We start from the raw sequence: 1,153,433 nt of genomic DNA, 5'->3' as shown, positions 1-1,153,433 counted from the left end.
AAGTGGAATCACTCAGTATTTGTCCTTTTGTGTCTGGCTTGTTTCACTTTGCATAATGTCCTCAGGGTCGTTCATGTTGTAGCCTGTGCCCTGATCTTTTCTAAACCTCTATAGCAACCCTTCCAGTTGGGGTTCCATGCTTCACAGGTGAGAAAATGGAGCCTCACAGCAATTAAACGATTGCTTGGGGCCACATAGCTAGTGTAGTGGGCTGAATAATGTCTCCCAAAAAGCTGTGTCCAAGCCCTAACCTGCAAATGTGACCTTACTTGGACATAAAGACCCTTGTAGGGTCTTTGCAGATGTCATCAAGTTATGGATCTCGGGTTGAGATCATCTTGCATTTTGGGTTGGGCCCTGAGTCTAATGACTGATGTCCCTATAAGAGCAGGGAGAGGAGGACTGAGATACACAAAAACAGAAACACAGGGAAGAAGGCCAGGTAAGTGAGGGGCTGGTCACAGCTCTCCTGCAGCCCCGGCCTTCCCTACCCTACTCTCTGCTGCAGGGGGCTGACCTGTATGAACTGATCCACAGGCTCTCCTGTCCCCTGGCTTCCAGGTGGGGGTGAGGCAGGTGAGGTCAGCAGGCTTATCCCCCTGCTTGGCTCTCCTCCCGCGAGGTCACTGCCCCTCCGAGCCTCTCTTCCTGGAGTCCGGCATGAAGTCCCTCCCTCCTCTGTCTGGTCGCCACTGTAACTCTTCTCCCTGGCCCCCGATCACACCTTTGAGCTAATCCTTTAGTGATCAAACCCTAATTGCCCTTCTGGGCCGCGTGACAGCTGTCTCCTCTTGGAACCCTAAGCAACACAAACCACTAGAATGTGAACTTCATGGGGGCGCCTGTTTTTTACCTAGTTTTGTGCTGTATCCCAGGAGCCTCGACTCGTTCCTGGTAAACTTGCAGCAGGAAATCTTTGCTGAATGAACTGGGTGTGGAATACTCAGGTAGGCGCCAGGCCTATCTGCATTGTCAGTTCCCAGCGTTTATTTTCTCCTTTATAGAGAGAACACTTTTAGGCAACTTCAGATTTTAAATATGACTTAAGCAGTATTGTTAATAAAGCTTACGGTCATTTTTGGGCCCCCTTGCCCACCGTCCTGCATTTGGCTGGAAGAGCAGGGCCTACGGAGATCTGATGGGTCCATGATCGTGTGGCTGGAGAACACTGATGTTCCTTCTGCTATTACAATAGTCTGAACTCGACCTGCCGCCCCACTGGCTTCCACACGTGTCTTATTTCCCTGCAGACTCTTAGATGGAGCGGCTGACACCAGCCGTGTTGTTCTCCTCTCCATCCTCCCCTGCTAGGGCCTCCAATGTCCCTCCCTCGCTGGCACTAGACTTCTCTTCCTGATGGTCCCGGACGCCACCTTTATTTAAGGAGGCAAAGGTCTCTCTCCATGTCTCTCCCTCTGAGCTTTGTATTACCCTTGACCTACTCTAGCTTGTCCTCTCTCTTCTGATGAGCTTTCTCCTCTCTTAGCTGTGGTCCTTTCAGTTTCCTTCTGCTCTTTCTGCATGAGAAGTCGTTGCCTTGAGGGCCAGGGTGCAGCCGCTGTTGCCCTGCACGCCCACAGCCCTCCAGCCAGGAGATGTTCATTTGTTCTGATTCTTCTCCCTCCGCCTGGTGTCTGCCCTGCTTTTTTTTTTTTAAAGAGCATATCCTTTTTTAAAAAAAATATATGTATTTATTCATTTATTTATTTGGCTGTGTCGGGTCTCAGTTGTGGCACGTGGTATCTTAGTAGCAGCATGCAGGATCTTTCGTTGTGGCGTGTGGGCTTCTCTCTAGTTGTGGCGCATGGGCTCACTAGTTGCAATGCATGGGCTCCAGAGCACACGGGGCTCAGTATTTGCGGCACACGGGCTCTCAAGTATGCGGCTTAGTTGCCCCACGGCATGTGGGATCTTAGTTCCCCGACCAGGGATCAAACCCGCGTCCCCTGCATTGGAAGGCAGATTCTTAAGCACTGGACCACCAGGGAAGTCCCATGGTGTCTGCCCTTCTTGCTCCTGGTTTCATGTGGATGTGGGCTGGCCCCACCACTGAGTCCTGTTCCCTCTGCTGTGTTCTAGATCTTGTGCAAAACTGAATCTTCCCAGGCAAGAGGGTCTGTTACGCTTGATGTTGTCCCTTAATGGGTACTTGGATTCCTCAAGCAATAGTTACCACTTGGTGTATTAGTCAGGGTTCTCCAGAGAAACAGAACCAATAGGATCTATCTATCTATCTATCTATCTATCTATCTATCTATCTATCAAAAGATTTATTATGTGGGATTGGCTTATGCAATTACAGAGGACGAGAAGTCCCACAATTTGCTCTCTTCAAGCTGGAGACCCAGGAAAGCCGATGGTTGTTCCTGTCCAAGTCTGAAGGCTCAGAGATAGAATCAGGAGTGTTGATGTCCAAGGGCAGGAGAAGACTGTTATCCCAATTCAGTTGGGCAGAGTGTGAATTTTCCCTTGCCTTTTTGTTCTATTCAGGACATCAATGGATTGGATAAAGCCCACTGCATTGGGGAGGGGGGATCTTCTTTACTCAGGCCACCAATTCAAATGCTAATCTCTTCTGGAAACGCCCTCACAGACACACCCAGAAATAACCAGATATCTGAGCGTCCCTTGGCCCAGTCAAGTTGATACATAAAAGTAAGCTTCGGACTGGAATATCTGCCTTTCTCCTCCACCTTGACTGAGAGTCAGGCCCTGCCCTGGACTAGAATTCACAGTGGATGCTGATTTCACTTTCTTCGGAAAAATATTCTGCTTCCTTGGAAGAGGCACCTTCACTACTGTAGAAGCCAAATGATGGTGCTTCTGATTTCCAAGAGTCCTAGATTCTGAAGATCTATCTGACCTGAGAATGAAGGCTTGGGGATGATGGCAATATATTTATTTCTCTGATGGCAGAAGGGACCGTGAGTCAAATTTCTTTTTATCTCTCATAAAGAAACCATGTTCTGTTCTCTCTGGGACAGGGCTGCAGGAGGCATCAGAACCTTTTAAACTTGGGGCAGTCTGTGTGCCGCAGCATGGCACAGTTGTCTCCCCAGGTGTGCCCTTGTTATCTGGACAGTCTAGCTCCTCAGAGGGCCATCTCTCAAGAAGAGGGTTCCAGGCTCCACTAGGTCTGGGAAATGCTAAGTGAAAGCAAAGTTATATAGGCTGCTTTATTGCAGAACTTCTCAGAGTCCTTAATTTGCTAAATCAGCCATTGAGTCAGTACATACCTCTCTACCACCCACTGTGTGTATGATGTCGTAGGTGGTGCTGGAAACCTGGGGATGAGAAGGTTGGTATGAAGCTTACATGCCAGTAGCAGCTAGACAGGAAATGACTACCTCTCCACTGAGAATGCGGTTGTGATGACCAATAAGCGCCATAAAGGAGAAAAGCCCGCTGCTGTGAGAGCGCTTATCTCTAGGTCCTAATCGGTCTGGGGAATCCTGGAGCGCCTTTTCTGGGGAAATGACGTTCAAGATAAGACCTGAAGAAGGAAAGGCTGTGGACCAGGAGGAAGCCGTCTGGGTGCAAAGACTTTTAGACAGGAGGGCGGTTTATGCAAATGCCTTGAGTAGGAAAGGGCTGGGCGTCTAGGCCTTGTTTTGAAAACAAATCAGATCTCAAATCAGGGAACTCCTCCCTCTACACGCTTTCCACCCTCCCGTGTGTGGTGGGATCAGCACTTGGCTTTGGTTTTATAGAAGGATCCCTAGCAGGGGCTCGGGAGGCTCGGGCTGCGGTTGCCGCCAGTCAGTAATTGGCAGAGAGACGGTGCCCTAACTTCGCTGAGCCTTGTCTTTCTTGCCAATAAATTCAGGGGTGGACAACATGATTCTGAAGATCCCTTCCAGCTGCAGTGTGCTGTGATTTCTTGGGAATGTGCCTCATTTTCTTAGGGTAGAGAGAGAAGGGCAGTCGAGCTCATATTAAACAGGGGAACTTTGAGGCTAGGAGGGAAATCGTTCAGTACTGTGGAGGGTGAGATAGAAAAATGCAGCATGGTGACCGTCCTAAGGCCTGAGGTGACCCAGTCAGGACGTTCTCTAGTCACTGGGGCCTCACTGTGCTTTTATCGTTCATTAAAGAGCTGCTATTTACCAAGTGCTCTGGGGCATGCGGGGCCTTGCTGTGAGTCCAGAGGGCAACCTGGAAGAGGTGTCCTCACCCCACGTGCTTTCCTCCTTCAAAGGCAGGATTGCCAGGGACATGAAGCCTCAAGGGCTCTACTGGGGACAAAGGACTCTGATGGACACTGAACAGGCCAGAGGGCTGCCCAGGAGAGACTGGCATCTTTTCCTGCCAGCCCAGCCCCCATTCTGGGAGACCCTGGGGTGGGAACAGTGACCCAGAATCCGGGAGAACCCAGCAGGAGACTTTCAGAGGAGCATTTATTTTACAAAGTAAGAGACGCGCTCCGAATGCCAACCCAGTCCTATTTTCGAGCTCCTGCAGGTCAGAAAAGAAGACGCCCTCTGTAGCACCAGCCTAGAAGTTAAGAACAAATAAGGAATGAAAACCATGATCTCCCAGGATCCCCGTTTCTCTCTTTTTCCACTTTCAATCTCTCTCTCCCCCCTCCCCCACCCCGCCCCTCCACATTTTTCTGCTTCTCGGAGTCAGATGCTTCGTTCCATCCTTCCTCCCTGTCCCAGAAAACAGACACTGGCTTTGCTGCTGCTCTCAGATTTCTTCACTGCAAGAACTTGGTGTGAAAAGCTTTCTCCCTGCTTGGAGGGAAGTAGAGCACTAGTCTTCTCTTTGAGCTGTGGCTGGGAACATTCTGGGTGCCCACACCCACCCTGCCCCAGGCCCACGGCAGATACACGTCCTGCAAAGGTCCCTTTCGCCGTGGGGCCGGTGTGTTCATTTACTAGGGCCTCTGTCACAAAGTACCACACACTCTGTGGCTTACACACCAGACAGCTATGGTTTCACGGTTCTGGAGCCTGCAAGTCTGAGCTCAAGGTACCAGAAGGGTTGGTTCCTTCTGGGGGCGGTGAAGGAAGTGTCTTTTCCAGGCTCTCTTCTTAGCTTGTCCACGGCCGTCTTCTCTGTGTCTCTTCATATCATTTTCCATGTGCGTGTCTGTGTCCACATTTCCCTTTCTTATAAGGCCACCAGTCACATAGGACTAGGGCCCACCCTAATGACCTCGTTTTGACTTGATTACCTCTTTGAAGACCTTATCTCCAAGAAAGGTCCCATTCTGAGGTACTGGGAGTTGGGACTCCAACATATGAATTTGCAGGAGATACAATTCAACCCATAACAGCCAGTACGTTTTTTTTTTTAATTAATTAACTTACTTATTTATTTTTGGCTGCGTTGGGTCTTTGTTGCTGTGCGTGGGCTTTCTCTAGTTGTGGCGAATGGGGGCTACTCTTCGTTGCGGTGTGCGGGCTTCTCGCTGTGGTGGCTTCTCTTGTTGCAGAGCACGGGCTGTAGGTGTGCGGGCTCAGTAGTTGTGGCTTGCTCTAGAGCACAGGCTCAGTAGTTGTGGCGCATGGGCTTAGATGCTCCGCGGCATGTGGGATCTTCCCGGACCTGGGGCTCGAACCTGTGTCCCCTGCATTGCCAGGCGGATTCTTAACCACTGCGCCACCAGGGAAGCCCAACAGCCAGGAAGTCTTAAACTTCAGTGTACCTATGGCTTCCCTGGGGGCTTATTAAAAATTGGATTGCCAGGACTTCCCTGGTGGTCCAGCGTTTAAGATTCTGTGCTTCCAATGCAGCTTCCAATGCGGGGGATGTGGGTTCGGTCCTCGGTCGGGGAACTAAGATCCTGCATGCTGCATGGTGTGGCCAAAAAGAAAAGAAAAGAAAAGAAAAAAAAAACCCCAAAATGGAAGTGCTAGTGACAGCCCCACAGATTCTGATTTGATAGAACTGGGGTGGAGTTCTGGACTCTGTGTTTTCACAGCCCCCTGGGATAAGTGTGTTGTGCCCCCTCTTCCCATAAACCCCTCCCAGATTTCATACCATGAACTCAGCACTTAGCTTACTGAGGGCTTATGACGGTGTTGTACCCACCACCTCAAGCTGCAAAGAAATGACTTTCTTTTCTCTCTAGCTTTTCCTAAGTCTCTACTGCAGGGCCAGGCCCCACTCACATGTCACCACACACCCTCTTTCATTTTCCACCCTTGTCACATCTGGAGGCTGCCGAGCCCACTTTGATGGCCGTCATCCTTTCTTACTGGTGGGTGGATGGTGTGACTTGGGCTTGGGACTTTAGGGCCCAGCTCTCCTGCTTATTGACTGGTTGATCCCTGGGCCTCTCCGAGGCTGAGTTTATGCACATCTGCATTGAGAAACTTCCTTGTCCATCCCAGAGGGCCCCTGACTGGATCGAAGGAAACAATGTTTGCAAAAGGCGGGGTACCTGGTATGTAGAGAGGGCAAAGTGGATACTGGTTACTATTATAATCCTCTTTCCGCTTCAGATGGCAAAATCCGATTTAACTCATTTCTGCAAGCCACATGTGCTATAAGGCAACAAGAAGAAAGTCTATCCCAGAGACCTCAGAGGCTGTCAGCTCTGGAAATGAAGATGGAGCCTCTCCTTCGAATGTAGCATCCAGTGTTGGCACGTAAGATCTGCAAGGTGTGCTCTGAAAACCTGGTTTAGAAATCCACTGCCTGATGACTTCTCGCCTGAAAAAAACCTGCCCCTCATCTCCAAACTGGAGGTATAATGGTTATACCAGGATGGCATTATGGTTACAAGCACAGGGTCTGGAGCCTGCCTGGTTTCCAGGGGCCAGTGCCATCATCTCCTAGTTGTGCCACCTTTTGCAAGTCACTTAACTTCTCTGTGCCTTGGTTTCTTCATTTGTAAAACAGAGAAATAATAATTCTGTGATGGTTAATTTTCTGTGTCAATTTGACTGGGCCAACGGTTGACCAGAGAGCTGGTAACACTTTGTTTCTGGTGTGTTTGTAAAGGTGTTTGGGGAAAAGATTAGCACTTGAATAGGTAGACTGAGTAGAGAAGATCGCCTTCACCCACGCAGGGGGGCCTCGCTCAAGCTGCTGAGGTCTGAACGGAGTAAGCAGGCAGAGGATGGGCGCGTTCACTCTCCCTCCTTGAGCTAGGCTGTCCATCTGCTCCTGCCCTGGGACATTGGGGCTCCTGGTTCTTGGGCCTTTGGACTTGGACTAGGACTTACACCGTCTGTCCCCTGATTCTCGGGTCTTCAGGGTTGAACTGGAACCACACCACGGGCGTTCCTGGGTCTCCAGCGTACAGAGAACAGGTTGTAGGACTTCTCAGCCTCCATCATCAAGTGAGCCAATCCCTCATAATATCTGTCTATCTATCTATCTATCACCTATTGGTTGTGTTTCTCTGGAGAACTCTGACTAATACGATTACCTTCCTCACTGTATTCATTGTGTTTTCTTGCTGTATGACAAATGACCACAAAGGTGGTGACACCCAGTCATAATTCTGCAGGTCAGAAGTCAGGCAGGCTCAGTGGGACCCTCTGCTTAGGGGCTCATAGGCTGGAATCAAGACTGTTATCTGGAGGCTCTGGGGGTGAATCCACTCCCAGGCTTACTCAGATTGTTGGCAGAGTTTGGTTCCCTGCAACTGGAGGACGGAAGTCCCTGTTCTGGGTTTACTGTCAGTCTAGGGCCTCCCTGGAGTGGGTTGAGTCAATGAGTGCATTGACTCATTCCTGTGCTTTGCAATTCTGAGACTTCCTCTTCTGCCCCTCGTCTTAAGGGCTTATGTGGTTATATCGGGCCCACCCAGATCATCCAGGATAATCTATTTTAAGGTCAACGGATCGCATCTGCAAAGTCCCTTTGTCATGTACGGTACCACATTCATGGACAAGATAGCATACTCATAATCTCAGGAATTAGTGCGTGGAATCTCTTGGGGCGCCATAATTCTGCCTACGACAAGGGTATTCCTTAAAGACTTTCCCCCTGGATCAGAGGTCAAGGTGTATTTTACATACCATTTCACCTGCAGCACATGCTGTAATATGTTTTGTTTTCTCTGCTCTTCAGCACAGTCCACATCCGACTTGTGGATGCAGTGGATGGTGAAGCTGACCCCGAATCATCTATGTCAGCCTGCCTCTGTGGCTCAATTCTTGCAAAGCTGTGCGTGGTTTGAGTGGAGTGGCTGTTGCACCACCCCCCTCCAGCTCCAGAAGTGGGTCCTTGTTTTCTAAGGTAGTCCCACCCTACCCCCAGGCACACTGATTAGTTCAGAGATGGGCATGTGGTCCATATCAGAAGGATGTTTAGGATGTCTGATCCAGTTGGGGGAAGGTATTCTCTTCTTGCTCTGTGGGATGGAGGCAGCTTATCCCAGGAGCTGCTCGTGACCATCTTGTAACCAAAGAGGACAGAGCCCTTGGTTGAAACCAATACCAGGAAGACAAACAGGGACAAGAAATGGAAAGAAATATGGGTTTTTGGTGGCATTGTTGAACTGCCGGATCAACCCCTGCCTGAAGCCCACTCCACATTTGGGTTTTTCATTTATGCGAACCAATAAGTTCTTATGTTAAAACCACTTTGAGTTAGATTGGCTCTTACTTGCCACCAAAAGTACCCCAACAGACAGAACTTTTTTAACAATATGGTGATTTTACAGATTGGAGTAACGGATGGGGCCACCAAGAGAGGTGGGGTCTCCTGGGTTTTTCCTCCCCCACCGCACCGCAGGGACTGCAGCCACGGGTCCCTCTGAGTTGTGGTCGACAGTGGGGTGAGGAGTGGCCCTGGCACAGCAGGAGGAATGCCCAGCTGGAGAGGCAGTGGTCAGACAGGGGGCTCTGGACCCTGCACGGGCAACCCACCTCCTTCTGCTGTCACGCCTGCCCAAATGCACCAGAGGGGGTGACACTGAAGAGGGAAGGAAAGGCCGGTACCTGATTAATGTGAGTGATGTGCTGGGCAGGGCCTGGCATGTGTAGCCCTGGGACAGAGCCACACGCCCTGTGTCCTCTGAGGTGGATGGGGCACCAGAGCAGGGGGTGAGTCACCAGAGAATAGATGTTTGCTTTTTCTCTTCCTCAGCAATGTCTGTGTCTAAAAACCACCTCCTTGTTATGGGCTGAATTGTGCCCCCTCAGAATTCCTATGTTGAAGCCCTAACCCCCCGAACCTCAGAAGGTGACTGCATTTGGAGATAAGGCCTTTACAGAAGGGATTAAGGTTAAATGAGGTCAGCGGAGTGGGCCTCTCATCCAACATGACAGGTGACCGTATAAGAAGAGGTGATGTGGACACACAGAGACACACCAGGGATATGCCCACAGAGGAAGGACCACGCAAAGACACTGTAAGAAGGCGGCTGTCTGCAAGCCAAGGAGAGAGGCCTCTGGAGAAACCAACCTTGCTGACACCTTGATCTTGGACTTCCAGCCTCCAGAACTGTGAGAACATAAATGTCTGTTGTTTCAGCCCCCAAGTCCTTGGTATTTGTTATGGCAACCTGAGCTGACTAATACACCTGGATTGAATGGTGCTCCCCTAAAAGATATGTCCAGCAGAACCTGTGAATATCACCTTATTCAGAAAACGTACCTTTGCAGATGTAATTAGGTTAAGGATTTCGAGATGAAAACATTCCAGATTAACCAAGTGGGCCATAAATCCAATGACAGAAGAGCAGAGGCGAAACACAGAGATGGCCGCGTGAAGGAGGTGGAGATCGGAATCACGCAGCTGTCAACTAAGGATTGCTGGCGGCCCCCAGAAGCTAGGAGAGAGGCATGGAAAGGGTTCACCCTCAGAACCCCAGAAAGACCAACCTGCCAACACCTTGATTTCACGCTTCCATCCTCCAAAACTGTGAGAGAGTAATTTCCATTGTTTTAAGCCACCCAGTTTGTGGTCATTTGTTATGGCAGCGCTAGGAAACCAATACACAGGGGGACTCACGTTTGGGGCCCTCCGGGCTAGACTTAGTCCCGAGGAAGTGGCTGACCCCACCTCTAAGAGCCAAGCCTCTTGTGCACAGCTCTTGCCAGGTGGTGGACGGAGATGGCTGGCGGAATCAAGCAGGAACGGTTTCCAGCAGCGGTGCTCGGTGGCCTTCAGATGCAAAGACATTTTAGACTTGATGTTTTTCTCTGCTCAGATGGTGTGGACCTCTTGGGGTGAGGAGGGAGAGGGAGAGCCCCATGAAGGAGATAAATGGATTTTCTGACAGTTAGACAAGGTCTGAGTATTCATGGCAAAAGTAGAAGGGATGTGACCATATGTGCACACTGATTGGAGCGCTTTGTACTGGTCACCCAGGGCTGGACCTGCCCCCGTAGGTCTGCTCTGGGCTGTGCTTTTGAACATGGAGATTCCTTACATCTCTATTTCTGCGATCCCTTCTCAAAAAAATGTAACTACAATTCAGGAATTCTGATGTTTGAAAGAAAACAACTATTATTGGTTAAGCCAGAGACGGGGTGCTGGAAAACAGTGGGCACCCTTCCCCTCCCCTTGCTCCCTCTGTGCCAAACCCTGGACCCCACAAAACACACAGGCAGAGCCAGATAGCTCCATGGCACTGCCAGGTAGGGGAATCACCGCTTGTTACAGGAGCATCTGTGGCCAGGAATCAGGTGAGGAATTCCTAACATCTCTGGCAGACATGTGGGTGGGTTTACCAAATAGTGGCTCTCCTTCTTGCCAGATGCCTCCTCCGGCTGCAGGATGCTGGCAGCGCTCAGCTCTGGGTGCCCACATCTTCTCCCTGTTTGGCAAATTCTTCCTTGGTTTTCTCTGTGCCCTGGTCCGCTTCACACACTGTGTGGGTGTAAGTTAAGGAAATACGTGATCACGGCCCATGGGGGTGGGGGAACCTGGTGCCGGGAGAGGCTGGAACTGACCTAAGGGCTTGGAGTCAACCAGGAGCCTTCCTGGGATAAGGTGAAGCCCAAATCAGGGCAGGGCGTTTGGGCTTTGCCACTGGAGGCCAAATGTTAGAGGGTGCAGATTTTTGAAATAATGGTTTTAAAAGACTGTAAAGTTGAAAGCTGGTGACTTTTAAAAAACATTTTTTAATTTTTTTGGCTCCGCGGCAAGTGGGATCTTAGTTCCCCTACCAGGGATTGAACCGGTGTCCCCTGCGTGGGAAGCATGGAGTCTTAACCACTGGACCACCAGGGAAGTCCCTTAAGTTGGTAACTCTTGAGGAAGTGCCCTACCATACTCCTTGCCTCTCCCATCCCCACCCGAGGGCAGCTCTCTGGCTGGGGTGGCCAGGTGACCCCTGTCCCTGTGTCAGCTACGGTGGACACGGGGGTGCAGAGAGGAGGCTTTGTCTATGTAGGGAGCACTCTCCCCTCGCCATCGGGCATATGGTTGTTCCATTGACCTGAGGGCACCTTTCACACTTTGATCTTCTACTGCCAAAATGGCTACTAGAGCTAGCTATAAACTTGGGGAGAGATTCTCTTTGGAGGAAGACGGACTCCTGTGCACCTGGAGAAGGACCAGGCAGAGGGATCGGAGAATGTGGATCCTAGACAAGGTCCTGCTGAGGTACCGGCCACAGAGGCCATCGCTTAGCTTTGAGGGTGGAGGCTCCTAACAGAAACGAAAGGCTTTCTTTTTCTCAGATGTCAGCTCAGTTGAAAGCAGGTCCCTGTTTTCTTGGCTCTGGTTGTGGCCAAGAAGACATCCGTCTCCAGGTGGGGACTAAGGGCTGTCAGAGGTATTGTGGGGAGGACGCCGGGGCCACCGTCCCAGAGCCACCACAGCCTGGGGGCGTGTTCTGTTCTCTGCTGCCCACACCCTGCTCTGTGGAACGCTGGTCTGTAATTTCATGGACCTGCATTTCCCAAGAATAAAGTCAGACCACAACTCTCTCACTCCCGAGAGCTTAATGAGATCAACAGAACATGGTTGTGTCTAGCTCCAAACCCCACTGTCGGTCCACAGAAAAGAATACAATCCCATACTGTAAACTTTGAAAAGTGGTCCCTGAGGAAAGAAACATGATATACTAAGCAGCTCCTAACTCCAGCTTCACCCCCTGTAAACATCCCCCGAAAGCAAAATATAAAAAGGAAGATTAATCAATAAAATCAGGAACATTCTCTAGTGAATGAAACAGTTTGACAATATTGATAGGGAAACTGCATGAGAACAAAAACTCTTACCCCGCCCCTCCACCCCCAGGCTCTCAGGATCTTAGCCCCTTTCCAGAACTCCACAGAATTTGGAGGAATGACCCTAAGACCTGAGGGATCCACACAGCAGTTAGAAATACTCATAATGAGGTAGTGTGAAATCTAGGACATTTCACACCATCTCAGAAGAGAAAGCGAGGTGCAGCTTTGCCAGCAAAGGCTGCTCGGAACCCCACAGAAACTCTCCTCTGTCTCTTCCCTGCCAAGTGACCAGATACAGAAAGTGGCTATGACTGCAAACCCCCCCGTCAAAACTATAGCTCAGAAGGGGAGACATAAGCGATCCGATAAGGAATGAAGTATGTCACAGGGAATTCAACCACACTCTAAGAGAGAGAAATGGAAGCCTGGAACAGCAGACATGCAAAAATAATCAAGAAAGCAAAGGCAGGAATAAATAAACAGCCGTAAAGATGATGGACGAAGAAACCAGTCTGGAAAAAAAACCTCATCAAAGGAACACAAGTAGATTGGAATCCGTGTTTCCGGATAGACACAGGTGGATCCCCAGACCGCCTCTGATAGGCCGTGTTGGCTGCTGACAGCCAGCCCTTGGCTGCCCTTCTGCCCAGGACGCTATGCAGCCTCCCCAGCCCCAGGGCAGCTGGAAGCCAAGGCTGCCTGATGAGGAAAGGCTGGCCTCCTCGCCTTAAGGTGGACCAACCCCGTGTTCAGGCTCCAGGGTGCTGACTCGTGGGGCCCACAGCTCTACCCACGACTGTGTGGGTGGTGCTCGAGAAGCATGTGAAGGAGACAGTTCACACCAATTGGGACTCATGGCTCATCTATTTCTCAATGAGCACAGAAAGCCTTATTCTTTCCCCACCCAAGAAGAAACAGTTCTAAGCCCTTGATGTGGCTGTAAAGGGAGGATCTTCTGCCCAGAAACTGGGTTTCACTGAGGCTTTTCCTGGGCCTGGCATCCGAGCCCAGCGTCAGCAGGCTGTGGGCCGTGAGCAGGTGTAACTGGTTCTCTGGGCAATGACGGTAATGAGGTCACCAACAAGCCATCCCTCCTGTGTGTTTAAATGGCACAAGCCCAGAATACCTGAGTTTCTCCTGGGGTGAAAAGGAAGGGACACACCTGGGGCCAGTCAGACTGCTGATGCCATTTTCTGTATCCAGATACTTTCCTCAACCCTGTGTATGAAGCCCCTTTGTAGAGAAGATCTTCTCCTCTGGGAGACAGAGCCCCTGTCCCCCAGCATGGAGCACTACTGAGGCCACACCAGATAGAGCTGGCGGCACCTGGGTCACCCTTGTCCCCTGGTTAATTAGCCTATCAAAGGTGGTTTCTCCTGAACAACTGGTCTACCCCGTAGTACCTGGCCTCGTCCTGTGTGTGGCTCACATCAGTGACACCTCCTCAGTGTGACTTCAGAGCTTCTCTGTGATGTTCCTCCCTACCCCTCATCTTCCCCCACACCTCCTGTTCCTTCTGACACCTGAAATTCCAGTTAGACCATATTCCTGTTTGTATTAAGTCAGGCCTCTCCAGAGAAACAGGACAAATAGGATATATATAGATAGACAGATATACAAAGGAGATTTATTGTGAGGGATTGGCTCATGCAATTTTGGAGCCGGAGAAGTCCCCCAATCTGCCCTCTGTAAGCTGGAGGCCCAGGAGAGCCAGTAGTATAGTTCCAGTCCAAACCTGAAGGCCTGAGAACCAGGGGGCTAGTGGGTAAGTCCTGGTCCAGGTCTGAGGGGGTGCTAATGTCTAAAGTCAGGAGAAGGTGGACATCCCAGCTCAAGCAGACAGAGCGAGTTCCTCTTTCCTCTGCCTTTTTGTTCTATTCAGGCTCTCCATGGATTGGATGATGGCCACACACATCAGAGAGGGAACTCTTTACTCACTCTACCAATTCAAATGCTTCCGAAAACGTCCTCACAGGCATGCCCAGAAATAATATTTTACCAGCTACTTGGGCATCCCTTGGCCGAGTCATATTAACAATTAAATGACCCAGCAAGAACACAGATGCTGCTCAGAGAGGCGATAGCTCAGCTGCCAGAGGTCAGCCATTGGCATCTTGATGAAAGACCATCACATTTTCCCTTAAAACCTAAGGTTTAGGAGAACATAGGGCTGGGCTGGGACCTGCAAGAAGAAGGAAAGGAGTGAGGTAGACACTAGGGTGGGCAGGTGGAGGAAGCTGAAGATTCCTTTGTCTACTTTTACAGTTTGCCTGTGGGCTGGTCCAGCTTTGGGTCAGGTGTGGGAGAGAGGGCCATGGGGTACGGAAGTCCACCAGGACCCTACGTACTTCTTCCCAGACCTGTGCCAAAGCTAACCTTGCTTGAAAAATAAGATGAATGCACTGGTGAACCGTGGTGAGCTCTGGGGACTGTGGAGGAACCCAGCCTTGCCTCCCCAACCTGTCCAGTTACAAACGAGGAGGAACCTGGGAGCACAGCCACCATTGGCTTCATGCTCTACGGAGCTGCCTAACGACTGAGGACTTCTCTGAGTCGGGTTTGTTACCACGTTTCGCTCCTGGAATGCATTGTTTTCTTTCCTTTTTAAGACACTTGAAGTCGTTTGATGAGCTGACGTTTATATTTCATGTTCTCTCATGCCAAATGGGCACTTATTATTATCTAGAATTACAAAAGCATTTGGTGTTTTCCAAGCTTAGCTACCTTCAGATTCCAAGAATATCTTGCTTTTAATACAATATAGGGGGTCTGAAACAATTGTATGTAAATCAGATTTCTGACAATGTAGTAATGTTGAAAATTCACTAGTGACCAAAAGGAAACTTCTGATGGATCTGGGGGCGGGGTGCAAAATAAAATAATTATCATTCTGTAATGATTACAGTTGCCTCTGTGCTAGACAATTGAAGTATCGTAAGTTGAGATTCTGGGTTGGCGTTTTTTACAGGAAGGCATCCTGTAATATAAACGCTTACTTGTCTTATATCCTCTCTGTAGTTATCCCGTCTTTTCCTTCATTTTTTTTTCCTCCTCCACTTTTACTTTAATTGGGCTGTGACTCACATAACAAGTCTAGCCAGACCAAGACATTCAGGGATAGTCCCAAGAACCCTGGGGCTGGCAGGCACCCCAGCTCCAGGGGAAGCCATCCGTTTCCTCAACTGGTCCACCTGGCAAAAGATAATTACCGTTTGTGGTGCTTGTTAAAGCAGCTGGTAGAGTGAGAGCAGGTTGGTCTGCCCCTTTGCGCCCCAAACAAATGAAACACCTGCTGTTCACAGCCCCATCCTAGGTGTTGGTGCAATCGCCTTCCCTGGATTCCCAAGACGTCAGCCTTGAACATGAGTCCTTGCTGCCTTGAAGGCACATAGGCGGGTCCTGCCTGGAAGTAGGGGAGCGCAGAGGGGGGTCTCCTCCAGACCTGGCCCCAGGGTCCCCCTCAGCCTGGAGTTCTCTGATGGCAGCGGGAGCCCCAGAGTTCTGGTGACTTGGCAGGGAGGAAGCGTGACTCGTCAGGCTAGTTGCGATTCTAAGGTGTGAAGCCGCGGCTCACTTAAAGGAAATGCAGCCTTCTCCTCTCCCTTCCGAGAGGGAGCCGCCAGAGCCCTGGTTTAACACGAGTTAAACAGGTGCCAGAAAGAACAAAGAACTCTCGGCCTGCTGATCTGGTTTGAAAGCTGCTGTGCAAGCGGCCAGGGCAGGGCTGTCCCAGTGTCTCTCAGCCCAGCCCTCCCGGCTGCCCTGAGGTGGCCGTGCGTTCTGGGGTGAGGCCAGTGGCCAGCAAGGGTACGCTTATCTCTGTGATCGAGCAGGCCTGGGATCTAAGAGGCAGACTCTTTCCCTTCTTGTTCCAAACCTCTGTGTGTGTGTGTGTGTGTGTGTGTGTGTGCACGCGCGTGTGTGTGAAATTGCAGGGGAAGGGGGGAGCCTGCAGGGCATAGAACAGCATCTCTCATGCCAGGTGCCCCGTCTGTTCCCCTCACGTTGGAGCTGGGCAGACCAAGAGGCTGAAGTCGATGTTACTCCACTAACAAAGACAGAAGCTTTGAAACAGACCAGTTCAGGCCTCCATGATGGGAGGCAGAGGTTCTGAAAGGAGCCTGATGGGAAAGTTGCTGTTTCACTTGGCTCAGTGGTGTGGGACAGAGAGGAGGGGAGACGCACGCTCGGGAGCTGGCTCTGTAAAGTGGAGATAGGACGAGGGCAGGTGGGCTTTTGCAGCTTTGTGCCTTTTTAGGAGGTCGTGCTATAACTGCTCAGTGCGTTCTCCAAGAAGCAGGCTGGGGAGAGCATCTCAGTTGCCTGGGTTGGGCATGGGACAGGGCATGGAGTGCCGGCAGCCGTTTGGGGGGAAGTCAAAGCACAAGGCAAGGCCAGGCCAGGCCAGGACGGCGGGCTGGTTTCACCTTGTGAGCCAACTCTGACCCCAGGGTGCTGTGTTGAGAAGGATCCTAAGTCTCTATCGCAACGGTCTTTCATGTTCCACCAAGGCTGTCAGGGGCGCAGGAGGTCCTTAACCAGCAGACTGCCCAGCTCGTGGAGCTGTGCACCTTTCCTCATCTCTGACGTGCATGTGACCCAGGTCACACAGAACTCTGATTCCTGGGATGTGGGACCCCTTTCTTTATGAGGCCAGACATATCTGGGCTGGGAGGCAGGGGCAGGCCAGGGCCTGGGAGGCTGAGCCCAGATCGCTTCCTGGTCAGTGGACTGAAGAGCTGGTAGCTGAATGAGGGACCCCTTCTCCTGAAACTCTGGCAGGTTGGGGCAGTTTTTTGACCATTGCCCTGGGGACAGGGGCTTACACATGGTGGGTGCACTCCTCCCAGAAAGGCCCGAAGTCCAGAATAGAGGGCGGTCTCTGGACACCTGACCTGCTGGCTGCCTTGCACAGAGCCTGGAGGGGTTTTGTGTGGGATTAAATAAATTGAAGCACATCAATTAGGCCGGTGCTGATATACACTAGGTGCTCCATGAATATAAATTCACTTTTCCTTTCTCTCTTTTACAAAAAATGTGGTAAAAATGTGCATAATGTGAAATTTACCATTTTAACCTTTTTAAAAAAATAATTAATTAATTAATTAATTTTTGGCTGCATTGGGTCTTTGTTGCTGTGCGTGGGCTTTCTCTAGTTGTGGCGAGCGGGGGCTACTCTTCGTTGCGGTGCGCGGTCTTCTCACTGTGGTGACTTCTCTTGTTGCGGAGCACAGGCTCTAGTCTTGCGGGCTTCAATAGTTGTGGCTCGCAGGCTCTAGAGCGCAGGCTCAGTAGTTGTGGAGCATGGGCTTAGTTGCTCCGCGGCATGTGGGATCTTCCCAGACCAGGACATGAACCTGTGTCCCTTGCATTGGCAGGCAGATTCTTAACCACTGCACCACCAGGGAAGTCCTGATATGTCCTTTTGTGACTGGTTTATTTCACTTAGCATAGTGTCCTCAAGGTTCATCCATGTTGTAGCAAGTGTCCGAATTTCCTTCCTTTTTGAGGCTGAATAATATTCCATTGAATGTATATGTACCACATTGCTTTTATCCTTTCACCCATCAGTGGACACTTGGGTTGTTCCCACCCTAGGCTATTGTGACTAATGCTGCTATGAACATGGTATACGTGTGTCCATTTGAGTCCCGTTCATTGAGTCCATTTCAGTGCTGTTCTGGGCACACACAGAGGTGGATCCTTTCTCCTTTGAAACACCTTTAGCAAATTTGATTTTCAAAAACTTGAATAGATATCATGGAGGTTGGAGTCGGCCAGCTGTTGTCTGTAGCACTGTCAGATGGCTTCTCACCCTGTGTTCGTCTTGGGGCCCAGAGATGAGGCCATCAGCCCAACTGGCTCCTGGCTCTGTATGGGTCCTCTCTCACCCCCAAAGAGCCTTTTAATCTCTCTAGGCCACTGTCCCTTCCAGTCTATAGCATTGATGGGTCAGCCTAAAACCTGCACTTTACAAGTCCTCCCTGAAGCATGAGCCGTAGCAACAGCATCCCACCTGTCCTGATCCTGCAAGTCCATCTTTTCCATTGGCCCTAGTGTCATCCACTTGCTGTGCACATCTCACCCTAACACCTTCCACTGCCTGCAGGATACAGGTGAGGTCTTCCCTAACCATGCCTCCCCACTTTTTGCAATTTATACCATAGTTGCTCATAGTTTTGCACCTTCTATGCCTTTGCTCGTGTGGTCCCCTCTGAATGCCATCCACCTATTACGCCCAACCCATCCTTCGAATATCTACCTGATCCAATTTATCTTTGAAGACTCAGCTCAAGGATTTGCTCTTCCAGAAGGCCTTCCTTGCGTGGCCTGGCAGAGTAGGAATTCAGAAATGTCTGATGAATTGACGAGGGAATGGCATCCCCAGCGATCTCCCTCCAGGTGAAATGCGAGCGTCCTTTTAATTTTTGCTTTAGAGGTGGGGTCACGCCTATAAAGGGTGTGGGCTCCAGTAAGTCCCACTGAGCTTCCATCCCTTCCCTGGTTGGACAGTTCTATAAAGTTGAAGGTTAACAGAAACACCAAGGGCTCTTTGAAAGGAAGAAGCCACTAAAGGACACGGTATAATTGGAAGTTGTACGTGGAGCGTAGTTGGGTGATGGCGGCTCTTTAAGGATTCATTGTACAAACTTACATGCATAGATCTATGTGCGAGTCTAGATGTGTAGACCTAGCTCTACAGGAGTCTTAGCGCTTTGTCAGTAGCCATGAAGACCACTGCCTCTCTGATTTGTCCCCTGGCCCCCGGGGTCCCCTAGAGTGGGGGAGCCAGAGCAGGGCTAAGCTTTGCTCTGTCCTGGGAACATTGCTTGTTCCATCTAGGTTGTGACTTAGATATTAATAACTCCGTTTCTTGCTGTCCTCAATCTGGTAGGCTAGCCCTCCCCCATGGGATGCTTGCCCTACATGTAAGCACATTCTTCCTTGTTCTCTGCAATAGTTCAGGCTTAAATATCACCCTTTGCAGAAAATGTAAATGCTAGGGCGAGAAAGTACAGAGTTCAACTGGTTGTAGGTTATAAGTAGCGATTATACCACTTTCTCAGTAATGCCTGCACGGTGATTAGCACTGTGTATGTATTATACCCTATATATGGGGGCTGCTGAAATCTCCTTGGGAGAGACAGACTTCAAATGCAGACGCACTGGTTTTAAAACAACATCAGTTTAATGTGTGAGAGCCCATTCTGTCACCAGGAAGCCAAAGTCATTGCGACATGGATTGAACCACTTAACCTTGGAGTCATTGCAACAGGCGTTGAACCACTGAACGTTGTGGTGGTAGCAGCCTGTGTCTGATGGATATATTCCTGTTTTTGGGATGTTAAAAAAAAAAAGTCACACAAAGCCCTGTGTGAGGAGGATAGAACTTCCCTTCAATTTTTACCCTCTCTCTGAGGCTGGGAAGAGACCAGAGAGAGCTCTCCAAAAATGGCTTCCATGCGTGCGCCAGCCCTGCTGTGGTCCTTGCCCTGTTCTCATTTTGTTGAAAGTCCCATCCTAGCTGGGATTCCATTCCCAACATGGGTCACCCCTCAACCTGTGGGATGTGCCTAGAGAATCCCCTCCAAGTTATACACAACAACTGTTCCCACAATATTTCTTCCCTCCACTCTTTATTCTACCTGGTCTCTGCCCTCAGGAAGTTTGCAGACACATAATAGATCGTTATGGCATTGGGAGAGATGAATGCTGGGATGCTGGGGTTCCAGGAGAGCCAGATGAAGGCCCTCAGCCCAGCCCAGGGGAGGGGAGCAGAGCGGGCATTTAAAGGAGGTGACTTTGGGGGTGGGGGGCACAGTCGGGAATGCTTCTTTTCAACTCCTGGTGTTTCCTTCCATGAAGAGGAAGCTTCGTTAATGTAATGCTTCTGGTCTCCTTCTGCCATGTTGCTTCCTAGAGGAAGAGGAATTCCTTACATTTGGAAAGAGAAACTGGGTTTGCAGAGTCCAGATATGTCCTCTCCTTTTCTTGGCGAGCCAGCCTACCTGCAGAGAGTGCAGGTCTGCTCTGCCCTCTACCCCGCCCCCGGCCCCACGGTAAATATTCCAGGGGCAAGGCATGGAGGTGTGCTCTGACACAGCACAGCCTGTTGCTGGGTGGGCAGCTTTATTTGAAGCTGGGGTTAGTGTCCAGAAGCTCCTTGTTTGCAGATAACATAAGCCACGTTCTCCAATGTCTATTTTGTCAGTCATGAAGATGATGTTTTGGTTTCCAACTGCCTGGCTCCTTTCACTTATCTCTCAAGGACTCAGAACTTGGATAGAGAAGAAGGCTGCCATTTGGGGGACCATGCTGCATTCCAGCAGTGACAGTCAGCTCAGCCCCAAACCCTGATCATTTAAAGAAAAAGGAGGTTGGGAACATGCTCTATCTCCAAAGTGGCTGCCTGTGAAGTATGTGGAGGTAAACTGTACAGACACAGGGAAGAGAAAACACAGAGCTCAGAGTGGGAAGGATTAGCGTCCAAAGACTGAAACACACCAGTGTGGATGGAACATTGTGACTGAGGAAGGAGTGATTGAGAAAAGCCTCGAGAAATCACCAGACCAGACCATGCAGGCTTTGCAGGCTAAGGAAGAAGAGTTTGAATTTTATTTTAAGAGTGATGGTAAGTCAGTGAAGGTCTTAACAGGGCAGTGATATGGTCTCATTTACGCTTCAAGAAGTCATTCTTTTGACCCTGGTAGAGAATGGTCTGTGGACTGGGTGATGACAATAGGAGAATTGGGGATGAATCCTAAATCTGGCTTGATGCGTGGATGGAAGGCTATTTACAGAGTTGGTGAAGACCAGGAGGAGGATGGGGAAGGTAATTGAATTTCAGATGCTCCAAGACTTCCCAGTGGCAATGTTAGGTAAGCAGTTGGGTATGGGTTCTGGGACTCAGAGGGTCTGGAGGAATCCCAACCTTTAGAGGGGTGTGTATGTGCGTGTGTATGTGTGCGTGTGTGTGTGAGTGACCACGCAAAGGAGACAAATGAACACATCCCTGGCCAGTCCATATCACCCTGCCTGGACAGTCACTGACTAGAGAACACTAGCAAAACACTTTTTTTTTTTTAATTTAAATTTTTATTTAGCAAAGTTTGGGGCTGAATGATACCAACAATTTCCTTTGGAAAAACCCGTACAGAATACCTAGCCTTATAAAGAACTATCATATGATCTTATTTGGGGGAAATTTTCATAACTTCCAGGATATTTTTCTCTACACAATAACTAGTTGTCAATCATTTTCCTGTTGAGGGCAAAGAATGCAAGAGACTTTTCATTCATTACAATTGATGTCTTTTGCAAAAGGACCCCTTAATTAATGTTTATGCGGGGCACATAGCTTTTTCAAAGACATCCGGCCCTCCCTAACACACACAGCTGTGTTTGAGAGCCTGCTTTTTCACCCAGCCAAAGGACCCTGCAGGGATCCACTCTTCATCTCAACCTCTGCCTTTCCACATTTTTCATAGTGGAGGCACTTTCCTGCAATGCTCCTGCTGGCTGAATTGCATTCATCGCCATGAAAGGGGCTGCCGATATTTAAAGTTCATTTCAGGAAGGTTTCATAATAAGAACTGGGGAAAATAACATAATCTCATTTTAAAACATTTCCTTCCTCTGTTCTGCTGATAGAATCAAACAATTCAGAGTTCCATCTGTCCTGTAACAGGTCCAGGTTGCATGATGTGGTTTTTGAAGTTATTTGTTTGCTTTGTTTCAGGACACCTCTGGTGGGATTCCCTCCCCTCCTGGCTGCATTCAGCCAGTGCCATTTGATCCTTGGATTTGCAATTCCGGGAGCAAAAATAATGAGCTAGCATTGTAGGAAAATGTCACTCAGCCCCAACACAATCAGAACCTAGGTCTGGGGAGGGATGTCAAGCTCTAAAAGGCAGAGTGGAGTTTTGCTTAAAGGAACATTTTTAAAGTCAGTATAAAAACACACAAGCATGGAAACAGACAACAGCGATAATAATCCAAATGTGAGTCTATATGTAATGTGCTGACAGGCTCCGTGGTATGTTAATCTTTTTTCCCCTCCCTGGGCCTCTGAACAACCAAGGCATTTTATGGTGCTAAGTGCTACACTGAGAGACCCTTTCCTGATGTGATCTCAGTCCCAGATGAAGGTGGAAGGGGACCACCTTCTGCAGCTTTGCCTGACTTTTCCTTTCCTGGGTTTCCAACCTGCCCATCCCATTCCCTGTGGCTTCTAGTTTGAGGGCCGGCAAACCTTTTCTGTAAAGGGCCATGTCTTACTGGTTTAGGCAACTATAACAAAATACCACAGACTGGTGTCTTGGAAACAGAAATTTGCTTCTTACAGTTCTGGATACTGGGATATTCAAGATCAGGTGTCTGGTGAAGGTCCACTTCTCAGACTGTGCCTTCTAGCTGTAACTTAGTGTAACAGAGGGGTGAGAGCTCTCTGGGGTCTCTTTCATAAGGGCACTGATCCCATTCATGAAGGCTCCACATCCTAATACCATCACAGTGGGTGTTAGGTTTCAACATATGAATTTTGGAGAGATGTAAACATTTAGACCAATGCAGGCCAGATGGTAAATATTTTAGGCCTTGTGGATCACACATCTCTTCCACAACGACTCAGTTCTGTCACATAGCATGGGAGCAGCCACAGACAACATGTAAACAACAAGAGTGGCTGTGATCCAACAAAACTATTTACGAACATTGAAATTCGAATTTCAAATAAATTTCACATGTCATAAAATAGTATTCTTTTGATTTTTTTTTAAACCATTTAAAAATGTAGAAGGCATTTTTGGCCCATGTGTTGTTCAAAAAAAGGCCGTGGGCAGGACAGATTTGGCCCATGGGCTGTAGTTTGCAGCTCTTGTTCTAGGTTATTGCTTTTGTGCTAATGTTCCTCCTGGCCACTAGGGGCACATGACTTCCTCTTGACCACACATCAAAATTCTTTCTCTACAAAAGCAAGGATGAGAGTAAAAGTTTCTATCAGATTGCAGTTGAAAAGTGAAAGGATCCTTCTTATTTTCACTTTTTTAATTCTTTTTTACTCACTTTCCCTTCACTGCTCTCTCTGCTCACCTCTTCACCTAAGTGTTGATCTCCTAAGCTTTCATTCTCTTCCATTCCCCCTTCTCCATTATGTGCTCAATTCTCTTCCAGGACTTTCTCATTAAATTTCACAGTTTGTGTTACCCTTGTGTCTTAAGCCCATGCTGGGCAAATGCAAAACAGACGGCCTGTGACACAAATTTCACAGGTGTGCAGCCAAATGAGACAAATGGGGATGATGGAGGGAGGTTTTCATATAAATTGATTTGATTTAAAGGAGTCTCCTTTATTCTGATGGCTTTCATACTTTTTTTTGGAATTACAGTGTCTGGTCTTTTTTGAAGTGGTGGTACAGTAGATGATAATATATAACAAACAAAAAAATTAGCTATGTGAACTGCCCCCCTTTTTTTTTTTCTGAGAAATTTTACCAAAATTTGAAATTCAAAGATTGACAACAAATATAAATATGATTCCTACCCCAGCCTCTCTCCTGGGTTCCAGACCCATAAATCCGAACTGCTCACTGGACATCTTACCTTGAAATACTGTAGGCACCTCCAATTCAACATGTCTAACTTGAAATGTTTTACCTTCCTTCTCCTCCTTCTTCCATCCCTCTTTACCACCCTTCCCTGAAATGAACTCAGATTTTCCTTCTTCCTGAATCCTCTATCATGGTCAGGGCATCACTCTCCCCTTAATAACTCAGGTTAGAAATGTGCAGTTATATCTTACTCCTCCCCCTTCCTCCCCCTCCACGGCTGATCAGTTGCTAAATTCTGTTGATGTCACCTGAGATAAGTCTCCTGAATTGGTTCCCTCCAGCATCTCCAATGCCTCTTCCCCTTTCAGCCCTTAATGGTTTCTTGGCTTCCTACCAATTGCCCCCTGCTCCATGAGTCTTCTCTCCAGCTACCAAAATACTGTCATTAACAATCATCTTTCTAAAACAGATCTGATTGTGTGATTCACCTGCTCAAAGAAACCACCAAGTTCTTCTTATTAGGTACAAAATAAAGTCTTGGATTTCCTACAGCTGTTACTCAAGACTGATTTGTCCGCAGCCACCTTGCTAGCTTCATTATATATTTACCTTATAAATGTATTTATTTATTTAAATTTTCTATTCTCTGGTCAAAATGACTTAGTCACTTGACTTCCCATCTTTATTCCTTTGCTGATAGCATTCCTTCCATTTGGAATGCCCTTTACTCTTCTCCAAATAACTAAATCCTGCTCAATCTTCAAGACCTAACTAAAATGTCACTTTTTCTATGGAGCTTTTCCTTGTCTTTTTTTTTTTTTTTTTCTAATTAATTAATTTATTTTTGGCTGTGTTGGGTCTTGGTTGCTGTGCGTGGGCTTTCTCTAGTTGTAGCGAGTGGGGGCTACTCTTCGTTGCGGTGTGTGGACTTCTCATGGCGGTGGCTTCTCTTGTTGCGGAGCACGGGCTCTAGGCACGCAGGCTTCAGTGGTTGTGGCGCGCAGGCTTCAGTAGTTGTGGCTCGTGGACTCTAGAGCACAGGCTTAGTAGATGTGGTGCGTGGGCCTAGTTGCTCCACGGCATGTGGGATCTTCCCGGACTGGGGCTCGAACCTGTGTCCCCTGCATTGGCAGGCGGATTCTTAACCACTGTGCCACCAGGGAAGTCCCAGCTTTTCCTTGTCTTTGTTCCTGCCTATCTCTTCCCTACATAGCAATCAAAGCAACCTCTTCCCAATATTAATCAGAGTATTTCTTTCCCTTTTTTGAAGCCCTTCAATAGCTACCCATTGCTCTTAGGATAAAGATCAAACTCTTAGCATTGCTGACAAGGCCCCTGAACATCTGCCCCACATCTGGCATTCCAGCTTCATTCCTCACCATCCCTGTGGTGGTTAATTTTATGTGTCAACTTGACTGGGCCATGGGGTGCCCAGATATTTGGTCAAACATTATTCTGGGTGTTTCTGTGAGGGTGTTTTGGATGAGATTAACATTTAAATGGGTAGGTTGAGTAAAGCAGATTGTCCTTCATAATGTGGTGAGCCTTGTCTGATCAGTTCAAGGCCTGAAGAGAACAAAAAGCTGATCTCCCCTGGGCATGGAGATTTCCTCCTGCCTGACAACCTTTGGACTGGGACATTGGGTTTTTTCCTCCCTTTGGACTCAAACTAAATCTTTTTTTTTTTTTTGCGGTACGCGGGCCTCTCACTGTTGTGGCCTCTCCCGCTGCGAGCACAGGCTCCGGACGCGCAGGCTCAGCGGCCATGGCTCACGGGCCCAGCTGCTCCACGGCACGTGGGATCTTCCCGGACCAGGGCACGAACCCGTGTCCCCTGCACCGGCAGGCAGACTCCCAACCACTGCACCACCAGGGTAGCCCCTCAAACTAAATCTTTGACTCTTCCTGGGTCTTGAGTCTAATGGACTTGAGACTGGATGACACCATCCACTCCCTTGGGTCTCAGGCCTTCAGTCTTGGACTGGAATTACCCTCTTGGCTCTCCTGGGTCTTCAGCTTGCTGACTCACCCTGCAGATACTAGGACAGGCCCACTTCCATAAAGACAGGGACCTATCCCTTATAATAAATCGCTCTCTGTATATATCAATGCTTCCTATTGGTTCTGTTTCTCTGGAGAACCATGACTAATACAATCCCTTCCCACCCTAATTATCTGCAGCAACCTGATCTTTCAGTTCCTTGAAAGCACTAAGTCCCTTCTCTCTGTGGGGACCCTCCATCCCTCCTTCATGTCCTGGCTAAAGCCAAATCCACCTCAAGCCTCAGCTTAAGCATCACTTCCTTAAGAAAGCCTGACCCCTCTGCATCCCCACCCCCACGGCTAGGCCAACTCCCTCTAAACTTCTTTCCTAATACTTACCATAACTGTAATTTAAATGTTTATTTGTGAATTTACTTGTTTAATGTCTGTGTTCCTCCCAGGACAGGGCGCTTCCTGAGGGCAGGGACCACACCTGTCTTGTTCAACACTGTGGTCCCAGCACGTGGCACAGGGCCATGCATGAATGGATGAATGATTGCGTGGACCCTTGTGCCTGTGGCTGGTATTATACCAGAAGTGATTACGTTCTGCAGAAGACAACAAAAGTGTTAGGGCAAGATAAAGTAATAAACAACCTGCCTGCCTTCATCTGTGTCAAGAAGTGTAAATCCCAAAGAGAAAGACTGTTTTTCTTGTAGTTAGTAATATCACTATTGCTCTGTCATAGCTAAGATAAAAATCAATCTAATTAAAGCAACAAGGTGTTTTCTGGTTGGATAATTTTGCTTGTTGTGGTTTTTAAAGTGTGTGTAGAGCTGGATGGTAATAAATGACTAAGAGTCAGGACAGATGAAATTTTAATTTTTGTTTCTTCACTTTTATCCTTCTCCCACTTTCCATAATGACTTCCGTATGGGGATAAACATGACTCATAACTTGTGTTTTTAAGTTAAAAATGTATAAATTGTAGCTCCCCGGTCTGCCTCATTATTTTCACTTTGCAGAGACTTCCTATTAAGCCAGGTTGTCCTTGGTCACTGAGCCCTCCCTGGACGCTGGGCAAAATGAAGCTGAACTCCCTGACGCTGGGTTTCCCACGCGCAGGCCCACCTTTGCTTCTGAAAGACCTTGCAATTCCCTTCTTCCATCTCTTCTGCCTCTTGTTTCCCTTCTTCCTCCCCCACACAGACTTGGCCAGTTTCCATCAGAGGTTTGGAGTAGGGTATTTCTTTTATTCCCCTATCGTGTGCTAAATTCTATTTACAATTCTCCAAAGGACACAACATGCAATCAACGGAAGAAAAAGTTTCCAAAATAATGGTGAAGATTTTGAGACGTGTGAGGCCATCAATGAACAAATCAGTTGACGGAGATATTTTTAAAAAAATTTTATTGAAGTAGAGTTGATTTACAAGGTTGTATTAATTTCTGCTGTACAGCAAAGTGATTCAGTTATATACATATATTCTTTTTCATATTCTTTTCCATTATGGTTTATCCCAGGATATTGAATATAATTCCCTGTGCTATGCAATAGGACCTTGTTTTTCATCCATCCTATATATAATAGTTTGCATCCGCTAATCCCAAACTCCCAATCCTTCCCTCCTCTACCCTCCTCCCCCTTGGCAACCACAAGTCTGTTCTCTATGAACAGACATGTTTTGAGAGTCTTCTTTGAGATCCGTGCTGTAGTAAATGATTGAGAACTACAAAAGTATACCATTATCTATTTGTTCCCTACCTAATTAGTATTTATTGAATATTTGTCTTATGCAACTTGGAAGATAGTGTTGGAGCTGGAAAGCCCCATGTGCTACAGTGGGGCATGTCCAGAGGAAAGGAAAGGAGGAAGTCAGTTAGGAAATGTGTCCTCTGGTGTGAGGTGTTGAGTGCCCACACCTGAGAGGTGATAAAGCCTCATGAGGCTCATACCTGATTGGTTCCCTCTGCATGGCTGCCCTGAATGCTGTTTCTCTAAATATCTTCATGGCCAACTCCCTCACCTTCTTCAACTGTTTCTGCAAATGTCACTGTCTCAATGAAACTTCCTTATCTGTTATGTTCTGATTTTTGTATTTGGTGTCTCCCCCAGAATTTATATGTTGAATCCCTAACCAGTAATGTGATGGTATTAGGAGGTGGGGCCTTTGGGAGGTGATGAGGTCATGAGGGTGGGGCCCTCATGAGTGGGATTAGTGCCCTTATGAAAGAGACCCTGCAGTGCTCCCTCATCCCTTCCTCCAGGTGAGGACACAGCAAGGAGACAGCCATCTGTCTATGAACTTGGAAGTATGTGCTCACCAGACACTGAATCTGATGGTTCATTGAACTTGGCCTTCCAGCCTCCAGAACCATGAGAAATACGTTTCTGTTTATAAGCTCCCACAGTCTGTGGTATTCTGTTCTAGCAGCCTGAGGAGACTAAGACACTCACCGTGCTATTTAAAATTGCACACCCTGTTCCCTCTGCAACATTCCCTGCCTTGTACTCTCAAATTCCCTTTAACCTTTCCAACTTTTTCTTCTTTTCGTAGCATTTGCCATCTTCCGATATACTATATAACACCCATATTTATTTTGTACATTAGTTATGTTTGCACACCGCCCCCCCCCCCCCCCGCCGACTATCCATTCCATGAGGGCTTATCTGTTTTATTCATTGGTGTATCTTAAGTACCTAGAAAAGTGCCTGCATATGGTAGATGCTCAATCAGTATGTTTTGAACAAATGACAGGGTCACATATTCTTAGCGAGTTTGCTTTTGTGTTCCTCTAGAACATCACTGCATTGAAATTGATAAATAATTTACCTTCCAATACCTGTTAGTTGATGTTTATTGTTTTTGTTTCCTGGTTTTTAAGTAGCTGAGAGGGAATCACGGAGGTGGTAATTTTATTGAGAATGGAGATGCTAAATTTGCATCCAAGGTGCAGGTGGGTACTCTTTCTGGATGTTTACGGTTCAGACTCCAGGCACTAAAGACAAGGAATGAGTGAGGGCAGCAAGACTTAGGCTGGGACTAGAATAGCTGGAACTGAGATCAGTGAAGGTCGTAGGAAGCACCTTCCTGGCATGATGCCCCAGGGGCACAGATGCAGGAGAAAACAGAGCGTTGGTGAGAAGACCAGCCTGTGGGATGATGGGGACTCAGGTAAAACAGGAAGGGAGGGGCCGGATGCTGAGAACCAGAAAAGCTGGGCAGAGGAGTTTTGACGTTTTGTGATGAGCCACGAGGAGATAGGAAGTGGCCCGATGAGAGCTTGTTTTAGCAGAGTCTTGTAGCTGCTCTACACAGGCTGGCCTGCAAAGTGGAGCCGGAGAAGGTCAGAGCAACCTGCCTTGATGTTGTTACCCACAAGCCAGCCAAGGTCTGGACAAGTGGTAAGGGGTCATCTCAGAGATTTTGAAAGAAGCAACTGAAGTTCTTCTGATTTTTATTATGAAAAATTTCAAACATACAGAAACATTTGTAATATATTACTCTACATATATATGTACACACACACACACACACACACACACACACACACACACACACACATTGCCTGGATCCAACAACCAAAACAACAGAATTTTAAGTGGGTTTTATTTCATTTACCAAGAGTCTACAGATGGGTTACAGTATGGACATTATATACACGGAAGAATATTTTTCCAGTTATTGCAGTAAGACCTCAGATTCACCACATGATCATGTTTTCTCATTATAGTTTCAATGGAGTCAAGACGGTAACGCCAGTTTTAGGATACTTAGTTCTCGAATGCAAACCTCCATGTGAAGTCACAGTTCATTAGATGAATGAGGAAGGCAAAGGGATGCTGTTTGGCTGACCGCATCTGTGATTGTAATCTCTGCCAGCAAAGTATTTTTTAAATGTTCCTGTTAGTTGGGTTGAGATGGAAAATATTGTTTTGTTCCCCTCTAAAGAACATAAAAGCTTGTGCGCGGTTACTTTTTGTTGTTGCTGTTTTGCCAAGCATTCTCTGAGGAGAAAGAACTCATTCATCCTTCACCATCTTCACCTCTCATGCGGGAGGAAAAAAAGTAAAAAAGTGAAGTTTGAAGGTGAAAATACTGACGAAAATAAGACTTAGCATCTTGACATATACTGTTTTTTTTCTTTTTCCAGGTTTCTTCCTTTCCCCAGTCTTCTGTTTTAGGTTGTTTTCGTTGCTGTGTGTTTTCTTCAGCCTTTTTGGTCTGACCCAGCGTTACTTTCTGTGTCCATCAATTCATAGGTCACCGTTGTCACTCGCCAGTTCTTTCGTGGGTGACTTGTTAAAATGCCAGTTCAGTACCTTCAAACTGGTCCTCTGTATCTGTTTTAAAACCACAGATACTGCAGACTCACTGAGGTTGAGTAGTGCGATAGTGAGGGACTTTGAATTCTCTGTGTAATAAAGAAAACCCCCCTGGATGGGGGTCAAGGGAAATGGTCTGACGGTGAGTTTTGGAACTGTAGGTTATCCCGTTCCAGCGAGGTTCCTAACTGTTAAGTTCCCACAACGATGGTTCTCAGGCCTGTGTCTTCCTCATTCTGTGGGGGATGAGGTAGTGGTTTGGGTACCACACTGCTTCAGAATAGAGTGCTGGGGCCACCCAGCCCGTAGAGATGGATGGGACCGTGTGCCAAACGTCCAGTCAACTCTGGAGGGAATGGGGGAGGGAGAAAAGGAGGCGGGTACTTTCGCTTCGTTCCCTGGGAAGAAGTTCCACCCTTCTCAGTGGTCGACTCTATTTATTTGCCTGGCTTATGAAGACAGATGCTTTTGTTCCTTCCCCTCATTCTTTTTTTGCTTTTGTGTAAAAATTTTTTTTCTATTGAAATATAGTTTGATTTTACAATGTGTTCGTTTCAGGTGTACAGCAAAGTGATTCAGATATATATATACACACATATATATATACATATGTATATGTATTCTTTTTTTAAGATTCTTTTCTCTTCTTGGTTATTACAAGATATAGAGTATAGTTCTCTGTGCTATACAGTAGGTGCTTATTGGTTATCTATTTTATATATAGTAGTATGAATATTTTAATCCCAAACTCCTAATTTATCCCTCCCTGCCCTCTTTCCCCTTTGGTAACCATAAGTTTGTTTTCTATATCTGAGTCTATTTCTGTGTTGTAAATAAGTTCGTTTGTGTCCCTCATTCTTTTAAAATCCATTTTGACTTTCACAAGTAACACATGAATACATTCTCTTTGTAAAATACAGATAAAGACAAAAAGCTCCCTGAATTCCTCAATACCCAACCTACTTCCTCCCCCAGACGTAATTGCTAGTATCATTTTGGTATAAATGTGTCCAGATTTTCTTGTTTGCATTTGAGTGGCCATATGTACATAGAGAAATATATAGTTTTGTGTGTGTATTTACATGAACGGTGTTACGCTTTCTGTAGCCTTCTGCAACTTCAGCTTTCAGTGAACAATATGCCTTTGAAATCTTCCCATCGATCATTGATGTGGTCTTTTCCATCTGAATTTACTTCATTCCTTCTTCTACTGCTACATTGTATTCCATGGATGTGCCAAAATGTAACCAGGCTCTCTAATGATGGTTTTTAAGTTGTTTCTTTTTTTTTTTTTTTAAACACTGCTGTAATAAACATTCTTTGCTTCTTTGTACATACACTTGAGTAATTCTCCAAGACAGATGGAAACCGGGACAGACATCCAGAAGTGATTGCTAGCTGAAAGGCACAGGCATTTCATAAAGATAGATCCTGACAAAATCCCACCCCGCAAAAGTGTTATCAGAGTACCGCCGGTGAATAGAAGACAATCTATTTCTCCACCTTGTCTATGGACAATCTTGAATCTTTATCGCTCTGCTTTGCAAAAACATAGTATCTCACTGTCATAATTATAAATGGTATTTTATGAGAATTAGTGGCCATTGAGCACGTTTATTAGCTACATGCCCTCCATCTTCTTTTTTCCTCATTAAGATGCCTTAGATGTTTCTTTTAACAAATGTGCGTAATGACAGAAAGATGTGCGTTATTTGAGGGGGTTGAAATGGAAAGGCTTCGATCTAGGACCTGGCCCCCCTCACCGGGTACAATATCTGTGTTTGGGGTCTGGACTGTGGTGGGACCAGGGGTCCTGCCTCTTGTCTAAAATGCCTTGGAAAGCTTACAGTTATTAGCTTACAGTTAACTATCTCTAGTTACAGCGAGCGGGGGCTACTCTTCGTTGCAGTGTGCGGACTTCTCATTGCAGCGGCTTCTCTTGTTGTGGAGCACAGGCTCTAGGCGTGCGGGCTTCAGTAGTTGTAGCACATGGGCTCAGTAGTTGTGGCTCGTGGGCCCTAGAGGGCAGACTCAGTAGTTGTGGCACACGGGCTTAGTTGCTCCGCGGCATGTGGGATCTTCCTGGACCAGGGCTTGAACCCGTGCCCCCTGCATTGGCAGGCAGATTCTTAACCACTGTGCCAGCAGTGAAGCCCAATCTGGCGGCTTTTAAAGAAAGGATTCTCTTTTACTTTGGAGGCTTAGTGACGCCGAGTCAGGTTTTACCGCTCACCCATATCCTTTGACGAGGCTTGATTCTAAACTACAGTCAGCTGGTCAACTGAAACGCTCTGGCCCCTGTTCATCCCCTTCTGAGTGGTTTTCATTCATCCACAGAAATACCAAGGGTTTTCTGGGGTCTTCTCATCCCCAAGAGCAGATCTGAAGACATCATTCTCCTAGTACGTTCGATCTTGTCACTTATCAGGAGAGGGTCCCTCTGAGCAGGACATTTTCATGCCCTTCACTCCTTGACTCAATCTACCTTTTTTTTTTTTTTTTTTTGGCGGTACGCGGGCCTCTCACTGTTGTGGCCTCTCCCGTTGCGGAGCACAGGCTCTGGACGCGCAGGCTCAGCGGCCATGGCTCACGGGCCCAGCCGCTCCGCGGCATGTGGGATCTTCCCGGACCGGGGCACGAACCCGCATCCCCTGCATCGGCAGGCAGACTCTCAACCACTGCGCCACCAGGGAAGCCCCAATCTACCTTTTTAACCTCATCTAGACCCTCCTCTTTCCCACTCCCACCAATCACAAGCATTCTAGAATCCACCTGAGGTTTCTGAGCCCAGTGAAAGTCTTGAGAAACGCCTTGGACCCGAAGGCAGGGGTGGGGCTGCCAGCGGCTGCTGTTCTGTTGTGCTCCCTTCGCCTGTCCCCTCAGAAGAGCTGTCTCTGCTTCGCTGTTCTCGGCTGGCCACACCCTCGCTGCTTGCCCTCTGCCCCTCCTCCTCCAGCCCAGCTGTTTACCCCCAACTTCTTCCCTCCTGCAGCCTTCTCTGACTACCAGGAGGACTTGGCCTCTTCCAAGCGGTGTGAGCGGTGTCTGCAATTGAACCTAAGGTCCCTGGGAAACTCAACAGCCACTCACTGCCATGTCCTGGCTCACCACCCAAGCAATGCACTGACAGGGACCGGATGAATGCTTCGGCTGGCAGCCACCGGTATGGTTTCAAGTTCCCACCTGCTGTCATTTTGTCCTACCTGTTTGTCCAGGTGAATGCTGTCTACCTTAGAAGGTAAGATCTTGGAAACAAGAGAGCAGTTCTATGCAATTCCTTCTGTACAGTGCTGAGCTCAGAAACACAAGCAATTAGGTACTTAATAAGTGCTTCCTGGTGGTAGAACACTACAGGAAATCATTTCTTTAATTATGTATTTCTTAGACTTTCTTGGACTTATCTCTTGAACTAGGTGGAAAGTGGGTGGAGTGGGGTTAGAATGGTGGTGATTATTTTTTAAAACTTTCCAGGGCTTGAACTTCTAATTTGCATATGTGTGATTCCCTAGAGGGTCTGATGTGATGCATAATTCTGGAAATATAAAGCATATCTACAAAGCCAGGTCCCCAAATGAGCTGCCATACGCAGATCTGAACAAACGTGAGTGAGATCATCCCATTCTTGGCCTCGAGTTATTGCAGTTCTGCTTTGGAGGCTTGTCCCAAACCAAATAAAACACGAAGGGCAAAGGGTGTTTCCCCATTGCCGTGACCCGCCCCAGATGCCCTAGAGTCTATGCAGCCGGGGCACGTTGCTTTATGCCCGCTTTTTCATTTTTAAATAGAACATTTCTACAATTTAAAGAATTGTTTAAACTTACCCAATTTAAATTTTAAGTGTAACTTGCTTGGTGGGGAGGGATGTGGGTGTATCATTTTATTTGAAGACTAGATAAATTAAAAGAGGTATATAGGATTGGAATCAGAAAAAGCTACAAATTTTTATTTTTTGTTGTCTGTTTTAGTTTAGCCAACCTGAGCTTTCTAAGCTTCAGATCTCTTACAATAAGACAGGTGTAATAACATTTTAAAAAACATGTGAGTAGACTATTATACTATCTCTTATAGCTTTAAGTTCTTCCTCACGAGGCATTATCGGAATACCACCCCAACGATTGTCCTGGGCCTCTTTGGTAAGACTTAGGTCTGGGGACTGAGGCCTTCTAATCCTGGCTGGACCCAGTGACTCACTTTGTGATAGGGAGATGGTCGGTTTCCCTGTACAAGTTTCAGAGTAGTGAGATGGGAGACCTAACAGCAGCTAGGATGCTGTCTGCCACTGTCTGCCACCCAGAGCTACTAAGAAGCAAAAGTTGCTATGTGGATGCAGAATAGAAAGTGACCCCCGTGTTGAAAGGACGTGCCCCCAGACTGCATGTCACGGCTAAAAACAAGAGCTCTGGACTTCCTGCCTCATGGTCTAGTGCCCGGGCCAGATGTTTGGTGAGAGAGGAAGTAGAAGGGACCAGCTCCAAAACTCTGTCTGCTTTCGCCAGCTCCCAGTTGGCCTGGCATCAAGGGACTTTCCCGGCTACTGTGTGAAGATGGTTTCTACCTGGCTCCATCCATGAATAACCTTCTGGTGAGGACCAGGGACACTGCTGCCCAGAAGTTGGATGTTGGTGGAAGCTCGTGCCATCCCCCTGCTCACACCCCTGTGTGTGTCCCCGAGGCCTGCAACTTCCTGGGCTTGTCCATCAGAGCCAGGCACAGGGTTTGCTGGGAAGGACCCCTTTGAGGGATGGGAAGGGACAGGGCCCCGCTTGAGCCTGTTGTGAACAGAGCTGGGATAGGAAATCCAACTGGCAGAGAAGGAGAGCAAGAGGGAGAGGTGTGTGCGTAGTAGAGGGGATGAAAAAGAGAAACAAGAGGCCAGCAGACAGAAAGTGGGCTCTCGTCTCATTCAACTTAATTTTCATTTCAAAATTCTTTTCCTGTCTCTCTGCTCTGGGCTGTCTTGTCCACTCTGCTTCCTGATGTTCTGACTCTCAGCTTTGCTGTGTCTCATCTGCGGTCAGCCTGGCCCTCTGTTTGTTTCCCACTTGATCCAGGCATTTTTTCACTTTTTCACTTTTTTTGCCTTCTACAGTTTCCAGAACACACTTTAGAGACAGCACACTTCTCAGGAATTGGGTGAAAAGCTCTATTTTTATAAGAACATACTTTTTTCTTCCTCCTAAAAACCCTCTCTCTTTTTTTTTTTTTTTTATAGTTTTTTGGTTTTTTTGGCTGCGTTGGCTTTTTGTTGCTACACGCAGGTTTTCTCTAGTTGCGGCGAGCAGGGGGCTACTCTTCGTTGCGGTGCGTGGCCTTCTCATTGTAGTGGCTTCTCTTGTTGCGGAGCATGGGCTCTGCGTGCTCGGGCTTCAGTAGCTGTGGCTCGCGGGCTCTAGAGCACAGGCTCACTAGTTGTGGCGCATGGGCTTAGTGGCTCCGTGGCATGTGGGATCTTCCCGGACCAGGGCTTGAACCCGTGTCCCCTGTATTGGCAGGCAGATTCTTAACCACTGCACCACCAGGGATGCCTCTAAAAACCCTCTTGATCCCCCTCTGATTTCTCTCAGCCTCACAGTTCATTTCCTCCTACACTGACTTCTTCTTCTTCCTCCTTTCTCCTCACTGTGGGTTGTGTTTTGATAACAGCTTTATTGAGATACAATTCACACATCTTACAATTCGCCCACTTAAAACGTACAACTCAGTGGTTTTTAGCATAGTCACAGAATTGCGCACACATCACTGCAAGCCACTGCAGATCATTTCCATCACTCTCCCAAAGAAACCCTGCACCCACCAGCAGTCACTCCCCACCCCCCTCCCCACCCAGCCCCTGGCAACCAGTATTCTATTTTCTGTCTCTATGAATTTGCCTACTCTGGACATGCCGTACAAATAGAATCACCATAGAGTATTGTCCTTTGTGACTGGCTTCTTGCACTTAGCCCAGTGTTTCCAAGGTTCATCCCTGTAATAGCATGTGTCAACTCCTTGTTCTTCTTTATTGCTGATACCCAGAGATTTCGTGTGTCCACGTGGCATGGACAAGGCTGGGGCAAGAGTCAGATGTGATGATACGAACATGCGTTGCGAGAAAAAGAATGCAAAGTGATAGATTATTGAAATACAGTGTGGAGCTTTTGCCAGAAATAGTGCTGAAATTATATTAAGGACCATCAAATAACCCTGGCAGAAGATACGACAAACCCTGCAGAATTCAGGAGGGGTCCAGCCTAGAAAATCCTTTCCATGTACATCTCAATGCTCCCAAACTCCCTCCTCTTGTCCCTTTCTCCCTTTTTCCCTCTAGTCTTTTTGTTCAGAGGAGCAGCATCCCCCCGCGTGGAATTGTGTGCCCATGAGGTTGTACCCATACCTGGGAATTTCAGTTCCAGTCTTGGTCAAGAAGGAGGGAAATGATTTCTTTCTTGGGAATTTGGATGGGCTCAAATGAGAAAGATCAATAGATAGGTTGAGTTGGCTTTTTAAAGGAGGAGATAAAAACGGCCCAAGATACTGATAGACAAGAGCTTGGAGACTAATTATCATTGAAGTCTGATGTCATAACAAGACCACGTGAGAGCCAGCAGCACAGGAGCAGGGAGTAAATTTTGGTAGGTGTGGGTGGAGGGAATCAAGGAAATGGGGTCTTGAATTTCCTTCATTCTCCTGGCAGAGGTTGGAAAGCTTCCTGCAGCCTCCAGCAGGAAGGCTGTTCTCATACACAGAAACAGCTGGCCACGTTTAAAGTCAAGGAGTTAATAGGAACCGTAAGCTAAGAAAGGAATATAGGAGCAGGACGGGAAAGCTCTCCCCTTGCAAAAATATCTCAAAAATTATATTAATAGTTATAAAATCCATTAAAGGTAAATATCACGTACTTGATTCGTGTGGCTCCAAAACATTAATGCACAAAAAGAGACCATTTTAAAGCTCTGGGATGGCTGGCATTAGGATATTTTGAGGCTGGGTTGGAAAGAAAGCAGAGAAGTCAGGGTATGATTTACCATGTTCCACTGTCGGGTGATACGCTGCTGTGCACTCTGAAATTCTGAGACTCAAGACCATCCCAGACAGCCTTCATCCATCTGCCATGTTCTCTAAAGGGCCCAAGTGGTGCTGCTTATGCCCCTGGAGTTTTACAGAGTTCACAGAGACAGGTATTCTATTTATAATCTCCTGTGACCCCAGGACCCAGACGTGCCTCCCCAGAGCTGGGCAGAAACAGATGTGCTAACCACCACCACACAGTATTCCGAATTCATTCCCTCACTCAAGTAGGGAACAAACAGGTATTAGTACTACTGCCAGCGTAGTAAGCTGGGTGCTGGGGACAGAGCCATGAATAAAATAATCATGGTCCTGGTTATGAACTGAATGTGCTCACCCTCAGTGTGGTGGTGGGGTCTCTGGGAGGTGATGAGGTCATGAGGGTGGAGCCCTCATGATAGGATTAGTGCCCTTATCAAAGGGACCCCAGAGAGCTCCCTCACCCCTTCCACCATGGGAGGACAACTGTCTATGAAGCGAGAAGACAACTGTCTTTGAAGAAGAAAGTGGGTCCTTACTTGCCACTGAATCTGCATGTGCCTTTAAATTAAAAAAAAATTTTTATACAGTTTTAAAGGTTACTTTCCATTTATAGTTATTACAAAATATTGGTTACATTCCCCGTGTTGTACAACACATCCTTTTGCCTTCCTTATACCCAATAGTTTGTACCTTCCAATCCCTCACCCCCTCCCCACTGGTAACCACTAATTTGCTCTCTATCTGTGAGTCTGCTTCTTTTATGTTATATTCACTAGTTTGTTGTATTTTTTAGATTCCACATGTAAGTGATATCATACAGCATTTGTCTTTCTCTGTCTGACTCATTTCACTTAGCATAATATCCTTCAAGTCCATTCATGTCACTGCAAATGGCAAAACTTCATTCTTCTTTTATGGGTGAGTAGTGTTCTATTGTATATATACCACATCTTCTTTATCCATTCATTTGTTTATGGACACTTAGGTTGCCTGGCAATTGTAAATAATGCTGCTATGAACATTGGGGTGCATGTATCTTTTTGAATTAGAGTTTTTGTGTTTTTTGGATAGATACCCAGGATTGGCATTTCTGGGTCATATGGTAGTTCTATTTTTAGTTTTTTGAGAAACTTCCATACTGTTTTCCACAGTGGCTGCTCCAATTTACATTCCCACCAACAGAGTACAAGTGTTCCCTTTTCTCCACATCCTCGCCAACATTTGTTATTTGTGTTCTTTTTGGTGATAGCCATCCTGACAGGTGTGAGGTAATATCTTGTGGTTTTGATTTGCATTTCCCTGATGATTAGAGATGTTGAGCATCTTTTCATGTGCCTGTTGGCCATCTGTATTTCCTGTTTGGAAAAATGTCTGTTCAGTTCTTCTGCCCATTTTTTAATCAAGTTTTTTGTTTTTTGATGTTGAGTTGCATGAGCTGTTTATAGATGTTGGATATTAATTCCTTATTGATCATATCATTTGCAAATATTTTCTCCCACTCAGTAGGTTGTCTTTTCATTTTGTTGATGGTTCCTTTGCTGTGCAGAAACGTTAAAGTCTAATTAGGTCCCATTTGTTTATTTTTGCTTTTATTTCCTTTAGGAGATAGATCCAAAAAAACATTGCCTTGATTTATGTCAAAGAGTGTTCTGCCTATGTTTTCCTCTAGGAGTTTGATAGTATCTGGCCTTACACTTATGTCTTTTATCCACTCTGAGTTTATTTTTGTATATGGTGTTATAAAATGATCTAATTTATTCTTTTAGATGTAGCTGTCCAGTTTTCCCAGCACCACTTATTGAAGAGACTATCTTTTCTCCATTGTATATTCTTGCTTCCTTTGTTGTAGATTAATTGACCATAACTGTGTGAGTTTATTTCTGGCCTCTCTACTCTGTCGCCCTGATCTATGTGTCTGTGTTTGTGCCAGCACCATATTGTTTTTATTACTGTAGCTTTATAGTATAGTCTGATGTCAGGGAGTGTGTGAATCTGAAAATGCCTTGATCTTGGATTTCCCAGCCTCCAGAACTGTGAGAAATAAATGTCTGTTGTTTATAAGACCCCCAGTTTATGGTGGTCTGTTACAGCAGCCCGCATGAACTAAGACAAGTGTACTCATGCAGCTTTGAGTGAGTGGAAGCAACAGGCATTAAACATGTCTTTAGCTATAACTGCAGGAAGGGCTATGAAGACGCTAAAAGTGAGGATGTATTGCAGGGGACACTCCCTGAATTGGAAAATTGCTTTTCCCCTGTGCTGAGCCAGACTGTGTTTCTGGGTCAGCTTCCTGCTGCCTGGGTCTTTCTTCCTTTACAATGAGTTCCCAGCCCTCTTGCAAATGAACTTCTCTCAGGCCACCCCAACATTTTCCGAAACTTGCCTAGGTATATCCCACCACAGAACATGGTTACAGTCTAAACTCAAGCTGAGGTCCCTATTGTGTATGTGAACTTTAAAAGTCTTCTGTTTCTTTTTTTAAAATGGTGGTTAAAAAAAATGCATGACATGAAAGTTACCATCTTAACCATTTTTACATGTAGGTTCAGTAGCATTAAGTACCTTCATATCGTTGTTCAACTATCACCACCATCCATCTCCAGAACTTTTCCATCTTTCTGAGTGGAAACTCTGTGCCCATTAAACAAAACTCCATACTTCCCTTTCCCCCAGCCTCTGGCAACACCATTCTACTGTCTGTCTCTATGCATTTGACTATGCTAAGAACCTCATATAGTGAAATCATATAGTATTTGTCTTTTCATGTCTGGCTTATTTCACTTAGCATAATGTTTTCAAGGTTCATCCATGTTGTAGCATGTGTCAGAAGTGTGTGTGTGTGTGTTTAATTCTAAGTATTATTGATGCCCCATTCCCACTATGTTGTCAGGGTCCCCTGACATGGTTTTGGATAGGGACACGGATACTGAGCAAAATTTAATAAAGGAGCTATTTATAAGGGTGTGGGTTTAAGGAAACCAACAAGGCGTGGTGAAGCACCCCCCCCCCCCCAACAGAGCTAACAACCACTGGGGGCTGTTACCACTCCAAGGCCTGAAGGGCAATGGGGGTAATGATTACCAGAACCTGGAGAAACTATTGTAGCTGGAGACAGGGCCACCAGTCAGGAGCTGAAGACTTGGGGAGAAGGGAGAAGAGACCCCCACTTCCCTCATCCCCCACCCCCGAATCTTCTTCCTGTGCTTTACACTACCCAACCCAACCAGGAGCCAGAGGGTAAGACTGGCTTTCCCAGGCACAGAGCATGGGGGGCAAGGATGGAGACTGGACCTAGAGGAGCAAACAGTATATCCAGCCTACCACCTTCTACAAGGAGTTAAGTGTGGGGTGAAAGGGGAGGCAAGATGAGAAGCCAGCAACACGAGTGGGCTGAGTTCCTCTAAAAGAGAAAGGGTGTGGGAGATACTCAGAGGGGAAAACAGTCTGAAAGGAGAGAGAAACAGCCAGAGAGAGAAAATGAAGAGAAAGTAGAGAGATTTGACAGTTCCAATGAGAGACACTGGGAAGAAACCTTAGGAAGAAGAGATGTCCAAAGGGGATTTACTGTGTGAAGACCTAAAACTCCCCTTTCAGTGTTTCAAGGGACCTTTAGTAAAGATCACTTTATTTTCAAGGCTTTTGTCGAATTTTGAATGTGACACTAAGTTGGACCAGAGTTAGGAACAGGGAAGACCAGTTATACTTGGCATGGAAGGCAGAATAACGGGCCCCAAAAATGTCTGCATCTCAATCCCCAGAGCCCATGAATATGTTAGGTCATGGAAATGGGAATTGTTTGCAGATAGAATTAAGGTTGCTAATCAGCTGACTTTGAAATAAGAAGATTATCCTGGGTGGGGCCAGTGTAATCATGAGATCTTAACTGGGGAAGAGGGAGGCAGAGGAGTCAGTGTCAGAGTGACATGATGTGAGAAAGAATTGATTGGCCATCACTGGCTTTGAAGATGGAAGGAAGCCACAAGCCAGGGAAGTGGCAGCCTCTGGCAGCTGGAAAAGCCCTTCCAACAACCTGACCTCCAGAACTTAAGATAGTATATTTGTGCTAGTTAAGCCACTGTGTTTGTGGTAATTTGTTACAGCAGCAATAGGAAACGAATACACTTGGGTTTTATGGGTGGGGAGTATAGGTAGCTAAATTTTGGATTGAAAATGTGAAGCTGCTTATAATTACCGTAAATACTGTATGTAAATCTATAGCTATGAATTTTACTGATAAGAGCTTTGATTAAACTCCTTAACTTCCTCACACTAGGTGAAAACACGCTAGCTAAAGTAGGACTTGTCCTTTATACTTGCTTTCAGTGCTGTAGTAGCTGCATGGTTCTTTTAATCTTGGTTCTTGTGTAGCTGCTCTCATCCTGATTCCTTGATCAGTGGAGTGTCTGGATTCTCAGTTTGTGGCTTCCTTGGTCTCCTTTGAGAGATCAGTGCTGTGCCCACTTTTGAGCCCCCACAGTCTGTTTTTAGGGTTCTCCATACAGGTGGTTTAATGTCCAATCCGTCATGAAAAGGTTTTGCTCTTCTTTGTAGCCTCCTTGTTGCTGGCATGAGCTTTCACTTCAATCTTGTTGGACACACAAACACAGCAGACTTGTGGTGGGAAGGTTTAAAAGACCAGCTTTCTGGTGATGACAATACCCACAGAATAAACCCTCCACTCTCAGGCACCTGCAACAGATAAGCTTCTCTATGTCAGCATTTCCACAGCTGAAAGAGGTACTTTCAGGCATTGCTGGCAAGAGTTCAAAGCAGCTTAATGACTGCGGAGGAGGACTTAGCAATATTTAATAAACCAACATCAATGGATCTCACCGAATTGAAATCAGGGTGTCAGCAGGGCTGCATTCTCTTTGATCCAGCAATTCAGCTTAGATTAATTTATTCTAAAGAAACAACCCCCAAAATGAAAAACAACGTATGAAAAAGGTTATTGATTGTGGAATTTCTTATAATAGCAAAACATTGAAAGCACAACCAAAGTTCTTGTCCATAAGAGACTGGTTGAATCCATCAAGGAACAGTCAAGTCGTGGAATATTATACAGTCATAAAAAGAACGACTGAATCACTATGAACTGATGTGTGAGGATTTCCAAGCTATATTATTAAGTGAAAAAAGCAATGTGGAAAAGAATATATAAAGCACATTACCATTTGTGTATAAAAAGGTTGCAGGGGGATGAGAATGTGTGTGTGTGCATGCATGCTTGTTTTCACAAGAATCACAGGAAAGGTAAACCAGAAATAAATGAAAATGATTACCTATAGGGTGTAGGTGTGAATGGAGTGGAAGGAATACAGATGAGAGCGATAGTTTTCACTTCTCTGAGTGTTCCTTTTAGGCAGTTTTGAATTCTGAATCATGTAAAGGTTTTAAGTATTAAAAAATTACATTAAATCTAAGAGGAGTTAAAAAAAAGAAACCTTCAAGTTGAATGCAAACAGAAAAAAAGGAATGTATGTGGTTAGCAAATTGATGGCATAACAACACAGAGATAAGAATTACATGTAGTTTTTTTGTTTGTTTGTTTGTTTGTTTTTGTGGTACGCAGGCCTCTCACTGCTGTGGCCTCTCCCGTTGCGGAGCACGGGCTCCGGACGCGCAGGCTCAGCGGCCATGGCTCACGGGCCCAGCCGCTCCGCGGCACGTGGGATCCTCCCGGACCGTGGCACGAACGCACGTCCCCTACACAGGCAGGCGGACTCTCAACCACTGCGCCACCAGGGAAGCCGTACATGTAGCTTTTAAACCCTGTGCTTTTGACTAGTGGGATATATTCTAAGGGGAAAAAATCGGCAGGAGGCTTATGAATTAGGCTAGTAATTGAGACTAATATTAGGGTCATCGTGCAAACCTCTCTTGTGTATGTTGTAGGATACAGCAAATGAGTCAATATATTAATTGTGTGTGGGTGACCTAAGGCCCTCACTGTAGCAGGAGGGAGGTAATATAGAATGGAGGTAAATATGGAATGGTAATATGATCCTGCAATGAGAAGTGGGGTATCAGAATGAATTCATGATGTTCCAGTTCTATCCACTGTTAAAGACAAAGTGGGACATTAGTTAAAGCTGTGAAAACATATTTTATTCAGTAACTAGTGACAGTAGGGAAAAGAACTGAGCTCTGTTCTGATTTGCACAGAGTGACTGGGTGTTTTAACGGGAGAAGGAAGGAGTCAGCAGAGGGACAGAGCAGGGCTCAAGTAAGTGATTACCCTGGGTCGGTCAGTGTAGATGTGATTAGGTCAGCTGTGTCTGTTAGCTGGCAATCACGGAAGTGAGAATTCTTCACCCCACAGAGATTAGGAAACAGAGGTACCTATACTTCTTGATGATTACATTTCAAAGGAATGGCTTTTAGGACCTTGAAAATGACACTCTTGGGTTGTAGGAGATACAGATCTCAAAGGGACAGAGTAAAGATTCACAACTGTAGGCAAGTTTTAGTGAATGCACTGAGAAAGGCTGGTGAGGGGCCTGTCCTCAGGTGTTGGCTGGAACAAACAGTAAATTCTCCTGGCACTGTTGAGTTTTCCAGGCAGGTGTTGAAGGGAGGGGCTGGGGTCATCCTACGGACATGGCCTTATGCTGTTTGAAGCCATGCTAGAGTTTAGTTGTCTCTTGGTGCAGAGGTTTGGATGGAGTTGTTACATGCAGTTCTCACCATTGAACGTGCCTTGAAGCAGTGACACCCCAGGACCAATAGACACAGTAGTACTCAGATCTTGGTTTCTAAATACCATTTCCCTCTAAAAGGAACAAGCCTCCTTGAATAAATTGTCTGACTATGAATCAGGGACAGGGAAGCTATAATGTGTTTGGAATGTCTTCTTGTGCCAGAAATCAATGGGTGGGACCAGCTACATACTTTGCAGGGCCCAGTGCAAAATGAAAATGCAGGGCCTCTTGTTGAAAAACTACTAAGAATGTCAAGAGAGAACCACATAGAAGGCTTTGTAAGAGCAGGGTCACAGGCCCACGAAGCCGGCCCTATTAATGGAAGATGTGTTAAAAGTTCAGAAGAGCCAGCTTGAAGGGGCTCTTGTTGGTGAATTTTGGGACAATTTGAGCACACACAAAAAAAGAATAGTAATAACAATGGATTATAAAACACAGAATTAAAAAAGAACCGATTGAGACTTCCCTGGTGGCGCAGTGGTTAAGAATCCACCTGCCAACGCAGGGGACACCGGTTCAAGACGCGGTTCGGGAAGATCCCACATGCCACGGAGTGACTAAGCCCATGTGCCACAACTACTGAAGCCTGCACTCTAGAGCCCGTGCTCCACAACAAGAGAAGCCACCACAATGAGAAGCCCGCGCACTGCAAGGAAGAGTAGCTCCCGCTCGCCGCAATGAGAGAAAGCCCACGTGCAGCAACGAAGACCCAACAAAGCCAAATAAATAAATGAAAGAAAGAAATTTATTTAAAAAAAGCATCATGAATTTATAGTGATACTGAAAATAAGTATCACTATACTCCCTTGCACAGAAGGGAAAACTTTATGAGGAATGCCAGCCAATAAATGTAGACAGAATAATATAATTAGAAAATTTACCATTTTACCACCACCAATGTAATAATGATACTAAAACATTGGGTTAAAGATTGTTGGGAAACAGGATATTCACACAATTTATAAAGTCTCCCCTTATCACCCAATAGATTACTTATTAATTACAAATGGGAAAAGATGCCTCTGTGATAGAGAGCTCTGACAGAAACCATCTTACCCAAGTGATCAGCTTAGCATGAGTGATAATGAGACAATGTTATCATGCATCTCTCAATGTGATGCAATGAAAAGTACACGTGTAGTATTTTGCTCAAAATGTTTAACCTGAATGTAAGCATGAAGAAACAAACAATATGGACTGTGGGACATTCTACAAGGCAACTGGCCTAAGCCCTTAAAAAAAAATGTCATGAAAGAAAAAAAGTCAGGGGGAGCTGTTGTAGATAAAAGGAGGGTAAAGAGACGTGAGAACCAAGTGAATTGTATGACCATTGATTGTCCTAGATTGAAAAAGAGCTATGGGAGACATTTAGGGGACAACTCTGGAAATTGGGATTTTGGACTGTAGATAATACTATTGTATCAATGTGAAATTTCTTGAGTGTGATGATGGTGTTGGTTATGGAGGAGAATGTTTTTATTTTTAGAAGATACATGCAAAAGACTTAATGCCCCAGTGTCTGCAACTTATTTGCAAACAAAAGGGAGAGAGAAAGGGAAAGGGAAAGAGGAAGGGGGAGTGGGAGGGGGAAGAGGGAGAGAGAGGGCAAAGGTGACAAAATGCTAACGACTGTTTGAATCTGAGTGATGAGTATACAGCTATTCTTATACTATTCTTTCCCTTGGCTATAGGAGAGATATTTTTAAAATAAAAACTTGGGGGAAAAAGTTTTCCTAGCTAAGGTCATCTCTCAAGGAGGAACACGGTAGCACATCAAGGGCAGGAAGACTCTCTAGGTTGGTTGGCAGGACCCTGAGGCAGCAGACGTGCCACCTGGTACTTCAGCATCATTCACGTGCCTCCCAGTCTGTGTGCCCAGTATAGTCATGGTGAGCAGAGCAGAGCTGACAGCAGACAGTGTGAGATGGGCACCTGTTCCCAGTGCGGGCTAACAAGAGCCAGGACCAGACCGGTAGACCAGCTAGTCAAGGGCTGAGGTTCCTTCTGTGCCGTGAGAAAGCAGGAAGTCTAGTGCCAGTTCAGGCTCGGACAACTTCTTTGGGTCTTATTTGAAAACTGGGGAGAATATACCCTCTTACTTATGCAACAGAGATCAAATAAGATCTTGTACGAGGCAAAACAGTCTTCATAGATTTTATTATCTTATTTTGTAGATTATCTCATTTTATTTTACAGATTTTAATTCTGGAAATATAGATAGCTTTTTGTCACATATGAGCCGTTACAGATGTACTTGCTGTTGGTAGTTCTATTCCAGTTTGTGTCCTATATGTACAGAATTTATGATCTTTCTATTTTATACAATTCCCACCAAAAAAAGAAAAAAAGAAGCAGTGCATCTAGAAGGGTCTCTGCTGCGTTATTGAGTCCTCCTAACTAGTCAGGAGTCAGAAGCCGAGGACTTCTTTTCTGACTGGGGTTCATTGGGAACAGACTGCAAATTTCAAACTTGTTTTTCTTTCACTACCAGTATCCTTTCAGGACTGAGTGCAGTAGGACACATGTCACATCATGACATGCTTTCTAGGTGAATCAGCCTAATGGACAGTAAGGAATATTCCTGAAAGCCATTCCTGCACCAGGGTGGCTAGCAACAAGCGTACACCCAAGTGACTGTGAACCACATGGATATATCCCGCCAAACCCAATAAAATGCATCCCTAACTCAACTTCCCTTTGGCTAGAATCCAAAATGCCATAGCCATTCCGGTGGTATCTGTGCAAGGGGAAGGAGGATGGAGAGAAAATCCAAGAGGAAAGAGACAATGGTTTTAATTGATTATAGTTGAAATATCTTACTTTAGGGCTTCCCTGGTGGCGCAGTAGTTGAGGGTCCGCCTGCCGATGCAGGGGACATGGGTTCGTGCCCCGGTTCGGGAAGATCCCACATGCTGCGGAGCGGCTGGGCCTGTGAGCCATGGCTGCTGAGCCTGCGCGTCTGGAGCCTGTGCTCCGCAACGGGAGAGGCCACAACAGTAAGGGGCCCGCGTACAGGAAAAAAAAAAAAAAATCTTACTTTAAAAAAAAAGGAGAGAAAAGGAGAGGCAGAGACAGGGAGAGGGACAGACAGGGAGAATCTCTTAGTGTTACGTTAAACAGGAAATGGAGAGGTCCACTGGGCAATCAGAAATGTGGGTTTGAAGAGATGATGGATGGTAATGTAGAGATTAGGGATGTCATTTCACAATCATAGCTGCATGGGTGGATGAATCCCCCCAAATGAAAGAAAAGAGGACAGAGGACAGAATCTTGGGTAATGCCTATATTTCATTGTGAGGTAGGGGAGATGACTATAAAATGAGATGGCTATAAAATTTTAGACCAAGACACTGATTACAGCCTGGATATGAAGAATGAACACAATCAGGTCGATCTGGGTTTTTGTCATTCATAACAGAAAGATTTTTGATAATACATACATTTAAATATTTAAAACCAGCTATAAACCTATGTTTATAGCTCTTATACAATTATAAAATCAAAACATATTAAGTACTAACAAAACTACAAAACTCGTAAAAATAGAAATTGGCATTTGGTTTGACAGACGGTACTGTTTTGCTGAAATAAAATCACTGCTATTGACGTTAATAGTAGAAAATCTATTTATGTGGTTGAGATTTCACTTGCTGGTTTGGTTATTTTGATTTTGAGTGTATTTCCCATCATTTGAGTAATTGTCATGATCTCTGGTGTTATTTTTCCTTGTGGACAGAATTTATTTTATATCCCCTATCCATTATTTAGAAGAGACCGTCTAATGGTGCATCTCAAATATGATGGCAAAAATACCAGTTAACAAAGTTTATTCACAGATTGTTCACTGTACCCACTAATGATCTGTTGTAAGCTGGTGTGTGTTTTCATCATGGACTTCTTACTCTAAATCACTTGCGATGTGAGCATGGAGCTGAGCTCTGGGACACACTCTTTTGAGTTCTGTATGCTTACACCACCATGTGTATTTTGATGACTTAATTCTCCCACCATTTTTCCCCAATCAAACTACTACAATACTTTCATCTCTATAGCATGGCTTCCGATGGCCTACAAATACTTCACCATATAAAGAAAAGAACTAAAAAATATATAATCAACTAAAATTGCGTGGTGGAGGGAAGCAAGGGAGGAGGGAGAAAGGAGAGAGATACTAATTCACCATTGCTCAAAATAAGGTGTTAATACTGTCAAAAGAATGTTCACACCAACCTTTCCACGTCAAAGCCTTTATGGGAGTCAGTGTACCAGAAGCATCGGAGTAGGAGTTAGACAACTCTGAATCTGGTGATGGTCTTACCAGCTTTGACATTGGTAAGTTACTCAATCACTTGGTTTTCTCATCTGTAGAGAAGTGTTATGATGATTAAATGAGGTCATGTAACTAAAATGCCTAAAACTGCCTGATCCACAGTTGGTGTTCAATGATAGTAGTTATTATCAGTTTTTGACACTTAGCAGGGCTAGGATAAATGTGGAACTTAAAATGCTGGTAGATTAGGTAAGTAAGGCTCAGAGGTCTGATAGGTCTGGACCTACCAAGCTAAGGGCGGGCGTTGGCTCTTAGGACTATTTAGAGTCTGTGCCCAGGTTATTGCTGGTTCTAAATGTTTACGATGTGATGTCCTGCTGTGTTTGTGTCAAGTTAGTGCACCTGTCCCCCAACTGTCCAAAAACCCAGTGTCACTTACTCATCACATCTTTTTGTAAATTTCATCATCAATTTGGGGAAAGGCTTTGGTACACAGTCCATTCCTGGGGGTTAAAATGATTATTTCTTTCATCTTTGAGGATGATAATTCTTTTGGTTTTCTTTGGAGCTTCTCCTTTTAGTCTTTCTTAAAGAACTAATTTCTGTTCTTTTTCATTGCTGTTGTTAGTATGAAGAATTCAGTCCTAATCACTGCAGGAGCAGAGGTTAAGTTCAAGCAGACCTGGTTCCATCCTGGCTGTCACTTAGCTATTGCCTGATCTTTTTGAGCATGAGTTTCCTCTGCTGGCAGATGAGGAACAATAATGCTCACCTCCTGGATTGTTAGGAGGATTAAATGAGAAATGGCTCTGAAACCCTGGACATATCATCACTGTTCACGTCTTCCCAGCTTCTCCCACCCCAGTTAAAGAGCTCTTTGCAAGATTAACAGTTCTTTGGCACACACAAAAAAGTATTTAGTTCCTGTTTGGAAAATATTAAAAACTATAGCACCAGGCTGAGTCTTAACCACACTTGAGAAAAATTGGAGAGGAGTTTTAAATTGGAAGCTTACTTTATTCAGGATGAAGAAATACTGAAATCAAGGGGGAAAAAATCTGCTGTTAACTTAAATACATAATTATTATCATAATTTCTTTTTTTTTTTAACTGAGAAGTACAGCTAAAACACAAATGATTTCCAAAGATTATCTGCAAATGCATTTAGTGCGAGGCAGTGTGGTGCAGAGGTGGTGCTAGTGAGCTCTGCTAATGAGCTCTACAGTATCTGCAAGTCACCCCCTCTCTCTCGCCTCAGTTTCCTCACCATAAAATGGGGTGATTGTGCTTAACCGGGGGAGGGGAGGGAGGTTGAGGGGATGTGTGAGATGCTTCTGCTCTCACAGTGGTGATAGATATATGGTAGCCATCTTCCCAGAGGGCCCCCAATGACCCCTAATTCTGCGGTTCCCACCACTGTAGACCCCTCCTCCCCAGTATTGCATCAAGGTTGGTCTGTGTGACCCATAGAAGGCTTCAAAAGTGAGGGCCAGCCATTCGAGATAAGGTTAGAAAAGGCACCGCAGCTTCCGTCTTGGGCTCCTTCTCCCACACCTCCCCCTCCTTTTCTCTCTGTTTCTCTCTCTCTCCCTCTCCTGCTCCTTTTCTCTGTCTCTCTCTCTCTCACCGTTTGCTCTGTGGAAAGCCCTGGTGTGAGCAGCCCTGTGGAGAGGCCACATGATGAGGAACTGAAGCCTTCTGCAAACCAGCCAGATGCGTGAAGTTGGAAGCCAGCCCTCCAGACCCAGTCAGGTCTCAGAGGACTGCAGCCCCAGCTCATACCTTGACGGCAGGCTCGTGAGAGACCCTGAGCCTGGACCATCCAGCTAAGCTGCTCCCAGATTCTTGACCTACAGAAACTGTGAGATAATAAATGCTTATTGTTTTAGGATGCTAAGTTGGGAATAATTTGTTTTGCAGCAATTGATAACTAATACAGGATGCTACTGGCTTTTAATTAGCAGAGTCAGGATGCTAAACATCCTGCAGTCTGTGGGACAGTCCTGCTCCCAAAATTCATGTATTGGAACCTAATCCCCAACGTGATGGTATTTGGAGGTGGGGCCTTTGGAAGGTGATTAGCTCATGAGGGTGGAGCCCTCCATAAGTGGAATTAGTGCCCTTAAAAAGAGACCCCAGAGAGCTCCCTCACTCCTCCTGCCATGTGAGGACACAGGGAGAAGACAGCTGTCTATGAACCAGGAAGTTGGCTCTCACCAGACACTGAATCTGCCAGTGCCTTGATCTTGGACTTCCCAGCCTCCATAGCTGTGAGAAATAATTGTTTAGTGTTTAAGTCACACAGTCTATGGTATTTTTGTTAAAGCAACATTAATGGGCTTAGACATACCCCCACTGTGCAGATCAGACCTCTCCCAACATTGGCATGATCTCTCCCAACTTGAAATATGTATGATTGTCTTTTGCAAGTTAAAAGCGTAAGGTCAAAAAGAAAAGGTGTCCATAAATTGCTGTCTAATTCTACGCACATTGAAATGCAGGTATCCAATAGCCCAGTGATTCTTCTTTGAATCTATCCTGCAGAAATCCTGGCAGATGTGCACAAAATTATGTACAAGGATGTCTCTTGCCCCTTTGTTTGCAATACCCAGACACTGCCAATAACCTAAATGTCCACCAATAGAAGATTAGTCAAATAAGTTGTAGTACATCTGAAATATTACACAACTCCTAACAAAAATGAAGTCAGTCTATATATAATGGCATAAAATGAACTCTAAAGTGTATTGTTAAATGAAAATCTAAATCACAGAATAATATAAATGGTATACTGTTCAGGTTTTAAAAACAGTATGCTGTGTGTGTGTGCTCACGTATGTAAATGCATGTAAATAGGTAAGATATGGACTGATTCACCTCAAAGTCTTATCAGTAAATTTCTATGCGGGAAGGAGCTGTGTGAAGTGGAACTTTGACTTTTGTTCTCCAAAACACTGTTCTGTTTGAATTTTTTACAAAAAACATTAGTTTTGTGATTATAGAATGTTCTAAATTATCAGTGATATTGGTAATGTCCTGTGTACTCTGGGTGCCACTGAGGTTGGCAGTGTAACAGAAATGGGGACATTGCCGTGGAGCGTATTTCACATCTCAGCCCCCTCAGCCCTGTGAACTCCGCAGTCCCCAAAGGACCCATCACCAGCTGGTCTGGAAACATTGGAAGCCGCTCCAAGTCCAGAGATGGAATTGGGGACACTTAAACTCAGAACATCCTGGAAACCCTCAGTTTCCCTTTGGCTCCTATAAAATGGAAGCTGTGCTTCCTCCATCATTTCCGATTTCAAAGTGGAGTCAAAGATCTCAAGTAAGGAGTATGACTATGTAGGTTAGACTGGAATGCATCTACTCCTTTGCTCCCAGTACACCTCCCTTATTCATTGACTGGCTGCATTCTTACCTCTGTAGGTCTTTGCCAGATAAAACATATGCTAATAGAGTAGACTTCACTCATTATCAACAAACGAAAGCTTGGTGTTATGTATCCAAAGTCCAAAAAGGTACAAACAATGAGATGAAAATGAGAGTAATAAATATGACTAAGGAAACTGAAAGTTTGATTTATCTGTGAAGATAAAACAGTAAAGATAAACAGTACAGGGACTTCCCTGGCAGTCCAGCAGTTAAGACTCTGTGCTCCCAATGCAGCGGGTGCAGGTTCAATCCCTGGTCAGGGAACTAAGAGCCCGCATGCCGTGTGGTGTGGCCAAAAAGTAAAGAAAAAAAAAATAAACAGTACAGACATCTTAGCCAATGACAAATAAGATCCAAAGACAAGAGACAGGGAAACAACAAAAGAAAAAAAAAAGAGAGAGAGAAAAGAAGTACAGTTTTAAAGGCTTGGTTGATCATTGCTTGACCACCACCACCACCACCACCACCAATTTATTTATTTATGGCTGCATTGGGTCTTCGTTGCCGCACGCGGGCTTTCTCTAGCTGCGGCAAGTGGGGGCTACTATTCGTTGCGGTGCGCGGGTTCTCATTGTGGTGGCTTCTTGTTTTGGAGCACGGGCTCTAGGTGCACGGGCTTCAGTAGTTACGGCACCCGGGCTCAGTAGTTGTGGCTCGTGGGCTCTAGAGCTCAGGCTCAGTAGTTGTGGCACATGGGCTTAGTTGCTCCGCGGCATGTGGGATCTTTCCCGACCAGAGATTGAACCCGTGTTCTCTGTGTTGGCAGGCGAATTCTTAACCACTGTGCCACCAGGGAAGTCCCTTGACCACCATCATAGGAAAATAGAAAATCGCATAGTCTGGTTGAACAAAAACTCAAAGGACTCCCCAGATGCCCTTTTCCCCGGGGTTTGTTACAAACAATACTTGTTCAAGACCTGTAGAGTCAGAGATGTTGTTTTTCCCCACAATCCACAAACCCCTTACTCAGGACAGGAAATGTACATTCAGTGAATGACTATGTCAAAAACACAATAAAAGCATGGGAAAACCTTACTTTTTTCCTTTGTATGGAATTAAATTGTTGGAAGGAAGCCAAGGAAATGACACATCTCACCTCTGTTTCTGGCTAAACAACCATTTAATCATTGATAGTTCTTAATCAAATTGGGGTCTTAGATACTGTAGGTTAATGAATTTATTTTCCAGCAACCAATTTTGATTTTTTCCTATTTCCATGAGGAAATGAGATATGGTACCTTAATGTAGATTATAAATCTATACTACTTTTTAAATTAAAATTAGTGGAAAATTATCCTTTGTACCATCTGCCTGAGTAATAGTTTGCATGTACAGGCTTGTGTTGATTTTTAATATCTTTATTTAAGTAACTTCTCTCCAACCAAGTCAAGGCAGAGAATAAATCTTTTATTTCCTTCATGTTTTTCTGAATATACTTGACCTTTCACTTCACCTCACAGAGTCTTAGTTTCCTCATCTGTACAAGTAAGAAAGTGGTCAATAAAAGGCTGTAAAGTGTAAACTGTATTAAGGAAAAATTCGGTGGGAAAGGAAATGTGATATTAAAGGGGGAAAGAAATCATATAAAATGCCATCTGCTAAAAAAGAGGTTGTTCAAATATTTTAAAATATGACGCTAGTGGGTTATAACAAATCACCATGCTTTGTAGATTCCATTAGATTTATTTAGAAGAATCATATAACAGTTTCATTTGAAAATATTCATATTTACACTGTATTAGAAAACTCATTCTTGGAGCTATTTAGACTTCAGATAGCATTTTTTAATATGCCAACTTAAAAAGGTACAGGGAGAGTGTATAATCTTTCAAAATACTTTTGGGAAGAAAAAAGGAAAAAAACACATTGATTTAGGGATGGGCAGAACAAAGAGGACTAAGAAAGAATAGTCAGAGAGAAAGAAAAAAAACTCAGTGAGCACGGTCACAAAATTCAAAGGAGGAGAGACTTTGGAGGAGAGAGTTTGTTCTAGGCCTTAGAGAGCTGAAGCAAGGCAAGTGCCACGAGATAATCTACTGAGGCTTCAGTTCATGAGAACACAGATCCCTGGGAGACAGTTCACCCTTCCCCTGCCCAAGGGGGCTTTTGAGTTTGGAGATCAAGGATTTCCTTGTCCCCTGAGGGGCTCACAAGGAGTTGAATTCTTTGAGAGCAGAGGAAGCGCTCCAAGGATACTGCAAAATTGAGAATGGACTGTTTAGTGAGGACGGTGTCCTAAGGGATTGGGAATGAGTTGAAGCCCGTGGACTCTCAGAGCAGTGGGGCCCAAGGCCTTCCCCCTTAGGAACCCGGGGCATGGGGCAGGGGCAGTGTCCACCTAGGGGGGAACGAGGTTATCTAGTCTAGACAGCACCCCCTGTGCCCGGCTTAGAACAGAAGCAGGGGAGCTATTCATCCTCGATGGAAGCATAGGGGATGGACAAGAAGCAGGTCACTCCAGACTCTTGGGAACCAAAGATCCCACCCCCAGTGTTGTGTGCTGTCTAAAACCCTTTGGAATCTTGCATGACCCAGGTCCCAGGAAGGGAACCCCAATAATGGCAGAGATTGGATTTCTTCCCTACCTAGTGGGAAAGGGAGCTTAGAAACAGATTAATTTTTAGAGGGGGAAACATATAAATAGAACATTTCTTTAAGTCTGTGTGTTGTTGCATATTCAAAGCCACTCCATAAGGACTGAAAAGTATTTGGTTGCATCTGACAGCTAGGAGGTAGGTCATAGGTGCAGTTTCAGCAGAGTGTGGGGCAAGATCTAGATTTTATGGAAGGAGGAATGAGTGGGAGGTGAGGAAGTGGAGGAAACACATGCAGACTGCTGTTCCTAGAAACTTGGCTATGAATAGAAAGTGAGATGAAGCGTGCAAGCTTGAGAGGATGCAGAGGAGAGGATTCTGCTGTGAGGCCCCGACAGCAGCTTGGGAACATCATTCTAGCTGACTGTGGTCCTCCTGTCCAGCTTCCTCAGGCATCTTTTTGTTATCTCCTTGGTCTTTATAAAGGAATGTGTTATCATAATAAAGGTATTTAACAACGAGGTCCTACTGCATAGCCCAGGGAACTATATTCACTATCCTCTGATAAACCATAATGGAAAAGAAAATGAAAAAGAATGTATATATATGTATAACTGAATCACTTTGCTGTACAGTAGAAATTAATGCAACAGTTTAAATCAACTATACTTCAACAAAATAAATTTTAAAAAATTCTAAGGAAAATAGTGGCAGACCAAATTCAATAATAATAATAATAAAAGGTATTTATTGTAAGGTCAAGTGAGCTGCTTCAATAAATGAACTCCCAAGTCTCAGTGGCTTAACACAATAAGGTTTTGTTTCTCATGAAGTCAAAACCCAAATGGGTATTCCTACTGGGACCCAAGCTCATTCGATCCTGTCATCTTCCATGTGTGGCTTCCAGAGTTGCTCTGGAAAGGGAAACTAGAATAGAGAATTGCCTGTGGGAGGTTTCTGTGGGCCACGACTGCAGGAGATGAGCATCACCTCTGCACACTTATAGGAGAGTGCATTTATGTGACCACATGTAACTGCAGAGTGGCTGGAAATGGAATGTGAGTCCATGTAGAGGCAAGGCTGATGAACGTGCACTAGTCTCCACCACGTTATTCACCCACTCACTACTATGACCCACTTAGGCTGTATCTTAGCCTCTCAGGACCCCACCCTCAGGTGAGCCTGGTATCCCGACTAGGGTACTGCTCAGATTCCTGTCTTAACCTATTTCCAGGCGGATACATTTAAGTCTCAGAGTTTCTTGTAGAGACAGTAAGGGAATCATCCCTGCTTAGAAGTGAAGTCACAAAACCCGTATTCTTGGCTTGGGAAGTATCAGAGGGGAAGGCTTAGGTGTCTGGGGGCGGAAGAGGCAGCAGGACCAAACACCCTCCCTCGAAACATGGGCATTTCACTTTCTCTTGAGAATCTCTACTGTGATGACCACTGTCACCACCATGGCCACAGATACTTTCTCTATGAACGTCCTACCCCCAATGTAAAAAAACCCGTCTTCACGGAGTTGAGACAAGATGGCATTTTCAAAGAGACTTTACTGCATTCTAAGAGAGGACAAATGGAAATAAACGAGGCTTCACCAGCTCTTCCTCGTGAGCATCCTCGTTAGCCTATCTTTTGCCTCCAGCTGTTATCCTCAGTCTCAGGGAGCTGCAACGTTAAACAGTTGCCTCTAAGTGTTCTTGACAAATGGCCCAGGGAAAAGACTATTCTCACTGGGTGAGCTCCGAGTCATGTCAAAGACAGCCTTGCAAGTGGAGTCTTCTAGGTCAGCCAGACCGGTCAAATAATGACAATTCTCTGGTAATGAGGTGTTGAAGGAGTTCCGACCCTATTCTCCCCTTTTCAGTGACTCTCTGGCTGCTGGGTTTTTTGGGGATTTTTTTTTTTTTTTTAAGGCTACCATGGAGCTGTAGAGAGGGGATTGAAACAGGAAAAGTTAAAACACCTCAAGAATGTTAAAACATTCTGAGCAGAATTCTGCAATTTTTCTTGATTAAACACTCCCCAGATTGCTGTAAGCCTTGGATTAATTTCCAGAGTTTTGAAAATGCTGATTCTGTCAGTTTTTGCCAATTATCTCATTGCTTTTTTGGAAGGAAGCATTTTCATAGGTCTTTACCCCACACCATTTCTGCTGACATCACCCTGTATTTATTCTTATTAGCCTCACTATCCTTAGAATGGAAAAGTTCAATCCTATTTGGAGCTGTTACACCCTGCGTCTAGCATATCAACTCCCTCATTCAATCATCCATTCATTCTTTTAAGAAAAAGTTGTCGGGTTCCTGATATTTGTTCAAGCTTTGTGTGCGGTATTGACGATGCAACAGTGAACAAGGCAGACCTACTTCCTGCCTCAATGGAGCTTATATTCCAGCGGAGGCAAAAATTCGGTGCTAGGGTGAGGGGTGTTGAGGATAGGGTGAGAAACGTGTAATAGAAAATAAGACTACAGTGTGATAAGTGCTATGATAAGAACGTACTGGGTTCTGTTGGGGGGCTTGTGGGAGAGGCATCCAACTTGAACTTGTCAGGGAAATCTGAGAAAGTTAAAGAATTCGTCATGGGCTTCCCTGGCGGCGCAGTGGTTGAGAGTCCGCCTGCTGATGCAGGGGACACGGGTTCGTGCCCCGATCCGGGAGGATCCCACATGCCGCGGAGCGGCTGGGCCCGTGAGCCATGGCCGCTGAGCCTGCGCGTCCGGAGCCTGTGCTCCGCAACAGGAAAGGCCACAAAAGTGAGAGGCCCGCGTACTGCAAAAAAACAAACAAACAAACAAACAAAGAATTCATCATGGAAGAAATGACATCTAACATGAGATGGCAAGAATGACCTCAGTTTGGCCATGTGATGATGGGGAGGAGGACGTTCCAGGCAGAGGTACCGTGAGAATGTGAGAAGTTTTAGCACTGAACTCCTAGCTGAGTAGGGTTAAAATGCTGAGTGGGTGGGAAAAGATAATATGCTGGAAATACAACCAGGGCCAGTCATAATTCACCTTTATAATAATATTCTGAGGGCAGTGAAAGGATCTGCTGGGACTATCAGTGTGCTTTTTGTGTCTACGGTCCCTCCCTTGTTCAAGAAATAGCACTCCCTCTTTTTTGGGGAATTGTTCTACCCTCCACTCTACCCTTATGGCTCTAGTGAAGCTTCGTGTCACAAAACCCAAATTCTGACCGGGGATGTAAGGATGTTAATTAAGTTGAGCCAATCAGAGGCCTTTCTGAGAATTTTTGTTTTTATTTGGAACTATAGAAAAAGGAGGTATTCTTGGATTGTGAGGTTGGGCAGAGAAGAATCTGGGCTTAAGGTTATGGTTTAATGGAGAACACTAGTCTGAAAGCATAAACTCAACATATGAGGAAAAGCAAAGAGAGGAAGAAGATGGAGGAGGAAGAGGAGGGGAAGGGGAAAGGGAGGGAGAGGAGGAGGAGGAAGGGAGAAGAAAGAGGAATAAGCAGAGGAAGCAGGAAAGAGTCCCGGCACATTTGGGTCCCTGGATCCGTCGTCCTTGATACCTAGGACGAAACCCTGAGAAACACAGCGTTTCAAATATGGGCAGAGGAGGGCTTCCCTGGTGGCGCAGTGGTTGAGAGTCCGCCTGCCGATGCAGGACACACGGGTTCGTGCCCCGGTTCGGGAAGATCCCACGTGCCGCGGAGCGGCTGGGCCCGTGAGCCATGGCCGCTGAGCCTGCGCGTCCGGAGCCTGTGCTTGGCAGCGGGAGAGGCCACAACAGTGAGAGGGCCGCGTACCGCAAAAAAAAAAAAAAAAAAAATATGGGCAGAGGACAAATAGTCTACAAAGCAGATGGAGGGGAGATAAAGAGCGGGGAGAAAAATCAGGAGAGGGAGGCATATTGGTTTTTAAATTTAAAAAATTTAATTGTGGTCAAAAACATAAGATTTGTCATCTTAACTATTTCTGAGTGTACATACATTTCAGTAGCGTTAAGTATATTTATATTGTTGTGCAACCAATCTCCAGAACATTTTCATCTTGCAAAACTGAAACTTCATACCAGTTAAACAACAGCACCTCCAGCCCCCAGCCCCTGCCAGCCACCATTCTACTTTCCACTTCTGTGGATTTGACTTCTCTAGGTACTTCATATAGGTGGAATCATGCTGTATTTGTGAGTGGCTTATTTCACTTAGCATTGTGTCCTCAAGTTTCATCCACTGTAGCATGTTTGGTACATTGTTTTATAACCAAGAAAAGCCACAGGTATTTTCAGGGGGAAACAGTTTTAGAAAAAAGGTGAATATCTGTAGAAAAATTAGAATCACTGAGAAAAACTTTCGCACAAAGGCATTCTGGTAGTTATACCATAAAATTTACAACCAAACTATGTGAAGCGTGAGCGTTACTCTTAAAATGTAGTTTTCATCGCCTTAATTTCTCCCATACATTTGTTTAGTTCCAAAAATATGTTCTTCCCTATGGTAGCAAATATGACATAAACATTCAAATTCATGAGAAATGTGCATTAAAGGTCTATACTCAGCTGTTCTATAAATTAAGTATAGGTTTAAAAATTCAAGTAACAGTGGCTTAGACAAGATAAAATGTTATTTTCTCTCACATATTATAAAAAACAAAGTAGGCAGGTCCAGGGAAGTATGGTGCCAGTGTCATAAACGTCCTCCTTGGAGACACAATATGGCTGCTCTAGAACTTATCAATGTATTGCTATCTGGATTTCTGGTAGGAAGGAAGGAGATGGGAAAAGAACAGAGTAAGCTGAAGCCTGAATCAATGATTTCTGCATGCTTTACATAGGCTACTCCAATTGTAAGGAGGGTTGGAAAATGTGTTGTTTCAACTGGGTATAGTGTTACCCCAACAGTGTACGGAAGGAGGAAGTGGGGAATGAACAGCATGTGATGACCAGCTGTCTTTGACTCAGACCATTTTCAGTGAGCTCTCAGCTAACATCCAACTAAAATTTAGAACACTTTCCCTGTTAATGAACAGCTAATTGATGTCTCAGTGTTATATAAAACAAATGGACCTATTTAATCAATGACATTTTGCCAGATAAGCAGTGTTTATGGCATGTGGGTACACATATGCTTTTTCATACACTTTTTAACTTCCTATGTTGGAGCATTCTAGCCTCTGGGAAAAAAAAGTTTATGTTTTCTTTTGAAAAACAGAAAACTCTCATTGGATACATCATTGAGGGTTTCTTTTCTCTTGAAATCAGAAGTTGTCCTGGGGACTTTTGTCTCTGTTTCTGCATTGGTTATATGACTATAGGCATGTGACCCACATGCTTATACTGAAGGGAATCTCAGGGCAATAGCTCATCTCTGTGTGACAATTTTCTGGTCTTCACCCAAGATAGGGACTATTTCCCAGGCCTCCTGTCAGTATTATAACTTAACACCCAGTGGGCTGCAGAGGGGGAATTTCTTTCTCGATTTCACCATAAAAGTGTGAAGTTCTATAGGCAGGAGCTGCTGGCCAATGGGATTGGGAGCTCTGGCCTTGTACATGGAACTAGATCAGGAGCTGGAAAGTAAGGAACTTAGGGGCCACCAGGGAATGTGTCAGCTCCTCAGGGTTAGAGTTTAGATATTGTAAGAGAAGGGGTGCAGTAGGGTCTGTGAATCCCAGGAGGAGCTACTTGTGTGGGGTCAGACCCCTCTACTTTGAGAATAACCTTTTTTGATAATAACAATTTATATATGTATTCTTATCATCTGAATTTAGTCATGGCAAAACACCAAGCTCATCTAAATTGAGAGATCTGTCTACAAAATAACAAGCCTGTGGTCTTAAAAAAATGTTAACGTTACAAAAGGTAAAGAAAGACTAAGGAACTACGTCAGATTAAAGAGACAGATCTGCTAAGTGCAAGGTGTGGTTATGGACTGAATCCTGAGTTAGGGAAAATTTTGCTATGAGACATTATTGAGATCATTGATAAAATTTCAATATGAACTGTATATTCAATAGCACATTGTTTCTTGATTTTGATAATTGTCCTGTGATTATGTTAAAGCATGTTCTTATTCTTAGAAAATTCACATTTAAGTATTTGAAAGTAAAGGAACATGATATTTATACGTTATTCTCAAATGGTTCAAAATGGGTGTGTGTGTGTGTGTGTGTGTGTGTGTGTGTGTGTGTGTATGCGTGTGACTGATAATGAGAAAATAAATGTAAAATGTTAAAAACAGTGAATTTGAGTGAAGCATATACAAGAGTTCTTTGTACTTTTTTTTTCAAATTTGCTATACATTTGAGATTTTTATCAAAACAAAAAGTTAAAAAACAATCTTTACAGAGGATCTACTCTATGCCAGACATTGTTCTAAGCATTGAGATATAGCAGTTATCAAAAGAAAAATTCTTGTCTTCATGGAGTTTCCATCCAAAATGGGGAGACAGAATAAACTAAATAAGTATACTATATTGCATTTGGATGGTGGTAAGTGAAATGGAGGAAAATAAGCAGGGGAGAAGGATAATAAATTCCAGGGTGAGGTATTTGCGATTTTAAGTAGGTGGTGGGTTAGGTATCTCCTTTTGTGCCACTTCAGATCTCTTGTGTGGGATCTCTGACCATCCTAACCCAGGTGCAACCTGGTAGCACCACCTTCACCTTGTCTCCCATTGTGGGGCTGCTCTATTGATGACAAGGTGTGGGACACGTCTCTCAGTGCCCATGGCCACGCATGCATGACCATGGACACTAAATCTCCCCATGGGGACTTCCTTGGTGGTCCAGTGGTTGGGACTCTGTGCTTCCATTGCAGGGGGCACAGGTTCGATCCCTGGTAGGGGAACTGAGTTCCTGCATGCTGAAAGGTATGGCCAAAAAAAAAAAAAAAAGTAGGATCTGTATAAAACATCGCCAAAACAATAATGCTATAAAAAAAGAAAGAAAGAAAGAAAGAAAATCTCCTCCTGGAGTTAACCTTTGACCAGTGTGGGACAGGAGCTGATAGCTACATGCTTCCTCCTTTCTCCTCCACCCCAGATGGCTGTAGAAGTCCCATAGGACCAAGTAACAAGTCACCAACTTCATAATGCAACCTTGCATCTTTGTGTTGGCTCTCCCCTCTGCCCTGCTTTCCTCCTTCCTCCCTTCATATTTTGATCCCTGGGGTCACAATCCCCAACGAAGTACGCATACAAAAGCATCTTTCTCAGATTCTGTTTTCTGTGGGAACCTAAGCTATGACAATGGGTGAGGAAGCCCCCCCACCCCAGCCCCGCTGAGAAGGTATCTTTTTTTAAATAGGAATTTATTGAGCATTTAAACAATCCAATGAGATAGGTTCTGTTATTATCATCTCTCATTTCATTGTTGAGGAACCTGAGGCTTGGGGAGGTGATGTAACTTGTCCAAGATCCTACAGCATAGCAGTGGCAGAACCCAGTTAGCTTGTCTCATGGCTCATGCTCTGAGCCTTTGTGTTGTGCCCCTTCTTTTCCCCCATTGTATTTATTAATGCCATTTCAAAAGTACCAGTGTTTTATCAGCTAAGTCAACAGAAACCTAAGAAAGAGTTTTTGTCAATGTGGGGTTCTCGGGTTAAGGGAAAATTAATAATGAGGGTAAGGGCGTTAGTGATAGTAATAAGCTCACTGTGATTAGTCAGGATAGGCTAGACTTGGCTGCACTAACAAATAACTCCAAAATTCCCAGGGCTAAAACTAAGATTTAGTTCTTGCTCATGCTACACTCCTACTGCTGGACAACTGGGGGTTCCACTCTGCATTTGTTGTAAGTCAGGCTGATGGAACAGCCAGCATCTGGAACATTGCTTTGCTGGTTGTTGTGGCAGAGGGAACACGTGCTGTGGAGGGTCTCACACCAGCAATCACATGTTTCACACAGAAGTTACATATGTCACATTCTGTTCACAACTCATTAGCCAGAATGACCCCACTCAACCCAAGGGGGCTAGGAAGCAATCCTACCATATGTCTGGGAGGCAGAGGGCCAGAAATATTTGTTAAGCATCACTAACGACTGTCACACCCACTGAGCAAACCCCAAGTGGAAGTGAAACTCAGGTGCAGAGGCAGGTTCTCCATTGTCAGCATCTTGTCCTCATAAGGAGCATCTTCTCTCAGAGATTAGGGAGACAGAAATCCCTTACATTTGTGTTTTTAAAAATATATATATTTAAAAAATTATATTCCAAGTGTTTGGCTTAAAATGCCTTTTTAGATAATTTTTACTATTATTATTTTTTTGAGGAAGGATAGCAAAGACTCCATTATTAAATACACAAGCTTCCCTGCTGCTGAAACAAGGGACGACATTCTCTTTAACCTCAACATAGTTATGTCTTATTAATAGTTTTATTTGTATATCCTCTATTTAGTCAAAGACACTCACAGTTTATACCCAAATACGTATACAGTGTAGAAGGATTATCACTGGTCATTATCTATAGCATCAGCTACCATTCTGAGTCTGTCTACCAGAGCAAATTTTGTTATATTTTGGCCACTGATGTAATGAAAATGAAAAGAGGGTTTCTGTATCTATTTGCTTCTTGGTCCTAGATCTTGCAACGTTGGAAAAGGTGGATCTTAACATTTTCTTTGTCAAAGAGAGTATATTTGGTATTCTTTGAGAAGTGGCTTTATGCTGGTATCACAATATATATACATCTGTCATTAGCCATTCTTTGACTGAGCTGCATCTTCCCAGCTTCTTGAGGATGATGCCACGTTGGAATCTTTATTGAAGAAAGGTGCTGTGGATCAGCGGCCCCCAACCTTTTTGGCATCAGGGACTGGTTACATGGAAGACAATTTTTCCATGGACAGGGGATGGGGGGGATGGTTCAAGCAGTAATGTGAGTGAAAGGGAGCGATGGGGAGCGGCAGATGAAGCTTCGCTTGCTCGATGCTCACCTCCTGCTGTGCTGCCCGGTTCCACAGGCCTCGGACCACTACCAGAGGTTGGGGACCCCTGCTGTAGATTATAGACATGGTTCCTCCTTATCAGTGAACCCTCCACTTCATCCTAGAAGGAAATGAAATTGCCCTTGCATGGTTTGCTCTGTTCAAAGCTCTCTTCTTTTGTACTTTTCTCTGCTCCTCAGTACTTTTTCTGGTTCATGTTCCTCCTTTTACTTGGAAATGCATTTTATTTCATAGTTGATCTTAGTATCTCCCAGGTAGCAAACATATAAATGCATGATATGTAATTCCCAAAGCTGTCTTTTATTTTTCCACTTTTTTTTAAAAATAAAATTTATTTATTTTTGGCTGTGCTGGGTCTTTGTTGGTAAGCACGAGCTTTCTCTAGTTGCGGCAAGCAGGGGCTACTCTTCGTTGTGGTGCACAGGTTTCTCATTGCAGTGGCTTCTCTTGTTGCGGAGCACGGGCTCTAGGCGCGTGGGCTTCAGTAGTTGTGGCACTCGGGCTCAGTAGTTGTGGCCTGCGGGCTCCAGAGCGCAGACTCAGTAGTTGTGGTGCGTATGCTTAGTTGCTCCGTGGCATGTGGGATCTTCCAGGACCAGGGCTCGAACCTGTGTCCCCTGCACTGGCAGGCGGATTCTTAACCACTGCGCCACCAGGGAAGCCCTCCACTTTTCAAACGGACTTTTTTTCAGTTGTAGGTACTATGGGCCTTCCATTATATCCACCCAATAATTGTCATGACCACATAATATACTGCAGGGCTCCCCTTGTACTTCTTGCTGAAGAGTAAAAAATGAACAACTAACATGTAACAAAACTTGGGAAGAACATTAACAGGCAAGGGATACCTGTTTTGAGTCTTTGCCTGGATACCAACAGGGATTAGTTATTATAATAAAGGATTAGTAGTGCAAATTTATCCCAGAGGAGGAAAAGGTTGACCATCTTGCTCTAAGCTGAGTCATTCCTTTATTCAGTCAGTCTGTCAATCATTTACTGAGTGTTCACCGTGCGCTTTGTTTTGGAGCTCTGAACGAGCAGGTAAGTGACATGGTCAGATTTAAATTATAGGCAAATCATGCTGTTAGCAGTGTGAGGCATAGCTATGTGGGACGGAGTGAAGAATGGATGGAAGGTAAAGAAGAGATTTGTATTAATCCAAACACAAATTGATGAGAGATTGAATCAAAATGGTGGTGGTGGGAATAGATGAGGAGGAAATAGATTCAGCAGTTATCTGAAGATGGAATCTACACTTGTTGACTTGTTGGAAATGGGGACAGATGAGAAGGAGCAGTAAGGAGGATGCCCAGGTGGTTGGCTTTGACAATTAGGTGGATGGTGGAGCCATTTATTGAATATGAATACAAAGGAAGAATGGTGTATGTGTCTGTGTGTTTGTGTATGTGCATGTATGTGTGTGATTAAGTTAGTAGTAGACGGGTTGCTGCGAGGGATATGATGGGCTAGTTATGTGGGTCTGGCGGTCAGCAGAAAGTTTCATTTATTTAATAAATTACTGTGTGCCTGGGCTCCAGCTACAAGTGTGGCAATTGGATCATTCCCATACAGGTAGTAGTTAAAACCACGGTGTGGATGAGATCGCGTTAGACTGTGAGTGGAATAAGAAGAGCCCCTTCTCTCCTGTATCATCAACCCCTCTCCTGTTCCTGGATGCTTTTATCAACAGTGAAACATGCTCTTAGGTTTCCCACCTTGGAAAATCCTCTCTGGACTCCTCCTCCCTTCGGACCTGGCTTCGCCCCTTTCCTGAGCTGACTCTTGCTAAGGCATACGGGTTTTCCATGTTGCCACATCTAAGGAACACTCCAGTTTTCTGGCCTCGCAATATTAGGATATTCCCATAGGTCCTCACTGCTCCTCTGGCTGCTCTGAATGGAGGAGAATGACTCTTTGCCTTACTAAGGGTCACCTGCCATGTACCCTATCTGGGCATTGAAGTAACACTGTTTATGCCTCTTTGTCTCACAGTGTTCCCTGGGAAAACATCCCTTTCAGTCCTTGCTTACAGCCTCTCTTGCCATTAAGCTCAGCCCTAATCTGGGGGTCTGAGCTGTAGGTTAGACCTTGACTGTCCTCTTCCTCCAGCTTCTCCATGCCCCCCATCTTCTCCCCATAGAGCCATTCCAAAACTGCCTTAGACACTGTTCCTTCAGTGAAAATTCCCATGCAAATAGGTGTAACATGTCCAGATGTTTATTTCACAAAATGCAGAGTTTTAGAGGGGAAAGGATTTTGAAAGTAATACAAGCTCGCTGTAGATATTATTCAGGAAATGTAAAAATGTATAAACACAAGAAAATTTCCAGTAATTATTACCCAGAAATTACCACTCAACGTTTTCAACAGTTTCCTTCCCACTTTGGTCTATGTGTCTCACACATTTTATTCAAAAATAAATTAGTCCAGTGGTTAAGACTCCACACCTCCAATGCAGGGGGTGCAGGTTTGATCCCTGGTTGGGGAACTAAGATCCCACATGACGTGCGGTGCGGCCAAAAATAAAAGTATACTGTATATGTAGTTTAAAAAAGTCAGTGAAAGGTATATTTCCATTGTTAATAAATATAGATGGACATAATTTTTTAAAAATTTATTTTATTGAAGTATGGTTGATTTACAATATTGTATTAATTTCTGGTATATAGCAAAGTGACTCAGTTATACATACATATTCTTTTTCATAATCTTTTCCATTATGGTTTATTACTGGGTATTGAATATAGTTCTCTGTACTATACAGTAGGAACTTATTGTTTATCCATTCTGTATATAATAGTTTGCATCTGCTAATCCCAAATTCCCAATCCATCCCTCCCCCACTCCCCCTCCCCCCTGGCAACCACAAGTTTGTAGATGGACATAGTTTTTAATGGAATTGCCTTCCGTTAGATGGGTTGCTCTATTTTAACCACTTCTTTATTGGCATGGAGGTGGCTTCCAATTTTTTTATATTGTAAACAAGGCTGTGATAAACCACCTCCTTATACATGGATCTTTGTGGGTCCTTTTTGTATGTGAGTTATTTCCTTAAAAAATATGCCTAGAAAGTAAATTACTGGACCACTGTATTTACATTACAAAATCTAATACATATTGCCACAGTACCCTTTAGTTAAATCCTACCAGTTTACATTCCTACCAACCCATATCACCAGATTCTCAACATATTCTGGGTGTTTTAAAATCTTTGCCAATATGATAGATGAATAATTACATTCTACTGGCCTCAATTTAGGTTTGATTACTTGTGAAGCAGAACAGGTGGTTATTCATTATCTGTGTTTATTTCTCATAAACTTCCTTGCCATGTACCTTGGTGGTTGCCCAGTTTTCTATTGGCACCTTCGTATCGACTCTTACTACAGGACAGGATAACAGCAATGATTACCATCATTATTTAGAGTAAAATTGACCACTGAATCTGATTAACACATTAATATAAGTTCTGTGAGGGGAGGAACCATGTGTGTCTTGTTGATTTTTGATACTATAATGTGTTGTACAGTACTTGGCACATCTAGGTGCTTAATAAGTATGGGTTGAATTAGTAAACCCCCCTTTTTTTCATTGCTTTTTAAAAAATAGACTTTATCTTTTAGAGCAGTTTTAAGTTCACAGCAAAATTGAATGGAGGGTGCAGAGATTTCCCATATGCCCCCTGCTCCTACCCAGACACACTGCCTCTCCCAAGATCAACATCCCTCACCGGATGGTACATTTGTTACAATTGGTGAACCTACATGGACACGGCATCCTCACTAAGAGTCCATAGTTTACATTAAGGTTCACTCCTGGTGTTGTACATTCTGTGGGTTTGAACAAATGTATAATGTCACGTATCCATTATTAAAGAATCATACAGCATTTTCACTGCCCTAAAAATCCTCTGTGTTCCACCTATTCATGCCTCCCTACTCCTAGCTGCTGGCAACCACTGATCATTTAACTGTTGCCATAGTTTTGCCTTTTCCAGAACGTCTTAGAGTTGCAATCATACAGTACGTGGTCTTTCAATGTTTTATATACATTCTCCTTTAAATGTAAACTTGACTTCTAATAGCAAACTTAAGTTGGGCAGTTTCACTTCTGGACCAAGGCAAGCTACATTTTCTGGGTTGGAAAGAGAATTGTTTTAATTTCACATGCATCCTTCCCAGCTCAGGTAACATAGGGAAGAAAGGAGTGACACATACTAGAGGATGGGGAGTGGGCAGGTAAGGGACTTTGGTAACTGTTGTTCTCAAGTCCTGCCTCTTTGTAAGTGCTCAATAAGTGCTGTTGAAAACAGGGAGGAAGGATGGGAGAGAGAAAAGAAGGAAACTTCCAAGTACATTATGGGTAATTTAACTTAATTATCCAGTCTCTGCTTTGATTTTAACATGACAATATTTAGGTTTACAAGGCGGTAAAGCAAAAGTCACCTATTTTTTGAGTGAGTCTGTTGGGCTTGAGGTATAGAAGACCTTTAGGCGTAGCTCCTGTCCTTTCACCCAATTAGGGCTAAAGAGTGACCTCTCTGTAGTGAAGTATTAACCAGACTCAGAAGACTCACAATAGGAGTGGATTAACTTGGCAAGGGACACGGAGATTTTGAGAACATTGTTGGTCTCTGAGCTACCCCTGGTCAGGTGTGTTAACTATGATTTGAATGCTTTCTTACCTTGCTTTCCACTGGCTGTGAGTGATTCAGTGACTGTAACTCTCTTCTGGCCCAGAAGAGAGTTTAACCAATGTTTTTCAAAGGCAGATGAGACATTAGAATCTGATGACAGAATTTAACCAATGCTTTTCAAAGGCAGATGAGACATTAGAATCTGATGACATGATGATATCATGTATAAATTCTCCATTGGCTTATGACCGCCACAAGGGTGATGCTCTGTTTTTCTATCATTGAATCACCAGCTCTTGGCATCACAGTGCCCAGCACACATTAGGGACTCAACAAATATTTGTTGATTGAATGAATGATTTTCCATAAATGAATAGCTTATCAAATACCAAGTCCTAGCATTAAAATGAATTTTTCTAAATTCTTTCTTTTTTTTCTATTTTTTGGCCATGCTGGGCAGCATGCGGAATCTTAGTTCCCTGACCAGGGATCCAACCTGTGCCCCTGCAGTGGAAGTAAGGAGTCCTAAACACTGGACTGCCAGGGAATTCCCTTTAACATTTTTTTTTAATTTTTAATTTTTTAAAGATAAATTCTTTCATCTCTATACAGGTTTAATTAGAGAAATTTTTGGGGGGGAAAATAGGTGTCCTTCCCCCCCGCCCCCACCCTTTTTGCTGCCTAATGAATTAAGTCTAGACTTCTTAGGCAGGTATTTGGAGTCCTCCATAATGATATGCTTTCAAGTTATGCTCCTAGGATTACTAATTTTCACCTAACACCAGTGGTCCAGCTAAAATGGATGATTATTCTTTATTTTTAAAAATGGACCTCCAAAAAAAAAAAAATGGACCTCCAAACTCTTCTGCTATTAGATTCCCTCTGACCAGGTCAAATCCCATCTCCTCTGTTATGATGCCTGTAAGATTACCTGAACGTTTACATGATTACATGAACGTTGTGATGACCCCCCAAAGCCATTCCTCTTTTCTTTCTCACTGGCCCAGTTTTCCATGTGAAAACCATACCTTCCCCATGTGGGAAGAAGCCTAACTCCATATATAGATATATATATTTCTCCTATAGATATCTGTACAATCTGTACAATATCTGTACAATGACTTGTCTATAGTCATGGCTAAACAAACCCATTTATTAAAGAAACAAATGAGTCTTTTAAGGCTGAGTAAATTTCAGTGGTTATAGAGTTAATTTTGGTCAAAGGATTTACCTTATTTCTATGAAAAATTTATAGTGTGGTTTAAAATTCTTTTATAAATATAAAAACTCAAACATAAAACTCTTAGAAGAAAACATAAGGGTAAATATCCATGACCTTGAATTAGGCACTAGGACACTAAAAGCAGAACAGTAAGACAAAAAAATAGATAAATTGGACTTCATCAAAACAGAATACTTTTGTCCATCAGAGGATATTATCAATTAAGTGAAAAGGCAATCTACAGAATGGGAGAAAGTATTTGCAAATCATATATCTGAGAAGGATCAGAGTACATAAAGAACTCTTACAGTTCCAAGATAAAAAGAGAAACAACCCAATTTTTTAAATGGGCAAAGCGATTGAGTAAGCTTTTCTCCAAAGAAGATTTACAAATGGCCAACGAGCACATGAAGAGATGCTCAGAATCATTAGTCGTTAGGGAAATGCAAGTCAAAACCACGAGACACCACTTCATACTCACCAGGATGGCTATAATCACAAAAGTAGAAAACAGGTGTTGGCAGGGATACGGAGAAATTGGAATACCTGTGCATTGCTGTGGGAGTATAAAAGTATATATCTAAAATAACGGAAAAGTAGGTACTGAAACAAATACATGTACACACATGTTTATAGCAGCACTACAAGTCAAAAAGTAGAGACCACCCAAATGTCTATCAATGGATGAATGGGGGTCTATCCCTACAGTGGAATGTTATTCAGCCATAAAAAGGAATGAAGTAGTGACACATGCTATAACATTTATGAACCTCATACTAAGGGAAAGAAGACAGAGACAAAGCTCATGTATTGTATGATTCCATTCCATTTATAGGAAATATCTGGTGTAAATCCATAGAGAAAGCAGATTAGTGGTTGCTGGGGGCTGGGAAGACAACAAATGGAGAGTAACTGCTTAATGGGTACTGAGTTTCTTTTTGGGGTGATGGAAACGTTTTGGAACTACATAGAGGTGGTGATTGTACAACATGGTTAATGCACTAAATGTTACTAAATTGTTCACTTTAAAATGGTTAATTTTATGTTACGTGAATTTCATCTCAACCACATCCAAAAATCTTATATGAGTGAGTCAGTAGGAGCAAAACATACTGACATGCATTTAATACTCAGCTATGAAGTAGTTTTCAAAATTGAATAAATAAATACCTGGATTCTCAGCTAAACTTTCAGTATTGATATGGCAGAAGGCAGTGTTGCCCAAAGTGTGGGTTGTGTTCTATTGATGGCAGGTAAGACGGACAAGGCTTTAAATAACATTGCCTTGCATAGTGAGAAATTTAATTTCTTTACTGAGATTTCAGTCACCTTTTAGTCCATGTGAATATATCAATGACAGTCTCAATTTGGTGCTAGGATGTTTGCTGTTAGTACATTTAATGTCTCTAATACAAGCTAATCTCCCTTTACAACAAAGAGAGAGCAGGCTTCAGGCTCAGAGCCCTCTGGGCAATGTTATTCTGGCGGTTTTAATATCATTGTTTTCAGTGTGTTCTTTTTTACTTTTATCTTCTGTTTATGTCATGTGACATCTGTTTTCTACTTTAGTGACTTTCATTCTACTTTACATAGTGATGCAAAATTTCCTCTTTAGATTGATTTAAGTAGAAATGTGAGTCAATAATAATATAAATGGTATGAAGATTTAAGGGATAAAGTAGAACCCAGATGATTAAATAGGACGCACCAGCATAAAGACACATTCTCTAGATTTCGAATTTAAGGACCTGAGTCTCTCCCTACCCAGGCAACTCCAGACACATCACTTAGCCCCTGTGCTACTGTTCCTGCCTACCTCGGAGAGCTTTTATGGCAAGTGCTTTACAAATGTAAATTATTGTTATTAAATTACTGTTTATGTTGGGTATTGCCTGATCTCAGGGCTGCATTTCCCAGAGTCCTTTGCCAGCAAGTTCTGATAAGGTTTAGGTTCTGCCAGTGAGATGCACTCGGGATTTGAACAGCATAAGGATGGTGCCATTCTTCCTCCAGGAGTGGCTGACACGAGGGTTTGACAGACATAAATTTTTGCAGTGAAGCCAGGCACCAAAGAGTGTCCCTGACAGTCACCAGCTTCTAAGCTGCAGGGCAGCTGTGACATTGGCCATGGTTTCCTGTCATTTCCTGCAAGTTCTGATCTCTGGGTGCAGCAGCTTCCTGACATTGGGTCCACAGCTGATGTGGAATAACCTGAAAGTTAGTGGAGGGTCACTCTCAAACTTCACCCATGCACCCCTTCCAAAGCCTTTGTACACATCTGATTTCATGGGTTAAATATTCAATATCTTTCTGCTGGTAATACCTTGAGTAGTTTCTTTTTCCCTCACTGAATCCTAACTGAGATATTATTTATTTCATTGAATTTATGAAAAGCTTACGTTTAATAATAATACAATAAGAGTGAACATTTTTGAGTGTTTACTACTAGTCGTTGGGCTAAGCATTCTGTATGCATAATCTCACTTAGTCCTCTAAGTCAACCCTATGAGGTAGTTTCTATTGCTGTCCTCATTCTGCAGGGGAGAAAACTGAGGCAGAGGGTTGCACACTAACCCAGGTCTCAGAGGTGGCCAGCGGTGGAGTTGGGGTTTGAACTCAGGCTGTCTGAATCCAGAGATTCCTCAATGACTCTGCGGTAGACTGCCTTTCCCCCTGCAAAAAAAGTTTATGTCGTCAATAAAGTCAACTTCAGGTCTGAAACAAGAAGTTTCAATTTCAAGGGTGACACAGCACATATACTGCATGTTACTTGAGGGGGGCAGCATAAGCGGGGTCTGGGACGGGACCTTGTAATCAAACACACTAATTGTTCTGTGATGGAGTGAGTGTTCATATGAAATAAGGTAAAGGCCATCATAAATAGCCAAAGGAAAGTTCAATTGCTGCCCAATGAGTTTAGATGGCAAATTATTTAGGAAAACTACTTTTGGTTTTCAGAGCTTTGTGGATTTCAAAATTACAGATTAGGAATTACGGACCTGAATTTTTTTTTTTTTGGCTGCCCCATGCGGCTTGTGGGATCTCAGTTCCCTGACCAGGGATTGAACCCGGGCCCTCAGCAGGGAAAGCGTGGAATCCTAACCACTGGACTGCTAGAGAATTCCCCTGGACCTGCATTTTTAATAAAGTATTAGCCAATAGAAAAGATAAACTGAGCAGATAAAAAAAATTTTTTTTCCATCTATTGTCTTATTTTAAATGAGTCTTTGGTCTGGCTCCTTGTGACCACTCCTTCTTTCCTTTTTTAGCCAAAGCATGTGGACAAAGACTATTGCATATCTATTTAAGTCAAATGTAATTGTGAGTATATTTACTCTGCAGACACCAAAAGGTTAAGGTCACTGTGTTCTTTCACAGCACCCAGCAACATGACCCCACTTCAAAGGAAAGAACCAGACAAAATCAGCAACTTAGTAGTGAAAGGCGCGCTCGGAATACGTTAGGATCTCTTCCAGCTCCCCTCATTCTTCTACAACTGGACCTTCTAATACAGCATTTCTACTAATCTTGATAAAGTTATTTACTTATTAAGGTTTTAGCTAAAGTATATCTAAGTATAGCTTTCACATTTTATTTTTAATCAATTTATTCCAGTTATCTGTAAGTGGGTAAAAAACCACCCTAAACTCAATGGCTTAAAATAATTTATTATTGTTATCCTGGTTCTATGGGTTCTGTGTGTTGACTGAGATGTCCTCATTTGGGGTTTCTCATGGGGTTGCACAGTTGGGGCTCAAGACATCTTGAAGGCTTGCCTGTGCTGAATGTCCAAGTTGGGGCACCCACGTGACTAGCAGTCGATGCTGGGGGCTCAGCCAGAGTTGTCATTAAGACCACCGATGTGTGGCCTCTCTGTGTGGCTTGGGCTTCTTTCAGCATGATGGCTGAGCTAGGAGGGAGCCCATCAAAGATAAATATTCCAGAGACCCAGGTGGAAGCAGTAAGACATCTTATGATCTAGCCTTAGAAATCACTTAACATCACTTCCACCTGATTATTTTTGTCAACAGTGAGTCACAGGTCCAGCCCAGATTCAAGAGGAGGATAGTATAAAAGGATGTGGATAGCAGAGGCATTTTTCATTGGGGGGTCATCTTTGAAATCCAGCTCTCAGACAGTGTATATAGATTTATGTGTACAGAGTTTAAAAGTAAATTCAAAAATCACAGACACAGAGGCAAAAGTTTTATCGCCCTGCAACGGAGACAAAAATGCCTTGAAATTGTACTTCAATTTTTTTCAATATCTTAGAATACTTTTTAACACAACTCTGCTTGATGAGACAAATAAAAAACAAATAAATGTCATGAATGATATCTAAAAGGTGGTCAAACAGAGAGTTGAAGTATGGAAACTCTAAGTTGAGCAGACAGAAGAAATTCTCTAAAGCTATAAAAACATAAGGAGATGCTTTTCAAATGCTATGACATCATTATCGGTCTCTGGCAAACCATGACAGCCATTCTGGTGTGTAATCAGGAGCAGGTTGGCTTGTGAACCAAAGAGCAGAGGAGATAATGAGAGGCAGCCTTTGTAGTTGAAAACAAATCATTCCTACATTTTTTCCCCTTTGAGTCACAGACCCTTTGGAGCACATGGAAAAGTTAGGAAATATTTTGCCCAGAAAATAAATATATTTTTTAAAATTGAAGTATAGGTGATGTACAATATTATATAGGAAAAATGTATATTTGTATATACCTTTGTTCCTTCCTTCATTCTTTCCTCCTTCCCTTCCTTCATTCCTTCTACAATTATTTAGAGAAAGCTCATTCTGTATCAGACACTGATTTGGACTAAGGGATAAAGTAGGGAAGAAGACAGATCCATTCCCCAGTCTCACGGCATGTCCATTTTTAAGATAGACAGAAAAAACCCAAGTATACCAGTAAAAAAACAAGATGACCCCAGATAGTTATAAGGAACAAACTGTGTACACAGCAACTTGCATACAATTTTATGGGGTTCACAGTCGTGCCATGGACTTTCCTTCCTTGCTGTGCAATCAATAACTTCTCTTTTAAACCAAAGGATAACTTTTCAGTATGAGCATTGTGGGTGTGGTTGTTGATTAGTCGTTGCTTTTTCACTTATACTGGGTACACAGGTGTTGACTGGCCTGAGTTGTTTTCAACAATGAAGCACAATTATACACAGTGTCACTGGAGCTGACTTTCCTAACCAATGGGAGAGCATTGGCTCCTTATGAGATTTCAGAAAGTACTACTGCTGGTGAGCATGACAGTGTGCACTGCAAGGCTTTCCACAGGTTTACTAAAAAAAAAAAAACTCCCCCCACTAAGGAGCTATCTGCTCTCCCTTATTTTAAAAAAATTGAATGGACCCAATAGCCATGGATTCACACTTCAAATTCTCAATTTACGAGACTCTAGGAATGCACCCTTTCATCCATATTCTGATGATAGTGAAGGACATATGATTTGTTTTGGAGATTTTTTTCCCTCTATGTCCTATGTTCTTCTGTTCTCACCACAAATTGTACTTCTGGCCTTAGTTACTATGGCATCCTGAGGATTTAAACATATACTTTTACCTTTGGCAACATTTTAAGTTTTTTTCATTAGCATAATGCATAACTTTTGCAAAAATGAAATGCAAATATCCATCTATCTTATTCCATCATAATGTGTGAGACATAGTTCTAAACCTTTGTTTTTTGTTTTTGCAGTATGCGGGCCTCTCACTGTTGTGGCCTCTCCCGTTGCAGAGCACAGGCTCCGGACGCACAGGCTCAGCGGCCATAGCTCACGGGCCCAGCCGCTTCGCGGCATGTGGGATCTTCCCGGACCGGGTCACGAACCCGTGTCCCCTGTATCGGCAGGCAGACTCTCAACTACTGCGCCACCAGGGAAGCCCCTAAACCTTTGTTATTTTTGAAATATTTTAATTGGTAACATAAACTGTTACTCCATACTTTTTTTTTTAAACTTTTTGGTGCTTTATGGATATCAAGCTTTTACACTTTCTTCAGTTAATATCTGAAATTTTATTGGAATGAATATAAAAGTGGAGTGAGCATAATCTAAATATAATTTTTAGGGGGTTGGTAAAGTATGCCCTGTGGGTCAAAGCCACCTATTTCCATGATAAATTTCTAGTGGAATACAGGCACACTTATTCTTTTACATATTGTCTATGGCTGCTCTCATGTTCATTATCTTTCCCCTTTAAGAAAAAGTTTGCCCATCCCTCATTTAGAGGAAAAATGATTCTATCTTTATTTCCTTGCTAATCATTGACATAAATTCTATATATTTATCATATGCCATAGATAAGTGAATTTGCGTGCCTACTGCGTGTCAAGCACTATGCTGGGGATATAAAGACAAAACTTTGTGTTTACTGTTTAACAATAGCTCCAAGACGGTTAATAAAAAAAAATTCTGGGAAGCCCCTAAAGGTATACCTAAGAACAAATACAGGTTTTATACTGAGGTGACACAATTCATTGGTGACACTTTGACTTGGGGAAAATGTGGGTTTTTCTGAACCTTAATCATGCTATTATTGTAGTATAAAATTGAGTCAGTGGTGCTCATAATTAGGTCTAAAGTAAAGTTTTCAAAAAATTACCCATAAAATTTATGGAAAAACATATCTGAAATTTCCACTTCATTTTGCCAAATAAGCCTGGGGCTGAGGTTGTTCATCCAAAATCCCATTAACTCATTAACTAGTAACTCCGGGTTCTTGTTTATGATGTTTGCGAGGATGTCCCTTGAAGAACATCTCTTGCGTGTCTCTGTGGTCCCCAAGGCCTCCTGAAATGATGAGAGCACAGCCACAAATATGGTGATTTAATTCAATAAATGTTTATTGAGGGCCTACCATATGCAAAGCAATCTGCTGGTCCAGTGGGGGCTAAAAGGCTGTATGAGAGGGGGTTCCTGCCTTTCAGAAATTCAAAACTTCCCAAGCTGGGGGATGGCTAATCAGAGCATTCCATAACCTTTGGAGAAGTGTCTTGAGTGTTGAAAAAGTTACCGATGTCCTGCTGTCCCGCCAGCTCCTGATCTGTTTTTACCCCAGTTCATTTCATATATCAAGCTATTTATGGCTTTGTTTTGTTTGCTTTTTGTTTTTGCCTGCACCGTGCGGGATGCGGGATCTTATCAATAGTTTCCTGACCAGGGATCGAACTCGTGCTCCCTGCAGTGAAAGCGTGGAGTCTTAACCACTGGACCGCCATGGAAGTCCCACTATTTTTGGATCAGGATCATTAAACACTGGTCTTCACAAATCTGGCTTAAATGTATGTAGGAAGACCCAAAGGGAAGTATATACATTGTATTTTCTTAAAGAGTGTACAAAGGAGATCACAACATTTGTGAGCTAGAAGGAGAAGCCTTAGAGACCATTTGAGACCTAAGCTTATGCAAGGTTCTCAAGGTTGCATCCTTTGGAAGAGGCCGTGACCCCGCCTCCTTCCTCCCCTCCTCTCCCATAGTGCACACAGCTCCCAGTTTCTTGGTGTCAGTTTTCAGCAGCTGGAAAAGAGAGATAATAGCCACCATGCAGAGTTGCCAGCTTTAGTAATTCTAGTTCCTGGAATCAAGGACAGGAAGCCTTTTAGTTATTTGCACACCCTAACTTTGCTAGCTTCTAGTGAATAAATCATTTAACGGCCAGCTAATTACAGTATTGGAAAGTTTACATCATTCATCTTTTTATGGAACCTCTTGATGGACGATTCTGGAGATTAAAACTCTTGACAATTTCCATGATCTAAAAAAGGAAAGCTGACCTAGAGAAATATGGGACAAAAGATCAGCATTTCAGAAGTCTCAAGCAGCAATGGGATCTTACACAGTAGCCTATTTAAAGTGGTGCTGATTTGAACACTTAGATTAAGTTCCTGGAAAAAGACAGAAATGTGACTTTTGTCAGAAGCAGTGCCATTTTATTGAATGAATGATAATTTTGCACTTTCTAAGTACCATGCACTTGCTTCCAGGTAACAACCCTATGAGGCAGGTACTATTGTTATGCCACTTTACAGATGAAGAAACTGAAGAAAGTGAGGCATAGGGAAAAAGTGTCCAAGGTCCTGACAGCTGGTCAGTAGTTGAGCCAGGAACGAAACACGTCCATCCCTCGACCTGCCAGTTGACACCAGCTGAAGCCGGTCGTTTTCGTGCAATGCCTCGAAGCCCCGCTCCAGGTCCTGGCTCTCCAGTGCCGCCGGGGCCCTCCCTCCCACCCTCTGGGTTCCAGGCGCCGCTTCTGGCCACGCATCCGGGAGAACGGCGCCCGCACCCGGCAGCCCTGGCAGCGCGCCCCCGCGGCCGGCGGGAACGCGGGAGCTGCGCGCACGTGCCGCCGGGAAGAGGCCGACCGGGCCGCCCCAAGATGGCGGCGGCCGCGGCCGCAGCGGCGTCGGTTGGCAGCGGCCCGTGAGGCGGGCGGGGCCGGTGGCGCGGAGGCGGGGTCCCGGGCGAGCCGCCCTGGGAGGCGGGGGCCGTTTCCATAGCGGCGGCAGGAGGTGTCGCGCCGGGCAACTTCCTGGTTCCAGGGCTCGGCTTCGCCGGGATCCTCTTGGAAGGGAAACAATGGGGCGGACGGCACTGCGGTAGCCGCCGCCGCGCCGGGACCTCCTGGGCCCCCGGGACTCCCCCCGCTGCCTCCGCCGACGGGACCGTCCGGAGGTAAGTTCATTTTCTCCTCTCCCCCCGCCAGAGGCCGGCGGCGGTGGGGCTCGGCGCGTTTCCTCCAGGCAGGGACTCGGAGTTGGCCCCGGGGAGCCGGACGCCGCCATTCCCGGCCCCGGGGGAGGTGGACGGAGCAGCGCTCTCCGTCCCCGCCCTCCAGGGGGACTGGCTCCGGAAACGAGCGCGGCCTGGAACCCCCTGGAACCTGGACGGCAGGGTGCTGCGGATGTGATTGGCAGGTTGGCGGGCGCGATTGGCAGGTTGGCGGGCGCGGGGTAGGGGGCGCAGGGGGGCGTGCGGGGAGGGTTTGGCGGGGCCGGCGCGGGAGGGGACCTGCCGACCGGCGAAGGGGGTCTCTGGAAGGGTCGGAGGTCGGCCAGGTCCGCGGGGAGGGGAGACCCACAGCCTCTCCCTCCCCGCGAGCAAGTTTCGGTCCCCGGGAGACGTGTCTCCCTTGCAAGTTTCAGTTGCGTCCTCCAGAGTCCAAGTGGGCAGGACTGAGGCAAACTTCGTTCTTTTAAATTATTGCCTTCCTGCCGCGGGACTTCGTTTCGACTAGGCAAGGGGAGGATGGGGTGAATGAGGGCTTTGGAGAAGCTGGAAATCTCTGCGCCTTTGCAGAGTTTGCAGAATAGTTTGGAGCTCACAGCCGGGTGTTGGTGCGGCAGTTGTGATGCGGCAGAATGGTTACTCGCAGGTATTTTAATGCCAAGAAATGTGAAGAGTCTATGAATCCACGGGTGGACATTTCTAGAAATTGAAGATTAAAGTCTGCCCGCCCCCCCCCCCCCTTCATTTTAATCCACGGATGCTTTTTAGTCAGTAGATTTCAACCTGAGTTAAATGAGTCCCTTACGGGACTGGGAAAGACTTTTGAATTGGGGCAATACCCAGTCATTGGAAATAAGGTGACACATAGAAAAAAAGTGGGGACATGGTCTTAAATATTTTGTTTGTTGGAAGAAAGTGATTTCAAGCCTGTATTAATTCATTTATAAATAGAAGTAAGTCTTTGGGATAGATATTTGATGTTTCGTAGCACAGAGAAGTTGGACAAAACTTTAGATATCACCCTGGCCAACTCCCTCACATGTTGAATCTATGAGAAGTTCTGTTACAGGGAAGTCAGGGTACTTTTTTCTTTTGTGCAGTCATCTTAACAAGAATCAAATTAGCCAGCATCAATGGACAGTGGTTTATTTGCTTTTATTTCTCACTCTGTCAGACCCGAAAATTATTTCTGAGCTTGCTGTTTTTTTTATAGTAAAGTCTGTAAACATAGTCTAATTTATTACTTAAAGTGGATGTTGTTGACCTATGTTATATTCCACATAGGTAACTGAAATATGTCGAAATATGAGAAAAAAGTTACACTAATAAAGGTATAAATTAATTTAAAAAGGAAAACCAGAGCCTTAATTCCAAGTACAGGTATTCTGAGTTAACAGAAATTCCTTTGCTGATTACCTATTTAAAGAATCACTGAGGTGTCACAAGGGCATTCAAAGAAGCATCATTTCCCAAACATTAAGAACTTGGGCCCTGAGTCTTGCTGTTGGTGCCTACTTACTGTTTTTAGCTAGTCTGTCTGACTCTCTGGCATCCTTGTTTCTGGTGAGAATAGCTCATTACCAGTTGTAACATTGTTTTGACATGAAATAGCTCCTCTGGAGGACAGCTGCCATTGGTTAAACAAGCCAGTAAGTAGAAGTGTCGGCTTTGGCACCATCTGTTTTTTTTAAACATCTTTATTGGAGTATAATTGCTTTACAGTGGTGTGTTAGTTTCTACTGTATAAAAAAGTGAATCAACTATACATATATCCCCATATCTTGGCACCATCTGTTAATTGGCTGGTCATCCTTGGGAACCAAGACAACTTCCTGGCATGGCAGATCCAAGTTGGACTTCCAGTGCCAGGCAGAGGTTGTGTGTCAGGCTTTGCCTTCATGTTGCATCTCTCTCAGGTTACTGTTACCTTTTGTAGCTAGTGAAGATGGGTGAAAAAGAGGCCAGTAAATTTAAGCTAGTGGCAAGTTGTAATGAAACAAAATTACTTTGATTTGTAAATGCTAGGAATGTTAAGGCAGTTTGAAGCTGGCAAAAAAACTTAGCCACAATACCAAAACTTTAGGAATTGCTGCTTCAGTTAGAAAGTGGCAAGTGATTACATTTTCTGGTTTATGTTTGCAATTTCACTTCAACCATCCTTGTTTCGCTTTAGCACAATGGTATTGTTACACCAACAATACTCAGACCATTTATTACCAGAAAGGTATAGTTTGTCCCTTCAGTGTGATTTTTGAAAGGCATATTGCATTGTTAGATATGACTTCCTTATATTTAGTGTCTCGTTTTTTTTCCTTTAGAAAGTGTCTCAATTTTTACAGTGGAAGTCAATACAAAAATAATATACATTTGAAAGAAATCTGACTTCTAGCACACTTCCTTATAGTACATGGGCATTAGAGCACGGGAATTAGAGTCACAAACTTGGAGTCTCAGCTGGTCTCTGCCATTTCCAGGTTATGGTATTTCATGCAGATAACTTAATTTTTTAAAGCTTGTTTCTTTGTAAAATCCAGGGGGGGATCATAAATTCACACTTGTTTGTTTATTCAACAAATATTTCTTGAGTGCCTTATTGTACCCATGACCTTGTGTTAGGCACCTTGTTTTCAACAACAGGAGGGATCAGTCCTTTGAAGTAAAGTACAGGGAGCTATAAAACCTGTCACCAGGGAACCTAACTTGATTGGGAGTGGCAGGGCAAGCTGTCCTGAGGAAGTGGCTGGTAAGACCTGAAGGATGAGGAGAAGATGGCAGGTGGAAAGGGCAAGTGGGAGGGTGGGACACTGAGTATGAGAGAGAGCGCGTACACGGTCCCTGAAGAGAATGCTTGTGTGTTAGTTCCCTCTGTGGCACATATGCCACCACTGTTAGTTGTGGAGGGAAGGTAGGCTCTTGGCCCCGTGCTCGCATCATCTAAACCAGGTGAGAACAGAGGCGGCTCAGCCTTTGTAGAAAGGGAGTTAGTCTAGATGACTCTCACCTCGCTAGACTGGAGATGAGTCTGCACACTTTGTGTCTACTTTTATAACTCTGACACCGGTTACTTGATACTTCTTATATCTGTTAAGTGGTAAATAAAAGGTTCTTTGATTTCTTTAGCGAGACGCTGTATAATATGAGTGTAGTGTTTTGATTTAATTTTGATAGTATTTTCCCTTGGAAGAGCTTAGACCCCCCTTATTTAAAATATCTCCTCCTCACAAAATGCAAGTAGCAATCCACTGTAAAATTAAAAAAAAAATTAGTAAGTGGCAGGTAATTTCATTTGCTTATAGGACGCTAAAGAGTGACTCTGGAGTTTTATAGCTTGTTTGGTTAAGTATCTTTGGCTCTAAAGAGATTATTTAGCTATTCTCTGATAGAGGTATATGTTGCACCTGTGTCTTGCTGACATTGATACTAGTGTAGAAAAAGTTTTAATTTTATCCTGGGATTTCCTTTCACTGAATTAACAAGTGAATTAAAAAATATTAGAGTAATGTTTTTCATGAAATAAGTGAAAGAATATCATTTTAAGCTTCTTAATACATTAATTTTGTTTAGTACTATTATATAGATCAGTAATGGCAAATTAGTATTTTACTGCGGAATTAATGCAGCATTTATAAGCCAGTTGGTTCTCTGGATTTTTTGTTCCTGCTTCTTTTTGTTTGGCTTTTGGATATTTTAATGCTTGTTAGCGTATCTGCAGTTACATAAGAAAAGATAAGGTGAAATAAGACTTTGAAAAGTCAGTGACAATGGAAAAAAATGGAATAGATGTGGAGGTTAAAATTTACAAAGTTTAGGTATGTGAGTGGGGGCTAGATATTTCTGTGTATTTTGCTGATGGCTCTTATAAAAATGAATTGGCAGATAACTTGATATTAATGGTTAAAAATTAAGCATCTCGGGCTTCCCTGGTGGCGCAGTGGTTGAGAGTCCACCTGCCGATGCAGGGGACACGGGTTCATGCCCCGGTCCGGGAAGATCCCACATGCCACGGAGCAGCTGTGCCCGTGAGCCATGGCCGCTGAGTCTGCGCATCTAGAGCCTGTGCTCCGCAACGGGAGAGGCCACAGCAGTGAGAGGCCCGCGTACCGCAAAAAAAAAAAAAAAAAAAAAAAAATTAAGCATCTCACCTGTTCCATGTTCCGTTTCTCTTTCTAGGTTTGTTTTGGATTGATTTTAAAAAATAATTATTCCATTTCCTCCTTTTTTATTAGCTTGGGATTATATATTCTTTTACTCTTTAGTATTTGCCTAAGAAACTCTAATCTTTTCTCTACTTATCAAAGTGTAGCATTAATTGAGACTTTCACCCTTTTTCCACATAATGTTAAGGCCTTTAAAAACATGTAAGTCAATTTCTTTCCTATTTTTTAAACCTATTTCATTGTTATCATGTTTTTAAATGCATATATGTATTATACCCCAAAGACCTATTTCTGTTGTTTTGTACCATTATTATTCAGTTAGACTTAACTGTCTTTCTTTTTCCTTTATTCTTTCTTGTGATACTGACCTTCCTTCTGAAACAATTTTCCATCTGCCTACAGAATACCCTTTAGTATTTTCTTTAGAGTGGATTTAGTGTTGAAAAATTTTCAGTCTCTTAGTTTGTCTAAGAATGTTTTTATTTCACCTACATTCTTGAAAGATACATTTTGCTAGGTATAGAATTATAGATTGGAGATACATACGTACATATATTTGTATATTAGTTCTTTGAAGAAGAGATTATTCTATAATCCTTATTTCTATTGAGAAGCAGCTGCAGTTTATCACTTTGTTGGTAATTTGTTTCTTTCTCAGGCTATTTTTAAGATTTTCTTTTTGTCTTTCAGATTTTATTTAAGATGATGTCCTCTCCCTCCCCTGCCCCTCACCACCCCCCCCTTCCTTTTCTTGCTTGGGCGTATATGTGTTAATGCTGTTACCTGATGTCTTTCATCAGTCTTGGGTAGTTTTCAGCTGTCATCTCTTAAAATATTGCTTCTCCCCATTTCTCATGCTTAATCTTTCTGGGACTTCGGTTCCAGTGTTAGGTCTCACTGACTCCACTGTGTATTTCACCTGTCTTCTAGGTTTTCTGTTTTTTCTTTTTTTCTGGACATTTTCTTCTGGCCTATCTTCCGGTTTACTAAGATAGTCTTCATCTCTGTCTAATTTGGTCTTAAATGTGTTCATTCTCTGGGTTCTTAATTTTGGTTATTGTGTTTTTCATTCTAGAATATCAGTTTGGTTCTTTTTAAAATCTGCTATGCCGCTTTTATAGTTACTAATTCCCTATCAAAATGTTCAAGCTTTGCATATATTTCTGTGGACAGAGTAAGCATGTAACTCTGTCCCAGAGTCCTGCAGGTTTTTTCTGTCGTCTGGTATTTCTCAAGGAGTCTCATCTCCTTGTATGGCTGCTCATCTTTGATTGTGTACTGTTCATTGTATTTGAAAAATTATTTCTAGAAGTAATTATAGATTTAGATAAGGATTTTTCTGTTGCTTTTGCCAGGCACTTAGGATCACCTTGATCCAAATTGAGATTTTTTTTTAGCGTCTGTGCAAAGGCTGGTTTAGTTTACCTTTGTGTTACTCTTTCTTCTGGAATTCAGCTTTTTGAAGTCTTATTCCAAAGCACGGGATGGCTCCCTTGGTGGCTCTTGTACTCTGACATGTTGTCTTCCTAGATTGCAAGGCTGCCTAAGTGCATTTTAGCCTCTCAGGCACCTCCCTTGATTGGGCAAACACTTCCGGAAGGAAAGAAGCCCCAGGGTACCATGGTCCCCATTTTGGATTCCTCTTCTTAGACTGTGGCTGGTAATTCCTCATTATCTTGTTAGCTCTTTGATCGCCCCACCTCTCCCCACCTTTTAAAAATTAAGGTGTAATATACATATAATAATATGCACTAATCTTAAATGTATACCCTGAAGAATTTTTATAAATGTAATTAAGTATATAATCACACCCAGTTTAACGTATAGAATATTTTTGCCACCGCAGTAGGCTCTGTCACACTCCTTCCCAATCCATGCCACCTTCCTCCCTTACCTCAAGTAACAATTACTCAGTTTTCTCTCACCATAGAAGTTTTCTAGTTTTTCGTCAAAATGGTATCATACAATATGTACTCTCTTGTCTGGCTTGTTTCATTCAACATTGTATTTTATCAGTGAGATTCAGGTATGTTGTTGCAAGTGGCAGTAGTGTTTCTTTTTTATTGCTCTGCACTTTTTCTAGTTTACTGTGGCCTCAAAAAAAATTGCTTCAAAACTCAGTGACTTAAACAATGACAACATTTATGTTTGTCACAAAACTGCAGTTTGGGCAACGCTTGTCTCTGCTTCATTTAGTTTCAAGTAGGGCAGCTCGAAGGCTGGGCCTAACGTTATTTGAACGTTTGCTCCCACAGCTGGTGGTTGATGATAGAGCATCTTAGGTGGCCTGAGTTTGTCACTGGGTGGTGGCCGGTTGCCAGGGCGGTCATCCTGCACAGGCAGCCCAGGGAGGGGGGGATGTGGAGAGCCAGATGGACGCTAGATCACCTGTTAGGAACCGACCCAGGTTTAGAGAGAGCAGAAACCTGTTGATGAGAGATGCAAGGTTCTGGAACAACATGTGAGTTGAGAAATATTACAGTGACTGTTATTGGAAAATACTGTCTGTCATAGTAGTAACCTAACATGCGAATGTATCACAATTTATTTCTCCATTCTACTTTTAATAGGCATTTGCATTATTTCCAGTTTTGGGCTGTTATAATAAAGCTGCTATGAACATTCTTATATATATATTTTGTTGGACATATGGACTCCTTTCTTTTGGAAGTATCCCTAGAAATGGAATTGTTGAGTAATAGGTAGATAAATATTTAGCTCTTGGAGTTACTACCAGTTTTTCAAAGTTGTTGTACCAATTTTTACCCTCTAATATTTTTAATAATTAAAAAATATACTTTATATATACATTTATATATATATATATTTTGGTCTAGGTTTTTGTCTTTAAGGTTGGTGTGTAATATGTGGTTTAGTTTTGTCGGAAATGCAGGTCCCTTATTTTGTCTTTTATGTAACTTTCATGTGTTTGTGTTTTACTTTCCCAGCTGATGATTAGTTATTGGAAAATAGAGGCTAAGTAGGATAATGTGGTTGTGAAGTAATAGACTCATTTTGAAAGCAGCATTTTAGAATATGTATTCAAATTAGTTACCATTAGTAGACTACATTAGTTGCTGAAGAGAAATTTCTTTTTAGAAATTGCTTTTTAGAGATATGAAACCCTATTCATCATCAATTTATATCACATTTTATTATCAGTTTGAATTCTAAGCTCCTTCACCAGACTTGCTTGGGAAATATTTTTCTTTTCTTTTCTTTTTTTTTTTTTTTTAAGAAATATGCCCTTCCAGACATTTCACTATTTAAAAAAAATTAATTTATTTGTTTTAATTTTTGGCTGTGTTGGGTCTTCGTTGCTGCGCGCGGGGGCTACTTTTCATTGCGGTGTGCGGGATACTCATTGCAGTGGCATCTCTTGTTGCAGGGCACAGGCTCTAGGCGCGCTGGCTTCAGCAGTTGTGGATTGCGGGCTCCAGAGCACAGGTTCGGTAGTTGTGGTGCACAGGCTTAGTTGCTCCACGGCATGTGGGATCTTCCCAGACCAGGGCTTGAACCCATGTCCCCTGCATTGGCAGGCAGACTCTTAACCACTGCGCCACCAGGGAAGCCCAATATTTTTCTTTTACAAAAACGTTTTCCTACAAAGTTGATGATCTGCCATCACTGAGGATTGCCAAAAGAATATCATCTGGATTCTCCCTTTGAATTTAGGATTACCTTTGATTACTTCACTGTTAGTAGTCATCTTGACTTTCTTCCAAGTGCCCTTTGAATCTGCCATCCCCCCCGCTTTTTAAAACATAACCAACATTTTAGACCAGTTTTTTCCAGCTCATACTTGGTTTATTGCAATAATTTATTAATTGAGTCTACTTATAATGCTGAGGAAGTTAGAACCTTTCTTAGTTATCCATTGATCTAAAATTAGTTTTTAGGTCACAAACCTTACAGTGCTAGAAAGAGAACTTAAAAATTATGTTTCAATTCCTTTATTTTATAATAAGACCAAATATGGATCCATGCTCATGCATGTGTCAAATATATGAGATATTTAGTTTATGAAAGCATTTTTTTTTGTCATGCATAATCCCTTGACAGTCTTGAGTGGTAGCCAGGTTGAAAAAGCTAACTTCTCATTTTGTGGATAAAGGAACCAAGGCTCAGAGAAGTGAAGTGACTTGATCTGCATTCCTAGAGCTGGTTAATGGCAGAGCTGGACCACTTTCATCTTGGACTTGCTGTATGTTGAGTGATTTTCTTACATTCTGCCATCAGCTTGCTGAATTCCAATTTTATTGACATCTTACATGAATTTTCCTCTTTTTACCTGTATACATTTACATTTTTTTGCCCATACATTTACTCATTTTAACTCAGTATAGGGCCTTTGCATGAGCTGAAGCCCTTGACTCCCATCTTCTTTAGGACTTTTGTCCTATGTTCTGTTAACGGCAGGGTGGCTGGGATCAGGTTTGTCTCGATTGCTGTATCTCAAGCCCTTTGAGAAGTTTTTACATGTTGTAGAGCTGAATTAGTATTTATTGAATGGATGGATGGATACATTCTTGTGTTTAGAATCCAACTAGATGTAAATTCCTTAAAGTTGGGCCTGGAATCCTGTCTACTTTTTAGTCCTCATAGTGTCTGCAGCAGTACTTATATTATACTTAGCTGTATGTAATTTTTAATTGACTTTTTAAATGAAGCCAGGCCCCTGAAAATCAGAGATACTGTACCCTTCATTCTAGCTTTTATCTGTAGACCTCAGGCATTATGCTTAGTTCTGGTAGGATGTATCAAGTACGTTAGGCAAATGTGACATGTAAGCAAATTATAAGCTGCTTTTGAAAGGCCCTGCGTCTCTGTAGCTGAGATAGGAAAGGAAGCCTTGGGAAGGACATTTGTTTTCCTGAATACCTAGAAGTTGATGCGTTGACCAGTGTAAAGCTACTAGAATTCGATAAGTCCTTCTGGAAACCTAACTTAAATTCTACCTGTAGAGGGGGAAATCAGACCTGGTTCTTATCTGATGCTTCATTAACATACACGTGTAAACAAGCCTAGGAAACCGAAGGATTTCTCATTTTGCCCATCTCCTTCTCTGATCTTATTAGCAGGAAGTACTTTGTTGATTGAGTGAGTGGGGTAAATAAACCTTCTACTCTAGCTGTGATAGAAGATTTGCTTTACTTCTCTTGAGCAGGGAAAATACTGAAAGCCATGGGAATTCAGCATTGTGTTTCAGGGGGTGTAAACTGCAGAAAGAGCATTCTTTATAGAAAGCTCAGGAATTGTGAAAGTACAGTGGTGAGACCATCCATGTCAATGAATAATGACTTTAAATATTAACTAAAGTTTTCTTTATCTGGCATGAGAAGACAGTACCCTGGAATCTGCCCTGACATATTTATTTGAACTAATGAACTGTACATCTGAATTAAGAAGGGAAGGTACTAGAATTGCTAGGGTGTGAGTTCCACGAGGTTGGGGTATTTGTTTTGTTCGTGGCTGTGTATGCAGAGCCTAGAACGCTGTCTGGCTCATAATAGCTGCTCAGTAAATATTTATTGAATGAATAGTAAATTTTTATATTATCTGTTCATTTTAAATTTAAAAATTGAACATTAATCACTTTAAGTATTGGTTTATAAGCCTTTGGGGAAATACATTTAAGTTGGTTGAGGCATCATTTCTGATACTTCTTGCTGATTGTGAGAAAGTGGCACAAAGCACATTGGAGAGCATTCATTCACTCACTGTCATTAAATTTCTTTGCGATGTTTTTTAAATGGATGCATGAGACTCCATTACATATAAATTAACAATTCATTTAGTCAGTCCCTTATTATTGCACATTTAAGTTGTTTATACTTTTTTTTTCTGTTACAAATAATGCTTCAATTAAGACAATTTTCTTAAGCTTTTTCTTGGGATGGTAGTTCAATGCATGGCAATTCAGCAAAACAGGACCTAGGAATTTCTACTAGAAAATGAACTTGTATTATACAGCTGTGAAGGTGAGATCAGAATCTTCAGTGATCAGATAGCTAAGAGCAGATGCACAAATGACACAGCTCTTTGGGAAGGCTAGCTGCTTCTACGTTTGATTAATGTATAATCATCAGTTTTTTCATGTAAATTCCTTCTTGCATTTTATAGTGGACCTGGCTATCACTTGTATTTGTCTCTTTCTCTTAAAGAATAAGTGAGTCAGGGCTTCCCTGGTGGCACAGTGTTAAGAATCCGCCTGCCAAGGCAGGGGACACGGGTTTGAGCCCTGGTCCGGGAAGTTCCCACATGCCGCGGAGCAACTAAGCCCGTGTGCCGTAACTACTGAGCCTGCGCTCTAGAGCCTGCGAGCCACAACTACTGAAGCCCACGTGCCACAACTACTGAAGCCCACGCACCTAGAGCCCGTGCTCCGCAACAAGAGAAGCCACTGCAATGAGAAGCCCACACACCGCAACGAAGAGTAGCGCCCACTCACCACAACTAGAGAAAGGCCATGCGCAGCAATGAAGACCCAACGCAGCCAAAAATAAATAAAATAAAAAATAAATTAATTAATTAAAAAAAAGAATGTGAGTCACTACAACTCTTTCCGTCTCTTAATTATGACTTAAAGATTATAAATGCATTTAACTCTTTTATACATGTGATTACTTAACATATGTTGTCAGTTTTATTTATAATCATTTCATTTCTGAATTTTGTTGGAAAAGTTTTGCTTTTTCATAATAAAATATATATTCATACAAAGGACTATATGTAATGTTATGTAAGGTCTAATAGAATGATATTTGTACTGTCCCCTCCCTCAGGTTAAGTGGTAGAATGCTAGCACTACCGTCTTGGCTTACACCTCCCTACAACTCCTCCTCTATCTTACTCCTGTCCCCAGAAACTCTGGGATCCAGCATTCTCTTGATTTTCTTCTTCTTTTTTTTTTTTGGCGGTACATGGGCCTCACTACTGTGGCCTCTCCCGTTGCGGAGCACAGGCTCCGGATGCGTAGGCTCAGCGGCCATGGCTCACGAGACCAGCCGCTCTGCGGCATGTGGGATCTTCCCGGACCGGGGCACGAACCCGTGTGCCCTGCATTGGCAGGCAGACTCTCAACCACTGCGCCACCAGGGAAGCCCCACCCTCTTTTTAAAAAAAAATCGTGAATTATATACTTATTTCTGTTGTATCTTGCTTATTATCCTTAGTTTTACAATTTGAACTTGTTTTTATGGTAACTTTATCTGTGGAAATTCTTACGAGACCTGGGTTAAGAGTGCTTTCTCCCAGAGAAGAATTGCAATTGAGGACACTGTCAACCCAGGGCCACTTAATTTCTAGGCTTGAGATTTTCACAATGTACAAGTAGTATGGATTTGAACTTGATACCCGTGTGAAGGTTGGTTTTGGTTGCAAACTTCCAGGGAATAGTCCCCTTCTCCTCCCAAAACACCAATAAGCCTAGATGCAGGGGAGAATTTTTCTCTAGTCTCTGTTTGCGGTAGATTGTTTTTTCATAGTTTATTCTTTTTTATTGAAGATTTAGTTCTTCAGGGCCCAGGCTTTAAGTGCTTATCTTTAGTCTGACTTCCCATATTGTGTAGTATGAAGCTTTTGCTTTGTCCCATGCATGACTGTTAACACTGAAAGCTCTTCAGCATTATCCAATAGAATTTTCCATGATAATGGAAATATTATATATCTGTGCTAATATGATAGCCAGTAGTCACCTTTGAAATGTGGCTAGTGTGACAAAGGAACTGAATTTTAAATTTTAGATGCTTTAAATTAATTTAAAATTAAAAAGCTACATGTGGCTAGTGGCTCAGTATTAGACAGTATAGCTTGGTTATAGGGGATTGTCAGTGCCTCTAGAGCAGTTGCTGGCATCATTGCCCACCTTCCACTCTCTATTTGTGCTCCTGTTTACTTTTTTGGTCTCTGAGGACATCCCTTAGTTGCTTGTGAGCTTTGCTATGCATTCAAAAGGATAATTCTTATATTTTTATCAAGCATTTTTAGGTGTCATGTAGCAAAAGGGTTCTCAAGCCGTTTGGTCACAAGAATTGCAGAAAGGGAAGTCTCTTACAGCTTTATTTTATTAGTTAGTGAAGTACTTATCTTTTTTTTTTTTTTTAAAGAAGATGTTGGGGGTAGGAGTTAATTTATTTATTTATTTTTGCTGTGTTGGGTCTTCATTGCTGTGCGAGGGCTTTCTCTAGTTGGGGCAAGCAGGGACCACTCTTCATCGCGGTGTGTGGGCCTCTCACTATTGCGGCCTCTCCCGCTGCGGAGCAGAGGCTTCAGACGCACAGGCTCAGTAGTTGTGGCTCACGAGCCTAGCCGCTCTTCGGCACGCGGAATCCTCCCAGACCAGGACTCGAACCCGTGTCCCCTGCATTAGTAGGCAGACTCTCAACCACTGCGCCACCAGGGAAGCCCTGAAGTACTTATCTTGAATGATAAACATTGGAAAGTTCATAGCAGAGTGGTGGGAATTCTTTAAATAGAAACTGACCATGAAATTAAAAATTATGAGAAAGAATTAATTAAATAATTACTTTGTCCTTATTCTACAAAATTTTTAAAGATGATAAAAATAGAACTGTGGGTAAAGTTTTTAAAGTCTTACACATAATCTTCAGCTTCTTGGTGTCAGTGTTTTATGTATACAAGAGTGCATGAATGAAAAAGTATACACGTATTTAGAAGGAAAAATATTTTGAAAATGGATGGAAATAAACCAAATGAGTTTAAGAGATCATAGTGAATGTTGGTATTGGGGGAACAGCTAAATCCTCCTGGATTTAGCAGGAGCGTGTGTTAGTAATTTAGTTTTAGGGATTTTTTAAAAAATCTAAGTAATGAGTCCTAGCTATTTCTCACGTAGACACTTCTTTTTCTCTTATAGCCAAATATTAGAAACATGCAGTTGGTTTTTAGTATTTATGAATTAAAAAGTCTAAATTCTTTGTAATTTCTGTTACTTCAGGATTTGCTTACCCTTTCGAAACCATAGGTAACTGATTCTTTTTTTACGTTTCTATTTCTTATTGTAGTAAAATACACGTAAGATTTACCATTTTAACTATTTTAAAGTGTACAGTTCAGGTACATTAAGTACATTCACATTAATGTACAGCCATCACCATTCATCTCCAGAACTTTTTTCATCTTCCCAAAATGAAACTCTTCACCCATTAAACACTAACTCCCCATTTTCCGTTCCTCCAGCCCCTGGCAGCCACCATTCTACTTTCTGTCTGTGTGAATTTGACTTCTCTAGGTCCCTCATACATGTGAAATCATAGAGTACTTGTCCTATTATGACTTGCTTATTTCACTTAGCATAATATCTTCAAGATTAAATTTGATTTTTTAAAATTATAATTTGTGATGAGATTAAAAATGGAGATTACATTAGCTTTTAGTAGAGATTGGGAATCTTTGTGTATTTTCTTTGTAGAAGTTATTGTACAATGAAATAAATTAATGTTAATTTGATCTCCAGACAGAATATTATTAGAAACAATAGAATGTGCTACTGTATGTTGTGGTTTATAATTCTATTAAATTTAAGTTTTAAAATAATTTAAAAGTGGGACTTTTGAGCTAGTTTTAGAATAGATGGTCTGGTGTTATAAAACCAGAAATCCTTTTAAATACTTCCGTAGGTTTTAACTGACTAAAAGTGACAGGAGGGACTTCTCTGGTGGCACAGTGGATAAGACTCTGCACTCCCAATTCCGGGGGCCTGGGTTTGATTCCTGGTTGGGGAACTAGATCCCACATGCGTGCCACAACTAAGAGTTCGCATGCCACAACTAAGGAGGCCATGTGCTGCAACTAAGGAGCCGGCAAGCTGCAACTAAGGAGCCTGTGAGTCGCAACTAAGGATTACGCCTACTGCAGTCAAGACCCAGCGCAACCAAATAAATAAACTAAATAAAAATAAATATTAAAAAAGTGGGCTTCCCTGGTGGCGCAGTGGTTGAGAGTCCGCCTGCCGATGCAGGGAACGAGGGTTCGTGCCCTGGTCCGGGAGGATCCCACATGCCGCGGAGTGGCTGGGCCCATGGGCCATGGCCGCTGAGCCTGCGTGTCCAGGGCCTGTGTGCTCCGCAATGGGAGAGACCACAGCAGTGAGAGGCCCGCGTACCGCAAAAAAAAAAAAACCCAAAAAACAAAACAAAACAATAAAAAAAGTGACAGGAATTATTTTTAGGTCATGTTTAGTGCCTGCAGTAAAGAAAAGGATATGGTGGAGTTTCTTTCCTTTAACTGGTCCTTGAGTTCCCTGTCAGGATGGGTGTCAGCGGGCCTAAGGAGGCCTGCTGTAGCATTACCACTTGTGCATATCAAGTGTTATCACAAAAGTTGGAGGAACCACTTGAAAGAACCCATAGTAGATTAGCATGAGGATAAATTCTTTGCTGAAAATAAACAGCAGTGGCTCAAGTTCCTGGAAAGTGCGTTGAAAGGCCAGATTTTGCAGAAATATCCCAATAATGCCTTTTACGTGAAACTCTGGATTTAAGACAGACTCTTTCCCTCTTAGACGGTGTGAAAAACAACAAGTAAGATCTTTCTTCTTTCTTCTTCGTATGTCCAGGTTGGTAGCATTTTGAGGAGGAGGAAGGGAATCTGAAAGTTTTATCATTTGTGCTTCTGAACTGCCTCATTGCTGAAAAGAATTGGTGACCACCTACTTGGGGATGGAGGGTCTGCATTTCAAAGCTGTGATTAGCATAAAGAATCTTGAACATAGGACTTCAGTTATAAGTAATTTAAAAATATGTTTTCTAAGAACTACTCCATGACATTAATTCCAACTCATGCATTGTTGCATATTTGTCAAGTACATTTACCACCTCAGATAGTAAGGTTATAAATCCAGTGTTTATAAGTTTTATTATCCTGGTTTTTTGAGGTTACTATTTTTAGTGCTGAGAAAACTAATATATGAGGAACTTCAATCCTTGAATAAGTTTTTATCTGGCAGTTTATAACTGTGGGTAGGAGGGGTGCATGACTTAGTACAAAGTGCTTTGATGTTGCCATGTAGGAATTTTAAATTAAGATAAAAAACTTGATATAAGCGTGAACAAAGAGAGAAGTCCCTGGGCAGAGAGAAGACCCCACAGGTGTGAGCGAGCTGTGCGTGAGCTCCCGGGGCCCCTGTGAGCGGGTAGTCTCCTCTGTGTCTCTGTGACATGGGGCCCTCGTCCTCGGCCACCTGTCAGTTCGCTCCTCTGGGCAGCGTGTGCCACCTCCTAGTCTCCTGGCCGGGAAACATGTCTAATAGACTCGGCGAAGCACCAGGAAGAAAGTGTATTCATTGTGAGAACCTTTCGTCACGTGGATTATGTGTTGCTTTAGAATTTTCCCTACAGCTTCTCATTTTCTTTGGGATAATTGGGATATCTGGAAATGGAAATCATTTAATAGTAGCCACTGCAAGACGAAGAGGAGGGCGTGTGGGGTGGGGGCCAGGTGATTATGCGGTAGCCCGTCGGAGATAGGCCACTACTAATTACAGCGTGTGGACCCTGCTGGGCATCCAGAATTTCTGTTCGGTGAAATTTATCCTTCTTTTGTATATTACACAGTATGAGTAGAGATGTCTTATAGGTGGGGCAAGCATTATTTCTTCAAAAAATGGTTCCTGAACTGAAATCTGTTTCAGAAGCAGAGGTCCTTAGTATTATGCTATTTTCTTAATTGATCTAGAAAGTAATCACCGCTTCTGGTGATTACGAGAAGTAGCTTATCAGTTTATGAAGGCAGCTACACATGACTTAGCACAAATGTAAATTTTGTATCGAATCTGATGTTACCTTGTTTGTGGAATTTCATGTATTAGGTTTGGGGAGGCATTTGTGCATCCGTGGTTATGTTTAAATGTAGCATTAGTATTACTTTATGCCTCATTTTGTTTAATATATTATCAAGAGAAGAAGATTTATAATGGAAATCTTGGCAGAGGGTTAAGTTTGTATTTATAATAATGCAGGGTGGTGCTTTACGTTATACTCAAAAGAACCAAATACAAAATTTTGTATGTAGTATTTATAAAGTGTATTTTTAAAATATGTACAGAAAGTTCCTGGAGAGGAGATATGCCCCACATGGTTGGGTAGATGTAGTGGTATTGTACTGTGAGAGAATTTTTTTTCTTTCTACTTTGCTGCTGTTTCCAGCTTTTTAAAACAATGAAACCATATTACTTTTATAGTGAGGAAACTGCCCATTGTAAGGGAAAGTCCATAGCAATCACTTTGGTAACCTTTATTTGATGGTGTATATAAATCACCTGTGTGCAGTCAGCATACATTTAGCTCGTGCGATATGCTTAATTTACCCCAAATGGAGTGCTTGCTTCCTATGACTTATTTATGTGGGGGTGGGATGGGGAGGGACTGAAGACAAAGGGCACATGTTAATAAGTTTCTGTGTGGTAACTCCTTTAGACATACTATTTGCTTTTGAGGTGATGGCTTACTGAAAAAGGAAAATAGGAGCAGAATCATGATATTCCGAAGATTGGTAATTTTTTATATTTAGATGACGTCATGGGGTTCTTTTAGAAATAGAAAATTTTTATAAGTAAATTATTTTTATTTCCTTTTAGAAAACTTTAAACACGGACCTTTAGAAAATATGATTTCTTTCTGTTTGTTTTCTGACCAGGACATGTATTCCTCTGAGAAACGTTGGACAGCAGATTTGGGTGTAGTGCCTGATCGGGACCACGTACAAAGACATCTCCAGTCATGGGTAAGTGCCCTTCCTCCTGTGTATCATTTCAGTCCTCTCAGGAGCATCTGCGGTGTTGTACTTAAAGAAAAAAATTATTACTGAGCAGATTGGAATTATGTCACTTCATCAGAGATTGGATAATCTGGTTCAGCCCAATACTGTGCACTTGCCTGTATTTAAACGAGGAGATTGATGTTTGATTTATTCTAAGAAGTTAGGTGTGGTGAGGATATCTGTGTCATTAGCTTCTTGGCTGGTTTAGTTCTACTATCTAAACTTCTCTGTTGACTAGCCATTGGAAAATGACTTTCTGGAAATATGAAGAGGGAAAAAATTGCAGTTGACCATAATTAGCAGAGGTTTTATTGTGCGAAATTTAATCATTGGGTAACATAGGTTAATATTATATTTAAGCAAAAAAAAGAAAGAAACCTGTTTATCAATGTCTTTGATGGATCAAGGAACCAAGTCTATCCTATAGACCTGTCTTCTCAGTTGTGAGGGGATGGTATGTGTAATATTTTCTGTCATTCCTTTCCACTTCTGTTTGTGAACAGAACTGGATTTTACTATTTTGTGTTGTTTACTTTTAGAGAGTGAGGAAAGAATTAAGATTTAATCCTGACTGGAATCCTATGACAGTTCTGATGTACTTTTAGAGTACAGCTTTTTGATTATGGAAACCTTGGGATGAAGTGAGCATTTTCTTATTGGAATATAATATTAGAGAGTTTAAAATTTTTCACGTTATTTATATTAATTATATTTACCTTAATAGGAATAGAGTCACTTTTCTCATCAGTTTGAATAATCAGGCAGTTGATAAGTGAAAATGAAGCTGTTATTGTGAAATCTTTGAGTGCTTTCTGCTAAAAGTAATATTGCAAGTAGTGGTCTTTGGTTTTGGAGACTTTTCAGTGGGTTACTTTTTCGGTGGTGTGCTTTGAATAAACAAGGATAGTTACCAGATGAGTTCAAATACAGATTCGGAAAGAAGCACCTTTGGTTATGTCAGCTCCATTCATATGAAGTTTTGTGAGAATGTTTACCTATCATAGAATGCCAACTCTAGTAAAGATGGTAATATGACTTCATGAACACTAAGAGCATTTTAGTTTAAAAAATGCTTACCTTTTTTGGAAATGTAACTAAATTTTGTTCTGCGTTGTAACCTTAGTGGTCTGGTAGATCACTGTTACAGCTGGCAAGTTCTTTGAGGACAAATACAGGGTGTCTTTGATTTTTGAATCTTGGTGTCTAACACGACTGCCCCCTAAAACTCAGAGCCCTGTGAGCGTGAAAGCAGAGGGAGGGATGGCTTACTAGGCAGCCAAGATACGTATCGGAACCACCAACAATTTATCTATAAATTACAATGGTTATACTTCATTTGCAAGATTAAAATTTTTTTTTTATATCTACTAGTTCATTTCTCATTTCTGCTCGTTTGTATTTAATATTTTTTTGGTTGTTATTTATCTCTTCGAAGATCTCTTACATGCTTATTTTAAAGTCTTTTTCAGATCATTTGATGATTTTTGTCTTGTCTGCAGTGAGTTTATGTGTAGTTGTTGATATTGTTGGTGTTTTCATCATGTTCTGTAATTCTGCAGGCAAGTTCTGATGGGAGTTTCTTTTTTCTTTTTCCTGTGTGTGTGTGTGTGTGTGCGCATGTGTGTGTCTCTCTGTCTCTTTGTGATTTCCTCTGCTGGTCTAGCAGATTTGCCGTTGTCTCTGCCTGGCTTTGGAGTTCCCAGATCAGAATCAGGTCTGTGTTAGTGGACCAGAGCCCCGGTCCCATGGTGACGTTGGGGATATCACAGATTCAGTCACTGAGGCAGCTGGCATTAGGTCAGCCGCTTCCTAAGCTGTAGCCTGAGTGCAGTTAGCAGAAGTCTTTTTCAGTCTAGTTTCCTATCAAGGAAGAGTGCCAGCCCAGTCCCTGGTTTTGAGCAAAAAGCCTGGCTACTGACCCTCGTAGCCCTTGTGGAGCCCTTGTTACACCACACGATCAACCCATAGTTAATCCCCGAGGATCAGCTGCCTGCTGCCTTTTCCTGCTTTGGGGCCCAGAGCTCAGCAGACCTCCTGGCTTCAGCAAGGCTCACACGTTGTGTTTCTGTTAGATTTCTGATCTGTGGAGACGTTTAACATGTTTGGGGGCATAGGTATGTCCTTTTGGTCATTTGTCTTCATATTTTATCTGTAATTTCTCTGTGTTTGTCGGGAAGAAAGGGAGCTGCAAAGCATGAACAATGCCATTGGGCATTTAACCACTGGGAATACAGTGAAGTCCCCAATCCTTACTTCACATTTAAGATTTAAAAATAAATCAGTTTCTGCTTAGTTCCCTGCTTCCTAGAGTTCCTCCCCGTCGTCCATTACCACTTCACTGGCTAGGTGAGCCCCGTGGGGCTGTGCCTCCAGAGCATGCTGCTTGCCTCACTCTAGTAGCCCTCCAGTAAAATCAGCGGCCTGTTTACTCTGATCTTCATCTGTTCTGTAAACTCCTTAAGGGCAAAGACTTATTCCTAGTGGTAAGTTTCTGGCACTCAGTAAATGCTCAGTAAATAGTGCATGGATTTGACGGTTCCTAAGTGACATCCTTACTATGTGGTAACTGTAGCTGTTCCATGTGTTATTATTCTTAGGTTGAAATTCGAGCTGCTCCCATGAAAAGAGTGTGTGTGTAGGATAAAGCGTTCCAAGTAGGGGAGCACTGTGAGAAAGGCATGAAGGTTTGACCATACAAGGATGTTACTGAGTAGTTGAACATTCTGGAATATAGAGCTGGGGAGGAGATGAAATCAGGGTCCGGGGGCATGTACATTTCTGAAGGTTTGGACTTCATATCTCAGGGCTTAGGAACTATTGAGGGACTTCAGTTAGGGGAACAACTTAAGATTTTATTCTGGAAAAATTCCTCTGACAAAGAGACATTTTTGTTAGATGTAAATTAAAAAGATGGGTTACAGGCAGTATTTGCTTTGCCTAGTTTTGTTCTTAGTTTTCAGCCCTTTCGTTGCTCGCTTTGAAATAAACTTTGAGTTTCTTTCTTGCCAACTTGATTTTCTGTAGTGATGGAAAGAAATCATTCTCGAGCAGAGAACTGGAACCATGGATTAGGGAGTGTTGTCATGGTCTGTGCCGTGTTGCAGTTTCTATGGGGTTGTAAGTTTTCATAAAGGTGAGAGGGAACTGAGTATATCAGAGTTCCTGTTTTTGTAAAAATTACTGGAGAAGCATGGTACAGGTTAAAAAATAGGAATACATGTCATTAAAGATAGAATTTCCAAACCTAGATTTGGATGAGATTGACAACGAAAATTTTTTTCAGTATTTCTCTAGAGATTACAAGAAAGGTTGGATACTTGTATGTCTGGATGCGTTTAGCTCTGCAGGATTTCCTAACCCTTCCCATGTCATGAACCATGTAGGACATGGTAGTAGTTATACAGCATGTGAGATAAACTAATGGAGATGTTTGGGGCTTGGAGGCTACCAGCTCTGACACCTCAGGCCGGGCCGAGGGATCTGTTTCTCTGCACATCCTGACACACAAATTGGGATGCTCCAACTGTAAGACCTAGAGAATTTGTTAGGTGCTTTAAGATGTTTTTCAGCTTTTAGTCTCAATTTTTATGTATTCTGTTAAGTTCTGAGGCCGAATATTGGTCTTGTGGAATATGTGTTATATGATGCTGCTATGCTGTGCATTTCATTGTGAATTGTTAACTTTATTACAATTTGCAAAAAGCCTTTTTCAGTACTTAAATTGACCTTAATTTTCTATAATGCATATTCAGCAATGTTTAGCATTTATCAGATTTGTTAAAGATTTTGTTTTATCAGATGGTGCCAAAGATGCAATAAAGTTGTTATATTTAAAGTCTGGCTGTCATTTAAAATGGATTTTTTAGATCTTTGATGAAGATTATAAAAGCAAGAGTAGTTTGTGTAAAGAGCAGTGCTTGGGACTTCCCTGGTGGCGCAGTGGTTGAGAATCTGCCTGCTAATGCATAGGGGACACAGGTTCGAGCCCTGGTCTGGGAGGATCCCACATGCCGCGGAGCAACTAGGCCCGTGAGCCACAACTACTGAGCCTGCGCCTCTGGAGCCTGTGCTCCGCAACAAGAGAGGCCGCAATAGTGAGAGGCCTGTGCACCGCGATGAAGAGTGGCCCCTGCTTGCCACAACTAGAGAAAGCCCTCACACAGAAACGAAGACCCAACACAGCAAAAATAAATAAATAAATTACTGAACCCCTACCCCCAACATCTTCTTAAAAAAAAAAGACTCCACCTGCCAATGCAGGGGACACGGGTTCCAGCCCTCGTCCGGGAAGATCCCACATGCCGTGGACCAACTAAGGCCGTGCACCACAACTACTGAAGCCCACATGCCTAGAGCCCGTGCTCTGCAACGTGAGAAGCCCACGCACCACAAGGAAGAGTAGCCCCCTCTCGCCGCAACTAGAGAAAGACCGCGTGCAGCAACAAAGACCCAACACAGCCAAAAATAAATAAATAAACAAATTTATTAAAAAAAGAAGAGCAGTGCTTAACAATTTCTAGATGATTATTTTGATGGAATATGTTAAAAAAAAAAAAAGCCAGAAAAGCACCAAAAACCAAAAGTGATAATTTAGGGTACTAATTATTTTTCTTTTCCTAAGTTTTAAGTTAAAAAAAATAAAGCTTATCTAATCTATTAAAATTTTTAATCTTTACTTCTGTATTTATTTCATTTTCTTTGGAAAAGTTTTGCTCTGTAAGTAATTATATGAAATGTTTCCTAGGAGAGTCTTTTTGGATGTTGACTGGGCAATCCAGGAGTGAATCTGTTGTGTGGGAGAGTTTGATCCTGCCCTTTGGCCTAAATAGTGGAGTGAGTTTTTTGAGGTTACTTCAGGATATGAAATATTTCTCTTTTATCTGACGAAAAAGTAATGGCAGCGAATAATTTGGGATGTGGTGTATTTGTTGCTTTCTAATAAGAGTAGAAGTAAATATCATCATTCGTTGGAACGGTAGACTAAGAGATGATGCTGAAGTGAAGAACACTTTAACATTTGTTAGAGCAGATAATGTTACAAATAATTGAGGAGATTACTAAATCCCTGAGTGGTGGGATAAGGATTCTTCTGAGTCTTTTTATTAAATAGAAAAAATCATGCAACAAGTAAGATAGGACTTTCCCTAAGTACTGGCTACATCTTCTCTTTATAACAATAGCCTATCTAGATGTATATCCTGTTTTATGGAATAGCTGTGTACCTCAGAAGTTGGGCAGAAGTTAAAGAAAAGAAAATTTAAGTTGAATTGCATTTTAAATACTGGCGTGTCTGCATTTAATGAAATCTGGAGAGAAATCCCCTTGAAAAGGACATTAATTTCAGAAAATAGAGTTTGAGTTTTACAATTTTTTCTTGAATTCATTTTATTATAACTGATGTACTGGTTTGAAAAATTTCCTATCTCTTTAACAAAAACTTCTCTAAAAACAAAAACTTCTCTAGTATATTCTATATGAAAATATTATAGGTATGACTTTTAGTATTTCTCATTCATCAAAAGACATATAATGGAAAACAACTTGTAAGTGATATTTGTTATATGGTCTACAACTAGTTTATCTACATATAATTAACATCAGTTTGTTTTTTTTAAAATAGTGTCTGGACAGCTGTATATTATCACTTTTTGCATTTAGTCAAATAGACATTTTCTATTAAGAGAATTTGAGCCTGTCAGTGTATATGATGGATATCATTGTATAGTTGTCTTCTCATTTCCCAGATATGTGAAATTGATGTTAAAAATTTCCTAGCCTCGATCTTTCTCCCTTAAAACTGATCTAAAATGATATTTTGGTGTTACTTTTTTTTTCTTTTTTGGAGAGAGACAAGTGATTATGTAATAATTCTTTCTAGCCTCTCTTTAAAGCCTTGGGCTGAAAGGATGAAGAATATAGCGAGAACGTCTTCCCAGTTTCCCTTACCCCAGTCTCCCACTCCCACTTCCAGCACTGAGCCATAGTTAGTTATTTTTTTTAAAAAAAAGAAATGTTGTATAGGTTTCTATCATGATTGTGGTCCAGAAGTTAGGAGGGCAAATGGAACTGAAAACTTTTTATATGAGTTATCTCTTATTTAGCTTCAAAGATGGTGGTCATCGTATAGGCAGATGGTAGTGGAGTGCTATTTTCCCCCCTAAATTCAGAAGCTGACTTCTGCTGGCATTACCTAGGTACCCCTGGAATTGCAACAGTTTTCTTTCTGCTTACACATTTGGAGCATTCAGGTGTTAAACTTTAAACAGTGGGATGTAAAAAGATTATGGTCAGATACTAACATACACTCATATACATCTTATATTAAATTGTGGGGCATTTGGAATTGCAATGTCTTTTTAAAAGTACAGTTGCCTGTTTCAGATTCTAGAAGAATGGAACAGAACTGGAATTTATTGGATGCACTGATAAAAGCTTTCGACACTATATAGTAAAGTACTGTGATCTCCTCACTGGTTAACCTTGTTATATTCTAATAAATGCAAAGTAAGGCAAAATATGTTTGCTTGACTATAACTTAAAAGAAATTTGAAAAGCAAACATGTATTAAGTTTTTATGTAAACCTACAGTAGTTGGTCTTTTGTATTTTCCTTAGGTAATAACTTTCTGTTCTTTCCTTCTGTGATACGTAGATATAGATCAAGTAAGTGTATGTACCTGGAAAGGAGGAACTAGGTATTACCAGTGTTGGAAGAATATTACAAACTTGTTTCCTTGTGACAATTATGGCACAACAAAATTTGAATTTGATTTTTCAACCTGCTTGAATTTATTGTTTTAACTGCAGTAATACAAGGTTATATGCCAAATGATTGATTCAGACTGTTAGAATATGATTGCCAAGATATATTAATATTTCATTGGCATGCTTTATTATAAAAAATGTTGTTTCTGGTGGTAGAAGTAACCTAGAAGCTATATGAAAGGGGGTTTCCTTACTGCTAACTAAAGAGAAAGCTTCTTTTTTGTACCCTCTTTTGGGTTAGGAAAGATCCTTCTCTGTTGCCATGAAGAATGCACATGGTCTTGATCCATATTACCACACATGGAGGCCATAGGGCCATTGTGATTAAAAAAAAAAAAATCAGCCTTAGACCTTTCATGGAACTTTGTACCTATATGTACCTATGGGTATATGTACCTATATGTACAGGGAACTTTGCCCAGGACCGGAGAAAAACCCCGCCCCAACTTTTTAGGTACCCAAACTGACTTTGTTAAAAGGAACTTGGATCTCAAATGATTACTTGGTAGAAGTAACTCTCCACTTAAGAAAGGTATACTTAAAAATGTTGACTTGTGTTTTAAAAGTGGAGTCATTATTCTCTTTTCCCCTAAAGTGTGCTGTAAAAAATTTTTAGCTATCAGGTTTTAGTCTAACCTTAAAGCTATGCTTTCTTAGCTCAGCGCTGAGCTGCATTCTGATGGACAATAATAACTTCTAGGTCTGCAGAATTTTCCTTCTTAAGTTATTTTTTTCTGTTTAGTGCCTATCTGTTCTCAGCAGGTGAAATTCTACCTCTGATATAGTGAAATTCTATCCTTCCTTCCCACCCAGTCCAACTTTATTTTTTCCATGGGATCAATACTTTATTTTATTTTTAAATATCTGAATGTGTATTTTAAAAATACACGTTATTTATTTTTGGAACCATTTGAGAATAGGTTGCATATATCGTGTATTTTGATGTGTAGTTCTGAAGAATAAGGATACTCTCTTACATGACTGCAGTAAAACTATCAAAAAGATAAATTATGTTTATCTGGTCCTTATTTCATTAATAAATTTATTAATTTATTTATTTATTTATTCATTAATAAATTCATTTATTAATTTCATTAATAAATCCTTATTTCATTGCTGACAGTTTCCCCAATAATGTCCTTTATGACAATTCTGTCCTTCCAGTGACGGGTCCAGCTGAGTATCGTTCACGCCTTGCGTTTAGTGTGAAGTCTCTTTAGTCTCCTCTAATCTGGAAGGTTCCTCAGATGTTCTTTTTTTTTTTTTTTTTTTTCTTTTGCGGTTTGTGGGCCTCTCACTGTTGTGGCCTCTCCCCTTGCGGAGCACAGGCTCCGGACGCGCAGGCTCAGCGGCCATGGCTCACGGGCCCAGCCGCTCCGCGGCATGTGGGATCCTCCCAGACCGGGGCACAAACCCGTGTCCCCTGCATCAGCAGGCGGACTCTCAACCACTGCGCCACCAGGGAAGCCCTCTCCTAAGATGTTCTTTATCTCACATGATGTGGTATTTTAGAAGAATACAGACCAGTTCTTTCACGAGTGTCCCTGAGGTTAGGACTGTCTGAGGCTCCTCTCCCGGGATCCATCCTGACATGTGTGACTGGTCTGGGGGCATTCCTTCAGGAAGCTGTCTGGAAGGGACAGGAGGACTGCGTGGTGATCTCTCCATTTCCTTCCGATTTGGTTCTTTCACAGAAAAATTTCCCATTTCTTCTTTAATTGAAATAGGATTCAAATCTCTTATATAAGAACAAGATTTATTATTCTACTGGTTTCTGTTTTGCTTTTATTGCAAAGACTTGAGAAAAATGGTAATGAAATATTTTCTAGAATGTGAGATGACCTTGAAAGGAGACATTTGGCTTTTATCAAGAGAAATTCCTTTCCGTATGATTCCTGTTTTGAATTACATTGACGAAAATCTCAAGATGCTCTTGAATAAGTACTATGAAGGTGTAAGGTATAGCGCTGTTGAATTTAGTTTTTTTTTAATAACAATAAAGCAGCTGCAGCTCTTCATATATAAATTGAATTTGCTTCACTAAAGGTTAGCCCTTCCCATAACTTGGTGCTTCTTTGTCTTTGTCCTAATAAATTTTCTTTAGGTAAAAATAGAATAGGTGAACGTATCAAGACTTTGATTCTCATTGGGTTTTTATGGGTTATATTAAATTTAATGTGAAATGGTCAGGATACTTACTATCTGTAGTTATAATTCTTAAAAGTTTAATAATTGAAAGGTATATTGGAAGCTAGAAAATTGACAGAATATTGCAAAGTATGAGAGATTCAAAACTTGTTTTTAGACAACATTGAGACAGGCGATGCTATAAATTAATTTCTTAAAATGTTTTAAGAGTTGTGGTGTATGAGTCTGATTTTAAAACAAATTTTAAGGAAGAGAATGTATGATTTAGAATAAATATTAATAATGTTTTCTTTTTAGTACTAACATATATAGTGAGCACCTCCCCGTGCACTGCTGCTATGTTGGTCTTTGGGGATATAGACAACGACAAGACTAACATGGCCCTGGGCCTCATGGAGCACAGAACTAGTGGGGAGGACAGATACCACAGCGTTGTTAATGCAAAAAGGGAAGCTGGTGTCTGCAGGAGCCAGGGAACCTCCTTCTGGGAGGGCAGGAAGACTACCCTTAGGAAATCATATTCTAGATGAGGCCTGGCTAAGTGAAGAGGAAGGGGGAGAGGGTTCTAAACAGAAGGAACATGTGTGAAGATCTGGAGTTAAGAGGTTGAGATTAAGATTAAGAAATTAAGGAAAATTTAGCATTGGTAGAAGTAGGTGTTTGGAGGGGATTAAGTTGGTAACTTCAGTTTAGATAAACACCCTACTGTTGCCTCCATTTTATACTTAATTTTACCTAATCTCATCTAAACTAATCTGTTCTCTTCATTTTCTCTAATCCCCTTTTGTTGTTTTAAAGTATAACTGTAACATTAAAATAAATACATTTGGGAATGGGGGGGGAAGTCATTGGTAACCCCACTTGTTTGCTTTTTTGCATATGGTCCTCTGGTATTGTCCAGATAGTATATATTTTGATGTAATTGGGTTCTTGGTGTATATGCAATTTTATATTTGGATTTCTAACATTGAATTGTGTTTAGATAGTTATCATATTTCCATAATTGTTTTTATACTTAGAATTCATAATTATATTCCTTAAAGGTAATGATGCATAGTAACTTATTTAACTACGTCCCTATTTTTTTTTATTTATGATGGTTCATTTTTTAAAAAATGTTTGTAAAATGAATATCATTGATGACTTTGCCCTATTTCTTAAAAAAACCAACTATAATTCTTTAGGCTAGATTTATAGTATTGAAATGTTTTTGTAGATTTGTAGTATTGAAATGTTCTTCCTGTCTTTCTTAAAAGACTACATCAATTTACAGTGACTCTGGTAATTGGTGTACAAGGATACCAGTTTCACCATGACTAGCTCAGTAGGCTCAAAATGACATTATACTGTTGCTTTCAGTTGCATATTTGATTTTTAGACAGGATAACTTTCCAAAAAATTTGTGGTAAATATCCATAATGTAAAATTTGCCATCTTAACCACTTTTAAGTGTACAGTTCAGTAGCATTAAGTATATTCAGTATAAGTATAAGTATATTGTTGTGCAGCCAATCTCCGGAACTCTTTTTACCTTGCAAAACTGAAACTCCGTATTCATTAAACAACTTCATATTCCCCTCCCCACATCCTTTGGCAACCACCATTCTACTTTCTGTCTCTGTGAATATGACTACTCTGGATACCTCATGTAAGGGGGAGCATACAGTATTTGTCTTTTTGTGACTGGCTTATTTCATTTAGCATAATGTCCTCAAAGTTCAGACATGTTGTAGCATATATCAGAATTTCCTTACCTTTTAAGGCTGAATGGTATTCTACTATATGGATTACATTTTGTGTATTCATCTGTTGATGGACACTTGGTTTGCGTCCACCTTTTGGCTATTGTGAATAATGCTGCTATGAACCTAGGTGTACAAATATCTCTTTGAGATTCTGCTTTCTGTTCTTTTGAGTATATACTCAGAAATGGAACTGCTGGATCATATGGCAATTCTATGTTTAATTTTTTGAGGAACTGCCATACTGCTTTTCACAGTGGCCACACCATTTTGCATTGTACTAGAGTTCCAGTTTCTCCACATCCTTGTCAACACTTGTTATTTTCTATTTTTGGATAGCAGCCATCCTAATGGGTGTTCAGGAGGTATAGCATTGTTAGGATATCTTTTTCATGTGCTCACTATTTACATTTTCTGTTGCATCATATCCTTCTAAAATAGTCTTTTCTTCCAAAATGCTTATTGAAAAATCACAGATTTTTAACCTTGGATGATGCTTTTTTGTCTCTCCAAAAATTTATTATGAAACAATATAGTTTTTTGTTTTTTTGTTTTTTTTTTTGCAGTACGTGGGCCTCTCACTGTTGTGGCCTCTCCCCTTGCGGAGCACAGGCTCCGGACGCGCAGGCTCAGCGGCCATGGCTCACAGGCCCAGCGGCTCTGCGGCATGTGGGATCTTCCCGGACCGGGGCACGAACCCGTGTCCCCTGCATTGGCAGGCGGACTCTCAACCACTGCGCCACTAGGGAAGCCCAACAATATAGTTTTTATATGTTTATTGGAACATAGGTAATTTTGTGATGGTCGGAGGAGAGAGAATGCGCAGTATACAGAAAAGGCAGAGATGGAAAAAGGTTTCAGAAAGGGAGGAAGAGCAGAGAATGATAGGTACCATGGATCAGTTTTGCTCAATGTATTGTTCTGTCAAGGACTCTCTTAATGGTCATCCTTCCCTGTTGTGGTTAATGTGTTATGGTGATTACAGATTTTATATTGAGGAAACGCTGGAAAGACCTTTCTGAATGTTGAAGAGACTGCTGTGTTTATGTACACAAGCACTTTTATGAATTCTATAGAAATCCCTATGTCTTTATGTTTGTATGTTATGTGTGTGTGTATATATATCTCCCCACATAGGACTGTTTGATCTTAAATGTGATGTTATAATGAATTATGATTTATTCCAAATTGAGTTATGATTTATTTTGAGATAAACATATACTTAAATGATTTTTAATGTGTTTTTTTTAATAGAGCATTAAATTTATTTCAGTTGTATCCTGATGTTCTTTTTTTTTTTTAAACATCTTTATTGGAGTATAATTACTTTATAATGGTGTGTTGGTTTCTCCTTTATAACAAAGTGCATCAGTTATACATATGCATATGTTCCCATATCTCTTCCCTCTTGCGTCTCCCTCCCTCCCACCCTCCCTATCCCACCCCTCCAGGCAGTCACAAAGCAACAGCTGATCTCCCTGTGCTATGCAGCTGCTTCCCACTAGCTATCTACCTTACGTTTGGTAGTGTATATATGCCCATGCCTCTCTCTCGCTTTGTCACAGCTTACCCTTCCCCCTCCCCATATCCTCAAGTCCATTCTCTAATAGGTCTGTGTCTTTATTCCTGTCTTGCCCCTAGGTTCTCATGACCACATATTTTTAATATGTGTTTTTTAATGGTAATGAATTTTTTAAAACTAATTATGTTATTTCATAGCTTTGTTAAAATCTGGAGTAGGTCAGATTGCCTGGATACTGTGTTTTCTTTGAATTCTTGATTTTGAAAATAAAGTCATATTTAAATTTCCTTATTATGACTAGAAAGTCTCTTTTCCTTCCATATCTGTGCATTCATCTGCATGTAGCTTGGGAAAGTCAAAAGAGAGGTCATTTCTGCACAAAGGAAAGCTTACTTTAAAAATTAAAAATGTGGTAATTCAGAAATTGGAATATGTTCAGTTATAATGTACTATGTATGGCCTTTAATTCACACCGTTTTTCCACTTAACGGCACATGCTCCAGTCATCCAGTGCTTACTCGCGGTAGTCATCTCAGTTGTAATTCAGTAATGAATTGTGTAATTATGTGTTTAATGCCAGTTTCTCTTGGAAGAATGAAAGGAGGTTGATCACACACCTGTAATAACCAGCAACTGGCATTGTATCTACTAGGTACCTGCTAGGTATTGTACATACATATTAGATGCGTAATATATTTTGTATGGATGAACAAGATTTTATTGCCTTTAACATGCACTTCGGTGTACAATCAGTACATTAAGAATTTGTGAAGATGTATTGGGATAACATGTTTGTATTTCCCTTGCTTGTAAAGCATATTTTGTACACATTTATGACAGTTTCCACTGAGCTACACAGTTGAGCAGTTTCTTGGTTGCTTTTTATAAGTAAAATGAATTGCCCTTTGGTAAAATATTTTTAAAAACTGGTTTTAGGGCTTCCCTGGTGACGCAGTGGTTGAGAGTCTGCCTGCCGATGCAGGGGACACAGGTTCGTGCCCCGGTCCGGGAAGATCCCACATGCTGCGGAGAGGCTAGGCCCGTGAGCCATGGCCGCTGAGCCTGCGCGTCCGGAGCCTGTGCTCCGCAACGGGAGAGGCCGCAGCAGTGAGAGGCCCGCGTACCGCAAAAAAAAAAACAAACAAAAAACAAAACTGGTTTTGAAAGAATTGCTAACTTAATTACATTAATACAGATACTTTGTTCATAAACAGTTACTGTATCTAATATACTTGGAGATTATGTAAAAGAAGGATAATATCAACATCCATAAACAAATTCTGTGGCTCTTTCCACATCCTACAATTTCAGGACATTTACCTTCATATCTTCTTTATTTTGTTTTACTTTTTTTCTATGAAAATCTGTGAAGATAGTTGATGAGCTTTTGATAATGTTAATTTTTAAATACCCAGTGTGAATTATTAGGAACACTATTTGGACAGAAAACAGTATAGATTTTTAGGTATAGAAAAAATGTAAAACTTTTATTTTTTATAAACAGTATATGTTGTATTTTCTATTGATGAGTTTGTAGAGATTGATTTTCAGAATTCTAGAACAAAGTGACTATATTTCAGCCTTACAGTTAAAGTAGAATGACAAAGAAGTGAAGTGTATTAACTGGTTTATTAAACCAAGAGGAAACCAGTTGGAAGTGGTTTATAGCTTAATATTCAATAGTGTTTTTCTGTCTGCAGGCCGACTGACATCTGGAATATTTACAGATTATTTTTGTCACAAGAAGTGTGGCCTCTCACATTTTTTCTTCTCACTTATCTACATGTTCTGAAAAAAGAATGACAGTAGTTTAATTCTGAAATATATTTCCAGGAAAACCAAAGAAGTTTTCTGAAAATTGGGTAGAAAAAATCTAAATCATTGGCAAGAATGAAAAGATGCTGGGTTGTTATTCATTTGATCCAAAAATTTTGTGGACAGAGCACAGTGCAAATATCCTGGTCTGTGTTTATTTTATGAAAGAGATGATGAAATATTCAGAAGTGTGAAAACACATATCAATTCTAAAAGAGTATGCGTACTGTTATCTCATTTTTGTAAAATCAGCAAGCAAAAAGTACATGAAAAGTCTGAAAGGTTGTTGGGAGTGCTTATCTCTGTATAATGGGCCTAAGAGAGATTTTTATTTTCTTTTGGCTTATTTTTGGATATTTTTTTCTACAGTGAACATGCATTCTTTTTGTAAAGAGAAAAACTATTAAAGATGTAAATTGAAAAAAAGAAGCAAGCAGAAACCTTGTTAAATTAATTTGCAGTTCTTTAAGATTCTAAGGAGTTGGTTTGAAGTATCTATAACACTATTTTTATGGATAGTAATATAATTCTGCTTTAGAATATATGGATTCTCTTGTACTTGTTTTCACTTAGGGCCAAGAAAGATGCTCCAGTGAACTTGTTCATGGTTTTATTAAATGAATGAGGGAAAGAATACAAATGAGATCAAATTCAATCTTGTTCTTTCTCTCTTCCTGTTTCTTTTCTTTCTTTCTTTTTTTTTTATTTTTCGGTGAGTGAGGAATGGTGGGAAAAGATTTCTTTCCTCTGCTGAGCTGTTTTATCTTTATGTCATTTGTCATACAGTTCCTGTTCTTGATCCCTTTTCATCTGAAACAAGTTGATTTTTGCCTTGTATTCTCCTCTGGAGAAAGGAAAATGGCACAAATTGAAATATCCAAACAGGAGTAGAGAGTGCTGTATTTCTCTCTTTGTCATGTCTTTCTTGTTCTCTCACGGGTTTTCTCCCTTGTGTCTGCTCTGGGAATGCTGGATTTGGAAGTGATGGGAAGGAAAAGTAAATCAGCGGTTTTGGGGCTTAGCCAAAAGTTAGTGGTTTTGGGAGTGGCTATGTATAACAAAAATACAAATGTAGGAAACAAGATTGAGGTAAGAATTTTTCTGTTAAAAAAAGAAGTAACTCACAACTGTTTGCAGGCAGCCCATTGCAAGGGCAACTATAATAATATTCCTTGTCCTCCAGGCCACATGAATCTCTCATGTATGTAGGCAATTAGGATTTTTGTTTTAAGCACGCTCTCTCTTGTTAAACTCTGTACTCTTTGGATTTATCTTTGTATTAAAGTCTGAAGAGTGGGATGTAGATTAAATATGTATTAAATATAGATTTCCTTCGTAATTTTTTATAAAGACTATTATTTTCAGAACAGTTTTAGGTTTACAGAAAAATTGAGCAGAAAGTACCAAGAGTTCCCTCATAGCCCTGTTATTAACATCTTACACCAGTGTGGTACATTTACTGCAATTGATGAGCCAATATTGAAGCATTATTGTTAACTAAAGTCCATAGTTTACATTAGGGTTCACTCATTGAGTCATATGTTATATGAGTTTTGCCAAATGTATAATGACATGTATCTGTCATTACGATACCATACAGAGTAGTTTTCACTGCCCTAAAAAATCCACATATTCATTCTTCTCTCCTTCTTCCCAAATTCCTGACAACTACTGATCATTTTATTGTCTCCATAGTTTTGCCTTTTCCAGAATGTCATGTGGTTGGAATCATATACTATGCAGCTTATTTCAGATTGACTTCTTTCACTTAGCAATATGCATTTAAGATTCCTCCATGTATTTTTGTGTTTGATAGCTCATTTCCTTTTATTGCTGAATAGTATTCCATTGCCTGGATGTAGCACAGTTTATCCAGAATTCACCTACTGAAGAATGTCTTGGTTGCTTCCAAGTTTTGGCAATTATAAAGGTTTTTGTGTGGACATAAGTTTTCAGCTCATTTGGGTAAATACCAGGGAGCACAATTGGTAGATCATATTAGTATATTATATTAGTATATTTAGTTTTGTAAGAAACGAGCAAATTGTGTTCCAAAGTGGCTGCACCATTTTGCATTCCCGTTAGCAGTAGATGAGAGTTCCTGTTGCTGCACATCCTTGCCAGCATTTGATGTTGTCAGTGTATTGGATTTTAGCCATTCAGAGAGATGTGCAGTGGTATCTGCTTGTCTTAGTTTGAAATTCCCTAATGACATAGGATATTGAGCCTCTGTTCGTATACTTGTTTTCTATATATATCTTTTTTGGTGATGTGATATAGACTTTTAAAAGAACCAAAATGTAATTCCCTTTAAAAAAAAAGTACTGATAGTACAATGTGTTCTCTTAGAAAAGTATAGCAAAAGGAGACAGTAAATATTTATAATGCCACCATTCAGAGGAAAAATCATTGGTAACATTTTGATAGTTTCCTTCATACACCCATCTCTCTCTTCCCCTCATGTATGTATAAATAAATGGCAATAGGGCATTCATTAACATTTTGTACTTTTCATGTTTACTTATCCACATATAGTTAGCTTTTCCTGTGTCATTCTTCTGGAATAGTGGTTCTTAACCTTGGCTGAATGTTAGGATCATTTGGGGGAGCTTTTAAAATTTATGGTGTTCAGGCTGCACCGTAGGACAGGGAAGTCAAAATCTCTGTGGATGGACCCAGGCATCATACTTTAAAATATTTCCCAGGTAATTTCAGTGTGTATTGAAGATTGAGAACCACTGGTCTAGAATGTAATAGAATTACTTTTAAGAAAAAATATAATTCCCCAAACATCACATAAAATATGATGCCCTTTTTATAAAGTTCAGAACAACCAAACAGCAACACAAGGATTGTGTGTGTGTGTGTTTAATAAAATATAGATAGACATAAAGGAAATCAATGGAATGATAACTACTGGATTCAGGATGATTCTTACTTTGGGGTGAAAGCAGGGAGCTGAGTTGGTGTTTGGGGGCACCATAGGTTAAATGTAGATTATTGTTAACGTCCTAGTTTTTGTCTGGGTGGTTGCTTTGTGGCATTTATTAAATTATTGAAAATGATTAAATAATTAAGTGGATAATTAAAACTGGGCCATGCATGGACCAATGATAAGAGCTAAGGACTATGATTAAACCAATTCTTTGTGCCAGAGGCCCAATGAGGAAAAATATTAAGTAGATGAAAACTGTTACATCCCTCTTGTAAGTGTATACAGTAGGGTTTAAATATCTCAGTGGTTTGATACCCAGTGTCATCCATCTATAAAAACGAACAGGCTATTCCTTAGTAGCTAGAGATTTTACATACTTTCCTTTTTTTCTGAAAGTATACATTAATTCCACTTTCCTCCCAGAGTTTCATCCTAATGCAGTTGGTCAAAAACAACAAACGTGATAAAATTTGATATTCACTATAAACAAATACCTTATTAGAAACTCATGTATCTTAATCAGTTGCATGAGCTGATGTTACTTCTTGTGCCTTGATCAAAGGAGCTGCTGAATTTTCTGTGTCCCCCACCTGCCATGTTTTTACCCTTTGGAGCTCTGCACCATAGTAAGATGGGTGAGGGTTGGCCTTTTTCTCGTAAAATGGGAGAAGGGAGATTGTGTAAAGGGGTAGGAGTGGAGGACCGCTGCTTCAGGCATCTCCTCCAGCAGATCAGTTTTAGTGGCAAAGTTAATTCTTTTAAGCCTAACCATGCCAGAGTAAGCCCAAACTTGCCTTACAGGAGGGTTCAGAATGATCTCTGGGGTGAAGGAAGCAAGTATGAAAATGCACGTGCAAGCTAGGTAAATGTGTACATACATACATAGAGTTAACTGAAACACAGCCTATATACAAATGTGTAATTCTTATATTACTTATCTCCTCATCATTTTAAATTACTGTTTTGTATGATTTAAACATATATAAATATGAACACATACATATCTTTTTTAAACAATAAAATAATGCATATATTGGGATATGTAGTCAGAATTTAACTTATTTTGAAATAGTTTCAGACTTAGGAAAATGTTGCAAGAGTAACATAAACAGTTCTCATCTTCTCTTACCTGGATTTCCCAAATGTTAACATTTTACCACATTTGCTTTCTCATTCTAATAAATATTATTTTTGCCCCATCAGAGAGTAAATTAATGTATTGATATTTACCCTTGAGTACTTCAGGGTGTATTTCCTAACATCCAGGATATTCTGTTACATAACTGCCATGGAATGGTCATAGTCAGGAAATTAATATTGATGATCTATAGATTGTATTCAAATTTTGCCAGTTGTCTCAAAATGTCATATTTTTTCCTTTATCCCTTTCTGGTCCAGTATCTAATCTGGAATTGTGTGTTCCATTTAGTTATCCCGACTCTTTACTCTCCTCTAGTCTGTAACTGTTCCTCAGTCTGTCTTTGTATTTCGTGATCTTGACATTTTAGAGTACAGCTCAGTTCCATATATTAGAATATATGCTCATATTTTTACTGATGTAATGTGTGATAAAAACATGAGAAGCGAATGAGAGAAACAAGAAAAAACTATTGGTAGGTTAGCAGAAGTTAAGGGCTAAAAGTGGTGAACCAGTGTGTTCAAACTGATCATTATATGATTTTCATTTTCAAAACCAATACTGATATCAGTGAGAATAGGGAGTTATGATACTTGAAATTTATGGAAACACGAATACAGATATTCCTCTCTTCACTGATCAGATATGGAAGATAGAGTTGACTGAGAGGATGGTGTCCTGTATATCCCCTTCCTTGCATGGAAAGAGAAAAATTATGAGAGAAAGCAAAGCTACCAGAAAGTACTTTTCACAAACATCATTTCTTTCCCAGAAAAGTGGAAGTAATTTCTCAGGAGCTGGACATGCAAAGGACTGGAAAATAAAGCCAGTAGATACTTAATACCTGTTTCATGTTCAGAACTGCCCTAGGAAATGGGGCAAGGGCTAGAAAGAATTAGGGGAACTTGATTTGAAGGGTTTGACTTAAATGTTGATTTGTCTATTTCAGGTCTTCAAAGGGATTCATTGAAAAACAGTTTTGATTTGAGGTTTAAAACTTGGTCTTTGACCCATCTGAACTCTTGATTTGGTTTGCAAGTACAAACTCTTTAAAGATAATAGGTAGTTAGGATAATTGCTGTGTTTTGTCTTCATTTGCAAATATTTTCTCACCATCATGGATTTGTAGCACTTATGTCTTCAATTAACACCCGTATGGAGAATACATTATGGGCAGATATATATGCGCATCTTACAGCACCTCTTCTTTGAAGAGCTGACAACTTTACCCTGAATTTCAAAACTGTACATTTTTACAGAAGAGACTTGGTGTCATAGAAGGCAGAAGCCTTTGGGTTTTGGATCCTGTGTTTTACTTCCAACCATAGTTGATTCACCATGTACCTCAGTTGTCCAACTGAAAAATGGGAAAATAACAAGCAAGCCTTTAACTGTGTGGAGGCAAAGGAACTGCCTTTGATTTGCTCTGGGATCTATTATTTTATGATACATTAAGAATATCAGTAAATGGGAAGGAAAGAAAACTAGGAAAGTCAGCAGTACAGTAAGAGGAACAGTTTGCTGGTGAAGAATCACTTTAGTAAATGTAACATTTGACAATGTGAACCTGAAGCTCATTTTTCTCTTTTAATTAACTCTGTAGGTTTACTTTGAAAAGGGCTGCTATGTGCTAACTAGAACACATGACAAAAGTATTAAATATTAATTGAGCATGGTTGCAGCTTGGCTGTTAAAAATCATATGGTTATACTTGATTTGAAAGTCTCTGGCCCACACCTCTGATGGTGAGACCAATGCATTTACAGCCCTTCTGGGGATTTCCAGTGTGCGGCAGGACCGAGACCTCTCTTCAGGGGCTAGAACCTCAGGGGCATGTGTGAAGAGGAGGGCAGGGAATCCTTAGGATATTTTTTGAGGGACCATTTCTTCTGTGCAGATCTGGGAGCTTGGAGTTAGCAAGATAAAGTTGTATTTTTATCCACATTTTATTTTCTGTATTTCAAATATGAGATTTTTGAGAAATTGGAAAAAAGTATCAGGGCTTTGACAGTGCAGGGTATTTTGGTTGACTGCTTCCGAGTGTGTTTTTAAAAACTTGCACACAGCATCTGCAACCCACTATATGAGAATTTATAGCGTAGCACTTTATTTTTCCTGTCGTGACTTCTGTCAGAAAATGTTTTCGCTGTGCTTAGTGCTTTAACAGACGATTACTCATGTTTTGTTTTGCTTTGTTTATAACTTGTTAATGCTCTGCAAAGTCATACATTTTGGACTTTGAGGACGGTGGTTTTCACATGTGCAAAAATCACTTTGAATCCATCATTTCAAGAAGATGCAGCCCATCCTTTTGTTGTTTCTTATTAACTGCTTCAGAGCCTTCAGGGAGAGCTAAGCAGAGCATGTACTTCTCTGGAGTTGAACCGTGCTTGTGCCTGAGCTTCCTGAAAGCAGAGATGCAGTGAGCTCGCGGTGATGAAACCTGTTGGATTCCTGGAGGAAGCAGCTGGAGCCTTTGGCTTGTTAACTAGCAATGATTCACGTCTTGCAGATTGTAAAGGAGCTGGTGACACCATCCAGGCAAAAAGCAGCCAGAGTGAAGGAAGGTAGGAACAGCATCAGGATGAACAATCAGAGCACTTTAAGGCACTTAGAGATTTTTACGAATATCGACCTAAAGAGCAGCTATAGCTGGTTTGAGTTATAGAGTTTAGAGTTATCCTGTGTGCTTTTGCTCTTCTGATATATTACGGTATCAGAGGAGGATCAGGTAATGACATAATTGTGAACATGCCTCATTATTACTGTTTTTAAACCACAAATTAGAAGCATTTCATTTTATTACAAGGTATGAAGAGTGAGGAGAGGTTATGAAATATCTGCTGCGGCAGTACTTTTCATGCTGTAAGGATCCTCTCGCATTATTTATTTTGGAGGTAGAAGAATAATCCGTATGATCCTCTTCTCTTTTAACTTTAAAATATAAATTTTCATGGCAGAGATCAGAAGAGAACAAGCTAGGATTCTGCCTATAGCAGAGCAAAAGAATTAGATGGTTCTTATTTATGTGAATAAGTGACAAATAATAGTAATAAATATGAATTTAGTCAAAGAAGGGTAGATTTTATTGCCTTTTTCAGTGAATAATTGCTTTTTTCTGTCCATGATATATGCTTAATCAGCACTGTTTATATTTAAAATAGTCCTATATTTATAGCCTGTGACAGTTTGGGATATGCTGGAATACATTTTCAAAATCTTTTTAATTGCATGCCTGACTTACAGATCTTAAAACGAACTAATGCAGATACATCTTTGAAGAAATACTTGTATATTTTCTTTTTAAGCATTTGAAATAGTAAATCTCCAAAATAACAGGAATTAATTTAAGAAATGTAGGCCATCAGCTAAGTTTATAATCCTGGCAATTTCACTAATTTAATCTAGGGTTTAAAATCAGTCAGTTGATAAATTTATATACCAGCTTTTTCATATGAAAGATATAGCATTCTGTCTTTATATGATTAGCGTAAGCATACCTCAGATGATATAAAATATAGAGTACTTTGGATTTTTTTAAAAACTTGATATGATCTGTGTTTAAGGTGAAGCTTATGAGATTCCTCAAGTCCTATGTAAAATGATTTAGGGTAATGGTATTAAATAATATTGTAACATGTATACGGAACATTACAGCTGAAAGAAACCTTAGAAATCTTCTTGTCTGTTCTGATTTTATGGAAGAACATGGTATTTAAATGGACAAAAATGCATCTCACAAAGCAAAGAAACTATTGTCATTTACCTTTGAAAATGTGTTAGTCTTATTTAGGATATTTTACAATTATTTACCTCCTGTTTTCTCCTTCACTTTCTTCTGAAGCAAAAGATTGTTTCTATCTCTGAATAGCAGGATTCTAACAATTAGGCATTTTTTAAAAAGCTTTTCGCTTTTACTATTTCAAGAGAATATAAATCAGTTAATTTAATCCCAATCTGTTTGAAAATGTCAGATTCATACAGTTTGACCTTTAAAGACAGTCAGAATTTTTTTTTTATTGGAATGTTTCTTCTAGTTTGTATGTTTTCAGTCATAATCATAGTTACTTGGAATATACCTGGGGAAAGAATAATAATATTCTTCTCGCCTTTCATAATGCTTACACACACACACACAAGTAAATAATGTAATCATATTGACAGGAAATGCCTTATGAATATAGGAAAAATAGTACTAAAAGATACTAACTAACGTAGTAGAATGGTTTTTGCTCTTAGGTTTTTTCCCCTATATTTCAGACAGAATTTTCCATGACCAGGGAAAACAGAGGCAGCTTATACATAGACATTTTTCTTAGAAGCTTGTTTTTTTCAAACCCATTCTCATGGTGTTTTTAATCATTTAGCAAAAACATATTAACTGTTAGTTTTGTCTTCTTGCAAAATAATGTTATATTTTACCAATTTTTAACATCGATAAACTGCTTGAGAAAGGTAAAGTCCTACAGACAAGTATAAAACAATGGCCCATAGGAAGAGAGTTTTTAACTCAATTATTTAAAATATAGTATGAATTTGGATGGCTGCAGAGAGGGCAACATTTCAAAGTATTGTATTCACATTAGTATTAATAAATAGTATGGAAAAATTGATTTGTGAGGGGAAGTATCAAAATTGAGGATGAAATAATTATGATAAATGGTTTGAGAAGTTTTCATCAGTTTTCTTGGTATGAGATAGTAAACAAACTTAATATATTTTAAGTAAGATGCAAGGGTATGACTAAGAATTATTTTGGGGAAAGAGAGAAATTATGGAATACTCATGAATATTTTCTCCAAAATTTTCAAAATATTTGCCAAATCATTGCTTTGTCACTTAGTAGAAACATTAATCAAGTATCCCAGCCTTCCAGAACTTAGTGAAATACAGTGCTAAGAGTTCATGCTAATGCTCTTTAAAGAACTTAGAATTTTGCAACAGTTAGCACTATAAGAAAGGGAGAGAACTAGTAACATTATTTGAAGGATAATTTTTGCGGATCCACACTCTATTCTGCTGATGTTGTGGTAACTGCTGGAAGTGATTGATGTTTGTGAGTAGTTGAAGTGGATAGGAAGAGATATTTTGTAGTACAGCCTTGGAAGACTAGGCAAAGGATAACTGGTCTTTGGAAAAGTTATGGGATGGAGGGTCAAATATGCATGTATATGTATTCATTCATTTGTTCATTCATCATTCTCATTTGTTCACCTTTATCAGGTGTCCACTATTTGGAAGACACTTTGCTAATCACTGGGGATACAAAATAAAATATGATCTCTGCCCATACCTGGGATATAGTAGATCCCAGCTATTTACTGAGTAAAGGAATGAATGGAAGAATATACATTTGTTAATACAGTCTAGTCTAAGAGGTGTTTGTATAGTCAGGGCAGTATAGTGAGTTGTTTGTTTTGCCATGAGGTCATCATGTGCAGAGTTAAAGCAACTTAGTCTTGTGGACTAGGGAAAGGAATGGGATAAGTGATTCTGTGCTAAATGGAAAAATAAACTGTAACAGTTTTCGTCTTGAATGACCTGGTTAGCCTGCATCTCCAGGGCCAAGTTTGACTAGATTGGGAAGGAACCACCTCACTGAGTAGACCAGAGGTAAAACCCTACCGTCTATTCAGATGTACATAAGGCACAAATGTAATCATCGTAACTTTGTATTAGTAAGAAGCCTGGTTTTCTCCTTTAAAGGCCTCGTGTTTATTTGGACAAAAATGTTTTGAAAATATGACATGTTTTTCTATCTGGCTAAATAGAAGTATGATAAATATAAATTAATCGTTTCTTAATGATTCAGGTTCTTTATTGAAACAATTTTTTTGTAGGTTACAAAACCTGATGACCATGTTTATCAAAATTATTTTAAAAACAAGAGTAGATTTAGAATGAAGCCCTGAAAGTCTGTCCTGTTAGTAAAACATATGAGCTTTGGCATCTGTCCTAACCTTTTCATTCCCACTTTCATGCCTTAGCACCTCTCCTCTAGATTATTAAAATAGCCTCCTCATTTATTTTATTTGATAAACATGCATTGAACACTTACTGCATCTTAGATGAAAGGGTACAGAGATGTATCCTCAAGGAACTCATATGGGGGTGGTAAGAGACAAAAGTCAATGATTACAATAGTATGAGAGGTGTTGTAGTAGACAAGGTGTCGTGGGAACCCAAAGGGGGAACTGGCCCTGATTTGGTAATTAGGAGAGTGAAGGGATTAAACTCTTTGGTGAAGTGACAGATGCCCTCATTTGAGCTAAGTATCAAAGGATGCATAAAAGCTAGGGGGAAAAGAAGAGAGTGTATAAGCATCTCAAGCAAAATAAATAGTGGAGGAGAGCTCAGGTGCCAAACATGTGAAGAAGTTTGGAAATATTCTTAAGGTGATAGTGGGAGAAGATGAGAAGACTGGTCAGTGGTATGTGGTCCTTTAACTCTCTATTCCATCCTTCCATTGCTGTCTGAGATCATTTTGTGAAATAATTTGCCATAAAACCTGGAATTGGGACTTCACCTATATTTCTAGCTGTGATGATCACTAACTAGATCTCCCCATGCACCCTCTATGCCAGCGACACCAGAATGCTTGCTGTTTCCCAGATGTGCTGCTCCATCAGGACGGCAAGTCCTTCCCTTCCTTCTCCAGTGACTATAGTCCTTACAGATCAGCCTCCAAGGCTCAAATGCCACCCCCACCAAAAAGCATTCCCTGATCCTTTTCTCCTCTTGCCCTTTTAGGTCAGAATTAACCATTCCTTTCTTTTTATTCTCTTAGTATTTTGCTTTTGCCTCTATTACTACACGTTTAAAATTCTACTGTACCTTATGATTATATTTATTAAATTAGCCAGTAAATGTTAATTGAAATAATGTTTTGGCTTACTGAACATTTTTGTTTCCATTCTGTTTTTTAGCTGTGTTTTAGATAGTTGAGATTGTCATAAACTGATCGTTAGATAAGTGAAATATTATAGCTAATAACCTAACAATGGACAGAGAAATGTGTGATTCCCCTTTAAGATATTTTGTAATGGTTTGATAGAAAATGGCGTTCAGCTTATGTTTAAACTATACCCATATTTTGCTTCATGTTGACTGTTTAAGCTTGAGAAACTGAAGTCGTAGCATCTAGTGTACTTTATTTAGTTGTTTGACTTACTGCTAGACTTCTTGGTTTATTACTCACGGTCAAAGCAATCCTCAGTAGTATGGTATCCAATGTGGTTAAAAAAAAAAGTGTCTTTTAAAGGCACCTCAAACACCATTACAGTGTACTTTGTTCGGTGCTGGGGTTGGGCAGTCTTAATGAGGAGTAGCCTATATCCCAAGTTAAAACAGACATGTGGCCATTACAATAATATAGTGGGTAGGACATTGATGATTTGGGAGCCAGAAAACCTGTGATCTGGTCATACCACCATGCAACTTTGGGCAGGTCAGTGAGTGTCTTTGTGTCACAGGGTTTTCCATCTATTATATGATGACTTGTTCCCTAAGACCTCATATAGCCCTGACATTCATACTCTACTGGTTTTCTTAAAGCCATTTTTGTTTTTCCGTGGTAGCCTCTTAGATTAAAACATCAAATTCATAATGCCTGCCTGCCTATATCTACTCTTTCTGAACAAACACATACACAGAGTAAATTGGGTTGTGTAATTGGCTTAATTATGAAGAGCTTTTAGAGATTTCCCACAATTTACTGCTCTGTGAGTAGCTGCAGCACGGGGAGCCTGATTGAGAACATGGATACCCAGTCAGGCTGATTGGGTCTCAGCCCTGGATTTGCTACTCACTTACTTATTAGCTGTGTGACCTTTGGCAAGTTACTTAACCTCCCTGTGCAACAGATTCTTTATCTGAAAAGTAGGGATAATAATAGTATGTACTTCACAGGAATGTTGTGAGGATTGAGATAAGGCATAGGAAGGACCCTGCACAGGCTGGCACCTAGTAAGGGCTAAATGTAAGCTGCTGTTAATATTTTTGTTGGTTTTGTTATCTTTATTATTGTTATTATTGTTGATGCTGCAGTCCTGATCACTTAGATGGCTGATAGCTTGTTTGTAGGTGTTTATGTCTGAGACAGTGTACAGGGTTCTGTGGACAATGGTCAGATTCAATATACTGATGTTTATTAATATTTATTGTAGTGTTGGTTCATTTGTACTTGGAAAACTTTAAGCAGTGAATTTATTCTTTACATTTAGCTCTGTAATATTGGACGTCAAAGTTGTACGTGTCTTGTGGGCAAAGTTAATTGAGAAAAGTTTTATCAAAACTTTGTTTTAGGGAAATATACTTGTATGTACAGATCTTAATAACCTTGTTTTAAATATTATTTTAAAGAAAAATGGGTCCATTTTATTTAGCTCATAGACCCAGTGTATCTTTGTCTTAACTTTGGCGAAGAATTTAAAAAGTAAAGAGTGAATTTTGCAATCACTTGTTGCTTGAAACTAAATTATTGGAAAGGTTTTCTTTGAATTGTTTAAACTTTAAAAATTGAATGCAGTGGACTCCCTGACTAGCATTCCTCTCTTGCTTGTCAGTAATGCAGTGCTCTGCTGTAATGAAGCGCAGAGTCTGAACTCCGTCCAATGTGCTACACTAGCCACTAATATGTGGTTCTTTAAACTTAAATAATTAAAATTAAGTAAAATAAGACATTCGGTACCTCAGTCACGCTAGCCGCATCCTGAGTGCTCGACAGCCACATCACAGAAAGTCCTGTTAGACAGCGCTGGAGAGATTGTAGAGCCAGGCTGCTGGGTTCATTTCCTCAATAGCCATGTGACCTTGGGCAAGTTAGTTCATTTTCCTGTGCCTCAGTCTCCTCATATGTAGACTTGGACAGAAGTTCTCCTGTGGTTGTTAATGTGGATTAAGTGAGTCAACATTTGTAAAGTGCTTAGAACAGCAGCAGGCACGTAGTATGTGTTTGTCAAATAAACAAATGTTCATCGTGTTCAGATTTGTTATGCTTCATAACTTATTAATGTGTAGTGATTATCTTTTTGTCTTTTATGTATGTTTTATTGCCCTTTTGAGAAAAAATTTATATATACCAACCTGCTTGGATAAGTTTTTGTATTTGAGTTTTTATATTTAGCCGCAATTTACAGTAATGTCTCTGTCATGCACTCTGGCTTAAAAATTCATTGGGAGTGCTGCTCACTGCTTTCAGGGTGAAGCACAGTTTCCTTTGTCAGGCATTTTGGGAATTCCAGCCTGCCCTTCTCAACTCATTTTCACTGCCATCCAATTCTAGCCCTTTGTTCCATTTTTCAGTTAATCACTGCCTTTGTTGTTAAAAATATTTAATGGTGGTGGTTTCATCTCTTCAAATGGTATATAAGCTCTCCCAGAACGTGTAGCAGTATTATCCGTGCATTTAGTAAATGCTCAGGATATGTTCAGGTTGAGTAAAAGAATCTTCTGTTTTTGAAATGCAATCAGTATTTCTTTTAATATCAAAACACAGTTATTCAAGTCATCTCTGAAGTGAAGGGACTTCAAAATCCATTCCACCATCTGTGATGTCAGCATCAGAAATGTGCTCCATCTCTTAAGACTCTGCTACTGGGCTGTACTTGTCTCAGTGGGGAGGGGTCTGGACAGTGGTTCTCACCATGGTAGTCACTACCCTGCAGCATGGTGGTGCCGTGTAAAGCACCATTTGGTGACGAATTTGGTGATTTTCTGGATGACGTTTTCTAAAAGGATGCTGATTTTATCTTGGTTTACTCATTTCTTTGGGTTATCTCCCATATTCTTTGGTCTGCTGTTTGTTGCTTCTTTCTGTGTTTTTCCTGATTATATGCAAATGCTTATCACATGAATGTAACAATGGGAAAAAAAGTCACTCAAAAGGAAAAAAAGTACCATGTATTATAAAAAGCAAAACTTAGTTTTTATGTTTCTATAATAATGACATTTAGGTACAATTAGGTAGTTTTTCACTTTAAACAGGTTATTTTCTCCATATGAGGAAAAAAGTGTAAAAACTCTAAACCTCTTACCATAGAATGGTGTGTGCTTGTGGTCCAAGGTCATACAGAATTCCCATTTGTTACTACAAGTTGCTTAATATATAACATCAGTGGCAAATCCATAATTATCTATGGATAGCTGCATTTTGGATTGCATATATTGCATTTATGTTGTGCAAGTTGCCTTGTATTATGTTGATGGAGAAAAGAGTGGATATTGTAAAGCCAGTAATGTGAATAAAATTCATACATAAATGGTCTTGCATTATAACTGGAGGTAACTCAGACATCTTTGAGACTTTGATTTATTATCCTGTGTTGTGGTCTTGGGTTTTTTGGAGGGGGCCTGGGGGATAGTTGGGAACTGTAGGACAGAGGCCCCAGGTTCTACTTGGGAATGATTTAGAGTCTCCCTCTGCATATATCACTACTTGTTACCCTATAACATGGTACTTCTGGTTACTTTTCAAAGTGCTGTGGCTTCATTACACTGTGAGCTTCTTGAGGACAAGGACCACAGTTCATTTATCATTTTGGAGAAAAGTGAGTTCTGAAGAATGCAGTGGTTTGTGAGCTTGTCTGGTATTTGTTTCTCTGTAGCTTACCATCAAAGTGATGAATACACCTATGGGTAATAGGTAATTGGTATACTTAATCAGTTACCTAATTATTGAGAGGACTCAATTCTCACTTTATATTATTTTATTAATGAAACAGACTGCCCAGTAGATTTTTTAAAAAATAAATTTATGTATTTATTTATTTTTGGCTGCGTTGGGTCCTCATTGCTGCGCGCAGGCTTTCTTTAGTTGCAGCGAGCGGGGACCACTCTTCGTTGCAGTGCGCAGGCTTCTCACTGCGGTGGCTTCTCGTTGCAGAGCGCGGGCTTCAGCAGTTGTGGCACATGGGCTTAGTTGCTCCGTGGCTTGTGAGATCTTCCCGTACCAGGGCTTGAACCCATGTCCCCTGTGTTGGCAGGCGGATTCCCAACCACTGCGCCACCAGGGAAGCCCCCAGTAAATATTATAAACATTCTCTAGAGAACAATTAGGTTTACAGTGACTTATTATGCTTAGAATGCTACTTGGAATTAACTGTTTGTACCACTGTCTTGATATAATTTAAATGTAATTTAGAAGTGCTGCAATATCTTCATTCAGATAACTTGTTACCCTTTAAAAATTGGCTGCTTAAGTATTGTTTCTCTCCCATTTGGCAGACACCAGATGCAGTGATTAATAAAGGTCATCTTTTAATGACTATTACCTGAACATCTGCTGTTTTCATCACTGCAGTTACCCAGAAAACATCTGATACAATATAGAAGCTGTACTTTGAAAATGTGACTTAGGCTAATCTAATAAATTACTACTTTAGAACATTTAAATATTCCTTTACATTTTAAATAATTGTGAGAAAGCCCTTATCTTTCTGTAAAGTGAGCAATAAAAAGTATCAAGGACAGACTTTCGGAATGGTTGTACTGGATAGTCCTGGAGTCCCATGGGCTGAATTCTCAGCATCTAGGAGTTGTCTGTGTACAGAATTGGGTGGGAGAAGCAGTGACTTTCTCGTGCATTCTGACTGTCATGTGAAACCTTGACTGAAAATGAGGGGCTTGGGGCTTCCCTGGTGGCGCAGTGGTTGAGAGTCCGCCTGCCGATGCAGGGGACACGGGTTCGTGCCCCGGTCCGGGAAGATCCCACATGCCGCGGAGCGGCTGGGCCCGTGAGCCATGGCCGCTGAGCCATCGCGTCCGGAGCCTGTGCTCCACAACGGGAGAGGCCACAACAGTGAGAGGCCCGCGTAACGCAAAAAAAAAAAAAAAAAAAAAAAAATGAGGGGCTTGGAGTGGAATTGAAAGGAAGGAAAAAGGTTACCCAGACTCTGCTGGGAGAACATTGAAAAGTGAGAAAGGGTTTATTGATTATGGGGTTTTCAAAAATAGGACCAAATACTTTTAAAGTTTTGAAACAATTACAGTGCTTGCTTCAGCAGCACGTATACTAAAATTGAAATAACTACAGATTCCCAGGAAGTTGCAAAACACAGTACTGAGAGGTCCCGTGTACCTTTCACCCAGTTTCCTCCAATGGTAAAACGTTACAGAATGATAGTCGAATATCAAAACCAAAATACTGACATTGATGCAACCCACAGACTTTATTCCGATTTCACCAGTTTTATATGCACTTGTGTGTGTGTGTGTGTGTGGTGTATAGTTTATGCAGCTTTACCACATATATAGGATCCTTGTAACCACCATCACCATTAAGATACAGAATTGTTCTGTCACTTACAAAGCTACCCCTTTATAGTCAGTCCTACTCCCTTCACCTTCCCTGCCCTTCTCTAACCCCTTGCAACCACTAATTTGTTTCTTGTCTCTATAATTTGGTCATTTTGAGAATATTATATAAATGTAATAATATATTATGTTACTTTTGGGGATTGGCTCCCCACCCCCTCCCAGTATCCATGCAAACTGTTTCATATCAATCATTTGTTTCTTTTTATTGCTGAGTAGTATCCCATAGTATGGATGTACCAGAGTTTGTTTAACCATTTACCCATTGAAGGATATTTGGATTTTTTCAAGATTTTGACCAACACAAGTAAAGCTGCTATGGGCATTCATATACAGTTTTTTTTGTGTGGACATAAGTTTTCATTTCTCTGAGGTAAATATCCAGAATATGATTGGTGGATTGAATGATAACTAGATGTCTAGTTTTTCAGGAAACTACCAAAAGACCAATACTTTTATTTCTCCAAAACTTACTTACTAATGCCTAATAAAACTGAGACACTGAGAAATTAGTTCCCATATGGTTGTGTTCTATAAAATTCTGTGTCTACAGATCAAGAGACAACCAAATGGACATTTAGTAGATATAACAGACAAGTTATGGAAGAAGAAGTACAAATGGCTATTAACATATGAAAGGATTTTGAATGTCACTGATAATCAGACAACTATTGTTAGAATTATGTTTAGATGCAAGTAATTTAAAAGCAGGCAGAATGGCTGGAACAGTCCAGGGTGGCTAGTATGGCAGGTACAGTGGGCAAGAAATGCCTTGAGCAACCCAGATCTTTTCATTTTTCTCCTCAGTCACACACAATCTTTGTCCTCATATTGGCAAGATAACTGCTGCTTCTCCATATTTGGGTGCAAGAGCCAGGCCAGAAGAAAAAGGAAAGGGGGAAATCCAGAATGAGTGTCACCTGCAGAAGGGAAGCAAAAACTTTTCCTTAAACCGTCAGCTAGAATTATGTCACGTGCTACCAGCAGCTGCAAAGGGGCCTGGGAAGCAAGCAGTTTTTTATTTGAAACATTCTTGCTGAAAAGATATGGGGTTCTCTTAGTAAGGAAGATGTGGAAATATTGCATAGGCAACTAGCAAAGTTTGTTGGAGAGTGCAGATATGAAGTGTCATGTGTGCCTAAGACCCTGAAATTAAAAAATATGAATAATGCCCTGTGTTATGTAAAAGGTACTAACACATTGTTTGTAAGAGAACAAATGGGTATACTTTTTTTGATGGGCAATGTGATATTCTTTATCAAAATTAAAGGTTGTGTTTTATCTGGCCCATCAGTACAAATCTATGACTCTATTCTGTAGAAATGCTGTCCCTGCATATGTGCAGAAAGATCTTCGCTGTAGCATTGTTTACATAATATCAAACCACTAGAAATTATCTGTCTGTCAGTGGGAGAAAGGCTCATACATCATGGTATATCCATACAGTGGAGTACAGTACAGGCAGCCAGTAAAAATAATAAGCTTGATTTATGTAAATAGACCTGGAAAACAGCCATGAAATATAAAACTGCAGAACATTATGCATAATATGGCTCTACTGCCCGCCCTCCAATACATATGTATGTGTTTTTGTATGTGTTCTTGTGCATGTGTGTATGTGTGTGGTATGATTATATCTGTTTTGGCCTATGCAGAAGAGAAAGACTTTATTGAAAAACACTGAAAACAGTTAGCAGTGGGAAGTGGGTTTGGGAAGGGAGAATGTAGGAGGAGATTTCACTTTTCTTTATATGCATCTGTATTGCTTGAATAGTTTACAAGCCTGTAATAACTGTTCAATTAGGAAATGAAGTATTGTATAATGTGATTTTTTTTGGATGCTTGAAGCACATACTTTTATATTTCAACCATTCTGGATGAAACTGCATAACATCTTGTTTTGCCATTTTATGCATATAGTATACTAAATATTTTTTCTTAGTCACTCAAGGCCTAATGAGATAGTCAGGGCTGCTTAAATATACTCAAAATAGATTTAGATTAAATGAGTTTTAACGCTTCCTTATAAATGTTTAAACTTTGACTTCTGAGGCAGGCCGTACTTTTTGTGTATTATCAATGTATCTGCCTCTAACAGTTCTTCCTATTTCTAATTTCTGCTGTAATCTTCTTTGACTTGGGAATGAAGCAACCAGCAACCTGGTTTAATTGTGTCTAAAAATAGTTCTGAATAAAAACAAGATAAATTAGTTCCGAATGAAGGTTTTGAGAGACTTTGTGGGTAAAGTACATGAACTTTAGCTTACTGCTATTTGAACATCTTTTTTTTTACTGTTTAGAGCTCTTTTTTTCTTCTTTGTTTACCTTTGTTTTCAGCTGTGTTTTAGTTGTTTGAGATGGCTTGATACATGAAGTTTGCCAAACCTAGGGATGTTTAAAAAGCCGATAACCCGTCAGTGTCGCTCTTTTAGAGAAACTTATTACAGCAGTAAGGAAAGGAGATAGGGTGTTTTAGGACAGGGTTATATAGGAAAAAAGCCCCTGAGCATCTGCATTTTCTTCCTGTTCCTTAATGGTAAGATGATTCTTGTCTTTGTTGACAAGTTAATAATTAACCCCATGTAACATAGTGTGCAGTGCATACACATCAGGCTGGGGTTTGAATCGTGGCTCTGTCATGTACTTAGCTAAGTGACCTTCCTGATCCTCAGTTTTCTTACATTTAAAGGCTTATTTTGCTTAATATTAGTACATATTTTATATAAATGCCTAGTTGACACATTCATAGATTAAGTGGAGAAAATTTGTGTAATGTATCTGGCCCACAGTATTCAAATAGTGACTTATTATGGAGGATAATGTGAAATTTGAGATTTGTATAATGTATTATACTTTTTTATAACAAAACATTTTATTTTTTCCTTTTATTTTTATAGAATTATTATCCTTAATGCGGAAAACTTGAAGAACACACAAGGGGAAAATTTTTTTTAAAAATCCTCTATAATTTCCTTACTCAGGAAAGGTCTCTATTAATATTTTATAGGTCTGTCATTCAGTCTTTTTGCCATGTTCAAATACTACTTGCTTTATATCAATAGACTCAATATTAAATCCTTCAAACAACCTTACAGGCATGGTGGTGTCTCAGTCTTCCCTTACTGGAAATGAGGCTGAGAGAGGTTAAGATCGAATTGCTGGTCAGTGGTGGAGCTGGTGTTCATGATCGGGAGTGAGAAGGGGCTCCCCTCCCCACCCAGTTGGAAGCAGTCATCTCTCTTCATAATCAGTTTGCAATAATCTGTGATTATAAGATGTTTGATTAAGATTGCAAAGTAGATTTGGGCTTAATGCATGGTATTTCCGTGTATTATTGTAGTATAACGTTACTTAGGTGATATGCATGTTTGTAGCTCCGTAAACATTAAACTCTAATACTTGAGGTCAAAATGAGACTTTGTATTTCTCCAGCGTGAGCCTAACTCTCTAAGCTGTAGACAATCTGACTGTGGTGCTTGGAATACACTATGTGTTCACTTTGGATGTTGGATTCCTGAGTGGTGTGGAAAATGATCTTAAAGTTGCTGTTTTATTGTACTCAGAAAAGGACTAAATCAGCCATATCCTTATTTTTATGATATTTTTGAAATTGTAATTTCCGATCATGTGTTTTTAAGATAAGAAGTTATTATTTGGGTCAATTTAAACATCCTGGAGCTTCCCTGATGGTGCAATGGTTAAGAATCCGCCTGCTAATGCAGGGGACACGGGTTCGAGCCCTGGTCCGGGAAGATCCCACATGCTGCGGAGCAACTAAGCCCATGCGCCACAACTACTGAGCCTACACTCTGGAGCCCGCGAGCTACAACTACTGAGCCCACGCGCTGCAACTACTGAAGCCCATGTGCCTAGAACCTGCGCTTCGCAACAAGAGAAGCCACCGCAATGAGAAGCCCGCGCACTGCAACCAAGAGTAGCCCCTGCTCGCCGCAAGTAGAGAAAGCCCATGTGCAGCAATGAAGACCCAACATGGCCCCCAAAAATTAATTAATTAAAAAAAAATCCTAAAGCATTTACAGATTTATTTATAATCTTTAGAAACTCCCTGAAAAACTAGTTTGTATATTGTACTATATATACTGCCTATACAGTACCTGTAGGTACACACACACATAAATCTGTTTCTTCGGGGGACTTTATCCTTTGTTACACTGTCATACTTGGACCTTTAGCTTAGGGGATTTGGCAGCCTGTTATTTCAGATATTTTGAAAATTGTACTGTCATGATTATAAGTATGTAATGAAGCTTGACTTCATGTTTTTTTGTATTGCTTTTTCATGATTTTTTTCCGAAGTAGGTTAAAAAAAATAATGTTAGTAGTTGACCTGAATATATCATCTAGACAGTTACAAAACATGTACCAATATTAAGCAAAATATTGTTTGAATTTAGACATTGTTAAAAAAGAATTTGAATTTAGACATTGTTTGAATTTAGACATTGTTAAAAAAGAATTCCAGAAGAAATTCACTGTATTTGCTCTGTATTTGTAGCTGAGGGGCGTAGATCTTTTTGAGTTCTTTAGGTATTTATATATAACTTCAGTATGCTGTAACTTTCAACTTGTTTAGGATTAAGTGGCTATAGTTTATATAAAGTTAATGAGGTGAATTAGACGTGATAATCTTAGAGGTGTGGAGTTGTTAAAGAGCTGGATGTGTTTGGGGAAGAAATACAGTGTGCCTTGATTATGGAGTCCGTGGATGGGCAGTGGTTTAAGGAGATGTGTTTGGAATTCCACAATCACAGATGAGGACCAGACTGTCAAGGGTTGTTTTAGATACATTGGGATTTATCCTGTAGGTATCCAGTGTAGACATCCGGAAAGCATCAGGATAGGAGTTTAGCATCTAGGTGGTACCGGGGAGAGCGACATAGACAGAGGATTCATCATTTTGGGAAAGGATATGATCACTCATGGGAGAACTTGATGACAGAGGGAGCGAAGACAAGGAGAGAGACCCAAGGGAACCCTGTTGGTAAAGGAGACCCTGAGATGGTGGTGTTCCTCTGTACAGGGGCTCTAGTGCTTATCCCTGTAGAAGAGGAATTTAGGCAGGGGCGGGGGGGTGGGTGAGGGGGTGGCAGGGGAAGAGGGGAAGAAGAGTCCAGGGCTTCAGAGTGTTTTTGGTGGCTGATCTGACCTCTTCCCAATAGGCTCTAGCCAGCTTTACACCCACTTTACTTATACCCGTGCAGCTGGATGTGGCTGGAGAATACACCAGCTCTGAATAGTTGTACTTTAAATTCCTGATCATGAACTTTAGGTGGGCTTTTAATGCTGCCTGGCAGTCATACCATATTATTCCTACTTCATTCATATCGGTGACTCTCTCAGTTCCCCTGCCTTTCTCAAACCTTCAGCATCTGTTTACCATATCAGTTCTCAGCTGATTACCATCTCCTTTTTTAACTGAGAAACTTGAAGCATATTGCTTCCACGGACTAACAGACTCACTATCAGTTCCTCCATCACATCAGCTGAACGCATGACCTCTGCCTGTTCCTGCCACACGTGAGCTATCTGCTCCCATGTAAAGCTAGCCCCCTCCTTGTGCACTAAGCTCTCTCTCCTCATACGCTCATAAACATTGCTCACTCAGCTCTCTGTTCTTTCCCTTGTCCTCAGTTTTCTTCCTCTAATGCATCATTCCCATCATTATACCATGTGCTGTTATTTCTCTCATCAGATGAAACAATACTTCATTTGACTCTGCTCCTCTTGTCGGCAGCTGTTCCATTTCTCTCTTCCCTTTTGCAGTAAATCTCCTCCAAGGAGTTGTCTGTACTCACTGTCTTCAATTTCTCCTCTTCCACTTTTCTTTTAAATTCACTGTAGTCAGACTTTCAGCCCCATGACTTCAATTTAACATTGGCAGAAAGTCAATTTAAAATTTGCTTTTAAAATCATAAGTTTTATTTGAAGCGGAGTGTTATTCACAGCACTTTAATTTCCTTTGCTAAGTATAATATATTTAGAGAAATCTGTAGATTTACCATCCATCCATAGTTGCTATGGTTATATCATAAAGAGGTATTAAAATGGTAACAAATTTTAATTGCTGTTGAATCATATTGGGTATCATACTTGCTGGCTTTGTACTGTTGGGCTCCATATGTCTTTTTTGGTGACTGTTCCTTAATCTTTCCTACTACTAAGAAGTTGTCTAGTTTTGACCAAGCAGATGGTTTCAAGTTTCTCTCTAATATGTTGAATGAAGTTGTGAATGAATAACTGAGCTGAGTGAGCATGAAGACAGTTAGCATGCAGGAAGTTTAATGTAGAAGGACAATAAACTATTCAGCAAAGTTAATGCGATGTATAATTAATGATATCCATAATTGATAATGAGTTATATGCTTTAGCTTTAGTTGTCTGTTAAAAGTTCTTCTGAGGATATGGAGTTGCACTAGAATTCTTTTAAAATTCTCTAATTATGATCCCTCAAGGCCACCTTCTTTCATGCAAGGATTATAAAAAATCTAGGTCTTCAGTTGGTTATACCTGTGAAACTGAGAGCCAGATTAGTTTGCTCAAAAATATTGAATATGATCAATTTGTTGTTGTTTTTCAGTCTTTTATATAATTGTAACATATATAATAAGAGACATTCACCTGAGTGAGTAGTCTTGTGGACAGGTTATTGGTTATATCTGGCATAGTTGCCCAAATGCCATCACTTTATTTCCTGCACAAGGAAACATGGAAATCCAAGTTAGCCAGAGGAATGTTACTACAGGGAGAGATTTGAATTCAGGTGTTGTTATGCTTGGCAAGTTACTTATGACATACCTACCAAATGATCCCAATAGACCATACTCGGGAATTACTGGACATTGTCTTGTAACAGCATATTCTTTCCATTCAACAAATATAATTCCACGAACAAAATATGGTTGTAGACTAATGTGGTAGCGGGGGAAATGAAAAAAGCAAGGAATGATTGAAAAACAATATTCAGAAATTAGTGAGAAATTACATGTAGAGGGGTGAAAGAAAAAGAAATGTGAAAAATGACTCTAAGCTTTTGAACTTAGGGTCTGGCATGGTGATGCTATTGGTGGAAATAGGTAAATTAGGAAGCGTTTCTTGAAAGAAAAAAAATGTTTCATTACTTTAAAGTTAAGAATATGTTTAATCGGCATGCTTCCTCTTGGTGTGAATGAATTCTCTGCATAATGTGAATTGTATTACACCAACATAAAAGAATTTCTTTATCGTATTCCCACCCTAAAGGCTATTACCGAACGTTACCAAACCTACGGTTGCTATTGTATCCTCATATATTCCATTTTATACTCCCTGCCTGCCCCTCTCCATAGATGGTATTTCAGGAACTAGTCTTAAAACCATGTACAATTCTAATGTAGGTGGCAAAACTCTAACCCCATTGAAAACAGGAATTCAACATAAAGTAGCATTATTTCCTTATTTTGACAGAGATTATAATTAGCATTTTAGGACTTATGGTAGTATCTGTTGACAGTTCTGAGGTATACACTTAAGAATGACTCACTATCCTGACTCACTTTTTCAAGTTCACTGTCATTCAGAAGCCCTTTTATTCTGCTGTTCTTTTTATGGCTTTTATTTTTTTCCTGATGAATAGAATTATTGTAGTAAGTCTCACATTGCTGAATATAACCTTTGTTTTCTCTTAATTGGTGTGTATATGCCACGCCTCTAGGCATAGTCAAGTCTTTTGCTTACGATGGCTGGCATTTTGTTGTTTAGTCTCGGCGGGAAGTATGGTAGGGTGAGAGTTGGTAGTGTGTAAGAGCCGTGAGACAACAAGCTCTGTGGTTAATAGGGTGAATGTGTAAATACTGTATCATTTACTTCAGCGAAAATATGCACCTATTGTTTGGGAATGTACTATAACTTTAGCTGTACCCAATTAAAGCCTGTTCCAGGAAGTACCATCAGGTCTCGTAAATATTTCTGCTCAACAATTTAGCTGGCCCATTTATTTCAAAGCATATTTGATCAAACAAAATTCCAGGGAAGTAAATAGTCCTTGAGTTTGTGATAGGAGCTGACCAGTAGCTTAAGACTAGATGAATAGACCTAAACAATCCATTATAGAACTACTTACAGATGTTAACATACAGTTAGATGCCCAAGATTTGGAGACTGAGAGGCCTGGGTGTGATTTGTGGCACCACCACCTTATGGCTGTGTAATGGCCAGTGTCACCCTCGCTAAGTCTGCAGTGGTTCCTATGTCACTAGGGTTTTGATTAGGATTAAATTAGGAAGTTCTCGTTCGTTCATTTAGTCATTCAGTAAGTTTAGTGAGCATCAGTTTGGTGTCAGGCACTGTATCACCACTGGTTTACAGTGGAAAATAAAATGACATGGACTGACCTCTGGGTCCAGTGGAGAAGACAGAAAGCAAGCAAGCAAACAGATAATTTACAGTTGCGGTATTTCTGTCAGGAAGGTATCAAGGCACCGTAAGAGGACCACTGAAGGGGCAGCTCCTAGGTTGACAAGGGAAAAGTGGCAGGAGTCAGCCAGTCAGCATAGAGGGGAGAGCTCCGGCTGGAGCGAACAGAATATTCCATGGTCCTGACGCAAAAAACAGAGGTGGGGTGGTGGCGGTGTTACTAGGAACTGAAAGAAGGCCTGCGTGGGTTGGAGTATTGCTTGCAGATGGTGAAGAGTGGGATAGATAGCAGTGGCTGATCTGTGTGGTGCCTGGCCCAGGGGGCATGGTTAGTGTCAGCTGCTATCATTGTTCTTACTATAATGATCCTTTACTTTATGTAGAGGTTACTTTATGGGCTGTCAGTTAAAGCCTTGAAGGAAGCTAATAACTTCCCAAGTAGATGCCGTGAAGTCAGTGCATTAAACTCGTGTATGCTGTTTAGAGAGGGCTCAGGCCCTCACTCAGAGCTTGTTGGTGATTATTTTTCATACTGTTCACATAAATTTAGTTACTTGAGTTTTATAACAGCCTAGAAGTAACAAATTGGGGCATGAATTTAGAGGTTCTCCAAAAGACAGAAAGCAGTTACAGTGTAATAAAAATAAAATTTAAAGTGATTAGTGATGGTTAAAAATGTGAGATGATGAAATCTTTTTTCAGATTTATTGAGGTATTGTTTCCATACAGTGTAATGAATCCACTTGCAGCATAGCTTGATGAATTTTCATAATTATATATAGTCACATAGCCAACCATATCCTGCTATAGAAAAGTTCCATCAAGAATCCTAAAAATTCTTATTTTCTTGTGTTTCTCTGCCTTGGCCACCAGCCTCAAGCAGCCACTAATCTGCTTTCTGTCACTATAGTTTTGTGTTTTCTAGAATTTCGTGTAAATGGAGTTGTACACTATGAAGTCTTTTGGTTTGACTTCCTTTTGTTCATGTTATTGCATGTATTAGTAATGTGTTCCTTTGTATCATTTTGTCGACTGAAGAAAAATTGCACAACCTAAAAGTGGAGAACTATGTTTTATTCAGTGGACATACTGAGGACTTCAGCCTGGAAGACAGGCTCTCAGGTCGCTCTGAGGGACTCTTCCGAAGAGGTAAGTGAGGAGCCAGGATATGTAGGAGTTTTGAAGCAAACCAGGTAGTTGGACATCAAAAGCTTTCAGCTAATTAAAGAAAAAACAAGCACCTCAAGTTAATGAATTTAGCCAGTCTGGGCTTCTTGAAGTCATTCCTTTGATATGCACCTTAACTAGCTAGGGCCAGTGTCCTGTTTTTCTCCATCCTGAATTCTCTCAGGGTGCACAGTTGGGGGCTGCTGCGGTGGCTGATGGCTTGATGGCCGCAACATCCTTCATTTACTGATAAATCAGGACATTCTTTGCTGACAGTTTAGTAGTATTCCAAAGTAGAGGTTAACCACAATTTGTTTATCCATTCACCAACTTATGGACATTTGGGTTGTTTCTCATTATTGGCTATTATGAATAACACTTGTATGAACATTCACATAAAAGTTTTTATGACTGTATGCTTTCGTTTTGGGTAAATACCTTTTGGGTAAATAACCAGGAATTGGATTACTGGGTCATATGGTAAAGTTAATGTTTAACTTTTAGAAGCTGCTTCTACTCTTTCCTAATGGGGCTGTACCATTCTGTATTCTCACAGCCCTGTGTGAGGGTTCTAGGTGCTCCACACCCTCTGCGAGCTTGATATTGTTCATCTTTTTAGCTTTAGCTGCGGTGGATCTCAGTGTGATTTTAATTTGCATTTCTCTGATAACTAGTGATGTTGAGCATCTTTTTATATGCTTATTGGCCCTTCCGAATATCTTCTTTGTTAAGATATCTGCTTGGTATTTTAAGAGTCTGTTAAATCTTTTGCCCATTTAAAAAACGTGCTGTTTATCTTCTTATTTAGTTGTAGGAATTCTTTTTATATTCTGGGCACAAGCTCTTTGGCAGATACTTTACAAGTATTTTCGCTATCTGTGGCTTGCATTTCGTTTTCTTAACTATATTTTTTGAAGTTGAGATTTTAGCTTTGATGCTCTATTTTAATTTTAATAAGATCTATTTTATAAATATTTCTTTTATAGTTTGTGCTTATTTTAGTTAAAAGAAATCTTCGTCTAACCCAGTGTCACAAAGATTTTCTCCTGTGTTTTCTTCTAGAAGTCCCATAGTTTTTGCTGTACGTATTGATCTGTGATTTATTTCAAGTTAATTTTTGTGTACTGTTCGAGGTAAGGGCCAAAGTTTATTAATTTCTCCCCATATAGATACCTAGTTATTCCAGCACCATTTATTGAAAAGACTGTCTTTTCCCCATTGAATCATTTAGACTATGAGACTTTGCTATCATTTGTAACCATCTTCTTTCACCAAGAATTTAAGCTTGACAACAGTGCTTATTCAAATATAAATAAATCCATCTTGTATTCTTACTGGTAAGTATATATTTTAGGATGTTATAAGAACAATGAAGGGAACTGCTTTTCAGGGCTAATTCAAACTAATGAGGGGGTGTTTGTTGGTAATGTAGAAGTGATGGTAACTTCTTAGAATCTGTCAAGTTCTAAGGAAGAAAGTTCAGTAACCAGTTATGATATATAGGAAAGTGATTTAGAAAAATATTAGTGTGAAGGTGGGCTTGCTTATATTCACAGACTCTAAAAGGTGACCTGAATCAATAAAAGAAAAATCTACAATGGCTACTGATTTTAATGAGAAAGAAAAGATAAAGGAATTTACACAAAATGAAGTAGCTGCTTAAAGGTGCTCTTTGAGTTCAAGGGCTTGAATGAAAGGTAGAAGAAAAGATTTGTAACCAGTAATGAATGAAAAGAGTAGTAGGTACTTAACAAAACCAGTGTCAGGAAGGATCAAGCGCAGATGAATTGACATCTGTGAATAGTGTGGAGCATGTCAAAAACATCTTAAGAAGCATAATTTGGTACCTGAAGGTCACTAATGACCAGATAGGCCTGCTGTTCAGGGCAGGTCATGTTGTGTAAACGTGAGAGAGAGAGAGAGAGAGAGAGAGAGAGAGAGAGCACGAGCATCTGAGTGCCAGACTCTTTTGCATCCAACTGCTTTTCTGTTTTGTCAAAGCAAAGTTATCTTCAAACAGATAAGGGAATGGACAGAAATGAGACGTAGTTGAAGTCCAAGGTAGGTTAGAAGGTGGTAACACCCTTTAAGTCAGGACTTTAGGTTAAGTCGAGTAATATAGTCTTGGACGGTTTTGTAGTAATTGTGAATAGTCTTGTAAGGGTAATAAAACATGGAGAAAGTACCTGAAGAATGGACTCAGAGAGGAGAAAGGGGAGACTCTGGTAATTAGAAATGATTGAGTTTCATGATAATTTGAATCAGAATTCTAGCTTGATTTTATTAAATAATGGCTTTTGAATGCATTTAAAAGGAAGCGACCTTTAGGAGCTTTTCTGGGTATAATAAGAATAAACTAATGCAACCTCCTTCTTTGTTGTTGTCACTGAATAGACCACCTAAGGAAATGTTAGAGATAGGTTTTATTTGGGTGTTAGAAAGGTATGTGATAAAGTCTTCTATGATGCCACCATAGACTAGAAGTAATTGGTCATGTAAGGATTTTATAATGATTGATGGATCATGTTTAAAGTAATTTATTTACATCAGAGTGAAGGTCTTTGCCAGTGTGTCCTAGGGTCTTAGTTTATTCAACAGCTTTTCGGTGGCTAGAATAAAAACTCAGTTATAATCATTGGATTTATGATGGAAGGAGGAGGGTACAGAGTTGACGAAGCTTATAAGATTATGAAATGGAGATTTACAAAGATCTTACAGGCTAGAATAGTGGACCAAAATGAAAAAAAGCTTGACTAAAAAAGATAAAATGTCAACCTCTACATAGCAATTGAGACAGCTCCTAAGAGGAGGTTGAGAGATGTTACATATATGCTAAATTGGAGCGCATTACGTTGACTTGCCAGCCTGGTTTGGTTGCCGATCAAGGGCGGTAATAGAGCTGTTGTTCTCCTCACCTCAGACTTTTTCTGGGCTGTCATGTTGGATTTAGGTGTCACATTTCAAAGGGGACTTTAATAAAATGTCATGTGTGCAGTGTGAATATATCAGTGATTTGTATTTATGGGTTGTCATGTGCAAAAGCCCAATTTTGTTTAGAACTAAAAGGAAAACATTTCTAATAATAATTTAATTAGAACGTTTTAAGATGGAAGGGGATGACTTGTGAGCTTGTGAGAGTTCATCTCTGGAAGCATTGAAGGTCACTGCATTTAGAGTGACCACTTATTAAGAATGTTATAGAGGGAAGGTCATCATTTGGGGGAGGTTGAGCTGGATACATTTTGAGGTTCCCTTTAATCCCTTTAACTTTTCTTTTTAATTTTGATTTTTACTTAGGTACCTACACAATCAATTTTATCAATCTTAAAGACTTTATTCATAATTAGTGTCTTATGTTTATATGGCACTTAAAAGTTCTGGAATGCTTTTATGAGCCTGATTAAATGGGATGTTTGCAAGAATTCTACAGGTTGGACAGGAGATTTTTACAATTTTTAGGCAGCTGTATCTTAATTTAGAATATGGCTTCTGGGTTCTCGACAGTCTGGGCTCTGGCACCTGGCACCTGGCACCTGGCTGCGAGACCTTTGGAAATTTCTGAATGCCTTTGTTTTCCTCATCTGTAATTTAGTGATAATAATAGTGACTACACCATAGGGTTGTTTGAGTTTACATATGATCATTGCTTGAGAATATACGCCTAGAACATTATGCTTAGCTTAGAGCAGTACCTGACACATTGTAGACGTTTAGTAAATGTTAGCTAAGCGCTTGTTCTTATCACCGTGTATCTCTTGTACAGGTAAGGAGACTGAAGCTCACACAGGTTGTGGCCCAAGTTTACATCAATAATAAGTGGTAGAGAAGTTATTAAGAATTCTGTTGAATTGGATTTAAAAAATGGGGTAAAATTACTGGTATATGGACAAATTTGTGAAACAATATTGATTTCACTTTAATTTATTAAGACTTTTGTGAAATTATTGACCGTAGATTTTAGGAAAGCTAGGGTTTTTGTGGGTGTTTACGTATATACACACATTCCAGACATAATTCAGTAGGAAGGCCTTTTCTAAAGCATATTATAAATAAAGATAACCACATTTCCCACAAGATTTATGGTGCTTGATAGGGTTTGAAGGGAAGTAGGCAATTAACTTTGGTTTCTGTTGGCTTTCCTAGTGCCAAGCAGCTTGAGCTTCTGATTTCTAGATGTGCTTAGATTTCTCGAGGAACATAAGTCAAACTGAAGGCATCTCCTAGAAGAAAAATCCACATTGGCTCTCATTTATAATATTGAAGTAAACAGAAGAATGATCTCACCAAAACTCTGTTCTATCTTTAGATAATCACCTCTTAGAATTAGTTCATTAAATGCTATGTAGTTTTCTGGTCTAGTTAGAAACAGTTTAAGTTGTGTAGTAACACATCTCTTAGGGTAAGGACACTTTTATTCATTTACAGGGTTGTAAACATCTTGAGGGCAGATACTGTGTTTCAGTATTCTATGCTCCTCAGTACTTGCAAAGAGCTTTGCACATAGTGAGTCTGTGAAGTTGTCAAAGCATTGATGGCTTTATTGGAAACCAAAGAACCCATTAAATTGGTTGTATTAAAAATGGTCAGTTAAAGTAACTTGCCATTCACAGTGATCTGTTGCCATTCACAACAGATTATAAATGTAATCTGTTTGTCAGCAAGTTTATTAAAGTTATGTTCTTGAAAAGGACTGCAGTTGGCAAAAAAAGCAGTTGGCAAGATCAGTGTCATAAGGAAGATATGAGTTTAAATGAAAAAAATACCCTCTAAAGGGCTTTAAGGACATTTCAAAAACATAAACGCAAGTTTATAATGTTTTGTGGAAGAGAATTTTTCCCCGGCCGGGTTGGGGGGGAGGGGGATGGTTCAGGCAGTAATGCAAGCCACGGGGGCAGCAGGTGAAGCTTCCCTTGCTTGCCGGCCGCTCACCTCCTGCTGTGCGGCCCAGTTCCTAACTGGCCGCAGACAGTCCACGGGGGCGGGGCGGGTTGGGGACCCCCTAGTGTAAGACATCCATTACAAAACCACCCAGATTTGTCAGCAATAAAAATCCGCTCTGGTAAGTAACTGATAGGAAAGTTGTAGTGTGAGTTGCTGAGGCAGATTCTCCTGTCAGTTTTGTTGTTTGGCTTGTGCTTATTTTTAAAGTATGTGAACCAGCCCTAAATAGCATAAAATATAATGTATTATCCTTTGTTTAATTTTTGCAGTTCTCAGTAAAGCGCTGATCCTTTTACAGATTATTGTGGTAGAGGGCCTAGTTTTCTGGCCATATACCGAGAAAATAGAATATAGACCCTTAATCTCCTCTTCCTGCGCTGACACAGACCCCCTGCCTGCATGGGCTGCTGGAGGTGAAAGTATTCATTGGTTTTCATTTGGTCACAGGAAAGAAGAAGTTTTGCATTTGACAATAGTTTCTATCTCTTTGAATTTCTTTTCTTCCTCTCCTTCCTTTAGAGCAGTAAAGACAACTGGAAGGTGAATCCATTCCATCAGGAAAAGCTGAGGTGGCCTTGCACTTGAGAGGTCTCTGGAGACTAAAATAAGGGACCATCTGCTTGTGCAGAAGCAGCTATGTTGGAGCAGTAGTAAATCTTCAACCTTTTCCTGAGAAAGGATTTTTCTCCTATTAATTATCTTTACAGTTCTTAAAACCTTTATGTGTTATGTTTTGATAAGGTGGCACATGTACATGGTAAACAATTCAAGGTGTACTGAAGGTTATCCAGTGAGAGATAAGTGTCCTTTCCACTCATCTCCCCCAGGACAACCGCTGTTAACTTTGTGTATTTATGTACATCCCTGACCCCAGTAGTGTGTTATACACACTGTTCTGAACCTTGCCTTTTTTCTCCCCTCTAGTATACCTTGGAGATGAATCCAAATCAAATCAGTACAGAATATTGCTTCATGATTTTTAACAGCTGAATTGATGAACATTTATGTCGTTTCCAATCTTTTTTGCTGCATTGTGAAGTTGGTCATGCTTATTTACTCATAAAAGAGGAATTTGGTTTACTGTTCTAAATGCATTCTGTAATTTCAGATAGTTTACTCAATGAGTAGGTAATAGTGCTTTCTAAGAAATACTTTCCACAATGAGAAGGATGGCAGGTCTTTTATGTAAAATGTATTTTTATAGTCAGTCTCCTGGAGTATGTGGAAATTGGCATAACTCATCAAGTACAGTATTCTGGAAGAGGCTTTGTCCCATTTAATGACTCTTAAAAGAGTTTTATTCTTCGGCTGCTGTGTAAAAAAAATGACTTTGAACCTGTGCATAAGTTTTTGAGGTAAATTGAGGGTGAGGCATTGGAGTGGGAATGGGATTTATAGGTTACTGTCAAGAAACCTTAAATGTAAATTTTCAGAATCTCCAGACAAGGTGTTAACTGGAGCCTAATGGCAGCCCTTTCCCCTTTTCTCTCATCAGTCAGTTGCATTTAAGACTTGTTTTGTTTTTGTCTTTAAATCTTGAATGTAATGGTGCAAGTTTCTTTTGGAAATCTATACGCTACTACTGCTATTTTTCTCAAATATGTTATATTCATTATTAGGAAATTAATGAATACATCATATAGGCACTTCATAATATTAAAGGAAAATATATTTGGATGTGATTAGACTTGTTTTTAAAATTTGTGTTTTGAGCAGAATTTTACATCATTAATAAAAGACTTACAATTACCGTTCTCTTAGTCATTCAATTCTGAATGACCCAGGTAGTAATGAATGAATACCTCGGTAATAATGATATGTTAATGTATCAAAAGATGAGTTGTTGGTAAGTTTATTTCATTTTATTTATGGCCTCAAACTAATTTTTAATCTCCAAATCTTTTCCTTTGCTTATTTTCCTGTGTACGCTTAACTTTTGCACCAAGAGATTACCTTCTGTTCCAGTGGATGGGTGGGATATTATGAAAAGAGAAGGGGAAGGAAAAATGATAAAAGTTAAAAGACCTGTCTTCCCTGCCCAACGTGACTGTTGCCATAGGTGCTATTGAAATAGCTGTACTGTCACCATGGACTCCAGCTTTTTATTAGAACGTCACGGCTTTCTCCACTTGTCCAAATGGTGAGTTTCCACCATTCTTGTAAGACCTGGGTCACATGTTGCCTTGTAGGTAAAGTCTTTTTCTGACTTTGCTTTTTTCCTATTGGCTTCTCTGTACCATTTAAAAATATCTATTGAGGGGCATTTATCACATTATTTACAGTTGATTATTTTTCTGACTCAGAAAACTGATTTTTAAAGATAAATTTATTTATTTATGGCTGCGTTGGGTCTTTGTTGCTGCATGTGGGCTTTCTCTAGTTGCGGTGAGCGGGGGCTACTCTTTGTTGTGGTGCGCAGGCTTCTCATTGCAGTGGCCTCTTTTGTTGCAGAGCACGGGCTCTAGGTGCACAGGCTTCAGTAGTTGTGGCACATGGGCTCAGTAGTTGTGGCTCGCGGGCTCTAGAACGCAGGCTCAGTAGCTGTGGCACACGGGCTTAGTTGTTCCGCGGCATGTGGGATCTTCCCAGACCAGGGCTCGAACCTGTGTCCCCTGCATTGGCAGGCGGATTCTTAATCACTGCGCCACCAGGGAAGTCCTGAAAACTGTGATCTTTTTGAAGAATTATGTTTTATCCATATGTATTCACAGTGCATTGGAAATAAATTATGCTCAGTAATTTTTGAATTAATACATATTGGAAGACTTAATCCACCGCATTTTTCCAAGGGAAAGCTGGTATTTATATTCTTAATCTGACCTTCGTTCACTTACATGACTGATTATTAGATATTTCAAATGGAATTGTTAGGTATCCATAAAGATACAGCAGAGTCATTTTGATGACTGTAGATGACTCTCTTCAAAAACTGTTTCATAGCTTTTCATCTAAAACCTCATAAAAAAGACTGAGGAGCAAGTCTTTTCTAGTCAGCATACTCTTTTATTAAAAAACTTAAAATGTGTTTGGAAAATTAAAAAAATTTTTTTCTAACATATATCAATATTATATTTTTTATAAAAGCATATTTTATAATAAAAGTATATGCCTATTATTGACCATTCAAAAAATACAAAAGAAAAAAATAAAATTATTCATATTTCTTCCTTTCAGAGGTTAAAATGTTACCATTTTGGTGCATTTCATTTCAGTCTTTTTTTCTGTTCATGGTGTTTTTGTTTGTTTGTTTGTTGATGATTTGGTGCTTGGTGTTGGGATAACTGTAGGCTTCCGCTGGCACACTTCTGGTGAGATCCATCAGTTAAGACCTCTGTGGGTCACCTCTAGAGGGGCTCATGCTGTGTTACTGTAGCAGGCCCCTCAATTCAGAAGTACTTCCAAAATATTGCCAGGTTGTTTTCTTTTTGAAGCCATTCAAATTTTGTTTTGCTCAGTTTTTCTTCACCCCCCTCCCCCCGCCCCATTTGATTTGGTGCGTTGGTGACAGTGCATAGGGCCAGGCGCCGGCCAGGCAGTGGGGCTCCCTCTGCGGCAGGTGACCAGCTGTCTCACTCACACACGGGCTGGTTCACACTCACACCTCAGGGACCTGCTGGTGGTTATATAACATGGCCTTTAGGATAACTTGCTCCAGTATTGAAACTGAAATGTTAAAAACTGAGGAATGCCAAGGATGAGCTGGGGCAAATCCTAGACAGCAAATCCTGAGGAACCTTGTCTTCGAAGAGTAGACAGAAGGGAAGGAATTAACACAAAATACTGAGAAAAAGTAGCAAAGGAGGAAGAAGAAGAACCGAGGGCAAGGTGTACAATGTAGGCAGAGTTTCAAGACCAGGGAAATATTTTGCATTGTTCAGTCCAGCTGAGCTGTCACAGGAACGATCCCCTCCTCTTTCAGGCCTTCCTCGAATCACTCAGCCAGCCTCGATTGCTTTCTCTGTTTTGCTCTCACAGCGCATGGCGTGTCCTTCTCCTGCAGCCTTTGTCGCCATGTGGCATGAGTCCCCCGCTGCTTGCCAGGCTTCCCGAGCGGCTCGCTCTGCGCCATGGTCCTGGGCACCTGGCTGGCCCTCCATCAACGCTGCTGAATAAACACATGGCTACATACACTGTGCCTACTTTCCCAATTTTTCAAATTTTGTCCAAGGGTAAGGCTAAGGAAACTTTATTACCTACTCTGCTGGTAGCCAACAAAATGCCAAAAATGAAGAAGATTTGTTTCTTGGTCCTAGATGGTTATTTATTGAAGATAGGGTAATATTAGTGTACTACTGTGCTGATTTTTCTCTAACTCAGCTTGAAAATGCTTTTACTTATATTTTGGTACTTGTATAAGTCAAGAGTTAAGAATTTGTGAAGGTGTTTGATCTTTCTTTAAATTATGCACATTTATGTTCCAAGATGATATTCAGATTGGATTGATAGAATGCTTTTAGTAAGTGAATGTTTTGTGAAGCATCTGTGCCACCATTGAAACAATGATGTGAGAACTTCACTGCCCATTCCTTTAGCTTTGGTGAACAATGTCTATTTTGTTTTATTAAGGTGTCTTTGTCAGGGAAATACTGAAATCTTTGTACAATGTTTATATACTACCAAATGCCAGTAGGAGATGTGTTGGGAATATTATTTTTTAAAGTTTGGTATACTTTAGAGCTAATGAATCTTTACTCTGAAGAACATCATGTGTTGTATATAGAAAAAAATAAAGACGTGGTTGAAAGGGTTTGTAAAAAAGAAAAAAAGTGTAGGACTGGATTATAGTGAATAGATGGTATGAATGAAAAACCATGTAAGATGCGACTGGTGTGGAGCACCTGCTTCCTTGTTTCCTGCCCAGGGTCTGGCAGTTGGTAACTAGTAAAGCATTAAAAAAAAAAAAAAAAAAAAAAAAAAAAGCTTAATTGTATAATTGTATCTAGTTGTATATGAAAACAATAGTTAGCTGCCTCAATTTAAACTTTAGAAAAACTTGCTTCCTTGTTTATAATAATCACATACTGTGAAAATGCATTTTATATCCTTAAAACACTATGGCAGCTTTATGGAATCAGTGAAGTGAAACCTTGGAAGCTTGGGTATCTGAAAGTGTACAGGAATAAGTAACTTTGGAAAGTAATCATTTTCAGATCTAGGAAGACTTTTCTTTTTATTGGAGTAGGATATTCACTGTGGAAACACAAGAACAGTAGTTTCGAGCACACTGGAATCAACTAACCCACTTCCTGGTAACTGTGCACCAGTTTCTAGGTAGTGTAGACCTTATTAGTTTAGACACACCACACACACACATTCTCTCTCTCTCTCTCTCTCTCTCTCTCTCTGGCATAATGGGCAGGTGGACACAGACTTTGGAGCCTTTCAAATGTGGGTTTGAGTTGAGCTCTGATGATAATTTAGCCTTGGACAAGTTGCTTGACCTCTACGTTTCATTTTTGTCATCTGCAAAATGTAAATGATAATAGGGTTGTTTGAATATTAAATGAGGTTTTCTGTACACCTAGCACAGTGGCTAATAGGTATTAAAAGCTCAGCAAACAAGTGTGCATTGTTAACAGGCAGGATAAACTGTTCTTCCTTCCTGAGTGATCTTCATTTTCTCCACAGCTTTTCTGGCCTCTTTTCTCTTCAGAAACACATTGGCTTCCTATTGACTGTAGGGTATTTCCTTGGCCTCTTGCCCTTGTTTAATGCTATTTTGATGATACCTGTTGACAGATCCTCTTGATAAACCTTTGTTCATTTGCTTGCTATTTTATTTATTCAAAGACCATGTGGAGTGATTAAGAGCGCTCTGAAGCCTTATTGTCTTGGTCTGAATGCCAGTTCTCCAACTTCAAAGCTGTGTGATCCTTGCAAGTTCATTAACCTAACAATTTTCTTGTCTCTTAAATGAATGATAATGATACCTACCTCATAGTTTAGATGTGAAGACATTAAATGAAATAATATACATAAGACTTTTAGATTGTGCAGAATAAGTGCTAGCTATTACTTATGAGCCTGGCTCTTTGTTGGTACTTAATGCATCTAGACTCCTGATCAATGACTACCCCTCTATGTATAGCAGTTTTGATGTTTGTTGTGTAATATGTATAGATCATGTTGCTAGGATTTGTTAGGTGAGGTGTGTTGTATGTTGTGAGAGTTATGTGGTGTTGTGTCAGAGTTTAGAGCTCTGTCTCTTTTTTTTAAAAAAATAGATTTATTGATTTATTGGCTGTGTTGGGTCTTCGTTGCTGTGTGCGGCTTTCTCTGGTTGCGGCGAGCGGGGGCTGCTCTTTGTTTCAGTGCGAGGGCTTCTCATTGCGGAGGCTTCTCTTGTGGAGCACAGGCTCTAGGCGTGTGGGCTTCAGTAGATGTGGTATGCGGGCTTCAGTAGACGTGGTATGCGGGCTTCAGTAGCTGTGGCTCGCGGGCTCTAGAGCACAGGCTCAATAGTTGTGGCACACGGGCTTAGTTGTTCCGAGGCATGTGGGATCTTCCTGGATCAAGGCTCGAACCCGTGTCCCCTGTGTTGGCAGGTGGATTCTTAACCACTGCGCCACCAGGGAAGCCCTGTCTCTCTTTTTAATGATTGTATGAATGACAGCTTCAGTGTGATATGAGCACTTACATTTATTGTATCCCACATTGCTGGCTTTTGATGGCCTTATGTTCCAATTTGAACCTAAGGGCCATTTGGGGACCAAATACTTGCATAGCTTATACTTTTGTTTATGTATTAATGCAGTTCTTCCTGTTTACTACTCAGTTGTTGTAGGTAATACTTAGTTCTTGTTTTCATGTGTCATTTTGGGCACAATTTGGTTTTTGCATATTTGCATTTTTGATTTAAAGAGTAGAAAAGTTACCTTTGGGTTTAGAATAAGGCTTGCCAAACTATCTGTGGAATTAGTTATTTGCTATTAGGGTGAGCAGTCTGTGAATTCTCTTTGTCTTATATCTGGTCTACAAGAATTTGCTGTAATTGCATCATTTGTTATTAAAACCCATTGGGCTGAATTCAACACAAAGTTTTTTTGTAATTAATAAAACTATACATGCTTACAATTCCGAATGAGCTGAAAGAGTTGTGAAAGTTAAGGAAATGAAGTGGATTCAACAGAATTCTTTCTGTAATCATAGAAATTAATCGTGAAGACATTTGATTTAGTATCTACTAAAAGCATAAAGTATTTTAGTAAAGTTAACTTCAGTAATTTGGTGATTATCCTGTCAATTTTTTTTGCCTATTTCTTGATCATTTCCTGTTACTATCCTAAAGTATTGATATACCACTTAAAATGTAATAGAGGAGGTTATGATCACGAAGAATATTTTATATAAATGGTTTTTGGATTCTACACAACACCATTGGTCTCCATTTTGCACAAATAATTGACAATTTAGTGTGATAAGATTGGAAGGCTACTGGAACCCAGAAAACAACTGTTAAAATGCATAGGAATCACAAATAGATTTGTTTCTAAGAAAAGAAATGTAAGGACTAGCAGAGGTGAGAAGAAATAGAAAAAGATCACTCACTTATACTTTAACAAATAGTGTGGCGGTTAGAAACAGGGCTTTGAAGTCAGACAGCCAGACTCTGCTCTGCCACTTACTTCCTGTAGGACCTGAATCACTTCGCCTCTTCGAACATCACGCTCCCTGTGTGTAAACTAGGGAGGGTCATAAAACTGACGGAGTAGGTTGCTGTGAGGATTATGTGAGTTTATGCATAGTAAATGCATGGTAAATGTCTGGTACGTATTAAACCTGCACTAAGCAGGTTATAAAGTATCCACAAGCAAGGAGTTGTTACACACCAGTCTTGTGTCATCTGTTACTACAATCGTGCTCTCATGCTGCTAGAAAAACTGCTAAGGTGTAGTCTTGAGTTTGCCAGCAATTGTAGGCAGGTTGAAGTGAGTAAAATGACTCATATGCTTGTCTTGGTTCTAGGTATCTGTCGTTGGCAATTTTGTCATTCAACCCTGCTGCCAAATGTGGAAATTAAACTCACATTCAACAAGTAGTAATTATGTTTCTCATTAGTAGTAATGGTATTTAAACATTGTTACATCACTTCATATCCTTTTTCTCTGTGAATCATCTTACACATAAACGTTGGAGTTACTAGTCTGATTTTGGGAGTTCTAGGGAACCAGTAGTAATGCTCTTTCTTTTTGAGAAGTAACACAGGAGACATTGACAGATGGAGAGCAAAATCTTTTGGCTGATTGGAGGGCACGTTAGATCTGAAGTGGAAAGGGCTTATTAGCCTCTCTTGACTTAGATTTACCCACCGGGTGACTAGCACAGCCAAGCAACCCCAGGCCTCCCATCAGGGCAGGTGCTTTCCTGCATAGAGAGGATATCAGAAGGGATGTGCCCTTCTGATGGGGTGGCTGGGTGAGAAAACGAGGAGCTCGGCCAAGCCCATCCCGAACTCCTCTGCTCCCGAGAGAGGAGTGAAGGAAGAGTGGGAGGGAGTTGGGAGTGTTTCTCTGGCTGAAGGCCCTCCATGTGAGCTTGAAGCATGATGGGGGCACACGGGGCTGAGTGAGCTGGAGCTTCCAGTAAAGGAAGTGAGACAGTGATGGTCTGTGAGTAGGTTGGGGAGCTGGAAAAAGGGGAGGTGTGAGGTTGGAACACAGACATAACAAACAAGTCTCTGGTTTCTTTCATCTTCCAGTAGCCACATAGTACCTACATACACTTATTCATGAATGTATTCATTCATTCCTTAATGAATATGAAGGTCTTGCAAATAATCAGAAGTGCTCATCAGAAATAGATTGTGACTTCTCATGTCTGAGTCCTAATAATATTTCAAATGCTACCTTGAAATAGACTTTAAAAAAAAAACAGAATAAAATGTATGAAAAAGGTAAGAGTCTTTAGCAGAAGAATATATATATATTTTTTTGCAGTAAAGCTATATCTGGAAAACAGCTTATAAATCTAATTTTTAAAATAAGTTGATATATTGTGTTTACCTGGTTGAATAATTCACATTAGTAACTAATTTTGAGTAATTTTTCAAAAGAAATACTTAGTGAGCAACTACTGTGTGCCGGGCACTGTGATGGATATAAGAGATACCAAGATGAATGAGATACTGTCTTTTGTTCATGGAGATTACAGTTTAATAGAAGTGACATGGAAGTAAGTATATTCAGTAAATTGTTGTGGGTAACAGATGGTAAATACAGTAGATCTAAAGGCCAGTTCTACCAGTAACCAATTCTACCTTTATGGCAATGGGCATTGGTAAGGTGGATCCTCTAGTAGGTCTGTAGTCATGATTAAATTTTAGGGAAAAAAATTATCCTGTTATAATGAGTCCTTGTCAGTAATTGTAGGACTTTAAAATTATTTTGTTTCTCATCTTTCTAGAATTCAGGAAGCAAGTAATAGAAGCCTTCTCTGGAATTGTTGTTAAAATTATGATTTAAAATATTTTATTAGTTTTAGAAATATTAAATATTTACCTCATGCTGGGTGCTCCGTGTTTAAAATATTGGAGATGTGTCCTGTTCTTACAGGTCTTAAAATATATATGCTTACAAACAAAACAACATACTGACAACCTACCAATTATAAAATGTTAATCTTTTTATTTGTAGAAGCAAGAGAAGGGCCTGGAGAATTGAGAGGACTCTATGAAAGGGAGGTGGCGATGGCAGTTGGGAAACTGTTGAAAGAGAACTCGTTTGAGCAGTAGATGACAAACGTGCTAACACGAGGACTTTGCTTTATCTCTCCTCAACCCCATCACTCTCCTTGCTTGAAAGTTGGGCTTCTGTATAAGAATTTGTTTGAAGAAATGTGTTCTGCACACTGAATGAAAAATTTAAAAATGAAAACATGATATAATAGAAAATGCTGATATCATGCTACTAGTGAGATAATAGAAATATTTTGAATGGAAAGGTATAAATCATATTTACACTGACAGTTAAAAGCTAAAATTGAAGAGCACTTAGGCTTATTGTTTGAACACTTTTATTGTATCAGACAGTGCTTATTACCAGAGGAGTATGAAGATGTATGTGGAAGCTTGTGTGGCTCTTTTGAAGTGGAAAGTGGGGCATTTCTGAGGACTTTTGGGTTTACGGCATTGGTTCTTTCCTGTATTTAACTTTCAGCCTTTGGCTGTCCCTTCCTTGATCATGATTAGTTACACTATTTTTATAATTGCAGCTGTGATCAGAATCTTGTTGTTGTGTTGTTTCCAAGTTAACATGGACAGAGGGAAGGAAGCCAAATGATTTTTCTGAGATTACTACTCGAGTGGGGGAAGGAAGAAGGAGAGAAATGGGTTTTGAGGTTGTACATTTTTGATACGACACTTGTTTAAGGTGGAGTTAGCTGAGCTGTGAGAGGTGGAGGTGGGACTGTGCTGGAGGGCGCAGGAGCATGGATTAGGGTAAAAGGGACAGGAGATTTGGGATCAGTGCTCACAGGACCACCAGGTGGAGCTTTTGGCTAAGGATGTGAAGCTCTCCCAGGATGCTACCCAGTAATAAACTTTGTTGCGGGGAGAGTAGGTATACGTCACTTTTAAGTGTCCGTATTGAATTTCATCTCTCACAGAATAACTAGTTAAAATAAGTGGTATTTCAGGTTCTCTTGTGACTGGTGTGCCTTCCTTTATTTTGTTTTTAGTTGTGTTTTGATGTTGATCTGTTTAACTCGGCTTATTTCTCCTCTGAGCGTTCCCTTCAGCCTTGGATCTAGAGCACGGCAAAATGAATGCTGACGTTTTTAGCAATGGTGCCTTTTAAGATTTTATCATTAGAAGAATCTTTATGATTGGTGTATCTTAGTCCATAGTATTCTACGAAAGCGATCACAAATAACTGAAACATTGTTTAGACACCATCGATACTTAGGGCCTCTTTTGGTTGAAAGCTGAGATGGAATTAAAGAACTCAGATTATAGACGTGGGTAATTCACTCAGATCATTTCAGGAGAAGGCATTTGCTTTGTGTACATGCATTGAGCAGGAGAGGAGAGCCAGCAACCGCAGCAGCAGCTCAGAGGCGGGCTAGACGCTCTCTTTTTTTTTTAGGCTAAAAGGTCTCTCTGATGGTGACTCTGCTTTGCTCTGCGTATTGGGTACCGTTTTCCTCTCTGAAACATCTTTTTCTCAGCTTACTGGTAGTTTCTGCTTCCTCTTTTTTTTCAGCTTGCCTTTGGTTACAGTAACCTGTTAAGCTCTTTACCTCATAACGTTTCACCTTTAACTCTCATTACAAATTGACTCTCTAGTTTATCCTAGTTCGAATTCCTAAGAAAGGACTAGTTGAATAAATTATGTTCGTGCATTGGGAAACTTTACAGCTGTGAAAAAGGTTGAGGTAGAGCCACTGATATATTGGACCCAGCCTGAACTATGCATCTGGTGACATCACACTGGTACCTTGGTAAATGGCTGCCACAGTGGGAATATTCGCAGCATAGAAATTGGCAGATGCCACAAACCAGGGCTCACAGCCTAAACTTCTTCCCTGCAGGAACTGGTTGCTAAGGCTTTATTGGTGTTGATATGCATAAGCTCGAAGATGTACTGTTAAGCAAAAAAGAGTAAGATCTAGAATTATTTATAGAATGGTTCTAGTTTTTAAATAGAAAAGGGACATTTAAGTATATGTGTATGTGCATACATACATGCAGATTCTTGTATAGTGTGGAGAATAGTTTTGGGAGATAACGGTGGCTGCTTCTAGGAAGGGGGGACTTAGGTTTGGAGTGGGGTGTGTGGAAGTGTGCAGATCAGAGTTCAATTTTAGATGCTTTGTATATAGTTGATTATGAACATTAAAAGCCAGTAAAATCCTTATATAATCACAATGTCAGTAGTCAATATAATTTACTTCAATCTCAAACATTATGATGAAGTATGTAGGAAGGAAATATAATCCTAATGTTGAAAGTGTCAAGGTCAGATGAATTCACTTTTCCCATATGTATCAAATTCATAGCCATGCCCCTTAGTACATTGCTTCATATTTGACCATGACTTTTATCACTCTCTACTTTGTTCTGAATTTTCTAATAGTCTTCTTATCCTCTTTTTGGTGTCTTTCATATGTAAGCTTTCACTGTATCGCTAATAATATCTGTGATGTACATGTTGTCTAGAATCCACTTTCTTCTTGAAGACACCTTGTATTCCCTATTCTAATGCAGGGTGGTCACTCTCTAGGCAACTACACGGTTAGCTTCCTGAGATTGCATGGATCCTGTGTCTACCCCGTTTTTTGATTCTGTTAAAAAATTATTCTGACACTTACTAAAACAATAAAGAAATCCCTATAAATAAGAGATTTATAGTCAGTCAGTCAAGTGAGGGCCTTGGTGGATAGAAAATTACTAAGAGGAGACTTCAAGGATGGGATTCTTGCTAAACCAACTTAACAGGATTTTTGGTAGAGGCAGGCCAGTGTTACCAGATATCAAGGGTGGGGGATGAGGAATCTGACCAGATATCAAGAGCAAAGAGATGTCAAGGGTGGGGGGACTCTCACTGAACTGACTTAGCAGGATTTTTGCTACAGCTGGGCTAGGCAGGCTAAAACAGGACTCAAGGCCTAGTAAAGAAGATGGTTAAAAGTTTGGACAAGGAGAGAGTCTTTGTCAAAGAAACATTGTTTAGGCAGTAAACTCTGAATCATTGTATTAGTTTCCTCTTGCCGCTGTAACAAACTATGACAAACTTGGTGGCTTAAAACAACAAGATTGATTCTCTTACTGTGCTGGAGGCCAGAAGTCTGAAATCAGTTCCACTGGGCTGAAGTCAGCAGGGCTGATTCCTTCTGGAGCCACTAGGGGAGAATGGGCATCCTTGCCTTTCTGAGCTTCTGGAGGCTGCCTCCTTTCCTTGGCTCATGGCCTCTTCTTTCCTCACATCACTCCAGCCTCTTGCCTTCATCCTCACACCTACTTCCTCCTCTGACCTTCTTGGCTGCCTTTCATAAGATTCCTGTGATTGCGTTGTGCCCACCTTCACGATACAGGGTCACCTTCCCACCTCAAGATCCTTACTTAATTACATCCGCAAATTCCTTTTGCCATATTAGGTACATCCGCAAGTTCCAGAGATTAGGATGTGGACATATTTTGGGGAGTCATTCTTCAGCTCACCCCACCTTGTAATATCTGTAAACGTTTTTACTTTTTCCTCATACCGAATCAGTTGTTTAGCTTGGTATAGAATTCCAAGCTCATGATAATTTTTTTTTTCTCAGAACTTTGAAAATAAGTGCTTCATTACCTTCTAGTTGATAAGAAATTTGATGCCAGTCTGATTCTCATTCCTTGGTTTATGATTTGAACTTTTTCCCTCTCTCTAAGCTTCTGACATCTTTTACCTGTATTGAATGTTACACCTGGCTTAAGCTGAGTGTAAACATAATTCACTAGTGTCCAGTTAAGTGTAATTAATGTTCATAATCATGCCTCTAAGGTGGCTGTCACTTTTGCAAAGTACTTTCCATATTGTAGGTCCCAACCCTTTAAAAAAAAAAAAAAAAAGAAAGAAGGAAACAGTGAAGGGAAGAAGGAAAGAATAAATAGAGCATTTCACAGTGCCACCCTGCAGTAAGCTATGCATTTTGTTTCATGAAACATTTATTTCACTTGTATATGTGTGGTGTGTTAAATATTTCCAAAACCCTCCAGAATTTAGTATGCATTTGCTTAGTGTCTGAAACAGGGGCTGAAGCTTTCACATTAAAAAGTATCATTAAAATTAAGTTATAAAATGTACTTGAGAAGAGTATTCCTACTTAGCTTTAGTTTAATGTTTTAAATACAACTTTTCTTTATTGCTCCAAGACAAGTTTTATTAAAAGTAATAAGAATGTGGCTAATTTTGAAGTGCAAGATTAAGGCATATTCAAAGCCCCTGTTTGTTACTAGATGGAATGCTGCGTGTAGGCTGGTGTGGTTCATACTTGGGATCTAGCCTGAAAGGCATGTTTTTACCCTCAACAAACATCATCTTTGTTTGAATATCTGTAGTGCGTGTAACCACAGCAAGGTCTTTTTTTCCCCCTTAGAATATATCTCAGACCTTTTCTTTCTTGTGCCTGTTTCACAAATAGTTTAAAGTAGAGCTGCCTTCCGCTTTTCTGTTTCAGTTTGTTGCAGAATGTGTGAGGGACCACCTAACACTCTTGGTGTGCTTGCAAACTATAAAGCAGTAATGGAATCTTGGAAGAGATAAGTTTACTCTATGAGGACTGAAGCTGTTGTTAATTCCCAAAGCCAGACTGGTTATCTAACAAAGGGTAAAGTACTTTTTAAATTGAAATATATATTTATTTACATTCATCTGTCAAAATGTATACTAGGAAAAATGGTCTGTCAATTTTGTTTCATTGAATTTAAAATTTAGTAACTTTGAATGAATTGTTCATTACAATTTGGGGCTAACTTAGTGATACTAAGTTACAATCCAGGTGGATACTTGATTCTTTAAAGTTTTTATGTTTAAATGGAATTAGAGGTCTTCTTAAAATGCTCTAGTTGTCATTTTCTTCCGTTCGTTTGTGCCCAGAGATGTTTTCTGTATACTTGAGTATTTAATCCAAATGCCTTTCTATCCTTACTACTTAAAATGTGCCTCTTGTACTTTGAAACATTGTTACATTAGATGTAAAGTCAATTAAGATAATTTGATTTAATTTGGCTTGAATACTGTGATATTTGAATACTGTGTTTGATAATGACAAGTGCCCAGGAACACAGCCTGGAAGTCAGTGCACACTTGCATAGACACAGACAGCTGCCGATACCTTCTGTGGTCAGTGTTTATAGGGCAAATTCTTTGTTCTGCAGTGGAATTTCTAAATAAGCAATCAGAACAAAACCAAAGGGAGTATTCTACTATAATTCTTAATAAACTTCTCAACTGTAGATCAGACAGTATGAAATATAATTTAACTATAGTGAATTCTGCATAAGGACACTGCTTCTTACTGGAAAGATGCTTGCTTCACAACGCGGATTAGTAAATAATGTCTCTAAACTTGGTGTTGGGAAAGATTGGCATTTCTATTTAGTCTCTTCAAAGAAGCAGGTTTGGCTATATTTTATAAAATTAGTTTGACCTTAACTCTGTTCTCTTTTACATTCATTAACATTACAAAATTTTCTCCGCATCAGGAAATACAAGGATAAGAACTTTCTAAAGGAATTTAAAGATTAGTACTGACTTGATTTGGAGTCAACTATTCTAATCATGTTAATCATTTTATTCCCATAAAATTAGGTACAGTTTCATCCAATTCCAGTACAACCCCTATTACTTGGCTAGGTCTCCTTTCTGGAAATCTCTAGATTGGAGACGACCCATGTAAAGCGTTGTAGCTTACAGTTTGCCACAATGATGTTTTCTTGGGATACTTTGCATCTTCACTTCCGAGCTCTATACTGTTTCCAGTTCTTGCCTTTACACTTTTAAACTTTTCATTGTTAAGTTGGAAATATAGTTGAGACTCCTAGGACTAGTAGCAGGAATAAAGGACTAGTATAAAATACTTCAAAGAAAGCACTCATTTATTGGATTTGGCCTAATCACCATAGAAATTCATGCTTAGCTGTTCTGGTAATGGAAATAGAATTTACTAAGTAGCCAAGTTTCCTAGTTTGAGTTTAATTTCTGTTAATTTGCTTTCCCTACCCTTTTGTAGAAGTGTAATGTGTTAAAGCTGGGTAACAGGAGAGGGAAAAAGGAATTGATGAAGGCTCATACGTCTAAAATAGGATAATAAATATGTGTATAATTGAGTTGAGTACAGACTTCTGATTGTATAAGTTAACTGTGAAAATCTGAACAACTAACCTGTATTTTTGTTATTTTATTGAACCATTTGTTATTTATTCACATTTTCCTCAAAGGATAGTATATTGACACTTTGTAGTCTGAGAAAAGCAGTGGCAGAAACATTTTTTTCCCAAATAAGCTTTAAGAAATTCACAAATTCCATTCTGCTATTTTTACTATTATAAACAACCTTGTGCTTGTTTGATTATCTCATTATCATAAATTCCTAGAGGTGGAATTATTGGGTAAAGGAGATGCCTGTTTTTAAGATTTTTAAAAATTTTTATTTTTTTCTTTACTTTAGAAAACTTTTCTTGTCTTTTGTCCTTAATACTATTTAACATATAGACAGCACTTTGCTATTATGTGGGTATTTATTGGACTATAGTCTCTACCTATTAAGGTTTTTTTCTTTTTAATATTTATTTATTTATTTGGTTGTGCCGGGTCTTAAGTTGCGGCAGGCAGGCTCCTTAGTTGCAGCTCGTGGGCTCTTTAGTCGCAGCTCGCTGGCTCCTTAGTTGCGGCAGGCAGCCTCCTTAGTTGTGGCGTGCAAACTCCTAGTTGCGGCATGCATGTGGGATCTAGTTCCCTGACCAGAGATTGAACCTGGGCCCCCTACATTGGGAGTGCAGAGACTTAACCACTGTGCCAACCAGGGAAGGCCCTGTTTTTAAGATTTTTGATACATATTATCAAGTTGCTTTCCAGAAAGATTTTATACATTTGTAAGTCTACCCACAGCATAAGTAATGGCAGATTTCCCCACACTATATCAAGACTGAGTAATATCAATGCATTTCTTGGTCAGTGTGAGATAGGTGCAAAGTGGTATTTTATTTATTTATTTTTATTTTTAGCTGTGTTGGGTCTTTGTTGCTGCGTGCGGGCTTTCTCTGGTTGTGGCGAGGGGGCTACTCTTCGTTGTGGTGCGTGGGCTTCTCATTGCGGTGGCTACTCTTGTTGTGGAGCATGGACTTTAGGTACACGGGCTTCATTAGTTGTGGCACACGGGCTCAGTAGTTGTGGTGCATGGGCTTAGTTGCTCCACAGCATGTGGGATCTTCCTGGACCAGGGATCAAACCCATGTCCCCTGCATTGACAGGTGGATTCTTAACCACTGTGCCACCAGGGAAGTCCCTTTATTTTATTTTATTTATTTTTTACATCTTTATTGGAGTATAATTGCTTTACAATGTTCTGTTAGTTTCTGCTGTATAACAAAGTGAATCAGCTATATGCATACATATATCCCCATATCCCCTCCCTCTTGCGTCTCCCTCCCACCCTCCCTATCCCACCTGTCTAGGTGGTCACAAAGCACCGAGCTGATCTCCCTGTGCTATGCAGCTGCTTCCCACTAGCTATCTATTTTACATTTGGTAGTGTATCTATGTCCATGCCACTCTCTCACTTCGTCCCAGCTTACCCTTCCTCCTCCCCATGTCCTCAAGTCCATTCTCTACGTCTGCATCTTTATTCCTGTCCTGCCTCTAGGTTCATGAGAAACTTTTTTTTTTTTTTTTAGATTCCATAGTTAACGTATGGTATTTGTTTTTCTCTTTCTGACTTACTTCACTCTGTATGACAGACTCTAGGTCCATCCCCCTCCAAAGTGGTATTTTAAAATTTGTATTTCCTTAGTTTCTGATGACTTGAGTTTTTTTCCCCCATGTCTTGGCTTTTAAAATTAGCTTTTATTTTTATCAGAGCTGTACTTCGTGTAAAGATTCAGCAGCCTGTAAAACTTATTTTGAAAAATAAGCTGACTTCCACACCCCTCCCTCCGGGCTGCCCACCCCAAAGAAGTAATCACTCTCCACTCCCAGCTGGTTCATTATCCGTTTACTTGCAAAGCGCTAGATACCGTGCCTATATTGCCGCTTCCTGTTCTGCAGATTTAGTCATTATCTCATGGTTTCCTGCTTTGGAGGGTGAGGATTTGGTTTTCTTCCCTGCACTCACTCAACCTCTTACATACCACACGCATCCCTTCAACTCTCGGGACTTGACTTCTTTAATCAACTCCCTGTTTTTAACCCCACCCTCACCTCTTCTCTGGAACCTCCATTTGCTGGGCCACCGAGGGCAAGGATTTAAAGAATCCCTATATTGTCGTTTTAGTGGGGTTTTAGGAGGAATGGATAGAAAAGTGTGTGTTCCATCTGCCATCTTTAACTGGACATCCTTTTTCGTGTCTTTAGTGATCTTTTTTATAAAGTAGTGGTTAAAATTATGGACTGTGGAGTCAATACTGTCTGGATTTGAATCTATCTTTGCTGTTTACTAGCTTTGTGACCTTAGACAAGTTAGTTAAAATCTCTAAACCTCATTTTTTTTCCATCTGTGTAATAGAATTAATACAGTAAAGTGCCGTTGTGAGAATTAAGTGTGATAAGGCATGTAAAGTGCTTTCCCGCAGTATCTGGATGCTGACAGTATCTTATTATCTGCAGGTCACTCTGTGCAGAACACAGAGTTGTCACTGCTGTTGTTACTCCTGTGAATTTCTTGCATATGACCTTTGCCCAGTTTCCACTGGAATGCTTGTGTTTCTTCTTGATCAGAGGTGCCTTTTATACAGTCTGTCATTGATCTTTTATTTTTATTTATGGTAGTTGGGGTGTGTAATCATATCCACACTATTTCATGTTTTGACCTTTACTTGTTATCAGACTTAATGATTTTGAAAGATAACCTGGTGGTAATAAGAAAGAAAACTTTATTTGTGGTTGTATTGTGGTAAAAAACTGGAGATTATAATAGTTGTTGGGGCAGTTGATAAGGGAGACCTGAGAGGCTAAATGAAGAAATGATTATATGCATCATGTCAGAGAAATATTTTTTTTAACTCCTGAAGTCTATCTTGCACTGATTTATTTTGCGAGCAAATTACCTAAAGTTTTAAAAGCCTTCTTGAATGCTCTTCTCATCATCTACCCAAGTGAATTTCATCTGAAAACTTAGAGCTCTCAGTTCCAGTTTCTACTTTAATACTTATTTCTATGAAACTAGATCCAAAATTAACTCTTGAGGGATAAGATTTACCATATCCCCTAAGTTAATGCTGTGTTAACAAATTTGCTTTCTTTTGAGTATGGTATTGTAATATTGAAATGGTAGATATGTTGATATTTCAAATTTATAATTACGGATACTTAATTCGACTTTGCTGGTTTGTCATTTTAGGCAGCATTGATTTACTGTTTTATTTTCATTTGTTTTATCTTAGTTTTATAATTAATTAACTTTATAAATCTTTAAATAACAGTTCATTGAAATTTGATCTCTCCACAGATTCAAACCAGGATGTAGCAATCAAACTTGCCCAGGAGCGAGCTGAAATAGTTGCTAAATATGACAGAGTAAGTATTCATATTTACTCTTTGAGTAATTTTTATTTACAGAAGTATAAATAGAAATGGAGTTCCTTTTTGGAGAGCTTAAATTACAGCAGCATTTTGTTTACTTCCCGTGACTGTTGAAGTCATCTTATTTCTCTGACTTCATCTCTGTATTTTTTCTTCCTCCTTCCCTGTGCTTTAGCCACTCTGGTCACTTGTTATTCTTCCAACACTTCTTCCAGGCTTGCTTCTGCCTCAGGGCCTTTGCACTGGCTACTTCTTCTTCCTGGAACACTTGTATCCTGGATACCTTCATGCCCTATTGCCTCCTGTTTTTCTTTGCCCAGATGCTACCTCTTAGTGAAATCTTCTCTGACCACACTGTTTAAAAAATACACCCCTCCACCCCCTGGCTCTCTATATTCCCTTTCTCTTCTTTACTTTTCACCATAGCATTTAAAGTATCAGCATACTTTATATTATACTTTGTTGTTTGCTCTCCCTTCTAGAATGTAAACTCTCCGAGGGTAAGAATTTCTTTTGTTTGATTTGCTCTTGTATCCTAAATACCTACAATAGTTCTGGCTCATACTAGGTATTCAATAAATATTTTAATATATTAGTATATGGAATTGGATACCCATTTTATTTATAATGGATACGTGATGTTAAAAATTGAACATGGATCTGAAAATTTGAATTTATACATGATGTATAATCTCCATTAGCATTTTATCCTTAAGTTAATTATGGAATCTCTTTTTTTTTTTTTTTTTGCGGTATGCGGGCCTCTCACTGTTGTGGCCTCTCCCGTTGCGGAGCACAGGCTCTGGACGTCCAGACTCAGCGGCCATGGCTCACGGGCCCAGCCGCTCCGTGGCATGTGGGATCTTCCCGGACCAGGGCACGAACCCGTGTACCCTGCCTCAGCAGGCGGACTCTGAACCACTGTGCCACCAGGGAAGCCCTGGAATCTCATTTTTGATGTCCTAGAAAATCACAGTTGTTGATGATTTACATATATCCTTATTATTACCTTAGCTCTTGAGATCTACAATGAGTTGTAGCCATGATTTATAAATGTCATGTTTTATATTTATATCACTTGGATGTAATTTCGTATCTGTTATTTTTGATTACTTATGAGAATAACAGGAACATGAAATTATAGAAGGCCATCTGGACTGTGCCCTGCTTCCAGGGAGGCATACAGGCAGAGCTCAACTGAACAATCATGTTCCCAAGGTTTCTTTTTAAGTTGGTTGTTTGGAACATCAGACACTGTTTCCCATTATTATGATTAGGTTTTAACGTAGTCCGTGAAAAACCCAATTAATTTATTTAACTGCTTAACTAATTTAAAACCAATAGAACCATCGTTTGTTCATGCTCACGTGCATTTTTTTTTTCATGCAGTTAACACTTAGTGACCAGGCCAAGTGTCATGGTAGGCCTTGGGGTTTCACTGTATAAACGTGAGTTACAAGGGGTCCCTGCCCGCAAGATGCTCACGGCCTACTCAGAAAACACATGAACAGGCAGTTAGAAAACATCCACGAGACAGTCGGTACTAAGTGTGAAACGTGAGGGATTAGTGTAGACTCTTGCCCTGGGGCTCCTGCTCTAATCAGTGCTGCTTCACAGCTCAGGAGGGGAGTGTGACGGGCAGTGGGCTGAGGATGGAGCTCTGGGCACACGGACACTTGGTGGGGGCTGCCCATGAGGAAGCTGTCACAGAAGAGTAGGGGAGGGGCAGGAGAACCAAGAGACGATGGTGTCATGAGGCTGGGCAGCACTGACAAGCACAGTGGAAAAGTCCATTCGGTGAGGAAGCCAGAGTAGTGTCCACGGGATCTGATGGTGGGAGGCCGGTTTTGACCTTGGCAAGGATAGTATCAGGGCCAGTAGAGCTGGGAGTGAAGAGGAAGAGAGGCAAAGTAGGTAGCCTACTCTTCTGAGAAGTTAGGATGAAAAAGCAAGACATACTTTCTTCTAAGATGTTTTCACTCTAAAACCTTCAAGTTTGGCGGTTCATTCTGTTTTTAAAAAATAAATTTATTTATTTATTTTTGGCTATGTTGGGTCTTCATTGCTGCATGCGGGCTTTCTCTAGTTGCGGCGAGCGGGGGCTACTCTTCGTTGCGGTACGTGGGCTTCTCATTGTGGTGGGTTTTCTTGCTGTGGAGCACGGGCTCTAGGAGAGTGGGCTTAAGTAGTTGTGGCACGTGGGCTTAGCAGTTGTGTCTCGCGGGCTCTAGAGCGCAGGCTCAGTAGTTGCGGCACACGCAGCATGTGGGATCTTCCCGGACAAGGGCCCGAACCCACGTCTCCTGCATTGGCAGGCGGATTCTTAACCACTGCACCACCAGGGAAGCCCTGGCGGTTCATTCTTGAGTGGCTTCTTGTCCTCCATTGCTCCCTCTTTCCCAGTCTGTTTCTCACAGGAACCCAGGTCTGATCACGGCTTAATGTCTTCCAAAGTTTGTATCAAAGAAATAGTGATTATTGCCAGAAAAATTTTTTTAAGTTAATTAGGGTCGATAATGCCTCAGTTCCAGCTCTTATTTTTAGCAAAAAATAAGTCTTGTTTTTTGCTCTTTTTAAGAAATTATTCAGTTTTATGTATTCCCAATAACACCCTTCTTTGTCCCCTATTATAGGGACGAGAAGGTGCAGAGATTGAACCTTGGGAAGATGCTGATTACCTTGTTTACAAAGTCACGGATAGATTTGGCTTCTTACAGTAAGTTGCATAGTTTGAAAGCTAACTTTTAAAATTATGTTTCTATGGTCTCCTATTTCGTTGATTTTCTTTATTTTTAATAGCATTGCTCTGAATAAGATTCCAGGATTGATCCTGCAACATGCTTTTTTTATTAAATTCCTGGAATTTTTAACCTCTGTGATTGAAATTGAACTATAGTTAAGAATACAGTCTTTAATATTCATTGTGTTTTAGTAAGAACATTAAGTGCAATGAATGTGTTATATTAATAATTTAGCAGAATTAAGTGGAAATCAATAACAACTTGTATTTCAAAAATAATTATAAAACATTTTATTTTATGTAAATGCATTTTAAAAATAATTAGCAGTTAGAACTTTAGTATCGTGCAGCCTGAAAATGAGCAATGAAAAGAAATGCCACTGATCTTCCTTATGGTGGGAAATGTATTCGTGTTATTGCTTCTGAAAATTAATTCCATTTATCCTGAGTATGTTATGTAAGGAGTCGAGAGAGGTCTAGAGCACTGTAAAGTAAAGTAGTTAAAGTGGTTTTGACTCTTAAAAACATCCTGAAATGATGTGAATTTGCCTGTTTGGTTCTGGCTTTGTTTAGTAAGATTCCCATGGGCTGGAGACTTTTCTGCATCTTTGTAGTTTGTATGGTTCCATACAATTTAGTGATTATAAAACCTACTACTACCTACTACTACATACAATTTAGTGATTAACCTACTACTTATTCACATTTATCCTTTCCCAGTCTCATTTATTATAAAGAGGAAGAAGCCAGGGATTTTTATGTTATGATACATGATTAAATTTTGAAGGAGGAATACAATTTCTTAGGGAGTTCATAGCAGTAACTTTATAGTACTCAGACCTTCTTTTTCCTTTCTGTTCAGTTTTCTTGCATTTAGAAAGTATTTTGTTGTATCTTGTTTTTCTCAGGGTGATGCAAGCAAACAGAAACAGTTCTGGGAGTTAGAATGTATGCTCTTCTTCTGGCTTTGCTGGTTTCAGTTAACTATTTCACACCTTATCTGTGAAACAGAAATCATTAATTGCTCTACATACTTAGGGGTACTTGAAACTTTGAAGAAATAAAATGATAGAATACTACATACAGGTCTAGACAAACGTAAGGTGTCATTATGCTACCTAATGATATCAGCATATCCGAAATGTTCTCCTGCCTAGTTCTAATTAGAAGACTGAATTTCAGCAGACCAACAGAGCAGTGTGTAACTGTGATGAAAATACTGTCCCTAAGGGAAACCCCCACTTCGGCTTTTTTTTTTTTAAGTAAATCAAACTTGGCCACAAATGTGACAGGAAATGATTTTACATTTGTGTGGGTTAATGTGCAGATCTGAGGTATGTGAATGCTGTTTGGAAGGACACTTCGAGCATTTAGCACTGTCAAGATCAGTGGGTCCCAAAATCTCCTGCACATTAGAATTAGTTGGAAAATGTTTGTTTGTTTGTTTGTTTAAATAGATAGCTGGGTTGTATCCCAGATTCTGATTCAGAAGGTAGGATACAACTCAGCTGATTTTGACCTCCCCAAGTGTTTGTGATGGACGTGAACCACTACAAAGGATGTTATCATAAAATGGTCTAATATAGGACAAAATACGTATGAAAAATCCGTGCATTCCAGAAGGGTCTAGGAATTAGCTAAATACTCTTTTCTCATTGCTTGAAACAACTAGGTTCTGGCCCAAGAGCCTAGCCTGTGTCTACAGTCTAAAAATCACACTCAGTTATTCCATGTTTCTTTTTACCTCTGTGCTGAGGTCCATTTGGCTCTGAGGTCCATGTGGCTCTAGTGGGAAAAAAAGCCAGTCAGTGATTTACCTTAATAATATTAGCTAATATTTATTGAGCGCTTACTGTGTGCCAGGCACTGTTCTAAGCTCTTAACATGGATTATTTCTCTCAAAACTTCTTTGGGATAGGTACTGTTTTTGTCTTTTTTTAGATGAAACTGAAGCACAAAGAGATCAAGCAACTTGCCCAGGTTGCGCTCGCAGTAAGATTGGGGAACTGACCGTGGCAGCCTCAGGGCAGAGCCTGAGTTCTGACCTTCTGCATTCTATTGCCTCTGTAGTTTTAATAAGAGAAACATCGAAGAAGCTCTTCGAAATGCCTAGAAAGAAAATTAAAGGGGGAAAGAAGAGTGCCTAAGGAGAGGGATCTGTTTGAAATGATCCCACTGGTGAGCTCACCGGTCTTTGAAAACGAAGCCCAACCAGTCCTCATACTGCCCCCCTAAATTTTGTATTAACTCCATGGTGCAATCCTAAAGCAGGCAGCACAAACAAAAATAATGAAGCATAGAAATGGATTTTAGTGTGATGTTAGGCTTTACTGAATTTCACCAAAGGCATTGATTTTTGTTACAGTGCTTCATTTCAGTGAGACGCTTTCTCCCAAGGTTGCTGCTGGGTTTTTTTGTGCTATTGAATAAAGTCACCTGGCGTAGGCATTTAGACGTTGCTCCCTGTCACACCTTGATCAAGCGCGTTTCTTTCTGCTGTCTTAGTTCTTTGTAATTTCTGATTGGTTCTGTGATAAACATGCGTTTTAAGTGTCAAGGTCAATAAAATGGTACAAAGTAACTTTGCAGCCTTCTCTGAAGGCTGCTGACTTCATATCTAATTACAGTTTTTGTAACTTAAATTACTTGTTATGATATGTGGAGAAGGATGACAGTAATTTACAAATACAGTATAGGACTAACTTGGTTTTATAACAGATTTCACAATAAATATAAAAACTGTTGCCAAACCAGCCTGGCGTGATGCTGGAACAGGGTCGTCTTTGTTTAGTACGCAGAAATGGGGAGCTGTCCCTAGCTGCATGCCTGTGATGGACTTGTATCTGGAGAATGGAGAAATCGAGCTTATTTAAAAACTTAGAGAACTTTCAGTATTTGAACTTTCAACACTTTTTTCAAAAATAGTCACTGTCAGTCTGCTCGACAAAGAATGCTTGGTATTTGGATAATCATAGATAATGCTTTTAGGCCACAAGTTATTAATAGAAGAATTAGAAGGAAATTGTTTCAAAAATAAAGATAAAATTAATACCAAGCTTCAGATTTTCAACTACTTATCAAAATGTGTATATTTATAAAATTTAGCACATTGTCTGTAGTTTAATGTGACTATATAAATATTTGTAAGCCAGAATAATGGTGTTTTTGTTTTTAAAGAATATCTGCTTTAATGACGAGGCCTTGAGAACTCTTTCTACCCATCCAATAATTTTGACTAGAGTAAATCTAAACTTAGGCAAAATTTGCTACAAAATCAGAAATAAAATTTAGTCAGTACATTGAATAACTGATTTTCACAAGTTAACTTTTATGTTTCCAAATGAAAGTTTATCTCATAGTTACAGAACTACTCCATTTGAGCTATTGAGAAATTATAAGCACATACACTCTAATTAGTAATTCTTTTAAGCTTAATAGCAGATAAAAGAAAATAGATCCGGGTAAGGTCCCTGTGTTTCCAGTGATGACTATGTTGTTGTTTTTACTTTGTGTATTTCTACAAGGCGTAGCTTCTTGCTATCAGCTTGGTGTTTTCTTTAAGCAGTCTCTAGGTGCCTCTTTCCATTAGACGACAAACCTTCGTTTTCTAAAGCAGGGGTAGGAAAACATTTTCTGTAAAGAGGCAGATATTAAATACTTTTTGGCTTTGTGGACCATATGGTTTTTCTTACAGCTATTCAACTCTACCATGGTAGCCTGAAAACAACCATAGACAATATATAAATGAGCATGGTGGTGTTCCAGTAAAACTTCATTTACAGAAACAGGCCGATGGCCAGATTTCATTCAGGGGCTGTAGTTTGCTGATCTAAAAGAACACTGCAGTCACCCAGATTTTGGTCTTCCCTTTCTTCTACTTGGAGGATATTTAGGTGTCACGGTAAGGATGCATACATGAATACAGGCATGCATTCATCCTTCCCTTCATACATTCATTCAGCAACATTAGTACACTCCTGCAGCATGCCAGCCATGGTGCCTGAGGCTGCCACAGTGTTTCACGTGTGTATGTATACATTGTGTATAGCTCTTGATAAGGCATAGTTCCCTGTTTTCTCTTTGGAAGGCCGTGAAAGAGTGTATGCCAACACAGAGACTAGAAGAGGAAAAGTTCTTGGGAGATCAGTGTTGAGCACATAGCAGATTTTGTATGAAAGATTTTAGAAGCGGAGCAATAGTGCAAGAAAATTCATGAATGGATCACATTCTATCTATGAGGTCTTAAGACTTTATAAAATTCAACATCCATTCAGGATAAAAACTCATAACAAAATGAGTATGGAGTGAATGTACCTCAACATAATACAGGCTACATGACAAGCTTGCAGCTAACATCATATTCAGTGATGAAAAACTGAAAGCTTTTCCTCTAAGATGAGGAACAAGACAAGGGTCCCCACTCTCACCACTTTTATTGAACATAATATTGCAAGTCCTAGCCAGAGCAATTAGGCAAGAAAAAGAAATAAAACACATCTAAATTGGAAGGAAAGAAGTAAAACCAGCTCCATTTGCAGATGATATGTCTGTCTATATAGTCTCTGAAGACTCCACTAAATGTTGGAACTAATAAACGGATTCAGTAAAGTTGTAGGATATGCAATCAGCATACAAAAACCAGTTGTATGTCTGTACCCTGGTAACAAACTATCAGAAAGAAATTAAGAAAACAGTCTCATTTACAATTGCATCCAAAAGAGTAAAATACCTAGGAATCTCAAGTTAACCAAGGAGATGAAAGACCTGTACACTGAAAACTGTAAGACATTGATGAAATATAAGTAGACACAAATAAATGGAAGGGTATTCCATGCTTATGGATTGGAAGAATTAATATTGTTAAAATGTCCATACTGCCCAAAGCAATCTACAGATTTAATGCAGTTTTCATCAAAATTCCAGTGGCATGTTTCCCAGAAATAGAACAGTCAATTATAAAATTTGTGTGGAACCACAGAAGCCCCAGAATAGCCACAGCAATCTGGAGAAAGAAGAACAAAGTTGGAGACATCATGCTTCCTGATTTCAAACTCTGTTACAAGTTACAGTAATCAAAACAGTATGGTACTGACATGAAAGCAGACACGTAGATCTGTTAAGAGTCTGTGCGTATGTGGTCAATTAATTTATAACAAAGGAACCAAGAATATACAAAGGGGAAAGGACAGTTTCTTCAGTAAATGGTGTTGGGAAAACTGGACAGCTACATGCAAAAGAATGAAATTGGACCACTATGTTATACAATACCCAAAAATCAACTCAAAATGGATTAAAGACTTGAACATAAGACCTGAAACCATGAAACTCCTAGAAGAGAAAGTAGGTGGTAACCTCCTTGTCATTGGTCTTGGTGATGATTTTTTGGATTTGACACCAAAAGCAAAGCCAACAAAAGTAAAAACAAACACAAACAAACAACAAGTGGGACTACATCAAGCTAAAAAGTTTCTGCATAGCAAAGGAAACCATGAAGAAAATGAAAAGGCAGCCTACTGAATGGGAGAAAAGATTTGCAAATCATATATCTGATAAGGCAGGGGTCCCCAACCCCCAGTCTGTGGACCGGTACCGGTCTGTGGCCTGTTAGTAACCAGGCCACACAGCAGGAGGTGAGTGGCAGGCGAGTGAGCAAAGCTTCATCTGCTGCTCCCCATCGCTCGCATTACCACCTGAACCAATCCCCCCACCACCGTCCGTGAAAAATTGTCTTCGACGAAACCAGTACCTGGTACCAAAAAGGTTGGGGACCACTGTGATAATGGACTAATATCCAAAATATACAAAGAACTTATACAATTCTAGCCAAACAATCCAATAAAAAAATGGGCAGAGGATCTGAATAGGTATTTTTCTAAAGAAGATGGCCAACAGGTACATGAAAATGTGTTCAACATCACTAATCATCAGGCAAATGCAAATCAAAACCACAGTGAGATATCACCTTGTTCCCGTTAGAATGAATATCATCAAAAAGACAAGAAATAACAAGTTTTGCAAGGATGTGGAGAAAAGGGGACCCTTGTACACTGTTGGTGGGAACGTAAATTGGTATAGCCACTATGGAAAATAGTATGGAGGTTCCTCAAAAAATCAAAACTAGAACTACTGTCTGATCTAGCAATTTCACTTCTGGGTATGTATCTGAAAACACTAACTCAAAAAGGTATCTGTACCCACCATGTTCATTGCAGCTTTATTCTCAGTAGCCAAGACATGAAACAGCCTGAACATCCATCAACGGATGAATGGATGTGTGGTGAATATATTCAGGGGAATATTATTCAGCCATAAAAAAGAAGGAAATTCTGCCATTAGAAACAATATGGGTGGACCTTAAAGGCATTATACTAAGTGAAATAAGTCAGGGAAAGACAAATGCTGTGTGATGTCACTTATGTGTGAAATGTAAAAAAAGGAAAACCCAAACTCATACATATAGGGAACATACTGGTGGTTGCCAGAGGCGGGGGTAGGACCTGCCTGGCACAGACCATGTAGCCTGAGCAGATGATTCGCACCATTCCACAGATGTGTGCAGAACTTGGTTCTGATTCAGTGTTGAGAACAGGCACAGTTAGGTCTGTTAGTCTTGTTTAGTGAATAGGAGGACACTGAAGAGCTTGTCCTCTGGTGGCAGCCAGAGTTGGCACTTCCTGTGCAGTTAGGAATGTTCAGTGTTCAGCGTTAGGTCAGGATCTGCTCAAATCAGCTGCACAGAAGGTTGCTCTTGCCCAGGGCAGCCCAGCCCACTCACCCCAGAAATACCATTGTTGGTGCACACAGAGGTTGCCAGATGTTCTTATTCTTTCAAGATGTCCTTGCTGACCTCATCACCTAGCAAGTACATTCCAGTAGTGTTGACAGGCCTTCTTCTGCCAGTAAATGAAGAATGGATGGGTGCCATTCATGCATCACTGGTAATTCATGCATTACTAGTAATCAGGATTACAAATCAGCAGGGAAAGTTAGACTAAGAGCCTAACAAAAGCTATTTAAAAAAAAAAAAAGGTGAGTAGGCACTTCAAAAAAAAAACAACTTATATTTAATCCTCATATTCTTTTTCTTGAGAATTGGTTTCTTAGCCTGTTTTTCATATACTCTTGCACAATCTGAAGATAGATACTTATCTAAGTTTGAACCCACTGGGTTAGATAGTGCTGAACATCTCTGTACTAGGATGAGTGATGGTGTCTGAGTGAAAATGTTAGTTTTCTTATCTGTGAAATGAGGGGGTTGGACTATCTCTCTGAGATCTCTTTTGGCTCTTACACCTTTTGGTCAGTTTCATTGCTGTAGCTTCACGCTTCACCTAAGGACTCTCCAGAGTAGCAAAAGAGTGCTTTTGAAAACGTTGGACTCTTGAATACTAACATATTGTACTCTTAAAAGTGTTATTATCTGGTGTCAATAGAAACTAAGGGAAGAATATGGATAGTTCTTGTCAAAACATCAGTACTACTTATAGAGCAACTCAAAGTACATAGCACTGTCTACAGATAGTACATGGTTTTCATATTACTGACAATTAATTCAAGAGTCTCAGAATGTTTTATATTGCAGGTGGTATCACAAAATTACCGTATCAGAGAAATGGATTTGATCTTTTATTATATTTACATTTTTTAAAATTATTCCCATTGAAGTTTTGACAAATGAAGCTTTCCTTATTTACAGAATAAAAATTGAAGTTTTCTTTTTAATTCATAAATCCATGGGAGACAGTTTTATTTCCTTATACTAATTTTTTTGAACAATCATTTGTTACAGGCTGTAGTTGAAGACAGAAAGTGGAGGTGATGGTCTAGGGTAGAGGTTGGCAAACTATGGCCTATAAGCCAAATCCAGCTCACCACCTATTTTTGTAAACGTTTCATGGGAACAAAACCACACTCTATTTACATGCTGTCAGTATCTACTTTCACAGTGCGACATCAAAGTTGAGTATTATGAAAAACACTGTGGGGCCCACAAAGCCTAAAATATTTACAATTCAATATTTACCTTTGCAGGAAAAGGTTGTTGACTCCTGGACTAGAGCAGTGTTGTCCAGTAGAACTTTCTGCAGTGGTGCAAGTGTTCTCACTGTATCTGCATTGTTCAGTATGGTAGCTGAACCATGGCTAATGAGGCTCATAACTGAAAGTTTAATTTTATTTCATTTTAATTTACATTTAAAATTAAACAGCCACCTGTGACAGGAGATGACTGGATTGGACAGAGTGTGTCTAGAGATTTGAAGACAGGGGACGTGGTTACAGAATAGCTCATTGTTTTATGTTAAATTCAGTGGAGTGGAAGCTTACGTAGCTCTTGAGATGATAAATAAATGGTTGTACATCATGTTTACCTACAGGTTTATAATGTTTTAAAAGTTTGCTCTGGTTTCAACTATTTCACATCCACTGTTTTTCCTCTGCAGCGAAGAGGAGCTCCCATATCATAATGCAGCTATGGAACGGGTAAGTCCAGCTCTGCGTTTGTTTACAGTTACTGGGGAATTACGTTCATCAGAGGAATAAAACCTGCCACCTTTGTGATTGTGAGTGCCGTGTTATATGTCAGTGCTGTAGTCATCGTTAGAATTTGACCCTCATGTTTCTTACTGTAAGAAAGTAATTAAATTAATGGTGAAATAATTTTAGATTTTATGGAACTTCTGATAGGTACTTGGAAAAAAGGAGAGGTAGGCGTTAGCAGAGAGTGCATTGGGCGCGGGTAGTTCTCCATCGAGGATGCCTCAGGACTCGGGCCTGGTGAGAGCACAGAGCTTGGGAGCAGCGAGAGCCTGGGCCCCTAAAGTGTACAAGTTTCATGGGTGCCTCTAAAGCACGATGCGGCTCCTAAAGCCGTGGTCCAGACCAGCAGCTCTTTGGAACATAACTGTGCCATGAGCTTTTAATCACATTTTCCACAGACAACAACAAAAAGAGTTTGCTGTAGTCAAATAAGTACATGTGCATTTTGAAGACTTACATATAGTAAACTCATCAGTTTTTTTGTAACTCAGTGGTTCCCCTTTCTTCATTGCACTTGGCTGGGGAGCTGACTCCATAGCTGGGTGTGCATGAGAACCAGCGACTGAATGTCTAAGGTTGCTCAGAGCCTCCCTCCCCCTCTCCATTGTTTTATGTACCTAAAAATGAATTGTAGAATTTATGATTTGAGAGGGAGGCTATTGATCGGGGGGATTATTCTCAGTTTGTTTATGTTTGATGGGGGAAGGAGGCTGGGTTTCAGACAATGGAGGTAAAATTGGAATTGGAATTTGAAAAATATTTTAGAAAAGCTTTCTAAAATAAAAAATTTCCTGAAAATTAGAACCGTAGCATAACTCTGGATAAAAAGTGCCATTTTACATATACCGTGTAGAGAGCCCTACGGGTACTTCCTGCGGTTAAATTCTCTTGTGACTGCCTGATTCTGTGTCATAACCTTGATGTTTGGGCAAAGAAATTTCTTTCTCTTAATAAAGCTCTATTACTGCTTAGCAACTATATATCAAGCACGGGTCTAGAATCGAGGCCATAGCCTGGAACATCAGGATCAAATACGGCATAGTTTCTGCTCTGAGCGGCTGGCTGTTCATCCAGTGACTAGAGGCAGGTCAGGTGAGACAGTAGTGGGAAGTGATAGTGGCTTTCAGGGGCATGGTGTGTGCAGCGTGCCCTGGCAGTGGTGCTGGTGGAGAAGGCGGGCCCCTGCGGCCCAGGGATGCAGGAGAAGGAAGTGACGGCGCTTTCTACCAATTCTGCCCCTGGTGAACTTCTACCAGACCACTTGGAAGTGGGCACACAGGGATTTGCTTGTGTCCACGTTCCGGCCATTCTCTCTCTGTTAGTGCCCTGACTTGGCTAATCCGTGGACCCTCTGGATCCCACAACTGTTATGTCTTCATTCCCCTCTCTTCCCAGCTCAGCTCTGCCACAGGCTGGGACCGCCCCCTCCCCCCTCCTGCCCACTTCTCCTGGGCTGAACTTTGTGCCTCTGCAGCGCCTGCACCTGAGCGGCTCAGTGCTACTGGGAAAAGACTCTCAACTGGGATGACTGGTTTTACTTTACATCCATGATCACAAACCTCAGCTGGATGTTTATGCTGCCTGGACATCATACCGCTTCCTCCTAGCGAATTTCTGCTCCCATTTTAACTAGTGCAGCTTCCCATTCCCTCTCAAACCTCCAGTACCTCCTTCTCTGGCCTTGCCCAGCCGATGTGCTTGCTTCGTGTTTCCTATTTCTTATCTCTGCACTGTCACACCAAGTAGTCAGTTCCCAGTGACCCACCCATGCATGTGATTGGTTGCTTAGCCTCACTCTCACACGTTCCCACTTCTTGGCCTTCAGAACCCCCTACTCTCCACATATTCTTCTTTCCTCACTGGCTGCTCTTTCTCCATTTCCTCCACTTGTTCCTTCTCGTCTCATGACTTTATCCTGAGCCCATGGCTCAGGCCTGGAACTTCTCTTTCCTGTCTGGATCTCCTCCTCGGTCATCTCATCTAGTCTTTTGGCTTTAAACGCCAGCCCCCAGACTGTGTGTGCATTTCAGTGTCTAGACTTAGTGTCTGGCTTACTCCATACACTCAGATGTCTTAAAAATGTCCAAACTGGGGTTTCTGTTATTCTCTTCAAATCCATCTGTGAACAAGCTTCCCATCTCAACCAGTGGGAGCGCCACCCTTCCAGGTTTCAGTCTAAAAACTTCTGAGTTGTGTTTGACCATCCCCACACCTCATGTGTCAGCTCGGCCTTCAGTGTGTGTCCACAGTCTGATGACTTCTCAGCATCCGCGCTTCTGCTGCCTGGTCTGCTGGAACCTCTCTTCTGGGGCTTCCAGCTCCTTTCTTCTGCTAGTGTCCGCTGTCTGTTCACCACAAGAGCCGGAATGATCCTGTTAAAATAAGAGAGAGCATGTCACTCTTGATGGGAACATCCTGCCTGCTCTCCAGCTTATCCACAGTAAAAGGGAAGGTCCTTAGAATGATCTCAGAACCCCTTGTGACTGGTTTCCGTGAGTCTCTCCTCTCCTGCTCCCATCTCTTGCTCACCCACCGACCTCCTCAGTGTTCCCCGACCAGCCCGCCATGTTCCCTCTTTCAGGCTTTTGCCTGGCTGCCTCCTCTCCTGGGGAGCCCCTCCTCCTACCCCCAAGAGCTACAGGGCATGGTCCCTCATCTCCTCCAGGTATTTACTGTATGACGCCACCTTCGGAATAAGGCCCTCCCTGGCATCTCAGCTCTTACGTTGGGAACTCCCTCCCCCCTGCATTTCAACTATCCCCCTCGGTCCTTTGTTTCTCTCTTTAGTACTCACACTGTTTCACTTACTCAGTATTTTACTTATATCTTTATTTTGTCTGTTTCCTCACTAGGATGTAATCTCTAGGAGGGGGGTTTCATCTGCTTTGTTCACTTGTATCCCCAGAACCTAGAGCAGGGCACATAGTACGTGCTTAATAAATGGTGGCTGAGTGAACGACCAGGTGAACATAAAGACTGTGTTATGTCATTAAACAGGTGAATTTAAAGGTTGGCGGAGCTTGTCCTTTCAAATGTTGACAGTGTGCTTTATTTGAGAAATGAGGGAGAAAAGAGTTGGAAGGTACCTTATCCATATTTGGCAGAATAAAAATCTGGCAACCCACTGTTGACTTTTCTCTCCAATGCCACCTCTCTTCCCCTCTCAAAACGAATTCCTGGTCCAGAAAATTCAGACATGTGGGAACCAGTAGCGTAGATGATTCAAGAAATGTGACAGTAAAGGAAAGAAGAAATATGAGACAAAACCTGGTTGGAGAATGCGTGCTTGAGGGAGGTTGTTTTTAATTTTGTTTTTAAAGAGATTTGCCTGTACAGTAAAAGACCTCTTATCCAATGCAGTTAAAGTTATAATTAATGGATTGTTTGCTCTAAACAGTTTAATATAACAGGGAATCACTATGAAATGATATGCACAGCTTAAAAATTTAACGTAAGACATAGTTTTATATTCCCTTGTCAGGCTTTTACTGGGAGTGGGGGTTCTGAGGCTGCCGACTGAGACTCCGTCCTCCCCTTGTCTATAAACTGCACTCATATCGTGTGGCCCAGTTGGTTTCTTTAAAGTGGAATGAGAACTTTAGACACATGCAGAGCAGTCTGAGGCTGGAAGCTTTTTAGTTTATCAGGATTTCCCCCAATTTTTCTAGTTTCAGTTTAGTTCCTATGTTCTTCAGTGATTGCCTAGTCCTAATGGCCAAGGTCTGCCATTTCTAGGGAACTAATAAGAAATTCTGCATATTCATATGCGGCAATAAAATCAGTGGAAAGGATAGCCTTGTGGAAGCGTACAGGTGTTCATCAGTCTTCACAAAGCATCCACTTGCAACGTGTACTTCCTGCCTGCCGTTCGGGAAGACTTGTACACTGGTGCATAGTCAGGTCATCGGGGCTTTTGTTCCAACTTTGCCAGTGTACTCCTTTTACATAAGGTAATTCTCTGTTTAAAATAGGGTGTGGAAGGCAGTCAGTCCCTCGTAAGAGGAGGGGTGTTGGTGTTTGCAGACTGCTTTGGATTCCCCCTGACAGTCACTGAAGCAAATAAACACACACACTTATTATATTTACTCTGCAGAGAACACTGTTAATAATGGATTATATTGTTTCTTTGAGCTTATTGATGTTTTTAATAAGGAGGAAAGGATATGTAAAGCTATGAATTTTCATGGATTCAGCTACTCCTTTTTGCAGTGCAGTATTTTGCATGGCTTAACAGAATATTGGAGCCTTTTCAGATCTTTAAAAATTATATTTTAATTTTATGAGGTATGAAATCTTGCTCAAAATACATGACTTTTCAGTATCATTATTCTATCAAAACACGACTCTTTGCTTCTTACACTCCTTATCCTCTCCTGACCTCTGCTGGTGAGGTCTAGTTGTGCGTGCCTTGGGTCAGCTTTATCCTCAGCCACACATCCTAATATTCAAAAAAACATCTGAAGACTCGAACTTCAGTAGAGTTCTGAGCCTTCTTATTCTAGAAGAGAAGGCTATTTAATATCCATCCATGCACTGTGTATATGGGTAGCCTTTACTACCTATCTTATAAATCATTGTTGCTAGTGGGAGGAACATTGGACCCAATGCAAGGCAACTTCATACTATGTGGGTGATGCAGCAGTTGTTAAATACTTCCTATTCAATTGGTCCTGTATAGGATTAAGGTATAGTCTCAGATCACTAGAGGTTGAATGATCTCAACCAAGAAGATATTGGTCCCATTTTTAATCGTTATACCCTCCTTACCCCAATAGGAGGGGCCAGTCCTGATTCAGAGGGGATGTGAATTTAAGATGATCAGGTATCAGGTTGCAAACTTCAAATGGAAGTTTAGTCCTTTCCTGAAAACAGCTCCTGGGGAAGAGTATACAACACCGTACCATTTCCTAATCAGTGGAGGTAATGGAGAGATAACAAAGGGAATATAGGATGGAGATTAAGACCTCTGCATCATTTTCCTTTTGATATATGTTGTTCTGACATTCTCAGGGGAGTAGAATTTTCTTATACTAGGGTCTCCTATATGATTTAAAAAATTTCAGTGATGAGCATATCTAGTACCCAGATCTGTCTAGTACCCAGATCTTAGTTTTGGAATACCATTCCCCATTAAAAAGAACCACTGTTTCTTTAAAGAAATGGATGATCTAGGTCTAGGATAGAAAAAAGTATAAAGTGAGCCTGAATTACATTGTGCCAGATCAGTCATGTCTAAAGGATCTGCCTGAAGAGGGGAAATCTCCAAGCAGGTAAGAGGCAGTCCAGCCAAATTGGGGGCAATTTGAGCTTCAAAAAGAATAATGATGATGATAATAATGGATTTTAACACATTGAATAAAATAGTCCTTTATACCTTAGTGATATTAAAAATGGGGAGGGACTTGAAAGGAAAAACTTTTTAATAGAAAAATATCAGTTAATAATATAGACAGAATCATAAGGAAAAAGAAATCCACCATACCATTTTACCACCATCAGAATCAGAATTGACTCAGACAGAGATTATAGTGGATGAGAAGACCACTGAGTAGAGCTGTTAAGGAACAGGATGTCCATACTATCTCAAAGTGCACCACCCACATTACTTATCAGTTACACAAAGGAATTTCTCTATTAGTTAGTGGGAAAATTGGGTAAATACCACTTAACCAAGGGATCAGAAGTTGTATCATTGATAATGGTACAAATCAGCATGATCTGTCACTGGATGTGATGCCATAAGAAGAACACAAAATCACCTGTGTAATAGTCCCACCAAAATCTAGGGGAAACAGTTAGCAAAGCCAGATAGTGTGGACTAGACTCTTCAAAAGTCAACATCATGAAAGACAAACAAAGGCCAGGGGACTGTTCTAGAGCAAAGGGAACTTAAGAGATGTGCCAGTAAAGGCAATGTATGTTCCAGGGTTGGATTCTGAATTCCCCTCCCCAACCCACCTAAAGGAAAACAGCTTTAAAGAACGATTTTGGGACAAGTGGGGAGTTTGGTATATGGACCGTTTATTACCAAGTAACGGACCAATTTTAAATTTCTTGAAAGGGTGTAATAGTTTTACTGTGATTATGTAGGATAATGTGTCTTGTTCTTTGGTGTTACATACTTGAAATATTTGGAGTGTTCACGACGTCTGAGATTTTCTAATAGATCAGCGCCCCCCACCCCCCTGCAAAAAAAAGCCCTAATATAAATAGATTAAATCTGGCAAAATGTTAATAATTGATGGATTTTGGTGAAGCATATATAAGTATATGGTGCATTGGTCTTCCACTTTTCTGTAGGCTTGAAATATTTCAATAAAAATTGGGAGAAGTAAGATGTCAGTGTATAAAGGCAACAGAGTTATTTAATATCAGCTTTGTATAGATTCCTAACATCAGTAGTTTCACATTTTAGCAGCACTTTGAAAAGCGTTGCCAACGTGATGGAATGATCCATATCTTTATTATGCTACATTAGAGATACTGTTGTACTTATGTTTACTTCTGTATTATAGTGATCGAACTGCTATCAAAAGTACTTAGGATTTTGGTCGGTCTAGTCATATTCATTCTCCTTCCCACCCCTCTGCTTCCAAGACCACAAAATGCTATTACATAATTGCTTCATAGTATTGTTTGCTTGTCTCTACTGATGTAAATTATGTTTAAAAATGTTTATTTAACTTTTCTTATACACCAGTCACAGTTTTAGGTGATGAAATTAAGAGTATATGAAATGGTTCCTGTACTCAAAGGAGTTCATCCTTTAATAATAATAATAATAAATTTGGGCATTTAGACCAACTAGAACACAAGTGGTGTTAGGTGCTATAACAATAATCATAATAATCCTCATTTTATAGATAAGGAAACTAAGATACAGAAAGATTACGTAACTCGTCCCAAATGAAACAGATAAGAAGGGGCAGAACTCAGGCCACCTGAGTCCTTAGTCCATGCCATGAAATGCTGAAGAAATAGTTTATTTTGCCTGGAGGATGGAGGAATTTGGAAAAGGTTTTGGACATTTGACTGGGTCTTGAGAGGATGCATAGGGTTTTGCCAGATGATGGTGAGGAAGAGCATCACAGGCAGATGAAAAGCAAACACTGGTCAGAGAGGCATGAAAATACATTGTGTGTTGGGAATGACAAATAGTTTAAGGTGGCCAGATCATAAAAGTAGCAGGGGGGAAAAAAAAAAAGTAGCAGGAAGTGAAACTAGAAGGTGAGTTTGGGCCATATTGTGAAGGGCCAACCGTGTAGAGATTTGAACTTTATTTGTAGCTACTGAAAGATTTTAAGCTGGGACTCACTTTTTAAAGGTCATAGCAGCGTGGAGGCTGGCTTGAAGCTATCCAGGGCTACCTGTGAGGAGTTACTGCCCTCATCTAGGGATGAGGATTGACAGAAAAAGGGCAGAGGGTGTGATGGAAGCGGAAGTGGATGGGACCAGCAGAGTGTAGGTTGGGTGTGGAAAGAAGATACAAGGAAGACTGAAGACAACCTCAGCTTCTAGGTTGATTGACTTAGTGGGTGGTGATGCTCTTAATTCGTAGTAGGAAAGGGAGGGGTAATTAGCAGCATGTTCAGGGAAATCGTTTTGGGTGTGCTGAGTTTGAAGTATCTGCTGAACTTCTGGGTGAGATTCTAACTTGCTGTTATATTCTAGTCTGTTTTGGTGTTACTGAGTCCATGGCAAGATGATGTTCCTTAGCCTATTTTTCTAGAGCATTTAAGTTTACATTTGTCACATGTGTTTTCAGTTACTCCTTACCTCAAAATAAATTCTGGAGTTGTTAAGCTATAGCATGTTTGCTGATAAAGTATATTGTATCCATTTATTATAGATTCATGAGTGCATGCAAGTCTGGTGTAGTTGATCGGGCAGAGTTATGGAGTTAGCACTTAAACCTGATTGAACTACTGATGTATAATTTAAAAATCCTACAGCCTGGGAGCTTTACCGAAGTGTATTTTTTTCCTTTTTTTTTTTTTTTTTTTTGCTGTAGGGGAAAGAAATGTATACTTAACGGTTCTGAAAATTGTGTACGTCTTTTTTATCCTTGCATATGAGAATGTGTAGCATTTAAAATAATCTCTCTATATATATGATGAGCATTAGAATACAAAAATGTGCCTTTAAAGAAAAGAATAGCTATTTCTTAAAGTGATTTATTGACAATTTAATAGTCATAAGAATGAAAGATAGCAAAAGACCTGCTAGATCTCAGCAGGGTTTTTCCTGGCAAAGTGTATGTTATTGTACTCTTGGATGGGCTTGAATTATTTGGTGTTTTCCTGTTGGTGGAGAAAGGGATTGTGCTTTGAAGAAGTCGGGGGGGGGGGGGAAGTGCAGAAGAACAAGAAAGTACCAAATGGCATCTTAGATCAATCTTAATTTTTCACAGCTTGGCTTTCTGTAAAGTAACATTTAGCAGAAACATTAATTAGATTTCAGAGCCCCACTGAGTTTTAAAATTAAACATATTTCTGGAACCATCTGTAAGATTTTATTACTAATAATATAATGAAGAATATGCTTAATCTTTTGAAAAATGAGAATCATAACAGGGTATCTTTTGCTCACAAGTGATCATCTTTGGTTATGAAAAAACCATCAAAATTTTTAAGAGTAAAGAAGTAATTAAAGAGTTTTAAGGATATGCCTAAAAATAAAATTTCATAAAATTATTCTGATTGGTGAGAATCTTTTCCTAAATTCAGGACTTTCTTTGGGATTTTATGCTTCTTTTGAATCTAAAAATATCAATGGTGGGCCCATGCCATCTGCCTGTTTGAGGCTGGATTGAAGACCGTCGATGAGGAACTATTGCTTCCATCCAGGAACTGTGATCCCCGACGAGAGCAGGGACATGATGGAGGCAAGAGCGTAGGATATGGCGGCCTAGAGCGCAGGTCCTGGGGCCACGCTGCCTGGCCTTGAACTCACCAGTTGCGGGAACTTGGAGAAGTTGATTAGACCCTTTGTGCCTCTGTTTCCTTATTTGTAAAATGGGGGTGATTGGGCTTCCCTGGTGGCGCAGTGGTTGAGAGTCTGCCTGCTGTTGCAGGGGACACGGGTTCGTGCCCCGGTCCGGGAAGATCCCACATGCCGTGGAGCAGCTGGGCCTGTGAGCCATGGCCGCTGAGCCTGCGCGCCCGGAGCCTGTGCTCCGCAACAGGAGAGGCCACAACAGTGAGAGGCCCACGTTCCAGAAAAAAAAAAAAAAAAAATGGGGGTGATTATACCTACCTCATAAGGGTGTAACGAGCATACTTTTTTTTTTTTTTTTTTTTTGCAGTATGCGGGCCTCTCACTGCTGTGGCCTCTCCCATTGTGGAGCACAGGCTCCGGACGCGCAGGCCCAGCGGCCACGGCCCACGGGCCCAGCCGTTCCACGGCATGTGGGATCCCCCCGGACCAGGGCACGAACCCGTGTCCCCTGCATCGGCAGACGGACTCTCAACCACTGTGCCACCAGGGAAGCCCACGAGCATACATTTTTGAGCATAAAATGTATCCTCAGAACCATTTTCTTTCCTGTGTACTCTTCCATTTCATATACTTTTTAGATGCACTTAATACACTTAGGCCTTCTGAAAAGACAATGCTGGGATCAAGGAGAATTAACAAAATAGCAGAATCTCAGCTCACTCATAAGAAAGAATTCTGTTGAGTTTTGTTCTCATGAAAAGGTCATCATTAGTAGTGGACCCTGCCGGGCTCTGTTCCAGGCAGTGGGGAAGCAGCGAATATCTCGGCCTTCGTGGATGGAGTAGTCAGGGGGGAGGAGGTTAGGTGTGCGGCAGCGAGGGGCCTCCTAGGCTGAGCCCCCAGAGGAGAGGACTTGCTCACCTGGTCATGGGCACAGGGGTCACCCAGACTTCTTGGCTGAAGAGGGTGTTTTTTCCTGCCTGAAAGGGCAGAGTACACATGGATTTTCTGAGGGTAGCTGGGCTCCCAAAGTAAAGGGACAGAGGGCTGTGCACACCCAGTTTTTTCTAAATGTACGAATCAAGTAAGTTACTCTACCACCATAGGAGTGAATAAGAGATTGGAGAGCCCACCCGAGTACTTAGGAAAAATGCCCTTCTCCTTGAAACCAAAGAAGTGCGGAAGAAGCCTTTTCTCTGCCACCTTCCCCGTTTCCAGCTTTGCCCCAAATCTTAATTTAGCGTGACAGCCAAGACCCCCACCAGTGTGTTCAGCCTCAGCTCCGGATGGTTCCTTTTTTACCCCCTACACTGCCGCATTGTCGAAGAAGTACATCTGTCCATGCTTCTCGGAATGTTCTTTCCCATGTTGCACTTGATAAAAACCCTAACCCTCTTCCAGTCCTTCATTTATACTCGCCTCCTCTGACGCCCCTGGGTGGGTTCGACTGCTCCCTCCACAGAACTTGAGTCACCGTCTCTGCCTCTAGGTCACAACACTGCATATTCCATGTCGGGTACCCTTAGCTGGCGGTGAACTTGCCTTGGGACAGCAACTATTACTTATTTTTGTACAGTTTTTCACTAACGTAGTGCTAGTTATATGATGATCTCCCCCCAGTAATACCCAATTCTCCTTTACAAAACCACCTTTGTCACCGAAAACATTAAGATGCCAGAAATCGGTAAAATGTGAAAGAAGAGAATGGAATTTTGAAGTTGTGTTTTTGATGCTTCATAAAAATATTTCAGACTGTTTTAAAATTTCCTTTTGGCTTAAATTTGTAGAGCAGCCAGTGTTTTCAGTGATTAAAATGTTAGAAAATTTAAGTGATCCCTTTCTCTTTACCTGTCCCAATGGAGCATCTCCTACGTGTCTTAACGTCGGCGGGGGGATACTGTTGACACAAATGTCATCAATTATACAACTTTAAAAAAAAAGTTAGGATATTTGCTGTCCAATATAGCATAACTTTTTTAGTAGTCCTTTTTCAGCAGCATTTTCCTTGACAGTTTTTTGTAATTTGTAAGTAAAAGAAGCCTGCAACAAACAGTAACAATGAATTTCAATTTTATTTTTAGCAAAAGCACCTGGAAATTGAAAGAACTACTAAATGGTTGAAAATGCTAAAAGGATGGGAAAAATACAAGAACACTGAAAAGGTAATTAAAAATGTTACTTCCTTATGAAACTATACAAATTCAATGTGGATTTTCCCAGTAAAAGTTCCTCTTTAATTGTAAGAGTATTATGTTCATATTCTTAAAAAATTTTTAAGTGTAATTTAATTGAGTGGAATGCCTCAAATTAGGAGTCTTTGTGCTGTCACAGAATAGCCAGTTCAGATGGGTTGCAGGAATTGAGAGGATGTGGCGGACAGTCCAGAGGCCAGCTGGCTTTCGGGGATGATTGAATTCCGCTACTTGGTTATGTTGCCTGTGATTTCGTTTCTTTCCGTCTCTCTTCTCTGCCTACTTCAGTGTCGGCTTCCTGCTGAGCTTGGCTTCCCTTTGGGATCAGGATTATTGCCGTCATTCCAGGCTTTGTACCCCCGTCTCTGCTCAGAAGGAGAGAGGCCTGGCCTCTGAAAGCTTTCTGTGAAGCAGGAGCGTCTCCTTGTCCTAAAGCTTCTAGCAGACCACCCTCGCACCCCGCCCCAGATCTTTTTACCCCGCATTGACTCTGTGCTGTTTTGAATCAATTTGTAAAAATGCATACATCTATTAATATTCCTACTAATCTAATCAGTAGGAATTCCTACTAATTCCTACTATTCTTCCTTAAATATTGGGAAGCTGTGAAGTTCCTAGTGGTGTAAGTTTTCCAAAATTCTAACTTTTGCTTGAAAGGGCAGATGTTATCAGGGGCAAAAATACTGTCAGGTATTTTCCTTAAAGTGGCTTACTTCATTTATTTTTGAGAAGAATGTCTGCTAAGTACCCAGTGTCAACAACCACGATTGGCTGGTCAGTCGTTCTTTCAAGTAATGACGGTGTCCGTGACCAAAGCAGTTGGTTCAGATCGCGATTCATACAATTTCATAAATGCTCTTTCTTGAGGCCGACGCTCTGCTCTGTGTGCGTTCCACCTCATCTCTCAGAATATTAATAAGACGTGTGTGTATTCAGGATTGAGATTGAATGAAATTAATAGTTTCTACTGCTTCGTCAAGGGCATTCCTAAGCGAACTGACCTCTTTTTTAAACTGTGAGGAAAGAATGCAATGACTGCCAGCACAGTGCTTCCTCTGCCTCAGTTTGTGTTGCGGTGCCAGGGGCTTCACCACCATGGCTTTTGTGCTCCCAGTGCCAAAGTCAACATAGGGAAAGAGGCAAATAATGGTTTAGTATCAGTACAAAAATAGTCTTGACCTCATGGCCCATGCCTTGAGAACAGCTGACATCTAAGCCTCGGATTCCTCATCTATAAAGTGGAGATAACAATACCCATTTCAAAGAGATGAAGATTTAATGATTTCATGCATATAAAGCACTTGGCATTGCACCTCGCATATAATAAGCATTCAATAGGATTGACTACTGCTATCAGTTTTTTGAAAGGTTGGGCAGTAAAAAATACTTAAAGGGAAAAAAGAAATCGTCCATAATCCTACAGCAAAACACTGAGCTGTTAGGATTTTTGTCTGTTTCCTCACACTTTTTTTCCATGCATTATATATTTTTTTCCTTTTTACATAGATACAAATTGTTGTGTGTCAGCCTTTACCAACAAGAATTCCAGGGAGCAGCAGTTCCTTGGGGTCTAACGGGTATTACACAAAAGCATTGTTGCCTAATGGTTAAGCAATAGACCATCCTAGGTTCAATCCCTAGCTCTGCCACATTACTAGTAGTATGACCTGGAGGAAGGTATTTAACCTTTTTCTGCCTTAGTTTACTTGTCTGTAAAATGGGGGTAATCACAATACCTCCTTCACAGAGTCGTTCTGAGGATTAAATAAGTTAATTCATGTAAAGCACAAAGAATAGTGTCTGATACTTAATATGCAGTCAGTAAGTGTTGTTTATTATTACATGAGAAAGGGGCTCTCTGGTTAAATAAAGTTGGGATAAAGCTGAACCGAGGTAAGCAGGTTTCTTTACTACAGGACGCCTCATCATCTTTAATATTATAACGTGGTAGAAATTTTCAAGAGGGACCTTAAATTGCATGACACTTATTCAGCCATGGAAATCTTTTTGTCATGGGGTATCTCACAGGAATAAGGTCACTCTTCTTTTTGAGCATCCTAAATATCCCTATTTAAATTCCATTAGACTCTTACTATTTTATTTCATCAGGAGTAAGTTCATTTCTGGGTTGCTGATTTCATTAAGGTGCTTCAAGAAGAATCCGTTCAGAGTAGGATGTTGGTCATGACCCCTGTGCTCTTGTTTAACACTCTGCTTCTCAGACTGGCCTAAAACTGACAACTACTTCACCTGACATCTTTGTGGAAAGGTCTCTCAAGCGCTAATTACAGGATCAGTTTTGATGTGTTGCACCTACACTTTCGTCTCAGCTTCAGTTCAATAAAATATTTGTAGAATTGTGTGGCTTTATACATATGTCTGAAAGTATATAAGCCTCTGTAAAAATGAGCATTCTACTGGGCTGTTAGGCTCACAGCAACTCTGGCTAACATACTTCCCAGTAAGAGGGATTTTAGTAGAGCTCTTCCTTTCATGAATAATTTTAAAGTATTTTCCCACAGCTATAATGCTAGAGTTATTTGATGATATATATGGTCCAATCTGGTATGAGGTAGAATGTACCTTCTAAAAGAATGCTGCTCTCAGTTCATACCCAGTTTTAAGTTGCATTGAAGTTAAAAAGTAGTATATATTTTTCTTCTCTTCCAAAGGGAGGTATAAGTTTTCTCTCAACAGACTCCTTACTTATGTAGTAGTGGTACAAAGAAGTATCTAAAAATATCTTTAAATAAAAATATATAGCTCTGATAAGAATATTTGAATTTTTAGAATATAAGATTTAATGAAAAATAGTTGCCATTACGGTTGCCTGTGTTTTCACAGTGACTGCCCCCTATGTACAGTCATAGTGTATTTTTAAAATACAATCTATTAAATGAAGAGATGAAGTTATCTCTGCTAAGTAGAGGCCATTCTGATTTAACTAGCCATTATTAATTGTGTCTAAGCTCTGTCACAGCAGAGTTCCTACTACAGATACACATTTTTTTTTCTGGTTAAATAACTGAATGGACCTTTGTTCGTCAGGTAACTAACAGACTCATATTAGCCAACATTTGATTGTACTGATGTGAAAATGGAGGCACGATGTTTAGAAATAAATTTCTCAAGGCCATTATTAGTGACAAGCAAGAGATGCTACGTCCAGATACCATCTGTTTGCTAGCTCTCCCTTTCGGTGTTTGTCAGTAAAAGGCCGGAAGGAAATAGAAGGTGGTTGTAAGAGGCATTAGGGCCTTGTGGATTCTAAAGCTTTCAGATCCAGACTCAGGAGACGTGGGCCTATTTGGAGACAGAGACGAAGGGACCAACGGAGCAGGGACGACTGAAGGAAATGAAGGCAATGAAGAGCACAGGCAGCTCAGAGAGTAAACTTTTGCCTCCTGGAGTTCACTTGCAGTTTTGATAGTCCCACCAAACTGAGCCAAACTTGCTGGGCTGAAAAGTTTACTCACTCACAGCCATGCTGGCACGCACTGCACATTTATCACTATTTTGAAACCAGTAAGGTTAGAAAGACGTGTTGAAAACATTAGGTCAGTTGATGGAAAAAAAAAATTGTTTTTTTTTAGTTGATGGATTTTTAAATGTATCTGTGTGACTGAAATAGACCGCTTGATTTTATTGGCAAGTGAACAGAGATCATACCCATAAAATAAAATTGTAACAGAATTTTAAAGGTAGTACTTTTCAAATTGGAATATTAAAATCCAACATATAAAAGTTCTATATATATCATGATTGTTCAGACTATGATCTATGAAATCTGACTACTTGAATTTCAGTTCTTCTTCCACAGTGTATTAGTTGTGTGACTGAGCTTATTACTAAACCTTTCTACACCTGATTTTCTCATCTGTAAAATGGACATGGTAAGCACTGTACCTACCTCTTTAGGAATGTAAAAATACTACGAGGAATACTTTGATCTAGAAACATATCTCAGCTCCTAATAAATAATCATAAAATGTTAGTTAGTGTAACTGGTGTTACTAACATTGCTATTACTGTTTGATTTATCACTATCTTTACCCTCGTCCCCATCCTCATTTCTCCTTCCTGGAAAATTCCTGCATATCCTTTATGTTGAGTTTGTTGTCATCCTCTCTAAAGGAAATCTTTCCTTACTCTCTCCCGCAGAACTCACCCCCCTTCCTCCATTATAGTATCTCTGGTATAGTCTCGGGATGAGAGCCCCAGTGTTGGACCAATAAAGAAGTGACCATCACAGCAGATTCACTGCCCCTGCCCCCAACACCTTTATCCCTAAACTGTTTCTGGTTCCCCTTAGAATCTCGTGTCTATTCCATATTCTTCCAGTTACATCTACCGCATAAGTTAAAACTTCAGTGTTTCTAGTCACTGTCTGCTGGAATTTCAAATTTGAGACTTACTGTGTTTATACCAAGAGAACAAACCTGAGATTATGTATGTAATTATCTGATTGAATCAGCTTCACAGTATTCAGTGTTTCACAGGAAGAGTTATTCTATAGTGTCACTGATTTAAAATCACAGTTTCTTAAAGCTACATCATAATTTAGTTACTAAAGGTTTCATTTTTAAAAATCTAGTATAATTGTAGAAGTTGAAGCTCTGCTTATTAGTTCATAGCTCGTCAACATCTCAATTATTAGAACTTGCATCTTATTTTCTTGGCCGTACTACTTCAATATATTGTTTTGATCATAAAGGTAACTATGTACTTATTCTTACCTCGCTCCTGAAGCTTCTGCCGTAATTTGTTTAATCATCTCCTTTTAAATTTCATCTACTTTTAAGTTTCAAAGTTTCCTTATGCACAACTTTGTAACGAGCATAATAGGTTTATATGTTATTTTGAGTACGTAATTAGCCTTGAGAAAAAAGATATAATTACAAGAATATGGAGAGGTATGGTGAGTCTTAAGATTCTTAGAGTGATGGCAGTGTACTTTCAAGGACCCAGAGTGTTAATGATGCTGATGATTTATACCTAATTTCATTCAAAGATGATGATGCTCCTTCTTGATGGAAATTTATCACTATTTTTGTCTGGTCAGATAGGATCAATGTCATTAAGAAGAGGACAGAGGTTTTCCTGAAGAAACGCTCCAGAATTGGGAAGAGGAGAGGGAAGAGGGAGAGAGTGTGTGTTTGGGGGGTGGAGGTGGACTTGAATGAAGACTGTAGGTCACATTGAGTTATGAGAAGGTTCTAGAGAGACTCTACCCTCCTTGAAGGCACTTTGACACAAGAGAACCCTTTTGCTATTTGGAACCTTTTAGATGTAGGAGGGAAAAAGAAGAAAATGTGTATCTAGTTAGTTATATCAATGGGGAGTGTGTAAGTCAGATGTTCACAACTTAAAGAACAGCACTGATTGTGCTCTCGTGCCACTGAAGGAACACCTTTGCAGTGTATGAAAATAACTAATGTACTGGGCATACTTAACATTTTCTTGTTTATTCTGTGCTTTCTCTGTATATGCCTCCCTGTTTGGATCTGAAAAGTAGAGATGAGAGGATCCAAATGTGCCATGTTAAATTGTATCAATTATGAGGAATCCTTTGAAAAGACAAGACTAACAAATATTCATTAGTTTGATTTAAGGGACTAGTCTAAGCTTTGTCAGTTTGTAACTTTCAATTTATGTTTCTTTTAATAAGTTTCATAGGAGAATTTACAAAGGAATCCCACTCCAGCTCAGAGGGGAAGTCTGGGCCCTCCTCCTGGAGATCCCGAAAATGAAGGAAGAAACCAGAGACCTATATAGTGTGAGTACCGAGAGCCAGCCTGTTATTTTGCAACGATCATTCAATGTTGGGGCATATTTGTAAGGAAAATTGACTAACACCTGGTTGTAGCTACTCATTTGCAATGTAGTATTAATAATAAAGAGATTTACAATGTCACTTTTAGAGTTTTTGGGAAAATAACAGCAGGATTCAGTTTATCCAATGGCTGCCTGTGTATGATTGACTGTTTTCTTCTTCTTTCCCCTAAGATTGTTACAGTATTCTAGGTTTTATTTTTTATTTATAAAAAGTTAAACGTTTCACTCAGTGATCAGTAATGCTTTCTGTATATTAGTCAGGGCATTAAATTTACCTCCTTGTCATCTCAGCTATACCCTTTCTAAACCTAAATTTTATATTAACCTTTGAAAGGAATAAGAAACATATATCTAAAAATAACTTTGTGCCTTAGAAAAAGTGTTCAATGTCACTAATAAAAAAGGAAATGTAAATTTAAAAAAATTAAAAATAAAAATAACTTTGAAATCTCAGAAAATGTATATAAATAGAATAAATTAAGATAGAATAACTTATAGAATAACTTATATAATTATAATTTGAAATAAAGACAAATTATAATAAAAATAACTTTGAAATCTGTTCCTCAGAAAATGTATATAAATAGAATAAGACCGAATAACTGAAATAAAGACAAATTATTTGTCATTTAAACCCAACACCAATTATAAAAGGGGCTTTGGAATGCTCTTTTGATATTTTCATATTTATGTATAAATAAGCAAAATTTCATCAAGATGTAAGGTAATAGGGCTTCCCTGGTGGCACAGTGGTTGAGAATCTGCCTGCACATACAGCGGACACAGGTTCGAGGCCTGGTCTGGGAAGATCCCACGTGCCACGGAGCAACTAAGCCCGTGCACCACAACTACTGAGCCTGTGCTCTAGAGCCCGTGAGCCGCAACTACTGAGCCCGCGTGCTGCAACTACTGAAGCCTGTGCACCTAGAGCCCGTGCTCCGCAACAAGAGAAGCCACTGCAGTGAGAAGCCCACGCACCGCAACAAAGAGTAGCCCCCGCTCACCGCAACTGGAGAAAGCCCACGCGCAGCAACAAAGACCCAATGCAGCCAAAAATATATAAATTAAATAAATAAATTTGAAAAAAGATGTAATAAATATTGGTTAAACAGTTACTTGTTTTTTATGATGTAAAGAGTTTTTAAATTAGTTGTTTGGACCCTGCACAGAATATAAGTTTTGTCTCAGGATTTTAGAGTTTCAAATTATTTTAGATGGTTGATTAGATATTTGCCTTTAATGTCATAGTTTTAGAACCAGTATTGAAAAATGATATCTGAGAGAAATATTTAAAATCTAACCCCAGCCCCTAGTATAGTGTGCCTCTCATAGGGTGGGTGCTCAGTAAATTATTTATTTAATTAATAAAGAAGAAAATTTTACTTAGCATGCTGTTTTGGTTTCCTGGGGCTGCCATGACAAAGTCCCACAAACGGAGTGGCTGAAAACAACAAACATTTATTCCCCTGCAGTTCCGGAGGATAGAAGTCTGAGATCAGGGTGTCAGCAGGGCCATGCTCCATCCCAAGGCTTTAGGGAAGAACCTTTCCTTGACTCTTCCTAGATCCTGGAGTTGCCGGCATCCCGGGTGTTCTTTGGCTTGAGGCTACGTCACTCCAGTCTCTCCCTCTGTCCTCAAGTGGCCTTTCCTTGTGTGTGTCTCTGTCTCACCTTCTAAGGACTCTAGTCATTGGATTTAGGGTCGACCCTAATCTAGTATGACCTCCTCTTAACTTGACTACATCTGTAAAGACCCTATTTCCAAATAAGGTCATAGGCCCAGGTTCTAGGTAGACAGGAATTTGGGGTGGATGCTATTCAACCCAGTACATATGCTAATATTAGAACTGTGGTTCAGGCTTTTTCTACATAGAATAAAATTATCCAGTTACTGTATATCCAGTATACAGTAACAAGAAAAGAAATGACTTGCCCACCAGTCATTTCAAGCTTGTAATTTTCAGCGCTGTCATAAGCATTATTTTTACTACTTGAGATTCCTCTAGCATTTAACCAAGTCTTCCTTTCCCAGTTACTTTCTTTTACTCTTTCTTTGCAAAAGTAGTATAAATTGCTGTCCTGAAATGGGAAATTCAATGGGAATAAAACTACTTTTTCTTAATCTATTGATACTAAGATTTTTCTCAAATGGTGGAATTGTCCTGATTCCTGAACCAGTGCTCTTATCTGCTATTTCTCCTGTTCTTTTAATTGTATCTCATTGTTATCTGTCTCTCTGGAGTATAGTGCTCTGTCTCACAGGTGGCAGAGGTCCAGTGACAGTGGATAGCAACCTCACCTGCAGCCTTAGCAAGACTTAGTAATCTTGTTGGCCAAACCCACAGTGAAATTGCTAGTTTTTCATCCAGATACTTTCCACTGTACTTCTGCTCTCAGGTTTATAGGTTCATTACATTCCTATTTCTTTTAAGTAAAATGTTTATTCTTTATTATTGTGACACTCATGGATCTTAACCCACCCAATCTCAGAGTAACCTTAGAAGTTGCTTACACCTCCTTTCATTAAGATAAGAAATATGCTTGATTTCCTATATTCTGCACATTGGCTTGTAACCATTCTAGAACATAAATAATCTTTCTGCTCTATTATTTTTTACCTGCTTAACTGGGCTTTGTTTCTGTTATGAGGTCTTATGTTGAATTTTCTTGTCCTCTAGAGTAATTTTTTTTAATAGATCTTTATTGGAGTATAATTGCTTCACAGTACTGTGTTAGTTTCTGTTGCACAACCAAGCAAATCAGCCATATGCATACACATGTCCCCATATCCCCTCCCTCTAGGTAGCCTCCCTCCCATCCTCCCTATCCCATCCCTCTAGGTCATCATCACAAAGCACTGAGCCGATATTCCTGTGCTGTGCTGCTGCTTCCCACCAGCCAACTGTTTTACATTCAGTAGTGTATATATGTCGATGCTACTCTCACTTCGTCCCAGCTTCGCCCTCCCACCCGTGTCCTCAAGTCCATTCTCTATGTCTACCTCTTTATTCCTGCCCTGCAACTAGGTTCATCAGTACCATTTTTTTTTTTTAGATTCTATATATATGCGTTAGCATATGGTATTAATTTTCTCTTTCTGACTTACTTCACTCTGTATGACAGACTCTAGGTCCATCCACCTCACTACAAGTAACTCAGTTTTGTTTCTTTTTATGGCTGAGTAATATTCCATTGTATATATGTGCCACATCTTCTTTATCCATTCATCTGTCAGTGGACATTTAGGTTGGTTCCGTGTCTTGGCTGTTGTAAATAGTGCTGCAGTGAACATTGTGGTACATGTCTCTTTGAATTATCGTTTTCTCAGGGTATATGCCCAGTAGTGGGATTGCTGGGTCATATGGTAGTTCTGTTTTTAGTTTAAGGAACCTCCATACTGTTTTCCATAGTGGTATTATCAATTTACATTCCCATGAACAGTGCAGGAGGGTTTCCTTTTCACCACACCCTTTCCAGCATTTATAGTTTCTAGATTTTTTGATAATGGCCATTCTGACCAGTGTGAAGTGATACCTCATTGTAGGTTTGATTTGCATTTCTCTAATAATTAGTGATGTTGAGCATCTTTTCATGTGCCTCTTGGCTATCTGTATGTCTTCCTTGGTGAAATGTCTATTTAGGTCTTCCACCCATTTTTTAACTGGATTGTTCATTTTTTGATATTGAGCTTCATGAGCAGTTTATATATTTTGGAGATTAATCCTTTGTTGTTGCATTTGCAAATATTTTCTCCTGTTCTGAGGTTGTCTTTTTGTCTTGTTTATGGTTTCCTTTTCTGTGTAAAAGTTTTTAAGTTTAATTAAGTCCCATTTGTTTATTTTTGTTTTTATTTCCGTTACTCTAGGAGGTGGGTCAAAAAAGATCCTGCTGTGGTTTATGTCAAAGAGCATTTTTCCTGTGTTTTCCTCTAAGAGTTTTATAGTGTCTGGTCTTACATGTAAGTCTTTAATCCATTTGGAGTTTATTTTTGTGTATGGTGTTAGGTAGTGTTCTAATTTCATTCTTTTGTATGTAGCTATCCAGTTTTCCCAGCACCACTTATTGAAGAGGCTGTCTTTTCTCCACTATATGTTCTTGCCTCCTTTGTCGTAAATTAGGTGCCCATATGTGCGTAGGTTTATCTCTGGGCATTCTGTCCTGTACCATTGATCCATATTTCTGTTTTTGTGCCAGTACCATACTGTCTTGATTACGGTAGCTTTGTGGTATAGTTTGAAGTCAGGGAGCCTGATTCCTCCAACTCTGTTTTTCTTTCTCAAGATTGCTTTGTCTATTTGGGGTCTTCTGTGTTTCCATACGAATTGTAAACTTTTTTGTTCTAATTCTGTGAAGACTGCCATTGATAGTTTGATAGAGATTGCATTGAATCTGTAGATTGCTTTGGGTAGTATAGTCATTTTCACAGTATTGATTCTTCCAATCCAAGACCATGGTATATTTCTCCATCTGTTTGTCATCTTTGGTTTCTCTCATCAGTGTTTTATAGTTTTCTGAGTACAAGTCTTTCGCCTCCTTAGGCAGGTTTATTCCTAGGTGTTTTATTCTTTTTGTTGCAGTGGTAAATGGGAGTGTTTCCTTAATTTCTCTTTCTGGTTTTTCGTTGTTGGTGTGTAGGGATGCCAGAGATTTCTGTGCATTAATTTTGTATCCTGCAACCTTACCAGATTCATTGATTAGTTCTAGTAGTTTTCTGGTGGCATCTTTAGGATTTTCTATGTATAGTATTATGTCATCAGCAAACAGTAACAGTTTTACTTCTTCTTTTCCAATTTTTATGCCTTTTATTTCTTTTTCTTCTCTGATTACTGTGTCCAGGACTTCCAAAACTATGTTGAATAAGAGTGGTGAGAGTGGACATCCTTGTCTTTTTCCTGATCTTAGTGGAAATGCTTTCAGTTTTTCACCATTGAGTATGATGCTTGCTGTGGGTTTGTCATTTATGGCCTTTATTATGTTGAGGTAGGTTCCCTCTGTGCCCTTTTTCTGGAGAGTTTTTATCATAAATGGGTGTTGAATTTTGTCAAAAGCTTTTTCTGCATCTATTGAGATGATTATATGGTTTTTATTACTTAATTTGTTAATATGGTGTATCACCCTGATTGATTTGTATATATTGAAGAATCCTTGCAAAAAAAAGAACAATAACAAAGTAAAAAAATAAAATTAGTCTACGAAACTAACAGATATGTTAGAAGGAATATAAAAATAAAAGTATAGATAAATCAACAACCAGAAGGTACGTCAGTACCACAATAGTAAAAAAAAAAAAAAAAAAAAGAGGAGGGAAAAGAAAAAACAATAAAAGAGGGGGTTGGGAAGGCCTTGGCTGTGGAGGGCGGGGCCTAAGCAAGGGTGAGGTTTGGGCAGTGGGCGGGGCCAATGCTCAGGACCCACAGGGCTGGAAAAGGCTGTGAGGGGTGAGGCTTAGGCTCAAGGAACAGAAGGGGCCCAGGCGTGCCCCCCGCCCCTGGTCTCAGCTGTCAGGGGACCTCACCTGGGAGCCCAGCAGGCTCCCCGTGCCTGAGTGGGTGGGGCAATCGCCCTCTGCTCCTCTCCCGCTCCTCCCGGAGGGCCCCTCCCACCTGCCTCTCCTGATCTCCCCGGCCTCCCTCCTATACCCCCAGCACCCACGCGGCCTGGAGGGGGCTTTGGAGCGGGGGATACCGGCTTGGGAGCTCAGCAGGCTCCCCGGCCCGTTTGAGCCAGGCGATCGCCCTCCGCTTCTCTCCCCTCCCGCTCTTCCTGGAGAGTCCCTCCCGGCTGCCTCTCCTGATCTCCCCGGCCTCGGGGGCGCCGATCCTGTCTGGCCTCCACTTCTCCTCCCGCCTCAGTCCCCCTATGTCCTACTGGTTCACTTTGGGGTTCCTCCCGTCTCCTCGGGTGTCAGAGCCCCCCACCAGCGGCCGGCAGGTGCTTTAGTGGGGAGGTGATAACTCCGCGTCTTCCCACACCGCCATCTTCAGGAGAAGTTTTCTAGAGTAATTGACATTATAGATGTCTTTGGGTGTTTTTCTCCCTTTCAGCTAAATTTTATTTTAAAGCATATTTTATCGTGTCTTGTCAAACATTTTCTTTCTGTGTTTTGATACCTCATCTTTTACCAGGGGGCCTGCGGAACAATAATTGAAACCTCTTTGCTTGCCGACTACCTTATTTTTTTTTTAAAAGATATTTAAAGAACAAATATGTAAAGATTATTATTTTTAAAGCTAAATTTTTGTAATGTCTCTTGGACCAACTTTTATCAGAAATAGCATACAATACTATTTTAGTGGTTGTACGGTTCTCTAGTACAATAGTATAAATATCTTCCTTGGTCTTCAGAACTCTGAAGTGTTTTAAAACACTGTGGAAGTGCTCATGTTTTTAAAAGCTGCAGAAGCTGCCCTTCTCTGAGTTCCTACCTCAAGACACAAAACCCACATACTCACAAAACATTTAACATACAAACATATATTCCGGGAAGCCTTGTTTTTTCCACTTTTAGCGTAAGTCAGGAATTAACAGTTATATATATTTACTAGAATTGGTTTTAACAGAAATATATATTTCCAGTACATGGTAAATAGGTCAATATAACACATGTATATAGATGTTTAATTACAATTAAATCTGGTTAAGTATAAATTAATATAAATTTTAATCTCCCACCTGGTTAAACATACTCATTTTGTTCTTTTCCCCCTGAAATGCTGCTTAATTGACAGCAGAGAGGGTTTTTTAAAAAGACAAAAACTGCAAGGAATAAGAAAATGGGAGAAGAGGTAACCCTTGCGAATGTTTGGAGACCAGAATTCAGACAAACATTTAGTAATTTTAGCAACCCTGAGAAAACCGGAGGAGGACCTGATTTATGTCTCAGAATCCCCAGCAGGCTTCATAATTGCCAGCTCCAGGTACCTCTGGAAGTGGAAGTGAAACTAAAAACAGTAGAAGTGCTTGAAAGTCTGTTGCAGAAGTAGTTAGAGTCCCTGAGTTCCCCCACCTGCTCCCCACCCCTGCACGAGACGGGGGCAGGGTGTGGGTTACTGTTTGGAGAGGATGAAACAGAAGGCCGGTGGGCTGGAGTGGACACAGACCTGCGGAGGAAAGCACAGAGGGAGTGAATGTCCTGAATTTGGGGCAGCCCCGCCTTTCCCTCCGCTCGGCTCCCAGAACAAAGCACCGGCATCCGGAAGCTTGTCCTCCTGACAGGAGCTCAGAAGAGTCTTCTCTAGGAATCTGACCAGCCCAAGAAAATACCCCCAAACTCCTGACTTCAAGGGAAGCCCAGTGAAACCAGCCAGATCACTCTACAGTGAAGACAGAGCTTGAAGCCCCACGTCTGCACATAGCGCTTTCCATCAGCTTTCTCATGTCTTCTTTCAAATATGAGTGAGGAGAGGAGCTAGGAGATAACATGGAAAATAAGAACAAGTAGAGAAAGCAATTTGTGAGAAACAAGACTATACAGCAAGGAGAAAACGGAAGAGCTATTGCTGGTGTCTTCAGAGGGATAAAAAGAGATATTGTGTCCATAAAACAAGTATAGGATGCTATAAAAGGAAGATTAGAGAACAATAGAGCTTATGAATATAAAAAATGATAATAGAAATGAAAAATACTAGAGGAGGGTTTGAAAATAACAAGTGAAGAAATTTCCCAGAAAATAGATGGTGAAGTCAAAACTCAAATCAATGAGTTTTTACGATTGAAAATATCCATCAAGTGCCCAAACCTGTGGCTAAAAATAGATCCAAGCCAAGCACAGAAATTGCAAGTTTCAAAACTTGAAGATAGAAGCTCCTATAAGCTTCTAGAGAAGAAAAAATAGATTTCATATAAAGAAGAAAGAATTAGAATGGCAACACTGGAAGCTAGAAGACAGTGAAGGCGGTGCCTTTTGAGCAAAAATATTTTCTGACTTAGAATTCTAAAATAGCCAAATAGCTAAGAAAGAAGATAGATTTATCAGACATTCAAAGTGTCACAAAATTTATCTCCCACACGCCCTTTCACAGGAGCTACTGGAGGACAAGCTCCTCCAGAACAAGGGAATAAGCCAAGAAAGATGTGAGATGCAGGAGAGAGGGGACCCAAGCAAAGGAAGGCCTAGCCGATGGTGAAGGGAGACCCCCGAGACCCCCGCTGAGTAGCGGGTCCAAAAGCTCTGGAAGCCAGGTCTGCAGGGAGGGTGCCGGTTCTGTTAGAATAGCACCAGGAGAGGTTGATGCAACTTAAAGTGAGTTTGGATTGAATTAGTGACACATATGTAGAAAATGAAGCAAATCAAGAAACAAGGCAATGATAAGCCCCAAGGAAAACAAAAACATTGTGCTAGAAAGAAGAAAGGGAGCATAGTGAACTGCATGGCTCAGCTGTGAAGAGTCTTAGGAACACAAACTCCAAAACGCTCTCCATCCAAAATGAAAGTCTAACTGTACTGGCAGGATGGGAAGGAGAGGAGGGGGTGGGAGGAGGGAGAGGAGGGGGTGTGGATGGAGAGAAACCTTTCATTGCGCACCTTTTCATATTGTTTTCATTTTTGAACCATGGAAATGGCTTTCCTAAGTCAAAAGTTTTTTAAAGAGAATTATTTTACCATTTGTCGTAGGCTTTTTGACAACCGATTTCCATAAAAATGTGCTTTCTTCCCCTCTTTTTCCTCTTCAGAAATTAAAACACAGAGCACGGGGTTGTTCACCTGATATCAGACAAATAGACCTTGATGTCAACCGCACCTTTAGGGACCATATCATGTTTAGAGACAGATATGGTGTGAAGTAAGTAAAGTTTAGTATTATGAGCTATGAATAGCATGTACAAATAGTCTTTATCAATTTGAAATGTCAATGTTTGGAATGTCTTGTATAGACGATAATTTTGATTCCAATTCTAAGGGTTTAAGTTTTGGTGGATCATTTGTTCCATATTGTGTACAATTCAGGAGCTAATTTAACTTAAATTTTTAACCTTTGACATAGTAGGTGCTATAAAATTGCTATAAATCATTTTATGATCTGGGAATTCTTAAATATATGGTAGATACTTTTATTAAAAGTGTTATCAAAGAAATGAGAGATTGTGTTACTTTTTGAGAGCCATGTCAGCAATAAATATATTCTTAGACCCTTGACTCCATGCAAAGGTGAAACTAAAAAAATGGAAAATACGCAAATGAAATGACTGTGACAGTTTAGGAATGAAAGGTACAGTTTTGCTGACCTCCTATCAGTTAAGGTTCAACCAGAGAAAAAGAAACCAGTAAGAGATGTAAACTAAGGGATTTATCGTGGGGAATTGGCTTACACAGTTGCAGGGACTGACTAGGCAAGTTCAAGATCTGTAGGGCGGGCCGTCAGGAAGGGCAGCTGGAGCTCTCGGGTGGGCACGAGTGAAGCCGCGGTCCACAGGAGGAGTCCCTCCTTCAGGGAACCCTCGGATCTGCTCTTCCAGCCTTTTGACTGCTTGACCCAGGGCTTCCCAGATTATCTAGGGTACTCTCCCCTACTTCAAGTCAATTGACTGTGTACTTTAATGACATTTACAAAGCACCTACATTAGGGTTTGAATAACTGGGGGTTGTAGCCCGGCCAAGTGGACACGTAAAGCTAACCATCACAGCCCACCCTCGTCAACTTAATTTCCACATAAAGACGATAAAGGCATGCTTTGCCTGACATGGTACAGCTATTCTACTTACGACTGAAAATATGCTAACCCCCTCCGCACGAAAAGATGCAGCGCCCTTGGGCAGTGTTTACTCTTTTTGCGTTGATATGTGTAACCTAAATTCTGTGATATAAAGTCAACTATTATTAAACATCTTATGTTAGATGATAAGGAAAAGAGAAGGAAGAAGACACATTAAAATATATACACAAACATATTGATATCAAAATAAGGAAATGCTCGAAACAGATATAGTCAGCAGTTCTGCGACTGGGCATGTGGTCACTGCTGGTTGGTTACTTACCTTCCCACCACCCACCCCATATTCCCTTTGCCCTCAGCAAGTGCCTCGGCTGGCTGTGGTTCTTTGCCTGGTGGGGGGACCTAAACCTTTATTCCTGAAGAGTCTGGACCATTAGCAGTCCTGCCTGAATTTGCTTGTGGAGGTTATCCGTTGACTTTAATCACAGGGTTTGGTTATACTCAGAGGCACCTTAAGTGTCTCCTGTGTTCTAGACGTGCTCCTGCTTACATCCACTGTGTCCTAGCACCCCCTCCCCTTAGTGGTCGGGAGCAGTCCCTCCAGCCGGTACAGGCACCTCCTTCTTTGCCTGTTGATTTGGAGGCATGAGGAGGCCAGAGTGGCCGGGTGGCCGTCTCGGCTTCCAGTTCAGTGGAATCATTGTGTCTCCTGGTGGGGACATTCCTCTCTTTGGAGCCAGGACCTCTAGAGCAGCAGAGCCAAGCATGTTGTTAGTGGACCCGAGAGGTAACGGTGTGTGGAGCCACTCCCGTTCCCACCCCTGGATCCTGGGAGAGGCAGCGCTGGTGCTGGAGGCTGATTTCGGGTGTATACCGCCTCCTGGGGGACATGCCCCCCGCCCCCCGCAAGGTACTTCTCGGAGCTGGCAGTGAGTGAGTCTTCAGAAGGCCGGTCTGCAGCTCCGTCCAGCCGGCTCCTTCTATGGGGATGATTCTATAGTGAGAGTAGTTCAGTGAAAGAGGGGAACAAATTGAAGAAACTGTGAAGCCCTTCGTGCTTTTTGCTATAAATCCTTTCTGTCAAATTTAGCCTCAAGTTTAGACTGTATTGTTTAAATTTGAGTTCGGGGATCATTTCCTTATTATAGTAGTAGTTTTATCTGCATTATCTGTTTATCTTCAAACTGTTGTTTATTTTTTTAAGTTTATAATTTTAAAAATATGTGAAAAAAACTAAATTGTGTTCAATGTAAATTTCTTTTTCTAGGCAGCAATCCCTGTTCCACGTTCTTGCTGCATATTCTATCTACAATACAGTAAGTTGGAGCACGCCTGCCCACAGCTTTTTGAGTTGTGCTCTGACACCTGGAGGAGATCTTTGGGCCTCCCTCCTGACAAGGCCCTTTTGGCCTGCATTGCTTCCTCTCAGGACTGGATGGTCTCCAGGTCTCTGTGGATCTTCCCGAGGCTCCCGTGGCCCCCCTGGCGTCTTAGAGCAGAGCTGGTTGGGAAGTGGAAAAACCACAGTATGACAGCGAAGCTCACTTTCCCCCTCTTTCTCCAGACTGTTTTGTTACGTTTTGTGTTGTTGTTTGTCTTGTTTTTATTTTAAGCAGGTAGGACTGGAATGAGCAGGCTAGGAGGACAGGAAGTGGTAGCTAGGTTAATTTCCACCTGACTCTTGGTGACTCCTCATTGCCCCGGGAGGTTGCCTTTCAGGATCACATTTCGTTTATTCAGTGAGGTCCAGGTGGGAGACCATATGTACCTACTTTCTGTCTCCTGGAGTGGGCCAAAACGAAGCTTTTAGGTATTAGAACATGTTATTCTTAAGGCATTGATTACTCTGGGGGGAGAAAGATTTGGGGGGAAAGATCAACTAGTGTCGAAACCAGTGTAGATGCCAAATAAATGCTTGTCGACTAGATTCCAGGAAGGACACCTTGAACCTTGGGGTATATCATTTCTGTTATAGTCAAAACCTTTAAGTTACAAGGGACAGAAATTCACTCAAACAAGGGCAAGTTAAAAAGGGATTGATTAAAGGGACTTCTCACAGAAATGAAGCTCAGGGGGTTGGAGCTGGAGAGTGAGAAGCCTCCAGTGAGAAGAGCTTCCCTTTCTCTCTCTTCCACTCTGTGGCCATGTGGTAACTCTGATTGTCTCTGGGAACTGTTCGTTCCACTGGTTCTCTCTTCAGATTGCTTTCTTTGTCTGCTTATCTGTTTTTCCAAGGCTAGTATTGCACCCATGGACTCACCATGACCATTCTGTTCAAGTACATACCACCATCGGATTGCAGTCTCTGTGGCTTTATTCAGTTTTCTTAGAGAAATAAGTAAATTAGTCTTGCAGCCAGTTAATGGTTCCCTGGGGCCAGGTGTCCTCTGCTCCAGCAGCTTTGGTTCACATGGCACAGACATGAATCTCTAAGGCCATGTTATAAGCAGGGATTATGGGGAGAGTGGGCAGTTCTCAGGGAAGGAGCATAGGCTGGATAGGTGCCCCACAATGTGTCTGTATAAGGGTCCGGAAGTGTAGAGGAGAAAAGACAGCAAATTTGGGAACTGTATGAGGAGAGAAATTTGCCAGCATCTGAGCAAAGAAGAGGACTATTGAGCTGAGAATCACACACAAAACAGAAAAATAAACAGCCTTTACAGAAGGTGTAATGGTACTTACTGAACAGGGCTCAGTAAAATCCATGTAGGTTAGACTTGCCTGTACTTCTTCGTTTATTCTCCAATACCAGGTGCATTCTCTGATAGTATGTGGCTCAGTGCTGTTGAGATTGTAATATTTCTCTATAGAATTGCCATTAAATAATGTGTTTAGGCATTTTCTGATTATTTTCTACATCAGTTTTTTATATGTGCATGTACATGTAATTCGATCTGAAAACCCCCAGTTTCTCTGTTCTCGTTTTCTCTTTAGGAAGTTGGATACTGTCAGGGGATGAGCCAGATCACAGCCTTACTCCTCATGTATATGAATGAAGAAGACGCCTTCTGGGCCCTGGTCAAACTGTTCTCGGGCCCCAAACATGCTATGCATGGTAAGAAAACCCCATAGTTGATCATCAGCAACAAACAAGGGAGGGAGAAAAAGGCAAATTCAAACAAAGTCAGACTTTGGAAGATGATCGGTAGGGTTAAGTACAAAAAAATGTTTAGGGGCTTCTTTAATTCATTAGTGTTTGTTACTAGTTTCTCATTTAATTCTTCTCTATTTCTAAACTTTTCTGTTCACGTGTATATTCCTTCGTGTTTACTACAAAGTATACTGTTGACATTTTAAAACTCTTTCCTTACTTAGCCCAGTCAGGAGAAACTAATTTAGGTTTAGAAGAATTTAGGAAAAACTGAATTATTGAGAGCTTTTGTTCAGAACTTTTGGACAGTCGTGCATTCAGTGAGATGTCTCCTATTGACTGGATGTTGTGATGTCTGCTTCTTTGTCAAAGAGTATTAATTGAGAAATGACACTTAGGTGTTTAAAGGAAAGGTACACCATAATTAAGTAGTTTTGTATTTCATGTGTGTGTTTCAGCCGTAAAGTTGAGTCCATTTTACAGTAAAAAGGCTGATAACATGTTCTGGCCACTTTATTATTTAATATTTCAAAACTTGCATAATTTTTTGGTTTTCAAGTTAGAAGGAGGTTTTTAATAACGTTTTCGTTATATTTGCCAAGCATATGCAGTAAACTTTACTTGCGAGAGTTTGGATTGCAGCTTCTCTTGGAAATGAAAGTGGCATTTGTCCGTATAATGCAAAATTATTTTCCCAGTGCCACTGCGTGTGACAATACTAAATTAAAAACAATTTTAACACTAATCACTCTGAGAATGGACCATCTTAGTTCTGTTTGTGAATGTTAAAGCTTTACGTGGTAGGGAACCTGCCACATATTAAAGTAATATTTTAAATTTTCAAAAGTATGACCTTCCATAGACCATAGTTTATTAAATCTCACATTCTTACCATGTGGTTATTGTGGGGGCATTGTGTGTGTGTGTGTGTGTGTGTGTGTGTCTGTCTGTCTGTCTGTCTGTCTGTTTCTCCCTCAGTGTTCCCTGTGAACCTTTTAAAAAATAAATACTATCTGCATGATAACTGTTTCTGGTCACTTTGCATCCCATAAAGAGACTCCAGTAGTAAGACACATTATATTGAGCTGCCATCCAATAGACAGTATCATTTCAAAAGACATCTTGAAGAAGAATAACTCTTCTTTATCAGTCTTCATTTTGCTTTACCCTGAGATGGTGTTGCTGATATATCTTGAAGTACAGTGGAATGTTACGGTTTAAGTAGTATGTAATTATGTGGAATACTGCCCAATTTTAGAAAATTCATTCTTTTAAACAAACCTGATAGCTTGCTTTCAGTAATTATTGTCACCAGTCTAATCTATAAAGCAGTATTAATTTTACTGTCCTAACATTTTCATTACCAAAGCAGTTTAGGTCATTATTATGGGTAAGTTTGTACTTAGAGGTATTTGTTTCAGGGTCTGCCTGTGAAATTATGTAACTGAAGGTTGCCTCAGTTCTTTGCATTTCCTGTATGGCAGTGGTGTCACTTACAAATGTGCAGAATAAAGTGAGGGCTGAAGAAAGGGAGATTTGAAACATCAAGTCTGGGACGCACTGAGCAGTGAGGCAGAGTCGGGTATCCTAGCACCCTTGGGCACTTGTGTATTACTGAAGGGATTGCCTTTTTCAAAATCAGACTTTTTATTGAAATTCTTCCAACTCCCTTTCCTATCAAATTGACCATGAAAGTGGCACAGAAAGAGAGACATGGATTCTTTATGGACTCACTTCACTGGACAGTGTTACGAAGGGAGGAAGTTGCTGTCTGGGAAGTTCTACACGCGCCTTAGAAAGCGGAGAATTAGCTAAGAAGTAGCCCTTCCCTGAAGATTATAAAGCTGTTTCCCAGCAGTGTGTTCTTTGGGTTCTTGGAGGGACGTAGTTTCACTTTTTGGAAACAGGTGTGCTGTGCGGAAAAATGGACTCCAAGAGCCAGTAAGGCTGGGAGATGAGCTAAACGAAGAAAACCAGGTTTCTTTAGTCCATAAAGCAACTTAGAAACATTCAGAAGTTCATATGCCTCATGAACATAGGCAAGAAGGGTACATATAACACACAGTATTTCTCCTGGATTCTTTCAAAAACAGAACATTTAGTAACATCTTTCGAAGTTAAGTAGAACCCAGGTTGGAAAACACTAATGTGGATAAATGATAAATTCATTGTGTATGCATCCTTTTTAACAGATTATATAGAATATCTGAAAGGAAATTTTTGAATGAAAATAGATGTAAAGTTTCATGACTTAAATACACAAAATGAGTACTAACTTCCCATTTACAGTTACTTCCTAGAAATCTTATAGATTATATTGTATAATCAGTTGGGATAGAATATATTAACATCAATCATATAGTGCCTGTATGTTTTAGCTGATGTCAAGTATCACTTATAGAAAGGATTAAAAAGTGACAATAACCTTGGCTTGGTATTGGAGTAAGCCTGAAAAGGGTAATAAAATGTTTGTTATGTAATGTATTAATGGTAAAACAAAATAAGTAATCAAGATTAGAATAACTTATAAAAATGTGTACATATAAGACATGACCCAGTACTTCAAGAGAACAGATAATTTTGATAAATGGCCTCAGTTTCCATTTTTTCTTAGTTTCCCTTTTAATTCAGAAATATTCTGTCCTCTTTTATACTTTTACAAGGATATAGAAGATCCTTAGCAAACACATACTAGACTGTAAGTTTCATTAACCAATGCTTATACACAATTGTTTCCTTGGAGGGGAGGAAAAATATTTGGGTGATTACTGGATTCGTTGTTCTTGTTGTTGTTGACAGTTAAAAGATGAAAGAAGTATGTTGCACTTTAAAATAGAGATTTCTGTTGGTATTGTTTATGAAGTATTGTTTTTATGTTTATATTCTAGGATTTTTTGTCCATGGTTTTCCCAAACTCTTGAGGTTTCAAGAACATCATGAAAAAATACTGAATAAATTTTTGTCCAAGCTTAAGCAGCACTTGGTAGGTAGATGTGACATTGACTTACACCCACCTACACCAAGAATAAAGCTAGAGGACTTGAGTGCAGCCATTGGTCCCAATTACCCTATTGATTTATAGTCTTGTCCATGTCATTTACTGAGCAGTTGTTAATTCCCAGTTGTTCAAAGGACATTAGATTTGTGAAATTTAGTATGGATGAACTATCACAGCCCTAACTCATAGAATCAAACTTTGAAGCTGATCTATACGAACAATATAGTTGTTAAGGATGTGTGATTTCTCAGTGATTTGGGAGGTTTTTTAATCACACTAAAATATTTTAAGAGTCATACAAACTCATCCTCAGTGAACCATATACATGCTGTCCTGTAAAACACAGTAATTTAGTAAAGCAAGGATACATCCCTTTAGAATATATTAAAGAGAAGCAAAGTGTTGTATTACAGTCCTATCTTATGAAGGGTTTATTCTCAGGGTGATTTTCAAAAGTAAAATTGAGGGAGAAGAGGGAGTCAGGAGAGAAGAAGTGGAACTACTCCAGCACGAAAGAGATTTGTAATGAATGGTTTTGTTTAGCTGTGACTGCTACCTCCAAAAACCTGCCTAACTTTTAGTATTATATTGTTATATTTTGTGTGCTGCAATCCAGAAGTTGTGAAGTCTTTGTTTTTTCCAGGATTCTCAAGAAATCTACACAAGTTTTTACACAATGAAATGGTTTTTTCAATGTTTCCTTGATCGGGTGAGTATTTATTTACAAAGCCCAATCATAAAATTACAAATTCCAGCCAAGGGCAAACTGTTAATCTTATTTCTGTTTTGTTTTAATTGTAGACTCCCTTTACACTAAACCTCAGAATATGGGACATCTATATCTTTGAAGGAGAACGAATTCTTACTGCTATGTCTTACACAATCTTAAAATTACACAGAAGTAAGAAAATGTTTTAATTATGAAGATTTCACAAAAACCTAGCCTTGTTTTAACTTTGATTTCTCATTGCCCACCCAAATTCAAATTCATTTTCTTTCAGTAATGAGTTTAAAAAATTCTTGGGAATCAGTGAAATTATCTTCAGTTGGCACTTTACTTTCATTGGTTCTTCCTCATGACCAGAAGCTTACTACATTGGAAAACGTCTTTGATTTTTTTCTCTATGTCATTTTCATCTTCACACTTCAGTAGAATGCAGTGTATATGTTTCACTAATAATAATATTCCTGTTAGTTATTTGTTTCCAGAGGGGATCCCTTATTTCTTTTCATTGGTCTGAATCTCAGGTTTGTAGTAGGAAAAGGGAGAGACTAAAGAAGCCAGGCCCCTTAGCTAAAAGGGCTAGTGAGGACGTTTTCCTTTACCGTGTCCTTCACCCAGGAAAAAAGCATCCAGCCCCACGCCGTAGACCAGAGTTGGGGAACCTCCAGCTCATCTCCCTGTTTGGCTGCTTTGCGGCCTCTGAAGCAAGTACAGTCCATGTCCACAGTTGCCCAAATGTAACGCAAGGCTTTTAAAAGCCTTCAGTTGCAATATTTCAAGGGCTCTGTATATTTGATATGCTGTGCCTTAAGTCAAGGAATTCCTTAAGTCAAGGAATGAGAGTTTCTCTTTATGAATATGAAGAACGTTTTTCGTCTTAAAGTCTCAACCCAACCTTAAAACTTTGGTGACTCGTCTTGTAACAATGCAGAGAAGAGAGTCACTGGAAGCTTTGGAACCTCACACAACACTTCCAGCCTAGGGCACAGCCTAGGTTCACGTTCATTGTATACTCTGCATCCTTTCTGGTTCTTGAATGATCATCTCTTCAGTTACCCCCATAACTTATAAGCTAATTGAGTGCTTGGGGTCATGTTTTATAGTCTTTCTCCCTGCTGTGCTTGGCTTTGTTCTAAGAATGTGTTAGGTGCTTTGATATGAGATTGCTTACTTGAAAAGCGTGGCCTTCAGGAGCACCAGATTATCCAAATTCTAGGTTGGAATGAAACTTTGAAATCACGACTGTATAGTTTACTCTGAAAGAAGAGGATTCAGAAGTGTTGTGGTCCATTTCCCTCCCTCCCCCAACACGCAAACCACAACACCAAGATGAAACAATTTGGCAATGAATTATCTCCCAAGACTCGGGGTCTATCATAACCACAGGAAATCAATCAGTCTCTCCTCTCACCCCCTTTACTTCTTTTCTCTCTTCCTGGATTATGAACTGACAAAAATGTAGAGCAAAAGTATACTCTTAGTATACTAAACATCATTAGTTTACATTAGTTAGTTTAAACATTAGTTTAATGTTCCCTAAGCAGTGAGAAGGTAAAAACATGATGTTATATTTCCCTGTAGCTCTCTTCCGCCTCTTAAATTATGTTTTACTTCAGACTCTTACTTAACTTTGACAAGTAAAAATTTTCTCTACCTTTTGTAAATAAACTTTAAGCATAACAGTTAGTTTATATCCTACCATGTCATTAGATTAAATAAGCTGTGGAAAACCTTTGTCTGCTGCTGTGTATTTTTTCTTGTTAGGAAGACACAGCTCAAGGACTTACATGAAGTTCCTTCACCATATAAACCTTCAAAAACTGGACCAATAGTTAGCTGAAGCTCGTAAGATTTTTTTCTTGTTTTTTTTCCCTGATGGCCTTACCAATATTTAGAGACATTGTTACTAAAAAAAAAAAAAAAAAAAAAAAATCACACAGTGATTTTAAACAGTAAAAAAAAATTTGAAGCCACCTAAATGCCCAATATTAGAAGACCAATTAAGTAAAGTATAGAGTGTACAATACAATGGACTCTTATATAGTTAATGATGGTGGTATAAAATGTTTGTTGAAGTGAGAGGTATCAGTGATGTACGCCATCGAGTGGGGGAAAAACAAGGAGGTGAATAACATGGAGAGTATCATTTATTTTTGTAAATTGATACACATGTACATACATCTGCTTGTAGGTCATTGGCTAGTGGATTTTAGCTGATTTTTACTTTCTGCTTTGTATCTGTAATTTGAATTTTTTCATAAGTAGAAATACAAATAAAATTAATAATCCAGATTTTTGAGAAATTCTGAGACAGTTAAAATACAGACCTAGAAGTGGATGTGCCTATAACAGTTGGAGCTCCATATCAGTGAAACAGAAAGCGCACATGTCATCCTGGGTGGCTCTGGGGGAATATTAATACCCAGGTCCGGTTATTCTTACACCAACGAGAACATATTTAGCAGCATTCGCCTCTCCCCAAGCCCCCAGGGGTACCTGCTTTTCTCTGTGACTGCTTTAATATCAGAAAAGATGTTTGTCTTACTCAGTTTCGGTGAAATTCACAAGGCCATGTATAAATTGTATGCTGTGCCCTTTTAAAAACATACATCACAATAGAATACATTATATTCTCAACCTAAAGTAGCTGTTGTTTACCTTTTCCTCCTTTCTCAGAACATCTTATGAAATTGTCTATGGAAGAACTTGTGGAATTTCTTCAGGAGACCTTGGCAAAGGATTTTTTCTTCGAAGACGACTTTGTAATAGAGCAGCTCCAGATTTCTATGGTAGAACTAAAGCGGGCAAAGTTAGACCTTCCAGAACCTGGTAAGGAAATAGCCAGACTCTTCATGTGTAACTTACAATTAAGATTGGAAGACACAGTGCAGTTAACATGGGCCATTTCTGTTTGAAAACAGCAGCATACTTGTGATGACATCATGTAAATCAGATTTCTTAAAATCTTCGATTTTAAGAAAAATTGAATAAACATATTAATTAAATCTGCCTCTCCTAATAGAGTCCCTACTTAAATTTAGGAAGTTTGATATACAAATGATGTTATTTCAACAGAAGTGACCATGGTGCTTTAAGCTACCATAACAGTAAGCGCTTTTTACTTTCGTCATCTCGTTTTGTGGAACCATACGCAGTAACAGAGCAAGTAAAAGTCCCATTTTCTAGAAGAGGAAACTGATACTAAAATGCTAACACTGAAGCTGCAGAACCTGCAGACACAGCATTACTGCTGCCACTAGAGTCAGAGTTTCCTGACTGCTGATCCAGGGCTCTTGGCAGTATGTTGCAGTATATATATATATATATATATATATATATATATATATATATTTTTTTTTTTTTTTTTTTTTTTGGTACGCGGGCCTCTCACTGATGTGGCCTCTCCCGTCGCGGAGCACAGGCTCCGGATGCGCAGGCCCAGCGGCCATGGCTCACGGGCCCAGCTGCTCCGCTGCACGCGGGATCCCCCCGGACCGGGGCACGAGCCCGTGTCCCCTGCATTGGCAGGCGGAGTCCCAACCACTGTGCCACCAGGGAAGCCCTAAATAATACATTTTATTCATTTATTTCAAAACATCTTCCAGGACCACCTGTTAGGTTTTCTGCTAGGTGCTCTGTTGGGAATTTAACTGAAAAGAATGACGTGCTTCTTGCTCTCAGGGTGCAGAGAGGAGAGACAGAATTTACACAATAATAGAGTGTGAATAGGGTCATAATAGAGCTAGAAACAGGATAAATGGGGGAAGATGGTTGGAGGGTGATACCGGGTGAGTGGAACAGAAAAAAAGAAAATGTGGAGAGAGCACAGTAGAAAGAAGTTTTAAGAGCACACCTTTGCTAAAAACCGAGATGCTCTGCTTTTAGTTATTTAATTGCAAGGGGTCTAATCCGTGTTCTTCGAGGTTTGTTCTGGGTCTTCAGGATTCACTAGAAAACAAGCCGTCACAGCAATAATGGAGTATGGGCCTGGGCCCTGTGAGACCATCACCTGTGCTCTGGAAGGTCACCCTTCCCTGGTGCAGTGTGATGATGTCCCTTTTCTACTAATTCTTTCCTGTAGCAGGGAATGCATTTGGAACAGCAGTTATTAACTATATTCTTGCTATTTCAACATTTATTTTTAAATGTCTTGCCTACTTTTAAAAAGAGTTTAAGACAAGTTTTAGTAAAAGACACATAAAGAAAAAAATATATGCATGTAATAGAACTATTTGAACACGAGAATAAAATCTCAAAACCTGTGTAATGGAATGGGATGATTTAGCATCTAACTAGCAGCTAGTATGTATTGAATGCTTGCTGTCTGCCACATACCACACGCACTGTCTCATTTAATCCTTAAAATAACTCTAAGAAAAAGTACTCGTCCTCATTTTACACATGAGGAAACCTGGTAGCAGTCGTTCGTAAGATCTTTTACTAGGAAATGGTAGAAAGGGGATGGAGAGTAGTGTGGGGATAAAAGGAGAGGGGTGGATAAATAACAACGGGAACACTGGTTGATGTTGCTCTGCTCATGCTGGCGGTTAAGGGGGAACGTGGTGAGGGGGCTCCGCACCACCCGGGCCTCTGACCTGGTCCACCCTGCTGAGTGCACAGGGCTTGGCTTAAGCCTTGTCTCCTTCCTGAAGACTCGGCCAGTCCCCCACCTCCCCAAAGCCGCAGAGTTTGGTCACCGGTATCTTGTGCTGGAAACGTGCGTGCCCCGTGTGTGCATCTGTCCCCACACTCGCTGGGCGTCACTCCCGTGCCAGTTAGTTTGATGTCTGCACTAGACAGTAAGTTCCTGGAGGACCGTGACCGTGTCTTCGTGTCTCCAGCACCTAGGGCAGTGCCTGGCATAGAGTAGGCATTCAATCGATATTTTTTAATGAACAAATGAAGCTATAATGTATTTTTTAGGATATAAAAACCTATCGTCTACAAAAGGTTAGTGGGAGGCAGTTTTTGGAGGTGATGGAATCTTTCTGTATCTCGATTGCACACACAGACAAGTCAGTTTAGTTATGTGTTCTGTCTCAAGTTTTGAGGGTTTGAGTGCGTTTTCACTTCTATTTGTTTGTATAGTGGAAACTGATGTTACACATGCACAGCAGTTTGTACTGTGTTTGTGACTTGAAACCCTAGGAAACACACAGTACAGGTTTTAAAAATTATTTCACAAAGATCTATTTAATTTATGTGGCATTAAAATAGGTTTATAAAAATAAATGTGTTAAATAATTATGTCCTTTCAGCTTCCCTTATCTTTCAAGTTTAATCTGCTAGAAAGGAAGTCCAGCCTATGAGCCTAACTACAATAAGTTTTTTGGATTTTTTGAAACTATCATAGCTATAATTTTGAAAGCATACTGTATTTCTTTTGATCACCTTGTTGAAAGCTGTAATAGTGTTTGAATTGTATATTCTTCTGGCTTATAGTACATTAAACAGAAATGAAACTGCTCTGTTTTTCAGATATAAATTTGAAATCAGTAATTTTGTGACAATATTTGAAACCTCAAATGGACTTAATATTTAATCTGGAAAAAGGAATAAGATGATTCTGTCCCAGAAGAATTTTCCTGACAGTGGTCCCCACCATTTATCACTGAAAACTGTTAGAACAATCAGAGTACATGTATTCTGTTGCTGAAGTTTAAAAGTAGAAAGTTACTCACAGGGAAGAGCATTGAGAGCACTTTCCTGTAATTACGTATCATTGGGCGAAGAAAGCTGCTCAGGTCTTCGGAGGCAGTCTGTGAGACTTGTAGTTGCGTGTGGTGTCCACTGGGTGGTGACAGAGACCTGAGTAAGATCAGAGATGGACCAGCCCAGAGGGGCTTGAGACTCTCCCGTATTTCTTTAGGGATGCTTAGGAGTATTCTTTTCGGTGGCTTTTCTTTCTTTTTTTTTTTTTTTCAAGGAAAAAAGTTATTTAAGAAAAAATAATAAGCATTTTTGCGTTTATCCTGAAATATATCAAGCTGTAGTTCCTTTTTTTTTTTGAGCAGAGTAGTCTAATTGTTGGCACTGGCATAAAAATACTCACCATTCACATAATGGAATGCTAGTGAAAAATATCATTTAAACTCCTGGTTTTCAGGGGAAAATGTGCATAATAAATATTAGTACTTATTGCCTGTTTATAGCTATCTCTTTTGACATCAGTTATGCTTGAATCTTTTAGTTACACTCAGTTGCTTAGGGGTGAAGGGAGATACTTAAACCAAACAAAGGCCAAGTATAGCGGTGTGTGTTTTGGGGGACAGGTAGTTCGAGGAAGGTAAGGTGAATCTATGAAGAGATTGTACAAGAATGTTTAATGCTTATTTGGACCTACTTTTGTGGGAAAGGGCAAGGGATATTCATTAGCATATGAAAATATGACGATGGCATATGTACTTCTTGGAGGGTCTGCCTAGTATGGCTTCAGCTCAGGGAAAGTTGAATAACTAATCTTCACGGAAGAATCGCCTTGCAACGAGGTTGGGTAGACTTTTTCTTGATTTTGTACTTACACACAGAGGTCAGCTCCCCCAGGCGCAGGGCCCTTGGGTTTTGGTGCTGTGGTTGCCGAGACTCAGCCTTGCTCAGTTTTTGAGAAACAGGAGCAGGTCCCTGCTCAGACACATGGGCCCCAGCGGCCTCGGGGGGTGGGGGTGGGGCGATGCTCCACCGTGGGCCCCCCGCCCCCCCCCCCGCCCCCGGCCCTGCTGCCCTCCACACTCCTCCCTTCTGTCTCCCGTCCTCTCCCTCCCCTCCTCCTCCCCCCTCTTTCTCTCTTTTCCCCTCTTTTCCCCTCTGGTCCCTCCTTCCCACCCTCTTCTCACTCCTCTTGAGAGACAGCCCTTCCCATGGTCACGGTGGCCCTGAGGACCCTTAGAGATGCCAACAGCAAGTGCACATTTGCTCGCTCTTGAATCACTGAGGAGCTGCGCTGTTCAGAGGGGTTGGGTCACTTACAGGAATAAACTGGACGTGGCAGAGTCCGTGTGTCATCAGTCAGCAACTGCTGGTGGCCCTACCCTGCTCCCCGGTCCCAGGTCACTATGGACAGTAGGTGTAGCCTGGCACTGTTCCCAGCACTGCAGCCCGGCCCTGGCACCAGGGAATAAGCTTACCCTTACCAAGCAAGGCCTCCTTGCCTAACTTGCATTACTGTCCTTAAAATTGGGAGGAATTAGGTTTCTTAAGCACTTCCATTTTAGAAAGCTCCTTCTTATATCCTTGTCTACTGCCTTTTTCAAATTACTTTCCTTTCTTCCATGCTTATTGATAATCTTTATGGGGGCAAAGAGGCCATATCCTCTAAATGTCTTTGTACAGTCGAGGTATTCACCATGCACCTCTTACAGAATCCTAGTTCCTAGTGAGAGATTGACATTCAGAAATTAATTAGACGCAATGTCCTTTTGTCTGCACTGGATTTTTTTTTTTTTCTCCAAACCCTGCTATATCTAGTTTCATAGCTACGTAGATCTTGGGTATTTATAACCGTTATGTTTTGGTACTATTTGAATGGTATATCGTTACTCTAATTCAGATTAATTACATTTGAATGAGTGGACATTTTGTCAAAACCTTACCTGTAATTCTGTTAATATTTTAGTTGCTATAGGAAGGTCTGCAAAATAAGTAGGACTGCACTTTAAGTAGGTTATCTTCTGCTAAGGTGAAAGGGAAATGTATTATGGGCTACCATGAAAGAACTTTAAGAAGCTGCTTTTTTGATATTTTAGAACAGTCACAGATTTTTTTTTTCCTGGTGTGGATTTTGGCCTCTTGACCATTAAGTAAATGGAACATGCTAAAATTTTCTTTTAATTCTAATATAATGTGTAGATGCATAGAATATTAATGTCTCTTCCTTAGAGAAATTCGTGTATTGACTTGAATATAAAGTAGTGTTAAGTGTAAGGTGAGTACTTTTCTTACCCATTATATTGAAAAATTAAAACTCCCTTGTATGGATGACACGTACCTTTCCATTTTGTTTCAGGCATGAAATTACCACCTCAGTCCATTACTTCCTTCTCACTTTTTTATTCCTTCTCCTGAGAAATATGTGCCTTATTTTTGTAATCCTGCCTTTTACCCTGTGTCCTATTAGTCTTTACTGATACGGGCCTTTTATGTATCCAGAGGATTTCAGGATGGAAGTCTATGGACAATAGAATACAGGAACAGGACGTGATGTTCAGTTTTCTCCCCTAGTACCTCTTCCCCGTCACGTTCTCTCTCCCACCACCACTGTAAAGTGTTCTTAAAAAGTTTCTTCCATTGCATCAGTCCCTTATTAAACCCCACTGTACTGCATTTCAGTTACTCCAAACCTAGAATATTGCTTAAATTCTGGGTACCACACTTACAAAGATGCCCTTTATCTTTATCAGCATCAGTAAGTAGCTACAACTGAATGTCTGCGTTTCCATAGGAAATCACAAGAATCTGTGAAGTAACGGAACTCGAGTTACCCCTGTGGGTCTGTTACTGCCTGTGTCCACCCTCCACACTTATTGTGTTCAGTTGTCTTTTTGACCTGGTTTTGTAAAATTTTTTTTTTTTTTTTTTCGGTACGCAGGCCTCTCACTGTTGTGGCCTCTCCCGTTGTGGAGCACAGGCTCCGGACGCACAGGCTCAGCGGCCATGGCTCACGGGCCCAGCCGCTCCGCGGCACGTGGGATCTTCCCGGACCGGGACACGAACCCATGTCCCCTGCATCAGCAGGCGAACTCCCAACCACTGCGCCACCAGGGAAGCCCCTAAAATAAGTTTTAATTACTGTAGTTGGTTTCATTACATTGTTGACATTGAAAATGTCCTAGAACCATAAAAGCAGATGATCATAAATAATGAAATATGTGACTTTTCACTAACAGGAAAAGCAATCCATAAAATTTGTGTTTAGTAAAAGCAAATCAGTTTTGAGGTTTAGGATGTAGACCGAAGGGTAGTGTCTTAGTCCGTGCGCGCTGCTACAACAAAAGCGCCACAGACAGTGGCTCAAACAACGGAATTGATTTTCTCATGATTCTGGAGGCTGGAAGTCCAAGATCAAGGTGAGGGCAGGGTTGGTTTCTTCTCCGCTTGGCTTTAGGTTCTACCTTCTCACTGTGTCTTCACGTGGTCCTCCCTCTGTGTGTGTCTCTGTCCACATCGCCTCTTCTTATACGGTCACCTGTCATGTTGGATGAGAGGCCCACTCCGCTGACCTCATTTAACCTTAGTCCCCTCTGTAAAGGCCTTATCTCCAAATGCAGTCACCTTCTGAGGTTCAGGGTGTTAGGGCTTCAACATAGGTATTCTGAGGGGGCACAATTCAGCTCATAACAAGGAGGTGGTTTTTAGACACAGACATTGCTGAGGAAGAGAAAAAGCAAACGTCTATTCTCTGGTGACTCACCCCCTGCTCTGGTGCCCCATCCACCTCAGAGGACACAGGGCGTGTGGCTCTGTCCCAGGGCTACACATGCCAGGCCCTGCCCAGCACGTCACTCACATTAATCAGGTACCGGCCTTTCCTTCCCTCTTCAATGTCACCCCCTCTGGTGTATTTGGGCAGGCGTGACAGCAGAAGGAGGTGGGTTGCCCACGCGGGGTCCAGAACCCCCTGTCTGACTACTGCCTCTCCAGCTGGGCATTCCTCCTGCTGTGCCAGGGCCACTCCTCACCCCACTGTCGACCACAACTCAGAGGGACCCGTGGCTGCAGTCCCCGAGGTGGGGGGGAGGAAAAACCCAGGAGACCCCACCTCTCTTGGTGGCCCTGTCCGTTACTCCACTGTGGAAAGGGTGTGAGCACTAATCCCATCACGAGACTGCACCCTGTGACCTGATTACCTCCCAAACCCCATCTCCAAACACCATTACATGGAGGTGACGCTGGGGAGTTTCAACATGGATTTTAGGGGGACACGGACATTCAAACCATAGCAGATAGCTAACCCTCGAAAAACCTAATTTCAAGCAACTGTTTTCGTGACTTGTGAATTGATAAAGACTGAAACCCCAACGCAGGGTCTGGGCCGAGAGAAGCAGGTGAGGCTTCCACTGATCGACGGTGTTCTAGGGAGAAGGCGTGCAACCTGCAGCAGCCGGGCAGCTTGAAATCTGTTCTTCTTTTTTTGTTTTTTTAATACCGCTGTGGAGAATTTTTAGAAACATTTAGAATGATTTCATGGGAAGTAGAGTGTTGGCGGCTCTCTGCAGGCTGCCGGGAGCCATCGAGTGGTGGGAACGTGGGACGGCTTGGAGGGCTCAGCGTGAGGATCTCCACAGCTGATCTGTCTGTCCCTGTAACGCGCGTCTTGCAGGCATGAATTAGCACTCTCTCCAGGAGCCACTGTTTTCCTTTTCTTTTTAATGGTTATGTTTTCCATCAGGTTTTCTACACACCAACCTGAAAAGGCTGATGTTATTATCTGATGGAATATCAATCGGCCAGTCCAGTTACTCTGTTGTGCACTTAGAGAGTTGTCAGAGTGGAGGCGAAGAGAAAATTCCTGCATTCGGTTTTTCTGTCATATCTTCCAGATAATTTGTGTTTGTTGCGGTTATTTTCTTACAGGAAAGAAGCAATTCATATGTTTCCTTGGGACTAAATGGATAGCTACTTGTAGAGCTGATAAAAACTTGGGGGACACCAGATAGATTTTAATTTTATTTTTATTGTTCGTTTTTTTGTTTTTTTATTTTTTTGCGGTACGCAGGCCTCTCACTGCCGTGGCCTCCCCCACCGTGGAGCACAGGCTCCGGACGCGCAGGCCCAGTGGCCACGGCCCACGGGCCCAGCCGCTCCGTGGCATGCGGGATCCTCCCGGACCGGGGCACGAACCCGCGTCCCCCGCACCGGCAGGCGGACTCTCAACCACTGCGCCACCAGGGAAGCCCCTTATTGTTCGTTTTTAACCTGATAGGCTGAATGACTACTTGTGAATATTCTGGACTAGGGCTGCATTTGAGTCAGCTTTCTCACCTCAATTCCAGATATTTCATATGAGGCTAGTCAGGCTGAACTGGAATGCTCCAGACTATTTTACATGCAGCATTCATAAACAAAGCTTTTCTCAATGACAAGCATTTTCAAGTTTGGGTTATCGCTTAAAATAGTCTGTCCATATATCATAAAACGTCTTTATTATAGAAAGATGCAAGAACCATGTTGATTATGCCAAGACCGCTGAATCAGAAAAGCATAAAGTATCTTTAGCTCAATAATTCTTATTCTGGTAGCTTAACTATTTAAAGGATATCGCATTGCCATCATTCTCTACTCCCTCCCCTCCCAAAGAAAAGCTCATTGAATTATTTTAACATCTTAAAGAAAATTATGGTATGTGGATAAATAATACAATTATCATCACCTAGACCGTAAGCTACATAAAAATGAGGCGGCGTCCGCCTGCTCACAGCTGGTGGACTCATGGCTTTCCTCAGGAAACATTTGTTAGGTGGGTGGGTGGCGGAGCATTTGAAGAGTGCAATGACTTATTTTTAAGTGAGAATATACAGTTTTGTAGTAATAGAAGACATAAAAAACATACGTCTTAAGCCTTGGAATTTTTACAAGTGGAGTCTGTTGTTTTTTTCAGGATGGTATTTAGTGGAGTCCATATTGTGGATCATTTTAAACACTGTTTACAAAATGCCCAAGTTATTGCATGTTCCTTTAAGTCCTCATTAATTTTCCCATGTTATTTAAAATGTAAAACCAAAAGTATCTAATATGATTTTCTCTTTCTTTTTTATTCTTTTTCCCTTTTTTTTTGCATTTAAAGTAGGACCCTCTTAGAGTAGTAATTTGGAAATAGAGAATGCTGTCTCTTTTTATATGGTGGAAGGTACTTGAGAGAATAATAATAAGCTGTTTGGGGATAACTGGAGACCACAGTTGGTCATCAGTTAACTTTTAGACTTGGCAAACCTGCTTGAGGTTGTTAGGAACCATTTTACTGAGATTCCAAAACTGTTTTAGTTGAGGTATGCTTAAGTGGAAGGAATGTAACGGTGAGACACTGAACTACTGACCTGCAGGATTGTTTTAGGAATAGAAATGAGAATATCAGCTTCTCATTCATGGTAAAGCAGGTAACTATCTTAACAAAATATAAGAATCATATGTTACACGATTGTATGATCCTTACTCATAAGGTTATAAAATTTTCCCATCTGCACATTGCATAATAAGACTTTGAGTTTTGGTATGCCTTAATATGAATCTCTCTAAAACATGCTTCTCCTAAGCCACTAAAATTCTGTGTGTCTGTATGTATATGCATGTGCTTGAGTGCACACATGAAAAGTAAGCAGTTATTCATGATATAGTTCTTATATTTGATACCCTTTATTCATGCACTTATGTCACTTATGAATTGATCTTTCCCTTTAGGTAAAGAGGACGAATTTCCAAAGAAACCTTTGGGACAACTTCCCCCTGAATCTCAATCAGCTGGCGTCAGTCACCTGAGCAACGGACAGAGAAGTGTGGGCAGGTCAAGTCCGCATCTGGACGGCAGGAGAGAGAGCGGCTCGTCACCTTACAAAGCCCACGAGCATTCCCCTCCCCATCAAAGTAGAACAGGTACCCCCGAGAGGGCGCGGCAGCTGCGGCGGAAGTCGGTGGACGAGGAGAGTAAAAAGCTTAAAGATGAGGTGGATTTTCAAAGGAGACTTCCATCGGGTCCACAGGACAATTCCAGGCAGTATAACCACGCAACCGCTAACCAGAATAGCAACGCCACTTCACACATCAGGAAGGAGTTTGTGCCCAAATGGAATAAGCCGTCAGATATCTCAGCTATTGAGAAAACCGCCAAGTATGCCATTGAAGGCCGAAGTCGGGCTGCACACCCCACGGCGAGAGTCACCGTCCCCGGTTCCGCTGATCCGTGGGCCCCCAGCGTTAGGCAGAAGGTGAAGGTGCTGGATGCGGACGAAGGGAAGCGTGGCTCCACAGCCTCGCAGTATGACAACGTACCCGGGGATGGAGCCAGCGCGGCCCTGGAGCAGGCACTGGAGAGGGCGCACTCCCAGAGCCCCAGGGGCGCGGCCTACCCTCACAGCCCAAGGAGGCACGCTGAGCCCAGCTCCAGTCCATCCAGAGCCCCGAACACGTTTACATTTAAATTACAGCCTCCGAGTTATGCAAAATATCCATCCCAGTTAGACGGGGAGGATCGAGGGGCAGCACACCCCCCATCTTACAGTGACCCCCCCACTTACCAGGGCAGTTCTCCAAAGCGCATCCCTGCTGCTAACAGCAGCTTTGTGTCTCCACCGTTTCCCCACGGGACACCAGTGAATCCTTCCCGGAGACCTTACGGTTCTACTCTTTCGACTGATGTTTCTCCAGAGAAATCTTACAGCCGCGCAACTCCTCTGGTCCAGCCGTCCAGTCGAATAGAAGTTCTCCCTGTTGATATTGGTGCTGCGGGATATTCGGGCAATTCAGGGTCACCAAAGAATGGGAAATTCCTCCTTCCTCCAGTGGAATGTTTGCCAGATAATAACGGAAAATGGTCGGAAGTTGGTTACACATTGAGACCGGAGATGCACGGACAGTCGTGGACTCGTGATGCCAACCGTAGCCACTTAAGCAATTTACCCAAATACCCCACCTTTCAACACGTCCCCTATCAGGACCACACCCTCCCTGCAGTTTCAGTAGATAGTCCGGTGCGGTATCGAACTTCCCCAGCTCTGGAAGATGCCAGTTCATCTGGGTATCAGTATTCAGGGCCCTCACCTCCAGTATATCACTACAGGAATCGGGATGGACTCTCTATCCAGGAATCAGTATTGCTGTGAGAATTGATCTGTACTTGCTACAGACGAGAGAATAGAAACCATATGAAACCTACATTGCTATGTTGATAATTGCCAAAGCAGTATTTTATACAGTTGTGAACAACTCGCACAGTTCTCGTGTATGTCGGTAATAAGAATATATGGAAGTGATTTCATCCCCACCTAGATGCTGCTTAAGATGAGCTTTTAACTTGCATCATCACTGAACCTGTTAAAAAGAATTTAACCTGGAAACATAGCAATAGTATTTAGGGATGCACGCACAGTTTCATTTATATCTTTCTCCAAAATCTGAATATTTGTACTCTGTTAGTCCATTCTATTTTGAGTAATGATACAAAGCACTGAAAAACTGTAGAATAGATATTTTTAAGGCTATGTGTAGTGTACGTGTCTTTTAATAGATACTATATGCATCTACACATACACGTTTGAACACAGAACTAAAGAAATGTTAAAAAAAAAAAAAAACTACTTTTCATCTAGATCCATGGAATAATTTATTCTACTTCTTTGCCCTACCTTGTCTTTTGGTCATGTTTTTTTTCCCCCTTATATTTTTAACGCAGGTCCTAAACTGACTTGAGGGTTTGCCCTGGCTTAATTCAGCATCTCACGGAATGCTCAGCTTTCTCGTTCAATTGCTCATTCAGTTTTCAATCTGAAGATGAAAGACATTGGAGAGAAAGGCTAACCACTTAATGGTGCTTAAAATCGGGGCAGTTTAATTTTATGACCAAAGGTGCAGCGCGCAATGTATCCGTGTTCACCAAGAGATCAGCTTTCGTGCGTCTGTGCCCTTTTTTCTGGTCTGACCCTCGCAAAGCTCAGAGCAGAGTGTTCCTTGCCAGATGCCCAGGAAGTACACACAGCCCTCCGGCGGATGCCAGCAGGAGAAGCTGCAAGTTACCGATCATCAAGCACTCACACGGGGCAGCAGAACAAATTCCTTTACATTCATTTGAAAGCAAGATTAACAATATGGTTACTTCTTACTTCTGCCCCTTAAATTACTGTGGAGTCTCCCCACAAAGGGCCCCGGGGTGGCATTTACATGATCTTTTCCTGGCCCTCTTCTTTAAAGAATGTAGTCAGTGAATATTGCTGCTCGTAGGCCGTTAAATTATCGCTGTGTAAAATTGTAAAAAATGATCCTAATTATTACTAGGAACCTCAGATTTTGGTGGGTTTTTTGTTGTTTCTTTTTTAAATAGCGTGACTTTCATACTTTCAAAAATCTTTTTTTGTTGTTGTTTGTTTCAGTGAAAAATTCAGGTTCATGGTAACAAATCAGCAATGTCTTTCAAAATCTTCTGTTACACTACAATGACCAAAACACTGACCAAGTTTTGGGCACTCTAAGAAAGTATGCCTTTGGGTTTCACTGGAGAGCTTGTTTTCAACATTACTTTGATCCTATTTGAACAATAGGGAATAGAAAACCTAACATTGATGGTTCTTCTTGTTGCAAGTTGGGGCTTTAAGCTTTCAAGGTACAGAAGTATGTCTTTTAAAATGAGAGTAACATTTGTTTAGCTAGGGAATGTGACAATATTTTTATGTATATAATGAGCCTAATATAATTTTAATCAACTTGGTAATGATGTTATTAAATGGCAAAACAAATGCAGTGTATTAGCAGCCAAACACTGCGCGGAAACTCCGATCCACCAGGCTCCTGGTTCAGATCATGTGGAAGCTTAGAAATAAATGTATATAAAATTGTAGCTGGGGATGTGAATTCCAATTTTAAACCATGATTCTGTGACTTGTAATAAACCAAGCTGTACAATTTAGTTTATGATAGCAGCATCAGAGCTGTTCCAAAATATATATATATATCAACAGTGGTAAATACTGTAGATTTATATATATATATATATATATATATATATATATGCAAAAAATATATGCACACACACTATTTTCTTATGTCACCTATGACTTTTTTTATCTGTATACTTCTTTTGATGTGATTGTTTTTAACATGCTAAATAAGTATATTTTGTTTTGTGTCTTTTATGTGCTTTTTTCAGATGGCATCTCTGATTTTTCTAAAGCTAGTTCCTTTCTAACTGAGCAGATACTGTGTAGCGTTTGCCTACATGACTTTATATGTATCACAGTTGTATATGTTTTACTAATTTCCAGTAGTTCTGTATTTAGAACCGCATCACCTGCCCTTTATTTGATTTAATCAGCCATTGTTAATAGTGATAAGGTATTATTTTCAGTCTTCCCCCGTTAGAAAATGTAGATCTGTTAGTTTTTCAAGTAGGAAAATATAACTCAGAGTCATTTTGCCACCGTACAATTTTACTCTTTCAAATTTATCTTTTAATAAAAGATAAATAGTGAAATAAGGATAAAATATGAAATAACATTCATAGAGTAGGCGAAGTATATTTATAAAGAACATTTGGGGAGGATCTTCATGGTGTAGAGACCGATTTTGCTTTAACTACATGTACATGAGTAACTATTTTGCCACTATTAAGTCTTTTCTTCATAGCAGTTTTGCCTAGCACAGTAAGCACTTTGATATAGTTGTTATATTTTAATATTTAGTTTGAAAAGTTAAAGAAACTTAGACCCAGTGTCTCAAAGGGTTTTAAAACTTCGACTCTTTCAGGTGCTTATGTTGCTTACAGGATTTTTAAAATAGCTTTGAGAGCAGGGAGATAGCCATAGCTGTCAAATCAGACACCCTGGTATTGCAGGGGAGGAAAAAAAAATTCTTCTTCCTTCTGCCCTCTAGGTTCTCCACCCAGGCCCTGTAGATTGGACTGACAAAGGACAGACCAACGGGAGAAAAGCAACTGGGAGGTCATTAACACGTGCGTCCTGCATTCACGTGGTATCCGGTTATCAGTCACTCAAAGGGAGGGTTAGCTTGGGGTCTCTCCACCCAACCTAGTCAAGGCAGGGGTGAGGGTGGTAAGGGGGAGAAAGGGCACTTACGGAAAAGCAGGTGACTTTCTGGAAAATAAATGGGCCTTAAGAGAGCAGGTGGGAGACATGATCGTCTGTGATGGGGTCTGGTGGGGCGCCAGAAGAGGAGGTTATAGAGTTGCCCCAGGAGGGGATTTAGGAGAGTTGTGTTCTTTGGGGGTGCGGGCGGGTGGCGCTCTGCTTTTAGGCAGATAAGGGATTTCAGAAACTCAGATGCCTTCAGCTCAAAAATCGTTTTTATTGCCCAGTGGCATATTTTGGGGTAACAGATCCCGATACCCTTCACTGTCAATGACAGAATGTTTCTCAAAAGAAGGAAGAGAGATTCAGGTAATGGGGCATTTCCGGAGAAGAAAAATGGTTGTTTACAGGATGTGATGTGATTGTTTGAACTTTTTTTCATTTTAAGAAGATTCTTATACTAAATTTTTGTCATACTCAGTGTCACTTTAACATGGAGTTTTATATTTGTTGTCATTTCAGATCTCTCCCTCAGGGCTCGTTATACTATAAGCACAAAAATGATGCCTAGTCAATACTTTGCTAAGATCCGTTTTCTTTTCATTTTCATGATTAGAGAAAAGCATTCCATCTCCACAAATAGGGATTTATTCACAGAGGATCTACAGCTTAATCTTCTGGAAATACTATTCTCAGTTATCTTTATTTATTTATTTATTAGCATCTTTATTGGAGTATAATTGCTTTACAATGGTGTGTTAGTTTCTGCTGTATAACAAAGTGAATCAACTATACGTATACATCCCCATATCCTCTCCCTCTTGCATCTCCCTCCCACCCTCCCTATCCCACCCCTCTAGGTGGTCACAAAGCGCCAGCTGATCTCCCTGTGCTATGCGGCTGTTTCCCACCAGCTATCCATTTTACATTTGGTAGTGTATATAAGTCCATGCCACTTTCTCTCACTTCATCCCCGCTCAGTTATCTTTTAGATTCACACCTTTGTTTTAGTATGCATTTGATTGTGGGTTAATTGAGACTATGGTTTTGGCAGTCTGTTTCTTTGTTTTAATTGTCCTTTAATGGATTTTAAATTTCATTTCTTTTTTTTCTTTTTTTTTTTGCGGTATGCGGGCCTCTCACTGTTGTGGCCTCTCCCATTGCAGGGCACAGGCTCCGTGGCCATGGCTCACGGGCCTAGCCGCTCTGCGGCATGTGGAATCTTCCCGGACCGGGGCACGAACCCGTGTCCCCTGCATCGGCAGGCAGACTCTCAACCACTGCACCACCAGGGAAGCCCTAAATTTCATTTCTAATATTGATATTAACACTTACTGACCAGATGGTTTTAATAAGTCAGACTTTACTTTTATAATGACCTAAGGTATTGAGAATAGGAAGAAAGGATTCCATTTAACATTTATGTATGAATTGTACTTTCAGAAGGATTTTCAGTTTCCATAAATCTAAGCATAATTGCCACCATTTTATCAATAAGAACCCTGAAAAATAGAGGAACAAATGTTAGATTTCATAGGACTGGATCTTGACCCCTGCTGCTAGTTAGAACTGGGGAAATTTTTTTAAAAAATTGATTGTGTATTACCACTGTGAGCTGTCTCAAAAATTCTTAACAGGTCAGTTTCAGAGATTAGAAACTGATTTCAGGTAAGTTAAGAAAATTTCCACTGGAAAGACTAACATTACCAGCCATCTCTGTAAATGCTTATGAACTACTAGCAGTTGTGGAAAGTAGCAGTGGCTTCAGCTGAAGGTGGCCTGACCCGGTACTTTCTCTCATTACGTCTTACAGTAGTTCTTCCAAATAGGTAGAGCCTTATGAGGATTTCCATTTTCCTGGACAACCTCTGTCACTTTCCGTAAGTGACAGGCTAAAAAGAGGCTTAAGCTGTCAGGAAGCCCAAGTGCGTTTTCCCCATGTGAGAAGCTGAGAAGATGCTGCATATCCTGGTCGTCCACTTGACCGCTCAGCATTTTATTGAGCACCTACAGTGTACTAGTTGCCTTGGGATTGTGCTAGGTTCACACGTCAAGATAAGAGGCACATTTTGTAATCTGTGTCTCAATTCAGTGTTGGGGGCGGGACGTGCACAGGTGACTATTATGGGCACAGAAGGGCCCAACTCAAGAGGGTGAGGGAGGGCCTGTGTGGAGGATTCTCAGAGTAGATGGACTAAAGGGAGGGGAAGGGGGCGTTTGTACAGAGGGGATGGAACGAGCAACTGCGTGGTGCGTGTGGGGAAGTTTCTCGCTTTGGTGTGCGTGTGGGATGGGGTGGGAGGGTCTGCAAAGACCGGGTCCTGGAGGGCCTTTTGTGGCCTGTGGAGGCGGATGCAGGGGTGCAGGCCTGGGGGAAGTTAGGACAATTGCAGAAAGTGTTCTGTCTACAAGGTAGGTGGTCCAGAGCTCAATGCCAGGGAAGAAGTTACGAAGAAAAGGTGATGAACTTGAGAACTATTTACTAAGTAAAATTGGCAAAACTTGATAATTGGTTGAGTGTAACCACAATAATTAAGAAAAGTAGCTAACATTACTGAATGCCTGCTGTGCATCTGGCACTGTGCTAAGCATTTTACCTGTATTAACTCACTTAATTCTCAGAATAACTCTCTGAAGTGTGTACGACCCTAATTCCCAGTTTACAGACGAGAAAACTAAGGCACGAAGAGTTGAAGTAACTTACCCCAGGTGACACGGTAGGTAAGAGACCCTGGACTTGAATCTGAATCTAGGGCCTGTGTGTCCCTCCCCCCCACCGACCGTTTTAAGGAGGTATAACTTACCTACCATAAATTCACCCATTTTAGTGTACACGTCAGTGATTTTTTGGTAAATTTACAGACTTGTGCAACCATCACAACAGACCAATTTTAGAACCTTTCCGTCACCTCAAAAAGATCTCTTGTCCCCATTTGCAATATCCATTCCCACCCCCAGCCTCAGGCAACCACTAATCCACCTTATATCTCTTTGATTTCCCATTTCTGGACATTTCGTATAAATGGAATCAGATAATATGTGGGATTTTTGCATCTGGCTTCTTTTGTACTTAGCCTAATGTTTTTGAGGTTCGTCCATGTATTAGTAACTACTTTTTTATTGCTGAACAGTATTTTGTTGTATGGCTATATCACATTTTGTTTATCCAGTCACCAGTTGATAGACATTTGGATTGTTTTCACATGGTGCTGTGACCATTTGTGTACAGGTATTTGTGTGGCCTTGTTTTCACTTCCCTTGCATATGTATTTAGCAGTGCTATTGCTGGTTTTTATGATAAGCTTGTGTTTAACTTTTTAAGAAACTCCCACACTCTTCCAAAGTGTCTGTACCATTTACGTTCCCACCAGCAATGTTTGAGGGTTCTGATTTCTCCACATCCTCACCAATACTTGTTGTTTTATATTTTTTGGTTATAGCCGTTCTAGTGCGTGTGAAGTGATATCTCATTGTGGCTTTGATTTGCATTTCTCGAATAGCTAAATGATGTTGAGCGTCTTTTCATCTTTTTATGAATCATTCATGTATATTCTTTGGTGAAATGTCTATTCAGATCTTTTGCTCACTTGTTTAATTGGGTTTTATTTTTGAAAAGTAAGTGTTCTTAAAATACTCTGGATACAAGTCCTTTATAAGACATATTTGCAAATATTTTCTCCCAGTCTGTGACATGTCTTTTCAGTTTCTTAATGGTGTCTTTTGAAGTGTGAGTGTTTCTAATTTTAATGAAGTTCAGTTTATTGGTTTCTTCTTTATGGATCATGCTTTTAGTATTGTATCTCTCTGCCTAACTCAGGGTCACAAATGATTTTCTCCTATGTTTGATTTCAGAAGTGTTATAGTTTTAGCTCTTACACTTAGGTCTGTGAGCTGTGTTGAATTATTACCGTGTAAGGTGTGAGGTAAGGATCTAAGTTTACGTGGGTATTCAGTGGTCTCAGCACCATGTGTTTAAAAGCCTGCTTTCCCCAGCTGAATTGCCTTGGCACCTCTAACAGAAATCAGTTGACCATATATATAAGTATTTATTTTAAGTTTTGAAATCAGGAAGTGTACATCCTCCAACTTTGTTCTTTTTCAAGTTGTTTTGGCTATTTGGGGTCCTTTGCATTTCTATATAAATTTTAGGATCAACTCGTTAGTTTCTTCAAAAACCAAAGCAGACCAAAACAACAACCTGTTGAATCTATAGATCAACTTGGGAATCTTAAAATGTTGGGTCTTTTGATCCATAAACATAGACTATTTATTTTGATCTTTAATTTTTATTTTTATTTTTTATTTTATTTTTTTTTGCGGTACGCGGGCCTCTCACTGTTGTGGCCTCTCCCGTTGTGGAGCACAGGCTCCGGACGTGCAGGCTCAGCGGCCATGGCTCACGGGCCCAGCCGCTCCATGGCATGTGGGATCTTCCCAGATCGGGGCACGAACCCGTGTCCCCTGCATCGGCAGGCGGACTCTCAACCACTGCGCCACCAGGGAAACCCTTTAATTTTGACTTTTAATTTATTTTTCATTTGGTTTTTATTTTTCATTCATTTTGATCTTTAATTTCAGCAAGGTTTTGTAGCTTTAGCCTTAACACTTATTTTGTTAAAGTATTCCTAAGTGTTTTATTTTCCTTGCTCTTGTGAATAGAATTGTGTTCTTGAGAGCCTGTGTGCTTACACATCATTCTGTACTGTTGAGGGGAGAGGAGGCTCAAGGTTGATTTCTTCAGTTCCCAGGTTGGGCGGTGGTGTGGATAGTGGGGTCACAATCTGATGAAAAGAATTCAGGAGACGGAGCAGGTGGAGGCTTGGTGAGGAAATGGCTTCTGTTTTGACGTGTAGAATCTGAGGAATAGGGGACGGACAGATTGTGCTGTCTGATGGGCAGCCGGGAATTCCAGGGAGATTTGGACTTGCTGGCATGTAAGGATCAAGTCATAGGAGAGCACCTGCCTCGGGAAAAGATGAGCTGAGGATGGGAGAGCCTGGGGGGTCACTGACAGTTAAGAGATGCCCCAGGGAAGAAGGTGTGAAGCACTCAGACAGGCAGTCCTGGACTGGTTCCGCAGCACCCACGTGCCCGGGGATTGAAGACGGAGCTTCGGAGTCAGACTGACTCGAGTTTGAAGTCGACATCCACGGAGGCCACTGTTGTCGATTCTGGGAAATCGTGAAGTAGCAGGACGACAGCATCCGTGTCCTCGGGGACCTGATGTGATCCATTTCCTCCTCTGTAGCATGGAGATTGTAGCGCTTATTTCATGGAGTTGTGAGGATTAAATGAGTTGACTTGTGCAAAGTATCCAGTGTAGCGTCATCACGCGGTAGTAACGTGGAACGTTACCTGTTGTCACACGACCCCACGGAGCTGGGCGTTAGAGACTAGGAGGGTGTGGACCCTGACTTCATGGAGCTGAGAGTCTCGTGAGCAGCGCAGAGGCACACACGACACGACACGACACGACACGTTGGGGGAGGGACGGCACAGGGCGATGGGAGAGGAGGGGCCCTGGCTAGGGGGGCAGGGGTCCCAGGAAGGAGGAAATGGTCGGCGGCCTCAGTGCAGCACAAAGGCCCATTGCCTTGACTGAAGAAACAATTGGGGTTTGACAGTTTGGGGGTCGGTGCCGTCATCTGCTGTCTCTCCTAGAGCCACGGCCAGGTTGGCACCCATGGGCGGCGATGCCGGTCTCTCCAGAGAAGGGTGGGTGGAGGGAGGGGCTGGGAGGGGTGGATTTACATGGGGAAATAATGCCAGTTAGAGGGTAGTTCTGACCATTCAACCACTCAGGGACCTCTACCAGCCAGCCTGTGGTTTTATTCCAGTTTGTTACGTTCTGTATTCATGGGGATTAAAGCACCAATGATTGACCTTTCTGTAGTTCAGACTCTCCACTTTAATTTGGAGGAAAATCAGCATAATCTGAAGATAAAGCAGGCTGCGTCAGGAAAGCTCTCATATCCCGCCAGGGACATCCTTGACTCTGGAGAGCAGTTCTCTGAGTTTTGCTGCCATGTGCAGCGCACTAAGGAGGTGTGATCTAGAAGTCGCCGTGCACGGATGGTGGAGAGGCTCACTGCTCTGAAAGCTAAGCACAAATCAGCGATGAACCGTGGCTCCCAGAAAGCCCAGGCTTGAATGCGGCTGTCAGCTCTGCCAAGATCCCTGGGGTGGCTCCAGGCAGGTCACTGGGCCTCCCCAGGCCTTGGTTCTCTGATCTGCAAACTCTGGGGGTCGGAAGGACAGTTTGAAAAGGGCTCTGCCTCAGACGCTAAGGGGAGGGTGCCCCGACCCCAGGTCTCTTTGTCTGCTTTGTGCAGGTACCATGTCGGGTGCTAGGAAAACAGTGGTGAGCAAAGACCAGATGGTCCCTGGCATTACGGAGTGGACGGTCGTGTGGGGAAGACTGGCATTCTTCGTTACCAGCATAAATGAAGACCCACATCTGTGGCAGGGACCAGGAGGGAGGAGGACCCAGTGCGCTCGGGCCCCTGTGATAACGACAAGCACGAAGGTGATGCTCGTGAGAAATGATGCGGCTTGAATTGTACGGGCAGCGAAGTCGGTGCGGTAATGGGCCGAGGAAACCGGCTCATGGCCGTGGGAGATGAGGGGCCCTCGCAGGACAGCCTGGGAGCAGAGGACGCAGAGTAGCAAATATGGCACAGACAGTTCAAGTTGCTAACGTGAAGGCAGTCGTACATTATCAACCGTGTCTGTACCCACGAATAATACATTCGCAGGAGCACCTTTGGAAAGGCGGATGCCGACGGCCCTGGCCGTCGGCAGTTTGCTGGAGTAGACTGGAGGCCTCACAGCTGCGCTGCAGCCTGAACTTGCCTCTTGTCAGCAGGTGAGCTTGGGCAAGTCACGCTCCCTTTCTGGGCTGCACTTTCTCAGCTCTAAAACGTGAGTGTTCGAGCTAGACAGGGTGGTGGAGATGACCTCGGACAGCGGGTCTCAACCAGCGCTGTGAACGAGAGTCACTCGAGAAGCTGCCAGAAATACTGATGCTCAGTCCCCCCCAGACCAATAAGTTAGAATCTCCCTGGCTGGGGCCTAGGAATTAGGATTTTTTAAAAAAATTAAACACACAGTCCAATATTTCATGATTCTATAACCTGTGCCTCAGAACTGAACCATGTGATGCAATTGTATAGGAATAAACTGCAAGAAGCCAGAGCCTTGGGCTTGAACTCTTGGTTGAGAAGCCATGAGTGACCTGCCTCTCTTAACAAGCAAAGTGTTTGGACCATGAAGAAAGGAGACGTCCTTCCCTTTCCACCTCTACGTCTTTATTGTTCTAGCTCCCATGTCACTCTTCTGTTACTATCTGGAGACACCTTAAAATCATGTGAGGGCATTTCTATCTAGAGGGTTTGAATGGTGTGTGGAAGGAACTCAGGCTTGCAGCAAACTTGGAGATGAGTCTTAGCTTTTCCACTAACCCTGCTGGACCTCAGCCTCTTGAGTAAAATAGAGAAAATGAGACCTTCCCTGCAGGGTCGCTCTGAAGATGTACTGAGGTAATGTACATGTAATACAGTGCCTGGGACAGAGCTGCTCCATAAATGTTAAATGATGAATAGAAATGTTTGTATAGGGAAAGGGCTAATATCATTTATATTTAAAGGGCTTGTTTTTCGCCTTGAGACTTGTGAAGTACCCCCAAGTGGAATATGGGCAAAGCATAGTAAAAGAAAATGTACAGATAAGTACAAAGCGATTAAACATATCCTCCATCTCCACTAACTAGAGGAACTGAAATTGAAGCAATGATTGACAAACAGTTGGCCAAAAGGATGTCTGTGCCCTGCTGGTGGGAGGAAAATGCATCCCAAATGTGCCACTTCCCATGCTGTGTTATCCATACAGCAACACCACTTCCAAGAGCAGAAATGCATGTGGATGTAAAGGGATGTTTGTTTCACTATTGTTTGTAATAAAGAAGAACTGGAGATAGCCTGAATGTCCGTCAACAGAGGATAGGTTAAATTAGAGTGTAACCATATAAAAGGACGCTAACACTGTTCACCCTTTAAAAATACGGAGATGGCCTGATATGTACTGACATGGGAAGATGTCTGATTTATTGCTCAGTGAACAAAGCTACAAACAGTATTCACATAGCCCTTGGTTGACTTTCCAGCTTCTGCCTCCCCATCAGGCCAGCCTTGAAGCAGACAGTATTGTGGTGTTGAAGGTCATGCATCGGGTGGGGTCGGGGGTCACTCACCGTAGGTTTGGGAGGGCCAGGGAAGTTCTATGTACACGAGCTTTGAAGCCTTAAGGACAGACAGACTCTGAAGAAGGTTTTAGAACTGATGGGCAGGCACCTGGGACGTAAGAATGAGCCACGTTGAAGTAAGACAGGGTGATGAAGAGGGGTAAAGACCCCTAAAGATGGGGGTATGTCCCAGGTCGGTAGGGATAAGAGGTGAGAGGGAGGCCGGGCAGATACCTCCTGCTTGGGTCACCGTTTAAAGGCTTTAGCCGAGAATGAGACTGACAGGGCTTGCAATGGAACTCAGCAAGTGCCCATCCTCCATGGAGAGGCCCTCAAACTGCCAAGCCCTCCCCTTAAACAGTCCTGCTCCTTCCCTTCCTGTTCTTTCAGCTGGGGAGTTGGCGGAAGAAGAAGGGGCAGGAAATCAGAGAGGTCCCTGGGGCAGCCCTGAAAAGCAGCAGGTGGTCACAGGCCAGGAGCCCCGAGCCCAGAGCACTACTGGAAGCCACACGCTGATTGTCTGAGGCTGGTGTGACCTGGGGTGAAAGGGCACTTGTTTATTTTCACATCGAAGCTAAAGGTCAAGTGATGCCCAGTGAGTGACAGTTTGAAAAGCAATAATAGTTTTTTTGAAAGGCAGGTAACTCAGAAATATGAAGGCCTTGAAACAAGGGGGAGTCCAATCCCTGCTAGTCTCTTCCGGCTGAGTAAGTCGATGTTGGATTTGCTTCTGTTTCAAAGCCTGTGTGGGAAGCTGTCTTCTCTTCCCCGCTGGCCCCATCAGAAACAATGGTGGGTGTTTATTGATTCCAGAAAGAGGTGAGGAGGTTTTAAACCTGGACTTGGCCCATCTTTTTAAAATCACTGGATGTTCCATTTGCCTGGGATAGCCTATCTTTTGGAGTTCATGGATCAGGAAAATATTCTACAAAGTTTGAGGTACATAGAATTGTCCATTTTTATTTTATCAAATGTGTATTAAAAGGAAAATATCTTAAACATTTTAAAAAATATTTGTTTTGGTTGTGCTGGGTCTTAGTTGTGGCAGGTGGGTTCCTTAGTTGTGGCATGCGAGCTCTTAGTTGCGGCATGCATGTGGGATCTAATTCCTGTGTTGGGAGCAAGAAATCTCATCACTGCACCACCAGGGAAGTCCCAAAAGGAAAATATTTTAAACAATATTGTTACACAGGTGAAAAAGAAGAAAGTAAGAGCATAAATCAGAAAAATGGACAGTCCATTAAACTGAATGTAGTTAGCCTTTTTAAAAATCCACTATATTGACCTTTATTTTCTTTCTTTTTTTTAAACACCCACATTGTCATGGCAGACTGGTGGAAACTCAATAAGTGGCTCGGCCATGGTGCACACACCAGCATTTAAAGGCCACTGAATTCGTGTTTGAGTACCAGATGATAAAATTAGATTGCGTGGTTTGTAGAAAATTAAATTCTTTAGCTAAACCAGATGCTAAGCTTCTGCCCAGAATCAGTATACTGTTAGAAGTCTGGAAACAATAAACATACCGTAACTATTAATTTATGGGTGGGTTGTTGGCAGGTAACTTCAGAGAAGGAATCCAGGCTTGAAACAGCTCTTGTAACACCAGATGGAGTGTGTGAGTTTAATCGAGTCCCGAGAAGGGATATCTGTACAGTGCCTAAAAAAACAAAAACAAACAAACAAAAAAAAACACTGGGATCTGAGTTAGGCCTGAGATAAGCTGAGAGAAGCAGGGAAAACTAGAACCTAATTGAAACTGATACAAGAAATTAAGAGCCATGCAAAGAAAACCAGATGTTCTTTTATGATGAAGTGCGTTGGAGGGAAGCAGGGACAACTTAACCCACCCAGAATCCAGTCACCTGGCAGCTTCACCCGAGGACAGGAGGCCCGAAGGAACCAGGCTGACTAACCAACTAAAGTCCTACATGTAGAGTGGTAGAGCTGGAGCGCTGTGCTCTTGGGGAAACTCTCTGGATGACAGACCACACCCATTGGACTCAGGCCAGGCAATTCCTGAAGCTCCCCGCATCGTGTGATGAACAGTTTCCAGATGGAGAGACAAGCCCAGAGTTGTCCGGGGACAACTTGCCCAAGGTCTCACGACTGGGCAGGAACCAGACCTCACCTGTCCCTGCTGCTGATCCACCCCAAAGCAGATTGAAGACACAAATCCAGAGGAGGAAGGTGGGCACTGCGGTGACCCCTGCCGTCAGCCGGACAGCCCTCACTCAGCCGGAGAGCGAGAGGAGGATAAAGCCTAGTTACCTGAACAACCAACCAACCAACCCTGGTGCAGATAGTCAAGAAATGGCAATATGGGTGAAAGCCCAACAAATCTGAAGGCTTCCCTGCCTCACCGTGTAGACTGGCCTGCGTAATGAGGCCCCTGAATCCCACAGCGTTACCGAATGTCTGCTGTGTGCCCGTAAGTGTTTATCAGAATGAAGTCATATTTTGTTCACTACACATCCAATTAAAAAACAAAACTTCCTAGTTGAAGTCTTCAGTAACACTTGCTGGATTCCTGCAGTAACATTCTACTCAAAGACACAATCTCAAATCATACCATTAAAGCCCAGCTTGGATTATGTCCCTTTCCTGCTTTAAAAACCTTCGGTGGCTCCCAAAGGCCATCAGATGAAACATCCATCATTCAGCCCCGCTTTCAAGGCTGCCTGTGACATACACTGTGAACTTCCTTTCAGCAGGGTTTTCCCGTGTGTGCTTTCTGGGGCCCCAGGGCCTCTAGAATTGACTCAGGCTGTGGTGGGTTTGGAAGTCATGAAGTTGGATGTCGGCGTAAAAGTCAGGAAGGGGCTTTGCTGGCTGAGGCTCGCTAAAGAGGTACAGCAGGACTCAGCTTCGCTGGTGGCAGGTTTCAGTAGCTTAGTCAGTGTTCCAGGCTCCATGGTGCCCGGCCCTGCAGTGGGGACACCATCTTCCACGGAGTCCACGAAGGAAGTCGCCCACCGGGCTGTCGGCAGAATTACAAAGCCTGGTTTGCCTTTATGTCCCTCACACCCTTCCTGTTGCTTTGTCCCCCTCCCGTACCTAGGACTCTTCCCACCTGGTATCACTTCTCTTGAGATCCTCAACGTCACATTTATATTTAAATAAAGGTGTCAGATCCCAGTTATGAGTCTACCCAGTGGCCTAGAGTTTTCCGAGGCCTCACTCTTCTTACAGTCCTAAGTTACGCAGAACGTTTGAGGAAAGGGTGAGTTTCAACTGGAGGTTGGGCTGTACCATCCATTACCAGGGTCACCGTTTCCTAAACTTCCATGTGTGTGGAAATCGCCTGGGGAGCTTGTTAAAATGCAGATTTGGTTCCGTGGGTTCCAGGATCTCTATTCCTTTTAAGCTCCTGGGCGATGCCAATGCTGCTAGACTGGGGAGCACGCTGTGAGTGACGAGGATAAAGACCAGATGTCCCTGGAGAGCCGTCCGGGAGAAGCTCAGGTTCCCAGGCTCCGTCACTCCCACGCCAGGGGCTCAGAGGCTGCCGCCTGGCGTAAACACAAGCCGTTTGCCTCGGGAGCTCAGGGGCATACATGAGGTAGTGGGGTGTCTGCTTTTCCACGTCTTCGCAGACCTCAGTTATCTCACAGGCCTAGACCGTCAGAAGGCTCTCATCTGGCTGTTGGAGATGGTCCTTCTCATCTCCAGAAGGCAGTTCAGCAAGTTCTCGAGGGAAAAGGGTAAATGCTGCCTTCGGGGATCTCCTGGAGCAGCTTCCAGCAAGCGGAGGAGGTGCCTGTGGACTTGTTCTCCTTAGCACATCGTTTTTCTCCCTACTGTGTTTACAAACAGGCCGCTTAGCCGCAGGTCTTGGGTGGATGACACCCACTCTCGTTCACTTCTGTGTATGTTACTCTGGAGAGGGAAGATAATGCAGTTTAGCTAAGCCAAGCTGTAGGTTGGAAGTTATAACCCACCTAATTCCTTACAGAAGCTATTGATTAAGGCTGTGTCTCTGCCACCTGCTGTGCCTGGGCCTCCTGCCATGTGGTTGATGGCAACTCTGACAGCCCCGTCCCTGCAGAACCCAGAGCTCCTGCCACGTTTGTTTCCAGCAAGTCTTTAGTGTCTGCTCTCCTGCCTCCTCACCCCCCGCTTCCTTCTAAAGCATGTTTTGAAGTCCACACTGAGACAGGTCACCCAACCCATTTGTCATGTGGTGGGGTTACAGACTGTGGAGTCTGCAGCAGACGTCAGCTGGGCCTTTGGAGGCCTGTCACCTCCCCAAAGAGAACACTCTTGTTGACCATCTGGCACGGGGGCGAACACCTTTCTTGCCCAAGAGGTCCTAGGCTTCACTCCAGGGAGTGGCATGAGGGTTAGAGCTCAGAGAGAAAGAAAAAAGTGGAGTCAGAGACCCAGGAAATGAGGTCCCCGCGGAAGGTAAGAGCCTTTGTAAACGTGCCTTTGTTACCTGGATGGATGTTCAGTAAGCATTTGTTGAATGAATGAGTGAAAACAAGTCAAGAAGGAAAAAGCTATTGCATATGAAGCACGGGTGTCACCACCAAATGTCCTGTTCTGCTTCCCTCCCACCAATTACTTGTAAGGCTCTTGTCCCAAACATGCTGGGGGCCTCATGGAGACATCTGGACGTGTCCTCCTGAGAAGGTGAGCAGTGACTTATTTCATGGGGTTGTGGCAGCTGTGACTGGTCTCCTTCAGGTCATGGAGCTTCTGGACCTGGTTGATAGCAGAGCCTGGACTAAAGCCCATATCCCGTGACCCCCAGCTCAACACGCTTTCTATTCTGTCAAGCTGTTGACCCAGCCAGGAAATGTGCACTATCCGTGTTTACCCCTCTGTGAGCGAGCATGGGAGTGAATTAACTTGGGGACCTGTCACTGACCTCCATAAGGCCAAGGGGCCTCCCAGAAGACTTGACCTCGAGCCCTGCTCTGTTCTTCACCTTGGGCAAACACTTTTACCCAAAGAAGTTACCTCTTCCCCCATACACAGTGGGGAGGATGCCTAAGGTCAGCAGCAGTGGGGGCCACGAACTAACGGTGACTCGTCTGTGCCGGCACTAAATGAAAGATGAAGGGACAGGTATCCAAGGGGCTGCCGCACTTCCCTTCCCTGCCGAGGAAGTGCAAAGGACTCTCCCTTCCAGTTTAGAACCCAAGCAAGGCTCCACACTTGATCAGCCTGGATTTTTTTTTCTAGGTCGTTGGAGGCAAAGAAGTAGTGCACTGTATCCCCTTCCCTTTTTCCTTCCCTCCCTCCCTTCGGTGAACAATTACTGCCTGTTTGCTGTGTAGTGGGCACTGTTTCTGGGCACTGGGAATAGAGCAGTGAACAACAACCCACAGCCTCGTGGGGCTCACATTCCAGTGGGGGAAACAGCAAGGCAAAGCCAACACGTAAGCGAGGTAGCTGGTGGGGAAACAAAGCATGGAGAGGAGTAGAGTGCTGGGAGGGGTTGTGATATTAATCAGGATGGTCAACGAAGACCCCCCTGGGAAAGTTGACCTTTGAGAATAGACTGAAAGGAGCTGAGGGAGCCAGGCATTTAGGTCTTTGGAGGAGAGTCTTTCAGACAGAAGGAATAGCGAGTGCAAATGTCCTGAGGCTGGAGTGGCCGGTGTATTTGAGGAAGAACAGGAGGGCTGGCGAAGCTGAAGCCAAGAGTGTGTGAGGGGCCGAGAAGTCGACGAGAGAGAAGATCTGGGGCCAGATCATGAGATCACAAGGTCGTTAGAAAGATGGGAAATTACTGCAGGATTTCTCCTGGCTGCTGGTTAAGGAGTGGGTCAGGGCGTGCGGAGGGCGGGTGGCAGCAGGCGGAGGAGTTAGCACCTCTCAGCTGTGAACAAAGGCGGGTGGCGATGAGAACTTGGACAGGGGCAGAGCAGTGAGGGGTGAGAAGTGGTCGATTCTGAATGCATTTTAAAGACAAAACCAAAAAGCCTTGCCATTGGGTTGCATGTGGGACGTGAGTGAAGGAAAGGAGACGGAATGACGGCAGGTGTTTGGGGTTTCTTTTCGGCTGAGTAGCTCAAAGGATAATGTACCATGAACTGGGATGGGGAACATGTGAGAAGAACAGGGAGAATGTGAGGGCCTCTGCATTGGGCATATTAAACTTGAGATAATATGGAATGAGACTAAGAAGAGCCTACGTTTGCTGAGCTCTTCCTATGTGTCAGGCACTGGGCAAAGCATCTTACAGATATGGTCCCCTTACAACAGCACTCTTACCGTAGAGATAAGACAGCGGGTAGCTGTACCCATTCACAGCCTGACAAGACCTCCTGCAGCAGCAGCAGCAACATAGATCTTTCCTGTCTGATTGTTCTGTCTTAAGTGCACAGCCATGGTTGGTATTGGCTCGCCACACTGTTAATGAAGACGTGAGTCTTCTCCTTGGTCCCGCTGCACGGCGAGATTATCAGCTTTGTTCTGTTCCTGGAGCCTCATGGATACCGTGTAAACACAGAGTGAGTGAGTGAGTGAGTGAGCTTGTGGAACCTGTAGGCGCCGGCCACAGGCTGGACTGACCATGTTCCTCGCCTGTGAGGGGAGAAGCCAAGGAACGGGACCCAGGGATGGGGTACATACATCTACCGGGTGCATGGTGGGTACGTGGGAGAGTGAGCTTGAAAACCAGGGGCACGGAGTGTTCAAGGTGAGCAACTTCATAACTAGAAGCATCAAAAATAGAAACGTGAAAACATGAGTCAGCATCTGAGGTGAGCAGCGTAAAGCAAGGTGTGAGTGATGGCGGGGGCAGTGGGGCGGGGGACAGTTCAAGCCTAATCTGTGAGACCAGGTGTGCTTTGTTGTTCCTTACCAGCTGGGAGAGTCTTACCAGCTGGGAGAGTCCTACTAGCTGGGAGAGTCGTACTACCTGGTTCAGTCTTACTAGCTGGGAGAGCCTTACCAGCTGGGAGAGTCTTGCCAGCTGGGAAAGTCTTACCTGCTGAGAGAGCCTTACTAGCTGGGACAGTCTTTCTAGCTGGGAGAGTCTTACCAGCTGGGAGAGTCTTACCAGCTGGGAGAGTCTTACTAGCTGGGAGCCTTACCAGCTGGGAGAGTCTTGCCAGCTGGGAGAGTCAGTCCTAAGGAGGTCAGTAGTGTGTGCTGAAAAAAAGAGAAGTGGGAAGAGCTCTAACTGTAAGCCATTTAAGATGTTAGCTACCTCCTTGCTGAGTAACAGATCACCCCAAACTGAGTGACTTATAACAGCCGTGGTGATTTGTGATCTCTCACGATTCAGGAGCAGCCAGCGACGTCTCAGAGGCTCTTCCCTCCCACGTGTGGCGCCTGAGCTGGAGTAGGTGGAGTTCCCTGTCCTCCGGCATTTCTCTCTCTGGGGTCTCCACTCAGGGTCTTTCCAGCATGGTGTCTTCACGACAGTGATACTTCCTATGTGACACCTCAGGGTTCCAAAGCCACGTGTCCCCAGAGAGAGAAACAACCAGGAGGGAGCTCGGGGGACAGACAGCCTCCTCTTTGCTGCAGTCTGATTGTCAGAAGCTAGTGCCCACAGTTGGCCGTTGTTCACGGGACATGAAGTAGACTCCACCTTTTTCTGGGAGGTAAATCCAAGGATTTGCTGGCGTGATTTATAACCACACAGAAGCCTGTGACATGGTCTGGGGACTTCATAATTATACCCTCCTATTATACAAGAGGCATTCAGTGGAAAGTTTCTCGGTGCCTGCGGTGGTTGGCGATTAATGTCGGACGTGTGAGGGATGATGTGACGTGCAGGCAGGTGGCTACGTTTTCTGAGACTAAATACTGTGTCGATGTCATTACCAGGAAAACCCCCAGGCCTGGAAATACTTTTTTTCTGTGACTCAGGATGGTATATATCAGAGTACATTGTAAAGTAGTTCATGTCACAGGGATACAAAATAGAGCTAGGAGCCATAAGGCAGGAAACAGTAAGGAGACGGAGTGGTAGGTAAGAAAGTGACCTTGACTTTGCTGTGCTTTTGATTTGACGCGACAGCAGAAACTTCCAAGTCTTTGAGAGAGAGCAATATTCTGGACCAACTAGATCAGCCAGCTGCCTCATGACTATTAAAGCCAGTAGTGACACCAGTTCTGGCAAAACCAGACCTCTCGTGCTACTGACCCCAGTGTGAAGGCACTTGGGGTTCTATGTGCGGAAATCGAACTCTAGGTAATTGTTTTGTTAGAGGGGAATTGGGAGTCTTAGTGAATTCAAATCTACTTCCAAGAGGTGTTTGAAAGCCTCCTGCAAGGACATTGATTGCACTATGGGATGGTTGGCTGATGCCAGCTAATTAGGAAAACCCATTCTGGGCCTAGCTTGAGTGAGCCCGGGGAAGGATAAACAGTGTTACTATAGCTGGTACCCTGGAGTTCCCAGGATAACCTGTAGTCTCCTTACACTTGATTGAGTTTATTCCACGCACAGACTTCCGCTAAAGGCCACCGTGTCTCAATGTGTGAGGCAGTTGCCAAAATGGAGTAGTGCCAATAGCTGGAGCTCTTGTCTGTTGCTGCAGCTAAACAATTAAAGAGGAACCTGAGTTTCACCGGAAGCAATTCCTTGGACCATTTGGCGCCGTCTACAACTGGGTCCAGGCATTACCACCGCGGGGCCGACTGGCTGGCAAAGGTTCGCCGAGGCTGGGGTACTTTCCACTTTGGGGTCCAGCATTATGACTAACTTCTCAGTGTCTCAGGCTGGGCAGATTCCCATGGGGGCAAACCCCAGACCCGCATCTCGTAGCGTGTGATGGTGGAATGTAATTTGGCAAATGTTGTACGTATGATGCAAAAATAAATCCATAAGTAAACAAACTTAAAAAGGAGACAAAGAGAAAGTGAGCAAATAAACTTGGAAAACTAGGCTCAATAAAAGTAGTTTTTTCCCTTTTTTGAAACAGGACTTCTCGGAGCCTTTAATACGCCACCACGCCTTGTGAATGTCCAGAATGACAGGTAGCATTTTCACCTCTTATGTGACCATCGGAACCATGTTCCCATGATCACGTTGGGTGACTTCGTTTTCCAGCAACAACTTTGGGATACACTGTCCTAGATCAGAGCTACTTGGAGGGCAGCCTTTGGCCTGATGGTCCCCAGTGGGGTAAGTACGGAAATTGAGAGTAAGCTTTTAGAAAGTTTTCTGGCAGTTGGACAGATTAATTTTTATGTCTGTTGAACCTAACACCGAAGTAGTGGGGCTTATATTTTGTATCTCTGTGCTTTGGTATTTCATGTTCGAGTCATTAATGTTTAGGGCACTTTACAAAGAATACCCATCTGCAGCACACTGCAAATAAATAAAAAAAATCACAGTCCTTCCCCTCATCATTTGAGAGCGTCCCCACCAACATCAAACCCCCGATCAGATTAGCATCAGGCCACGAGCACAAAGGTTACCCAGATGGACTCCAGACTACCTTCCAGCATCCCCTACCCCTGTAGGGCAGCCAGCCCTGCCTGTTATCATTTCTTGGTGCACCTGTAATTTTGTATTCTGAGTGCGGAATCTCAGACCCCCGCAGCGGTCCATCCACTCCTTGCTCCAGAACGAGAAGCCCCAGGATGCTACCTTGTCAGGAGGAGAAAAGGCAACAGCCATCACTCTGCCTGACCCGCCCGCCACACTCAGCAGCGCTTACCTCCCACCCTTGGAATATTGCTGACAGCTCTTTGAAAACTTAAAAAGTATGACAGGCTTTCAGGAATGGTGACTTCCCACCAAGGAATGGAGGCATGGGAGGATTTAAGTACCTGGGTTTAAATAATGCTTGCCTTTTGTTCTCCCTAATAGTGCTGGTCATGTGGGTTTTTCTTCCCCACAGCTTTCTGACGTGATCGTTCTCCAATAGAGGACTTCAGTCTTTTAAAAACAGTAATTTTGGTAACAGTGGTAATTGCTTTAATTAGAGTTCTTTAAAGGTAGATCCTTCTCGCCCACCTCCTCTTAAGACGTGACTCATGCTCTGATCTATCGCGGTACCCTGAATCCACGCGGTATTATTTCCTCCTCATACCCGTTAACGGGCATTGTAGGAGAGGAGGTGGAAAACTTCCAGAAGTCGCTATTTTTTCAGTCTAGAATAATTACAAGTAATTTTTCTTTGTTTCCAGGAAATGGTAGATAATCAGCTTTCTGTAGAGAAAAATATGCACGTTGCATATGACTGCACTTTCCACGGGGGCCTTTCATGGGGACTAGAGCTCTTAACTGCCCACTGGGTTCCATTTGGATCACAAAAGCCTTCTCTGGCTCCCCAGCAGAACTGATTTGCCTCTCGTGTTTCCAGGGACCCAGTCCTGTTATGAAGCGACAGTAGTTGGCCCTGCATAGAGTTTTTTATCCCCAAATAGCCGCATTCTTTCAAATGGCTGTTTGAGCTGCTTGACACACACTAGGGAAGCTGGCAGAATATCATGCCCTTCCCTTTGGGAATGAGAAGCGTGGTGACAAAGAAGCCACCCAGAAGGCCCCACACGGCTGGGTGCGGGGCTCAGGAGAAGCTTGCAGGGACCAGCCTCCCCCTCGGCCCATCCGGATAACCTCCTCCGCTCCGCTCTTCTGTATGTCGGAGGGGACAGAAACGGGCAGCTCTGGCTCTTTGAGTTCTGTTTTCTGTTGAGTTTCAATCTCCTGGTTGGTGTTGGGTGAAATTGCTGAGAAAAGTATCCATCACAGATAATCTAGAAAAGGGGAAATTGGAAACCATTGAATTTTGCTTCTAAAACTCCTCTTGGAGTGTGACAAGCAAAAGTAAGTAATTTGTATTCTGGAGTTCCTGTTCACTTATACTTTCATGTCCTTTCTTTGTGCTTGTCCACATTTTAGGAAGATAATAAAAGTAAATGTTTCCTCTGCAGTTTTCTTTCTATCTGTCGTCTATCCATCCATCCATCCATCCACCCTGTACTTATATCTGTTTATCTATTTATCTATACGTCATTATCTGTCTGTAAGGGAGGACAAATTCTCCTCTACTCTTTAGGTCTCCAGTTGGGTCTAAGAATTAAATGGACAAAGACAGATGAACAGGAGAAAGGCATACACGTTTTAGTAAACTGTTACATGTACATAGGAGCCTTCATAAGAGAATGAAGACCTGAAGAAGCAACCAGAGCAGAAAGCTTTTATACCTTTTAGACAAAGAAACAATACATTTGTGAAGAATGGACAAGACACAGGGTTTTGGGCCAGAGGTGGTAAATGGTGAAGTAAGATAAGGGTTGGCTGAACTCTCGGCCTCAGATTCCCCATCTCTGGTGATAAGAGTATCTTCCTTTCTCCCGGTACAGGGAGGACACCTTTCACAGGGGAGTTTATCTCCTGCTTTCAGGAAGAAAAAGGAAAGTTAGAGAGCCCTTGTTATACCTGCTATTTCTCAAGTGCCTTTAATTCAAAAGAATCAGTATGCCTGAGTGGCATATTTTGGGGGGACATCCTCTGAACTCCTTCACCATCCATTCTATACCTATATCTCCATCTGTCTATACATCAGCTGCCTACCTATCCATCCATCCATCTGTCCATCCATCTGTCCATCAGTCTGTCCATCCATCCATCCGTCTGTCCATCCATCCATCCGTCCGTCCATCCGTCCATCCATCCACCCACCCATCCATCCATCCATCCATCCATCCATCCATCCATCCATCCATCCATCCTATACCTGTCCCTCTACCTGCCTGCCTATCTACCATCATCCATCCTCTGTCTCATTCACCAATAGCCCGCATGGCCAGGTGATCACCAATTAAGCCACACTTCATCTTGCTGTGAATTTCGCAGCTACTTGTCAATTTGTGGATTGTTAATCTGGGTCCCTTCCCTGTCCAGCCCCTCAATCCTGAGATCTCTCCAGCGTCCAAATTTGGCATTGTGGTGTCTTATTCATGCTCTGTCACTGAGCTGGGCCACCGTCCCTCCCTGTCAGGCTGCTGCCCTCACCAACACGCTAGCTTTGGCACTCAGCCCTGCGTTTCAGGTACAGAACAGGCTTTTCCCTTAAATTCTGACACCACAACAGGAACCAGACTGTGTTGATGAGTGTGAGTGAGAGAAGGGGAAGGAGGTACAGCACAGGTAACAGATAACCCTACTGGATGGGACTTCCCTTAGAGCCTCTAGGTGGGTCTGTCCTGGGGGTCCTTTACAGAGCTCCCCCCACACCTGCTGCCAGGTGACCCTCATGGGGAGGAGGGGCCACTTCCTCCCTGGGAGGGCTTTGTGCTTGTCCCGTCTCTGCATTCAGAGGCCAGCCTCCCTAATCCTCACTTCCTGTCTCAAGAGCAGCCTCTCCCCAGGATGACTGACAACAGAAATGGCCCTTGTGTTTGAGAGATAAACCCGCCCCCACCCTTAGCCTCAGGAATGCTCCCATGCCTTCTGGTACCTGACAAGAAGGTCCATTAGAACATGATTTTCCAACGTGAGCCTTAAAAAGCAAGTGTGTCCAACAGCGTTCCCAAAGGCTGACAGAGACAGCAAGCTACCCAGGTCCCTGCTCTGGACTTTCTTCTCTCCTTTATGATAGAATTCTCCAACCCAGCCTGGCCTCCTGCAGGTGTGCCACCTGCAGGCTGCAGGTACAGCTACTGCAAACCCATTCCTTAGCCCCTAGCCCACCAATTACTACTTTTTCAGGAACAATTCTGTTTCTGCCGTTTACTCCGCATAGAATATGGAGCTTCTCAGCCTCAAACACGCGCATTCAGGCCAACAGACTCAACAAGAAGCATGATGTCTGCTTTATATTTCATAATCAAATGTCCACTTAATAGTTCTTCCCAAAACAAAGACAATCAGTCTGTCCCAAAGGTGAATTCAAATTTCTTCTTTTTACTAGGTAAATACTGCTTACATGTTTAAGATGATTTTTAAAAGGTAACGAAACAAACAAAACCCCCCAAACCTTAGTTAGGGACTGGGATTCTATTTGGGCATCCTGTTTCTCCCCTTCCCTCTCTACCTGTCCTTCCTACCTACCCTGCCAAAGCTGCTCGGAGACAAGTCTGTATATAGTCCCATGCTGTTTACCCTTGGGAGCTCTCAGCCCATGCTCCACCCCGGCCATATCCGCCCTCTTTACCCATTCATTTCTGTCCCCTCTGAGCAGAGGTGAGGGAGGCCACGTCACACATGCAGTCTCAGCTGGGGTGGCAGCAGCTACCGGGACCCCCTTTCCTTAGAAGCAGTCAGTCAAGTGGGAGTTCCCTTTCTCAGTTCCTGGATCACATCTGCTTATTAAGAAAAAGTATTTAAGACTTGAAAATGAGGCAAAAGGTGATGGCATGTCATTTCAGTGTTAACTCAAAAAGATAACCCCAAAGGTTTCAGTTTATTATTCCCTAGGGCATTAACCAGTTTTGTACTATTTTGTATTAACCTAGCACTCAAATTCTAACAGTCCTTTATGAAATTGCTATAAATATCAAGTTCCCCAAGTGTTCCTGGAATTATATTACTATTTCCATCATTCATTAATGAATTGAATGAAGTATTTGATGTGCTCATTTCAATCCTGTAATAGTTATCTATTGCTGGGTTACAAATTATCCCAAATCTTAGTGGCTTAAACAAATAATAAACATTTGTTATGTTACACAGCTTCTGTGGGTTGGGAATTCAAGAGCATTTTAGTAGAATGATCTAGCTTGGGTTCTTTCATGAGATTGCAATCGGCCAGGACTGCAGCCAACTGTAGGAGCCTGGGCGGATCTGCTCTCCAAGATGACTCCCTTATGTGGGTGACAAGCCAATGGTCACTATTGGCAGGAGGCCTCAGTCCTCACCATGGGGACCTCGCCACATACCTGCGTGAGTTTCCTCATGACATGGCAGCTGGCTTCCCCCAGAGCAAGTGATCCAGGAGAGAATAGGGGAAAGTCACAGCGTCTGCTAAGACCTAGAAGTTACATCCTGTTGGTCACATTAGTCAGTCCTATTCATTGTGGGAAGAGGTGACACAAGGGCAAGAGTACTGGAGGACGGGGATCATTGGGGGAAGTCTTAGAGGCTGGCTACCAACATCCTCCCTCTGTGCCCCAGTGATTCACGTCCTACCCACACACAAAATGTGCTTAGCCTCCCCCAGGGCCCCCAATGCAGTAGAGTATCAGTTTGAAGTCCAGAATTTCATTATCCAAATTAGATCCAGATGTTCTTGAGGCTCCTTAGGTGTAGTTCCTTGAATCCTCAAAGCCAGGTCTGAAATTTGTGAACTAGAGAGACAAGTTATCTGCAATAATAGGACAAGCATAGCATAATTACTGAAGACCCTCCTGTTCAACAGAGTTGGAAATTGGGGATGCACGTAAGTCACTGGTTCATAGCAATTCTGAAATCCAGTAGGGTACAAATTGACATTTCCTGGGAATAATTTTCCACAGCTCTTGGATTTACTCTGCAGGCTTTTGGTTTTACCCTCTGAGTCATCCTTCCTTTTCCTGTATTTGTGTAGTTTTCTCAGCCTGCTTCTGCCTTGTACAAGTTTCAGGGTCCAAAGACATCTTTTCAGTTTGTGCTGTCTGTCCCTTTCAGCTCAAGCTGTCAGTGCTTCTTCCAATATAATTCTCTTAAAAACCTTGTGGATGACCTGTGAATCTCACTGCGGGGTGGGGGGCTCACTCCATTAGAGAAAAAAAAAAGCTTCACCTACAAATAGCTCCAATATATGCCCTGAAAGGACAGGGTTGTTGAAGTGCTCAGTCTGTGGCATTTGTTATTTGTATGGCAGCCCGAGCCGACTAAGGCACAGTCACACTCTTGGGTTCATCTTTAGACCAGATTTTCCTGATGGTGCCTGTACTTGATTTTTACCTAAGAGCCCTTTAGATTTAACATCATTTGCCATCTGGAGAAGGTGAGAATTTTCAAAAGCAGGAAGTGCTGCCTCTCTTTTTTTTTAACAGTCCTGCCTTTAGCTCATTTCTCTTGTCTCACTTTTTACCAGAAGCAGCAAGAAGAAATCACTCTTCAGTACTCTGCTTGGACCATCTCCTTTGCTAGACCACCCCATGCCTAAGGTACGTTTTCTATCTTCCTTATAAGGCAACAGTGCTGGTAAAGTTTCTGTCTCTACTACATAACAATTTCCAGTAAGATTTTTCCCTTTTCTTTAATCCCTTACCTGAGGCCACCTCAAAGACAGTCATGCTTCTATAAACAGTTTTTCAAGGCTCTTCAAGTTTTCATGGACACTTTCCTCAAAGTCCTTCCAGCTTTTACTATGAGGTTCCAAAGCCACAAGGAAACTTTCCTCTAATATCCCTAAACTTATCTGGGAATTCCCACACCAAGAGACAGGGGCCCATCCTCAGAAAACCCCCTCTCACTCTTTCCCAGGAATTCCCCCACGCCTCCAACTCTATTCTTTTAATCCTCTCTCTCTCTCAGTAAGGATGGTGTGTGATTAGTTTGTTGGATATACTTTAGTCATGTCTTACAGAGAGATCACAGCTCTTAAACTTTTGGCCAAGAATTGAAGCCCCCAGAGGTCTGTGTCTGATGGGGACCCTGACTAGTGGGAGTGCAGTTGTATTCACACTAATGAACACGTCACACTGTCATTTAGAGCCTTGTGTCATTCTAGGTGCTGCTCCATTTCATTCCTTCAGAACCTTATGAAGTAAGCTCACTGATTGACCAGATGGACCCTGGTGGAGGCATGCAGGGATCAACTCAGGTGTCTCATTTCTATTCCCATCTGAACCTGAATCCAGGCATTTGCAAGGAGCCTGTGACATGCCAGGGGCAGCGGCTGCTGCTGCCACAGCCATCATCCCTCCATCTCAGGGGCCCTTAGAGCCCCATGGCCTGAGCCACCTTTGTGCATGGCAGCCAGAGGGGCCTGGCGCCACCCCATCACAACCCCTGCTGGAAACAGCTGCCCGCCCTCCTGTTGTTGGGAGGGAGCAGCATTTGCTCCCCGGCACTGTCTCTGAGAGCAGCCTTGGCCAGAGAAAGGTTGGCGGAGTAGAGTTTGTTCGTCTGTTCCATCTGCTCCCACCGCCGTGGAAGAGGTCACGACGGCCCACTTATGTGCAGCCAGTAAATCTGTAAGAGTTTTGCTAATACTGGAAGGGGCATACATGGGCGTGGGAGTTGACTGGATCGTGGCCAGCTGTGTGGCTTTTGGCAGGTGATTTAATCTCTCTGAGCCTCCGTGTCCTCATCCACAAGATGGGATGCCAACCTCTTAGAGGTGTTGTGAGAGTTAAGTATAAAACATTTGGTACAGTGTTGGACAAAGGGGAGACGTTTAAGAATGTAAGTTTTATTATTTAGTAGTAAGGAAAGAGGTTTTCATTTGGGGAAAAATATAAGTGTGAAAAAAATTAGATAGCAGGTCTCTATTAGCTTGATGTAGAAAAAGATACTGTAGGACCCCAGACTTCTATGCTACACCCACGAAGAATGAGGAGAGCCCCTTCTGTCTACCATCAGGGGTGCTCAGGCCATGTTGCTTGGTCCATGTTATAGATTGAATGTTTGTGTCCTCCCAAAATCCATCTGTTGAGATCCTAACCCCACAGTGTGATGGTATCAGGAGGTGGGGCCTTTGGGAGGTGATGAGGTCATGAGGGTGGAGCCCTCATGATGGAATTAGTGTCCTTATAAAGAGACCCCAGAGCACTTTCTAGCCCCTTCTGTAATGTGAGGACACAGCAGGAAGGCACCATCTGCAAACCAGGAAGCAGCCCTCACCAGTCACAGAATCAACAGCCTCCACAGCTGTGAGAAATGAGTGTTTGTTGTTTAGGACACCCAGCCTCTGATATATTTGTTACAGCAACCCGAGCTGACCAAGACAGTCCCATGGCTGATTTGAAGCCAGATGAAATCAGGGGTTTCCAGACACAATACTCCTGTGGTGTAGAAACAGGCACAGACTTACTATTTTTTGGAAAGGCTACATTTAATTCATTGTCTCTGTACCTCGTTTTCTTTATTTGGAAGGTGAAGGATTTGACCGGCCCTCAGACAGGCTCGGAGAATAACGGTCCATCATTCCAAGGGCCTGACTGCCTTCAAACAGCCTCTCAGTCTTTTCTTTGCCCTGAATTGTTTTTCATTGCCCAACATGGCGTCGGCACATAATAAATGCTCAGGCAACCTACGATGACTTTCTGATAAGACCATTCCTCACTCTGCCTGATCTTTGTTACATGCCTCCACCACCCGAGGCTGCTGGAACTGAAGTAGAAATTCCTGTTTGCCAAGCTCTGTCTCCTTCAGTGGCTTTAATGGAGCCTCTGTGTGTCCAGTCTCCCCCGAGTCCCGGTTTGTATGTACTTTTTTAGCCCTGGAAAAAATGCGTGTTTGAGCAGTTGATTGGACTCTACTTACAGGTGAAAAGAAAGTAGAAAAAGAACTGCCCCCCCCCCCCAAAAAAAAACCCGTCAACTCGAATTCTATTGCCAATCCTCCTCGGAGCTTAACCAAGCTCGCAGCCTTGACACCCAGTCCCGGGAAAGGAGTTGAGTGGTTGTGGTCTGGGTGTCAAGTGTCCTGCCGAGACCCAGCAGGAGGGGTGAGTCGTATTAATTCTGTCTGACACCAAGGGCCTCGTTGCAATTCTTTTCAGTCCCCGCTCAGAGGTCTGCAGGGAAAAGAATGTTTTTAAATCCAGGACGAAACCTTGGTGCAGGCGGCCTGCCTGGTCTTGGTGGCCGGTTCTCAATAGAGAAATCCAGCGTCCAGAGTCAGGCTCTCCACGTGAAGGGCCCTCCCCACGTCCGTCACTGAATGAGGAGCCTGCACTAGTGGTTCTCTCCGCCCCGGAGCACTCTGTTTGGTGGCTGACTGTAAACTTGGTAATTCGGGGAGTGTGGGTCTGCATCCCCAGACTGATCTGTCCTCTCCCCTCTCAGAGGAGCGCATCTGTGGCCTGAGAGTCGTTCGGTGAGATCACTATTTGGTTGACCAACCAGTGGCATCGATTTTGTGTTGCTGTGTAAGCCCCCTGTTCAGCTGGACGGGAGCTGCCGACTTGGCGCAGGGCTGGGGGCCCCGGGGTGCCTGGCGGGCAGCTGCCCCTGGCTCACGTTATATGCTGTGGCCCATGTTTCTTTCCACTAAGTCTGTTCATCAGCTTTTATGGCCACTGTTTGTTGAAGGGAAGTGCTGTTTGGGGAAGTGATCGGTTTACCATCCGACTGGATGATGGATGAAGGATTAGATTTTCCTCTTTTATTTAGCACTTGAACACAACCTGAGCATATGCTGTCCAGCGCCGCGAGTTTTCCCGAACGTCCATTAATTCGTGCGTACGTCCGTGGAATCTACTCTGTGCCAGATTCAGTGCTAGGCGTGTGCTAAGTTTGTGTGATCTATCATACTGAATCCGGTGGATCAGGTTCCTCTGAGATCTGCTGCAGCACTGCTGGGATTTGGATGCAAAGCGTGCGTCGTCTAAGTGCAGTGCAAGCACTCTCTAGCCTGGCCTTCGCAAGGCGTGTTAGATTCAAGACTGGGTCTGTCGACAGCGGGTCTACTGAATAGCTGTGGTGACCATCATCAGTATTATCAGGTGAAGAGAGCTCAGGACTGCGCAGACCTGTCTTAGCCTGTTCTGCCTGCCCTGTATCGAGGGGGCGGCCCTCGTACGGAGCACACGGGGAAGCAGGTGCCACTGTAACAGCGGCTGGGCGAGCACAAGTCTCACTGTGCAGGCCTGTCCCACCAAGCTGGCGTGGACTCAGCAGGAGCCTCTCTCCCCTGCAGCCACAACCTTGAGAGGGGATTTTATCCCCTTCTACCCTGGTGCCTCATGCAGGAGAGCAAAGCAAAGTGCACCAGGTACAGCAGCAGGGAAGAGAGACGAGCACGGTGGCCAGGCTCGGCCATCGACTCTGTCCCACCGCAGCCTGAAGAGAAGGGCCCCGGGGTGTCCAGATGAGCAGTGACCTCTCCTCCAGCAGCCACAGCCCAGCCTGAGCTGCACAAAGCCAGGCGAGAACCCCTCTCCCCCACCCTCTAGAGGGAGGTGGAGAGCGACAACTCCCTCCTCTGTGTTACTCTGCGAACCGCTCATATTCCTGCAGGATCAGTGCAGTGGGAAGTTCAGCTCGTGTCCCCAATATAGGTCAGAATGGACATCAGTTAAAGCCAAGAGCACACTGCACATCAGACCCCAAGTCCCCACGCCCAGTTCCATGCCCACCTTCCTAACCAGGGAGAGACCCTGTGATCAGTTGTCCAGACACGAGGCCCAGAACAGGGACCCGCTCCCATTTGTGTTTCACCAGAGAAACGAAAGCCCCAACCAATGAAATCCCCGTTTCAGTTATTAGTTTATCATCTCTCAGCCCCAAATCCATCCTTCTTTGCTCTGCCTGTGACACTGGAGCTGGACCCCAGCTGGCTGGGGGAATATTCTTTTTTGCAGGCTGGAGGAATATTAGGGTTCCTCAACAGAGGGCAACAGATGGACCACGGGGCCAGGAAGACCCTTCCCTTCCGGGTGCCGGCCCTGCATTGCTGTTGTTCCTCAGTGAAGGGCCTAGACAGCTGCCCCACCCCCCGCCCCAGCGAGCTGCTTCTCCAGCTGGCTGCATGCTCCCTGTCGGGCAGGGTCTCCTGAATAGGTGGGAGTCCTAGCCCTGGTTGGGGGTGACCCCCTCCCAGCCCTTGTCCCCTATGTCCACTCTCCCTCCACCAGACAGTGTCAGGCCCTTTTGCACCTGCTACTGCTGGACCCTCTCCAGTCCTCTTATACCCCTTTTAATAGTTTTGGTTAACAGTTCTTAATATTAAATTTCCCCATTCAGATAATCATGGTGGTCGATTTCTTCCAACTAGATCTTGACCAATATTACCCCTCCCTTTTTTGCTGAGAAATGAAAGTCCAAAATAAACTCCCCTCCTTTAAAGAAATTGAACCCTCAAAGAAATCACAGCCCCCAAACTTCTCCCTTATTGCATATGGGGTGTATGTGGAGTTAGCTGATTATTTAGACCACAGGGATATGAAGACAGAACTGGGCTGTGTCCTTCTGCTGGGGTTCTGGGCTGGGAGCACTGGTGTCTGAGGCTGAAGGTTTGTCACCCTGCCTGTCTAGTGGAGGCTGAGGCACATCAGAGACAAGGTGACACGATGATGGAAACCCCCCATTGTACCATTTCAGTCCATCATTTAGCTGAGGCTCTTTCTTCAACTTCACATTCACGTGAGCCAATAAATTCCTCCCTCCCTCCCTCCCTCCCTTCCTTCCTTCCTTCCATGGTTTTTTTAACTGATATTCACATAAAATAAAATTAACCACTTTAAAGTGAGCCATCCAGGGGCATTTAGTGCCTTCACCATGTTGTACAACCACCACCTCTATCTAGTTCCAAAACATTTTCATCGCCCCAGAAGGAAACCTCATACCCGTGAAGCAGTTATTCCCTTCCCCTCCCCGCCCAGCCGCTGACAATCGATCAGCTTTCTGTGTCTTTGGATTTGCCTGTTCTGGGTACTTCATGTGAATAGAATCATACAGTATGTGACCTTTTGTGTCTGTATTCTCATCACTTGAAAACTCAGTGTTTTCAAGGTTCATCCATGTCGTAGCATGTATCAGTACCTGATCCTTTTTGTGGCTGAATAACGTCCACTGTATGTATATGTCACATTTTGCTCATTCATTCATCCGTTGATGGACACCTGGGTTGTGTCCACCTTTTGGCTAGTGTGACTAATGCTGCTCTGAACATGTGTGTACATGTATTTGTTTGAACATGTTTATAATTCTCTTGGGTATATGCCTGGGAATGGAATCCTTGGGTCATATGGAAACTCTGTGTTTAACTTTTTGAGGAATTACCAAACTGTTTTCTGACGTGGCATTGGGTTTTCATAGCTTTAAATCAAGAGTCCCAGCAAAAAAAACATATTGTAGCTTTTGGTCTTTATCGTGTCTTAGTCTATTCAAGCTGTCATAGCAAACAAGTCTGTACCACAGGCAGGGTGGCTTATAAACAGAAGAAATTGATTTCTCATAGTCTGGAGGCTGGAAGTCCAAGTGGCAGCATGGTCGGGTGAGGGTCCTCTCCTGGGTCAGCATTTTCTCCCTGCATCCTCACATGGCGTAAGGAGCGAGGGAGCTCTGTGGGGTCCCTTTTATAAGGGCACTAATCCCATCCCTGCAGGCTCCACCCTCATGGCCTCATCACCCCAGAGGCTCCACCTCCTAATACCATCAGCTTGGGGGTTAGGATTTTGACATGTGGATCTCGGGGGGACACAGTCTATAGCAGTCTGGGAGCACTGGGGGGCTGTGGAAGGCTTTTAAGCAGAGAGGTGACAAAATCAGATCTGTGACTTAAACCATGGCTCTGGCTACGCTGTGGTGGGTGGATTCTAGGGAAGAAGCACAGACTCAGGGAGACCGGCGTTGAGGGGAGGGGTTCAGACCATGCAGCCTCAGGGAGGCTAGTGGGCGAGAGAGGAGGGGCGTGTCCCTTTACCCCATTTCTATGCCGGGGGAGAGTAGCCCTCAGATTCCAGAACTGCAGCCACCCTTATGGCTGAAGACTCCTTACTGGGCGGCAGTTAGAACGGGCAGGCCTTATAGTCAGGCTGTGGCTGGACCACATTCTCACCATTTATCAACTGTGGAGTGATAAATGGGACTTGGGGTCCTTCCTAGCTTCTCTGTGTCTCAGTTTTTGCAGCTAGGAATCGGGGAGAGTAGGAAAATCTGGCCATATACAAGTGAGGTAATGTATGTAAAGTACTCGGCACGATGGAGAAGGCAGAAGGGCCTCCCCGCAAAGATGTCCACGTCCTAATCCCTGGAACCTGTAACTGGGTTGTGTTCTATGGCAGAAGAGGCTTTGCAGGTATCATTAAGGTTATAGACCTTAAGATCGGAAGATTATCCTGGATTATCTGGGTGGGGCCAGTGTAATCACATGAGTCGTGTTATGGGCTGAACTGTGTCCCCCCACCCCCCGCCAAATTCATATGTTGAAGTCCCCAGAATGTGATTGTTTTTGGAAAGAGGGTCTTTAAAGAGGCAACTGAGGTTAACTTAGGTCAGCATGGTGGGCCCTATTACATATGACTGGGGTCCTTATGAGAAGAAGACAGACACAGGGACGACCATGTGAGCCCACAGGAGAAGGCGGCCATCCACAAGCCAAGGAGAGAAGCCTCAGGAGAAACACCTTGCCCACACCTTGATCTGGGACTTCCAGCCTCCAGGACAGGGAGGCAATAAGTGTCTGTTGTTTAAGCCCCCCAGGCTTATACTGGGTCTTTGGTATAGCAGCCCTAGCAGTCTAATACACCTGTGGTTCCCTTTTTAATTTTGTTTTCAATTTTAAAGGTGAAAAGAAACAAAGGACTCGAATCGACATTGCCAAGGCCCACAGATGGAACTTCATGAGTCAGGTCTTCTCCTCATGTGCGTCACCCACCAGAATCAAAAACACCTTTGCTGGTCCCAGGAGAGATCTCTCTTCCCACCAAGGACAGAGGCCCCCAGCTCAGTTGGACCTCACTAAGGTGGGTCTGCTCTTCTGCTACGCCCCTTGGTGGTCGTGCTGGCAGCTGGAGGTCTGAACACAGGGCCCGGCCACAGCCCACACCATCCATACAACATTCATCCCAAATGCTCGTGCCGGGGCACCCCCTCCTCTGCCTGCTGAAGCGTCTCCAACAGAGACCCAGTGCCCCACGTCTAGACGTGGCCGCCAGAGGAAGTAGCAGTGATGGGGGTGCCCATGGCCGCAGGCAAAAGGAAGACAGAGGGAACCAGCAGGCTGGGGCATCCTGGCCCAGCTCGCCCACTGGGCAGCGTGAAGGGAGAGGATGCCACCCCGCTTAGAACGGCCATCCTGCTGCTGGTAAACCTGCCCCGTCGGCGCCCTGGAGCCTGGCTGCCTGGTGAGCACCCTGCTGTGGTGGCGGAAGGGAGTCCGGGTGAATGTCCTGTGATATAGGGGAGCGGCATGGAAGCGGGGACTCCAAGGCAAGATACCCCGTCAGCTTCAGCGTCAAAAGTCAGTTAAATGGGATTAATGATAACGCTGCCCTGACCCCTTCGGAGGTTATTATTATGAAAACCATCATTCGTGTCTATGATTATGCCACATCCATTCCAGGCCCTTTTCCCACCGTTTTTCTTAAAGCTCAGGAATCGGTGCTGAATAGGCTGCCGGAACCAGGCAGTATTGAGGATTTCTTCAAAATAATCCACTCAGGCCCCGTTCAGATGTGTTCTGCGTACACAGAGCTCCTCTGGCCTGTGGCACTGCCTAGTGGATGCTTCAGGGGTGGCTGGACGGACCCTCCTGTCCCTCTGACGAGGACACCTGGTCGGGGTTGAGTTTTTGGCTCCGGGGAGGGTTCCTCCCACCCAGGGGGCAGATGTTCTGGCTTTGGAATGGGCAGGTCCTTTAACGTCTTTGACATAAAGTCCCATGATTTTCTTTGGATATCAGTCGTCACCCATTTAACCTGGCAGTGACAAAAATCCCTGGGTCAAATTGGAGAATTTCACAGTTTCATCTACCCAGCTTGGGTTTGTATGAGTTTGCCCTACAAAGGCGAGAAGGTGGAGAGAGGAGGTGAGCAGAAATGCTGCTCCTTCAGCTCTAGATTCCTTCAGAGACGGCAGAGTTAGTGGAAAGTATGCCAGGCATGGTGTGTCTCACTCAGAATCGTGTGAAGTTGCAAGGAACAGAAAGCCAGCGTAAGCGGCTTGAACACGTATGCGTATACTTTTCTCATGTAAGCAGGTGTTCAGAGGTAGGGCTTGCTGCCCCTGGTTCCCTTAATCTGTGATGCTCACCCAAGCCTTTCCTTTGCCTCCTGGTTGCAAGACAGACGCTATAGCTCCAGACATCATGTCTGAAGTCAAGGCAGAAAGAAGGGAGGCGAGGAGTCAAACAAGCCATGTCTATCCCTTTAATAGGAAAAGTAAAGTTTTCCCGGAAATATTCTCAACCTACTTCCATTTGGATCCACTGGCCAGAGTGGATCATAGGGCCACCCCTAGTTGCAAGAGAAGTTGGGAAGTTGGGGAACAGGATTGTCACGGTTATCTGGTGCTGCACATGTGGCCACCACAGAAAAGAGGAAGAAGGGAGGATGGAGGGTGTGGAGGCTACGACAGTTGCTTTGTCTGACTTATTGTGCAGTCACATCTCCATGCAGAGGACCTCCAATTGAGATTCATTTACGATGCCATCTTGAGCAAACAGGGTCTTTTTACCAGCTGTCTTATGTAGAAAAGCTGTTTCTACAAGTGATATTATTAACATCCCGGCCGAGCAGCCCTGTGGGTTGACCTTCACTTGCCGGTTGAGAGGAGACTGCTGAGTCCTGCATATTTACCAGCTGTTCCGTTGAAAACGGTTGCATATTTGGAAAGGAAATGAAGCAGATTGGTCCGAGGTTTCAGGATGAAGTTAAAAGTATGAAGGAGGGGGCTTCCCTGGCGGCACAGTGGTTTAGAGTCCGCCTGCCAATGCAGGGGACGCGGGTTCGTGTCCCGGTCTGGGAAGATCCCACATGCCGCGGAGTGGCTGGGCCCGTGAGCCATGGCCGCTGAGCCTGCGCGTCCAGAGACTGTGCTCCACCAACGGGAGAGGCCACAGCAGTGAGAGGCCCGCGTACTGCAAAAAAAAAAAAAAAAAGGTATGAAGGAGGGACGTCCTTCTTGAACAAAGAAAATCTCTTCAATCCTAGTGAAGCAATGGTTTGTGAGAAGACCTTACAGAGCCAAGGCCGAGTGGCGGTTGCCCTTGGAAACCAAGCGAACTTTCTTCCTGATTGGGTAGCTGGTCATGAAGAGGGTTATGGCAGCCTGGCCTGGCTGCCATGCTTTTTTTTTTTTTTAATTCTTTTTTATTGAAATATAGTTGATTTACAGTGTTGTGTTAGTTTCTGGCATACAGCAAAGTGATTCAGCTATACATGTATATATTTTTTCATATTCTTTTCCATTATGGCTTATTACAAGACATTGAATATAGTTCCCTGTGCTGTACAGTAGGGCCTTGTTCTGGCTGCCATACTTTCACGGAGATTTTTTTTTTTAATTACGTAAATGGAGAGAAAACAAAGGATAGAGGATAAAAGCCCATAACAGAGGGACTGTTGGTTTTCTCTCAGGAAAGAGACTTCAAAAACCTCCAGCAAAGCTTTGCTAATTATTACTTAGGCAGCCAAAGGGAGGGCTCTCTCCCGTAAGGCTAATGAGAGATCTGATACAAAGTGAGTGTTGCTCCTGAGATTCCTAATTCTGCACAAAATCAGAGAGTTTTTCAACCCAAGACAAGGTTAGGTGGTAGTTTACGAGAGGTTGAGTTCTTAGTGAGTTGACACCACGTTGTTCTTATAAGTGAAACTTACCCTGTTTTTTTTTTTTTAATAAATTTATTTATTTTGTTTATTTATTTTTGGCTGCATTGGGTCTTTGTTGCTGCACGTGGGCTTTCTCTACTAGTGGCAAGCGGGGGCTTCTCTTCGTTGTGGTGTGCGGGCTTCTCATTGTGGTGGCTTCTCTTGTGTGGAGCATGGGCTCTAGGTGTGTGGGCTTCAGTAGTTGTGGCACGTGAGCTCAGTAGTTGTGGCTCGCGGGCTCTAGAGCACAGGCTCAGTAGTTGTGGTGCACGGGCTTAGTTGCTCCACGGCATGTGGGATCTTCCTGGGCCAGGGCTTGGACCCGTGTCCCCTGCCTTGGCAGGCGGATTCTTAACTGCTGCGCCACCAGGGAAGCCCAAAATTTACACTGTTTTAAATAATATATATTTTTATTTATTTATATTTACAAAAACACCTCTGGTCTGGCTCATAGGTTTCCTAATTCTCTCAGCTTTCCTGGCTGGAGAGGAGCGTTCCCTCCGACCCCCCAGGCCACCTGGCGGCCACGACGGGTACCGCAGTGTCCAGAGGGGACTCGTTTGTCCCCTAGGGGTGTCCATGCCAAATCCAGTTCCTTTTTAGTGATAGAAAAGACACATGGACTGATTCGCGTCTCAGATGCTGATTTTTTTTCGGATTGCATCCTCCTGTCTTTGGGTGTGTGTGTGCGTACGTGCGTGTGTGTGTGTCTTATGCTATTATGATTTTTATTATGGTAAAAAACACATAACATAAAATTTACCATCTTTACCATTTTCAACAGTACCATTTATAGTAATACTGAGTATATTCCCATTACTGTGAAACAGATCTCCAAAACTTTTCACCTTGTAGCACTGACACTGTATACCCATTAAGCTTCCACTCTCTGTGATTTCCTCCCTCATCGTCTTTCAGCAGGGGGAGTTTAAGCCTCTGTCGCCCGACGGCTGAGGACCCGGGGCTTCAGTGGAAAGCTGGCAGCTTGTCGCCTGTGAAGCACCCTCTTCACCTCGGATGAGAGCGGGGGTGGGGAATGGAGCTGAAGAAGGTAAAGTGGTTTCCCAACATGGGGCTTGTGGACCAACACGGAAAGGGTGGTGCTGAGCTGGCAGCTTGCGAGACGGCCGTGGGGCAAACGACCTGGGTTCCTTCTCGTGGTCCTGCTCCCTGGAGAGGCGGGGGTGGGGTGGGGGGGTGCGTAATCACGTGAGGCGTTCGCAAAGGAAAGAGAGGCTGGTCAGGCCAGCGATCAGTTCAAGGCAGTGGAGCTGAACTAAATCTGTGTCTCTTATGTCGAATTTGCCTTATGTTGGTACATGGAGAAGACTGTATTTTCCTACTGGTTAATGTGAATTAAAGTCGTATTTGCTTCCTTTGACGGAATCATCCCAAAGTGATGGGAAGCGGTCTCCCCGTGCTCGCTGCCCGCTGGTGGCCTCACTGCTGCTTGGGCTCAGCAGGGCCCTTATCTGCGGGGAGGAGATCTGTGATCACAGGTTCCTGTCCACTCCTTGCCATCCCCAGCCACAGGGTAGGACGTCTGTGTGTATATGTGTGTGTGTGAAGATATAGTCTGTTTACATATAAAATGTGCTTCTATTTATAAACTGGAACGATAAACCGAAGACTGCAGGGCTGCAGGACAGGGAGAGATGCTTGGCTTGTCCGTCAGGACTGCCTGTGGGCCTGGGTGCGAGGAGTCCCTGCCCGGGCCTGGGGGGTGAGGACCCCGTGGGCTGAGTTACGGGGAGCCAACACCCTCCTTTCTAGATCACAGGACTCTGGAACTCCCTACCCACGTGGCCCCAAGCCCACTTCGAGGGCCCCGTCTCAGGGTTCATCCTCTTGAAGGCTGACTAGGGCTGGCGTGTCCACATGTGTGTGTGCAAGGCCCCCTGAGCTATGGGGAAGCGGGGGTGGGGGGAATGGGACCAGGAGGGGCAGTGAGCGGCAGGCTGTCCTGTGCCGCCACGTTCCAGTGTGGAGCTCTAAGTAGCCAGGAATTCTACCTGGAAATTGGCCTCCATGTCTGTGAGGAAGTGCTTCTCTGAGAAGAGGATGGGACATATTCTATTTAAGAATTTGTTGGCTTGATTTATTACTTTAAAATACATGTCCACATAGAATGCGGGCCTCTGTCTGTAACCTTGTCCCAGGACCCACACATGTTAAGGTCAGTCTACTAATAAATTCACCTTGTTTTGTATATTTACCTTGGGAATCATGAAAATATTTTACATACCGATGGCAAAAAATTAAATTTCAAGGTGTGCTTCCTAAGTGTTGAGAGCAAAATGAAACAACTGAGCAGAACTGGGTCTTGAACCACTGGCGTAACTATCTAGAAAGGAACTCTTTCAGGTGACTATAAAATGCAATCATTTGACTCTACGTCCCTGGTCAGGCCGTATTCTGAGGAAAAAAGAACTGTAAAACATTTTTAAAAACTAAGGCTACCCTGGTGGCGTAGTGGTTGAGAATCCACCTGCCAATTCAGGGGACACGGGTTCGAGCCCTGGTCCAGGAAGATCCCACATGCTATAGAGCAACTAAGCCCGTGTGCCACAACTACTGAGCCTGCACTCTAGAGCCCGCAAGCCACAACTACTGAGCCCGCGTGCCACAACTACTGAAGCCCGCGTGCCTAGAGCCCACGCTCTGCAACGAGAGAAGCCACCGCAATGAGAAGCCCGCGTTTCACAAGAAAGAGTAGTCCCCGCTCACCGCAACTAGAGAAAGCCCACGCGCAGCAACAGACCCAACGCGGCCAAAAATAAAAAATAAAATAAATTTATTAAAAAAAAAACACTGTATTCAGTGACTCCTGTTTGTGGTGGTGTTAGGCATTTTTATTCTGGAGCGGTTGTGTGCACGTTGTGGAATAAAGCACAGCAGTTCTTTGGTTGGCATTTTTGAGGACCGGAATATGCGGCATAAAGGAAGAAGTACAGATGTACCATTAATGAGTTAAGTAAAAATCCCATAGTCCTGAATCTGAATTGAAAATTTTAGTATGAACTCATATATCATGAACACGAAATTCAAAGTATTTCATGGTTTTGTCCAATAAAGATGTTTGAAAGCAGTGAACACCCCCAGAACACAAATCAGAGTATCTGAATATCTAAAACCAGTTCCTGCCAAAAGGAACCAGAGCTGATTCCAAGTTTGGGAGGCTTATTCCAAGATGAGCTCAGACTATCTAATTTACCGGAAAGTAAGGAGGTTATATCAAAGATGCTGACATCATGCCAAAGGAGCTGAAGGCCCCCACTGCTGCAGGTTGGGGATCTGAGGGCTATTTTAGGGAACGAACCATAATAAATTGCCCCAGACTTAGTAAGCTTTCAGTCTATTTGCTTCTGGTTCATTCCATGGACAAAATAATCTACTCAAAAAATCTCTTTGGGATGCAGACCTTAAGCCTGCCCCTAGGTCTTTTTCTGTTTAAGGGTTTACACTGCCAGCCTCCTCTTCCTCATTTTAACAGGGGCTTTCTTGAAGCCACCTGAAATGTTTGAGTGGAAAGCAACATCCCTAATCTGACTGTTGCTTCTAGCCTGGATCCTGTTGTCCGGTTGAAAAGTCTCCACAGGAGGCCTTTGAGAAAGGCTCTCAGCTTGTGCCAGGAGACTCTACTGTTGGTGACAGAAGCAGCTGGCTTTTCCAGCCACTTGGTCAATTTCGATTGCAGGCCACAGGCAGAGTGGCCTTTCTGTCGCAGAGCTGCATCCCTCCATCTTTGCTTGCAAACACACCTGACTTTATGTCTCTCTTGTGGTCCCTTGTTAAAGGTATCAAGGAACAGCCAGACGATCCATGTTGTGAATGTTCTAAAATTATTTTTGCTAGAGACACAGGCTCTTTATGTACCTGATCTGCTTCCAAGTTACTGAAGGCAACTGATTTGCCAAATATCTTGCCACATAACACGGATCACCTGCTTTCCAGCCTGCTGTGTGACTTTCTTACTGTCTGCCACCCCACTGCTAAGACAATGCTGTATAATTTAGTTTTCATTATGGCAGCACCTCCCTTCCAACACCAATTTCAGGACTAATTAGGATACAGGACAGCCACTGTAGCAGAAGATCCCAGAAGACAGGTGCTCAAAGAAGCTGAAATCATATCTCCTTCTCCGTAGAAGCTGGGAAGTGGTCCAGGGATACTGCAGCTCTGCTCTTCAAGGTCACCAGGGATAGCGGGTCCTCACCTGTTTTTGCGCATCTCATCCCTGAGGTTGTTTCCTCTGACTGTGGCGTTGAATTTGAATCATTCCATCGTATCTGCATTTTAGTCCATTCAAGGCAGAATAAGAGGAAATGGAGTGCAAAGAATTTCCTTATAAAAGCAACCTGTAACTTGCACAAATCACTCCTGCCCACAGTTCATTGGCCAAAATTTAGCCATATAGTCACCCCTGAATGCAAAAGAGTCTGGGAAATGTAATTTCTAACTAGGATGCCATGTGCCCGGCTGGAATTCAAGGGGTTCTATGACTACAAGGAAGAAGGGGGAAATAGATACTGGGGTACAATTAACCGTCTCTGCCACACCCAGCCTGTCCTTGGGAGTAGAGCTCACCCCAGGATACTTTTTCTTAAATCTCTGCTGTCTAGGAAATAGCCATTTTCTGTCCCTCAGAATCCCAACACGCAGCTCGTGATTTAGGTCAGACCATTCGTGAGGTGTTGGTTGGAGTGATGACCCTTCTTCTGGGGGGCTGATCTGATGCAGACCCTCAACTGCCCTGACATGAGATAGTAGCAGACAACTACTACTTACTGAACAGCCACTTTGCAATGGTTATTCTTTTAAGTGATTCACATGCATTACCTCATTTCATCTTCACCAAACCCTAAAAGACAGGTATTAAAACGCCTGTGTCCTGTGTTAGGAGACTGCGCCCAGGACTGTGATTGCAAGAACTTCTCACCAACCTTCTCACCCCTGCTAGGTGTGCAGCCTGGTCTCCTTCAAGGAGAGGAAGAGCTGGCTGGTCCTGATGCAACAAGGACACCCAGGAGCAGGCTAAGTAACTCTTTATTTTTATTTATATTCATACAAGAATGTTTATTATGGCATTGTTCATAGTGACAAAAAATGAGAAGCAAAGTGAACATTCATGAATGGTTGTATAAATTACCCCCCCACACACACTACTAAATGTGATATAGCCATTAAATATATAGAACTCATAGAGCAGTATGAATTTGGAGGACTCTTCAAAAGTAGCAAAGGGACTTCCCTAGTAGTCCAGTGGGTAAGATTCCATGCTCCCAACGCAGGGGACCGGGTTCGATCCCTGGTCAGGGAAATAGATCCCGCATGCATGCCGCAACTAAGAGTTTGCATGCCACAACTAAAGATCCCACATGCTGCAACTAAGACCTGGCACAGCCAAAGTAAATAAATAAATAAACAAACAAATATTTTTGTAAAAAGAGTAGCAAAAGCAACATGTAAGAAATATGTAAGAGATGATGTAATCTCATTTTTAAATATGGGAAAATTGGGCTGTTAATGTGGACTGTTGGGATGGGAGGGTCTCATGGGGGAGGAGAAGAAGCAGAAAGCAGAGATCACAGGGGCTTAAGTAACTTTAATTAACTTGGACTTTGCTGTAGGGTCAGCATGTCTTGGAAACTAGAGATCTCCAAAGTGGGGACCATGCATCTCGGGTGGGGTATGGCGTCAGGATGACTCACTGGAATGCAGGAGGACAATTTTAGAACTTTGCTCTGTACTTATTTTTGTCTAATCCCCTAACATTTCTACTGGGTGTATGCTTTATGACGTGCACACTGTGATTGGAACAGTAGTAAATATATTTAATTGATAAATAAATACGCAACATGAAGTGCTTATGAGACATTGGAATATGATGAGGTGCAAAGCTTGGGGACCACTGCTGCTCCCACAGCCCTCACAGCCCGCTACACCCACAGCAGAGGGAGGACTCAAGGGATGTGGACATTCAGTGGAAACAGCACTTTTTTCACAGGAGCAGGGGGAGAGTCTGCCTGACATGCAGCAGTAGCGGGGAGGGCATGCTGCTTGACTCTTCCAGGTGGCCAGGCTGTCTCACAACCAATGATGAACCCACGCAGAGCTCACAGAAGACGGAAACCATTTCTCCGGACTCTCCTGGGGCCTCCTCTCCTGTGTGCAAAACGTGCCTCCCCAGGATCCTTCTCGATCCTTCCGTCCATCTCCTGGAAGTTCCAGCCCTGGCCTCTTGCTACTTTTGTAGACTAGCCAGTGAGTCCCATGTGCCTGGACCTCGGATTCTCCTGATGAAAACACCAGCAAACTCCTTCGCTGGGCTCATTGTAGTGCCACCCATGGGGCTGTCGTGAAGATTAATGACTTGGTTCTCATGACGGGCTTTTAGTAATGTCACCGTCACTATTCTCTGACTGCCTGTTCTGGGACCTGGTAGCCCTCTTAGGGCTCCTGGGTAAACGTTTGCCATTTGAGTAAATACATCCTTCACTCCATCCTTTCCTGCTGCCCAACTTCTAATGAAAACACTTCAAAAACAAGGCCTAAAGCACTATCCTCGCCGGATGTTTCCATCTGGGTCTGGTTAGGAGGCAGAAACCACACAATAATTTGAACAAGGGAAGTTAACTCTAAGGGATTATTCCACAGTGATAGGAAAGTGGCTATAAAGATGGAAAGAGAACTCTAAGGGGTGCCCTAGGGCAGGGAGACAGCCAAGAAAGGGCAGACTTGGAAGGGGGTTCACCATGGTCGAAGCAGGTGTGGTTGGGGGTCACTGGCTGGGACAGAAGTCCACTGGTGGCCTTGACCAGAGCTGGCCCATGTCCCTGGGCAGCAGGAACCTGTGTCTAGAGCACAGGCGAGGGGGGCTTGTAGGTGGGTGCACAGAGGGTTCAAGGCACTGCTGCCCACGTGAGGCTGGGGGAGAACAGCAGTGTCCCCACTGCAGCTGGGTGGTCACCAGCCTGGGCCAAGGCTGCCTGTGTGCTAGGGCAGAGCACCACTGGGCACTCATGCACGTGTGCGTGCATACACACAACTGACAGTGCAATAGAAATGAAAAAGAGCAAACCCCTCACCCTGAAATGTGGGAAGAGAACCTGGCCTTTTCCTGCAATGTCCCTCTCACGCTGTCTTCTGACAAAGTTTTTTTCCTGCAGTGTCCCTCTCACGCTGTCTTCTGACAAAGTTTAGCATTGCTCTTACAGTAAAGTAGAAATGCTGAGAGTACACACAGCCCCTTATCACAGAGCAGGTACTGAAGGGTGAATTTGGATCCAATAGGCAAACAATTGCTATCTGGCACACTGGGTAAAAATCATGGTATTTATCTGCAAGATAGAATTACATGAAGTAATTAAAAATTATGTTTTAGAAGACTATTTAATGCCCTGAGAAAATTCTCATGATATACTAAGTGAAAAAGCAGATTACAAAAGCAATCAATACAGTGTAATGCTAATTTTTAAAAAAAGAGCAAGAAAAAGAGTGAAGATCTTCATTTAAAAAAAGATTCCTGAATGTCTTCTCCTTTTCCCACTGCCTGTCAACCCCCTCCCATCCTTCCCCATGTTTTGGTGAGAGTGAGAAAGTGAGTCAGAGGTCAGGCAGTGTATTAGAGAACCAATGATTTTAATTCCCTTCCGGTCATCTGCCTCACCCCTTGCCCAGGAGGAGCTGGGGAAATGTGCAGGGAAAGTATTATGTTACATAGACTCTCAGCCACTTTCCCTCTTCTTTTTGCTTTCAGAATTCCCCCAGTGATATTGGACTGGCCCCTCCTCAGGTCCAGGAGAACTGGAAAGGATTGGACCCCGGCTTCAGGAAAGGGTGTGAGAAAAGATGGTTCCCTTTATCCCACAGACCAGCAAGGATCAGTGGTCTCATGAAGAAAGGTGGTCCATGGCTGATGGTGCTGGGTAAACCATGCTTAACGTATTTTGCTACAGGGTTTCTCAGGGTCTGTGTGTGCCCTAGAATCTCTAGCTGGTCAGCAGCAGGTCCCAGCTTTTATTTTAATTCGTGTGTGTGTTTTGTGGAACACAGTTTGGAAAATGCTGCTATAGAAATATATTTAAGATGTCTACAAATATTTTTAAAGCTTTAAATACCAAAATGCCCCTGATCTCACAGCATCTTTTCTTATCCTGGTGATTGATTTTGTTACAAATGAAAGTGTGTCCTCATAAAAATATAACTGCCTACATATACATGCACATATGTACACACATAAATGCACATAATATGTATACATATAATGCACATACGTATATGTACATATACATGCATACAGTATACACTCATATACACACCTACACATACATGTGCACTTACACATAGTATGCACATACACATAATATACACACATAACACATATACATGCACATAATATACATACACATACATATGCATGTACATGTAGACATACACATATAGATACATATATACGCATAATGTGTACACATATATACACACATACTATGCATACACATACCCATACATATATGTAGACACATGCATACACATACACAAATAATATACACATATATGTGCATAATATACACACAGTTAACATATATACATGCACACAACACACATTTATAGACACACATACACACATGTACATGCATATGCCTACACATATACACTACACACTATATATACATGCATATAATATACACATACATAATGTACGTGCATACATACATATATACACATACATACACATAATGTATGCGCATATACATACACATATACATGCGTACACATGCATACACACACACATATACACATTGACAGAGGTCCAAGGACTCTATGACATAGAGGCAGCAGCTCTCATCTCTTAAGGATGAAATTATGGGCAATTTATTTCATCAGTGTGCTTTTCTGTCATCTCCAAAATTCCTGTGGTTAGTTGTTCCTCTTGTATTAAGGCAGAAACACCCGTGAACAGCCTTCTATTGTGTTTTTACTCTGGTGTTACAACCACTCGGAAGGAGAGCTTGGCACACACCCCATCAAGGTGACTGCACAGAGGGTGTCTCTCCCATCACATTTCCCGATGCAGCAGCGACGTTGCAGATGTCAGTGGGGGCAGGTCCTCTGACCCGCTAATGGGCTGTGTCCGATTCTGCAGGGCTTGCTTGCCTTGCAAGGGTCACTCTGTTGTTTTCTCAGCTGCTGGAGCCTGACCCTCACTGACAATTATTACTTCATGTCAAAAGACTTCCGGGCAAGCTGTCTGGATCTGCCAGGAGAGACGGAGCTGCCCCCATCAAACTCTGGGCTGCGAGGCTCAGGCGGAGGGTGAAAGGTTCTGGAGTTTTCTGTGGAAAGACACCTTGGCCCTGCTCCTGTGCCCCCCCCACCCCTGCCCTCCCTAGTAACCCCTCACCAGCCTTCAGCTTCCCTCCAAGCTGGAGCAGAGACCTTAGGCAGTGGCACCATCATGAGGCCAGGTCTGTGCTGTGAGAAAGTGACAAGAAAGATGGCCCTGGGCTGCTGGCTGACCATCTTCAGGATGGATGATCTGAGTCTCCTGGAATTTGTTCCAAGAGAAAGTGGAGAGGGCTTCTCTCTCCCTGTAATAACGACCCACTTCAATCCCCAGGTTTCCTGCAGGCGTAACGCAGGAGGGAGCGAGGCCCGTGTTCACAGCCTCCATCATCTCTCACCGGCTCTTGTTTACAAAGTGCCAACCCAGGCTGCATGCTGCTCTGGGCCTTCCTGGAAGGGGTCATTCATCTGGGAGGAAATTAGGGGTCCCTGAGAATGATGAAGGGCGATGGAGGGCGGCCACCAGGGCCTCCTACCTCTGTGTTTCCCAGAAGAAGGTCACAAGATGGCAGGGACCAGCCTGGGTCCAGGGAGCACCTCCTCAGGCAGAAGCTGGTGGAACTTCGGGTTCTGACTCCCAAGTTCAATGGCACCAGCGACATGTAGCTCTAACTTGTGACTTCTCCTGCCTCTCTCTGTGTGTGCCCATGGGGGTGGCCTGAGGAAATGCCACTGCTTCCTGGCAGTGCTGAGAGCTGCCCTCTGTTTACATGGATGAATCTAGAATGAAGATGGCTAATCACAACAACGGCTAATACTTTTGGAAGGCTTACCGTGTGCCGGAAAGAAGTGCTTGTAATGGATTATTTCACTTAAAGCAGTCTTTCAACATGTATCCTGTGTGCCGGCAAGGTTCTAGGCACTGCAATGCAGCAGTGGATGAAAGAGACAAAATCCCACGGATGAACAACATGTGGTCTGTACACACGACGGGACAGTATTCAGCCTTAGAGGAAGGGAATTCAGCCACGTGCTACAACATAGATGAACCCTGAGGACGTTGTGAAGGAAATAAGCCAGATACAAAAGGACAGATACTGCAGGATTCCACTTACATGAGGTACCTGGAGTAGTCAAGTGCATGGGGATAGGAAGCAGAATGGTGGCTGCCAGGGGCTGGTGCGAGTGGGGAGAATGGGGAGTTGTTGTTTAATGGTGTTGACCTGAAACAAATAGACAGCCAGATATTTCTCCAGCAAAGAGGGTTTATTCAGAATCAGCAGAGAACTGCAATTCGGAGTCTGTGACAATGGTGAACACATACAAGTCCCCGCCCGGCAAGGGAAGGAGAACCCTTTTACAGGGGGGATTGCCTGGGGTTTTAAGAATGTGGATGCACAACCCCTCTTCCCTGGGCTTTTAAAAAAAGTTCCTCAGGTAATTGTCTCGGGCAGCTGGGGCTGAGAATCACTAATTCACAGCCTTGAGTGCACATTTAATCAACTGGGAGCTTTAAAAAAATACTGGTGTCTGGGTCCCATCCTGAGGTTCTGATGTCGTCGTTTGAGTGCCTTTGGGCTACAGCGCTTCTGAAAGCTCCCAGGGTGGTCTACTTTACATCCTTGACTGTGAGCCAGACTGGCAGCTCTGAGTCTGGCAACCGTCTGCCATGGCCAAAGCCCCCATGAAGCACTGTGCCTGGGACCCGTGACACTCTCAGGGGCCCGCGACTTTTAGTTTTCATTTCTTTTAAAATCAGAAGCAAAAAGATGAACTTTTAGGTTGAAGAAAATGTTGTCATATATATTATTAATATATTCACCTTTGTACCAACAGAGCCATAAAATGGAATTTTTAAGATTTTTTTGTTGTTGAGGAAGAGCCCACGAGTGTCATGGTGCTGCCCCAATGTCCGCTTTGCTCTTGGCAGCCCCAGGGCCCTGTCCAGAGCTTTGAACCCAGTGGGCGCTGAGTGAATGAGGGAGGATACTCAAAGGATTAAACAGCTACAAGGAAAATGAAATGCATTACGAGGGGGATGGATGCTCGTGGGACATTCCATGGAACTCATCCCACTAGCAGAGCTTGAAAGATGTGGAGAGATCAGGCTGGAAAAAAAATAAGGAAAGTGAGGTTGAGGAGAAAACTGCCTGAGGATAATGCAAAGGACATCTGGCAGGACCAGGGGCATCTCTCTGTCTCCCTGTCTCTGTAAGTCTCTGTCTATCTCTGTCCCTCCAGTCTCTGTCCCTTTCTTTCTCCACAAGAGCTGCAAGCCTTATTCAATTTGAAGCAGAAGAATCTGAGATGGATGTCTGGGGAGACTTCTAGAACCTACAAATTATCCTACACAAGACAGGATTATTTGCAAGCAGAGCAGCGACCAGGGTGCGGCAGGCTAGGTAGTCACCCAAGCTGCCCACCTGGCGGTTTTGCCCCGTGAGTTGGGCCCCCGGGATGCCTCACTGCCTCATCCCAGTCACTGCGCTTCTTCCAGGGGTCAGTGTGGCCTGTCCTCGTCGGGGGATGTTTGAGGAGGCAGGTGGCTCTTTCTGGGGCTCTCTGAGCCCTCCCCGGGCTGGAAGCAGGGAATGGGTGTGATCATTTGTGAGGTCCATTCCCCAGGATAAGGGCAGCTTTCTCGAGCAGACAGATAAGGGACCTGGCCTTTGGCTCATCTAAAAACAATTGAGGGACTTCCCTGGCGGTCCAGTGGTTAAGACTTTTCTTTCCAGTGCAGGGGGTGCCGGTTCGATCCCTGGTCGGGGAGCTAAGATCCCACATGCCTCGTGGCCAAAAACATAAAACAGAAGCAATGTTGTAACAGATTCAGTAAAAACTTTGAAAATGGTCTTTGGACCAAAAATGGTCCACATCAAAAAAAAAAATCTTAAAAAAACCAATTGAAACAAAAAAGCAAGCTGGCAATAAAGAGTTTCCTGGGACCCCAGCGGGAGTGCCCTGTGCTGACCATTCTGAGCTTGGATTTCCAGCTTCCAGTGGAGAGAGGCGCTCTAAGAATTCTGTGGTCAGAGCCTCCAGGAGGCCTGGCCCGGGGCACCTGCCTCTTGTAGGTAGGTCGGGTGCCTGGGTTGAGAAACCCACTTAAGGCAAGCCATGGAAGGAGAGCCTGCACACATGACCTGTTCCAGAAAGATGCACGAGAACACAGTCTATTCATATGTTAGGAATAGAGAGTGGCTCATAGGGTGTTTTGTAAAGGCTCGTGCACCAGTGTCCGTCTCAATCAGGCTGACCCGTGGAGGGTGGGCAGAGGGTGGGCCAGGGCAGACCTCCCTTAATGAATGTCCTGCAGGCCTGGGGCAGAGCCCACGTTGTCACACCCCCAGATGCCGCTCCTGTGGCAGGCCTGCGAAGGAAGTGGGCCTGGAATTTTCAAGCCTCTGCTGGAACACAGCCTGGAGCTTTGTGCAGCGCTATGAAATGTTACTGTGTGATGGCCCTTGGTGGTTACCAAGCTGCTTCACTCTCTGGAAGCCCGCCTTCCTGCTCTCCACGCCCATGAGCACTGGAAGTGGGTTGAGGGCAGGGCAGGGCCACACATCCTCTGGTCCTGAAGAGCCTTTCCCCCAGCGCGGCTGCCTTTAACCAGTGAGCATCTGCAGACCCAGAAGCCTGCCTCTGCTGGGATGTCCCCAAGCGCCCCACCCCTTTCGGGGGAAGTGACACCATACCTTTAACACGCCATTAAACAACCTGAGATTCCATTTTCACTCCCCTGTGGAAAGAGCCCAGCCTCTCCCCGCTCAGTCCAAAGGCCACTTTCCTCTGGAATAATTGGGGATTGTCTCACTTCTGCCCCAGAGATGGCCACATGCCAGCCTGTTTTCTGACAGCCCTGGACACAGAGCTGCCAGCCTGGGGATTCTGCCCACTTCCTTCATCCCCTGGGGAACATCAGCCCAGGCGTCTTCTGACAGTTCGGGATAGCAGGGGTGGGTTCATGACAGCTGACAGGCGACCACTGAACATGTGGCCCTTTCTGTCCCAAGGGACCCCCCCTCCACAGCCAGGCCTTCCAGGAACCTCCTCACTGGCCACTTTCTTCTTGGGGTGCTGGCCAGCCCCTCCCTTCATCACAGGGCTCCCCCTGCCCCTCCAGCCCTCCAGGGAAATTCTGGTTTTATTGCTTAAATTACTGTTGCTTTTTTATGCTGAGGTTTGAACCCTGCTTTGGCTAAACCCCTTTTATCTGGGCAACACCTTTTGAGGGAAGGGGCAGGCGTTTCTCTTAAACCCAGAAGACCCAGGAAAGCCCATGTAGGGCTTCTGCACCCACCCTGGAGCTCCATTTTGTCTCTCACCTGGAACACGCTTTCTTCTTTCATTCTTCACAGCAGCGACTCCGTCCTGGGACAGACTCTGGGGTCCAGGAAGGGCCTGTAGGTGGATACCGCGTGTCACAGCTACCTCTCCGGGTTTTGTGATGCCTTGGCACGATTGGCCAAGTCGATGGGTGGGGTCATCCTGTCTTGGGGTGAGAGGCCATCTTGCTAAGTGTTCTTACTTGCTGCTTCTCCAGAGGCTGGTTCTTCCACTGAAAAATTCTATGCTGAGTTCATCTTTGGTTTCAGATCTGGCTGCCAGATTTGGACAGGGCAGCTTTCTCTGGTCATTTATGGCTCTTCTCCTTGCTCCGGATGGAGTCATAGCTGGTTTGGAAAAGTGAGACCCCCAAGGAGGCCATTACTGGGTCTCTGTTAAAATCAGGGCCCTCCCATGTTCCAGCTGAAATCTGAGGGCAGGCCAGAGCCTCAGGGACTCCCAGTGATTCTGAGTCAGAGAGGACAACAGGGAGCCTGGCTTCCTGCAGGGTGTTGATCACACGCACACGTATACACATGCACACATGTGTGTGCACACATGCACTTACATATGTGCACACACATGAATGTGCTAACAAATGCATGCAAGCACGCACACGTGCACACCCATGTATTCACGCACAAGCACACCCTTAAATGGTCCTGCACGCTTACGGTCCCACATCTAGTTGGGGTGCCCAGGGACCTGTGTACACACCAGTCCAGCTTCAGAAACAGCTGTTCTTGAAGTGTATTCTGTCCTAACTTGTAGGTGGCAGGTGCAAATGGCTACGGAAGACTGTAGCCTCCCAACTTGCTTTTGTGGGCAGGCAGACAAGCTTTTGTGGGATGAGAAGAGTATGAGGTCTGAAGGGTTTGGGGAAACAGAAGGACCTGAGTTGGGTCTTCACAGACAGGTAGGGTTTGAATAAGCAGAAGCACGTGGGGCATTTAAGACTGGGGAGTCTGTGTAAATAAAGATTGGTGTGGGAGCTAGTAGCTTGGGTGAGAGCACACTGGCGGGACTGGAGTGGAGGTGGGTGGAGAGAACAGGCATCGAGGGTCAGAGGAAAGGGAGCTTGGAAGTCTGCGTGATGGAAGGGGCACTAGGAACCACTAACGTTTCTCAAGAAGAACAGGAAGAAAAGGAAGGAATGTTGACCCGTACTTACTCTTCGCAGAATTCTAAACCAGGTGCTTTACACTTATTTAGTCCTTACCATAATCCTGTAAGGTAAGGTATTATTATTCCTATTTTTACAATTGAGGCAGCTGAGGCTCAGAAGATGATGTAACCAACCAGGGCTGCCTATCTTGTAATTGATGTGGCCAACTTTCAAACCCAGTTCTCCCGAATTCCAAAGGTCCTGTTTGTTGCCTGTATCACACTGTCTCCCAAGAAGAGAAACAGGACTAAAATTAATTTGAGGAAAGATTAATCTAGCTGCAGTGAAGACACAGACAGATTGGAGGTGGGGGTCAGGGGACCTGCTATTGAAATAAACAAGAGTGAGATGAATGTACAAGATGAGCCTGGACCATCCTGTCAGCCCGGAAAGCATGGAAACTATCAGAGTGCACGCAGGAGCGAAAGTCCTAGTAGCCAAAGATGAGGCAATTCAGACATCAGTTACAGTGATAACTGCAAGGGATTGATTGCAATGGATTAAAATACATCAGATATGTTGAAATCGAAGCCTTTATAGCAATGCTAAAAATCAAGCGCTCCTTGGTCACTTTTGGAGAAGGTTAGGGAAGCAATTCAATCTTTGGGAAACTGGTATAAGAAGGGAAAAATCAAGCATTCATTTTGTTTTTCCATGAAGTTTCTCCTTTTTCGAAGCATTCTAGCCAATAAATGCAGGAGTTACAGAATTAGAGCATCACCACGTGACCACCTCTAAGTAATGAACGGATCTGGCGTCAGTGTCTGTTAACATCAAGAACGAACTGACCAGATTCTGTGCACCAGCTGATGGAAGGAACACCACTGCCTTTGAAGTTTTTGCCAAAAATAATCACTGAGTCTTTAGGTCTAAATATCCATTTACAGAAAAATCAAGGGACAGAGGAACATAGCAAATGAAATCTTGGGGATGCAGTCTGAAAAATCCTGACTGTGGGATTGCTGACTGGATATTGGATAATATTCGGAAATTGATATTTTTTAAAGGAACGAGAATGGTCTTGCGGATGTGCTGAGAAAACTCTGATTTTGGGGGGATAATTTCTGTAATAATTACAGATGAAATGGTATGTTGTCTGGGGTGCAGGTTGGGGAAATGGAGCAGGATTATGGATGAAACATGACTGGCCATAAGGTGAAAACTGTTGAATTTAGGTGACAGAGGTGCATTAATTTATCTTCTCTACTTTTATATATGTTTAAAAATGTGCTTCAAGTAGGATGGTAATTTTGGTGCAGTGAGGGTGTAACAGTGGTGCAGGAACAAAGCATTTTTGGAAGGGACAGATGGGTGAATTGGAGCTGGATTGGGGCAGGAAGGAGTGGGAGGCACGTGTGGAAGCTAAGCCTCTGACACCCCATCAGCGCGCAGCCGGGAACATGGCCTGGCGTGACCCAGGCTCCCGGGAGCCAGGCCCTGACCGCAGACAAGCTCCTCTGCCTTGGGGAGCTGAGAAGTGTTCCCAGCCCAGCTAGGAGGACTATCTGTCAGTTCTTTTTTTTTTTTGCGGTACGCGGGCCTCTCACTGCTGTGGCCTCTCCCGTTGCAGAGCACAGGCTCCGGACACGCAGGCTCAGCAGCCATGGCTCACGGGCCCAGCCACTCGGCGGCATGTGGGATCTTCCTGGAGCGGGGCACGAACCTGTGTCCCCTGCATCGGCAGGCGGACTCTCAACCACTGCACCACCAGGGAAGTCCTTTTTTTAAACTTTTAATTTTATATTGGAGTACAGTTGATTAACACCATTGTGTTAGTTTCAGGTGTACAGCAAAGTGATTCAGTTATACATAAACATGTATCTATTCTGTTTCAAGTTCTTTTCCCATTTAGGTTGTTACATAATACTGAGCAGAGTTCCCTGTGCTATACAGTAGGTCCTTGTTGGTTATCTGTTTTAAATAGAGCAGTGTGTACATGCCAATCCCAAACTCCCTATCCCTCCTCGCTACCCCCCCCCCCCCGTAACCATTAGTTCATTCTCTAAGTCTGTGAGTCTGTTTCTGTTTTGTAAATGAGTTCGTTTGTATCATCTGCCAGTTCTTTTTTTTTTTTTTTTTTTTTTTGCGGTACGCGGGCCCCCCACTGCCGCGGCCTCTCCCGTCGCGGAGCACAGGCTCCGGACGCGCAGGCCCAGCGGCCATGGCCCATGGGCCCAGCCGCTCCGCGGCATGTGGGATCCTCCCGGACTGGGGCACGAACCCACGCCCGCCGCACCGGCAGACGGACTCTCAACCACTGCGCCACCAGGGAAGCCCCATCTGCCTGTTCTTAATGAGCTGCTCAGTGTTCCCAGCTCTGAGGTCACCTCCTCTGTGAAGTCTCTGGCATCTTCTGGGGCAGAATCAGTCATGCCCTCCTCGGGTTCCCCTGCTCCTCTACCCTGATGGGCTTCTGCCTTGCATTCCATAGGTTGTGTTCAGTCTGTTGTTCCCAGTGCCCCATGTCCCAGTGGGGCAGAGCCCAGAGCCCTCCCCACAGGAGGCATTCAAAACCTGTGTATTGGTTATGAAACAGACTGCCCCTCGCTCCCTGGCAGGCAAGGACACAGAAAGTGTGGGAGTGGGTGAGACCAGGGACCAGGAGGAGGAAGGCCTTAGTCGAGTTTTTTCTCAGTGACCATGCCCCCTTTTTCCCTGCCTGGCAAACCTGTAAGAATCTGCTGGGGTTGGCCCAGGAGGAGAGATGGCCGAGTCACAGGGCCCTCCTGGACCCCAGCTGTGGTCCTTCTGGTTGCCATGGTGATGGCTCGCTCTTGCTCCCCCATCGTGTGACGTGCCTGGGCTGGCCAAAGCCATTGGGTTGTGAAACTTTGGTGTCCCCCATCCCTTTCCTCTTCTGCAGTTGTCTGGGACACTCAAAATGGCAGGTTCTTGGGATTCTTGGCAGTCCCTTTGCAGGTTTCATGACGGATGGGAAGCTGAGAGGGGACTCAGGTGGGCCACTGCATTGCTTGGGGTCTTTAACTGGCCCCAAAGCTTCCTCCCAGTTAAGATTGACAGCAAGAAGCACAGATCTGGGACTACAGTGGAATCTGGCTGAGGAATCCCAATTTTCTTTCCTGATGCCATTCGCCTGTGGGAAATGATTCCCAGCCTGGTGGGCTAGGAAGGCCCTGGAGCCATGATCCCTTTGTTTCCGTTCAATTTAGTGGGAGTGATTTTAACAGGACCAGGTAGAAACCGTTCACTTTCCGTGCACCAGGCACTTGACAACACATTTCATTTGTGGTGATAACCGATCTGCTGTCTTCCTTTAAGGAGCTCTGGTTGGTCCCCACAGAATTAGGGGGCTACTCTTAGCTTTCTTGTGCCTGGAACCCCCAGCTTCAAGTCCTTTTCCTTATTAGGTATCACTTTCTGAAGGTCAGCTGATTTCTAAGCAAGTGAACGTGATTGGAGGCCGGCTGGGGCTCAGGGTCAGACCGCAGGGCGGTAAGGGGCGCTCCCTTTTCTCGTGGCCCCCGGCAGAGGTACCAGTGGAGTCCTGGCCCAGGAAATGCCACACGCTGAATGCTAGGAACATCTTGGTCGATTTCCACTGTATTTCCAGTTGTCCAGTCGCTGTCAAATTCTTCAGTGTCCCTGGAGAGCACGTCCTTGTCCAGACCCTGAGGTTCAAGCGGGACAAGTTAGCGCAAACCAGGCACCTCCTAGAGGTGTCACTTTTCCTGGCATGCGGCCCCTGCAGCTTCTGAAGACCTCTTCTGGCTCCAGGGATCTCTCATGCCTCCTTCCTACCAGTGAGACTAGCCATGGAAACTTCTAGAATGACAAATTCCAGAACGCTGGCCATCGGTCACTAGGATGCACGGATGAATGTCTGTTCTGCTTATAACCACCACAACCTCCCGGTGAATCCATTCTTCATGCTGCAGCTCACTCATGGTAGGAAGTTCTTCCAAAACACTAAGAACTTCGGGGCTACAGTCAATGACCGTTTCCTCCCCATTTCTCTTCAGCGAAGTAGCAGAGGGGCTGGTTTGTCTCCTCCACCTGCTCATGCGCCATTAGCAGGAGGAGCTGTTACATTACCTGAGCTCTGATGAGCCCCGTAACTGGAGAAGATGGGCCTTTGGGGGTGATTCAGTTTGAGATTCAATGGCCCGGTTATTCCAAGGGGCTTTATTCCTGACCTCGGGGCCCGCAGAGCGGGGTGTCCGGTCACAGGCACATCTAGGACCTGCAGGGTTGTGGAGGGGGCCCCAGGCAAGGACGGAGGAGGAAAGACCCAGCTCGCTGGAGGTCTGCCCGTTGTTTTTGCTCAGAACAATGGCCCTTAGAATGATCCGGGCCCAGACGACCGTTCTTGCACACTCTGTGGTTTGCAGCTTTAGGGGATTAATCACACTCTTCCAGCTTTTATAGTTAATTCAAAATATTCTGGAGAAAAAATTTGGCTTGTCTGTGGGTAGCTCGATGGCCTACTTCCAGGGGGTAATGGGATGGTTCCTGTCTGCTAGTCTAGATACCGAACCGCCAAGGGGCACAGGTGGCAATTTGAGGACAAATCTTATTTAAAAAAAGAAAAGAGCAGGCCTGATTCATACAGCTGTCGCCAAATGCGTTGGGTATTCACTCTTCACTCCATTCTTCATTAATGCATCCATTCTGTCTACATGCAGAATCCGCGCAGAGTCCCTCTACTGCGCGTTTCCCCTGCACACACCTCTTGGCTGGGATGCCATCGCTGTGACTGCAGGCTCTGATTGCTCTTTGTTTCTTGCTCCATTTGCACTGAGGTGGAAGAATCGCCCCTTTTCTTTCCCAGGGCCGGCGTTCCCACCTGCCTCCTCAGGATCTGATGTTCTTCCTCTACTGGCTCTTTTCCAACATCGTTCAAGTGTGTTTCAACCTTTTCCCTCTAAAAATGTTCCTTTGGGATCCCTAACCTCCCGGCTGTGATTTCTTCCCTCTCCTCGCATCCCCAGCCCAAATATTCCAGGGTTGTCCCGCAACCTCCCCTTCCCATGGACCTTTATCAGCCCTCCACACCCCCGAAACTGCCCTCACTCGGGGCACCGCTGGCCTCCAGATAAATACATCCAGTGGCCACTCCCCGTCCTCCCTTGTTGGGAGGTTCAGTGTCCCTGGAGAGCACGTCCTTGTCCGACCCCTCCCTGCTAGGGGCACTCCGGTCCCCGGCTCTGGTGACCACACGTTCTTGTGGTTTCCTGGCACCTTTCTGGTTGCTCTTCACTGCCTTCTCTTCATCCTCAAACATCGGTGCTTCCCGGGGCTCTGTTCAGCATTTGCCTGCATCCCGGCTTATAGTCACATCCCAGCTACTCCCCAGATCTAGGGCTCTCCTCCAGGCCGAGTCCCCTCCACCTGCCACCTGGACTGTCGGCAGCGCCTGTTCTCCGCGTACGCATCTCGTTCCTCCAATTCATGTTCCACAGTGAAACCAGAATGATCTTTCTAACCACATTGTCACGTCCCTCTTCCTTCAAGGATCTCAAGGTCACCTTTAAGATCTAAAGTCGAAAGTATTTAACCTGATTTACTAGACGTTTCATGATCATCCTTGCTCTTCTCCAGCTGTGTTTTCTTTCTAGAAGGCTCTTTCCAAGACTGGGTACCTGACTAGCAATGATCAGGCAGTTACGGACTGAATTGTGTCCCCCCCGCCCGCCAAACCCCAGGACCTCAGAATGAGACTGCATTTGGCCATAGGATCTTTTTTTAAAATATTTTAGTTATTTATTTATTTAATTTTGGGCTGCATCGGGTCTTAGCTGCGGCTCACAGGATCTTCATTGTGGCATGTGGGATCTTTCCTGGCCGTGCATGGCCAGGCTCTTCGTTGCAATGCACGGGCTTCTCTCTAGTTGTGGCGTGTGGGTTTTTTTTTTCTCTCTAGTTGTGGCGCGTGGGCTCCAGAGCACGTGGGCTCTGTACTTTGTGGCACACAGGCTCTCTAGTTGAGGCACGCATGCTTAGTTGCCCCCGCCCTCCCCAGCATGTGGGATCTTAGCTCCCTGACCAGGGATCGAACCTGTGTCGCCTGCATTGTAAGGCAGATTTTTTTACCACTGGACCACCAGGGAAGTCCTGGCCATAGGATCTTTAAAGAGATAGTTAAGTTAAAATGAGGTGGTTAGGATGGGCCCTAATCCAGTATGACCGTGGCCTTTAAAGAGGAGGTTAGGACACAGGCACAGAAGGAAGACCATGTGGAAGACACAGGGAGAAGATGGGTGCCTGTAAGCCAAAGAGAGAGGCCAACCCCACCAGCACGATAATCTTGAACTTCTGTTCTCCAGAACTGTGAGAAAATAAGTTTTATCGTTTAAGCCACCCATCCTGTGGCACTTTGTTATGGCAGCCCTGGTAAACTAACACATAAGCTGCAAGCCTATATAATTTCACCTAGTCAAGGCGGCGTTCCTTGACTCACCCTCATAAATTCTTCCCATACGCTCGATTTCCCTTTGCAACGCTTCTAATGTGTGGAATTACTCTTCAGTGACTGTGTTCCTGGCAAGTCATTAAGCTTCTATGAGAGTAGAAACTTGTGTTTGTCCTGTATGGCTGTATCCAGTGTTTAGCACATTATCTGGTATCTAGAAGACATACCAGTAAGTATTGGTTGCATGACCAACTGAATAGTGACAAGTGAACAGATTTTAAAGTATTAATAGGATGATCCTCTGAGCTGGAAGACTGCCCACTTCATGGAAGCTACATTGGCCACAGATTTGGAGTGTACCTGTTGGGTGTGAGGAAGGTGATGGGGAATCTTGATTCCTTGGTCTTGTTTACATCCTTTGCATGGCTTCTTGTTTAGGTGTTAAGTGAAATGAAAGCAAATTTTTAAAATATTATTAAATTTTAATTTAAAAATATTATTACAAGAAATGGTGTAGCATTTGGGGAAATAATGAGAGGGCACTAGGGTAAGATGGGAACAGGGAAGATAATTCCGGGAAGGGAGGCAAGGAAGACGGTCTTCACCTTTGACTCATTTTCCACAGGGTCTTCCTGGAATAAGAAGGGATCCAACAGGCTGCTCCTGTTTGGTAGCTATTGAGTGAGGCAAAGACGTAGGGGGAAGGATTCCAGAAGGTTCCATGACACATAACTCAGTGTGCCTGTGTCTAGACCCGGTTTCTTCTTGCCCTGACAACTGAGGAGGGAGGCGTCACGCTTCCTGAGAACAGGAGGATAAACAGGTTTCTCTGTCCCTCCTTTCCCACTTTCTGGAGCCTTCCCTCACCTAACCTTTAGGGTGATCCCTCTATCCTAGGAACCCCCATGCTTCTGCCCCAGGGCTGGGCTCTTGCCCACATTTGCATCATGTGACCCCTCTCTGCAGTATTGAACTGAGGTGGGCGTGTGTGAGCCAATCAAATTCTCACCCCAGGGAGGTTGGACTTGGGATTCAGAGATGGCCAGCTGGCTTCTGCACGCGGCTGGGTGTGGGGGACATACATGTACGATCCTAAGAACTGGCGGGTCTTCGTGTGCAGCTTTGAGGGCTGAGAAGTGGAGGGTGCTGGGCTGGAGAGACGGAATGAGGCAGAGGGAGGAGCAGGGTGGGGAGCTGGAAGAGCCTGGGGGTGACATGGGTGCTTGAAGATTTTCTAGGTCCTTGTTCTAGAACTTTCCCAAGGCCCACTTGAGTGGATTCCCATGAATCACCTCTCTGTCTTTATAGTACATCCCTCTTTTTCTCTTAAGTGGCTTGAGATGGTTTACCTTACTGTGACCAAAGGCACCTTGAAATCGTTCCCTCTGTCTCTTCATCCTTCTTTTCTCTCTCCTGCCCACTTCTCTCTTCCTCTCCTCTTGCTTCTCTCTTTTTTTTCCCTTCCTTTCTAGTCATTGGGGCTAAATGGAGGGGCAGTGTTGGGAGCAGAAGGCTCCAGGCTGCAGCAATCAGGGTCCTTCTCTCGTCTGAGGCTCTGGGGTTCAGTTCCTCCCAGGTTCAGCCATCAGGTGAGAGGCCTCCAGTCTCCTTTTAGTCACATTCCCAAGTCTAGATCTGTTTCTCTGACCTAATAAACGTATTTTTCTCATGTGTTCTCAAGTTAAAACCATACCCTAGTGATGGAAATAAGCACTTTTTTGTATCTTTATATATATAAATATATATGGGGACATTTTCATTTATATTTTTATATGTATGGCTTTTCCCCAACAGATCCTCAAAGAGATATTAGCTCCTACGGAGGGTCCTATTGTCCTCATTTGGTAGAAGTGACACAGCAGGCGTGTGTGTATCTAGTTTATATACAGAATAGAATCACAGTAGTGCAATTTTAATGAACAGGGAGGAAATAAAACCCTTTAAAACACTTTGCTTGATCAAAATTTCAAGGCCCCATACTTCTTATTTGCTAACCCTCCTGGAAGAAAAGTGCTACAGTAATGACCAAAGCGTGCTGAGTTTGGCACCTCTTTATTAAAAATGTTGTTGTCATTTAAAGGAGTTTAATTTGAGCATCTAGCAGCAGCTCGTCTCCCTTTAATTACAGCCTTCCATTTCTGTGGCTAGCTGCACCGCGCTCAGGAGAGCCACAGGGCGATGTGACGGCGGGGCACGAGCAGGGGAAGCCTTTCTGGGAGGGTTTCAATCGCCTTTATCTGGCTTATTTTTGCTTTCTTAGTAAATGTACACTTCGAATACAGGGCGAACAGTTGGATCCCCAGAGCAGTGCTTGGTGTGAAAGCCTATAATTATTTATTTTTCTCCCCTGACAGAACTTCCTTTGAGTCTTTGTCATCTCGGTCTCCTGCCCTCCCCGTGCTCTTGCTTTTTGCCTGCTGAGTTGTGAGAATCAAAGATCATCACACAGATGGAAAAAACAGGGGTGCGAGCAGGTGCTGGTGCTGGTGGTTGACCGGTCACAGGGCCAGTGGATTCTATCCCCCGTCCCCTACGGACTCATCCTATCCTCACATCCACCGCCTGCCTCTCCGCAGCCCTGTCTCCTCCTAAAGACTGTCTTCAGGGCACGTCCAGCACAGGTGACTCATGGTCCCTCCACTGGTGCCAGATGTCAGCTGTCCCTCGTCCTCTGGCGCCAGCATTTGTGGGAACAGCCTCTATGTCTATCCTGCATGAACTTGGGAGCAGAACTCAGAAAGCATCCCCTCACGCAAGAGCAGAAGTCTGCGTAGTAGGATTTCCAGAAGCTCTCCCAAGGGAGGCGGTGTGGGCGTTTACATCACAGCAAACTGCTTAAAGATCCATTTCAGGTGTTTCGCTTCTCGAAAAGCTTTTTCTATCTCCCTGTCCCCAGGAAGTGCCCGACCTGGGTGGCGGTCCTCTCCTCTTTCATTACAAGCGGAGCAGCCCTGCCCAGCCTCCACTCCCAAACTTGCAGAAAACTCTGTACAGACCATAGTGAAACAAAGACTGACGGGGTTAACTAGACCTACTTTCATTTTAAAAGGCCGCTTTATGATCATTTCTGATAATCATGTCATTCACCATAAGTGACTTATCAAAATATTTTTTTCAAAGAGATGTCTCTGCCTAAGAAAAATAATAATTTTTATTTCACTACTGAGTTTTTAATTGGAGGTTGTAAACGTCGTGTCATATTTAACGCTCATTAGACTCCCTCCCTTTGGATTCCAGTAAACATCACACTGTCTGTTAATGTGCTCAGGAGATCCTGTTTGGACGCCAAGCACTGACCTGGAAAGCTGGCTGGGGCAGGAACCGGTATGTAGAGGAAGCGTGGAAGAGGGGCCCTTTGGAGGGAGGAAGAGGTGCTACCAGCACACATCTGGATGCTGATTCCACTTCCCTCCTGCCTCCCTTCAGGGCCTTCCCGTTGCTTCCAAGGAAAAGCCCACACCTCTTAGCTAGGTGTGCAAGGCCCCCGCCCACAGTTGAGCATCAACTGGAATTTCAGACCTCACCTCCTACCATTTCTCTGCACCTTAACCAAGCTGAGTATTCCCGTGTAATGCCATTCATTGGGTGTTCTTAATGTGGTCCCTTACACTACTGAGCGCTCTAGGGTCTTGTAACAACTGAGGGCACGCCCTGCTCCTGCAGCCCCATCCCATCCATGGAGGGCAAACCTTTAAGCTGCGGCAGGCTAGTCTCCTGGGCCTGGATCCCTGAGGCTTCCCCACCAGCACGGTTACCTTGGAAACCGTGCAACCCTGCCCCCCACACCCTCGGAGGTGGGCGTGAGTAGCAGGGTCAGAAGCCATAGTGTCATTGCGTATTGATTCAACCAGGTTGTGGAAATAATGGGTTAACACTGGACTGGATGAGAATTTGTCCCAGTAACCTGGGCCATGTTGCCAGGCCTTTGAGGTGCAGCATGAGTTCTCTTACCCTCAGGCCATCCCCCGAATTCCTGGCCTGTCACCACGTACCTTGCAGTGGTGTCTGTCCTGGACCTGCGTCAGAGGCCGAACTCTGTTGCGTCCTGCAGTGAAGCCTGGGTTAGATGCTGCTGGGGAAGGACCAGAGGAGAATCATCTTGGGACCTAACCTCTGGCACTGCCAGGTATGTCCCCCTCTCTCTGATATGCACCTGTCTCACCTCCAGCCCTGCCAGCCAGGGAACTGGGAATGGGAGCTGTGGGGAGCTCTAGCCTCCCCGAGGCCTGGTCCAGCTTGTTCTGACCTGTCACTAACATCTCCTCCAACACCAGAGATATTTCAGAGGCTCTAAACAGCTCACCTTTAATACCACCCTATTCATATGGGAACCAGAAGTGGGAGGGTGGAGCCATGAGCGGGGCCTGGCCCCAGGTCCTGGGGGTGGGTTTGGAGCAGCTGCTAACCTCTCTCCCTGTGATGTTTTCTCTTTTAGTCTCTAAGACTTGAGCTGGCAGTGTTATTCTCTTTCTTCAAAATTCCTGTGGCCTCTCCTTCCTCTTCCCCCACCCAGACTAATCATGAAGGTTCTGGAAGGCCCGTGGGCACTTCACGAAGCCTGAGGGTTTTGCTGACACCATGAATCTCTCTAGCAAACGCTTGGCTGAGTCACACAGAGGCTCTGGATGAACGTTCCCAGCTTCTCTGCCCCTTCCACTGCTGTCCATGGAGCTCTGCAAACTCACCTCCCACTTAGGGGTCTTTTCACCCCCTTTCTGCCAGGAGGTAAGAAATTTAGCTTGGATTTTCCCAGAACTCTTTCCTCCAACAGACCTGCCTCCCCTTTCTGGGAAGACATCTTTGCTTGAAAATTTGGGGCCAAGAGAAGAGTGCTCACACCCACCTCCCAAGCTGATTCCAGAACCAAGGTTCCAGCTACCCATTCCAAGTCCCTCTCACTCCGAGAGGCTGTTCCCATTGCCATGACCCCATTGCCACACCCGTGGACACCAGAACAGCTCTGCAGCTTGGCAGCTTCCACCTCTGGCTCTGTGGGACCCTAAATGGGATTGAGGCACAGAGGGACCTTGCAGCAAAGTTTGGAGATCCAAGATGGTAGCCTCTCCCACTTTTCTCCGTATCTTTTCAGCCAGGATATGAAGCAGAGTGGGTAGGAGAGAGCCCAAAGGACCCACCTTGTTATTTTTTCAGCCATTGAAAGTGACTCATGGCCCGTAGTAAAAATGACTCTCTTGCCTGGGTTGACTGCAGCTGGGGGTTGGGACTTACTCTACACCCTTAGCTGTGGCCAACTTGGCCACCATCCCCTTAAAGCGAACACACGTGAGCACAGGAGATACCAAGGATGTTCAGATTCATCTTAAGGTGTTTGTGAGAAATCTAAACTTCAGAGGTGGGACTAGAAGGAAACTCAGGCATCAGATGCTCCCTCCGACCCGCAGTCCTGGGCTAGCAACTGTGCATCCTCGCCTCTTCCGGGAGTTGGCGATCTTGGCTCAGACCGTTGGGATGGCGCCAAGTGGACACCCCCTAGGCCAGCGTGCGGCACCCTCTCTGCCTTAATAGCTACTTCTTGCCTTCCCACACAATTTTTCTGCCCTTTTAACTCCTTCTTTCCTCAAGACCCCTCCCCTTCTTCTCCACCCCCACCCCCAGCCTCCACCAGGATTTGAGAAGTTTCCTCCGGCATCTTGTGAGCTTTCGCTGCCTCTGGATATAGTCGTGAGCCAGCCACACCCGTCCACTCCGCTGCTTGGTGGAATGAAGGGGGGCGGTGGTGATGCTCTGCTCTCGGGGAGACTTGTCTTTTCCTCTTATTTTCTTTAAGTTCCTAAAACCAATCGGAACCATTGCAAATTGCAAGGGGGTGATTTCTCCCCAAAGTCCTCATCAGTATCACATTTGAGATTCAGAGCCCCTGTGCTAGCATAACACTGACCTTATTATGATATAAACAGTTCTCCGTGCCCTCCCCTCCAGCCCCAGAATGCACACACACTTCCTGACTTGCAAAAACCCCTCTCTGGCCACAGGACAGGGGGGAGGGTGGGGGCAGGGCGGCACTGCCGCACTGAAGATTGGAAATGACTTGGAGAGGGTCTTCTCCGAGACCTGTCATTTTACAGACGTGAAGCCTGTGACTCGGAGAGGTTAAGTGATTTGCCAGATCCCACTGTCGACAAATTCGCTGCAGAATTGGGAGTGGAATCCGTCCCTTCTGATGCCTTCCCTGCCCTCCACGGAGTAGACAGGTGCACTCCCTCGGCTGGGGCAGCCCCCGAGACCTCTGGGGCGGGTGGAGTCCAGCCTTGCGACACCCCTGTCTTCGTACCTGGCCTCCTCCCCTCCCCTTCCTCTGGGAACCTGCCTTGTCCAGAGGCAGCCACACACCCTTGTCCCAGGAGATTTGTCTTTCTGTTGCTTCCACCCGGAGGGCCTGGTTCCACCTCTGGGGTCAGTACCGTCATTCTGGTCCTCCTACAGTGACGACAGTCCTCACGGGAACCCAGAGGTCTGTCCTTCTGTTGTCTCTTCTCCAGGTGAAGTAACCCTGCTTCCTGCCTATGATTCTGACACCAATTCCCGTGGGTGTGTTTTTTTTCTCCCACCAAGCAATTTTTTTTTACACTACCAAGCAATTAACTCAGTTCTGACACTACTTGGAGACAGCGTCAGATCCCACAGATGAAGGACTCAGCCCCACAAGACTGCCCCCCCCAACCTTCAGATGCCAATTGCAAGTCCATGTTGTCACCGGTGACCCACCAGCTGTCTAGTGGGCATTCTCACAACCACCTCCTTGGGTTCGATTAATTTGCTAGAGCAGCTCAGAAGTCAGACAAGCATTTTACTTACTAGATCACTGGTTTATTATAAAAGGATTAACTCAGGAGTCAGATGGAAGGGATGCATAGGGCAAGCATGGGGAAAGGGGCACAGAGCTTCCATGCTCTCTCTGGGGGCCGCTTCCCCCATATCTGTATGTGTTCACCAACCCAGAAGCTCCCCAAACCATGTCCTTTGGGGTTTTTCTGGAGGTTTCATTGCGACTGATTAAATCGTTGGCCATTGGTGATTGACTCAAACTCCAGCTCCGCCCCGCTCCCCAGAGGCTGGGGGAGGGACTGGAATTTCCAACCCTCCAGGCACCCTATTCACATAACAGACACCTTTATGGCTCTCCTCCAGTAGGTAATCCCAAGGGTTTTGGGAGCTCTGTGCCAGGAGCAGGGACTCAGACCAAATTTATATTTCCTGTTATAAATCACAGCATCACAGTCCTTCATCGTGGGAAGCCTGGCGTCCAGGGGTCCCCTTCCCCGTCCGTGCGGCTGCCCTGTACTTTCCGACCACCCCAGCGCAGCTGAGCAGGAGAGGAGGCCACCGTGCTTGTGGGTCCAGCTCCGGGAGCCGCCACCACCTGCCAGCGCCACTTCCCCAGCTGTTCCTGTGCTCGGCAGTGCGGCCGGAGCCGAGCCAGCCAGGGTGTGAGCCCTGAGCCAGACGGGGATCCAGATCCTGGAAGCAGGAGAGGAGCGGCGGCCAGCGCCTGGCACGGGGACGGCAACTCCGCCAGCCTGGCTCTGGGAGAAGCGCGAGGACAGCTCTGCTCCTGGAGGTGACAGATAAAGAGGGCGAGCGGGGCCCCTCTCCACGGCAATTAACAGGCTGGGGTGGCGAGAGTGGACGCTTCAGTCGTGTGGCCAGGGCACTGGGCCATCCAGGGGGCCAGTGGCACGGTTCCCACAAAAGGTTGAGCAGTTGGCATTTCTGGTTGAAACGCCAGCTTTGAAGGGTGATTTCTCAGCTTTGCTAATTAACGAGAAGCAGAGATTTCAGGTTGCCAAACGGGCTCCCTCTGGCTAGATGCACATTTTTGTGCTCTCTCGCTCCCTTGCTTTTCGTGCCTTTAAGTCTTTGAAAAAGACTGAAAAGAATAATAATAATAAGCCTTTCGGTAGGCCCCAATTTTCAAATTTGATAGGAATGCACAGGGCTGACAAAGAGCTCCGAGAAGCTCCCAGCCCCATCCCTTGCCTTTGGAAAGCGCTGAGCCCACACCCTCTGTCCCCTGGCCTCCCTGATACAGTCAGCTTTCAACAGAGGCTGCATGGTCTCACTGCTCTTAAAAATCCCGAAGAGCCCTGAGTTCCCCTTAGGGTAGACTCCAAATGCCCCAGCCCTGGCATCCAAAGTCCTCCATGGTGGTTCTTCACTCTTCCAGGACAAAGTAAGTCCAGCTTCCAAAGGGACAGACATTTCCCAAGGGGATGTGATGTTCTTGTCCTCAAATCCTTTAGGGGCTGGTGGGGGCACTGGGTGGCAGTTGGATTCCTCATCTATAAAATCAGGAGCCTTTAGAGTAGACGGATGCCCAGGCCCAACCCAGGCCAATCCACTTGCCCCGTTTTCACATTCCTGTGTCTGATTCAAATGTGCACAATGGATGAGAACCACCGGCCCCATGACCCCCAGGGCCCCATCCAGCTCCAAACGTCTATGTTTTTATAATTTATTGAGTGTCTACTATCATTCCAGGGTCAAGTTAATTTGATATATGATTTGTCCTTGAATTGAATTAAAACCAACACCGAGAGCGGGATCACGGGCGTGGAGGAACCGGCTTGTGGAGGCTGGGGCTTGGGACCAGGGGTTCCTAGTTTTCGTCTTGTCCCGGGGCCTGTCACTCTCTGTGAAAGCAAAGACATCAGTTTCCCTTTCTCAATCCGTTTCCTCATGTGTCAGATAGTGTGTTGGCACCTCAGCAAAATTTTCACGAATGCAAAACCCGGGTAGAACATCCAGCCGTGTATCAGCCTCTGATGAATTCAGCCAGCAGGTTGGGAGCTGTCTCCCTCCACAGAAGTTTCCTGCACTCTCAGTTTCTTTAGCCCCTCATGGTACTGTTATTTGGGGTTGAAATGAATTTAAATGCTGCATGAGATTTTTTAAAAAATCAATTCATGACGCCTCATGAAGAAACTAAAGTCCCTCTGGACTGTCACTAAGCTGGTCCCTTTGTTTCCATCCAAGAAGGCTGGGCCCTTGGTCACATGCCCCCAGTGAGGCCAATATTTCACACGTTGGCAGAAGTGGGACCAGGGCTTTGGGGTCTCACAGACTGCCGCTTCTCAGCCATGTGACGTTGAGGACATTACTTAAACTTTCAAAATCTCCATTTACTCTCTCTAAAATAGGAATAAAATGAAATGGTGGAATTTCCCCGGGTTCTGTGAGAGGATAAAATCATGGAACTCTAGGAACCCCTTTTCCTCCCTCGGAAAATGCAGGAAGTGGTGTCTGGCCACCTCGAGATGCTCAGCCCTTTAGAACCATTACTCAAAGAAAGATGCTTCTTAGCAACCGGACCTGGCTTCTGGCGGGGGCTTCCTGCTAGCTGTTCTCTATGCTGCTCAGGCTGCCCTCACACCCTTGCAGGCATCCCAGCCACACCCATCCTCACCCATCCTCACCCATCCTGGAGCTCAGCCATTCACAGAGGTGTTCTCCAGGCTGCAGCACTTTTAGTTCTTCCCCCGCAGGAACATCAGACGCAGCCTGCCTGAGTTCCCAAGGGGAACCCCAGGAATGCAGATGAAGAGTAGAATGCTAACGTGGGCTGATGCCTCCCGCCAGGTACCAGGTTTGTTTTTTTATTCACCAACTCTGCCCATCCCTTTTATCCTTGAGAGCTCATTCATGGGGGAAGGTTTGGGCCCAATTTTATTTTTCTTCTGCATGGTCTCTGTGGGTTGTTCTCCATCCATTTCCTCATTAGCATCCCTGTTCCCCCTTCCCCCGTGCCTCTGCGTCGCTGCTTGGAGGGCGGGTCCGTGGCTTCTATAATTCGGTGCTCTCTGCATGGCAACCAGGTGACTGACCCCTCTTTAAAGCTCAAGGGGCCGTTGCTTAAAGCTTTCTCTGAAAAACAGCACCCTGCCCATAGTCGAGCTCAATGGTTGTTGGAACCAAGGAGAACCTTTGAAGATGCCCTCTCCTCGCCACCAGCCTCTACAAAGAAACAGACCTTTCTGACCACAGCCTCTCCACGGAGTTTGCCCTACTTAGCTAGCCCGAGGACGGCCGACTCTGAGTCAGCTTCTCCACGGTCTCTGCCTCTCGGCTGTCCTGGTTTATATAATATTCAGAGTTTGGGCTGTTAGCTAGCTGTCCCCCTTCAGTCTCAGACCTGGGATTGTGGCCGAGAGAGGTGGGCAGGGCCCAGCCGTTTCCCCAGCTGTGGACACCATCCCAGAGAAGGCCCCCGTTTTAGCTACAACACAGCAGAGGGGGACAAGCAAGGACACTGGTGGCCACCATTCAATCCATTTCTTCAAGCCTCAATTTCTTTATTGAATGTGAGGTTGAGAAGCATGGCCCATGAAGTCGACCGGGTAACGAGGTAAAAATCCAGCATGATGTGCATACGTGGTAGGTGGAATGGGTTGAATAGTGAGACCCCCAAATTCATGTCCGTCTGGAACCTCAGAATGTGACCTCATTTGGAAATACAGATGCAGATGCAGATGCAGTTAAGGTAAGGATGGAGATGAGATCGGCCTGGATTAGGGTGGGTCCTGAGTCCAATGAGAGTGTCCGTATAAGAGACAGAAAAGGACACAGGGACACAGAGAAGGCGGCCGTGTGAGGACTAGAGGCAGAAATGGGAGTGTTGCAGCCACAAGCCAAGGAATGCCAGGAGCTGCCAGAAGGTGAAAGAGGCCACAGAGGGTTCTTCCCTAGAGAGGGTGGCCCTGCTGACACCTTGCCTTTGGGCCTCTGGCCTCCAGACTGTGAGAGAGACACTTCTGTTGTTTTTAAGCCACCGAGTTCGTGGTGACGTGTTACAGCAGCAACAGGAGACTAATACAGGATGTTCTTAAGGGACAGCTATTACCTTCTTTCTTTTTAGGAGAAGACTGGACTGTTTAGAGACTTGCTGGGAAAGGAGGAGGGGAGGGCAGTTGGAGGGAGGATCCAGCTGGGGACAGAGGGGCCCGAGGGGGAAGGCTTGGCAGGGCAGGGTGGAGGTGCTGGGAATTAACGCTTTGAGGAGTTGACCTGCCCCTTCCTATGTTTCCTGCTCCCACCCACACTGACACACTCCCCGGGGAGTAGGGGTGGGGACACAGTGCATTCCATAGGTTCAGAAAATCAGTGGACACCCCAGAGCCCCTGGCCTCCTGAGCCAAGACTGGACGATGTTCAGAGGTGGCTTAACTGAGTCTGGACCTGCCGTCTCCGCAGGTGAAGGCTGAGCAGCTGGGTGGGGGTGCCCACCTGGCCGTGACCCGCTCGGCTGCCCTGGGGCACAGGTGCCAACATAGCAGAAGTTGACAGAGGCCCCAGTGCAGTTTGCTAAGTTACAAGGGACCAAACTGCGGGGACCCCTGGTATTTGGGGTGTGTTTAACGTTTGCAAGTTTCTGGCAAGGGACACGCAGCAGCGCTTACCCAGCACGTCACTGCGGTGCCTGGGAAGCAAAGCCTGCTGTCTCCAGGTTGTTTCACACGGTGTAGCCTGGGCTCCCGAGCTTGACTTGGTTCCATCAGGAGGGGAGGTGTGACCCCCGCTTCCCACACCACGGGGTCAGTTACATGCAGCTCACTTGTGTCGCTTTTACGGGTCTCAGAAGCCAAGGGCAGTCCGTTCTCTCCCTCATCCTTGTTACTGTCTCCATCTTCAAGAGTTTGGTTCTCAAACACTGGACCAGCTTTGAAGAGACGAGGCTGGAAGAACTAAATCTCCAGTCCCGCCAGAGGGCTACGTGCCGCAGCTCCCGCGCCCGCCGGGGAGAGAGACTAGGGTGCCGCCATGAGAGGTTGGACCCGGGCCTTCCCTGTCGGGGGCGGCCTGCTCTGACCTCAGCCTTGCTCCCCGGGAGAGCACCCCCAGCACAGCCTCACACGGGGCTGGAGCCCCGGGGCAGCCAGACCTCCCGGTGGTTCATGCGGGAGCTCTCTCAAAGGCAACGGTGAGGCAGGGAATGCCAGGCAGGAAGGAATGCTATCAGATTCACCTTTTTAAAAAGATCGTCTTGGGACTTCCCTGGTGGTGCAGTGGTTAGGACTCTGCGCTTCCACTGGAGGGGCCCGGGTTCCATCCCTGGTCGGGGAACTAAGATCCTGTAAGCCGAGTGGCATGGCCAAAAAAAAAAAAAAAAAGAACGTCTGTGGGTTTGAGAGAACAGATGAACATGGGGGACAGTGGAGGCAGGGGTGCAGGTGAGGGCGAAGCAGAGAGCAGCCTCGATGAAGACGAAGGTGAGAGCCGGTTCAGAGGTGAACTCGGACCTGAGTCAGCGGACTGCACGTGCGGCAAGGGGGTGAGTTTTCACGCACAGACCCTGCGCGCTCCTGGATAAATCAGACCAAGCACACAGCAGGCATGAGAGAAAAACTTGCTCGGTCCTTCCCCCTAGCGCCCACCCAGAGCCTCACCTGCACCACGTCCTACATTTCCCACCCCTCCCCCTCCACGCCTGGGTCTGCAGCTCCAGCAGCCAGGCTCCCTCCCCGACTTTTTTTTTTTCCAGTTGAAAATACTGCAGATGTCACCGATGGGCCAACCCAGACTTGTGACTCTCTAACTCTACGGAATGTGTAATTATAGCAACACAAGCGTCAAATTACCAAGGACAAGTAGCTGCAAAGTAATTATATGATTCTTTGTTGCTGGGAGGGTTTGGGGTTTTTTCCCCCTTTTTAAGCTGATTCCTTTTAAAAGCACCCTTTTGGTGGGTGGGCGGGGAAAGCAGGTGGCAGATGGGCCAGAGGGTGAGAGAGAATGGTGAGGGAGTTCTATCCGCTGCTCCCCCAAGGGCCCCTCTCCAATGGCATCACCCCACCCTCCTGGAGAAGGAGAGGGGAGAGCTGAGAGGGGCTGGTGGTGCCAGGGGTAGACAGGTCAGTGAGATGGGGTAGGAGTTGGGGAGGAAGAGGGGGTGGGTGGTTATTCCTGGGGAGCTCTGGAACCATCACGAAGAGGTGCAATGGTCCCCTATGCTTATGTCCTCAACTAGTGCCCCCAGCGCCTCTGTCCCACCCCATAACATGCTCCCCGTGGACCCTTCGGCCTCTGCAAAAGCCAAAGGTTGCCATCAGAGGGCGGACCTTGGTCTTGGTACCAAGCCCCAGCGACAGATGGGAGGATTGCAGTCCCGGCTCTGAGCACCACCCCGGTGGACTGGAAGATGGGGAGGGATGCGTCTGTGTGCAGCCTTCCCCACCCAGCTCACTGTCCGCAGGTGCCCCGTTGTTCGTGCTGTAGTCGTCTCTCCCCTGCTCCCCGGCCCCGGCAGCTGCTTAACCAGTGACAGTCCCACTGTGGCCCCCGCCGGGCTCAGCCCCAAGCTGCCATCTGCATGTGCCCGGCGGATTGGACTGAAGTGGGACTTGGCTCTAGAGGCGGGAACCCTGGTAGGGGAGGACTGTGTGGTCCCCCTTGTTCTCCAGTGAGTGCCAGGCTGCCAGTGGTTACCTGGAGGCAGGCCAGCCTCCGAGGTGCTGTGCAGGGACCCATCCTACGAGTCCTGTGCTTCTCCAGCAGATCCTTGTGCCATCTTTGAGATGACATCGTCTGCCCCCCACCTCTCATCCCCTGTGTGCGCTGTTATTAATTTGCACTCACCTGACCTAATGCCTTGGAACGGTTTGGTCAGCTCCCTGCACGTGTGTGTGCGTGGATCCTTTCTCCCCCACTGGACCCCGCGGTGCTCGCGCCAGCATGGGGCGCCACGTGCCCAGCTGGTGCTCTGTCCACAAGGCGCTGCGTCTTGTGAGCGTCCTCAGACATGCAGCGCAGCCACTGTTGAAAACGCTCTCTCCTTCACACCCATTATGGTTTAGATTACAGAGCAGTTCTCCCGACCAGCAGCTGTGTAATTCACAGGTGGCATCCGTTCACCTTGCTGGTGGCGTTCGGCAGACCCACACTTAGCAGAGCCCAGAAGGCCGAAGTAGGCCAGTGCCCTTGAACCAGGACCCCTGGTGCCATGGGGAAGTGATGGGGTGCTCTTGCTTCAGACCCCTAGGTCTATGGAGGGGGGTAGGGCTGGGGTCCCCGGGGAGCATAGGCAGCTGGCTATGTGGGCCAGACCCGCTCAGGCTGTGGAGAGTCCCCCACCTGAAGTGGGCCAAGGGCATTTTGGCAGATTCGGGGTGTCACACAATCTGCTCTTTGGGTGGCCCAGTTGCTTATTTGATTGGGGTACAAGAATTCCATTTCTAGGTCTCCAGGGGGCAGAAGCCCAGCAGTAATGCCACCAACATGGCAGTCCCGGTGGGCCCCCTTCCACACAACCATCTGTCTCTCTCTGTGATGGGAGGTCACACAGGACATTTGGAATTCTAGAGTCAAAGACATCCAGAGGATGGTCTTCCAAGGTGTTTCACTCACCTGTTCATGTTTAGCGAGTCTAGAACTTAATTACCCCAAGGGAAAGGCACAAACTAACACTGTACTTTTCAACTACCTTCCCCACAGTAGCACAGAGTGAAGAGCAAAAGCCCTTTTTCACCCCCGGCCCAACCCTGCTTTCCCACAAGCCCAGGAATAGTCATTGTTAACAGGTGGTGTATGTTCTTCTTTTATCTATACACTTATAGATACATAGGTACATGCACACATATAATTTATAAAATCACATACATGGGTCAAAACTGCATTTTGTTCTGTTGATTTGTTTGTTTTACTTGGCAATATATTGTAGAGATCTTTCCATGTCTCTCTATATGTGTGTGTTCACGTCATCCTTGTTAACCACTGTGTAGTTTTCCATAGTGAGATGGCTCATAGTTTATGTTACCGCTCCCATAGCAACGGTTCCCATTTTATGATATTACAAATGATCCTCCAGTGTCTGGGAATGCATTTTCCTGTAAGTTATAGATTATAACTATGAATTAAATATAAATATAATTATAATAGCTTAAACAAGATTCTTCCCTCCTATCTCACTTCTTCCTTCCTTCCTCTTCTTTTTTTTAAATTAATATTTATTTATTTGGTTGCACTGGGTCTTAGTTGCGGCCGGAGGGCTCCTTAGTTGCAACACATGGGCTCCTTAGTTGTGGCATGCATGTGGGATTTAGTTCCCTGACCAGGAGTTGAACCTGGGCCCCCTGCATGGGGCGAGTGGAGTCTTATCCACTGCAGCACCAGGGAAGTCCCCTTCCTTCCTCCTCTTAAATGTAACAGGAAGTCTGGAGGTAGGCATTCCAGGGCTGCTCAAGGATGTTCTTGTCTCTTCCTGTTCTGCCATCCTAGTGTATGGCTTTGGTTCTCCTTGTGAAAAGATGGCTGCTGCAACTCCAGGATCTTCTATATTTCAGCAAGGAAGGAGGAAGAGTGAAGGTGAAGGGCGAAAGCCAAGGGCTTTCTGCTCTTGTGAATTCGTGTGTGTGTGTGTGTTGGAGGGGTTATGGAAGGCAACCCTTCTACAGGAACCCATCTCCATGTAAATGGTCAGACTGTGTCACGCAACAGATCCGAGCCTTCAAGGAGGCTGGAAATGGATTTGTTTTATAGGCTCAATTGCAGAGGAAGGCAAAGGAGAAGGTGGTTGGAAAGCATGTGAGCATCCTTGGAGTCCCTCTGCCACACGGTATGTGTGAACAGAGCTGTAGGAGAGGTTCCTAGGATTGGTGTTTTGTTTAGCTTCAAGCTGTTTGACCTGCCATTCAAGGTCTAAGATCTGGAGCCTTGTCTCATTCTTTCCCACACGTCCCTCTGGCTCAGTTTCCCCACTTCTGAGCACTGGGGTACCACATGCTCTGTCACACCCCCGCCTTGGACCCCACCTTCCTGGAAGGCCCTGGGCTGCTGCCTTCCAGATCCTATCCTCTTCTGGGGTTGTTATGTCTGACGTTTCCCCTGAAGTGTTCTCTGGCAGGTGCAGCTGGGCAAAAGCCCCTTTTCCCCCAAATGGAGAGTCTGTTTTTGCTTTCAGTTCCCCTTTCCTCCCGATCTTTCCTAGAATTATTCCCAGGGGTCTTTTGCCCCAGGAACTAAGGAGGAAAAAAATCAGCAAAGAGAGGGCCGTGATCCCAGGCTAGATTCAGAGACGAGGCCTGCCACGGGGACACACATGGGATCTATATTCAAATAAGGCCGCATGGATTTGGGCCGAAATCCCGAGAATGGGGGCTGCCAGTAGAAAGTGAGGAAGTGATTTCGCCGAGTCTGGGTGGCCGCTGGGGACAAGGTGGGCGCTGCGGCTGGTGAGAGATGGGTTCCAGGAGGAGTCTGTGCTGGAGGACCTGGGAGCTGCGGGCGGGAGAGAAGCAGCACCGAATATCGCCTGCCACAGTCCCTCAGCGCCCGGCACCCGTGGAGTGACAAGTGGGAGTTTGTGAGCAGCAGTGACCTTGACACAAGCGTCGCAACCTTTGGCGGCAGCTGGCGCTGGAGCAGGAGAGGTGGAAAATGGCCGCGGTAGCTGGAAGATGGCGTGTATGAACGCCCAAGAAGGGTCCTGGGGGGCGGTGAGGTGGGGGGTGATTGGGCTTGTGAAGGCCTTAGGGTAGCAGGTGGGGCGGGGCAGAGACGTGGCGCTTTATAACTGGTGGGTTGATGCCTTCCTTCAAGTGGGAAGCCTTGGACGGCACATGCAGAGGTTGTCTTCAGGTCTGGATGGCAAGTCCCACAAGGTCAGGCTCTCTGTCCTGCGCCTGCTCATACCAGCTGCCTGCTCATGCAGTGAGTCGCCTTTCCTGCAGCTACATTTTGCTGCGAGGTGATTTTGGAGAGAACACCAGAAAGCAGCATCGCACAAAGCCAGCCAGTCTGTGGGTGCTGGGTTTTCATAGTCTAGAAGCAACTTTTTTTTTCTTTTTTTTTTTTTTTGCGGTACGCGGGCCTCTCACTGTTGTGGCCTCTCCCATTGCGGAGCACAGGCTCCGGACGCGCAGGCTCCACGGCATGTGGGATCTTCCCGGACCGGGGCACGAACCCGCGTCCCCTGCATCGGCAGGCGGACCCTCAACCACTGCGCCACCAGGGAAGCCCCTAGAAGCAACTTTTGAGTAGAGGTGCCTCCAAGTTTCTCCAGGCTAACATTGCTGTATTCCTGCTCTCTCCAGTGGAAGTTTAATGTTTCCGTGTTGTATCAGATTCCATATTATCTTCTCAGGAGAGGGGACCTTTCGTCTTAATTTTTCTTCCTGTTAATTTTTCTTCCTTCCTGCCTTCGGCTGAGCTGTCTTCCCTCCACAGGTATTTATTGAGCTCACAGTCATTGAGGGGGAGGGTCTCAGACTGGAATGAAATCCTGGCTTCACCATTTACTAGGCGGCAACGTTGGATGAATTACTTGCCTTTGCCGTCCCTGGTTGGCTCACCTGTTAAGTGGGAGATAACAGTCGTGTCTATCTTGTTCGGCGTTGGCAGGATTAAGTGGCTTCCTACAGGTGAAGGGCTTAGAATTGGTGACTGGCACGTGGTAGGAGGTAGACAACAGCAAAGTAGCTATTATTACTGAGCCTGGCAGGTGTGGCGGCCAGCGCTAAGTGGACATAATGGGCACGGTTCCTGTCGTCATGGAGCTCATAGCCTGGTGCCACAAGGCAGGTGCTCAGCCCACGACCACGGCTGATTGCGATAACACAAAACTCCTGCTTCACCGGGCGCATCAAATAGGTGACTCCTCAGAAATGTAATGTGATCTGACCATCGCTTAACACATTTCACCTGCGGCTGAGAGCGATTAGATTTTAAAATCAACTTTTATTTTCTCTGATGCACATAGTCAAACAAGCTAATGGTGCTAAAGAGTTAAATCCAGCATCCTCTGGTCCCTGCTTCCATCCTGTCCTCTTCCTGCAAGCATACTTTTCATTCTTTTTACTGTTATTTCTTAGCATTTAATGCCCCGTTCCTAAGTCACATAAGCATCCTGTATCGTGATTCGTCAGCTCTGTGGAAGGTGAGGAATTTACTTTAACACCTGTCTTCTCCTTTCCTCTCTATGGTTAAATTACATTTTTTGTTGTCCTTGTTCTTCCATATTTTGTATTGTGACCCCGAGAGTGTTGTTCAGTGCCGTGTCAACTAACGTACCAGGAGAGTATTTCATTTCTTGTTCAACTTTTATTTTTCCTGGAGTTAAAGACTGCATTATTTTGTCATCTGTTTAGATTTTTCCTTATCCAGCTGAGAATATTATTTATAGGCAGCTTTTTTTCCTTTCTATTGCTTGAAATTGTTTTCTCCAACTTTCGTTTTTCTGTTTGTTTTGGTGTCCCCCCTTCACGTGGAAGACATTCCTCCCAGGCCTGGTGGTCCTTGAAAATTCATTCACGTTAAGAGGTGGATACAAGAAATGGATTGGAGCCCTTTGTGCACAGGTGGGGCCTGTTAATTGTTTTGGGAACTGTACTGGAAGAGGAAGGGGTGGTCCTCAGGCTTTTTCCTATCTTTGGGTCTTACTGTTCTTGGGGGTGTTTCCATTTCTTTAGCGAAGACTCCTCCAGTTTCCTGACCGGAAGTGTAACCCTGTTTGCTGGCGTTCTGGGACTGGGAAGGAGCAGGGAGCTAATTGTCTCAGCGGTCTGTGAGCAAACCTTAAATGAATTCCCCTAAGTCTGGTCGCGGGACCACCCATGGCCACCCTCCTCATGCCTGGCACCTGTGAATTGGTTCAAGCTCTTTGCACTGCTGGGGGATGGGTGAATTGGTTGTGGGACTAGGTGGGGTCAGGAGCCGGGAATCTAAGCTCTCCTCCTCCTGACTTTCAAACGACCTTCCTGCTTCCACTTCTTCCCTTTCCCTGAAACCACGCCCCCTCCACCACCTGTGCCTCCAGATCCAGAGGCTTCCTGGGCTTCACGGCCAATCTGCTTTCTCTGGACCCAACTCACCTCTGTAGGCTCTTAGGTATGACATTCCTGCTCCCAGCTTGGTCATTTCCATCTGCTTTTTGCCTTCACTTTGTTCTAAGTTACAAAGATTCTTTAGTTTTATCAAAAATGCATCCATATTTCTGACTTTTTTCCTTTTACTATTTGGGATGAATTTAAGAAGGAAAAATTGACAGGAATGTCTTTATCTGATATCTAGAAACTCGTTGGAAACAGTATTAAGTGAAGATCACTGAAAGACATGTAGTCCTTCCATACATCTAGATCATCTAAAAAAATTCTTTGAATTTAGCCTGAGCCACAGAGAGCTGTATACCTGAAGGCTGTTGCATTGGCTTCCTGAGTTACTGAGTTGCACATTAATGTGATGCCACCAGCTTGTAAGTCCCAAGGAGCTCATTGCTGTGTGTCCAGTAAGGAAGCTTTGAAGGACATTGATCATTGAAATAAACATTGTTCTCTCAAAAGGATCCTCAAGAGAATTTACTTGTCTTATCTTTGTATACTGTCCAGTTTTTTATTATTATTATTATTTTTAGTTGAGTGATTGGTTTGCTTTTACTCTTTGGTGTGTATGTTTCCCTTTTCCCATTGGCTTCTAGGCAGCTCAGAGCACAATTTTGGGCTTGCTTTTAGCAAGGATATAGAACTTAGTTTTGTGTTCTAGTCTCATTTTTGTTAGCATTTTATCTCCTCCTCTTGTTTACCATTGCCTTTGTTTTTTCTTCCCCCTCACCCACTCCTAATTCTTGTCGTGTTGCTCTGTTTTATATGTGGGTTGCCAGTAGCTTTAAATCTTTTTTGTACCATAGAGTTATTGAAATAAGTAAGTAGAAAATTGATAATAGAAATGAATGAATGCAGAAATATTCACAATTTTGTATTGTTTGATGTATGCCCTCTTTAGTTACAGATTTGGTCATTTCTTACTATAGGTCTAATTTAATCTTTTCCTTTTATAGATGAGGCAAGTGTGGTCTAGATAAATTGATGTAGTCAACATCAGGTACCTTCAAATTGTTGTGATACCGTCACAACCCTCCATCCATAGAATTCTTGGCATTTTGCAAAAGCGAAACTCTGTACCTATTAAACAATAACTCTTCATTCCCCACTCTCATGGTAACCACCATTGTACTTTCTGTCTCTATGAACTTGAGTGCTCTAGATACCCCCACATAAGTGGAGTCTACAGTATTTGTCTTTTTTTGTGTCTGGCTTATTTTACTTAGTGTAACGTCTTCATGCTACTTGTAGTAGCGTGTTTCAGAATTTCCTCCTTTCTCAAAGCTAAATAATATTCCATTGTATGCATATACACATTTTATTTCTCCATTCCTCTATCGATGGACTCGGGTGGCTTCCGTTTTTTGCCTGTTGTGAGTAATGCTGCTGTGAACATGTGTGTACAGATACTCTTCCTGTGTTGCCCCTTTACAGCCACACCCACCTCCCTCCCCCACCCCCTCATTAACCACTGGCAACCCCTAATCTGTTATCATTTCAACAGTGTTGTAGAAATGCAGTCATACAATGTATAACGTTTTGGGATTGGCTTTTTCACTTTGAAGAATTCCCTGGAGATTCATCCAATGCTTGTGAGTATTGACTGTTTATTTTTATTGCTGAGTGAGAGTCATATTTTTCAAGTATACGCACTGGATCACATTGTTCCATGGTTTACATCTCTGCAGTAGCATATGCAGCAACATCTAAGCTTCCTGCCATATCCTCTAAGGCCTGTTGGGATTTGATCTCCAACCTCAGAGCCGTCCACCATCCACCTTCCCTTGCTCACTTTGCTCTGTTCACATGAGTTTCTTGCTCTTATATGAATACTCAACGCTTTTCTGCCCATCCTTTCTCCCCCTCCCCCTGCCTTTGAATTTACTGTTTCTTCTACCTGGAAAAGAAGTAGTTGCACCCCGTCATATAGCTGTTAGCATGTGCCAGGCATTGTTCTGACTTTACACATCAACATATTTAATTCTCACCTCAGCCCTATGGGGTAAGTACTATTATTATTACAGTTTTACATATGAGGAAACTGAGGCACAGAGAGATTATATGACTTGCCCAGGGTCACACAGTGATTAACTGGCAGGCAAAGCAGGATTTGATTCCAGGAAGCCTCTTACACCCCAGGCTATGTAGAACCCTGGGCTCCCACCCCTATCTCAGCACTGGACCCTTTCCTGTCACTCAAGCATATTTCCTCAGAAAACCTTCTCCAACTGTCAAATCTAAATCAGCATGATCTCTCATGTTGCCGTATTTCTTTTTTTACATCACATATTTGTAGATCCATATACTTTCTATGGTATTTTTTTTACAAGTTTTTAAGCTTTGTGTAAATGATATCATACATACACATTGAAGATATGGTTGTAGGTCATTTGTTTGAAATAACTGAAGAGTTATCCATTTTATGACTACATATCCATAATTTACCTACTCTCTTGTTGGTGGACATTTCAGTTGTTTCTAATTTTTTTCTGCTATAGACAATACTGGAATGACTAGTCTTGGGCATGTGTCCTTGGAGACATGGGCAAAAGCATCTAATATCGAAAGTTCTATAGTCAAGAAGGGGCATAGGTCATGAGAATATTCAACTTTACTAGATATTGCCAAGGTTCTATCCAAGGAAGATGCTACCAGTTTATACTCCCACCAGCAATTTATGAGACTTCCTTTTTCTCCACATCAAAGAATCCGATTTTTGTTCTGAGAAGATCACTCTGGCTGCAAAGTTAAAAGTGAGCTGGGTGGGGGTAGGGAGGTGTGCAAGGGGGGTCCCGGCACTTGGAGAGCTAAGAGGCAGGCCAGCCAAGCTTCCTCAGCTCCAGACTGGTGGTGGAGGACTTCCTGAATGACCCTCTGCTGCCTGTTCCCATTTTCCCTTTTATCATCAGGCTGGCAAGAACAGAACTATCTGCTTCTCAATCAAATAGCAAATTATGTGGGCAACCGAACTGCTGTTCTTTGTAGAAAATTATTATTTATTTTTTATTTAACAAAAGTCACGGCTGAGAGGGTGCTCCACGGTGCCCTTCTGTGGTTTTAGTGTTTCCTCTGCTTTGGCTCAGCCCCGGCTTGTTTATCATGCATGTGTTGTATTGCAAATGTGGAACAAATGAAGCTGAGATATCAAATTAATACTGTGATCTGTTTTTCTGTCTTGTTGCCATAACAATCTGTGGCTCTTGAAGCAAAGAGAAAATTAGAATTGTATTAAAGGTGTTTACACCATGTACGCTCCATACTGCATTATTATTTATTGCTATAATAAGTGTATTTAACATTTGCTTAAGGAAGGTTGACTGCTACTGCTTTTTGTCTTGTGGTTTTTCTGCTCATCCTTCCAACCTGGCTTTGCTTTTTTTTTTTTAAAAAAATAAATTTATTTATTTATTTTTGGCTGTGTTGGGTCTTCGTTTCTGTGCGAGGGCTTTCTCCAGTTGCGGAGAGCAGGGGCCACTCTTCATCGCGGTGTGTGGACTTCTCACTATCACGGCCTCTCCCGTTGCGGAACACAGGCTCCAGACGCGCAGGCTCAGTAGTTGTGGCGCACGGGCTTAGTTGCTCCGCGGCATGTGGGATCTTCCCGGATCAGGGCTCGAACCCGTGTCCCCTGCATTGGCAGGCGGATTCTCAACCACTGCGCCACCAGGGATGGCTTTGCTTTTGACCTTGACGTTTCCTATAGTTCTGAGCAAGAAGGATGCTCCACCACCTTGGGACTCCTTCTATTCATTCCTCCCCTTCACTGCCCCCCACCCCAATACTTGGGGCTCTTTCAAGTCAAGAGTCCTGTTAGAAACAAAACAAGACTTGAAATAAGTTTTCCTCCTTTGTTTGCCCCATTCCTGCCTTCTAAACCTGAACTGGAAGTTCAGCATCCTCTGGGAGAAATGAAGAGAAGCTCAGGAGTGGAAGAAAGGAGAATTAGAGCAATTTATGCCTCAGAAGAAGTGCAGTGGAAATCAATATGGCACGTGGAGGCTCATGGTGCGGGTCCCCTAAGATCTCCCTCCATTCCACTCTATTCCCAAGGTCAAGTGCTCCACTGCCCAGAGCCCTCTTTGACTGATGACCTTACTGCCCCAGCCATCACAAGCTGCAATCTGCTGGGACACAAGGTGGCTGAAAAGGTGGGGCTGGGGTGGTGGAAGCCCCTCCCCTCACTAACTAGATCAATTTCCGCACGTGGATGCCTGCGTGGGACCGTCCAGTGTTGTAAGCTCCTTGAAGGCAGGCGCTATTCCTGCTACATGTATCAGCCTACAGTTCCTAGAATAAGGCTGGGCACACACGAGAAACTCAAGAAGAGCTTCATTCACGGATTGTTTGGGTCATCGTGGTAACACCACTAAAGAATATTCTGGTAATGAGGGAAGATGTGTAAAGATGTTCATTAGTTATGCCCATTTTAGAGCATCTTTTGCTCCAGAGACAATGGAATGAAAAGGGATATTTCTGACCCTGAAGAGTCCTCCAGGTGACCTGTGTCTATTTTCTTCTTCTGTGGGGAAGAACGTGGGCAGAGGGGGGACATGGGGCACCTTCACCCGGTGACTCTCTATGCCCAAAGAGCCAAAGAGGCCCTAGGTGATGACAGAGTTTTAAAATATACTGTTGTTGTCCTTTACTGCCCAGGGGACCTTAAGTCAGGTCTAAAGCCCAGGGTGGGATGTGAAGGCCATTTCTTGTGCCAGTCTCTTCTGGAGCACGATAGACTCAAACCTAGGATGGTCCCTGGTTACGTCAGCAATACAGGCAAAGAAAGCCCAAGAAAAATCAACCTTTGTCTCAAGGTCAAAGTTTTTTTCTTCCTCAAATTCTTGCACAGGGACTTCCCTGATGGCACAGTGGTTAAGAATCCACCTGCGAATGCAGGGGACACAGGTTTGATCCCTGGTCCAGGAAGATCCCACATGCCATGGAGCAACTAAGCCCGTGAGCCATAACTACTGAGCCCACGTGCCACAACTACTGAAGCCCACGTGCCTAGAGCCCACGCTCCACAACAAGAGAAGCCACTGCAATGAGAAGCTCACACACCGCAACAAAGAGTAGCCCCCGCTCGACGCAACTAGAGAAAGCCTGTGTGCAGCAACGAAGACCCAACACAGCCAAAAATAAATATATTTTTAAAAAAATTCTTGCACATGGGCGTACACGCGAGTATACACACACACATACACACACACACTTAAAAAGAAAGGAGAAAGAGGGTGAAGATGGCTTTGGAGTCCAGGTTAGCCTGTGAGCCGTCACAGTGTTATCACACAGGAGACAGCTGCTTGTGACTATGGCAACTTGGACCCCGAGGGAGGAGTGTGAAATGGAAGGAATATTAATCACGCTGGTGGGGGGAAGATGCAGGAGTGACAGGAGGGTCTGAGATGGTTGGGTAAGGTTGGCTCTGGGTGCGTCTTTGGAAAAAGCACATCATGTCTTTTAGGTTTCCTGTCTCTTCCTTCAGAGCCCCTCTTTTCTTCCTGGATGCCCATCCTAAGTCCTAGGGCAGAAGCTCCTCTAGAACTAGGGGTGTGGTGGGCAAAAGACAGGAGGCTGAGCCCAGTCATCCTCAAACACCAACTCTTTGTGTTTATGAATGACCTGTTAGAAATGTCCCAACTTAGTCACCTTCTCTCACTCAGACATTTCTGAGAAGGGTGAGTAAGCACAGTAAATTCTTCTCTCAGTGGATTTAAATTGCTTATAAAGTGTCACATCCACTACTTCAGTTCAGTCAGCAATTCTGACCATAAGGGTTAATATTGTAGTGTGTTTATTTTCATGCCACGCCCTTGACTCAGGTGTAGGGAGAAGTAGCTTGTCCAGGTTCACACAAAGAGGAAACACCTGACTTCAGAGCACTGCGATTCTGCTTGCTTCAACAAGCACAGTGTGTATGTGTGTGACCAGGGAGCATTGGAGCTTTGCTGACTTTTATTTGGTTGAATTCCCTTGTGTCTGCATGGTCTGAATGTCAGTGACTGAAACGCATTTACAAGAGAGCAGGTTGCAGTAACTGTACTTGCACTTCCTTACTTATATAGGACATGACGGTTTTGTTTGTTCCAAATAAACTCTTCACAGTATCCTGCAGATAAAACGCGTCCCTATTGTGTGCATTTCTATTTGTGTGGGAAGATGATATTGTGAAATATTAACATAATCTTGCTCCTCACAAAGACACACGTGCACCTGGTACCCCATGGCACTACCCTGATGGAGGGTAACAGAAAACAGGCCTTTCCCAAAATAGGGTTGCCAGACTTAGCAAGTAAATATACAGGATACCCAGTTCAATCTGAATCAGATAAATGACAAATACTTTTTAGTAAAAGTATATTCTATGCAATATTTGGGATATACTTGCACTAAAAATTTATTTGACATTTATCTGAAATTCAGATGTAATAGGTGTTTTGTATTTTCTCTGGCAACCCTATCCCAAATGAGAGTGAAATCAAAGAATGAAAGTAACATGCTTGGCTTTTAAGTTTAAAAACTGTGGTTTAGTATAAAACAGAAACACCAGGAAGATGAAAACTCTGTCCTGGGGAAAGGACAGAGGGCTGGAGCCAGGGAGGAAGGAGACAATAGTGCCTGTAGCTGTTTCCTGCGCCTCCCTGCGTTCCACACAGAGGTACAGCGCCTTCAGATACCCTGGGGTACCCAGGAGCAGCCAGGGCTTGGAAACCGGCACAAAGGCACGGCCTGTGGCGGCCCCGCCCACTCACCCACCCCGCCCCCGTCCCCTCCCAGAGTGCCATGCGCCAGAGACGCGATATCCCAGGGTTCCTCGCGGCCCTGCGGGTCAGCCGGCCTGGTAGGAGGTGAGTGCTGTCTCCAGGGCTGGCCCCAGCCGCGGTGGGACCTACACTACCCGAGCCGGGGTGAAGGTTGAAGGGCGAGGTCAAGGACCGGCTCCTGCGGACACGGGAAGAGGCAGCCTGCGCGGAGTTCACTCCTGGCCTACCACAAGGTAAGCCGACCCGGCCTGTAGAGCCTGAGCAAAGCGGGGCAAACACAACCTAATATACGCGTTTACCTAGAAAACCTGAAACTGATGAGATTCAAGGTGAAAACAAGGGCCAAATGAGAGGTTGGGAGGGGGAAGACCAATAACGGGTATTGCGCAACCGAATTCATGGTCCGGGACGTTTGCCCTGCCTGTTTGGGGTTGCTGTGGGAACCATGCTGGCCTGCGGAGGCCGGGACGCCGGGAGGGTGTCTCCGTCTCCACGTTGTCGCGTGTGGTGTTCGAGGCTGCGGTCTAGTGACCCTTAGGCCTGGGCTGGCAGATACACGAGCGGGCGGGAGCATCTCCTCCCGCCCCCTGCATATAGCAGAGCACTCGACAGTGGCCTGTGCCCCTGTAGCCACCAGGGGATGAAGCGTACTCGCCCTCCTGATCTGTGCTTCTATCACCTGTGCGCCAAGATGGTCATCAGGGAAACCACGGAACCGAACTATTGCGCCGTTTGCTGGCTGTTTGGCCTTAAACGAACACATAACACCTGAAACTGTTTGCTTCCCTCTAAAATGGAAACAGTAATGCCCCCGTCGTTGGGTCCCTCTGAGGATGAGATGAGGTAATGTGTATAGAACCAATATAGTGCAATGCCTGGCACATAGCTGAGGCGCCCAAGGTCCCATTTTGGGCAGAAGCGATTTGTCTTCGGCGCCCCCCGGCCACATCCTCGCTCCTCCTGCGCTCGGGCTCTCCATCCTATTCGATGACATCACCTCACAGAAGGGCCATTCACACTTCCAGGTGGAACCGTGCGTTGTTGTGTAACCGCTTCCAGGATCGTTGCCTTTTCACCTTGTATCGAATTGTGGAATGCAAGGCTTCAGGTTCTAAGTGGAGCTTGTTAGGGAGCAGGTTTTTGGAGCAGGGAGCCCTTCCCCGCCGGGGGGGATCAGAGCAGATGGTAGGTGCAGCCCGAGAGGAGTGTGGTGGCGCTGCGCTGGGCGCTGGTCTGGGCCCTGCTCCTGGTACAGGGTGATGCTCTAGTGTCTCCAGCAGTTGGCAGGGAGATGTCTGGGTTCTAGGAGCCTGCGGGCAAAACGACAAGCCGTGATCCTGTGGACTTTCAGGGTCACGCTGCCGCAGATGTCTGTTCTTGGCTGGGGTGATTAGCCTCAAAGTGGAAAGTCAGCAGGAAGAGAATGGGTCCTTCACACAGTGAGGGAAGTGATTGATGTGCATTTGGTATAGTTTTCAGCTGCCAGAGAGGGAAGGCAGCTAGTCAGATGAGCTCATCCTACTAGAGATCTCGGCTGGACCAGGTGTGGGTAGAATCATAGCTCCAGGTAGGACATTTTCTTGTGCTGGTTTTGAGGCAGCCATTTTGACATAGGCATGGCAAAAAGGAAAAGATGAAGTTTTTTTCTTTTTTTTTTTTATTACCAGGTAATGTGCATATCAGACACTGCTGACCCTTAACCCATCCTGAACTTCTTCCTTACCCCCAAGTGAAGCTCGGGTGTACACTTAAGCCAAGCATGGGATAAGGGTGTTGAAGGGTGTCAGGGGTAAGGTGAGGGTTTTGAGCATGATAGCTGGTAATGAAATAAATGTTGAAAATGTCTAGGCCTATACATTTAGCTATGTCACTATTTTCCTGTGTCAGGTAGCCATTTCAAGCGTAGAGTTCAATGGTTGAGTGTGGAGCTCGACGGTCCCCTGGCCCGCGTGGAACAGGGAGGAGGGAACTGGCTCCACTTGTTAGAAATCCCAGGCTTCTGTCGTCAATTGGGGATTGTTAGAAATCCCAGGCTTCTGTCGTCAATTGGGGAGAGGAGGAAGGCGGCCGAGGCAAATGGGCTTTGAATGGAATATAGCCTCAAGACGTTACATCCCAGCTTTCCTGGAGTCCCCACGGTGATCTCCTCTTGGGGACAGGAGAAATAAAACCCCTGCATCTTATTCAGGTGTCAATGAAAAAATGTTGCCTGCTATATTAGTAAACAAAGGATGCTACAGCCATCAAGCCATCACACTGCAGCCACCCGCAGCTGTGCACCCTGAGGAGACTCAGGATGAGAAAGCACAGGACACTGGCCCCGGATAGCTGAGGTGCCTATCAAAGGAATGATTTCAGTGAGCCCAGACTCTTGCGTCTTCCCATACACAGAAAAGCGCTAACTTCCTTAACTTGAGATATCTGGTTTTCTTTAATTAACAGTAATCTTTTGATGTTCCTACACCTGGTCTTTGTTGTGAAAATTCCTGTATACCCTGGGTCCTCCTTTACCTCTTTGGAGCAGTCCCTCAGCTATCTGAGAGGTTGTGTCCCGGGCTTAAGTCCTCAGTTTTGTCTGCCGAATAAAACATAACTCTCAACTTTTAGGTTGTGTATTATTTTTCAGTTGACACAGGACAGGCCCCTTTCCCTCCTTTTGATGCTCTTGTAGGGTGAGCCCAACCATCCCCTTAACTAATGACCACCCAGATTCATGTCTCCCACATCTGTCTCTGGCCCTGCCTCCTGAGATCAAGACCAGGAGCGATTTGAGCATGACATGAACCTACTTGATAACCCACAACCCCTCCCAGGGTATGCTTCTACTCCTCCTGTATCCATCTCAGGGATATTGCCACCACCTTTGGCCTTTTCATCCCTCACACCTAATTATTTTCTTTCTTTCTTCTTCTTTTTTTTTTTTTTTTTGCCATGTCTAAACTTTCTCTAAATGTCACACCCAGTATTTTGCTATGTTTGAAGTACCTTTAAACCTGTTTTCCTGTCCTCTAGTCTGACTGCTCTTTTCTTCTCTGCATACCTGAACTATTATCTATCCTTGCGCCTAGTCTTTTCCTCTTCAGCTCACTTCCCACACTGATCCTCTGATCCTTCCCTGGTTGATTGGTTGTTTTTAACATTTGTGCTCCTTAATTCCTGTGGAAGAAACCTCAAGGTCCTTAGTTTGGGATACAGGACCATTAACAATCTAATGGCAACCTCATTTCCAGTGCATTCCCCGTCTTCCAACTTAGATTGCACTCTAGTCAAATCAGGCTACTAACTGTTTCCCAACCAGGCCGGGTCTTGGCTGCCATCATTCCCCACGTCTCTGCTTGGTGAAATCCTACACGCATTTTAGGATTTCTGTCCATTTGGCTGTGGATTCTCTCCTGAAACATCCCTCACCATTAGAAATGTTATTCCGTCCCTACTCTCGGTTCCAGAGTCCTCACTTGCTCCTTGTTCAGTACTTAACATACTGTGTCATAATTATATACCCCTGTCTCCAACAACTTGGTAATCTTCCCATGGAGAGACCCGAGCCCCAGAATTCTAAAGGGCTCGATTCTCAATTAGCAATAATTGCGCCTCAGATAAACCTCATTGGCTACGATACTGCCACTGCTCAAAGCTAGGGCTCGATTCTCTACCAGTGTTTCTCAAAGTGTGTCTTAGAACACTCATTCTGCTGGATGTTAATCAACATTATATAGTGCTTATAGTGTTGTCAGTGCTGCTATAAATACTTTGCATGTAGGTAGGTATTATTATTATCCATTTTATAGATGAAGAAACTAATAGCTAATAAGTGGGAGCGCTAGCTAGGATTCAAATGCAGGCAGTATTGTTCCAAAGGCCATGCGCTTAACCTGACATGATTTGAACCTATGACATCACACTATATTGTCCCTCAGTTTAATAGGTATTATATGATACAGGGGTTTGTTTGGTTTTTTTTCCGTACACGGATTTCTCACTGTAGTGGCCTCTCCCGTTGCGGAGCACAGGCTCCGGACGCGCAGGCTCAGCGGCCATGGCTCACGGGACCAGCCGCTCCACGTCATGTGGAATCTACCCGGACCGGGGCACGAACCTGAGTCCCCTGCATTGGCAGGTGGACTCTCAACCACTGCGCCACCAGGGAAGCCCCAAGAGTTTTAAGAATGAATGCCCTATTTAATAAACACTGGGTTAAGCAAGTTTAAATAGGTGGATCTTTGCTTCTTGGAGCTTTTCATATGTTAATACACATTGTGAATTTCCAAGAGGAGGCTGTAGTTAACAGCATTTCTCACACCATCTCAGCTACCAAACCCTATTGTTTCCCATAGATTACTTATCTTGCAGGTTAATGTCTGTGCAGTATAATTTGGAAAATATTGCTTTAGATCAGTTTTTCCAAATTCATACCACATTGTAACTTAATAAATTATCCAAATTTTAAACTGAACTATTGTAATAATATATGTGAATATTATATATTTATCACATTCTTTTTTTACCCTCAGTTTTACTGAGATATAATTGATATACATCACTATATAAGTTTAAGGTGTATAGCATAATTGTTCAACTTCTATACATTGTGAATTGATTACTATAGTAAGATTAGTTAGCATCCATCATGTCATATAGGTACAATAAAAAGAGGCAGCAAAAAAACCCTTTTTTTCTCGTTATTATGGGAACTGTTAGGATTTATTCTCAAGAATTTTCATTTATTCCGTACAGCTGTGTTAACTATGATGGTCATCATGTGTATGTTACATCCCTCATACTTATTTTTCTTATAACTGGAAGTTTATACCTTTGACTATCATCTCCCCCTCCCTGCTCCCGCCTCTGGTAACCACAAATCTGATCTCTTTTATGAATGTTGTTTTCTTTTTTAATTCCAAAAGTGAGATCATACAGTATTTGTCTTTCTCTGTCTGACTTATTTCACTTAGCATAATGCCCTCAGGGTCCATCCATGTTATTGCAAATGGGAGGATTTTTTCATTTTTTTATAGCTGAATAATATTCCATGGTGTGTGTGTGTGTGTGTGTGTGTGTGTGTGTGTGTGTGTGTGTGTGTGTGTGTGTGTGTGTGTGTATGTATGTATGTATGTGTATGTATATCACAACTTCTTTACCCATTCAGCCATTGATGTTTCCATGTCTTGTTATTGTAAATAATGCTGCTATGAGCATAGGGGTGCAGATATCATTTTTTAAATAAATTTATTTATTTATTTATTTATTTTTGGCTGCATTGGGTCTTCGTTGCTGTGCGCAGGCTTTCTCTAGTTGCGGCAAGCAGGGGCTACTCTTCGTTGCGGTGTGCAGGCCTCTCACTGCGTTGGCTTCTCTTGTTGCAGAGCACAGGCCCCAGGTGCACAGGCTTCAGTAGTTGTGGCATGTGGGCTCAGCAGTTGTGGCTTGTGGGCTCTAGAGCGCAGGCTCAGCAGCTGTGGGGCACGGGCTTAGTTGCTCCACGGCATGTGGGATCTTCCCAGACCAGGGCTCGAACCTGTGTCCCCTGCATTGGCAGGCGGATTGTTAACCACTGTGCCACCAGGGAAGTCCCCAGATATCATTTTGAGTTAGTGTTTTCATTTCTTTTGGATATATTCCTTGAAGTGAAATTGCTGCATCATATGGTAGTTCTGTTTTTGAGGATCCTTCATACTGTTTTCCACATGTACCAGTTTATAGTGCACAGGGTTTCCCTTTTCTCCACATCCTCATCAAGCATTTATTATTTCTTATCTTTTTATAATTGCCATTCGAACAGGCAGGAGTTGATATTGTGGTTTTGATTTGTGTTTCCCTAATGACTAATGATGTTTTTTCATGTACCTGTTAGCCATTCATATACTGTATTTGGAAAAATGTCTGTTCAGGCCTCTTGCTCATTTTAAAAATTGGATTATTGGTTTTTGTGCATTGAGTTGTATAAGTTGGTTATATATTTTGGATATTAACCCCTTATCAGATGTATGGTTCACAAATGTTTTTCCTCATTCTGTAGATTGTCTTTTAATTTTGTGGATGATTTCTTTCACTGTGCAGAAGCTTTTCAGTTTGATGTAATCCCACTTACTTAGTTTTGATTTTGTTCCTTTTGCTTTATGTGTCATATCTAAAAAATCATGATCCTTGGATCCATGATCCATGTCAAGGAGCTTTTTCTCTCTGTTTTCTTCTAGGCGTTTCGTCGTTTCACGTCTTACATTTAAGTCTTTAATCCATTTTGAGTTAATTTTGGTGTATGGTATAAGATAGGAGTCTTGTTTCACACTTTTACATGTGACTGTCCAATTTTCCCAGCACCATTTATTGACAAGACTGTGTTTTCTCCACTGAGTATTCTTGGCTCCCTTGTCAAATATTAGTTGACTGTATATGCTTGGGTTTATTTCTGGGCTCTTGATACTGTTCCATTTATCTATTTGTTTATATGCCAGTACCATACTGCTTTGATTACTGTAGCTTTATAGGATAGCTTGGAATCAGAAAGTGTGATGCCTCCTGTATTGTTTTTCTTTCTTAGGATGGCTTTGGCCATTCAGGGTCTTTTTAGTTCCATATAAATTTTAGGATTGTTTTTTCTACTTCTCTAAAAAATGCCATTGGAACATTGATAGGGATTGCATTGACTCTGTTGATGGCTCTTGGTGGTATTGACACTTTAACAATATTAATTTTTCCAATCCGTGAACATGGGATCTATATCCATTTATTTGTGTTATCTTTGATGTCTTTCATCAGTGTCTTGTAGTTTTTGGATTTTAGATCTTTCACCTCCTTGGTTAAATTTATTCCTAAGTATTTTGTTGTCTCCAATGCTATTGTAAATGGAATTGTTTTATTTCTTTTTCAGATAATTTGATGTTATAGAAATGCTACATGACTTTTGCATGCTGATTTTGTATCCTGCAACTTTACCACATTTGTTGATTAGATATAACAGGTTTTCTTGGTGGAGTCTTTAGGATTTTCTAGATATAAAATCGTTGTCTGAAAATAGACACAGTTTTACTTCTTCCTTTCCAATTTTGATGCCTCATATTTCTTTTTCTTGCCTGATTACTCTGGCAAGAACTTCTAGTACTATGTTGAGTAGGAGTGGTGAGAGTGGGAATCCTTGTCTTGTTTCTGTTCTTAGAGGTAAAACTTTCAATCTTTCACCATTGAATATGATTTAGCTGTGGGATTATCATATATGGCCTTTATTATGTTGAGGTACATTCCTTCTATTCCTAATTTGTTAAGAATTTTTATCATTAATGGATGTTGAATTTTGTCAAATGCTTTTTCTACATTTATTGAGATGATCATATGATTTTTTTCTTTCATTCTAGTAATGTGGTATCACATTGATTTATGTGTGTTGAACCATCCTTTCATCTCAGGTATAAAACCCTCTTGATCATGATGAATGATCCTTTTTATGTGCTTTTTGATTTGATATTATTTTATTGAGAAATTTTGCATCTATATTTATGAAGGATATTGGTGTGTTGTTTTCTGGTAGTGTCCTTTCTAGCTTTGGTATGAGGGTAATGCTGCCCTTGTAAAATGAGTTTGGGAGTGTTCCCTCCTCTTTGGTTTTTTGGAAGAGTTTGAGAAGGATTGGCTGAAGCCTTCTTTAAATGTCTGGTAAAATTCACCAGTGAAGCCATCTGGTTCTGGACTTTCTTCACTGGGGTATTTTTGATTACTGATTCAATCTCCTTATTAGTAGTTGGTCTATTCAGACTTTCTATTTCTTCCTGAATCAAACTCATAGTTTGTATGTTTCTAAGAATTTTTCTATTTCTTCTAGGTTGGCCAGTTTGCTAGCATATAGTTGTTCATAGTAACCTCTTATGATCCTTTGTATTTTTGTGGCATCAGTTGTAATGTCTCCTTTTTCATTTCCTTTTTTTTTTTTTAAAAATTTATTTTTGTCTGTGTCAGGTCTTAGTTGCGGCATGTGGGATCTTTCGTTGTGGCGCACGGGCTGTTTGTTGCAGCACGCGGGCTTCTCTCTAGTTGCAGCGTGTGGGCTCTCTAGTTGTGGCAGGTGGGCTCCAGAGTGCATGGGTTCTGTAGTTGTGGCACATGGGCTTAGTTGCCCCCACAGCATGTGGGATCTTAGTTACCCAACCAGGGATCGAACCCCCATCCCTTGCATTGGAAGGTGGATTTTTAACTGCTGGACCACCAGGGAAGTCTTGTCCTTTCTCATTTCTAATTTTCTTGCGTGAGTCCTCTCTTTTTTCCTTGATTAGTCTAGTTAAAAGTTTGTCAACTTTGTTTATCTTTTCAAAGAACCAATTCTTAGTTTGGTTAATCTTTTTGATTGTTTTCCTGTTATTTCATTTATTTCTGCTCTAGTCTTGAGTATTTCCTTCCTTTTGCTAACTTTTGGCTCAGTTTGTTCTTCTAGTTCCTTAAGGCGTAGAGTTAGGTTGTGTATTTGGGATCCTTCTTGCTTCTTAATATAGACATTTATTGCTATGAAATTCCGTTTTAGAACTGCTTTTGCTGTATCCCATAAGTTTTGATACGTTGTGTCTCCGTTTTTGTTTACCTCGATACTTTTTAATTTCACCTTTAATTTCTTCTTTGATCTATTGGTTGTTTAGAAGAGTGTTATTTAATTTCCACGTTTTTATGAAATTTTCAGTTTTCCTCTTGTTATTGATTTCTAGTTTCATACCATTGTGGTCAGAGAAGATACTTGGTATGATTTCAGTGTTCTTCGATTTGCTAAGGCTTGTTTTGTGGCCTAACATGTAGTTTATCCTAGAATATGTTCCATGTGCACTTGAGAAGAATGTGTATTCTGCTTTGTAGGATGGAATGTTCTATATATGTCTGTTAGGTCCGTTTGGTCTATAGTGTTCAAATTCACTGGTTCCTTATTGATTCTCTGTCTGGATAATCTATTCATTTTTAAGAGTAGGGTATTTAAAGTCCCCAACTATTATTGTATTGCCATACATTTTCTTTTAGCTCTTCTACAATTTTTGCTTTATATATTTAAGTGCTCTGGTGTTGGGTGCATAAATATTTAGTTGTTATATCTTCTTGATGTATTGACCCCTTTATCATTATATAATGGCCTTCTTTGTCTCTTTTTACCATTTTCAGTTTAAAGTCTAGTTTGTCTGATATAACTGTAGTTACCCTTTTTTGGTTTGGTTTGGTTATGCTTTGCTTGAAATATCTTTTTCTATCCAATCACTCTCAGTCTCTGTGTGTCTTTAAGGCTAAAGTGAGTCTCTTGTGGCAGCATATCATTGGATCTTGTTTTTTTTAAATCCATTCAGCCATCCTTTGTCTTTTGAGTGGAGAATTTAATCCATTTACATTTAAAATAATTATTGACAAGTAAGGACTCACTATTGCCATTTTATTAATTGTTTTCTGGTTGTTTTGTAAGTCCATTGTTCCTTGTTTCTTATCCTGCTGTCTTTTTTTGCGTTTTGATGTCTTGTGGTATCACTATGCTTTGACTTCTTTGTCACGTTCTTTTGTGTAATTACTACAGGTTTTTTCGCTTATGGTTACCATGATGCTTACATAAAATATCCTAAAATTATAACACCCAAATTTAAACGAGTAACGTAGCTTCAATAGAATTCCTATGCTTTACACTTTTATTTCTCCCCCTCACATATTAGGTTATTGATGTTACAGTTTACATATATTTTATATTGTGTAACTAAGAACAGATCATTGTAGTTTTGGTTATTTTTACTATTTTTTTTTAACTTTTAGAGTTTTAAGTGAATTATGTACCACTATTGCCTTATTACAAAATCTAACTTTGACTATATATTTACTATTACCAGTGAGTTTTACACTGCCTTATGTCTTTATGATGTTAACTAGTGTTCTTTTATTTCCACTCAAATAATTCCATTAGCATTTCTTGTAAGGCAGTTCTAGTGGTGATGAATTCCCTCAGCTTTTGTTTGTTTGGGAAAGTCTTTATCTATCCTTCATTTATGAAGGACAGTATTCTTGGTTGACAGTTTTTTTCTTTCAAAATTTTGAATATGTCATCCCATTCTCTTCTGGCCTGAAAAGTTTCTGCTAAGATAATCTGTTGGTAGTCCTATGGGGTTCTCTTGTATGTAACTTCTTTCTTTTTTCTTACTGCTTTAAAAAATCTTTTTTGTCTTTGACTTTTGACAATTTAATCATAATGTGTATTGGTGTAGCTTTCTTTGGGTTCACCCTGTTTGGGATCATTTGGGCCTGTTGTATCTGGATGTTTAGTTTGGAAGTTTTTAGCCATTATTGCTTTAAATATACTTTCTGTCTCTTTCTCTTCTGGAATTCCCATGATGTGAATATTTTCTTTTCATTGTGTCCCATAAGTCTGTAGGCTTTCTTCACTAGTTTTCATTCTTTTTTCTTTTTGCTCTGACTGGATAATTTAAATGTCTTATCTTCCAGGTCATTGATTCTTTCTTCTGCATGGTTGAGTCTGCTTTTGAAGCTCTCTATTGAATTCCTCAGACACTTTTTGTATTTTTCAGCTCAAGAATTTCTATTTGTTTGTTCTTTTTTGATGGTTTCTCTTTCTTTGTTGAACTTCTCATTTTGTTAACTTCTTGTTTTGTTAATACATTGTTTTCCTAATTTCATTCAGTTGTTTTTATTTTCTTGTATTTCACTAAACTTCTTTAGGGGGATTATTCTGAATTCTTTGTCTGACAGTTCATAGGTCTTTATTTCTTTAAGGTCAGTTATTTGAGCTTTATTAATTTCTTTTGGTGGTGTCATATTTTCCTGATTTTTTAATAATCCTTGATTCCTTACGTTGGTGTCTCCTTTTCCAGACTTTGCAGGTTTGCTTTGGTAGAGATAGTTTTTATCATTAGCTCAGTTTGGGTTTTTACACATGTCTGCTGGTAATGTCCTTGGACAGGTGGGGCCTGCTGTAAGGTCTGATTTTGGTGAGGCAACTGTTTGAACTGTGAGGTTGGGGTGAGGGGTGTGTGCCACTGGCTGAGAACAGCTGGATAGAACTGCTAGCTTGTTCCCTGTCCAAGTGAGGCTGTAGGATGGGCTTTGTGGTTGCCTGGATTCTCTGGTCAGGCTTACTAGATGGCCAGGACTGGGTACTATGCTCAGCAGTAGGTGGGGCTAAGAGTTAGCTTCCCTGCAGTTTGAGGACCTGAATCAGGCAAGAGTGTACACTGAATATTTCTGGTCAGGTGATGCCAAGGCTTTGCTCTGCATAGAGGGAAAGCCATGGGCTGTGCTCTTTGTTCAGGTGTCGCTGTAAGAAGGGCTGTTGGGTGGGCTATGCAGCTTGCTGCGTACTCTGGTAAGACTCTCTGGTCTGGCAGGCTGAAGGCTGTATCCAGTAATGAGTGGGGTTATGAATTCGTTTCTCTGTCTGGGCACAACAGAAGCAGCTCCAAGGCTGCTAAGGTTCTCTGTGGTCTTGGTGCAAGCTAACCCATGCCCCAGGTGGTCCCCTGGCTGAACAGGGCCACTGGTTTTGTTTTTTTGTTTTGTTTTTTAAATTTATTTATTTTTGGCTGCGTTGGGTCTTCGTTGCTGTGCGTGGGCTTTCTCTAGTGGTGAGCAGGGTCTACTCTTTGTTGCGGTGCGTGTGCTTCTCATTACGGTGGCTTCTCTTGTTGCGGAGCAAGGGCTCTAGGTATGCGGGCTTCAGTAGTTGCAGCATGTGGGCTCAGTAGTTGTGGTGCACAGGCTTAGTTGTGCCTTGGCATGTGGGATCTTCCCGCACCAGGGCTTGAACTCATGTTCCCTGTAATGGCAGGCAGATTCTTAACCACTGTGACACTAGGGAAGTCCCGGGCCACTGGCTTTGCTTTGGGGGTGATCAGCTCTGCCTACCTGCCTCTTGGCTCAAGCATTGCTGGGTTATGCAGCAGGTTCCAGGTGTTCTTGCAGCTCTTTCTTTCACATGGAGCTGGGGGCCGTACTCTGCAGCATGTGAGTTATGACTCAGCTCTTCTGCCTGGGTGGGACTGGGTGGGCCCACTTCAGGCAATTCCCAAATTTTCCCAAACAAGCTTTCCGGTGAGGGGATGCAGGGGGCAGGAGCCATCCTCCACAGCAGGTGGGGCTGACTCAGCTCTTCTGCCTGGGTGTGAGCAGACCAGCCTCCAGGGCCAGCAAAGCTCACATGAGGACCTGAATCAGGCAGACCTGCACCTTGCTGAGTTCTCTGGTCACGCTGCACCACCACCTTGGTTTTGCAGGTGAGCAAAGCCACAGGTAGGGACTACTACTTAGGTTCTGCAGGTAGGAACTTGGTCTGCCAAGGTCCAAGGGCTGGTTGCTGGAACCCCCTCCCCACTTCTTCATCATGATCAGACTCCCCATGATTGAGCCTCATGGATTCCCGTGATTCCTATGGGGTGAAGCTAGAGTTGGGGCTCCCACAAAGTGACCTATTGTGCTAGGGAGGCTGGATGTCACCCCTGGGCTCTTTTTTCTCACTGGACGAACCGGAGGCTCTGGGAAGAGCTCGTGGCATGGTGCTGTGCTGCTCTGGTCTGGGGGAGGGGCATGTGGTCCACATGTGGCTGCTTCTCCTACCCTTCTGTTGCAGTTTGTCTTATCTCTGTGGTGGTGGAGAGTGGGGTGCTGCAGCCTCACTTTGTTCCCAGGATTCTCTCAGTGGTGTCTTGCCCATGATAGTTGTTAGCTGTTCTTCTTGTAAAGGGGAGTGAAGTCAGGAATGACCTATGTCACCTTCTTGGTCACGTCACTCCTATCATATTTTTTAGTGACAGAGTCCTCAGTGTTTCCTTTTTGGTTTGTTCTAGCCAATACATGACTGGGCTGAAGGGGGTACTAGGAGTAGGGGTATGTCTAGCCCTGTAGGGGAAGATGAACCTGGAATGTGGAATACACACTCACAGTGGGATGGGAAGGTGGGAGCTGGGTGAAGAGCAAGCTTCTGGGCTTGGGACCCTGGAGCTCCAGGTGGATGGTGACTGCACCATCAGCTCTGCAGGACATTTTCTCATGCCATAGCCCCATCCTTCATTCCCGCCGAGACACTGTCTCCCCTTACCAGTCCCCTCCCTGCCGCATTGCACTCCTTGATGGGAAGGCTCCCATTTGTTTCAGGTCATAGTTTTTTAAGTGGTGAAGTTATTGGATGGAACACATTCTGTAGACTGCTAAGAATGTGCCATAGACGGTCAGTTGGGAAACACGACTCTTGAGCACATAGGGCACTTTGCTCAGCTCTGCCCTGGGTAGAGACGTTGGTGTTGAGAAGACTTTCCCAGCTCTTCCACCCCCATCACCCAGTGTATTTCATTCTTCTCTAGGACAGACCTTTAAGCTTTAGCCAGGGAGACATTGTGTCTGAGTAGCACTGAGCTCCGTGAAGGACTAGAAAGTCTGAAACAGCTGCCATCTGTTTGTGGCTCTTCAGTACATAATCCTGTGTGGGTGCTGTGGTGATATAGTGTCCACTGTGGGGAGAGAGTGTTTTGTTTGGACCATCTGCTCTTGCTGGTTTGAAGGGTTTCTCCTTACTTGGCAGATATGCTAATCAAGGCAAAGTTCTGGAGGCAGGGCCATGTATTACTTTTCTTTGCACTGCCAGCCCCTACCCGCGTCCCTCGCGTGGAGTGGCTGCTTAGTACATGACTTTTGAACAAATGAATGATTAGTGGATTATGCATTATCCTTGTGGTAGCTGTTGACAAGTTGGGACACATTACTTGTATTCAAGTGCATTTCCTGGACGCCTGGAGCTACATGGCATCCTGGCAGCAGCATGGACTGTTTTGCCTTCAAGGCTGTTCTGATGACTTAGTTGTACTGTATTGCTTGTGGGCTGGCCCGGCTCCCATCCTGCTCCAGGCACTAACTTGGCAGGCTCAACAGTAGCTGCAGCTGAGAGGACGTGAATTGACCTGCTTCTCAGGAGTGCCTTAGCATCCAGTGCCTCTAGTCATAGTTTTCTATTGATTTGTACTCAGGTCAGTGGTCTGGTCTCTTAGATATGAAGAATATATCTAGGGACAGTCCCTAGGTATAAAATACTCCTGAGAGGGTACAAAATTTAGCTTAAGACAAGATGACAGTAGACCTCAAGGTAGTTTGACCTAATTGCAGGAATGTTTTTCCACTCAGGACCCAGTAGCTGATTAGCTCTGTGGCAACAAAGCAGAGCCTGCATATTTGGGGTGCATGAGCAGTTGAGTGTTCTTCCTCACCCCCATCTGTGCCCCAGGCCTCCCATAGTGGCTCCTGACTTCTGCCACCAGTTTCCACCATCCTCATCCCATCCCATAGTCAGACTTCTCTCCACAAATATTTCCTGAGTTGTCCATTTCATAAGGAATGCTTTTCCCTCCCTAGCAAGGTCACCTGCTACATCCATCCACCCACCCATCCGTCCATCCAACAGTTCTGAACACTGACTATATGGCAGGCACTGTGTTGAGGCACTGGGGATACAGCAATGAATGAGACACAGTCACTTCCTTCAAAGAGCTCACAGTCTAGCTTGGGAGACAGACGTAAGCAACGTGTAAACACACAGCAAATAGTGAATGTCATGATGCGTCGCAGACGGTGAACTACGGGAACACAGAAGTGGTAGAAAGATGAGGAAAGGAGAAGGAAGGAGAGAATGATTCCAAAGACAATAAATGTATGTCACGGGGCTTAGGTAATGGTGGCCCTGTCTGATTTCCCTTCTTCTAAAGCAGTGGTTTTTAACCTTTTGTGCTTTTAGTAACAAAATTGTATTTCTAAATAAAATTCTGCATGGACCACCAATAAATAAAACAAGCAAAAGCAGAGCACCTTCGGTTAAACTGGGCGTGTGGTGACGTGGTCTAGCGAGCTCTCTGCTTGGCTCTGCCTAGGCTTCTGAGCTCTGACCCCTGCTCTTCCCAAGGTGGTCAAAGACCTATAGGTTCTGATTGCTACTGAGGACACAGCTTTGCCTTGGAAGGGCATAGAACCTACAGACTTGTTACAGGCGAACCTCCAGGTGATTTTGTCATTCCCACATAGGACCTAAACTGGATGGCTGGGCTTTTCTTTTGGGTAAGAGATACCTAAATATAATACTTAAAGGTAGGGAGGGGTGGATTCGAGTGAGGAATCAGTTTCCTTTTCTGAGGATGGAGTTAGTTGTTCCCCAAGGCTTAGGGCAGCCTAAGGGTGGGTATGCCTCTAGTGTACAGTTTCTCACGAGGGGAAAAGCCTGTCCTGGAGCTTGTTGGTGCAGAGATGTCTGCTGGAGGACCTGCGGTTTCTGGTCAGACCTTGTCCATAGTTGTCCAAGGAACCCAGGGAGAACTGTGGGGCTCTCTGGGGATGGCTGAGTGCATACCTAGCAGGAAAAAGTAATAGACCAGGCCAGTGGAGGGGAGCTTAGCCCACCATGTCGGTAGATACGAACACTGCTACTAACTGGTTGACCTTACTTACAATGTGATGGATCCTCATCTCGGCGTTTTTTAAGTATTGGCTTAGTTAATCCTCATAACAACCCCTTGCAGTAGGTATTATTCTTATGCCCGTTTTGCCAACGAGGAAATTAAGGCACTGAGAGGTTACACGGGTGATGAGTGCTAGAGCTGGCATTCCAACTGAGGCGGCGTGGCTCCAGAGAGTATGCCTAAGTATTGAATACTTTCCCTACTTTTAACACCAGCTTCGCGCTTGAGGGGTCATCTAGCGTCTCAAAGCTGGGGACTTGTATTTGGGGCTTTGATCAGTTGCAGAACACATACTATGTCTTTTATATTTTTGTATGCAATATACATATTTATATATTTTTTATTTTTAAAAATATCCTTCAGATGTGGGCAGGCAGAAGTTGGTGCCAGGCAGCTTCACTGCCAGTAGCGAAAGGTTCAAAGAAACGGTGCATTCCCCCTAAAGCAGCTCCCGCCTGACAGACCCTCAGACCCTCAAGCTGTGGCTCTGAGCTGGTCTCCCAGCACGCAGCCCCCGGCTGGTGAGTTCCAGAGTGGGGGACGATGGAATCGGGGCTGCAGACCTGAGAGCGGAGTATGTCAGTGTTCATCCTTTCTTCCCTGAGGCTCAGAGCTCTTCTTCCCATTATTGCCTCAAATGTGTCCTTTTTCATAGAGGATTCTTTCTAGCAATGTGACTGATGCTCAAGGTAAGCCCACCAGCTCTTCAACACCCGAGCCCAGTTCATGTAGACCAGTGGTTTTAACCTTTTTTAAAACAGAACCTCTACTCCAACCTCAAACTGCATGGGCTCCAGTAAGCACGTCTATCTCGACCCTTTCATTTTGCTACCCTTGGCTATTTCTCTGATCTCTCACTAGAAGTTTTTGGTTTGATGACAAATATATGAGTAGGAGGTTTGGGGTGGGAGGAGGCAGAGACTGGACCAAGAATTTTGGATTATCTGGGGATTTTCATTAACTGTATCTCCCTGTCCCTCGCTATCAGGGATGACTAAGATTTGTTTTATAAAGGATTAGGATGCCTGTGCCGTTTTGCAAGTAGAAGTTTACGACTTTTTCTTCAAATCAAACATCAAGCAAGAAAAACTAATCTAACATAAAACCTCAAAACAAAAAAAATCTAACAGGAAATGCCATTCTGTTCAGACTTATGGCCTGTAGGAAAAATTTCAAAAATATTCCTTCAAAGGACCAAGCAGCAGGCCTCCCATATAAGCTTTGCAGCTGTTATAGGATGTCTCTCACATATAGCTTTGAAATTTTACCCTTCTCATCCTGAGTGATCAAACCCCTTCTCTTGCTTTCGCTCGTTTTGCAGTCCTGAATAGACCCGCCATCGCTCTCCAGCAGGGTATGGTTCTAGTGTCATCTCATTTTGGAAAAACTTTGGTGCAGACCAGCATTATTCTTCGATCTGCCTTTCTTTTTCGTCCCCTTTCTTCTGAGCCTAAAGAGATCGATCGCATTTAGAAAGGCAGTTGGGTTTTCTAGGTTAGGGCAGATTCTGGACGCTTTCCAGGTGTCTTTTGGTGGCGAAGGGACTGCTCTCTTCTGCTGCCCTCAGCGCCTGGGTAGAGATTTGCCAGGGCCACCAGTAAGGGCATGATTTTCCAGATGACTCTCGCTAAAATGCACCAGGAAGAACTTCCCCCCACTCCATTTTGTTTCCAAAGTCAATTTATTGAATATTAAGTCATAAAGCCAGTGATTATAATTTTAATGAAAAATAACCTGTATCACTCAAGACAGAAAAGAACAAAAATGCCCCTTAGAAACACTGCTTTGAAAAATAATCACATTAACTTTACACACAAGAATCCTTTCTTAAGCTTTATTTAAGAAATCGAGTACTATATAGTTCAATATATATAAGACACATCCAGTATTGTGTTCCTGATAGCAAGTGCATAGATTTTGTTAAGATATCATTTTCACTTGATATAAACGTTTCATGGTCACATGAAGATAATATTCCCAGTGATTTTGCCCAAGCATGAGAGGAGAAAACAGAACACAGCAGAAATAGTGAACTACAACAGAGATGAAAAACAAAAACAGCGAATTAGCAGAACAGTCGATTCCTGATAAGTGAATAAGCTGATTGTTTGGTCACAATGTTTTTATTCACTTATCAGGAACGATTCACAGTACATTAATGTTCACTGTGTTTCCTAGCCTGCCAGCTAAGAGTGCCAGCCCGAAATTGCTCGTAACTGCTGTGGGCTGTGCAGATATGTGGCTCCCATCAGCAAGGTAAACGTTGACAGGTCTGTCATTTCCCAAGGTGGTCCATGTATGGCAAGCACCTTGCTGACACTGCAGTGGTGTTTTAAAGAATCAAAAGGGTAAGTGTGAATTTAGGCAGGGACAAACTTTACAGTCTTAAGTGCTTAAGGGAACTAGCATTTTTGTCCCCTTCTTTGGAGAATTGTTGTTTTTGCAAAACAACAAAAAAATCTGGCTTTGTCTTTCCCTTCTTTTACTCATGCTGAGTATTTTGCCTTGTGCCAAATGGTAGACCTATATACTTATATGACTTAAATATTTAAAAAGTAAACACTTGCATCTTGGAAAGAATCGATCACCCTCTTTACCCCCCTTCTCCCCTCCCTCACACCCTCCACACCCCCCCCCCCAAATAATAACATACAAGAAAGAAAAATCACGCCCATAGCCGTCTTTTCCCACTAATGTAAGCAGTGGGTTTTCAGAGGCAAACTGATGAAGGCTCTGATGAGATTTAAAGCAGAAGTATTGGCAGGAAGTCAGCTCTCATCTGTGCAGGTTTAGAGCTGGTGGAAGTTACTTCACTGAGGTGTTCGGCCTATGGGGGAAAGAGCCTCCTTCCCTCCGCCTCACCCGGCCCCTCTGTTGTTGAGCCGACTGGAAAAGAGAGTCTAGGGGTCAGAGGGGCTGCCGAAACCGGAGGGTGGGGAGCCTGAGCACCTGCAGGGAAAATCTCCTTGGCGGCCAGAGGAAGGCTGCCGGTGCTGGGTGGCCTGAGTTGGACAGAGCTTGTGCGTCTGAAGAGTTGGAGGGAGAGATCAGAGCAGACGTCAATGGAATCTTGTAAGAGCACTTGGAGAGCAGTCAGATTCCTGAGCAGAAGAGATGGGCAGAAGAGGGAGGAGGGCCTGTGGCTTCAGCTTTCGAGGGCATACAAGGAATGGTTTTCTTCTCTAGTTCTCTTTTTGCTAGCTGGGGTTGGGGCGATCGTGGGGGACAAGACTTTTTACAAAATATACACTCATTCCAGAAGGAGTGTGTGGATGCATATGGCCTTCTTGGCTTTCATTTGGAAACGGATGATATAGTATGAAGACTTGGGCATGAGAAACTTTACCTCTTCCCCCTCCCATCCCACCAGACTGAGTAGAGCTTCCATTTGAGCCCTTGCAAGTATTTCTTTTCTCTTCCACTAGTTTTAATAATTAAAGCTGCTCCTGGATTCAGTTAGCTCTAAAAATAAATAATTTAAATTACTTTTCTATACATATCTATTGATTGATGGCAACGCATAGATTTAAATTTAACACCTTTCACATCTATTCACCAGGTAAGTTAAGTTTATTTTTTCTTCCCTTGAGAGCTCACCTCTTTCTTTTAAAAAATGTGACTGGTTTCTGAGAAGAGTTTGATGGTAATGATATGCCTTTGGACTCAGGGGTAGGCAGAAGAAACCCCAGCTCTGCTGCTTCCCTTCTGAAGGTTATGCAGCAAAGCAGAGCCATTTTTAATGAGTGTTAAGAACTGCATACATATACCCAAGGGAAGGGGAGAGAGAAAGTGAAATATACCAGTGTGGTGAGAAGACCAGATAAGGTCTTGGCAAATCCAACTCTGTAGGTGGACCATAGAAATAAGTATAAATCTTGGAAGCAGTGGTTAAAACAGGCTGTTGTACATAAATGAGAGGTGGCTGGTGTGTAGTTCCCCCTTCCCCAAATCAGATATTCACTTAGGTGGAATCGACTGTATCTTATTACACAACATATAGAAAAAAACATACGTGGAACAGTGAGGTGTGTAGATGTATCACCAACATATAATGACTACCAACAATGCAACACTCAGAGAGAGAAACAAGTATTAGGAAAATGGTTTAATATTGGAGACAGAAGCAAAAAACTGCATCACACAATAACATACGTTACAAAAATAAGTTTGACTGTTTCAACTACACGGTTATGTTCACAATGAGGACAGAAGAATCAGAAAAAACTTTGATCTAAACAGCAAAAAAGCAAACCCCTAAAGTTTTAACTAATACATTTATCCACTTAAAGTGACTGAGTACTTCTAAATCTAATTACCTTATTGTGTAACTGCACAATACAGAATAAAAAGTGAAACTTACCGCTGTATTTTAAGACAAAATTCTAATGCTAGATATAAGCAAAGGGAAAAAAGAAATCAAGCCAAAGTTTTTAATTCTCAAAAGAAAAGCAACTTTCTTTCTATCAACCAGAAATCAAACTTGAAATCAGTCATTGTCAGGGGGCCCACTAGAGTAAGCCACAAAAATTTCCATTTTTTTTTTAATCTCCAGTATAAAAAGTTCCACTGGTACAAAATGCATAAGTACAATCAGTTGTAGAAATAGGAAAGCCTGCGTATTTTTTTTTGGCTCAAATTCCATCAAACAACAAAATCCAAATGCATCAATAAAACAGAAACAATACTCAAATGGTCTTACAGTTTTCCACTAGGTTGCATTAACTTTGGCTTTTCTCAGACAATATTTAAAAACTATTTTGTAATTCTAAACAAAATGATATTATTAATCTACAAACAACAATTCTCACAGCACAAAAAAACACAAATACATTTTTTTGTATGACATTATTCAAAAAGGTAATGAAACTACAGGTTTTTTTAAAATTTTATTTCTTCTTGTTAATTAGCACTTAAGATAATAAAAACAGAAACAGTAAAATGAGTCCAGAGTAGCACAAGCCAAAGAACTATAACCCCTATGGTGAAAGAAAGATGAACTTGTTACGCCTTTGAGGACTGCCATTTGATCGCAATTCTCTAATTTAGTTTAGTTTAAAAATGACTATTGTCTACACTTGATTTTTAAAAAAGCAGTTTCCCTGTGTGTTTGTTTTATCTTCTGGCACAGGCCCTTCGCACCCTTGCAGCTTTTTCCTTTTGATATTAAGAGAGAAAGTGAAGAAAAGGACAACTTGTCTTTGAGGAGGGTTATCTTTTTAGCAATGAAACATGCCCCCCCCCCTCCAAAAAAAAGACTTTCCCTGTAACAGACAGTCTGTCTTGGTTGCCTGCAGAATAAACACTCAGCTCTAAGTGCCCACCCTGAGCTTCTTGTCAGTGCACTCAGCTCCCCTGGGGGAGATGCAGGCAGTGGGAGGAGGGCACTGGAGCGCTTCTGGCTTCAGTGAAGAAATGGGAAAAAATGGTTTAAGATTTCTGTATACTTGCTAAGAGGTTCTAAATGAGACAGTCTAGGAAATTCAAATGGTGTTGTCTTGTGTTCTTATGGATGTATCTGTGTACCACCATATTATCATCTACACGAGAGAGACAAGTGCGATAACCTCTGTTATTCAGCTGTTTGCTGCAGGAAGTACAAAATAGCCCTCGAAGGATGAAGGAAGGCCCCAGCAGTAGTAAACACGTGTGAGGATAATACAGATCATTTCATTGTAAGTGCATGTGCTATAAGAAGGAAACTTTTTTTTTTTTTTTTTGCATCATTATTAGAGGCTAGTCCTTTCCATCCCAGGGCTATCACATCCACACACATATTAAACCAAACAGGGTGGTGAGCGGGAAAAGGAGGAAGGGAATGGAGCCAGCAGTTTCTGAACTCCATTAGAGAGACAAAGAAGCTTCCAGAAAGGCAGGAGTGTGTTTTGGGACTGTGGGGATGACTTTGGGGTTTGTCAGGACAGCAGGAGACCTGCTCACATGAAGTGAAAGTCAAAGAAATATGGCGCTTTAGAAAGTGGCAGCAGGAACGGGTGCTAGGTATTTGGTCAGTAACTGTGATGAACTGAGTTTGCCTTTGATGGTCAGTCCCCTTTAGATGCATTCAATTCAAAAGAAACAAAAAGGCAGGGAAAAGGATTGTCAACTTCTAACTCCAGACACCTGGCTTATTCAGAGGTATCCACTGCACAATGGCTGATAAGAAACATTAATTTGGGAATATGTAAGAAAACCAAAAATCCCTCAAAAGACTACCCCATCATCACAAAGCCATTTAACTGGAAGGTATATGAAATTATTCTAAACTGGAACATACCACTAACCTGATCTCAAAAGCATATTGAATTTAAGGTTTATTTAGGTGCTTGACTAGCTACTGTTCCCCTCAGAAGGTTTATCCAGTAACTCTTTTTAAAGTGTTATTTTTTTCCTTTCTTTTGGCTCTCAACCAAAGGATAAAGTAGTAGTAAAGACAGAAACAACTCAAAGATATATGCAGGAAAAAAATCCAAATTAGAAACACCCCAAAACAAATGAAAATGATGACAGCATAAAAAGTTAACATTCCAGATAGCGCTGGGTAGAAAGGGTTAAAAGTTCAAAACTTTCTCACCTTAGAGGTTTCCATATATCATGAAGAAAATACATTGTGAGGTTGCCGTCACAGCATTGATGTTCAGAGTGGTTAAAAAAGTGAGACATGGGCACTTATACAATGTCTTACAAAAAACATCATAGAGAAATAACAAACAATAACAATTTCAGGCAACAAGACCACAGGATAGCAAGTTAACAAACTTTTTAACCTCTTTTTTTTGTTGTTTTTTGTTTTTTAAATATTAGGGATTTATACAAAACACATAATAAAATACCCATGTTATCAAATTACTTCTCACAAGAAACACACTGAAGCTCTAGGAAGGAAGTACCTTTGGAATTTGGCACTATATATTTTCACTTTTTTTCTTTAAAAGAAAAAAAAAATCACATTTTGCTGAACACAAACACATCTAAATAGTCCACAAAAAAAAAAAATGACATCAATGCTTTACAAGCCAACACAAAACTTACTCTGGAATAGGTTTTCTTTTTTCCCTCACATGAAATTTTTTGTAAGCAAACAACTTTTTTTTGAAATTCTTTTTTGTTTTAAGTAAACCAATTCTAAACTTGCCTTATCAACAAAGAACATTAAGACCATAAGACTTATGATGAAACCACAACTTAATTCACAGAAGCACCAACGTTAACACAGTTTACAGTAACCTTTCTCCTGTACATTGAAACAGTATAAAATATAGGTAATTTCATGTGCATTAAACCATGGATTGTCTAACTGTGAGTCAGTTCAGCAAAAGGTGACACAAATAGGTAGCATTTGCCCCAAAACAGGGTAAATATTTTTCTTATACTAATCTACAAAAAGTGGTTCTATATATATATCTTAATGAGAAAGTGAGCCACCTAAAATGGCCTTATCAAAAAACTTTACACTGCCTGAAAAATGTAAAAACTATTACAGACCTCTAGAGACTTAAAATCAGACAGTTTTTTTCTCAAACTGTTTTTGGAAGTAGTCTGTTAGAAACCAACATTCTGTGTCCCTGGACACATATTGCTATTGTTACCAGTGACCGGGAAGAATGCCAATCCCTGTATAATACTTTCAAGTCTGTTTTATGAAAAGAAAAGAAAAAAAAAGAAACATTTTTGCCACAGGTTTTTTCCTATTATTAATTTGTGTAATAATAAATTTCAGTCTTGCATGAATGCAGCAATGTTTTTCACATTGACTTCCCAGAATTCATAGCTAGATGAGGTCACATGCAAATTTCAAAGGTCAAACTAGATCAAAGGTCAGTAGGAGAACCAAATATGATGTGAGGTCAGAAAGACATCAGAAACAATGACGGGACGATGAAACTTTTTTTTTGAGACGCCACAGGGACATGCTAGGCAAACGGTGAACTAACGGGCATGAAGATGTCTAGGGAGAAAACAGGGAGAGTAAAAAGTTACACAGAATCTACGCAGCAGCAACAAAATCACTCTTCAGGGTGCAGGAGAAAAACTAATGCAAATTTTAGGTCATTAGGGAGTCTACGAGCCATCCACGTAATTTGCATTTCTTTCTTACACTCTTTATCCACAGCACAAAGGAACCCAAGAGAATCCATCCGGAGAGGGAGAGGGGATGGATTCTGGGCGTTTTGGGGTGAGGGGCTGGCAAAGGATGGGGAGAGGGTCCAGTTTCAACGAATGTAACAGATGGGGAAAGTCAGACGACTGAACTGTAAACTAGATAATGGCAGTTACGAACAAAATCATCAGACAGATACAGACACCGAGAGGATAAAGCATGGACTTGAGGCCTAGGGTTCAACGGTGAAAAAAAGCCCATTCCTAGAACGATTCCTCTAGAGACTACTTCAGAAGGATCTGGCTAGCACAGAGAGCTGCTCTTTAGGTACCCAATAAGTTAACAATAGGCAATAAATAACTTCCATTATTTCTGAGGCAGTAAAAATTTTGTACAAAAATAGAAATGCTTTTTTTACAAATAAAATTTACAGGCCTGTGGCTTTCTTTTTATGTAGTATTTATGTATTACTTATTTATTATTAAATTTATCTTTCAAGAAACATCAAGTATTTTCACTCATTTTTAATTTTTAAACCCTGTAGCTTTAAGAAACAGATCTCTAAATCTTTTTTTACATTAATCCTTTCTAAAAACTAAAATAAAACAATAACAAAATAGACAACCAGTGTAATAATCTGACCAATAAATGTCATGTTTCTTTGAACACTAAAATAAAATCCTACTTATTAAAACAAACCAAATGTAGTGGAAAGACATTTTGTATTGTTTTTAAGTGCTTCTCCTGGCTTTTCTCTCGCGCTAGGCCACCGCCTTACCCTCTATGAACAGCTGGCGCCCCTCTGCGGGGTGGGCGCGGGCAGGAGGGGCGAATTCTCCAGGCAGTGCTCTGGGGCACAGGGTGGGGGAGGGGGAGGGGGTGGGTCTCAGAGTTAGAATTGCACGTTAGCCTTTGTTTGCCTTTTAAGTTGTTAAGATGTCATTTATTGTGTATGTGTTTTTCTTTAAAAAAAGCAAAAAACAAAAAAGGTAAAAGGAGATTCAAATCGCAAAACAAAGGAGAATACAGTGGTACAAGTGGAGGAGGAGTTTACTCGATAGAAACAAGGTAGCCAGAGTTTATGGCGAACTGGGTAGGGGGCCCGGGAGGGGGTAATGGAGGCCTTATTGTAAAAATAACCGTCTCTCTTGGTAAAAGTTGGCAATGTGGTCCTCCTCTGCCTTTCCTGTTGAGCCCAGGCTGGCTCGTGGGACTTACCCTAAGAAAGCTAAAATAAGAGCAGGGAGCCTCTGGGGTTAGGATCAGTAAGGTTTGCTGTCGTTTTTGGAGCGCTTCAGCTGGACCTTCAAGCGTTTCATGCCAATCTGAAAGCCATTCATAGCCTGGATAGCAGCTTGCGCAGACACGGGATTGTCGTAGCTAACAAAACCTGGAAGACACAAGCGGAGGGAGGGCGGGAATCAAGATGGAGAGGCAGGGGAGCAAAGGAGGGTGGCTGCAGATGCTAAGTGACACGTGCCCAGCCTGCGGTCTCGGGTCAGCTCTACTCAATTCACGGACTACAGGTCATGTTTTAGGGGCAACACTGGAAACATCCACTAAGAAGCAGTGGAGAAGCTGGCTGGACCGCTAACTTGCTATCAGGAGAACAAAACCCCTCTGCAGAAGGCTAAAATCTCAAACATTGAGTCAATTTAGTCTGTTTACTGATTTCAGTCAAACCTGTTTGGGTTTAAAGTCCCTTAGAATCCCGAACCAGCCTCCAATACATCAGTAAGTGCTGCTCCTAGAAGCAGTGGTACAAATATTCTAGGTCTCCAAGGGCCCCCAGAGGCTCACATGCCCCAACCAGGTGAGGTTTAAAAGCAGGATAATTGAGGGAAGGGCTGCATAACTGGTATGCCGCCCAAGACCCTGACTGTTTCCATTCCAATTCTCCATGTATACAGGACGGGGTCAGTTGGTGAATTAACTTTAGCATAATTTGTACTTCATTTTTACCACTTGGAGCTGTTCCTGAGAGGAACCTAGGGGCCCAGGGGAAATGCTGTGCCCGTTCTCCTTATCTCAACCTCCATTTTCAAAGCTCCGGTGAATTCAGCAGAATGGAAATTGCTACCTTGTATCCCCAGCTGTCCTGGAGAATAAACAGTCTAAACAGCTCAGGGCTTCACAGCCATCCTGACATACTTCCCACCACCTTTCTCTGTACCAACACTCAGACGCTTCTGACGACCACCCAGGCTCTGCCAAAACCCAGAAACAGAATTCTGACCACATAGTTTTGTTTCGGCACTGGGGGGCGGGGTTACATGCAAAAGTTTCTTAAGTGTTGTCCCTACTTACTTTTGTTGTTGAAAGGAAGTTATACTGATTGGATTTCAGCTCTGACCATCCACTGTTCAGAAGGTTTTATACCAAGTTCTCCATCTATCTATCTACTATTAAAGTATAAAGCTAAGGAGAACATTCCTTTACAAATTAGAGGAGGAAGAAAGGGACATAAATATACCTTTAGCAGAGTTCTCAGCTGATAAAAATAGGCATACAGTATAAGCAGAATAGCTTCTCATAGGCTGCCTGTATGCAAAATGGTGGTTTAAATTTTTATTAAATTTAAATTCCCAATAAATGTGATCTTGAATCTAAGATTTTTGCTGATTTTCTCCTTTCCTCCTACGTCTTATCCAGAGGTAGCAAGATGATTGAAGAATGGAAATGGGTCAAGGGCAAAGTGGATAACAAAACCTGGCCAAGAACTTAGGATGAAGAATGGGGTACCACGTTATAACCAGCAAACCTGGGACCCCAAGAAGTTAGGCTGTCTCACCGAGACACCTACATATGGGATGTTACAGCTTTTTAATAAAAACTGAAAACATAGTGCATAACACTAAATACAGCTGTCTGATGCATTATTATGAACACAGTGGTTAAGTAGTTTGGGGGCTGATATAATCTCTTTTCAAGACGGTAAATATTTTCTCAAAATCAAACCATGAACTACAATCCTTTTTCTAATCTCCAAATAAGCTCAGGACATTGTTTAGCGATGAAGACTATAAACGTCTGGCTCGCAAGCCTTGTTCAGGGAAGCTCCCAATGGGGAGCCCTTACTGAGACATGCACACAGCCTGTGTAACAACTTACTTTCCATTTCACTCTCTCGTGAACCATTACAAGGGCGTTTATATACCTGTAATGGGTTCAGGCTAACAGCCTTTCCACTTGGATAGAAACAGTGACTTGAAATGGCTGACACGCTAATTCCCCCAACAACAGAGGCTTCAGGCTTTCCTGGGTGACAGCACAGAAATCAGAAGGACGTTACGCGAGTGGAGTTTCAGAAGCCAGAGCACTCTCTTCAGACTGGCCGCCCGTCGCCAGTGAGCCGGGCGCCAAGTCTGAGTTTGTGCCTCTGCAGGAGCCGTCCCCACCTTTCCTTTTCACCGTGCCCACTTCTATTCTCCTCTGCCCACATCTGTTCTACTTTATTTTGTTTTGTGCTACTGTTAGCACCTATGACCAATGTGAGTCGTTAAATCGGAGGAGTGATTAAAGCAAATGTTACATCTCAAACTGGGCCAGAACTTGCCAAGTTAGAAGTATATGCTCTGAACATTCTAGCCTCTAAACTACTTTGGGGAACACAAGGGTTCAAAAAATAAAACAAGAACTAGATTTAATGAATGTTCTCCTCCTCTGTAAAACATTAGGGCATGCAGTGAGCCTGCCATACTCTCTCAGGGAGCGAAAACGCCCCAGGGAGCCAGAGTCCAGGCTGCTTGAGGAAGGAGACCGTGACAGCTCGGGCCACCGAGGAGCTGGGATGTCCAGTGTTCTGAGAACACCTGCATCTCCTGCGCTCTCCACCCACTCAGGCAGCCACTGCAGATCCCAGCATCCCAGCACACCGCAGCACTTCATGTCACCATGAGCTAAACCAGCCACCGTCCCTGGGCTCCCGGAACTGCTATGTTGGGCGTGGCCTGAGCACACCCCTACTGTGAAGGTGTGTGCATCAATGAGTGTGTTTTTATGTACATCCAGATGCTGAACAATAAGCCCCCAGTACAATGTGCTGCCTACACCCACAGGGTCTGAGTCCTGGTGGACCTGGAAGGGTTTGTGGCAAAGTGTCTGCAGTGCCATTCTGTATCAGGAGTCTCAACTACACTACAGTCAGTAAACTCCTTCCATCCGGTGAAGCCTGTGGTTCAAACTGGGGGCCCAAAGAGACTGTTGCTGGTCAACTATGGAAGGTGATTAGTTATAGGCAGTAAGGCCCTTGAGTACAGCATAGAGCACTACCTACTATACGGGCATTTAATTTCCCAGATCTTTCCTTTCTCCCAGGTCTTTTCTGCCTTTTTGATGAGATGACTTGACCCAGTCTGCTTACATGGATCCAGACAACCTGGAACCACCACACACACGGAAGGCCCTGTCCCGGCATCTAAATGCTGGCCATTACATTTGCCTTCCCATGACCCCTTGCTGGCCGCGCACTGTGCATTCTAGCTGGCTTCTCTCGCATACCAAAGCACTTGCTCAGATTGGTCTGTTTGTCAATGAAGACTTTAGCAGAGATAACATTTCCAAAAGGCATGAACATCTGCAGGATGTCCTGGTCTCCAAACTCCTGTGGAAGGTGGTAAATAAAGAGGTTTGCACCCTCTGGACCTAAAGAGGGGGAAAAAAAAAAAAAACATCAGTGTAAGGTATTCTGCACTTCTCAGTTCCCAAAGCCCCTTCTCAGGAATGCTTTAACAACAGATGGGCTAAGCACGTGGCTTTCCCTCATACAGAGATGGATACAAGTCCAGTGCTGGTATGTCTTTTAGGACAGGAGTCGTCCTGCACATTTTCCTGACTTCCAAAGAGACACCGGTTAAGAATGGCTTCCTTTTCATCTATAAGCTGTGGGTCACATTTGCTTACTGCGCGTGAGCACGTATTTTCAGTCTTCCTGGGCGTGAAGGTGGCAGACGAGGGGTAGAGTCGGGGAGGAGAATAAAGGCGTGGGTTTTTCCCACGTGGCCATGTTTTATAGTACGTAGTATATATTCTCTCTTGGATACAGTGTCCTGTGTACTCTAAGCAAATTGCAGCAATTTAGAAGTAATGAATATAGCAGTAATGCTGCTTGGATTTCTCAATCATTTACCTAATTATCCATCCAGTTCTGATTTGGCAGATCTCTTAACAGTCTAATAATCATCTTTCTTAGAAATGACTGGCAATGAGTCAAGGCAGGAAAAAGTAGGTGCTAGAGTTTCACAACTGTGATCGGAATGACACCACTGGGAATTAGCCTTGCAAACTGAGCACATGAGGTGCACAAGCTGGTCAGAGACTAAGCGAAGCCTGGTTCTTGGCTCTCCACCATAACTTCCAGAAATACAAGGAACGAGGACAGAGTAGGGGCGATCTTAGCTACACCAGACAGGACAGCACTCTTAAGTTCCCTTCCATTTCATTCTCCCATCTCTCTAGCCACCTGCAGAAGAACTAGCTGCAGCTTAAAGGAAGCAGAAAGGAGGGAATCCCAATGATTACAGCAGGTCATCACCTTCTAATATGTCACAGGCGAGAATGCTTTCCAGGTCAGAGGGTGCTTGGGGGAGTTGTAGGTCCTTCCCCAGATGGTTCTGGGGAGGCCCCAGGGCTGGATTCCTCTAGGATGTTCTGGGCATGGTGTCTGGGAGGGAAGGGAGCTCATAAAACTGGTGAAGTAGCCAAGCACCTGGTTCACGGGGCCTTGACTGACTCTCGCAGGAGAGGAACCAGGACTGCCTGCTCCACTGGGAAGCCCCAGGGGCTGGGGGGTGAGTGTCTGTTTGTATGGGCCGAAGAGAAGGAGAACTGGGGTAGAGAGAACTGGGGTATTTGTAAAAATAAAAGGGATAAACATCTTTGCAAAGAAAAGTCAAACCAAGTTTCTTTCCACACACACAAACACACAATCATAAAAGAAAAAAGTATTCTAATGAATGGGACTTTTCACAAGGAAATCTTCTTGAGGCAAATTTCTGAAGCCACAGAGATGAAGCATTTCTTTCTTATTTAAGTGTTAACGTGGCCACTTTAATTTTCCGTATTGCTCACAATTTCCAGGGGCATAGCCATGTTCCAGTGCAAGAGACACAGTTTGTATTTAAAGGGGCACAATTACAGGGTTAGGTCCCCAGATGTTTCTTTGTTTAAAAAAAAAAAAGACAACTCTTAAACAGTCAAAGCTTAATATGAATAGATGCAAAACCAAAACGCTGGAGGTGGGTGTTCTGAGGGCCACTATGCGTGTGCGTCCCCTGCAGTTTGTCTATCAGGCAGAGCTGGTACTGCCCATACTGGATATGCCTTCTGAATAGAAGGTCCAAATGCACAAATGAGGATTAATGGGGCCCAATGGGAATTGTGAAGTCAGCTCACCTCCTGAAGCCTGGGGAGAAAATGCAATTTTAATGCACTGTGACAGATGACTGGCCATGCCTGGGTAGTCCTGGCCTTCTCGAATGCAGTGCATTCTGAACGTACCCAGGCCAGACAGGGGACTAAGAAAACAGGAAGAAGGTAAACCCAAGGAGGCTGTCTTTTTCCTCATCACCAAGAAATACTTGGATTTTGCAAACTGCCGAAGTCATTAACACTAAAATGAGAAAAAGGTGACTTGGTATGGAAAACCTCGATATTCAGTGAAGGAGGCTACTGCCATAGACAACACCAAGGGTAAAGAAACAGTTTTTTGGGGGTTCAACCTAGGTATCTTCCTTTTGTCTCCCTTCAGTAAAAACCTGCTGACTAACCACACATTCCTCAGGCCTCCAGTATACGCGACTAACTTGCTAGAGCTCGTTCAGTTGTATCATTGGTCCCAGCTGGCTGGGTGTTCACGTTCATATTTCTCATGGGGCACCTGATGTAGCAGAAAGCACTGGGGGTGTCTGTATCAGACCGCCAGTTGGGATCTGGAGGCTCTACCTAATGCTGTGTGTGTGACATGCCTCTTGCAAACACAGGGAGATGGGAAGGGTGTGAAAGAGCTCAGAGGATATTTAGGAATGGCAGGAAACGTGGTGAGCTTGCCTGAATTTAGATCTGTAGGGATGCCATAACCCTTCAGATTAGCTGAGGAGAATATTAAAACCATTTCTTTACAAGGCCAGACTGGTTCACTTTCCAGTCGGAAAATATATACCAGGGTACACGACTAAATACATCAAATTAACTCAACTTTCTTGATTAAAGAACAGAACTAAGGAGTAGAAAATCTAAAACTCTATTTAGTAGTGGAATACATCATGGGGTCGTTCCTTTGCTTCTCAGTATGACCTGCCTTTTAAATTATGTTTTAGTTAAGCTAATGTTAAGATGGTTTAAATTTCTTAGCACAGGTTAACAGGGTGAGAAGAAGGTGATCAGAAGAGACATACGAGAAGATGGAAGATGATTTAAAAAGACCTGAACAACCTAAAACACCATCAAGCACTAACCCATGCTGCTGGTAGCTCACACACCTAAATGTAGATGATCTGGAACGGGCAGTATTTATCTTGAACTATTTTACATTAATCCCAGAGGATTAATTATTGCACAAGCAGCGCCTAAAACTTAAGGGATAGAAATTTAGGGCAGTGAGCTGGTGTGAAGCAACTTCCGGGCCCGGACTTTCTCCTTAAGCTACTGACTTTCGAGTCTGCTGGTGACAGATGTTTTCTCAGTGACCCGGGTTATATGGTTTGCTGTGAGGCCCTGCTGGGTGAGGGAGAAGTGACCAACACTCTCTAAGACGCACGTGGGGGAACTGGCTTTTACGGTCTCTCCTGAGGATACGGTTATCTGACAGGATCCCTCCTACCACCCTCATTTGTCACCATGGTAGTCAGACCTCAGACACAGGGACCTCAATACAGGCTTTCCTTTGGGAAGCCGAGGTGTTTATGACATGGGATCTCCACACGCCTGGGGAAAACGCAGTTGTCTGAACAGTTGTGCAAGTTTTAAAAAAATCAACAGTAAGTCACAGCTGAGAGGAAAGAGAAAGTTGAAAGAATGAAACTCAGATTTTCAACTATCTTCCTTTTTTTGTTTTGTGGTACGCGGGCCTCTCACTGTTGTGGCCTCTCCCGTTGCAGAGCACAGGCTCTGGACGCGCAGGCTCAGCGGCCATGGCTCACGGGCCCAGCCGCTCTGTGGCATGTGGGATCCTCCCAGACCGGGGCACGAACCCACGTCCCCTGCATCGGCAGGCGGACTCTCAACCACTACGCCACCAGGGAAGCCCATGTTTTTGTTTTTTTAAAGAAAGATATTTTTCTGTTTATATGTAACAGCATTAAAAATGGAAGATAGGGCTTCCCTGGTGGCACAGTGGTTGGGAGTCCGCCTGCCGATGCAGGGGACACGGGCTCCGGGAAGATCCCACATGCTGCAGAGCGGCTGGGCCCGTAAGCCATGGCCGCTGAGCCTGCGCGTCCGGAGCCTGTGCTCCACAGCGGGAGAGGCCACAACAGTGAGAGGCCCGAGTACCGCAAAACAAAAAACCCCAAAAAAACCCCAAAACGCATGAGTATCTTTAAAGCTGTGTCCCTTTTACTATTTTCCCAACTTAAAAAGAAAAACCCTTCTATTTCTTATAGGACACCATGTTTAAAGTCAAAATATTCAGACAAAAACCAGTCTGGAACTATGGGGTGAGGATATAGGAGAAGGGAAAGAAATTTTAAAAACATCTTCAGCAAGTACTTCCCTTTTCTAACTTCTTTTCTTGTGTTCAAAACAAGTCAGAAAGAGAATAAATATCACAGTGCAGATTCTGCTTTAAAAGCAATTTCAATCAAGGAGGAAGGAGCCAAAAGGAGGAAAGAAAGAGACAAGCCCTCCCTACTCGGGCCAGCTCATTAACTGCTTTATAATTAGCCTTCATTTATTCTTAGCATTCACTTCCTGATGTTTATTTTGCCTTACCGGCAGAGAAGCAAGGCAATCAATCACTTATTTGCTTCCCCAGAAGACCCCTGATTAAACCGAGACTGAGTCAAACCTAAGAGTGGATTTTTTCATTAACCTGGAAACCATCGCGGACTAAGAGGTGAGCTCCACCATCACGGGGGACATGGACTGCGGGAAAGCTGGGCCGAGCCCACAGGGGGCTGCATCGACCCACCCCTTCCTCTAACGAGGAGTTTGTATGGAAGGGGAGAAATGAGAGGTGGCCCTGCTGATTCGGGAGAGGGTGCTCCCCGCAATTTTTTAATGGCAGCAATCACTAGGTAATTGCGTATGGCGCACAGAGGGTGAGGACTCCACTTGAACAGGGAGAGGAACAGTAAAGCTAAGTATGACAGGAAAGAAGACTGAAAGGGCCTGTCAGATTTCTTTACGAAAAACTAAACGAACATGAGTAGGAGAAATAAAACAACTGCTTTCTCTCAGGACAGTGGCTCGGTGGAAGTTCCTTGGAGCTCTGCTCTGGGGGCGAACGCTGCCCTCCGGCCCGGGCCCCAGGCACGTACCTTCCTTCTGGCTGCCGGCCGCGCTCTGCTGCTGCAGCAGGCTCTGGCTGTACAGCGTGGGCAGCGCCGCGGCCGCGTACTGCTGGATCCCTGAGTAGGCCTGGGTGAGGGCGTCCATGGTGCCCGCCGTGCCATTCGTCAAGCCCGTGGCGCCAAGTCCTCCATTCAGAGCCGCCATACCTGAGAGCATTTGAGCAACTTTACAAAAAACCCAACAATAGAGAAGAGAAACAGCACTTTTCATTAGTGCTTTCCAAAGGAAGTTAGAGAATCATTTGACACAAGTACGACAGCAAGTGCATGCAGCGAGCACACCAATTACACCAACAAGAACTTACAGACAAAACTATGAAGTGACAAATTGTAATAACGGCAGACACACAGACGACCACCGCAAGCCCCTGAGCAACGGTTAGCCTCACTCCCTAGGCCAGTGACGGAATTCACCAAGGCACTACAGAGAGCCAGTGCATCTGAGCTCCAGCAGTGCGCTGCTGGCAAGGGCTGGGGTTCTCTTTCTGAAGTAGAAGGCTTCTGCCGCTTAGAGCTTGAGAGCATGTAAAAAACCACTAGTGGCAGAGGCCTGCGACATCTGTACACTTAAGCCACTTACTGGGCTCTCTGAGGAGCCGTGGGATGGCCCCAGGGTTCGAGGGGGAAGGACAGGATTGAAACTGCTCTCCCTTAAGCTATCTGATGAGGAAATGGCAGAGAGCACGAGCTCTGTACTCAATAAACCAGTGAATCACCAGTTCCGCTGACCGGCTTCCTCAACAGCTGAAGGATGCTGTCAGGGACGAGGACCTTAGGGAGAGCCTCTCTGACGATGAAGAATTAAAGGCGCAGGAAAAATGTGGCTCCCTCCCCTCGGTGTAGCTAACTGAAGCTGCTTGTTCAGTATGAAAGGCTAGAAACGGGATGGGGCTGTTCTCAGCAGCAAACAGACGCACACACAGACACACACGCCTGAATATTAATCAGTGCCAGTGGAACTGGGGTTTCTGCCAATGAGAGCACCCCATGCCATGTTTTTCAGTCAACTGAAGTGACCCCATGTCTGAAAAGCTGGATCTTGGCTATTAACCCATGTGAACTGGATGACGGCCAGCACACTTTTTTGACTTTTTTCCTTGTCTCCTGGCTGCCCTTTTGCTCTATTATGGTTGTTGACTGTGTCACTTTTTCCCTGAATATGAGTCAAAACAAGTAATACTTTATAGAGTGTGAACTTTTCTATAAACTCAGGAAATGGAAGAGGTGACATCATAATTGCCTTGAGTTCCCTTTATGATGAAGACTTTTTTTTTTAAAGATATGTTTATGGGAAGAACTTAGTGAAAACATTAATGAAAATCTTGAAAGAATTAGGGCTATTGATTAAGGATGTTAAAATAGCAAAGGTGGTTAATTGAAAAAAATTGTAAGTCTAATGAGAATAGAGGACAACTAAGAGAAGGGTGCTTAGAAATTATACAGAGGAATCAAATACCAGAATCACCTCAACACTCCCATCCATGTTTTTGCTTGCCTTCCGCAGGACAGAGGGGAGGGGGCAGTGAGCTACCTACTCCATCATGCTTCTGTTCTTCTGACACCTTCATCTCTTAGATTAAAAGGACTACACGTAACAAGATAGGATAGAGGGATCTCATGGAGCCTCAGGTCTGGTGTTCTCCCTGGGGGGCTTGAGGGGACAGAAATGGGCCTTGGGTGACGTTTGGGGTGGGGCTGGAGTGTCAAGGAAAACCTGGGGGCCATGGACGTGGAAAAGCCAGCTTCCTGAAAAGGAAAGTGATTTCAAGCAGTTCTAGCCGATACCAACTAAGCTCAAAAGGTGGTGGCCAGCAGAGGTCCTGCTGACGTTGCTTGAAGTTTCTTATTATGAAGGAGTCTATTCTAATTTTTTCTGAGGTGTGTGTTTACCACGGCCAAGGTAGAACAGGTGATTGATTACCAGGTAGAATCTTAAAAACCATCAAAGGAAGTTTTCAACTTTTGAGAGTTATTCTTATCAATGATCTAATGTCATTCTGTATTAAATAGTCATTATACTGAAGATAACATTTGTCAGTTCAGCTGCTGGTACTTGATTCCATCTAAACACTTTGGACAGTCGAAACAGAGGTTTGAAGAAGGTTAGTTGAATAAAATGCTTCCCCTTAAAAGAACAGGGCTTTCTTTGAAAAGGCCAAATGGATTGGCAGACCTCAACGAGGGAGGAAAGGTCTTTGCAAATAGTCTAGCAGTGAAGTTAGTGCGCAGCCAGACTACCGTGTGCTTTAACTGAACCGCTCTCCCAGGTCCTCCCTGATGGAGTCCCGGGGAGCTGTGAGACTATCGAGTAAACCTGTGAAAATGACCTAGAAGGACCCACCCGTAAAGATGAGCATGTACATCCGGCGTGGCCAGCATGAAGATGATGCTGAAAAAAAGAGTGGGAGGCGGAGTGCCACGAGCCAACTACAGTTATCTGCACACCCCTCGGCCAGGCTTTATACCCAATAAAGAAAGGGCAAAAGTGAGGAATGTATTAATATATTCTCATAGATTTGTATGTATTTGCTGGGATAAATTTTCTTTGGTATAAATGGGATATATTCTTCTAAGCTGCAAGCTGATAATGAGGACTTAGGTCTAAGAAAAGTATAAAATCAGGGTAGATGAATATGAATATATACCATTAGTGGCACTTGTGCTCATGCCTGTGTTAATAACATGGTCACAAGTGTATGTGATGTTGTATGTGCTTGTGTATGTACCTAACTACGTGTATCTTTATATATTCCAATACTACAGATTAAAACTAATTTCACAAGGCATACCAAGGGTGACAAGCCACCGCAACACTATGCCCAAAGCATCGCATCTTTTCTCTCCTTTACATAAAGTATTTCCGTAAACATTACTCACCAGGCATTTGTGGCTGGTGATATGCAGATAATCATAACTTTAAACACTATATGGTAAACCATTTGGAAGAATTAGCTCATTTAAAAAAGGAAAAATAAGGATGTCACTTGACATACATTTAAGCACAAAATCAGATACAGATTCCTGGGTGGATATAACTGCAAAAAATATTTTCTTCGTCTTCGTTCAGCTATTAGTGTATGAAACCTGCCTGGAGAACCCTCAACTAATCCAGAAGGGAAAGCTCTGTTAGTGAATTGCCCACATTCCTTCCTTCTGATCTTGCTGTTTTCCGCTTTTAAGCTTTAGAGCGCTGTCCTTTTTTTAGTCCCTCCTTCTATGAGCGTATAAGGAAGAACAAGGGTATGAAGCTCAAACAGTCTGGTTCAGCTACTTGTCTACCATCCGAAGCTTTACCTTGTGGGGAGCTGAGAGGCCCTCTGGCAGGGAAGGCAGTCAGATTCTCCCAGGATGAGTTTGGGAATTAACTAGATTCCATCTACCTGCTTTTCTCCATGGCTCCTTCGTCCATGGAAAAGAGGTGGCTTTACTCAGAAAACCAGAAAACTCTCCTTACGGTAGCAAGTAATGGCTCCTGGGTGGAGTGGGGGAGGAAACAGTGATGATATGGAAGCTGTGGCCAACTATTTGTCAAGCTGCCTCTGTCCAGGTAACCGTTTGTTGACTACCTTCTTATCCAGTAGGACAGGTAGCATCATCACGTCTGTTAAGGAAGAACGGTTTGAAAGAGGACACTATATTAGAAGGTTTTCTCTTGGTATTTGAGAAAGCAAATCTTAGCTCCAAGCCGGTGCCGATTGTTAAATAGCTCTGATAGTAATTTACCCAATCAGAAGGAATGTACTTTACTTTGTGCATGACTTTTGGTTTGATTAAACATTTTTCTGGTTCATACTGTCTAGTAGGGGTTATTTGAAACTAGAAACAGTCTTAATTTCCCATGACCTATATGTACTTACATTAACCCAATGGCAAAGAATTTAAAAAACAAAACAATTTAAGGCTGTTTTTCTTGCCAGGAGCAAAACTGGAATAACACAGGTCCCACACAGGAACTACTCATGGTCTCTCTGCCATTCAACACAGTCCCTCTCCAGTCGCTCATGATAACGATGGGAAAATCCCCGCAAAGGACAACAGAACAGGATGGAGAGAGGCGGGACCACACAGACAACACACAGCAGTCATGAGCACGTGCTGAGGAGGACAGCCATTCCCACTGGCCTGTTACTGTGCAGACCAAGGACAGGCAGGCGATCAAATCAAATTCCTTGTTTTAGGGGAACTAGGTCCTGGGGCAAGAGAAGCAGCATGAAGGGATGTGTGCAAACACACGTCTGCAACCGAGGGGAAGGACAAGTGAGTTGGAGCGTCTGCAGAACAAGGTCAGAAACAGGAGGCAGGGCCATGAGGGCTGCTGGCAGGAGGGCAGCTGGAGGCAGCTTCACTGGAGTAAAACATTCTGCTGTCACGCGGCCACCACTTCATTCAACACGTGCTTGCTAATCAACAGCTATCTGGTCGGGAAGGAAAGAAATCTTTTTCTTGTCTGCTCTTTTTGGCCTTTGGTCAGATAAAACTCAGTCCAAGGTTATGACTGCTTTCCCCAAAACGCAGGAATAAAAGGATTTAATAAAACCTCAACACATTTCCGACCTCTAAATGTACGACTTATCCTCTTATCTGGCTTATAAAAGTTAGTCTTCATTTGGATGAGTTCTAGGTGCTTCTTTACCAAACAAATTGCAAGGTATTCTTTTGGGATTTGAAGATATAGAATTATTGGGGTGTTGTTTTTTTGCTTTTAAAAACACTACTGCTTGATCACCCTTTAAAAACTGTACACTTAGTCAATCATGGTTTAAAATAAGGCAACTTGTCAAGGACCCTTTTCTTAATGCTTAAAATGGGCAGAGGCTGGGTTGCCCAGTAGGTAATTAGGTCCCCGAGTCAGGCTGTCATGGTCCTTCTGGACGTGGCTATTCTCAGGCACGGGGTAGGGGTGCGGGCCCAAGCTGAGGGAAAGGCAACTGAGGTGTCCCTTCTGTGGACCGAGGACCTTCCCCAATTGGAGGGGCCAAGGCTAAGCTCGAGCCTCAGATATGACTCGGCCTCTGGCTGGGCACTCTTCTCCCCATAGATCTAGAATGCCGGAAACGGGCAGGCTGTGTAAACGACTTAGAGTGCTTTGGTGGGTCTGTATGTTTCAGAGCTAAGTAATTCTGTAAGCAATTTGCCTCATTCTGCTTCAACCTGCGTTAGCTGGAACGGGGCCCTTAGGAGATGCACTGCTGTAGGGTGACCCCTGACTCCGGGGGCGGCTCCTCGCCACTCAGCCTTGTTCTGCTTCCCAAGGCCTCATTTCTCCTCCTGTATAATCGCCATGAACCTTTGGGTTTTAGAGCTGGAGGGGACCCTTAAGATCATCTGATCCAGAACTTTCAATTTTCAGATGGGACCCTGAAGTCCAGTTGTGGGCAGTGATTGGCCTCAGATTCCTGCAGGTGACTGGGAGCTGGCCCCATGCATCCTGATTTCTAGCCCATTGATTTTTCTTTTATAACACACTTCCTCCCCTCAGATGAAGGGAACCAAACTAGAATCAAACCAAAGCCCTCGAAACCTGCAGATACCTGTCAACCACAGAGACCTATGGCTAAATACACAGTCTACACATTACAAAAGACTTCGGGTGGGGTATTTCTGGAGACAAAACAGGGGTAGGCAGCGTTCGCCTGTCAAAACACGTGCTTCTGCTCCTCCATCCCAAGCTTTAGCTCTCCCCGTGACGTAACCTTTTAGGTCGTCTCTGGCTGAGCACTGTCTGTGGGGAATCTGGGGGGAGGCTGTCCACCAGAGCAGCAGATGCTCACTGCGATGGTACCTGCTAGTGCATTAATGTTGTTCAGTCCGACAGTGGCCCCTGCCAGTCCTTGCAGAGTCCCGAGAGAGGTCAGAGAATTCATGGCCGCACCAGCAGTGGAGTTGGGGGTTGAAGCAGCCACTGCAAAACAAAAGACAGACAGGGAACCCGGGAGAGAAAGCACAGGATGAGTGAAAGCCAGATGGCCCAGGAAGTAGTCTGTCCCCATCACAGCAGACACAGCCGGGGAGCCTTCAACCACGGGCAGTCTGGGAGTTGCGCTTAGGTTTTGGTGTGAAAGACATGGGGTTGTCCTTGTGGCAACTGTGACAATGAGATCTGGTGAAAAAAAAGCATCACAGATCTGTTGTGCCAGCCAGCGAACATGTGCATTGCTGGTTAGTAGGGGACAGTCCACGATAGGAAGCCCGTCCTCCTGGGTGGTGGGTCTTTCACCAGCTGCACCTTGGAAGCCTCTGAACAAATGACCCGCACAAAAAAAGGGGGAGGGAAGGAGGAGTAAAATGGCGGTTCTTGGCTTTCATATTGCTTATGCTTCAGACTTGGCATTTTCTCAATGAAGCTCAAAAAAAAAAAAAATTCCTGGGTTTGACAGACGACTTCAGGACCCAGGTAGTGGTGCTTATAGTAGCGGAGAGTGATAGGAGATAAAACCATTTTGGTCCGAACTCTCCTTCCCCTCCCCCCCTCCCCCTTTAAATAACCGCTTTATTGGGATATAATTCATGTTATAAAATTGACTCCTTGGAAGTATACAATCTACTGATTTCAGTATAGTCACAGAGTTGTACAACCAGCACCACTAAGGTTATAACATTTTTATGACCCTCTAAAGAAACCCATACTCGTTAGCACTCATTCTACCTTCTCTCCTCTCCCTCGACACTGCCAACCACTGACCTACTTTCCGTCTCTGTGGATTTGCTTAGTCTGGATATGTCATATAAATGGAATCATAAAATATGTCATCTTTTGCACCTGGCTTCTTTCACTCAGCAAAATGTGTTCAAGGTTCATCCACGCTGTAGCACGTGTCAGTACTTTATCCCTTTTTATTGCTGAATAATATTCCATTCTGTGGAAACACTCCACTTTGTTTATTCATTCATCAGTTGTGGACATTTTGATTGTTTCCACTTTGGGGCTATTATGGATAATGCTGCTGTGAACATCTGTACACAAGTTTCTGGGCAGACATATGTCTTCAGTTCTCTTGAGGACATACTTAGGAGTGGGACTGCTGGGTCATATGACAAATCTATGTTTACCATTTTGAGGAAATACTAAAATGTTCTCCAAAGTTGCCGTCCTCCCTAATCCCTTTTACACTTACAATGTAAATAACATTTCAGGTTATCTTACATTTGTATAGCTTGATAGTCTGCTGACTTTTTTCACATGTATTATCTCACTTTATCCCAGTGATAGACGTAAAAGCTAAGCAAAACTCTGACCACTGATAAAAGTGGCGCTTGAGCCACTTCTAGCTCTGGAATCATTGTGAGCATGTGAACTTCCTTCCTTCTAGGATGGCCGGGAACTTCAGTCCATCCTGCTGGAATGTTCCTGCCCAGATGGAGCTCATTCCTGCTGTGCCTTCAGAAACCACACAGTATTGCTTGCAATGCACCTTGCTTGGGATTCCTTCTGGGTGAGCCTATAGATCAAATGCCTGAAAAATGAATTCCCCATCTTGCCACATTTCTGCCCATGTATATGGCATTAGTTTCTGACTCCTCATGATGTGTACGTATTTTCTTTCTCTTTTAAAAGTAAAATTATACATAATCAAGTCAATGTTTCTATAGTCCTTTTGTGTTATGAAACTTTTCAAGTACACACAAAAGGAGACGATAGTGACAAATTCCTTCAAACTCATATCCAGATTCTAGAATATTTGAGAACCACTCTACTTCCTACTTCCATCTTATCCCTACATACTTCAGTATGTAACTCTGAAAATTGAGGACATTTTCTTTTAAAACCCCAAACCACTTTTCTCTTTCCTCTTGAATCAGTTTTATTAAGGTTATAGCTTTCTAGGAATTTGTATGTTTCACTGAAGTTTTTGAATTTATATTGGTATAAAATTACTCATAATTTCTTCTTAATAAATTTTAAAAATCAGGAGCATTTACATTTAAGTCCCATTTCTCTGTCTGCTTGATCTGTCCGTTACTGAGGGAAGCACGTGAAAATCCTCCACTATGGTGATGCCAGTTACTCCACGCAAATATGTCAATTTGGGGGAATACCTCTTGAAGCTACTTTACAACTTCCACAGATGTTTGTAGATCATTGTATCTTCTGTTGAAATAAACTTTTTGTGGTGACCTCTTCATTTCTAGTTTTACCTTGACGTCTGTTTTATATGATGTTAAAAAAAAGCACCAGCCCTTCTTTTGTTATTTGCATGGTATATCTTCTGCCATCTTTTTATTTTTGTCTGTTTATATTTTAGCTCTATTTCTTATAATCAGTATATAAACAGGTTTTCAAAAACAGAATACAGCCTAATAATTTGATAGTCTTTCAGCGGAACTATTTAAACTTTGTGGTATACGTCCTGCCTATATTACATTTTTTCTCTTCTTTCTTGCCTACCTTTTAGGATTACTTGTTGGTTTTTTCCACATTCCATTTTCCCCCTCTACTACTGGAGGTAATATTTAATATTTGGAGGTAATATCTTTTTTTGGAGGTAATATTTAATATTTCTATTCTTTTATGTATTACCATAAAAATTTTAAGTCACACATAACTTAAAAGAATCAAAGTTAACATTATCTTTATTCTTTGCCAGAACATTTTCTAGAATGTTTCTCCATTTGTGTATATGCTTAGGACAATTTCTAGAGACTTTAAGTGGTTGATTTTTTAAATAATTTTCACCAGTTATGGGTCTTTCACTGGCAAAAAGTCCACAGATATTCTCATACTACCATTCTAGAAGTTCTTCCCTGGTGTCACCTAAAATTGTGTGAAAACTCTTCAGGCCTTTATTACTGGCTTAGAATCAGAACATGCCTTAGGGATAGTTTTTACCCCTTATCACATGTAGACTGACGTCAAACAGAAGTGTATTTTTCTGTGGGAAAGCGGGGTGGGGGGACTTCAATTTCTGGCAGTTAGGTGGTCTAGGTTACTAGAGAGACTCTCCCACTGAAAAAAAACTAAAATGCTTAATAAGATGTTTTTAAAAATATTTTTAAATTGCATCAATAACTGACCATTTAGTAAGAAATACTCAGCAATCAATGATGTGAGTGAAAGATGGCACCCAGAGAAGTAAGTGGAGCATTGAAGGTAGCTTTCCCCTTAAGGTGGACCAGATAAATTTGAGCTTCAGTTCTCAAAGCTTCTCAGTACGTAAGAAATACAAGAAAGCCTAGGGCCCGCCTGAGGTAAAGCATCTAAGAAGAGACTTCCCCACCAATAAGTCTGGAACACTATAAAAGGCTAAACAGTCAGTGAACAAGATATACTCTCACTTCAGAAACGGTAAGGAAAACTGCCTGTCTCAAAACTTAGTGTGGAGTATGGCAAGGGGAATTTCCCTCTGATAGTATATAACCAATCAGCCCTCACATCAGTTTTCAAACCAACTTTATCTGACTGGTCAAAACTGCTCAAGCCAGCAATTTAAAGTGGTCCCTAGCTTGTACTGTCTTCCAGCACCCTGCAGAATCAACTATAAGTCAACCTTGAAAAGGCCCATTTTCAGCAAAGAATTCTCAGAAATAAGGTTCCAAGATAGTTAAGCTCCCAAGACAAAAAAATCACAAGTACCAAGAGTAAGAAGCAGCAGAGACAGAGTTAGACACCATATTTAGATCCACCAAAACTTCAGATATTGGAATTATTAGCACACAATAGAATGGAGGTACATTTAACATGTCTGCACAATTTAAAAAGGGTGGGGGGCTTCCCTGGTGGCTCAGTGGTTGAAAGTCCACCTGCCGATGCAGGCGACACGGGTTTGTGCCCTGGTCCGGGAAGATCCCACATGCTGTGGAGCGGGTAGGCCCGTGAGCCATGGCCACTGAGCCTGCGCGTCCGGAGCCTGTGCTCCGCAATGGGAGAGGCCACAACAGTGAGAGGCCCGCGTACCGCAAAAAAAAAAAAAAAGGGTGGAAAATGAAAAAAAAAAAGATTATAAGAAATGACCAAGTATACTGATAAAATTATTAAATAATAAAGTCTTAGAAGTGAAAAAACATAATCAAAATATAAAATTCAATGGATATACAGGTTTAACAGGATATTAGATACGGTCACAGAAAGAATTTGGTGAGCTGGAAGACAGACCTGAGGAGATTATACATAACTGAGAAAGAAATGATAACAGATTAAGGGACATGGACTAGTCTAACATACGTCTAGCTGAAGTTCCTGAAGGAAAAGGGAGAACAGGGAAAAGGCAATATGTAAAGAGTTAATGACTGAGAATTTTCCAGAACTGATACAAGATCCTCTCCCACATCCACATGTTCAAAGGTCCCAGTGAATTTCAATCAGGAAAAATGAAAATAAATATAAATTAGATGCACCACAGCAAAAAATGCAGAACACCAAAGAAGATTTAAAAAACAACCAGAGAAGAAAAAAAAAACCTCAAAAGACCACAATTAGACATCTCAGTACCTGATATCTAAACAGTAATAATGTAAGCAAGTTAGTAAAAGGTGCTGAGATAAACTAACCGTCAAGCTAGAATATCCAGCAAAAATGTATTTCATAAACTAGGACAAAATAAAGAAGTACTTTTCACACAAAAGCTAAGAGACTTTTTCACCATTAGACCCTCACTAACTGAACTGCTACTGGATACTTCAAACTAAAGGAGAAATGATCCCAGATGAAAAGAGGAGGAATAATAAGGATGTGATAAATATATGGGCATACCTAAATAAATGCTATAGAAAATAGCAATGGACAGAAATTCAAACCAAACCAAACCAACTTAGAGCTAAAACACATGACAACATGAATACACCACCCATGGGCTGCAGGGGGGAGCTTTTTTGAGTTAAAGTATCATAAGATCCTTGAAAGAAAAAGAAATTTCTTGCTTTTTATTTGGCTGCGTCAGGTCTTAGTTGCGGCACATGGGATCTTTCACTGCGGCGTGGGCTTCTCTCTCGTTGTGGTGCACGGGCTCCGTAGTTGCCGTGTACGGGCTTAGCTGCCCCGCGCCTGTGGGACCTTAATTCCCCGACCAGGGCTCGAACCCGCATCCCCTGCATTGGAAGGTGGGTTCTTAACCACCGGACCACCAGGGAAGTCCCAAGAAATTTCTTTCTCAAGAAAACTGACTAAATCTCAGTAGGAAGAGCAGGAGTTTGTGACATTTGAGCCACAACCAGCAGGTTGTGCTATCCCCTGTCCTCCTCTCCCCCAAGCTCAGCGTAATGGAAGCTCTACCCCAGGAGGTTGTGGTCAGGAAGATGGGGGCTCTTTTCAGCTCCCAAACTATAGCGATGGTTTCTCCTAGGGAGGGGTAGACCACTGGCCTTTCTAACCATCCTTCTTCCCTGGCCCTGTTTTGCAGAAACTCTACTGCAGGTCAAGAAGTGTTGAGTCCTTTCCTCGAACCAGCCTGTACTCAGAGGGTGGAAGCTCAACCCCAGGCACAGCACTCGGAGAACACTGGGCCCAATTACCCTCATCCCATCTTGCTTCTGGGCGGAGGTTCTATGCCCAGAGAAGCCAGCTGAGACGAGCAGGTGCTACTGCCCTGCTGCATCATCCCTCTTGTAGGCCAGGGGTTGCTTGAAGCAAAGCAGGTTGCTGTCCCTGCCCTCAGCTCCAGGGCAGTGGCAAAGAGGGTCTGCCCACAGAGAGAGAGAGAGAGAGAGAGAGAGAGAGAGAGAGAGAGAGAGAGAGAGAGAGAGAGGGAGGGAGGGAGGGAGGTCACAAGAACAGAGAGCTCCATAACTTTCCCTAAGAGGAATGCATTTATTTGGAACACAGTGCGGGGAAGTTCAAGCCTAAGGCACCATGGAAAACAATAGATATTTTGGTGGTGGGCCATTAAGAGGAACAGAATGGTAGGCCATCCAGAAGTTTAACAGAGAAAACCAGAGAAACAGAGAGATAGGAAGAGTGTTCCCGGGGTCACAGCAAGCTTCAAGGAATGGCCTTGAAGACTTTCCCTATGGAGGGGCCTGACTTTAACAGAATCAGACTGTGGTGGCCGTTCATGCCCAGGGTCAAAAACAACAGATTAAACAACTAGAAATTAATGGAGGCTGGGTGGGATAGCAATAGAAACAGACCAGCCAGAAACTGAACAGGCAATCCCGCAGAAAGGCATTCAAAGAGAGCTATTTGGAAGAATTATGCCATTTAAAAAAGGAAATATAAGAATGTCACTCACAGCCCGAGGCTGTGTTCTCTAAGGAGTGCCATCAGAAGCATCCTGTAGGGAATAAACTCCACTTGCTAAGTCACTAAGCAGATGAGCAAACAAGAAGCAGCTGGGTTTGGTGGGGGAGAGTAGGGAGGATCAGTGTCCAGAATAAAATGTCTAGTTGTTCACAAATTATGAGATGTGCAAAGAAATGAGAAAGTGTGATCCACACAGGGAAGAAAGCAGGCAACAGAAACAGTTTGAGATGGCCCAGACACTGTTCTCAGCAGACAAAGACATCAAAGCAGCCATTATAAATATGTTCAAAGAATGAAAGGAAACCAGATCTGTCTACACTGTCTACAGGAGACACGTTTTAGATTCAAAGCCACAAACAGGTTGAAAGTAAAAGAGTGGAAAAGTATATACCAGGCAAACAGCAACCGTAGAGCTGGACTGGCTAGACTAGAATGAGACAGCAGAGACTTGACAATCATTTTAGAGAGAAAGAAAACTGGGTCAACTGCTTGCACTGCAAAGGACCTTAATACACTTTCATAAAAATCTGTGTCTTTGGTAGCTCATGAAAGAATTCCAGGGCCAGCGTGCGGTGACCGGCAGAAAACCCTTATTTTATTCAGGGCCCTCAGACTCTTCATTCAGATCAAAGAAAAGGGAAAGGAACGGAAAGGACCAGGATGAGGAGATGACATATTCCTCCAACAGCAAGGAAATGAACGTGAAGCAACCTGGGAGGAGGCATGGAGGGGAGTAAACTGAGTACCTGGGTCAGGATGCTCTCTGGCACTCATCTGAGAAACACATACAAGCTACTGTTATCAGAAAGGCCCCCAGACCCGGGTGCCATTCGCAGCAACGATGGAGAAGGGTGGGTACCCGCGCCCTCAGGTCGCTAATCTGGAGAAGGTCGCTTATCAGTAGGGACGCCACCACGTCCCTAGAAGCCTCACGTGACCTGTCACCATGCTGATGCGGGGTATTCCTCATAGCTGCTGGAGACCCGACACCTACGACGGGGCCTTATCGCCTCAGTCTCTGTAACGTGAAATTTTCAGGCTCGTTTACCGCACAGACCTCATGAGTCTCTAATCCTCTGCACCACCCCTTGGCGGGGGTCGCCCTGTATCTAAATGGAGGTGGCAGGAGAGGGATCACGAAGGTTAGCATGGGCATCCTGAGGAAGAACAGATAAAGTGTATTAGCTTGGCCCGGCAGGTGCTGAAAAATGAGGCTACGGCTGGAAACAACACACTGTCACAATTTCATTGTTCTCTTTTCAAAACAGAAAACTGGAGGCAAAGTGGGGCTACAGTTAAGACTGAGTGCTTTGCAGCACTGTTTACAACAGCCAAGACATGAAAGCAACCTAAATGTCCATCGACAGATGAACAGGTAAAGAAGAGGCGGTATATAGATATAACGGAATATTACCCAGCCATAAAAAAGAACAAAATGATGCCATTTGCAGCAACATGGGTGGACCTAGAGATTATCCTACTAAGTGAAGTAAGTTACACAGAGAAAGACAAATATATGATATCACTTATATGTGGAATCTAAAAAAATGATACAAATGAACTTATTTACAAAACAGAAACAGACTCACAGACATAGAAAACAAACTTATGGTTACCAAAGGGGATAGTGAGGCAGGGGAGATAAATTAGGAGTTTGGGATTAACATATACACACTACTATACATAAAATAGATAATCGATAAGGACCTACTACGTAGCACAGGCAACTTTACTCGATATTCTATAGTAACCTATATGAGAAAAGAATCTGAAAAAGAATGGATATATATGTATAACTGAATCACTTTGCTGTACACCTGAAACTAACAACACTGTAAATCAACTATACTCCAAAAAAAAAAAAAGAAAAAAGAAACAATATGCAAGTGAGAGATCTCTTTATATCTTGCTTTTCTACTTATTTAAAACCCAGGAAGAGTGGCTAGAGTGCACTGTAGTTTTCTGACCTCTTGTTGTGCTGTTCTTGGATGGTCCCAGTAGACTGATGGGGAGAGGGTGAAAAATAGGAGGGAGAGGAATCGAACATGAGATTAACTGAACTAAGTAACTTGCCTTAAAATGAGAAGACTCCACGTGCTCCAGTGCTTTGGACAATACAAGGAAAATTCAGCCCGGTTTGAGTCTAAATTGGAAAAGATATCTCGACTGTGTATCTAGCTGCCTTTAAGAACCTTCTGAGTTCTAGCAAACAATCTGTTTAAAGCAAAAGGAAAACTCAAATTTGCCATGCAGCCAATCTCAATCAAATGCCTCAAAACCAAATATTCAAGAGACACACGATAGAGAAAAGCCCCTAGACACAAAAGACAGAGACACATTAAATACCAGCAACACGCATATCTTCCTATTTCTGTGCTGGCAGACCGGCAGGACGCTGCCTTGGGTAACTGCATTCTGCCCACCCAAAATTCCCTTCCGTCTCCACTGAGAACTGTATCCTTCGCTTTCTCAGTTAAACTGTTTACAAGACGCCAAAGGAATACTGGTAAATAAATGTTGGCTCAGCTTTGCCCACAGCACCTCCTTCAGTCGGAGGCTGCCCCACGCAAAGGAGAAGCCGCACAACAAAGCCGAGAGGAAGGCGGGTGGGGAGCAGAGCCACCTCAGCTCCCGGGCAGCGAGGACAGACGCTGTCACACGCCACGTTTCACGCCTGCTGTACCACCAGCTCAAGACCACCGAGCAGCCCAAAGAGGTTCTGAGCAGCTAGCCAGCCAGGAAGTGAAATGGCCAAGCAACACACCAGAGCCATGTGTCTATGACCTCACATGGAAATGCAGTTCTGTGCCTTTGGATGAAAAAACTGCAGGAGGAGGGGCTTCCCTGGTGGCGCAGTGGTTAAGAATCCGCCTGCCAGTGCAGGGGACACGGGTTCGAGCCCTGGTCCAGGAAGATCCCACATGCCGCGGAGCAACTAAGCCTGCGAGCTACAACTACTGAAGCCCGTGCGCCTAGAGCCCGTGCTCTGCAGCAGGAGAAGCCACTGCACTGAGAAGCCCCCGCTCGCCGCAACTAGAGAAAGCCCGTGCACAGCAACAAAGACCCAATGCAGTCATAAACAAACAAACAAACAAACTGCAGGATGGGGAGACTGGGGTGCTGGAGAGGGAGGGGGGCCGGGGCAGGGGGAGACTGGCAGTGAGGAAGTACATCTCTGCCTGTTACGGAATCACTCTGTTCATGTGACCAGGTCAGTTCATTGACGGAAAGACTCCAAGCTCAGGGATCCCCAAATACCCATCCTAATCTAAGTGATAAGATGGGTGCTTTCTTCTCAGAGCCAGGGGGTGCCTTGCTGAATGATGTGTCTAGAAGAGCTTCTTGACTCAGGTCAAAACTGCAGGTCACAGATGGAGGGCCCAGGTCATCTGGTCCCTTGCTATGCTGGGAGATAGAGGGGGCAGAGGGGGAGAGGGGGAGAGAGGGGGAGGGGGGAGGGAGAGGGAGGGGAGAGGGAGGGGGGAGAGGGAGAGGGGGGGAGAGGGAGAGGGGGGGAGAGGGAGGGGGGGAGAGGGAGAGGGGGGGAGAGGGAGAGGGGGGGAGAGAGAAGGCAGGAAGGAAGGAAGGAGAAGGAAGGACGGGAAGGAGGAAACAGTGCTAGAAGAGCCCCCAGAAGAACTTCTGTTCAGCACAGAGCTGAGAACTAGACTCACTCATACCCTCAGCCCAAGGATTTGTTTCTCTTACATCAGTAAGTCCTTCACACATACTCTCTCATTTCCGGTTGGTCCGCCCAGGAAACGCACGCACTGGCTGGGGAAGAGGAGGAGGCAGCAGAGGGGTGTGCGTGGTGCACACGGTACGGAGGTACAGGACGGGACCCTCTCCAGCTGTGTGGCCAATCGGGGGGCCAAACAGCAAGACACACACAGCTGTGCGAGAAGGGCTGTTTGGAAAACTTTCTTAAACCAGTATAACAAGCAAGCCTAATCGTACCTGAATTAAAAAAAGACGTTCCATTTGTTTTCTTTTTACGTTTATTTGTGCCAGAGATAAAAGCTTATTCTCAGCTTTGCAGAGAGAAAGGACCTTTGCTTCACTTCCCAGGAAACAGTCCCCTGGTCTCTGCTTCTCGCAGCCCCCAGCGGCCTTGATTTCCCTTCTGGGGACAAGGGTGACTCATCTGCCCGCACAGACTCAGGAGGCCCTGATGTCCTCCGGGCCAGAGTCGGGGCCCCTGAATTGAAATACGAGACACCAACGGGTGCCTGAGAAAGGCCTTCCCGCTCTCTCTTCTCTTTTTGTGCTAACTTCTGCATGACTGGGTAGGTAAACTAAGTTTGTTTAGGTCTCCAGGGCAGTGTTTAGAGCGGGAGGTAAGAATCACTACTCTTGTTCTCTAAGGTAGGCAGAATTTACTGTCGCCCTAAAGAGGTCCATGTCCTAATTTCAGGAACCTGTGAACATGTCAGGTTACATGACCCAGAGGAATTAAAAGTTGTGATTCGGCTGACCTTGAGATGGGGAGATGTTCCTGGATTATCTGCATGGGCCCCATGTAAACACAAGGGTTCTTATCGGGGGCTGGAAGGAGAATCAGAGAGACAGCAGCACAAAGACATAGCAGCTCTGAAGATGGAAGGGGCCGGGAGCCAAGGGGAGTCAGTGGCCTCTAGGAGGATTTTGTTCTCACAAGGAGGGATTACATTCTTTTCACATCAATTTGCAACACCTGAAGATTCAACATCTTCTCCCCTGGGGAGGCGACTGCACAGCTAATGACCGGTTCTCCAGCCTTTATCATCAGGCTGGTCCTCAGGAGACTCCATCTGGGGGTACAGCTTTGAGAGGGTCCAGAAGAGGGTGAGCTGGCCTGAAAGCCAAGCTGAGAGACAAACAGGTGACAGAAAGGTAAAACTTAGCCTAGAGAGGAGAAGGCTAAGGGAAGAAACAGTGTGAGGTCTTGATACAGAGAGGCGTTGTAGCTCCAGAGACCCAAGTGGGGGCCAGTCGGTGGCGGCCAAGAGGGGCAGAGTCAGGGTGGGGAAGAACTGGCCTGCACAGCGGGCCCAGCTTCCCCGTTTGTGGGAACAGGAAAGCAGAGTCTCCGCGTGGTCGCGTATCGGGGGTTTCGGCAGAGCCCGTGGCTAGGCTTGGGGGCCTCCGAGTCCAATAAACCAACGTCTGAAAAGCTCTTACTTTCCCCCTAGGACTGAACACACACCGCAGCATCTCCCGGCGGGGCAAACGAGGACTCCGAGAAGGCAGGACTCGACCCTCAGTGAAGGGGACCAGCCCCTTTTCCCACAGCATCACTGAAGGGCCTGAGACCCCAGGTCTGTTTGGAGGCTGCAGACCAAAGGCACCCACACAAACAGCCCCATCGAGCTGCAGACATCACAGGCTTCTACCTTCTCTTCTGAGCAGAGAGGCAGCAACTCAAATCCCAAATGGCCGGATCGTGGCGGAAACGATCACCAGGGGAAAGGCCAGCCTTGCGTGGTCGATACTCCCTCTGACCTGCGGCCCAGGGCTGCTGGGCTGCTCCGCGGGCCACTGCGTCAGAACCATCCTGTCTCTGGAGGCAGGGACCACGATGCCCTTAGACGGCGCAGGAAGCACACACACCGGATGGGAAGAAGGTATAGCCAAGGGTCTCCTGCATAGCGGTCACCTGGACGTTCCCTGAGACCTGCCGGTTGTGCGGCTCAGGACTGTGAATTAACACACCCTCTTGGTGCGTCTTCTGCTCGGTAAAGACTGGGACCCACTGATCTCAGGGGTGTCTGTGCGTAGCATCACCAGATTCCCTCCAGGCTGGGTGCAGAATTTAGTTTGGGGTGTGAGAAGGTGAGAGGCTAAGAGAAGGTGAGGTTGGGTTTGTGATAAGACAGGGGAACAGATGCTGGGAGGTAGGAACAGGGGTAAAAAACTATGGAAGAGTAAAAAGTTCTGGTTCTATCTTGCATACAAAGAAGGCCCCCTGGTTACAGGGCAGGAGTTCACTGGTCTTATTTCCTAGAACCTACGAGAGGGACTGACACATCGTAGGCGCCACACAGGGACTTGCTGAGTGAAGGAAGGGGTGGAAAGTCCACCGCGGCCGCGGCAGGTGCACCGGACTCCGTGTCTGGCCGCTCCCAGGACGAGGCCCCGCACAGGCCTCCATGAGCTGGAGGGAGGGCATCCACCCGCCGATGCTGTGGCCGCCCAGAGGGCCCCCCACGGCCAGGTGAGCCCGGAGTGGGGTGAAGGGCTCTCATTAACTGTTTCTTTAACACTGGAGGAAGGGTGGGGATGCCATTACAAACAGAAGTGGCCAAGCCAGCTGCTGCCTCGTCACCGGCACAGGAACAGAGATGCCCTTCGTTCCCCTTGCGTGGCTGTCACAGAAGGAACCAGAGGCCCCTCTGAGGTCCGCGAGGCTCCACGCTGGCCTGGCCCCTGGAGAGGCAGAGACCTCATCCTCCCTCTCCTCGAACTGTGATCAGGGACATGGAGGAAATACCGGCTTCCTTCTCATTCTTTGCACGAGGTGGGATGGCCAGCAGTTTGCGGGGAGGCTGACTGCTGAATGTAGGGAACATGGCTCTTCCCCCTTTGTTGTGTAGCCGTGTGCCTTGCGGGATCTTAGCTCTCCGACCAGGGATTGAACCCGCGCCCCCTGCAGGGAGGCGCGGAGTCCTAACTGCTGGACCGCCAGGGAAGTCCTGGCTCTTCCTCTTTTTCCAGATTCCAGATCCACCGAGCAAAGTAGAAAGGTGGTCGTTGGGGACGATCAACCTCTGACACGGACCACACCTCTGTCATCCTCCCTACGCGAAGGTGATCTTTCCCTCCGTTCTTTTATCGGTGCACTGGCAGGTCCTGTCTCGGATATGTCTGCCCCTGAAAGGACCACGCTTTCTAGGAACCCAGTGCCTCAATTTCCTCCTATTAACCCACTCCCCACTTTTCCTGGACTGCAAGATTTTTAAAAAGCTACAACGAGACAACATTAATAGAGGACGCCAAGAATCTACCTTTAGTGCATCCACAGAACACTCTCCACAGACCAATGAGACGGTGTAAGCACAGTGGCTTTGTAGTTTAGGAAATAAATACAATACCTGCAAACAGAGAAAACTGCCTGCCTCGACCAGACACATTCAGGACGGCGGAGCCTGCGTCACCGCCCTGCGTCACACAAGCTTGGATGCTTAGAAGGGGGCAGAGTCATGAAGCGGTGACACAGGCACCCGTGGGGATTCGCCAAACAGTGTCTCCTCTTCTAAGGGCTCTAATTATCCCACAATAACCACACCTCTTATTTTAAATTTATTCCCTAAAAGGTTTTTTTTGGGGGGCGAAGAGGGGTGAGGAGAGGAGGGATGACAGGGCGGGAGGTGGCTGTTTGGGTTAGAAAATGGCGTTGAAAGCTTCCAAGGTGTTCTGATCTCACTACCCGACGATCTGTAACGGGCACGTCCCTGACCCCATAAACACCTGCCTCACTTTCTTCCTTCACTAACCTACTTCCAACTCACCAGGAGACCAGTCAGCAATTTGGTGTGCGTGACGCTGGGCCAGACAAATCATTACTGGTTTTCTAGATGGGCCAGAGGAACACTCTGAGTCTGAAGGACCAGAGGAAGAAAGTCCCTTGTTGGGCTCTGAGTCCTTTTTGAGCATTATTCTATGACAGTAAATGTTTTTGGAGGTGAGAGAGTGGTATGGAAATGGATGTGGGCAGCATCAACCTCTTAACATCTACTGCAGTCTCACTGTTTTCTTCACTTCAATTGTCACTTAACAAGTGCTCGTTGGAGCCGTCACTGGGTGATGTTTCTGAGAAAGAATCTACTTCATTAGTTGTCAACAACCTAGGTACCTCCTCACCTGGCCTATTTTCAGTTCCTCCCCAGTCCCATGAAGAGGGACACAAGAATGAAGGTGTAATTTGGGGGCATGAGCTTGAAACAGTCGGTTTATATTGATATCAACTCGGCCTGTATGGATCAAACAGGAATGGAGCAAAGGAAAGGGAAACTTGGTTCTAATGATATTTTGCTTACGAATTACCAAAATAAAAGTACACGCCTCCCCATAGCTGGGCCCTGATATTTGCTTTTTTTAAAAATAGATGGTCATGGACACAAATTGAAAAATCGTGGTGATTTCCTTATAAGGATGAAGAAACTAAGAAATACAATTCCAGGTCCTCAGGAGCTCCTGCTTTTGAATATTTCCTGGGGTGGCAGAAGTGGTGGCCCGCTCAGCTGCGGCTAACAACCTGTGGCCCCTTGGGCGCATCATTTAACCCTGCAGGCTTCTGTTTCCTCATCTGGATCATGAGTGAGGCACCTGGATAGATGATCTTGAAGATTCCTTGTGATTACGAAATGGGATGATTTGACCAAGCTCTGGACTCTGGAGAGAAAAAGTGAGGACCACGGATTTCTGTGGAAAGCAAGCACCATGTCACTGGGAGGTTAATGAAGACCTGCTGGATCCTGGTCTGTCCCAGAGAGGGGGCAGATCTTCCTTTCGATAACAGGACCCCAAGGTTGGCAAGAGGTCACCTGGCAGAGTTCAAGGTCTGAGATGCTAATGAGCTGCCCTTCAGCTACTTGGGTGGTTTCCTTTGCAAATGACTGACTGCAGAGGAGCACACACTAAGTATACTGCCTGAAATAAAAACAAACCAGTGGTGACAGCTACAAGGAAACGGGTCGACCATGGTTATCGTGCTTTATTTAACCCAATAGAGCATTTTGTCTTTGATAAGCAGGTGTGTTGGTTCTATAACATCAAGTCAAATTTGAAGTTCACTGCCATCTTCTGTAGCTAAGCCCCAAAGCAGAAAGAAGTAAGGAAAGGGTCTACTCCCTGCATTTATATTCTAATATTTTTAGGAAGGGTGGGGAGATATTTATTTTCTGAAGGCAAAGGTTCAGAGAAAAAATATCACTGGATCTTATTCTAGTTTAAACCTAGTTTCTTATTGTCCAGAGGAGCAGAATTTAGTGTCACTCCCAAATAATCATCTTTCCCAGATGATACTTTAATGTCTTAAAAAAAAAAAAAAAAAAAAAAAAGCAATAGGGCTTCCCTGGTGGCGCAGTGGTTAAGAATCCGCCTGCCAATGCAGGGGACACGGGTTCAAGCCCTGGTCCTGGGAAGATCCCACATGCCACGGAGCAACTAAGCCCGTGAGGCACAACTACTGAGCCTGTGCTCTAGGGCCCGCGAGCCACAACTACTGAGCCCGTGTGCCACAACTACTGAAGCCCTCACGCCTAGAGCCTGTGCTGTGCAACAAGAGAAGCCACCGCAATGAGAAGCCTGTGCACTGCAACAAAGAGTAGCCCCTGCGTGCTGCAACTAGAGAAAAGCCCGCATACAGCAACGAAGACCCAACACAGCCAAAAATAAAATAAATAAATTTATATATATAAAAGCAATAGCATGCATTATATATACATAGTCCCTCAATAGTTCAATAAAGGTAAAAGTGGATAATTCCATTTCACAATGGAGAAAACTAAACAAAGAAAGATGAAATGACTTGCTCTAGATCACAGTCCTTCAGCTCTTGGTCAAGATGTCCACACACTTTAGAAAGAAAATGAAACTGTAATTCCTCTATCACATTCTTTAGATTAACTGGTTTTTAAACCTCTGCCCAGGGCATGAACCTTTTTCGGTTTCTAGCCCTAGACACTTAAATTCTTGACTTATGCATGATGTGAATACCTTTCTGTCTCAAATCCTGTACAGCCTCCCCAGTCCTGACCTCCTCCTGTTCATGTCTCAGCAGCAAAGGCATTCCCTCTTTTAAGGCTACACCATCCACTTACTGAACATTTTTACGGCTTTGTGCCCTGTCCCGTACATTAGTGCATAACCTAATCCTGGGACAGCTGGGAAGGCAGGCATGGGGGCTTCTGCCCTGGGGCTGGGGACACGCAGGACAGATCCTCACACATGCTACTCCAGGCGCCAGATAAGAGGCTTAGAAGAGGGTTTGATTCCATCCGCAACCTCCATCCCCTTCAGTCCATCAGTTTTCACCTCTCGCTGGCCTCTTCCTTTCCTGCCCTGTTCCGCCGCCTCCTGAATCTAGAAGTATGTTTATGTTTCTCCATCTTAAAAGTTTTCCTCCTATTGACCCTGCTAGACTTTGTAAAAGAAACCACTACATTTTATGGAAGTGTCATATGTCGATACATAATTCCCACCTCCAGGCTCACATCCGCCCTCCTCTCACGGCCTCCGGAACCATGACATCCCCGCCACCGCTGCAGTGATTGGCCACTTGGGGGTGAACCGCCTGCCCAGTGGTGAAACTCAAATGCCTCTTCTCTGCACTCACCTTCATCTCCTTACTGCTTGGTTCCCCGGATACCAGGCTTCCCCGGAGCTCCCTTCCCACCACCTGGCTCCTCCCGACTGTCCCCAAACACGGTCCTCAGCCAAGGCTTCACCCACCAGGCCCCTGCTCTGCGGTGTTTGCTGATTCTAGCTCAGTGATCCCACCCAGGCCCCACCTGGCTGACATCTGCCCACCTCCCCACCTCTGCAGCTGACCCAGGGCAAGGTCGAGGGTCAGGGAACCCATCTGCTTTGGGGATGTATTTAAATGAAAGGCCAGTTCGCATGTGCCTCAGCTCAACGTGTATAAAACCAAACCACCTTCCACTATAAACTTTTCCTGCTCCCGGCTGCCCTCTCTCTACTAATGAAAGCGCTGTCCTACTGGTCCCCAGGCTCAATACACTTCCGTCTTCAACTCCTTCTCTTTGTCTCGCTCACATCCAATTGGTACCCAAGTGCCACCACTGACACTCTTGCGCTCAAAGTCCTTACATGGCTCTTCACTGCCTGCAAGAGGAAGTTCTAGCTCCTCAGCCACGGCTTTCAGGGCCCTCCCTCCCTGGTTCCTATTTCCCATCCATCTTCTGCTGGTGAAAAGTGAAATGCATTTCCATTTGCTGACTGAATGCTTTTTCTGTGTTTTCTCACGCTTGACACATCTGATAAATCTCCCATTTCTACCTCCCAAAATCCTATCCGTCTTATAATTTTGGCTCCAACGCCAACTCTCCTGTTAAAAGTTACCCTCACTTCCTCAAGACAGAATCTCTGCTGTCACTGACACCTTGTGCCTTATCTGATTCCTGCTCTTCAACCAGAAGAGTCCAGGGTTGGGGCATTTTGCTTATTTTTTCTTTTTGCATGTGACCACTGCATGCAGTTTAAGGGATTAAGCCACATACAAATGAAGCATTTATATTTTGCTGCTTTTAAGTCTTAAAGCGTGGACCTTAGATTATAAGCCTCTGGGAAGTTATGACTAGAGTCAAGTTTTGTTGCTTTTTCCATCTAATATAAAACACAATTAAGCACTCCATACATGCTTTTACTAGTGCCAGCAATGACAACATGGTTATATCAGACAGCAACATAGATAATTTGGCAGGTGGGGGAGTCTCACTGAGTGGCTGTGTTGTAGAGAAGACACGCCTCTGAGCTCACACACACTTCACAAGGGGCCATGACGTGGACCTGCACACGATGCAGGAGACTGTGCAGGGCAATGTTTACACTGAATCACGGACACAGCACAGCCTCCAGGGCCACTGAAGCAAACACGTGGAGAACGAGAGCCCCTATCTAAAAATATTGAAAAAGTGCACCCCGAACAACGCAGGACCAAAGTCCTGAGTGACTGACAGTCCTACGAATGAAGGATGGGATGTGTCCACCCCCGGGGCCAAGCTTGCAGAAATCCAAGCTCTGAGGCAAAGGGGAGGACCATACGTTATCGTCACCCACTTGGCGGGGCAGCTTTAGTTAAGCTTTAAATTAGCTCAGGACTATTAAGAGACTGCGCCAGGGCAGGGGCATCTCATCGACTGCACAGGGCAGCCCGGCCACCATGCGAAGCTGTTCTGATGGCAGGCGCTGAGATGACTCTGGCAGCTCAGGAAACGAATGAATGAGACAATGAGCTGCGGTTCTGCTATCTGGACCAAGAGACTTCTCATTTCCTTGACGGTAAGGGAAATTTAAAGGTAATTCCACATCAAAATGCCCAGCACATGCAGGGGCCGTCAAAACTCCAGCTGGGAGGTTTTGCATGCTTTTTCTTTTTTAAACCCTAGAAGCAGAATGATCAATGCCAAATAAAGAGGCATTTACTGGAAAGATGGACCACTCCCAGTGATTGTTTGCTTTTTTTTGTTTTTTGTTTTTTTTTTTCAGTGATTATGTTTTAAATGCCTAAGGACTTTTTAAATATTTGCTTTTCATGAAATGCCTCTGTTGAGAAGCCAGGGAGCAGAAGTGCCAAGGACACATTCCTCTTTTTTCTGGTTTTGCCACTGACCAAATCTAATCTAATGGTGAATACTATTCTCAGAGCTCTTTGTTGCATTAAGTGTATAGAAAAATGGTACAGGTTACAGAAGAGGGAGAAAGTAGAGAAAGATCTCTCCTTTCCCCACCTTGGTCCAATTCACAAAATTTTAGCATAAGGTATACAAAAAAGTTGGTCATGAAAAGTTTTTTTTTAAAAGGGTGTAGAAGCTATAGTTTGTGGGAATTTAGTCAATATGTCTTTTAAAAAGCTAATGCTAAAATATAAACGACATGAGGGCAGGGGTTTGGTCAGCTTTGTCCACTGGTGTTTCAAATGCCTGCAATCGTCCCAGGTACATAGTAGATGCTCAATACATATTTTTGACTGAATGAAAAGAATATATCAGGAAATTATAGTCACTCTAGTGACATTTTATTTATGGAACATTTTACATGATGTTCAATCCCATTAGCAATGCTGAAAATAAAGCGAGCCCCATAATGTCGAGAACAAGTTAACATGTGGAAACCTTCTAGAAAAAAAAAAGTACAAAAGGGTGAAACCTACAAAAAACAAGCAAAACCTGGAATGTTCATTCTCTTTCTGTAGCAATGAGGATGTAAGGCTGTTTGACGGATTCAACCCCACAAGTAAAGAGCTGATTTTAAAAACCAACTTGCTTCTGCTTGATGACGACACTTTAACGTGTAGCGAACGAAGGGGGAAACTCGACTGCCTGAGATTCACTTGCTTGATAATAAGCAATGAGGAAAGACAGGCCTAAGGGGAAATGTGGGCAGGTAAGAGACCCAGGTAATTTCCGAATGAAGAATGGATCCCTGAATTAATAACACGCTGAAGAGCAGCATAGGAAAAAAATACCCCCAAAGTTAAATGGGACCCTGCTTCATGGACCCTGTGGAGGCCAACCTGAGGGTGGTTGGCGAAGCACACGGAATTAAGAGCGCGTTTGAGGTTGGTCTTTCAAAAGCCCACATCAGAGGAGATGGTTCTTTTCAAGTGAAATCCCTTTATCTGACCTGAGACTCTTACTTATTCTATATCACGACATCAGAATGTTTTGAAAGCCAATCTTCGTAAAATTATTGGAATAAAACCCCTGCTTTCTATGACCTTGTTCTAATGTGCACTGGTATTGATTCATTCTTCAGAAACCTGTCAGACCTGAACATCCACCTGGAAGGGGCGCGGACCCTGCCACACGTCACCACAACAGACTCAGGGTCCTTAGGGACGCGTGCGCTGAGCTAGACGGAACACGCGGCTTTCAAACCTTTCTCTTTGAGCATTTCTACTTGCTGTTCAGCTGAAGTAACACTTGAAGTATGCGTGACACTGTGCATGACACACTGTTCCAAATGCAAGAGGGGTTACGAGTAAAGAAACTGTTCCTACTTTACAGGACTTACTATCTAGAAGGTAGAGAGACAAGCGCCCCAACAACCAGCCTGCGAAGGAAATAAGTGTTTTAGAAGAAGGAACGTACTTTGACGGTACAGGAGGGCAGACTTGAGGCATTGATGGACCATTGCCTCCCGGCTCAACGGTTCCTCTTGCCCTCCAATCCGCCCTCAGGGAGCTTCTAATACAGCTCCTTACCAAGGAGCCTGCGTGTGACCCAGGTTTAGAATGAGGTACGTATTTATATTAGAAATACATTGTGGAAGCAATTAATTCTTTGCGGAAGGCTTCATGGTGGAGATGACATTTGCACTGATTCTTAAGAGATAAGTATGAGACTACTAAAACCAATTTTTATTAATTACTAGAAACCTTTTTTTTTTTTTTTTTTACTGCTGCTTAATCTGTGGAAAGCAGTATAAACTATACTTTTTATAATGTGCATTAAAAACACCGATTTTAGACCTACTCATGAATCTTCCCAACCATTGACACTGTAATAAAGGAGTGATGTAGGAGGTTTTCACAGGAGGAAATTGGAGAGAAGATATTCAAGGCAGAGCAGCCAGTAGGTTTAACAAAGGCAAGAAGGCCGACAGTGTGTTTCGGGGAGGAAGAATCCCGATGTTGCTGGAGGGTAGGCTGCTGGGGGCTGGGGGGCCGCGGCAGTTCTGGGGAGAAAGGATGGAGGCAGGTCAGGGAGCTCCCTGAAGGCCATGCTAAGGAGTTTGTCCTGCTCTAGCTGAGACCACAGTGAACCGTGTGAAAGTGTCTGAACCGAGCTGTTGGCTTTGTTAACAGTGTGCAAGATGGAGCTGGTGGCGGCACTAATGGGACAAAAGGAGCTTCACCCGGGGGGGTGTCAATGGGAGAGGATAAAAGATGTTTCAGAGAGAGAACCGACTGGACACGGTGACTGATGGGATGACAGTGAACCAGAGGCTGGCTGCAAAGGTCACTTCACCGGCTTGCGCCTGGGTCAGTGAGAGGCGGAGGGTGTCTCAACGGGGATGAGAGGCGGTGGGAACAACAGGCTTCTGGAAGAAGGTTGGCTTCAGACTCCCCGAGGTCGTGGCATCACTCGGCAGCCTGGGGAGATGGCCTCCCCCAGCGCCCTCTGTCTGTGCCTCTCTCCTGGCCCCATCAGACTCCACCGTGATACTACTGCCCCCGCATGTGACGGCTTGGACAGGGCAGTGCAGGCCCAACTCATTTTCATGGACTTGCCCTGCCTAGCAGAAGGCTCCAGAATGTGGGCTAGGTCTGCCTGTGAATCCATCTCTTCCCACGATGCGAGTTCTAGGGTGACACACGTGCAGAGACACTTAGTGGGGGGACAAAAGCCTCTCGTAACACTGAAGGGCTCTGGGATGACTCGGAGGATAACTTCCGGGTCCCCAAAGCTCAGCCAGCCTGGTGATAGCGGTGGGTGACACTGGAGGGGCCCACTTGCTGGCCCTCCTTCTGTGAGGAGCCCGGGAAAGGTCTGAATCCCACGGAAACACCCCCGGTCTCTGTTCCCCTCAAAGAGTCCACAGGAAGCTTCACAGCCTGCAAGGAGGCGGGCCGTGTCTTGAAGATGGGAAAAAATACTGCCTAGACTTCAGAGTGAAAACTATGTGAAAAGCCAACGGTAGGAAGGGAAAAATGCTCCCTAGCATTTTAAAATGCCTTCCACTGTCGACAGAAATTATCTATTATCCTGAAGTGTTCACTTGACTGAGTGCACTTACAGAAGCATTTGGAGAATTTTAAAACATCCTTTTATAAAAAAAAAAAAGAAAAAAGAAAATAGAAGAAGGTCAGTGGAATAATGTGGTACATGAATGCAACATTATGTTTCAGACAGGAAATGCCAGAGAAATGTTCGCGTGTGGTAATGATAACCCTCTTGCGCAAGTTCTCAAAATTACCAGGCAAAGGCAACAAATCTACAAGCTGGGTAGAAGACAGATATTATCTTTCTTTAAGACCTAGCCACATGCCTTACAGACAATTTGCCTCTTTATACCAATATCGAGACTCATGCCTCAAAAACAGGTTGAAAATCGGGTAAGAAGAAATGACCCAAGAATTAATTAACTAAATAGGAGACTGAAGTAAACAAAGGAAAAATTATCATATCAAAATGAAAGACAAGAAACACGATTAAATTAGGCTTCAAAAGACCTCAGAGAAACTCATTAAAGGCATAATATGCCTTTACCTGGTTTTTTTTTTCATGATTTAATTTCTAACTTTATTCCCTACCATCTGATAATTGGAAGAAACACTTATTCTAATCATGGCCAACTGAGATGATTTTTCTTTTTTTATGTTTTAATTTTAACTCTGCTTTCTTTGAGAAATGTTCTCAAAGGTTGAATCATTTCATCACCAAAATAACCGAGATGATTTTAATGTTTATTTCAAGGCCAGGAGACAAAGAAACCTATTTATTGCTGAAGGGGATTTTTTTTTTTAATTAATGCTTAATTTTTTATGTCTTAAAGCACAGACCGTTTAAAATCATTTATAATGATGCTGTAGGGAGCTTGTTCCTGGGTATGCAAAACAGAAATGATAAATTTACAATTATTAAAAAAATTAATAGTTTTGAGGACTGAGTTGTCCCTTTACTTTCTAGATGGATTTGTCTGAAGCATAAGAGACATCTATCTTTAAAAACAGGGTAAAAACAAGGCCTGTGCAGGAGGGTGGGCTGAAGCTTTGATTCACATTACAGTTTGAATGGACTGGTTCACGGTTCAACTGGAAGCCCTGTTTTTCATTATTTAGAAAATAAAAAATCATATTGGCCTTGGGACCAGCTTTCTTTCCCTTTTATTTCCTGGGAAATTGCTCTGATGAAGTGGAGAGTCATGAATTCTTACTAACCACCTTTCCTGTGACTTTGAAAGAGTCCCTGGTGGAAATTAGACAAATAATTTACTTGCACTTAAACGCCAGATTTTTTTTAGTTACACTTAAGAAAAATAATTGAAACGTAGATTTAAATCGTTTCTGCTGCTACACTTCAGCATTCTAATCAAATACTCTCAGCTCTTATGCAAAGCATTCCTCAACAGAGAAGAGAAAAACCACTCTCCCTGACACCTCCGTTGGCAGAATTTCCAGAAGGGCTGGACACCATGTTAAGGGCAGAGGGAAGGACGCTTGGCCGAAAGAAAATGCATCTCAGGACACATTTTCCCTTTCATTCAGGTCTCGGGAAGAAGCTGAAAATGGTCAGACATGTTTCAAGTTCCTTAAATATTCTGGCTCTCTTCTTAGGCTCCTGAGCGCCCTGCACTTTAAGAAGGTCACTATGTATTTGTGCTCCTGACCATACTGGATGGAAGGGATCCATGTACATGGACCTTCTCTCTCACCCCTCACCCTTCACCTCTCACCTCTCCCTCCGCCCCCGCTCAGCACCACGCCTTCCACGTGAGGCTGTGATCGTGCCAGGCCTCCTCCTGCCTCACAGCCTGTGCTTGCTCTGTCCTCTGCCTGGACACCCTTTCTCTGGATTATCTACGTGCTTCCTTCACTTTCCTCAGGTTTCTGCTCAAATGCCACCTTTCCAGAGGGGGCAAGGCTTCTTCAACCCTTTGCACTCCCTCCATCTTATTCTGCCCGGTCTCTCTGCTCACAGCGCTTGCCTGGCACACACGACTGTGCATTGTCCGAGTCCCCCTAACAGACGGGGAGACTCCCGGGGGTGGGGAGTGTACATATCCTTTCACTGCTGGGTCCCCAGCACCCAGGCCAGCACCTAAGGCTATCCAGACGCTCAAAGCACTAACTGTCAATTGTAATATCGACACTGATCAGCTGGCAGACACTTTTGCACCTGGCTTCTTAAACCCACGTGCCTTCTTAAAGGAGAACAAGACGTTCGAGTTATCAATTCTGATTCTCCGGAATGTCCTGGGCACATATATATGCCCAGATATCACAAAGGAAGAATGTATTTTCGTAAAGTCGAATGAACCTTGCCAAGCAAACAACAGGCCACATACCCTTAACCCAAATGTCCATCACGAGAATGGTCACTTCTGGAACAGCAGAATAATTTCAGTGTTAACTACAATAGTAATCTCTTTAAGGGCTGATGGGCCAAACGGTGGACTCTGGCTCCTCGCCATATAAGGAAAAGTCTTCACAGAAAAAAGAGTTTTCTTTTTTTTCCACCTTGTTACCAACCATGTGGTGAGTTTCTGCTGATTACTCTAAATGCAAGGGAGTCAAGGCTGAAAGCCAAGGTTGGAAACATTACAGTCATTGACTTTTGCCAAAATAAAGTCAATATTGCTTTCTCTTTAAAAAAAAGAAAAAAGCCAATCTTCTTCCTTTTCATATGAACAATTAAGAAAGCATTCAGATTTTGAGGGATGTTTAGTTGTTTCACTCCAAACAAAATATAGTTAAAAATACCAGCTGCTGACTGAAGATCCATGTATAAATGTATAAAATGCATGTACAATGCTCTGTGCTGTTTTTAAATTTTTATTGGAGTAGAGTTGATTTACAATGTTGTGTTAGTTTCAGGTGTACGGAGTCTGTGCTGGTTTAATGTCATCTTTTCACAGTCCTCACAGCGAGAGGATAATTCTCATTTAAAAAACTTTTCAAGCTGATTTCTAAAACAGATACATTAGCGAGATCAAATATTTAATTTGTTTTTAAGAAAAAAAATCACTATTATTTTCATAAGCGGGAATATACCATGTCAAAAATGTGTATGTCTTAAAAAGGATTTAAATAACCAGTTTATGTTTTGCATTAGAGTTATAACTTAATCTCTTGAAAAAAACAACGAAGCTGATGTCTCAGGAATATTATCTGTTGCATGAAATGAGGCCCACATGTAGTCACGGTACGTTTTTGAAGACATTTCAAGAATGAAGGCAACGTCCCATGTGCTGTTGCTTTGAGATGAGGTGGAGGATACAACTTCCAGCCTCTCCTAAACATCTCTTAGGTTCCTCCCTCAAAACTGTACTCAGAAGGAAATGTGTTAGAAACACACTGTTTTGTAAACACATCAAGGGCTACGGCAGCTTCACTGCTCCCTGAACTTGGAAGCCAGGTGCTGTAGCCTTCCTTCTCCATTTTTCGGAAAGAAATCTCCACACTATGACATAAGAGCGTGCTGGACAGTTAGCTCATCTCTTGGGAGCAGCCGATAGAGGGCCCTGGGGATTCCAGTTAGGAGGGGGCTTGTACGTTGTTCAGGCCAGCTCCTCCACGTACCAGAGGAGAAGGTGAGATCTCCACCAAGGCCCAGAAAACACAGAGAGGAAGGCAAGCCAGCAAAACGCTTCTCAAAAAACAAATCCCGGTGTCTAAGCAACCACATTAGGTCTGGCTCCTATGAAAAAGAAAACGGCATCTGCCTTTGAATAAGGCAACAGAATTTCTAAGGTGGGGGGGGGGAGAAAAAAAACACTTTAAATGACACGGCCCAGAATGGGACCACAAAGGAACAACAAAGATGGTCCCCTCTAGGCCACGGTGTTGAAAATCAAATGTAAAGGATGGAGCTGGTGTGAAATATCATGACGAAGATGATTCGGGATTTTGAGATTTAACAGAGAATTCTTAAATTGCTAAACCAAAACCAAAAACACAACAACAAAAAAAAACAGGAGAAAAGAGCATTCCTGAGAGACTTCCTCATCTTGGGGAAACCTCATGAGGACTGAAGCGACAGCACATTTTTCAAACAACATGAACGTGCGAGAATCAATACCAGGGTAGACTCCCTCGCAAAACCTTTTTTCTCATTTTATCCTTGGAGGATAAAAACACACAAGCTCAAACTTTGTTTCTTTAAAAGATACATGCACCCCTATGTTCACAGCAGCACTATTTACAATAGCCAAGACATGGAAACAACCTAAATGTCCATCAACAGAGGAATGGATAAAGAAGAGGTGGTGAACACTACTCAGCCATAAAAAAGAACGAAATAATGCCATTTGCAGCAACATGGATGGACCTAGACATTATCTATCATACTAAGTGAAGTAAGTCAGAAAGAGACAAATATGCATGATATCACCTATATGTAGAATCTAAAATATGACACAAATGAACCTATCTATGAAACAGACTCACAGATATAGAGAACAGACTTGTGGTTGCCAATGGAGGAGCTGGGGAGGAATGGACTGGGAGTTTGGGATTAGCAAATGCAAACTATTATATACAGAATGGATAAGCAACAAGGTCCTCCTACTGGACAGCACAGGCAACTACATTCAATAGCCTGGGATAAACCATAATGGCAAAGAATATAAAAAAGAATGTATATATGTGTATAACTGAGTCACTTTGCTGTACAGCAGACATTAACACTGTAAATTAACTATACTTCAACAACAAAAAAATAAATTAAGAACAGGCAAACAAAAAAGGAAATTAAAGAGGTAATTAAGTCTGGTGTCCGGCTCGGTCTGAACGCGTCCACCCTGCACTTGGCACTGACCCCTGTGTCCTGTCTCCCAGAGGCAGGATGACCCCTTACCGGGACTGGTGAGGGCTCCTAGGGCGCTGCTCGTGGTGGAGAGAGGATTTGCATTGGTGGTAGTGGCTGAGGTCTGGGCTGCGGCTGCAGCCGCCGCCAGCGTTGCCAGGTTCTGTAACTGTAAAGCATTCATGCCTGCGGGGTGGGGGAAGAGAGAGGCAACGTCAGCAATAGGCCCACTTCACCCGTTTCCAAAAAGAGAAGGCAGGGGACATGGGCAGAGAGCTCCGGGATGGCACACTCGCCCCAGCTGCCCTGGGGACTCGTGTGTCACAACGCAGCCTGTGCCAACCCAGCACCCTCTTCCTAACGCCTCCTTCCAGGCTGCACAGGTCATCCTACAAGATAAGCAACAGGTTTCTGCGTGGACCATGGACAGCAGGGCCTTCCACCTCGTGGCTGTCAAGAAACTGTGAGATCCGGGCTTGGACAGCTGGAGTTTCAGGGGAAACTCTCCATCCCTAAACTCGACAGGTACACGTATGAGGTATTACAGAAGAAATGATGTTTTATTGCTCTGAAGCTGCACTGATTCAGTTTCCTGGCTCTATTAGCTGTGTGACTCTGCACAAAGTTCTTAACCTCTCTGTTTCCTGAGTCAGTGGTGACAGTTACTGTACCTTCCCTCACGTGGTGGTTGTGCAGATTAAATAACTCGATGAATGAAAATTACCCAGCATAATAACTGGCATGATGTAAGCCCCCAATAAATGTTAGCAACTATTGTTGCTGTTACTATTATTATCGACCCTGAACTTCTCTCTCCAGGTTTATTTTGAATGTGAACTTGAAATCGCGTCCATGGCAGGAACTCAAATAATATTTGCTGAATCAAAGAATGAAAAAAGGTGGCGGTGCCGTGATATCTTTATTTGTAAAATGTTTGTGTCTGCATCTTAAACGTGTTTGTATCTGAAAGAGAGCTACTTTTTAGCTAGAATGAATCGAGGGCTAACGAAAATTAAGAAGTGAATGGCAGAGAGAAGGAAACTCAGCTGAGAGGTCTGGGGCTGATCCGTCACGGGGGTGCTGGCAGGCCCTGGGGGGCTCGGGCCTGAAGCCTGTGCCGTGTACACTTTTAGTATCTTTTCTCCCCCTCCTTCTGTTTCTCAATACACAGGTTCTCTGCACAAAGTCTTCTTCCGTGATTCCCTTTACCCCCACGTACATTCGAGAAGCAGGAAACCATGGTCCTCTCCTCATCCAGAGGAATTTTACACAGAAAGATACGGGAGTGAAGTCATCGGCTTAATTTTACCTTCTTCTTATGTCTCAAATCCGGGTACTCCACGCACGGCTGCTGAGCAAATATAACCTCTATAACCGGAGACAGTGGTCTGACAACAGTGCTGGGTGGGGACGGCGGGGGGGATGGAGGGGCAAGAGAATGTTCTAGCAACACAGCTGCGAAGCCCCCGGCCACCATGTGGAGCCCTGTCTCAGCTTGGCTCAGAGCTCGGCTGCCAGGCTCACTTACCGTGCTCCTCCGTCCTGGCTGCTTCAGTCAGGACTTATTTCTACTCAGAAAAGAGTTCCCCAAGTCCATGCTGCAAAACGGGTCCTCATTTTGCTCAAAATGATACTCTGCCTTCTTGCAGGAGGTACCCAGTCCTGTGGCTTACGGTAAAAGCCAGCATTTGTTTCTCAAACCCACGTAGTTCCTGGGGATGCTTGAGAAGCAGGACAAAGCACTGGGGGCATCCTGTGAACGTGACCCCGCTCCATCGAGCAGGGGACGCTGGGAACAAAGCTCTCTCCTCCCCTCAGATCAGGGGTCAGACACGGTGGTTCTGATGAGACCTTGGGAGTGGAAAAAGCCCAGGGCCTATTTTTCAGGTTTGCTTGAGGAAAACGGAGCTGGGGGAACAGGGCTTGAGTGCAGACCCCATCAGACACTCCCTCTCCCGCCCCTACCCTGGGGGTGGCCCCTGAAAGCAGCTGAACACACTCATGCTGGCAAGACCAGGGGCCGTGCTTGGGGTGATGCTGCTGGGTGGGGGTGTGGGGGGGGAGTGTGTGTGTGTGTGTGTGTGTGTGTGTGTGTGTGTGTGTGTGCGCGCGGTGCACCAGCACGGACCGGCCTGGCTGCCACGGCCCCTCTAATGTGCTAAGGACGTAACGCAGTCGACCAGACACCGTCACCAACAGACGGCTGTGCAGACGAGAGGAGGGTTTAGCACCGACATTGAAGTCTGCACATCTGGCAATGGGTAGATCAGCCGAGCACCCTCCTCGGCCTGGGCTGGAGGGTCCCCCAGGGCACCTGCTCTGGCCTGCCTGGCAGAGCCACGGCCCGATTCTGGGGCTGGAAGGAGCTCAGCCCGCTCATCTGGGTCAGAGCCTCACGGACCCTCCAGAGGCTGAGGCACGTTCCCGCGGAGGGGGACTGAGTGTCTAACGCGCACTTTCTGCATGTTACCTGTAAACTCCCCCATCGCTGTTCCGAACTCCTGCTGCGTTCACCACCTCCTCCTTTCACATCGTTTGTACGTATTGCTGACCTTCACCACTAGATACTAAGTTCCCTGAGGACAAAGATGCCTTATTCGCTTTCAAGTCCACACACACACACACACACACACACACACACACACACACACACACACACACACACACACACACACACACACACACACACACACACACACACACACGGCTACCTTCACTCATAGTAGGTGATGGGTGGATCCATGGAAGATGAATGAACAGGGCAACACACAGCATGAAATGTTCCCACGCTGCTGTAAAGAGCACTGTTGGGGCTTCCCTGGTGGCGCAGTGGTTAAGAATCCGCCTGCCAATGCAGGGGACGTGGGTTTGAGCCCTGGTCTGGGAAGATTCCACATGCTGTGGAGCGACAAAGCCCGTGTGCCACAACTACTGAAGCCTGCATGCCTAGAGCCCGTGCTCCACAACAAGAGAAGCCACCGCACTAAGAAGCCCATGCACCGCAATGAAGAGTAGCCCCTACTACCAGCAACTAGAGAAAGCCTGCACGCAGCAACGAAGACCCAACACAGCCAAAAATAAAATAAATAAATTTATTAAAAAAAAAGAAAAAAAAAAGAGCGCTGTCTACAGACCCAAACAAGGTTTTTCTCTGTTCTTAGTTCTTTAGTATCTACAACAGCTTCAAATATTGACTGTTTCCCTCAACCGTTAATTAATCCCTTCTACAAATACTTATTAGGACCGTGTGTTTTCCTCATCTCACCCACGACACTCAGTGCTGTCCCGGAGTCCTGCCGACCACACTCGGGCTCTCTGTCCCGCCGTCCTCTCCCTGTGTGCCCGCTTCCACCCCTCACCCCCGAGGGGCTGCCCCGCTCAGCCCCTCCCCGCCTCCACTGCCAAGGCCGGGCTCTGGGGTGCCACACCGGGCAGGGCCAACTCTGTCCAACCACCGCACTGCACTGAGGGGGAGAAAACAGACCAAAGGAAGCAGAGATGAAGCTGGGAAGGAGAGGCCGTGGTGACCCCAGCATCTGAAGGAATGGGGGGCACGGGAGGGAGGGGGAGCGTTAGATGGAGAGAAGCAGCAGGAGGACCCACAGGTGCCGCCCGGCCAGCCAACCGTTACCACATGGCCGCGACAGGCCAGAGCCGGGGCCCGCACCCAGAATTAAGTGGGGAAAACAAGACATTCCCCGCCCCAGGAGGCTGCTGGAGATCAGAACGGAGGGGAATCAGGGACTGGGGACAATCCAGTCCGTTTCTGGAAACAGGCCTGGATCCAGAAGCTCATTCTCATGCGTCTTTGGTGTTTGTTTTTTATTTTTAACATCTTATTGGGGTATAATCGCTTTACAATGGTGTGTTAGTTTCTGCCTTATAAGCAAGTGAGTCAGCTGTACATATACATATATCCCCATATCCCCTCCCTCTTGTGTCTCTGGTCTGACAGGGATGAGAAGAGGACAGGGGAGCGCCGGGCGGCTGCAGAGCTGAAGAGGCCGGGCCATCCGCCTAGTCTGTCCCTTCGTGGCCCTCCATGCGGGCTCCGGGAGGCCCCCCTCCTCTCCTCCTCACTTTTCTGGGTGCAGTCCTGTTCCCAGCCCCGACCCTGACATTCCTCCCTTTGACCTGTCCTGTGTTCCTCGGGCCTGGAAGGCACAGCTCCCCCTGCTGGTGACAACAGTGACAAGGACCCCGTTTACTGGAGGCAGCACGGGCTCCGCCTCCAGGACATCTGAGCTCCAGTCGGGCTCGGCCTCCCCTCTGCCAGCCTCCCTGGCCTCGAGCCCATTAACTGTCTGCCTCTTGGATTTCTTGGCTGTGAAGTAGGTGTAAAACTGAACGGACCTCGAGGGTAAAGAGAGTAAATGCTTCGTACACTTGAAGCTAAAGAACAACTCCCAGGGCAGAGCAGACTCTTATCAGCTGGATAATAATCACGACAGTATCACCCCCCAGTAATGAGGATAATGGCACCAAAGACAAAGCACGTGCCAGACACACTAACCACGCTTAGTTAGCATTTGTAACAACTCTCGCAGTCCCACGTGCCACAGAGAACATGGGAGGTCAGAGCCCTGGGGACAGGAGGCTGGTTCTCGGTCCCGCCCTGCCCCCCGAGCCTCCCCACGCCTGTGCCTTTGTCCCTCTTGGTTCCCACCTGGGAAGTGGGGGGGGGCATGGGGAGGCAGCGAGAGGAGGGAAGGGGTGACACACACAGGGCTTCACAGGAAAGGGGCCGGGACATGAGATGTAAACGTCCACCAGCTCCTGACACCTGCCCATCATGGCCTTGCTCCTTCTGACGAAATCTCAGCAGAGAACGGCTGTGGGTGAGGGATGCTGCCTGGCATGAGCACGCGTGGGTCCTGGTTAGCAGGAGCCCAGGGTGCAAGGATGTGTGTACAATGGTGCCCCTGCTTGGCTTCCGGGCACCTGAGCCCCAGAGGGCCCGGAACTGAACCTGTGATCTGCGTCAGCAGCTAAGAACCCAGCTAACCAGGCACTAGATCTTGTCTTGAACTCAATCAACCCTTCAGTTTCTTACCCTCATTTCCTCTCCCCTCCATGCTCAGAATCGAGACATTACAGACCCCGGCCCACACATCCTCGGGGAACGGTGGGCCGCACCCTCTTCTGAACACTGAGCGGGTCACGTGGCAGCTTCCCTCCTGCTTGTCACTTAGCTCAGGGGCTCTTCCCTGGAGCTCTCCCCTGATGAGGTGTGTGTGTGTGTGTGTGTGTGTGTGTGTGTGTGTGTGTGTGTGTGTGTGTGTGTGTGTGTGTGTGTGTGTGTGTGTGTGTGTGTGTGTGTGTGTGTGTGTGTGTGTGTGTGTGTGTGTGTGTGTGTGTGTGTCTGTGTGTGTCTGTGTGTGTCTGTGTGTGTGTGTGTGTGTCTCTGAGCTCCCTGAAGTTTTACGAAAAAGCATGTGTATGATGCATGCACTTTTCTGGCAGCAGATCCTAAGAAGCTGGAGGACTTCCAACGCCTCTAGATAGCCTAAAAGTGATGCATGTGAGTCCTGGTAGAAAACCATCGAACAAAGAGGCCTGGGGTTGGTGGTGGCGACAAGAGGAATGGAGAAGAGATCAGAGCTCGGGAGTGATGGCGCAGAGAATGCAGAAAAAGGATGAAAGAAGATGGCTCTTTCTCCCCCTCAGAACCAAGATGTATACACAGTCAAGCCAACGAAAGAAAACAAAACCAACTAGAGATTCTCCAAGAACATGTCAGCTGGTGGCTGACACCAGGGCAGGTCCCATGCCAAGGCTGGAGCTAGGAAACTGGGGGGCAGCACGCACGCGGGGACTCGACAGGTGCGCCTGCCCACCTCCTGTGGGTCTTGCTGCGCCTGGACGTGGGCCATGGGGCCACAGAGGCACCTGTTCCCTGCACGGTGTCCTTCTGTCCGGCCAGGTGGAGGCCCGAAGCCCATTCTCTAGTCCATCCCCCCAGAAAGAAACCGTCCCAGGGAGGACACCCCTGCACCACTCCCGGGCCTTCTAAGCACTGCTAACATCGGCACATCACAGGGGTGCATCTGGGGTTCCGTGAGAGCCTGGGCAATTTTCGTGGAGCTGGACTCTTCACCGACAGCAGCGCACGTCCTCCGTGACGGATGCTTTGTCTCTTCCCACCCCGGATGTTCCCAGAGCCAGAGGCTCCTCACCTGTAGCGTGGACATCTCCCCTCCCCTCCCCTCCCCTCTCATTTAGGGAAGGGGCTTGGGGGCCACGCTGCTGCTGGGAAAGGCGTCTGTCCCACGCTGGGAAAGCAGCTCGGAAGCTTCGTGGGGACACACCCCAAGCTTCATCCGCTACCTCCTCAACTGTACCAGGCTCTCCGGGTACCCACAACACCCTCTCTCCAGACCTCCAGCTGCTGCAGACTCAGCCCCTGGACGGCCAGAGTTACCCACCAGGGCCCGGCCAGTCCTGGGCCCCCCAGGCTGTCTGAAAGGGGGTGTCTGCCTCTGCTGACTTTGAATTCACATTTCTGGTTGTTTCTTCGTCTGTTTCTGTTGTGAGCACACCCTGTCCTGTCATCCTCCTCTGTTCCTTCCACAGCGCCTCTGCTTTTCCAGTGGCCACCAGCCCATCTCATCACGGCTCCTCCCACGCGAGGATCCTGAAAGGGCACCGGACGGGAGGCGTGGGGTGTGTGTGGGTGTGTGATGCTGATTCTGGTTTGGCAAATAGCTCTTCTCTGAGAAGAAAACCACCCCCATTTAACCTCACAAAGCACGCTGCTCGGATGGGCACCCGTCAAACCAGGGGCAACAATCTGGGTGACGAGAAATGCAAAACACTTAAACGAGTTTTAGGAAATCCAACAGTGTGCCGAGATCGAGAGGGCTAAAAAAAAAAAAAAAAAAAATTGGGGGAATACAGGGCTTCAACTTTTCACTCATTACTCGGGAAAAGAAAACCCTTCTCCAAACGAAGAAATTATGTACCAAACAGATGCACATTATGCCTACTTGAAACTTACGATTAAAAAAAAATTATTTATAAGGAGAAGAGCATGAAAATTTAATTTAATGTTCACCTTAGGTAATTCTGTCTTATTGTTCGGAGCAATTACCATAAATCTGCATTTCAATGAGCGAGAACAGATGTCAGTTGTTACAAGCGCTTGCCAATCAGGTCTGTTAAAAAGTGACAGATGGGGGTGGTAATGGCACATTCTCAGAAGGCCTGTTAGCACTTTTCGCAGGAAGTGTGGGTTGAGGAGGCTGCTTGGCTGTGGGAAGAACTCGGGGTCTTCGTGGGTCCAGTTTGCACACCTCCCAAGTGTGTCCCTGACGTGAGGTTCTCAGCCTCCGATGCAGTTTTTGCTGAAGTCTTCTTCCCTCTTCGCTCGTCACAGACATTCCAAGCCCGCCTTTGCTGGGAGGGGATCTCCAACAGGTAAAGTAGTTGCGATGTTGTTGTTCTGGGAAAATATTTGCCCTCTATGATTTCACTGTGACTTTGGAAACTTAGGCCAGATATTCTGGAAGCGAATTACTACCAGCTTTCCTGAATATCAGAAGTCTAAGGGAAGCAGTTTTCCCTTGTTTATCACAAGATGCTCTTCTTTGGCCATCGCTTCTTAATCTCTGTAATCTCTTACTAACAACCCCTCACCCTTGAAAAATACTTCCCCTGACAAAAAACAACCCCCTTAATAAATTTGGAATGTTGTCCAGAGCGAAGGGAGGAGGTGTTCCCGGGGCTGACCCACAACTGCTGCTTTTTGAGCAGTTTGGGGCTTCTCCTGCATTGTTTATCGATGGCTCAGAGTCGTTTGTTATTTGGCCTCTTCAACCCTTTGTGCAGACCAGTCACCCAGGCTCATGCTGACAGAACATACCTGGATCTGTGGAGACGCGGAGCGCTGTGTGACCATCTCGGGGGCCAAAGGGAGCTCGGGGTTTGGATCGGTTTGTAACGTGGATCTGCCATTGATTAGCTTAGTGACTCTGGGCAAGTTTGTTAATTAACTTCTCTCTGCCTCAGTTGTCCCACCTGTAAAACGGGATGCTAACGGTCCCTATCTCATAAAGCGTGATGATATTTGGGAATTCTGTATCCTAACGCACAGAATACCATTTCCTGGTCCTTGGGCTCACAGAACTTATTCGAACTTTTTGTACTTCAGTTTTCCCAACTGTTACGTAGTAACAAGTAGTGGTTTTATCCTTGGCTGTGCTGTGAGGATAAACCCCATGATTATTTCAAGAAGCTCTGTGAAAAGCAAACTTGTGCAATACTGCCCTTGTTTTGCTAACACGATGCTTTTTTGAGATGACAGTTGTCATAAATAAGTGGAAAACCGGAAAGCCACTTTCCCCTTAATTCCTTCTTCTTCAGGAAAAATCCAGACCCTTGGCCTGAACACAGACCCCACGTTTTTGAGATTTCAGAAATTCATGGAATACCACAGTTGAGTGAGAAATGGACACATTTTTATCAGAAGTTATGAGAGGGAAAGTGAAATCAATCGACTTGAAGAATGCACATAAATGCGGTCAGCTTATAAAAATTTTATCCTTACTAATCTATTTTCTGCTTTTTAAATTTCAGATATAGTAAAGGTTCCCTTTTATAAAATTATAAAACATGCCTGAAGTTATTTTCAGTTTGAAAGGAAAATGGTGTTGTTTTTTTTTGAAAAAAGAAGTATAGTTGATGTCTCATTCAATTTTATTGATGTAAGTACTTAGGAACTTGTCTCCTCCTAATTTTTTTTTCTGTTTTTTTCCAGCTTTCTTTTATTTTCTCCTCAAACGGAAAATGTTTACTCATTCAAATGAGACATTTTAGACTCTAGTGAGACACCTCAATTTCCTGAAGGACAGACCATTCTGTTCTGAGAGCTGTTCACAGCACAGTGCTCGTTTTCCGAAATGATATTTCACTCTTTGGTGATGGTGCTCTCAGCTGCAGTACTCGAATTTTCCACATGGAGTTTATTCTCTGGCCCTGGAGGACATGAACGTGGCATCTGCATCGTGGAGGTGCCCGCTCTCTCTGCCACAATCTCACTCAATTTACCAGCATCGTAAACCCAGGGGTGCTTTGGGATGAGCCACCTCGCGGGCTCCTTCATGTTGCTTCCACCGTGTATGTCAATACCACGGGCTGTGTGACACGTATGACGCTGTACCAACTCGCTGATCCCAAGTCTCTGACAACTCGTTCATGAAGATACAGTCGTTAGGTTGTGTAATGGTCTGTGGCTTAGACATCAGGCTAAAGTCAAATTTCTTAATTAAAAAACCAGGTATTTCACTTAAGCTTCATTGGGACTGTATCCAACACTTATAAATTTACTTACTCATCCACGCAAAACAGTCACAAGTGCCACTTAGAGGAGTGAGGGCTGAGGCCACGCCCTCTCGGAGCATCGGTGATTCAGAGGTGGGGGGGAGGAAGAGAGGCTTTTTAGGGGAATGCGGAAGAGGGGCCCTCTGTCCCACAAGTCGGTGCTCTGGGGAAACGTCCTCCAAGAAGGGGCCTCTATGATCCACCCACTTTCTGAGACTGGCTTAGGTGACTAGCGCTGACAAAAGTTAAGCCCTACTCTTGGGAGAAGAGAAAGAGCAGGGGGCCAAGAGCACTTGGTTGAAAAAAATAGCCCAAACCACGATGCTTCCAACACTTGGGAAGATGAGACCTGATTCTCCACAGGAATGAAGGATACTTGTTATAGAAATGGCCAGGCAGACAGAACCCTGACATCCATGTCCTTGGTCCTCACTACTCGAGGTGACAGTGGAAAATGGGCCACTCGGCCTTCGAATGCACAGCTTGGGCAGCCTCGGTGCTGAATTTAATGCCAAAGGTTCGAGAAAGGGGTATTTTGGAGAGCCAAGCGCATTCACAGACCACCTTTAAATTAGCCATCTGCCCCATGCACCTTCTCAGGTGATTCCCAGATACCCTCCATTTTTAAATGAGCACACGGCGTGCAGATGCTACCATCCTGACCTGACCTGGCGAGCCATGGGCGCCTGTGGCCTAATGAAGAGTGACAAGGCGCACCGTCCACCCGAGAAAACATGCCTGGCAATAGCCTCAGGACCCAGTGACCTTCTTTGCATAATTCAACTGTGGGAACGGGAGAGCCTGAGGCTTCCTCTAAGGAAAGACTCTAATTCTGGGTCTGGGTGGGTCCCTTCGATTAGAAGAAAACCAAATCTTGCACTGGCGGAAAATGCAACACATCTCAGCATTTCTTTCAGAGCTTGCAATCTGGAAGGTTTTCTCTTTTTAAAACGTAGAAAACTCTCTGAATATTTTAGTGCTGTCTCTCCGATCCCCTTCACAGAACTAAAAATAAATCAACTGTTCAAGGCAATGCTCAGCTCCAAGGCCAGCTTCCCCAAAGGTATTTGTCAACATTCTGCTGAACGGTTTCACTACTTATTATTTTAACATGTATTTTTTTCCCACAATAATCTAAAAGTGTTATTACAATAGAACAAGCTGGGGGTACCAGATTTAAAGCCCCACGGGTAACTGAGCATTGTTTTTGCTGTAGGCGAGTATGTCCCATCAGACAAGTTATATTAACCCTGGAGGCCGCCACAAAAGGCTGGGCTGACAACAACTGGACATACAGGAACAGAAATCTGCGTGTGCTCGTTCCAGTGTCTCCAGATCCATTCAAAATGAAACAAGGAAAAAAAAAACCCCACAAGGATATGCATGTGGGAGGGGAAAAAAAAAAAAAAGAAAAAAGGAGTTTTCATAGTGACAAATAAGGAAATCAGCCTTTTATTCTGTACATCCTGGGTTCATTTCATTGACTCAGGGTGTCCTTGGTGAAAACAAACTGTGCTCGATTCTAATGCGCCCAAAATCTGTTCTCCTTGCCTGCGCTCCCCTATCTTTTCGGAATCAAGCAAGGAAGAAGCTTCCTCACTGCTCCTCGCGGCAGGTTCCTGGCACCTGTGCTCTGATTCATCGTGCGGGCTGCCTTCCCTGGCCCCGTGGTGTGGGTTAGGATGTGAGCCTGGAAGGTGACACAGCAGGACTGACCTTTCACTAATCACTGCCCCTCAGTTACTACTGACACAGCTCATAATAAAAAGAAATCCTTCATCAGCCGGCTTTCAAATCCAGTCCCACTTTGATTTTGCTCAAGAACGAAGATTCTACTTTCCCATAAAAGATTCTGATGCGCAATTCTGTCAACTGGGGTTCTGAAGTTAAAAAAAAAAAAAGGCACCCTGTTAATTGTCTGTGGTTATCAAGGGACTGCAAACGGTATCAGAGATAGGCCTGCAAGCCTGACTTTCATTACGAAGGTCAAAACATTCTTATTGACTGCCTATTATTAAAATTCTAGAGGGATGTCAATCATGGCAGCTGCCCTGGATATAGGAATCTTGTTGGAAATCCCCCAGCCGGCAAACCCATTAAAAAAAAATAATAAACACAACTGTGGAGGGTACTGTGCAGGAATTCTCAGCCCCCCAAATTTTCTCATAACTGTTGGAGATGCCAGAGTTAGAAGATCAACTTCTGAGCAGCTGACTCTAATTTTAACACCTAAGCCAGAAAGCAACTAGGACCGGTAGTTACCCTTTGTTCGTCTTTTCCCCAGCTTCTGAACCCATCCCCAATTCAGACAACAGCACGGTCAAAAGGCAAGGCTCGCTTCATGACTTACCAGCCATTTGCTGAATGCCACTGAATGCACCCAGGTTGCTGGAGGAGGTGGCCTGCTGCAGAAGCTGCAAAAGAAAAGAGAAAGGTACTGTCAAAATGAAGTGGAGCTTGGAAATGTACTGTCAAGGGAACTTCCCAAGTCCACTGAGGGCACGTCCCGTTCCCTTTACATTTACATAGTTGGTTGCTGCTGCCTGTTAATGGGCTGAAGGTTCCGAGAGTTGGGGCTATAAATCCATGTCAATGTCTAATCTTTATTAAAAAACACAGACACTGGGGAAACTCAATAACGTAGCTGCCTTAAAACAATTCATCAATTTACTTTTTAACAACCAGGTGTTAAATCTGTGGGACCCAACATGGCGTGACTAATGCTCTCTCTCTGGAGCCTAGTAGTTCCTGTAACTCATCTCTGTCAATCGCGGTCCATCCCTAGGTCTCCTCCGCTTTCCTTCACAGCTCAGTGTCCTACAACCTTCATTAGAGAGGTATAGATTCACTGACTCTTGGGCTAACAGAGAAGTCACTGTAATACCTACAGACGTAAGTGTACGTATCTGCAGCCAGAGTCACTGTCATGACTTCATGACCAAGACAACGGTCGCCCATCTTAAGATGGTCTTCGTTGGCAGAGAGCAACATACTACTTGTCAGAACTCACAAGTATCTGGTGCTATGTATGCTGATGCTATGCATGATAAATACATCAGCATCTTTTAAAAAAGAAATGAAGACAGCTGTGAAAAGGTCTCTGTATTTTGTTCCTAGAGCTTCCAAAAATACATTTAATCCCCCATATAGAAACGGTGGGTACCACAAGGTAAAGGCATGTGGTTACTGTTCGAAAGCACTCCTTTATTCGTCCACATCAATTGAATTATAGGTTAACTTAGGTGCTATACTGTTTGACTGGGCTTATTGATATTCTCCTTTTGGTTGATCAATACAGCCGCAGTTTGTACCTGGGGGCAAGTGTGGAGTTATCTCCTATACTCAAAAGTCCATGGATGCTAAAAGCATAGATTCACCAAATTTATTATTAAAAAACTGCTATGGTACTATGAGCTTAGGAGGAACCAGATGAATTCACTATTTAAAAAATAAGCTCTCAGAATTTGTTTGGAGTGCTGCGAAACCTAACGGAGAGCACTGCCACTCCTCCAGGTAATGGTAGGTCTCCTCAGCTTAAGAGGAAGGAAACTCTACAACTGGATGTGACTCAGAAATGGGCATCTAGCAATTGACTTAAAAGCACCAAGGAGAGTGGAATAGCGGTGGCTGATTCAACGTGTCTTAGTTACGATGATTAACGTAATCCCTATGGGGATTAACATGAACAGCTGTGGGCCTTCCCTGGTGGCACAATAGTTAAGAACCCACCTGCCAATGCAGTGGGCACAGGTTTGATCCCTGGTCCAGGAAGATCCCACATGCTGCAGAGCAACTAAGCCCGTGGCCACAACTACTGAGCCCATGTGCCACAACTGCTGAAGCCCATGTGCTGCAACTACTGAAACCCACACGCCTCGAGCCTGTGCTCCACAACAAGCCACCGCAAATGAGAAGCCCGCTCACTGCGACTAGAGAAAACCCGCACGCAGCAACGAGGACCCAATGCAACCAAAAAATAAATAAAATAAAAAAAAAAGACAAAAACAAACATGAACAGTTCCCAGACATACGTCTGCAACTTTCATTCATCCTTCTCGACTCAGGGTAGTATACTACCTAGACATTACACACAGACACACACAGACACACAGAATGAGAAAGAGGAAGAAGCTAGGAATTATCTGTTTTGACAGAGAGAAATCCCTTATCTTGGTTTGATTTCTTGGGTTTCCCATTCTCTTGTGGTTGCAAGCCCTTACTCTCTCCTATATTAGATATTAAAAAAAAATTAAAGTTTAGTCAAGGTCAATGAGCTTTGAAGATACTCTGAGGAATTAATAATCTTTACTGATTAGTAAGTGGCAATACCTGGAGTGTCATTAAACTACTTCCGTGGATTCTTCCCACTGACAACCACTCTTTGGTGAGCCACAGTCAGAATCTACCCTCAACACAGAGGCAGGAGATGCCTTAAAGGCCAAGGGTCTTTTCAGAGAAATGGGCTTCCGATCGAAAGGGGTAGAGCAAACTTGGCAGAGAAAGAATGGAAGCCCTCGGTAGGGGAAAACGTAGTTCAGAGCGTGTAAGAACACGTTCTTATCAATGAGGTGGGGATGAATTCTCTTTCAGGATTCAGAAAGAATTTTCAGATGTGATCAAAGAAACATGTGCCAGAGATTTCTGTGAGCCCTGGGGCATGGGAGATGGTTGAGAAGACCAGGGCTAGGCACGTGTGTCTTGGTTTTCAGACATGGTGGAGCAGGAAGCTGGATTCTTAGAAACTACGAAAAGGTGAGCCTGACGTCAATCTCTGATAGAAATTCTTGTACTTAAGGCGATGATCTGTGAACAACTGAGAAACACACGTTTGTGAAAAACAAATGATTGTTCAGCTAGACTCATTTTTTTTTCTCATGAAGTTTCTAGACCGATAGACCAAGAAAAAGATATGGCAAGCACATATAGATTTCAGCAAGACATGTGATGAAATCTCTCATCTCTTATCTCTTTGTGGATAAGATGGAGAAATGGCTAGAAGGTGGCAGCAAACTTGGTCACTGCTTGTATTAATAACTCAGGGGAAGACAGGAGAGGCACGCTTCTCCAGCAAGACATCCAGACATGTCTTGAGTAGCAATTACATGGCAGACACCAACAGGCAGTGGGGTGGGGTGGATAAAAGAGGAATGTGAGTCACATCTGTCCTTGGAGAAGCAGCCCCGCCGGATGGAGAGAACCCATGGAGGGCTGAAATCCTGATTGACCACCAGTGTCATGACCTTGGGTAAAGTTACATAACCTTTTTAAAATTTTTATTGGAGTACAGTTGATTGACAACGTTGTGTTGGTTTCAGGTGTAAAGTGATTAAGTTATACATATACTTATATCCACTCTTTTTTAGATATTTTCCCCATATAGGCCAATACAGTGAGTGTATCGAGTAGAGTTCCCTGTGCTATACAGTAGGTCCTTATTAATTATCTGTTTTATATATAGTAGTGTGTGTAGGTCAATCCCAGTCTCCCAGTTTATCCCCTGCCCCTTTCTCCCTTAAGCCTCTCCCTTTCCTCACTTGCAGAAGCACGGTGATCTTACCTTTCAAGGTCACAGGAAGGACTCTTTTACAGAACAGTATTGGTTCTGCTACAAAGTACGGAATGGGTCATACAATCCTGAGAGGGACAGTTCAAATGTCAGGAGAGAATTAGGACGGACGGACGGACAGACAGACAGACAGACAGACAGACAGACACACACACACACACACACACACACACACACACACACACACACAGGCTAGAACAAAAGGTCCAAAGGCACACTATGAAATTATATTAATAATGTGTAGTCCAGCATTTAGGTTCCAAAGCAGAAAAGGGGGGTAGAGTAGCACGCTTTAGCAGTAGTTCAAGTAAAAATAAATAAAACCTTAGAGGAGTACGAGCTGCCTTCCATTGCTCTCAGCTACATTAAGATATTTTAAAGTCCACAACAGGGGTCACTGCTCATGCTGTGTGGATCTTCCTGGGAGGAACTGTCTCGCATTCTGATTATGGCATTTTAATAAAGACACGGGCAAAGTAAAACAGGCAGCACAACAGAAAAAAACAAGGAGGTGGAAAGTTTAGAAACAATGAAATGTAAGGGCTAAAGAATTGGGTCTATTTGGCCTGAAACAGGATCTGAGTTTTGGGTTTCAAATAGATGAAGAAACATCTGAATTTAGTTGACATCGCTCCACGGGGAGGACTCAGTGAAGGAAAGTTCCATCTGAGGTCCTGATGTGGAATGGACCGAGGAGGGAGGTGGTGAGAGAGCCAACCACGGCTGCCTCAGCGCCGTTAAGTCATCACCTATCACGCATGCCGCACCCCTGCCAAGGCTGGAGTTTGTGCGGAAACGCTGGTTAGACACTCAGCCCTGTGGGACCCCGCTCAGCCTCCATGCGGCTAGAAAGAAGAGTCCTGTTCCTATGCTCATCAGCTTCACCTGGAAAAATATTCTTCATCGATGCTGATTTCAGGAATTTCCCGGCATTCATAATGTCGCAGACGAGCTTTTGGTGCACTTAGGGGACAAGGAGCCTGTAAGAGCCCCACTGGGTGTGCTCCTCTCTCCTGGGGACCACATGCTCCCCCCACGCCCCCCCCAAGAACTTACCGCCAGGTACTGCGGGGTGAGGCCGCCCAGACCCGTCAGGTTCCCCCAGGTGGCAGTGTTGAGCTGCTGCATCTGCTGCGCCAGCTGCTGCTGGAGACGCCTTTGCTCCTTGTCCTTCTGAGTGTCAGCGAACTTCACCACAATCGGTGAAGAGCAGCCCTGTGGTCAGACACAGCGGAAAGTGGAGAGGGGGTTACAGCCTGGCCCACTCCGCTCAGGACACTCAGTCAGCTCGGGGCCTAGCTTTCTGAACTATTCTGCAGCACAGGGGATGGTCTGGCCTCGTTTTTAAATGGTTTGATGGTCCTTCTTCTTCTCTGAATAGTACCATCAACAGAAAATTCCAGATCCTGTCACTGGCGTCTTTGGGGCTCTGGTGGTCGATGAAGCCATCTGTGCTCGTGCTCTGATTATTACACTGCCTCTCCTTCTCTCTTCACGGGTCTTCCTTCCACCATCCCAGGGCCTCCTCAGAGACAAGAGACCTTATCATTGTCCTTTAATTAAGCTTCACGGTTCGCTTGTCTGAAAGATGGACTTGTCCTGGTGTGTCTGCCTGTTTCCGCGTGTGAGCAGGGGACAAAGGAGGGGAACGAAATGTTGTAATGGGAATGAACATGCCTGTCGCTCATGTCTTTTTTTCCCACTCTTTCCAATGTTAAGTATTTTTGAACTTTGGAACTGTAGGAATCATATCGACCCAGTAATATAATCGGGAGAAGTGGGTTTCATTTTAGGAACATGGATGAAGGAAGGAGATTTTCAGAGGACACGGGCATGGACCAGTGTCACTGTCCCCATGTTTTCAGAAGGGGTTCTCCTCCTTCTGTACCACATCTACTCTAGCTGAATCCCAGGAGCTACAACAAATCAAAAAGAAAATATCAGAAGCAGTCTAGTCCAAGGAGACGCATCTCAAATGGCAGGAGGCGATGTCTACTTAGCTTCTTTTCCTAATCAGTCTCGCTGTTTTAGGAGCTTCTGTGTTCGTTTCCTTTAAAAGGCAGGAGCAGAGGTAGTGAGTGAGAAATGGCCAAGGGTCATATAACAGGACCAGTTCATGTCTGATACGGAGAAAATCGTTAGGGAAAGTAAGGGCCTGACACCTCAGGCAGGAGGACTTCCTTTCGAAAGCAGCTTTTCGACATTCGCCACTTGGCAAAGACTCAGCAGAAACCAACTCTCTTCCCTCTCTGTTTAGCTTGCTAAACATCCCATCACAATTAAAGCTGTGAAATTTTGCTGAGATAAAAAGAAGTTAATTCTACCCAAGCGATTAAAAAAAACCCCACTTTTTATTGAAACTCAGCATGATAACAGACCTCTCTCTTCTCCTCCCAGAAATTTAATATTCCTATTTAAATGAGCTTTTCCCTTCCCTTTGGGTTATTTTTCTTTCTCCTAGAAAACAGAGTTGCATTTTTTTCTTATCACGTTGGGTAGCTACTGGGGATGGAACTATGCATACGTGAAGCTATCATGCCTGCTGTTACCCCCCAACATGTGAGAAAAGTGAGGTGACTGGGTGTTGAACCTCCAGCAGACTGGTCTTCAGCTCTGGGAGTCACAGTCATGGCACAGATGTTAAGAGTCAGTAAACTGCATAAAAGTAATGTTTCCACCGTTTAAAAAATCTATACTTCATTGTTCTTCATCTGCTCCGTGTTTCAGCGTTTCATCACTTTAAAGACAGCAAAACCACTCTGAAGATGGAAATTACAGACAGCAAGGGTTTTGCCTGGAAAGGGTTGTTATTGTATCAAATTTGTCCTATAACAAATTATAGCATCTCTTCCTAACAGTTCATTTACGGTTGGCTTTTTTCTTCCTTAAATATCAAAAAATGATATAAAAGCAGAAAATCAGGCCAATATTATAGTTCAAAAATGACTTGTATAAACCATGAAAGGGGAAAACAGGGTGGGGAGAGATTGGAGGAAAGTGGGAAAATCAAGGTACCATATAAAGATTAATGATTTTTAAAATAACATGTTCTTTTAAACTTTAACAGTGACATCGTTTTGAATTCACATCTCTTAGATCATACATCTTGGTGGAAGATGTAAGCCAGAGTCCTGAAAATAATGTAATTAATTCAAAAAAAGAAAACAAACTGCAGTGGTACAAGTGTAATGAGACTGCATAATATGTAATCTTCTGTTTAAATGTCAATATTTTTGAATTAAACAAGAAATTTAAGTGTCTGAGGGCTCCTCTGATTAAGCATGGATGTCCAGATTTAAAAACAAGTGCATCAGATCTGATTTCTGATAATAGCAGTATTAACAAAGGATCAAGGATTTCTGAAGAATAAATATGCCCCATTCTCTACAGCAAATTCTTTTCACTCTGAGAGCCTGTTATTTTCTTGGTTCGGGTTCATACCCAGTTCTGCTGTATTTTCTCGTGCTCTCCTTCCGTAGGGACCCAGGAGAACACAGACCTCCCACTCGGGCGGGGGGCCCTGGGTGAAGGAACTGGGGTGGCAATGTTTCCAACAGAGCTGAAAGAATTGAGGTTACAAAATCATCTAAGGTGAGACCAATTTAGGTACAAATCACTCAATTACAGGAAATAAAAATCTTTAAGAATGAAACACATATATATGGAAGATAATAAATACAGGTCAAGACTTCCTTTTTCTTAACAGTACTTTCATTTCATCTCCAGACTGATATGAAGCTGGAAACCAGGCTGATCCCCGATAATGGAGCTCCCCAAGGTAAGGGAAAGGGTAGGGGGAGGGGACAAAAACATGATCACGTGTGTGACTGCATGTTGTTCAAGATTGGATTCCTAGACATTTCAACTCCTGCTAATTCTCTCTTATTGTGGCCGATTTTCACCTGAGCTTGCCTTCACGTAGGGGGGTGTGAGTGTCTTAAAAATGCATTGCACTGAAAGGAAAACACAGTGATTATATAAGATATGTTAGGAATATTGAAGTCAAAAGGAAGTTCGAAAAAGACAATAGGCTTTGCAATGCTGATATCAAAACTCAGAAAAGTACAGTAAACACTTAATGACAATGCCATGCACACTCTTTACCCCCCGCTTCCACCCACCCTTTGGCTCCCTAGAGAAAGGTTGCCCACAAAACAAGACCCGTAAAGATCACTAAGCTCCCGGCATGCTTCGGGAGATGCAGCATTGCAAAAAACAAACAAATGAACAAAAAAAAAAAATTAAAACCCCCCAAGAGTGGAGGCAAAAAAGAAGCTCAAACGATCAATAAAGAACTTTTTGGCACATTAAATAAAACTGAAAACAATTTTTTTTTCAAAAGATGAAAAACGTTAACTTCAGGTAACACTACAAAGCCACCTCCAGAAAAGATCACCCATACACAAAGATACAGTTTACATAATACAGCAGAACATGCACTCCCAAAGGATTCTATCAGACAATACAGAATAAGTAACAGCATATCACTCTTGGAGTGTTTTTGTGCAAAATTCTGAAAGGCCATGACCCGAATCACAGACTCAAAGTACAGAGCCATTGTCTACATTTGTGGACCCACGCCAGCCTATTTCTCTTCCCCGAAAGCCACTAACTCTCATTAGGAGATCACATTTGAGCCTTTGAGTTTCTTGGTTATTGTTCATTTTTTAGTAAGGGTGAAAATCTAATTTCTCGGGGGACTCTCATACATGAACATTTGCACTGGTTCAATGAGGTGGGAGAAGTCTTAACTTTCTCCAACATTCTTGATGCAAAAACAATTTGTTTGTCTCGATTAAAGATAACTTGACCCCGCATTAAAAAGAAAATAAAAAAGAAATGAAAGAACCCTGTGATTTTGCACAGGGCCAGCTGCAATTTGGAATGGGGTCTGTTAATGTTCTACCCATCCCACCCCTGGGGCTGGGGAACGTACTTGATTCTTGAGGTATAGAAGGATGCTCGGTTTAAATTGCATCATGAACTTTACACAGCAGGACCTGGGCCACTGCAATAAAAGGCTCAAAAAGGAACGTAGAGCAAGTGGAAGGTTTTACACTAAGTGCATTTCCAGTCATCAGGGGAAAAATTCAGAGAGAGAGGGAGAGAGAGAGAGGGAGGAGGAGAGAGATTAAGGAAGAAGGAATATGAATGAATGGAGAGAGAGAGATGGTGAAAGTTTACATCTGTGATTGTCATGTGAACAATCCACACAGGAGAGAATTGCTTTCCATTCCCCACCATTTGCACAAAGAAAACAAAGAAAGGGCAGATGATACAGTACCTCCATGGTCTGAGACTGATGCATGGCTTTGATTGCATTCTGTGCCATTGCCCTTGTAGAAAATGTGACAAACGCACAGCCTGTGGGAAACAAGGGGACAGGGAGCAGGAAAGACAAAAAACAACAAGACAAAAGGTTTGGACGCTTGTTAAACCAACACAGTCTACGAGAACTGCCACAGGACGACACTGTTCTCAGTAGTACATGAAATCAACAACTTCTCTCTTTGGTTTTTATCTCGTGTTGCTTTTTACTTACAGTGCTGACCTGCTAATCTGACCACAGCAGAAAGATTTACTGATGGATTAGTTTATTTATTTTTAAAATGGAGTCCAGGGGAAGGAGGCTGGGTACTTTCTTTTTTTAAGCCACGGGTGGGGGGGGGGAGGGGGTTTGAAATGCGCAAGACCTAGTTTGCATTTTCTAAAATAAAAAGTTGCGATTTTACATTTTCTCCTTGTCTGTCTTGACTTAGGGCATCTACCCATTCCAGCTCTGTATTTCAAACATGAGCCTTGCTTTCTAAGCAGCAAACAGTAAAATCCTCACACCCAGGGCAAATTAGCAACTAGATTCCAACAGCTCGAAATGTCAGCAAATAAATATACCTCATCTCTTCTGGGTTAAAAAATAGATGTATGTATAAATATACACTCATGCTATTCAAATGCAAACACATATACCCAAATCCTGTACAAACTACTTAGTAACTGTTAATGATGAACGAAAACAAATGCTCTGTTACTCTGGGAATATTCAACTGTGTGTATGAAGTAAAATTTAAACACTTGCATTGGATTTCTTATTTGTATCAAACCTTGGAGACTTTAAGTTGTGACTTGTGGATTCTTATCAGAGATTCCACCTCAAGTGTAACATACAGAAGACAATGTATATTTCTGTGAATGTCTCCCCTGAGACCCACAGAACTCTCCATGGCTATTTTTCTCCCCAGCTGTAAAATAACTAGAAGCTACAGTGCTTGTTCCTGCTTCTTGTAGCAGTGCTGGCTACCATGCAGGTCACTGCTCCAGCTACATGGCTCACTGCCCTTTCCACTAATAAAAGCACTGCCTTCTGAAATTTACATTTTATTCATCATGCACCCTTGGGCTTCTCAGAGAAAAAGACTGTGAAATTAATGCAGATTCAGGCTGATTTTATAATAATACCACCGCACACTAAAAGCTTAGCTAAAGCAACGCTGACTATTTCACTTATGATCTCTAATGACTTTAAAAGTGCATTGATTTTCAGCTTCTTTAGCCTTGCACAGTTTGAACTTAGGTATCAGAGAATAATTTAGTGTTCTACTCAATTGCCTGAAAACATTATTATTATTACTACTTAAAAGATTTCCCAATGAAGCAGATCTAAACACCGAGGGGCCGAAGCTTGTCATCCCAGAGCGAGTGCACAGAAGTGGAATTCTGGCACCAATCACGTGAGATGGTTGCCTCTGTGGCCGGGAAGCCAAACAGAACATTCTACATCCAAGCAACCAGCGGGTGGCTTGGTGTATGGGAGTCACTGTGGGAGCCATTAAACACATTTTCTTTGTTTGCTCTGCATGGGTACCTGGTGAGATTATCAAGTCAATACTGTATTAGCACCTTTCAATCAAACAGCAGTAAGAGAAAGCAATGCCTGCCCACTACCCCCAAAGCACAACAACCACCAGTCATGAAAATAAGTCAATGCATTTTTTTTTTGGCATCACGCTGTAATTTTTAATACACAAAAACTCTCTGTACATGGGAGGTTCCTCTCATTCATCTCCGTTAAGCTGTCCTCACTGAAGCCCGACGTCTAGCTCACGAAGAATGCCAAGCTATCTCCTATGGTTTTTCTGACGTTACAGCAGCTGGTGAAGCTGACTGTTTCAACATGCTGCCTGTACCTACAGTGGCTGTGGCTTCTGTCATCAACAGAAGCAGCTGGGCAGCCTTCTCTAAGGCATCTAGATGATGTGTGTGAGATCTACAACAGGACCTCTGCTGGCTCCATACTGAAATAGACTCAGCTCTAAAATGACAGAGTCCCCAGTTTACCATCTGTTTCAAAGTAGTATCTCTTGAAGATTGTGATGATCAGTGGTACTATTAACAGACGAAATAACGCTAAGAGATTTTTCTTTTTCTTATTTTAAAAATTAAAAAAAAAAATTGGTGCTGCGTGGCTTGCGGGATCTTGGTTCCCAGACCAGGGATCAATCCTCTGCCCCTGGCAGTGAAAGTGCAGACTCCTAACCACTGGACCGCCGGGGAAGTCCCTTCATTTCCTGTCTGGAGGCTACAGTAGAGGCACAAGCAAATCATCTAATGGAGGCATATTTGAGGCCATAGGAAGCCCAGACTAACTCTGCCTTTTTTTTTTTTTTTTTTTTTGCGGTACACAGGCCCCTCACCACCGCGGCCCCTCCTGCCGCGGAGCACAGGCTCCGGACGCGCAGGCCCAGCGGCCACAGCCTCAGCCGCTCCGCGGCATGTGGGATCCTCCTGGACCAGGGCACAAACCCGCGTCCCCTGCATCGGCAGGCGGACCCTCAACCACTGCGCCACCAGGGAAGCCCCACTAACTCTGCTTTTAGGAGTCAAGAAGCCTGTTTCATTCACTTTGCTTGCTCTTATTATCTGGGAGCATGTGCCAAACCAACACAGCTTCTAAACGGAGGTTAAGAATGCATAAAAAAATGTAAAATGTCAACAAAAATCAATAAGGCAGAGTTTATGCATCTACCACGATTTCAGAGCAGGCAGAGCTTTTGTAAGTAACTTCGGGAGAAAGATCAAGCAATTAACAGGTCTCCAAAGCAAAGTCTTAGCAAGAGAACAATGAAATGATCTCTCTATAAACTCGAACCATTGCCCCTTCCCCTCTGTGAAACCTGCAATTAAAAGGTTGACTGATGCTTCTAATTATACAATCCTCATCCCATCCAAAAAATGATCTGGCAAATCTGATGACTCCTTTAACTTTCTTATTCTACCGGCAGTGGTGCAGTAAGAGAGAACTGGCCTCCTAGGGGCTCTGTCAAGTTCCCTACTGGGTGCTGTGTTCAATTACTTAAGGGAGAAAATGACTGTCATTTATTAAATGGGAGCACGTGCTGAAAGATTCACTCTCTCTGCCGCTCTGGATGAAGCTAAGCAACTTCAGAACCGAATGTTCCATGGGTTGGTAGCCAGTTAACCTTCGTAACATCTCTCAAACAGGAGGTCCTCGCTAGACTTTCATTTTCTTTTCAGCACCACTGAAAACACTGGCTTTGGGGTGGGCCCTCAAATCTGCACTTTTCACTAACGTAGGGTCACACAAGCTCCTACAGTCAAAATGGGCTGCTGGCTTCTTTTACAAACCAGCCAGATGACTTCCCGCTGGACAGAAATGACTTAGGTCAGTTGTCCTCTTCTGTAAGATGAGCTTCTGGGTACAGCAGAGTCTACTGGGTCTTGACGGACAACTGCTCCGACCTTATAGGGTCAGCCCTCAACTGTTCTAGACTGTTGCACGTGCTGGTGACTGACCAAAATGCTGGAGAACTTAGATTGGGAGGAAAAAAATACAGGTACCAAGACAATAAAGCTATTTTTTGGGGGTGGGGTAAGATAGCCCATATATTACTGTCTCAAAGCTTCCAAATACATAATAGCAAAAAAAAAAAAAAAAAAAAAAAGGCAAAAATTCCCTCCATAAATGTGTCCAACCTGTAATTTAGCCTGCCACTATTTATTGTCTCCACTTTCAGAGTGTCAGAGATTGCTCAGAGAAATGAAAGGAGCTGAACTCCTTCTATTTCAGTGAGGTTGTCTTCTTGCTGCTAAAATAGATAAATGATTGACTGGGGAAAGGTTTCTCAAAGTCATTTCCTCCTACAGACGGGATCTAAGGAAAGCACAGAGCAGATTTTGGAACCCAGCTATTACACTTGTCATTTCAGTTGAAAGGATATCTTAAACTCAGGTGTTCTACCTTTTCTCTAGGCTACATGAGAATTTTGAGAGAACTAGATGAATTCTTGCTCTGCATCAAAAAGAAGGGGAGAGAGAAAGAGAGAGAGAGAGAAAGTAATGAAAAAAGTAGAGGCACTTTTAAAAGCACATACACTGATGCCAGGGTCTCTTGCTTTTCTGCTGCTTCTTTGAAAGAGGAGCAACAGCTGCTATATTTTAACTGAAGGAAGCATAATTTAAAATAACTTGTGTGGCTGAGAAGATTTCAGCCTATGGAAACTTGTTTATAAATTCCTCTTCAGCTGTAGAAAGATCTTAATGCAGCCAATTTTTCCTCTCAGTATCTTCTGAGCAATGGCAGGGTTTAAACATATGCTATGAGTATAACATTGGAGCATCAAAAATAATACTCTAATGTGCGATCCCCAACGCTGGGTTAGTTTATTTAAAATTGGCATGGAGAGATCTTTCATTCATGGCACCTGAGGCTGAGTGCGGACTAGGACTTAATAGTTGGCAAAAATCTCATCCCTGAGATGAGGCTGGAAGATTGTACCCAGAGCAGCGTGACAAGATGCATTTAATAACCCAGGGGGCATCTGATAAAGGTTTCCACATATCTGAACATTTGGGTACCACGTGGGCAAGACTAAAATGTCACGATCAGAACTGAGTCCTCTCCATGTACGTTTTAAAAGTCAAAAGCCCTCTCCCAATATCCTGATCAGATATAACGAAAATAAATGAGGATTTAATGGCTAAATCCAGTCTGTGGTCGCTAACATCCCTGAAGATACCGCCAATTCATTTGTCAAAGGTTTTGGCAGGAGAATGCTGGAACACCATAAACACAGCTGGAATATTCTTAAACCAGCAGAAGGTTACCTTAAATGGCAGTGAAGATCTGACTGCAGTTTATGGGAAAGAAAAATGAAATCAACCCCTTCACTGTCTCTGAGTTACAGATATTTTGTTGCTATGGTGCAGCAAACCTGGCAGACTGTAACCAAATAGTCCAATCGGACTGTGGGACTGTGGATAAGTGAGAACATGTGTATTTTAGGAAATCAACATGCTAAGGTGACACTGTCCAGTAAATATGTTGGCTCAGAAGCCTCAAGCTTAGATTCTGAGAGCAAACATCTCATGTCACTGGCCATGTGTGGGCTTGTGCTACCCTGGCTTGCTTTCTCAATGAAGGCTCACACAGCGGGCCTGAGAGGTAGATCTGCCACTGCAGAAGGATCTGAGTATCATAAGGGGCGTGAAGGCATCTCAAACCAGGTTTTCCAAATCAGAAAAAGACGGCAGAATGGGTTACTGCCCCCAAAGGGGAAAAAATGCACGTTCAGATGTGGGCATACAGCGTAAAGCGAGGCAGAGTCCTAACGTTCGTTGAGTGGTTTCAACAGGCTTGGCAGGTGCTGTCCACGTACAGGCATGACAATTTCCCAGCGGGATGGGGCAGAGAGGTCCCATCTTAAAACATGATACAGATCTGGGTGATGGTGAATAACTACGGGACTTTTAAAAGTCTTTCCTGCCAATGTGTAGATCATGATTTTTTTTTTTTTTTTTAAAGACAGTGATTCTAACTGAAAGTATAGCAAGGCTAAATAGGTACAAAGATGTGGGTCCTGGCAGCCCACTACTCTGATCTGGGGCAGGGGTACTGAATCAACAGCCTGGAGGAACCTCAGGTTAACACCTGCCAGGTAGGAATGTCAACTACTGATGTGGCGGAGAATGAACGACACGTGACGCCTGTTGGGGACCCAGGGCTACTAACTGCCTCCTCTGTCTTCCTTCTTGTAGCTGAACTGGGCAAAAGCAAAAACAAGAAACGTGAACCACTCAAGAGCACTTCTCCCTCATTATAATCAAATGGTTCGATTTAAATCCTTTCCTACTGACTAATTTACACCCTGGTTTAGTATTACAAAGTACTTTTCAGAGCAGCCAAGCTTTCATTTCACTTCATTTTTACTTATTTTGTAAACAGCTGAGCCAGCAACAGGCATGGAGACCAGAAATGCTGAGCGCCCCTGATCTGCAGCGCCGCACTTATTAATATTTGATTGAAAACGCCAATTCTTTAATGAAAGCAAAAGAGTAGCATGAAAGAGAACTGTTCTTTCAACAAGTCACTGATTTAGGAGCAGTCCCCAGTACCCAGGAGTCCCTGGGTCCTGCTAATTGAAAAATGCAACACTGTCTGTCCTTATATCTCAGAACAAATGAGAATAAATGAGTATTTTCTTTTTTTGCCACAGGGAATTCTCATCCGTCTGCCAGAAAATCAGAAATTATTTTTCTGTTAAAAAAAAAAAAGCCGGGGGGCAGGGAGGAGGATTCTACTCTTTACGTTGAACCAGCAGTTCAGAAATAGGCTGCTTCTGGTGTCAAGGGCTGGTTCATCAACCAAATGGCAGATGGAATTGGTCAGGTTCTCCCGTCAAGTACAGTGTCTTGACACCCTTTCCTGTGAAAGTTTTGACCATTTAAAAAAAATCTCACCTGCAAAAATAGCTAACATATGCTCAAGGATCTCTAGGCACCAATGCTCTTCATCACTGTCCCCACTGGACAGATGGAGAAATTGAGGCAGAGAGTCAGTTTGTAAATCAGCAGAGGGAAAACAGGAGTCCAGCATTCCTACTTCACAGTCAAGGTCTCTATGAAACACCATGGATGGCCTGGCTCTACAAAAAACCTACCATGGCAGTAGCTAATCACGCCCTACCAGACAAGCAGGGCAGATATCTAGACTGCTGCCATTTTCGAGTGTGGAAACTGAGGACAGAGACAGGAAAATGAATGGACCACGCCCACGATTCATGTCAGGAGAAGTTCTGGGATGGGCCCCAGGGTCACTGACCTCTAAGGCACTATACATTTCCCTATGCCTATCGCTTCTTTCTCCATGCCATACACCTTGGCAAATGCAAAAGTGCAATGATAACACGCAAGTTGTGACTGAGAATAGTCACAGGGAGACAACAGTGGTTCTTATTACTAAACTGGCAGCAGAAGAGGGATCGCAAACATATTCTTTTGTCTTTCTTGCCTACTTAATTCTTCCTCAGCCCCACTGCCTTTTCCCGTGGTATTCACTCTCCTGGTCTGTCTGCCTATCTACCTCTCCTGGATCAGATGTGATGATAAGCTCTCCTGGTGCGTATCTCCAGGATGGCACAGAGGGACCCAGGATCGAAATCCTGGTATCCTTCTGCCTGCGAGGCTGGATGGGAACCAGAGGCGATGCGGGTGCCCAGGACAAGGAACTATTTTGGGTGACACTGGTAAAGGCACACGTGGTAAGTGACAGATTAGCTTGAGGCACTGGGCCTGCTGTTTAGGGGCCCCACTCAACATCATGTCTTGCTCAGCTTTTAGACTCCCATCTTTCAGCGAGTGTTAAGTGTCATTTCCAGGCCTCCTCCTCCTTTTTTTTTTTTTTTAAAACCACCTTCAGAAGAAAATACAGGGATCACAGGCTTGGAGTCATTCCTCCCCCTCCTAGTTTTCCCCGAGATCACCTCTGTTTCAGGGCTTTGGAGGTGGAGGTAGGTGGAAAACTTTTGTTCCCTGTGCCTTCGATTCTAGCAGTTGGCATCACGAAGCTTTATGTCTAAAAGTCAAAAGAACAAATGTTCTTCCTCCCAGGGCGCTGAGTTTACGTAAGACCAGGGAGATGAATGAAAACTAGTCCCTGGATATTTGAGGCTTAACCTTTTCTTTCAACATGGGGCGCGGGCAGTGCAGTCCCAGAACCAGAGATGGGGAATGTAGAGACATTTCTAATTAGCCCTGTGGAAGTTGCCCTGGAAACCCCATTAATTGAATGAAATCCTCTCTGCGTTGCAAAAAGACGGATTTCTTACGAGAACGGAGAAATGTGTTTTCCGTGTGCGTCTTCCCCTGGGCCTCCTGGGCTGACTCAGGAAACTAGTCAGATGGCTGGGAACACGGTGACAAGCCTTAGAAGCGGTTTAAGGAGGGAGGCGTGCGGGTCCGTCAAAGGGGGAGGTAAACGTGGACAGAAGAGAGTCATCTCCAGCTACCTGTGTGGCTGCTCGCGGAAACACTGGTTTTCGTCCGCACTCGGAGCCCCAGCCTTTGCCTCTATCACAGTGACAGAGAAGAACCTACAATCTTCTCCTGGACGCAGTCACTTCTCTGTCACTTAATGGGTCCCTGTGTTTAGGACTCCAGGAGCTCTGCTCTTTGCCATAAAACCCTAACGCCCTGAGACAGGCCTGGTTACCCTGAGTCTGTATCTGCACTATGCGGGGACAGGGGCCTTTTTTTCTTGGTTTATTTCTCAGTCAAGAGGCCCACACGCTCAGCATTCTCCCAGGCACAGGCAGAAAGCCAGAAGGCTAAGATGCGAGCAGCAAACATTCTCTCTCGCTCTCCGCATCTCTCCCTCATACCTCCCAAAGTTCCTTCAATCTGAGATTGAAGAGGGATGTGTAACGGCAGGGCAGCCTGTGGGCCTCCCGTCTGACAGTGATAACCTGGGCTAATATGCTGCCACTAGGGCCTTCTCGACTTGAGAAATAAAAGTGATCATTCCAGCTATGGTGAAAAGTTTGGGGTGGAAAACTTCGTCCCGCAGGACGTATCTCAGGGTGACCTCTTGCTGCGTGTGGGAGCTATGTCTACCTTGACTGGGACACAGAGCTCCAATTAGCACTCAAGGGCAGAGACTCTGCAGAGAGCACACTCACCTCGACTCAGCCCGTCAGGTCCCCGGAGGATCCGGCATTCTTCTATCTGGCCAAATGGAGAGAACATCACCCGGATATCGTTCTCATTACATTTCTTCGAAACCATTCCTATGAACAATTTTCTGTCTTCCACGGCTAGGAGAGAGAAATAATGAATGAGCCAAGGCCACTTCACCTTCTTCCTCGTCATCAACGCGTCATCACCACCTCCGACTGGGTCCCGAGGCTAACTCTTCAGACACCCAGGCCACCTTCCTCCCCCACACGTGCCGTCTCTGCTCTCCCCACCCTTGCTCGGCATCTCGGCTCCTATTCCAACACTGGGAGCTCGTTTATTAATAAAACATCTTCAAAGGACACGAAACACTGTTTTTAAGTCCTTTCCCCCCATTTGGAAGCAGTAGTATGTTTACTAAAATGTTAAAGTTCTAAGTAACTGCTAAATGCTGCTGTCCCATAGAGATATTCTGGGATACAGACTTTAATGTTTTTTTTTTTTTTTGGGGGTAGATGTTCTTTTAACTTGAGTGACAGCGAAAGAGAAAGATCGGGAGAGGAAAAATAACAGAAGCAGATATAGTGGAAAATTGATAAACAAAACTTTTAACAAAGGATTCAGTGGAAGAAAACATTCTCCTTCCCTGATTTCAAATAGCTTTGTCCCCACTGGTCCAGATGAGAACAGGAGACAGGAGAGATGTGAATTTCTCCAGAGAGCTGGTTAAGGGGCCTTCTGTCCATAGCACTGGCTACGCAGCCCTACCCAGGTCAGCACATGTGGTCTGCACCTTACAACTGAAGCTGAAGGCAACTGTGGCCAAGTGAGTGGGGCTGCGGTTATTTGAGAATCACGTCAGGGTGGCCCCAATCTCGGGGTGAAACCTGTCACCAAAAAAAGAACAAGGAAGGAATAATGCTATTCTGCCCACTTGGAGGTAGGATTCTTGATGAACAGAAATGCCTTTTGGGCGTCAGGGCAACAACGTGCAAATTCTAACCTTGGAAGCTGTCAGTGGGTAGAGACTAGGGAAGGTTTACCTCTGATGACCGGGGAGATTTGTTTCCCTAAACTGACGTGCTTGTGCTCAGGATAACTGGCCTACACTCAGCCTCAAAGGCACGATTATTATGGATTTCAAGACAGTGTTTGGAGCTGTTTGTAGGAGACAGAGCAAAAGATCGTCCTAGAAGCCCTCAGGGAGAAGTCTTGCTTATTTCCCATGTTTCCTTTCAATCCATTTCTTAGAATTAAAATTAAAAAAAAAGAAAGAAAGAAAGATAGCTGGCTACACCAGCACTTCAGAAAGTCCTAGCTTACGGGATCATTTTATATCTGTATTATAATCTTGTCATTGCTATTTAATTGGCTTTTATTTCTGTTTTTCTTACTCTTTTTTCTGGACAGTAAGTGTCTCATTATCATTTAACTGGCAAGAGTGTATTCTACACTTGCCAGGGCCAGTTGCTTCGGGTACGTAAGTCAGAATCCCTGGTCTGTGTCTTCCAGGAGCCGGGACGGAAGATCTATAATGGAACAGAGACTCACTTACTCTGAAGCAGCTCCGTCCAGTAGAACTCGGGGAGAAGGGGAAAGTTTGGTCTGTGACGTCCACCCCAGTAGTGAAAACCATGTGTGGCCACTGGGCACTTGAAAGGTGGCTAGTGTGATCGAGAAAGTGAATTTTTCATGGGATGTAATTTTAACTCATTTAAAATTTAAAAGCTGCACGTGACTACTATATTGGACAAGGGTGGCGCTGAGGGGCTAAGAGCGCCTAGTTGTAGGCTCCCAGGCCGGAAGTAACAGACGTGGAAGACGTTTTGTCTGACTCTAAAGATACGCCAAGGCCCAGCGGGGGAAGGATCTGGCCAAGGATCATTCTACAAGGAGGTGGCCCAACCTGCACCAGGATCTGGTACCTTCTTCAGCCCAGGGTTCTGCTCACTCTTCTGTGTTTCTCACAAGTCCAGAGGAGGCAGATGAGGCTGGGAGGGTAGGGCAGTGCTGTGACTGGGAGACCCTGGTCCTCGTTCCAGTGCTGCCATGAAGGTGATGGGTGACCTTGGAGGACGAGCTGACCTCTGTGGACCTGAGTCTTGTCATCCATAGAATGAAGGTTTCAACTTGATTCTTTTCCCTCTTCTCTTTCCTTTCTCTCTCTCTCAAGTGGTGGAGAGAAGGCAGCCTGGTTACACGCTTTGGCTGAATGAAGCCCTTGAACATGGAATTCAGCATCGCTTTCTACCCAGCCTCTCTCTCCACACTGGTGGCGGCTCCCAAGACAACGCAGAGAAACGAGGGCTCCAAAGAACACAGCTTGAAAACCACAATTACACAATCCTTGTGAACTACGAATCGGGTACCAGAGTTTGAGAAAGGCTTGATGTTAGATGTGGAATTGAAACCAGGCTTTAAGAAGCACGGGCAGGGTCTGGATGGACTGGCAGTGTGCTGGGCGCATCACGTACTAACCGAACAAGGCGCAGAGTCAGGAATGAATAAGGACTGTCTTTGTGGTGGACGGAGGAAGGCAGCCTGACTGAAGCACAATATGGACCATTTTCTATTTCATCTGCAGAGAGGGGCTGGATGCAGAAGGAAGGTCACAGGTGGTCCAGGGCCACCGCCTGTGTTGAGCTTCCTCAGAGAGAAAGGGGGTGTCACTGGCTCTGATTCCCCAGCAGAGGCTGCTGAGTACTCCACTTGCTTTATGTAGATGATGAGTTTTAAATTTCAGAAGTCCTTCTTTCTCCTGTCAGAGTAAGTGGACTACCAATGATCTACTAGGAACTGGTGAAAGCAGAGTAAGTTGAGGGCTGTGTTGGCACTGGGGTCTAAGAATTAGAAGCATCAGATGCCCCAGAAGAGGTGCTTTCTTTCCAACGGGAGCCTTTGACCTCCAGTGCGATGCCAGACTCCTCAGCATGCGAGGACTCCAGTGGCCCTGAGGGCACGTGGCATTCCCCTGAAGCAGAAGGGGAACGGATGGGACTGGCGGAAATGGGGCTGGGGAGGGAGGGAAAACTTGCAGCTGTAGTTCTTGCCCCCCCGCCCTGATCCCTTCCTGCCCTCATCTCTGGGACTCCTACCCCGAGGAAGCTATGGCTGATACCTCGACGAGTAGAAAAAAATTCCTGTTGTATTTCTTCTTATCCTGAAGAATCAGGTTTTCAAACAAAAGCAAAGGATAAAGTCCCAGTTGGTCCTTGGTTTCTCTGATAAACCTATAATGACGGTATTTAGCGAAGACCATTTTCAGGGTCTGAGCTTCAGGGTGCGGGATGCTATAGTCAGCTAAACGCGCAGCTCCCGAGAAGCTCAAGTATGACTTTTTTCCTAAGATGGATTTACAAAAAATGGAAACCATTTACGAAGAAATCCTGACTTCCTAGGCACGATGAAGCGGTAAACTCAGGCAGGGAAATGAAAGATAACTGTCACTTTTTTCAGTAACAAGTATTAGCTAAAAAGAAAAGGAAATCTGCACCCTCCATACGCTATTGAAAGCGCTAACTTCCTTTCCTGTGTGTGTGTGTCGGCACGTGTGTGCATGTATAAAGGAACCTGGATGTTGGCAACCTTCTGCAAGCCGAAGTAGCTCTGTGGTTTTCACAGTTGGGCCTTGTTTGCTTTAATGGCAAAATGGGAATAGCTACAAAGATCTAGCTTTCCTCTCAGTGAGTTTTCCCGCTCTTCCAGTGAAAATTTTTATTCCTAGGATCCCCATTTTAAGATCGCTAAACAGCTTTGTCAACATTTTAAACAAACTTAATTATCTTGAAATCACTGAACTTTTTCATAAATGTTTGATGAATTTCCTGGTGGGCTTTTCCTAAGTATTCATGGGCAGTTAAGTATCTCGCCAGTTTTTTCAATCCACAAGAATGCCAACTGCTTAGAGAAACCTACCATGTTCACAGTATTCTGCTAAATGCTTTAGGGGAACTAAAAAAAAAAAAAAAAAAAAGAAAAGAAAAGGTGTTTGCCCCCTAAAGAAAAAGTATGTTTTCCTTTAGGATAACCAATGAATGAATGAGGGGAAATACTTCACCTACCACGTGCTGCACAGGTGGGGTTGCTGCCGTCAATAACAGTAGCAGAACTGAAAGTGGATTCATACCAGTGACCACTGCCAGCTCCCCTTCCGTGGTATAAATGAGAAGGGGTTAATATTAAATACAAGTGGGGACTTTTTTAGGTTCAGGGACTAGAAACTTCATTTTTTAAAACCCCCCCCAATTGTAAGTCTGTGCTAACACACCGGTGTACAATCTGTCAAAGTCACACCTGGATTCGGGGCGGCCTGAATTAATTAACAACTTTTCAATGTGTTAGTGCTAACATATGGCATTTAATTACGGCCTCCGAATCCACGGGTCTCTCTACTTTGAATTTCAAAATGGTTTCTTCATCTTCTAGTACATCAGCAAGTGACTGCACAGGAACACCCTGGATTCCTATCTCCAAAGGCCTCGCCCTCCCCAGGGTGACAATATCGGGTCATCCTGACTCTTGTGAGCTCGGAACTTGAAGCACAGCCACGGGGGGTTTCAGAGGCCTCGAGGAAAGAGATTGGCGGTGTGTGTGGGGGCGTTTAAATGGCATTTCTGGATTCGAGGCTCTAAGGACCCTGACAAGCTGTGAGGTTGGAGGTTAAAGCTCTGATACTCTGCCTACAGAGTCAAAAATAATCCTTCATGTCAGAAGTGCGACCTCACAGTGAACACTGGCTCCAGCTCTCGAGACTCCAAAAACAGAACCAAAGGCAACCGCCACGACTTCCTTGTCACCCACTGCTGGACCGACTTCAGATCCAGCAACTGCGTTTCACTTTCGATCTCGCACGGCTGGTTGCCTTTTCTGCATAGTGATGGAAGGTTAAAAGCAGGAAAACAGGCCCTCCAATGGGAGAGAGAATGATAAAGAGTGACTACGTGTGTGTGAGTGTGGCTGGTCCCTGAAGTAATCCAGGCCTCCTCCAATGCCCTTCCTGTACCATCCACTCAACTAGGTGTAAGGGAAAAATCACCAAAAAAGGTGGGTGCTGTTGAAATCTGGGTATATACTCAGTGTGTTCTTCTCAAAGTCCCTGACGTCGTATTGCCAATCCAGAGGAGGATCCGTTGTTTGGATACCTGGCGCAGTAGAAGCATAAGAAATGGAAGATGCTAGGAGTTTACATAAATGTGCTGGAGACTGCAGCTGAAATCAGAGCCATTGGAAGGGCAGGTTCTAGGAAGCTGTGGAGATTCCAGAAGCCCGTTCGGTTAAGAGAGTAAAGTGCAGGGCAGAGACAGCAGACTAACATTTCTGGGCTTTGTCAGAATCCCTGCATGGACAAAAGCTTAAAAGAGTGATTGCTTTTCCGGAATTCGTTTGTCCATCACTAATGAATCTGTGATGAGCCTTGCTCAGCAAATACAAAGTTCGGGAAATCTGAACACAATGATAATGAAGAGAGTAACTGTTTCACTGTGATGAGCCCTTTGTGTCATCCATAAATGTCAGCAAACTCAAAAAAAAGTGCAATTAGAGCTCGTTATACTTCTTTCACAACCACAGGAGCTATTTCGAGCATCTGAGCCAAAGAAATCTTGGTGCTCTCTGAGCTGCAGAAACTATGCTTACCTGTTAAAAATGTCATGTGAAATCAGAAAAGGCTTGCAGCTTTTATCCCTGGCTTTGGGAAATGATACCTTTCTCCTGATTCTTCCAAGGACAACCCTGAAGTCTGCTCATGGCTATGCAAGGTGGGGGTCCCTCTGAGCCTCTGTGAAGAAGAGCTCTTTCAAAGCAGCTTTTGGTCCATTTACACTATTTGACTTTTTCTTTTTACTGGAAATTCAGAAAATGAAGGTAGATCTGCAAGCAAAGGGACAACTGGCCCAGCAAGAAGGTTTGGGGGTTTTCCTTCAGGTGCACAGATCTAAGCTTTGGCAGGAAGAGCCCAAGGCTGGAAGGGCTGGCCTCTGCTCTCAGGATACACCAAAACAACTACCTCAACTGGCTGGAGCTAGGCCACCGATGTAGCAGACTGCACGCACGCTACGTGCCGGGTGTTACGCCAAGCTCTGTGGGTGTTAACTGCATGATGACTCTGTAAGGCGGGCCTTACAGGAAGAGCACAGACTAGGCTTCCGGAGCCCCTCTTACAGCGGGAGAGATGGAGGCTGGGTGAGGTTAGTAGAGAACTTGCTCAAGGTCACAGCCAATAAGTGCAGGGTCCGGGTCAAGTCCGGGCTCCTCAAAATAGATTTCACCTGCTACCCTGGGGCGCTTCCTGAAAAATGGCATTTTTAGGATTTGCTCATCTTAGTAAAACAGAGCCCAATCCTGCTTGGCTTTTGAGATCGTGCAACATGGGGTGTGCCCACGGCAGTTTGATTCTGTTGCTGTGGTTTTAGATCCAAAGCAAACACTACCCTCAGTGCCCACAGGAGACAGAGGACAGCAAGGGCAGCCGACCATTCTGAGCCCTCCCGGCAGCCACCCTGTGGACAGTCAGGGTTCGCACCTGCACAGGAGAAAATGCAGAAGAAGAAGCCCTTTCTCGGTTCAACTCTTTGGGTATTTTAAGTCAGACATTTCCAACTCGGTTCTCTCTTCTGTCACGTTTTTATCACTATGGCCTAAGGTTGAGACGAACCCCCTCCTGCAGACTTTGATCCCATGGCCCGTGTCCTGACACGGTTTGGAGAATTATGGGGCCAAAGGACAGAGAGCATCTCCTGGTGGCTGGATGTGCCAGGATGACCTTCACTGATGGAATTCATCCCACAAATACTAGATCCATCCCGCCTCTCTCCCAGGAGGAAGAGAACAGATCGTAACACACACTCCTGGAACAAATCGGCACGAGGAGATGGCCTTCTGCCTGGGCAGACACACTCGGCGAAGGCCCCTAAAGGCCAGGGAACACTGACCAACATCTTACAGATGTCACAAACACCTTCTATGAGTCTTAAAAAAAAAGCTCATCTATGAGAGGCAATTAGCATTAATCCCATTTTATGAATGAGGAGATTAAAGTCTGGTCTTCAAGTGATTATTAGATACTGAAACCAGTGACAACGAATGTGAGTTCCAGCAGGTAAGGGACAGTGTCTTTTGTGTCCTTTTCTTCTTTTAAAAATTCACCGCTGCAGTCCCAGCCTCTGGCAACATGCCTGGTACATAGTAAGTAATCGATGAATAACTGTCAAGTCAAGGAGTGAGGTGACTGGACCAAGATCCCACAACAAAGCAGGGGTGGATTTTAGACCCTCTGACATTCAACGCCACGCCTGCGATAAAGTACTGGAGGAAAAAGGGAGTTAGACTTGCAGAGAAGTGTGTGGCTGGTGAGGAGACGGTGGGGAAAGCACCAACATCTATTCTCCGACAGACACCACCGTACGATGTGGAATTTCTTTCGAAACTGTCTAGTGTATGGGGCCGGAAAATGGGATGCACTACAATTAGCAAAAGAAAATACCTCGTGGAGAGATGCAGAGCCCCGTCATAATTTACATTGGCAGACAATGCAGATCTCTAAGTGTACGGCTTCTGCTCCATGACTAATTAATGAGGTGCAGAGCTGCCCGGAGGAAGGCGGCCATGCTGACCATGTCAGTCTTGTGGGGCAGGAGAGGGCTGAGGTCTAGGAAGGTAGACGATTCCTTTAACATACAATGCAGCCAGTCCAAAGAACAAAACAGGGGCAGAAGGTTTGCAGAGGTGGGAGCAAAAACTTCAGAGAGAAATGGGGTTAGCAACCCTTTGGTGTCTTGGAGAGGCAAGTCCCAATTATTTCACCGACCTCATCAAATGCATATTTTTGTTTCGTTTTGTTTTTGCACTGACTGTATGTTTATTTAATCAGCCGACGGAATTCTCAATGAATGTGGATGCAAATGCATGGATACAACCTAGAGAAAAGTGCAGTGAGACAGTCGTAAAGCCAGAGGACCAAAGGGAGGGGGGAAAAAAGACAGCCTCATTCTTGGTGGGCGATGCCCTTCTCACTCACCTTCTCTGCATAGTATAAGGTCACCCCTCCCCATCGGGTGCCCAAGCTGCTGTCAGAGGAGGTAAACAACAGCCACAGGGTGGCCACACAGAGCAAGCCCCAAACAGGGACACAGAAAGCCGTTCCTTGTAGCATCTTCACAGGTCTTTACCCCAGAGACACAGGAGGCAGGAGGGCGAGGTACCCACCGCGATGGAGGTTTCCGGGAGCACATCTCTCTGCCTTCCCCAGAGAAACAGCAACGGGGCCAGCTCTTCCCGCCCCCCACCTCACGTCTTCACTTAAAGGAACAGACATTAAAGGAAGACAGTCAGTCACCACCTACCGTTTGATTTTTCACTATCTGCAGGTTTCATCTGAATGGGATGATGCATCTAAAAATAGAAAAGTGAGAAAGTAAGGCAGATTGAACAAACAGTCTCAGAAATCCCACGCTATTCAACACGACTACTGACATTGTTATAAGGGCACGTAAATAATGAGACCTCTCACAGTTAAAACGAGCTACCTTAAAATGCAAGCATGTGTTTGATGTTCAGCAACAGGGTACTTTTAAGTCCCGGGGCGCTGTGACATGGTATCTTAACACGTGGGCTTTGCAGTCAGACTCAAGTTCAAAACCTGGTCCTGCCAGTCAATATGGTTTCTGCCTGGATCTTACAGGTAATTCTGGTTCTGCCATTCATTACAACTACGTGACCTCCGGCAAGCGTCTTAACGCCTCTGAGTTTCCGTCTCCTCATCTGCGAGCTGGAGGTGACCCCTGCATAGCAGGGCCGTGAGAATTACCTGAGAAAATGCATGTGACGTGCTTAATGAATGGGGCATAGAAAAAAAAAAGTTACTGTTATCTTGTATTATTACAAATGTAAACACAGATGATCTGTTTTTCTTCTGGCCGTTCTATGTCTGCTGCATGGCTGTTTGTTGAGTTCTGAGTAATCTGAAGGTCGACCAGTTGATTGATTTGAGGTGCCATTATCCCATTTTTATTAAACACGAAGTGTGAAACAGGAAACGCAGAGGCACCGAAAGGATGGAAGGAAGGAGAAAGGGGGGGAGGAGGAAAAGCGGGAGTGAGGGGCTTATGGTCACATTCAGTACATACGTAGGAGGAGGAAGCGCCTGAGACAAAGGGGAACCAAGATCCTGCATCGTGGCAGAACAAGATGCTCTACGGTTCTTTAAGCGCCGCCAATCACATCACTGTGCGTGATCTGAAGATCTGCAGAGCACAGAAAGCTGCCACCATTTCCAATTAAAATAAATCCCTCAAATGACTTCCATGGGTTCTCTTGCTTCACATTTCATCCTGCCCCAAGGAACGCCGCAGCCACAGGGTAGACGGAATCAGTGGCTGTGCAAATGCTTTTATTATAATGGGCCCTATTCTCTCTGAACCTTTAATTTCCCCAGTGGACTTCCCTTACTTGCCAGCCACAGCTCTGGGCTTTATCTAATTGAAATGAAAGGGGATTGGTACTGGGCTCTGGCACTGAAATGATGGGAAATGATTATCAGGCGGTCGAGACCACGTGCACCTAATGGCTGCCAGGGTCTTCAAAACACAAGAGGAAGAGGTAAGAGGGAGCGGTATCAGGGGACAAGAGGCTAAATAATTCAGAGCTGCTTCGTTTATTCTCAACGGCAAGATGCTCTTATGCACAGAACACAGGCCTGGAGTTGTGGGGTCTACTTGTATTCTCACTCCACTCATTAACATGCTCAATTTGTAGAGAAGAGACTAGCATGAGAATGGAATGCTTAGGAGTCAGTAAGTCGACCTGCCTTTTAAGAAAAGGTGCTGTGGGAGCCCAGGGGAGCAGATACCTCATTCTGCCTGGTGAGGGAGGTGGGGGGATTTTGGCAAAGGGCCTATCTGCTTCGAGTCCTAAAGGCTGGTTGGACTTGCCAGCAGAGGAAGGGGGTGGCCCTTGAAACGAATGGACAACCCCACACAAGGACACCGTGGTGAGAAAGCCCTCAGTCCTCCTGGAGGGAGTCCACAGTGTGAGGGCGGAAGGCACGAGAAGGGGCTGCCAGGGCGGCCAGCATCCAGGCCTTAGAGGATCCCACGTGCTAAGGAGCTGAAATTTCCTCTAAAAGTCAACGATCAGGCATAGAATATTTAAGGAGCAAGGCAACGAGATCCCATCTGCGTCCTTGAAGAGTTATTTTTGGCTGCAGTGTGGAGGATGGATGGTAGAAGAGAGACACAGGAGGCAGGGAGAACAGTTAAGAGGCTACTGCAACAGCCCACGTACAGCAGGGAAGGTCTAAACCTCAGAGGTTACTGGCTGGTTGTAGGGATGAGGGGGCAGCGGGACCCCAGGCCTGGACAACTGAATGTGTAGTGGGATCACTGCCTATTCATTTCACTTTTGTGTCCTATATATAACGTTGTGTCCTGTATATAACTGCCTAAATCGGGAAAACACGAGAGAGCAGTTCGGGGAGGGGGTGTAGAGACTGATGGGCACAGGTCAGGACACGCTGCATTTGGGGTGAAGTTGGAAATGTGGGTTTTGAGCTGTTGCGACAGCTCTGGGAGGTGGCGGAAGCCCCAGGCGTGGCTGAAACTGTCCAGAGAGGGAAATGCAGAGTGAAGAGAGACAAGAGCCAGGGGCAGAACCGTGGAGAACAGCCAGGAAGGGGAGTCTAAGGGGGACAGAGCAAAGGGCCATCCAGAGAGGCAGGAGCAGAAGAGCTGGCCCCACTGGAGCCATGCAGGGAGTTCCAAGAACAAGGCGATGGTCAGAGCAAGTGCTCTTAGACGCTACGATGAAAACGCCCCAGTATCCTTCCGGGTTTGGCAATACAAATTTTTTTTTTTTTTTAAGGGAATTTATCAACACAGTTTCTGTTGGGTGGTAGGGGCCAAAATGCCAGCTTGTAGGCAGCGGGAGAGTAACAGGAAAGGGAACAGCTGATATGAGAAATGCAGACAACTAGTTCAAGAAGATTAGCTCTAAGTGGGGAAGACAGGAGGCTCGGTGGAGGATGGGGGAGGAGGATGGGGCCGGGGTCTCTCCTTTCCAGATAGGAAAGACCTGTAACAGGTCAATGAGCTGAAAAGACTCCAATGAGAGTCACAGGTTCAAGGGATAGGAGACAAGAGATAAGTGTACCAACGTTACGTATAGGACACAAAAATGAAGTGAAGGACTCTTGCCCTTGGGAAGATGCCGACCCAACATGGTCGTTGATAGGCACGTATGTAAAGGGGAAAAGATGGTGACCAGCATCAGAAAAGCAGCACAGAGAGAGTGCCGTGAGCATTCAGATCCATCTGTGACGCGCACGGAGGACTGGAGGAGGAAATCTGGGAGCAGTAAGGACAGAATCATTCGACTCTAAAGCTGCAAAGGGCCCTGGGAATCATTCCATCCAATGCTCTCAATGTACAGGTCTGAAGGGAATAAGTGACTTCACTAAGGACACACAGATGGTTAATGACAGAGTTGGGATCAGAAATCTAAGCTCCCTACTCTTAATCCAGTGCCGATTCCCCCAAACCACACTGCTTCCCCACAAAATGCCCAACACGGGATTTGGACTTATGAGCCTATGATGAAGAACTGCAGGCTTCACTCACTGCAGGCACCAGACAGACACTCAGTTGAAGGCGCCAGCAGTATCCCCTTGGGTGAAAGTAATCTTCCTCTGCCCTCGCATCACGCTTTATATCTGGAGCTTTAAGACGGGTATTAAACGGAGGCTTGACTCTGGGTTTTCCTGCTGCTGCTGAGAGAAATAGCTTTGATTCTGACCTAAGACTATCCAGGCTCAGGAATGTAGCAGTGGTAGCTACAGCCACTGCAGACTTGAACTTGGTTTCGGTCTTTCTGGGGCTCTGAAGGGAAAAAAAGTCAACCTCACAGAGATCTGGATTGTCAGACCAAGGTGAATTCTGAATGGTGGTCACCCTACTCCAGCGATGTTCTGAAGACAATTTAGATAACATATGTAAAGCGCTGTGACCTTCTTGGAGAGAGGTATTCAATCAGGACTGTATTAAGAATGGCTCATTACCACGAACAGTTCATCTGAGTTACAAATTCCTGATCAGACACAGGACGTAAATGTCAAGGAAGACAAAAAAAAACCACATGGTTTGGAGGAGTCGTTCTCATAACGTGTGTCACTTCTTCAAAGTCTCATGATTCCAAGAACTTTGGGAGATTTGTTGAGCGGAGTAGGGAAGTTATTGTAAAGGAAGGGGTATTCTAGTTTAAATGTTCAAATTATAATACAGGGATTCTTTCCCTGTAACAGGAAATGATGTCAAAGATTTGACCCAGTAGGATGCTAAGACCACTCACGCATTCGCTTATTTCTGCTTTGACCAGATGATCTGTTACGTGGTGGGAATGATGGGTGAAAAAGAGTTCTGGTCATGGTGGAGTATGTAACGCAAGGATGAGACAGACAGACCAGCCGTTTCTCACATGCAGTGTGGGAACTCAGAAGAGACACACCCCACACAGTCAAAGGAACGGCAAGAAGGCATCTCAGCTGAAACCATGGTCAAGTTAGATCTTGAAGGGCGCTAACCAGGACTTGAGTGAAGGGCACTTCAGGGAAGGAACAACAAATTTGAAGGAACAGAGTAAGAGAAACTAAGTCATGTTGTTCCTGAAGAATGATGATGGGACATTCTAACCAACAGAGGAAGCAATCGATGTCGCCAGAGATCACTCACCAAACACAACGTAAATGAAGCGTGACAAGACCAACAGTGAGGGATACATTCCTGGATCGGAGAAGTTCAAGTACAGGAAAATCAATGCACATCTCAGCCCTGAATCAGAACTGCCCTGGATTGGCAGCCAGAGGCTCATGGCCTTCCTCAAGGACTGAAGGTGACCCCCATGGTGTCAAGCATTGAAGCCTGACAACAGTGCTTCTGTCATGACAGGGAACTGGCGCCTCCAATCCCAGAGCTGGAGGGGCCGGAGGTCAGAGGTCTGCACCGTGCTCTGCACTGGAATGGGGGGGGGGGCGATGGCAGCAACAGGAGGAAGGGCCCGAGAACTTGGCCGTCACCCTTCCAATCTCCTAACGTCCCACCAGATGCAAGGGACCCTCAGAGTTGAGGGTTGGGGCTGGATCCCTCCTCCTTCTGTCTATGGGGAGTGAGCACATCCTCTTCAAGAATTCTCCCAAGGAGTCTCCTAAGAGGCATGTTGTTTTTTAAATTAATTTTTATTGGAGTATAGCTGATTTACAATGTTGTGTTAGTTTCAGGTGTACAGCAAAGTGAATCAGTTATACATATACGTATATCCACTCTTTTTCAGATTATTTTCCCATATAGGTCATTACAGAGTACTGAGTAGAGTTCCCTATACAGTAGGTCCTTATTAGTGATCTATTTTATATATAGTAAGTGTATATATGTCAATCCAAATCTCCCAATTTATCCCTCCCCCCGCTTTCCCCCTTGGTAACCATAAGTTTGTTTTCTACATCTATAACTGTTTTGTAGGTAAGTTAATTTGTACTTTTTTTTTTTAGATTCCACATATAAGTGATATCACATGATATTTGTCTTTCTCTGACTTACTTCACTCAGTATGACAATCTCTAGGCCCATCCATGTCACTGCAAATGGCAGTATTTCATTCTTTTTTATGGCTGAGTAATATTCCGTTGTTTATATGTTAAGAGGCATGTTAATTATACTGAGGCTGCACTATTAATGCAGTTAATTATACTGATGCTGTTTAACTCCAGCCATCACCAATGGATGAGTTAACCACCTTTCACGTGAGACTCCATCATCACACTGGATCAGCTGCGTCTGAAAAAACCTTCACTGGTCTGTATTGTCATGATTTGTCTACTTGGTCAGAGGAGTCTAGGCATTTTATAACCTCTGGCCTGTGACACTGACAGGGTAGCTTCCCTGAGGGCTGGAGAAACAGCAGCAGTGAGTCTAAGACTTGAGTTCAACTCAGCTGCCCTTGGAGCGAACTTTGACCACAACAGGGCTCTGGTTGTCTCACACCAGGCTCCCGTGTGGCAGGGCCTGTCCCAGGGAGGCAAAATCCAGTGTTTTGGAAACAGATCCTGGTTCCTGGCAGTACCTTTGACTTAACAGAGTTCATCAAGTTTACGTTTCAATGAAGAAAGCCTTCCAAACCCATTTCCTTGAAGATTTCTTTGTACGTGAATTTCTTTTGCATTTTATTACAGAACAATGACATCTTGCCTCATGTTCAACAGTAGGGTACTGGGTAATTTGTTGGTTTCTATTTAGCCCTACTTATTTAAAGGCAAGTGAAATCTATAAAATAGATAAACAACAAGGATCTGCTGTATAGCACAGGGAACTATATTCAATATTTTGCAATAAATTATAATGGAAAAGAATAAAAAAGGAATATAAATACATACATATATATGGATAACCAAATCACTTTGCTATACACCTGAAACTAACTTAATATTGTAAATCAACTACACTTCAGTTAAACAAACAAAAAGCAAAGGAAATCTAATGAAAGGGGGGATTGTAAGAGCTCCCTCCCTCCCTCTGGGGCGGGTACTGGAGTCAAGTAGCTTCCGGAGAAATCGCTGGTTTACTTCCCCTTACATCTGTATTCAGTTTCGATCACATGCTTAGGGCACTGTGACTACAGTCCCCTGAGCTGCTGTTTCTCGGGGGTCTGATTAGGGTCTCACCACATGCAGGCCACTCCTCTCTGGCTCGGGCTGGTTTTCATCCCACACCTCCTCTCTCGTGGGAAGCTGTGAGTGTCGGAGGGCGCCAGCCTCCAGCACCAAGCCTCACCCTTTATCCTGCCTCCTAATGATGAGTGAGTGGCCTCTGGTCCTCTTTCTGCTTCTCCGCCACATACACATGGGGTCCCAGAATTGAGTTCCCTTATTGTTGATAGGACCTGCTGCTTCTCACTCCTGAACGCGTTTACCTTGGATGCGTGACCCGGGGGCCCAGCTGTGGCTCAAGGAAATGAAGGTGAGGACACAGCTGTGGGGCAGATGGCATCCCCCAAAGCCTGTGGGGGTGACAGCACGTGGAGGGAGCTGCAGAGGCCCCGTTACGAGTCCCATCACATCCCAGAGACAGAGACGCTGCTGGGCCACAAGCACCAGCATCCACGAATCAAGTTCTCTGGAGTCGCACAGTCTACCAGGTCAGCAAGATTTCTCCAGATCTCTCTGCCTTAATCCTGTGATGGCTGCGGGGGCGATTCTGAGTTGAAATAGCCAGTGTTAAGTTAAGCCAGGTGGAGGCCGGAAGATAGAAGACCCGGGTGAAGGTGAGTTGGCCGGTTCCTCACACACAGGAGATCGCATGTTGAAACTTGTTTAACTCCAGCCATCACTGATGGATGAGTTAACCACCTTTAAACATGAGACTCAATAAAACAAGCCATTTTTAACCTGAAATGGGTTTTACAGCGTCACTGTTACGCACATCATTACTAAACCCATCCTGACGCCTAGGACGAGCAGCCGTGATGGCACATGCTCTAGGCTTACTGCCCATAAAATATTTCAAGGGAGAAACAGAGGGAGAGGGAAGAAGTGGATGCACGGAAGAGCCACCCGCCAACCAAATGAGAAAATGAATGGACTCCAGCCAGGAGAGACGAACTGGGATTTTCCTTTTGCTCCCTGACAATGCAGATGTGACCCATGCAGAAGATACTTGGTATCTTGTTGGAGAGTGGACTGTGAGATACCAAAGGCACCCATGCTTCCTGAATTTTTCTCAAAAAAGTTTTGTAAATGGGCAAAAATAAGTTTCAAAAGAACTGTCACCAACTGGATGCATGCCATCCCCCAAAAGGAAAGTGTGTGTCTTGTCAAGGGGTCTTCTATGACCATAAGGTACTCCCAGAGCTACAGAGGCTCCCCTACCTCTCTAGGTAGGAAATTCTGCCGTTTCCGTCACTGTCTCTTATGCTCTGCGTAAAGGAGACTGGGAAGAAACAAAGGGAGTTTTAGGAATGTTGACTTATCATATTGAATAAGGACTTTTGAATTTCTCTGATTGTTGAAAATGGTGACATCGCTAAACTTGCAAAAGCATCTTTAACAGAGTGACGCCTCTGAACGAATAGAGATGACAAAAGTCATGTGTTGGATGGGTCTAAACCAGCTTTTATCATCAGGACGAAGCTGGTTTTGGAGCTCACTGCCACACTTGTTAAGTGAAGTGGACAATTTAGGCAATTTTGGTGAAAACTGAGGAAATCTTCCCTGTGCTCTCAATTTTTCTGTGCTAATAACTAAGCACTGCTGTAGGCTCTTTATGTATGCTAACTAATTTAATTCTCACAACAGCCCTGAGATAGATGTGAATGAGGAACTTAAGGGGTGGGGGAAGGTGGGGGGAGAGGGAAAGGAGGAGGGAGACAGAGAGAGATTAAAGAACTTGGCTAAGGCATACAGGAAGTCAGCAGTGGAGCTGGGATTCGTGGGACTGTCTCGGGCTGGAGCATAAACCCCCAGCCACTCCTCCACACCGGCCCTACCCCTAGCATATCCTAGCTGTGCTGTGAAATGGTGGTTTCTAAGAACCGACAGCATTACCAAAATTCCTTTTCCATAATAGGCCATCTCAATCTATAGGGTACTTTCCAATAAAAACTTATATATGAATGTGTGTAGCATACATGTGTACGTGTATATATATGTTTTTATGTATTTCACTTGCACATATGAAATACATACTTTAAAAGCTTATTTAAATGAAAAAAACAATAAAAAAACCCAGTTCACCTATTTTTCCCGCCCCTCACCCTCTGCCTCTGGAAACCACCTATCTATTCTCTGTATCTATGACTTTTTTTTTTTTTAATCTTTAGATTTCACATGTAAGGGAGATCATACAGTATTTGTCTGATTTATTTCACTTAGCATAATATCTTCAGGGTCCATCATGTTGCCCAAAGGCAAGATTTCATTTTTTTAATGGCTGAATAATATTTCATTATATGGTATATATGTGTGTGTGTATATATATATATGTGTGTGTGTGTGTGTGTGTGTATATATATACACACACACATATATATATACACATATATATACATACATATTTATATATGAAACAACTTCTTTATCCATTCATTCACCCAACCCTTAGGTTGCTTCCATATCTTGGCTACTGTAACTAATGCTGCAGTGAACATGGGGGTGCAGGTATCTTTTTCGAGTTAATGTTTTTGTTTCTTTCAGATAAATACCTAGAAGTAGAATTGATGTATCATATGGTAGTTCTATTTTTAATTTTTTGAGGAACCTCCACATTATTTTTCACAGTGGCTGCATCAATTCACATTCCCACCAACGGTGGACAAAGGTTCCCTTTTATCCACATCCTCACCAACACTTGTTATTTCTTGTTTTTTTGGTAAGAGCCATTCTAACAGGTGAGGTGATAGCTCACTGTGGTTTTGATTTGCAGTTCCCTGAAGAATAGTGATGCTGGGTATCTTTGCATGTGCCTGTTGGCCATCTGTATGTCTTCTTAGGAAAAATGTCTATTCAGATATTCTGCCCATTTTTTAATCAGACTTTTTTTTTTGCTACTGAGTTTATGAGTTCTCTGTATATTCTGGATATTAATTCCTGGGATATATGATTTGCAAATATTTTCTCCCATTCAGCAGGTTGCCTTTTTGTTTTGTTGATAGTTTCTTTTGCTGTGCAGGAGCTGATTTTCAGCGTGACGTAGGCTCACTCATTTATTTCTGCTTTTCTTGCCTTTGCTTTTGGTGTCAGTATCCAAAAAATCATCATCAAGAGCTATGTCAAGGAGCTTGCTACCTATGTTTTCTTCTAGGAGTTTTATAGTTTCAGGCCTTATGTTAAAATCTTTCATCCATTTTGTTAATCTCTGTGTATGGTGTAAGACGGTGGTCTAGTTTCAGTTTTGGCATGTGGCTGTCCAGTTTTCCCAATACCATTTATTGAAGAGATTGTCCTTTCCCCATTGTACATTCTTGGCTCCTCTGCTGTAAATTAACTGACCATATATGTGTGGGTTTATTTCTGGAGTCTCTATTCTGTTCCACTGATCTATGTGTCTGTCTTTATGCCAATCCCATACTCTTTTGATCACCTCAGCTTTGTAATATACTTTGAAATAAGGGGCATGTTGCCTCCAGCTTTGTTCTTTCTCAAGATTGCTTTGCCTATTTGGGGTCTTTTGTGGTTCCATACAGATTTTAAGACTGTTTGTTCTGTTTCTGTGAAAATTATCATTGGAATTTTGATAGGGATTGTACTGAATCTGTACATTGCCTTGGGCAGTATGGACATTTTAACAATATTAATTCTTCCAATCCATGAGCACAGAATACCTTTCTAATTATTTGTGTCTTCTTCCATTTCTTTAATTGATGTCCTGTAGTTTTCTATATACAGGTCTTTCACCTCCTTGGTTAAATTTATTACTAGGTATTTTATTATTTTTGATGGGACTGTTTTCTTAATTTCTCTTTCTGATATTTCATTACTAGTGAAGAGAAACACCACAGATTATTGTGTATTCATTTTAAATCTTGCAACTTTACTGATTTTGCTCATTAGACCTAACAGTTTTTTGATGGAATCCAGGGTTTTCTCTATATAATATCATATCATCTGCAAATAGTAAGAGTTTTTATGAAAAAAATGAAGATAACTTAAGGGACTTACAGGATAACAAAAGGACTAACATTCACATTCTAGGTGATCCCAGAAGGAGAACAGAGAGACAAAGGGGCAGAATTATTATTTAAAGAAATAATGGCTAAAAGCTTCCCTAACCTGGGGATGGAAATAGACATCCAGATCCAGGAAGCCCGGAGAGTTGCAAATGAGCTTAACTCAAAGACAGCCACACAAAGGCACACTGTAATTAAAATGTCAAAAGTTAAAGACAAGGAGAGGCTATTAAAAGCAGCAAGAGAAGAACAACTTGCTATGTACAAGGGAGCCCCCGTAAGACTATCAGCAGATTGTTCAGCAGAAACATTGCAGGCCATAAGTGAGTGGCACAATATATTCAAAGTGATGACAGGAAAAACAAAAACAAAAACAAAAAAACTTCCAGCCAAGACTACTCAACCCAGCAAAGTTATCATTCAGAATTGAAACAGAGATAAAGAATTTTCCAGACAAGCAGAAACCAACTGAATTCAACAATACATTAAAAAGGTCATACACCATGATCAAATGGGATTTATTCCAGGGATGCAAGGATGGTTCGACATCTGCAAATCAGTCAATGTGATACACCGTATTAACAAAATGAAGGGTAGAAATCGTATGATCACCTCAGTAGATGCAGAAAAAGTATCTGACAAAATTCAACATCCATTTATGATTAAAAAACTCTCAATAAAGTGGGTACAGAGGGAATGCACCTCAATATAATAAAGGACATACATGACAAGCCCACAGGTAACATCATACTAAACAGCGAAAAACAGAAAACCTTTCCTCTAAGGTCAGGAACAAGACAAGGATGCTCACTCTAGCCACTTCCATTCAACACAGTACTGGAAGTCCTGGCAAGAAAAATGAGGCAGGAAAAAGAAATAAATGACATCCAGATTGGAAAAGAGGAAGTAAAATATTTTAAATTAGCCTCAGAACAAAAAAGATTGTCTAGATTTTCTCTATGAAAAAGGAAGGAAAGAAAACTTACAAGCCTGCCACGATTCAAAGAAAAAAACAGCCATATAGCTGTATTAGGAAAGTATAGCTCCAATCTATGTGCCATTTGACCACAAGGGAACTATATGAGCTAATCCAGAGAGATTAAATGCTAGTTTTTCTACAATCCCTTTAGGCCACTTAAAATAGACGTGCAAAATGGAATTAGACTCTGAGGTTCATTTCATGGGCCAAGTTATCCAAAATGTTCTATACCTATGTTGATGAGAAACAAATTGATAACAAGCAAAATTAGCTGTCAGTTATTCTACGAGAGGAGAATAAGAGTTTTGAATCACTGACATTAACTGATCCTACATTTTGTGGTTTCTTCACAAAAAAAGTGTTAGTGCAAAAAAGTACACTGGAATCTATAAAATCAAAGTGTAGACCACTTATTGGATAAGTCAGCATTTACAACAATAGGCATCGGTATTTGGCTTTATGCTAACTGGATTGTACAATGCCTGTTTATCTGAATACTGCTTTGGAAATTCTGGATGACACTGAGTACAGTCGCCTTCTGAAGATGCAGATTCCTTGGTGGAAGCAGTGTATGGGATTCCTCTATGCCTTGAGTCACGGTACTATTCCAAATTGCTCCTCTGTGCATCTCTATTAATTAAGTTAACAGAGTACATGCACAGAAAACTTTCAACCAATATTTGCTGACGTATATTTTTATAAAAGTGACCAAAGCAAAGAATAAAAGGGGATTTGAATGTGACAATAACAAAGAAACGTAAGTGATCCTTTATCTTCCCATGGCAAATCACAACCAGGGGGAAAAAGCCTAGAGTGGAAATAAATGACTATTTCTTCCTAATAGCCATTGATACATGTGACGTGCTCAAAGCACTGCCTGCATAGTATGTGCCCAGTGAAGTTATCATTATCATTGTCATTATTATTTTACAAAGCAAAAGGATTTCCCCGAGGGAAAAAGGAAAAGGTCCCATTCAAAAGCTGAGAGAACATACTAGAAGGAACAGCCTTTCTTGGTCACATGGGAAGTATACAGATAATACTGCTGCCGGCTTTCTCCATATATACTAACAACCCAGCGAGGGAAAACAACCTACAGAACCCAGAATTATATGTCTGCTTTGGCTTCTCAGGCTCGAAGGCAGCCTTTTTTTTTTTTTTTTTTTTTTTTGCTGTAATGACACTAGCTATTTACATTTCTGTTACAATCGGGTGGTACACTAGAGGGGAGAAGTCAAGCAGTGAAACCATTTAGTCCTGGCAAAAAATAAAAAATAAAATAAATAAAATAAAATACTGCAGGAAAATTAGATTACTCTGGGTGGAATTCTATGAGGGGAGTTGGAGTCTGTTATGGTGATTAAGTCATCATTTCTGACAGATTACTCTAATCGGCTGTCAAATAGCATTCCCCAACCCCATCTGTAACTTGGCGTCCTCGCTACTCAGCCTATGTTACCTTCTGTATATAGAACACATACAAACAAGAGGAGGTAGGGCCCGGCATTTACCACGCTCATTAGCTATAATTCGGTTCTGTGTTTTCATACTAAATAATAACACGAGCTTCCATTTTGCTTTATTTATTCTTAAAATGAGAAGAAAAATGAATAGGCTCAAAATAGGAGTCATGGAACGTGCATGAAAAATCGCTGTCATAACAAAAAGCAAGCGGAAGGCTTTTCGAAGCATTGCTGTTTAAGAAGAATGTTAATGCTTTATTAGTTTACTTTTTCTTGGAACTATTCTATTACTCAGAGAGGTAAATCTACGACACTTTTTAAACCTCTTGTCAGAGTTGGTGCCTCATTAGCTGTGATTTCAGTAGAAGGTATTATTACTGTGTTTAGCAGTATTATTGTAAACAGAAAGCAATTTCTTTGATAAGATTTTGGTTCTTCCCTCTGTCACTGCATCTTTGGGATAGAATAAACAAATGATCCAATTAGTTGAGCTCCCAAATAGATATGGTGAAAAGCAAAGCGAAACTAGTTAAAACTGAACGACAGTATTTAGCTTTTCTGGAATCCTCTGTTTAGATCTACCTGTTTTAACGACAGAAGACGGGAGGACCTAGAACTACTTTGAAAATGGAGATAAGTGGAAAGACTTAATGTAAGAAGAGGTGTGTAGGATTACAGCGCTGCTCAGGCAATGCTATGACAATCACGAGCGCAGCAAAGACCACACAAGGATTTTGGGTGACGCTTAGAGTATAACCACTCCCGATTAATAAGCCAAAATTTACAACATACAGATATCCTTTCTAACCACGATTTCATTCTGATTGTGGAACTGTCTTCCAAAATCAACGATGGATGCTCCAAGTTATTCTTCCAGATGTTACCCAGATGTTACATTAGACACGCTCTCTAATTGAGTCAGGAAAATACACGCTGAAGTAACAGTGCCTGACCTGGCCACGGAGGAGTGATTTAATGATCTGGTATTTCCCTTACATTTCCCATACAACGGTTCTTCAGGCCACAAACTTAGTATAACCTCACATTTTAAGACAAATGAGTCTGGTTTAAACATAAACGGTCCTTTTGACAATAGCCTCGACCCATCATGACCACCTTTGGTCTCAGCTCGCACACGGCCTTGGCCTAAACCAGAGCCCAGCCCGCTGGGCTCGTGGTGCCTCCCCCTCCCCAACCCCTGGCTGTTTCCAGATGGTCACCATTACCCAGTTCTCAACACCCTGTGAACTGGGGGAAGCAAGGCCTGCAGACTGGAGAGCGGATGGCATCGCCCCTCCCTCGCTGACCTGCACTCTGGGTGCAGATGCCCGTTTTGTTTAACTGGCCCTTCTGCCTGGGCCCACAGGGCCTGCAGACTCCTAGTACCCGGTTCGGAGTCTTAGCCAAACTGTTTTAGCCAATCTTAGCCAAGCTGTTTCCTCCCCCGATCTCTCCACCCCCTTCCCAGGACTCAACTCAGTTCCTGACAATTCCTGGTACTGCTTCCTAGGATTATCTCTGCTCAATTCCAGCCACACCCCTGCCTCATCCCCATAGGAAATATCCTTTGGACAGTGAAAACTGCCCACATTGCACTTGGGTTTCGGTCATTCACTGGAAACATCGGTGCTGGGCTGAACTTGGTGCTGAAGAAGCATCATCTCAGGGATGGGAGCAGCCTCCGGGTCTGCGTTTCCAGACCCCTCATGGAACCAATACCCTGGCTAAACTGGCTTACTTTTCTGCCTCTTGGAATTCTCACTTTAGATCTGTCTCCACCAAATTTCTTTTTCACTCCGGCTCACTCAGATTCCTGCATTGGTCTCCATGCACTATGGTCCTTGTTTCCCAGACCATCATACACACTGCTGCTGACGAAAAAGCAGGTGTAATCATGTCTCTGTCCTGTACAAAAACTTTCAATTATCTGCCAAATTAAATTCCAGCTCCTTGGCCTGTCTTTCAAGGAACTCCATGCTTTGCCCCCGAGTTACCTTTTCAGGCTTACTTCTCATCATTGCTCTACATATTTCCCTTCTCTTCCAGTCAAACTGGAGAACTCCCTCTTCCTGGTACTTCTGCCATAGGCTCACCCACAAAAAGGCATCATGACCCTTCCCCTGCATCTACACAGAGTATTTTCCTTGACAATATAACCGCTTTATATCTGTTACACAGAAACACCGATATGTCAAGTTATTAGGTTGATCATGTGAAACTGCCGTTTTTGTAGACTGACAATGGTTGAATGGTGACAGTTTCATACAGCGCAACCTCCTATATTGCATAGCAAGGAACTGTATTATCTTCATTTCAGATGTCTCATAAGAAGCCCTACACATTCAGTTTATGTGGGCTACCTCCTTTGTCAGGCCTGGAGAGCTTTCCAGTAATTCATCTGCAATATTTACCAACTGTATGAGTTCAACTAAACATCAACTTGATGATGTAAAATAACACTACCCTCTAAACCAACCGTGGAGTTGATGGGCAGTTCGTGTGCAACCCAAGACACCGTTTATCTACTCTTAGTAGCTTGTTAAGATCAGCGATGCTTTATCCAGTAATCTCCAGTTCCCTTTCAACTCTAAGGCAAACCAAAACCACCACCACAACGCCCCTCTAACAAGCAAATCTTTAAAACCTCTGGTTCAAAATTAACTCAGAATATTTAAGCCAACTGTATTTTATCTTGAACCTTCTGACAGGGTAGAGGCGTTTCATCCAATCAACAGAAAAGCACCACTGAACTCTGTATTCTAACGCTGCCGCTGCAGCTTAGTTTCCGAGTTCTGAGTTGTCTGAGTTGCTTTACCAGCCACGTTTATTAATTAGTGTCTAACATTTCCATCTCCTGCAAGTTGCAACCTCTCATAAAAAATGCATGATTTGGTTGGCTTAGGAATGACAACTTCATTTACAACAGACAAATGCCATACCTCACTCAGCAGCCTCTTCCCATTTATTTATTTAACTACCTCCATGGCCTTTGGGATTTGTACTAAGTGAAGGAAAGGAGATAACTAGTGTAATTTTCCTTTCTTAATGATGTTTAAGCAAAAATGATTAAATCTCTCTCTCTTTTTTTAAACAAACGAGAACTGGCTAAAAAAAAAATTCCCTACTAAAAATAGATGGCAAGTTTGAAAAAAAACGCCTTAAGGGCTATTTCGTATTACCCATGTTTAAAATGCAAATCCATTAAACCTCCGAGCAAGACATTTGCTATTGTTTTCAGCAGCTATATTTATTCATCTCATCTTCTGCCGTGGTAACTAAACTTTGGTTGATATTTTGCCAAATGAAGATCTATCCTCCAGCGCTGCTAATTCTTTATGAGTTTGAGCTTAATATCACTGTCTCGTTTTGATTTCCATCTTCTATTCTAATGTGCGAGGTCATTTACCAACTTTGGAAGTTACTTGTTGGCAGAGCTTAGGGAAATTATGACAGTTCGATTGTTCTATAAATACCTTATCCTGAAGCTCAGTCTCTAGAGATCAAATTCAAGGCTTGGGCCTTTCAATATACGGCATGTGACCAAAGTTTAAATGGCAAAGGTAAACTTAGAAAGGGGATCCATGAGACAAGAATATGGGAGAAATTTATCCTAAGAGAATAAAATAAGAACCCTTCACTGAAACTCGATCTGAAATGGCAAATCTACTTTGATGGTTTCTTACTTCTCCGGACGTGCTGTACTGAATGAGGGTCTGGGAAACCCAGGCTGCTTTCTGTTTGTTTTCTAGTGGAAAGAACACCTCAGAATCATAAGGTCTGGGTTTGAACCTTGGCTTTGCCAATGCTAAGTACCTACAGTCAAACCGCTTGGCCTCTTCAAGCCCCAGGGAACTCATATTCGAAGCAAGGATTGTATCAGAAAACTCTGCGTGGTTGAGTCCATGTCTCACCCTGTGCTTCTAGTTTGCAGGGCAGGGGTCTACGTGACCCAAAGGATTGCGACAGACAACCAAAGAGCTGAGACTACGTACCCCTGTCCTACTTGCACGCCACTAGTCTTTAAAGAACTCTTGAGATTGTTTGATATTGTGAGTGTCTACGAATAAAAGCTACCTCCTTGGGAATTCATTTATCCAACAAACATTTGTGGAGCTGGCGCCCATGGCACGAGGCATCACAGCGGCCTCTGAGAACATTCCTTCTCCAGGAATCTGGAGCTGTGTGTAGGAGAGACTGACACGGAAGCCGTCAGGGGAACAGAATACAGCAGGTGGGAGGGTGAATTTCAGCACAGACCACAGTGGATCACAAGGCAGGAGTATTTACTGCTACCTTCCGGGAAGCCTGAGACTGTGTTCTTACAGTGGGAACACAGTGTGTAAACAGAAGCCCAAGACAGAGGAAGGGACACGGTTCGGAGTTCCCATCTCACCCTCAAGACTCAGCAGTTATGTGTGTCCATTTTTTTTCTGCCAGAAGACACAACACAACGATGTTCACACACTCCCAGAGCGGCTGAGGGAAACCTGTAGCCCCCAGCGTCCTGAAGGTAATTCCACCCATCCGCTCGCCCTCAGGAAAGCACTTGGAAGACTAACGAGTGTAGTTCTTAGAGGGATAACTTCAAAAATTCCCCTAAGCTCTTCTGTGCTTTTATTAGCTGTGATGACAACGGATAAGGCCCAGTTGATGAAGAGAGCAAAATTCCAGAGCTGCTTCTCAGGTAGAACACGGATTTCCTCACTAATTAGAAATGGGGTCCAGGGAAGGGGAGGGACAGGAAGGAGAGAACTTGAGAATGACTTCAGCGACTTGTCTTGGTTGGACCGCCCATCCATGCAGGTGACACACGAAGAGGGCCTGGCTTGTGGAGGGGAGAGGATTTCGGTTTCGGAATTTCCTGTGGGTCAGTTGGATGGGACTTTCCAATTACAGACATCGAATGTCCAGGTTTGGGGCCAGGCAGAAAAGTCTTATGTCAAGGTCAAGATTTGGGATCCAGTAGCCTACAGGAGGTAGAGGAAAGCCATGAGAACGTGTGACAGTGGGAGGAAACGACCCTAGGGTGTGGTGATGTCTAAGGCGTAGTCCCTTGCTTTCATAAGTGTGTTGTTAATAATTTCTCTTCATTGTGTGAAGAGGAACTGGGAAGGCACGTGGCTTGAGATGCCTTTCCATTCTCGCTTACACTCAGCTCTGCTCCAATCCAGCTTCTTCAATGTTCCAAGCTTTAGGCCAGATGCAGCCTCTCCTTTCAGAAATCAGTATTGGGCCTAGCCAGCTGGTGTATTTTTTTTCTTTCATTACTTAGAATTTTGTTAAAGTTGCAGCTCAATCTCCTCGTTCCCAGTAAAGCTTTTAAAAGTTACCTAACTGGAAATACTGAATATCTGCATTTCCATAAAACTCAAAGAGCCTATCATGTTTAGAGGAGAGAGTCAAGATAAAATGCTGGCGAGTGCGCCCCAAGAATCCAAACTGTAACATCTGTCCCACCAAACGCTGCCAAAGAGACTGAAGGTCACCGTTCATACGAGACCTTGGGATGCTATTCTGGGAGCCGGGCACCTGGCACAGTCGCCTTTGAAAGACCTGCGTCCTACTGGAGCCCTGACTTGCATGCAGTGTGTTCTCTGTTTTCCTTTTCCCATCCGTGACTGTGAGTGGCTTTCACCTGTGATGCAAACGATGAAGAATACAAGGGTGTGTCTTTAAAACCAACACAGAGAACTTCTCCTTGACCTACCTCATGGGGGCACCTCTCAGGAGGTGTGACCAGATTGTCTCAAAGATTGAAACCTCCTCAGCATTGTTTTCCTCTCCTTCCCAAAGGGTAAGAGAAGTTCACGGTTAGTCAACTGGGTTACTGGCTTCTTTCCAAGACCAAGGGTGAGGGGGCTCAACTCATGGGATTCAGGGAGCAGTGAGCACCGGTGAGAAAACAGTAAGGGTTATGAACCTCCAAACTGCCTAACGAAGAAGCAGAAGCTGGGTTTTTTTTGTTTTTTTTGTTTTTTTTAGCTCAAATCTATTAATCCAGCTCTAATCAGACTGAAATATAAAGTTGGATAGAGGAAGGTGAGCACGAAAGAGCATGTATCAACTGTATACAAACCCAGCTGATGGGAGTTCTTCTTCAAGAGCTAGTCAGTTGCCTGTGCTAAACACAAACAGCACAAGGTGTGTGTGGCAGGCCCAGAGGAAGCCTGGTAGTTTTCCTTTCGCATCGCATGTTCTCCTTCTGGGTCGCCTTTTCTGTTCGGGTCTAATACACCGTTAGCTGGTGTTGCACCAAACTCTTCTTCCTCTGGGCACCTCCCGTCCTGTCCCACCTGCTTCCCTTCCTGCCTGGCTCCTCTCTCCACTCTCGACTGCTTCTTTGGCCAACTTCGGGAAAGGCTGGCCGTGGGTTTCATTTTATGTAGCCACAAGCGACCCTGTGCGTACAGACTGCTACCTAGGATGTTTGAAGATTAGGAATAAGCCCAAATGTGAAAGATGTCTCCAGATTTGTAAGAAGTATGGATGGAAAACAAGAACTCACTCAAGAGGAAATCTCACGATGACTCTGTAGGGCAGATGACCTTCCTTTTAAGCCTCCCAAACTGTAGAAACGTACAGGTACACCAAGGTACACACAGCACCTCTTATTAGGAGACAGTCTACTCTACCCTAGCGTTTGGGCGGTGGTTACACTTTGTCTCTCAGGCTTATCAAGAGAAACAGCAGAGCAAGCACTCTGCTTTCCTGGGAAGGCATTTCAAGTCCACGAATGATGAAGCAGCAGGGATTCTACGAGACTATGGTTCCTGTGAGGTGGGGCCGGGCTGCCGCGTATTACAGATTAACTCTTTGTGGCAGAAATCGCTCTTCTTGCTTCAGAATAGAACTAGGCTTAAGACAGCACCCACTCCGCTCGTCCCCTTCCAGTCTGGGATGCATGAATTCTGTGTAAGTCTCATTCATGGGAGATTTTCCGGCAGGTCTTCGAGTGTTGATGGGATAGAAAAATACAGGTGCCTGGAAACATGGATGCTGGAGAACAAAGGATCCCCTCCTCTGGCCAGTGACCTCTCTATCTCCTTCTTCACCTGTCCTGGACAGTCACGTCATCCTGATGTACCCAGGACTCAGATGAGCAAACAGATCAATTCAGCACAGACCAGAGGCGTGTGTGCACACACATCCAGAGCATCTTAAAGGGAACTGCGATAGATTCCCAGAGCAGCACGGGTGAGGCTTGCTCCTACCAGTGAGTAAGCATCAAACTTTACATACTATGCAAATGCATCATCTGGGGATCTAGTTTAGATGCAGTTCTGGGGCGGGGCTGGAGCGCACTTCTGACATGTTCCCAGATGATGGCCATGCCACTGGTTGATGGACCACACTTTGAGTAGCAAGGCTACGCTGTACTTGTGGGAGGATAACCAGCCCGTAAGGGTGATCCCAGGCATCCGGATGGACAGTGGAAGGAGGAAACAGTTAATCGCCACCACCCGTCTCTGGGGGCTGAAGATGATTCATTCTCCCAGCTTCGGTTCTCAAATCTGCCCGTCGCTGGGAGAACTTTAAAAACACTGATGCTGGGCTCCCCGCTTTGAGAGATTCTTACTCAATTTGCCTGAGGTGTGGCCTGGGCATGTGTAGTTTCAAAAGCTCCCCGGGAGGATGTGCTGTGCAGCCAGGGTTACAAATCACTGCCCCAGCTGTAGATGCAAATGGACTTAAAGGTTAAGGACTTTCCTTTTTCTTCTTCCATTCTTTATAAATTCATCTCATTCATCTATCATTTTAGGTAAATGGCCAGGAAGAATATTATCTAATCTGTCTGGGTCTTTCTCAGAGAATGGAAAGGAGAAAAGGAATTGCCTGTTCAGTCACCTCACATCACAGACTGTAATCCACGGACAGACTGGTAATCTGGGTTCTGAATTTCTGACTCTTTAAAATGTTTTTAGCATCATCTTGGAGAGGAGTTCTGGGGACACGAGGTGCTGAAAAGAACAACGGGGGCAGAGCTGGGAGACATGAGTTGTCCCACGTCCACCGCCAAGCGTCTGTGTGACCTTCCTAACCGCTCTGGGCTTCAGTTTCCTCGACCATAAAGTGAGGGGGTTGGACGGTGTTGTTTCTAAAAACACTTATGATCAGATCTGGTCTATTTTCCTCCACATGCCCTGTGTTCCTCTGCTGACCCAGAGAACAACAGTCAAATAAACAGAAACCGACTGAAATTCGCCATGGATTTCCTAGGTTTGTGGCTCTTACTTTTATTTTCCTTACTAATGATGGTTTTTGTCAATGACCTCCAGGGGTTTTATGTGGCAACTCTGACTCAGGAGAGATTTAAGTAACTTGGTGATCGAGATTCTCTGCTAAATGACTCAACAGTATCTGTGAGATATTTTTAGGGGCTGTGATTATAGTTAATGCCTCCATGAGCAGAAGAAATGTAAGCTAGAACTCACCGAAATCTGGGCTAACATTCCTCTTCCTCTTTAAATGATAGCTTATAAATATTAGTAAACCATAAACCAGGTATTAGCAATGGATGAAGATGACAAGGAGAAGCTCACCTGAGATTAGCTGCGAGCTGTCTTTCCCACCTAACCTGCTCTAGCTCAGGTGGAAGAGGGAAACTATTAGCCATAAGAGATATTCACTGATTTGTCACAGAGATTTTCTCGAATAGCCACAGCTACTTAAACTTCCTTGGGTTGAGAGTGACGGACTTCGAGTTGAAAAGGCAACCAGAGTGAGAAAACAAAACTCACTGTCTAATTATTTACCTAGTATTGTATCATTAACACGATATCATTAACATGATATCATTAACATATCATTAACATTAGCTCAGCCATATATAAAAGCCCTTGGCACTGTACCCAAGACGGAGTGGTCAATAAATGTTCACTATTACTATGCTTTTTATTAATTGAACATTGATTATTTGGTTAAAATTATCTAAATTCTGAAAGCCAATGAAAAATATCAGGCACATAGACAAAAGGTTTACTCAACCAAAATTTGCTAGAAACCTACTCCTCCTGGGGTTCTAACAACTACGGGTCTGACTTTACACCTAAGATGTAGGATATAGGCAAGGACACCAATGAATTTTCTCTTTCCTAATCCACACAACTTGTTGACCGTTCATCAAATGTACCCTGGACCCCATACGCCGCTTAATGTGAAACATCTGGCAGTTTCCTGGCATGTATTTAAATATCAACATATGCTCTTCTGAAGAAATGACGATACCGTCTATGTATGGGCAAGTGCATAACACGTGGAATTGGACAGCCTGAAACATACCCCATGGACCTTCCAGGGATGGAGGTGAGTTTCCAGGGAACCTGTTCTCTTTGCTCTTACATGGTCCTTCCTGTCCCTGATGGAGGACAGTAACGTAGAAATATCGGTGGCCTAGAGAGCATAGAACTCCTGGTCTCAGAACACCACGTGTCCAGGGTCACAGGCTCCCATGACCAAGACAGCAGCAGAGGTGACAAAAGTCTAAGCCTGTACAGTCATCCACTTAGCCACACTCTTACCAACACAGAAATCACAGCGTGATGACTGGACAGAATTAACCACATCAACTGCCCTAATATCTTCAACGATCCTTCAGCCTTTGATCCTAACTTGCCTCTTGACAAAGGATGAGCACAGAGCAGATGACTGGATGGGGACGGAGAGAGAAGGACATCTGAGCCCCCCGGACCCATGGCAAAGCACCCGCTGACCTAGTCTCCCTGCCCTCAACTTGCCGTGGCCAAGAAGACAGCAGTGATTGTTCGGTGAGGCTGCTCAGGGAGGATGTACAACCCCATCCGCGGCGTTTGCTGCATATTTAAGTGCCCTTGTGTGTGTGGGGGGGAGTCTGGTCCCTCGTTTTCAGAAGCAGAGGATTCAGATGCCTGGACGGTTTTGCAGACTTCACCCTCCACCCCAGACCCTGGCTCCTCATGCATAAAGTAAGAGGGTAAGTCTGATTACTCCATAAAGGCCCCCAGGTCTCCTCGGGGCCGCAGGGTGGGGGGAGGGAGGCTGGGCTGGAACCCCTCCGAGTTGCTTCCCACGGCTACAGCCTGCTGCCTCATGCTTTGGGCGGCACGTAATAGGGTTTATGCTTAATCTTCGGAGATGAGCCCAGGCCCCCACCTTCTCTCCCCGCTTGGACGTGGAGCCCGGAGATGGGGGAGGGCGGAGAGGCCAGCTGGATGGAGACAGGACATTAGAATGCAGATTACGGATTGGGACCAAGAGCCTGGGGATGCAGATAAAGAAGAGAACCCTAATAACCTGAATGTTAATGAGCTGATGTTGGTAAAGCTACACTCCTCTGAAGAAAAGTGTTGCATTTATAATCATTTTGCAAAGTGGTTGCTCTTACCATAACGACTGCCTCTGATCTGCGGCTCCCTCTTAGAGGGCCTGGTGCCAGTCACCTGGTACCCGGGTTACCAGCAAACCCTGCCTCGCCTGCCCACTGTTTCAGGGGACCTTGGAGCCCCAACTCGCGGCAACAGGACCGACTTGCAGATGGGGCGCCCGGCCGGCTGCTGGGGAGGGAAAGCCCGGGCCCAGGCACTCTGGCCCTTATGTGAGATCGCCGTGCGGCACGGCTAGCAGGACAGCTGAGGCTTCAGATCTGTTTCCAGGACGGTGGCACGGGGAGCCACGGTGGTCATCCGGAGCTTATCAGTGAAGCCATGGACGGGAACACACTTCCTGCTGGAGGTCCCCTGAAACGGGGCTTAGGACCTGTACGCCTCTGCCCCGACCAGTGGGGGGCAAAGTCTACAGGTGCCAGAGATGTTGGTCTGAATCTGACTGTCAGCTCCCGGTTACCAGCTGTACAACCCTGGACAAGTCACTCCCTTTCTCTGAGTTTCAGCTTCCTCACCAGCAAAGGGGCTGGATGACACACGCCTCGTGGAGCGGCGGTGACAATGCAAAGTATACATCCCGAGAGTCTCCCTCGGGGGCCTGAGACCTGGGCCGCTGACAAAGAGTCGTCACCTTGTGCTGATTTTCCCTGTTACGCTGTGTTGGCCCCTTGAGTCGCGCACCTTGCTCCCTCCGAGGCGCGGAGCATCAGGCCAAAATCCCCTGTCAGGAGGCCGAGCTTTTGGGGAGGCTGACCGACTGTGACCTCTAATTCTAGTTTTGTCACTGCTGTGTCAGGGGAGGGCAGAGAAGTTAATTTAATCTTCTGGAGCCTCTGTGTCCTCCGTATAACAAGGTGAATGCTATCGATACATCACCCAAAATGCTTTTAGGAGGGAAAACAAATAAACAACAGAAAGCCATCTACAAACACAGGCTCACTTATCCATGTGGACGGGCGACAGTGGCCAAACAGATAAAGGAAATCCACCGGCAATCCTGGAGCCTCGTTAGGCTGAACAACCTTGTGAAACCGAGGCCGGAAGCAAGGAATCAGACCGACTTGATGGCATTCACTGCCTCCCCTTTCCTTTCTCTGTTCCCTGGCGGAAGAATCATGACTGCTGAGCTCCCTGCTGGTTCTCAACCAGAGGGCAGAGGGAAGCAGACGTGCCGAGAATCTCAAAGGGCAGCGTCACACCTTGGACGGTCCAGATGTGTCTGTACCAAGTCCTCTACAGTCACTAAGCCGCACCTGAAGCGAGTCAAGTCAGAGACCTCTATCTACCTCCCGCCTATCTATTTACTTACCTAACCATCTAGATAGGTTTTCTTCAATTCAATAGGCCACCAATGTAGCCAATGCACAGAAGGCCAAGAACGCTTTCTCCAAACTGGAAAGGACTCTAAGAATCATTCCAGTCCAACCACTTCCTTTCTTTGAAGGAAGAAAGGACGGACTCTTGAGTGTTCTCAAGTGCTGGTGGAGGAAGGGGTGGCAGCGCGAATATGCGTTCTGAGTACTGATGGGAGGTATCGCCGGCCAGGAACAATAAAGAGGACAAAAGAGAACAGCGGTCACGGTGCCCCTTTCTGCAGCCTCCCACAGGTGCTGACTCTTCACCCTTTCATCTCGGTGACTTGTGGGTAGTGAGAGCAGGAATGATATGGTCCTGAAAGACTGCTTTACTATCAGAACAACTTTAATAGCTTATGTCTGAATCCTAATGATGCTTCCCGAGCACCTGTGTACTGTGACGGTCCACGGCTACAACAAGCAGAGGACACATGAAGCTTCTGGCCCTGCCCCCCTCCCTCCCAGTGGCTGGTCTGCTTCCCTTGCGCCCAACCAGACCGGATCCGGCCCAGCAGTGGAGCTCCAAGGCTCCCTCTTATGCCGGCCTCCCTGGCTCCAGCTCAGCCACTCTCTATTTCTTGGTGGCTGGGGAAGGACCTTGGGGCTCCCGGCCGAACTCTCTGCACACCTCCCCGCGTCATACACTTTTTGGTGGCCCAGAGTTGGAGGCTCTGAACTGGCCAGCCCACTTCCACTGGACAGTCTCCTGAGCTGGGCTCAGCTCACACGTGACAGAGTCAACCTCTGTCTGCACGCTAGTCATAGTTTGGGTGATGCATTCTCACGGAGACTGCATACTCTAAAGACAGAATTTGGACCCTTTTCCAACTTTATTTTTAAAAAATTCCCCCTTTCATCTGACTGACATAATCCTTTCCTCTGCGATTCCATCCAGACCTTTAGTCAAATTCATGGCTTTTCCCCACATTCTTCTCTTGAATGAAATCTTATCAACCTGGTGGGAAATGAGATCTGTGTAAGTGAACCAAATACTCCCAACTGAATCTTGACATATCACAGAGGGATGGTAAACTCTGAACTCTAACTATGACTTAATTTTGCCGTTGTGCCATCCATCCCCTCGTGCCTTCACTTGTGACTGTGAGAGACCAACATTCCTTAAGCCATGACACAGGTGACAAGGCACATCTGGCCAGGCGCCCGTGCTAGGTCACACGCGGGCTGGCTCTGATAAGCCCTCAGAACCGTCCTATTAATTAGGTTGGTATTTGAGACTATGTTGCTTGCAAAACAAAACTGGAAGCCCTTCCACTGAGTTCTGTTACCAGAAAGGGGTGCAGCTGCTCCTAGTTTAACCCTGGGCTGCCCGCCTCAGCCATTTTCAACTCACCACCACTAGGGACCCCGCATGAGTCTTCTCCCTTAGGCTTCCTTGTCTTGAGAGGGCCATATTTTAAAAGTAACTGGGTTTTCATTTTATACCTCAAACTGGTTTTTCATTGTATACCTTTTATATCAAAGCCATACATCAGTAAGTGCCAATCAAAGTTACTGAACTGTCTGCCAGTCCAAAGCAGAGGTGCCCACTATTCGGGTGGCATTGTAAAACTTTACGGTGGGTGAAATAGACAGTTTCCAACTGCCTTTTTAAAAAAAAAATTTTATTGGAGTAAAGTTGATTTACAGTGTTGTGTTAGTTTCTGCGGTACAGCAAAGTGAATCAGTTATACATATACATATATCCACTCTTTGTAAAATTCTTTTCCCATACAGGTCATCCCAGAGTACTGGTTAGAGTTTCCTGTGCTCTACAGTAGGTCCTTATTAGTGATCTATTTTATATATGCCAACGGCCTCTTATGAAGTACTAAAATACACTTTTTCAGATGCCCTGGGATTGGCCAGCAGACTGGGAAGCACCAGGCCACGGATTTCTTCCTCCCTCCAACTTTCTCGGGTCTAAACCAACGAGCTGACCAGCAATCCTGCCACACCTGGCTGAGACCTATTTGGGGCCGGTTCTACACCCTAAGCCCTTCTTCACACTGGCCTGGCTCCGCAGGTGGGTAGGGGCTTCTGCGCCCACCCCTCCCAGGAGCTCCTCCACGGCCGCACGGTGGCGCTCTCCACCACAGGCCTTTAAAAAGTCATCTTAACAGCAAAGTAAGTTTATGTTTGTTTAGCTTGTATTTCTGCAGGACTGAGTATTAGGGTAAAAGAACACAGGCACAGCAGGGAAATAGCTGCTTCGGGGCAGTCCTATGAGGCCAAATATTTCAGCCGTGGCCAAGTTCTGCAAAGGTAAATCTGAAGAATGTACACCCAAATCAAGGTGTCCTGATTTCTCCCCCAGCAAATACACTTTATCTGTTGGGCTGCTACCCAAGAAGACTTCATGCCTACAGAAACTGTCAAGTGGAAACAACGTCTTACAAGCCCATTTTTTTCAGGGGCTCAGAAAGCTTTACATACATTATCTCATTCAGCACCTACTCGTCTCTTAAGGTGGAAAGGCAGGGATTACCACCATTAAATGACAGTTGTCAGGTGTCCTCACACATGCGCCATGAATCAGCCATGATCCTGAATCGAAGCAAAAACCAACCAACCTGCCAACGTGAAGAATATATAGTTCATGAAGTCAAAGGTCAGAAAGGTGACTACACTGAAATGAAGAGTATGTGTGCAGGCCAAACACAAAATGAGATTTTCTGCTATGTCTTCCTGTATTTATTTGACTGAATTGATATCCACATGTGGACGTGTGTGAATGTTTACCTATCCTGTAGGTATACAGAGATATACGTAATATATAGATCTCTATACGTGAAACAAATGATCATTATATACACATGGAATCACAAATCTACATGTATCTTACATTTTGGAGCGTTCGGGCAAAATGATCATTTTTGGAATAAAACTTGACTCCTCTACAAGTATTTTATTCAACTAACTCCCTCAGGCATTAAATAACCAAGAGTTATTTATTAAACATCAAACATCCATAAGCACACTGGCTGGCTTTGTTTTTTGAAGATTTAGTTATAAATATCACGGTAGCTACTGTAGTCCCCAGTACGTAGGATGGTGCCTGGCAAAGCACAAAAATGCAGTAAATATTTGCCTAATGAAAGTATGAATATCTGTATGTCCTACACGGCACGTGAGTTTGAGGACTCAAATCTGTTCGGAATGATGTTTTGACTTTTATTTTTCCTAACAATCTTTAAAAATTTTTTAATGATTTAAAAAAAAATTTCGTTTGATTAAAAAAAATTGAAGTATAGTTGATTTACAATGTTAAGGGAGGGAAGGACTGGGAGTTTGGGATTAGCAGAGGTAAACTATTATATACAGGATGGATAAACAACAAGGTCCTACTGTATAGCACAGGGAACTACATTCAATATCCTATGATAAACCATAATGGAAAAGAATATAAAAAGAAGAATGCCGGGCTTCCCTGGTGGCGCAGTGGTTGAGAGTCCGCCTGCCGATGCAGGGGACGTGGGTTCGTGCCCTGGTCTGGGAGGATCCCACATGCCGCAGAGCGGCTGGGCTCGTGAGCCATGGCCGCTGAGCCTGCGCGTCCAGAGCCTGTGCTCTGCGACGGGAAAGGCCACAACAGTGAGAGGCCCGCGTACCGCAAAAAAAAAAAGATGAAGAATGTCTATATGGGTATAACTGAGTCACTCTGCTGTACAGTAGAGATGGGCACAACACTGTAAATCAACTAACAATTTTAAATAAAAGGAGCCTGAGGAAAAACACTTCTTTTTGATTCAAATGGGATGGTTCGGGGGAAATTTCCATGACATGAAGAGATGGGGTTTGAGAGATTTTTATGACAGAAATAATAATGATGATGATAATGATAAAATAATCATCATGGCTCTGAGAACAAAGGCATTAAATACATATTAATAATCAGAAGAGGTGGTTCAGAGTAAGTGAGTACCTCAAAAAGCATTACAATGGGCAAACTGAATTTGGTCCCAGTGAGAGCCTTTGCTGTTCTGCTGAAAGAAATTAAGCCCTAGCATTCCTCTCTTAGAGGACACAGGGGAACCATTCCATGGAGAGTTGTGTTAAAGGCTGCCGGGGAGGACTGCCGACCCACACAGGGCCAGCCAGGAAGGGGGTCATTCACGTCATGTGGGTGAACACACGTGGCCCAAGAGGCCATTTTATTTACAGCTTCTTCCTGCTGGATCAGGCCCATTTGTCTTTATCTCTCAAGTCTATGTGTCGTTCCCATCTGCCACTGCTAACACGGAGCGCTCTAAACAAATGTGCTCTTAGGGCTGTAACTCCTTAATATAAAGTGCATTTAATAAAACTGGTAGTGACTCTAAAAAGAAAGGAGGAAGGCAGACTCGGAGAAAATGGCTGGAAGAAATTTGCAGTTAATATTTTACAAGACATTTGGATTCTGATTCCTCCTTGCTGTTAAAATTTAAGAGCTTTTTCAAACCTGTATTCCTCTCTGTTACTACATCCTTAATTAAATTAATTTATACGGTGAATGCTCTAACGATACTGCTGGAGATTTTCAATCAAAAAGCCTTATTGCTAGAGACAATGTGTGTGAAGACCTTGAAAAAAAGAATGGCATAAGGCCTAGTGCTGTCACTGGCACAGGGCTATTTGGCCCTGACATCTGATTACTGAAGAGATCGTGGTAGTTTTCCCGTGCCTCTGCTGAGGTCGTTATTTTATTTTTTAATTAAGCTAAATTAGGTCAGTGAGAACAAAATGAATCTTGCAAGTTGCCTTCACAAGGGTTTTCTCTCTCGGAAACACAGTGGCAGACGATGATGTTTCTACTGAATAATTCTACCGGTGAGGTTGTGCCTGCCTGAAACCCTAAACAAAGGAAGCTATCTCTTAGCCTGATTGGCTACGTCGTCAAAGGACGGGCAATCAAGATTTGTCCAAGAACGCAAATGGCTCAGCTGTGGAGCAAGTCTACCCAGTTGGTAGCAAGGCCAATGGTTCATCAGGCTCTGCTTTCTGTGCAGACACGGTCACAGACTCACTAGGGATCTCAAGGGCGCGTGTGTGACCGTATAGCTTTGCCGCCTGGCACACAGCAGGCACCGATTATCATGAGTGATTTGTTAACCTAATGAAATGTCAGTAATAAATTAGGCACCGTGCCTAAGATTTGATCTGTTGCATATGTGTCAAACCACTATCTGTAGAGCAGAGCATGATCAAACCAGGGGAAGGACCTCGCTACCCTCCAAAGCTCATTTCTTGCTCCCTGCGTTGAGCTCCTGAATTTTCTCCCTTAATTTCTAATAGTGTATTTCTAGGATCTATGTTGAGCACTTCAGAGGATGTAAGACCCAGCGTCTTTCTCAGTCACGTGGTAAGAGACAGGCTTGAGAAATGTGTCCTTAATGCCTTTGCACTGCTAAGTAAGGCCCAGATGCTTTGCCCTATACCTCACCACAGAAAGGGTCTCTATAATCCATACATGACATGGGAGGAAGGGTGCCTTTATACAAAAATCTGAGAGCAGAAACATCCAACTGCATAAATGAACATCCCATCAGGTGTTCTTCCTCTCCCATACTAACCAAGTTCTTTGTTTCTCTCAAGAACGATAGTCTCTCAACCTTCACCAAGTTTGGTTGCGGGATGAAAAGTTCCATTATGACAAAACATATCAACTGCAAAAGAAAATTAAATAGGGAAAAAAACCTCCAACCAAACACCCAGCACTATTTGATCTTGTTTTAAACAGAAAGCTGTGGACACTTTAGAAAGAAAGGCAGCAAGTGCATTTTTAATGGATTTTATCCACAGGAGAAATGATTACAACCAGAAAAGCTTTAAAGTGTCAGCTGGTGATGCATTTTTCTTTATCCCTTTTATTTTTATTCAGAAAGAAATTGAAGGCATATGGCAAAGTGCATCATTAATTTCTTATTAATTTCATAATATGAAGGCAACCAGTTAAAATAGTAGTGTTACAACTTTAAATTACTGAACTCACTTGGTATTTAATGAGAGATTTAGCACAGCAGGGATTCTGTTAAATTAAGTTGTTCCTTCACATCACAGTGGGAAAACAGGTGTATATTGGTTTAGAATTATGGAAATGTTGACTAATTCCAAGACTTGTAATCAAACAGAAAGGCACCCTGTAATATTTTTTTCCCCAAGAATATGCATTAATCTTTTATCTGGTCCCTTTTCTTCCTGCCCATCAAAGCTCCCAGCTGATAGGAAACCACTTTCATGTTCTTCCTGGAGCTGTTAAGGGTGATGCTGATCAGATAAAGCAATACATAAATGCAAGATGTGGAACTCTGTTCCCATGCGCCTAATTTGAAATGGCAGATGTAGCAATACTGTGCGCACTGCGAAGGCTAGGAGCTTACAAATCAGACCTGACTTCTCAAAATTTTCATTTAACCCACCTCAAGTAATTGGGCATAGGAAATTGAACTGGATAAAAAGAAAGCCGAAAACAATCCACAAACCATCTTTTCCAACCCCAGATTTCTTGTCCTTAATAATGGGTTTCCAAAATCACCAGCCCTGACTTCTGCATGCAGAATTTTTAAGGCGAAAAAGAGACATGGGCAACATTTTTTTTTTTTTAATACAGAAGATGCTATTTGTTTGCCGAGAAAAGGGTCAGAGTAAGATGTCCCAAACGGGAGCAAACTCATCAGTCATTTGTAGGTTTTTCAACACGGCCCATTCATCAGATTACTTCTGGGTTTCTAGCGAGCATCTTCACGTATGAAAATTGCATGTTAAGAGCTATGTCCCTCTCCTAGTGGAGGTGATGAACTCAAATTAACCAAGCTCTGCATTAATTTAAAAATAGGATGTGATGTGCCTCTATACACCCTAAATACTAAGTAACAATTTATCATCAAGTAATATTTGTAAACATACCTAGAAGGGATTTTGTGCACTAATTACTGTAAAGTATTTCTTTCTAAAAGAAGGAATACCAAGTGGGTTTTGGGGTGGATTTGGAGCCTGGGAAATAAAAAAAAATTTTTTCTACCATTGCCAGTAAATATTTAACTTGGTTGCTTTGTTCAATAATGTAACCTAACGCTGCAACCTCCTACAATTTACGTTGGAAAAGTTCCATTTATACAGAGAATGAAGCTGAAATGATACTTAAAAAATCATTAGGCAAAGCACTTAGACCAGTAAAATCTCCGTTACTAAAAATCACCTTAGAAGTTTCAGGGAGAAGTAGTTAAATTGAATTGGGAGGGAGAATTCTGGTATCACACTTGCTTTTCTGAACCACTGTCTCTCTGATTTGCTCGCACAAAAAGGGGAAAACCAAAGTGGTGTGATTTGAGACCAAGGTTCATAACTTATTACTTTTTGGTTATTACGAAGCTAATGTTTTGAAAACCTTCTACTGACTGCCTTGTCACTAAAACATTATACAATTTTCAATTGCGCTAAGGTGGTGAATTAAACAAATGCTATCTTTTCTGGGGGTGACAGGGTATCAAATGACTTGTGTACATAGGTTAGCACGACAGATGAATGATAAAAAGTTAGAATTATACGCTGAAAACATTAGGGACATCAAGTTATCTTTCTTTTACTATTATCAAACCAGGTTTCAATAAAATCATTAACATAGCACTGATTACCAGAGGTTCTTCACTATCACCTACACAAATCATTACGCTATTAAACTAACTCATCCCTGACATTTGAGTCAACAGGGAAGATATCCCGACAGCACAGAGAAATTTATACCAGCATACACTAGATAAAACTGTCCCAGCCCCCCAGAAATCATGTATTCTGATGAAGTAGCTATAGCCCACATCAGTTCATTTCTAGTGAATGGTACCAAGCATCCAAAAGTACTGGGAAGGAAATGGAAAAAAATTGTAAGCTTTGTATTTTCTGTTCTCTATCGACATGAAGCCGCAAATCGGGCATTAAAACATTGACTTTGTTAACCACCATTGACTGTTTAGAAACCATTAGGAGGTTGAATATTACGGCTGTGCAGGGTACATTTTTGTCCTTTCAAAAGAAAAATCTAAGGACTAAATTTGAAAAGAGGCTCCTGGTGAGTAAAAGCTTTTCCTTTTCCATTTGCTCCTCTCGTGCGTGTGTGTGTGTGGAGTTTCCCCCCGTTTTGAAATTGCAGCCCACCCAGTCCTCTTTTCAGCCACTGCGAGCCAGTGGGGTCACTCTGATTTTCTAACCAGGGGACATACGCTCTGAGAGGTCTTTCTGTCAGCGGTAATGCCAGCGTTTCTTGAGGGGCTGGCCAGCTGCTCTGGCTGCTGCAGGGGGGACGTGAGGTGGGGTCAGCACACCCTCCTCAAAAGCCCAAAGTCATTTTTGGCACTAAGAGCCCATCACTAGAACCTTCAGTTGAAAGGACCATTTTCAAGCAATAAAGTGATTTTGGTACAAAAGTAAACCGACTCACCCCAGGTAAAGTTTTAATATTGTGCAGTGCATTCTGGGCCTCAAGTGCAGCTTTTCTTGTATAAAATGTTACGAAACAACAACCTACAGAGAGAAATGAAAAGGTTTTAGAAATTTCTGTGAATGCTTTGCTTCGATATAATGGAGACTGGGGCGAACGAGTCATCTACTTAAAAGGATGCACAATTTAAAAATAAAGTGCACGGGAACAGTAATAACAGCTCAAGCGTTTACACAGCGCCTTTCATCCTAAATCATATTTATTAGCTTCTCCCCACTTTGGGGAGTCAATTCCGAACTGTGCACCAGCTACGGGGAATCCAGCTGCTCAGGAACGAGGGCGGGAGGTGGCGGGTGGGTTGATAGTGGGACTGGCAGTGCATCCACGGCACCCAGCGAAGTGCTTAATCACAAGCACAAGGGCAAAAACTTACATCGACTATCATTTTCTTAAAGAATATCTCTAGAACGTCACCCTTTGAAAACACTTTCTCAACTCCGAGGTTTAGACAGCTGGATGATAAGCTCCCCAGGAGCTGGGATTGTGCTTTATTCTTTTTAACTTCCACCACAGTCCATAATGCAAAATTCCATACATGAAACATGCAGTGTTTGTTCGCTGAAATGAAAGACTCTATTTTAACCAGTTGAGAAAGTACGCTATGATGCAGTGGGCATATGCTGAAACACGTTTGCAGACTCTGTCCCGTATACTAAATACGGCTGTGGTATGTCAACTGGTAACCTCTTGACTCCTCGTTTCTCAGAGCTGATGGGAGTTCCAGGCTGAAGGCCCCTCCAAGAGAGACCGGCATGTACCCTCTTCCCACCCAACTCCCTCCACCAAAGAAAATGGTCTTGAAAACTGTTTACATTCCTTCTGCATTCTAAAGGATGGCTGACCCCTTCTTCAACCTGTATCTAAATACACTGGTTAACATACGTGGTTAGACCAGAGGAAGATACCGGTTAATTATCTATTAATTAGCGTATAGTTTCTTAGCACAATCAGGCTTAGAAAAAAGGGGAAAAAACTTTGGAAATTAAAAAAAAATAAAAAAAGATGCTGCCTCTGACCTGGGCTGCCTTGGATGAGTTGGGTTGAAAAAAAAAAAGCAGAGAGATGCAGTCACCCAGATTGTACATATTTCACCCTGGTCCTTATCCTAATGCTTGGAGAGGTGGAGAGAGCCTTGAGAGGTCCTCAAACGCCAAGTACAGCAAGTGGCATGAGAGAAATTCACAGCACTAAGGCGTCAACATTGGCTCTATTCAGGGGAATGACGTAAGTGAGGCCAAGAACAGAAGAAACGTGGCACAGCTGGAGAGCAGGAAGTTGGCACCACAAACCGTCAAAGGTTCAAAATCATACACGGGCTTCTACTTTTGAAAACGAAACTCATTCAAAGGAAGAAAATAAAGTACAATACCATCCATACAACATTCCAAAACGCATACGCTTCCTCCTTATCTGGAAAAAGGAAACTTGGACCCTTGTTGTCAAATACTCGGTTTCACTGGAGTCTACTGAGATTAAACATGTAAGACCTCCACGTCCTGGACAAAGGAGAGTATGATCATAGCTCCTCGGCATTTAAAAAACTCCATGCCTCCAAGGATCAGAAACTCTTAAAGTCTATCATTTGCATGATGGAGGGATACGAAAATTATGAAGTGTCTTTAAGGAATCACAGATAGACAGAGTGTTCCTTTTTATGTGAGCTTCCCACTTCAGCTATTTGAGTTCTTTGACCAGAGTTCATTTGGCCATACTGCCAGGTGGTAGATTTTTTTCCTGAACTGATCAAACTAATGTGTGATTTCCAGCTTCAATGGCATAACCTAGGCCCAGAAAAGCTATAGGAATTGCTTCAAATCAAGGAATGATTTTAAACAGCAGAGTCAAGTCCCAGCTTCCAGTATCCATCGTAATCACTTTAAGGGGAAGAAAAATTATATTCCCCTAGGCTTGATACAGAAAGAACAGGGAAAGAAAACCATGACGCAAAAGAATATTTAAAAAGAGAATGTCTAACTGAATCACTGCTGTACAGCAGAAATTAATACAACATTGTAAATCAACTCTACTTCAGTAAACTTAAAAAGAAAAGAAAAGAGAAACAGGGAAAGACATCATCTCTGTCTTCCAAAAGCTTCTAACAACCAGACTTTGAGTAAGTTCTCCTTTCTCTCTCCTGGGCTTATGGGGTTGGCTTCTGGGTAAGAAAGCAATGAGGACGCTCCGAACTTCCACTTCAATATCGAAGCTACAAAATCTGATGCTTTCAAGCAGGTAGATTTTGAGGGTGTGATACTTAAAAAATAGAAGATTTCGGATGCAGTAGAAGTCACAAGGCAGTTTGCATGCCTGGAAAGAAGGCAATTAAGGAAGAATGATCTCAGCAGAAGGAAAACAAATGCCAGTCTGGCCACGCTCAGAGCTAAGAAGGAAAAGTTGAGGTCGGCCTAAAAGAACAGTGTAATGACAAGGGGAACGGAAACTGTGAATGACACATGATAAGATAAAAGCAACAAAGAATAAAGATGATGTAAACTGAAGGAATCTTGTTGTTGGGCCACTGTGGACCCAACACATAGCGGTCTCAGGAATAAAGAATCCCTTCCTGCCTTAAACACCCAAACAAAATCCCTACCACTTCCCACGGCCTGAAATTCCACTGGGAAGGTGCAGTTCATTTGCTATTTAAGTATTAAAATGCTACCCTTGAGGAAGGTAATAGGTAACTGTTCCTAGCTATTTACACCTTGAATTTGGCAACTTCAAGTGTTTCCCTCTTGAACAAGGTTCCTAGTGAACAGAAGGTGGTTTCTGTGCTTGTTTTGTTTTGCTTTGAGAAAGGGCAAGTTTGAAGCTGATGTCTGAGCAGCGTGGGATGGGGGTGAAGAGGAGCAAGAATGCAGCGAGGAGTCTTAATGGACAGAAGGGAGATGGAAAGATATTCCAAATCTCCAACTCTTTCCAATTTCATCCAGGGTCCACTCTGCCTATGTAACCGACGAGGTGAAATCAGGGATTTGTCACTACAGATCCTCTTTGAACTGTGCATAGCTTTGAACTCTTTTACTCTAGTCCCATCTAAACAAAGACCTTGGAAGAACATGTCCCTCGAAGCTCCAGTTCTAGTTGTAATACACAGAAGAGCATCCTGGACACCACTGGTGATACGCCTAAGCCCTCACTGCTCACCGACCCCCAACCCAAAAGCTCAGCTCCATGCTTGGCGAGCGAACTTGGGACCTTTGAAGGAGGTATCCCACCTCCAGGTGGGCAGAGACCCAAGGCTCAGTGAGTAGAGCTCGGGCTGAATTTCGGCCCCGACTTGTAGCCTCAGCTGGGCACCCTCATGCAATGAACCACTCGCACCAACATGGGGGATCTGGGGGAATCTCACCCCAAGACTTCTTTTGGTTTCACACATTCGGTTCCTGAATGACTCAGTGGAAACTACCTTACTTCCTCTAGACCTGAGTTACTTTAGCTGCATCACCCCTAAAGCAGTGAATAAAAACCAGGTCTGGGGACTTCCCTGGTGGCGCACTGGTTAAGAATCCGCCTGCCAATGCAGGGGACACGGGTTGGAGCCCTGGTCCAGGAAGATCCCACATGCCGTGGAGCAACTAAGCCCATGTGCCACAACTACTGAGCCTGCTCTCTAGAGCCCACGAGCCACAACTACTGAGCCCTCGTGCCACAACTACTGAAGCCCGCGTGCCTAGAGCCCGTGCTCTGCAACAAGAGAAGCCACCACAATGAGAAGCACACGCACTGCAATGAAGAGTAGCCCCCGCTCCTACTTGCCTCAACTAGAGAAAGCCTGTGTGCAGCAACAAAGACGCAATGCAGCCAAAAATAAATAAATAAAATAAATTTATTTAAAAAAACACACACAAAAAATCCCCCAGGTCTGCCTACCACTCCCTCCCCCTGAAAAAAAAAAAACCTACATGGATATATAACCAAAGGGTTTCATTCAGAATAAATTTTTTTTTTAAACAGTCAAAATTATTCCTGGGCTTCCCTGGTGGCACAGTGGTTGAGAGTCCACCTGCCGATGCAGGGGACACGGGTTCATGCCCCGGTCTGGGAAGATCCCACATGCCGCGGAGCATCTGGGCCCATGAGCCATGGCCGCTGGGCCTGTGCATCTGGAGCCTGTGCTCCGCAACGGGAGAGGCCACAACAGTGAGAGGCCCGCGTACCACAAAAAAAAAAAAAAAAAAATTCCTTCCCTTTCTTGGCTAAAAATGTCTTGCACTTCATTCAGCATGCATACTAATTAACTTAATAAAATAATGTTTCATTAAGTTATCAGAAAATCTGCGGTAGAAATACTCCCAATTTCAACATTCATCTTAGAGTCAGCCATTTGTGTTTTTCCCCCGATGGGACATGAGTCTGGACACTTCCAGAGTAAGAATGTGTTTCACAGACCCTTGCTTCTATGAGTACTCTCCCAGCTAAACAACCACAGGCTTTTTTAGCAGTCAATCACTTGATATACTCACTTAAAATCTTAGACCTCACACCAGAGGGCCCACATCACAAAGGGGATGGGAACCAGGCAGGAGTGAAAAAAAATAAAAATAAAAAATAAATAAAATAAAATCTTAGACTCATTGACTTGCGGAGATCATTTCAACACAGGAAGGGAGAAATATCACTAACGTTTGCCCTGAGATGGTGCTCATCATGGCAAAAGGCCAGGGAGCGACTCTGGATCCTAGAAAACCCGTGGAGGTGCAACAGGAATTTTCTTTCCTGCCTACCCTAACTGGATGGACAGCTGTTAAGGGAACCACCTGGCTTTTAGATTTCCCTGCACCAGCTGTAACTCAGGTCTGAAATTTACCAGATTCGTTTTGCAGGTCAGCTGCAACACCAGATGGCCCAGCAGTCTGATTCGGGGGACAGACCTCCCTCCTCCAACCAGGCTCTGCTTCCAACATCATGGTAAGGTGGGTGGTTAAACGCCGACAACAGCCCCGGGCACTCTTCAATGGTCAGCGGCTGCGCCGTGCACCCGAGGTGACCACCCCTCTGGTGTCAGCATCGCTCCCAGAATCCGCTTTCCCTGCTGCCTGTGGAGTGCAGAGCAAGGCCTGACGCACGTCACAGACGGGAAGCCACCTGCCGGGGGACTCCAGGGATGCGCAGAGCCGAATGCTTCAGCCAGGCTCAGCCCTCCTGCTTTCTGCTCTGTGCGGCTCCACATTTTTCTGCGCTACCCATCTGACGGAGTCTCATAAGCACTCGCACCTTATAATTCTTGCCACCTTTATCCCCTGGCTCTGGAGTTTCTGCCAACGGCAGCAGCCAGCTTAGGAAAGATAAACATGATGGCCCACGCCCAGGTGACTTCGTGGCATCTCACTTTCCAAGAGTTTCAACAATTCACTGTGTTAATAAGAGCTCTGGATTTCAGAGCCAAAAATAAAAAAATCCATGTGTTGCATGTCTATTTATCAGGCCCATCCCCTTACTCCCCACCACGGCTCTCTAAATTCACAGGCAGAACAGGTTAGGGGGTAGAACTAGAGAGGTGATTCCAGAACCAAGTATCAGTGTTTCGGGCCCATACGGAGCCTAACATGCCCACTAGTGATGACTCCTGTACTGAACCCCAAGAGATGCTGCAGGGGGTATCACGTGAAAGCCACGGGCCATTACCATCTCCCTGTGAATTCATTTTGCGGCTGACCCCTGGGAAGGCCACTTAAGACAGATATGTTTGGATGGGAAAGAAGGTCTAGGGAGAAAGGTCCTGGGGTGCGGAGTGCCCACTGTGAAGGCCACCGGTGTGAGGCCTCACTATGGGCATCTCTGGATGGTCAGGAGGCACCCAGGGGACGCTGGGCCCCAAGGGAACGAGTCAGGGGGCCTGGCAGCTTTTGACGGCCCCGATTCCCACAAGCTGGCAAGTTCAGCAATCTGGTTGCCCATGTTCAGCTTGTAAAGCAATGTGTCATCAGGATCATAATCATGTGATATGATTAGACCATCTTGTACCGTAAGTTGAGAATGGTAATTCTCAGAGACGCCAAGAGCTACCTACTCCAAACAGGGTAGTTGGTGTCTGACTGTATTTCCTCACAAATATGTTCTGCGGCCATAAAAAGTTCCCTCAGGTATTCTGCTGGCTTCACTGCTGAATCATCTGAAACACTGGGATGAGGCTTCTGCTGTTTCCAAAGATAAAGCCTCAAAGAAGACAGGCCAATGGTCTCTACACACACACACACACACACACACACACACACACACACACACACACACACACACACACACACACACACACACACACACACACACACACACACACACACACACGTAGGGTATTTAAAGCCATCAAGAAGACACTCAACTTTACTGAAAGACTTTAATTTTAAATGATCAAGTAGACTTATCCTAAAAGAAACCATCTGGATTATCACCAATCTTTTCAAACCACAGCTGTTTCTCTTGGAAAAGTCTAACTTGGAAACTCTTGGTAATAATACTCACAGGGGAAAAAAATGCACTACTTATGCAGAGACAACCAGTTTATATCATGGCCTGTCCTGAGTCAAACAGCACTTAATTTGCATTCTTCCGTGTGGAGGGTGGTGTAGACACAGCCCGAGAGAATGGTACCGAGATCAGATTTTAAAATTAGTTCTTCCCTGAAGAAAACTGACACCATACTTGTTCAAGAAACTTCTCTGAGGTTACCAAATTGGGGAGGAAGGAAACTAAGGTTTGATGCTCTGAAGACACCATTTTATAAAAAGACACTTTTAAGTCTTTGGCTCTAAAATATGGACAGCATGGTAGTTTTTTACTCTATCGGCGTGTTTGTTTTAAAGAATCCAGGTATGAAGATGGTAGGTCAGTGACTTGAAAGGTTTGCAATTATTGAAATAGTCACTTGTCCGCTGTGGGGTAGAAATTTCAGATCACATGCCAACAATTACACTTTCAATGGCACAGGAAGCCAGGCCTATGTATGGCTGGTCTAGTGGAACATTCCTCACTATTCTCCTGGAGCCACCAGCTCCCTCTCCTTGAAAGGTTGCTCTCATAAATGGGAGAAAGGGCCTTTTGGGGAATGTTCTCGTCCTGACTGTTAATACTTTTTCTGATGAAACTCTTCAGTAATATCTTAATATGGGAAATTGTGGAACGTTTTCTGAAATACAAACAACTAGACAACTTGAGGATAGAGAAGGTGAAAAAATGATTTCCCACAATGCTGTGGCCAAGCTGGTAAAATAAACAGTACTTCAGGTTCGGCGCTTCTGGTGTTGTGTACGTGGACACCTGTCTCCCCAGGTCAACTCTGTCCCTGGGGTATAAAGAGGGGTCCATCCACGTCCTCAAGGTCACTCAACATCTTGTACAAGAAATCTGCATCACTGTCAAAACCGACACAAATAAACATTTGACAACCATCACAGAAAAATCATGTGCTGGTCGAACCCTGTACGTACTTCTTTAAAAAAAAAATAGCCCCGGCAGAGAGATTCAGTTCAAGCTGTATTTGAATTCAAGACAGCAACAGGGTCACCATGATGTAAACTGAAAATTCCTTTAAAGGCTGCCTTTGAATTCCAAGGGGCCGTCAGATCAAGAGACCGAGGCCCTGCGAGGCTAAATGACTGAACCTGCTACGGTTTTTTCTTCCTGTGAATGAAGCTCTCTTTTGTCTACACATTTGCAAGCAAAGCAAGTGCCCCTTTACACAAGTCCACCTGCAGCTGGGATCTTGGCTTCGTGTCGAGTCGGTGGCACAGTTTAAGTCAAAAGAGGACGGACTTCTCACCGTTGCTTCCCCTTATCATCTGTTTTCTCCCCCAAACTCAGCCACTATGTAGAGAATTTCATGCTTCTTTGAAGGTTGTTGATCTCAGTGGTGCACTCTGTGCTCAAGTGAATCTCCCACATGCTAAGTAAGGTTCTGACTATCAACCACGGGCTCACCCACTGCCAAGACCCTTGACTTTCAGTTTCTACGAGGCAGTTCAAGGTTCAAAAACCCCATGCCAAAATCCCCTGAATTAAATTGTTAAAGTAAACTTAGCACTGACCTTAAAAAAAAAAAAGAAGTAGCCTTCCAGGGGTCTAGAAGATGACCCTCTAGAGTCTTGAGGAAAAGGACAATGGCAAAATGCCATCCAGGAGGCAAACTGGTCCCCTGGAGAAGCACGGATGGATCCCCTTCCTCAGCCTAAAGTCCACCCCCCCAAAAGAACTGGTACTGTCGGTTAAAAACCACATCCAATGCACGGTTATTAACTTGGGGCCCCCATAGTCCTAGGTCATTCTTTATTCTTTCTACTTTGTCCTCAAAACATGGCTTGCTTTAGAGGAATGTAAGATGGGACTTAACACGTGATGCTACTGATGTCACAAGCTGCATTTAAAATTCAGTCCCCTGGAACCCTCCTACACTGTTGGTGGGAATGTAGATCGGTGCAGCCACTATGGAAAACAGTGTGGAGGTTCCTTAGAAAACTGAGGTTAGAGCTACCATGTGATCCTGGGCATACATCTGGAAAAGATGGAATCTCTAATTTGAAAAGATACACGCACCCCAATGTTCACAGCAGCACTGGTTACAATAGCCAAGACATGGAAGCAACCTAAGTGCCCATCAAAGATGAAAGGATAAAGAAGATGTGGTACATATATACGCAATGGAATACTATTCAGCCATAAGAAAGAATGAAATTTTGCCATTTGAAGCAACATGGATGGACCTAGAGATTACCATACTGGGTGAAGTCAGACAGAGAAAGACAAATACTACATGATACCATTTATATGTGAAATCTACAAAATAACAGAAGTGAATTTATTTACAAAACAGACACAGATTCACAGACATAGAAAACAAACTGATGGTTACCAGAGGAGAAAGGTGTGGGGAGATATAAATTAGGAGTATGGGACTAACATATACACACTACTATATATAACACAGATAAACAACAAGGACCTACTGTATAGCACAGGGGACTCTATTCAGTATCTTGTAATAACCCGTAAGGGAAAAGAATCTGAAAAAGAATCAATCTATCTATCTGCCTATGAACTCTGTCTATCTATCCATCCCATCCGTCCATCACTATCTACCTACCTATCTATCTGAATCACTTTGCTGTATACCTGAAACTAATACAATACTGTAAATCAACTATACTTCAATAAAGAAAATAATAACATTCAGTCCCCTGGCTGCTAAACACATGTATGTGTTCCCTAGTGTGATTTCCTTATCGTGGCCCCTCTGAACCTGGATGCTGCCCCAAGGGGGTTGTAATGATATCAACTGAGATATCAAGGAAAAGAATTTTAAAAGGCAGCGAAGCAGAAATTCCTTAAATGGTAAGAACCTGCAAGAAGATGAAAGGGTTTTGTTTTGCATCCTTTTTTTTTTTTTGCTTTAAACTCAAAAGTAAGAAAAATAAAATTAGAGGAAGTTAACGTGTCATCTTTCTCTTGGCTTCTATGCCTATTCCATAGAATCAAAGAATTTTACAATTAATTAACTCGAGTCATCCAACTCTCCATCCCTCTCTCATAGCACGTTAGCCAAAAGCCCACAATCACACAAGTAGCTCAGAGCAAAGGCAAAACCATCCACGTCACTAATGGCTCACAGCCACCTTCAAAGTTATGCCTATCATAAGAGAGTTTGCCATGAACCACCCCGATAGCTTCTGCTTTCCTCTGAAGGATCCTCAAGAATGCTTCAACCTCCTCTCATGTCACTGAAAATGTCTTTCTACACCCCAAACCTCTCCTGTTTTAAACTTCTAACAGTCTTCTCTAAGACAAAGCACTTTTTTCCCTCTCTATGTAAAAGTGGGACTTCCAGAGCAAGAATAACAGCTACCCAATACAAATGCCACATCCTGTAGAAATCAACTTTTAATGAAACCGTATCCAATTAGCTTATTTTTATAGAGTTTCATATAATGGGCACCCTGATGTAAAAAGTAATACCATCTGGCCATTACCTAGGAAGCAGACGGAGCCGTCGTTCTGCTTTCAGTACCTGAATTATGTGGACACCACTGCTTGGCCCACCAACTGCAATCCCAAGGGAATCCCCAGGGACTTTCACTGACAAAGCAGGAGCTGTGCTTATGACTTCTGGTTGCCTGGGGCGCAGATCCTACGCTCCTCCAAGAACCCCGACTCATGTCCCCAGCAGGAGGACCCCTAGGCAGTAAATCAGTGCCAACTTTTCAACCAGGGAGACAGCACTGATCTCACGGGGCTCCGTGCAACCCCGCACCGTTTCCTGAGACTCCGCACCTGACATGCTGGGACCACAGTCGGTTAATTGGCCACAAGATCAGTCTGCCCTGGTGACTTTTCTTGAAGGAACCATCTCCTGATACTCCCATGGCCCCGTGAAGTGAGGCACGCTCTCCAAATTCTCTGCCAGGCAAACGGAGTTTCTTTCTTTTTTTGACCTAGATTAAATCTACCGCATTTTTAAGCCTTTCGGGAAAGCAACCAGGAGGGATGTGCACGGATCTGTGTGTACTGCAATACTTCCTCACCAATTATTATGTAAATCCCAGCAACTGCAGGACACAGATCGAAAAGATATCAAGGGCAAAATTGCTGGGATCTGCTTTTTCCCTTTTCCCTGGGCCTCTGAAATAAGCCACTTAGGTTAAACCATTTCAGTGTAATAGCTGTAAAAGTATCTGAAGAATTTTAAAGTCACCCCTTTCCCCTGATGAGACAATCACTGCACTTGGCTGTTTCTTAAAGGCTCCCACTCTGCTCTAAGCATTGGAAGGTGAGTTTACGGTGCCGTGCGTGTTTGCCAAGGAGTCATGGGGACAGAATGTAGAGGGCAAGCAGTCTCCTTTGTTAAGAAATGCAAGGGAATAAGCAAACTGTGGATCTGATTAATTTGTATTTTTAAAATATTAATTCTAGAGTAGGAGGGAGGGCTATATTTTTTCTTTCAAGGTAAGAAGAAAATAGGTTGAACATGACAAGCCAACAAGAAGGCCATACTGGGTGGTCTCCCTCAAGTCAGTGTGTCTGGCCCCAATTCCTGGGCTGGTCAGTCCCCCCCGAGTCTTGGTGGCAGAGAGGGTTCTAGGGGGCATGGCAGCAAAGGCTTCTTCTCCAAGGGTCCAGAGGATTGAGCAAGGCCTCAGGCTGAGTTAATCAAGATACCTTGACAAAGATTAAGGAAGGTGTCCCAGGGTTAAATGTGGTAGAAGACAGTTCCAATTAAAAAGGATTTAGTTTCAAAAGCACCGAGGGACCTTATTAAAAAGAAGTTTCTAATATAAGGTTATTGTGTAGTATGCGTTCTCTTGGGGACAGGATGGCGTTATAATTAGGAGCCTGGTGGCAATGAGAGTCATTTTCCTGTGATTCTCAATTCAGCACACTGGGCCATGAGATGCTTCCTGGCCAGACCACTCTCTGAAGTCTCAACTTCCCTGTCCTGCTTTGATGGTCGGGCAACTTGTATTTGCCAAGTCCACACGTTCAGACCCCTTATGTTGGCTTGAATAAAATACAGCTCAGCACTTTAGCACCTACCAGTGGTCTCACTGGTATTCCAACTTCTTATGGGCCCGTTCTAGGTGGGGCTGGACTCTTTTATAAGAGACTTTCAATCCAGACTAGAGCCAAGGTATTTTTCCTGTTATGGGGCTGAGCAAAGTCATATCTACTTCCTCATTCTGATCTTTACGGGTCAAAATGAAATGGAGGCAAACTCACTGGCTATAGAAACTGTATGTTGGCTCAAGTAAAGATCTGCCCTTATTTTAGACTTTTCCTGTAGCAGATGGCTCCAGAGAGCTGATATTTATGGGCGTTATAACTGCCTCGTCCACTCCCATGAAAACTAAGGCGTCTTTCATGTGCATGTAGATCGGGGACGGAGATATTTTTACAAATTGCCTGGAACAGCAGAAATCTATCAGAAATGCACTTTTGTAGCCAAGTATAAATTGATGTTCTAGTGATAAAAGGCAAGCATCCTTGGTCCCAGAGTTCTCAGGGCAGAGACTATGACAGGTTTCAAAGTGGCCCTGGATACTTCCTCCCTGCTCTGTTCATAGAGCTCTGCTGAGTAAAGCAGTCGTCCTTTACTAGCACTTCAGACGGACTGGGTGTTGGACACATTTCTGAAACTCTCTGAGCTGCTTTTCCTTACTTTTAAAATGGGGTAACAGCAGCTCTATCCCAGGGTTATTAAACAAGGTAATTTATGAAAATGTATATAGACCACAGATCCTGGTGTATACACTGACGCGCTTAATAAATGTTAGAGGTTACTGCCCACCGTAAATCGGTTACGTTCCTCCATAAAGCCCCTGGCCCACACAGACCCTGTGCAGGTTCCCTACAAGGCAGGCGAGAGACAGTCAGCACTATTCTGATGATTTCACACAAAAAAAGCCCCCGAGGTACAGAAAGGCAGCATTCACATGCCAGCCACAACTTCACGCTGCTCCCTGCTGGCCTCTGGATGGAAGGGAGGCAAGCGAGCCTCTTTTGTAAGTGATGACCATACACCCGGTAACAGGGTTTGGAATTGATTTTGTTGTCTTGCTTTCTGAAGTAATTACTTGGAACTGGCCAAGTCCGCCCATTTGCATGGCCATTGAGGACCCTGGACATCCATTTACGTGGCCTCTGAACAGTCAATCCATTTTAATGGAATCGTTTTGAGGACTTTCCTTTTCAGAGTACAACAGAATTACCCCCAACTGTACACTTTATGGTACTCCCCCAAGAGGCCAAAATTCCCTAAAACAGTGAGTTATTTGAAATAAACCCTGTGGCTGTCTAATGAGCATACCTGGGTTTCATTACTATAAAACTTTAACCACGGACCTGTCGTTTTCCTGTATTTTACAGCAACCGGGGAGGGGGAAAAGAAAAAAGAGCAGTGATCCTGGGCTCTGCATGAAGAGGTGGGGTTCTAAACGTCAGGATCAGGAGAGGAGAGGAAGGGACATGTGGGGAGGAAGGCTGTGGACAGATTCAGGCATCCCCTGAAAAAAGGGGTTCCCAGCAGCTGGATTTCATTTTGAGAGTTGCCATCACACAATGACAAGACACAAGAAAAAAAAAAAAAATCACTGCCTGATGATGAACTGCTGTCCCCTACAGTGAACCTGCTATAGCGGTTCAGTTGTTACTTCGTTGTCATGCCACCTAAGGACCAGCTGTGAAGGCGGGGAGCCGCTTCTGAAGGTTCCTCGGTCCCCTTCACAAGGCACAACATGAAGCTGGGCTTGTAGGTGCTTTTGAAATACTTATGGATTGACTGTCCTCAGGGCCTTTTCCCATCTGCTCGCCTCACAGCAATACGGTTTTCTTCTAGACTTCATGTGTCATGAGTCTTTCTGATTTGGGCTACTAGTGATGAAGACGGTCCGTGCAATACTCTTGAATCCATTTTCTGAGAAATGATCCTGGTAGAGCCAGTCAACTTCTGACCTGAGGTAGCTGTGGTTTGATGGTTAGGTGAAATAGATTTTGATCCATCCATTTAGTAAGTTAATGTATACACAGTACCAAGCTCAGAATTGGGCACACGGAAAACACGAAGGAACGGTCAGCTTGTTTTCTTCCTTCTCTTGTCTGATATCGTTTTGGGGGTACTGTAAAGGTTTCTTCTATATCTAGAGTGATCCAGAATTTGGAGAGTGGGAGGGGGAATATTAGTCATTATTCTGGGACAACAGATGAAAACCGGGCTGTCGCAGGTAAACCCTACGTGCCTCTTCTCCACCGAGATCTCTCCAAGTCCTGACTCTCCTCCTTTGGGCTTCATCCTTATGGCTTGAAGGTCAGATTTATATTAAAACAAAAATTCCTTGGAAAAAACAACACTGTGATCTATTTTCCAGTGATTTATACTAGAGTATAAATCAATCTCTGACTACAGGCTTTGATAAGAGTATACACAGTGTGAATGTCAGGGTTGGGGCATGAGGTAGTGCCATGGAAAATCTCTGGTGGCTGGGGAAAAAGAAACTTCACTCATGGGCTTCCCTGGTGGCGCAGTGGTTAGGAATCCACCTGCCGATACAGAGGACACGAGTTCAAGCACTGGTCCGGGAAGATCCCACATGCCGCGGAGCAACTAAGTCCGTGCGCCACAGCTACTGAGCCTGTGCTCTAGAGCCCCCGAGCCACAACTACTGAGCCCATGTGTCACAACTACTGAAGCCTGCATGCCTAGAGCCCGTGCTCCACAACAAGAGAAGCCACCACAATGAGAAGCCCTCGCACTGCAAAGACCCAACACAGACAAAAATAAATAAATAAATAAAAAACCAAAAACAAACCAAAAAAAACTTCACTTGCACTGTAATTTCGACAAGGGCTGGTCCAGATCTGACTGTGATCCAATTTAAATCTTGGACTGGAGAGCGGAACGGAAAGGGGCCTTAGTAATCATCTAGTTTAAGTCCCTATTTCCAGCAAAAGAAACTAAGGCACAGAGAGGAAGTATTTGGATTTGCAAAGCCTGAACCCCAATCTCACTCTTGACAAAGACCTAGAGATGATCATACCAAGTGAAGTAAGACAGACAGAGAAAGACAAATGTCATATATCACTTACACGTGGAATCTAACATATGATACAAATGAACTTATTTACAAAATGGAAACAGGCTCCCAGGCATAGACTCACAAACTTATAGTTACCAAAGGGGAAAGGGGGGGGGGGAGGAGGGATAAATTAGGAGTTTGGGATTAACAGATACACACTACTGCATATATAATAAACAGCAAGTAGCTACTGTATGGCACAGGGAACTATATTCAATATCTTGTAGTAACCTATAATGGAAAAGAATCTGAAAGAGTGTGTGTGTGTGTGTGTGTGTGTGTGTGTGTGTGTGTGTATAACTGCATCACCTTGCTGTACACCTGAAAATAACACAACAGTGTAAATCAACTATACTTTAAAAAAAAAGGTGTTTTTTTTTTTTAAAAAAAAGAACACCGTGCTTCCTCATTGCTCTAAATGTCAACCCAGATAAACAGCAAGGGTGGCTTTCCATTTCTCAGGAAATTAAGTAAGTATTAACTGATGACGGATACAAGAAAAATATAACACACGGTCCCTGCACTTGATGTATTTGATATTTAGCAGCAGAGTTAACTGCTCATTCGTTAGCAGGTAGAGAGGAGACTCATCTTCTTCGCCAGACACTCTCTCCCTCGAAAACTTCACAGGGAAAAGGTGAAGTATCTCCTTGCTTTCAAGATTATGGAAAACTCTACACACTGGCTGACCAGCAGCCACTGGGCTTCGCTCAAGAATAACACGCCGTCTACCAGCCTTCCTCACCCTGCACAGACGCTGAAGTAGTATTTGATCTACGAGCTTTCGTTTTCCTCAGTCTCTGCCAGTGACGCTTACTCTTCTGTTAAACCTTTTAGAAGAAAGGAGAAAGGAAATAATACCCCGCAGGTTCCCATTCCATCTTCTGATGACTGGATGAAGATGGATTTCCAAGTCTTTAGCCCCTTTTGAAGGGCTACTGCTCGTCTGGATTTCAGACAAACACACACGATGATTAAGGTAGGGGCAGGAAGAGAGGCATGTTGTAAAACACTCCGCAAAGAGCTAAAAGGCTCTAGGCAACAAAGATCATTGGTATGGGTGAAGCCTCTGCTGTACTCTATCGCTCCCTAATTGTGCAGATAACAAATGATAATAATACTGCTTTGTAGTTACAAGAGATGTTCTCCCACCACTAAGGGTCTCGTAGTTAGTTCTCAATTTTATTCTATCATGAGCAGATCAGTAATTCAAGCAATTAAAATAGTGGCCACTGCAAATATCTTTTCATTGACTGTACTGTCCTGGAATACTTTTTACGTTAGTGAGAGGAAGAGCTCCCTTCCTGGATATAACTGTGTTAGACTAATCCTAAAGTCAGTTTCAATTCCCCGAGCACGTCCACTTTGTTGAAAGGGATGTGGTCCACATCACTGCTGGGTAGCGTGGAGAAGGCAGTGTAGGATTCAAATGCACCCTGGAAAGCACCGATGGAAATCCCCACATCTCGTGTCACCCTTCTGGAACATTTGGAAGGCTGGGTGCAGCAGCCTTCCGGCCTTCATTTTTGGACCTAGGTCACTGATAAATAATTCAACCACTATTCGCCAAATATATTTATGCTTTTAATTTCCATGATGGTAGGTTTCTACAGGATTCAACATTGTGACAGGAGGGGGAAAAAACTCCGATGAGTTCTTTCCTTGTCAGTCTTAGACAGTGAACTATATGCTAAAGAGCTGTCGTAAATGGATATATTCCAATAGCTGATATAAACCATAAAAATAACCATGTGTCAAAATGACTGGTGAACTTGATCAACTAAGTGACGCAATCGGCTAATTCGAAGAAAAATTCAGGTTTGGACAGGTGTATAAGTATTACACGCGAGCGTCACTGTATAACCTTGTCTATACAGCGAGGCCTGTAGCTAACTCCAAAGACTAGAGGGTGTCAGGAGTTGGGTCTCCTTACAACAGGGCATTCTCAGCCTAAGACTGTAACACATGCACAAAATACCTTTCCACATCCAATTACATCTTAAAACAGTGTTTCTCAGACTTGCCTGAAGATCATCGTTGCTTGTTTATAAATTCCTTGGAACCCACCCAGGGGCCTCCCATGGGATCAGGATTTTCAGGGCCAAGGCCTGGTCATTTGTACAAGTGTCCCCCACGATTCTCATCCTCTGGAGAGCCTGGGAAATACCACATGTGGCAAAGCCCACCAGCTGCCCACCCAAATCCATTCCTCCCACGGGGCCAGGAACGCAGCAGAGGGCAGGGTGAGGCCACGTGGGCTGGCTTCTTGCCACGTGACCACATACAGTCTAAGGGGACGTGAGTGGAGTGACACTTGCTGCTTCAGGGTCAGGCCTTTTAACAGAGCAGATCTAAGTCTCCCACATTTTCCTTCCTTTCCTTCCGGATGGATGCACATGGCAAACGACCACAGCAGCGGCAGCAACCAACCCAGGGGAAGGCCGAGCCACAAGGTGAAGAAGGCTGGTTCCCTGTGTTGCCACGTGGAGGAAAGCGGCCACCAACCCAGAACACCCAGGAGGGATTCTTGACATGAGCAAGGAGGAAACTTCTGTGTTGGAGTCCTAACACATTTTTAGGCCTATCTGTTATAGGAGTTGGGCCTCTCCTGATTACTACAACGTCAAACGGTAAAAAAAAAAAAATATATATATATATATATATATATAAAAATATAGTTGAAACAAGGACAATGTTATGAGTGCTCTTCGACCCACACCTTCAGCACATTGTTGGCGTCCTGCCCAAAGTAGCTGTGCTAAAAACACACCAGAAGGATCGAAGTGAGTGTGCTTTAGAATTTGGTTCCAGAAAATCAGAAGTTGGTGGACAGCTATAGAAAAATCAGGTGGATAAAGTGAGTGGTGCGTTTAAACTGTATTTAATGGTTTTGTGGTGAGAATACTTTTTTTTTTTTTAAACAAACCACTTGGCAAAATTGACTAGATTCACAGGAGGACGTAATCTTGATAGGAGAGTCTAACGCATTTCAATCCACATCGCTAAATGATTCCTAATTTCATCTGCTTGTTGGTGAGATTTAGTCCACGAACACAAGTTAATTTTTTGTCTCCTCTTTCAATCTTTTCTCTCTTCTTTTTGTTACCACTTCTCAAAGCGCTGATTCAGCAATTCCCCCCCACCCCTTCCCTCTACCGCTTCTCCAACCTATTAGCATCTCAAGTGGGTCTGGGGACCAGGCAGGGCCTGCTGTGCAGGTGGGTACAGAAATCTGACCTGGAGAGGTCTCAAGGGGTTTGGACCAAGTTGGCAGAGGAAGGAGGCCATCTCCTGTACCATTTTCCTGGGTTGAGTTATGGGTGTCTCCAAGTCCTTTTGGTGCCTAGGTAGATCTGCAATTGTTTTAAATCCCTCCAAAAAAATTCACAAAAATAAGCACATGCCCACATGAAACCGAATATATGCGATATCAACGTGTAGCCTACGAAAATCTAGGGAACAGGTATTTTAAAAATTTAATAAATTCACCTCTTTTCTTTTTCCCTGTTGGTTGAGAGTTCATGTGAATCTAAAGAAGTATACAGAATACTAAGCATCTTTGCGCTAAGAAGATGCTTTGAGTTTTTTAGCATTGTGATAGAGGGACAAAGAAAAATTAGTACTTCGAACGGAGGTGAAGGTGAGGTTGGACATGAGAGATACCTACACGGAAACACGGTTCCTGAACAGTTTGTAGGCAGCATGGAAATCATATAGGCTAACGGGTTCTTGCAAACTACTTCTAAAGCTTCTAGCGTGGCCCCAAAGAATTCATTTACTCCACCCACCCCCCAAACCTCTCACAGGACCGCCAAGGCAATAGCTGGAAAGTCTGGGTGCGTTTGAACATCATTCACTGTCTCCAACCACAACTAGAAATCTGGAAGGTCCCTCAAAAGCTGTCCCTGGAAGATCTGCCCTAAAATATATTCTCTGGAATGCACCTTCCGTGACCCAGTTTCGCGACATGGATGTCAGGGTGTCTCTGGGCGCTGACTGTGCTGGAAAGCTCCCAGGTGGGAAATGCAGGCCATCCAATCAGGGCACATCTAGGTTATGTGGAGCCTGAAGACTCTGACTGGTTTCATTTCATCAGACTTCATCATACCCCTTGCTCTATGTTAAGCCTTCCTCAGTACTGCTTTAGGGAAGCTATGCAGAGATGGTAGGGAGAGTTAAAAAAAAAAAATTCTAAATTTCCAGCCGTCAAGCCTAACTTCTTGCCTGTCAGCAGCTTTTGAAATATTGATGGCGTTTTTCCCCTCCTAACAGACAAGCTGAGTGGAGTCTGGAGAGCCTGCACTTAACTGTGACTAGAAATAGACTCTGCGTAATTAAATATATTTTTCAAAAGAAGGCGTACTCACACCGGAGGGGAGCCACACCCATCGATCCACCTCTCCAGGCCCGATCTGTCTAGTGCAGACTCTGGACAGTGCAGTAATACACGGGCTTGTGCTACGTGCAAGCCTGACGTCTACTTCTGACGCATCTAGCCGGGTAGCAATACAATGTGGGACCCATGTTCAAGTAACAACAGAAGAGTGTTTGTCTGGAGGGACAGGAGTCTGTTTGGGAGTGATTTAACTATATATTCAAGAGGGAAAGAAGAAGCCAAGAGGTGATGAGCAACTGAATCAGGAAGAGTAAATCGTCACAGAAGCAAACAGGAAGCATCTTGCACTGTCTTCTTAACCAAATGGCTTCTCACTGTCCCCAGTTCAAGAGGTTGGAGCCAGAGAGACAATATTCTCGGGTTCTAAGAAAACTAACATTTCTTCCTTGATAATCTCTCACCTTTAAAAAAAAACAACAACCATACGACCATACATGATACCTCACCCACCTCTACAAACCCCTATCCATGAGGCACCCCTCCTTACCCAACAGAGAAACTGTTCTTGGGCCACGAGATGAGAAGCGCCCCAAATACAATTAATTCATTGTATTCTTTTTTCTCATGAACTGAAAAACTTACATTCTACTTTCAGTTCAAAGACAGGTTGTGTAATCTCATCGGCAGACAGTTACATAAAAGATTTTATTCCGAGTTTTGAGTCTTCCTCGAAACATCAATAAGTTGTCCATGGATTTTTGCAAACGTCTTTGTAAACAGAGTTATTATCCCTACAGACTACATAGCTTATGAAAAAAAAAATCTATGATGCTTTTCCTTCAGGTGAGCTTTGCAGAAAATGCTAGGTCTGAAGCTGACCAAATAACCTTTCCCTTTCAGGTCTTCTTCAATACATGGTGATGAAAGGAGAATGCTAAAAAGGGGACACCGGTCTGGAATTTTTTTTTTTTTTTTTCAAATCCTCCTGACTTTAGATATCTTTTGACTGCTTTTAGGACAAAAGAAAACTCTAAGAATCAGTATCCTTATTTCCAAGGAGCCTACCTACATCCAGATGAGTGAATGAAAGTCTAGTCTAATCAAGTTTATCTGAAAACAAAAGGTCAAAGGTAGAAAAAGCCACTGACAATAGATTAAGTGTTCTGTCTCCCAGGCCTTGCCCTAAGCTTTCAAGCTCCCAGGAGGTCTGACCATCACAACCCATGTTTTCCCTCTAAGAAGATAACAAAATAGAACCATCCTATTTGGAAAAGGACTTGGTGAATGCAGTTTTTATCAGTGGCTGCATTCGGCTCCCATGTTTTAACTACAGCAGAATAATTATTTTGGAGATTGTACACTGCTGAGCAGAATAAGCTGTAACACTGAGAGATAACTGACTGATTACACAACCATCTTTTAAACGTCTCATCAGTCTTAGAACAGCAGATAAAACTATTTCATGTGTACCAGCGGGCTCCAGATTAACCCTGCAGAGTTCAAAACTGTGGAATCAAATAACAGCTGACTCCAATTTAAAGCGCTAAATCACTGGCGAGTGGTGACATAGTTCTATGGGGTCTGGTTACCAGGTGACAGTTACTGTACATTTTAATCCAGCTTGTGAATAAAAAAAAAAAAAAAAAAAGGAGTGTTTTGCAACCGCCTCAAAGCTGCCACAACAATACATTTTTAATGGAGTAATAACAACAAAACCTAAAGAAATAGCCTTAATAAAACTGTCAGCATCAAAAAGATACAGAAGATTCCTCGTAAAGGCATGAATTAAAATCCGCAGTAAAATATCTACCCGTAAAGCAGGCAGGAACAGATTTTGTGCACATGCACCTAAGTATCAGACTCCCACTTGGGAATAAAGCTTTAAGAGTTGCCCCCCGCCACCGTGCCACTGACCATGTCAGTCAAACAGAAGCAAGATTCTATTCAGCACATTGAGCATGACAGTCCAAAGGCCAGTCTGTGTTCCTTCCACCTTGCATTGTTTAAAAGAAAAGTGGCTCTTTGAGAGACGGCCGATCAATGCTACTACTGCCTTCCTTGGAGGTATCATGCAACCTGGACGCCAAGCTGGATTCTGGAGAATACAGAGAGTGATTTTTGTTTTCTCTTTTCCCTGTTGACACCTGATAAGGGCCGCTTTGCTACCCCAGTATCTGTTCATTTCATGGGAACCAGGACTTGAGATGACAATGGATGCCTCCGAAACCACAAAGCCTTTTTGACGCAGGAGAAAAGAGGTGTCCCACGTGGCGATGGGAGGCCCCTGGATGAAGCCGTCTGCCTGGTCGAACAGCAGGACCACTGGCCTGAGTCCAAGGCGGTGGCCTTCGTCCCCCGTCTCCCAGCTGGGCAAGTCCCTGACCACCTCCAACCACAGATTCCCGTTTGGTGTACCATCAAGATGCCAGCCCCACCGTGTGTACTCTCAGGGCCGTGACGGGGGGACAAATGCGACGATGATGTGGAAACGGGGCCTCTGCAGATGGAAGTTATTATCAAACAGGGTGCCTAAACTTGCTTGTTTATAAACCTGGATTGGCGGCTGCAGAAGCTGAGCAGCTCTTGGGAAATCGCTCTCCATCCCTTCTTGTCCTCGACAAGGAGGCCAACCACACTCGCGGGCTCTGTAGGGTCGCCATGGGATGACGGGTCCAAATGACACCTTTATGGGTGTATATGATCACACACTGCTAACCAAGAGAAACAGCCCACTTATGGATTCGAACCATATGGAAACGGAAAGGATAAAGCCATTTTCGAGGGGCTAATGCTTTTCCCCAAGGTGCGGGTGCCCCACAGACGTGGACAGAGCAGGTTTACACGAAAACTCTAAACTGTCGCATTGAAGGAAGGGCATTAATAGCCGTGGACAACGTCTGCGAATGAAGACATTCGAGAAGCCATCATGTTTTCAACGCAGGTTAACAATAAGGCTATTTTTCCACCCACTCTTTGGCACAGCTGTACTGTTCTTGGCCTCAAGTCGGAGGCGATGTGAAACACGGATTCAGAAGATAAGTGATATACGGTTACCAGTGCCAGTTCATGTAAAATACCACTGGATTGGAAACATGCTGTTTATCGCCTTAGCACCCCAACTCTGCATTTGCTAAAAAGCGGAGAAAAAAGGAGCCGCGATTGCTAAGGCCTGCCAGCTGAGCTTGGTTTGGAGTACCTAGGTAATGGTGAGTTAACTTGTGTCCTAATTCCAAGCTGACGCCAGCCAAAACTTTAAACAGGCTTCAGCTCCCATCCTGTTTTCCCCGATGACACTGCTTTCCCTGTGCTTTGCTATTGGCCTGGATGGGTGTGGCAGAAGCAGAACCAAGTCTGATGATCAGGAAAAAGGAAGGGATAAAAAGAAATGACACTTAAGCATGGCTATCAAGCCTTGTGACCCGATGCAGAAAAAGCACAGAAGCGGGGGTCAGGCAATGCCGGAATTTCACTGGTCGCTGTGCAGAATTGCCTATTTACTGCACACGAAATCTCTCGGTGCCCAGTGTGTTTCTGCTCTCCCCGGTGCAGAAAAAAGGAGGCAAATAGCAGTTAACACTCTTAGCGAGCACTATGGGGATATTCTAGGAAAAGGACAGTCAAAGTGCCAAGTGTGACATTACTCGGTTGTAATAGAGAGAGAGATATTATTACACCTAGAGGTGTGATAGGAGGTGACTTTAAGTTCAGACTGGAACACTGACAATAAATATCATAGATTTCTATGGCTTCCAAAAGGGCACTTCAAAAGCTCCTTCTGAACTGTGCAGGGAAAGGCACTATTGTCCCCCTTATATCCAGATGAGACACATGGCACAGCACGCCTAAAGGTGACCCACTGAAAATGATAACTCAGGGCAGAGGCCACTGAGATCAAAGCTCCCCTCCATTCCTTCTTGAGATTATGACTCATCCAGCAAAGAGCCATCAGTATTTTTGTGACCCGTACGGCACCATAAGAAATGATGGTGTATTGTTTGCTGTGAAACAGACAGCAAATAAAAACTGAGTTGAACTCCTCCATGGTAAATAATACGTATGGGTGTCTGCAACCCATGTCACTTTCTTCGGGGTTCAGAAACTGCTGTCTGACTCAGTGAGTTATCTATTAAGATTCAACAATATATCCCTAGTAAAACAGCATAATATATTACGGTGTCGTTGATCTTTGCTAATAATTACAAAAGGCGGGGGGGGGGGGCGGTTAGGAAGAGTTTAATTTCAAGGATCCAGGCAGTTTCTCTGAATACAGCTTGCTTTACTTTCCTTCCTACCTGTCCACGATCAGTTTTTTAGATCCTGAATGTCTCAGGATGCCCTTTGCAGGAAAAGACCTTGACGATTCTCAAGAGCTAGATGAATGCAAAGGTGGAGACGTATTTGGGTTACTGGGCAAAGGCAGGCTGATTTTCTTATTTCAAAATTTTCAATTTTGAGATGCAAGAGGAAAGAGATATGGGAACATATGTATAACTGATTCACTCTGTTATAAAGCAGAAACTAACACACCATTGTAAAGCAATTATACTCCAATAAAGATGCTAAAAAATTTTTTTCAATTTTCTCATGCTTTCACTTCAAAATGAAAACTCCATTTAAAAATCCTTACTTTTTAAAGCTCAGAGTAAAACCACGTGAAAATTTCTAAGACAGGAAAAGCACCAAAATGAGAGTCTTAAGATGAGTCCAGTCCCCGAAGGTCCACATTTCTAGCTATGTGACCGTTATTTCAACAGTAAATCTCAGTTTTCTCATCTGCAAAATGAGGATGACTAGATACCTCACAGCCTCCTTCCCAGGATCATACTGGGAATTAATACTTTATAAATCTGTAACGGTAAAGCCCCAAAGAAGCACATGCGTTACAGCATTTTTTTGGAAAAGTGATTCCCTCAACGAAGTAATACAAACACACGTGAAATCAAACAGTGCCTCAAAAGATCATATTCTTTCTGTTAAACCTGCATTTTTTTTCCTCACGGCACAAACCGTATTAGACCCTCAGAAGGTGTTATCTTTTCTGCTAAAAATTCACCATTAGGGGGGTTTGATCCACACGCCCACCCCGGTCCTGGAGTGGAACAAACAGGAATGCTTTGCTGAAGGGGGCACCAGGCCCAAGCAGAACCAGTGAGGCACTAGCCCGAACACAGACCCTAACGTTAATTCAATTATACCCCAGTGTCGAAAACCTTCTTTAGTTAATGCAGTTTGTGGTGAAATTTTCTTCTGCACTCATTTAAATATAATTACGGCACTTATCTTGCCACTGTGAAACCTTCCAGTTGTTCTTTTCACATTCACAGAAACCTGTGACTTCCTGCAGACCCTTCCTTGAAAGATTTCGAGGCTGAAGTTAACTGCCATGTCCATCAAAACCATTTTTTCCCTTATCCTTATGTTTGACACCAGTCTCCCTGAAGGAGCCTCAGGGGGTTCCAACTGGGAAGCACGAGTGCTTCCTGGAATCCCAAGCGTGGAGACGCCTTTCCCAGTCCACTGTAAGACCACGGTCTCCCAGGGAAGGGCTATTATGATATTCCACAGAAAAGTCACTGCAAGCGCGGTGAGAGGCTCAAAATTTGGGGGTGTTTGTGTTTAGGACAGTGAAACACCTAATTCTCACTCAAAAATGGTCTGCACTGGGTGCTGGAAGCAACGTTAAGAAACACAAAACCAAAGCAGGTCACGAATGATCACAGTATCTTTACATCGGTTGGGTCAAAATTCTTAGTCACCTTTCCAAAATAACAGGGCTCACCTGTCAGGGTATAGAAGACTGTCATGGGGGTGTTTTGACGGGGGTAGAGACGTTCAAGAGCAGAGTGGTTGGTTTCCATGGAATCCCGGCTCCCCCAACATCTAGTCTGTGGGCATCAGCAGGTGACACAGCCGCCCCTCCAACGGTCAGCCCGCCGCAGAAGGTGGCAGGGCCGGGCAGGACCGCGGGGATGGGGACGACACCTTCCGCCCCTGGGCTCCTCAGCATGGGAGAAGTGGTTCACTGGGCAGCGACACCAGCTGGGGCCCTACATCACTGCTAGAATAACCCAGCCGTGTGGCTGGTCTTCCTAACTATCTGCATCTCACCTCCAAGCCTGCCGGGACTAAGGGGTCCTCATTCAGGGGGTGGCTCTTCCTCAGTGCCTGGAGCTGGGCATTTGGGGGTTGTGCTGGAGCCCCACGTAAACCATGATCAACGCCCTACTCAGTGTGAGCGAGTTTCTGACAAGATCACAGCCCAAGGGGGCACAGCTGTACACTCGGGACAGCCGGTCCTTACAGGCGACGGACGAGCTTACACGAAGGCACGTGGGGCCGGAGAGGAGCCGACGACAATCCCTCACTACTAAGTGGCTCTTCTGGGCAAACAGTACAACTCGTCAAGTGACGATGACTCTGCTCCCCCCCAGGAAAATTCCCCGGATTGTCGCTTTTGCGAGAGATTGAAGAGACACAGAGCCAGGACATCTGCATGTGAGGGGAGGGCGGGAGAATAACATAAACCAGAGAAATAGAAAGAGAGCCCCCTTCCTCTTTTACTGGAGATTTATTTCTCTATATTCAGACTTTGGATAATTGCTTTGATCAGACGTCTAAACACTAACGAAACATCAGATAACTATTTTTTATTTACAAAAGAAGCCAAGTCTGATGATTTGGGAACGATCTAAGCTTTGAAAATGAGGGTGCTTGGGGGTATATACCCAGGGGAGTCCACACTGAAATGAAAAACAAGGGGAGGCAGAGTGCTACCCCGAGCTCTTACTTCCTCCAGACGTTTGGTGACTTGAGATTGTGAGGTGCTGTCCCTGTTCTGTGCCCCCTGACGGGTCAGACACCGCCAGCTGGGAGCTGTTCCCATGGAGAGTCCTGGTCCAGAGGACTTTGCCTTTTCCAAAGCCACTACCCTTGCCCCCTTCACTCTCCAAGCCTGTACCAGGGCAGGAATTTCAAAGTAAGAAGACATTCATTAGAATGCTGAAAAGGGAAGAACAAGACAAACATTTGTGAGTGCCCATTATGTTACAGGCTGGGCCAGGCACTTTCTAAATACTTTAGGCCCCATTTATAGATAAGAAAACAGGTTCAGAGAGGGCAAGCCGCTTACCTAACCTCACACAGCTAGTAAGTATTCGAACTGGAATTTAAACCCAGATTTACCTATGATCCTTCCATAAACATGACCAGGACCTCCAATGGATATTTTTTTTCTTTTAGATTGTGGCAAAATATATGTAACTGAAACTTTACCATTTTAACCATTTTTAAGTATATGGTTGTGGCATTAAGTACATTCACAATGCTGTGTAAACATCACCACCATCCACCTCCAGAACTTTTCCATCCTTCCAAAATGAGACTCTGCACCCACAAAACAACTCCCCATTCTCCCTTCCCCCAGCTTTTGGCAACTTCCACCCCACTTTCTGTCTCTATGAATCTGACTACTCTTAAGTGCCTCGTAAAAGTAAAATCATTTCAGTGGATTTTTATAAAAAGAGAAAACCCAGGGCGTCAGAATTTAATTTTGTGCTTTCTCTTTCCTTGAATGCTTACAGTATTTCAGACAGATTCTGGAAGACAAAAGCTCTCTGTACCACAGCCAGGGTCCAGTCTACTTTGTGGAATTTTTTTTTAAAAGACTAATTCTCTGGGGAGGACCTCCCATTGGGAGTTACTGCTGTGATTAAACAGCTATTTCTTGAACCAGGTACAGTACTGGCTTGTGGGAAGACAAAGATAGTGATATAAAAATCCCTGGCTTCAGAGTCCTTCTTTCAAAGGGACAAGGGCACCTCTTGTTTGTAGGCTGACACACAGAGAAGGAAGAGGTTATATCAGCTAAGCTAAGAGTGGATTGAAGCATTCGGCAGACATTCAATCTCCCCAGTTATTTTTACCTAAGATATTCTTTATCATTGGGTTAAAATTTCATCAACCTCTGCTCAGTGTTCATTCCCAAGATTCCCCATAAACGTGTGTTTAACGGACATTTACAGATCGCTTTAAAATGCACACATTGTATTATTTCTAAGAGCATCTGTAGGAGACAGGAATCTTTTCCTCAAGGGATTTATAGACAGAGGAGATAAGACATGTATGTAAATAAGCTACTACATATTGGAAGGTGATAGGTTGAATAAAAGAGGCACAAATAAGTCTTTATAGGAGTTTGGAGAAAGAAGAGATTATTTTCAACCTGGAAATCTGATAAAAACTTTGTAGGAAATGGCAGGTCTGGAAGGCAGGTGGGCTGTTGTGAGAAAGACAGGGAGTACAGGGATTCCACCCTATAAAGAACAGATCTGTAGGAATGGAAATTATGAAAGGAAATAGAAAAAACACAGAATGGTTTACATAAGACATGAAAAATATGGCCAAGGAATCTGGGCTTTATTTACTAGGCTACATGGTGCTATTAAATGTTCATGTACCATAATCAGTATCGGGACTTCTCTGGATACAAAGGAAGGCATTTTGAGAAAAGAATCAGGGATAAAAAATATAATCCAGAGGAGGAGACCTCTGCTTCTGGTCTAGATGGTGACTTTCCAGGCTGAAAAGAGCTAACGTCCCTAAAGGGTTTCCAGGCTATGTTACAGGGAGAGGAAAGCCAGGTAGAACGTGGTAGACATCCTGAACTGATTTAAGCTGAGAGTCCGGGGGAGGCAAGTCAGTTAGAACTCACAGGAAGTGTAATGGAGAGGAAGGAGCTACACAGAGAGAACCCCCAATATCTGCAGAGGGTCCCTGGAGTATTCAGTATAGTACTGATCAGTCTACGTGGGAAAAGAAACCAGCAAAGATCAGAAATGGAAAAACCATCCAAAATGATTAAAAGCTAAGAACAGTGCTGTTCCCAACAGCCAGACTAGAAAAACTCCTAATTCATGGCACACTGGGTAGAGAAATCAGGAAAGCCTTACCTTCGAAGTAGGAAATAATTAGCTCTAGGCTGGGTATTGTTTCAGACCTGCCTAATACATCAAAAGAGCAAAACTCAAAAGGATCACATTGCTTTCAACTAACTTAACTGCACTGCAGAACAAAGCTCAAAGATGTTAAAGGAATGCGAAAATATCTAGCATCCAACAAGATGAATTTCATAACGTTTGAGTATCTTGGTACTTAAAGATTTCCAGGCATGCAAAGAATAAGGAAAACACAGTCTGTAGTGAGAAAAATCAACTAATTTAAACCAACCTAGGGACTTCTCTGGTGGTACAGTGGATAAGACTCTATGCTCCCAACGCAGGGAGCCAGGGTTCAATCCCTGGTCAGGGAACTAGATCCCACATGCATGCTGCAACTAAGAGTTCGCATGTTACAACTAAGGGGCCCGCCTGCCACAACTAAGACCCGGTACAACCAAATAAATAAATAAATATATAAAAAAATAATAAACCAGCCTAGAACTACTACAGATGTTAGGTTTAGCAGACAAGGTCAATAAAAAAGACATGAAAAATAGTTATTATCCCTGTATTTGGTATGTTCCAAAAGGTAAGTAAAGATTTGAAAGGTATAAAGAAGACCCAAAATGGACTTACAGAGATTAAAAAACTATAATGTCCGAGATGAGAGAGACTGGATGGGATTAATGGCTGATTAAACACTGTAGAAGAAAAGATTAGTGAGTGAACTGTGTTTCAAAGTGAAACATGGCAAGAAGCAAGAATTTTAAAAGAAGAAGAAAGGCACATTAGTGTGCTACTGGACAACTTCACGTGGCCAAATACGTGAGTAACTGAAGTCCCCAAAGGAGAGGAGAGAAAAAGGGGACAGAGAAATATCTGAACAAAGGAAGAGCTGGAAAAGTTCCAATTTCAATGAAAACTTATAGTTCACAAATCCAAGAAGCTCAATGAAGCCCAAGTGCAAGACATATGAAGAAAACGAAATCAAGACACTTTATGATCAAGTTGCTCAAAACCAGTAACAAAGAGACGATCTTAAAAGCAGACTGAGGGAAAAAGACTCACATATTGAGAAACAAAGGTAGTAAAGATGATGTCAAATTTCTTATCAGGAAAAATACAAGTTGAGAAGACAGTGGATCTTTAAAATAATGAAAGAAATGAACCCATAGCTACAGAGAACAGATTGGTGGTTGATAGAGACGGGGGCTGGAGGGTGGGTGAAACTGGTGAAGGGGGGTCAAAGGTAAATTTCCAGTCATAAGTTCTGGGGACGTAATGTAGAGCATGGTGGCTATACTTAGTCAATACTGTATTGCATACTTGAAAGTTTCTAAAAGTAAATCTTAAAAGCTCTCATTACAAGAAAAAAAACTATAATAACTATACAAAATGATGTGTGTTAATTAAACTTATTGTGGTAATCATTTTGTAATGTATACATATTTCAAATCACCATGTACTACACCTAACACTAATACAACGTTACATGTCAATTAAATCTCAATAGAGCTGGAAAACATAATTAAAAAAAATACTGAAAGACAAAAAAATCTGTCTACATGGAATTCTATATCCCGTGATAATATATTTCAAGAACAAGGGCAAAATAAATGCTTTTAGACATATAACAGATGACCTACCTTGTAAGAAATGTTAATGAAGTCTTTCATCAGAAGGAAAATGTTACCAGAAGAAAACAGGGGTCTACACAAAGGAATGGAAAACACCAGAAACAGTAACTACATGGGTAAATATGTATGATTTTTTTTATTATTACTTAAATCTCTTTAAAAGAAATTGGACCACCTAAACAAAAATTATAACTATGTATTGTGGGCTTTACCACATATGTAAAACCAAAATTATGACAACGATAGCATAAAGTGTGGGAGGGGAAAAAAATGGATGTATACTACCGTAAGATTCTCAAATTATATGTGAAGTTTTACACTATCATTTGAAGGTAAATTGTAATAAGGTAAAGATATATACTATAAACCCTAAGACAACCCCTAAAATACCAAAACAGAATTTGATAGTTAATAAGCCAATAAAAGAGATAAAACAGAATAATCTTAAGAGGCAGAAAAAGAGAAAAAAGAACAGATGAGAGAAATAAAAAGTAAACAGTGAAATGACAGATTTACACTCAACTTTATCAACAATCATATTAAATATTAATTATGTAAACACTTCTATTAAAAGGTAGAACTTGTCACAGTAATTAAAAAAGAAGTAAGACCCAACTGTCTGCTATCTATAAGAAATGCACTTTAGATTATACAAACACAGATAGGTTAAAAGTGAAAGAATGGAAAAAGATACACTTTATAACACTAGTTAAAAGAAAACTTGACTGGCTTTATTAACATCAGTCAAAACAGATTCAGAGCAAAGGATAATACCAGAAATAAAGATCATTTCAAAATAATAAGTCAATTCATCCAGAGGACATAAAAATTCAAAACATTTATGCACCAAATAACAGAATTGCAAAATTCATGAAGCAAAAACTGACAGAATTGCAAGGAGAAGTAGAAAACTCCACCATAATATTTGGAGATTTCAATAGCCTGACTGACAGTATACACAGAAAATCAGTAAGGGTACTTCTGCACAACACCATCAACCAAACTGACATTTGTAGAACACTCGGTCCAAGAACAACGTTAGACATATTCTTTTCAAGTGCACATGGAATATTCACCAAGATAGGCCATATTATGGGGCAAACAAGTCTCAATAAATTTGTAAGTCTGCAAGCCATTCAAGGTATGTTATGTTCCTTAACCAAAATAAAATTAAATTAGAAATCAATAATAGAATAATCTCTATAAAATTCTCGGATATTTAGAAACCATATAACACACTTTGAATAACCACGGGTCAAAGAAGAAATCTAAAGAAATCAGAAAGTATTTTGAATGGAATGAAAATGAAACCACAGCATATCAACACTTGTGGGATGTAGGTAAGGCAGTGCTTAGGTTAACTGTACACCAGTAAATATGCTCATTAGAAAAGAAAGATTTCAAATCAATGACCTCAGCTTCCACCTTTAAAAACTAGAAAAATGAGAGCAAATTAAACGCAAAGAAGGTAATAGAAGAAAATAGAAATCAGTGAAAATCAATAAGATAGAGAAAACAAAAGCAACGAAGAAAATCAATAAAACCAAAGCTACTTCTTGGAGCAGACAAATAAAACTGAGACACTTTCAAGGCATATGAAGAAAAAAGAGAGATAAAGCACAAATTATTAATATCAGAAATGAGACCGATGACATCACTATAGTCTACAGACAGTAAAAGGATAAAGTAATATTATACACAGCTTTGTGCAAATAAATTTGACAACTTAGATGAAACAGACATTCTCTAAAGGAGAGAAACTCAAGAATATACAACCTAAATAGACCTGTAGATACATTTATATGTAATATATATATATATATTTAGTACATACAGGTTTATACATACTAAGGAAAATGAATTTGTGCTTAAAAACCTTCTTTTTCTCACCAAAAAAACTTGAGCTCCAGATGACTTAGGTGATGGATTCTACCAAACACTTAAGAAAATAATAACACAACTTAACAAACATTTCCAGGAAACTGAAGAGGGGGGAATACTTTCTAACTCACTCATGAGGTCAGGACTACATTAAACCAAAATCAGCTAAAGAAATTAGAAGAAAACTACGAAACAATCTTCCTTCTGAATACAGTTGTACACATTCTGAATAAAATTTGAGCAAACAGAATCCAGTGAACACAAGGATTGTACCTTATGATAAAGTTGAGTTTATCTCCTAGCAATGCAAGGCTGGTTTAACACTGAAAATCAACCAATGTGATTCACAATACTTACAAACTAAAAAAGAAAATCATATGATCACCTCAACAGATGTGGAAAAAGCAACTGACAAAGCCCAACATCCATTCTCCATAATCATTTTCAGCAAAACAGGAAGAGAAGGGAATGTTCTCAACTTGATAAAGGGCATCTATGAAAAACCTACAGCTTACACCATACTTAACGGTAAAAGATAGAATGATTTTCTTCTAAGATCAACAGCACGATGGTGATGTCCACTCTCACTACTTCTATTCAACTCTGACCTGGAGATTTTAGCCAGAGCAAGCAGGCAAGAAAAAAAAAAAGTGCCTACATTAGAAAGGAAGTAAACTATCGCTTTTTTTGTGACTGTGAGTTAGGTTTTCCTTGATACAAAACCAAGAGCACAATCAGTAAAAGAACAAATTAATAACACTTCACCAAAATGAAAAACTTTGGCTCTTAAAAAGATACTATTAAGAGAATGAAAAGACATGACACAGACTGGCAGCAAATATGCACAAAACATTGATCTGATAAAAGGACTTGTAGTCTCAAAACTCAACAGTAAGGAAACAGCCCAATTCAAGATTGGGAAAAGATTCAAACAGTTCAAAGAAGATATACAGGTGTCAAATAAGCTCATAAAAATATGCTTAGCATCTTTAGTTATATGAAAATTAAAACCACAATGACATACATCATTACACCTATTAGAATGGTTAAAATTAGATACAGTGATTATACCAAGTGTTGGCGAGGATGTGGAGGAACTGAAACTCCTACACTGCCGGTGGGATTGTAAAATGGTACAACTGCTGTAGAAAACACTTCGGCAGTTTCTTAAAAAGTTAAATATACTCCTACCATTAGCTTCAGCCACTCCACTCCTAGATGTTTAGCCAGGAGAAACAAAAGCATACAAACACTTGTAACATGCATGTTCGTAACAGCTTCATTTGTTAATCATCAAAAACTGGAAACCACCCAAACGCCCATGAACAGGAGAACTGAAACACTGCAGTATATTCGTTCAAAGGAATGCTACTTAGCAATTAACAGGAGTGCATTACTGATGTAAGTGAACTGCTGATATTAAATCTTGATATCATTATGCAGAGTGAAAGAAGCCAGTCCCGCCCCCCCCCCCCCAAAAAAAAAGGCACACGCTGTATGACTGCAATTACATAAGACTGTAGGAAATGGAAAGTTACAGTGACAGAAGGCAGATCAGTGGTGGAGGGCAGGGCAGGGAGGATGGGATTTCTAAGGAAGATGCGTACATTTTTAGGGGTGATGGATATGTTTGTTATTTTGATTGTGGTGATGGTTTCACAGGTGTACACCTACGTTAAAACTGATCAAACGTTACACTTCCGGTATGTGAAATTTATTGTATGTTAATTGTGCCTCAACAAAGCTGTTAAGAAGAAAAGACCATGGAGAGGTTACTTGCGATATCCCAAGAAAGCAGTACAAGTAGCAGTGGTAGTAGGAATGGAGAGGATAGCTCTGCGAACACAAAAGTCTCAAATTCACAAGATTTGGGTGTGAAGGTGAAGATTTGGAGGCCGGTTGAGAGGAAGGAAGATGGCACCATTCATAGGCATCGGATTACCAAAGAAGAGTGGGTGAATTCACATTCTGCACATGCCGTGTGCTGCCAGGTCATCTCATTCCAAGGGGCAGTTTAAAACCCGGGAGTAGAGATGAGGCAAGAGACACAGCCTCTGGACTCTCCACCCTTTCTTCCACTTCGTACTCCTCCCTCATTCCCCCTGGGTGGATACATTTTCTTCTGTGTCATAATCTTGAAGGAAGAAAACCCAAGTCTGGAAGAGTTCCATTCACCTATGCGTGACCTTTGGGGAATTTCTAGGATCACAACCAGAGGTAAAACTTATCAGAGTTCCAAACATGTGCTCAGCTAAGGAGCTTTCATAGCCTCATAAAAAGGTTGTGTGTGTGTTGGCACTAAGTGAATAAAGTGAGGTATGAACACTCAAAGGGAAATGGCAATGCACACCACACGATCTAAGAGACTCGGAACGGAGGAGACCTATGAAGTCATTCCTCTGCTTGCGGCCCCACTCCCTGTTACATCCATCCCTGCCAGAATGGAACCGTTCCTGAGAACTGCGCTGTGGCTCGTCACACCAGAGCCAAAGGAAACATCTGTAAGTCTGGCGGGGTTTCAGGTGAGCACGCTGCCGTGCCTGGAGAGCGTGCCCAAGTCTTTGCTGGCAAGAGACCCCAACTACACAGTGAACTGTTTTTCTCCTTCCTTGTTTTATTTCAAATGGCAAAGCCTTTCACACTACAGTGACACCCTAAAATGATTCTCTTCCTTCCATTGCTCCAGTTGAAACTATTTTTTCATGCTCCAAAGAGTGCCCACCAGCTGATTCAAAACTGGGAATGTGATGGGGCACTCTATTTCAATGTGCCATGAAAAGAGAAAGAAGCAAAAAAGGTAGAATCACCTGGTGGGGAAAATATCCCTTTCTCTTGAACGTTTTGCACTCACTCACTCACTCAACCAGGGTTCATTACGGTTTTAAGGCACCGTATTAAGTTCTATGAGGTTCTATGAGGTATACCAGTTGACTTGAATAACTCCCGACTTCCAGAAGCTTCAAGTTCTGTTAAGACCAGTGCAAACCCTACTGCAGCATGACACAGAAAGCAATGCACATGGGGAGAGGGGGCCACAATGCCATACGAATTTCAGTGGAGTGGACATTACTCTTTGATGGGGTGTCCAGAAGGAGCCTTTATGGATGGAATGGTATTTGCACTAGACTTTGAAAGGCCAGAATAGGAACAATCGGAATTGGGAAAAGAAAAAATAATACTTCTAGTTAGAGGAAATGGGAAGGACTCAAGGCATGGGAGCCGATATCCAAGGAGTGTTCAGGAAGTAATTCAATACCATTCAACAAACATTATTAAGCACCCACTGGATACGACACACTTTGCCAAATGGTAGGCATGCAGAGCTGTCAGTCAACTCACACTCCAGAGCGGCACACATTTTGGGGGAAAAAACACAATTTCAATTACAATTTATAATTAGTGATTGTAAGTACCAAGAATAGACGCACATCCAGAGTGCTGGAGGAACCCAGGAAGCGGGGCAGTGTAATGGTTAGGAGCATGGACTCTACAGACAAACTACTTAGGTTTCAATTCCCTGTCTGCCACTTATTTATATGTGTGTGTTTCGTAAGTTTAGGTTTCTTTGCTATAAAATGGGCTCGATAAATAGTACTTGCCTCAAGAGACTGTTGGGAGAATATATGTTAAAACAAGATACTGTATATTAAGCCCTTAGTGTAGGAGCTGGTACATATCAAGTACTCTGCATAAATACTAGTTGTTGTTGCTATCATGGTCAATACTACTGAGAACTGATCCTGCTTTTACTGAAAGGCCAGTCTGTTTTGAATGTGGGCTGCATGCACAGGTGCTGCTGGGAGACCATGTTGAACTGTGACGCTCACCTAACCTCTCTGTGCTTCAGTTTTCTCATCCAGAGCAGACTGGGAAGAACAACAGCTTACTACGTGCTGGATGTTGTTCTTAGTGTTCTATCTGTATGATCTCATTGCATCTGCTTACAGCCCCATTCATCTCGCAGACAAGGAAACTGAGGCATGGAGGCATCAGGTGACACAAAGAAAAAAGGTGTGTGGGGGGGTCAGAATGTAGGCACTTAATGGCCAAGGCCTGTTCTTCACCCCTGCACCTCGCTGTCTTTTTGTTCTACCACCATCCAATTCCACAGCGTTTGACTGCAAGGTGGCATTTTATTTTGCAGGCAAAGAGTACACAACAGCTAAACACTCCATGGCGATCAGCCTAAACCAGGAAAAGCACACCTAATACACACACCTAAGCATCACACCTCACGTTCGTGTGGAGTTGGACAATTTATAAAACGCTCTCACTTACTCGATCTACTTTTCTTTCCTTCTGGCCCCAAACGACTGAGGACCATAAATGGACTAATAAACATAGCCTCATCTAAGAAACACCCAAGCCCTGTGAACTTGGGGGTGTGGACAGAGATGACCTGGGGATGAGTGGGGACAGAGTGGATGCTTCTTGTTCTGGAACAGTGCTGAGAGCTGATGGTGGGCACAGCTCTTCCCAACACCTGACAGGCCTTCCTAGCCGAAGGCTTGGTCTTGAGCACGTACCTGGCAGGATGCCATACGAGTCGGACAACTCAGAAGTCCCTCCCCCTATTTGTACACTGCTGTCATTCTTAACTTTAATTGGTCAGAGAGCTTTCAGGGGAAAAAAGGAAGAATATTATAGACTCTCTCCCCACTACACACATACACACACAGCCCTTGTGCACCCACCCCACCCCTCTGTAGACTCTGAGTACCCCATGGACATGGGCCATGCCTTTTGTGTTTGTATCCCTGGTACACTGCACACTGCCTAGCACATAAGGCTCTCAAAACATGTTCTAGGGATGGATGAAGACCTCTCTCTGCTTTTCAGCAGTAACTCTGTAAAAATGGGTAAGTCAGCGTGGGGCCCCAAGGAGGTAATACTTCACTTACCCAATCCACAGCTAATTTTGATCGCCTAGTCCATGCCAGGCACTGAGCTAGGCACGGGAATTGCAGAGATACAAAAGATATAGTCTGCTAACAAGCAGTTTCAGCGAGTTGCATGAAAGACACTTATGAAAATAAGTGTTAGAAATTCTAAAAGGCTTTCAAAGTGTGCCTGGAGCTTTGATTTTTACAAGACAGTATTATGTGCCTATTATTATTTGAATAAATGCCACGAAAGAAAATGGGAGACCGAGTTGTCTTTTGAACTCCACATGCAATATTAAGGCTTAGATTCAAGGTCATATGGAACCCACATGGCGTAGGTAAAAGGAGTAAGAAGCCTTAGAAAAACAACCCCAAAGCGTGTGTTAGATTTTTAAGACGAGATCAGCAGTTTTCCCTGGCATCATCAGCTTTGCTCAAAGTAGCACTTAATCTCTGTCTCTGGCTCCTCTTCTAGAAAATGGGGGTGATTTTCCTGGGGGGTGCAGAGGAAGCGGCCGGAGGGCAAGGGGAGGATGTGATAGGGCTTTAACGGTTTCCTCACTTTGAAGTGTTCTAAAAATATAGCGTTTTCATCGCAAACACGTGATGGGCTATGTGTCGACACAGAATTTTGTGTTGCTAGGGCCGTCTGACCAGTACTTGTACAGGTCCTCGTGCGGCTCTTCAGCTGATGCAGCAGGTGAAGAGAAGGCCACAGAGAGGCGGGTCCCCCTCCTAGCTGCTGAGCCGTCCCGGCAGGGCATCCTGAAGCTACATGCAGGCCCCCCGACTACTCCCGAGTCCAGGTCGGATAATCAAACTCTGCCAGTGGCCAGAGACTCTTCCCTGCCTCTCAAGCTGTCACAATTTTATTTGCCTGGGAGTTTGAATCTGTGGCGTAAAAGCCTGACATGTCCCACTTCAACACCGTGCTCCTAAGTACAGATCAGAGAACAATTAGGAAGAGAGGAAAACCCAGCAAGCTGATTAAAAGAATGTGTCTTTATTCATTACATCTCCTTAAGTCTTTTTCTACCTTCAAGGAGATGAGAGCAAAGCCTTGGCTCTTGGAAGCCTGGCCTTTTGCAAGCACGTGGCCTGGGTGGAGGGAACCATCCGTTGTCTACCTCCAGAGGGGAACGTGACCCACATTGGACTTGCAAAACAGCTAAGGACTGTCACCATCTGGCAGCTGTGTGGCGGCCTCTGTCAAATGAACTGGTGGTCACAATCCAGTTCCCATTAGACAGGTGGTCCCTCCACAAAGAGAGCATCGCACTCAGCAGCCTCTCGGCCAAGAGGAGAGTGGACGGGGCATGGGAATTGCATCTTCCTGTTCTGCTGAACCAGGTTGCTTCCTGGGTGGCACAGGGGACAGGGAGGATGGCAGCGGCTCTGAGAGGTGTATTCGTGTTTATGGCTCCGTCGAGCCCCTCACAACACACCTCGACCCATGCCTCAGATGCCGTCTCATTTACCCTACTGGGAAGCAACGTTTTTCCAAACTGGGTTTTGTCTTATGCAGCCACATGGTGGCTGTCTTCTAAGACCAGCCCCAGGACATGCTGACTTCAGTCAGGGGCTGGCAGAGATGACAGTCCCCGCCATACTCTCTCCTCAGCTTTGGTTACAGTGTGAATTAGGGACTATGTCTGGGGCAGAGGATGCTGAGAACGGTCCTCCTCAACCTTCCTGGGGCTGACTAGCATTCTCGCCCCAAACGAACAAGTTGTGGCTGATGCTAAAAGAAAGGGCGAGATCAATGGTCCTTTACCCTCCAAAGGTCCCGTCTACCTGGACAACGCATGGACGTGTCAGAGGATTAAGGCAACAAAAGCCCTACTTGCAGTTCTGCTGCTCAGGGACTTGATTCTGTCTCAAGAGCGAAACGAAGTTGGTCTGTTTCCTCCCAGCCTAAGGAAAGTGCTTCCCCGGCACAGCAGCAGAGTGAATAAATTAAGCAATGCTTTTTCATAACTCATGCGAACAGTTCTGCTCTCATCCTCTCTTTAATAACCTGGAATTCTTTTCAAAAAATTCATACACACAAACATCAACCGGCAAAAACCAAACACGCAACTAAACAAACATCAACCGACCTGATGTAGAGAACCTTGAAGCAGCAACACAGAAAGTGAAAAATAAGAGCCTAACATCTTGGATTAGGTTGCACGAACTATATAACATGCTAGGAAAACCTGTTCAGCATTGGTACCCATTACTACAATACTTCTCTACTCAACAGAATGTAGGTCCCACATAAGGGATGCCTTAGGAATATAATTTTTTTTTTCTTTGCGGTACGTGGGCCTCTCACTGTTGTGGCCTCTCCCGTTGTGGAGCACAGGCTCCGGACGCGCAGGCTCAGCGGCCATGGCTCACAGGCCTAGCCTCTCCGCGGCACGTGGGATCTTCCTGGACCGGAGCACGAACCCGTGTCTCCTGCATCGGCAGGTGGACTCTAACCACTGCGCAACCAGGGAAGCCCCAGAAACATAATTTTTTTAGAGAGAGGTGTTAATGTGCATGAAAGCTCACATTAGCTAATACACCTATTTCCTTCTCGAAGTGGTGACTCTTCTAATAATCACCTTAATGGTAATTAAGGATCATGTGCAAATGAGCTACCCTATACAGGCTTCCGAAACAAGTGGTGATTCTGGGTAGTGGGTGGGGGTGGGTTAAGAACTAGCCTCTGTGTGAAAATGACCTCCTGGAGGATGGTTAGTCCAGGATGCCTAGAGATTCCTGCCGTGAAAATCAGGCAACTTTATTCCACTTTTGGTCACAAAATGCCCCTCTACTGCCAATCAACCATCTTCAAAACTGAGTGCAGCTGGAAACAAGACAGGCTGCGTAAAAAAGAGTGAAGGCACTGGGATAAATGTTTGAAAATAACTCAAAAGTAACATCCTATTGATGGTAGTTTAGATGCAACGTCAAATTTGAACCAATCATACGGAAAGGTCTGAGTGCCAAAGCCAAAACCGAACCAAACCTGAAAACCCCCAAACAGAAAGCCTAGTACAATATTAAACACAGTCCAATGTACTGAGCAGTTATGACGTGAGGCCTGCAGTTACTATAGAACGTCTGTGGGAATCGGGGCCAAAGCAAGATAATCACACATGGAATTATTCTGAAAGAGTCTGCTGTCCTCAAGACCGGGCATGTTAGGATCCGGAATTCTGAATAACTACATAGGTTTAGAATCGATAGGAGACCATCTAAAATCGGACTGAGTTGCAAATATTTGTTTTACAGAATTTTACCCTCTTTTGTCAGAGATCACTGGTTTTTACTGACTACCCATCCCCTGTCTCATGCTGTCATGTCCTTCTTTTCCCCCACATAATGCAGGTGTAAATTGTGTATAATATTTTCTAGCTAACTTACTGAGAAAGAAGCATCAGAAGGTTTAAAACAGCCCTTCCTATTAGACACAGGTTTTACAAAATCAAGAGCCCATTACTGTGCTCTTTTCTCATCTTCATCTTCTCCCACACCTACTATACACTACCTACATGCTTCACTCAGTCCCCACCCCACACCAGGCACTGTACGAGGCGATTTACAGCCAATATTTTATAAATAATTTATTCCTCAGAAGTCTACCTCACAGGCAATAACACGTACAGTTGAAGAAATGGTGTTCAAAGAAATAAACAAACTTTGAGTTACCACAAAGTTCAAAATATACGTGTGTGTGTGTTGTACACAGGACACATGTACACACACACCTCCCATGAGGGGTCAGGCTATCAGTTGCTCATTCGTGTCAACTAGATGGATTGAACAGTACCATCAGGTAGGGGCCGGCTGTGTCTTCAGGACCTGGCAGCAAACAGTGTGACACTGAGGGGGACAGTAAGGACCAGCGGCTGCATGGCCACTGCCTCAGTTATGCCAACAGGAAGCTGCAAACTGCGTGCCCTTGGATTTAACAGAGAACCCTCAGAAAAGCTGACCGAGTAAAACTTAGGCTAATCTCGCCCTCAACTCCCTATAGGGAGAAAGAGGAAGGAAGACTAAAACTGAAGAGAAAGGGGAAAGGGCCTATTGGGGACGTGCACTGCTGAAAGGAAAACCCTCAGACTCCCACCATCGCATGACCTTGGGGTGCCCCAAAACTCTCACTTCACTTTTTTTTTTTTTTTTTTGCGGTACGCAGGCCTCTCACTGCTGTGGCCTCTCCCTTTGCGGAGCACAGGCTCCGGATGCACAGGCTCAGCGGCCATGGCTCACGGGCCCAGCCGCTCCGCGGCATGTGGGATCCTCCCGGACCGGGGCACGAACCCGCGTCCCCTGCATCGGCAGGCGGACTCTCAACCACTGTGCCACCAGGGAAGCTCTCACTTCATTTTTGTTATACGAACGGCACAGGATCCTCTGTTCACGAGGCCTCCTGGGCGTCTGCTCCGAAAGAGACACCGCGCACGCACACCACGTGGACAACGACGACTCCAGGCCGGCTGGACGTTTCTAAACGACTTGGGCAGTCCTCCCTTTAACGACATTCAATGCTTTCTCTCCTTGTGGTGCCCAGAACATGGCCTGTTCATCTCTATGTTCTCAGCACTAAACACAAGGCCTTGCACACAGTAGGCGCCGATGAACATTTACTGCCATGTAACAGGTCCTTTGGTAAACACGTGAGTAGTTTTCTGGGCCACGTCTTTCATCTTTTCTATTCGAGGTTAAATTCCACTTTAAATGGAACCTGGGGCTTTCAAGGTGACCCTAAGGTCCAAATATCCCCGTTACAAAAGAGGGAGGCATGAAGCCCCAGGGGAGCGCCAGCCTGAGGGCCACTCCTGGGGGGGGAGTGCTGTACGCAGCTGCCCCCCACCCTCTCCATAACTTCCATCCTTTTCTCTAAGTTCACCACCTCTTCTGTGTAAAAGTTTGGCTCCGACTCTGCACTCGGCCTGCCGTGCCAACATTTTAAGTCTAAGCCCCAGAATCCTGGGGTCTAGCGTTAATTGAAAGAGCTTATCTATATATAGCCTCACTCTGCACTTCAGTATCTTCCAAGCTTCAATCATATTCTCTTCGAACTTTCTTTCTTTTGGAGAGCACAATCTCTCTTTTTATGTTTGGCTCCAGCCTTTCTCTCTTTCCATTCTTGTGACTCCGCGCTCTCAGGTCTTTCAAGTTAACCTCCAGGACCTTTCCAGATGGGCGCCCCTTCCAGGACCTTTGTGATTCGTGCTGCTCTGCCTCTGGAAGGCGTCCATCTTCTCGATGGAACTTCAATAACATTTCCTCACATGAGGCACTGTGGCCTACATAGGAGCGAAAAAGTTCTCTGTGAAAAGTGGTGAATTACCTGTTCCTTAACACTTGGTATCTGGCACCTGCGTTTGGAATGTTTAGCATTTGGGGGCCATTTTTTGACCATTACCTTGTCGGAAGCCTTGCTTCTTACACCCCTCCCTCTCCCCACGATCAGGTCTCTCTCTACATCTGTGATGTGGTTTCCATTAAACTAAAGGGAGTTTGGGGGGCATTTTTTTTTCACCTAAAACTGAAAAGAAGGCAACAAGACCTGGCTGGCAAGAGACCATGAAACAGCACAGAGGATGCTGAAGACGATTTTGAAGACAGGTCTCCATCCACATGTAGGTTGTGAACTTGTCCTACAAACGTCTAACACACCCCACAACGTTTTATAACGATCAGATTCTGGGTCACTTCAAGAGGGTGATGGGTGGCTATTCTTTCACTCTCTTCAATTCCCTTCTCTAATTCCAATTTATGATCCTCTAATAGAAAGGGGGAAATTATATTCCTTTATTCTTCCAACTGATCACTGCCCGAAGTCTATTTCTCCAGTTGGGTTTCTCTAATCTGAATTAATGGCAGGACGTGGATACCATATCGGGGACATCGTTCTCAGTCATTTACATACAGAGTGAAAAAATATTGATCCTAATATCAATTTCTGTGGCTTTTAAATTGCCGTGCCGATTCTCCTGGACCCATTAGTTTTTACCATTATAACCTGCCCCTGTCCAGCCAAGTAACTCCTTTTTCCATTAACAGCAAACCTGCTTTTTTGCTTGCTACCTATGTGTTTGTCTGTGTGACTCAGTGAAGAGGGAGTTTGTGAAATCCACACGATCGTAATCCATCATTCCACACAGGCCTTTTTTCCCCCGTGTTCCTTTTTCCATCACACGCACTTAGGTCCAAAGGGAGGGAGAGCTGTTCCAATAAGAGGTTTGCGCTAGCCAATATCAGACAGGAAAACATGAGCATGGACTGTTTCAGGACCAGTGAAACTGGACAAGGAATAAAAATCTCATGCCTAAATCTTGGTAGCATTTGGCGCCATAGGTCCAAGGTGAAAATTCAGTCTTTTAAGAATCTACGAACACAAGATTAAAAAAAAGGGAGCTAATTGAGCTAACCGCATGGCACGTTTTACCATGGTTGGAATTATTAAAGATAATGGATCATCTATGAAGCTAATGGCTCATAAGGTATGTAATGATTTTATTTATATTTTTAATGTTAGCGCTTCTGAACACTTCTAAAATATAACATAACTATAGTTCATTGTAAATTTTAATTAGAAGGCAAGGTTGAAGAAGGAAGAAAGTCACCCTTTCAACCTGATGGCCCGACTATCTGGTGTCCTTGGAGCGAAAGTGAGAAGAGAGTCCTGCTAAGGCCACTCCCAGGCAATGCATACGTACTGCAGAGTAAGTAGCAGCATTACCCCAGAGGGAGCACTTCCCTTTCTGGTTAGGAAACGGGACTTCTCATTTCCAAAGACATTTCATAATGACCCACAGTATGGTGACGCAGAACGGTACAACCGCGTAACAGATGGTGGAGCATCTCTAATGTGGAGAAATCTCATTGGGTGCAAATAAAAAGGCACGTAAGACCTCCAGGCAGGCAAACTATCAATGCGTCCGTGGGAAATGTGAGTTGTGATATCACCTAGACTTGGCTTTTTCAGTCAACCTCTAATATGTGTTGGAGGGATTCAAAGAGACAGAAGGCATGAAATCCTGGATTTACTGTTCATGGCAAGTTTCTACCCCAAAAGCCCATTCTCCTTTTGTCCAGACCCTGTTTTTTTCTTTATTCTTTTGCCACTTTAATTCCAGAAATGCAAATCTACTGGGGACAAGAGGATTGGGGACCAGCTGACGTCCCAGACAGAGGAGAAGAAAACAAAATGGCTAGAAGCAACCTTAGGTTAATTTCATTTCTTCTTTGATACCGGCTTGCTCTGTGTCCTCTGGATCACTCTCCTGCCCTTTCTTCTTCTTTTTTCCCTCCAGAGATGTAAGGACCAGAATGTACCCAGGACAGATACCACCTGCTAGGGTAGATGCCGCCCTTTAACAGAAATTCAGGCTGAGCCAGACAAGCACAGCCCGATCTCTCAGCACAGAGTATGGGGTGTTTAAAGGGATTCCTTCTCACTATAACTTAATCAAGGCTCACTTGACATTTCTCTCTCATTCATCTCAATCAGTTCCATGGGCGTGGCCTGCGTAAGCCAAAATAATTTAAAACTCCATTTCAAAAACTTGAATTGTTAATTTTAAAAAATATAGCCCTATGCCATAACTGACGAACCCACCTCTCCCAAGGATGTGACAAGGATCCCTGCTTGCATGAGCATAAAGCCTCTGACGGCATTTTAGGTTTATCCTGCGAGATCTCGGTCAGCCAACAATGAAAGGAGAAAAGGATGTCACAGTACGTTACACAGCGGTTTCTGTTAACATAAAATTAATTCAGGGGCTTCCCCGGTGGTGCAGTGGTTGGGAGTCCGCCTGCCGGTGCGGAGGACACGGGTTTGAGCCCTGGTCTGGGAAGAACCCACATGCCATGGAGCAACTAAGGCTGTGTGCCACCAACTGCTGAGCCTGTGCTCTGGAGCCCGCGAGCCACAACTTCTGAAGCCCACACGCCTGGAGCCCGTGTTCCGCAACAAGAGAAGCCACCGCGATGAGAAGCCCTCGCCACGCACTGAAGAGTGGCCCCCACTCGCCGCAACTAGAGAAAGCCCGCATGCAGCAATGAAGACCCAATGCAGCCAAAAATAAACAAATAAAATAAATAAAAATTAAAAAAAATTAATTCAGGGTGAAAGCATCCTTCCTGTGGGCCCCTGAGGCAGCACGAACATAACTCGGGCTGTCCCAGACAATCTAGGGCAGTCACCCTAGTTTGCAAGAAATTTAGGGCAGAAATCCTATCCCCGACTTGTGTGCGTTAAAAATGTAAAATTGGTTCATCTTCCTGCGTTCTGAACTCTTTCTCAATTACTGATTTCAAGAGGACAGCGCTGAAATAAACTGGCTCCAAGTACATTTCTGCTACTCAAGGGAAGAAAGCAAAGGCAGGAAACACAAAAATGAGATTCTCTCCACACCCACCCCAGCCCCACACCCGCCCCCGATATCCTTCCTTGAATAAAAAGGGTCGAAGGTGCTCTTACAAGCCTTTCACATTATGAAGAATCATCAAGGTTGTAAGATTATCAGCTCTCCTTGGACTCTACCAGCAGCATCCAGCTTTGTCCTTTCACTGAACATGTACAACAGTTCGGAGGTAGGTATTATCGATACTGCAAAGACACAGAGATCGAGGCTGGTTCTCCAGACTCATCTGTGATAATAAACACCAGCTATCGGTCCCCTGACTCCAGGGCCTGCTCTCAGGCTGCCAGAGCCCAGAGGGCTGTCCTGTCAGATTCTGAAATAAGGACAATTAGCTTTGGTGCTTTTTGCCCTTCGTTTCCTCCTCTTTGCCTCCCCTGTTCGTCCCCTGGCCGTCGCATCTCATCCTCCAGGACAACTTTGCCATCGTGCTGAACTGGGAATAGAGGAGGTTGAGCTCAGCCTTCTGTGAATGAATTCCTAAAGACTGAAGTGAGGGCACCGAGAAGGAAAGAAGCGACTCACATTCTGTCATCACCTAAGATCGGTGGAGGGAGGAGGGAAGGATGAAATCACCTGAAGGCAAACCGCTGTCTAGGGCTGTCCCTGGCGTTACCCCACCGGGAGCTGAAAGGGCAAAAGCTGCTCTTTTGAAACTTAAAGGTAATCACCCTTCCCCGAGGAGCTGTGAATGTGATTTTTGTTCCACCCACTCTGGACTCGAGGTGCTGGAAGGGCTGCAGCTGCACGGCAGTTAGGCCACAGCCCCCAAGCACATTTCAAGAAAAAAGGAAGTTCTGTTCTTCAGGCCTGTGGCGCGGAGCGCTGGTCGACGCAAGCCACTTCCCCTTCCTAGTTCTCTTTTGACTGAGAAGTCAACCAAGGGAGACAGTAAAAATGGGGTGGGCAAGGCACTGGTTAGGGTCGAGGGTCTGCTTCTACCTCCCATCTCAAATGTCAAATGACTATGCTGGTCACTCAGCACAGGCTCCGCAGAGTTCCTTCCGGGAAAATCAGAATAATAATACCTGAGTGTTCAAACTCAGAAAAGCATAACTAGCATTCATGAAAGGGTAGGTTTCTTCAGGGTGCTGGGATCCTGAGGTATAATTCTGATTAAAATGGAAACCTCAAGAGTGATGATCCAAGGTACACAATTTATCTACTGCCTAGAGGTTCTGAGTTTGGTGTCACTGGACCCCATCCCCGTCCCCGCCACCCCTTCCACTGTACCTCGTTCACCACCTCCAGCCCCCCAACCCTTCCTTCTCCAGAAGACCCGAGCTACCCTCCGTCTTTACCAGCGTCAGTGAACATTCTGACACACTGAATACCCTTCCTGATCTTCAGCCACATTTCTCTTGCGCATCTCCAGCCCGACATTCCCTGCTCACTCGCTGACGGACAGAGAACCACAACCGCCAGGGCCCGCTGAAAATCGACACAACCTGGGGGTACCTGCAGCCTCCTGTTCAATAATCCCCTTGTTCTCCCCCCTACTGGATTTTCCAAAACAGTCATTTTACACCGTTTTTCTTATGTCTTTGATTTCACCCAGACTTCTCAGAAACACACTGCCTCCTGAGAAGTCCAAGGGCATCTGTGACCGAGTGTCTACCTCCCTCATTAGACCGAGACTCACTCTGGTGTTACTTCCTGCTAAAGGCCCCACTGTCTCGAATGAAGAATCTTTCCATCCGTTGACATGTGCTCCTCAGCCACTCCTTTCGTCCCTTCAAGGATCCTGAGCTTCACCTTCCTTGCACTTGCACTATCTTTTTTTGCTCCATCTTCTTACCTTTGTCTCAAAAAAAAAGCGCTGCATCTAAGATCTCTTTCCTTTCATGCTGTGACTTCCCAGAAAGGGCAGTATCCACGCATAGCCCCACACAGACACCTACGCGATCCCTCTCCCGACCTTCCCCATCCTTCTGAAATGCTCCCAGGTCCTCCAGTCATCAAATCTGATGGCTTTTCTTGGCCTGCAGCCTGCTTGACTCTTCTGAGGCACCTCAGACTCAGAGCGATCAAAACTGAACTGACCACCCCTCTCCCTGTCCACTCCCACCTGCTAACTGCTTCCCCAGTCCTCCCGGTTAGGCCCAAAGCTCCCAGTTGTCACTGCCCCAATGGAGTTATTAAGTCCCCTTCCTCTCACCATGGTCATGTCTGTGTCACCTGGTTCCTCCCTCTCCGTTGCCATGACAGCGTCCTGTCCAGGCTCCACAGATTCCCTGACATGTGACACTAGGCTCCTGGCCACCTTCCCTGTTGCTGAAATACCTTCACAGACCCTCTGCTGTCTAAGAAATAAAATTCGAATATTTTAGCCTGAGAAGTAAGTCTTCTAGGAACCGGCCCCAGTCTTCACTTCTAAGCCTCCTAATCTTCCCCACTTCCTTCATTTCCTGTATTTCACATTTCCTCTGAACTCTGGGAGAACTCAGAGCTCCCAGGACCCGCCCTGCATGTTCTCACCTCCACGCCAGAAAACAGGCCAGTGTGTCTACTTGTCTTTACTTACTGAAATCGTATCATTTTTTTTTGTTCAAGACTTGGAAAAGATGCCATTTTTTTCCTATCTGCAGAGTTGCAAGTTATTCATTCCTCCCCTGAACCTCCAGAGTTCAAATATGCTCATCTCTTTCTTGCTTACTCTTATCTCATGTTCTTTTATATTATAGTTATCTGTGTATATATTCACCTCATTATCCCTATTAGATTTCAAGTTCCTGGGAGCAGTGATAAAATAACTGTAATCACCACCACCACCATAGCGAGCTCCTACCACAGTCCAGTTCTGTGCAAAGCACGTGTTCTCACGATCTCAGCAACCCTATGAGGACTGTCTCCATTTTCAGGGGAGATTAAGTAATGTGCCCAAGGCCAACATGTAGCAAGTGGTACAGCTAGAAATTGAATCGAGGCTTGCTGACTTCAAAAGCCATGCTCTTAACTAGTATATATTCCTATCTAGACTTGACCAATAACCACTAACTAAAACACGCTTTCCCTAGGTCCTCGGAGGTGGGATGGTTTACTGAGCCAGGTTCCCCAGAGCTGCTGAGGCTGCTTGATCAACACATGTATTTATGTGAGAGAAGAAACAGATAGCTTAGACTCTAACTCTTAAAGGATACTTTCAAAAACAGAACAAAGTTTTTATGCCTCAAGGTTAAACAGAACATCAAATGCAAAGTGACAGGAAAAACCTAATTCACCTGGATTAGGTAACAGCCTGATTTTGTCTCTTTCCTTGGAACTGCTGATGTCAGTAAGGCAATGAGTCAAGGCCATCCTAAAAGCCTTAGATAATTTAAACCATGTTTAGAGAGAGTCTCCAAATTTCTAATTTCTGAGGCTCTGACATCAGCCCTGGGAAAACAGGATCATTTTACTCTGTTGATAGTCAGAACCAATGTAAACGTGGGGTCGTATCTTATCTATGAACAGGCGAATAACGTATGGTACACATAGGTCTCGGTGTAAAGAAAAGTGGTGGTGTTTGATCTCTACACGTAAGCATCTAAGGGCTGTAATCCTCCGAGAGGAATGTCATTATACAGCTCAAATCCCATGACAACAAACACCGTTACAACAGAGATGTCTGTATAACAAAAACCCTTTCAAGCTTTGGCTGACAGCCCATGTACTTCAAGCAATATTTGATGTGAGACTTGGAGTTCACAGTAATGGGAATTGACCTATATTTCCAAAGGTAAGATTTGAATGATTTCATCTGTAACTTCCATCCCATGATACCATGAGTTGGAGTGATGTACAATCTTGAGCCAGGGGTATAAAAACTAAGGACAAAGACAGAAGCAAAATCAACCCTGTTCTTGAAGGGTGAATTTCCTTCCTTTCACTTGGGGAACCCTTAGGGAAAGGAGAAGGCCTCTGACCCAACCCTGAAATAAAGCAGACCAAGGCAGGTTTTGGCCTCATCTCCCTGAGAGGCGAGATGGAGTAGCCCATGAAGACAGATGAACTGGGCTCCAATTTCTACTCTGCCGCTTACTAGCTGGGTGAACTGAGCTATCTGTCTTAACTTTCTGTGATCCTCAGTTTTCTCATCTGCAAAACGATACTAATACCATCTACTTTTAGAATTCCAGCAAGAATTAAATGAGATAACTATGCAATGCTCCTAACATAGAGCCTGGTACGCAGCATGGGCTCCAAAAAAGTAAATTCCCTCCCAAGGCCTCCCTTTCCCTCCAAGACTCTGAGCTGATGCAGACTGTTTAAATGAAGTTAGATATACGACCTAGTGAACGGAGTTAAAATACAGAGTCACAAATACGGCCTGGTAAAGATACTGATCAGAGGGAACACCGGGGAAAAGAGAGCAAACGGCAGAAGAACTAGGCCAGGCATAAGCATTTACTTGACTTAGAGAGAGGTCTTTTTGGCTAACGTAGGACACGTGTGACCAAAAGCTAAAATGCACGTAACAAGGCATCGGAACAATAAATGAGCTTTGATCATTATGTCGGAAGTCATTTTGAAAAATGCTGAATAAACTGAAATCTGCAGGCACGTTTTCCTAGTCAAGGATGAACTGTGGTTACTGCTCTCAAGCACTGGTTTACTGCCTCCGGCCTAGTGCTCTGCGGGTGCCATTCTAGACGGTGGGAAGGCCCTTCTTTGCTAAGTCCTGAGCTGCAGCCCATTCATTATCCTGCCTTTGGATACGGTGAAAGTATTAAAGCCAATTCTAGTCTTCTCCATCTGGGAAGCACGTAGGTAAAGAGTTAAGGAATAGGATCAATAAAGAGTCCCAGCATTGCCCTAATTTGTGATGTTTTTAATCCTCTTGATTTTTAAATATCTAATTTTCCATTTTTCAAACTATGGGACCATCAAGTATGTGATGACAAAATTCTCAAATATATTCTTTTGAAAACACTCTTGGTGTTACATGATAGGTTTTGAGATAGAAAAGGAGAGTCCTATAAACACAGGCATGTCTGTTCACCTTTACAAAATAGATATGATCTAGGGGTTTTAAAATGTCTTAAAAGGTTCCAAAAAGTCCTATCAGACCTCAGTAACTACAGGGAACAAGAAATGGACCAACGTTTCTCAGAGTCAGAGAACATCAGAGTTTTAACAATGACCTAGTCCTAGCCCTTCACCTTGACAGTAAAGAAGAGGCTCAGAGAGTAGTACGCGCTGACGTTCATATGCTCAACTGAAGTGTGTGTGCAAGCCGAACAATGAGCTTGCAGGAGCTCTTGTGAGAGGCAACAGAGAAATAAAATAACAGGCCAGACAGAAATACCAAGGGGCAGAGAAACAGCAACTGTGAGACCCACAAAGAGATGGAGGAGCCCTGGGTATGAAATCCAAGACATCAAGACCAGAGAAAGAACAAAATTACTAAAGCGAGGTTAAAACATGGACAGAGACCAAATGGTAGCAGCAGAGGAGATATCTTAACTAAAGTCTACAAAGGGCTTACAAAGGGTGACTCCAATACCCAGAAGCTTCAACCTGGACAGAGGTTTCCGGCCTCTATTTTAATAACTGTACCCACCCCTGCAGAATCACTCTCCTCTTAAAATGGAGGCAGTCACAGCCACCAGATTGTACACGTGAATCTCACCACTGCTAAGGGCGTAAACCAGAGGCATTTTTGAAGGTGTGCTAACTATTTCAGGCCACTAGGGTGCTACTTCCCGCCCCCAAAGGCACACTTCACTTAATGATCTCCATTTAGACCCCAAGAATTAATGTCCCTCCTAAAAGTGTACCCTTTATTCCTTACACCAGTGATTATCACTGTTTATAAGGTACTTCAAGACCCCCACAGCCTATGGAAAAGTGAAATGCAGCTGTAATTACATGGGCAGTAACAGAAAGGTAGGGGTAGAAAGAGCTCGGTTCCTCAGAGAGGCAAGCCACTGCCTAGAAAGTGACCTCAGGGAGGAATCACGCGCCCGGACGGAGGCACGGCCGCGCCACCCCCGCTCCGCTTCTACCTCCCCGCATCCCAGGCCATCTGGTCCACCTGTCCGGGAAGCAGGCGGGCGGGGGGTCGCGGGGAGGGGGCCGGCTGGCCGCGGGGCACAGGGGTAGCGGGCGGCTCTCCCTCGCCCTCCTCCCTCCCGCGATTCCCGGGACGCCCAGGCGCCCTGCGCGCCCCTGACCGCGCGCGCGCGCCCCACTATCTGTACCTTTACTCTGGGGAGGGTTCTGACTCCGGTCCCGGAGGACGTTGATCTGGTAGACAGCTCCGTAAGGCTCAAAAAGTTCTTTCAGCTCCTTTTCCGACCAGGACCGGGGGATCTGTCCGACAAACATCTTAATGGCATCTGGGTCTGGTTGGTCTGAGTGATCCAAAGCGCCGTTCATCTTGTTGGCTGTGCCGTTACTGTCAAAAAGGGAAGCGGGAGCCAGAGTTAGGGCTGCAGGGCGAGGGACAGGAAGACAGAAAATCGGGGGTGGGGGCGGGGAGGCGGAAGAGGAGCACGGGGCAAAGTGCCTAATGAGTCGTGGAAACGTGATGAACTAAAACAAAGCACAGGCACCATTAGGTTGCTCCTCAGCGGCAGCGGCGAGAGCTCTCACTGCAGGCTGCTGTTCAGTATCGCCGCCCGACCCCGGGCGGCGCCCTGCCGGCTGTCACCCGGGGCGTGGACATCTTGAAACCCGGCTCGGGAGGCAGCTGCAAGTTAAGAGCAGGTCTCGCTTGGCTAGGCTGCCATCAAAGCATCCACAGCGTTATCAGCCCCCACACTGGCTCTCGCGTGGAAAGAAAGGCGGGGCTGGATTTCTGCTGGCTTTCCCACCCTTCCACCCCTTTGGGGAGGTTTTTGGAAGAGAGGAGAGAGGTGGTAATAATAAAGTCACATGAAAAGAAAATGAAACACTCGGCAGTCCGTCAGATGACTAATGCAAGATGCTGGTGATGAATTTGCAGAGCGCGCGAGGCATCCATGTGTGCATCAAATTAGTATGTTGTTGCTGCTCGGAAGGGAAAGTGCTCCAGCAATGCGGCTGGGTGCAGCCGATTGGCTGCCCACGCTGGAGAAAAGGGCCCGGGCGGGGAGGGGGGCTCCCATTTAAAAAGCACGTTGTTTATGGGACCCGGGCACAAAGGGTTTAATTCAGAGAGGCAAAGGCGATCTCAGAATTGCCTGCTTTGTGCCGGGAGGAAAAAAGAAAAAAAGCAGTCCCAGAAAGTTGAGTTCCCGCTAAAGGACACTGAATATTTCAAATCTTTCACACTCCGTAAATTGCTCTCTGTATATCTGACATCCAGATGTTGCACTTGAGCTCTAAACAACCATACGTTCGGGAGAGAAAAGAGGAAAGTCTGCCTTTTCTTCTCCTAGCTTCAGTAAATATTTGGGGCCGATACAAAGGGCAAGACCATAAGCTTTTACATATCAATCCTCCTTAATGCTGTTTCCCAAAACCCTTCTTTGAAAGAGACAATGCTTGTTTAGAAGGTGCAATTCCAGTCACCACCATGTAAAAGGATGATGAAAGTGTTTATGTTTTACTTGGATTCCGCCCCCACCCCATTTGAGCTGCAGTATATAGTAAAGCAAAACCACATACCCTCTGTCTCCCCCGCATACCCCCCCATGCACCCTAAACCCACCTACTCTGCCCAGCGAAAGGCTGAATGCCCTAAGCAGCATTCGTCTGCAGTACTGTGCTCTTGACTCCCAGCCTGTGAAAATACGGTAAAATGCACTTAAACTCGGCAGACGTAGAACCTACAGAGCCTTGTCCACGACTGTCCCTCAACCCCCAGCCTCCAGCCCAGAAGGCAGAAAGAAAGGGCCACATGGACTAAAACTTCACTGCAAATGGTCACTTCACTGTAGCCTCAGGGTAACAGTAAGAAGGTTTTCAAAGATCTTAAGTAGGCTTCCTTATTTCAATCAAAACCCATCAGAGCACCTTAAATTTGCTGTGAAACTAGGCTAGTCCTGAGCCCTTGGTGGTGGTGGTGGGGGCGGGGGGAAGACACTGATGGCTAACAAACAAACAAACAATAAAACCTATGGAAAGGAGAAATCCTGAATTCAATTTAATCCCGAGGGGAAAATGATGCCAAATACTCTTCACTAGGTCCTGGCTTCAATTCCTACTTCTTATCCCCCAATTTACCACTCTGTTTTTTAATCCTTGAGATAAACAATCAGACTAACTTGAAGCACTTTCAGAGCTTTCTCTAATCAACCTTATTGTCATAAAAAATGTTCTGCCGAATACAGTGTTGAGCACAAAATCTTCCTTCAACAACTCAGGTGTAATGCAATGCCTGCTTAGATTAGAGTGCGGAGCATTTAATCTCGTTCCTGTGCACCTCTACTGCTTTTCAAATCGCCCTCTGGGAATTCAATAAACACTTTAACCCGTGGAGCCCGGCTCGGGCAGGGCGGAGGTGGCAAAGGCCCACGCAGAACAGAATGTAGCATTCACAGCTCGCTGACAGTGTGGCAAGACTTATTTCTGGGACAGGAAAGGCTTGTGGTTACCGCTGTTGACAAGCAGCTAGAACGAAAAGAGGAAGGCGTTGCCACAGGTCCCAGCTAACAGAGAACGGAAGTTCAAGAAATGGGGCTCCTGCATCTCGCCTGCACAAAGCGCGGTTAAGACAACTGAGGGGTCAGGCAGCAGCACACTGGTCCGGATATCTAGAGCAAGCATTCATGGGTCTCCAAATGAGGGGCCGTTTTTACTTTCTCAAAAAATACACACTCACTGAGGTGCATAAAGGAAGGGACGCTGCAAAGAGGGTTTACGCCCTTTGGTCTTTATGTTGGTATGTGTTTATAATCCCTGTCCCCCACGCCAGCCATCCTTCACAGGTGCCTTTAGATCTCTTGTACCCTGAGGCAGAGGAGTGTTGGGGCTCAGGGTCTGAATCCTGGCACAACCACTTCCTAACTGTGCTGCCCTGGGCCTCAGACTCCTCATCTGTAAAATGGTAACAAACTCCACCTCATATAGTCATGTGCTTAGTACAGGACGTGGCCCGGGGTAAGTGTCTAATAAGTGTTAGCTATTTCCCCTGTTCATCTTTTCTGTGCACTTGTGAGGCACTAGAAATGAATGAACATCACAAGTCTACTTTTCAATCCAATTTTTTTCATAATATGGACTCAAACACAATTCATATCCTAAGTAATAATAATAATAACAGGCATCTTTCAGCGAGCACTTATATGCCAGGTACCATGCTAGGTGCTTTAAATACATTATCTCTAATCCTTATAACGTCTCTATGAGAAAGTATTATTTTCCAGATGCAGACGTCTAAGAAATAAATTCCTTTTCTAAGATTACCGGCTTATACATTGTAGAAGTAGAATTCGAACCTGGGCCCAATGGGCTCCAGAGCACAGAACATTTCTAAACCATCATGTGGCCACGTATTGTATCAGGTCTGCTTTGGGCTGAGAGTGAACAGCTTATGGTAAATCTATGAGAAGTCAAGGCCAAGAGCAAGACCTACTGGTTCCCTGGAATCACACTGTCAAGTAACAGGCGGCACTATTAGGAACACATATACGCATCTTTCCTCTTTCTGTGTTGGAATTAGGGTGCAAAGTACTGAACTTAAGAGTCCATGAAGGCTACCTTACAACCCACGTTTTCTCCATAATCGTATAACGTGTCTCCATCTCCACTGACTGCCTCCCTCTCTATTCCCACCGGATCACATCGATGAGCACCTCTCACCCATATCTGCATCCTTTCCCAACTACCTGCCCATTTTGCAAACAAATGTTCCAAAGGTTTGCATCAAATGCTAAGAGCATGCAGTCCCTTCCCTTAAGTAAATCCAACTATGTCTAGCTGTTACACAAATTCAAAATAACACATCTGGGACTTCCCTGGTGGTCCAATGGTTAAGATTCCATGCTCCCAATGCAGGGGGCCCAGGTTTGATCCCTGGTCAGGGAACTAGATCATCCCACATGCTGCAACTAAAAGAGCCTGCATGGCACAACAGAGAGCCGGTGCAGCCAAATCAACAACAGCAGCAGCACATCTTCCCGATCAAAGCATCAGTGGTCCTACCCCACTGATGACCCCTGTGCTGCTGAATCCCGTGCACTGGATGCTGACGGTATTGCAGCAGCCTGGGTAACTCTGTTTTCATGTGTGAGAGCTCCCCCTTCTTTGGACTCCCAACTTCCTTCCCAGCTGATACTCATTTCTACCAGAGACTTACTGACTTCTTTTGTCCTCATGGGGCTGCAAGTGCTGACACTTCTAAGGAAGCCAGAAATCATGTGTCTAACAGTTAAACCTTTTGGAGGTGCTTGCCAGAGGCCACAGCAAACCAATTCGATCTACACAGAGGCGTAATTATGGGAACTGATACCCTAACTCTCAGTAAAACTCTCAGTAAGATCTTCTATTTACTGGAATCTGATCTCGGGCTTAGAAAATTAGACTAGCTCCCTTCCCCACACTCCCTAGCCATCCTCAGCCTCCAGGACAGTGCAGGAATTAGGTTCAAATTCAAATATTTATTGAGAGCCTACTCTTTGCCAGAAAACTTTGCCAGGTACAGGACACACAGCATCACAACAGCTCCAAGAAGATGGAATTATTATCCCTGTTCTGGAAATGAAGCAATCGAGAGTCACAGAGGTAAAGTGCCTTTTTCAATGTCACACCCCTAAGAAGAGGCGTCTGCAGAATCCGGACACAGTATGAAATAACGGCCAATGGTTACTGCTTAATATCCCATGAACTGGGTTTCTCTAGGGTGATGTTTCCCTTGGACTCAGTGGCCATTGGCAGGCCCGAGACACAAGCCATACCTCTCTGCTGGCGCCCCACCTACAAACTACAATACCATCCTGGACGCCAATTCCGCTTTTGCTCTCGGCCAAGTGCCAGCTATCAGGCTCCTCCAGGACAGATGCCATATGGAATTGGACCACGAGTTAGAGAGCACTAAGCCAGCGGGCACTGGTGGTATTAGTCTCAGAGCCAAGACGAAAATATAATGATGTTGGGGGAGAAAAATGATGGTGCTTACTCTTTGCTTTCAGCACTGGCACTGACCTACTTCCCTACTCTATTTTCGAGTAAAGAGAACTAGACCAACAGAGGATATGCAAAATCTTCTGAGGTTCCTCTAAGCAGCAAAATATTACAGAAATTACAATAATTGATTCAATGTATTCTTATTATTGTTATTATTTCCAGGACACAAGCTTTTATGAGGTCCAGTGAATGCAGGTTTCTTTTTGGAGAATGCAAACAAAAGAAGTGATATTTCTATTCTTTTATCTTGCTCTCATTGGACAGCAACCTTCCGCATTACATCTCCATCTCCCTTATCTATACAAAAGGAAGAAAAACAAACTTACAAAACTTACAAAATGGGTATGAGAAATGCCAAGTAATTTTATAAAAGTTGAAAAAAAGGACATAAAATGCCACCTTCAGAAGGTATACAAACCTGAAAACATCACAAAAAGATGCCTTGTCTTGGAAAAATTTTTAATAAAAGATAGCTAATCTCCTTGGTAGTTACAAATAATCTTATTACTCCTATAGTTTTTAATCCATCTTACTTTGGTCCTTGGAATATCCTGCATCAGTACTGCCACCTGTGTGCAATGATGGGAATGTTCTATAACCTGCGCAATCCAACAAGGGAGCCACAAGTTATATGTGGCTACTACACACTCGAAATGAAGTTAGGGCAACTGAGAAACGGAATTTTAAGTTTTATTTTACTTGAATTAATTTAAACTTAAATAGCTCTAAATGCAAATATAAGTAGTTTTTTTGTTTGTTTGCTTCTTTTAAAGACAAATAGGAGTTGAGATTCACCAAAACATTTCATCAGATAGTTGTGTTGGGAAAATAGAAATGAAGGGCCAGGAAAATGACACCAATGCTTGAGTCACCCAAGAGCTAGTCAGTGGGCAGTGGGCTGGCTGGCCTGGGCTCTCGTCTTGGCTCAGCATTAAATTAACTGTGGGATCCCAGGCTAATCATGTAATCACGCTGTACCTCAGTTTCCTCACTTGTAAAACAGAGACACAACAGTTCCCATCTGGTTGTTAGTTTCTCTAATTCTGCGAGTGGCTGGTCGCTCAGGGCTTCTGCCAGAGAGAATCCTCTGTCTCAGTTTGCGCCAATTCTTCCTAGTATCTCAACTGCAGTCAGCAGACAGGCCACTCTTTCAAAGGGCCCGGGGACCATTTTTTAATATCCCTTGTACTTAAGTAATAGCCCATGAAGAAACAGGTTTTGTGTGGCGATCGCAGGAAACTCTCCAAGGCTGAGCTGCGTGAGGCACAAGCAGGAAGAACCTGGCGATGGGCCTGGTGGCGGGCAACGGGATGGTGTGAAATTCAGTAACGTTAACAGCCTTCTACACCGTCCCTGTTGCTTACTATTTAAGAACAGAATTCTCTCCTCGATGGATTGGCAACGTGGTGCGAGGGGTACAGCATCAGCTCTCTGTCACTCCACTACTCGCTGGGGATCAGAGAGGGGCCCTGCTCCAGAGTTGCAACCCTCTCCTCTAAACCTAACCCTCTCCATTTAAGAAGAGGCATTGGCTGTCATCCAACCTCGAGCTCTGGGAACTGCAGCTCCCTTTGAAAACACACCACTTCGGGGTCACCGTGAAGAACACCTCTATCTCCTGCGCCTGCCTTTCAACACGGCACCTCTGCACTGCACCGATACAGGTGCATCTCCATCGGCGGGATCCTGGTGTTAGATTCTGGGAGACCTAACGAAACTCTCCGGATATCAGTTTACTCAGCAATCAGATGATGAAACCAAGGCCATTCCTGTATTTACCTGGAAGGTATGGATATAGCTTCTCACATGCAGCCAAAGTTTTGTGAGTCATGTCTCCACCAGTTATAGAATGGTAACAGGACGGGGCCCTCAAACTTGGAGGTGAGACTTCTGCAGATCAGCTGGTGAATTCACAGAAGATTAAATAGATCAAATAATACCCTAAGTCGCTGAAGGAGGCAAAGCCTTTCTCCAAATGGTCAAATTGTAAATAAATTAGTTTGTGCTCCTCTGAAGAAAAGTTCAAGTTTCCTGTAAGTACGCCCACATGTAACATCTTCATCCCTGGGCTTTGACAAAACTTGAAATGAAATAAAATTTATTAAGAATGGACAGCACATCGATTTCATTCGCAGATGACTAGGAAAGCACGCACTTGTGATGGGCCTTCCACTGGACGGCTGGAGTTAACGCAGGATTGCATTTGGATGCAGGTCTAAAAGTTATCCATTCGATTACCGGGGTAAAACGTAACCCTGATTCGTAGGAAATCATTCCTTCAGAAAAGGCCTCACAACACGGGTGTCTGGACTCACCAAGGGGAAACATTAGCTTATCTCAACCTGACTGCGAGAAAAAAGCAAAAAGCTAGAAAACCCCCCCAAAGTAGTAAATGTGGAGGCATCCAGGGGGTACCTGAAGGCTGAACACACACAGCCCTGGCTGGGAAGGCAGCGAGGCATCAGCTCCGGACAGCCCCCGCCCAGGGAACTCATTCCCTTCTGTGATTTATCAGAAATAGTTCCGTGGACTGCAGAGCAGAAGGTATTTGTATGGGAGAGTTCTTTAGATGAACTTTTAGAAATGGCAACAGGGAAATAATCATCACGCAGAAGATTTATATCAGGCTTCACCTTTTCCAAGTGCTGCTGGAGCACACGTTAATTAATCCTCCCACTCCAAGGGCCGAGGTCAGCGCTTCTGCCCCCACTGCACAGATGAGCCAGCGGTGGCCGGGGTGGGGGGTGCACTCGCTCGGGGCGCACACCCCTTCTAGGAGCCCCCAGGCTTTTCACCTGCCCACCGCTAAATGCTGCAGAATTCACCTGTTTGCTTGGGCAAGCACTTGCAACTGGCCCTTCTGGATGACGGAGAAGACACTGGCTTGGCCTCCGTTAAGTAACTGAACCCGTGAATCATTATGAAATGAAGACGGGTGTGAGGGACAACTCAATACTGGCCCAAACTTCCCAAACCGAACACTAATTTTTACCTAAACTGTCTCTCCCCTATTCACGTTCCGGCAGCGAGTGATGAAAACGAGGGATGTATATTGAGAGTGACAACACAGCTCCTGGTACCCTGCACCTGGGCTTTAGCAACTGTGCTTTTCAAGGCAGATAACTCCTGCTTCTACCGCTGGCTACAATATTTTGCCTCGAGTTACTTATGCAAGAAAAAGAAAGCAATCAGGGCGGATTCACAACACTCTCCATCCACTGAAGAAATACTGGTAGTGAAAGTGGGTGGTTCACCTTTGTGGGATTTCAACCCCTACTCCTGCCCCCGTCCCGCCCCCAAAGGTTATTTGCACACAAAGCCCTTTTCTTACTCAGGTATTGAGGACCTGTCTTTTGTCAGGCACGGTGCTTTTTTTTTTTTTAAATATTTTAAAATTTAATTTATTATTATTATTTTTTGGGGGGGGGGCTGCGTTTTGTCTTCATTGCTACGCGCGGCTTTCTCTAGCTGCAGCGAGCAGGGGCTACTCTTCATTGCGGTGCACGGGCTTCTCATCATGGTGGCTTCTCTTGTTGCAGAGCACGGGCTCTAGGCACGTGGGTTTCAGTAGTTGCAGCACGTGGGCTCAGTAGTTGTGGCTCATGGGCTCTAGAGCGCAGGCTCGGTAGTTGTGACACACGGGCTTAGTTGCTCCGGGGCATGTGGGATCTTCCCGGACCAGGGTTCGAACCCGTGTCCCCTGAATTGGCAGGTGGATTCTTAACCACTGTGCCACCAGGGAAGTCCCATGGTTTTGGGTTTGAAGGAGAGAGAGTTGAAACATATGTAATTTATGCCCTTAAGCCACTAGTAGCCACTGATCAGAGTCAGCCGTATGTACAATATAGAATCAAACCACAGAACGCTAAGGCCCAGAAGAGAGCAGTATACACGGGCCTGCCATCAGCCAGCCAGAAGGGATACATCTGGCCATGGGGACTGGCATTCAGCATCGTGAACCACGCTACATCCTCGTGGTCCAATTTGCCAATGGAATCTGCAATCATCAGAGCCACAGGATGATAAGCTATCCCTGAGTTGGCAGTGAGACTGAATGAAAACCACTGCAGCAAGGGAGCTGGGCCTGGAGAGAAAGCGGCCACAGGTGTCTCCCATCCCGTGGAGCATACATTCGAGACAGGGGACCTGAGCCACCTGGAGAAGAGTGCCACGCGGACCCATGGCTGGACGGCCGTCACCCGCACTGCTGACCCTTGAGCTCGGGGGACAGCCCAGGGTCCCACCTCTGCTCCCAAGGCCATCAACTGGAAGCCCATTCCATCCATGAAGCCCTTCCAGGTCCGCTTTTCACCCTGGCCTCTGGACTATCTCCTCTGCTGTCACCCCCCTCCAGCATTCCTGTCACTCACTATTACTCTCCTTGGTCTGGTCTGATCAACCCTCCCACCTGACCCTCTCCAGCGACAGCTGGCAGAAGGCTCTGGCGTCACCTGGATCTCAGCACCTTTACAAATAACCTCTTCCCGTCTCCCTTTCCTCCAGCTGGGTTTCACGTTCAACTTCCCTGTTTTTCTTACTGCCTCAAACTGCCCCCTGCTCCACCCCAGATCCAAGACCAGGAATAATGTCTTACACAGAACACGCACATGACAGAGTGATTGCTGGCCTGCACCCCACCCCTTCTCTGACTGTTGAACCTACAGAAACTGTCATTAACTGAGCCCCCACTTCGGCACATGGTGAGACTGTGAAATTCCTGAGGACAGGGATGTCTTAATCATTCCCTCAATGCGCATTTCGGAGGTGACCCACCATTCAGGCATTATTCAAGGTGCTGGGGATAAAACACTGAATCAAATCAGGTAAAACTGCCTTTACGGAGCTGCTATTCTAGAGCAAGGCATAAAACGAGCAAACTAAGGAAATCTTCTAAGAGACTGGAAAGAGATCATTTCAATGGAGAAAAAATAAAGCAGGAAAGGGAGATGGGAAGGGTTGGATGCCACGGCACAATTCTAAATAAGGCATTCAGAGAAGGCCAGCACGGTGCCTTGAATTCAGTCTCAGTATAACCTCAATGCATATTTTCTGAAAGAAGAGATTTAATACAGCGAGAAGTCTTAAAAGTTGTCAACATTCAATCACACACTACACAATCCGTCACTACGATCATAAAGAACCACGTTATCCCACCTGGAACTGTTGTATTGAATCTGGGGGTCAATTACCTATAACCAACGAGTTACTGAGTCAGGCCTGTTTTCCCTGAAATGCCCACTGGGTCCACTTGTCCTGGTGCAGGCACTGTCCTAACTCTGACTACTCTGATGATAACATCGTTGCAAAACCGTTCAGGGGGCTCTCCTACTTTGGACCAAAGGACCAAGATTTCACTGACCTTTGTGCTGCCCTCAGATTCACAACTCTATCTATCCTTCCGTTAAATATTGATCATCTGTCCATTCATTATTCATTTCATCATTTATCAATGGCAAAATTTAATCTCAGGCTGCTCTTTCCTCAACCTGCCTCTGGCCTACCTTCCTCAGTCATAAATGATGTGTAATCAAGGAATACAACTTAAACTGAATGCCAGCCTCAGGGATGCAGCCAGCAGTAGAAGGGTGGAAGATAAGTGCAGAGGAGATCAGTAATGCTGCTGTTTCCTTCCACTCACCTGGAAAATCAAAAGCTGACAGTTAATAAGAACTAACTATGTCATGTTAATGACCATAGTTTAGATCAGAAAACAGAATCCATTTGTGAACAAAGATGTGTATTTCTGTACAGTTGCCATTTATGACGTTCAGATGTACTTCTTTTTTTCTGATAATGCCTTCAACTCATGATTGTGAAATGCCAAAAACAGAATACCAAAAAAAAGGACATTAGGACTTGCCTGGTGGCCCAGTGGTTAAGACTCCGTGCTTGCAATGCATGGGGCGTGGGTCTAAGATCCTGCATGCTGCGCGGTGTGGCCACAAAGAAAAAAAATAATAATAAAAGTTTTTTGTTTTGTTTTGTTTTGTTTTAAAAAAAGGACACCAGAGCAGTCAAAACGTATTTCACAAAGTTTCTGGCCTGATGTTTATGCCCCTTAAGCCCTTTGGGGGAGCTTCCCAATCCTTTGCTCAAAGATTTCTTGTTTTATGTTGGTAGGTAGCTGGGGCTGACTTACATTCTCCAGGAGTTCCCAAGGACAGCCGCCCAGCAGAATAATTAATCTGTGTAACGACTATCAAGTCTCATCTACAGGGTCACATTATGCTCAACAAATTCTGTTTAAGAACGCAAGGAAGTATATCATGTATCGTTAGGAAGAATTCCTTCCAAATAAGAACAAAGGGAATCACTGCCCTTCAGGATAAGCTTTCAACTCTACTACAAACTCAGCTAATCAGACTGACTCCCCTACCTGGGGGGCTCCAGGTAGCTGAGATTTTACTTTCTCATTCTAACACGGCTGTGAGCATCAAAACTCAAAATCTGTGGACCATCTAATTTGCTGTCGTCACATGCAGCAACCGATTTTGCTGAGATGCTTCGACTTTGGTGGGGGGGTATTAATTTTTATTAAGTATTCTGCTCGATTTTTTTTTTTTTGCGGTACGCGGGCCTCTCACTGTTGTGGCCTCTCCCGTTGCGGAACACAGGCTCCGGATGCGCAGGCTCAGCGGCCATGGCTCACGGGCCCAGCCGCTCCGCGGCATGTGGGATCTTCCCGGACCGGGGCACGAACCCGTGTCCCCTGCATCGGCAGGCGGACTCTCAACCACTGCGCCACCAGGGAAGCCCTCTGCTCGATTTTTATCTGCCTGTTTTTTGGCTGGGAGAAGTGAGAGAGGTGGGTGAGGACTGGGGCAGAGATGAGTCGTTTCTCTTGTGGGAGTTGGTTTTTCCAAAGTAACTTATGTTTGTTCCCTGATCAAGCAGCCAACTTTAATTCTTTCTCTTCAAGACATCACAAAACATGACGCTTGAGGTTTGAAAATGAGAAATAAAGGGCCCATATAATAGATGATTGTGTTATCATTCACGGGACTAACCATGAATTTTTTAGATCTTTCTGTCCCAACATAAGAAAAGGTGCTGACAGGTTTTAGAGGGATTGCACTAAATTCCTAGATAGCAGTCCAAAACATGTGCCTCTCTGATAGTCTGCTTAAAGCAATGGAAAAAGAACTTTGCCAAGTTTGTGTAATTACTTGAAGATGACCTCCAGAATTGTATGCATGTCAGCTCTTTGTGTGTTTCCCTATGAGCAAACATGCTGGCTTGTCATGCTACAAAACTCCATTTCAAAAGACAAAGTCCAAATGACATTCCACTTTGCTAGTTTTTAAATCTCTAAATCACTTCTTAAGATGAAATCAATACCAAAGACCACATTCTGATTCGGAAATCTATAGGCCTTCTCTCTCTCTCTCTCAGCATGTCATAAATTCCATTTAGCATCTTAAATCACCAATTAAAATAGGCTTTGACATTTAATTTGCTTACTCCCTAAAAAAACACACCATCAGCTCTAACCCCCTAAACAAATAAGAATAGAAATAGGATTATGTGCAAAATTATAAAGGCTGTTATTCCACAAGGCTGAATATCGTCATATCAAAATTCCCCATAGCTGATTTTTTTTAAAAGCCATTTCTGCATTTTTTGACACTACATCTGGCACAATGAATACAGATGATCATTTGTTTATATATCTGTCTAACTGCCTCTCCCAAACACAGCCAGATGGAGTCTTTCAGAATCAAATTAATTTCAGATTAATTCACTCTGGACCCACTCCAGTTCCATGACTCCTTGCTTTGAAGCACCAACCAAACTGATGGGAAGTCATGAACTGAAAAGAGCACAGGTTCCTCGATATCAAGGGGGAAAACATGACACAAAGCTGGCGTTGCCTCCGTGTCCAGAAAGTGATCCATTCGGGCACCACAAGATGCCAGCCTAAGGCCTGGTCAACACTGCACAGTGTCAAAAGCGTCAAGCAAGAATTTCCTCCTGGATCCAAAGAGGATCACGGTTAATACTACATCTAATATTCATAACGCCTTGAGAGGATGACAGTCAAAACGAGCGACCTAATTACTAACACGAGAACCAGGGAGGTCACGGTAAACTTGCCCGTCTCCGCGGAGCCAGGTGGGCCACTGGACTCGGGAGAGTGAATTCTCAACGCCCCAAGTGCAGAATCTCTATCTCGAGCTGTAGCTACTGAAGGAACCATCACAAAACGTAACCAGGCTCTGCTTGCTGTCAATCTCGGCGGATGCCTTTATTATCATACTTGTTTCAATTGCAATTTGGGTTTCCATGGAGACACAACAGTCAGCTCTAGAAAATTATAAATGTCAGGCAGTGATAACAGTGTTAATGAAGCTTCGGTGACAAGCAGCTCCGCGCTTCAAATAATAAGCTTATTTCTATTAGCATATGCATAACCTGTCAAAAAACCTGGGAGAGAATATTAAAAATTAAATATCAATCTATCTACATTTAAGAGAGAGCGGGGAGAGACCCCTCTGGAGTGGCTTAAGTTTGGTGGGTCAACTTGAACAAGAAAAAAGAAAGTAACCACTGCTTTCTTGGGAAAATGAGGCACCAGTCATGGCTCTCAATGATGCTTTAGCTGACGTCCAGAAATGCCTTACTTCATCCAGCAGTGGAGAGAATTTTTTCTTAAAATGTGGTTAAAGTAATCCCTTTTGTTTCTGGAAGCTAAGAGCTCAACTCACTAAGTCTGACGGTGACAGACTGAGCTTCAGAGACATATGCTACAACCAACCTTATGGTAACTGGATGGATGCATTCCCCTCTCCTGCTCCCCTCCCTAGGTTGCTGGATAACTATAATTGGATTGCTAGAATTCAGAATCCAGAACTATCCTTGACTAGTCTACAGCCAAACATGTGCCACTGAAACTTTACCAAGAAGTATCTGTCAGATCACAAAAAAAAAAAAAGGACAACTATGGATTTATGTAAGTTGGATGCATTCTGAGTACACAGATTAATACAGTGAGACGGTGAACAACAGCACAGTTCAAGGTAAGATTCCATAAAAAGAAATGGAAGGAAAAATAAGTTTCCTTTTATTTGGAAAAGATGATTTAAGAATGGAACAAAAGTTGTATGTTTTCTTCATGAACATCCTCAAGGACCTTGAAAAGTTAAAAGGGTAACAATTCTGCAAATCAAAGTCTTTCCAGGAAGACACGAGAAAGACCTGTACATATAAACTTCTCCTTCACAGTTCATGCTCTCTGAACAATCCCTGCCATAGTGCCCATTATTATTTGATTCATTCCACCATAGTTTTGTTCATTTATTTAACCGCTGTTCATCGAGTGCCAGGCACTGTGCTCAGAACACAATGATGAGTAAGACACTGTCCCTGCCCTCACATTTCTCATTGTTTAGTAGCTCGTACAACTGAATATCCAAGATCTTGAATAAGGTGTCACAATGTTCTCTTCTGTCCAAAGTTTGGTCCTTATGGAAGTGACTACACAACTATGCTTTTCTGGGGTAAGGCAACACTTTTTGCTACACCTCTGCATTGGGAACAGCTGGCTGCTGAAATCCTGTCTTTTGTCTGGATCACTATAACAAAAATACAACATAGTGGGTGGTTTATAAACACCAGACATTTATTTTTCACGGTTCTGGAGGCTGGTAGTCCAAGATAAAAGTACTGGCAGATTCGGAGTGTGATGAGAGCCTGCTTCCTAGTTCCTAGATGGCCGCTTCTCCCTCTGGCCTCACACAGTGGAAGGGGTGAGGGAGCTCTCTGGGGTCTCTTCTATAAGGGCACTAATTTCATCATGGGGGATCCACCCTCATAACCTCATCACCTCCCAAAGACCCCATCTACTTAATACCACCACCTTGGGCGATAGGTTTCAACGTATGAATTTTGGGGGAGAAACATTCACTCCATATCACGCTCCTTAACCACTCGTAACTCCTCCCTTCTCCCAGCTCCTCTCTTCAGGAGGAAAATTAATGGCGTCAAACCCAAGGTCTAGGATATAACTGGACCATGGTGCTAGGGTAGGAACTTTTGGTGCAGCTTTTGAAGAAGCTACAGGTGCTTGTTTCCCCAGAGAGGGTTGCTTTTTCTCTTTGGAATGCTCCCTTAACTCCACATGGCTGGTGCCGAAGGCCCTAGGGCTGCCCCCCACTCCCAGCTTTGCAAGATCTAGCATGGCAGATCCAGGAATCGCTTAAGCTAGATGCTCTGGTTTTGAGAAGAAAGGCAATCCTGAGTTTCCTAAGAGCTTCCCTACATTCTTTCCTCCCTAACTGAATTCACCATGAAGATGTGAAGACCCAGGGAGTCAAGTCAGGGTTTGGTCCAGAAGAAACAGCCTCCGGCGTCCTTCTAGGTTAAGGCTTAGCTCACAAGGTACTGAGATCTTTCAGCTCTCTTGTGGCCAAGCTGGTTCTCTGAGCATCAGGGGTCCCATACACAGTGTCCCCCGGGCATCCGTCATGGTACATCTGCAGGAGTGGTAAAGCTGATAGAGGATTCCAGAGCTCAGAAGCCTCTCTACCTCACTCCACTGCAAGGAATTAATGTGTCCTTACCTCAAGGCAAAATAATGCAAAACAAGCCAAAAACTATCAACCACCACAACAAACCTCTATAATACTGTGACGTACTCTCATACTCCCTGGTTTCTCTTCCTGTTATCCCACCCATGATATGAAAAGATATGAAAGGAGAAACAATTCAAGAGCACACAAAACCCAAAACACTAGCAATATAATTCTTTAATAGGGCCAAAGTGGTCCTCTGAATCCAGGGGATATACAGGAAAAGTCATGAGGTTTAAATTTTATAACTCAACTTGGGACTGTGGGACTTGAGATCGAAAACTTTTCAGCTGTAAATCAAATCCTAATACTATGTTACTAAAAACCGGGTGAGGAAACATCCATGGTCATGGAGACAGAGATTATAAACAGCATGCCTTTGTCTCATTAGTTAAATATCCTTACCCTGTCAGGGTTCATGATTAGGACTCCTCATGTACTTTTCCCCCTGGAAAAACTTTTCACAACTTCACATCACTCTTGTAAGGTCTTGGGGAGTCAAAGAGAGCAGCTGAAAAGTCACCTACAATGATTACTGTGGGTATTTTTAAATTGTTGAAATAATCACTCTTATCTTTAATAACAACGACACAAAGCATATTACAATAGTTCTTCTATTTTAAAATGACAGCTCTAAACTGGGGCAACCAAAACTACAATCATAATTTTCCAGAATTGACAATATTTGCTAACTAGACTCCTTGAGGAGAAGGACGTTATATACGTGGGAAATAAATAGGAGATGATAATTCGAGTGTGGCACGGCTTTAAAAGGGAGTTCAGAACTGAAAGCCGAAAACAAATTGCTACCTAGGTTTTTCTTGTTGTTGTTGAATGTTGCGAGATTTGACTACATACAGGCAGCTCAGCTCTGGCTGATCTGCAAGGCAACCATGATTTGAAAAGTATTAAAAAGTATTAAAAGTATTAAAAGGCAATCAAATCCAATTAAATTGAAGAGGAATTCCTGTATCAATGGAGTCATTAAAATGACCGTGAAAGAAGCCTTTCCAACAATGCAGAATGGACAGTAAGTTCCTCTAGGACGTGGAATGACACGGTTCTTGTTCATATGAAAATGGACACACTTTATTATGCTGGAAACATGCACGGAGTTAGTAACTGTGCCCAACAATAAAGATGACAACCATGAAGGTGTGATACCTGGGATCTTGCTTTTAGCTCCATGCTTGCTTTGAAAATCACGATCTGTTGGTTGGTTTGTTTCTATAAGGCAGAATGAGGGAAAGCAAGACTACTTGGAACGATTTATGTCTTATCTTACTGAAACTGACAACAAAATGGAAACACTACCTATACTGAAACCCAAAAATGCATCAAGGGCAGGAAGATACAAAAATATTAAAAAACCACCACCCAAATGGCCCTGAAAACAATTTTAGCTCCCCTCCCTGGGTCACATGATACCAATTCTGGAAATCACATTTCTCCTGGGGAACAGAACTGTGTGAGGTTTCGTGTGTGCACAGTATTGTGAATACGCTGAACAGGAGAAAGGCAATTGTTTGGAAATCCGCTGACTAGACAGTATACACCTGAGTGAACGGACACCTTAGGACGGAGGCTATTCACATGGCGGGGGGGGGGGGCAAGATGATGAGGAAATTTGCTAACTACGTACCTACGACCCCACACATGCTGTGACAGCAGCTTGTTTTCGAGGCTTCCACACAGAGGTTTCATTAGCAACCCAAAGCATCGTGACGTCAGTGGACAGCTTGGCAACGTTCCACCCCCTCACATAGGGACTGTGAGTGCAGAGCATGGAAAGATCCAGAAATAATAGGAACGCCAGAGGTGTCCTGAAGCCACACTGAGAAAGTTCAAACCCTTGGTGTTCGTTTCAGACACTGCATCTGGAAATCCCACCTCGTCTGGCCACGGGGCTCATCTTCATGTGTACTGTATTTAGAAAGAATTTGTTCTTGGGGTATTTTCATCTAGGTGCCCTTAAAACCTCAAGATCTGTGGGTTCAGCTGTGTGGGAAAGTCAAGCTGCACCGGCTGATGAAGACACAGGCAATCTCCTTAATATGCAGGTTAATAATTTAGCTGTGGGTGGGAGGGACTGGAAATCAGCAGAAGGTTCCCTCTGGTCAATGGGTCACTCGTGATAAATGGGTTCTAGTTAGGAGTCAGTTCACCTGTGAACCTGGAATGGTAAGATTTACTAAGCCAGTTTTTGACTTACTAACTGGTCATTATTGACAGGTTACTAGGGCAGTTTTGAGGGTTGTTTTTAAGACAACAATCGCTAACAGCAAGGGCAACTGGCTTCACTGACTGGAGGGAGATATTGCCTTTTTTTCCCTTTTCTTAATTAACGCCAACATTCAAAACCCTGACAGAGAATAAGGGTGAAATAAATTATGGAATCACTTATGTGTGAAACCATACGTTATTAAAACTACGCTAAATGGGTCCTTAATCTAAATAAAGATGGCCATTTTAGGAAGCCAAGCATCTCAGGAATCAGAAAGGACACAATGTTATTCTGACCCAAGACATCAACAGTGTACCATTTTGCCACCCAGCCAAAGTATCAATTGTCCTAGACTCTTATTAAAATTCATGTATGTCTCTTCTGCTAGATGAGTCTCAGCTTCAATTATTTACAGCCCTATATTTCTGTTGGTTAAAGACAGGAGAAAGAAGCAGATTGGGCAAAATTCTCTTCTAATATTTGTACGTTGCCTATTCTAACCAGTCAGCAAAAGCAACTCCATCTGTTCTGTGCTGTGTAAATGAGTTCCAGGACCACCTTTGGCAAAATCTGAATGCAGCACAACGCATCACGGTATAGGGTTCTCTTTGATGCTAAAAATATCGACTTGGGGATGGTGGGAATACCTTTCCCTCTATTAGTTTTAATACAAGGGATCTCAGTGAACATTTAGGAAAAGCACTGGAGTCTCTCAATAAACCAAGTCCTTGCCATACCAGGTCCAGTCTCACTGCTGCTTAACTTATGCAAATAAACAAGAACAGGTGTTTTTTGGCAGCTCCCACGGTGCTAAGCTCTAGTCCTCCTTTAATGTAAAATTTATTTGAACCTAACACCTGTACACTATTTCTGACACTGTCAGGCCAATTGTCCTTCTGATGTGTGGCTCTCGACAGGAAAAGAAGGCACTAGGTTGCCACCGTGACCACTCTCCGGCTGGGAGGAAGGACATCTCCCCACGTGTGACACCGGGCAGGACTCTACATGGCAGTTGTACACACTGTGGTCAGGTGTTCATAAAAATAAATTTTCAAGTGACGCAGTCACTTGAACTCTCCAGCTATGCCACGGAGATAAGGACAATCAGAGCAATTTCCTCCTAATAAAATCAGCAAACAGTGATTATATATGTTTCTGTAACTTAAGAGCCACATTCCACGCAAGAGAAATGCACTTCCTCACGTTCCCTGCCATGTGATTACGAAGCACCGAGCTCGATCATTCTAACAGGCTTACCCTACTTAATTAACAGGCATCCTGATTTGTATGCACAGGGGCCACGCTCAAAAAAGGCTTATGGGGACAAGCTTTGCATGAGCCTTTTATTTTTTAATGACTACAGAAGCTCTTGGGGCCCATCATATTAAAAGAAACAAAAAAGGAGGGAAGTAGCATTGGTTTTTCATTACTTCTGCCTCTGAAGCTAACAATCTCAAAACGAGAGCTCTTTAAACATTCAGCAGTCAACTAAACTGTGACCTTTCTGACTTGGCCAGCCAACAGTTTTCTGTCGGTACCACTACTGCTGGCATCGTGATGATTCCTCACCAAGAGCAAATGAAAAGTTGCAATTCCTCTCCCCAAGGTATCATTCCTTCACAAAAGCAAAAACCTGAAAGTCTCAAGTACTAGTTTCATTTGAATCCATCACCTCCTGTTCATTCCTATGGTCATCACCCTAGAGCATCTCTGTGCTTAAGCAATGAGCCTGACGCATACAAGGAATCGGCAGTGGATGCATGGATGGAGGGATGGATGGAGGGATGGATGGAGGGATGGATGGAGGGATGGATGGAGGGATGGATGGAGGGATGGATGGATGGGATGGATGGAAGGATGGATGGAGGGATGGATGGAGGGATGGATGGATGGGATAAACAACTAGAATACAGTAATCTGTCTCTTAGTTCAGGTACTGACCTTAAACTCTAATGACTTCTAGTAACATTTATTAAGGCATTAATAAATCTGAAATACCATTTTGTAAAACTGAATACTAATTGTAAAGCTACATTTACCATTGTGGGTCCACCTTTTTCTTTTAAATAAACACATCCAGTCTAGGTCTGACTTCATTGCCATGGCCCTGGGCTGGCTGTTAACTGCTTTACTTTTTTCACCTAAGCGATGTCAGGGAGATCAGGAAAAGATAATACTATACGGATCAACACACTCTGGGTTGCGGCTGTGGACTGTGAAAGGGAGATGAGTTATCTATTGACATAGAGAATCAGGTGCCTCTGACCTCAGAAGGAAAAGAATCCTAAAAAGACCTAGTCAATGATAGAAAAGATTCCCTCCTTCAGGAACGTGAAGAGCAACCACCCAGAGACAGAGCACATGAATACTTGGCCGGCGAGGACTGACGGAATGTGGTGCACAGAGCCAGACACTCTTCTCCCATCCACTCTGTGTGTCATTTCCCTCGGCCAGCTAAGGATGCATTCGTGGCCTGACGGATGCACAGGCCACACAGGGATAATAATAAATTGGAAAGGGAAAACAAACCAAGTTCCGTGTTTAGATTGTAACAAAAATGTTTCCTCCCTATGAATGCATGTAAAACACTACTTACTAAGGTACCATTATCTGAATGATTCATTCATTCATAATTGATTGTTTTCCTGAGTGCCTACAAAATACTACAAAACATTTCTAGGAAGTGTAATCAATGGAAAAGAGGGAGGGTTTGATGATAGCCAGACTCAAGTTCAAATCCCAGCTCTGCAGCCTTCTAGCTGGGCAAGTTACCCAAGTCCTTCAGCTAGAGAATGAATGCAACGAGGCCCGTGTGCTGTTGTGAGCTGTTTTAAATGTTAAACCACGCGTGGAAAGAGTGTAGGTGCCTTCTCATTGTTCTTTGATTTTTTAAAGTAATATCTGGAAAATGTAAAAATGCATAAATAAAGAATAAGTGTTTCTCATAGAAGGTAAATAGCAGTATGTAAGAACCATGACACCGCAAGCACCCAGAACGCTAAGTATAACTTAACTAATATCGACAAAGATGCTAAAGAAAGAAAAATAACAACTTCTTTTTACTATATAGAGGCCTGCCTGGACTTTCTACTTGGCGTAGCTGTGGCTGTTCCACTTTTAGGTTAAAGGGAGATCGCTGTTTACTACCCTCTCTCTGCAGTCACCATGCATCTCTCCATAGCTCACTTCCTCTCTCTACTTCCTGCCTCAGCATCCCCACCCTTCCTCAGTAACCGATTTGAGAATACAGATTTCCCCAAGCAATTCAAGCCTTTAATATCTCCACCCCACCAATTGGTTCTGGGTGAACAATTCTACCTGATTCTCATATTAAATGTAATCACTCACTAGGCAACAGCGTTTGCAAACACGGGAGTCCTACGTACAACTTGCCACTCTTTGCTTGGTCAGCACAAAGTGTGTTGCAGAGCCGCTTATGCATCCTGATGCCCTCGCAAACCTATCTGAAGCACAGCCAGCTCTTTCAATGACACATAAAAGTATCTCTGCCACACAGATGCCGGAGACTCATTTATGGACCAATTACAGGACTGGAGTGGCAACAATGTTTTACATTTGTTCTGTTTCGTATTTTTAGCCTGGGCTTTTTTCCTTTCGTGGATTATGGTAAATACAACATTTGCTTCCAGAATGTGGGACTTGCTGGGATCATAAAGGAAAGTGCCTGACAAGCAGATTACCTTGGGCTACTGCACTGTGGGGATGGGGATGCAGACAGTTACGCTAAGTGGCTGGATTTAGTCAAATTCAAGTTCTATCAAGCTGCCTTGGCTTCAACACAGAAATCAACAAGGGAGCCTTGGTGTGTAGTGTATTTTCAACTCCCCGGCCCCGCAATCAGCACATCCCTATGAAGGCCTCACAGTTAGAGAGGGTTGAGAAGATGCTCTAAGAAAAAAAAAAAAAGAAAATCAATCAAGGTTTCTGTCAATTTGTTCCTCAAGTTTCTTTCCTTTGTAAATTGCTTGCTCAAGATGAAACTAACAAAGGAGTCTGGAGAACAAAGTAAAACAAGCAGGATGATTCTACCGGAAACTACATACTGCCCATCTGTGGAGCCAGAGAGTAAACACTGCACGCAGCACTCTGCTCTGTCCTGAGCAGATGACATCCCACAGCTAAATCTATTAAAGCAACAACAAACTATAAGTTGGACATTTTGCCTCCTTGCCCAAATACACAAATCACTATGAGCCTGGGGGACAGATGTTTTTTCTTCTTCTCTTACATGCCTGCAGCCTTTCCGACCTTGCCACAGACAAGCAAGGTACTGAGCTGTAAACGCAGAGCTGAGACTGTCTTTTAGAGGCAATTACACTGAAACTTTGTTCCAATGTCAGGAAATGTGGCATTTTCACGAGATAATGCCCATATGAAGCACACCAACCAGACGCCTAGAGAGTGAACCTGAAAATGAAAATGTTACACGTAGCTGGGCATTAACACTGGAAATGCTGTAAGTAGCTCTCCTGGTCCCTACAGGGATGCCACTGGCATATGGCGGTGCCGTGACTATACTGTAGTATTCAAAGAGCTGACTCCTGCATGTCTGTGCATTTTGTTTAATAGTTTCCCTTTTTTGAGGAATAATGTAAAGACTTTCCACCCCCACTCTGATTTTGTTTTTAAGTCAGAGGTAGCCTTCAAAGAGAAATATAGTTGAATAAAAGATGACCATAGAGCCTCCCTGGTGGCGCAGTGGTTGGGAGTCCGCCTGCCGATGCAGGCGACACGGGTTCGTGCCCCGGTCCGGGAAGATCCCACATGCCGCGGAGCGGCTGGGCCCGTGAGCCATGGCCGCTGAGCCTGCGCGTCCGGAGCCTGTGCTCCGCAATGGGAGAGGCCACAACAGTGAGAGGCACGCGTACCGCAAAAAAAAAAAAAAAAAGATGACCATATATGCAAAGCTATTTCTAGAGATTTCCAAATATAAAGAGATGTTCAGCAAAGCACTGAAAAGGTTAAGGGAAGACCTAGACTGGTGTCTTAGATGAGGGTTTTGAACTCGGGAATAAACAGCATGAAATACTGCCGGGTATTCACGGGGCTAAGGTAACCAATGTGAGGGATGCAACGGATGAGAAATAAGGGAAGAAGAGAAAAAAAAGCGGCATGCATATTAGAAAACTTCCAACTGATTCATCTGGGGTGAAAATCATTCCAAACGCAGATATCCTACATGCTGATGGAGGTAGCAACACAGTAAGGGCAAGAATTACCTGGCTGGAGGGGTAAGTCAGCCAGGCCAACAGGTAACGTGAAGAGAAAGGAAAAAGAATTGAGACCTCAAGCTGCAGTGGTAGGGTCCCCAGGACCTGGAGAGATGTGAATGTGTTTCTTTCCAAGAACCTAGCATTTCAAGGGTTTGAAAATTTCAGGACACAGGCTCACCTCAGAGATAACTGCAGTTGGGTTCCAGACCCCTGCAATAAAGTGAATATTGCAGTAAAGCGAGTGGCACAAATTTTTTGGTTTCCCAGCGCATATAAAAGTTATGTTCACAATACATCTGTTAGTCTATTGAGTGTGCAATTATGTCCTAAAAAACAATGTTCAGGGCTTCCCTGGTGGCGCAGTGGTTAAGAATCTGCCTGCCAATGCAGGAGACACGTGTTCGAGCCCTGGTCCAGGAAGATCCCACATGACGCGGAGCAACTAAGCCCGTGTACCACAACTACTGAGCCTGCACTCTAGAGCCCGCAAGCCACAACTACCGAGCCCAAGTGCCACAAATACTGAAGCCTGCGTGCCTAGAGCCTGTGCTCTGCAACAAGAGAAGCCACGACAATGAGAAGCCCGCACACAGCAGCGAAGAGTAGCCCCCACTCACCGCAACTAGAGAAGGACCGTGCACAGCAACGAAGACCTAACACAGCCATAAATAAATAAATAAATTTATTAAAAAAAACAATGTTCATACCTTAATTAAAAATAATGTACTGCTAAAAAAATGCTAACTGTCGTCTGACAACACAGGGTTGCCACAAATCTTCAATTTCTAAAAAAGAATGCATTATCTGCAAAGTGCAATAAAGTGAAATGCAATAAAATGTAACCCTATACTGGAATCATAATTACTAAAAAGCATCAAAATAGTTTATTGAACTCGATGTTAGGATTACAAAAAAGTGACAGACAGAACCACCTTAGGAATCGGCAGGCTACGGGAAATATCTTTATCAACTTAAATACGGAAGAAACGTGGAATGCATGTGTGACAATTAGAGGCACATGAGACAGAATAGAAGAAACACGAGACAGAACAGAAGAAATAAAGAAGCAGGTGGAAGGAAGTTCTCCCAGGGGAGGGAGGACATGCCTTGGCTTTACTGTAATGTCTTCCTAAACGACCTGACCTTCCATCTCACCTGCCCATTCATTCCACGCACCACTGCCAAGGTCTTTTTTCCTACTTATGTGTTTATAAGCCCCTGAGGTCACCACTCTCTCAGGGAGAGCCCATATACTTTTAATCTTGACATTCAAATTCTTCACCATTGGATCCAACTGAAAATTCCAGTTCTTTCCCTATTTTCCCTACAAGAACCCTCAGGCACAAACTTTTCTATCCCATCGTCTGCCTCTGCTCCTTTCATCATTCGCTTCTGTAGCCCAGAATTAGCTTCCTACTCCATCAAGAAGCAAATTACCATTCAAGACACACAATAGGGCTTCCCTGCTGGCGCAGCGGTTGAGAGTCCGCCTGCCGATGCAGGGGACGTGGGTTCGTGTCCCGATCCGGGAGGATCCCACATGCCGCGGAGCGGCTGGGTCCCTGAGCCATGGCCGCTGAGCCTACACGTCCGGAGCCTGTGCTCCGCAACGGGAGAGGCCACAACAGTGAGAGAACCGCGTACCACAAAAAAAAAAAAAAAAGACACACAATAATTAATTCTTCTCCAAACTCACCACATAGTTTTTGTCTATGTAAGCCATCTGATGAATAATCACAATTTATGTATCCCATATATTTTCATCTTATATAGTTACCTAATTATTGGATATTTATTATTTATACAGTCCAGTATAGTGGCAAGACCACAAGCTATGGGGCCAAAGGTACTGGTTGGAGTTGGAGCTCCACTGCTTCTAAGTAGGCCCACAAGACATGGATGAATCTAGGGTACAGTCTTTCACTAATGAAATGTCTGTAAGCATGTGACAGATCACAGTCGTTTCAAGTCTCAAAAGACATACTGAATGGGACAGTCCTCTGCAAACGATTAAAACACTCTGTACCATACATTATGTGATCATCTTTCTGATTTGACTCTAAGTGTCTTGAGGGCAGGATCCAGGTCCAAGAGATCTTTGGATTCTCAACTTCATCTATGGAGGCACATTGGGATCTAAATAAATATGCAATTATTAACTATTTTGCACTTCAGAGGCAACAGCAAAGGGCCTGAGGAACCAAGGCCCATTGCTCTGTACGCCCTCCCACTCCAGGGCTGTCTAGTCTGGACACAGTCATTCATTCACCACTTGGTTCCCAAAGGGATCTTTGAAGGATGTGAATCTGCCTCTGTTGCTCCAGGTCTTCTAGATAATCTCCAAACTTCTGGGGAAGATCAAGGCTTTTCAGGAGCTAGTCTGTGGCTAATTCCAGAGCCTTTCTTTCACCACTCTGCCCCTCAAAGTCTGCTCCAGACGTGCTGGTCCCATACAGACCAAACTCACTCTTCCACTGTCCTCCAGCTCCATTCATTCGGCCAAATCCTATTTGCCTTTGACACACTCCTCAGAGAACTCCTCTCTCCTACTCCAGTCCCTAGCTCCTGAACAGGTTAGGAAGCAGTGTTGCAGTGACACACACCACATACATGGCCCCGAGGGTAGGTAGCTGCCTGACAAAGGGATCAGGCCCTCAGATTTGCATTCCCAGAGCTCAGCACAGTGCCTGGCACAGGGCGAGGGCGGATGGTTTTGTACTGAATGAATGACTGTGGATGAATTTAAAAAACATAAAGTTAGTAACTCTGTTTTTAATGGAAATAAGCGATGGGTATTATTCCAGAAAATTATTATAGTTTAACACATGCAAAGACATTAGCTGTCAAAGAGCTACATCTACGTGACAGAAGAACTGAGTATTTTGTATGTTTTTGCAACATGTCAAAATATTGCTTAAGATTAAAAATATGGGACTTCCTTGGTAGTACAGTGGTTGAGAATCTGCCCACCAATGCAGGGGACACGGGTTCAATCCCTGGTCCGGGAAGATCCCACATGCCGCGGAGCAACTAAGCCTGTGTGCCACAACTACCGAGCCTGCGCTCTAGAGCCCGCAAGCCACAGCTACTGAGCCCACGTGCCACAGCTACTGAGCCCACATGCCTAGAGCCCGTGCTCTGCAACAAGAGAAGCCACCGCAATGAGAAGCCCGCACACCGCAACAAAGAGTAACCCCCGCTCACCGCAACTGGAGAAAGCCCACACGCAGCAACGAAGACCCAATGAAGCCAAAAATAATAATAAAAAAGGATTAAAAATATGTTCTCATACAATGAAATGCATCTCGTCAAAGTGAATATAACCACTGAAGAGACCTGTCTGAGGCTAAACGGTAGACAGGGGTAGAAGGGAAGACTATTCCACGTCTGCAGTATTTCATGGAGACGCGTACTTGGTAGCAGAAAGCGGACCCTCATCAGAAGAAGAACTCTAAAACATAAAAATGTGATTCCTGACCTTTCGGGTTCCTACAACTGGGGAAGAGTGAAAACCTACCGACTAGATTTCTTTTAAGCCAAGTTTAGTTACTGTTCAGCATTTTTGATTAATTGATTAAGCTGTGAGGCTGTTTTCCAAAATATCAATATGTTAGGCTCACCGCTCTATAAAAACTGGAAATGTCTGTTTTTATTTCTACTTTAAGTAAAATCCCAAGAAGCCATGTCTGACTTTAACCTCCTAAAAAAGAACACTGATGAGAAATTGAAGGTGGTGAGGAAGCGATGTAATTAGGCAGAATGGAAGGATTCATTGAGTGACTGGTGTGTATGACTTGAAAGGGGGTTTGTTGAATAAAACATAATTGAACCATGAGGCCTAATTTGGGGGGCTGGGGATGGAAAAAGGGGATAAAGGATAGGCACTTGAATGAAATTTCCAGGATAAGGAACTAGATACGGGGGGTGGGAGGAAAGAGAAGAGGAAAGAGGAAAAAGGTAAAGATCTGATAGGTTATATAACCTAGAAGACTCAGGATTCCTCTGAGCTCTCCCATGGAGTCACTGCACCCTAAGGAAGCTACCAGAATAATAACGGGAAAACATACATATGAACTGCAATGAAATAACTTACAAACTTTGGTGATCGGAAGTTCTTCCCTGTAGGCTTCCTTTTTACATAAAAATCACATAATCTGCATGAAAGTTTCACCCTTAAAAAGTAACTGAAATATTTATAAGGAAACATTAATATGGCCCCTTTTAGAACATAATGCCATTAATATTAATGAAAGGTTTTTTAGTCATTTAAAAATATTTCTCAGAAAGTAGATTAATGGTTCAAAAATAATCCTGGATTTCTTGTCTCATGGTTTTAAAACTATTTTAAATTACATTTTGCCAAGACAAGCTTTCTGGAAATGTAATTTCTATAATTTAAAAATTTATAGTTAAAACTAAAAGGTGAAGATTCACAAAACATCTAAAAGGATTTAAAGGTAACAGCAAACTACAAAATTCTGATAATTTTTTTCATTGTTTAAAACTGTGCTGATTTCAGAGTAAACTCAGCATTTATTCATTTCAGTTTCTTTACATGTAATATTCTCAGAAGCATTACTGTTTCTGTAGATACTCTATACGGGGTGGTTGAAAAATTCTCGATGTGATGACGGTAATTCATTTTCATGACTTAAGTAATTGAGCCTATCTTTAGAGTTATTAATTATAATTACATTATACTGTATTTCCAAAGGAAAATAGAATAAATAGACCATAATCACTATAACCATACTGTAAAAAACAGTAATTACACATTAATTCCCATCAGTTCAGTCACATACCATTGCACTTAATGCCTTCAATACATTCCAGGCTCGAGTTACACGATAAGCACTACCTTTCACTTAGACTTGATAATTTATGGCCTTTCTTGACCACAGCACCCAAGGTTCCGTCTTAAATCATTATAGACTGTTTAGGAGGGAGAACACAGCTCTGTTTCTCAAGAGATGGTCTGAACACATTTTAGTATCTTGATGCCCCAAAGAAAAACGACAAGGTTTCGATACACATTCACAGGCAGTTGACGACACCTGCCCACACCTTTTTAAAACAGAAATCCGGGAGCATGTCTTCAGGCTACTGCTTTCTGTTAGATTATAAATTCTCTGAGGGTCAGGCTCGTTTTGGTAACCACCACGCACCTGGCACAATCCTGAACATTCTACGCTTTCGGAACATGTGTCTGTGGAGTGAATAAAGTCTCTCCAGGAAGAAACACAGGACAAGCATGTGAGAGTCACGTGGCTTTTAACCGCCCGACTTCTCAGAAGTTCCCTGTGCTTCAGCTCAAAGTTGGGCCTGGCTCGTTGACAGCTCCAGGTGGTCCACCTGGGAAATGTCATCCAGAATGGCCAGGTCCCCTCTGGGTCCTAGGCCTGAGCCTCAGGACAAAGGTGATTCCATCCTGTGTCTCAGTTTATCTTTTAGCAATGTTCTAATATTGCACATGTAAACAGCTCCAAGAAACCCCAGCTGCTGGGAAGTGAAAATCCCAACATCGTTACTGTCGATAATGCCAGGCCTCTTTTATGGGAATTCTTACATTCTGCTTCAGGACAGCTTCACACTCTGCTAACTTTGTTCCAGTTATTTTTATCATCCTAAATTGAGGACGGTTACTGGTGGGTATACGCACTATGCGTTACTAAATAACGCCATTTGGCAAGCCATACCCTCCTTCGGGTACAGATCACAAGGAAACACATTTGAAGCTTGCCTCCACGATTCCAAGATTCTGGATAACTGAAAGAACATGGATAATTTTATTTTAAAAAGTTTTCCCACCTGCTGAAATACATGTAGAACTGGTTGTTGAAAAAGGCCAGTGTGTTATTTTGTAGAACCTAATTTGTCTTACTTTTTTAGAGAAAGGCAAATAAATAAATATACAGTGGATCCTTCTATCAAACAATAAACGATGATGACAATAATCAGAGCTCATATTTCTTGAGAGCTTAATTTTTTGCCAGACCTTTGGGTGAGGGCGTAACGTCTATTAACTTGTTTAATATTTTCTATATCCCTCTTAGATAAGTATAGACGAGAAAACTGAGTCTAAGAATTAAGTCCCATGGCCACACAGAAAAGGGAGAGAGCCCGGCAAGAACCATCTTGACTCTAAAAGTATTAAACCACTGCATTGATACAGCCTCTGCCCTCTGGGGTTTATAAGCATCCAACTCCCCCAGATGTGCCTTAAATTCAGCGTACTTAAATCACAGCAAGGCCATCCCAGGAGAGCTAATTGGAGAGTAGTACACAGAACATTTCTAACTCACTCTAATCTACTGGCCTTTTCAAAATTCTCAAGAGAGGATATTCCAGTTTCCTCTGCAAAGCCAACCCGTAGCAATCTCTAATATCTCAAATGATCAAAAAGTTCCTATATCATAACTTTCAGTTGAGTTAATGTATTCTGGAATCACACGTTTTCCAAGCCTGTCTTCCGTCTCCTTGGATTTTTCGTATGTGTTTATGTGTAATATATACATAAGTAAATATATACATACTCGTACAAATAGGCCATGCCTATGTATATACACATATATACACATATTCAAACTAGGTAGCATTTTGAGAATCACAAAGTGTCTGTTTTATCTGAGTATACCTCTACATAATTAGGTAATTAACCTCTGCTTTACAGCTGGATAAATCTTAAATCAGCAGGATGATCTGAGCAGAGGTAGTCTGTTTCAAAAATCCCAAACATTCTACAGTGCAGTATGAAATGTTTTTTAGTGACTATCTAATTATACATTAAATTTTTCTAAAAGGAATTCTAGATGTAGGATGGACTCACGATGGAGAAAAATCCAGATGGAAGGAAACTTGGAGGAAAGAAAGAGTGACACTTAAGACATTAATAGTTATTGTCAGTATCACTCACTTAGAGATTAATCATGCATTAGATGATGGTTTCCTTGTAGTAGTGAATTAATCGACTCCTCTCCTATTATTTAACTTTTCAGATGCTATTCTCCCAACCAGACTGGAAGCTCCTGGAAGCCTGGAAACCATGTGACACTCTCCATCACCTGAAGTGCTTAGCACTTCCCTTAGGAACTGGATAAATACTGGCTAATTGGCTGATTGACTGAACATGTCAGCTCCAGGTTTTCAGGCATCGTTCTGAACCTCACCATCCAAGGCCGCGTCACATTTCTAAACAAGTATAAAGCAGCACGTTCAGGCTCCGCATCTGTTTTTGAGCGTCTTTCTATTCCCAGGATCTAAGGAGGTGCCTGGTACGTTACAGACCATAATGAATGTTTGCTGAATGGATCTAGTTGTTGTCAAAGGGCTAAGAATCACCCGAGAGCTTGGTAAAAGTGCAAAATACCAGGCTCCATGCCCAGAGAGTCTGATTCCACAGACTTGGAGAGAGATCCCGGAATCTACATACCCCCGCCCCAAGGGATGCTGGTACTTAGAAACCTGAGACCAAATTTAGACAAGCACCAACATTATCCAGCTTCTGCCAGGACTTCTGCACAAGGTCTTTGGTCAGGGGAACCCATGCTATTTTACCAAAATTCAAGGGAGCAGTATAATGATGAAGTTTACAAAGGAAAGATAAACGAGAACATTTAGAAGTACACAGCAGCTTAGAGCACCCATTGCTCTGTGACCTAAGGTTCTATTTTCCCTTGAGATGGAGGAGAAAATGACTGGATGTTTTAACACTTCTTGGAAAGGCCAGGGTTTTTCTTGGGCACTGATAAAATTAATTCTCATTTTAGAAAATCTGTTTGCTAAGTTGTGAGCTATTGTGGAGTCAAATTAGAAGAAATGCCTTTTTACAACATGAGTCCTTGTTTTTTTTTCTTTTTGACAAACCGAAAGAAACATAACGTACAAGCCGTGCACTTGGTCCCAGCTCCTGACCCAAACTACCTCATGTCATGTACCCAAAAAAGACATGTCAGGGAAGGGAGAAATTGCTTTTAAAAAAAAGGTGTACAGGTTAATATAGAAGCTGTATAGAAATTATTTTGAAACAAGCACAGAGACAGCAAGGGCACTGTGGGAAAAAAAATTAGGCAGTATTTCAAGTTAAGAGAATGTTTAAAATAATATTACAGCACATTATACCACAACTGGTTGGTGTAGGAAAGTGCATGGGAGTCAGGACCAGGGATTCCAGTCTTCCCATGGTGTCACCCACCCCTCAGAGCATCAGTCTATATAAACGCCTAACCTATTAGAAGTCTGTGAAGCTGCAAGAATTGGCATTTGAGAATCACGTGAAAATGTGAGATTTCCAACAGCACTGACGCTAGACACTGTGATTTGGGTTCTATCCTCTGGAGTCACTGGCCAAAGTTATTTCAATTATTTAAAGGAAGCGGCCAGATCTCCCCACCTCCTCCCACCAGGGGGACCCTCTCTGCGTGGGTGGAGGCACCGAGGAAGGACACGTTAGCCATGTGTTCCTGATTCTCTCCTCCTGCTCTACTTTTCAGATCCCACTGCCAACAGAAGCACAGAAACTTAGAAACAAGTGTTCACTTGGTCAATCCTCAGCAGGTATCTAGAAAGTCTAAACAAAGCAGACATACAGCCCCTAGCATGGAGGACCGGCTCACCCGTGGGTGACTCTGCGAATGAGAGATGCTGAAAGGGAACTTGGGAGACCCACACTGATGCCCAATCAAACCAATGCCCCACACCTTCGGTCAGGTAAGAACCAGTTCTACTGAAAGCCTTCCCTGTGGTGATCTCCAGTTCCCAAGGGGACACATTTTTTTTGAGGCAACACTTGACTACCTGCTCCTTTGGCACTGGTGCTTCCAGAGCGCCCAAGAGCAAACCCACCACACCGTTTTACTATGAATAAGCAGATCTGTGGGGTGTACACACAGCTCTCTGAACAGTACGTGTACACTCACTGGGAAAGGGCAGAGGCAAAGCCCTCCGGCAGGGCAGCACCTTTTCATTTGGTTTCAACGCTGGGCTTGACTGCAACATGCCCTTCATTCAGGCAGGAGAGAGGGGAGGACAGTGGCATTCAACTCTCTTTAGACGGCTAACTGACATCCTTAGCCAAACATATGCAAGTGTTGCTATGCTAGTAATTCTGTGCACTTCGGAAAATATCCAATAACATACAGCTGTAACCAGAAAATACACAGAGAAACTAATTGTGACAGGCAACTGTGAAAATACAAGATTTGTTGTGCAAATATTGAATTTTTCAGCCTCTGTTCAACACTTGCTAACCTGGGGAGGGGGCGTTCTTTAAAGATTTCAAAGTTCTTTGCAGGTTCAGCCCTAAGGAATTACTCCTCTTCTGTAAGGAGGCTGTGTCTTTTACTGGACCCTTGGGGAAAAGACACTGGGCGTGTGAAGACAAAAGCGAAGTGAGGGGCAGATGTTACAAGTGGGGCAGGTGCTACAGGGGAGGAGGTGCTACAGGGTGGGAAATAATCAGCACAGAAGTTGCCTGGCCCTTTTGAGATTCAGATCTCCTCTACAAAGCAGGGCTAATGATACTGGATGGTAGTGATGTAAATGTCTCTTAGGGTAGCCTAACACACTCATTTCTCTTTTGTTTTTTAAGGAATATGACGTTTGCTCTTTTGTTCAGACATTTATTACATATTCTGTATCTTGTACATATATGAACAAGACTTCCCTTTCACAGTGATCAGTACTGTCACCTTTGATTACAGCATCATTGGACAGGCCTCTAAATTGTGAAACGCGAAGAACCTTGTATTTTTATTGTTCTTCTTAGTCCCAAAGTAGAAGCTGCTGGATCAAAGAATCAGTATTTCAATGATGAGAAAGGTCAACATTTGAATCGTGGGTCAGTATTTGAATGAGGGGATCAATATTTGAATGAAGGGCACTTGATGGCTCTAGCTTTTCAGATTCTGATAGTTAAAAAAAAAATCTAAATTCTTGACCTCTGTCAATTCAAGGCTCCAAAAACCTGTTATTTTATCCGGCTGCCCTCTTCTTCCGCGGTTCCTTGGGCACTCAAGGATCTCTTTAGGGGAAATGAGATGTGCTCGCCTTCTTCCTTAGACTTCTACATTTCCTTCTTTCCTACTTGACGATGAAAAGCTCACTGGAATTCTAGGAGAGAGCACACATGTAGCCCAGCTGTCTTCTTTAAGCTTCTTCCAGTTTTAGACTTTCAAACATAACAGCATTTCTTAATTAACGGTATTTTCATCACTCACATTGAGCCCAACATTTCTGCCACCACCTTCGTTATACTGAGCGTTTGATACAAGGAATCACCAGTACCACCTCTGAGACTATTCAGAATCCTCATCTGTCTTGTTGTGAGGCTGAGAAAGTCTGCTGGTGCCTCAACAAAGCACATGTCACTGTAGAGATGACCAATATTTTGGATGCGTGACTCACAAAGACCTAAAGGTCCCCTTGGTGGCCCTGTTCTCCTGTGTTCTATGACACCCCCTGGACACGGGACTAGCTGAGACCGTGTCACGTTTCCTCCGAGGCACGCAGTTAGCACCGCTTCCTATTTCAGTCTTTTGCCGGTGGAGTGACTTTGCTGCTGTCAGCCTGGATTATGGATATTAGATCTTGAATGAGCTGTAACTTCCTGCAACTGAAAATTTATAACACAAAGCAATTTCATTGGGCCCCATCCCTGTTTTAATACCCACTCCCGGGAGTCTTCCGGATCAGGTGGGTTTCTAAGATACCACCTGGATGGCCCACATTTGCTGAATTATGAAGGTGGTTTGTTTTCCTTCCTTGGCTATGCTCTTGAGCCAATTCAGCCTCACTGCGATGCAAGTATGTCCGGATTTCCTTCTCTTGATAGTCTACCCTCTTGCATAACTCCTTTGCACTCTTAAAAGCTTAACCTGCTTATAAAAACTGGTACAAATAGAGAAGATAACCATAATTAAACTCTACCTAGGAGCTTATTTTAAATATTAGATCTTCAGAAACAATTACCTCTTTTGCAAGAAGTAACGTAGATCATCTTCCCTTTTTCTTCCTTGTTCTTGACTACACAATGATGGACATATTTAACTGGCAGTAAATTCTTTTTTTTTTTTTTTTTTGTGGTACGCGGGCCTCTCATTGTTGTGGCCTCTCCCGTTGCGGAGCACAGGCTCCGGACGCGCAGGCTCAGCGGCCATGGCTCACGGGCCCAGCCGCTCCACGGCATGTGGGATCTTTCCGGACCGGGGCACGAACCCGTGTCCCCTGCCATCGGCAGGCGGACTCTCAACCATTGTGCCTCCAGGGAAGCCCAACTGGCAGTGAATTCTTAAAAACAAAGCAGGAAGGAGAGAGGCAAGGGACCTGGATAAAACAGGATAACCTGAGGATAACTAAACTGGACACAGATCTGCATATGGACATAAACCGTACCCTCTGTTAAAAAAAAAAGTGTGAAAAACCACAGGTTGTCTACTTTTTTAAAAAATTAGTTTTGTCCACGAATACAAGACATAAAATTCAATATCCATCCAAAATATTACTCAAAATCTGTTCCAAGTTTTATCTATGAATTAACAGCAGGCCAGTGCTTTGAGAGTGCCAGCTTTTTCGACTAACCAGCTACAAAACTAGATTGTTGGACCAATCCTTTAAATCATCTTCTTGCTTTCAGCCTGGAGACTCCTTTTTCCCTGAAAAAAAATCACCAAGGCCAACTGACTACTGAGCTACAACTAGCTGCAAAGTGTAGCCCATCTATAACATTTTATGCAACCTCAACATAGCTGAGAGTATCTCATCCTATGTCATGAGTCCATATTAACCCAGGACGAAGATGACGCAGGGGAGGGGGCCTGAGCCTCAAGAATGGCGAAAGATTCTTGATCCACAAAATTTGTGCTGGTTGTTATTTGATATTTTTGGACTTTACAAACCAGTTATGAAGACTGGGCATCAAAGTCAGCTTTCAGAACAGGTCTGTTAGGTGCATGATAACCCCTGGCAGCTAAGAGGAACCTCTTTTCAGCTGGGATGATGAATCTGAGAACTTAAAATTGGGCAGAAGTTCCACAAAAATGTCACGACACTCTTTCTTCAGTGACCAAGTATACAATGTCCATAATGAGCCCCAGGGGTTCCCATGCTTCTTGGTACAGCGTATCCTCCATGAAACTCAACAAATGAGAGCTGGCTTCCTTCAGAACATGCTTAAAGGGCACCATGATCTTCAAAATTGTCTTCTTTTCCTTGGGCTTCTAAGGTATCATGTCAACATTATACCCAACTTGATTACTCAGTGACTGTCCCGCCAAGTTTTCAAAGAAGTCAAATATCCAAACTTTCAAGCTGTTTTATTGTTTTCAGTGGAACTGCAATCTGATTGCAAGTTATTTTCATTTATTTTACATTATTTTTTGGTTTAATACCACAACACACAGGTAACGATGGCCGAGTTCATCTTGGGTGTTTGTTGACTATTGCTCTGTTAATAAGCCAATGTGCTAAAATGCAGTTTTATGGGTTTGTCACATTTCTAACATTGGATGGATCACCTTGCTCTGAGTTTCAAGTTCTAGTTTGTGTAAACCAGTAGCGAAAGGGTAGAGCAGAAAAAAAGGAACTCTGACATTTAGTGGATTAAAAACAGACTAGGTTGCAGTAATACTCATTCACCCAGCAACTGTTTGTTCAGCATTTACAAATACAAATGCCCATATGCAAGTACATACACATACACAAATACACATATACAAATGCATACATGTATACAAACACATAGGCAGTGCATATATATATAAACATATAAGATTATTCTAGTAATGCTGTGGGGAATAAAGAATAAAAAATACACTGCACTCTCAAAGTATGTAATCTAGTTAGAAATATGAAAATTATTTACACTTCAGAACTCAAGGCCATTCATACAAATACATATGTTACATATCTTCATATATATATATATATATGAAGATATATATGTATATATTGAATACACTTCAGACTCTCAACTTTTAATACAAAGTAGAGATCAGTGCCTTAGAAGAATAAAGTGCAGAGGGGCAGCAGTGTAAGAAAACACACCTTCCAGGTGAGTGAGGAGGGAAGAGGGATGTGACGGTTCCGGGTCCTATCTCGTCCTTACCTCACGAGACGGTTTTGTTCCCCTAATGGTTTAAGCATTAGGAAAACTCTGAGATGTAGCAACGCTGGCATAAAGTATGTGTTTGTGGAAAGATGGCTGAAAGTATGAATGAGCACTGATACTGAAGAGAACGTTCCCTGGGGTATGAAATAAATGGCGGAGGCAAACGCTCAGATGGTTAGAAGGCCGTGGGAAATGCAACATGCTAACTGCCAACAATAGGCACATCACGAAATTCGTCAAACCTCAAAGACACTCTGCGTGCCGAGACAGGACCATTTTCTTCCATTCTCTTACTAACACATTCCATTTTGTGTATCAACATCACCGATTTTCACACAACTCTGTACAAAGAATATGAATTAGCTGGAGTCAAAATTAACCAAGGGAAAGACAATTTTTTAATACACATCCCCAGCGTTTCCTTTTCTTTTCAGAAAACAGATGAAAAGATGATCCCTGTATATAACTACAAATACATATACACGTTTGCATATCTACTTGTGTGTATCAAGTTATCCTGGAAATTTCTGGAGATATGCCAAACTCCTCTTGGACTCCTAGTTTGCTTACTATTATAACCCACTCTGCAAGGGCTGACGATATTTTTCTAAATATACTATTGGTCAACTGCTGAAATCTTGAAACATAAGAGGAGTCATGTGAGAGAGAAAAAGCAGGTGCTTCACAGATGTGAGGAGGCACGGAGCTCTGGAAAGAGTCCTTGGTTATGAGAGAAAAAGCTGTGAAGGATGATGGATATAAACAAAGAATGGAGAACTGGAAATTTAGGTGCAGGTATTCCTTTCTTCTGAGATATGGGTCTCCATCACTGAGTGGACCTTCCGTCCACTGTTTTCTCGACAGAACATTCTGTTTACTCAGAGGTGGTGTAAACTGGCACAAGCCACCAGAGCCCTGGGAGTTCCCATATTCTGTCCAATGGACAGAAAGATCTTATTCTGAGAGATGGAAAGAAAATTTGGGGAAATATAATGAAAATTATAAGTGGGTGTTGATGGAGGAATGAGATGAACGGTCTGCATTGGTAGAAGCTGCAGGAACCCAGCAAAGGCTGCGATTTTAAAAACGGGAAATTAGAGGTGGCGCCGAGTACGACTCCGTTTGAAAAAGAGCAGACATATAAATTAAGTTGCCAAGGAAGACATCAGAAACAAGCCGTACAGATAAGTTTTAGGAAACAAGTCGGCACTTGAATGGGGGCGGCAGGGATTTAAGGCTACAGTGACGAAGTGAGGAGGTGGTGCAGCAAAATCGAGAGGTGACAGGCAGGGTGACAATACGCTGCCGTCGCTATCCGAACAGCATCCACTCTGGACCACTGTGCCATTTTAGAGCAACCCGAAACAAAGGCAGCACATTATTCAATAATAGATTATCGGTTTATTAAAAAAAGGGAGAGTGGGCTTCCCTGGTGGCGCAGTGGTTAAGAATCCGCCTGCCAATGCAGGGGACACGGGTTCGAGCCCTGGTCCGGGAAGATGCCACATGCCGCAGGGCCACTAAGCCCGTGCGCCACAACTACTAAGCCTGCGCTCTAGAGCCCGTGAGCCACAACTACTGAGTCCACGTGCCACAACTACTGAAGTCCGTGTGCCTAGAGCCCGTGCTCTGCAACAAGAGAAGCCACCGCAATGAGAAGCCTGCACACCACAGTGAAGAGTAGCCCCCTATTCCCACAGCTAGAGAAGGCCTGTGCACAGCAACGAAGACCCAGTGCAGCCAAAAATTAATAAATAAATATTAAAAAAAAAAAGGGAGTGAACGGAAGAACTCACTCCCTCACCGGAAGAGTCTTCAAAATTGAGTTGTGAATGCTGAGTTATCCTCTCAGCCATTCGGTTCCTCATGTGAAACTCTCATTTTCTTCACCAAATTATCCATCCTAAACCTGCCTCTCTGTATCCATGTCTCCTACTCAGGGGCTTCCCCCTACGGCCACATTATAAATAACAAAGGTCATTAAATCATCCCAATACCTGGCTTACAGAAGTCCAGATGTATGTCGGAGCAAATTAACTTTACAGCCAACAAGAGACAGGACTCTCCTTCCCCTCCCCAAGCCTCTCTGCTCAGTGGTCGGTTTGCGCAGAACCTGCAGTTTCATGGTCTGCACTCGGCTGGGGCCCGGAGGTCCTCACCCCACGTTTGTGTACGTTCTTGGTCATTTCCACCACTGATCAGGTCAATTTCAAGAGCCAGCCTGTGGAACCTGAAACCATCATCCTTAATGGTCCAGCTAAGTGGTTCCTATTAGAAAGGAAGCCATTTAGATGGAAGTAACTTGTAAAACAATCTCATGCAACACGTGGGGAAATTCCACCCCATGCTTCTCTAGCATCTACCTGTTTTCCCAAGAATGAGAAGTTCCGTCAGCATTTTCCTCCTCCGTCCTAGTCTATAAGAAACCACCGCATGCTTTTCCTTAAAATGCACATACGTGAATCCAAAGGAAACATGATGTTGTCCAAAGCTAGAGAAAGCAACTAGAAGAGGAATTTACAAAGATGTATCAAAGGGATTTTCAAGCTGTTGAATATCTTTTGAAACCTCATATACGATGACAGGCTGTAAGCTCCTTGAGAGCAGGGACCGAGAGTATCATAGGAACCTTGACATACACAGGACCTACCACAGTGTCTGGCCCAGAGCGGGCATCCACAAAGCTGTGTTGAATAAATGAACGAATAAAGGAGTGACAATACTTTATCACATTTCCTATCCGCCTGACATAAATGAGCACTAAATTTTGGAAAACTTTAAACACTGCCTTTTAATGTCACATTTTAAAATGCTGAATCAGTTTCTGTTCTACATATGAAATACCTGAAGCGAATTACATGCGTATTTGTACTGCCATTTCTTTTCAACGGAGCAACTTTTATTCCAACCCATTTCCACCTTTATTAGGAATAAAGAAGCTAAGTGATACTATCCTTTTCTTAAACAGGCATGAAAACAGTTGGAACCAATCGCATTTCACAGGAAAGTCATCAAGAATAACAAGCATGACCACATGAGGTGTGTGTATACACAGAAATCTTTAATCTTTCAGCATTTGGAGAGAGAGAGGGGGAGGGAAGGAGGGCGGGAAGGGAGAGAAGACACATCTTCAGGTTTCTGTATATATTAGCTTCCAAATTTTTTCCATGTCTTTCAGCTTCATTAGAAGTGCCTCACCAGGTCTGGCAGAAGTACACCCAGATTGAGATCTATCACTGTCCACAGCCTTCTCACTAGAGAAGGCGGGCCGCTGTCTCACACGACAGAAGTAGCTGGTTCTTCTCCACAAAGAGCAAGCATCCCCCACAACATTAAGGAATCGCCCCAATACGGTTTTCAGCACCAGCGACATCACCGAGTGTCAGTGCCGAAGTCTTATCCTTCACCACCAGTCAAAAGCCAGCCTCCCGGGCTGGGCTCCCCAACCTGCCAGGTCTGCCTTGGAGTCACAGCTCTGTTTCCTCTGGACTATTACTCTCAACTCCATGTTTACATCTGATGGAGTATGGATTTTATAGTCGCTGCATGAGGGGAACAGAAACAGTGTCTGGAACGATAACCGTGAAGGGCTGATCGAAAATGCTTGAAGATGGAAAGCACGGTCTACAAAGCTTTGGCAACGTGTATGGAGGTGTGTGGCCTTGAAACTACTCATTTCATGTACCTGAAGGTGGCCTTGTAGAATGTCCTTATGGACAAGGACACTGTGGGGACCGAGGATCTTCCTGGTTGTGGAAGATGCCTCCACCCTTAACATCTGTGACTTTCACTCCACCATCTGGAACCGGACACTCAGGGAGCAGGGGAAAATGGGAAACTCCAGACATCAAATTGATCTGCCCTTGTTTTTCTTCTTTTTCTTGGCCACTCAAGGGATACTGACATTCAAAGTTGTACCTTTCAGCCCCAGAACTTAACAGTAGCACCTAATGCTACTAGGTCTTAGGACAGATGCTCCAATGCCCACCTTCTACTGGCTGAGGAGCACTGCTCCCAGCACCCATAGATCAGTTATTAACTTCCACGCCAGCAATTTCTGACTCTAAAATATCTTCTTGTATTTGTGTCCAAGACTAAGTTTCCTGGGGACAGAAAATTACATTTTGCGAGCTACTGAGTCTGGCCATCCTCCCTACTTGATATATACAAATAAAGCTTTAACACATCTGCATGAGACAATTTATTCCCCACAACTGCTTGATTTCAACCACTTGAAACCATTCCTCATGGTTTCAAAGGAGCAAATCTAAGAGGAGGGAAAAAGAGGGCTCTGACTTCTCCCACAAGTTGTCAAGTTAGGAAGGTTCTGGAACAGTACTATTTTCTTTTTTTTTTTTTTGCGGTACACGGGCCTCTCACTGTTGTGGCCTCTCCTGTTGCGGAGCACAGGCTCCGGACGTGCAGGCTCAGCGGCCATGGCTCACGGGCGCAGCCGCTCAGCGGCATGTGGGATCCTCCTGGACCGGGACACGAACCCGTGTCCCCTGCATCGGCAGGTGGACTCTCAACCACTGTGCAACCAGGGAAGCCCTGAAACAGTACTACTTTCTGAAGACGTCTGGCAACACCACATCTCGGTGGCGTTCGGCAGTCACTGTTTGGAGGGGACCGCTGGTTGCAAACTGGCACAGAGTCAACTGATTCTACCGCTTGGTTTTTTGACTTTGTCTAAGAGGCAATTTCTGAACATCATAAAAGCCTTCTTTATTTGGTTCTGTATTGTGTAAAGCAAGCTGTCCTTGTTTACTAAACTGATTAGTAAGTGGTTTATATTATTCTAATGGTTGCCATCGTTATTGCAAGGAAAAAAAAAAAAAAGATAGTTGAGTGAGTAAAGCTGCAAAACAAGACTGTTATGCCCAGTACTGGGATGACAGGCTGTCGCATTCAGAAAGGAGCCAGGTCTACAAGCCCAGGCCTTGCTGCAGAGATCCATCTTCCAAAGACCCTGCACCAAATGCTGAACAATGCTATGCTTTAAAAAAAAAAAGAACATTCCATTCAGTGGCTTTCTTAAAAAAGATGATGGAAGGCAGAGTGGAAACCAAAAGCAGTTCACAGAGATGCTGTAATTGCCTGGACTATCTCGCCTGGATGTGAAATGCACCAGACCTTTTAAACTGGGCCCACATTCTGCCATCATGCTCGGCTATATGGTGATCTGGCAAATTTGGACAGAACACCACTCACCCCCACCCCCACCCCAATCAGTCTGCACGAGCCCTTCCTTGAGAAGTCAATTTCCTCAGTAAAAGGCATAATAATTGCCATGAAAGGCATGCATCCCTGTCATGAAAGCATTTTTCTTTGCCTGCTGGATTCTACGTACTCAGCCTAAGACCTCCCAAAAGATGGTGTTAGAAAAGTCCTTCCTTCAGAAACAAACAGCACAAGCATTTTTCCCCCAAGTGAAAAGTCAAAGGCAGCAAGGAAAGGTGAACCTCTCAGCGCTGGGCACGTTTTCTTCATCGTGCTCACTGGAATTTGTAATCTATGTGGATTTTTGTGGTTATTTGACTAATGGCTGCCTCAATCTGACCATCAGCTCCTTGAGAGCACAAGCCAGTTTTGTTTTCTTTGATTCTTGCATCCCTGGCAAAATATGGAGTCTGGCACTTAGTAGGGCCTCAAATATTTGTCGAGGGAGGAAGGGAAGAAGGAATAGGAGGGGGAGGCGGAGGAAGGAATGATGGGGGCCCCAAGGGACAAAATGCTGCTTCATGGCTTGCGTTCTACTAGAATTTGCCTGATTCCTTTCACACGAACGGCCCAGACCTACAAATACGCAAACATCTGACATGTGTATATATTCACAAGCCCGCAGAGAGAGGCCAGCATCAGAAAACGCTAAGATAGGTCTTAAAATTTTATTTCAACCATGTAATTGGACCCATCAAGGGAGAAATTGGTTTTCTATGCCTGGAAATTGGTGGGAATTTTATTATTTCTGAATTTGCAAAAACAGCATTGAGTTGAAAAGTCCAACTGTGCCGACTTCACAACTTCTCGTACCAGATCTGGGTCACGTCGGCGATTTCTGTCCCCGACAGCAACACGCCTTGGCAGCTAAGTCACAAGAGCTGTATAGACTCTGAGCTCATTTACAGGCGGCACAGCTACCTGCAAGCTCTTGGTGCCTCTGCAGATGGACATGCTTAAAAGCTGTTGATTCGAGAGGCACTGGTCGGCCAATCTGTGCACCGTTTGAACCGCACCTGCCGTAATTTTGCACTTCGAGGACTGCAGGCTTCAGACCGGAGCGCCAGTGAAGGATCTGTAAGAGCCTCGGCGCTCTCTCTAGTGCTGCTGCAGGGCTGGCTATGGCCCTCTTCCTTTCCCAGATAGTCATCCAGAAAATCAAGAGCCCACCCACCAGAGTGGATGGAGGCGTTGGACGGGGTGGGGAGGCTGGAGGATGAATCAAGAGGCTCCAGATGCAGGAAGGGTGAAAGCACAGCCTCTTCCACTCTCCTGGCGGAATGGAGCGTTTCCATTTGCCTTCTGCTTTTCCAAGAGTGGAATCTGGTACTTGGAGGTGGGTCTTTGGAGATGCTTGATATTTACAGGAATGTCAATTTCAAAAACGTGGCAGTGAGAGTGTCTTTAAACCGGATGAAGGACATTTGAAGTCTGATTTTCTCTTGGTAAATTTCCTCTTATTCAAAATGATGAAATCGCGGAAATGAAATCCCGCTAGAGTATGGAGAACCTAGAGCAAAACCCAGCAAAGTTTTTCTTCTTGAAGGGAGAAGCACAGGGAGTGTGGAAAGTCTGGCCCCTTGAGAAATCTTGCTCTCGGGCACTAGTAAGCAGATATCCTTTCCTTCATCAAGGTGTAAATTAACGACTGAATACACACAAGTTCTTTCTGCAATGGCTTACACTTACAGGTACAGAAACTCCATGAACTCAGTATCCCTTGCACCCGGCAAAAGTGCCTGACACACAAGGGCTCAAAGGATGTTTGCTGACCTGAACGAACCTCTCCCTTGGCCTGTAGAATCAGCAGCGTACCTGGCTCCAACCAAATTCTGCATGGTCGGGAAAATTAGCTGCTGGTGAACTGCAGCATAAAAAAGGAATAGAATGGATTGGGGCAGTGTTACATGACTGTATACAATGATCACAATTCATTAAACCGAACTGCATGTAAATAATACCTTAATAAACAAAAAAGAGGAGGAAAAAAAATCCAACAGTCAAGTAAGTAGCTTGGTCAGGATGTGAACCCAGATATACCCATCCTGTTTGATCTTTACGGATGCTGAAGGAAGCTTCATGCATCTATTAGCCATTGGCATTTCTTCTTCTGTGAAAGGCCTATTTGTATCCCTTGCCCATTTCTTTATTGGGGTTTTGGATTTTTAAAATATAATTTATGGAGAAAAATTTTAAATATTAAAATATTTTAACTTTGTCAATAAAAAGAAACTAAAGATTTATAGTGCAAACATGACATTTCTGAACACGACATTTCTCCTAAAATGGATAAGTTATTAATGGTTAGATTATGTGAGAGGGAACCATACATCTGATTGGTGTTTGAATAGAATTTTTTTTCTCTTAAACAATTTTTTTAAAGTGCTATGAAAGGGTCCATGAAGAAAGTGCTTGGTAGCTGGTTGACAGCAACTGTCCCTCAAGGAAGACAGGTGGAGGTAAAGGAAAACCTGACTTTCAGAAAGCAGGTCCACTGAATTTCCCCAGCTTGATTTATTGCCCTATTTTATCAGACCCTCCTAAATTTACCTGTTCAAGTTTACTCGAGATATCGCAAGTTTCAGGGGGAAAAAACCACACCTCTGGACCATCACACCTTCATTAACTCAGGGAGACGGAAGGTGTCAAGGTTACGACCCTGCTGTTCTGGCACATCTTCTTATTGAAAAATCATGGGTTTCCATCTAGCTTCAGCCTCGTTTATGTATCTGGTCAACCGGAGGGCACCCCAGGCAAGTGCCTTGAGCAGCCTGTTCTGAGCATCTCCACTCACCTTTCCTGATAAAGTCACCCTCGGAGACAGGTAGGGGACCAGAGCTCCTCCATCCTCATTTCACAGAGAGTGACAGAGCAGTTAAGTGACTTGCAAAAGGTCAAACAACCAGGTGCTGGTCAGGACAAAAATAGAATCGGGGTTTGCTGACCTCCTTGTCTCCTGCTCAAGTGATTCAAGGACAAGAGCAGTTGATTCCTGAGCCGTAAAATAACATGACAAGCTTTTGATCTTCTCATCCTCAGACAGGATGAGCTAAGGCATGGAGCTGGTTTAACGTTGCTCTTGGACATACAAATGAGAGGCTGCTGAATTGGTGGGGAAAATCCAAGGCCAAGAATCCAAAAGTGAGTAACTTCAGCTTTCTCACTGGCTAGCTCTAATGTTATGTAAAAATCAGGGGCTACTGTGCCTCAGTTTTTCTCTCTGTGAAATGGGGACACTGCAAACTATTTCTTGAATATACTAATCTTCTAACAGAAGTACCTTATCTTAGGAGTGCTGTGACTCAAAGCTTCGGGAATGGAAGAGATGAATATGGTTTGGGGGGGGGCATGACCCTTGCAGTGAAAACAAGAAAGAAGAGAAGGCAACATTGTGAAAACACTACACTGCACCTTGGATTAAGACTGAGAACAGGAATAAGGAAGAAACACACATTTAAATGGGGCTCACTTATCATGCAACTGGGCCACAAGCCCTGGGTTTGGACGTTGCTAAAATACATCCCCTTTGCTGGGCACATCGGGCTTGACACAAGACCTTGTTTCATTCACAGACATGCTTATACTTCTGTAAAACTGCAAAAAAAAAAATAGCTTTTAATTACTATTTGTAGAGCATCGAAGACAATTAAATGCTTGTGATTACCCTTTTGTTTTTTAAAAACACAGAACCAGAGAATAAACATTTCTGTACAGCCATCAGAGCAAAATGCCTTTTGAGGCAGAATGCTCTGAATACATTCTGCCTTATAAAAAATGTATAAAAGGATAGCACAGAAAAGGGCTGTGAGGCGTGACACGGCCCCATCATGCTCTGCATGCCTGAGTTAGCCAGTACAAGATCAGAACCAGAAGCAGAGATGAACGCCACTCAACCAGAGCCCGAGGCTGGGAGGTCCAGCATGGCATCGCCTGGGGTCAGTGGTGGGGCCGCTCCAAGGCACGCTCTCTGGAGAGTCATCCAGTTTAAAAATATTTGGGCCAACGTGTTATCACCTGGAATGGAGACTCTGTCCCCCATTTTAATGTGAACAGGGATCATGTTCATTTCATGATACTATCACATCCGCAGTCATTGTTGTGATCACGACTATCAAAAAGAGTTAAACAGAAACCCCCAATAGGTTGTACAGCATGACCTCAAATGACACCCAGGTCTCCAGGTGGCCTCCAGAGAACTGGCAGGGAGTAACAGGAAAGCTGGAAATCCAGGGAGAGAACGAGACCCCCTTGAGCGCTGCCGTCATCGGAGAACCGCGTGTCTTTGGGAATGACGCCTGGTCCATTTCTACAAGGCTTTGCATGCACAGAACATTTTGACTTTTGTGACATCACTGTACCCATCTGGCAAATGAGAGTCACTCAGGTGACTCTTCCCAAGCCATACGGTTACTAGATGTCAGCATTCAAAGACAGGTCTTCGAAACCAGCATGCTTGGTGTTCAGCAAAATCTCTTAATGGTCTTAAGATGTGAGTAGAGAGAGATGATATAAAGGAGTAAAATATGTTGGGTTAGAGGGACTCTATGGCTGGCTGTCAATGTGATTCACAAGTCGCGCCTCGTATGTCTTGGAGGAAGCATAGCTTAGTGGGTTGAGCCTGGAGTCTTGAGCCAGACCACCCAGATTCAAGCCCAAGTTCTGCCATTACCAGCTGTGTGATGCTGCAGTAGTACTTAATGCTCTGCCCCCCCCCCCCAGCTTCCTTATCTTTAAAATGAAGGTGATAACAGAACCTACCTCACGTAATTATTATGCAGATCAAGTAAGTTAATTTTTGTAAAGCATTCAGAATAACATCTACCATATAATTAATGCTGTATATGTGTCGGTTAAATCAATCAATTATTCTACCAGGATGTTGCAGGTTCTTCTCCAACAGGCATAAAGAACTTTCTGATGCATTTTTAATAAAGAGACATCGCCTCCCTATTACCTTGTTAAAAGTTTCCTTGGACTCATCCCGATACCCTTCTTGACCACATGACTGACAGGAACACAGAACCTCTCTCCACATCGATTTTCAAAAGCAAAGCCATTACGACTCAGCATCCAATGTGTTCCCCAGACTCACCAGGATCACTCTTCTCCCCACAAAGCTTGGAAAACCACTGACAAATTTTATCAAATAATTACATGGATTGATCCAAGAAAGACACTTGTTCCGCCAAAGTGGGCACCCCACCACCTGCTGTGCTAGTGCATCTGGCTTGAAACCTGCAACCCTGCTGGTCAGTCTTTGGTTATAGACCCCCAAGCCTTGGAGGCCTTATATATATGGTATGTAGGTGAACAAACATAGACATTGACAAGCCTAACAGACTCATCAGAGGAACTGTTGCATCTTAAAAATCATCAAGCTTCAAAGAGTAATTCAAAGAACAGAGTGCTGAAAAGGATCTGCTTTGGAGGAGACCTGGCCGTTTACTGCCAGTTAATTTGCATACGGCCTGGTCCTTTGATCTTCTGAAGGATGATCTATAAATTTCTGTGGTCTCCAGTTCTTGCAGAGAAGCAATTCAAATACATTACTGTAGAGCCTTCAATTAAAAGAATTTTATCTGAGAAATGACTAATGCCATCCCATAGGATTATGGCCATTTAAAAAATTACTTGCTTTTCAATCTTGAGAAAGAAAAACGGAGCTGGAGGAATCAGGCTCCCTGACTTCAGACTATACTATAAAGCTGCAGTAATCAAGACAGTATGGTACTGGCACAAAAACAGAAATATAGATCAATGGAACAGGATAGAAAGCCCAGAGATAAACCCACGCACATATGGGTCACCTTATTTTTGATAAAGGAGGCAAGAATATACAATGGAGAAAAGACAGCCTCTTCATTAAGTGGTGCTGGGAAAACTGGACAGCTACATGTAAAAGAATGAAATTAGAACACTCCCTAACACCATACACAAAAATAAACTCAAAATGGATTAAAGACCTAAATGTAAGGCCAGACACTCTAAAACTCTTAGAGGAAAACATAGGCAGAACACCCTATGACATAAATCGCAGCAAGATCCTTTCTGACCCACCTCCTAGAGAGAGACACAGGAATAAAAACAAAAATGAACAAATGGGACCTCATGAAACTGCAAAGCTTTTGCACAGCAAAGGAAACCATAAACAAGACCAAAAGACAACCCTCAGAATGGGAGAAAATATTTGCAAATGAAACAAATGACAAAGGATTAATCTCCAAACTTTACAAGCAGCTCGCTCAGCTCAATATCAAAAAAACAAACAACCTAATCCAAAAATGGGCAGAAGACCTAAATAGACATTTCTCCAAAGAAGATATACAGATTGCCAACAAACACATGAAAGGATGCTCAACATCACTAATCATTAGAGAAATGCAAATCAAAACTACAATGAGATATCATCTCACACTGGTCAGAATGGCCATCATCAAAAAATCTACAAACAATAAATGCTGGAGAGGGTGTGGAGAAAAGGGAACCCTCTTGCACTGTTGGTAGGACTGTAATTGATACAGCCACTATGGAGAACAGTATGGAGGTTCTTAAAAAAATAAAAATAGAACTACTATACGACCCAGCAATCCCACTACTGGGCATATACCCTGAGAAAACCGTAATTCAAAAAGAGTCATGTACCACAATGTTCATGCAGCACTATTTACAATCGCCAGGACATGGAAGCAAGCTAAGTGTCCATCAACAGATGAATGGATAAAGGAGATGTGGCACATATATAAATGGAATATTAGCCATAAAAAGAAACAAAATTGAGCTATTTGTAGTGAGGTGGATGGACCTAGAATCTGTCATACAGAGTGAAGTAAGTCAGAAAGAGAAAAGCAAATACCGTATGCTAACACATATATATGGAATGTAAAAGAAAAAAAAAAGGTTCTGAAGAACATAGGGGCAGGACAGGAATAAAGACGCAGACATGGAGAATGGACTTGAGGACACGGGTAGGGGGAAAGGTAAGCTGGGATGAAGTGAGAGAGTGGAATGGGCACACATACACTACCAAATGTAAAATAGATAGCTAGTGGGAAGCAGCTGCATAGCACAGGGAGATCAGCTTGGTGCTTTGTGACCACCTGGAGGGGTGGGATAGGGAAGGCGGGAGGGAGACGCAAGAGGGAGGAGATATGGGGATATGTGTATATGTATAGCTGATTCACTTTGTTATAAAGCAGAAACTAACACACCATTGTAAAGCAATTATACTCCAATAAAGATGTTTTAAAAAATTACTTGCTTTTTTCTGTGTTTATCTTTTGGACACTAGGATATACTAGCACAGCACCGGCTGCTATAGGGGAAAAAGGTCCTTCCTGCTTTGTCTCCACACACTAACTCTCAGAGCACAAATGTCAGGTATATTTCAAAGGAGGGTGGTGTAAGATGTGGAAAATCAACCTGTTTTTCACTCCACGATACGTTGACGAGACACATAACATCACTTCCTATGAAAATTCTATTTTTAATCCCACTGACAGCACCAAACTGGATTAACAGTGGTGAGGAGTTAACTCAAATCTACCTATATTTTCATCACGTATTTTGGGGTTTTGTTTCTTAAGTCGATTGTTTTTCCTCTGGAGCTCAGTTGAGTGTCAGCTCTGACTTTTTGAGTAGCTTTGAGTAATGGGATCAGCTAATGTTCTGTACATGAAGCAATTCCGTACCATTTCGCTTCTCTAAAAATACTGCTGCCTGCCACTGGAGCCAATCAACAGTGATGAACAGCTACAGGGACAAGTAGGTCTCTGAATGTACTTCGGATCTGACAGCCCTTCAGCAGATACAGAGAATGGGTCCCTGCGAATCACAAACCCAGCTCCCTCCTAGGGCAAGCAAGTCCTTTCTCTTCCATGTGAGAAAGGGCAAGGATCCTTAATGATCCAATACGGTCCTCCCCCTCCCCCTTTTCAACAACCCAACAAATATCTGTTCAACGCCTGCAGTGTCTGGTTCTCCGCAGCTGCTGGGCTGGATACAAAAAGCTGAGTAAGACACACGTCCTTTTAACCCATTAAAAATCCGTTAGTATGAGGCTTCTGACTTTGTCTGAATTAATGTTACTCATCAAAACAAAGCTGAAAAAACTGCGTTTGTATGCACTAGATACATCTTTCTGCTCCAGTTCACTGACCTCCAGAAAGTCACGTGGTTCATCTGCATATTAGGTAATTGGCAACACGCAGGTCTCCACCCGTTGACGTAGGGCCACTTTTACTCTCTAGGTGTGTAACTGGATTCAACCACTCCAAAATGTTTAAGTCTCTACTACGTGCCAGAAGCTACAGGCTACCTGTTGGGAACCCACTGGTGATACAAAATGGAGAGCAACATATAAAGTCATTTACCCATTGAATTGATGACCTTAAAGAAAAAGCAGATATAATTTTGATGCGTTGGTTATATGTTTTGGCTAATCAGAGCTTAAAAGTATATGCCTTCTGCCAAGATTACTGCATTTTCTGATGTGGGTGTTCAGACTGGGAAATGGTATTTTGAGAGTATAAACATCTTTGTGAGGTCTAAGACCTTAGGATGCATTTAAATTTCTCAAGCCAAAAGAAGGAAAGGGCCGTTGCCTACCCATGATAACTAGACAGTCACTTATTAAGAACCTCTGCTTTTTCAAAACCCACTGCCACCATCCACTAGCTCAGCTCCACACACAGAGCAGGGCTTGGCTGCAATGACATTCCATCCATGTGTCTTAACTGCAAGTTCTCCTCTGATTATGAGTCAATGAGGGTGTAAGCTAAGTAAGAGTGTCAGCTAGTTTCCAATAGCCACGAAGTGACTTGTGACGAATCCGAATCTGGTATTATCAAAAGATTTGGTACAACATCAGGAACCGTCAAAGTGCCTTCAGCATGCTACAGACTTACTGATGCTGCTGGTTTTTCTCATGAACTTCCCTTCCCATCTGTTTTATCCTGGTATTTTACATAAATATCATTGGCCTACGATTCTTGTGGACACTAAGAGACTACGATTTTCGTATACATATTTCTTAAAGGTCATTTTGATCATTATTCACTCTCTTTTGATTTATTGTTTTTACTCTCAATATTTTCTGTGCACTGGGCCCCTCACTAAGCGCTAGGACTAGAAAGACAAATGAGAAATGAATGGGGAATCCTTAATTGAGCTCTTACATCACATTTTTAAAAATGAAGCGGGAGAAACAGGGAGGAATGTGATAATCAGAGCATAGATGTGCTTCCCAGAATTGGATTTGCTATGAGCTGTTTTTGCCCAATTACTATTGTAACTGAGCCATCTATAATTCCTTCCACTTCTATTTTTAGTCTAGAGGAAGTCAGACACAAGATGTTACACACAGAGCCTGAAGCCAGCGCGTTTTCTGACAGCAGAGATTCCCTAATGTCCATCCAGATCACTATAAGAAAGAAGAAATCAAGAAGTGATGCTCCTGGAAAACGACGCCTGTCAAATCCATAACCTTGATTTCATTTCTAATGTTCCTGGGATGGCTGCATGGAGGGGACAAACCAGGACCCCGAATTGGGCACAAAGGGACCTGGCTGGGGACCCAGGTCAAGACAGACCATCACGTTTAAAAAGTGATTCTTAAGAATCCAGCTCCACCCTTTCTGTCTCTGGTTTAAAGAATTCGTGCTTCTAACTGTTATATATATAAGATGAATAAACAAGGTCCTATTTGGAACTATATTCAATATCCTGTGACAAACCACAATGGAAAAGAATATGAAAAAGAATACATATATGTGTATATATACGTATAACTGACTCACTTTGCTGTACAGGAAAAAAAATCAACATAATAACGTTGTAAATCAACTACTTCAATAAAATAAAATTAAAAAATCCCTGCTTCTGGTACAGGACATTTATACCATGTAAACATCACTTCCCTGCTTCAGTATTCCACATCTATTTACAGGCCCACATATGGAAGGCCATGTCTCCTGCCATGGTTACCTCCACCCCTCTATACCCAGCATAAATTTAATTAATGAGAAAAGTCCATTGGACGTTACCATCCCCTTTCCTCCACTGTCTGATACGTTTCTATATTCCCTTAACAGCCAATTAGTGACAGCATCCAGGAGAACGGATCCCGTCGTGGTCCATGCCCCCAATTCCCCACACACCACCTAGTGGTGATAATTATATTAAAAGTCATGATGATGCCGATGACGCTATTCTCACTGAATTTAAAACACTTGAAAAGGCCATTGTAACACTGAGTGTAACAGAATCTTAGTTTTCCTTTTGGAAACACTTCCCAAGACACATAAAGTGCTCCTATTACCTTGACAAGACTCATCAGGGCCTAAATTTAGGTTAGAATGCAAGTTAAAACCACCTATACTTTGAAATAGGACGGCACTGATTTACTGAGCAACTGAAAATTGCATTTCCCTGTTCATTGGCTTTCCAAATAAGGGGGGTAAGAAAATAAAGTATTTCCGCAGTTGCAGCAGAGGCTTCAGATATGGGCCACACGTGTGGAAATGCAATGCTTTTACTTATTGTGACTCCGTTTCAAAACTACCTTCCATCATGATTTCATTTTCACTAGCCTTATTTTTGTCTATAAATCACTTCTGTTGCCCAAACTTTGCTTGCCTCCCAGATGCTGACAGAAGAACTGGATATTACTATTGCTTTCCCCCCAATAAATACTGCTGTCTGTAGTTTACTGCCACTTGAATTCCTTCTCCTTAAATGAACAGAAAGGCATCTCTCTGGCTATCCACCACATCTACTTCTTCCTTCGCTTCTTAAAAAATAATAAACTAACAAAAAGCAGTAAATATAGCCCATTTCGAAACCTTCACTTCCATTACCAGTTGGAAAACTGATGAACCAACAGTCGATTCAACTAACAGCTCTAGTCCTTCTAATTCAAATGTGTATGTGGATAAAGTCAGAGTTAGGGATACACACACAATACTTCAAAAGGGATATCATCAATTTGTATTCATCTTTCTTCAACTCCTGTAGTCACTGATTCTCTTTCTTGTATCAAATAACCCATCAGCTCAACCCATAACCCATTCTGTATGCATCCCTGGTTCATGATTGGACGCTTTCCACTTCCTGCTATACATCTTAAAGAAACGAAAAAGCTTACTATCCCCATGGGTGAGATGAAGAAGAATACGGAAGAGCCTACAAAGTGAGGTTTTCTTGAAAGGACATTAGCATCTAATAAAAAATGTGGTTTGGAGAAGAGGGTCAGCTCAGAATCTGCATGGATACGGGACATTTCTAAAATTTTGCCACGGTGTTTCATGTATATTTCAAGGTACAAACATGGAGGAGGCCCCTTTGAAAACCAAAAATGGACACAAGAAATCAACAGGTAAGTAGACTTTTAACAAAGCTACTCTGGGGTATCCCCCCAGTTCTGAGCGTGTTCGCTTTACAAAAGCCAAGCTTACCACACAGGTTGCACTGACTCTTCTTGTCAGAGAACAGGTCTCTCCTACCCCAAATGTTTGATTACTGTAAGTCCACCAAATTCATAAGATGCAAACTCTACTGCTTTATATGAGAGGTGGCTTTCTAAAATGTATTACCGTCTGAGGTATTGACTTGTTCTCAAATTGCCTAAGGAAACACTCTGAATTCCAATGTCTCCACCATAAACTCAGGGCATTTTGACTGTATTACAGACACAGCCCAGTAAGATTCATTCCTATGATGCTGATCCTTGTTCATCTATAACTTCTATGACATAAGTTCAGTGAAAGAGAGGATGCTTTCACATCAGACAGACGAGCATTTAGAATCCTCTTCAAGCCATAAACCAGGAACAGTTTCCCATTTAAAGAAAAATAAATCGTCTTTATAATTGAAAATGGCTTTCCTTTACAACTCTGTTTGGCTTTGCTGGGAAGAAAAGAAATGTCTTAGTTTATGAGGCAGCTTTCATTGAATGTGGAGCAAAGGAAAACTAAGCGGCTGCTTCTTAGGAATCAGCCTTAACTACACTGATGAACGTTCATCATTTACAAAAGCATCAGAAGAGTCTGTGGCTACTATCTTTTTAGCTATCGCAAGACAACCTAGCTAGCAGATAGGTAAGTTGTGCAACAGTTCTGTTAGGTCATTTTGCCCATCTTTAACACGGACATTTAGGAAGTCAATAAAACACCCAGCAGAAAGATGGAGATTACCCTTAGGAGGCCCAGAAGATTTCTGAGGGGAAAAAACCATTCCGTTAATAAATGCTACATATTATTATTTCATCAAAGGATTGCAAATCACTTCCAGATGACAGCTCTAGGTTCAGAAGCAGACAATATCATGGAAATGATTAGGAGCCTGGGGAGAGGCTGGGCACGTTATCTTCCAATCTGCCAGCCCAGCTCCCAACACACCTGGCTGCGCATCCACGGGGCTGTGCTGCATTTCCAAGGGCCTCTCTGCCTTGTTCGCAGGGGTCAAGGTGTCCAAGTGCTCAGGGGTTACATGATCAGGCTTACGGATCCTGGACATGAGTAGAAAGAGCACTCGATGGCGCTCTCCCTTTGGCACATTTGCCTCTGGTATTCTGCAAGACGTGGCCCTTCGTTGGTGCACTGCTGAGAATGGCTGTGACCTCAGAGATCATGGTCAAGATCATACTGGCTGCCTTCCTGCCTCACCCAAGCCTCTCCCCCACCCCCCCGATTCTCTGCCTCAGGATGTTACCTCCCCTTCAAGTGCTTCTGTTTCCATTTCACGAAGTAACATTTTTATACCCCTCCCCCCGTTGAGAGGAGAAACAGGATAACGCAGGAGCCTGAGCAGGGTTTGCCCCAGACTTAGGGAGATGATGGGGAAACACGCAAGAGGCTGAATGGCTTCTGACAATTCTTTCTGTTCCATAGCATTTTTTTTCTGTTCCACTCAATGAGAGAGAGAGAAAGAAAAAGAGCGATTTTCACAGAGAAGCTTATCTTTGTAATGCATCTAAAGACATAGTGCATCTCGGAAGGAATGACGATCAGATTAATTTTTCTGAGACACATGTTAAAATTGCAAAGCACCAAAATGCCACTCCTGTCATCTTTGCTCTCCAGCCTGCCTTGCCTCCTAGACTGGGAAGGAAGGGAGGAGGGAAGGAAGGGAGGAAGGAAGGGAGGGAGGGAGGGAGGGAGGGAGAAAACAAGAGAAAAATATAAAGTATCTGCACCCAGTAGTTAAGGGCAATAACCAGCCTACATAGCAAAACTGTTGGTCACCTAATGAGGTCACTCGAAACCCACGAAACTGTGACAGGGAGGAGTAGAAAGTGAGGCCGAAAACCAACGTGCTTTGCCCCTGGAGAGGCAGGAGGCAGCCTGGGCTAATTCAGAGAACACTGGGGCAGCACTGGAGGACACCTGGTCACAGCCCCCCGTCTGCCGAAATTTCAGACTCTTCATGTGAAAATGAGAGCATGCAGTAGATTACATGTAAAGGCCCTTTCAGCTTTGTAATTCTAGATGGAAACTCCAAGTCCAACCCCCAGGTGCATGGGGCACTGGGGTTCCTGGTACATAAGATACCCAAGTCTGTTTGCTGTTCTAGAAACAGAATCAGGGTCCTCAAACAGTTCCCGTGTATATGTGGTAGCTTGTTACATGATACAGGGAGCAACACAAATTAGGGGGAAATAGATGGATTATTTAGGGGATGGTATTATAGAAACTAATTCACCACAGGGAGAAACTGTTGGATCAATACCTCGTCACCATAAAAACAAAACAAATCCCCCAAACCTCCCCTCCAAATGCTGTCAAGGTCTAGATATAAAGTGCAGCCACGAAGCAAACCGAAATAGCTACTAGAAAATATTCGTGATCGCTCGAGACGAGGAAAGATTTTTTAAATATGATTTTTTAAAAACTCATAAAGGGAAAGGATGGATCTGCCTACTACAAAGGATACCACAGACAAATTGACAGGAGATATCTTCCATCTCTAAAGGTGAGCAGAAGATTAATATCCAGACCACACAAGCGATCAACAAGAAAAAATGATAAGAAATACAATAGAAAAATGTGTGTGAAATATGAACAGGAAATTCATAGAAGGAAAAATCCAAACGGCTCAGAGGTGCATAAAGAGACGCTTGATCTCACCAGTAATCAGAGAAACGCAAGTTAAAAGGACAGTGATACAGCTACCAGATTAGAGCCAGAAAGCAATACAGTGCCACATGGAGATGCAGGGTGACGGCAAGCCTTGTTCACAGCTTTGGGAGAAGCAACTGGATCCGTCCTTCTGGCGAACAATCTCCTGCATGTGGAGAAATGAAGTGGGCTCCTGCCCCGCAATCCTGAGAAAAATAACCCGCCAGCCACGTGCCCACAAAGCACCATACGAGGACATGTATGTTCATCGGAGCAGGATTTGGAATGTCTGGGAATTGGAGGCAGCTACGGGTGACTAGTACTAGGAGAATGAATAAATAAAACCACGGAAAGTTTACAGGATGGTATATACCACGTGGCAGCCAGAAGCGAGGAATACGATGCATACCCACAACCTAAGCAGCTCTAAAAGCAGCACTGACTGAAAGGAAAAGAGGAACCGCAATCTATACTCCCATGGATGTATGTATTATGAGTCATTCATGCAGGTAAATATTTTTCAAGGACACACATACATCTAAAGAAATGTTGAATGCATTACAGTGGTAACCTCTGAAGGGGATGGGGACGGGGGCGAAGGGGGCAAACAGAATGAAACAAAAGGGTTCTTGAGTGGCCTGATATGACGGTGATGCGCCATGAACGTGGGGAATGACGCTATGAACCACCTCTGGGCACCTGAATGGGAAGGACGGGGCGGGGGGCGGCGGGGGGCAGGAAGCCAGCTGAGGCGGGGAGGGGTCTCTTGCTTCTTGTGAAAAGTGGAAGGTGGACATGATCAAGGGCGAAAAAGCCAAAACACCAGGCTAAAAGACTTTCCAAAGAGGACACATGAAAGGAGTGAGATATCGTAACTTCTAGAAACATGTGTCTGCTTAAAATAGAGTGTGACATTCAATCAGTAAGTATTTAGGAAATGCTTGAGATTGTAGGAAGTTGCAGAAATCAGCTCTTCTCTGGATATGCTGAGGTTCCTACAGCCTCTGACAGGCTGTCTGCCTAGACTCACAAGCTCACACTCAGAACAGTGAGGTGGCTATCGGTGGGTGGGAGAGATGCCTAGAAGCTCAGGGGAGAGAGAGACAGAGAGACAGAGAGACAGAGAGACAGAGAGAGAGAGTGTGTGTGTGTGTGTCTTTGTTTTTCTTGTCTGGGAGTAGCTTGCTGACCTGGAATACTTTCCCTGGGAGTAAACCATGGATAAATTGAAAAGTCTGTTTTCGAGAACGAAGGTCACAAGCTGGTGGACCACAAGTCAAATCCAGCGTACACAACGTTACTGAATTAGCTGCCAATGTTTAGGTTTTGCATCCAGTCTGGATTCCTGGTTCTCCTGGGAAACTGGAAAAATATGAGACAGAGGCCCCGCACACCACTTTTGCCTGAACCGCCTGGGCCGCCTTCCCACAGCAGCAGCTGCGAGCCCTCAGCTTTGCCGCAGGCCTCACCCAACCCTGCTGTGCACCCAGACTGCTGCTGCTGGTCACTCGCTTCCAGGCAGGATGGTCTGCTGTGCAGCCACATGGGAAACTGGTTATCACAGGACTCATGAAAACAGTGTCAGTCTGAGCTTAAAACAAGCATGAGCCCACTTCAAGGGGGCACTTCTGGAGGAGCTGTGTGCCCCATGGAATGGACCAGAACCAGCAGAGGCAATGGGGCAGGGGCAGGGACAGGGACAGGAAAGGCGCCCAGTCCTTCTGTGTTTGGGAGACATTCAAGCTGATGAGGTTCCAGAACCACATTTCGGAGAGTCAGCCTGAGTTGAGGAGAAGCCTGCATGCTGGATGGTCACGGTCCCCAAGGGCCAGTGCCCCCTTCAAAGTAGATACAACTGTCCGTGCCAATCCTAGTTCCCTCCCAGGTATCATCTTCTCCCATCGAGGAAACATTTTGCTCCACCTAGCATCCCTTCATTGTGTCGTTTATTCATTTTCTCATCTTTGCTTAAAAGCTTAACTTCAAGTGCTCTGAGGATGCTGGGTTCTTGTCCCCTTCCCACAGTTCCACAGAAATGAAGGTAGTGCTTATGTTTTAGGACTAATATTAAAAGTGCCAGGATGACTAAGCTCTGAGTTTAAACCTTCTTTCTCACTTAACGTCTGTCTACAAAGTGGCCTTCTCAAAATTATCAGGACACATCTGCTAACGTACACATGTGGGACTGACTAGGACCTATGTCAATTCTTTGAAATAGAAAGCCCTGGTACCCAGTAACAATGTTCTATTCAAAGAATTCAGACACTACTTAGATATGCTTTGTTTCGATATATTTTTTCCCCATCAAAAAGGATCTGCACACGAACAACATACTATCAGTCAGGCAATGGTAAGGAAGAAGTCCATAAAAGGGTAGCGGCTAGAGTGTGACTCAGATGTAACAGTGTAAAGAGGAGTCAATAAAGACCTAAACTTGGAGAGGAAATCCAAATCAAGTGAGGGAGCTCCCAGGCGAGATGGTATCTGGGGAAGAACGCTGCAGGCCAAGGGAAGAGCCTGTGCAAAGGCCCTGGGGCAGAGACATGCTTTTAGGTGTCTGCAGAACAGCAAGGCGGCTAGTGTGCCAGAGCAGGAAGAGCTGAGAGTGACTTACTGATAAAGTCCTATGGGAAGAAGAGAGCATTTAGAGTGGGGAGTGAGAAAATGAATTAGGTTATGGACACACACAGGTAGGCAGAGCCCAAAAGCAAACGAAGAGTCGACCTTCAGCGGGCAGTTGAAAAATACAACTGGATGTCCGAAAAGGCAGGGGCTGAAGAGGTCACTGGCGTTTAGAAGTAAACGAAATCCGGGCTGACTCATCCTGAAAGGCAACAGCAACGGCAGCTCCCACTTCTTCCTCTGTGCCAGGAAATGCGCTAGTTTTACAAACACATGATGTCTCTTAATCTCCACAATGGCTCTTTGAGATGGGCACTTAATTATTCCGTTTTACTGATGAAGACACCGAGCCCCAAGCAGTGAGCTAATTCAAGCTCACCAATAAAGGAAGCTGCAAAGCCCGATTCAAACCCCGATGGCGCGGCTCCAGATTCTGTGTCCTTAGTCATCACTGTTGACGGTAAAAAGGACTATTTTTATTTTCCACCCACTGGAAATTAGGAGATAACTTGATTCGTCTGGACTTAAAGTTTTTACTCCCCATCACATAACCCATCCGGATGTGGATTTGCATCACTGTTTTAATTTTGCTCATCATGAAATCCTAGGGTTGGAAAGAAAAGGCTTGGTTGGCCCCAACTACATTTCAGCTGAACCTGGGTTTTCATTCTTTGATTGTGGACCCTCAGAGAAGAAGATTACAGAACTGTCACCAGGAATCTGTTGTAGCGTCTCAGGGTCCACAGTCCTAAGTTACCTGTGTCTGCCACACGCCACACAGGCAGTCTAGACACAAAGACGCACACTGATGCTAAGGTTCTGAACATCCTATCGTTTCCCCATGAGACTCGCATACTTATCGATCCCAAAGAGCACTACTGGAAAATGCACTGTCACTTGCGTTTAATGATTTTCTTCCCTTAGTACATTTGGTGAATTTTTGTCTTAGCTCAAGGTAATTTCTTATCGCTCATATTCCTGGTAAATATGTTAAGTTCATGAGGTCAACCTCTTCAAAATATGTTGTATGAAGCTTCCTGGAAGCTGAAACGCAGATTTTTAAAAATTTATCCGAAGATTCTAAAATTTCATCATTCAAAGGATTATAGTAGTTTATAGCACGTGGCAAAAGATGAGCAAATAAGCTAGAAATACTAGAATAAACCCTTTAAAAATTTACTTTTCTCCAACTTGACATAATTTATGGAACGTTAAACACGTTATGATGCGAACAGTAGTCAAGATCAGTAATAATTGGACCAATGCTGCAGGCCAGATGCTAAGAGGGAAAGGGTGATATTGTCCATATTTCTCTATCTAAATATTTCTCACGCTTTGCTGAGTAAAAGCATGCTGAACAACTATGAACAGCACAACCCAAATTTCTCACATTTCAGGAGAGGATAAATTCAGGGGTTATTAAATTTCCCTTATCCAAATTTTAAAATACTTGATAATGTGTTAGCCTTCTAATCCCATATCACGTCCTAGAAGAGGTGTTTTTTTTTTTTTAATCTTTGGGACAACCAAACTACACTCATATGTGAATCTACCACTTGTTCTCTACTCACTGACTATTCGTTGGACTTCTGCTAAGGACCAGTTACTGGAGCCCACGATCCGGAAGCACCACCCACCACCACAACACATAAACATATACCAGGGGCAGTTTTTAACGTGCTGAGCGTTTTACATCATTTATCTCGGGTAATATGATGACTCTTTGAGAAAAGTACCGCTATGATTCCCGTTTTACAGATGAGCCAAGTGAAGTTCACAGAGGTCACATAACTCGAGCGTCATACTTAGTTCAAGGTGAAATGAGGTTTCAAGCTCAGGTTTATCTGATCCAAAAACCTGTGCTTTTTTAAAAAAAATTTTTTTTTAACAATCTGAATTATTATTTTCAAACTTTTAAAAAAGTTTTTGAGGCTGGAAAATTTCAAACAGATATGACAAGAAACACACCACTGTTATAAACCTTCATGTACAGTTCCCCAGGTTCAACACTTTTGATTCACCTGCCATGGCAGTATTCTGAAGGACCTCTTAACCATCAATATGTCTTTTATCAATACGTGAGCCTGGATCTCTAAAAGATAAGGGCTTATCATTAAATACATACCCACAGTGTCATTATCTCACCTAAAAATTAATAGTAACTTCTTATCATCATGAAATATTCAGTCACTGTTCAAATTCCCCCAATTGGCTTATAAAAGATTTTAACGGTTTGTTTGAATAAGGTCCAAATAATAAAGTCCATAAATTGCAATTGGTTGATATGTCTCAGAAGTGTGTTTTACTTTCTTTTTTTTTTAACATCTTTATTGGAGTATAATTGCTTTACAATGGTGGGTTAGTTTCTGCTTTATAACAAAGTGAATCAGCTATACATATACATATATCTCCATATCTCTTCACTCTTGCATCTCCCTCCCTCCCACCCTCCCCTATCCCACCCCTCTAGGTGGTCACAAAGCACCAAGCTGATCTCCCTTGTGCTATGCGGCTCCTTCCCACTATCTATCGGTTTTACATTTGGTAGTGTATATATGTCCATGCCACTCTCTCACTTCGTCCTAGCTTACCCTTCCCCCTCCCGTGTCCTCAAGTCCATTCTCTAGGAGGTCTGCGTCTTTATTCCCGTCCTGCCCCTAGGTTCTTCATGACCTTTTTTTTTTTTTTTTTAGATTCCATATATATGTGTTAGCATACGGTATTTTTCTCTTTCTGACTCACTTCACTCTGTATGACAGACTCTAGGTCCATCCACCTCACTACAAGCTTGTGCTTTTAAAAAGCACTAGGCTCTAAAGCCTCTTGTAAAGTTTTAATAAAAATAGACCAAAAAAATGTATTCAGTAGAAGCTTATACAATGTCACGGGAACAGAAAAAAGGAAAAATTTAGCTCTGGAAGTACAGGAAGCCATCAGGGGAACATTATATCTGAATTGAATCTTGAATGACAAGCAGAAGCTCAAAGACGGAAGCATGATGTGGGGTTGGCTGCGACAAGATGTGGAGTTTTTCAAATTCTGATAAACGGTTTTGTGTAGCCAGGTGAAGAGTGTATGCAAGTTGCCAACTAAGCCGTTGGAAAAAGGTAGGTTGGAGCTTCATTGTGAAGTGCCCTTCGGACATGCTAAGAAGGTGAAACTTCATCCAGTCGGCAAAGGGGAGGCAATGGAGAATTTTGAGTAGGGAGTGACATGCTGGCGCCGGGTTTTAGTTTAGAGGCAGGGAGGGTGGTTGAAGAGATTTCTGCAATCGTGCAAGGGAGAGTTGGCCCGTCCACGCATGATAGAGAGGAGGGGACTGACTTTTTAACATGTGTTTATTAGGAAGAAAAAATTGATAGAACTGAGGGTTTTATGAGCTGTGGGGAGTGAGGGAGAAAAAGGTGTTAAGCATGATTCTGATGCATTGCTTGGGTGATTTTCATAAGACCTCTGGGGAGAAATAAATTCAGAGGGGAGTTCTACTTTACGTGGGATTTGGCTGTCTGTGGAACAAATAGGTAGAGATTTCCCATAGAAAATTACTGAAATTCAAGAAAGAAGTGGGGCTTGTGAAAAAGATTGGGCAATACCCACAGTATGGACGATGTCTAAAGCCACAAGCGTGGCTGAATTCGGGACTGGACGGGGAAGCGGGCCCAGAGTTTCAGAGACAAGTAGCAAACATCCCCCACAGAACTTAAGGGCAACTGCTTCTGATGCTAGAAGGAAAATCTATATATTTCAAAATCTTAAGACTCTTTAGTAAAAAACAAGGCACACGGAAGGAGTAACAGAAAGTTTAACTTGCCAAAAAAATCAATAGCACGTGCCTCTGTTTTATCTTCCGTGACAGCAAAACTTGTTTATACAGGGAAAGTAAAGTTACTTCAGGAACTGAGGTTTGCTGAGATATTTAAAAATTCTTACTTACCTCATACCCCCCAAAAGAACCAGTTAATGCCTTTTTCTTCCAATCAATGATTTTAAAACTGGCATATTGGGGGAAATATCTTGAAATCTACGAGGGTCTATTTTTGTCATGGACTGGAAAAGCTTTAGTAAACAACCATGGCTATTTTTATGAATTTATTTCTGCTTCTGCAGTGGAGTCACTGGATTATAGTCTGATCTAAGAGCGAGCGTCAAACCTTCAAAGTCAGAAACTTCAGTGCGGTAAATAAAATCGAAGGAGGGCCAGTTCTTTCTACTCCGCCACTCAAAACCAGAGTAGCGCTATCAATAGTCCTACCATTATAATTAGTTCAATGAAGGGCCCCGCTGCTTCTATGTGGAAGCAAGAACACTTTTTCAAAAATACGCTTATTAAATCTGGACTATCACTTTATTAGGAGCGTTTGATGCTTTCTCCCAAGAAAAAGGAGATACATACATACATACATATATATATATATATATATATATATATATGCTATAAAATCAGGACACCTCAGCAATCATGATTATTTTCCTGTCATTATCCAAATTGTCAACGAAAGGAAAGATCATTATGACCCCATATAAGACAGAAAGAATGGAGCAATAAACTAGATCCATTTCCCACAGGATGATATTAAAGCAAAATTATTCCAGGCCGGGGAGACATGATGCTTGGTACGCAGAGGCTGGAAGTTTTTCTCGTGTGTCACAGTGGTAAAAATATAACAGTCAGCCAGCCGGAAAGGGTGAATCCTCGCCGTGTAGACAGCACAGCTGATTTTCTACAAAGCAGTTTACGTTAGGATGTTGCCAACATCTGACTAGGCCTGAATTAGCGGAGAAAGCCGCGCATTTCACTCCCGAGGCTGTCACTTTCTCTGACCTGGAAATGCTCTCCTGTTTTGGGGTCTGTGACACACGCTGTCCTGGAACCCCACCCCTTCCCCCGACCTCCTGGGCTCCTCCTTCTCTGTCTCCCGTGCAGGCTCATCTTCCTCTCACCAGTCCTCGGGCAACCTCATCACACGCACGTCTGAAATGATTCCTGTGCACACACAGCCACAATCTGCATCTTCACCCAGGCCTGTCCTGTGACATTCAGGTCTGGACATCCAGTCTTTGATGCGCCATCTCCACTTGGATGTCTCCAAGTACTGCTACTTTCTCCGTGAACCTAAAACCTAACCCTCCCGATCTTTCCCCCGAAGCGACTAGCTCTCCAACCGGCTACCACCATCTTTCATTCAAGTACACAAGACACCCCGGGGCCAACATCATGCCTCCCTCTCTCACCCTCCACCCACAATCCAGCACAGTGCTGTATCGATTTCCCCTTCTAAATATCTCTCAAGTGTCCAATTAAAAGAAATGCAAGATTCAGAAATAAAATAGTGTAGAAACAGTAACAGTCTCACAATCAAACTAGACAGCACCAAAGGTATTCAGTGGCGCAAGTGCCTTCTCTTTGCCAGGTTTTCCAACACTTCGCCATCTACATCCTAATGTGGATTTTGTTCCACTGAACGAAACCTCCCGTTTCCCAAAAGGAAGAGAAGAAAACCAGACAGCTGGTATCTGACACCTCCCATTTCAACCAACACAGAAAGAAAGTTGGCTTTTTCTGGCCCCTCGAGGGTGCTGGTCACCGGGTTTGAATGGCTCTGCACGCTGTCAACTCTTCTCTGCTCCAAAAAGGTCTCCTGCTCCAAAATGCTACGGAACCTCTTTCTGGGCAGGAAAACCCTGTACATTGTTCCATTTGTGGATTTAGATTTAATGTTTAACTGATGGTGGCGTGTGAAGAATGGAAGGTGGGGTTGCGTGTCATCTTTCCTTGCCAGTATAAGGATGAACTTCACAGACTTGGAAAGTCCCCTTCTTCTAGGCAGTATAATCCACCTTATTAGCAACTCCTATCTAGCCCCACACAAAGAAAGCCCCACGTCACTTAGGAATAACGTGTCGACGCCTTATGAATGGAGAAGAAGAGAAGAGTTACTACAATTAGCATCACCCTCATATGAGAGTCCCTAGCACCAACTTTTTGACCCTGGGCCATTTTGCGTTGTAAATATACACTGTGTACTGAAAAAAGTAGGAACACACAGTTCGCAGAACAGGCTGTGTAATATATAATAAACTCAGAATTCTACCACTGAAAATGGTGTCAACCTACCATTTATAAGAAAGACTGTCAGTGAAGAGAAATAAGATATTCCACGAAGAAAAGCCAAATATATAGGGGTACTAACACAGGACTGTGTTGAGAAATAATTTTCCCTAATCATGAGTAACAACGACCACAAAATTTCAGTAAAATTTAATTGAATACATGGGTGTTAACTCTCTCACTACTACCCAAAAGCAGAAAGAGAAGGAAATCTGGAATCCCACGCCCATAAGCTAGTCCGCTTTTTAAAATTTGTCTCCAAAATGTATTTGTCTTCGGCAGAAACCTAGTAAAGAGCCAACGAAGAGAAGAAAAAAAAAATTGACCCTAAGATAATTTTAAATGAGTAATAAAATCTGGAGGAAAGGCATGGCAGAATTTATTGAAAAGCAGATTTTTCTCCTTCAAAAATATTATTAAAAATATGAATGTTTTGGGGACTTACTGCCAAGTATGCTGTGTAAGCTCTCTGCTCCTCAGATATACCACACTGTCCAGTGTGATGCATGGGGGCTCTTCATCGTTTCCAATGAACAGCAGAGCTGCCTGGGCTCCATCCTGCTGTTTGGAAAGGTGAGGTATTCATTTCCTCATCAGGGCACACCTCGCATAGCCCTCGGTTTTTCGCACAGTTCCTTCCGACTAACACACACCTGCAGGTCCTATGAGATGGGATGGCTGGCGGTAAAGAGCTGTCACACTGTCGGCAGGAGGACGGTCCGAATTCTCTAGCCAAACTTTCACCTGAAGTCATCCTGGCGTTTCACCTAGCACAACCCTATTTACAATTCTGTCCGTTATCTGCATTTTAAACAGAAACCAACCTCACATATTCCCTTCCTGGACTGTTCTCTAACCAGGGGGATGAAAACAGGTGTGGGCAACCTGTCTGCTCTCACCCCTGGCCAGGCAGAGTCCAGCCTCAGACAAATGAGCTGCCCATCAGTTCAAAGGAATTAACCACTGATGAGTAGACAGAGGCCCCCAACCACAGAAGAGAAAGATCCAACAGACAGTTCTAAGCAGGGCCTTTCCTATTTTCAGAGAAAACAATATACTCATTATACATATTTGTACCTATAATGAATTGTCTTAAACAGAAAAAAAATGGATGAGAGAGAGCCATTATAACAGTCTCCTTTCTAAAGGGCTAGAGGGGGCTTTCAGTGTTTGTCATCTCCTTATTCACTCTCTTCCTTATCTGTTTTTTTCTCTCTTCTCTCCTGAGTCCACCTCCCACCCTTCCTCTGTAATTCTTTTTTTCAAGGCTTGCTTCTTCATTTCTCTCCAGGACACTGGGGCCTGAGCTTAAGTCCAACTCCTGCTGACCCCGGGGGTGAAGGGGGCAGAGCAGAAGGAATCATCAGACACGTCCCTCTACTTGCTAAGTGGAGCCAGAGGCAAGAGCACCCTGGATCCTGACGCTTCACATTCAGAAAAGGCAATGCTTCCAAGGGCCTGTCTCCGTCCACAGCAAAGGCAGCTTTACTCACCAGCTTCTTTATCACAGTCCTACCTGGTGGTCCATGCAACCTAAAATCTACGCATGTAAAATACTCTTCGCCCTTCCAGAAGACAAAACTCGAAAGCTCCACGTTCACTGTCAAGACCTCATCACCTCTGGAGAGTGTTCACTTGAACAGCTGAAGCCCAATCACTGAAGGACAACACCCAGCTTTACGTGACTTGGTGTGTTCGAATCTCATGGTTGCTGGCAGGAGGGGTGATACCCCAGAAGGCCAGAGGCTGGAAAAGAGACCCACTTGTGGTCAATTTGGGAAGGCCCATCACAGGTGATTACGGTAGCAGAGTTTATCAGTTGATCAGAGAGCGACCACGGTGAGGGGGTGGCCCTAGCAGGGGAACATAATATCAGAAACCCCCAAGAAACCCAGGTACCCAGCAGGATCCTCAAAGCAGGAAGGGAAGAACAGGACACGCTTCACGTGGGCACCTGGTCACAAAGAAGAGAGGTAGGGACAGATTTCAGAACTGAGGCTGAATGTCCAGACGGTCAGTCAGATGACTTGAGACCTAGCCACTGAATCGGAACGCTGGACTCTTTCCAACCTCCTGGTCCCAGGGTTCAGAGTTCAGTGGAACTTGTTACAGTGGGAGTCAAGAGTTTCCAGGTAAAGGACAAGAATGAAGTAGGTCGTTCTGTTGGGTATTTTCATTTTCCCAGATTTCCATCTCCTACCTACCACTCTTCTCCTAAACCTTCCCAACTAGAAATTAAAACCTTCTGGCCTTTCTTCATCTCTATCAAGATTAGACAAAGCACTTGAAAAGCAAAAGGAACTTCTTTATGGATATCCAGTCAAAAAGATGACATATAAACATTTTTAAAGGCAAGTTTCCTATGTTAACAGTTCAGTGAAATAATTCTCTTTATGCTTCTGATTTTTATACAATACCCATAGGCACATCATGAAAATGCATGGAAATACCAGCCCTGCTTTTGTCGGGATATTTATAGGAGATATTCTAAATCACTAAATTGCACTGGATAGAGAAGTACGGAAATTGCCAAGTTCAAACTGGATCAGGAGAACTGTGCGTGGAACAACAAATACTCCTCAGACCACGTGTTCTGGAACCAGTGATTAAAAACTTCATGTCACTGTTGGCTTTAAACTCCAGTAGACTGGCATGCATCTGAAGACACAAGCTACTAGGACTAAAGAAATTCAAGCAGGAGAGGAAGGATTTGGTTAGTAATAAGCTTATTTCAGACCTCTTCAGATTAAGGTCAAGTATAAAATTCTCATTAGTTTCCAGTTTATGTAGAATAGGGCTGCAGTGATTTGAAAGTCACCTCCATCATCCTGGGCTAAGAAGGAAAAGAGGGTGAGTAGGTCCTACAGGACCCAAGGGAAAGGGCTACCTGTGGCTCCCTCATTTCCGACAGATCCTTGGTTAGAATTGCTTGGATCTGAAGTTGCTTCTGAATCATTTTGGCCTAATTCTTTGCAAAGGGGTTCCACGGAGCCTTCAATTAGCCCAGGAACCCTCTTTGATTGTTAACTGCTTTTATTTTCCATTTTATTTAAGATGCTTAATTTGTTTTTAGTGATTTATTCCTCGCTGTAATTAGATGTAGCGATTAAGGAGCATCTTTTCCTTGGCAAGGTAGTGTTCCTTGAACAGAAATGGGCTTAAGTCAACGGCACAGGGGCGGCTCCTAAACACGAGGATTTGCGACAGGGAAAACCACCCACCAGATTCCCTCTCTGGCACTTCAGGGATGCAAATGAGAGGGAAGACAAAGGAAGATGTAATTAGGAGGAGGGAGGCAACAAAATGGATATTTTAAATGCAGCGCCCATTCATAACACAGCGCTTCTCAAGAAAGCTGTTCTATTAAATCACCTTGCTGGAATGCATCATTTAAGCCTTGGCTGTTGAGAGCTAGGAGGAAATGCATCTCCTCCGCATCTGGTGCATTAATGCCTTTCGCATAAATGCAGGTCACCACGAGGCTACTTATGTGTCTGTAAAATCAGATCTGATATCAGCACAAAGGCAAGAGGAGATAAAAGGGGCTGTTAATATCCAAGAGTGTGAGGGAGATGCCCAGACATACTTTCACGACACTATAGACTAAATATGGCAAACCGTGAAAGCACACTGGGGCTACCGAGGACATTTTTTTTTTTTTAAATAGTTTTACTCCGCAGATCAGTTAAAAGGTATGCATCCTTTTTCACCAGGGAATTTCACAAGGGGTTTCGTCACTTTCCTCCGGATTCTAAGTGTTGGTCTCCTGTTTTGTACGAATTTCATTTCAAAGTGTCTCCTGTCGTGATGAGTGATGATGAACGCTGACAGCCCCGCTTCACCTGCTGGGGAGGATCACGTGTCTGCCTCTCACTCTCCTTTTCTGGTCTCCAAACAAAAATTCCAGCACTACCTCTTTCAAGTTGAAAGGCAGTGAGGCCCTTCCCCCGGCAGGGAGGCTGTTTCCAAGTGACAATGCCTTGTCACAGTTAAAATGTGAGCAAAGGACGGAGGCTTACGTGCCTCTGGTAAACCCCAGTGGCCCTGACCCTCTGCAAGGCATGGATTAAAACGTCCCTAGGCTGCATCCGGCTGCAGGTAAACCATCACAAGCGAATGGAGAAAACAAGTGGACACTGGGGAGCTGAAATGTGGGCAAGAGCCATCACAGATGGCAACTCTGACGGTGCTGGGAGACCTCAATCCACATGACATATTCTGGAATCATGCTGCAGACAACCAGACAGTCTGCTGCTTCCCCACCGCCGCCCCCCGCCCCGCCAAAAGCAAGGATTCTCATTTGAATTAAGTCACAAACTCTGGTCAGTAAGTCTGCATGGGTGAGTGTCCCTGTGTGCATGCGTGAGCTTCTCTTAGGGTTGAGATTCTCAAAGCTTCTGGCCCACTGGCACAGGGAGAAACTCCATTTTGCAAATGCCCTGTACCAAGAATGACAGGGCAACGTGTCGGGGCCAGTGCCGATCTCGGTGCAGCATTAAGAAGAGAAACAGAAAATGAACGTGAGTACCATTAACAAGGCTAAATGCTTGATAGGAATAAATTACTGCCAAGATCAACAGCAAATCGAATCCAGTGATGACTCTACCCCAAAATATCAAAATGTAATTATACTGTTTTCACACATCATTATTTGCCATTTGGGGAAATGAGAATGGACACATTAATGTCCAAAATGATATTCAATTAAAACAAGTGCAGTGTATCCTTCAAGGTCTGGCACTAGGATGCTTGCCAGTGTCCCTACTCTAGGAGTTTAGACCAGCAAGTCTCACATATGTTTATCTGATGGTTAAGTTTTATCTGCCAGGGACAGAGGCTGCCTAGTGAAGATTCAGAAACCAAATGACCGACACCCTGGCATGAACACACGGTAGGCAGCCCTATCTCACAGTGCTTGAGATGCTCCCTTTTTTACCTTAAAGAATCAATCAGCAGAATGTATTTAATACAAAGACGTGGCTCTTGCTTTCCTGGTGCTTTTTCCCCTTCCAGAGAACATGTTTTCAGGAAAAGCCTGGTTGCTATGGAAGCTTTATTGTCTCCCACTTCAGTATTTAGAAGGTTGGAAAACATTCAGTCACCTGATCTGCTAAACATCCCCAAGTTCATTATAATAAGAATCAGGAGGAGACAGACAAGGTGGTTTCAAAAAACAATGTGGCTCTTTGCCCACAAACGGGCAGCTTAGTAACCAGACTCTCCGTAACCACGCTGACCCTGACACACTTTTCTTCCTAAGCTACTCTTAGAAACGACGGCATTTTAGAAGAATAACACAGAACCGTAGATTTCTAGGATAACAGGCGGTTGTCATTGTTTTGTACTTAGCATAAAGTGAATGCTCTGGAATGCGATTCAGTCCGGCTGCTGGGTCTCCAGCAAGTTAATCTGCCATAAAGACACGTTTGCATAAACAGGAGTACAAATAAAGCACTGGAATGCGCAGAGAGTTCTCCAAACTGACCTGAAAAAAAAGAAATGGCCTCCAATCTACCATTTGGACGTCCAGCCTGAGAACCGTCGGACTAGCGTGTGGTCAGCAGGCTCTCATCCTAATACCATTAGCAGAAATGAACTGTAACCAATTGTAAGTGGCTACTAATTGCCCATGACAGTGATGGAAAATACGGACTCGACCTCAGAAGAGTTCATTTAGTCTGAGCGGTAGAGATGGAGTCTGAGCCTACCACAATTCTATCACAGGATGACCTTATTAATATGCCGTTCTGGGGTTCTAGCTGTAAAACAGCAATCAAGAAATGAGTGGTAAGCTGTGACCACACTGACAGTTTGGGCCAAGTGAACTGAACTGACTGGCTGATTCAGTTGGGGGAAGAAAAAGGGCCCGGATAATGTAAGTAAAAAAGTTGTTCCCTAGTAAATTCAAAACTGCTCAATCGTTTTGTATATGGAGATTATTATTAGCATTAGGTTTGTTTAAAAGTTTGCCTGACACATTAGAACAGTTTCACTGTGATACCCCAATTTGATGACATGAAGGTAGCGATCTGTTAAAATTATAAAGCTGGGATGTGCATTATGGCTGTTGGTTTGATTTTGTAACATCTCTGCTACTGTTCTTCCTCCTCCTCCCCCCACCGCCTCCTTCCTCCACATGCCTGGTTTGTGCAGCATGTGTTTATTTAAATATTGAAATAAATTACAATCGATTCCCGTGTGAATTTCGTAGCACCTTTTTTGAGGACAGAGGAACCCGGAGGTTCAAACAAATGTTGGTTGTCAGGACTTTTAAGACTAAGCTCCAATCCCGGGAACAGTCCCTTGGAATCTGCACATTGACTAATTCCCAAACACCAAACTCTTGTCATCTGAGAAGCACCCTCTGAAGACGGAACAGGCCAAGTGTCCCACGAAATGACTGACAGCAGCATTAACTCCTCCTTCTGTCAAGGAAATGAACCAACGGACGCAAAAAGAAAAAAAAAAAAAGCTAGGAGACAATTACAAGCGACCGCATCATTTTGCATCCGTTGGCATGCTAATTCCATGACAGAACAGAAAAGTAAGACTGATGCCAATCCGGAAGCATGGCCTCCTGTCACACACACTGAAAGACACACAATCACGCTGGGCAACATCCAAAATGCCAGGAAATGCATCTCCTTTTTTAACGGAGAAGTGCAAAGTGAGGTCGCAAGTTCAGTGATGGTTGCAAAATAAGATCTGTGGGTCCCACACGCATGCGCGTGCATGCGGAGGGACATTCATTCAGCTGTGAGGCTGAAGTATTTATTTATCAATTCAAGACGACATGGCCTGAAATTAGGGTGCAAAAGGCTGAAGCAGTATCCACAAGACCCCCTGGCAAGAGCCTGACTCTGTTTTGGTCATCATGACCGCTCTGATGAAGGGAGCTGAAAGCTGTGTTAATTTTTTTTAACTTTTTGAAAAAAGGTGAGGGGAAAAACTTGAAAACTGTACGGTTAAGAAAAATGACCTAAAACTTACAAAGAAGATAAGGTGGGAGGGAGTACAGCATGTCCTTAAATTGTCACAGTGGGGCACTGTTTAACAGGCCAAGGATTAGTCAATTCGCTAGAAAATATGTGTGCCTTTTTTTTGCTATTTAGTATTTGACTGGAAGTTACAGGTTAATTCCTAGATTTACCTCCAGTTGAAAGGAGTAGCCCAAAGCTTGTGGTTGTACTGTTGTCTAGGAAATTAATCAGTTCAATATATAATCAAGACATTTTAATCTAATATTCTTTTCTAAATGCCTTATAAACACAAAGTTCCTCAAATGCTCTTTAAACCTCCATGACCACCTTACAAGTATCCTCACTGATGAGATCAATCTTTGACACGCATTCATTCGTTGCCTGATGGAGAATTTCATTGAGAAAGTCCTGAGAGTGGTAAGCTCACTTTTGGTCATTCAGGAGAATTCTACTGCTGACCCTTCTCCATTTTTCTATGGGTTTTTCCTACAGGTTAAATTTTACAAAATGAGTTCAGAAGCTACTAGGCCAGTGCAGGGGGGACAAAACCTTTGCGGGGGGGGCGGGGGGGAGGGGTGTTGCCTCCATGTTTGGTTTAGCCTTTCCTCGAATTGCCCCCAAATCATTAGAGAATGCGCTCATCTGACTGCAGAGAGCTGCATTTTAACATTTCCCAGCAAGTACGGTTTGCATATTAAAAAAAAAAAAAAAAGCTGGGTGAGGCATTAAGAGGAAAGGCAGCGCACATTCATTTTCTTGGAGGGGCGGTCTCACATGTCGGCGGCCTCGTTTTTTCTAGGCGCTGGGCCTGTGGGTCAGTGTTCTCTCAAGGCCGAAAGGGGATGATGAACTTCTGTAAAGGAGGCCGAGTGTCTCACCAAAGTCTTCATTCCTTTGCGGAAGAGCTCCCCAGGGACAGCTGCCTTACCCACCGTCTCCCGAGAGACAAGTGATTTCCCTCAACGCCCTCAGTGCCCTGACCATACAGCACCTTGTTCAAAGCACAACCTGAATTTGAGGTTGTCCTAGAGTCATGTTACTTGGGGAAGCCAGTGGGACAAAATGTAGCACCAAACGTTCATGCTGTGGGCTTACGACTTGATACCTTTTTCCGTGAAATCATCCTCTTGGAAAGGTTTCAGGTTTCAGAAGGTAACGGAGATCCCTGATACTTACAAGACTACATGTGACCTTGCACACATGCCCTAAGGGCTGCAAAACGAAGGATGATGAAGGTGACAATCACATCTTTTTAAAAAACATGATCGAATCATAGGAAATTCAGGGAACAGAAGAAAACATAGGACCTCATTCTAACAAAACAACCACTGGTGTTTTGATCTATTTCCAGCTTGTATTATTTTTTAAGTTTTTTTACATACGCTTGCACACGCATCTGAGTTTTTCACTCAGACTATATCGATTTCTCATCTATAAGTAGATGAATCGGTGAATAAGGCCTAAGGCTCACAAGCTCTGTTGTGAAATCGTACTTGATCACTTACGTCCTCTCCAAGTTCTGGCAAATAGAAAACAGTCAATAAATACCAGCCATTCTCCTAATTATATTCTAACTTTAGATGGCTATAAAACATTCGATTAAGTCGAGACGCCATAATCCCTTCAGCTATTCTATCACTGCTGGATATCTAGGTGGCTCCTAATTTTTCACTATCATAGAATGTGATCACTTCATTACCTACATGTCTACATTACAAATCCATCTTTTCGGTGTTCTCTCTGATGACTGTCAAAATACCCGAATATGTAACCTACGTATCTCTTCTTTAACTATTAAATACTAGAAGAAACACAGAAATTCTTCTGATTTTTTGAATTGGGAGGAGGAAGACAAATTAAAAAAGAGGAATACTGAGGGTCAGACGTGATCTACTCTGTATTCTCCAAAAGTCACGAATGATAATTTTCTTAATCTGGAAAGAAAACACGATTTATTCTTTCAAATATGTGTGTGTATATATAAATGTTCTCTTTCTCTTGCTAAGTCTCTGAACTAAGCGCTCTGCCCCTTTTCTCCCTCCAGGAGAGCTTAATGCTCCACAGGCTACTTCTCCTGCTTCTACCTTCTTACCATCCACTTACAACCCAAGCTTTGGCCACCTGGCTTCTATCTCCACCAGCCACTGAAACTACTCTTTGCAAGATCACAAATTACCACTTCTTGTTACAACTCTTCATTCAGCTTCCAGGACTATATTCTCCTGAGTCTATGGCGCCCCTGCGTGGCTTCCTTCTCAACTCGGGGTGCCCGATCTTCTCCACACAGAACCTCTTCCTTGACATTTTTCACCTTCTCCAGTCTGGAGTATCATTCCTATACTTTCAATCACTCTGTCCTTTTCTCCTCCAAAGTCCGATGGGCACTTCCCACCCATCAAGTGCAAAACGGACTTAAGTCTCCTTTGCTGCTGTCAACTGCCACCCTCCGCTGCCGCAGACTGCGTTTCCCAAAGGTGACTGCAGTCAGCATCCCCGCCCCAGCTGCTCTTCTGAAGTGTGACCTCGCCACCTCCATCCACCGAGACTGGGAGCCCAGTTCTCTCCCCTTGAATCAGGATTCGCCTTAATGACCTTCTTGCAGCCAAGGGAATGTTTGACTTTCGAGGTGAGGCTGGAGAAGACTGTGCAGCTCTGGCCTGGCTGTACTGGAACATTCCCCTTGACAGGAGCTCTCCTTCCCTCTCTGAACACCTGGCAGCCACGTCAACATGCGTGGAGAGGCCAGGTATGTGCTTCGTCTCCAGCTCAGCCTGGTTTCTGAGTAACCGAATCCTACGCGTCAGATGACAAAGAATCTCTCCTTGCCCATACTCGGGCCAGGCTCCTCTGAGCCCTTCCCTCGACTAGGCCTTACCCTGGCCGATAAAGGCTTGAACAAACTCTGTGGAGTGTTTCTAACAGCTCAAGACTGTGTTCCTAGGATGATCCTCCCCTCCCCCTACCACTTAAAGTGCCCATCAGAGAAAGGTCAGGGCGGCCAAAAGAATTTGCTGTTTGTTCCAGCCAGCCAACACCTGAAGATAGGGTCTCTGTGGACACCCAGCCTCTGTGGGAGGGTAGCAGCCTAACTTCCTTAGTGCCACTTAGCAAACCCACATGGGTTTCACGTGGACCAAAACCCTCCTTCCTGCTCTCTGTAACTTTCATATCCCTAACTCTCCCGACGCCCCTACCCACCCCCTCTCCATTCCCACACTCTCCATCACTAACACTCAATGAGCTCTGTACAAATCCAAGTGAAGTTCCGTCCATGCTGAACTCTCTTTCCTATTGCAACAGTGTAACACTAATTAAATGCTGTCCTGACCACTGTAACCAGTGTCCAGAGTTATCTTGACACAGTCACGTGACTGAAGAAACTGGGAATGATTTCCATCCTCGGCCCAGGGTATCACTGCCAGCCATTTGAATCTTTCCAGCTGAGGCCCCAGACACCATGGAGCAGAAACAAGCCATCATCACTATACCCTGTCCGAATTCCCAACCCACAGATTCCAGAGTGATGTGGTTGTTTTGCGCCACGCAGTTTGGGATGACTTGTTATGCAGCAATAGGTGACTGATATACCCAACAAAACCACCAGTTCTGCCTGGCTCCCCCTGCTGCCCAGGGCGTTTGTCTTCTCAGCTTGTCCATCCACACAGCTGAGACACATGATCATTTTGAGTTGAGCTGAGCAGCAATACACACAAGGGCTCCACTCCTATGCTCTTCCTTCTCTAATTGATTCTATTGCTGAATTAATACTAATCTTCTTAACCGCAGGTTTAACCATGTCATTACCCTGCTGCTACACACCCTTTAATAGAGCTCCAACGTGTACGGAGAAAAATCCAAACTCTTCAGCCCTGCATTCAAAGTCCTCTCTAATTTGGCCTCAATTGACACCCTGTGGTACCTCCCATTTTTCACTGCTTTCACAGGGAGATGCCCACCACTCTCCCCTGGCTTTGCCCTGCTCATGCGGCTCACTCTGCCTCGGTATCTCTTCCTCTCATAGGCGTGGGCGTAAGTTGATGCCTCCTTTAAGGCACAGCTCTGCCTCCCTGAATGTCCTCAGCACCTAGTTACCACCTTCACCCTGGCACACCTTTTGTCTTGTACAAATGTCTGTTTTCACATCCTGTCTCCTCTATGGGACCACCTCATTCATCAAAAGCAGAGATCACGTCTGGGACATCTCTCTGTCCCAGTGCCTAACACTTGGCCTTGCACATAAAGGGCATTCAGTTTCTCTGTCATTTCTGTGGCTGTATCAGAAAGACAGACTTTGCTGGCAGGAAAACGTTGAACCACTGGGTCTGGAAATTCTTCTTCCTTAGCATTTAATAAATAAGAATAAAGTACAAGGCCATGGGAATGACCACCTCCAGATCCTCCTTGGCAAGTTCTGGGACAGCAGAACAACTTCCCTTCAGGTAAAAAGAGATGCTGAGAGTGAGAGTGAAATGTTAAGTTTAGGTACCTGGAGAAGAACAGACTTTAGCCAGTGCTATCCAGCATCTGGTTGGGTTAAAAGGCTATAAGGCCCTGTTTCTGTGGGCATGTGTTGTTGTGATAGGTCAATTATTCCTAGTGACCAAATAATGTGGAGTCAAATTCCATCATAAACGTGATGAGTCTCGTTCCGGGCCCTGCTGAAATGCACCTGCACTTTGATAACAAAATGATGGACAGGTGCAGCTTGTCATTACAGGCTAATAAAGTCATTTCCCATGTCAACAGAAACGCATCCTTTATGAGGGGGAGCTGGTTGCTAATGTCCTTCACCTGGGTGACTTTAGTGAGCCCTCTTTCCAGCACAATTAGATACGTGTTTTTGTCCCTTGCCAAAGACCCGGGAGTTTTTAGGTTTAAGATAACCTAGGGTCACGTGTTCAAAACACTTTACCATCTGTACACTCTCCCAACATGTAGGAAACCCATCTCTCATCACACATACACCCTTCTATTATACTATTCATTCTGCTTGGTAGCTGGCATCTGAGGAGCGTTCCTGTGGTGATAAACGCAGTCTGGGAATGTAAAGCAATTCACCCAACTCAGCAAAAATCCTGAAATCCCAATGTGAACTTCATAGATACAAGATATCATCCCCATGCTTTCTATTTTTTCCTGGGTATTCTCCTCCAGCTCCTTCTAGAGGCTGGAACTGCACAACTCTCTTCTCCTGTGGCCCAATGTCTCTCAAACCCACCTCCCAGTGATACAGTGACACACAAGCCAGCCAGCGTCTCCAAGAAAATCAAACACACCTAATTCTTTTTAAAAATCCAGCCTGCGACAGTTTCTCTTTCAGTGGCTGCTCCCCCATCTCCTGCTGCCCCTTTAAGAAGGCGGAAAACACCTTCCCCTGGAATGTGCAGAAACACATTTGTAGATGAAATTCTATTTTGGTCTCGCCATGCAGGAAGCTATTACCCGTCAGTTGTTATCTTTACGTGCATGATTAGGAATAATAGCTGATTTGTGAAGTTATCTATTATGGGAAATAATCAAGATTAATGAGCCCTGTGGCACCTGCTGAATGCCTAGGAAGATTTATTGCTCAAGCTGGGCGATTCTCCTGTTGTGCTGTTGGTGCTGTCAGGAGTTCTTCTCACACGTGCAAAGGGAGACATGGATTAATTGTGGAAGAGGAGAAAAGCTCTTTCAATGTTACCAAATACTGGGGACAGCTCAGCCCCGCCTCTTCCAATGATCCCCTTTTGTTATACATAATGATGCTGCACTCTAGTTCCCATCCTGCTTTAGACCCAAGTAGGGAGTGTTTAGCTCATACCCTCCAGGGTGCATGGACTGTCCACTAAGAGTCCTGTCCCAAAGTCAAGATTTAGCCTAGGTGGAGGGAAAGATATGGGTGCTACGGCTGCAAATGCTCAGGGAGTTTCAATCACTTGCTCAAGCAGAGAGATGCTATTTCAATACTTTCTCCTCCGTGGACCTGCCCTACAAGCTACAGGACTGCTGCAGATGGCAAAACCATGGCTGCGGTGTTCTGAATGTCTGGACTGATGCAGGGCAGTTCTGGGCCCTATGCCTCTCTGGAAATGGAACAGTGATCCGGGATCCCAATGAAACTCCGGCGGTATAGCTTCTGTATGGTCCCAACTTCATAGTTAATAAGAAATTACGAAGACTACTTCCTGACACAAGGCAGATGGGAGGCAGGGACAAAAGGCTCCCAATGACCAGATCCCATTTAGGGGCAGCAGACTGACCTGCTAAGGGCAAAGGAGTCTTTGCCTGCCAGCATCAGAATCCTTCTCTGCGATGCGCACCCCTGCCCACATGTATACTCTCTGTGCCTCAATGGCCCATCTGTAAACTGGGGAAAATAACAGTACCAATATCACGAAGTGGTTTTGATGGATTAAATGAATTAATACACATACCAGTGCTTAGGAGAACTTCACAAATGTTAGCTGTTGTTATTATTTTTAAATAACAATTTGTCAGTCGAAATGTACTTGAGATCTCCTGGGCTAGAGATTCATGGCGTTCTGATACACTGCTTCAAAACTGTAAATTCCCAGATTTTTTTCCAACGGGCAGAATGAGGGTGTAAGGGGTGAGACCCAATTCAGGAGTTAAAAAGCCTAGCTTCCAGACCTAGGTCAGTCACTAACCAACAGTATGATATTGGTCTGGGCACTTTATATCTTTGGGTCTAGTTTTCCTATCGATAAAATACAGAATTGGAAAATGACCTCAAATGTCCTCAGTGATGGTATCACATAAGCCTTTAGGTCCCACGCTTGGTCTTTTTGTTACTTAGGGGGAGAAACAACCCCAGAAGTAAATGTAAAATTCAATGCAATATACCTGAAATTTTATACGAATAGAAGGAAACCCTAACAAAGGTACCTTTGAATATTTTCACAGGGTATATATTTGTAGAAATTTTAAGAAGTCAAAGCCTCTAAAAACACACTTTGCAAAATACAGGAATAGCAAAGCGTCCCAATAGAATACTTTTAATGTGCTGGAGCTTGCATTTCCATAATGATATTAAGAGGATCATTGGGTTTGTTTAAAAGCATATGTACTGATGACCTTAGCAGTCAGACGATAATGACCGTTCGTTGAAGGGGTTTACACTCTCTAGCCCATAATTTCCATATTCTCTTGGCAGAACTTAGAAAATATTTTTTTTCCTTATATCCTTTTCCTAGAGACCTGTTAATTGATTATCAGGTAGGGTCAGAGATTTCTACACCAACAGAGAATTGGCTAGTTTTTTAAGCAATATATTGACTTTCAGTTTAAAAGCCGAAATTACTGCTTGTGAACTGTACCACTTATAAATTCAAGACGATGATTTCTTCATTTCTCTCTCCCAACCCTACCCTTGATTCTGCCCTACAATAAGCATCTTAGAGTCAGTAGGTTTACTGTATCATGGGTGAGACATCCAAGTCTCAAACCATGGAACTTTTCACAGGCCGCCACGTGCTTCAGGCCAAGAGCGGAAAGAATTTCGTTTTCAGCTTAAACTTGGAAATGTGAATAACTGGCTTGAGAGATTTGTAATCAGAAAATCATAGCAGTTCTAGAACTGAAAGGGATTTCAGAGCTCACTGAAGTAACCCCTTCATTTTACAGATGACAGGAGAGACAGCCAGGCAGGAAGGGTGATTTACACAGTTACTCAGCCACTCATAGCAAAGTGAAACCTGGAACTCACGTTTTGTGACTCCTAGGCTGCCACGTTTTCTACTCTGCAGGGAAACCTAGCACATCGCCTTACCCACAGCAGCCAGCAATACCCTCTGTAGTTGAATAAACAGCTGAATGACCTGGAAATCTAGAAAAACTGGAGGGAAGAGAGTTTGGAGAGGAATGTCACCATCTGGGCCAGGTCATGAGTTCATCTCTCCCTTTATTTCAACAAAAGATAGGCCATAGGCCCACTGGTTGCAACAGGACAGCTTTTCTTTAGGGTCCTCTGTTGGGAGGAGCTAAAGGCTGGATATCATTTTGGGGTGTGCCTTTTGGGGAGTAATTAGAGTTCTGAACTCTGAGAAAGCAATGGGCGTTAAGTGAGGGGAGGGTGGGTAAAGGGGTGGACAGGACTGGAGTCTGAAATTTGTGTTCCCCTCCTTATTCCTTTCCTCCACAGAACCCCGGCTCCAACCAGAAACAAGGAATCCAGAGTCCCAGGCCCCAGTTCACTGGAATATTGACCATTCTGTGATAAACTGGCCGAAGTTACAGGCAAATTTGGAAGTCCCTCAGGGAAGGAAAAGTAGGGCAGGGTGGTATGCTACTGGCCCCAGAATAAAGCTTGTTTTTTCTTTTCCATGAGTTAAAAATGTACGGAAGAAAGCACGAATATTATGGGGAAATTAGAATCTAGAGAAAATATGTCAGTAAATGACCAACGTGCCCTGAAAGCCTTTCTTTCCTAAGAGATGCACACGGGAAACCCTTTAGCAACACAGTTATCAGGCTGGGCAACATAGTCCGTCAAGCACTTTAGAGAGAGAAAAAAAATCGATCAGTCAAAATACCCTTGTTCAAATTTTCATCTATTTCTAAATGAATCCTCCATGAGTACCTTTTTAGAGGTTCCAACGTGTCAGTTTAATGAATTCTCTTATTTATTTTTTTCTACCTCAGCCTTTCCAGGTTCTGGCTAGTATTTGAACCAGTGATGCCAAAATAGTGAAGTGGGGTCCTGATGTAGAATTTCCATCGTTCCTGGGAACAAATTCTATTGGGAATGGAAATGCTCTTATCCTAACATTTTTTTAGCCAGGTGTTTAAACTCGAATTGTCCCAGGTGTGACCTAGACTGATATAAATCCAGACAGTGAAACTGGATGCTAGTTCAACTTGAATTTTCAAGTGGTACTCTTTCAATTATGATACTGAGATTGAGATATCTTGACCAGCAAGCTTTCTTCTCCCTTTCCCCCTTGGGTCTTTCTGCCAACCTAGCAAATCACTCAGTAAAAGTTATCTTCTTCAAAGCATCTTACTGTCTAGCTGATGCTGTTAACATGAGACCAGGCCCCTCTATATGGAAACTCACATCTATAAGAACAAGAAGTAAATTAGTAATTCTTCACTGTGCTAAAGAACTTATTACAAGATTGGGCTTGCCCCTCCTCTAAAATCAGCCCCCTTAAATTTAAAGAATAATTTTCTTTTTTAAAAGTTTGATTCCTATGAAATGGATTCTCAAGCAACATGTGAGAAGTTCAACAAACACACACCTATCTTTTTTTTTTCAAATAAATACCACACTAACTCATCTAACAAAGCCAACTTAGAAACTGAAAACAGGAGAATGCCGAAATAGACAGCTATAGCCGCCTGCCTCCAGGAACTGACAGCTGGCTAGACTTAATTCTAATGACAACAGACATGGATCAAATCACAGTGCAAACAATCTTCTTTTCATAAGTGAATATTAGGACTCTGATTCCAATGAAAGGCTATCCCAGCAAAGGCTGGTCACCATTCTCCTCCACCTCTGGAGCACTGCCTTCTCCTTATCGCGTGATTTAAATTAAGCACATAGATGAGGTTCCCTCTGTAAGACACAATGAAGAGGTCCTCCGATATCAGACTCAGTGCCATGCACAAATTATATTTTCACAAAATGAGTGTTTGATGGAGAAGAAGGTAATGGTTAATACATACAGGAACGTTCAAGTCTAATACTGGCTTTGCCTGAAATTTACAAGGGCTGTACATTTCTAGATGCCTGTGTAGGCAGTGAATCCATTTTCTGGGTAATCTTGGGGAAACTGCAAATTCCATGTTTCTTGTCTAATAGAGGAAGTAATAATGGCCACACCTCACTAAATATATACATCATCATCCACTCACTCGTTCCATGAACATTTACTGAGCAATCATTATGGGTCAGAAACTGGGCACTGATTAGGAAATAATCCATTAATGATGTTAGTAGAAAGACTTGTAAATATACAGATTTATTTAAACAAAGACAGAAAAAGCAAAGGGAACTAACATGAATTGGGTCCCTACTGGGACCGTTTATACATTACCCCACTTAATTCTCATAATGAGCCTATGTTATTTCTATTTGTTTAGATGGTTAAATAACTTCAGTGGTTAAAGAACTTGTTAAGGTGACGCTTAGTAGCAAAGCCAGCATCTGAAGTCGTGTCTGACAAGTGCAAACCCTTTTCATTCTACCTTACCAGCTCTCACAAATACAGCCAAGACATTTACAAACTGGGAGCAATTAACAGTGGTTTATACTCTTGATTATTCAGCCAGATTCATTTTTCTTCATGTTATAAGGTGTACAAATGATGAGCAACTAATTGATCCCACAGTGATCTAGTTTTTCTTACTAAATGCTGTTGCTGTTTGTACTGTATCATGATAATTCTGACCACACACAATGACGCAGCCAGGTGACAGCAAAAGCTGACCACTTCTCATTCTATTTTGAATAGCTGAACTCCATGGATCTGCAGTCTCCCCACATTTTTGAGGGGATAGCTATATACATCAACCCTCAAAGCGGGGAATATGCTAAAATCAAAGTCTGCAGACAGAATATAAAGAAATTATGGAATAAGAGATCACTTAGGTGATAGGACTTTAAGATGACCCTAAAACATTAATAAAATTTACATCTTTTTTCCAGATGCCTCCTTCTCCACCCATTCTGAACAAGTTTAGGAATGTTTTTGTTTTTACTTCTAGGCCAATAAGTACAAAGAGTATCCTGAAAACCACAGAGAGGGCAGGAAGGTAAAATACGGGAGGAAGAGTAGTTTTATACATTCAGTTCATGAAGGACTGCAAGGCTCTTGCATCTCAGCTGTACACACGGTATGCAAATAACAGCCGAAAGGGGGTGGCGATCTGCTCAAGTGAATTAATCAATTGTAAAACAACTCTCTTCTGGTCCAAAAGTGTTTGCTTATTTAATTCTTTAATCACATCACATTTACACCAAAGATGGGAGGAGTATGATTCTGAAAGACGTGGACATGCCCAAGAGCACCATCACCCCCAGATCCTATCTACTGAGCATCCCACGGTCTACAGTCTTTCCCACGGAGGTCAAGAACACATAATACAGAAGAGAACACAGAATGGTCTGCGTTATTTTTGTAATTTTTGTAGGCAGTGCATGAAGAGACAGGACCACCCACTTTGGTGATCTGGTATCATTATGCGTTCAGCAAGCTTCTGATGGGTACATAACACTGTCCTGTTACATTTCTACAGAGCCTTTCTGAGGAGCAGATGTGTAGGGGGTATGGATTGACTTTGGAAGATGGAGATTTCAGGGAGGAAGAAGGTTCCAGATCAAATGAAGCTGGCAGCTCTAGAAATAGGGCCAAGCACTCAAGTGAGGCCAGCGAAAAAATATATCCAGGCAACCTCTGTCATCCAGGACTCAGGCTCAAGCTGGTCTCTATGGGTACCTTTATTATGGGTAGAACTTGTTCAGCCCTGGCAAAGCAGTAATAAAGTCATTCTCTTTGTAGTCATTCTCTCTGAGCAAAGCATAAGGTTATGAAAGGTGAAATTTGTAGCACCCGAGACGAAAACGCTGAACTCTTGTTTCCCACTGCACGCACTCCCCGCAAACTCCTTTTAGGATAATACAAGAAAGAGCAATTACAGAGACACTGGAAGAGGAAATTCAAAGAAAATTTAGGCAGACTGTCTTAGAGAAGCTTTCAAATACCTCGAGCTATTAGACTGTGGAAGTGCCCTCCAAGGGAAAGCGTTCAAAACTCACACGGATGAGACATCAAGACCTGTAAGAGGGAATGACCTTGAACTAGCAGAAAACGGCCTGCTCTAGTCAACCTAAGCAGGTCATTTCCCAAACCAACTTGTATTTTCCATTCCCTTTGGTACATTATTCTCAAGGACTATTTTGGGCTTTGGTTGCAAAACTCCTCACATGCTTTTATAAGTATGATTTATGTCTCAATCCTGATGTAGCAGTTTGCAAATCAGACTACTGCCTTCCAAATTTTTCTTCTACTCACACAGTAACTTCTAGAGCTATGGGACTGGAGTCCATAAAAGTGAAATCAGTTTTATGTTTGTGTACTGGATGGTAAAGATTATGGGGGAATAGTTCATAATTCATCTGTCCAGAGGCCCACCTGGTCTTTCAATTCTGAGAGCATCAGAATGTTTAACACACTCAGCAATAAATAGCTCACTTTGAAACTAACGATTTTCCAGTTTCCACTTTAAATTTTGCTAATAGAATAATACATATTTTTATAGGGCAGAGAGGACTTGCATCATTTTCCAGGAGGCAGAAGAACACACACTAACGACTGCATATTTGGAAGACAGAAGCTTCTAATGCTGACAGGTTGACCTAATTACTTTTGATATTTTGTTCTCATTTATGGTGTCAAGTCTCTAGTTATAAAAGCATTAAAGAACACCTTAAAAACTGGACTAATCAGAACTTACCCACTTGGGATGATTTAGGATTTTTTTTCCCAGTGTAGTATTTGTTCACTTAACCTGAATTTGGCTTTCAAAAGAAAGGAGAAAATACTAACAATCGTCATCATGATTAAAAACTTCGATTAAAACAAAACTAGCCAAGGAGAAGCCTTTTGCTGTTCTATGTTCACATATCACGCCCATCTTTTCACGGACTGTTTCTACAACCAATCTGGTATTTCTAATGCTAACCCTAGCCATTTTGTCTGAACCGCCTTCACCCAGGAGACATTAACTTGTCTCAGAGTTAATGGTTTTTTAAAACTGCAAAGGACTTGGGAAATTACCATTTTATAGGTGAGAAAACTGAGGCCCAGAAAAAATACAGCCACTCACGTAAGGTCACAGAGCCACGAATGACAGAGCAAGGACTCCAAGGCGGATCTGATCTCCAAGCCCAAGACCTCTTGCCCAGACTCTCTCGTTTACTGCAACCTGCTTTCTGGAAAGCTCCATGCTACCGATAACCAAGTCAGATTTGGAAGACAAGCTCTCCTCTGGTCAATCCCCTGGAAGCCTGAAATTCTACTACTGACACCCAATGCCTTGATTTGTGGGGCTCAAACCAGGTAATTAAAAATGTCCTCAGGCTTAAGGAAGCTGAAAACAGATAATGCCTACATCCAAGCAATGCTTCCTGTCTCATCTGCTCTTACTTAATGAATCCACATCATTTTAGCAAACACTGAGAGAGAGGCTGAAACACAGTTTCAGCTAGAGCAGGGTTCCCTTGAGAGAGAATGCTAGGTGCTACGTGTTACATCGTTAACTCAAGCTTTCCCGGTTATCAATCACTACTTAGTGCTGGGTTGTAAAACATTGTTATAAGGCTCTCACCTGAGAAAACACCCAAGCACTGAAAAGTAGCCGGGGATCCAGATGTGTCCGCAGATATGAAACCAGCACAACACACTTATAACCCCCAGGCCACATTTATCCAGCTCCAGCTGTATATCAAGGCTACCTCCCTGCAGGGCAAATGGACTCTCACAGCATCTGCCTTTTCTCTTTACCGTCCAAACATAAAATTCCGGCCCTTTCTGCCTGTTGCTACATCTGCACTCTTTGACTATTCTCTTCAGATTCTACGATAAAGGCCCCATACGGCATTCTCTGTATGCTCGAATATTCTACCTCAAGCAGGAGTCAGCCTGCTTTAGTTCAGCTCAGCCCATACTGTTAACAAGCTTGCTCCATCTATGACAATAAATATTCCATCTACTCAAGAAAATAAACTTCTGTTTTTTTTATGTCTATCAGCAATCTAACTAGCCTTTTTTTTAAAAAAAAACAAGGGATCATGACTTTTCTTACTGAATAACTCAAGAGTTTTTTAAAAAACCTATGTTCTGAAATAATCAGGGTTGCCCCACACTAAAAAAATATGCTGGTGCATCATTTTAAAGAAAGCTTTTAACAAAAATAGGGAGAAAAAAGAAAAGATTTTTTTGCTTTGCTCCTTCTGAGATGTTAATGTTAGCAGTAAATTAAAGATTTCGGTCAATTGAGATTTTGCTCTCATGCTAGTACTTTTTTCTTGCCTAGAAAGTTTCTAGCCATCATTTCGTAGTATCTGCTTGCCTGGTTTCTTTATCAATATCACTCTTTACTCCTAAGAATTCTTACGGCTTCTCACTCCATTTCATCCTTGCCGTTGGTGTCACCTGCTTTGCTGCAAATATTTTATCCCCCAAAGACAGGTCTCTTAAATGTAAACCAAACGGAAACAAAGGAGAGAATATATTCACTTTTTAGAGTCTGGACATTTGAATCAATACCTAGACTCACAGCAATAACCCCCTTTATTTACACAACAGCCTTCTTCTGAGCTTCTTAAAGGTCTTGACAGATAGAATTAAACATTCCAACAGACTGCTCCTGAGGCTCAAATTACCATCTCCCTCCAACTTTCCTGACCACGTATTTCTTATACACGGGGACTCCACACCTAGTCAATGGTTACTCCTTAATGAGGTGCTGTATCATAGAGCATAATCTTTCCATTGAGCAACTCTCATACTGACCTGCAGTGACTTTTTTCTATTTAAAAAGTGTGTGTGTGTGTGTGTGTGTGTGTGTGTGTGTGTGTGTGTGTGTGTGGGAGGGAGAGAGAGAGAGAGAGGGAGGGAGGGAGGGAGGGAGGGAGGGAGGGAGGAGAGCTGAACGCTGAAGGAATACGGTGGAGTGGCATTATGCTTCCTTTCACTATTCCGTACAGGAATAAAAGCATGTCTTCAGATGACTTATGAGCACCCCTTACAAACGCAGTACACCTTGGGGGCTCCCCCAACACCTCTGCCACTCCAATGTACTTGCCAAAGAAGGAGGGGACAACCACGTGGCAAGGGGAAAGGTGGTTCACTTCTCAGGCCAAGGGATCAGGACAGAGGAACATCTTCCCACAGTAACAGCAGCAAACTAGAATATTATCAAAAACAGCTTTCAGTTGGTTCCCTTCTGAGTCCAAGAGGGTTTTTTTTTTTTTTGTAGCCCAATGGGGACCCTACTTGTAAACCCTTTTCTAGGAGAAAATAAGCTCCAAAATTCAAATATGGGACTTAAAATGAACTACTTGGCTAATGCCACTTAGAGACCATCAGATTGCTTTGCTTTAGATATCTGAACATAAGGATGACCCGTAGTACCTATGGCTGGGCAAGGTCACCAGTGAGTCTTTACTAAAGAAATGGGTGTCTTCCTACACAGAGGTTCAAACAAAGCGGTGATCACCCTGATTTGTGATGCATGATTCATGCCTTCTGGGGGCACAGAAGGGCCACTTCTCTCTCAGTTGCATTGGATATATTTTGGTACTGCATGCTTTGTCTCTTACACTCGTGTTGCCATAACACCCGGTCACAGAGTGACTGCAGAAAATGGAGGGCATCTTTTCGCCTGTTTCAAAGAATAGCAAGTCATATTTCCACGCCAAATATTAGTTACGGAAACTAAACAACACTAACCAGAATTCGGCTGGAAATCTTTCCCTTTAATTCCATGTTGCTCCTAAGGCAGTGCCAATATATTTTGAGAATGGAGGTGTTCCTTTCAATGATGACATTTGACTTCAGAATGGAGCTGACATACTTTCCAAGAACGGAGAACCAGGCTAGCAGCCAAAGTCACTAAGTAATTTCCGATCTTTGGCTGTTTTTTTCATACTCCCTTGCACAGTACTTCCTACCCTTTTTGAACATATTTTAAAAAGTTTTTTGCTCCCTCATGTGATAATAGTTGAATCTTTTGGTACCTGATGACTGAGAATATACAGAAGGATGTATTTTCAATTTAGTAATATGTTTCAAAATTATTTTACTGCTCAAAGTAGCAACAAAATGGATCGGACAAATGTTATAACACACACACACATATACCTCTATAGATAATGCTCGGTGTGCTCAAGGATTTTAGGACTTCTGCTAATTACTCTGCAGTGCCCTCAGGGGCTTGGGGCACAGAGGCTGGAAATTATTCCTCTAAAACAGTCTTTCAAATTACAAGCTTCCAAGTTCTATGACTCAAATATATAAAAATATTCTCACTTTGTCTACATTTGTTTTGTACAAGCCCCCCGCTGGGACATGCACTGATTCTTGTCATCAAGCTGTGAAGGGCATGATGTTTTGTTGGACCAGGCGCCCAACAGGCTCTACCTCAATTTTATTCCTCAACACAGCCCTATGAGGTTGGTCTATTCCCTCCATGTTACAGATGACAAAACTGAGGTTCAGAGAAGGCCACGGTCAAATATCTGGGAAGAGGAAGAGCGGGATTCAAACCTTCCAGCCCAGCTGCCTCACACTTCACATTCCCTGATTTGCCTTCTATGCTGAGTATCATCTCAGTTAAAATAATCTGCCTTTCCATCTGGCTCAGTCCCAATGTGCCACTGATGGGTCTGATTAGTATGAGTATTTAATCAATGTCTGCTCGCCCACAAAACTGTGAAGATTAGGAGGGCAGAGCCTATGTCTGATTTCGATCTCCAGCACCTGGAATCAAGCAGGGCACACAGTAGGTTCTCAAGAGGGATATTAGGGAAATAGATTCCAACTCAGTTCTGTTTTTCTCCCCACACTCTGTGAAATAACTGTAATTGCCCATAATTTCTGAACTGCTTCATAATTTTTCCCTTTAAGATTATTATGTATTTTCATTCTCCCCTTCGCCCCACACCCCTGACTGCATGATCCTTGACAACAGTGAAGGGCAAGATTTACTAAGTACCTACTGGGGGCAGGTGGTTTACATGTATTGCTCTGTTGGTTTTGAAATTCTCAACATCTTGCAAAGTGAGTATGAGTGTTCTCATTTTATAGACAAGAAACTGGGATTCAGAAGGTGAACTAGCTTGCCCAAGATCACAGAACCAATAAACAGGAAAAAAGAGATTCAAATTCATGCCTGATCTGACTCTAAACCCGTGATCTATTTTACCCCCTGAAACATACACTAGGGAACCATGTTCTCTTTCCTTTACAACCACAGAGAACATCAAGTTTCTTGCCTTAGAAACAATACTTACTAGGTGGTATAGTCCGAAGAGCAATGACTCAATTTAAATCAATAGATTAAAAAAAATTTTTTTCTGTAAAGCTGGTACTCTCCCTACCTTGTGTGTAGAATCTTATTTAAAAATGGAATATATGCCACATATGACTAAGCAGCACTTTCGTTTTTGTTAAAAAACAAAAAGTCAGCTCCAATATATTAATACCAGCAATGGGCTATGGATTTCACACATCTCACATCCCCAGAAAATTCAGAAAGCTAGCTCCCCAATGAGAGATTTGCCTTTTACCAGCACCTGAAAAGTATATTTCCACTGGCTATCATAAATGCTTGTTCCCATAAAATCTAATGGCTTCAAGTAGGTCCCCTGTTTTTAAATCTGTCAAGTGTGCACACATGTACGTGCTCTTGAAAAGAGGTTACAATGGCTTCCTCCTTAGAACTTTCTTGGTCTCATACATTTCTATTAGATGCTTGGGCTCTGCCTTGCAAAATGCAAAACAGAATTCATGAGACGACATCGTTAACAGCCATAAAAAGGTCAGCATGACATTAAGTGACTAACAGCAGGATGTAGGAGGGAAATAGGAGAGAACGTCACAAATTCAACTCCCGAGTTGTAATTTCCACCTATTGGCAAAAGTAGCTATCAAGAGTGTCACCGTAATTGTGCTTACAGCTCAGCAACATCTACACCAGTGGTCTCGTGTGTGTGTGTGTGTGTGTGTGTGTGTGTGTGTGTGTGTGTGTGTGTGTGTGTGTGTGTGTGTGTGTGTGTGTGTGTGTGTGTTTTATGGGTCCCATGTCCACTATACACAGACGGGTCTCTGTCCCCCCCCCCCACCTCCCACCAACTGGCACATGGGAAACGATACTATATTGGGAGATTGTAATTTGATGACTCTGACAAAAGCAACTGTGTCTCCTCTCACAACCTCCAGCAGAGACACATGTAGTGCTACCCAGGTGTGTACCAAGGGTGCCTTGGATGGTCCCTCAGCCAACCAGGTCTGGGGAGCAGAAGGGTGAGGGGGCCTGAGGGTGATGACTAGGTGGGCTGTGGAAGAGCTGGTCTGGGCATGAGGTAGGAAGCGGGGGGCATGGGTGTTCACCACTGTGGTTAAGAGCCAGGAGAAAACTACCCAGGCTTGAATACTGACTCTGTCACTTGTGTGTCCCAGGGTCCTTGGGCAAGTCCCTTATGCTCTGAGTCTCAGTTCCCTTACCTAGAAAAGGGAGATGAAACCATCTACTGTTTCATCTTGTGAGGGTCACAGGGATTAATCCACATACAGTCACTGGCAGCTTAGCCAACACGGTAAATGGTAGCTGTCGTCATTATAATTTTCAGAAATGAAGGAAGGAACTTGTGGTTCCAGAAAAGATATGAAATTTGAGGGAAAAAAGAAGTCATTGCCAAACCTCAGATGGGTGCTAACACATATAGTGAAGCTGGACCAATCACTCCTCAGCTCAAACACCTCCAAAGGCTTTCCATGGAACTCAAATCAACCCTGGTCCGTACAGACCCGCCAGGCCCTATGTGGTCTAGACCTGCGACCACCCTTACCCCCTCGGCTCCAGCCATACCAGCCTGTGGGTCTTCCTCTAACCCACCAGGCACACTCCTGTCGCTTCCTTTGGATGCACCTTCTGTCCAGATGGTTCACCGCATGTGACCACCTGGGTGAACCCCTCATACCTCCCTCCTATTTTCGTTCCAGTTAACTCCACCTTGATGAAACCCACTCTGACATCTGATTTAAAACTACGAGCCCTGGGCTTCCCTCGTAGCACAGTGGTTAGGAATCCACCTGCCGGTGCAGGAAACACGGGTACGAGCCCTGGTCCGGGAAGATCCTATATGCCGCGGAGCAACTAAGCCTGTGTGTCACAACTACTGAGCCTGTGCTCTAGAGCCCGCGAGCCACAACTACTGAAGCCCGCGTGCCACAACTGCTGAAGCCTGCACACCTAGAGCCCGTGATTCGCAACAAGAGAAGCTACCGCAATGAGAAGCCCGCACACGGCAACGAAGAGTAGCCCCTGCTCGCCGCAACTAGAGAAAGCCCAGGCGTAGCAACGAAGACCCAACTCGGCCAAAAACAAACAAATAAATAAATTTAAAACTACGAGCCTTCCCCCACCCGATCTGTCGCTCCCAAGTCTCCCTGCTCTGCTTTATTTTCCCTCCATGGCACTTAAGACCTTCTCATGTAAGTTACTTGTTACATTTAGCATCTATTTTCTCTTTCTGTCACTGGACTGTATGCTCTGACAGGGTGGGGAGATTTGTCTGTCCTGTTCACTGCTGCTCCATAAACATTTACTGAGTGAATAAGTCCTGACCTTAACATTTTAGATTTCCTCTAAGTCTTTCCCTAAGGTTTGAAGAGGAAAAGCTCATCCTTGCCTTTCTTCCACTGTGACATGAATTTATCAAAAACAACTACCGAAGAAGTCCCTTATAAATCAAATGATCCCAGAAACCATCACATGAGTTGTTTACCAGGTAGTAAACTAACCGGTATACTGAATTTATTTCTTCCCATCTCTTTCCAAAAAGCATCGGAAATAGCTTCAGTGGTAAGGAATGCCACTTCAGCAGTGTAGGAACTTACTGTCAAATCTACTAGAAGAAAGCTGAAGGGAAAAAAAAGATAATCTCACGTTTTTACAAAAGGAATCACTGTGATTAAGAAATGTACCCTTGGATACACCATGCAGAGTATTACTTTCCAGGAGAGGCATAGATGTGCTGGTGACGGCAATGGCTTGTCCCACGTGTGACTACCCCAAAATCCCAGCATGCATCGACTGTCTCCAAAGGGGAAACCTTCTTCTTTTTTTAAATAGATTTAATTAATTAATTAATTGGCTGTGTTGGGTCTTTGCTGCTGTGCGTGGGCCTTCTCTAGTTGCGGAGGGTGGGTGCTACTCTTCGTTGCGATGCACAGGTTTCTCATTGTGGTGGCTTCTCTTGTTGTGGAGCAGGGCTCTAGGTGCGCGGGCTTCAGTAGTTGTGGTACGTGGGCTTCAGCAGCTGTGGCTCACAGGCTCTAGAGCGCAGGCTCAGTAGTTGTGGCGCACAGGTTTAGTTGCTCTGCAGCATGTGGGGTCTTCCCGGACCAGGGCTTGAACTTGTGTCTCCTGCATCGGCAGGCGGATTCTTAACCACTGCGCCACCAGGGAAGCCCCGGGAAACCTTCTTTAACGGAAACTGTGATTCCCAAATTGTGAACAGAAACCAACCTTAAAATATGTAAATCGCTTAAATGCTCAAGTCCTTTGATACCAAGGCACTTCACGCTAATAAAAGCTGAGCTTTGGGCTTCCCTGGTGGCGCAGTGGTTGAGAGTCCGCCTGCCGATGCAGGGGACATGGGTTCGTGCCCCGGTCCGGGAAGATCCCACATGCCGTGGGGCGGCTGGGCCCGTGAGCCATGGCCGCTGAGCCTGCGCGTCCGGAGCCTGCGCTCCGCGATGGGGGAGGCCGTGACAGTGAGAGACCCGCGTACCGCAAAAAAAAAAAAAAAAAAAAAAAAGAAGAGCTTTAAAGCATTACCAGGAATAGCCCAGGCGACAAATGATACACACGCCTCGAGAAAGGAATACTCCTGGACTTGAGACCAGTTCTGCATAGCTTTTGCCGTATTTTTCTGCCTGGGCTAATTTCTGCTGATTCTCTGATCACTGGAGAGTCTGTACTATGCCAGGCTTACCCTGGCTCAAGCAACACACTTCCATCTCCATGGCTGCAGGTCACATTACCTCATGAATGAACTGCTATTTGGGTCAGTTAGGAGTCTCTGCCTAACTGAATGTGCATTTTATCTCTGGTGCTCATGCTCTATATATCAAGATTTTAGATAGTTATTGGGGGGTGGGGAAGAGATAAAATATTGGTATCAGGATACACAAGGGACTGTGTTCATTATACTCGGTTTGAAGCAGAACAATTCAAAATCCTGAATAATTCAAACTCTTTCACTCTTGAATGATGGGTTTACTTTTAAACTGAATCATTATCATTTAATTGATATCACTTGCTTACCTACTACTTCTTCCACAGTATTAAACGCTTATTTATTTTCTAACCAAAAAATGTTGTTTGATTTTAACGTTAAAGCTTAGGGTTCTTGAAAAATAAAAGCAATGTACTCTTTGTCTTTTTATACCAGGCAAGCAAATGCCATTCCTTGGTTACATGGCCAGTCCTGAGGGGAGTGCAGGTAGAGAGTAACTTGCTGAAAATGGTGAATTAATCCAAAATACTGCATATGGGGGAGGAGAAACAAAATCCACAAGTCAGAAAAAGAGTCAAGCCCTATGAACTGCTTCTGACCACCCAGCCCAGACCCAAGAATTCGGTTAAACTGATCAATGACATCAAAGGACCCTGTTAGTGGTATGTTCAGACAGTGACAAGACTGAATAAATCACCTTTGGCAAGAACCAAGAAATATAAACTCCAGGAGGAAGGGAGTAAGACCCTCTCCAGCAGGTGCTGGAATAGAGCCTGGTACAGAGGAGACCCTCAAAGGATGTGCTGAACACACTCAGTGGATGGTTCCCTGTACTTCAACTCAGTGAATACAACTCCATGGGATGGACACCTCCTTGGGAGCTGTAGTAGATTACCTACACAGAATGCAAAAGTCACAAATCCCACCCTCCCCAATGTGCGCACGTGCGCGCGCACGCACACACACACACACACACACACACACACACACACTTAAAAAAACCCAAATATTCAGGCTCTTCCTTTCAGAAAGGATGACTTAACTGGTCGGAGTGGGACCCTAGTATCAGTGTTTTTTACTTTGTTAATTGGGGTATAGTTGTTTTACAATGTTGTGTTAGTTTCTACTGTGCAGCAAAGTGGAGTTCCCTGTGCTGTACAGCAGGTTCTCATTAGTTATCTATTTTATACATACTAGTGTATATATGTCAACCCCAATCTCCCAGTTCATCCCACCCCACCTTTCCCCCCTTCATGTCCATACCACTATAAAACTCTTAGAGGAAAACATAGGCAGAACACTCTTTGACATAAATCACAGCAAGATCTTCTTTGACCCACCTCCTAGAGTAACGGAAATAAAAACAAAAATCAACAAATGGGACCTAATGAAACTTAAAAGCTTTTGCACAGCAAAGGAAACAAGAAACAAGATGAAAAGACCACCCTCAGAATGGGAGAAAATATTTGCAGACGAATCAACGGACAAAGGATTAATCTCCAAAATATACAAACAGCTCGCACTGCTCAGTATCAGAAAAACAAACAACCCAATCAAAAAATGGGCGGAAGACCTAAATAGACATCTCTCCAAAGAAGACATACAGATGGTCTAGTATCACTGTTTTTAAAGCATGACCCAGGTGATTCTAATGTGTAGCCAAAAATGAAAACCACTTACCTACACAACACTGAATTCTTAAATCTAAACCTTTTTATATAATAATGTTTTATCTATATTGACAAGCAAAAAAGAAAAAAGTAGTGGCCCTTTTAAAGGACATCTGCCATACTTGTGTAACACACCAAAAGAACTGGAATATTCAAATTTAAAATCGCTAAGTATATTCTAAAACATTTTATTTACTATCAAGTCAAAAAGTAAACCTTAGGGCTTCCCTGGTGGCACAGTAGTTAGGAATCCGCCTGCCAATGCAGGGGACACGGGTTTGAGCCCTGGTCCGGGAAGATCCCACATGTCACGGAGCAACTAAGCCCGTGCGCCACAACTACTGAGCCTGCGCTCTAGAGCCCGAGAGCCACAACTACTGAGCCCGCGTACCACAACTACTGAAGCCCGCGCACCTAGAGCCCGTGCTCCACAACGAGAAGCCACTGCAATGAGAAGCACCGCAATGAAGAGTAGCCCCTGCTCGCCACAACTAGAGAAAGCCCGTGCGCAGCAAAGACCCAATGCAGCCAAAGGAAAAAGAAAAAAAGTAAACCTTAGGTCTATGAGGCTTTAACTTAAAGTGTGATCCCAAGTGACTTCCAAATAGAAATGTTCAGCACAGTGCCTGGCACACAGTGATGCTTTCAAATGAAAACTCATAAATAAAAATGGATAAATAAAATCCTACAGTTTAAATATTGAGGTTTACATGTTTCTGTGCCTAGATTTTATAGATAAGCCACAAGTGTTATGGTGGCTGCCAGGCCATCTCAAATCAGCACTTCTCACTGAACGATTTCCAATCACTTCACAGATATCAAACGGGAGTAAACATGGAAAAGGCAGCCCCTCCCGCCGCCCCTTACATGGAGCACGTCCCTAATTATTCTATGTCCAGGTACATCCAAGAAGGACACTCCAACTCCAGGCAAAGGAGAGAGTTCAAAGCAGCAGATCCGAGGCTATGAAACCAGAGAACATTAGGATGTGAAGAAACCCCACCGTATAAAATACATCCAAATTATGCTTTTCCTGAAATGATCCAATTGTAATGACCACATCTGGCACTGGGGCGGTGGTGCAAAACGCCCTTTCGATCACGAAGGCATCACTTGTCCACGGGTCCCTGGGTCCGGTGGGCCGTCTATCCTGGGGGCCTTGTGAGGGAGGTTCCCTCTGGACCCGGGGGGGGGGGGGGCGGAATTCAGTTACCAGGTGGATTCCATCTTACCTAAAGTATCAGAAGAAAGGAAAACCACCACGATTGTTGTTCAGAGACTTAAGACAAAGTGAAACGTGAGTCTTCCAATTCCTGTGCTCGTCCCCTTCACAGGGAGTCAACAGCCCTCTCCTGAAATGGTCTAGATCTCTCTTCTCTTCCTCTTCCATTTTGAGCACAAACATCTCATGTCAAAGGCGAGCATTTCAGATAAGCTGTTAAAGGAAGAGAATCTGAGAGAGAGACCCACGGCCATGTCCACTGGTTTTGAGTACCTGTACCGAGCCTCTGAAGGCTGAAACTTGCACTTGATCAGATAAACCCAAATGGTTTATTTGCAGGTAACACAAAGGTTCTCTGCCCTGCTTTAGGCAAGCTGTCAGGAGACAGAAAGGTCGCACGTTGGAGGGACATCACACATACAATAAAATGGGCTGGGGAGGCCTTGAGGAGTTCAGCTTCCTTAAGTGCAAGTACCACTCGGAGGCTCTTGCGGTGCCCGGGGCCATGCTTCCCTGGGCCGGTGGAATTCACTGAGCTTCCCTTCCTCTGTCCCGACAGCTTACTTATAAGGCCATGTGCTTACTGCCATGGCTCGGATCTTTTCTCTGGGCTTCTTGTCTTTTTTTCAAGGTTGCAAATCCTTGATGCAGAGAAATGAAAGCGGTCACCTGGGATGTTCTCACCCTCTCACCCCAGCTCTCCCTCCAACAGGCTCAGCCACAGAAGCAAAACACTTGCCCTCGTGGTGGGGAAAGGCCCCACTTTCCCGAGCACCAGCTTAGTGTGGGCTCTTAACAATTTGCTTTCACTTTAGTAAAATGGGTCCAACCCCGCCCCATCCTTAGGAGGCAGGCCCCATTATTAAGCCCACTGGAAAGACTAAGAAATTCAAGCACAGGATGGCCATCCTGAAATAGACATTAGATTCAAATCAAATCATCACGGATTAAGGATCAGAATACATAATTATTTTAGCTGATTCATTAAAACAGCATTATTGTGTGGCAAAGCCCTGTAATAGAAAGGAAAAAGCAGTGGATGAGGGTCAGAACACCTAGACAGGTGGACCTGACCTTACTGTGCTTCGCAGATACTGTGTTTTGGTTTTTAACACATTGAAGGTTTATGGCAACCCTGCATCGAGGAAGTCTTTCGCTGCCATTTTTCCAAGAGCATTTGCTCACGTCATGTCTCCGTGTCACATTTTTCTAATTTTGCAATATTTCAAACTTTTTCATTATTATTCTATCTGTTCTGGTGATCTGTGATCAGTGATTTTTGATGTCACCATTGCAAAAAGATCGACTCGCTGAAGGCTGAGAAGACGGTCAGCATTTTTTTAGCAAGAAAGTATTTTTAAATTAAGGTATGTACATTGCTTTTTTAGACCTATTGCACACTTATCAGACTTTTATATACACTGGGAAACCAAAAAGTCATGTGACTTGCTTTATTGCGGGGGTCTGGAACTGAACTTGCGATATCTCTGAGGTGTGCCTGTATTCTAGGGGCCGTTCTATTCCTTGGTGTCAGGCTCTGAGGCATCATTTCACCTGCCCGTAGCTTTATTTTCTCACATGTGAAATACAGGAAGCAATGCCTCACCCACTGGCTTACATGGATGGTTGAAAAATAATGCTCTATCCTTTAATACAACGCATTAAAACAGAGCTCTTAAAACCAACAGGAGTACAATGGGAAGCAAACATGATGTAACTCACTGCAATGAGGCCTTTAAAACTTTCCATCAAACAAACACACAGGAGATCTGGGTAGATTCCACCTGTAGGACAATTTGCAGACAGTACTTAAAATGCTGCTGAACGGCTGAGCTCAGGCTAACCTGGTCTTGTGTTTTATTTATGCTCTTTTGCACGGCGCTGAAATACTAAGATCTAACCAGGGCATGCTGAATTCTCCGGGGGTTCCAGGTTGAGAGGGTTTTAACATTAGATCTATATATTTTTTTTTCCTTCAAATAATATATTCCCATTTGGTTGAGAATAAAGAATTTTCCTTTTGTGCAGTCTCCTTTTGATTCCCAGGCAATCTAAGACCAACACCAAAGAAAGAGAGAAGGAAAGAAAAATTCCATTTAATTTAACTTGCCTCTTGCTAACAGTCAAAAGCAGAATTAGTCTTGGTAAATGTAATTGTTTCTTGTGATGGAGTGCTAGCAAATGACAGGATCTCACTGGATGCCGTATTTTAAAATGCATCTTTTTGATAACAGGGGTTAGAGGAATGAGGCTGGGCCTTGGAGAAATAGGCAAGAATACAGGTTCCTGTAACAGTATGGAGGTTCCTTAAAAAACTAAAAACAGAGCTACCATATGACCCAGCAATCCCACTCCTGGGCATATATCTGGAGAATAAACATGGTTCGAAAGGATACCTGCACCCCAATGTTCACTGCAGCACCGTTTACAATAGCCGCATGGAAGCAACCTAAATGTCCATCGACAGATGAATGGATAAAGAAGATGTGGTACATATATACAATGGAATACTACTCAGCCATAAAAAAGAATGAAATAATGCCATTTGCAGCAACATGGATGGACTTAGAGATTATCATACTAAGTGAAGTAAGTCAGGGAAAGACAAATATCATATGATATCACTTATATGTGGAATCTAAAAAAATGATACAAATGAACTCATTTATAAAACAAAAACAAACTCACAGACTTAGAGAATGAACTTATGGTTACCAGGGGGAAAGGATCAGGGGGAGGGATAGTTAGGGAGTTTGGGATTGACATGTACACACTGCTATATTTAAAATGGATAACCAACAAGGACCTACTGAATAGCACAGAGAGCTCTGCTCAATATTCTGTAATAACCTAAATGGGAAAAGAATTTGAAAAAGAATAGATACATGTATATGTATAACTGAATCGCTTTGCTGTACACCTGAAATAACACAACATTGTTAGTCAACTGTACTCCAATATTAAAAAAAAAGAATACAGGCTCCTGTGTCCCCAAGTAACACCCTGACAATCATCATCCTAGTTAGGGCCTCACGCTTGTAAGCAAGCTTCAAGAACTTTATTAGGGGAAAAAAAAAAAAAAGGAATAATATTTCAATGGCTTTGAGCACAAAACTAGCGTTTGTATCCATAAAGGCCAAGCGCTGGCCTTTAATGATTAACACATTTCAATGAAATCCTCCCCCACAAGGCCCTGCCCAGGGAATTCCTTCTAGGAGTGGCCATGGTGAGTAATTGTTTATCATGCCATGAACTTGCTTCTCCTTTTTCTCCTGTTCTCTCTAGATTAACATGCAGCAAAGTGAAAATTTACTCCAGGAGTTACCTGGCTGTATTTTAAGGCATTCACAGAAACCGCTGCTCCCCCTGGCGCAGAATTCCACTCCCAGAGCACCAGAACTGGGGCAGTGGGGAGAGCTCACCCTGCATCCCCTTCCTGGGCAGGCAGCCCGCTCCCGCCGCCTCTCAGAGCCCAGCCTCACTGGCCCTGCTGGCATCTCCCTGAAAGTCAGTTCTGGGACCTCTTGTTCTTTCCAGGGCTGGATCTGCTGCCTCTGCAGATCAATGTTTCACCAGGGCAGCCCGCTTCCCTGTTACACAGCTGGCACCAGGATCTGCTGGTGCGGCTGCGTGCTAACCGTCCTAGTATGGCCTCCCCGCGGCCCACCTTTGGGATTCAGCTGACAGCAGGAGACTGATACCTCGCCCAGCTGGTGAGGACCCCCTCTCCTCCTCCCAGGGGAGGCCCCCTCCAGAAGGGTGTGGTTAGGAGCCGGATTTACTCCGAAGGGCCCCCACCCTTCCATGTATGTAAAATTCCCCTAGTCTTAGGACTTCTGGGTTTCTTCTTTGTTTCGGCCTACAATCATTTGTCATGTCTGTGGCCTTTCAGACCCCTCATCCTCCTTCTTTGATTGGAGTGTCCTGCTCGCATGATTTTCTTCTAGTACTGGCTCTTAGAGTCTTCATCACCTCTTCGGAGATTAGTGGTCTACGATGTTAATGAAACTGAATCCTCCAACCCCGGTTCCTCTTAGACATTTTGTGATGCCTCTATCAAGAAATCAATCAGCACACTTGGCAAACATTTCATTCTTACTCATACCACGTATAACCCTTGACTCCCTTCCTGTACGATTCAAATACCTTCCCTCCCTGCATGAAGGTGCCTCAGAGATCCAACTGCATCCCCTCTCTCCCCTTCTCGCTCTCATTTTGCATCATGAGTTCATTTTATGGAATTTTTGCTTTAATCTCACCTTACACTTCTCTTTTTCTCGTACAGGGACTGTCACAGTATTGAGAAGTCTGAACAAGTGTAATAAAGCATTATAACCTGATGGATTACAAACTACAGAGCATGATACTAGCCACCCATCCCCAGCTCTGCATTTTAGAAAAGGAAGAAGATCTAACCATTAATTCTAACCATTCATATCCTATAGGAACAAGAAGGCCCCATTTATAGAATAACCATAAAATAATATGGAGGGTGAAAGGACATACTCTATATGCACAATAATTTGTTCCTGTGATTATAAAATATGTTTTAAATAGTTTTATAGAACTGTGGAATATCAAGTACTATGGTGCACATATATTTCTACCTATAACAAAAATCTCCAGTTTCCTACAGAGATTTTTTTTAATCTATACAGGAGTTCAGTATTCTCCATTTTCATTGGACAAACAAAACCAATTCTGCCTAAAACAAACAAAAACTCCTTCTAAACGCATTTCTTGGATTTAGGCCATTGTCACAAAATCACTACCCTTTCGTGTGACTCCCCTGGCTGCCTTTAAAGCTTCGCTTTCAAATACAGAAGCAGATTTCAGCCTTGCTTGTAGTGAGTGCGGAAGATGGGATTTAAATAATACAGCAGTTGGGACTGAAAAAGAACCTTTAGAAGTGGCTGGACAGGCGATACACCAGATGCGGAAAAGGAACGAAAGCAAAAATTCACAGGCCAGAGCTTTCAAGAGGGCAGCTGGCATCTGCCTGGATTTGTGGAGTCTGCCATGCTTTCTAGTGCTATCGAGAGTTTGGGGAAGCAACCGGGATCAAAACTAGGTCAGGTTTATCAAAAACGCTTTGTTTTTCCTCTCCAGAACCCATTACACAGAGTGTCAGGGTTAGGCCAAATCTTAACGACCTTCTAAGACCAGTACATCTATCCCGCTCGCCTACTCAGGGCTCACGGAGGACAAGGAACAGTTTGAAAGGACAAACGCACTGGAGCGAACTGGCCGTATCTGCATCTCTGCTAAAACTATGCTGTATAAAATGATTATGTTTTGTTAGCCAAGTCACTCCCTTTATTGTTCTTTCTTTCAGTTATTCCAATTCAGAAACTTGGTAGAAACAGGAATTTGTCCTATTTATAACGTGCTCTGATTATGATGAAATTGTAGTACTAAGTACAGGATAATAACGGACCAACTTGGACTTTTAAAGGCATTCTACACATGTAGAGTCGACCTACTTCTTTTGTGTGAATGTGTATCTTTCAGCTATATTCACTCTGTGCTAATACAGTATCCAGGGAGAAAAGGCAGATGAAACAAGACTTAACACCTTTCCTATCAATACTTTTTTCAGTTAACCTGGGCAACTGGAAATTTGCATAAATGATATATGAACACATGGAATACAGGTTATGACCATTACGGTAATAGCAACAATTCAATCAATTTTACTATCTACTACAGCTAGACCATGGATTTAGATCTCATAGATTACACTAGAAAAGGGAGCTTACAATCCTCCCTTAACAGCATCTTTACTCTCTTATCCTGACCTTCATTTGACTTTCATGGTTCACCCAGGCAGTGTTAGCTCACAGAATTCCCTCCAGTCCACGGTGAAATGAGAGCAATTAGGACACTGTACAGATTTTCCATAAATTGAAAATACTTTAAAAGCTAGTCTTATTAATACCCACTGAGACTGTCTACTGCTTTTAAAAATTATGATGAAAGGCAATGATATTTTTTAAATAAAATCTTAGCAACCTTATGCGTGTCCCTCCCCATCTAAGAACCACAGCCCTAAATATCAACCTCTTCCTCACGATATCTCAGTAACTATGGGACGGCAAAATAAGAAAAGGAAAGACAAAAGATCAAAGCTTTGGTGAAGAAAGGCATAATGGAAGGAAAGGCATGGCTGTGCGCCCTGGGACCACAGCTGTATAAACATGAACCAGCTTTACAAGAATCACCCTAAGAAGCATCTTTTGTACAAGGTCTGTGTACCAGGCTCTGCATTAACAGTTGTACGTACATTATCTCATCACGCCTCACAAGTGGAGGAGTCAAGTCCAAGAATTTGCTGCTTTCTAAAGATATCAGCATCAAAATTGGCATTATGCATCAAAATTCATAGCGGCTATGTTTAGGCTATATCAAAATGGGTGTTTGCTTGTCTTTATTTTCCAAATTATCCAATAGTTCCATTATTTATAATACTATCACTATCAAAAACTATAAACAAAATTGCCAAAAGTAAATTCAAGATGAGCTGATAGAGCAGAGTCTGGATGTGCAAAGAAACTGGTTCAGTCTTTTCCAAACATGTGTTTCTTGGAACAAAAATGATGGAAATTTGTTGATGCCAAAGAAAAACAATTATGTTAGCCTAGGGACAAGAAAAAGATAACACCATGAGATACTTCCTCCTAATCCAGCCACCACACGTAGTTGAGATGGATTTTGAATGTGTTTAAATGTATGTTATCTCCTTGGATGTGTCTCAGGTGAAAGAAAAGACCAGCAGTGATTGTAGGGAAAGGATCTGAACAAGACCAGAGAAGCCATCTACGTAACTGAAGAGATGGTCTAGCGAGGAAAAACTAATTGACAGGTGATCCAAGGAACAAAAGAATTGCTCTTGTGTGACATTTTGTTGGGAAAGTGACTGTAATAGTAATAATAATACAAATTTCCAGAGAATGTGTCACATAATTACAGGGTTTGTGGCTGATAATTTAAAGGCACAGATGAAGTGGACTCTTCTGAAGGACTCCTCCAACCTGTGAGAATACAACTTACTGTGCTATGTGACCTTGGTTTTCCATAAAATAAAAATCTCTGAAGCAATAAACCCAATACTACAAGATTATATTGAAGAAGAAGGAAACATTTTTCTTGGCCACACCACGCGGCATGCAGGATCTTAGTTCCTTGACCAGGGACCGAACCCACGCTCCCCCTGCAGTGGAAGCACAGAGTCTTAACCACTGGACCACCAGGGAAGTCCCAAAGAAGAAAATATTTTAAAAAATAATAATAATAACTCAGGCTCCAGTCAGGAGAGAAGTGAAATAAGATCATGTGGGATTTCACTCTAAGGACAGTAACCAGCTCTAAAGAGTTAGTATGGAGTGGCTGTGTGTCCCCATGCGGAAAATACTAGATTTTGACATTAGAAGACTTCAGCTCTGTGACTTTACTAGCCGGACCACCTGGATCCACTTACTGCATCTTCCTGGGCTACAAGTTCTCCCGGTAACTCTCACTATATTAACAGGACTATCTAATGCATGGAGGTGTTGCTTGGATCAAGCAAGATACTGGTTGTGAAAGAGCTTTCTTTTTAAAGGACCCTACGAGGTTAACCGCCAGAGACACTTACAAGGATCCACAGAAACACCAACCATCAACAAGACCAGTCAGTTACGGTAAGTGAATTATACTCTATCTGCTGTTAGCTTTTCACTTTTTATTATGGCACTACTTGGTCCTGGACAGGGTAAAAGTCCCATTCAATAAAGCCACGGGGCAGAACCCAAGACCCCTGCAACAACGATCAGCTCCTGAGGAAGGTGCCTCAGTACTTGGCAATCTGGCGATTTCTCAGGTCAAACAACGTAGAGTTTGCTAACAGTATAAAGAAAAGTCTCTCTTAGGTGTCTGGATCAAGAAAGGTGGGATCACAGTAACTAAAAACTAGATTATCTGAACTAGTTTTGCAATGCCTTTGAAAAAAGGTAATGATCTCTTGGGCTTCCCTGGTGGCACAGTGGTTGAGAGTCTGCCTGCCGATGCAGGGGACACGGGTTCGTGCCCTGGTCCGGGAAGATCCCACATGCCGTGGGGCGGCTGGGCCCGTGAGCCGTGGCCGCTGAGCCTGCGCGTCCGGAGCCTGTGCTCCGCAACGGGAGAGGCCACAACAGTGAGAGGCCCGCGTACCGCAAAAAAAAAAAAAAAAAAAAAGGTAATGATCTCTACTGCTACATCTTCTCCGACTTCCCCTAAATGGTCTACAGGCCCAATCTGGCAAAGCAAAAAGTATTGACAGCAACAACAAATACATAGACGCAACACACGAGAAAAGAAATCTTCAAAGTCTAGGAAGCAATTAAGGTCATGAAACCGTAGGGTAATCCTGTACAGAAGACAACATGAAGATCTTTTACCTGAAGCTTAAACATTTCATCCAAGTGAAACCTGGACCAGCTCCACCCACAATTCAGCTGGGTCCCTTGTCTGTCCACCTTAAACTAGCTTGGAATTATATATTTGTGTAATTATTTGATTAATATCTGCCTTCCTCTCAAGTGTAAGCTCCAGAAAAGCAGTCACCATAGCTATCCTGAACCCCTAGCCCACAGGGTGGTGCCTGTCACTTAGCAGGTACTTAATATACACTAAATAAATAATTCAAATGCAGTATCTGATTGGGAAGGCACCATCTGATTTTTTTTTTAAGTTTATTTATTATCTTCAGATAAATTCCAAGAAATAGAACTGCTGGGTCCAGAGGCACGTATATTCTTTTTTTTTTAATTAATTAACTAATTTTATTTTTGGCTGCATCGGGTCTTCATTGCTGCGTGTAGGCTTTCTCTAGTTGTGACGAGCGGGGGCTACTCTTTGTTGCGGTGCGTGGGCTTCTCATTGCAGTGGCTTCTCTTGTTGCAGAGCACGGGCTCTAGGTGCACAGGCTTCAGTAGTTGTGGCACGCGGGCTCTAGAGCGCAGGCTCAGTAGTTGTGACACACGGGCTTAGTTGCTCCGGGGCATGTGGGATCTTCCCGGACCAGGGCTCGAACCCGTGTCCCCTGCATTGGCAGGCAGATTCTTAACTACTGCGCCACCAGGGAAGTCCCGACTGACTTTCATAAACACGTACTGCTAAGGTTATTATTATGTTTTATCTCAGCCAGATGAATTGAAGAGGCAACCCCAAAAGAATACAAGCTAGGACCCTGCTGGATTTAAGTATTTTCCATAAATAATATATAAATGGATAATTGAAAGAACTGAATACGTATCAGTTGTTTGCAATGTTCAAAATGTACGTAGTCATTTTGTGTGAAATGAAGCAGAAAGGATGTTTTCAAGACAGCATCCCCATCATCACGTGGCCCCTGTGCCACCCATCACAAGTTTTCTTTTCAGAAGGCTCTAAAAGGCTAACCTTTTCAAGAGCAGTTCCTTTTTATAGTTTTTTTTTTTTTAAATAAATTTATTTATTTATTTTTGGCTGTGTTGGGTCTTCGTTTCTGTGCGAGGGCTTCCTCTAGTTGTGGCAAGCAGGGGCCACACTTCATCGTGGTGCACGGGCCTCTCACTGTCGCGGCCTCTCGTTGCGGAGCACAGGCTCCAAACGCGCAGGCTCAGTAGTTGTGGCTCACGGGCCTAGCTGCTCCGCGGCATGTGGGATCTTCCCAGCTCAGGGCTCGAACCTGTGTCCCCTGCCTCGGCAGGTGGATTCTCAACCACTACGCCACCAGGGAAGCCCTCAAGAGCAGTTCACTTAAGAAAAACCAGAAACCAAAGCCTATGGACATTTTAGCTCTGATTCCTTACCACTCCCAGACACCCCATCTCTTGCATTTAAGAGGGTCCCTGTGCTTTAAAGAAGGGGACAGCGGATCACAGCGTATTTATCCTGCTTTCACGTGTCCAGGTCTCGCTCCTGAAAGCAGACACAGTCCTGGGAAGTAGGTGAGGCTCTGTGAGTGTGTGAGTGTGTGTGTGTGTGTGTGGGGGCAGTTTGTTGGGCTGTCCTGCCCACGCTATTGGGAGCTTTCCGCAGAAGGAGTCAGGACAGGGCAGGGAGGCTGGCAAGTGGTTTAGTGGGTGCAGAGGGGTGATGGATAAGAGAAAGACAGCAGTCTGCAGAGCTGAGCGCCGCGGGAGAGCTGAGGGCAAACACGGGGGTGCTGGGAAGAAGCAGACGGCCTTAAGATGACTGATCTGGCCACGCTGGGAGGAAAGCACCCTGCAAAAGGGTCCAGGGACAGAGAGATGAGGACTGATGGGACATGCGCTCTAAAGAACAACATGCTCAACCCAATACGAAAGAGAAAACCAGCAGTGGACTACGATGTAGACGAAGCATCTGCCAACAGCTGTGAGGCAGTGAGAGCGCCCCCAGCAGCCGACCCAGCCCAGCAGAACCAAACTAGACCCAGCATCCTGGGCTCCAGAAAGGCCAGGTTCTGATAACACAAAAAGTCTCCTACTCGCCAGTTTCTTCCTCTTTGTCCTGTCAACCATCTCGTGTATGTCCCAGAAGTGCCTGAACCCCAAGACCCACGTGATATCCAAACAATGGATCGTGGTGGTCTCTAAACGTTGCATTTTAGGGAACCCTCCTACACTGTTGGTGGGAATGTAAATTGGTGCAACCGCTACGGAGAACAGTATGGCGGTTTCTCAAAAAACTAAAAATAGAGTTGCCATGTGATCCTGCAATCCCACTCCTGGGCATATACCCAGACAAAACTCTAATTCACAAAGATATATGCACCCTGCTGTTCACTGCTGCACTATTCACAATAACCAAGACATGGGAGCAACCTAAGTGGTCCACTGACAGATGAATGGACAAGATGTGGCACCCATATACAATGGGATACTACTCAGCTATAAAAAAGAATGAAATAATGCCATTTGCAGCTACATGGATGGACCTAGGGATGATCCTACTAAGTCAGACAGAGAAAGACAAACATATATCACTTATATGTGGAACCTATAATAGGATATAAATGAATTTATCTACAAAACAGAAACAAACTCACATAGAGAACAGACCTGTGGTTGTCAAGGGCGGGGGGGCGGGATGTGGGGAACAGGCGAGGGATGGACTGGGAGGTTGGGGCTAGCAGGTGTAAGCTATTATCTACAGAATGGGGAACAACAAGGTCCTACTGTACAGCAGAGGGAACTATAGTCAGTATCCTATGATAAACCAGAATGGAAAAGAAAAAAATAAAACGTTGTGTTTTCTTTCACCATTCCGATGAGATCAACGCAGGCAGGATGTTTTTAAGCCCATTCCACTGGATTTCTCTCTGAAAACTGCAGGGACAAGGAGTTCGAGACACAGACAACATTCTGTTCTGAGAGAAATACATCATCTGTGGCTCGTGAACTTCTCCCATTCGGCTCCCTGCCCTTAGCAGGAGGCCCATTAGTCGGGAATCCCGGGGGAGCCGCAGGTGCAGAAGCCTGGCTGAGCCCCAGGTCCTGAGGCCGCCGCTGAAGTACCAGCTGCCTCTGTAGGCCCTCCGGGCTCCTGAGCCACTGGCGGCAGGGGGTCCGGCCAAGGTCATCACACCTCTGTGGGGAGGCAGGGCTGCGGACATCCGAGAGGGCATCTCACATCCTTCCCAAGTTCCATTTACCATATCCTCTTCTCCTCCAAACTGCGGGGAGACAGTCTGTGAAGGCTGTCACATTGATCACCTCCCTCCCCCCGACACCCAAGTGCACACAAAAAACAAAGCAAAACAAACAAACAAAAACCCACCACCTGAAGGAGGCAGGCAAGACCTCATAATGAACCAGTTCCCTAAGGACCTTTTTCTATGCTAAATTCTGAGTCCAAGGATGTACTGGAAGCATGGCATGGTACGAGGAAAGGAGAGATGCAGAAACAAGATGATCCAGCAAGTTTTATTGTTTTGGAAACGAAAAAGGAGGAGATGGGAACGAAAGCAAAGGACAGCAGAGACCCGAAAAATATCCAGTTGGAAGAGAAAAAGGAAAGGAAATAATGAGAAGTACCAAATAAAGGCGGATTATTGAGTGACCCAGGCTGGGGAAAACCAGAGGTCCAGGCTCATAGCTGCGTCCTTAACCTCTCCCCATCCTGTTTGCCATAAAATGATTAGATACAAGCAAGGCATGCAGCCGAGCACAACCCCGTTGACATCAGAACTTGGTAGTGAAGAGGTGATGGGATCCAGCACACTGGAGCACACTGTCATCTTCCAAAGAATTAAAACACCGCTGAAAGTCAAGCTGCTGGCACTTGCCGGCCAGGCTCACATCTGCAACCCAACATTTGGGAAGCTGGGGGCTGGGGGAGGGAGCACGCACAGATGCAGTCTCAAAAACAATTAAAAAGGCACACAAACAAGTACAGCTCTCAAAAATAAGGCTGAAGTTTGATTTTTTTTTCCTAACAAGGGAAAAGTAAAGACTTTTTAACAGAACAGTGTGTTCAAGGTTACATAAGCACACGCAGAAAACAAGAAGTGATTTCCTCCCTGCCAATTTTTCATGGTAATAGGTTACACCCAAGATCCCACTCAATCCTGTCCATATTTTGTAGCTCCTCTGGCTTCCAATACAGGAACAGCAGCAGAGACAAAAGAAAGGGCTGTAAAATAGCTAATTTCTGGTTTCCTGACAATTCCACAACGTTGTGCTCCCTGTCATTCATTTAAATTAGGCATCCTGTACTTAGAACATTTACATCAACACGTTTATGTGCGTTTGGGGGTTTTTAACCAACAAATTCATAACACCTACACTCGTAATTACACTCGGTGAATAAGAACCAGATTGGCCGCAACAGAAAATGCCAGAGCTCTGTGGTAGATCACGTTAAAAAGTTTGGGTGGCCCCTGGAGAAGAGAGGAAGAAGACAACGTTTTAAAATTCTACCTTCCATGTTTTACGCATGTGTTTTCACAGCTCGGTGGATGTTAACAAGCATAATATTGCCGTCAAATGGGGGTGATCTAACTCTTCCCAGATGCCAATATCCCTCACATGTGTGGGTTGTCGGAGGCGGGGATAAGACAGCAACTAGGATGGGTGGCACTAGAACACTCACTCACCAGCGGCCACCCTGAAATGAAAAGCTGAATGGCACAAAATAACTGAGACTGCCCTACCTTCAGAAAGCCAGCCATCTCTTTATCAAGTCTATGTGTGGTTTCATCTCTCACCACTTGTCTATATGGGATCTTGCAACAACTAAAAATGCACATCCTGTTCATTGCCAATTTTTAAACAGTGGCAACAGCCCAAATGCAAAGGAAACAAAAAGGCAACTTTTCTCTTGTGGGTCCTCCAGCTATAAAACTTCCCTTTGACGGTGTCTCAGAGATTAATAGCCTCTGAAGCCCAAAATATACTTCCTTGGCATTTCCTAGTGACTGAGAAAATGGGGTGACACACAGCATATTGCTAACTGCAATACAGCCTTGGGGGTGTTGGGGGGAGGGATACAGGGAGGACAATTAACTTGGAAGTGTATAAACCAGCAAGAAACAATTCTTACACATGAACTTACGGCTTTGTGGGCTTGTTTAAATTATGAATGACTGAGTTTCAAATGACTATTAACTTGATTTTTCCATGATTTTGAAAGCTGACATCTGGGAGGGGAGGAAAAAACCATGACCTTTCTGCATGATTTCACCCTAGCATTACACTTAGCAATAGAATGCCGGATGTACTGGGCAGTGGGATTTTGTCTAAATATCAACAATGTGAAATGAAAATTTCTACATTCTAGGAAAATTTAACCAGAAATCAGCATGCAGTGTAGCCACTGTGGCAGTCAGTAGTGACAGAATTACTGACAAACAGGATCTCTAGTACTGTACATTTTCTAAAAAAGAATTAAATTTTTTTTCTGCTTCCAAAAGGAACCAAAATTGTGTCACTGGTATCTGCACAGAAGACCAGCTTTCTATATCTTATACCTCTGAGGCTTCTTTAGGAATCCAAGATGATGATAGTACACAGAATGTTCACACAGTACTCCCCAAAGTCTGTTGTGAATAACACTAATACCATAAGACGCTCTACCAGAAGACTCCCATGTCGAAGAGTCTAGAAACACCCCTCTCCCATATCTACAAGGCCTAAAACCCATATTAAAGATTAGTCTTGAATAAAGAATTAAAGATACTTGTTTACCTTTATTTAAACCTGTGATCGCTAAGCTTTACTTCTGCCACTGAACACTTTTCATCCATATAACATCCTTCTAGTGTTCCACGGAACCTACTTTGCAAAACACTAATCTAAAACCCGAACTCATGTGTTGGCTGAAAGCAAAGAATGAAAATTATACTCAGAAACTCAGTGGAAAAGATATTCAAAGGTCTTTAATATCTTTGCGTAGGACACTCCCTTGTAAGTGGTAATGGGGCTGTGGAAACTGAAACAGATTTTTTTTTCTATTTTATCGAAGGAAAACATCACTTTCCTCTAAAATTTGTTGATGTTCAAATAGACCTTTAAAGGATGTGAAAAACCACCGCCTAAAATTCTTTTCTGGTGAAGGAATACCCAAGTGCTCGCACTCAGAAAAATGAGACAGAAATAAACAATGAATTTGGCAATATAATTCCAAACTATCCTTCTTCTACAAGTGCAGTGGGTTTTACACCACTTCCCTATAAATCATTTTCCTCTCCCCAGGGACTCCAACAAATGTTAGCTTAGTGAAGGCACTTTCAATCAAATTTAAAATCTTAGAAAATGAAGTTACAAGCCCAGGGCTCTGGCTTTCGATTAAGGGGGTGGAGGGACCAGTGAAATGAGATGGATGACGAGGGACTTAGAGAAGCTCTCTGGGAGGTAAAAGAATGCTCATGCACGTACTGGTTCTGAGGATTCCTTCCGATGTCTATGATTACTGTTCTGTCTAGAGAGATTCGAGAAAGGAAATGAGGAGAAGCTTGGACTAGTTGAAAATAACAGCACATCAGGGATCCAGAAGCCATGAAAATGAGCACTGAGCCCACACACCCAGGACATAAAAGAAATCAGGACAGTCTTAATGAGAATCAGGCAGGGCACCTAATGAGAACCTTAATATACTTTATCTTCCTTTTATATTTCACCTCAGTGGCCTCAGACGAAGCAAACCAACAAGTATATTTACTGAGTTTATACCCTGTACCCAGCTCCAGGCCGGCAGCCTGGGGAGATCTCCAACTGCCTGCAGCAGGGCTTCACATCTGATCTCCTGACTAGAAGCAACAGCAACACCTGGGAGCTCGTTAGAAATGCAAATTATCAGCCCCACCCTGGACCACTGAATCAGAAAGTCTGGGGCTGGGCTGGGCTGGGCTTTCGGGGGTTTCCATCAAGCCCTGCGGCGCTGCTGGGGCACGGTTCTGTCTGAGAACCTCGGCAGACAGTCTAGCTGAGGAGGCATGAAATCATTAAGCAGCAGCTGGACATCAGAACCGAGTGGAAAGTCTGGAAAGCTCGGGCAGGCTCCCTGCACGTGCAGACTCTTCGTGACCAGGTCGTTGCCTTTAAAAACAAACCCGGGGCATTTTCAATTCTGGGTTTGCTCTCTCACTGCCACCCCCAGAGGCTTGGATTAAGAAGAGGGAGAAAATGTGAACTCCCATTATAACAGCTAAATGAGCACAGAAGCTAATGGTTATTCTGAGTGTCCTGGCCAGAGTCGCTGCTACAGAAAGATCCATTTTTGTTTCCTAAATAGGCTATAAGCATATATGTTACCTTAAGGGGGTCTCTTTCTGTATTATTTTGTTACATTGTGTTCAGCAGCAGCCCAGCTCTCTTTTTCCAGGAGCTGAATGAGATACAGTTGGTGCGGGGGAGGGGGGAAGCAAAGGGAATATATCTGCATTTTATTGCCCTATTTAAAGCCCTTTTTACTACTCTACCTGATATCCTTCAGCAAAGCGATGCTAGAATGACTATTTCTTCAGCCAGAGTGCGCAAATGTTTTAAGATAGTAATAGTACTAATAAGTGCAGTTAACATTTATTGCCCATCTTATTACCAGCCGGGTACTTGAAATGAATCATCTCTCTTAACCCTCACACAACCTCAGCAAGTGGCTACTGCTACTCATTCCATTCCTACAGATGAGGAAATGGCAGATTAGAAAGAGACGGTCTCATCAGTACATAGTGCGTTCAGGACTAAAGTCGAGACTCAAACTTAGGTAAACCTGACTGTAAAAGCAAGTTCTTCCCCGCTGCATCATATTCTCTTGAATTATTTAGTCTACTGGAAGGCACTGGAACATTATCTTCACCAAAGTTAATATCAGCCTCACTTATTCTTGGCAATTACATGACATGGAATAAACAGACGAAAGGAAGGTTGGAAGGCACCTGAACAATGTGGAATTTTAAGGAATGATGTGCAACACAGCAAGATGAATGAATTAAACTCTGCATGTTCAGCTTACATACATGGATATATTTTGTCGATATCCTGTTTGGTATCTTATGTTTTACACAAGATTCTCAACAGCAGATTCTCACCCCTGGATGTTTATTAAAAAACTACTAGAACTCGGGCTTCCCTGGTGGCGCAGTGGTTGAGAGTCCGCCTGCCGATGCAGGGGACACGGGTTCGTGCCCCGGTCTGGGAAGATCCCACATGCCGCGGAGCGGCTAGGCCCGTGAGCCATGGCCGCTGAGCCTGCGCGTCCGGAGCCTGTGCTCCGCAACGGGAGAGGCCACAACAGTGAGAGGCCCGCGTACAGCAAAAAAAAAAAAAAAAAAAAAAAACTACTAGAACTCTATGCGTATATTAGTGAGATCTTTATCGGCAGGAGCACTGTAATAAGATATTATTACATTACAATATTATATCCTAGGGTATTATAATGCAAGGAGATTATCACATACTTGGCTAATAGGGTCCATACTGTTTATTAAAACCAGCCTGACTAATAAAAATGACAACATAATCATAATCTTTGGTACTTGGGGCGGAAAACATTTTTCAGATAAGGTCTCAAAGCACCTGCCTAGCATGCTTGCAAATTTATATACGAAGGAACTGTGCTATGGAAAGGCTTGCACAAATTTATACACGACTATAGGGAAGTCTTTTTGCAAAATGTAGGAAAGATTAAAAGCTCACCCAATAGAGGCTGACAGCAAAACGATTCTGAATGATGCCAGGAAGAATAAAATAACCTGCTCATTCAGAAGTGATTTATTGAGTTCCCAGCACGTGCTAAGTCCGATCTCAGGCTATGAGGGTAGAGCAGTAAACAAACCCAAGATACGAAGTGTCTGCTATCTCAGAGCTTACATCCCAATAGGTAGACAGAAAATAAACAAATAAGCAAATAAACATATATTGGCATCTTCGGAGGACAGCTAAGAGCTAGAAGCTGGATGGCTAGAGTAGACCAAGGAGAAAACAGCAGGAACTGAGAGGTGTGGGGCAGTCAAGGGCTACAGGACAGCGTAAGGATGTTCGATTTCTTTCTAGGTTGGAAAAGAAGCCATGGGTGGGGGGGGGGGTTGACCAGGGGATCTGCAAGATCTTTAGTCCAGTGAGAGAGGGTGTCTGGGTGAGATGACAGTGGTTTGGTCAAGGGAGTGACAACGAAGGGGCCTGAACAGAAGTGACGATGGGATGAACCGGCAGGATTTGGTGATGGGCTGGACGTGGAGGATGAGAGGATGAGAAGTTCAGAAGCATTTCAGGGTTTGGCCCTGAGCAGCTGGGTACCATTCAGTGAGATGGGGAACGGAATGGGGAGGGGAGCAAGAGTTTGGTTTGGGCCGAGTTTGAGATGCCAAGTACACACCCAGGTGGAGACAGGCAAGGAAGCAACTGGCTATTCAAGGTTAGTGTTCAGAGAAAAGGTCGAGGTTGGAGACACACGACTGGATAATGAAGAAACAAAACGCTCTGTTCCTGTGGTGGGGATATAAAAATAGATTGATCCCAGAATCATTATTTTTCCACATCTGGTTTTCCTAAAACACAGTGTGGTAGAAAAATAGTGACTATGATCAGGAAACACAAATCCCATCCCTGGCCCTACCTATGACCCTCTGAGGGTTTGACTCTTACCTTCTATATCCTACACTTCTCATCTACAAAATAAACATAACTAAGAACAATACTGCAATAGACAGTAACAAAAGTCGGTGAGAATGTAGAGAAATTAGAACCTCATACGCTACTGGTGGCAAGGCAAAATGGTGCATTCACTCCGGAAAACTGTCTGGCAATTCCTCAAAAAGTTAAACACAGAATTACCCTATGACCCAGCAATTCCACTCCTATTCGTATCTCCAAGAGAACTAAAAATATATGTTCACACAAACACCTGTACAGAATGTTCATAGCAGCCTTATTCATACCAACCAAAACAACTTAAATGTCCATCAACTGATGAACAAATAAACTGTGGTCTATCCATACAATGGAATACTACCCAGCCATAAAAGGAATAAAATACCGATAAAGGCTATAACATGGTGAACCCTGAAAACATTATGCTAAGAAGGCAGACACAGGAGTCCACATATTGCATGACTGCATTTATGTGAAATGTACAGAACAGGCAAAGCCACAGACACAGAAAGCAGATGAACGGTTGCACAGGCTCACAGACTGGGAGCGGGTGCTGGAAGGTGATCACGACGGGTAAGGTAGGGTTTCTTTTTGGAGGTGATGAAAATTCTGAAAATAGACAGTGATGATGGTTGCACAACTTTGTGAACATACTAAGAACCACTGAATTACACACTTCAGAAGGGTGACTATCTCAGTAAAACCAAACCAAACAAACGATACTGAGGGATGCCAGGTGGGGCGGGGGTGACAGCCAATCACAGTTTCTCATATAAAAAGAAAACCAGGTTGAAATCTATTGTTAGGAGAAACTCAGTGTGACTCTTTGAAGTCCAGGGGGACTGTCAGATCATTTGTACACTGGGATGGCCACGATGCCTGCCAACTGTGTCCTCATTTCCACCTTGACTATGACCCTGGCTTCCAAAGAACCTGGACCTTTGATTTCCCAGTTAAAAGTTATTCAACTTATAGCAATGTTTTCATGCTCTCAAAAGCTCTGAATTAAATATAGTGCCTGTGGAATAATAACAGAAATATGAAAGGTCAGGTCATAAATATAAAATTTCCCTTTTTCCCCCAACAGAAAACCAACCTCTTGGTAATTTCCTGAAATATCAACCCCACGCTAAGCCCCCAGCTTTCCTTTTCATTTCATTTTACTAATGAGATTCTGATCATATTTCTGATGAAAACAGTTCACCACAAACGTTCTAGTCTATGCTGCTAACCATGTACCCATAACTGTGTCCCCAAGGAGATCATAACATAATTTTAGTGAAAACCAGATAGAGGATAATGGAACTAATCTCAGAAAGGTATAGCTAGGTATGCACCAAATATATGAAAGTCCAAAAAACCCTGACAGAATTCTTTTTATATATAGTAATAGGGCTGTGAACATCCAAATATATCAGCTTACATACTGCAAAATCTCTGGGATGCATTCAGTTTTAAAGGGATTACTGTTATGTCCTGGATTACAGAGATCACACTCGGTAAACATCATGGAAAAGGGTCCAGAGAGATCTCTTTACATAAGATAATTTTGTCAAGAAAATGATCTGGAAAACTGGATGAGAAAAGTTCCTGTAACTTGACTGAACAGAAATTAAACACGTGTTAAGAAAACTAAGAAGTACGAGTCATATTTTTAACACGAGGCCTTACAATTTCAGTACCATCGACACCTGCAATGTTCATGTTATTTTCTCAGCCTTGTGAAACAAGAGGGTTTAGGAACTTCCTCTGATATGGCTTTCCAAGTGCTCTGGCTCCAAGTGTGAAAGGGAAATCCCCAAAAATGTGTGCTAATAGTGAACCACTATTCATAGCTAATGAGCCTTGGTATTATACTATCACCTTCCTAACTCTATCCCACTTATTAGCAGTATAGACTGTGGTCGCTCCACCTCTTTTCAGGTCTGCTTCTATGTCTTGGTAGTATCACTATCTGTTATGGATGGAATGTTTGTATCCCCCACCAAATACATATGTTGAAGGCCTAACACCCAAAGTATTTGGAGGTGGAGCTTTAGGGGGCTAATTAAGTTTAGATAAGATTAGAGGATGGGTCCCCATGATAGAATTAGTGCCCTTACAAGAAGAGGAAGAGACATCAGAACTTCTCTCTGCCATGTAAGGATGCAGCAAAAAGGCAGTTGTGTGCAAACCAGGAAGAGAGCCCTCATCAAGAACCAAATCTTGCCAGTGCCTTGATCTTGGACTTCCCAGTTCCCAGAATTGTGGGAAATAATGTCTGTTGTTTACACACCCAGTATGTGGTATTTTGCTATAGCAGCCAGAACGAAGACACTACTAAGGGCAGGAGGCTAGAAGAGCAACTAAAATAACCTATCACAGAGATGGAGGTAAACAGCAGGTGCAACACAGCTGGATCATGGAAAACTCTACACAGTAGAAGGTGAAATGGATGGAAGAAGGGAACTCACAAAATAGGAGGCAAGTAAAAAAGCATTGTTTCTATGAATGAGGCTACAACTTGAGGATGCAGGGTTCTCCCAGCACCTGAAGTGGTCACTGGCACATAGCAAATATTTATTAAATGCCTGCCTGAGCCAAGAAACAACAATTAAAATCATCGTATAGGGAAAAGGGAGTGACCAACCAGACCAGAACGACAAAAAGCTGCAACACAATAAGCTACTACACGGGAAATACAGCATAAAATAGGTTTTTCCTGGTGGCTCACTGTTCTGTTGCTCCGTAATTAAAATTCCATACAAATTATACCTTAAAGTTCCTATAAACTACTGTTACTTCGATTATATGATGCGATTTATCAGATGTGAAAATGTTATTATAGCAGATTAAGATCTTATCGAGCACTAACCATCAGTTGGTGTGTTTATAGAACAGAACCTATTTTATTTCTTCTCCAAAACACTGTGTCTGAGTCTTGTGAATGCTTGTTTCGAATTATCTCCATATTGTTGGAGACAATTTGCACAGAGAACATCATGAAGACGCGGTTAAACACAGGAATGCCACTCTTTCCTTCTGCTTTGCACTGGCACAGGATTTCTTTCACTTCCTCCTGCCCATTTCCCTTAGAATCACCTGGTCCCCTTGCCAATGACATTGAAATGATACATTTTTTCAAAATTTACATTTTCCTAAGAGACACTGAACTCCCAGAAAATGGGAAATCTTCAATTAAAAACTGGTTTCTAATAGCCCAGATCAACACATTTTGTTCTTCTCGATCCCTAGAATGTCTTTGAGATTCCCTTCTGTAGAGGTGACATCATAATATTAGCTTCATAAAATCATAATAGAGAAAAAAATACCACTGTCTTCCCTGCCCCAGCCCCTCAATGTATATTATGTTCTGAAGTCATAAGCGATTTAAAAAATTCTCTATCTGCATATTTGAATTGCTTGGGCCTGTGGTCTCCTCCAGGGCACTGGCATAAAAGTATAAAACGTAGGAAATATATAAAAGTGTAAAATGTAGGAAATATATAAAAGTGTAAAATGTAGGAAATATATAATTATCCCTTATTCTGTAATGAAACTAGCCTGAAAAACTGGTATGCAAGTTCCTACTTCAATGACCAGAGTTATGAAGGACACTTAACACCTGTTTTCCACTGAGTGGCTTTCAATAAAGCTTTAAAAACAAACTTGTGATTCTTAATTTTTTTTCTTCAATAACGTGCATTTAGACGTTCATAACACTTACGTAAGGACTCAAACGTACACCTGGACAAATACGGCAAAGTGGTGCCTCTAGAGGCCAATGACTAAGTCCACAGCCAATGAGCCCTGAAGTCCAGTTTTAGGGCACTCAGCTTGGTGCCCTAAGAGTCTGAACTCAAGGATTTCAGGAAGTGCCGATGTCAGCTCCGATGACATGCTTTTGCCTGTGTCCCACACCCTGGCCTCTGGCAGGAGCTCCAGGAGAATTTGCTCAGTTCATTTCAATCCTAGCAATGTTAGTTCTCGACTCTTCTTCCTTTTTCACGTAATGTGATGTGCCCTCACCTCTGAGGTGTATGAAGTTCTAGGTGCTGGGGGCATCAGCTCACTGAGTCTTGGTTTCTGATTTCAGGGTACCATAGTCTAATGGGAGAGATGGGACAGGACTCAGGATGCTGCTGCGGGCACACAGGTACAGAAGGCCAAGGGAGTATGGGGTGCTCGGCTGTGGGGGGCAGCGGTGGGGGGGGGATGGAACGAGAGGACAAGGCAGTCGGCTTCCCACCGAAGGTGCTACCCCCCCCTCCATTTCCAAGATTCTGTAAAGCTTCCCAGTTTTAATTCCAAAATCACGTTTAATAATGGAGTTTCATCCCTGCCAGAAATGCTTTAATAAAAATGAACCCAACCTGTATAATTTAGCCTAATTATCTGATTTCAAGCCCATACCTGGGGGTTCCAAATATTAAAAGAGTTTTATGTGGGACATTTATACAAAAGGTTATATAGCACATTTTAAAACCATAATCCTTGGGAGTCTGGGATGAGCAGATGCAAACTATTATATATAAAATGGATAAACAGCAAGGTCCTACTGTATAGCACAGGGAACTATATTCAATATCCTGTGATAAACCATAATGGAAAAGAATATGAAAAAGAATATATATACGTATAACTGAATTACTTTGCTGTACAGCAGAAATTAACACATTATAAATAAACTCCACTTCAATTTAAAAAAAATCCTTAAGAAAGAGCATTGAACCCCACCTCCATTTGTAATTTATGTCTGATCTCTACATGGATGGGTATATTACGTACGAAATCAGTGCTGCAATGGATATTCTAAGTTTCACTCCAGAATTCATTTTGATGGCTGTGTACCGCATAATATTGAATTGATCCCATAAATTGTCAGGATCCCTTCTGTCCCAGCACCATAACTCTTTTAATGCATTTCCGGTAGGAGAGTAATCACTTTCTAATAGGATTATCTTCACACCTTGCCTAAGTCGACAACCCTCCTGTATCAATAACTTAATAAGCCCCACAGTTTCACATACCACATACCTCCACCAGCACAACCTGGCAACTAACACAGTGCAAATCACCTTCCACACATTCTTTCTAAGAATTAGAAGCTTTTTTTTTTTTTCCCCTTAAGAATATAGGCCAGATGCAAGAGGATGTCAAAAACAGAAGCCGGAATGCAGGTGGGGTAGAGGGAAGTCATTTCTCCAATGAGGCTGAACTGGGTCGTTCCCCGCCCATGCCCCAATCTGAGCCGGGCTCCTCCTTGCCCAGTGTGGCTTGGTCCCTCCAGAGGCAGCCACCTCTAGCAGCTGAGGGACAGACAGCACTGCGCATGCCTGCCTTTGGCATCTCTTGCTATCAGAGATGGTAGATTTCTAACTTTGCACGGCTATCTACTGGAGGTCTAGGCACTGTCAAGCATTTTTTTTTTTAAACATCTTTATTGGGGTATAATTGCTTTACAATGGAACGGTGTGTTAGTTTCTGCTTTATAACAAAGTGAATCAGTTATAGATATACATGTATCTCCGTATCTCCTCCCTCTTGCATCTCCCTCCCACCCTCCCTATCCCACCCCACTAGGTGGTCACAAAGCACTGAGCTGAACTCCCTGTGCTATGTGGCTGCTTCCCACTAGCTATTTTATATTTGGTAGTGTATATATCACCATGCCCCTCTCTCACTTCGTCCCAGTTTACCCTTCGCCCTCCCCACTGTCAAGCGTTTTGACAAAATCCACTAAAAACCATGAACTAACATCACTTTGGTTTTCCTATAAACCTAAACTCAGTAACGAAGGATTTAATGATTTTCACTTTGCCCTGTTCATTAATTCAACCTATAGCTTGGTTCTTTCTTGCTTCTACCTTTATGATTTTTAAAAAAACTTTTGGGGCTATGGAACAGAAGCACATCATGACACGAAAACCAACTATTATGGGAGATCCATTTCAAAGAGGAGATGGAAATGTCAGCAAAAAATGAAACAGCCCAGCCTGGGTTGGGAGGTAACCTCATCTTGTGAAATATCATGTCTAATAAATAAATGAACAAACAACTCTCACTGTTTTTTCAGTAAATTACCAAACCCTTCCTGAGATTCATAATGCTCTTAATAAATTCTTGAAATGGAACTACGGCCAACTCAAGGGTTCTCACTCAGGAAGTAGTCAACACCGAGCAGACGGACTCCATCCACCAGCTCCCACGATTGACTCGAAGCCCAGCCACTGAGGCAGAAACACAGCTCACCAAAGGACACCCAGATAGAAACCCAGATCAAACGCTGAGATAGTTTCCCCCCACCCCAGTCAGGCTGGACAGGTCAGTTGAGGATATAAGCCGTCTAGAAAAGGAAGGTTGAGAACGACAAGCTGAGAATCAAAGACTGAGTAATGCAAGATGCCTAATATCTAGAAGACATGCAATGCGTACTTAATGACACAAAAGACACTGAGCCATACTGATGCTTCCCTCGGCCACCAGTGGGGAATGAGGCTAATTTTAAATCCCCAGAGAGGCTGTGGGGTAAAACTAAGAAAGGAACAGACCCTGGGGTACCATCTTCTCATCAGAAACTGGTCTAAGAAGGCTAAAAAAGATCAAGACACCACCAGGTGGCAACACAGAGCCAAGTATGATTCCCATGTATTTCTCTGGGATACACGGCAACACTGGATCATAGGAATGGCCAATATATCACTGGAATGTCTACTTTTATGTTTAATAAAAGATAAGATTAGAGAAATAAAAATCGGTCCCCAGAGAAACATAAATATTGAGGCTGAAGAAGTCGCTTCTCACTGTACAGAACAGACCCTCAATTAGTAACTGCACCTTTGCTGTGTAAATGCCAGGGGAATGTAATTAACAATTAATAGAAGCTGCCCTCAATTTAAAGCCTCCGAGGGAAGTAATTAAATTTGGTAGAAGCTGTAGCCTCTAAACAAAGACACATCATACAAATACAAAAGGAAACACAGATTTGAATAAATGCAAATTAGAAACAAGGTCTGACTACAGACGGCAGAGAAATGATCCTAAAATGATTTTTCCTAAGAAATGTTCTCTTCAAGAGACTAGTTTGTGAACCTATTTTAATCTGGGCCAAGGTTTGATATGAATCCTGGCTGATGTTTCTTGAGAGCAACCTTACTTCCAGAGTATTTATGCATGCAGATCAGACAGCTTCCTGCCGCGTGAATTAGCGGTACAAGTACCTTTCGTATCAGTGTGGATGTACTTGATATATACAGTGTCAACATTACTACCAGGGGTGGAGCTTACAAACACTGCTCTGCTTGTTGGTCGTGATATACAATTGCCAGGCAGAATGTGTGTAGCTCCAGAGGGTAAATTAATGCCGGCAACCTGGTTATCAGCAGTCTTTAGCCTGCCTCTCTAAGCTTCTAATGGAAACATTTAGGGAGCAGAAGCATTACATCTGACTACAGCTGCACATTACATGGTCCATTGAGACTCGGATGCTGATGGCTGCACTGAATAACAAACAGCTGGGTATAAATGTTAAAAATCAGGAAATCGATTTTAAACACAGATTGCACAAATCCTCTGAAGTTCCAGCACCAAAGGAGAAAGACCAATTAGTGTGGAAGAGGACAAAAAAGCATACCAGAGATTAAAACTCAAAAATATAGGTGGGCACCCTGGGGTCATCATTAATACCTTGGCTGGGCTCCGGCTGCTACTGTCTCACCACGGGCAGTGTGAGGACAAACAAAGCCTGCGCCATCAGATCATTTTCTGGCCCTCGTCACGCTCTAGCTGAATCTTAACAGAACTGAGCCACCTAGTTGAGCTTTACAGAATGGGGCAAAGTTATTTCATGAATTTAACGGAACTGAAGGGAAACGCAGCTTTGTAAATCTGGTCTCAGGGTCCTCAAACACTGAACCCATGTGCTGGGGGAAGGGTGATCGGACAATGCCGTCCATGGGAATTTCCCAGGACAAGAGATTCTGGTTAGAAAGAAACATAAGTTAATGAGCTAGCCTGTCCCAAAGGTGCCCAGCAGGGTACTAACACATTAAAAACAGCGAGGAAACTTCTGTTCAATTTTGAATAACTTTAGGTAAGGGAATGGGTCAGAGAAAGAGAGGCTAGAAATTGCTTTTTCTGAACGTTTCAAAGCATGGATAATCCTTTTTGTGCAAAGGTTGGGGTTAGTCCTATGTATAGACTTTTAAAAGCTGGCAAACATGTTTATATTTAAGAAAGCTAGTGATACAGGATCAGACATGAGAAGGGGGGCCACGTAATTTATCATCCAAACTGGGACACTTTTTAGAGTGAAAGGCGGATGCTATTAGTGATGACGCCAGGATGATAGGTACAAACTGGGAGTATCCCAGCAAACCAGGACACATACGCACTGTGTTTTGAGTTCCAACCTGGGGGTCATAACTGGAGCACCAGTTAAGTGGCTGCTACGCCATCAGCTTATTTTCACTCTCCACGCCTACTTGCTCTCGAGATTCTAGATCTAGAGTAAAATCAAGAGTTTGTCTAAAGGAAGTTGAGGGAGCAAAAGGTTCGACAGGATAAAAAGCCAGATTTCTTTGCTTGCACAGTTATTTCTGTGGATCATACCTGATCCAGTCAGACCTAATGGAGTAGGTAAGGCACTATCAGTCTTGCAGCTTTTTTAGATGGGAAAGAACTGCAATATTACAGATTTTGGTTAATGTTGTTTTCCCCCATCTCTCAGGCTGCCTGGATTCTACAATCCAAATGGCCAAGATCATAAATGTACATGCACATCACCACCAAGAGACCATGTTTCTTCCACTTAGTGTTCTTAGTAATATTTGTAAGGTTTCTAGGAAGGATCTAGGTATAGCAAAAAAAAAAAAAAAAAAAAACTGATGAGGCAATATCATATTTCCCTCATCTGATCTACAGGATGCTGAACGAAGGTCTTTTTTGTTTTTCCCACATCTTTATTGGAGTAGAAATGCTTCACAGTGTTAGTTTCTGCTGTACAATAAAGTGAATCAGCTACGTGTATACATATATCCCCATATCCCCTACCTCTTGAGCCTCTCTCCCTCCCTCCCTCCCTATCCCACCCCTCTAGGTCATCACAAAGCATCGAGTTGATCTCCTTGTGCTAGGCAGCAGCTTCCCACTCACCATGAAACTTAAAAGCTTTTGCACAGCAAAGGAAACCATAAGCAAGATGAAAAGACAACCCTCAGAATGGAAGAAAATATTTGCAAATGAAACAACGGACAAAGGATTAATCTCCAAAATATACAAAGGTCTTCAGAAAGATGTAACAGTTAAATTTTTATTTCCCAACAAGAAAATCCTTTACTAATTTAACAGAACCCAAAGCAAATAGTGCAAAGCCTTCTTCATCTTAAACCAGTATATCCCAGAAAAAGAAACAGTGATAGACAAAAGCTCAGAGTAACCAAATGTTTAACTTAAAATATGAACCGCTGTTAACACTCTAGAAGATTTTTGTAACACCAAGAACAGGCAGTAACCATTCAGTACATTATGAGACTTCAAATGTTTGTGTTGAGGTTGACAATACACGCTGCGACTCTTGTTCACTAGCAGGAATTTCAGAGTTATAAAAAGAAAAAAAAGAAACAGATTTCAGTACAGAAAATGTTTAGGTGGTTTCCACAGAACAACTGATCGATTCAGCCAAATAATAGGTCAGCTGTGACTCATAAATCCTCAACTCCTCAGCTGTCCAACTTGATTTTAACTATTCAAACTGCAGGACAAACTGTAAAAGGACTACACACTTCTTGGCTCCCGCTCTATCTACTACACCACAGTGGAATCAATTTGCTATTGTAGCAGCAAACAAGAAACCCCGAGAAGCAGACAACTTTAAAAGCTAATTAACTTTGGTTCTAGGCTAATTACATTTCTTAAAGTAAGTTGTGCTGATTGGTTAAGAACCCAAGCTATTGGAAGCCCAGGCACTTACAGACATAAACACATAACCTGTCAAAAAAAAGTGTGCTGCTGAACATGAAGGGGTGCTTGTAATCCACAGAGAGAACTGATGAAATACACAAATTAAGCTGCCCTCATTTGTACCTCACAATCGGGCAATTATATTATGGAGACTGGCTAGGTCTCACAGTTTCCGCTGCAAAAGTAGCGTCAACAGCTAAAACAATCCCTTTACATTTTTAAAAATGAAACATACACACACAACCCTTGTTGATGCATTGTATTACACAGAAAGCCCTTTACTTGGACCTCCAAATTATCTCATTTCAGCTCCATGAATGTTAAAAATACTGAACGTAACTTTATTATTACAGTATAAAGTGGTCTGTCCAAAATCCAACTGTACACGTTTAAGTGTATAATTTATGTTAGAAAAGGTAACATACATATATATGTGTGTATATGTACACACACACACACACACACACACACACACACACGGGAGCATCCAATTCACCAGGTATACACCAGAACTAAATGGATTTCAACTGTCCACACTTTAATTATGACCTGATAAACATTTCTTTGATGACGTGGGGGTCCCACCTGAAAGGGCAGCACTCGACAGAATCAGGAAAGGCTGGTGGGTTTTCTGAGCGGCCTGACTGTGCTCCTTTTCTGGATTAAAGCATCACAATGATTTTTTTCTTTAGTTTTGCTAAGAGTTTGAACTCTACTAGGGCCTAGAGAGTGAGTTGTGATTTTATGAACCATCATGAAAATGACAAGTTTAATATCTTATAAACAAATTAACAGTAACAACGTCACCGTAATTTCTTCCTCCCGTTTGCTTTCCACCCCAAAACCAGGGAACATTTTCTATTTCATGGGTTCCCTGGATTTTCAGATGCTAATCAACGATGAGCAAAATACTAAGGTCAGACACGTCAGATTCTCTTTTTTTAAATTCCACGTGGCTTAAGCTCTCACTGAAATTAGACATGGGGTCTTATCCTGTGTCTAGAAGAGCAAGGTTGGCCAGAATGTTTTCTTCATCCCATGGCCAGGCTCTAAGACCAAGGTAAGAGTTTACCTTGCAGTAGGTCCCCATGGAGACAATCTTTTTTTTTTTTTTCTTTAATTGCACCCTAGGTGGGAGGTGAGGCTGCTTGAAGACAATACAATGTTGTACAGATATAACAGTATCTGTCCCAGGAAGGCAACAACATCTTCACCTCAACCAACTCCCTCAACTTGGCCCACCATGCCTGGATCTAAATCAAATCGTGGTTTCTGGTTTTATATCCTGGAAAGAGAGGATTTGGGAGAGGCGCTGTCACTGTGACAGCGTTGACAATGGAGCCAGCAAAGTACTAAAAGAGTAACAACATTTTCCTCCAATTTTATGATCATCATTGGGAACCCAGAATTTTGACGAAGTGTTCAAACATCAGAGAATGGAGTTGGTATCATGTTGTTGAGAGCCACGGCATTGGGCCTTATAGTTTGATTTCTGAACGCCTTATAATGAGGGTGGAGTGGATATACATTCCATTCTTTGGCTGTATTTTTGTTCAACAAAGCCTGCAATTTTCAGTCACTTGAAAATGTAATTACAGATAATGTTTGCATCAGTAGCAAGAATACAATAAGCACATGGGGCACGAAAACTCCACTCCAATCACATCCTCTTAGGTTACAACGCGCGGCGCCTGCTAAGAGTAAAGGCATTTCGACAGGCTAATATCGGTATGAAATGGTGGTGTGGGTTAGACCAACCCAGGCATGAATTCTACGCTAACTTTTCTATATTGTCCATTCCTTTACTCTGGATAGCTACGCAGGAAACACACATCTCTGATTTGCTGAAAACCCAGAGTCCCATCAAATGTTTATGCACTTGAGCAAAATGCTATGGAAAGGTCAAAGGTGTACTGACACTTGAAAGGGACCAGGGGCCACAGCTGAGTTGGTCACCACTGTCAATCATCTAAAATCCATGTGTTATCATGTTCAGAGACACTTATTCTACTGCCGACCCCTCTGGCTCATTTATGAAGGAGGACGTAAAACTCCAAGTAACTGCAGAAAGGACACAGCAGCAAGTCACCACATGAGGGGGACAATGGGGACCGAACGCCACCCAAGAGCTTTATTCTAATTCACAAGAAGGCACACTATGGGCTGGAGGCACCCTGAGAAAGGTGTTCCTCTAGATCAATGCAAAAATCAGGAAGTTGGAAGTAAATGCAGGGTGGGATGCCAGGTGTCTAATGAAATCCCCCAAAGAAACTTCTTCCTGGAAGAGGCAGTTCATTCTCTCTTTTTCAAGTTTATTTATTTATTTTTAACATCTTTATTGGAGTATAATTGCTCTACACTGGTGTGTTAGTTACTGCTGTATATCGAAGTGAATCAGCTATACGTATACATATGTCCCCACATCTCCTCCCTCTTGCATCTCCCTCCCACCCTCCCTAACCCACCCCTCTGGGTGGTCACAAAGCACGAAGCTGATCGCCCTGTGCTATGTGGCTGCTTCCCACTAGCTATCTATATTACATTAGATAGTGTATATATGTCCATGCCACTCTCTCACTTCGTCCCAACTTACCCTTCTCCCTCCCCATGCCCTCAAGTCCATCCTCTACATCTGTGTCTTTACTCCTGTCCTGCCCCTAGGTTCTTCAGAACCTTTTTTTTTAGATTCCATATACACATGTTAGCATAGATATTTGTTTTTCTCTTTCAGGCAGTGATCTTTTTAAATGAAGAATAAGGAGCCACCTTAACATTCAATGTTAATTGCTTCCTTATCTCAGCTGTAAGACCCTGCCTCTAGCATTAAGATATCTTGGCTTTGCTACGGTGCCCCTTTCTTCTGACAACTTTTACAACACTCTTGTCTTCTAAACTCAGAAACTGGTCTGGCTATGAAACAAAACCAAGAAATTTATGTGAAAGAGCATATAAAAAGCAGGTTATTATTATTAGGTCATAGCTAAGAAACTATTTCATACTCAGGATCCACAAACTCAGCTGCAAATTCGCCAACACATCTAGAAGTTCAACCTGTTTATGGTCATACAAGGTTCTAAGGATCCCTCGAAAGACAAAGCAACCTTCTGGGCCAGAATGGAAGGTGGCGCAGTTGAAAGAGCTCAGGCTTTGGAAATGGATACAGATACGTGCCTTTACCTTCTAGAACCTCCCTTTTCTCATTTGCAAAATTGGAACAATACAACTTGTCTTACAGAAGTTTTCTGAAGATTACTGATAATTTATACAAATCTCTTAGCTTAATGGCTAACCCACAGTATATCCTAAATCAAGAACAGCAAATGTCATAAAACATTTCAGAAAGCGTACCCACAGGAAGGCAACATCCTTTAAAGCGTTAGGAATCAGAATTAGGAGAAACATACTAAAAGGAAGTATTTCACTGTCAAAGAATTACAGTTTTGTTGACACCAGAAAACATATTTTGGCTTCTAGGTAGACATCATTATTTTATTGAACAGACAACTCAATCAATTTGGATCAGAAGTATCACATTCTGAGTAGACCTGAAAAAAACAACAGTCAGAGGCGAGATCAAGGCCATCCCGTGGCTTCTGAGGCTGACAAGAGTCTAATATTGGTCACTTTTTATGATAGCTGGGCACAAAATCTTGGCCCAATTCAAAGGCTGCCTATAAAGTCAATTAGACGTCCTTGACGCTAAGATAAAATGTGCCAATTACAAAGAACTCATCAATTTGTAGAGAAACATTGTAGTATCTGCAAGGCAGACCCTTCTTGAAAGATTCTACCACATTTCATCCACAGACCTCATGTTCCTCTCCCAACAATGTCAGAAACAGCCGTCATCTGGGATAGTGCCCGAGTTCAGCCTAGCGCAAAGTGGTTTGCTACGGGGACAAGGGATTCTTGGTTCGGGAGGTCACGTTCATGGCCTGGGGGGGCGGGGCGGGGGCGGTGTCTCACAGGCAACATCACTCTCTTGGCCAGAGTGGGTGCTGCGTGGCCTCTGGCCCACCATGGAGGACATTCCTCAGCTAAATGGACTCAGAGGAGGCTCTGAGCTTCCCAACTGAATCTGATCATGTCTGATCTTAATCAAGTGACTTAAAATGTTAGGAGCAAACCTTCACACTAGCTGTAGCAGCTCTGGCTTCTCAGGACTTCAAGGACCTTACCGGCTATGTCAGGAGAAGGGCCTGCATAGTACAGCAGGAAAACAATAACTATGATGAATCCTGTGGCGGGATGCACACCTCCACCCATCGTGCCAACTCCTAAAATCACCGATTCCTTTTCCAAGTCCTTTCCTCCTTCAGAGACTCTCCTAGCATGTTGTGGCCTGAGCACCGAATGAGGCCAGCAGGTGGCAGGGTCTACAATACTCGCTACCACGTTCACATCATTGAAATTGTTTTCTTAAGAGTTGGGTTTCTGCGGGGGTTAGGAGTCCCATCACGTGAGAAGCAGCCTTCCTACGGTGCAGCTGAGACTCCTCCCATAAGAAAATCAAGATCTGTTTCAGCTGATGTAGAGATGGGCTTTTCCAAATGCATTTACGGAGATACCGGGATGGGGATACTGCTTTTTGCTTCACCCCATCCCAGAATGCAAGGTCTGACCACGAGTTCACAGTTGGAACACAAACTGTATTTTATTTCTCAATCATCAAGCAGAAAGAGGAGAGAGAGAGAAAAAAAAAATCAGTCTTCTTAATGTGGTCCTGGGGACGGAGCATTTTCTGCACGTCTATATGGAAGCCATACTGCTTTATGGGTCTTTGGCCGAGACTTTAAAGCATGAATGTTCTGAGGGAGAAAACATTAACTGGTCAGCTGTAATGAAGTTTCCCTGAGTTTCTTTCTCCCAGGAAAGGCAGGTGAACTTGCAGTCGATCTTAAGTATATTATTAAGTATATTATTATTATTATAACTCCTCTCCCGACATCAGCTTCACAATAATTCTGGGGCACAGGTAAGAAGCGTATCTTATTATCCTTATTTTCTAGATGAGGAATCTTGACAAGTCACCTGAGACTTGAAAGGGGCATGGAACAAGTCAGAAGACAAGCCAGGAGAAGGCAGGAGACTCCTGTTGAGTAAAGGACCCTTAGCCTTCAAGGATGACCTTCTAACGTATTGCTGGAGAGACCATAAAGCCATGTCGCTGGTGATGCCATTCTGCTACACACAGCAGATCTCGACGCAGGGCAAGCGTCCCCCGACAAGCAGAAATGACCCACGAGGAAATTCTAACTCAAGGTTAAAACTCACGCATAGCCAACAGAATTTAAATGGTTTCTATACAAAGAAAAATCTTTCCTAAAATCTTCCTGAGAGAAAAGAAGATTCTGTGGCAGGGGCTCAACTAACAGGAAAAAAAAAAAAAAGCTCCGCCTTTAAGTCTCCTCTTCAACACGGTGCTCTGTGAGGGACCTGGAAACACCGGAAGTAAGTAGAAACCTGCTCGGAAGTGCTCTAGTAATACAGAAACGGAAGAAATATTATTGCCCGTCAGGAGATGCTGGCAGCAACTTTTTGCCGTCGAAGAGGAAGACAGAAGTAGGAAAAAAGAGGAAAATATGGGCTTTTTGTGCAAAGAAAGAAGTACCCTGACAGGTCGCATTGGAATGTAAAATGTAGGTGACAATATTATTGTCTCGAGATGGAGCTGCCAGTCGTGTTAACCAGCCATCAGGGCTTGCGTGTTGCCTTTGAATCCTGATGCCCAGGCAAGATGGCGGGGTGGACCACGGGAGTCACAAGGAAGGATGCTACAAGCACGAACTGAAGGGAATAATTGCAGTTGGAGGCCTCCTGGTGACAATTTTGAGAAGGCAAACACAGCTGCAGCACAGCCAAATATAGCGGGCCAAGACAATGACATCCATAAAGTTAATCATTCGAAATATGCTGCCCTTCTGCCCAACCAGAAAACTCAACACCCCTTCTATAGCCTAGGAAGTCAAAATGTAGTTCTATGCACAGAAACACACAGCTGTGCCAGTGGAATTTACTGCAAGTGATGACCGAGGTGTTTGGACGCCGTCTTCCCTCTCAAGGCTGTGGTTCTGAGAGCTGTGCTGTAGACGCATGTGGCCCCTTCTCTCGAAATTTAGGAAACTGCTCAGAAGAGGGATAATTAATGGAGCTTAGAGAAGCCCACTGAATCTTAGAGAAGATTCAAATAAAAGAACAGAAAAGATATACATCAGGAAAACCTAGGAAAGGCAGAAAGAAAACTTCAGGAAGAGCTGTTCTGTTGATGACCTAAAGAAGCCTGAGTTAGGGTACAAAGAATCAGGAGCGCTGAGTCAAAGCATAACAAAATGAATACCGTTAGTCCGCTACCAAAAGCTTTCCTTCCTTACGCTTTTTCCTATTATCTTTCACTTTTGTTATTCCCCAAAGATTTTTTTTCCAAGGAGAAAATGAAATGTCAGATTTCAGCCTGCATTTGCTTCACCTGTGTGACACCCAAGGTCTACTCTGGAGATGCACAGAGAAAACAACTGGGTGAGAGGTGTGCATGCACGTTGAAGAAGGTTTACACCAATTTACCTCCTTACAGCTGCACAGATCTCCCAGAGCTTTAGCCTTTTTAAGATGTTCAGTTGATGTGTTGGAGTCCCACTAGACACAATCAAAATTTTGAGTTCTCCTTTCAACAGCGATAGGAAGCTATGGGATAATGGCATGGACCATGCAAGATGGCGGCAGCAGGCAAGAAGCACACGGTGAGGAATTGGGTCTGGTGGGCACCAGCGTGTCTACACGAAAAAATATCGGTGGAGGGTCTACCGTCAGGCTTCTGTGAAGTCTTTCTTTCTTCCTACTTGAAGCCTATAAGGTCTTGACAGTAGCAACAACTCAACTGCAACTGAGAAACGCCCCCAAGTCTGGGGACTTTGTGGCAAGGAGAGAAAAGCCACTCAACTGGGTGGGAAGAGTCTCAGCTTTTCACCCAGAAATTATGACAGGACCATCACAGTGACCCTCTTTTCTGTCCTTTAACAAAAGCTACTCTGAGGTTCTGGGCCAAAGAGTCAAAACAAAGACCTAAGAACTACTTCTAGCAGTGTCACTAATATGAGGTATATCTTTGGTCAAGATGTTAAACCTTCTTGAATCTTGAACGTTTCAGTTATGAACGTAAGAATCCATTAAACACATGTTACGTTGTACACGTATTTCCTAACTTTTAGAGCCAAAGGCCATTAAATGGAAGATATTTTAAGAAAGTGAGGAATTGTGCCCAAGCTAGTTTTCCATATATATATTTCACCTATATTTACATACATATGTATATATACATGTGTGTGCACACAGTTCATATACACGTTTACAGCCAGGTGAATAACAAATTATTCTCTTTTAGCCTAAAGGACCAACTGATTTTGTGTCACATAAATGTGATACAACTTTCCTGTTATTGGGGGAGACCAGGAGATAGGAAGACATCATTCAAGGAAAAGGATCTAAAACACCACCGTAAAATTTAATGAGCCCGGGACTTCCCTGGTGGCGCATTGGTTAAGAATCCGTCTGCCAATGCAGGGGTCACGGGTTCGAGCCCTGGTCCAGGAAGATCCCACATGCACGGAGCAACTAAGCCCGTGTGCCACAACTACTGAGCCCATGTGCCACAACTACTGAAGCCCGCGCGCCTAGAGCCCATGCTCCGCAACAAGAGAAGCCACCGCAATGAGAAGCCCACGTACCACAACGAAGAGTAGCCCTCCCTCGCCGCAACTAGAGAAAGCCCGCACGCAGCGATGAAGACCCAATGCAGCCAAAAATAAACAAATTTAAATTAAAAAAAAATTTAATGAGCCCAAGTCCAGCTATGAACTCCCTTCTGAAAAGACATGAAAATTACGCCTTCCGGCATAAAAACATAGAATTTTCGATCCTAGTATGGAAGCTGAAGAACTATTCACTCCCATGACACTCAAGAAAAAAAATTTTTAAAGCTGTGCAAAATGATGTCAAATGTCAAAGAAATCAGCTGAAATTAATTGCCTTCTCTCTGAGGAGTGAGTCAGCACCATCATCTGTGAACCTCGGAAATCTTCAGTCCTGTTTGAGCCTATAAATGTCAGACAAAGCAGCTGCTGGGTTGGGGGAACTTGATTTCCATGGTCATGACAGAGCCATAAACAATCTCCCCGAGAAAGCAAACCTCTGACTTTTCATTATTAAGGCTTAAAATCCAAACACTTCACGTACCCCATTTTTGAAGCACTATCCCTATTAAAGGAATCCTGTATCTATCTATCTGTCTCTTACCCTTCTGCTGCTGGAAAGGGAGCACAGATCATTTAAACTGAGGTCTCTTTCAAACAGGTTTCTTTATTTAAAATCTGACCTTAAGTAAATGGCCATACAAGTCCGGCAGAAAAGCTGAGAATAATAAACCAAAATGGTATTTTAGTCTAAGTGCAGCCTAAACTTAATTTACATACATATTTAGGAGGGAAAACTGGAAAAAAAAAATGGGTCTAGTAATTTGCCAGCAAGTTGGCTCTGAGGCATTCATTCAAATGGAGTAATTAAAATTTAACCAAAAACCGAATTTGTACTCATCTGTCATTTTGAGAGCCATGTGATTACATATTTATTAGCATTCCATTTTAAATCATCAGCTGATTTTAAAGCGTCACTCTCAGTATCTGAACATAATACACAATCTGCAGTTCATAAAACCGACTGTTCATAAAACTCCGGGGGTAGCACTGTGAAAGCGTAAATCTCAAACATGCTCACAAGGCATTTCAACCACATAAGTGGAATTGTATTTCTATAAAACCAGTTGGAGTAATCACTTTCTGTCGTGATTTAGAACAAATGGGCAGAGTGAAACTGCTGAAAATCCCCTGTATGTTTCCCCCTTTCTTTTTCAAGTCCTTCCGGAAGAGTCTGAAGCTCACAGTAAATGAAAAAGACAGTCCCAGGAGGAGATGGGGGGGGGGGTCCATCCCTTCACATCTATATTCAGAGCATGAGAATACTGGATGGCACAATTAAACAGTGATGATGCTAAAGGGGGATAATTATTTTACAATTACCTGCGAGCATCACAGTTACCGCGCTAAATAGTTTTTGTTTCCCACCAAGGTTTTTCCAGGAATGTGCAGCTCCGTTTCCCTTGAAGGTCAGCAAGAGCTTTTTCTTAAGGAAAAATAAAAATGCATTTTCTGCACTGCTACACAAGTGGCACAGCACCGTCGCTGGCTTCCTCATACTCCCCACCAGCTCCCTGATAGTGGAAACACACACAAGGGCACGAGAACGGGGAGGTGCTGAAGAACAGGAAATCATTCGTACTTTCCAAAGCCTCCCCCTTCTGCAGTTTTGTAGAACAAATATGACACTGAGAAGTAGCTAACTCTTCGTGATGGCCTAATCCACCAACACAAAGCGAAAATCCAAGCTTCCCCTGAATAAATAAAACCCTCCAGTACTAACACTCTAAATTGGAAATAAAGACTTTTTGGGTGAGGTTCAGCATAGGAAGTGAAAGACATCAATGACTTTACTGATTTATCATTGGGCTCCTTGTAATGTGTTGAAAATACCCAGGTTTTCCACCGAAATGCAAATAAGAGATACTGGTAGTATAAACAGCTGTGGGGTTGGTTGCTACAGTGACATCAGACCCCCCCCCCCCCAATCATCCACGTCTACATATAAGCTTCAACCATGATCACGTTTATCAGATTATTACCAGTCTTTTCATGAGAAGGGAATGAGTGTTGAACCTGTAAGAAAACCACAAGGTAAGAGTAAGGAGAAATGAAAAGTCTGGGGATATATGTAAAAAAAGGAAGGAAACTGCAGCCTTTTATCAGAGGCCAAATATACTATTATTATAGTGGTGAGAGCAGGGGTGGGGCGAGTACGTAACCGCTCGGAGATGGAAAACGTTCTTAATGATCCCATGAACCACTAGGTTCATACCTGAAAATTTTATCTTCTTTTCATCTCGTCTCGCAAGGTTCTTATTCCTCCCAGCTCACCGCATCTCATCAAAAGATGCCAGAGTCATCTCAATCCAGCAAATTACAATTAAATAGCAATACTCAACAATTACAATAATATCTCTAACCCAGATCAAAGATAACATCAGTGTTCTAAAATGCCACTGTGGGAGGAGTTTTCGGTTTCAGGAAGCAGCTGATACTGAAATAGGCACTGAGAAATCCCACCTGAAAATACTTCTTTAAAAATTTCCTTAAAGAACCATACACACAGCTAGCTCTTCTTTTAGAGTCTTTGCATTTTAATTTCCTCTCATGTCTATCAAGGAATCGGGTGACGAATCTCAGTGCTCTATTTTATTATTGGTAATGGCATTTCCTAAATATACTTTAAATGCCATATGGAAAAAAAAGGGAACTCAATGTCTTTGACCTTCATCTTGCTGGTACTCAGTAAACAAAAAAAAGTTTTTAATTAAAGTATATTCTCTTTAGCTCATTAGCATATGGAATAAGTGTGAATTTGAATCAAACAAGAGAGTGATCAATTCACTAATTTGAATCAAATTAGAGAGTCAATCCTGAATCGGTGATATGTATTTCCTATAATGCTCCATCATTCTCAAGTGACAATTATGGTTTCCCAACAAAAACAGTCCTCTCTTCTCTCGTCAACACATAAACATGCATTTATATAACACACGTGCGCGCACACACACAAGCAAACCACAGCTTTGCCATTTACTGCCTACGTGGCATGTGCAAGAATGTAATCTCAAGTATCACCTGTAAAATGGGTGCAATACCCAGCTTGCATATCTACTATGACAGCGTATGTAAAGTGTCCTGGTACATAGCAGGTATTCAATGAATGACTCATGTTCTTCTCATTTTAGTGGGGAGAGGGAAACAGTAATTACACTGCCTTCTTGGACTGGTCCCATTGCCCCTCTACTAGCTTCTTCATCCATAAAACAAGGAGGTCTGGTGAGATGGTCTCCAAAGCCTCTTCCAACGTTAACAATTATGTCCCTAGAACTGCCGTCCAGTTTAATTAGCCCCTGATAGACATCTTTCCGGTTATCCCAACTTGGGAGGACTCAACAAAAAGGTTAATGCACCAAGTTGACTCAGGATAACTTTTTCTCCTTGTCAGTAAGGTTACTCACCGAATGTGAAAAAAATAAGATTTCGTATTAATTTACTGGTAGCTTCTCCTCAGCATCTCATTCTAACATCACAAATCTAAACTAACATGTTTAAAGGTGCATTCATAGATTTTTCCACCTGTAATTTCTCAATTCCAAGATAGCATGTCTTATATTTTGTTTAAAATTTGTGTAAATATTCAAAAACATTAAAAAAAAAAAAGGAAGCCCAATGCATACATACGATCATTCAAAAGGTGAAACAAAGAAAGACACTCATCCCCGACTCCGATACAAAACCAAGTGCCCCAGTTTAGAACAGAATTTTTAAAATATCAGTTGTTTTTATTTTCATTATGCTTTTTTGCAAATGACATTCTATTTCATTACGCTTTTTTGCAAATGACATTCTAAACACAAAGACAACAAAACTTTTGATAGTTAAGATTATTTAAAAGGTCCATTTCCATGTACAGTTTTGATGTTGAACATTTAAAACCCCAAGACTTTGAAGTCTATGTCATAACAATTCTATACCCACTACAGAGCCTTAAACGATCTGGGCTCTTTAAACACTTGATGGCTCATGGGGCCATGAAGCGTAATCATTTACCTCAAAAGCTATTTGTTCATCTGCCTTGAGGACTCAAACATATTACATCTTGCAAACTTATCTAATATATTCTTGGGGGAAAACGTCATTGAAAATATGTTCTACTGCTTTAGAAAATCAACACCAGAAAAGCCCTGTGCTTTATATAAGTTCCTTTTAGGAACAGGCCAACAATCTAGCTGACGGCAATTTAGTCCGAATGGCAATATACCATAAACAACCACCGGTCCAGAAAACAAACCCACAAAGCTATCTTGGTGATAAGATATACTTGGAGTGGGTTTCAAGCATTTTCAACTTATCACATTCCTTCTCACGCACCCCCATTCCCCAAAGACAGTCTCTAACGTGAGCTAATTACAAACTCTTTTGGAAAACACGCTACAGTATTCTCAGGGCTAAGGAAACATAAAATCATTATCTTGGAAACAAATAATAAAGTTATCATTTACAAATCCTGTTTTTCTTTTTTTCTAGGTTCAATTAAGCAAGAGCTGACAAACACTGAAAACAATTTGAGTTTGATTCCAAAATAACTAGCACATGGAAGAGAAGTAGGTAGAAGTTATATTAGGATTTGTCTAGCCGACTCCATCACTAAGACAAAAAGGCTCTATTCAGAGCAAACAGTTTGAATGAGCCACATTCATCCACCAAATGAAAAAGACAAATTAAACTTCCATAATTAATAATTTAACTGACAAGAGATAGCATCTTTCAGAGGCCATTAACACTTTACATTCAGAGAGTATTCTTAGCAGGTGACCATCATTTAAAACCACGATCAAGCCAATTCTTTGGTTCGGCCCCAACTCTCTTACAGAGGAGAAAACACAGAACTTTCAAACTAGCTAATGTGCAAACATGTAATAAACGCCTATACAGATAGCCCTTTTAAGAGGGGGAAGAGGACAGAGATCTCTCAAAACAAATATCATGGCAACAGTACTAATCAAGATTACTTTCACAGAGAAAACTGCCAAAGGGAAATTCAATATTTTAATTTACATTATCTGATTATCTTAGTTGGGACAATGAACCTGATCATGTGTAAAAGCAAGTTAACATTCTTAATATCGACTAGAAGGACAATTCGCATTTAACAGACTTTCATCCCTCTCCCCAGCTTTTTTTTTTTCTCTCCCAAATCCTAGGAGCTCAAATAATTGGCCACTGCGGAGTTTCTCAAGAATCTCTCAGCTCGTAACATTTAACATCCTAGAAAAAGAATCTTGCACCGTAGGGGAAAGTTAGTTGCCAGGGAAATGGATCATAAAGCTCAGAATGGCCTGAAAATTGCACAGGATAGAGCGAAGTGCAAGAATATGCATGTTTCTCTCAGGGTGTGTACAATAGGAAACATTTTATACCTACTCTTACCAAGGATAGCAGTCCCTTTTTCACTCGATTTATTGTAGCCTAGATTCACTATCACATTTCTTGCCTGACAAGAAACAACTGTATATAGTCCAAGTCTGAAATTGACACAGACCTTTCAGACCCACTCCTGACAACCTTCTAGGTCGTCTTTTCAAACACTCCTGAAATACAAGCAGATCCCATTGCCTTCAGAGTGACCCAGCTGATAAGAGAAACTTTCCTATCAAGACTAACGAGCCCAAGAAAAATCAGGCATATTTTCCCTTCCTCAGGAATCCCAGCTCTTGACTTCTCCCAATAAACTCTCTACTCTAGTTTGCCGACGTGTAAAACAACCAGAATCATATTAATTATTAAATTATAGACTGCATATCAGACAAATCACCGTGATTACCTAAAAATTACCTCTAATTTCTGCAACAGAGTACACCTGGCTATTTTCATGCTTTATAATTATCTCCCCCCACCCTTTTTTTTTTTCCTCCCCTCCTTCTACTCCCCCATCCTAAAAAAGCAATTTTTGCAAAGGGTAAGTCAGAAAAGCGAGCAATTTGGTAAGAAGGGATATTTAAATGGGCCACGAGAGCTCCAGCAGCCCCGAATTTCAAATGACACGAGCGTGCACGCGCGCACCCCACCCTGGGACGCCGCGCCACGCTCTCCTGTCCTCGCGGGCCGGACCCCAAGCCCAGACCCCGGGAACCCGCGTCCGGCTCGCCGGTCCACGCTCTCCACCCCACCCCGGGCACCGCGCCCCGCTCGCTGGTCCCCGCCGCTCCTCCAGACACGCTCCCACCACCCCGCGTCCAGCGCCGGCTCCGAACCACAGGGCGCGGCCGAACCGGAGCCACCCCCCGCGTCCCCGGGGCGCAGAAGCGCCACAGCCCGCCCTCTCCCTCCGCGGGGCTCCGGGCCGGTGACCCGGAGGCGGCCGGGCGGCCAAACTCACATTCGGTCGGGAACTAGCAGGCGGCCCTCAACCATCATGTCCGGGAGGAAATCCAGCTTGAAGGCAGAAGTCATGTTCGCGGCGCGCGCTCTGCGCTCGGGTGCGGGGGGCGGCGGTGCGCGCGGCCGAGTGGCGGCGGGCGGCGCAGACGGGCAGGGACAGGTGCGCGCGGCCTCCCCGCGGCGGCCGCCCGAGCCGGCACTTGTCACATTCTCTCTCCGCGGCTCTCCGCCAATCCCCGCCGACAGCCAGCGCCCGGGCCGCAGGCTGCCCAGCGCCAGGTGCGGCGACCGGGGGCGGAGCTCCGTGCCCGCCGCGCCGCCGCTTAACCCCTGCGGGCCCGCACGCCCGGCCCCCGGGGGGAGGAGGAGGCGGAGGGACCGCCCCCTGGACAAATCGCCCCCCCCTCCGCCCCCGGCCTAGGTTCCCCGGCAGCCAGACACGCACACTCGTCCCCAGCGGTGACTCTGTCCGGTCCCCTATTTCCAGGAGCCTGGCATGAGGCCCGACTCACCCACCGCTTGTCCTGGGTTTAGTACCACCGTATTGCCCAAGGCCGGTGCACTCCACGAGCGCACCCAAACTCCCCAACTGAAGCCACGAGAGACAATCATCACGGGGGTTTGTTTAAATGCTCCTCGGTGGGCTGTGCTCGCCAGTGTATGAACTCAACTGAAATAGCATTCGTGGTTGAGCCAAAGTAAATATCAGATAAACGGCCCAAGTGACATTTGCGGACTTTTCCGTGCTTTACAAGGAGAAAGATTCATCGGTCTCTGCACGATTGTATTTCCTTTTGTATCATCTTGAAAACATTAAGAAGTACACGGGACTAAAATGGTGATAAATCACGTTTTCTTTTAAAACGATACATCACAAGTTGGTCATCTCGAAGTATTTAAATACAATGATTAAAAACCAACAGTGTGGCTTCATGAAAAGAGTGTTAGGTCTGTAATGGCCATGAAGCTTAAATACTCATTTAAGATCTGTGACCGATTTACTAATAGGAATTGAGAAATAGGGCAGAATTCTCACAAAGAAGGGAGTTTAATTTTCCCAAGTGACTTGTGAAAATTCTTAAAAGTATTTTTATGTGGTGATGTTCTAATCTGGCGCTCTCATCATTGTTTTGTTGCTCAGTTATTTAGATGAAACTGAAATTTTCACAATGTCACCAGTCTGTAAAACTTCTCTGTGGCCTATTTCACATTCTAAAGAAACCTCATAAATTGCAAACCAGAAGTCTTATAGTTTGCCTCTTTTATTAACCATCACTTTAAATTTTATTTTGAAATGACATCACACTTGGGGGTGTATTCACAGTAGTCAGAGGGTTAAACAACTAAGTCACGTGGAGTTAACTGTATCACGTGGTGTTAAATGTATCAGACAACATGGAGAAAAAATTGTTTTCATCTTTTCTCACCAGTTTCTTGTGTTATAATGAGAACGGATCATCTTTAGAGATTATGAAGAAAAACGGATATTTATATACCAATATTAAATCCACGTATCAACCGTAGATCTAGACTTGCTGCATTGAGTGATTTGGAATAACAGGCCTGGTGTATTCAATTAAGTCCATACTTAATTGACTTGATTTCCTTCTTCAGCTGAACAACATATCTGGCTTTTGACCAAGATGGTTCTAATTCCAAGACATAGGGCTAGGACTAACCTTCAGTTGAAAATCTTGCCTTTCTGAGGAATCAGGGCTAGGTTCATAAAGAACTGAAAAACAGATGGGGTAAAATCAATTCTTATACCCCAAATGCCCCAACTGTTCCTAATAATACTAAGCTACACTTTTTCCCGACCCTAGCTTCTGCAGGCTGCCTTTGAAATTATAAGAATTTTGTTGGTCTTTCAATAACCTTAATAAAGTAATTAGCCAGATAAATGAGACAAACCTTGACAGTTCCTGATTTTCTAGACATTATTTACATAACTCCCAAATGTATATAAGCAGCTGACTCTATAATAAAACTATTTGAAGAACGAACTAACAGAACCGGCCTCCAGAACAGAAGCAAAACACAACTGCGTTAATCAGAAAGGAAAATATTTTCAAATCCGCTACGGACTGAAGCTCCATGTACATCTACATTCTATAAGGTAGAAAAAGCATCATTAACACATAGACTTCGGAAATATTTATTCTCTCTTTAATTGCATGTGAATTATTTGGGAGACACTGTAGGGAAGGCCTCTTACTGACTTAAGCCTTCTCAGCAGTTTGTTAAATTCTAGGCTCAAATCCCTTGAGGCAATAGTGGATTCAAAGCAGCTTTTAATCATACTATAAGGAGGGTGAAGAAGTATGTAAGTAGGTCATAGAGAAAGAATTACTAGTGCATAGGTTACTGCCTTATTTAACAACTACAGTGAGTCCCAGAGTTTTCAAAGCACATTTGCTTTTGCCATTTAAAGTTAGAAGCAAAACCAGGGTCAAATATAAAAGAAAACTCTAACATGAAATACAGTGACGAGGGGAACCAAGGAAAGCTTCTGGATGTAGCTGAGCTGAAATAGTTTGGCTGCCAAATACATAAATAATAGAGTGATTGCATAGGCACTTAATTTAGGTGCCAGAGAGAAACAAAATATACAAACACACACACACACTCTATAGGGTTTTGTTTCCATGATCACAGCACCTGCACAAGAGCTGTTTTTAAAAATACAAATTTTAAAAGCTCTTGAGCTTAAAAACAAAAACACCCAACCAAATACCACCTGATGAAAAGCTTCAATTTCTCATCTGACTGCTTTGCCAGAAGGAAAAAAAAAATCTCAAACAACTCGACAGGGCCCCCTTTTTTAATTTTCACGCCGTAACGAGCCATCAGGTATCATGTTTTGGCAGTTGGAATTATTTTGCAGACAGCTCGTCTGGGCCGCTGCTAAACACGTGGGGTTCAGTGAGGCTATTTTATAGCCAAGGATCTTATCAACAGCAGTGAAAGGGGGTGAGGCCATGAGCGAGCCCCCCTCCTAGACCTGACTTGGTAGGTGACACCTCTGTGTGCTGACATCCCTAGGGACGGGGCTGTTGGGAACAATGCAGTTTCCTCACCATTTTAGCTTCACTGTAGAAAAACCTTAAGCTCTTCCCGAAGCCCATCCCCCTACCATCCCTAAATGTCTATTTTTTTTTCTTTTTAATCAACTTGCTATTCATTTCCCAAACAAAAGGCAATTCAAGAATTGGAAGCACTTCAAGGGAAAGTTTCTGAATGACCTCATTTTATATGAGGCCTTCCAAGGCAATTGGGTGCACTGTGCTGTTTCAGCACACCGCCCCCTCCCCATGCCTCATCTCAAACTGAGGTTTCTCCAGTGGTCATTGTTTGAGCACTGAATTATCACTGGCATTTAAAAAAGAAAAAACCCAAAAACCTCTCCATAGAAACAGAATGCTAATAAATGTGTTTGAAAATGGAGTCACACTGCTCGAATGGAAGGTATCCGACTCCTATCACCCATCTTCATCAGTGAACCAGGATAGAGCCCCCTGACTACAGATCTTTCAACATTTTTGCACAAAGTTTATACCATAACTTAGAGACTGGAGTCTGATAGATAGTGATGCACGTTTATAACCCAACAGTTAATTTTCTTCTCCTGCAGACAGCCCTGTATATTTTGTGACAAATTTCCATTTTTTAATTATTCCTATGCATAACGTCACGGGTTGCAATCTCTTTAAAAGCAGTAGACAGTCGGCCATGCAACTACAGATGTACCAATACTGTTCCATCTCCTCAAACAGCCACCTTCACAAAAGGGTTTTTCTCCCCTCACTCCTGGCTCTTTATTAAAAACTAGAATCCAAAACATCTTTCCCCATCACATTTTTAAATTCAAATTTTATTCAATAGCTGTTCCATTTTTTTTTTTTTTAAGCCAAGTGTACTGAGAGCTGTTTGGAGCAAGAAAGACAGGCCCTAGAAGGGCGGGGGGTGGGTTCCCATCACTGGGCATTTTCCAGCCAATAAGTTTGAAATCCACATGAATTTGAAGTACCTGGGAAAGTATCTGACTTTGCGGTCATGTGTTTGTTCTTGGCTTACCCCAGTTTCATCAGCAACTTGTAAAAATAAACAAGTGTCTTTATGCGCTTAAAAAATCCCCAAATAGATCCCTAAGTGATACATTATAAATCTATATTTTCTTAGCTCCATAAAGGTATCCCTTAAAAAATACTTGTATCACCAATCAAGTTTAAAATGATCTTATTACCCCCCCCCCATTTTGAAAGCTTCTGGAATGGCGACTTTATCACATTCCCAAAACGACTTCAGTAAAATCACACGCCAATAAAGATGACATCGTTATTAAACTCTGATTTTACATTTGTACTGGAATTTTAAGCCGTCGCTCTCCCTTGAGAACAGCTGCTACTGGCTTTTTGCAATCTTGTGTTTTTCTGAATCTGTTTTCAATAGAGCCAAAAGACAAAATGGTGAATCTCTCTCCCTTCTGAAGAGACCCTCCAACGGAAGATGGGTTCTTTGTATACATACCTTCGCGCTCGGAAATGAGATGCCCCTTTAGGGTTTCCAGAAGTTTCCATTCCAAGGGGATGAAAAGCTAATACTGTGGACCTGTCAGACCCTGAGCCCAACCAGCCTATCACTTCCCTCTCGGACTTGCCTTTCCCTTTTCCTCCTTTCTCCATTATTCCCCCTGCTGCCTTATTTCCCTCCCCCTTCAGTTTTCTCTTTCTTTCTCCCTCTTTCTCTCTCAAACGGAAGCCAGACAATGCCAGACGGTCTCCTCCACAGCTGTGGGTCTGAGGAGGCAGGTGACCACAAAAGTGAAAAGCCTTGGTGGCTCATCTGTCAGGGAAATCAAGTTTGCCTCGACCAAGGCTGAGTTCTCAACTCGGAACAGCTGTCTCTGGGGTGCTTCCTTTCCAGACATCATCACAGGGTGGAGGGGGAGGATGGAAGATCACGTCCCATGAAGTGAGTAAATATATGAAAATTGGGAAGGAGAAGATTGGAGAAAGGGCGGGGAGGAGAAAAAGGCTGGCCTGGTGATATGTACACAAAGGCACTCAGAAAAAACAACCTCTGAAGGAATGTCCCAGCAGCCGCTTGAAGATGCTGAGATTTTTCAAACTGTATCAGGTAGCTTTATCTGGTGCCAGCCTGGCGGTGGGAACAAAATTTATACCTATCAGAGTGGGGTTTTGAGTTCCCTGGCAATCTGCCCTTGAACACCCACCACGCCCAAGAAATGTTTTCCCCAAATGGTCAGAAGTTCTCATCTTACTGTCACATGCTGTAAATTTCAAAAAGAGAAACTACTGTTTGATGAAACACAGCAGCTGAGTGGGGACAGCTGGGTGGATATAGCAGTAGGCATAACATTAGGTCTAGAGAGAAAGCAGCAACAGGTGGGGGCAGAAAGGAAGTTTTAAGACTTAGTGGGTGGGGGGTGAGGGAGGGGGGCGGGGGGCGGGGGGAGGGTGTTTTCTGAGACTGATCTTGGCGAGAAGCAATATCAGGACTTGAGAGGGACTCTCCAGAGGCATGAAAGCCCCACTGGCCTCAATGTCCCTCCTTCTTCTAAACAAATACATCTTGAAGAAGAGGAAGGATTAAAGAGACCAAATGCTTGGATTGTGTGTAAAAGAGAACACACGAATCTGCTTTACCCACAATGATGATGGATCCCCATCAAAGAGCTTTTCCTTCCAAGGATCGGAAGTCATCTGACACAGTGGATGCAGATCAGACGCTTTAAGACAAATGCTACTTGCAAGCGGAGTGAAAAAGATGATAAGATTTAAGGATCAAACCTGTTAGATTCTGCACCTGATTCTGTCAGAGTGGACTGACACTGGGAACACGTCATTTAATTTTCTGATTCATCATCTAGACCTTTGCATGTGCGTGGCCATCATTTCCTTGTAGGGATGGATGGCTGAAAAATCAAAATCTACCACGATCCTCTGATGAGAGGTACGAGGTGTTAACCTAATTATTACTACAGCAATTACATAACCAAGCTATTAAAGTGACATGTAGGTTGAAAATACATTAAGGTTTTGAGCACAGGAAATTTTTTTTTCCCTATAATATGGTTCAAATCTCTAACTATTTTTAGCTTATGCTAGAGGTTTTTGAGAATCCCAAATGACTTTTTCTTTAAATTTGCTTTTGATGCTCATTCCCATAAAGTCCGTTAGGGGAAAAAAATTCTTTTTTTCTTTCTCTTAAAAGAACTACCCAAAAATCTTCATGGAAAAGTGATGTAGCAATCTACCCAAGCTAAGTGGAAATGTGTTATCTTATCTTATCACTATGGTTGAGTGTAAGCCTTTATGCTGCCCAATCTCTTAGTCTCTCATACTCTCTGGTGGCGGCTAATAGCTACATTTGTACTATTTCATAGGAATATGGCAACGTGAGAGAGGAGGAGAGATGTGAATGACTTTGAGGTCTGAGGAAGAAAGGTGATGAAATTAAGGATTTTATTTGGCTTTGTTTTAATAACAAAGACGAATCTGGGGTGTTCTAAGGATAACTTCCCTTTCCTGCTCCCTCTTCCATCCTTCAAGACCCCCTCCCCTCATTATACACCACTTGATACCTTCTTACCCACTGTTCCCTCTCTGTTTCATGACTGTCTTGAGCTTCTTAATGAGAAAAGATCACGTCACATAGTATATCTGCTGCTTGGTTGGTCCTGATTACAACATGATACGTTTTGGCCCCTTATGCAGATTAGAAGTCACATTTCGCTTCATCATGCTTCAGATTTCTCTATTATTCCCTCCAACATGTGTTCCCATTATACAGATTAAAGCCTGAGAAAAGTGAGCCACGGGTGCTTTAATTCAAAGACCTCGTGAGCTATCAGGGGAACCAGTGAGCATACGCAGGGGAGCCGTAAAAACTCAGAAGCAAAAACGACTGTGATTTTCCCTTTCTTACTGTACAGCTTACTCCGTACAAAACTAGACGGCAGGCATAAATCAGTGCACCGTGGAAATGTGGCACTGGAGGAAAATATGACTTTCAAATATCCAATATTTGTACTCTTAAGTTGGCCAGGGAAGGAGTTGGCCTGAGTCGTGACTTAGAATCCCTTCCACCATGAGCTGTGTGTCCAGTTTCCCTCTTTTGGTCTGTTTTTCTCATCTTTGAAATGGGAATAACATAACTACCACTAACTCTAGGGTATCTGTGAGGATTAAATTATACAAGATGAAAAGAGATCACCTAGTGCCCGGTAGAGAGTAGACTGTCAATAAATTTTGGATTTATTCCTTACTTTAATCATAATACTCCCACTCCCTGATCTTTGTTTAAATCTGGAACTGGCAGATGGGAAGGAAAAGAGGAAGCCAGTCCTAATCCTATTGTTCTTGTAGCATTAAAGTTTTCACTGATTCTAAGGCCAGCAGCCTAACCCACAGGGGAGAGGAAGGGTACAGTTTATGCAAGGCAGGCACTGAGCGTCCTGGGGCTGCGGGTGAGGGCTCCATCCCTTTTGATCAAGTCAGTTTCCAAAGCAAAAGTCAAAATGAACCCTAACTGCCACCACCAGGAACTCACGCCACCCATCACCAACTCAGTGCATTTTCATTCACAGAGACGCTTCCTAAATCATTTCTGAATGAATGGGGAAGCCATCTCACAGAACCCAAAAGACAGCTGGGGTCCCAAACCAAGATGTTCAAAAAGCAAGGCATGACAAAGACGACAACACCACAGGAGGATCTGCAGCCCCTGAATCACTGAGATGGGCAGCTTTACAGGAGCCATGACGAGAGTCTGATTCATTCCTGCACCAGGTACCACAGTGCCCCTTCGCGCCAGTTCACACACCAGCTGGAAGCCAGCAATGCCATCCTTAAGTTTCAACACAGAATTTTTAACGATTGCAGCTGCAACCTTTCTCAACCCAGGGATTCAAAAAGCCATGGATACTGAAGGGGTATCAACCTGATAACTTCAAACCTCACGCTCTTCTTGTCCATGACAACAAAGTTTGTTGAACTGAATGATTATGCAGGAAAATTCTGGTTTTTGTTTTTCTCCTAGGGCGCGCTGGCACGTCCTGCTTCCTGAACTGCAGTGATTCATCACAACCCTAGGCAGCCAATCACAGGCGGGTCAACGTGGAAAGAGGTGAGGGAACAGCTGAGCTGCCCTGGGAACACATGTCACCCTCTCCCCACAGATGCCATTCCCCGTTAACTGTGACGGTCTTGACATAAAAGAGAATGTGCTGGGATCTGTCAGTCAGAAGAAAGCTATGGATCAGATAAACATACCTGCACGGAACAACCCCTAATGATATCACATGAAGCAGAAGGCTGCGTCTGGGAACAAAGGGTGCCTCATCCCAGATCAGGGTTAACCAGCACATTTCTGAGTTGAGTAGAGGTTCTCTCTCTCTCTCTCTTACATGTACATCTAGCTTCCATCTCAGTCCGACCTCTGGAGATGGATACCATGGGATCAGAAAGGTGCTTCAGCTCTAGGACACTTCATTTCAATTCTTAATGGGCTACAACATTGAAACCTCACATAAAGCTTTCCTTCCTCTGACACCCTCTTCCCCATGTCAGTTAAGTGAAATGCCACAGATCTTAATCTTCTCCCAAAACCACTACCTCTTCTTTCCTACAGAATGAAAGTCACTGCGAGTTCAGAAAAATTCCCAAAGCCAGTAATAACCAAGAGAGAAGCAATAGTAGTTTGATGAAAGGAGAACCCGCCCCCCCCCATCCCCGCCAACAAATTCCCCAGGAATTACTGAATGTAGAAAGAAATTCAAGGAAGGCTAATCAAGATGATCTAAGGCGTTATTGCAACTGGGTGAAATATACTTGTTACCGCTGGAGGAAGGGCAGATAAAGGCTGTGGAGCCACAGGAGATGCTTCTTAACAAACTGCATTCTGTTAATGACTTTTACTGAAATCTCTACACCAGAAACTAAGTTGGATATTTCTAGATTCCTCACTGCCACAATTATACCAAATCAAGCTATGTTTTTCATCGACAGATTCTGACCCCTTAAATACAGAACGATCATTCCCACCTAACACTCTTGCTTTTGTATATTACCTTCTTTTCATCAACCTAGGTGTTTCCAGGGCTGCGAGCAATGAAATTTCCATCAGCCACATTTTCACCTAATTAACCGCCCTGATTACAATAATTAGTATTGATTCACTCTTCGAATGACTTCCTGGGTGTCCCAGCACACTCTGCACTTGCTCTAAAGTTCTAGATATGAATATTAATCAAACGCCTTTCTTTGTTTTTCAGCCCCAAAGGGATATTTTGCAACTGTACACACTCATATTTTGAAAAAGAAAAACTGTGAGGTTTCATTTTCACAAATAAAGGACTATTGATATGTCGAGGTTACAGCCTGTGGTCTCAGCCTGTGGTCTGCTGAACACAGCTATGTATTCCTGAGTCTCCTGTGTGAAGGGACTCCTCGGGGTGCAACGGCAACTCTACTGAAAGAAGCCATTTTCCCAGTTTGACTCTTTTGCTATTCCTTTTCTGCAAGTCTAGGCTTAGAATTAAAATTCACTTTGACATTTGTTTAGGTCACCCTGGAAGGGAATCATCCCACATAGAGGCTGATGGCAGGATACAGATTACATATCTTGTTACTGTTGTGGAAATAGATGTAGACAAGTTTGCCAACTTCGGCCATCTCCTACTTCCCCATCAGGCTAAAGGAAAAGATAGCTGCGTGTCAGACACCTGAACGGGGGTCTTGGAATTCTGGAAGCTGGTAATGGGTTAAAGCACAAGTAGGAAGGGAGTTCCCTTGTTCTTGGACCTAATATGATCACCCAGGAATTAAAGTGAATAGATCACAGGTAAATGATTATAATTTAGTCAAAAATTTAACGTGTAGGTTTCCAAGATATTTCTTTATTTCAGCGTGCTTCTGACAGGCAGCTGGGGAACACAGGACACTGCTTTTTTTCCCAAACCACAAAAAATTGCTTTGTGACCTTTGTTTTGGAATAAAAATTTCCCATGAATGCAGAATCTAGGTGTGCTGGTAACAGTGGGCCAGTTTCAGATATAAAGCTTCACCAATTACCTTCTATGAGCTCATCCTAAAAGCAATTACTGGCATACCCAATGGAATGAGCAGTTCAGATCCCTTTGGAAGCAGGAGAACATAATCATAAAATCCACTTTACTCACAATGGATGACTTTAAAAATATTATTATCCTACTGATATGTTTTGGGTCCAGCCAGACTCTGAAAATATTGTCAATAGAAAATCTATGTTCCAGAAGGCAAATTACTGAGCTTTTGCAACATTAATTTTCATAATTCTGAATTAAATACAACATTTCAACTTAAGTTTAAGAAATTGAAATGCATGTCCAAACTCTAAAAAATAGTTAATGTTTCATAACTGTTTTTATAAGGAATACATTTTGTTCCTTGTTTACTGAGAACATCACTAATTTGAACACGATATAATCCAAGAAGAAATATTTGTAACTAAATACGTCTATTTTTTAAAATTTACCCTTTAAAATGATTTCCCTTCTGTTTTTAAAAATTAGGTCCTTAATCTCTATAAATTTACTAATATTTTTCAATGTACTGCTCTGGCACAAACAGCTAATTAAAGCAAAACACTGATATGTTAGAAAAGGTATATTCTTTATGGAAACGAACCTTAGTGACATGATTTTCATGTAGATCAATTACCATTTAATATTCTAGGATCAGTTCTCTTATATCTAATGTGAGAATAAAAATGTTTTTAATATTTGAGAAGTTTGCAACAGATTTTTCCATTTTCTCTTCTTGAAGTCTCACTGTTTTCACATGAGAAACCAATGCTTATGTTATAAAAGGAAGGATTCTTGAAGATGTGAGAAATGTTTACCTTGCATAGAAATGCATTTTATGAGCACATAATCATATATCAAAAATTGATACATTCCATAGACACCTTTAACTTAACAATTTAACAGGCTAGATAATGACAGTTTGTGACCAAAATTAGAAGGGCAGCAGTTCTCACTTGTCCTTGAATTTCTAAACTGTTTATCTACCTTGGGGCCAAAAGAGGAGGCAGACACTAGAAATTATAATTTACTTAAACATTAGAAATATACCTCTTAACTTCTCTTGTGTGCTATGTTCCGTAAGTCCACTAAATAGGCAAATTTTAAATCCCCAAGCATTAAATACTGTAGAGGCATGTCTGATAACAAGGTATCTGCCAGAATGATAATAGTGTTACAAGCAGTCTCAATCAGTGAGTTTCTTTCTGTAGTTAACAGAGAGGTAAGCAATAAATCTCTAACTTAATCCAACCAACATAGCTGCAAAATGCAAAAAGCCCTATGAACGGCAGATATTAAATCTTTTAAAAGCACAAAACCACAAACAAGCAGTCCTAAAAGCTCTTCAATCTGTATAGTCTATACAAACAAGATTAAAGCAGATAAAAGGGTGTTGAGAAAGAAAAAAAAAAAAGAGCCCCAGACATGCATTAAGCTAGTTTGACAGCTCCATTGTTCAATGGGTCCCATTGTCAGACCCATAGATGTATTCAGTGCTACAATGTCTGCTAGGAAATAAACAAAAGACTACATTTTTCAAAGCAGGATGCCAATTGTATCATAATTCCTTCTCTGCTTCCCAAAAGGTGGCTCATTCTTGGTAAGCGGTAGGACCCTAACACAGATGCAGGAAACAAATATTTGCTTTCAATACAGAGGGACCCAGGACGCCATGCATGAATAGAAGTCTTTAAACAGGTACACATTTTGGCAAACAGGATAAAGTGATCCAAACCTGGTAATACAGAAGGACTATTTAGGTAGGCTAAGTCCAGATTAGAGCGGTATCTGGAACGCAAGTCTAATATGGAGTCTCCTTAGCTCCTTTCTCGCTGAGTATTCCATGCAGAGTGCATAATAATGAAAGAGGCTTAGACATTGCAAAGGAAAAGACAAACCCAGAGCTAGATTCGGAGCCTTTAAAATTATCCACTGGCCGTGCACAAATAGCAGAGAGCAAATACATGATATGCTTGCAAAAGGCAACTCCTGCAAATATAACTCGTCCACAGGAGTCCTTTTCCTTTCTCTTGCTTGCTCTCTCTTTCTCCCAATCTCTTGGTCTCGATATCGTTTCCCTCTCCTCTCTCTCTCTCTCTCTCTAGCTTCTTTTTTTCTTTCCTTCTAAGACAAGGAAGCTACTTGATTCAGGGCATGGTGGTTGTCTCAGTCAGCTCTGGAAACTAGCACGGCATACGTTAAAACAAAGAACACAGTAACATACCTTAAAAGCAGCTCTTCATTTCTCATAGTAACAGCGGATTTGGGACAGCGCATGCTTTCTGCACAGATACACTGATAGTCTCAACAAAAGCCAGTTCAGAAGTGCGCTCCAACATCAATGCCACAGTAGCTGTTCACTAATGTGCGCTCCCCGTCTCTCTCCCTCCCTCTCTCTCCCTCTCCTTCTCTCCCCACTCTCTTCTCTAGTCAAATTCTGAATGGGAGAGCAAAGGGGCTCCTGCAGATCCACTAAGTAGAAATAATCCTCTCTGACAAGTTATGTTGTCTAAGCATATTTTTACATTAATACACTGCACTGCCTATAGGGGTCTTGCTTCCATTCACTTGAGCCTGGCTGGTGTGAGTTCTCCTAATTACCATCTTTAGAAATTGGAAAGAAAAATAAGTAACTCATTTCCCTCTTTGTCTTACACATTTCCTAGCAAAACCAAGTTCACGTTTTCTCTTTGCCATCCACTGTCAGCAAGCAACGCAGATGACTCACAGAAGATGTGGGTATGTCAGGGTGCTAAAAAGGATTTCTGCTTCTCTTTTCTGGGACACTGAATTCACAGTTGGATTCATCTCTTCCTCTCCCCTTGTCCTCAGGCAGAGTGACAAGGTCAAGACCCTTAGCCCCACTGAGGGGGTTAAGGATGCAGAGGATAGAGAATGGGGGACTTGGAAGGATTTTAACTCTGTGAGCCCCAGAGTTCTTGGAGGTTCAGGGCATAATCCACCTGAAGCAGGACTTCTAAAGGAGGTGGGCGATGCAAAGATTGTTTGGTCATATTGAAATCGTAATGAACACTGGAGCATCAGCCTCAAAAGACCAATTAGATGCTCTTTTCCAAAATAAGAAAAAAATCTGCTTCCCTAACTTCATTATTCACACCGGGCATAGCATATATAGTTAGCCAAGGAAATACATACTGTCCTTCTGCTTATTGGAATTAGAAGAATTCCATGCAGATTAGCCAAGTAAAAGAGCAAGTTAAACACACAAAGATGAGATGCTATGGACGGAATAGTCAGTTGTCCAAAACTGCAAATTAAGGCATTGCTCCTGGAGGTGTGTGCTGACCGGAAAGCCAAGAGTGCGCTCAGCTTGGATGGGAACAATGCAGAACACAGCCCGAAACAGATCTGGATCACTGAACACTGGTTTTCTCACTCCCAGGTTCAAAACACTTCACCTGGGGGCTTCCCTGGTGGCGCAGTGGTTGAGAGTCCGCCTGCCGATGCAGGGGACACGGGTTCGTGCCCCGGTCCGGGAGGATCCCACATGCCGCGGAGTGGCTGCGCCCGAGAGCTATGGCCGCTGAGCCTGCGTGTCCGGAGCCTGTGCTCCGCAACGGGAGAGGCCACAACAGTGAGAGGCCCGTGTACCGCAAAAAAAAAAAAAAAAAAAAAAAAAAACACACACAAAAAAACACTTCACCTGTCCTCATCAGCACTACCGTGCAACTCAGTAATAATCTGGAGTTAAAATACTTGTGGGAATAATAGTGGGGCAGGGAAGATAATGGCATGCCCCATTACCCTCCCATTTGGAGATCTTGAATATACCCCAATATCTTGCTAGATCTCTGACCTATGACCTCTGAACTTAGCCTTGGCCCACAGCTAAGGAAATGGAGATGTTCTGGAGGGCGAAGAAGGTGCTTTCAAGGTTACTGCACAGTAATCACACTTAGTTTATGACAACAACCAAAGGTGACTGAAAGCAGTCCCCATCCCCATTTCTAGATGGAAAGAAGACCACATGATGAATAACTTGACTGGGGTACAATAATGAAGCAAGAGCTCTGTCCTTAAAACAAGCACATTCTTACATTGCCTTCCTTCATGATAGCAACTAAAAGAGAGTGAATATATAAAAATGAATGACCTTGCCAGGGAAAGATACTATATACAATCTAAGGTGTTCTTTTATTTTTTAAAAGTATCCGTTTATTTCTCTTTTCATCTTGTTTTTGGCCACGAGGCCTGTGGGATCTTAGTTTCCTGACCAGGGATTGAACCCACATCCCCTGCACTGGAAGCGCAGGGTCTTAACCACTGGACCATCAGGGAAGTCCCTAAGGTGTTCTTGTAAATGAGTTTGGAACCCCAGACACTGCAGAGAGAGAAAGAGTTGGAGCCATTTCCCTAGCGACTTGTGCTGAGGCAGGAGTCACCTTACCTCTCAGGAGCTCTCTTTGCCAAGTAGTTACATGGGGGCGACAAATGCTCATATATTTTAAAGCACCAGAAGCACGTGTGATGAAACTGTGTGTGTTCCACCAGTGCAAATATTAATAAAAAGTGGAATGAGTGGCCTGACACAGGCCACGGTTTTGTCCATCAGAGAAAAGTAAAAATACACTGTTCCAACACAAAGCCCTTTTTTAATACTTCCATCCAATTTCTAACAGGGCTAAACTATGAGGCAAGTACTAACACGTAGCTCTAATGCATTTGCTAATCCATAAATAGATTCTTAACCCTGGAAGCCAGGGCTGCAGTATATGGGGCTGTTCCTCTAGTGAAATGAATTATGGATCCCTAGCAGTAAGGACTGGGATGGAATCAAACCATTAAATATTTTATATTCCTTCTACTTCCTTTTGAGTCTAGGGACCTAAGTAATGAGAAAGCTGTTGAGGTTAAGAGTTTAGTACTTGTCCAAACGCCAGTAGGATGACAGAACGGGGGTCTTACATCCACCAGTTGCCTGTGCTGAATGTGGGGATAGAAAGATGAGCTAATATAAGGCAGGCGTGTCACACTGTATAGGAATTCTCTGACTCCAAATCCACATTGGATCAATCTTTGTTGTTTTTTTTTTTTTTTTTTTTTTTTTTTTTTTTTTTTGCGGTACGCGGGCCTCTCACTGTTGTGGCCTCTCCCGTTGTGGAGCACAGGCTCCGGACACGCAGCCCCAGCGGCCATGGCTCACGGGCCCAGCCGCTCCGCAGCATGTGGGATCTTCCCGGACTGGGGCACGAACCCGTGTCCCCTGCATCGGCAGGCGGACTCTCAACCACTGCGCCACCAAGGAAGCCCCAATCTTTGTATTCTTAATCCACTCAATCGAATAACCTTCCCTTAGCTGATCCTTAATAACTATTTGTTAAATAGAGGAATGAATTTGTTTTTAACTCTTGGGACTTCGGGGAGAGGACTTTTATTTTCAATATTCCTTTATGTAGCTTCCTTAACAAATATCGGGGGTGGGGAACACTTCTTACTCTAATTCAGGCATTCCACTGGCACAGCTCACAACACTGGGAAGTCCTTCCCTGCCATCGTGTTTCACATTTCAAGACCTTTTCACGTTTTCGCTGATGAATCCCTACAACACTCTGGGGTGGGCACAGCTGGTTCTGTTACCTGCTCACCTTTAAAAGTTCAAGTGCAGAAACACTGAGCAACTTGCCCACAGAAGGTAGATAATGACAGAGCTTGGGAACTCAGTCTACCAACCCTGGGCCCATGTTCTTTCCACTGCATGGTGATGCAACCCAGCGACCCCACTGTGCCTAGGGGTGACACACACACACCGGGGAAGGCATGGCTTTGAAGTAGTGTTTATCGTACACCTTCCTAAAGTGACGTTAATTACCTTAGAGGATAGATAGTAAATGATTAAAAAATTGATGGAAAGGTTATGTCTGGGCTACTAGCATTTATCAATTCCTTTCAAAACTTTATTTCAAATACAGTTTGAGTTGAAACTAGACAGGCTAAGCATTTTTGGAGACCAATTTCTTTTTGAGGTCATCTAGAGTAGGAATTAATTTTTAATAATCCTGATTATTATTAAATTTGTTTTGTAGGGGAAAGTTTTTTAAGAGGATGAGGATTATAGTAGTAATTAGCAAAGAAGAACGATGAAAACTTAGTTTACTTCAATGCCCTCTATATCCAAAGAGATTTTTTTTAACTGTAGAAATTAAAGGTTTAGCTAATAATGCAAATTTGGTGAGGGAAAAAGTGGAGAGGTACAGCAATGTGGAAGTATGGGGGTGAGCTGAAAATCAGCAGATCTCATGACCTTCCTAGATATGAGATTCCTAAAAAAATTTTTAAAGGTATATGATATGTGCATTTCTTTATGTTGTAGATAATTTCTCGAATAAAAAGCTAAATTTCCAAATGCAACCATAACTGCTCCAACTTTTTTCTGCCTTCGATGCCTGGTCTTTGCCTTGGGATATTTACATTGCAAAAGTAGTGGAAAATGCCATTTCAGTGGAAGTGTATGATATGAAGGATGTTAGAGATTAGGGCCTGGCAGTACAGAATCCTTTGATAAAAAGGATGGGGCACTCAAAAAATCTAGTCTGCCTTTCAGATTCCCATCGTAAAAGAACCACCTTGAAACGTGGAGGCACCGAGGATATTAAATTTCTTTAATTGCTGGTTTCACATACTGCCTGAGTGCACTCAGGGTGCTAAAGCAAAATACCACAGAGGTGGGGGCCTTATAAGCAACAAACATTTATTTCTCACAGTTCTGCAGGCTGGGAAGTCCTAGATCAAGGCACCAGCCCAGTCAAGTTCTGGGGAGGGCCCTCATCCTGGTCCATAGCTGGCACCTTGCTGTGTTCTCACATGGTAGAAGGGACAAGGCATCTCTGGGAGTCTTTTTTTTTTTTTTTTCCGGTACGCGGACCTCTCACTGCTGTGGCCTCTCCCGTTGCGGAGCACAGGCTCCGGACGCGCAGGCTCAGCGGCCATGGCTCACGGGCTCAGCCTCTCCGCAGCATGGGGGATCCTCCCGGACCGGGGCACGAACCCGTGTCCCCTGCATTGGCAGGCGGACTCTCAACCACTGCGCCACGAGGGAAGCCCCTGGGAGTCTCTTTTTTAAGACCACTAATCCCATGCATGACACCCACATGACCTAATCCAGAGACCCCACCGCCTACTACCATAGCATTGGTCATTAGGATTTCAACATATGAATTTGGTTGGGGGGTCACAAACATTCAGACCATAGCAGATACCAAGAGTTGCCAGGTTTAACTAAGAAACATACCACATTGTTATGAAAGGTGGAAAGAGCACACAGAGTCTGTGAAGTGAATATGAAGAAATGACCAAGGTCTACAAGAAATGGGTTTGCAGCAAACTCAGCACATGACATGCAGGAGGTGCACAGTAAAGTGGTAAGTCTGTGTGTGAGGGGGTGGATTTCCATCCAGGGCTGATGTCAAGCAGAAGACACAAAGTTCCGCTGACCAGCTTTGTCAGCCTTGGAGGACGGGTCTCTACAGGCAGAATTAGGCAAAGCAGTGAAATCTGCACACAGGAGCCAGAATGAATAGAACGTGGAACAATCCTGTGCTTCCAGACCCTGTGCTCCCTCCTACCTTGAGGGGAAAGACCTCCAAAGCCCCAAGGATATAAGTATCACAAATCACTACCTGAAACATAAAACTGACGGTTGGTTTAACGTAAAACCGTAGCAGCCTTAGCAAAGAAAGGATGTGATGGTAATCTGAGGGTCTATGTAACTGGAGTTCCTCTCACTTGAGGGCTCACAAAGTTACCACCAAGTCAAGCAGAAGGCAGCTATCCCTGTAACCAACCCAAGGGTCCCACGTTCCACATGGACATTCCTTCTCCAAGCCATGGAATGATGCACTTGTTTGCAAAATGGAGATGTTTTTCTAGAACTGGGGCATGGGGATGAGTAATCAGCAAGAGTAATTGTAAAGCCCCTTAAAATGATCAAGCAACATATTTACCAATAAGTAGATGTAAATAATAAACCATAAAGTACTTAGAGCTCCAAGAAGCCACTTGAAAATAGGCCCTAGATAAATCTAAGAGGTTTTACTATTATAAAGAGTAATAATAACTTGCCTACTATAGACACGAGGGGCTATGAAAACAGACACCACAAAGTGGGTTTGGAGATCTACTTCCGTGTAGGTAGGCTTGAAAGGTCTGTTGAAGACAAAGAGAAGAAAGTCAAGGATCTCCCATGAAATTGGACTACTATAAGTAGTCCCGCTGACAAAATAACTAACTTTGGCTTGTGAACTCATATGACTTCATAAAAAACATGTACACAACAGAGTGGTCATTTTTGGCCTAATGTTTTGCCGAGGGCCACCCCTGGGCATATGGGAAATCTTGAGAAGGCTACAGGTGAATACATGTAAGTTAGGCGTTAACATTTGTATGGGAAATGGGCCACATTTATTATTTCTATTTTTAAAGACAGACACGTGCACGCAACTGCCTGTCTGCTCAGGCTGCCACGTCCCAAAGATTCTGTAACTTGACTATTATCCATGAGTCTTCTCGATGGCCTTGTAGAATTTGGTGCACTTGGGGATCCGTCTTTCTTAGTGGTTTTGATCCTAGGGAATCATAAGGAGTGAACAGCACAAGCGTAATGAAGACCGGGGTAGAGCACGCAGCCTTCCTGATGGGAGGGTGAGACCAAGATGAAGTGAAACAGAAATGAAACAGAAACCCAGATGGTCTGGGAAAGATGGTTTTGAAACTACCACGACAGCTCTCATACAATATGCAGATGCTTTAAATGTTACATTTCTTTATATATCACTCTCTGAAATGAAATTATCTACTTATTTACCTGTTTATTATCTCTTTCCTCCATCTGAACCCAAGTTGCATTAAAGCAAGAACTCCATTTTTATCACCACTTTAGGCCAATGTGTGGCATATGGCAGACACTTTATAAACTTTTGTTCAACAGCTGAATTTCTTTGTGAAGCATTCTTCTTATTGAGTGACCCAATCTCAGTGTCACTACATGACATGACTTATGAAATACTGATACCACAGTCAACCGTGACAGTCACTGGGCTAGACCCTGAGAGGGACAGAAAGATGCAGAAGGCTGTGTTTCTGACTTTAAGAAGTTGATAGATTCGTTGAGATGGAATGATCAGCTTGTTGTCTTAATATTTTTTTAACCTTTAAGGCATCATTTATATGGGTACACAGAAAATAAAATGAAAAGTGATACATTTCGCTCATTACTTTCATCAACGCTGAAGTTTGGGAGTTGACAAATTGCAGGCAGGTAGGACCAGGCACTGAGGAACAGATGAGTAGACAAAACTTTCAGAATTAAGAGCAGTGGGAGCTGGAGGGTGATTTGCGGGGTATCTTGGAAAATACAAGTGTCTTTATGGGCAGGAAGCAAGCATCAGAAATCAGTCTAATTTTTGCTTCATTCATTTTCAGTCGACCTATTTGCTGTATTTAACTCTTTATATATGTTGGTAAGTTATCCCCTTCGCCCAGTGTAGTCCTGCCCTACTTCCTTCTCAGCTCATTGAGATTCCCCAGGGATTTACAGCAAGTGATCCCCTTGTTAAGTTTCCTCCTCCGCCTGCTATTAAAAACAAAACAGTAAATGCTATTAAAGGCCACCCACACATTCTCAAGGCAGTTCATAATGAGATGCCTCCTCAATTTCAAAAATGTATTAATTCGATTTTGTTTTACGTTGCAGAGATCGACACGAAACGCGACGTTGACCTCTCTATTCCTGTTACGTCAGTTAAATATCGTTATGGTGGGTATCAGAAATGCACGAAGAACATGACTAAGTCACGATCGTCAAGGGAAAGTTCCTAGAGGCCAAAGAGGACTGGGGATGAGGCACAGAGTGGCCCCAAGCTGAGGGAGGAAGGACACTGCATCCCAGACTAAAACCTGGCCGTCGAAAGCTATGAAAGATTTTAAACGGCTCTGGATCTAGAAAGATGACTCTGGTTTCAGTGTGGAGCGTGACCCGAAAACAAAGAAGAGCATGGAGTCAGGGGGACAGCAGGAGAGCTACTGTGCAGCTAAGAGGCCATGTGGCCTGTGAGACGGGTCTTCTATTCGTGACCACTGCCTATTAGTTGGGCTTGAGATCCTCCACATAAGATGAAATCACTCAATTACCAGAGCAATTCAGTAAATTGCTATTATCATCCACATCACACAAATGAGGACACTGGGGCCTGGGAGGTCAAGAGAGGCCCAAGCCAACAAGGGCAGTGATACTGGCAGAGATGGGGGCAAGCTCAGCTCTTTTCGCTGTCCTACGTGGTCCAGGCAGTACGTATCTAGAGAGAAGGGGTAAAAAGATATTTTAGTGGTAGAATCCCTATAGGGACAACTGAATGGGTGGAATGGAGAAAACAGCCGAGTTAAAGATAATTCTGATGTTCTCTAACCTGGACATTTCGGCAAATGATGACATTGCTAAGCGAATGGAAACCCAAAAAAGCAAACAGGGTAGATGGGGAAGATAACCGATTCCACTGGGGATAATCTGAGCTGGAGACACCTGCAGGCAGGTCTTCCCAGCAGAGGAGTTAGAACCACTGCAGTGGATGAGGTTGGCCGGGAGGAGTATTGAGGGCTTCTGACCAAGACCAGAACCCCTGGCGAACCAAAATTTGAGGAGGAGGCAAAGAAAGATGCTCCAGTGAAAGAGAGGACTGAACACATCACCAAGGAGCTTAAACCCAGCTGGAGAGAGAACACATATGCATTTGAGGATTTAAGTTACCTTGCCATATATGAGATCATGAATTACTTGTTTAGATGCCAAATGAAAAAGCAGGGCGGCGCAAATCAGAGGCAGGAACATTCAAAAAGTTTCAGGAATCAGTTGGGAACTGGGGCAATAACTTTAAAAGGCAGCCTGATTTTAAATTAAGGAAGCAGGCTACTTGCACACCTGCATACTCGCTAGGGCGGAATGGGGAGGGGGAGATCCAAGAGGTCCTGGAGCAAATTCTGCTTGCTCCAGGCTGACTCGAGCTGAACATCTACTTGCCCTGACTTTGAGATGGCCGTGAAAAGTGCCCTGCTGTTCGCCACCATCTCCTCGAAGGCATAACTGAAAAAACAGGAAGGGAGGGGAGGGGGTAGAGGGGCTGCATCCAGCTTGCAGAATAGGAAAGCAACCATGCAGAACAAACTTGTACGCTTCCACAGGCTGGCTGGATCCACCAGCTCAAAAAGGCAACAGCAGAAGTCGTTTATGAACTGTGCATTTGGCCAGATTAGGATTCCAAAAGTTATAAGGAACTATAAGCTCTAGACCTGGAGAGCATATTCCGGGGTCAATGGTTTTAAACTTTTGAGTGAAGTATCACACACTTAGAGGAGAGGACCCACAAGTGCTCCCTGAATATTCACAGAGCGAACAGATCCAATGCAATTAAACCCAGTTTCAACTAAACCTTGTGTCCGTTTTTAATTCCATAACCAAAGCATGACTGGATGAATATAAATATACAGGAATTAGAGTGCTTGTGAGTAAAAGTTGCCAGGGAGACAGTGAGTCAATTGAACAAGACTTTCTCTAGAACCCACCTACTTGTCACCACGTATGCTCTAATTCAGGCTCTCCCAGTTCTTAAGGAATCTCTGACCCACGCTATACATTTCAGCAGTCTCTGATACCAAAAGATGGTCCTTAGTTGCCCCCAGCTTAGAACCCATCAGAGCTTTCCCCCTGCCCCATGATGAAGTCGAAGTCGCATAATACGGTTCACAAGGCACCTGCACATCTCCAACTTCCTCTCGCGGGTTGTCTCAGCCAACACACAACATTCTTTGCACCATTAACTTTTTTCAAGTCCTCATATATATGATTTCTCCTGCCTCTGTGCTATTTTTCATGCTGTTTCCTACATGTGCAAAACTCTCCCGGTTTATCCATCCTCTCACCAGGTTTATTTCTGCATCTCCTTCAGGACTCGGCTTTATGAAGTGCTCAGCAGAAAAACAGGGACTCAAAAAATACGTGTTGCCTGCTTGGTTGAACCCACGAATAAGGAAAGAACATCATCTCAGCAGCAAAGGAGATACCCAGATGTCATAATATGGTCCCAGTTATTTTAAAAATTTTTTTAGGGACTGACATGTTAGCTATCTAAAGCTGAATTCGAAAGGGGTACCAGTCATGGCCCCTGTACTCAGCGAATGTATAATCATGTTAGAAGGCAGAACTTACATGATACAGAGAACAATATCAGGTCTACTGCTGTGATGTTCCGTGAGCCATAAGAGTTCCAAGGAAGGGAGGTAAGAGTTGGCTGGAGTGATATGAGAGGAATAAGACCTGAGGGCATCTTGAAGAATACGCTTGCATTTGGGGAGGACGTGGAGACAAAGGGTGATGATGCTCGCCCCAAGCAGAGGGAATCAGCATGAGAAGAGATTACGTAGGAGACAGTGGAGAGAAAGTCTGACTAGAAGTGCATGAATATTGACAAATGTGGGGAAATAAAAGAAACAAGGAAGAGGGAGGCCAGCCTGTGAATCTTGTCAATGGAGCAAAAGAATCTGGATTCCACATCCTAAGAAATGAAGATTCAATGTAACTTCTGGGTCAGTAAATGAGCGTCCTTTTTCGAATATGCCAATGAGAAAGTCAAAAACAACTCCGGCAGCTGGTAGCTGACAGGTATGCCATGATGCTTCCAACTAAACATAAACAACTCTTACAGAATATAAAAATAATCAAACTTTGAGATCATGGTGGAACAAGAGAAAGACAAAGACATTGCAGGTACAAAACTAACAAAATATCCCCATCTTCTGACTGCTTACGTACCAGTGACAACTGAGCTCTGCTTTAATCCTCCTGCTCTCTAGATGAGATGCCAAGATGCCTGTATCAGTCTGCTTGGGCTGCCACAACAATACCACAGACTGGGGGGCTTAAATAACAGAAATCAATTTTCTCACAGTCCTGGAGGCTGGCTATCCAAGATCAAAGTGTGAGCAGGTTTGGCCTCTCCTGAGGGCTCTTTGCTTGGCTTGCAGACAGCCGCCTTCTCACTGTGTCCTCACACAGCCTTTCCTCTGTGCACCCCTGGTGTCTCCTCCTCTTCTTATAAAGACACCAGTGCTATTGGATCCGACCCTTAAGACCTCATGAATGGGGGTTAAGACTTCAATACATGAATGTGGCGGGGGGGGGGGGCACACAAGTCAGTCCATAACAATACCCAATAACTCCTGAAAACACCCAATCCGGAACTGGCTTCCACTGCCTTTATACCTCCTCAGTATGTGCATAAGCCCTATTTCTATAATAAACCCCTTCCGACCTCCTCTTCCTAAGATGCTCCATCATACCCTTGGTGTGTGTTCTCCTTTGTTGTTGCAAGTTAAATAAACCCAATCTGGACTGTGGGTGTGTTCCTGGTGGCTCTGGCTTCCACACCAGGACCTTCCATATTCTGGAGTGTTACCTCTCTCATACTTTGTGTCTGCCTCAATTGCCGTTCCTCCTTCCTGGGTAACTCCTGTTCATCCTTTAAGATTGAGTTCAAACATCACCTACCCTGAAAGCATTTCCTAATTCACTGTGTCCAGCAGTGGAATTAGATTTCCCTTGTGATGGCTCTACAATGTGTTGACTCGGCTAAGCTGAACTACATTTCCCAGAATTCACTTCTTTCTTTTTTTAATAAAATGTTTCTAGTTGGAGTGAGCCACAAGGAAGCGTCTTGGGAGATGTGAAGGCCAGAAGGGAAGCGGCAGTCATTTTGTGGCTTGCACACACGGCTGCTGATGTACTGACTCGCCTCCTTGGTGAGAAGCAGCAGCTCTGCCTTCCCGATCCTCCTGAGTGTCCCTGACCTCTGCGCCAGGTGTGTGTGTTTACCTCTGTCCCCAAGGTCCCCAAGGCAGAGGCAACAAGAACTGATGTGTTTTAGTCCATCCTTGAATACAAACATGTACTATGTAGTGTTTGTGCATTCTAGCCTGCCCTTGGTCGCTCCAACTTTACACCCATTTTTCCTTCTTGACTCTTTGGCTGTGGATGTCAAGTTCCAGCACCCGATGCAGAAAAGCCTTATAGAGACTGCTTACCCTACTGCCACAACTACTAAAGTCAAATCTCTGTAACAACTATGTATCTATCTGCCGTCTATGTATCGTCTATTTATGTACTTATCGATCAATCTATCCATCTTTCTTTTTCCTTTCTTTCCTTTTCTTGCTTCCCTTCCTTCCATCCACCCATCCATCCATCCTTCCATCATTTATCATCTATCTATCCATCCATTTATTATCCACCTTCTATCTATCATGTGTCTTCTATCATCTAAACTCTATCTATAGTCTATTTATCTATCTCCTATCTATCTTTCCACCCATCACCTATCTATCCATCCATCTTTCCATCCATCCATCCATCATCCACCTACCTGTCTGTCTATCTATCTATCTTCTAACTATCCATCCGTCTTTCCATCCATCCATCCATCATCCACCTACCTGTCTATCTATCTTCTAACTATCCATCCGTCTTTCCATCCATCCATCCATCATCCACCTACCTGTCTGTCTATCTATCTATCTTCTAACTATCCATCCGTCTTTCCATCCATCCATCCATCATCCACCTACCTGTCTATCTATCTATCTTCTAACTATCCATCCGTCTTTCCATCCATCCATCCATCATCCACCTACCTGTCTGTCTATCTATCTTCTAACTATCCATCCGTCTTTCCATCCATCCATCCATCATCCACCTACCTGTCTATCTATCTATCTTCTAACTATCCATCCGTCTTTCCATCCATCCATCCATCATCCACCTACCTGTCTATCTATCTATCTTCTAACTATCCATCCGTCTTTCCATCCATCCATCCATCATCCACCTACCTGTCTATCTATCTATCTTCTAACTATCCATCCGTCTTTCCATCCATCCATCCATCATCCACCTACCTGTCTGTCTATCTATCTATCTTCTAACTATCCATCCGTCTTTCCATCCATCCATCCATCATCCACCTACCTGTCTGTCTATCTATCTATCTTCTAACTATCCATCCGTCTTTCCATCCATCCATCCATCATCCACCTACCTGTCTATCTATCTATCTTCTAACTATCCATCCGTCTTTCCATCCATCCATCCATCATCCACCTACCTGTCTGTCTATCTATCTATCTTCTAACTATCCATCCGTCTTTCCATCCATCCATCCATCATCCACCTACCTGTCTGTCTATCTATCTATCTTCTAACTATCCATCCGTCTTTCCATCCATCCATCCATCATCCACCTACCTGTCTGTCTATCTATCCATCTTCTAACTATCCATCCTACTGGCTCTCCTTCTCTGGTTGAACGCTGACTGATGTGCTCCTCCTCTGAGATACTTCTCTGTACTTCCTCTACACCTTGTACTATTTAAGACATTACTTTAATGTCACAGTCTGTGCGGTAGATAAGATTATCTTGCAAATTCTTCACGCCCTCCCTCTATCATGTGACCTTGTAGTGCACTACAGTGGGTAAAATATATTTCCCTACTCCACTGACATTCGGCTTGACAATGTGACTTGCCTCAGCTATTGGAACGTTAGCCAGCATTATATTAAATGTGCTTGTGTGGTGTAGTTTGGGTGTTGACGCTCTGTGGCCTGCCATGAGAAAAGCATGCCCCAGGGAATCTGCTGCCCTTTCCATCTGGGCCTCAGAACGAATATACATGGAGAAGATCTGAACCAAACCCACAGTCTGGAGCCAAGCACAGCTGAATCACAGCCTGAAAGAGAGCCACCCAACCGACATCTGCCAAGCTCCAGTTGACCTGCAGACTCATAGTGTGAGAGTAAATGTGGATTGTTGCAAACCACTGTACTGCAGAATCATCTGTATGCAGCCTTATTGCAGCAACAGACTAGTAAATTACTTTTAATTGGTTCCTTGAGACTAGGGACCATTATGATAATTTCCATTTCTCCGGTGCCGACTAAGACGCCTGATAGATAGTAGGTGTTCAATAAATGTTCTTTGCATCCTAGAATAAATAAATGACCAAATGATCAAAGAACCAGAATGGGGAGACGCATGGCACAAGGGGTGTGCCGTGGAAGGAGAAACTAACAGAGGTGGACAGGATGGAAAGGAGGGAGTAAGTGTGGAAGCAAGTGTCAGCCTAATGTGGTCCATGCACAATCATGCGATACAAAGTTAGCTGCCTTTAATTTTCAGATGATCAAAGGTTCCATGTGACTCCAGTATCTTTAAGGAGCATTTTTTCCTACTCTGAACTCTCATGACTCTCTGGGGGCAGCTGGCAATAAAAGCCACAGTGTCTGTCTGTAGCCATGTATAGTAGGGAAATTGACAAACGATGAAAGCCTGAACCACCTCCAAAAAAAAAAAAAAATCAAGAAAACAAAATTACTGGGAAGTAAAACTTTCTTATTCTTCCTTCAGGTAAACTTGTCTCTGTGTAATCATGTAACCTGATGCGGTCAGTTTACAGACCCCTGGCCCATTGATCAGTTTTGGTTTTTGTTATTGTTGAAAGGCTGGTGTGATACCATATCTGAAGCTCTCAGGCTGGTCACCAGAGGTCTATGCAGCCTGGGCCAGCACACCTGGGAGATGTAAGCAGGTCTGCACAGCAGCAGTCCTCCCAACAGAGACCACTGTCACATTCCCTTGGCGTGTGTGGCATGGGCCTGCCATCAGAATTGCTCCTTGCAAGACACAGTCTGAAGGATGCCAAATGCATTAGTCTGCAGTTGCACTTTTCAAATCTTTTTCTTCCTTTGAACAAACCACACCCACAGATGTGCACACACATATACACATGTGCATGTGTGCACACGTGTGCACTCATGCACATCCAACACAGACACACATGCATACATTCCACTGTGTTTTGGAGAACAAAGAGCTAGTCTGCATTTTGTTTGGTGTCAATCAGAACGTGAGATTAAAGCTGCTATTTTATGCATTCGAAAGTTACACCTGCTAAACTCATGCTTCTCTGCCTAAGCTCTGAACTTCAAAAGGAATATTTCATAGGAAAACATGCACACACACCAAAATAACATACACGCACAACCAGACAACACATATGAACTTCAAAAAGATGCCGTAAGCACCTGAATGCACTTCACCCCCGTTTCTATAAATGAAGGCTCAATGCCAGAACATCTGCAAGCCCATTAGGGTTGTACAAAGCCACTGGTAACACAAGCTGCCCCAAATAATACCCAAACCACGTTGACATACAGAGAAAAGCCTGTCAGTCGTGTCATTTGTGAGCAACTTATTGAATCCTACTTCCAGGCTATTTCAGGCTGAAACCAAACTTGTTTTATAACAATTATTTATCTAACTATCTCTGGGAAATAATTGCCTTTTTTTGAGCCTATATTTAGCAAGTTGCTACAAATGATACTTATCAACATACTGAATTCCCACTGAGCGTGTAACATTATACCATTAAAACTTTACTATTAAAATGTTCTTAATTTAGATGCCATTAACTCAGATTTAGGGATAACTTGGACATCGAACGTGATTCTTCTAAAAATAATGTTTATTATTTTTAATGATTATAAAAGCAATTCATGTTCACAATATTGCCCAGAAATATAGAAAAGTATAAAGAAGAAAAATTGTCACCTAAATCTGACTAGAAAAAATAATTGTTTAACTTTTGGTACATTTCCTTTTAGTTATTTTCAATACATATACTTCATCTCTTTATGTACAAATGGGGGTGTATTGATCATATAATTTTTTTTTTTTTTTTTTTGTGGTACGCGGGCCTCTCACTGTTGTGGCCTCTCCCGTTGCGGAGCACAGGCTCCGGACGCGCAGGCCCAGCAGCCATGGCTCACGGGCCCAGCCGCTCCGCGGCATGTGGGATCCTCCCGGACCGGGTCACGAACCCGTGTCCCCCACATCGGCAGGCGGACTCTCAACCACTGCGCCACCAGGGAAGCCCTGATCATAAAATTTTTAATCCTTTTTTAAAACATGAGCTATTTTCTCCCATAAGTAATTTTTTTTTTTTTTTTTTTTGGTACGCCATGTGGCCTGTGGGATCCTAGTTCCCCGACCAGCGATCGAACCTGGGTCCCTGGCAGTGAGAGCACTGAGTCCTAACCACTGGACTGCCAGGGAATTCCCCAACAATATCTGAAAAAATGTTTTCCAAGGATTGCATGTTATTTCATTTTACTGATGTCTCACAACTTATTTAACCACTTCCGTAAGATTAGATATTAGCAGTGTTTCTAAGTTTTCACTTTTATACATAACATTGAGATGAAAATTCTGAAACATGAAATGTTTGTGGGCACTTCTGATCTTCTTCCGAGAGACGAAAACTAAGTTAAGTCTTAACACAAATTACCAAATTGTTTTGCAGAAGATTTGCAACAGTTGATACTTGCCCACAAGACCAGAGTTCTTGGTTTGTCAATCTCAAACACACTGACTCTCATTTAAGTCGGTAAACATGATGAGTGAAGCAGATTATGTCACTGTTTGTGTTTCTTTCTAATGAAGATAAATATTTTCTCCAAAGTTTATTGTCATTTGTCTTCTTTTCTAAAAGATCAGTTTCTGTGCCTCAGTCATAAACTGGTGATTTCTGAACAGAGCTGTAGCACTTCTCTCTCTTTTTCTCTATTTTAATTCTTTTAAAAAAGGATTTATAAAATTTGTCCCAGATCATCATTTACCTTGCTTTCAATTAAAAAAAATTGGGGGTACTGAATTAAAATATTTTACATAATTATTTCAATAATTTCCCTTACACTTTTACTTTTTACATAAAAAGTCTTCCTTGCCCTGAAAGTAGGTTAAGCTTTTTACCTTTGTATTCTGTTGGTTTTAATTTTTACTCTTTTATTCATCCAGAATTATTTTGAAGAATAAACTTCAACCTGAGTTTTCCCTCTTTTACAAATAGGCAGTTTTACCTCTATCATTTATTATGTGATTCATTTTTTTCCTAGTGGTTTTTGGGGTATAATGCATGTGTTGATGTATTAGATTAAGTGCTACTGAATCTCTCATTTCTTACATTGGTACCTCATTGTTTTAAGTTGGAACACTCGGTAGATGTGTTTTATAACAGCTGGAATGCCAATTACCCTAATTAGTACTCTTTTCTTGCAAAGGGAAATTCAAGTTGAACTTTAGAATAATCTTGTCCATTCAAAAAATTTTTTTACTGAGATTTTGATGGGTATGTCAATTGAAACCTTAGATTTCTTGGGAAAACTTAACATCTTTACAGAACTTGCTCCTTCCACTTGGAAACACAGGTAAACTCTAAATTTACTAAAATCTTAATTTCTTTGTCTCTCAGGGAGAATTAATGTTTTCTTCAAATAGTTTCCACATGTGTTACTACTGAATTTTGATAAAGTTATTGAGTTAAAACATTTGTTACTACGTTCCCTTAAATTCTCAGAGATTTTTAGTTGATTATCTTGTTGTTTCATGATCAGAGTCGTAAACATGCATTTCATGAGCAAATGACATATTTTTTATCTTTGTGTTCCTAACTGGAATTGGCATATCAGTATTTCAGTTCCATGTCTTATTGCTATGATCCAACCTTCCAAAACATTATTTAAAGAGTGATGATAATTTGCCCCCTTGCTCATCTCTCATTCAAGGGCTGCTTTAAGATAGTTGTCTTTTATTAAGTTTTAAAAGTTCCTCTGCGTTCCTGGTTTTCTCAGACTACCCCCCACCCCACCCCCACCCCCACCTCAGGAATAAAGGTTTAATTTTACTGACTATCTTCTGAGGTCATTTTTTTCTTACTGACCTACTGAGATCTTGCATTATATTAACAGATTTTTCTCAAATGAAAACATCTTTTTATTCTTGGCATAAAACCATAATTGCTTGTGGAGGATGAATTTTTGTTTTTCGTGTACTCTATCTTTGAATTACGTCAAGGGCCGTTAAGTCAAAACGCCATCTTAACTAGAAATCCCAAAGAATACGTAATTCTTTTGTATACCATTTAAAAAAGTAAATGACGTAACTTGATATTTTAAAGTTTAGAAGATACATGTACTCTAGCCCTGTTGTGACATTATTTGTTTTCTTTTAACATACTTAATTCAACTAAGTAGTATATATATGCCTTAGTTTAAGTATAATATTTACAAATATAGTTTATTTGGGAAATCCTCCAATTTTAGGAAAGACTGTTTTGAATTAGTGAGGTTTCAGCACACTACCAGAAATGGAAAAAAGTATCTCTGAAGATCGGTTACGTTTTCACTACTGACTGACCACACATGTTAAAGTTATCAGCCATTTTGCTGCCTGCTTTCTGCAATCAGGAGTCTATGGCTTTGCCAATCTTAATTCTTTCATTAATACCTTGAAACATGTTTCAAATAGCAGAATCAAATTGAGGTGGCGGGATCTGAAAATTAAAGATCACCGCTGCCAAGAAGGCTGTCCATGGCTGACCTTCAGAAAATCTCTCCGTGACTTTTAGCTTCTTCCCGTAACATAAACAATTTATACACTTCTACAGCATTCTCTTAACATCTTCATCAATTACACTTTGGGTTTGTGCCTTCCTACTACTGCGGAGAGTCCGCAGGGCAGGGGGCCTTCTCTGAGTGCAATGTTCCCTCTTCAATACACTCATATAGACCCATTATATTTGGCAATAGGAGAGCACAACCATTGTGATTCTGATGCTGACACTTCCCACATTCCTCGCAGAGAGTCTGCAGGGAAGTTGGAGAGATTGGTTGACTTACAGTTGTGCCATGGTCACTTCAGCTGTGGTTTGAACTCCTCTAATTCATTAATTCAATTTAATTTTTAAAAAACACTGAGTATCTGTTGTGTGCATGGAGCTATTCTATAGTGTAAAGATACTCAATCTGATTATACAAGACAGTTTTCTCCTTCCTAGTTAAATTAAAATTTTAATTTCTACCATTTGGGTACCAATATCTAACTAATTTCAATAATTTTAAAATTACTTTAAAAGCACCCATCGTTCTCTTTCACTTCTAATGTGATGCACTTATCTCACATGAAATCCTACAATATTTATGAATTAATAGTAGGAAGCAGATAAATCTTTATGAGATTAATCAGACTCACATAAAACTTGACTACATCCATATTATAAGATACCTTTCTTAGACATTACAGGGAAAAAACCCTATTGGTATTTTTTTTCATCTTTATTGGAGTATAATTGCTTTACAGTGGTGTGTTAGTTTCTGCTTTATAACAAAGTGAATCAGTTATACATATACATATGTTCCCATATCTCTTCCCTCCTGCGTCTCCCTCCCTCCCACCCTCCCTATCCCAACCCTCCAGGCGGTCACAAAGCACCGAGCTGATCTCCCTGTGCTATGCAGCTGCTTCCCACTAGCTATCTACCTTACGTTTGGTAGTGTATATATGTCCATGCCTCTCTCTAGCTTTGTCACAGCTTACCCTTCCTCCTCCCCATATCCTCAAGTCCATTCTCTAGTAGGTCTGTGTCTTTATTCCTGTCTTACCCCTAGGTTTTTCATGACATTTTTTTTTCTTCCTATTGGTATTTTGACCTATCTCAGAATCTAGCAAATTATATAGAGAGGAATCTTTTGATTGTTTACTTCTCTCATAGTTTAAAATATAGAGAACGCGCTCTGTTTTTTAAGGTTTACACTAAATGGATAAATTTCATTGTTATTGTATGGTATAAGGCAATAAAGAAAAGCGGGAATTAATCAATTATCTATGAAATTTTTATAAGTTCCATCTGAGAAAAAAAAATCAATGATTAGAATTCCCTCTCAAATGTAGTTATGTTTCTGTATTTTAATCTAAACATAGAAACTCGTTTAATTGGAATTTCTGGATGGTCCACAAATTTCCTAGGAATAAGCCCACAAATTTCCTGGGGGGGGGGGAAGGGGAGAAGAGTCCAAATTTTACACACAAACATAGCCCACATGCTTCCTCTATGGTTTGACAGGATAAGGTCAATGCCCATTGGCTGCCCAGGAACGGGGGTCCCCCCCAACATTTTGTGGCCATCGTCATGGTAACATTGAGATCCAGCCTCATGAGACATTCATTCATCTGTCTTTCGGGAGATGAAGGAAAAGAAGGAAAGAGAAAATGAGGAATTTGGACTTTCCAAGTGGAAAGCTCTAACTCTTTTATCTTACTTACTATGACAATGGCAAAGAGAAAGGTTTAAAGGTCACTGCTAATTCCAAATTTCACCAAGGACAATGCCTCTAGCATGAACCAAACTCCCACACACAGCCTCCAAATCCTCACAAAAAGATGATTACCAAGCACATATATGGAGACAATGTGTTCTTTGTGATCAATTAAAACGCAAGAATAGTCTGTAATGGGATGTCTTACAAAGGAGCCCTTTCTTCTTAGTACATTAAAAAAGGCAGATCTATCAAACTTATGCTAATGCATTGCCATGCTGATTTAATTGTCAATTACAAATTACTTGTACTTTAATGATCTATATAAAGCCTTATTTTTTTTATCTCTAATAGCTATTAATGGTTGTTAAAGAAAATGAAACCACTTTACTGAAATGCAATGTGAGGGTCTATTAAGAATAAGTTTTCAAAATGATAAAATATTATCACGAAAGTGTGAACCTCTGTACATTTTAATGTTCCTGAGTAGGTCAGTCTTCTTGCCACTGAAAGAATATTTCTTTCTAATTGCACACAATTGCAGTTTAAACATCTTCACTTATATGGAGAATAAATTTTACCTAATTCCCAGTCAAAATGCTTCTTCAGAAGTTGGGAAAGGAGTGGGGGCAACATATTATCATATTTCCTCCAGAAGTGATAGAAGATTTGAAACATCAACCATTAGGATAAACCTCGGTGAACTTACACCCGTATTTTTCTTCATCTCTGTACTGTTCCCTACTTGCCTTTTTTTTTTTTTAAGCTATTTATTTATTTATTTAGGCTGCGTTGGGTTTTCGTTGCTGCGCGCGGGCTTTCTCTAGTTGTGGCGAGCAGGGTCTACTCTTCCTTGCAGTGAGTGGGCTTCTCACTGCGGGGGCGTCTCTTGCTGCGGAGCATGGGCTCTAAGGCACGTGGGCTTCAGTAGTTGCAGTGCGTGGGCTCAGTAGTTGTGGCTCGCGGGCTCTAGAGCGCAGGCTCAGTAGTTATGGGCTTAGTTGCGCCACAGCATGGGGGATCCTCCTCGACCAGGGATCGAACCCGTGTCCCCTGCATTGGCAGGCGGATTCTTAACCATTGCGCCACCAGGGAAGTCCCCCATTTGCTTTTAAAATTATTAAAAGGATACACAAGATCACATAAGAGAAGTGTCTTGTGCTTTATGGAAGGATAAACATTCGATCAATTCAAGATACAGATGTGCCTCCCTTAGGAGAAAAGATACATTTCCAAAAAGAAGTGCAATTCACACTCATATATTAAAGTAATATTTTTTAGATTTTTAAAAATTGAAGTATAGTTGATTTACAATGTTGTGTTAGTTTCTGCTTGTACAGCAAAGTGATTCCGTTTTATATTTATATATATACACACATATACACATACATTCTTTTTTGTATTCTTTTCCATTACGGTTTATCACAGGATATTGAATATAGTTCCCTGTGCTATACAGTAGCACCTTTTTGTTTATAAAATAATATTTTAAATATACTTACTAATTAGATGAAATTTATGGTTAATATCTTTGAGAAGAGTTGTTTTATAAGCAAATAATTACTTCCCAGTGTACTTGTTCGTAAGCCTGACTTTTCTGAACAAAATTTCTTTAAAGGGTGACACACCTGTCCTGCTCTAAGGACTACTAAATACACACAACTTAAGACATCCTCAAAATGTACTTTTCCCTCTCCTCCAGGATACCCATCAGACAGGAGCTATCAGAGATATGAAATTAAATATAATTAGAGTCAGAATAAAACTATGTCAGGCTTATGTCCAAATAACCTAAAGTAAGTTAGAGATTTTACAATGATCCACTTAACTTGTAACTGTAGACAATTAAAGAAGCCAAATAGTCAACGCAAAATAGCTATTTTAGACTCTTAATTATTCTATTTGGCTGCCTGCATTGATCATATTAAAAAGCTATCAAAACTTTATCTAATTTGATATTTTATGATTGGATACGAAATGTACCAGTAAGAAGACAGGTTTTATTTTATTTTTTATAATTAATTATTAAATTTTTGGCTGCGTTGGGTCTTCATTGCTGCATGCGGGCTTTCTGTAGTTGCGCAACTGGGGGCTACTCTTCGTTGCGGTGCGTGGGCTTCTCTGCAGTGGCTTCTCTTGTTGCCGAGCACGGGCTTTAGGTGTGCAGGCTTCAGTAGTTGTGGCGTGCAGGCTCAGTAGTTGTGGCATGTGGGCTCAGTGGTTGTAGCTTGTGGGCTCTAGAGTGCAGGCTCAGTAGTTGTGGCACACGGGCTTAGTTGCTCCGCGCCATGTGGGATCTTCCCGGACCTGGGCTCGAACCTGTGTCCCCTGCACTGGCAGGCGGATTCTTAACCACTGCGCCACCAGGGAAGCCCTGAAGACAGGTTTTAGAGTAAGACACCGCTTGGAGTCAAATTCTTTCTCAATGACCATCTGTTTCCTTGAACAAATTTCTTATCTGAACCTATTTCCTCATCTGTAAATTGGGGATAAAGAACGTTTGCAAAGATAAAATAATTGTTCTTAACAATTACGTTAAGAACCTATCACATAATATACTCTGTAAGTGTTATTGTTCCTTATCATGATCTCTTCCACCCTGAGGTCTCAAAAAAGAATCAAACTCCCATAAGCGAGTATTCCATTTTCCGCCTGAGTTCAGTAATTGAGCTCAGCGGTTACATGCAAACTGAAATGCTGGTTTTTAAATCATTGAGGGCAAGATTCAAAACCTGCATTAAGACATATGTGTCTTCAATAATACCTACCGCAGCACAAGGCTTCCACAGAAACTCAGCAAAAATTGGAGACCGAATTGTTGAGTCCAGTAGAAGAACCATGTGTTTGTCCTTTGGTTCTCAAGGCTAACTTCGTTTTTTCATAGTCCCTAATCAAGTCAACCACGTAAACCATTAGGTTAGGGAGGGTGTGTCAACTTAGGTACAGGTTAAGTACCTACTGAATACCACACCCATAGTTTATTAATAAACCACACCATAGTTTATTTTGCTATGATGTGTATACATAATGCTATGTGGGAATGCATGATATTTAAGTAAAAAGAACATTATTCAAAGGTATCACTAATTTTATTTAATAAATTCATCTTGTACAAGCCGCCCATGTGTCTGAATATGCCTTCTGAAAAACCGGAAAAAAGTAATTTAAAAAAGGGCTTAACTCACTTCAAAAATTAATCCCTGAGCTAACCTGCAGGGTTATGATGCAGCCCTCAAGTCAGTAAAGGGTTAATAACCCCATCAATACAGCCAAACTGCTGGGGTAAGGGACTTCTTCAGCATATGACAACATACTTTTCTGACAGTTTAAATGAATAAATCTAGAAGCACAGTATTCCCATAAATTTCAAATATGAAAAAAATTGAGGAAAGCTCTAGTGGACCAAGAGAAATGAAAGTCACTTCAAAACCAAAAGCATTTTAGAAATTGAAGCTTTGGGGTAGTTCCCAACAAGAATGGGAAAAGTGGCAAGGGCTTGATGAATTAATTAGCTTTCAAATAGCTGTGGGAAAATGTAATCCTCAAGTTGCCTGGATAAATATGCCTGAAGTCATAAAATGAATCTGGTCGGGACACAAAACTGACTTCTTCCCTTCCAATCAAAGCTGAAAGCACAGGGCAGTAAAAAAGTGTTAGATAAGCTTTACTTATCTGCTGATTTGATGAGAAGCTCTTGCCTGGCCTTCATTCCTTCTTGCTCTGGCCTCACCCCCCTCCTCTTGGGCCTCTAACCTGGCAGGGTTGGGTTCTGTCTGCCCACCTCTTCTCCAGGGGACCCACATGTGCCTGATTAACCTCAGCTGTGCCCCCAAGATGGCCAGGTTCATACATTTCTGTAGCAGCTAATGACTCATTTCCCAAGTGAGCTTGGACGCTGGTTTTCCTTTGTCAGTCTAGAAATGTAACATCGGCACATGCATGAGAAGGGGGGGATTTGGGTCACTGTAAGACCTCCTACACCTTTACCTATGATTTCTATGTGACCCCAGGTGCCAGAGAATTTTGGGTGGCCAGGGTACCAGGAAGTAGAGGAGGTCACCTATAAAGCAGTTAGGAGCAGAGGCTTGGAGGTGTGACAGACCACAGTTTAAATTCTGAGTGGTCCCTCTAGATCTCAGTTTTCTCATTTCTAAAATGAGAAGAATATAATTTTACCTGCCTAACAGAGAGCGTTAAATGAGGAAATTCATGCAAAAGGCCTTGGCACAATGCCTGGCGCACAGAACATGCACAAAAACGTCAGCTATTCTTATTATTTCTACAATATCTCAGTGGGAAAGGGTTAGTGTAAAGTCTAATAAAATCAGCGATGACTTAGAAAGGGGAGCAGCTATGGCCAGCACTGGTCAAAATACCTACTTTTTCTAAAAGTCTCTGTGACAATAATGCAGGCATGAACAATCGACCACTATGCATATATCTTTGTTATTTATAAAATAGGTAGAGAAACTTGGTATTTAAAAAATACAGATGCCAACCTCTGAAGTACTCATGAACTTGTGCAAATTACTGTAGGTGCCAATTCTCCAACCCCGAATATATTAGACTATATGCATCCTACTTCCTCCAGCTATTACTTTTCAGTGCTCTCAAAATGCAGCATCAATAGAGGATTGGTAAGGGTCTGGTAAAAGCCAATAAATATTTTGACAGGTGGGTGAAGTTTAGGGAGCTCATTCTCTGTTCAGCCTTCCAACATACTCCACTGTTCCAACAGCTACACCGACTACAGAGGAAAGACCATTGATGAGAGGTATTTTATAGAAGTCTATATCATAAAGTTGGAAACCCCATGAGAAGAAGGAAATAAAACACGTGGGAAGCATTCATTCGTTCAACAATACTTACTGGACACCTGATATATATCAGCTCTGGGAATTCCGTTGACGTGTCATGAGGGCCCTGGTGTGCCACTAACCCACAGTCCCCATGCACTAGTAAGTAGTTCAGGGTTTTGTGACCATCTTTGTTGTAAAAACAGAGGGAGGGAGAGAGAGAATATGAGCCATTAGAAGAGCAAATGCAGGTTCCTGAGTCTAGTTGGTGGCTTTTGAGAACCATCCAGATGGCCAGTGCAGCTGAGCAGAGGAAGCTAAGTAATAAGTAAGAGGGTGAGGCCACAGAGAACGTGGACTTCATAGGACAGAGTCCACATAGAGGCACGCCAGAGTCAAAGATCCAAGAAGGTCTTTGAAGATAACATTCCTTGTAAAACAAGATGGATACTGTCTTGGGAGCAAAAGAAAAAAAAAAAACACAGCTTCTTTTAAATAAACAGGCACACTTGTAAAGATAAAACTCAATGATTTGGGAAGAGAAACTGGAAAGTGCAACACAATAGGGCCACCAGCAGAGACACTGGAAAAAGTAGAAAATAAAATGGAAACCAGGCTTGATGTAGTCCCCTGTGTCTATTTTTGCTTTCGTTGCCTGTGCTTTTGCCTGTGTCATGTCCATGAAATCATCGCCAAGACCAATGTCATGAAGTGTTTCCCCTATGTTTACTTCCAGGAGTTTTACAATTTCAGGCCCCATGTTTAAGTCTGCAAGCCATTCTGAGTTGGCTTTTGTGTGTAGTGTAAGATAAAAGCCCCCGAGCTTCTGCACGGCCAAGGACACAGTCAACAGAATGAAAAAGCAACCTACACAATGGGAGAAAATATTTGCAAACCATATATCTGATAAGGAGTTAGTTTCCAAAATACAGAAGGAAGTCCTATAACTCAATAGCAAACCAAAAACGAATAACTGGATTAAAACATGGGCTAAAGAGCTGAATAGCCGTTTCTCCAAAGAAGACATAGAACAAATGGTCAACAGGCACATAAAAAGTGCTCAGCGTCAGGGCTTCCCTGGTGGCGCAGTGGTTGGGAGTCCGCCTGCCGAGGCGGGGGACACAGGTTCGTGCCCCGGTCCGGGAAGATCCCGCATGCTGCGGAGCGGCTGGGCCCGTGAGCCATGGCTGCTGGGCCTGCGTGTCCGGAGCCTGTGCTCCACGGTGGGAGGGGCCGCAGCGGTGAGAGGCCCGCGTACCGGGGGCGGGGTGGGGGGGGAGCGGGAAGTGCTCAGCGTCACTAATCATCAGGACAACGCAAATCAAAAAATGAGGTATCACCTCACACCTTTTAGGAGGCTATTGTCAAGAAACAAAAGACAGGGAATGGTAAGGATGTGGAGAAACTGGGATCCTTGTACACTAGAGCTGGGAATGGAAAAAGGCACAGCAGCTATGAAAAACAGGAGTTCCTAAAGAAATTAGAAATAGAACTACTATATGATCCAACAAGCCCACTTCCGGGTATGTATCCAAAAGAACTGAAATCAGGACTTCAATGAAATACCTACACTCCCAGGTTCACTGCAGCATTATTCACAACAGCCAAGATGCGGAAACACCCTAAATGTCCATGGATAGATGAATGGGTAAAGAAAATGTGTGAGTATACACACACACACAATTCAGCCTAAAAAGAATCCTGCAATATGTGACAACACAGATGAATCTTGAGGACATTACGCTAAGTGAAAGAAGTCAGTCACAGAAGGGCAAATACTGTGTGATTCCACTTACAGGCAGAGGTGGCTAAGATTCAAACTCATGGAAGGAGACAGCAGAATGGTGGTTGCCAGGGACTCAGGGGAGGAGGGTTGCCCAAAGGATGTAGTTTCAGTCGTGCAAGATGAATAACTTCTAAAACTCTGCTGTCCATCATGTTGCCTGGAGTTATCAATACTGTATGCACACCTAAAAATCTGTGAAGTGCAATCTGGATTGCTCCACTACTTTACTGTTCTTTGACATTTGAAGCTATAACAATTTCCCTCTCTCTCTCTCTCCTTGTAGTCTTCTGTCTTTCCTCTGTTTTTAGCAACTTATCAGAAAAAAAAGTCAGATGGCTTTTTGGTGAATTATGGAACCAGGGTCCTGGTTTGCCAAGTGCTTCCTTATTTATCACCTTTTGCTTTGCCTCTACAAATGCTTTCAATGTTCTCCCTAAAGACAATGCTCTTTCACTTTCTTAAAACAACCATGCCACCAAAAAATAATCTCTTTTTATCAAAAAGGGATCAAAACATAGTTACTAAAATCTTTGCATTTGCACACTTTTCCTCTTTCTGTTTATTATTATCAATCCTCCATTTTGCCCCATTTCAGCGGCTTTACCAAATACATTCTGATGTACTTGTGCATTTCCAGGCATCACAACGTTTCACTTGCTCTTTAGCTGACAACTTGGCAAACTGTAAAGTTACAATCCAACATGACTTTTATGATCATTGTTATTATCATCAACGATTAGTTAAGCAATTCCAATGGTTCTCCCCTAAAGTGCCTTCTTGGATTTACAATTTGCAGTTTGCTGATCAGTGACTCTCTGGGCCTCATCTTATCTGGACAGTTGGAAGGTGCCTGCCTGGAGCCAACAGAAGAGAAACGATCACTGTAGCAAAACATGGGTGTGGAAGCGGGACCCCAAATATGCTCCATCCCGGTCTCTCCTTGCTCTCAGGCTGCTGTGTTTCAGCCACTTTTTCTCCTGGAAAATGGTGGCCAAACCTGGGGCCAGAAAGTGAACAGAAAAGCTTCAAAGGCAGAGAACTGGCTACAACTTGCACGCTGAAGGACAGTTTCCAGGTTTGGAAAACAAGAAGCCTGGACTCCTGGATGCAGGCTACACGGTTATCAGGAACTGCATCCTGCCAAGGAGCCGGAACTGTTTGGTTCCTGACTTCTCGAAAGGCATGAAATATGCTTACATGAGGCTCTCTTTGCTCCTGAATATCTTTGTCAATTTTCCTCGTATGCATCAGCAAGAATGACACTGTTTGGACACTGGGCTTTTCAAACAGTCCCTTTCTCTTTTCATCGCTCTTTTTCTCCTCTCTTCATATTCAGCTTCCAGGCTTAGGGTAACAGTCTCCAACATCACTGGTAGCTGTTGAGTCTTGCCAATTTCTTCCTGTCCCCCTCTTCTTAGACAATTGCTAGATATGCCTCTGGTATTCCATTCACAAGCTGCTATAATAGTCCCAATTGTTTTGACTGCATTCTGGGCATGCAGGGTACAACTTTTGAGCTCGAATTCAGTCATTCATTCTGGACGCTGATTAACTTGTAGTTGCCAATCACCTATCACCTTTATGTCTTGAAAATACACAAACTATCTCAGAGACCTATGAGAAAAGCTACCAAGAATGCTTCAGTGCTTGCCTTCCTAATTTGCCACTAATCGAGGTCATCAAAAAAAAGCATACATATAAACAAAAAAATCCTGAGCTAGTCTACTTTTTAAACACAGCTTTTTGAAAAGAAGCAAATCATGTCTGATTAGCATTTGACCATTTCCCCCCCAAGACTTACATTATCAGAACTGCAAGAAGGAGGTGAAATGGTTACAGTATGACACAGATGGATTATTGCAAAGCATTAGGTTCCAACTGGATATTCGTTTTCTGAATAACTGAACAGTGGTGTAAAACCGGTATCTTAGGAAGCTTGGAAATATTTCGAGAGCTGTTCTTCTGTTTTGATTTTTGAGTCACATAATTTCAATAGGAGTCAAGTACGGTGATTTCATAGAAACATTTTTGTAAATCTACTATCAACTTCAGAAAAGACTCATTTGATGTTAACCACCTTTCTCTGGAAAAAACCCCCCACAAAAAACACTTATACCTTCTTTTGGTACATCTACTTCCATGTAATAACAAAATAGCAGAGAACATTTATCAAGCATTTACTGCACAGGCACTGGTTTTAACTCTTTATAGGCAAGACATTTATTCCTACAAAAATCCTAGCAGATGAGGAACTACTGATACCTCCATTTTACAGAGGAGGACTGTGAGCCCTGAGAAGTCAGATACCATGTTCAAGGTCATACAGCTATGAAGCAGAGGGGACAGAATTTGAACCCAATCTAATTCTAGGGCGCATGACAATGAACTGTCAAGTAGGCAACGAGGTACTCAAATAAGCTCAGCAAAGAGAGTGGACAAAATTCTTACATTTCCTTGAAAAAAAATTGCAAAGTTTCCCCCCAGTAATTTCGGAAGGGGATGACATTCAGTATAAGGCTTTCTTTCCATTTTGGGGCTTCAGAATATCCAAATCGACTCCTAATCTTTAAAATTTGTACATTTTCACACTAGGAAAGATAGTTAGAGAAGGAAACATTCTTTTCCCAAGTGACATTCAGGGTTTAAATATCCTTTGCAACAGTTTTGTTTTGAAAGATTTCAGTGGTTACATATGAACCAGCCAGATGTCAGCGATGAGTCTACCACATACAATATTCCCTGGAGACTAAAAGTAGTCCTTGCTGATAGAGCATTTGGAAATACCACGCAAACACCATCGGACCTGTCGCATCCCTAAGTATCTGTGTCAATGCATCTGAAACAACAGATGTCCTAGGCTCTTGCTGTCCCTGTTGAATAACAAAATCACTTGTGGGGAGCTGCAGTTCCCCTCACTTTTTCACAACAGTTTCCGGAAGGATCGATGAGTTTTCCTCCTTACTTCAACTTCCAAAAGGAGCATTAGACACTATGAGGGTTCTGGAATCCATCTCTGGCTCCCGGCAGGTTTCTGCAGGTGTTTGCCCTCGGAAGCTGTCAAGAGTTGGTCCAAATCAGGGCAATGCTCAGACAGAAGGCAATTAACTGGCATACCTTTCTGGGACACAGATATGTAGGTGGGATCTGCACTCAAAAATCACTCAATGATGGGGACCGCAGAAAAGACTATGTCTGAGCAGAGCAGGCAGAAGAACAGTTTTCTAGAAAATGCACAGCAAATGATAAGAATTGACACATACACGATGGGGGTCCAGAGAGAGACCCAAGGTTGCATTTTGAATTCCCTCAAGGGAAGAGAGGAGACATTTCCAGAAGCCAGATCCTACAAGGCAAGGGAAAATGACATTCCATATAAATGAACATGGAACTGTGGCTTGAATTGCAAGCTTAGTCATCGTGCTAATGACATTCAATACCTTATGTCTACAAGCGCTTTGCAATTTCCACAGCTTCACTAAAGGCATTATGTCATGTGACCGATTAGGAACTTGGGACTAGAAAGTGGAACCAGGTCTTGAACCCAGAAAAGAGAAAAGAAGGAAAAGGGAACAAAATGAAAGGTGATTTCAAGTCCTCCTCCCTGAAACTAAAGGCGTGGGAAAGGAGAAGCGTAAAACAGCTTAAAGTAAAAAGAACCCCCAAGCCTGACGTGAGATAAGACACCATGAAGACAAATGCAGACACAAACTCCATCTTCCACAACACCTTGCAATGTTCAGAAGAAGCATTAGACGGTAGGCAGAAGACCCACATTCTAGACTTGGCTCAATCAGTAGGCAACTGGGTACCTTTGGGCATGTCATTTACCACCAGGAGCCCATGTTTCCTTATCTGCAAAACAGAGTATATGGGATCTGCCTTCTGCCATATACTCAAATGCATGTATGGTATTGCTTGGCATTTAGGAAGCATGCAAAAATGTTAGCTTAAAATGACATCAGATTCCTCTTAGTCAATCACCTATGAATGTTTCTCCTCACAACACATTCATGTCTAAGACCTCCAGGAGTTAGATATTTGTTCCCACTCTACAGGTAAGGAAAACTAAAACTGATTGCTCAGTTTGTGGACCTGCCATTAGAGAATAGGTCTTTGAACTTCTGATCCCTGAATCTTTTCCTTGGGGAAAATAAAAAACAATGTGTCCCACGTCACACAGCTAGAAAGGAGGTGAGAGACACCATCGTGCTTTCAGTACCCATTTAAACTAAACATGGCTGGCTTTCTTCTTCACCCTCTATCCACTGTTGATGACAAGTGACTATTATTCATTTTCAAATAAATATCTAAACAGAGTTCTGCCAATAGGGGAAGATACATTTTTCAGTCAGAGCACTGTAAAATCACTACCCACTCTGCCTTTCGGGTAAAAACAGAAGTTCGATTACACTGTGATCTGGAAATCCATTTCAGTCTCGGTTCATGAGCATTTGACTAGGCAGGGCCCACTGTTCCTTTAAGACGGTATAACTAACTCAACTTAGTGACCATAGTTGAGAGGTGGGACCAGGGAAAACAGCAATTCAGAAAGCATTTCTTCTCCTTTCACTGATAGAAAATTGCTACATATAATCACATAGCCAGAGGGCAGAGCTTAGTAAACTAAGCCTCAGGTTTGCTACGCCTAGGCTGCTTGAAGCATGAGGTCCAAATCCCAGGGGAGTCTATATGACTCTTCATCTCCTTGAGTTTGATCAATTACATTTCATAGATTTTTATTATCTGAGAGACTCCAATAAGGCTTTATAACCCGAATCTGGCTTATCTTAGGGAGACTCTAAATACCTTGTACTTTTTATTTATCTAAGTATTGAATTTCAGGCTTACTCTCTCTTAACACCTTCCCAGCACTTAGGAAATTATGTGAAAACTTTTAATGAAGATGAGAAATATTTTAGTGGAGTCATGAGCTATGTTATTTATATAAGTGATCTGCCAATACTGGTGAAGGAATGCATGCAGAAGAAATCCAGTCGGAAAAACAAAGGCAAATTCAACCTATGAAGTGAGAGTGACCACCATTTAGTGAATGACCGCCATGTGATTGGCACTTAACATGAATTATCTCATTCAGTCCTCATGGCTCCCCTACAAGGTAGGTTATTTTATTTTATTTTTTTTAAGGTAGGTTATTTTGATACACAGTTGACAGAGAATTCTCAGTGCCCTATCCAAAGTCTCATGAGCTGAAATAGGAGAGCTGGGATTTAAACACAGGTGTGTCTGATCCCAAGTCCCTGAAGTTGCATTTATCTAGCCTGCCCTATAATCCCTGTATGCCTCATTAGAAAATAAGAATGACATGTGTGGAAGGCACTAAAAATGGAGTTGAAAAGTGAAAGCCCACATTGGGAAGGCAGCAGGACCCAGGGGCTCAAGAAGAAAACTTGGGTCAAACTGTCCTAATTTTATATCAAGATTGTCCTTAAAGAGCTGGCGATGGATCTTCCCACTCATGCTGGGCCTCTTCCACATGGTGAGTAGGCAGGCTTATAGGCACGGTCTCCAGAAGAGCCCAGCGTGAGTGGGTGCCCGGATTTAATACCCTTTAAAAATGTCACAGGCAAAGTTCTTCCACTTCGTGGAAGGACACCATGCTGAGATGCATGGCCTGGGGTGCTGGGACCCAGAAGTCATATCCCCATCTGCTGGTTGGCAGAAGTCTGTTGTCTTCTTCTTTGTCCAACCATCTCCCTAGGTTCCTATATTCTTTGCCATTAAAGGAACTCTCCATCCTCTGTTCACAGCTTTCCATCACATGATCATCCTGCTGGGATGTAGCGCAGACTGAATTGGGAGAAAGCCACAGACCAAATCAGCTCTGCTCCCAAGTTTTCCAGTGAGGGGGACTCTACTGGTGCCATTCACTGATACCATATATTTGGGGACAGAAACAGGTCAAAAATCAGGAGTGGGAGTGGGAATAATCATATCAGTTGGAGACATGTTGAGTTTGAATTGCCTGAGTAGCATGAAGGTGAAGGAAGTATCTAGGAACACCCAGGGGGAAAGGCAGGGTGGAAATGTGGATATGTGGGTCTGAAGTACATGGGAAGTTCAGAACTGGAGGCCTAGACCAGGACTCCTCCATATGTAGGAGATACTTAAAACCACAGAGAGGACGAGCTCACCAAGGAGAGAACATTTAGAAAGAAGAGGAGAGGGTCCAAGTAGAATGCTAGGAAATGCAAAAAAGACAGACAGAGAGAGAGAGAACTAAGAGGATAGTCCTAGAGACTCAGATAACCAGGAAAGAACAGTAATGGGGGGAGTCAAGTTTGAGGGGCAGCATTTCCCAAAGGGTATTCCTGGTATTATACCAAGATGAGTTTTTCAGATTAACACTGGCTTGCTAATTTTCAGTGGGAGTCTTTAAAGAAGATAATAGTATGTAGAGCTTCCTAAAATTATTTGACCATGGAACTCTTCATTTTACATAAAACCTATTCATATTCCCCAAAACTAATGTTCCTTGGGGCATACTTTGAGGAAACCTGGAGTAACTTTCCCCAAACAAGAAATTGCCTGTGATATCAGTACCACAGAGAGATCCAATATATGAGGACTCAATAAAGGCTACATTTTAGCAAGTAGCAAGTCACTGATTACCTTTATCAGAGCAATTTTAGTGGAGCAGTAAGGACAGGGGCAGGGCAAGGATTAACTAATAAATAAGATGTGAGGATGTAAAAACAGTGCATGTTGATGACTCTTTCAAGAGACTTGGGTTTGAAAGGAAAGACACATAGAATAGCAATGTAGCATCAATAGGACATTTCAGAATGAGAGAGCTTTGTACAAATTTATAGGCTGAAAGGAAACAAAACCAGAGAGAAAGAGAAGCCAAAAATACATGGGATGTGAGAATGAGGTAAAAGGGATGAGCTGGAGCATGGGACTGAAGATCTGGAAAGGAACCAGACGTAAGATGGAATATGGGAAGGGTTCACATAAAGTAACCATCTCAGGGAAGACTGAGGAGGAAGGGCTCAGTACTAACTGGGAGAGCAAAGATTGGGCAAGACTCCTTACAAGAGGTAGCCTTTGACTTGGGGCTGGAAGGAGCAGGCGAGGAGCAGAGAAGAGAGGCAGCAGGAAATGAAAGCCATTCCAAGGAGCCAGAATAAAAGGTGTGGAGGTGCTAAAGGACAGAGTGTGCCCAAGGAAGGTCATTTGGGATTGGAATTCTAGCACTCCTCGTTTTCAGCTAATTCTCTTCTCATTGGATGTCAGTGGTTCCATGTAATGGGATGTCTAATTGACTACAGGATCCTTAATGACTACCTGCTCCGTCCATCTGTTCCCCTGTAATTTGGGGCCCATTTTATTATTTGATTCCAGAGCTCTAAAGTCACACACCTCAAATGTTCTATTAAAAAGAAAAGGAGAGTGAAGAAACACAGTTGACTTTCGGTGGACTGAAAAGTGTAAGTAGACAAAACCAACCAAAATCTCGTGAGTGGAAAAACTGCATGTGGTTCATTTTGCTAATCTGGAACTAAGAGTTGAGTCAAATGACTGATGCAAAAACAGAATCTGGGGGACTTCCCTGGTGGCACAGTGGTTAAGAATCTGCCTGCCAATGCGGGGGATGCGGGTTCTAGCCATGGTCTGGAAAGATCCCACCTGCCGCGGAGCAACTAAGCCCGTGCGCCACAACTACTGAGCCTGCGCTCTGGAGCCTGCGAACCACAACTACTGAGCACATGTGCCACAACTACTGAAGCCCGCACTCCTAGAGCCCGTGCTCCACAAAAAGAGAAGCTACCACAATGAGAAGCCCCCACACCACAACGAAGAGTAGCCCCCACTTGTCGCAACTAGAGAAAGCCCGCACATAGCAATGAAGATGCAACGCAGCCATAAATAAATAAATTTATTGGGGAAAAAAAAACAGAATCTGGAATGAGAAGTGTGTCATAGACCTGAACAAGATTATAGTTTCCATCTTCTTGGAATGACATCTTTTTCTAGATAAGAAAGTGGGCGTGTTCTTGGTGATTACTGTCTACCATGTAAAAGTATGAAATAATCAGCATTTGGGGTCATAGTCTGAAAAACAATTACGTATTTTAAGAGGTTTTCTTTTCTGTGCAGTTCGAACCAAGAACTCGCTAGCTATCTCCTGTTTTTAGAGAAGGCATGGATACCAGGGTTTGGATGTATTCAGAAGACATTTCGGCAAAACATTTTTGTTCTAAGCAGATGGCATAAACAGAAACTTCTCAGCTCTTTTCCTCTAAACATTACATTTCAATTCTTTAGCTAAAGTCATATTAAAAATAATAACAGAAATAGAAATTATTCTGTTCTAGAGATGTTGCTTTAATCAGAAGGTTGCCCCACTCAGTTGCCTGATGAAATCTCATTGTTAGTCTGTGTCAGCAGCTGAGGAAAGTTGTTCCCGGCCCCAAACATGTATTTAAATATCTAGCTATTTATTTATTTATTTTTGGCTGCATTGGGTCTTAGTTGCAGCACACGGGATCTTTCATTGCGGCGCGTGGGCTCTTTGTTGCAGTGTGTGGGCTCCTCTCTAGTTGTGGCGCACAGGCTCATCAGTTGCAGCACAAGGGCTCTCTATTGTGGTGCGGACTTAGTTGCCCCGCAGCACGTGGGATCTTAGTTCCCAGATGGAGTATCGAACCTGCGTCCCCTGCATTGCAAGATGGATTCTTAACCACTGGACCACCAGGGAAGTCCCCAAACAAGTATTTAAATGACAATTATTAGGCGACAAATTGGTAACCCATGACACGAACATTAGCCAACACCCTATTGAAAACAGGACCATTAAATGTATATATCTTTCATTGCCACAATTAAGCTCATCTAAGGATAAATGTCTCCATTTATGTGGGAAAAGCTTATATAAACAGACCTCAAGTAACTACACATTACTTCAGATGTATAACTGTAGGAAATGCATCTCTGTTTGATATGTATTCTGAAGCACAGAACTAGAGCCCATTCCTTCCTTTTTGTACAAAGTGAAGGAAAGAACGTGCCTATAAGCATGTGTGTGCACGTGTGTATATGTGTGTGAGAGAGACAGACACAGCATGAAATACTGCATGTGTTTTTGTGTGTGTAGCAAAATAGGAATGTTTGTAGTTTGTTCATTATTATTACGTAAACCAAGAGTATAGACTGGTTGATCTACAGGCCATCATTTGCTCATCTTAACGGCTAAATCTCCATTTCACATAAAATAATGCACCTTCCTGAAATACCGGAAGCCCCTCCGAGTCACAGTTCTTAGAAACACCTCACTGCTTCTGTTCCCTTGAATGCCCACCCCTAGCCTACAACTTACTGGAATTCACTTCATGCCTTTTGGGGTTCACCCGAGTCCCACATTTTGAAGCTGTCCCTGAATCCATCTGTCATCATAATCATAATCTTAGCTGTTCTTCCTCTCAGAGAAACCAAGCTTTTTGTCCATCTCCTTTGCGTATTACTAGAGCTGGCTAATGTGTTTTCACTCTGAACAAGAAAAAAAAAGGTCTTTTACTCTTAGAATCATTATCTTGCTATTAATTCGAACTCCAGTCATTAGAACTGTATCTCCTTAACCATACAATTAGCAACTTCATCAGTAACCACAAGGGTCTGACTTTTAGTCTATGTATTCTTTACCAAGAAAAGTAATATTGAACAGTAAGCAACTGCCCCACCCTGATGCCGGAATGGTTTTTAATCACTTTTTAAGCAAAATCCATGGATAGGTTGTCATTTTGTGACACATTATTTTCAGCCTAAAAGAACAGGGAGCGAAGTGCGCTACAGTTAGAATACAATGCGGCTGCACCACCACGGGAAGCTTTGCCTTAGTTAAGCTTTGCAAAAGTCATCTAAAAAGAAACCATGCTCTCTCTGCACCCACACCTCTCACAAACAGCATCAAAAATACAATACCCATGGGGATATACGTATGCACATAGCTGACTCACTTTGTTATACGGCAGAAACTAACACAACATTGTAAAGCAGTTATACTTCAATAAAGATGTTTTAAAAATAAATAAATAATAAATAAAAGACAAAAAAAATACGATACCCGTCGGGTTTTAAAAATAGTGGCTCCTTATTTCTCCAATTCGACATCAGAGGACACAGAAAGCAAACTATTTACATAATTTTAAATACAGCATGATACGTGTATATTTAACGTTGGGAACATTGCTAGGTGGCAGCTGGTATTCTAAACATCATCATGCATTCCACCCAGTGGAATGGAACACAGATTATTTATAAAATGAAAAATTAGGTGCTCCAAATTTAAAGGCCAAGATTTTTTTTCTAGGTCAAAAGAATGAAAATTTTAGCAATCAAAAAAAGAATGCATTGCAATTCTTAACTATGAAGCAGCAATTATTCAGTTGGTGCTTTTTCCAGCCCTCCCCGCCCCACCCCCCGCCGCCACCCCTCCAGCTGCCAGCTCTATGGCATTTTGTTGCCCTTTCATTAAGCACTGAGAGAAAAATGAGGCCAAGGCAGATCATTTTGCTCCTGTTACCAGCTCTTAAGACCAGTCCAGAGGGACAGACAGGCTGAAGCTGTAGGCTTCAAGTAAAAGTTTCAGACCATGGCAGATTTTAATGGTCTCTACTCTCTACTTTCGAAGTACTGAAGATAATGAAGCATTTTTCTTTTCTTTCCTTTCCTTTTTTTTTGGGAGGGGGGCTTAAATAACCAATATAACACCATTTCCATCGCAAAGCACCATTTTCATTGACCCTGGACGCTCTATTGGTTTATGTGGAGGAAACCCACCTGGCAGAACGCCCAGGACAGGGGCCACACGTGACCATGGGTCTCCAGCCGCCAGGCTCTGAAATCCATCAGCACGTGTGCTCCAGATCACGTGTCCCACTGACTGCTCCCAGCCACGGACTGAGCACAGGAGGGATGTTAAGGCAGGTCTGTTCCTGGGAGACACGGGACGGCTCTGGAGGTCAGGTTCACTTAAGGACTCCCCAGCGTTTCCACTTAGGTCTGGGACGCTTCCACCAACCTTGCCTCCCCTCCGGGTCAGACATGCATTGCAGTTTAGCCACTCTCTCAGCCTTTTCTGGCTCCGTCCCATTTTCTCCTAGTGAAATCCTGGCACGTTTATTTCCCTCTTGGTGCCTCCTTCTCAAAGTAGCCCGACTCTCCTACAGTCTATACTTCTATGCAAAATCAGGTGTAAGAAAGTATGAATTGGTCATCAATGAAATCCATTCAGACATTACACTGTGTGTGTGTGTGTGTGTGTGTGTGTGTGTTTACTCGGGAATTCCCTGGTTCACAAATGGCCAATTGGAATATCTGTTCCGCTTCACCCCAAACAATGCCAGTCAGGTGGCTAGAGGAAATACGCTTTCTTTCTGATTTGCCAGTAATGATGACTTTCTTCTGCTCCTTTCCATTACCTCCCAGATAACAGAGAACCCGCTGTCCCCTGGGGTCCCACGCAGGTTTTGAGGCGATTCACGCAGTGATACGGGGCTACATGACTGATGGTAACTCACGGACGCACTATCTGGGCCTCTGGTTACCTGGTCCTGTCTTCTGCCCACTTCCTCAATTCCCTAATCCCAGACTTTTTGCTTTCTTTACGTAGAACACCTGCCCAGTTCCAGGTGATGTGGGTTTTCCCCTGCAATGTCCGTGAATAGGTGTCCCCCCAAACATCTTTATCAGCTGTACATCCTTTGTAAATCTGAATAAGAAAAGGGAAAGGGAAGCATTGGGGGTAGAGCAGGAAGCCTACAGGAGAAGGGGAGAGAGGGGGCAGAGCTATAGAGGAAGGTGCTGAAATATCTAAGCAGACCTGTCCACTGCTGAACCTCCAGAAGCAAAGATAGGGATTATGAAAAAAAGGCCGGGAAGTATCCTCAGTGGTTTATACCACAGATGGACGTGGAGCTCTCCCTGGACTCTTCAGCCCCACTGTGCTGTGCTCATTGACCCAGCTGGGGAAGAAAGGCACCATCAGTCCCCCGTGTTCCTGCAACAATCACTGTCTGGCTGACAAAAGGAGGAGGGCAAATGGAATCTGTGAGTGCCTGCAGTAGAGGTGGGGATATACCCATAATGCTGTGCATAGTGGCCATCACCTGGATGGGCCAAAGAAAACTCAACATGTCCAACATGGAATGTCCACCTCCTTCCTCGCTCTTCTATCCGGGTACCCTATTCAGTTGGTGGCAATAGAAAGCTGTACATCCTAAACTTGTCCCTTTAGAAACCCAGGATTAGGACCCGTGGTACTCTTACAACTATCTTTGGGTGAATTATGAGTTAGACGTTTGTTACCATTGCTTCTCACAATTCTTCTATGGCAGAACACATTCTGAGTTCCAAACAACAGACTCCAAATAAACTGTGGAATATGATCCACTCATAAGTTGGGTAATAGCTGTGCTAATGATGTGGGATACATCCTCATTTAGAAAATTATCATTATCATTAATCAGTTAGAGTTATTCATTCATAGCCTGATATATTGGGAGCTCAGCTTGATTTCTTTTAGGTCTTTTAACTTATGGGTTTAGCAGTGAGTTCCTTGACTACATTTGTTTCTATGAATAATGTTGCTTTGTGCTCTTAAATCCCAATTAGACATTGGTAGAGATCTTAAATATCATCAAATACAATTTGGAGGAGACTAAACATGAATCTAGTGCAACGATCCTCAAAGTGTGGTCTCAGGACCTGTAGCATCAGCATCATCTAGGAATGATTAGAAATGCAAATTATCAGCCTGACTCCATGCCTCCTAAATCAGAATCTCCGGGAGGGGGCCCAGAATTGTGTTTTAACAAGCCCTCCAGGTGATTCTGATCCATGTTCAAGTTTGGAAACCACTGATCTTCTCTATCTACTATCTTTAGGCTGGGATTATATCAATCATGGGTCAATTATACTGTTTTAAGTGTCCTGTAGGTAACAATCCCCCGTGGAGAGTACAAAAATAGCTCCAAGAATGAGTCTTGTCTTTTAAGAGTTTTCAGTCAGGTAGGGGAAATTTACAAACATGAAATTAACAGAAAACTAATAGTACAATAAATAATTAAATGTGTGCAAATCAAATGGTACAAAAGGCTATCAAGACAGGGGGACCGGAAATTAACACAACATTGTAAATAAACTATACTTCAATAAAATAAATTAAAAAACAAACAGACTTGTGGTTGCCAAGGGGGAGGTGGGGTGGGAGAGGGACTGACTGGGAGTTTGGGATTAGCAGATGCAAACTAGTGTATACAGAATGGATAAACAACGAGGTCCTACTGTATATAGCACAGGGAACTATATTCAATATCCTGTAATAAACCATAATGGAAAAGAATATGAAAAAGAGTGTGTATATATTATATGTATAACTGAATCACTGCTGTACAGCAGAAATTAACACAACATTGTAAATCAACTATACTTCAATAAAATAAATCTAAACAGAGAGGGGGACCATATTTATTGTACTTTATTTTGGATATGATTCAATATTTGCCTTAAGAATATATAATTAATATTGATGGAAAGGTGGACTGTTCTTTGAGTAAAGAGAAAAAAGTAGTGAACGCCTTTTTTCCTCGACCCCAAGAATTGGGTTAGAGGCAAATTTAATCATGTCTCTAAACGTGCTTTGCTTTCATCATCAGAGATAATGATGACTCCACAGCCTTTCTCAGTAAACCATGCCAGCATCCTACCTCTGTGAAAGCTGAGAGTTTTTTCGTGCCCAGCTAAAAATCTTTCCTTATTGACCAGAAAGATAAAAAAGCTCTTCATAGCTAATTCACAATTGACACCGCGAGATAGCGGGATGGCAAAGTATTCTGTAAAGTCTGAAATGTTATACGAAAGGCAGACATCTGTTATTATTGTAATTATTGTTATTGTTTGATGTAAAGAGCTGCATCAGCTTCTGCATGAGAGGCTTAATGGTTTTGTTGATTCTCAAATGACAATATGAGAAGGGAAGGTTCACATTCAGTTTAAAATTTAAAAAAATCTATTTTCTTATTCCTTCTGTAGACGTGTCTGAAAATGTACAACAGACAAATCAAAAGCCCCAGGCTTTCTTTTGCTCTTCAGATATTTTTTTTAAGTCACTGAAATGACATAAAATCAAATCCCTTTGAAAGGTGGATGGCCTCACATATAATGCTAGAGACCTGATCCTAAAACTGAAAAAGGAATAATTTTCTCACTTTTGTTGATCATTAATTCTTATAAGTTACAAAAGTACCATTTAGTAAATTACCTTTTCCAGGGCACCAAATGACATCATAAAAGTCTGAAATGTTAAATCACCTTCAAAAAGTGGTCACTTTGCCCCCAATCACTGATAACATCAGTCCAAATAGCTTCAATTTCTTTAGTGCTAGAGTCTGATAAACATAAATTACTTTTACAGACATTATTAAATTCACCCTTATATCCATAGTTAGGGTGGGGGAAGAGAAGCCCCAAAGAAAGATTTTAGAATTTCCCTAGTAAGGTAAAGGAATGTTCCAGTTTTCAAACTTTTTAATTATATACTTGTCCAATAACTGCCAAGTCATATTATCCAAATGTTGCTATTTCTTTTTTATTGACTGCGCTTTAGGACGCTAAGGAAGATGTCTAGTATAATATCCCCTTGATTCTAATTTATGCTTTCAGGCTGAGTGGGAGCATATGGTATTAGAGTTTAGATTTTGGTCTAGGAGAGAATCTTGCTGAATTTTTTTTGACAACTGTCAACATGGTGGGAAGTCAACAGCCTTGTTCATGAGGAGTCTGCAGGGGGTGGGTGTGCGTACTAGAACGGGAAAGGTTGAGAATTCGCTGCTGCATTGAGGTTGCGCTCACCGTGGTCAGGGTGACAACATCAGGAGGATAAACCCCTTTCTTCACCTTCAATGGGCACCTTTACCTCTTCATGCAAACTTCACTCTGACTTCAATTTAGCACTCTTACCCAAAAGTCATAACTTAAGCCCAGGTCACGAGCTACCTTATCATTTTGCAAAAAAACAGTGACTAAACGCTTTCCCAAGAGTAATTAATTCATCACTAAAAACACACATAGGACATAATGGACTTGTAATTAGGGATCCATACCTAGAGGAAACTATGCGGAGACCTCACTCACACTGTCAGGCAAAAGCTCGCCAGGGTGGGCCCTTCTCCAATCCTTCACATCAGTTTCTCCAGTTTTCAGCTTCGTGGACTGCTTGTACGTACACGTCTGACAAATTTCAAGGAAAAGCTTTAACCCTCAATGGCAAGAAAATGTTAAAGACCCCATAAAGGGGACAGAGTAAAAGATGACAACTTCAAGTGTGGAAAAGAAAGGACACTGTTTTTCAGTGCAGACTAAAACAGAATTTACCTATTGGGAAGTTTCATCCACTTGACTGACAAAGATGGTGTTTCACGTTTGATTTAGACGTGACACTTGGAACGCAGGGATCAGAAGGCCAGGCAACAGCGTGGAGCTGCCCTTGGCACGAGCCCAGGCTTTGCATGACCTCTGGAGGGCTTGGAAGAAGTAGTAAATGTTGTCTCCTCCTCTTCCCCTATCATCTCCCTCCTCCCTCCACCTCCTCATTTTCTAGTTGTTGAAAAAGAGACTTCCTGTCAAGGTATATTTTCTCTGCTACTTCAAGCACGGCAGCCTGTTTGGGCAGAATGATGGGCCTATCCTACAGCAATCAGTGGTTCTGAGAGCTCTTCAAAGCCTTGTGTGTGACAATAGAAAGAAGAGGCAGAGCGGGCCGGTGGGAGTGGTACCCAGCACCCCATCTTGTTTCTTCTGAAACCTCCATCATGTGGTTCCATGGGGCTTGTGGGTTAAGAATGGGGGAGAAGAAAGAGCCTTTTCTAATTTTAGATTAAATTTTTGTTTTTCATCCATATCTGTTTGAAAAACAAACGATCTGAGGGAGAAAAAAGAGAAAAAAGTATACGCAGGAAGGCAGTGAAACATTAACTTAAAAGGCCTAAGTTGAATAATGTGGAAAAAACTTCAAACATCTTTAAAAAAAACAAACAAAACCCCAAACTAAAACTAAATCTTTGGTGTTACTGGCACCATTGTTTAATTAGCCACATGAAGAAACTTACCTGGATGGGAATGTCACACATTCCTTCTTCAATACAGTAACATCCCCCAATATATTTTTAGTTTTTCTCTTCGAGAAGTCAATATCACAAACTATAAATATACAGTGTAATCTTCTGCCAATAAAATGAGGTCAGCTTTCCTTTGGGTCTCCTTTAAACCTGGAGATCATTATCTCCCTACTCCAAATCCCCTCACCTACTTAAAGAACTTACCTCTTCTCTCTCTCTCTCTCTTTTTTTTTAGGGAAAAGAACAGAGCCCTTTCAATTCCAAATTAACTCTCTGGCCTTCCTCAGGCCTTAAAAAATTGCTTGTAAGAAGGATCATTTTGGAATTCAAATTCCATTGAGCAGCTGCTCAAGAAATAGGTAGAGATGTTAGAGCAATGAAAGAGATTCCTTTAATCCCATTAGCCAAAGAGGATGCCAAACTTTCAGAAATTAGGAGCAGCTAGTTGTCTGGCCGAGGGCACAACTAGTTACAATACCTCCCTCTAAAACGTGCCTACTGTGCTTAAATCTATAAAGCTAATGCCCAATTAAAAAGAAAAAGGAGGCAGCTTCTAACTCATGCCTATTAGGTTCCCTATAAAAAATAACAATCACCTAACTCTGCCTTGAGCAAAACAACCAGCCACATGTAACAAGAAGTCTCTGCTAGGAAATGGGATTGTGTTAAGCACTCAGTTTAATAGAGTATTACCAAAAATACTAGGTATGCATTACCAATTTGCAAGATACAGAACACAATAAAATACACTTAACACTAAAACAACACTGTTCAAGGTGTTTCAGAATATTTCATTGCCTCTAGGTCACCATTTTGAACCTCAATTTCCACTATGCCCAGTGAAGCATGGTTATATCAATTAATAGAGGTTTCCACCTGACAGGATGTTCTAACAACTAGCTTTAACAATACAGGCATATCTCGGAGATATTGAGGGTTCGGTTCCAGACCACTGCAATAAAGCAAATACTGCAATAATGCGAGTCCCACGAATTTTTTGGTTTCCCAGGGCATGTAAAAGTTATGTTTACACTACAGTGGTCTATTAAGTGTATAATGGCATTATGTCTAAAAAAATGCACATACCTTAATTTTAAAATACTTTATTGCTAAAAAACACTAACCATCACCTGACAAGTTGCCACAAACCTTCGTTCTATAAAAGACTGCAGAATAAAGCAACGTGCAAAAAACAAGGTCTGACTATATATTGTTTCTACTGGGTAGGTACTAAGCAAAACATGAATTCCAATCAGCTGGATTTTTTGCATTGCATGGTGGTCCATTGGTTCAATGCCTCAAGAGGTACTGGCTTCCACTGGTTTGAATGATAAAGGTTTGGGGAAAGAAGACTCAGACGTTACACATGGGGAGAAATGGAGAGAGAAGGACAAGTTCGTTCTTCCACCACTGTTCTTGCAGCCCTCTTACCAGAAAGCTTTCCAGTTGTAAAATTCTCATGTTTCCAGAGCCCCAGGATCCTCAAGGAGGAGCACACCACCAGCTGAAAAGTCTGCTAAGAAGTTCAGTATCTGGCTATGAAATCCAACTGCAGTTTAAAGCCATCCTGAGTGGCTGGAGAGTTTTGGAGCCTGTAGCCGGAATCCTGACCAGCTTCATGAGCACACTGATGACCACTGCGTTGGAATAAAAGTGTGTTGATGCTAATCCTTTTTCAGTTTGGGTCACACAAGGTGACAGCTCCTGGTGCTAACTGAAAAGGAAAACGGTAATTCAGCGCTACAACAGTTTGCCCCTACCTCATGCTTTTTCATCCAGGAAACATTTTTTTACAGAGGAAAATAATCTAAGGTAACTTCCCCTGGGGTTTGGGGTCCTTCTATGTCTCTGAAAAGGCCAGACAATACCTATGTGATGACAGCACTTTCTGCAGATGGACCAGAAATACCCAAGGAGGAAAAATGTAATATTCGATCTTAGGAAGATGGTAGAACTGCCCTGAAATAACACATGCTGGAAATTCAAGGAGATTCCTATAATCCCAGCTTGGTTCTCCATGTTGGACAAACTACCTGCTTGGGCCTTATCTGTCTCCCTTTGTAAAATGCATGTAATAATTTTTTTTTTAACATCTGTTTTCTTCTGAGCAGAATTCAAAGTATTTTAAATGCCTGGTAAATATTTTTGGAAGGTGAACACAGACTCCCAACTCTGATGAAAAGTACCATGTCGTATAGAAACTAGTGGGCCATGATGAAATGGATGACTTGGATGACTGATATACAAAAGGTCATAGTTGTGAAGTCCATCTGTCTTAGGCAGCTTGGGCTGCTATTACAAAGATACCATAGACTGAGTGGCTTAAGCAAGCATTTATTTCTCACAGTTCTGGAGGCTGGGAGTCTGAGATCAGGGTGCCCATGGGGCCCGGTTCATGGTGAGGGCCCTCTTCCTGGTTTGCAGAGGGCTGTCTTCCTACTGTGTCCTCACACGGCTGAGCGAGATCCTCTCTCTCCGGTCTCTTCTTATAAGGGCACTAATCTCATTCATGAGGGCTCCACCCTCATGACCTAATCTCTTCCCAAAGGCCCTACCTCCATGTACTATCACATTGGGGGTTAGGGCTTCAACATACAAATTTTGGAGGGGAACACAAGCGTTCAGTCCAGGGCAATATTAAACTGGACTTGGGACTTCTTGGTACTGGAAAGATGTGTTGGCTTAGTCTTTGGTAGGCCAACCAAGCACAGTACATACATACACAGTGGTGATACCGTGGCCCTCTTCTTTGTTTGTCTTCTAACAGATTTGAAAGGCAGCGCAGTGAAATGACTCTTCAAAATGGCGGGCAGGGCAGTTCCGAAACAGAGGCTCTCTCACCCAGTTTTGCCAGGATGGTCCACGTTCCACGTGCTTGCTCCAGAGAGCCTCGGGTTAGGGTGTAAAATATCTCAGGCAGATGGCGGGGTTTCTCACTTCTGTCACCCTGCCTCCACTGTCTGTTCTATTTTCCCCCTTTAAAATGTGGTTCCTTCTAGAAGCAGATGAACTGGTACGCACGGCACTTCTGAGGATAAATCCCTGAGAATTCAGCTGCAAAGCCCAAGAGAAGCACTATCTCTGGGAAGAAGCCAAGCACAGATTTCAGTGAAACATTTCCCTCATGCTTGAACAAGTTTTCCTTTCTTGCTGAACTGGTTCAATTCCCTCTATACACCCTCTTCTCTAGACAGATGGACAAAGAGACAGACACATGCTTCTTTTGGTCTACACATTTCTTTGATGAAGGAGAGCTTTCAGCCAGGCTCAATTACTGACTCCTAAAGAATCATTCACATTTCATCTGTCTACTTCATTCCAGCCTACCGAACACTTCATAAACATTCCTGAAGTCCTAACACTCCTCTGAAACAGAAAACCAAAACAGCAACACTAACAATACAGTGGGCCCTCCAACTGTATCCTCTGTATTCTCAGGTTCCTCATCTGCAGATCTGACCAAACATGGATGGAAAATACTAGGAAAAAGAAATTTCCAGAACATTCCATAAAATAAAACTTGAATTTGTCACACGCTAGCAATTATTTACATAGCATTTACATTGTATTACGTATTATACGCAACCTAGAGATGATCTAAAGTATACAGGAGGGTTGCATAGGTTATACGCAAATACGTTTTCTATAAGGAACTTGAGCATCTGTGGATTTTGGTACCTGCAAGGGGTGGGCGGCAGTCCTGGAACCAGTCCCCCAAGGACACTGAGGGAGGACTGTGATGAAATGATTTTCTTCTGAACAATCTGAAGTAATTCTAGTGTTTATTAGCTTCATGTAACATCACCCCAGCGTGGTGTGACGAACATGATTCCATTGAGAAACATGTGGAAGGCTAAAGGATAATGCGGTCCATTTGTGAGTAAAGAGCTTATTTTTGTCTGCTCTGGACCTCCAAACCAGTTTCTATTCACCAGCTCTTTTGCTGAATCATATTTAGAATAGTGAAAAGCTGGACAACTCAGGCAATCATCAGTCATTTTACTGAGGCAGGGAGAGCAGAAATCATCACGTAAAGTATTCCTCAGGTAAGAGGTCACTCACTGACTTTGACCTGTGATCTGTCTCGTTCCTTTCTGGTAAGAGACACACACAACAAGGACTATTCTACAATCCACTAGTCTTGAGCAGTTGTTGAAAGCACGACCTGGTTAATTCCAGTGGGTTTCTTCTGGCTTTAGCTCACATCGCTGCACAGGTGAATAATCCATCCTTTTACATTCAAACAAAAGGCATTCTGGGATATTTCAGTGAATGAGTGAGTCCCTGAGGATACATACACACAAAAAGAATGCTAATTCTATCCCAGCGCTAATGTACCATCACTAGTAGTACCCTTCTTTCAATAAATTAACCAGGACCTTAGATCATAGCAAATACATAATAAACCAGTTTGAGTGAATGGGTGGAAAAATTGGTTAAATGATAAAGAGACCAAGAATTATCATATGGGGAGAAGTCAAAACTCCAGAGTACTGAAGCAAGGGGAGGATTCGGGGGGGAAGGTAGCTGCTTTTAAATGTTTTGGGAGCTGCCCTGTGGAGGGCTCTGCACTTGATCCTGAGTACTCAGAGAACAGAGCTGGGGCTGGTCGTCGAGATATAAGGAAGCAGTTTGTCTCATTATAAGAGGATCTGAGGTGTAAGAGGCATCTAGTACGTGTGGGTCACTCTGGTGAGCGCGTTCACAATGGTGGTTCACTGAACCACCTGCCTCGCAGTCCTGTCCAGTAGGTATTATTTAACACTGTGGTACAGAAGTTTAACAACCAAGGTTCAGAGAGATTAAGACACTGGCTTCCAGTCGCACTGCGTAGAAGAGGCAGAAGTAGGATATGATCCAAGTGTGGGCTACTCCCAAGGTTGTGTCCATTTGACGGCCACCATCCGGGGTTGGGGGGGAACTGCTAAAAAGGGAGAGAAATACAAGTAAAAAGAGCACCGGAACCATTTTCTGCTCATGACAGGAAACCATTTTCTCCAGAAAGAATTTTAAACCCTAAAAACTTTGATGGCAGGCTTCTCTTGAAGAAATAGAGTGGAAAGACCATAAGCTTTCATTCTTCTTTCTTTCACTTTTTATTAAGGGCAGTTTTGTGGCAGCAATAAAGTAAAATAACTCAGTATTGATGTTTGGTAAGCTCCCCATCAAACATAGAGGGGAAAAAAAAAAGAAGAAGGATGTTGCTATAAAAATATCTGTAAACTGATTCATCCACAGAAGACAACTTTAAAAGCCAGGGCAAACGGATTATCAGTTGCCCTTTCTTCCCCATCTCTTTCTAACAAGTGTAATCTTTCCTAACTTAGGTCTGGGCAATTCCAAATGATGACGTGATTTGCTGTGATGGACACAGAAGGAAGCAAGGACTTTTGTTGAGCCTTTAAACTATCATGATTCTTTGCCTCTCTGACTTCCGGTTTCCTGAGGAGTAACAGGAAGGAAGCCCCGTGGCCCGGTTCACCTCAGCCCACACATACACCAGCACGGCCCATAACAATATCCCAATGTCTTGTCTTATGATGGCAATTACCGGATACGAGCACGGTGTGTGGCTGAGAATGGAGTGTAATGGATCAGAGTCCAGGAGCCAGACTTGTTGGCCTTAAATCTCAGCCCCCACCCCATCACTAGCCCTGTGACCAGGGCAGGTTATTTAACCTCTTGCTCTAAGCCTGAGCTTCCGTATCTGTGAAATGGGGAAACTGACAGTACCTACTTCCTATGGTCATCTGGGGATGAAATGAGTGAATGTGGGCAGTGGTTCTGAAGCTCCGTGTTATCAGGCTCATCCGAGGAGCTGTGAAAAGCCCACGTATAAAGGCTCCATTCCAGAGGGTTGGATCAATAGATTTAGGATGGGGCCTAGGAAGCTGCAGAGTCCGTGGGGGACCCTCACGCACAGCCAGAATTCCATCATTTCACGTGAAATGCAAAAGGCAAGGCATGCTTGCTCAGCCGGGCTGAGCGAGAAGCACACAAGCTGTAGGCCCAGACAGACTTAGGTTCAAACCCTGGCTCTGCAATTTCCTAGCCACGTGACCTTGAGCGAGTTACTGACCTTTACTGAGTCTCAGTTTTCTCATCTGTAAAATAGAGACAATACCATCTTTCTGAAACTGTTGCTCTGAGGTTTAAAGAGAATCTATGGAAGCTCCAGCAGATGATTGATAAATGATGCTTTAAAAAATGTAGACTTACCCTTACGGAGACTGCTCAAACCAGAAGGAAATATAATAGAAATGGGAGAAGGGGGAGAAGAATATTTGGAGCCTTTGGAACAGCAGTTAATCTTCTAAGAACTGAGAATGATGATTTATCTTTTTAAAACAATGAATACATCTGTTTTTTTCCCTTTTGAACAAAACATATTTATGTATTTTTGCTACATATTACTGCTTTTTTTTTTTAAAAAAAAACAACTTAACAATATAACTTGGGGATTTTTCCAAATCAGCACATAAAGAATATCCTCATTTGTATTCTACAGAAACACAGTGTTCCACTGGATTGATGTCTCATAATTCAACCTGTTCCCCACTGAGGGGCGTTTAGGTTGTTTTCTTGCATTTTCTTTTACAAACAATGCAGGAATGAGTAACTTAAATAAATCTCCTCACGCAAATGTAGCTGTAGGATAAATTCCTAGCAGTGGAACTGCTGGATCAGAAGGTTTGTACATTTGTCATTTTGTTAGAAATTGCCAGTACCAATTTATACTCTCACTGGCAATGGGAGAGAGCCTGTTTCTCATGCCCTCATCAACAAAACCTCCTGTCAAAACTTTCTGATCTTGCCAACCTGATAATCAAAAAGTATTATCTCATTGTAGTTTAACTGGCATTTACCTTATGAGTAGAGTTGGACGTATTTTTATACATTTTAGGAAAATGTGAATACCCTTTTCTGGGAAATGATTATTCATATCCTTGCCTATTTCTCCATTGGTTTGTTGGACTTTGTCATTTTGATTTATAGCAGCTCTTTACATATTTGAGATAGCAGGCCTTGGTCTGTGATATGAATTGCAAATTTTTATTTTTCTAGTTTGTCATTTATTTTTTGACTTTGCTTATTGCTGCTTTGGTCTGTTTTTGTCAGTTTGCCATGCAGAATTTTTTTTTTCAGAGTTGAATTTATCTAACATTTCTTTGATAGTTTCTGGGTTTTGTATCATGGTTTTAAAAAGGCTTCCCCACACTGATGTTATCAAAGAATTCCCCCATGATTTCTTATGATATATTTATTATTTTATATTTTGCATTTAAATCTTGGATCCCTTTGAAATGTATCCCAGTATAAGGTATGGATCTAACTCTTTTTTTTTTTTTTTGGCGGTACACAGGCCTCTCACTGTTGTGGCCTCTCCCGCTGCGGAGCACAGGCTCCGGACGCGCAGGCTCAGTGGCCATGGCTCACGGGCCCAGCCACTCCGCGGCATGTGGGATCTTCCCGGACCGGGGCACAAACCCGCGTCCCCTGCATCGGCAGGCGGACTGGCAACCACTGCGCCAACAGGGAAGCCCCTAACTCTTTTTTTAATTGGCTGAATTCTATTTCTAACATTGAGAGAACAATTTATAAGACATGATATGTAGGGTAAGAAAAAAACAGCCTTGAAGATTTCAAGCAAAGAGAAAATGAACAATTATTCTTGTTCGATAACTTCAACAGCTGACTTTCTTCCAGTTTTCCTGGTGTGAAAGTTCAATATTCTTCTCCTTCTTTTCAACAGTTGTCACTCACTCACTAAAAATATTAATCTTCACAGTGAATTGAGTTAAAAATTATGGATGGTAACAGTGGGTGAAAATCTCTGAAGATGCACGAGCCATGGGGTCATATTTTCCCCTCCTTTCAGAGGATTCTTCTTTTGGGGCATCACATCTCCTTTATCGCCAATGCTTTAAATGCCTCCATGCAATAACAGTATAATCATACAGGCTAATTAGTAAAGATTTTGTGTCTTGTTAATGATGTGTAATTGATTATGGCTGGAGGACAGAATGAGGCTAACCACTCATCTGTGATGAGCATTGCATTTATCTTCCCACAATATGTAGGTGATGGCATTTTTATTACTGTTTTTCTATTACGTAGACAATCTAAACCCACTCGCCCAGCTGTTTTTCTCCAGCATCTTTTTTTACGACCACCAAACCTGAGCCCTTTAAAAATCTAAAGATCATTCTGATGCCTGATTACAGGAAGAATGAGCAAACTTAATTACACGTGGACCAAATGGGGAACAAGCATCAGAGCATCCCTTCTCCACTCTATCTTGGCTTAATTTTTTAAACTATACTTTTCTCCCATAAAGCCATGGGCCATAATTACGTTATATAATTGTCTGATTAAAACTAACTTTAAAGTAGCCACTTAAATAACTGTACTCCTTTTTTTTTCTGGACCACCTCATACTCATTAATTCTTTATAAATAGAGGTAGCTAGATACAGATATATAGATAAGTGTTCAAATATTTATGTAGAAAAAGGAACAGTATGCAGAAACTCCGGGACTCCTCTGTGAAGGCCTCTTCCCAGGGGCTCATGCCCTGCCACCTTTATCCCCTGAGTCCAACTCCTATCTTTTCCTTCCCTCTGTCTTCTTTCTCTGTTAATGATTTCCTTCTCCACAAAGCTGTGTGCGATGGTAGCTCCTTCTTGGAGAGTGTACGGAAGCAAAATATGCCACACCTAAATGTCTCTTTGGCGTGTGGATTATTTCAAGCTGAAAACAGTCAAGGCTCAAAAGACTCAGGAAGAGCCTTCAACCTCCCCTCTAACCACCTAAAACCATGTAGACAGAGGACCTGGTCCAGGCATGGAGCATCACCATAGATCACTATAGTATGAACCAGGTGTGCAGACAGGGAAGGATCTAGCAAAGTCCGCTAAAATTCCACTCTGTGTCCCATGGTCTCTGCAGGGCCCAGCAAACATTTGTTTACCAAGCATTTGCTTTTCCATCTCTGTGTGATTTGCCTTCCTCCTGTTTGAAGTCCCAAGCCCCTACCCCCAACATCCTCTTTTGTCTTTAGCTGAAGATGATATTTAAGGTGAGGGTTTCAGCCATTTTGGTGACTGACTCAGTTTCCCTGGGTCTCTCCCATGTATACATGTTATTAAACTTTTGTTTGACTTTCTCTTGTTAATTTGTCTCATGTCAGTTTAATTTTCAGACCAGCCGGAAGAACCTAGAAGGGCAGAGGAAAATTTTTTCCTTCCCAACAGGGGTATTGGTCCAACACCTAATTTTTCAAAGGGACGGGAGTTTGACTCTTTTCCAAGTTGGTCCCGCGCACACAACTGTGATGGGAAAAGTACCTAATAGCTGCAGAACTTCAACGGGTGAGGATTAAAAGTTTGTTACGACACGGCTCTTCCCTCAGAACGTACAACCAAGACAGTAATTCTGGCATGGTAATTCCCTGTTGCTATCTCCTGACATTTGAATAGGTCCGCAGACATTCTCCTTAGATGCCCGCAGAGCAGCTCTGGGGCCTCCACTCCCATGGCTGAGGGCAGCCACACTCCCTGCGTGACCACGATACCGCTCTGGCTTGGGGCCACCTGGCTCTATTTGCCCTCCGCTTTTGCTCCTTTCCTTGGACGGTAGGGCTGAAGGTCTCCTGTGGCCGGTGGGACAACTCCAGAAGCCCAAAGCGCGGAACAGCAAGGGGAAGACTGTCACTGGAAGAAGCCCGCGGCATTTTGGAGATTGGCCCTAGATACCTCTTCATGCAGAATACCCTTCCTCTCTGGTGCTAGTCTGCTGGCTTGGCCATAGCTTTATCACATCTGGGCTGCCGGGAAAAGGTACGGGATTTTGGGGGGGGGGTGATAGAATGGGAGATGATCTCTTCATCCACCCCCCCCTTCTCTTTAGGTGACTGGAGTGTGATTGAAATGGAAACGCGGGAGCTGCCTTCATTCCTCTTTGTCCAGGAGGTAAAATGATAGGGCTGGTGTTGAGCAGGGGACATTAGCTGAGCTAGAAACACTGAACAGAAGGCATGGGACTGGAGAGGGCTGTGGTCTTCACCCCTCAAAGCTAGTGTCCTCGGAGGAATAAAATAGCGTGGAGCTGTGCTCACCCACTCAATCACCCTTCTCTTTAGCGGATGGCTATTCACTGAACAGAAACTTATTAACGTCAGGCTTGACTATTTCGAACTATGAGACAGGAGGCTGGTACTGAAGATGAGTTCCAGCCGGCTTGTGCTGATGGCTTGGGTAACTGGCTTTTATAGACACCAAGTATCTCACTAAACGGTAGATCAGGAAACAGAGGGTTGCCAATGGGACAAGACCTATGTTCACGAGTTACCATGATACTACTGCAAAAGTAACCACTGCAACGTACACACCCCACCAAGCTAAAACCTAACTACTCTCAAATTGGACTCACAAGGTGTTTTTCAAGGAAAGTCTGCTTTTGTTTGGGACAGGCCTGGATGGTAGGACGCCACGTGTGACCTACCATCATACGACACATTCAACAGTAGATATTTTAATACGTGCTGATAGCTGCTGCTGTTCTGTCTTACGGACTTTAACAGAACTTTTATGTTTTGTACTTGTGCCCTGAGGCAATGTAATCACAAGAATTACGATTTTATACGCAACAACGATAAATAAATAAATGGTCTCCGATTTCCAAAAGAGGGGGGCAGCAGTAGAAAAATCACAGAAATAGTCACTCTTCATATCTCCCTGTGAGACCCCTGTAATTCTTCCATTCATCCCCGAGCAGGGCAGCCCCTGGTAGCATCCTATTATTAAAGGAATCATACATCTACCCCTTCCCGCCCCCATAAAATGAAGAGAATATTAAAGACCATCCCCATCTCCTCTTGCAGCCGCTGCTGTTAAAGGGAACATCGCACGGTTCCTTTGGCCCTTTGTCCAGGCCGCTATCTGAAATCCTGACTAGTTTAAGGCACTCACCCCACTGGCTCAGATCCAGTGTTTACTGGGACCCCAGACAGAACAGCCGGTCCTAAAGGGCTAAAGTCACCATTCTCCCACTCGTGACCTGTTCCCGCCTAGTAACATGCAAATCATGGCCCTTCCCAGCTCAAGCTTCCCTCCCTGCTCAAGAACACAAAAGCCAGGCAGAGGCACACAGCCTGCAAACCAATTAAGTGGCACAAGTGTGGCCAGAGACCCAACCCCCTCCTACAGCCGTGGGATGAACTCAGGGGTGAGGGCAGGGAGGCAATCAGAGAAGACCCTCAAGCAAGTCAGGGTCAGAAAGGGGACAAATGCTCTTTGGGCATTAAAAATAACTCAAAGATCTGTCAAGCTAAAGAATGTGTTTCTCTTCTACAGACTAGGCAAGGGTTTTCAGCTAGAAACGGATCCTTGTAGCATGAACTGAGTCTGAATTTCTATATGGGACTTAAACACACACACACACACACACACACACACACAACTGTCTGCAACTCTGAGGGAGGGCCCTCCTGCCATCCCCCCAATCACACTGTCCTGTCCTCCACTTTGCCCCCCAGCATCCCGCCTCTGTCCACACGGTGAAACAAGGCTTGGGAGAGACCCTGTGGAGTCGCAGCCTGCTTGGGAAGCTGTGTAGTCAACGTGACACAGGCAGAGTTTGGGGACTGGTAGACTGTTGAAGAAAATGCAGGGGCTTTGGGAGTGGGACAGAGCTTAACGGAGAGCGAGCGAAAACATGGGAGGAGGTGAAGCTGGAGAAGGCTGGACAGGGCAGGCTTCTAGAAGGAGGGGACACCCTGGGGGGACCCTCAAGTTCTGGGGGGGAGCTTCTCATGCTGTCTTAGTCTGCTTGGGCTGTTGTAACCAAAAGCCACAGACGGGGTGGCTCACAAGCAATAGGAACTTGTATCTCACAGTTCCGGAGGCTGTAAGTCCAAGATCACGTTCTCATGAAGGGCCTCTCCCTGGCTCATAGCTGGCACCTTGTCCCTCTGTCCTCACGTGCTGGAGGGGGCCGGGTGCTCTCTGGAGCCTCTTTTATAAGAGCACTAACTAATCCTTCACGACTCAAGCAGCTCCCAAAGGCCCCACCTCCAAATACCGTCACCTTTGGGGGTTACGATTTCAATATATAAAATTTGGGGGAGCTTCCCTGGTGGCACAGTGGTTGAGAGTCCGCCTGCCGATGCAGGGGACACGGGTTCATGCCCCGGTCCGGGAAGATCCCACATGCCGTGGAGCGGCTGGGCCCGTGGGCCATGGCCGCTGAGCCTGCGCGTCCGGAGCCTGTGCTCCGCAACGGGAGAGGCCACAACAGTGAGAGGTCCGCGTACTGAAAAAAAAAAAAAAAAAAAAAAAAAATTGGGGGGACACAGGCATTCAGACCATACAGCACATGCCAAATACTTTTCAGCCTGGATTTCCTTCTCCTCCCCCAAGATTGCCCCCCCTCCCCCTCATTCTCTGAATAAATACCAGCTCCACCTACTACGTGTGCGCGTGTTCATTCTGGGGCACTCAGGTCAATGTAGTACCTGGGACACACAAAGGACGTGCTCCTTCTTTGCTCCCTCCATAAGCAGGCCCTGCATCTTTAAGATGAGTATAGAGGCAACTAAGGATATTTGCTGGAAGCCAGAGCCAGCCAGTGCCGGAGGCGGAAGTGAGTTTGAACAGGGACTTGACCTCAGTAAGAAGGACCACGGAGAGTTTGCAAGAGTCCATGATTTAGAAGGGAAAACACGGATGGCCTCTGTGCAAGGGAGTTTGCTTGTCTTAGGGATGGTTGCAGGAAGAGACTGAAGGGCAGAAAGGAAGCTGTGGAGTCTGGTACAGAGAATGAGGTTCTCCCACTGAAGACTTAGTAGCCGCACTTAGCCTTGGTTTCCCGAACATCCTCAAGGTCCTCTGAAAACAGCTATTTCAGTGGGAGGAAGAAAAGATCGGAGCCCACAATGTATAAGAAATTTGATAAAACAGAACATCAAGTTCTGTGCCAGCACAAGACAGCGTGAGGTCCTGGCAGCAGCCCCAAAGTCTAGGGACCTTCAAACCTTCCCTTCAAGGGCAAGGAGCTCCGGGCCCACTTCACAGAGCATCCTCCCTGAGGCTACTCCATTTCCTGCTTCTGCTCTGGATACATTTAAGGGCCAGATGTAAACGCCCAGAAGCTCACTTCCTGGTGGTGGAGAAGCTGAGAGCACACAGCCTTAGCTGGGGGGAAGGTCTGTTGCAGGCCTGCTCTAGAGCGTGGAATTATAGGACCAGGGGACCAAAGAGGGCACAGACAGACTATGCTCTGGAACTGGTTCCCAAAAGTGCTTCTGTGTGTGTTAACTGGCCCATTTTCTCTTTACACGGTCTGATGGGTCTAGGTTTCTGGTAAAAAGCAGAGGTCCAACCCCAGGTAGACTTGAGAGAAGTGGGCACTGCAGCAGCCAGAATCCTGGCTCCATACTGACTCTCGTCCCTCCTGAGCATCAGCCTGGTGCGAGCAGAATCAAGCCAGAGTCACGCATCTGGCTAATTTCCACTGCGTATCCCATGCGCCTTCACCTACAGCCCGGCGGAGGCCGGCCACAACGGGCCTCGTGCACCAGGCACTTAAGACTGTGCAGTCAGTGGTCTTCTGTGCTGTGTTAAGGGGTGGGGAGGGCAGAGAAGAATAAGGAAAAGAGATGAGCTCTCTTCATGTGAAGTTTCTCCAGTTGGAGAGGAGGACTCCATGGACCCCATGTCCCATCACACATCAGCATCTAACGAAGAAGGCAGTCGGGAAAATGAACTATTGGGAGGCACCAGCGTCTCTGGCAAAGCGTTGTGTTTAGAAGGATTTTAGCGGAGCGTGAACCATTATCATCAGTTCCTTAACCAGGTACTGAACTGCCCCCTCGGGGGTATGTTTGATGCTGCCTTTTGATGCGTGTCACTTTTGTGGCCCTTAGTGAATGACGCAGGACACAGTGTATACTCAGGAAGGGAATCATGGATCCAAAATCTACTTCTGCCCTGAATACGGGCCCATCCCACTGACCCTGGGGAACTGACCGAGCTCTGAGGGCTCCGTGGGTGTTGTCCAAGACGATCCCTAAGCACTCAGCAGCCTGTGCGGCCCCAGGAATGGACAAGTGAACGGACAGGTCCACTGCTTCCCTGAGCCACTGGGAAGCACTGGGAAGCACTGGGAACGGAGACATAGCGTTTGGGAAATTCATGAACCAGAAAGTCAAAGGGCCAGAACTTAAGCCAAAGGGCCTTTTGCATCACTCATAGAATCCTGTTCTGAGAAATGGGAGGCGGTCCAGTGACTAGAAGACCCCAGAGATGGAGCTGCATTGAGGCAGAGCTTCCTGGCAGAGGGCTGGAGATGCTCAGAAGGGCTGTGGCTTTTAGTCTGGCGAGTCTGAGGGGTGGAGTGGCATGATATGCATTTTATATTTAAAACGTCATTCTTGTTGCTGTGTTGGAAAGAGGCTAAGGAGTTCTGGGCTGGAAGCAGGGAAACCAGCTAGAGGATCGTTAAATTCCAACAACTCCAAAACTGACTCTACTGGTACTGAGCAGTGGGGGTCGGCAGGCGTCACTGTCCCACCAGAAGTCATTCTGAAGCCTGCCTGGACATGGCCCCCGGGCTGCAGGGGCTGGAGAGGGTGGGGATCAATCCTGGTCACCAATGAGGAAATACGAGCTTCCGTTCTTGGCCATCTTGTGCTCACAAAACATTAATGACTGACGCTCTTGCTGACCTGACTGTGTCCAAGCCATCTCCGAATACCTCATCTCACTCACTTTCCCTCAGGGTTCTGTTTCATTGTCGTTTCTTCCACCGTCACTTCCATGGAGGCGACCCTGAGCTCGGTCCCTCCCGCCCACACCTCCCCAACTCCCAAGCGTGCAACTTACAATCCCCCATGTCCTATCCCAGAAGACTCAACTGGGCAGCTCCCCTCCCACACCCACTCTTCCTCCTGATCCCCAGTTCTCCTGGTTCAGATTTTTAGTTGTAACTCAGTCTTCCTTTGTTTTTTGCTCTCCTCCACATAATTCTGATTCCTCTAAATTACGCCCCTGAGACATCTTTTCTTTGTAGTCCCACTGCCGCCACCTTTGTTCAGCTCCCTTCCTCTGGACAATTCTGGACAACAGCTCACTCTGTTCCCAGGTTCGCCCCTCGCTACGGACTCTTAGAGCTCAACCCTGCCAAAGGCAAGCTGTGAGCTCTGCTTCAAAATCTTCAACCGTCCCTCACTGCCTGGTGTACCGGACACAAACGCTGCAGCTTGGCAGTCACACGCCCCACTGCATGTCATACCTATCTTAGCTTTATTATTCCCTGTATAACCTGTATACACCTAACGCTCGAAGGCAGGGGACTTGTGAACTTTCTACCAGATCCTGCTCACCCCTGCCTCCTGCCCTTAGAGCCCCACCAAGCCCCTCCCAGCTTTCTCCAATACCCTCTTCACAAAGATGTTCTTATTCCCCCAATCATTTTCCCTCTCCTCTAAATGCCATATTTCTCTTATGCATCTGTGCTACAGATGCGTATATTTGTCCCATTTTATTACTTATGACCTTGAAAGCAGAAAGTTGAAGACGTTCTTGAATGACTTCAGGTATCTAAAGGGAGTATTCTAAGTGCTAAGTGTTAGGTACCTAGGTGCTAACTGCTCATTCATTCATTACTTTCTTTATTCCTTAAACACTGAAAGCCAGGCACTGTTCTAAGAAAGGCACCAAGGACACAAAGGCAATAAGATACCTAACAATATGCTTGTTAGGTATGCCACGCAACATGAAATAACTTACAAATTACAGGTGTGGTAATCTGCCTATCCTCACTTAACAATTATGTTTCCTGCTTCCTTCTACTCCTGCCCTCATAAATCAAGGTAATTGCCTGGCAATCTGGCTAAGCCTTGTAAGGCAAAAGAGCTGTTCATGTCTTGTGTCAAATGGTGGACAGGGAGGGGGGAGGAAAAGGGTGAATTACCCTGCCTCCCATCTGTGCCCAATCAGCTCTAAATCTCCAGGAAGGATGTGCCTCAGGATCTCCAAAGAAAGATCCTTCCAACTGTGCCTCCGAAAGTAGGGTTTTAAGCCATACATAAGGGGCTGGCTATGATAAGTGTGGATGCATATCTGAAACCCTGTGCTGATCTTTTGTTTTTGAGAAAGAGCTTTTGCACTTCTCGTGGATTTCAATGGGTACCTTACCTGTCCTGACTGGACACAGCTAGCAGAGCAGGGCTCTGACGGTCTGCCTGGGACACGTACTGCACAATTTAAAGATGCCTCGTGAAATGGAAAACACCACTGTCTGCTCAAGTTCGAGTGCCATTCTGATGTCTTTCCCACCGTCAATGTAGCTATGTTAGACCATCAATGTCTAACACACTGAGATTCTAAAATGTATTCTTACCCAGAAAGATGGGACACACGAGTAGTTTAAATGCCCCTTGAAACTGAAAATGAACAAAAAATGTGTGAAGGGTAGTCAGGTACAGCAGTGGTCAGGAGCCTTTGGAGCAAGTCTGCTCGGGCAGGAACCCCAACTCCACCACTTGCTAATTGTGTGACCTTGGATGAGTCACTTAGCCTCCTCATGCTTCACCTCTCAATGGAGATAATAACACTCCTTAAAAGTGTTACTATGAATATTAAAGGAGTGAATATTTATAAGATGCTTAGGACAGTACCAGGCAATAATCAGCACCATGTAAGTGTTTATTACATTAAAACAATTTTTTAGACTTCATCATTTAAAAAAAAAAACAAACTTCATCTTTTTAAGAAGAAAATAGGACTCGTGGGTCCATCAGTAACCTCACACAGCACCCCTGTATGGCCTCATCATTACTCTGGATTTCCCACTGTCTACCGGGCAGCCAACGTTATTTGTCAGAAAAGGAAAGGGGTACATTTTGTCGTATACAGTACATTTTTATACTCACTACTCTCTTAAATGAAGAAAAACATCCAAAGAGAAAAAAAAAAAATCTTTCCCAAATGAAACTTGAATAAGCCCAAAGAAATGAAAGCGCTGTAGGTAATACAACCCTCTGGATAGAGCGACAGAAATGCTACACCATTAATGAGAATCACGTGCTGTCTTGTGGGGTGAGAAATTCCCCCAGTCGGCCCTCTTTTTGCCCTTTCCCTCCTTTATGTGCAATTTCATCTTTCTGGGGCCGGTATAAATCTTTCTCCCCCTGTATTATCTTCCCACTAGGAGCATGAGGCCATAATGACAGCCACCTGTTCTGATGACAGCCAGGATGCCATCATTTTCAGCCCAGTGTTGTTAATCTGAGTCACCTTCCCCTCCAGGAAGGCCGTGCCCACCCTCATGCAGTTACGAGCCATTTCCAGAGCACCTGTTCCCCCTCTAGTTTTAAAAGGTAAATTCCTCCCAAGGGGGGCTCCCTGCTCACGCCCCAACCCCCTGCTATGCTCTCTGGATAAATCTTGTACTTTCTGTTGCTATGATTTTTCTCAATCAAACCAGCAGGGGGAAAAAGTGGTGCTGGAAATACATTGTTGGAGAAGCACATTAACATACTGTAACAGCCCCGTCAGAAATGTGTCGGCAGAGCTAACTGCCACCTTCCTGGGCTCGCATCCTGGAGCAGCTGCTGAGGCTGCTGACAGGTCCTTGCGTCGCCTCCTCGCGGATGTCAGGTGTGTGGTGCCCACGGCCCTGTGGGGTTGAGTGCCAGTGACCACCACCAACACTGTTTGCCACTCAGATGCACAGATCAGCAGCTTCCCAGGCTCACCAGTGGTGCTTTGTCACCCGGGCTGGGATTTCTCCAGCGTCAGAGCTGCTCTGGCCAGCCCGGCCACGCTCTCTCCTTGCCCACACAACCCTTGGGACGCAGCGTGTGGTATAAACCAGAGACACACATCCTCAAGTCAGGGCCTGGCTGCTCCTCCAGCCCGAAGACCTCGGGAAAGTCCTGGCACTTCTCTGACAGAAGGTTGCGGGAACACAGGTGACAGGTGACAGCATCAGACAGGGATCAGGTTCTCAGCACACGTGGCTACCTGCCTTCCTCCCTCCCCTGAACACCCGAGTCCTGACCATCCTCCAAGGGGCAGGCTCCGAGTCCCACCTCCTCCAGGAAGCCCTCCCTGACTTGCCCGCCTGCACTGCTCCCTTCCTGGCCACCCGAGGAACTCCTTCCCCTCGTCCCCTCCCTCTTCTCTTGTCTGTACGGCCACACACAACTCCTCCTCCCTCTGCCGAAGTACAGGTGGCAGGGCGGGTGGAGGGAAATGCCGTCAGCTGTCTCCATCCACCACCCTCCAACCTTATTCTTCCTGCTCCTTGGCAGGCTCATTAACAGCATCGCCTGCTCCTGGGCCACTGGCCATGTCCCTACTGCTCCTGTCTGCTCTTGGGTTGAATGTCTAGGAGACCCAGCGATGCCACCAGTCCCACAGGTTGATCTGAATCCACACACACATTTTCTTCCTTCCATCCTGTTTAAATGGAGGCGTTGGCTGTCTTCTCTTAGGCTAACCCTCCACCTGTGCTTTGGGTCCCATGCCCTCTTACTTCCCCAGGGACTGCACCCCTTTCCCCCACCCTCTCTACTGACGCCTTCTATGCGTTTAAACATGTGTAAGTCTCTTCTATCTTTAAGAAACATCCTACCTCAAGTTCATTATTTCCCACCAGCTACCACCACCTCTCTCTGGTCCCCTCTGAAGCTGAGCTTCTTGAATGAATCTTCTGGACTTGTCATTTGCAACTCACTGCTAAATCCACTCCAATCTGGCCACCTTCTTACCTCTTAGGTCAGTACTTCTGCTGGATACACCTTCTTCACCTGTTCCCTGGTGCATGTAATTACTGAGGTGCTAATGCAGCCCTCCACTCTCTGCTTGCAACACGCCTCCCCATGCTTCAAAGATAAACTGTTTGGTAATGACTTCCGAAATTATATCTACACCGAGGGAAGAAGTTTTTCAAGAAGAAGGAAGTGGTCAGTGGTATCAAATACTGTGGAGAGACTAAGCGCTACGTGCATGGGAGTGTCTTCACATGGTATTGGATTGAGCTACTCATGGGTCTCTGGCAACCCATTTAAGGTTTGGTAGGTCAGGGCGGGGTGGGGGAGGGCAAATGTCTACCTGATTCTGCAGATCAGCTTCCTAAACCCAAAGAGGCAAAGTGACTAAAGACACTCAAAATCACACACCTAGATGGATCCAGTAACACCTACCCAGATCCAGTAACACCTGGACCGACCCAGGAACACCCAGACAGATCCACTAACACCTACACGATCCATTAACACCTAGACAGATCCAGTAACACTGATATAGATCCAATACTAGAGCAGGGACACCTGACATCCAGTTCAATGTGTGCCCAAGACATGCTGATGTGTTATTCTATGGTGAGTAGAGACCAAGCTCCCCTTCTTCTGTGTGGACAGAACACTACCCTTCAGGCCACGGCCAACTCACCCTCAGGTGGTCGGGCTGCAGAGTCAACCCATTCAGGAGCCATCCTGGGTAGGTGACAGACTAGTGTTTTGAGAACTGTTTTTCCAGGTCTCTAAAGTCCTTCCAGAGCACCCCAATCTTTCCACATCCAGTCCTAAATGAGTGACGCTGTCTCCCTATCACAATCTGCTTATTCCAGTAGGAAGTCACATTTAGGGTTCTGCTCCCACCATCTCTCTAGGTCTCAGATCCAAGGGCCCTTCTCCTATCAGAGCTCAAACAACTTCTCCTTCAGCCCATGGGGGAGTTCTGCCCTCACAGGTAGTCATTCGACAGTGATACCTGTCTCAAAATGCACTAGAGCAGACATAGGGTCCTACCCTGAGTTCACCCTGGGCTTGAACTCTGGTTCCTTCTTAGCCATAGTGGGACAATTTTCAGTTACCAAAGAAATAACTATCACATTTTTCTTAGCCCTATGATTTCTTTCTTCTTTACCCTGAAGGCATCAATCCACACCACCACAAATAACTGAGTCTGTCAACAGCATGTAACTGCAGCAAACGTAACTCTCCATCAAACGTAACTCTCCATCAAACTGCAATTTGGACTCATATCTGTGTAAGCAGCTTCTATCACGGCCCCCGATGATCCCCACCTCTTGCTATTTCTGCCCCTGTAAAATCCCTCTTTTGAGCACAGGCTGGGTCTTACGGCTCATTTACAATGAAGAGAACACAGTAACAGTGATAGGAGGTCACTTATGATACTAGGTTATAAAAAGACTGCAACTTCCATCTTGCTGGCCGTATCTTACTCTCGCTCTTGTTCACTGCCATGGAAGTCAGCTCCCCTACGAAGAGACCCACATGGCAAGAAAGCAGGGGGAGGCCCTGTCAACAGCAAACCAGGCACTAAGCCCTCAGTCCAAAGGGCTGGAAGAACTGAATCCTTCCAACAACCACGTAAGAAAGCTAGAAAGTGGGTCCTCCCCCAGTTGGGTTTTTGTATGAGATTGCAGCCCCAGTCAAAACCTTGATTACAGCTTTGTGAGAAAATCTTGAAATGTGAGCCCTCGGCTAAGCCAGGCCCAGATTCCCGCCCCGAGAAATTGACATAATAAATGTCTGTTGCTTTAAGCTGCTAAATTGTAGGGAAATTTGTTACATCAAAACAGGCTCGGGCTTCCCTGGTGGCGCAGTGGTTCAGAGTCCGCCTGCCGATGCAGGGGACACGGGTTCGTGCCCCGGTTCGGGAAGATCCCACATGCCGAGGAGCGGCTGGGCCCGTGAGCCATGGCCGCGGAGCCTGCGCGTCCGGAGCCTGTGCTCCGCAACGGGAGAGGTCACAACAGTGAGAAGCCTGCGTACTGCAAAAAAAACCAAAAAACCAAAAAACCAAAAAACAGGCTCAAGAGTAGGAAAGAAACACATCCAAGACAATTTCTTTTTCTGATTCCTAAATCAAAATGAAGATAGAGAAATACATTGCTGAAATTCAAACACAATGACACATGTCGTGTTAGTGATGGTCACTTGACTTTTGACTTCTGAGGTTAACTGTAAGAGGAAAACAACCTTCAGTATCCTTCAGTTCCCACCATCCCAGCAGAATAATTGGAGGAGATAATTAGTTGTCATTTGCTTGGTGTCACTTCCTTGTTTTATTTGGCTGTTTTGGGCAGATGGAAAGTGAATGTAGCATCCAAGTGCAGTGTTAGCATTAATGAATTCCCAAAATACCCTTTTATTCTGGGGTGAATTTACTTTGTAACTACCACCATTGCCAACCAAAAATTAAATCAATTAATCAGTAGGAGGAAAATTGTCAGGAGGAGCGAGGCGCCCTGCTAGAAGAAAGCGAGTGTTTATGGGTTGAATTCCCGCACCACTCGGTAACTGGCCTGCCACCCAGTTCCAGGGCCATGGGAGGCCCGGAGAGAGAGGCAGCATCGAGCTCCCGGGGGCAGGAAAACGCTTCAGTACTCTGGGTCCACGCTGGCCCCAGTGTCTCTGTAGCCCGTTTTTCCATGACTCCAGGAAAAAAAGAAAGGAATCATTGCCAAGCGCTTTCTGCTCATGTTTCTGGCAAGGAATTAAGTATTTCTAACTTATTAACCCTTTGCTGCCAGTGAAGCTCTGCATGCTTGATGCCACTCCGCCATGGGTCCCTTTTTCCTCTAACGTGATTTATCTAGAACAACATCACCCAGGGCCCAGAAAAAGGGACGAAAGAGCACTCTGACTCTAAGTTATCAAGTTCACACACTTGTCATAGTTAGAGAGGGCTGTTTGGTAGAGAATATGGCCTTTCGAGGTTTTTACACTCACCGAATCAAGGAACAATCATGAGTGTTACAAAAGTTACAGATGATCCAAACCACCAAATAAGCTAAAACAAACAAACAAACAAAAAAAAAACAAACAAGAAAACCCCCAAAACCGCTCCACTTATTTTTGGGAGGAGTCCCTCCCTCTAACTTTCCTCCCAACGTGTACACACTACATTCACATATAAACACATTCAGGTCCATGCTTAGCTCAAGAGAAACACTCTCAGGTGATAACTATCTATTTGCATAATGAAAATGATTAGAATAATACATGCAAGTAATCACATGCTATTTCTAGATATTCCTGTGCTCAGTGCCATGTATTTGAAATATCTGTGTGATTGACTGAATGCTGTCCTCTTCGTTCAAATATGTTAGCAGAATGTAAACAAAGCCACTGGCTATCTGCAAACATCCAGGTGACCGAGTTAAGTTTTCCATTTTTGTTTGGATGTTGGGCATATGCTGTCCTACCTCAAAACTGGGGTCCCCCGGTCACCCCACAACCAAGAAGTAAGTCATTTCCCCTGTTTATTCATCTAGGACGTAGCCCTTATAATCCACGCAGCTCTTCAATGATTCACCCATAACTAGGAATGCATATATACTGAACAATCAAAGATAAACACACTGTTAATCTTTTAAAAAGTTAAGTGGACATAACATAACCATTGATGTCAAAAGTCGAAGTCCCCAAGTGCCAGCCTTTGGAATTGAGGTAGTTGATACACAGAGCTGTCTGCTCTCTCATTCTTACCTTTTCTTATCCCACCTCCTCGTGCACGATAAATCTGTCAAGGATAAAGTTTCGCTTGGGGACCTAAGTCAGAAGGGAGATACTTCCCATTCTATCTGAGTCAAGCATTTTCCTCCCTCCCTATCTTCCTTCCTTCCTTCATTGAATAAATATTTAGTAAGCATCTGCTAGGTACCTCACACTGGAAAAGGTGCTGGGAATACAACAGCGACCACACTGATAAGATAGATACTGTCAATGCCCTGCTTTTAATTTGCCCTGAGGGTCACCTGCAGATCCTGTGTAGAAGCCTATGGGTTCCTCCTATTTCTGCCTTTCAGAGTGTGTCTTCTCTGGCCTTAGGAGTGCTTGGCCTGAGAGGGGGGAAGAGAGAAGTGCCCACGAATAAATTCTCCCTGAGGGGCATCAACCATTGAAGGACAAGCAATGAAGGACAAGGCATTATGGAACATACAGCAGGCTGCTTGCCCCTCAGTGGGATACTGCTCCACAGGGCCCCAGTGGGCCTGAGTCCCCGCTGCCCAGGCAGCAACACACGCCTGAACATATGTCCACTGGCTGTCCTCCCCTCCTGTCTCCCCTCCCTCCTCCCCTCCTTACTCCCTCCTGTCCTTGGACTCCAATCCATGTCTCAAGGGTCTGCTTTGTACCAACTCATAGGGGAGACACAGAAAGGTAACTCCAAATTGTCACGACACTCCTATCTTTTTCCAAGTAGGAAAACAGCAGTATGCTATAATAATTCAAATCGAGAATGATCTAAGCCTAAGTTGCCTGGTACGTTTGCAGTAGTATTTTAACATGTCCCCAAACGTCACAGAAATCCATAAAGCATTCATTCAAATGAAATTTGAAGGACATAGAAAACATAGGCATATTCTCTGAATGAATTACCGTGTGCTGCCGTACATATAACGCACTAGCATTTTTCATTCTCTAAAGATAATCCTTTGGTATTTGGGTCTTTTGGACTGGCTGGACTGTTCAGCTTTTTGCTCAACCTAAATAACATTTCCTATTCTGCAAAATCATATAATACCCTGCCTGAATCAAACCAATCCTACTTGGTAAACTTTACGTGAATGCATCAACATCACATGCGTATTAGGAAAGAAAGAACAGCTGGCTTTTCACTAAAGGGATTATTTTTCATTATTGAATTCTGAATATTCAATGTTACCTATCTCTCTCTCTGTATCTCTCTTGAGTCATCCCACATTAGATTGCTATATCCAGACACCTCAGTTTACTTTAGTAAAGGGGATAGGATGAATGGGGATAGAGGGGAAAGAAGAGAAGTAATATTGCTTCTAGAATACTTCACAGTTTCACATGGAATAAATAAAACAAAGACAATTTTAACACTGGCACAGTCAATAAATGTCAGTTTCCAGGAATAAGCTTGATAACCTGTGAATTGACTGTAGTTCTGAGGCTGACGCCTGGATATGAATATGTATATATTCATTCTCTCATATTACCTAGGCTGACACTCTGTACAGTCACTGATACAGAATGAGAACATCTGGGAACTCAATTACTTGACATAAATAAGATTTCATGTTTGTAAAATAAAAACTTTCTCATAGTCAAACTTCTGGTTTCTCCTTCAACGAGAGCTGCTTGTCGTAAACCCAGAACTGAAAGTCAAATCTTGATTGATACTGTATCCTAAACTCACGTGGGCTCGATAACATAAGATTACCTTTATATAGTTCAATCCACAGGCTTCTACAGTGGTTTTATAGTATCTCAGAGTTTGAAAAGAAATTACTCCTGCAGTGGCAGTTTGCAAAATGCTCTGCAGCATCTTCTCAAAAAGGAAACAAACCAACCAGAGATAAGGGAGAATAATATAAATAAAAGCATCATATTCCTAAAGATACGGATGTAGAACTTGAAAAGTGACCGGAGTACCATCTTTCAAACAAGATGTGGCCAGTGGGTCTGTAGTCCCTCGCTACTCACAGGGTGGTCTGAAGACCAGAATTAGCAGATCTCCTATGAGAGCTTATTTGAAATGCAGAATTTCAGGTCTTATCTCAGGCTAACTAAATCAGAATATGCATTTAAATAAAAATCCCCTGGGCTTCCCTGGTGGCGCAGTGGTTGAGAGTCCGCCTGCCGATGCAGGGGACACGAGTTCGTGCCCCGGTCCGGGAAGATCCCACATGCCGTGGAGCGGCTGGGCCCGTGGGCCATGGCCGCTGAGCCTGCGCGTCCGGAGCCTGTGCTCCGCAACGTGAGAGGCCACAACAGTGAGAGGCCCGCGTACCAAAAAAAAAAAAAAAATCCCCTGGTAATTTACATGCACATTAAAATCTGAGAAGCACTATTGTTCACCCTATATAACCAGCATCAACCAGGACTCAGCACTTGGCTTTCACTTAGTTAGAACTATGATGAAGATACTGGAAATGAAGATTTTGTCCCCAGGGGCAGACAGTGGAGGCAGAGAGTACTTACTAGAGAAGTGAGAGGAAAAAGGTCTCAGAAAGTAGTTAGAGGGGTTCCAGGTCTATGGTCCCAAGAACAGACCCTGAAATGAACATGGACTCTGTCCATACCAAGCGAATATCGACTTGTCCAGCAAGCCCAGACAGCGTGGTCATGGGAGCTAGCTTCCAACTTTCTGATGCTCAAGTCTATTCATCTGTAAAGCCAGGAGGTGACACAAGATAAGTTCCATCTACTCAAAAGTCCTCCCGTTGGATGTACGAAAACTAACAGGGGGCTCCCCTGGTGGCGCAGTGGTTGAGAGTCCGCCTGCTGATGCAGGGGACACGGGTTCGTGCCCCGGTCCGGGAAGATCCCACATGCTGCGGAGCGGCTGGGCCCGTGAGCCACGGCCGCTGAGCCTGCGCGTCCGGAGCCTGTGCTCCGCAACGGGAGAGGCCACAACAGTGAGAGGCCCGCGTACCACAAAAACAAACAAAAACAAAAACTAACAGGGCTGGTGGGGGGGGGAGAACATTCACATAGGAGTATCTGCACAATTCTTATGCAGATATTACTTTGGGACCTTGGACAATTTTTATGTTAAAATGTGATTATTGCTCCACTGAGAGTAATTTCTTCTTCTTCTTCTTTTTTAGGAAAGACATTTATTTATTTTAAAAAGGTTTTTGGAAAACTAATTGTTTTTGCTTGAGTGAGAGCAATGATTTCTTTACCTTTGTTCCTTCTAAAGGTCTTATTGCTGCCTTCTACTTCACCAAAGTCAACTACAATGCACACATACGTCAGAGAAGGGAAAGGATCCACTGAGAGCTTGGAAGAGGAAGAGAGAAGCATAAAATACATAAATCTTTGCAGTCACTGGGTTGAAAATTCACAACAACTACTCTGACTTTATCTTGCTCTCCCATCCTTAGTTCCTTTCAGGGTTTCATTTCCCAATTTTCTAAAGTACTACTGTCCTTTACTCTAGTTCGAAACAGAAACAACTTTTTCACCTTCACAAGCTTCTCTGTAGGATGCTTGAATGGCCACACACATTCACAGACAAAATTTAAAATCTACAAGATTCAACAACCCCTGGGCTGATCTGCTGTACCAGCTCCCAGGTTGCCTTTATGACCTATTTTCCCTTAACAGTTTTCCCTAAAGTTGTCCCAAAGCATCCCTAAACGAATCCCCCATCACGGAAGTTGAACTTGGATAGGACTTTCTCAACTGAACACGGTCAACTGCCAGGGCTTCAGGCAAGACCCCAGAGAAGATCAAATTCCAGACACCATGGAATTAGTCCAGAAACACCAGGCCAAGATGAGAAAGGCCAAATGGGAGCGGGCAGCATATAGGATTCTGCCGCCAACACAACCCCTCCAGGAGTGCCAGGTACCAAATTTTCATAGTGAGTGTCAGGACCAAGATGGCAATTGAGGTAGGCATTTAAAGGGAAAGCAAGTCTATATGTAAGTCACCCCCCCAGAGAAATTCCTTTTTTCATTCTCTTGAGAAATTTCCAGAATGAATTAGAAACAATTTGAGTATTACACTCATCTCTGCTTCAACATCATTTGCCCTCAAGGACTCCGAATCACATTTGCATCTTGCCTAATATGGCAAAGGATGTCACTGTGACAGACAACCACAAAACCCGTGTGTGCACAAAATGACTTCAACTAAACTTCTATGCAAGCAACTCCCTAGACGCTTTATTACTCAATGCTCCAACCTGCAGTTCCACATCCACAAGTGTCCCTCACCCTCTACCAGAAATGCTCATCTAAATATTTGGCTTTTATCTCAAACTCAATGGTGAAGCAACCCTTTTTCTAGCCCTGCATTTCCCAACAAGCCTTCTCCAGACCTCTCTCGCTGGGTTTGATGGGTGACACCAATGACATTCCCAAACCGGAAGCAAGACAAACCGGAAACTTCTCCTTCACTGCCTGAGTTTCAGCAAGTAATACTGATTTGTTTTTCCCAATATTTTCTGTAATCAATCACTGCTTTTTTTCTTTCTACAAAGACCAATCTAGTTCATGTATTTATTATCCTCATTTGAACTACCTGGAAAAATCCTCATCTCCCATTTACCATTAATTCATTTGGCAGATATCTGAGCACCTGTAGGCACTGTTCTAGGTGCTGAGGATAAAAGAGAGGAACAAAATGGACTTGGTCCTAGTCGTCACGGAGTTTATGTGTTGGTGTTGCTCTTTCCAGAATAATACATTTTGCAGGACACCATCAGAGTCACCTCGCTCACATACTCTTCGAATCATATATTCATGCTCAAACACCTGCTCATTCCTGCTCAAACACCTCCAATGGCTCACTGAAAACAAAACAAAGCAAAAGGAAAACTCTTCTATCCCTTTAAAGTGTGCAAGTTGGCTTCTACCTACTTGTCTCACATTTCATTACTCGCTCAACAAACCACCCAGGTGAAACCAGCTGGCTGAATCCCTATTTCAAAACTCCATATTCCTCGCTCTTCGCTTTGTTACTGCTGTGTCTTTACTCAGATCTTCCTCCTTCATGGTGAGATTTTTCTAATTGCCTTACCAAAAAACGTTCTCGCTCTCCTCCAAACTTAAATATTTGGTCAATTGATATGACACTTAATGCATTCAATAGAAACTTTTTCATCTTATCACGTGACAGACTTTGTCCTAGGCATGCAGAGCTAGTGAAGAACATACTTGCTCCTACTATAAATCAAATTTCCACTTTTAGAATTTTTTGGTTCTTAAAAGCAGGGGTCATTGTACGACCCCTTAAAAGCAGGATGCGTCGTACCTTGCATCCTCCATCGGACTCCATTCCTTGTTCATATGGGCGCTCGGTGATGCAACTAGTAATAACGATATTGTTAAATATCGGCAGATTTTAAAGTTTCCTAATTTATTATGTCCATAAGCATCTTCATTGTTCATTACATATATTTTTAAAATTGTGAACTATTCACAGAAACCTATTTCACTGAAAGCCTATTTTGGGAATGATTTCCCTCTGCTTTGGAAAGGGAACTTTGTGCATTATAGTGAGTTACAGGCCACCAGGTGTTACTCCTGGAGATGCTCACCTGATTTTCATAGGTCTGAACCTGACTGAGAGAGGGTCTCAAATGTTGTACTGTGTTGGTAAAGCAGAATTTCCACTTATTCACTGGATAATCATGCTCCTGATAAGGATTTCTCTTTAGCATCCTCTATGTAGCTCAGCGTTATTCCTTGACGTTCCATCCTTCCTCCCCCACCAAAAGCATGAGAAGCAGAGGGTTAAGGATGGCTTGTGTCACTGCCTCAGTTTGGTTTTATATAGCGGTATGTGAGTTTAATGTTGCTTATTTGAAAAATGAAACCAACATCAGATGCTTGAGTAGTTTGGGCCCAAAAGGAAATCTGTATATTTGTCAGAAAGAAGGCAAAGGGAAATACATAATAGAAACATTTACAAAACCTAATCTGAAAAGAAAGGTTTACAAGGTTTAAAGATATGTATGTATAGGGGCTTCCCTGGTGGCACAGTGGTTGAGAGTCCGCCTGCCGATGCAGGGGACACGGGTTCGTGCCCCGGTCCGGGAATATCCCACATACCACGGAGCGGCTGGGCCCGTGAGCCATGGCTGCTGAGCCTGTGCGTCCGGAGCCTGTGCTCCACAACGGGAGAGGCCACAACAGTGAGAGGCCCACGTACAGAAAAAGAAACAAAAAAATGTATGTATAAATGAGAATAAATTTTATTAATTTACGTGACCTTAGGAGCTTGAACATTCCAAACACTGATGGAGGCAAATGTTTAAGAAGGTATAATAAAAACCTTATACCTTCTTCAGGTGGGAAGAGAAAAGCTCGCACCTGGTGTTTGGTCAAAGCTCAGTGGACAGCAAAATCTGAAATCCTTTAGGGAAGACAGAGAAGCATTTCTCCTAACATGCTGTATACGACAAAGCAGTATTAAGTAAATATGAGAAAAATTTATTTAACATATAATTTTATCTTGGCAGCATCCCTTCTAATACAAAAGAAAATGAATGATGGAAGGTTATGAAACAAAATTCTTTACCCAAGAGGCTCCAATAGCTCTTAGGATGCTCAACCCAGGAATTCTCCTTTACTCCACATTAGCCCTTCTTCCAACAGGGTGTGTGTGTGTGTGTGTGTGTGTGTGTGTGTGTGTGTGTGTGTGTGTGTGTGTGTGTGTGTGTGTGTGTGTGTGTGTGTGTGTGTGTGTGTGTGTGTGTGTGTGTGTGTGTGTGTGTGTGTGTGTGTGTGTGTGTGTGTTCCCTTCAACCCTCTCAAGAAGTGCAACTTCTACATAGCAAATAAGGAGTTCTAATTGCAAAATTATATCTTCCACAGAATCCATTTTGTACCCCTTTGCTCTGGAAGCTCTGAAGATGTGAATGCTTCCACAAACAGTATGAATAAAGCCCCAATTCTCTATGGTGACACATTCGGGAAATGGCAGGTTTTATCTTCAAGGAGTTCAATGGCTACACAAAAGCTCTCATGCACAAATAATGGAATTCTCAAATTGGGATAAATGTGCTTTAAAGAATTTTTATTTTCACCATTTATTTCAGGTAACACTTGTGGATAATATAACACAGCTTTGGATTCCTGAGCAGATCAAGAAAATCTAAAAGGGAAAAAAATTAGGGCAGACCTTTATTAAATTTTAAAGTATGCCTTTGCTATACTCTTATAAAGAGCCAAATAGGGTATCGAAGTCTCTGGAGATCACCAGTATAACTTCTTTATCATGTTCCATTTAAAATTTAATTATGCAGTCTACAACAAGAAGAATCTGAGCCATTTAAATAGGTCATGCAGTGAGTAACTTCACAACATTCTAAAGTTTTCCTTGTAAAGATCGCTCCTTCGATAGTCTGTTACACATCAGAACACTGTATTACAAAACAAGTGTAATTTAATTCACTCACTACAGACTCTTATTTACATCCATAAAGAATGAAATGTTTTGATTTAGGTTATTTGGAGAATTAATGGAAACCATGTTCCTGATAGAGCCGCCCAAGACACATGGACAATATCTGCATATATACTTCGTTGGGTAAGTGTTATTTTCATACATTATAGCAAGGTCAAGGGAACTTTATATTTAATTTAATTAATTTATATTTAATACTTGGGACATTTTGCTTTAAATCAATAATCATCCACAGCATAGCAAAAATCTAGCCACTGAATAATTAATATCTGAATTAGAGGTTTCTATGGCCTACGGCTTAATATTCCTTCATATTCCCCATCACAGATTTCGACTAGCATGCCACTCTAATTTCCTTACAATAAAATAAAATAAGCATTGTTTTGAGCACTTTACACCTATCACTTCAGTTCCTTCTCAGAACAGCTGGTCCTATTATGACTCCCAATTTACAGATAAAGAAAATGAGGCACAGAGAGGTGCAGAAATTTACCCAAGATCGCAGACCTAGTAAGGAGCTGAACAGAGACTTGAATACGCTCTGGAGTTTGTCTCCAGAGCATACGTGCTGAACCACTTCACTAGGCCGATTCTTATAGTGCAACAAGGCATCTTGTCTTGACAGGGGCACTACCCAAATACCGGGCACAAAGCTACCTTTGAACACACCACTCTAAGAGCTACCATGTATTGATGACTCCCTGGGTGTCAGGCTAAATACTTTATATAGATTATCTTTTCACAGTGACACTATGATGGGTATCGTAATTTTTCCAAATTTTCAAGTGAAAAACTGAGACAGAGATATTAATTCACTCACTCAAGGTCACACGATTAAGAAATGGCAGACAGGGCTTCCCTGGTGGCGCAGTGGTTGAGAGTCTGCCTGCCGATGCAGGGGACACGGGTTCATGCCCCGGTCCGGGAAGATCCCACATGCCGCGGAGCGGCTGGGCCCGTGAACCATGGCCGCTGAGCCTGCGCGTCCAGAGCCTGCGCTCCGCAACGGGAGAGGTCACAACAGTGAGAGGCCCGCGTACCGCAAAAACAAACAAACAAACAAACAAAAAGAAATGGCAGACAAAAGATGGAAGCATGTCTGAGCCCAAAGCCCCATCTCTTAACCTTTGTGCTAACAGAGACTCAACAGCAACAGCTCTGAACAGCTTGGTAACAGTCAAACTTAGGTTAATAACTTTCCAGCCAGTAAGATGCATTTTTCTGAGTGCCAAGCGTATAATGCAGTGAGCAGAGTGAGAAGGGTGATGGAAAGCCGAAATCATATATCTGGTATAAGACTGTTACTTTGGGAGGTTTCTTCAATGCTTCCTTCCTTCCTTTCCTCTTAGGGACTGAATGTGTCCCCCCAAAATTCATATGTTGAAGCCCTAATGCCCAGTGTGATGGAATCAGGAGGTGAAGCCTTTAGGAGGTGATTAGGTTTGGATGAGGTCATTAGGGTCCTTGTGATGGGGACCCCTTATGAGTCCATACAAGAAGAGACCAGCGAGCTGGCTCTCTCTCCCCTTCTCCCCTCCTCCCACCCCCAATCGGTGAAGATACAGAAGGAAGGCAGCAGACAGTAAAGCAGGAAGCTGGACCTCACCCAGACACTGAATCTGCCAGCACCTTAATCTTGGACATCCCAGTTTTCAAAACTGTGAGAAATAAATGTTTAAGTCACCCAGTCTACGGTATTTTGTTATAGCAGCCCCAGCAGACTAGGGCACTTCCCAATTCAAACGTTTATTCACGCATCCAAACATCCATTCACTCAAAGACTTACGTAAATATTTACTAAGGGCTTACTATGTTCCAGGCACTGCTAGACATTGAGGGAAAACTGTGAATACTGGTAAGATCTCAATGCATGTCCTACTTAGTGGAGAAGGTCTAAAAGTCCTCCACTGAACTCTGTTATCAACGATACAGATACTAGGATAGGAGTTAGCACTGGGGACTTTGGACACTAATAGAAGAGTCATGAAGCCCTTCAGGACAGAGAAGCCTTCAGAGGAGAAATGGCATCTAAGATGTGTCCAGATAGTAAATAATGAATAGTTTTGCCTTGCCGGGTCATACAGTCTTTGCCATAACTACTCAACTCTGCCTTTGTAGCACAAAACCAGACACTGGCAATGTGTAAATAGAGGGGTTTGGCTGTGTTCCAATAAAAACATTTATAAGAACAGGCCACAGGCTGGATGTGGTCTGTGGGCTATAATTTGCCAACCCTGGTCTAGAAGAATGAGTGAGAGATAGTTTGGGGAGGGAGAAAAAGAACTGGGAGATGACAAGAGACTTCCAAGTAGACAGAGGAAGAAATCAAAGACTGAGAGACTGGTCCTCAAGTTTCTTCTAAAATGGGGGCTCACACAGTCATTCAAACATCTATTGGCTGCCAGCTCTGTTGGGAGTCCTGTGAATGGAAGAATAAACAAGAAAGCCAAAGGAGACTCTGTTCTGGGGATGAAGGGAGGGGAACAGAAAACAGATAAATGGACAAATAAATGAACACACAATGACAAGTGCTGTGTGAACAATACAATATGGTGATGTGACCGTGAGTAACTGTGCTGTGGAGAGGACTACATAGAACAGGGTGGTCAGAGGCGGGAGCTCTGAGCAAGTAAGAGGAAAGAAAGGCCAGTATGTCAAGAACAAAGTAAAGGAGAGGGTGGGCAGGAGGCAATGAGGTTGCAGAGGTAGACAGAGGCAGCCTGCGGAGGCCCCTGGAAGCCGAAGTATGCTGTTTTGACTTTATTCCCAGCAAGAGGAAACTACTACCCAGTTTGAAGCCAAAAACAATGTGGTTTGATTGATTTTTCAAAGATCTCTTGGGCTACCATGTGGAGCATGGTTTGCGAAAGAGGAAGGGGGAGACCAGTCAGGGGCCATTTTAATAGTGCAGGTGGGTGTCTATGATGGCTTAGGAAGAGATGGAGAAAGTGGCCAAATTAAAGATGAATTTCGGAGGTTGAGCCAATAGGCTTTACTGATGGATGGTCTGCTAGGTATGCGAAAAAGAGGCAATATAAATGACTGAGGAGTTCTTGTCTGGACAGTTGGGTGCATGGTGGTAAGGTGGGTGGGGGTAGGATTCAAGAGTTCTCTTTGGTCACATCAAATTGAAGATTATATATCCAAGAAGAGATATTGAACTGACAGCTGGGTATTCAGATTTGAAGCTCAAGGGAACAGCTGAGGCTGGAGAGGTGAAAATGGGAACTATCCTCATAAAGATGAACTTGATGACATCTCTCTCCACACCCTCTCTACAAGTGAAGAGAGAAATGGCCAAAGGAAGCCCTGGGAAGCTCAGCACGTGGAGTCCAGCAGAGGAGGAAGAACAGGCAGGCAGACTGGGAAAGGCTGGCCAGTGGGAGAGGGAGAAAACTGGAAGAATTTGGCGTCAGAGACTAGGAAGGTGTTTCATGGAGAAGGAAGAAGTCCCTACTTTGAGTGCAGCTGAGAGACCAAATAAGAAAACAGATCACCAGCCAATGGATTTTGTTAGGTGGAGGTTGCTGTTGACCTTGACCAGGACTGTATGAAAGGGTCAGAAGCCCAGCTGGAATAGGCTGAGGGTTAAGTGAGAGAAGAGTTCTTGTGGCAGATACCACTCCTTACATACATAAAGCCATCTTCCCCCTACCCTGACTCCTTCCTTTCTTCTTGATGGCAGAACACGACTCCCATTATAAAGGCTGCCAATACCAGAAACCCAATTTCCCCTCCATACGAGCTTAGGCATAGGCAAGAAATTCTTTCCTAAAATAGAAATACATGATAAAAAAACATGCCCTTCTTCACTAGATGTGGTCATGTCTCCATGTGATGGCTGGAGCTGTGTCTCCATGTGATGGCTGGAGCTGTGGCAGTCATATTGTGAGCATGAGGCACATCATACCCAAGATGCTGAGGATGGCAGAGGAGGAAGAGAATACACCAGGGCACCACATTAACCTTGGGTCTTCTCAGACCTCTTGAACTATAGCTACAAACTCAATATGCAGTTTCCACCCTGATACTGCTACAGTGCCTTATATGAAATGGATTCAACCTGGGAAAAATAATAAAGATACTGTAAGAGAAAGATTCATGCAGGAAAGAATTTAGTCATAGACTATGAGTGGGGGATACACTGTAAAAGATTAGGAGGTGCGGGTTGGAGCAGGGAAGAATACTTCTTACCAACTGCAAGTGTGGCCTCAGAGTCGCTGTGCAGTATGATGGTGGGTGCTGGAAGCAGGAAACTGGACAGTGTAAGGTTTGGAAAACAATCACTTAAACCAGAAGGCTTGTCTTCTACTGTTAGCCAAATAATGAATCTGAGACAGGGGAGCTCTAGGAATGATAAGGTCTGGGAGTACCATGGGGTCCCATGTGGAGGATGTCAACTGTTTTTTCTTTCCCCAAATCCATTCCATCAATTTGCCCAGATGACTCTTTGTAAGCAACAGCTTAGAACACTCCCTGGATGAACAGTATCAAAGAGAATAACAGCTCCTCAAACTGGCGTCCAAACCCTTCACATCAACTAGTGATCCTCCAAGCAGCTCTTCATGCCTCTGCATTCCATCCAACAAGATGGTACCACTTCCTGTTCCCTGCGCACAGTCCCTGCACACCTCCCCTGGGTGATGATGTTCTCTCTGTGTGGAGCGCACAGCCCCCTCCACTGCCACGTGCTCAAACCTGACCTGCCTGTCCAAGTCCTGCTCAGGAGGTTGACTCACGATGCTGTCCTCGCTTCCTCCGATCAGCGGTATCCCATCTTGCTGCTGAAATCCCTTGGCGCCTTTTGTTTATTTATATGACTTTCAACCTCTCTTATGGCATTAAACACTGTTCACCTAGCACTGTGAGTATCTGTACCTGCTACACTAGACTACACTACTTAAGAGATGATGCTCAGTTTGTTTTCCACCACAGAGCCTATAACCATTTTTGGCAGACAGCTAGCGTTCAATGCACCTTTGTTGAATTAATGAATAAATGACAGATGTTGTAAATATCAAACTGCACCAGACCTGGGTCCCGGGAATTTGAGAAAATTGTTCTTTCTTAGGGATTATAAAGAAGATAGGAAATGCTCATCAGTTCTAGATTACTTAGTAAAAGGTTGGCCTGGATATACCAACATTCTTTTTTCCTATTTCCTCCAGCCCCAGGCCCTGGCAACCACTTTTCCACTCTCTACTTCTATGAGCCTGACTTTTTTTTAGATTCAGCACGTAAGTGATACCATGCGGTATTTGTCTTTCTCTGTCTGACTTATTTCAGTTAGCACAATGCCCTCAAGCTCTCTCCATGGTGTCACAAATGGCAGAATTCCTTCTTTCCCACGGTCGAATAATATTCCGGTGTACGTATACACCACAACTTCTTTATCCATTCATCCACTGACAGACACTTAGGTTGTTTCCATGTCTCGACTATTGTGAATACTGTTTCAATGAACACGGGAGTGCAGACATTTTTTGAGATCCCGTTTTCACTTCCTTTGGATACTCAGAAGTGGTAACACTGGATTATATGGTAGTTCTATTTTTAACTTTTTGAGGAACCTCCATCCTGTTCTCCATAGTGGCTGCACCAATTCACATTCCCACCAACAGGGCATGAGGATTCCCCTTCTCCACACCCTCATCAACACTCGTTATCTCTTGTCTTTCTGATGAGAGCCATTCTAAGAGATATGAGGTGATAGCTCATTGTGGTCTTGGTTTACATTTCCCCAGTGATTTGTGAAGCTGAGCATCTTTTCATGTACCTGTTGGCCATCTGTATGTCTTCTTTAGAAAAATGTCTATTCAGGTCCTCTGTCCATTTAAAAAATCACATTGTTGGATTTTTTTGCTATTGAGTTGTGTGAGTTCTTTACATATTTTTGGATATTAGGCCCTTATTAGACATATAATTTGCAAATATTTTCTCCCATTCCATAGGTTGCCTTTTCATTTTGTTGATGGTTTCCTTTGCTGTGCAGAAGCTCTTTAGTTTGATGTAGTCCCACTTGTTCATTTTTGCTTTTGTTGCCTTTGCTTTTGGTGTCACCAACATTCTCATCTTCTAATTTTTCAAGTTCTTTCAGAAGATAGCACCTTAATTGAGGACAATGAGAAATACAAGATTCTGTCACCTACGAAAGCCCCCCACAGCGGAGTGAACACCTAACTGAGCCCACAGAGCACAAGTGGAAAGCTGAGCTGGCCGATTGCTTTGACTCTCTTCGTCTCCATGTTTGCCCCTTGCTGCTACCTGACCAGTGATAACCATGACTGAGAAATCTGGTCAATCAGAGAGTTCAGTCTTGCCCTCCCACTGCATGGACTCTGTGGTGTTCAAATTTCAGATAACAAAGACCCATAACTGAAGACCAGAACTCCATAAGTGAAACTGCCACGTCATGACTTTTCTCTCTGAGAGTCACACCAACCAAGTAGCTCTAACTTCTTGGTAGAGAAGCTCAAATAATAATCTGATGGTGTACAGTGATTTCTAGTCGTTGGGTATTCCACTGCTTCCAATGAGTACTTGTTTCCTAACCCCCTCTGAGGAGGCATAGAAAAAAGATCAAGTTATTGGATTAAAATAGAAGAAAAAAGGTTAAGTGTTTCTTTTATAACGTTAATCTCTGGCCCCTGCCTCCATTGGTTTCTGCTAAAATCCAGTAAAAAATCGCATCTTATTTACATATTTAATTATTGTAAGCTTCATTTACCAATACTTAATGTTTTTCAAAGAGCATCCTGACTTCTGGGTGTTGAGCTTTAAAAACTGCTCATGGGGCTTCCCTGGTGGCGCAGTGGTTGAGAGTCCGCCTGCCGATGCAGGGGACGCGGGTTCGTGCCCCGGTCCGGGAAGATCCCACAAGCCGCGGAGCGGCTGGGCCCGTGAGCCATGGCCGCTGGGCCTGCGCGTCCGGAGCCTGTGCTCCGCAAAAGGAGAGGCCACAACAGTGAGAGGCCCACGTACCGTGGGAAAAAAATAAATAAAATAAAAACTGCTCATGAATCTCCACTGTAGTCTGTAAGATGCTCCTATAGTTTCTGTTAAATAGCTGTATTTTCTATATTGTTTCGTTTATGCTGAGAAACAGGAGACTATGTTTAAGGAATTAAAATGCTCTTTTTTCAAAAACAGCCACTCATATTGCAGGATAACAGTAAAACCTCTGTTAATATACACCTTGTTTACACCTTTACTCTGCTATCCAAAATAAAGTTCTCCTCTGTATAGTCATCCTTTATATTAAAACCCCAGCTTATCATAACTATTTTAGTGCCCCCATTCCATTTGAACAATTGGGATTTTACCATGATTTAATTAAAACACATCTACCTAAACTAAAAACTTTGCACCATTGAAAAAGGTCTTGAGAGGCATGCTTGCAATGGAGAAAAACAATTGTCCTTTGCTACAGCAAAATAAAGCACGGAGTCACGTGTAAGATTAAAAATGATCCTCGTCACAGCTCAAGAAAATGGACCCATACATCCCTTTGCCAGAACACTTCAAGATTAAGAGGACAGCATGAGCGGAACATGTAGTCAGCTTAAATATTTGTTTTAATCCCGACAAGATCATCGGTTTTAATATTTATAATATAATTACAATGCTTTACACATTGCTCATATAATCTAATTTTTTTCTGGTGACATATTATGACCAGACTTTAATTTCAGCAATGGCAAGAATTCATAGACACATTTAGGTTACCAATCGTAATGAAAGACAAACCAGGTGCCTGTTCAAGTACCTTGTACACATATCTCATCTCAACCTCGATGCATTTTTAACAACCAATACATAATCCACTGCTGTATGATTTGTACACATTCACAGAATAGTATCAACCGGTGGCCAGTTATGGAAAGCAACTAAAGTTGAAATACCCCGTCTTGTGCAATATTTATAAATGGCCTTTCAGAAAATTTCAAGCCAGTCAAAGCCAAGGAAAACCAAAGCATAAACTTGCTATAAAACACCACTGTCTTCCTTTGTAGCCACATATCACAAGTCGGCAGTTGCCTGAATTGCAATTTTCCACTTTTCCTAGATGTCACCGCGTAAGCACACATTTATGACTAAACGGATAAAAACCCCAACGTGTCACGTTCCACTCATCATTAGCCAACAAACAAACCGAGTTAACGACAGGTGCCTTGTTCTAAACACACCAAGGTTTTCCAGGGTTCATTTACACTTTCCCAGTGACAGGCTGAAGAAATTAGGGGAAAAAAAAAAAAGGCTGAAAGTTGAACAACTGATTGAATTCTACAAGACTGTAAAACAAACAAACGCTAACAGAAGAAATAGTCTGGACGGCAAGAGAAGTTTTCATCATCAGATAATCACATTCATGGTAATGTGAAGAAGGGAAAGAACTGTCAATGGATAATGTCCCAAACTGCCCCCAGAGAAAGTCAAAAGAATACCTGAAGCTACATTAGAAGAATAATTGAGAAGTAACTGACATATTCACACCCTTACCACCATATATTTCAATGAATGCACACCGAAGTTAGAATGGGATTGGTGTCGTGTTTATTCTCAACACAATGCGATATTAGAGTAACAAAAATTCATGGAAAAAAACAGTAAGTAGGCTCATTACTAAAATACCTCCCACAAAACTCAAGAAGAGAGCAGATTCCCTCCAGTAATAAACCAGCTACAACAGATCATTCGAGGCGAATGTGGGAATTGCCACTTGGTATTCACAACAGAACAGTACTTAATAGAATGCAGGGTGCACACCAGATTTCCCAGACATCTCAGTAATTCTTAATCTGCATGATTACAGCTCCGTGTGGGTCTCATCTGACAACACGCGGGTGGCCCACTCCTTAGCCGTTCTAGAAAAGTTTAAAAGTCATCCTTCATTCCATTATTTGGGGATTAACTTCTTCACCACCAACATGGGCAGATACACAACTCTCTCTCTTCCAGAAAATGACAAGGTGCCTCGGTCTTCACACTGGACTCTCTCCAGAGTGAAAGCACCACGACAAACAAACTCAGCTGGGACACCAGAACACAGGCACACTTTTAACCCTGTAAACTAGCACGCGGTTGAAATGCTTCTTTGGGATGTTATCCAAAGAATTAAGACATACAGTAATTTAAACATTTGGGTCACAGTAAACAGTTTTTTAGCCATGTTAATCATGATCCTATAAGCAAAGATTTTCTTTACATTAAAAAAAAAAAAAAGCAACCAAATGTGCTTATCTCCTGGAACAGATGGTGACAATATGTACCCTCTCCCGATTCCCTAGTGCTGTTCATCATCACATTCTGTAAACTCTTCTTTTCCTGGTTCTTGAGATTCTCTTGACTTCTGTTTCCAACACTTCCCAGGCAAAACCCTATGCCCTATTAATTCATTCACAGACAGTTACCAAGCACCTTCAAGGACTCAGGCGCAATACTAGGTGCTGTATGTGATGCCCAGGAAAATATCTCTTAAAACATTTCCACTCCCTTTCTTACTTTTTTTCCTTTCTTCTAATAAATAGTGGTAATCATTTCTGATGGCTAGTTGTCTATAATTGGCATCCCGCAATCATCTCTTGTTTCATATAGTGACATAAGATATCCAAAATATGTTAAAGACATCGATCAATTTATATATTGATTTCTTTCCCTGGTGAGACAGTAACTAGGTATTTAAATGATGATATGAATTACAAATGCATTTATATATCATCAAAACTATGATGTAAGTTCTCTAGAGGAAGCTCAAAATTTTCACAAATCTATAAACACTTGAACGCAATACTACTAATGAATATACTGAGGAAAAAAACAATTCAATGCGCCTTTAGATTACCAATAACCATGAATATAATAAAGGAAGTGGCATGTTTATGAGCTCTGCGGAGAAAATAGCTCCAATATACTTATGGGTACATGTGATATAACTTCCAAGGGATGAGAATGATTTCTAAGTCATATATGGACATCACCCTCATTACCTCTTGGTTACATCACTTATATGCGACTCATACACCGTTTCTGGCATTTACATGGTGAAGCATGAGGTCTTAAAATCTAACATGAGGAAGAGAAAGTGAAGAAGACCTCTCCGAGGCGACACAGGTCTTCTGTCAGGGGGTGCATCAGAGCTCACGCACAGAATAAGCAAAGTGTGCTGCTTACCTTGGTAGACTTCCAGCTAATTCTGTGGTTGTCTCTCTGGAAGAAAAAGAAGATAAGCATGATTAGCTTATTTTGGTAAATTATAAAAATGTGTTTAATAAAACCATAATCCAATGCGCCAGGGCATTCTGGAAGCATACGGGTGCAGAGGATACTGCATATGCAGCTGTTTAGAAATCTAAAATCGACTCATCACATTTCTGATTAATTCCCATAAATGTTTCAATGGTTACTTCCCAAGGACATTTCATACACATGCAAAATATCTGCCTCTGCTTTCTGGTGGTAGAGCTCAACTGAGTTTAAAACATTCAAATTTTAAAATGTATGACATACAGAAGGAAAATAGGAGGGAAGAGAGTCCCAAACTGCATCTGGATGTTTTCCACTGAAACAAAGCACACTGCACTCTCTTTCCAAGAATCACTTAGGAACAAATTCATTGGAGGGTGTGTCTTCGTGTTGATCTCTGTCACCTGAGGTTTATGAAGGAACACGTACAACACAAAATCCAATTATTTTTGTAGCAAATTGCTGTTTTTCATTTCTTTGTTGTAATGTCAGACTAGTTGGGATGGTTGAAGGCAGATGCTATGACAATTCAAACGGCACAAATGATATGTCACTGAGGGAAGCTCTGCAGCACGTGAGTAAGAGCGACCAGAGATACACTGCAGAGCTTACTTTTTCCTAATTGCAGTATCTTATCTTTCGATTACAGATGTGTTCTTGGAAGGAATGGGAAGCAAGGAGGAGGAGATGCAGCCTTACTGCTGAGATATCCTAAAAGTGGAGGAGGGCTTAACTTGAGACTGAGGGACGCAAGGTATAATTCTTAGGAACAGTGGTGCATAATATTCTTCATGTCATGTAATCGCTTTAAGAATCTCATAAGAAGAGGTGATATATACATATACAAAGGAATACTACTCAGCTGTAAAAAAGAATGAAATAATGCCATTTGCAGCAACATGGATGGACCTAGAGATTGTCATACTGAGTAAGTCAGACAAAGACAAATACCATATGATATCACTTATATGTGGAATCTAAAATATGACACAAATGAACTTATTTACAAAACAGAAACAGACTCACAGACATAGAAAACAAACTTATGATTACCAAAGGGGAAAGGGGTGGGGAGAGATAAATTAGGAGCTTGGGATTAGCAGATACACACTACTATATATAAAATAGATATACAACAAGGTCCCACGTATAGCACAGGGAGCTATATTCAAAATCTTGTAATAAACTATAATAGAAAAGAAAAACAAGAATCTCATAAAATACAAACATCTTACATAGAAAAAAATGATACACACATACAATATACACAAAATGTGGTATACAATTATAATCGTCGTGGACCTCTGAAAGCTCATATGTCAACCCTGGGTTAAGAATCTCACCTTGAAACTCATGTTGTCTTTACATACTCATCTTGTCGATCCAAATAGAGGACTTCCTCCCGGTTTCTAGAACTCCCCTCCTCACCTATTGTCTGTGACAGCACCTGGGCACTTTAGGGACATGCTGGTTCCCCTGGAGCCATGCTGCCTTAAAAATATGAGTGATTGGGCTTCCCTGGTGGCGCAGTGGTTGAGAGTCCGCCTGCCGCTGCAGGGGACATGGGTTCGTGCCCCGGTCTGGGAAGATCCCACATGCCGCGGAGCGGCTGGGCCCGTGAGCCATGGCCGCTGAGCCTGCGCGTCCGGAGCCTGTGCTCCGCAACGGGAGAGGCCACAACAGTGACAGGCCCGCATACCACAAAAAAAAAAAAAAAAAAAAAAAATATGAGTGATTATAATTTCAGCTCCCATAGAAATGTTCTTTCCTAAATAACCACATGGTATTAAACCTTCAGCCTTCATTGCTATTGACTTTCGAGAGAATGTTTCCATGCCTTCAACAAAACCGTAGTTGAAAGCACTGTCCACTACACAGCTGAAGGCCCCACATGAATTCAACTCTTCTAAGAATTTAGTACCTGCCTAAGAAATTTCTCTTTAAAACAGAATATGGAATTGTGGGTACCCCCCAGATAAGAAGCACCCCTCCCTCTAGTCTTCCTTTATAACATGGATCACAACAGAAATACCTTTTGAATTCTATATTATTATTTATCACTCCATCACTTGAGACCAACACACATGAGGACTCAATCAGTATTTGTTCAGTTTGTAAGGAATGAATTAATGAACTTTTCTGACCTTCTCGTTGACCTTGAGGGTTAGATCTATATTTAGAGCTTGATCACAGTAACAGGAGCATCCCAGAGTTAAAGTACAATGACCTTTTCTTCTTTCTAATCTTCTAACTCTTGATTTTTGTCCCCAGACTGTACATATTTAAATATTATGGGTCCCCCTGGTATCTTTTAAAACTACGTTGGACTTATAATAAATCCAATGAAACCACAGTAGGGCAGTACTTCTCAATCTGGGCACTATCACGACATTTTAGGCCAAATAATCCTTTCTAGTGAGGAACTGTCCTGTGCTTTGCAGATGTTTAGCAGCATCCCTGGCCTCTACCCACTAGATGCCAGTGGTATCCCCCCTCCCAGACTGTGACAATCAAAATATCTCCAGACATTGCCAAATGTCCTCTGGGGGCTAAACTGCCCTCGGTGGGGAACCACTGCACCAGAGCAACAGAGTCCAAGGGTCTGCAACTGACCTCCGTTTTAAAACCTTCCTGGATTAACCAACAATCTCCATTCTCTTGGAAAAACACAGTGGCTGAGCCCCCTCCAGAGCGCCTGTTTCACTTTGCTCCCATCACCTAAGTTTGCACACTCACCAGGAGTATGTTGTGTTTGTTCCCCCACCCGTTTACGTTAGGACTCATTCAAAGTTCTTGTTTCTATGAAAACTAAGTTGGGTTCTTTGGAAAAACTAAAAAGGACAAGTAGCTTATCAATGAAAAAATGTTGCCTGCCTTATCAGTGAACAAAGGATGTTGCAGCCACCAAGCCATCACGTTACAGCCGCCCTCACGGAACTCAGGATAGAAACAGAATGTCCACCATCCAGCAGTCAGCCAGCTGCAGCCACCCCTGGTGATATACCCAGAGGAGACTCAGGATGAGAAAGCACAGGACACTGGCCCCGGATAGCTGAGGTGCCTATCAAAGGAATTCAGTGAGTCCAGACTCTTGCGTCTTCCCACACATAGTAAAACGCTAAATTTCTTAACTTGAGATATCTGGTTTTCTTTAATTAACAGGAATCTTTCGATGTTCCGACACCTGGTCTTTGTTGTAAAAACTCCTATATACCCTGGCTCCTCCTTTACCCCTCTTTGGAGCAGTCCCTCAGAGCTATTTGAGAGGTTGTGTCCCGGGCTTAAGTCCTCAGTTTTGTCCACCAAATAAAACATAATTCTCAACTTTTAGGTTGTGCTTTTTTTTTTCAGTCGACAAGCTTAAGAAAAACTGATGGTAGATTAGGTCTAGGGGCAAGACAACTATAAATATTGGGGAGAAAAAGGACGTGGTTGTTACAAGTTTCTCCAAGTTCTTGTTCCTCTTAAAAAGTAAACTAGAGGGACTTCCCTGGTGGCACAGTGATTAAGAATCCACCTGCCAATGCAGGGGACACAGGTTTGATCCCTGGTCCGGGAAGATCCCACATGCTGTGGAGCTTAACTAAGCCCGTGCGCCACAACTACTGAAGCCCGCGCACCTAGAGCCCATGCTCCACAACAAGAGAAGCCACCGCAATGAGAAGCCCGCGCACCGCAATAAAGAGTAGCCCCTGCTCGCTGCAACTGGAGAAAGCCCGCGTGCAGTAACGAAGATCCAATGCAGCCAAAAATAAATAAGTTTATTCAAAAAAAAAGTAAACTAGAAATTACTAGATGGTGAATTACAGGTGTGATTTATACACAAAAGACAATGCAGAATTCCTCTCATCCATAGACTCAAGGCATCAATCAGCCTTGCCTTTACGGTAAAAGACAAATGCTAGAAAAAAAGTTATGCTCTCCACATATTTAGTACCAGCAAGGGAAAATTTATATTTTATACAACCAGGTTCTGAAAAATTTACATTATAATGACAGATATTACTTCATAGGAAAAGTAATTTTTGGTGAACGTGAATAATGAGTGAATACAGTTTAAATTACAAGATGTTACCAAAAAACCCTGATGATTCCATTAGAACACGTAGCTGCACGATTTAAAAAAAATACAAAGAGAGAACCACTGTATTCGGCAGCAGCAATGTGGCAAGGACTCACCAACCAATTGCCATTTGTGAGATCATCAGAACACAGAGCTTTTAAAATAATAACTTGATCACTTTTACCTCTTTATTACTGCTAACAAATCATCTGAATTATTCACATCTTCATGAATTTATACCTTTTGTAAAGAAACCCTTGAGGCAAATAAACATAGCATAATATGCTATGCTTCATCCAGATAATGTTCCTTCATAACCCCATTGAGAGGACTTAAAGATACCGTACGAAAAACTTTTAGGGCAGTAAAACTACTCTTATGATACCATACTGGTAGACACACGTTATTAAACATTTATCCAAGCCCAAAGAATGTACAGCACCAACAGTGAACCCTAATGTAAACTATGGACTCTGGGTGATGAGAACATGTCAGTGTAGGTTCATCAGTCGTAACAAATGCACCATCTGGTGGGCGTGTTGATAATGTAGGGGGCCATGCGTAGGGTGGGGGGCAGGGGGCATATGGGAAATTGCTCTACCTTCCCCTCAATTTTGCTACAAACCTAAAACTGCTCTAAAAAATAAAGTGCACTGAAAAAAAGATGCTATAAAGACCATGTTTTTTCCAATGAACTTATATAGATTTCAATGTCCATTAATAACATTACTTTCTAAGCATAAATCATCTGCATCACTAACATTTATTTATCCAACATATTCACTGAACACTTACAATACATTCAACACGCACTGTGCCGGGTTCTTTCAGAGGCACCAAGAAAAATTAAATCCTGATCCTTCTTTCCAAGCGTTTACACCTCAATAAATGATATCATGTAAAGTATAAAGTGCTGAATACTTTCGAATTTTCCACTGGTGAAAGCTCCTCTAAGTCAAAGGTCACGTCTTACTAAAAATTTTGAATACTCAGTGCCTGGCACATACTAGACGCTCAATAAATACAAGTGCAACAGAACCATAAAACATTGTCTCATGGAAGCAACCTAAGTGTCCATTGTCAGATGAATGGATAAAGAAGATGTGGCACAAAGATATACACAATGGAATATTACTCAGCCATAAAAAGAAATGAAATTGAGTTATTTGTAGTGAGGTGGATGGACCTAGCAAATACTGTATGCTAACACATATATATGGAATCTAAAAAAAAAAAAAAAAGGTTCTGAAGAACCTAGAGGCAGGACAGGAATAAAGACACAGACATAGAGAATGGACTTGAGGACAAAGGGGGGGGGAAGGGTAAGCTGGGATGAAGTGAGCGAGTGGCATGGACATATATACACTACCAAACGTAAAATAGATAGCTAGTGGGAAGCAGCCACATAGCACAGGGAGATCAGCTCCGTGCTTTGTGACCACCTAGAGGGGTGGGATAGGGAGGGTGGGAAGGAGACGCAAGAGGGAGGAGATATGGGAACATATGTATATGTATAGCTGATTCACTTTGCTATAAAGCAGAAACTAACACACCACTGTAAAGCAATTATACTCCAATAAAGATGTTTAAAAATAAATAAATAAATAAATAGAAAGTTAAAAAACCCAAAACATTGTCTACTGGCAGGTAATTCCAGTCTCTTAATTTTCTAAAATGCCTGTTTTGTTATAGCAATATTTGGAGTTTAATTGCACTAATTTTCTTTCCTTAGTTGTCATTACCAAGATAATCTGATTTCAAGAAGAGAGCCCAATGCTAAAAACTGAATGAAAACAATGATGAAAAAGATGACAAAGCAAAGTCATATGTTTCGAGAAACAGAATTGACCTAGGGGCTAAGAAATAGACCAAAATGATGGAGGGCGTGAGTTTCTGATAGGTTGCATATCCTTGGGCAATTCCTTCTGCCTCCTGGGGTCTCTAAGTCCCAGAATGGAATAATAATGCTTCCCTTTGATCTAGAGTTGCTGGATCAATCATCGATGTGAACAAACAGGAAAGCTTTCTGCAAATTTGAAGCTGGGCTATACAGACCATTTTATCAAAGGAAAAAACAAACACCAGAAGAGACAAGTACTTTTCAAAAGCAGACAAGTGTCCCGCGTGTATTACACAGTTTTCCTAGATTATTTAGCATTCCTTAAAAACTTTAATTTTGAATGTGTAGAACATTTGCCAGGGCACACAGAATGATGCCAACTTTTCTTAGCTGTCTGAAAGCGCTCTTCCTCATGGTCTCCTATCCCATCCCACTCCTGAGCTATGCAAATAGTTCTTTTTTTAGGATGTGTTGAAGCAAGAGCTATCTATTTCTGTGCAGCTTGCCAGTTTCCAAAATTAGCTGACAACTATAAAACAGGACATGAGAGCCCCCCTGTTAATTGTGTGTCAGCATGATAAATATTTTTAAGACCTGGAATGTCTGTCTCCAATGGTACCTCCAATTCTTCTAAAAGTACAGACTTTTAAAAAAAATGTTAAAATACCTTTTTTTTTATTGCCTGTCCTACAAATAAATGATTTAATGTTCTGACTGTAGGAGGAGTGAGGTTTTCTTTACTTCAATTAAGGGTGAAAGTATCACAATCAAGCAAGTTTTGTTCTTTTTCTTCTCTTTTCATTTTTTCTTTTTTTTTTTTTTGGTCACCCGGTGCTTGGGCCAAATTGTGGGTCTTTAAAGTTGCATCTATTTCCAAATAATACATAGATAAAAAGATTAGCTTCAAGACATCATTAAATATTCATATATCATTTTAGAACAGTTAACTTTTTTCCTATATGGTAAACCTTAGGTCTGGGAAATTTAAAACACCTTAGAGATTAACGTTACTTCTCTCGTTTCTTTGGGTAAAGAAAGTCCAAAGACACTGCTCCTTCCCCCTGCCCCAGCTTCTTTCTTTCCAATCCTTTCTCTGAATTTCTCTTTTGTTTGGTCCTTCGTTTCTTCTCTTCCATTTTTATCCTTCCTCAATTTTCACTCCCATGATTAAAAATATCTGTGTGTGTGTGTGTGTAAACCCAAGCAATTACTCTCACATGGTGAAATCTACACACACACACACACACACACACCCCACAGCTCACATTAATTGGTCACTTATTTAATACCAGCCCCTATTCTAGGCCATTTACATGCATTCACTCACTTAACCCTTCTAAAAGCCTAATGAAGTCATTACTATGATTCAACTACAACAGAGATGAGGAAAATGAGACAGAAAAATGTTAAACAGCTTCCCAAGGCCACACAGCTAGTGACAGACAGAGCCAGGATTTGAACCAGGCATTCTGGCCCCAAAGCCCATGCTTGTGGTCCCTACGCTACACGGCTGCTCAGTATCTGCCAGATCTGATATATCTATATTCTGCATCCATTCATTTGTTCTGGATTCTGCACTGGAACAGAGAACAGCCACAGAAAATGGCCCCACTGTTGGAAACTTTACAATCTGGAAGGGGGAGACAGACAAAAAACAAATGAGCAAATGAATATTTATCACTGTCTTACATAGCATATGTCACGAAGAAGAATGAGTCAAGGTAGGAGGTGGTACCTAATGAGTCAAGGTAGGAGGTGGTACCTAACAAGGTAGGAGTTGTAGGGGGCCTATTATTTCTATAGTGGGGGCTATTTCTATAGAGAGGGCTCTCTGAGGAATATGTGAAGGCATGAAACACAACCACTTCTATCCCCGCCTTCCCTTCTTAAGTCCCTTTCCTTCCTTTGCACTACTGCATTTCATTCTTCTTTTCGACGAATATTCACTGGTACCCAGTGCATGGAGCAGGCAATACAAGATGATGCTGTGTTTTTTTTTTTTGTTTGTTTGTTTTTTGCGGTACGCGGGCCTCTCACTGTTGTGGCCTCTCCCGGCTCAGCGGCCATGGCTCAAGGGTCCAGCTGCTCCGCAGCATGTGGGATCTTCCCGGACCAGGGCACAAACCCGTGTCCCCTGCATCGGCAGGCGGACTCTCAACCACTGTGCCACCAGGGAAGCCCGATGCTGTGGTTTTAAAAAAATGATAGACAGTATGGACCTGTACATTCCAAATACTGAGAAACTAAAAGGGGAGACGAGACCCTTACGGAAACTCAGCCAGTCACTTAGAAAACTGCAGGTTTCGACAAGAGACACTTCACATCACTAGAGAGGCCGGCCAGCCTCTCAAATCCACTCCGGCGTGGAAATGAATGAAATGTCAGCCGGCAGCATCCACAGAAGTGGTCCCGCCTGCAGACCGACTTCATGAGAGGTACCACTCCAAGCTCCTTCTGCCGAGCCTGCGCTCCCAGGGGTTAAACCTCCCATGCCTGAGTTTTAAAAAATTAAGTCCACCAAGTAGAGTTTCTCTTTATATCACTTTGGTATTTAGCTCGGGCTGAGGGCAGGCACTATGGGGAGATGGGACTTCTGTCCACCGAATCCTTAGGAAACAGGGTCATACGGGGGGGGGGTTATGGGGAACTAGCACCTGGCAGCAGGCACGCATGCCATGTGGGTTGTCAGAAGACTCGCCGCACGAAGATTGACTTCATCTAATCACCGATACATCCAGCCTCTTTCTGAATAGGCCAGTCCTATGCAGAGTCCTTGCTAAGATTGGATTTGGCTCCAGATTTCCTCAGATTATCTTAGTACTCTTCATATAAAACAGCCACAAATGTGTGCCTCTGGCTGTGTTCTTGTGCTCACGGGGCCTAGAGAACGCAATCACCCAATGTTTCTCTTAATCAAATCTGCCACAGATACTGTGGCGCTCCAACTGTCACCCGTGAGTCGGGCCACTGTTCAAACAGCACCGCCACCCCTTCTGTCATTGGGAGATGGTGTAAAGCGCTTTTGTCTTCTCTTCTTTCAAAAATGTCATCTTGACACTTAGCTCAGGAATGCACCTGAGAAGAAGAGGCCTGTCCTGGACTTTGCTGGTGGAATTAGGAGAAGGAGAATTATGTCTCCACACTCACAGGTTTACCTCTCAATCATCAGACTCTTTCTGCTCTGTGAATCCACCACGGTTAAATGTTATGATCCAGTGAGAACCTGAATCAGCCATACTTCAAACATTCAGCTTCTACCAGGGGAAGAGGGTGTCAGGTTACCACAAGACCTCTGCATTTAATATTGCTTCATCATTGGGCCCGAAGCTGTACTGGAGTCGTAAGTGAGCTTCTTAAGGGAAAATATGCCCCCCACATTATTAATTGAAAATAAGTTTTTTCCTTTGATAAATCAGTTTAAGAGGAGGCCCATTGTGCACAAAATGCCTAATTTTTCTCTCTTAGCTCCCAGAGACATAATATCACCAATAAGTCCTATTAATGAGAGAAAATCATCCCCACTCCTGATAATTTCTGGATCAAAGAGGGATTTGCAAATACCAGCCTGCACTGTAATGTTTGACTAATGGCCTAATCCATCCATTGACATGTATGGGCATTGAGTTCATTAGCATTTATCATTAGCATTTATTTATTAATTTGTTCAACAAATACTTCCACAGTTCCTACTATGTGCCAGTTTCTATGTGCTGGGGATGAAGTGTGAAATGAATAAACATGGACCCCCTCCCTCACAAGGCTGACCATCCAGTGAGGAAGCTATCGCAACGAACTCTCACAAACAGGTGTGCCTACGTGTCAAGAGCAGGATGAGATTGTATCCGCCCCTATTCCACGATGATTCCCTTCTGCGGAGGTTTTTGGGAAAACAAATCCAGAGCGACTTCATCGGTATAATGACACCGAAGTCCTGCCTGATGAAACAGACCTTAGCAAGAGGAAGGATATTTTGTCTCACAGATGCTGTCCTTTCCAAGAATCTAAAATACAAAAGCCACTGCCCAGTCAGAGGCAGATGTGAGAGATTGCAGGAGGATACTGTGGGCTTGCCCGGAATGGGTTCTGGGCTGGGGGAGGGCAGCAGAGGACCAAAGACACAGGAAGGATGGGGGGAGGGAGGGAGAAGGAGGAGAAGGAAGGCGCCATAGTCAAACTCCATGGCGGATGGAGCAACGTACTGAAAACAGGTGGAGAGATGGGTTACACCAGCTCTTGGACCCCTGGCTGGACACTGGCGAGGAGTCCAATTACTTCCTCCTCCCCCTTACAGACAGGCCCCGCAAGCCCTGCCAGGCACTGGGGGCTATCGGGCTTTGAGGAACACAGGCTGGAGCTCAGGCCTCTTGGCCTTGTTTGTTTCCACCCAACAGCCCGAGTAAGGACCAGATAGATACGCTTCTGTTTGGGGTTCAGAGTGTCCAAAAGGCCAGCACCTCAGAGGGTGCTTCTATGCGGACCTGGCCTCCAACCTGCTGTCAGGAATGGGTCTAAGGCCAAGGCATTAAAAAAATTTTTTAATTAGTAATTTTAAAGTTTTTAATTAAATTAGAATAAGTAATTTTTTCATTAAAAAAATATACCAGAAATTCTGTCAGAGCTTACTCTGGTTATAGGGTGGAAAGCTCGCAGCAGCCATCCATGGACACTGAAAAGTACTAAGGGTTGTTTTGATGTGATTTGGGGGAATCTTGGCTTTTTGTTGGTTTTCTATTTTTTTACTTTTCAGAACAGTGGCCATAGTAAGTACATAATAAAATGCCTCTCTCTCCTGAAGCTAAAGAACTCACTTTTCTCTCCAGTAGTGTCCAAGGGTGTATTCATTTTGTTTTTCAACCTGCCCTGATACAGTCTTGGATGAGGAACAGGTTGGTGCTACTACTCCTCATTTTGCAGACAAGTAAAGTGAGGCTCTAAGAGGTTCAAGAGTTTGTGATCAAACAGTCAACTCAGGGACTCCTGCCCGGCCCTTCTGACTATAAAGGCAAGCAGGGAGGTCTGGGCAGAAGCACAGAACTCCATCTGAGTTCTGAGCACAAAGGGAGGAGTGAGAGGAAAATTCTCCCATTCACAGGACGTGTTCACCCTTCTTAAATGTACCCGTTTGAAATAACACGACTCTGAGAGCTATCCACAGAGGGGTGTAGTTAAGGCTGTTTCAGATCCCTCACGTCTTCCAGGTCGCTTCGAGGACCCTGCTGGGTCAATTAAATGTGGTATTCATCACTACCTCTGGAAATTCAGATCTGTGTATTCAATCATGGTGGGTCATGTCCAAATCTCTCCTTTAACAATTGCCAGTACGCTTTCTGTGGCGATGGGGATTTTGAAATCTCCAACCTTCAACACATTCACAGATGACAATTATATCTCTACAATCACTAATAAAATAAAATAAAACCAACAGAAAAGGAATCAACAGTAAAAGAGCTAAATTATAGATAAGAGAATATTCATAAATCTATACCTCATCTCATGAATGTGGGTGCACCGTCTGTATGCCAGGATTTCTTTAGCCATTGGTGATATTCAGCATATTGCAATCGAGTGCAATTACAGTTAGCTATAATTAAGAACAATTACAGCTTTTATTTCTCTACTTGTTCTTTAAAAGTACATGTGTAATAAAACTTTTTTTTACAAGGTGAAGAATATAATTATACATCCTTATAACGTCTCAAATAATTAGTCTGACTAAAGTTTCTTCTGGAACAATTTTCATTTTAACTGTCAGAGCTGCCATTTATAGTCAATGGAACATACTTTTTAAAAAATTCCATCATTAACCTTTTTCACCCCATATAGCTGTATATGTATTATTGGTATAAATGGAAGGTTTTAGGATTTAAAGCTCTAGGGCCTGCTCCAAGCTAGAAAACAATTTTCCCTTCTAGTTGTGTGTGTGTGTGTGTGTCCTTTAATTAAAAAAAAAAAAAAAAAAAGAAATGCTAGCTTAGTAGAGTCTGTTTTCTTGCTCAGGATTTTTGGAAAAAAAAAGTTGCTTATGTTAGAAAGATACGTTCACTAGTTCTATATGACAGAACACTGTCTCTTTATTTATGGCATATTTACACAGTGCCTCAACTATGCAGTGCCAAAACTAAGAAGTCCCTGGATTGTGACAAATGTGTCTCTTGGTTTAGTAAATCATGAGGCACAAGGTCAATATTAGCCAAACAGAATCAGTGACTAATTACTATCAGTGAAATGCTACCTTTTCATAAATCTAGACTCCAACTCAAACACACTTTATCACTGCCTCCCCCGCTAGACTGTAAAGTCTGACAGGCTCCTGTCCATCTCTATCACCAGCACCCAGAATGGAGAGCAGCTCTTATAAAGTGCTCAATAAACTGAATACGTTGAATCAATGAGGATGCAGTTCCTTCCCATTTATGTAGGGAATAATGGAAAATTAATCACCTGAATGACTTTGACGCTAGAAGAAAATCAGGTAATACCATGCTGGAAATTAAGGATATTTTCACCACTTATCTGGTTGAATTAGCTGTCCTGGGAAATAAACTGTTAGACAAAGTCTGTGTCCCTGGGAATCAGGAGCGGAGAGTTGGAACAGATCTTTTAAGGTCCTTTACAACCTTGAGATTATCTTAACAGCTTACCAAACTTAGACCAACTTAAAGGCAATTAACATAAGCCTAAATAGGGCATGTGTAGTTGTGTGGAGGTAAATAGATAGCAATCACATCCCTGAGACACACTATTAGTATCAAAGATGCTAATACACTGAGACATGGCTCTTGTTAAAAATCCCCTCAGTATTCAAAATACTGAGATAGATTTAGATGCAACTAACACTTCAGAGTTTATCATTTATTCCACAACAGCCAGCAATGACCGCGTTTTTACTATAGTTTGAACACTTAGCACTTTACATAAATTCCCCCTTCTATTCTCCACAACTGTTAGTTATCATTATATCCATTTTTCAGAAGGAAACTGAGGCTCAGAGAAGTCAAGTAAATTTGAACCCAGGCCTGTCCAACCCTATAATAAATGACTTAAGACAAGAACACAAAACAACACATGGCTAATCATGGTCAAAAGACACCAAAAATAGGATGATAATCTGGGTGGATCTCTATAGCAATCTAATGGCCAAAGTGAGAGAAACGGGGATCTAGGAAAAAAAGTTTCACTCCCCAACTTTACTAATAGATCAACTTTTATCTTACTGGTTCTAGACACAGATACTTTCTGTGGAAAAGATCTGAATGCACTGGAGGTTTCGAGAGTAAATAAGAGGGTCAAGCGGTACTTCTCAGGGTCAGGTCTAGGGCTGAAGGTTAAACTACTTCTGGGCATCCACCGCCCCCCGCCCAATGCACAATAAGGCCTTGGAAATTCATCATAGCGCTGTGTGCTACCCAAATAATGCAAACGTCCACAAATAAGGCAATGGAATAACTGCTATATCCACACTGTGGACCGACTATGGAGCCTTTAGAAAGAACCAGGAAGCCGTGTAAGTTCTAAAATGCATAGAATTCCAATGTATATTGAAGGATAAAAAGAATAAGCTGCAGAAAAATACGTTGGGTTTTAACGCTGCTGATTTTAAAAACAAACAGAACAAGATGTTCCATGGGTCCGTTTGAGAACGGAAAGGCCTAGAAATAGGCCTGGGAGGACGCACAGGAGGCGGAAAAGTGGCGACCTCTGCAGAAAAAGGAGAGGTGGGTATAGAACTTCTACACACAGAACTTTTTTCTTTTTTCTTTTTAAGGGCCGTGCAGCCAACCCGAGGGTCTCGAGGGTGGAGGGTCCTTTCCTGGGCAGCAGCTCTCGTGCGAGCGAGGGTGCAGGGTGGGTCTGAGATGGGAGAGCGGGCGCGCACCAGGCTCTGCACGTGATCCCACTCGCGACGCCCGCCCGCCGGGCCAACAGGGAACACTTACCCGCTTGCCTCTGGGCCAGGTCCTGCCTCAGCGCCAGCGGGTCGCTCATGGCGTCGGGCGTGCACGGGCCTGGCGATCTACCCGCCCGGAGAAGGGAGACAAGGAGCCCAGGTCGCCTACCAACTGCGGGACTCCGGTCCGCTAGGGGCACCAGGAAGGTCCCCAAGGCCCCCATGCGCGCGGCTCGGCAGCACGCAGGCGCGATTCGGCGCCTCGGGTCCAGGTCGCCCTCATCACCGGCCGCCAGGGGGTGCCTGGGGTGATGCGGTGGGGACACGTAGGACCAGAGGGGCACATCCACAGAAAAGGCTGCTTATGCAAAAACTACTTTCACTCGGTCAGGCTGGCTTAAGAGCATGTAGAGAGATTTGTGAAATGCATGCAAAGCCAATTTTGCATGTATTAAATCAATTTTATAAGTCCTCCGAAAGCTTTCCTATTTAAAGGAGCCCTTTGGGGACGCTGGGTAAAGAATATGATCCGTCTCTCGCTTGCCTTATAACTTGGCATCTTCCTAAATCGGGCTTGCTTATTGGAAAGTTCTGTAATGAACAGAATTCTCTGCGGTAAGGGTTAAGTAGAAAGTCAGGAGATGTTTCTGTTAATAGAAAAAATAAGTCCGAGATGACAGCTGTGGCCTGGGTTCTACGTGGAGTCCTTCACTTTTTCATCTAACATCTGGGAGAAGAAAATTTTTAGCTATTTCTAAGAGGCTGGACAGGTGCGACCCTGATATTCCACAGATATCACAGACAAGTTGCAGAAAGTAAATGTTATTGGAACCATCTGAACAAACATCCCAGTGGAACATGTTTGGTAGCTCATGTGCCAAATCAGGGCCAGTCTTACTCAGATTGGGAAACACTGGGGAGCTTCAAGGAAATTCTTTCCTCTCAGTAACCTGGCCTCCCAGACTGCTTCCCTGAGAGCTGAAATTTCCCTCCTTCCCTCTCTCCTTCCTTCCTTCCTTCCTCCCTCCCTCCCCACCTTCCTTCCCTTTCCTTTCCTTTCTTTAGGAAGAGTTCATCTCTGCTTTACTAACGTATAATTATGCACAATAAATTGAGTATACTTAAAGTGTGGGATTTGGTTAACAGTAGACATAGGTACATACCCATGAAACTGCTCCCACAATCAAGACAGTGAGCATACCCATCCACCCCAGGAGTTTCCTTCTGCCCCACTGTAATTCCTTCCTCCTGTCCCTCCCTCCATCTCCAAGTAAACGCTGATCTGCTCTCTATCACTCCACATTAGTTTGCATTTCCTAGAGGTTTCTATAAATAGAATCATACAGTATTACTTTTTTTAGTCTGGCTTCTTTTACTCAGCGTGATCATTTTGCGATTCAGACGTGTTGTAGCCTGTATCAATAACTCCTTCTTTATTGCTGAGCACAATACCCTGAATGTGCCACGGTTTGTTTATCCATTCTTTTCTTGATGGACACGTGGGTTGTTTCCATCTTTTGACTATCACAGATAAAGCTGCTAAAAACATTCATGTACACATCTTAATATGGACATTGTATGATTTCCTTTCTCTGGGTAAACATCTAGCAGTGGAATGGCTGTATCATATGGTAGGTGTTTATCTAATTTTTTTAGGAAACTGACATACGGTTTTCTAGGGTGACTTGTCTCATTTTAAATACCCAACCAGGAGCATAGGAGAGTATATGACAGTCCCAGAAGTTCCCTCTACCATGATTTGGTATGATTAGTCTTTTTAATTTTAGCCTAGAAATTCTAATAGGTGTATAGTGGTAGTTCATTGTAGGTTTAATCTGGCTTTCCCTAAAAACTAATGCTGCTGATCATCTTTTCTTGTACTTATTTGACATCTTTGTACCTTCTTGGGAGAAGTACCTGTTCAAAGCTTCTGTCCAATTTTTTTTAAATGTAGTTATTTGTTTTCCTGTTGCATTTTCAGGGTGCTTTATCAGATCCATAATTTACAAATGTCTTTTCCTAGTCTGTGACTTATCTTTTCTTTCTCTTCATGGTTTCTCTCAAAGAGAAGGATTTTTTAAAAGTCCAATCACTAAATTTTTTTTAACATCTTTATTGGACTTTTACAATGGTGTGTTAGTTTCTGCTTTATAGCAAAGTGAATCAGCTATACATATACATATATCCCCATATCTCTTCCCTCTTGCATCTCCCTCCCACCCTCCCTATCCCACCCCTCTAGGTGGTCACAAAGCACCGAGCTGATCTCCCTGTGCTATGCAGCTGCTTCCCACTAGCTAGCTATTTTACATTTGGTAGTGTATATATGTCCATGCCACTCTCTCACTTCGTCCCAGCTTCCCCTTCCCCTTCCCCGTGTCCTCAAGTCCATTCTCTATGTCTGTGTTTTTATTCCTGTCCTGCCCCTAGGTTCATAGAACATTTTTTTTTTTTTGATTCCATGTATATGTGTTAGCACACGGTATTTGTTTTTCTCTTTCTGACTTACTTCACTCTGTATGACAGTCTCTAGGTCCATCCACCTCACTACAAATAACTCAATTTCATTTCCTTTTATGGATGAGTAATATTCCATTGTATATATGCAATCACTAACTTTTAGATCACTCTTTTTAGAGTGGTATTTAAGAAATCTTTGCCTATCCAAAGTCACAAAGATTTTTCTCTAATGTTTTCTTCTAGAAGACTTATAGTTTTAAATTTTGTATTTAGTCCTATGATAATTTTGAGTTAATTCTTTTTGTACGACGCAAGGATTAAAGTTTATTTATTAATGTTTTGCATGTGGATATCTAATTGATCCAGTACCATGTATTGAGAAACCTATCATTTTCTTACTGAATTGTCTTTGCATCTTTGTTGAAAACCAGTTGTCCATATATGTATAGATCTCCTTCTGGGCTGTGTATTTTGTTGCCTTTATCTGTCTATCTTTTTGTCAATATCACACTGTTTTGATTACTGCAGCTTGATAATAAGTCTTGAAACCATGCAGTATTAGCCTTCCAACTTTGTTCTTTATCTTTTCAGTTATTTTGGTTATTGTAGGCCCTTCACATTTCCACATGAATTTTAGTCAATTTCTATTTTTAAAAGCCTGCTGGCATTTTGATTGGTATTGCATTAAAACCATAGATCCATTTGGAGAGAACTGACATCTTAACAATATTGAGTCTTCTGACACATGAATTGGTATTACTTCTCTCCACTTACTGAGGTTTTCTCCAATTTCTCTCTGCATGTCTGGTGGTTTTCACTGTATAGATTTTCACCTCTTCTGTCAGATTTACTCCAAAGCACTTGATATTTTTGATGGTATCATAAATGGTAGTATATACAAACAGCTCATGAAACTCAATCAAAAAATGTGCAGAAGACCTAAGTAGACATTTCTCTAAAGGCATACAGATGGCCAACAGGCACATGAAAAAAATGCTCAATGTCACCAATTATTAGAGAAATGCAAATCAAAACTACAATGAGGTATCACCTCACACCAGTCAGAATGGCCATCATTAAAAAGTCTACAGGGCTTCCCTGGTGGCGCAGTGGTTGAGAGTCTGCCTGCCGATGCAGAGGACACGGGTTCGTGCCCCGGTCCAGGAGGATCCCACATACCGTGGAGTGGCCGGGCCCGTGAGCCATGGCCGCTGAGCCTGCGCGTCCAGAGCCTGTGCTCCACAGGCTCCGTGGAGAGGCCACAACAGTAAGAGGCCCGCGTACCGCAAAAAAAAAAAAAAAAAAAAAAAGTCTACAAATAACAAATGCTGGAGAGGGTGTGGAGAAAAGGGAACCCTCCTACAGTGTTGGTGGGAATGTAAATTGGTGCAGCCACTATGGAAAACAGTATGGAGGTTCTTTACAAAACTAAAAATAGAGTTACCATATGATCCAGCAATCCCACTCCTGGGAACATATCCAGAAAAGACAAAAACTCTAATTTGAAAAGATATATGCACTCCAATGTTCATAACAGCACTATTTACAGTAGCCAAGACATGGAAGCAACATAAGTGTCCATCAAAGATGAATGAATACAGAAGATGTGGTATACATACACAATAGAATATTACTCAGCCATTAAAAAGAATGAAATATTGCTATTTGCAGCAATAGGATGGATCTAGAGAATATCATACTAAGTGAAGAAAGTCCAACAGAAAAAGACAAATATTATATGACATTACTTATATGTGGAATCTGAAAAATAATACAAATGAATCTATTTATAAAACAGAAATAGATTCACAGACATAGAAAACAAACTGATGGTTACCAAGGGAGAAAGCGGTGTGGGGGGGGATAAATTAGAAGTATGGGATTAACAATACACACTACTATATATAAAACAGATAAGCAACAAAGATTTACTATATAACACAGGGAACAACACTCAATATCTTATAATAACCTATAATGGAAAATAATCTGGAAAAAATACATATATATATATAACTGAATCACTTTGCTGTACATCTGAAACACAGTATTGTAAATCAACTATACTTCAATAAAAAATAAATGGTAGTATACAGAAATATGACTTACTTTCATATACAGATCTTATTTTTTATTTATTTATTTGGCTGCCTCGGGTCTTAGTTGAGGCATGCGGGCTCAGTAGTTGCAGCACGGGGACTTAGTTGCGCTGCAGCATGTAGGATCTTAGTTCCCCAACCAGGGATTGAACCCATGTCCCCTGCATTGGAAGGCAGACTCTTAACCACTGGGCCACCAAGGAAGTCCCATATACAGATCTTATATCCTGTCAATTTGCTAAGCTTATTCATTAGTTCTAGTAGGTTTATGTAAATGCCATAGAATTTTCTACATAGACAACCATATCATTTCTAAATAGACAGCTTTACTTCTTCCTTTTCAATACAGATGTCCTTTATATTGCACTTTTATATCAGTTTTGATGGCACTGGCTAGAATCTCCAGTATAATGTTGAATAAAAGTGGAGAGGCAGACATCATTGTCTTGATCCTGAGCTTAGACGAAAATCATTAAGTCTTTCCCCATGAAGTATGATAATAGCAGTTAATTTTTCATATCAGATTAAGGCAGTTCCTGTGTAGTCCTAGTTTGCTGAGACGTTTTTACCCAGGAATAGATGTTGAATTCTGTCAAATCCTTTTATGCATTAGATGGTTTCAGTTTAATACGGAAAATTACATCAATTGATTTTCAAATGATGCAACAAGTTTGCATTCCCGACATAAAAGCCACGTGGTTATCATGAATTTTCCTTTTTATACATGGTTGGATTCAATATGCTACTAGTTTGTTTAGAATGTATACATCTATGTTCACAATGGGTACTGATCTGTAATTTTCTTGTAGTGTCTTTGTCTGTTTTTGGCAATAGGGTGATGCTAGTCTGTAGAATGTGTTGGGAAGTATTCCCTCCTTTATAATTTTCTAGGAGAGTTTGGGTAGGATTTTACTATTTCTTCCTTAAATATTTGGTAGAATTTACCAGTAAGCCCTTCTGGATTTGGAGTTTTCTTTGTGAGAAAGTTTTTAACTACAAATTCAATTTCTTATTAGATATAGGGCTATTCGGGCTATAGTCGTCCCTCGGTATCCATGAGGCATTGGTTCCAGGACCCCCCACTTCAGATGCCAAAATGTGTGGGTGCTCAAGTTCCTTATATAAAATGGCACAGAACAGCTGGCTCTCCATATCCACAGGTTCCACATCTCTGGAGATGGGGGGCCCACTGTATTTATTTCTCCTCGAGTAAGATTTAATAATTTGTGTGTTTCAAGGAATATGTCTATTTCATCTAAGTCAGCAGTTGGCCCATAGCCTGCAAGCTAATTTTTTTTTTTCACATTTTTAAAGATTGAAAAAAATGTAACCGAGACCATATGAGGTCCTCAAAGCCTAAAGTTTTTACTCATTGGCACTTTCCAGAGAAAGTTTGTAGATCCCTAATCTAAGTTTTGAATTTATTGGCATCATTTTGCGCATAGTATTCATTATTCTTCCTTTAAATATTTGTAGAATCTCAAATCATGTCACATCTTTCATTTTTGGTATTAGTAAATTGTTTCCTTTTTTCCCCTAATCCATCTGTCTAAAGGCTTAGCAATTTTATTAACTTCTGAAAGAACCAGCATTTGGTTTCATTAATTTTTTCTGTTGTTTTTCTATTTTCTATTCCATTCTCATCTTTATTATTTCTTTTATCCTACATAGTTTGTGCTTAATTAGCTCTTCTTTTTGTAGTTTCTTAATGTGGAAATTGAATTCATGGATTTGAGGCTTTGTTTCTAATATAAGAATTTAGTGCTGAAAAGTCTTCATAATACCACTTTAATGGCATTCCACAAATATTGATAGGCTGTGTTTCTATTTTTATCCAGTTCAAAATACTTTCTGATTTTCCATTTGATTTACTTGACCAATGGATTATTTATAAGTATGTTATTTTCATTTCAAATATTTAGAGATTTTCTGTTATTGATTTCTAATTCAATTCTATTTTGTCAAAGTGTGTACTTTGTACCACTTGAATGCTTTTAAACTCATTGAGACTTGTTTTCTGGCCCAGAGTGTGGTCTATTTTATAAATGTTCCATATGCACTTGAAAAGAATATGAATGTTGTTGTTGGGTGTAATGTTCTATAAATGTCAATTAAGCCAAGTTGGTTCAAGTGTTGTTCAAATCTTTTAAACTCTTGCTGATTTCTTGTTTACTTGTTTTTATCATTTCTTAAGAGAGGATTGCTGAAATCTCTGACTATTGTGGATTTGTCTATTTCTTCTATGTTTTTGCTTCATGTATTTTGAATCTCTGTTATTATATGCATAAAAGTTTAGGATTTCTATATCCTCTTGAAAAACTGATAATTGACCCCTTTATCATCAAATGACCCTATTTTTCTCTGGTAATATCCTCATTATTAATAGAGCCACTCCAACTTTCTTTTGATTAGTGTTACCATGGTGTATTCGTTTCTTAGGGGTGTTGTAACAAAATACCAGAAAATGGGGGGCTTAAAAAACCAGAAATTTATTCTCTCACAATTCTGGAAGCTGGAAGTCCACAATAAAGATGTCAGCAGGGCCATGCAGTCTCTGAACTCTCTAGCAAAGAACCCTCCTTGCCTCTTCCTAGCTTCTAGTAGTTGCCAACAATCCTTGGTGACCCTGGCTTATAGCTGCATCCCTCCAGTCTCTGCCTCTACTGTCACATGTCCATCTTTCCCATTTGTGTCTGTGTCTGTGTCTCCTCTCTTCTTACAAGGACACCAGTCATATTGGATTTAGGGTCTACCTTAATCCAGTATGCTCTCATCTCAACTACTTACACCTGCAAAGATCCTATTTCCAAATAAGTCACATTCTGAGGTTCTGGGTAGACATGCTTTCGGCGGGGGGACACTATTCAACCCATCACAGTTTGCTCTCTGGACCCCCCCAATTCACATCCATACACTTCCATGAATGCAAAATACGTTCATCTCATCTCAACATACCCCAAATTCTTAACCCATGCCAACATTAACTTTAAATCCAAAATCCCATCTAAATATCATCGTTTCAAAAAAGTTCCAAATATCATATAAATCATCTAAATTAGGTATGGGTGAGATTCTGTGCGTGATCCATCCTGGGAAAATTCCTATCTATGTGTAGGCCTATGATACTAGAAAATAAGTTATCTGCTTTCAAAGTACAATTGTGGGTCAGGCGTAAGATAGACATTTCCATTTAAAAAAACAAAAAGGAATAAAGGGTCATTATTGGTCTAAACAAGTTTGGATTCCAGCAGGGCAAGTTCCATTAGGTTTCAGGGCCTGAAAATAATCTACCTTCTGGGCCCATGAAGACTGAGCCAGCTCCTGCCTCTGAGCTGGCAGAGATCTCATCAACCACTGTCTCTGAGCCCATGGAGGCCCCACTGGCCCCTCCTCTGGGTCTGCCTCTCTGACCTCTGTGTCTGCAGTTCCATCCTCGGAGTCTGAGGAATTCGTCCATACTTTTGAGGAGCAGAGCACGTTTCTAGTTGAGTAGCTCTATCAGCCTGTTTTCTATTATAGAATCCAAGACATCTGACAGCCTTCTTCCATTTCATTCTGTCTTTGTTCCTTTCAGTCCAAGCTGTCAGTGTTTCTGCTAATATAACATTCTTTAAAACCTTGTTGGTCTCCTAAGTATGCCATGGGGATCTAAACCATTACACAAGAGGATTCTCTACAGGTCCTTCCTAGATAACCCCATCTCTATTCCTGGCTTCTGCTGGGATGGTTGGTTGGATCCATGAGTCACACACTTAGCATAGTCAGTGAAGGTGCGTCCAACCACAGCCTTAGCCTTGTTTCCAGAGCACACTCTAGACAAGCTGAGAACTTTCTAATCATCAAATGCTGGTTCTTTTTTGCTTAACAGTTCCTTCTTCAATGTATCTTTTTCCTCTCTCATTTTACCATAAGCAACAGAAGAAATCAGGCCGCACTTTCCACACTTTGGTTGGAAGTCTCTTCAGCTAAATGACCAACTTCATTGCTTACAAATTCCACTTTCTACCAAACACTAGAGTACAATTCAGCTAAGTTTTCTGCCACTTCATAACAAGGACTGTCTCTCGTCCAGTGTCCAATAACATGTTTATTCTGAGACTTCACCAGAAGCACCTGAGTTTTTGTATTTCTACCCATATCTGTTCATGATGATATATGGATTATCTAAGATGACAGAAGCTTTCTCTACATGCCTTCACTTCCTTCTGAGCCTTTACCAAAATCACCTTTAATGTCCATATTCCTACTAACAATCTCTTCAAGACAGTCTAGGCCTTTTCTGTCATGCACCTCAAAATTCTTCCACCCTCTACTCATGACCCAGTTCCAAAGCTACTTCCAGATTATTAGGTATTTGTTACAATAATACCCCATTTTCCCAGTACCCAAATCTGTACTCATTTCCTAGGGCTTCCATAACTAATTACCAGAAACTAGATGACTTAAAACAATAGAATTTTATCCTTTCACAGTTCTGGAGGCCAGAAGTCTGAGATCAAGGGGTTGGCAGGACTGTGTTCTCTCTCCAGTCTCTAGGGAAGAACCTCTTGCCTCTTCCCAGCTTCTGGTGGCTGTGGACAATGTTTGGTACTCTGCGGCTTGCACCGACATCATCCCAGTCTCTGTCTCTGCTGTCACATGTCCTTCTTCCCTGTGTGTGTCTGTGTTTCTGTGTCTCCTTCCCTCTTCTTATTAGGCCCACCCTAATCCAGGATGCTCTCATCTTACTAATTTTATCTGCAAAGATCCTCTTTCCAAGTAAGATCGCATTGTGAGATTCTGGGTGGATATGAATTTGGGGAGGGAAGGACACTATTCAACCCAGTACACATAGTGTATCTTTTTTCACCCTTTCACTTTTAACCTATTTATATCTTTATAGAGGCAGTGCATGTCTTGCAGGCAGCATATAGTTGGGTCTTGCTCAATCTACAGTTTATTTTTTATTTTATTTTTTCTTGAAGCATAGTTTATTTAAAATATTAATTAATGTCAGGTGTACAACATAGTGATTCCATATTTTTATAGATTATGTTCCATTTAATGTTATTGTAGAATATTGGCCATATTCCCTGTGCTTACAGCTTATTTTTCCCATTAAGACCTTTTTAGGTACTGTACCCATTGCCCTGTGAATCTTGAGGGTTTCTGCCTGGCTGATGGGAAAAGGCACTATTTTCAGCCAAGAGTGAATGCCAGGCACTATTATTTCTAAACCACTTAGGTGGTTCTTTCCCCAGCCTCCAGTAGTTTTCTCATTTACATAAGCTGATCAGTACTCAGCTGATACTCAAGAGCGACCTTCTGGTGATGTCTGTACTTTTTTCTCTACATGGCTCTCTGCTTTCCAGTACTCATGTGAATTCTAGCCACCTTGGTTTGCCTAGGCTCTCAGCTTTGTCTCCTCAACACAGAGAGTCCACCAGGCTCCTCCTAGCCCCATACCCTGAGCCATGGCTTGAAAAATCTCTCCACATAGTAAGCCAGGACAATTCAGAGTTTACCTTATTTGCTTCCCATTTCTTAAGGATCACTGTCTTTCATTGTCTGGTGTCCAGTGCTTTGCAGACAGATGTTTTCCCCCCAAATACAATTAATTTTTTACTCTGTTTATAAAAATGTTTTGCCTTTTAAAAAATAGTTTCATCAGAGAGGAAGGTAAACCCACCCTATTACTCCATCTTAGTCAGAAGCTGAAATCCTCCAGCTGACTTTTCTTGAATTGGAAACTAAACTTTCAATTTCACAATTACAGTTAAGATTAAAATCTGTAGGGTGGGTAATATTGTCAAATTCACAGCGAAATGACTAGTATCTCTTTCTTAAGAAAACAGCTTTACAGAGGAAGTCTATGAAAGATGTTAGGAGGCAGCACAAGAATGTGGGTCAACACATAACTCAATAACAACAAAAAAAACAACCCAATCAAAAAATGGGCAGAAGATCTAAGTAGACATTTCTCTAAAGGCATACAGATGGCCAACAGGCACATGAAAAAAATGCTCAATGTCACCAATTATTAGAGAAATGCAAATCAACGAGGTATCACCTCACACGAGTCAGAATGGCCATCATTAAAAAGTCTACAAGGCTTCCCTGGTGGCGCAGTGGTTGAGAGTCCACCTGCCAATGCAGAGGACACGGGTTCGTGCCCCGGTCCCAGAGGATCCCACATGCCGCAGAGTGGCTGGGCCCGTGAGCCATGGCCGCTGAGCCTGTGCGTCCAGAGCCTGTGCTCCACAACGGGAGAGGCCACAACAGCGAGAGGCCTGCGTACCGCAAAAAAAAAAAAAAAAAAAAAAGTCTACAAATAACAAATGCTGGAGAGGGTGTGGAGGAAAGGGAACCCTCTACACTGTTGGTGGGAATGTAAATTGGTGCAGCCACTATGGAAAACAGTAAGAAGGTTCCTTAAAAAACTAAAAATAGAGTTGCCTGCAATCCCACTCCTGGGAATATATCCGGACAAAGCTATAATTTGAAAAGATAAATGCACCCCAATGTTCACTGCAGCACTATTTACAACATCCAAGACACGGAAACAACCTAAATGTCCACAGATGAATGGATAAAGAAAATATGGTTCATATATACAATGGAATTCTACTCAGCCATAAAAAAAGAATGAAGGGCTTCCCTGGTGGCGCAGTGGTTGAGAGTCCACCTGCCGATGCAGGGGACACAGGTTCGTGTCCCGGTCTGGGAAGATCCCACATGCCGCGGAGCGGCTGGGCCCGTGAGCCATGGCCGCTGAGCCTGCGTGTCCGGAGCCTGTGCTCCGCAGCGGGAGAGGCCACAACAGTGAGAGGCCCGCGTACCACAAAAAATAAAAAAAACAAAAGAATGCAATAATGCCAATTGCAGCAACATGGATGGACCTAGAGATTATCATACTAAGTGAAGTAAGTCAGAAAGAGAAAGACAAATATTATACGGTATCATTTATATGTGGAATCTAAAATATGACACAAATGAAGTTATCTACAAAACAGAAACAGACTCACAGACATAGAGAACAGACTTGCAGTTGCCAAAGTGGGGGGTGGCAGAGGGATGGATTGGGAGTTTGGGGTTAGTAGATGCCAACTATTACATATAGGGACTTCCCTGGTGGCGCAGTGGTTAAGAATCCGCCTGTCAATGCAGGGGACACGGGTTCGTGCCCCAGTCTGGGAGGATCCCACATGCCACAGAGCAACTAAGCCCGTGCACCACGACTACTGAGCCTGTGCTCTAGAGCTGGCGAGCCACAACTACTGAAGCCTGCGTACCTAAAGGCCGTGCTCCGCAACAAGAGAAGCCACCGCAACGAGAAGCCCGCGCACTGAAACGAAGAGTAGCCCCCACTGACCGCAACTAGAGAAAGCCCGCGTGCAGCAACGAAGACCCAATGCAGCCAAAAGTAAAAATAATTCATTAATAAAACCCTATTATATATAAAATGGATAAACAACAAGGTCCTACTGTATAGCACAGGGAACTATATTCAATATCCTGTGATAAACCATAATGGAAAAGAATATGAAAAGAATGTATATATATGTATAACTAAATCACTTCGCTGTACAGTAGAAATGGACACAACATTGTAAATCAACTATACTTCAATAAATAAATTTTAAAAAAAGAATGTGGGTCAAAAGTTAGACCACCTGGGTTCAAATCTTGGTTCTGTCCCCATCCGCATGTGACCTTGGCAAGTTACCTCACCTTGTCACCTCAGTGTCCTCATCTGAAACATGTAGATAAACCTGGACTCTTGTGAGGATTCAATTCGGTATCAGATGTCAGTACATTCAGCACAGTGCCAGGCACACAGCAACTAGCATTCACTTCTCAATAAATGTTAGCTAGTGTTTTTACTTCTATTTCACGATATTGCCTGGGGACTATAAGGGTGAGCAATGTAGGAGACATTCTTTAAAAATGGAGCTTTGTGTTTCTCAATGGACAGACATTTTCCAGCTTCTAACTTGAGAGAGTATGAAATCATAGTCTATTTCCAGTGGATTCATCCTCCGAGTGGATTCACCACATGGTAGGATAAGGGGACTCACTGTAGGGTAGCATGTAGAATAAGTTTGGGAATTGACTTAGTGTCATTTAAAAACATTAAGCCTGACAGACTGCCTGCTTTTAACACAGATTTTTTTTTTCAGGTGGTGCATTTTATAGGTGATCACAGTAGATTACGCTTTCTAGTTAATCATCTGTTGCTTAAGTTCAGACAAGCTTTTATAACCAACCGCTTATAACCAGACCTATTGGAATGATTGAAAGTTGATGATATAAAGCAGTAACTGCAAAGCGGAATTTTCACATCATCTTTGAAACTGCCCCATGTATCTGTGACTTTGATAAAGAGGATCCACTTTAGAACGATAGCAGCAAAATCAAGTTACTCTTAGCATCTCACTACGTGGTCGGGCTACTTACAATATCAAAGCTTAGCAATTTTAGACGTTACATTAAAACCATCCTGTTGGTGCTATTGAACTGGGCAGATGACTCATCTCAGGAAATCCAGTAACATGTTATCAACTCTTCTACTCAGACCCCAATTGTATTCTATTTGGCTCTTTATAATCCATTTTAAAGCTCACATTATACCTCTTCTTTGAGCTCTTTGGCCTCCGGGCCCAAAGAGGTATACTTCTGAGATTACCTCCAATTCTTCCTGGCCCCAAATGAAAAATCTATCACTTGGACTTTCTCTGCCCTGTGTGAATCAGGTTAAAAACATTTTTTTGTTCGAATTATCTTGAAGGTTCTGACCCACATTCATGACTGTTACAGTTAACACAGCCATTCTGGTCCAAGAACTTTGGTTCTAGAAATCATGAAGCACGTCTGGTGCTTACCTTCGCAGACTCGGTTTGCTCTGGGAACCCTGCGTAGTAGACCCAGGCCACCATTTTAGAACCTGCAGCCGTTTACAGGAAGGTAGACACGGCTCTGCACTCATAAATTTTACATTCTGCTCCTGCCTAACTCCAGGCTTTAAGCTGGTTGCTACCCACCTCATGGCAACCCGTCGGACTGCAGAGGAACTGCTGGATGCCTCAGATATCATGACACTTCTATCATCTTAGGTCTCCAATAATTAAGATTTTTCTCTGTGTGTAATTGCTTCCAAGCCACTCAGTAACTTGCTGTGTGGCCTTGACCAAGTAATTTACCCTCTCTTGTGTCTCTGTGTGAAATGCCCCACATCTGGGAAGTAAGAAGAATTTGACTGACCCCTCTCATCGGGATTTGGGCTGGATTAATTTGTTGCTGTATTTAAAGGGCAGTTCATTCTAATCCTCGCTTCAAAGGAGGACTTTAGAATGTTCTGTTCTCGTGTATCCACGATGCCCCCAAAGGAGCCACTGCTAGAAAGGAAACAATCAAGAGGAAACAATCCTAAGAAAAGAAAGACCACGAAAAATGATATCTCCATCTTACTTCCTGGCATGTCCTCTGTTCCCCTTCCAAGTACGATTACCTCCTCCTGAGAGTAAGGAACTAGGTTAGGATCAGTCCTAACCCTCCACAAACACAACATTTTCCTGTGTTTGCCTTCAACGGTAACTATAAAAGTCCCCTTTCTGTGCTTTCAATCTTCCATGTTGCTACACAATGCCTTCCTCCCTGGCGGGCAGACAAAACTTAGCAGTGAGATTGGCAGTTTTCGGGCGAATTGGGGCAATCTGCAGAGCCTGAAGGTGGCTCAAGGGAATGGCTAATTCAAGTTCACTATGTGTCCTAGATGGTTCAGGTCTCCCTGTGAACTTACGTTGCCGTTACGCGAGAAGGCAAATAACAACAGTTAAAAAAAAAAAAAAGAAAGAAAGAAAAACCCATGAATGAGGTTGTTTGGGGAACATTTTGAAACAACCTGAAATTTCTATTTCCAGCCTTTGTGGCTGGAAGCCTTTTATTTATTTAATTTATTTTTTAAATTAATTAATTAATTGATTGATTTTTAGCTGTGTTGGGTCTCTGTTGCTGTGCGGGCCTTTCTCCAGCTGCAGCGAGCGGGGGCTACTCTTCGTTGCGGTGCACGGGCTTCTCATTGCGGTGGCTTCTCTTGTTGTGGAGCACCGGCTCTAGGCACGTGGGCTTCAGTAGTTGTGGCACGTGGGCTCTGTAGTTGTGGCTTGTGGGCTCTAGAGTGCAGGCTCAGTACTTGTGGCACACAGGCTTAGTGGCTCCACGGCACATGAGATCCTCCCAGACCAGGGCTCGAACCCATGTCTCCTGCACTGGCAGGCGGACTCTCAACCACTGTGCCACCAGGGAAGTCCAATGGCTGGAAGTCTTTTAAAAATGAATCCATTTACTGTAAGTAAACACCATCCAGAGGAACAAAGAAGTGTGCCTTTCCGTGTGGATGGAGGTGTGAAGAGCTCTTACTCTGAAAGCCAGCGTGCACTCAACATGACATCAAGGAGATGATAAGGTCTACACAGAAACATGGGGGGACGCGACAGAAAGGGCTGAGCTCCAGGAACCTGGGTTCAAGGCTTCTCATAGGGGAAGCGACCTGACGTCTGTGGTCCCCAGGGAGACTTTCTGCTCTAACAGCCTCTGATTGCCACCCTAGAAATACCTTAGAAGCTGTTTGGATTTTTAGCAAATCCCAGCTATTCACTTACTTTCTCACTGATGTGTCTTGCTCTCACAAGTGGAGTTCAAGAAAACAGTAAAAAGCAATGTAGATCACAGAGTTTATAAGTACTTGGGCTCTAATTAAATAAAGCTTTTATTGCCTGTCATGGCTTGGACCACTTGATAAATGTCCATGTCTTCGAATAATATAAAACCTTCAACAAAAACACATCTTTAAGAACAAGCCTTGCAAACGATAGCACTCAACAGTCAAGAGCCGTAAGAAGCCCAGATATCTGTGTGGCACTCAGAATGCATGATGTCATTTGGTCTCCCCAACGATCCTATGAGGATTGAAGGCCCAATATTAACAATACTTTACAGATGAAACAACAGGCTTAGTATGATTAACAGACTCTTCTACGAGCTCTGGAGTAATAAGTGACGGAGTTGAGACATGAAGCCAGAGGTTATTTGACCTTGAGGCCTGGAGCTCTGTAAATCCATCCATCCGGCTCATCTAGCTAATAAATAGCGAAGCAGCACACAGAGGAGTGGAGGGAACTAAGGCCTGAAGTCGGCTCTGGGTTGGAGTCCCAGCTCTGTCTCTTAAAAGCTGTCCAAGTTATGTCAACGATCTGAGCTGATGCTGATTCATTTGAAAAATGGGAAGTATGATAGATACCTTTCAGGGTTGTTGTAAGGGTGAAATTACATGAGCTGATACACGTGAGTACCTAGTACTGCACCTGGCATGTAGAAGAAATTCAAAAAAAGTTGCCTATTATTATTATGACTGATGATGAATTTTTGGATTTCCAGTTTTCAATTTCCAACACTACCAGCTACTCTTTTCTTTTTCTTTCTTCTTTTTTTTTTTTTTTGCAACCAAAACAGATTTATTAAGAACAAAAGTTTAACTCTACTTTAAACTTATCACTCAGCTATTCTTGCAATCCTCTTTTAGAGGAAGGAATAGAAATTCTTCCATGGAGTCTGACACTCAGGGTTAGTTAAGGGCTGTTGGCTTCTCACCCCAGTGACCTGCTTTGGCCAAGGATTTATATCAGAAGAGGGCTAAGAACAAAATTAACTCCCAGCTGTTCACACTAATGTGTAGGAAAAGCAGTATGAATAATTCCAAACAGATCATCCCCCAATTATTTACATTTCTTCGGACTTAAAGCATGTAGGTCTAATCTTCTGGAAATAACTTTAAACAAAAGAGAAAATCACTCTGAGCCTTGAGCTTCCCCACAACGCTCTTTCCTTGTGTCGCTTTCCTCTCTCATTTCCATTGTGGAAACAGAACATACCACCTTGCACACTGACAGGCAAAGCAACCAAAACCAAAGTGCACTGCTCTCCGTAAACATCCTACCTTCCCAGGCAGAGAGGTACTTAGGGCTTCAGAAGGCATTTTCTTTCCACCAATGGACAGAGAGTAAACAAAATCGCATCTGTGGGAATCAGCGTGGGTGGAAACGTCCATAAATTATAAAGCAACATTTTCAAGGATTAGTTGTGATAACGAGCAACTGAATGTCATACTATTGTGTTCAGTTTTCAAAGCACTTTCTCCGTGCCATGCCACGGAGCTCCACCAGTCTTGTGAGTTGACCTCGTAGAACGCGGCTGATGAGCGGCAGAGGGGTGGGCAGTTCCATGGCCTCAGACTCTGAATCTGTAATCCTTCCTCCCTACCTCACACTCTGTGATGGGGACAATGCATCCTTCAGCACTCCAGACCTAGCAATAAAGCTCCCAGAAATACCACTGATTTCCAGAAATTTGGACAATAGTGGATTGGATCCTCTTCCATCTTGGTATGTCATTCTCATTCTCTTTGGCTATTAATTTTACTCTCATCTTGAAACAGGAGAAAAAAAAGTCATGCGAATTAAGCACATCCGTAAGTCACTAAAATTCTCTAAGCTGAGATTTAGAAAAAAATAAACCCTCCTTTTCATTACTTTGACCCTATTCTTCACATCTCACTAATCTGCATACTTTTGAGTTCAGGCTAGAAGATGAAGTTCAAGGTTGATCAACATTTATGTAGGACTCTCCTAGCTGTCACTGTCCCAAATTTATCACACACAAGAAAGACTCTAGTCTCTTCAAGCCATTATTGAGGATGGGCTATTTCTCTCAGAATCAGAACCAGTCGCTTTGGAAATCTGTTATTCTATTGCGCTGCAAATCCAGGGGGTGCTTTATGCTTTCTTGCCCAGCAGTTAGATGGTTGCAGGTGGCAAAACTGAGTTCCTAATATCAGGGCTCAAGTGCAGACTAGATCTGGACATCTGCCCATTACTTTTATTAGAAAGCCGAGGTCAGATGGACACGGGCCAGAGACAACTGGAGGTCTTTTGAAATAAAACTTATCACCTGGATCTTGCATGTGTCTGGTTTCCAGAGATTCTCCAGTTATGTCAGAGTATGTTCTAAACCTGATTTTAATGAAGAAACCACTCACAATAACGCACCCTTGCTTTGGGGATGGCCAGAAAGTAAAGAAAAAGAAGGAAGGAAGGAAGGGAGTGAGAGAGGGAGGGAGGGAAAAGTAAGGAAAGGAAAAAAGAAAGAATTACCTACAGTGATAAGCATTAGCTTATTTATCACTGTTTTGTACCATGCTGCCTAGAAAAGGAAGACCCCAGGGCCCTGTAAGGAGAGTATAGTATATGGTTTCTCTGAGACTTCATTACGTGTAGATTAACCCTTGCAAAGCGCCGTCATCACATGGAATTACTGGGGAGAGGCGAGAACAACAAAAAAGCAAATCCATGGATTTCAGTGAAAATCCCCTAGGTTTAGTTTCTTCTCTGTTGGATCTTCCCACAGGAACATTTTATATTAGAGGATTTTAAGTTCCACAACCTTCTTCTGCTTTCTTCATCAGAGAGACTTTACTTCAAGAGTTTTACATTCTTGGAGTAGATAAGAAGTAGAGGAGGGTGATGGGTTGTCCCCTTGCCTAGCTAGTGTTTCTTCCCTGGGCACAAATACATTCAATCACAGAATCAGCACTCACTGAGAGGCTCTGATCTGCTTGGACAGGGCAGGAATACAAAGGTCAATGTCACATGGTCACAGTTCATAATCTGTGGGGGTGCTGGGAGACCGACCATGTGGTAGATAAATAACAATGAATTGGTTATAAAAGAAGTATGTGCAACGTGCTCGTGGACTTCAGAAAAGAGGTACCAATTTTGACGGGAGGTGGTGATGACTCTTTGTTCTAGGTCTTAACGTTTAGGTAAGAGTATTTCAGGTCCCAGCTCAAGCAAAGACATGGAAGCATGAAAAAGGTCAAGTGTGAGGGTTGTAGGCTTTGCAGTGTGGTTTAAGTCACGCATTCAAGGAACACAGATAAAAGCTGCTGAAGGAGGGCGGTCAAGGTGAGCTTTGTTTCCCTCTTTACCTGGAAAAAAATTTTCTTTAAAATAAAAGGCTCTGCTCTTCACTTGTTACCCTCATAAACATCAGAATTCATTTATCTAACTGGTCCTTAAGATTGCATGCTGCTCTATAAACAAAAGATAATTTTTAGCTTTGCTGGAAGTTATGCTTTGAATTGAAACTGCTCCCCCTCAATTTTTCCCCAACAGACTTCAATTCAAAGGAAAGCCTTCTCCATGCCCCTTAATACCCTGTGTGCACAATTAAATTTCCTTTGGAATGTTTCCAGTAAGCAACTCATGCCTTGAAGGAATGTTGTTTAGGCTCCCATCAGACCCAAGGTGTTTTTTCGTTTTTTACCACTTAACTCTCTTGCCATTTAGAAATTGAGTAACCCAAATTATTTGCCATTTCATCCATAAGTCTCACGCACATATACAACTTGACAACAGTCTCCCATGTACATACTGGGGCATCACAAGTTGCAACAGAAGTACTGCACTTTTGTCTTTGCTCCAAGACTGTTCCTAGACAATTTTTAATTTTTCAACTTCACGTTCCACCAGAAACTTAGATGTATTAATTTCTAAGAAAAAAAAATAAGTCACCTAGAAAAACCTTTTCAAAGTGCGTATAATACTCTGGAAGTTGCTCCAAATATATATGAGCAGCCAAACAGTTTAATCTCTATCGTGTGCACATGGCTTTCAGTCCCATAAGTATTTGTTTTGCTCACTCTACAGAAGCCTAGCAAAATCAATGGGACAAGAGGCCTCATCAATTCAATTAAACTTTGCAAACTACCAGGCCATCATAATAATATGCAGTGAACTGCCTGCCTTACATAACACAGCTCTTATCACATGAGGTTTATCAGCAGCCACAATTTTCCTGGAGCCCAGGGAAGTCAACGGTGAGAGAGCCCTATTAATCACAGCTGAACCTAGCGTGCTATCTGCGATACCTTGTAAAAAGGAGGGTGATAAAAAAGATGCGGTAACACTGGCTGTCAGAAATGCTTACAGGATGATGTGCTCATATCAGATGGCTTTGCAAGTTGGATTGGCATTAAACATTCCACAAGTGGAGTTTAGAAAAAATAACAATGCTACAAATCTGGAAAGGAATAGCTCTAGGCTTCTGCCAGTCCCTGGTTATTTTAGACCTGGCGAGAGGGAGCTTGAAGGCTTAAGAGAGGTTGCTGAGGCATCCGTTCTCAACTGAAAATTCAGGAAGCTGTGACACCCAGACAAAAATCTGTGCCCTCCCCACCCCACCCCCCAAATCCCACCCTGTCTAGAAATGCAACTCCTATGACAGCTCCTTGCTTGGCATGCCACAAACAACTTATAAATAATGTCAACACATTACTCATTCCTTTTTTTAATGCACAGAAATGTTCCACACTAGTTTGGTTGTCAGACCCTAACTTGAGCATCTCTTTGCAACAGTCTCATCTGCCAGAAAGTGTAAGTGTCAGGAGGGCAGCCCCTCTGTGAGCACGATGCCAGATTCGGGATTCTGAAATGTTCAGTAAGTGTTCTATCATAACGATGCTCCAACTTGTTGATGGAAGGCTCGTCCACGGAATACCAAGTGGGGTGACGACCACATTCTAACACTTCTGTCTTGAAGGACCAGTCAAAAGGGAGATGGATGGTTGCCTGATTTCCCTTGGTATCACTAACCTGGGCTAAAACGGCTGCCTGACACTTAGCAGGGACTCAGTAAACACCTAAAGAAAGAAGGGAAGGCAGGTAAATGATCCTGGACAGAATGCTGATTTAAAAATATAAGAGGGGCTTCCCTGGTGGCGCAGTGGTTGAGAGTCCGCCTGCCGGTGCAGGGGACACGGGTTCGTGCCCTGGTCCGGGAAGATCCCACATGCCGCGGAGCGGCTGGGCCCGTGAGCCATGGCCGCTGAGCCTGCGCGTCTGGAGCCTGTGCTCCGCAACGGGAGAGGCCACAACAGTGAGAGGCCCGCGTACCGGAAAAAAAAAAAAAAAAAAAAAAATATATATATATATATATATATATATATATATATATATATATATATATATATATATATATATATATATGAGACCATTTGTCCAGATCATTAGAATATCTGGGAAGACTGAGTTCTTTCTGGTATCATAAGATAGGGTAGGTAGAATGATAACCCTCCAAAGATCTCCATGCCCTGATCCCTGTGAACATGTTACTTTATATGGCAAAAGGGACCTTGCCAGTTAAAACCTTAATTAAGAGTTTTTAGGTGGGAGAATATCCTGGATTATCCAGGTGGGTCCAGTGTCATCACAAGGGTCATTGTAAGAGAAAGAGGGAGACAGGAGATTCAGAGTCAGAGAAGGTGGCGTTAGCAATGGGCAGGGGTTACGTACAGAACTGGGGTGGAAAACTTCGCTCATCACCTTCTGGGTGGCCACATTCCCTTCCGCCCATGGCAGGCATGCACGGGTCCCACCCAAAGCCAGCCACTGGGAAATACACAGCTCCAGCTCTCAGTAAAATCCAACTTAGTTACAGTTATTCTCTGTGGAGTCACTGTTACAGAGTTTTAAACTTTGGAGAGGACCTTTAAGATGATTGTTTAGGCCGTTTTTTCCAGGCTTGTTTGTTTGTTTAAAAATATATAATGGAAAGAAAAAGGAGAGAAAGATTGGAGTTCCTTGCCAATTCCTAAATCACAATCCCAAATGACTCCGGACAGGAAGGAAAGGAGGAAGAGGAGGGGGAGGGGGAGGGGGAGGGGGAGGGAAATCATGAAAGCGCCTAGCCCCTGTCATCTCTTTAACACCAGCAGCAGGAGCGGAATGTATTAGGTTAAACCATATGAAATAGCCATTTTCATAGGTAAAAAATGGTCAAATATAAACAATTTGATACGGTTTAACCTATCCATCTCCTCCACTCCCTCTAGCCCCCATGCGTCTTCTCTAGATGCCTCTGGGCTCATGTCACCTCGACCACAGCGGCCGGGGCCAGAAATGGTACCGGCCCCGTGGAGGCAGGCGCTGCATGGCCTCCAGTCACAGCGTCGCTAGCCTACCAGGGACCCCTGTGAATGATGCAAGACAAGGGGCATACAGTTCATCTCAGCGGCACCTCAAAATGCTACTCTTGGCAGCAGCGTCCATGGTGACTAATGGCTACAGAGAGGAAAGAACAAAGAAGGCCACTTTGTATACAGAACACACATTTAAAACAGAAACCCCCTCAGAGATGCCAGGGACTCTCAACATTACCGCTTGAAGAAACATTTTTTCTTTTTCTTAGAATGGAGGACATGAAATTTTGGATCATGAAAAATGCTGTACTTCTCAAATTTTATTTCTTAAATGCCCAATTTCTAGGGGAAATTTTAAAGCCAGAAAGAAACAGAATGAAGTTCAGTTAACACAGTCTCATTTATTGTTAGTAGTTTTTTGTTTGTTTGTTTGTTTTTAATATACCTTTGCTCCTCTAGTCAGTATTTAGGTTTGCAAAGCTTTCTGAAGGCATTCCTCCGGAAAGTGACAGACATGCCTGCTATCCCTGGAAGGCTGAATGTGTCTGTTACTAGGTTAGCAAAATGACAGCATATTGGTGGGTATCTTACAATGGCCTATTAAAATATCATAAAAATGAAAGTAAACTATCTTTTACTCCCAGTGCTATCTTATCTTAATTAAAAAGTGTAAAACTAACAATTCAAGAGTCAGGGAGAATGACAATAGGCACTTTTGCCATCCTCCAATAACCAGAGCTTATAAACTAGGGGGGAAATGAGCTTTATACTAAAGTCATGACAAGATCAGGTATCAGAGTATACTTAGCCTGTGCTTGCATTGAAGGGGCAAGCAAAGGGTCCAAAGCTTAATCTTACATCCAGAACATGATGGGTATTATTCACTGTTTCAAATTTTGGAATAATAAATAGTAACAGCAGCATAATAAAATGCATTTTATTTATTCATCAAGAGCCCAAATCACAAGAAAATCTTTGGGGAGAGAATTCACATGGGGCATCCTCGTCATTAAGTATTATTTTTTTCCCCTTTTAGTAATACAGTTTCTCTCATCAATGAATGAATTGCTTTTTAGAGCAATAAAACCCAATGGAATAATTCAATTTGTTCATGTCAGCAGTGGGATTTTCCAATAATGAATTGAATTTCATGAGAAAGAGAGGCCACATTTTCCTAGCGATAAATGAGGATTAAGCCAATGTAAACTTTCTTCCTTCTTCAGGCAAGTAATTGAGTGACAACAAAACACTTTCCCTTTGTGGTCAAGTAATGAGAGTGGGGATGGATTTAAGAAAACAAACTCTGAAGGAAACCACATTTCAACTCTGCTCTTCTACAGCAATTTAAGCAGCAGTGGGGTCACTTCACAGATTCTGTGCTTTCTTTCCTCCTTCTCTCTTCTCTTCATTGAGTTTTTCAACTCTCCTTCACTTGCTAATGGTTTCGTTTTAAGAGACAAGACTGAAGGTGTGAATTAGAAGATGCAAGCCGATCTATAGATAGTCCTCTACTGACTATCCTCTAAGGGCTATAGATAGTCCTCCATATTGATGAACATTCTGGAGGAAATGGGAAATCCAGCCAAATGAATGGATACGGTAACAGTGATTGTATTCTTCAGAGGTACGATGGTGATCTGCCAGCTGTGCCTGATTCACTTTACATGTTTCTTCTGCAACGTTCTTCAAGACACATTGAAAGAGGCAAAAGTGCAGCAGGACTAGCAAAGAAAGCTACCAATTGAAACATCACTAAGCTTTGGGAGAAACTGGCCCCAACTGCAAAACAGGCGGGTCATATTGAAGAAGGAATAATATCCAGTCATGCCTAGACTTCTGAAGCTCAATAAAGTAGAATCATGCTGGATAAATGACTGTTAGGCAGCAGAAATGTTACAAGGCATATACCTAACAACTCACTTCCAAGCTTCTGATCTGAGAAGGGAACTGTAGCAGCACCAGGTGGACTCTGAGAGATGAATCTGTCAGCAGGCAAGCACTGGGTGTAGAAAATATTTTCTTTGTTCGAAAATCAGTACAATAAACCAAAACAAATATGTAATGGGGGTGGGGGGGTCTGTGGAAAGAAGCGCTAGCATAGAAGAAAGGATCCATTGTCCTGTAGATGCAATGGACGTATACCTTAATACAGCATGTGCCCATGGGACCATTTCGTGGCTAAGAGTAGGGGTTTGGAAGCCAAATTTCTGGCCTAAAATCCTAGCTTTCCCATCTATTAGTATTTAGTCTCTTGGGACTCAGATTCCTCAACTATGAAATGAGGATAACAGCACCAAGTGGTATGAAGATTAGATGAATTTACACACATGACGCCCTTGACGAAGTAGATGTCCATCGTTTGCTGTCACTGTCATCATCATCACCACCAGCATTATCACTATGTAAAACTAGAGACTATGGACCTCTGTGTTTTCTTAAAATATCAAGGAAGCCTGGATTTTATGTAATAAGAGATTAAAATATTAGAGGGGAGGGGATCTGGGCAAGATGTGACAAGGCAACTGACAGAGAAGACATTCATGTAAGAAACACAATGCCAGAATAAATGAAAATGTGTATTCAAGGCAATGAACAAAGAGAATTGACAGTATGTAGAAAAGCACACTGATGTTGAAAAAAGAATACCAGATCATATATAGGAAAATGATCCTATATATGATAAGTAAAAAAGATCAAATAAGTAAAAAAGATCAAATAAAAAAACCTGATAATGCTGTATACAGCAAATTCACATTCCCAAGAAATAAACCTGAAAGGAAAAAAAAAAAGATACATAATGCCGCATCTCCAAGAAGCCAAGACAGTTTCCCCTCTTCCACATAGACTTTTTAATAGTTGTGAAAGGAGGTTATCATCTTATTGATGTGTAATATTTATACAAACATATGTATATAAACATAAATGTATATATGGGTATACACATACGTGTATATACATTTACATATAATTAAATCAACAATGTATATTACAATTGGTAGCATCTAAAAATAGACCAAAAATTCACTAAATACTTTCTTGAACTAAGAAAAATGAGTCAATAGGAAAAAATCACCTGTGTTCCAGAAAAGAATATTAAATGTAAAGAGACACATACCTATACATATACCAGGACTTTTAAAATGTAAAGACTAAAGAAAAATATTCTAATCAAAAATTAGATTGGGAATTTAGCTAACTTAACATTTTTTTCTTTAACAAAAGGAAATAGATCTGAAGTATATATGAAAAAATATTTCATTATATTAAATCTGGATGGCGGATTTACCTTTGTCTAATTTACTAATCTTTGGACAGTGGTTTAAAATATTTGATATTTTAATAAAAGAGGGCCTCCCTTGCTCAAACTTCTCTTTCTAAACTGCAAATTCTAGGAAAAAAAATTAAGTCGAACTTCTTTTCTGAAGGAAATAAGTGATTACTCATGAATTCTGTACACAGCCAGATGGTTTTCAGATTTTAAGGCAACAGTAAGTCTTGCTTGGATATGCAATGTCTCTGAAAATATATAATCCATGTACCAGTTCTAAAAATTTATGCAAATCTATTCCAGTTATAAGTGAGAGGAATCAAAGGCAAGAACTTAAGCATGAGAAAGTCAAGGTGTAAAAGGACTGTGGTGAGCAATTAAAAAAGTGAAACCCACAGAATTACACTCAAATGACAGTTACAAATAAAGCTGCAGAATTAAACATGAATGTTGAAAATAATTTTTGAAAGAAATATCTATTTACGGTAACAATTAACAATTGAGTAATGAAAATTATAAAGTAGTAATAATCAGGATCTGGAATCCTGTATCATATAAAATTAGCCAGAAGGCGATGGAGAGAAGTAAAATCACTCTAAATTTCTCACTATACATAAGGAGGAATTAAAATAATGGTTCTTGAATCAGTAAGTAAAGCTTTTCTACCTTTCAGAAATGGGCCTTTCTCACCACTAGAAAAAAAATAAAAGCAAAAAAGAAATATAATTATGGAAACGGTAAGGTATATAAACATGGAGTGTTTAAAATAATATGACAGAAGTTTGTTTAAACATTTTGGTTAAGACAGAAAATCAATGTTTAAACAAAGTTTAAAATCCCCTGTAAGAATGTGTTAAAAGCAAAATCCAACTATAAGCTGTTTGAAAGGGAAACAAAACGACAGGTAAATGCTAACAAGAAAAAAAAAAAAGAGCTGATACATATCAGGAAACCACAAATCAAAAGAAAGCAGTGGTGGCAGTAATAATTGAAGGTAAATCTGAATTCAGTACAAAAAACTTCAAATGAAAAAGAGCATCATTTTCATTACTAAAAGTTAAAGTCCTTAAAGAAATTATCAAACACGTAGGTGACAATTCATACAGCATTTCAATAAATCAAAAACTTAGAAATAAGAGAAATGGACAAAACAAAATTCTGTGAAAATTATATCTCTCTCAGTCTTTTAAAGGTAAAAAAATTAAAATCAAGAAGATAAAAGATTTCAATATCATAAAATTGAATAAATATATCTCTTTCCAGCTTTATATTGCACAAAGCAGCCATCAGGAAATGTTGCAAAAATCATGATCCAATAAAGGGCTATCAAAACGTTTAAAAAATTCCTTAAAAAAAAAAGGAACTGTAAATGCCCTAGATTCTGACCATAATGCAATAAAATCAGAAATAAGAAAATTTAAGCAAACATACCAGATCGCTTGGAAATCTAAAACAAAATAAAACAAAACAAAAAAGTCTGCTAAGTAACATTAGATTAAAGAGAAAATTTTTTTAAACTTTACAAACTATTAGAGAATAAAAATGTTAAAATACAAGATATAAAATTTTACAAATGGGGTAGATTTATTAAACAATGAATGAAAATAAATGAGAGTAAGAAAAAGATGAGAAAACAGAAGAAGGATAGAAAAGAGAGTAGCAGAAATTATAGCAAAGCAGAAACAAAAACAAATTCAGAAATCAATTAATGAACTGATTGTTTGGGGGAGGAAAGTAAATGGAGGAAATGAAAACCACAAAGGCAACAAAAGCAAAAATAAACAAGTGGGGCTGTATCTAACTAAAAAGCACCTGCAGAGCAAAAGAAACCATCAACCATCCCATGTAGGGGAATGAAACTGGACTCCTATCTTATACCATACACAAAAATTAACTCAAAAATAGATTAATACTTAAACTGAAGACCTGATACCATAAAACTCCCAGAGGGAAACACAGGGGTAAGATCCTTGAACTTGGTCTTGGCAGTGATATTTTGGATTTGACACCAAAAGCAAATGCAGCAAAAGCAAAAATAAAGAAGTGGGACTACATCAAACTAAAAAGCTTCTTGCACAGTAACGGAAACAATCAACAAAATAAAAAGGAAATCTACTGAATGAGAGAAAGTATATTTGCAAACCACATATCTGATAAGGGTTAATATCCAAAATATATAAGGAATATATACAATTCAATTATCAACAAACAAATAACCTAATTTTTAAAAATGGGCAAAGTACCTAAACAGACATTTTCCCAAAGAAGACATACAAATGGCCAAAAGGTATATGAAAAGTTGCTCAACAGAACTGTTCATCAGAGAAATGCAAATCAAAACCACAATGAGATACCACCTCATACCTGTCAGGTTGTCTATTATCAAAAAGACAAGAGATGACAAATGCTGGTGAGGTTGTGGAGAAAAGGGAACCCTAGCACACTGTTGGTGGGACGTAAATTCATGTAGCCACTATGAGAAACACTACGGAAGTTCCTCAAAAAACTAAAAATAGAAGTACCATATGATCCAGGAATTCTACTTCTGGGTATTTATCTGAAGAAAATGAAAACGCTAATTTGAAAAGGTATATGTACCACTATGTTCACTGCCGCATATTTACAATAGCCAAGATTTATAAGCAACCTAAGTAGTGTCCCTTGACGGATGAATGGATAATGATGATATTACACACGCGCGCACACACAGGAGTATTATTCAGCCTTTAAAAAGAGGGATAAAGATGTAAAAAAAATTTTTTTAATAAAGCAAAAAGAGGGAAATGTGATCATTTGCAACAATATAGTTGAAACTTGAGAGCATTATGCAAAGTGAAATAAGTCAGACAGAGAAAGACAAATACTGCAGGGTATCACTTATATGAGGAATCTAAAAAAAGAAGTTAGGGACTTCCCTGGTGGCACAGTGGCTAAGAATCTGCCTGCCAATGCAGGGGACATGGGTTCGAGCCCTGGTCCAGTAAGGTCCCACATGCCGGGGAGCAACTAAGCCTGTGCGCCACAACTACTGAGCCTGCGCTCTAGAGCCCACGAACCACAACTACTGAGCCTGCGTGCCACAACTACTGAAGCCCATGCGCCCGTGCTCCCCAACGAGAAGCCACCACAATGAGAAGCCCGCGCACCACAGCGAAGAGTAGCCCCCACTCACCACAACTAGAGAAAGCCCGCGTGCAGCAACGAAGACTCAACACAACCAAAAAAATAATAATAAATAAATAAAATACTCTCTTTATAAAAAAAAAAGAAAAAAGAAAAGAAGTTGAACTCTTAGAAACAGAAAGTAGAAAAGTAGTTGCCAGGGGCTGGGGTGGGTGGGGAGAATAGGGAGAGATTGGTAAAACGGTATAAACTTTCAATTATAAGATGAATAAGGTCTAAGGCTCTAATATATAACATGGGGACTATAGTTGATAACACTGTACTGTATAACAGAAATTTGCTAAGAGAGTAGAACTTAAATGTCCTCACCAAAAAACAAACAAAAGGTAAATATGTGAGGTGATGAATGTGTTAATTAACTCAGTGTGGGGAATCCTTTCACAATGTAGACATGTATCAAATCATCAGGCTGTGCACTTTAAATATCTTACAATTTTATTTATTAATTATACCTCAATAAAGCTGAAAAAAAAAAAGGGAATGAAAACTAAAAACAAGTAGGAAAAAACGACCTTGGGCTCTCATATCAGTTTTACTGGTAAGGTTTTTGTTGTTTTTCTTTTCCTTGTACCCTCCTCCTTAAAAAAAAAAAAAAAAAAAAACGCTTTTAGTAACAGATCAGATTCTATTTATGATTTGTTCCACAATACAGAAAAATGCAAAATATAACTAGTATACTTGGTGAAAGTAGCAAAACTCTACTATCAGAATCTGAAAGAGAAGGACAAAAATTTAAAGACATTTCCCTTATGAGGAGAGACATGAAAATATTCTAAGTAAAATCCCAGGAAATCACAATGACTATACATGAAAAGAAACCTAAGTCAAGAATTCACAGGGTTTGCCACCAAGAGGTAAGGATGCTTATATACTTCATAATCTATTAATTCATAGATTATATAAACAGGTGTAAAAAAATGCTTTAGGTAAAATGAGATCAAAGTAATGATGAAAAATACCTAGCTGTATATCTTAAATCAACGATCATCACCCGGTTGATCTAATACTGGATAAACTAGGTTAAAAACACCAGAAGTACTGTGATTGAAATCAGTATTGTGTGAGAATTCTCTCTCAGTCCTGAAAAGCCACACAACCCTCTCGGGCCCCAAAGACACATTGTTTTGCTCCAGTTTATTCCCTGACCGGTCACCCTTTGGACAGGAGGTGTTATTCAGGTCTGTGTGAGGCAGGTAGGGAGCAAATGTCACTTCATCCTTTTCCAAGGCATCTGTTACCTCACCACCTTCATGAAACAGAGACTTATTTCTACTTCTGTCGGCTTCAGCCTGCTTGCAGCTTCTCTGAATGATAACGTCACTGTATAACATTATAGGTCTTCCTTTATTTCTCCCTCCGTCTGCTCTTTACGCTTCAGAAATTGCACCCCTCTATATCCAGATGTCCCACATATTTCAGTAGTAGAGAGTTACAACCAGTGCCTTTATAACCCCAAATCCCATTTGAAGGACCTCTCAGGTTAGTGCCATAGTTTCCTAAAAGGATGTGGACAGATGTGCTCCCCAGCATCCTTCTTTATTTGACCATCCGAAGCAATGAAGCCAGAGAATTTCTAGACTACATTTCTTACCCCTACTGTCTCTCTGCTCTAAATATTCAGGCCTAGAATCTAAGTGCATTTATCTTTCCAGCTGCTTGTAATGATAGCACAAACCACAACGTATGCCCCATTAACAGGAGCTACGGAAGAAAATCTGACTTTTTCCAAACCTAAATTCCATGTTGATCCTCCCTGATCTGCCCAGCCCCTGACAGTTTCCACAGAACATGCAGGAACCAATCCAAGGAACTGCCTTGCCTTGGGCCACCCCTTCACTCATCGCTATGTTCTTTTAGTTGGCTGTTCACAGGCTTCAGATTTATGGTCCTTGAAGATAGGAACCTTATCTTACCCTTCCTGACTCCCATTAGATCGAGCACATTTTTTTTTCTACTTAGCAGGCTGAATAAATATTTGCTAAATGGATTTAAAAAGGAAGATTGAACTGCTCACGTTCACCCTGTGTCAGATTTCTCAGGAGGTTAGATGTCAGGTTTTCTAATTAGGGAGATGGTCATCTCTGTGGTACCATTGCTGTCAGACTAGACAAGAAAGTCCACAAAATGCGACTGTGGCGAGGTGGCAGGCAGGGGCCAGGGGGAGCACAACTATCTGAAAACATCAGAACTATTCTTCTGGCGAAGAGGAGGCTTAGGAACAGGATTACGATTATGAAGGAGAATTGGACAGAGACAGCATTTACCCCCACGGAGAAGGCAGTAAGGACACAAAGAAATGGAATAAACATTTGATTGCGAAGAGTTCAGATCAGGCAGAAGGAGAGATTCCTGAACTCCGTATCAAGATTTAGACAGTCACCCTGTAGACTTTTCCTAGAAAGCGTTTCAAATAGAACTGCCACCTACCCATTCAGAACACTTTAAATGCAGGACTTCCTTGGAGGGTACTGGTCAATTAAGCACCATATTTTATTTACAATCCTGAGAATCTACAATACCGAACAAGGTCAAGAATGAATTTTGTGACAACCCAGATCTAAACAATTAAACTTCCTTTTTAAATGCATGGGCCAAAGTGAAGTTCTAAATCCAGTTCCTAGTCTGGTTTTAAGCAGGTTGCATTTAAAAACATTAGCCAGAGTGTGGCACAGCTCCTTCTACACACTGGAGAAGTGTTTAAGGGTGGGTGCTTGGAGAGAAACAGGAGCTACCAGCATCATCTTTCTCTCCTTGCTAGATGCATGGACTTGGATTCCCCAGGCCTCTTCTTCAGATGTTCAGCTGTTTAGAAAAGTGACACACTGTTTACTTTCCATGATGAGGAAGTCCATTGCTGCACAGGCTTGGAATTAACCCTTTCCATTTGATTACCTAAAGGATAACTACCTGTGGGTACAATCTTCCCAGTTATTCCCCTAGATATAAAGAGAGAAATAATTAACAGCCCTGTGTGCATCCTCGCCAAAACAAAAAGGAATGTGGGAAAGCCCTGAGAGTTAGGCATGTGAAAAGTAAAGGTAAAATCTTCATTGGTTTTTCTAGGCCATGCATTCAAGGGTGGTCAGAGCTCTTCACCTCCCTCAACCTTGACCTTCACCCAGAGCATGACAGAGACCAGGAGATGCTAGGATAAAGCTGTAGTCAGTACAATGCCTTTCATCTGTGTATTTATGGAAAAGAAAATCGTGTTTCTATCATAAACAATTGTGCGATCTCAATCCTAATTGGAAACAAACGCTCTCTTCTCCAGGAGCAGTTACATACTGTTACTCAGGAAGCCCGCCGCTCTCCCGAGATGCGGAGGGTCTGGCAGCACGTGACACTGTCTTGAGAGAATTCAGGCAGAGCTGAGGGCATCCGCACACTGTGGGAGGTGCTTTCAAGGGCAGAGCTGCCTGTCTAGGTCTGTCTGTTGGACATTTGACTACAAGATCTTTAAGTACCATTTTACTCAAAGAGGGCACAAAAGCCCCAAATCTCAGCCTTGCAGAAGTGAGCAGACAGACCTGTAGCACAAAAGTACAGGTTAGATGTGACGTTTCAGTAAAGGGAACTGGTTCACGCAGGGCGTGTTGGTCCACGTCTTCCCCTTTCAGGACAGTGACTCTCAGGGCTCAGAGACCCACAGAAAGCTCTGTGGTTTATATCCCATCTCTGGCTGGCCACCAAATTAGCCCAGGAGAATGAACCCTCAAAGTCAGAGGAAAGGGCGACACTTGGGTCCACGATGATTGAAGTTAACATCGGAATTAATATTCTTCCCTCTAGTTTAGGGATAAAGGATCCCAGTATAGTCACCCTGGGTGTGGGGGGAGGCTTCTGGGCTCCTCCCATGGGAAGGTGGAGGGGGTGGTAGTCATTTCTGTGTACAGTGGGGAAACTCCCACTGGCATGGCAGCCATCACAAGCTTCTGGATGGCCTCAGCTTCCTGTGAAGGGAGGGCAGCCCAGTGACCCGCTGTTGGTCTTATTTCTCCATAGCCATCCCCTCTGGTCTATGAATTTTCTATCTTGGAAGAGTGCTTCTTCATTGGCATGTTTTGGCTCAGCCTGCAAGAAAATTAGGTCTTTTCTAGTTGAAGGAATAAAAGAGATGCGTGCTGTCAACTACAAGAGGCCAGAGGTTATGCCAGGCCTGTTGAATGTAATAGGCAGAATTGGTAAATGAATGAATGAAGCAGAATTGGTGAATGAATGAATGAGTGAATGAATGAAGGACCTATCCAACTGCCACTAAGGATAGAAGTAAGCTGGCTCCCTCCTATCTAACCCTTCCATTTCCCTCATTATCTCCCAGCCTTACCAACCCTCCTTCCCCAAATTCCTGGTAGCTGAGAGTTTCTTCCATCCATTCAAAAAATTTTTAGTCACTGTCTTGAAGATTGGGATGAAGGCATGTTGAATTACCGCCTGCCCAGATCACCCAAGTGGCCTCTTCTTCACCTATCCATAGTCTACATTTAGTTGCTCACCTTCACGGAGCCATATCTGAGACTTTTTAGACACATACTAGATTAGGACTCTTCTAAAAGGAATGTAAAACTGCTCTAGATAAGAGTAGTGGAAAGAAACGTTCCAGATGCCATTCAGCAGAGGAAATGTGGGTTCAGGAATTTTAGGTAAGGACTACCACACAGGCACACACAAACACACACACGTACGCACAGTGACCAAACATTGCTATGCTTTACAAAGTGTCTCTTAATTTACATCTGAAATTTCATCTTCGTATAAAGAACTGTAGGATGGTGATTCTTTCCTGGCAGCAAGTTTCAGCAGGAGGAAGGAAACAGAGGAGCATGTAAGAGAATGAATCCTTTGAGTGGAGGTGCATTCCATAGAGCAGGAACCCAACACACACATGGAGGGTGGGGGTCCGTGAAGAGCCATATGCGTATTTCACAAGTTCGTCTTGCCACCATCAGAAAATCAGAGTGGTCAAACGGCGTTAAAACTGATCAGCATTGGGACTTCCCTGGTGGTGCAGTGGTAAGGAATCTGCCTTACAATGCAGAGGACGCAGGTTCAATCCCTGGTCAGGGAACTAAGATCTCACATGCTGTGGGGCAGCTACACCCACGTGCCACAACTTCTGAGCTCACGCGCCTCAACTGGAGAGCCCTCGAGCTACAAACTACAGAGCCCATGTGCTCTGGAGCCCATGCCACAAGTAAAGAGAGAAAACTTGCACACCAAAAGAAGACAGGAGCCTGAGCACCGCCACAACTAGAAAGAAGCCCGCGCTGCAACAAAGAGCCCATGTGCTACAACTAAGACCCGATGCAGCCAAAAATAAATAATAAAAATAAATAAACAAAAAATCTTTAAAAAAAAAAAAACTGATCAGCCTCAACAGATGCAGCACCTTTCGCCACACCTCATTAGTGGTGGGCGTACTTGTCCACGCACCTGAGAGTCTGCTCTATGCGAGAGGAAAGAGTCAGCCTCTTACTATGCACCTACGTTCTGATCAGTAGCAGGACTCTTTCGGGTCAGTTGGGGACCCTGTCTCCAAGCATTTAACTGTAAGGTTGGATAAAATCTCACCAGACTGGCCCATTGTGAGGGTTCTCTTCCAAAGCATCACCCTGCTTCTTACCACTTGGCATTTCCCCTGCCGCAATTTAGGAGAAGGCGTTTCTCCAGTTGGTAATCAAATGGAAACTGACATTTGTTCTCTTCTAAGAGATTGATGTAAGTGAGGCTTTTTTGTACGGCTCTTTGCTCCATCCTAGAGATTAAAACGAGCCTCAACATAAACCATAGGGAAGAGGCATAAAAATGATTCTAAACCTCACTGATGGCCAGCTGATACTGTGAAGCACAACTGTGTTTTAATGATAACACTTTGAAATGGCTCAGGTAAATATAATGCTGTATGCAAAGCTTTCAGATCCTCACAAATGCCACCAGTACTTATGATTCCTGTGGGTAGGTTTGCTCTTGCTGTGTTCAAGTATGGATGGAATATAAATGCACCATTAAATCTGCCCCAGAAGTACAGAGAGCGGCTATTGCATAGTTAAGTGAAAAAGGCAGCATTTTATGTCGGATAGAGCAGTCATCTTGTAAAGAGCAAATTGGTAGAGAGAGGCAGGGGGAAGAGATATATGGAGAGTGGCTTCAACAGGAAAGGCAGATGGAAGTCTGAATTCTTTTATAAATTCCTTTTAAGTCACATATTTTATTGAGCTTTTAGGGGAAAAAAATGCTGATTCTTTCCCAGGCTTAGAAATACGGTGCCTGTCCCCAAACTCCCATTCAGCATACACATCAGAGCCACTCTGATCACCACCACCATTGTTAGTACGAAGGGGAAAAAAACAGAAAGAAGAATAAAAGTCATCTTTCACTACAGTAAACAAAGTGAGTTTAGCTTGTCACAGGGAATGATGAATGTCTCCCCATCGCTTTCCCAAGGAGAGAGAAACCAGATTGTGTATCAATTTTTATAATTTTAAGGCTGAAAGATAATAACTCTGCAGAAATGGAGCAGACTATATAAAAATCCCCTCTGAAAATGTGATTACACATAAAAATCCATAAAAATGTACAAAGTGACAGATGACCCAAAAGTAAGCAAATGCAGTTTTTTATCCTTTTGGAACCGAGCAGAAATAGCATATGTAGAAAGAATGATTTTATTTTGTGTTTTTAAGAGAAATATTTGGAGCTTAATTGAATTATACTTGTGGCAGGAATTGAAATTTTCAGATGAAATATCGGGTTTTATTTTAAATTGAATTCTCTATTGAAGAAATAAAGAATCAACCATCAGTGAAATATTAGCAATAAAGTTGACAATTTCAATAAACAACTAAAAAAGTTGAGCATAATATAAGCTAGCACACTTTCTTTCCATACTTTCCTTACCCCCAAAGGGTCTATATCAACTTTTCTTGATAATTCTAATAAGGAAATCATCTTAGATCTATTCTAATTAAACCCAGTTTATATCTGATATTTACTTCTCAACATTCTTAAAACAAATCAAAATTAAATCCTTTTCCTGTGGCTGCCTTGCTAAATCTACTGTGTCCCTCGTACCTTCAATTTATTATTATTAATGAATCTGAACATATATCAAGATGCATATCTCATTTGTCTTATTCCTTAGAAGTTACTAAATTAATCTCAAATTCTATACACTAAAGCTTACCAATATATACTACTTTTTATTCATTTTCAGTTATTTTATTTATTTCAGGGATTTTATGATGTCCCTATCAGGCAAATTTAACCAATAATAATGAGTAATAATATGTACTTAATTTTCTTTTGCATTTAGAAATTACACCAATAATTTGTATTTATTTAATGATTATGGTAAGTGGAAAAAAATGCCCCTTTCTGCTCTAAACTGCAAAAAAGCTGGTGTCACAAGTCCTCAGAGGTCGGTGTATTTTTCAACTCATGGTTAACAAGTAAGGACACAGTTGTACAATACAGGCAACGTATTTTCTCTGTAGTTTGGGTAAAAGGTATTGTAAACACAGCAGATAGTTTTTAATATGCAATTTCAATGTGTTATTGATGCCAACTAGGTGTAGGGGATTTACAGAGGCTAGGTTAACATCATGCCAACCAAGCTGTACTTTGAATGGCCATAAGGAAAAACAGCATAGCACGTGCATGGAACTTGGCTTCTAGCAAACTGTTTCTTCTACACCCTCAGAGGAAGGCTGGACAAAGGAGGGAGGTTCTGACAATCAACAATGAGGGCTCAGGGAAAGGAGACCAGGACAGAGATGACAGATTAGAAGAATAAATAATCCAGAGCAAGGCGGAGGAGGCCGGATTCCCAAGCCTTTGGTTTACTGCTAATTTCTTTAACATCTGATGACTCTTCAAACCTTGGTTAAAAACCCACTCAGGTTGTATACACTTCCACCCCTCAGCTGACCCAATTCCTAATAAAAGAGACCTAGTGAGAACAGACAATAGGCTAGAAGCAGGCAGGTACCTGCTGTAAACACTCTGAACCGCAATTCATCTTCCGAAACATCTTGGACAGCATCCAGCTTGAGGCTCATAAAACACAGTGGAATACAAGATTCTGTCCCCAAAGAAACCCTGTTTGCTTATCAAAGAAAAGGCAATCAATTAATAGTTTTATTACTAATACCATTGCCTCCGAGGGCTCAAATGAAGTTTATTTATTTATTTTAAGTTCAACCTGCTAAATTCCATGCTAATACCCAACAAGGTACAGGTTGTATTACAGATGAATAACTTAATTAAAAAACATTGATTTTGCTCATTGACTGCTGCAAATTTTATTAAATATTCATAACATTTTGTATTTTGTATACGAGTCATGAAAGTTTTATTTGCTCTCTCCCCTACAGCAGCCTTAGGTTTTATGACAAAATCTTAGGCAGCTCAAAGTACAAACATAAATATTACATTGGCCAGCTTGGTACAATCTGTGTGTACATAAGCCAACGAGTCAATGTGAGCACATTTACCCAAATACCCACTGAGTTAGGAGAGCTGACTTAACATGAGCAAGGGAGAAACCTGAAAGGTTTAAGTGTGTGTTTTATCTTAACCACCAAGAAGGGTCACCCAGAAACTCGTGGAACAGGCACTCTGTGAGATGGGACCTCAGAATCCTTATAACTGAGGGTGCTGTCTCCCCAAATTCTGTGTGTGTAATACCAAGCACAAAACATCACTCCAGAAATGACATAATTTTACATGCTACAAATCCGCCATAGCAAGCAAGAGGTTTCACCAAAAGGACGAAATTCTCCTTTTCTCATCCCATGTGCGTCTAAAGCCAAAAAAGTCCACCAGGCTAAGGAAAAGCCTTTAAAACGTTGTTAGCATTTTTTTGCTGTTGTTTCTGTGGGTTTATTTCTCATGTTTATGGCAGAGTCAGTACAGCCTCAGGCCTTTATCAGTCTAGATGGACCAGAAGTAACCCTTATCTTGTTCCTCTAAGCTCTTAATGGGAACCATACATGTTTGGAGTCAGCTGACAGCTGTGGGAAGTAAATCAGATGACACATTATTTGGAATGTTTTTTTCAGTATTTGGAAATTTTTACTTAAAATTTTGCAAAGCGTTTAGCAGAACATCACTATGACTTTGAACTTCTGCAGTGACTGTCTTCTCTCAGTGTTTCAGACATTTAGAAACAATTAAGAAGTTAAGTTACTTCCTCAAATCACCTCAGAAGTCAGAGGGACAGGCCAGGACTCTGAATTATACAGTCTTAGCAAAACTTCACAAACTTCCTCAGGAATACAATCACAGCAACCCAGGTTTGAGAAACAAAGCTTGAATATTACTAAGTACCTGTCAAAAAAGTTCCAGCCATACTCTGCATAGTTTGCAAATACCCTGATCCTGAAAGGTGAGGGAGGGAGGAAGAGCAGAAAAATGCTTCCCAAAAGGAAATACTTCACACGAAAAACATGAAGCATTTTCTAAAATGTGGAATTAAAAGGCAGGCCAAAAGATCTTTAAAATATACACTATCATATGATATCACTCATATGTGGAAACTGATTTAAAAAAATTTAACAAATGAACTTATTTACAAAACAGAAACAGACTTACAGATATAGAAAACAAACTTATGGTTACCAAAGGGGAAGTGGGGGAAGAGGGGATATGCCAGGAGCTTGGGATTAACATATACACACTACTATATACAAGATAGATATCCAACAAGGACCTACTGTATAGCACAGTGAACTCTACTCAATATTCTGGGATAACCTATATGAGAAAAGAATCTGAAAAAGAATGGATATATGTATATGTATAACTGAATCACTTTGCTGTACACCTGAAACTAACACAGCGTTGTAAATCAACTATATGTCAATAAAATTTAAAATTTTATTTATATATCTATTAAATATTATATATATTTTATATATTCAATTTTGTGGTTACTAGTGACCCCCGTATGTTTCAGCTGTGTATGTCCCTCTTCTCCATCCCCCCAACCCAAATGTCTCTCTGGGCTCTGGGAGGTTGAATTCCAAGACTGCACCCCACCCAGGGGCCCCTGGCAGCTGCTCCCTGTTGGGCTGGGCCAATGAGACAGCAGATCTAAGGATGGAAGGAGAGAGAGATGGAGGGATTGCTTCCTGCTGCTCCCAGCTTTCGGCCGTTATCAACTTTCTGGCGTGTTTGCCTCTCTGGAACCTCTTTCCTCTCCTTGCTCCTGGCGCCTCCTTCTGCTTCTGGTCTTTGGGTTTCTCCACATCCCTTGCTGGCTGCACACCCAAAAGTCCTTCATGAGAAATCCTTTGAACCATCTGAGTTTGGATTTCTTTCTTTCTGTCTGTCTTTCTTTTCCTGCTAGGATTAAGACTAATAAAAGCCAAAAAGTTGTAGCTCCTACTAGGTGTCCTTCACAGATTGTGTAATGTAAAACAACAACTCCAGAAGTCAGGTCACAGGTAGGTTTCAAAAAAGAAACCTTCTAAAGAAAGTCTAAAGACGAAACAATCACCAATCAACAACATTAGAATCTGTGCCTACATTTTCCTGTGAACTGAGAGATCTGCAGAATGCCATGCATTTCCCTCAGTATTATTTCCCTTTCTGTTGTGGAATGAAGTTTCTTTCTTTAGTGGTGAGTACCCAGGGAAGACAAAACAAAGCAAAAAAAAAAAAAAAAAGAAATCAACCAAACAACACAACCATTCTTTGCAAGGAGTCCAGTGCGAGACCCAAGGACATGTGCTCTGTAAGTGTGACACATCTTGAAAGGAACTAGTGTCCCCAACTCAGCTTGACTGTGAACTAGGTTTATAGAGCTGCTTTTAGTCCTCCCAGGGAATAAATTAAATCTGCATCTTGACTGTGTTGCCTGGAAGAGATTTTTAAATTATTTATGGCACAATAGCAGGGAGTTGCTCTTCCCTGCAAGTTGGGGGTGGGGTAGAGTGTACGCTGCCTTTTGTCGACTGCAGGCCACTGTGCTCCTAGGTTCAGTAATGTCTACAGAAAAATAACGGGGCTGGAGAAAACCAAGATATATTAACATAAAAGAGGCAGTAAATCACTTTTCAGTTTGGAGACTGCTTTCGGGCTGGCATGGCTGCCACTTCACTATGGTTCTTACCTGGGATACGGCCGATGTCTGCTGATGCCTGGCTGGGGAAGGCTGGGTAGGTAATGGGCTAAGGGACCCCATGGAGTCAGGGTTGAAGTTTTCAAAATGGAAATAAGAAGAAACTCAAGAATTTGTAAAAGGGATTTTGCTAATTTGACTTTGGCCTCCGAGCTTTGATATATATATGGTATATATCTATACACACTCACTGTTGAAGTGGGTTTACCTTGAGAATCAGTACACCTGACCAGTTCCTATAAGGATGGTTCGGATGAGTTCCTTAAAGCTTCTCAGTGATTTACTGGCAGTTTGGAAGTCACAGAAGCAGAGTCACACGGAGGGCTTCAGTGGTGTTTCCATTAGATGAGCCTTTCCTGTGGACCCTTATTCCTTGTGCCCTGATGTTCTAACTTCTTTAACATGAACTTTAAAAACCTACCTTATAATTATAGAGAAAATTTAAATTCACATATCCTGGGACAACTAATACATTTAGGCATCAAGGTAAAATTACCTCGAAAACTAAGAGCTGATTTTTTAAGGGATACATCATGTAATAAGGCATGGTGAAAGAATGCAGTGTGGAGGAGGGGTCAGAGAGAATGAACACCACACAGAAGGAAAGATGGAGGGTGCCAAGGACTGCATGGTCTGTCATTTTCCTAAAACCAGGGCTTAGAAAGTGATTTTTCCTACTCGTCTGGCCAAAGAGAAATTCTATCCTAAAATGTATATTCAGGACCACCTTTATGTCAACTTGTAAGGGATATTATTTTAGCTAACTTCATTGGAAGTAAAATAGAAATTGAATATCTTACATTTACACGGACTTTCTCTCTTCGTAGACCATAAAACCTTTTCTATACCTTATCTAATCTCTCCACATCCAAGCTAAGAGACCACTTTATTATCTCATTTTACTCTTAAAGAAAGTTAAGGCATGGAAAAATGGAACATTTTTGCCTTCCTTGCTAGGTAGATGGGTTAAAGATATAGAGATACAGGTAGAGATATATGTGGTAGTTTTATTTATTCTGATATTAACATGTGTTATTATTCCATTCTGACTTTGGTATGTGTGGTAAACATTAATTAGTTCTCTAGTCTAGAAAGAAAGGTGCTAAGCTTGGGGCAATACCAAGCACTGGATGTAGTACTCAAAATACATATAATGAAGTTAGTACCAAAAATGCCTATGATGTCTTTGCCAGCAGTGAGCCACAAATTCTTACCATTTTCTAAATGTTTTATTGAAGCATAATGTACACAAAGTACACATATCGTAAGTGATGAATTCATTGATCTGTATACTTTTTTTTTTTTACAATATAGAGATATGAGATTGCTATAGGTCAAGGCAGTAGAGGCGCTAGCGGGAAGGAAGAAAATGAAAACTAGGAGCTTTAGTATTATGGCAGATTGTAGGTTCCAAAGATGGCCGCAGTAATACCTCCCATCCCTTAAGCTCTCCTGCAATGTGACCCTTCTACTCCTCCATCAAGACGTAGAGCTTGGGCTTCCCTGGAGGCGCAGTGGTTGAGAGTCCGCCTGCCAATGCAGGGGACACGGGTTCGTGCCCCGGTCCGGGAGGATCCCACATGCCGCGGAGCGGCTGGGCCCGTGAGCCATGGCCACTGGGCCTGCGCGTCCGGAGCCTGTGCTCCGCAACGGGAGAGGCCACTTGCATCTGGTCGGCTCTGTGACTGCTCTGACCCACAGAACACAGCAGACAGGACACTGTGTCATTTCTGGGCATGACCTTTAACTGCTCTGGTAGATTTAACTTCGTGCCTTCCGGAATACCTGCCCCTGGTATGTTCTCTCTCAGAACCCAAGGTTGGGCTGTAAGAAGCCCAAGCCCCATGGAGTGGCCACACGTGGGTGCCTTAGTCACACCCCAGCTGAGCTCCCAGACACACAAGTGTGCCGTCTTGGATACCTCACACCATCAGGACCTCAGATGACGGTCACTCCAGCCAACACCTGACTTCAGTTACATGAGACGGTCCAGTAAGAAATGCCCAGCTGAGCCCAGTCAACCCACAGAACCACGAGAAATAACAATGCATGGTCTTAAAGTCACTACTTTTGGGGGTGGTATGCTAACTAGGAACAGATAACTGGAACAGGTACCAAAACACAGATACAGGAATTTGGCTTTGACAGGAAGAAGGAAGAAAAGAGACCAAAAAATAAGCGAGATGATAGATACGTTTCCAGATTGAATGGGTAAGAAATGAGAGGTGAGAGTTTGGAAGCAATATCATTTGATAAGAAAGAGAAAAAGATGAGGTAGCAGGTTTAAGAAAGGGATACATACTTGGAATATCAGATACGTGTAACTGGAGACAGAATCCAACGAAAGTTCACGGACATGTCTGAAGGCCATGCGGATGTTGTAAGCTATAAATTTGAAGAATACCATTTGCCAGGGGCTGGGATTTTCCCCATCTGTACTCAGCTGTCCAGTTAAGAGAAGAAAAATCCTCTGACCGGATTGATCTTGGATTGCAATTTTAAACAGCAAGTGAGGAAGGAAGACAGAGCAAGATAGCTGTGCGTTTTGGTAGGTATTATTTGAACCAATGGACCATGGATTTTAGCCTGTGTAGGGAAAAGACGTGAAATGGGGAGAGAGCTGATAATAGGAGTGAAAGAAGATGCAGACATTTGAGGTCTAAAAGATTACTATGAAAGAGAAGGGATTAAGGAAGCTGGAGAGGTAAGTTCTGATCCAAAAATAGAATATTATTGGATTCTTTGCTGTGCTTGTACTTTTTTTATAACCTCACTAGTATTGAAAGCTTTTATTCATGAAATATTTAAAGACTAATACATTTAAAAATCCAAACCAATTAATATTTCCAGTTGTCAGTCATTTGTAAGTATCCCTGGATGGGAAGCTGATTCACAGGGGAGGGTTAGACTGAGGTTTATTTGCCCATATCCAGGTGTGGGGAGCGTACTTACACCCACTCATGAGAGCTGACCGTGCACATCTTCCTATATTTCTGCTCAGTGACATCACATTGTATCTTGACATTGGCCATGGTGGAATATTTACAGTATAGAAACTTGCAGACTTTGTTCCCCAGAAAGTGGGTATTAAATATTTACCAGCACATAACTACCCACCCATGCTGTCCCTACACACAGTTTCCACGACAAAGAGAATTTAATTTTGTGCATTTCTTGTAAATGTCTCCTAAGTTATGCCTTATCCTGCAAAGGACATGAGTGGAAGATTATTTCATCCTACTTTTATTATATGCACGAAGCACAACTGTTAGAGTCAAGATAAGTAATTTATTACATGTGAAGACACACGTCTCCCTCTTTCCGATGCCAGAACATTCCAAGACTGAAGGGAAAAGGCAACAAAACAAGCTGAAGTAAGCAAAGTTCAGCCATGTGAAGATGTAGGTCCTATAACAGCTATGGAATTGGAAAAAGGATTAACTGTGAAAAGATTATTTTCAGAAGGGGAAAACTGGCATAGTTTAATCTTCCTTCTCAGTGAGCTTGTGGTGAAGAGGGATTGAAGTCAGGATAAGAATTCCCCATTGTCCCTGAAAATATGCCCAGCTACCCATGCCACTCGCCAGAAATCCACCCCCAAATGTACATGTTCCTTCTGCCCTCAGTTTGCAAACACTATAATCGTGGCACTGAAAGGAATGCTAAATAAACTAATCACTCAAAAAAAAGTTATTAACCACCCCAATTTGCCCAATGATAAAGCTGATATATTACAATCTAGGGCCAAAATAGGGTTAGCCTCCTACTTTATCTGTGATTTTTTTCAGTTCAGTTTTCAAATACTGCCTGCACTTTTCTTTCTCGCTCATTTTGCTTTATAGTAACAAAATTAATAAATTAGCACAATAAGAAAGAAAAGGTTACTGGGAATATGAATGAAGACACAATCCTCAAAGGATTTCAGCCTAGTAAGTTTGGAATAAGACACAAAAATCTGCTAGGCAAAGCAAACCTGGAAATTTCGAGCTGTTACTTAGTATGCTAAACTAGATAAATATTTTTTTCCATTCATGCAATAAAAACTTATTGAGAATGACTAAGATGTGACTGTAAGGGTAATAAAGCTCTTCGTGACTTGCTTTCAGAATTGCTATATAGACTTGAAAGGTTTCATTAAAATTAGAAGCATGTTAGATTATTCTGTTTCTATTAAACGTATTTTAGTTGGGGGAGAATTAGAAGAGATGAATATGTAATAACTAGTGTTAAAATGCAGAGTGATATTTTTGAGACAGAAGAAGAGCACTAACAAAACCTCCATTCTACTTGAACTCTGGTTGGTGACATTCTTTATCCGGGTGGCTTCAATGATAATCCCATCAGGCATTTGCAGGTGTTATGTTAGTCACTAGACAGCTTCCTTCCATACTTTCCCTTGAATACAGTAGGAAACAGACCATATTTCAGTAGGAAGCAGACCAGATGAAAAGTGAGGCACGTGGTGAATTCTGTTTAACAGTTACTCTGTTGAGTGAATGAGAATTATCTAACAGGGAAAAATAATTTTCCTCATTTTTCCCTCCAAGGGCACTTATTAAAATGGATTTTAAAAATGAATATTCCATGACACAGCAATTGAAGCTTGCTATATCAAAACAACAACACACTATGAGATTTTGAAAATATGCAAGTTTTAAAATTTTTATATAAGGGGAAACTATTGTGGATACGTATTTTTTTCCATTACTTCTAGATGATAGAATTTGCAGAGAAAAAGAGGCTTTAAAATTTCAACAAGCATTCCCCAAGGGAAAAATGACATGTGGAGTACTGTGGACATGGAGATGAAAGCTAGTCTGTGATGAACTGAATGCTTGTTTCTTCCCCAAATCCATATGTTGAAGTTCTAGCCCCCAAAGTGATGGTATTTTGCAATGGGGCCTTTGAGGGGGGTGATTAGGTTTAGATGAGGTCATGAGGATGGGACCCTCATGATGGGATTAGCGTCCTTATAAGAAGAGACAGCAGAGAGTTTGCTCACTGTCTTTCTCTCCACCATGCAAGGACACAGTGAGAAGACAGCCATCTGCAAATCAGGAGGAAAGCTCTTACCAGGAACTGAATTGGCCAGAACCTTGATCTTGTACTTCCCAGCTTCCAAGACTATGAGAAAATGAATTTCTGTTAAGCCCCTCAGTCTATGGTATTTTGTTATGGCAGCTTGAGCTAACTAATATATAGTCTGTGCTCCCAAAGAACTCAGTCTAGAGGAGACAAGAAGTACAAAAATGATTGTAATAAGTACTGTGGCAGCAGTATGCATTATGTGCTGAGGCACTACACTGAGAAATGACTTAGTTCTCCTCTGAGATCTAATAGGTGACAAGGTAAAGAAATTGCCCAGATTTAAGGTGACTTGCCCAGGGTCAAAAAATGGTTGGTGGCAGAGCCAGAATACTGAGACTGTGTGTGTGTGTGTGTGTGTGTGTGCACGCGTGCACGTGCACGTATATTTAGATTAATAAATACATTTTTTTACCCATTCACTCAGTGAATTTTTATTGTGTGCTAACTACCATAATACATGTTTACGCAAATATCTAATTCTCACTCACAAGCCCCATTTGACAGATGAGAAAACTGAGGTTGAAAGAGATTTTAGTCAAGTACTTGCCTTTAGTAAAGTTAGTACTTGCCCAAGGTCACATAGCTAATAACATCAGAGCTGGGCTTTGAACCAGGACACTTGAAACATCAAGGGTTTTGGAAGGTAAGAAATGTAAAATGACTTGGAAGAAATTAAATCGTAAACTGATGCCGATTAGTAGATGCCTAGCACTTTCTCACATGCTGTTAACATACATGAAAGTAACACAAATTATATCACCTTCTCATCAGTAAAATTGGCATAAAGCCTTCCTCGGAAGGCTAATGTGAGTGTTAATGCGACTCTAATGAAAATGTTTCTCTCTCCCTAGCTGGGAGGGGGTATGGAGTCCTCCTTGCTCACCCATGCTCTCTCCAGACCATTGCAAAACCACTGCCATTTTGAGGCTCAGGGCATCTGGCTACACCAGCCTCTCACCATAGCTGGTGCCAACACTCCTTATTGCCCTAACTGTTGCCATCATCATAAGGACCTCTAAAGTCTATGCAGATGACACATCCAGCACTCTGGCTCTCAGGCCTGTTCTGACCATCTCCTTTAGTGACCCGCACTCACCCTGCCATCACATCCTTGACTTTGCCATCACATCTGAAATCACAAGTTCATGCACCGTACTCTCTTATCACAGCCTCCTCTCCCTCCAGCTTGCTTGCTTCAAAAAGCCCCATTGAAATTGCCCTTCAAGTGGATGAAGAACTAATTCCCAACACATGGGATGCATTCTCTTTCAGCTAGTCTTCACTTCCCTGTTTACTCTGCTTAGATTCCATGGTCCCCCACCGGTGTCATTTTTTTTGTCTTTCCCTCCTTCCTTCTCATCTCCATGGCACAAAGGGAAAATTTTCTACTTACAGAAGCCCTTGCCTAAGAGGTATCAAAATGGAATGCTGTGTTTTATCACAACTGGTTCTAACATCAGAGGCTGATAACAAACTTTGAGTGGCCTGGAATACCAGAGTTTTACTGGACCTACTTGAAATCTCTTTCCTGACTAATAACGCAGTGAAAGTTTAAAAAATTAACCCTGTACAGACCTATGGGCTTATTCCATGCTATCTAGAGTGCTAGTTTTTAATCCTTTAATTAGCATAATAACTACGAATCATCCCACTACCAATATTTAATGACCTCTTTTTTTCTAGATAACTACTCAGTATTCTCCACTGGTGTATGTTTTCTTGCCTGGAAGAAATAAAGTTGGCCTTGTATCTTTTTAAAGCCTTGGTGTTATATGTTTTGTTCTTTGACAAGAAAATCCCAACTTTAGATTGGTTTAGTCTCTCTCCTTTAGGTCTTGATAGGAATAGCTGAATAACACCTGAGAAAAATAACACTAACTCAGATATTATTATCATTATAATACGTATAACGAACATCCCAACTGGGTGGTCTCAGTAACTGGCTCTACCGAAATGATCTCAAACTCCATGGATAACTTTCCAGTTCCTCATCTACCAAGTCAATGTCCTATTCTTCGTCTTCCCCAGTTTAAGCAGAGAAAAACTTGACACTGTTGCCCAGTCACTACTATTTCTTAGAATTTTATATTTCTTTGACTGCCATGATTCTCTCATTTCTTCAGATCTCTTCATATATTATTTCTTTCTTTTCTACTGACCCCTTAAACCAGAGCTCCTCCTCAAGGTTCTATCTTTATAAATTTTTCTCTTCTAATGATGCCCGCTCTCCATGGATCTCTACTTTTATGAAACCAGTTCTCACAACTTCCATGTCTGGATCTCCGTACGAGAACTCTCTTTTGATTTCTAGACCTAAGTGTTCAACCGTCTGTCGGACAAACTTGTTATGGCATTCTCTGAAGGAAGGGAGGGAAAAAGTGTCCCAGGAGGACTTTGCAGGGGGGGGCTGAGCAGGTGGGTGAACATGTCAAGGAGGCAGGTGGTGGGAGGGGCAGCAGAACACGTGGACTTTTTACAGGCTCAGAGGTCATCATAAGGCCTTTGCTTTCTACCTGGAAATTTTTGAGACTGATTTAGGCTTTAAAAGAATAGTTTTGCTACCACGGATAAAGGCATGGAGAGTAGACAGGAGGTGACAGCCCTAACCCAGGCAAAAGGTAAAAGGGGACTTTTAATCTAAAGTTCATATAGGGTTTTGTTTTCTAGCTTTTCCTTAAGACATAAAATTTTTGCATCTACAATAAAAGAGAAGTATCATATTGTCTCTATAAATTACTATGAATTTCAACTTAATTTAACTTTGTTCTAATTCTCAGTCTTAAATTAGAATGTTCCATTTTAACTCACCCTAAATTCTGTCTCAGCAGTTAAACTGCCCTGAATCTGGTTCAACTCTTGCTGTTAGGCCAAACCAGTGTCCAAAGTCCTTACAGGATGGACGTTTTTAGTTTTGGGAACCAGGTTTCTGTTAAGCCCCTCAGTCTATGGTATTTTGTTATGGCAGCTTGAGCTAACTAATATATAGTCTGTGCTCCCAAAGAACTCAGTCTAGAGGAGACAAGAAGTACAAAAATGATTGTAATAAGTACTGTGGCAGCAGTATGCATTATGGGCTGATGTACTACACTGAGAAATGACTTAGTTCTCCTCTGAGATCTAATAGGTGACAAGGTAAAGAAATTGCCCAGATTTAAGGTGACTTGCCCAGGGTCAAAAAATGGTTGGTGGCAGAGCCAGAATACTGAGATTTTGTGTGTGTGTGTGTGTGTGTGTGTGTGTGTGTGTGTGTGCACGCATGCACATGCACATATATTTAGATTAATAAATACATTTTTTTACCCGTTCACTCAGTGAATTTTTATTGTGTGCTAACCACCATAATACATGTTTATGCAAATATCTAATTCTCACTCACAAGCCCCATTTGACAGATGAGAAAACTGAGGTTGAGAGAGATTTTAGTCAAGTACTTGCCTTTAGTAAAGTTAGTACTTGCCCAAGGTCACATAGCTAATAACATCAGAGCTGGGCTTTGCCCACTATTGAAATGCTTGTGATTTCTGTATAGATTTCTTTTTAGTTTTCTTCTCTGGCCCTTTTTACTTTCATATAGAAAGTGCAGTTCTATTTGTCAATGCTTTGTTGAGAATATACAAATCTTTCCTTTATGTTCACATTTTCACCAATCAAAAGAGTGAAACCATCCCTCTCTCAATAGTTTCCAGACTCAGAGCTTATCTGAACAATTTTTAATACAACAATATTTAATTTAACAGTAACTCTATCAACAGCTTAGCAATCTGCAGCTTTTAACAAATTAACTTTGGAATAAAAGAATTACTTAGAATTTGTTTTCTGAAAAAGGCTGCTTCCTTTACACAGACTACAGCAATTTTAACAGAGTTAAAATAAGAATTCTGAACATAAGTTGTTTTCATGTGATCATGAATATTTTAAATTACAGTAAAGATATAATGAATTTTACCAATATTACATAGTCTCCATGGGAAATATTTTTCTTCATTCGAAAATATTAAAGCAGGCACTCTCAACCTTACATGGTGTGTTGATTTTTAAAGCATGTCTGTAAACTGTTGACCACATCACCCATTGAAAGGTAGGGTCCACATGCCCTTCTCTTGAATCTGGGTTGACCATAATGACTCTCTTGTAACCATCAGACTACAATGGAAGTGATGCTGAGTGACTTCTTGGGCTGTGTCAGTAAAGGCTGAGTGAGAAGCTTCAGCCTAATTCTCTTAAGATGCTTGTTCTGGGGTAAACCAGCCAGGTGCCACATGAGAAGTTTGAAACTGTCATGGTAGAAAGTCCATGTACAGGCATTCTGATTGACAGCCCAGCTGAGTTCCAGTTAACCACCTGCAACAAGTCCCAGGCAAATGAGGGAACCAAATTGGAAATACAACCCAGTCGAGCCTTCAGATCATCTTACAGCCCAGCCAACACAAGAGACCCTAAGTGAAAACTGCAATGACAAGTCCTTCTTGAATTCCTGACCTACAAAACTGTGAGAAAAATAAAATGACTGTTTTAAGCTGCTAAGCTTGGTGATAATCTGTTCACAGCTAGTAACCAGAACACACAGATATTAGAGCCATTACATGCTTAAATGTCCCCTATTCACTGCCATCTGGTCTTACAGCCTTGCAAACTATATATTAATATTTCCAAAGTAGTATACTTTCACAGATAGAAGTCATATGTTAATACTAAGGGCTAGTTTTATTTATATTAACAGGTCTCAAGAACTCTGACTGTAATCATTTTGGAGAGCTCGCCACAATGAGGATAAAAAAGAAAATAGGTTCAAGCTGCTAATTCCTTTTATTAGGCCTCTTGTGTTTCAAATCTTATTTCTAATTATTCAATGGTTACGGAGTCAAGGGCCTTTGTCTACCTTTGAGCATGTTAATTATCTTCCGTCTTAGTTTCACAAACTCAAGGATGTAAGTAATTTTTATCTGCCTTGATCATGTCTTCCAGTGAACATTTTTCACTTTAAAATATTTTAGAAAATAATTTTGAAAGCAAACTGTTCCAATTCTTGCAAGATATCAGGATTATAGGTAAGAAGAGAGACTGGGAGAGCAGAGTTGTTGGTTGTTGGTTAAAGCGGCTATAGCAGCTAACTCTTTTGATGGATTTACATACAGCACCTTTCGAACCTGAGAAACATTCTAGGGATCATTTATTTTTACAAGACCATGCAAATATATTTTTCTTTTACAAAATGTAAAAGTCTCATCATATAAAATTTATCAACTGAATTAAAATCAAGTTTTGCCAAAGGAATGGTTGCCAAAGATACCAAAGGAATAAAATTTACTTCTTTCTCTTATACTTTTGATAACTTTTCATTTCTTTTTTATGAGTCATACAGTTGCCATCAGGAGACTCTGGTCAGAGACAGAAGTTCTTTGAACTGGTTAGGACACACATTCTCAAAGTATGGCCTGGGGATGGCTGTGGGTCCCAGAGACCTTATGAGGAGGTCTGTGAAATCAAACTGTTTTCATAATGATGTTGAGACTTTATTTGCTATTTTTCATCTAATTCTCCCATGAGTACACTGTGGCATTTTCTGGAGGCTGCATGGTGTGTGATATTGCAACAGACTGAATGCAGGGCTATACATGAGAACTCCGTTGTTTTATTATATAAGATATTAAAGAGATTTGCAAAAACGTAAAATAATGCCATTTTATAACTTCTTTGAAAGTAAAATTATTTTACAAAATTAACAAAGAATAATACATTTTCCTTTAAAAGTATTAATATGTAATGGATTTATTATATTGAATGAATTAATAATTTAAAATTTTCTCAGTTTTAATCTCTAATGTAAATATTGATAGACACAACACATATAAAAAAATACTCTCTGAGATCATCAAATATTTTTAAAAAGGTATAAAAGGATGGAAACCGAAATGTTTGAGAACTACTGAGGAATTTATCTGAGGAAACAAACATTATTTTACTGACAACAGAAATAACATTTATACTTCTAGGTAAATCGAAACCTTAAACCTCTATGTTATGCCGAAAATCTCAAGAATTCTTATAAGAATCAGAAATATCAGAGTGTAATATATGGTCTACCTACTAGACCTAGGTAGGCCAGGCAGGTATTTAGAGCTCTCTGAATCAAAGATTCTGGCTAGTACAAAAAGGTGTATGTGTGTGATTATTTGACAGAATGGTGGATTAACCAGAAAAAATATTCTGTGTGAAATACTATAAATTGAAGAATTGGGTTATCTTCTCTCTAAATCTCTCTCCTCTTCTCTTGTCAGACCAGATAACAGGTCATACCATGGAGGCTACTCATCATTCCCGTGTTTGCTTAGCAAAGTAGGTAATATGAGAAATGGTCAGATCCTTCTGTTCTGAAGGATTCTTAACACTCCCTCCAATTTAGCCTCTTGACCAACAGAATAAGAATATTGAATCACTTTCAATAAATCCGAAAATTAGATTCTAATTAGGGTAATAAAAATCAACCACCCTGACCAACCTGAGCCTTCAACCAAGCCTTGGTCTGAGGATTACGTTTTAAGGGAATGTGCAATTTGTTTTTTATTGTTTAATGACTTGCTTTCAGGTCTTTATAGTCACATTTGCAGTCAAAACCAAGTGAATAGGGCTTCCCTGGTGGCACACTGGTTGAGAATCTGCCTGCTAATGCAGGGGACACGGGTTCGAGCCCTAGTCTGGGAGGATCCCACATGCTGCGGAGCAACTAGGCCTGTGAGCCACAACTACTGACCCTGCGCATCTGGAGCCTGTGCTCTGCAACAAGAGACGCCACGATAATGAGAGGCTTGCGCACCGCGATTAAGAGTGGCCCCCGCTTGCCACAACTAGAGAAAGCCCTCGCACAGAAACTAAGACCCAACACAGCAAAAATAAATTAATAAACTCCTACCCACAACATCTTAAAAAAACAAAACAAAACCAAGTGAATAAATGAATTGCTGTGTCCCTCCCTAATAAAAAAGGAAAAAAAGAAAAAAAGCCACATAATTTTCACAACTCCTTGGAAAGTCCAGTTCTTACAGTATCTGCTCATGATTTTGAATTTGCTCTGTGAAAGTCAGTCCTTCAAAGAAAAATAAATATTTACTTATTATCTGTTAGTTATTGAGCACCTTTCAGGTATATAAAAACTGTGCAAAAGATAAAGAAAGCTGTTTTCCAAACCTAATATTAAATTATACCTATACACATAGTGCTTTATCAAGAGTTGTGAGACAAAAGTACATTCCTTCTTAGTTTATAAACTCTCTGGCTTTCTGAATCTTTTAATTGAATTTAAAAGATAATGTTATTTAAATGACTTACTGAAAAGCAGAGATGGTATATCCTATGTACTTTTCAGAAAATACATATATTCCTGCATTTTCCCATTAATTCAACAACTATTTATTGACCAAGTACTATGCACTGGAAAAGAAAAATGTCAGAGTACTCCATTATAGTGGAATGGATAAATTAATATTTAATATAATTTTGATTACTTATAAGTGCTAGGCAGAAAAATAAAACAAGAATATAGAGTGTGATAGGATATGGAAGGAAACATATTTAAACAGGAGGGTCAGGAAGGCTTCTCTGATGGAGTGATGGGTAGATTGCAAATGGCCATACATTCTTTCCATCTCACTATGCCTGTCTGTTTGAAATGACTCTATTGAAAAATAGGGTATATTTCTCTAGCCTTTGAATCTGGTCCAGGTCATGTGACTTGATGTGCCAATGGGCCATTAGAAAATGGGACATAAGTAGAATCTTGAGAAGTAGTTGCACATTGGTGTTTTCCTTCTCTTGTAAATCCTTCTATCATTTAAACAAGCCAGGGCTACCCTACTGGATGATGAGAGACCTCACACATCCCTCCCAACCCTGCTTAGTGTTTGTGATTTTCTTGAATCTGTGGATTTGCAGTTTTCATCATGTTTGGAACAATTTCAGTCATTATTTCACCAATTACTTATTCTGCCCTCATTCCCTTCTGGAACTCCAAATTACATTTAAGGCCACTTGAAATCTGTCCATGGCTCAATGGGGCTCTGTTCATTTTTTTTCAGCATTTATTCTGAGTTCCTTTCTGATTGGATAATTTCTGTTGCTATGTCTTTAAGTTCATTAATATTTCTTTTATTGTTTCTAATCTGTTGATAAGCCCATTTAGTGATTTTTTAAAAAAATTTAGAAAGAGTATTTTTCAATTCTAGAAATTCCCTTTTGTTGTATTTTATATATTCTATTTCTCTGCTCATTAAATTCATGTTTCCCTTTAAATCCCTGAGAATATTTACAATAGCTGTTTTAAAGTCCTTCCCTGATAATTTCATCATCACTGTTATTTCTGAGTCTTTTTTTATTGACTGATTTTTCTTTTGGCTACATTTTTCTGCCTCTTAGTACACCTAGTAATTTTTGATGGGATGTTGGACATTTTTAATATTACACTGTTGTCTTCCATTAAGTGTGTTTTGGCAGGCAGCTAAGTTACTTGTGAGGCAGCTTAATCCTTCTGAGATTTGTTTTTTAGCTTTAATAGGGTGAATGTATAGTAGCTTTTTACTTCAGGGCCAGTTTAGACCTGCTACTAAGAAATAACCCTTTTGGGATCTCTTTCAAATGGTTTGGGTGTTTGACAAAGTCTCTCCGTTCTATCTGGTTAGAGTTCAAATATCTCCCATCCTCTGAGAACTCTGTAAATTTTTTAGTTTGTGGAATCCCTGGTTGTTCTTATTCCAGCCTTGTGGAGATTCACCCAGCGCATGAGAAGCTCAGAATTCAGCCAAAGACTCAAGGCAACTTCATGGATTTCTGGAGCTCAATTCCAGCTTCCTAAGCCTCTTCAAACTCAAATCTTTTTGTGCTCCATTCATTGATACTGCTCTTCTCTGCTTGGGTATCCCTTCCTGTGTTGTAGTTCAGAAAGTGCCACCAGGTAGAAATCTGGGGTAATCATGGGACTTACCTCACTTGTTTTCCTTCTCTAAGGGATTAGAATCCTGTGATGCCTGTTGTCCAATATCCATACAAATTTTATTTATAGATTTTCCCCCAATATTCTAATTGTTTATGATGGGAGGGCAAGTCCAATACTAATTTCCCAATCATGTGTGAAAATAGAAGTCCAGAAGACTGTTATTTATTTGTTCATTTGTATGAAGATGGAAGATAGTATAGCAATGTTATATGCCAACAGGAATGATCCAGTTAAGAAGGGGAATCTGGGGATGCTTCAGAGAACGGTATTTCAGAGGCAAATTCTTTGAGAAAGTGAGAATAGATGTAAACTCATACTCAGTGCATAAGTAGAGGGGTTAGCCTTAATAAGGAGAAGGGGAATTTTATCTATTGATTCAGAGTTAAAGAATGCTAATAAAGTCAGAATAATAAAGTAAAAATTAGTATGTAGTGGAATGACTATTTTCATTATTTACTGTCTGATCAAATGCTTTGAACGAGCAGAACAGTAAATATGATAAAGCATTTGTTCTTTATCTTTGGTCAAAAGGGAGTCATTTTTTTCCTCCTAAATTACAAGCCTTTAAACATTTAAACTCTCTGTTCCGCTAAGCAGATACTTTCTTCTGAGGATCTCTGTATCCAGAGGAACCAAAGAAAAGATTTTTAAAAAATACGTGTGCATGACGTGTGGATGAATTGTGGGTTTTGGTGCCGGTCAGATGGTTGCTTTTAAAAAGAAAACATTACTATTCTGTCTCTTTTTTTTTCTAGTTAGAAAATCCAATGCAATTTTTGTATATAAAATGGGATTAATACCCACATAATAGAGCTGATAGGGTTAATGTGAGGATTAAAATAAAATATAATTAATACGCTAACCTTAGTTGTCACTGAAATACTAAATTTATCCTTTTCTCCTTCTAGGTAGTGGGAATCCTGGCTCATATAGCTCTGTCTTGAACTTAGAAATTTTAAGTTCTCTGGAAAGATTAACTAACTAGGAAGACAACATTAGATACCACCCACCAAAGAAGTCTAATAATTTAGTTCCTTTTTCCTCCGAATTCTCTTACTAGAATTACTCTTAGATTTAGGGTTCCCAAACTGAGATCTCCTTACCACTTTTCCTGATTTTTGTCTCTCCTGTTCATTAATGGATCTCCTAGGCTAGAATCATGCCTAGCACATAGTAGGAACTCAGTAAATATAAAGTTGGAATTAATGCTGAATATTAGTGCCTGTGAATACCTCCAGTGATCCCAGTATTCTGTGGAACAAATTTTGGGAACTGCTGTCATGGAGAATAATTCAGTCTAAGTTAATCACCCTGATTCGTTTCTGTTGAGACCTTCTGGAGCACAATGAATGGGAAGCTTGCTTTCTTTGTATGTGTCAGAAACTTAGGCTGTAACCTAAGTCTGGCAGCTAAACCTTTTAAAGTCACAATCTGTGTAGGATTTATGTGCCAGGGATATTGAAAGGATTAAATCTCTCTATACTCTGCTAGTCTTTGGTGACAGGGCACTGTATTCGCTGTTACCAGAGCCCTTAGCCTCTGCTCTTCCCCCAAGTGCCAATGGACTTAGATGAGCAGGCTGTGCATTGCTGTTGTGTGTACTCATGTCAGCTGCAGGAAGTCCATCCTAGGTGACAGCAGTGTCACTTTGGTATCACATCCTCTTTTACACCTGATCACACTTGCAGATGGGGATGCCAAAGCACCTTGGAGTTACAAGGCTGGAGGAAGTGACTGGGAGACTAGATGCCTAATGGACATTTTGATGTGCAGAGGGGGCCCAAAGACCCTCCCTGTGAGTGCTGGGGAAAGACAGAAAGCTTGCACGTCACACACAGACTCTCACTGGGACTGGAATCCAGGGGCACAAAGTGGGAACAATTCAGAAACCAGAGAGAGGCAGGTGGACCTACACTTAGGACCCAAAGGTGAAGTTTCCAGGCAGGTGAAGATGGACTTTTGTCTTCTTGGCCGAGTTACATGCTCGTTGTGTTGGGGACATGAACTTACTCACCAATGCTTAACAGTTGGACTTTGTCTATAATTCTTCACCTGGAATCCACTTCCTGCCCACTCATGTGTGATTAAATCCTTCTGTAACAGGACTAAACATTATTATGGGTGAAAAAGCACTTTATTCTTCTTGTCCTCCAAGTACCTTCAACAGATCAAGGCAATCACGTAGGAGATTAGGGTGGGCGTGAGGAGAGGGGTGGTGATATATGACTTGCATTCAGATGTTTTTATATTTATATATAAAAGCGTGAGAGTGGGTTTTTGATTGAGAGTTGAAAGAGGAAGACAGTGTCCTCAGGTTTGGTGTGTAGTAAAGAATGAAAGGACAGAGCAACGTGGAAAGAGGTTTTGGGAGATGTGGGTTATGAACCAAACACATTTCATTTAATGTTTTTGAGGGAAATGCAAATAGAACTAGAATTCTTTTTGCCAGCAAATATCTTTGGTTCCTGGACTGTTTTTCTGAATGAGCTATTGTGCTAGAAACAGGCCACATGGACCCTGGGGTTTATTTGGGTTATGTTTGAACTGAATCCATTTACCTGGGGCCTTTTAGCTGACTGGTCCCTGTACACTATTTCTAGAGAAAGTGGTCATGCAGGTGGAGCCCTTTGCAGGTTTGCCTGAACATTCTGTTAGTAGTCATAGCATGTACATAACTTGACTCCTGATTCTGCCTTGCTTTGTAGTTTTTCACATCCTGGGTCTGACAACACCTAAAACGGGTACGCTGCCCCTATATCATTCCTTAGGTGGGGACAGCTCTGGACAAAATCAGAGCAGACATAAGCTTCTTTTTTAACTTCCCCATTCCAGATTCTCCCCTTTTGTTGACACAGAGCGCTTCTAAGTGTCCCCAGACAAATCTGATACTAATATTTCAGTGATTTGGCATTTTGGCTCTACCAGGAGAAAGCACATTTTAAAAGAGCTATCAAATAAGGGTTAATGATTAACATGAACATATTCCCAAATGATGGGATTTTAGAAACTACACAAAGAAGGAATTGCGAAGGTAGAAAAGCTGCCTTCCCAGGCCTTCTGAAACACCACTCCCCCTTGACTTCTGCACGTGTGTAAGTCTTGTTCTCCCTTGTAACATCCTTGTTGAGACTGATGTTTATCACCATCTGGTCACCCATCATTCATTGCTCCTCCCCAATGGCTTCCTGATTTCCTCTAGGGGAGCTGCCCCTCCTACACTGTGGGAAATTGACTGTAATGTTAAAGGTGTCTGCCCCTCACTGAGGAGACCAAGAAGGCCAGATCCTTGCTCTCATTGTCTCTGTATGGCCAGGAGGAAGCGATGTAAGTCCTTCAGTGAGAGACCTTGTAGGCTGGACTTTGGCCCATAAGCAAGTGATCTTACGACTGAAAAATGCTTGGCGTGGGCTTTCCTTGTGGTGCAGTGGTTGGGAATCCACCTGCCAGTGCGGGGGGACACGGGTTCGAGCCCTGTTCTGGGAGGATCCCACATGCCGCGGAGCAACTAAGTCCGTGCTCCACAGCTGCTGAGCCTGCACTCTAGAGCCCGCATGCTACAACTACTGAGCCCACGTGCTTGGAACCCAGGCTCCACAACGGGAAAGGCCTCCCGCAATGGGATGCCTGCGCAGCTCGGCGAAGACCCAATGCAGCCAAAAATAAATAAATAAATAGATGTAATCTCTCATCATTTCTTATTAAAAAAAAGGTTGGCGTGCATTCTTCCCAGCCACCAGGCCTCCAACCACCTGTTCCTACCATGAGACCACTCTATTTATGTGGTTCCCTTTCCTAGACCTCCAGAGCTGCTTCTGTTTCTGCTCATTTCCAAAACTTGCTCTGTAGCCTTCTAGCAGATTCTCTGAGCTCCCCAGATCCTTTCACTAAATATCTTTCTTTTTCTTTCTTTTTTTTTTGCTTACAATAGCCTGATAATTTAAGTCTGCTCTTATTATTGCGACTAAGAATCCAGGACTGATAAACAGAGAAAAGACAAAGTTAAAATAATGATGAACAGTTGTAACATATGTGCACAAGCCCTCCTGTGCCCAAGTAGAATGGAAATGTTAATCCCGTGTCCTAAAAAAGGATCCATAAAAATAAATTATACGTCTCCTGTCCTGCCTCCAATGTCAGCTTTTGGAAATTGAAGACCTGAATAAGGTGATTTCATCTTGTGCTGTTGTCTTGAGATACATGAGTATGTTTTAATTTAATTAAACTTTTCATTTTGAAATAATTGTAGATATATTTAGTTATAAGAACTAATACAGAGGGACTTCCCTGGTGGCGCAGTGGTTAAGAATCCACCTGCCAATCCAAGGGACACGGGTTCGATCCCTGGCCCAGGAAGATCCCGCATGCCGCGGAGCAGCTGAGCCCGTGTGCCACTACTACTGAAGCCCGCACTCTAGAGCTCACGAGCCACAACTACTGAAGCCTGAGTGCCTAGAGCCCCTGCTCCGCAACAAGAAAAGGCACCGCAATGAGAAGCCCACGCACTGCAACAAAGAGTAGCCCCCGCTCGCTGCAACTAGATAAAGCCTGCATGCAGCAACGAAGACCCAATGCAGCCAAAAATAAAAATAAGTAAATAAATAAAGAACTAATACAGAGATCCTTTACCCTTTAACTATTTTCCCCCAACATTAACATCTTGCAAAACTTATAGTATGATATCACAATCATGATATAGATCCTGATACAATCCATGGATCTTATTCAGATTTCACCAACTTTTTATGCACTTGTTATATATGTATATTTAGTTTTATGCAATTTTATCACATGTGTCCAGGGTTGTGTGTCCATCACCACAGTCAAGATACCAAGAGTTCCATCGCTACAAGGGTTCATCGTGGTGTCCTTTTATAATCACAAACCTCTCTTGTTCCCCCTTCTGGTCCCTAGCTCTGGCAACCAATAATCTGTTCTCCATTTCTATAATTTTGTCAACTCAAGAATTTTATATTCATGGAATCATATAGCTTGTAACTTCTTGGAACTGATTTTTTTCACTCAGCATAATTTCCTTGAGATCCATCCAAGTTGTGTAAATCAACAGTTAGTTTCTTTTTGTTACTGAGGAGTATTCCATGGTATGGATGTACCTCAGCTGGTTTAAACATTCACCTGTTGAAAGACAACCAGGTTGTTTCCAGTTTGGGGTATTACAGATAAAGCTGCCATGAACATTAATGTACACATTTTTGCACAGAAATGCGAATTCCCTTCTTTTGAGTAAACACCTGGGAGTAGAACTGTTGCATCAGATGGTAGCTATACATTTAATTTTTTAAGAGACTACCAAACTGTTTTCTAAAATGACTGTATTATTTTGCATTCCCACTGGTGGTATATGAGCATACCAGTTCCTCCACATCCTCACCCACACTTGATATTGTCAGTTGTCTAACTGTAGCTATTCTAATCTATGTACAGGGGTAGCTCATTCTGGTTTTAATTTCTCTAATGACTAATGATGTTGAGCATCTTTTCTGTGCTTCTTAGTCATCCACATATCTTCCTTGGGGATGTGCCTGTTCAAATCTTTTGCTTATTTTCAAAAATTGGGTTGTTTTCTTATTGTTGAATTTTGAGAGTTCTTTACATATTCTGGATATAATTCATTTACCAAAGATATGATTTGTAAGTATTTTCTCCCAGTTTGTGGCTTGTCTTTTCTTTCTCTTAATGATATCTTTCAAAGAGAAGAATTTTGTTTTGTTTTGTTATGTTTTGTTTTAGTGAAGTCCAATTTATCAACTTTTGGATCAGTGTTTGAGAGTCATATCTAAGACACCTTTGCCGGGCTTCCCTGGTGGCGCAGGGGTTAAAAGTCCGCCTGCCAATGCAGGGGACACGGGTTCGTGCCCTGGTCCGGGAAGATCCCACATGCCACGGAGCAGCTGGGCCCGTGAACCATGTCCGCTGAGCCTGCGCGTCCGGAGCCTGTGCTCCACAACGGGAGAGGCCACAACAGTGAGAGGCCCGCGTACCACAAAAAAAAAAAAAAAAGAAAAAGAAAAGACACCTTCGCCTACACAGGGCCACAAAAACTTATTCTGATGCCTTCTCTGGAAGTTTTGTAGTTTTAAGTTTTATATTTAGACCTGTGATATTTTGAGTTAATTTTTAAAAATATAGCATGAGGATCAAAGTGCATTTTTTGCATACACACATCTAATTGTTCCATCATCATTTGTTGTTTATGGTGGGAGGGAAAGTCTGGTACCCAAAAGCTGCTCTGAACATGTGTTGTGTGAACTTAAGTTTTCATTTCTCTGGGATAGATGCCCAAGAATGCGATTGCTGAATTTTATTAAAATCTGCCAAACTATTTTCCAGTATGTACTTGAAAAAGGAAGACATAAAGGTTAAGAATGGAATGAATTTGGCTCCTGCTTCTTCCCTGTTAGTAATCCTGCGCAACTTACTAAATATCTCCGTGCCTTAGTTTCCCTATTTATAAGCTAGGGACAATACTACTGCCCTCCTCACTGGGTTGCTGTGAGGATTCAGTGCATTAAAAAGCAAAGTATTTAAAAGAATGCCTAAAAGCCTTTGCCACATTTTTCACATTTGTATGTTTTCTCACAAGTATAAATTCTATGGTGTCGAGTAAACCTTTTGTGCCATTTAAAAGCTTTGCCACATTCTGCACATTTGTAAGGTTTCTGTGTAGTATGAATTATCTGACGCTGCTTAAGACGTGAACATGGAGTAAAGGCTTTGCCACATTCTGCGTATTTGTATGCTTTCTCCCCAGTGTGAATTCTCTGATGCTAAGGTATGCATGCCACATTCTTTACAAAAAACTTAAAAAATTAAAGAATGCCTAGCACATAAAGCATGATCAGTAATGTTAACTGTTACTGTTTGTAAGTGGTGTCGCTACTATCACCTTTTGTGGCTGTCCAACACCCTCGAATACCCTGCCTACATTTCGATAATTTTCCACATTATGAAATCCCCAGGAAGAGCCAGAAAACTTGTATTCCCATCCTTCCTTGTAGCTGGGGTAAAGGCATGTGACTCAGATTCTACCAATCAGACAAGGCTCTGAAGGTCTCGGTTTCAGAGGTGAACAATCAAAGCAGATGGTCATGTATCAGCAATTCACTTTTCAAAGAACCACTATGGGCAGCCACAGCAGCATTCTAGAACTCAGCCCCAAGTAGTACAGGTACTGAGCAGTGCTGCACTGTTGGCTTCTCTTTTGGCCCTGTGTTTTGCTTGGGCTTTTTTTCCTAGTTATGTAGCTTCAGAGTGTGACTGTCTAGCCTTTTCTGGAGATGATCATACTACCTAATATTATTTAATAATTTCCCTTGCTACTTAAGTTATCCAATTTTTAAAAGCCATATATCCATAGAAAACCATAATTTGAAAAGATACATGCACCCCAATGTTCACTGTAGCACTATTTATAATAGCCAGGATATGGAAGCAACCTAAATGTCCATCAACAGAGGAATGGATAAAGAAGATGTGGTACATATATACAATGAAATATTACTCAGCTATGAAAAAGAACAAAATAATGCCATTTGCAGCAACATGGATGAACCTAGAGATTGTCTTACTGAGTGAGGTAACTCAGACAGAGAAAGACAAATATCATATGATATCACTTACATGAGGAATCTACAAAAAGGCTACAAATGAACTTATGTACAAAACAGAAATAGAGTAACAGATGTAGAAAATAAACTTATGGTTACCAGGGGGTAATGGGGTAGGGGATGAGAGATAAATTAGGAGATTGGGATTGATATACACACATTACTGTATATAAAGTAGAAAACTAATAAGGACCTACTATATAGCACAGGGAACTCTACTCAATACTCTGTAATAGCCTATATGGGAAAAGAATCTAAAAAAGAGTGGATACATGTATATGTATAACAGATTCACTTTGCTGTACACCTGAAACTAACACAACATTGTAAATAAACTATACCCCAATAAAAACTTTTTTTTAAAAAAAGGCATTCTAAGAGGGAAGTTTATAGCAAGAAAATCCTACCTGAAGAAACAAGAGAAATGTCAAATAAACAACCTAACCTTACAGCTAAAGCAATTAGAAAAAGAAGAACAAAAAAACCCCACAAAGTTAGCAGAAGGAAAGAAATCATGAAGATCAGACGAGAAATAAATGAAAAAGAAATGAAGGAAACAATAGCAAAGATCAATAAAACTAAAAGCTGGTTCGTTGAGAAGATAAACCAAATTGATAAACCATTAGCCAGACTCATCAGGAAAAGAAGGGAGAAGACTCAAATCAACAAAATTACAAACGAAAAAGAAGTAACAACTGACACCGCACAAATGCAAAGGATCATGACAGACTACTATAAGCAACTATATGCCAATAAAACGGACAAACTGGAAGAAATGGACAAATTCTTCAAAAAGTACAACCTTCCAAGACTGAATCAGGAAGAAGAGAAAACATGAGCAGACCAATGACAAGAACTGAAATTGAAACTGTGATTAAAAATCTTCCAACAAACAAAAGCCCAGGGCCAGGTGGCTTCCCAGGCAAATTCTATCAAACATTTAGAGAAGAGCTAACACCTATCCCTTTCAAACTCTTCCAAAATATAGGAGAGAGAGAAACCCTCCAAACTCATTCTATGAGGCCACCATCACCCTGATACCAAAACCAGACAAAGATGTCACCAAGAAAAAGAAATTTACAAGCAAATATCACTGATGAACATAGATGCAAAAATCCTCAACAAAATACTACCAAACAGAATCTAAGAGCACATTAAAAGAATCATACATCATGATCAAGTGGGGTTTATCCCAGAAATACAAGGATTCTTCAATATATGCAACTCAATCAATCTGATACACCATATTAACAAACTGAAGGATAACAACCATATGATAATTTCAATAGATGCAGAAAAAGCTTTTGACAAAATTCAATACACATTTATGATAAAAACTCTCCAGAAAGTGGGCCTAGAGGGAACCAACCTCAACAATAATAAAAGCCATATATGACAAACCCACAGCCAACATCATTCTCAATGGTGAAAACTTGAAAGCATTTCCTCTAAGATCAGTAACAAGACACGATTGCCCACTCTCACCACTATTGTTCAACATAGTTTTGGAAGTTTTAGCCATGGCAATCAGAGAAGAAAAGGAATCCAGATTGAAAAGAAGAAGTAAAACTGTCACTGTTTGCAAATGACATGATACTATACATAGACAATCCTAAAGATGGCACCAGAAAACTACACAACTAATCAATGAATTTGGTAAAGTAGCAGGATACAAAATTAATGCACAGAAATCTCTTGCATTCCTATACACTAATGATGAAAAATCTTTAAAAGAAATCAAGGAAACACTCCCATTTACCACTGAGACAAAAAGAATAAAATGCCTAGGAATAACCTACCTAAGGAGGCAAAATATCTGTATGCAAAAAACTATAAGACACTGATGACAGCAATCAAAGATGATACAAACAGATGGAAAGATATACCATGTTCTTGGATTGGAAGAATCAACATTTCAATCAACATTGAAAATAACTATACTACCCAAAGCAATCTACAGATTCAGTGCAATCCCTATCAAATTACCAATGGCATTTTTCACAGAATTAGGACAAAATATTTTACAAATTATATGGAAACACAAATGACCCCGAATGGCCAATGTAATCTTGAGAAAGAAAAACGGAGCTGGAGGAATCAGGTTCCCTGACTTCAGACTATACTACAAAGCTACAGTAATCATGACAGTATGGTACTGGCACAAAAACAGACATATAGATCAATGGAACAGGATAGAAAGCCAAGAGATAAATCCACGCACATATGGTCACCTTATTTTTGACAAAGGAGGCAAGAATATACAATGGAGAAAAGACAACCTCTTCAATCAGTGGTGCTGGGAAAACTGGACAGCTACATGTAAAAGAATGAAATTAGAACACTCCCTAACACCATACACAAAAATAAACTCAAAATGGATTAAAGTCCTAAATGTAAGGCAAGACACTATAAAACTCTTAGAGGAAAACATAGGCAGAACACTCTTTGACATAAATCACAGCAAGATCTTTTTTGATCCACTTCCTAGAGTAATGGAAATAAAATGAAAAATAAACAAATGGTATTGAATGAAACTTAAATGCTTTTGCAGAGCAAAGGAAACCATGAACAAGATGAAAAGACAACCCTCAGAATGGGAGAAAATATTTGCAAATGAAGCAACTGACAAAGGATTAGTCTCCAAATGATACAAGCAGCTCATGCAGCTCGATATCAAAAAAACAAAAAACCCAATCCAAAAATAAGCAGAAGACCTAAACAGACATTTCTCCAAAGAAGACATACAGATTGCCAACACACGGAAAGATGGTCAACATCACTAATCATTAGAGAAATGCAAATCAAAACCACAATGAGGCATCACCGCACACTGGTCAGAATGGCTATCATCAAAAAAATCTACAAACAATAAATGCCTGAGAGGGTGTGGAGAAAAAGGAACCCTCCCGCACTGTTGGTGGGAATGTAATTGATATAGCCACTATGCAGAACAGTATGGAGGTTCCTTAAAAAACTAAAAATAGAACTAACATATGACCCAGCAATCCCACTGCTGGGCACATACCCCGAGAAAACCATAATTCAAATATATACATGCATCACAATGTTCACTGCAGCACTATTTACAATTGTCATGCTGTGGAAGCAACCTAAATGTCCAACAGATGAGTGGATAAAGAAGATGTGGCACATATATAAAATGGGCTATTACTCGGCCATAAAAAGGAACAAAATTGAGTTATTTGTAGCGAGGTGGATAGACTTCCAGTCTGTCATACAGAGTGAAGTAAGTCAGAAAGACAAAAACAAATACTGTATGCTAACACACATATATGAAATCTAAAAAAACGGTACTGATAAACCTAGTGGCAGGGCAGGGATAAAGACACAGATGTAGAGAATGGACTTGAGGACACAGAGGGGGAAGGGGAAGCTGGGATGAAGTGAGAGAGTAGCACTGACATATATACACTACCAAATGTAAAACGGATGGCTAGTGGGAAGCTGCTGCATAGCACAGGAAGACCAGCTTGATGCTTTGTAATGACCTAGAGGGGTGGATACAGAGGGTGGGAGGGAGGCTCAAGAGAGAGGGGATATGGGGATATATGTATACTTATAGCTGATTCACTTTGTTGTACAACAGAAAATAACAACACTGTAAAGCAGTTATACTCCAATAAAGATATAAAAAAATAAAATAAAAACTGCAAATAATTTTAAAAAGAATCATGGTTCAAGATGGTGGAGTAGAAGGACATGTGCACACTCCCTCTTGCGAGAGCACCAGAATCACAACTAACTGCTGAACAATCAGTGACAGGAAGACATTGGAACTCACCAAAAAAGATACCCCACATCCAAAGACAAAGGAGAAGCCACAATGAGATGGTAGGATGGACGCAATCACAATAAAATCAAATCCCATAACTGCTGGGTGGGTGACTCACAAACTGGAGAACACTTATACCACAGAAATTCACCCACTGGAGTGAAGGTTCTGAGGCCCACATCAGGCTTCCCAACCTGGGGTTCCGGCAACAGGAGTACCTAGAGAATCAGGTAGGCTAGCAGGATTTGATTGCAGGACTTCAACAGGACTGGGGGAAACAGAGACTCCACTCTTGGCGGGCACACACAAAGTAGTACATGCACTGGGACCCAGAGGAAGGAGCTGTGACCCCATAGGAGATTGAGCCAGACCTACCTGTTAGTGTAGGAGGGTCTCCTGCAGAGGTGGGGGGCAGCTGTGGCTCACCAAGGGACAAGGACACTGGCAGCAGAAGTTCTGGGAAGTACTCCTTGGTGTGAGCCCTCCTAGAGTCCACCATTAGCCCCACCAAAGAGCTGGGTAGGTTCCAGTGTTGGTTCACCACAGGCCAAACAACCAGCAGGGAGGGAATCTAGCGGGACCCATCAGCAGACAATCGGATTAAAGTTTTACTGAGCTCTGCCCACCAGAACAACACCCAGCTATACGTATCACCAGTTTGTCCCATCAGGAAACTTGCACAAGCCTCTTAGACAGCATCATCCACAAGAGGGCAGACAGCAGAAGCAAGAACTACAATCCTGCAGCCTGTGGAACAAAAACCACATTCAGAGAAAGACAGACAAGATGAAAAGGCAGAGGGCTATGTACCAGGTGAAGGAACAAAATAAAACCCCAGAAAAACAACTAAATGAAGTGCAGATAGGCAACCTTCCAGAAAAAGAATACAGAATAATGATAGTGAAGATGATCCAGGACCTTGGAAAAAGAATGGAGGCAAAGATCGAGAAGATGCAAGGAATGTTTAACAAAGACCTAGAAGAATTAAAGAACAAACACCTAGAAGAATTAAAGAACAAACAAACAGAGATGAACAATACAATAACTGAAATGAAAAATACACTAGAAGGAATCAATAGCAGAATAACTGAGGTAGAAGAACGGATAAGTGACCAGGAAGACAGAATGGGGGAATCCACTGCCACGAACAGAATAAAGAAAAAGAATGAAGAGAAATGAAGCCAGCCTAAGAGACCTCTGGGACAACATTAAACGCAACAACATTCACATTATTGGGGTCCCACAAGAAGAAGAGAGGGAGAAAGGACCCAAGAAAATATCTGAAAAGATTATAGTTGAAAACTTCCCTAACATGGGAAAGGAAACAGCCACTCAAGTCCAGGAAGTGCAGAGAGTCCCAGGCAGGATAAACCCAAGGAGAAACACGCTGAGACACACAGTAATCAAACTGACAAAAATTAAAGACAAAGAAAAATTACTGAAAGCAACAAGGTAGAAACAACAAATAACATACAAGGGAACTCCCATAAGGTTAACAGCTGATTTCTCAGCAGAAACTCTACAAGCCAGAAGGGAGTGACATGACATATTTAAAGTGATGAAAGGGAAGAACCCACAACCAATATTACTCTACCCACCAAGGATCTCATTCAGATTTGATGGAGAAATCAAAAGCTTTACAGACAAGCAAAAGCTAAGAGAATTCAGCACCACCAAACCAGCTCTACAACAAATGCTAAAGGAACTTCTCTAAGTGGGAAACACAAGAGAAGAAAAGAACCTACAAATACAAATGAATAACAATTAAGAAAATGGTAGCAGGAACATAAATATTGATAATTACCTTAAACGTGAATGGATTAAATGCTCCAACCAAAAGACACAGGCTTGCTGAATGGATACAAAAACAGGACCCATATATATGCTGTCTACAAGAGACCCACTTCAGACCTAGGGACACATACAGACTGAAAAGTGAGGGGATGGAAAAAGATATTCCATGCAAATGGAAATCAAAAGAAAGCTGGAGTAGCAATACTCATATCAGATAAAATAGACTTTAAAATAAATGATGTTACAAGAGACAAGGTAGGACACTACATAATGATCAAGGGATCAATCCAAGAAGAAGATATAACAATTATAAATATATGTGCACCCAACATAGGAGCACCTCAATACATAAGTCAACTGCTAACAGCTATAAAAGAGGAAATTGACAGTAGCACAATCATAGTGGGAGACTTTAACACCTCAGTTACACCAATGGACAGATCATCCAAACAGAAAATTAAAAAGGAAACACAAATTTTAAATGACACAATAGACCAGATAGATTTAATTGATATTTATAGGACATTCCATCCAAAAACAGCAGATTACACTTTCTTCTCAAGTGCGCACAGAACATTCTCCAGGAGAGATCACATTTTGGGTCACAAATCAAGCCTTGGTATATTTAAGAAAACTGAAATCATATCAAGCATCTTTTCTGACCACAATGCTATGAGATTAGAAAACAATTACAGAGAAAAAAAATGTAAAAATCACAGACACATGGAGGCTAAACAATACATTACTAAATAACCAAGAGATCACTGAAGAAATCAAAAAATATCTAGAGAAAAATTACAATGAAAACACGACTATCAAAAACGTGTGGGATGCAGCAAAAGCAGTTCTAGGAGGGAAGTTTATAGCAATACAAGCCTACCTCAAGAAACAAGAAAAATCTCAATAAACAATCTAACCTTACACCTAAAGGAACTAGAGAAAGAAGAACAAACAAAACCCAAAGTTAGTACAAGGAAAGAAATCATAAAGATAGAGCAGAAATAAATGAACTAGAAACAAAGAAGGCAATAGCAAAGATCAATAAAACTAAAAGCTGGTTCTTTGAGACGATAAACAAAGTTGATAAACAATTAGCCAGACTTATCAAGAAAAAGAGGGAGGGCTTCCCTGGTGGTGCAGTGGTTGAGAGTCTGCCTGCCAATGCAGGGGACATGGGCTCGTGCCTGGGTCCGGGAAGATCCCACATGCCGCCGAGTGGCTGGGCCCATGAGCCATGGCCACTGAGCCTGCGCGTCTGGAGCCTGTGCTCCACAACGGGAGAGGCCACAACAGTGAGAGGCCGGTGTACCACAAAAAAAAAAAAAAAAAAAAAAGAAAAGAAAAAGAGAGAGAGGACTCAAATCAAAAAAATTAGAAATGAAAAAGAAGAAGTTACAACAGACACCGCACAAATACAAACCATCCTAAGAGACTACTACAAGCAACTCTATGGCAATAAAATGGACAACCTGGAAGAAATGGAGAAACTCTTAGAAAGGTATAACCTTCCAAGACTGAACCAGGAAGAAACAGAAAATATGAACAGACCAATCACAAGTAAGGAAACTGAAACTGTGACTAAAAATCTTCCAACAAATAGAAGTCCAGGACCAGATGGCTTCACAGGTGAATTCTATCAAACATTTAGAGAAGAGGGACCAGATGGCTTCACAGGTGAATTCTACTAAACATTTAGAGAAGAGATAACACCCATTCTTCTCAAACTCTTCCAAAAAATTGCAGAGGAAGGAACACTCCCAAACTCATTCTATGAGGCCACCATCACCCTGATACCAAAACCAGACAAAGATACAACAAAAAAAGAAAATTACAGACCAATATCACTGATGAAAATAGATGCAAAAATCCTCAACAAAATACTAGCAAACAGAATCCAACAACACATTAAAAGGATCATACACCATGATCAAGTGGGGTTTATCCCAGCGACGCAAGGATTCTTCAATATAAGCAAATCCATCAATATGATACACCATATTAACAAACTGAAGAATAAAAACCATATGATCATCTCAATAGATGCAGAAAAGCTTTTGACAAAATTCAACACCCATTTATGATAAAAACTCTCCAGAAAGTGGGCAGAGAGGGAACTTACCTCAACATAATAAAGGCCATATATGACAAACCCACAGCAGACATCATTCTCAGTGGTAAAAAACTGAAAGCATTTCCTCTAAGATCAGAAACAAGACAAGGATGTCCACTCTTGCCACTATTACTCAACATAGGTTTGGAAGTCCTAGCCACAGCAATCAGAGAAGAAAAAGAAACAAAAGGAATCCAAACTGGAAAAGGAGAAGTAAAACTGTCACTGTTTGCAGATGACATGATACTATACGTAGACAATCCTAAAGATGCCACCAGAAAATCAGTAGAGCTAATCGATAAATTTGGTAAAGTTGCAGGATACAAAGTTAATGCACAGAAATCTCTTGCATTCCTATACACAAATGATGAAAAATCTGAAAGAGAAATTAAGGATACATTCCCATTTACCACTGTAACAAAAAGAATAAAATACCTAGGAATAAACGTACCTAGGGAGACAAAAGACCTGTATGCAGAAAACTGTAAGACACTGCTGAAAGAAATTAAAGGTGATACAAACAGATAAAGAGATATACAATGTTCTTGTCTTGAATTGAAAGAATCAATATTGTGAAAATGACTATACTACCCAAAGCAATCTAAAGATTCAATGCAATTCCTATCAACTTAGCAATGACATTTTTTACAGAAGTAGAACAAAAAAAATTAAAATTTGTATGGAGACACAAAAGGCCCCGAATAGCCAAAGCAGTCTTGAGGGAAAAAAAAACAGAGCTGGAGGAATCAGGCTCCCTGACTTCAGAATATACTATAAAGCTACAGTAATCAAGACAGTATGGTACTGGTACAAAAACAGACATAGATCAGTGGAACAGGATAGAAAACCCAGAGATAAACCCATGAAACTATGCTCACCTTATCTTTGACAAAGGAGATAAAAATATACAATGGAGAAAAGACAACCTGTTCAATAAGTGGAGCTGGGAAAACTGGACAGCTACATGTAAAAGAATGAAACCAGAACACTCCCTAACACCATACACAAAAATAAACTCAAAATGGATCAGAGACCTAAATGTAAGGCCAGATGCTATAAAACTCTTACAGAAAAACATAGGCAGAACACTCTTTGACATAAATCACAGCAAGATCTTTTATGATTCACCTCCTAGAGTAATGGAACTAAAAACAAAAATAAACAAATGGGATCTAATGAAACTGAAAAGCTTTTGCACAGCAAAGGAATCCATAAACAAGACGAAAAGACAACCCTCAGAATGGGAGAAAATATTTGCAAAAGAATCAGTGGACAAAGGATTAATCTCCAAAATATATAAACAGCTCTTGCAGATCAATATTAAAAAAACAAACAACCCAATCTGAAAATGGGCAGAAGACCTAAGTAGACATTTCTCCAAAGAAGAGATACAGATGGCCAAGAAGCACATGAAAAGTTGCTCAGCATCACTAATTATTAGAGAAATGCAAATCAAAACTACAGTGAGGTATCACCTCACACCAGTTAGAATGGGCATCATCAGAAAATCTAGAAACAACAAATGCTGGAGAGGGTGTGGAGAAAAGGGAACCCTCTTGCACTGTTGATGGGAATGTAAATTGATACAGCCACTATGGAGAACAGGATGGAGCTTCCTTAAAAAAACTAAAAATAGAATTATCATATGATCCAGCAATCCCACTACTGGGCATATACCCAGAGAAAACCATAATTCAAAAGACACATGCACCCCAATGTTCATTGCAGCACTACTTACAATAGCCAGGCCATGGAAGCATCCTAAATGCCCATCGACAGACGAATGGATAAAGAAGATGTGGTACATATATACAATGGAATATTACTCAGCCTTAAAAAGGAAGGAAATTGGATTATTTGTAGAGACGTGGATGGATCTAGAGACTGTCATACAGAGTGAAGTAAGTCAGAACGAGAAAAACAAATATCGTATACTAACGCATATATGTGGAACCTAGAAAAATGGTACAGATGAACCGGTTTGCAGGGCAGAAATAGCGACACAGATGTAGAGAACAAACGTATGGACACCAAGGGGGGAAAGTGGCGGGTTGGGGTGGGGGTGGGATGAATTGGGAGATTGGGATTGACATATATACACTAATATGTATAAAATGGATAACTAATAAGAACCTGGTGTATAAAAAAATTAAGTAAAATAAAATACAAAAAAAATTTTGAAAAGACAATAAATAAAAATTAAAAAGCCGTGTGTGTGTGCGTGCATGCACGTGTGTGTGTATAGCTTAAATAGATCAATTTCTTTAGATGTGTATATAAACATGTATAAATATAAATTTAATAATATATATATAATATATATATTTATATTAGAGTGGACAATTTGAGGAATTAGACAACCTTGGATGGGGTGGACTGTATTACAGTACTGTTTCACAATAATTTCCTGATTTTTTTTTTTTTTTTTTTTGCGGTACGCGTGGGCCTCTCACTGTTGTGGTCTCTCCCGTTGTGGAGCACAGGCTCCGGACGCACAGGCTCAGCGGCCATGGCTCACGGGCCCAGCCGCTCCGCGGCATGTGGGATCTTCCCGGACCAGGGCACGAACCCGTGTCCCCTGCATCGGCAGTCGGACTCTCAACCCCTGCGCCACCAGGGAAGCCCTAATTTCCTGATTTTGATAACTGTACTATGATTAAGTAACAGAATATTCTTGGATTTGTTTTGTATCAGAATATTCTTATCTTTAGGAAATATATACTGAAGAACTCAGGAGTAAAGGACATCAGATTTGTAATTTATTCTCAGATGATTCAGGAAAGAAATATGTATGGAAAGAAGAATAAAACAAATATGGCAAAATGTTAAGAGAGAGGAAATCTGGCAGAAGGATATATGATATTATTTGAACTAGTCTTAGGATTTTTCTGCAAGTTTGAAATTATTAAAAAAAAAATACAGGGTAAAAAAAATTAGCCAAAGCAGATTTTGTTGTTTGTAATAAAGGACTGTAGTAATACAGAAGAATAATGGGGAGTCAAGGATAGAGACTGTCTCAGGCAGCTCAGGCTGCTGTAAAGAGACTGGGTGGCTTACAAACAACAGCAATTTACTTCTCACGGTTCTGGAGGCTGGAAGTCCAAGATCGAGGCACCAGCAGATTCAGGGTCTGGTGAGAGCCTCTCATAGCTCCTTTCTTGCTGTGCCCTCACTTAGTGGAAAGAAAGCAAGCTCTGGTCTCTTCCCTTTCTTATAAAGGCACTAACCCCATCATGGGGGTCCACCCTCATGACCACACTGAAGCCTACTCACCTCCCAAAGGCCCTGCCTCTAAATATCATCACACTGGAGATTAGGGCTTCAACATATGACTTGGGTGGGGGACACAAACATTCAGTCTATAGCAGACAGATAGGTTATTTACATGATTTTTCCCCTTCCCCCCAATCCCTGGGCAATCACTCTTTGAGACTACATGAGAGCAGGCCACAGGCATGGACTTGCAGAAGGGGGGTACTCCTTAGACATGGGGCTCAGACACCACCGAAAACATGGCAACATCCCCTTTCCAGCTCACCCTCAAACCCGGGCTATAATCACCATTTTCTAGATGAAGAAACTGGACAGAGACAAACGAAGTGGCTTTTTCAGTTTACTTGGTTGATAGTGGCAAGAATAGGAATAGGGAATCTTTTGACGTCCCTTCTCGGTCTCCCCAGCTGGCTTGGGAGGATGACCCAGAGCACACGAAAGCCAAAACAAACACTTCCCCTTCTACTCTACAGGGAAGAGACCAGCAAAATCCTGCAACACCATGGGAGCCTCCCCGGGAGCAGAAAAAAACAGAACTCCTGCCACAGCCTGCCTTCTGTTATGCGTGGCTCTGAACTGCTTTAATTAAAGACTTCTGTCTTAATCCCATTCATAAACTGAAGCCAAACTTTAATTTTCCATGAAGCATCTTCTGGTGAAAAGCAACATTCTTAATCTTTAGCAGTTTTTCAGTTTCACATGTCATGCTTTTAAAGAGAGTGCTACAAAAACAATCCCGCCTCAATATTCAAGGCATTGTTGCTAATTTTAAAGCTTGCAGTATAGAAAGGAGAAAGGCGTATCAGCACGAACATGAGATGCACAAAATTGTTTCACTCCCTATAACTCAGGAGCATTCAAACGTATTCAGGACCACGCTAGTTTTATTGCAATAAAGAGGTACTGAACAGATCAAATAGAAAAGCTTTTAGCTAAAACGCACTTGTTTAAAAGGGCAATTTCATATAGGAAAGGGAAATGAAATTTCCTCCAAAGGATTTAATCTGAACTGATATGCACAATATAGCAGGAAATTGTAATCTCCAGTTATCTGATGGACTCATATACCTTGAGGGTAAGAGAAATGAGAGAGAGCGAGAGAGATAAAGGAGGTGGGAGGGAAAGAGACTGTCCTATATATGTTCTATGATAGTTACCTTCTGGTTAAAATTCAATGCTTATAACATTTACTTGACTGTATTCATTTTAATGGAGTCACTTTTTCCTGGATGTATGTTAAATATTGTATCTTCAAATTCAGAAGTCACGCTATAACATCTGGCTGCCCATTAGAATTCCAAAGATGTATAAAACTACACCATACCTGGGTCTCAGCTGAGACCCAGTAAGTCAGAATCTCCGGGGGTGGGGTCCAGGTGATTCTGCTGCACAATGAGGGGGCGGGGCCACTGCTTTAAACTACACACTCAGCTTTCTACAGTCAACACGCTCCTGAAAATGGAAACCTTTTTGCATTCACTTGAACGTGATATTGAAAGTCATTCTATAATGATGCTTTCCAACATGAAAGCCATCCTCCCTTTTAGAAATGTGAATCGATTTTTTTTTTTTTTTACATTCTATTTGCTTCGAATCATGTGAATGTTTACAGAGAAAGGTGCTTGTAGTAGAACAAAGGTGCATTTCTTCACACACATGCATCACAGGGACACACCCGGACTGCACATTTGTATCTTTTTCCTAGAACAGTTTCTCATTTGAGCTTAAAAAGTAAGTAGGTCAGGTGGTATCATTGCTATTTTACAGACTGATGAGAAATCAGGGAGAATTGAAATGACATTTTAAAATTATCCTTGTGACAGGACTGGCATACAGTTTTCTTTGCATATCATGCAATGCTTTGCTTCTTCCACTTTTATATCCTTATCTATATATAAATATAGATATACGTAATAGAAGATACAATATATTATAGATGAATTTATCTCTATGTAGAAGATATATGTAATAAAATGCTATATATAAATATAATTATATATTATTATATAGGAGTATATGCCATATAAATTTACTTATATACACATTTATTTAAATAAGTTATGCATATCTATATGCATTACATATGTATTTATATATCTATATATAGGTATATTTATACATAGATATATAAATTTACATGTAAGTAAATTTATACAATATATACTTCTATATAACTATACTTTATATGTAACAGATTATTACATATTACTATATCTTCCACTTTTGTTTATATATATATTTGTTTATATATAATATATATACCTCTCATGCAAATAAAAATATTAAGGTACTGCTTAGTTTTTTTAGACCACCTTCTTCAAGGTTAATAATGGACTTAGCTATCAAAATTGTACATCCAATACGTAGGTAATAAAAGAAATCACATCAGATATATCTTTCTTAACCTTAGGCGAGCAGGTATGGGAAATTGCAAGAGGGAATTACAAAGAGAAAAACAAAACCTGCAATCACTTGGAAGTGCTCAAATCTCATTTAAACAGCATGTACAGCAGTTTGGTGCCCAAACTCAATTTTTATTTTAGGAAAACATAACTTTTCTTTAGATTGTTTTCAAAACTCATTTCAGCAAAACAGAGCTTGATCTTGAGATTCATAAGATACTGCACTCTGCTTGCAGGCATACCTACAAGGGGGTCTCTCTGCTTTGCGTTAAGTGTAAACTCAAGGTCTAAAGCATCCATTACAGATCTGGACCATTCAGGGTTTCACACTGGCTTCACATATTACACTCAACTTAGTAGGCAATTACTGCTTTCTCTTGCAATTTACGGATCCCTTCTAAATCTTTATCCCCAGTGATAAAAACATCAAAGGGAAGACAAGTACTTGAAAAGAAGGTGACAGGGAAACTATCACATACACAAATTCTTCTGGGATTTTTTTGGAAAGTTATTTGCTTATCTGAACGATATTTGCCAAGATGAAAAGACACCAGCAAATTCCTTAGACTCTCACTGACCAGGCATCAGCTGCTGCTCTGTTGATACAGGGAACATCTGTGAAAGAGTCTGGGCAGCGAATGGAAAAATCTCACTGTCAGCAAAAAAGCTCCAGGAACAACCAGGTCCTGGAAAGCATGAAGAAGCTGGCAAACAACACTGAAACATTGGGAAAGGAAAGGGCCATGCTCCATATAATTAATCATGAAAATGCCAGGTCTGCACAGAAGAGGAGGAGGGACGAAGTCCTTGCTGTAAATGGTCCCAAATATTGTCAGAGGAAATGTCTGCTCTTGTTTGAACTCAGGAATCACGGAAGGATAGTTCAAATCACAAACGTCTACAATAAAAGGGGACTCACAGGTCAATGAACCATTTTACAGATGGGGAAATTGAGACACATGGATGCACTGACATCTCGACTTGCTCTATTGAAATAATGAGTTGCTCATCTCTGAACCAAATGCGTAGATGGTATCCAGTTTTATCTTCTGCTCTTAGAATCCCTCTTTGGTACCTCTTCCCAAGGCACTGCCTTTCTTTTGGAAGAAATAGCTCAGAGATGCACGGCCGACTTTTAGCTACAACTCTGTGTGTGTGTGTTGTGTTTTGTTATTTTATTTTATTTAAAAATTTTAGGGAGTTTTCACAGATATTATCACAATAACATAGGGTTATTTACAAAAATAGCTCCCATTTTCTTTGGAGCAATGAGCTGAAGGCTAATGGACAGGAAATGGGGGGCTGTGTTTTCCTTCTTTCTCCTTTTACGGAAGAAGGTCATTTACACTTGGAAACATGTTTAAAACAGATTTCTCATTTGAGGCCCTCTAAGAATAAGCCTACCCTCTCAGAGACTCCAGTTAGTCAGGCAAGAAAGTGGCCAAAGCTGTTTCCCATCTATGATGGCAAAAGCCACTCATCATTAAATAAAACATTTAAGCAGTAATTTAAATATTACAGGCTATGAAACTGCATAGGCAGTGAAAAGGAACTGGAATTAGAAGACCCAATCCTGTCCTTGAGCAAATAATTAAAACCTTGCTGTTTCTCACTCTTGTCTACAAAAATGGAATGAAAATTCTGGTCATTCATCCATCTAACAGGAAGCTCTGAGAACTAATGAATAGTTACAAGGCTCTTTCTCAAAGGGAAGTCCTTGTGGGAGAGGGGAGCAATAAATAGCAGCTGTACTTTCCTGAGTTTCCAAGACAATTCTGATTGCAAATTTTCTGTCCCTTTGTCAGGACACAGATCAGGCTCTGTGCCAGATTTTTCCACTAAACGTAATAAAACTCCCCTTCCTCGTGGACCTAAAACATACTTAAAATTTCCTAAAGTCAGAGAATCCCAAGAAAACCCAACAAAGAGTACCTAGAGAGGAGAAGCTTGGGAAACTTCTCTAATATTAGGTATAAGATGCATGCTAATTTGCACAACTGATTTACAAGCATCATAGAAGAGTCATTTGTCAAAGTTTCCTCAGGCTTATCGTTTTTCTGGGGATAAAAGTGCAAATAGCAGTAGATCAAGTCCTTCCTGCACTACTTTTTTCCCCACTTAGCAAAATCTTCTTTACTATCCAATTTCAGGTGTCTCCAAGTTCAGGTGTCTCCAAGTTCAGGTGTTGTAGAGAGTTCTATTTTTTTTTTTTTAATGATTTTATATCAGGGGAAGGCAGCAAGAGGATCACTGTTTTGGCTAGAAGCATTGATAAAGACTCCTTATTTTTCTTCAGCTTTTTCAGACTTATCACTTTATCTGGTTCACAGGGTAGTATAGACTGTTTTACCCTTGGTTTGAATGTTTTAAGACAAACACTTCTTATTAAAGAATGATCTCAGGGAAAAAATTAGAAAGATATTTGACCCACTAGGTCCCTCAATGAATATACTTTTATATATTGGTCAGAAGTCACAGATGAGGTTTCATTTAACAGAGAACTTCCATTACTGAGGACAAAAATACCAGGACTGTGAGGCAGGTATAAGAATGGGAACAAAGAGGTAGAAAACTCAAGTAAAAATATCACTAAGAGAATCCAGAATCCCAGAGTAGGAAGGATCTTAGAAATCTTCTAATTCAGTTTTGTCCTGATTCATGATTCCCTTCTACAATATCCTCCACAAGTTGTTATTAGCCTATTTTTCTCATAAATCTAATGCCAAGGATACTCATTTTCATAATTCATGGAAAGACGACTGGGGTAGACCAGAGAGAACTTGGATCTTCAGTGTTGGGGAGTGATTTTGTTTCAAAGTGTTGGGGAGTGATTTTGTTTCAAAGATCAAAGAGTGATATTGTTTCAAAGATCATGGTCAATGCCTCATACCCCTCTGTCAATAACTGATAGATGAAGAAGACAGAAAACCAGTAAGGATAGAGATGATTTGAACAGCACTATCAATCAACTTGACCTAATTGACATTTATGGACTACTTCATCCAACAAGAGCAGAAGACAATTTCTTGCCAAGTTCGAATGGAACAGTCATCAAAATAGACCATATTCTGGGCCATAAAATACACCATCACAAATTTAGATGAACAGAATTCATACAAAGTATGTTCTCAGACCACAACAGAATTAAACTAAATCAGTAATCAAAAGATAGCCATAAAATCCTCAAATATTTGGAAATTAAACAACACACTTCTAAACAAGCCATGGGCTGAATAGAAGTCTCAAGAGTACTTTAAAATAATCTGATCTCGGATTTCCCTGGTGGTGCAGTGGTTAAGAATCCACCTGACAATGCAGGGGACACAGGTTTGAGCCCTGGTCTGGGAAGATCCCAAATGCTGTGGAGCAGTTAGGCTTCTGCACCACAACTACTGAGCTTGCACTCTAGAGCTCACAAGCCACAACTACTGAGCCTGCACTCTAGAAACCGCGAGCCACAACTACTGAGCTTGTGTGGCACAACTACTGAAGCCTGCGTGCCTAGAGCCCGTGCTCCACAACAAGAGAAGCCACCGCAATGAGAAGCCCACGCACTACAATGAAGCATAGCCCCCACTGGCCACAACTAGAGAAAACCCATGCGCAGCAATGAAGACCCAATGCAGCCAAAAAGAAATAAATATATAAACTTAAAAAACATATGTATAAAAATATAAAATAATCTGATCTAAATGAAAATAAACATAAAATTTAACAAAATTTGTGGTATGCAGCAAAAGCAGTGCTGAGAGGGAGAGTTATAGCAGTAAATGCATATAATAGGAAAGAGGAAAGACTTAAAAATCAATAACTGGTTTATACCTTATGATACTAAATAAAGAACAATTTAAGCAAGGAGAAGAAAAGAAATAATAAAAAAAATGGGCAGAAATCAATGATTGAAAATAGGAAAAACAATTAAGAAAATCAATGAAACCAAAGCTGGTTCTTTGAAAAGATCAATAAAATTCATAAACCTCTAGTCAGGTAAGAATTAAAAGAGAGGACACAAATTGCCAATATCAGAAGTTAAAGGTGGGTCATCATTTGTGAAATTTAATCAATAATTTAAAATCTTTAAAAAAAAATTAGGTCCAGGCAACTCCATAGGTGAATTCTACCCAGTATTTATGAAAGAAATAATGCCAATTCTTCAATTATCTTCCAGAGAATAGAAACAGAGGAAACACTTCCTAACTCATTCCAGGAGGTCAGCAGTATCCTAATATCTAAGCCAGATAAACACAGTATAAGAAAGGAATACTGCAGATCAGTATTTCTCATGAATAAAAAGGCAAAAATCCTTAACAAAATTATGAGTAAACTGTATCCAACAATGTATAAAAGTACTATACAGCATGACTAAGTGGACTCATTCCAGTCATGCAAGGCTGGTTCGACATTTTAAAAATAAATAAATAATCAATATATTCCACCATTTCAACAAGCTAAAGCAGGAAAATCATATGATCATATCAACTGATGCAGAAAAAGCATTTCAAAATTCTAACACCCATTCATGATTAAAAAAAAAACTCTCAAAAAATATGAATGCAGGAAGACTTCCTCAACTCGATAAAGAACATCTACCAAAAAAACCCCCTACAGTTAACATTACTCTTAATTGTGAAATGCTGGACATCTTTCCCCTAAGATTAGAAACAAGGCAAGGATACCGTCTCTCACCATTCCAATTCAACATAATACTACAAGTATCAGCTAATGGAAAAAGACAATAAAAAGAAATAAAAGGTATACAGAATAGAAGGGAAGAAATAAAACCATCCCTATTCACAGATGACATGATTGTCCATGTAGAAAGATCAAAAAGCATCTACAAAAATTTCCTGGAGCCAATCAAAAAGTATGGAAGATTGCAGGACACAAGATCAGTACACAAAAGTCATTTTCCCCTCTATACCAGCAATGAATGATGAACATTTGAAATTAAAGAAAAATTATTTGCAATAACACCAAACAAAATGAAATACTTCAGTATAGATTTAACAAAACAAACATAGGCCTGTATACAAAACACTGATGAAAGAAATCAAAGTTTTAAATCAATAGACAGTCTGTATCCATGTTCTGAAAGTCTCAATATTGTTATGACATAAATTGCTACCAAACTGATCTACAGATTTAATGCAATTTCAGTCAGAATCCCAGCAAGTATTTTGTGAATATCAACAAACTGATTCCAAAATTAATAATGAAAGGCAAAAGTTCTTTAATAGCCAAAATAATATTGAAGAAAAACAAAGTTGGAAGATTCATACTACCCAATGTCAAGACTTTTAATTAAGCTACAATAATCAAGATAGTACAGCACTGGTGAAAAAACAGACATACAGATCAATGAAACAGAATAGAAAGCCCAGACACAGATCCATGCAAATATAGTTAACAGACTGTTTTTTTTTTTTAAGATGCAAAGGCAATTCAATGGAGAAAGAATAGCTTTTTCAACAAATGGTGCTGGAAAATTTGGATATTCATATACACAAAAATGAATCTAGACACAAACCTATACCTTCCATTAAAAATTAACTCAAATACAAAACTATGAAATTCTAAAAGAAAACAGAAGAAAATCTATACAACTTTAGGTTTGTTGATGAGGATTTTTTTTTGATACAACATGAAAATCACAATCTGAGATAAAAAGTGGATAATTTTGACTTCATTAGAATTAAAAAACTTCTGGTTTGAGAAAGATATTATTAAGAGAATGAACAGGCAAGCCACTGGTTGGGAAAAAATATTGCAGAACATATATCTGATAAAGAGCTTGTAAGCAAAATACACAAAGAACTCTTACAATTCAGCAACAAAACAAGCAACACTATTAGAAAACAGGCAAAAGATCTGAATAGACACCTTATCGAAGGAGACATACATATGGCAAATAAGTATATGAAAAGATGCCCAATATCATCTGTCATTTGGGAAATACCAATTGAAAAAATATGAGATACCACCACACATATTTTAGAATGACTAAAATCTAAAGAACTGACGATTCCGATTCCTGGTGGGATGTGAAGCAACAGAAACTCTCATTCATTGCTGATGGGAATACAAAATGCTGCAGTAACTTTGAAAGATTGTTTGGCAGTTCCTTACAAAGCTAATTAGCTTATGACCTAACAATCACGCTCCTAGGTATTTATACAACTGACATGAAAATTTACACCCACACAAAAACCTGCACATGAATGTTTACAGCAGCTTTATTTGTAATTGCCTCAAACTAGAAGCAACCTAGATGTCCTTCAGTAGGTGAATGGATAGACTAACTGTGGTGCATCTATATACTGGAATACTATTCAGTGATAGGGAGGAATGAGCTATCAAGTTGGTAATAGAAATACATGGATGAATCTTAACTGCCTATTTGGAAGTGAAAGAAGCCATTCTAGAAAGGCTACATACATACATATGATTCTATGTATATGAAATTCTGGAAAAGCCAAAACTAGAGATATTAAACATATCAGTAGTTGCCCAGGGATTGGAGTGGATAGGTTGAATAGATGAAGCACAGGGAAATGTTAGGGTGGTGAAACTATTCTGTACGATACGGTGATTGTGGATACATGATGCTGGATTTGTCACAACCCTTAGAACTTTACAGCACAAAGAGTGAACCAAAATTTATGCAAAGTTCAAAAAAGCTCATTTAGGATCCCAGGATGGAGTTCAGAGTTCAAACATACGAAACAGCTTCACCAAAGGGGACGGGGGGAAAAGATTTTGATCCAAGTAACTCTGGAAATGAGTGGAGTCTGTAAGACTAGAGACAAAAGGAAGTATCCATAAGCACTGTACTCTAGTTGATAGAGTTGTTTCCCAATGGGATATGAGTATGGGTTAACATTCTGAAATCACTATACATGTGAAATTGAACACCTTAGTAAATGGATGGCATAAGCTGAGAGCCAGGTATCTCACTGTTTAGAGTGAGAATTTGCAGATAAACAAGGGGAGGAGGTAATGGATTAGAGGTGGAGATATCAGTATGAATTTATGCTTAGCTCACTTTTGATATCAATAGTTTGTACATAAATATTAGAGATTAATATATATGCACATACTTCCTTGCTCTGTCACCTGAGAGGGTTTAAATGCAATGACAACACAACAGTATTGAGCATACCTACTACACTGATCTTGGTTTCTAATACCGTTCTCCAACAAATGGAACTGGGGCTCCTTAGAGAAAAGGGTGTTTCTAGGACTCGGGCAGAAAATATACAAGATGCACATGGAGCATCTTGTTTTTGAGCAAGAAAGTACTCAAAAGATAACAAACAAACCAAAAAGCCTGCAAGGATGGGGTATGTCAAAGAGATACAGGAGATAACTGAAAGCGCTCCCAATGGTGAAAGTGGAAACGATTTGAGCAACAAAATAAAGAAGTTAGTATTGGATTATAATCTAAAGTATAAAAGAAATATCCATGAGTCCATCCTGATAGAAAAAAATGGTTTAAGAGCTAATTAAATGGGAACAAGAGACAAATCTGCTATTTCAGATAATTTTTGTAGCTACTCCGCCCTCAAGTAGGTGGAGCAGAGATCTCCTCCACTCCTTAAGTGTGGGCTGCACATTGTGACTTCTTTTCAAAGAGCACAAGTATGGAAATGGGGGGAAATAAACAACTTTTCAGTGGAGAAACATGACAGACACCAAGAGATCAAGGTCAGCAACAACAGTGACAAGCCATGTGGACAGTATGCACCCTTGATATGATATGATGAGAATGTTGACACTTTATCTCTCTGTTCGTCCTCCCAAAACCCACAAGCCCAGTCATGAGAAAAATATCAGACAAATCCAAATTGAGGGACATTCTACAGAATACCTGACCAGTACCCCCAACACTATCAAGGTCAACAAAAACAAGAACATCTGAGAAACTTTCAGAGCCAAGAAAAGACTCCTTAGTCTCCTTAGACATGATGATTGAATGTAATATGACATCCTGGATTGGGCCCTGGACCAGAGAAAAGACATTAGGTAAAAACTAAGGAAATCTGAATTAAGTATGAACATTAGGCAATAATAATAATAATAATAATAATATGTATCAATATTGGTTCATGAATTGTAACAAATGTGCCTTACTAATAAAAAATGTTAATAATAGTGGAAACTAGATGTGGGGTATACGGAAACTCTGTCCTGTACTATCTTTGCAATTTTTCTATAAATCTAAAACTATTCTAAAGTAAAAAAAAAAAAGTTATTAACAGCAAAACAAAACGTAGTCACTGGATCAGGGTCTTGTCATTACACTTCAGTGTAGGAAAACTACACTGTCAGTAATTTTCCTCCAGAAGGCATCTAGGGAGGTGTGTGGGTAAGTCTGTTCTCCTTGATGCCAACTCCAAAGTTAGGAAGAAGTGAGTGGAAAATGTCACCACCACTCAGACAATTAATACCGTGTACCAGTACATGTAAGATTTTGTGTTGGGAAAATGCTAAAAGCAACGTCCATTGCAGTCCCGACCCTTCGGTAAGAGAAGACATGAAAGATAAAATGAATAAAAGCAGTATTTGATAAATGTCACACCAGGGGTTACAGACAGAATGTGCTATGAGAATTCAGAGGATGGAAAGATCAGGGCAATCGTGAAAACCTCCATGTAGGAGCTGGGACACAAAGAAGTGAGCAGGGAATTCCTGGAGAAGGAATTCTTGTGGGCAGAGGTGGAGAGGAAAGAAAGTAATAGGATTAGTTCAGTTTGACCAGAATGGAGTATTCAGATGGAAGACAAGTTGGCAATGAGGCTAGAAAATTTGGGGTTTATGTTACAGGCAGTACGTAGGGAGCCATGCAAAGTTTCTCACTAAAGAAGTAACAGAATGAAATAAGGATTTTAAGCAGCGCTTTGCCTGCACACATTGTGTTTCTGTCCTCTCCCCGCATTTCAGTCCACTCCCGAACGGCTTCTCCCAGCCACCATTCCCCAGGGCGTTATCTGCCTCAGTGCTGTCACATCTAATGGTCACACTGCTAGTTTCAGCTCTAGTTTCTCAGCAGCATTTAACTCTGGTATTGATTACTCCCCCTTGAAACAATGTTTTCTATCAGTTTCTGGAACTCCATCCTTTCCTGATTTTCTCCTTGTCTCTCTGGCTACTTTCCTCTGCTGGTTCTTTGTTCTCTATCCCACCTCTAAGTGATGGGGCTCTTCCAGTTACCTCTCTCTCCCTTTTCTTCTTTCTCTGTAGGCTCACCTTACTTGACCCCATGCATTCCCATGGCTTGGTTTATTCCCTTCTGCTTGATTTTTCTTTCACAATCTATATCTCTAGCCCAGAATTCTTCTTTGAGTTCCACTCTTATGGATACCGCTGTGTAGATGACACGTCTGTGTGGATGCCTGAGTTATGCGAGAGCTACCTCAGATTTAACATGTCCAAAGTTGTTCTCTTGATCTTCCGTGCATCCTCCTCAAATCATGCCCCGATTTTTCACATCTTCATAAACAGCACTACCCTCTTCCTAATTCTGTACAGAAACCTAGAGGTCATCCTTGATTCTACCCTTTGCCTCACCTCCTCCACTCCCTGCCCCATCCAACCTATTAGCTGGTTCTGTCCGTTTTACTTTTTAAAATGACCTTAAAGAAAATGTGGTATATGCATACAATGGAATATTATTAAGCCTTAAAAAAGAAGGAAGTCCTAAGAGACATTTCTTCAAAGAAGAGATACAGATGGCCAACAGGCACATTAAAAGATGCTCAACATCACTAACTGAGAAAGGCAAATCAAAATGATGATGAGGTACTACCTCACACTGGTCAGAAGTCTACAATAATAAATGCTGGAGAGGGTGTGGAGAAAAGGGACCCCTCCCACACTGCTGGTGGGAATGTAAATTGATACAGCCACTGTGAAGCACAGTACAGCGCTTCCTGAAAAAATTAAAAATAGAGTTGCCTTTTTTTTTTTTTTTTTTGCGGTACGCGCGGGCCTCTCACTGTCGTGGCCTCTCCCGTTGCGGAGCACAGGCTCCGGACGCGCAGGCTCAGCGGCCATGACTCACGGGCCCAGCCACTCCGCGGCATGTGGGATCTTCCCGGACCGGGGCACGAACCCGTGTCCCCTGCATTGGCAGGCGGACTCTCAACCACTGCGCCACCAGGGAAGCCCTAGAGTTGCCATTTTATCCAGCAATCCCACTCCTGGACATATAACCAGAAAAGGCAAAAAAATTAATTTGAAAAGATACAAGCACCCAAATGTTCACAGCAGCACTATTTACAATAGCCATAACATGGAAGCAACTTAAATGTCCATCGACAGATGAATGGAAGCAACTTAAATGTCCATCGACAGATGAATGGATACAGAAGGTGTAGTACTGCTCAGCCATGGAAAAGAATGCAATAATGCCATTTGCAGCAACATTGATGGACCTAGATATTATCCTACTAAGTGAAGTAAGTCAGACAGAGAAAGACAAATATCATATGATATCACTTATACGTGGAATCTAAAAGAATGATACAAGTGAACTTATTTACAAAACAGAAATAGACTCACAGACATAGAAAACAAACTTATGGTTACCAAAGGGGAAAGGTGGGGAGGGATAAATTAGGAGTTTGGGATTAACACATACACACTACTGTATATATAGAAAAATAGATAAACAACAAGGTCCTGCTATATAGCACAGGGAACTATATTCAATATCTCATAATAATCTATAACGGAAAAAAAATCTGAAAAAAAAAAAGAACCTAATCACTTTGCTGTACACCTGAAACTGACACAACATTGTAAATCAACTACACTTCAATTTTAAAAGTAAGGAGGGCTTCCCTGGTGGCGCAGTGGTTGAGAGTCCGCCTGCTGATGCAGGGGACACGGGTTCGTGCCCCAGTCCGGGAAGATCCCACATGGCGCGGAGCGGCTGGGCCCGTGAGCCATGGCCGCTGAGCCTGCGCGTCCAGAGCCCGTGCTCCGCAACGGGAGAGGCCACAGCAGTGAGAGGCCCGCGTACCGCCAAAAAAAAAAAAAAAATAGTAAGGAAATCCTGCCATTTGTTGCACAATCGTAAGGGACCCAGAAGGTATTATGTTAAGTGAAATAAACCAGATACAGAAAGACAAATGCTGCATGATCCCACTGACATGTGGAATCTAAAATAGTTAAAATAATAGAACAGGAGAGTATAATGATGGTTACCAGGGGCTGGGGGTGGGGAGGTATCAGTCAAAAGGTACAAAGTTTCAGTTATGCAAGATGACGGAGATTAACGGCACAATATAGAGCCCATAGTTAACAATACTATCTGGTTATAAGATCAGTAAGTTCTGGGGATCTAATGTACAGCACGGTGATTACAATTAATAATATTGTATTATATGCTTGAAAGTTGCTATGAGAGTAGATCTTAAATGTTCTCACCACAAAAACGAAATGGTAATTATGTGACATGATGCAGGTGTTAGCTAGCTACAGTGGTAATCATTTTGTAGTATAAAACTGTATCAAATTAACACATGGTACACCTTATACTATATTATATGACAATTAAATCTCAATAAAGTTGGAAAAATTTTGCTAAGAGGGTAGATATTACTTTAAGTTCTCTGATTACAAAAGAAAAAAATATTAAAAATAAATACAAATTTTAAAGTTTAATTGCCTTAAATCTGTCCCCTTTTCTCCACTGCCTTAGTCTAAGCCATTGTTATCTCTTGCACGAACCCCCGAAGCAGCCTCCTAACTGGTCTGTCTATACTTCCTCTCTTGTCTACCTCTATCCTTTTTCTCTGTCATAGCAAATCTTTTCAAGTCACCTTCTATTTAAAATACTTTTGTGGCTTCCTGTGGCTCTGAGGATAAAAGTCCAACAATTTAATGCACCCTGCACGGTCTTGCCCCATCTCCACCTCTGGCCTCACCTTGCTTCACATTTTTCCTTGCTCTTTACACTTCAATCACACCTGATTTTCTTTCAGAACCTAAAATATAAATCTCATCATACAACCACCTTTATTGGCAATGGCCTCCATCTCACATGGAAGAAAAACAGACTCTCTGACATGAACTAGAAGGCCTTGTAGAACTGGACGCATGCTCACTTTTTCTACCTCATGTCATTCTGCAGCCAGACAAGTTCATTTACATCTTGGGACTTTTCACCTGTTGTTGACTTTCCTGGCAACCTCACCATTGACCTTTTACAAGATCAGCTCCATCTCAGCTTAAATATCACCTCTTAAGAGAGGTCTTCCCAGGCCACCTTATTTAAGTAGGTTCCTCACTGCTCTCTATCTCAGCATCCTATTTATATCCTTTAAAGCTCTATGGTCTTATAATTATGAATTTGTTTGCATGTCTTTGTCTATCTCCCCCACTAGATCATAAGTTCCAAAAGGATGGGGTTACACCTGTTTTGCCTACCCTGGCATACAATCTCAGGGTCTGATGCCTGGTAAGGACTCAAGCATTTAAAAATGAACCTTGTAACAAGGTATATGTAGTTTCAAGATACAAAGCAAAGTCAGGAGGATGATACCATAGACCAGGCATCTCATCATTGACTTATACTCCAGCCTCCTATATAAGGGAAACAAAGGGTGGGGAAATGCAAATGTGAGAGACATTAAGAAGGTAAGAGAGACACTATTTTGTTACTGATTTGATGTAGTTGGAGACGAGAGAGGAGAAGGAACAAAGGTGATTCTAAGGCGTCAAGTCTGGGCAGACACACTGGCTCATCATGGAGACAAGGACTCTGGAGAGGAAGCAGGATAAAAAGCATCCTGGACAGTCTGCCTATGAGGAATCTGCACCATAAATATATTAGGTTTCCTTTTGTGCTGCTAATGAATGCTATAATTTTATTTGAATCCACATAAAACTAAATCTTTGTCTTCCATGTGATGTTTAAGATGTCCAGTGAGCTTCTTGGTTCCTATGGAAAGAGGAAAGGCTTGGGGGGTCAAGTAAAAAACTGGGTATAACTCCTAGCCCTGCCACTCCCTAGGTGTGTGTGCTTGGCATGTTGATCAACCTCTCCAGTTCTTGGAATCCTCTGTAAAATGAGGATAATAACTTCACGTTGCTGTAAGAATTAAAATCAGGTAACACACGTTGCATGGCATGGGCATGGCACCTGCCAGGTGGTCCTGTACATCCCAACCTACCCCTCAGCCTTTCTAATACAGCTCTGTTCCTACGTGTCCCTTGATCTTCATGATTCAAAATCCTTGATTATATTCCTACCTAGTTTCAAGGGACAGTATGAAAATAAATGAGATAATGCTTCCTGCTTCTAATTACCCATTTCGTAGCTTATTTACAGAGAGTTCCTTCTCTTGGTTTGGCCTCATCCTGGCCTAGGAGATATCCTGGCAGTCTCTTTATACTGTCGGTTGCTGTGTGCTCTGGAAAAGGAGTTCAAATTGAACGTCAGTCAAATGAACACAACTGGTAAGGGAAAATACCATGTACATTCCAAAATCAAGCACAAATGCCCTTTGAAATTATTAGTGGTTTTGAATCATGTCTGCTTTTGCTTCATTTACATTAACGGGTTGATTAGAATAGGCTACATGCCATAATTCTGAAAAGACATAATGCTCTTTGGAGAAAAGACAAACCGTAAACACAAAGCATCACACAAAAGTTTTATGCATGAGGACAGACCCTCAAAGCACGAAGGGGCTCCATTTTTTTCTGTCTGCTAAAACTTTTGCCTCATAGAACTCACATTTTAAAATATCTATTTATACCCTTCTGTGTGTGTATTAGGCTCAAAAACTTCAAAAATTCCCAGTTGATACACCTGACATGCAGAACTGCAGAATGGTGTCCTGGGGTGATTCCTAGAGAGTTGAGAAACCTAGTTTTTATAACCGAGGCACCTCAGTTTTTACTGTTTTTAGTGACAGGCTAAATTTGAATTGCGTCTTCTTTTCCCTCCAATCCTGGGGCATTGAATGCAGGTTTTCAGAGATTGTTTATTTATGGTATTTCCACTTTAGAAACAAGGCATTGGGGAGGAGAGAAGTAACGTTAAGACTATAATCAAGGAAACTAGGGAGAAGATACTGAAATCAGGTGGGGTCCTTGATCCTGAATCATACTATGTTTAGTCAACTCATTGGTCATAAATGTTTTATTGAACTGATTCACCCACACGCCCATCACAAAGCTATAATTACTCCTAGAAAGGGTTACCCTCTGCTTTGTTCTACTCTTAAAATGGCATTCATCAAGAAGTTGAGGTCCAGGACTTCCATGGTGGTCCAGCGGTTAAGACTCCACCTTCCAATGCAGGGGACGCGGGTTTGATCCCTGGTCAGGGAAGTAAGATCCCACATGCCGCAAGGCAACTAAGCCCGCACGCTCTGGAGCCTGTGAGCCACAACTAGAGAGAAGCCCGCACGCTGCAAGGAAGAGTCTGCGTGCCGCAAGATCCCACGTGCCGCAACTAAGACCCAATGCAGCCAAATGAATAAATATTTTTTAAAAAATAAATAAAAGGAAGAAGAAGTAGTTGAGGTCCAAGGAGAAACTGCAAAAGAAGAACCTTGACTATTTCCTCGTTTCTGCAAAGATTCTTGTGCTAGGGGTGATCCCCCTGTCTGGGGATCTTACAAGAGGCCCCAAGCACATTCGCATCTATGTGCCAGTAGCTCTAGAATCCCTGTGCTGAACCCATTTGTACAAATCACCCCCAAGTGCTGCTCGCTCAGCAAATATTCATTAAATACCCACCATGTGCCAGGCACTGTGCTAACTTTTCTTGGGGTGACTGATACAGGACAGGTTGCCCAGATAGATGTCAGACTTCAAGTGCAACATCAGGGGTGCCCTTATACATGGTGGAATGAAGAGCTTCTCCATATCCCTATCCTGTGGACAGGAAACGTCCAAGAAAACTAAGTTTATCACATTCTCATTCTCTTTCAACACCTCCCTTTAGGATGTACAGCATCACCTCTTTGGGCTGAGGGCCTTTGCAGAGAGCTGTGCACATCGGCCTGTGCCAACCACATGGCGCACAGGAAGACAGAAGTGGCTCTGTGAACCCCATTCCAGAAGTGCCTTTGATACCCTTTGTGTTAGCCATGACCCTTAGCCAATCCTGAGGATGTAAACACCAGGGAATCTGGGATCATATTCAAGTATCTCAGAATACTCATTATACCATCAGAAGTCAACACTGGAGCAGTTTGTTCTAGAATAATGCTAACATACTTAAAATTTGCAATTGGGAATTTAATTCATCTCTGCATAGAACAACATTTCTTTCTTTGTTCTATTGGCTTCTGGAAGAACTTGTTTCTTTTTTCCTGTATATCACCACTGCCCATTTCTAGTACTTTTAGTTTATTTTAGGCCATTTTCTCTCATGCAGCCTCAGACAAGCCCAACATTGAAGCTAGATAGGGGATCAAACGTAGAGTTAAACAAGGTTGGAGTCCTCAGAAATTTGGAATTCGATATGGTGACGTCTATTGTTTTTAACACATTGAGAAACAAATTAAGGGAGTAGATTCCCTGACAGATGTGGATGATAGCGATGAAAATACAGTTTTGCAATATATTTGTGTTTTGCAGCTAGGCAACCCCAAATGACTAACACACAGGAAATATGTACTTGTGTGCTTCTTCTAGCCAAATTATGGGAATTGTAAATCTCTTCTTTTCTTTATGTGAATATTCTCTATGTAAAAGAAAAAAAAAATGAAAAGAAAGCCTCTTGGGTTTAGAGGGCTTGTTTTCCACTGATTTTCTCCCACAGTCCTTTTATTTTCTTTCCTTAGTTTTTCCCACAGGGCGTCAGGAGTGGGAAGTTCTGTAAAAAGGAAAGGAGGGAGTGGATTGTAAGCTATTAAACTAAAAAAGTCCTTCAAGGACCCAAGGAAGAATACCTTAAAACGAGGAGTCAATCTTGGCTTCATTATGGAATGACATATTACATGAACTATGTTATATATATCTTTTAAGCTTTCAGGAAACAGACTGGCATTGAAGTAAAGACTATTGCTATAACATAGCTATGATAACACTGTAACGCAGATTCCAACAATCTGCTATACATACTGTTTGTATTATTACTGTAATTCTACAATAACTTCCTGTTGATTTTTTTTTTTTAATCCATGGCTTTAATAGTCCACAATTTGTATTGCCCTTTGGAAATCTTTTCACAGCCTAGGCTAAACAATTGCTTTTATGTATCCAAGTGCAGAGACTTTCATTATTGTACATCACCCATGCATTGTTAAGAAAGGGGTCTTACAAAACTTCTCAACAGAAATTTCTGTATTTTGACCCTCAACTGACTTTAGTTCAATAAACTTTCTACACTGAAGCGAGGCAGACAAAGAAGTAAATATGATAGAACACCACACAAGTGTTGCTGGAGAGAAACAAATAGAACTTGGCCAATGGATACAGGTGGTTCCTGTTGGATTTTAGAAAATGCAGTTGTATGTTAAAAATGCTATTACATCAGTTCCAATGATTAACCAACTACTGAAAATGTTGGGGGACTCCACGAGAACAGATGTATCACATACACAGAAATCAACCTCTGCAGGGCCAAGAGTCAACCAGCTCAGCTCTGCCAGGGTCACCGTGGGCCCTTCACCTGTGTCCCAGTCCCCTTGGTGTCTCTCTTTTGCTTCTTATCTCTGGGGATGCTGGCTGGTGAAGGCTGAGATGCAGAAGTACATTTTGAAAGCTTTCCTTGGAAAGGTACCTGACCAAGTCCTCATACTTTACACCCCAAAGCCTGCTGTACCTACAAGTCTGACAAAACAATTCCCTTGGATTAACTTCTGGTAAATTAATCTGGAAGATATTTAAATCCAGATTCTATAAAATGATTAAGGATTAAAAATTATATCTATCTATCTATCTACTTACCTACCTATCTATCCATCCTTCTAGTACACAAGTTGATTACAATCACTCAAAATTTCAAAATCATTAACTCATAGAAAGTCATCTCTGGAAAGAACCTTCTCTAGAAGTCTAAGGATGTTATAGATCTTAAAATGAGTCTCAGAGAGAATGTGATATATCCAATCAATGTCTATGGCTTGTCAATGATTAGGTAGGAACAAAGATGCAGGTTTCCTGGAATAGAGACTGACTTGCAATTAAAAGTACTTTTAAACAATTTTGTTTTAATAAGTAAATAATTACTGTAATTACATGAATAACTTCCATGCCTAAAGGAAGGCCTAGCATATCCACATCTATTCTAGATCATCCTTGGTACTAGGGTCAAGGACACGATAAATTAGTAAAATAATGGATAAACCCTGTTAAGCTATTTCTTCAAACATTTTTTATTCTGTACTGCTTTTCCAAAGTGGTCTGTTGTCAGATTGCAAAGATAAATGATTTACATTCTATTTATTTTTTTCTTTTTTCCCTATCTGCAGAAAAAGGCATTAATGAGAGATTAGAGTGTTAGTTATGAAATAATTCTTAGCAGGTTAGTAAAATGAGGGAAGAAGGGCAAAAATCCCTGGATAAGCCATCATTTAGGTATTTAGCTTCTGAACACTCATGGGTGGACAGTAGCACCTGTTCATGAGAATATAAAAATGTTTGTAAAATAGAGAAGAAAATGCCACATGGTGGTCCAGGGATATGGGTCAGGATAGTAGGATTCCCTACTTAATTATCTACAAAAATAGTTTGATCACACTAAAATTTCTGGGAAGCCAGAGGATTATTTAGTCCTGTCTGATTAGTTCTATGTCACCTGGAATGTTCCTTCACTCGCCATTCCCTGGAAGGTCCTCGGGAAGGGTGTTAGGTCATTTTATTTTAGTCCACACTAGCTGTGACTGTGCAGAGTTTGTCCTCACCCATAAAACAAGAGATCTGAATCTATGGATTCTAAAGCCATCCACTTCCCAAGACTGAAATTCTGTAATTCTGCTTCTCTTGATCACACAAATTGCCCTGGTGCCAACAGCAGGGCAAATTCTAGATCTCAAAGCTAAAAACCCAAAAGGAGAAACACGAGAGTCCTTTATCTCCTAAGGCTACTCGGGTGCCCTTGTGGATTTTCACTCTATTTCTTTTATCAGTTTCATCATCTGGATTTCAAACTTCTCAGCAATGGGGTCTTCTGCTCATCCCCAGTACATCTACCAAAGCACAGAGACCCAGATTCTGTCACGGAATTCTGTCCTTAGGCAGGGCTGCCTAATCAAAATACAGGACACCCAGTTAAAATGGAAATTCAGATAAATGACTAATAATTTTTTCTGTATATGTGTGTCCCATGCAACATTTGTGACATACTAATACTAAAAAATTATTTGATGCTCTCTGGAATTCAAATGTAACTGGATGTCCTATATTCTTATTTGCTAAATTTCACAACACTGAGAACATGAGTCCTTTCAGTGTGAAGTCCACCTTGGCCCCAGGTGGATGAATAACTGAGCAGGTTACACAGCCTCCAGGCTCTTTGGTTTCCTTACCTGTCGAGTGTCAATAATAATCATCTTCCTCAAAGGAGGACCAGCTCAAGATAAATGGGTACCCTGGAAAGACTACTGATTTTTTTCCCCATCCAATTAGTATTAGTGAAACATTTGCATGAAATTTATTCAGTGAAAACAGGAGTAAGCTGTTTTATTTTAATAATAAATGAGTGTTCAAATGAGAGGTTTTAATTTATTAGAAACCAAACCTTTTATGGTGTGATGACCCTGGCATCTGTTTGCCTATACAGCCCCTTAGTCTGAATCTGTAAGGATTAATATTAGAGGCTGTACCTCAAGTTCTGAGTGTGGCTCCTGGTGCCGAGTATGGCTCATTTGAGGTAGATAATATTATCGTTACTAAAATATCTTTGTATGAATAACCTACTCCATAACCTGAAGATGGGCTTACAAGCATCATATAATCAGAGCTTCAGATATCAGAGATGGTCTGGTCTAAGTTTACCATTTTACAGATAAGGAAACTGGAGCTTAGATAGATTGAGTGACTTACATGAAATCTCTAGCTAGGTAGATGTCCTCTGTGCTCTTTGTTGTTACGACAACTGACTTAGTGGAGAGGTACACAAATGCTCTCGATATCTAAATAGGTGACATAATTCATAAAGGATTTACTGCCACAGAGCAAAAATACCAGGCATATTTAAACACATGTGCAAATATTAACTGTACCACTATGAAACTTTGTAGGAACACAGAAATCTTCCTATCACTGTTGGAAGCTTCAAACATTGGCATCTTTCCCGAAAGAGACCCACTGAAATCATACAGGGGGAACCCCAGGGAGGTTGAAGCAAATGATCCTATTAGAGCCATCTCCAAATAAATGCCCATTTCCAATTGTAAAACAGCTCAAATGAGTATCCGAGTCTCTTTGGAAACTATTAAGATGCTTGTGCAGATTAAAATTACAAACGCTTATTAAAACAGTATGCCCAAGAAAGCGGAGAGGACAAACAATGACACATGCAAAGGTCACCGCCTGATGAAATGTTTCCATTAGGTGGCCCAGCCCAGGCCCTTCCCCTGATTCTTCCCTCGTAATCAGAGGCTAAAAGAGGTGTGGGTGAGTGCTGGAGACAACTTTCCATGACCTTAAAACTTTCAACTTACAATTCATTGTTCTCAACATTTTCTTATGGATTTTGGCAGCCTGACCATACAGGCACAGATCTGAGCTGACCTCCTATGGCTGAGGTTCCCTCCCTGTCTGTTGGGCAACAGAGACTAAATATTTCTGACACGGCTTAAAAAAGGAGTTATTTTAAGTGGGTTTACACTGGCATTGTTATTAAAAGTAAGGCTTAACATTAAGAGCGTTAATGCTCCAATTAGCGACTGTGCGTAATTATGATCCCAAAGGCACGTGGGGTTAAGGAAATGGGAATATCTGGGGTGTGTGCTCAAGCTGGTTTGACGGGGATTTCAAATACTCCTCCAGTTCAGTTCACTTTTATTCTTTTTCAGAGTTTTGGGGGAGTATCTCAGGTTCCAGATATGCGTTTGAACTTCGAGGGAGGGGGCTGTGGATATGACTGAGAGGTCACAAATACTGTGAGATGAGGCAGATGGAAAATTCTAGAAAACTCTGTCTTGTCTGACCAAATACATACATAAATAAATAATAACCATTGCATGCTATTAATAGCATTCCCAAGTGTGCTTGACCTGTATAACACAGCTCGTTATTTAGGTGGTAAGAGTGTTTTCATAAAGTTTTTACATGGGTTTTAATATGCTAGCTTTCTACTTTTAAACTTTAATAAATGAGATTATTTGTATAAGAGGAACAAATTCAAAATAGTATTTGAAGGGAAAATTAACTTTTATCTCTTAGCTGTGGTGAACCTCAATGCTATCCGCCTCTCTCTGTATAATACCTAATATATCTATATCTAGATCCCTCTAGTAATACTCTGTATCTATATCTATCTAGCTATCTAATTATATATAATTATATGTAATTTAATACATAAAGTATATATAAATATATATAATTTAATTTATACCAAAATATGGTTTTTTTTAATGTAATTATCGTCATTTGTCAAAAGATCTGAAATAAGGGTGCATGCTAATGGTATAAGCTTGGGGAAGTTTTGTGCCTTGTTTTTCTCATTAATAAAATGGGGATGGTAATGATATCTGCTTCCTAGGATTCATAGGGTTGTTGCAAGGATGAAACGAGAGAACAAATGTGAAATGTTTAGGATAGGGCTTGGTATACGATTATTCGAATGGCAGCTGACACTATACTTAGAAAAAGATTTCTTATTAATTCTATGATCTCCACCACATTTAATTCAGTATTTTCAAATGAATAAAACTGTTTGATGGTTTTCACATACATTTAACATAACTCAGCCACTCCACTCTTTTGTTTGTAGGAAAACACACACACACGCATGCATGCACACACACATACATATATATACACAGCTCAGTTAACTAAGTCCCTCACTTTATTTCTTTTGCTTATAGACTAAACAGCATTAGGCGCAGAGAAGAGAGATCTAAATCTGAACAGTCAAAGCATAAGATAGATCACGACTCCCCATTCCTATTACCCAGGTGGGATTATAGTCCTATAACCAATTTCCATCCCTGCAATAGCTCTGATCCTTACTCTTCCCCACTCATCCCATAAGACTGTGCTGGGAAAGTCTGTAAATGCAGAATTAGCGCAACTAAAATGCTTGGAGACAGGGCTCAGATATTGGATTTTGACTTAATAATATGTAATTTAAACTACAGGCTCATTCTACATTTATTTTTAACTAGAACTCTAGAGGGTACAGGTCATACCTGTATGTTTTTTTCTCTATGTTTCTATGCCAAAAAAAAAAAAAAAGCTTTTAAAAGTGCTTTCTGGATTGTGGTATTTTTTTCCCCAAGGAAACAACAGAAGAATAGAATTACATATGTTATTTTTAATGACCTTTTTGCTCATCTCAAGAAAACATCCTATTTTAAAGAGCCCAGTGTATCTAGGCTCTTATCAGAATAAGTAAATAATTACTAAAAATTTCATTTTGGATTTATCTGCATCCATCATTGCCTTGCAAGTGAAAATCTTTGAAATGTACAGAAATTTTCATTAGAAGTAGATTCTTTGGAATGCATCAATCCTAGGCAGGCTGTCAGGGTCAGCCAGTTGCTTTCCAATCAAGATGAAAAATAAAAATCTGTAATAAATAAATATCTAATTTTCTTAACTCCAGATGACTAGGTTTCCAAACTTATTTCAAAAACATGTTCTCTCTCTCTCTTTCCCTCTCTCTCTCTCTCATATGAAAAGGGAGTAGGAAAAGAACCTGCATTGCAGAAAAACAGTATAATAGTAAATCAGGTCTACATACAAGTATAAGTAGTTAATTCCTTAAAGATACATTTTTTCCCCTGAGGTTCTTCAAATGGACGTTTGAACTTTTGCTCACTGAACACACATAACTAATCTATGGAATGTAATCCAGTGGGGTTTTGAGAGCATTTTATTTTGAGTAAAAATAATGTCATGCCTAAACCAGTAAAGCAACTTTGCCTATTGACTTCAAAACACATGATTGCATATGTGTTCCTAGCACTCCTTTTATTTAAATTTTTTTTAACATCTTCATTGGAGTATAATTGCTTTACAATGGTGTGTTAGTTTCTGCTCTATAACAAAGTGAATCAGTTACACATATACATATATCCCCATATCTCTTCCCTCTTGCGTCTCCCTCCCTCCCACCCTCCCTATCCTAATACCATATGCTAACACATATATATGGAACCTAGCACTTCTTTTAAGCATTGTTTATATAACTCCTCTCCTTAAAGTGAGGGGGTTCCTTCCCTTGTAGAAAAACGTGCCTCCGAGGCAGGTAAGCGGCAAAGAGCTGTATCTACATTTGTACAGAAGGAAATGAAGGTCTGATGGCAGCAGGGTTCACATCACTGCACACTTCCTAGATGCCAAATGCCTTCCCAGGCTTTGGAGATACAAATGTGGGTGAAGTCTGGTCCCCTCTACCAGAAAGTCTATTGCATCCCAGCCAGCAAGGAAACAGATTTTGGAATAAGTAGTGACAATACAATGTGATTCTTGCTCAGCAGACATAAAAACAGGGTGCTGGGAGAGAACTGGAAGCCCCTGAGGCTTCTGAGTAGGGGAGAAACAGGATCACACTTGTCTAAGAAGATAACCGCAGTAGCTCCATGAGAAGCTCCAGAGTCAGGAAGGAAAGTGGCAGTGAGCCCTGCTAGAATCTAAAGCATTAGAAAGGAAGATTGAAGACCTCACTTATGGCCAAAGCACTAAGGAAGTTGAGAAGGACCTTAACTCAGGAGGTGCTTCCGAGGAGAAAGTGAAATAATTTAATGACAATTAAAGATGTGTGGTAGGGTCAGGAGCTAAGCCATTGACGACTGGCATTTTTCAAGCCTCAGTCCTAGGTCCTCTTTCCTTCCATGCCAATGTCACATACAGGCATCCAACCATCACAGATGTATCCAATTACCCCCTCTACACAAATGAACTAAATATAGATCTCTCCACTAGTCTCCTTGGAATTCCAGATGCATAGGGTCAACTCACTGCTTGAGTTGCTTGAGATATCTTAGAGGCAATGTTGGACCAAAGCTGTCCAAAACCAACCCCAAATCTGGTTCTCTTGCAAGATTCAACTTCAGTAACACACCCCCACCATGCCACAAATCTACAAGTCATCCTTGGTATTTTTCTTCCCTCACCCACATATGCAAGATCACTCCAAATCCTTAGATTTTACTTCCTAAATCTCATTTGAATCTGCCCACTCATCTCCATTCCCACTGCTATTGTCTTAGCTCTAGCTACTGTCATCTCTGCCCTGAGCATCTCCAACAGCCTCCAAAATGCTCTTCCCACATCCATACTTGTCCTCCTTTTGAACTTTTGGAAATGTAAATCTCTTCCTGGCACTGTCTCTGTTGAAAAATCTCAGTGGTTTCCACTGCTCTGAGGTTGAAAGAACAAAACCCTCAACGTGGCCTAGAATGTATCTTAGCACCTTTTCCTGCTAGTTAAGTCCTACAGCATGTTCTGATCTCACCTTAAGTACTCCATGGGAGTGCCTTTCCTGATATCCCTAACCAGGTCAGAGACCCATATATAATTCTCATAGCTCTCCATATCTCTGTACCACACAAGCGCCATTTTGTGTTTATTTTCATGTTATCTCATTCATGTTTTCCTCTCCGACTAGACATTAAACTCCATGAGGCAGGGGCCAGATCTGTTTCTTCTCACCACTGAATTCTCTTCCTCCAGCAGAAAACCTGATGTGTTAGGTAATAAACATTTGAATAACAACAGACTAAGTGAATAAAAAATAAGCCCGTCGTTCCTAATGTGAAAGAACAGTGAGACGGATAAAGTCGTTGATTAAAGTTGAGACTAGAGTTGGACAAATGAATCCAGTTAGGGACAAGGTATAGACTTTCCTTTTTTAGATTTCCATAGCATACCCCGGTGGGTTGTGGAATATACAAAATACTTTCGAGAGAGAAGTTGACACTGGGAGTCACCACGCATAGGTACTTGGAAATTTGCAGTGTTAAGGGGGTGGGTATAAAGAAGAAGTGCAAGTTCAAATATGTCCAGGAATGACCCAGAAAAGGTGGTGTCAACTGGTCAAGTAAGAGACCAAGGACAGTGGGTGTGAACTGGAGAATGCACGCTCTGCACCAAATCAGATCAAAACAAAAGGTTCTCTTTTGCTAAACTTAAGTATCTCACATTCTCCTTTTAAAGTAATTTTTTAAATCCAAATAAAATTTAAAATAGAACCAAAAGTAAGTCAAAGCAGGAGTAATTTTGAATATACTTTGTACTATTATAAAGTGAATACCCAACAGCCTGAAGAGGTATATAGGAGGGGTCTTATCTCCATTTCATAGATGAGAATACAGAAGCTTAGGGAGGTCAAAGATTTAGCAGGGATTATGCAGCCACTTAAACAACCCAATCACAAGCACCCCAAATCTGGGCTCCTCCCATGTGACTGTGCTGGATGCTTCCTGTTTTGTCTGTCTGGTGATACGCTATTAACGGTATCAGCCAAGCACACCTCTACCACAGGAAACAGTTACCCAGCAGGCCAAGCTGACCCTGGTTCAGAAGAAGTTCAACTCTCCACATGGAAGAAGCCTTCCATGAAGGCTGGGACCTTCTGCAGACCCCAGGAAATAGGCTACCTCTGTAAATAAGTATCTTCTATGATCATGTCTTCAATGGAAGCTGAACCTCATCTCTATGAAATGGAGCAGGACCCTGTGGGGCCCTCCTGGCACAAAAGCCTTTCTTCCTGTGTCCCCTGCTTCTTGTTTGTAGGAAATAGGTTTCATTCGGCCTCCTTGACCTTCCCTGAGTTCCAAAGGGCAGATTCAAACAGTTGCTAATCAGGGAAGGGAGGGAATGCAGAAACAAGAGAGGAGCAGTCAAGAAACAATAGTGCAGCCTTGGGGCAGGGTCTTGGTTCCTCCTCAAGGAATATATATAACAATATCTTTGAGTTCTTCTGCAGAACTAAAACCTCCACCCAGGTGGAGGATGGCAACTTCCAGCTGAGCACAAGATTCCTGGAGCACCACCCTGCTACCTCACCACCAACCAATCAGAAGAAAGTCACATACCCTGTAGCCCTCACCCCAAATTTTGTGTATAAAAACTATTCCCACAACACCATTGGGGAGTTCGGGGTGTTTGAACATGAGCCACCTGTTTGCCTTGCTTGGCCCTGCAATAAACATTTCTCTGCCCCAAACTCTGACATTTTGGTTTCTTTGGACTCACTGTGCGTGGGGCACATGAACTTTGCTTGGGTAATACTACCTCAGAGAGTCAGTACCTACCTAAGTTCACACAGCTATTAAGTGGCAGACTGGATCTGAACTCGGGTCTATTTTGCTTTGAAGCCCTCTCTCCCCCTACATGTTAGGCCCCAGGAACAAATTAGAACAAGAAATGCTGAGGAATGGAGGAAGCTCAGCAATCTCATTATCTTACTCCGTAACAGTGTTCATGCCCATAATTCAGGACAAAGAAAACCTAATATAGACAGATGTGTCTATTCCTTCTCTTCAGCTCTGACTCACGACAAGCATCCGTTCACTTCATGCAACCTCTCCTCCCCGACCACCTGCCATGTTTGTTGTGTACCATCCGGAAACTTCGGGAACCAGTTTCCAAGTTGCCTGTTTGATTTCCTGATGCCACATAACTCTGACCTACAGACTTCCAATTTCCTTTTCCAACTCCCAATTTTCTTTCTTAAGGAAGGGGCAGAAGAGTGCCAATTATCATAGTTTATCTTTCCTCTACTAGACGTTTTCACATTGAAGACTCTAGTACAGACTTTGGTTACATGCTGTCTTTTTAAAAGAATATCTGCTTAACTTTAATTCATTACCTGAATCTGGAATCTACTAAACCCAATTGTTATATGGAGTCACCTGGGGAGAGTTTAATGGAAAAGCAAGGCAGCAAATTAGTACCATATGATTAGCGTAATACTAAGTTTGTTTATCCAAGGTTCTTCAGAAGAATGCACCGTATTTTTAAGATATGACTTGTTTTCCATATCTGCATGGAGGCTTGTTGCTACTTAACTGGACATTTAATTTTCCACTTATTCCTTTTCCCCCTTACAGACAGCTCGATGGCTATTCAGTATGTGCATAATGCAGAGAAAAATAATTATAGGAAAGGGACACAGAGAATGTCATAATTAAACTGTCCATTTGCAAAATACACTCCATATACCCGAAACATCTTGATTCCTATAATCAGGTAGATTAGGTTTTCAGTAAATACTTTTTAAAACAGAGGTTTATCTAAAGTCAGAAACAGAGAGGCAGCTCTCAGAATCACCTTGTAACACAAAATTAACTACCATTTGCCTCCAATCATGTTTTAAAAAAATCAGATATAAAGAGAAATCAAAATGTAAATCAATGGATTTGTGAAACATGAGGGCATTTTCCGTGACCTTCTAGAACGGGTTTATTTATTCCTCATCTGAACTCTCATTAACAAAAGCCACTGTGCCTACCAATGGCAAATGCAGAAATTTATCGCCTCAAGATTTGGTTCAAACTTTTATTTTACAGTTTGGAGATTAAAGTTCAGAGCAAATTCAGTTGCAGGGGTCAATGCAAGTAAAAGATCTACGTGGGAGAAGGGTGTTAGGACAAGTTAAAAAAACATTCACAGTCTTTATAAAGAAAGAAACATTGCCAAAAAATTAGAAATGATGATCAAAAGGGACTTCAACTAATTACCAGGACGAAATACCCATGCTATGAAATTTGGAGTCAAAGACTCCAAATCTTCTTATTCTCTCTTTCTCTACTTGATGGTGTTTGAAGTTTATATGCAAAATATTTCTCCCTGATCCCCATCTAACTAATGGGCTCGTTGAGAGGACTGGCGATTCTGCTGATTTACTGAACAGTGACCTGCAGAGAAAAAGCAAAAGACAAGGAAACCAATTTTATGGAAACCAACAAAAAAATTAACTAGAGATTTAAAGCTTAATATAGCTTTATCCTCCAGAGAGCTTTGCCTGATTGCAGACAGAGCTTAAGAACAGGATTCAAAAGCACAAACACGCTAGTTCTGTTTTGAGAGCTCTGCTCAAGATATGTTCAATAAATGGAAAACCACCTTTACCACCTGCCTTTTGTCACGAGAGAAGACAGAAAGGCAAAAACTAGTTTGGGAAGCAGGGAAAAGGGCTTTACTCTCCAACTCAGTTACTGGTTTTTAAATGTTAGATAAAAATCCAAGTTCTCAGGCACTGTTTTCCTCAAACATACTCTCCCCTCTTTCAAAAATGAAAATAACGACCCTCCCTTCCTTTCCTTCGGAAATATTAATTGAGCAAATGATGCCTTGCGTAGCGCTTGTTCCTTCCTGCCACTTTCTGTCTGTCATCACCAATGCCAGGTGCCCACAGGTGAAATCTGCCTCCTGCTCCAGGAGGGGACAGTTGGGAGGTGGGGAGGAGGAAGACAAAGCCAACGTGCTGGGAGGGAGCCTGATTCCATCCCGGGCAGGGCCGGCACTCAAGAGAGGGTTTCCTGCCTATTGAGGTGAAGTTATAAATGTAATTAAAGTCTTTAAGAAAGAAATTCTGCCTCAAACCATGTCCCTCTCCAGTGGTCTTCTCTTGTGTAATTCTAGCTCTTTGCCCAGAGGAACTGACACTTTCGATCTAGTCATGTAAGGGCAATTTATTGTGAAGTGGTAATTTATTAAGTGAGATTCAAGAGTGGAGAGAGCTCTCAGAACCAGGAAGGGACTCAATTCACCCTCAAGTGCTCCCGACTCAGGTCTTCTAGACAGAACCTCTGGGGCACAGAAATCCTCACCAAACTTCTAATTCCTGAATACTTCTGTCCCCACTCCCACCCCACTCCCCCATGCTGCGTAACTGGAAGTAAGTCTTAAAACATAAATTCCTGGATGTCATATCATGTTAATCTAAATTCAGAGTAGGCTATAACTGATTGATCTCTCTGAAGAGCCTTCCCACGCTAGAGGAAGCTAGGAAAGCTGCGGTACTTCATTTGGCCTGGGGCCAGTTCTTAATCCTAAATCTCTTGAAAAATGCTATTTGTGTTCTGTAGTGATTGTGATGAATGGTCCATCATGGTGGGGGCAAAGAGGTACCCATCATAAGCAGGAAACGTGGGCTTCTATGAGATGCTAAATCTCTCTGCTTGCTACGATCACGCATGTATTCAACCTGCCTTCAGTCCGTAAGAGAGTTTTACTTTTGTTTAATAATCAAATGCATAGCCACATCCTAAAGAAGAGGGCAATTCTGTGGTGATGAAGACAGCAACAGTGGATAGAGACCAAAGGCACCGGGAGTCATGTTAGATTTCTCCAGAAGTCACTTTCTGACTGACTCTCTTGGGCTTTGGGCGATCAATTATCCCAGCTGCCTTCTTTCCCCAGATTCCTGTAATCCGTGTAGGGCAGGTTTCTCAAGATCCTCTGTTCTTTTCTTCTCTTCCTTGGTGTCATTTCATCATCTGGCCCCCTTTCCCAAAGGGATGAGTTCCTGCTACGGATGATGAGATTCCGGGTCATCATAAAGGACAGGTGGGTAAGAGTGCTGGACCTTCCTTTAAAGGTAAAGGATGCTTTGCTTCTTGCCTCAATGTAGCAAAAGTAAAAGGTGACCCCGGGTCTGAGACAGTTCAGCCACCCTTCCCTCACTCCTCATATACTTTCTCTTCTTCCCAGGGATGAAAGACAAGCACAGCTTAAGCCAGCTCAGCACATAGCATTTGGGGAAACATAGTCTCTCTTGCTGCTTTCTCTGGTTTAATTTCCCTACTGTTGTGCAGGCTGCCTTGGCTCTGAGAGGTCCAAAACTCAGTGTAGCATACATGGGCCACTGGCAAACTATGGCCTGTGGGCCAAATCCAACCCACCGCCCGTTTCTGTAAATAGGGTTTTATCAGAATACTGCCATGCCCATTCAATTCTATATTGTCTCTGGCTGTTTTTGTGCTAACATGGTAAAGCTGAATAGTTGTAACAGATACCATATGGTTTGTCGGCAAAGCCGAAAGTATTTACTAACTGGCCCTTTGCAAAAGAAGTTTGCCAACCCTTGGTTTAGACCCCTGTAAAATGGAGACGAAATATTCAGTGTTTGATTAACCTGCAGCAGAAACATTCCTAACTAAAGCTGCGGTTTCAATGAGAAACAGAGTAGAAGTTACTTGGAAGAAGCTAGATTACATCAGGGAAAAAAAATGGGTGTTCTACATAGTCCAACCCAACTCATTAGATTTATGTAAACATATACATAGGGGTTTTGAGCCAATGTTACATTTAATTATAAACTATTGCTTTTGCTTCAGTTTGTCATTGTTTCTCTCAGGCCATGAGGGTTTGGGTTTGGCAGAACCGGCAGTAGGGGAGGCTCTCTAAGTATCATAGAACGTTCCAGCTCCCCTCTCTCAACCCCAGGATTCCCAAACAAATGGTTTTTTAAATCCTTGGTTGAGAAACTGATGGGCCCCATCTTGGTCCCTCTATACTCAGGCCCTCTGGAAACTTGTACATGAGAGGTGGCTGTCATCTACATCAGGATCCAAATATTCTTGGGTTCCCTGGGCATACTTCCATTTAATAGTACCCAATCTCACTTTCCATCTTTGTGTAAAAGAACTATACTTGTTATGTCATTCAAATGTGTAGATTTCACAAATACCTAAATACCCACCGTAGTGGGCCTCAGTGTTGAGGAAGTTCACCTAATTTAAAAGTGGGCAGAGACTCTGAAAAGACGGTTTTCCAAAGAAGACATACAGATGGCCAGCAGGTACATAAAAAGGTGCTCAACATCACTAATCATCAGGGAAATGCCAATCAAACCCACAATGCAGTATCATCCCACACCTGTTAGAATGGCTATTTTCAAAAAGGCAAGAAATAACAAGTGTTGGCGAGGGTGTGCAGAAAAGGGAACCGTTGTGCACTGTGGGTGGGAATGTGAATTGGTGCAGCCACTATGGAGAACAGTATGGAGGTTCTTCAAAAACTAAAAAGTAGAACTACCACATGATCCAGCAATTCCACTCCTGGGTATTTATCTGAAGAAAATGAAAACACTAACTGGAAAAGATATATGCACCCCCATGTCATGACAGCCTTATTTACAACAGCCAAGACGTGGTAACTACCGAAGCATCCGTCAGTAGATGAATGGATAAGAAGATGTGGTACATAAACACAATGGAATATTCTCAGCCAGAAAGAAGAATAAAATCCTGCCATTTGCAACAGCATGGATGGACCCTGAGGGCATTATGCTCAGTGGGATGAGACAGAGAAAGACAAATACTCTATTATCTCATACGTAGAATCTTAAAAGAACAAATACCTCAGCCCGCAACGCAAACTGCTTATAGATGCAGAGAACAGATTGGTGGTTGCCAGAGGTGGGGGGGTTGGTGGCCAAATAGATGAAGTGAGTCAAAAGGTACAAACTTCCAGCTATAAAATGTATAAGTCACGAGGATGAAATTACAGCATGGTGACTATAGCTAATAATACTGTATTGCATATTTGAAAACTGCTAAGAGAGGAGATCTTAAAAATTCTCATAAGAAAACAATTGGGGGACTTCCCTGGTGGCGCAGTGGTTGAGAGTCCGCCTGCCAATGCAGGGGACACGGCTTCGTGCCGTGGAGCGGCTGGGCCCGTGAGCCATGGCTGCTGAGCCTGCGCGTCCAGAGCCTGTGCTCCACAACGGGAGAGGCCACGACAGTGAGAGGCCCGCGTACCGCAAAAAAAAAAAAAAAAAAAAGAAAAAAATTTTGTAACTATGTTTGGTGATCGATGTTAACTAGATTTATTGTGGTGATCATTTTGCAATCTATGCAAACAGGGAATCATTATGTTGTACACCAGAAACTAATATAATGTTATACGTCAGTGATACCTGACCAAAAAACCCACATTCCAAATAGTCATTTAAACTACATCTCTGTATAGTGATAACTAAATGTTAAGGAAGTTCTAATGAAGTAAGTGGTCGGTCGATGTGAATAGGGTTATCAGGCAAAGTTACCTTCAGGAGCTTAGGTTAACAAACCTTTGAAGCACATGTGTTTTCACGGAGAAGGAAAGAACAGTCCGGCTTTTGGGTACTCAGTAATGGTTGTTAGGGTCAATAACGATCATGATAATGATGGTGGGAAAAAATATCACGGTGCCAAGCCTCAGAAGAAGCATTAAGTTCCATCTGTAAATACCAAACTTAAATGAGGGCAACATTTTTCCAGTTTACAAAATCTTTCACTTACTCACCAGGAAACATGACAAAATAGAGAAAACTGCTGTTTCCAGGGGCCTCTTACAATTCTTTCTGGCTTAGACATTTGTGTCTCTATAAGAATGAAAAACTAGTGCAATGAAAAACAAAGGGCGTGCCAAAGCCATGGGTAACTGAAGCACCTGCAACCCAGATTAATTGCAATACTCAGCCCCACAGGACTGGTCCTATGATTGCTAATGTCAGTACATGTCAGCAAAACTCATCCCGGGAACAGCTGATTTACATTATTGCCCTAGTTCGAGACAGAACATCTGAAAGCAGGTTTGTACTTTAGTCCATCAACTCTACAGAAGGACTGGGAGTAAAAGAGCCTTGAAAGAATATGTGGATCAATAGAAAGAGAACTGTTTTGCTGGGAGAAAAACTCAACAATATAGGGAAAGGATGCACGGTATGGCTCAGAGGTGGGACTCAGGGTCCTGGGGGAGAGTGCTTCTTTGTTCTATCTCACATCGATCACATAATTTTATAGAAGGGGATCCTTAGATATAATCTGGTTCAATCTCTCATCTTACAAATGAGGAATGTGTGGATGTCTGTTCAAATCCTGGCTGGGCAAAATGCGGTGTTGGGTAATACTAAGGATGCAAGTGGATGCAAAGATGAATGGGGCACGGACTTTATCTTTTGAGAGTTCACAGTCTAGGAATGGAACTAAGATATACATAAATATTACAAAGTAGGACATCTGCACTTGCACTGGAGCATCTAAGGTTTAGATTCAGGGCTATGAGCATTTAGGGGAAGAAAACCTTCCTTCCTGGTGGGAGAGAGGGTTAGTGAGACATCCTTGCAGGAAATAAGTATCAAATCTGCATCAGGGCTGGGCACTGCTGGAGACACAGTGGTAACCAAGAGAGACAAACCATGTCCTCGTGAATAATATAGTGTTTGGGGAGTGGAGATTTTTTAACACAGAGATGCAGAAAGGAGAGTGATTAGTTGATCTGTTGAGGTGCCTGTTGCACTAAAACAGAAAGGGGAGGTAAACACAGGGACTCCATGTGGGAACAGACGTGAAACCTACACGCTGAGTCCGCTCCTTATACTATAATCTATAGCATATGATGCTGGTATTCGGGAACTCTGAGTCTGAACACATACTTGGGGAGTGTAGAGAGGTAAGTTGTCAGATTCTCTTCCCAAAGAGTGGAATAAAAGTGCCAGGTGATTCTCCTCTATTTTGGGAAAATAACTTCCCCGTGGTCTCTGACCCCTGGGAGACGTTCCCCAATTACAGGGATTTCCTCTTGTGTTTCTCCTAACAGAGATTTCACAGGATCTGGATGTGCTGGGTTTGTCCTTGCTGGTCCAGCCCACTAGGGAAACAGACCCGTTCAGGAGGGGGAACAAAGTAATTGTCAAGTGAATATTTTTCTGCTGATTATTGGAGTCAGTGGAGTGGAAACAAGTCCTGAGGGTGTTTTAGTGTTTTGGCTTTTCTGGAGTGCTGGAAGGAGATGTAAAAGCCTTGGCAGTAGCATTCCAACCTACAGATAACAGGATTTCTCTACTTTAAATTTTTATGTGATCTTATAATACTCTGTTATTATTAGTTATGTAATGTGCTACATTAGTCATGCTTTGTGAAAAACAGTAGATTATTCTGATATAATACATTATTTAAAAGGCCCAGATCTTGTATTCATTTTTATAAACATATAATTCTCTACCTAAAGAATTATTACTGGATATAACTCTGTTTTCATAGCCTACTTCCCCCCTGCTCTGCAAAGATTTTCTAAAGAACCCAGTAGTAACTGGGTCATGATTCTTCAAACTTTCCAGTGGGGGAAAAAAATGATACGGAGCAAATTTTTCCCAACTGAGGCATAGTTAAGGCAAGATGCTTCATTAAGTTACCAACATACCAAGGAAAGGTGCCATGACCAGACAGTACCTACCTCATAAGGTTGTCGCAAAGATTAAATGAGATATTAAATACAGAGCTCTTAGCATAATGCCTAGCACACAGAAAGCATTAATAATTCTTCTATCATCCTCTAAGAAGACTAATCTCTGATCTTCAGATGGCCAGCCTGCTCTCACTGGACACCAAGAGAGTTCCACGTAAACTCTCCTCACTCCAAGCGCCTCCAAGATGTCATGTAACGGGAGCTGAAGAGTATCTATACATGGCATTCATTCAAAATCACACAGCATGCTTTCCTCCGTGAGTTTGGAATTCATCTTGGGAGATGTATCAGGCATGTGAAAGGGAAACATCTCCTAAATGAGCTGGAGAAAGCAAGGAAACAGAAAGAAACGAGGCCAAGCACTGACTTAAAACATGTCAGGATTTGGTCTATTTTTTTCCATCAACATGTGCTGTTCTCATTAATGGGAGTTTCTCACACACTCAGTAAGGGAACAGGCAAAAGTGTATTTTGTTATAGCCTGAAGGCTCACCCAAACATTTAAAGAATTTGGGGAGCCATAAATTTCCTCCAGACTATAATCATCTTTGTGAGATCAAGTGCTCATGACCGAAAACATCTCTGATCTGTGAAATATGATCAAGGCTCTTTAAAATATTTTTTCCCAATAAGTAGGTAAGTTCATGATATGTACTTTGTCATGAGATTTGAAAACATCCTTCCAGCTATCTGTCAAAACTACTTCCATTTTCTTGTTGGTCAAATCATTAGCCTAGATAACAGATGAAAGGTAGGCTATGGCCCTTGGGCCAAATCCCACCCACTTCCTGTTTTTGTAAATAAAGTTTTATTGGTTCACACTCAACCTTAGTCATTTACATATTACCTGTGGCTACTTTCATGCTAGGATGGCAGACCTAAGTAGCTGCAACAGAGACTGTGTGGGCAGCAAAAACTGACCTATGTACTATCTGGCCCTTTATAGGAGTTTGCCAGCCCCTGATCTAGATCACTGTCTTGGGTAGAAAGAATTCTGGTTGAATAACAGTCATCTATCAGATTCCCAGAGAATTTAAAAATTTCCCATGTTATCAAATCCAGACACTTTGCTGACTGGAACAGAAAGGAGGAAGTGAACAGAGAATTACTAAACTGGGAGTTAGAAGTCATTCATCATTCATCCATTTATTCATTCCACATAAGACACCACCACCATTCCTGTGGTAAATACTGGCATTAGAGTATGAACAATCGGGCCTCATAGAGTATAAAGTCAATGAGGGAGACAAACAGTGACCACGTCATTCATTCATCCTTCATTCATTCATTCTCTGTAATGTGCCAGGAAATATTTTAGGCACCAGTTAACCATACCAGTTAACCACACCAATTATACATTCTAATGGTGAAGAGAAATAATAAGCACATATGAAAATAGCAGGTACTGATAAGTGCTATAATGAGAATATTAGTTCAACCATATGAAACTGAAATTTTTATAGGTCTACAGTAGTTGAATATTGACAATTTTATATGATTCAACCTATCAGTGAGAAATGCTGAAGAGTGATTTTTGGATGGCCTTAAATTAAGGGATCTGGGAGGGAGAGATAAATTAGGAGGTTGGGATTAACATATACACACTACTGTATATAAAATAGATAAACAATAGATAAACTATATAGCACAAGGAACTATACTCAATATCTTGTAAAAACCTATAATGGAGAAGAATCTGAAAAAGAATATATATGTATATCTGAATCACTTCTGTACCCTTGAAACACTAATTGTAAATTAAATATACATCAACAAAAAAAAAATTTTTTAATAAATTGAAGGATCAAGGAAGGCTTCACTGAGGAGGTGACATCTGAGCTAAGACTTGAATGACAGCAGCATCTTGCCCTGCAAACATCAAGGGAGATTTCCAGGCAGGGAGAGGGAGAGCCCCTTGCAAATACTCTATGGCCAAAGTAAGCTTGGATCGTTTGAGGAAGAGAAAGAAGACCAGAGGGTCTGAAGCAATGTAGGCTCTGGGGAAAGAGGGAGGAAATAAGGTTGAAGAGGTAGTCAAGGGCAAGGTCAGATGGGGTCTTGTGGGTTAGGATAAGGATCTTGGCTTATACTTGAAGAGTAATGGGAGGGCTTTTAAAAAGGAACATCGCATGATCCAATTTATGGCTTTTAAGCGTTTTCATTCCTCTTCTGTGAGAAGTAGACTATGATAGCAAGAACTGAAGCAGGGAGATTGAGGAGGTAGGACGGAGTTCTGAGCAAAACAAGACTACACAGCAAGGAAAGGTGGAGAAAAGTGGGGAGGAAGGAGATGTTTAGGAGTTGAAATCATCAGGAGCTGTTGATAGTTTAGATGTAATTAGGAGGGAAAATGAGGGATGAGGGAGGATGCCAACTTTCCAATTTGAGTACCTGGCCGGATACCTACGTGGTGTGATTCATAAGCCTGTGAACACCAGAAAAGAAGCAGGTCTTAGGGGAGATAATAGGTACCATTTTCAACCTGTGGAACTTGAGTCATCTTTATGACTTGCTTTCCCTCAAGTGGTATCGATGAACATGAAATCTTATATGAATCAGACTGGCAGGTTTGTTTTATTCTTTTAATCATACATCTACTACCTTGTCATTTCCTTTTTCGTCTTCTATGTACTATTTTTTCTTGATTTAGCTGATTTTGATTCTCTTGAGTGAAGCTTTTGTGTTTGTGCTTTCCCAGTGGTCAAGAGGGGAGTCTTACAGTTGCAAAGTTGTTGGCATGTCTTTTGGTGGAAGTTGTTTCTTTTATGCCCCTTGAGGTAGACAGGAATTAAAACAGCCAACAGCAGGATTCCCAACCTGGATTTTTTTTCCATTTGACAAAGTGGACCTAGGAGGGAGTGATGCTAAATATACAGTGCCCGACAAAGGTTTAGGACCGGAACTTGTATCCCACCCTCAGATCATATCTTAAAACACTAAATTAGGGTGTAAGCAGATTCAAAAAATGTGCCTTGCAATCACTTTTCAAGAGCAGCAGATTTGGCAGAACTCCAGGCTGCATAACTGGAGCAAACATCTGAAAATATCCCAGGGTAGGCAGGTTTGAAAGCCTTTCCGTGTCATATACCAAGCATTCTGCTCACCTGTTATCAGACAAAGGCAGTAGCAGTATCATAATAGGATCTCCCACCTCTGGATTTGAAAAGCATTTTATTGACGTAAATCATATCACGTACAACCCTGTATGCCATCAGCATACACATCTTCAGTCTCCTGCTAGATTATCCCACTTAGAAGGTCATGTTATATCTTTCCTTCTCCCACATACACAGGCTCACCTCAGAAATATTACGGCTTTGATTCCAGACCGCTGCAATAAAGTGAAAATCGCAATAGAGTCACATTTTTTGGTTTCCCAGTGCATATAAGTTATGTTTACACTATACTGTCGTCTATTAAGTGTGCAATAGCATTATGTCTTAAAAAAAAAAATGTACAGGGACTTCCCTGGTGGCACAGTGGTTAAGAATCCGCCTGCCAATTCAGGGGACACAGGTTCGATCCCTGGTCCGGAAGGATCCCACATGCCGTGGAGCAACTGGCCCCGTGCGCCACAACTAATGAGCCTGCGCTCTAGAGCCTGCAAGCCACAGCTGCTGGGCCTGCGTGCCACAACTACTGAAGCCCGTGTGCCTGGAGCCTGTGCTTTGCAACGGGAGAGACCACCATGATGGGAGAGGCCACTGTGATGAGAGGCCCGCGCACCGCAACAAAGAGTAGCTCCCGCTCGCCGCAGCTAGAGAAAGCCGCGCACAGCAACTAAGACCAAACACAGCCAAAAATAAAAAAATAAATTTATAAAAAAAAAATACAAGGTACATACCTAATTAAAAATATTTTATTGCTACTAGTGGGAAGCAGCCACATAGCACAAGGAGATCAGCTCGGTGCTCTGTGACCACCTAGAGGGGTGGGATAGGGAGAGTGGGAGGGAGAGCCAAGGGGGAAGAGATATGGAGACATATGTATATGTATAGCTGATTCACTTTGTTATAAGGCAGAAACACACCATTGTAAAGCAATTATACTCCAATGAAGATGTTAAAAATATATATATATTTAATTGCTAAAAAATGCTAACCATTGGGCTTCCCTGGTGGCGCAGTGGTTAAGAGTCCACCTGCCGATGCAGGGAACACGGGTTCGTGCCCCGGTCCGGGAAGATCCCACATGCTGCGGAGCGGCTGGGCCCATGAGCCATGGCCGCTGAGCCTGTGCGTCCAGAGCCTGTGCTCCGCAACAGGAGAGGCCACAACAGTGAGAGGTCCGCGTACCGCAAAAAAAAAAAAAAAAAAAATGCTAACCATCATCTGAGCCTTCAGCCAGTCATCATCTTTATGCAATGGTAGCATCAAAGATCACTGATCACAGATCACCAGAATAAGTATAATAATGATGAAAAAATTAAGATATTCTAAGAATTACCAAAATGGGACACAGAGACACGAAGTGAGCAAATGCTGTTGGAAAAATGGCACCAAAAGGCTTGCTCAACACGGGGTTGCCCCAAACCTTCAGTCTGTTTAAGAAAAAAAAAAAAGGCAATATCTTCCAAGCACAATAAAGCAAAGCATTAAAACAAGGTGTGTCTGTAACGGACAGAGCGTTAGTGTTGGTGAGTGAATGGTTCCATGAATCAGAATTAGCCAAGCTGATGCCCGAATATAAACAATTAAGGAATTTAAAATGCGACACCTAAACACTACACACTTCATAACTGCTTATCGCAGGAAAGAATTACACACAGTTAAAATGATGATGGAATAACATTTGACAAGAAGAGGTGTGGACCGAACGAACTTAGTGTACCCAGAGGTCAATGGGAAGATGTTCTCTTTCCCCAGGTCTTCCCAGTCCAAGTTTGTGAAGCTTTATTTACTCCAGACATAAAATAACCTTCACTTATGTTAGAGACACATTTAGGGGAAAGGCAACATTACCACTGGCTTCTAAGTGTGTTAAGACTAGGGGTCATTATCTGAAAAGGCCTTTGAAGGGCAACATTTTTAAAGATTTGTCATCTTACACATGTTCTTAGAGCTGGGGCCCACCTTATCCACTTGTGCAATAATAAGTTAATCACCCAAAACAATTTTTTAAAAAGCACCCTTAAGAAATATTTCAATTTTAGAAATAGGTTAGTAATCCAGTTAAAGAATGAAATTTATTATAATAGCTGCATCATAAGGACATGTACAGAAGTACTTTAGCATCTCTCAATTAAAAATAAAATTTAAACCTACAAATAGAAGAAAGTATCACTGACAGGCCCATAAAACATTCGTGCCTTTTCATCTAGAAATCCTGGGAATTATTTAACGAGAGCAGGAAGGTATAGCTCTCTGAGTCGTCGTTCATATAAATCAAGGACTGGAAACAATCTAAATTTTCAACCAACAGGGTAATTTAGTAAAACAATGTACATCAACATCATGATGCTGTTTTAGTCATTAAAATTACGGTTATGAAGGGGAGGCAGAAACATGGAAATGTGTTTGATATTTAACTGGAAAAAGAGATTATAAAATGACACATACTATACGACATGTACACACATGAGGTTCTAGAAAGCAAGATGCAAGAATTTTTAAAAAGAAAATAAGATGGATAGTGGCCAATTTTTCTTTTATTTGCTCTTTTGTATCATGTGGTTGCTTTTAAAAATAATCAAATTAGTTCACTGCAGCACTATTTTCAATAGCCAAGACATGGAAACAACCTAAATGCCCATCAACAGATAAATGGATAAAAAAGATAAAGTACATATACACAATGAAATACTACTCAGCCCTAAAAAGGAATAAAATAATGCCATTTGCAGCAACATGGATGGGCCTAGAGATTATCTTACTGTGAAGTCAGAAAGACAAATACCATATGATATCACTTATATGTGGAATCTAAAATATGACACAAATGAACTGATCTACAAAACAGAAACAGACTCACAGACATAGAGAATAGACTTGTGGTTGCCGAGGGGGAGTGGGAGAGGGAGGGATTGGGAGTTTGGGATTAGTAGATGCAAACTACTATATATAGGTTGGATAAACTACAAGGTCCTATTGTCTAGCACAGGGAACTATATTCAGTATCTGTGTTAAACCATAATGGAAAAGAATATGAAAAAGAATGTGAATATATATGTATATATAGGTATGTATAACTGAATCACTTTGCTGTACCATAGAAATTAACACATTGTAAATCAACTATATTTCAATAAAATAAATTTAAAAAATACAATTTGAAAAAAAACTAAGGCAGAGCTCAGGGAAATAAGTAATAGCCAATTAATACAAGATGTCAGGAAAACGAGGTGACGTTCTGGGTCTTGGTTTAGTTCCAATGGAATCACGTTTGGGAGTAGGTATTCGGGACAACATGCCATTGTGTTAAACCACTTTTCATAAAAACTCCTCCATTTAACATTTTTGTATTTTAAAAATTGCCCAAAGTGCTTTTGGCTGGGAAATACCCTTCAGTGTTAACTTAGACCTAGGAAGGCATTGTGAACTCGGAAGGAGTCAGCTTAGACCCAAGTGGAGGAAATGCATGAACTTTCGCCACTGTGAGGTCCTTGGGTTCTCATTTTTCTGGGTCTCTGAATCATGAAGAGGTCTGAGTTCACCTTTTCAAGAGCATTCAGAGAACGACCTTGTTTCAGAAACTCTACTCTACTCATTCCATTCCGAGGTCAGCTGAGTTTTTATACGACCGGCTTTTCCAAATTAGGCCTGGGGGTGGGGAGGAGAGGTCACAGGAGGAAACGGCATTTCCACAGACCCTCTTAAAAGAGGGGAAGGAATAGTCTTCTGGAAAGTTCGCTCTTTTATCTGAAGTCCCAGAAAGTTTCCCACATCCCCTCTGACGGATTCAGCGCCCCATGGAACGCAATAATAAGTATAACTGGCTCCCTGAGTCAGCCAATGTCAGGAATCATTCCAGTAAGACAAACTCTCATTAAAATGCACCGCCTCCCCCTGAGGGAGTGAAACTGAGGACTTCTCCCGCCCCTCTTTCCACATCCGCTGGAAGTTGTTTCCGCGTCACCACGGAGCATCCCGCTAAGCAGACCCGGCGGTCCCTGCCACCCACCCCTGGCACTGCACGCAGCATCCCACGCGCCGTAATCGGGGTGCGGGCGGGGGAAGCACTTGGCCGTGAACGGTAACAGCGACGAGAGAGAAAGAAAAGCACAGGCCTACCTTAAAACTTTCCAGTCTTTGAGTGGATCCAAGTCAGAGATTAAGGAGACCATTGTCTAAAGGGCGGCCGAAGGCAGATCCAGTCCCGAGAGGAGGGGGCGCGGGGAGGGGATGCGGGGGAAGGAAGCGGCCGCCGGCTGCTCGGCTCAGGCCCGGAGCGACCGGGCGCCTGCACGCGCGCGGCTCTTCCTCCTTCTAGGATTGATAAGCACTTGTCCTGGCTTTTCTCCACGCCCACGGCCTAATCAATCTTGCGCTAGATTACTCCCCAGCCCCGGCTCATTTCTCCACACCACCTTTTAAAGCCCTTGTAATCTGCGCCAGCTGATCACATTTGACCTTTTTGTAGCCCACTTTATTCCAAGCACAGCTCTCAGTTAAATCTCTCTTTATTAACACCGTCCTCCTTGGCTTGCTTTTGGAACAAACAGATCAAGCCTGAAGCTTCCAGACTTTAACAGCAATCATTTACAGATTACTGCAAGCTGCAGCTCTCTCCTCCTCTGGGGCATCCTCGTGAGATTTTGCTTTCATATTCCTGTCAGAAGACCGGTTAGGTTTCTTTTTTCCCTTTTTTTTTTTTTTTTTGGTGGCTTGGGTCTGGGACACCAGCGTCGGGCTTACAGCTTCCCTCAGAGGCTGTAACTACATGACTGTTAGGATTTGTTTTTTAGAAATCATCTGGAACCGGCCTGCTAACAAGCTAGAATTTACTGTGTGCTTTCTGGCAGGGAATTTGTTACACTGCTTTCCCCCCCCCCTTTCTTTCTTTCTCGTGTTTTAAAAGAACGTGAAGAGGGGGGGAAATGTAGAATCTCTCCAGGCATTAAGAGAAAAGGGCGTGGGCTTTTCTCCCTCAACTTGTATATCTTTTGTCCTTTATTTAAAACTGAACATCCTTTCAACAATCGTCTGAAACCGTGCACGGCAGATATTGAAAACAATATCCAGGGCAGAATTGTTTTCCTCTAGACTGGTCTGTGTGCTGATGTAGGTTTTTTGTGACTGTACGGGTTTATTTTTGTAAGCACTGCCTCATAGCATATGCTTTCCTGCTTTCCGAGGTTCTAGGTAAGACTCCACTACTGAGGCCCCTCCCCACCCTGTCCTCCCAGGATCCTGGCATTAGAAGACCTTGAAATCACCTGGCATAGGGGTCTCCATGACCTCCCAGGTCATTCAGATTTTCCTGACACCTGCATGCCACATGAGCTTTACATGACAGGACCTTTACTCGATAGGACTTTTACTCGCTTTATACGCAATTCCTCTTTTTCCTACACTTACTTTAGAAGGTAATTTTAAGACCATCACCATAAATGGAAGATCAGCCTCCCTGGCCTAACAAAACATGATTGTTGTGCCTGGACACATGGCTGTTTCTAGATCTTTTTGTCTCGTTTGAAAAGAGTGTAGAGAGTGAGTGTTAGGGGATGTTAAGGACACACCGGCACCAACCAAGACATTCCCCACAAGCCGAGTCCAGATTTAAAGAGAACATAGTGCCATTCAATGTTCTGCAGTGACCTTACTACCTAAAATGGTCAGCCAGGAGGATGGGTTCCAATTTCTTGCCTTTAGGCTGAGCTTACCAAGAAAAAGAATCTCTTCTTTCCTGAGAGTCTCCAGAGGGAAAGATGTGGTGACAGCTGTTGGAAGCATGCTGCTTTTACTGTCAGGAAGTTCTTCCAGTCAACTCGAAATGCCCCTCACAGCATTTTAAATCCTTTCCCTGTTACCCTGTTCTTGAAGGACCCCCTTCTATCTGAAAATACGCAGCAAACCGTCAGCTGTCTTTTTTACAGGCATACATACTTTCCCTAATGGCTGTAAATGACTCCGCAGAAGTACAACTCTCCTTATGCTAAACAGAGAAGAATTTCATACCTTTTACAGAAGACATTGCCTCTCTGAGGCTTCATGCTCCTTCCTGGGCTGTCTTTGCTGTCCCACTGTGGATCCTGGGCCACAGTATAATAATGTGTAAACATTTACATGACACTGGTAATCCCCAAGTACTTCACCAAATGTGGGTGATAATAATAGCATTTGTGGGACGTGTACCTGCAAAGGGTTCCAAATGCTTAGATAATTAATAAGCTGTTTCTCCCTTTAGAAAGTTAGCGGGAAAAAACAAAAGATGATAATGAAATAATTTCTGTGACCACAATGACATCATTTTTATATATTAACCCACCGCTCTGCTGCTGAGATTCAGATCTGGAGAAGAAGGGGGAATGGATCCTTAACCCTTGGAGTTCAGGGTTAATGGGTGAAAGGGGGGAGGGACTTGGCTTTTGGCCAAAGGACGAAAGCAAGCTCCTCAATTATTAAATCATGTTTTAAAGCAGTAGTCCTTCCAAAAACTTTTTAAAGGCAGTAGAAACTTTCCTTTGGATGAAACCTTGTCCAAGTGCAGAAACAGATACTAGTGAAAGTTTATTACTGGGACTAATTTCTTTAGGCGTTAGCCTGTTCAGCCCTTGTGACTAAGTTGTTTACAAAGTAAGTTACCAGAAGCACCACTGTTTTGTTAATGCAGGTGAGGACATTTGGGCATGCAAATTTGGGTTCACAGGGCTAGTCCTCAGCAGGGGGAGGTGTGGTACCCAGAAGCCACGCCCACTGGACCCCACGTGATCACACAGGGCACTCCTTTCCTCCAGCAGAGAGGAATACACAAGTAGGGTGCATCTGTATTGGGGTGGGACTAGGGTTGGGATCAGGTTAGGGGTGGATAAGACTGTTTGCATGAGGCTCCTGCTTCCTCTTCTAAGGCACCCCTAGGAAACCCTAGCGTTCAGGAGGACACGCTTTGAAATACACTTCCTGAAAGTATTTGGTGATAGATAATCTTTGAAAGGCTGTGTTGAGTCCAATACAGGCTGAAGATTTTGCTCTTATCTTTCTTAATTGTGAGGAACAAGTGTTTCCTTACATACACTGGAGATTAATTCCATGCTGTATATAGTGCAAATGTTCTTTTCCTCTCTCCCCTAAGCATTCTGTTCCTGATTCTGAACAGCTTCACATCAAATGGATCCATTGCCTACTAAGAAAAAGGCCATCAGAAAAATTCATTCACCTTCAGCTATGAGGGAGACCAGTAAAAACGAACAAACAAGATACTGTCCTGTTCAAAACTTGGGCAACTATTCATCTTTAGCTCAGGAAAAGCAGCAATACACTTTCTATATGTAAAACTCAAAGGTTAAATTTAGTATTGAGAAGCTTTGCCCCCAAATATAATTTTCCTCCATGTCACTGTATGAATTACAAGATTTAATTTTGGGTTCTTTTCCTCATATTTTGATAAACTGATGCCTTTAAAAAATGAAATTATTTTATTATTGCTTATAATGACTCTTCAATGGTTGGCTCTTCTGAATGGTCCCTGTGTGTTAAAACAGAATGTCGTCCATATAAAGCAACATTCTTAAATGGTCCCACTATTACCAGGGACAAGACTCGTAGTTTTCCTTTTCATATAACTAAAATTTCTGCAATATCCTTCCCTCTTCCCAGATACAGAAACTAAAACCAAAATCCAAATCCAAACAAAAAGCAACCCCCCCTTTGGACCTCTTCCATCCAAACAAATAAAACCTCCAGCCCCAAACCTTATGAGACTGTGGTTTCCACGAGTATGGTGATTAGAGTCACCTGCGAAGAAACTGCACCACAGAATCCCAGTGAACAGACAAGAGCAGGAGACAAAGAATCTGCATTTCACACCAGACCTAGGCAGGAAATGCTGACAGTCAGCAAGTGTAAAATTTACCCCAGTCATATAGCATCCCAGGTGACTTTTCATGGGTTGAGGGACATGACCTTGAAGCCAAAGGTGAAGATCTTATGTTATAGAGAAACAAGAAGCACCTGGGTGTGAAGTAGCCAAAGAATGAAAACAAGCATTCTCCATCAGTCAGAAGTTAGACCAACTACTGAACAGAGCTTCAGAAAGACACATATGATGTCTCAGGAAATTCATCTCCCAAGAAAATGTCTAACTTCCTGATAGTCAGGAATTAAAAAAAAAAACAAAAAAACAAACAAACAGAAATAACACAACCTTGCTAAGGAAAAAAATAACATTTTATGTCCTTTTTTCATTCTATGTTTGTCTCTAGTTTCTGATTCCTAGGAATCCAATTATCCTGTTTTTTTTATTTTTTATTTTAGAAAATCTTGTTTCAAGCTTACTCAGTCCTAATTCTGTTACTTCCTGATAAAGATTCTTTCCCCTTCTGCTTGTTCCAGATTTTTCTTTTTCTTATTTGCCAGCTCTTTCCTTCTCAAGCAGGTAAGGTCTCTCTCTCCCTTTTTTTTTTTTTTTTTTAACATCTTTATTGGAGTATAATTGCTTTACAAAGGTGGGTTAGTTTCTGCTTTATAACAAAGTGAATTAGCTATACATATATCCCCATATCTCTTCCCTCTTGCATCTCCCTCCCTCCCTCCCACCCTCCCTATCCCACCCTTCTAGGTGGTCACAAAGCACCGAGCTGATCTCCCTGTGCTATGAGGCTGCTTCCCACTAGCTATCGATTTTACGTTTAGTAGTGTATATATGTGCACACCACTCTCTCACTTTGTCCCAGCTTACCGTTCCCCCTCCCCATGTCCTCAAGTCCATTCTCTAGTAGGTCTGCACCTTTATTCCCGTCCTGCCCCTAGGTTCTTCAGAACCATTTTTTTGGTGTTTATTTTTAGATTCCATATATATGTGTTAGCATACGGTATTTGTTTTTCACTTTCTGACTTACTTCACTCTATGACAGACTCTAGGTCCATCCACCTCACTACAAATAATGCAATTTCGTTTCTTTTTATGGCTAAGTAATATTCCATTGTATATACGTGCCACATCTTCTTTATCCATTCATTTGTCGATGAACACTTAGTTTGCTTCCATGTCCTGGCTATTGTAAATAGAGCTGCAATGAACACTGTGGTACATGACTCTTTTTGAATTATGGTTTTCTCAGGGTATATGCCCAGGAGTGGGATTGCTGGGTCCTATGGTAGTTCTATTTTTAGTTTTTTAAGGAACCTCCATACTGTTCTCCATAGTGGCTGTATCAATTTAAATTCCCACCAACAGTGCAAGAGGGTTCCCTCTTCTCCACACCCTCTCCAGTATTTATTGTTTGTAGATTTTTTGATGATGGCCATTCTGACTGGTGTGAGATGATAATCTCATTGTAGTATTGATTTGCATTTCTCTAATGATTAGTGATGTTGAGCACCCTTTCATGTGTTTGTTGGCAACCTGTATATCTTCTTTGGAGAAATGTCTGTTTAGGTTTTCTGCCCATTTTTGGATTGGGTTGTTTGTTTTTTTGTTATTGAGCTGCATGAGCTGCTTGTAAATTTTGGAGATTAATCCTTTGTCCGTTGTTTCATTTGCAAATATTTTCTCCCATTCTGAGGGTTGTCTTGTTCTTGTTTATGGTTTCCTTTGCTGTGCAAAAGCTTTGAAGTTTCATTAGGTCCCATTTGTTTATTTTTGTTTTTATTTCCATTTCTCTAGGAGGTGGGTCAAAAAGGATCTTGCTGTGATTTATATCATAGAGTGTTCTGCCTATGTTTTCTTCTAAGAGTTTTATAGTGTCTGGCCTTACATTTAGGTCTTTAATCCATTTTGAGTTTATTTTTGTGTATGGTGTTAGGGAGTGTTCTAACTTCATTCTTTTACATGTACCTGTCCAGTTTTCCCAGCACCACTTATTGAAGAGGCTGTCTTTTCTCCATTGTATATTCTTGCCTCCTTTATCAAAAATAAGCTGACCATATGTGCGTGGGTTTATCTCTTGGCTTTCTATCCTGTTCCATTGATCTATCTTTCTGTTTTTGTGCCAGTACCATACTGTCTTGATTACTGTAGCTTTGTAGTATAGTCTGAAGTCAGGGAGCCTGATTCCTCCAGCTCCGTTTTTCGTTCTCAAGATTGCTTTGGCTATTCGGGGTCTTTTGTGTTTCCAAACAAATTGTGAAATTTTTTGTTCTAGTTCTGTGAAAAATGCCAGTGGTAGTTTGATAGGGATTGCATTGAATCTGTAGATTGCTTTGGGTAGTACAGTCATTTTCACAATGTTGATTCTTCCAATCCAAGAACATGGTATATCTCTCCATCTATTTGTATCATCTTTAATTTCTTTCATCAGTGTCTTATAACTTTCTGCAAACAGGTCTTTTGTCTCCTTAGGTAGGTTTATTCCTAGATATTTTATTCTTTTTGTTGCAATGGTAAATGGGAGTGTTTTCTTGATTTCACTTTCAGATTTTTCATCATTAGTGTATAGGAATGCCAGAGATTTCTGTGCATTAATTTTGTATACTGCAACTTTACCAAATTCATTGATTAGCTCTAGTAGTTTTCTGGTAGCATCTTTAGGATTCTCTATGTATAGTATCATGTCATCTGCAAACAGTGACAGCTTTACTTCTTCTTTTCCGATTTGGATTCCTTTTATTTCCTTTTCTTCTCTGATTGCTGTGGCTAAAACTTCCAAAACTATGTTGAATAAGAGTGGTGAGAGTGGGCAACCTTGTCTTGTTCCTGATCTTAGTGGAAATGCTTTCAGTTTTTCACCATTGAGGATGATGTGGGCTATGGGATTGTCATATGTGGCCTTTATTATGTTGAGAAAAGTTCCCTCTGTGCCTACTTTCTGTAGGGTTTTTATCATAAATAGGTATTGAATTTTGTCAAAAGCTTTTTCTGCATCTATTGAGATGATCAAGTGGTTTTTATTCTTCAGTTTGTTAATAGGGTGTATTACATTCATTTACTTGCATATATTGAAGAATTCTTGCATTTCTAGGATAAAATCCACTTGCTCGTGGTGTTTGATCCTTTTAATGTGCTGCTTGATTCTGTTTGCTAGTATTTTGTTGAGGATTTTTGCATCTATGTTCATCAGTGATATTGGCCTGTAGTTCTCCTTTGTGACATCTTTGTCTGGTTTTGGTATCAGGGTGATGGTGGCCTCGTAGAATGAGTTTGGGAGTGTTCCTCCCTCTGCTATATTTCGGAAGAGTTTGAGAAGGATAGGTGTTAACTCTTCTCTAAATATTTGATAGAATTTGCCTGTGAAGCCATCTGTTCCTGGACTTTTGTTTGTTGGAAGATTTTTAATCACAGTTTCAATTTCAGTGCTTGTGATTGGTCAGTTTATATTTTTTATTTTTTCCTGGTTCAGTCTCAGAAGGTTGTGCTTTCCTAAGAATTTGTCCATTTCTTCCAGGTTGTCCATTTTATTGTCATATAGCTGTTTGTAGTAATTTCTCACGATCCTTTGTACTTCTTCAGTGTCAGTTGTTACCTCTCCTTTTTCATTTCTAATTCTATTGATTTGAGTCTTCTCCCTTTTTTTTCTTGATGAGTCTGGCTAGTGGTTTATCAATTTTGTTTATCTTCTCAAAGAACCAGCTTTGGGCTTCCCTTGTTGCGCAGTGGTTGACAGTCTGCCTGCCGATGCAGGGGACGCGGGTTCGTGCCCCGGTCTGGGAAGATCCCACATGCCGTGGAGTGGCTGGGCCCGTGAGCCATGGCCACTGAGCCTGCACATCCAGAGCCTTTGCTCCACAACGGGAGAGACCACAACAGTGAGAGGCCTGTGTACCACAAAAAAAAAAAAAAAAAAAAAGAACCAGCTTTTAGTTTTATTGATCTTTGCTATTGTTTTCTTCATTTCTTTTTCATTTATTTCTGAGCTGATCTTTATGATTTCTTTCCTTCTGCTAACTTTGGGGTTTTTTTGTTCTTCTTTCTCTGATTGCTTTAGGTGTACGGTTGGGTTGTTTATTTGAGATGTTTCTTGTTTCTTGAGGTAGGATTGTATTGCTATAAACTTCCCTCTTAGAACTGCTTTTGCTGCATCCCATAGGTTTTGGGTCGTCGTGTTTTCATTGTCATTTGTTTCTAGGTATTTTTAATTTCCTCTTTGATTTCTTCAGTGATCTCTTGGTTATTAAGTAGTGTATTGTTTAGCCTCCGTGTGTTTGTTGTTTGTACAGATTTTTTTCCTGTAATTGATATCTAGTCTCATAGCGTTGTGGTCGGAAAAAGTACTTAATACGATTTCAATTTTCTTAAATTTACCAAGGCTTGATTTGTGACCCAAGATATGGTCTATCCTGGAGAATGTTCCATGAGCACTTGAGAAGAAAGTTTATTCTGTTGTTTTTGGATGGAATGTCCTATAAATATCAATTAAGTCCATCTTGTTTAATGTATCATTTAAAGCTTGTGTTTCCTTATTTATTTTCATTTTGGATGATCTGTCCATTGGTGAAAGTGGGGTGTTAAAGTCCCCTACTATGATTGTGTTACTGTCGATTTCCCCTTTTATAGCTGTTAGCATTTGCCTTATGTATTGAGGTGCTCCTATGTTGGGTGCATATATATTTATAATTTTTATATTTTCTTCTTGGATTTATCCCTTGATCATTATGTAGTGTCCTTCTTTGTCTCTCGTAATAGTCTTTATTTTAAAGTCTATTTTGTCTGTTATGAGAATTGCTACTCCAGCTTTCTTTTGATTTCCATTTGCATGGAATATCTTTTTCCATCCCCTCACTTTCAGTCTGTATGTGTCCCTAGGTCTGAAGTGGGTCTCTTGTAGACAGCATATGTACGGATCTTGTTTTTGTATCCATTCAGCCAGTCTACGTCTTTTGGTGGGAGCATTTAATCCATTTACATTTAAGGTAATTATTGATATGTATGTTCCTATTACCATTTTCGTAATTGTTTTGGGTTTGTTATTGTAGGTCTGTTCCTTCTCTTGTGTTTCCTGCCTAGAGAAGATCCTTTAGCATTTTTTCTAAAGCTGGTTTGGTGGTGCTGAATTCTCTTAGCTTTTGCTCATCTGTAAAGTTTTTAATTTTCCCTGAAATCTGAATGAGATCTGAATGAGATCCTTGGTGGGTAATCTTGGTTGTACGTTTTTCCCTTTCATCACTTTAAATATGTCCTGCCAGTCCCTTCTGGCTTGCAGAGTTTCTGCTGAAAGATCAGCTGTTAACCTTATGGGGATTCCTTTGTATGTTATTTGTTGTTTTTCCCTTGCTGCTTTTAATATTTTTTCTTTGTATTTAATTTTTGATAGTTTGATTAATATGTTTCTCCTTTGATTTATCCTGTATGGGACTCTCTGTGCTTCCTGGACTTGATTAACTATCTCCTTTCCCATATTAGGGAAGTTTTCAACTATAATCTCTTCAAATATTTTCTCAGTCCCTTTCTTTTTCTCTTCTTCCTCTGGGACCCCTATAATTCGGATGTTGGTGCTCTCTCTCCCTTTAGGAAACTGAAGTGACTGATTGGAAATACATTCTACTTCTGCAGAAGAAGCTTCCATGGTCTTGGTGATGTGCCAGAGTTTTCAAGTTGGCGGATGGAATGAACTCAGAGACTCTATCTCTTGTTCTTGACCCTGGAAACTGGATCCAGCTTTGCACTGTTTTCATAGCAATGATGATAGACAGGGGTCACCAGATAAATGCCGTACTCTTTGTTAAATTTGGATTTGAGACACAAGGATGAAATTTTTAGTATAAGTATGCCCCCTCCTAATACTGCATGGGACATACATATACTAAAAAAATTATTTGCTTTTAATCTGAGCTGACATTTTAAGTCCTGTGTCAGTTCATGACTTATTTAGCAAATAAGTCCTTTTTACTTGCTATATCTGGCAACCGTATGCTAGATTGAGTTTCTTTTTTAACATCTTTATTGGAGTATAATTGCTTTACAGTGGTGTTAGTTTCTGCTTTATAACAAAGTGAATCAGGTATACACATACATATATCCCCATATCTTTTCCCTCTTGTGCCTCCCTCCCTCCCATCCTCCCTATCCCACCCCTCTAGGTGGTCACAAAGCACTGAGCTGATCTCCCTGTGCTATGCCGCTGCTTCCCACTAGCTATTGATTTGACTTTTAAATAAAAAGAGCAACATCACTGTGATGATTATTTTTCATTTATGGAGGTCTATAAAGGCACCCTGATGTCATTGACTATGTCGGGGTTCAGAACAGGCCCCCCTAGGATGTGGATTATTTTGAGTTAAAGGCAATCAAGACCCCACAAGCTAAGGAGACACTACTGTCCATCCTTCAACTACCTAGAAGAATGTAAATTGGGGATTTTTCCTAGAAAAATAATTATTACCAGAGATACATTTTATCTAAGTGGCTTCATCTATATGGCAGGGCAAACATCTAATTACCAGACATGTGCTCTTCTTATCATCCTGTGAATGGCCCTCCTGTCCTTGGAGGCCCCAGGCCCCATCCCATTCCCTGGCTCAGGATGGCATATAAGCCTCATTTTACCTTTCTGTCTCTGACCCTCCCATGTACATGTAATTCCCATACATGCAGAATTAAATTCTATTTTCTCCTGTTAATCTATTTCACGTTAATTTAATTCTTGGACCAGCCAGAAAAACCTAGAAGAGTAGAGGAAAGTTTTCTTCCTCCCTGACAACCAGGCATCAAAATGCATTTACTGAAATGTTCTTAAAGCATCTTTACTGTCTTATGTGTAATAAGTCAAACATAAAAAGCCCCATTTGAGGTTGCTTTCTCAACAAAGCAGTGATATGATGCGAGAATGCCTGTATCTTCCAATGTTGGAAATTAGAAAGTGCCAGGCACCCTTCTTGTCTCACGACTGGCAAGCTGACTGCATTTTTAAGTGTTGGTAACATTGATATGTTCAGAAGCACCAAAGTTGACATTTTGTAAAATTTGGAAGCATCTCTATATTATATTTATTTCATACAGAGTGACTTGGCAGATAACACAGTTGCTGTGTCCTCTTGTTTTTGCACCCAGCAAGCCTCAGCTCCTACTGTACAAAATTTGCACCTGAAACAGTTAACCATTAATCTTCAGTTACGTAAAATGTGTTTTGTACATATCCTTACATTAGCAAGGTCTACAGAGACCAACTTCCAAAGATGGTGGGGTTTTCTCTTTTTTTAAGAAATGAATGTAACTTTAATGGAATTTCAAGTGCTTTTGTGTTTAGCTCCCAACACCTGATACGATGAAAAGTCTATGAACAAAGATATGTGTTTTGGTGCCTCATCAATGATTGGAGAATTGCTATTATGGGACACTAAAAAATTTCTAAAGGGTCTCTGAAGAGAGAGCTACAAAACCTGCTAAGTAGAGGGAAAGACCAAATGTGTTATTCAGGGTCTACATATGTACTGAATATTTTCTAGTGGTGTAAAAGCCCTCTTAACAATTGGGAAGTAATGCTTTTTCTCATTTGGAGTCTTTCTTAGTCAGCTGAACAGGAGGGCAAAATGGATTAAAGCAGGGGGAGGGGAGGGCTGACTCTCTGCCAGGCATATTTTAAAAGTGAGAAAGGAAGAGAGGGGAGAAGACTCACACCCAGCCAGCAGCTTTTCATGCCATTCAAAGGCATCACAGGCCAAATTTGTCCATACAGTGGGAAAAAAAAAATTCAAGCTTTAACTCCTGTACTGCCACAGAAGATGTGATTTTTAAAGCTGTGTAATGTTCTTCTTTTAATTTCCAGTCTGCTTTGTTAGCACTCACGGCTCCCAGCAAGCGAGACAAAGGGATTCCCAGAAAAAAGATGTATTGTTCAGACAGTCCCTGTAGCTCAGGCCAGGAAATAAAACCTGCAACGTTGATCCTATTATCTATTTTTCGGTTTTGTTTTTTCTTTCAATGGCAATTTCAGATTACTCTGGTGTTTGTGTTCTTCAGGACAGGACTCCTCACTGCTTTTTAAGAGGGAAAACTGAGTTTTAGAGGAAAGTCAAACACAAGTGGCAAGTTTCCAGTCAATGAAACAATGTCAATTTCTGCTTATGAAGGACTGCCTAACCAGGAATTCTGCCTAGGGATCAGAGAAAAAGATAAGCTGCCCGGTATTATCCCAACTTAAAAACAGCAGACCTAAGTGGAATTAAGTGTGCAACAAATTTACTTGAAGACACAGGTCTAAATACTTAATAACTTGTTAATTTAATTCAAAGTAGTAACTACAAAAAATACTGATTGATAATTGATTGATTGTATAAAGTGTTTATTTGGCAATCAAATGATCCATTAGCATGCCAAAGCATTTTCCCATTTGTCTACTAGGTAAGGCTTTTCACCATGCTGAAGCACCATGTTTCTTTCTTTTTCTTTTTTAATTTCCAATATGTTGTAGACCAGTATTTTTGTAAAATACAATAAAATTGAACTACTAGAAAAAATAAAGCAAAATCATACAAAGTATAAATCCCAATTTTAAAAATTATTGGATTGATAGATATAAAATTACTCTGTAAAATTGCTATGCATATCCAAACTCTTACTCCTAATTGTTAAAAAACAAACAAGCCACAGACCTGCGTTGGTCTGCTTTTCACAGTCTGAGGAATACTGGTGAAAAGTATTCAACAACAATAAAAAACAAATTCTACAGACTTTCAAAGAATAGTTTTAGGACCTGTATTGAACCAAGCCATAGATGATCTAAGGCAAATAGAAATTATGTCCATTTATACTGTTGATGAAAAGATACAAAATAAGCTATTCGGGGTTTCCCTGGTGGCACAGTGGTTAAAAATCCACTTGCCAATGCAGGGGATACAGGTTCGAGCCCTGGTCCAGGAAGATCCCACATGCCGCGGAGCAACTAAGCCCACGAGCCACAACTACTGAGCCTGCGTGCCACTACTGCTGGAGCCCACATGCCTAGAGCCCGTGCTCCACAACAAGAGAAGCCACTGCAACGACAAGCCTGTGCACCGCAACAAAGAGTAGCCCCTGCTCGCCACAACTAGAGAAAGCCCGCGCACAGCAACGAAGACCCAATACAGCCAAAAATTAATTAATTAATTAATTAAAAAAATAAGCTATTCTAGTAAAACATAAAAAATTAAAATCAGTTAACTTAGCCACCGGATGCCAAACATTCTTAGAGTCACCATTTAATGAGAAATTTAAAAAATCGTTTATAATTACACTCATGCTTTAAAAAGTGGGACCTGAGTTCATTGAAAATAATTCTTTGTTGACTGGCAAGTTTGGAAATTAGTCCTTGCCTGTGACACCTCTCTAATTGCTTCCTCTAGTTCCTATTTTATTCTACAATAGCCAAAGGAAAACAAAACACCGCTGTCAATCTGCTACAATTTAAGATATCTCAATATATGAAAATCCAAATGTATTCCCCAAAAGATCATTTAGATTATAAAATATTTTGAAGGGTTCCTAATGTAGTTAATTTCCCCTAGTGTGCTTGAGCAGTGTTTTAAATCACTAAACAGTTGGCATAGCTATAAGTAGAAGAGCCTAGAAGTGAAAATGGAAAAGAATATTGATTTAATAAACCCATAGCACTTACTATGTCCCAGCCACTGTTCTAAAGGATGTACAAAAATTAAGTCACTCAATCCTCATAACAACCTATGAGGCAAACTCTATTTTTATCTTCGTTTTACAGATGAGGAAGCTAACGCTCAGAGAGGGTAAACGATGACTGTAGTGAGTAGCCCGCAGAGGCAAGATTTGAAACCAAGTGGTCTGGTTTTCCAGTCACCCTCTCATTCCAAACCTAAGGGGCATCTTCTAATGGACCATCAGAAAGAAGGGCAAAGCATTTTTCAAATCATAAATGTAATTCAACTGGACAATTAATGAGCATTGTGATTTAAATAAAACTTTCCCATGAACATATTTAATTTATAGATCAAGGCAGAAGGCGGAAACCATCATTTCATTCTTAGATCACTGAAGTTTCACTGAATATCCGTTCACCTCCCTTTAGAAACCACTCCTTTCAGTGTCCTTTCTAAATAACTCTATAGTAATATAACTAATGACCACTCAGTTGCCTTTGTACTCTCCTTTGTAAACATCCACCCTGAATTGCTCCTTTATAGGAGAAGACAACACAGCTCTAACCCTCCTCCATGGATCATTTATACATACTCTACAAGAGCTTACAAGATCAAAAGTCTCTGAGTGTGTAGGCAACAAAAACAATACAAGCTTTTCCAGAGTCCAGAGGGGAATTACTGTTTGCCGTGTATAAATCAAAACCTACACGCATGTAAGTATTATTATGAAGGAGATATTCCCAAAGGGGAAAATGTAGGAAGGAAAGAAAACACATCTAGACAACAACAATGATAGAATGGCACAAACAATGGCGCAAAATTTAACAAAGGCATCACTGGAACAGAATTTGGCCCTCAGTATTATATTATTCCTTGAACAGAAAAACTAATAGATGATGGTGAAAACGTAACAGAGAGACTGGAATAATTACTGAACTAATGTCTTTTGAAAAAACTGTGGGACCTCTATGGAGGTAAAAATATTAGACCCTCAATTTGTATCATAAACCAAAATAAATACCAGACAGATTGAAGAACTAGATATAAAAAGTGAAACCATAGAAAATTAGAGGAAAATACAGGGGAGACAAATCTTTGTCTTGATAATTTCTCTGTTTTTAAGTAATTATAAAGGAAAATTTTTAAGTAAAAGCAGTTATAAAAAAATATGAAGAAAAGTTTTACATTTGAGTCCATAAAAATCCGTTTATCAAAAACATCATACGTAACATTAGAATATGAAAGACAAATTAACACATTATTGACTGGGGGTTTCTGCAGAAACTAATGCCTGTGGCTGTAATATATCTCCAGTCAAAAATGTGTTAAGAAACATATATGCATTTATAACAGAGCAAAACTCTGTAGATACAATGATAGAAAAAAATGTGGGCAAATGCCCAAACAGAAAATGTATCAAAGAAGAATTTCAACTGAAAATATGCATATAAAATTTCTGAAAGAATCAAAGAAATGTAAGTTAAAATAAAATACAGTGCTTTACCCATCAAACCGGTAAATATCTTTAAATGACTACATGTAATGGCCAAATGAGGTACAATTAAAAGGGCCCACATATATATAGCTATATGGCTGGTGAATGTTTAAATTGTTGTCTAGAAGGCAATTTGGAATTACGTGTCCAAAATTTTAAAAATATTCCTACTATTTGACTCAGAAATTTTGCTTCTAAAAGTTTTTGTTTTTAAGATTTACATAGAAGGATATTCATTGCAGTACTATTTATATTAATAAACTATTAGAGGCAACCTAAATGTCCAGCAATTTAAGGGACATTAAAATATATATGCATACAATGTTATAACTATAAGATGGTATATTATGAAGCCATTAAAATCATGTTTTGGTGGAATAACTTTGAAAGACTTTCAATATAAAATAAGAGAAAAAGGCAGGGCATAACATGTTGTCTATCATGTATTATCAATATTTTGTTTTGCTACCAGGGATTGTAAACTTAATTGCCAAAAGTTCACAGAGGTATCACAGTGAGTAAAGCTAGCAAAGAAGACCCCTACGAAAATGCAACAATCTTTCTTTCTCCAGATTTTCCAAAAACATTCAGCCTACCTGGTCTAGCTTTTTCTTTTGCAATTATCTTTCCTTCCTCCATTGCCCATCTTTCTTTTTTCCCACTCTTATTGAAGACCAGACACAGAAAAATATATCTCTACTGTAAGGATGTGTAATTACTGGTGATGGAAATTCAGCATCACATTAAGGAAGAGCACTCAGAGTGGGGAGTGTGGCTAGCAAGAGAGAGGAGCCCTCTGAGGGCAGGAGTCCCACCCAATCTATTCTTGCCATGGCAGAGTGGAGCCCAAACGTCAGTTCTTGTACTTCATTTGACTTAAGATTATACACACACACAGTGTGTAAGTTTCATGTATGTTTCATAACACACTGTGAGGACCAGACAAAACACATTGAGAAGCTTCAGGTTTGTGACTACCAACAATCACACTTATGTACAGGAATGCAAAAGCTGGAAAGAAATACACAAAAATACAGTTATTAGCATAATTTCAATCATTTCATTTTCTTCATACCTTTTCTATTTTCTAAGTTCTCTCCATGTATTTTTGTTTTTTTATATAATCAGTAAACTATGACCTCCTCATATTATTTTATCCCTTTAGTAATCTTTTTAGGAGATATAGTTAAAAAAAAAAAATGAAAGGTCCTATTTTGAAGTTTGTCTCTGATCTTGTATGTCTAAATATGTCCACCTATCTACACGGTTATAGATAATGCCCTTATTTATGAAATCATTATTTCTTTCCTTTCTTTTTTTTTTTAAATCATTATTTGTAAGCTGCTGGAAACTTCTTTCAAAAACAGGGGTCTAAAAATTTGCCTCATTTTTCACTCTCTTGCAGCTTACCCTAATCATTTTTGGCATAATTTCAACTGCGTTCTTCTTTTCTCCTTTAAATCATATCCATCCTTTTCAATTACAGTTAGGCAATGTTAAGCAATCTAGTGGTAGAGACCATTGATGGTCCAATTTTGGCAGTTCACTGGCCAAAGTGTCTTATTATTTCAAATATTAGGACAGTCCATAACTGTTTGGAAAGGCATGGCTTTTAAAACAGAAAAGAAAGCTCTAAGGTTTGTTAGCACTGCGGAGCCATCTCTTAGCACATGCTTCTCTGGGTAGTCACCTTACAAAAGAGGGTTAAAAAAAGCAAAAAGAATGCAGCACTAAGTACAGTACTCAATCTAGGAAAAAAAAATATAACAGGCTCAGCCAATTGAGGGTTATGATAAAATAACTGGCAACAACTACAAAGCCCTCTCTTTATACGGACAAAGAATGCTTTTTACAAAGCCCAAAACAAATTAATTACAGAATCACTGCCGCACACACACAGTAATCTTTATACACCTCCCTGTCTGGGTATCTTATGTTTAAAGGGTGAGGCTTCTTGGAAACAAGCTTGTTTGACCATTTGTCTTGTTTATAAAGCTTGAATTTTATGAAAATTGGGAAAACAGAAAGATCTGGATTTCATTTTTAACCAGCTATTGTTTTTTTCTAATTCCTCTATTTTATTGGAAGCATGTTGTGTTTTGTAAAGTATTAAATAAAAAGAGAAGATGAAAATTGTTCAAATTAGTATAGCATAAAAACAAGTGTATCCTAGCTATTAGGCTGACATTATTGGACCAGGAAATAGTGTAATAGTGTAATTCATTTTCAAAGAAAGGCTTGCTATAACCTTTAAAATGAGAATTTTTTTTTAAATGTGTGATATCAAACCTTAAGGGCTTTCTTCCCACTGAAGCATTAAAAAGTGAGAATTCTGACTTCTTGTTGACAGTGTTTAAATGAATATGTCAGTTTATAATTACAAATGCAAGGGGGAACTTTTTATAACTGAATATTTAACACATGTTAAAGTTATAACACAATCCACATAATGTATTTCTTGCCCCGTTTTGTCCGTGCTTTCTCTCTACAAAATAGGTGTCACAAATCACTCACTTGAAAACTCGAAAATAGTTTTCTGAGATGACGAGTTTGCTATGAAAATGGGGGTAGATTACTCTACAGCCTTTCTTTTAACGTGTGTGTGTGTGTGTGTGTGTGTGTGTGTGTGTGTGTTTTAATAACATAATCCTTATAGGCAAATAAAGACTAAAAGTAGCAGAAAATATTTCCTGTAGGGGCAGAGGGTGTAGATGGGTTAAATTCACTATGTTTATGATTTCACTTTGCTTAATTGTAGAATGCTTCTTATTCCTGTAGCACCTTTCAAGTGAGCTGGCAGACTCCCTGATCAGTACGGAAATGTATTTCCCCAATCCTCTCCTTACTTCCCTGTGACCTCTTGAAAATAAGGTTAGGCCATTTGTTTTCTGCTAACTTGATTTCCATTCTTGAGCTGAACTACAGAGTGTAGAAAACTTGTCATAGCAGACTGAAAAATGCAGAAATATTTCAAGGGTTTCTGCTCTATAACTTCTTTTTAGAAGAAGCAACCCTTTATAGGGATTTTTTTTTCCCTCCCAGATGAGTCACAAGGTGTGACTGAACGCTTCTCATCGTAAAGACCTAAGTTTTATATTGGCCAACTGTGTGCTTTTGTCATGTGATAGCTTAGGGTCCTTTATATTGCCCCTTCTAAACACCCAACATGACCAGAAATCCCTAAGTAGACAGTCTGAAGGGAATTTTTTTTAATTGAAGTATAGTTTATTTATAATGTTGTGTTAGTTTCAGGTGTACAGCAAAGTTATTCAGTTTTATGTATATATATAAATATATATATACACACACACATATACATGTGTATATATGTTTGTGTATATATATACTTTTTCAGATTATTTTCCATTATAGGTTATTACAAGATATTGAATATAGTTCCCTGTGCTATACAGTAGATCCCTGCTCAAAGGACATTTTTATTCTTGATAACAACATGGTACAAACATTTTACATGCATTTATCTCTTTTAATGTTCACAGAAAACACTATGAAGTACGTAGTATTATTGATCTTGTTTTACAAATGAGGAAATAAACTCAAGCCCAAAGTAGCACGACCATTAAATGGTGGAACAGTGGTTTCAGCTCACTTATGGCTGACTTCAGAACCTACACTTTCTCAATGGTTCTCAAGCTTAGCTGGGAGCTTTCAAACCCCAGAAACATTGATCCAAAGGCAGCAAGTTTGAGATCATGACCTCCAGTTCTTATTTTGCTTACAACCCCTGCCAGAGACTGAAAAGATTCTCGCTTAGAACTTCAGCTGCAGGGCACTTCAAGTCTTCCGGAAATAATAACGTATTAGCTTCCTGGGGCTGCTGTAACAAAATACCACAAACAGAGCAGCTTAAACAACAGAAATTTATTGTCTCGCAGTTCTGGAGGCTGGAAGTCTGAGATCTAAGTGTCGGCGAAGTTGGTTTCTCCTGAGGACTGAGAGGGAACACCTGGTGTCCCCCCAGCTTCTGGTGGCCTCAGGCATTTCTTAGTTTGTAGGCGGCTGTCATCTCCCTGTGTCTTCATGTTGTCTTCTCTCTTTATGTCGTGTCTCTGTGTTTAAGTTTCCCTCTTTTATAAGAACACAGTCCTTTTGGATGAGGGTTCACCCTAATGTCCTCCTCTTAACGTGAACACCTACAAAAACCCTCTTTCCACAGACATGGCGGGTTACCACTTCAATATCTTTTAGAGGGACACAATTTAGCCCATAACATGTACTTTTTGCTAACTGAAAGAAGTTCTTACTAATCAGAAATTGTGAAAACTCCTCATAAAAGGAGATTTCTTAGTTTTTCTGAAAAAAGATAAGAACTGTACCTTAAACATATGTAGGATATTAAAGCTGATAAAACATATCCAGAGACTCCCACTCACGATCCTCACAGTGGCCCTTCAGATTTACTAAATAAATTTAAAATCAGAGTGTTTAATGACACACTTTGGGGCCACACAACTTAGGCGGAGTCGTGGTTGGAGTTCTGTCATCCATCTCCACCCATGACTGCTGCTCTCTCCCCAAATAAATTAGGGGTCTGGCCCGATTCATCACAGATGATGAGGCGTGATGACTGGGAAACCTCAGATTTACTGAGCTGACGTCATGAAGAACCTGAATGCTGTGGCCACAAGAAGGCAAAGGAAGGTGAATACATTCTCCCCCAGAAAGTAGAGCATTCAAGATGAGATGCTGAGTAAAACATAACACTACCACTATGTGGGCTTCCCGTTTATTTGCCAATAATTGGTACTGTTTATTGGCAAAGGGAGAAGAACACAGAAGACTGGCTTTTTTGGTAAGTGGGTAAATTTTTCAAAATTCTTTCTTCGATGGATTCACTTGATTTCTTAGTGTTTCTGCTTTGACTCAAGAAGAGTAGATTTGGATTAAGAAGACGTGTTGCTTCTTGAGAACTGCAAAGCCCCACGTGGAACAGTTACTCGGAGTTTGTGATAACCCCAACTTGTGTTGATGTGTAGGTTCTAGATAAGGGTGTCAGGCACAGAAACCCTTGCAAATAGTGGAGGCCACAGATGTTTGAGCTCCTTGGCTTTTGAAGTGTTTCCCTCCGTTTTCAAAAAAACACGCACTTAGGTCAGGAAGGGAATAGATCTGCACAGTCAGCGAGCTGTACTGCTGATCTGGCAACATCGAGAAGCACTGCGGCTTCATCCTCTTATTAAAAATGTCCAGAATAAGTGCCTTCAAGAATCTTCTATCTTATCCTTGCCAGATACTCACATGCACAGAATTGGGGTGGGATCAGGAAGCGCTATAGAATGGCTGTTTGGTTCTAGACTATATTAAGACAAAAAAAACAATAAGCGAAAGGTCCAGAGTATTTGTCATATCAGATGTCCCAATATATGACTTAAAAGGCACTTTCATCGAAGGAAGTGTGGGTTATCCTTCTTGAGAAAAACAAAATAAAACAAAAGCACAGGGAACTCTACTCAACAGTCTGTAATAACCTATATGGGAAAAGAATCTGAAAAAGAATAGATATATGTATATGTATAATTAAATCACTTTGCTGTACATCTGAAACTAACACATTGTAAATCAACTATACTCCAATATAAAATAAAAATTAAACAAATAAAATGCATATGTTGGAACCATTAAAAAAAAAAAACAACAACCCAGAAGACAAAGCAGAACAGAAACACAAAATTCTCTGCTATCAGAAATATCAGGCCTGAAGGTGGATGGAAAAGTTGTCAGAATCCACCCCTCCCTCCCTTCCCATCTTACTGGCAACCAGCTTCACCCTCTCGTCCTCTGTAACTCACAGTCCTGACCAGATCTTCCCCCAGGGATCCACCAATATGGGCCTTTGGAAGGGATGTCATACACTGGGAAGTTGACAGTTTTCTTAAATATCATTCAGACCAATGACTGCATTTTACAGAAGGAATTAAGGTATGAAGACAAAGTTCAGATCAGTGATTCTCAGCTTGATTGTACTTTAGAATCTCTTAGGGAAGCATTTAAAAATACCAATGCCTGGGTCCCACCCCCGAGTATTTGAATTCAGTGAAGCCTTGAGACGAAGCCATGAGTATCTACTTTAAAAAAAAAAAAAATCTCAGATGAATGTGATGAACACTGAAGCATGAGAACCACTGGGCTGGGTGGTCCTGATCACTCTCTTTGGACCAGCAGAGCTGGGAGTCACGCTTGCTAGTAGAAAGCTTCATGGTGCCACACAAAGCAAGGGGGACAGAGGCAGGAGGAAGGACACGAAAGAGAGAAAGGAAAGAGCGAAACCAAAGGACAGACAGACAGACCCTGAGTAGAGTAAGAATTTTTATTCTTCACTCCACACTAATCATATGCAGTAGTTGCTTAATTGACTATGTAGGAAAAGACAATGGCAGAGAAAATAGGACAAAACTAGTCTAAATACTTCTGGTAACTGAATATCTAACCTACTCCTTTAACTTTACAACGTTTTATGACATGGGAGGGTCACAGGAACACAGTTTGTGAACTGTCACCCAGATACAAATGTAGGTTTTAAAGAGATGACCCAGTGGAGGTAGTGATAAAAAGGTGAACGAAGACAGAACAACTCATACTCAGTCAAATGCACACTATCTTGTAAGGCAGTTTCCAAATGCCTCTTCCTGGGATCCACACTCAATGCCCTCCTCCATCCATCTTTGTTTTTTTTCTCGTTGACCCTCAGCAGAGATGGTGTCTATCCAAATTACAATTGGGCGATTTCATCAACTAAGCCAGGTGTGAGATCCTATTGGTTGTCAAGACCTGTTTTCTACCTTCACATCTAAGCTCAAATGTCACCTCCTCCATTAAGCCTTCCTGGATTCCTAGCAAGAATTTTACTTGTTCCCTCTGGTGTTCCCATTGCACTGCTCCATAGTGACTTGTATCCTTGTCTCTCTCCCCAGCTGACTGAAATTCTCAGGATTCTTAATGATGACCATTTTTGGTTCAGAAACATGTATTCATTTATTTATTCTTTTCCCATAAATTTATCAATCACTCATTATTAGCCAAATCCTACGCTCTAGTCAAGGCACTTATAATCTAGTTAGACAGAGAAGGAAATAGGTGATTAATATTCAGAGGAATAAGTGGGACAATATAAATTTCAGTTCATAACTCAAGTGTGCAAGAAATATGTCTTTATTGTTCTTTAACTTGCTTTTTTTTAAGCTCCCATTTTGCCAGCGCAGCTCTCATTTAAATCTCAATTAACTCATAATTTCTCTCCCTTTTCTAAGGCTTGGTTTAAGTTCTGGAAGCTTACAATTGACTAAGGTTTTGGAAGCAGGACAGTCCCCTGATGCTTGAGCTGTCTGTCCATGCATGTGTGTACTTGGACATCGTGCAGAGAGGCACTGAGACACCTCTCATTCTCACCTCCCTGGCCCTTCCAGGTGGGATGGTTTCCTCTCTCAGGTCAGTGTGTTTACTTAAGATTTCTTTCAAATCTTCCCTGTGAATTTGACCCCAACTATCACTGTGCCCAAGCAAGTGAGGTACATCCTCCATGCCCCAAACTTCTTGACCCTTCCCTAGTTTTGCTGCTACTGTGCTGGGCTCTTTCCCAAAAATAGGGTACAACGGAAAAGAATCGGAAAAAGAGCATATATATATATCTGAATCACTGTGCTGTACACCTGAAACTAACACAATATTGTAAATCAGCTATACTTCAACAAAAAAAAAAATTTTAAATATAGAGTAACTTAAAAATAAAAAAGAAAAGTTACAGGAGAATTTCTCACTTTCAGGTTTTATGCCTTTACTTGCATACGTATTAATGCCTCAAGTGACCTGCTTAGAGACATTTGCTTAGGCATACGCCACAAAATAAGGCTTGATTGAGAATAGTCTTAAAAGGTGGGCGACTATAAGAAAATGGGGGGTTATTTTTCTCTCCTTTGTTTCATATTCCTTTGAAATCTACATCATATTTGTGCTTAAAGAGATGTTCTATATATATTTTGCAGCCAGTAGTCGATCCTGTTTACTGAATAAATGCTAAATCAGCATGTCTCAGACAGTTTAAACTACCTTCTGTTGTCTCCCCCATTCAAATTTGATAATATAAATCTTTAAAGGTATACCTTTTAATGAAATGTATTCATGCGCTCAAATTTCTTCTACTGTATGGAAATTAAAAGCTACATGTCTCTGGCCTAGAGCTAACTTTTCATGACTCCCTTGGCACTCTCTTTTTTATCTTGATTTTTTAAGATGTTCAAATATGCGAGTTTTCTTTTTTACTTGACACATTTTCACATATGTTGCCTTGATCTTTCACATCTTTTACCCATATGGGAGACTTCCTAGGAAATAAAGGATCTGTGTTTAATTATCTCACAGGGACAATTTAAAGGGAAATCCAGAGCGGCCCCTCTATAGCTCTGCCCTAAGGAAGAATAAGAAGCAATGGTGAGTTTACAGCTTTTGGCCGTTGATAGAGATTTCTCCCAGTTCCCCCTGTGACAGTGCTAATCCCACCTGTTCACTTGGGTCCATCCCAAGCTCACTGATTCAGACCCTAATTTGTGAACATTCAGACTGGAACCAGGCTGAAGTGTATGGCATGTGTATCACAAAGGTTTGCTTAGCAAATTAAAAAAATATAAAAAGATAAAAGAGATAGCATTCGCATGGGGACCAAACTATTATGCAACTTTAAACATTTAAAAATTATTTAATGTTTATATAATTTATATTTAACAATTTAAAGCTGATTTAAAAAAAATTACTATGGATTGACGTCACTTACTGAATAAACGCCTGTTCCCTTGTTATGATGTGAAAGCTCTCCCACGATCTACTACCCACCAGCCAGTCACTGCATCACATTTCATGGGAAAGTGAGACAGAACAGATTGCAGTTCGTTTCACACTCTGTGCCTTGATCAGTCGATTCTCTCTCCTATTGTTCTTTGCTGAACTGACCTCCTACCCATCCTTTACAACCCAGCTCAGGAGTCACCTTTTCCAGGAAACTTTGGTTGGTCCTCCAGGTTAGGAGAAGTGTCCCACTTTTGTGTATTGTCTCTGCTGATAGAAGGTAAGCTTATCAGGACCAGCACCACATCTTTAGTCCCTATATTCTTATTCCATAGCACAGTGCCAAACTCTTAAGCTTAAAATAAATATCTGTTTTACTGAACTGAATGATACCTTGGGGAGACAATCTCAAAAGGAAAAGGGAAAATACAGAAAAATCGGGAAGTGAGAAGAAGGCCAAAATTCCCTCTGCTGGGACTTCCCTGGTGGTCCAGTGGTTAAGAATCCACCTTCCAGGGCTTCCCTGGTGGCTCAGTGGTTGAGAGTCCGCCTGACGATGCAGGGGACACGGGTTCGTGCCCCGGTCCGGGAAGATCCCACATGCCATGGAGCAGCTGGGCCCGTGAGTCATGGCCGCTGAGCCTGCACGTCTGGAGCCTGTGCTCCGCAACGGGAGAGGCCACGACAGTGAGAGGCCCGCGTACTGCAAAAAGAAAAAAAAAACAGGGATCCACCTTCCAATGCAGGGGATGCGGGTTTGAGCCCTGGTTGGGGAGCTGGGATCCCACATGCCGCGGGGCAACTAAGCCTGCACACTCTGGAGCCTGCGCATCACAGCTAGAGGGCCCGCACACCACAACGAAGAGCCCGTGTGCCGCAATTAAGACCCGACACAGCCAACAACAACAAAAAAAATCCCTTTGTTTATTTTATATTTTGTCTATGGTAGAGCATATATTTGGTGGGTGGAAGGAAGGATGGAGGAAAGAGTGCTTTGCTATCACTACAGATGATGGCTATTGGTAAGAATATAGACTCTAGTAGAAAACAAAAATCAGGAAAGAAAAAGCAAGATCTGGAGAAGGGAAATGACAGGTGGAAAGAGGCCCCTTCTTGGGATCCTCTTGACCTCGCTGGTGTCCAGGGTCTTTGGTCACCTGTTGCTCCCCAGCAGGTGCTTCAACAAACAACTCTCCATGAGCTCCAACCAAATTCATGGAGCTTCAACCCCATGTCCCTACCACATCACCTTTTATCCCCCATCCTGGGGCTTTGATTTTGATGCTGAGGTGAGAGATGCCCACGACATCCATTCAAGGATCAGCACGTGCAACCCCAGAAGACTGGGAGAAACTGCCTTATGGGGAAAATCCTTGATCAACTGGGTATGGGAGCTGGCAGATAAATTCTTACCCCCTACTCCAAACGGATGGATTGTCCAAAGATGAAACTATTCATGCAGCCCTTTGAAAAACACTCCCAGGAGACTGAGTAATCAATCATGCTGAATACCGAACAGTGGTCTGCTTGCTAACACATTCTGGAGAGGTGCTCTCTTTTTCTCTGCTTCCCCCCTCTTTCCCTCATCTTGCTTCCCTTTCACTGTACTCCCAAATACAGTAGTAACATATATGTTTTTATTTATTTTATTATTACTGTTTCAATTCGAGGTTCTGCTTTCTGGAGGACCCAGGATGAGACAGTTGGTAGCGACCCTTGAAAACACACCCTCATGATGGCATTTTGGAAGCCTCTTCACTTGGAATCAGGCCTAAGCGGATCCAGAAGACATGAATAAATTACATGAACAGGTGGCCCCGTCTACCTTGTCATCTGCTTCTGAAGGACTGATGCCTGTCCTTCAGTGTACACCTATAACATCAGGTATCATCATGGTGGGTGGGGAGGGGATTGCTTGTGATCCGCTGAATGTGTTGGGACTTGTTTATAGTTCATTGACAGGTGAGTACTATATATTGGTGCTGGCCAAAATTGGGCTAGTGCTACGTTTCAGCCCCAATCAAGCGTAACCCCAAAAGACAGAACTTCCGGCAGTACACTTAGCTGTTCCTGTTGTACTGGTGAAGAAGTGGCCTGAGATACAGATATCTATGGACTCTTGGTAGTGACAAGTGAATTAGTTGGCTGGTCTGGGGTTTAGAAGGAAAAAGACTGGAAGAAAGGACAAGACGGTCTGGTGAAGACACATGTGGACGGGCACATGAATGGGCACAAAGCATGAAGATCTTTGAAGCAGAGGCTCTCAAACACCAGACGGGCAGGAGGAACAGACTGATCCATGGCGACTGCTGAATACCCAGCCCCCAGCAGCAGAGACCGAGGCTGAGCCCTCACATGCACTGCTCCCCAAGGAGCCCCATCAGACACTTGTGCAGGTCACTTACACCAGACCCTGTCCATCCTGATGGAGACTGCAGGTTGTCCTCCTCGGAGCCCAGACGTTCTCCATCTATGGTCCACCTTCCCTCTTCTCAAGCCCTCAACCTGTCGATCTATCCCATACAATCATCTCAGACACATTTTACAACAAAGGAAGTGCAGTAATGGGCCCATGGCAAGAGAGCCCTCTCATTTTTCCACGCGACTCATCACCCTGAAAGAGCTGGTCCTATGGAGCAACAGATAGGCCTGGTAGAGGCTCAGCTAAGGCACCAGCTCATGGAGGACATCCTACGAGTCAGTGTGTGACCCTATATGTTAGTATACGTGCCTTTCACACTAAGAGTCTGATACATTCTCAATAGGTAAAATACATGAGCCTGGGAACCAAAGGGACGAAATGGGATTGGCCCCTCGCACCACCACTCAATGACCAAGTTATGGAATTTGTGTTTCCTGTCCCTGCACTCTTAGTTTCTACCAGATTAGAAGTTCCGGTTTCCAGGACTGGGGGGTGGGACACCTCTGCAGGGGCACTTGGTCTCTCAGGTCCATGGGCCAGAGGCCAATAAAGCAGTTATTGTCAACTGGCAGCTCGATCCTGTCATCAGGAGGTGGAGGCTGCTGCCTGAAGAGGCAGGGAGAACGTGTCTGGGATCCAGGGCATTTTCTGGAGTCTCTTGGTGCTTTGGTGTTGAGTGATGACAATGAGAAATGGACAACAAGGAGAAGACAACCAGCCCCTCGGGGATGCAGGTCTGGTCAGCCCTTCCGGTAAGCAACACAGGTGAGCCCCAGGGCTGGCCAAGCAGAAGGGCCATCTAGAAGGGGTGGTGGAGGATGAGTAGCAGCCATGGCTTCCAAACCAACTGCAGGAGAGGGGATGGTACTATGTTTTACCCACCTTTTTAACTTTAAGTCCTCAGTGATTGAGTCTGGCAACTACCTTGAAGGGAACTCTTAGACTGATTGGTTTTATATCCCCTCTCAGGGCATCCTGTTTTACAGCAATGAAGCCCCAGTTGTAATGCAGAATTCAACACAATACAAGGGCATGAGTGATGAGTCTGACAGTCACTGTTTCTGGGAACTGGGCCACTGGCTCTGACCTACCCACTGCTGTGTAACCAGCCCTGCCTGGGTTCTGGCCATTTTCACACAGGCACAACCCAGCTTCACCTTCTGCCACTGCACTGGCACTCTCGCCTGGTGCCCTTGGCCTTCTATTTTTCTAAGAATGGAATCAAGAGAGGCCTTGAGACCTTCCCAGTGCCATGTTTGTGCAGCTCAGAAGTGTAGGGCAGTTATCCCATAAAGGGAGTTTTCACCAATGGGAAGTGGGAGCTGGTAGATAAATTCTACCTCCCTCCTTCCCCAGACACATGGTCTGAGGTTCGTATAAGCTCCTTGGATGTCAGTCCCAGGAGATCAAGCCATCAGTGACACTGGATCCCCAGGAGTGGCCAGCTTGGTAATGATAAGCTTCCCTTGGATGGGGTCTCACTTCTCTCCCTTGTCACTCCTTTTTTCCCCTTAATCCTGCTTTCCTGGAATCGTACTCCCTAATAAAATATTACACAGAAGTTTTTGCCTCAGGCCTTGTTTTCTTGGAAGCCTAGCCAGGGCAGAATTTAAGTAAGAATGCAGAGATCTGAGGTAGGGTTAGTTTGTACAAAGATCTGGAAACAGATGTTTAGGATGCAGTGGGGTTGGGGTAGATGTGCCCAGAGACACTCTTTCTTCTTGACTGTGTTATCCAACTCAAGAAATTTTCAAGTAAAGTATTGGCATGATGATTTATAATATTATTAAAAAGAAATTAGAAGGATTGGAAAAGTAAGGTTTTGAGACATCTAGAAAAGGGGGCCCTTTGTTATGTGTTTTTTTCTGACATCAACTCCTGGTCTGGTGCCTTCCCCTTCAGAGACTGATCTCCAGGCTCATTCCTCTTGCTGGAGAACTTGGCTTTGCCTCTTCTAGGAGGATACATCGTGCAGCATACAGTGCCCTTCTGTTCTTCGATTAGGTTTTCATGAACAATTGTGTTGGAGCTTTGAAATGTTTTGCCATGAGCGTGTTGGTTTATACCTCTTATGTATGTGGGACCCCGGGTCAGGCGGGCAGATGTGACCAAGTATGAAGGTACCTGATGAGATCCCCGTCAATTTGCCAAACAGAGTTTCTGTGGAAACTATGGCTTTAAAAAAATTCCATTCAAAGCAGCTTTGATTTGAAATTTTTAAAGGACACATGATTTCCCTTTCAGATGTGAACTAGCGGGGTTGTATTGTCAATGTGCACAAAAAAAGTATATCACAAACCGTCTTACAGCAAAACACATTCATCTTCCCGAGGTGTCCCACTGACACCCACTTTCCTTTTCTTCCTTTCTGAATTTTTATATGACCCCAGAGTTGCTGCGTTACTAATAGGAAAGAATGGCTGAATGAACTCTAAAAGCATGGGGTGCTGCTCGTCTGTGGTTTACCATTTAGAACTCTTTCAGGCGGCCTCACAGCGTGAAATACTAATTCATTACATCCACAATACCAGATCGATCAGTGCCTCTCATGCTGGAATTTAAATAGTCCAAAGCTCAGAGAGGCACTAAAGAGAGTGATTAACACAACAGCACAATTCTCCATGGTTCAGGTGATATGAAAGACTGAGTTACCTGTCACAAATAAATATTATACGAGACAGTCTCCTGTTTGGCATTTTTAATCCTCCTCCTCCTTCTCCCTTCCAGCTGGGTCTTATATTTTTGTCTAGTGAAGACACACTGACCCTCTGTTGGGAGGCTCATGCCTATTTCTATTTAAAATAGTTACACAGGGCTTCCCTGGTGGCGCAGTGGTTGAGAGTCCGCCTGCCGATGCAGGTGACACGGGTTCGTGCCCCGGTCCGGGAAGATCCCACATGCCGCAGAGCGGCTGGGCCCGTGAGCCATGGCCGCTGAGCCTGCGCGTCCGGCGCCTGTGCTCCGCAATGGGAGAGGCCACAACAGTGAGAGGCCCGCATACCGCAAAAAAAAAAAAAAAAAAAAAAAAAATATATATATATATATATATATATATAGTTACACAGTTTGACTAACCATACAATTGCAGAAACCATGCGCAGAAGGGAAATGGTTTCTACGTGTCACTTTCTCCTGCTATTAGCTGCCTTTCTTTGAAGGGGAGCAGAATTCATCACCCTAGAAAATGCCTTTTTTGGCATAAGGATTATTTTAGGGTGATTATTTTAAGAAACAGCAGAAACAGGGAAGGCTTTGAAAAGTGAGTAGAAGTTATTCTTTTGTGGGAAACATCTACACTGATAAGGGAAATCTCAGTTTGTAAGCGTGTCTTCCTCTCTGTGGTGGGAAGAGAAAGATGAACAAATCTCTAGAAACTTGTTGCTGTGCTTTTCCCGGTCACCACCCATTAATAGGCCTCCTCCACCCCACAACATCTTTCCTTTGTCGTTACCTAAAGATAGTATTTAAGATGATGGCTTGGACTATCTTGGGGAGTTACTCAGTTTTCCTGGGCCTCTCCCAGGCATACAGGAGGTATACATGTCACTAAATTTGATTTCCTCCTGTTAATCTGTCTTTTGGTTACAAAGGTCCCAAGAACCTAGAAGGGTAGAGGGGAAATTATTTTTCCTCCTCTACCGTCCTCTTCCTCTTTTTTCAAATTCTTCTCTCTCTTACACCAAATTCTCAGATGAATTTCCTGCTCAATGTCTCTCCTTCGTCACCCCTAAGCCATGCCTTGAACTTCCATTTGGCCACTGCTAGCACAACTCGTGAGTAGATACCATTACAAGCACTGACTTTCAGAGTACTCAACCCAGGGAGTATTGCCCAGTCACCTCTTTAAATTCACTGAATACACCTGTTCACCCCTTTCTTGCAGCATCCTCCTACTTTCCACGATGCCCTAGTCTCCAAGTTTGCCTCCTACCTCTCTAGTCATTCCTTCTCTGTCTCCTTTGTTGGACCATTTTTCACTACCCAACCTCTAAGTTTGGATCTCAGAGCTCAGTTTCACAGTCTCTTTTCTCTCTCCCAATTTTAGATCATCTCATCAGTTTCAACGGCTTCATTTTTTACTTACATACCCAGACTTTTCAAATTCACATCACCAATCAGATATTTTTTGTATTAGGGTTCTCCAGAGAAATACAGCCATCTATATCTATATCTATATTTACATTGAAGACAGAGATTTTTTTAAAGTAAGGAATTGGCTCATGCAATTATAGAGTCTGAGGAGTCCCACAATCTGCAGCTGATACTGGAGACCCAGGAGAACTGATGAGATGGTTCTCCTGTTCTTTCTGTTCCAGTCCAAGTCTGAAGGCCTAAGAACCAGAAGAGCCAATGGTCTAGTTTGAAAGTCAACAGTTTCCAGACCCAAGAAGATCTGATGTTTTAGTTTGAGTCTAAAGGCAGGAAAAGACCCATTTCCAGCTCAACAGTCAGGAGGAGTTCCCTCTTACTTGTGGGAGAGTCAGCCTTTTTGTTCTATTCAGACTTTCAACTGATTGGATGAGGCCCATTCACATTCAAGAGGGGAATCTGCTTTGCTCAGTTTACCAATTCAAGTGTTAACCTCATCCAAAAACATCCTCACAGACACACCCAGAATAACGTTTGACCAAATATCTGGGCATCCCATGGCCCAGAGAAATGGACACGTAAAATTAACCATTGCAACATATACCTCTGACTACCTAGTTGTCAAGTCCACTTTGAATTCACTTAAGTCCTTCAAATTTATCCTATCAAAAAATTAATGTATAATCTTTTTCTTCAGATTCATTCCTTCTCATGTACTCCTGAAACTAGAAAATGACACCACCACCCCTTCAACTGCTTATGTCAGAACCTGAGAGCCATCTTTTACACCTCCCCGCCCGTATCCCCAAATCATCAATTTCAGCCAATCAATTCCAATTCCTGTAGATATTTGTGGAAGCTCTCTACTTCTTTTCATTTCTATTGTTATTTAATTCAGGTCATCACAATACTAACACTATTGACAGAACTGGTCTGCAGCCTTCTAATTCCCACCACCCCAACTCATACTCCATAAAGCACTGAGCGACCTTTTACAATGCTCATTATATTGTGTTACACCCAGCTTAAAATTCCTCTATGACTTCCCATGGCTGTCACGATAAATCCAAACTCCTTAACAAGCCCTACAAAGTCATGCATGATGTGACCTTTGCCAACATCATTAGCCTTATCTTGTCTATCTTTCTTATTCAAGATGCCTTGCCGGAATTTTTTTTTCTGTTCCTCCCACACATAGAGCCCTTTCCCTCCTCAACCCTGTTACAGACACTGTTCTTTCTGCTACAAACACTCTTGGCCTTTTACTGCCTTTGCCTGGACAAGCTCTATAGAGCCTCAGGACTCAGCTTACACATCAGTTCCCCTGGGAAATCTTCCTGAGTCCTGCGATGAGGTGGCTGTGTGCTCACAGCACGCTGTGCTTCTCCACTGCAGCTCGAATCATAGGCATCATTAATTCTCTGCTTTTGTAATTATATTTAATGACCATCTCCCATATCAGACTGCAAATTTTATCCATCTGAATTCCTTGCATCTTGTAAGTTAAGCATGGCTCATACAAGGTATGGGCTATTTAGTGAATACATAAATAATGATCTGTCAAACAAATGAATGGATGCAATGAAGGAACAAATGAAATGGCTGGCTCTTCCTACACAATCAGATACAAAACCAAGTAAGAGTAGCAGAATCTCTTCCCCAAGTGTCAGTCTGTACCCTGTGGAGAATCCGAAGGACAGTAGCAGGTGACTCCTAGAATCCCATGTTTGCAGGGATAAAGAGGAGGTCTGGATGTGCCAGGGCAAAAAGGCTAAGAATTAGGAGAGCAACGGTTAAGATGATACAAACCTGGCTATTCCTAATAAAAAGAGTACTTTCTTTTCAAGAATATAATCTGTCCTCTCTGTGTGGTTGTCCAATGGACATTTATAGCTAGGAAAACACCTGGCATCTGGTACTGATAATCTTATTTGTGGTGAGGAGGGGAAGACAAACATGGAGATTTATGCAACCACTGGAAGTAACTTCTATGACAATGGCAGTTCTCCTGTATGTTGGTGGGCCCTGTGGCCGAGCTGGGGGTGAGGCCCAGGGTGAGCCGTGGTTGGCTGCCCAGTAAGGTCCCTGAGTTCAGCCAACACTCACTGATACCTGCTTTATTGTAGGCTGGGTGTGCTGGGCGTGGCATCATCATCTATATGCTCTTATTTCACCTGGTTTCATGGAGTATTATGCCTTTGGGATTTGGTTTCAGTGATGAATTTGTATGTTATGCTCAGACTGAGACAAAGGACGGCAGGAACCGTGTTACAAAGCAATCAGAAATTAGCTAGCTCATATCACTGTGAAGCAAAGATCCGTGCCAACCAAAGAGAACTTCAGCTTTTAGGAAGTTTATAAACATTCAGAGGACTGTCTGCCAATCAGGAGACAGAGAACGATATCTGAGTAGCTTTGTTCAACGAAGTCAGTTTTAATCAAAAGACAAAGTTAGAAGACACATTGTACTGATCTTAGGGAAACTGAGTGAGGCAAATGTCAGGGGAACAAGAAATGTATGAAATAAAGGAAGAAAAAGAGGAGCACTTGTTCTGAATGGGGTGGCTTATTTCATTCCACACTATTTAGATGTACCAAAGTTTGTCAGTTACACAATGGACACCATGTTATAATTGTTTACAGACATGCAGTATATGAGTTCTGTTTTCTCATTAAGGCACCAATGATACAGATAATTAACCAACTGATTTAGTGCATTAATTTTCCTGGAAGTTCTAGCAAGAGTCTTACGATCCAGCTTTGAGATTCCTACTCCATGTAGACATTGGGACAAAGGCTGGCTTCCTATGGGACACTGATGTAATCCATGGCTGAGGTTTTGTCTAGCAGCATCGTGTGTCTACTTAAATGATGATGAATGCTATCTTTGGTCCAGGCAGGAAGATGTCACTGTAATCGCTGGCTCAGAATGCCGACCTCCCAGGGTTTCCCAGTAAGTGTTGCCAAAGGGCTGTGCTGCTGATAATTCCTCCTAGAGCTCTGAAGAGAATAAAGCAGAAAGGCAAACCTGATGAAAAGTAGATAAAGAGCCTAAGGTGAATTGAAGCTTAATACACCAAAAAAGCATAGCGCACGGCTGGTTTCTCTTCCCTCCTCTTGTTTTTCCCTTCCACAATTGCAGGCAGCGGTCCACTGGTTATTTCTGCCCTCTCAAATCATCCTTCAGTCACTCATCTCTAGTCCTGTACTTCACCTATCAATAAAAGGAATTAGAAATCTTTCAACACAGAGATATTATTGCTGCTTCAACTTATTTCAGGATGCCACAGTTCAAAATGAAAATCTTCAGATTGCTGATGGCTCTGTCCATATCATTCAGCGGCTAATGACAGTTTATTGGAGGTGCTTACAGGTAGAGTGTAGGCACCTGAATCCATCAATAAATGGAGAGAAAGTCCTGGGGCTCCAACAATTCCATTCTACAAGGGGCCAAGTTTACAAACTTCGCTTCTTCATTATGGAGGAATTATTTACAAGTCTTCAACTATATAAAATGTAACCATCTTGTAACAGATTCAATGGCGGGAAAATAAGGACAAGAACCCTACCTTCTATTTCGCTCTGTATTGCTTTCATTTTATGCTTAAAAAAGGAGGAGTATTAATCCTTTATCCGTTGTTTCATTTGCAAATATTTTCTCCCACTCTGAGGGTTGTCTTTTCATCTTGTTTATGGTTTCCTTTGCTGTACAAAAGCTTTTATGTTTAATTAAGTCCCATTTGTTTATTTTTATTTCCATTACTCTAGGAGGTGGGTCAAAAAAGATCTTGCTGTGGTTTATGTCAAAGAGTGTTTTTCCTATGTTTTCCTCTAAGAGCTTTATAGTATCTGGTCTTATATTTAGGTCTCTAATCCATTTGGAGTTTATTTTTGTGTATGGTGTATGTTAACGCAAACATGGACTCAAAAAAAAAAAAAAAGGTACTGAAGAACATAGTTGCAGGGCAGGAATAAAGATGTAGACATAGAGAATGGACTTGAGGCCATGGGGTGGGAGGGGAAAGCTAGGGTGAACGGAGAGTAGCATCAACATATATACACTACCGAATGTGAAACAGATAGCTAGTGGGAAGCGGCAGCATAGCACAGGGACATCAGCTCAGTGCTTTGCAACAACCAAGAGGGGTGGGATAGGGAGGATGGAAGAGATGCTCAAGAGGGAGGGGACATGGAGACATATGCATGCATATGACTGATTGACTTTGGTGTACAACAGAAACTAACACAGTACTGTGAAGCAATTATACTCCAATAAAGACATATTAAAATAAATAAATAAATAAATAAAATTTTAAAAAAGGAGGAGTATTTGCCATAGTGTATTACTGTTTCATATCACTGATGTAGAGTCAATCTCTTCAAACTATATGTTTAAGGACAGATTATTCTTACACTTTTAGAAAATAGCTCATAGTTGATTTCATTGCTATTACTTTTTATTGTTAGGCTGTTTAATATCTTTTCATATGTTTCTTAATCATTCCTTTCTCTTTTCCATACATTTGTCTATTTGGTTTACATATACACACACATGCATGTTTGCATGTATGTATGTGTATTTGTTATTGCCATTGTTGAATTCAGTGAATTCATAGAAGTTTTTTTTTTTTTGCTTTTTTTTTTGCCGTATGCGGGCCTCTCACTGTTGTGACGTCTCCTGTTGCGGAGCACAGGCTCCGGACGCGCAGGCTCCGGACGCGCAGGCTCAGCGGCCATGGCTCACAGGCCCAGCCGCTCCGCGGCATGCGGGGTCTTCCCGGACCGGGGCACTAACCTACGTCCCCGGCATCGGCAGGCGGACTCCCAACCACTGCGCCACCAGGGAAGCCCTCATAGAAGTTTTTTTTTTTTAAATTATGTGTATTGACTTTTTGTCTAGTGATTAACAAAAACTACTGATTCTTTAAGTCAATCTGATTTATGGGGTCTTGATATTCACACTATTCTAGGACAATGATTCTTAGAAAATTACTGATCACAAATGAATTTTAATAAAGTGGTAATTCAAGAAAAGAAAAATGAAGGAATCAATAGAAATATCATTATTGTCACCAGTTAATTTAATTGAATCAATATAACTAAGCCATTAAAAGTCAACATATCAGAGAGAATATTCAATAGGAATCTACTTCCTTTGAGGTGCCTCTGATGTTCAGGGAAAAATTACTAAACAAATATGGAATAAATCTATGTGACATAGGATAGACTTTATAAATCAAGATTTAATATACTGTAGTATTATTTTAGGAGAAGTGAAGATAAAATCTCTAGCTGAAAACTATGAGAGTGCTTTTATTACCAGGAGAAAAAAATAAACTCTACCCCAAACATAATAATTCTAACTCAAATATCTAATAATGGGAATATTAGATATTTTAAGCCAATGCTTACAAGCAGAGATATTTTCTTATTGTATTCCTTATGAATAAATTGATAAAAATGAAATTTCCTTACTACCAAAAGCCATCATGGCAATAGTGAGAAATAACATCACCATTAGTAATCATGAGTTAAATTTTCCTTAACACTTTTAAATATAGAGTACCTTTGAAAGGTCTTCTGCATCAGAATATTAAATGACCTGCAAAGTATAGCCTTTTTCTAAAAGAAAATATATAGAAATGGAGAGAAGCAGCATCAGTATTCTTGGTGAATCACCATGTTCTTGGAACTATTTCAGGTTTGCAGAATACAGAGGAAAAATTATTTTTGATGTCATATGAAATGGATTCTTCCAAAATCATTAACTATTTACTAGTTAGTTTCCCCCATTAATATACCTATGAACTTGTGGGAAACATAGACTCTGCCCAGGGAGAAATTTATATTTAACAAAGTCAATATATATTCATACTAAACAACAGAGTTGGTCATTAGAAAGGTGTGCTTTAGATCTACTTGGGAAGAAGAGATTTATTTTTTTGAAAGTTGGAGTGAAGGTTGTTGATTGTCTATTTAGCATCTTTTCTCTCATTTCTTCTTTCCAAGAGAACTCCAGTTTTGCTGAGGTCCCTTCTTATTTCCCCCTCAGCTCAGGTGTCTCAGGTGAATTTGAACACACCCACAGCTCCAAGAGTGATTGTTTCAGTTGTGTTTGCAGGAAGGGTCACCTAACCTAACTTGGCAAAATGGTGCATAGACATCACTGCAGAATCATCTTAGGAGAGGGCTTTCTTGATGTTTTGGGAAAGGTTGTGAAAATGCCCCTTTCTCTTTTCCCTTTGGACAATCTGTCCTGTGCAAACATTGGTCATGAAGCTATTGTTGCTCTATCAAGACTAATCCAGGGAGGAAGCCAGCACACACGAGAGGGCAGAGCCAAATGAATTACAGGCAAATGGAGCTGAGCCAGCACAGTAAGGAAAATATAAAACCTGTCCAACCCGTAGATTTCCAATGTTTTAAGCCAATAAATGCCCTTATCATTGATGCCAATTTCAGCTGGGTTTTCTGTTACTTGCAGCCAGAGTCATCCTAAAAAATACCTAAATAATTGGAATATTGGTATACTATGTAGAAGAGGAAATAGAAGACAAATATGAGAAGGGAAAAAAAAAAACCCTCATGTTCTAACTCCAAATATCTGGTGTAAAATGATAAAATGCTATATTAATTAATTATGTTAATCAGTCATAGATCTTAATATGAGGATTTTTAAGATATTTTGAGATTATAAGCCTATAGTTTATCACTCATTTTTTCCTTGTTCTCTTTTAAGTTTTCATCTCATTACTGGTCTTTTGTAGACATAACTTTGGAATATATTTAAAGTTATTGATTAGTAACATCTCTGAACCCAGTGAAGATGGTCTCTGCTCACAGGAAGCAAATAATCTATTTTTAAAAGCCTCTAAATTTTAAAAAGCAATAGTAACTAACAATACACAAAGTATATCCTTATTGTCAGTTGATTGAAGCAGATAGCTTGTGGCTTAGGAATTCAAGAGGGTGTTATTTAAGGCTTTGGTAACCGGGAGAGGCTTTGGAGTCACAGGGAGACTGGTTTGGGCCTTCAAAGAACCAGTAGGACTCAGATCTGCAAAGAGAGCTAGGGCTGCAAAGTAGTAAGAGATTAAGTTTGGCAAAAATAGTTGAAGCCTAAGAAAAGAGATCTAAAGAATCTGGATGTAAACCCATGAACAATGAAAACAGACCTGGGGCTAAGCACTCTTAAATCATCAAATTCTAAGACAGCAGAGTTTGTTCTACAGCCATTTTTTTAATGATCATGCTTACTTGTATTTATCACTTGAATCCGGTCTAGTGGCTTCATTTCTCCTCTAGTATCTTAAAGAACAGAAAAAGAGTGCTTCTGCCTCATCACTGAAATAGGTAACTTCTTATGCTTTTCTAGTTAAATGTTAAAAAAGGCATATATCTCCAAACAAGCTTTATTTACATTTACTTTTAATAAGAGCTATAAAACAAATCTCAACAAGCAGAAATTTAATTACATCCATGCATCTGATCTGATGAACATACTGTTCACAATAAAGCTTTACCTATAAATATATGTTGAAAGTACGAATTAAGCATCCATGTTAAGCAATGTGGCCTGTTTTCTAGATATCGTAAATTTTGTTCTGGAATTATCTGTATAGCCTCAGGAAGGGCCTATGTTCTTTTTGTAAACTCTAGTTTTAATTTGGAAAGTCAGAGACATGTGACTATATCCCCTAGGTAAGGACAACACAAGGAATTTTATAGTTTCAAAAGTCAGCTGTTCATCCTAGGAGTTCTACCAAGAGACTTGTGAATTTCTTTATATAAGAAACAGAAACACTACTCTTGTTTAGTTGCCCAGGAATAAAAACTATAATCAATCAATAAACACGGTCCTTTTTTTCTCAATCCTTGACTACATTTCTTTTCTGGGAGTGAGTTCACTTCTCATAACACACTGTTCATTAACAAATTTCCATAATGTTACCACTGAGCAAGAGAAGAGAATGTTCTACTGTTTCTAAGTGGATAAGATTGGAAGTCATGGTGAGGACTATTGGAACTCTGTGGTAAAATATTAATTTTTTAATCAATTATTGTTCCTGTTGTGGAATCACACACAAACACACATACACACAAGTAAAAGCCCACACAATCTCTTGTTTTGCACATGTGCGTGCATGCACCCACACAGAGCTTTGGAGATTAGAATTCATATTTAGAGAGGAATTTTAAAAAGCATGACCCTTTATTATCAAGAGGACATAAACTTCCTATGATATTGGCTTTAAATTTTATTTCACATTGTGACATAATATACAACCGACCAAATACACACAAACTGAAACAAACGTATCACTAAGCCATACTTGTCTTTTAATAAGACAGGCTAAGAGAAATTTTATCCTATGGTATCTTTCATTTAAAAATAAAAGAGGGCTTCCCTGGTGGCGCAGTGGTTGAGAGTCCACCTGCCGATTTAGGGGACACGGGTTCGTGTCCCGGACCCGGAGGATCCCACATGCCGCGGAGCGGCTGGGCCCGTGAGCCATGGCTGCTGAGCATGCGCGTCCGGAGCCTGTGCTCCGCAACGGGAGAGGTCACAGCAGTGAGAGGCCCGTGTACCGCAAAAAAATAAATAAATAAATAAAAATAAAAGAGAAAGTTGCAACCCACAGCATTGATTTCACAACTCACTAATGGGTCACATCAGTTGAAAAACACTGTCTTTAAGTAAGTTAGGTTAGGTAATGTTTGTAGACAACTATAATATGTATACATACATATGCAAATATGCACATATTTACATATTTATTTGTGAGTATGTGAACTAGGGTTCTCTTGAACCAGGGATTGCCAATAGAATAATCCTGAGACTCAGTATTTCATTTTTAATGTCTATTACAGTGGAAATATTTTTAATATCAGCTCTTTCCCTCAGGTAATATCAGTAAATTAATTTAATCTGAGTTCTTTCAGATCTCCAGAAATATCTCGAGGCATAAAGAAACACCAAAGCAGCTCACTCCTTCCATGTCATATTTCTAGAACCAACTTTATTTAAAAGCTTCAGCTATCTACGTGCTCTTAGTCGCATCTTTGAGCATGAGGAGGATATCCACAACGTGATGGATAGATTAGCAAACGTTGATAGTGACAGAAAACATCCCAGAAGTATCCCTGGCCTGGATTACAGGCCAGCTTCTCTTCCAGGAGGAGCACAAGTCAAGGAGAAACAGGATTTGGATTTGGCACAGGCTCTGTTGCTGTAAATGCTGAGAAGCAACACTTCTCAGCATCCCCTTGAATGTTTTCAGTTACAACATCAGGGGATGAGGTAAAACCGCACATCTGTCAATTCAATGGCCCATTTCTCAGCAACGATATTGATCTATTTTATTTGGAAATGTGTGCATTTTAAACTTTAATCAAAGAAGATGAGGTCGGGAGAGCTGGGCAACAAAAGAATATATTAGTACCAGAAACCACACATGAGTATTTAATTTCTCACCCAATTTAAAAAAAACTTTCCACTTCCAAACTGGAAATATATTTTACAAATATACCTAAACTCATTAAAACATAATGTTAAGCTTATTTGTCCAAAACCAGCACAAGATTTGTGCAAATCTATCTCTGTTTTCGCCTTACTCCTTTGTGAAGAGGAGGGTAATAATTAATAAAGCTTAGTAGTCACAAAATTTACAGTCCTAAAATGGAGGTCGTTTGACAGGTCACTATAGAGACTGAATGCTTTGTCAGCATGAAGAACTATTTCAGGGAAGTAGAGAATAAGGCAAAAGGCACCCTCAGGATGGAGTTACAAAGTAGCTGACACAGATAATGGCTCTTCTGTGGTGTCTACTTTGCCCCACTTGCCCCTAAAGAGTTGTCTTATAATTCTGTTCCTCTCAGATGCAGACTGGATTCTATCTCATGGATATATCTGAATTGGAATTATGTTCTTTTATCGATACATTCTAGAACATTCACTCCTCCACCTCCAGACTAGAGTCAGCTGACCTTGCTTTAAAGCAAACATCCTCATACAACACAGTGGATGAACGGTCTCTCTCCATTTGGTGCAATTGCTTGTAGGGCAGTGACACTAATTTTTAAGTAAAAGGATGGGGTGGGGGGCGGTGCTACCAGAAAATGTGATTTATCGATGTAGCCCCCCAACCATAAGCTCAATACTCCAATATTTCTCAGAGAAGGAGATTTGGTTAGCACAATGAGATCTTAAGGCTGCTGAATTCTAATAAAGAGCACAAAGAATATTCAGGAATTTCTAGATAGCTCTGAAATGTCTTTGAAATCCTGAAACAATTATTTTGAGGAGTGATATTTGTTACTTCTGTAGGTCTTTCTATCTGCTTTAACAAAGGGATTTGGATTGTATAGCTGTTAGTATATAGGTTGGAATAAGAATGGAATGGATTTAGTGACTCTAGGGATCTTACTCTCTGCACCCATGGCAACTGCAGTCTCACCACTTCAGCTTCAAGGACGCCTTGCCAGCTGGGCTTTAATTAATGATAAATCAACAGACAGACAGGTGACAGCCATTATATTCTTCCACCTTATCACTGGGGCTAGAATTAGTGACAAAAGTTTTAATTATATTTTAACTTTATCTCAATTAACTTTATATGAAGATGGAACACACATACACTTATATTTGCATGTATGTATTTGTTTGTTTAGTAATTAAATTTTTCTAATTTCTTATTTTACATCAGAACATTTAAAGAGAAAGGGATAGTGTTTAATCCAAATTAATCCAGCATACATTTAACATTCTCCAATTGTCTTTCTTTAGAACGTAAAATACTTAAAAGAGTGCCTGACACACACTTAGTGCGCCATAGATGTTAATTAACAGTGACAATTTCTCATGTTCTCTTATTTGTCTTCCCTTGTTGAGAATATCCCAGATCTCTGGCTCGTTTTCCCCATGAATTCTCTCCATATGAAACACTGGTTATAAATAACGGAAGCGCTGATCCTTTCAGTGACTTAAGGGGAAGTAACAAGCCTGTTTTTCATATACCTATTCCATACATTTAACTTAAAGGTAGGGGTCGTATCTCCTTATTCCACCTATTTCCCCAAAGTGCCTCCCATCATGGTCCTCTTTCTTACCAATAATTGAGGGTAGGTTCATTATAAAAACATTTAAAAAATACTTAAAAGCATAGAGAAAACATGAAAGCTGCTTTAATTCTTACCATATATTGATAAGTCTAATTGACATTTTGACTCATTTCCTTTATATTTCTTCTATGCATATATTACTTTCAATCTTTAAAGAAAACTGAGATATGCTCTAAGTGTGTTCCAGTAGCCTACTTTTCACTTATACATTTGAAATATTATTTCATGCCATTTAATATGTTTCAAAACTATTATTTACAATGGCTGCTTAACATTCCTTTTTACAAATGTATGCTATTTAATCTCTCCTTCTGTGTTAGTCATTTAGATTGTATCAATATTTCGCTATTATAAATATGGTAATATTCTTTGCACATTGATTATTAAAATAAAAAAAAGTCAACTGATTCCAGTCACTCAGGTGCCATTTAATCCACAATTTGTTGGATGGTATATAAAGTTCCTTCTTTAGGAGCACTTGGTAACTCTCAGCTTATCCTGATGTGTCTCAGGAGATGGTCTATTAGGGAGGCAGAGAAGGGAAGGCATGTTCTGGCTTCATTACAGAACATGCCTTCTGTAATGAAGCCAGTGCTCATAGCAGCTCTAAGTTGATTTTATACCCAGCCCAAACTTCCTCTAGATCCAGAATCACTTATCTTCTATCAAAATAGAATACTGTATGACACATAGTAGGTATTAAATAAAAATTTGCTAACGGAATATCCAAGTATCTACTTAACATTTCACTCAACTGTCTTACGGGCATTTCAAACTTAACACGCCGGCATGCTGAACTCTTAATAACTGTCATGAATCTCTCATAGAACAGATAAAAAAATCCCCTGTTTCTCTCCCTCCTTGCCATCTCAGCAAATTGGGCCATAATTCACATGTTCTGTCAAACCAGAAAGCTGGGAATCGCCCTTGACACTCATCTCCCTCACCCTACTAAGCAAGTCCTGATGCTTCCTTCACAGAACCACTTCCAATCCATCCACTTCCCTCCATTGCCACAGCCACCGTGGTCCAACCCTCCGTCAGCTCACCTTGAGTTCTTCTTTCTGGTCTTCTTACCTCTACTATCGACTGCTTTCAGACAGACTTTTAAAACGCATTTAAGGATCCTGCTACTTCTCTTTTGAAAACAACATTGCCTTTTGCACTTAGCACTTTTAATATTGTAAATACAAACTCAGACTTTGTATTGTGGCTTACAAGGCACTACTTGATTTGTCTCCTGCCACAGGTCCTTCTGTAAGTTTTGTGACTATACCAATATTTCTTGTTCTCCAAGCACCCACCTAGGCTTTCTTTTTTTGTTCTGTATCCCTCCCCCCTTCTCTGTTGCCCTTCACAAAGCTGGATCTCTCTCGGACTTCAGGTCTAATCATCTGCTACCTTTTATGACACCCATCACTCTCTCCCAATGTGCCTTTTTCATTTTCTTCACTGCACTTACCATGATTTGCAAATGCATTTATTAATTGGCTTATTTGTCTATTCTTTGTCTCCCTCACTAGACAGAAAACTATAAGAAAGCAAGGACCACCCTATCTATTTTACTTACAGTGTTTTACTCAATGCCCAGTACAGTGCATGGCACATAGTGAACCCTTCAGGAATATTTGTTGAAAGAGACACGACCTTAGGCTCTATCACCCCAGGGTGGTGTAGAGATAACTTAGAATAGTCTCCACCTATAGGTCCACCAGCTTATGGACTCCCAAAGGATGGATCTCTTCCTAGTTGGGCAACATCAGGAACTGTTTCAGTATTTTTTTTTCAAAGCTTCCTGAAATAATTCTACTTCTGAAAAAATCTTGATTACTGTTTGATAAATTCAAATGGTTTCTAAGCAGGTCTACTTCGGGGTAACCATAGCCTCTGGAGGTGCGACACTCTGATGCTACCCAGCTCTCACTTGGAAATTAACACAAGCATTTACTTCTCTCGCACTTCTGTTTCACACATGGCGATGCTTTGTAAGACCGCTAAGAATTATGATTCAGTGGTGATATAGCAGTTATCCATTTTGGGTACGTCTGAGATATTTAAATAATTATTTGAATAATTTCATAAAATAATAATTTTATTTTATTAATTCTTATTAAGAATAGCAACTCTAAAACCAATATCATCCACATTTTCAATTCTGAGGTCTAAAAGATTTAGTAACAGGTTTAAAAACATCAAGAAACTGCTTCACCGTGATTGTTGGCTTCTGTTCAGTTGTAGGGAGAGAGATAGCTGAAGGATAATGAGAATTCCCTCTTTAACAACACGCATTGGAACTTATTTTTTGGGTTTGGCCTCATTCAGAAGTTAAAGTTAAAGTGATTCACTTAAACTTCTCAAATTTTGAATTAGAACTCTGTATCCTGTAGCTAATCGATCCCCAATCTAGGTTAGGTCTCGTTTTTGGCTTATTTGACGCAGCATGTTTCCAAGAGGCTGCCAGCATTAGTCAAATTCTTATATTCTCCATCCACCAAAAGAATGATGAGAGCACATTTTGCTAAATAAATGCATAATTTAATAATAAGCATCTGATTTTTAAAGTCTGGATACACAGTGCTCAATACTGTTATCTGTTATCTAAGTTTTCTGCAGATTTGCCCGTTGCCCTCAGAGAACACAGAATATTAAGTTTTCCTAATAACAAATCCTGCTGCAAGATTTAAAAGTAAGGGAGTGAAAGAAAGCATGAAAGGTAAGGCAGCTGATTTGCCTTAGATGAATGGGTAAGATTTAGGTGAAGCAGGATTCATGCCCTGGACGGGCCATCAAGTTAAAATGAGAAATGGCACAGGCAAAAGTTAAGCAGTTGGGGGAATTAATAATCAGGCACAGATGCAAAATAAGGACACTATTTTTTAGAGTGTTCACTTCCATCTCTATGTCATCCAATCCAAACAACAGGCAGGAAATAATATCAACACGATGCAGACAACATTAAAAAAATGTTTTGCCCTCCGATAGCACAAAATAGGCGGGCAGACCAGGCGATCATCCCTGTTTGAGTACAGAAGCAGTGAGAAATTACCAAGGGTTACACGACTCACCTAAAGATCCCTATGTCAATGTCAAAGACAGGGAATATTGACAGCTGGCTAGTTCCATGGTCCTTTTAGAGGGATCATCCTCCATCAGACAGAGGCCAGCAGAAAATAAACCATAAATAGTGAAGCAGAACAAAGATGGGTGGCCTTTGTGGAGATAAATATACCCACTGGAGGGAAATGGAACTGGTATAAAATTATACTATTGGCAGACAGGCCAGTTAGGAGGAGGTTAAACACAACACACATCTCCAACCCCAGGAGGAAGCATGCTGCTTTGCTAGCAAGGACCTGCCAAGTTCTCCACTTCAAAGAGAGCTCTGTAGGGGTGCAGGCGAAGGGAAAAATTTGGATGAACATGTAAAAATGTTTACATGGATATGTAATGTTTCTCCTATGTAAAATGGTTACGTAGGAGAAAAGATTGAACAAATTCACATGGACTAGAAAATTGCCTTGAATACTATAAAAAGAGATGTGAGTCAAAAACAGGAAAATAATTTAGTAAGAAATTTAGGTGATGACGGAGCAGCTTTGACCACTAGAGTGTTATCTGGCACCAGTTCTAACCCCCATTCTGTAAATTTTCTGTGCTTGCTGAGTGATGATGGGGAAAAAAAAAAAAATCACAAGTAGGCCATGCCTGTAAAACAGGTCTCTTTGCAAACGTCTCTTCAGTTTTCACCAGAGTTTTTTTTTTTTCTATAGTTTTACGTGTCATGGTTTTGACGGATTTGACAGCAAGCACATTCTGCCTATCTTTTATGGAAGAAGCTTTTCCCACAGGAATAAACCCATAAACTCATTCATGTCTCTGAGTTGGCTTTTCTGAGCTTGCTGCTCTGTTTATCCTCCTGGAAGTCTGGCTATTAGTGGGCTGTTTTGGGAGCCGCAATGTATGAACCCTGTATACCAGGAAAGGTTGGTAAAATGGAACTAGGAAAGGCCGCTAATTGGCTTCCAATTTAGGTAGAGAATTCACTCAGGTAGGAAAAGATCCCTCCTCTTGGTAGAAAGCCTGTGACTTACAAATCTTGATCTTATAGTCAGAGTACAAGGGAAGAAGAAAATCAATGGCAGTGTTGGCCAATTAAATGTCAAACTAGAAAGGGTACACCTCCACTCAACAAATGATTGCTAAATAAAAATAGTGGAATCATTTTTACTAGCATAATAGATATAAACGCATATTTTGAAGTAAAAAAATGCAATGTCTTCTCATTACATAGGCTTTTGGGAATTAACATGGAGCACAGGACATACGTGGTTGGATGGGACAGGGTATGTGTGCCACCCACAGAGGTGGTCCATGGCTAGAGATGGCTATTGTACCATAGGGTCAATATAATCACTTATGCCAAATTTTCCTTAATTGGGAACAAGTATATATCCTAGGGAAATGCTTTGAAAAATACTCTTTAAACACTTTGGAAATGCACTAGTATAAATAAGTACTAAATTGCATGTACTATTATTGCTAATTTATAACCAAAAGATGTCTTCTTGTTTCTTGCAAATGTGAATAATTACACCTAACATCTCTAGGCACTGAAATTACATGCATTTGAATGATTTCGGATGCAAAATAGCATTGATATTTTTTAAACTCAAAGAGAAGAAAACTATGGGCCTTCTTTTACACATAGTGTAAAAACTACGTGTTTACAAGAGATTGTGGCTTCTAATGCCACTCCCAGTATATAGTTGGTGGAGAGAGCTGATACTCTGTACTTATTTATCTGCGCTTGAGATTTTAGCGTTTCTTTGAGCAGCGTTGGCTCAGTTTTGTTCTTTCAGATATTTGTGATATAGTCTTATCTGAATAATCTGGAGAAAAGATCCACTGACAAACAAATACATTAAAAAACTGTGTCGAAAACAATTAATGTGAAGAAGGAAAATGGGTAACTAAGAAAAACTTCCCCTCGATATTCCACGTTCTGGAATTACTAGAGAGGACCAAGTTTGCTGAACTGGAATCACTTTACTTGTATCGCTAGGTTTATGCTTCCAGAAATCTATTTTCTCCCAAATTTCTCACTGGAACATTTGCCTTAAATAATGTCTTTAAGAGTTTATATGGTCTGGATAGTACCCAACCAAAGGTAATAATCCTTTAGTGTGTGACATTCTAATCATTTCCATAGCAACCATTTATGGTTTAAGATGTCACAAAGAAGATTATGACTTCAGCTGTGGAATAAACAACAGGAATGAAACATCACAAAGACAAAGATACTGCTTGGGCACTAAATAAATGAGTGGGAAATAGACAAAATAGAACAGCAGTATTTTCCAATTAAAAATTCATTGCACTTCTAAGTTGCCTGTCAGAGGGAATCCTCAAATGTGAGTTTGGGCAGATGGTGTCTTCTCATCAGGGGAGAAAATGGCCCAATGCTATGTAGCCGTTTAGAGATTAGAGCTATTCTCAGTTTCTCAAAGGGCAGTCCTTGAGCTGGCTGCAGAACATGAAACACTTTGCAGAAAAACTATATTATTGTGTGTACCTGTAACTTGTCTTTTTTGGTTTTCATCAAAAATGCTCCCATTTCTTCCAATCAAAGGAAGCTTGCTTTGCCTCTAAAGGCCATCTCTCATTCCAATGGAGACTTCTAGCTGCATTCACACACTAAATCACAGGGGTATCCTTAGGAACTCTCTAGGTTTGGAGGGACTTTTTTTTTGGTAAAGACTGTCAACACTACTTTGGGATCAGAAGAACCTGTGAACTGTGGAAATATCTTCTAAACAAGGAGGTAAAATTCCTGGGAGGCAAGATCAATTTCTTCACCATTTACCCAGAAATGGAAACACTTTCGGGCACAAAAAATTATTTGTGAAGTCGAACGTAGCAATGGATACCACGAGAGCAAAGGCAGAAACGCGTATTATGTAACTCAGAATGTTTCACCCCAAAGTTAAGATTCCAACCTCAAAGACTACAAACTTGAATCCCTCCTTTGATGGAAGTGGCCACTCTTAGTTTTTGCTAATAGAGATCATAGATCTTGCCTTTATGTACATTTCCAGGGAGGAACAAGAGCTTGGCTGCGGTGGAAGACATTGTCCCAGTCGTGGAGAGATGAAGCTAGGGAGGCAGGTAGAGACCGAGCCATCCTGTGAGCCACAACAAGCACTGGCTTTGGCTCTAACCATTTCAAGTTAAAGCTTTGCTCTTTCTCCACAGCTAACTTAATGCTACACCTTTCTGTTAACTTGATTTCTTCCAATTTGATTTCACCCGAGCGAACATATTCTTGTAAAGAGATGATGGGGAAAGGGGTGTGTGGCCATACACAGGAATAAACCTTAACTTGATTAGGGTTATAAATCTAAGAATGAAATCGTACAAGCATTGGAAGAAAATATGGGTGAATTCCTCCTTAACCTTGGGGTAGGAAAAGGCTATTTAACTGTCTTAAAATCCAGACGTAAGAAAAGATTGATAAATTTGATGATGTAATTAAAATATTTCACATGGCAAAAACATTTCATAAACAATATCAAAAGACAACGAATGAACTGGGAGACAATATTTAAACATATATCACAGACAAAGGGCGAATATCCCTACTATACATGGAACTCTCAAAAAGTTAGAGACGCCAATAAAGATGTTAAAAAACCCCCAAAACTTAGAGACAAAGGATCAAAAACACAATAGAAAAATGGGAAAAGATTCAAAAAGAACATTTGTAAAATATATATAAAAAGGCTCTTAAACATATGAGAAAACATTAATGTGTTCAGAGTTTAATTCAGTTATTAAATTTGTTACAGGGGTATGCGTTAGCAATTCTGAAACTGCTTTATGTGTATATTAGGACTGAATAAATAAGTACGTGCATTGTAGATAATGAGGACTAGGTTTTACATTGTTAGAGAAAAGTTATAAACAAGGAAGGCAAAAATGAATCTGTGGTGTTGGATTGGAATCTATCTCTCTATTTACCTACCTATCTATGCAGATAGATGGCTATATTAATAGAAAAGTAGGTGTTTGTGTATATGTGTGGGTTGGTATACACACATGTATTTCCTAGCTCTGTCTGCTCAGAGGTCCTAGAAGCAATGGTTTTCCAGTATTAATAGGATACCTTGGGTCTAGATTTTTTTCTAAACATCATTTTCCAACAAAAGGGACCAGGGCTCCTTGGAGACATGGTTGATCCCAGAGTTGGCACAGAGAAATACAAGAGGAGCCTGGAACATCTTGTGATGCCATAAAGTAGCAATGGCTCCAAAAGAGAGGAGGGCATATTTAAAGGACAGACAAGTCAACCCAAAGAAGTTCCTAATGGCAAAGTTTCAAACAATTTGATATGTTTATATTTTTTATATTTTATTTTAAAATAAATAATGATAGTATTGGATAATAACCCAAAGAATGGCATGAGTTCATACTGATATAAATACTTATATAAAGAAGAAGAAATGTCTTTTCCTTAAGAATTCCAATTAATAAATATAGAAAGAATGAAAGAAAAATCACCGTCAGATGACACAGTAATAGTTGTTGCAGACAAGAGACACAAAAGGGATGTTAAAATTAGGGGGCAAAAGCTTAAGGAGGAATCTGGATATTTGAATAGTATCAAAGTGTCTTCCCTAAGATAAGGAATTTCAAGAGGAAAACAGTAACTTTACAAGTGGAAATATCTAGCAGACACACCTTAACCAAGTGGTCAAAGTTAACCTCCCCAGTAATAAGGCATATCAGCCTCATGGACACTCTGACATGAAGCACTGAGAAGGGCAAGGTCATTTCTGTGATGTTCTTGCCAAAGTGCATAACCTCCAAAGCGCATCAGACAAACCCCAAATGAGGGACATACTACAAAATAACTAGAGTTCTCTTCAAAAATGTCAACTTCAGAGGCGACAAGGAAAGATTAAGAAACGTTTACAGACTGGAGTGAACTAAGGAGATTTAACAGCGAAATGCAGTCTGAGGTCCCAGATTGATTCCCAGAAAAGAAAAAGGGAAATAGTGAAAAAATTGGTGAAATTTGAATATGTTCTACAGTTTTGTTAACAGTACTGTATCAATGTTAATTTCCCAGTTTTGATCATTTTACTATGATTATGAAACATGTCAACTTTAGGGGAAGCTGAATAATGGGTATATGGGAATTCTATTTTTGCAACTTTTCTGTAAGTCTACAATTATTTAAAATTAAAAAGATTTTTAAAAAGCAATACAAGTTACAACAAAATTTATTCCTTTTCCACGTCCCCAATATGGTGCAATTTTCAGGAAGTTGCATTGATCATTGGCTAACACTGGCATATCTAAACATTCAGAAGATTCGAATAAAGGAATAAACAAAAACCAACCTAAAAAAATTTTAATACTTAATACTTTAATACTTAAGTATTCATTGTCAAAAATTTTAATACTTTAATACTTTAATACTTAAGTATTCATTGTCAAAAATTGGAAAATAAGCAAAAAAGAAAAAAAATCACCTGTCACCCCACTGTTAATGTGTTAATGTTCATTTGTTCAGATTTTTCTATAGATATATAAACTATGGATACATGTGCATGTATATATAATTTTTGTTATAATCACTAGATTCTGTTTGATGATCTACTTTTTTCACTTAAAATTAAATTAGTAACACACTTTGTGTAACTACATATACACCTACAGCCTCATTTTTCTTCCCCTTTTAAATAGACTTTAATTTTTGGAAGGGTTTTAGATTTATGGAAAACTGAGAAAAGAATACAGAGAATTTCTCATATACTCTACACCCAGTTTCTCTCACTATTAACATCTCCTACTATTAACATTAGTACGATACCTGTGCCAAAATTAATGAACCAATATTGATACATTATTATTAAAGTCCATACTTTATTCAGATTTTTAAAGATTTTACCCAATTTCCTTTTTCTGTTCCAAGATGCCATTCAGGACACATTATGTTTACTTGTCATGTCTCAGGCTCCTCTACACTGACAGCTTCTCAGACTTTCCTTATTTTGGATGACCTTGACAATTTGGAGAAGTACTATTCAGGTACGTTGTAGGATGCCCCTCAATTGGAATTTGATATTGTTCTCAAGATAAGATTGGGGTAATGGACTTTTGGGAGGAAGGTTGTAGTGGTAAAGAGCCATCCTCATACCATCATGTCAAGGGTATATATATATGTGTGTGTATATATATATATATATACACACACACACACACCAACAACAACAACAACAACATGATTAAATCAACATGTTGATACCGACATTTATCACCTAGCTAGGGTGTTGTTTATCAGGATTCTCCACTGTAAAAGTATTCTTTTCCCCATTTTTCCATACTATACTCTTTAGAAGGAAGTCACAATGCACATTCCACATTTAAGGAGACAAATTTTAATGGGTTCAGAAATATGAATGAATTTCTGTATATTTAACCAACTTCTTTTCTGGTAGACGTAGAGAGGGTTTTCAACTTTTAATCACTGTAAAGAACCTTGCAATGCATTCTAACCTAGAACACTGATCTGTTCATGTGTACTGATTGTTTCTTTAGGATAAAAAGCAAGAAGTGAAATTGCTGGGTCAAAGAATATGTAGAGCAAGGCTTTTGACACATAGTGCAAAATAGATCTCCAGAATATCTGTGGCAACTCCTAGTGCCACCAGCCTGTATCAGCGAGAGCGTGCCGTTTCTTCATACCACTTGTGCGTAGCCGGGGTGAGGGAGTGCGGTCTAAGAGGATGCTGGTGGGGTGGGCAGAGGACCAACTGTGCAGGGTGTGAAGAGCTCACTTTTTCTTCCCAGTGTCATGGGAGGCCCTGGAAACTGGTTTGCAGGGGAGAGGCCTGATCTGCTTCATGTGATGGGTGCCATATTTCATTTCTGAAAATGGTCCATTAGATTATAGCTGACTCTCTATTGACCTTAGCTTGAGGTCATCCACATAAAAAGGTGATTTGACAGATGATCTACCATTCTTTCTTATGCTAATCTGACTTGCTGTCAGGTGGGGAAATGCAGAATTGGGGACTGGAGGGAGAAGAGGGAGTGCCAGGATGATTTATTTGGGGGGTGGGGAGGTGGGTGCTTGGTGGCAGATGGAAGGGGCAGAGGATGGGAAGAACCTCCCCGCTGCTGAAGGCTTTCTGAATGACTCTGCTAATGAACCCAGACTTGTCTGCTGTACACAATGGACTGCATTGAAATGAAGGACAGTGGGGAGATGAAAGTAACAGCTCCCAGACAGCTGACAGCTTTCTGCTGGTTTTGAATCCTGGCAGCAAATACGTTACCCAGGATAAGGAGAAAATAAGGGAACATCGGATAGAGCTGTTCAGAGATCACTCTCTGGGAGAGACTGGATCTATCTTTTGGTGTGTGACTTAGTAATTCTTCATACAAAGATGTTTATCACACTTGGGATGACAAAGGGCTGATATAAAGTAGTAGAATCTCTTAAATCTTCATAGCTTTTCAAAAATGAGCATTAAAAAGAATTATAGGAACAGTATATAAGCCATTAAACAGACCCATCAGAAAACTTTTTAAACGTTTAGGGAGTAGTTAGATGGGACCAATAAATAAATATATCAAAGGACAAGCCCTGAGGTTTCTTGCATTTTTTCTCTCTACAAGGTCTTATCATTGATTGGGACATATGAGCACCAATGCTTTTTAAGCATCTCAGGAATAACCAGATGGCCCATCCATCTTAGGGCCTACTGAGATTTAGAATTAATCTTTAATTACTTATTTATAATTTATAATTACACAGATAGGGGTCGCTCATCCCACTTGAGTCATTTTCTCTGCGGGATTAAGTTGTGCCATTTGGAAGGCACAGTGATTGTTTCAATTCCTAAGCGTATTAGAAACTGGTATGTCAGGGTACCACATCATCATGATTGAAATTATCAGTCAACACTCACATGAAACTACTGAACAGATTGGTCTTGGTGATCCCCTATTGAAAAATGATTAAATCACCTTACTAACTGAATCCTGCAAAATTGATGGTCAGCATACTTTGGCCACTAAGAGGGCTGACAAGACTGGGCCTGAAGGTTTTTTTTTTCTTTTCTTCTACGCCCCCCCCCCCCGCCCCCAGCATCTCCCGCGGCTGCCAACTCCATCATCTCACCATATAGGTATGGCTTTGTGAACCAAAACAAATAAGCAAGCAAGCAAACAAAACCCCCAATATATTTCTCTTAAATTGCATTATCTGGAACTGTTATCAGGGGCTGATCTACAGATATTCAAATGTTGCCAATTTGACATTCTTAATACATCTCTGTAACCAGGTATGCAAAAAACAGGAGATGGGTAAAAATGAATAGAAATGATCTCAGCAGCAAATAATTCTGAGCTCGGGTGGACTACATTCCTAGCACTTTTATTTCAAAAGCAAGCAGGTCTGTTGAACATTTACAGGAAAATAACAAAAGAGGCAAGGATAAAGCCTTGCCGGTATATTGGGCCAGATCCTATTTTATACAAATATACAAACCGTATCTTGTTTTGGCTGCTCAGAAAGAATCCAGGATGAAGAATAAAAAATAGATTCTAAGATGGCAGAATTTCAGGGCTGGACTGAGTGCTCAAGACAATCTAATTTCCTTATTTTCAAGAGGAGAATGATGAAGTCCATTGAAGTTGGTGACCTCTTTAATTCACACATTGAGCTATTGGCGTATTCATTTAGAAGGTGTTTATTGGCTATCGGTTGAGCATGTATTGAGTATTATTGAATATTAGGCACAGAAAAGATAGTGTCAAGTAAGCTATTCTGCAGCTGACATACTGCTTCTCTCTCATAAATGCTGTAAAGACACAATGTTGTTTAACGTTGACTAGGAAAGGCTAAGGGACAATAATTGTCCACAACGATGTGAAATATTCTGAGGAAAATGATGACCTTTTTATTTTTATCACCACAAGGATGCAAATAAGACAAGTGGGTCCATGTTAGGGCAGAATAGAGTTCAGTTAAAAATAAGAAAAAACTTATTGGATGCCATGGTGATTAAACACTGAAATTATCAAGGGAATATGCTGATAGTGTAAAATGAAATAGATATTCTTCTGTCTTCAACTCTAGTTTTCTTCCAGATAATTCTTTCTGTTTCTCATGAGGTCCCATTTCAAACTACTAATTCCATAGGTTTTACTTGCAAAGTTGTTTTTGGTATAATGCATATCACTGTTCCTCTCTCTGAGTTGCTAATTCATAGAAAATTAATTGTGACTTTTTTTTCATAACATACGGCTGCATAGAAATAGTTCATAAAATATGACATGGATGAGATTCTGAAAAGTTGGCTTAAAGTTAAATTCAGAATTTAACTTTTAATTTTTCATCACTGATTTTACATTAAAATATTGAAGACAAGTAACCATGGAAATCATCTGGGTCCCGATGTTAAAAATAGTCTGTAACAATAATTCCCAAGGGTTGATTTCCCACTTTGTGCAGGACGCTTATAATTTCATACAATCCTCTCAAGCAACCGTAATTTACAACTGTTAAAAGAGAAAGAAACTCAGAAGATAATGAACGGCCGAATGTCACACCCTAATAACTCCCAGGATAAGGTCTAGAACTAGAGTTAGATTGACCACGAGGCTGGTGGACCACGAGGCTGAGCTCCACGGCCCTCCCTCACACGGCCCCTCCAAGGCCCTGGTAGGTGCCCCAGAAATGTGTTTATAAGATAGGGTGACAGACTGCTCTGGTTGCCCTGAGACTAATGAGTTTATTGGGATGCAGGACTTTCAGTGCTAAAACTGGGACTGCCCTGGGCAAGCTGGGATGGTTGGTCACCCTATTATAAAGTGTCCTAAATTTGTAAAAAATTTAAAAAGTGAGATGTTATGATCCCAATGGATTAAGATAGCTGGATTTCCCCCACTCATATTCCCTTCTCATTTGTTATACCTCCCCTCCTGATAATGGTATTCCATTATATTTCCCCACAGATTTTTGGGTTCTAGCTAAGGGAATGTTACGTTGTGGTTTATATATTTATGTGGATGGTTACTTCCGTTTTGGGTTAAAAGTTTGCCAGCTCTGGATTAGGAGTGGCTTCCGGGGCTGCTCCTATGCCCACCTGGCCAACCCAGCTAGCACTGTGACATGATGATGCTGGCGCAGAGGTCCAGTTGTGACATAAATATGTCCTGATAGCACCCTGCACCGGAATTGTGTGGGAGGTGGGGAGAAAAACAAAATGTGACATGTACAGTTGTGAAGCTCTGCTATAGAAAATTCTTCCAAATCTCACAGTTCATATAGGAAAGAAGCTTGAAGAGTTTCTCCCAAATTTAACAACAATCCTAAACGTGTGTATGCTATTACCAATGACAAGTTGTGAAGTTGGAAGATCTCACAGTAATAATAACAATCACCATCAGTGTCTGGTCAGTCATTCTGGAAGACGGAATTACCCTTCCATTTTTTTCATTAAAAAGAACACAAGATTATTTATCATATCAAAGGTGATTAAAGCCTATGCAGCCAAAAAACATACAGGAGAAAGGGTATCATTGAGATATGTTAAACAGCTGTTAATAAATATATGCATGTTATTTTTCTGGATTTTTAAGGTTTTATAAAATTTCTAATTTCCTGTGATTTCTTGTTCTCAAGAGAGACTTACTTTTGTTTTTTGTATCATTCTTAAAAAGTGTCTACCAATTTAAATTTTAGGTCCCATAAAATCTGGGGCCATCCCTGGATGGACTTCAGGTCTCAGGTGTGAAGGATTCCACAGGCTGTCCCCTTTCTGCTGCCTCTTCTGGGCACACTCTCTTTACGTGTTTAAAGTTTGTTTCTTTGATGACTGCAGACGGAAGATTTATCTCTGTTGACAGGTAGAAGGAGGGAAAGTTTGAAGAAAAAAATATAAATTATGAATGTGATTATGGCCGTGCTATAGGCAGATCTAAACAAGAATAGTAAATCTCTTAAGAGAAACTGGCAGGTGGAATAAGCCTAGGCTTGGACTGTACTTGTGAGCGAGTAGAATGCAGGTTCTGAAGCATCCTTTAGGCCCACTCCTTCTCCCTGAAGAGTGTGGTCTTCATCGCTTGATGAACTGTTAGTGGATTGTATTCTAATGCTACTTTTACAAAATTTTGGCCCGTCCCACGGCTTGCGGGATCTCAGTTCCCCGATCAGGGATTGAACCCGGGTGAAAGCACCGAATCCTAACCATTAGACCACCAGGGAACTCCCACTACTCTTTAAAATAAAGAAAACGGTCCTGGAGACAGCTTCCAGGAGACAGCTACTCTATGCAACATCACATTTCTTATTGCTTGATGTCTCCTTCTTAATTTCCATTGCCAGCTAATTGATCCCCATCATAACTTCTTTCTCTCTATGGTGAGTTTAGGGGTGGGCTCCCCAATACCAAACTGCCTGCAGAAATATGCCTCCTTTCACTCAGTCTGAAGGTTACCTATTTGTATTGGTACATTTCTTCTTCTTTTCCTCTTGGGGTTGTAGGTTGGTAGGGTTGAATGTTGTATGGATATACTAAATACACCAGTTATTGAAAGTAGCACTGTTGGTGGCCGTATTCCGAGGGGTAACCTTTCTAAATGATTTTCTTTTTGGAAGTGTTATTTTGACAAGCATGGATCCTCAAATATGGACTCACCACATTTAATCTCTTATTTTACATTTCACACTGCATTTAAAAATATCAGTTTCCATATTTCCATAACAGATGCTGGGGAAGTTTTCTATCCACAACTTTCAGAAGGGAATGTCATTTATGTTAGATCCTCATTTCTTCCTACTTTATATAACTGCCATTTTTTCTATTAATTATATTGTGTGCAATATAATGGAACCATCCATTCAATAACATTAGACATGAAAATTCCAGAAAATAATATCTACCTGAATGACCATGGTAATCCAGCTACGTATATCATCTTACTTTTCTATTTTGGCTAAGAAGATAGTGAACGAAGTTGCTTAGATGTGTGTGCGTGCGTGCGTGCGTGCGTGCGTGTGTGTGTGTGTGTGTGTGTGTGTGTATAATTTTCTGTGGAGTCATCCTTGTCTCCTTAGTAGTAGCCCACTCTGAAAAGAGTTTTTCCTCTGGAGGAAAATCTTCAGGTATGGACTACTGCAATATTTAAAGTTTAATCAAACTTGTCCCTTTGGGAACAAGTTTGGGAATGTGATGGAGATTGGGAGTGAAGTTGAGATGATTGCAAAGATGTATACCATGTGGCATTTTAATAGGAGCAGCAACATTTCCTGGGAAATATTAGTAGCCTAATATTATATCTTTACCTGTTGTACCAACCAGGATCATCTCAGGGACTTGGAATAAGAAAAGCTTGTTTCTCACTCATGTGTTATGTCTGCAGGTTAGCTGGGGACTCTGCTTATTATAATTAACTTGGGATTCAGGCTGATAGAGCTGCTGAGAGAGCGAAAGAACGCTCTGCTGTGTCTCACAATAGCAACCAGTTGGGCCAGCCTGGTAGTGACGAAGGCCACGTCCCCTTACAACTGATTGGTGGAATTACCATCCAAGTGGCCCCTCTCAATTGTATGCGGGCCAGGATTACAACCTTCACACATGCAGAGGCAGAATTATTTTATGGACAGGATGAATGGCTTTCACGTGGGAAGTATTTAAACTTTCTTCTTTCATTTCTGCATCTAACTATCTGTACATTGTTTCAACGTGTATTTATTTAATTACTACTATGTGCAGAGTACTGTGCTAAACACTAGGAGACAGAATAATGAACCCATTCTTGATTCCTAAGATTGGGGACATAGAGGAGGGAAAAAGTAGAGGATTCACAGGAGATTGGAGAAGTCCCTTAGTAAATTTCACTGATGTTGCAATTTTTAAATATTTCTATACTCTTGGTATATGTCATGTTTCCTGTCTTAATCTATACAGGATGCTGAAGATTTGTAAAGCCCATCATCCAGTGTTTTCTACTGTTTATATGCCATTACTCTGTCCGAGATTTCAATGTTGAGAAAAGTTTGGGTCTATCTACTTTTCCAGCTACAGACATTGAAAGTCTGAGACCCACTAGGAATAACCAATGTATAAAAGATGATTAACTGGAGTACAAAAGATGATTAATTTTCACTTATTTTACTATTATTACTACTGTAATAGTAATAACATAGTAATAACAATAAGCTTATCATCAATAATTGTGTTGATTATTTTTCATACTTATCTTTAAGACTCATATAATTCCATGATGCTGTTATTGTTAGGAATAATTAACCACAACTAGAAATACATTGGAACCTGTGGGGGTTTTTTGACATGCTGCTTTCTAAGGAATGAAACATAAGACAAATTCCACTTGAAGAAGCCCTGGTTTGGAGAACATGGCTTCACCAATCTAACCTAATCTACTATATCTTTCAAATCAGAGACATGAATTAATTATTTGATTAGCTTTGTTTCTTTTATCACTACTAACCTACCTTATTTGAATTTGGAAAAGTTAGGAATTTGTCTGTAGACTCATCTGTTAAATAAAGGGCACAGCTAAGGTCTTAGAACATCTGATCAAAAGACTGAATTTTCCTCTCCCGTGAAGACTGGTATTTTTATCTGGTACCCTCAGTTTGTCTGCACAATTTTTTCCCCACAAATTGGTATTTAAACCTCAAAACCTTTAGCTAACTACATCTGTCATTGATATTTTATTGTTTAATTTTCTTTTTATGGAGCCAAATTACATCTCTCCCACATACAGCCGGCACTTTACATGTCTAATTTGTCGACATGTTCTATAATGATAATTTCATTGATTTAGAAAGTGACATTATGAACAACATATGTTCATTTTAGCAGTAGACCTTGTTATGGAAATCAATTATTTTTCCCCTCCAGAACTCAACTAGATTCCACATTTAGAGGCGGCAAAGTAATTTAACCAGTTCGTGTTCTTATGATTATTTTGTTTAAAAAGAGAAAGAAGCCTACTGATGGGATGCTTTCCTAAAACAGTCAATTCTCACATTGTGGAGTTTGCAATGTGCATATATTATCACTGCATACCAGAGGCAGGCGAAAAGAAATCAAACAGCAAAGGCACTTAATAAAATAGAAAATGACATAGAAGAAATGTTTCACAAAAGTCCTTTAACTTTCTCCTATCTCTCCTATTCACCATGCAAACTTAAATCAAACGCTCTGTGAGTATCTGCTGGGAGTCCCCAGCACAGCAGCCACTGTGCCAAGCACTGGGCTTCTCTGGGTGTTTTCAAGCCCCTGTGCTCCTGCTTGTATTTTCTTCTCTCTCCCTTTACTGAAACAAAAACATTCTTCTCATACTTCAGAATCCAACTCAAAGGTCACCTCTAGTCAGCGGCTCTCCCCATCCCCCTTCTCCCAGCCCATCAGCGTGACTCACGCCATCTCTACCTGTCCTTACTGGGTGGGACCGCCTCCTCCTCCCTCTGCTATAAGCAACCTGGGGAGGGAGGATCTGATTCATCTTTGTGTCCCTAGCAGCTCAGTGCCTGGCTTATTATAGTGCTCGACAAAAATGAATTGGATTAAACAGAAAATGCTTTCTATTTGACCAGGTTATTGTACACCATAAAGGAAACTTTAAGATGCCACCGTGTTTTTCTTTATTAAGCCATCAAGGGCAGGTGTTCTCTGTTGTTGATGGTGAGGATTTATAAAGCCAGCTAGGACTTTAGTTCAATATCAATACAAGGCGGAGTGGTTTGGAAACCATGTGGGGAATATTGGGAAGGAGGTACAAAAGTCTAATAATGTTAGGATAGGTGGCTGCATTAAAACAGTAGCTTAGGACAATGGAAGCAACTGAGTTAACTATTACAGGGACCTTATTTTGATCTGAAAGCAACTTTTAGGATTTATCTTATAGTGGGGGGAGAATCCCCTACAGCATCTACATGTACGATACTATGCAGTTATGATAGTCAACATAGCATTATTCTTAATGATAAAAGATTCAATTATGTTTTATACAGGATGCTTATAAAGGTAGGAAGCTAGGGAAATACTTTAGAGATGTATTTTCAAAAATAAACATTGGTGACTTCCCTGGCAGTCCAGTGGTTGAGACTTCGCCTTCCAATGCAGGGGGTGCGGGTTCAATCCCTGGTCAGGGAGCTAAGATCCCACATGCCTCGCGGCCAAAAAACCAAGAATATAAAACGGAATCGATATTGTAACAAATTCAATAAACACTTTAAAAGTGGTCCACATCAACAAAATCTTTTTAAAAAGACATTAATTCAGAAAATCTGTGTTCCACGTTCATGACCAAGATGGTGTAGACACATTTCTCTCCATTTCTCCTGCTAAGTACAGCCAAACACTAGGCCATTACGTTTATGAAACAGACATAAGAAGAGTGACAGGTGGAGAAAGCCCAGCTAGGCACCTTGGAACCTGATCAACACCATGGCAGCAAGTCCCCTGGGTTTTCTTCATGCCTCAAATATCCCCAACTGGGAACTGTAGAAAGTGACAACCCCAAAACTACAATGGGAGTAGACAAAAATTGCCAGAAGAAAAGTCTCTTCTCTAACTAAGAGACCAAGAAAGGCACCAACCAGTAAGACAGAAACTATATAGACAATGACCAGCCAAACAAAGTGGAAAAAAACTCCACAGTCCCACTCTCAGTCTTGGATGCCAATTCTGTACTTTCCTCTCTGAGGAATTATCATGTGTGGAGTACTGAAGTATACACTAGGCAACCGGAATATTGTATATCATTTAATGGTTATAACTTCCGCCAAGAGAGTCATCATCACATCCTGCATTTACCACATGGGGATGGTAAATGCTGCTCACAGAAGTTGTGTGATTGGCCCAAGTTGGGAAGCTCGTAAGTGGAAAAAATGGAATCAGAGAACAGGTCTACCTGGCTCTATTCCCACGCTTGTCCCATTTCAACACTCTGTCTTAATAGTGTATCCAAGGTGGGAACACAAATGACTGGAAATGAAATTTATTACAGGCAAGTTGGGATTTTCTCTGGCAGTCTAAGATGGACTACTAACAGCGGAGATACATTCCATAAGACGATAAAGAAGGAAATCTTTTTTTGTGTTTCACCCTTCAATCCTGTACTGCTGTAGACTATTTAATAGCTACTACATTTCACCCCAGGTGATGGAATCGATCACTTTGATTCAGTTTGTTTATCACCCCATCAAACAAGACAAGTACTCTATCCTCCTTTGATAGAAAGAATGCCCTATATAAATGTAAGCACTTACCAATGTAGTTATTATTATCATTCTTGCTAGTGGCAGCTAATTAGAGTCACTTTTCAATTCATATCCAGAAGCAAAAAATTGATTTTTCAGTAATACAGAAAGAAATCCACCCTTAGGGAAATTACAGTCAATAACTGAGCTAAGAATTGAAATTCTGATAAAAGCAAAAAGAAACCCAAGCATAATCCACAGAAGTTAGTGCTGAAATTGAACATGCTTCCAAAGCAGCAGAAAACAGGAGTTGAAAACTAGCTGTACTAATCAGGATTATATGTTTTAAGTAGAACTGCCGTCTTGTACATTTTAGGATCAAATTAAAAATCATACTCCCGGGGCTTCCCTGGTGGCGCAGTGGTTGAGAGTCTGCCTGCCGATGCGGGGGACGCGGGTTCGTGCCCCGGTCCGGGGGGATCCCACATGCCGCGGAGCGGCTGGGCCCGTGGGCCATGGCCGCTGGGCCTGCGTGTCCGGAGCCTGTGCTCCGCAATGGGAGAGGTCACGGCAGTGAGAGGCCCGCGTACCACAAAGAAAAAAAAAAAATCATACTCCCTTCAGAGCTTTCTGAATTTATATCAAAATCATTGTCACTTATAAATATCCCGACAGAATCAACCATTAAATCAACTCCATAGGGCCATTTGGAGCCATTTATACAGAAACTTATGGGCTAGAAACATCTACAGGAGGGAAGGATTTGAGAGAAAGATATGAACAATTAATACCTTTCCAGTATGAACATCACACTGAAGAGTGTAAATCCGCATAATTAAGGTTGCAGTGTAACCTTGCACTTTTAAAGTACAAAGGAGTTAAACAATCCATGATTAAACGATAAATCCAACTTTTAGTTGAGGCAGTTGAGGCCTCTGGAGAGGTGAAATGACTCCCGCAAATTTGTACATCCTAGAAGAGATGGCCCTGGGGTTAAAAGCATGTCACCATTACTATCCAGACATTTTTATCTTTGTTTTTCATTTGTTTTCACTCAAAATAAAAGGGATAGAACTTATAGTGAAAATACACAGAGACGAGGTGATTTACCATGGTTGTAAAGTTCAAGGATGGGGCCTTGATTTTTCTGCAGTGCTAAGTCAGCCATCCTGGCGCTGAGCTTGGGACACAAATGGAAGGAATGCAGATTTTCATTTACTGAATATATCAATGTATTGATTCTACATTGCTTTAACAGATCGACAGGTGATGTTACTGGTCCTCTAAAAATCAAATATCGTGTTTGCTTTAAAAAGAAAAAAACAATCCTTAGTCTTCTCACTACCCTTCCAATGGTATTTAGAGCAACTATCCGACCGAGATGTGAAGAATACTGCCAATGAGATGTGAGTTTAAGTAATTACAATAAATCATTTTCAAATGTATTGGCTGTTGGTGGAACATGTGTTACTGCTTTTAATTTTCTCCTCCTTTAGAATTCTCTCTCTCTTCCTCCCAGAAAGACACACTGGTGGTGCTTCCCTGAGTTCTCTAAGCTCGATTCTGGTATCCTCCCTAATGTCATTAATTTTCTTTCCCAGGTTAGAAGTCAGGTTTTTTGCTTTTAAAAAAACGAGGGACTACATAAGATGTAGCAGTACTTTAGATGGCTTAAGTAAGCTTCAGAGAAGCGGCTCACATTTCAAGGTAAGTGCTAATTGGTGAGTTGTTTGGAATTTCTGGAAGAATTTCCAGCAGCTCAAACATTATTCAAATAATAATTAACTAAGAGCTGAAGACACACTTGCACAAACGCTGTCTTTACCAGTCTCAGACCAATCCTCTCTCTTTTACTGGAGCTGTTTGAGTAGCCACTGAGAATTTCCTTTCCAGGATGCTGGGGACATTGCTTAGAAAATCTTTTAGACCAAAATCTCTCTTATTTCAGCTTACCAAAAGTCAAGAAATATTTGACCTGTTTTTGAGACAGCGATACTCATTTTTATATACTCATCGTGGAATGCTTTCCATTGTAACAACTCTAAGAACAGCCATCCTGAGGAAAGCACAGACACAGGCCCATGGTTGCATAAAAAAAAAAAAAAAAAATTCAGGGAATGTTTAGTGCTTTCAGTTGACGACAACTGGATCTAAGGTCCTGTTCCTCATAGATACCATTGGATTAAAATTCAGAGAAAAGACAAAACCCATGAATATCATAGTGCATAAAGATTTATGAGGAAGGAATCAGTTTTGCAGTTAACACTATAGCATTTCCTTTTAGAAGAATCGAAATCAGATTAATATCAGGACCCACCGTCGAGGAAGAGAATGATCATTTCCCGGTCAGAACAGGAAGTGCCTTGCTTCATTATCCCTTAGCTTGTCCAATCCCAAAATCTCACTGCTGCCTTCACCTTGCCCAAGTCAAGATAATCAAGATAGTTATTATAAAAAGCTATGCTAAAGCTTGCTTCTGGAAATAGAGTGAGCACTTTCGATTCACTCATACAAGTTATTCTTAATTTTTCTGGTCATCATTGGATGGCTGCTTGTCGTAAATCAGGTGTCATTCATGGTTCATACATAGCAGAATTTTTCCCCTTTGAAACTCGTTACACTGATGCCTTTTAAGCAATAGGCTACAAAATGCTATTCTTGAAAAAATAACATTTAATTAGAAAAAACATTTCTGTTAAGAGAGCTGGGCTCTGAGTCAGAGTTGAGAGGAGAAAATAAAGGGCATTTCTTTGTTTTCAGTTTGTCAATTCAGGCTTTGAGAAAACCATGCCAATGTTTAATTTATTTTACGGAACAAGGTTATTGAAGCTATGCAAAATTTTATGAGCCTACAGGTATTTCCTACCCTTCAACTTCTTTCAAATATTTCTTACTATGCACCACTATTCAAAGGCTGGCAATAGTAATAAGAATATATGTTTATATGTCATTTTACTATTTTAAATGTTTCCCTAGGCTATGACTTGTTTAATCATTGAAACAGCCTGTTTAATGGGTGGGGTGGATTCCATTATCCTCACTATACATACGAGGATGCTCATTATTTCATTCATCAAACTCTGAACCTACAGCACGTGTTAAGAATAGGAGGAATGCTGCTCTTGGCTAAAACTGATGATGGTTAGTGACTCTGTAGAGAAAGCAAATATGTAGTGAGAAGTGGATATACTATTAGTTTATCTAGAGTGAATTTTGAGAAGGATACATCTGCCACTGCGGGGAAATGCAAATTCTTTACAGAAATTAAGATTTAATTCAAGAAAATATTCATTGTGTTCCACTTTCAAAGGACTATGCAAAGAAGGATCAGAAGGAGATACGGTATTGATAAACGGAGGAAGGTATGGAATGCTGATGTATTATTTTGTTCCAAAACTTCCACTTGGTAAACATTAATCAAACAGAACAAATAGTAGCTTTGAGTTCTACTGATTACTTTTCCTAAACAGACACTAAATATTTGATGGTTGGGTATAGACTGCTGTTAAATTCCAAGTGAGATTTCTGTGTACATGAACAGCAGGAAAATGCATTAAGTATGGGTAAACAGATGATTAATATTTCAAGCTCGATCTACTTGGCTACTTCGAAAGATTGACCTCGCCCTACTTCCAAACCTCTGCCAAAACCCAGTGTTAGGCTTCTCTTTGCAAACGGTGCAGAAATAACTTTTCATCAAATGCAGTTGTATGTGACACTAAGGTCTTGAATTTAAAACAAGATATGCTTTTAAAAACTCATAAAAGGCAAATGTTTATAGTCTCTGAGCAGAAGTTGCAATCCGTGCAGGAGTGCTTTACCCACACTAAACTGACTAAAACATTACGTGTCTAACACGGCTTAATTATTATATTAATCTGTGTTACCAGGCAGAATATTTTTGTTTTACATCCGGCAGGGTTTTAAATGATAGTTTTAGAATTTGCATTCTTTTTTTTTTCTCCAACTGGCTTTCCTAGGTAGATTTCGGCTTACCTTACCGCGCATTTGATGTTGAATTCAGTTGCGGGAGGGGGTCACAAACTGATCTCAGGCAGGAACCCAATCAGGTTACCCGCAGTGGTTGCCCACCAAGACTATTTGGGTCCAACAACAGCTAGCAGTCCATCAGTGGAGGCGCTGTGGCAAGGGGGAAGAGCTTGGGTTTCTGTGCCCCAGGTTCGAACCCAGACTCTGCTACCCACCACCTGTGTGAGCTTGGGCGGCTGTTGACCCCCTCCAAGGCCCTTCCCTCATCTCTATGCCAAGGACCATAGGTAACCCCAAGTGCAAGTGTGAGGATGAGAAATAGCATATACAGAGTGTCTTGTATGGTGCCTGGCTCATGGGAGGCTCTCAATAAATTATAACCAGTAAAAAAAGAAGGAAGACCACTTGAGTCCCGATCACATGACTGGACTCATGATTAACAAAGGTTACGTTAGATAAAGAAGTTTAGATAAACAGACCCCAGTGGTACTCTTAAGCTTCTCATGGTATCTCTGAATTCTCTATTTTTTGAACCAAGAACATCCACTCAACATTGACTACAGCTAGGATGATCTAATTCTTGGCATTGCCCCTTTCTTCTCAAAATCCTTGCACTCCAGATTCTGTGCCATTCCTTCTCCCTACATAGGGGAACAGGTGTAGGTGGAGACAAGAATTAGGGAAGGGATCTAGTAGCTAAGGAAGCTGTCCTATTGTTTATTAACAGCTTTATACCTGCGCTCTCATGTAATCATTTCTGGTATCATTTTGTGGGGTTTCCGAGAGATGGTGCTGGCAATGGGGACTCTCTCAAGACACTGGGTGTTGACGGCAGCTTCAAAAAAGCAAGGGGGAAGCAGACGAATTACTTGTGGGCAAGGAACATGCTATTGAAGATGGTAACAGTCCCTTGTATTTGCCTGGTATTCTATAGTTAATATAATTATGTTTAAAAATTTGTTTATTACACGAAGTCTATGAGCTTCATAGAATTTTGATGATTCCTATTTATTAATGCGTTTTTGCCACATGTCCTACTCAGCGGTAAACCCGAGTCCCAAGGGCCTCTGACTAGAAACCAGTACTTCCCACCTGACATTTCCTCCCCCCATTCATGAAAGGCAGCCTGACTGAATCCACTTGACTGTGTTAAATTGTATCCTTTTAGGACTGAACAAGATATCAAGAAATGATGAAATTCAGGCAGGTGAAAGGGCCAATAATAAGTCTGTAACCGGTGAGTAATTTGATGTCTATAGTGGGACTGAAAACAACCGCTTTTGTCCTTTTCAAATTAGGTTATGGATTGCTATAATCCCCACCATCCAAGCAGAATCAACAGCTAACATTTATTGAGCACTTACTACGTGCTGGGAGCTATGGTAACTATTTTACCTCTAACAATCCTTCAAATCGCCCTATGGGATAGGTACTGCTATAATTCCTCCTTTACAGATCAGATGAGGAACGGAGAGGGTAGGTCACATAGCCAGATAATAAGGTCAGGAAAGAAGCCCAGATAATTTGGATCTAGTGCTACCACGTAGTTCACAGCGTTGAAGGAAGCCCTTGACCACTGTCATACAACATACAAAAGCAATATCAAGTTTCCAGTAACTAATTATTCTGGAACAAAGTTGGGCTTCCTCAGAATCAATGAGAATGTTTAAATAATTATTTATCTTTGCTTCTTAAAATGTTTGGGCTGAAGAAGTCTGCGGAGTTGGTGCAGAAGGTGCTCAGGTTCACTGCCACGGGGTGACAAGTTCACTGCCATGTGCTTCCGGGAAGCCTGCTGGCCTGGCTCTTTCCCCAAGTGCGGGGAGGACACAGCAATAGGTACACAGGGCCTGGTGTTTGGTGGCCTAACCTCGGTTGGCTTCCTGGAAGAGACCCTCCTGTGACAGCTAGGTTTCAGCCCAACTTTTCAGCAGGAGTATGGCAAGCCCCCCATAAAGCAGTTTTTCCACTCAATGAATTGAGGCAGGGAAAACGAACCAAGGGTTTCCCTTGAGCAAGAACCGGTGAGTTCTGGCCTGACAACGTTAGCAGCCAGCAGCACCGGGCCTGCACTCTGGTGCTGTTTGCACATTTAACGCTATGTGCATCGTGCAGATGCAGTAAGGCAGGGCTGCCCCCGCTCCACTTCTGAGGGCCCTGCAAACACCACCAGCTGCACTGCAGGGCTTTTGATCTTGTTCCTATGCCCTTGGCCGGGCTGGATCTGAGTGGCGAACCTCACTCTGAGACCAGCCCAGCGAAAGAAGAGGGGGAATTGCCAACAGGAAAGAAGAAGAGCTGAGCAAACAGCTTAACGGGAATGTGACACTGACCAGCCCCACAGAAGGCAATGCGGTTTGACAGGGGTACGCCAAGCTTTTCCATCTCATGAGAATGATGGGTGAGCCATCCTAGACTCATGGGAAGTCACCAAAAGGGCAAGAGAGAAGACAGAATAGATGTGTCTCGGGTTCAAATTTCCTAGTGTTCTTTTGCTTCCTGTTAAGAACAACATAGAACCTACTTTCTCAAATATGGCTCTCAGGAGTGTTTATTTAAAACCTGAGAAATTTAAAGAAAATTGGATTGGTTTTGTTAGGCAAGAAATCATTTATAAGTGGCTTCTTTTCCCTTTGAGGGTTCATTTCCCATATTCTTGAGATAATAAAGATCTTATCTCCCTGTCTTTAATACCAACTATGAAGTCATATAATTTAAACAAACCCACCTTGTCACTGGGGGAGAATAATCATAATTCACGAATTTGACAGTATAGCTTCACTAGGAAACAGGATTCTGCCATTATTTTCATTATTTATAATAATTTAGGAACCCTGAGGAGAGGTGCAGGTGAGGAAAGTTTTCCAAGCCAATTAATATCCACAAAGACACTAACAGAACCATATAAAATAGCATAGAATTCCCTTTGGAGAGGATTGGGGATGAATCTTGTGGATAGAACATACTTTGATGGATCAAATAGAGTATCATATCATTTCTGCCCTCGTCCCTCAAATGACCCTGGTTCCTTTTTCTCTGCTTTTCTTTTTTTTTCCCACTTAAATTATCACATAAAATGGTGATTCGCTCTTTTTGCATTTTGCTTCCTGTAGGTCAACACATGACTTAACAAGTAGTGAAAGCTCTTAATTTGGGAGGCATGAGCTTAACTATTTTATATATAAAATGGTTCATTCCCATGTGCATGAGAGGAGAGAACTAAATATAAATTTATTTTTCACATAATGGCCTGAAATTTTCTTTCATGAATAAAAGTAATGGCCTATAAAGTGGTTTAAAAAGGCATTCAAGAGGCTGTTTTGATTAGGTGCCTGCATTTGACTAAGATACATTATTTTCTTAATAAGTTTCATTGCCTTTGGTGACTCCTCTCTCAAAGGGAAGAAAAAAAACAGTAAATAAAGGTATATCCTGGCACACTAAAAAGAGTTCCAATGGCAGGACACAAATTATTTTATTACCACACCAACTGAGCCACTGATACTTCACAATTCATGAACAAATTTTCCATTACTACAGAGTCATGCTTTTATTGACGGTTATAAAATCACCATTTGTATCTTTTTTTTATCCTGCTGTGTTTCTATTTTATTGGAAGAGTCCTGTAACAGGTATAGCATCAGCCCAGATTACCAAGAAATCTATAAAATAGCTTCCTGCTACTACCTTTGGTGCAGATTGAAAGAATACATTATGATCCCACTGAGTCTCTGATAAAACTGTGATTCACATGCCCGCATGATTTATCCTTATCTGTCAGACGTCCAGGCTTTATCTGCTCTATTAAATTGTGGGAGCATTTTGCTGGTATTGATTAGTTATGTTCAGCGTAATTAAAGCATCTGGGTCATGAGATTTAGGTACAAACTTTGGGTGTGGTAATAAAAACAAAAAAAGTAAAAAACGTTGCCGTGGATAGGACTACTCCAGCAACAGGTCATCTTTGCCCGTGCTTTGGTCGGCACTGACCACTTTGCTCTCTGATACTCAGATATGGTGCCCACCTGGCATTCAAATGAAGACAGGGACAAGAGCATGGCAATAAACTGAAAGTAACACTAACTGACCCAATTAGTTAGTGTTACTAACACAACAGTAACCATAACAAGAAGGAATTGGTTTTTAAGTGATCAGTCTCAAAACTTTTACAAAGCGTAAGCGTAGATACTATGATGGAACTTTCACGAACCACTTGACCTTTTGAATAGTAGTAGAACATCATTGATCAAAATTGCTCTCGAGTGCCGCGGGTGATAGAATTTTTATCCATGATGATATCTGTGGGTCAGCTAGGAAAATCAGCTTGGTATATTCTTGTTTCCTTCCACATGATTTCTGTTGATGTTCAAGTAGAATTTTTCTAACTAATGGGGAAAAGTTTGTTTTTTAAAGTACAGAGCAAACTATATCTGAACTGTATCAACTCTTGCTGGTATCAAAAGAACAGGTCACATGGAAGAGAAGTAAGTAACCCTTTACCTCAGATGGGGACATTTCAGAAGGTCCTGCCAGAGGTTTAATCTTTCAGGGACACCATGGGGTAACTTTCTAATCATCTGTGGCTGATAAATGCAAATGACATACTAGTGTTATATCATTATTTCTATTGGCTGTGTGTACAGCTATTTATACTTCTCAGAGAGTTTTCAGACAACTCAGCTTGTCTTATCCTTATAGCAACTCCTTAAGACAAGCAGATGGATGAATTATTTCACTGCTAAGGAAAATGATGGTTTTGTAATGGAACCAAAATATAGTCCCAGGCCCCAAGTTTTCTACCAGAGTTTTTTGGCTAATGTGTTAGTTATGTTTGGTTTCAGAGAACAACATGACGGTGATTTATACCCGCTATCTGAACCCACAGTGTTACGTAACATAGATTAATAAAGGGAATGATGATTTAAGCCTTTTTGTTATAAATGTAGTAAGCAGTAGACATTGAAAAAGCTGCTTTCATAAAAGAATAGAAAATCACCTTTGTCTAAGAACATAATTTAGCAATTTGAAAGTAAAAGGAGGTTACTGAATACTGACCAAAGAGTTTTGATATATGTAAACTTATTTCTTATATGCAATTTGATCATCTAGCTTATGGGCTGGAGGCTAGAGGGTTGAAAATTCTATGGAGATGGTGTTTAGCAAGGATTATTTTGTTCCAGTTACTGAAAAAGCAAAGGGCCTATTTTCTTTCCTTCATGGCTTTTGGTTAACTACCAATGTCCCGTTTTATATCATGTTTTTGTTCTTTAAAATGATTCATAAAATTCTTAAAATGTTAACTTACTTTCCTATCAACATCTTTAATGATTTTAGAGAGGCTTTATTTTTATTTCTGATAGCTCTTCAATTGGTTATGGCTTCTGGAATGTGAACTTTAAATTTCCTTCTTTTTATTATCTAGGTCTAATAATAATCTCTAAGCAAACAATTAAAAACACAGAAGAGCTATTTATAAAGTCACCCAGTGATGAATCTTTTATATGGTGGAAATAAAACCCCTTTGTAATATAAGCTATATTTTCAATAAGATAGAGTTTCTTATGTTTTATATGACTTTTTATATGTTTATGTTTGTATGGTGTGGGAATGAGAAAAGGATGAGCATATTGTAGGGCTAAGCCAACATAATTATTTGTCAATTAAAATATAAGCATGGCGATGCAAAAAAAAAAAAAAGCATTTTAACATGCACTCTTTTATATTTTGGAGAAGTCATTTTCCCTATGATTAAAAGATATCGCTTATAAGAACTCATCAAAAATTCCCTGTCCTTCTAGCAGTGAAATGATTGTAATTCTGTCAGCATGTCGTAGGGGCACATATAACCTTCTTTTATTGTGTCAGCCTACAGGCATCCTTGATCTCAATTGTTGTGAATTTCATTTAATCGCGGAACTGCGGAACGATGCAAGGTAGATTCTGAGATTTTTTTCCCTCTTAGTTCACACCTTTTTTTTCCTTTTGAAGCTGAATATGTCTAACTAGCAGGGCTCCCTAATTCTGATGGCTTGTCTCTAATTAGTTATCATTCAGCTACCATCTTATTTTATATTTCAGGTCAATATTGGTCACTGTATTGCGTGCTTGCTTTGTTTTTCCAGATGGAAATTTCTCTTACCAGTGATAATTCTGATGATGTGGGTAATAACAAAGTAATTATAGACAAAATAATAGTCGTGTAAATGCAAAAAAAAAAAAATGAGCTTCAGAGAGTTGCTTCAATTTTAAAGGTTACTCTTGAAGGAAATTTCATATTTTCTAGTGGCCAAAAGATGTTTAATATTTTGGGAGGGGTTACATTTTTAATCACCATCTAAACACTGCCTGGAAGAAGAGTCCTGTATTGATCCCATTGCTCTGAAAGCATCTATGCCCTTATTTCCTTTTGGTGCTAGTTCGATTCATTCACAATGACTCATTCTGTTCTTGATTAAGTTGCTTAGGAATTCTGGCATCCCAAACTCCCAATCCCTATACACACTGCTATATTTAAAACAGATAACCAACAAGGACCTACTGTTAAAAAAAAAAAAAGAATTCTGGCATCATTGGGTCTAAGAGGTAACCAAAAATGTGAAAGCAGAATTGCATGACATACCAGAATTTGAAGCAAGCTACCCAGAAACAGAAGTTCACCTGAATAGTTCATATATGGGCTTTAAAATCATTGAAGGGCAATTTGGGATTCTCTGCAGATCTCAAGATGGATAAAGATACTCTGTTGGCCGGCAGGCACACGACAGAGCCAAGTAGATGGCTTATTAGAAAGCATTTAACTTTTCATGGGTTTTCCCTTCTGTTTGGATTAGCCAGCCCACAAGTGTTTATTTAGCTTTTCTCTGTGTCAGGTACGTTTCTAGGTTCCAGGGATACAGTGATGAACAAAACAGAGTCATTGCCTGCAAGGGGCATATATTCTAGCCATTAAGAACAGATAATAGGCATGTAACAAACAAGTTAATTTCAGGAATAGACAGTATGAATAAGATAAAAAAGGTAAATGTATTATTTGGTTGACAGGAGGTGGGGCTGTTTGAGCAGGTTATGAAGGCCTTTTCAGGAGGGATCACTGGAGTTGGGACCGTAATGATAACTGGGGGGCACCATACAAAGATTTGGGGAACGAGTGTCATGAAAACAAAGGAAAACAGGCAAAAAGACCTTTTCATCAAAACACACCGGAAGTGTTGTGTGGCAGAAGTGAGGTCGGTGTGACAATTGTGCTGTAGGTGAGGCAAGGGGTGGTGGAAGGTGATGGCCAGGATTTGGCGGTCCTGTGGGTTTCAACAAGGGTTGTATATCACCCCAAGTATAATGGGAAGCAAAGAATTGAAAGCTTTAGAAATACTTTGTTGACAGAGCGACAATTCAAAGATGATTGCATTGATCCAGGTGAGAGATGCCGGTGGTTTGCACTAGGGTATAAGAGTGGAGAATGTGAGCAGTGGTTGGATTGGAGAATATTTTGGAGAGGATTGGGGGTTTGAGGGAGAGAAAATAGAAGCCAGTGGTTGTCCCTTGGCCATGTTAATTTTGATATGCTCATTTGTATCGAGAAGAAGTTGCTAAGTACAAGTTGGATGAAAGAAGACAGAACTCAGTGGAGTGATCTCGGCTGTGGAGGTACATCATTGATACATGAATTGCATTTGAAACTGTGCAACTGGATGAGATCACACAGGAGGAGTGGGCAGAACGAGAGGAGGGCTGAGGACAGGGTCTGGTAAACCCTGATCTATGTATAGGTTTTGTAGAAAGAAGGATCCAGTAAAGGAGCTTAGAAAAAAAGGGCCTATGATATAGTAGGAAAATTAGGCAAATATATATTATGGAAGTCAAGACAATAAATAGTTAGAGAAAAAGAATTTAGTCCATCATGGCAAGTGCTACCGAAACATTAGGGAAGAATGATTCACTCTGAAAATTCCTGTATCTTGTGAGGATGCAAATCTTTCCTGATGGATTCACTTGGGTGATGACCTACAACGTAAGCCTGAGCTGACCTGCTATTGAAGGTGACGGATGCGCTTTTCCTGTTCTGACAAATTCCAGTTCTTCATGTTTATATCCTACCAATCTCCAAGGAACTCCATCAAACTACAGAGACATGCTCAAATCTTTTGAGACAAGAGAAGTCCAAGGGAAAAAGATGCCCAAACTTTTTATGAATAGGGAAATAAAGGTCTTGAAGAGCTGAGGATTGCTTGGGCTCCATACTCCCTTTGTGGCCTCTTCCTTGAAAATCCAGAGGTAAACATCCTCCCAGAAGGTAAACCAGTGGTAGAATATACACATTCGTCTTTCCCTCTATTCTCACGGTGCACACGGTTTGTCATTATAACTAACCCCCAGGAGTACAAGTTGGAGCAAAAGCTCCAGGTGGTCTCTGCTCAGAGAAGTTTAGGTGTGAAGTCAGGATACAGGTGGCAGAGGCTACACTGTGACTCAGAAAGGCAACCCTGGGACCAGGATATCACAACACCATGCATCTTTTTTTTAAGAAAAGAAACTCATGAGTCACACAATAAAAATATACATTCTAGCCGGGAGGGGCAGAATAGGGGTAGGAGATTAAGAAATACAAACTACTCTGTATAAAATAAATAAGCTACAAGGATATATTATACAGCACAGGGAATTTGGCCAATCTTTTATAATAACTATAAATGGAGTATAACCTTTAAAAATTGCAAATCACTGTTGTACACCTGAAACTTGCATAATATTGGACATCATCTAGACTGCAACAAAAATATATATAAATTCTATAATGTTATAGTTCCTGGACTATGTCATTTCTTGGTTTAACTTAGAGCAACTGTGTTGCAATGAATCCAAAATTTGCTCTCATGGCCAGTAGCAACTCACACAACTTGCTGTTTCTTAGGTGTCAATACAAAGCAGAGGTTCTCAATGAGGAGGTTTCAATATAAAGCAGGGGGCCTTTGGCAACATCTGGAGATAGAGGGAGTTTGGGTTGTCACACTGAGGGCTACTGCTGCAATTAGTGGGTAGAGGCCTACAGGACGGTCCCCCGCAGCAAAGAATTATCTGACCCAAAATGTCAATACTGTCGAGGTTGAGAAACTCTCATATAAAGAAAACTCTAAAAAACCATAGTTAATTCCAGCCTTAGACTTAATTTTCAAATGAATTGAGTATACCATCTTGTGAGTTCATTTTCCTGACTGTCCTACCATTATATAACAACATCAATGTCTCGGTTTTATGCCATTTGTCTCACTTTTGTGAAAAGAAAATGAGAAAGGTATTCCATTAGAAGAAGTACATAAAATGCCCGTAGCTTTCTACTGATTCCATTAATGCATTTTAGCATTTCTTGTGAAGTGTTCATGGTGCTGATATTGCAAATGAAACCCCTACTGCTCCTAAGACAAAATTTGACAAAAACGAAAAAAAAAAAAAAAAATTCAGATTTTAGGCTCACTGGCTAGTAGGTAGCCAGTGTAATTGATTTTCAACCAGACAATTATTTCCTTAATCATATTATCAGATCAATACCATACTTCTGCTGGACTCTGTGATGCTTATAAGACAGTGGTACCCGTGCAGTATAAACTCAGTGTATGCATCTTGAATCAGAGATGCTCAATGGTTAGGCTGTGCTTCCTGCTTCCCTGTAATTATTCCTACTTAGTGATATGAAATCCTGGCCTCAGCAAATTTTTGCCTGGGACACTAATTATCCCCAGACGATGAAGTCTCTTGCTTCAAATCCATTTCTTTACCCCACTTTATGATTGTAACAATGTCAACCTGCCTGAAGATTTTACTTTGAGAAATGCATTTTTCTTCCCACTGTTCTGTTTCAAAAATACTGTTCCTATGTTCCATATCCTAGAGAGGAAGACTGGTTTCGGTTTGCTATTTAAAGCATTCTTTTAGTGCCACAGGAGTTTGAGTCCTTGCAAAGTGGCAGGCGGGGTTCTATGAGTTTTCCTAAGTGTATTATGGAATCCTGAGTCCAAACATCGTTATGGGGTTGAGGAATCCAACACAAAGTGAGGAGCCATAGGGGAGGGAACGGACAAAGCAAATATTCTGAGCTGTGTTACCCAAGCACCAAGCCATCAGCTTCCCTTGGAAAGGCTGATCTGCCTTTTAGACCCCTGAGATTTGTAGGGAAAATGGAGGACATTCTAAGACATATCAAGCAATCACATTCCAAGGAGTACAAGATCACTAATTGATCTCAACTGATAGGAATTAAAAAAAAAACAAAAAACCTTGAGTGCTTGATTTTTAAAATTTATTATAATAGCTATTGTTTGATTCTTGATGGATGTAACTGAGACAATTGGTTTTCTTTGGACATAAGATGTTTGGCCATATTCTTTCCCTTTCCCTATAAAATGATGATCAGATAGGACAAAAGGAAACAGCTCACCTCCCCTTCGATACAGGGGAGTTTGGATAATAAGCATTATTTTTAAAATTGAGTATCTCAGAGGCCTTTCCACGTTCTCCTCATCAAGACCCCCCATTATTGTTGGTGAGGCAGTTACTTCTTATTCCCTAACTTTTCATGGAAAAGAAGTAGCAGTCTTTAAACACAGGAATTTTTCTAGCTTCAAAACTGGAGACAAGAGTTAAAAGCGAGGAGGGATCAAAAATAACAAAAACAGAATTGAGGGAAAAGAATGCTAAGAAATTAGGAGGAGATTTGGAAGAGGAGCAGAGGAAACTAGAGATTTCTTTTCAAAAGAGTCCCCACACTCCGGGCCTATATTCCTTCTGAATGTTAATTACAGTCTTTACCTTGGCATTTTGCTCTCATATCAGGGAAGCAATTACTGGCCTAATTCAAATTCATAGCAGCCATTAACAATGAACAAACAGATACATTATTTTAATTCCATTTGCTGCTTCCTTTCTGCTGATGTATTGACCCATGAAGCTTTGACTGGATGTCCTGTAATTGGCATTCGGCAAAGGTTGTTATCATCATCATCCTTTTCACATACGAGTATTTATTAAGCATATATTGCACATATAATACCTTGCAAGGGCAGGCAGCTTAAAGACCACAGGACAGAAATAGCCTTTGCCTTTATAGAGTTTATGTAATGATGACTTCATTTTTTAGAGAAAAATTTAGCCTGTGTGTGTGTGTGTGTGTGTGTGTGTGTGTAAGGGTCAAGGTGAGTACCAATAAGCTAATAGGACTATTATTTCTTAGCTTAAATATAATGTTCAACCATTCTCAGTATATTATTTCAATCATATATGTTTGACATTATTCTTGGCTCAATAATGCCATTTATATCAGACTCCAAGGCAAGATCTCACAATGAGATAGAGTTAATAAAAAGAGAGGAAAAAAACAAGAGAAATAGCTCTAAAATGGAATAATCTATAGCCCTTTTCCTATGATTTCCTTTTCTTTCTTGAGTCAATGACTTTTCTTATCACGAGGCTCTACAGTAAATATTCTTGTCTCTCCAAGAATATTGGAGAGACACACACTGACATAGATTTTGTTCTTTTCATTTGGAGGTATTTTATATGTGCCAAGTCATTTGTTTGCATTTCCTTCTACAGGTTCATTTAATGTCATTGTCTTGTGTCCCAAGACATCAACCCTTACATACATGAATTAGTTTGGATAGAAACAGTGCCCAAATCCCTCAGCACCATGATCATCCCATGAGCTGTGGGCAAGTCCTTTACCTTCCTGGGCCTCAATCTCCTCATCTGTAAAACAAGATGATGGGATTCTAGACTGACTTCTAGTTCTGAGATTTTATTCATATAGTTATTTAAAACATGCACATTATGCCAACCACAAATTGGCACTTGCCATCGGCCTCTACAAGGATGAGGTCACAAGCCACTGCAGTCGCTGACCTTCAACACACCCTAAAAGGAGTTCAGGGCGGAAATCAGGAATCAGGCCCTCTGTGCTCTGGGAAAACTGGCAGAACAAGCCTTCAGGTATTTTCAGGAGAAGATTTTAGGAGCTCAAATTCTTGCATTTTCTTATATCTAGAAAAGCACCAAGATCATTAACGGAGACATCTGCTCTTTGTCACTGGCAACAACCTTCCTGTGACTAGCAGTAACCTTCTGCCACAATGTGTGCTTGACTGCTTGTACCCCCTCCATAAAATCACATATAGACTGACTTCCCCCTCACCTCTTCGGAGCAATTCCTCAGAGCTGTCTGAGAAGCTGTCTCCCGGGCTATAGTCCTCATTTTGCCCCAGATACAACTTAACTCACAACTCTCACGTTGTGCATTTTTTTGTTTCAGTCTACAATTATAGTACCTAAACATGATCCTGTGTTTCTCAGCTTGTGGACTGAAGCAGTGCTATGGAATATTGTGCAATAGGAAAATTTTTATTTAACAATTGATGTTTCCTCTTTTATGCCTTTTGATTTTGCTTCCTGCCTCAAATACTCAGTGTTGTCATGACTTCTTTCCCACAAATCAGCTCTAAAAGCATAAAATGTGGAATCCTACCTATTTCCCTGTTTGTGTGTGTGTATTTAAGTTCATAAGATCCCTGTTCCTGAAGTTCTCTCTGTAAAGGGTCTAGCAAAATACATATTTAGAGGCTTAGTAATAGTTGATTTAAACTAATAATCTAAAACTTACTAAAATCCATCTATAAAGTCTGAATTGTACCATGCCTGCTAATAGAAGGAAATTATTGTAAAGGAGGTCACTTGTTCAACTCTCTACACAATGCAGGAATCTCACGTACACTACCACTGACAGACGGTTAACTGGTCTGCTTCTGTTTCAACAGTGACCAATCGCTCACAGATTCTTATAGTTGGTCATTTATACTGTTGACCAGCTCTGATGGGGATTGTTTTCTTTACATGAACCAAAACTCTGTCTTCCTGTACTTTACCCAATTTTTCTAATTTTTCCTCTAGATTAATAAGGAATGCATCTAACATTATCACCATTGAAGTATTTAATGATAACTATCATTTCTCCATTATCTGATATTAACTTCATTTGACTGACCAATACTTCCTACCTTAAATAAAGGAAAGAAATCTATTTTCACCCCGCCTGATGGAATCAAAAGCCCCGAATACTATCAGATGGCTAGGCGTTTGCTGACATTTAATAAAGTGTCTGGAGATTGAGGTTACACACTCCATTGGAGAATTTCTAGACCAAATTGTTCACTGATTATAGAGTCTGAGTTCTGTAATTAGCACCCTTAACATTGAGTTATTATTTGTATTTCCACTAGAGAATTGTACTCAAAGAGCCAGCATTTCAAGTGAATTTGAATATTTAACCCAGATTGACAAACTGGGGGAAAGCCAACCACCCCAAAAGTCAGAGCTCATGATTTTAGTGTTTATTTCAAGGATTGAGTTCTATTGAAACACTGGCTTGTTTTTAGAAGATAAAAGTCTGAGTTGTAGGCCAGTCTCGGTGGAATAGTTGCTCTCCCACTTTTAATATTAAAGACTTTCTGAGCTTTGGTGTTTTCCTCTGCTTTATCTTCTCTCCTTCAAATCAGTAGGAGACATATAGAGAAGGAATCTTTGGGTGACTGGCAAATCTACGTGCCTAAAGTTTTGCTAAGACAAAGTTTAAAGTTATAAAATCTAGATAAAGAAGGATCACAGGACTATATATCTGGAAACTTGAGTATTATTCTTGACTCCGCCATTAAGTACTGTGACCATTCACTTGCGTTTTGTGGATCTTAGTTTCCTAATACCTAACCCGAGAGGATCTAATTGAGTATCTTTAAGATCTTTTCATGCTCAACAGTAATCTTCCTAAGAAAAGATTTTGAACTACTTGAGAATTTTAACACATGTGCCCTGTTGCTTCCTATTGTCAGAAGTCACTAAAGGTTGGTTGCATTTGGTTGAGAACCTGCTAATATGACTTAGGCACCTTCTTTCCACTTTTGGGTCCAAACTGAGGCCCAGGACTTTTATTACTGTCAAAGTAGAAGCTGAGAAATAGGGCAGTGTTCCAAAGCCTGTGAGTCCAGTCCTGTGAGATAGATGGGCTGAGGTTGATGATAGGTTGATAATTTCTTTGACATCTTGGTTATGTGATTGGCCCTAGCTAAGTTTGGGCTCAGTTTTCCTAAAAGATCTAGTTGGAGAAGGAGACTTGAGAAAAGAGTTTTCTCTCTGCTATTTCCACGATTGGTTACATGGAAGGTACTCATTCAGTTTTGGTTGAACTGAATTCAGATGAATTAAAGGTAAATCCTGAGAGACAAGTTTGGCTGGTTGTTACTATTACTTTATACCTCAAGGGGTAATCCAGTTAGATAAGGCCAATTTCAGTTATTTAAAACATTTAATGACGTATAGAATTTGACATATGCATAGATAGTCACAGAGCTCTCCCAAGAATTTTAAAGTTGTGAGTTGACCAAGCTAAACACACGGATAATTAAAGAAGAAAAAACTGTACGTGTTGGGTTTGTCATTCTAACAAGAGAAGACTGACCATAAGGATAAACACCGACTTGTACCTTTTGATAAATAAAATTATGCTTGTCCTGCATCATGTTTAGGCAAAATTTATAAGCAATTTATATAGATCAATGCGATTTGTGTTACATCCACATAGCCAATCCAAGTTTTTAATATATAATTTTTTCACTGGCTCAGTTTTCCTATATCTCTAATCAGTGCCAATGTCACTAGTTTCTCTTGATTCCCTAATTCCATGGGCTAGTTCCCCTTCTTTTCCTTTCCCCTTCCCCTCCCCCAACATCATTATTACCATTTGACACTCACATCTGGCTCTTTGGAAACCCTCAGGTCTTGCTTTCCCTTTTACAATATGAGGGCCCATGCATCCTACCAGATTCTCCTATTTGGCAAATCGTTTTTATTTCTACACACCCTTTTCCTTCTCATCCTCAAGTGTTCTGAAGGCTGGAGGCCTTCCTTCATACAGCAGACATTCTGAGTTAAGATACTGTGAAAGGTGGACATTGATGGATGGATCCAAGGATGGTGAGATGGGCTGGAGAGATGTCTGGACCAGGTGTAGTGATATGAACAGGGAGAGAAAATGATGCAAACATACCCTGCATCACTGACATCCATCCGCTCATTCATTCACCCACTCTTTCATTAAACAAACGTTCTGTGCCAGGTACTATGCTAGGTACTAGGAACAAAGGTGAATAAGCAAACATCGTTCCTGCCCTCATTGAGTGTATGGTCTACATGGAGGATTCCATCAAAGCAACATGATTTGTTAAGTACTACTGGGAAAAGTGCACATAGAAGGGACTCCAACCCAGGCTTGGCTTCCTGGAGGAAGAGTCACCTGCCCTGAAACCTGAAAGATGAGGCTGAAAGAGTCAGGGATGCTGTGGGGAGGGACAGAGGAGAGAAGACAGCTCCAGACTGAGAGAACACCTAGAATGATTAGCAAATGAAGGAAATTTCGAATGGTTAAAAGTAGTTCATCCTTCATGCTAGGTGAAATAAGTCAGACAGAGAAAGATAAATACTGTGTGATATTGCTCATATGTGGCATTTAAAAAATACAACAGGGCTTCCCTGGTGGCGCAGTGGTTGAGAGTCCGCCTGCTGATGCAGGGGACACGGGTTCGTGCCCCGGTCCGGGAAGATCCACATGCCGTGGAGCAGCTGGGCCCGTGAGCCATGGACGCTGAGCCTGCGCGTCCGGAGCCTGTGCTCCACAATGGGAGAGGCCACAACAGTGAGAGGCCCACGTACCGCAACAAAACAAAACAAAACAAAACAAAACAAAAAAACCCCAACAAATCAGTGAATATAACATAAAAGAAGCAGACTCACAGATATAGGGAACAAACTAGGGCAAGACAGGGGTGGGGAGTGGGAGGTACAAACTACTGGGCGTAAGACAGGCTACAGGGATGTATTGTACAGCACGGGGAATATAGCCAATATTTTGTAATAACTGTAAATGGCAAGTAACTTTTAAAAATTGTACAAAAATTAAAAAAAAAATATTTAAAAAGCTCTAAGGGAGGGCAAACTTTTTCTATAAAGGACCAGAGAGTAAATATTTTTGGTGTTGTGAACCATATGGTCTCTGACCCATTAATTAACTCTACTACATCAGTCCAAAAGCAGCCATAGGTAATATATAAGTGAATGGGTATGACTCTGTTCCAACAAGATGTTACTAAAAAAAAGTAGTTCGGGATTTCCCTGGTGGTGCAGTGGTTAAGAATCTGCTTGCTAATGCGGGGGACATGGGTTCGAGCCCTGGTCCGGGAAGACCCCACATGCCCCAGAGCAACTAAGCCCATGTGCCACAACTACTGAGCCTGCACTCTAGAGCCCGCAAGCCACAATTACTGAGCCTGCACGCCGGAACTACTGAAGACCACGCTCCTAGAGCCCGTGCTCCACAAGATAAGCCACTGCAATGAGAAGCCCGCGCACCGCAACGAAGAGTAGTCCCTGCTTGCCGCAACTAGAGAAAGCCCACATGCAGCAACAAAGACCTAACACAGCCAAAAATAAAAATAAATAGATTTATTTAAAAAAAAAAAAGTAGTTCATCCTGATTTCCACGGGGAGGGAGGTGACAAGAGAAATCCAAGAAGCTTTTGGGGGAAAGAAATGAGCCCAAACTCATATTCTTTTCTGACCTCCTAAGTGCTAAGTGAGTGAGATTTTGAGGCTCCACTTTACGTTTTGGTGTGTAGTTTCAGGTGGTGTTTCTTTACCCAGCAGGACGCTTACTCCCCTGGTCTCACCTTAAAGTTCAAACACAGCCTTTCATTCCAAAATAGGAATCAAATGTTTTAAATACAAATGCTTCCGAGAGTCATCCCGTTGGTAAAGAAATGTCTCACCCTGATCTCTTCCAGCTTCCTACGAGAGGGAGCCAGACTTCTGCACTGTAGTGAGTTCAGGGATGCTGAGCCAGAGAAGGGAGAGGAAAATGGGTCTCACACATTCAGACAGTTCGAGAGCTTCACAAATGTATCTTGTGACTTTATGTTCATTTGTGGAAGCGTCTAAAGGGAAGTGGGTTGGATGCATAGGAGGAGAAAGAGAGGAGAAAAAAAATTCTTATACAAGTTTCTTCATGTCTGCTGGGATCGTCAGTGGGGATGGGATATTTTAACGGGAATGCTGGCACTCTCTCACCCTTAAATACTATTAAATACTAAGAACATCATTAAAACTTCTACTTCTATGGTTAAGAGCATACATTGGGACCCAATAGACATGATACGGCAGGACATCAATGCAGATGGCAAGATGAAGGAGAAAACAGTGTGCCTCCCTGGGAGTAAACTCAGCCCAAACTTTCCAGCAAAAATGGTCTCAGAGAGATCAGACACTATCCTCCACTGCCACAGAGGCTGATGGTTAGTCTTTTAAGTTTCTACTTTGAAATAAAGTACCCCTTGATGTATGTTTGGTTATTAATTATTATATTATTGTTCATTATTTCTGAAAAGTAATACATGTTTAATAAAAATATGAGTTACAATAATGAAAATCATTTTATTCAAGCATTTCACCTCCTGAGGACTTCAACTTGGTTTCTAAAACACAGTAGAAACTTCCTAATTCAGACTAATGATAGAGAGCCCCATTGTGAATTACCAGGTTTTTCAGATGAGTGGGTATGCAAACAGACAGACAAGAGTCAAGGAAAATAAAATCACACAATATGCTTCATCCCTTTGTTTTGACAGTGGTAGTTCAGACTGAACAGTCTATGATAAAACTTTCCAGTACCTCGGTATAAATGTATCGTCGCTTGTTTCACAAAAATAATGAAGTCTTGGTAATCAGAAATCTTACTATAGAACGCAGACATTACATCTTTGCTCAGAGATAGCTTTGGGACTGCAGGGGGTTGCAAATAATTATCTGGCTTACAGAGTACTGAAGTGAGAACGATGGAAGGTCTACTGTACATGCAAAATGAGGAACAGAGGTAAAAAGACATTTTAAGGTTGCCATTTAGCGCTACTCTCACGTTCTTCTCTGCAATCACAGATCTTTCAAGGTAGAAAAGAGCTCATATATGTTCTCTTACCCAACCTCCTCATTCACCCTACTGCTGTATTGATTAGGATTTTACGATCTTCCCTTCAAGAAAGAAGGAGGGCAACTTAATTACATGCAAGTCTCCCTTGTCTGAGAAAAGGCTACACATTTTTATGTGTGGAATGGTACGCAGGCCCAGGGGTAATGTTGGGATTCAGAATCTAACGCACCTAGATTTTTACTACCCATCATTTCCCCATCATCTCCTCCTCCTCTTCCATTAATCCTGATGAATGGTTCTCAACCTTGGCTGTCCACCGAGCCACCTGGGGAGCTATTTGAACACACCAAACCCCATGTGCAGACATTCTGTCTTAATTGATGATGGAGAGCCATTGGGAGACCACTGAGAGTTGAAAGGACCCACGTACAGCTGTGTTTTTGTGTTGACTTGTAAGTATTATACTGTGTCCTTAGTAGAGCCACAGCAGTTAGGATAAGTGTAGATTCCAGGATAGGGGACCGTCTCACTGTTAGATGGAGGTGTGGAGTAGAAACATGGGTCTTGGAATCAGCCTGCTGGGTTTGAATTCTCACTCTACCACTTACTAGGTAAAATGTGCTTAATAAAGGTATCCATCCATAGACGTGTAATTAAATGAGTTAACATACATGAAAGGTTAAGAACAGTTTTCAAAACATGTCAAGAAATGTAAATTTTGAGTTGCTATTCAAAGGGATCTGGAGGGCAAAGAGTGAGGTAGCAAAAGACATTGCTTTACAATATGCCTGTAGGTTCCGAGGAGATTAGGCTGGGGCCCACCAGGGACAGAAGAGTTGCTGAGAGCTATCAGAAAGGATAGAATGGCCTGTTTGGGGAAACACCATAAATGGTTTGCAGCAGAGTCGGTTTTACAGGAGGTTTTATTTTGTACCTATTTCAGGGAAGAAAACTTATGCTAGAAAAGGGCCAGGGGAATAAAATTGCTTACATTTAAAGAAAGGTCTACCTGAGCTCTAAGAAATTCTGTCTGTCACCAAAAATAGACCTGAGGCTTCCCTGGTGGTGCAGTGGTTAGGAATCCACCTGCCAATGCAGGGAACATGGGTTCGAGCCCTGGTCTGGGAAGATCCCACGTGCCGTGGAGCAACTAAGCCCGTGCGTCACAACTACTGAGCCTGTGCTCTAGAGCCCGCGAGCCACAACTACTGAAGCCCGAGTGCCTAGAGCCTGTGCTCTGCAACAAAAGAAGCCACCGCAATGAGAAGCCCGTGCACCACAACGAAGAGTAGCCTCCCGCTCGCCACAACTAGAGAAAGCCCGCACTCAGCAACAAAGACCCAACGCAGCCAAAAAAAAAAGATCTGGACCAGTCTTTAGAGGGTGGGCTAGTTCCTAAAATGCTCGCTTATCTGTGGAAAGAACTACTGCAGAGATGTAATACGCTTGGTTAAGATGTCCCAAACATGAACATAATTACAGGGGTGCATTTGGGTTGGTGGGGGGGGGTGTGGAGGCTCCTCAGCCAGGTTAAATTTTAAAGACTCAAGAGCTGAGAGACACATAAAGGGGTGAGTCAAGTGAAAAGGAAATTTCTGGCAAGTATAAAAAGTTAAGCATACCACTACCCCTCTCTGTAGAGATAAACCTAGACTTAACTAAGAATTTGCAAATTGTTCATTTTGTGGCTATGTCCTCTTTTTTTTTTTAATATTTGCTTTTTAATTGAGTTATTTGTAGTGAGGTGGATAGACCTAGAGTCTGTCATACAGAGTGAAGTCAGAAGGAGAAAAACAAATACCGTATGCTAATACATATATATGGAATCTAAGAAAAAAAAAATGTCATGAAGAACCTAGGGGTAAGACGGGAATAAAGACACAGACCTACTAGAGCACGGACTTGAGGATATGGGGAGGGGGAAGGGTAAGCTGTGACAAAGTGAGAGAGTGGCATGGACATATGTCCTCTTTCAATGGCAAAATTTACATTTTGGTCTTTTCCTTTTTGTTCTGTATACTTTTGTGTTAAGCCAGGCAGGGCTGATGGAAGAGAATCAAGTTGGATACCTGCTCAAGCGAAAACTAATTAGGGAAGCAAATCCACTGCTCCCCTCAAAAATCAAACACTGCCTACCAGAATCAAGTGAAAATGACTTTTAGACTGTCTATTGCTTGGGCAGATCTGTACCACGGCTCCTTCAATTACCAAGTCTAATTTGGAGTTGACTGCAAATTTAAGCACTTTTAGCAGAAGTTCATGAGTCATTCAGACTAAATCTAATTCATTTGTACAGTGTTTCTTGGGCAAAGGTGGGTAGCGAGGGATTTGCCTAAGTATGGAGACGAGGAAAGCTGCAGTGTGAGGGACTTTCTAAAGCTCCCTAAGTGAGGTGGCAGCAGAAAAGGAAGATCAGATGTGGCTGTCCTCACCTCCATCCAGCCCTAACTCCTGGTTTGCCTAAATTGCCTGCCGGCAACATGAGACTGCTCCCCGCCCCTTCTCTCTCTCTTTCTCTCTCTCTCTGCACACCAAGAGGCCATTCGGGGGGGGGGGGGGGAGGAACCTGGGTATAGCAATGTTTACACTTATTATGTGTATGTGCATCCCCATATCATGCACGTCCTGTGAAAACCTGGAAACCGTGGTATTTGAATATAATTGAAAGGGCGCATGCTAATTTAGACCCTGTGACAGTACTGTAACCAAGATTTACAGTTGCAAACGGTTGACAACTCAGCTATTGGGTGAAAAGAGGGTGATGGGAATCTGATTTGATGGGATGACCCTTTCTGACACGTGAACAAAGAAACCTGCATATCTATTTTTAACCAGGCTCTGGAGACTTCCAGTAATTGCCATTTGGAGCTGAGGCTCCGAGCTATCCCAGTTCTTGGGGATATTTGCATCTCTTTCTGTGTTTGGGTTTTGTCTGTCTAATCCCTCTGAGCGGGCTGGGATGCAGCATCTGTCTCTGCGTTGGCAGGAGGCTCACAGACGCCCTCCTCCTCACATGCTTGCTGCAGCCCGCCTTCTTCCTCTCTGGCTGGGGCTTCCAACTGGAAGCCTGGTGTTTTCTATTCCAGGAAAAATGCAAATACTACTTTGAGCTTTTATGAGTTGCTATACCTGAGTGCCACTGATAAATCCAAGTTTAGGCCTCACAATTGCTATTCATCATAGTAGCAAAAAGGGAGACATCAGGATTGGATCCTCAAGCTGAGGTACAACAGAAGCCATGATGAAGCTGGAACTTGGGATCTGGGGTTTCATGCAAACTTTTCTCACACAAGGGAGTGATTAGATTAAATTGTAAAGTCTGTGAATGTGGTTTTTGGGGTTCTCTTTGTCTCCCTGGTGTTACTCATTTCATCCCACCCATCTTCCTATATTTGGGTTTTATTCTATCTCTTCCTAAACAAAACCTCTTCCCTTGAAAAGATTCAATGATTGATTCATACTTTCCATACAGATGGGGTTTATGTGCTACTTCTTAGGCTGTTTTTTCTTTTTCTTTCTCTCTTTTTCTTTTTTTAGCATTTTAATAGGGATAAAGACTTTAAGCCAAAGGAGTAAACCTCTTGTCAGGGAATTTCAGATCTCTTGTGGGGACCATATTTCCAGCTTAAGGTAAAGACTGGAGTTTTTTTTCTGGAATTATTAAAATGCCAACATTTGACTCACAGACATAGAAAATAAACTTATGGTTACCAAAGGGGAAAGGAGGGAGAGGAGGAATAAATTAGGAGTTTGGAATTAAAATATACACACTACTATATATAAAATAGATAATCAACAAGGACCTACTGTGTAGCACAGGGAACTCTTCTCAATATCTTGTAATAACTTATAATGGAAGAGAATGTACAAAAGATGTATATGTATGACTGAATCACTTTGCTGTACGTCTAAAACTAACACAGCATTGTGAATCAATTATATTTCCACAAAAATTTTTTAAAAAGGAAAAAGTCAACATTTAAGTATAGAGATGCCATTTCTCTCTGTATAAGACCAGTTTCCCCTAAGATGAAGGTAGGGGTATGAAGCCTGGAAGATATTCTGAAGACCCCATTCTCTTCACAATTGGTCACCAGAGCAGTCACTCCAATTGAAAGCCAGAAGCAGTGTATCATGGCTCTTAGAATAAAGACCAACATCCCTGACAGAGTCAGCAAGGCCCCAGGAGATCCCAGGCTTGTCTGGCAGCCCTGGCCCCTCCTGCTTCCTGAGCGCCCCTCACACAGGCCTTCTCACAGTCCCTCAGCCAGGCAAGCCCTCCTGCCTTGAGCAGAATGCTCCGTCCTCTCGGCCAGGACATCGGAGACGCCCTCTCCTGGAAAAGGCAGCCCCACCTCTCCCTTTCTCTCCATCCTCCACCCCATGCTGTCTGTCTAGATAACCGCAAATCACCCTTCAGATACTGGAGACATGTCTGCTCCTCAGGGAATACTTTGATGATTAGGTCCCATGCCCGTGTTATTTGTGCTATCCTTATCCATTAGTGCACTGAGCCAATTTGCAATTATACATCTATTGGTGCCATTATTTACTAAACGTTTAACTGTCCATCTCCACAAGGACAGGGCTGCATGTGAATCACTCACCCTTGCTTCCATGCCATCCCTAGCACACTGCCTGGCTCACAGGCCTCGGTCAGAACGAAGTATGCTATCACTGAGCTTGTCTACGGGACTGACAAATTGTACTGAAACCCTGAAGTTTTATAGAAATTCTCTTTTATCCTGATTGAATAATTATGATCATGTTAGTTCATTTAGTGATTAGAAACTTAAATGGAGTTTTCATCAAAACATGTATTATTTTCTTTGGTAAGTTTGATGTGTATGTGTACATGTTTATACATAAGTAAATGTGCAGTGTAATTGGGATAATTAATTGGGATATTAATTTTTCAAAGGACCTTTTGCATCTTCTAGCATATTTGCTCATCAAAAAATCTCTGTGAGGAAAGTGAGGCATTGTACTGTGAAGAAAATAAGATATATATATATATATACTATATATATATTACATATATACATATATACTATATATATTATATAATATATATTATGTAATAGTAAATATCTACTATAGTATATAGTGGATATATAATACAGTATAGCAGATATCTACTATAATATATAGTAGATATATAATATACTAGTGTATATAATACCCTAATACATAATGTATATACTATATCTTATATACTACATGGTAGATGTATAATATATGTAACATATATACTAATTTACTAGTATGTAATTGTATATTATATATACATAATAGTTATTACATATGTTATATAAACCAATTAACCAGCATATTAACCTAAAGCCACCCTGCAAGCTAGTTGCAAAGACAGAATTCATTACTGAATTTTATAATCCAGAGTGATGATTAAGATGATGATTACTCTATGTCAGTATTGTTGAAAAGAATGACTCCAGACAACCCTTCCTTCCGTGTTGGTATGTGTGCAAATGGCTCTTTAATTTTTGTATCGTCCTTTGCTGCTTGCTCATGATAATCAATAGATGGATGCTATGAGAAGTCTTTCATTGCAGACTTTTCTGTTAAGTGAGAGAGAATAAAACAGAAGTTGGGAAGCAGTCGTGCCCAAAATGGTTTTGTTGACAAGCATGTTCTTGGACCAGAGCCCCAGACCTGCAGTTTACTGAGAAGACTGCTTCATATTTTGCATGGGTTATCCTGAAAACTAACGGGTATATAATTTGGCGAAAATGTAGTATTTCTGCTTTATAAAGTAGAAGGAATTAGGAAGCACAAAAAATGGAAAGTTACATGTGTGTATCATTTACTTTGCAACAAAGACTTTGCTCAGCAATTTCAAATGTTTTGTCTTTCTTATTTAATCCTCCCCACACCCTGAGAGATGGAGGTATTATTATTGACATGTTATAGCAGAGAAGTCAGTTAAATGCATCACGTCACGGGAGCATCCTGATTCGGAGATCTGTTCTACCACTCTGAGCTCCACGAATCAATTCCATGGGCTTAAGATCGTCTCCTGGAGCCATTTTCCAGTTAAATTGAATATTCCACCATAAGTTGACTGTCCTATTAGTTGAGTTTCTAGGATCTATGAAATGAAATGACTGATCTGCAAGGGCTTGGGGTTGCCATGTCAACCCTCTGTGGATGCCTACAGAGCCGGTCTGTATATAACTCCTTATTCTCACACCTTGCCCTAAGCAGTGCTTGGGAGCACTTTTAATAAGATGGGTTTGCCATGGTCCTCCTTATTTGTAGTGGACAGCTGTCATCCAAGAGCTGCTTTGGTAATTTATCACCGATTCTCCACACCTCTGTCCCATCAGAAATATCCTTCAAAAAGTCACTACCATGTTGGCAATTCCCAGGCCTTGTCCTTGGTGTTCCCGTCCTGTTATTTAGGACGCTTTACAAACATGTGTCATACTCAGCTTCCCCCCAACTTCAGCTTGGATGCTTGCTCCAGGTGGACAATTACTTCTTTCACCTTGTCCTGTCAGGATGTCATGATAACATGTCCCAGTCATGATATCAGGCATCTTAAATATATTTTATTATCTAATTCATAAAATCACACTGAAAGATAGGAAATATTGTGATTCTCCATGTTTCTGAAAAGGAAACTGAAACAAAAGAAAAGTTTTCCAAAGATACAGAGCTTGAAGGAGGTTGAGCTGGGATATTGCATCCAGGTGTTCTCTCTTTAAGGCCTGCACGATTGCCAACCAGAATGTACGGATGGGATGCTTGATGGGAACAGGTGGGCATTCTTGACTTATTTTTCTACCTTTATTTTGGCAACTCAGTACATCATATGTAGTGTACTGCTTTAGCATAGATATGGATAACTCAATAAATAAGATATATAGATAATTTTAGTCATACAGAATTAATAGGCAGGAAACATACTGGCTTTGTATAATTTAAACCTCAATCCTGTAAGGGGATTTACAGACATAAGGGTACATGATACCCTAGAAGGTGACACCTGCAACTCAGACTCTGTAATGAACCAGTCAAAAGAGGGAAAGTTGCAAAGTTCTGGAAACCTCACGTGAGGTCAGAGAATCTTTTGGCATGGAGGAAATCCCTGTGGTCTTGGAGGAAATCCCTGTGGTCTTAGAGGAAGTCCCTGTACTCTCTTCTTATTGGAAGAAGAAGAGAGAGTTTAGAAAGTGGAGAGATGATATGACCATGGTTCCTATGTGTGCGCATCACACCTACCGCTCCACAGAACTGGTCACTCTTTAACTCTCATTCTCAATCTTGTCTTCTCAGACTCCTCCCACTAGAATCTGTTTTCAACTTATACTTGTTGAGTGAATTGACCTGGGAACTATTTTCTGTGGGATTTCATATTTGATTTCATTCATATTTGATTTGATTTGAAATTCAGCAGTAAAAGGTTACAAATATATATAGAATTTTGTTAGAATACATGTATTTCAATGACTGTAGCATAATGTGGAAGCAACTTTCACTTCTGTTTAAAATATGTGGCCGAACATAAGGTTTTCTTTGTAGAGGTTAGGGTACACGCTCAATTACTTGCTAATCTGGGTTCTTCGGCAAGTCCGTCCTGTGTCGTGGTGATTCGCATGTCTTCTTGGGTGTTGGCTCAGGAGCAAATTCACTGGCATAAAACCATCCTTGAGTAACTTTTGTTAATATCTTTAGCCTCTATGTTTAAAAACATTTCACAGTAATGTGAAGTTAATTCAAGTACTCTTTTTAATTTTTCATGTTATGATTTTGTTAAAAACACTTTTTTGACTGGATATATTGCAAAGGTGATATAAAATTATGGCACTCAGAAGGGTACCAATTGTATCATCATCAATTAGTCTTACGGTGTTGGTTCAATTCTGGGGGAAGCTAAATGCTATAAATCTTACAGGGGTGCCGTGATCACTTAGTGGTCGGGAGCAATGCACTGAATTCCCCGTGTTGCACTCAGGATGTTCTCTGTATTGCCATGCAGCAAACATCCTATTGGCTTAGTGGTAGGAAATCACCTGTATATTTGGGAATGTATTTAGGCACAAACAGGAGGAGTCTGGGCAGGATCTGGACAGGGCAGGAAAACAATTATTATAATCTATTTGCATCTTTCTTTCTGAGTATGGTCATGGGAGTGGCATCTTTGAAACCTCTTGGCATTGCTGTGCTGCTCCACATGTGGAAGAACAGTTCAGGTTGGTTTATAAGCAAGCATTTCATTTTCTATGTTAAAGGGCTCTGCAGAATGAAGTATTTCAACAATTCCACAGTAGGACTTGTTGGGAATGTGTGGCTTAGAAATAACAACTATAAGGATTTTAGATGCTTGGATCACAAGTTAGAATGGGAGAAATGATTTTAGTATCCGGTCCTTTGAGAAGGTCCACTGGTCTTCTTAGCAGAAATTCCCAGATATTCGGGCTGTTCTGAACATTTTTTCCCTCCTGCTTCAGGTAGCAAATTGACAGTGGGTTGGGGAGTGTAAATGTTGGGGCAATAGAAATTATGTAAATGGTGCATTCCAGCAAGACAAATTTCAAGTCCTTGAGGTCTTTTAGAGAGCATTAATTCTAGAAATTAGACACAAAATTTAACTTTTTCATTCTAATGATTTCATAAAGAAAAACTCGTTAGTAAAGGTGACAAATAGGAAGTTCTATTGAACATTTAAATTCAAGAATCTCAGTGAATGCCTCAGGGAGATATTTACCCAGCCAATGACTCTCTGATGTTATTAAGAAGCAATTTACTCAAGAAAGTCTCTATTCATGAGTTTACATAAGAACAATATCTACTTTACAAAGGCTTGTGTTCCCAGTATAGCACATACGTAATTCACAATGACTTTTGGTTAAAATTTTCATTAGGTTGGTTCAATAGTATTTGATAATTTGAATTCAGTTTTATGAGATCTCAGGTTCCCATTTATAGGAAAAGAAAATGAATGCAGAGGAAATAAATTTTTAAAGAGCAAATTTATCTCTCAAATGAGCTCTAGCTAATTTCAGTAGCAAAACTGAGGTGGAGGAAAGTTAACCTTTAGTATTTCTATGGCAGCCCTTTTGGGCATAGACTATGGTACCCATTAAAAAAAAAAACTCTCAGATCCACAGCATCAGTGCTTTGCAATTATGCCAATCTGTGCAGTGACTTTACAATAGGCTCTTTTGAAATACTGATATGGAAGAGGTGCCACGGAGTTTAAGCACAGGGTGTTTTCATGGGTTGAGGATAGGAAGGGAGCAGTGGTCCTCAGACACATATCAGATCTAGGAAAATAAAACCAAAATAGATGAGGGGTGAGTGTTCTGAAATAAGGATTAAGGAGTATATGATTATGACAGGTCAAGAATTTAGGCAGGAAAACCATTACTTAAGCTTTAATGAAGAATGTGAAATGAGGGCGGACTCAGAGCCGCAGATACAGGAAGATGAGAAAGTCACATCACAGGACCAGTCATCAGAGGATAGACCAGCCCTGATGATACGATGAGGAGTTGGCCCTGCTTGACTGGAGAAGGGATGAGTTAACAAGAGGTTACAAAACACATATACACACCCCCAGAAAGTTAAGAGTTTTTCAGCAATTAAGTTTCCTTTTTAAGTTATCTGACTTAGACTTCCATGGTGATAACTTCAAACTCCTTGCCAGCTAATCTGCAAACAGTGTAGGACCATGCAAAGTAAAACACTCCCCCAATCTTGTCAACAGATTGAAAGAATCAAATACTATTTGTCAACAATGAAGTCCAACTTCTCACAATATGGTCACCATGTTGACGGAGGAAATGCGAATAAAATTCCCCGGTCACGTCAGGGTCCTGATGACTCAGCTGCGGTTTACAATGAATCCTGTGACAATTATGGGTGACAAAGACCATAGAAGGCAATTCACTCCTTGCCCTGACATTGCCATTCTGAAGTGGTCTCTTTCCTCTGACTCTTTAAGTAAAGAAAGAGGTCTACTAAGCAATTGTTCAGTGAATTTGATCAATGTAGAAAACCAAACTAGATTATTCACCCTCTGAAAGTCAGTTTTTATTTACTAAAGTCTTATTTGTGTTTATTCTCTTTATCTAGCTCTTGCAAGTGCCCTTGGTCTATTAGGAAACAGACTGTTTCTAAAAGTCTGCTTTATCAATAGGGGTCCTGAGTTACAAAGTCAGCCTCATATTAAGTCAGGATTTAAACGACCATCTGATTTTTTAGGTTTGGCCCCTGAGACAAAAGCCCTATTTGTTAGTTATATATGGGTTATACAGTCTGTCAGAAATGCATTCTGCTAGTGTTAGAAGTGAATCTACAGAATATATGGTGTATGACTGTCATTGTCATCATGAATTACAGCTTTGTATTTTATAGTATAATGAAATGAGATGATAAAAATGACATCAAGCTTTGGATTTCAGTGTCTAAATCACCCATTTTATTCATCATTTGGCAGCTAAATGTCTTTTAAATACTGTGCAAGGTTTTATGATTTAATGTTTGCCCAAAGCACCGAAAGAAATATGTTAAGCTGCATTACTAAGTAGAGGCAGACTACGCTTCATGAAACCATCAGAAGGCAGATGTTTGACACAGTATCCTGTGGCCTCTGAGAAGAGGAGGCCAGGGCCAAAGTTTGAGCTGATCTATCTACCTCTGGACTCCCCATTTCCAGAGGCTCTTCAAATCCACACGACACATGGAGCAAATGAAGAGTTTACTATTTTCGCACCACTACGTTTAACTTGCTCTGACAGCCCTTTCAAGCTCTTCTTTTCTTCGAAAAATTGATATTTTGGTCTCTGGTGGCCATTTGTATTCAGTCTCCTGCCTTTACGAGCTTTGCTTTGACTAAAGAGAATTCATTACCATGGAGGAATCTTAACTTGTAGTGGTTAAATTCTCAGTGAAGTAGCTTCCAGTGCTGTGATTGTTATGTGCCTGCCGGTTTTCTTGAAGACTCTGTAGCCTATAAATCTTGTTTCTCCGATTTAGGAGCTCCAAAACAGGATGCTCTCTTCTTGTGATGGAAGGTGGCTTAACATGACAAAGTACTCATTAGCTGTGATTTTTAAACTTTATTCTACTGAACCCCCTACTGAACCCCCTGCCAATGCAAAGGGCTTACTATCCCCGCCCCTCACACCATCACTCAGATGCCTGGCAAGAATAGGGCCAGAAAACAGTGACGTCTAGTTTCCAAACTCACTTTGTCTTGCCTCTGCTTTGAATAGGTAATAATCATGGTCAGCCTTCACACTGATGGAGGATCAAGCCACTTTGTAGTGTGACCCCCACTTTTTAGGGGCTTTGTGATGGTCCAATGACTCCCTTTGTTTGCCCAACTTGTCTCATATTAAAACAAACATAATTCTCCATCATCAGTGGTGCCTCTTTTGATCCCCAGACATGACAGCCTGTTACAGCGTGAAGGTTGTAACAGATAACTCCCAAGATGTTATTAATCATATTTCAAGGCGCAGGAAATTCGTGAGATTATTTTGTGGGAGTAGAAGGCCATGAAGGTAGAAGTTCTAAAAAAAAAAAAGGGTGGAGAAAGGGAACCAAGAAAGGAGGAGAAGGATAAGAAATCAAAAATCCAGAAATCCTGGAAATGCTCTTGCCTAAGGGCATATGCTTTTGGCCCCATTGACAAAACTCAAGGGCTTTACAGGATCTAAATTGCTTTTTGTCACCCTCTCAATTAGAGAAGCTAATCTAATGTTATTGAACACTCCTGAGCAATAAAGTGTGCGAAAAAACTTCCCCCTCATAACCAAGCAGATCATATGTGACCCAGATCACAACCACATCCATGCAATGCATATGTACTCTAGGATGAAGTAAGTTTTCCCTTTTCCATCTGTGCTCTAACTCTGTGCCATATGTCTCCTAACAAGGTATCATCCATTATTCTTTTATTCAGTTCACTGCATTTTGTTCCTCTTGTCCCTTGAAAATTAGCCTGTCTTTAATCAGAAATCACTTCCACTCACAGTTCAGTGCACCTACTGGAGATGCAGCAAATGCTTGTTTACAGGCTGGTAATTGGATTAAAACTTCGAAAAGAAACAGAAAAATGGAATGTATTAAAAAAATGAAAGACACAAGCATGAAAACCAACAAAGCCAAAACAAATTAAAAAGCTCTAATGAATGAAATTGCTATTAATAGAAATCATTTATCAGTAACAATGCTCCAGAGTTTATCAATATTCAATTGCAATGATATTTAAAAACCTAAGAGAAGAAGGAAAAGGATGCTGAATAGGCTTTCTATGAGGATGACTTGAGAATGATTAGTTTCATTCAGTGCATCTCCCGGGCTGTCTTGAAAAATGGGCAGTGCATAAATCTTCACGAGGTCTGGATATAGAAACGCTACAGTGGGGACAGCGCCCCTGTGTTCAATTATTTAAGAAGGAGAATTAATTACCCTTTTAAATTTGAGTATTGTTATTTTGATCCTTAAAATCACAGATAAGAAAAAGATGATTATGATCTCTTTCCACAAATTCTTGCCGAGTGGTATGAACAGGTGTAATGTGACACTGAGAGTCATTGGGTGTGGTATGCCACTTTGTCAATTCAGGAGTGATGGCGTTGGCATATTGTTGGTTGCTTCCAACCTCAAAACTATCATCATAGCCCTAATTTTCTATATATTCTTCCAGTAACCTTGTTCAAAATAATTTTTTTCAAAAGAAGCTGATGTTTTGGATAAACAAAATAAAACACATTGCAAACAATCAAAAGTAATAGCGGTATAGGAATCTGAAATCAAATAGTCATACAGGGATGTCAATATTCAACAACAACTAAGCTTTGATATAAATGTGCTCCAAAGAGGTGATGGAGCACACTCAATAGTAAACACAATCCAGAAGAGAAAAATCCAAAGAGAAACAACAGAAATGTTCACACACCAAAAAGCATAAAAAGCAGAAAACCTGAAAATCAAATTCACGTGAGTTAACCACCAACGCTACCTTTTTAGCAGGTATCTTGAAGCTGTCCATCTTAAGTCTGCAAAAGAGGCAAGCTCTTACCTGTGTGGCTGGATCACTCCTTCTCAAGCTCTGCAGATCTAAAGATGAAAAAAACACAGGTAACTAGGTTCAGTCCTTTAATTTGAGAAAGATACTCTATGCAAACATTATTTTAAAAACTTGCTCTTTTTCTGTTAAAAAAAAGATGGAATGAAAACAATGCATAACAATTAAACACGTGAGATGAATTTTCTGTTATTTGCTCATTGAGCTAAAGTGAAGGCAGGAGTACAATTCAGTTGTGGGGGACTTGTGCAGTCCTCATCAGAATAAAGTGATGGTGCTGAATAACTGATTTCTGATTTCTGCCACATCTGTGCTGATACGATTTTTATTAGGGTTTGTTTACATTATCTTGGGGACTTTGGTACCTGATGGCTACCTTCTATTTTATCCATATCGATTGAACTGTGGGGAAGGAAGAGAATTAATACCCTTCCTTTGCCACAGAAATTCTATCTAGGGACTTAATGTCACAGAATTATTACGGGAATCTGTTTGGTCTGTCTTATTTAGGTTGTAAAATCTAGAACATTAGCCAGTCGTTCTGGTCCAATGCTTACTGGAATCCATGTACTACGTGTAACATTTTCATTTATTGACCAAGCAATAAAATCTGGGTTCTAAAATGTTTTAGATGAGTTACAATTCATTTTCATGCTCGTCAGTGGTATAAGACTGATGAATTAGGAGCCGTGAGGAATATTCTATTATAAATGGAAAACCTGAACCCAATTCTAGAACCTCTGAATCCACTAGCCTACCCAGGAGTTGGCAAACTATGGCTCAAGGGCCGAATCCAGCCTGCTACCTATTTTTATATGAGCTAAGAATGATTTTTCCCTTTATAAGGGATTCGGAAAAAATCAAAAGTTCCACAGTTTGTGAAAATAATAAAAACTCAAATCTTGGTGTCCATAAATAGAGTTTTATTGGAACACAGCCACACACATTTGTTTACATGTCCGTGGCTGCTTTCACGCTACAACGGCATTGTAGAGGTAAGTAGGTAAATAGTTACAAGAGGTAGGTAGTTGGAACAGAGAGAATATGGCCTGCAAACCTTATGATATTTACTACCTGGCCCTTTAAGAAAAAATGTATTGACCCCTTAGCCTGTGGTTGATTTCATCTTTGTTGGGGACATGGGAGGATGATATGATAAGATCCTAATAACTGAGGCTCATCATTACAGGTAGGCAAGTGATAGCTTATCAGACCATTAAAATAAAAGTAACTGTATTTCGTTCTGGGGTCCTCTAGGACACAGACTATGTGGGGGAAATTCACGAACAAATGGAGTCAGCTGTCTGTGCAGCAAGTTCTAGGCTGGCTTCATTGCTGGATTCTAGTTACCTATCAAATCCACATTTTATTTTACAGTAAGATTTCAAGACTCTCCTTAATATTTGATAAGAATATCTAGAACATTAACTCAATATGGAATAAATCAAAAAGAAATGTTGAAAGAAATGAAACACAACATGTAAGTATATACATATAATGATATATATGAAGCATTTCTATGAGGTTCAAAAACAGACATAACCAAACTATATTTTTAATGAAAAGATATATACACATAACATATATATTCACATATGTACAGTAAAGGATTAACCTTGCCCAAAGAGAGGTCTGGCCTTTGCCCTCAGCCCTTGAGATATCCTGCCTGAAAAGAGTGTCATTGTTTACCTGGGGGCCTTGGTTTGCTCCAGATAATCTATGCTGCCAATGTGATTTCTAGCCCATGGGGAGCTTGGACCATGTAGTAGAAACTCAACCTCTGGAGGGGCTGGAGACAAAGGTTAGCGCAGCAGGTGACCAACTTTGCTTATGTGACTGAGCCCCGGTTAAACCTCTGGACTCCAAGGCTTGGGTGGGCTTTCACAGTTGTTTACTGTGTACGTTTTGCTGCACACTATTTCTGGGAGAAGTAAGCACTGTCCACACAGCTCCACTGGGAGAGCACGGCTGAAAGCTCTGTACTTGGAACCGTCCTGGATCCTGCCCCATGTGCCTCTTCCCTAAGCTGAGCTTAATCTCTGTCCTTTCACTGTAATAAACTATAATTGCGAGTGTAACAGCTTTCACAAGTTCTGTGACTCCTTCCAGCAAATTACAGAACCATCCTCAGGTCCAGCTTAACAGGTAAAGCATTCAGCTAAAGAAAAGATTGCTATTTTGTCCTTAGTGTTGTTACTCAAGGACTATTATTTATTTTTCATGAAGAAATAAGTCACTTAGTTGTTCAAGAATCACACTTCTCGTGGTCATGTGATAGAATACGGATCTTAATTTGTTTTAGTTGCCATTTTCTGGAGTCTTAAAAATTCTGTCCCACTGCTTACATGTGTATCTTGGAATGGAGTATGTAATTTATCTTGTTTGTTCTACTTAGTTGTACTAGAACAAACTCCATCTGCATAGGTTAGATCAAAGGACTAAAATCTCAGCTACTCAGTAGAGCCACATATGATCGTAACAGTGAATTGTAACTTCCTTTAAAGACGAGAACTGGAATTTTTCTCCCCTTTTCAGCACCTCTCCAGTTCTGGGATTCATGTGTGCCTAGGTAAAAAATTCTAAACTCTGGGCTTCCCTGGTGGCGCAGTGGTTGGGAGTCCGCCTGCCGATGCAAGGGACACGGGTTCGTGCCCCAGTCTAGGAGGATCCCACATGCCGCGGAGCGGCTGGGCCCGTGAGCCATGGCCGCTGAGCCTGCGTGTCTGGAGCCTGTGCTCCGCAACGGGAGAGGCCACAACAGTGAGAGGCCCGCGTACCACCAAAAAAAAAAAAAAACAAAAAAACAAAAAAACTAAACTCTTTGATAACAAGGCGGATTCAAAGCCATCAACAGTCAGTCCCCTGCACCCGTCAAGATCCATTCAGCCCCAGTTTCTGTCCTTTTTGCAGTCATTGCCTGCCGACACAATAGATGCAACATTGTCAGGTAGAAGGATCACCGCCACACAGAAAGACCAAACAAAGCTCGTGCCCCCTTAGAGCCAGATCACTGAACTCCTTTAGCAGTCGTCACTGCCTCGTGTCTGACAACGCTGATTATAGCTTGAAAATAGACATATGATGTGGTCACAGCAAGGTAAAACGATTTTAAATATTCACTTAACTTCTTAAGGTATCAGATATAATTTACTGACCTTTGAAAATAACCTAAAAATCAACACAGTTTGGAAAAAAATTTGCTAGCTCTTGGGAACATGGCTATCTCTCCCAAAATAATATAGTTATAGATCACAAAGAGAAAACAATTATAAAGCTGGCTGGCCACTAGCTCAGTAGAATAGTCAAAGTACACCAAAGCAGCAGAATCTTGCTATTGACACATTCCTCCATCAGTGGTCTGCTCAGACAGAGGGATATGTAGAGACTGAAGACAGGAACTTATTGGGTCGTCTTCTAAAGGAGCTGCCTTTTAAAAGTCACCCAGATCGACTGTCACAAGTCAATTCCTGGTAATTGCATTACTTGGCTTCATCTGATTCCATTGTTCATATGGCCCTAAATAAGCAGGCCAGTCTCATCGATTAGTGGCTTGTTCTGGCCAACTGAACAACTCAATCAAATTGACCTCGTGGCAACCAGTTTCATTGTTTAGCAGATAGCAGTTAGGGTTCCCCCAAAGCTGGAGGAGTGAGCCTTATTTGGGCCATTTAAATAAAGCACTAAATGCCAGGTAGCTTCCAAGCAAAGATCGTGATTGAAGGGAAGAAACCACTGTGGGGCGGGGGGGCGCTGTCATCACCTCCTGTTACATCCATTGGACGCACTATTGGCAGCTCTCAAATTTCATCATGTGTAACAACCATTCAGTGGAACTTGTCTAGAAACTCTGATTCCTAGGCAGGTCCCTCTCCAGGGATACTGATTCAGTATTCTGTGTTGGGGCCCCAGGGATATGCATTTTCAAGAACTACCCAAGTCATTCTGATTGATGGTCTCGGAGAATCTTCGAGAAACGTTAATTTTCTCTTTGTCCTGTAGCCCAGTCCTAATCAGTCAGAACTGCTTCTAAGCTTCCAAAAGGGGCAGGTGGTTTCCACTGTCTCCATGTAATTCATGTGCTTAATGCCAGGACCCTTGAGCAGCACACATTCTATGACCCAGTAGAAAAGATTGCACCCAGTGACCTTGTCCACAAGCCATAGGACCTATTTGGCCATCGTATAAATGGTACTTACTTGGCTCCTATTTAATTTTGAGGATGTAAATGATGTGACCCGTCAAAGCACTTGATTAACATCGTGTAAATGTATATTCTAATATCCCCAGAGAATAATTTTGGCAGATTTTTTCCCCCAGACCATACACTGTCATAGTCATCATTACCTTACAGCTGTCAAATAAAACCATGAACAGCTGAGCTAGTCTGCTTTTTCTTTTCTTTTTGGACTGTATTAAAATCCTTTATATTGTTAATAAATGAAGGCAATTAAAGGTTAAATATTTAGCTCATCTAGCCCTTAGAATAATGACAGATTATAAAGGCAGGTTCAATTTTATTCCTCAAGTTTAAATTTGGCATTTGTAGTTATTAAAAGTCTAAGGGCTAAATTATAAACAACTTATTTTAATGTTTATCAATTTTTAATCAGAATTTTGGTTTCGGGTAAGTGACCTGTTTTGTCTAATAGTCACAGCTGGGCTGACCAACCAGTTCGGGCATTATTACTTTAACTTCAAACTCTTGAAGGTTTAATTTAGTTTCACAAATATATGTTGAGTATATGCTATGTTTAAGGCATGTAGATGACTCAGTCCTTGCCTGCAAGAGGCATGCAATCTTAAGTAGCAATAATACTGTGAAAAATTTGTAGAATCTCTAAGAGGAGTTTAGGTGAAATTGTCTAGGGTGGAGAGGGAAAGAAAATTATATCTGTGAGGATGAGTGAAGATGTCTTGGAAGCGTTGGCGTTAGCAATGGTAGTTAGGTGGGGCTTTTTGAGAAAATACATCATCCAGCAGATTGCATTTTGAGAGTGATAGCATGTGATAGGCTGTAGGCTATTATCCTTCTATGTCTTGGGGTCCTGGCTCCAGTGAGGCATCGCTAATTTCAAATCCAGGATCCACTGCAGTGGTAGGAGCCAAGAATATGACGTTCCGTTCCCTAGCTTTGTAAGTCATTTGCTCTCTCTGTGTCTCAATTTCTCTAGCTGTGCAATATATTACTTAGGATTTCTTCTTATCTCAAAGAAACATCAGAATAATAATAACTTTTTTTTTTTTTTTTTGGTGGTACGCGGGCCCCTCACTGTCATGGCCTCTCCCGTTGCGAAGTACAGGCTCTGGACGCGCAGGCTCAGCAGCCATGGCTCACGGGCCCAGCCGCTCCGCGGCATGTGGGATCTTCCTGGACCGGGGCACGAACCCGTGCCCCCTGCATCGGCAGGCGGACTCTCAACCACTGCGCCACCAGGGAAGCCCAATAATAACTTTTATTTGATTAGAACTCTGTTCTTCACAGAACATCAACCCATATCTTATCTCTTTTGGTTAATATAATGTACCTTTCATGTATTTGGTGCTGACATTTTCATCTCTATTTTGCAGGTGAGGAAACTGAAGCTCAGAGAAAGAAAAAAAAAAAAGCAAATTGTCTAAGGCCACACTGCTTTCAATGAGAGAGCCACGATTCAAATCCACACCTCTTGCTGCCAAATCACTAAGCTGCCTCTCTTCACAGTGAGGAGTGAATAAGGGTGGATATAAACATATTTTGTAACAGAGGCAACATTAAAACTCCCTTAACTATAACTCAACTAAGATTCATCTTAAACCTAACCTAAATTTTCTTAAATGTAACTTCTAAGGAAGAAAATATATCATTAAAAGCAAAGCAAAAAATAACAAAACAACAACAAATAAAAGCTGGTATCAGGAGAGTAAAATAGAAATATTTGGGTCAATCAGATATTAAGTGCCTTTGATGTGATGCCTCATGAAATACATATGTTATTTTTAGCCAAAAATGCTTAACAGGCATCCATGAAGCCTCTATATACACCTTCCACTTTATAGGAAACATGAGAGAGAGAGGAATAAGCTAAACGATACCAGGAAGAAGAAACCAATCAAAACCATCCTGATAGGACAACTGGCTTGGCTTCCTTAACAGATCAAGGTTATAAGTTGTAGGATGGGGTTGAGGAATGCAGGGAGGGGTCAGAGGGAAGGACTAAAAAGTGAGCCAAGGAGAATCTGGGGTTCTTCTTTGATTGAGGGGATGATCTCAGAGATGATTACACATGATGAAACTTACCAGATTGTACAGTTTATGGGATGTCAGCTATACTACAATAAAACTGGTAAAAATGTTAATGGTGGAAATTATCCACAGAACTATAGAAATGCTCCTTCTAAATCTCTGGGTATCTCAGCCTCTCCCTCTAAGCTGGTGCTTTGCCTGAATTGTCCATTCATCCTTTCATATGGTAGAGAAAAGTAAAGAACTGGCATGGATGCCATTTTGATCTGTGTCTCTTTGGGGCACATTATTTGAGCAGTTAATGTCTGTTCAGGGGTGAGGGTGTGCAGAGAATCACGGGGTTGGTTTAAGAGTAAAAAGCTAAAATGAACTGCCATTCTGAGATGCCGGGAATAGTTCCGACTGGAAAATGGTAAGAGCTATGCCCCTAGAGGGCAGAAAGGCTCAATTTTATTTCAGTCTGACCTGAGCCCACCTTGCGCCCTGACCCCAGGTGTTCCAGCAGATGGGGGCCTAATGCGTGTGCACCTAACAGAGGCACCTTTGAAAAAATCGAATTTGCATAAACCCACACACAGCAGAGTGTTTAAAACATCCATCCATAAGTATAATATGCCTCCTGCAGGCAAAACCAAAAACGCGCCTGGAAATTTGGAGAACGCATTCAATAACTCAGCTTATCTGCTCTTTAAGTTATAGGAAATATTTCAACACCCATTTAGAGTTGTGACCAGGTTGGCAACTATTCCTGTGGCCTTTGGTGCTGAAAAACATCTCCATTTCAATATGTCAACACCTGAGCACACTAGCCTACAGCCACTCACACATACGCTTTTATTTATTTGGAAGGAACTAAATGCAGGAACGTATGTTGAATGTTATTATTTTTTTCTAAAACAAATGCTTGGTCTATTTTCACAACATGCCCTGATACAGGCTGTCACTAAAATAGAGAGCTGACTCCCAGACATTTTTCCTGATTCTATTGCATTACTTTAAAAAAAAGTCAAAATCCCTGTTTGAGGAATGATAACCGTAACTACCATAGCCATAATGCCTGTGGACCAATTCATTTATTCAAATAGCCTGGCGCCTTTCAACCTGACATCTTAAAACATTTTCAAAGGAACAGGGACCTTTTTGATTGCTCAGAATGGGTATTCATTTTCCCTCCTGCTATGCACCCCTCCATCAGATTTAGTTTGGAGGGTGGCTGGCTTATAAATGTACACTGTGGTGTAATGTGCACACGTGTACACACAAAAAACCACCCAAAAACCCCGAGAATAGGCTACAGAGTGAATTAGACTCTCTCCTGCTGGCACATAACCCTCCCCCCTCAAGGGGGAATTTTGGCTGTTTCTGAAGTAAGTCATTTCGAGGCTTTCCTTTCCTCCTCATCCGTATTCCCATCACGACCCGAGACCCATCTTGGTTTCTTCTATGATGCTCAAGGGGCAGACGTGGTGAAGATGGCCAGAGGTCACATACAGGTTGCAGGCAGAGCTGCCACCAGTGTTTGGCTGCCTGGAGCTGTGCTGGGCACTGACCACTGAACGGTCCTCCCCTGACTCATTCCCCGCCGGGGAGACACTGAGCCAATGTAGGCCCTTCAACCCAGAACTGACTTGACTGTTGGAATCTACAGATAGCACCCAGTCCTTGGTGCCTGGCTGGTACTTTTCACCTGGAACAGGGAAAGGTAAATGCTCTGAGGGCCCCATTGGAGAGAATGGGTTTATACTGTCAGGTTGACGAGTAGATTTGGAAATGCAGGTAATGACTATGGAAGAAACGAAAGCTAAGATGCCCGAAAGCCCAGCCAGGGAGGCAACAGAGCCAATGGAAGGATTTTCTCCCCTGTGCAAGCAGGGAGAAGGAGGGAGCCTGCTGAGAAAACCACCCCACCATTAATATAATGCGGGCCTGACAGGATGGGCAAAACCCTATTCTAGGTTTCACAGACAATGGCTGCATTCGTGGACCACTGATTACTGGTGAATTGTATGAGACAAACCTGCACAAGCAGTTTTTGTAGAACCTTTTTTTTTTCCTCTTTTCTTAGAACTTTATGACCTTTTTCTATCAAATGAGCTATTTGTGGACCTTAATATTTAGGAATAGTTTGCGAGATGTTGATGTATCCTACCCTATCTCTCGAACTATCCTAAATCCTAGTGTTCAATGATAAATGATGTGTGAAATTATAGCATCACCCCTCTTTTAAAACCAATTTGTGATGCATTGAAGTTGGGATTAAACAAATAAATAGAATCATATATATATTTTTTGTATCAGTATTACATTTATTTTCCACTACAAAATGGGTGCTGATTTGATATCAGAATTTTAGTGTCTTCTAGTAGGTTTATATATATATGTATATACTTATATATATACTTATATATATACACACACACACACGTACATACACATAGATATAAACCATTCATCCGTAAGGATAATATGGCTCCTGCAGATAAAAATAAAAAGGCTCCTGGAAATTTGGGGAATGCATTCAGTAACTCAGCTTACATGCGCGCGCTCTCTCTCTCTCTCCTTTTCTCTCTCTCTCTCTCTCTCTCTCTCCTTCTCTCTCTCTCTCTCTCTCTCTCTCTCTCTCTCTCTATATATATATATATATATATACTTACCAGGAGGCATTTATATGTATCCAGGGTTGACATGGGCCTTCTGAGAGGGACTGCTGTTGCCTCCTTCAGGCCAGACAATTAGATAGTTCAAGTATTTGGATTACAAGAACAAAATAAAAATTTATCTCCTGCTTATACATATGTTTACATATGGCCATAATATATTCTTATGCATATTCTGTGTTTGTAATGCAGAGCCATTGGAAAGCCAATTTGCAGCAATTTTGCTAATTCCACAAATTTATGGGCATAAGCTCTTTATTTAATTTTGATTTCCATGGTCTTTTCCACTGGCAGGCATATTCCTTGGCCCTAGGAACAAGTTTTGACCTTTTCAGTTCCTTTATTCACTTTGACATTAATTTTTATTCTTTGCCCTTAACAGGTTTTCATTGTACTTAGCACAAAGAAATGTACAGGGGCCCTGGGGCCCAAAATAAACCCATAAAGTGCCCATGAATTTTCACCAAAGACTGCAGCCCTACATGATTAAAAGCTTTACATTCTCAAAGAGCAACATGATTAATCCAGTGCCACAGTGCTGAGTGGCTTCACACTGGCTTCATTTGTTGGTATTGTTATTTCCCTTGGTTATATCAGATTTGTTGGAATGATGATGACTTTAGTTTGTGCAGTTAACGTGGGCCCTTCTCTGCAATTGCAAAGATGTCTTAACTATTTCAATCATTTTTAAAACTATTCACATCCAACTTTGGAAGGAAAAGAATGCAAGTGTAAGATATGCATATGGAGATAGATTCCCCTAAACAACACACATGTGGCGGCTACCATGAAGGCGAGGCAAGAATTGCGTTCCTTAAAAAACTAAAAATAGAGCTACCATATGATCCTGAAATCCCACTCCTGGGCATACATCCGGAGAAAAACATGGTCCAAAAGGATACATGCAGCACTGTTTACAATAGCAAAGACATGGAAGTGACCTAAATGTCCATCGATGAAGGAATGGATAAAGAAGATGTGGTACATGTATATAATGGAATATTACTCAGTCATTAAAAAGAATGAAATAATGCCATTTGCAGCAACATGGATGGACCTAGAGATTGTCATACTGAGTGAAGTAAGTCAGACAGAGAAAGAGAAATATATGATATCGTTATATGAGTAATCTAAAAAAAATGATACAAATGAACTTATTTACAAAACAAATAGACTCACAGACTTAGAAAATGAACTTATGGTTACCAGAGGGGAAGTGTGGGAAGGAGGGATAGTTAGGGAGTTTGGGATTGACATGTACATACTGCTATATTTAAAATGGATAACCAACAAGGGCCTATTGTATAGCACAGGGAACTCTACTCAGTATTATATAACAACCTAAATGGGAAAAGAATTTGAAAAAGAATAGGTACATGTATATGTATAACTGAATCACTGCTGTACACCTGAAACTAACACAACATTGTTAGTCAACTATACTCTGATATAAAATAAAAAGTTAAAAGAAAAGAACTGTCATCATTTTCTTGTGTTTACCGGAATTGAAGGCAGATGGTTCAGATGATTTTCTATCCTGGTTTGTTTTCTCTCTAGCTCTTCTCAAAGATGTCTAAGATTCCAAGCTTTTCCTTGATAGCCCATCCCAGCGCTAAAGTAAAAAGGACCCGCAGCAATTTCTAGCCAGACTCTACTTCTGCACAATCACTTTGCTAGATCTTTTGCAAACATAGAGAAAATCTCCTTTGTATCTTCTTTGTACTATTGCTTCAGACACCCAAGCATTGCTCTGAGGGTAGTTTTTTAGCTTCACTTCCCCAGGGTAAATCACCTCTATTATCTTCCCCCTTTCATCACAGAACTTGTTTCATATCATATTGTGTTTACATTTCTGCACTCAATTTTTTAAAACTTGAGCCCCAAACTGGTTGTAATAAAATGTGTTACGATGAATATTGAAACTGAGTCATCGTTTCACTTCTGGCCTCAACTCATTCTCAAGAGGTAACTGTTGTTGTTACCCTCATTATATCGTGTGTACCCCTTTGAGTTGCTGAAAATTTATCTTCAGCTTGCGGTTGGCTAGGACCACCAAACCTGTTTTCGTGCTTTTGCCTACCTCTCTTTTACCCAGATTTTGAGTGAATTCATAAACTTCAAGGATGTTAATAGGCATCTATCTTCAATGGCTTTTTATCCTTAACCTAATTTGTTTTAAGCGTTCAACGTTCTTTGACATCAGCTCCAGAAGGCTCAATAAATGTAAGTTTTCGAAGTCAATATTGCTTTCAGAATGTCACTTCTAACAAAATGGATTTCTTTTGTTCCAATAGGTTAACTAGTGGTAGTCAACTGAAGACGACATGTTGAAGAATCTTTTTGTGCTCTAATTCCATAACAGGTCGCTACTGTAGAGTTGGAAATGTAATCATATTTCTGCCGCATGTTGGGGATTCATCTCTGAGGGAAAGGATAGATACCCAGGGCCAGGCACATGAGTCCCTGATAGCAGTAATAAGTAATTTCAAACATAAAGTCAGCTTTTCAATGGGCTAGCCAACGCACACTTCTCTTATCATCTTACCATGTAATTTCCTGTATCCACAAACTGTAGTACTCTCTTTTCTGAAAACTGCGCATCACATGAGAAATCATGAACTTTAGGTATTTTTCCTGTCTGTTTTCCCCTTGGGTCAGCTGCTGACATAGATATTCTTTGGGCCACAGTTATCAAATGAAGTGAATGGCTTTAGTAGCCAAAATCGGCATCATAGGACTCCAAGAAGGACCAACATTTAAGGAGTTGTGGGTGGGTTCTTGAAGATGGCTTTTTCTTCATCACCATACGAATCCTCTAGATTTTTCATGTGTTTTTATTTTTGTAGAACCTTTTTTTTTCCCCCTCTTTTCTTAGAATTTTATGACCTTTTGGCTGGGGAGGAGTTGTAACCTACAAGACTCTTCCCTTAAATATGAACTTATGGCTGCTTGCTATCAAACAAACAGAGGGAAATAACCAAAGATTAATAAACATTGCTCAATTTCATGGTGGTTGTTTTTGGGGAAGTTCTTCCTCGCTGGACTTTCAGTGCACACAGCAGCTGCAAGCTTAAAATGAAAGGTTTTTCAAGTTCACCTCTTAGCCCCTGTAATATTTCAGCTAAGCCTGCCTGAGGACTTCCTTGCTTTCTCTCTTTGATGGAAATAATAAACTACAATGAGTTTGCAATAACAGCTCTTGTTCCCACCACCATCTTATTTCCAAAAAGTGGAACAATAGCTCCTTACATTGCTGAGAATGAGCCCCTCCAGAACAGCATTGTTGCAGACTGAGAAGCTGAATTGGGGCTTTTTCACACAAAGTGCCACGAGGGTCACGGAAAGACATCTTGACATCAAGTTGCCATGGATGCATTCTGATGTTGTAGTGATGCTCCTCTCTGTCAGCAAGTGGTTAATACGCTGACCAGTGGTTAATACTCCAATTAACACATCGGAAAGCAAGGCTACTCTGTCAAAAGATCACCTGTGGTTCTGTGGTTCCTGAGTCCCCTTTACCCATCAATTCCCCCACCATTGCTGGTTTGGCCAGAAAGAAGAGAAATTATTTTTTTGGCCATTTTGTGACCTATTCTGTTTCATTTTTTTAAAACTTTTTATTTTATATTGGAGTGTAGTTGGTTAACAATGTTGTGTTAGTTTCAGGTGTACAGCAAAGTGATTCAGTTATACATATACATGTATCTATTCTTTTTCAAATTCTTTTCCCATTTAGGTTGTTACATAATATTGAGCAGAGTTCCCTGTGCTATACAGTAGGTCCTTCATTTTTATACTCATTCTGTCAACTTAGGATTAAAATATCCCTCAAAAAGAGATGCCACTTGTTCAAAAGACCAGGTGTATGGAGGAGGGGTCAGTTTTTAGTGTGAAATGAGACTTCTTAGTCACAGAAATTTCCTTTAGGTCACAAGAGGAACCTGTCTTTCCTCATACTCCTGCCCAGCCTGCCGAGTCTACAAATCTATGATATCAAGTGGTGACCGAAGCACCAGGATGCAGGGTGGGCAGCTACCACTAAGAGCGAGGTCAGGGCTGGAAGACCTCAGAGAGCAGCCGCACCACCCCTGAAGTGCAAGGTTACAAGGTTAACAGTGGCAGCCACTGCTGGCATTTTACCCCTTGAGGAGTCACGCAAGTCTTCTAAGCCTGGGCCGATAGCCCTCATCTAGAATCATCTGATCTGGGCCACAGAGGTGAGTCTTTTGGAGTAATGTCTGAATGCATTTCTTTGTATGGATTGCCCCATCCTAAACAAGTGGTGAGTAAGTTGTGGGATGGAGAGAATTCATGTATTCTAGTGGCTGGCCTGGGAGAAAGGAGGCTTGGAGCCCCGACCAGGTCCCCTTCACCGGGCTGGTGCTCCCATCCACCCAGCTGCTGCTGGCCTTTCATGGCTCCTCCACTGAATTGCTTTTGGCCCCCACAGGAGCCACTATAGCTAAGAGATGCCTGGCAGATAAACTCTGCCCCCTGGAAGAGGGCTGACTTCAGCTAAAGACTGAAGTGTGGATACAAAAGCCCAGCTCTCCTACCTTAACATGAGATGCTCCAGAGCTTTCTGTGGGATAAAGATGACGCTGGGCTTCACTGAAACCACCTCTTTGTTTACCGTCTTCCCTGTGACACCCTGCTTCCCTCACTCCCTAACATGCTTCTCCCACAAGCATTATCTCAACAGATCACATCCACAAGAATCTCTGTCTCGGCCTCTACTGCCAGAGAATGTGACCCAAGACACATGGTAACTAAGTCTGCTATTGCAACACACTAACATTCACAGGACAATTACAACAATTTATACATATCTTGAACACTGTAATATTTATATATATATAATCCATCAGGTAAAACACAGATATGCATTTACAGTGTGAACCCGCTATTCCACTTCTAGGTATTTATCCAAAAGAAATGAAAACATATGCCCACAAAAAGCCTTGGACAAGAACATTCATAGCAAAGTTATTCATAAAAGCCCAAACCTGGAAACAACCCAGATGTCCATCAAGAGAAGAGTAGAAACATAAACTGGGGTGTGTTCCTAAAATGAAATCCAACCCGGCAATAAAGAGTATAAACTACTGTTACATGCAACAACACAGGTGAATCTCAAAAACACTACTAAGCTGAGTGAAAGATTCCGGGTTCAGAAAGTATACACTATATGATTCAATTTAAGTGAAAGTCTAGAGTAGACAAAACTAATCCAGAAGGATAGAAATCAGAGCAGTGGTTACTTTGGAGGAGAACAGGAGAGTGACTGACAAGGAGCAGGAAGGAATTGCTTTTCTACAGTGTTGCATTTGGGTTCAATGTACTTTAGGTGTATTTGGGATTGGGGTGGGGTGGGGGAGAATTGACTCACTAGATTGCTTTTTAAAAATGAATGTAAATGGGTCATACTTCGATGATATTTTATTTGCAAATCTATAAGAAGTTCCATCGTTCATTCATTTTATTCTATCAAACATTTGTAGTTTGCAGCATTGCAGGCACTGAATTAGATGCTAGGAATATAAAGAAAAATAAGGCATTTTCTCAGCCTCGAGAAATATGTTAAAGGAATTGATTGTAGCTATTGCAGTGACAGATGGATGGACAGTGATAGAACTAAGTACTGTACCAGGCACAGGGGATGCTGAATGGAGGGGATGGGGAAATCCATTTGGGGTACTAAGAACAGCTTCCCAAAAGAGGTGATGCCTGAAATAAGACATCAAGTCTTTAGAAAACCACAAGAGACAGTGTGGTCCTGCAGGATGAGGACAAGAGACAGTATGAGGACTCTGGGTTTATGCAAACCTCAGACACGTTCTATCACTTTGGGCAATTTGCTCATCTTTCTGGAGCCTCCACGTCATTATTTCTAATTTGGGATAACAATACTTACTTTGCAGTGTTCCTATAACATCATACTTTGCTACTGTTATTATTATCTGGGAAAGGTGATACATTTAAGTCAGGATCATCCATTACCACTTTGCTTTATCAGATTAGCAACCCAGTATAATAGGATACAACAATTACCAGTGAAATCTGATTTTGTGAGTCAAAGATCAAATTCATTTCCTTGTCTTTTCCAGCTTCTAGAGGCCGCCTACATTCCTTGACTCATAGCCCCTTCCTCCATTTTCAAAACCAGCAGGGTAGCATCTTCAAATCTCTCAGTCTCTGACCTCAGCTTCCGTTGTCACATCTCCTAGTTTCTCTCTGCTTTTGTCATCACACCGCCTTCTCTCCCTCTGGCCTTCCTGACTCCCTCTTATAAGGATTCTAGTGATAACATTGAGTACACTCAGATAATCCAGGAAAATCTCCCCATCTCAAGATCCTTAACTTCATTATTCCTGCAAATTGCCCTTTAACACGTCAAGTAATATATTCCAGGTTCTGAGGAGTTGCCTGTGGATTTCTTTGGGGAGGGGGCAGTATTCAGCCTACCTCAGATGATATGTGAGCTACCTAGAGACCATTCTGGTGAATCTGAGTGTAGTTGAAAGGCCAGGATGCTGGGACTGAGCTAATGAGAGGCTGGTTGTGAGGAGGGAAAAGTCTTGCACTGAGAGAGATCTGGAGCTGAAGGCACAAGAAGCCTCACACTGACAGGCTTAGGTCTGAGCTTCAGGGAACGAGCTCTGGTTAGTGGGGAGGATGGCTGGAAGGACTGAGAACTGGAGGTGAGGCCATAACCTTGAAGTCATTGCAAGGGTCCCAGCGAGGTCTGAACTAGGAAGTTCACCAGTTTCTTAATCTTGCCCAAGATGGATTCTATCCTTAATCACCATAACAAGAGAGGGGATTTGGAGAGAAGATAAAGAAGGGAAGGAGACGGGGAGGGAGAGCATGGATTTCTTATTTTCAGAGTTTTGACAGAATAGGTAATCGCTAAAGGAAAATTACTTTCATGGGACTTATTTGTAATTACTCACTTTGAAATTCCTTTAAATATTGCAACACTGAGGGCAGTTTAGACTTGGAAACATAAATATTTTATTAAAGAGCAAACAATTCACTGACTAACCTGGCTGGGAGAAAGGTTCCCTCATTATGAAAACAGTGACAGATTATTTGTAAACAGGCTACGATCTCCTTAATATGCTCCTGTTTTCTTCATGAATGGAGGGATTAGACGGGTCAAGAAGACCTTAAAGAACAAAAACCCTTATTATCAAGCACTTGAGGTCATTTTATATTCAATAAAAATAATTTGAACAGCATTTTGCAACAAGAGACAAGGTAGCTTATGCTTGGTTTTCCTAATAATCAGAAGACAAACTTCATTTTCAAGCATGATTCTGGTGAACTTTCATTACTTTGAGCACCTCAAACAGTAATGCAGATTGATATATGAGTCCAACATCTCCCCTAGGGAAGATGCTAGGGGTGATGCTCCTCAAACCTCAGAAAGTGCTCCCTCATCTCCCTTGAAGATCCCACCATTCTCAAAAAGACCTTGGCCTTTTCTCTGTATTATCTTGGCAAGATGTACAAAGTCCTAGAACATGACACAATCTGGATAATAACTATCTAGACTTTGTGAAGAGCAAATTCTATCAGGCCAGTTAAAAGGTTAAATACTTGAAAAAGAAGCAAAAAGATCTGTACGTAATATACTCATATATTCAGAAGCTGTAACAATAGAGAATATCTTTTAGAAGGTCAAACTCCCTGAATTTGTCTTTCTATATGCAGAATATTTGAGAAAATGCAGAAAATAGGTCAAAAATACTTGGATGAAAAAACATTTATAAAAATTGGCCAGCAGGCCAAGACTTTGGTTTTCTATTGGATGGATGCACAAAGTTGCTTAGATAGTCTATAGGAGATCTGGTCCTAGATCTAGAATGTCCATATTTATACTGATTTTCTTAATAAAAAGAAAGCATGTTCGTTAAATAGCTTAATGGATGACAGTACTTATAAAAATGTCAATGTTATCTTTGATTCCAGATTTGAAACGTAAGATAATCTCAGAGTGAAGGTATGGTCAAAAGATAAAAGATTAGGCGATTGTTTGACAAACTACAATGGAACATATATTTCAACACTCCTAAGGCTCTAAGCAGCAGAAGATTGGGATAAATAAATGAGCAAGAAAGAGGCCACAATGATCCCAGTGGCCCACAAACTAACCATGTATTAGAGTTTTTTTAAAGACCCAATATTTGGAATTTAGAAAAGACATCATCAGATAGCAATTGTTAAGTAACCTTTCTCAACAGGGGAATATTGCTAATAATTTGAAGTCTGGACATCTTATGGGGCAAGTGTGGGAATACATTGCTAATTTCCTCCCAAAGTGGGATGTCAAGGTTGCAACCAAAAAATCATGGGAGATTTAACTTTTCTATGATTTTACAACTCAATGTAAACCTGATGGGAGCAGAAGGTTATAATAGGGCAAAGCATAGCCTAAAACAATTTAGCTGACGCTTGTGGATGAATGTGCTCATTGCTAATTATCAATATTTTTGTTACAAAATTGCACAAAAAAATTAAAAAGACAAAAGGATATTATAATGAATATCTTGTATCATACTCTACTTTCCTTCTCCTGCCCTTCCTTTATTACTTATGTAGATCTGTCCTTAATATTAATGTAGGATTGTTTGGCCTATATTTAAACCTTATGTAATTAGAATCATATTACATGCATCTTTTTGTTTTTCTTACTCAACATTATGCTGTGGGAATTAATTATGGTGATAACTTCACCTCTATTTCATATTTTCCTTTGTAATTAAAAATAGCTTTATTGAGATATAATTAACATACCATACAATTCACCCATTTAAAGTATACAATTCCTTTTTTTTTTTTTTTTTGCGGTACACGGGCCTCTCACTGTTGTGGCCTCTCCCGTTGCGGAGCACAGGCTCCGGACGCGCAGGCTCAGTGGCCATGGCTCACGGGCCCAGCCGCTCCGCGGCATGTGGGATCCTCCCGGACCGGGGCACAAACCCATGTCCCCTGCATCGGCAGGCGGACTCTCAACCACTGCGCCACCAGGGAAGCCCCAGTTCCATTTTTTAATACTATATTCACAGTGTTGTACAGCCACAGTTTAAATTTAGAACTCTTTCATTCCTCCCGGAAGGAAACCCCGTACCCATTAGCAATCAGTCTTCCTCATCACCAAGCCATAGGCAACCACAAACCTAACTTTTGTCTGTATAGATTTGCCTATTCAGGACATTTCAAATAAATGGACTTACATATTAATTGGCCTTTCGTGTCTGACTTCTTTCATTTAACATTTTCAAGTTTCACCCATGTTGTAGCATGTATCAATATCAATTATTTTATTCCTTGTCTGTCCGAATAATAATTCTGTTGTATGGATATACCACATTTTATTCATCCATTCATCAGTTGATGGACATTTGGATGGTTTCCACTTTTGGGCTATTACAAATAATGCTATGAACCTTCATGTATAAGCTATTTGTGTGGACATATGTTTTTATTTCTCTTGGGTATTTACCTAGGAGTGGAATTTCTGGGTCAGATGGTAATTCTATGTTAAACATTTCGAGAAACTCCCAGACTGTTTTCCAAAGTGCCTGTACCTTTTTACATTCCTATCAACAATGTATAAGGATTCCCATTTTTCTACATCTTTGCCAACATTAATTATTTTCTGTCTTTTTGATTACAGCAATCCTAGAGAGTGTGAGGGGCTATTTCATTTTTAAATGTTGTATCATATTCCATTTTGTTAAAAAATTCATTCTCCTGTTAGTGGATACTGATGTTCTTTTTTTCTCTTATCAGTAATGCTGCATGTATACTTTTACATGGGCTGCTGTGTGTACTTTTAGGACTATATCCAGGATTGGAATTTCTGGGGCATAGGATGTGCATATATCCAACATTATGAAAAATTATGGTAATTATTTTTTAACTATGAGTTTGAGCAAAATGAGTAGATTTACTAATCTGGAAGTAAGGTGGATAGCAAAAGTGTGAAAGTGCTCAATGAAAATAATTTTGATTCTCTTACTGAGATGCCTTGCTCTTTGCAGGCTCTTTCTAAACAAGGGAATGCTTTGAACACTCACAATGCTTTCAATGGGGGGCTTTTGTTTTGCTTTGTTTGTTATATTTTTGTTTTCAGTTTCTTTTTATTGCCTCAAATTGAGGCTTTAATAAGATGCTATGAAGGGAGAAGGCTGTACTTTGCATTGTTCTTTATTATTCCTTGGATTCGGGAACAGCATTTGCTGAGCATTAAACAGCCTGAAAGTTTTCGGCAGCTTGCAATGCAATTGGAGTTCTTGGAGCTAAGCCCAAGTCTTTCCGTACAGAATGAGCAGATTATGGCTGGGCGGATATCTTTGTTGGGCTGTCTGAGGCATTGATCTAAATGGCCCCTTAAAATCATTCCCCTGCAGAGATCGATGTGGAGGTGGCAGAAGTGAGCTGATGGACTGCCACAGTGCGGGGGAATTTGAAGGCACATTCTCAGGTGTCAGAGGATCTCTGAAAGGAAGTGTGCACGATCTCAGATTTTGGGTTTATCTACACTATATGCTGGGGCTTTTACAGTGCTGGGAGGTGTACAGTCAGGACCCAGTGTTTTGGGAACACCAGAGATACCTGAGGTTATGGGAATCTGCTCACGTCTTTTGGAAGCGTGACTCATTACCCCTGTAGATTAAATTTAGGATCTGCTTTGCAAGTCTGTTATTACACAGAGGTGATCCTTGAGAATGTAAACTGTTGTCTAAGACAAGCTGTGTGGTATCTGGTGATATATCCCTCTCTATAGGATATATCTGTATATGAAACATATAAACATGTAAAAACAATCTTGGGGATGGTCCAGCTAATTTTTTTTTTCCAGAGAAAATAGTTGGTAATATTGACTTGAGTCAATATAAAAGAGAAGACACACCTTGCCATCTAAGAGCAGTTTCCAACCTTTCCAATAGAAAAATGGACCTGCTTTTTTATTCTAAGATTGTGAAGGTGAGTGTATTCAGAATATGTAGTTACCTTTTATTTATTAGGTCATTTAGAAAACGAAACACATGGCTATGAAGAGTGTGTAAGTATGTGTGGGACTATCTACAATGATCCATGGTTTCACCAGAGTGAAAATGTCAGAGGATAATGGTTTCTTTAGACACGGTACCTCTTTCAAAGAGGAATAGATGGGAAATCAGTCTTAGCTTACCAGCAGAAAATCCAGGATTGAAATCTCAAGGCTTGAGAAGTCTCCATATATCATAAGACAATGAGAGGAACACATAACAACATTTCAATTCCAGGGCTCTTGGGGGAGAAAAGAGGAGTAATACGAAAGAGAATAGCCTGTAAGCAGTTCGATTCCCTCCCCTTGTTTCACTCAGTGAATCAAAATGGAAAGCAGTTATAGTAATATGTTTGAGAACATCAAATTTCAAATACTATTGTTCAAGTATTTCGGGATAAATAATCATGACATTTAAGAATGTTTTCCTTCAGGCTGCTGGGTAGCATGGTCAATCATCTTGGATATTAAGAAACAAATTACAAAAGCATAAAATAATTTTCAGTAAGCAGTAAATCAAAATACACACCTGACCCATTTAAGCTACAGAACGCTACTCCCAGAACGCGATCTACCACTACATACAGGAGAGAGGGAAGGCTGTAGACTGGCATCTTGTCACAGTTATTCTTGGGCTTTGGCTTTTGGGGAAATGGTACATTTTTTACCCACTCCAACTCTCCCCATCCAGCTTCAGGAAACTAGGAAGCTAGTCCATTCATTTGGTAAATACGGACAGAAGAGAGCTTACGAGAGGATGGACACTGAGCAGAGTGAGGAAATGCACCAAGATGCAGAAAAGGAGTCCCCTATGTCCAAGGACTTTATAGTTTAGTAAAAAAAAAAGGGCAGATGCATGATAATAAGGAGGACAATAAAGTGCTCCAGGGAGCTATGAGCTTCCCCTGGGTTTCTACATTGGATGCTGGATGTGGCTGCAGAAGAGTCAGAGCTGGGTGCAAGGTTTCCAGCAGAGAAAATCGACATGGGCCTGGGGGAGCAGTGCCTGGGCAGTGGGTGGTTTCCTTCATTGCTTCTAGGTAGCTGGGGATGGATATATCACACTTTCATATATCATTAGGGCAGTGAAACTGCAAGCTTTTTCAGGGGCAAAGACATTTTTACATGAGGTTTGGGGTTAATACATCTGGACTTAAATCCTTGTCTGTCACTAATTTGTGACCCAGGGAAGTGAATCAAGCTGAGGATCAATTTTCTCTCCTCTAACAATGAATTAATAACAAATGTGTCACCTCTTTTACAGAATAACGACGGGGATCGAGTTCAATGGCATTCTAGTTTTTTTCAAACTGGTATTGCAGACCCATGGCACCTTTACTAAATGGTGAGTGATTTAAAACGTTTTAAAATAGAAAACAAACTCCTAATTTAGAGTTTTGGATTAACAGATACACGTTACCATATATAAAATAAATAAAAAACAAGGACCTCCAGTATAGAACAGGGAAGTATATTCAATAACTAAATCACTTTGTTGTACACCTGAAACTAATACAACATTGTAAATTAACTATTCTTCAATTAAAAAAATGGTTAAAAAATAAAATAGAAAACAAGAAGCTTTATCATGGAAGATAAAAAATTCACATGAAGTCTTAAAGCAAAGCAAGAGACTTAAAATACTTTATGCTTGCCTCCCTTTTGTGGATGTACTCCCATGCCCTTGAGACAGCCATCCGTCTTGTCGGAGAAGTGTGAGAACCGTTATTGAGGGAGGCACTGAGTGAATGCAGAGCACTGTCCAAATGCTGGTCGTAATGATGTATTATTGTTGTTTATTGATAGGTCATCTAACTTCTCATAAGTAAGAGCTCACGCCAGCTATAGAAATAAGGCTTTGGAATGTGGTGGCTAAATCCTACCCACATTCATTCATTCATTCATTTAACATCTTTATTGGAGTATAATTGCTTTACAATGGTGTGTTAGTTTCTGCTTTATAACAGAGTGAATCAGCTACAAGTATACATATATCCCCATATCCCCTCCCTCTTGTGTCTCCCTTCCACTCACCCTATCCCACCCCTCTAGGTGGACACAAAGCACTGAGCTGATCTCCCTGTGCTATGCAGGTGCTTCCCACTAGCTATCTACCTTACATTTGGTAGTGTATATATGTCCATGCCACTCTCTCACTTCGTCCCAGCGTACCTTTCCCACTCCCTGTGTCCTCAAGTCCATTCTCTACGTCTGTGTCTTTATTCCTGTCCTGCCCCTAGGGTCTTCAGAACCATTGTTTTTTTTTTTAGATTCCATATTTATGTGTTAGCATATGGTATTTGTTTTTCTCTTTCTGACTTACTTCACTCTGTATGACAGACTCTAGGTCCATCCACCTCACTACAAATAATTCAATTTCGTTTCTTTTCATGGCTGAGTAATATTCCATTGTATATATGTGCCCCATCTTCTTTATCCATTCATCTGTCAATGGACACTTAGGTTGCTTCCATGTCTGGGCTATTGTAAATAGAGCTGCAATGAACATTTTGGTACATGACTCTTTTTGAATTATGGTTTTCTCAGGATATATGCTCAGTAGTGGGATTGCTGGGTCCTATGGTAGTTCTATTTTTAGTATTAAGGAACCTCCATACTGTTCTCCATAGTGGCTGTATCAATTTACATTTCATCCAACAGTGCAAGAGGGTTCCCTTTTCTCCCCACCCTCTCCAGCATTTATCATTTGCAGATTTTTTGATGATGGCCATTCTGACTGGTGTGGGTGATACCTCATTGTAGTTTTGATGTGCAAATCTCTAATGATTACTGATGTTGAGCATCCTTTCATGTGTTTGTTGGCAATCTGTAAATCTTCTTTGGAGAAATGTTTATTTAGGTCTTCTGCCCATTTTTGGAGTGGGCTGTTTGTTTTTTTGATATTGAGCTGAATGAGCTGCTTGTAAATTTTGGAGATTAATCCTTTGTCAGTTGTTTCATTTGCAAATATTGTCTCCCATTCTGAGGGTTGTATTTTTCATCTTGTTTATGTTTTCCTTTGCTGTGCAAAAGCTTTTAAGTTTCATTAGGTCCCATTTGTTTATTTTTTATTTTATTTCCATTACTCTAGGAGGTGGGTCAAAAAGGATCTTTCTGTGATTTATGTCATAGAGTGTTCTGCCTATGTTTTCCTCTAAGATTGTCTGGTCTTACATTTAGGTCGTTAATTCATTTTGAGTTTTTTTGTGTGTGTATGGTGTTAGGGAGTGTTCTAATTTCATTCTTTTACATGTAGCTGTCCAGTTTTCCCAGCACCACTTATTGAAGAGGCTGTCTTTTCTCCATTGTATATTCTCGCCTCCTTTATCAAAGATAAGGTGACCATAGGTGCGTGGGTTTATCTCTGGGCTTTCTATCCTGTTCCATTGATCTGTATTTCTGTTTTTGTGCTAGTACCATACTGTCTTGATTACTGTAGCTTTGCAGTATAGTTTGAATTCAGGAAGCCTGATTCCTCCACCTCCATTTATCTTTCTCAAGATTGCTTTGGCTATTTGGGGTCTTTCGTGTTTCCATACAAATTGTGCAAGTTTTTGTTCTAGTTCTGTGAAATATGCCATTGGTAGTTTGATAGGGAGTGCATTGAATCTGTAGATTGCTCTGGGTAGTATAGTCATTTTCACAATGTTGATTCTTCCAATCCAAGAACATGGTATATCTCTCCATCTTTTTGTATCATCTTTAATTTCTTTCATCGGTGTCTTATAGTTTTCTGCATATAGGTCTTTTGCCTCCTTAGGTAGGTTTATTCCTAGGTATTTTATTCTTTTTGTTGCAGCAGTAAATGGGTGTGTTTCCTTAATTTCTCTTTCAGATTTTTCATCATTAGCATATAGGAATGCAAGAGACTTCTGGGCATTAATTTTGTACCCTGCTACTTTACCAAATTCATTGATTAGCTCTAGTAGTTTTCTGGTAGCATCTTTAGAATTCTCTATGTATAGTACCATGTCACCTGCAAACAGTGACAGTTTTACTTCTTCTTTTCTGATTTGGATTCCTTTTATTTCTTTTTCTTCTCTGATTGCTGTGGCTAAAACTTCCAAAACTATGTTGAATAACAGTGGTGAGAGTGGGCAACCTTGTCTTGTTCCTGATCTTAGTGGAAATGGTTTCAGTTTTTCACCAATGAGAATGAGGTTAGCTGTGGGTTTGTCATATATGGCCTTTATTATGTTGAGGTAAGTTACGTCTATGCCTACTTTCTGGTTTTTTTTTTTTTTTTAATAATAAATGGGTATTGAATTTTGTCGAAAGCTTTTTCTGCATCTATTGAGATGATTATATGATTTTTCTCCTTCAGTTTGTTAATATGGTTTATCACATTGATTGATTTGCATATATTGAAGAATCCTTGTATTCCTGGGATAAATCCCACTTGATCATGGTGTATGATCCTTTTAATGTGCTGTTGGATTCTGTTTGTTAGTATTTTTTTGAGGATTTTTGCATGTACGTTCATCAGTGATATTGGCCTATAGTTTTATTTTTTTGTGACATTTTTGTCTGGTTTGGGTATCACGGGGATGGTGGCCTCATAGAATGAGTTTGGGAGTGTTCCTCCTTCTGCTATACTTTGGAAGAGTTTGAGAAGGATAGGTGTTAGCTCTTCTTTAAATCCTTGATAGAATTTGCCTGTGAAGCCATCTGGTCCTGGGCTTTTGTTTGTCAGAAGATTTTAAATTACAGTTTTTTTTTTTTTTTTTTTTTTGCTGTACGCGGGCCTCTCACTATTGTGGCCTCTCCCGTTGCGGAGCACAGGCTCCGGACGCGCAGGCTCAGCGGCCATGGCTCACGGGCCCAGCCGCTCCGCGGCATGTGGGATCTTCCCGGACCGGGGCACGAACCCGTGTCCCCTGTATCGGCAGGCGGACTCTCAACCACTGCGCCACCAGGGAAGCCCTAAATTACAGTTTTAATTTCAGTGCTTGTGATTGGTCTGTTTATATTTTCTATTTCTTCCTGGTTCAGTCTCAGGAAGTTGTGCTTTTCTAAGAATTTGCCCTTTTCTTCCAGGTTGTCCATTTTATTGGCATATAGTTGCTTTTAGTAATCTCTCATGATCATTTGTATTTTGCAGTGTCAGTTTTTACTTCTCCTTTTTCATTTTTAATTCTATTGATTTGAGTCTTCTCCCTTCTTTTCTTTTCTTTTCTTTTTTTTTTTTGCGGTACACGGGCCTCTCACTGTTGTGGCCTCTCCCGTTGCGGAGCACAGGCTCCGGACGCACAGGCTCAGTGGCCATGGCTCACGGGCCCAGCCGCTCTGTGGCATGTGGGATCCTCCTGGACCGGGGCACGAACCTGTGTCCCCTGCATTGGCAGGCAGATTCTCAACCACTGCGCCACCAGGGAAGCCCTCCCTTCTTTTCTTGATGAGTCTGGCTAATGGTTTATCAATTTTGTTTATTTTCTCAAAGAACCAGCTTTTAGTTTTATTGATCTTTGCTATCGTTTCCTTCATTTCTTTTTCATTTATTTCTGATCTGATCTGTATGATTTCTTTCCTTCTGCTAACTTCGGGGGTTGTTTGTTGTTCTTCTTCTTCTTTCTCTAATTGCTTTAGGTGTAAGGTTAGGTTGCTTATTTGAGTTGTTTCCTGTTTCTTGAGGTAGGATTGTATTGCTATAATCTTCCCTCTTAGAACTTCTTTTGCTGCATCCCATAGGTTTTGGTTCATTGTGTTTTCATTGTCATTTGTTTCTATGTTTTTTTTTTTGGTACACGGGTCTCTCACTTTTGTGGCCTCTCCCGTTGCAGAGCACAGGCTCCAGACGCGCAGGCTCAGTGGCCATGGCTCATGGGCTCAGCCGCCCCACGGCATGTGGGATCTTCCCGGACCGGGGCACAAACCCATGTCCCCTGCATAGGCAGGCAGACTCTCAACCATTGAGCCACCAGGGAAGCCCTGTTGCTACGTATTTTTTAATTTCCTCTTTGATTTCTTCAGTGATTTCTTGGCTATTTAGTAGTGTATTGTTTAGCCTCCATATGTTTGTATTTTTTACAGCTTTTTCCCTGTAATTTATATCTAGTCTCATAGCACTGTTGTCAGAAAAGATACTTGATATGATTTCAATTTTCTTAAATTTACCAAGGCTTGATGTGTGACCCAAAGTATGATCTATCCTGGAGAATGTTCCATGAGCACTTGAGAAGAAAGTGTATTCTGTTGTTTTTGGATGGAATGTCCTATAAATATCAATTAAGTCCATCTTGTTTAATGCATCATTTAAAGCTTGTGTTTCCTTATTTATTTTCATTTTGGATGATCTGTCCATTGGTGAAAGTGGGGTGTTAAAGTCCCCTACTATGATTGTGTTACTGTCGATTTCCCCTTTTATGGCTGTTAGCCTTTGCCTTAGTATTGAGGTGCTCCTATGTTGCGTGTATAAATATTTACAATTCTTATATCTTCTTCTTGGATTGATCCTTTGATCATTATGTAGTGTCCTTCTTTGTCTCTTGTAATAGTCTTTATTTTAAAGTCTATTTTGCCTGATATGAGAATTGCTACTCTAGCTTTCTTATGATGTCCATTTGCATGGAATATCTTTTTCCATCCCCTCACTTTCAGTCTCTATTTGTCCCTAGGTCTGAAGTGGGTCTCTTGTAGACAGCATATGTACGCCTACCCACATTTATGTTTGCATTTACAAATAGTTCTCAACTTGTTAAAAATATACAGAAGCATTCCAATCAAAAGGCAGCCTTTAGGTAAAGGCAGTGATAACGTGCTTACCCACACATGGGGTGGGGTCAAGAGTGGGTTCAAAGGACAGGGACCCTCAGAGACCAGCGTTAGTTAGCAAGAAAGTTGTCACAGCGGCTGAAGCTTGAGCCATGCCCTGAAGGAAGTTTAGGGTTTAGATTGAAGGGGAAATGGGGCCAGAGGAGTTGGCCATGACAGGTGGGAAGGGGTAGGGGCTGAGCTGTGAGATACAGAAGGAGCAGCCAGGTCATCAAACTCAGAAATGACAGTTGAATCCAGGAGGGAGAGGAGAATCAGTCATATCCCCATGGCCCTATTTGTAAAGTCCCAGAGATATTAAACGGCAGGAAACTTGATAGGTTCTTCAGTTCATCATTGCTCCCACCAACGTGGAGTTTTAAGTGGACTGGCCAGGATGGATGCGTGTAGCTCCCTGAAGGACAGGGAGAAATCATTGACGTGGGGCACATAGCTCACCTTTCTGGGCTCTGCGTCTTCGCTCTTAGCACTCAAAGAGCAGAGCTGCCAAAACAAATGCAAAGCAAATCTAAAGTATTAGAGACAGGCTCTTGGCAAACACATGCTAGCCAAGTCCCACATAATGATGTGGCCCCTCCATGGCACCTGTTTCTAGTCAGAACATCCTGGTTCAATATTTTATCACAGCTTGTCATAAATATTCCATGAAAAAAACTCAGGAAGTAATACTGGATTCGGATAATTTTTTTTTCTAGCCTCGGAAGTCGTAGCAGCGATTTTCATTTTCAAAGCATCTAATCCATGTCTTAATTATGCATGAAGATGGATGTGACTGCTATAATATTTAACACTATCAAGTGTTGTAGCAATCGAAAGAGACTTGGTTAAATAGTGTAGGAGTAAGGTAAGGGGCCCAGTGTCGATGTGCAGGAGACCCAGTACTCTTCAGGAGGGGTGACAAGTGAGAGACCTATGTTTTATGGGAAAATTGTGGAATTTGCATCAATTTCATGTGGCTTTCCTTTGGGTTTGTGGTTTTCATTGTTCCCAGGAACGTACTTTGCCTTTACATGTGGGTGTTTACTGATTGGCCATTGGGCTAATGAAGTAGGTGAATTTTGGTTTCAGTGGTTTTCTACTTCCCCTTCTGTCTTCACTCAAGACTCCCACTTTTTGTGGTCCTTTATCTGTGGGTGCTCAGAACACTTAGGTGGCCTCAGATGCCCTATCTAGCAGGGAAAAGTGGACCAACACAAGCCTAATAAATTGTTAGCAATGGCATGTATTAGCTCTTATCTTAGAATTTGCACACTGAGAGGGGAGTAACAGGTCACACTCTTAGGATCCTTAACCAGGGGACTAGGATGGGAGCATCTCATAGGGAGATTTTGGTTCACACCTTTCATCACAGGAGAATGAACTAAGGCCCCGCCAGCGTCCCACCACCCGTCCCAGCCAGCAGGGCACAAAGCTAGGACCAGGACTTTGTAACCTACATGGCACACTCCTGGAATCTCAGACTGGAGTTGCCTCAATCAGGGAAAGAAAATGTCCATTCAGTAGTCACTCATCCATTCAAAAAGAAACGTACGGAGTGCCTGTTCTTTGTCAGGAGATCCACAGTGAACAGGCTACTCCAGAAACTTATCCACCATCAAGCAAATCATTTCTTTTTTTTTTTTTTTTAATTTTCAGAGGACTTTAATATCATTAATTTTATTAATATTATTAATTTCTCTTCCAGGCTATCACTTAATATTCTGTCCTTCCCCAGCTTAAACAAATCAGAAAATTAAACATGTACTAATATGCATCTGAGTAATTGACAGTAATTTCTTAATATGGTTCTGTTTTAATTGAAGTAGAGTTGACTTACAATATTGTGTTAGTTTCAGGTGTACAGCAAAGTGATTCAGTTATACATATATATATCCAAATTCTTTTTTAAAAATTATTTTCCATTATAGTTTATTACAAGATATTGAATATAGTTCCCTGTGCTACACGATAAATCTTTGTTGTTTATCTGTTTTATATAGGGGAGTGTACATCTGTTAATCCTATACTCCCAATTTATCCCTTCCCCCCCTTCCCCTTTGGTAATCATAAATTTGTTTTCTATGTCTGTGAGTCTGTTTCTGTTTTGTAAATAAGTTCATTTGTACTATTTTTTAGATTCCACATAGAAGTGATATTATATAAGCAAATCATTTCTTTGTCACAATTGTGACGAGCCTAAATCATGCATGGTGACCGTCTATTCCAAGGCAGGTGAATGGACCTTCTCCCCGAAACATCAATTCAACAAGAGGGGATTCAACAGCACTCGATCAGGGGGGTGGGATTCAATCTTGCCAGCCAATAGCTTTCCATATGCACATAACAAGTGAGCTACATGGCATCCTACTGTCCCAAAAGGATCACTGTGCTTTCAAAAGAGGCCAACATCCCCAGGAAACTGTTCACAACCCCACCGGGATTTTTCATTTTCGGTTTGTTTTCACAGCTGCTGGTGGGGAGGAGTGCTCTCTTAGTCTGTCAGCTAAATTTACCCAACAGTGCCCTGATGTCCAGTTGTCCCACTTCATCTGCCTGTCACTAGGATTTTTGAAATGATGTGAAAAAGTTGAATTCCATGTGACATATTCGAAATCATGGCTGATTTGTTGACATTCTCCCAGTTGTCCGGGTGGTAACTGTGAGACTTTCCAAAATGCACTTGTCAGAAGAGGCTGCGGTGTGAGAGGGGCCGGAACAACCAAGGTGAACACTTTGGAAGCTTACGGAGCTGAAAAAGGTCTTTTGTTTGATTTTTGAAACAAATCATCTCAGAACAGAAATCCACGAGCATCCCTCCATAACCAGATGGCTTCTCTGTTCCCCGTACCTAGCTCAGATGGATCCTGTCTCATGCAAAACTGTGGGACCAGATGAAGATACGTTGATCAGCCTGCCTTTGTGGAGGTGGGCCTGGAGTTTCAGTGCATGGTTCACTGTGCCAGGCTGCTGGCTTCAAGCGTGGTGCACATTAGTCCATAAGAATAAATCCGACACTGCTGTGTCTCAAAGCAGAAGCTCTAAAGTGCACACACGCACACACGCGCACACACACACACACACACACTTTGCAGTTTCCTAATTGAATCTAAAATGTAAGTGCTTTGCAGTTTAAAAGGACCTTGCTATCTTGATAAGAAAAACTAATGAGATGCCCTTTCCAGGGCTGGTCACACAATAGCCCTAGTAACAAGGACCCCTATCAAGAAATAAAGCAGAAGATAAATGAGATTTTTCTAATATCCATTTCACCCATTGTTCACAAGTGTCAGGCAGTACAGATTCTATTTATCATGGGGTGGTAGAGAGGAGACATGATTTTGTAAAGAAAGCCTAAATTGCAGCATCGTGTTTTCAGCCATAGGTAAACATCTTCTGTCACCTGGTAGAAAACAAAGCAAGGCCTGGGCTTGGGGGGCAGTGAGGGGAGGATGTCCATAATCGTAAATTTTTACCTCCAGGCTAAGACAATGTCCATGCAATGATCTTTTGGAAAACAGGGGAGAGAGATTATTTCTGACTATGGACTACATGAGTTTACCCATTAAATTGTAACTGTGTCAAATGTTCAAAATGCAAATGGAAAAACTGCCACTTAAGACTGATGTAATTTAGTTTTCAGAGACAACATAAAGTCATAAAGTAAAATAGTGATATTCAATTTCAGGTCCAGGAGAAGTTTGGGTAGGTTTACAGGAAACTCCCAGTGTTCACTTTTCTAAAAGAAGGGACTCCACAGGGATCAATACTTACATGTTATTCCTTAAGATCCAGGATTAATAAAAGAGAGCATTAGACAGAGGGGTCAGGTATAAACCATGAAAATATTTTTAAAACTCTGTGGTCCAATTTTCCAAAAATTTACATTTACAGGATTATGTAAGTGTCAGAAATCTGACTGTGCAAAGAGCTCCAGTGGGATGTTGAAACGCACGTATGTCCTCTGCTCGCCCTCTTCAGCACTGCAGTGGATGTAGCCTTGTGACGGTTAAAACATTTTCTGATAGTTTACATTTCAAGAGAACTTTCTTATCTGCAGAACTCAAAGGGCTGTGCCGGCTCCACTTCTCACAACTGCTGTTTACCAGGGATGCAGATGAGGAATGTCCTTGTTCTTTAAGAAGGCCAGCAGCCGCCAGGCTGGCGGAGAGGCAATCCATGTGGAGTGACAGCAGCAGGGTCAGATGATGGCCTGCCACGCCTGGGGACCATATCTTGCACCCCTGCCACTGGCTTCCTGTGGAATCCAGGACAGGGCAGGGCTCCACCTGCACCCCTGCCGTCCATGGACCCATTGGGAAAAAGACTGATTTTTGAGCCAATCTTAATTTACTCTTCTGGGCCCTTTTACTGTTCCATTTGCTATTTTTAAAGAAAGTATGCATTTTCAAGATAAGTATTTCCTCTCCAAAATTCTTACATATTTTCATAGTATTTGTGCCCTATAACATTGTAGAGATAAGCAAGTGGGGGATGAGGGGAGGCAATACTGCTATCTTCTAACAGATTTTCTTTTTCAAAAGAGCTAAAGTACAGGCACAAAGGATTCATTTGCATTTCAATAAACAGTTTCTCTCGCTTGTTTCATTTTTCCTATTGCTCCTTGCTAGAAAGACATCCTCAGTCTGGTTGTGACATCAGGATCTAATGCAGGCGACCACAGAACACTGTCTGTTGGGTAATGTGAATTGTAAGGTCATCTGAGTTTGGCTTTGGACCTTTGTGGGAGAAATGAGTCTGAGTAGGATGGTTGGTGTGACCTGTCCGAAGCCCTTTTCACTCTACCGCTATAGTGACAAGAGACGGGGCAATAATTGTGTGAAAGGGAGAAAAACTTGGCTTAGGTAATAAATAGAAAGACCAATGATCCTGGGACTCTCACCAATATCCCTGCCATGGCAAAGGGAGTCACCCCTTTCTGCTTCTCAGTCTGTGTGCAGCTGACTTCCTGTTTCCTTTTTTATTCCAGGATGGTCTTGATTGACTGTTGAATAAAGGAAGGACTCAATCATTTACTGACCATATCCTGTCAAAATCAGAAACAAAAGCAGGGTCCTTCCTCTCAAGGGGTTTATGATCTAGTTTGAAAGCTTAAACAGTGTGAAAAATGACATGACAGCAAAAAACACAGGATGCTTTGGGAGAACAAGGAGAGAGACCTACCTAATACAGCCTGAGGGTTACCAAGCTGAACTTTGATATATTTTTGCCCACTTTTATCTAAAAATGATAACAGGGGGTTGAGGTGAGGGATGTGAGAGAGAAAACTTAGATAATGAGAAATATGTTTTAAAAATTCTTTAGCACTCTACCAACAGGGAGAAGGAAAAGAATACTTAGTATAATCTAGACACTGTGCCAAGTATAGACATATATTTTGAAGTTTACTTCTTAGGAACAATGTGACCAAGTAGTATATTATTTCCATTTTACAGACGAAGAAACTGAGGCTAAGTAACTTGCCTAAGGCCATACCAGGAAATGGAGTTATACAATCTAAACCTTGGTCTGTCTGTTTACAAAACATATGCTTGTTCCCACTACTCCAAGCTTCTTTCCCAATAAAAATATTATTAGTGTTGTTGATGAGCTCAGACTATGGGAAGCTGGTGAAATTTTATATTTATCCAGAATATCCAGTAAGATATGACTATGACTAATGTATCACAAGTTCTCCACAGTATAGTTTACATTCTATTTAGAGATTTTTAAACTTTTCTTTCTCCTTAAAGAAGGTATATCATATTCATGCAGTTGACTTCTAGCCAGTTGGAATCTCTTTGCTCCTCAAAGCCAAGTAGATGGACTGGATGGCAGGCAAAGTGTGGAAGAAAACAAAGATGACTCCTAGGTGGGCTGTCTATTGCCATAACTGAGTCAATATACTTATGTAATGAATAGCAGCGGTAGAAGGAAAACAAAGGATTTTGTAGTATGCCTAAGTCAATTAAATATATTTTTTTCTTTCTTCCTTCCTTCCTTCCTTCCTTCCTTTCTTTTTCTTTCTTTTCCTCTCTCTCCCTCCCTCCCTCCATTCCTTCCTTCCTTCCTTTCATTTTTAGAAAATAACACAAGAATGACAGTAAGATGCTTTGATTTATCTGCCAAATTCATTCTGCAAATATTTACTGAGTGCCTACTAAGCTGATCTTGGAAATTCAGAGATACAAGAAATGATTCCTGTCCTCAAGAAACTTACAAGACTACTGAGTAAGACCATCCTATAAACAAGTCATTACAGAATCACGCAACCCCTGCCATGACTGAGGAAATAGAGATTCCTACAGAAGTGCAGAGGAGAGACCCAGATCTCTCTTGATTGTTGGTACAGGGGAGGGTGATGATAATCCGAGAAAGCTTACTACAGGGACCTGACAACTGGAGAAGGCTTGATGCTTGAGTAAGAGATTTGGGTCGAGAAGGAGGTAGGACTTGGGAGAAGGTATCCCAGGCAGAGGGAACAGCAATATGGACAAAGGCAGATAGATGAGAAAGAGAAAAATATCTTCACAGAATTGCAAAAACAATTGAAGCCAAGCATTGACTGAACACCTGATACGGTCAAAACGTTGTTAGGGGCACAGAGATACAAAGATATGACAAGGTCTTCCTTCTCAGTATGTTTTGTATCTCACTGGAGAGAAAGATATACAAATAATGGCATAAATAAAATAAATAAAGGCATAATGAAAACAGTGTGAAATTGGGGTGGAAATGGCACACAGAGTCCAGAAGAAGGGGCAATTAATTAAGGGATTGGGAAAGGCTTTTTGGATGAGGTGACATTTAAATTGGGGCTTCAACAACGAGCAAGCTTTGGCCAATGGACAAAAAGGAGGCAGAAGGCATCACAGGTAGCAAGAAGAAGGTGAGCAAAGACAGGTGTGTCCTATTCCAGGGATGGAAGCTGTTCCTGTGGGAGTGTGGCATCCACAGGAGGAGTAATAAGAGATGAGTCTGATCACGTTAACCTCATCTCCTCCCACAGTCTTACTTTCAATAACTGCCTGTAGTGAATCTTACTGGCTTGGTCTAGGCAACAGGAATGTCCTCATATTTGGAAGTTAACTCCTGGAAAATTAGTTGCCCCAACAAAATAGATTTATTTTAAACTTTGGTCACTATCTGCCCCAACAAGTAACTATACTAACAGAAAACATTGTGACATGTAGGCTGGAGACTGCCCAGAGCTCTTTCATCACTTTAATAATGTTTCCGAAGGATTTTAAAGGTTATGTATCACAGCAATTAAAATTCATCTATGCTAAAGACTTTTGTAACATACAGTTTGAACAAGGCCCAAGTGGAAATGGTAAAGATAAAAAAGAGTGAACTTATGATTTGCATCAATGCTTTGTGAAAATAGATGTCTCCTCCGACATTTATAAAAGCCCTTGTATGTTTTACATTTTATATTTAATTTTTTAAAAAATAGGAATGTTTGCAAAAAGGCACAAGCCCTGTAAATTGCAACCACTATTTCAGTACCCAAAGAGGGAAATCACAAGAGGTATAGCGCAATTTGTGGTATAGTCCAGATTGGAAAATATTTTTGTCATAATTAACAGGACCATATGCCATAAGCTGACGGTAATATTAGCTATTAAAAATACTCAAGAGACTTAGGGTATTCAATTACTTAGAAAGAATTTCATAATGTCCATGCTAATCACACAATCCAGAACCACCGCACAGTTTTCTAGGATATGTCTTAGTTTGTTTTCTTATGATCATAAAGTTGTAGCTACAGTTGGATATTAAAAGCTTTCTTTTGGATTTTTTTTCAAAAGAAAGAACAAAACCAAGAAACAAATAGAATCCTGGAGGAAGAAATGTCAATTAAATGTATGCAATAATTCAAACTCTGAGGTGAGGAAACAGGGTCTGGACAGTTCAGGGCCTCCCTGATTGTGGGACTAGCAAAGCTCTGTTTTCACTGAGTGTCATGATGGGATTTCTGCTTTGCTAGTCAGGGTGAGGTTGAAAAGTTCGAGAAGAAATTCAGTCGGCAGAGGAATCAACTCTTCATGGTCTTGAGGTAAGTTCTGCGTTTGGAGAAACAATTTGGTCCAGAAAGAGTGGAGAATTTGCTCCTTTGCCAGTAGGTCTTGACTTGCTCTGGGGCAGATGCTATAATTAGGCACCTGTGCTCTTCATCATACACTTCTACTACAACTTCTTTAGTGAGTACCTACTTCCAGAACACTATGTGTCATAATAGCAATGGATGCCCTCCCAAATAAGGTGAATGCAATGACCATTCATGCCCAAACAGGCATTTCCATAAAATGTTTTTCCAATAATGACTCAGAGAATCTAGAACTAATCTTACTCATGATATGCATGAACTTCCAGTAGATATTGTACAGATTATTTCACAGTTCCAAGCTCTTATTACACCACAATATTACCATTTCCCCTCATGTATAAATGAATAGACAGATGGATGAGTGAATGAATGGGTTCATGTAGGAACCTGCTAATGAATGAAGCCTTTGGTGGTCAGATTAACTATAGGTGTGGAGCAGAGGATACTAACAGCAGAACTTCAGATACAGAAACCAAGAGGATCCATGGATTTATAGAAGCCTGGGCCCTTTCGTAATCAGGTGTCAATGATATTCATCTGCTTCCATTAATTTATATCAATAAAAGAAACAGCATGATGGTGGTGTTTTATTCTGGGTACCAGAAAGTCACTGGCAACATTGCTTACAATATTTAAAGATACTCCAGTCTATCCATATCAGTGCCCTTAATTAAATTGAATATTTCTCAAGATTCTGTGTATGATGAACTGTTCATCAATTGGACTAAAGGGGAAACCATACATAATAATCGTATGAGTTTTCTTTTCTTTTTAAAGAAGTATGATTTTTAAGTATTATTAAACCTTATAAATATGATGCTTATTTTCAGGACCTCAGAAATTCTACTTACCCCTATTCAGGCTGTGGAATTTAATGCAGCTGCAACAAAGAAGCTTCTGATGGAAAAGACTAAGAAAGACAAGGAATGTTCTACTCGGGTTAATATGAGGAGAGCAGAGATCCCACGACAAGTTCAAATCATTTGAGACTCAGCGTTCAGTTGAAAGGTGAATTCGGAAAGTTTCAGATAACCATTGTGATCACATGCCCACTGAGGAATAGGATAGTTTTACCAGTTATATTTGCTGGGCGTTTGGCGCATTGAAGTGATGATGTATCAGGGTTCTGAAAGTAATATGTTCTTTGATTTGGGGGGTAATGGCTACCAGGTTCTTCTCTGCCACCTGTTACCACAGCCAGTGTTTCCTCCTGCTCTGAGAAACACTGCTGCAATGGGAGGCGGAATTCCCAGAGAATGACTTTGAAGGCTAGTGGGATTTGACTGCAAGACTTTGACAGGACTGAGGGAAACAGAGACTCCACTCCTGGGGGGCACACACAAGGTAGTGTGCACATCAGGACCCAGGGGGAAGAAGCCACGACCCCATAATGTCACTCATCCCCCCATAAGGTCACTTATCCCCACGAAGGGGGACAGTACAGTCCTGGGGAAACTGCACTGTTCTGGGATCTAGAAAAGCCCGGATGGGGTTCCAGTCCCAGTCCTCACTGGACAGATACGTGACCTTCACCTGAATGTCTCTGTGCCTGGGATTCTGGGAAACTATGTTTTGAGAGAACATAGTAAATCCCTATAGGATGCAGACTTTACTTCAACAGTCATAGCTTTCCCTTAGTAATTTACCAGGGGTGGGGATCTAGGTGGGCCAGGACACTGGGGTCTAATGCAAGTGCAATCGCCTACGAGCTGTGTGACTATTGGACCTCTCTGAGCCCCAGAGGGGCTTATCTATGCAATTATCATATCTGACATACTTCCTATCTTGAAAAATGTTTTGATTTGTATATTTTATTTATGCATTCCACCTATATAATCCCTAGGAAAAGATATATTTTCAAACTTATATACTAATATGAAAATAGCCCTTATTTCTCTTTATTCTAATGATTTCATTGCCACACATGCAAATGTATCATTAGTCTAGGTTTTCAGAATTTGGCGAACCACTCACCCTCATAACCTCTCTTACAGACTGTCTTCATCTGGGAGGTCTTTTTAACCATAGACTTGCTTAAATTATTCACCCCATGATGTCAGGGTTAAGACGCAAGCAATGGCGATTTCCATTTTCTCAAAAATCAGAAAGAAACTGACTGTTGGGCATGCATCTAATGGATCATGGCTAGTGGGCTTGGATATGACTTCTATGTTGATGCTTAGTGATGGTAGGGGAGACTGAGGATGCCATGTTTCCACAGCACTTTTTTCTATTTAAATTGCCCCATGTGGTAAACACAATTATTGTAACGTAACTCACTGACTTCCTCTGAACTGATATATTCTGCACTAGCATGAAGCTATTAACATAATAGAAATGTAATCTGATTTTATTGCTGAACTCAAGACTACTTTAAAAAGTAGAAAGAAAGATGTTAATATATGCAGCAGGAGGTATTTTAAATAAATATCTGTTATATATAGTTAAATGTGTGCTTCCCTGGTGTTAATTATGGCACAACCAGAAGAGAAGAGAGAGGAAGGTGTTTATTGCAGGTTGAAAAGCCAAATATTAGCTCTATTACAATGTAAGTCAAGTGAAGTAGCAATTACATGTTGTTTTGATCATGCACGGAATTTTTAAAAACAGATATTTTCTTGTGTATATATTCTTGATCAGAGGGAATAACTCGAATAAAAACTCTGACTAATTGGCCATTAAGATGATATGTTGGGAAATTGGTTCAAGATGGCGGAGTAGACGGATGTGTGCTCACTCCTTCTTGTGAGAGCACCAGAATCACAACTAACTGCTGAACAATCATCGACAGGAAGACACTGGAACTCACCAAAAAAGATACCCCACATCCAAAGACAAAGGAGAAGCTGCAATGAGATGGTAGGAGGGGTGCAATCACAATAAAATCAAATCCCATAACAGCTGGGTGGGTGACTCACAGACTGGAGAACATTTATACTACGGAAGTCCATGCACTGGAGTGAAGGTTCTGAGCCCCACGTCAGGCTTCCCAGTCTGGGGGTCAGGCAACAGGAGGAGGAATTCTCAGAGAATCACACTTTGAAGGCTAGCAGGATTTGATTGCAGGACTTTGACAGGACTGGGGGAAACAGAGACTCCACTCTTAGAGGGCACATACAAAGTAGTGTGTGCATCACGACCCAGGAGAAGGAGCAGTGACCCCATAGGAGACTGAACCAGACATCAAGTAGTGTTTCAGGGTCTGCTGCAGAGGTGGGGGTGGCTGTGGCTCACTGCGGGGACAAGGACACTGGCAGCAGAAGCTCTGGGAAGTACTCCTTCGCATGAGCCCTCCTGGAGTCCACCATTCGCCCCACCAAAGAGCCTGTAGCTTCTAGTGCTGGGTTGCCTCAGGCCAAATAACCAACAGGGAGGGAACTCAGCCTCACCCATCAGCAGACAAAAGGATTAAAGTTTTACTGAGCTCTGCCCACCAGAACAACACCCAGCTCTACCCATGACCAGTCCCTCCCATCAGGAAGCTGCACAAGCCTCTTAGATAGCCTCACCCACCAGAGGGCAGAGGGCAGAAGCAAGAAGAATTACAATCCTGCAGCCTGTGGAAGCAAAACCACATTCACAGAAAGACAGACAAAATGAAAAGGCAGAGGACTATGTACCAGATGAAGGAAAAGATGAAACCCCAGAAAAACAACTAAATGAAGTGGAGATAGGCAACCTTCCAGAAAAAGAATTCAGAATAATGATAGTGTAGAGGATCCAGGACCTTGGAAAAAGAATGGAGGCAAAGATCGAGAAGATGCAAGAAATGTTTAACAAAGACCTAGAAGAACTAAAGAACAAAGACCTAGAAGAATTAAAGAACAAACAAACAGAGATGAACAATACAATAACTGAAGTGAAAAATACACTAGAAGGAATCAATAGCAGAATAACTGAGGCAGAAGAATGGATAAGTGACCTGGAAGACAGAATAGGGAATTCACTGCCTCAGAACACACAAAGAAAAAAGAATGAAAAGAAATGAAGACAGTCTAAGAGACCTCTGGGACAACATTAAATGCACCAACATTCACATTATAGGGGTCTCAGAAGGAGAAGAGAGAGAGAAAGGACCCAAGAAAATATTTGAAGAGATTATAGTTGAAAACTGCCCTAATATGGGAAAGGAAATAGCCACCCAAGTCCACGAAGCACAGAGAGTCCCAGGCAGGATAAACCCAAGGAGAAACATGTCAAGACACATAGTAATCAAACTGACAAAAATTAAAGACAAAGAAAAATTATTAAAAGCAACAAGGGAAAAATGACAAATAACATACAAGAGAACTCCCATAAGGTTAACAGCTGATTTCTCAGCAGAAACTCTACAAGCCAGAAGGGAGTGGCATGATATATTTAAAGTGATGAAGGGGAAGAACCTACAACCAAGATTACTCTACCTGGCAAGGATTTCATTCAGATTCAATGGAGAAATCAAAAGCTTTACAGATAAGCAAAAGCTAAGAGAATTCAGCACCACCAAACCAGCTCTACAACAAATGCTAAAGGAACTTCTCTAACTGGGAAACACAAGAGTAGAAAAGGACCTACAAAAACAAACCCAAAACAATTAAGAAAATGGTCATAGGAACATACATATCGATAATTACCTTAAATGTGAATGGATTAAATGCTCCAACCAAAAGACACAGGCTCGCTGAATGGACACAAAAACAAGAGCCATATATATGCTGTCTACAAGAGACCCACACATTCATAACACATTCAGTATGTATGTGTTAGTAGGGACACATACATACTGAAAGTGAGGGGATGGAAAAATATATTCCATGCAAATGGAAATCAAAAGAAAGCTGGAGTAGCAATACTCATATCAGATAAAATAGACTTTAAAATAAAGAATGTTACAAGAGACAGAGAAGGACACTACATAATGATCAAGGGATCAATCCAAGAAGAAGATAAAACAATTATAAATATATATGCACCCAACACAGAAGCACCTCAATACATAAGACAAAAGCTAACAGCCATAAAAGAGGAAATCGACAGTAACACAATAATAGTGGGAACTTTAACACCCTACTTTCACCAATGGACAGATCATCCAGACAGAAAATTAATAAGGAAACACAAGCTTTAAATGACACCATAGACCTGATAGATTCAATTGATATTTATAGGATATTCTATCCAAAAACAGCAGATTACACTTTCTTCTCAAGTGCACATGGAACATTCTCCAGGATAGATCACATCCTGGGTCACAAATCAAGCCCCAGTAAATTTAAGAAAACTGAAATCATATCAAGCATCTTTTCTAACCTATGAGATTAGAAATAAATTAAAGGGGAAAAAAAATAAAAAACACAAACACATGGAGGCTAAACAACACATTGCTAAATAACCAAGAGATCACTGAAGAAATCAAAGAGGAAATCAAAAAATACCTAGAGACAAATGACAATGAAAACACAATGACCCAAAACCTATGGGATGTAGCAAAAGCAATTCTAAGAGGGAAGTTTATAGCTGTACAAGCCTACCTCAAGAAGCAAAAAAAAAATCTAAAATAAACAATCTAACCTTACACCTAAAGGAACTAGAGAAAGAACAAACAAAACCCAAGTTAGCAGAAGTAAAGAAATCATAACGATCAGAGCAGAAATAAATGAAATCAAAATGAAGAAAACAATAGCAAAGATCAATAAAACTAAAAGCTGGTTAAGAAAATAAACAAAATTGATAGAACTTCAGCCAGACTCATCAAGAAAAAGAGGGAGAGGCCACAAATCAATAAAATCAGAAATGAAAAAGGAGAAGTTACAATGGACACCACAGAAATACAAAGCAGCATAAGAGACTACTACAAGCAACTCTATGCCAATAAAATGGACAACCTGGAAGAAATGCACAAATTCTTAGAAAGGCACAACCTTCTGAGACTGAACCAGGAAGAAATAGAAAATAAGAACAGACCAATCTCAAGTAATGAAATTGAAACTGTGATTATCTTCCAACAAACAAAAGCCCAGGACCAGATGGCTTCATGTTTGGCTCCAATGTTTGGTGAATTCTATCAAACATTTAGAGAAGAGCTAGCACCCATCCTTCTCAAACTCTTCCAGAAAATTGTAGAGGAAGGAACATTCCTAAACTCATTCTACAAGGGCACCATCACCCTGATACCAAAACCAACAAAGATACTACAAAAAAAGAAAATTACAGACCAATATCTCTGATAAATATAGATGCAAAATTCCTCAACAAAATACTATCAAACAGAATCTAACAGCACATTAAAAGGATCAGACACCATGATCAAGTGGGATTCATCCCAGGGACACAAGGATTCTTCAAGATACGCAAATCAATGTGATACACCATATTAACAAATTGAAGAATAAAAACCATATGATCATCTCAATAGGTGCAGAAAAAGCTTTTGACAAAATTCAACACCCATTCATGATAAAAACTCTCCAGAAAGTGGGAATAGAGAGAACCTAACTCAACATAATAAAGGCCATGTACGACAAACCCACAGCAAACATCATTCTCAATGGTGAAAAACTGAAAGCATTTCCTCCAAGATCAAGAACAAGATAAGGATGTCCACTCTTGCCATTATTATTCAGCATGGTTCTTGAAGTGCTAGCCATGGCAATCAGATAAGAAAAAGAAATAAAAGGAATACAAATTGGAAAAGAGGAAGTAAAACTGTCATTGTTTGCAGATGACATGACACTATACACAGATAATACTAAAGATGCCACCAGAAAACTACTAGAGCTAATCAATGTATTTGGTAAAGTTGCAGGATACAAAATTAATGCACAGAAATCTCTTGCATTTCTATACACTAACAATGAAAGATCAGAAAGAGTAATTAAGGACACAATACCATTCACCATTGCAACAAAAAAATACCTAGGAATAAACCTATCTAAGGAGGTAAAAGACCTGTACTCAGAAAACTATAAGACACTGCTGAAAGAAATCAAAGATGATATAAACAGATGGAGGTATACACCATGTTCTTGTATCAGAAGAACCAATATTGTGAAAATGACTATACTACCCAAAGCAATCGACAGATTTAATGCAATCCCTATCAAATTACCAATGGCATTTTTTACAGAACTAGAACAAAAAAATCTTAAAATTTGTATGGAGACAAAAAAGACCCCGAATAACCAAAGCAAACTTGAGGGGAAAAATGGAGCTGGAGGAATCAGGCTCCCTGACTTCAGACTATATTACAAAGCTATAGTAATCAAGACAATATGGTACTGGCACAGAAACAGAAATATAGATCAATGGAACAGGATAGAAAACCCAGAGATCAAGCCAAGTACCTATGGTCAATAATCTATGACAAAGGAGGCAAGGATATACAATGGAGAAAAGACAGTCTCTTCAATAAGTGGTGCTAGGAAAACTGGACAGCCACATATAAAAGAATGAAATTAGAACACTCCCTAACACCATACACAAAAATAAACTCAAAATGGATTAAGGACCTAAATGTAAGACTGGACACTATAAAACTCTTAGAGGAAAACATAGGCAGAACACTCTTTGACATAAATCACAGCAACATCTTTTTTGACTCCCCTCCTAGACTAATGGAAATAAAACCAAAAATAAACAAATGAGACCTAATGAAACTTAAAAGCTTTTGCACAGGAAAGGAAGCTATAAACAAGACAAAAAGACAACCCTCAGAATGTGAGAAAATATTTCCCAATGAATCAACGGACAAAGGATTAATCTCCAAAATATACAAACAGCTCATGCAGCTCAATATGAAAAAAATTTAAAACAACCCAATCAAAAAATTGACAGAAGACCTAAATAGACATTTCTCTGAAGAAGACATACATATGGCCAAGAGGCATATAAAAAGCTGCTCAACATCACTATTATTAGAGAAATGCAAATCAAAACCACAGTGAGGTATCACCTCACACCAGTTAGAATGGGCATCATCAGAAAATCTACAAACCACAAATGCTGGAGAGGGTGTGGAGAAAAGGGAACCCTCTTGCACTGTTGGTGGGAATGTAAATTGATATAGCCACTACGGAGAACAGTATGGAGGGTCCTTAAAAAGCTAAAAATAGAATTACCATATGACCCAACAATCCCACTACTGAGCATATTCCCAGAGAAAACTATAATTCAAAAGGACACATGCACCCAAATGTCCATTGCAGCACTATTTACAATAGCCAGGTCATGGAGGCAACCTAAATGCCCATCGACAGACAAATGGATAAAGGAGATGTGGTAAATATATACAATGGAATATTATTCAGCCTTAAAAAGGAATGAAACTGGATCATTTGTAGAGATGTGGATGGACCTAGAGACTGTCATACAGAGTGAAGTAAGTCAGAAAGAGAAAAACAAATATCGAATATTAACGCCTATATATGGAACGTAGAAAAATGGTACAGATGAACCGGCTTGCAAGGCAGAAATGGAGAGACAGTTGTAGAGAACAAACGTATGGACACCAAGGGGGGAAAGCGGGGGAGCGGTGGTCGTGGTGGCAGTGGGATGAATTGGGAGATTGGGATTGACAAATATACACTAATATGTATAAAATAGATAACTAATAAGAACCTGCTGTATAAAAAAATAATAAAACTAATAAGAACCTGCTGTATAAAAAATAATAAAATTAAAAAAAAATGATACTTTGGAAGTGTTAAAAATTCATTCCTTTAGGTTCTTTGATATATTTCTTATGTGAAAAAGATTTCTGCCCAATAATCTTTTCTTCAGGAAATTTGTCACAATATCTATCTGTTTAGGTGGACCCAAATGGGTCTGGGGAAGATGGAAAGCTTTTTCCAAAAAGATAATAGGCTTTTTAAGAAAACATGAGTTATTAGAAATTATATTATCTTAGTCACCACTCCAACCAGTAGGAAGGATTTGCAAGTCACAGGGATGGTATTCTTCTTTACCAATCAAGTAATTACCTAGTTTTGGGATAGACTTTGAAGAAAAAAATGGCTAAAAATCTTTTCATAGGCATGCAGTATCGCTACTCTCCTATGCCAACATTTTTTATTTTGCTGATTAGAGACAACTTGAATATGTTTACTTTTGATGTTGTGGCTTTTGAGGCCAGCAGATGGAGAAGGTAAAGATACATATATTTATACACATACATTTATTCCCCTTCTACACACATCTTTTACAAACAAAGATTTTATATAACACATGGTACTTAAAGGAAGGAAGTCTCTCTCCTCCTCCCAGAGGTACAGAATTAATCTAGAATTAAAGGGATAAACCATGGAAGGAACGTTCAAGGACATAAACCCTACAGTGGATAAGATTAGAATGTGTCATAACCTCCTGGAAGAAACACTGATAAACTGATACAGGGGACCTTGCACAGAAAAAGGGAATATGTTCTCAAACATATTTGGGATCTTTCCTCAAATATGTTTGAGAACTCCTCTTCAATAATGATTCTTTTAGTAAGACTTAAAATGATTTTTTGAATCATTCACATGTAATTTGTTTAACATTCAGGGTGATAAATAAATGAAGAGCTAATTCTGCTGGGGGCAACTGGAAAAACAATTTGCTAACTCAGCCAAGGGAATTAAGGGAGAAGGCACATTGCATTGTATTCGAATCGCCTCTACTTCCTGGGGTGCAACAGGATTAACCTTCCCTGCCCCTTGGATTTGAACTTGCTTTGAACAATGAAATGTAAGCAGAAGTGATACATGTGCCTACTGGGTTTAATTGCCAATACCCCACTCTTTGTCTCTCTCTTCTGCTGCATGATCTCCATGGAAACATGTGCTAATGTCAAAGTGCTATAAGGGTCATACCACCTGGAATGCCGAGCTACACATGGAGGACTGCTGTCCTGTAGAATGACCTGGATCCACAGCAGACTTTGGCTGGGCCAGAAATATAGTTTGATTGTGCTAAACCTCTAAGAATTTGAGGATGTTCAGTATTGCAGCAAAAGTTATCTTATAGTGACTAATAGGAGCTAACATTAAGAAGGAATATTTGCAGTTGGTACGTTATTTACTTGTAAAACGCAGGGAATCAGCTGACAAAGTACTACAAACAGTATGATAATTCAATAAGATGTCTGCTGGACAATTAATATACAAAATGAATAACCAAATATACAATGAACAATAAATACAAATGTATGGTAGAAGAACACTTGTTATTTACAGTCACATCCCAAAATTCAGAACATACTTAGGAATGAAATTAATGAGACATGTATAATATATATAAAGAAAATTTTAAGACATTACTAAAGAACTCAGAAGAAAACTTGAATGAATATAAAAGCATGTCCTGGTCTTAGATAAGAAGAGATGGTATCAAAGAGATTTAAGAATCTGATGTTAATTTGTAAATTCCATGTGATCTAATTAAATATCAAGACAAGCTTATTACAGAGTACTTACAGTAGAGTAAATATAAGAATGCCAAGAAAGTTCTAGAAAAGCAGGGAAATGGGGAGTACGTTAGACTTAGCACTTACTAATGTATTATAAAGCTATAATAATTAAAAACTGTTGTTTCTGGCAGACAGTTAAATAGGCAGACAGATAATTGGAACAGAGTAGAAATAAGCCCAAATGATGTAAGGACTTAATATATGATAAAATGGTATTTTAAGTCAGTGGGAAATTAAATAACAGTGTTCATTAAATAACAAGTGGATAGGTATCACGAAAATATCACATCTCTATCTCACTCCTTGCACAAATATACACAGTACAACAGTCAAATTTTTGAAGGTTAAAAAAACTAAAATTAGGGGCTTCCCTGGTGGCGCAGTGGTTGAGAGTCCGCCTGACAATGCAGGCGACACGGGTTCATGCCCCGGTCCGGGAAGATCCCACACGCCATGGAGCGGCTGGGCCCGTGAGCCATGGCCACTGAGCCTGCGCGTCCTGACCCTGTGCCCCGCAACGGGAGAGGCCACAACAGTGCGAGGCCCGCGTACCGCAAAAAAAAAACAAAAACAAAAACAAAAACAAAAAAACTAAAATTAAAATACTAGAAAAAACAATAACCTCAGGGTAGGGAAGGTTTTTATAATGTGACACAAACCTCAGAAGATATAAGAGATGAAAATGAAAAATTTAGTTACATTAAAAATAAAAAGATTTTCTATGTGACTAAAAAATCAAATACAAAAAGTAAATGACAAACATTAAAAAATTTGCAACCCATATGATGAAGAATTATTACTCTTAATATAAAAAGACATAAATCATCATAAACACCAACAATCCAAGAGAAACATGAGCAATAGATATGAAATAAAGTACATACAAAGGATTAGAAACATACAAAAAGATACCAAGCCAGAGAAATGCAAGCAAACACTATACTGAGACATTATTTTCATAGATTGGCAAATACCAAAACAGCCTACAGACAGTGTTGATAAGGATGTAGGGAAATAGGAACTCACCTGCATTTCTGATGGTGTAACTGATAAACCCTCTATAGGATTAACTTGGTAATGTCTATCTACCCTTCAAGAAGAATTTCCCATAGTCTTTGAACCATTAGTTTAACTTTTGTAAATTTATCTTACAGATATACTCACACTAGTGTGAAATGAGTTAGGCCCAAGTATAGTCTCCCAAACAGTACCTATAGTAAAGAATAATAATAATGATGATGATAATAAAGATTGAAGAATGACTTCAATGCTCATAGAGAGAAATAGTTTAGGGGAAAGCATGGTATATTCATACAATGGAATATTTATTATGCAGCCTTTATAAAGAATGAGGCATCTCTGTATGGCTAATACGGAGTAAGCTACAAGGTATATTGTTAAGTGAGAAATGCAAGGTTCAGGTGCAGAATGGTGTGTATCTTGTGCTCTTATTGGTGTATGTATTTGTACCTTTGTGTGCACAGAGCATAATTCTGGAAAAATATCCTAGAGCTTTGGCAATAATGGTTGTCTGTAGAAGCCAGTCTTGGTACACTAGGTTCAGAGGCAGGAAGAAGACCTCCTTTCCACCTTGTGAATTTCAAACTACATACCTTTTTCATTTTAACTGAAATAATTTTTAAAAGAAAGATCAAAAAAAATCCCACATGCCGCAACAAAGATCTCATGTGCCGCAACTAAGACCCAGCGCAGCCATATAAATAAATAAATAATAAAGAAAGATCAACAAACAAAGGTAAACAAAAAGAAGGTTTAGAGATTTTATGGCAAGTGCAGCCTCATTAAGTGTTACCAATTCTAACAGAACTATTGATAGAAAAGACAAATTGCACTCGAGGCTTCGTTGTTCACAATGATCTAATTGCCCGATGGCAGATCACCTCCCCTTTACTCTCACCTTTCCTAGCACGTCTAGATTATCTATTCTTCCATGTAGTAGGAAACTTACACTTAAAAAAAAAAATTGGAATATTTGGAAATGGAGTTCTGTTTGCAGAATGTACAATGTGAGCCTCCTAAGAATTAGTTGTGACTATCAAAGAAATCACAGGATGAGCCAGGTGATGACTTACAAGGTCAGACGATGAAAATAAAACCCATTTCATCCCCCGCTGTAACCGCACCCTGTGTATCTACATCTCCCAGAAGGAAGAGTGTGCCATCTGCCCTGTTCCAGCACGTGGAAGGCATGGATCAGATTTCTGTCTTGAAATAAATTCAGAAATAATAACTGCTCTTGCTTTGTTTTTAGTTAGGAGAATATAGCCTAAAACATTTGGCTTTGGAAAATACAGCAGAAGGGGAGAAGAGAACAAGTATGGGTTGGTACGTGGGAACAAACAGAACTAATAGGAACACCTGCTGGGTGGTGGGCATCGTGGTAAGTGTTTCACACAGGTATTTCATTTATGCCTCACAAGAACACGAAGAGGTATGTATCATTAATATCATTTTGTGCATTTTGCAGCTGATAAGAGGCAAACCAGGTTCCCTACCCACTTCCCACAACTTGCACTGCACCAGAGCGTTGGTCATTATTGAGTATCTTTGTTCGGTACTTTCCCAGTTCCTTATCTCACATTTTGTAGAACATCATTTTTCCTTCACTAATAGAATTTCACCTATGTGAGGGAAAATTTTGATCCTAAGAACTTAGAAGAGGAGCTGAATGGCAAATGTGGTTGTTCTTCCAAGAAAGAAGAAGTCTGGTGATTCACTAAAATCTCAACTCATTCACATTCTGGGAATTTACAGCTTCCCTCATCTTTGCCTCAAAGAAAGTATGATTTTATGTTTTTCATTTTGAAGCAAATTAACTAAGTTTGTTGTTAAGTTGTAAGCCATTTCTCAATGGAATGGTTGGTGCTGGGATGACTGTTTGGTATCCTCGGTTTTTGAGAGCTTCTGGAACTTTCTAAAGCTAACATTCTTCAGACTGCCATGACCTCTAGAGACAGATATGAAATATATTTGTGGTAGGTTTGTCCCGAGCACTTCCGGTCACTTCTGTGCACAAACAGAAGAGTATCAGGTCCAAATGACAATTTCCAAATATGCGTACGTGCTTCTGAAATTATTTTTTTCTTTAGCCTAGTTTAGTTTGTTCAGACTTCGCCATGAGTTTGGCTTTGCTTCTAATGAGGAAAGGTACCTTTTTAAATTCTGTCTTCCATTTAGAAACAGAGTTCCAAATGTCGGGCTGGATCTGGAAGTCATTACTTGTAGGAATAAAACATGATAAGTACGTATTTGAATGAATGCTCACAGCTGTGTTTTTTATTAAAGAAATTCAGTGAGAAGAGTTTTAATGCTGCGTTATAGTTGAGAATTTTAAGGTGTATAACACTGGCAATTCCAAATTAGAGCTCCCCGGCAACTGTCACTCTGTGACAACACAGTTTATCTAATGAGGCATAAAAATGTACACTTTGTGTAGTCCAGAGCAAATCCACGTGCAGGGGAATAAGGGTTAAGGGGAGAGTGAGAGCCGCCTCTTTGAAACCTTAGCTACAATGCTTCATCTCTGCAGTTTCTTTATTTGCAGCTATATTTCCTGCATTTCTTACAATTCAGTAATTCTAACGCATTGCATATGCTTTAAGTGTTATAGAGATATTCGGTCAATTCCTTTTCCAGTTCCATTTATCCCACTCTCATTAATTTCCCTTCTAATCCACACGATCTTCTGGAGCAATTAACAGATTCTACATTTACGCTTGTCCAAATCTCACTCATTTTATGAGCTGTTAGTTTAATGGCTACAAAATGTTTTATAGCATCTCATGACGTCTCTACCGAGTGGATCTGATTTCAACTAGTCGCTAGAGTCCTGTCACATTCACTCATGATCTTGGCTTCTGTCTTTCTACAGCTAGGGGACCAGTCAGTGTAGAACAGAGATCCGAGTGACCTCTGATCCAGACACTGGGTGCATGGATTCACTTTCTTCCCAGATGATACACAATTGCTTGCTTAGTATTTAGCATAACCCCTACTGATCAAAAAAAAAAAAAAAAAAAGTTGGTGAGAATTGCGGACTGTTGATCTTTACAATTGCTGGCTCTGAGTTCCAGAAGGTGACTGTGTGCTTGCGACTGTCCTTACATTCAAAATGTGAACTGAACGTGAACGTTAAATCCTCAATCCCTTCCCCCAGATGGAGCCACACAGATGGGCTGATTAAAATCACAGGTCTGTGTTAAAGGAAAATTATTGCATTAGAGGAAGCATTTGGGGAAAGTGGGCAATGGGTTGGGAAAAAAAAAATAACAAACAAAAGCAGATGGAGTATCTTTCTTGGCAAGATATTATTTCATTATTCTTTTATTATCTAACTTTTGAAACGGGAGGACACAGAATAATAGCCGGTACAGATTTGTCAGTAATAAAACATCAGGTAAAACTCCTTCAGTGCCAAGACAACACTAACAGGCTATTGTTTAATAGCTTTACAAAAGCGTGATTCTTTTGTCTTCATTTGTGCTTTGCAATGATTCACTTATGCAAAGAGCTACTGCATATGTGACATTGTTCACAGTGCATCCAAGTTCTTAGAACAAATGCCTCCAATTAGTATTTCGAAATGGAGTAAGCTGGGCACTCCAACATTCCCTCTAGAAAACATTTCACTGGAAGAGTTCTTCTATCTTTAAAAACACTAGTTCTTTTGTTGGAGAGATTTTTATTCCCAAAGTATCTTGGTCTATGTCATCCAAAAAGAATGCAGCTCAAGTAATAATGATTTTGAAGTTTATGTTGAAGAAAGCATGCTAGTGAGACATTTATCTAGGATGATATGAAGGGAGTCTTAATTAAACTTAAGGAAATCAAATTTTTAAAAGGAGGGTAAACAACAGTTTGCAGATTTTCTAGGGGATATGAGGACTTCAACGTTGAAAAGCAAATGCACCCATTAGCCCAATACATTGTAAACTGAGGAATAAGAGTGCCTTTTGTGAGCACAGTTTCCTTCTAAAACCATGGGGAAGGGGTGGGGAATTAATGACTTGAGGCTACTTTCAGCGGATGGGAAGATGAACCAGGGTAAGAGGACAAGAAAGGTCGTCAACAGGGAATGTTTGGGGTAGAGGTCTAAGGTAGTGAAGTAGTTTGGGGCAATAGTTTGGGGCAGTTACCTACCAGGATCCAGGAATTGGGAGATTCAGCATTAACCAACTCTCTTGGGAAAAAGGGATATCCTATCTTCATATCACAACCTATTAATGCCATTGGATTAAAAATGTGGGTCTTCTCTACTCTCTTGAAGCTTTAAAAGTAGAAGGTGATTCTCTTACTTATAGTCATAATCCTTTTCTGGGGATCTTCTTCTCTACAGTCCCAAATTTATGGGAAGGCTGCCTGGTAAAGGGGAAAGTTTCATAGTCAGACACATAAGTATGAGTATCTGCCGTTTTTAGCCCAGTGACTTGGATAAGCTACCTAACATCTCCAAGACTTGACTTATTCATCTCCACAATGGAGATTATGCGCCCTGCTTCATACATTTTTTTGGAAGGATGGTGAAACACACAGAAAGGACCCAGCAGAGTGCTTGGCATATGGTAGGTGCTCCGTAAATGAGATTCTCTCTCTGCCTTCCTTCTGTTTCCTTTTCTGGAATGGGAACAGCTCAGTCTACATGATAATAAAATATTTGGTTCTGTAGACACAAGAATCGTGATAAAAGTTTCTGACTGTGCCAAGTCGCACTTGCTGATTTTGAGAGGGTTAGACAAAGAATTAGGCCTCCACGATGTCCCACATAATATGTTAGACACTGGGAATATAGTGATAAAGAAATTCCATGCCCGAGGTTCTATCATTCTGGAGCTTATATTCTTGTAGAAAGTAGAAAAGAATCCCATTTTGAGGAGGTTATGAGGCAAGGTTCCTTCAAAGGGTAGAAGCTAAAGGGTTCCAAGACCTCAAAAGACCCAAGGAGGCAGGGAGAGGACTGAGTCTGCTGGGTTCAGGGCAGATCTGAGTTGCATTATACACGCTCTTCTCATGCTACCCAGTCTACTTGCACATGTGGCACCTAACCCAGTGTCACTGTCCACTGAAATCACTGATTGCCTGGAGGTAGGTGGTGAAGCCCAAATGAGAAGGCATCTGTGAAAGGGTTTGAGGCTCTGTGAGGTGCCAGACCGAAACGGGCTCTTTAGTTGTCTGCTCTCTGCAGGCCTGTACCCTAGGGACCTCCTGCAGTCTCTCCCCCTGCTCTGCTCTTGGATGTAAAGTCCCTGGGCATAGTGAGGCTCCAAGAGGCCATTCTGAGACCACTCACTTACGGAATATTAGCCGAACAGCAGCAGCTAAAAACATCAGTGAGGTTGAAACATAGCTACCTTCTCTAACCATCCTTAAAGAGCCCTTCAAAATCTGCACTCTACCCTTTCCCTTCAAAGGTATATGCATTTATTCCTAGGTTTTATTGGAAAGTGTTAAGGTCCAGAGATGTGAAGTCCTATAGACCTAACTCTACCAATTTTCCTATGAAAGCAAATTTGTTTACCTCCTCTTAGACATAAAATAAGGCTCTTTTGGGGGGCTGTACAGGAAAGCTACACAGTTTTACTGGGCCCTTGTATTCCTCTGATCAGTTCTTCGTTAAGTTATAACAGCCACTTAGCAGTAGTTTCTGAAATGCCAGAGACCTAGAGTTTGGACTTAGAGGGATTCTAATAAACTCATGCTTATTTCAGAGTCCCATGCTACGGTTTGGGGAATGCTAAAAAACAAAAAATCAAAAACCCCCAGGGCTTCCCTGGTGGCACAGTGGTTGAGAGTCCGCCTGCTGATGCAGGGGACACAGGTTCGTGCCCCAGTCCGGGAAGATCCCACATGTCGCGGAGCGGCTAGGCCGTGAGCCATGGCCACTGAGCCTGCGCGTCCGGAGCCTGTGCTCCGCAACGGGAGAGGCCACAACGGTGAGAGGCCCGCGTACTGCAAAAAACAAAACAAAAACCCAACCCCCCTGAGCCCTGTAACACTTGATATGGCATCAGTGTATCAGTGATGTTGATGGAGGAAAATACTCAACAATTCTATTGTAAACATGTGATGAAGGATTGATTTTTCAGGATTTGAGGACTCCAAAATTAATATACAAGAGACAGCACATTTTAATAAGCTGTCAATGAAGTAAACCAAATAGAAAATATACTGCCGTCTGCTATCAGAGCTAGCCAGCTGAAGAATTATTCTGCTTCAACTCAATAATATAGGAATCCTTAACAGCATTAAATATCAAGTTCTAAAATAAGGGGGAAAAAGTAGAAAGAATAAAAATCTATAGCAAAAAGACAAAACCCTAGAGGGAGAATTCGAGAAAATCTGTTTATATGTGATCTTATTTTTTCATTCCCTTATGAAAGCTTTGTCAGTAGCTGATGGGTCTTACATGCATGAAGTTGTTAATAACATTTAGGAAATTTACATGCTGTTAACTGCATATGAAACTCACTTAAATCCGGGAGATTTACTACCCCAGATCAGTCTTATTTCATTTACTCTATACTCATCACTAATACAAATTCAACCTAACATGAATATGTGAGGCTAGACTTGACAATAACCCTTTCCTTTCGTGTGAATGACAGCCCAGATGCAATTCCCGAGCTGTTAGGAGAAGGTGTGATTCTGCAGCTCCAACCTAGGAATATGCAGTAAATCAATAAAGCAACTAACACGCTTCACAATTGGGTGCAGGCACGCAAGACGATCAGCTTAAGGAAAAGAAGTTCAAGGTGAGAAAAAGTCTACATTAGCTTTTTATTGTGGTTCAAGTTGGGAGCAAGGACCAAAATGTTCTCCTCTTTCTAGGTGAAAGCATTTCTCCAGTGGCAGGTGAAACCACATGTAACTGCACCGTCCCAGGCTTGAATCATGTTAGCAGACAACTTGATATTTTTAGAGAAAAGAAAAAATCACATAAAATCGATGCCACGGCTAGAAACTTCAAACAAATGAATGAAGCGAATGAAGAAAATCGTGCTGGGTCAGTGACACCCATACACTTGGATCCACCCTCCTGTCCCCTTTGGGGCTTAGGATGGTGCTGTGTGTGCCTTGTGCCCTTTGCACTTCTTCAATACAGAGTGGATAAGAAGTTCAAACAGAGAGCTCGGTCTAAGGACTGAAGGGAAGGATGCAGTGAAGAAAGGGAAGCTCAAGGATTCTGGCCCTACAAGGATGCTCTCTAAACCCAGCCTGAGTCATACACGATGAAGTAAGGTGTTTCCCTGAGGCTATTTCATTATGGAGAAAACCTTGCTTTTCAGAGCTTCAAGATTTGAAGTTTTGAAACTTCTCTACCTTCCCAGCTGATCCAGCACAGCATGATGTGCTTTGTTCTACGAAGTTATAGGACATTATTACTGTGCTTCTAACATATGCAATGTTGCCTCATGTGTAAAATGGGATTAATATTAGTACCCACTAAAGTACCTTATGAAAGGTTGCCATGAGCATTAAATGAGTTAATTCATAATGGCAGCCTCACATAGGACAAGGTCAATGAACTTTAGCGGCTGTTAATTGCTATTCTTGTGGATACTATGACCATATTTCCATAGTAAGAATTGCCCTCAGCCATGATACATAGAAGGCAGGCAAATAATAACACAGCAAGTGGATGAAAGACCAAATGGAGGAAATTTTTAATTTGTCACTTCTATTAATACTGTGCCTACAGGGTTAGGGAAAACCTTCCACCTTCCTTACATTTTTATTCAGTGGCTATCTGATTAAACTGAAAACCAATCATGGAAAACTTTAAGGGGGGAAAAAGTAACAAAAGGGCAGTTCAAAGACTTTTAAAAAAATTATTTTGTTTATTTTATTTTGTTTTATTTTTTTGATAAACTTGGAGAAATATTGTCACCCACTTAGACTTGGCAATGGGGCTACTTGTGACGTCTTATTTTATTATTAACAACAAAAGTAGCAGAACCAGGACCTTTTCTCCTGCCATCTGCCTCCTTGTGTCCCTGAATTAGCTCTTTCTCCCCTCATTCCCTGGAGGGAAACGATCATCCACTAGTGATTTCAGTGGTGCGGAGTTTCTCTCAAAAGTCTCCCGGCCCAGAATGATTGTCTTAATTTGTCAAATTCCAGGAAAATATCTGAGTGCAGCACGTTATTCACAGATTTCTAGACCTATTGGGATTTGAGACTATCCCCCAGGGTTTTCTGCAATCAACATATATAATAGCATCAGGACTAGGTTTATATGCTGAAAACATGATGCAGCACTAATTTGGGTCATTTTTACAAGCCATTATGCATCGATTGACCAAATTAGCTGAATGTGATGTGAATTGATTAAGGTAGCCAGATTTACTAATTGACTGTTCTGAAACAAAAACTGTTTTGACCGTGTAGATGCAGACCCAAGCTTTAGGTGACTGGAAAAATGCAATGCATTACAGAGCTATTAAGTACCTGCGGTGACTTTCTGTGGCTCACACGTACTAGAACAAAGGTGAAAGATTAAAGGTGCTGAAAGGCCTTTCTGATTTAGAAAGTGATAGGGAGCAGATTTCTGGTATGGATTGTAGAAATCTGTGCACAAGCTCGGCTGTGATCCATGTCCGTTGTCTCTAAAGCAGAAGAGCTGGTAAAAATGAAGCAAAGGCCACGAAGAAGGGCCCTGTGTGTCGCCCGTGGGATATTCTTCCAGTGCTGCTGCCTAGTACATACTGCTCATTCTCATTCCAAGTCACAGAGTTAAGTTAAAAAAAACAACAACAACACAAAGCACTGGATAAAGAGTCAGTGGAAATGCAGAGATAAGAGTACAACCCAGAAAGGCTTGCTGAGTCCAGTTTTATCAGAGTCTTATCAGATGGGCACTCCACCTTCTCCGCTGTGGGGTTAAGTACATCACCCTGCGGTCAACCTCCCTGGATTCTGGGCCAAGCTCGTCAATTTCACTCCTTGGCTGACATAGGGCAGTTAGTTCCCTGAACTTCTCTGCATGTCAACTTCCTGATCAGTAAATTGGGTAGAACAGACCCTATCCCATAGAGTTGTGTTAAGCGTTCGATGAGATAAAATTATGTAAAGCACTTAGTACAGTGTCTGACACATTATAAATCCTTATAGTTAAGCTCTATTTTATCCTCCTCATCATTCTTTTTCCAAGATGTCTTTCCCCTTCACCATATCTGGTTGGTCTTGACTCCCCCAGCTTCTTAATACCTAGGCTCAGGTAAGCTTCTCCCCAGATCCAGAAGCCACTGGGGCTGGTGTGCTGTTTCCAAGGGGAACTTCCTGTTGCAGTGGTTTTAGGTTAAGTTGTGGCCAGGGAAAGTGGAGTGAGAGCCAACTCTGCCTAAGGGAAAGAGGCTCGATGCCATCGAAATACTGCCAGCATGACATAATTCCCCACTGCTAAGATTAGCCTCTTTGCAGAATCAGAATACAGTATTAGTAGGAATAACTCAGAGTAAATTAGATGATTACTCTGTAACAACTTGCAAACTGCCCTTTTACTTTTAGCAAAATATGGAGCTCTTTTCTGATGTGTGTTTACGGCAGAGATTGCCACATTTGCTGCCTTCTGGAGAATAAGAAGGGGCTTCTCTGGATGCTCTCTGCAGATGGGTTTTGAATTCCGGCGCATAGAGACAACTGTGCTATAATTCACAGGGATTCCACAGGCTACATTGCCCGTGTGAGTGAAGGAAGGCATTTCATCACACTGTCGTACTGTTTAGACCAAGGTTGCTTATGGCCATACGGAGGGCTCCAACCACCTACTTCGAAACCAGGTACACAAACACACATCCTGCCAGGAGTCCACTCCTTTGCCCTATTACCAATCTTTATGTCAACTTGAAAATGCTCAATTCTTTTCCCAATCCATGGCCATAACCTTGGCGTCTTTCAAGAATCACTCCACCTTTCAGGCGCTTAATCCTTCACTGAGTTACACTAAAAGGTTAGTATGGTAAGTCTCAAAACCAAAAATACATTCATTTGAAATCTGCTGTAAGAGTGACCTAAATCAGAGAATGCACTGGCCTGCGGTGATTTTATGGGGACCCCCGGGCCTCAGTCCCAGAGACTGTCAATAGTGGGGGCAAGGCCTAAGAATGGGCACTTCTGGAAACCACCACAGGGCTTACAACATGCAGTCAGTCTGGGAAGCACTCTGCTTTTCACTTTGCCGCTCTGAGTACCCTCCAGGTCTAATGTGAGAAATGCCTTTTAGAATTTAGGGCTGAGAAAATGTGTTTTTTGCTTTGTTTTGGTTTTTTGTAATAATGACTCAATTTTCTTTCTTCTCCTACATAGAGAGACTTGTATAATACACTTTATTTCTTATTATACCTGATGTCAGGAAGCTTAGAGTAAATTTAAGATCCAATGACAAAAGTCATCTTAGCTCTCATGGCAAGGATATTTGATCTCCTCTTTTTTGATTCAGTTTTTCTATCCTCTCATAAATATATTTGTTATCTATTTCATTGCGAGTTTCTTCAGATTCTTACAGGAGTTGCTCTTTGTTTCTGTTCTTCATTTTTTTTCAACTACAAAGTGAAGGGTGAAAATGGGTTAAATCATCATCATAATAATAGTAATTATTATATTGATGGGGATCGGTTGGGGACTTTGCATTTATATGGTAGGGTCATTGAACTGAATCATATGTGCGGGTGGCTCCCTGGGTGAGCAGTAGCTCACTTGATATGCAAAGGCAAGTGGGATCTCATGAGGCAAATTTCCTATTGAGCCAGGAGGCCAAGGGTCCAGCAAATGCAAAGGCCCTGAGGTGCAAAGGAGTCTCTTTCCAGGAAAAACATGGGACACTGAACCAAAGCTGTAGGTGAAGAGGGTGGGTGGAAAGACAGGCCCAGATTGTCCTGCATCTTGAAATGGGTTTATGCCTAGGGACACTGGAGAGTCATCAAAAGGTTGTAAGTACCAAATTTACATTTTGAAAAGACTCCTCAAGCTGGATTACAGATAATGGGTGGGAAAGATGCAAGCCTGGAAGCCAGCATGGGCTGTGGCAGAAACCCAAGCATGAGATGGTGGGGGGTTAAATGAAGGTGGGAGTGTTGAGAGGGCTGGTCAGAATCAAGAAATATTAAGACAGTAAGTTGGTCAGAGTTCAAGATTGCTTTGATTTATAGAAGGAGTCAGGGAATGGAAGTCAAGAGTAATGACCAGGGTCCTTTCTACACCTCATGCTTTCTGGTTCCAACACAAAAATTGAGTACCAGTTAGGAAAGAACGGCCTGCTATAGAATTGGAATATTAATGTAAATTAGATATGTACCCTTTTTGGTGATGCTACTGCACTCTGGCTCATGGTTACTTAGTCCCAACAAAGCATTAAGCTTCCTCAAGAATCTGCGATCAGAAGACTGAGGTTCAAAACCCAGTGTAACCACTTAATGTCTGTGTAACCTTCAGCAGAAAGTTACTTAACCTCTTTCTGCTTCACCTGCCTCACTTTAAAATAGCATTAACAGAAACCATAAATAAAATGAAAAGTCAACCCACAGAATGGGAGAAAATATTTGCAAATGAAGCAACCAACAAGGGGTTCATCTACAAAATATACAAATAGCTCATGCAGCTCAATATGAAAAAAACAAGTAACCCAATCAAAAAATGGGCGGAAGATCTAAATAGACATTTCTCCAAAGAAGACATATAGATGGCCAAAAAGCACATGAAAAGATACCCAACATCACTAATTATTAAAGAAATGCAAATCAAAACAACAATGAGGTGTCACCTCACACCAGTCAGAATGACCATCATTAAAAAGTCTACCAAAAAAAAAAAAAATGCTGGAGAGGATGTGGAGAAAAGGGAACCCTTCTACACTGTTCTTGGGAATGTAAATTGGTACAGCCACTATGGAGAACAGTATGGAGGTTCCTTAAAAAATGAAATATAGAACCGCCATATAATCCAACAATCCCACTCCTGGGCATACATCCAGAGAAAACTGTAATTCGAAAAGATACATGCACCCCAATGCTCACTGCAGCACTTATTTACAATAGCCAAAACATGGAAGCAAACTAAATGTCCACTGTTGGAGGAATGGTTAAAGAAGATGTGGTACATATATACAATGGAATATTACTCAGCCATAAAAAAGAATGAAATAATACCATTTGCAGTAACATGGATGGACCTAGAGATTATCATACTAAATAATGTAAGTCAGAGAAAGACAAATATATGGTATCACTTATATGTGGAATCTAATAAAAAATAACACAAATGACTTATTTACAAAACAGAAGCAGACTCACAGATCTCAAAATCACACTTATGGTTACCAAAGGGGAAATGCTGGGGGAAGTGATAAATTAGGAGACTGGGATATACATGTACACACTACTATATATAAAACAGATAACTAACAAGGACGTACTGTACAGCACAGGGAACTACTCAACATTCTGTAATAACCTATATGAGAAAAGAATCTGAAAAAGAATGGAGATATATAGCTGAGTCACTTTGCTGTGCACCTGAAACTAACACATTGTAAATCAACTATACTCCAAAAAGGTTAAAAAAAAAAAAAAAAAAAAAAAGAAACACTGTGGGGTGGGAATAAGATAGGGCCCAGAACTAAGCCCAAAGCACACCAATATGGTAATTGCTGATATGATAATAATTTTCTAAAATACTTAAAAATTATCCTTTATTAACAGGTAATTAAAGTCAAGGGCTTAAGAAAAATAAATAAATAAAATAGTATTAACAATAGTTTTGTAACCGAGCAGGAGCCTATGGGGCTTTCCTGGGACAGACTCCTCCCCCCATATCCTCTGCTTTAGCTCCTCTCTGAAGCTCCTAGATAACAGTATCTGATGCACATTTCCTGAGTTGTTTTACAGATGCTAAAATCCTCACCAAGTGGAAGAAATTAACTACTTGGTGATCATGAGCCCCAAGATATACTGGAGCCTGAGGATTGATTATGTTAACCCCTGTGACACCACCCTGTTACCTCACCATCAACCAATCAGAGAATTGTGCACTGATCACATACCCTGGGACTCTACTCCCTCACCTTGCCTTTAAAATGCTTTCCTGAAATCCATCCGGGAGCTTGGGCTTTTTGAGCACTAGTTGTCCTGGACCCCTCGTCTGGTGCCTTACAATAAGTGCTGCACTTTCCTTCACCACAACCTGGTGTCAGTAGATTGGCTTTACTGCACACAGGCAAGCAGACTCAAGACCCAAGTTTTGGCTGGGTAACAGTTTCTCCCGTATAGTATTGTTGGGAGTATTCAGTGAGTTAAAACCTGCAAGGGTGCCTGGTACAGAGTGAGTGACCAATATATGTTAGCTATTATTTTGGCATTCTGTGTAAGCATAACTTTCTCTCCTCCACATTTTTGTAAACCCATACTCCCAAAGTTATGATTTCATTCTATCATCTCCAAACCTCATTCTTTTAGCAGATATAGCTGCCAGAGATCTGAGAAACTATTTGATGGATATGAATTGATATTGGCCCATCCAGGATTCTTCCAATTTAAAAGAGAAGTTTGGAGAAGAAGCAGTATTTTTTTCTCTCATTCTCTTGGAGGGCATTGGGTAGATAAGAGCCTCTTTCTGCCGAAAGAGAGTGTGACTTGGCTGCATTATGACACTACCAACATAGAATAATTTCCCATGTTAGGATTACTATAGAATCCCATTCATTCATTCAACAAACATTTATTAAGCCTTTCTGCAGAACCTGACACTTGGAAGCAACCTTTATGTAACCCCTTTATTTTATATACCAAGCTGAGCCCAGAAAGATTGAGAGACTTTCTAAAGATCAACACTATTTAATGGCAGAGTCATTTCTAGGACAGGTGGCCTTAGAATCCTCCCATTTCCTCTGAGTAATAGGTTCTGAATTTGCTCTCCAAAACTTACAGGTAATGAAAAAAAATGCTTTGAATCTACCTAGTACTTTTTACTTTTCAAAATACAGTTGATGCTTATTTGTGGTAGTTATGTTCTATAAAAGTCACTGCAAACATTGAATTAGCAAACACCAAGCCACAGTTCCTAAGGGAAATACAAGGTTAGGTTCTCGGGAGACTCTTGGCAGAACATTTCCATCAACCAGTCAATACATAACCTTGTGTTATGTGTTTAAAGTTTAAAGACACCTTCTATAACATACAGTAAGTTCCCTGCATATGAACGAGTTCAATTCCGAGAGCACCTTCCTAAGTCCAATTTGTTTGTAAGTCCAACAAAGTTAGCCTAGGTACCCAACGAACACAGTCTGTTTAGTACTGTACTGTAATAGGTTTATAATACTTTTCACACAAATAATACATAAAAAACAAACTGACACAAAAAATAAAGAAAACTTTTTTAATCTTACGTACTGTACCTTGAGAAGTACAGTAAAACTCGCTACATTGCTGCTGCTTTTATGCTTGCTTCTGGACATCCTGGGCTTGAAATAAAGATACTGTACTACAGTACTCTATACAGTACTGTACAGTAAAGTACACAAAAGCGCAACCACTTGTAGAGGATGCACGCACATGACAATGTACGCCAGACACGTGAACTAACTTAAGTGAATGGACATGTGAACACACGTTTGCATCTTTTTATTTATTTATTTTTTTTTGCGGTTCGCGGGCCTCTCACTGTTGTAGCCTCTCCCGTTGCGGAGCACAGGCTCCGGATGCGCAAGCTCAGCGGCCATGGCTCACGGGCACAGCCGCTCCGCGGCACGTGGGATCTTCCCGGACCGGGGCACGAATCCGCGTCCCCTGCATCGGCAGGCGGACTCTCAACCACTGCGCCACCAGGGAAGCCCATGTTTGCATCTTTGAAACTACGCAACTTGAAGGTTCGAATGTAGGGGACTTACTGTATACCGTTGATTCATTAACGTTGCACTCATGGCCAAGAACACCATAACTCATTCTTAAATGATGTTTATCTAACACATGCATAGACATATTACAGCCTTCTTGCCCTTAGGAACCCTAGATAGCACTTCAGCACTGTGCTTGAAGGCCATTTTAGACACATTTTAAAGGAAAAGCATAAAAATGTGGCACAAAACAGACTGAGAGGAGGACACTTGTTTATGGCATGGGACTTGTTCAACCTCAGCTGGGAACACATGCATCTGATGATTCAAGTTTTTTTGCTGCTCTATACATGTCCACAAATGATTGCAAAAGTGCTGCATTGATTTTGGAGTTACAAGTACATTTTAGCGATCAGGCCAAGTGGCAAATATGGAATCGATGGTTAATGAGATCAACGGTACTTTGATCCATATCTTATGTCTCCAATAACTGCATTAAATACTTTTATATCTCTACTTCATTGGTTTTAAAACTTACAACAGAGAATAGTGAATAGGCCACACTCATATAACAGGGACTAGAACTTAGTAGACCTCATTTATTGATGGGAAGATGGCTCCCAGGGGTTGAGCCAGGATGATCAAGTTGAACCCTTATCTAATTGAGCCTATAGATACCTTCAAGCTCTCAGAGCTTCCCTCTTCATCTGTTCCCATCACTTGATGGCTACCCACTACTTTACAGTAAAAGATCTGTCTGGCTATGTAAGTGCTGTGATTTGTGACTTATGTCTGTTTCCTAGAGAGTGGATTTTTCATTTACCAATTCACCTTTGTCTGGGCTCTGGCCAACACTTGCAGAGTGAAAAAATCCTGAATTCACTATCCAACTTCCAGTCAGTGGCTTATAAACCTGGGTCACCTGCTTTATCTTAATAGTGTGATAGCAACTGGCACATGAAGATAAGGCTGGATTCATATCTCTCCCTGTCAACAGGCCTGGCACCCTGTTCATTTTTATTCTTGAATAAGTGACTCAATCAATTCTCCCTTGCTGAGTCCCTTGTGGCAGCCTCTGTGAAGTTGTGGGGAATGTTAATCGCTCACTATCAGTTCTGGAGAGAGTGGGATTTTATAACTTTTGTTTCCTTTTGTTTAAATGGAGCAATTTCCCATAAGATAAATCTGCCTTTAAAATCAGAAAAACAACTTCTGGGGAGATGGCCTTATGGAAGTTGCTGCTGGGGGACAGACATATTTCACATTGGCTTCACTGTGGGGTCCTGTGTCCCAAGAATGGGGAAACAGCTTATTTGGAGGAAAATGGTGAGTTGGGGGGTGGTCGTTCTACAGCAGAGCAGGAATGCTAACAGACATCTAACTGGTGTTAAATCCAAAGGCATAATAAGAATTGTTAAAATTGCCTAAGGGACAATGGAGGAGAAAGGAGACATCTGGTCAACCTCATCAACCCTAGAGATCAGTTAACTCACATCCTCAAATCCAAATTACTCTAGAAACAAACTCAGTCTCCTTTCTACAAATATTACTCTGGGTTATAGCTCATGCTCATGAATTCTATATTAGCTGGGGAGAGGGCCAAGACATTTGTTTATTCCCTCATTCTGACTTACCCTTTATTACACATTTGCTGGTGGAAATAATGACATTTAAAAATTATGCACATCGAGTGTAATAAAAAAAAAAAATCCAGTCCTCATTTCCAAAAGAGCTGATCACCTTACAGGAAGGAGCAATAAATCTAAGGGACAGCAGCAAGATGAGTAATCATTTTGGGCAGGTTATTGTACTCCAAAGGATCATTTCTATTTTGCATTGTGATTATCTCACCATAATCATACCCCTGTGTTACATTATTGCTCATAATAAAAGTCCACATAATGGAGAGGAAAAGGTTTTTTTTAAAAGCATTTTCAGGGAGGATTAGAAATTATATGAAATCCAAGCAATAGGAAACCTAACAGTAGACCAGCTTATATACCACATTCAACAGTTTGAAAGCAGGCTAACAGTAATTAAGGGGGGAAAGTCAGGAATCTGCTACATTCTGCCATCTCCATAATTAAACAATAAACTACTATATCATTTCACACAGACATTGTAAATACTAAATTAAGAAGCTCCGATGAAATGTCAGAAGTATTTTCTTATGAGTTTATATCAGTCATGTGATTATCACATTGATCCTGCATGCCAAAGAGATAGCATTCCACTGTGCTTATTTTTCTCCCAATTGCCTTCCAGAAAGTAATAAAATTAAATCCAATATGATATTAAATGTAAATATGCACGGATATTATGTGTAAATAACCACTTTAAACTCTTTGCTTTTTGATATTTTCTGAGCATAATGTTGTCAAGGAACAGTAATATTCTTCACCCCCACGCAGCCCACCCTTACTTCCAGTACTGAGAGAGGGGACACCATTTGTAATTCCACTTGACATTTGTTTCATGATTTGTGGGAAAGAAAATACCCCCCCCCCCCCGCCAATATCTGCTTTTAAAATTTACAGAGCTAAGAGTTTAACAGCTAAGAAAGTTTGATTTCTGATGTTGATGCCTTGAATGGCTATCTGCCATAGGTTTCAATACACTGCTTCACTTCTCCTCATTTTAATGTTATTTTCCCCTAAATGTGTCACTTGATGTTAATGAGATAATTAAAACAATTGCACTCATCTGACTGAAATGTCCAGCTAGGACTCTGTCCTTGAAACTCAGACATCAACAAGACCTTTCTATTTGCAGAAAACAAGGCTTTTCATCAGGATGAAGTGCTAAGTCAAGAGGACCCAATACAAGAATCTGGCTCTGAAAGTACATGGAAACTGGTCAGATGTAGTGGCCCCAGATGAGAGCAACCAAGGGTATCATAGGGTTCATGGAAGAAGGGCATCCGATACAAATCAATTACTTTGAAGATGTTGTAATTGAGGTCTGAGGAATTGAGATGTTGGCTCATCATAACTCAAGCTCCTTCTATCCCCCTGCTAGTATCTTCTGTTGCAGAACTTCTATATCTTTCCACACGTTGTCCCCTCCATCCAGGAAGAATAAGTCACTTGCTTCTATCAGAGATTTGTCTCTGTTAATCAGAATGATTTATTTGCCCTTTTCTCTCTCTGGCTTGTATGTCCTATTATCTAACAGAGTTCTTGGTACATAAAATTCTTAATAATTGTTTGGAGATAGGATGCTTAAGGTCACACAGCTAATTAGTGACAGATCTGAGATTAGAACTCACATTTATTTATGAGTGTGTTTTTTCCCTATTACTTTGTGCTTTCTTCTCTGCACACAATCTATAGAAAAGCTTACCATTTCACTGTTTTCTGGGGAATGTACAAGAAGTGAAAGATGAAATGTATGGTTGGATTTGATTTACCCATAAAGCAAATTGGGGCTTTTTTTTTTAGCCAATGGGGCCTTAAAAAAAGACTATATTTTTAGAGCAGTTTTAGGTTTACAGCAAAATTGAGCAGAAGGTACAGAGGTTTCCCATTTACCCCCTGTCCCCCACTCCCCCAGACAGCTTCCCCCACCAGAGTGGTACAATTACTGAACCTATGTTGACATATCATAATCACCCAGAGTCCATAATTTATATCAGAGTTCACTCTTGGTGGTGTACATTCTATGGGTTCGGACAAACGCATAATGACATGTATCCATCATTATAGTATCATACAGGGTAGCTTCACTGCCCTAAAAATCCTCTGTGTTCCACCTATTCATCAGTCCCTTCCCCTTAACCCCTGGCAACCACTGATGGTTTTTTTTTTACTGTCTCCACAGTTTTGCCTTTTTTTTTTTTTTTTTTTTTGCGGTACGCGGGCCTCTCACTGTTGTGGCCTATCCCGTTGCGGAGCACAGGCTCCGGACGCGCAGGCTCAGCAGCCATGGCTCACGGGCCCAGCCGCTCTGCGGCATGTGGGATCTTCCCGGACTGGGGCACGAACCCGTGTCCCCTGCATCGGCAGGCGGACTCTCAACCACTGCCCCACCAGGGAAGCCCAGTTTTGCCTTTTTTAGAATGTCATATCATTGGAATAATACAGTATGTATAATGGGTCGTTCTTGCAGATATTTCTTTTGTGGAAACACCACTGATGGTGCTTTGGGTAAAAGACACGGCCACATTTTTATGGGTGGGTTTACCTAATATGGCAATAACTAGGCTTGAAGGGAAAGTTTCATTTTTCCAACAGATTGTTCCTGCTACACAATATCATAACAAGTAAATAGGGTGATTCTTTTTTCCTCAAATTAACTTCACTTTAGACTGAAATAACAGATCTCCTTGGAGTCATGTTTAGATGATGCTACAGATGAATACAGAGCCCCTACTTCTTCCCTCCCTCCAGTTATGATGGGTTGCACTAAATTTTTGCCTGGTCTGCCTTCTGACAAATAGCTTGCCTTTACAAAATAGTCAGCTAATCATAAAATAGAAATATAAAGATATGTTATTGTATTATATATGTATATATGCATATAATATGTTATATTGAGATTATATTAATATGTATATTATTATACTAAATATGTATATATTATAATATATATGCATATACATATACACACATATATATACATACACACATATATGGAAAGAGGTGTATGTGTGTGCGTGCTTGAGTGTTTCTATATAATTTAAGGGCCTCATGTGTCTCCGGCCCTATTGTCATTAATCTCTAACCAAGCCAGGAAATCAAATTAGATGTGGACAGAGATGATGCTGATTTTCAGTATCCTTCTTTCAGGCAAAGGGCCTTACAATCATGTTGGATTCTTAGGGGCAGTCATTTGAGGTGATCTCAGTGACATTTTGTTACAAATTTCGTTTATGACATCTGCGCCATCATTTCAGGTGTCTGTGACTTATGGATTCTAGAAGGCATTACTAATGCAATCATGGCACACGTTTTTCAAGCGTTTTGCCAAGGTAAGTTTATTGGAGGTGGCATCCTCGCAGTTCAAATAGGAAATGTCAAATGAGATGACACAGCGTTTCCTTGAAGTCCCTCAGTGCAGGAAGTTAGGATAAGTCAATGTGCTCGGGACTCTCAAAGGACGTCCATTGCCAACTATAGGATCAGCCCCTAGAAGGACTCCTGCTGCACTGGAAATCGTGCGGTAGGGTAGGGAGCACTTCTTGGCTCTGACCATGTCAACACGAGGCCAGTGCAGTGCCCTCCTGTTGCACACCGTAACTTGGGGGGGTACAGAGAGACACACCTGGACTCAGCCCCACCAGAGGGTACTTCCAAACTCTCCCTTCTAACTCCCATCATAGTTGGATCATAGTCGAACATGGCGGAGCATTCAGAGTGCCTCTTCCGAACCCATCACCCTCACTGCCACCCTCCCATTCCTGAGAGATAGAAAGTAATGCAGTCCTGGAAATTCCCTGGTGGTCCAGTGGTTAGGACTCTGCGCTTTCACAGCTGGGCCTAGGTTCAATCCTTGGTTGGGGAACTAATATCTCTCAAGCCACGAGTGTAGCAAAAAAAAAAAAAAAAAAATTAAAATTAAAAAAAAAAAAGAAAGCAATACAGTCCTAAGGTGCTGGGTGGTCAGTTTACTTCCAGCTTGCCTTATTTGGACCAAGAGTGACTTGCAAAGAGTGACTTGTTGGCTTTGTTGTCAATTTCATCTCTCTTTTCTCAACCCAGAATTCTACAATTTATTTCTCTCAAGCACTATAACTGGTCTAAAAGTAAGCCAGTTAACTTGTTCTCTTTGTACCTACTAAATTATGACTTTGACTATTTTTTTTGTTTGTTGTTTTTACGGTACGTGGGCCTCTCACTGTTGTGGCCTCTCCCGTTGCAGAGCACAGGCTCCGGACGCGCAGGCTCAGTGGCCATGGCTCACGGGCCCAGCCGCTCCACGGCATGTGGGATCTTCCCGGACCGGGGCACGAACCGGTGTCCCCTGCATCGGCAGGCGGACTCTCAACCACTGCGCCACCAGGGAAGCCCAACTTTGACTATTTTTTATGGACCTTTCTGAATCCATTGTTGGCTCTTTTGGCATCATATAGACAAAAGTCTTTATTGCCAGGAAAGAGCAGTTTCTTAAAAGTTAAGTGGAGTTGAATCAAAGAAAAATTCCTTTCTTCAAACTTCTAACTTCCATCTCAAAGAATGTGTAAGTCGGTCTAAAGATAAATTTAAGATTTTAAAGTTATTTCACATTAGTGAAAACAACTTGGAGCAATAATCATTTGAAATGAACTGTCAAAAGATGTCAACTCTGAAAAAAAAATTACCAGCCACTCACATAATAGAATCATATCCACACACGTTCTGAAAGTTAGAGAGATTTTGTTTGGCACCACTTTAAGGAAGCGCTGAGCGAGAGGAAATGTGAAGATGTATCTTTGCTTGTTTGGGAAGAATATTTTCATTTTTTTAAACCATGAATATCTTAAAGATACAGCTCTGATTAGTAGTGCTGGGTGTTGTGGCATACTCAGTCAAGTGCATAGCACATTCATTTTGATAGATCTTATCTAACTGCCCGAAGAAAAGCAAGGTTTCTGCCTTTTGGTTTTGATCGAAATATCAAAGGGTATTTCAGCCTGAAATAGTTATCTTAATTGATACGATGCACAGCAAAATGTACTGATCCACAGGAATTGGTCCCAGATCAATTGTACTTTTGAAAGCAATATTTACATTTAGAAAGGACCTCAGAAACTTAATGAATACAAAGGTTAAAATGAATTTCCCCTTAACAGTAGCAATTAGTTGGGTTCCTTGTACCTTGAGTTGTTATGAATTAATCTGAAATTTCTGACTTTGTAATGTTGTTCCTCAAAGCGTATCTGTGAGGCAAGTAGGTGCAGAAGATGGTGTGGCCCATTATTTTAGCACATTAGCAGATGGAGAGAACTGAGTCACAAGCCAGTTGGGTGATTTGGCTAAAACCATAGCATCTACAGTGATTACTGCCATCCTAGAATAGAGTTCTCGACTCCCACTTCCCATCTGTTCTTTAAAGAGACTTTGGGAGCCAACTATCTGTCCTTTTGTAAGAAGAATCTACTGATTCTGTCAGTAGGGATAGAGCTGGACCTGGCAGAGTTTGCCTAGACTTCCCCACTGCTGCACGTCTTCTTCTTCTGTGTCCCCACCCCTCTTGGCTGCCCTCTTGGCTTCCAACCACAGACTTCTCATCAGCTCTTCAGAGCCTTCTGCTGTGATGCTCCTGGAGAGGGCCTCTGTACACAGGTGGCAAACGGTGGTCTTTGATAAAGGAAACGTTTATGAATCATTTTCTATGTCCCAAACACAGCTCTGGGAATTGGCACCATTTTCTCAGTCCAGCCTCACCAGAACTTATTGGAGAGGGACTGTATTTCATAATGCATATGATAGATGCTACAGAAACACGCTGATGATGATGGTACTGGTGGTGGCAAAGTAGAATGTTTACTGAATCAGAACTAAATACCTGGATTCTGGCTTTAGCTGTTGCCACATAACCTGTGTGACTTTGGTTAATACATATTTTCCCTCTCTGGACTTCATTCTTTCGCCAGGGATATAGGCAGGGCACAGTGGACTAGACGAACACTCAGTCTGCGCCAATTCTAAAATTATAGGGGAATGTGATTGAAATGGTTCAATTAAGGTGAGAAAGATCAATGGTTCTCTCAGGGGAGATCACATTTGCAAGAATGATGCCTTTCAATCCTGGTTCATTTCAGATAGTGTTCTCAATATTGGCCATAAATCATAGCCATCCCTCATCCCCAGAGCATTTGAAATTTCTAATACTGAGCTTGTTGATTCAGGAGGCCCCCTGGGTACCTGTACCTAAGTTTTTAAAAAGACACTGAGGTGTTTCTGATAGGCACTTATACATACACAGTTCTAGTTAGGAATCACTGCTAGATTCTGAGGAATTCCAGAAAATAGGGGAAGATATTTGGAAGAGAATCAAGGCTTTCCCAAGACTCCTTAACTCATACTATCTCTTTGGTTTAGGTGTGAGTCTAGACCTACCCACTAGGCAAGTGGTTGGGCTAGGGAGAGTTTGGAAGAGCTGGAAAAACACTGCAGGACATAAGTTAGTTTTGTCTGTGACACTGGGCCTCATTTTCTCTCCTTTCACCCAGATCTTTTTCTCTTGCCTCCAATTCAACCTGGATAGAGATTTAAATCTTTCCTTCACAGACACCCATTAAAGATGAGGAAGTAGTCTGGCTTCCAGATCCATTCAACCCCTCCAGCTTGGAGATGAAATAACAGAGGCATCCACAGTGTCTAATTTTGTCTTGGGGCTAATGAAGTATCCTGTGGGAGACACTGGGTCCAGGATGTTATTTTGCCTGAAATAATGGACAATCACTAAGGATGAATGATTTTAGGTTCCCAGGCCAGTATTAATCTGGTTGTCTTAGGGTAAACACATCTGGTGTTCAAAAAATGCTCTCTTTCTTCTAAATCAAACAGCTACTTTAACTTGGAAATCCCCCAACTAAATATCTTTTGTGGAATTCCTCGGATTTCCAGGATGTAACCAGAGTTATAAGAAATCCTTTTCCTTATCTGACTGACATCTAGAACTTTCCCTTGTTGGTATCCAAGAAAACGGAATCTTATGTCACTTTAAAATGCCTGCACTCTCATTTTCAATGATCTTGAGCAAGTAGTTGAACCTGATTGAAAATGAGTCACTCACTACGTTTAAAGTATCCTACCTTTTATACTTCTGCCCTAATGTCTTGCAGACATCAGGAAGAAAATTTACCTGATGGTCTTGTTCTAAAATTAACAGAGAAACAGTCACTAAGGCATCCCCCCTGCCTTTCTTTACGATGGTTTTCTTTCCACACCTTTGTGTTTTGGGGGCTCCAAACCGGGATGAATGAAAAACACCTGCTGCCTTTCAGAACGGGGCTTCTTCCCATGCTTGGCTTTGAGATCTATCAAAGAATAAACCTGTAATTTCAATATTTGTAGTTTGAACCTACAAGTTACAAATGGAAGTCACAATTCCTGTGGCAGGCATTTTTTTAGGCTGTCAGGTAGCTCATTTTGCTGCCATTTCCTGTTTTTAACATTTTCTTTACATAAATAAAATGTAACACTGTGAAAAATGAAACACCTGAACAAAAACGCATGATGAGGTGCCCCCAAGAGCACATACATTACTCATCTCAAGCAGTGGGTTCATGTGTGATCTTCACTGCATAGTTCAGTGTTAGGAGTATTACTAGGGTTATAAACTGAGTAAGGAAATAAAATTGCTCTTGGTCAAGGAACATCTTCCAGCATTAAATCGCTTCTGAATATTTATGGGGAGCATGTAATACCAGAGTGGTGTTTAAAGACGTTCTCAGTAATATTTTTCCTTGGTTTCTCCTCTGATGAAAATAACTATGGAATTTCAGGTCTAGAAAGAACTTCAAAATCAAGTGGAGATAACCCTTTCCCTAGTTTACACAGTTGATCCTTAACAGACCTAGTCTAAACCCCTAATCGGTTATCTTCCAGTCTGAACATCCTTCCACAAAGGCACGCATCTGTAGGTAAATGAAGAACCAGACTTTTCCAGTCTTTGTTGTTGTTGGCCCAACCTCATTTTATCAAATAAATGATAAAAGGCTCAAAAGGGACTCATGGAATTTATTGTACAAGATTCTCAAGAATTTATGTTACAAGTTGGTTAGAACATGTTACAAGGAACCCAGCTTGTTGATTGGAACCCCATACGATGCTGGTTACTATTTCATGGCCATACAGATACTGCATCTTGTGAAAGTTCATGCACATGGCTGAAAAGTGGTCGTGGTGTTTGCTTCTACTCAATTTATCATTAGTAAATCAGTCCAATTCAAAGCTCATTCTCAACTAACCACGTGTCAGTATCACTGTGTTGATTTACAAAGGGTATTCATGCTCAAAAACTTAATGCAGTTGCCTTTAGTTTCAGGACGGGGACTTAAACTCAGGTCTTTTATTCTCTGTCCAGTGGATTTTCCATCACAGTCTGAATCCTCCCAAGGTCTCCTAGACTAGTGAAACTGGCCAAGCCTCCCTAGTCATATTTTTCTGACTGAAACACAGATATCTCAGTACAGCTGAGAGTCCATTAAATGTGTCTTAACTTGCGGGACCGAACGCAGGCAGTGAATCCTAGTAGCCCCTTTGTTTACTTGTGAAAACCAAGGCCATGTCTACTTCCTTTAAAGGGAAGAAAAGGGTTGGGACAGAAAGAGACGGGAGGGGAACGGGGAAGGAGCCATGAGCACAACAAAACACCCGCGCTTTCCAGTTCTGAGTCACATGCAGCATTGTAAAATGACTTATAGCCCTGAAAACGTTGGCAGAACACTCAGCATAGATCATGCATTTCAAGCATATGATGTAAATGCCTTTTGGCTCTCGATTACAGGCAATTCCTGAGTTCACTTCCAAATAATTCATTGTATTTGCTTTCTGCACTAAGCCCTTTAGACTGATTGAAGGAAACCTTCCCAAAGCTTATCTTCCACTTGCTGTATGGCTTTGTTGTTTCTCCTGTGGCTGATGTGACCCTGTGTTCTTGCACAGAGTTTTACAGAACATTTGTGCGAACACACATGACCTCCATTTCCTGGACACTTCTCAGAGTAAACATGCTTGTACAATGCGCTCAAATTGGCCGGGGTGTGGTCCAGTCAATGCTTTAAGCTGATTTCGTGTTTGATGATGTGGTAAACCACAGGGTCAACCATGCACTCAGATTTGATCAATAAGCCAGCCAAAAGAGTAATCATATTAGGGGTGATTCAGCTGTTAAGACAGCTGTTTTCTTGATCATATGGAAAATCCAAAACTTCGTTCTATAGTTGGAATTATGTGTTTTTATTTGTGACAATATTTTTAGGAAGATAGTAATGGAATGGTGGTATAAACTATACATATTCAAAGGATAGACACCAAGGGTATTTTCTTTTTTTTAATACAAGGGTAAAGGTATCCTCTTCAGTAGTTATTAAGTTGAACAAAACATTTGTATTAATAATGAAGTTAGATGTACTTAATTGACCTTTTTTTTCTATTATCTGATCAAGACTTCTGTGCTGCTGATCGGACGCTCACTGTAACAAGTAATTCTAGCCAAATTGACTAGAGTAGCTCTTTGTAGAAAGAACAGTTGAATAAATTCAATAAGTCTTATGTTTGCTCCTCAGTTTACTCACCATAACTTCTATAATGATTCACTGAATTATTATTATTACTATTATAAAATTCTTAAAGGTCATTTTACTCTGTCTATAGGAGGTAAATCCACTGAATCTAATATTTTCAGCAGTTTTTATCCTTTTGGTCAAGGCTTCATAACCATTAAACTTCTTTTGACCAGAACATTTGACTCATCATTTCCTAGCAAAAGTACTAAATCTATAGAAACTTAAGCTAAGTTGTTTTACCATCTGAGAGTTAGCTAGTATTTGTGAATCTTCTAAACAACATTCTAATTTTATCCCTCTCTGAAGCATTCCAAACTTCATCATTTATATCATGAAAAAAATTAATTTTATAAGTTAAAGTTTTTTTCATGATTTTTTTTGGGGGCAGTGGCGTGAAAATACCCCAGACATGGCTATCTTACTTTGTGTATCTTTAGGCAATAAGAGATCTGACCACTTTCTGTAGTAACACTAAAGACTTAGAGATTTATTAGCAGACTATTAGAAAAAAGCCATTTACGCTTATTTTATTCAGAGAATGGATTTTTTTTTTTTTACAGTAACATATTCCAAGTTTTTTTTGAAGTTAGTGGTTCATTCCTGGTAATAAGATTAGCGATGAGGTCTGCTTTTGTGATAACTGGCCTTCTTTCCTCCCCTTTCTCCCAAAATACGAAGAGTTTAGATTGAAATGCATCCCAAGAGACAGATGACAGTAGCCCCAAGGGAAAAGCCATTTGCACCTTCATCTGAGTCTTACTCCTTTAGCTGTTCAGTCATTTTGTGGCTTGAATGAAGAATGCATTACCTAGATTTGCAAAATACATGGAAAATAATTCTACCTCCCGTTCATTGTCCTCTTGGCTATTTTTCTCATTTAGAAGATGCATGGCACTATTTTGGGCCTTCCCAAAATATTGGGCCTTCCCAGTACACTTAACATTGCTTTAAAGCAGATTTAAGTCTCCCTACAAGACAATCTCCACCTCTCCATCCAACGAGCAGTGCACTATTAAAGATCAGGTGTTTCAATATGCACACATTTGTCTCATGCTCCTTTTGGTTAGAAATAATAGAAAATGAAATTGAAGATTCATGGTTACAGTGTGATTTGATGAAACCACTGATCTAAGAGCAGCATGATGACTACTTGGCAAAGACACAAATGAGATCCAAACTATTTTCAAATATAAATGTACATGTCTTCTTTGTGAACCTCTTTGATGTGTACAGTCTGGTGGTTTAGAGACAATTCCAAATCCCCCAAACGATATTCGTCACAAAAAGAAAGGAAAACTTATCTGTGAATTATCTGTCTATGGGTTATCTACTTTGTGGCACATTTGTGACAAGCTGTTGAAAACAGAAGACCAGCTCCTTATTGCCATCATGGATACTTTTGTGATGCCTGCCTATTTTTTCCTTAAATGGATGTGTTCACCAAGTGTCAACCCATCAAAAAATAGCTGAAAATCAGGTTAGGAAATAAAGTTCTCTTATCTCTCTCCAGCTTTGGTAGGGGACTCATTGCCCAAATTATAATATCTTTATTAATTTTTGAAATCTCATCACCAAATCTCAAATTTGGTACACAGTAGACACTCAGTAAATATTTGTGAAATGGAAATAAATTGACCTAAATATAAAGGATTTTCAAGTCATAGCACCTGCTGCTTTTGGTTAACTGGGGTCATAACACTCCTCAAAGCAATTCAGTCCTATTCTGTTTTTAGAATGATTGAAAACCACCTGGGTGCATAAATGTATTATCTTTTTTGGAGGGGGGCGGGGGTAAACAGACCTGAGTAAGAGTGAATGCCTGTATTTAAGGAGTCCAGACTTGAAGCCAGGGGCCAGGGGCTTTGTGAAATTGTACAAGGTGAGCCATGCCTTGAGAAGTTCAGAGAAAATCCATGTCCACAGCCTCTCACAGTGGGTGGAGCCGCCCCTCTCAAGAATCAAGAAACCCAAGGCTTAAGCCAAATTGCTATTAAGAGAAAGCAAATATAGGAGCTCAGTTTGTTTTTTGTTTGTAAGAGGGAAAAGAGCACAGATGGGCCATTCCTTAGATTTACAATGCAACACATTAGACATCGAGAAGCTTGTAGACAAAATGGTTTGAAGAGGAATGAACTGCAGTTTAAATGTGCCTCATTTCAGTATGGGCTTTCCTGGCCCAAAGTTTAAGGAGTAGTGTCTGTTTTCCACTTAAATATATACATTTTGTGCAGCAGAGTCTTGGGCTATCAAAAGTTCTTTATGCTTCCTGATTAAATCCTATCACCCCAACTGGAAATGCACTACAATGTTTACAGCATCATTAAAGTCTTTCTCTCATCTCCTTTGCTGTCACTCTCCATCCCTACACCCTCTGCCAAGGCAGCAATAACTTGAAGTGACTTCCTCTTCATTTCCCTCTGTTCCCCCTTGGAACTTTTTTTTTTTGAAATTTGGGTCAAAGCACTATGAAAAGGGTGGGATTATTTTTCATAGGATTTCAGCAGGGAAATTAAAACTCCATTTAGTTGTGAAGAATGAAGAGGAAAGGGAGTTCTAAAAACTAGGATGTTGGCTGAACTTTTTGGAGCTGGGAGATCACCTTCTGTACTGTTCCTTTCTCATTTCTCTTAGTCTAGCTGCTACTCTGTCCCCTTTAAGGCCCATTCCTCCTCCTTCATGAGAACTTTCTAACCCTGAAGTCATTCTTTCTGGATCCAAATGCTGGATCTACCCCTTACTGGCTGTGTGACCTTGGGCAGGTTGCTTAACCTCTCTGTGCTTCAGTTTGCTTATCTGTAAAATAAGCAAATATAAGGGAGTAATCATAGTACCTATTTTCTAGGCTTGTATAAGATTTAAATGAGTGACTTTGAGTACTTACAAATGCCACATAGTAAGTCCTTCCAGTTTGCTCTTGTTAGTTTATTTATTGAACTTGAAGTAGAATCCTTTGAGAATAAGGACCTGGGTCTAAAAAGAGTTTGAAAACTCCTGCTCAAATTTTGCCCCATCCCTTGCATAATGTGTCAAATAAATATACTGGTTCTTCTCCCTCTCAGACTATTTGTTTTGTCTCCTCTTTCTCTATCCATAATCTGAATGAAGGCTTTGTCTCCTCTTTCTCTATCCGTCATCTGAATGAAGGCTTTTCCCAAAGGTCTGCACCCAGATTTCACGCTTCCTCTTCCACTTTGGGATTTTATTTGTTTCCATGGCTACAAATATCATCACCATGCAGGCAACTTCCACATTTCTGCTTTTATCCAAATATTTCTTTTAAAAATACTATAAGCAAAAATCCTTTTAATGCTCCCAATTAAAAGAATATAAAGCAGAATGGCAACTGTATACATTGTGAACAACACTGTGGTCTTCAAAATGACTTTGGAGATAGACGAGGCTCCTATGAAGAAGTTTCAAAAATAGATTTTGGAGGGCTTCCCTGGTGGTGCAGTGGTTTAGAGTCTGCCTGCCGATGCAGAGGACACGGGTTCGTGCCCCGGTCCGGGAGGATCCCACATGCCGCGGAGCGGCTAGGCCCGTGAGCCATGGCCACTGAGCCTGCGCGTCTGGAGCCTGTGCTCCACAACGGGAGAGGCCACAACAGTGAGAGGCCCGCGTACCGCAAAAAAAAAAAAAAATAGGTTTTGGTAATTGACTCTCTGTGAATGCCGACTGAGAAAATAACTTTTAAATGAACACTTACTATTCAAAATCCTGTATCTTCAAACCATGAAACACCTTCCTCTTTCCTCACATCCCCCTCCTGGTAGGCATGAATTACTCTACATTTTCCTTATGACAAAGTTTCCAGTGTCCACTAGCCCACATCACATTAGCCGGTCGTAACTGTTAAGGATTTAATAGTACATTTTATGCAGGAGGTCAGCATTAAGGCATACAAAGAAAACGGGCAGAGACTCTACAATAAAGACAACAGAAAAAAATAATAAGACATGTCACAGATGGTTTGGCAGCCAAGAGGATAGTGACAATCTTTTCACCCTTTTAAGGCATGGCTTTTATTTGCTCCTTTGCATGCCTACCAGCTTCAAAGCTCATGTTTCTCCTACTGTCTCCTCCCCATGGTTTTACATTCTTGATGGACACACTTAAGGATGTCAACTGGAATTTAGAAACAGAATAAATTCTTTGTGATATGACACTGTCTACTGCTAGTAAACATAAAAACTGCTAATCTGTATTGAGTTCATATTCTGAGCTAAGTGCTTTCACTTTATTTCATTTAGTCTTCTCAATAACTCTAGAGGGGTATTCTACTCTTATCTCCATTTTACAGGTAAGGAACTTGAATCTCAGAGAAGTTAAGAGCCTATGACATGTTACAGTGAACAAGAGGTGAAGCCAAGATTTCAATTCAAATCTCATCAAAAGCCATTGTTCTTCATGACTTCTCTGTGCTGTTGTCTTATTCATTGGGGCCACTATGACAAAATACCACAGAGACTGGGTGTCTCATAAACAGAAGGAATTTATCACTCGCATTTCGGGAGGCTGGAAGTCAGATTAGGATATCAACATGATCGGACCCTGGTGAGAGCTCTCTTCTGTACTGCAGACTGTCAACTTCTCATTGCAGCCTCAATTTGCAATGGAAGGGATGGAAGGAGTGAGGGAGCTCTCTGGGGTCTCCTTTATAAGGGCACAAATCCCATTCATGAAGTCTCCACCTTCATGACCTAAAGACCTAATCTCCCAAAGGCCCCACCTCCAAAAACCATCACCTTCGTGGTTAGGATTTCAACATATGAACTCTGGGGGTGGGGGAGGGGTGGGTACACAAATATTCAGATCACAGCAACTGTTCTTCCAAATTATATTAGTTAATGATTTTCATCAACACATCCATCAGCTTAAAAATCCATGCCAAACGTGGACACAGGGAAGGAAGAGAAGCAAAATGCTGAATGATGCACAATTTAGAAAATCAGCCCTTGATTTTCAAAAGTTGTCAAAAACTGACAAAATCCCACAAATTATTCAGCATGCCTAAATTCTTTAGTTTCAGTTGAGTTCATCTAAATAGTGTGCTCTGAATATCGATAGACATTCATGATCATTGACACAGATATGGATACCCTCATAACCATATGCATTATGACTCCGTAACTGGAACCAGGTGGCCCCTGACCAACGTGCTGTCAGGTCAGGGACTTGGGCTGCTCACCACACCCCAACTGCATGCGGCAAGGCATTAGCTGCCGTGTCACAGTTTTGTGTTTCAATATTGATTATTACAACTGTCCAACATGAGTCACGGCCATTGTACAGAACCCATTGCCATGTCCCTGAAGAATTGTGGCAAAAATCTCCTCTGAAAGAATGATGACTGACATAAATCTATAAAGGACCTTTCCTAAGAAGGAACTGAGACGCCATGTAATAAATATGTTCATATTTCATTCGTGCCTATCTGAGGTTCCAGAACACAATCTGGCCATATCAGGGTCTCATACTAAGTATAAGATTTGAAGTGAGATGCTCTAGGAGAGCTCCATTTGTTCGGACCCCTACTCTCTCTGGACACAAAGTTTTCATCAGTTTAGGAGAAAGTATTATTTGAAATGCTTTTCCGCCCATGCACACGGGGGTTCCTTTTTAACTAGAAAGCACTCTATTGGTAAATGATATTCACCTTGCACAAAAAGGTAGTCTCCTTAGACTAGATTCATTAAAATAAAAACTCATCCCTGGGTTTTATTAAAAAAGAATATTTGTGTTAATCCTGGACACCATTTTCTTTTGAGTGCACTGGGGAATATTTAAGAGAAAATAGTTAATTGGGCAAAACTTGTTGCTTTATCTACAGTCAAGTGTCAGGGTCATTAGAACAGGCACTTGAGAAAGATTGGAAAACACTGAGCATTGTGGTAGAAGAGGCCCAGGGATCAGGCCACTTGAAGTGTCATTTCCGTTAATGTTGCTGCACCTCACTGCATCCATTTGTCCAATCTTACCATTAACTTGGAATCAACTGCGAGGATTCTTTAGAGGACTGTGTATCACACACTAGTCCTTTAAAGTTAATTATAATCACCATGTAATATCAAAAGGTTATTAGACAAAATGTTCGCTTGGCTCTTAGTGTTGATTTTGTCTCTGTCACGTTTATGCCTGCCTGGAAAGGATATGGAAGCGTACTTTATCATTATTACTCAATAAACCCAAAGTTCTGGGTACTCTTGCCATAGTATGCTAAAGTGTGATGTTTGCGTTTACTTTCTAGGAGCTTTTGGTATTGAAGACAAAAAGAAATTCTATTCTCACGGCTTATTTAAACATATTCCCGTTGTTCAGAATGGAATTGCCAAAGATACCATCATTCAGAGTTCAGTGTGAATGATTACAGTTCACTGAATTTCTGCATGCAAATTCTCTGTCATTGGGCCCCTCATTCCCTTAGATGAAATCATCTATCTCCAACATTTAAGATACTGGAGACATGTATCTTTCTATACTTAATTAACACATTCAAGACACTCAGATATGATTTGAGGGAGATTAAGCTTTATACTCTCCTGATCTGAATAGAAGACGTTCTGGGGTAACAAAACAGGTGACTGCAACACGGGAAGGGTTGGGGCACAGCTTTGATGTTTAGTAATAATTGATGTTTGAAAAGAGTTGGTCTCTTGCATGAACGTCAAGGAACCACTGCGTTTCAGTGGGCTGAGGAGGAAGAAATACTAGTGGAAGGGATTTGAGAGAAGTTAGGAAGCACAGGAAGAAGAAATCTATACTCACAAGAGAGGCTGAAACACTCATCCCCGAATCCTTTGCCATTACCACACCTTTTAATGTTCTACTTCAACCAGAAGAGAGAAAAGATGGGAAATGCACAAGAGGAAGAAGTCACACAACTTCTTCTATGACTATGGCTTTCCTCTCCTCTGAGAACTGGGTAAACGATAAGCTGACAAATGTACATACGTGGAGAGGCTGACCAGGAGCCCACACCACAGAACTTCAAGCTCTTTCAAACAGGAAGCGGTGATGCGGCTGGAGAGGACATAAGCTCCATCCTCTCTGCTCCTATTTGTTTTGTAACACAGAACTGTCTGATATTCTGGGACACCCACGCTTTTTGCAGTAGCAACTGGGGCTCCTCATGCACAGATTGCTGTCCACCCACGACAGCAAAGCAGGCCCAAGACCCAGGCATGCTGTGTTCCCTGAAAGGACACCAAGCCATGTGTGCAAATCTGAGACAAAGGCAGAGTGGGCGGATGGCCCTGGAACAATAATCTACCCCCACCAAAAAAAAGTGAAAATTAAGTTTCTTAAATGCCTCTTTCAAAGCAAACATTATAATGAATATGTGAATTTGGCATTGCTAGTTTTTTTTGTTTGTTTTCTTTTTTTATAGGTAGAAGTTATGATCCTTTCTCAAGTTCCAAAACTCCTTGCTTTATCACCAAGCTCAGTCCTTTTAGCCTCAGCACCCAGGACACCAGAATGGAGCAGGAATGATGGTTTCCAGGAACTACGTTCAACATGCCATTATCAAATCTCTCAGTCATTCCCGCTAACATCTTGGTGAAACTGTGCATTCCTTGCCCGTCCTTGCCCTGACGCAGTCCCTGAACAACTCTTCCAAAAGAGTCAGGTTGTTAGCTTTGGGTCCTCAGATCTTCGCTTTTCCATGGATAACCTTTGAGAGGCTTGAACAAGTCCTCAAATCCTATGAATAACTGTGTGTGAATGTGAATTTTTATGGTAAGATGTCCATGGTTTTCATCAGTTTAAGAGCTAATGACCTAGTAGGTCAATATTTCCAGATCCTTTGCCGTGTACACTAGCATGCTTAGAAACTGGTTTCTCTCTGTTCTAAGTCCAATGGAAGAAGTACATGCTGTCTGGGGACAGCCCTCCAGATATCATAGAAGCACAACCAGCTCACCCTCTGAAATCTCTTCCGCCTTGGAAGACTTTATAGCCTCCTTCAGGGGAAGAGATAGAGTTTTTCTAGTTGTACCAGAGTTCTAAGGATAAAGGGCTGAGAGAATTCCTAAGAGAATTGACTTGGCCCAATACTCTTCCAGTAAAAGTTCTTAAACGAAGCTGCACCTTTCTTTTCTTCCCACTTAGTGACACTTGATGTTCATCATTTGATTGGGAATTTGCAGTGCCCTTGTTTGGATCAGTCTTGAACTGCTCTTTCCTCTTAGAGGAGGAAAATTCTCTCCCTTTCTCCCCAGATTCCTGCTTCCCTTCCCTGTTTTTCTTTTATTTTTAATTAAAAAAAAAATTTTTGCTGCATTGGGTCTTCATTGCTGCGCACAGGCTACCCTCGTTACAGTGGCTTCTCTTTTTGTGAAGCATGGGCTCTAGGCGCGTGGGCTTCAGCAGTTTGGGCACGTGGGCTCAGTAGTTGTGGCTCGCAGGCTCTAGAGCGCAGGCTCAGTAGTTGTGGCTCACACTTAGTTGCTCTGTGGCATGTGGAATCTTCCTGGGCCAGGTATCGAACCCGTGTCCCCTGCATTGGCAGGCAGATTCTTAACCACTGTGCCACCGGGGAAGTTCCCCTTCCCTTGTTTTGGTCTTCTCTGCTTCTGGGCATTTTCCCTAGCTTAGCCCCTCCCTCCCAATGGAGACTCCTGACGGGATGACAAAGTAAGCACTGCATTACCTTTCAGGGAAGCTACAGTCATAACAGTGAACAACAGTGAACAAGACAAGGAATTCCAGCCACTTACATTTGCTTATTTAGGCTTGGATTTTATGGAGGAATAAGGCTCTTTTCACTTCTAAAAATAAGACCCTTTGCCTGCAAACATAATTAGAGTATACAGGTAGTTTCTTTTCACATTATGAAATCTCAAGGCTGGCTATAAATAGGCTTGAAACTAAACTCACCATACCTGCCCAATGGGTGCCCATCAGCCTAACTCCCACAGGCGTCTCAAATTCGCCTCACATACAATTCATTAATTTTCCTTCTAAATGAGCTTTTCCTCCTATATTAGCTGTACCAGTTAGAAGCAGTCTACTGCTAATATTAACAGTCATAGCTAATATTGTATTCAGTGGTGAAAAGCTGCAAGCTTTTCCTCTAAGATCAGGAACAAGAGGAGGATGCCTACTCTTGACACTCTCATTCAACATAGTATTGGAAGTCCTAGCCAGAGCAATCAGACAAGAAAAAGAAATAAAAGGCATCCAAATCAGAAAGGAGTAAGTAAAACTGTCACTATATTCAGATGACATGATATTATTTATAGAAAATCCTAAAGACTGTTAGAACTAATAAATGAATTAAGTTAAGTTGCAGGATACAAAATCAATATGCAAAAATCTGTTGCATTTCCATACTAATAGTGAACTATCAGAATCCCATTTACAATTGCATTAAAAATAATAAAATATCTAGGAAAAAATTAACCAAGGAGGTGAAATGCCTATACACTGAAAACTATAAGACATTGATGAAAGTAACTGTAGAAGACACAAATAAATGGAAAGATATTCTCTGCCCATGGATTCCAAGAATCAATATTGTTCAAATGTCCATACTATCCAAAGCAATATACAGATTCAATGCAGTCCTATCAAGATACCAATGGCATTTTTCACAGAAATTGAACAAAGAATCCTAAGAACCATGAAAGACCCTGAATTGCCAAAGCAATCTTGAGAAAGAACAAAGCTAGAGGCATGGTTCTCCCTGATTTCAAGCTATATTACAAAGCTACAGTAATCAAAACAGTCTGGTATTACAATAAAAACTGACATTGAGATCAATGGAACAGAATAGAGAATCCAGAAATAAACCCAAGTATATATGGTCAACTAATTTATAATAAAGGAGGCAAGGCTAAACAATGGGAGAAAAGACAGTATTTTCAATAAATCGTGTTGGGAAAACTGGACAGCCACATGCAAAATAGTGAAGTTGGACCACTATGTCACACCATACACAAAAACTAACTCAAAATGGATTAAATACTTCAACATAAGGCCTGAAACTGTAAAACTCCTAGAAGAAAACATAGGCAGTAAACTCCTTGACATTGGTCACGGTGATGATTTTTGGATTTGACACCAAAAGCAAAGGCAACAAAAGCAAAAATTAACAAGTGGGATTATGTCAAACAAAAAAGCTCTGCACAGTGAAGGAAAACATCAACAAAAATGAAAAAGCAACCTACAGAGTGGGAGAAAATATTTGTAACTCATGTATCTGATAAGGAGTCAATATCCAAAATATATAAAGAACTCATTTAACTCAACATCAGGAAACAAAAACAAACAATGAAATTAAAAAATACGCAGAGGATCTGAATAGACATTTTTTCAAAGAAGACATACAGATGGCCAACAGGCATATGAAAAGATACTCAACATCTCTAATCATCGAGGAGATGCAAATCAAAACCACAATGAAATTCCACCTCACACCTGTCAGAATGGCTATTATCAAAAAAACAAGAAATAGCAATATTGGTGAGGATATGGAGAAAAGGGAACCCTTGTGCACTGTTGGTGGAAATATAAATTGATGCAGTCACTATGGAAAACAGTATGGAGTTTCCTCAAAAAGTTAAAAATGGAACTACCAAGTACCAAGCAGATCCAGCAATTCCACTTCTGGGTATTTATCCAAAAAAGGATGAAAATATTAACTTAGAAATATTTATGCACCCCTATGATCATTGCAGCATTATTTATCACAAAAGTCAAGATACGGAAACAACCTCATTGTTCATTGAAGGATGAATGAATAAAGAAAATGTGGTATATCTACACAATGGAATATTATTCAGCCATAAAAAAGAAAGAAATCTTGCCATTTGTGACAACATGGATGGAACATGAGGGCATTATGCTAAGTGAAATAAGTCAGACAGAGAAAGACAAATATCATGTGCTCTCACTTATGTGTGGAACCTAAAAAAATAAATAATAAACTGAGCTCATCGATAACAGAGAATTTTCCAGAGGTAGGGCAGTGGGGGATGGGCAAAATGGGTGAAGAGATTCAAAAGGTACAAACCTTCAGATATAAGATAAGTAAGTCATGAGGATGAAATGTATGGCATGGTGACTATAGTTAATAATACTGTATAGTATACTTGAAAGTTTCTAAGAGAAGAGGTCTTAAAAGCTCTCATCACAGGAAAAAACTGTAACTATATTTGGTGACATATGTTAACTAGACTTATTGTGGTGATCATTTCACAATATTTACAAATATCAAATCATTACGTAGTACTCTTGAAACAAAATAATCTCACAAATATAATCTCATATGTCAATTATACCTCAATAAATATAATTAATATAAATTTTATAAGCATATATATATATATATAAATTTTCTCTGTTGCAAAGCTTTAAATGGTCTTCTAATTCTTTAGCATGTCATATCACTCAAGACCCATTATCGTCCTCCTTTTTGTGGGAGATTGTTAACATATCAGCCTGCAATATATCACACCTCTCATGCCCTTGATGGTCCTCTCCCACATTGACTGTGGGCTTGGCCAGTTGGATTTTAGCAAGTGCATTCCAAGTGAAGGCTTGAAAAATGCTTGCACACTGGGGCTTGCACTCTTGTGGCCCTCTGGGAACACCTTGGCATTACATGAAGAATACAAAGTGAACTCCCTTCAGGAAGAGAGGCAACATCCCAAGCAGCCTAGCGGACATCTCAGATGTGAGAGTCAGGTCATCCTAGACCATCCATCCCTAGCTGAGCTGACCCAGACCCAAAGAACTGCCCAGGTGATCCACAGAGTCATGAGTAAATATAATGGTGGTTATTTTAAGCCATCAAGTTTGCTGGCCTGGGATTCTTGCCTCTCTGCCTTCACTCGTGCTCAGCCTTCTGCTGGGAATGTGCTTCTTCTCAGCCTGGTTAACTTTGACTCACTCTTTCCTACTTAGTTTGGATTTTATCTTCTTATTCTTTCCTTGACAATTCTATCCTAATTTCCTACGGCCCTTCAGGCTAGGTTAGGTAGGCACCTCTTCTAAACTTTCTCAAAAATCCCTATCACCACGCTTCCAAATGCTTTTACGATGGCCTGCTTATGAGTCTACTTCCCTGCTAGCTGTTGGGATTTATGAAGACACAGTCTGTGTTTTATTCTTTCTTTTTTCCTGCCAATATCTAGCAGAGGGGCTGACACTTAGTAGTAGCCAATAAAACTTGTGGAGCCAATGAAGGAATGAAGGAGGGTGGGAAATCCAGAAGGCAGTCTTAAGCTAGCTGGGGAAAGGCCCCCAAATCAGTAGATATTGGTTTGTGTTGACACTGTTTAATTCAACTTTTATATATCTTTGTCTTACCTCAATAAGATAGGAACTTAGCAGAAAAACAAAAACAAAACAAAACAAAGAGATAAACTTTAGACAAAGAACGTATGAGTAGCCAGTAGAGCAGAGACTTCAGAAACTTTAATCATTTGGTTTGGGTGATGGTACAGAAGGGTGGAAAGTAGCTAAATTAAACCCACCGAAAGTAGGTCTGAGGTAGATTATTTAACCTGTTCAAGGGTTCAAAATAGAAATCTGAATCCAGTTTCTAACAGGTTTCCTATCACTGGGTAGAAAAGAGAAAAGAGCTTTTTTCTTTCCTTTCTCCATGCCAAACCTCCCAGTGCCATGGTAAAACTCACCCCAGACGAGTTGATAAACTGACAGATAGTATCAAATGTCAGGCAGGGTTTGTTTCCATCCCCAGGCTCTTGGGAACAGCACACGAACAGATTGTTCCTGCCAGAGTATCTCATTATTTTAAGCAAATTGAATTTCTCATCGACTATGTTGAAAGGTTGTAGGCTAGTTATAATTACCGGTTTTACTTAATTTCCTTTTATAAATAGGTCGGTAGTCTATACTTCAAAGTAGTCTGTTGATTACTGACTTTCTTTTTTTTCTCTTGGCCTCAGGGACTGTTTAGAGCAGAAACTGCTGACGGAGTGAATTTAATGAAACAAATACATGTCCAATTACCAGAGAGAGAGAGAGAGAGAGAGAGTGTGTGTGTGTGTGTGTGCAAGCGTGAGGACACACACAGGACCACAGGTAGCAAACACACAATAAGTCAGAATCCTATGTCTGACAGTGAGTGCAGAAGAGACTTTTGTTGTGATGCTGGGTTAGGCATGTTGGAGCTGCTGGCGAAAGCAGCCACTCCTGGCCGTGGGAGTCCAGAGGCTGGGAAATTTTCCCTCTGAACAGAGGGATTTCTACTCATGGAAACCCTCTGTCCTAATGAAAGGCAGCTTCCTGAGAAAGTGCAAATATGTTATCTGGGTAAGGCAAGAGATCAAACTGCCAATTCCATAGCAATATTTCATAAAATATGCATTTTTTGCTTTTCTGGTTATCATAGTAATGAATTTTTTTTTTTTTTTGGTCAGAACATTTAGAAAATGAAGAATGCAAGGGAGAAGAATCATGAAAATTATCTATAATTCCACCACCCAGAAATAACCACTAAACATTTCATATATTTAAAAAAATCTCCATATATGTGTATTTATGTATATATATATATGCTCATATGCACCTCTATCTTGTTTCTTTATTCCTGTTAATATAGCAAAAGCATATCCCCATGTTATGCACCTTTAAAGTAATGAATATAACTTTTAATGATTAGCTATTATTCCATAGCGTGGGTAGATTGTGGTATCTTTAGAACCATCCCGTTATTATTATTTCATGTCTCATTTCATTTATTTATCATTTCTGATATTATAAATAACACAATATTGAACATTCCCATAATTAATCATTTCTGCAGTTTTCACTAGTCCCTTTGGGTAAATTCAAAGAAATAAAATATATGGGTCAAGAGGTTTGAACTCTTGTAGGTCCTAATACAGATGATGAAACTGAATTTTTAGAAACGCACCAGTTTATACCCACTTAAAGGTACATGAGACTGCTTGTTTTACCGTATACCTGTGAACAGTAGGAATTAAAATATTCTAAGATATCATCCCTGTGATAAATGAAAAGGTTTATCTACCTCATTGTTTTAATTTGCATTTCTTTTGCTCCTAGTAGGGCTAAACAATTTTATTTGTCTATGATAACAATTTAACTTATGCATTTTGCCCTAGAAGGGAGTGGGGTATGAAAGAATGGGTTGCAGATGAATGTTTCGACAGAAAAAGGCAAGAAAAAACAGAAATGTGCAGAGCTTAGATATAGCTGCATTAAAGAACTACCTGAGGAATTTATGAAGATTTTGAATTAACTGATTATGGAGTGTTGCCTTGGTGTTTTCTAAACACCAAGGTGTTTTCTAAAAGCCTTGGTGTTTTCTAAAAGCTGTGAGCACACAGTGGAATTAGGGGTGGGCTGGATCTTTGCAAGAAGAGTCTAGGCTGCTACGCTGGGATTCCAAGAAAGGGTGAAAGTGGAGCAGGATGAAGGCAGTAGGGTCCTGCAGGCCTGGTGGTGGTAACAGTGCAAGGAAGTTATCAAGACAGAATCAGAGATGAGATAGCTCAGCACAACTCTGCCTTGCATTATACCACTCATCAGCTCCACTTGGGGCTGATAATTTTGCCTTTTATTACGTAGCTTACTCTCCAACTGGGGTTGATAATCCAGCTTGTAAATTGTTCTGCTTCCTGGTTTTTCTTGCTCCTGGGTGGGTTTTAGGCACTGCCTCGCTCCTAAGCCCCTCTGTGAAATGTTAACAAATAATGGCTAAAAGGGAGAGTTGGCGATTATCTGTGGATTCCAAATAGCCAATCTTTTCTTGACCCTTGTTGCCACACACACAAAAAAAAGCAAATTAACCTTCAGAAGCTTTTTCTCCCTGTTCCTTCACCCCAGATAGAGTTTCTAGAAGGGTATGTGTGTATGTGATGCGTGTGTGTGTGTGTGTGTGTGTGTTTGCATGTCTCCCTTGTGTGTCACACTTTGGGTCCAAGAGCATTTTTATAGCCCTGGAGGTAACCAAACACCCGGTACAGTGGCCTCACACAAGCTCATCTCCACAGGGGTGTGGAAGGGTTCCTGAACTGCCCATGAAGGCTTGCACTCAGCTGCCTATAATTTCCTGCCACACTGAAAAGCCGCCTAGCCAGAGGCGGGGCATCTCGAACCCACTACTCTTAGGGTCTTAAGGACATTTTCCCTAGTGTCTGAGGGAGGTCTAAGACTTCAGCCAATGTTATAGAAGCAGTAAGATGTGGAGAAAACAATATAAAACTCTGAGTCAGGAAACCTGGATTGCAGTCCTGCTGCTCTCTGCCATCGAAGGCTAAGTGACTTGATAACTCACCTAATTTCTCTGGGTCTTAACTTTCCTTATGTGAACAGTGAGGACAGTGACTCATGTCCTCTGGTGTGGTGGAAAGGACACTTTCCCTTCCCCAGCTGGGCCAGGCCCTGGAGTCCTCACTAAGCATTCATGAGCCTTAGTTTCATGTCCCATCAAGTGGGGGTGAAAGGCACCAGCCACAGCTACCTAACACGAGTGGTGGAACGGTGTAGTGATCTAGTAAGTTACTGTGGATGAAAGCACTAGGGGCAGTGTAAATTGATGAACTTGAAAGCATCAGGGAGAGTTTAAACTGGCATTTCAAGGTAAGGAGGAGCGCATCCACACCAGAATGGGGTGGGCGGTCTGTATCGGAATCATGTGATAAAGCCTGGAGTACCCTAAGAACAGCCAGAGGGTTCCTGGTTCCAGTAATGGTTTACAGGTGATACTGCTCTGCCTTTACAATCCATGACTTCTTTTGATTAAAATGTGTCTGATGTACTTCTTTAATGCTGCTTGAAATGTCAAAATTAATTATCAAGACCAAACTTAAGTCATCTACAACCCCTCAAAGAGCTTCCCCTTGCTTGTCCCCCTCACCCCACCACTGTACTGGCCCTCACTGCTCCTGGGGAAATCCTAAGATGATAGGCCCCGGTTCCCCCAGATGCTTTTGGGTATCCCAGGACAGAGCAGTGGTGCCTCTGGACCAACCTCGCAATCACAGAACTGCAGAGCTGCGAGGTTCCTCTGAGGTTTGGGGGAGTGAATGACGGGGCTGGAGTCCCTATGCCTGCCACAGCAGTCAGGTACAATACAAGATCAGACCAAGGTCATTTGTCTCACTGACGGGCTTTTTCCTTTTAGTGAAAAGCTTTCAAGGTTGAAGCAAATTTCCTCCAGTGGCTCCAAGTTCCAGTAGCAATACTCAGAGGACCCAGGGTGAAGGGGTGGGTTTCAAGCCTCCCCTGAGATTTGGGGGGATGAATGGGTCACAGGGCCACCAGCCCATGAAGAGACTGCCAGCTGCAAAACATGTACAATTGCAGATCTGCTGGTTCAGCTGGTGGAAATACTGTGTGCTTCTTTAACATGTAATCTGTTAGAAGGGGGTCACAGCTTTATCTTCAACAGTTAAAATTTTATGTTGGGTCAAAACAAAAAATGAAATCTGTATCTTTCTTGCCAGTTCCTCCTCCTCAGGGTGAGTGGGGGCCAGTTAACATGAGCTTGGGCTGCAATGTCTTGTAAACTTTCTCTGGGCTGAGAATGTCTCTTCCTAACATGCCCTGGGATCTTCCCCACAAAGCACAGAGAGGCAGAAGCTACTTTTCCTTATCAGCCGAGCCCTCATTTCTCCTCTTGAATTTAGCTAAGTCAGGCTCTTCAGCAGGAAAATAATGAAGGGGAAAACCACTACCACCAACAAAAAGAACAAGAAAAGAATTGAGCTCGAAATCTCAGGATGCAACAGTGGGACTCAAATGATACATGGGTATTTCGAGCTCCTAGAAACTTAACCTGAAACAAGACAAGGAAATAAATCCCTAGCATTTGCTTTCTTTGTTTGTTTTTATTTTATCTTGAAATTTTAAGAAGAGGATCACAAGTAACAGGAGTCAAAATAATTTGGAAGGTTTTTGAACCCTTGGGTTGAGTAACAGGAACTCCCCCCTACCGTCTACAGGCACTTGTTAGGCAAGGGTTCCATGGGCCCTGCCTACTTGCATTAAGAGTGGTCTGGAGCTCAGACACTTTTGGGATCAGGGAGGGACATGTATGAATGAAATGGGCAAAGCTGGTTGGTTACAAAAGAAGAGAGTGGGGAGATTAAAGCAACTGCTGTGTGCATGTCCTACCTACAGCTGTCACCGTGAATTTTTACTAAATCCCACGCAGGCCACATAAAATGTGCATTTTGCCCACGGTGGGGTCTGTGGCCTTCTCATTCTACTCGCTGGTGCTGATGTGAACTCCCTCTCCTTCCTCTTTCCCTCCCCCACTCCGTTCCAACAGTAGCTTTTCGGTAAAGTGTTTAAGAGCATGGATGTTCGAACACCAATTATTGACCGTGTCACTCTGGGTCAGGTATTTCACCTCTTTGTGCCCTAGGTTGATTCATCTATAAAAGGGCAAATGTGAATAAATGAGTTTTTCAAGGGCTTACATCAGTGCCAGGGACACACAAAGCATTATGTGTGTGTTTTCTTTTATTCTTCACTCATTATCCATTTGTAACTATTTAGCACCTCTCATCTTCCAGGTATGGCACTGGCTTAATTGGAAACTCTGTCGATAGATCAGATATGAATCCTTTGCTCCAGGGAAGTAGGGGAATAAAGAACTAATATTTTTTCCCTTTTAAGTTATGAGCTTTTCAAACATCATTGATTTAGTCTTCGGACTCCTTTAGGAGATAAGTTTTATTATCCCTGTTTTTTAATGAATGTGGAGACAGAGGTGGAGGCCATCTCAGGGTGACATGGCTGTGAATCCAGGTCTCTGAAGTTGGCAGGTGTCAGAATTCTTACAGGGTCTAAGGGCAGAGCAGGGGTTGATTATGCATCAACCATTCATCCTGGCACTCTTTCTTAGCTGGCCCTGGACTTGACCTTGCTGTCCTTCACAACAGAGGGATCCAGGCTCCACCACCAATTAATTATGGCTGGCATGAGAGAGGGAAATTATTTCCTATCCTGGGAATATTCCAGGCTGCCTCAGGAGAAAATTCTGACCGGTCTTATAGCCATTTTCATTGCACAGTGAAGAATTAGGCTTGAGTGAATAGGAAAGATCACAGCCCACCTCTGGTTCTGCTCACATTTTTGTATTTTGTTTGCATGATCCAGACAAGCAACCCCTTTCTTCCAGAGATCTCCTTCCTGTCCCCTGCATGAATCCATGGGAACATTTCAATCACAGACACTGAGAAAATGAAGGAATAGGAAAGACCACTGAATTCACCAGCTGCCATAGAAAATTCACTTGGTTCCTTTGGGTATATGAGAATCACTAGAGGAGCTTGTTTAAAACAAATAGACGCATGGGCCCTACACCTTGGAAATTCTGACATAATATTGCTGGAGAGAGGCCCAGGAATCTTCATTTTAACAGACTCTAATATATAGACAGATGAAGAATCCACTGATCCAGCTGAACTCTTAATTTCAAAGAAAAAGAAATTATGTGACTTGCCCAAGTTTACACAGCTAGTTAATATCAACTAGACTAGGACTTACAACTGCTGACTTCCAATGGAATAGTTTCCCTGCAACACTGCATAGCTCCTAGAAGAGGGCATCGTCCAAGTCTTCCAGACCAAAGTTTCCCTAATTTGCGACTGACATTAAATGGTAGTGATTTAACTCTTAGATTTAAGGACTAGAGCATTGCTTCAAATCAATACATGCAGACGAGCACGCAAACATAAACATGTTGGTTTCACCTGGGCAACATGCTTATGTAGATTTCTGTTGGCCTGAATTGGAACCATCTCCAAGGGGGTGAAGCATGGCTTTCTTGTCATCCCCGGGTATTTTAGAGAAAAAAAGAAAAAAAAAGTTTTTAAAGTAGGTGGTAACTAGATTTTAAGAATAGAAACCTATTTTCCCTGTTGCAAGGCTATGGTCCCAAGGGGGAAGATGGAATAAGTGTAAAGCATGTCTATTTCAGGAAAAGATTAAACAAAGACTGACCTGACTCAGAGCTGTTAGAGTGAAAACACTTGCAGTGGAGACGCTTAAAAGCATGCCTTACTTTTATTAGCATCCACTTCTTTTATGGAAGGCTAACTGTAAAATTTATGGAGCGAATTATCTCTCTAGATTAATATTTATGAACATACAATAGCAGATGTGAGTTCTAAGTGTTGTATTAAGCATTGGCTTTTCTCCCCTTGCACATACAAGCAAACAACAGACAGCTCAAGATGATGTTAATATTCTCTCCACAACGTATGTAAACAGTCTTGCGAAATTTTTCATTCCAATTGCGGCAAATTGGTATTTACCCAGTAACCAAAAACTATTTTTAACAGTTCATACTCCTGAAATGTATGGGGACCTTTCTGCTATATGACTAAGAGCTTGGAAAATCAATTGCAAAAACGCTCTCTTAATCAAACACCGAGGAACAAGACATCTCTTTATTGATGCATTTTAACCACATTTTATTCTTATAAGAGAAAGGAAAAATAATCAAATGCACCTTGTTCTTCCTGCATTTCGAATATCGAACTAATGGTTCCTTCATTTCCCCAAACAGGAGAACATGTTTAAGTGCTGCAAAAAACACTGCACTTCCAACTAAATCCAAGTGGGCTTATTCCAACTCCTGACTTTTGTGTATAAATCTTAGCTAGTTCTACTATACATATAAAACACAAGTTTACGTGACTCCGGGTAAAGAAAGATGTACAGGGGACCAGACAGGGAGACAATAGAAGCCAAGTTTGATGATAAATGAATGGCTTTGAGCCAGTCGTGAGGCTCTGTGTTTTAGTTTTCTTGTCTATAGATGGAGGGGTGTTTTACTATATCAGGAATTCCCAAACAGGGACTTGTGGTTTGGAAAGGGGACAATGGATGAGCTTTAGGGATTACTAACTCTCTTGCCCTGAAAACTCATATAAATTTATCTATGAATTAATATGTGTATATTACTGACTCTGGATATCCATTGGTTTCAGCAATTCTCTAAGGGTTCCCGAACCTCAGAAAGGTTATGAGCTATTGCACTAGAGGATCTGTTAGGTCGCTTCCTGTTATAATTCTCTTTAACTTTTGCTGCATCCTGGCTCTGACCTCACGTTTTTGCTTCAATTGCCCACCGTTACTCCTTTGCAACTCAAACTTACTTTTCTCTAAGTTTCCTTCTTCTAAGGCTTCAGAACTGTGCTGTTCCACAGGACAGCCTCCAGCCATGCATGGCTATTTAAATTGATTAAAATTAACTAAACTTAAAATTTCAGTTCCTTAGTCACACCAGCCACATTTGAAATACTCCATAGGCTCATGTGGCTTGTGGTTACTGTGCCGGACAGCACAGATAACAGAACATTGCCATCACTGCAGAAAGTTCTATTGGAGAGCATTGCTTTCCAAAAGAAAGAGTGGTTTCTAAGCTCTCATCCCCCAAATCTAAAATTTTAATATGCTCCCCAGGTGATTCTAATGCAGAGTATATACACATTACACTTGGAGAAACAGCACTAAGAGGACCTACAGACATCCTGACCCCTTGTTTTCCACTTTTTTTAAAGGGTAATGCCTGTGTTACTTTTTTTTTAAATAAATAAATTTATTTTTGGCTGCTTTTGGTTCTTCGTTGCTGCTTGTGGGCTTTCTCTAGTTGTGGCGAGTGGGGGCTACTCTTCGTTGTGGTGCGCGGGCTTCTCATTGAGGTGGCTTCTTCTGCTGTGGAGCACTGGCTCTAGACACACAGGTTTCAGTAGTTGTGGCATGTGGTCTCAGTAGTTGTGGCTCACGGGCTTAGTTGCTCTGCTGCAGGTGGAATCTTCCCAGACCAGGGCTTGAACCCGTGTCCCCTGCATTGGCAGAAGGATTCTTAACCACTGCACCACCAGGGAAGCCCCTGTATTACTTTTTTTAAAATTTATTTTATTGACGTATACTTGATTTACAATGTTGTGCTAATTTCTGCTGTACAGCAAAGAGACTCAGTTATATATACATATATTCTTTTTCATATTCTTTTCCATTATGGTTTATTACAGTATGCTGAATATAGTTCCCTGTGCTATACAGTAGGACCTTGTTGTCTATCCATTCTATATACAATAGTTTGCATCCGCTAATCCCAAACTCCCAATCCAACCGCTCTCCTCTGCCCCTGGCAACCACAAGTCTATTGTCTATGTCTGTGAGTCTGTTTCTGTTTCATAGATAAGTTCACTTGTGTCATATTTTGGATTCCACATATAAGCGATATCCTATGGTATTTGTTGTAATGCCCGTGTTGTTACTGCCCTGTTGCTCAGTCTCCATCACCAACATCCCAGTTCACTGTCCAAGGTGAGTAGATAAGGTTAGACTCCTACAGCTTGGACTTGGAAGGAATCTTTAAGGTTATCTAGTCCAAACACTCATTTGCTGCTTGTATCTTCTCCAGGCCCCTTTCCAACAAATGCTCACAAAATATACACTTGAACAGGAACAGTTACAGGGGAACAATTCTGCAGGTAGCACATCTGATCTGATGAAAGCCCTAATTATTAACTAGTCTTCCCTTATATTGAAGCATCAGAAGCCTCCTTCATCTGTCCCAGCTTGCTCTGGTCAGAGTGCAATCTTGACTCTGAGTGTGTGAAAGTGATGTTGGCCTCAGCCCCTCTGATCCAGGTGTTAGGCTCTAGGAATATTTGTTTTATGGATGGAAAGGGCTTTTGGAAAAGAGAAATTTGGGGTGAGCTGCCTTGGGTGTGATGGAAAGGAATCGGGTCTCCAGTTTTACCCCAGTAACCAGGTCTTGGGCTTTACTGGGAGAGGAGATGGTCTCCTCACTGAAAATAACACAGAACCAACATCAGTTAAGCCTAAAGGACACATAGATGTTTGCATTTCAATGGTTTTGAAGCTTTGGGGCACGGAGAGACCACAATCTTCGCAGAGAAATAGGGTTTCCACCAGCAGCATTGGTAGACGTGAAGTCCTTCCCTCATGGGGCTTGTGGGCAATGGAGGTAACAGCAGAAACAAAAAGGAGGGGAGTACTAAGAAAGTACTCTGAGGACACACAGACATAAACAGGGTGGAACCAAACCCTGAAGTTATCCAAGTAGGGAGGGGCAGTGAAATAAAATCCAGGCATTGATGGGACCTCCTTTATACCCTCAGGTTGCTGCTTTTAGAGACACTGAGGTTTTATGTATTTCTATAGGAGCATGATCCTCTTTCACACAATTGCACTGCAAGACCTTCCAATATTTGAGGACAGCTTTCACTATCCCCCTATATCTCTTCTTCTTTAAAGTCTATATTATTCTTCAGTCTGTCTCTATGTTACAAGGTCTTGGATATTTTCATTATCCTCTGAGCACACAGCTTGCCTAACTCCTCTTAAACTGAAGAGTCCAGGAGGGAACCTTTTATTCCAGATGTGATTTGATCACCCTTAAACAGAAACCATCACTTTTCTTCTTTCCAAATTCTATACTTCTATGTTGAAGGCAAAGACTGGCTGAATACAGCTCAGGATCAGCTGGTCCCCGTTCTTTCATTTACTTTACATTGTTTCCTGTTTTTAATGATTTTTAGGAAATACCATGATATAAATCGTTCTACTCCATCTCCTAGGTCAGCTAGTATAGATCAGAGAGGATGAGGAGTACTCAACAAAATGCTTACTGATTACGGGCTTCCCTGGTGGCGCAGTGGTTGAGAGTCCGCCTGCCGATGCAGGGGACACGGGTTCATACCCCGGTCCGGGAAAATCCCACATGCTGTGGAGCGGCTAGGCCCATGAGCCATGGCCGCTGAGCCTGCGCGTCCGGAGCCTGTGCTCCGCAAAGGGAGAGGCCACAACAGTGAGAGGCCCACGTACCGCAAAACAAAAACAAAAACAAAACAAAAAAAATGCTTACTGATTGCTTGAAAGTCTAAGAGAAAATATGCATACTGATGAAATTACAAAATAAATACAATAACATGGTTGTTACTTGAAATTGGAAAGGATTAGGAGAGCTGATTGGGAAAAAAATTCTAGGTAATGAAGTTTAATCATCTACAGAATGAGAAGCCTGAACTCCATAATCACTAAGTTTCCTGTCTATTGTCAGTTTATGTATTTCTTTTAAAAAAAATTTGAAGCCCAAGAAGATCTCAAAGGCATTAGCAAAAATACCCCCAGTTGGGCTTCCCTGGTGGGGCAGTGGTTGAGAGTCCGCCTGCCGATGCAGGGGACACAGGTTCGTGCCCCGGTCCGGGAAGATCCCACATGCAGCGGAGCGGCTGGGCCCATGAACCATGGCCGCTGAGCCTGCGCGTCCGGAGCCTGTGCTCCGCAAAGGGAGAAGCCACAACAGTGAGAGGCCCGCGTACCGCAAAAAAAAAAAAAAAAATACCCCAAGTGTTTCTAATAACTAGGTTATCCAAGAATGACTAAGAGCCTCACTAAAGACATATAACCAAATGGTATCTAACAATGGATTTCATCCATATACTTACATTTTGATAAAACATTTAAAGTCTTACCGGGAATTTGCTGTAGAAACAGTTACCCCAACTAGTTAAAATATCTTTAGTACCTGAGCTGGGATTCACAAGCACAGGGTAGTGTGCAAAAAAAACTGGGTCAAGTAGAAATGAAATTTGATTGGTAAAGGACCTTCATGGGGTTCTATAGAGAATTAAGGAAATGTTCACAGGGATAAGTGGATCTCTGTTGATTGGAATACATGACTCTTTCCTCCTTCATGAAAAGATGTGAGGGTATCTTATAATTACCAAACCTTCAGGCTAGAGAGTTTCTTGATTTTCAAAAGAATTTGGACATGGCTTTGCAGCGTTAGTCTCTGAAATGCTCATGGCTGATATTGCCAACTTTCTGTCTCCATTACAATGCTTTTTTTTTTTAACATCTTTATTGGAGTATAATTACTTTACAATGGTGTTAGTTTCTGCTTTATAACAAAGTGAATCAGCTATACATATCCCCATATCTCCTCCCTCTTGCATCTCCCTCCCACCCTCCCTATCCCACCCCTCTAGGTGGTCACAAAGCACTGAGCTGATCTCCCTGTGCTACGAGGCTGCTTCCCACTAGCTATCTGTTTTACATTTGGTAGTGCATATAAGTCCATGCCACGCTCTCACTTCATCCCAGCTTACCCTTCCCCCTCCCCGTGTCCTCAAGACCATTCTCTCTGTCTGCGTCTTTATTCCTGTCCTGCCCCTAGGTTCTTGTTGAAACCTTGCGTGACTAAAGACTGGTTTGCCTAAGTGTGGGAGGGAGACAGAGTGGTCTCTTTCTGTTCTTTGTGTCAGTGTGTCAGCTTTTCTGAGTACTACTGACGCAATTTTCACCCCTGCCAAAGTCTTCTCATCACCTCTCATCTTGACTGTCATCTCCTATTTACAACGGTCAATCCAAGTTCCAGTGCTTCAGGCTTTTCCTTCAAGGTACCCTCTTGACAGTAAATGGATCAAAATTGGCACTCTCTCCAACTCAGCTTTCATAGCTTGCTTCTTGATTCAAACAACTGGCTACTTCTAAAACTATTTTAAATATACAAATTACAGCTAAAGATTATACTTTAATATCTGGGGAGCAAGGATTAGCAAATTGAATGAATACATCCACATCCTTGGTTCTGTTTGTGAAGATTACCCATTTGTTAGCTTGTAAATATCACCTATCTTCCACGGCAATCATTATGTGCAAGTACTGACATCTTTGTCAGGAAATTCAAAATATGTGTAATTCACCAACATTTAAACAATAAAAACACACTACGTCTGACATAGAGGCAGGAATGACCACACCTGGCTGAGAGGCCGAACACAGAGCTGTAACTGTGGAAGTGTAATTGCGACCTGAAAAAAATCCATTTCTCTAGAATTAGAACCTTTCCATGAATGTTAGCACAAGGAAGAGAAATTGATAAATGGAAATCATTCCCTACTAATTGCAATATATTTTCAGATAATTCTATTGACTTCTATAGCATTTATGTAGTCACTATGAGATCAATTCACTGTTGAGTCAACCATACAGTAAATATTTACAGTAAATGGAATACAGTCTGTTAAGCCATCTCCACTGCCTTGTCTCTGACCCTCAGGAGACAGAATTGTGAACAGGAGAAAGCTTGAAACTGGGAAAGACAAGGGTCTAGATTCTATTTTCTTACGTGTATTATGATCTATGCCACATATTAATCCATTAACATCAGAGTTGCAGAATGGCCAGGGACTCTGAAAATTGTTAGGTTCAATCACTCTATTTTAAATATTTAGAAACTGAAGCCCAGAGAAGTTAAGAAGCTTGCCCAAGGTCACACAGTTTGTTAGTGATGGGGCCAGAATGCTCAGCCTAGTGGTCTTCTTGGTAAAGCGGACAAAATGCAAATTGTTTTCACTGGAGAGCAGGTTATGAGCTCTGAAGATTAGAAAAAGGATTTCCTAGAGTCTTTCCTGAGTGAATCCATGGAACGAATAGGACCTGGAGTCTTCTTTTCAATAAGTAGCTCCAGATACCAACATGATTAAGAGATTAACAGCAAAACTAAATAAACCAACCTTTGCAAAGTACAAGGATGAATCTGGGAAAGGAATAGACCCCTCCTCTCTCTTTTCATCCGCATAAGGTTGTCCGCATATTGATGAACCCGAGAATGATTATAAGCTTCTCAAATGGCTCAAACTTGCCAACTCATTCTCTCATTTTAAAGTTCATATGAAAACATATTTTGTGATGCAGTGTTTTAAGGGAAAATTCTAGTTTAAATACACTTTTCTTGTGTGGCAACTATTATTGCTGTGTAGCAGGAAAACATAATTTATGGTAACCTTTTCCAACACATTCTTGAATCCCCAGATGTCAATCCGTATCTCACATTCTTTGTTATCTGTTCCTGTAATTCAAATCTCTTTTTTTTTTCTTCCACCAGCATTCTATTTATAAGCCATTCCATCAATACCTCATTGTGTTTTGGGCATATCTTTTTTACTCTGAAGCTCCCACTCAAAAACAATTTTGTTTCTTCCTCAGATATTTGGAACTTTTAAGTATTCTGTAGTATCAGCTAGTTAATGTTTCCCAGAGGAGATAAAAAATAGTACTGGAGGGAATAATATGGCACCAAAAGATGAATATTCTTATTATTCTGGGGTAGCACTGCCTCTGTTAAGAGACTACTTACGTTTACCCTCTCTTAAAGATGCTGCCTCTTCAAGGTGGGGGGAAAAGATTATTCTAGGTTATAGGTTTTCTTTTTATCCTAATCCCAAAGCTATGCAACAGCCAGAGGTTCTAAGGCCATTAACAAATGTGACACAATGAAACATTTATTTTAAGTAACCATTTAACAACCTATATTGATCTCTGAGCCTCTATGCAGACCAAGCCAAAATGAGGCTTCCACTCCCTCTTTACCACAGAGCCTCCATCCCATGGAGAAAAGCAATGATATGAAGAGCATTGAAAGACAATAAGTAAAACAGCTCTTACATGTATGTTTCTTCACAAATTTAGATTACATATTTTCAGCCTTCTTGAACCCCAAACCCAAAATCCATGACACTCTCCTGAAGCATTTTGTTGGGATTTGAATTCTGCTAGTTGCCCAGTTTGAAATTCCAAGAACCTTCCAGTTTGAAATTCCAAGAACCTAATTCCCCTTACAACACTCGTTTGTTCTTTCATATATTTGTTTCTTCAGTCGTTTAGTAAACTAAAATGTATATCCTACGATGTACAGAGAACCAGCAGGCATTTTGAAGTTTTCCAAAGGAGGAAAAATAATTCCTATATCCTAGACCTGGAGATTATAAAGTAGCTGAAGAAGCAAGACATATATAAGATAAATAGCTAATGAATATAAAAGTTACCAACCTTAACTACATATAAACTACCGAGTATTGGAATGATCAGTGTAGAATGAAATTATTCTCAGTTTTGATAGGAAGAATTAATATAAAGATTTGAATGCCTAAAGAGTGTCTGGACACATGGAAGGACCAAATATATGCACAAATCATGAGTCACCTAAGTTATTCTAGTGAAAAGCGCAAAGGCAATGAAAGAACATCCAGAGAGAAATATCTGGTTAAGACAATTGTATTCTGTGGTTAGAGTATGCTCGATGGTACTTTGCCCAATTTGTAAATCAATATTCCACTGGAAATAGTCTTGTAGAGCAAACCCCAGATACACGCTCACATTGGATTATTTCTCTCATGTATGAAAGTCGAAGACCTCATGAAAGTTGATAAATTGATTTGTTGAGAACAGCTGAACACAAATTTCATGATAAGAACAACATACAGATTTTTATTCCTACTGGAAACACCTGAAGAGTTGACCAAGTGATTTTTCCACCTCCAGTTCCTTTCAACTAAGAAAAAAATAACCCACAGCCATGGAGGCTCAGTAAATAGATCTAGTTCAGTCTAGATATTCTTCTGTGTGTCCTATGATATTGTCATCATTCACTTTTGGCCCAAGGCAGTTTTCTTCTTCTTTCAGGGCCCCTGTTTTAGTCTTTGCTTATGCACTTGCTCCAAGTACAGTATTCTGCCTCTGAGTTTCTCTCTGCTGTGATTGGAGACCTTTGCTTTGATGGTTGCCTTCTCCTGGTGTGATTAGTGTTTTCCTTGTTGCTACGGTAATGGGAGTGGGTTTGTAAACCCCTCTGGGGATAGAATAGCCTCTTCCTGTTTGGTTTCTAAAATGAAAACATATCTCTCATCCAGATATGCTTAAGCAACACTATGTTTTCTGTACAACACAAACATTCCACCAGCAAGAGTAACTCCAGTGTTGGTTTATTTACATTATGTAGGTTATTCAGGATAATGCAGTACATGTCGCATAAGAAACTGTTAGGAGGAAGAGGAATGAGAGAAAGGATCAGAGTGGATAGAATTGGGTGAGACAGAGAAAGCGTCCTGAATTTTGTGTCAAGTTTTATAGTTCAGTGGAGGGAGGGTCAATGGTTAATCCAGATAAGGGAAATAGTGTGGTAAGGGCACAATGGTGGAATATACAAGGCATCCCAGGAAAATTAGGCAATTTAACAAAAGGAGAGTATTACCGTGGCGCTATCAAGTTTTCATCGTGAGTCAAAGTAGGCTCTCCAAGCAACCACATCCCAATAGTTGACGCCTATGGAGCACCAAGTAGGAGGGAACCACTGGGCTAAATGCTTTATATGTATTAACTCATTTCACTTTCAGAACCCTGAGGAGTAGGCCCTTTTCTTATTTACATTGTACAGATGAGGAACCCAGACCTATGGTGTTCAAACAATTTGCTCAAGGTCACATGTTCATAAGTAGCAGACCCAGGATGCAAACTCAGAGAGTTTGACTCAGGGGAGACCACATGCTTGTTGTGAAGATGCACAGCCTCCCTTACCTATCCACGTGAATTCATAGTTAATAAGACATTGACTAGTTAATTAAGAGCATCGAAGCCTTTTCTGGGGTTGATTTCTCCTTTCACGAGTGTATACAATGTCAAAAAACGGCCTGAAAAAGCAAATACTTGTGTTTATCACACATCTTGCTAAAGAAAAGAACCTAAAAATCAATCTGGGTAGTCTCTCCCGCCATGTTAACCACAAACTTTAAAGAAAGGGGCGATGGGCAGGAAATTTTCAGTTAGCTATATGTAGTCATCTGACCCTTCCAAGTCCTTTAACTTCTCTTACAGCTTGAAGCCCCTGATTTGGTCTCTATCTCCCTATAGGAATGAGACAGGGCTTTACTTTTTAAGCATGTGAAATCTAAAATACCTTATTAATCAGGATATTCTATTCCTCGTTTAATCTGAGCCTTATTTAGAGATTTATCTGTATACTGCAGGATGTTTGCATACTTATTTACAATCAATAGATTTTATCTGTATACTGCAGGTATAGATTTTGTATAGATTTTATCTGTATACTGCAGGATGTTTGCATATTTATTTACAATCAATATATAATCAATATAAGCAATGAAAAATGCAAGTGTATGTACTCATAATGATCTATTTCCTGCTATTATTTCACTGGAGTGTAGATTCCTTGATAAAGAGAATCCCAAATCTCTTTGGTACAGATTACTTCCTTAAAGAATAATATATAGTTACATAAAACCCTTGGACATTCATGGAATTGTAAGGCAATGCAGATAAGGCATAAAATCCCTTCCAAGAATCCCAAAATTTAGTCATAAGAGTTAATCTAGTGACATCCAGAAAAAAAAAAAAAAAACAGAAAAAACCAAGGGACCTCAATAAACACTAAACTGCCCTTAATAATAAAAAATAAATTTCTGGATTCCCTTTATATATAACTTAAGCCTTACAAGTAGGAACTCTTAAAAGACTCATTCAGTAGTGTGGTTCACTGGCTCAGACGCTTTTCTCAGCAACACTCTGTACATGTTGTCACTATTTAGGTGTAAAATAGAACATATTATTTTTAGGAGCTGCTCCTCATGGCCACACCCAAGTTCTTTCAAGACACCCCACTCCATCAGGCTACTCCACCTCCTTCTCCCCCTTATTCCTCTCATTTACAGATCACATTGTCACTCTCTTCATTCACTGAAGATGGATTCTTGACCCTCTGGGTTTTCCTGCATTCTCGCTCCCATCTCATTCTGAGGAATGGTAGAATTCTCTCACTTCCTACATCTTGCTTCTAATCTATTTTCCTCCGCCTCACCTCATGACGCATACCCATGATCACCCCATCAGAACAATGCCTCTGAAATCTATTGCAAGGACGCACTCTTTGACACAACCTAATATCCTACCATACCAGCATCCTGACCGCAACATTTCCTTGACCTCGTTGAGACCTCCTAATGATCCCACCATTTTTACACTATTTACCATTGTTCAGATGTCTTCATTTTTAAAACTAACTCTTTATAACTCCACTCATGATCTATTATTATTATTACTCGTTGGTATATGCTCTTACCAACCTTGCCTGCTCTTGAATTCATGTGGTAAAAGCCCAGCTACTTGCATTTTTTTATGCCAACACTTGAGGTGCTTAATATGCCTAGGTTTTGGAGAAAACAGACATTATTTGGGTGATTGGATTTAATTTATTATTATTTTATTACTGTCAACACTAAATGATATTTACCAAGATTTTCATCAATGTGTTACTTGAATTTTTTTTTGTCCCACGCCAACTGAATATCTTCACTGTTTATTCTTGCTGAAGTACATCCTTTAATAGTAGTTTGGGTATAGGTCTGTGGGTGGTAGACACTCTATGTGTATGTGTCTGAATATTCTGTTTTGCTGTTACTTTTAAAAAACTCTAGTCAATCTAGGCATATAATTCTTGATGCCATTTATTTTTTCCAATCCTCTGAAACTAGCATGACATTTACTTCTGAAAACATTATATTATTCCTACATTATATTATTGCTATTGAGAATTCTGATGGTAGTGTACTTGTCTGTTTCTTTCTTTTTTTTTTTTTTTTTTTGCGGTATGCAGGCCTCTCACTGTTGTGGCCTCTCCCGTTGCGGAGCACAGGCTCCGGATGCGCAGGCTCAGCGGCCATGGCTCACGGGCCTAGCCGCTCCGCGCCATGTGGGATCCTCCTGGACCAGGGCACGAAACCGCGTCCCCTGCGTCGGCAGGTGGACTCTCAACCACTGCACCACCAGGGAAGCCCTGTCTGTTTCTTTTAAGTCATCTTTCTTTTCTCTCTAGAACCTCTTAAGATTTTAACATTATCCTTGATGTGCTTTAATTACTACTCATCTCAGTGTGAGTTTATTTTTTATTTGAGCTATTTAATACTCACAGTGCACTTCCAATCTGTGAAAAACTACTTATCTGTTTTCCTCTTGCAAAAATCTCAGAAGTCTCCAAATATTAATTTTCCATTATTTCTTGCCTTCTATTTTTCTGGAACTCCTTTTAGATATATGTATATCCAAGCAACTCAAGCTATCTTCTTCATTTCCTAATTTCTTGTTTACATTTTAAAAATCTCTATCAGTGTTCCAGGTGAATTTCTCAGTACTATCTTCCAATCTACCAATTCTCTCCTTAACTAGTGCTAACTTTGAATTTAGGGCATTAATTTAAAAATTAGTTACCATATTTTTATATTCTAGATTTTAAGTGGATCTCTTTCACATCTACCTATTTTTGGCCAGTTTTTCCTTCACAAGTTATTATTCTTTTAAAATTGATATAATTCTTTTATTCATCTCTTTGAATATTTTAAATACTTATTAAAAATTAATTTACCTGGAGTGAATTTGCATTCTAATTGATAATTTTGTTGCTAACTTTCTTAGAAGAAATTTAAGTTCATTTTGAGTTGAGGTTTTCTGTTTTCTCTTTTTCTTCTTTTTCACTTTTTCTTCACTAGTCCAAGCTAACAGTTCCCTCTACCCTGCTCCCTGGATGCAAAATTTAGAACCAAGTCTTACAATGGTGTTTCAGATCTCACCAGGTCATTCACGGACCCAGAAAGTGATCTGACTCAGCTTCTGGCCCTGAGGATTTTGTCCTCCCCCTGGTTACCTCAACAGATTCATAATTCTCTATAATGCAAGACCCCAGGCCTCAGGTCAGCAACCCTTCATGTTATGATACCTCACTGTGGTTACTACTAGATTGGTTTCTCACCTGCCATGCCTTTGTCCTTTTATCTGGAGAGGTTGGAAAGCTATAAACTCTTTTTCAGATGTGATTTAGATTCTGCCAATTAAGTACACCCATGCTAGATTTGGAAAGTGCAAGTGAGGTAGAAGCAATCTTCCTGAAGCTTCTGTTTGTCTCTGCTGGGTAGCAAGGGCAGTGTTTTCCTGAAGCAGTTTCTGGTTAACATTCTCCTGATGTCCAGGGTTTGGTGCAGGTGCTGACCTAGGACATCTCCCCAAATTGCTGAAGTTGTAGCCCTCTAGTGGCTGGTTCCATGGTGTTTTGGAAGTCATTCCAAGATATCCAGCCTACGAACCTTGTTTCTTCAACCTACCCAATGATTTTGTATTTTCTTTGTATTAAATTCCTCTATGCTTCAAATTTCTAGAGTGCTTTTTGTTTCTTCTGCTAAACCTGACTGATGCACACACCCAGACCTCAGCTTTAAGAGAGGCTGAAATGAAACATATTTTATCCCCTAACCTGAGAAATACACATTCATAACCATCAATGCCTGATTCTAGACCAGTTACCAGTAGCCTCATAGCTTCAACTGCACTTACTGTCTTACATTTCTGCTCTGTTTTGAGTACATAGAGAGGATTATTTTCTTTCTAAGCTCAACCAAGTCTTTTCTCTTTTCAAATTTTATTTATCACTGCTATGGGTTGGAAGAGAGGAAGTGATGTCAAAGCATAAACTTATAACATCTTAACTGGTTGTCCCTTCTTTAAATTGGGTTTACTTAAAATTTATGGCCAGGGGCTTCCCTGGTGGCACAGTAGTTAAGAATCCACCTGCCACTGCAGGGGACACAGGTTTGAGTCCTGGACTGGGAAGATCTCACATGCCACGGAGCAATTAAGCCCATGCGCCACAACTACTGGGCCTGCGCTCTGGAGCCCGCGAGCCACAACTACTGAGCCTGAGTGTCGCAACTACTGAAGCCTGTGTGCCTAGAGCCTGTGATCTGCAATAAGAGAAGCCACTGCAATGAGAAGGCCGTGCACCGCAATGAAGAGTAGCCCCCGCTCGCCGCAACTAGAGAAAGCCTGCAGGCAGCAACGAAGACCCAACACAGCCAAAAATAAATAAAAAATTCATTAATTAAATTTATTTGAAAAATAAATAAAATAAAATTTATGGCCAGAAAATCCAGTGGGCAATCAACACTATCTCTTTTAATTCTACTACACTTCTGTAGTAAATTAGCTTTTTCATTCACCAAATCAAGAACTTCAAAACCTCTCTTTTCTTTACAAATACTCCCAACTTCTCAGATTCTTATTTAATCTGTCACTGAGAAAACAGGGGCCATCAAAATGCAACTCCTTTCTCTTCTCCATCACTGAACCCACAACCTAACCTCCTGTGTGTGGATTTTCTTTGTGTTTCCTCCCAACACATCCCAAGAAAGGCACCTGCTCTACCCAAAGGCGAGCCTCTTCAGATCTGCACTGGATCCCCTTCTGTCTTGCTTCCTCTAAACCAGAAGTCAGCAGACTTTTTTGGTAAAGATCCAGAGAGCAAAAATTCTAGACTGTGTGGGCCATGAGTTCCTTGTCACAGCTTCTCAAGGTTGATGTTGTAGCATGAAAGCAGTGGTAAACAGGAAGTAGCCAAGTGGGTATGGCTTGTAAAACTTTATTTACAGAAAGATGCCGGTTTGGATTTCAGGCCCTAGTTCACTAATTCCTGCTCTGGGACCTTGCTTCTTCAGTTATCTTTTCTCTCCTGACCCATTTTTTCCTTCCTCTCTACTCATTGGCCTTTCAAACATCTCAAGAAAATATCAGTGACTTTTTTTGACACCATGTCCTGCAGCTATGGTTCCATTTCTCTCCCTTACCTCATGGTCAATAGTTTCAAATGAACTGCTTGCTCTCATTGTCTCTACTCCCTTATCTTCTACGTATTCTTCAATCTTTTCTTTTTGAAGGGGCTCTATTTAAAGTGGTCTCATCTCTCATTAATCCCTAATGTATCACTCTATTTTCTTTATAGTACTAACACTCTGTAATTATTTCATTTGTTTGTTTTCTTTTTGTAAAACCCTTTCCGCGCCCTCTACAGTGAAAGTTCCATGAGGGTAGGAACCTGGTCTGGTTTGTTTGGCAGTTAATCACAGGGCACCCTAATTCCAGATTGTAGAAGGTCCATAGCTATCTGTTGGATAAACGAATGAATGGATACAGTGCATTGTTTCAGACATTGTGATGTGCTGTCCAGGTCCCCTTTCCCACAATTTACTTCCCCAGGTGCTGAAAGTGCTTCTGGCTGGTGGATCACTGCTAGTGCCTCTGCTGAAAGGAATCCCACTGCCCAAAGTCATGGCCCCCTTCTGGGGAGGCCCCATCCAATGAATAATCAATGATAATCAATGTGGGAATGACAAGGGCCTGGTCCCCTCACCTAAACTCAGGACCATTGTGAACGGTCATCCCAGATTCAGCGCTCCTTGGAGATCCAGCTGAAGCCCCTGCTGAGATTGCAGAAAATCTCAACTTCTCTCTCTGCCACCCAATCCTGCTTCTGTCTCTTCCCTTCCCTTCCTTTCCGTGGGTGTACATCCCAAGTGCATCCCCAGATAAATCTGTATGCCAATCTCTATTTTAGAGTCGGCGTCCCCAGCGAACCCAAACAGCGACATTTGCCAAAGTTTAATTGATCTGTAAATGGCCAACTCGGGATTCAAACAATTTTATCGAATTTTAAAGTCAATGCACTTTTCTTCATCTGTTTGTTGGAAGTATTACATGATTCTCTAGTTTTAAAATAAATTCCCTTCCCCCGCTTTTTTTTTTCTTGAGTTGTCTTTCCCATTAAAACTGCCTTAGAGCAGTAGAGGGAATGTTTATTTTACTCATCAAATCTATTTGCATCTATTATTTAGTTTAGAATAAATCTATCTAGAGATTGTACTCCTTCATATATCATTCAGATTATCTTCTCTTAAATGACCACTGTCCTTCTCTTTGTAGTCCTTCTCTCCTGTCTCTCTTCACTGTCCTTCTCTCCTTACTTTAGTAGTAGATGTGACCAATATTTAAACATGTATATTTAAATAGATATGTCTCTGAAAGCCAAAATACCATATATGTTCTTCAGTTATAGCTTGTATAATCTGAGAAAAACTAAAGATTGAAGTAGGGATATGTGGAAGAGATACATTCTAGAAGAGTTATTTATTTCCAAGAAGTTAAATCAATTTTCAGGAGCATTTTTTAAAATATCCCAAAATAATAGCTCTGGAAAATCTAAAGTCTTTTGGAGACAACATAGAGTTCAGCTATAATCCATTTATGTAAGTTAGGGACAAAAATGATCAACCTGAAAGTTTACAAATGTGGTTGCTTAATCTTCTTTTTTCTGAAGGCTAAAATTCCCAAGTGCCTGTATTTTATACGGTCACAGAAGGTCCTTAGAAGAGTTTGGCACAGTCATTGGAAACTGAGAAACATTTTTCCTTCCTATTTTCTGTATAAATGAATGGGACGCCCTGAAAAATCCCCCAGTCCTTGGGTCTCAGCTTGATCACATCTCTATAGATTACAGCTCACATTTTCCCGGGGCCCTTCTTGTAAATGATGTCTGTTGAAGTCTTACATGGTTATGCCTAGACTCTGAGCTCCTTGAGGGCAGCAACCATGCAGGGTTCTGTTTTATATCCTTAGTACTGAATAAGTGCTTTTCAGATAAATACATGGGTGAGTACGTGCGGGGACACAGTTCTGTATCATTTCCAAAGTTCTCTTTTAGATAGCTTCTAAAGTGTAGGAAAAGGAGAAGACGAAGCAAAGGTACAACCATGTTTAATTTCTGCTAACTAAACATAAAGTCAAGCATAGTAACCTCAACTGCCTCATTAATTTCCGACTCTTAATGAAAGGTATCATCCATCATTAAGGACTTAGCCTAAGTAAAGTAAATGCAAAATTAGATAAGCATATCTATTACCTTAATATGAAGCTAATGTGCCTCCTTATTTAATGATTACACAAATGGGCTCCCAAGCTGAAGATACTGATATTTGCATCACTACCATGCTTGTTAAAAGGAAACCTCAACGTCTGCAATTCTTCCTTGCAGTGAAATGAACACACATGCATAAAATCTTCCAGGGTCTTATATATTCCCAGACTAGAAACAGCCAGGAATGACCTACATAGTCTCTTCTAGAGCCAGGTCTTGCAGAAGCTAGACTCAGGAGCTGCATTTCTCATTTATTTTAAAGCATTCTTGTTATGTATGTTTCCCCTCTGTCTTCCCCTTGCATAAGTCTCTCCCTGTGGGTTTATGATCACCATCACTACCACTTAGCATTTCAAAACTCTCACTTATTGTTTATTTCACAGCCTCTTGTTACATAACCCAGGGAGGCAGGTCAACATTGCTATTAACATTTCCCAAGAAAATGAGGGAATAAGGCTGCAGAGACAAGCTTAGAATTGTCCCAGCCAGTGTACAGGGACCTGTGCCCGAACTCAGATAATAGCCTGGACCTCTTGATTGTCCTCCTCTCCCCACTCTATCTTCTCTCAAACCTGAGAAAATAAGTCTCTTTATCAATTAATTCAAGATCGTGAGCTCTGGAGCCAAGCCAATTTGGATTAAATATCCCAATTCTGACTCATCTGGCTGCATGATCTCAAGCAAATTTCTTTCTCTCTCTGAGCATGCATTTCTGAATTGGTACAGACGTGAAAATACTGATCTCATAGGATCGTGATGGAATGATTAATGCAAAGCTCTTACCATGGTACCTGCACATCACCTGTGCTCAACAAAAGGGACCCTCACTGATTTGTATATTCATTTGACTAGTTATTTCTTTTTTTTAATTAGCAGGACCAAGGTTTTTTCTGTTTTGTTTTTTTTTTTTTTTAGAAGATGTTGGGGGTAGGAGTTTATTAATTAATTAATTTATTTTTGCTGTGTTGTGCCTTCGTTTCTGTGCGAGGGCTTTCTCTAGTTGTGGCAAGCGGGGACCACTCTTCATCGCGGTGCGTGGGCCTCTCACTATCGCGGCCTCTCTTGTTGCAGAGCACAGGCTCCAGACGCGCAGGGTCAGTAGTTGTGGCTCACGGGCCTAGTTGCTCCGTGGCATGTGGGATCCTCCCAGACCAGGGCTCGAACCTGTGTCCCCTGCATTAGCAGGCAGACTCTCAACCACTGCACCACCAGGGAAGCCCTGACTAGTTATTTCTTGAGTGTATTTTAAGTGCACCTTCTGCTTGCTTCCTTGGTGGAAGGTAGGAAGGACAGATTGTGTAGAGGGTGATTCTCTGCTCCGTCTGGGTTTCTACTTTGGCACTCTACTTATTCTTTCAGAATTTATGTCTCCCTTAGAAGGGGAAAGGGCTAGGGGAAATGACAAAAGAGTCAGAAACAGATGAAAAGGGTAATGGGGTGATGGAGATTATGGTCAGTACTTTGTCTTCACCCCTGGCCACTTTCAAATAAATGCACTTCAAATGATTTGCTACAAGAAATTATGTGTTCACAGGTGTGATGGGTTGAAATAAAAGGAGGAGAAGATCAGTATTGCACAAAGAAATCAAAATGCTCGATTGCCTTTATTATTAATTCCTTAAGGCCAGCATTGGTGAGAAGAAAATCCGCCTAGTCTAGCTTTTCCTGAGGACTGTGTTGATGTGTAGCCATTTCTGCTGGTGCATTTTAAGCAGAGCTGCAGGGAATGTCATGTGTTGCAGTAATTGCCATGGAAACCATTGTTGTCAAATGAATAGAGAGGTTTTAAATCCTTGGTAATGAGCCTGAGAAACTAAGTAGGCCTTCAAGTTTAACTTGTTTGGAAGTTGTTCACATCTCACACTGAGATACTGGAGGCCAAATGTAGCGGACAAAGGATGGCAGAGAGAAAGTTTCTTTTTTAAAACAAAAATTCAGATAAACTGGCCTTATATCACATTACACTTCTACTGGCACTTTTTTTGGTAAATTTATTTATTTTTTATTTTATTTATTTTTGGCTGCATTGGGTCTTCGTTACTGCGTGTGGGCTTTCCCTAGTTGCGGCGAAGGGGTGCTAGTCTTCTTTGCGGTGTGCGGGCTTCTCATTGCGGTGGCTTCTCTTGTTGCGGAGCTCTGGCTCTAGGTGCGTGGGTTTCAGTAGTTGTGGTGCGTAGGCTCAGCAGTTGTGGCTCACAGACTCCAGAGTGCAGGCTCAGTAGTTGTGGCACACAGGCTTAGCTGCTCCGCAGCACGTGGGATCTTCACAGACCAGGGCTCAAACCCGTGTCCCCTGCACTAGCAGGTGGATTCTTAACCACTGCACCACCAGGGAAGGCCTCTACTAGCACTTTTTAATGTAAAAACACCAAAGATGTATAGCATCGAGCCCCGAGCCTTGAGCAACTCTTGTCTAGAGAAAAAAGTGTAATTGTGATACGTTTCCGCTGAAATCAACAATTTCAGTTCACCTCTCACAAACCTCAATAAGTGAGAAGGGTAAATATTTTCAAGGCAATTGATTAGGTTTATCTGGATTGTGAGATCCTTGAAGGAGAGGGCTGAGAATGTACCTTTACAGAAGGTACCTACAGATCTAGGAAGGACCAGTAACTGAGGGAGCGCACCCGGCCATCAGCAATTTACTAGCATCTCTTTTCTCTTTCCTTTTACAAATCCTGACACCTCATCTCTCAACCAAGACCTTTACAGGCTGGGTGCCCTCCAGGCAGGATTGGTGGACAGTAGCCTCTGAGGAGACAAAAAATGAGAGATAAAAGGCCAGTAGGTAAGCCTTTCTCTCTCCCGGTGGCCGAGGGACTCCCCACCAGCACTCTCCCTCATCCAGTGACACTGCGGCACACACCTGGGTTATTGGATAGAAGCTTCTTCATGAATATTTACATGGTGAAGGGGATCAGGACTTGTCACCCCAAAATACGCCATTTGGCATAAAAATGATTTTTGAGCCGAAGGCATTTGAGTTCCTGAAATCTCTTATCTGCCTAAAAGCAGAGCACCACCCCCGCCCCCACACCCCCAAAGAACACAACTCTCCTAAATCCCCTCCTGCGGCAACTCTATAACCTCCTCTTCTGGCACCCCACCAGACCCCGTCACAGACGATCATGTCTCCCACCTGCTCTCTTAAGGCCCATTTATTTTCCAGAAAGTCATCTGCTTTTCCATAAATGCCCTTTCTCCCCCTTACCACCCTCACCCTGCCTTGACTAAGTTGGATGGAGAGACCCCAAGCTAACTCTCCCTTTGAGTGACTGATCACCAGATACCACGTGAATGCAGGATGCACGTGTTAAAATTTCTCTGGTTGTTTTTCTCTTGTTAACATGTCTGTTGTCAGTCCAATTTCCAGGGCCTCACCTGGAGAACCTAGGAAGGTAGAAGGAAAAATAATTTTCCATCCCTCCCCTATACCTATCTATAGGGGTAACTTTTTCTCAGCAGGATTTAAGAGAGAAAAGAGAAACTGATGAGGAGGAAGGGCCCTAGGAAGAGGTCTCTATGTTCTGTCTCTTTATCTTTGTTACTAGTGTTTAGAAATAGCATGAGAAAGACTTCCCAAAGGTTCCATGCTGCTTAGAGAAGTAGCTATTGTTCTCTGGAGGGTCTGAGAAGGAGAGGGTCCTGGGCTGGAAGGAACATGGCAGCAGAGGGCAAGGATGTGAAGTCAACATCTGACCCAGAAATGAAGGGAAAAGAGATAAGTGGGAAGGGAAGGGAAGAGAAAGAAGGGAAAGGAACAATGCCACGGGAACTTTGAGGGATCAAGGCTTGTGTGGGTAACTTAACCAATGAGAACCTTTCCTTTTAAGTCACCACTTTCCAGTATTCCAGGCAAAATACTGCCTGGTGTGGGTCTTAGATCTGCCATGACCAGCTGCAAGTTACTTCACTTCTTTATGCTTCCTTCCTCAAAAGTAAGAAGTAGACAATTATGCAGAGACCCAACAAAAGTATTGTAAAGATTAAATAAGATGATCTATGTAGATTTCCAGAAAAGCGCTAAAGCATAGCACTTTCAGTAAAAAATTAGTGATCAATAGAAGTAAGTGATTATTATTATTGTTCATCTCTAATTGCACAGAACTGCTCCTTTTTATGCTTTACTGAATTAGAAACCCAGGCCCGGCTGCAGAAGTCACAATTCACAGTTCTATATTAGGAATCTGTTCTCCCTCCCTACCTCCAAAGGGGTTTAGGGGAGATGGTGAGAAAAGTGATGCCGGAGGGTGAGAGTGTTGTTTTCATGCTATTTTAGAACTATTAGAGCTGGAAATCCAGCAATTCTCAAATCCCGCCCTGCTAATAACCTCTACATTGGGGAAATTCCCAAGGGAATTGTAGGCAATGAGTAGCAGAACTGAATTTGTCATGTTGGTAGGTTTGGAACCCTCTGGTAAATGCTGGAACTGGAGCATGCAGCTTAGACGTTCTCTGCAGGATTTAATCTTGAGATTGCATCGCTCTCTAGCCAGTCTCATGAAGGAATAAAATCAAGGAGAAGGAGGGAGCAAGATGGTTGGCTTTGCATCCAGGTCAAGGTCTTCATGCCACCTCTCAGTGACACTGACCTTATCTGTCCTGTCTTAAAATGCAACACCTACAACGCCCCCATTTCCTGCTCTATTTTTCTCTTTAGTGCTTATCATCTGAGATTCTCAGTGTTTTCATTATTTACCGTGTGGATGAGGATCACTCCCAGGGAAAATGTAAATTCCATGAAGAAAGGGATTTGGGTCTGCTTTATCTCAGCAACGGAAACAGTGCTTGGGTTAAAGAAGGCATTCAACACGTATTTGTTGAATGAATAAAATGGAAGAAGGAACGTCAATGTGTCCTGTGTACCTCTTAACAGATGGTAGCCCATGCAACCAGTAAAGCCTCGCCTGGTAAATGTCCTGGGATGCTCACCAATAGGATCAGCAAGTCTGCCACAGGATTGGGTCCCAGGGTAGCAGGGAAGGGGAGAGAACAAGGAGATGTGGGGCTGTGGGAGAGAGAGGAGGCTGACCATTTCTTCACAAGTGGAGGGAACAATTGAGAGAATCAAAGAAGGGCCTGATGACTGAGAGAACATTATCCCCAGTTCCATGAGGGCAGAAAGAAGTCTACACTGGAGGAAAGTTCAGCTCTGGACTCATTTTCCCATGAGAACATTAGGTGGTTAGTCTCTCTGCTATTAATAGTTTACTGTGTTTCAGAGGCACATACAATATTGTGGAAATATTGTGGAAAATAATTGTGTTTCAAATAATAATATGCATGTATATTTTTATGCCTATATTTGATTCATGCCTACCTATCATTCTTTTTGGAGCGGAGGAAGGTAGGGAAGGAAGAGTAGAGTCTCACACCTGAGAAAGAATGGATTCAGAATAAAATTCCCTTTTGGATAGGCTGTAGGCTGCTATGAAGGGGAAGCTATTCTTGGTAAGTTAACCTGAATTTTGGGAAGCCTGTCCAGGGTCATTAGAGGTATAAATCAGATTTAGGATTTCATGACATTGAGCCTTCGTTCAAGATTTCCTCTTTCACTTGATTAGTTAGTTGGTAAGTCAACCTTAAGCAGTGTGAAGTTGGCTTTGTAGTATACTTTTTACAAGTACAGCGCTCTATCAGAGACTTCTAATGCTTCATCAAATGGCAAATTTGCATTCAATAACTACTTCAGTGCACTTTTTTTTTTTTTTTTTTTTTTTTTTTTTTTTGCGGTACGCGGGCCTCTCACTGCTGTGGCCTCTCCCGTTGCGGAGCACAGGCTCCGGACGCGCAGGCGCAGCGGCCATGGCTCACGGGCCCAGCCGCTCCGCAGCATGTGGGATCCTCCCGGACCAGGGCACAAACCCGTGTCCCCTGCATTGGCAGGCGGACTCTCAACCACTGCGCCACCAGGGAAGCCCTCAGTGCACATTTTTATACTCCTAGAACTGCTTACCAAAGATCATGGCTAAGGTTGCGGAAGCCTTGGTCACATGGGGAGAATGTGGCAGGCAGTAGACAGCAAAGGGACTCATGCCTTTCTCATCTCTCTTATGCCATTGGCATACCTGCTACCTTGGAATTCCCAGGTAGACCATTTAAATGGGTTGGAGATTTATATGGTGTGTAATCAAGGAAGGGTAAAGAGAGTCCTTAGCAAAAAAAAACTTTGCTGGTGTGAGCCTTCCTTTAATCTACATCAGTGTACTATTTCCACTGCTTATTATCACCACCGATGCCACCTGAGTTGACAGTGGTGATACCGATACAAAGTCAGTCCTGTGCTACCCACCTGTTCCCAAGCATACTTGATGAAATACACACACACACGAAATAATTGGGATTATATTCGAGCAGTTAGTATATATCAAATTCTGAGCTAGGTACTCATTCATTCCTTATCTTTAATCCTTCTAACATCCTGGGGGGGTGTAACTGATGAGGAAATCAAGACTCAGAGAATTTAAAAATTTGTCCACATGACAAGTGAGTACTAGATTTAAAGCCAGATTTCTCTGGCTAGCAATTTCATTTTATTTCGCTATACTTCATAGCTCCTGGAGGAGACACTGACTTCCCCAAATCACCAATGACAGGGGTTGGACGTGCTTAATGAGGTCGGTGGAAGGGGATTTGAATTTCATGGTACTTATTACAATTTGCCATTAGATGGGTGATTATTTAAACATCAGCACCACGTGTATTTTTAACTTTTCTAGTTGCCACATTAAAAGAGTAAAAGGAAACAGTTAAGATTAATTTTAGAAGTCTATGTAATTGAATTTATCTAAAATAGTATTGCTTCAACATCAATTCAACACAAAAATTATTAATGAGATCTTTTATATTATTTTTGTCCCAAGTCTTGGAAATCCAGGGTGTATTTTACACATACAGCACATCTCAATTTGGACTATTCACATTTAAAGTGCTCAGTAACCACATGTGGCCTGTGATACCACCTGACAGCACAGATGCAGACTGTAAATGACACAAAGGTGAGGACCAGCTCCAAGTGCAGCCATCCAGTAGGTATCCAATCCATACTGGGCATGTGAATACTTTATGAATGAATGAATCAATAAATGAAAATAAAAATTGACATAAAATGAACATACGGAAATTTACATTATTAATGACGTGACCCATGAAAAATCTGCAGAGTTTGAAGATTATTTATTCAGGTCTTTTACTTGGCACATTTAAGTACAGACTACTACTGAACTGTAGTCAACTACTATATATGTATGTGTGTATATATGTACATATATACACATATTTACAACATGTATGTACATGTAGTAAAATGCTTATATTATATACATGTAGTAAAAAATATACATATGTAGTAAAATGCTTATATGTATATCTCCACGGCTCTACCTCCAGCCGTCTGCTAACTTCTATCGCTCTATCTCTACCGAGACAGAAGAAACTGTACACAATCACGTAAATCTCGGAAGGTCTGGAAATGGAAAAACTAGGGTCTGAGCAACGATGGAGAGCCAGGTGAGGCTCTCATTTCGCTGTGTAAGATACTGTTGTAGTTTCCTGAACTTTATTTGCAAATCTTCATTTAAGAGCATTTCAAGATGGATTTAAGAACGTGTGTGTGTGTGTGTGTGCGCGTGCGTGCGTGAGTGCGCGCGCGCACATGTGTGTACCCACATGGGGAGGTGGAAAGGTTGCAGAATTCAATTTGTTCAATGTACTAAACGGTGCAGGGTATACTCTATATCAAACAGTAAGGGCTATTTATAAAAGCCACAATCACGGTCATTCGCAGCACAGATTGCTAATATGTAGGTTATATTTACAACCGAGCAAATCCAATTTTGTATTACGTTAGAATTACCCTCATGAGTTTAAAAACTTCATGCTTTTGCTTCCTGCCCCAGTACATTAGGCATGTCCTTAGCAGTGATATGTAGGCTATAAAATGCAATTTTTTTTTTTTTTTTTTTTTGTAAATGGCATTCAGTACAGAATGGAGACGGGATGGCTATCATAGCTTGCTGCAGACTTCAGGTGGAAAATATTTTAATTTCCCCATAGATAAAGCAAAAAGCAGGGCAGACTATTTGGTCTCCCAGGCTTCTCTTTGCTAATGCAGATTTATAATTGTTCCTCTTGAGATTCTACTTTTAGTTGTCTAATTGTTACAACCCTTTGATATAGCTTACCTAACCTTTGGGCCATATTGCTTCATACATCTGTACAACAGTGGTGTCACCCTACAGTCTGCCGTTGACACATTTTGAAGCAAGTCAATCTTTAGTATGTCTCACTTTCTTTTCCTAACCCCTTCATTCCTTGACCTTTTCCTTGTGATTCTTTTCAGTGCTCCTCTGCCCCCACTCTACCGCATCTTGTTTTATTCTTGTGCCATATACCTACATTCTGTTCTCTTGGGGAGCTGGGGGGCATGTCATATGTATAATTTAATTTGTAAGGTCTCCTTGTACGACTTGCATTTAAGCCTTCTATTTCACGTTGGAGGGTAACAAATGAGTTTCAGACATTGATATGTGGTTGGCAGGGATGCATTTCTGGACTCAGTGACTTTGAGGATGCCATGAGTCAAGGTCAAACCAGGTAATCAGTGGGAACTTAATTCAGGGCAATACTTATACAGACAATGGAAGGGCTAAGAAGCCAAATAGGGGATGGTGAGATAACCCAGAGATTGGAAGCTGTTAGATAACCACTACCACACTTAGTCTGGAAGGACAGTAGAGAGAAGTAATTTTCTTGGAGCCAAGGGTTGGGGCCATCAGAGGGCAGCTGGAAGCAAGGCAGATGTGTTCTGCAGAAACTGGAACCCCAGAGCACACTGTCTGAGATGAAGAGAAGCACCCTGGCTTCCCTCTTCTTCCTGCCCTCACTCTTTAGCAGTGCCTCCCGATGGCCAAACAGAGGGAAGCAGGCCTGGAAAACACTGCAGGGATTAACCTCTGTGTAATTAGAGCAGCGCAGGAGAAGGCAAGGAGGAGGTGGGAGAGCAAACAGGCTGAGGACCAGCCAAGTTCATGGGAAGTGTGTGCTCTCTGTGAAGATTGGCGACAGACCCTGGGTGCTCCAGGTGAAGACTGAGGGGCATGAGATCTGAAATGAGCTGGGCACACACATCTGGGCCACAGTCTTCTGTCAGCTGTCAAGGATAATGAGATTCATGAATTTCCTCTCCTTTGTGCCCAGGAGCTAATCTATTGCCAAATCCTGTTGCCTTTACCTCCTCGATATTTGCTGAGTCAGTTCACACATTCTTTTCCCACCATTATCATTCTAGTCCAAGCTTTCGCCATCCCCTGCTTCGATTACTGCCATTACCCCCACCCACCTACCAGCATCTGTTCAGATTCAGGCCACTGTCGTGTCTATTCTTTGCACAGGAGGCAGGACAATCTTCTCAAACTGTAAATACGATCATGCTGCCACCCTGTGTAAATTCCTTCAGAGGTTTCACTTTGTGTTGGGTGTAAGGACAGCTTCTTAACAGGATTAGCAAAGCCGGGACTGGTCTGGCCCCCATCAGTTTCTTCAAACTCACCCTGCTCATTATGCTTCCCTGAGCTCTTTCTCCTCCAGCTACAATGGCCTTCAGGCTTTGAATGTGTCATGTTTGCCTCCTGCTGTAGGGCATCTGCGAACACTGCCTGACTGCCTCAAATGCTCTTTTTAGTTGACCTCTGTTCATCTCTCAGATCCTGGCTCAGTCATCATTTCTTTGGGGAAGTCCTCTTTGACTTCCCTAAATAGGTTATCTCTCAGCCATTCTGATCTTTGAAAGCAGGGATCATATCTCCCCCACTGCTTCTTTCTATGGCATAGAAGGTACTATGGATAAAGTGTGTCCCCCACCAAATTCATACACTTAAGCTGTAACCATCCCCCATCCCATGTGATGGTATTTGGAGCTGGGGGGGAGGTGATTAGGTTTAGATGAGGTCATGAGGATGGTGCCCTCATGATGTGATTTGTGCCCTTAGGAGAAGAGACAGCAAAGACCTTTCTTCTTCTACTTCTCTCCATCATGAACGGACACAATGAGGAGGTGGCCATCTGAGAGCCAGGAAGAATGGCTGAAATGTGGAAATGAATCTTCTGACAGCTTGATTTTGGACTTCCCAGCCTCCAGAACTGTGAGAAATAAATGTCTGCTTAAGCCCCCTAGTGTCTGGTATTTTGTTATAGCAGCCTGAGCTGACTAAGACAGATTTTGGTACCAAGAAGTAGGGTGGTGCTGTAATAAATGACAACACATGGAAGGTTCTTTGAAACTGGGAACTGGGTAGAGACTGGGAAAGTTTTGAGGTGCTTGCTACAAATATGGACATTGAGGCTGATTATGGAGTAACCTCAGATGGAAATGAGAAACATGTTATCAGGAACTGGGGGAAAGGAGATCCTTATTATAACATGACAAAGAACTTGGCTGTGTTCTCAGTGTTTTGTGAAAGGTAGAACTTGTGACTGATGAAACTGGATATTTAATTGAAGAGATTTCTTAAGGAAAGCATTGATGGAGTGGCTTGGTTCCTCCTGTCCTTATAGTAAAAAGTGAAAGGAAAGAGATGAATTGAAGAAGGAATTGTTAAGCAAAGAAGAATCAGAACTTGAAGATTTGGAATATTCTCCTTCTGTCCATACAGCAAGAGATAAGAAAGCATGTTCAGAAGTGACCCAGACCATCACTCAATAAAGAGAAGATGCGACTATACCAGCAAAGACACTGCCAGTGTGAACTTAAAGGGCAAAGAAAGCAGGATGTCATGAAGGAGAGCTGTGGAACTTCTTGGATTCTGTAAGATGGGACTGTGAAGTATAGCACGTGTTGTGTTCTTCAGGAAAAGGTAAGAAGGATTCAGAGATCATCAGAATTACTACTCCCACCACAGCCCCTGGGAGCAGCACTAGTTCCTCCTCAATTTCAAAGGGTAAGGCTGTCTTTCTGGTTTGGGTGGGTCAAGATGCCCCTGCCCAGGACTTCAGGATGGGGCTGCCCTCACAGAGAGCTTCAAGGGTGGTGCTGAAGGGGCAGGGTCTCCCCTCATAGCTGTGGTGGTGATGCTGCCACTCCAGTGGACCTGGAAGGTGGGATATTGAACCAAAGAGGATTTTTCTGGGGCTTTAAGGTACGATGGAATTTGCCTTGCTGGGTTTTGACTTATTTGGGACCCATCACCCCGTCTTTCTTTCCTATTTCTCCCATTTGGAAAGGGGATGTCTATGCTATGCCTGTCCCACCAATACGTTTGGGAAGCACATAACTTGTTGAGTTTCACAAGGTCTTAGCTTGAGAGGAATTTTGCCTCAGGATGAGTTGTACCTCAAGTCTCACCCATAACTGATTTTAGGTGATATCTAGATGACACTCTGGGCTTTAGAGTTGATGCTAGAATGACTTAAGACTTTTGGGGTTGTCTGAGCGGAATGGATGTATTTTGCATGTGAGAAGAACTTGAATTTTGGAGGACAAGGGGTGTGATGCTATGAACTGGATTATGTTCCCTCAAAATTCATATGTTGAAGCCCTCAGCCCCACTGTGATGGTATTAGGAGGTGGGGCCTTTCGGAAGTAATGAGGTTTAGAGGAGGTCATGAGGATGGAGCCCTCAGGATGGGATCAGTGCCCTTAGAAGAAGAGACACAGGGGACCTTGCTTTCTCTCTCTCTACCATGTGCGGAGAAGGTGGCCGTCTGTCAGCCAGGAATAGAAGCTGCACCAGGGACTCGAATCTGCTGGTACCTTGATCTTGAACTCCCAGCCTCTGAAACTGTTTTTTAAGCCATTCAGTCTGTGGTATTTTGTTATCGCTGCCTGAGCTGACTAAAAACGGGAGGTACAGAGTAAATGAAGAATGAATGAATGAAGACTGTCAGACAGGAAATGGCAGCTCAATAAGCCAAATGCTCCCGTTGGGATCCGTCTCTGGTCCCGCTTAAGGTGACCTTTTATCCTCTCCAGCCATTACGTAGGGTGTGACTCTGTTTTGCGCCCACCACACTCCAAAGGCTCATTTCAGGTCAGAAGGAACTGTTTCATTTCACGGCCTGAAGCATTTTGTGACTCTATCCTTCCTTCCATGATGTGTGTGAGTTTACACCTGGAAATAGCATCCACCTCCGGACGCTATGGAAGGACAGGCCACAGGAGGTTTTGTCCTTGGGAGAAAAACTATATTTGGGCAAACCCCCATTTATTTTCTCCTGGTCTCCATTAGGAAAAGCTGCAGACCAGAAGGATACTGTGTATTTCTTTTGCTTCCACACTGTGGCCTTTCTTTACTTAAAATTCTTTATTTCTTCCCATCCATTCATTTCTAGGTTACATTTTCTGTAACAATGGGCTGCCATTTAGTTTCTCTCCCTAAGCCTAACTGGTCCTCAAGCCAAGGACTCACTGCCATGAAGTATTATTTTACAGTGTGGAGAGGCACATGGCTCTCGCCAATGGCCTTTCATTTGCACTGATCAACCAATAAGAAAAGCCTACTGTCAGAGATACAAGACAACCTCTTTGTCTGAAACCACCCACTCCTCCTTTGTTTTCCTCCAGTGCTCACTGTGTATTATGTCCTCCACGCTCTTCTCTGTGGCTCTGCAGATGTGAAACTTTAAATGCAGGGTATTTAAAAATAATAAAGAAAAAAGAAAAACTCAGTAGAGTTGTGTGGGAGGCCAGGACCCCCCCACCCCCACTGCTTCAGGATCTAGTTGTTAAGGAAGGGCATGTGGACATGCATAGACTGAGGCCATGGGAGGGAATGAAAACCAACAGAGCTCCTCTTACATTCCAGGGACTAAGTATTAGTGCATATCTCATCCCAGTCAGTCCTTATCAAAATCCTGTAAGATGGTGAAATTGGCATTTACTTCTCCAGTGGGAGCTGGGGGTAGCACCCTAGCTACCTACCTGCCTTTCAGGACCAAGGCATTCAACCCCTAGCTGCCAAGCTGAAGGCTCATGGTTCAAGAAACACCTCCTTCCCTTCCCTGGGGTACCTGGTCAGTATCAGAGTACAAAGAACCAGCCCCCTTGCCTCAAGTTGGGGCACCTCTGAAGGGCACCCTAACTCCAGGGCTCTCTGTAGGTCAGTAGAGGTCTCTGTTATGACCCTGTCATGGTTTAGTTTCTCCCATCCCCCAATCCTGCTTCCTCACTTCTTTATGGGTTTGTCCCTGAGACCTTCCCTTTCCCCCATTGTAAATGTACTGCATGCAGAGAGCCATCTCAGAATCTGTTTCCTACCTGTTACGAGTTGTGCTCCCCCCAAATTCATATGTTGAAGTCCTCACCCCCAAAATGTGACTGTATTTGGAGATAAGAGATGATGAAGTTAAAATGAGGTCTTTGGGGTGACCTAATCCAATATGAATTGTGTCTTTAGAGATACCAGACACATATGTGCACACAGGGGGGATGACCATGAAGACACAGAGAGAAGGAAACCTTCTGCAAGCCAAGAAGAGAGGCCTCAGAAAAAATCAACTCTGCCCACACCTTGATCTTGGACTTCCAGCCTCCAGAACCTTGAGAAAATAAATCTCTGTTGTTTAAGCCACCCAGTCTGTGGTATTTTGTTATGGCAGCCCTAGGCAATCAATATACAACCTAAGACATCTTCTCACATATACGCACTACTATATATAAAATGGATAACTAATAAGGACCTACTGTGTAGCACAGGGAACACTACTCAATTCTCTGTAATGGCCTATATGGGAAAAGAGTCTAAAAAAGAGTGGATATATGTATATGTATATGTATAACTGATTCACTTTGCTTTACATCTGAAACTAACACAACATTGTAAATAAACTATACTCCAATAAAAATTAAACAACAAAAAAACAAGAGAGGACCCACAGGCATGGGGAAAACAAACAAATAGAAAACAACAAAAAAAGACATCTTCTCTAACTGTCTCTAGCTCTCCATTTTAGAAATGAGAACCTGAGGGTCAGAGAGGTTATAGAATTAGCCTAAAGTCACAGAGCCAGAAAGCAGGAGCCCTCATGCAGTCCATGTCTTTCTACTACATGAGATGAAATCTAAGCTTGCTACTGCTACCTGCTTATCCCTTTGTAAACACTATTAACCCTTACTACAAATACTAAAGATTAATATACAATGGCATTTCACCCCTGTCCAGAATGGTGGCACCTTCTAATGAGGTTAATCAAGAGGTACAAGCTACAAATTTCTGTTTATTTGCTTTACTAATCATCACAAATCGCATGTTCCCTCCCACCCCAAACATACTTATAAAATTCAAGGCAATATACGGCATGAGCAATACTAATGGAATATATAATTTACTTATGAAAACTATACTAACTTCAAACCAATCTCAAAAGTGAGATTAAGAAAACTTTCTAGGTTTCTAAACTTCTATGACTTTTCTAAGAAGTGAGAAAACATAACCTAATTTTAGCTAAGGGAAAATTATTGATCTACCCGGGAAGGTAAAAACTATTTATATTTAATTTTGTAAAATATTGTGATTCCCATAACCATAAAATAATAATAACTGCAGTTTGAGTCTTTAAAGTTTAATATGTCAAACATACCAGATTATTTCTACTATCAGAGTTTTATTAGACTATATATTCATAATTTAAAATAAAACCTTATTAGAGTGGCTGAAAAGTTCATCTCTACAACTAGCATTACTCTCCGTACTGGGAAGAACTGAATGGTTATCTTGGGGTTTAGGAAGAGGAAAGTTGAAATATAAAGATGAAGTAATGACAAATCCTCTTCAGGAAGAAACAACAGCAAATGCATGCTTGCATTTGGAATTATAAACAAGGAGGTGGACAGTGAATTGATTTGGGGTTGTATGTTAGGCTGGGAGGGATCTTAGAGATGCTGTAGTCCGTTTAACAGATGAGGGAACTGGGGCCAGAAAGATTAAATGATGTGTCCACAGTCATAGGCTCATTATTGCTGGAGCCAGGCCTGAAACCAATGGCCCCCAGCTACTGGTCAGGGGTTCTTTGCCCTATGACTTGCTGCCTTTCTTTCTACAGAAGCTGAACTTCAAATACAAATGTAATCAAGTTAAATGAAATCCAAAAGTAATATTTAAAATAGAGGCACACCTTTTGTGAATGGTTTTCATCACCATATGTTGCAAATGGGATTAATCTAAGCACTATGCTTGTATTCTATGCCACATAATATAATATTATCTCTTGGAGGGCGGGATGACAGATGCTTTACAGAGGACAGAACAAAACTTATTCAACAATAAAGGTTAGAGAACCACAGGCCTGATAATTTCACCACTTTGGTGAATCAGGTATTAAGAAAAATGGACATGGCAAGAACTTTCTGCTGGGGTTAAAAAAAAAAATCATTGCATTAGAAGCTTACTTGCACTCTTTGGTGTTTTAAGAACAAAGACAGTGATATTTCCTGGGAGAAATCTCAACAGTGGTGAGATTTCCGCAGAGAAATATGACTCACACGTGGGTAAGTGACTCCTGGTGACAAGAGAGGCAACTGCTCTATACACTTAAAGAATAAAATGCGTAATAAAAAGACACTGAGATACAAGGCGTAGCACCTCCTATTTCTGTGCTTTGCTTCTGTGTATTCTGTGGAATCTATTTGTGAGAAATCTACAAAGCCAGCATTTATCTCCTGTTAACTTTCTGCTGGGAAAGTCGGTAGAAATAAAATCCCCTGCTGTCCCAAACATATTTCTGACAGTTGTCGCACCAATTAAGGTAATTACTGTGTGCTGTGGTTGCCCTGTGCACGGCTCACCTGGTCACACAGCCTCAGGTGGGGCTGCGCCTTTGGTAAAACAGTGGCAAGCTTGTAATGGATACTTCTTGATAGGCAAGTGTTTGAGTCGAGTCACGATTCAAAAACCTTGTGTCTCCGAGATTCTCTCTCCCCGCCCCGACCCGTGTACATGCAAAATCATTTTTATTCATAAGTGCCTCCTTGAAAATCAAGTCTTAAGAAACCATTAAGGAAAAAAAATGTCTATCAGGTACTTGTTTCTTATTTCTTACTTTTGTGGGGAGGATTGTGTCAAGTGTTCTTTTATGACAGAAGTCAGGAAAATAATCTACTTACAACATATAAATCCACGCTAATGTACAGTGTTTTTGACTAGAGAGTAATCATGGTGTGTAACTGCCCAGATGAGCTGGTTCATTACCCTGTAGGATGGAGCCAGGTGGGGTAGAGGGGCAGGCACTCTGACTTGTGCAAACACTGACAGCCAGTTTATTTATAATGTGGTCAGTTTGCCATTAAAAAATACAGGGCTCATTAGGAATAAATTAGGAGTTTGGGATGAACAGATACAACCTACTATATATAAAATAGTTAAACAACAAGGACCTACTATATAGCATAGGGACCTATATTCAATATCTTGTAATAACTTATAATGGAAAAGAATCTGACAAAGAACTATATATAATATATACATAGCTGAATCACTTTGTTATACACCTGAAACTAATATAACATTAGAAATCAACTATACTGCAAGTTAAAATTTTTTAAAAAATACAGGGTTCATCTACCTAAGTGTCCTAGACTTAAACTCACCAATGACCATGAAAACTCCCTCCCTGAAACCTGCACCAACCAGTCCGTATGTACTAAAATCAGAATGAACTCTTGAAAAAGATATTTACCTGAACTCTGCCAACAAAAGCATCACTTACGCTATTTGTATTTTGTCAAATTTCGGTGGGTATAATTAGCAGTATAGAGATTACTTGGGGATGACTGCCACATTATCCTGTAATGTACGAATTTGCATAACACCCATGCATGACAATCTGTAGGGATGGTTTTAGTGTTTAGTGGCAATTTCATAGATAACCACCATTGGATACAGAACCCCAGTGCTTCTAAAGCTATTTTGAATGGATTATTGGTGTCAGGTACTTTAGACAGGAATAAGTTTTTAAAAGTGCTTGTCAAATTTCTTTCCCTGATTGTTATCAGTGTTGTCCTATATCCTGAGGGGTTTTCAGCACCAGGTCGGTTCTCTGAACCTCTCACGGGATTGTTACTTTCCTCCAGGAACCGAGCCAAAATTACACACCTCCTCCTCGGATGTATTCCCACTTGGCTCCATGCTTTTAACCATAGACATGGCCTTATTTTGATATGCGCTTCACTGAAAGGCTGCTTCTGCCAGAACTCAGGCATCTGCTGCTAATATTGCTCAGTGCACTGCAAGACATCTCTTCAAGCGGCTTTGTTACTTTTCTCATCCTAAAAGTACTGAATTTCATTTTTTTTCCTTTTTAAAAACACTGTCTTCTATTTCAAGGTTTACCTTTCCTTAACATAAAAAGATATATATAGGGCTTCCCTGGTGGCGCAGTGGTTGAGAGTCCGCCTGCCGATGCAGGGACACGGGTTCATGCCCCGGTCCGGGAAGATCCCACATGCCGCGGAGTGGCTAGGTCCGTGAGCCATGGCCGCTGAGCCTGCGCGTTCGGAGCCTATGCTCCGCAACGGGAGAGGCCACAACAGTGAGAGGCCCGCGTACCGCAAAACACACACACACACACACACACACACACACACATACATATTTTTTTTTCTATTCTGAGGATAATAGGAACCCAATAAAAAATTATGATAGAAAATTAGAAGTTAAGAAATGTAACAAAAGCATCATTTTATTTGTGGCCTTTTGTGTGTGTGCGTGTGTGTGTGTGTATGTGTGTTTCCTGGCTCACTGTTGAGAAGAATGCAGGGGGTGATCGCCTAATTTTTAATATGATAGGACATCTTTTTCATTAATTAAAACATCCTTTTTCTTGTTGAGAGAAGAGTACTTGGTGTCATTTCTTTGAAGTGAGCCTTGTTTGGGTTTCTTTGGATTGTAGGCAGAAATCCACTTAATCCAGTTATAGGATTACTAGCCATACTAGATTAAGTGGAATGTTTATATCTAAGAATAATCGCTGTAACCTGAGTGGGGATGTGTAATTGCATTTCTTTATACACACACACACACATGTACACACACGTGCACGACTTGCCTATACGCATCTCCAGAGATCATGTCTGGTTTTCAAAAGAAATCACAAAGGAATAGTTTAAGGTAGAAATGGGCATCCTTACGTTAAAAATAGAAAGCATAATCTTACAGGTTTTCTTGCGGTCTCTCATTCTCTTCATCAAGTATTGGAGAAGAGCTGAGGAATTGCATGGGCTGATTGCTTAGTTCCAGTGTGTGTATCAAAGAGAAACTGAAAACCCACAGAAGTGCGTGTATTACAGTGATTAGGAATCCAGGCACTTCAGGCTTAAGAATCTTAAAGATGACTTGGAACAAAATATTTTCCTTCAGATGTAGAAGGCTAGACACTCATTAAAGGGTCCTGGAAAGACTACTAAGTTCACTGTGCCACTTTTTTGCCAATAGAATTTCAAATTAGAGAATTATTTTACATATGCTATTGGAAGGGATATTCAGATTAGGTCAGTCCTGGTTGGTGGGCAATCTCCTACACTTCCTTTTCTGTTCCGTGTGCATCTTCCTAAAGGAAAATGCTCTTTTATCTCTATCTCCATAGTTAATGGTGAGAAGGGTTTGCAAAATTTTAGGCTTTTTTTCTTTTCTTATTTGTTTAATAATCTGCTCATATTTCTGCTATGTAGCTATCATTTTAGTGTATGCTAGTCATGTTATGCTGATAGTTTTTTACATGAAATATTTTTAATTTATTTTAAAACAATTTTTATGTCTATACACAAATCTATACAAAAATATCACAGCTGTATTACCGATGTAGCTCTGTCAGGTTCAAGGTCCATTGAAGCCCAGAGAGGGAAGTAATTGCCCAGCCACTCCTCTAAGTAGTAACTGAATCAGGTTAGAACCAGGTTCATCAAACTGACTCTGTCCTTGCTGTGCCCTCTGTAACAGAAGAGTCCTCACATGTGCTCTCCTGTGACCTTTTCCATGGTCCCAAATTGCTCCCTGCTGGGAGGAGAAGTAAGATCACAGTCTTGGCCAAACACTCCATGCCTTCATCAGCATTTCACTTACGTTGCTAGTGGCCAATGTGCTTCTGGGTTTGTGCTCACTCGGTGGCTAGGAGGAGCCTGTGTTTTATTCTGTGTTAGGATTCCAGTTTTAACACTGCTTACTGGCATTCGTTACATCGGAACTTTCCCAGGTGGAATGCTGGCAGCCCTTTCATCCAGTGTGGGTACATAATCGATTCAGGTCCCCCAGTGCAAACACTTTCATATTCACTTCATGTTAGAAAGGGGCAATAAAATCACAGCTAGAGTCATACCTCGTTAGGGGCTTGTGTATTTCTCAAGGCAAAACTCACTGAATGCTTGGTGTTGAACTTGTTTGTCATCTGCTCTAGTCAATGGAAAATGGCATCTCACACAAAAGACTGGAGGACCTTCTGAAGGCAGGATCATTCTGTTCTACTTCCTTTATCACCATGAACAGAGACTTGTTTCTTAAGAAATATTTACTGGCTGGCTGTGCTGTTTATACTTGTGCTGTTTACACTTGAGTTTCTCTGGGACATGCCTGGTCCTCTTGAAAACAGAGCCATCTATCAACATCGTGAAAGGCTGTAGGCTGCTGTGCAGGTGACCAGCGATTGACAAGGGCCTCAGTCCTCCAAGCAAGTTGACCAGGTTGGTATACCTCCGGTTTCCTTGTGTGGTACTTTTAAGATCTGTGTCTTAACTTAGAGGAAGGGGAAAGGGAATATTGTCCCCTCCTTCTTCACCAGCTATGACCTTGAACCTCTGAAGTTTATTAGGGATGAGACCAACAGTTTCTCTGACCCTTGGCTCCTCACCACCAGGCAAATACTAAGTAGTAGAGGGAAGACCAGCACCAGGGAACTCAACAGACATCTTGTTGCCAGAAGTCAAGACTTCAACCTAATTCACAAATTTGCCTTGGTGAAAGAATCTGCTGTCAGCCGGAGGGCTCCTTTCCAGAAGGAGGCCTCCTTCCATGCTGGGGACAAAAGAATGATTCCAGAACATTCTTCTGCCTGAGAGACTGAATATATAAACTGACAATGGCCAGACCATGTGAAAAACAGAACTCTGACCCCCTATCTGCAGCAACCGGTCCAGGAATCCAATTCACTCTCTTGAGTGACCAGCTATTCATGTCAGTCTTGTTAAAAAAAAAAAGACCACTATTTCTAGTAAATGGTCCAGGAAACAAATAAACAAAAAGCCCTGATAACACTTAGCCTAAAATGACCAGGACTTGATCAACAGTTGACAGCTTTTCTAATTTTTGTCTCTGCTTCCAACTTGGGACCAACCAGGGAAAGCCAAGTATGAACCTCTAAACAATCACATAGGATGACTTCCAGTTACCTACAGCTTCTCCTTGACAGCAGCTCCCAAGCAGCCTCCATCCCTGAAGCCCTTTTTTTTTGGTCCTCTATAAAGCTTTTCCACTCCTCTCCCTGCCCTTGAGTTTCAGCAAAACCATGAGAAATGATGGCTGACTCTTTTACTATAGAAAACTCTGAATATATAGCCTTTGTTCTCATTTGCCTGATCTTCATTTGTTGCCACATGCCCCTCAATTTCTTTTTCCATCGTGTTGCAGAGCAGTTAAGCATGGGGCCCTGGAACCATGTTTACCTGTGTTTAGTTATTTTGGTTTTTATTTCCATCACTCTAGGAGTTGGATCCAAAGAACGTTGCTGTTATTTACATCAAAGTGTGTTCTGCCTATGTTTTCCCCTAGGCATTTGATAGTATCCAGTCTTACATTTAGGTCTTTAATCCATTTGGAGTTTACTTTTGTGTATGGTGTTAGAGAATGTTCTAATTTCATTCTTCTATATGTAGCTGTCCAGTTTTCCCAGCACCACTTGTTGAAGAGACTGTCTTTTCTCCATTGTATATTCTTGCCTCCTTTGTCATAGGTTAATTGACCATAAGTGCCTGGATTTATTTCTGGGCTTTCTATCCTGTTCCATTGATCTCTGTGTCTGTTTTTGTGTCATAGGGGTCCCCAACACCTGGGCCGTGGCCTGTTAGGAACTGGGCCGCACAGCAGGAGGTGAGTGGTGGGTGAGTGAGTGAAGCTTCATCTGAAGCTCCCCATCGCTTCCCATCACTTGCATTACCGCCTGAACCATCACTTGCATTACCACCTGACCTATCACTCGCGTTACCGCCCGAACCATCGAACCATGCCCCCCCACCCGCCGTGGAAAAGTTGTCTTCCATGAAACCCGTCCCTGGTGCCAAAAAGGTTGGGGACTGCTGCCATACTGTTTTGATGACTGTAGCTTTGTAGTGAACTCAGGTGTCAACACTTGCTGGCTGTATGGTTTTTGGTAAGCCACTTAACACTCTGCTTCAGTTTCCTCATCTGTAAGATGGGAATGATAACTGGATTTGCCTCATAGGGTAGATGTGAGTTTGATGACTTGATACACATTAAAGCACCCAGAGTATTATCTATTCAAAGTGCTAGTGGTGGCTACTTTTAACATCCCTGTTCCAGTGAAGTTCATTGTCCCATTACTCCTTCCTTTAACCTGTATCAGCAGGTATACATCCTAGTAAGATGTAAATCCGGTCTGCAGAGACAGCACTTGAAACCACTGACATTTATTCACAAATTAACCCAAATTAGCATGTAAGATTTATGAACCTGGGAAGAGTCTTGGAAATAAATCTGGCATCAGCAAGCCCTGAGAAAGGCCTCACATGTGTGGGTCTTTTGGGGTAGTGGATAGGTAATTAAGTGGGCAACAGGGAACTTCAGCGGGCATTGGATAAACACAAAGGGGCTAGAACAGTCAGACACTGAATTCCTCAGGATGTGTATGTGATTGTTGGGGGAGGATTCATGAAAATGGACATCAGTACCACGAATTTCCATCCACTTAACTGAGGCCAGGATTCTCACAGTGGCCGCAGTCTTGGTAGTCTCATCTGTTTTAATTATGGGTGGAAGTAGACAGACACTTTCCTCCTTCCCCAGAAGGAACCCAGCACTCGCCATGCAGACTTTCTTTTTCTGTTCATCAGGAAGTTATCTGAAGAGTTTATCACTTGTAACATTCACCAATTTGGATGGAGAGGATCAACCTTTCCTTCCTTGCTGTTCCACAACGTCCTCTTTAGTCATGAATCACTGTGCGGGGAGGCAGATCTCCTAGATTTTAGGAATGTTAAAAAGCCCTTTTTCTCTGTCAAAAGGCAAACCTGGCTTAGATGTTTTGCTGGAAAATAGGCAAGCCGTGAGATTTCTCTTGATGGCTATTGTGAACATCCCCCGAAGCAAGCAGTTCCTGAGAGGATCTCAGTTTCTGAGCCCTGAGCCTGGAACTGCGTGCAGGAGATAAGGATAATGTGGGTGTTGAGAGCCAGAAGCCTGCCATCCTTGTCTCACATTAGATTGAACCCATTCCCTGGGTTTTCGGTTTGGGGGGCAATGTATCATGCTGTGTGTGCTGACACGCACGCTCCCAGACTTTCCAAGGAAACAATTTAGGCTGTGACATAGAATTAAAACCTCACCTCGAAGTCTTTCTTCACCCTTCAGCAAGAGAAGTTGCAGGGTTCTTAAACCAACTCTGTTAAAAATTGAGACACTGGAGCAAGAGGAATGATTGCTGTTTCAATGATTTTTGGAAAGAGATGGAGTATCAATATTACTTAAAAACCAAACCAAACCAAACCAAAAAAAAAAAAAAAAAACCCAAAACACAAGGGAGCCAGACAAGTTCTCCCTTTACCTCTTGAAATAATCTGTTTCCTAAAATTTGCTAGAACTACACCTGGCAGTCTTCCCTGAGTACCTCAGGGAAAAGAAAGAAAAATCTAGAAAAGATTCCCTTATTTAGCCAGGCTTATTTTCTTACTTTCTGCTTCAAGTAGCCAAGTCATTTACTTTGAATGCTCTGTAACTGAACATGTGTATTTGCTGAGCTATTTCAAATGTGTTCTATTATGCCTCAGCTTTTTTCAGTGATGGACTTTGCACAGAGTTCTAATGCCTGGTGGTACAATTTCTAACTAGGAGGCATTCTCAATGCAAGCTGAGTAAAAGCAGTGGCACAATGCAATAATAAAAAATCTCTCAAGACTTGCAGTTCCAGAGTTTTCTGTATAGCTATAGTAGCCAAGCATCACACAGCCCTGGATCAGGCAGTGTGCCCTTCCATGCCTTGCCTTTGCCATCTGCAGAGTGGGGCTGAAATGCCTGTCCCAACTTTTTTTGTTGCAATTATGGTGAGCGAAACCCTAATGGGTGAGTCAATTCCCAAATTAGCACAGTATGGGAGGATCCTATGTTTTTGAAACCTCTCAATGAAAAAAATGTTGCCTGCCGTATCAGTAAGCAAAGGATGCTGCAGCCATTGAGCCATTACATTACAGCCACCCCTGATGGTTCACCCTGAGAAGACTCAGGATGAGAAAGCACAGGACACTGGCCCCAGATAGCTGAGGTGCATATCAAAGGAATGATTTCAGTGGGCCCAGAATCTTGTGTCTTCCCACACATAGAAAAGCGCTAAAGTCCTTAACTTGAGATATCTTGTTTCCCTTAACTGTAATCTTTTGATGTTCAGACACCTGGTCTTTGTTGTAAAATCTCCTGTATATCCTGGCTCCTCCCTTCCCTCTTTGGAGCAGTCCCTCAGAGCTATCTGAGATGCTGTGTCCTGGACTTAAGTCCTCAGTTTTGTCTGCCAAATAAAACATAATACTCAACTTTTAGGTTGTGCATTTATTTTTTCAGTTGACAGAGCCATTGAGATTCCCTCTATATTTAGTCAAGCAAAGGGCTACCTTCCACAGCAGCCAACTCCACAGAAATCCAGGGCAAAGACTAAACCCTGGTCCCTAATGGTGATAGATGAAGACGGTACTAAGGCCCTTTACATGTACTATCTCTTTTGATGTTTACTGAAACCCTACAGAAGAGCTGCTGTTATTTTTTCTTTTTCTAAATAAGAAAATAAGGCTCATAGAGGTAAAGAAACCTTCCCTAGATCTCATAGCTACTCTATAACCCTGGGATCTCTACTCTTAACCACGTCATCAGTGAGTTTTGAGAATCAACTTTGGGCCAAATCCCAGAAACCTGGAATTTGCACCAGAAATCCACATCTTTGTATAAGGATGATTCTGCTATGAATCGGTGGCCATGAGACCTCTGAGAAGCACTGCACAAAATTACCATTCACTGTCCTGCTACTATTTATTATATACATGTAAATGCTACTTCTGTTTTTAAAAGATTTGGGAAAGCTTGAAAAAAGGATGTCACATAAACAAAAAGGTTAAAACAAAATACAAGTGGAAATCAGAACTAATAAGGAGATGAAGAGACCAAGAGAAAAATGTGCTTTTTTTCTAGTTAGTAGGACAAAGGGCAGTGGTATATTGTCATCATGATCAACTTCCTTCCCTGGACATTTTTTATTTCCTTGAGTAATTCCCCTGTGCTCAGCACGCATCGCTCTTTCAGGGTTATCTGGTCTCAAAACCAAACGGTTACTCATCTCTCTTCTTTTCTTCAGAATATTCAGGGCTAGAAATCTGACCCCTGACTACATCATGACTAGGCTGGGCTCTTTGGGGGGCACACAAGATTGACATCAGGAGACTCTGGTGACAGATGATGGATGAAAGCCAGGAGGGCAGAGAGAGAGGGAGATGTAGGGGGTTCAACCATACACAGTTGGGACTGGGCATAGGAAGAAACTAATATTGGAGAGACTGGTGCACCAGATGTACTGCATCGCCTCCGCCAGCCCCTCCAGATCCACTCTCTGCCTTTCTCCATCTCCCTTTTTTCCCAGGATGTTGAGCTCTGTGAGCTGCGTTGTCTGGACTCTTGCCCTTTGGCTTCCAGTTGGGTTCAGCCAATAGGAGATGATGGCGGGAGAGCAGAGGGAAGGAGGAGGTGAAGATGGGGGTATTTATATTCTGCTTACCTCCCTATTAGGCAAAGGGTTGGTTGGCCCTGGCAGCAGTCCTCTCTGAAGGCCACAGCCTCTGTCAGATGACCCCTTCCTGCGATGACTCTCTTATTTTCTGGTGACCACTCTCTTTCCTTGCCCCTTCTTGCCTACTGATGATAAGGCTTCCTGTTCTGTCATTAGGGCTTGTGGGCATTGTCATTAGGGTTTAGAGAGTGTTGCTTTGCCCCTCTTGGTCATAACCCTCCTCATCCCCTCTCCTTGTGCCTTAGGGACAAGGCGCCATGCCACCTGGAGTGCATGCACTGCTCCCTTCTCAATCAAGGTCCGAGTACGAGGGACTCCAATTACTTCTGCACAAATGGCTCCAAGCCTAGCTGCAGGTTCTGCTGGCCTCATTTCTGGGTCAATCATGCACTCAATGTTTTCACCCATAGGTTCAAGGAGTGGTTAAGGTTCAGTTGCTTATGGGGGAGTGAAGTGAGCTAGGTTATGTGGGTGGGGTTGTCCAGACTCATGCATGTGGGACCCCTTCATGAGTCAGTACAGAGCTGGGGGTGGGAAGAAAAGTGAGGGGACAGGCTGATGGCTGAGGGGCAAGGATTGCTGGCTCTCCCTATGCCACAAATTTCCAACAGAACTCCAAGATTATAAATTCAAAGCCAGCTTCCAGGTTATCATGAAATGATATTTTTAAGAGGATATATTTTATTTCACAGTTTGTTTGCTTAATGTATAACTTTGAAATATGTATAGACATATGGTAGGTGGGTCTCCATGAGCCTCTCAAATGTTGGGATTGGCCTGATGACTCCCCCAATTGTTGCCATCCCTGAGATTCTTCAAACACCACATTAGTTTCCCTTAATGCTGTCCAACCTTTCTGAATACTCCCGTGCTGCTTGTAAGGCTCTTGACTCTCAGTGTCAAAACTCACCCCCACCCCCACCCCCCATCCTGCTTTGTGACACAGGGCCTGATTTGCATCCCTGAGAGAGCCACAGCTATTTGTTAGGTTCTTCTGTGCTGAGGGAGATGTGAGCCTGGAGGAAGAAGAAGGAATTTTCTCTCTTGTTTTTGCCTCTTGCTCCTATCAGCATCATGGCACCTTCACTCTTTCACTATGGCAGCGGCATTTTGTTTCAGTAGCAGCAAAAATAGAATCCAGTTTGTTTTTCAGAACTTCCAGATCCATCATCATCACACCCCCTCAAGAGCCATCAGCACCAACCAGGGAAGCCCCCTCCTCGGAGGTCTGGTTCCTGCCCCATGAGGTCCCTTCTCTAATTTTCTATGTTCTAATAATTTCAATTGCTTCCCATAGTCCCTCTGCCCAAGCTGCTTCATGCAGCTGATTTGTCCTCTGTGATTATTTGTGTTCCCTTTTTACTCTTTTAGCTATCCAGTAAACACATCCTTATATTAAATTCTTTCTGTAAAATAACTGGCGCGGTTTCTGTCTCTGATGGCAGCCACCATCAAACACTTCTCAATGGTCCTGTGGACTGTGGCATGTGTTGCCTGCTGGGACCCTGAATGATACTCTTAGCCATGAGTTAAACCAGGAATCCTGTTTCTGGAGTCACAATTAGAGCAAATAATGAGTGTTACCAGCCACAAAACCGACTTGATATCTAATCAGTGGCTTGAGATTCATTAAATTCTCCTCAGCAAGGAAGACTTCATTTAGAGAAAAAAGATATGCTTACAGAGAAGATGCCGTTTCAAAATAGACCAAAAGCATTAGTAGGTATTTATATGGCCAGTTCTCTTTGGAGGTTCTCTCAAATCGTGTATGTCAAAAGTACATGAAGTATCATTCATAGGAATCACTCCAGTAAGACTCCAAAAGCATCCCTGATGTCCCCCCACCTCCCTCCTCCAGCATAACGATTAAGCTACCACAAATTCCAACAAAATCCCATTATAACATGACTATTCCATGGATTTGCTTATGTTGTAGGTGTGGCATAAGGCATAAAAGTAAGGCTCAAAATTATGTGCTGCCTTGACATTTGGTAAAATCAGGAGGGCCTCAAATGGCCTAGCCACAAGTTCCCCTCCCTACCCTGCTTCTATGGATGGGGTCCCCTAGCCAAACAACCCTCCTTATCAAAGGGACCAGGGGCAATTCCTGCTCATCCTTGAGTACTAGTGCATTTCAGTTCCCTGCCAGTCCACAGAATTATTCAAACAAGCCAATCAGGTCCTCCCATGGGAACCAGGGGCACCTCATCCTTTTGATACTACAAAGCCTGGCTCCCACAGCCCCTAATTGTTCTCTTCCCAAATGTAACTGCCATGTGGCCCTGTGTGGCATGCAGTGTCTTCTTCCTCCAGCCCGTGAGTATATGTGACTAACAAACTGCAGGTGATTTCCTCTGTCCAGTATTAGGCATCCTGTGTTCAGAGCCACCATTGTAACCCTAGGGCAGAAGTCCTTAGCTCACCAATGAAGTGAACAGGAAGTGATTAAAAAATGGGTAAATTGGGGGAATTCCCTGGTGGTCCAGTGGTTAGGACTTGGTGCTTTCACTGCTGTGGCCTGGGTTCAATCCCCAATTGGGGAACTAAAATCCTGCAAGCTGTGAGGTGTGGCCAAAAAAAAAAAAAAAGGGGTAAAATGGACCTCTCCAAACATACGCTAGGGCTGATATCACAGATTTGGTTTACAGAAAATAGACTTTTTTTTCCCTTCTCCTAAAACTTTTCTTAATAAGGAGCTCTGTGGTATTAAACTAATTCATTTATAACATGTGCATATACAGTTATAGATTTGTTTAACACTGCACTGTTTATAAAGAAGACCTTTAAAGGTCCTTTCAAGTGTTAAGTATTCTATATGATGCCTAATCCTACTACGGGAAGAATAAAGTTGCCCCTATTTCTGAGTGCATCAGCTCTTTCAGACCATCATTATGTATCAGGATAACCTCTGGATTCTTTCTAAGAGACACGTCAGTGTCCTGAAGTTAACCATTTCTTTAAAAATGAACACATTTTTTTTTCCAAAGATAGAATTTTACTTGATATCTGGTAAGTGTGTGTGGGGGGGGGTGGGAGACAGGCACAGAACAACAGATATGTGAGGAAAGAGAAATTGAGTTGAAGCATAAGGTCCGTATTTTCAATTTAGTGAATGTCATAAAATTTATCTGTATTTCTCTTTATCCTTTCTCCTTCTGGCTCAGATGAAGATTCTCTCCTTTCCAAGGTTAACCTAACTCTGTATCCCTCACCTTATTTCCTACTGAGTTTGTTAGAAACTCTCTCAATCAATTTCTTTTTACTCACTGAGCTCTTTGCCCCATCAACAAACATATTCTGGTTTCCCAACTTTAAAAGAAGTTCTCTAGATTGCCTCAAATCACTGTGCTATTTTTTTACCTCCCCTTTTCCCCTAAACTTCTTAGAAGTGTGTCTATACTTAGTGTCTGCTTTTTCTTATTACGTTTACTCCTAACCTCTTACCTTTTATTTTTCCCGTCCTGATCTTTTTTGATCACTCTAAAGCATTTGATCTTCTGGTCTACTTTCTCCTATTCAAACACTCTGTGAAATGGTAGTATCTTGATTTTCCTTCTATTTTCAGATTGTCTTTTCTTGGTTTCTTTCATTGCCACTGATCTTTCAACTCTCCAATGATATCCTTAGAGTTATTCTGTTTCTTTATACTTGAAAGAAGGGGAATGAAATTTGATGATCTCATTCACTTTCAAAAATCCAAGTATTATATGTCAGTAACATCCCAGTATGTATCTATATACTCTAGTTCTTTCCTGGACCTCAATTTCCCACCACCTGCCATACATCTTTTACTGGATGGCCCACCAGCATCTCAGATTCAAAACACCTAAACCCTAACCAATTATTTATTTCCTCCAAGAGCTATCCCTCTCTGGGCATAGTCTGTGTCCCATTATTTCTGATTCTATTTCTCCCTCATTTGTGGATCCGACCTCTGTATCAGAGTGGTTAAGCCATTTTCCCAAGGTCACACAGCTAGTCAGCTGTGAATTTAGGATTCAAGCTGACTCCACAAGACTCTGCTTTTCTTTATAAGTTACTCTGAGGTGAAGAGTTAACAAAACCTAGCCTCAGCTCTTGAAGGACCTATAATAAAGTTCAGAGAGTATTATTGTAAATAAAATAATGATCCTTAGAAGGCACTTAACAATTATTAGTGTACTTTCCTATCTCCCCATAATAATCAGTAAAGGCTTATATAATGATTATAAGAAAAATTTTCTGGTTCTTCAAAAATTTATATGCTCTAAATACTGGACAGTCTGCCCTTTCCACTGCCCCTTAAAATAGTCTTCATCAAAAGATAAAACAAAGTGTATCTGATCAACATTTATAGCTAAAATAATAAATGACAACCTAAAATCAAAACATGTCTTTGTATTTAAGCCCATACTGTAAATCATACTCTCCACATTCAAATGTAACCTCTCTAATTAATTTCAGGTGTTTAAAGCTATGTTATGGTAAGTTGTCATGGTTTCAAACAAGTAAGGATAATTTAGCCATCTGCACTATTTCTTCTCAGTTACAAATCCAGCATTCTGAAATGAGATGGATTTAAATCTGCAGAGACAGCATTCAGAGAAAGAACAAAGCCAGAAATGCTAAGTTCATGAAAATTCCCATCAGCCCGAATCTCCCGTCAATATTTGGAGGGTGTCTACTTGAGGGTGGCTGCTCTAAATTTATGTTTTATTTTGACTGATTTCTTTCTTTCTTCAAGAAAATGAAACCTCCATTTTACCTTTTGTATTATTGTAGCATCTAATCTCGCAGTGATGTACCAAGATAGCTCAGAAAGCTCCCAGATCTCTAGCAAGTAAATGATCTCTTTCTGAAATATAAACATGTGATACCTAAAGGAGATACGAAATTTACTAACAGACAAGGATCAACATCTAACAAGTGATAGCTAAGACTGACCTTATTTAGTTATTAAGCATCTATTTAGATATTAAGACTGCAGCAACTGGAACAACAGAGTTAAATTGTTTAAACCCTGTTGTGCTGCTTATAATATCAAGTTGTATAATCACAGAAAATTTTATCACAGGAGAGTATGCCTCTCTCCCTTAACTTGTGATTTCCCCTTAAACTGTTAGGATTCCAACTGTGTAAATAAAAGTGCTGTTTGGTAACAGCTTGTTGAGAGAACTCCATGTTTCCCCAGAATGTACTTGAAGAAGATTAATGAGTTCTACATATATGCCAAATCAATCTGTTCCTCCCTGTCAATCACCATCCCTAGAACAAGGCTCTCTATCTTTGCTGATGTGTTTACTTTTCTTTTGTGTTTAATTGAGTTATAATTAACATACAATATTATATTAGTTTCAGGTGTACAATAAAGTGATTTGATACTTTTATACATTATGAAATGATCACTGAAATAAGACCAACTACCATCCATCACCATATAACGTTGTTATAATAGTATTGACTATATTTCCTATGTCTACTTTACATCCTCATGACTTATTATCTTACAGCTGGAAGTTTGTACTTCTTAATCCTGTTCACTTATTTCATTTTTCCCTCCACTCCCTTCCCTTTGGCAACTGCCAGTTAGTTCTCTGTATCTATGAGTCTATTTCTGTTTTTTGTTTGTTTATTTTTTAGATTCCACACATAAGTGAAATCATACGGTATTTTTTTCTCTGTTTGACTTATTTCCCTTAGTATAATATTGATCCAAGTTGCCAGAAATGGCAAGATTTCATTCTTTTTTATGGCTGAGTAATAGTCCATTGTATATATAAGTATATACCACATCTTCTTTATCCATTCATCTATTGATGTACACTTAAGTTGCTTCCATATCTTGGCTACTGTAAATAGTGCTGCAATGAACACAGGGGTACATATATCTTTCCAGAATAGTGTTTTCATTTTCTTTGGATAAATATCCAGAAGTGGAATTGCTGGATAGTATGGTGGTTCTATTTTTAGTTTTTTGAGCAACTTTCATACTATTTTCCATAGTGGCGGCACCAATTTATAGTCCCATCAAGAGTGCACAATGGTTCCCTTTACTTCACATCCTTGCTAACTCTCGCTGTTTCTTGTCTTTTGGATAACAGCCAGTCTGACAGGTGTGAGGTGATATCTCATTGTAGTATTGACTTGCATTCCTTTAATTATTAGTGATGTTGAGCACCCTTTCATGTGCCTTTTGGCCATCTGTGTGTCTTCTTTGGAAAAATGTCTATTCAGGGCCTCTGCTCATTTTTTAATTTCATTGTTTTTTTTTGATATTGAGTTGTATGAGTTCTTTTTATTTTGGATATCAACTCCTTACTGAATATACCAATGCAAATATCTTCTCCCATTCAGTAGGCTGCATTTTAGTTTTGTTAGTGCTTTCCTTCACTGTGCAAAAGCTTTCTGTAGTCCCATTTGTTTATTTTTGGTTTTGTTGTCTTTGCCTCAGGTATGGAGGAACATACCTCCACATAATAAAGGCCATATATGATAAATACAGAGCTGACATCATTCTCAATGGCGAAAAGCTGAAAGCTTTTCCTCTAAGATCAGAAACAAGACAAGGATGCCCACTCTCACTACTTTTATTCAACATTGTATTTGAAGTCCTAGCCATAGCAGTTAGGCAAGAAAAAGAAACAAAAGGTATCCAAGCTGGAAAGGAACAAGTAAAACTGTTTGCAGATGACATGCTACTATATATAGAAAACCCCCCAAATTCCATAAAAGTACTATTAGAACTTAAAAATGAATTCAGTAAAGTTGTAGGATACAAAATTAATACACAGAAACCTGTTGCATTTCTCTACACTAATAATGAACTACCATAAAGAGAAAAGAAGAAAACAATCCCACTTATAACTGCATCAAAAAGGATAAAATACCTAGGAAAAAATTTAACTAAGGAGGTGAAAGATCTGTACTCTGAAAACTATAATGCATTGAGCAAAGAAACTGAAGATGATACAAATAAATGGAAAGATATACCATACTCATGAATGGGAAGAATTAATACTGTTAAAATGTCCAGATTACCCAGAGCAATCTACAGGTTCAGTGCAATCCCTATCAGAATACTAATGGCATTTTTCACAGAAATAGAACAAATAATCCTAAAATTTGTATGGAAGTGCAAAAGATCCCAAATAGCCAAAGCTATCTTGAGAAAGAAGAACAAAGCTGGAGGTATGGTCCCATACTTAAAACTATACTATAAAGCTATATTAATCAAAACAGTATGGTACTGGAACAAAAACAGATATATGCATCAATGGAACAGAATAGAGAATCAAGAAATAAACCCATGCTCATATGGTCAATTAATCTATGATAAGGAGGCAAGATTATGCAATGGGGAAAAGACAGTCTCTTCAATAAATGATTTTGGGAAAACTGAATAGATACATGCAAAAGAATGAAACTGGACACTTTTCTTATACCATACCCCAAAATAAACTTGAAATGGATTAAAGACTTAATTGTATGGCCTGAAACCATAGAACTCCTAGAAGAAAAGATAGGGAGTAACTTTTTTGACATCTGTCTATATTTTTTTCAAACAGATACGTGGCTTAATTTTAATTAAATGATTGGGACAAATGATTTCTAAAAACTTTCCAAATGTACGGCCAGAGAGTTACAGAGTAGCATCAACTGGACTTTATTGAGAAGACCTTACCCATTCCAGTACTTCTCAATCATGGTTGTGACAGTGAGGGTTGAAAAGATGCTGCCTGTCTTTTAAGGAACTTGAGTACCCTTTACTGCATTGGGTATTAGGCAAATTCAGAATACTTAAGACTTAGAATGTTGTGCCCTTTCTACACTCTTAGCCATCTTTATGCATGGATCTCCAAACAGTCAACTCTCTGCTTGCCTGCTTTCCTCCAGAGGAAGGACAGGTGGAGCCATCCATGCAACTGCAATGCCATGAGAGGGGTTGGGGCATCGTGACATGCTGGGGGCCTCCTGTTACCACCAGTTGTTTCTGGCTTGCTATGGGACCAAAGGGTGCTAACTATTTTCACAGTTGATACCTTATTTTCTTTCTAAAAATGATTAATTTCCAATTAAACAATGTGTAACAGGAAACCTCAGTATAGGTGATTAAAATTCTTTGATTCAAAATTTATTACAAAAACTGAGAAAGAAATTGAACTCAAGGAACATAATTCTTGCAGAATTCACAGATAAGGATACTTCAACCCTACGTGAGGAGCCAGCCCTGCCTAGTGCCCTATGGACTGGGAAGAGCTGGCCAAGTGTGGGAGATTCAGGAGTGGCTCATGTCAGAGTCCAGAGCTGCCTAAAGAGGTGCCAGAAAGAGTGGTTCAGAACAGGATCTGAGGTCAGATATCAGAGCCTGGTAAACAGCATGTTGCTTTCATAGGACTATTTGTGTTGGTTATTTTTTTAAAATTTAATTTAATTTTTTTAGATTTTTTTCTTCCAATTTTATTGAGATAAAATTGACACAGCACTGTATATGTTTAAGGTGTACAGCATAATGATCTGACTTACATGCATCATGAAATGGTTACCATGCGTTTAGTGAACAGCCATTATCTCATATAGATACAAAATTTTTTTCTTTTTTTTAAATTAATTTTTATTGGAGTATAGTTGCTTTACAATGTTGTGTGTGTTGGTTATTTCATCATCATAAAAACATTAAAAGACTTTGGTTAATTGCTCCATTTTGTTTTAGAGAGTGATTCTTAATCGCAGTGTTGATCAAAAATCACCTGGGGATCATTGGTAAAATGCAGATTCCTGGAATTAAGCCCAGTAGGTCCAGGGTAATGTCAAGGAATCTGTATATTAAAAAGGTGTCCCCAGTTGATTTTTTTTTTTTTTTTTTTTTTTTTTTTTTTGCGGTACGCGGGCCTCTCACTCTTGTGGCCTCTCCCGTTGCGGAGCACAGGCTCCGGACGTGCAGGCTCAGCGGCCATGGCTCACAGGCCCAGCCGCTCCGCGGCATGTGGGATCTTCCTAGACCGAGGCACGAACCCGTGGCCCCTGCATTGGCAGGCGGACTCTCAACCACTGTGCCACCAGGGGAGCCTCCCCAGTTGATTTTGATGTATATAATCCTGATGTCCTACTTTGAGAGACTGTGGCTTAAAGGAGTACCAGTTTACGAGATGACTTATGATTGTAGGTGATGTCAAGTCAAATGCATTTTCTGTTTGCTTTTGATAAAACATTTTTAATAGCTTTATTGAGATATAATTCACATATCATATAATTTACTAACTTAAAGTGTACAATTCAATGATTTGTAATATATTTGCAGTATTGTAGAACCATCATCGCAGTTTAACCATCATCCACTAAGAGAAACCCCATATTCATTAGCTGTCACTTATTGTTCCCTCCACTCCCCTACCCTCAATCCCACTCCCATCCCAAAGCAACTACTAATTTTTTTTCTGTCCCTGTAGATTTATAGATGTTTTTTTAGAAGATAAGGCTAGCTTATTTTTGAAAGATCTGGTGTTGAAATTGACCATTAGTTTTTAGCTTGATGATACTGTACAGGGTAAAAGCACATAGAGACACAACCATGATTTTCTGTGCTAATATCAGCAGAAAACTACCACTTGACCATCATCTTAATTAGCTATTTTGCATTATAAATACCAAGAGCAGTCATCAGCTGCAGGTGTAGGTCCACCCTCTGGTTCACTCCTATGTAATTTGAAGACATTACGTTAAAGAGACCATTCTAGTCTGCATCTGGGATAAAAGAACAGTACCAATTCAACACTGAAAATAGCTTTTAATAAGAATTAGTGAATAGTATGCTGTATTTGCTGTTTCAGAAAAATTTCCTCATCCAATACACCTAGCCCATCTCAGCACTCACTGTTTCCAAACAACTTTGTAAGTAACCAGGTATCAAAATGTGACGGTTGTACAGTAACTGAGAATGGTCCCCTCCCCATCTGTTTTAACCTTCCCTGCATTCTCAACCTACTTGGCAGAGAGGGCCCCTCGACACTCAAAGAAAGAGTTGCCCTGGATTATATGCCTTTGTGTGTGTGTGTGTGTGTATGGAGGGGAGGGTGGTGAGTAGGGAAAGAAAAGAAACATCCCTCTCTTCACCCATCAAGGCAGATAAGCAGCTCTAGAAATTGTTCAGCTTCTACAGGCCTTCGACATTGTGTTGAGAATGGAAATTAGTCCTGAGATATGAGCTATGCCACAGCTTGGAGATGTTGGCATAGCCTTGGTGTCTGGTTCAGAGCCAGTGAGGACGACTCTGGGATAAAGAGCCATTATTATCCTTGCATTGCAATTCTTTAGTGTTCCAGCAGGGACAGGGGTAGATTTCATTCACATTAGCTGTCCACCGAGGAACCAGATGAGAACGGTGGTTGGAAGACAGGTTCTTCAAAATATAGGGCCTCCAAAATATGGCTAGCAAATAGTTTACTAATCTTCAAGACTGATCTACAAAATAAGCATGACAGCTGCTTAAAATTTTATGAAACAAGCCCTGATGTGAAAGACTGACAGAATCTCCACTCACTAGAAAGAACACAGCACCAGGCATACTCTATACGCACCTCTGAATGTTACAATGTACTAATGAACGACATGTCTACTAAATATCACTCATTACCAGTGTCAGGCTCTGTCCAGGAAGGTGAAATGAACTAAATTTGCTATAATGCTAATTTACATGCCATTAACGAGCACACAAGTTTAACTCATAGATGAGGATGTGTTATTGTACATCTTAGCTTCTTTCTATCCCACTCAGGCTGATAAGACAGTCCCCAGATAATTGTAATTATAGGCAATTTGTAATGATAATGACTTGCTTTTTATTAGCTGCAATAAAAATCAATTCTTCATTCAATTACCGTTCTTGGCTGAACTATGACAGACACTCCTGGGTAAATACTTGTATCAAAATAAAACTAATAATAATTATGATGAAGTTTTTGAGGATAAAATCTTCCTTTTAAGATCAAAATATACTCCTCTCATTAAGTACCCCCCATGCCAATGAGTCAAAAGTGAAGTACTGTGTTCTTGCTTCCCTTGTTTGGTGATAAAGGATCTTAAACAAATGCTGCCAAGTGCAATAGCACAAAAGTCTTTTCAGGAGTGTGATGACACAGTAATGATCATCACTCAGTACATAAAGGGAATGAATCACAACCAGCGTGCCCTGAACATCAATTCAGCACTGACACAGGCCAGCACTGAAGCCTCCTGCACGGGGTGTGTGCTATGGAACTCCTCATCCCCAAGGTCTCCTGCTATTTAAGAGGGGTAGATTAGCATATTAATTTCTTCAGCTCAAGAGTCAGTTCTCTAAGCTTGAGACTTCGCTCTTGTTATGTAAATACTGTTTGCTTCACAGGAAACCTTGCATGTTAAGATTAGATATCAATGTCCACTAGCTGCCCACACAATAGCAAGGAAGGCTAAGGTGTCTACTATCCCAGGAGCACCTTATGAAGTCTTCACTCCGGCCTTCTTTTTGCCCTCCAGACAATGTGTGCCTTTTATTTTTACATCTTCCGTCTTATCATCATCTACTCCCAGAGACCCTGAATTTACTTACCCCTTCCTGGTGTATTTGCTTTGTGACCATGAAAAAAAGGGGAAATGTCTCAAATTGTGAAAATTCAAGCACCTGTGAGTTGAAATCAAACCCAGTGAAGTGTAAAAGAATGAAATTAGAACATTCCCTAACACCATACACAAAAATAAACTCAAAATGGATTAAAGACCTAAATGTAAGGCCAGACACTATGAAAACCTTAGAGGAAAACACAGGCAGAACACTCTATGAAATAAATCACAGCAAGATCCTTTTTGACCCATCTCCTAGAGAAATGGAAATAAAAACAAAAATAAACAAATGGGACCTAATGAAACTTAAAAGCATTTGCACAGCAAAGGAAACCATAAGCAAGACGAAAAGACAGCCCTCAGAATGGGAGAAAATATTTGCAAATGAAGCAACTGACAAAGGGTTAACCTCCAAAATTTACAAGCAGCTCATGCAGCTCAATATCAAAGAATCAAACAACCCCATCCAAAAATGGGCAGAAGACCTAAACAGACATTTCTCCAAAGAAGATATACAGATTGCCAACAAACATATGAAAGGATGCACAGCATCACTAATCATTAGAGAAATGCAAATCAAAACTACAGTGAGGTATCACCTCACACCAGTCAGAATGGGCATCACCAAAAAATCTACAAACAATAAATGCTGGTGAGGGTGTGGAGAAAAGGGAATCCTCTTGCACTGTTGGTGGGAATGTAAATTGATACAGCCATTCTGGAGAACAGTATGGAGGTTCCTTAAAAAACTAAAAATAGAACTACCATAGGACCCAGCAATCCCACTACTGGGCATATACCCTGAGAAAATCATAATTCAAAAAGTCATGTACCACAGTGTTCACTGCAGCTCTATTTACAATAGCCAGGACAGGGAAGCAACCCAAGTATCCATCGACAGATGAACGGGTAAAGAAGATGTGGCACATATATACAATGGAATGTTACTCAGCTATAAAAAGAAACAAAATTGAGTTATTTGTAGTGAGGTGGATGGACCTAGAGACTATCATACAGAGTGAAGTAAGTCAGAAAGATAAAAACAAATACCGTTTGCTAACACATATATATGGAATCTTAAAAAAAAAAGGATATGAAGAACCTAGGGGCAGGACAGGAATAAAGACACAGTTGTAGAGAATGGACTTGAGGACACAGGGAGGGGGAAGGGTAAGCTGGGACGAAGTTAGAGAGCGGCATGGATTTATATATACTACCAAATGTAAAATAGATAGCTAGTGGGAAGCAGCCGCATAGCACAGGGAGATCAGCTCAGTGCTCTGTGACCACCTAGAGGGGTGGGATAGGGAGGGTGGGAGGGAGACGCAAGAGGGAGGAGATATGGCGATATATGTATATGTATAGCTGGTTCACTTTGTTATAAAGCAGAAACTAACACACCATTGTAAAGCAATTATACTCCAATAAAGATGTTAAAAAAAAAAAAAGTGAATAGCGTACGTGGGGAAAAAAAAAAAAAAAAAACAAAACCCTATGTGGTGGTTTGTTTAGGGAGGTTGCACGATGAAATAGATGTGTGAAGGCCTAGGCTCTAATTGGAGAGCATCCACTAACTAACTGTGTGATCTTGGGCAAGTCATTTAACTTCTCTGGAGACTGAATAACATAATGCATGAAAAATCCCATCAAAACTTAGTGGAAAAGCTCCGCATACCTGTCATGGATTCAATTTGCTACTTTCCCTGATATGAAAGCTTTTCCTGAGTGAAGATTACAGAGACAAGTCACAGAAGGGTCAGCCATTTAGGACTCTTCCTAGTGACTCCTTCATGAGAGTTTCACCCATGTACTTACTCCCAAGGGTGTCTAAACCCCTGAGAAGGACAGCTATGTAAGCAACAGTATTTTTCTGTCTGTAAAGAACTGTTGTCATGCATTGGAAGCAATAATTGGGCCCTCAATCACTTGCTCGAGATTCCCCGGATGTTCACCAGAATACCCTCTGTGGCCCCAGCCATGTAAGAAGTTCAAGACTCATAAAAAAAATACAAGCATCATTTTAGAAGAACTCAAATATTGGACTCACTTGGAAAAATCAAATAAATTCCACATACTCTATGGTGTATATTCTCTTTAAAAGAAGCATCATGCATTAACACATTATTCTACCCTGTAGCTTGGTTAATTAAGAGTAGGCCAGAGTCACAGCCTCAAACATCATTGGACTGTGACATCACTGAGTATCACAGTGGTAGAAGATGGTCAGCCAAATATTAACCCATTTGTTTTCCTTTGATGTAAGTGTGTGTGCAAAGAAACACATCTGGATCTCTTTTAGTTTGTGATGAAACCATAACATTTTGCTTGGAGGGTTCAAAACAAAATGCCACAGATGATTTATAAACTGTGGTGCAAGTTTAACACAGCCTCCTCTGGTCCTAGCTTAGGACTTGCTTCTTTGCCTGGGGGACCAGAATTCTGGCTGCCAAGTGCTTGTCTAGCCTGTGATTTGCAGAAAGAGTAGAAGAACCAACTCTATTTAGAAAGGATCTATCCTCTTTATGTCATTATATGTAGAAATAAGTACTTCTCTTCTATATGACATTCATTTAGCAATTAATGAAGATCATCCATTCAATTATTCAGCAAACATTTATTGAGTAAAAAGAAAAATAGCAAGTGGCAAAGAGTAGGGCTGTTGGGTGATGAGCTCTGAATGCACCTGTGGTGTGAGAGGTGTGTTGCTCATCCAAATGGACGTGTCCAGCAGGCATCTGGACATACATGTTTGGATCCAAGGGCTGGCTTAGAAGCCATCAGTATCTGCTTTGTATGAAGTCACCCCAAAAGATTATGTGGGGAGAGACAAATAAAGATGACAGAGAGGAGCCTATCAAACAGCAATAATTAGAGGTGTACAGAGGAGCTTACCAAGGAATCATCAGAAAGGTAAGAGGACCAGTCCCACTTGCTCTTTTGTAACATTGCTTGTGGTGTTTCTCCATATAACTCTATCTGAAGTTTTAATTCCAGAAAAGAGACCTTTAGGGAAATTTTTGTATATTGAATCACAGTGATGTTTGATTAGAATATTGTTTTGCATGTGACAGCCTATTATTTTTGAGTCTATAATGTCTTTGCAGTGATAGTTGGAGGAGAAAGGGGTGTATACTTGGTTAATAACAAGATTAAAAACCTAGTAAGTCCATTAAGCAAATCTTTAAAAGCTTTTGTAAAAAAAATTGTTTTAAAGAGACGAGCAACAAAGAAATACAGTACCATTTCCTAACGCATCATTATTAGGGGCAGGACAATGACATTACAGAGACAATACACACATATTCACACAAATATACAAACACACACAAGGACTGAACATTTGTTGTCCATATGAGACTTCTAGGCCTCTAGGCACTAAATAAGTGGTAGGCATTGCCCCTCTCCTTGAGAAATACACAGCCTATACTTCTAAACAAAAACTCTGAAGTTTCATCCAAAGTTTCAAAACTATCCTAGTAATTTATTAGCTCCAAGGAATATGCTCACATTCTCAGAGTGTGAGGCATCATTTGAAAACTGCTGTGGTAGAAAATAGAAAGGAGTGTTTGAAATCTCTTTAAAAAGCCACTTACCCATTCCTGAAGCTTTCAGGGAGAGAAATCCTATCACTTCTAAAGACTGTCTCCTAAATCGTTATTTCTGAACGCAAAACTCTTCTGTGAAGCAACTTAAAATTAAGGTCATGGATTGCCTTCAATGCACTTGGCAGTTTTGTGTGGTCAAAGTATAGCAATGGCCACAGTCCCCATATCTCAATCCTGTGTTAATAATAATTGCGCATCTATTCAAGAGTCTGTCCACCCTGTGCTCATACTAATCAGGGACTGATGGCAGCCTCAAGATCTCTGAATCTCCTAGGAGAAGATTATTTTTCTTTTAGATTTATGTACACACACACACACACAGAGGCACATATACACGCACATACACCCAGAAGGAACATACTCTTTCAAACGTCTATGATGAACTTTGCCCTCTGAAAAACCTATTTAGCTCAAAAGCAAAATGTCTCTCAAGAGTCCCCATGTTCTTTGGCACTCTAGTTCTTTCTTATTCCTTCCATTTTATTTTACTTTGATCTTTCCACATTTCTTATTATTTTAAGTACTAGCTGTCTGTAGACAACTTCATTCTTTGAAAGCCTTTTGGGACTAAATAGGAACACAGAGATTACCTACCTTTGTGCACAACTTCTATTTGTCTGTGCAAAACTGAAACTAACTCTGCCTTAGTCATTATCACATACGGTTTATCTACAGAATTCTGGGGCTGTAGCAGCTTTTCTGGCTGAAGGACGTGCACTGGATGCTGCATGGTGCCATTCATAGGTGTAAGACGCTCTTGTTGTTTTGAGTGTCCAACCAGATTGAAATATTAAGTCTTTCACTTGCTAAATGGAAACTACGGGTCATTCCTGAGCTGCTGTGTTGGAGGCTTTGACCTCATGTCTGCATCACTCCACCAATCCAGATTGCACCTGGACCACCAGCAGTGGAAGGCAGAGGGTGTGCTATGTCTCCTTTGATTGCATCCCTAGTGTCAATGAAGAATTGTGTTCAAGAAATACTTGTGACGTGAATAAGTGCTGGATGGAGGTCAAGGCGGATGCATGATGTCCCCAGCCCCACCACAAGGAACAACTTCTTATTTTGCCTCTGGGAAATGGCAGCTTTGCTGGTAGAGGCTGAGGGGGTCTCCTATGCTGGTTTTATGCTAAGTTAACAATATTTCACCAGCTCCCTGGCAATATACAGTTAACTGTATACAGCACTATAGTAAGATGCCTCCACATTCTGGGGACAAGCCAGCTTCTGACTATTAAATCGATAAAAGCTGAAGTACCATGGATATAAGCGGCCATCTGCAAACAAACCCACTCTTGGATATAGTTTAAATGCAGTAAAGTATCAAAAATGTTCCCAGATATCCACTGAAAAATGTATCGTCAAGCCTTGAGTGTTACTAAAGAATGTTGTAACCTACTAAACTGCATTACAACTCAGTGGCCTAAAATAACTGGTACATGGATGGTACATATAAAAAGGGGAATTGGACAGTAGGGATCTATCAGGGTTTATCTCCCAGATCATTGTTGACTGCCAGCTCCTCCCTGACTCATCTCCCAGGGGTGGACTTGTTTGACCTTCCATGAGCCTAGAATCCATTCTTATTCTCAGCAGGGGAAACTGAAAGAATTTCAACCCTTTAGTCTGGACCTCAATATTCAGCATCTTTTCTGTTTGCCTGACTCTGTCCTAAATTTAATGTAGTTCTGTCCATTGTGCTAATGTCATCCAAGGAAGAAACATATTACTTCTGGTTCCCCAACAGGAATATGCTATTGACCTTCCAAAAATATGGACCGTGCAGTGCCCTACTGGATGTTCCATGTTTTGTGGGAAGATGGTTCCAATCCTGGTTCCAATGATTCCTAAGTTTGGGAGATGCTACGTACCATATCCAATTTATATAGGCTTATAATTCAAATCAGCATGTCAAAGATTAAAAAGTGATACAGCAAAGAAATCTATTTTTCCTGTTTGAGTACAACATTTCCAATATTTCTTGAATGAATGAATGAATGAATGAATGAATTTAAAAAAAAAACAAGCCAGGAAGTGCTACTTCCTGGGTCCGTGTTCACCAAGTATCCTACTGACAGTTAATGTGATGTCCCAGACACATGATACCAAGAATGACTCCATAGAGTATTTGTAAGTATTCTGGCAAACAGAATCTTGCATTGTGTGTGGAGAAGAATTCTTAGGGTCCAAGATAGGCCTGAGAAGAGAGATTGCTGAGACGATTTAGCAGTATTTGCCAATGGTGCAGCAATTGTGAGCGGCTTGCTCATTTCTGTCATCCTTGTTTCAGATAAAAGTGACCTCACTAAGATGCTGCCACCTTGTGAGACCCTGGCTGGGCTGTGGCCATTCTCTTCCATTAACCGCTGCCAAGGGTGAACCATCACTGCCCAGTTACCCTGTTCATTTCTTCTTCGTTAGTTAGAGAAGGATGTGGTAAGTATGGAGAGGCTCAAATTTTTTTATTTATTAAAGTAACAAATCTGTTTATGGCTTAAAAAAAAAAAAGTAGCATAGACATCCTGACGGAACACTGTGAGTTACAGATAGATAACAAAATCATCTAATAAACTAAATTTCACGTACTTTGCTTTAGCTAACGAATCAAAGAGGTTGTATAGATTATGCAGTTTAGGGTGAGCAAATAAACAGATAAACGGGGCCACTTCCCTTCCTCACACCATCCTAGCTCCACCTCTTTAGGTCATTTACATGAAGGATCTGAGACCCAGGGAAGTTAAGAGTTTATAAAACACAGATCATTAGAGTACCTATCCCATCAGGTTATTGACAATATTAAATTTTTAAAAAGGCATACACACTACGTAGCACAGTGCATAGTACAGGATAGGATGACACCTCTTTTACCTATTATGAGTTCAAAAATTAAAGGCACTGAACCTTAACTTGGCTTCCCAGGCCTTTGCCTTCCATGTTATACTCTCTGTCTGCAGCTTCCCAGGTCCATCCTAGGCTTCAACTTTTGCTTTCTTTGATCAAGTGCCTGCCATCTTCTGCAGACATGGAAGGTCTGTTTTGGAACATGAACTTCCAGGGTCTCATCCCAAGCTCCCTTGCTGGTTGAGTTTCCTTTCCCTCTGCGCTTGATCTGGGAGGATGACGCTATCTCTTTAACTCACCTTGACCGTCACACAGTGGGGATACCTGTGTTCCTCTCCTCATTTCCAGCCACTTCTTACTTCCTCTTGCTCAATGCTGACCCTGCATTTGCCTCAGACTCAGCCACCTGAAATCTCCTCACTCCTTCGATAGAATTTTTTCATATGAACTTGCATTTCAGAAGCTAGTTTTGTTACCCTAGCACTGTGGCTCTTGTCAGGGTCTGATTTGAAACCATCCAGCTTGACTAAGTAGTTACTAATCTGTTTGGTTTCCATTTAAACTTCCCTTTCCCTGCCACGTGCTCATTACTGTGGTTTATATTCAGCTTCTGGTGAGAACTAACCATTTTTGTGAAGCGTAGTAGAGCATAATAGGTATTAAAAGCTCAGGCCTTCTGATGCATCTGCTATTTGTTTTCCCTCCCAACTAATTAGCGGGTCTACATTCTCCTTTGTCTTGCTCCTAATGTATTTGTGAAATATTGTCTGGCTGCCCTTTGTTTCTCTTGCTGGTTGCATCTCATCTCATGCTCTGGCTTTCCGGCTGCTGTTCCCATATTACACACACCCTGTTCCCTTCCCCTTGCCTTCAGCAGAGTGCCTTCATTTTCCCCTGCATGTCATTTTATCCCGGTAGCTTAAAACCCAGCGTGGGTTTTGCCTTCCATACAATCACTGGCTGAGTGAAAGCTTCAGGACAAGCTCTTAAGCCCTGGAAAATAGGAATATTTGGCTCTATGGTAGCTAGCGCTCAACACCAAATCTAAAATATCCCAGTATGTTCTGGAAAGTCGACCTACCCCTACCCAGCAGGCTGGAAAGCTTGCCATGAGGTTACATCATGGTCTGGGGATTCTACGATAGTCAGTGGTAGCCTTGGTTGACTTCAGTGAAAGTTGGACCAGGCGTCGGGCATGAAAGGGGCTTAGATACTGGTTCTTCTTGCCATTTCCTGCTCCTATGAAAATTGGCAGAAATTTCAGGTTTCTCTCTAGGTCTTTAAACAAATGCTTACCAAGTCGGGGACAGTTCAATGTTATCATGCTGTTTTAAAAATGTGAAGTGGGCTCAAAACTTTGGTGGCCCGTTGCCTGGCCTGGTCCACTAAACCGTTTACATGACCCAATTATAAAGTGGAAAACAGTAACTGGGGTGCAGACTTCCTCAGCTGGTGATAAGAAGGGCCCTCTCCTGCTTTACCTTCTTACCTGTATTAAGGAGCCAGAGGTTCTGGGCTTATCTACACTGAAGGATGCCTTATATCCCTTGCTCTGTAGAGACCACCTCTAACCCTCTGGAGTCACCAGGGCAGGAGAGCCTCACCCTCTCACCTACCTCATGTGCATCTCTTGAACTGAGTGTTTGCTGGCTTAATTGTAAGCAGAAGTGAAAGTAACCCAACTGGGTCCAACTCACTATTCTCACTTATCTTTCAAGCCGGGACTGGCCTTGTGGTCTGGCCTAGCTCAGAATCTGGGAAGTGGTTTTCACCAATGGAAAAATCTGAAATTGTTCACCTATGAAAAGGCTTTCCTGAGGAGAATGGGACCTGACAGGAACATTGCAGGCATTCTTTAATTTTCAGCACTTGGCTTTCATGGGATACGTCTGTCAGGATTATTTTTCTTTTCTTCTTCTACGACTAAGAACTTAAATTAGGTGTTGACTTGTGAAGTTTCAAAGCTTCTACAGTTATCCTAAATGGTAATAATGCAGACACATCTTACATACCAGAACAAAGACTGTCAAAAGTAATGGTGTGGGCCATTTCATTTATTAAAATTCCAACTTATTCACTCATGGTCTGAATTCTTTTTTTAAAAAAAAATTTAGCCTAATACTAGGCTATCTTAATTTTATAGAATATTTATTCAAAGTATTCATTTGTCCCTATTTGAATGGGACTTCCTGAGCCTGACCCTTTAAAAGGCAATTGTCTTCAGAGATCAGTAGAGGCCCTGCTTCATGAACACATAAAACCTGCCCCAAAAGAGCCAAATAACTTTCCCAACTCCTTTCCTGACACTTTAGCAAATCCCATTTTGCTGAATTCCGTTCCTTGTTTGCTGCTTGTCCCGACTCCCCCAGATCCACGCCAGGCTGCCCTCAGATGGGTATTCATATGGAGCCTCAGATCACCCTATTTTATGTTATTTTATTTCTTGATGGGTTTCCTGGAATCACGGGCCCAGCACTCCGTGGCATGTGGGATCCTCCCGGACCGGGGCACGAACCCATGTCCCCTGCATCGGCAGGCGGACTCTAAACCACTGCGCCACCAGGGAAGCCCCCTGGAATTCTGCTTATTTTTTCTAAAACTTGGCTATTAGTCATTCCTTTCCTGACTCTTTTTGGTTTGAACTCCTGACAAATTTTTGTTTACTTGGAAAGCTCTGATGGGCTTATCTCTGGTGCCCGGCTGCCAGCAAGGTGCTTCTCCACCCACGTGGAGAAATTGATTTTCTTTGATGGTAGCCTCTCAGCCAAACTGTCCTCTTCTGCACCTTTGGAGTTTGGGTCACTAATAGGATGGTCCTTAAAAGTGGCTTCTTCTCTTTTGAGTACAGCACTGTTTGTCTCTTACCTTTTTGTGGCATGCTCTATCTACTCTGAGGTCCACCAGATAAACATCCATGAAACACCAGGTGCAAGCATTCAGCTTCTTTTAGATTCTGTGCATCACCACTTAGTATTTAATTAATAGTTTTACTGAGTCTCAGTTAATACTTTGTAGCTCAAGATAATAAGAGAGAATTCCTACTCTTGTAATGTTTGGAGTTATAGAATCATTATACTAAAAGAGCCCATAAACATTCTCCAGTACGATTCTCTCTCAATATTCAGGAGGAGACCAGAACCCAGAGAGGTTAAGTAACTTCTCTGAGGTCACACAGTGGCAGACCCCAAAAATGGAAATGTACCATTCTGCCTTCTATTGTATTTTCCTTTTATCATAGTAAAGTCACACACAAATAATGTGCACACATGTCCATGTGAAACCTGGGCTGGAGAAAGCCCAATATTTGTTTTAGGACCATTTCTAGCTATAGAGCTGGGCCTAGGGGAAAGAATCACATTCTCACAACTGCTCACAACAGTTTCAATTAGATTAGAGAGAAAGATAAAGAAGCTACAACAAGGTGAAGCATCATTTTTGGGCAGAAGGTAGCAGTTGGTCTGGGTGCTGTCGCTGAGAGCCTACCTAGTCTATTAGTGACATGAAAGAGATGCTAGGTGTGATGGGGTGTCTGGATTGCTGGGTGGGTTTCAAGGAGATAGTGGGTGGTTATGACAACAGTTTGTTACCTTTTCAATGGAAATGAAATACAATAGTGCCAGGGAGGTCGTTGCATTTACACAAGAAACGGGCGCACCCCAGGTGTGGGCGGCTGGGAAGCTGGTAAAGGAAATGCTGTTTCATAAAGGATTTTCTAGCACATTAACTGCATAATCAGCAGGATCGCGAGCTCTGGGCACAGTGCAGACCTCTCCCCCATAATTGCCATAGTGGGGTCGCTTTTGGAAAAGCCTCAAAGCTCTTGTTGAGCGTTTCAGCACCCAGCGAGACCACGCCCTCAACACTTCTCTTTCCACCTATTTTCTTTTTAATGCTGCCAATCCAAATTGCTTCCTAAAACTGGGCTAATTTCATGAGACCAAGCTGACATGAACACTTGCTGACGCCTTCAATGCAGCTGAGGAAGGGACCCAGGTTTCAGACGTAAAATACAGAATCAGAGTGTCAGCCTGAACTCCAGGAGCGTGTCACATATCACAATCTCATATTTCTTAGTATACAAGCTGAGCTGACCGAGGTCAGGATGGAGAAGCCTTGACAGCCTTCCTGTTTTTCTTACGAGACTCTCCTTCCCTCCTCCATGCCCAGAATTCTTATACCAGGAATGCAAAAATGAGTCAATTGGCTAAAAGCGTGGGCTCAAGGATCAGTCAGCCTGCGTTTGGATAAAACTGGCTCCGTGTCCTACTCCTCCAGGCTAGTTACTTACCACTCAGCCTGGGATGCCTGAATCTAAGTGCGAATCTCCCCAAGCTGTACCAAAATTCAGTCACTGAATTAAGAATACTCCCAGTAACGCCTACCTGTGACCCAGTGATCGTGAGGCTTGGAGGAGATCAAGGGCAGAGCGGCAACTCTCAATAAATGTTAGATATTATGTTGTTGGTCTTTGTTTCATGGGAAGATATTAATTAATTCACACTTTAATTAATTCATGAATGTGTCCATGCATTTCTCCCAGTAGTTTTAGCATTAAACCGTGAGCGAGAGTGGTGTATAAGGTCAAGAGTTCTGTCAAAGGGTGGAAACATTGACAGCCTGGTAGATTAATGGAGAGGTAAACACTGCCTTCCAAGCCCAGGCTTACTTGGTCTTGGTGAATGAAGATTCTAGGCTAAGAGAGATGGTTCTGAGATGAGTAGGGTGTGGCAGAACTAATGATTCATCTGGGACTGGGAGGGGATTGTCTCCTTCCAAACTTCAGAGGACTCAGGGGAGAGAACGCATACTCAGCAGAGGTGAATTTTTCTCTCCCTCTCTCTCTCTCTCTCTTTTATGCAGCTGAATATTTATTTTCTGCCATCTTCTCTCTCCAGATCTATGGACATAATTTACATGGGACCCCCGAGGGTAATTAAGCCAGCAATTCCTTTGCCAGTAAAATGAGAAAAGCCAGCTCTCAGTAAGTGCTGAATTCCACTATGGGTATTGCAGAAACAGAACCAAAAACAGCTGCAGTTTATCTGTGCTGCCGAATTGACTATAATTTGCTGCTACCCTCACCCTTACCACATAGCAATCAGTGTACAGAAGTACAGAATTTTAAGATGATGAATGTTTTATTTCTTAAAATAAACAGTAGCAATTTAGATACACAGTTGTGTATCTTACATTTCTTTTTTTTTTTTATAACGTAAAAGTATATTGGAAACTTCCTTGGGGTCAAAATCCTTACGTGCACTTGTCAAAAATACCAAGATGACAAGCTAATATGGAAATCAGATTTAAATAATCGACTATTCAGAAATATTCCATGAACTTTCTGATGGTTTTGTTTGCACTGACGGAGCAATGGTTATTCCTTACTCGTGGCCGGGTATCTGAAGGGTGTCAGATTTAATAGTTCCAAAAGTTAGTACTAGACCAAGATGTGAGGATTTTTTTTTAAGTTACCTTACATTTCACCTAGCAAATTCCGGTCACCAAATGTGTTTCCTTGGTTGCCATGACTTTCCTAGTCTACTAATCCACAGGCATGCACATGCCATATTACTAGCCCCCTCACAGATTCTCATCAGAGTTGGTTATTATGACTGTCTTGTATCAAATCTAAGCTCCAGGGATGTTAAAGCACACTGATATTTCATTTACCACTAAGTAAGAAAAAGCATTGCCCCCTCAACTGTACCAGACCATAGATTGGTAAGATGCTTCCCCATTTCAGAGACGTTCAATGAGAAAAGACTGTTATCTCAGAATCAATAAAATATGACATCTCCACTTTTCAGAGGAGAAACTGGCCAAGTGACCAATCAGAGTTCACACAGCTACGAAGTGGCAAAGCCAGGAAACTCTAGTCTCTGGTTTCTGACTTCAGAAGTCTTTCCAACCTTGCTTGTTCAGCATTGTGACCTTGAGTAGTCATGAATTCTCTCTGTGCTACCCTTTTTTCCTTCTTTGTTTCAGGTGAAGTGAACAGTGATAATAATAGTGTATTAGCGAGGCACAGTGGGATACTGGGCTGAAAAGAATTCTTTGAACTCAAACGCTCCTCTTTGCTCCCTTCAAGGTCACTTGATTTCTATTTTTTTCCCAGTTTGAATGATGTTCATTTTCTCCTAATTATTAAATATAAATGTTCAACTGCTATTGATTATTGTTTGAAAACAAGAGTAGTAGGAGATTACAGCTCAAATGAGTGACCTTTAGTCAAAGAAATTAGACAATAAATTATGTGACTCCAGTTGAAGCATTTTCAAGATGTCATTGTATGTAAATGACTAGTTTTAGTATGTATCATAACGGGTGATTTCATGAGTCGGCACAGATAGTGTATGTCAGCTTCCTTACATATATGGAATCGAATTGTAAGACCTCAGCTCAAGGTTTAGAAAAGGTGACCAGATGCTGTTGTAGAGTTCATCATCCCCGAGCAGAGCTCAGAGGGGGTTTCACGTGTTCAGTATCTGCTGTCCTCTGTAGCTCTTACTATTCCTGGTGGGCTTTGTTTTATTTTTTTGTATTTTCAGATCTCCTTTCAAGTCAAAATGCCGCAGGCAAAGCATTCTGGTCCTTGCTGCTATTACACATTCGCATAACCTCTTCTGTAAGTCTTTGTAAATAAATGTGAATTAGCTGTGTCTGGCCAGGCATCCAAAGGTTATCCTGATTTGGCTGATGAGGAAATGGAGTGTCAAATTTACTGGGGAGCAATAATTTGAATCATACCAAATGGTGATCCAATGGAAGTTTCAGAATTAGCACTTATGTTTTTGATTTGCTAGTTTTCTGTTTAAGCCACACAGCCTCTCTGGCTATTTGCTCTCTTTGGAAAGGGAGCCAAAAGGCACCTCTGTTGCTAGTGCAGCTCCACTGGCCCCCCCACAATGACTCTCATCCACACCGGCTACTCTCCTTACCATGCAGTGAATCCACAAGTTCATCCCATTCTCTCCTGGGGCTCATCTTAGGCTTGTCCTCTCAGCTGAGGCTCAAGGCACTGTCCTCAGGAAGTTTTCTGGGCCATGAAATTTCCAGCACTTGACCATCCTCTCTTCCTGTGCTTGTTTCTTCATGGGTTGATGTTCTTTACGTAAGTTCCGGAGGAGTGGGGACCCTATCTGTCATTTTTCTGAATCCTCTACCTCACTTAAGTGATGCTGTACGTCCGGATGCTCCTCAACAACTACTAATTCATAACAAAAAGCATGTTTGATTCAGTTGCTCATCACCCATCAGTAGGTCAGTTGTGTCCCTGACCAACTGATTGAAAACCAATTCCATGGATGGATCAGGCTACAGCTCCACCCAGGGTCACTTCTCTCTGGAACTGTCCCCGTTCCCACTCTTGCAAACTGAGTTCTACCACCTCACATTCCGGAATACCTGCAGTCAAGAACTTTATCTTTGTGTGCATCCCCGGAGGATCTAGGGATAACATCTTCTAAAACCCTCAGGGGTTCTGTGTACTTGGCAAAGAATAAGAATGAGGCTGTCAGGACGGCAGCCAGCAGGAGTGGATGGCTTTAGGGTGTTTGAGTAGGTGATGGAAAGAAAGTAGGAGCCCTGCTGGCAAGAGAAAGAATCTAGGCTTTGTTTAGGGAAGGATTCTAGGTTCTGCTTACATATGTTACTTTTGCCCCTTGTTCGGAGTTAATTTAGAAGGTGGCAGGGTCTGTCCCAAAGTACAATTGGAGTGTTTGTATTTTTAAAAATGAAAAATCTTCAAAGAAGGTAAATACTTTATGATTTAGATTTACGACACATCTTTTGACACTATCATCTTGACTATTTCACTGTAATTTGAACTTTCTAAATATTACACGTGAGTAGCTCTGCTCAAACCATCTTGAAACCACAGGATAAACTGAGGTTTCCGTGTTACTTTTATTTTTGGTGTTTCAGTTTTTTTTTTTTTTCCTCTCTCCTACTTTATATTAAGTGAAAAAGGAGGATTCACTTAATCAGACAAAAGTATTTGCTCTTATGGACTTCATCTTTCTCTTAAGAAAGCTTTGAAACAGAAAGTAGAAGAGGGAAATCTCTGGGCCTAATAAGTTGATCCTATCAGGATACAGGAAATGTTGCTCTTTCAACAGAGCAGGACTAGTAGGACTAGCTGTGGGGGTGATCTGGCTGTGACATCCATTGCCTTTGGATTACTAGGGTCCATAGGGTGCTATCATTTCTTAGGTATGTGATTGCAATTCATGAGGAAAAAAAGTGACAAAGTTCTCCAGTGCCCTGTGAACCGTTAAGGTAACAGAGAATTTGGTCCATTATGAATGCTTAACTTGAATCGTTTAATGGCCATTGATTATTATCATTGTGCCATACACAGAAAGAACAGTAAATGAAAGAGTGGGTGTTGTGGATGACCTGATGTATCTTCAAAAATCAACCACCTTCACGCCCTTTTTATTGTGTCAGATCAATCGTTGAACTCTTGGATTTCAACTTTAGACAACAGGCAACATCATATAAAGGAGTAGGCTAAAACCATCAGAAGATTATTTCTTTTAAACCTGAGATGGAGGCCAGAGTGTTGATGTGACCACCCAGGAAGACTGAGAGCTGAACTTTCCATCTCCTGGTGCCAAAGAAAATTCAAAAAGCAACTAGAGAGACAGCTGTGGTTTAAAGGAGGGTAGGAACCACCAAACAGCAGAAATCAAACTGTCTTTAACTGATCCTGTTAAGAGTTCCCAGAGGTGTCTACACTGGGCTTTTCTGAAGAAGCAAGCTCTCATGTTAGGTGTACATTGGCAGTAGAGAAATTGTTTTCTATTTCCCGGTATGGGACTATGACACTTGAAGCCATGCATTACAAATCCTGTCACTATAGATGTTGCCATCAGAAGCGCAAAGATTTACCAAGGGAATAGACAGTGAAGAGGAGGCGTGCTCTTTGATCACAGAAACTTCCTAAATTGCTTGTTTTATTTATACCCTGAAGCAAGGACCTTGTTAGTTTATAAAAAATTAGATAACCAAAAAGAAAAATGAGGGTAACTTTGCCAGATTCCCATGGTCCTCAGGAATATACCCATTTCAATATCCCTGTTTTGAGGTTCCGGTAATTCAACTCAACAGATAGCTACGTATTGAAGGCCTAACCCTTGCAATCTCTTGCTGGCTCTATAAAAAATAGTCAGAGGAAAAGACATGGTTCTTGCTTTCCAAAGTCTTTCAGTCAATCTGAAAAGAGTAACTATTAGTGCAAAGCATTAGCCTCAATAAATAGAGTTAATAACAGCAAGCTTTCTATGGTTCTTTCTGTGTGCTGTAGTCTGTTCTCAGTGGTTTACTTATATTTACTCACAGGTTCTTATAAAAACCTAAGAAGTAGGTGATATTATTATTCATTTTTCATAGATAAGGGAACTGAGGCGCAGATAGGTTGAAACACCTTACTCAAGGTCTCCTGGCAGAACAAGCATCCCAGCTCAGGAGAAAAGCTCCACGTCTGTATTGACTGCCACTCCATGTACCACTCCCTAGACAGAAAGCCCTACGCTACAGGGGCTTTAAATGCTGAGTTTATTTACGTAATTATCAGACTCTGTTCTTGTTTTTACTTTTCTCCTTTACAGTCTATTCTCCAAACAACAGAGTGATATTTTCTTTAAAACATAAAACAGATCATTCAATGTGCTGGTTCAAACCCTTGCTTGGCTTCTCACCTCAGGCAGAATCCAGTCCAAACTCCCCTGCAGGCATAGGTTTGTCCCCATGTTCTGCTGCTGCCCCCTCTCAGGGATCCTCTCTCCTCTCCTGCCCCTTTTCCACCAAGTGCTGCTGGCCTTTCTATTCTGGGAACGTCTCATGCTCCTTCTCTCTTCAAGTCTTGTGCATGTGCCACTCCCTCTCTCTAGAAGGTTTGTACCCCCCAGCTCTGTGCATGGCTCCCTCCTATTTTACTCAGATCTCTGCTCAGATACCACCTCCCTGGACAGAACCTACAATGGTCATCCCACCACTTAGCCCTCTCCACTCCCCCATTGCTGTATTTTCTTATGAAACTTATCATTATCTGACAATTTATTATTTATGTATTTATTTCCTGTGTGTCACTGCTATTAGAATATAATCCCCATGGGGGAGGGATTACATCCTTTTTGTTCACTGCTGCAACCCCAGTGACAAGAACACGGCCAGCATATTATCAGTGCTGATAAGTATTTGGTAAATGAATGAATGAATGAAAAAATGGATGAAATATCACCTCAGTGAAGATAAACTTTCTGTCAAGGGAAAAGTAAATGCAAAAAGATTTTGATATTTTACTTCTCTCTCCCCTCACTCTCCTGTTGTTCCGAACCACATTTCTAAACAACACAACCTAAAAGAAACACTGCTAAGAGCTCCTTTTCCTAGATGGACAGTTGCATGAGGGACTAGAAGCCACTGCCTTCCTGAATCAAGTAATAAAGGATGACTTGGCATCCATGAAAATGTCTAAGTTTCATTCATGATAACAGTACTTAGTGGTGTGTGAATAGAAAGTAAATATCATGATGAAATATACATCCAAAGGGACCATCATTAAATCAAGCCTCAACCAAGAAAGAGTAAATAAACTAATATTAAAGGCAATTATGGTTTAGATAAGTATAATTACTTTTCCAGAAAAGGGGAAAAACATCTAGGAGTATAATGCATGGGCAAGGGCAGATGGGTTCAGAAGCCACTTTCTCCCTTGGTCAGCAGAAATGCCTATGCAGATGCTAGACCTCGTCTGTAGAAACAGCACAAATCAAGTTCATTGGCAAGATCCATGCAGGGTCGCTGGTGTCCCTTTCATCTCCTAACTTGTCAGTGTGCATGCTGATGGGGAAATGGAGAAAGATACCTAATTCTTTGAGTCCTCTAGGAATTTGTTTTTAAGGAATCATGGAGATTTTCTGCAGTGGGACTGCAGTGGTCACTGTCCCACTTTCCCAAGATTGCACCAAAGCTGAAATAGTGGCTTGGCAGGACATGTGGTTAATCTTAAATGAACTCTGCCTAAGAAAGGCAGGGGAGTCTCAGAGATTATTCTCTGCAGCAGGCTGGGGATTATTCTGTAGTAGACTATCACAAGCAGGCATGATGGAAATAGAACAGTTTACTCAAAAAAGACGGAGTGATATCTGATCCTTTCCACCTCAGTATAACCACCTCCTGATTCTTCCAGTACCTGAAGTTATCTACGAGAGGGAAATCAAACACAAAGGCAAAACTGTAGAAAATATAGTTAAACAGATCCTCTAATTCTTGAGTGTCTCAGTTGAAGGAATGTTCTAGGCTTACCCAACCATATAGCTACTTTAGGATTCAAGACATTTGATCATTATTATTTCATTAATTGAAAATTTTCTTCCTTTCAAGACATCCGGGTGAAGGAAGTGTTGAATATATAAGTAGTTAGACCCCAACACAACCAATAACCCTAACTGACATTCCTCCCTATGAAATACTGGAGCCATGGTTCAGATAAATCCAACAGTACATTAAAGCTGGCTTGGGCAGTGCAAGAACACGCTGAGGCTTTCTGCTCTAGGTTGTTTGGCTTAAGGATTTGAGGAAGCAAATGGAAGCAGCTGCACTAAGGATTTTCTGCAATTAGGTTCATGCAGATTCTGGAAGTTGCTCATTAGGGCCGTCAGTTTCAATCCATCTGGTATTTTCACGTTCAAGTAGTGTTGTGCATTGCTTGGTGGAGTCAGTGGTTTTCCTTTTACCTGCATTGCACAACCATCAAGGCTTATCTGCTGGAGACATGATGCACAATTTGGCTGCCTCTTGCAAAGTACATGAATTTTTGATTTGTCTGTGTGAGACAGCACAGACGCCTCCTAGGAGTTCCAGTTTGGACCAGTTCAAGACTTAAGGATGTATTTCCAAGTTGTTCAGGGCTTATTTATATATATATTTTTGGCAAGTGTTCTTTCCCCTGGAGCCTTATATAACACATAAAACCAAAGGTAACTGCTATGGAAAGCTAGTTATTTCCATTTTATTTCCTTGCCTGTCTAATATTGATTCAGAAAGCTATAGACTATATTAAGTAATATCCTTGGAAGAGGGCTTGACTCCTTCAAACTTCTGCTAAATTTGAGGGCTCTTAATATTAAAGATCATATCTGATCTCTTAGAATGTGCTAATTTTTAGTGCTATTCTCTATCTTTCTCCCCAGAGTGCTATTTCATACTGTCAGCCTTCATTTGGATGGAGGAAAATTCAATTCAAAGACGTTCACATGAGCCATGGCCACTGAGTCTGCGAGTCCGAAGCCTGTGCTCCGCAACGGGAGAGGCCACAGCAGTGAGAGGCCCGCGTACCGCGAAAAAAAAAAAAAAAGATGTTCAGAAGAATTCCACATTAATATTGTACATCTTTTCCTTCCCACAACTTCCTCTCTTTTTCACCCTACTCCCTCGGTTTGCCATAAGTTTTCAATGCAGGGTTTGCGATGCACTCATTTGGAAATTTTCGATCTCCCCTTCCTCCGTAACTGCTCCCTATCTGCTACGTGGGATTATGTTAAGGCATACCATACCTTCTGGATTATGCAGTTCTGAGAACGTTCAACTCCCAGGCCTAATCCCTAACATTTTGTGGACATTTTTACATTTGCATCTGATCTTTTAAAACTCTGAGAGCAATCTACTCCCATTAGGCAAAGAGGGATCCTGGGCCAGAATTTATGGGCTTTTCCCAGCTTGTTTTATTTATGTTATCTCATTTAGACTCAGGGTCTAAATTTGCCAAAAGATGATAACCAGGAACGCCCTGTGTTTCTTATAACATATACGGAAATGGGTTATAGCAGAGACAGGGACTGATTTAAGAAGATAAAGTAGCTGCTTATTCTCTTTCATCTTGGCAATTGTGAAGCAGGTCCTGCAAAACATACAATGCTTGGCCTGTGCATCTGGTCAAATGGTTTCCATGTTCTCCTTCCCAGTAGGGGTGGGGATGCTGGAAGGATGGGAGGGCAGGGAAAGTGACTCCTCTACTTAGCACAGTGCTACTTGGAAGAAAAATACAAAACGAAACAAATAAGCCTGTGAAACTGGTGGTGGTGTCAGAGAAAAGCTGGTGGATATTTTGCTTCTCAAAATTGTGGTTTCCCTGACACATTTATGGATGTTAGTATGAGATAGGCTTAGACGCTGCCTTTCGTGTTTCTGACTTAGAGAGCTCTAGAATCAGGATATAGCTACAGCTAGGTTATTGAAACAAGAAAAAGAAAGAAAAGAAAAGGGCTCATTTTAGTGTAATGTTGCGGTCCTTGAAACTTAAGGCAGGAGCAGCTGAAGTTAGGAAGTGAATTCCTTCTGGTTCAAAGTGAATTCCTTTAGTTCAACTCTATGAACTAAAAACCAAACATCCAAAAACCTCCATCGTCCAGTCTACAAAGCACATCCCTTGTCTGTGCATCACGGGACATGACTTTAATCCATACAAGATGTGGAGTATAGTGGGGAATGATAGTGTGCTCTGCATGCATTTTTCCAGAGCCCAGGGTTAGAACTTGTCCTTCCCAGGGCTAAATTCCTTCAAGTTCTAGAGCCTCTTCTCTTCCTCAATGGAAACTAGGATGGGGTAGGGAATGAGTGTGTGAATATGATGACTGCCTCTGGAATTCAAGCTCCACCAAGTGATTTCTGGTAGCATTTTTGGTATTATTTGAAGAGCATCAAATATTAGGCTATTAAGGACCCCCACTCTTTGCAAAATCAGTTGGTGGTAGAGATTCAGGATGAGTTTGAGTTATTTATTATCACACACACAAAGACACACACACACACACACACACACACACACACACACACTCCTACCCAGCATTAACATCCTGAGGATTTGGTAAGAGATGGGTGAAAAGCAAAAAACCCCACAGAACTCAAGAGTAAAGAACTGATGATTTCCTACCAGAATGGACAACCTGAGGAAGCTTTTCTTCTGGATTTTACTGTGGCAAGAGGTATAACAATTGACTCACACATTAAATATTTAAAAAAGATATAAGCCAATACTGACTTCTGCTTCTAGGTAGATGGAGCAGGTGTACCTTTTTTTTCCTCCTGCTAGAATCCCTGGACATTATATATAAAGTAAACATAAGAAGACTCTGATAGAATAACTAGACAGAAAAACAGCAAGGGTATAGAAGAACTCAACAACACCATCCATCAACAGGACCTAACTGACATTTATAGAACATTCCACTCAACACAGCAAAATACAAATTCATTTCAAGTATCCATGGAACACATACCAAGATGTCCATATCATGTGGATAATACAAATCTCAATAAATATAAATGAACTAAAATTATACAGTGTGTGTTCTCCAATCACAATGCAATCAAACTACAATCAACTTCAAAAAGATAATAAGAAAATACCTAAACACACTGAAGTTAAATAGCCCACTTCTAAATAATCCATAGGTCATAAGGAACTCTCGAGAGAAATAAGAAAAATTTTTAATTGAATGAAAATTAATATACAACATATCACAATTTGTGGGACACAGTTAAAGGAATGCTAAAAGGAAAATTTATAACACTAAATGCATGTATCAGAAAAGAAGAAAAGCCTGAAATCAACAATCTAAATTTTCATCTTAAGAACCTAAAAATAACAGAGCAAAATAAACCAAAATCAAGCAAAAGGAAGGAAATAATAAGGATAAGAGCAGAAAATACTGAAATTAGAAATAAAAATAATATTTTTTTATAAAAAAATCTAAATAAATGGAGAGACATATTATGATCAAGGATGGGATGACTCAGTAGAGTAAAAATGTCAGTTCTCCCCAAGTTGGTATATAGGCTTAATGGAATTCCTACCAAAACTACAGGTTTTTTTTCAAAATTTTATATGTATAGGTAATATTATTATAAAATTTATGTGGAAAGGTAAAGGAACTTTAATACCTAAAACAATTCTGAAAAGGAATTCAGTGGGAAGAATAAGTCTAACTGATTATAAGGCTTATTACACAGCTATGGTAATCAGGACTATGTGACATTGGTGGAAGAATAGACACATTGATCAATGGAACAGAATAGTGAACCCCAAAATAGACCCACACAAATCTGCACGATTGATTTTCGACAGAGATGCAACACTATTCAATGGAGGAAAAATATATCTTTTTCAACAAATTGTGTTAGAGTAATTGACATTCATAGGCAAAGAAAAAGAAAGGATCTTGACCTAAGTGTCCCACCCTGTACAAATATTAACTCAAAATAGATCACAGGCTTAAATGTAACACATAAAACTTTAAAACTTCCATAGAAAAGTATAGTAGAAAATATTCAGGATCTAGGGCTAGGCAAAAAACTTGTAGATTTGACACCAAAAGCATGATCCATAAAAGGGAAAACTCATTACTGGACTTTATCAAAATTAACAACTTTTGTTCTGTAGGAGATCCTATTAAGAGGATGAGAAGAGAAGCTATACAGTGTGGGAGAAAACGTTTGCAAACCACATAGCCAACAAAAAACAAGTATCTAGAATATGTAAAGAACTCTCACAACTCAGCAATAAAAAAAAAGTCAACTCAAAAATCGAAAAATTTTAAAGTGGGCAAAAAATGTGAAGAGACATTTCATGGAAGAGGATAGACAGATGTCAAGTAAGCGCATGAAAAGATGTTCATCATTAGCCAGTAGGAAAATACAAATTACAACCACAGGGGATATCATTTCACGCCTATCAGAGTGATTGAAATAAACAGATAACAACAAAGCCAAATTTTGGTAAGGATGCAGAGAAACTGGATCACTCTTTCTGCTGGTGGGAATGTAAAATAGTATAGCCAATCTGGAAAAGTTAGGCTGTTTCTTAAAAAAACTAAACACGTAAATACCATACAATCCTGAAGTTGCATTCCCAGGCATTTATCATAGAGAAAAATTATCACTCAAAAACCTGTATAGAAATGTTTACAGCACCTTCATTCATAATAGCCCCAAACTGGAAGCTATCCAGATGTTCTTCCGTGGGTGAATGATTCAACAAACTGGGATACAGTTAGTTAGGTACGAGGCATGGAATACTACACGGCAATAAAAAAAGGGATGAACTATTGATAGGTGCAACAACCTGAAAGAATCTTCAGAGAATTAGGCTAGTGAAAAAAATCAATCCCCAAAGGTTATGTACTACGTGATGTCATTTATCTAAGTTTATTTGAAATGACAAAATTATTGACATGGAGAAGAGATTAACAATTGGGGTTAAGGAGGGGACAGAGGGAAGCGGGTGTGGCTAAAAGGGCATTGTGAGAGACTCTGGTGGTGATGAAATGTCAGCATCCTGGCTGGGATATTATACTGTAGTTTTGCATGATGTTACCATTGGGGGAGACTGAGTAACGGATACATGGAATCTCTCTGTATTATTTCTTACAACTGTATGTAAATCCACAACAATCTCAATGAAAAGTTTAATTAAATTATAAAAAAACTAAGTGAATACAGTACATAATACTTCAGACAACAAAGTAAAATGCATCCTATCCCAGAATGACACATCACTATTATGTAGTGCCCAAAGAAGACTTGAGACAGTCAGAAGCTTCAATTTACAGGGTTTAGTTTCCATGACTCAAGTAAATATTACTGAAACACTATTTCCTTTTCTAGTTTACACCTTTCATTCTCATGTTTTATGGAGCTGACACTTAGAGCAAAAGTGAAAAGATAACTGACTTACCTTATCTCCATGTATATCTCTTGCCCTAGGTCCTGGTTTCTGGTGCCTGGTATGACCGTATCAAGAATCTCCATTTCTGCAAAGCATCACCCCAGTCCTTTTGCCTTAGAAGACCTACATTACCGTCCTTTCCTTCTGTTCCCACTTTTGCCCCAAACTAACCTGCCTATCCAAGCTACTAAGCAAATTCATCTTAGCCATATACAATCAGGTATGAATTACCAGCAAATTTTAACCCTCCTTCCTGATGTCTTCTATTTCAAAAGAAGTAAAACTAATTTAAATTATTCTCCTATTGGTAAAATACTTGGGGAAGAGCCAGCTGTTCATATGGGGGTGGTGGTTATAAAGGAGCTGGGAAGGGACACACAGCCTCTGTTTGAATTCTCCCACCTGGATTTCAGTGAAGGGAAATGAGGCAGGGCTAGAAAAATACCGACGTGTACGCTTGTCCTGCCCTTTCTTCTGTCTCCAACTCTCCCCCACTTCCCTGCAGTCCTTCTCTAATTTGTGAGTAAATATTTTAATGAGACCATTAACTATGTTACATAATTGTGTGTGTAAATGTCCTTTTTAATAAAATCAGTTAATCAACTTTTAGCTGCAAATCCCTACCTCCTTATTTTTCATAGATGGAATGCTCTCACTTGCATGGCTTGTTGTTACATGGTGTTTTCCAGCAGCGTGCCTCTGCATTAGCCATTAGCTCTGTGATGAGCCAGAGGGGATAGGAGAGGGAAGCTTGGCAACATGCTGCAAAATAACACTGGCCACAAAGGTCTTGACTCATGAATTGGAAGGCATCACACACTATGTCTATCTAGTCCCTTTCATCCAACTACAGTCTTCTTAGGCTGTGCTTTCTTCCCCCATTCTTCCTCTTTTCTCAACCCCTGGCAGCCAGAGTTCTGCCCTCAGTAACTGAGCTCACATCGTTCTCTCATAATCAAAACCAAAAGACCTGGCCCAGTTTCACCCTTGTTAGCCAATCTGCAGCTTTTGGCCCTGGCCACCCACCTCCTCACTTATGACATTCTCCATCCCCAATCTCGGCAATGCTGCCCTCCCCTGGCTCTCCTAAATATAGGGCTGCAAACGGTACAGTTGGAATGTGCCTTTGGATAGGTCATTGGCATTTCAAACTTACCATGTCCATAAATGAGCTGCTGATAATATCACAAACTTGCTCCTTGTCCCCTCTCTATCCCCCCTCCTTACATCTGGTACGTAAAAAATCTTGCTTGTTTTTCCTCAGTATACATCTAGAACTGGAGCACTTCTTATCACCCCCATCATCACCACCCTCATGCGTGCCTTCACCTCTTGCCTGATTTATTGCAATAATCATCATAGTCGCCGGAATTACAATAGTAATTGTAAGGCAGGGCAAACCCCTCTGCTCAAACCCCTCCATCAGCTTCCTGTCTTGTTTGGAGTAAAAGAAAGTCCTTCTGATGGCTTGTACCATTGGCTCCTCCCGTCTTTATCCCGTCATCCTTCACTCTGATCCATCCACACCACACTGGCCTCCTTGCTCTTCTAGAACATGCCAAGGTAACTCCTGCTTCAGCATCCCCTACCTGCCGATGGCCCCCTCTATCTGAAATGCTCTTTCGCAGAGAGTGCCATGGCTGACTTCATCCTGCCAGGCTTCAGCGGTTACCTGAGGTCTTCCCCTGACACCTGTATAGAAGCTGAGAACCCTCATCCCTGACACTTCACCTCTCCCATTCCTGGTTTATTTTCCATCTGTAGCACTTCGCACTATTTCACATAGGACATATCGGACTCAACAATCTTGTGCAGTGTCTCTTCCCTCCATTAGGCTGGAAGTTCCATGGGCAGATGTTTTTGTTTTTGTTTCTTCATTGCTCTATTTTCAGCACCTAGACTAGTGCCAGACACCTAGGAGACTTGCAGTAAATATTTTTGTACAAACTGAATGAAAGATGATTTTCTCCAACCTTGTGTCTTCCCATTTTTGTCTCTCTGTCCCTTTGTTGTATCCTTTCTGTTCATGACTTTGCTTCATAAATGTAGGTATGTCCCAAGAGTTTCTCCTTGGTGCTCTCATCTGTTCTTTATCACTTTCCTTCCCCTGTTCCTTTCTTCTTCTGTCTCCCTTCCCTTCACCATTGACCCCTGCCTCCAATGAACAATCACCCCCTCTCCCCTCTTGCTCTTATCACAGCCCTCTGACTGTGGTTAGGGGTATTATACACTCCAGACCCTGCAGGGCAAGCAGAGAAAGGGAACAGATGGCATTCACATGAGACAATTTCAGTATTTCTCATAAAGACCTTTCATTTCTACCTTGGGCTATAGGAATAAGTGTATGTGTTCTCTTTCCTTTTGTCTGGTAACCTTCTTAGAGGCAAGAACCATACATTATTTTTGCTTGTGTTTACCCACCCTTCCTTCCATCTATCATCCATGCATGCATTCACCAACAGATATTTGTGGAGTACCCACCATATGCCAGGGCCCATGCTATGGCCCTGGGAATGTGAAGCCTTGGTGAAAACACAGATGGCATTAATTGCAGCCAGAACAACTTGCAGGTTTCAAGTTATGAAAATCAGGCATGCAGCTAAGAAGAGACCAATGAGGAGACTGCTATTGTAGTACAGGCAGGAACTTAGGTAGCATCTAAAGGAAGGTGCTGTGGATGGAAATAAGTAGGCTGATGTGGGAGATAGCCAATGAAAGGCTGACACAGAATAGCCTTTCAATAGCATTTACTAAATAGATGAAGCAACTTCATTTGTCACAGAAGAAAGGAGTGGCTTATAAGTTTGCAGGATTTGGAATTGTACCGATTTGAGTTTGAATCCCTGTAACTCTTCTGTTTACTAGCTGCATGGCTTTAGGCAAATTACTCAAACTCTCCTAGCCTCATTTTCCTTAGCTGTAAATTGGAGATCTGGGCAAAATTCACCTCATAGGGCTTTTTCCAAAGAGTGAATGAGACAATGCATGAAAAGAGATTAGTACGAGGTGGGTACAAACTAAGTGATCAATGTTACTATTAAGTATTGTTATTGTTACTAAGTGATCAATACATTACTATTTACATTATAATAAATGTTAAATGTTATTATTTAAGGAGTGACAAATGAATATTTCCAACAGGTTGAAATATCACTCTATTAAGATACAGAAATGAAAAAAAAATCCCTTGTATTTCAATTAAATCACATCCACTGTTTCTTGGTACATGTGGATATAAGGAGAAAATGCCTACAGTCGTCAGAAAATGGATCAAGTATAATAACTGGTGAGCTTCTCTGCTGGGACAGAAGAAATCACTGCAGAACACAGCAAACAGAAACACTGAACTAACTCTCCCCTGCCGCCCACCCCTCCCCCCACCACTGGGACCCTGTTGCTTTAAACATTGGGCAATTAAAGGTCATTTGTAGTGTCCTTTAATTGCTGTCAGACAGCAGCAGATAACTATTTCCTCTGCCAGAAGTTTTGATCTTTTTTATCGTTTGTTATTTTAAAGGAAGGGAACAAAGCAAAAGGCGTTCAGTGGAGAAATTCTGTCTGTCCATGGACTATGCTGCCTGCTCAAGTACAGGGAACGTGCATTAAATATGGATGATTTTCAAGTCACCCTTGAGGTCCTCAACAGATATGTACTTTAGTAACCTTAAGTTCTATCTATACCAGTTCTTAGTTAAGGGGCTATTTTGAGATACAGAGTGGAAAGGGTAATTTTCCTTTCATTATGCAATATATTAAAGCCAAACAACTGTTTACTAACATGGCCCATAGTTATCTAATGTTCCAGACATAATGTGAATTTTATTTTTTTTCTTATTTACAAAGGGATATATCATTTAATGGGGCAAAGTAGACTTTACACATAATCCTTCACTGCTTGTAGACTAATATTAACTTAAAATAATTCAAGCAGATGGTATTCTAACCCACACTAGCTTGATTTTCTCTGTTGTTCAGTTTACTTACATATTGTGTTGTATGTATAGATTCATGTTAATGTTTGTCTGGGATATCAAAAGCCCAGAGATTATACATAGATGCTTCTCATGGATGTCTTTGATAGTGGTTGTGACATTTAGATGATAAATCTTTGAGAACGTGGACTCATATTGAGAACTTTTACATATTTTATGTACCCCTCCCTCCTTTCCCCAGGGTCAAGTGCAGAGTTGACCACGTAATAGGTACTCAACAAACCCTCTTTGATTGGCTGAGTGTCTATGAGAACAACTTTACTATAGGATATCACGGTGAGAAGTTTGACATGTGTACAAAGTAACGGGCTGAAGAAAGAAATGTCAAATCTCCCAATCATATACCTATTGCCTTCTTTTGATGTTAATTAAAACAAATCTATCAGATTTTCTATGTATCAATCTGCCCATTTGTAAGATGAGTTATTGGAAAGTGGCCCCAACATTAAGAGAACTTGGAATATTCTGTGGTATCTCAGAAAGCTCATTTCCTTAACAATGGTCAAGACACTGGGTTACTCACTCTCAATATTTTACTGATCAGTAACAAAATCTACCAAAAGAAAAAGTCCATATATTGTTAGGAATGGAAGTGCTCACATCAACCCAATTCAACTTTAAAGGAAAACATTTTAAATCCCAGTATTTCAAAATCCTGTTCCACTTCTCTTGTGACAGCTACTTTTTAAAAACCCTTTCCTTTGAAGGCAAAATGGTAAACTGGACATATAGTGATTCTTACAGAATGGTCTACATGGCACAGGTTCGAAATTCACTCATTAGTTCAATGTATATGAGGCATCCACTCTATGCCAGGTAGGCTGCTCTGCTTCTGAGACATTCATTCTCTCTTGAGGGAGATACCAGCATGGACCCCTCAGAGGTTTTACTGTAGCAATGCTGTAGGGCCTGAGAGAACAAAGAACATTGGGTCCCCAAGGGGACAGCAATCTTTTCTGCTTTGGCTTGTCAGGGAAAGGTCAGAGGTAGGTTGGCAAAGTGGCGCTTTCTAGACAGAAGGAACATCACGACCAAGGCTTGGAGGAATGGGGGCACAGAGTAGCCGATGGACGTTAAGGAATTTGGGCTTTATGCTAAAGGCAGTGAGGTTTGATTTATTTTACTGTGGTCAAATATACATAACATAAAATTTACCATTTTAAGCATTTTTAAGTATTAGTTTGACGATATTAAACACATTACATTTTTGTGCAACCATCACCACCATCCATCTCCAAAACTTTTTTCATCATGCAAAACTGAGACTCTGTACCCATTACACAGTAACTCTCCGTTCCCCCTTTCCCCAGCCCCTGACAACCACCATTGCATTTTCTTGTCTCCATGATTCTGACTACTCTAGTTTCCTCGTATACATGGAATCGTACAATATTTGTCCTTTTGTGACTGGCTTATTTCACTTAGCACAATGTCTTCAAGATTCATCCATGCTGTAGCATGTGTCATAATTTCCTTTCTTTTAAAGGGTAACTAATATCCCATTGTGTGCATATACCCCATTTTGTTTATCCACTCTTCTGTTGATGGACACTCGGGTTGCTTTCATCTTTTGGCCATTGTGGATAACGCAGCAATGAACACGGGAGTACAGATATCTCTTCAAGATAGTGATTCCAGTTCCTTTGGATAGATAATCCCAGAAGTGGAACTGCTGGATGATATGGCAATTCTATGCTTAATTTTTTGAGGAACTGCCATCCTGTTTTCCACAGCAGCTGCACCCTTTTACATTCCCAAATGAGGTTTGATTTTTAAAGGATTTTAAGCTAGTGAGGGCTTGATCGGTTTGGTTGAGAGAGCTCCCTGCCTCCCTGCTGTGTGGAGAATGGATGAGAAGAAGCTGTTAGGCTGTCATGTAAACAGCTTAGAGATGAGGAAGAGGTGAACTAAGGCTGACCCTGTGGGGGTGATGACGGATGATAAGTTGTAGAGCTTTTTAGAGACAGGCAATCAAGTGCTTAATGAAGTTCTGGCATGATGGCATCACCGATAATCAGTCCCTGCCATGGGGGAAAATTAAATCCTCAGTTATTCAATGAATTACCTGGGAAGGGGTGGAGAATGGAATAGCACAAGAAGTGAGAGGAAGGAAGAGAGGATATAAGAAAAGGATGAAAGAGTGGGATGGGGGAATACAAGGTAAAAGGAAAAGAGACTTGAAGAAAATGACCCTCTGAATATGTTTATGAAAAGATGCTCATACGGGTTTATACGCAACTGAGAAAAAGTTTTAAATTATTAAGATGTACTTGAGAAGTGGTGGGCAAAGCAACAGACAAAAAAAGGTATGTTGTTTTCAAATATGAATGAGACAATTCTAGTTCAATCACTTTTATCACTGTGGCTTCACTGGATTGCCTACGTAATAACCAACAAAACAATCACACCAGTCTTGTGTACGACTATGAAACACACTTTGGTTTTAGAGATTAGAGACAGGAATTCACATTCCAAAAGAATTCACAAATACCCCATCAGGAAAGTAAGAAAATCACTATAAGCAGTTTGGGGCAATGAACTTCTTACAGTTCAGCTGAGAAAATCCTAAGAGTAGAAATAAGGTCCAGCAGCCTTCCATACTCAGGGAAACACATGACCATGAGGTTATGTTTTTAAGAGTGATTAGAATGAAGATTATCTTCCTGAAAGTATTGAAGACTAAGAGCTAAAGAGCACCAAATGAATTCAAAACTATTTCCAGTGCAGACGCTGCTCAAAACCTCATTTAGTCATATTTTAGAACGGATATGCTACGCAAACAAGTATAATTTCTGTGCAAGAAAATTCTGCATTTATTGAATGTGTCTGGATGAAATTTTTGAAATACACTGAATAAAATATATTGAATAGATTTTAATGTGAGTGAAAGGGGCTGGATTGAAGGACCTAGATGCATTTGTTTGTTCCACTGGGGAAGCCTCATTGCCAAGCAAGTTTCTCTGACCTAGACCTTAGGAGATAAACTGCCTCAGAGAAGGAGGAATCAAGTGGTTTTCTAGCTGTGATGAGATTTAAGTTTTCTTTAACCTGTCCCCCTACAGACATTTAAATAGTATTGATTTTCTTACAATAGTCACCAGGGAGCAAAGAATGACTAATTTTGTGAAAATTTCAAACCATCTGCCCAACTAATGCTGTATTTTTATGTGACCTTCTCATTTTCAGTTTGGGAGGTCATCTTTTGGAGGTGAAATATCTTGGGCTCTAAGATTCTTTCCTTTAAATTGAAATTTATCTTTACTCCCAAGTAGCCTTTTTTAAAATGAATTCCCTTGGGCGAATTGTGCCAATTTTTGCTTTTCAGTTTCCACATGATGACAAACCTATTTACCTGACAGGATTCAGATGGGAAAGGGATGACCATTCTCAGCCCAGAGCCTTGCACTGGGCTAACTCATAACCTGCCCACCTATTCCTACATCGTTCCCTTCCTCCTCTTCCACTTTATTCCATGTAATATGCTTTTTCTTACATTAATGTGTGTATGTGTGTATGAATAATTCCCAAGTTACTGTGTGCATGCTCCCTCCCTCAGTAGATGGAACACAGATAATAATCTCTGGATTGACAGGGAAGGTGCTTTCATTTCTTTAAAAATACTTCTTTTCCAAAATCATCAGACAGGTTTGACTCCATGGTGAATATCCACTAGTGTGTTTGGCTGAATAAAGTCCAAACCAGTAAACATAATTAAACAGTAAACATAATTAAATTTTCCAGTGTAGACAAGGTCATTTTCCAGAGAACAGTCCTATTAGAGTAACTGGCAGATGTCATGTGATAAAGGATTAAAATGATTTCTGCTTGTGATAATTTTGCAAGTCTTAAAATCCAACTTTCCAACTATAGACTCCCACCCCCCCATATCTTTGAATGATAGGATTGCTTCCAATTTAGGCAAAATTGACCTACTCTAATATGTGGTAATTAGGCAAGACAAAAGGCTCATCTTACCCACATCTTCATATCAAATGGACTTCAGCCTAAGAAATGGTGAACGATTTATTTAAAGTCAAGTGTTTTCATAGTTTTTGTTTTTTGATAATATGTCAGGAGTGATTTTCGCCTTGACATGCCAGAGAATTTTATTCGAAGAATCATCAAATGTGATTTTTCAGATAACCAATAAAGGTTTATAAGACATTAATCATGTCATAAAACAACTCTGTACTCCTCCCAGGCATATGAATCTTGGTACCAAATATTGACAGAAATGAGTGTTTCTTCTAAATAATGGCATGTCCTATATAAATATATATATAGCCACACTTGCCCTCCAAGTCTATGATATACTCATGTAGATTAATTTTTTTAAGTAAGAAAAATGGATGGAAGAGAGTTATTTTGCTAAAATTATAGAGCTCATGAGGTTATTTTACTGAAATTGTTAGCTTTGCCCCTAAAATCTTGCCATTTTGCTGACTTTCCCCACATTTTGTTTTTAAGGGCAAGCCATAGAAAACACATTAATGCAAATCATTCTCAAATAGTTCATGGGCTATTTTATGACAAAATTTCTTTGGGATATTGAAAATTCCAAGCACTACCAAAAACTTAGTAGAAAGTTTGGTCTCTCATGCTGAGGTGATAATCTTTAACTACAATTGTTATTTTTACTTGACTGGCTTATATAAAACTCAACATTTAATGAAACTGAGGGCACTTCTAATATATACTATATACTCACTGAACTATGTATTTGGGGGGTTGTCATTGAAATGATTAAATAATGTGAATTAACAAATGAGTAACTAAACAAAAAATACAATATGATAGGATGCTATCAACACAATAAATCCTAGACTGAGAAGACACTGGAAAATGTGTCTAAGTTTTAAATTATCAGTGGAGAGGATGCTTATTACACTATAAAGTATACCTAGACTGTTCTAATTAAAATTCTGAAATCCTAGGGCTGTTCATCACTCTGGATAAAGAATATGATCTAGACTCTTTGTAAGAAAGGAACTTTGTAGAGCTGAGGTGTCATTCTTACTAGGTTGAATTATTATTATCCTTTAGTAGTCACATTCTGCAGATTGTGGGTTATGTGAAGGGGGTTTCTGGTGAAAAAGCTGGTTTGAAAATAAGTTACACATCACTGAGATGTTATGGAGTTCCTAGAAGGCATTTTACACAACTGGGTGTTTGGGGTGCATCTGAACTGTATTCCCTGATGATTAAATAAAGAATTGACAGAAGATTTTTCCCAGAGCTTTGCTTGGAAGTTAAGCCAGTTACCATCCCCATTCCTTACTCTCAATTTTGCCACTTGCAGGAGGGGAGGAGTTTAGATGCATCATCTCTGTGTCTTTGTTGGGAATTTTGACCCCAAACCTCTTTTCTCTCTATTATGTAGCTTTTCCAAGCCTTGAAGGAGAAGAATTGAAAGATTAGGAATTAAATGCAATCCTTTCTTTAACATCTACTTTAATTTGCTAGTTCAAATTAATATTACCTATTTCTAAAATATATCTGTTTAGTTTCTTTATACTGTACCCCCATAGAAATAAATCTCTATGTTGAGGCAGTGGAAAAAAAATTGGAAACATGTAAAAATATAGGAATACTAATAAACCTGTCACTTAAGGAGCAATTAATCTCTTTGTGTTTCAATTTCTTAATTATAAAATGAGGATATTAATAACTATATGATGATTAAATGAGAAAATACATGTAAATGCATAATAACATGGCCAAGGAAATCAATAAAGTTTCAATAAATCTAGATACCAGGCACCAGGCTAAACAGTCTTCACAAATCATCATATTTTCTTCTGAATCCAAGTCTACGGGGCAAGTATTTTTCTTTCAGATGAGAAAACTGAGGCACTGGGAAGTTACATAACCCGACCAGGTCACACTGAGAATGAATTACTCTCCTAGAATCTGAAGCAAAGTTTGTCTGAGACTAGACCCACATTTTTCAACTATTAACTAGGTTAGTCATTTATTTTGGTTGTTGTATGATTCCTTCAGGATGAGGACTTTATTGTATTGATAGGCAATATAATAAGAAAATACTCCTATCAAATGCTTTTAAAAACAAATAAATCAAGTTGGCTTACCAAAATGGATGTTTCATTACAGTAGAATGTAACAGGTTTATTTCCACTTTGGGGATTTCTGTCTCCCCACAAACTAGTTATTGGAATTTTCTTATTTTCTTAATAGTACTCTGATTTTCATTGTTACATACAATTATTCATGCATTGAAAAACTGTTAAACAGAAATAGAATCCTAAAAAGATCATAAATAAAAGTTTGTGGTATCCAGATTGGAAGGGAAGCGGTAAAACTGTCATTATATGCAGATGACATGACACTACACATAGAAAACCCTAAAGACCCCACACAAAACGTACTAGAACTAATAAACAAATTCAGCAAGATAGCAGGATACAAGATTAACATAGAGAAATCTGTTGCATTTCTTTACACTAACAATGAAATAAGAGAAGGAAAGTAAAAAAAAATAATCCTTTTAAAAATCTCATCCAAAAAATGAAATACCTAGGAATAAACCTGACCAAGGAGGTGAAAGACTTATACGCTGAGGACTATAAAACATTGATAAAGGAAACTGAAGATGACTTAAAGAAATGGAAAGATATCCCATGCTTTTGGATTGGAAGAATTAATATTGTAAAAATGGCCATACTACCCAAAATAATCTACAGAGTTAATGCAATCTTTATCAAATTACCTATGACATTTTTCACAGCACTAGAACAAATAATCCTAAAATTTATATGGAACTATAAAAGACCCAGAATTTCCAAAGCAATCCTAAGGAAAAAGAACAAAGCTGGAGGCATAACCCTTCCAGATTTCAGACAATACTACAAAGCTACAAAAGTAATACTACAAAGTAATCAAAACAGTGTGGTATTGGCACAAAAACAGACATATGGATCAACGGAACAGAATAGAGAGCTCAGAAATAAACGCACACACCTGCAGTTAATTAATCTCTGACAAAGGAGGCAAGAATATACCATGGAGAAAAGATAGTCTCTTCGGCAAGTGGTGTTGGGAAAGTTGTACAGCCGCATGTAAATCAATGAAGTTAGAACACTCCTTCACACCATACACAAAAATAAGCTCAAAATGGCTTAAAAACTTAAATATAAGACATGACACCATAAAATTCCTAGAAGAGAACATAGTCAAAACAGCCTCTGACATAAATTGTAGCAATGTTTTCTTAGGTCAGTCTCTCATGGCAACAGAAATAAAAGCAAAAATAGACAAATGGGACCTAATCAAACTTATGAACTTTTGCAAAGCAAAGGAAACAATAAACAAAATGAAAAGACAGCCTACAGAATGGGAGAAAATACAGAATGAGAGAAAATATTTCCAAAGGATGCGACTGACAAGGGATTAATTTCCAAAATACATAAACAGTTCATACAACTCAATAAAAAAAAAACCAAATAACCCAATCAAAAAATGGGCAGAAGACTTAAATAGACATTTCTCCAAAGAAGACACACAGATGGCCAACAGGCACATGAAAAGATACTCAGTGTTGCTAATTATTAGAGAAATGCAAATCAAAACTAAAATGAGGTATCACCTCATATTGGTCAGAATGGCCATCATTAAAAAGTCTAAAAAAAAAAAATGCTGGAGAGGGTATGGAGAAAAGGGAACCCTCCTACACTGTTAGTGGGAATGTAAATTGGTGCAGCCACTATGGAAAACAGTATGGATGTTCCTCAAAAATCTAAAAATAGAGTTGCCATATGATCCAGCAACCCCATACCTGGGCACATATCCAGAGAAAACTCTAATTTGAAAAGATACATACACCCCAATGTTCACAGTTGCACTACGTACAGCAGCCAAGACATGGAAGCAACCTAAGTGTCTACTGGCAGATGAATGGATAAAGAAGATGTGCTATATATATATATATATACATATATATATATATACACAATGAAATACTAGTAAGTCATAAAAATGAATGAAATAATGCCATTTTCAGCAACATAGATGAACCTAGAGATTATCATACTAAGTGAAAAGTCAGAAAGAAAAAGACGAAGAATATCATATATCATTTATATGTGGAATATAAAATATGATATAAATGAACTTATTTATGAAACAGAAATAGACTCACAGACATAGAAAACAAACTTACAGTTACCAAAGGGGGGAGGGATAAATTAGGAGTTTGGGATTAGCAGATGCAAACTACTATACATAAAATAGATAAACAACAAGGTCCTACTTTATAGGACAGGGAACTATATTAAGTATCCTGTAATAAACCATAATGGAAAAGAATATGAAAAAGAATGTATATATATATATATATGTGTGTGTGTCTGTATGTGTATCTGAATCACTTTGCCGTACACCAGAAATGAACACAACATGGTAAATCAACTATACTTCAATGAAAAAAAATTTAAAAATTTTGCAATCTTTGTATTACAAATACAACTTAATTTCAATTTCTCATTCTTATGTTGGACTATTTGCTAAAAATATACTTTTGTATAATTTAAAGGGTTATGCATAAAGACCATCATTACTAATTCATTTGGTATTCATTATAAGACCTTTAATCATGATGTAAAAATTTGGTATAAATGTGGATATAATATATAATTTCTAAATGATTCCATTATAATTTACTAGTTAAAGAGTCTATTGTTATTTCAATATCTTCTCAAATATGTATCAAAGTATAATGTTTTATTTTTTTATGAAACAGCCAACTTTAAGGGAAGAACCAAAGCATTTTCATTTCTTCAAGGATAGTAGCATAATATCCAATAGAAGGATGGGATCATAGAAATCATGAAAAAAACAGTCAAAAACTACCCACAGATAGTAACCCAAACAAACGTACTCTGCTGTGTTTGATTTGAAATTTCTGGGGGATAACGTACAAACCTTCAGAGCCAATCCAATCCATGGGAGATCAAACCAATCAGGCTGAAGTTTGGGTTTTTAAAGCTGAGACATCAGAGAGGAAGTTTTGACTATAAATAACCACTGAGCTTTTATGAGGCTCTGATTTCTGACATGGCCACTTGGCCCTTCTAAAATTTAGATTTTACATCTGTGCTATGCGTGAGACACTGACAACATATGCATAATAATGATAAAGAAACTAAAAATTCAAACCAGGAAGAGGTGTCTTGAGTGGACAAAATAAGACATTGTAGCACCCCACGTGTCCCTCTGAGAACCATTCCAGAAATCACAAGAGAAATCATCTCTGCTTCTGAAGTAGTACCACCATGATGGCTCTAACTGTAAAATGCTTACACATTCTCCAGCCAAATGAAGAACAGCCTGGACATATACCATGGAAAGGGGAATTTCACTTTATATTGGGGGGAATAGGAGAGGATGGGGCAGAAAAGCATAGTCAATCTAGTTATCAACTCGTTGCCTTGAGTTCTTTGTAATAATTCCTCTCTGCTCCCTTTTTCCAATTTAATTGACCTTCAGCTGACTAATTCTTCCCCATCATTGTTCAATCCTTTTGTTTTTTAACCTCCTGGCAACTCCTTCCTAAATTAATGTACTAACTCCAGGACAACAAACCTGGGAGTGTTTACCTAGATTATTAAAAAGAATACAATAGTATAAAGAGAGTAAACAATAAATAAAATAGTATTGTGATGGTGTGAAATGTGTAAGTTATTTTTGTACAGAAGACAGAAAATACAATTTATTATGAAAGACTTAAGTTCTGATGTTTAGTGGCTGTGGTCTCTAAATCACAAATAACTAAATTATTGTAATAAAAGATCATTTTAGGGGCCAGTACTAAGCTTTTCTGTTTATGTATGTCTGTGTTTATTTGCGTTTAATTAATCAGTGGGAAAATGATAAGGCCTGGGTTCTTTGCTTCTGTGTTCATAGTTACTGTTCTTTGTTTTTCTTACTGCTTTGTCTAGTCCAAATTTAGCTGCCAAAGGATTAGGACCCTCAATTCCCCACTACCAGCTCTTAGAGTCTCTCTGACCTTTCCAGGAGAATAAAGAGGATAATCCCACAGAAGCTAGAAGGTTTCTTCAATTTCCAGATGCTGTTATTCTACATTTCTATGATTCAATTTTATTCCATGCTCTAATGGATGCAATTAACTCATTTTAAAACGGTGCCCTTCTTCACATGACTGCCAAGTATAGAATCTAAAAGTTTCTGATCTTATAAACACTGATGATGATGTGGGTGATTTCACTTACTCTCCTGTATTTCTCTACATTGGAATCTTCAGACTTTTTTTTTCTTTTTCTTTTTTGGCACAAATAAGCTTCCTATTCATCTTGATTATACTGAAGTTCTGAAATTTGGCTTTGTACTTTTATGCGTCTTTTGGAGATGGACAGGACCTAGACAGTTAAGTTCAGTGACAATTACCTCACCACTCCTATTCTGGGAAGAGGTGCTAGAGAAACACAAAGCCCTCTGCAAAGACGGTCACATTCATCCTCATAACATCTCAAGGTGGATGCACTGTGAACATTGTTAATACAAAGCTGCCAGTGCCACACGTACAACAGACATGATTTTCTCTCACTGCATGAGGGATGACAATTTTTCTTCTCATTTCTTAAGGGGAATTATCCATTGGATTGCTTTGTGAATGCCAGCATACATGTGTTTATCTGATCGCTCACAAATGTGACCTAAAAGACTCGTTAGGTAGAAAAGCAAAATCCCAAGCTTAAAAGTCTATACGTATGCAGGTGCTTCTCAGTTCAAGCCAAATTGGAAGAGGTTAACATGGTATACTGAAATAAAAATGTGTAGAACTGTTTATAGGGAAGAGCATCTGCTGAATGAGGAAATGAATACATGTTACCTTTGTAAATTCATGCCTTATAAATGCAGGTCCTTGGTGTTACTCATCATTGCTTTTAACATTTTAATAAAGATTATGCTGTAACAGCATGAATTTTATCTTGGCAATAAGGCTCAGAAATGGCAGTCAATGTAATTAAACCTATTATCAATGACTGAGTAAGAAGTTGACTCTTAGTGAGGCCAGTCCCCTTAGCAGAGACGTAAAAATTATTACTCGAATGCTCCAGTGAAATGTCATAGTGTCCCTAGAGGGCAATTCCTGGTAGCATCAGAAAGTACATAAAGAGATCTAAAGTACAGGCTGCCCATAAAGCATCATCAAACGACTATCTAAAAAGAAAAAATCAACAAAAGGGATCGTATTTCCATTGGAAAATACCCTCTTCCTCATAACTGATTTGGAATTCATGATTTAAAAATAAAACCCATATCCAGAAAAGCAGATATACTGTCCGCCTAATTATTAGGTGTACTACTTAAGAATGGCATTGTATGATTTATGACAATATTTTATTTGGTATGTTTAATTTTTAGATTATTCACCTGTTGGAAGTTGACTGAATTTTTGATCATTAAGATGTACAAACGTGGTTAGTTGCATATAGACAGAATGGCTTGTATTCCTGACCCACCCAGAGGTCACAAGTATATTAGTTGAAAGCTATCTTGATAGGAATATAACCTCACAACTTGTAGAGTTCAAGAGAAACATTTTTTTTTAAATAGAATACTTTGAATCACTTAATTTGCTGTGTTTTTGTAGTCTTCCTTTCATTCTTTTGTTGGGCAAACACAAGTCCAGAGACTAGCCTAGTAGGTGGAATGTATAAAAAATGAAATTGATATTAGGAAGATTTGACTTCTGTTTCATTTCACTACCAAAGTAAGGTGAAGCAAGAACAAAGACAGACAGCAATCTTAAAACTGTCTTAACTGGTTGATTTTATTTACAGGCAAATAAATATGACTTCACACCTTTAGGATAATAACTGGCTGATATAAAACTTTACCCACTCTTAGGTATGGGCATTCCTCTATTTATAGACTGAATGTATATACATACATAGACACTGAACACTCTGGTACTGGGAACTGGGTTTTACATATCCTATCTTACTAAACCTTCAAAGAACTTTCTGAGAGATTATTACTATTGTCTCCATTTTATGGATGAGGAAATAGACGCTTGGAGAAGTTGTCCCCTGTTATTTTAGGTAGTAAGAAACAGAGCTGGCTTTGATCCCAAGTTTGACTCCAAAGTTTCTGCTCATTTCTACTCTACCAGTGTTGACCCAACTGTTTACTAAACTGTTTATCTGGATTGTACCTGTGGGATTTTAAGATCGCTATCTTAATCTGTGGATACAAAATCCATGGATATGAGGGCCCACTATAGGACTTAAGCATCTGAGGATTTTGGTATCCATGGTGGGTCCTGTAGCCAATCCTTCACGGATACCGAGGGATGACTCTATGTTGAAATCATAACCCCCAGTATTATGGAATTAGAAGGAAAGGCCTTTGGGAGATGCTTGGGCATCTGCCCATAAAGGGTGGAGCCTTCATGAATGGAATTAGTGTTCTTACAAAAGAGACCGCAGAGAGCTCCCTCACCTGTTCCCAGACTTAAGGACACAAGGAGAAATTGCCAGCCATGAACAAGGAAGAGGGCCCTTACCAGAATGGGACCAGGCTGGTGCCTTGCATTTGGACTTCCCAGCCTCCAGGGCTGTGAGAAATAAATTTCTGTTGTTTATAAACCACCTGGTTTGTGGTATTTTATTATAGCAGCTGAATGAATTAATTCAGGAGGAACATTTACCGTCTTTAGGAATTAGCTAGCCCTCGGAGGGGTAGTCTGTCAAGGATTAGCAAGGCCCTCAAGGTGGCAAAGTATCATAATATAGAAAAAAAAAGACACTGTTGTTTGAAGAAGGAAATTGTCTTTGGTGTAAATGTGGTAAATAACGCAAACTTTTTACTTGGCACGAATATTCACAATGCCTCTTACCATATTTAAGTTTGCATGAAGTCCTGCAGTAGAGTAACCTTTTTAACACTGTTTAACCCAGAGTTCCTTAAATTGATTTGACCCTTTGCAGCCAACACTTATTAACATTTAGCAGAACATTAATGTTACAAAACCATGGTTTTTTAACCAACTTTTTTCATATTTTAAATTGAGTGGTTTTTATCAATCTGCTGTTGAACATTAATCACAACATACATTTCACACACTTTGTGTATTGGCAGTAATTTATAAGGTTCCCCAAAATTACCATACGCATTGGGATACTGAGGGACAATTATCCTTCTAAATAGAATTTTTACCCATGCAATGAAACGTATTAATACAACCAAAAATTTCCAAAATGGAATCATCTCCTCAAAAACTTACCCACTATGCAAACCATTTACAGTGCTTTTTCACAGACACTAAGTATATGTGCAAATCTGTATCATTCACCCACTTATAGCAATTCCTATAATGCGAACTCCTATATCTGCTTAAAAAAGATAGGAAAATGATTCCTTAACATTAATAAGTTTAAGGACATCTAAAACATGGCCATTGATGATTCAGAATCATGCATGGCTAGAAATAACTTTTGCCTAAATTGGACCTTCTACATATGCAATGAGGCCTGATTCTGTATTATTTCATGTACTGCTAAGCCCATGTTTCTGCCAGTGAATAATTATTTTGAGTTATTAGAAGGAAAATGAAGCATAACATTTGCATGATTTCCTCCATACTAGAGATTTGAGTCGACAATTTACAATTAAAAGGGGGAAAAATCATCACATACAATCGTGAGCTCTGAAAACAAAGGAATGATATTGGTTCCCTTCTTCATCTTCCTATGTCTTGCTCACCCAATGATAAATTTTCCAATAATACCACATTAACCCAAATGGCAAAGGTACTGGTCAAAACTTTTAACCTTTTCAGAATAACTGTGACTGGGACGATAACTTCAAGTCTAAAACAACCAACTCAAAAGAAGGGAAAAATAAATTGGAAAAGTTAATAACCTCAGCTCTGGAGTAAATTGTTGCTGAAAGAATTTTTCCTTTCTTATCCCAAATAATTCTCTGTATGGTAGAAAGAAAGATTAAGAAATCATTCCAGTTTTACCAAACCACACCAAACAAAAGCAATCACTTTAACCTATTCTTTGCGTTTTTACCCTCCTATTGCTCCCAAACCAGATAAAATATTCAGTTGCTGCCAGTAATTTCCACTTTACTGTGAATGCTTTTAAAGCTGAAATCGTCCCAGCCAGAAATGATGGAGGTCTGTTTCGAGAAATGTCTGGGGCTAAGGAGAGGCATGGCCAATGGTGTTCATGAGTTACTGACTTCTTATGGCCCCAGTCCTTGCCTGGCAGTCACTTCTGTCATTTGGATTTAATAATTTATTTAGAATTCTCTCTCATGCACTATATCCATGGTAAATCCAAATAAAACTGAAAAATATTTTCCTCTAATGACTGTAACTCAATTTTTATATTTGGGCAAATTTACAGAGGGCTTTGTCTCCTAGAACAATTCTTTTTTCTAATCTAAAATTAGATAGTAACAATGTCCCAACTGCCCTGGGTGCTAGAAGAGAAATGTGTACATTAGGCCCTTCCTTCTGAATTAAGAATTTTCTGGTAAATGTTTGAGTCTCAGTAGGTACAAATCAAATGTACAAAATGTGTAACATACATTAGGAGGAGAAAGTATAACTGGGGTTGTAAGCTTCAATAAATAAGAGCCTAACACTGGCCTGATTTCAGTTTTTGGTGGGTGAAAACCCGTTATGTAACTGAGGACTAAGCAGCATTGCGTCTATAGTTTTTCTCATCCAAGTCTTGCTTACCTGCTGACAAAAGCAATTTATATGCCAGGAAACATAACCTTCTATCAGATAAAAGGGAGAAAAGCGGATGACTCTCTTTTATTCTTGAAGGATAGGTAAGAAAACTACCTATAATTTTAATTGTCCATTATCTTCAACAACCTTATTTTTCCATAAACTTAACTTTTTAAGAGTAGTTTTAGGTTCACAGCAAAATAGAAAGGAAGGAACAATGATTTCCTATATAACCCCTGCTGCCCTGCCACACATACATGCATAGCCTCCTGCATTATCGACCTCCCCATCAGGGTGGTAGATGCATACAATCGATGAACCTGCTCTGACACGTCATCATCACCCAAGGTCCACTCTTGGTGTTGCACATTCTATGAGTTTGGACAAGTGTATAATGACAGGTATCCATCATTATAGCATCATACAGAGTAGTTTCACTGTCCTAAATAACATTCTGTGATCTGCCTAATTATCCCTTCTCCAACCCTTGGCAACCACTGGTGTTTTTGCTCTCTCTGTAGTTATGCCTTTTTCAGAATATCATATATTGGGGTGGCCAAAAAGTGCCTTTGGTCTTTAAGTAAAAATAAGACACGTTTTCCATTACCACCAAGAACTTTATTAAACAACGTATTCACCTTTTTGTTCCACTACCTTCTGCCATTTTTCAGGCAACTTCATAATTCCATCTTCCCAAAACTTTTTATCTTTTTGAGTAAAGAACTGTTCCAGGTGCCTTTTGCAGTCTTCCAGGGAATTGAAATATTTTCCATGAAGGGAATTTTGTAAAGACCGAAATAAATGGAAATCCGAAGGTGCAATGTCTGGTGAATACTGTGGATGAATCAGAACTTCCCGGCCAAGCTGTAACAGTCTTTGCCTGGTCATCAAAGAAACTTGTGGTCTTGCGTTACCCTGATGGAAGACTATGCGTTTTCTGCTAATTCTGGATGCTTTTTGTCAAGTGCTGCTTTCCGTTGGTCTAACTGGGAGCAGTACTTGCTGGAATTAATCGTTTGGTTTTCCAGAAGGAGCTCATAATACAGGACTCCCTTTCAATCCCACCATATACACATCACCTTCTTTGGATGAAGACTGGCCTTTGGTGTGGCTGGTGGTGGTTCATTTCACTTGCCCCACGAGCTCTTCTGTTTCACATTACTGTACAGTATCTACTTTTCATCGCCCGTCACAATTTGTTTTAAAAATGGAACGTTTCATTACGTTTAAGTAGAGCACGGCATGCAGAAATGCGGTCAAGAAGGTTTCTTTCGCTTAACTTATGTGGAACCCAATCATCAAAGCGATGAACATAACCAAGCTGGAGCAAATGATTTTCAATGCTTGATTTGGACATTTTGCGTATGTCAGCTATCTCCCACGTGGTATACGTTGATTGTTCTCAATTAATGTCTCGATTTGCTCGCTATCAACTTCAACTGGTCTACCTGACTGTGGAGCATCGTCCAGCGAGAAAGCTCCAGCACAAAACTTTGCAAACCACTTTTGACACGTTTGATCAGTCACAGCACCTTCTCCATACACTGCACAAATCTTTTTTTGTGTTTCAGTGCGTTTTTACCTTTCTTGATATAATAAAGCATAATATGCCAAAAATGTTGCTTTTTTTCTTTAATCTTCAATATTAAAGAGGCTACACAAAAATTCACCAATTTTGATGTCTTTTAAATGCACGCTGGTATGAGAGCTGTCACATAAAATCTAACAAAATTGTTTTGAATGAAGTTAAAGACAACTAAGTGCTACTAGAGTCATCTTACGGAAAAAAACGAACGACATTTTGGCTGACCCGATAGTTGGAATCATACCGTATGTAGCCCTTTCAGCTTGTCTTCTTTCACTTAATAATATGCATTGAAGGTTGCTCCATGTCTTTTCATGTCTTGATAGCTCAATTCTTTTGAATGCTGAATACTATTCCATTGTCTAGATCTACCAATCTTTATTTATCCATTCGCCTACTGAGGAACATCTTGATTACTTCCAAGTTTTTTCAATTATGAATAAAGCTGCTATAAACACCTATGTGCAGATTTTTGTGTGGACGTAAGTTTTCAACTCCTTTGGGTAAATACCAAGGAGAACTATTGCTGAATCAACAATCTTATTTTTAAATTTGTTAAATTTATGCTTTTATTTTTCAATGTTATGGGATATGCTATAGAAATGTCCAATCAGGGGGCTGCCCTAAGACTGGAGTGGTCACTGTTCTCAGCATGATGGTTTAATTCACAGTGTAGTTCACCATTTTAAAGTATAACATGAATGTAATTCTTTTAAATTATTTATTTCTCTAAACTCCTGCATTTGTGCAGATATTTGAGTTGGCTGCTATGGAAATTAAATGAAAATAATATTTTTGTTTAAATTACCTAAATTTCTGTAGTTTCTTCTTTTTTTGAGAATAATTTCAACTACATTATTTTATCCTCAAAATATTCTGATTTACTAAAGGAATATATAATAAAAAAAAATATATTGGTCTCCCGATGGGGTCAAAAAGCAAGAACAGCTAAGATCCTTACTTAGAACAGAGGTAGGGGTGGATACTGGGCTTTTAACATGGTCTAAGAGAACCTGAACATTAAAGGCCAAAATGGGGGCAACCACAGTTTACTAACCTTATGAAAAAGAAAATGAGGAATGTATGAAATCATAGCTCTTAAAAGAAAAAAAAAAAACACAGCAAAAATAGTGTGATTGAAGAAAATCCAAAGATTCTCATTAAAAACAATATTTTATAATCTGTTAACACTCTGATGAGAAATAAATACTTTCCCACCATGAAGTTGGTTATGTATTAGGGCATTTAATGCTTTTATTTTTCAAAACTTGCATGCCAGCAAATATATTTAGTGCAGATTTTTACTTGCTATAAAAATTTTTAGGTTAAAGATATTTGACAGTAGGATGAAAGCATAGATACCCATTCAAACACTGATGTCAGGCCACCAGCAAGATAGGATTACTTTTATACCCCCTCTTCCTGGATTCTGGAGCTAATGGCCTTTTCCCAGAGGAGATGTTTATTGATATCATAACACTATGAATGTTCTCAACTTGGTAATAAAAGACAATCTTCACATACGATTAGTCCTTGGCTTCAGCAGCAAACTTACTTCTCAAATACCTTTTTTTTTTTTTTAAGCAAATGGGCATGATTGTTTTCCTATAAAACTTTACTTATCAAAATAGGCTGCGGGTTGAATTTGTCCCACAGGCTAGAATTTTCCAATCCCTATTTTATTTTCTATTTTTTTAAACATCTTTACTGGAGTATAATTGCTTTACAATGATGTGTTAGTTTCTGCTTTATAACAAAGTGAATCAGCTACACATATACAAATATCCCCATTTCTCCTCCCTCTTGTGTCTTCCTCCCACCCTCCCCATCCTACCCCTCTAGGTGGTCACAAAGCACCGAGCTGCTCTCTCTGTGCTATGTGGCTGTTTCCCACTAGCTATCTGTTTTACATTTGGTAGTGTATATATGGCCATGCCACTCTCTCACTTCATCACAGCTTACATCATTTCCCCCGCCCTGTGTCCTCAAGTCCATTCTGTATGTCTGTGTCTTTATTGCTGTCCTGCCCCTAGGTTCTTCAGAACGTTTTTTTTTTTTTTAGATTCCATATATCTGTGTTAGCACATGGTATTTGTTTTTCTCTTTCTGACTTACTTCACTCTGTATGACAGACTCACTACAAATAACTCAGTTTCGTTTCTTTTTATGGCTGAGTAATATTCCATTGCATATATGTACCACATCTTCTTTACCCATTCATCTGTCAGTGGACCCTTAGGTTGCTTCCATGTCCTGGCTATTGTAAATAGAGCTGCAATGAACATTGTGGTACATGACTCTTTTTGAATTATGATTTTCTCAGGGTATATGCCCAGTAGTGGGATTGCTGTGTCATATGGTAGTTTTATTTTTAGTTTTTTAAGGAACCTCCATACTGTTCTCCATAGTGGCTGTATCAATTTACATTCCCATAACAGTGCAAGAGGGTTTCCTTTTCTCCACACCGTCTCCAGCATTTATTGATTGTAGAATTTTTGATGAGGGCCATTCTGACTGGTGTGAGGTGATACCTCATTGTAGTTTTTTTTTTTTTTTTTTTTTTTTTGCCGTACACGGGCCTCTCACTGTTGTGGCCTCTCCCGTCGCGGAGCACAGGCTCCAGACGTGCAGGCCCAGTGGCCATGGCTCACGGGCCCAGCCCCTCCGCGGCATGTGGGATCTTCCCGGACCAGGGCACGAACCCGTGTCCCCTGCATTGGCAGGTGGACTCTCAACCACTGCGCCACCAGGGAAGCCCCTCATTGTAGTTTTGATTGCATTTCTCTAATGATTAGTGATGTTGAGCATCCTTTCATGTGCTTGTTGGCAATCTGTATATCTTCTTTGGAGAAATGTCTGTTTAGGTCTTCTGCCCATTTTTGGATTGGGTTGTTTGTTTTTTTGATATTGAGGCTGCATGAGCTGCTTGTAAATTTTGGAGATTAATCCTTTGTCAGTTGCTTCATTTGCAAATATTTTCTCCCATTCTGAGGGTTGTCTTTTCATCTTGTTTATGGGTTCCTTTGCTGTGCAAAAGCTTTTAAGTTTCATTAGGTCCTATTCGTTTATTTTTGTTTTTATTTCCATTTCTCTAGGAGGTGGATCAAAAAAGATCTTGCTGTGATTTATGTCATAGAGTGTTCTGTCTATGTTTTCCTTTAAGAGTTTTATAGTGTCTGGCCTTACATTTAGGTCTTTAATCCATTTTAAGTTTATTTTTGTGTATGGTGTTAGGGAGTGTTCTAATTTCATTGTTTTACATGTGGCTGTCCAGTTTTCCCAGCACCACTTATTGAAGAGGCTGTCTTTCTTCCATTGTATATTGTTGCCTCCTTTATCAAAAATAAGGTGACCATATGTGCATGGGTTTACCTCTGGGTTTTCTATCCTGTTCCATTGATCTATATTTCTGTTTTTGTGCCAGTACCATATTGTCTTGATTACTGTAGCTTTGAGGATATAGTCTGAAGTCCAGGAGCCTGATTCCTCCAGCTCCATTTTTCTTTCTCAAGTCAAATACCTTATTGACAGTAAACAAGAAGGTATTTGAATAATTGAATAATTCCTACCATGTGAGTGGACCTACATGGGGTGAGGCAGAGTGGAAGGGCTGGATGATGAGTTATGTCACAAAGGAGAGATGTAGAGTGATAAAAAAAAAACCTTTTCTTGCAAACATGAATGGCATGAAATTGAATCAAGTTGAAATCATGGGACTTTGCCAAGGGCATTCTTGTGTTTGCAGAAATTTACCAAGTTATTTTTTCAATTGCTTCTTGCTAATCTCTGCTAACTAACTCTCTGCCTTGGAATAGGTATTCAAGCGAGCACAAAACCCCAGCAGTCTTGGTATTGGAAAGCAGCAATCCACAGACAACTTTAGTAGAACAGGTGCCAACGTGACTCAGAAGCTACAGTATACACAATGAGAGGGAATTGTCAACAACCACTACAAAGCAAAGAGCTAAACAGTTTAAAAGTGGAACATACAAAAGAAGAAAAGGAAGAAAATGTCTGCCCACTCACAGAAAAATGCACTCCCTGATCTTAATTGCTCAAAATTGGAAGTTTAAGGGTTCATTACTTAAAAGTTAAGCCTTCTTCTCCATGAAATTACAGACAGGATCTGAACAAAGTGTTATCAAGTAAGCAGGAGGATTTTTTGCTAGCCTTAAATTACCTGTGAGAACAATGTACACTGAGCATATGAGTTAGGGGGCAAAATGTTTTCTTTATGGGACATTGGGTTTTTGGTTCTTGTTCTACCGATGGACTGAATTACACTTGTTCCCCAGAAAGGGGTCCTCAAATCGTATAATTGCATTTTTGTTTCTTCCTAGATAATGCTGCCACCCTGAAAAGTTGATCTGGAAGCAGAAAGAGAAATTACTTTTCAACTCTTTTTTCTCGGACTGGCCAAGCACAAGAACTTGAATAATTCTGCCAGTAATTGACTTGCAACATTGGTAACTCAGTATGTTGCCTTTTTTGATACATCTACATCCATATGAGTGAGGCAGAGGGAAATTGGTATGGGTCCTGGTCAAGGTGTCAGAGAACATGAGACTGGAGGGCTGGAGAATGAGACCGTCCAGAAGGAGCCCACTGAGTGCTTCTGCATGAGTTCTGTACTCCCTTTCTGCCCACCTGCTTCATTTTTACAGTGAACATAACAGTAACTGTCCTAGCCAAATCAGAGAGAGGCAGAGGGAAGTCATTACATGTGTTCACAGAAAAGTGCTCTAGAAATGTAACTGCGGGGGAGTTGTTCAAAATATAGCCCATGGCTATCCTTTCCAACATGAAAGCTCCTGAATTATATTTTGGAATGCTACTTTGGAAACTCTGACCCTGAAATCTTGTCAATCCTCCTCTCCGTCTTTCCTGTTGACCTCTGTGTTAGGGACAGCATTCCCAGTTCATCAGAGAACCTGTCAGATCTTCTTTTGAATTCTGTCCTAAGGCTGCCTCCTTCTTATCACTTCCACAGCTAACATCCTAGTCCTGGTCTCATCACCTCTTACAGGACTAGCCCAACTGTTCTCCTGCTGCCATGAGTTTTCTGCCAACAGTCTATTATCCATAGAGTAGCCACAGTGATCCTTTAAAAATAAAAATCAAATCTTGTCACTGCTCAGTTCAAAGCCCTCCTGAAGACTTCCTCTCATGCACAGAATTTTATCTCAAGTTCTCACCATGTCTTACAACGCCCCAGAGTAGGGGGTGGCAAACTATTGTTTTTGTTCAACCTGTGAGCTAAGAATGGCTTTTATATTTTTAAATGGTTGCCACATGAATATTATATATAGTTCAAATTTCAGTATTCATGAATAAAGTTTTATTGGGACACAGTCATGTTGATTTATTTACATACTGTCTATGGTTGCTTTCATTCATTCTACAGCACAGAGTTGAGTTGTTACATAGGCGTTATGGGCTGCAAAGCATAAAATGTTCACTATCTAGCAATTTACAGAAAAAAGTTTGCCAACCTCTGCTCACAGGGTATGACCTCTCTTCCCTCCTACCATTCTTCTCATTGCTATTCTGCTCCAGTCATGCTGATAGCTTACTCTTTTACACTTGTTCTTGCTACAGCGCTATTCTATATGCTGTTTCCTTTTGCCCTTGGATACTATTACCCTCAATATCTTATGCTTTCCTCTCTCACATCACTCTAGAATCTGTTACCTTCTCAAAGAGGTCTTCCTCGATAATCTTACAGAACATAGCACTGTTATAAAATTAAAAGCAGCACACAAGGAATTTGTTTTTAAGTTATAATCCCTGGTTTTTCTGAGTTCAAACTCTTTCCCTTTTAGATGTTCACTTTTTTAATGATTAAAAGTTAGTATTAAATATCAGATATTTAATACTGAATGGCTCAGATATAGTTTAGAGGACAAACTGGGAGTGAAAAATGCCATGCTTCTCTTATTTTTCTGCTCTTCCAGAGCTTAGTATGTGACTCTGGACAAATAATTTAGCATAAGGAATCTCAGTTTTCCTTCAATGACTTAATGATTATTCTCCTTGAGCTGTATAACAAATATGATGAATAAACATAGACATATAACTATTACATCCAAAAAAAGCCTCAAGGGCACCAGGAACAACCAAACAGCTCTTCAACATACAATGTCATATACCTTCCTCACCAGGATTTCCTTCTTAAGAGTTTTCCTTAGAAAATTGACTATCTTTACTAAAACTTGCGAAGTACACATCTAGCAATGGAACCTTTATTAGTATCCTAGGGCTGTCATTAAAAAGTACCACAAACTGCGTGGCTTAAAACAGCAGAAATTTATTGTCTCACAGTTCTGGAGGCTAAAAGTTCAAAATCAAGGTGTTGGCAGGGCCACGTTCCTTCTGAAATGTATAATGGAATTCCTTCTTGCCTCCTTCCAGCTTCTGGTAGTTTGCCAGCATCTTTGAAGCTTCTTGGGTTGCAGCTACATAAATCTAATCTCTGACTTCACTGTCACAAGGTGTTCTACCCATGTGTCTCTGTTGTCACATGGCTATATTCTTACAGACATCAGTCATACTGGACTGGGGGCCCACTTTATGCCAGGATGATCTCATCTTAACTTTACCAATGCCATCTGCAATGACTCTATTTCCAATAAGATCACATTGTGAGGTACTAAGGATTAAGACTTCAATATAACTTTTTTGGGGGGACACAATACAAGACACAACAGTACCCCGAAGTGCAATGGCAAGGATCTCCACTTTAATACATACCTTCATAGACACAAGTGAACTGTTTGCTCTCTCCAATGCATATTCTTTTATGTGTATTTGTTAATTATCATTGTAAACAGCATCTATCTTGGGGAGAATATTAACAAATTGATACTGAGATTGCCCAGTTTCTTTCAGTGGTATTGGCTTTATTCTGATAGGCGGTGTTTAAGGTCCAGATTGAAGCCTGAGAATAAACAACTGATAACTTAATTGTCTACCTTCCATATGAAGCTAATATAATTACGACTCTCACTGGAAGCCCCATAGTCAGCTACAATAAGACCTTGAAGTCATTACATTAGTGTGCTGGAATCTTGTCAGTTTGTTTTAAAGTAGAAAAAAAAATCTCATTAAATGCTGTTCATTTATAGACCTTTTTATAAGATTCAATGTTTCTAACTCTTAAAATGAGTGAAATGTGAATGTATTAGCCATTTAATAAGAGAGTGTAATGACTGTAGGGCGGGTTTAAAATTAACATACATGAGAAAGCCAAACAGTTTACTCTTTGGATTAGTTTCTCACCTTTTAAATACTGTAGTCCCTGTGACATCAGACAAAGAAAATACGTTAATATGCCTACAAAAAGAATTTACAGTCATGGTGGGGGGAGTAAGGGGTTGTGCAAACCCTTCCCAGATAAAATTATAAAAGCTGGATAAACACAAAAAGACTCTAATAGTTTAATGATACTGGGATGTGTCTACAAGTATACAAAAGCTGGAGATTGTTTATTCCCGGAAACAAAACCCCATAATTATAAAAGGTAAGAACTGTAAGGTAGTTCCCTAATCCCTGTGGCTACTGCAGAAGAAAACAGTGGTGGAAAAACACAGACTTGTCGGCAAATATTTCCAGAGATCATAGTTTAACACTGGAAAAGCACCTGGAAATGTAAAGATGAAGTCCTGAAAGCAAGATAATTGCAGAGAAATGAAACCAAAAACCCGTAGTGTCTGGCTGACAAACTATGCATGGTGAGGAGAAATTCTGTAGGGCCTGACAACAAAGCAGGAAGAGGTCAGAGAGGAATCTACTACTGAAAGAAGAAAGATGCATGGTGCAAAGTATGTATTTTTGCTGCTCTTTAAGCTTAATACATTTTCCAGTTACAACATAGCCAGGAGAAAGCTGAAGCCTCAGGGATTTAAAGTGTCAGAAAAGTGATCCTAAGGATATAGAAGCTAGATTTAGAAGGAAATTCCTAGAAGCAAAGAAACCGTTGAAAGGGTAAGCCCCCAAATATGAGTAAAATCTTTGCCAAAATCCCTAGCTACCAAATTACACAGGCACAGGGGAGACTTCCAGGAGGTCAAACTAATAAAAGTAGCATTTGGAAGCCATAAGAACTGATCAGAGATACCAGCAGCTAAATACTACAGTGAAAGCAAATATTGCAGTTCATGTCCAGGTGGATTAACTGAATACTGGAATAAAAAAGCACAATTTTCAGAACACTATAGAATGCACTGTCACAATAATGTATCATCTTAAATGTTCAGTTTACAACCAAAAATTACTAGACACGCAAAGACACAGGAAAGTGTGACTCATAAACAGGAACAAAGACAGTCAATAGAAATTGACTCCCAGTGGTCCCAGGTGTTGAATTTAGCAAATCAAAACTTCAAATCAGTGATTACAAATATGTTCAAAGAATTAAAGAAAGTATAATATCAATGAGTGAAAAGATAAGAAAATCTCAAAAGAGAAATAGATCCATAGAAAAACAGAAATCTGACAATTAAAACATTTGATAAACTTCAAAAATTAACTAGATGGGCTCAACAGCAGATTGGAGATGGCAGAATAAAGTATCAGTACATGTGAAGATTGAAAAATACAAATTACCCAATTTGAAGATCAGAGAGAAAAACAATTTAAGAAAAATCAAACTATAATATATGTAACTGGAGTTCCCAAAAGAAGAGAGAAATAAACAGAAAAAAAATTGGATAAATAATGGCAGAATCTCCCCCAAATTTGGTAGAAAACATTAATTTCAGGTACAAGAAACTTAATAAACTTCAAACAGGATTAAAACAAAGAAAATAATTTTAAAACATATTGTAGTTAAACTGCTGAAATCCAAAGATAGCAAACAAAATTTTGAACTCGGCCAGAGAAAACATACACAGTAATAATAGGTGAAGAATGCTATGGTTTACTGGCTTCCACTAAGAAACTACAGAAGCCAAAGATATTGCAATGATACAATAAAAGTGCTGAAAGAAAAATAAAACTGTCAATAATAAATTCTATGTTTAATGAAGCTATCTTAAAAAATAAAGATAAAGTTAAAATATTTTTAGATAAATAGAAAGTGAGAAAATCTGTTACCAGGACTGCTCTACAAATAATATAAAGGAAGGTGTTCAGACTATATAAACTTATTTCATTCTCAATATCTTTAAAAGAGAAATGACTGTTTAAAGCAAAAAAAAAAAAAATGCAACTTATTGATGAGTTTATAATGTATGTAAATATAATATATAGGACAACAATAACTCAAAAGAAGGAAGGTAAATTAAAATGTACTATGGAAGTATTACCAATATTAACTTTAAAATGTACATTGTAATTAAGCAACCATGGGAAAATAATTCAGAGAGATATAGCTAGAAAACCAATAAACAGAACTTAAAAATTTTCTTAATTTTCAAAAACATCTGATTAATACAAAAGAAGAGAAGAAAGAAAAAAGTTAACCAAAATAGAGTAAGGACTTCTAGAGAAAAGGGGGCACTTAATAATGAAAAAAGTTACTATTTACAACAGTAGTATATAACAATTATAAATATATATACACCTAATAATAAAGCTTCAAAATACGTGGGACAAAATCTAAGAGACACTAAAGGGGAGAAATAGACAAATCTATAGTCATGGAGGGAGACTTTACAGTACTCTCAGTAACTGGTAGAACAAATAGACAAAAAATTAATTAAGAAAATAAAAGATGAGAAAGATACTACCAACCGAAATGGCAATTATAGAACACTATACCCAATAACTGCGTAATATACATTCTTTTTATGAACACTTGGGATTTTCACCAAAGCAAGCCATATGCTGCCACAAAAATTTAGAAAATATGATATTATTTAGTTCTCTGATGAGAATGGAATTAAATTAGAAATCAGCAACAAGAATACATGTAGAAAAAGTCCAAGTATCTGGAAATTAAATAACACACTTCTAAAAAACCATGGGAAAAAGAAGCAATTACCGAAACAACTAAAATTATTTTGAATAAATAATGAAAACAAATAAGTTAAAATTTGTGGGATACAGTTACTATGGTGGTTAAGGGGAGTTTATAGCTTTAAAGGTATATATTAGAAAAAGAAAAAAAAAGGCTAAAATCAATACATAAGCTTCTGGCATAGAAGGCAGAAAAATGTCTATGCTGTAATCCCTGGAACATGTAAATATGTGTTAGACGGCAAGAGAAGCTTTGCAAATGTGATTAATGGTATGGATCTTGAGATGGGGAGATTGTCCTGGAATATCTGGGTGGGTCTAGTATCATCACATGGGTCCCTAAAAGTGGAGAACCTTTCCCAGTTGGGTTAAAGAGATGAGATGGAAGAAGAAAGGGAGATTTGAAGTGTGACAGGGACTTGACACACTGTTGCTGGCTTTGAAGATTGAAGATGTAGTCCACAAGCCAAGGAACGTGCATGACTTTTAGAAGCTGAAAATGACCCTCAGCTGGTCATCAGCAAAGAAATGGAGATGTCAGTCCTATAACCACAAGGAATTGAATTTTGTCAACAATCCAAATGAGTGAGAAAATGGATCTTCCTTTAGAGCCTCCTGAAAGGAATGCGGCTCCTACTGACACTTTGATTTTAGCCTGGTGAGATTTGTGTCAGACTTCTGATATACAGAACTAAAAAGTGGTAAACTTGTATTGTGTAAGTCATTAAGTTTGTGGCAATTTGCTATAGCAGAAGTAAAAACTAGTAGATTGATTTTTGAAAAGGAGAAAACATAAACTACTATTAAGAACGATAGAGGAGGTACTATTACAGATCCTACAACATTCAGAGGATGAGGGAATACAAAGAACATTTCATGGCAATAATTGTGATAGCATAGATGAAATATATATATTCCATAAATAACATAAATGACCAAAGTTAACCTAAGAGGAAATGGAAAATTTAAATAACTCTGTATCTATGAACAAAATTGAATTTTTAACTGAAAGTCTTCCCACAAAGAAAACTCCAGGCCCATGTAGCTTACTGATAAATTCTATCAAACATTTAGGGAAGAAAAATAATACTAATCCTACACAAGATGTTTCAGAAAATAAAGGAGGAAAGAATACTCCCCAACCTACTTTATGAGATCAGTGTCCTTCTAAGAGCACACTAGACAAAGACGTTACAAGAAAAGAAAGACGCCAAGTATTTCTATGAATAGAGACCAAAAAATCTGTAATAAAATTTTAGCAAATCAAATTCCCAGTATATAAAAGGAATAGAATGTGACTTCCTTATATGATAAAGGGTATGCATGAATAAACCTCAATTAAAATCATACTTTGTGGTGAAATATTGAATGTTTCCCCTCCTAAGATTGGGAACAAATGAAGGGTGTTCACTCTCACTATTTCTAGTCAACACTTCACTGGAAATCCTAGCTACTTCAATTAAGAAAAGGGATAAAGGAAATACAAATTGGAAAGGATGAAGTGTTTTGATCAAAAGTTGATAGTGTATTTAGAAAATCCTAAGAAATATATATGCAAAAAATATCCACTAAAACTAAAAGTAAACTTGTGAAGATAGCAGTATAGGAGGCCAGCATACAAACATCAATAGTATTTATATATAAGAGCAACAGAAGTTTAAAAATGAAATACAATACCACTTCAATAATATTCAAAAATATTATATAATCAGGGATAAATTTAACAACTGGAGAAATACCTGTATGCTCAAAACTATAATCCTTGCTGAAACTAAAGAATAACTAAATACATGGAAAACAACTAAATAAATGTTTATAGATATAAGACTCAATGTAGTTGAAATGTCGTTTCTACAAATTGAGCTTACATATTCAATGCAACTCCAATAAAAATTTCAGCAGGCGTTTTATTTGAGGAAAATCTTTATAAGTTACATCTAAAATTTATATGAAAATGTTAACAACTTAGAAAAATCAAAACAATTTTGAAAAAGAAAAAGCTGGAGAAATTACATTACCTGTTTTCAATGCATACATGGTTAAATGATTTTTGGCAATGGTCCAAGGTAATTAAATGGTGGAAAGAGTAAGTTTTTCCGTAATGGTGCTGGAACAACTGGATATCTATATAAAAATATTGAACCTTGATTTTTACCTTATGTCAAACATAAAAATAAAGATGGATCATAGGTCTATATGTAAAAGCTAAAATTCTAAAACATACAGAGGAAAGCATAGAAGAAAAATCTTTGTCATCTTCTAACAGGCAAGGATTTCTTAGAGAAACCACAAAAAGTATGAACCATAAAAGAAAAAAAATGGTACGTTGGTTAAATTTGGATTAATCCAAATTTTAAAATGTTGCTTCTTGAAAGATACCATTAAAAAATGTAGAAAGAAAAGTCACATACTGGGAGAAAATATTTTCCATGTAGATATTTTGCTCAAAATATGAAAAGAATTCCTACAACTCAGTATTAAGGGAACACACAGCACAATAAAAAACAAATAAAAGATTTGAACAGACATTTTACAATAAGCCAATGAGCATATGAGAAGATGCTCAACACTATTACTCTTCAGGGGAATGCTGATTAAAACCACAGTGAGATACCACCAAACACCATTAAAATGACTAAAATTGAAAAGACTGGCAATACCAGAAGTTGGCAGAGATGTCCAGCAATATTCTGTCATATATTCCTGACAGAAGCATAAAATTTTTTCACCACTTTGTTTTTTCCTTATAAAGTTAAACATACACCTATCCTAAGACCCAGCATTTTCACTTTTAACTATTTACCTGAGAGAAGTGAACATAAAGACTTGTATATGAATGTTCAAGCAGCTTTGTTTATAAGAGCTTCCAAATGTTAACTACCCAAATGTCCATCAACAGGTAAATGGATAAACAAAATGTGGTATATTCGTACAATGAATTACCACTCACCAATTAAAAATCTACTGATGTACATAACAATATGTATGGCTCTCAAAGGCATGATGCTGAAAGAAGCCAGACACAAGAGTACATGTTATATGATTCCACTTACATAAAACTTAATATAATGTAGATTACTCTATAGTGACAGAAAGCAGATCAGTGGCCTAAAGGCTAGGTGTGGAGGATAGGACTGATGCAAAGGGACTCAGGAAACTTTTATATAGATGGAATTTTGGGGATTCACCCCTCCAACCCCTCAATTACATAGGTCCTCTAGATAACAGGCATAGCATAATAAAAATACTCAGAAAATCGTATATCGGCCAATTATCTCCTTGCCAGAAAAGCATGCTATCACATTTTAATTTTTTTTATAACAACCTTTAAAAGGATGAGCATTCAGAGAGCATTATATCCCTATAACATCACCTGCAGAACATAGGACTGTTTAATATACAAATATGGTAGCTTCAAACAAAATTGAACAAAAGAACTTGTTTTGTGCATTTCTCTGTGACCTGCTTACATCATCCTATAACTGGTAGATTCTCAGGTACGCTATTCATACTGCTCAAGGGCTACTTAAAAAGTACACAGAAAATGTCAGACTGAATGATGCGGTTATAAAAACAACTTCAGTAAAATGTTTCCCACTTCCTTCAAACTTGGCTTTCTTTTAGATGCCTATCACTTACCAGATCAGTTCATTACTATTCAAGTCAACGACAGATGTTCCTTAAGAAAGTCCTCCGAATATCCAGGCAAAGCCATAGGTACAGTGTGAGAAATATCTAACTTATTCCAGATGATCTAGTCCATATTCTAGTAAATTCTGCACATATATAGAATACCAGAAACCTATTACTGCCCCCACCTGCCACCTGTCTTATGAAACCTACTTGTTGCCTCTTGTCACCTCTGATTATGTCTTATGTCTCCACCTGTCTTTGTATCTTCATCTGCACCCTTGGATTTGATACTTATTTGGCTCGTCTATTTTAGTTTTTGACCTTCTCTGTTTCTGAATCTGTCTTTCTGAGCCTCCCTGACTCCATTCCCCACATCTCTGAGCCAGTCTCCTGCTCTTCTGCACTCAGACACAGCTTCTGGAACTCAGCCTGGAACATAGCCCTAAGTCTACTGATTAGGATGATATGGACAGTTTTGATAACATCCAACATTCATTAAACAAATATTTACTGAGTGCCTGTTATATGCCAGGTATATCTAGATGCTAGAGATTCAGCAGTAAACAAAACAGAACAAAATGTCTGCCTTTATAAAACATCTATTTTAATGGAGAGAGTCCAATAATAAATTGCAAAATATATGATATACTATAGTAGTTGGTGATACATTCTATGGAGAGAAATAAAGCAGTGAAGGAGGATAGGGAAGGTGAGGGTGAGTTGTACTTATAAATAGGGTGATCAGAGAGGGTGATATGTGGGCAAAACATGAAGTGAGCAGACAATTGATATGGACATCTAGAAGAAGAATGATCAGGACTAGAGAAGAGCAAGTGCAAAGGTCCTGAGATCAGAGCATACCTGGTGTGTTCTGTGTTTAAGTCCATAAATGTGCCTGGAGTACACAGGGCAAGAGAAGAAGGTGAGAGAGTCATGGAGATGTGTAGGGTTAGGTTTACCCTTGTTGGCCCTGGACAGCTCTATTTTATGCTTGTTGTCCCATGGTAATTATGAATATTATCACCTTTTACTCACAAAAATGTCCAGGTTCAAATGAAAAATCATATACTCATCCTAGTATAGGCCCTTGTAAGGAATCGACTTTTACTGAATGACATGGAGAGCATGGAGAGATTTTTTTAAAATGGCAATTAAATTAAAATGATTTAATCAGACTGGTAAGACATGGATATGACATGAAAACTCATAAGGTGCAAAAGGGTACACAGTAAAAGTAAGCCTTCCTTTCATCCCTGTGCCCTTTCTTCCACCCTTATGTTTCCCTCTTGGATACAACCATTGTTATCAGTTTCCAAGGTATCTTTATTGCAGTGTTTTGAACAGAGGAGTAATACAATACGAATCACATCTCTAATGGGCCACTCAGGCTGCTGTGTTAAAAATGACCGGGGACCAGTCAGGGAGTAATTGCAAAATTCCAGGTAAGCGAAGAACTTGCTTAATTCCACTACCCAAAGACACGAGGAAACAGAAATAAGTATTTTTTTTTTCACTTTAGAAAGAGTATCTCTGTCTTTGGGTTAGAACAGTTTTCCATGAGCCCACCGATCTTACTTGCCTCCTGCATAGTTTCTGTCAGAGCACTTGAAATTTTCTTTCATAGCACTTTTGTAATGATGTATTTTATGTTCATTTGTTTTAAAATGTCTTATATTTTAAGTTTCTTGAGAACAGGAACTGTATTTCTTTCTTTAACCAGGGTCTATCAATGCCTTTAAGAACAAATTTTGAATGAATGAAGAAATCACAAGCCCTTTTGTCTTGCTACTCCTCCGACAGAAATAATGTAAGAACAACTCGTCTCCTCTTTACCTCCTTCCAAACCTGAGTTTCTTAAAGATTAATTCATAGTTGGATGGTAATAAAGAAAAAAATTAAACTAGTTTCTAATATGTATATATATCATGTATTTCTTCATCTTCTTTTTGTAAAAACAATAGGAAACCAGGGAGGCAGGAAGAAAACAAGAGGATTATGATATCTAGTATACCTAAGCATTTATGTATTTACTCAGGAAATATAAGATGGATATTTTAGAAATAGGCTTTAGAAAATATTCTAATTTTACCCCTATAATATGTTTTCTATTATTAATGTATAGGTTGTAAACTATGACTTTTTCAAAAATTATTTCATTACTCTAAAGTGTTAGGGATGGATACTAATGTACATATAATAATTTTTTAATGTGTTTAAGAGAAGCATTGCTCTGTATTTTACTTTTAAGGAGAGAGATATTCTCTTTATTTTCTTGGGTCCCATGTAGGAAGCATTTCAGTAGGGGCTGGAACAGTGTTTTTTATATACCCTTGCTGTTCTGTTGCAGTGTTTCTCTCTAGTCCTGTAGGCATTACCATGTCAGTGAAGAGAGCAGACAGTATGAAATCAAGGGGTTGGAATAACCGCACATCAACTCAGCCCAAATGCAGAGGCTAGGACTTGTGGTTTACTCATTGATAATTCTCTTGTACTTTGTTTAAACCACTGGACCACAATGCCTTCCATAACTGGCATTCCTCTTTCTCTTCCTTAGAAGTTACCCATCTTTATCTTGGTAGAATTGAAAAATGTTTACTGTTGGATGTGGCCACTTCCTCTCTGTAAAGATGAGGAGACAGAGGCCTAAGAAGATTCAGTAACAAAGTCAGTGGGTAATTAGGGATTAGGATGGCTATCTCCTGATATCCAGTTTAGTGCTTCGTGCTTCTTCTTATACAGTGGAAAAAATACAGATATTGACTATACGTATACTAATAATGATCTTTTAAAAACACAAGAAACAGAAAACATACGTAACTATAGAAGAAGAACTGAAGCAAAAGTGGGAAGTGAAGAATATGCTGGTTCTAAAAGGTCAGAAACAGTAAGTTATAATTTTCCTTGATCCCGAGAAACTAACACAATGTCAAGTTCGTTGTAGGCTAATTAATTAAATTACATTTTCTGTTTTTTTTTAATACCAGTTTAATTTTACTATACTGTAATTCCCTGGATGACCAAGATATGGCTTTGTCATTGTTCAACTTCCCATATATTCTAACATTGTTGATACTTAGTAAACATTTATAGTGAATTGAGCAAATGTCAAATGTCATATTTTCAGAAAGCATTACTTATGCTTTCATATTGCCTGGATATTTTCATTCTAGCGTCATATGTAATTTTGTCTGTTTGTATGTCTGTGTTTAAAATGACAGTGTTTACCCTCTCCCTAAGGTATTTTCTATTTAAACACCTGCACAATTAGAAGGTGAAAACTATTCCCAATCGCCACAAGAGCTAAATGGGAAATGCAGAAGCGTTGCTGAAGAATTTTGCTCTTGAAATTATAATGTCATAGCACTTCAACCAGGGAAGAAGAAAAGACATTCTGATATTATGTATACTCAGATATCAGAATTTGGGATTATTACTCGTTCTGTTTCTCTTGGAAAAAAATGGAACGGGTAAAACTCTAAAGTAATTTCAGTGTTATTCAATATTTTTTTTAATGCGGGGAAGCATCGTTTTAACTGCAGCAATCTGTAGAATTATGGACTGATTACTAGTTCAAATGACAGAGTCCTACAGTGAAACCCATAATTTTACATTACGTTCTGCAAGAGATGATAGCAGTTCTTCACATATAATGGTATTGCTAGCCCAGAATCTTGTTAACACTCATAGTCTGAGAGGTTGTGCTTATCCTTCCTTATTTTGAATCAGAAAGAAAAATTTTTTCAAAGGTCTACTGGCCTTTATTTTTCATATCAGGGATTTTGGTCAATTAGAAATTTTCTTAGAAGAGGCACCTTGATTAAAAAAATTCAAGAATTTAAGTAGAATAGTAAAACTACTCAGAAATGAATATTTTCTTAAAAAACTAAGAAATGCAAGTGCTGCGGTTTGACTTGCATTTAGCTCTTTGTAGCTATTTCCAGTCACTGATTTCTATGGAAAGTAGCTTCAGAGTTAGTTGCTTGTTACCGGGCAACAATTTATTCCAATTATAACTGAAATGTTCCTAGTAGACAGTTACTGGTGGGTAAAATCAGATTTTAAAAATGAACTATTAAATCCATAGTATTTTCTTTTGTTGTAAGAGGCAGAAATTATTCTAATACTTGGCATTTTCTAACGTTCTAAGGTCTTTTTAGACATTTCAAGTGATCTGGGGGGCATCGGTGAGGACCCACGGGGCGGCACGGTTCAGAGCTGTTAAATGTGGAAATGACACAATTAGATAGGATAGCTATAGAGACTAGGGACCAAATGTTACCAGTGTATGGAATGCCACATTCCTTACCGGATGCAAACGACATACAATCTTCCAACTTTCACAGGATAGTTTTTCTTTAGAAAAAGGTCTTAATGGACATTTGGAAACTACATTCTCTTTTTTGACGATCTCCCCACTACATGTTTACTTATCTATTAAAAACCGAAAACAACAGCACAAAAACAAAAACTACCACAGTTCACAAACAACCATGGAGAACAGACAAAAATATCCCTCGATATTTTACATGTGTTTTTAAAGGCAATAAAAGAAAATTTCTTCCTAAGTTTCTTGACCCAAATCCAAGCACACTCACTAACCAACCTCAATCTTTCCTGTGTCTTCCAGCTTCTGAGGCTAGCATCTGGGTAAGCTCAAAGTTTGCCACATGGATATATGCTCAAAGGACATATTTGGTTTGCAAGACAGGTAAGATTTCTATGTTTTCTTCTTTCTTTATAATATGCAAATGCAGTCTAAAACGTACTGACCATCGTTGCAAACTGACATAAACAAAATTTACATGCACAGGAGGAATTGATTGTAGGAGACTGAACCTTGGGAACTTTATCTCAGAGTCAACAGTCATGCATTTTGAAATGTGGCTTAAGTGATCTGATCAGTCCTAACAGTAGAATGAAGAGCTGATTGCTGAAAAGTCACACCATCTAGGTTCAGTCTCTCCCCATAACAGAGTAACAGGCAAGAACATTCTCAGTACCAGTCCCAGGCAGCATATAAAGAAGTACTTGTTGAATATAATTGGACTGAAGGAAAATTTGTCCTTTTAGAGAATAAAGTTGGCATCTCAAGTTCAAGGTCCCCTGATGATCTAGGCTGTCCACAGTTAACTGTCTAATGAACTCCTGACAAGTTGTAGATGAAAGGGATTAAAATAACGCTACTCAGAGCTCACTTCAGGCTGTTTCATTATCTGGACTAAGGAAGTATAGGATAATTACAGTGTTACTTAAAAAAAAGTTTCATTATTGTACTTCCTGTTTCGCGAGTAAATAACAAAACAGTTACGGTCTGTAAGGGACCTATTAAAACCCATGACACCCCTGCAAACCAGTAACTTGGAGAACTGGAGAATTCTCCCTGACAGGACACTGAAACACCAACCTTAAACAATCAACAACTAATTGCCATAGTGCGACAGTCTTAGCCCTGTTGCAACTGGGCGACTCATCAATTTGCAGAGAGAAGCATCATCAGGGTACATAGGGATGCTGTCATTACCCATTATAAGTATGACGCGAAGGTCACATATCAGGCAATTTCACCTTTTCATTACATGCTAACCCTTCACGGCAGGGAAGCCACGCTTATGACTGCATTAGACAGACAAAGCCTTCAGCTCTTTTTTTTTTTAAAAAAAGGAAAAGCAAAAAAAAAAAAGATAAAAAAAAATTAAATGTGTTTTCTTACCAGCACGTTGCAGCACCAACTCGGTCACAGGAATGTTGCCTTTACAGGTTTCTCTTTTAATTATCCTGGAAGCAGGGAGACAAAAAAAAAAAAAAAAAAAAAAAAAAGGCAAAGAAGAAGCAGGGTGGTTAAATTAGCGTGCTGGAATCTTTTCAGTTTGTCGCAGAGTAGAAAAATAAAAAAGGAAAAAAAAGGCTCAGTAATTTAAATTTGCTCTCAGTTCAGGCTTCGTGGTTGGGTCCCGCCCCTGCCTCCCGCTGGGTTCCACTACCTGCAAGGCTGAAATTGACAGCTACTGTGCAAACAAAAAAAGGCAACAAGCATGCTGGGACCATTCTGTCTGCTGTTTGGGTCTCACTTGTCCTGACAACTAAAAATCATCAGTGGAAAGGTATTCTGCATTTTCTATTTGAAGCATTTGCATGTAATTCCCTTCCATTTTAATTGATACACCATGATGGGGTTTGATTACTGTTTGGGTTTTTTTCGTTTCCTTCTTTCTTTTTCTAAATCTGTAAAACAATAAGAGTTATTATTATTATTTATATTTTTACTGTATCTGCATCTCCTACAGTCCTGTCCTCCTCTCTGAGACAGACTCCTGTCTTTTCCTTTAACTCATCAACACTGAAATTTCTAGGAATGATAGCAATACCAAGATTACCGGGGCTTCCACTTTTCCTTTGATACCTTTTTTGGGGGGGATGTAGTGTTGAGAATAATTCAAGGGACAGAAGGGCCCAGGAAGAAGATTCCACAAACACCAGAAACTTCTAAGAAGGATGAAATATTAATGTAAAAAGTCTCTGCAGCCAAATCCAAAAAGTTCCTTTTCATGTTCATGAACTGCGCAAAGAGCTAAAAATCGTAGGGATAAATTTGGTCTCCACTGCAAACTTCACCTAAGGTATCTCCTATAGCAAACCACTTTAATTTTAGCAACAAAAATAAAATGGTTACTTAAAGCACAGCAGATCCTCAGTCAGTAGCAGAGGAGTTATGAAAGATAATTAAGCCCATCCTTCTTCTGTCAGGATGTAAATGGCTTACCCAGAATTTACAACAAGCTTCTTTGTTCTTGTTTTCTAAATGCTCTTTTCACATGAGGCCTTTATGGGCTACTTTGGTATGCAGATATTACAAGTCTGCATGGAGTATGGATGACCTGCAGGTTTGCTTCTTGATGTGAAGCATTGCTTCTGTCATGGAAGAGAGCATTATTTCTCCTGTTAAAGTATGGATTTTCCTTACATCATCCTACTGCTCTAACATAAGAGTACCACGCTGATGAACGTGTCATGTCACATAGTCAGGGCGGGGTGATTAAGGAGTAAAAGATAAAATGTACATGGATTTTCGCCAGTGGCTCAAAACACTAAAGAAAATTACTCTTACCAATGCAATAGCATTTAATCTACCCTTGCTTGTCTGTTTTTGTATCTGTCAAAACATTTCCTCCTTATCCCTACCTCAAGCCGTTTCAATGGATTTCACTATTTCTGCATAACTTGTAGAATCCCCGAAAGCCAACTACGAGCTTAATTTCACAGACTTTAATGCACTTCACTTTTTAAGGTCAGATTTTCAAAACCAAAATGAGTAACAATATAAATTAAATGAACATGATTTAGCTTTCCAAACTCATAAGAATTTAGCTGAATGCCAGGAATCCATGCTGTCATTTAAGGTCTCATCATAAATCCAAACCAATTAAAAATGGAAAAGGCTGAGGAGGCACAAAGCAAAACGACATCATTTTCTTGTATGAAAACCTTTACCAGAATTTTTTTCCCATCAGTAATGAATGCTTTTTGCTCCATTCCCACAAACAGCTGTACTGGAGAAAAATAAGGCAGGTCAAGTATTCAAGAAGCCATGTTAACTTCCCAGGTAGTTAGGCAATCAGCTTTAATGAAAGAGTGGTAAATTACACCAATGTGCTAATTAGGGTACTTTGTTACAGCATCAAATGCAATAAAACCAACCCATGCTTTGGCTTGAAAAGTGTCATGCATGGATTTTTCAAAAGATTTAATTGAAGAGAGATTTTATTTTCCTGAATCATTCTTTAAATTCAAGAGGTTTTTCTCAATCCTTTCCTTTTAAAGAAGAGTTCAAGAAAGCTGTGTAGAGCTGAAGATACACATGGGAGGGACAAACATGTAGAACTGGGAAAAAAGGAATGATATATATTTTTTTAATTTGTATCTTATTTTAAAGTTACACATTTTTATGACTAATATGCCAACATGAAATACTTTGGTATCACTGTGGATAACAGAACACACTGAGAACATGTGAGGTAAAATACAAATATGCACAGATTAGCACATGTTGGTTTGTATTCTAAACACCTCTGCTTCAAATGAAGAAGGGAGACTATTTTTATGGTTGCCAGTGCAGCCTGAGTACAATTAGCAGAGTATCAGCCTTAAATTAAAAATCCTGATATTCAACTTTAGAGCAGGAACAGGCTTCAGGAAATGTTTGAGCCCCATGTTTCCACTAGACCTTTAGCCTGTTACTTTAGAAGTTTCTACTTGGTGCTGGGGGACTAAGTACTAGCTTACTGCGTATCTCGCAGCCATCCTGGAAAAAAAGCACTTCATAAATTTCATAAATATCCTAAAGAATTGGAAGGGAATTCTGTAAAAGGATATGTATTTATATGGCTTTCAAATCACGGAAATGTGTTTTTTTTTTTTTTTTTTGAAGATGTTGTGGGTAGGAGTTTATTAATTTACTTATTTATTTTTGCTGTGTTGGGTCTTCCTTTCTGGGCAAGGGCTGTCTCTAGTTGTGGCAAGCGGGGGTCACTCTTCATCGTGGTGCGCGGGCCTCTCACTATCGCGGCCTCACTTGTTACGGAGCACAGGCTCCAGACGCGCAGGCTCAGTAGTTGTGGCTCACGGGTCTAGGTGCTCCGCGGCATGTAGGATCTTCCCAGACCAGAGCTTGAACCCGTGTCCCCTGCATTAGCAGGCAGATTCTCAACCACTGCGCCACCAGAGAAGCCCGGAAATGTGTCTTAAAGAAATATGCTGAGGGCTTCCCTGGTGGTGCAGTGGTTGGGAATCCGCCTGCCAATGCAGGGGACGCGGGTTCGTGCCCCGGTCCGGGAAGATCCCACATGCCGTGGAGTGGCGGGGCCTGTGAGCCATGGCCGCTGAGCCTGCGCGTCTGGAGCCTGTGCTCCGCAACGGGAGAGGCCACAACAGTGAGAGGCCCGTGTACCTCAAAAAAAAAAAAAAAAAAGAAAGAAAGAAATATGCTGAACGGTTTACTGGAAATGTGTTTTAAAGAAATTCTTCGAATAGGTTTAATGTTATATGCTATTTGAATGTTCATGTCCGTAGATACTTAACATCAGGAGGGGAAATGCTAGTTTAGTTTTTTAATGTGCATCAAATTAATATGTTTTTATCTTCTCACTTACAAATGACAATAAAATATTTTTCGAACTTACTGCATATTTTAAAATTACTGGGACCTCCCTGGTGGCGCAGTGGTTGGGAATCCACCTGCCATTGCAGGGGACATGGG

General features: G+C 42.1%; 2 protein-coding genes across 9 annotated transcripts; one reads left to right on the top strand and one right to left on the bottom strand.

Moving 5' to 3' along the window:
* Positions 1-114,929: 114,929 nt before the first annotated feature.
* USP6NL (USP6 N-terminal like) lies at positions 114,930-217,509 on the top strand (the record flags this gene model as incomplete). Of its 2 annotated transcripts, none has more annotated exons than XM_082647573.1 (14): positions 114,930-115,002; positions 158,408-158,475; positions 161,115-161,197; positions 169,663-169,702; positions 180,778-180,858; positions 186,557-186,664; positions 195,397-195,506; positions 197,645-197,693; positions 199,312-199,432; positions 202,357-202,451; positions 203,110-203,175; positions 203,268-203,367; positions 205,867-206,019; positions 215,581-217,509. In XM_082647573.1, 14 exons carry the CDS (start codon positions 114,930-114,932, stop codon positions 216,996-216,998), a joined length of 2,565 nt encoding a protein of 854 aa, XP_082503699.1. In that variant the 3' UTR covers positions 216,999-217,509. The 2 variants fall into 2 exon arrangements, with proteins under 2 accessions (XP_082503699.1, XP_082503700.1); XM_082647574.1 differs by lacking the exon at positions 114,930-115,002 and adding an exon at positions 153,517-153,571.
* Positions 217,510-319,739: 102,230 nt separating this feature from the next.
* On the bottom strand, positions 319,740-847,163 carry CELF2 (CUGBP Elav-like family member 2). Of its 7 annotated transcripts, XM_082648492.1 has the most exons (15): positions 847,088-847,163; positions 718,464-718,499; positions 486,609-486,805; positions 435,731-435,813; positions 402,806-402,854; positions 394,472-394,606; positions 385,786-385,865; positions 381,558-381,716; positions 377,286-377,349; positions 365,669-365,803; positions 339,039-339,158; positions 333,224-333,421; positions 328,248-328,391; positions 324,966-325,137; positions 319,740-323,594 (listed from the first exon to the last, which is right to left on the bottom strand). In XM_082648492.1, the coding sequence occupies exons 1-14, from the start codon at positions 847,138-847,140 to the stop codon at positions 325,010-325,012; spliced, it is 1,581 nt and encodes a 526-aa protein (XP_082504618.1). In that variant the 5' UTR covers positions 847,141-847,163; the 3' UTR covers positions 319,740-323,594; positions 324,966-325,009. The 7 variants fall into 7 exon arrangements, with proteins under 7 accessions (XP_082504618.1, XP_082504617.1, XP_082504622.1 ...); XM_082648491.1 differs by having other exon boundaries at positions 319,740-325,137; XM_082648496.1 differs by lacking the exon at positions 324,966-325,137.
* Positions 847,164-1,153,433: the final 306,270 nt, after the last annotated feature.

This window comes from Grampus griseus (genome assembly GCF_964374135.1).
Source record: "Grampus griseus genome assembly, chromosome: 2".
NCBI classification, from domain to species: Eukaryota; Metazoa; Chordata; class Mammalia; order Artiodactyla; family Delphinidae; genus Grampus; species Grampus griseus.
Note: the sequence above shows the minus strand (reverse complement) of the source record. Positions and strands in the feature narration are given on the sequence as shown.

Bases quoted from the DNA above. Each gene is read 5' to 3' on its own strand.
- CELF2 (XM_082648491.1), bottom strand. From the start codon at position 847,140: ATGGTCTCCTTAATCTCTGACTTGGATCCACTCAAAGACTGGAAAGTT. The intron at 377,350-381,557 runs GTAAGTTCTTGG...TTTCTTTTGCAG, and splicing joins TCACCCCGCAGTACCTGGCG to CTTCTGCAGCAGGCCACCTC. The intron at 365,804-377,285 runs GTAAGTCATGAA...CCCACCCCGCAG, and splicing joins TGGCATTCAGCAAATGGCTG to GCATGAATGCTTTACAGTTA.